We start from the raw sequence: 1,017,516 nt of genomic DNA, 5'->3' as shown, positions 1-1,017,516 counted from the left end.
AAAAAAAAAACTCTACTACCAAAAAAAAAAAGTGTATAATTCAATAGTTTTTTAGTATATTCACAGAGTTGTGCAATCATCACTCTAGAACAATAATACTGGAACATTTTCATCTGAAAAAAGAAACCACCTACTCATTAGCAATCACACCCCATTACTCTCCTGGCAAGTACTAAACTACTTTCTACCTCTATAGATTTGCCTATTCTGTGTATTTCATATAAATGAAATTATGCAGTCTTTAGTGATTTTTACTTAGTATAATATTTTAAAGTTTCATCCAATTCTAGCATATATCAGTACTTCATCTCTTTCTATTACTGAACAATATTCCATTGTATGGCTATACACAATTGTTTATCCACTCATGCAAGTTGATGGACATTTGGGTATTTCCATTTGGGGGTTATTATGAACAATGAATGATGCTATGAATATTTGTATACAAGTTTTTGTATGGACATGCTTTCACCTCTCTTTGGCATATAATTGTTGGGTCATTATATTTAATTTTTGAGGAACTACCAAACTGTTTTTCTAAGTGGATGCATCGTTTAACAATCCTACCAGCAATGTATGAGAGTTCCATTTCTCCACAGCCTTTCTAAACTTGTTTTTTGTCTTTCCTTCTGATTATAGTCATCCTAGGGATTGTGAAGTAGTGTCTTGAAGTGTAGTTTTGAGTTTCATTTTCCTAATGACTAATGATGTTCAGCATATTTTCATGTGCTTATTTGCCATCTGTATATCTCTCTTGGGAGAAATTATTTGCCTATTTTATATTTGGGTTATTTATTGATTATTGAGTTGCAAGAATTCTCTACGTGTTTTAGTCTCTTACGATTTGCAAATACCTTGTACTCTGTGTGTTGTCTTTTCACTTTTGCAGGCTCTTTTGACTATAAGATCAACTTGTGCCATTTTGAAAAAGTTGTTAACAAAAATGAACATAACATTAGTCTTTTAATAAAAGTATAGATTCAAATTGAAATAAATCTATTCTCTGCTAGCCTGACCATTCTAGGATTGCTAAAATCAGTTTAGAGCACCACAGTATAGAAGGCACACACAAAAATTAGATAAAATAGACCTGGAGGGAGGAATGGTCTGAAAACCATTCCATATTTCATATGAAGAACAGAGTAGGGAACAGAGTATATTTATCTGAGGATGGAGATTATGCAGTTATTGAAGGACACCTATGTAATTGAAAGCAAAAGTAGAATAGATGAATGCCAATGAAAGAGATGACTTTTGGGTCTATATAATGAAGAAATTACAACAGTTATAATGTCAAGTACCTGTTAGGTATTTAATAAATATTAGTTTACTTAAGCAATGAAGAAATGAATTATACCTATCTAAAATTAGAACAGGCTGCTTTAACACAGAATAGTTTCCTAGTAATAAAATGTTCAAGAAAAGGGCGGGCCGCGGTGGCTCAGCGGGCAAAGTGCTTGCCTGCTATGCCGGAGGACCTCGGTTCGATTCCCGGCCCCAGCCCATGTAACAAAAACGGAGAAACAGAATACAATAAAAACAAGAAAATGTTTAAAAATGTTTCCCTTTCTTCCTTCCTTCCTTCCTTCTATCCTTCCTTCCTTCTCTCTGTCTTTCCTTTAAAAAAAAAAAAAAAAAAATGTTCAAGAAAGACCATCTGCTGCTCTTGGGGTAGGAGGACTTCCTGAATTGGTAAAAAGACTGGATGAGATAATCGCCAAAGTACTTTCCAAATCTGAGATTCTATCATTCATAAAACTCAGATCAGGCAGGAATCAATGGAAATTACAATCAATGGAAATTTAAAAGCTGATTTTTAAATTAATTTTGAATTATAAACATATCCACAGGGAAAGATTCAAGGGTACAAAGGGAATATAGTGAAACCTAAGTCATTTTTTCACTCTTGTATCCTAGCCACCGGGTGTGCCACCCAGAGACCCAGTGTCTCTTTCCACAGGCCATCCTGCTGGTGTTCATATCCAGAAATTTCTATGTATATGAAAGTATATAAATATTTGTATACAAATGGTAGTTTGATGTACACAGCATTTTTCATGTTGCATTTTCACTTTAAAATACACTTTATAGATTACAGATTATATCAGTACATACAGACTAATTTTATTCTTTAAAAGCTGTGCAGTATTTCATAGCATGGAACTACTGTAATTTATTTAAGCCAACATCATACTGAGGGATACTTATACTGCTGTTTATTTTTTGCTGTTACAGTGCTGCAGTGAACATATCTATGCATTCTTCACGTTGCATGTGTGAAAATATTTCTGTAGGGTAAAATACCTAATAGAATTGCCTTGAATCTGAAGGGTTTGCATTTTTATTTTTGATAAATATTGACAAATTGCTTTCCTTAGGGATAGTATCAATATACCCTTTTACCAACAATGTTTGAAAATATCTATTTCCCCTTATCCTCAACCCCAATCTAAGACAGTATTATCATTTTTTATCTTTACAACATAATAGGTGAAAAATGATATTCACTGTCACTTAATTTGCATTTCTCTTATTATGAATAAGGTTGAGCATATTTTCATGCTAAAGAGCTATTTGTATGTGTGTGTGTGTGTGTGTGTGTGTGTATATACACATAAGAATATATATAACTGTCCTTAGCTAGTTTGCTACTGGGTTATTGGTCTTTTTCTTAGTGATTAATCTGGACCCTTTATTTTAAGTAAATTAACCATTTGTCTATCATGTGAGCTGCAAATTACTCCCCAGATTGTAATTATAGTTTGACTTTATGTTTTCCCTCATGGAGATTTTTTTTTTGTAGTTTAATCATAATGCCTTATTTTATGGTTTCTGAGATTTATTTCCACTTCTGAAGGCCTTTCCTATTTTAGAAATATATTGAAAATTGTCTCATATATCTTCTAATGCTTTAATGATTTCATTTTTCACATTCAAAAATCTTTGTTTCATCTGGAAATTATTTTAAGTGGAGACAGATTCCATTTTTTTTTCTGGTTGACTACTGAATACAATTTATTGAATGCAGACAGATGAATTCCAAAATCCTAAATATAATGCTTACATGCTATCATAGTACCTACAAAATTAGCAAATATATGGTGGCATAATAATAACAATATCAATAGTAAAAACAATACCCAAAACAATAACAATAGCTATAAATGCATGGTACTTATTATGTGCAAGGCACAGTTCTACGCATCTTACAAAAATACTATTGGGTAATTATCTCTAATCCCAAGAATTAGCCTAGTTCATTAAAATGATTGATGTAAAAAGATCCTCTCCACACTCCAGGATGACTTGGTTAGAATATGAAAAGCAAAGGGGATAAAATTCCTCATCTTTAAAGTACAGTTCGAAGAGTTCTAGGAATTACAGATGAGATAAAAACTGGATCTAATCAGGCAATGCACCACAATCATGGTTTGCATAAGCAAGGTGGCATGGATATTCAGCCAGTACACACTAGAACAACAGCCCCAGCTGGCCCCATTCTGGTGGAGCCAGAATATATATTTTTAAAAGTTTTTTATTGTCATAATATATATACAACATAAAGTTTCCCATTGTCATCACTTTTAATTCAGTGGTGCCTATAACATTCACAGTGTTGAGCTACCATCACCACCATCCATTGCCAACACTTTTCTGTCACCCCAAACAGAATCACTGTTAGTAATTAACTCCCGGTTGAGCATACAATTTGATTGGCTTGTGCCCAAACTATCCTGGTTACTAAATATTTTGAGTATCACCACATGGCCAAGTATTATGCCAATTCTTTCCATGTATTAAAGATACTCTAATATTGTCCTGTATTTTTTCTTCATAGCATTTACTAGTATTACATATTTTTATAATTGTATTTGCTTTTTTGTCACATTAGACTGTAAGCTCCATGAAAGCTGGAATCCATCTGTTTTTCTCAAGATTGTACCCCCAGTATTATGCACATAGTAGATGCTCAATAAATATCTATCAAATGAATAGCTGCATAAATAGTTCTAGAATCAAGTATTTCTGGTTTCTAACTCTTTCTTCCCCTCTTCCTAGCTGTATAACCTTGAGTATGTCTCTTAGCTTCTCTAAACTTTAGTTAATTGCAAATGGACATAATAATAAGTATTAACTATTAGAGTTGCTATGAGAATTAAGTGAGAAAGTAAATCATCATCATTATCACCATCATATTGAGCTTTTATTATATATCCATGTCCTCCAAACCCTAGAATATCTTGTGGAATGTGGTCCACCTGTGCACTCATACTTGAAAAGCCAGTCCTGAGATACCATATTTTACTGTTCAGGCTTTCCCCTAATCTTGTGACTCAAACTCTGTTTCACCCAAAATACACCAAGCAGGGACAGAGGAGAGAGAGAGACCAATTATTTATTTTCATATATAATCTGATTTTGCCTAAAGTGTCTGTCTGAGTCCTTCAAAACGATGGTGACAGACACTCATATATAATAAACAAATAAGGTAGCAGAGTGTTCAAACAAGTATGAACAATTTTAATGGCAACATCATTATATGTTCTTCCCTTAGGATTTGTCATTCAATACTCTGTAACACTAGATGAGCAATTCATAGGATATAATGTTGCATCTGAACTTTAAATGGTGTAAGATTTAACATGCTCATTTGGTAGCCAGTTTACCTCTTCCTTTATGAGTTTGATATTGGCCAAAAGTGATTTTAAAATCTTCACAGAAGGTATCCCATGATAATTTAACAATAGCCTTTAAAATGTCTTTGGGCATCTCTTTCTCTTCATCCACCATCATTGGGTGTGCATTTGACTGTCCACTTAACCATGTCTTCTCATGAGACTTTCAGAATGAAGTGATTACTGGCCAAGAAACAAAAACAGAATCATCCCATTCTTCAATGGAGTTGAATGAAAACTGGCAATAAAATCAGGTACAACTCCAAGAAGAGACATTGGAGAAGAATTAAGCTGGGTCTGTAAGGAATCGTATGTGGTGGCACACATGTTTTTACTGTACCAAGTTCACTCGCACCTTAAAACTGAAAAAGTCACATTTTCTGAGCAGTTGGACTTAATTTAATTGGGGGAAAACCTGCTTTTTCTTTACTTTTATGCCACTGCATAAATAAGTTGTTCAGTAATAAATATGTGAGACCTTTTGTTTGAAAAAAAAAAAGTCTTTGGGCAAGCCTATAAAGTACATTTTGGGGATAAAATATTCAAGAGAGTTCATTAAACAATTTAATTTCTGATATTGTCTCTACCTTGTCATCACTAACTAGACCACTGTCTCCCAGAGCAGTGAAAGTTAAATGTGTTTGTCAAGTTCTCCCCAAATGCAGTTTGAAAGGTAATCAGGAAAGTCTTCAAAAAACTGGTTATCGCACCTCACTTCAGTGCCTTGGTAGCTACCTCTATTCTGTTTGGTCACTTATTCAAAAATATTTATTAAATGATTATTCTATATTAAGAAATAATCTAGTAATGGCAATTTTTTTACTAAGACCTGATCCTTGTCCCTTAAATGTTTTAGAGTCTAAGGAAGAAGATAGAAAAGAAAAATAAGTAACTATAATAGAATCTTTATTTGGAAGGTTTTTTCATCTGCTTCATTCAAATTTTAAGTAATCATATAAGAGCTACTCTTAAATTTTTAGTTTGACCCATTTATCACTTAAATATTTATTGAACATCTACTATATACACACAGTACTAAAAGGATGTGCAATGGATCTACTAGGAGAAAGAGATCTTGACTTCAAGGAGCATCTTCCCTTGTGTGCTGGTTTGAAAGGATGCATGTACCCTAGAAAGCCATTTTAAACCAAAACCCCATTTCATAAAGGTAGAATAATCCCTATTCAATACTGTATGTTTGAAACTGTAATCAGATCATCTCCCCAGAGATGTGATTTAATCTAGAGTAGTTGTTAAGCTGGATTAGGTGATGACATGTCTCCACCCATTTGAGTGGGTCTTGAGAAATTTCTGGAGTCCTATAAAAAAAGAAACATTTTGGAGAATGAGAGATTCAGAGAGAGAAGAGCAGAATGACATAGCCACAAGAAGCAGAGTCCACCAGCCAGCAACCTTTGAAAATGAAAAAGGAAAACACCTCCTGGGGAGCTTCATGAAGGGAAGTCAAGAGAGAAAGCTAGCATATGATGCTGTGTTCACCACATGCCTTTCCAGATGAGAGAGAAACCCTGACCCTGTTTGTCATGTGCCTTCTCACTTGAGAGAGAACCCCTGAACTTCATTGGCCTTCTTGAACCAAGGTATCTTTCCCTGGATGCCTTTGATTGGACATTTCTATAGACTTGTTTTAATTGGGACATTTTCTCAGCCTTAAAACTATAAACTAGCAACTTATTAAATTCCCCTTTTTAAAAGTCATTCTGTTTCTGGTATATTGCATTCCAGCAGCTAGCAAACTAGAACACCTTGTTATCTATATCTTGATAACTTTCAAATTATGTGTATGTGTGTGTGTGTGTGTGTGTGTGTGTGTGTGTCCAGTCCAGGTCTTCCTCTTAAGCTCTACTCTGTCTTATTCAGCTAGCTACTGGACATTTCCATGTAGAGTTCCAGAGGCTCATTAACCTTACAGGTCTCTAATGAAATCCATTATCATCTCTCATAAGTATGTTCTGTAAATGGATCCATCACCTGTCCGGTTACCCAAGCCAGAAATTTGGAAGAGGTTTTAGATTTCTCCTTCTCCTTAATCCCCCACATGCAGTCACTCAACACCTGTCAACTTTAGTACCTAAATATTTCCTTATTTTATTCTTTCATCACCCTCTCCACTTCTACTGCCTTAATTCCCATCCTCATCATCTATGACCTAAACTATCATAGAGTCTACAGAGAGATGGCTTCAAATGCAAATGTTATCATAACCCCTCCTGGCCCAAACCCTTTAATGACTCCCCAACCCCATTGGATAAAGTCAAATGAGGCTGTGGAGGTTGAACCACGTCCCTCCTAAAAGTCACACTCAGGTCTCAATCCCTGGTTCTGTGAGTATGAACCCATTTATAAAAAGGACTTTTGATTGTTCATCAACAGAAAAGTGGTTAAACAAGCTGTGGTATATACATATGATGGAATATTATGTAGATGTATGACAGAATAAAGTTATGAAGAATGTAACAACATGGTTGGACCTTGAGGACATTATGCTGAGTGGGATTAGCCAGAAATGAAAGGACAAATATTGTATAGTCTCACTTATATGAGCTAACATTAATGAAGGAACTTGGAAAATTGCACTTGAGAACAGAGACCATCAAGAGATAGAAAGAGGGTAGATACTGGGAGTTGGAGCTGAAGAGATACAGATTGTGCAACAGGACTGATTGTGAAAATTTACAAATGGATAGCACAATACGACCTAACTGTAATACAATGATGTTAGCACACTGAATGAAGCTGAATGTGAGAATGATAGAGGGAGGAGGCCTGGGGGCACAAATGAAATCAGAAGGAAAGATAGATGATAAAGACTGAGATAGTATAATATAGGAATGCCTAGAGTATACAATGATAGTGACTAAATGCACAAATTAAAAATATTTTTGCATGAGAAAGAACAAAAAATAAGAACCTTGGAAGATATCACTAGTTAAGGTGTGCCCAAACTGAATGATGATGGTCTTCAATCCAATATGACTGTAGTCCTTATAAGAAAAGGAAATTGGACACAGAAGGAGAAGCCATGGGGAGAAGCTAGAAGCTGGAAGTCAATAGAACCCAGAAGAGAAAGGAAAAAAACCCTGCCATGTGCATTGCCATGTGACAGAGAAATAAAAGAATCCCCAAAATTACTGGCCATCCAAAAGATACAGACCCTGGAAGGAAGCAAGCCTTCTAGCCTCTGGGACCATGAAGCAATAAATTCCTTTGGTTGAGCCAATAGATTGTATTTGTTTTAGTAACTAGGAATCTAAACAAAAGGTCCTTTATGATATGCACACTGTTATGGTTAACCTCATATGTCCACCTGGATAAGTTATAGTACCCAAGCAAGTACTGACTTGATTATTATTGTAAGGGTATTTCATGACTATAAATCATTAGTTGGTTGATCATCTCTATGATTTATTAAATATACAATCTACAAGGACGTTGCCATCAGCAAGGAGAGAAATCTCATCCAATCAGCTGAAGGCCCTATGGGGAGAACTGATGACTTTGACAGAATTTTTTTTCCTACTTCAGCTAGCCATCTTCTCTTGGGAAATTCATCAAAACCTTCACTGGAGTTCCCAACTTGTGACTTGCCCTACAGAATTTGACCTTGCCAATCTCCACAGTTGTGTGAGCCTGTTCCATAATAAATCTCATAACATTTGCGTACATATACATCCTACCAGTTTTGTTTCTCTGGTGAACCTTAATATAGATTTTGGTACCAGAAGTGGGTCTTTAGAAACAAAATTTTAAGGATGAGATTTCTAAATTTGTTCTAGGATTTTGGGAATTGGTCGCCCAATCTGTGACCTGCTTTTTTTTAAAAATTTTTTTCTTAATTTTTAAATTTTTTTTAAAATACCAAAAAACACCAAATATATTCAAACATTCTAACTTTTGATCATTCTGTTCTACATATATAATCAGTAATTCAGTATATCATCACACAGTTGCATATTCATCATCATGATCATTTCTTAGAACATTTGCATCTCTTCAGAAAAAAAAATTAAAAAAAAAACAGAAAAAAATTCATACATACCATACCCCCCACTGCTCCCCCCCACTGATCACCAGCATTTCGATCTAAATTTATTTTAACATTTGTTCCCCTTATTATTTATTTTTATTCCATATGTTCTACTCGTCTGTTGACAAGGTAGACAAAAGGAGCATCAGATACAAGGTTTTCACAATCACACAGTCACATTGTGAAAGCTGTATCATTATACAATCATCTTCAAGAAACATGGCTACTGGAACACAGCTCCACATTTTCAGGCAGTTCCCTCCAACCTCTCCACTACATCTTGACTAACAAGGTGATATTTACTTAATGCATAAGAATAACTTCCAGGATAACCGCTCAACTCTGTTTGGAATCTCTCAGCCATTGACACTTTATTTTGTCTCATTTCACTCTTCCCCTTTTTTGTCATGCAGATTTTCTCGATCCCCTGATGCTGAATCTCAGCTCATTCTAGGAGTTTTCTCAATCCCTTGATATTGAGTCTCAGCTCATTCCAGGATTTCTGTCACACGTTGCCAAGAAGGTCCACACCCCTAGGAGTCATGTCCCACGTAGACAGGGGGAGGGTGGTGAGTTTGCTTGTTGTGTTGGCTGGAGAGAGAATCTGAGCAACAAAAGAGGTTCTCTTGGGGGTGACTCTTAGGCCTAAATTTAAGTAGGCTTGACCTATCCTTGTTTCATATGAACAAACCCCAAGATTGGGGCTCAGCCTATAACTTTGGTTGTCCGCACTGCTTGTTAGAATATCAAAAATTCAACTTGGGGAAGCTGAATTTTCCTCTTTTCTGTGACCTGCTTTTAAATTCTGAGCAATTTATTGGATGGTGAACCAGCAGCAAGTGTCCTGTGCAGTCCTTTAGGCTGCCAACATACAGACTGGTACAGCCATACCTGTACCCTAGTATGTGCATAAGGGTTATTCTGCTCCTTTCAGGACTGGAACTGAGGACCTACACTGGGAGTGTGGGCCAGCTCTGCACTAAGCCAGGAGGGAAAGGACCAGAAATAGTACCATGAAGTTTTCCCACCATTTAAAAGGTTTTCTTACCAATTTGGTGCATGCTTGGTTACTGCAACCCTCTAATGGTTTTCTGAGAAAGATGGTTCTCCTTGGTTTTAGTTACTGTTTAAAATTTATATGAGGGGATGGAATTCTACTATCTTGTTGATGTCACACCTCCCCTACAATCCATTCTTTATTCTGCAATTGGAGTGATTTTTTAAACTGCAAACTGCTCATGTCACATATATATACTCTTCACTTCTTAGTAAACATTTTTCTTCAGAGAAAATAAAAATCTTAATCAGGAGTGTCATGGCACTTAGGACCATGAGTACCTTCCCTGCTGCATCTTTTGTAGGTGCTCCCTACCTGTTCTTAATCTTGCTAAACCAGACTACTTTCAGTTCCTGTCACTAACCATTAGCCCCACAGAGTTCAGTTTTTTTTTCATTGAAGGAAATAAAGTCAATAAACATATTTGATCAGGTGGATACCAAGATGCAAATATACCACAAAGGAAAAGGAGGACTGATATATTGATTGATCACATGAGACCTACATGACCAGCCAGACAGTAGATCATACTTATCAAATGCATATTTTATTTTAAGAAAAAATCTCCACAACAAAACTCCTAGAACTAGTAAATGAATTCAGGAGAGGCAGGATACAAGATCAATACCCAAAGATCAGTAGTGTTTCTATACACAAGCAATGAACAAGTGGAAAAAAAAATCAAGAAAAAAATATTACTATATCACCTAAAAGACAAAAATATCTATGAATAAATCTTTTTTCATTTTTAATTTTTATTGCTAAAACCAATCAACATGCAGTATGAACATTCTTTTTTTACATCACATAGTTGTTTATTATGAATAAATCTTAAGCGTTCCCACTTGAAATGATGAGTATGAAAGACTTTAAGGACATTTTTAAAGCATTATACTGTTGCTTGTCCTCCTGTGAAAGCCTACCCTAATTCTTAAACCAGAAGTAATTTGTCTCATTTATGATCTCCTACAGTCCTTTGCCTATACTTTTTTTCAGCATTTTTTACCTTACTTTAATATGTGAATATCTTATCTCACTTATTGTAAGTTGCTTGAAGGCACTGCTAAAATGTCTTTTCTGTTATTTATTCTGTTTAGTCACCATATAGCTATTGATTGTCTATTGTATGCTATGCTCTGTGCCAGCTGCTGGAAACAGAATGGTGAATAAAATTTTAACCTTGCTCTTAAATACTTTACCTTCTTTGAAGAAACTGAAAAATAAATAGGTAATTACCTTGTAAAAAAAATCTATGAATAAATCTAACCAAGGATGTAATGTACACAGAATACTGCAAAACACTGCTAAAAGAAATCAAAGGAGACCTAAATAAATGGGAGGACATTCGTGTTTATGTATTGGAAGACTAAATATTATCAATATGTCAATTCTACCCAAAGCAGTTTACAGATTCAATACAATCCCAATCAAAATTTCGACAGTCTTCTTTGCAGAAATGGAAAATTCAATCATCAAACTTATATGAAAGGATAAGGGGCCTCAAACAGCCAAAGCCATCTTGAAGCAGAATAAAAGTGAAGCACTCACATTTCCTAATCTTAAAACTTATTACAAAGCCACGGTAATCAAAGTAGCATGGTAATGGTACAAGCACATACATATAGCCCAACAGAATTGAATTGAGAGCTAGAAATTAACCTTCACATTTGTGGCCAACTGATTTTTTGACAAGGGGGCAAGACAAAGGCCACTCAATTGGGAAAGAACAGTCTCTTCAACAAATGGTGATGGGATCTGCATTTGCAAGAATAAAAGAAGGGCTCCCACCTCTTACCATATACAAAAATTAATTCAGCTGTACCAAAGACCTAAATATAAGAGCTAGAACTATCAACCTCCTACAAGACAATGTAGAGAAGCATCTTCAGGACCTCGTGTGAAGCAATGGTTTCTTAGACTTTACACACAAAGCAGAAGCAACAAAAGAAAAAAAAATAGATAAATGGACCTCATCAAAAAGTTCAAAACTTTTGTGCTGAAAAAAGTTTTTGTGGTAATGGTTACATAACTCTTTGAATATACTAACAACCATTGAATTATACATTTTAAATGGGTGAATTGTATAGTATGTGAACTATACCTCAATAAAGTTAAAAAAATAAAAAATAAAATTACTAGGGAAAAAAAGAGAAAACTAATAAGTGGGAATTTGAAAAATTAAGACATGGTCCCTGCTATGAAGAATCAAGAAAGCAGACAACTGTTCACTTACCAGACATCCTGAAACACCTCTTTGTGTTCAATAGGCTACCATATTTTGTAAGCAGAGACCAAAGACCACATAAAACATTTCTCTTAAAAATCCCCAACTTTGGGAAAGCTGTGAAAAATCCCAGTGAGAAATGTTTTCAGAAGCTTTCTCCAACTTCCATTCTTGCTTATTCAGAAGAATATTTACAGCTAGTTGGTTTTCTAAATGATGTCTGCATTTTATCATTGCAACATGCAAAAAGGCAGCTGGCTATTTTCTTCCTGTTTGGGTTTTGCTCTTAAGTAACTCAGACCTGAAATAGCTCAACTCTCCAGTTATGTCTTCATATATTCTTGTGTGGTTTAAGAAAAAAAAAAAACTAAACTCTAATCCATTCATCCTAAGCCTCCATATAAATTAGTAATTGCTCAGTAATAATCATCTCCTAGGCCTCTTCCAAGAAAATAGATATACCTAAAATCCTTCAAATTTATTCATCTTTTCATTCACATTTAGTGAGTTCTATATGTGCCAAACACTATGTTTTTCTTCTAAAAATATGAATACTTCCCTAGTCTCAAAAAGTTCACACTTGAGTTAAGGACCACATGAACTCCTTTTACCGCATGAGAAAAGGAGCAGATAGAAAGATGTATTCCTGCACAACTGCAGGAAAGAGAGTGAGGGGGACTCACTTCTTCTAAACCAGAAGGGAAGCACTGCTGAGCATTTTTCTAACTGGGACAGTTTTTTTAAAAAACATAACAACGTACAAACATAAGCATTCTTTTTTATTTATTTTTTTTAAACATAACATACGAACACAAACATTCTTACTATATGGTCATTCTATTCTTGGTATATAATTAATAACTCACAATATTTTAAATAGTTGTATATTCATCACCATGATCATTTCTTAGAACATTTGCTTCACTCCAGAAAAAGAAATAAAAAGAAAAGAGAAAAAACACATACATAGCATACCCTTTACCCCTCCCTCTCATTGATCACTAGTATTTCCATCTACCCAATATATTTTAACCTTTGTTTCTCCTATTTTTTTATTAATTAAAAAAAATTAACTAACACAACATTTAGAAATCATTCCATTCTACATATGCAATCAGTAATTCTTAATATCATCACATAGATGTGTGATCATCATTTCTTAGTACATTTGCATCGATTTAGGAAAAGAACTAGCAAAACAACAGAAAAAGATATAGAATGATAATATAGAGAAAAAAATAAAAATAATAATAATAAAAAATATAAAATATAAAAAAAGGAAAAAAACAAAAAACACAAACAAACAAACAAAAAAAACTATAGCTCAGATGCAGCTTCATTCAGTGTTTTAACATAATTACATTACAATTAGATAGTATTGTGCTGTCCATTTTTGAGTTTTTGTATCTAGGTCTGTTGCACAGTCTGTAACCCTTCAGCTCCAATTACCCATTGTAGCCTGTTTCTAACTCCTGATGGTCTCTGTTACCAATGACATATTCCAAGTTTATTCTCTAATGTCGGTTCACATCAGTGGGACCATACAGTATTTGTCCTTTAGTTTTTGGCTAGACTCACTCAGCATAATGTTCTCTAGGTCCATCCATGTTATTACATGCTTCATAAGTTTATTCTGTCTTAAAGCTGCATAATATTCCATCGTATGTATATACCACAGTTTGTTTAGCCACTCGTCTGTTGATGGACATTTTGGCTGTTTCCATCTCTTTGCAATTGTAAATAATGCTGCTATAAACATTGGTGTGCAAATGTCCGTTTGTGTCTCTGCCCTTAAGTCCTTTGAGTAGATACCTAGCAATGGTATTGCTGGGTCGTATGGCAATTCTATATTCAGTTTTTTGAGGAACCGCCAAACTGCCTTCCACAGTGGTTGCACCATTTGACATTCCCACCAACAGTGGATAAGTGTGCCTCTTTCTCTGCATCCTCTCCAGCACTTGTTTTCTGTTTTGTTGATAATGGCCATTCTGGTGGGTGTGAGATGATATCTCATTGTGGTTTTGATTTGCATTTCTCTAATGGCCAGGGACATTGAGCATCTCTTCATGTGTCTTTTGGCCATTTGTATTTCCTCTTCTGTTTTTTTCTATATCCCTTACCACTCCCTTCCATTGATCACCAGTATTTCAATCTACTTAATTTATTTTAATATTTGTTCCCCCATTATTCATTTTTAAATCCTATGTTTTACTCATCTGTTCATACCATAGATAAAAGGAGCATCAGACACAAGTTTCTCACAATCACACAGTTACACTGTGAAAGCCACATCATTTTTCAAGCATCTTCAAGAAACATAGCCACCAGAACACAGTTCCACAGTTTCAGGCAGTTCCCTCCAGTCTCTCAAATACACCTTAAACTAAAAAGGGGATACCTATACGATGTGTAAGAATAACCTCCAGGAAAACCCCTTGACTCTGTTTGAAATCTCTCAGCCATTGACACTTTATTTTTTCTCATTTCTCTCTTCCCCTCTTTGGCCAAGAAGGCCTTCTCAATCCCTTGATGCTGAGTCCCAGCTCATTCTAGGGTTTCTGTCCCATGTTGCCAGGCAGGTTTACACCCCTGGGAGTCATGTCCCACATTGAGAGGGGGAGGGCAGTGATTCCACTTGTTGTGCTGGCTGAGAGAGGGAAAGGCCACACTCGAGCAACAAAAGGGGTTCTCTGGGGGTGACTCCTAGGCCTAATTCCAAATAGGCTTAGCCTATCCCTTGCAGGGACAAATTTCATAGGAACAAACTCCAAAATTGAGGCCTCTGCCTATTGATTTGGTTGTTCCCACTGCTTGCAAGAATATCAGAAATTCTCCAAATGGGGAAGTGGAATTTTCCCCCTTTCTCCCTATTCCCTGAAGGGGAATTTGCAAATATTCCTTTATTCTCTGTTCAAACCACTCTGGGATTTATAGAGTTATCACACTGGACAAACCTACAAAATCTCATGCCCTATTCAAGGTTCTATGTACTTATGATGTTCAATTAACCTACCTATATAAGCTATATTAGGAAATGTACTAGTCAAAATATAAATTTTTTACCAAATAAACATTTTTTGCTTTAGTCTCTCACAGAAGTTGGAATTTTAAAATACGAATGACGATCTAATTTCAACTCTCTGCAACATTGATATTCCTTTGTTCTTCCTCATGCAAAAACATTTTTAAATTTGTACATTTAGTCATTATCATTGTACACTCTAGACATCCTAGATTATACCATCTCAGGCTTTATCATCTATATTTCCTTCTGGTTTCATATGTGCCCCCAGCCCTCCTCCCTCTATCATTCTCACATTCAGCTTCAATCAGTGTTCTTACATTATTGTGCTACCATCAGGTAGTATTGTGTTATTCACTTCTGAACTTTTACAATCAGTCCTGTTGCACAATCTGTATCCCTTCAGCTCCATTTACCCAATATTTATCCTATTTCTATGTCCTGATGACCTCTGTCCTTAACTGAAATTCTCCAAGTTCATTCACTAATGTTAGCTCATATTAGTGAGACCATACAGTATTTGCTCTTCTGTTTCTGGCTAACTTCACTCAGTATAATGTCCTCAAGGACCATCCATGTTGTTACATGCTTCATGATTTTATTCTTACAGCTGTGCAATATTCATCATTTGTTTATACTATAGCTTGTTTAGCCACTACTCTATTGATGGACATTTGGGTTGTTTCCAATTCTTGGCAATTGTAAATAATGCTCCTATAAACATTGGTCGGCAAATGTCCATTTGTGTTCTTGCCCTCATGTTCTCTGAATAGATACCTAGTGATGGCATTGCCAGGTCAAATGGCAATTCAGTACTTAGCTTCCTGAGGAACTACCAAACTGCCTTTCACAGTGTCTATACCATTTTACATTCCAACCAACAGTGGATAAATGTGACTTATTTCTCCACATCCTCTCCAGAACTTGTCGTTTCCTGTTTTATTGATAATGGCCATTCTGGTAGGTGTGAGAAGATATCTTATTGTGGTTTTCATTTGCATTTCCCTAATAGCCAGGAAAGTTGAGCATCTTTTCATGTGCCTTTTAGCCATTTGTATTTCCTCTTTTGAGAAGTGTCTGTTGCCTATTTTTGTAATTGGGTTGTTTGTCTTTTTGCTGTTGAGCTTTATATATTCTGTATACTAAATCTGATGTGTCATTTCCAAATATTGTCTCCATTGTGTAGGCTGTCTTTTTACTTTCTTTTTCTTTTCTTTCCTTTTTTTTTTTTTTTTGCATGGGCAGGCACCAGGAATCAAACTCAGGTCTCCAGCATGGCATGTGAAAACTGTCATTGTGCCACCATTGCCTGCCCTGTCTTTTTATTTTCTTGACAAAGTTCTTTGATGCACAAAAATGTTTAATTTTTGAGGAGTTCCCATTTTTCTATTTCTTTCTTCAGTGCTTGTGCTTTGGGTGTAAGATCTAGGAAACTAGCTTCCTATTACAATATTAGAAGAAATTTCCCCACATTTTCTTCTAAAAGTTTTATGGTATTGGATCTAATGTCTAGATCTTTGTTCCATTGTGAGTAAATTTCTGTCTGGTGTGATTTTTGGTCTCAGGGTTGGGCTGGACTTGAAAAGGCAGGAAAGGCATCTTAAAGGAAACACACGAGGCTGCACCTTGTGCTTGACACTAACTCATGAAGTGAGGTGAGGGATGCAATTATGATTGGTGGTGTGGTGATAACCCAGACTCTCAAAGCAGGAACTGAAAATAGCAAGAATTGCAATGCATGGGGTTAGTTTTTTGCAGAAATATTTCCAGAAGATACTCACCATCAAAGATGATTTGTAAATCTATTGCCAATATGATTAAGGTACAAAATCTCATTAGGAAACTATAAATTCAAAATAGTGATAGACCATAAGGAATGATTTGGGAGATTAGAGAATAATGATAGACCATTCTGATGACTGATGAGGACGCTACAGAATAAAAATCTATCCACTTTATTGGTGTTTCTCCAACATTGCTTTGACAACAGATAGAAATTTTCTAGACCAGAAAGCACAACAAATCATGTTATCATCCCTTGACAGCAATAACATCCCCCATAAAACATACATACACAATACAGATCTCCAGCTATCTTTTCCTAATTTTAAATTTACCAAGTACACCCAGTTCAAAGGTTGCTTTTCCTCTAAAGCATTGCCTGACTGCCCAAGGCAGTTAAGTACTCAGTTTTTTATGCTTTCCCATAGTTTTGGCATATCTATTTGACCACAGTGTACATTTCATCCACCCTTACTATGAGTTAGAGTCAATTGGCTTTTAAAATTAGTGAATGAAAGTCCCATCCCAGACCAATTAAAGCACAATCTCCAAAGGTGGTTTGCCTGGTCATTGGTTGTTTTTAAAAATTTTTTAATAAGGTGAAATCTATCTAGCATAAAATTAATCATTTTATAGTGAACAATTCATTGATATTTAGTATTTTCACACTATTGCGCAACAACACCTCTATCTAGTTCTGAAAACTTTCTATCACCCCCCCAAAAAACCCCAATCCATAAACATGGGATGTCTTTCAATTAATTTAATTTCTTTCAGCCATGTTTTATGATTCTCAGTGTACATGTTTTTTACCTCCTTGGATAGATTTATTCTTAGGTATTTTATTCTTTCAGATGCTAATGTAAATGGAATTGCTTCCTACTAAGGAATTTATTGCTTCCTATTAAGGAATTTCCTGAAAGGAAATTATTCCTTTTCAGATTGTTCATTGCTGGCGTTTAGAAACATACTGATTTCTGTGTACTGATCTTTTATCCTGCAACTTGACTATTGATTAGCTGTAGTCATTGTGTGTATGTTTGTGTGTATTCTTTGGGATTTTCTGTATATAAGATCATGTCAATCTACAAATAAGGATAGTACAACTTCTTCCTTTCTAATTTGTATAACTTTTATTTCTTTTTCTTGCCTAATTGCTCAGGCTAGTACAATGTTCAATAGCAGTGAAGAAGCCAGGCATCCTTGTCTTATTGCTAGGGAAAATACAAGGGAAAGCGTTTAGTCTTTTACTATTGAATATGAAGTTGGCTGTGGGATTTTCATAAATGCCCTTTATCAGGACAATTAATTATCCTTAATTATCAGGAAATTAAGGAAGGCCCCATCTATTTCTAGTTTTCCGAGTGTTTTTACCATGAAAGGTGGTCACTGTTATTTTACTAAAAGCAGACTAAGTCAAAATCCAGATTCAGAATAGTGAAATTCAAAGCCCCCTCCCTCCACCTCTACTCCCCCCACTTTACGCTCAGCAATTAGGACACTGGCAACTGGACTATATGCCCTTCTTCCCACCCCCCAAGGCAGCCTAAGAGAAAAACCCTATATATTGATATATGAAGGGGGGATGGGGCACAGGTTAAAAAACAAAAAGCCTTTGCCCAACCTGTGCTTTGTTGGCATGAAGCACATCAGTCAAGCATTGTCACAGACATGGAGCTTGCAATCAGCTTTTAGTGCCACACTCGTAAAAATGAACCAAGAGCCAAGAAGTATCCCAAATTAAGGAAAGGGTCTAATGTGAAAGATAGAGATACAAGCTTATAAACAAGAGAAAATTTTGAGGAAATAGAAGCATTGCAGAAGAAAACTTGCAAAAAGTTATAATTAAAAATATTTAAATCCTCAGAAACATCAGATGGGGTGAGTGCCTCATTTCTCTCCCCCAGTCCCAGCCCAGGTAGGAAACACAGGATGATATCTAAAATTGAAAAATTAGGGAATTGTAGAATAAATATATTACTTATAAATAAGTATGGAACTACCAGTATAAATTGTTAAAAGAATTAAAAGCTATTACCCCTTGGAAGTAGGGGAGAGATAAAGGGGATGACTTCTGCTTTTTGTTATAAGACTTGATGTACTCTGTGACTTTTGAAACCAAATATAAACATTACTTTGATAAAAATGAAAAAAAATATAAAGACATTGCATCATCCAAGTATTTCTGTGGGTCATATCAAAGCTGTTTTAGAACAAATGCACTTTTTAAAAAACTTGTTTTTTGTAGAATATATATACAAAACAAAGAAAGGAAAAAGCAATCATTTTCAAAGCACTCTTCAACAAGTAGTTACAGAAAGGACCCTGAGTTTGTCATGGGCTACCATAACATCATCTCAGGTTTTTCCTTCTCGCTGCTCCAGAATATTGGAGGCTAGAAGGAATATATGTATTTTTTATCATCACAATCAACATTTTTTCTTTTTTGTGAAAAATAACGTATATACAAAAAAGCAATAAATTTCAAAGCACAGCACAACAATTAGTTGTAGGACAGATTTTAGAGTTTGGTATGGGTTACAGTTCCACAATTTTAGATTTTTACTTCTAGCTGCTCTAAGATACTGGAGACTAAAAAAGATATCAATTTAATGATTCAGCAATCATACTCGTTTGTTAAACCCTACCTTCTCTGTATAACTCCATCATCATTAGGGGTATTTGGGCTATGCTCATTCTGACTTTTTCATGTTGGAAGGAGCTGTCAGTAATATGGGGTAGGTGGAATTAGTTGATGTTCTGGAGAGGCTGGCTCCTCTAGGTTTCAGGACTTATCTGGTCCAGGGACCCATCTGAAGGCTGTAGGTTTCTGGAAAGTTACCCTAGTGCATGGAACCTTCGTGGAATCTTGTATATTCCCTGAGGTGTTCTTTAGGATTGGCAGGAATGGTCCTGGTTGGGGGTTGACAAGCTATGATAGGTAGTAATGTCTAACTGAAGCTTGCATAACAGCAACCTCCAGAGTAGCCACTCAACTCTAGTTGAACTTTCTCAGCTACTGATATCTTATTTGTTATACTTCTTTCCCCCTTTTGGTCAGGATGGTATTTTGATCCCATGGTACCGGGGCCAGGCTCATCCCTGGGAGTCATCTCCCACATGACCAGGGCCAAAAGCACATCTAACAGAGGAGGAAACTGAGGGACGGAGAAATGAGGTGGTTTTCCCAAGATCATGCTGCTGGCTAGTGGCAGAACCAAGACTGGAGCAGAGATGAGTTCCTGGCTTGGTTTTCTCTCTTCCTGAACAAATTTTCTTCTTCTACTAGTAATACCACCTCAAAAAACCTCTTCATCCTCCCACACTGCAAATTGTATCTCCTAAATATGTCTCCTTAATTTATATTTTACTAGCTCTTCTGCTAGAGGTCAGGGCAATTCTAAGACCTTGGAAATCTTGGGCATCTAACTTTGAGGGGCCCCACTCATACCATATGAAAACTCAAAATGCAACCACAATGCCATAAACTGCTTTTTTTTCTTTTGCTGGGCAGAGGGTTTTCTATCATTTTCTTTTCAGATTATTTGGCTAGGAGTAACAATTTTTGGTTGCCTATGATTACTCAGCAATACTTTTTTAATTGTTTGGAATTTTTGCAAAGTGAGAAAACCCAACAATTAATTGTTTTCAAAAGCAATTAAATTTTTGTCACTATTAAATTAAATAAATAATTTAATTTAGATAGACCCAATGTGAAGTTTACAGAGATTTAAATGGGCAGATTAATTTTTATTTTTTCAGTTTTTATATTTTTGAGACAATAAGTTTTATTTGAGGTCTCAAACATTTTCAAGGGTTTTAGAGAAGACCATAGACCCTAAGCAATGTTATCATAGTGTCATCTCATGGATGACTGCAATAACCTTCTCCTGGTCTCTTCCACTAGGCTTACAGGACTTTCCATCTCCCAACCTGGTTGGAGTAACTTTGTTCCTTTTTCATTTTGAATCCTTCTATGATATCTCACTGTAGTAACTTACTTAAGTGCCTAACACCTGCTACCTCTTCTTTTAAAAAATATGTTTATTGACAAATCTTCACACACATACATTCCATACATGATATACAGTCAATGGCTCACAGTATCATCACAGAGTTGTGTGTTCATCACCATGATCACTTTCTATAACATTTGCATCATTTCAGAAAAAGAAATAAAAAGGAAAAATAAAAAACTAATACATACCATACCCCTTACCCCTCCCTCTCATTGACCACTAGTATTGCCATTTACCCAATTTTTACACTTTCTCTCCATTATTTATTTATCTCTATTATTTATTTATTTTTATTCATCTGTCCATACCCTGGCTGAAAGAGCACCAGACACAAAGTTTTCACAATCCCATGGTCACATTGTAACAGTTATACCTTAATACAATCGTCTTCAAGAATCAAGGCTCTGGAACACAGCACAACAATTTCAGGTACTTCCCTCCAACCACTTCAATATACCATAAACTAAAAAGAGATATTTATATAATGCATAAGAATAACTTCCAGAAAAACCTCTCACCTCTGTTTGAAATCTCTTGCCACTGAAACTTTTATTTTGTCTCATTTCTCTCTTTCCCCTTTTGGTGAAGAAGGCTTTCTCAATCCCTTGGTGCCAAGTCCCAGCTCATCTCAGGAGTTCTGGGCCACATTGCCAGGGAAATTTACACCCCTGGGTGTCCTGTCCCATGTAGAGGGGAGGACAGTAAGTTCATCTACAGAATTGGTTTAGAGAGAGAGGACACCGCTGAGTAACAAAAGAAGTGTTTGGGGGGGCGACTGTTAGGCCTAATTTTCAGTAGGCTTACCCTATCCTTTGCAGGAATAAGTTTCATAGGGGTGAACCCCAAAATTGAGGGCGTAGACTATTGATTTAGTTGTCTCCACTGCTTGTGAGACTACTAGAAATTCTCCAAATGGGGAAGTTTAATCTTTCCTTCTTTCTTCCCAGTCCTCCAATGGGACTTTGCAAATATTTCTTTATTCACTGCCCGAATTACTCTGGGATATATCAGGGCATCAGACTAATCTGTATGAACCAACAAGATCTCATGCCCTATTCAACATTCCATGTGTCTATGGCATTCAATTAAACTGACCATACAAGTTAAATCAGGTAATGCACTTGCCAAAATATAAATTTTGCACCAAATAGACATCTCTTCCTTTGGTCTCATACAGAAATTGAAGTTTTAAAATATGGACAATATCATCCTTTATGCTGTATTCTGATTTACCTTAGTCCTATCCAGATCAGCTTCTTTCATATCTCTACTTGAAGTTGGATTCCTTTTTCAACTTTTTAAACAGTTCCTGTATGGGGTACTGCTGACTTTCCTAGCTTCAGAGATCTAATTCTGAATCTCAGGTGTCACATAAATATCCAAAGTTTCTGGGAATGGCCAGATTAAATACAAACAGCTCAATATCTCAGAATTTAGAAATAATAGTTACAACTCCTGAATATATGTGACTGCTATAAGAGCTTACAATCTAGGACCCTTTACAATAGGTCCCAACCTGATGATTTCAGTTCACCAAGTTGTTATATTAAAATTAGTTCATATGATTGAGGCATGATAATATGTGTTTTTTTGATCCTGACATTTCATTCAACACACAGTCCTTAAAGTTCATTAAGTGTACACCTAGTTGCAGGCCTCACAACTTCTTTCCTTCTTATGTCACTCAGTAGTCCACTGTATGTATACATCATAGTTCCCCCTTCCAGTCCTCAGTCACTTTAGCCTTAGGCCACCTCCATACATTGTGAAGGGATAAACAACTGTATGCAAATTTCCCCATACTCAGTTCCTCCAGATATATCCTGAGCAACAAGGTTTCAGAATCACATGGCAACCCCACCCCTAGCCTCCTGTGGAACCACCACACTGCCCTCCAAAGGGCTACACCTCTCAGCTTCTCTACTAACAGTGAACAGGTACATCTCTTTCTCCATATTTTCTCTAGCACATGTTTCTCTCTGCTCATTTTTAAACCGTTTAATTCATAACGGTTTAAATAATACATATCCAACCTAAGTATATAGACATGCCTTCACCACTATAATCTATATGAAGACATTTCCTTTTTTTCCACAAAGAATCCATACTCCTTCCCCATGCCCTGCCAACTATCGACATTTAATTTTGGCATAATGCCTTTGTTACATTCAGTGGAAGCATATTACAATGTTACTGTTGACTATAGATCCTATATTGCATTGATTGTACTTTTTCCCATACACTGTTCATTTTCAACACCTTGCAATGTTGACATTCATTTGTTCTCCCTCATGCAAAAACTTTTTTTTATTTGTACATTTAATCACCATAATTGTCCACACTAGGCATTCCCAAATTATACCATCTCAGTCTTTATCCTCTATCTTTCCTTCTGATTTCATACATGCTCTCAGTCCTTTTCCCTCAATCATACTCAAATTCAGCTTCATTCAGTGTACTTATATTATTGTGCTACACTCAGGCAGTACTGTACTATCTATTTCTGAATTTTTACAATCGGTTCTGTTGAACAATCTATATTCCTTCAGCACCAAATGCCCAATCTCTATCCCATTTCTATCTCCTGATAGAAAGGGAATGAAAAACATGGGTTTAGTCTGTGCCTTGCTATTTCACTAGGAAATGTACATAGCACTTTAAACCTAAGTTTTCTCACCATTTTTATAAAATTAAGATAATATTATTTCCCCTGCCTTTTCCACAGAGCTGCCAAGGATACAAAATAATTCTCTGGGTGAATGCACCTGGCAAATTCTCCAGTGTTCCACCCTCCTGAGAGAGGGCCTTGGGGCCATTATATGGGTCTGCAGCTCAGGGCACAGGAAACTCAAAAACCCTTAAAGCATGTCATTCATTCATTCCAGGCTAATTAAGACCTGATCATAGTAGTAATATCTCTGTTAATTAAAACCTGCTTTCCTGGATGCAAATGTATAATCTGCAATAGGATATTAAAAATTAAGTTTAAGTTTAAAAAGAGAGCATCCTTACATAAGAAGAAAAAAAGAACCATAATGGTGGCCATTGGCAGGATGCTTAACTAGTGAAAACAGTATTGCCCATAAAGTGAAACCTGTGTGATCTCAGTGAAGTCCCCCCTTCCAGCTTCAAGAACCTCAGCTATGAAAAGAGGTTGGCTTGGATGATCTCAGTATTTCCTTCTAGTTTGACTGTTCTATGACCCCAAATGACCCAGCATCTAATGGCTGTTCCTGGCATTGCCTAAACATTCTTAGTAATTAGCAGAGCATGCAGTGGTTTCATGCTCAGTTGAAAAATATAAAGACAGGTCAGTTAATTGTGGTCAGAAAAACATATCAGAGATGACACAGAAAGAAGACAGAGTGAAGATTCAAGCCAGAACAGTGAGTCTTTACTGCCAAACCAAAATGATTTTCCTCTTCTAAGTTAGGAGCCAAGCAGCTTGAGAAAGAGTTACACATAATGGCTTGTCCCTCTTTCACTCTCTGGCTCTTGCTCTAATTGCTATAATGATTGCCTCTTTAGACCAACTAGAAAATGGAATGTAAGAGCCCTGACTTGTAATTCAGACTCTGTCACTATATCTGCAGGCAGCCTTAAATAAATCCTATAACCTCTCTGGGCTTCAATTCTTCAACTGCAAAATGAGGGACCTGAACAATGAATAAATGTGTTAATTATAATGTAGGTGAAAAGCAGGAGACCGAAATTATCATTAACACTTTAACAGCAGCAGGAATATATTTTATGGATCATGGCATAAGGATGTAGTTTGTTCATTCATCGAATACTTATTTATTGTGCCAGGTGCTATTCTAGGTGTTGAAGACACAGAAGTGGGGGGGAAAAAAAAGGCAGGTATCCCTGCCTTCTTGTAGCTTAAATTCCTGTCAGGAGGGCAGAAAAATAGACAAAAAGTTATTTACAGTTTGTCAGATGATGATGAATGCCACAGAGAAAAAGGTCAGGGCAGGGACATAGAAAGTCCAGGATGGGGGGAGGTAGAGTATTGGTGCTGCAAACACCTGAGAGAGGAGAGGGAGTGATTAGGGGGCTCTTAAAGGGGAGAAACTTCCCTCAGAGTGGGAAGCACTCATAGGACCAGGAACCATATGGCTGCCAGAGTTGTAGGCACAGGAAATAGCAGTAGGAAATGAGGTCAGAGATTTAACAGAGAACAGGTTATATAGAGCTTTATAGGACTTCGGGGTGTGTGTGTGTGTGTGTGTGTGTGTGTGTGTTAGATAATTTGTGGGTTTACAGAAAAATCATCCACAAAATACAGAATTTCCATATACCACCCTATTATTAACACTTTCATTGGTGTGTGACATTTGTTACCAAGGACTTAGGTTTTACCCTGGTTGAGATAGAGGGGTATTAGAAATATTGATCAGAGAAATAACATGAACCAAGTTAGGTTTCCAAAAGAACACTTTGGTCCTGTGTTGAGAACAGTCTATATGGAAACAAAGATACAAGTAGGGAGACCAGTTAAGAGGCTATTACAAGAGTCAAGGGAAGATGGTGGCAGCTTGGGTCACGATGATAGCAGAGCAGTTTGGGATAATGGTCAAACTCCTATATTTTAAAGAGCCAACAGAGTTTGTTAATGGATTCGATGTAGAATCTGAAAGAAAGAGAGGAATCAAGAACAACTCTAAGGGTGTTGGCCTGAATATTTGGAAGGATGAGGCTGGCATTTACTGAAATGCGGAAGATAACAAGAAGAGAAGGTTTGGGGAGGAAGATTAGTGGTTTATTAAGTTTGAAATGTCTATTACAATACAAATAGAGATGTTGGAAAAGCAGTTGGGTATACATACAATCCTTGTGGTCAGAAAAAAAAAATCTCAGAACTGGAAATACACATTTGGGAGTCTTCAGTGTATAGATTATGTTTAAAGCCAAGTGAATGGATGAGCTCACTAAGGGAGGAAAAAGGAGTGGAGAGAAGTTCTAAAGACTGAGTTAATGGTTACCCAGATGTTCAGTGGTTAGCAAGAGAAGAGGAACTAGCAAAGAAACCTGAGAAGGAAGGATAAATGAGTTGGAAAAAAAGCAGAAGAGTTAATATACTGGAAGTCAAGTGAAAAAAAAGCATTTTAAGAAAAAGAGATTAATCAATTGAGTCAGATGCTGTTGATGACACCCAGGTAAGATGATAACAGAACAGTAATTATTGGATTTAGCAAGGTGGCAGTCATTAGTAACCTTGAAGAGTGGTGTTTCAGTAGTAGCCTGATTGAAATAGCTTTAAGAGAGAATTGAAAGAGAGGAATTGGACAGCTAGTATGGATGACTTTTTCAAGGAATTTTGCTTCATAGTAGAGCAGAATTTGGGGGCCGTAGCTGGAGGGGAAATGTGAGACAGTTTTATTTTTAAGGTGGAAGACTGTAGAGAATGTTTATCTTCTGGAGGGAATAATTTTTAAGAAGGAGCGGGAGAGAGAAAGGAAGGAGAAGAGATCAGAGAGAGAGAGAAGGTTTTATTTTTAAGGTGGGAGACAATGCAACATGTTAATCTTGTGATGGGAATAATCAAAGGAGGAGGAGGGAAAGAGAATGAGAAGAGGAAAATGGAGGGAGAGGAAGAAGAGTAGGAGAGAGAAGGAGCAAAAATTAATGATGCAGAAGAGAGAGGGAAGAATTGCTAGAGTCCTAAAGATGAGATCTACAACACACATGAAGAGATTAGCCTTAGGAATGTGGATAATTTATCCATAGTAACAAGGATGGAAGGCAAAGGATATGGACACAAATGTGAGAAGTAGGTTGGGAGGGGGTCAGGCTTTTATATTTTGGCTGCCTATAAGATATTGTCAAGTTATACTTTTCTTGAAGTGTTTATTGCTTTCTCCCTAATGGATGGTTAGTTGTTCTTTCCCTCCCCCATTATCACTCAATTACAAGTTTCTTAAAGGTAATTGAAGATCCCACAGCATAGAAGAAACCGGAAGGCATCAAAGTTGGCAAACACAATCTGGAATTCCCTGTGTCTGAAGGTGGGGGGTAAAGATATCCATCACTTTTGGGCCCAGACAAGCTTCAAGGGGTTGCTTGCAAAATCAGAGGAATACAGGCCCTCAAGCCTAGGATGGAAGGTAGGGAGAGGGTGGATTGCCATTTCCCTTCATGCTATCCTCAGGTTTATGTAAAATCGCTTTCCCAATCTCTCTCTTTGCTTACGTCCTCACTCTCCCAACAATACACAGAACCATTTCTTCCCCCCAGGCCTCCTATATACCTGGGAAAAGAATCAGGTCAGAAATGCCTTTTTAGGTTATACAACTTCTCATAAATCTTACCATCTTCTCTCTGGATAAATCTGGTATTTTAAAAAGTCTACACACTGTACTCTTTAAAGCAAAAGGACCAAATATTTATGTGAATTGGGAAAAGACTTTGCTCAAGAGAAAAATTATTAGCAAAAAGAGTTTATCCATGGGTCTATCCTTTTGCCAACACCATGCTGTGTTAATTACTCTTAATACATGTCTTGAAGTCCAGTACTGGGACTCCTTCAAACTTGTTCTTCATTTTCAAATTTTTTGGCTATTTTGGTATATTTGCTTTTCTATATAAATTTTTATGAACTAAAATCATTCTTCAATTATTAAAAGATCAATGCTGGGCTTTAAAGTCCATAAATCTTCAATATAATTTTGAACTGGAGAAAGTTATAGCAGCCTCACATAAATTATCTGAATGAATAAATATAATCACAGTAGTTAGAAGGCAAGGTAAACAAATAGCTTAAGTATTTTATTTGTTTGCAACTAAACTTGTTAACGCTATATAATGAAAATGTACAAAGAATAATGCTGCACTTTTGGTTAGATTTAAGTTAAAGACATTCATTAATAAGGAACTTTGAATGTGAATATTTCAGAAATTTCTCTAAGCAATCTGTTCTAGTTTGCTAGCTGCTAGAATGTGATACACTAGAAATGGAATGGCTTTTAAAAGGGGGAATTTATTAAATTACAAGTTTACAGTTCTAAGGCCAAGAAAGGTCTCAACTAAAGCAAGTCTATAAAAATGTCCAAATTAAGGCATCAATAAGAGGTTACCTTCACACAAGAAAGGCCAATGAAGTTCAGGTTTTCTCTCTTAACTGGAAAGGCACATGGTGAACATGAAGACATCTTTTAGCTTTCTCTCTAGGCTTGTTGTTTCATGAAGTTCCCCTGGGGGCATATTCCTTCTTCATCTCCAAAGGTCTCTGGCTGCGTGGGCTCTCTCGGCTCTTGTGGTTCTCATGGCTCTCTCCAAAATGTTTTCCTATTTTTAAGGATTTCAGTAAGTTAATCAAGATCTATCTGGAATGGTGGAGTCACATCGCCCTCTAATCAAAGATTAATACCTACAACTGGGTGTGTCACAATTCTATGGAGATAACCTAATCAAGTTTCCAACCTATAGTACTGAATAGGGATTAAAAGATCCACAAGATGAATCAGGATTATAATATGGCTTTTCTAGGGTACATAATTCTTTCAAACCAGCACACCATCTGATCAGAACAACTGTCTATGAATATTACCTTACTTTGGAAGGTATTGGCATACATTTCAATTAAACTCAGAATTTTTCAAAACAAGCCCTAATTTAAAAAACCTATTCTATATTGAACTAAAACAATTTTAATAGAACTTTCCTTCCCAGAAACAATAATAAACTAAACAAGGCATTTTGTAAAATGTAGTCCTGCATAAGTCACAGTAAAAAAATAAAATGAATATTCAACTTCCACCTCCTCCAAACAGCCTTGGAAACAGGGTAAGAACAGCCCATAAGCATCCTCAGACAGAGGGTTACCAAAACAAACCTCAAGCAGTTGAACATGGATATCTCTTAAAAGAATTTAGGAAAACCTGTCTAAAGGATCCAAATTCTGCCCAAGTAGCAGTGCCACTAAGGCCTGACCCAGTGCCTTGCTCACCTATGCTATGCTATGGAACAAACCTGGATGTCCCTGCTCTAGGGGAGACATTTTCCCGGTAGAGGTTTAGGGTTCAGGGAGCTCCTTGATTATATGAGGTGAGCGCAAACTCCAAATGGGTATTTTAAGGCTTAGAGTCAAAGTATTTTTCTAACATGGCTAGGCAGAGTCCATCTGTTAAATGTCCTATCCCACAGTTTGTTCTAATTCTTCACCATGCATTTGTAGACCTAGATCACAGACCTTTGCTATGTCATCATAATCACATCTAATGTCCATCCTAACTTATGAATCATATTCAGTGTCTGGAAACAGTCCCTGTATTTAATATTAATACCTATACATAAACAATCCACTGTTACAACTGATATGGTCACAAAACATTAATGATCTTCTATAGACCAAGCAAACGTTTTAACCATAATTGTCATGCATCAAATTTGAACAACACAAATAATAACTTAAAATATACATACACAGATATACACACACTCTCACATACACACTTCTTACAGAACTGTGTTTGGGGAAACTCCATTTGTTGAGTGCCCTGAAGGCATATTTTGCTAAATTGCTCCTCCGGAATTTTTGTTTGGAAAATCTATCACAGTAGGGCACAGCTGTTTATTGGATGAGCAGGAAAGAAATATATGTTGTGGCAACCAGAAAGTTTCAAGGTCTTTCAAGCTGTATAAAATGGACCTGCAGAAATCATTAAGTGGTCTTAGGATGCAAAGTTGGAGCTGAAATGTGATAGTAAACCAAGTTGCAAAAAAGTGTACAGCAGCCATCTCTTGAGGCTCCTACTCAGATATGTAAGAAACCTTCAGGATACATAGCTTGTTGGCCTTGTCTCATAATATAATCATGTGTAAATTTCACAAAAGATCCCTATTGTTCTGCTAGTTTGGTATTAGAATTTGCTCATACTTCTCCCAAATTTTATCTTCATAGTCTTTTAAGAGAAGCTCACATATTATGCCAACTTGACAGAAGGTAAATGTGGGCTGGTCTTTCTTCATCCAGGAGGAACCTGGAGAACTAGGTGCTGTGAGTGCTGAGGCATGAGGGTGAATTTCCAAAGTGCAAGATTCATTCTGATTAAGAACAACTTCTAAATGTCTCCACCTCTGGTAATGACTATATGCTTGTCTTATGTTCTGAAAAATTTGCTCCAGAGTTGGAAGGCATTGCTCGCTACTGGGCAGGATGTTCTGCTGCAGAGTCAGCAGTGGGATCTTTGTCTAAAGCAGCAGCGGCGGCTCAGCATCTGGGGGCCTAAGACCTGAAGTGGAGTCAGGCAGAGGGGTGCAGTGCTGCTTCTTTGGGGAGCTGGGGCTCAGCAGTTGCCTCCTTGAGTTCTATGGGCCACTTCAACATCGTCCCCCATGCCATGCTGCTGAGGAGCCAGGGACCAGGCACAGAAGTAGCAGTAACTGTGGCCAGACCTCTGGCTCCTCAATGGAGCTTGCAAGCCAGTTCATATAAATTTTTGAATCAATTTATAGATTTCAAAGTTTATAGGAAACAAAAATAGCCTGCTGAGGCTTTATTTGGAATTGAATTGATTAATAACTTAATCTGGCGGGAAAATCCATTTCATAAAATTAAGTCTTCCAAATCCTTGAACATGGTATATCTCTCTCTTGATTTTCATCTCTCTTTCTTTTTATTTCTCTCTTCAATGTTTTGTAGTTTTCAGCATAAAAATCTTGCACATATTTTGTTAGACATATATACTCAGGGATATTGTTTGTTGGTGCTATTGTAAATGATACTTTAAAATTTTTCTGTATTTATGATATCTTTGCATTTATATAGTAGTATTTTATATAACATATAACCCTTTGTGCTACATATTAGCATTATTTTGCATAGTTTTCTTTTGTTTCTTAATTCTATTTTTAGTCAAATATTTAGGTCTTTCTATTTATGGTTCCTCCTTTTTTGTGAACTCTTTGTATTTCATATTACTTTGATTACTTTAATCTATATGTCATTTTATCTTTATGACAGCTACAATAACTACAAAGGGGCAGTTTTGCCTCTCTTATGAATTATTACAGTAATATCAAAAGGTTAATTTTTTTTAAGGTTACACAGTTTGTTAGAAGCATTATTGAGACCAGTCTCTGAGTTACTCTGATTCTCTTATAAATACTTTTCTCAGACTCTGCACTGAAAAAGCACACAGTATAATAGGAAAATACAAATGAAATTAATAAAATTTCAGAAGTAGCCTAGAGAAAGTACAGTGCTTAACATTTGGGGAGTGGTCAGTTCAGTATTAGTTGAGCACCAAAGTGTGCCTAGTAGTAGATGCAGTTTCTACATCACATATTAATTTACTTGCTGATTTCAGGAGCACTTACAGGACTGCATTACTTTCTGGACAGATGATTAATGAATATTTTCTATTAATTGGTGAATGATATTACAGCATGTCATATACATCTACCTGACAGGGATCAAGTGTGGCTCAAAATGCAATATATTAAAAACCTATTAACAGACGAGGGAGAAACAATTATCCCTATTTACAGATGACATGATATTATAGAAAGAAAATCTCAAAGAATCTACAGGAAACTATTAGAGGTAAAAAATGATTTCAACAAAGTGGCAAGTAACCAGATCAATATACAAAAATCAGTGGTGTTTCTATAAGATAGTAATGAAATATCTGAAAAGGAAATTAATGCTTTGTTGTGGAATTTTCAGGATTTTCTATTCATAGGATTATGCCATATGCAAATAGGAAAGTTTTATTTCTTCCTTTACAATTTGGATGCCTTTTATTTCTTTTTCTTGCCAAATTGCTTGGGCAAGAACACCCATGACACTGTTGAGCAACAGTGGTGACAGAGGTCATACTTGTCTTGTTCCTGATCTTAGAGTGAAACTTTTCTTTACTTGTGATATCTATATCAGGCATTGTTATTAGTGTGATGTTGGCCTCATAGAATGAGTTACAGAGTATTCCCTCCTCTTCAATTTTTTGGAACAGTTTTAGCAGGATTTGTTTTAACTCTTTGCATGCATGGTAAAATTCACGAGTGAAACCATCTGGCCCTGGAATTTTCTTATTTTGGGAGTTTTTTGATTACTGATTCAATCTCTTTTCTTGTTACTGGTCTGCTGAGATCTTCTATTTCTTCTTGATTCAGTGTAAGTAGTTTGTGTGTTTCTAGGAATTTGTCCATTTCACCTAGGTTATCTAATTTGTTGGCATACAGTTAAATATCCTCTTATAATCCTTTTTATTTCTGTGGGATCAGTAGGGAACCATTTTGGAAAAAACTCCATAGCCAACACAAGACCTAGACCTTTGGAGATGCAGGAAGAAAATGCCCCTGGGGAAGCTGTTGGAAATGAAAAGCCAAAGGACCAGCAGAAGCCAGCTATGTACAGTCCTGGATAGGATTTTCTAGAGTCAGGGTATCTTTCTCTGGATGTTTTAGTTTGGACATTTTTATGGCCTTAGAACTGTAAACTTGCAACTTAATAAATCCCCTTTTTAAAAGCCATTCCACCCCTGGTATATTGCATTCTAGAAGCTTTAGCAAACCAAAACACTCAGTTATCATATATGTTCCTTGTTGAGTCTAAATTTTCCAGTGTATCAAATGAAGAATATAAAATCCACCTCAAGAATTGTAAGAAGCAGATAAAGCAGGACTGAGAAGATCGCAGAGTGAGAAGTCTAGGGCTCTGTTCCCCTAGAGAAGCTTTGAACAATAAACAAAAGAGCAGAAACATAATTTTCAAAGCTTTAGAAAACAATTAAAAGATTGTTTAAAAACAGTTCAACAATAACAGGGTGAGTGCCAAACCAAGTAAAAGGCAACATAAAAACAATGGGGTCTCAACTTCGAGTTAATCAAGATGGTGGTGTAAGATGCTTCAGGGTACCACTCCTCCAAAGAATCTTTGAACAACTAGAAAAAACTGGCAGACAATTTTCCCCAAACCCCAGGTAACAGTTTAAGGGTTGCAGTAACTGGGATAGTGCTGAATCAAGAACATGTGACTTTAAAACATCCTACCATGCTGGCTTCTCATCCACCCTCTACCTGGTGTGGTGTGGATCCAGGCTGGACTCCCATTATGAGTCCCTGGCCCTATTAACAGAGGGAACAGAAAACCTTATGTGCACACTGCAGTGCCTGTATGTTGGTGCCAATCTATTGGGTGGTGGCCTGAAAGACTGCATGAGAACCATGTCTCTGGCTCAGTAACCCAGAACTTGTCCTGCAGGTAGAAGCAGCTTGCAGATAGTTCATGTAGTATAAGAAACAATTAAATTGAAGTGGGCTGGGGCAAAGGATCTTTGACTCATTAGTTGATTAAAAGTATGTTGTTTAATCTCCACATATTTGTGTATTTTCCATTTCATCCTCTGTTATTGATTTCTAGTTTCATTCTGTTATGGTTGGAGAAAATACATTGTATGACTTTAATATTTTTTTAATTTCTTGAGACTTGTTTTGTGACTTAATGTATGTGCATTTGAGAAGAATATACATTCTGCTACTTTTGGGTGAAATGTTCTTTCGGTCTGACTGGTTTAGTGTACCATTCAAGTCCCATACTTCCCTATTGAGCTTCTAACTAAATGTCTTATCCATTATTGAGAGTGGTATATGAAAGTTTCCCAGTATTAATGTAGAACCATCAATTTCTCTCTACAAATCTGTTAGTATTTGCTGCATGTATTTTGGGGTTCTGTTGCTAGGGCATATATACTTATAGTTATTATATCTTCTTGTTGAATTATTCTCTTTATCAGTATATAAAGCCCATCTTTGTCCCTTGAAACTGTCTTTGGTTTGCAGCTATTTTATTTGATATTAATATAGGACCTTAGCTCTCTTTTTTAATCCATTTACAATTAAAGTCATGACTGATAATGCAGGACTTTCTTCTGTCATTTTGCTATTTAGTTTTTATATGTGTTGTGCCTTTTTTGTCCCTTACTTCTGCTAAAGCCCAATATATTTATATTTATTTATAAATATAACATAAAACATAATTATTTTATTATATAATTAAATAAATATTTTATATTTATAAATATAATATAAAATATAAAATATTTTATTATATAATAAATATTTTATATTTACTTAATTTCCTGTGTGTACCATATTGAGTGCCTTATCTATCTAGATATATTGTCCATCTGTTTTTCTTGTGGTTACCATGGGGTTAAAATTTAACATTCCAAATATATAACAATCATATTTGGTTTGATACCAACTTCAATAGCCTGCACATAAACTCTTCCTATGCCCCTCTGTCCCTCACATTTTTTGTTATACTTTGTTACAACATTCATCTTCATGCATTGTACACCCAAAATGTAGATTAATCTTTACTTTTTATGCATTTGCATTTCACACCTGTAGGAAGTAAGAAGAAGGTACTTCCTTACCTATAGAAAATTAGAAGAAAGACTAATTTATAATCACCCAAAATCTTTACTACAGGTCTTTATTTCTTTATGCTACTTTGAACTACTGTTTAGTGTCCCTTCTTTTCAGTCTGAAGAATTCCCTTTAACCTTTCAGAGCAGGTCTAGTGGTGATGAACTCCCTCAGCTTTTGTTGAACTGAGAATGTTTTAATCTCTCCCTCATTTTTGAAAGAGTCTTCCTGGACCTAAAATTCTTGGCTGGCAGTTGTTTTATTTCAGCACTTTTAGTATTTCAACCCATGCCTTCTTGCCTTCATGGCTTCTGATGAGAAACTGGCGCTCAATCTAATTGGGATACCCCTCTATGTAACACATTGCTTTTCTCTTGCAGTTTTCAGAACTTTCTCCTTGTCATTTGCATTTGATAGTGTAATCAATGGCAGAGTGTACTTTTCTTCATGTTTACCCTGTACAGTGTTCTCTGGGGTTCCTGAATGTGCATATGCCTGTGTTTTGTTAAGTTTGGGAAGTTGCCTGTCATTATTTCTTTGAATATTCCTTCTGCCCCTTTCTCTCTTTCTTCTTATGGGATGCCCACAGTATGTATATTGATATGTGATGTACCAGAGTTGTCTTAGGCCATTTTTGTTTTTAATAATTCTTTTGTTCTTTCTGTTCCTTAGCCTGGCTCATTTAAAGTGTCTTGTCTTCACATTCACTGTTTCTTTCTTCTGCCAGCTCCAATTTGCTCATGAAGCTCTCCTGAGCATTTTTCATTTCATTTATTGTGGCCTTCAACTTCAGTCATTCTGTTAGGTTCCTTTTTAAAATTTCTAACTCTTTACAAACACTCCAATATTGCTCATTCATTCTTTTCCTGATATCCTCTAGTTATTTCTCTGATTTTCCTTCATCTCCTTGAGCATTTTAAAGATAAAATTTTTTTAAGGCTTTGTTCAGTATGTCCACATTCTTATCTTCACTAATATTTTCTGGATTCTTATCCTCCTCCTTTGGATGGGCCAGCGTCTCCTGTTTCCTGTGTTTTTGTACTCTCCTGTGGTACAGTTTAAATTTTAATATTTTAAAATGTTAACTGTAGGATTTATTCCCTGAGATGTCTGTTTCTTGATTTTTTTTAACTAGCTGCCGCTAAGACACAGATTTTCTTGAGCTCCATCCTTCCTGTCAGAAAGGTCTGCCCAAAGTCGATGAACTGTGCAGGGTTATTCCTGTCTTTCTAGTATCTGTCTTGTCCTGGGCTTAGGAAACAGACCTCCCTTTCCTGGGTGTTTGATGTCAGCAAGACTTTGACCCAGAATGTCCACCTCTATAGTTTATTATACTACTTTCAATTCTCAAGATGCTTTTGCTTAGAAGGCAAATTGTGCAATGAGAGGCATGATGGAGAGGATTTTCTCAAGTGAGTCTTTCCCAGCCAAAAGAGGGTGAGGGACTCATGAAGGGGGTACAGACTGGCTCCAAAGTGTCCCAGGGAAGGGATCAGGAAGGGTGTCAAGAGCTTCTCTGATGGCTCCCCAAGCTGAGCTTTCCTTGCTTGCCCAGCAGATGCAGCCTTTCACCTAACTGTTCCCCACAGTCCCAAGGAAGTGCAGCATTTCAAATCTCCAGTGCTGTTGCCTCTGTTTGGGGTGGGGGGGTCGAAACAATGGCTACCCTCAGAGCAGGGTCCACAGTGATCTGAATTTGCTAATCAAAGTCTTGATCATTGATCAGCCATGACCCCCACATTCCCACTGTCTTGAGGAACAGGATTTTTTCTGTTACCAGCAAGCTAAGCAGGGTTTGGACCCCATGGTGGCCTGCTGTACGAGTGAGAGGTGGGTGCTGGTGGACACTGGACAGAGAGGACAAATTACTGTTTTTTTTTTACCATAATTTATCAGCCTCATCTTCCAGCTCTTTCCTGGATGCTATACAATGTTCTTCCGGCCTCCAGAATTTCAAAATAGTTGTTTCAGCCATTCCTTCCTGTTTAATATTTGTTTTGGTGGAAGGACTGAGTCCTGGAGCTCCCTACTCAACTATCTTCCTACAGTCTTCTCCACTAACTGATTTTTGACAAGGGTGACAAGTCCACTCAATAGGGAAAGAATAGTGTCTTCAAAAAATGGTGCCAGGTAAACTTTATATCCATATGCAAAAGAATAATGTGGACCTTACCTTACATGATACATAAAAATCAACTCAAATGGATCAAAGATCTAAATATGAGAACCAAAACTAAAAAACTCCTATAAGAAACACAGGGAAGTATCTTCAGGACCTTGTGGTAAGTAATGATTCCCAGACTTTAATAAAAAGCACAAGTCACAAAGAAATAGTTAAATGGAACTTCATTAAAATTAAAAATGTTGTACATTAAGAAATTCATCAGAAGGCAACTTACAGAATGGGAAAACATATTTGGAAGCCACATATCCAGTAAGGGTTCAATATCTAGAATATATAAAGAAATCCACAACTCAACAGTAAAAAGAGAAACAACCCAATTAAAAAATGGGCAAAAGACTTGAATAGACATATCTCCACAGAATATATTCAAATGGCCAAAAAGCATATGAAAAGATGCTCAACATCATTAGCCATTAGGGTAAGGCAAATCAAAATCTCAATGAGATACCATTCACATCCACTAGAATGGCTACTATTCAAAGATGGAAAATGAGTATTAGAGAGGATGTGGAGAAATAGGAATGCATGTACATTGTTGCTGAGAATATAAAATGGTGCAAGTGCTTTAAAAAACAGTTTGGTGGTTCCTCAGAAAGTTAAGTATAGAATTACCATATGACCTAGTCCCATTCTATGCATATATTCATATAATTGAAAGCAGGGACTCAAATAGATATTTGCACACCAATGGTCTTAGAATAATTATTTACAATTGCTAAGAGATGGAAGCAACCCAAGTGTCCATCAATAGATAAATGAAGAAACAAAATGTGGTATATACATACAATGGAGTGCTATTCAGCCATAAACAGGAATGATATTCTAACACATGTGACAACATGATGAGCCTTGAAGACACCATATTTAATGAAATAAGCCAGACATAAGAGTGTAAATATTGTATGATCTCATTGATATGAAATAATTAGAATAAGTAAAATCCATAGAGTCAGAAACTAGTTTACCAGGAATTGGGGTGGTTATCAGGGGCTGGTGTTGAAGTTAATGTTTAATAGGTACAGTGGTGATGGTAGCCCAACATTGTGAATGTATTTAACACCACTGAATATATGTTTGAATGTGTTCAAAAAAGGGGGAAATTTTAGGTTGTGTATATGTTACCAGTACAAAAATTTAAGAAAATAACATAGGATTATACAACACACTGAACTCTAATGAAAATGATGAGCTATAGTTCATATATAATAACAACAATAATATTATTATTATTTCATCAACTTAAAGGTTCCACACTAATGCAAAATGTTAATAATAGGGAAAGCTGTTTGTGTATGTGTGTGGTGGGAAAGTTAATAGGAACTCTATCTTCTGTATTATTTTTCTGTAAACTTACAGATTTTCTAATAAAAAATAAAATGCAAGGTCCTGTGGCACCCTTGCTGGCCTCTTCCCAACCCTTAACTGGCTCAGCACTGAACTGGCCTGTACTTCCAGTGTAGTGCCCCTGGTCCTAGTTTTGGAGAATACAGAGTAATCTTTGTGGACATACCATGGTGCAGATATGTCTGTGCCAATCTGTCTGGGGCAACCTAGAAGACTGAAGAAAGTGGCTTACAGAGCTCTCCTATTGAATATTGTGGAACATTCCAATTACAGCTGCCTGGTGCAAAGGACTGTTGGCAGTGTAGCATCTGGGACCATGAGGAAATATTGTTTCCTAAGAGAATGAAGACCTGCATCTGTTTAAATGGGGGAGTTCTTAGGGCCTGTACAAGTTGCAGGGGCAGAAAAAAGCAGGGAGTACCCAAACATTTGCCTCAGGCTGTTCTCAAATCTCATTATACGGCTAAGCTCTGAAGGACAGTACTTGCACAGGTCAATCTGAAAAGACTGGGAAAGGTACTTTCTTGTTTTTCCTCCTTTTTGTTTGTTAGCTCCTAACATTTAAAGAAATCTTTGTCATAAAACTAGCTTGATACAAGCCTCAGATTCTAGATTCCAGTGATTCTACATTAAATATCAAAATGCCTAGATTCCAACAAAAAGATTGCAAAACATACAAAGAAACAAGAAGCCTGTGCAAAGGAAATGATTAAAGCCTTAGACATCCTCAACAAGGAGGACCAGGTCTGGGGCATACTAGACAAAACTTTTAAAAAATGGTCCTAGATATGCTAAGAGACCTGAAGGAAAACATGGACAAAGAACTAAAGGACATTGGCAAAAACATAGCTTAACACAAAGAGAAAATCAATAATTGGGTGAGATAGTTTTAAAGAACTAAGCACATAATAGGATCTTTATAAATATTCAATTCCCTTTTCCCCTTTAAAAATGAGAGGTGCTCATGCATCTATGTGATGATGTTAAGAATTACTGATTGCATATGTAGAATGGAATGATTTCTAAATGTTGTGTTAATTTCTTTTTTTTCTTTAATTAATAAAAAAAAAAGAAAAAAAAATGAGAGGTGCCTTGAAGTTCCTAGGAGATAGTAATATGAATTGAATATGACAATGAGACATGAACTGGATATAGAGAAAGTGGAAGTATAAATAGACCATCTCAGTGTTCACATCTTTCAGTCGGTCAGAGTGTAACTACCCAGGTTTAACTTAAGAATAGGCTGAAGTGTTAAAACTTGTGTTCAAAACCTAGTATTCAAAACTTCATTTGAGCTTGAATTCGAAATTTAAGATTTGCTCCTTTTTATTGATTTTTGTGTACTGGTGAGCAAATTGAATTAGCTTCTTTCAGCACTAGAGAAAAGAAAATATATGTCTGCTGGATGCTCTTATAGATGAAAAGGCCACAGAACCCTCATTTTATAGTAATTTTTATATAAAAGGAATATCCATCTGTGCCGGTTTGAATCTGTATGGTACCCCAGAAAAGCCATGTTCGTTAATCCTCATTTGATATTGCTGGGTAGGAGCTTTTTGATTATCCATGGAGATGTGACCCATCCAGTTGTGGGTGGTAAATTTTGATTAAGTGGTTTCCATGGAGATGCATCCCTACCATTCAAGATGGGGTTGCTTATTGGAGCCCTTTGAGAGAGAACCATTTTGGAAAAAGCTTAGGAACCATACAGCCCCTGCAGCTAGAGTCCTTGGAGATGAAGAAGGAAAACACCCCTAGGGGAGCTTCATGAAATAAAAAGCCTGGAGAGGAAGGTAGCAGATGTTGCAATGTTTACCACATGCCTTTCCAGTTGAGAGAGAAACCCTGAATGTCATTGGCCTTCTTGAACCAAGGTATCTTTTCCTGGATGCCTTAGATTGGACATTTCTATATCCTTGCTTTAATTTACATTTTCATGGCCTTAGAACATGTAAACTTGCAACCTAATAAATTCCCATTTTTAAAAACCATTCCATTTCTGGTATATCATATTCCAGCACCTTGTAAACTAGAACATCATCTAAACGTGTTTTTCATCAGAAAAAACACACTCATTTGCCTAAAAACAAGAAAATTTTCCACCTAATATGTTTACCAGTTACACATTTCTGTATGGGAAATTGACCTTTCTGGCTATATCTAGATTGGTTTTGGATACAATGTTTTGGATAATTTTGCAATCTTATGTTCTGGCGGGAAATAAGTAAGCATCAGGAGATAATGGCTCAGCTGGTTATGAAAGATTGCAGGTTGGAATGTTAACTGACTCAGCTACTGATGCTGGATTTGTAATCAAAACCTCACCCAGCTTTGCTGAGCCATTCTTCAAAAATAAGCTATGTGCAGGTTTGTTTTCTTTCTTTCCCCCCCGCCTGCTTTGCTTTCATATATAAACTAAATATTTGTTCAGCTGTCACCTTTAATCACAAAAATGGTAAATTCTTGCCAGATGCAGAACTGGTTAATTCATGTTCATCTCTTGCTATGTACTGAAGGATAAATAATGCCAAAGAAATGTAGTTTGTCTATTCTTAGTTTTTTTCCCCTGTTGAGAATATACATGTAATAAGAAATAGTTCAATAACGATATAAAATTTGCTCAGTTTATCACCACAATCAATTTGAGAACATTCTTATTGATCTGAAAACTATAAATAAATGATAAATAAATAAACAAACAAATAAATAAGGTTTTAAAAATGTACTCAATGTTACTACAAACTTAATCTATTATGTGCCATGAACGCCCAGACTTGAGAAGCGTGCATTCCGATGGAGTTGGAAGGCGTTAGATATAGCCAAATTGTAATAACAGTATTATATAAGATGCACATCACTAGAACTTAGGAACACAGAAGTATTAAGAGGAACACAGAAGTATTAATTTTTTAAAGTATTAAAAAAATTTTTTTTTCTCTTTTAAAATATAGCACTTTATTTTGGTTATTGAAGTTTTCATAAGCACTTGGTTCACAGAAAAGTTGTCTTACAGAATAATAAAGGCAGCATTTTTTACAGCGACTCACAATGGGGCCACCAAAAAGAAGTGCGAAGGACAGTGCTGGGGCTGGGAGGGGGCAGTGTTGTTGCGCCCAAGGATAGTGTGTGCGTGTGTGTGTGTACAGAAAGAGAGAAAAAGGGAGAGACAGAGATGTTTCCAGCTCTCAAAAAAACTGTCTTATTGAAACAAGCTCTGTCTTATCTAACACTTGAAAATTACATTATGTAAAATTTAACGAGGTATGATAAACCAGAGTTTTCTTTATAGCACATTAAAAACAAAAACAGTGATTCTCAACTCCCAAATATATAAGAATTACCTGGGAGCATACTAAAACGCGTATTCCCACCATCACACGCAGACATTCTGATTCAGTAGGTCTGGGAATGGATATGATACAGTTCAAACAAACACCCCAGGTGATTCTGATGCTGATGTAAAGCAGACCCTGTTTTGAATAATACTACCAAGAGAATAAAAATTAGGCTGAATGGGATACAGCTCTTTCAACCATAGACTCCCAAGACTAAAAACTTCTTGAACAAAAAAAATATATATATAAATTAATTAAAAATAAACTCTATGAAAGAGAAAAGTTTTAAAAGTCAAAGCAATTAACCATGGGCATTATTATGTTTCCTCTTTTCATTTCATCCGGATGGTAACAAAAACCCCAGAAGGAGTGATTTAGGATGAACTCTAGGAAGAACTTTCTGACAAAAAAAAGAGTAAAGTTTGGGTGGTAGAACGAATTATCAGAGAAGACTAGAGACAGTGTTTTTCCCTGTTATAATTAGGTTATAGCTCCATGACATCAACATAGCCATTTGAATGAAGTAGCATAATTCAACTCATCAGGTCTGTCCTAAGGAAGTCCATTGTGTGTGCAACCTTATGGTGGACACTTGACATCAGGGAGAAGAGGGAAAGGGTTTGTAGCCTTAGGGAAATCTAAGTCCTTCAGGAACTGAACACGTGACTTAGGAGAAAATACAAAACATGTGAAACACATACAACAAATTATAAACAGAAAACAAATACATGCGATTATCAGTGAGTATTGGATGAGTTCACCAAATTTTTTTAATGTACTCTGGACTGACCCAAGAAAAGAGCAAGGATTGAGCTAGGTCTTAAACGATAGATAGAATTAGGATAATTAGAGAGAAGAGTAAAACACCACTACGCTGTTCTGTCTCCCAGACTGCTACAAAGTGGTTGGTTGAATTGAGCAGTTGTTTGGGCATCTCTGAACCACAGACTCAGTTTCGGCTTTTTTTTTTTTTTTTTAAGTCTGTACACAAATGCTCCTAACAGTTCTATTCCTAATAGTTAGAGACTGTGCACAATACAGATGTCCTTCAATAAGTGAATGGTTAAACTAACTGTGGTACACTTACACAATGGAGTACTACTTAGCAATACAAAACCACAAACTATTGACACACACAACTTGGATGAATCTCCAGAGAATCATGCTGAATGAAGAAAGCCAATCCCAAAGGGTTACATGCTGTCTGATACCATTTATATAATATTCCTGAAATGATAAAATGATAGAAAAGGAGAACAGATTACTGATTACCAGAGGTTAAAGAAGGGATGAGGGGGTAGAAGGAAGTGTTCTAAGAAAGGGCCACTTGTGTTGATGGAACTGTTCTGTGTCATGACTGTAACAGTGTCAATATTCTGGCTAGTTTGCAAGATGTTACTTCTAAGGATATCTGGGTAAAAGGTACACAGGACCTATCTGTATATTTCTTACAACTGCATGTGAATCTAGGGTTATCTCACAATAAAACATTTACTTAAAAAAAATCCTTTTCTAAACTTTGTCCTCATCTCTTTTCTCTTTACCCAAGTCTTTCCTAATCACTGGCACAGCCTTAGCTATTCAATATTAAAATCAGTAAAGAAGGGTGGGGAGTACAAGGAGAAGAAATAGAGAACAATAAAGTAGAAAAGAAATCCCAATGAAGAAAGAAAAATATCTATTATGAGGTAGGCAACACTTTTCCTCACAGACCACCCCGAGTTTATTTAAAGCAATAATAACAAGAAAATAGCAAACATTTCTGAGCACTTATCATGCGTCAGACACTATTCCAAGGACATTACATGTATCAATTCCTTTAATCCTCTGATGCCATAAGACAGCAACACCTTTGGCTATATCATAAGAGTTTCTAACAGCCTGGGTCCTCTAAAACAAAGGCGCTTTAAGGCAATTTGGTCATTTTCTTTCTTTCTTTCTTTTTTGACTTTTTTACCACATTCTTTATCATTAAAAGAAAATTCATATTTTTCATTGCTCTGTCAAAAGAAGTCGATTCATCCTAAATAAATATATGTTAGTTGGTTTCAGTGGGAGAAATTATGACAGGTTTGCATTTTGTAAAACTCTGTGTTGTCTTTTTTAAAAAATATTTTTATTGAGAAATCTTCATATGCATATAGTCCACCCACAGTATACATTTAACGGCTGACAGTATCATCACACAGGTGTGTGTTCATCACCATGATAATATTTAGAACATTTGCATCACTCCAGAAAAGGAAATAAAAAGGAAAAGAAAAAACTCATACATCCACCACCCCTTACCTCTCCCTCTCGTTGACCACTAGTATTTCCATCTACCCAAGGTTTTACCTTTTTTCACCCCTCTATTATTTATTTATTTTTTTAGCCTTATTTTTTTACTCATCTGTCCACACTCTGAATAAAAGGCATATCAGACACAAGGTTTTCACAATCACATGGTCACATTGTAAAAGCTATACAGTTATACAATTGTCTTCTAGAATCAAGGCAAAAAAAACAACAAAAAATAAAAACAAAACAAAACAAAACAAAAAGAATCAAGGTACTGGAACACAGTTCAACAGTTTCAGGTACTTCCCTCTAGCCACTCCAATACACATAAACTAAAAAGGGATATCTATATAATGTATAAAAAAAACCTCCAGAATGATCTCTCAACACTGCTTGAAATCTCTCAGCCACTGAAACTTTATTTTGTCTCATCTCTCTCTTCCCCCTTTTGGTCAAGAGGACTTTTTCAATGCCATGATGCCAGGTCCTGGCTCATCCTGGGAGTCCTGTCCCATGTTGCCAGAGAGATTTTTACTTGTGGGAGTCATGTCCCCATAGTGGGGGAAGGCAATGAGTTTACTTGCTGTATTGGCTTAGAGAGAGAAGCCAGTATCTGAGCGAAAAAGAGGTTCTCTGGGGGTGACTCTTAGGCATAATTATAAGTAGCTTAGCTTCTTTGCAGGAATAAGTTTCATAGGGTTGAGCCCTAAGATTGAGGGCTCAGCCTTTTGAATTGGTTGTCCCTGCTACTTGCGAGAATATCAGGAATTTCCAAGATGGGGAAATCGACTTTCTCCCCAGTCCCCCAGGGAACTTTGCAATACTTTTTTATTCTCTGCCCATAATTTGCTCATTTTCAATGCTTCATGTACTTATACATCAAAGATGTTTACTTTTGGAAAATATCCTTTATTTTCCATGGACAATATATTCAGTTCATTTAGATGTGAATTTAAGGAGTTATAGTCAGTACATTTCTACTGAATATTCAATATATACTTTATATATATATATTTGCCTTATGTATGCATTTTTAAATTATTAGTACAGATGAGAAACAAAATATATCTGGACGCCTCATCTAAAAGAATGAGGAATCAATTAATGTGTAACAAAGGAAACATGCAAGATAATATTTGAAGAAAGCTTAGTAAGAATTTAATTAGCAATTCCAAACAGTAAACTAGTGATCTAATGGAAAAATGAATCTACTGTAAACTTGCATATGTGGTAATGGTCAGTTCTATTAGCCACGAGTCAAATGAGTTTAAGAAAAACAGTTTCTATTACCTAAACTTCCCAGAAGTTAAAAAAAAAGCAAGTTCTTTTTTGCAACAGAGTTTTAGAAAACTTTTACAATTTCCAAAATTTGTGACCTTCTCTCAGTCTTAATGAGGAGAAATTAATGGCCTAAATGCAAATTACAAATTCCTATTAAATAATTACAAATTTTTCTCTAAAATAAGCAACAATGACTTTCTGGAAAATTGTTTCTCCCATATATACAGAGGTAAATTGTCTTTATACTGGTTAAATAGATATCAGACCATCAAGTGGCTTTAAATATTAGTTAAGTAGTTAGTAACATATTAATCATAGTTGTAGAAAACCTTAAGGTAACACATTCAACCTTGGACTAGTTTCCAATCATATCTAATAATCAATAATTTTATAAATCTGTAATCCATAATTAATTACATGCATTTAACACAATTAATCATTGCAATGTTGGTATTGCTAAAACCATTTAAAATTACTGAATAATATTTTAGATTCTATAAAGTGCCTTGCCATGTCTTACCTTATTAGAACCTTATGAAAACCCAAGAAACTATATGGGCGAATCATCTAGCTTCTAATCTGGCTTTCTACTGCTAATAAATGAGGATTATGAGAAAGTAAACAGTATAGAAGACTCTTTTTTTATTGGGCAATTTTCCTAATTTATAGTGAACTAAGGCTTGGGCTTCTTCACTCAATTTTTGGAAGATCAGACCAACCTCAGAAAGTGGATGCACAAATTTCCCTGACATATTTATCTAATCCACTATAAAACATGGAACAGACCATTCTCTCAAAAGTTTGCAGAGTTTTATATTTAAAAGAAGTAGTCACTGATTAAAATACTGATTTCTGCTGAACCCTTATTTACTTTCAAATAATTTTTCTTGACTATTTCTATTTTTTAAGGCAGTAGAGTAATTTTCTAAATTCATGATGAAGGCTGTGCCATAGATAGAATCTGGTTCACGATGGTTTCCTCTTACTGACTGTTTCTTTCCACTTAGTTATGCTCTGAAAATTGGCTTGTGGAGAATACACAATTTCCCAATAGAGTAACATCATAAGTATTTGCTTACATTTCAGAACTTCCTGTTTTGTCTTATTCCATTCTGTCTTTATGCACAAATAAGAAATCCGAAAACCGTGCTTGGTTCTCCTTAACCCGATGGTCTCTTTTTACACCTTTTCCACATCAAAGAAACAGAGCGGGCAATTTGTGGCATTTATAGCAATAAATGACGTCATTTCCCTTTGCTTTTCTCCATCAGTCCTGCACACAAACCCATGCTCCATATTTCAGTCTCACTTGTCTCAATTCTTATGGACATTTATAGGCATCTGCTGAAAGATTAGAAGGATGTTGTAATGACTGGAAGAAAATAACAGAATTCTAAGAAGTGCTTGATTTATAATCTATGCAATTGCACATAAATCTATACTAGGAACTACACTAAACCAAAGATTTTATTTTTAAAGAAGAGATCACACTTTCTGATTTCAAAACTTGTTATATAGACCAATGGAATACAATTGAGAGTTCAGAAATAAACAAACCCTCAAGTCTATGGGCAACTGATCATTTTTTTTTAATGTTTTCTTTTAAATAGTGAAACTTAACATATATACAAAAAAGCAATAAATCTCCAAGCACATTTTAACAAGTAGTTATAGAACAGATTTTAAAGTTTGGTATGGGTTAGAGTTCCACAATTTTTCATTTTTTCTTGCAGCTGCTCCAAGACACTGGAGACCATAAGAAATATCAATATGATTTAGCAGTTATATTCATTTGTTAAATCCTATCTTTTCTGTTATACTCCTCCTTCTCTTTTTTTTGAAAAACAGCATGTATACAAAAAAAGCAGTAAATTTCAAAGTACATCACAAGAATCAGTTGTAGAGCAGATTTCAGAGTTTGGTATGGGTTACGATTCCATACCAAATATAATGATAATATAATATATCATTATAATGATTCAGCAATTCTACTTATTTGTTAAATCCTACTTTCTCTGTATAATTCCACTATCACCTCTGATCTTCCATTCTTCAGGGGTATTTGGGCTATGCTCATTCTAAATTTTTTATATTGGAAGGGATAGGGGTATGGAATTAGTAGATATTCTGGAGAGGCTGACCCCTCTGCATTTCAGGACTTATCTGGTCTAGGGACCCATCTTGAGGTTGTAGATTTCTGGAAAGTTACACTACTGTATGGAACCTCTGTAGAATCTTATATAATGCCCTAGATATTCTTTAGGATTTGCAGGAATGGTTTTGGTTGGGGTTTGGCGAGTTATGATAGGTAGCAATATCTAACTGAAGCTTGCATGAGTGACCTCCAGAGTAGCCTCTTGACTCTACTTTAACTCTCTCAGCCACTGATACCTTGTTTGTTATACTTCTTTTCCCCCTATTGTTTCGGATGGAATTGTTGATCCCATGGTGCCAGGGCCAGGCTCATCCCTGGGGGTCATTTCCCATACCGCAGGGAAACTTTCACTCCAGGATGTTATGTCCCATTTAGTGGGGAGAGCAATGGTTTCACTGGCCAAGTTGGGCTGATATATAGAGCGAGAGGCCACATCTGAGCAACAAAAGAGGTCCTCCAGAGGTGACTCTTAGGCATACCTATACTAGGCTTAGCTTCTCTGCTACATACATAAGTTCATAAGAGCAACTCTCAAGATCAAGAGCTGTGGCTAACTGACTTTTGACAAGGGTGCCAAATACATTAATAAGGAAGGAACACTTTCTTCAATAAATGATGTTTGGGAAAATTGGATATCCACTTGCAAAAGAATGAAGTTGGACCCCTACCTCACATCATATGCAAAAATTAACTCTAAATGGATCAATGACCTAAATATAAGAACTAATACCATAAAACTCCTAATATAAACTCCTTTATAACCTTGGACGTGGTGGTGATTTCTTATACATGACTCCAAAAGCATGAACAGCAAACTAAAAATAGATAACATGTACTTCATAAAAATTAAAAACATGCATATCAAAGGACATTGTCAAAAACTGAAAAGACAACCTACATAATGGGAGAAAATAATTGTTGACCATGTTTTTGGTAAGGATTTAATATCCAGAACATATAAAGAACCATTACAACTCAACAACAAAAAGATAATCCAATTTAAAAATGAGCAGAGGGCTTGAATAAACATTTTTCCAAAGAAGAGATACAAATGACCAAAAAGCACACGAAATGATGCTCAACATCACTGGTCATCAGAGAAATGCATATTAAAACCACAATGAGAGAGCATGTCACACCCACTAGGATGGCTATTATTAAAAACAAACAAACAAACAGAAAATAACAAGTGTTGACAAAAATGCAGAGAAATAGGGACCCTTACACCTTGCTGTTAACATTGTAAAAATGGTGCAATCACTGTGGAAATCAGTTTGACAGTTCTTCAGATGGTTGAAAACAGAATTACCACATGACCCAGCAATCCCAGTTCTTGGAGTACAAAAAGAGAGAAGCATGTTTTACATAAACAAGCATAAAAGACAGGAGGAGGCACAAAATAAAAAGACAAAGGTAAGAATGTCCCAGAAGGCAAAGAGTGGTGCCAGAAGGTTAAAGATCAGAAGAATCTGAAGAATGTAGAAAATTCTGAGGACTTCTTTCATAGTAGGAAAAAGGAGAAAGGTATAGTTCCACTTCTGGGGAGTGTCATGGTAAGGACAGAGAGAAAACAGAATTATTCAGGCCCTAGTTTATGCCTATCCTCTTTGATAATGTGACCGTGAATCTAAAGTTAAGGAAGATAATTTCAAGAATGAGGTAACAGACTTTATTTACATCCTGTACAGGCTTTACTCATCTGGTGTGCTGTTTTCATTTCAATATTTTAAGAGGAATCCAAAGATCATAAAGGTTCTGGAAACAATACTGCATTCATTTGTTTATCCATGCATCTGTTTATTCCTCAGTAAACACTTCTTGATCACCTTCTATATGCCAGGTGTCTTTGTTTCCTATCTGCTATAACAAATACTATATGGTACATTGGGTTAAATGATAGGAATTTTTTGTCTCATGGTTTGGAGGCTCTGGGAAGTCCGAAACTGAGGCATTAGCAAGGTGATGTTTTCTCTCCTACAGAATGACTGCAGCATTCTGGAACTGGTTACCACCCATCCTTGGATCTTTGACTTTTCTGCCATATGGCAATGTACCTGGCAATGTCTTCTCCCTCATCTCCCAGGTTTCATTGACTTCCAGCTTCCCCTGTGGCCTTCTATCTGTATGTCTGAATTTCATTTGGTTTTTAAAGAATTCCTATAATATGGATCAAAACTCAGCCTGATTCAGCTAGTCACATTTAACTAAAACTAATATCATCAAACGTCCTATTTTCAATGTTTCACACCCGCAGGAATGGATTAATATTGGGAACATGTTTTTTGTGGAGTACATAATTCAACCTACCATATCAGGCCTATATCACATCTAGAAAATAGATTCATTCTATCATTTACTCATGTGTCCCTGTCATATTCCAGGCAGTGTGAAAAAGTCAGTAAAGGTTCCTGTTACCACAGAGCACACAGATATGTAAAAAAAACTTAAAAATACAGTGTAAATTTTGCTATAGTAAAGGTATGCAAAGCATCTGTGAAGCACACAGATCAGATTAACCCATTTTGTTGGAAGAAGAAGGAAAGTTTGAGTTGTGCCTTGAAGAATGGGTAATTAAGTTAATGAAAAGGATAAAGGGAATTGCAGGCAGAGGAATGGCATGTGCAAAGGTACTGAGGTACAAAAATACACACAGGCTGTTTCTGGGATAAAGAATAACTTGAACACAAATAACCATTGAAGAAAATAGAATTTTTAAACCAAAGAATAGGAGACTTATGGCTGGGATGCTATTATCTTCAAATATCTGGAAGTCTGTCATGTGGAGAGGAGGAATTCCACTCTACAGGGCAAACCAGAATCAATCCATTGAAGTTACTGAGAAATGTAAGTTATTCTAGTAGAGTACATTAGAATTTGAGAGAATCCTAGAGAAGAACAGGAGCTTCTAACTCAATACTTTTAAAAATATATATTTTTATTGACAAAACAGCAAACACAAACATTTAAAAAATATTTTATTGATAAAACAACATACAAACATACGAACATTCTTAACATACAAACATTCCATACATGGTGTACAAACAATGGCTCACAATATCATCACATAGTTGTGCTTCATCATCAAGATCATTTTTTAGAACATCTGCATCACTCCAGAAAAAGAAATAAAAAGAAAAAAGAGGCAACTCATACATACCATGTCCCTTACCCCTCCCTCTCATTGACCACTAGTATTTCCATCTACCCAATATATTTTAACCTTTGTACCCCTTATTATTTGTTTATTTTTTATCCCCAAATTTTTTTTACTCATCTGTCCATATCTTAGATAAAGGGAACATCACACACAAGGTTTTCAGAATCACACAGTCACATTGTAAATATGATATCTTCATACAATCATCTTCAAGAAACAAGGCTACTGGAGCACAGCTCTACAGTTTCAGGCACTTCCCTTTAGCAACTCCAATACACCATAAACTGAAAAGGGATATCTGTATAATGCATAAGAATAACCTCCAAGATAACCTCTTGACTCTGTTTGAAATCTCTTAGTCACTGACACTTTATTTTGTCTCATTTCTCTCTTCCCCCTTTTGGTCAAGAGGGCTTTCTCAATCCCTTGATGCCATGTCCCAGCTCATCCTGGGATTTGTCCCATGTTGCCAGGGAGATTCACACCCCCTGGGAGTCATGTCCCACGTAGGAGAATGGGAGGACAGTGGGTTCCCTTGCCATATTGGCTTAGAGAGAGAGAGAGAGGCCACATCTGAGCAACAAATGAGGTTCTCTGTGGGTAACTCTTAGACCTAATTTTAAGTAGGCTCAGCCTATTTTTTGTGGGAATAAGTTTCATAGGGGCAAACCCCAAGAATCTATTGATTTGGTTGTCCCCACTGCTTGCATGAATATCAGAAATTCTCCAAATGGGGTAGCTGAATCTTTCCCCTTTTCTCCCAGTTCCCCTAAGGGGGACCCTGCAAATACTTCTTTATTCATTGTCCAAATCACTCTGGGATTTATCAGGGCATCACACTAACCTGGAAAACCCTAACCAAATGTTTTTACTTTACAGATGAAAAACTGAAGCTCTGGAGAAATAAATGGTTAGTTTAGGACATCCTGAAATCAGAGGCACCATCTGGACTCGGACCACCTCTATAATTCCCTGAGATGATCATTCTACCATATCACAATGATGTTCTGAAATGAATCCAAATATCTATACACAATTCTTAATGAATTCTTAGTGAATAGATGTAGTAACCAGAGCACAATCTGTAATATTAAAGGAAAAAGTGGGGATCAAGATGCTCAGCCGCTAAACAATTGGAGATTTTTTCAAAAATAAAGAAGGTGGTGCCTCCAAACTAGTCACTTTTATCTCAATCTAGGACAAATAAAGATCAGATGAATGAATCAGACATGATCACAAGGAACCGGCATGGATTCACTGAGAACAATTCATTCCAGCTAATCTTTCATTATTTTCTTTTGTTAACTAGATGGTGAGGAAATTTATGTACTCATTTATTCATACTATCAACAAAGAGATATTTATTTGAGTGACTGCTATGGGTTTAATGCTGTGTTAAACACATAGGGAAGATAAAAGACCAATCTCTGGCTTCAAGGAACTCAGATGTGACATAGCCAATATAAAGAAGTTAAGGGTGGATGTGGGGAGGGGATGTGGATGAGGAAGGCCTTCTCAGACGAGACAATATCTACAGTGGGATTAGAAGTTTTGAAGAATTAGAGAAGGGTTATCCAGGTGAAGAATTTCAAGTTTGAGGCAGTAATCTGTAAATACACATTTGGTAAATTGGGGTAGTGAAGGACTGTGCTTTAATCATATTGTACCTGTATTTCACCAGTTGACAAAGTCCATGTAACAAATAACTTTTTGTGGTAGATAGTTATTTGTCTATCAGATTCCTGACTGGTTGAATGGCTCCTCTCGATTAGTAAAAAGCAATGGATGGATATAAATTAGGGTGTAAGTTTTAAGTGGTTTTTCTCAATTTTATTTTTGATGTTAAAAATAAGATCAGAATTACAGAATGAGGGAGAAGTAGCTAACAATGACTAATATAGAAAACTCATAGATATGAAGCTTTAGTTAATCCCAAGAGCTATGAGACAAAGTGAAGCAAATAAGGGCTACTAATTAATGTTGTAGAAGAGATACAGAGATAAATTCAAGCTATTTCCTAAGTTTGAGAATCTGTAGTTTCAAGAAATGAGAGTGGCCCAAGTGACTAGATAAGAGCACTAGACTAGAATGTAAATTTCCGAAATTGAGTCTAGGATATATCACTTACTATCTATTCAATCTTGGGCAAATCTCTTTGGGATCTGTTCTTCCCATCTCCAAAGAGTGAGCACTGGACGAAATAACTCTTTATAACATTTTAGCTTTAAAATAAATTTCAATATAAATTTAGACTTCAATATTTTGGCACTTATCTTTGTATTCTAAGTTTCTGGACCATAGCAGGCCCTCAAACAAGTATCTTCTAAATGAATTAATCACTGTTACTGCTATATAGGTCTCCAATATAGCTTGTAACTATCAAGTGCAACATGCAGACAGGTAGGGAAAATGGTCTGACAGACTGAGTGCAGGTAAAATTCATATTTTAAGGTTGGTTCTTTTTTCTTTACTGAAGGAGACATGTAAAATCAGCAGTGGAGAAAGTACATATTCTTTATATAATCTCTACTTTGACTTTTTTGTGCCCTCTATTGACTTTTTAAAATTACAAAAGTAATAGATATTGATTTTATTGCAGAAAATACAGGGAATGAGATAAAAATAAAAACTTGCAATTCTATCATCAAGAAGCTTTTTTCATATTTTGATGCATAGCCTGTCAATATTTTCCCTATATACTTACATACACATTTCTGAAACAATATTATATTGAACCTACTTATTTAAAACCTGCTTTTTACTTTCCTATAATATAGATTTTTAAATGTTCCATTACTCCATTGTGTAAATATACTGTAGTTATTTAATTTCCTATGGTTAAACAACTAAGTTTTTTTTCCTATCTACAAACTATCTTATAATAAAAATCTTTTGAAAATTAAAAATATTGCTTTAGGATAAATTCCTAGGCATGGAATTGTTGAGTGGGAGGAAATGAACATTATTAAGGCTTTTGAATATATCTTTCTTGACGTCTTCCAGAAAAGACCATGTGTGCCATTTATACTCACTCCAGCAAAGTATAAAAATTCTTATTTCTGTACTTTCATCAAAACTGGGTATTATCAATTTATAAAATTTGTGTCAAATGAGAGGCAAAAGTGGCAGAATTGTTATAATATGCACTTCTCATTTTAATTTAATTCCTTTAATAGTAAGTCAGAGTTAAAAGTAGGGCTCTGTGGTAACATCTGCCATCCAGTAAACAAAAAGAAAATACACAAAAGATTAGAATTCTTACAAAAGCCATCATTATTTATTTGTTCATTCTCATTTATTCATTTGTTCCATTTATTGAGTGCTTTCCTTATATTGTGGACAGTTCTGAGCACTGGACAAACAAAAGAGAGGCAAAAAACACACAATCCCTCCTCTAAAGTAGCTCACAATTCAGTTAAGACAAGAGATATGTAAGTGAACTATTCTCTTACAGTATTTCCAACACTCTAATGAAAGCATACATTACAAGGTTGGTAGTGGTTTGGAGATAGGCAGGGAGGAAAGAATATTTCTTTAGTAATAATGAGACCCAGAATAAGAGAGGAAAATCCTTCAATGACTACTCGAGGTGGCAGAGGTACGGAGTATTCCAGAGACAAAGAAAGGTGCTGTGGCTTTGGAAAGCGAGTTCTCATTAATCCAGTTTTCCATTATAAAGTTAAAAACTGAATTTACTATTACAGATTGACACATTAAAAGAATCAGTTCTATTCAGCCTATTCAGCTGTGGCCTGTCAACTCTTTTTCAGTTATTTTGTAACACTGGAAAAGTCAAGGTAACTACCTCATGACCAAAATTTAAAACAATTTACCAGCTAAGAAAAAAAAATTCATTAGTAAATAAAGCAAACATTTAATGCTAATGAAGCACCCATGCATAGGAAGTGGTTCTTTTTTTCTTAATTAAGCTTTTCTGCATTGTTTATCTTGTGGTTTGGCTCCTTTAAAAGGCAGCAACAGTAGAAATAACATTAACATGAAAAGCTCAAGTCTTATTCATCTCTGACATAATTTTAGAGCCTCATAGGGATTTCTAACTAATCCAAAAAGTCATTCTTTGGATCATGAGATTCAGTGGCTTCACAAATTTACTTTTCTTCCCATAAGAGTTAATAGGTTTACTGGCAAATGCAGAAGTTGACATTCCAGTGGCTCCTATTAGTCAATACCATTTATTCACTGTCATTCAACAAATATTTGGAACCTACTACAAAGCATAGCATTAGTCTTAGCACACTTTTAAGTACATTATCAATATGCACATCACTCTTACCCTACTTCACAGAGAGGAAGAGGGAGCTAAATTAACCCGTACAAGGTCAGAGAGACAATAAATAGCAGAGCAAGGAACCTAACAGATCTTTCAACTCCAAGCCCAGGGCTCTTCCTACAGCACCAGCGTTATTATGTCTTCCTTATTTTTCTCCCTGTTCCCTCTCTTTCCTCTCCAGCTGTCTAAATAATGTCCTTAAAACCCACTTTCAAGTCTTTAGTGCCTACCTACTACTTACTGCATTAAGTCCAAACTTCTCAGATGGGCTTTCAAAGACCACTACCCAATACAAGGTCTAAAATTGTATTGTCCTACTCACGTTTCCCAAGATGCGCCACCTGTGTTTGCTCAAAGAACCCCCCACCATCATCAAAACCAACCTGTTCTGATAAGCCATCATGACATTTTCAGTCCAAAGAACTCTCCCTCTTCTGAACTCCCATTGTTTCTTATTTGTATTACTCAATTGATACTTAGAAAATGCCTATTGGAATCTCTGTTATCTTTAATCATGAAATAATTGTATTGCCTACATAGAAAATACTGTGCCAGGTTATGTGAGACTACTCTGGCACTACTTACACCTAAGTTCTTTTCACTTCTGCAAACATGTTTGACAAGCTATTATATGTCAAGCACTATAGTAAGTGCCGAGGACATGGTTTCAGCCCTCAAGAACCTTAGTTTAACTTTTTATACATATATGTGTACATTCGTCCACTCATTCATTAATTCAATAAGCAAACTCTTAATTTGCTGGCTATGTGCTGGCACTAGGGATACAAAGATAAATAAAACATGATCCCTGTCTTTCAAGTAATTTGCAGTTTAGGAGGAAGATAAACATCTACTAAGCCCTTGTCATGTGGATACTATGAATGACATAGTCTCTGCTCTCAGAGTTCTTTCCCCTTTGAGAATCATAACCCTTAAAGGTGAGACTGGGAATTACACTGTCTTTAACCTATGTAACATGGGGCCATAGTGAAGCTTCAGCCTATAGGCATTCATTTCTTCCTTCCAAATCTCTCCTGGTACTCTTTACATAACACCATATAAACATTACCAAGGATACCTGACATTTCTCATCTTTTTCTAGACTAAAAAAAGCCAGCCACACCTTTTGCTTTTTATATAGACAATTAAATAGAAAATTCTAAGTAGAGATCTGGAGTTTCCTCCACTACTTTGTTTCGGTATTTGACGAGTCAAGGTGCAAAGATGGAAGCAATAATTTTCAAAACATGCCTAGTCAGATAGCTAGGGTTTCCTCTGAGGTTTCTCAGAGGTGATAGTGGGGGTGGGTAGGGAAGATTTCCCACTTCAACTAGTGTATGTCAGTTAGCTTTCTCTTTGAAATATTGTGCTTCTAGTTTTAAACAGCTTTTGGAAAGAATTTCTGCTAGTTTTTTTTTTTTTTTTACAAAGAACTGGTTGCAACAGAATCAGATAATGTGATAAGAAATGTTCTCCTTAAGACATTGTAATATTTTGGCATTAAAATTAGTATTTATTGTTTAAAAATTTTTTTATTATGAACTCTTCCTCTGAGGTAAAATTAAGCCTTTTTTTTTATTTTTTAAAGACAGCTATAGCAGCTAAGGTTTACTAAGCACTAGTGACTTGGTGCTAGATGAGGCACTAAGCTCTCCACATTGATCATCACATTTAGTCTTTTTTCTTTTTTGTATGGGCAGGAACCAGGAATCAAACCCGGGTCTCCTGCATGGCAGGCAAGAATTCTGCCTGCTGAGGCACCATTGCACACCTATGTTCAGTCATTTTTAACATTCCTTTGAGCTAACCATTTCTTTATACTGCCCAAATTGAGCAAATAATATAATTTAGTTTATATCATTGATACAAATTAATCTCCTAAAATAACTGTATTTCTAAATATTTTTGTGAATCAACTTAATTTTTCCCATTTATTTTAATTCTACTATGTAACTAATATTTATTGAACACAAAACCGTCTTACAAACTTCAATGGATCTGTTTTTGCAGGTAGCAGAGTAGCTAGTATTTTCTGCATGCATTATTTCATTTCATCCTCAAAAAAATCTTATGAGGTAAAATAATAATAACTACTATTATTTTCATGTTGCAGATAAGGAAACTAAGGAATCAGTATGTAGAAGTAGGAACCCTAAAACAACACAGAGAGCAAGAGGACCATGTATACACAAACTTTCAGGGTGAAAAGTGAGAAAAAGACAAGGGACCATTTCAAGTCTCAATTTTAGCATCTGAAACTTTTCAACTATACCAGCCAGAAAGAGCTATCCATCTTCACATCTCTTTCCTCTCCATTCCAGAGACTCCCACTTTCTATGGCTGCCAATCAATCATTTCTACTGATTGCTCTTGATCATGGAGACTATTAGAAAGAGTGGTAGGAACAAAGACGTAGAGCTGGAATCATCTCTATAACCATTTATAAACACGGTAATAACTATAAGGAAGAATGGGTAAAAAGAAAATAGGGTTTTGCAAAGGTCCCAATTCTAACTCTGTTCTTATTTATTTCGTGTCTCTTCATTCAGTTTTTTCATAAACAAAAACTAACCTAAGTACTATGTACTGTGATAGACACCTAGAGGTACCAAAGATAAATGAATCAGGATTTCTATTTAGAGGGAAAAGAGAGATACAACACAACATATTAAGTCCTATAATATGCTAGACCAAAGCATATTTAAGGCATCAACTATATTTTAATCATCTTTGTAGCCCCAACTCTTATCACCGTGCCCAGAACATAGTAACAGTTCAATACATTTCCTGCATAAATGTTTTTTATGTCAGAGCTTTTTACTAATTGGCTTCAAATTTTCTTATATCCGCATGTGTGGTGGGTTCTCTATATCAGGTCTGAACACAATGTAGCAAGCTACACTTGAATTCCCTTGAACTTAATATGGAAACATATATTGTGAACTCCCAATTCCAGATATAAACCACTACCTTTATATTTTCCCAGCAAAAGAAAAAACAGATTATAAACTTACTTGAGAATCAAATACATTCATTAACTGGAACTGAATGCAGGTACTGTGTTTGGCTAAATTAATCCATTTATAGCTCTTCACAATCTAGAAGCAAGCTTGCCCTCTAGTGCTAAAATTGTCAAACTGAACCAGCTTTTTTCTTCTACCAGAAAAAGGAACTAGCACTCCAGAGACATTCTGAAAACATAAAACTGTATATAACTGCAAATCGAAACACTTCTTTACAAAAATTAATAAAATAGCATTCCCCTTTAACTTAATTTGCCATTTGTTTATGTATTTGGTAACATCAGTCTTGCCTTTCAGACTTCAGTGCTTTTGTAAAATTATGTATGTAAATGCTTGGCTTTTTACACTTGAAAATGCACAAAAGCCAGCCCTAATTTCACTAATCATGTCTTTAATTCTCTAGTTACCCTTATTTCATAGGTGATTTCTTCCATGTTCTGGCTTAAAATAGGGTTATATACTAATGGCTTCCAAATATGTATTTTCAGCCCAGAACTCCAGTCTTACATATCCAATGCACTCTACATTTCCCTTTATATATCTAACAGAGTGGTTTGTCTACCATTACACACCGTAAACTCTCAATTCTTCCTCCTGAAACCTGATTCTCTTAGTCTTCCTCATCTTGGTAAATGGCCACTTTATTCTTGGAGCTCTTCACACCAAAAACCTTGGAGTCATTGTTGATTTTTCTTTCTCTTACATCCATACCTTTGAAATAAAATTCAGAATTTGACCACTCCTTATTACATGTTCATTGCCCTTGGCCTCATTTAAGCCACCATCATTTCTCATCTGTACTATTACATAATGCTCTTGTATAGTATCTCCATTTCCATCCTTATTCTAATTGCTTCCCACCTCACTCAGTAAAAATCTAAGTCTTTAAAATGGCCTAAAATGCCTCACATGATAGGATGCTATGATTACTCCCAATCTCTCTAACATCACTTTCTAATACTCTCCTCTTGCCCACTCCAGCCATCCCAGTCACACTGATCTCCTTTGTGTTCTTTGAAAATACCAAGCACACAACTAGCTCAAGGCAAAAGCATGTAATTTTCCTTTCTTCAGGAATGTTCTTCCCCCAAATATCCTTATGGCTCAATCTTTCAACTGCCTTAGGCCTCTGCCTCACACCACCTTATCAGTGACTTTGCTTTATATAGCAACCCTATAACATATTCCCACTGGAGGTATCTTGCTTGACTTATTATCCCTCAATAACCTTGTCACCATACAATAAAACTATTTTACTTATCAGTTAAAATGAAAAACCTAAAAGGCGAGACTGTCTATTCTATTCTCTGCTATATACTCAGTCATAAAACAATGCCTGGCTTACAGAATTACTAAATGATTTAGTATGAATATTTTTGATTATAACAATAAAAAAGGCAAATTAAAACAGGAAAGCCCAGCTACTTCTGTAACAAGTTGTAAAATTCCTCGGGAAAGAAAAGGACTATTTTAACTAATTGTTTTTTGTTCAAATAGCAAGTTGCATTCACTAACACTAATAACACTGGTACAATATCCTTTCTTATTTCACAAAAGAGGAAACTGATGTTAGAGGTCAAATGATTTGTCAAAAAGTGAACCAACTGGGATATGGCAAAGAGGAAACTGAACTACTGTTTCTCCGATATTACTTCTATAAACTCTCTTAATATGCAAAATAACTTCAGTGAATGATATAAAGTCTTAAACCGATGAGATTTCTACATTTGCAGATAAGAAACTTTGTATGAACTAGCTATAAGCCATTTCATATGTATGACAGAATACTACAGATGTTCTTTGAGTCAAAACTCTTTCTGATTAATTATGCTAAATTTGATAAGGTAAAAAAACAATCTCAAATGACAAGCTGTCAAATAAAATATTTAAGTCTTTCATCTTTCACAGTTCAAGTTCAATTGGTAGCAAGCAAATGACAGCAAATTTTCTTTCAACTTCAAATATATGAAGGCTTTTATTTTCCACATAGAAAAGTTATGGGTAATACCCAATTCTACTTGTACACTTTAGAGGTTTTGTTTTGAGGGGAGGGATGGACGGATTGGTTTAATATATATCCATTTTCCTTTTATTAGCTTTTAAAAATTATTAGTATATTTGAATATTCCAGAATATCTACAAATTTAACTTACTACTTAAAGCCAATCCATGAACTATGTATAAAAATTTTCATTAATATGGTAAAGCTGAGAAAGCTAAACAGCAGAAAAATAAAACTTGTTCAAAATGATACAATTTGGTGGGAAGCTAAAAATTTTTTTAAACTTTTGCTCGAACTTTTCCATTTATAGATCACAAAGCCATAAAATATACAATAAAACTACAATAAAATTGGCACTTTAAAACAAGATTTAATACTCATGTTAATATCTAACCTTTTAGAGTGTCACTGGCTTTTATGTTTTAAAGTATATTTAACTGGGCGGGCCGCGGTGGCTCAGCGGGCAAAGTGCTTGCCTGCTATGCCGGAGGACCTCGGTTCGATTCCCGGCCCCAGCCCATGTAACAAATACGGAGAAACAGAATACAATAAAAACAAGAAAATGTTTAAAGATGTTTCCCTTTCTTCCTTCCTTCCTTCCTTCTATCCTTCCTTCCTTCTCTCTGTCTTTCCTTTAAAAAAAAAAAAAAAAAAAAAAAAAAAAAAAAAAGTATATTTAACAAATGGTAAATCAAAACCCAGGCAAAAATGAGAGATATTGTAAAAGGTTCTAATATATTACAATGTACAAAATGTCTCATCCATCAGAAAAAGAAACTGGTCTAGGAAAGGAGCAAAAGATATTACTATAGTTACAGGCTACAAAAGATTTTAAGCTGGGCATAGCAAATTTATGATCAGTTTTACTAAGACTGGTATTTGGGAAAAAGTAAATAGTGCTCTAAAAAAAATCAAAAGATTGCTCTAGTGGAGTTCATTAATATAATCTCAAAAATTAAATAACAGTGATAATTCATTGATGAATGCACAGTTTTATGATGACACTGTGAACCACTGGTTGTATGCTTAAGATGATTATATCTCAATTGAAAAAATCATTGAAGAAAAAAATATTAGAGATAATTCACCCAAGTGTTGAGGCAGAAATTCACCTTTCCACTATCTGCAGTTTATCATCGAAATTAGATTGCTTTTTGAGTTTCCACAATACTACTCACAGGTAATTAGGTCTATTAATGAAAAAGGAGTCTTACGACATTTGTTAAAGCAATCTGTTAATTTGGTTGTTATCAAATAATCATGAAATGAATACAAATACATTCATTAAAAAATTTTATGATCTGGGATATTTAATAATTCAAACTAGCCTTTTCTGTTGAGGAAATATTGAAATTTTACTGCTATTTCTTTTTCCTAGACAGGAAACGACCTCTTCTTTGAAATGTTTATCTGTGATGATTTTGAGATTCAAATCTGATTTCCTCAAGATGACTTTTATAAGAGTTAAAGATAATTTTCTCTTTTCTTTGAATGCAACAAAGAAGTAATTTAAATTTTGTATTAGAAATTCTTCCAATTTATTTAATGCTTTAGATATTTGGGAAGCATATGAGAAATCTGCTACAAAGCTTTAGGCTAGAACTAAGCCAAATTATTGATTATTATCAAAACTATTTTAAATGCACTTCAAGAAGGAAATAAAACAAATTAGGTAAGCATTCTTACTATCTGCTCTTTTAACTGAGCATGTATTTCAATAAATCCTTTCAGAATTTCACATTAGCAATTAGGTAAAAAGCACGTTTTGTTGAAGAAATACTTAATTCAAAGTGAAATCAAATGTAGCAATATGCTTCACGTATTCTGAACATGACTTACTCCATCTATTTTGCACTTCTTAAAAACACTGGTTATTTTTAAATTCCACCCCCACCCCTACCCCAAGAGATGGCATTCAATATTGTTAAGATAATTTTTTGGTTTCCTAGATGAAAAGGCATTTGTATTTAAGAAAAATACTACTGAAGGTCAATCAAATTATTCTTAAAGATGGTCCTCAAATTCCAGTTTAACAAATACTATCTAGAATATTTCAAACAGAGTAGAACCCAAATCAACAAAACCTATATATTATGCATAAAAATACTATTACTGTCAAAATGCATCATGTCAAGAATTTTATCAGTAATATTTAAAAAGCAAATCATTAAACAATAAAAAGGCAAATGTGGTAACAGATTCAGATTAGCATGCAACAATACATCACTTTTTTAGCACAGTATGTTAACTGAATCACTGGCAATTTCCTAAAGATACATTTATTAAAAATTATTGGGCCCAAAGCATTGGGAGTAGAGGATGGGTAGGCTGTGGGGTGGAAGGGAATGGGGCAACCTCCCCATCTTATCACAGTTGAGAATCAATACCTGGCTCTACTTTCTTCCAGTTGTATTTCATTTGTATGCTAGTCTGTAAGAAACAAGTTTTCTCTATGTCACAAAGCACCATGCAGTATTTCATCCTATACAAAGGAAATAATTCTGAAAATTACAGTAGGATTCCCGGAAGGCACTTGAAGCTAGCTATTCAAAAGAGGAGCCACAACAGTTAGGAGACTTCTTGTTTATACAGCAGGCTCCTTAATACTGTCCTCTTTGTTAATACTACCTAACTGTAATAGTTTGTAATAGTTTAATATTATTATTAAATAGTAATATTTAATAAATTAAATATTGTTCAAATATAAATTAAGAAAAGAAGGACAATAAGAGACACAGCCCACATTCTGCTTAATGAATGAGGCAGAGTAAACTTGCCTAAAAGTAGGTGACTCTAAGGACCTAAGAGAAATAGATGAAGCAAGAACAGATCAAGCATGGCCTGGATTGGATTGGATTGCTGACTTTAAGGAAAGAAAGACGGCAAATTTCCATTTTATTGTCAAACTCAAAAAGTCTTAAAGATTCCTTTGGATAAGGAGATAAGCATTTTCATACACTTTATTTTTTAAGGTCATTTATAAGATTTTAGTGTTCCTTATTTTAAGCAAATAAAGAAGACAAAGACATTACCATTATTTCAGACAATAAATTGATGCCTTTTAAGTCTTCACTTAAATTATGCTTTAGATTTAAATAATATAGACTATATTCTTCAAGTTCAGCAGTTTTGCCTTGGGCAAGAGAGTCAATTAAGTTTAAATGATTCAAAGGTCTAAAAATGTAAATATTTCCTTATACTGTATCTGATATTAAAATATCAATCATGGTGTTAATCCTAACACTATTGGTATGCTCAGTTCTAATAAATTAGTGGTTCTACTACTTAAGAGAAGCATTCAAGGAAAATTTTCCTTGTCTATAAGACATTAGGAAAAATGTTTAAATGTTTTCCACCATTAAATCAGTCTTTACAAAGTTGTACAAAATAATTTCATTAAGAAAATCATTAAAACACTGGCAATCATCTTGTCCCAGCTCATTAACCAAAAAACAAACAAAAAATTTTACAGTGCTATTCTCCCTTATGTCAACAATACCAAAAATCATTCACTAAGCAAAGTCACCATCAAATATTACCTTCATCTTTGTCCTAATTCCCAATAGAAATGTCCTTATTATGGAAAAATAAAAAACTATTTACTTCTCTCACTCATACAATGAAACTAGGAATGTTATTGAAGTTGTGACTACAGTGTGAATGTGAACAAAGTTTTCATATAACTGGGATAATGAATGGCTTGAAACAGAATGTACAATCAGCCCTGCTGCTAGTCCAAAAGATGTCTTTCATATAAAAATTAGAAAAAGCTGCCCTTTCCTCAAAATTCTTTATTGCTATCAGTCACAAAACTGTGGAAATCAGTAACATTGCGATTACTACCAATGTAAACGGTACCCCTTGAGCTGTGCAGTTATGCAGTCCTTTCATAATTCCTTTTTCTATTATCTTCTTTTCCTATAAATTTTCACTAGATCCCTAGAAGAGCTAAGTTTGTCTTAAGATGGGAAAAAAAAGGGCTCAACAGAACTTCCTATATCACAAAATGACAACTGAACAATCATTAATATGACACTAAAACAGTATTAATGATAATATGATGCAAGTACAATATTGGTCCTAGTTCTCTCATAAGGCTAGCTCATTTTAAGACCATTAATGTAGACATCTTGCTCTTTCAAATAAAAACCAGACTTTTTAATTGACAGAAATAAAGAAACTTAAGATTCATGTTAAGATTATACATTTGCAATGCTGATTTATGCTTAGTAACAATACTTTTTAATGGTTAGAAATAAAATAACTGGAAATAATCTTTCCAATTTTAAACTCTTCAGATAAGAAAACTATAGGTGCGTAAGAACTGCAGTTTTACAAAAACCTAGAGCTGAAAGTTGGAGCACTTCCAACATTCAGAAATGTTTTTGATTAGCTGCATCAGAAAATCATTATCCCAGGACTCAAGGCCAATAATTATTCTTCCTAATGGTGCAGAGATGAATAATCATACCACCAATGAATGAATCATTGCCAATTGTTAAGACTGCTTAAAATCTTAAAATTCCACAAATTCATGGTGAGTCAGAACTCAAAAATTCAGGAATTCAAATTTACAAAAATAAATACCACTCTGACACTCAAGGGACATCTTCACTTTAAGGCCTTTGTCACAAATCTGAATCTTTATTGTTCTGAAATAAATGTTATTAAACATAACTCAAAACAAAAACTTCAATATTCAGTCTCAGAAGAGGTGTGGCTCAATGCCCATCACATGTAACAAGAAAACTTCCTTTAAAAAAAAAAGGAAAAAAAGTACTATGAGCAGTCTTTGATATGAATGAAAATGCACCCTTTGGTTTTTTTTTTTTTCCTCATCTCATTAGTTTGTATATATGTGGGAATCAAAAGGTTTGCATTTTCTTCACAATAGTTCTTGCTATGATGCTTGACGGACTTTTTGCCACTCAACAAATTCATCAAGAAGAACAGGCCCTAGAAATAAAGAAATAATTTTTTGTTAGAATTCAGTGAACTCACCTCTCCAATTACAAAACAAACTCCCCATGAACTCTGTAATGACAGAGACCTGAACGTGCCCATCTTCAGGTGTTTTGCTTTCAGATCCCCTCTTCTACTTAAGAATGTTGTCTTAGTTTTTTCTTTACTGCCCATGATGCGAAAGGGACTTTTCATAATGGATATTTGTAGGAACATCCTTCTCAAGATGTTAAGTGTTCCATGAATCCTCCTCCAATAACTAAGCCAATCCCTATCTTTCCTTTTAACTAAGTCCCCATGGCATTTTTCCATTTAAGTATTAAACAATCTGAAATGGTTAAGATAATATTTTTATGTTATCTTCCCAGTAGGTATATGCTTGCTGAGGGGTACTGTCATATTACAGACTTACTTCATTCTAGTTCAGGATCTAGTATAAGGTTGAACACAAAGCAAGTACTCAATGAATATCTGACTAATAAACTAAGGCCTATTTTTATAATGCAGGGGTCCAAACTCATATACCTACAGAAGACAAGGAGATAATTTAAATAAGCCCGGTTTATTTTTAATGTAGGAAAGCTCACTGCAACAAAAAAGTATGTTTGCCCTATTTTTCTTGAAACATACAACTCTGGTGGTCCCTTCTTTTTTTCTCGCTTTCAATAGACATATTTCTCTACTTAAAGAAAAACAGCAGAGCAAGCACAATAATAAATGGCAACTGACAAACAGACTAGGATGCTGGTATTCTGGAAACTGACCAACTGGAAAGCACACAAAATAATGTGGCAGCCACTATTTGGTTCCAGCCTTGGATTCCTATGTAAGAATCTTAATGCAGTTTTCTTCGAATTTCTGATTTTTCAAACAAAAATGGAGGTGTAGTTTTATACAAAATATCCTTGTTTTAATGTTGGCTCAAAATATACATAAAACACACATCTGCAGGCCATATATGGTCCCTTTGCTACCAGTTTACTGGAACAAGGCATTATTTCTTTAAAATGTGACATTTTATAAGAAGAGGACATAATGCATACATGAAGAAATAAAGTTAGGCCTTATTCAATATTTTATTTCTACACTTTCACAGAAATAAGTCCATAATTTCAGTTTATAAGCATGCAACTAAAGTGTTGGTAGGAGCTGAAAACTTAATTATAGTTCTAGAAAATTAGCTTAGCTTATCCAATAAATTTATCATTGCTTCAGAGATCCAATTTATGGCATTCGAGTTTCTCCACTAAAGAGCATAGACAGATATTTTAATTTGAAGGACTGGAAAACAGTAAATATTTCACTGAACCAATTTATAATTTTTAGAGAGAAGTAATTTTGACATTATTTGCTATACTGTGAATGAATGACATTAACATTCAAGCTCTTTCTATTATAACTGATGCTTTGCTTTCACATTTCTAAAACCATGATTATGATTTTCTTCCATAGGAAAATGCCAGGAAAGACAGAAGGCTAAGCACAGTTTTAGCTTTTAAATGCAGAAATTACAACTTAAATTTAGCTGCAATGCTTGTTTACTGAGGATCTGGAAACATTTCATTTACCATCAAAGATTTTTTTTTTTTGTATGCTACATGGCGGGGATCACATTTCATTCTTTTTCCATGAGAGTATTCTGTTATGGTAGCATCATTTGTTGAATTTTTGTTTGCTTGTTTGTTCTGTTTTGGGGAAGTGTATGGGCCAGGAATCGAACCTGGGTCTCCTGAATGGCAGGCAAAAATTCTACCACTGAACTACCCTTGCATCCCTACCAGCATATACTTTAAAATATTGCTGAATCTAAATTCTTTCTCTATCCCTCTCCCTGTTGCCCCTCCACCCCCAACCAAATACACAGAATATTATATAATAAAAGTTATCGTTAGGAAGTTGAAAGTCTTTATGCTAATGATACACACACATATTCTCTCATTTAACATTTTTAGGAATTTTATTTTCGTAGGAAAACAATATACTATACTTACAAGCACCATCTTCATCATAGTTACTAAGATCGGCATGGACTGTCCTGCTGAATTCTAATACATTGTACCATTGATCTTTGTTCATTACACGATACTTTGATTGCTATGGGAAATGAGATAAATATTTGTATTACAGAATAAACATTATTTATTAGGCTTGATTTAGTATATCTAGCTACACAGTTTTTTGGTTGTGATTCAGTCTTTCCTAAAATATTTAATCCTTTTTTGTTAAATTATTAGTTTACTTTTCTTTCATTTTTGAGAAATAAAAAGTGCATTATTAAGGGTAATAATCTTAAGGGTAAAACTCAGTAAATTCTTTTACGTATATACTTGCATCACCACCACTAGGATCAATATATATATAGCATTTCCTTCACCCAGAAAGTTCCCTTGTGCTACTTTTGAGTAAAAAACTTTTTACATGAAATATACTGTTTAACCACATTTTGAAGTTAGCATCTTTGAAGGCAGAGGAAAAAGTATGGACTCGGGTTCAAATTTGAGCTCTGTCCCTTAATGATCTTGGGAAAGTTATTTAATTAAGAGAAATATTTTTCTCATTTGCTAAATGCAAATGAAACAACTCAAAATGGTGTTAAAAGATTTAAAAAAGATAATGTTTATAAAGTACCCTGCACATAACAAGATTTGAAAAGTATTTAGTTTGCTTCCCTCAGCCACTTTTAGAGGTAAATATTTTACATTCTATGAAATTCATTTTTGCCCAAAACTAATAGGAGGTATAACCATCAAAGACATCTACTTTACTGGGCTTAAGATTTAAATATGCACAAAATCCATTCATACAACACATTTCCATACCACTGTTTCTTATCACAGCTTTAAACAAAACTCCTCTGGAGAACATACTATTATGAACAATTAACTTTATGAGAAATTATTTTCAAAGCAAAAAGCATCTGTATTCAAGAAATGGTGAGAACTATACAAAATAAATAAAATTAAAAGGGCACAAAAACACATAGAAAAGCAGACAGTAAAACAACGGGGAAAAAGACAGCATCTTCTTAGAATTGCTGCCCAGTAGATACTGTCATAAGACTTCTTAAAGATAGCTTCTTTATTAATTCAGCATACTTTTATTTTTTAATTAATTAGTCCTTTTAAGAATATTATTTAGCCAGTTCTTACATTTGAGGGCATAAAATATTAAAACTTCATTCTATTTCTTTAGATTAGCCTAAAGTAGAAAAGTAAAATAACCAATTATTACTACAACTGGTTATCTTCTATGGATTTCAGCGCCAAGACCCTAAGTAACAGAAAGAAACCAGATTAAAAATCACAATACTTGTGCACTAGTGTCAATTCTCTCTTTTGCCAAATTCTGAGAAACTAACTTCCCATGAAGAATGTCTGTGTTAAAATATATAATTTCTTATGTATTTTAATAAATACATAAAGGGGTAGAGCAAAATTATCTTGTGCACGGAATTTATCAATGACACATGAATTGATATTTAAAAATAACAGCAGATATGCATACAGTATGAAAATATCTAGAACGCACACAACATTAACAGACTTTCTCCACTACTTATTTTTCCTCTACTGAAGGTATATTTTTAATTAGATTAAGTGTTAAAAATATTTTCAAAGCAAAAAAAGCATACCTCCAAGTACTGGTAAAATACTGAAAACAGTGGCCATGTCCTCCCAAGAAGAAGAGCTAACATAGATTTAGCAGTATCAATATCAAGGCTTCTCTGATCTTTATCCTAAAATATAAGTCAGAAAATTTTCCTAAGTGTAGTCTCAAAATGAAAATACATTAAAATTATTAAATATGGAAATGACACCTACCCTTGCAAAATCAAAGGCATATCTGTAGATATTCTTAAATGATGAAATATCATTCAGCTGTGAGCGCAAAAAGTCAAATTTGTTCTGTAACTTTTCTGTGCAGTCACACCTTAAATCAAAATCAAACAAATTACATAATCAAGAAAATTAATAAAAGCATCTTTAGGGGTTTAGAGGAATGCACTGAGAAAAGTAAGTGTACTTATGAAATTCACATAGGATTAAAGCTGACTGTTTTAAAATTCACAATAACAACACTGTCACCTTGTCTCTACTAATATAATTTAACAAAAAAAACCATAAGGCAGTCAGGAAGCCTGGCAATCAAAGTTCACTCCCATTTCTTTAAAACAAAATAAACAAAACAAAACAACACAAGTAAATCAAAAGACTACAATAAAATCACACAAATTTTTTAAAAGAGATATATTCAAACATGCCCTTACCACATATAAAACAAGTCAGATGGGAGAGCAAATGAAATTAACTGGGCCTCTGTCACATATTCCTTTGGAATGTTCTTTAGGCAAAAGTTTGGTGAAAGAGATTAGCTATGAGTGGTTTAAAGTTTAGGATTTAACACAGAGGAATTAAATATACCATATTAGCAACACAGTTTTAAATTCAGTCTCACATTTTTAGTTAACAAAATCAAGGTAAATTAGTGGAAACATCTAACTTCAAATTACGCACATATGAAAAAGCATGCAAACAATAATAAGTTATACACATTATTTCTAAAGACAACACACAAAGTATAAACAGCTAAATAGATGGAATGCTCAAAAATCTTTACTGTAAAGATTTATCAGTGAGTTGATAAATTCTATTCAGTAAGAAACAAGGCAGACTAGGGATGAGGCCAGGCCAGTAAACACAGAGATGGGAGCTGAAACTACCAGCTTTCAACAAAATATAACAAGACAGCTGGGCGTCATTACTGACTTTACATTATTGACTTCCTCTGGTGGCAGAGGAAACCCAGTAGTGATTAAGGACTTTCACCACTGCTGGCAATAATGAGGCCATCACCCCTTTCAAATACATCAATTGAAAGAGAATGAAAAGTGGATTAAAAAACATGACCCAACTATATGCTATATAGAAGATTCTCACTTCAAATGAGTTAAACAATTGAAAATGATACATCATGTAACATCAAAACAGCAGGAGTAGCTACATTAACGCCAGCTAATGTCAGCTTCAAAGAAAAAATTATCAAAGAGAAACATCACATAATGGTAACAGGGTCAAACCACCAAGAAGGAACAGCAGTCTTTAATGTGTATGCACCAAACAATAGCACTGCAAAATGTGTAAAGCAAAAACTGATAGAACTGAAAGAAGAAATAAGTAAATCTATAATTATAGTTGAAGATTTCAACATATTCCTCTCAACAACTGAGAAAAATACTACACAGAACATAAGCAGGTATGTAGAACTCAACAATACCATCAACCAGCAGCATCTAATTAACCTTAATAGAGTAATCCACTTTTTTGATGGCAGAATATATATTCTTTTCAAGTATGTGGGGAACATAAACAAATATTAACCTTATCCTAAGTCACAGAACAAACTCAACAAATTTAAAAGAACTGAAACTAGACAGTGTCTTTTCCAAGCACAATATAATCTACTAGAAATTAATAAAGATAAAATCTCCCAAACTTGGAAAAGAAAAGCAAATTCCTGAATAATCCATAAATCAGAAGGTGATAGATGGAAACCAAAAAGTACACTGAACTGAGTAAAAGTGGAAATACAACATATCAAAATTTGTGGACACAAATACAGCAGTGCTGAAAGGGAAATTTATAGCACTAAATGCAAATATAAATGCAAAAAAGAAAAAAAGTCTCAAATTGTTAATTTAAAATCTCCCAACTTTAGAATTTGGAAAAAGAAGAGTAACATAGAGTTAAAGCAAGCAGAATAAAATTGAACCCAAGAGAGAAAAACAAATATACAGCTGGTTCTTGAAAAGGTGAGTAAAACTGACAGGCCTCTGACAAGACTGACAAAGAAAAAAAGGGAGAAGACAAAAGTCACCAACATCAGGAGTAAAACAGGGAATAACACTACAAATGTAAAGATATTCAAAAAAGTTAACATGGGATAATATACTCTGATACTATAACATGTGAATACTTAAGGTGAACTGGACCAACCCCTTAAAAAACACTATCACGATTCACCCAAATTGAAACAGATAATTTGAACAGCCACATAACTTCAAAGGAAATTGAATTTGTATTTTAAAAAGTCCTAAAAAAGAAGTTTTCAGGCTCAGATGGCTTCACTGGAGAATCTATCAAACATTTAAAGCCTAAATTGGTCTTCCAAAAATAAAAGAATAAAATATAAGCTAGCATTACTCTGATACCAAAATTAGACGATTACAGTTAAAAAAAAAAAAAAGATAACTACATCTAATATCCCTCACAAATTCTTACAAAATATCAGCAGACAGAATTCAGCAACATACAAAAAGAATTATACACTATAACCAAATAGGATTTATTCAGGATCTTTTAAGGCTGAATCAACATTTGCAAATCAATGTAGTTACCAATAGTAATGGCTATAAAAGAAAAAACACATGATGATATCACTTAACGTAGAAAAAAACACTTGACAAGATTCAACACACATTCATGATAAAAATTCTCAGAAAAACTGAAATGGGGGACTCCTTCAACTTGATAAATAATATCTACAAACAACCTACAGCTAGGATTATAATTAATGGTAAAAAACTGAATGTTTTCTACCTATGCTCGGGAGGAACTTATTCAACAATGCTGAAGTTCTAGCCAGTGCAATCAGGCAAAAAAAAGGCAAACGGAACAGAAAGATAGAAATAAAACTGCTTCTACGTGCAGATGACATGACTGTCTGTAGAAAATCCCCCAAGTAATAAACAACAACTTAGAACTAATAAATGAATACTAAATGAGTTCAGCAAGGCCACAGGAGTCAAGCAAACATACAAAAATCAACTGTGTTTCTATATGGTAGTGATGAACAGTACATGCTGAAACTAAAATTAAATACCACTTGCAATGGTTCAAAATAAAAATGAAGTATGTGTAATTGCAACAAAATATGTACAGTACTTGCATGTTGAAAACTACACAAGACTGATAAAAGTAATTAAAGATCTTAATAGAGAAAGACTATACATGGATTTAAGAACTCAAAATAGCAAACGTCAATTATCCTCAACTTCATATGGAGTTTAGCCGAAATTTCACCAAGACATTTTGTTGATACAGACAAAATTATTCTAAAATTTAGATGGAAAAGCAAAGGAACCAGAACAGCTAAAACAATTTTCGAAAACAGTGCAACTGATTTAAAAAACGTGTGGTCTTGACAGAGCATTAAAGCACGTAGATCAATAGAACAAAACAAAAAGTTCAGAAATGTGCCCACACAAATATTCCCAACTTATTTCTGACAAAGGTGTAAAAGTAATACATCGGAGAAAAAAAAACAGCTTTTTCAACAAATGGCACTAGAGCCAGGCAAACACTCATAAACAAAGAAATGGACTTTGACCTAAGTTTCAAACAGAAATTAACTCAAGATGGACTTATACATAAAACACGAAAATATAAAACTTCTAGAAAAAGATGCAAGAGAAAATCTTTGGGATCTCAAAGTAGGCAGAGAATTCTTACACTTGATACCAAAAGCATAAGATGTTAAAGGAAAGACTGACAAACTGGACTTTATTAAAATAAAAGCTGTTTGCTCTGCAAAACATCTCGTCAAAAGGATGAAAAGATAAGCTACAGAGTGGGAGAACACATTCACAAATCAAGAACATATAATTGAAAAAGTACTCTTACCTAGAACATTAAAAGAACTCTCAAAACTCAACATTAGAAAAAAAAAGCAATTCAATTAGAAAACTGGGCAATTTCTAATTTCACTGAAGAGGAAATATAGATGGCAAATAAGAACATGAAAAGATGTTCAGCACCATTAGCCATTAGGTAAATGCAAATTAAAACCACAGTGATCTACAACTAGGTATCTACCAGAATGGCCAAAAATAAAAATAGTGACAACACCAAATGGAGGCAAGGCTGCAGATGAATTTGGTTGCTCACACATTGCTGGTGGGAATGTTAAATGGTATAGTTAGTATAGAAAACAGTTCAGCAGTTTCTTAAAAAAGCTTATCATGCAATTACCATATGACTCTGCAACTGCACTCCTCAGCATTTATCCCAGAGAAAGATACATATATCACGCAAAAATGTGTACAAATGCTTATAGCAACTTCATTCATAATAGCCCAAACTGGAAACAACCCAAATATCCTTCAAAGGTAAACGGTTAAGCAAACTGTGGCATATCCATACATGGAATAGTACACAGCAATAAAAAGGAACCAATTTTTTATAAAGCTAACAACCTTGATGAGTCTCCAGAGAATTTTGTAGTGACAATATTCTTGAAATGACAAAATTATGGAAATGAAGAACAGGTTAGTGGTTGTCAAGAACTGAGGGGACGGGTGTAGAAGAAAAGTGGAAGTATCTATAAAACAATATGAGGGTTGTGGAAATGGAACTGTTCTGTATCCTGAAGGCATCAATATTTATTTATTATTATAATTATTATTTTTTGCATGGGCAGGCATTGGGAAGCGAACCCGGGTCTCTGGCATGCCAGGCGAGAACTCTGCCTGCTGAGCCACCGTGGCCCGGTATCAGTTTTTATATCCTGGTTGTGATGCTTTACTAGTTTTGACAGATGTTACCATTGGGCCAAACTGTGTAAAGGGTACATGGGATCACTATTGTTTGTAATAAATATATGTGATCCTATAATGTTCTCAAAATTAAAAAGCTTAATTAAGAAAAAAAAAGAATACCACATTTGAAGTCTAATGAACATGATCCAGTAAACACTATAATGTAGGAAATAAAGGAGACTATTACTGAAGCAACATCTTTGAGTAGGTGAGAAGGGACAGGATCTTCTGTCAGAGGAGTTAGCCTTAGAAATAAACACATCTATTTAGTTAACGTGTAGAAAGGAAAAGAAGATGGGTATAATCTAAGTAGTTTGGTACATCTGATGATGGTAATGTGGAAATTCTCTTCTGATTGCTTCCATTTTCTCATTAACTAAGAATATGTGGAAGGCTGAAGTTGAAGGCGTACGGAATAACTGTGAAATAGGTCTCTAGTAGGTCTCTAGGAAGAGTGAGCAGACTAAAATCTATTTTTTTTAATTGAAAAGATCAGTCCTCTTACACTGATTTTATTACAGATACTATGAGATTATTTTTTCTATTTTATTTTCTGCTTTCTATTCATTTCATACTGTTTACTGCCTCCTTTTTGCTTTCTAGCTTTTTTCCAACTGCAGGGTTTTTTTTCCCCCTGTAAAATCAAATATAGACCCTAGATTTTATTTTTATCCTTTCATTGATTCCCTAAAAATTTTAATAAGCATATTTATGTTGAAGTCTAAGGTTAGTATCTTTACCCTCTACCCCAACTACACTTTTTAAAAAATGCCTTAACTATTCTCTTCCCAACTTATGTTACTGATGATCAGGATTTTAGTTTTTTTCTAATTCTTCAAACTACCCATTACTGTCCTTTCTTCCTAATGGACATCCTTTAAATATTTCCTTTAGTGAGATGACAGTAAACTTCGGTTTTCTTTTCGCCTCAAAATATCTTTAATTCTCTCCTCATTCTTGATAGATCTACTACATATACAATTATAAATTAAGAATTGTTTTCTCTCAGCACTTGGAAGATATTATTCTATCATTTTTTGGCTTTCAGGGTTTGTGTGGGAGAAGTCAGGTACCAACCTAACCAGTAGTTCCTTGCATTATTTCTTTATCCTCTAGTTACAGTTAGGGCTTTTTTTTAAACTTGTGTTCTATTGTCTCACTCTATCTAGGTTGTAAAGTTCTTTTTATTTATCATGCTTGCGATTTGCTGAACTTCCTGAAACTGGGAATTAATAAATCTCAAGCACTCTGGGAATTTCTCAGGTATTCTCTTCTTCTCAAAGTCCCCTTAAGATGCTTACTGAACTTTTATCAACAATGTCTCTTAGCCTCTGTTTCCTATTTTCTTTTCGTTTCTCTATCCTATCTTTCACAGATATTATAGGTCAGTGATTTCTAGTTCAACTACCTGTTTTCTTTCTAAATTATCTGAGTTTTTAATCATTATTTTTTACTTTTAGAAATTTAATTATTTTTAAATCTGATTATCTGAGACCACCGAATGTTTTCTACTTAATTGAAGCTTCTGTTTAACATGTTTTCTTTTACAGAGGAAATGCTTCCAATACACACATGGGGGTCTTGTTTATCTAGAATGATTCTAAAGTGCCATGTTAGGCTTGGGCCATACAATAGTGAATTCCTACCCCAAATGCACAGGGTGAAGAGTTTACGATTAGGAATTTTCTGGGGTAGAAGAGCGTATGCAGAGTCAAATCCAGGCAATTAAATCTCCATCTATGGGACAGGTTAGGCATCAATTATTTACATGGGACTTTCTGACCTCACTCCACCTTCCTCAGGCCTCATAAATTATCTTCCGTTCCAAAAAAAACCAGGAAGGATAAAAGTCAAATCCCAGGTGACAAGAGATAGATAGGTGATTTCACAGGTAAATGTCAGCTCCATAGATTACAACAGAATAGCTTAGGAATGCTTTTTAAAAAGTTATTTCTTAGCTCATCGTTAAGTGTTTTATATGACTAGTGTTTTCTTTGCACTTTTAATATGCCACATTGCCAGAAATGGAGATCAAAAAAACTTAAGTAAATCAATACAGCAGCAGGGCTTCTCAGGCTGCAACTGCCCTAGGCATAGGCAGGAACAAGTTTGTGTGGGGGCTTGTCTGGAGCCTGTGCCTTCCCCAGGGGAGGGGTGAGGCCCAACTCAGGTGGACTCCCTTTCTTTAGGAATTCAGACCCCAGGGCTTGGTAATTTGAAGCCATTAAAACCAGCCTACAAACTCTCCTCTGTCTCCACCACACCCTCAGTAGGGAGAGTCTGCCAAAGTTAAAGGTACCTCATCATCTTATGCTGGTGAGACCTGCAGGCAGACAAGTGTCACATACTGGGCAGGATAAGAAAAACAGAGTACAGAGACTTCACAGGAAAGTGACTCTTTCCTCCTGACAGGAGGCCAGTTTGGTCTGGGAAAATCCGGCTGGGGTCTATAATACCTAAGCAGACCCTCCTAAGGGTGGGGGGAAAAAGGCACCATACAGGTGAGGCAAGAAACAAGAAACAAGAACTGAAAAATTCTCCTCTGTTAAAGAAAACCTAAGCTAGAGGTCCAGATAAAGCTGATCTGAATGTCAAAGAACAGAGACAACAAATTCATCCAGCATGAAAATCCTACTAGGTAAAAGAAGTGAAAATAATCTCCAGAAAAAAATAATTAAGGTAATTAAATGCCTAGACGCCAGCAAAAAAATAACAAATCACACTAGGAAAATTGAAGATATGGCCCAGTCAAAAGAACAAACCAACAATTCAAATGAGATACAGGAGCTGAAAAAATTAATTCAGAATATACAAACAGACATGGAAAACCTCATCAAAAATCAAATCAATGAATTGAGGGAGGATATAAAGAAGGCAAGGGAGCGAACAAAAAGAAGAAATTAAAAGTCTGAAAAAACAAATCACAGAACTTATGGGAATGAAAGGCACAGTAGAAGAGATGAAATAAACAATGGAAACCTACAAAGGTAAATTTCGTAAGGCAGAAGACAGGGTTAGTGAACTGGAGGATGGGATATCGGAAATTCGACAACAAAAGAAAACACAGGGGAAAAAATGGAAAAATATGACCAGGGACTCAGGGAATTGAATAACAAAATGAAGCGCACGAATATATGTGTTGTGGGTGTCCCAGAAGAAAAAGAGAAGGGAAAAGGAGGAGAAAAACTAATGGGGGAAATTATCACTGAAAATTTCTCAACTCTTATAAAAGATTTAAAATTACAGATCCAAGAAGTGCAGTGTACCCCAAAGAAAACAGATCCAAATAGACATACTCCAAGACACTTACCAATCAGAATGTCAGAGGTCAAAGAGAAAGAGAGAATCCTGAAAGCAGCAAAAGAAAAGCAATTCATCGCATATAAGGGAAGCCCAATCTACTATGTATAGATTTCTCAACAGAAACAATGGCTGTGAGAAGACAGTGGGATGATATATTTAAATTACTAAAAGAGAAAAACTGCCAACCAGGAATTCTATATCCAGCAAAATTGCCCTTCAAAAATGAGGGACAAATTAAAACACTTTCTGGCAAAAAATCACTTACAGAATTTGTGATCAAGAGACCAGCACTGGACTTCAAGAAATACTGCAATTTCTGCAAGAAATACTAAAGGGAGCACTGGAGACAGATATGAAAAGATAGGAGAGAGAGGTGTGGAGAAGAGTGTAGAAATGAACACTATGAGTAAAGGTAAAAAGAAGGAAAATTAGGTATGACAAAAAGTCCGTAAGGCAAAATGGTAGAAGAAAGTGCTACCTGAACAGTAATAACACTTAATGTTAATGGATAACACTCCCCAATCAAAAGACATAGACTGACAGAAAGGATTAAAAAATAGGACCCATCTATATGCTGTCTACAGGAAACACATCGCAGACCCAAGGATAAACATAGGTTGAAAGTGAAAGGTTGGGAAAAGATATTTCATGCAAACAACAATCAGAAAATAGCAGGATACATCTAGACAGAGGATCAATAAAGAAACAGAGAATTTGAATAATACAATAAATGGCTAGACTTAACAGACATGTATAGAACATTACACCCCACAACAGCAGGATACACCTTTTTCTCAAGTGCTCATGGTTCATTCTCAAGGATAGACCATATGCTGGGTCACAGAGCAAGTTTCAAAAAATTGAAAAAGATTGAAATCATACAAAACACTTTCTCAGATCATAAAGGAATGAAGTTGGAAATCAATAACAGGGAGAGTGCCAGAAAATTCACAAATATGTGGAGGCTCAACAAAACACTCTTTAAACAACAAGGGGTCAAGGAAAAAACTACAAGAGAAATCAGTAAATATCTCAAGGCAAACGAAAATGAAAACATGACATATCAAAATTTATGGAATGCACAAAGGCAGTGCTAAGAGGAAAATTTATTGCCCTAAAAGCCTATATAAAAAATGAAGAGCAAAAATTGAGGAATTAACTGTCCACTTAGAAGAACTAGAGAGAGAACAGCAAACTAACCCCAAAGCAAGTAAAAGGAAAGAAAAAATGAAGATCAGAGCAGAAATAAATGAAACTGAGAACATGAAAACAATTGAGAAAATCAACAAAACCAGAAGCTGGTTCTATGAGAAAATCAGTAAGATTGATTAGACCCTTAGAAAGATTGACAAAAAGAAGAGAGAGGATGTAAATAAATAAGATCAGAAATGGAAGAGGAGACATAACTACTGACCCCATAGAAATAAAGGAAGTAATGACCTGATACTATGAACAACTTTATGCTAATAAACACAACAATGTAGATGAAATGACAACTTCCTAGAAAGGGATGAACAACTTTGCGTGAGAAGAAATGCACAACCCCAACACACCAATCACAAGTAAAGAAATTGAATCAGTCATTAAGAAGCTCCCCAAAAAGAAAAGTCCAGGACCAGATGGCTTCACATGTGAATTCCACCAAACATTCCAGAAAGCATGAGTACCAATCCTGCTCAAACGATTCAAAAAAATTCAAAAGGGAAAGCAACCTAATTCATTCTATGAAGCAACATCACCCTCATACCAAAGCCAGACAAAGACATTACCAAAAAAGAAAACTACAGACCAATCTCTCTAATGAGTACAGATGCAAAATCCTCAGCAAATTCTAGCAAATCGAATCCAGCAACACATTAAAAGAATTATACATCATGACCAAGTAGGATTCATTTCAGGTGTGCAAGGATGGTTCAACATGAGAAAATCAATTAACGTAATATACCCTTATCAACAAATCAAAGCAGAAAAACCACATGATCATCTCAATTGATGCAGAAAAGGCATCTGACAAAATTCAACATCCTTTCCTGTTGAAAACACTTCAAAGGATAGGAATAGAAGGGAACTTCCTCAACATGATAACGGGAATATATGAAAAACCCACAGCTAACATCATCCTCAATGGGGAAAAACTGAAAACTTTTCCCCTAAGATCAGGAAGAAGACAAGGATGTCCACTATCACCACTGTTATTCAACATTGTGTTGGAAGTTCTAGCCAGAGCAATTAGACAAGAAAAAGAAATACAGGGTATCAAAACTGGAAAGGAAGAAGTAAAACTTGCACTGTTTGCAGATGATATGATACTCTATGTTGAAAACTCCAAAAAATTCACAGTAAAACTACTAGAGCTAGTAAATGAGTACAGCAAAGTGGCAGGTTACAAGATCAACACTCAAAAATCTGTAGTGTTTCTATACACTAGTAATGAACAATCAAAGGGGGAAATCAAGAAAAGAATTCCATTTACAATTGCAACCAAAAAAATAAAATATTTAGGAATAAACTTAACTAAAGAGACAAAAGACCTATACAAAGAAAACTACAAGAAATTGTTAAAAGAAAGCACAGAAGACCTAAACAGAAGGAAGGGCATACCATGTTCATGGATTGGAAGATTAACAGATATACTGACAACTGGAATCGAATAGAGTGTTCAGATATAGACCCTCTCATCTAAGAAGAATTGATCTTTGATAAGACAGTCAAGCCAACTCACCTGGGACAGAGCAGTCTCTTCAATAAATGGTGCCTAGAGAACTGGGTAGCCATGTGCAAAAGAATGAAAGAGGACCTATACCTTACACCCTATACAAAAGTTAACTCAAAATGGATCAAAGACCTAAACATTAGATCTAAGAAACTAATAAAACTGTTAGAAGAAAATGCAGGGAAATATCTTATAAATCTTATATTAGGAGGCAGTTTTTCTAGCCCTTACACCCAAAGCAAGAGCCTGAAATAAATAAATAAATAAATAAATAAGTAAATAAATAAATAAATAAATGGGAACTTCTCAAAATTAAACACTTTGTGCATCAAAGAACTTTGTGAATAAATTTGGAGAACTTCATTGGTAACAGAGACCATCAGGAGATAGAAACAGGGTAAGATATTGGGTAGCTGGAGTTGAAGGGATACAGATTGTGCAACAGGACTGAATGTAAAAACTCAGAAATGGACAGCACAATACTACTGAACTGTAATACAGTTATGTTAGAACACTAAATGAAGCTGAATGTGAGAATGATAGAGGGAGGAGGGCTGGGGGCACAAATGAAATCAGAAAGAAAGACAATAAAGACGGAGATGGTATAATCTAGGAATGCCTAGAGTGTATAATGATAGTGACTAAATGTACAAATTAAAAAAATATTTTTGCATGAGGAAGAGCTAAGGAATGTCATTACTGCAGGGTGCTGAAAAGAGATGGTAATTAATATTTTAAAATTTCAACTTACGTGTGAGACTAAAGCAAAAAATATTTATTTGGTACAAAATTTATATTTATATTTTCACTAGTGCATTTCCTAATATAACTTACGTAGACAACTTAAATGAACACTATACGTACAGGGAACCTTGAGCAGGACATGAGATTTTGTTGGTTTGTCCAGAGTGATGCCCCGATAAAACCCAGAGTGATTTGAACAGTGAATAAAAAAGTATTTGCAAAGTCCCCTTCGGGGAATGGTGAGAAACAGGGAAAATTCAACTTCCCCAAGTTGAATTCTTGATATGCTCGCAAGCAGTGTGGACAACTAAAGCTATAGGCTGAGCCCCCAGTTTTGGGGTTTGTTCATATGAAGCTTAACCCCACAAAGAATAGGTGAAGCCTACTTAAAATTACGCCTAAGAGTCACCCCCGAGAGAACCTCTTTGGTTGCTCAGATGTGGCCTCTCTCTCCAGCCAACAGAACAAGCTAACTCACCACTCTCCCCTGTCTACGTGGGACATGACTCCCAGGGGTGTGGACCTTTCTGGGAATGTGGGTCAGAAATCCTAGAATGAGCTGAGACTCAGTATCAAGGGATTGAGAAAACCTTCTCGATCAAAAGGGGGAAGAGTGAAATGAGACAAGGTAGAATGTCAATGGCTGGGAGATTCCAAACAGAGTCGAGAGGTTGTCTTGGAGGTTATTCTTACACACTGAGTAGATATCACCTTGTTAGTCAAGATGTAATGAAGAGGCTGGAGGGAACTGCCTAAATGTGTGGAGCTGTGTTCCAGTAGCCATGTTTCTTGAAGATGATTGTATAATGATTTGGCTTTTAAAATGTTACTGTGTGATTGTGAAAACCCTGTGTCTGATGCTCCTTTTGTCTACCTTGTCAATAGACAAGTAGAACATACGGAATAAAAATAAGTAATAGGAGGAACAAATGTTAAAATAAATTTAGTTTGAAATGCTACTGATCAATGAAGGGGAGGGGTAATTGGTATGGTATGTATAAATTTTTTTTCTGTTTTCTTTTTATTTCTTTTTCTGAATAGATGCAAATATTCCAAGAAATAATCATGATGATGAATATGCAACTATGTGATGATATTGTGAATTACTGATTATATACGTAGAATGGAATGATCAAAAGTTAGAATGTTTGTGTTTGTTTGGTGTTGTTTTGTACTTAAAAAAAAATTAAAAAATTAGAAAAAACTTAAGTAAACCATCTAATTTGGCAGCGGCCCAGTTTCTTAAATATTAAGTAGTAATTTATTAATTACTATTTCTGTAAGTGGCTTCTATTAGTGCAAAAACTATTAAGTGAAAAATAAAGCTTTAATGAATGTTGAAAAAGCATTTAAGTTCTACGAAGAAAACAGGAAAAAAACAAACTTTAAATTTCCATGTTACTCTAATGCTGCTTGAAACTTTGAAGATGAAGTCTTCAAGATCTCCAGACTTATCACTTGATACTGTTCTCATGGTTCGACATTTTTAAGCATCTAGTTACATGCATTTTTTACCCCCACCATGAGCTACCTTAAGTAGGAACCACATGTTCTATATCTTTGTAGCTTCTTAAAGCTACATATTTTCAAAGTTTCTGTTAGTAACATTACTCACATTTTCATACAAAATTTATGGAGAATCCTAATAGATTCAGGTTCAGGAGGGCAGCCACACATTCTTCCTCTTTGTACCATTACTGAAAACCGTTGCCATAGCATAACACAGGGCCTGGCTTACATTCCAGATACATTTGTAACTTAAAGTGTGAATACCCCCAATAAATCTCAAAAATGAAACAATGGATTTATTTAATTATGAAAAGTTTCAAAACTCCTACCTGGGCAAAGGTTCAAGTGGAAAATGTGTTTCAAACAAAATCCTAAATCATATAAAAGTGACTGATAGGTCACTGAGGTTAGAATCCAAGAAATTACAATCTTTTCCATCTTTTTTTATGCTCCATAACTATACACAACAACATACTGAGGATGTACTCTGAATAAGCTTAAGACAGAAGACAGAATAAAGGAAAGAACGAAGGTTCAAGTCAAATAGACATCGATTAAAATTTCAACTTCTTCATTTCCCTTGATGTGGCTCTAGGTAGGCTAATTAATCTCGTTCAATCTCAGTTTCCTCATTTTAAAAATAATGCCACAGGGCAAACAAAAAAATTAAATGAGGATATGTGTTAAATACTTAATAAAATGCTTAGCTTGAGATGCTCCTTTTCAGGCAAATTGCTTAAAAATCACCTCTGCATTGCTGGCTCTGTCCATACAATTCCATACTATTCCTAATGGTCTATCAAAAATTTTGAGAAGAGAAAGAAACTTACTTACTGCCAACCTTGTAAGTTGTGACCAGAACTAGCAAAACCAGTGAGCATACCAAAGCAGTCATTAGCATCAATACAATTCTTATATTTAATATAGCCCCAAAATGCATTCACAAGTTAATAATTTCAATACCTCAAAACCTGGGAAATTTAGAAAGAATATTTTCCCTGAACTAAAAAGATATGCATATTTAACTAACATACCATGGAAAGCAAGGAAATGTTTTTTCAGTAACAATCAAAGCCATGAAGATTTTAGGGAGCTTAGGCAAAAGGTCTTGGACCATTGTGTGAGAATGTGAGGAAACAGGTTTATAATGGCAATACTGACGACTTTGAAAGTAATTTGTCAAGTACTACTAAACATCTATTTATAAAGGGAGGCTTTTTACTTCATTAAAGACCTTTAAAACAAGAATTTCTCATTTATGTATCAGATGTAAGTGAGATACTTCCTTATCATAAGTCCCTAATAATTGTTCTGTGACATGATTTGGAACAGGAAGAATTTTATTCACATAGTTCTGGATTTATGAATTTCTTTAAATCAGGTTTATCAACCACGGCAGTCCATATACCATATAGGGGTATATGGACATGTAAAGAGGGGGCTTTTTGGACTTGTCATGATTACTCTGAGGGGATGGAAGGGAGGAATGTTAAAGGCAATTAATAGTTGGGTCCAAAATGCTGTATAAATGATAGTCACCTACCACACACACCGCAGCATCGTATATACCCCATTATTCCATCCCCACCAAAAATCATATAAATGCTCCCAATTCCTCTCTCTACTACAGAAAATCAAACTAGGCCACTCACTCTACTCTTAACAGGATCAAAGTCCAGAACTGAAAACACAGACCCAGAAAGTATACGAGTGGTAATCCATTGGCAGGCAGTTTAGTTGCCAACATTCTTGTAAGATGCTATCCTTTTGCTCTTTTTTCCATCATTATAATCAAGTACATTCCTTTTTAAGGCCCATATTCACAGTTCCCTCTACTAGCATGGCATTTCACCCTTGCTCCTGCACCAAACTTTCAGCTAGCAGATATGATAAAAGTCCTCTGACACGGAAAGACAGGCCTGAACAAAAACTTTTAAGTATCCTTGTAACCTTGTAACCACAGATGAAGAGGAAGATCCATAAACTTCCTGATAGCATAAGAAAAAAATTTTGTGTTTAGTAGTATACTGTACATCTTCTTAGGGACAAGTTCATAGTTTTCAAGAGATTCTCAAGAGTCTATGACCTTAAAATATTAAGAGTGACTGCAATCCTGAAAACCATCCCCAAAACTCTGATGATTTCTATGCTCAAAAATCTCTGATGGCTTCTCAAGAACTGCAAAATATGGTTTAAGCTCTTAACATGTTAACCAAGGCTCTCCACAAGGTAGCCATTAATCCACCTCTTTCTAAATATATCCCGGTAATTTTACGCACTTTATGATTCCACCAAATCAGGATGTGCTCACAATCTCTCTCTTCTGAAATATTTTACCATATCTTCAACCATTAAAGTTCTAAACATTCCTCAAAGGTCCTACAAATGCCATATTCATGAAGACTTTCCTATCTCACTAAACTGAAATGAACCTTATTAGCATCTATGCTTCCACAGTATTTTGTATTTGCACTCTATCACACTCTACATGTATTTATAGTTAGTTATAATTCTTTCCTACTCTACTAGAATGTAACTAAAAGACAAGTTGTGTCTTGTGCCTCATTGTGATCACCATTAAATATCACATCACCTTACAAAATAAAGTGTGTAATAAACATCTACTAGATTAAATCTGATTCGAAGGAACTATTATTAAAAATGATGAAAACTACAAAGAGCAAAATATCTGGAAAGGATAAGGCAATTTCATCCTCTGGAACTGACAAAATGGCTAATCTAGTTCAATTATACAGAAATTTATACCCATAATCCTTTTATACACACTAAAAAGCACTACGTAATTACAGAATATACTTAATCAGGATTAATATAGTCCACTATCTTTGACCACAGTATACACAGTAACTACCAGACTACTACTATCCTTTACAAAGCTGTACTAAAGTTTTCTAAGGGTTAAATAAATTTGAAACTGATAATTATTCTAAGATGACCATCAGATAATTATGCCCATGTTAAACTGAAACTCTAAAAATATAAATTACGAAAAATCTACAAAGGGAATTTGAGTAATTAAGGACAAGGTGAGACTGAAGCTTTATATTTTATATCTAGCATATATACCCAAATATACTAAACAATTACAGATCAAAAAAAATTAAGATACCAATAGATTCGTCTGTCTCTCTTGACTTAAATTTCAAACTATCTTATTCCTAGCAAGTTTTCACAAGAAGATTTAGGGAGTAAAGTAATAAAACCTGTCCAATTTAAGGAAGATACTTTGGTATTTCACATATAATTCTAGATCATGGGGATAAAACCTCTGATTCAGTCAGAAATGTTTTATTAATTTGAGTAGTTTCAAGGCTCTACAACGTAGAGTTCTAGGCAACTATGCAAGGAATAATAAATAAGTGAAACACAAAATTCCAGGGCAATTTTAAAGACGGAATAATTGCTTTTGTTTTATGGTTTGCAAACTGCCTATAGGAAAGGTGTACTAATAAAAACCACGTTCATGGGCAAGTCAACTTTCCTCCTTGCACCGAAAGCTATAGGTTGCTATTTACTCAAGTGTAAACAGTAAGAATGCTTTCTGTTTACTCATTTGTATATACAAAGACTCTATAGATATCTAGTTATGCAAAAAAAAACCCCATAATTAGGATTTTTGGTTTAAAAATATACAAATATTTGTTAGTTGGAATACCAGAAGTACAAAAAGTAGTTTTAATACCAAATAAGCAGACTTACAATTAATAAACCATGACATTAAACTGGTATTAATTGTAATAAAAGACAAACCTGTATAAAAACAGGTTTCGTTTCTTTGCAGAACTTTTTTCGTGTATATTTTATTTAATCTTTCTCTAAAAAGCAAATTAAATGATGGGAAATAGCCCAAAGAATTTCAGGAACAATAAACTTTAATTGGCCATAGTATAACACACAGATGAATTGATAGAATTCAGTCTTGACTACAAATACCATGATTTAAAAAGATAATACTGACTCTCTATTTTGCAAAGAATGCCGATTTACATGTAAAAGAATGGTATGACAGGAAGTACAGCATGCTAGAGCGGTCCTTAGGAAACTCAGACTCTAGGTCCTAGCTCTGCTACTAAGGAACCGAAAACTTTGGCTATTTTCTTCACCTCTCTGTGTGTCAGGCTCCTCATCTATAAATAACGGACACGAGAAGTCTGATTTTATGTTCTAGTCTAGAAACTACCATTTAGTTCATATGAGCTAGGGCTTTTACCCAAGAAAAATATATGTGAAATATCTGTTATGTTAGTGTCGGTTAAAAAATAATTATAAAGTATTAGACATTAAAAATTAAGTGTCAATTGAACAAATATACTTAAAAAAAAATCCAGGTATTTTCAAATTTCAGGGCAGGCAAATAAGATGGAAAGAAAAATAATTAAGTGTGTTAACAAAAGCATGATCACAGCAGGAAACTACATGGCTAATTAATCTCCAGTTTTTCCTCAAAAATATTACATTTTGTGCTTCAAATATTTTAGAATGTTGATAACTAATATTCTACATGAACACTGGGAACATGACACAGTATAAAACTAATACATAGTTGCTAACTGCTTCTGGAACTAAAAACACTTTACTCTGGAAAGCCAAAATGAAATTATTTTTCAATGAAGCAATTCTATAATTTATAAAAGTATTTAAAGGCAGCATCCTAAACTGAAGGTATAAGTTGTAAAATGGGTAAAGACTGCATAGGAACAGTAAAACAGTTCTACTTTTGTCCATTATGAGTTTCATGTGGCAAATATAAAACATAAAAGTGCCATGTAACTCTATCTTCATGCTTCTTTTTTTAGTTAGGCATGAAACTGAACAAGGGAGAGAGGAGGCCCTAGAGTTTAGGCCCTAGAGCTACCCAAAGAACAAATTCCTTAAATAGTAGAATTCTATATTCAAAGAAGGCAAGCCCTTATTGCTCAAACAACCTGTGAATAAATGACCTTTTGCTTCAAAGACCTCTAATTCACCCATCCAGAGTCAGTAAATTTTAGTAGGACTGTACAGAGGTTAAGACCACAACATAATTTTGTTCACCTTCCAAACCAAATGTTATACATCAAACTGGATTTGATTATTTTAAGGTGAAACCTTACTCCTGAAAATTATGAATGAAGCACAATAAATCAATTAAGATCTTCAAACAGGCCATCAAATTTGGTTTTTAAAAAAATTTCTTACTGTAATGAAGTCATTCCCTTTAACCATTCTTCCTTGGTAAAAAATCCCATGCTTTCAGCCTCCAATTTCCACGCTAAAACTAACATAATAATCTGGAAAGAACAGAACATAAAGGATAGGAGAAAAGTCAGCAAGAGGTAATCATGTCTATATTTATCATGGAGAGCATTTTCATACAACTATTTCCATCCTCCAAGTATTAAAGAGTACAACCCTGAGAATAATTAACTATAAAGAAACTGAGATAGGCCAATTTCTTAAAAAATACAAAGTTCTAATAGTTCAGGAAGGCAGAATCCCACTCTCTATTACAAATGATTTTTCTTTCAAAACAGAGACGACTTACCCAACTTAAACTGATTAAAAATACCCTAATTGTAAATCTCCAATATTAAACATGAAGAAAAAATTCCTCATAAAAGACTAAGGTGTCTCAATTTCTAGAAATTTACAAATAGCCCATACCCCACTTGTATTCCATTCTACTTTGAAATAAAACATACATTTTCAGGTTCAACACCAATGTCTTCACAAAACTTTTCCATTCCTTCTGGCCCTACAACTTCGTCAGGACCTTCAAAAACAAAAATAATTTATGTTTTATCGTTATAAAGAATTTAATATCAAAATAAAACATAAGCTATTATGCTAAAGGCATCTATGAATACATCATAATATTTTGCAAATAATTGAATTTAAATTTGACATAGCTTTGATAAAGTATAAATATTTGTTACAGAATGTAAAAATGAAACTTTTTAAAGTATGCTTTGAATAGACCTCACAATACAACATGAAATTTAAGAAATTTAAAAATTAAAAAAATACTCCATTAATATCACAGTAACTTCAACATATCCATTAAAAAAAAAAACATTTATTGAGAGCATACAATAAGTAAATGTCTAGCAATACAGGAATATAAAGAGGCATAAGAAGGTGACAGTTTTTTATTCTACCAGAGTGTTCCAGTACCAACCCACAGTTCAAGATAGTAAACAGAATTAGAATATTTATTTACTTTATAAATCAGGTCATTTATTATCTGTTTGAAATATTTTCTTCAAATATAATTTAATTCTTGTAAAAGACACACATATTGTAGAATCAATAACTTAAGAAAGTTACTACATTTCATTTCTAGAAAGAGATATTTTTCTTATCTTGGTCTAAAAACAGACAGCAAGGCACTTGTTATGCCACCTTAATGTAGAAACAAAAATGTAACCCCTCAACTGGCTTATGTCTACCATCTGTCCAAAAAGTAATGAAACTGTACTTAATCTGTTTAAAATTTTTTTATTAGATAAGTTTTGAGTTTACAAAACAATCATACATAAAAAAAACAGGATCCCCATACACCACCACACCACCAACACATGTGTTACTGTAGAACATCTGTTACTATTGATAGTGCTAATAATTTTCTAATAATTCTATTTTTTTAACAGTAGTTACTTTTGTTACAACTGATGAAAGGCTATTATACTAGTTCTATCGTCAATTATTTACATTAGGTGTGCTTTTATCCCATATACTGTTCTATTATTACCACCTTGTCATACATTTGTTATAACTCATGAAAGAACATTCTTATATTAACTATAATCCGTTGTCTACAATAAGGGTCATTGTGTTGTAGTCGTATGCTTTATCTTTTAATTTTTATTCTAGTAATATATACATCCTAAAGTTTCCTCTTTTAATCACATTCACTTATATATTCAGTGTTGATTACACTCAAAAAATGTGCTACCATCCCCATTATCCATTATCCTTTACCCATCAGCCTAAATTGAAATTTTGTTTACAATTTAAACATCAAGTCCCCATTCTCTAATCCCAATTTATCCCTGATAACCTATATTCTAGATTCTAATTCTATGAGCTTGCTTACTATAATGAGTTCATAACAGTGAGATCACACATTATTTGGTCATGTTTGGCTTTTTTCATTCAACATATCTTCAGCTTCATTCATGTTGTCATATACATCAGAATTTTATTCGTTTTTAGGGCTGACTCATATTTCATTCTATGTACACACCATATTTTGTTTATTATTAATCAGTTGATGGACACTTGGGCAGCTTCCATCTTTTGGAAATTGTGAATAATGCCTATAAACATTGGTATGCAAATGTCCATTTGAGTTCCAGTTATCTATTCTGGGAATATAACCTAGTAGTAGGATTGCCTTAATCTGTTTTTTTATCTTACTATTTCAGCAATGCTAAATTTAAGTCAATCCTCCAACTGTCATATTTTGTATGCTATCAGATTCTCAAATTATAATAATTACAGCATCCTTAGGTCTCTTTTGAAACTGGGTAAGACCAAAACAAATTTTACAATAATTAGAAATATGTTTACCATTCTGGCTTTCTGAAAACCACAGTCTTGTAATGTTATTATTAAAACACCAGGAGAAGCCTGTTTCCATTTTTTGCATGGGCAGGCACCAGGAATCGAACCTGGGTCTCCAGAATGGCAGGTGAGAACTTTGCCTGCTGAGCCACTGTGCCCCATCCTATTTCCTTTTTTAAGGACTAAAAAATGCTCCAGTTTTATAAATCATAGACTGGACTATGCCTGCTCAGGTGACATTTTACAACATCACCATTATAAGTCACAAGCACAACATGAAGTTATCGTCCTGCAGTTTTTCTGAAAAGATGAAGGCCTTTTAGTATGTTGCCACTGTATTTCTGATGCCTGAGAAGACATTTGGTAAGCAAGATGAATTCACACAGTCTGAAACCAAAACCCTGATTTTATCTTTTGTGTAATATGGCAAATGTCAGTAAGTTTAACAGGTACAAAAAAAATTCTGAAGTATTAAAAGGTGAAAGGGGTGGGAATTAAAGACTTCCATTTTCTAATATAAACTTTGTAGAAAAAAATATTTTTATAAAATTAATTTTAAATAACTAAAAAAACACTACAAAACTGATAACAAAGCTGCTAAAAAAACATAACTGAGTATGTATCCTTTTATTACCTACCATTACTATTTTGGAATACATGCTTGTATGAAAATAAAAATCAAGCAAAAACTTTAATGTTAGGGAAAGTTTTTTTAAAAGCACAATAGGAATATATTCTAAATTTTTCTCTCATGCAACAAGAAAGCAAACTTGTCCTCAAAGCTGCCAATGGTATCAAAAGAGAAAGCTTAAGTTATGTCAAGAAATACCAGTTAATGTCATAAAATATAGTTCACTTCCCTGGAAATTGGAGGAAATAAATTTTAATTAGTGATTAAAATTTGATTAGAATCAAGTTAAATTGGATTTCATACATACACACAAACATATACAAAAGACCTTACACAAATATAAGGTCTGAGCAGGTTGACTTTCTCAAAGTGACGCAAATAGTACCAGATCTAAGTCTAGAACAAGGTCTATACCAACGTTCAATAGTCTTTTCCTTAACTGCATAATGTTAATTGTACTTTCTGAACCATACCCTTCCAATAAAACTACTCCCTAGGTAAAAATTATGGCAACTAAGTTTCCACTCACTAAATATATTCATGTACTCAAAAGTTTTCTTAGTATGTGTACTGGTTTGAAACTGTTATGTACCCATGAAAAACTAAATTCTTCTAATCCAATCTTGTGGGGGCAGACCTGTTGTTGGGTGGGAACTTTTGTGTCCATGGAGATATGTCCCACCCAGTTCAAGGTGGGTCTTAATCCTTTTATTGAAGTCCTCTATAAAGAGAATAAAAGACAGAGAGTTGAGAGCTGATACAGAGAGCAGAGAGATGAAATCAAGATACAGACATTTGTACATGCAAAGCTATGAAACCTAGAGTTTGTCTGTCCCAGAAGACAAGTGAGGATCCAAAGATGCTTAGAGAAAAAGCTACTGGAATCAGAAGCTGAAGGCAATGGAACGTGGAACAAGGACAAGCAGATGCCAGTCATATACCTTCCCAGTTGAAAGAGGCATCCAAAATGCCGGCAGCCTTTCTTCACAGGCAAGGTATTTGACTCTGGATGCCTTAGTCTAGACAGTTCTATAGTCTTAGAATTGTAAACTTTTAACTTAATAAACACCCCTTGTAAAAGACAATCCATTTCTGGTATACTACATTCTGGCAGTTTTAGCAAACCAAATCGAAACTACAATGTAAAAAGGATGTGAAAGGTTAATATAACTTTCTAAGTCTTAAAATTAAAAGCCATGGAGGGTAGGCCACAGTAGCTAAGTAGACAGAGTTCTCGCCTGCCACACTGGAGACCCAGGTTCAATCCCTGGTGCGTGCCCATGTAAAAAAAAATTAGAAGTCATGCAAATGATTTAGTTTATGCCATTTTACTAGCTGGGTACTCTATCAGAAATGTGCAATTCTAACATTTTTGATTGTTTATCTTAAAAATGCCCTTTTATTTTTTATGCTCTTGTTTACTCGTAAGCCCGGTATATTACTAGATTCTTATTAATCTAAATATCACTCAGGGATGATACAAGTCTTATGAAGACCAATTATCATCACTCCTATCACACATGTCCTATAACATTATAGTAACAAGTTTAGTGGCACATTAAAAAAAGTATCGATTTCCTGATTTTTTTAATAACCATAAATATATTTTCCTGAATATATCTTCAGGGTCTAATAAAACCATGCCAGTAATGGCAGATGCGGGGGGGGGGGGGGAAGATGTGCTAATTAATGACACAACATTTTCAACACAAGCTATGTAAAACTACCAGTCCAATCTGATACTATAATGCTATTATTCTTTCAATAACTTTTATTAAGTTCTGACTGTATGCTAGGTACTATACCAAGTGCTTTTCATGTATTATTTCAGCAGGCACAATTGTTGATTCCACTTTAATAATGGACATCCTCATTTTAAGATGGAAAAGTTGCTGCTTATTTGGCAAACTGGTTCCTATTTGTCCATCGGGATCATATCCAACATCACCTCTAGAGAGGCCTTCCTAATAACTTTATTTGAAAGTCCATTGCTCCCCAACTTTTCATTACTCTCTAGACATGCAGTTTACCACATTTAATACCTTTAAAGTCCCCTTCAACCTGTAATTATCTAGCCTACTTACCTGTTTGTTTACTGTCTTTCTCGGTAGAAGGCAAGTCCCCCAGGGCTGGGATCTTGTTTGACTTGTTTGCTACTATGTCCCAGTATGATATAGGTACTATATACTAAGTGCTCAATAAATATTTACTGTACAAATCACTGAATGAATGGCAGAAGTTAACTTTAAGTGCGCTTACTAATATTTTGTTTTTAAAAATGAAAATTAGTTGTCATATACAAAGCCTTAAATAAAAAAATAAACATTACAGGAGAGTAGTAGTTAAAAACATGGGCTTTATGATCAGAAAGGCCTGGCTTTGAATCCTGGCTTTTGTCACTGTATAACCTTGGACAAATTATTTAATCAAGGGCTCAAGTTTCCTCACCTATTAAACAGGGCTAATGTCACCTATCTAACAGAATGGTCATAAAGAAAAATGATACAATTAGTACAATCTCTAGAATAATGAAAGCAATTATTATGTTAGCTATTACAAAAATGCTAATATAGGAAATAAATGTTTAGCCAATTATAATTTTATGCTACTCAAGAAAGTCCCTAGGAGAAATAAAATAAGAGAGAAAAAAATTATTTTTATGACATTTAACTAGGATGAGTTAAATGCAACCTTGCAAATGAGTACAACTGGCACTTTGAATAATGGGTCAACATTTTAAATGGAGGTCAGTAAGAAGTAAATTCCTTTCATTTAAACTGGGTTAATGGTTGCCTTGGGATACCAATAATAATATTTTTTTTTGGTCTAGAAAGGATCTCTGTTCTGTCACTAAACAGTTTTTAAATTACACTTTGGCGATCACTCAGCTGATCCCAAAAATGATGTTATTGCCCCCAAACAGTCTCACTTTCCATTAAAATCCAGTTAGCCTAAACTTATCTCAAGTTCAGAGTATACTTCAAAATTTAAATGGATTAGTACTAAATATAAAGCAACAATTATATACACACTATTTTATTTCAAACAAAAACTCAGAAATGGTAGTGGAAAAAGAAAGAAAAAAGACAGTTATGAGAAAGCAAAAAAACAGGGAAAAAAGAAAGCTTTAAAATCAGTAACTCCGAAACACCAAAACCATTCTAAGTGGAAAAATATTCACTTTGCTTATGAAAAAGTTAGCAACAAACTAGAAACAAGTCCTCTTTTTCTCATATTTGCTTAACTCTTCAGCCTTTTGACTTTGTCAAAACTGCAGCACCACTGTAGGGATAGAGGTTTACTTCCACTACTTACAGGAATTAGCTTCGCTTAAACTTAGTTCCTTCAGGAAGTGTTCACTGCCTGCTACTTCCAAAGTTGGGTGCTACAGACCTTCTATGAACTCTCACAGTGTAACTTCCTACTAATATGGTTTTTATCAGTATTAATATTAGTTTCTAATATTAATATTAAAGACACACAAGTTGTGATGGTTTATGCTGTATGGACCTCAGAAATTCTTGGTCTTAAAGGTAAACCATTCCTGTGGATGTAAACCTATTGTAAGTAGGACCTTTTCATTAGGTAACTTGAGTTAAGGTGTGGCCCAGGGTTGGTCTTAATTCTTTACTGATGTCCTTTATAAACAGGGAGAGGAGGAGAGAAAACCAAGGAAGCAAGATGTTGAAAGCAATAAAATCCAGAAGAGAAGGGAGAGACAAGCAGATACGGCCATGTGCACTGCCATGTGAAAGAGGAGCCCAAGATTGCTGGAAGCCGGTATTTTGATTTACATATTTTTCTGGCCTCAAAATGGTAAGCCAGTAAGTTAATACACTGCCATTGTTAAAAGTCAACCTAAATCACGATACATACATTTTGAAGGCCTAAAAGACCTTCAATAAATATTCACTGAACAAGTCACTGAATGAATGACAGAAGTTAACCTTGAGTGCAGATAGTATTTTTTAAAAGTGAAAATTAGTTACCATTAATATTTATTTATTTATTATTGCATTTCATGTACCAGTCATGAAAGGGTAAATTCACTGTGCACTGATTTATCCAAGTTTTAAATCTATACTGTGTCTCCCAAAAGGTTTCAAATATGTTAGTTTCTGGTTCAGAAAAATTTCAAAAGAATATTGAATGGAGAAAATAACAAGTATGTAAAGTAGAAAATGCTTTACTATCTATTTTATGTTTCCCAGAATACCAGTTTAGCCAATGAATGTAAAGTAATAAATGACTATTTCTCTGTTTACAAAATAAAGGAGCTATTCCTCTCCCACTAAATATATACAGACTATATAAAGAAATGTCAGCTTAAAAAGGCACCAAATTCTTAGTATACCCACAATTCTCAGTCTTGACCCTGATTCCAGCACACAGCACTAACACACAGCAGGCCTGCAATAAATAATTTATTAAATGAAAGAGCCAAAAACTTTTTAAAAGCACATGATTGACATCTTCTTACATTAATTTCATTACCTGCATACTCATAAAACCAAGCCAGGCACTTCTTGCTTGAAAAATGTTCCTCTCCACCTATTAGTCTAGCAGGGGGTTGGGATCTGCAATAGCTTAAAAACACACAAATGCCCAAGATTTTTATCAAATCTCAACTCTTCATGCAAAGCTAAGTTCAACTACTTCAATTCAAACTAAACAAAGTTTGTTTTTTTACAGTTGGCATTATAGGAAAAAAACTGGAATTCTTAAGTATTTGCAATTTCAAACAGTAGTCTATAAATAAGAATTTCTGGCTTTACAAAACCCAAATGCTACTTTGCTCATTATCACATTCCAAAAATATCAACTAAAATTATTTCCCCAGATTTCAAAGGACTACAGAGAAGCTCAACCTAATGGTCCCAATGCAAAAAGTGGTAGGTGAGAAAGTACAAATCTTTATCCAGATTCTGCCACTGATTTGCACAAATATTACTTTTCTATATAACAGACATACTCCAAGCATTTTGAAAACAAAATCTTACAAAGCATATTTTGATACTTTAACTCAATACTGCAAAATAAAATTATACATTAAGAGTTGTTTAATGTCTACCGAACTTATAAATTTTTAAAATAAAAGATGATTTAGGATATATGGGTATAATCAGGTTCCACAGATTAAAACAAAAACAACAAAAATCTCTAAAAGATAGCAGTAGTCCAAATAATTGGGCCAAAACTATTAAATCCCTGTGTCTATTTTTAAGCCATATTTTGATCATTACAAGTTGGGAAGTTCATAAATGACCTCTAGGATGTAAACGACTTCAGAAAATATTTTCTCAAGGAATTCCAATAATTAAACTGCCCAAATGACAGAATGCTAAAACTTGTGCAATAGAGTAATGCAAAATAAAGGAACCATATTTAAATATTTAATTGATAGAGCAAAGTATCACCTGAGCTCTAATAATATCGACTGCTCAGCTATTTTAATGTACTTAATTAAAATTTTAAAAATGTGTTCATTTTTTCAAATCAGTGATTCCCAGCTAACTTAAAGAATTATTGATTTACTATGTTACCATTGGTTGCATCTTGTTACTGCGCAAAATCACAGCATTTTTGAACATTTGAAAATGCAATTACCTAATTAACTTTTATACTTTATATATTTAACATGGCCACATGTTAAGGTAATAAAAAACTAATTTGCATATGTTTTATAAACATGAGCTAGTAAAGTAACCATATGAGATTTCAGTGTGAGGTACCAAATGATGTAAGAAGAAAAACATCATCTTACAGACTAACAGCGAAGGAATAATCATATTTAAGCAACAGATCCCTCTTTATGGAGAGCTCTATTATTTCCACTTTCCAATACTGACTACTGTCTTTCTCTTAATGGTAGCATCTGACATTGTTACACTGAATGCCAACCATTCGTATAGTAAAAAACACTCAATAAGGGGATTAAAAAGAGCGTTTCTCACACCTAAATTCCAAGTTTTTTGCAGCATACATACTGCTGTGATGCCTCAATGATAAGCTACAATAGGATAAAAAAGCTGTAACTACGGTTCTGATTGGTCTTTTCCTCCAACAGGACACAGAGTACAATAAGTTCCCAGATAATTATTAATATTTATATTGAGAGCTGGCAGCGTCCTGAATGCTAGACAACAAAGACCATGCAGGGCTTTCTAAACTCTGCAGATAGGAACTTGGCACAGGTGCAAGCCGCCTGCTACGACCGGGTTAGGCCACTCTAAATATTAAATGTGAAGGCCAATTATAGCATAGAGTTTTCTTTTCTACCATTCCCAAGGCAGTTGTCAAGATCCTCACGCTCCGGTCCTTTCTTCAAACACTGTACAGACATTCTAGATATGATCCTTCTGGGAATCTGTACCCACTTCTAAAGCTGGAAAAAGGTGAGGGAAGGGTTAAAGAGTAGGGGACAGGATGAAAAAGGGCAATTTACAGAAATACGCGACCCTGTTTTCCACCCTCCAGGGCCCTTAGACTCTAATGCGGGGTGATTCTTCTAGTCCTTCTACGAGCGCCAGAGCGCAACACTAGCGAACACGAGGTTGGGAACGGAGACTCGCGGCGTTCTGAAGCCACTACCTAGGTGAATCAGAGGGGACTCACTTCACCCGCGCCGCAGCCCCGGAAACCGGGCCCGCCTCCTTCCCCTCCTGCTCTCCAGCAAAGGAGGAAGGAGGAAAGCTTCAGCCGTGGGGGGAGGTGGTACCTGGAGATTTTACACTTCTTGAGGCCTCCGTCTTCCGCTACTGCCGCTGCCACCCCGGGGGATTTTCTCTTCTTCTTCACCGGCATCTTCCGCCCTCCCCGGTAGGGCGGCCAGGGGAGCCGGGGAAGCGGGTCGTTGTAAACCGGAGACCCCTCAGCGCTGGCACCGGGTTCCCAAAGACAGCAGCAGGCGGAGGAGCAGAGTCGCCAACCCGCGCCGGCACGACCCAGCCCGGCCGCCGCTCGCTCCCAGGTCTCTTCCTCGTCCTTCCCTGCCCGGGACAGTGGTCGCTCTTAGCCGATAAACTCTGCGGTTCGGTTTCACCGGGAGGAGATACGGGGACAGCACAACACCTCAACCAGTCACGGATTCCGAGAGCAAGCAGCTCAACATGACCCGGATACGAATCTCTGGGGGCCGGAAGTGACGTTACCACAAAGCCGGTCGCGGAGCGGGGCGTGGCTCTGGAGGCCGGAACTTTGGGCAGTAGAGGAAGATCAACGCGGTCAGATTGCAGCTAGCGGAGGAGTCGGGTTGTGTTGGCCAAGTGAGTGCATGTTTCCTAGGGTATTCTGACCTTTATCGTGAAGTTACCAAACCGTTCTAATGGTAGGAGTCATCATCCTACCAGGAGATGTTTTATGAAACGGTTAATACTCTGCGGTTGGCGTTAAAAGTAATGTGGTAAAATAGACCAAGTTTCCCTTTAGAGATATTTCATATGGTAACCTCACGTTAACTGTTAATGTCCCGGACCTCCACTTACCACTTTCTCCTGGAATAAAACGTGACTCTACAATTTCTCTTTTCACGGACCTCCACCCACAGTTTAAAGACAGTAGGTGCTAAAACGTAGCAAACTTGGTAGAGAGGATTCGGGGGAAAATTCTATGGGGCTTCCCCCAACGCCTCGCTGTCCAAAACGCACTAATTTCGCCACCTCCTTTTTCGTGGAAATCCTGTTCATTAATAGGATTTATTGTCTATAAAGATTGTATAGTAGAAGCTTTTCAGTCAATATATGTGTAAAATAAATTCACCTCTGTATGCTATCTGTGATGATGGCAGAGGACTAAAAGATCTTTAAATTCAGCAACAGTTAATGTGGTTGTTCTGGTGAGACTGCCTCAACCTTAGCACCCTAATCTGTCAGTCAAAATGTCATATTATCTTAATGCCAGTAATTGGTTCAGAATGGGTACGTGACCAAAGCAAAGCCATTTAGTACTAACTGACACTAATTGACATCAGGAAGCATATTATGGCGTTAGAGCTGAGAGTTTGTAGGGAAAGAACAAAAACTTTTAGAAAAGCTCAACGTCCAGCAGAAAGACAAAAAGCCATAACATGGTTTTATGATATGAGCTGTAAATCCATGATATGCCATAGAATTTGTAGTTTATGAATGAATAAATTTACTATTTTGTTTGTATTGGTTATTTAACAACTGAGAATGTTAACCCACTTAAGAATACACTAAACAGAATCAGATCAAATGTCTAAATATAGCTACACCTACAGAAAGTAGAAGAAAAAGAAACATATTAAATAACATCACTAGATGCAATTAACAAAATCTAGATTGTCCAAAAAGTCTACAGGATAAATTACTAAGATTCTTTAACAGATTATTAGAGGCGGGGGTAGGTGAAGGAAATTAAAAGAATTAAACGTCAGTCATTTTCAATGTGTGATTCTTATTTGAATATTTTTTTCAAATAAGCAATATAAACAAAATTATGCCATTTATCTGACAATTTGAAATTTCAATACTGGCTGGATATTTGATGAAATTCCAAACTTGGAAAACCTGTCTGTAGTGACAGAAAGGATATTAGTGCTGTGTGGGACATGGAATGGAGTAGAGGTGGGGGACAAAATTGATTGCAAAGAGGCACAGAAAAACTTTTTGGACAGTGGACATAGTCTCTCTCTTGATTGACCTGGTGGTATGTACAATTGTCAAAACATTGAATTATATACTTAAAAATGTTTGTCCTTTATTGTATAAATATTATTCCTGAATAAAGTTAATATAGAAAGTACAAACCAGGTCAAACAAAGCAAAACAAGTGAAGCAACAAATCAATAGTAGATAAACCAAGCTTATTTCTTCAAGAAGTGAGCTGCAAAAGCTAAATGGACCCCTTTTTCTAAGGAGGAGAAAAGAAAAGGAAAAAAATGCAAAAGTTTGGAGACAAGGACCTCAGAGGACAACAGACAAGGATTATCCTTCTGGAAAGCAGAATCAGTATATAATTAGGGACTTTCCTAATGCCTGCTGGGCTGCATACCAACATTGTAATGGACCCATGACTATTGTACATCTTCTGTTTTATTTTCTAAATGGAAACATTTATTGTGATTATTATACCCCTTCTCCACCATTGAACATTGGGTGGGAATGGGAAGCAGATAATTGTCTCTTAAATCATAGGCCACAAGGTGTGCTGGTTTGAAAGGATTATGTACCCTAGAAAAGCCATATTTTAACCCTGATCCATCTTGTGGAGGCAGCCTTTCTTTTACTCCCTTTTAAAAGATTAAAAGGTTGTAGGTTGGAAACTTGAGTAGATTATCTCTTCAGAGATGTGACACACCCAATGGGGGGTACTTAACCTTTGATTAGAGGGAGATGTGACTACCCCCATTCCAGATGGGTCTTGATTAGTTATTGGAATCCTTTAAAAGAGGTAACATTTTGGAAAAAGCTTCAGAGCCATGACAGCTGCAAGAGCCCACACAGCCAGAGACCTATGAAGGTGAAGAAGAACACTCCCTGGGGATCTTCATGAAACAAGAAACCTGGAGAAAAAGCTAGCAAATGTCGCCATGTTGCTTTCCAGTTGAGAAACCCTGAATGTCATTGGCCTTTTTGAACAAAGTTTTCTTTCCCTGGATGCCTTAGATTGGACATTTCTGTAGCCTTGCTTTAATTTGAACGTTTTCACGGGCTTAGAACTATAAACTTAAAATTTAATAAATCCCCCTTTAAAAAAGCTGTTCTGTTTCTCATATATCATATTTTGGCAGCTTGCAAACTAGAACACTGGGTTATAAGGAATCACTTTTAGGCCTAAAGAAGAAGACCCCACCCTCCTGGAGATTCTGGATATTGAGCTGAAAGCAGTGACTAGATAAGAGCCTACTTGCTTCTACAGAATTAAAGAAAAAAAAAATAAAAGACAAAGTGTTGAATCTATGTATGGTTTCATTCACTCAATCTGTTATTTAAACACTATGTAATGACCACTTTAAACAGGAACTGTGCTAGGTTTAGGTGATGTGACTCTTGCCTTCATGGAGCTTACAGGTTGGAGGAGGGAATATATGTAAACTATCTGTGTTTAAGAGAATTTTATGAATGAAAAATAGTGCTCAATATTCTATGCTTGTCATTGTATCTAAGGGATGACAATCTCAAGCATCATAACTAACATGCCCACCATCTCTTCATTACCTTCCATGGTGAGTACTACTGTCACCATCATAACTCCATTCTCAAAAAGTAGCATTCCATCATCCCAATTACTCTCACAAAAGGGGCATTTTGACATTATAACCACATGTGAGTAGAACAGAAATGTTTAGTTAGGGTGTTTCAATCTTTTTTTACTGTTTGCCAACTTATGGATAGTACATTATTTTCCATGAAAAAAACTGCCTATAGTAGAGAAACAAACTATGACAGGGTATTGTGGTTCTTTGTTGTGTAGTAGAATTTTTTTAATGAAAATAAGAGGAAGAAAAGGGAGAAATGAAACATTTACCATAAGCAGAGACAAATGTGTTCTAGTTTCAGATCCAGAAACATTCAGTGACTTTAAGGAAGGCATGCAACTTCCTTTATCTTTGTCTTTCATCTTAACCTGCTATTACATAGAAAGATGTGGAAAAAGAAACAACTAAGAAATAACCATCTATCACAAATGGACATTTGCACGCCAGTGTTTATAGCAGCATTATTTGCAATTGTGAAGAGATAGAAACAGCCAAAATGTCCATCAACAGACAAGTGGCTAAACAAGCTGTGGTATATACATATGATGGAATAGTATGCAGCTGTAAGACAGAATAAAGTTATGAAGTATGTAGCAACATGGATGGACCTTAAGGACATTATGCTGAGTGAGATTAGCCAGAAACAAAAAGGACAAATACTGTACGGTCTCACTGATATGAACTAACATTAATGAATGAACTTGGAGAATTTCAATTAAGAACAGAGATCATCAGGAGATGAGATAGGGTAGATATTGGGTTATGGAACTGAAGGGGTACAGATTGTGCAACAGGGCTGATTGTAAAAATTCAGAAGCCGATAACACAATACTACCTAACTGTAATACAATAATGTTAGAACACTGAATGAAGTTGAATGTGAGAATGGTAGAGGGAGGAGGCCTGGGGGCACAAATGAAATCAGTAGGAAAGATAGACAATAAAGACTGGGATGGTATAATCTAGGAATGCCTAGAGTGTATAATGATAGTGACTAAATGTACACATTTAAAAATGTTTTTGCATGAGGAAAAGGAGTGTCAATATTGCAGGGTGTTGAAAATAGATGATAATATTTTAAAACTTTAACTTATGTGTGATACTGAAGTAAAAAATGTTTATTTGGTACAAAATTTATATTTTGATTAATGCATTTCCTAATATAAATTATGTGGACAGCTTAATTGAACACCATTAAGTACATGGAACCTTGAGTACAGCATGAGACTTTGTAGGTTTGTCCAGAGTGATGCCCCGATAAATCCCAGAGTGATTTGAACAGTGAATAAAAAAGTATTTGCAAAGTCCCCTTCGGGGAATTGTGAGAAAGGGGGAAAATTCAACTTCCCCAAGTGGAGAATTCTTGATATTTTCATAAGCAGTGGGGACAACCAAAGCAATAGGCTGAGCCCCCAATTTTGGGTTTTGTTCATAAGAAACTTAACCCTGCAAAGGATAGGCTAAGCCTGCTTAAAATTAGGCCTAAGAGTCACCCCCAAGAGAACCCTTTTGTTGCTCAGATGTGGCCTCTCTCAGTCAACACTACAAGCAAACTCACCGCCCTCCGTCTCTCTACATGGGACATAACTCCCAGAGGTGTGGGATTTCCTGGAAACATGGGACAGAAATCCTAGAATGAGCTGGGACTCAGCACCAAGGGATTGAGAAAACCTTCTCGACCTAAAGGGGGAAGAGTGAAATGAGAGAAAATAAAGTGTCAGTGGTTGAGAGATTCCAAACAGAGTTGAGAGGTTATCCTGGAGGTTATGCTTACGCATTAAATAGATATCACCTTTTTAGTTAAGATGTAACAGAGAGACTGGAGGGGACTGCCTGAAAATGTAGAGCTGTGTTCCAGTAGCCATATTTCTTGAAGATGATTGTATAATGATATAGTTTTCGCAGTGTGACTGTGTGATTGTGAAAAACTGGTGTCTGATGCTTCTTTTATCGATCTTATGGACAGATGAGTAAAACATATGGATTAAAAATAAATAAATAATAGGGGGAACAAATATTAAAATAAATTTAGTAGATTGAAATGCTAGTGATCAATGAAAGGGAGGGGTAAGGGGTATGGTATGTATGATTTTTTTTGTTGTTTTCTTTTATTTCTTTTTATGAATTGATGCAAATTTTGCTGGTTTGAAATGTTGTGTGTACCCTAGAAAAGCCATATTTTAATCCTAATCCTATTTTGTAAAGGCAGCTGTTTCTTGTAGTTCCTATTCAGTATTATATGTTTGAAACTGTACATAGATCATCTCCCTGGAGATGTGATTTTATTAAGAGTGGTTGTTAAGCTGTATTAGGTTGGGGCGTGTCTCACCCATTTGGGTGGATCTTGATTAGTTTTTGGAGTCCTATAAAACAGGAAACATTTGGAGAATGAGGAAGATTCAGAGAGAGATTCAGAAAGAGCAGAGAAGAATGACATAGTCATGAGAAGCAGAGAGAACCAGCCAGCAACCTTTGAGATGAAGAAGGAAAATGCCTCCCGGGGAGCTTCATGAAACAGGAAGCCAGGAGAGAAAGTTAGCAGATAATGCCGTGTTCACCATGTGCCCTTCCAGCCAAGAGAGAAACCCTGACCATGTTCACCATGTTCCTTCTCACTTGAAAAAGAAACCCTGAACATCATTGGCCTTCTTGAACCAAGGTATCTTTCCCTGGATACCTTTGATTGGACATTTCTATAGACTTGTTTTAATTGGACATTTTCTCAGCCTATGATAATAGAATTCTCTCCTGAGTTATTTTAATTTGGCTGATCAACAGAGAATTAGGGACGTCTTATGCAGATTTTAATGGTAATTCCTGGTTGTAAGAAAGGATAGGAAAATGAAATCTTGCTGTGTGCCCAGGAATAAGAATGACTTTTAGTGGATATATGTCACTCTCTGACACAGTGTGTTTCACAAGCCTGAGGCTCCAGTGAACAAACTTGGGCTTTGACTTGCTTTGGGTATAGGCAGGGCCAGCTTTGTGCGCATGTTACAAATTTGTAATATTTAATGAAGATTAAAGGACATGGCTTTTCTGAGGTCCATAATAGCTTCAAACCAACACAGTGACTTATCACTTTTACAAAGATTTCAAAGATCAAAGCAAGCCATATGGCCATGCCTATCTTTAAAAAGAGCAGGGAAGTACAATACTACTTTGTGCCAGGGAGGAGAGCTAAAAGTATCTGGTATACAATAATGACTACCACATGAAAACAGATGTTGCTGCTTGGAAGGAGGGTGTTTCCATACAGAAACTTAAAATATGTAATGTAGAGGTAGTGGCCAAGCAGCAGGCAGTAAGAACAAATACGTAGGCTAGATAGCCAGAGAACCCATGTACCTTGGTGAAATATTTGGTAAAACTGTCTCTAGTGGGAACTTTGAAAGTAGACCATAAGCCTGGTAGGCATTCATTCTATGAGAAGTAGTTGGAAGCAGAGTGACTGTGTTTGTTGACTACTGTTGGCTGCCTTTATCAAAATATTACAAGAAATAAATGAACTCAGATGAGAATTGTTTTTCTAGCAGAGATAGATGAGTACTAAGGAATTATAGAGATCAAGGGTCCTAAGTAATGAGACAAGACTGAAAAAGTTTTGAGTGACAGAGGCACTAAAAGACCTCCCAGTTAAAAAAAAAGGTGACACAATTTCATGGCAAAGATCAGATTGAGGGTTTTGACCTTGCCATTCAAACCTATTGGTTCAGATAGCGCGAAAGTTAGCCATCATTAAGAGAGAGGAGCAAAGAAATAAATAATTTTTGAGAATTATATCTAGAAATGGAATTCAGAATATGGAACTCAAAGCAAATATGCCAAAAGAACTTACAAGTTTTTGAGGGAATCATGAACCTGGACTAAAAGGGTTTTGTTTGAGCTTTAAAACAACTTTCAAGTTCCCAGAATTCTCCCAGCAGGAAGCTCAGATACCTTATCTTTTTTGTTTATAGGTTGCTGGATTAAGAGGAGCCACATTTGAACCTGATGAATAGAGCTGTGCATCACATGGAGATTTTAGATCCCTTTCCTTTCTTTAAGGAACATGCTTCCATTGACTTCATAGCCCTATTCCTCATGAGAACACTAGACAAATGATAGATGTAACATTCTTTAATTTCAGTGAATATGTTAATGGTGTAAAATTGCAGACATCATATTTGATTACCTATCTTTGGGAATTAAAGGTGCCAAGCCCCCCACCCCCAAAAAAGTAATGCATGGAAATTGTGACTTGGCCACTGTATTAGTTAGGGTTCTCTAGAGAAACAGAATCAACAGGGAACACTTGCAAATATAAAATTTATGAAAGTGTCTCACGTGACTGTAGAAACGCAGAGTCCAAAATCCACAGGGCAGGCTCCAAAGCCAATGACTCCAATGGATGGCCTGGATGAACTCCACAGGAGAGGCTCACCAGCCAAAGCAGGAATGCAACCTGTCTCCTCTGAGTCCTCCTTAAAAGGCTTCCCATGATTGCATTTAGCATCACTAATTGCAGAAGACACTCCCCTTTGGCTGATTACAAATAGAATCAGCTGTGGATGTAGCTAATGTGATCATGACCTAATCCTATGAAATGTCCTCATTGCAACAGACAGGCCAGCGCTTGCCCAATCAGATGAACAGGTACCACAACTTGGCCAAGTTGACACCTGTCCCTAACCATGACAGTCCACCCCTTGTCAACTTGGCACCTATATATATATATCACCTTAGACCATACTTAATTTCCAAATGAAAACAAATAGGCACACATTTTTTCTTTTACCTGACAATACTCAACTGTCCTGCATATAACTGGAAACACATTAAATCTCTCCAGAATAGGGTGCAAATCCTTGGGCAACATTCATTCTTAAACTTGATATCTTACAACTTAAATAGTATAACACAAACAAAACAGCATTACAGTCCTCATTTCTGTAACTGATCACGTGGTCGAAGTTCATATTTGTCACTACCTTCTTCCACTACCCATTCCATGTTCCCTTTCCCCTCAGCAAGCACTTCAGCTGGCCGTGGTTCTTTGCCTAGTGGGGTGACCCAAACCTTCATTCCTGAAGTCTCAGAGCCATTAGTGGTCCTTCCTGGATTGTGTTGTTGCAGTTTTCCATTGATTTTGATCACAGGGCATGGTAGTACTAATAGATGCCCCAGGGGATCTCCTATATTCCAAGAAAACTCTTCTTTACCTGCATTATGTAGTTGCAGTCCTACTTCCTTCTGATAGTCAGGGTCAATTACCCCAGACAATAATGTAATCCCCTTCTTGGTGTGTTGATCCAGAGGCATAAGTAGCCCAAAGTGGCCAGGTGGCAATCTTAACTTCCAGTTCAGTGGTATCACTGTTGTTTCTCCTGGAGAAAGCACACCCCGTTTTGGAACTAAAACCTGTCGACCAGCAGAACTCAGGGTAGCAGGGACAGGAAGCAAAAATTTTCCTAGTGGATCACTAGGAGTAATAGTGAGTGGCACCACACCCATTTCCACCCCTTGGTTCCTGGACCCATGGATCCTGGCTATGGGAGAAACAGCACCATACAGCGGACGCTGATTCAGAGCATACACAGCTTCCTGGAGAACATTACCCCAGCCTTTCAAGTTTTTGCCACCTAGTTGGCACCGTAATTGAGTTTTCAAAAGGCCATTCCACCGTTCTATCAATCCAGCAGCTTCTGGATGATGGGGAACATGGTAAGACCAGAGAATTCCATGAGCATGTGCCCATTCCCGCACTTCATTTGCTGTGAAGTGTGTTCCTTGATCCGAAGCAATGCTATGTGGAATACCATGACGATGGATAAGGCATTCTGTAAGCCCACGGATAGTAGTTTTGGCAGAAGCATTGCGTGCAGGGAAAGCAAACCCATATCCAGAGTATGTGTCTATTCCAGTTAGAACAAATCGCTGCCCCTTCCATGAAGGGAGTGGTCCAATGTAATCAACCTGCCACCATGTAGCTGGCTGGTCACCTCGGGGAATGGTGCCATATCGGGGGCTGAGTGTGGGTCTCTGCTGCTGGCAGATTGGGCACTCAGCAGTGGCTGTAGCCAGGTCAGCCTTGGTGAGTGGAAGTCCATGTTGCTGAGCCCATGCATAACCTCCATCCCTACCACCATGACCACTTTGTTCATGAGCCCATTGGGCAATAACAGGAGTTGCTGGGGAAAGAGGCTGACTGGTATCCACAGAACGGGTCATCTTATCCACTTGATTATTAAAATCTTCCTCTGCTGAAGTCACCCTCTGGTGTGCATTCACATGGGACACAAATATCTTCATGTTTTTAGCCCACTCAGAAAGGTCTATCCACATACTTCTTCCCCAGACCTCTTTGTCACCAATTTTCCAATTATGGTCTTTCCAAGTCCCTGACCATCCAGCCAAACCATTAGCAACAGCCCATGAGTCAGTATACAAACGCACCTCTGGCCAGTTTTCCTTCCAAGTAAAATGAACAACCAGGTGCACTGCTCAAAGTTCTGCCCACTGGGAGGATTTCCCCTCACCACTGTCCTTCAAGGACACCCCAGAAAGGGGTTGTAATGCTGCAGCTGTCCACTTTGGGGTGGTACCTGCATATCGTGCTGAACCATCTGTAAACCAGGCCCGAGTTTTCTCTTCCTCAGTCAATTCACTGTAAGGAACTCCCCAAGAGGCCATAGCTCTGGTCTGGGAAAGAGAAGGTAATGTGGCAGCAGGAGTGGAAACCATGGGCATCTGTGCCACTTCTTCATGTAACTTACTTGTGCCTTCAGGACCTGCTCTGGCTCTATCTCGTATATACCATTTCCACTTTACAATAGAGTGCTGCTGTGCACGCCCAACTTTATGGCTTGGTGGGTCAGACAACACCCAACTCATGATAGGCAACTCAGGTCTCATGGTAACTTGGTGGCCCATGGTTAAGCGTTCAGTCTCTACTAAGGCCCAGTAGCAGGCCAAAAGCTGTTTCTCAAAAGGAGAGTAGTTATCTGCAGCAGATGGTAAGGCTTTGCTCCAAAATCCTAAGGGTCTGCGTTGTGATTCTCCTATTGGGGCCTGCCAAAGGCTCCAGACAGCATCTCTATTTGCCACTGACACTTCCAGCACCATTGGATCTGCTGGATCATATGGCCCAAGTGGCAGAGCAGCTTGCACAGCAGCCTGGACCTGTCGCAGAGCATCCTCTTGTTCAGGTACCCACTCAAAATTAGCAGCTTTTCTGGTCACTCGATAAATGGGCCGGAGTAGCACACCCAAATGAGGAATATGTTGTCGCCAAAATCCAAAAAGACCAACTAGGCGTTGTGCCTCTTTTTTGGTTGTGGGAGGGGCCAGATGCAGCAATTTATCCTTCACCTTAGAAGGGATATCTGGACATGCCCCACACCACTGGACACCTAGAAATTTTACTGAGGTGGAAGGCCCCTGTATTTTTGTTGGATTTATCTCCCATCCTCTGACATGCAAATGCCTTACCAGTAAATCTAGAGTAGTTGCTACTTCTTGCTCACTAGGTCCAATCAACATGATATCATCAATATAATGGACCAGTGTGATGTCTTGTGGGAGGCAGAAACGATCAAGGTCTCTGCGAACAAGATTATGACATAGGGCTGGAGAGTTGATATACCCCTGAGGTAGGACAGGGGTATATTGCTGACCTTGCCAGCTGAAAGCAAACTGTTTCTGGTGGTCCTTACTAATAGCTATTGAGAAAAAAGCATTTGCCAGATCAATAGCTGCATACCAGGTACCAGGGGATGTATTGATTTGCTCAAGCAATGATACTACATCTGGAACAGCAGCTGCAATTGGAGTTACCACCTGGTTGAGTTTACGATAATCCACTGTCATTCTCCAAGACCCATCTGTTTTCTGCACAGGCCAAATAGGAGAGTTGAATGGGGATGTGGTGGGAATCACCACCCCTGCATCTTTCAAGTCCTTAAGAGTGGCAGTAATCCCTGCAATCCCTCCAGGAATACGGTATTGCTTTTGATTTACTATTTTGCTTGGTAGGTGCAGTTCTAGTGGCTTCCACTTGGCCTTTCCCACCATAATAGCCCTCACTGCACGAGTTAGAGAACCAACGTGGGGATTCTGCCAGTTGCTCAGTATGTCTATGCCAATTATACATTCCGGAACTGGGGAAATAACTACAGGATGGGTCCAGGGGCCCACTGGACCCACTGTGAGACGGACCTGAGCTAAAACTCCATTGATCACCTGGCCTCCATAAGCCCCCACTCTGACTGGTGGTCCAGAGTGACGTTTTGGGTCCCCTGGAATTAATGTCACTTCTGAACCAGTGTCTAATAATCCCCGAAATATCTGATCATTTCCTTTCCCCCAATGCACAGTTACCCTGGTAAAAGGCCGTCGGTCTCCTTGGGGAAGACTTAGAGGAAGGTCAACAGTATAAATTTGTGGCAGTGTAACAGGTTTCTTCCCCATAGGGACCTGGCCTCCCCTTCATTCAAGGGGCTCAGGGTCTGTAAACTGTTTCAAGTCTGGAAATTGGTTAAGGGGCCGTGACTGTGTTTTTGTAATTCAGGTTAGACTTCTGTTCCCTTGACCTAGAACTCTTTTGTTTATACAGCTCCAACAAGAATTTAGTAGACTGCCCTTCTATTGTATTTCTAGGCACCCCATGATTTACTAGCCAATGCCACAAATCTCTGCGTGTCATATAATTTTGATGCCTCCTTTGAGTTTGTTGTCTATTATAATACCAGCGTCTACCCTGTCTTTGGTGATTAAGTGCTGCCACCTGGCTTCTGCCAACTCGGGATCCTGTCATCCCCATTGTGTTTAAGGATTCCAGCTCAGTGACAGCAGTTCCTACAGTAATATCTGACCTACAGAGAAGTGCAACCACAGAGCTCTTGAGGAATGATGGTGCTAGTCTCACAAACTTATTTCTCACTGTTCTGGTAAAAGGTGCATCCTCTGGACATTCCTGGGGTGTAAGAGCAGGCTTTGCATGATAAATCCACTCTAACATCCCAATCTCTCTAAGCCTCTGGATCCCCTCATCTACATTATACCAGGGCAGTTCTGGCATTTCAACCTCAGGTAATGTTGGCCACCTTTTGATCCATGTTTCAACCAACCACCCAAACAAGCTGTTAACACCTTTTCTAACTGCTCTAGCTATAACATTGAATGTAGAATCTCTGCTTAGTGGGCCCATATCAATAAATTCAGCCTGATCCAGCCTTATATTCCTCCCACCATTATCCCACACTCTTAAAATCCATTGCCACACATATTCCCCTGATTTCTGTCTATATAAATTGGAAAACTCACACAGTTCTTTTGGAGTATAACGTACCTCCTCATGTGTGATACTTTGTACCTCACCTTTAGGGGCCTGTTGGGACTTTAGTCTAGTTATAGGTCTAGAAGAAATGAGGGGTGGTGGGGGTGGGTCATGAAAAGAATTAGAAATATCTTCCAAGCCATTTGCTTCAGGGCTTTCATTTGCAGTTTCATCTGGTGAAACAGGATTAATAACTCTAGGGCTAATCCCTTCAGGAGGAGGTTGGGTGGCCAATTCCTCAAGGCAGGCTGGAGGTGAGGCGGCTATGTCCTCAGGGCAGACTATTACAGGGTTATCTAAAGAAGGCTCAGCATGGTCTAGGGTTTCAACCTCACCCCCAACATCATTATCAATCCATATGTCACCATCCCATTTTTCAGGGTCCCACTCCTTTCCAATCAATGCCCTCACTTTAACGGCAGACACCATGCAAGACTGAGATTTCAGTTTACGTTGTAAAGTTGCTACTCTAACAATAAGATTCTGAGTCTGATTTTCAGAGATCTCAAGTCTATGGCTACAGGAAATAAAATTTTCCTTCAGGATACTCATAGAAACCTCTACATCTTTCAGACGGCACTTAAGCTTCTTGTTTGAAGCCTTAAGCCCATCCCTTTCACCCTTTAATGTAGACAGTGTATGTAACAACAACCAACCAACATCTCTATAACTCTTATTTCTACAAAACTCTGTAAAGGTGTCAAAAACATTATCCCCCAGAGTCTGGCTTCGTACAAGCGAAGCATTAGGAGAATCGAATGATGATCTTTTGACTATCTCCTTTGCCAACTCAGTCCATGGATTGGGAGTGTCATTCTGATTACGGGAATCAGAGTCCTTAGTGTCTCTGAGCCCAGTCAGAGTAGAAAACCATTCATAAAAACCCATTTTTAAGATTCTGTTCCTTAAGAACCACTCCTGGTACCAAGATGTATTAGTTAGGGTTCTCTAGAGAAACAGAATCAACAGGGAACACTTGCAAATATAAAATTTATGAAAGTGTCTCACGTGACCGTAGAAACACAGAGTCCAAAATCCACAGGGCAGGCTCCGAAGCCAATGACTCCAATGGATGGCCTGGATGAACTCCACAGGAGAGGCTCACCAGCCAAAGCAGGAATGCAACCTGTTTCCTGAGTCCTCCTTAAAAGGCTTCCCATGATTGCATTTAGCATCACTAATTGCAGAAGACACTCCCCTTTGGCTGATTACAAATGGAATCAGCTGTGGATGTAGCTAATGTGATCATGACCTAATCCTATGAAATGTCCTCATTGCAACAGACAGGCCAGCGCTTGCCCAATCAGATGAACAGGTACCACAACTTGGCCAAGTTGACACCTGTCCCTAACCATGACAGCCACTTTTCTTTTAAATTCATCCTGCTGATTAAGTAGAAGCTTTTATATTCTCTGTGTTCTGTTAATTCTCATAAACAAGCTGTGATGTCTGAGGGTTACAATTTTATCACAAAATCTATCCAAAAAAAAGGCGGGTGGCTCAGTGGTAGAGCTCTTGCCTGCCATGCTGGAGACCCACGTCCATTTCCCGGTGCCTGCCCAGGCAAAAAGAAAAAAAAAAATCTATCCAAAAAAGATGCTATGCTGTGAAGCTGAAAGCTCTGATTTAATTGCATATTATTCAACATTTAAGTAAATAAAACTAGATAGGACAAAAAAGACTCAAACGTTTATGTGAACATTTTTATTAATCGTCATCAAGACATAAAGAGCTTTCCATTCAGCACTTCACATGAATTGAGGTGTATTTTTAATGCAGTTAAATGGCATTCAATCATAACTCTATACAAGACCGTTTCCTGCAAATAAAAGTTAAAATAGATCATGCACACAATCAAGAGAACAGCATCACATCAAATCATCTGAAAGAATAATCAGCATCATCATAGAGGAAAATATTATGTTTTGAAATATTTAAAATAAGCTTTAAACATTAGTTTTGCTAGCATGGTTTGTTATACAATAAAGCAAAAATTAAAAGCATATGACAAGTGATTATAATTTGGAGAAGATGAAACATGTCATTAAGACAGCATTATGTAAGGCAGCTTTGCAAATTCACATGTCTACACGGCCTGGTGGGTCAGACAAATTAGTTAAGTGGCCTAAGTATATGACAATGGGGTAAGTCGGCACCGTAACTGATCTGTGAGTGCATGTCCTACTTGCTCATGCTACCTTTGCATCAGGGTCAACTAGGGGCTTTGCTCTTTTTCATTAGAAAACTCACTCTCTAGAACATTATTGATTACTGTTGTAGAAGAAAGAGTGTGGCTTCTTTTGCTTAGTCCAAGCATTTTTTCCCTAATTTTTTTAGATGTTAGGAAGTGTGTTTGGTAGTTTGAAGCTGTATAATCCCAGAAAAACATATTCTCAAATTAATCCATTGCTGTAGATGTGAAGCCATATAAGTAGGACATTTTGGTGACATTATCTCAGTTAAGGTGTGTGTGGCCCAACTCAATCAGGATGGATCTTAATTCTATTACTAGAATCCTTTAAAATGGAATGAATTCAGACATGAGGAGGAGAAAGCTGTGGAGGCCAGAAGCTGCACCTGGAAGAGAACAGTTGCCTTGCTTTGTGACAGAGGAACCAAGGATTTCCAGCAGCCAGCCCCAGAACACCACAATCTTTGGGGAGAAAGCATTGCTTTGATGATGTCTTGATTTGGACATTTTCTCAGAACCATGGCCTCAAAACCATGAGTGAATAAATTCCCACTGTTTAACCACGTCTATTTTATGGCATTTGCTTAAGCAGCCTAGGAAAGAAACTAAAACAGTGTAGTTAGTCATTAAGAGTGTTCACAAATATTCTAGCTTTCCTTTTGTACACAAGATAAGATTGCTCTAACCTACCACATGTGGTTAGATGTGACCATATGATTTTCTGGGCTAATAAATATGAATAGGAGTATTGTGCAGAAACTTGAAGATACAGTGTGTGCCTAGCCACATAGTCTCTTTTCCCTCAATACTAATAAGATGTCTTGTCAGTTTAAAAATGTGACTCTTCGGGTAGAACTCATATAATTATAAACCTAAGCTCAGGAATTAGAAAGTTTTTTACTGGAAAGTATAAACATCACAAAGCTGTACTTTTTTGGTATTATTTTCTTTTTAAAACAGAGATTATTTGAAACACATCTATACCTCCTGTAATCTTGCCATTAATATTAGAATGCATTAAAAATCAACTTTGATCTTGAATTTTTAAAATATAGTGAAGCACCACACTCAAATAAATAGTATTTAATATCGTATAGAAGATCCAGGATATTTAAATTTTTTAGTTATTCAATGGAATCCTCCAGGAGAAGCTGGCTTGCTGAAGTGGAGAGTAAGATTCTCTCTTTTGACTTCTACTTTAAAGCTTTCAACTGATAAGATTAAATGCCATTAATTGCGGTAGACACTCCCCTTGGCCGACTACAGATGTAAGCAGCCATGGACGCAATCAATGTGCTGATGATTTAACAAACCAGCATGAAATGTCCTTGCAGTAATAGTTAGGCCAGTGCTTCCTTGACCATACAACTGGGCACCATCACCTGGCCAAGTTGATATATGAATCTAACCATAATAGACCCCAAGCTCCAGATGAGAATACAGCCTTACCAACATCTTGATTTAACTATTGTGAGATCTGAACAGAAAACCCAGCTACACAGTGCTTGGACTTCTGAAATAAAGGACTGTGTGCTAATAGGTGTTGTTTTAAACCACTACATTTGTGGTAATTTGTTAGGCAGCAGTAGAAAACTAATACAGTAGTTAACATTGTTGGCATCTTGGAACAAAACACCAAAGTGTTCCAGTATTCATTATATTCTTCACCTCCATGGACTCACAGAAAAAAAAAACAGTTTCACATAAGAATGTCCTTGATGAAGCAGTGAAAAATATAATTTTATTAAATCTCAAACCTAGAGTAATGACATTTCAACATTCTGTATGAAGAAATGGGAAGTATGCATACAACACTAGCGCTGCATAGTGAAGTGCAATGCATGCCTCAAAGAAAAGAACTTGTGTGATTGTTTCAGTTGTGATCTGAAATAGTCACTTTCTTTATGGAATATTGTTTTACTTAAAAGAATTACAAAAGCATTTTTTTCTCTGAACCTTATTGATGACCCCCTAAAACTGATGTTTTCATCCTCACTTCATTTGTTGAGAACAACTGTTCATGTGTCAGAAAATAGAAAATTAGGAGGGGGTGCAGAAAGAGGGGAAAACATCTTACAATATTGATACATTAAAAAAAAAAGGAATCTACTCCCTCAGTAACTGTCCAAAATTCTGTGCATGGTTAAGTGTCTAAGTGACAAATTTGACAATTAAATTGTAGTGAACACTTTTCAGAAAACAAACCCTTTCCACATGTGAGGTGTACAACACCTTATTAGAAGCATGTTTATGAAGGTTTGTAAGAAGTGAAACCACTTCCTGATTATTTTCATGCTTAAAATTTGCATAGGAAAGTTTCTCTGGATAGATACAATTATATTCTTTCAATAGAGCTCTTATTATTAATATCACTGCATAACTCCCAAATCTCTAATATTAGCTTATTTCATGTTTCCATTTCTGTATTTCTTCAGTATTTGTTAATACGTATAAAACAAGCAAGTATGGTTGGTAAATATTCGTTATTTTACAAATATGGCTGTGTTCGGATAATGACTGTGATTAAAAGTTGGTGATTAAACTTTTCTGAAATTAGTAATAGGATGAAAAAAAATCAAAGTAATATTGGGATATTAACCAATACAGAAACGCACTGAGGAAGATCGAGGAAGTAAGTTAACATTGTATTGGTTTCTATTCTTTATCAGCCTCTCTTAAAGCGATTTGTAAGTAGCAATATCTTTAAATTCTTATTAACAGTTTGAGTGTGGAACCCGACGCTGATAGAATGGCTTGCTAACTGGAGTAGATAGCTGAGGGAGCTCAGGAATCCAGCTATCCTTAGTCTAGGTCACGCAGCTGTACTGGAAGGTTAGAAGAATCTCTTCTAACAGTACATGATTAAAATTTCGCGGCAGATTTCGCGAGCTAACACCAATTGACCGGAACTCTTCACAATCGATGAGCGCAAGAAGCAGCTAAGGAGTTCCGAGGTGGTCGATCGCTTCCGATAGCTTTGCGTGCGCGTGCCCGAGACAGCAACGGCTACTGCGGCGCCGCTGTAGTGCTTCGTCGCCATAGCGACTGCTCCTGGCAACCGTGAAGCTCCGCGGTCTCACGGGATAGCCCCTGCTTTGAGCAGGGATCCGCTCTTCCTTTCATTTCCCGTTCGACTGGCTTCTTCTTCCTTCCCCTTTTCCTGCCCTCCCTCTGTACACCCCGCTCCACTCTCCCAAAATCATGGCGGGCGGGACTGGGGACGTTCGGAAGCTTTTCATCTTCACCACTACCCAGAACTACTTTGGACTGATGTCGGAACCCTGGGAGCCTGTGCAGTATAACTGCCCTGAAATCAACAACTTCTTGGATGACGGGAATCAGATGCTCCTCAAGGTGCAGAAATCTGATGTTGAGATCTCCTTTTCCAATAAGGTACGGTCCCCGGCATCTCTGTCCTGGCCTTTCTCTTCACACCACTCTACCATATTAGGGATGCCCGCCCGGTCTTCACCCTTACCAGAGGGATCACGGCCAGCGGCCCCGGGCTGTCTCCGCCTTAGCTGTGCGTGAGAGTGCGTTGGCCTTGGCTTTAGCGTGTAGTTTCCAGGCTTTGGTCTGGTCCTAACCTGGCCGCACTTGGTTCGCTGCCCAAAGGTCTGAACAAGGAACAGTAACACTTTTTCTATTTTTTTTTTTCTAAGAGACCGCTGATGGGTTGTAATTAAAAAGAAAAGAAGAATTTAGTACTTTTATTTCCTCCCTCCCTTTTGATGTTCTTTGTGGCAAATTCTAGTATGTCTTTTTTTGGCTTGCACACTGATTTTAATTTTGCTCGAGGGTAAGATTAGTTAGGTCTTCAACTCTTTTGTGAAGTGATCCTATGCATTCCAAAATAAAATTTAAATGATTTCTTGAAGTACAGTATGGGCTCTCTTGGTTTATTTATTGCATTGCTCCCTCCACTAGCAGGATTGCTTAAGAAATGGTTGCATTTGCAATCAGGATTCATATGTGTACACTTTGAATAATACATAGAAGAAAATTGTCTCACACATTAAAAGGGCTCTGTAAATGGATGAACGTTAACAAATCAGATATATTTTAACTTCGTCCTTACTTGTGTTCACACAATCCCCAAGCCTAGCAGAGTGTATAGCACACAGCAGGCCTTCAGTGCATTTTTGTAGGATGATTGAATCCCTCACCTCATTCACTGTGTATCTTTATTCTTAGGTTAAATTCAGTTCTATTCAACAAACGTTTATTTTCAACTCAATGTATACAAGTCATGTTGCTAGGTTTGGTGGCTTTACAAAGATATAAAAAGGATGGATAATCAATGCTAACATTTATTTTCTTTTTACACTCTGCCAGATACTGTTCTAAAGACTATATATGTACTAACTAATGTAATATTCTTGACCTTATAAGATAGGAACTATTTTTCATCCTTTTTTATGGCTGAGGAGAGAAAGGCACACATGCTACAGCCTAAGTGTTAACTATTCTGCTTCTCTAATGGACCGTATAACTCAGAATAAAGTCCTCCCTCTGCCTTCCAGAGCCATATTCCAGTGGCCTAGAATGGCACATATACTCAAGTAATTATAAAATCAGGGCACACTGTTGTAAATGATAGAAAGTATAAGTAGAATGCAGTGGAAAGACAAGATGGGGAGGAATTGGGATTTGGGAAAATGTAGCTTTAATGGGTTACTGAAAATTGGAGGGATACCTTTTTTTTTTTTTAAGTTAAAGTGATAGCTAGTAGAGCCCAACAATGTATGCTCTTTTCCAGCATGCATCACACTACAGGGTCTAGCCATTTTTTAAAACTTTTTTTTTAACTCCTAACTGCTTCAGATGTCTGAGAGGCTTATTATTTAATAAGTTAATAAGTCAACAAGTATTTGAGTGCCTGGCAGTGTTCTAGGTGCAGGGGATAAAGCTGTGAAAAGGTCAATGTCGGTGCCCACAATGTGTTACATTTGAGTAAAGAAAGAGACTAAAATAACACAAACAAATATACTATGTAATATAGTTTTGGATGCTCATATTTTCTGTTGAGATAAAAGTAAAGTAATGTTGTAATAGTGAGGTAGGGGGTAGGAATGGGAAACTTCACTAAACTAGGTAGGTTGGAAGGGAAAATCTCTTTGGTTTAGTGACCTTTGAAGTGAAATCTGAGTGATGAGTAGTAAACAGACATAAGATCTGGAGAAAGCAAAATAAATGGTAAGTACTGAGGCCCTGAACTGGGTCTCACTTGGTTTCAAGAGCCTGGGAAAAAAAATCGAGGGTGATAGTTGAAATGTAATGAATGAAGGGAAAATGGGGAAGATTAGGTAAGAGGCTAAGGAAGAGGCTGATCATAGAAGACTTTACACACCATTTAGTTTGAAAAAGGAATTTATTGGTAATTTTAAGCAAGAGAGATGTGCTCTGGTTTATGCTTTAGAACAGTGGTTGGAAAACATTTTCTGTAATGGCGTAGATAATTAATATTTTAGGTTTTGCGGGCCACACCATCTCTGTAGCAACACAACTCTGCTATTGTGGTGTGAAAGCTGCCATAGAAAATGTGTAGATGAATGAGCATTGTGCTGGAATAAAACTTTAAGGACACTGAAATTTGGATTTCATATATTTTTCATGTATCACAAAATATTCTTTTGAATTTCAGTAAAATGTAAATATCATATTTAGCTTGAGGGCCATACAAAAACAGGCAGCAGGCTGTAGTTTGCCAACCCTTGAACTAGCCCAGCGGAGGATGGAGGTATATTACAACCTCAAACGAATAACTTTACACCTTGAATTAATAGTTACCAAATTTTAGTGTCAGTCAAAAGGAAATAGTAATGGTAGGGAAACTTGGAGATGAGACAGGAGTGCTGATTCTTGGTTTTCTTAGAAAATGAAAAACTGTAGCCAGCTGATGCTTTACTTTAACTCTTTGGTTAGCTAGTGTTAAGCTCATTATCCGCACTGATGCTCCAGGGGAGCCTTGCCGAGTGACTAAAGTTGCAGTTTTCAAAGCATGATAATACAGTTGTATTCTCCAGATTTTCTTTCTTTAGATAGGTGGAAGGAGGAAGTGCAAGAGCATGTACTATTTAATTAATAAAGAGTGAAATTTAAAAATCTGCATATCTGCAGCTTGTTATACTCACTCGTTTGTAATAGGAATGAAGTGATCGTAGCAACAATTCTGGCGTGTGAAATTGAGAGTTTGGGAAATGCAGTAACCTAGAATAAGAATTAACTACTTCCCAGTGGCTAAAGACATAATAATTAGGGGCGGGTGTAACAGTGGCTCGCTGGCAGAATTCTCACCTGCCATGCTGGAGACCTGTGTTCGATTCCAGGTGCCTGCCCATGCAAAAAAACCAAAAAACAACATAATGATTAGGATTAAAGAAAAGTAGCATGAAAGGTGAGTAGTATTCACCTACAAGATGTTCTTTATACACAGCAGTGGCCTTGTTGAAAAGCTTTTTAGTGCAAAGGCTTTGCTTCCTGGAAAAAAATTGAGAGTAATTGTGAAAATGTGTATATATAATGCAAAAACTTCCTTTGAGCGGTATACTTTTCAGCTTGTGAGCTGATTACTATGCATGTACCTATTTTAAACAGATTTGTGTTAGTGGACCCCAATTCTAATGTTCAAATAGTTTGGCTTTATTACACCTTACTAAAGTAAAAAAGTTTGATGCCCAAGATGATTTTAGGGAAGTTAGGTTTAATTTAAGTTAGGTTTGATTTTCTATACAATTTAAAAAGCACCCTTTAAGGCTGGTTCTAGGTGAGATGATAATTAATATATAACAATTTTTTTATTATATATTTTTTGTTTTTCTTTTTATCATTATTTTTATTCATTTCAGTCATATAGCACAGTCATGCAGTTATACAGCACAAACTGTGGCATACACCTTTTAAAAATTGTTAATAAAAAACAATTATAAACTAATCATTAATTTATTAAAAACCAAGTGAACCATTTTTTCCCCTAAACATTTCTTGAAAGAAGGCAATGAACTTCGGACTGAGGAAACCTCAGGGTGGTTTCCTGTTGCTTCTCATATGGACTAGTAGAGAAGGGCCATACATGCTCCAGAACAGGCTGGCACGTGGACATTTGTAATTACAAAGTTAACTAGATAATATTGAAGAAACCCATGGTAACTCACTTTTGTCATAGACTTTTTGGGGTACAGTAGAAAAGTATGCTACTCATTAATGCATGCACAGGAAATACAGGTTTGAACTATATAGCATTACCAAATCTGGCTTGAATGCAGTAATTAGCAGTGTATGCCAACAATGTTTATATAGTGTTTTATGTTTAAAAATCACTTATCACTGTAGCTTAATGATGCAGTCACATAGTGGAGATATATTTCTATAGCCCAAATATTCTTTAGGAGCAGAGATAGATTGGTTTTCTTTATTTTTGAAGTAATCATTTTTCCTAAGGGATTTAATTACTGTGATGCAACATTTTAGGGGAATACTTGTTTCAAATGTTAAATTTTATGAGGATAACATTAAAAATCCTTTTTTTATTACTTTAGATTGATGTTGGTGACACTAAAGATAAAGTGTTGGTGTTTTTCAAGCTGCGACCTGAAGTAATTACTGATGAGAATCTACATAATAATATTCTGGTTTCGTCTATGTTAGAGTCACCTATTAATTCCCTTTACCAAGCAGTACGGCAAGTATTTGCACCAATGTTGTTAAAGGTGAGTTAATTAAAGTAGCTGTATGGTTAGGTTCTTTTACATATGCATTTGGACAAGTGTTTCCATAAACACAAAAACATTTAATATTTTACTTTCTGCTTATGTCTTTAGTATTTTTATTTTTTTAATTAAAATATTTTTATTCTTAGCTTTTAATTTTGAAGTAACCTTTGTGACAAATAAGGATATTGGAGAAAGGTCCAAACTGCAATCCACATTGGCTATACAAAATGATCTTCATAATGCTTTACCTGCTGAGAAGACGTTTATTCCCACTATGAATTGAAGTAGTGACAGGCTTTGAATGAGGACAACAGTATTTGGAGTTACTTTTTTTTTTTTAATTTTTAAAAAAAATTACAAGAAAAACACAAACATTCTTAACATAAGCTGATTCTGTTCTACATACATAATCAGTAATTCACAATATCATCACATAGGTTCATATTCATCATCATGATAATTTCTTAGAACATTTGCATCAATTCAGAAAAAGAAATAAAAAGACAACAGAAAACTAAAACGAAAACAGAAAAAAAAATTATACATACCATACCCCTTAACCCTCCCTTTCATTGATCACTAACATTCAAACTAAATTTATTTTAACATTTGTTCCTCTATTATTTATTTTTATTCCATATGTTCTACTCATCTGTTGACAAGGTAGATAAAAGGAGTATCAGACACAAGGTTTTCACAATCACACAGTCACATTGTGACAGCTATATCATTATTCAATCATCATCAAGAAACATGGCTACTGGAACACAGCTCTACATTTTCAGGCAGTTCCCTCCAGCCTCTCCCTTACATTTTGGATAACAAGGTGATATCTACTTATGCATAAGAATAACCTCCAGGATAACTTCTTGACTCTGTTTGGAATCTCTCAGCCATTGACACTTTGTCTTCTTTTACTCTTCCCCCTTTTGGTCAAGAAGGTTTTCTCAATCCCTTGATGCTGGGTCTCAGCTCATTCTAGAGTTTTTCTCAATCCCTTGATGCTGAGTCTCAGCTCATTCTAGGATTTCTGTCCCACATTGCCAGGAAGGTCCACACCCCTGGGAATCATGTCCCACGTAGACAGGGGAAGGGTGGTGAGTTTGCTTGTTGTGTTGGCTGGAGAGAGAGGCCACATCTGACCAACAAAAGAGGTTCTCTTGGGGGTGAATCTTAGGCCTAATTTTAAGTAGGCTTGACTTATCCTTTGTGAGGTTAAGTTTCATATGAGCAACCCCCAAGACTGGGGGATCAGCCTATAGCTTTGGTTGTCCACACTGCTTGTGAGAATATCAATAATTCAACTTGGGGAGGTTGAATTTTCCCCTGTTCTCACCATTCCCCGAAGGGGGCTTTGCAAATACTTTTCCACTCACTGATCAAATCACTCTGGGATTTATCGGGGCATCACTCTGGACAAACCAACAAAATCTCGTGTCCTACCCAAGATTCTATGTACTTGTGTTGTTCAACCAACTATCTACATAGGTTATATTAGGAGATGCACTAGTCAAAGTATAAATTTGTACCAAATAAACATTTTTTGCTTTAGTCTCACACATAAGTTGAAATTTTGAAATATTAATTACCATCTGTTTTCAGCACCGTGCAGTAATGACATTCCTTTGCTCTTCATGCAAAAACATTTTTTTAATTTGTACATTTAGTCACTATCATTATACACTCTAGGCATTCCTAGATTATACCATCTCAATCTTTATCATCTATCTTTCTTTGTGATTTCATTTATGCCCCCAGCCTTCCTCTCTCTGTCATTCTCACATTCAGCTTCATTCAGTGTTTTAACATAATTGTATTACAGTTCGGTAGTATTGTGCTGTCCATTTCTGAGTTTTTATATTCAGTCCTGTTGCACAATCTGTATCCCTTCAGCTCCATTTACCCAATATCTTACCCTGTTTCTATCTCCTGATGGTCTCTGTTACCAACGAAGTATTCCAAGTTTATTCACTAATGTCAGTTCATATCAGTGAGACCATACAGTATTTGTCCTTTTGTTTTTGGCTAACCTCACTCTGCATAATGTTCTTAAGGTCCATCCATGTTGTTACATACTTCATAACTTTTTTCTGTCTTACAGCTGCATAATATTCCATCCTATGTAAATGCCACAGTTTGTTTAGCCACCCATCTGTTGATGGACATTTTGGCTGTTTCCATCTCTTGGTAATTGTAAATAATGCTGCTATAAACATTGGTGTGTAAACATCCATTTGTGTCCTTGCCCTCATGTCCTTTGAGTAGAGACAGCATATAGATGGGTCTTGTTTTTTAATCCATTCTGCCAGGCTATGTCTTTTGATTGGAGAGTTTAATCCATTAACATTCAGTGTTATTACTGCATGGGTAGTTCTTTCTTCTATTATTTTGCCTTTTGGATTTTATATGTCATATCTAATTTTCCTTCTTTTTACCTTTACTCATAGTCTTCCTTTCTACATTCTTCTCCACACCTCTCTCTTCTGTCTTTTCGTATCTGTCTCTTGTACTCCTTTTAGTATTTCTTGCAGAGCTGGTCTCTTGGCCACAAATTCTCTCAGTGATTTTTTGTCTGAAAATTTTTTGATTTTACTCTCATTTTTTTTTTTTTATTTTTTAGATTGTTTTAATTGTGAAATGTATCATATATACAAAGAAAAGAAAGAAACAGCAATAATTTTCAAAGTACACTTCAACAAGTAATTACAATACAGATTTCAGAGTGTGTTATGCGTTACCATTCCACTATTTCAGAATTTTTCTTCTAGCTGCTCCAAAACACTGGAGGCTAGAAAAAATATCAGTATAGTGATTCAAGAGTCATACTCGTTTGTTAAAGCTTATTTTCTCTGTTATAATTCCTCCTTTTCCTTTGATCCTTCTCCCAAACTATTGGGATCTTTAGGCAATGTCCGTTCTGACTTTTCATGTTAAGAAGGGGTGTTGACACTAAAGGATGGGGGACGTAATTATTTAATAATCTTAGAGAGGCTGATCCTTCTGGGTTTCAGGATTTATTTGAACTGGATGCGCTCTGGAAATGATAGGTTCCAGAGTCTCAGTTTGAGCCCTATGTGTTCTTTTTTTTTCAATTTATTTATTAATTAAAAAATAAACAAAATAAAACAACATACATAATCAGTAATTCACAATATCATCACTTAGTTGCATATTCATCATTTCTTAGAACATTTGCATTAATTCAGAAAAAGAAATAAAAAGACAGTAGAAAAAGAAATAAAACGAACACAGGAAAGAGAAAAAAAAGGATTATACCTACTGTACCCCTTAGCCCTTGCTTTCATTGATCACTAGCATTTAAACTAGATTTATTTTAGCATTTGTTCCCCCTATTATTTATTTTTATTCCATATGTTCTACTCCTTTGTTGAAAGGTAGATAAAAGGAGCATCAGACACAAGGTTTTCACAATCACACAGTCACATTGTGACAGCTGTATCATTATTCAATCCTCCTCAAGAAACATGGCTACTGGAACACAGCTCTACATCTTCAGGCAGTTCCCTCCAGCCTCTCCATTGCATCTTGAATAACAAGATGATATCTACTTGATGCATAAGAATAACCTCCAGGATAACCTCTCGACTCTGTTTAGAATCTCTCAGCCATTGACACTTATTTTGTCTCATTTCCCTCTTCCCCCTTTTGGTTTAGAAGGTTTTCTCAATCCCTTGATGCTAAGTCTCAGCTCATTCTAGGGTTTTTCTCAATCCCTTGATGCTGAGACTCCGTTCATTCCAAGATCTCTGTCCCACATTGCCAGGAAAGTCCACACCCCTGGGAGTCATGTCCCACGTAGAGAGGGGTAGGGTGGTGAGACTGCTCGTTGTGTTGGCTGTAGGGAGGTGCCACATCTGAGCAACAAAAAAGGTCTCTTGGGGGTGACTCTTAGGCCTAAATTTTAAGACTCTCATTTTTGAAGGTTAATTCTTCCATTGGCAGTTTTTCTCTTTTAGTAATTTAAATATATCATCCCACTATCTTCTCGCCTCCATATTTTCTGCTGAGAAATCTACACATAGTCTTACTGGGCTTCCCTTATATCCTTGTAGTGATGGATTGCTTTTCTCTTGCTGCTTTTAAGATTCTCTCTTTCTCTTTTTCCTCCGACATTCTGATTAGTAAATGTCTTGGAGTACGTCTATTTGGATCTATTCTCTTTGGGGTATGCTGCACTTCTTGCATCTGTAATTTTAAGTCTTTCACAAGAGTTGGGAAATTTTCAGTGATAATTTCCTCCATTAGTTTTTCTCCTCCTTTTCCCTTCTCTTCTCCTTCTGGGACACCCATAACATGTATATTCGTGTGCTCCATATTGTCTTTCAATTCCCTGAGTCCGTGATCATTTTTTTCCATTTTTTTCTCTAAATTTTCTTTTTGTTGCCAAATTTCAGGTGTTCTGACCTCCAGTTCACTAATCCTATGTTCTGTCTCTCGAAATCTACCATTGTAGGTTTCCATTGTTTTTTTCATCTCTTCGACCGTGCCTTTGATTCCCATAAGTTCTGTGATTTGTTTTTTCAGACTTTCAGTTTCTTCTTTTTATTCATTCCTTGCCTTCTTTATATCCTCCTTCAATTCATTGATTTGGTTTTTGATGAGGTTTTCCATGTCTGTTTGTATATTCTGAATTAATTGTTTCAGCTCCTGTATGTCATTTGAATTGTTGGTTTGTTCCTTTGACTGGGCCATATCTTCAATTTTCCTAGTGTGATTTGTTATTTTTTGCTGGTGTCTAGGCATTTAATTGCCTTAATTAGTTTATTCTGGAGATTGCTTTCACTTCCTTTACCTAGGGTTTTCTTGGTGGATGAATTTGTTGTCTGTCTGTTCTTTGACATTCAGTTCAGCTTAATCTGGACTTCTAGCTTAGGTTTTGTTTAACAGAGGAGAACTTTTCAGTTCTTGTTTTCTTGTTTCTTGTCCTGCTTGCATGGTGTTTCCCACCCACCTTTAGGAGGGTCTACTTAGGTATTATAGACTCCAGCCAGATTTTCCGAGATCACACTGGCCTCCTATCAGGAGGAAAGGGTCACCTGCATTGGTTTCCCCTGAGGGTGAGACCCAGCAGGTTGACAGACTTTCCTGTGAAGTCTCTGGGCTCTGTTTTTCTTATCCTGCCCAGTATGTGGTGCTTGTATCCCTGCAGGTCCCATCAGCATAAGATGATGCGGTACCTTTAACTTAGGTGGACTCTCCCTGCTGGGGGCGTGGTGGAAACAGAGGAGAGGTTGTAGGCTGGTTGTTTTTTTTTTTTCATGGGCAGGCACCCGGAAACGAACCCGGGTCCTTGGGCTTGGCAGGCAAGCATTCTTACCTGCTGAGCCACCGTGGCCCACCCTGTAGGCTGGTTTTAATGGCTTCAAATTACCAAGCCCTGATGTCTGAATTCTTTGAGAGAGGGATTCCACCTGAGTTGGGCTTCACCCCTCCCCTGGGGAAGGCACAGGCTCCAGACAGGCCCACAAAGGAGCTTGTTTCTGCCTATGCCTGAGGCAGTTGCAGCCTGAGAAGCCCTGCCACTGTATTCAAAGTCAGTCAAGCCTTTGTAGAAACACAGCCACAAAAACCTCTGTTTTTTTGTTTTTTTTTTTCTTTTTCTGTCAGTTCTGCCCCCTTGGTGCTGGGGCAAAAATGAGTGACCTCCACTCTGACCAGGTTCACCTGAGTTGGGGGCTTATTTTTAGTAGTCAGAATTTGTTGATTAATTCCACCATTGGTGTTTGGTTGGGCTCAGCCCCTACTGCTGGTAAAGTCTCTTTCCTTCCTCCTCTGGGAAGCAGTCTGTGGGTGAGGGGCGCCAGCTGCTGCGACTTGGGGAACTCACGGTTCTGGGGGTGCTGGCAGCCTGTCCACCTAGTCCAGACTGGCGTATGCTGTGTGTCCAGTCACTGATGTGGCCCCAGGAACAGTTCTGTACTGTTTCTGGTTATTTAGTAGTTGTTCTGGAGGACAAACTAAAATGTGCACATTGTTAAGCTGCCATTTTGGCCCGGAAGTCTGGAGTTAACTTTTTTAAACAGTGTTTTAGAAAGTCAGTTTGATTGGCAAGATTTTAATGAATCGGCATTCCTATCTGCTTGTATTTAGGATCAGGAATGGAGCAGAAACTTTGATCCCAAACTTCAGAATCTTTTGAGTGAACTAGAAGCTGGATTGGGTATTGTTCTACGAAGATCACACACTAACTTATCAAAAGTGAAATTTAAAGAAGATGACACATGTGGTATGTAATCATAGCTTAATCAAATCAAATAAAAATGATTGTTTCATTGTTTGTAAATTAACATATTTCTTCTCAGATTTCTTTTTACACTTTTGAAGCTTCTCTGAACTTGATGAGCTGCTTTTAAGTGAAAAGATTTATATGAATTTGTAGTAGAGGAAAACGACTTCTGTAACAATGAACAATTCATGGAAAATGTAACCTATCACCATGTGCAATTCATGGAAATAGAAAGCAATTGAGTATCTTGCAAAGATTGGCAACTTTGATTTTAAAATGTGTTTTATTTGATGATGTTTAATAATATTCTTACAGTTATAGATGTATTACTATTCATATGAATAATTACTATAAAAGGAATGACACACAAATCATTATTTTAAAATATTGAATAGTTTTATAATTTGCTCGATTAGTGAAATAGAGACATCCTGAAGCTCATAGATCTGGAAAGAATAGTGTACTTATTTCTAGCATATGATTATACTGGAGATTGTCCAGTTCATTGGGAAATTTAAAAGCAAATTTAAAATTAAACACTAATGTGTAGTGTTAATAACAGGGAAAACTATGTATGTGTAACGAGTATATGAGAACTCTTTTCTGCATGATTTTTCTGTAAACCTACAACTTCTCTAGTAAAAAAACTTTAATTTGTTTATATTTTGAAATGAAATTTAAAACATTTAGGAATTAAATTATAATTATTTCCAATTTGGATTTCATTGGAATTAAATTTAGGAAAACTTCATGGTAGAGAATCAAACTACATATATACAAGGTGCAGAATATGCATATAATGAATGGTTTTCAAAAGTATGTAAGAATTATACTGAACAAAAAACTTTATGTGAAGTATGAATTTGGTACTGTTAGTGTTTTCAGTTGGCTTAAGTAAGAATTTCCTGTTCATAGCAGTTTTAAAATTAATTTTCTGTATATCTTCAAGAGTATAGGAAATATGCATGGATACGGATATAACCAAAATCAGTAAATGAATCAGATAACTTTCTGGCTTTTCATTTTTAATTAATTTTTTTTTCTTCACTGTTTTCAGGTATTCTTACACCAAATGATGAGTTCCAGTTTTGGATAGAACAAGCTCATCGTGGAAATAAACAGATTAGTAAAGAACGAGCCAGTTATTTTAAAGAATTATTTGAAACAATTGCAAGAGTATGTGACTACCTAGTTTTTTCTCAGACTAAAAATACCTTAGGATTCAATTTTTACTAGATGTACCTTTTACAAATCTTGATTTTAAACAAAGTATATCCTTTACATATGGTGGGGTGTGCTTAAGATATGCATTTAAAATGAGTAAAAGTTAGAAATCCAAGCTTACAAAAAAGTTAAATTCTAATCTCAAATGTTGTTCTCAAAAGCATAATCATTTTTCTGAAGATAGATAGGGGAAAAACAAAAGCCTACTATATTAGTAGAAGTTTGCCCACGTAGAGCTAATATATTCTTTTGAAAGATTGGTCTTTACTGAAATTAACATTTTGAAGTAATCTGAAATATGAAAACTCTTCAGTTTTCATACTTAATTTGATTATTCCTTGTTATATCTACATAATACTTAAACCAGTGGCCATTTTAATTTTGGTTGAAGAAAAATAGTCTTTTCAAAACTTAAATATAGAATTTTCTACTTGTTCTCAGTAATATTTCAATAATATTTTACTGGATATTTGAGAGGGTTTTAAAGTTTTTTTAACAATGATGAAAATATAGGATACTATATCTTGTATTATGGTTGTATTATTGTTAATAATACGCAGCACAGTAAATGAATGAATAAAGAAGTGAACTACAATAAGTAGTGTATATAGGGTTTTAAGTCACCTCTGACTAGGTGAATAAAAATAATTCAAAATTATTCAAAAAATAATTCAAAATTAGGCCAAGAATATATGAAATGACTAGACTTTTTGTAATTTTTTTTTTTTTTTACTTCTGGCTTTCATAACATTTATGTTTGTGAAGAAACTTGTGGCAGTATTTGCATAAAGAAATAATATATCATCTGATAGAAAGAAGAGAAAATAATATGGCAGGTATCAAAATTGAGAGCAGTTGAGAACATCTGAGGACACTTTGACTGTATTATTCAGCATACAAATATGATTGTGTTTAAAAATAAATGCATTTTGGTCTTAGGAGTTTTATAACTTGGACAGTCTGTCCTTACTGGAAGTGGTTGACCTGGTGGAGACTACCCGGGATGTTGTTGATGATGTGTGGAGACAAACAGAGCATGACCATTATCCTGAGTCACGAATGTTACATCTCTTAGACATCATAGGTACTAGTAAAGACATGAACTTGGGGAATGCTGGGAAGCCTGTTTTATTTTATTTTATTATTTTTTCTTTCAACCCTTACTTAAAATGTGTCTTAATGTAATCAGTACTTAAAGTAACTCTTAAAACAAATCCGGTAGAATTATTAAATTATTTAAGTAGATATTTGTATACAGTTGGTAAATTTAAATCAAATATGACAAATTTTTTGACCATTAGTAGAACTAAATTTACAAAGATTTTTATTACTATGCATATATTAATTTAGGCTTTCTTTTGAAATGAAATGAAAAATTCTTTAAAATATATTGGCTTATCTGTCAATATTAAAAATGCAAATACCTTTGACCCAGAAAATATGCTTCTCAATGTTATTGTAAGGAAATATCAGACAAGTACATTTGAATATATATACAAAGATTTTTATTACAACATTTTAATATAAGTAGAAGCAAATATCAATTGAGAATTGGTTACATAATGCGAGGGCCATATAGTAGGCTATGCAGCCTTTAAAAAATTTCTATTACATTGAAAGATATACATGAAATATTGAAAGATGCAAAAGTACAAACTAATGTGTTTGTTTAAAAAATATTTGTTTATTGTTAATGCTAGTGCTGTCCTGAGGCTATATGCCTATGGTATTCCACAGACCCTTAGTTTGCTAATTTGGGTATTATTTTAGTTTTGCCACAAGCGTGTATTGCTTCTATATAATTATTCTGTAAAATGATATTCATTTCCATTAAAATGTTTGCTTTGTATTATTTTAGGTGGCTCATTTGGAAGATTTGTTCAGAAAAAATTGGGAACTTTGAACCTGTGGGGAGATCCTTATTACCTTGTGAAAGAAAATCTGAAAGCTGGTATTTCAATTTGTGAGCAGTGGGTGATAGCTTGTAATCATCTAACAGGCCAGATGTGGCAGCGCTATGTTCCTCATCTATGGAAAAATGAAAAATATTTCCCTGAAACACTTGACAAACTTGGCAAACGCCTTGAAGAGGTATCAGTTTGATTATCTGTATCTTTCTTTTAAAGTGTGAAGTGATTATTCACTTGCTTGTGTAAGTGTTTTATAATTAATGAGCACTGTAAGTCTGATAGAAGTTATTTATAGTTTTGAGGAAACACAACTTAAAGTTTGTTTGAGATAATTTAAGGCAGTCACCTGGCACAGTTCTAGGTACTCACTGAACCATAAGTGCTAGTTTCTGCCTCTTTTCTTTTTCTTTGATGCATGACTTTTGTCAACTTTTAAGTGGTAAATGTCTATTTTGTTCTTTGCTATAAAGATAATCAAGCTATTTGTCCTCATGGAAGACTTCAGGCATTCTCTTGGTTGTTAGTATTGTTTTTAAACAGGGATAGCTTTTTAGGGAATATTTGTAGAAATACTTAAAACAACTGTTTAAGTAAGTAATGAATTTCAGTGTAGAACTACTATAGAGACAAAATGAGTATATGGTAAGATTGCAAAGGTGAATCTCACTTATTGCTATATATTCAGGGATTTTTTAATCCTTTTACATTATGGAAGATGTCAGACATACATAAAACTAAAATAGTATATTGAATTCCCATGTGTCCTTTACTCAGTTTCAATAATCACTGACATTTTTAAACATTTTTTTTTCTCTTTGCCTCCCTTGCCCTGCCCTTCTGTTTTTTTTTTGCAGAAGTATTTTTTTTAAATATTTAAAAACTTTTTAAATGATGTAACATATATACAGAGCAAAGAAAGAAAAAGTAACAATTTTCAAAGCACACTTTAGCAAGTAGTTACAGAGCAAATCCCAGAGTTTGTCATGGGCTACCTTTCCATCATCTCAAATTTTTTCTTCTAGCTGCTCCGAAACACTGGAGGCTAGAAGGAATATTAATATAGTGATTCAGCAGCCATACTCATTTGTATGGTCCCTCTGGGTTTCAGGATTTATCTGACCTAGGAACCCTTGTTGTGGGTAGTCTTTCCTTCTCCCTTGCAGAAATAAGTGTCATAAGAGCAGGCCTCAAAATCCAGGGCTTGGCCTATTTTTCTTGGGACTCCCCAAATGATTGGGAGGGTACCTGCGGTTTCCCAAATGGAGGAGTAATAGTTCCATATTTAACAAATGATACATATATATGCATATGTATCATTTGTTAAACCCTACCTTCTCTGTAGAACTTCATCATCTTCTTTGCTCTTTCTCCCACTCTTAAGGGGTTTTGAACAGAGCCCATTCTAACATTTTCATATTGAAAGGGGCTGTCGATAATATGAGACAAGGGGATGGAAGTAACTGATTTTCTAGAGAGGCTGACCACTCTGCATTTCAGGACACTTGGTTTTGGAACTTAACTGGAAGTTGTAGGTTTCTGGAAAGTAATCCTAGGGTATGGAACCTTTGTAGAATCTCAGATAAAGCCCTAGGTGTTCTTTAGGGTTGGCAGGAATGGTTTTGGTTGGGATTTGGCAAACTATGATAGATAGCAGTGTCTAGCTGAAGCTTGTCTAAGAGTAGCCTCCAGAGTAGCTTCTCAACTCTTTCAGCCATTGATACCTTATTTGTTATACTTCTTTTCCCCCTTTTGGTCAGTATGGCATTGTTGATCCCACAGTGCCAGACCAGGCTCATCCCTGAGATTCATATCTTGTGTTGCCAGGGAGACTTTCACCCCTGGATGTCATGTCCCATGTAGGGAGTAGGGCAGTGATTTCACTTGCAGACTTGGGCTTAGAGAGAGAGAGAGGCCACATCTGAGCCACAAAAGAGGTTTTCTGGAAGTAACTCTTAGGCATACCTGTAGGTAGGCTAAGCTTCTCTGCTACATAAATAAGCTTCATAAGTGAAAGCATCAAGATCAAGGGCTTGGCCCTTAACTTGGGTGTCCCTAATGATCAGTACATTCAGATATGATCAGTCTGATCCCAGTCTGATCCATCTATTATAACTCTTGTCACCAGCTTTTGTGCGTGTGCATGTGTGTGTGTGTGTGTGTGTGTGTGTGTATGATCTGATAATATATAGTCTTCTTTATTGACACTTTAAATTACATGATATGCTGTCAGCTCTCATAATCACAGTAATTTCAAAGTAGTGGTGAGAATAAAGAATATTTTTAAAAATCTACAATTGAGGCAGTAGGTTATGAAATTATCTGTGATTTCTGTTGGTGACAGTCACAAGTATATATACCTAATGCCCCTGTGCTTCGCTTCCTACATTTGTCATTGCAGAGAATGCTAAATTTCAGTTAGAGATTTATGAAAATAAAGAGAAAATAAAGTGAGCCAAAAAATTGCTTTTTAATTGACGTTCCCAGACACCAGATTAGGAACTCTGAACTATGAAGCATCTTGGCTGTTAGCTTCTTGGGAAGATTTGTAACATGGCGGCCATCATAGTACCACCTTGTAAAATTATTGTGGGAACATCTCCATCAAGTAATTAATTAATTAATTCCATCAACTTTTTACTTATTGATAGTAGCAGCCATGGGTGATCATGAGGGGTTACAAAGTGGTGGTTTTCCAATTCTGTTGTTCTTTCTGCATTTATTAGTAATGGTTTTCTCTGTAGAAGAACTTTTCCTCATCAGTATAGTCTGGGTATGGAGGTAAGCACCAGCAGCCTTTATCCGCTGGCAACTGCCTGCAATGGGCAGGAACTGGGAGGTAGAGCTCGGGAGGGGTATAGCATGACTGCGCTTGTGCAGGAGAGGTGGATTGGGCTGGGGCAGGTGTTCTTGTGCTTAGGTGGGGTTGTGGGGCATGCTTGGATCTGGAGAATGGGAGTGGGTGGCAGGGTTCAGGTGCCCATGGGGTGGGGAGTGAGGGTAGTGCGTTCAGGAATTGGGCTTGGCTTACTTCCCAGTCTCCATCTCCCTATCTCCCCATCTGCACTCCTGAGGGCTCTGTGTTCCCGTGTTAGGCTGTTTCCACCACCTGAACGGTCTCCAGTTCTCTGCTTCTCAGTTCCTCCACTTTTGCAACCAAGACCACCCTTTTGGTGCAGAAGACCCTCCCAGGTTGCTTACACCTAGGATTGCAGTCTCAGTCACCCTCTGGTCCCTTCCCTAGCTGTTCCTTGGAGCAGGGTTGAACTCGATCTATCCTATTCTACCATCTTCTCGGAACTCCTAGAAATGCAATTTAGTGTGAAGTAATGAGAGACAGATATTTTTACTATATTAAAGACAGGCTCATTTTCCAAAATAAGCTTTAAACCTAGTATAAAATATTTAAGTCTTATATGTTTTCAGGACATTTGAGCATACTGATTAATGTTAGTGTGATGACACGTTTTAAAAGTTTTTGAGTGTCATTTTGATTACTGATGAAAGTACTAATGCTCAGGATTATAGATTCTTCTTTTTTTTTTGGTTATAAAGCTAATATTTATTGAGTTCTTTTTATGGGCCCAACTCTTAGCAATCCCTTCACCTTCAATATTTCTAAAGACAGAAATTATTTTTATACTCATTTTCAGATAAGGAACCTAAGGTTTAGAGAGTTTAAATAACTTTACAATGAATACACAGCTAAGTGAGGACATATAATCAGTCTGCATGCCTCACTTCAAAGTATGCTATCTTTTTTTTTAAGCATTTTTTATTGTGAAATATAGCATATATAAAGAAAAGTGATAAATTTTAAAGTACAGTTAAACAAGTAGTTTTAGAGCAAATTTCAAGTATAGTATGGGTTACAGTTCCACAATTTCAGGTATTTCCTTCTGGCTGTTCTAATACACTAGAAACTAAAAAGAAATATCTATATAATGATTCAGTAGTCATAATCATTTTTAAAACCTACCTTTTCTGTTACAACTCCTTCCTTTCATTTGATCATTCTATCAATCTTCAAGGGTATTTTGACAATGACCATTCTAACTTCTTCATGTTTAAAAGGGGTATTTGACATTATTGGGTAGGGGAATGCAACTGGTTGATGTTGTAGATTCATTTTTTTTCTCTAACTTTTTTTATTGTATAATATAACATATTTACAAAGCAAAGAAAGAAAAAAGCAATACTTTTAAAAGCACTCTTCAGCAAGAGGTTATAGGACAGATCCCAGAGTTTGTCATGGGCTACCATACCATCCTCTCAGATGTTTCCTTCTAGCTGTTCTAGAATATTGAATGCTAGAAGGAGTATATGTATTTTTTATCATCATGATCTACTTTTTTGTGAAAAAAAGAAATTTATTTATACAAAACAATAAATTTCAAACACAGCACAACAATTTAGTTGTAGAACAGATTTCAGAGTTTGATATGGATTACAATCCCACGATTTTAGGTTTTTACTTCTAGCTGCTCTAAGATACTGGAGCCTAAAAGAAGTATCAGTATAATGATTCAGCAATCATACTCTTTTGCTAAACCGTACCTTCTCTGTATAACTCCCTCATCACTTTTGATCTTTCTCCCACTCTTTAGGGTTACTTGGGCTATTCTTGTTCTAACTTTTTCATGTCAATAACGTGGTGTAGGGAGATGGAACTAGCTGATGTTCTGGAGACACTGGGCCCTCTAGGTTTCCAGTCTTGTTTTGTCCAGGGACCCATCTGGAGGTTGTAGGATTTTGGAAAGTTACCCTTGTGCGTGGAACCTTTGTGGAATCTTATCTAGTGCCTAAGGTGTTCTTTATGATTGGCTGGAATGGTTTTGGTCAGGGTTTGGCAAGTTATGATAGGTAGCAATGTCTAACAGAAGCTTGCTTAAGAGTGACCTCCAGAGTAGCATCTGAACTCTATTTGAATTCTCTCTGTCACTGATACCTTATTTCTTACACTTCTTTTCCCTCTTTTGGTCAGAATGGCATTGTTGGTCCCATGGTGCCATTGCCAGACTCATCTACCACTCTGCCAGGGAGACTTTCACTCCTAGAAGTCATGTCCCACATAGCGGGGAGGGCAGTGTTTTCACTTACAGAGTTGGGCTTAGAGAGTGAGAGAGAGAGAGAGAGACCACATCTGAGCCACAAAAGAGGTCCTCCAAAAGTAACTCCTAGGCATATGTATAGGTAGGCTAAGCTTCTCTGCTACATATATAAGCATCACAAGATGAAGCTTTCAAGATCAAAGGCTTGACCTATTGATTTGGTTTTCCCCAATATTTGATACAGTATTTGGGGTTTCCCAGGTGGTAAAGTTTAATAGTTCCATATTTTTTCTCCCATCTGTCAAGGGACTTTGCCAGTACTTTTTGATTATCTGCTTAATATATTCTAGGATGTATTGAGGCATTACATTAAACTATACAGAATTAAAGGTTCTCACTCTTATTCTGGGCTCCCTGTGTTTCAGTTGTTTAAATGAGCTGTCCAGACAGGTTGAATTAGATTATGTGCTATAAAAAATATAGATGCCAGACAAAATAAAGCTTTCTTCCCTTGGTCTCAAAGAGTAGGTGAGGTTCTAAAATATAGTAATGTTTTCTTTACCCTTCTGTTCTGAATTACTTCAATCCTGACCTGATCGGCTTTGTTCTCATCTTTAAATACCAGGCTATGCATATATAAAAGGACCTCTCAAAATCCAGAAATAACAATTACCACTCTGGATTAAATGTGACTGCTATAAGAGCTTATAATCTAGGCCCCTATTTTCTTATATACATTTTATAGATTCATTTTTATTCTTCATTTCACAGAACTTAAAGAAATTCTTACCCAGTATTTTTAAATTTTAGATATATTTTGTGCATTTTTTGATTTTAAGTAAATTTTGTTTTTTAAAATTTTATGTTTTAGGTTTTGGCTGTTAGAACAATTCATGAGAAGCTTCTCTATTTTTTACCTCCCAGTGAAGAACAAATCATATGCCTGGCTCGAGTATTTGAACCTTTTACTGGTCTGAATCCTGTGCAGTATAATCCATATACTGAGGTGGAATATGCATATATGTTTATATAATTTCTCTTTGTGTTGTTCTTTTTAAAGATTGATTTTGTAAATATTAAAATCTAACAGTATTGTTAATTGGTTTTAGCCTTTGTGGAAAGCTGCAGTTTCGCAGTATGAAAAAATTATTTTACCTGCAGAACAAAAAATAGCAGGAAAATTGAAAAATTATATTTCAGAAATTCAAGACAGTCCACAGCAGGTAAACTATTTAAAAATTTCACTTTTGACATTTCCCTTTATTTTAGAAGACATATATATTTACTAAGGTGATCCAATTGTGATGAACATATGTCTATTTTATTTTACATTAGCTTCTTCAAGCATTTTTGAAATATAAAGAGTTGGTGAAGCGTCCAACTATAAGGAAAGAATTGATGTTAGAAAGAGAAACTTTACTGGCAAAACTTGTGGACTCAGTTAAAGGTAAACTTTTATCAGAGTTTATAGTGTTTGCTTTAGAAAATATTTTTGTAGGTTACTTTTTTTTGTTACAGATCATTTGGGATTTAGAGGCATGTTCTACATCTATATGCTGAAGATTAACTTACTGTTTCGCTTATAAATGACAGATATTTTGGGTTAAATTATTTTCCTCCTGTGTCTCACTTGTTACATGGTGAAGTACTTAAGGCTAAAGACCAACTCATTTTTCTATCAACAACATTTGACATAGAGCTTGGTCATGATAGGAGCTTAGTATATATGTTGAACATGTGTAACCATTTGATTTGATTTAATTTTATAGATTTTCGATTAGATTTTGAGAATCGATGCCGAGGAATTCCTGGTGATGCATCTGGACCACTCTCTGGGAAAAATCTTTCAGAAGTTGTCAATAATATAGTTTGGGTCCGCCAGTTGGAACTGAAGGTATTAGCATTGATAAAAGTTGAAGAATACTAATTTTTAAATGTGCTTATTAAATCAGGTAGAAGGCATTCTAGAACTATAGTGAAAGCATTAAAGAACACTTTGTTTTCCTTGACATGTCCATCTAATTTTGTTATCAAATATAAGTAACTGAAAAAGTTTGCTGAGAAGGTTCTAATCATTTTCCTCATTCCTCATATAGTGATCTTTGTCAAGCTATTTAACACTCTTGTTGCAGTTATTCCAGATTCATGTCTTTTTCTTTTCCTTTTTTTTTTTTTTAGCCTTATTCAAGAGGAAAGCATCCTTTATACTGCATTAAAAAATCCTTTGAAAATATAGTATTTAAAAATCTTAGTATTACAGGGCTGTGTGATGGTGGCTCAGTGGTAGAATTCTCACCTGCCATGATGGAGACCCTGGTTTGGTTCCTGGTACCTGCCCATATAAAACAAAACAAAAAAATCTTAGTATTACGAAGTATTTCTGTATGCATGTTTATGTAGCTGGAATTGCTTTAAACTGAAAAGAAGTTAAAGAAAGGGTGAAAGATAATTATGACATCATTGTCTAAAGCAGTTACAGGAATTTTTTTTTTATTTTTAAACTTTTTTTTATTGTATAACATAACATATATACAAAGCAAAGAAGTGAAAAAGCAACTTTGAAAAAAAAGTTTTCAAAGCACTCTTCAACAGGTAGTTATGGGACAGATCCCAGAGTTTGTCATGGCCTACTATATGATCCTCTCATATTTTTCATTCTAGCTGTTCCAGAATATAGGAGGCTAGAGGGCTTAAATATTTTTTTATCATCACAATCAACTTTTTTTCCTTTTTTTTTTGTGAAAGATATCATATATAGAAAAAAGCAATACATTTCAAAGCACAGCACCACAATTAGTTGTAGTACATATTTCAGAGTTTGACAAAGTTTACAATTCCACAATTTTAGGTTTTTACTTCTACCTGCTCTAAAATACTGGAGACTAAAAGATTTACCAATTTAATGATTCAGTATTCATATTCATTTGTTAAATCCTATCTTCTCTGTATAACTCCACCACCACCTTTGATCATTCCATCCCTCTCTTTAGGGGTGATTAGGCTATGGTGAGTCTAAATTTTTCATATTGAAAGGGTCTGTCACTAATATGGAACAGGGAGATGGAACTATCATGTTCTGGAGAGGCTGGGTTAGGTTTAAGGACTTATCTGGACCAGGGATCCACCTGGAGGTTGGAGGTTTCTGGAAAGTTACTCTAGTGCCTGGAACCCTTGTGGAATCTTATATATTGTCCTAGGTGTTCTTTAGAATTGACTGGAATGGTCTTAGTTGGGGGTTGGCAGGTTATGATAGGCAGCAAGATCTAACTGAAATTTGTAAAAGAGCATCCTCCAAAGTAGCCTCTCGACTTTATCTGAATTCTTTCTGCCTCTGATACTTTATTAATTGCACTTCTTTTCCACCTGTTGGTCAGAATGGAATTGTTGATCCCATGGTGTTAGGTCTGGATTCATCCCTGGGAGAGTGACAGGAATTTATAGATGCACAAGACTATATGATTACTTTAAAAGTGATCTAAGAATCTTGTGGACTTACTAATTAGTATGTCATACAGTGTACTGATTATGGCTCTTATTTAATAAATACTGATTGATAATGGTCTGTAATTAAGAACAAGAAGGCAGAGTATTATAAAGGCTAGTATATTTGAAAGTTCTGATTTGTATTTTTGGTGCTTTATTTTCTGAAATATTCTGTTTGGATTGTGAGTTAGCTTTCCTAAGTGCTGTTTGTACAATTGTGGAGGAAAAGGCCTTCTGTCCTTTAATTGCCATTCAAATTGGCTTAACTGTTGTTTGAGCCATCAGCCAAAATTTGGCATTTGTAGCTGAGGGCCAAAATTATTACTGAACATGTTTAAGACTATTGCTGAAGGTATTGATTGGGGTTTCTTTTGATAATTTATGGGACACACATATTTTGGAACCTGACTTTCCCTTGTCCTACAATTCAAATTATGCCTTGAGTTGGTTTTACTCTTGTATTTGGTTTTCTGAATTCATATAATTCATGCAAAGTATGGGTTAATATTCTTATATTCCCTGTTAAATTTTAGAATTCTATTCCTTATAATTTCTGATTCATAGATCAGTGAAGGAGGCTCATTATTTTATGCTAATTTTGTTTGAATTTAAATAATTCATGTTCTTTTAATTTGACTTTTTAAGGTAGATGATGCTATCAAGATTGCAGAGGCTCTTTTATCTGATTTGCCAGGATTTCGATCATTCCATCGTACTGCTGAAGATCTCTTGGATCAGTTTAAACTCTATGAACAAGAACAGTTTGATGATTGGTCCCGGGATATTCAGTCAGGTTTATCTGATTCCAGATCTGGTTTGTGGTAAGTATAAATATATGAAACAGTGAAATCTATACAAGAAACTTTTATTTCACATTGTTAATCCAAACAGCAAAATGGGATTAATCATCTCTGTTTGCTATTAGCTTTAGGCTGACTCCAGGCTTCCTTTAATTTTTTAATTTTTAAATTTATTTATTAATTTAAAAAATTAAGAACAAACAAAAACATTAACATATCATTCTGTTCTACATATATAATCAATATTTTCAATATCATCACATAGTTGCATATTCATCATTTCTTAGAACATTTGCATCAGTTCAGAAAAAGAAATAAAAAGACAACAGAAAAAGAAATAAAACGATAACAGAGAAAAAAAAAATTATACATACCATACCCCTTATCCCTCGCTTTCATTGATCACTAGCATTTCAAACTAAATTTATTTTAACATTTGTTACCCCTATTATTTATTTTTATTCCATATGTTCTACTCATCTGTTGACAAGGTAGATAAAAGAAGCATCAGACAATGTTTTCACAATCACACAGTCACATTGTGAAAGCTATATCATTATTCAATCATCATCAAGAAACATGGCTACTGGAACACAGCTCTACATTTTCAGGCAGTTCCCTCCAGCCTCTCCCTTACATCTTGGTTAATAAGGTGATATCTACTTATGCATAAGAATAACCTCCAGGAAAATCTCTCGGCTCTGTTTGGAATCTCTCAGCCATTGACACTTTTTCTCATTTCACTCTTCCCCCTTTTGGTCGAGAAGGTTTTCTCGATCCCTTGATGCTGGGTCTCAGCTCATTCTAGAGTTTTTCTCAATCCCTTAATGCTGAATCTCAGCTCATTCTGGGATTTCTGTCCCACATTGCCAGGAAGATCCACACCCCTGGGAGTCATGTCCCACGTAGACAGGGGAAGGGTGGTGAGTTTGCTTGTTGTGTTGGCTGGAGAGAGAGGCCACATTTGAGCAACAAAAGAGGTTCTCCTGGGGGTGACTCTTAGGCCTACTTTTATAGGCTTGACCTATCCCCTGTGGGGTTAAGTTTCATATGAACAAACCCCAAGACTGGGGGCTCAGCCTATAGCTCTGGTTGCCCACACTGCTTGTGAGAATATTAGGAATTCAACTTGGAGAAGTTGAGTTTTCCCCTGTTCTCACCATTCCCCGAAGGGGGCTTTGCAAATACTTTTCCACTCACTGATCAAATCACTCTGGGATTCATCAGGGCATCACCTGGACAAACCAACAAAATCTCATGTCTTATACAAAGTTCCATGTACTTAAGGTGTTCAACCAACTATCTACATAAGTTATATTAGGAGATACACTAGTCAAAATATAGATTTGTACCAATAAACATTTTTTGCTTTAGTCTCACACGTAAGTTGAAATTTTGAAATATTAATTACCATCTATTTTCAGTACCCTGCAGTAATGACATTCCTTTGCTCTTCATGCAAAAACATTTTTTTAATTTGTACATTTAGTCACTATCATTATACACTCTAGGCATTCCTAGATTACACCATCTCAATCTTCACCATCTATCTTTCTTTGTGATTTCATTTATGCCCCCAGCCCTCCTCCCTCTATCATTCTCACATGCAGCTTCATTCAGTGTTTTAACATAATTGTATTACAGTTTGGTAGTATTGTGCTGTCCATTTCTGAGTTTTTATATTCAGTCCTGTTGCACAATCTGTATCCCTTCAGCTCCATTTACCCAATATCTTACCCTATTTCTATCTCCTGATGGTCTCTGTTACCAATGAAATATTCCAAGTTTATTCACTAATGTCAGTTCATATCAGTGAGACCATACAGTATTTGTCCTTTTGTTTTTGGCTAACCTCACTCTCCATAATGTTCTTAAGGTCCATCCATGTTGTTACATACTTCATAACTTTTTTCTGTCTTATAGCTGCATAATATTCCATCTTATGTAAATGCCACAATTTGTTTAGCCAACCATCTGTTGATGGGCATTTTGGCTGCTTCTATCTCTTGGTAATTGTAAATAATGCTGCTATAAACATTGGTGTATAAATGTCCATTTGTGTCCTTGCCCTCATGTCCTTTGAGTAGAGACAGCATATAGATGGGTCTTGTTTTTTAACCATTCTGCCAGGCTATGTCTTTTGATTGGAGAGTTTAATCCATTAACATTCAGTGTTATTACTGCATGGGTAGTTCTTTCTTCTACTATTTTGCCTTTTGGATTTTATATGTCATATCTAATTTTCCTTCTTTTTACCTTTACTCATAGTCTTCCTTTCTACACTCTTCTCCACACCTCTCTCTTCTGTCTTCGTATCTGTCTCTAGTGCTCCCTTTAGTATTTCTTGCAGAGCTGGTCTCTTGGTCACAAATTCTCTCAGTGATTTTTTGTCTGAAAATGTTTTAATTTCTCTCTCAGTTTTGAAGGACAGTTTTGCTGGATATAGAATTCTTCCTTTGGCAGTTTTTCTCTTTTAATAGTTTAAATATATTATCCCACTGTCTTCTTGCCTCCATGGTTTCTGCTGAGAGATCTGCACATAGTAATATGGGGCTTCCCTTGTATGTGATGGATTACCTTTCTCTTGCTACTTTCAAGATTCTCTCTTTCTCTTTGACCTCTGACATTCTGATTAGTAAATGTCTTGGAGTACGTCTATTTGGATCTATTCTCTTTGGGGTACGTGCACTTCTTGGATGTGTAATTTTAAGTCATAAGAGTTGGGAAATTTTCAGTTTTAATTTTCTCCATTAGTTTTTCTCCTCCTTTTCCCTTCTCTTTTCCTTCTGGGACACCCACAACACGTGTATTCGTGTGCTTCATATTGTCTTTCAATTCCCTGAGTCCCTGCTCATATTTTTCCATTTTTTCCCCTATATTTTCTTTTTCTTGCTGGATTTCAGATGTTCTGTCCTCCAGTTCACTAATCCTATGTTCTGTCTCTCAAAATCTACCATTGTAGGTTTCCGTTGTTTTTTCCATCTCTACTACCTTGCCTTTCATTCTCATAAGTTCTGTGATTTGTTTTTTCAGACTTTCAGTTTCTTCTTTTTGTTCATTCCTTGCGTTCTTTATATCCTCCCTCAATTCATTGATTTGGTTTTTGATGAGGTTTTCCATGTCTGTTTGTGAATTAATTGTTTCAGCTCCTGTATGTCATTTGAATTGTTGGTTTGTTCCTTTGACTGAGCCATATCTTCAATTTTCCTATCTGATTTGTTAATTTTTGCTGGTGTCTAGGCATTTAATTACCTTAATTAGTTTATTCTGGAGATTGCTTTCACTTCATTTACCTAGGGTTTTCTTGGTGGATGAATTTGTTTTCTATCTGTTCTTCGACATTCAGTTCAGCTTTATCTGGACCTCTAACTTAAGTTTTGTTTAACAGAGGAGAATTTTTCAGTTCTTGTTTTCTTGTTTCTTGCCCTGTTTGTATGGTGCCTTTCCCCCCACAACCCTTAGAAGGGTCTGCTTAGATTTAATAGACCCAAGCCGGATTTTCCCAGACCAAAATGGCCTCCTAACAGGAGAAAAGAGTCACCTGCATCAGTTTTCCCTGAGGGTGAGACCCAGCAGGTTGAAAGACTTTCCTGTGAAGTCTTTGGGCTCTGTTTTTCTTATCCTGCCCAGTGTGTGGTGCTTGTCTGCGTGAAGGTCCCAGCAGTGTAAGATGATGTGGTACCTTTAACTTAGGTGGACTCTCCTTTCTGGGGGCGTGGTGGAGACAGAGGAGAAGTTGTAGGCTGGTTTTAATGGCTTCCAATTACCAAGCCCTAGTGTCTTAATTCCTTGAGAGAGGGATTCCACCTGAGTTGGGCTTCACCTCTCCCCTGGGGAAGGCACAGACTCCAGACAAGCCCCCAAAATAGCTCACTTCTGCCTATGCCTGGGGCAGTTGCAGCCCGAGAAGTCCTGCTGCTATTTCCAAAGTCAATCAAGCCTTTGTAGAAACACAGCCACAAAACCTCTGTTTCCTTCTTTTTTTTTTTGCCTTTTTCTGTCAGTCCTGCCCACTTGGTGCTGGGGCAAAAGTGAGCGACCTCCACTTTGACCAGGTTCACCTAAGCTGGGGGCCTATTTTTAGTAGTCAGAATTTGTTAATTAATTCCGCAATTGGTGATAAACGTGCTCAGTCACTGCTGCTGGTAAATTTCCTTTCTCCTCTGGGAAGCAGCCTGTGGGAGAGGGGTGCCGGCCACTGCAGCTTTGGGAACTCACGGTTCTGTGGGCGTTCACAGCAGGTCCAGCTGGTCCAGACTGGGGTATACTGTGTTTCCGGTCACTGACGTGGCTCCAGGAGATATTCTGTACTGTTTCTGGTTATTTAGTAGTTGTTCTGGAGGACGAACTAAAATGCGCACATTGTTAAGTGCCATCTTGACCCGGAAGTCTCCTTTAATTTTTTGTGGTTGTTTTTGTCAGTGTTAGATTATCCACTTTTAAGAAATTAAGGTTCGAAAAATTTTATGATATAATTGACTGTCTCCCATTTCTTTTCATATCTGTTCCTCAGAACTGCAGATTTAGATTTTAGAAGTAGATTTTCCCTCTCCCTATATTTTTTTGCTATTGATATTCATATCTATTTTCTCCTATATTATGTTAATATATAAAATGTACTATAATATAAAAGTGTATTGTGAACTGTAAAATTTTATTCATTTTAACTCCTTATGACAGGAAGTATTTCTTCTTCATGGTGCCCAGCATATTAAAGCTTTGGTGAGTGTATATTGAGTGGTACTGAACTTAATTCATTGATTAACCTAATTATTCTAAAAGGTGTTTAATTTAAAATGGATGGTCCAGAAAAAAGCTTTGTGTCTTTATACCTCAGTGTACTTTTCTCAGCATCTTATTATTTGTATTTTTAAATGTTTGTCATTTCTTTCTTTAAGTCCTGTGTCCATAATATGAAGTTCTGTTTATTTCCCCTCTACTGCTGTAAAAGATAATTAGTAAAAAAGTAGTACTTCTTAAACTGAATGAATAATTTTGTTTTTTTTTCCCTATATTTAGAATTCTTGATCGAGGTGAAAAATAGAGGAACCAAAGGGTGCTAGGGTATAGTAATTATAACACACTATCACTTTATCTTCGCAGGCCCACTCTGTTTGGTAGCATACCAAAGGTCTCAGACCTGCTCTGAAGAAGAATGTTTTAATTCTGCTCAACCCAGCATTTCCCATTTGGCGATTAAGTCCCCTCATCCCCCTCTATTTTGGTTTAAAACTTATTACTGTTCATAGATCAGTGTACTGTGGAATATGTTTTGGGAAATGCTCATATGTAGAAACTAATTTTGTCTTTTTCAGGGGAAGGTGGTTAGTCCCAAATAAAGGCAAAATGTGCCACTATTGTAGTTTGCTGACAGTCTTTATTTTCATATAGAAAAGTGTAGACTAAATAATCATTCTAAGCGATTTTAAAGATCTACTCTTATGCTTTGTTTTATGTGCTATTAAGTAGCTGGATAGATTTGTTCTTTGCTTTTTAGTATCTTATTTCTAAGAACTGTAAATTCTCTTACTTGTGAAAGTGATTTGAAAGAATGATCGTTATATAAACCTAACCCTGAAAGAATGTGATGAAGACACAATACCTTATACATAATTTAGCTTAATATTTTCACAACCAAGCAGATTTGTGTACCCCAGAGTCAAATTTGCTATTATAACTTTACATGAAACACAGAGAAAGACAGTCCTTAGGTAGTGAAGCAAAAGGTAGAAGAATGAGACATTTGAATATCTGTATTCTTAACCATTTTGATGTGCATTATCATTGTTCCTTTAGTAAAAACTAGCAGACTGATTAAAAATGTCTAAAATATCTTCTAGGAAATGAATCAAAATTATGTTAATGATTGAATCAAGAACTTTGTGATATCAGTTTTGAGTCCTAGGTAAAGGTTAGGGATTGATTTTTCTGATTTTACAACTGCTGGTTGAAGTAATGATTTATTTTGGGTATTGAAGCTTGTTACCAAGTAAAGAACTGTGAGATAATATGTGAAGACAATCACAACTTAAAACTATAATTTTTAAGCATTTCTTATTGTAAAATATAACATATATATACAAAGCAGAGAAAGAAAAAGCACACTTCAACAATTAGTTTATAGAACAAATCCCAGAGTTTGTCTTGTACTACCATTCCATCATCTCAGATTTTTCCTTCTAGATACTCCAAAACACTGGAGGCTAGAAGGAATATTAATAGAGTGATTTAGCAGCCATATTTGTTTGTTAAATCTCATTTTCTCTATTATACTTCCTCTTTCTCCTCTTATCTCTCTCCCAATCATAGGGATCTTTAGGTAATGCCCATTCTGACTTTTTCACGTTGAGAAAGGGTGTTGACATTGAAGGATGGGGTTATGTAATTAGTCGATAATCTTGGAGAGGCTGGTCTTTCGGGTTTCAGGATTTATATAATTTAGAAGCCCTCCAGGAAGTATAGATTCTAGGAAAGCAAACTTAGTGCATGAAGCCTTTATACAGTCTCAGTTCGAGCCCTTGGTGTTCCTAAGAGTCAACAGGAGTGTAAAACTATAATTTTAAAGATTTATTTTTTATTTTTTGTTAACTTACACTTAAAGAAAAGTTATAAAAAGTACAGTGTTATTGTTCAATCAAAAAAGTAAGAGCATGAAAATTTAAAAAAATATTCATTTTGTCATGATGATGAATATGCAACTATGTGATGATATGTGAATTGCTGAGTGTATGTGTTAGGAATGTTTGTGTTTCTTTCTTGTAATTTTTTTAATTAATAAAAATTAAAAAAATATTCATTTTGTTTTTCAGTATTGAGGCAAATAGTCGAATTATGGAGTTGGATCCTAATGATGGGTCATTAAAAGTACATTATTCAGATCGTTTGGTGATTCTTCTCAGAGAAGTTCGTCAGCTCTCTGCACTTGGCTTTGTTATTCCTGCCAAAATACAGCAAGTTGCAAACATTGCACAGAAATTCTGCAAACAAGCAATTATTCTTAAACAAGTATGAAATTATATTTTTGAAAACATGTCTCTTTTGAGTTCATTACATTCACCTAGACTATTTTAAGGACTTTCTTTTCTGCTCTTGAGTTTTTTTTTAATTGTTAAACTGTTTTATTAGTCCTACAAACACAGGGCTAACAAAAGTTTCAGACAAACTTTGTTTCACTATATAGCATATAGATGTAAATATACCATATACTCTTGATTTTTCTTGTGAAATTGTGATTTTCTAAATGACTGCACTACAAAATTTGCTTTATAACCTATGGATAAATTTATTAATTTTGAAATGTTACTGTTTTTTCTTTTCATTCAAAAGTGTTTGGAAAATATAATATTTTTCTTTTTGTGTTTCTTTCTGCTTGCTTCTTTCTTTCTCTCTTCTTTCTTCTTTCCTTTTTGCCTGTCTGCCTTCTTTCTTTTCATCTTACTTGTATGAATCTTAAAATAACCTTCTAATTAAAGGGTTCTCTGTCTGTCTGCTGGGTTTAGATTCTTAGAGAATTACCAGGCTGGTGGACTGTTCTCTGTTTCTAGTCATTTCCTTAATCTTTCTATTCTGCACATTGCCATCATGCCATTTCTCTGTTTAAAACCAGCTGTTATTACCTCATTATGTATCTTCTTAGCATGGCAGGTACTCTTTTAGGTTCCTCACATGTAATTGCAGCTGTTGAAATATCTAACTTTGACTTTCAGACTGGTAGTAAGTACCAGAATGATGAACATATAATAGATATGTCTGAAAGAAAACCTCAGGAACCCTCATAATTATTTGGAAAAGATGAACATAGATTCTGGAAATAACTGTGTCCTTTCTGATAGTGATTAATTGTTGTAGCCCAGTGGTGTCAGTTGGTAAACCATTGAAAGATTTTGGGTTAAGAATTTTGGCATTTGGGATTTTTTTTCCTCAAGTGTGTTGAAAAGCCATCGGAAGATTTTAAGTAAGGAAAAGGTGTGGCATGATTTATTGTTGAAAGAGACCAGTCTGGCTGCTTTGAATAGACTGTAGGCTGCTTTGAATAGACTGTAGGAGGTCATGATTAGAAGCAGGGAGATCAGTTAGGAGATCATTACAGGAGTCTCTACAAGAAATGAGGGCGTTTGGATTGGTATGGTATTGGTGGAGGTAGTATGAAGTAGTTCGGTTCAAGATACATTTTGAAAGTATAGCCCATTGACTTTGCTGATATGAAATGTAAGAAAAAATTGAAGATGACCCTTAAGATATTTTGGCCTGAGAAATAGGTGAATGATTTTGTTTTATACTGAAAAAGGAAGGAACAGGTTTGGAGGAATGTAGTAATTAACAGTTCAGTATTTTGCTCCTAGTGTGCTTTATTGGGCTCCTCTCTTCTCTATGAGATTGTGAACTTTTTAATTTTATTTTTATTAATAAAACCAATCAACATACAATATGAACACTTTTTTCATCACATAGTTGTGTATTCATCATCATGATCATTTCTTAGAACATTTGCAATTCAGAAAAAGAAATAAAAAGAAAACAAAAAAAATTCATACATACCATACCCTTACCTCTCCCTTTCATTGATCACTAGCATTTCAATCTACTAAATTTATTTTAACATGTGTTCCCCCTATTATATATTTATTTTAATCCATATGTTTTACTCATCTGTTCTTAAGGTAGATAAAAAAAGCATCAGACACAAGGTTTTCACAATCACATAGTCACATTGTGAAAGCTATATCATTATACAATCATCTTCAAGAAACATGGTTACTGGAGCACAGCTCTTCATTTTCGGGCAGTTCCCTCCAGCCTTAACTAAAAATGTGTTATTATTTAATGCATAAAAATAACCTCCAAGATAACCTCTTGACTCTGTTTGGAATGTCTCAGCCATTGGCACTTTATTTTGTGCCATTTCTCTCTTGCCCCTTTCGGTTGAGAAGGTTGTCTCAATTCCTTGGTGCTGAGTCTCAGCTCATTCTAGGATTTTTGACCCATGTTGCCAGGAATGTCTACACGCTGGGAGTCTTGAGACTGAACTTCTTGACTCCAGGAATCAGGTTTTATAATCTTTATTAACTAGTTCCTTAGACATGACTTGGAAAATTAGAGAAACTCAGCACTTGTTTGTTGATTGTGTACATTAGTATGTAAATAAATGCTATATTGACATTGAAAACTGTTAAAGTTTAGGACTGAGAAAAATTAAAATTTTCATTCAAATCATTAAAAATGAAAACAATAAGAAAAATGAAATAATATTATTGTTGATTATTGCTAATTGGATTTTTTATTGTAGGTGGCACATTTTTACAATTCTATTGATCAACAAATGATTCAAAGCCAGAGACCGATGATGTTACAATCTGCTTTAGCATTTGAACAGATAATTAAGGTAAATGACTTATGTTATCATAGATTTTACATGCAAAGTATCTTTTATTTCTTAGATTTTTGGTGTATGTTAAGTTTAACATAGCCATTAATCTAGGCTTTATTTTGTTTCTCAGTGTCTTCCTTCATTCTTTATGCTGGTTTGAAAATGTGATGTATCCCAGAAAAGTCATGTTCTTTCGATCCTGATCCAATCTTGTGGGGCCAGATCTGTTGTCTAGGGTGGAACCTCTTGATTAAGTTGTTTCCATGGAGATGTGATACACCCAATTGTGGGTTTGACCTTTTGATTGGCTCATTTCTATGGAGATGTGACATACCCAATTACAGGTGTGGCCTTTTGATTAGATGGGGATTTGATCTCGCCCATTCAAGGTGGATCTTGATTAGTTTACTGGACTCCTTTAAGAGGGAAACATTTTGGTGAAAGCTCATAGCTGACACAGACAGAGACATTTGGAGATGCACAAAGAAAACACCTTTGGGGAAGCTGTTTGAAACCAAAAGCCAGAGGACCAGCAGATGCTAACCACCTGCCTTCCCAGCTGATAGAGGCGTTCCAGATGCCATTGACCTTTCTTAATTCAAGGTATCCTTACCTGGATGCCTTAGACATTTTTATGGCCTTAGAACTGTAAACTTGTAACTTAATAAATTCCCTTTATAAAAGCCAACCAGGGAGGGCCTGAGGCAGCAGAACTTGCATGACTGGAGCAGCCTGAGTGGCCTGAGGTAGGCTGGGGGCTATCCCATGAGCTTTCCTGGTGGGTCCCAGCCTCATGGTACATGCGCTGCCTGCTTACACTCCCAGCCCTGGATACTGCCGTAGTAATGCTCTCAGTATGTCTGCACATCCCATGATTTGTAAACAAATAGCTATAGCCAAGGAACTGATCAAGATTGCAGAACCCCTTTCCAGATCAAGAAAAGGTGGCATAGGAAGTGGTGCGAAACTGTACAGCAAATTGAAGGCAGAATTAAAATTCTTACAAAATGTAGAAGCTGTGGAAGTAGCCATTAAGGAGTCCCATTTACAGAGCACTAATCTAACACACCTAAAAGTCATTGTGGAATCAGCAGAAAACCTGGAAGAAGTCATTAGTGTTCTTCATGTCTTTGGTTACAAGGATACCTTGGGAGAAAAGCAGATCCTTGTGGTGGATGTAGTAGCAAATGATGGTCATACTGGGTGAAAGCCATTGGCCAAAAGGCTGAAGCTTGGCATAACATTTGGCTGGGTGGGGCAGTATGGTGGCAAAAGCATCATTGAGTAGGCAGACAACTTCTCCAGGCCAGTCACCAGCAGCAAGTACAGTATAGCGATCCTCACATCATCTTTGCATTTTACAGTGATGTCTCTAGTCCCATGGCAAAGAAGCTTAAAGAAATGGGCATATCTGTGAGAGGAGATATAGTAGCAGTTAATCCACTGTTAGGTCACCCTGAAGAACTCCCACTGAATGACAGTGAATCAGATAAGGAGGGCCCTAAACTTTTTTTTCATATTATTTAGTTTTTTTTTTTTTTTTTGTATTATCAAACCAAAACAACACAAAAACATGAACATTCTTAACATATTAACATTCCGTGTGTGGTGTACAATCAGTGGGCCCTGAACTTTTTCCAGGTGAACAGAGTAGACTGAAAAAACATATTAGCAAGTATAGCCTTTCCAACAGAGATTAAGGTTGATGTGTGCAAAGGGTAAATCTGGACATGACTATTTTAATCACATATATCTCTGCCCTCAGCTGTGGAGGCTGCCACTCTTCAAAGAAAAAGTACTCATAAAACAAGCAGAACAAGAGAGCAAAGAGCAGATTCTACCTAACCTGGAGGCATTTATTAAAGACAGGAGTAGTTTGCTTGTGGATCTGCAGTCAGTGATATTCAGTCTATTCTAGATACCTTAGGAGGACCTGGGAAGAGAGAGAGAGCCACTGCACTAATTAAACGAATTAACATGGTGCCAGACCAGCCTTCAGAGCATGCCTTGAGACTAATGGCCAGTTGAAAAATCAATAGCTGCTCATTAACCATTTTTGGAACTGGAGACACCCTAAAAACCATCACAATGACTGCTAATAGTGGTTTTATCAGAGCTTCAAACAACCAGGGTGTTAAATTTAGTATGTTTTCCATTAGCTTGGAGCACTTACTGAGAGCAAAGAGGCTCTGGCCACTCCTTACCAAAAGACTACACAACTGGCAAGGAACACTAATGATAGCCTGTAAATATTGTCATGGAAATAAGTTATTTACACCAAAGGTTGGCTCTTCCCATCTGAATAGGAAACAATTAAAATAAAATCTGTAGTAAAAATAATTACTTAGAACTCTAAAACCAGTAGGGGTTTTGTTTATCTCATTTATATTTAAAAGTATATAACCTCCTAAAGTAGAACAAGCACATGAGATAACCTTAATTTATCAAATTGTTATAGCAGTTAAGAACAAGAATATACCTATATAAGACTTATACCTGTATTACAGTTTTTTTGATTTTCTGTAGGTCTACAACTCCTCCAATAGAGTATTCAGACTTCAGGGAGTATAGCTACACTACATCTTGCATTAAATATCTGGAGAAATCTGATACTTGTTATTCATTGTATTGGCTTATCAGTTGATGTGGGTTGAGGCTGAGAGATAATAGTTTATAATTAATTGTAGGTTCTGAAGTTAATGCTGTTATACTGAAACATTATTTAGCTTGATCATTAGATTCAGTCTGGTTGGTATATTTACAAAGAGTATATCATATGGAAGAGTAAAGTGAATCTGTTGATATACTTTTGTGAAAAGAAAGAAAGCTAACAACCTTAACTACTATAAAATAAGCCTAGAACACCTATGGTAAAATACAAAATTGGATAAATTGATAAAGTGAATTATCTAAAACATTTTTTTAATTTAGATTTTACTTGTAAGTAAAACCAGTTCTCATATTGCAAGTATTTAAATTATAAATGTTCCTTTTTTTATTATTATTTTTTTTTTACTTGGGCAGGCACTGGGAATCGAATGCAGGCAAGCACTCTGCTGAATGTTCCTTTTTTAAAAAAAAAATTATTGTTAAAACAAACATACAAACATTTTTAACATTCAAACATTCCATACATAGTATATAATCAGTGACTCACAATATCATCACATAGTTGTGCATTCATCACCATGATTGTTTTTTGAACATTTGCATCACTCCAGAAAAACAAATAAAAAAGAAAAAAAGAAAAAACTCATACATACCATATTCCTCACCCCTTCCTCTCATTGACCACTATTATTTCCATCTGCCCAATATGCTTTAACCTTTGTTCCTCCTATTATCTGTTTATTTTTATCTGTGTTTTTACTCATCTGACCATATCCTGGCTAAAAGGAGCATCAGACACAAGGTTTTCACAGTCACACAGTCACATTGTAAAAGCTATATCATTATGCAATCATCTTCAAGAACAAGTCTGCTGGAGCATAGCTCTACAGTTTCAGGTACTTCCCTCCAGTCACTCCAATACACCATAAACTGAAAAGGAGTATCTATATAACACATAAGAATAACCTCCAGGATAGCGTCTCAATTCTGTTTGAAATCTCTCAGCCATTATACTTTTTGTCTCGTTTCTCTCTTTCCCCTTTTGGTCAAGAAGGTTTTCTCAATCCCTTAGTGCTGGGTCCCATCTCATTCTAGGATTTCTGTCCCATGTTACCAGGGAGGTTTAAACCCCTGGGAGTCATGTCCCACGTAGAGAGGGAGGCTAGTGAGTTCGCTTGCCTTGCCAACTTAGAGAGACCACATCTGAGCAATGAAAGACGTTCTCTGGGGGTGACTCTTAGGCCTGATTTTAAGTAGGCTTAGCCTGTCCTTTGCAGGAATAAATTTCATAGGGGCAACCCCCAGCATCAAGAGCTCAGCCTATTGATTTGCTTGTCTCTACTACTTGTGAGAATATCAGATATTCGCTAGATGGGAAAGTTGAATGTTGCCCCCTTTCTCCCCATTCCTCCAAGGGACTTTGCAATTACTTCTTTATTCACTGTCCAAATCACTCTGGGATTTATTGAGGCGTCACATTAACCTGTATAAGCCAACAAAATCTCACACCCTATTCAAGATTCCATGTACTTATGGTGTTAACTAAACTGACCATACAAGTTAAATTGGAAATTGTACTACCCAAAATATAAATTTTGTACTAAATAAGCATCTCTCCCTTTAATCTCACACAGAAGTTAAAGTTTTAAAACTTGGGTGATATCATCCTTTACCCAGTCTTCTGATATATCTTAGTCCTATCCAGAGTAGTTTCATTCATGTCTCTACTTGATGTCTGATCACTTTTTCAACTTTTTAAATAGTTCCTGTATGGGGTACTGCTAACTTTCATAGCTTCAGAGCTCCAACTCTGGGTCTCAGGTGTCACATAAATACTCGAAGTTTCTGGGAAAGACCATGTTATATACAAACAGCTCAATATCTCAGAATTTAGAATTAACAGTTACACCTTGTGTTAGATTCAGTTGTCAACTTGGCCAGGTGAGCATACCTAGTTCTGTTGGTGCGGACACAAGCCAATGGTACGTGAACCTCATCTGTTGCTAATTACATCTGCAGTCAGCTAGGAGGAGTGTCTGCTGCAATGAGTGACATTTGACTTAATTGGCTGGTGCTTAAATGAGAGATCGCAACGTAGCACAGCTAAGCAGCTCGGCATTCCTCATCTCAGCACTAGCAGCTCAGCCCAGGCCTTTGGAGATGCAGAAAGAAGTCACTCCGGGGAAAGTTGTTGGAACCCGGGGGCCTGGAGAGAAGACCAGCAGAGACCATCTTGTGCCTTCCACGTAAGAAAGAACCTCAGTGGAAAGTTAGCTGCCTTTCCTCTGAAGAACCAACATCCCCTTTTATTAAAAGCCAATCCGTCTCTGATGTGTTGCATTCTGGCAGCTAGCAAACTAGAACAGAGTTGGTACCGGAGAGTGGGGTGCTGCTGCAGTTTTCAAATACCAGATACGTTGGAACAGTTTTTGGATGGCTAAAGGAAAGATTTTGGAGGAACCGTGAAGAGAATGATGGAGAAGTCCTGGAGGGTTTGAAGAGACTGTTGGTATAAATGGAACTACTACCAATCTTGACAGAGGAGGACACAAAAGGGAGAAAATTGGAGTTTGCAGAGTGAGAACCATGGAAGCTCGGGTGTGAAGCCAAGAAACCTCGGCCAGGAGAGTGGACCCACCCATATACAGGGAGAGGGTGAGTTTACCCTGAAGGGGGAGGATGAGTCTCCCCTCTCATTGTAGTGGAATAGTTGTGCAGCCTCAGGCCTTGGAAAAGGCGTAGCACGCTCCTTGGGGGACAGGGAGAGCCTGGCTGCCACCATGTGGAGGGGTTGAGCGTGTGCCCCAGAAATGGCAGAGAGCCCAGGGGTGGCCCTGATGCCTGGAGAGAGTGGAGGCCAGAGGTGGTCTCCTTGATGTTCCCCGAGGTTGATTTGGAAAGAGGCGGGCCACTGCATACGCCCTTGGAAGGGGTGGGACTGCCACTTTCTAAAGCTGAAGGATAAATGACTTTCAGACTGAGATCCCACGGCACTTGCCCTGCAGGTTTTACATCTGTGTTTCTTCCAATTTCTCCCTATGGAAATGACAATCTGTATTCTGTGAATATCCTCCTTTGCATCTTGGCACCAGGCAACTTGTTTTGAGATTCACAGGTCCACAGCAAGAACAGAATTTTTTGCATCTGTTTAAGGTGATGCTTGAAATTGCCAAGTTGACCTGGGGTGGACATGTGTTAGTTCGATTCAGTTGTCAACTTGGCCAGGTGAGCATACCTAGTTCTGTTGCTGTGAACACAAGCCAATGGTACGTGAACCTCATTTGTTGCTAATTACATCTGTAGTCGGCTAGGAGGCGTATCTGCTGCAGTGAGTGACGTTTGACTTAATTGGCTGGTGCTTAAATGAGAGATAGCAACATAGCACAGCTAAGCAGCTTGGCATTCCTCATCTCAGCACTAGCAGCTCAGCCCAGGCCTTTGGAGATGCAGAAAGAAGTGACCCCGGGGAAAGTTGTTGGAACCCAGGGTCCTGGAGAGAAGACCAGAAGAGACCATCTTGTGCCTTCCACGTAAGAAAGAACCTCAGTGGAAAGTTAGCTGCCTTTCCTCTGAAGAACCAACAAAATAAATCCCCTTTTATTAAAAGCCAATCCGTCTCTGGTGTGTTGCATTCTAGCAGCTAGCAAACTAGAACACACCTCCTGAATATATGTGACTGGTGTAAGAATTTATAATCTAGGACCGTTTATAATAAGTCCCAACTTGATAACCCGTGCTCTTGACTTTAGTCACCCCTTTCTAAAAAAGCCAGGATTAGAGATGAAGTTAGCCAGAAAGAATTTTTAGAAAGTCCTGTTGTCTGGTGGCTATTATACTGCATGGAAAACCAGTAATTTTTTATGAGATCTGTATGAATGGAACCACTTTCAATCTGGATTAAAAGGAACAGACTGAAGTATAAATGACTTCACAGGCTGAACCGTGGAAGCTGAGGTTTGAAGACAGTAAATCTTGGGCTGGGAGAGTGGACCCATCCATTCACATAGAAAGATGAGTTTTCTCTGGAGGCAGAGGGCAGGCAGAAGAGTGTTGCCATCTTGGGCCTTGGAGAGGGTAGAGCAAATTCCCCAGGGATTGGGAGGATCCTGGCAATTGCCCCGTTTTCTGGAGAGGTTGAGTGTGTGCTGCAGAGATGGGAGTGAGTCCAGGTGCTGCCCTGATGTTTAGAGTGGGTGGAGCTAAAGAAAAGGAGATTTCCCCAAAGTTCCCAATATTGCAACCCTCATCCCTTGTGTTTGGGGGAAACAGACTGCTGCATAAGCCTTTAGAGAGGGTGGGATTGCTACTATCTTGAGCCCCAAGGATAAGTGACTCTCAGATTTGGCAATCTAATGGAGTATGCCCTGCAGGTTTTGGAACTGTTTGGATCTCCTGACTCGTTTTCCTTTCTCTTTCCTGTGGCAATGGGAACATTTATCCTATAGCTGTCTCTCCTTTGTATATTGGATGGAGATAATTTCTTCTGAGTTTCACAAGTGAAAACTAGAGGAAAATTTTTTGCCTTAGGACAGACCATACCTGTAACTGACTTTAATGAAATTTTATAATGTTTTTGACTTGGTATGATATTTGTATTATTGCTAAAATGGCTTAAGGTTTTTTGTGCTATTGTGAAGAAAAAATATATTTTGTAAATGAAAAGAACATGTCTTTTTGGGGTCCAGCATGTGGAATGTGCTGGTTTAAAATTGTTATGTACCCCAGAAAAACCTATGTTCTTTCAATCCTGATCTAGTCTTGTGGGACCAGACCCCAAGGCCTAGGTGGAACCTCTTGATCAGGTTGTTTCCATGGAGATATGACACATTTAATTGTGAGTGTGACTTTTTCATTAGATGGAGATTTGATTCTATCCATTCAAGGTGGGTCTTGATTAGTTTACTGGAGTCCTTTAAGAGGGGATCATTTTCGAAAAAGCTCAGAGCCAACACAGACAGATATTTGGAGATTCACAAAGAAAATGCCTCTGGGGAAGCTATTTGAAACCAGAAGCCAAAGGACTAGCAAACGTCAACCACATGCCTTTCCAGTTGATGAGGTTTTCTAGATGCTGTCAGCCTTTCTTAAGTCAAGGTGTCTTTTCTCTAGATGGCTTAGTTTGTACATTTTTATGTCTTAAAACTGTAAACTTGTAACTTAATAAATCCCCTTTATATTGTATTCCGGCAATATTAGCGAACTAAAACACTTAAAATGTAAAATTTCCTCCAGTTGTACCTTTCAACTATCATAATATTTCACATTTTTTGGTATTCATTTTGATGAATTGCATTAATATACAAGATATATATTTTGTATAACACTGTATTTACTTATCCACTGAAGTTTGTGTTCATTATTTACAAGACTTTTTAGTGCCTATGCTGGTTTGAATATATCATATATCACAGAAAAGCTGTTTTAATACTCATTCAATCTTGTAGAGGCAGCCATTTCTTTTAATCCTAATTCAATACTGTAGGGTAAAAACTATTGATTAGATTATCTTCATGGAGAGGTGGCATGCCCAGTTATGGGAGTGACCTTTTGATTAGGTAGATGTGACTCTGCCCATTCCTGGTGGGTCTTTGTTCTAGTTTGCTAGCTGCTGGAATGCAATATACCAGAAACGGAATGATTTTTAAAAAGGGGGATTTAATAAGTTGCTAGTTTGTAGTTCTAAGGCCGAGATGATTTTTAAAAAGGGGGATTTAATAAGTTGCTAGTTTGTAGTTCTAAGGCCGAGAAGATGTCCCAATTAAAACAAGTCTGTAGAAATGTCCAATCAAAGACATTCATCCAGGGAAAGATACCTTGGTTCAAGAATGATGAAGTTCAGGGTTTCTCTCTCAAGTGAGAGGCGCACCGGTGAACACAGTGTCATCTGCTAGCTTTCTCTCTTGGCTTCTGGTTTCATGAAGCTCCCCAGGAGGTATTTTCCTTCATCTCCAAAGGTTGCTGGCTCATGGACTTGCTGCTTCATGGTGGTGCAGCATTCTCTATTCTCTCCAAATCTCCTTTCTCCAAAATGTTTCTGCTTTTATAGGACTCCAGACACTTATCAAGACCCACCCAAATGGGTGGAGACATGTCATCACCTAATCCAGTTTAACACCCACTCTTGATTGGGTTATATCTCCAGGGAGATGATCAAATTACAGATTCAAACATACAGTATTTAATAGGGATTATTCTGCCTTTACGAAATGGGATTTTGATCAAAACATGGCTTTTCAAGGGTATATAAATCCTCTCAAACCAGCACAGTCTTGATTAGTTTACCTGACTCCTTTAAAAGAAGCATTTTGTAGAGAGCAGAGCTGACAGAGCAGAGCCAACAGAAAGAGCTGACACAGATGCTGACACTTGGAGAACAGAGACAGAGCTGTTTGGAGATACTTGGAGCCCAACAAATATCACCATGAGATGTTAAGCAAGGCAGAACCTGGAGAGAGCCAAGGGAAGCCAAGAAGAGGTGAAGGCCAGCCCTGGAGAAGCCAAGTGAGGAACTTCCACAGGAACAGAGGCTAAAAGCAACAGAGCTCAACAGCAGGGGACCAGCAGATGCCAGCCACATGGCTACCCAGCTGACAGAGGTGTTCCTGACCTATTGACCTTCCTTGAATTAAGGAATGTATCTCTGGATTCCTTAGTTTGGACATTTTTATAGACCTAGAACTGTAAACTTGCAACTTATTAAATTCCCTTTTTTAAAAGCTGTTCTAGTTCTGGTATAGTACATTCTGGCAGCTTGCAAACTAAAACAGTACCTTTTCCATTATTTCTCAGTTTTAGATTTTAAGACTTATTTACTCTTTATGTGTCTACTTTATGTCCATACATAGGAAATTAGGATAATCCACAATATTATGAAGAGTATATACTGCTGTATAGCTACTAACATTTTGAGATCTGTATTTCTAGTTTTTATAGACATGAAATATTTGAAAAAGTAAGTAGAAGAGGAATACTGTCTTTTATTCTTTTTGAATTTGAAAGTGTATTTCTAGTTGTTTCAGGTTCCTCCCAACCATTACCACATTTAATGATAGGCAGGAAGGTCTCATAGGACTCAGCATATGATAATAGTCACTGATGGCTTATTGCCATGAAGGATACAAAGTAAAATCAGGGAGAGTTGAAAGGCATGCAGGTGAAGTCTTGAATGCAGGTCTGAGATCCTAGGTTTCTTCTCTCAGTGTGATCACAGGGCACACTTCATTTCCCCAGTAACAAATTGTAACAACATGGGTAAAATGGTGTCTAATTAGGGAAACTCATTAGACTCTCAGTGCCCAGGGTTTTTACTGGGAGCTGATCTGGTAAATACCCTCTACCTAGCAAGTACAGAAGTTCCAGATTTCCAGAAGGAAAGCAGGTGTTCGTTATCAACCACATTGTTTGTAGAAACAATTAAGGTAAATTGAGCCACTTTTTAGAAGTTAGGTTCGAGGAACCCTACTTCAATTCAGCTTCCCAGATGCCAGCCAAGAGCAAGCCTTGTAAGCAGGCCTTTCAAAGAATAGCAGTCAGGACTGGAAGTTAATTCTTTTCTGAAAACTAGTTCTTGGGCTTAAAATTCATTAGGTGTTTATTTATATTATAGATATTGCTAAAAACATTTCTTTCTTAGCATGAAGGTTAAATACAAGTTTAATACATGCTTCAAAATTTATAGGTAAACAAAAAGTAAAAATATGATATAATCATATCACCAAGAGATGGCTATTCTTACCAGTCTGGTGTATATTCTTTTGATCAGTTTTTCTCCGGATATTTATAAGCATACTTTTAAAAAATATATGCAGTATAGTGGGAACCATATTTCATTCTTTTTCCATGTGACTTATCCTGTTATTGAAGCACTATTTGTTGGATTTTTTTGGTGGGGGAACGTGAGTGCATGGGTTGGGAATCGAACCTGGGTCTTCCACACGGCAGGTGAGAATTCTATCCCTGAACTACCCTTGCACCCCCATTTTTTTTTAATGTGAGCAAGAAAGATTAATTTTGGAAATTTAGCAAACTTATGACCATTTTTGTTTTGTTTGTTTGAGGTTGAAAAACTCTACCAAGTTGATTCAGATTTCCCCAGGTTTATATGAACTTATTTGTTGGTATGTGTTATTACATTCGACACAATTTTATCATCTGTGTAGGTTCATATATCCATCACCATGGTCAAGGAACTGAATAGTTCTCACACCATTGGAATTACCCTGTGTGTTGCCAATTTCTTCCAGGCATGTCTTTATTACTCATCTAAACATACACTGGATAAAGGGGGTATCAGACACATGGCTTTTACAATCACATGGCCCAAGATAAAAGCTATGTAGTTATATAGTCACTATCAAAGATCAGGGCTATTGGGTTACAGTTCAACAATTTCAAGAATTTCCTTCTAATATACCAAAAACTAAAAAGAAATATATATATATATATATGTATATATATATATCTCATGGTTCAGTAGTCATAATAATTTGTTAAATCTTAACTTTTCAGTTACACCTTGTTCTAGTTTGCTAAAGCTGCTGGAATGTGTTATAACAGAAATGGAATGGCTTTTAAAAAGGGGAATTTATTAAGTTGCAAGTTTACAGTTCTTAGGCCATGAAAATGTTCCAATTAAGGCAAGTATATAAAAATGTCCAAATGAAGGCATCCAAGGAGAGATACCTTGGTTCTCTAAGGCCAGTGATATTTGGGATTTCTCTCAGCTTGAAAGGCACATGGTGATGCCTGTTAGCTTTCTGTCCAGGATTCTTCAATGGCTTCGCCAGGGCTCTGTCTGGTTAGTTGACTCTATTGGTTCTGGTGGCTCTAAAGCTCTTTCCAAAATGGTTCCCTTTTAAAGGGCTCTGGAAAGCAACCCCACTTTGTATGGGTGGAGACACATCTCCATGGAAACCATCTAATCAAAAGTTATACCCACAACTGGGTAGGTCATATCTCCATGGAAACAATAAAAATGGTCTCACCCAGCAACACTGAATGAGGATTAAAGAGCATGGCTTCTCTGGGGTATGTAATAGCTTCAAACCAGCACACACAAATAGAGTTGAGAGGCTATTCTGGAGGTTACTCTTACATAAGCATCAACTAGATATTGCTAATTACCATGGTTTGCCAACCCCCAACCAAAACCATTCCTGCTAACCCTGAAGAACCCTAGGGCTGTCTGAGTCTCATGCACTAAGATTACTTTCCAGAAACTTATAACCTTCAGCTTGTTCCTAGGTCAGATAAGTCCTGGAACCCAGAGGGGCCAGCCTCTCCAAGGACATCAACTAGTTCCATCCACCTCTCCCATATTTTCAATACCCCTTTCCAACATGAAAATGGTCAAAGTCCAAATACCCCTAAGGATTGGAAGAAGGCTCAAAGAAGAAGAAGTTATAACAAAGAAGACAGGATTTAACAAATGAGTATGACTGCTGAATCCTTATATTGATATTTCTTTAGTCTCCAGTTTCTTGGAGCAGCTAGAAGGAAAAACTTGAAATTGTGGAACTGTAACCCATACTGTCCGAAATCTGTTCTATAACTACTTGTTACAGTGTAATTTGAAATATACTGCTTTATTGTACATATGGTATATTTCACAATAACAAATGTTTACCCCTCCCCCCCAAAAAAAACCCAGCACACACCTCCTCTTCCTCATTTGATCATTCTCTCAATCTTCAGGGATATCTGGGCAATGATCAAATAGCTTTTTCATGCTGAAAAAGGGTGTCAAATAAAACTGGTCTTTGAGAGACTTCTGGATTTCAGGGCTTATTTGTCATAGGAAAAATCTTGAGGTTTTAAGTTTCTGAAAACACAAACTTAATAAGTAAAACTTTTATAGTCTTAGATAGACCCCAGGGTATTTTTTAAGGTTTTCAGGATATTGTTGGTCGAGGCTTGATATACTGAGGCTATTTTCAATATCTGGCTGAAGCATGTGTAAGAGTAACCTCCAGAATGACCTCTCAGCTCTATTTGACATCTCTTAGCCACTGAAACCTTATTTCATTTCTTTTCTCCCTTTTGGTCAAGAAGACATTGTCAACCCCTGATGCTAGGGCCAAGCTCATCCCTGGGAGTATAAGCATACTGTTTGAAAATGGGATCATATTGTAGTCTAACTTTTTTTCTTTTAAATTTAAAATATAGATTATTTTAATTTTAAGTCTGTAGAACTTTTTTCTTCTGTAATAGATATATTCAAAATAATGTTTGATTTTTCTAAAGAGGAAATATTTCAAGAAATTAAGTAGAAGTAAATAATTATATTTACTATATGTTTTAAGAGATATAGTATTGGATAATGGACTGAAATAGGAGGAGAGACCATGAAAGTTCTGTGTAATTCTCTGCTCATTCACTATGTTGTAGGATATCTGAGGGCAGGGACTCTAATTTATCCATCTTCATACTTCCTGCACCAAGCACAATAGCTAGTATATGATAATTACTCAGTAATGCTTTTTGAACTGGTTTACCAAGTACTGTGTTTCATTTATTATAATTGTTTAGTTTCATTATTCATTAGCTATTTGTTGAGAGTTTACTATATGCCAGAGACATTCTGTGTCTTAACATTTACCACTTGAAACCTTACTTCAGTTTTGGTCCTTTTACTAGTTCCAAGCCTTCTTCTGTTGTAATTTCCCACCTCCCTTGGCACTTTTGTTTGCTGTGCTTTAGGGGAAAGTATGTTTGCTAGTGACAAATTCTGTTCATTTTCTTCTGTATGAGAATATCTTTCCTTTACTTTCACTCCTGAAGGATATTTTTGCCGGATATAAATTTAAGCTTAGCAATTCTTTTCTTTCAGCACTTAAAAAATGTTCTACTTCCTTTTGGCCTTCATTTCAACCGAGAAATCGGCTATCATTTGAATGGATGTTCTCTTAGAAGTGATGATGCGTCGTTTCCCTATGGCTGTTTTTAAGTTTTTCTTTGTCTTTAGTTTTCAAAAGTTTAAATATGATGTGTCTTGTCATAGAATTCTTTAGGTTTATCTTATTTGGGGTTCACTTTGCTTCTTGAATATGTGGATTTACGTATTTTGCCAAATTGGGGAAGTTTTTTGTCATTTTTTCAAACGCATTTCAGTCTCTTCTCTTTTTCTCTTCTCCTTTGGGATACCAGTGATATGAATATTAGCACTTTCCTTATTCTTCAGTTGGTCCCAGAGACTCTTCTTTTTTTTTTTTTTTCAGTCTATTTTCTCTACTTTTCAGACTGGGTAAATTGATTTTATCTTTCCTCAAGTTCTTTCATTCTGTCTTCTGAATCTCCACTCTGCTATTGAACTCATCCAGTGAATTTTAACATTTTAGATATTATGTCTCTCATTTCTGTATTTTGCACTTTTTTTCTAGTTCTATTTCTTTATTGAGGTTTTCTGTTTTTTTTCATGAAATTTTATAATTGCTTGTTGAAGAATTTTTTGATGGCTGCTATAAAATGCTTGCCAGATAATTTCAACATCAAATTAATTTAGGTGTTGGAGTCTGTTGATTGTCTTTTCTAATTCATGTGATTTTTGTGGTTGTTGGTATGACAGATGAGTTTTTTATTGTATTCTGAACGTTTTGAATATTATATTATGAGACTTGTTTTTATTTAATCTCATTTTAGCAGACAGTCCCTTTGTTGAAGTATAGCTTGAGGGCTGGGTAAATGTGTATGTTTAGTTTCCTCTTGTGCCTTGATGATACCATTCAAAAGGAATGGAGCACTGATTCCCCCACTTCATTCAGGTGTGTAGGGTAGAAGTTCAGCTCTCTTTTATTCTCTACTGACATTTCTCTGTGAAAGTGGAGCACTGATTTATACTGCCTCATTGTCTCCAAGTGGGTTTGTAAGCTCAGCTCCCTGCTCAACCCCATCGATGCTGGGGAAAGTGGAAGTGAAGGGCTGATTCTTACAACTGTATTGCTGTTGGGTGGGGTCAGAAACTCATATTCCCATTCAGACCCATTGACACTACCTCTGGAGGGGAATTGGATTGCAGCTACCTGCTTCTGTCAGGTGGAAAATAGAAGATCACTTCCATGGGTGAGGGACTGAAACTAGGAGAGGGTGTGGTTTTTTCACTGGTGTTTGGCTAAAGTAAGATGGGTGTTGTTGTAACACTTTTTTGTTGTTATACTACTCTTTCCCTAGTACTTTGGCTAGAGGGAACAGGCTTCTGGAAATTTTTGTTTGTGATAGTAGGCAGTTCTGCTTTAGAGACCCCATCACCCTATCATCAATGTAAGGGAAGACATAAGGAAAACCAGGGAACTTCTTGCTTATTATTTCTCAATCCCTGGTTTTTTAGACTGTCTGTCTTTTTCCTTCTACCTTTCAGTATCTTTGTATACCTGCTTGTTTTGTTATGCCCAGGGCTTTTAAATTATAAGAGGGAGGACTGGAGGTAATGGGACTATTCTATCTTTGCCAGACTTCCTTATCATTTATAAAATGGAAAAATCATTATATGCCTTCTTTATTATAGATCAGAGTTAGGAATAACATGATCTAGAATATGCAGCTTTTGGAAAAAATACTAAATGGTATTTGTTGTACCTTAGAATTCAAAAGCAGGAAGTGGGGGAAAGTCACAGATTACTTGGGATAATCCTAAAGAATTAGAAGTTTACATCCAGAAACTCCAAAATGCTGCTGAACGACTTGCAACTGAAAATCGAAAACTGAGAAAATGGCATACTACATTTTGTGAAAAGGTAATATTTTATTTATAAAATCAAATAATCTATGAATAGTTTTATTCAAAAGTAATTATGGTACAGTTTTTACAAACTTTTTATTTTGAAATAATTTTAGAAAACTTTTCTTTAGGAAAGTTGCAACGCTTGCCTTTACCCAGCCTCCCCTAATATTAACATTACATACCCATAATACAGTGATCAAAACCAGGAAATAGACTGTTTAGAATTTATGACTTTTTTCACTATCCTTTTTCTTTTTTTAAGGTCTGATCCAAGATTCTGCTTTGCATTTAGTTGTTGGGTCTCCATAGTCTCTTCTTCCTTAGTCTTTCCTTGTCTTTCATGACTGTGATAACTTTTGATGAATACTGTTCAGTTATTTTTGTACATCATCTCAGTTTAAATTTATATGATGTTTTCTCATGATTAGATTGGGGTTGTGCAATTTTGGCAGGAAAATTACAGAAGTGATGTTTTGCCTTTCTCAATGCATCATATCAGGAGTGTTACGTTTTATTATAGGCTAAACTAACTTGATCACTTTAAGATAGTTCTTCCAGCTTTCTCCCTGCAAAGTTACTATTTTTGGGGTGGTGCTTTGAGACTTATGCTTTTATTTTATTTTTTGCAGTAGGAGTAAGAGTAAAGTTTATTAAAAAGGAAAGAGAATGTACCTTAAAGAGGTTAATGCAGAGGTGCCCAAGGGAGGGACACACACCAAGTGGGTTGGGTTTAGCTCGCTTTGTAGGAAACCTTGTAGGTAGCCTTGTAGATAGCAGGTTTCCATAGTAATCTTTGAACAGCAGGTGTCTTCTTTCTGCAGATTCTCACAATGGCCTTTGGGCACCAGGAGTCTTCTTTGTTCTAGGAGGAGATAGCTAGTGGAATTCTTGATTTATTGTCACATATCTAAAATTTGTTTTTGAGTAGATGGTTAACAATGTTTATGCCTCTATGCTTCCTATCATTAACTAAGAATTTATGTTGGTCCCAGAATTTTACAAGCTTTTATGGTTTGGGGAGGTTTCAGTGTTTTGGAAATTTGGGGGGGGGTTAAGGGGAAATTTCTGTCCCAGGAAGTTTGCAGATCTGTATTAACTCTTTCAAGCTGAATAGAAGACCAGGAACCATGGCCTTTACCCCTTATTCTATCTTGCCTCAATTTCCCCCTGAAAGAGAAGAACACCCTCATTCTTAAGGGGTATTGAGGGGCGAAGATCTGTCTTCTGAAATTTCTTCTTGCTGTTTTAAGGGTTGTAGACACCACCTGCAAAGGTGTAAAACTCTTCCTCTGTGCTAGCGAGGTGGGAATGGGTTGGTCCTGGTCTGGAATGACTTTATATTCACGGGGTATGGAATGCTTATAGTCTATAGGAAACAAATTTGACAAGTATGATAAATATACATGGGCCAGAAACATAAGAATGAGAAGAAAAGGAATTAAAGGACCCAGAAAAGAGAGGATCCAAGAAATTAGATTAGATAAATATGGAAAAAGATTCCAGTTACTTCCAGCATTGCTTTTAATTCATTTTGATTGTTCCCAAAGATCCTGTATGTTTTCTTGAATTTTACCTGAGTGGTTGACATAAAAGCAGCACTCTTGTAAGAAGATGCAAGTTCCCCCATGTACTTCAGTGAGTGTATCCAAGCCTCGTTTGTTTTGGAGCACCACTGCTGCTAGGGATTCTGTTTGGGTCCCGAGAAGGCCTAGAGTTCATGCAGTGGATTCTACACTATGTGTGAGCTCTAAGGAGAGGTTGTCGTGGACTTGGTGGCTGGTAACAACTCCTCCTACACTGAGTCTGATGGCTGCAAGTGTGGTACCTAGTAAAAGAGGAATTAGGAGAGGAAATACACGTTTTGGTCAGAAGAACGCTGTAAAGGAGGAGAAAGGAACTGGGTTAGCATCTGGTAAATAGGATAGTTCTGAGCTAGCATAGGCTAAAGAACAAAAGCCAGTCCAATTGCTGGGTAAAGTTAGGTAGGTATTATTTCCACAGAGAAAGAATATGCTCTCATTTTTAACAGGTGGTAGTTCTTATGAATATTGATCTGCTTCGGCAGCAGCAGCGTTGGAAGGATGGACTACAAGAATTGAGAACTGGTTTAGCAAGTGTAGAGGCACAGGTAGAGTATGTTCTACTTTGTGTCTATGCTTTGAAATATGATCTCATCAGAATGTGAATGTATGAATTTGAGATGTTCATGAATGTTATCTTTGTAGATTTACTAGTAAATTCATAACTTTAGAATTCTTCAACTAAATTACATGTTAAGACCATAAATTAACAACACATTTACATTTAAAACAATGAAAATAAGTTTTTATTTCTCTTATGTAATGTCAGATCCCTCAATTCAGAATTTGTAGGTTTCCTGACCTGACACTTAAATACCTCTTTTTTTGTTTTTTTGTTCTCTTTTATGTGATTGTGACATCTCTAGAGACAAAGTAAAATTTAAGCAGAAGTCTAATGATTGAATTAATTCTAGATCAGTTTTTTCTTTCTTTTTTGTAAAATTTCAGTTCTCTGCACATTTTGATATAAGACATGATATATGTAAAAGTGACTAGCACAGTGCCTGCCTCATAGTAGGTGGTAATGGGATCTTAGTTGAATATGAGTTAGGTATCTTGCACATTTACATATATTTTTCAGTTCCTAGAACTTTAAGATAAAGGCAAAAGCTAAATATTAGAATCGATGTATTTATGGTTGTATGAAGGCAAAAGTGGGTAAACAATTCTGAGCATTCTAACCTTTCACATTTCTCTGGTTTAAAATAAGCAGTGGAATATATAGGAAGTAGGAAGGAAAGAGAAGAATTATACTTAGTAGGAAAAATAAACATTGTTCTTATTACTTTTTTCCCCAGCATCGTGAAGTATAAGTGTAAACTCCAATTATAAATTAACTTGATTTTAAATTTTTACTGATCTTTAGGTGTAAGAAAGATAAATACATAAGCATACATTTATGTTAGAAAGTTCTGGACCTTAAGATTAGAGGTCCAGAGGTCCTTTTCATATTTGATTAAATAAAAACTCTCAAACTGGAAGTGGCAGTTAAGAAGATGCATGTTTTAAGAGGCTTATTTAAAATAAGGTTTTTGCTTACACTTGTGCTTTATGTAATGTGAAAGTATAAATGAAAACTCTATTCTACCCCTAATTTTTAAATGATTTAAAATTTGAATGTAACATATTAGGGATTTCAAGCAAGTGACATGCATGCATGGAAGCAGCACTGGAATCATCAACTATACAAAGCTTTGGAACATCAGTATCAGATTGGATTGGAAGCACTTAATGAGAATCTGCCAGAAATAAATATAGACTTAACTTACAAGTAAGACTTTTTAACCTCTAATTTAATTTTTAATTTATAATTTTCAAATAATTTGTACTTTAAAGTTATTTATTTAATTTTAGACAAGGAAGATTGCAATTCAGGCCTCCCTTTGAAGAAATCCGGGCTAAATATTATAGAGAAATGAAAAGATTCATCAGCATTCCAAATCAGTTTAAGGGAGTTGGCGAGGCAGGAGATGAATCTATTTTTTCTATTATGATTGATAGAAATGCGAGTGGATTTCTAACTATTTTCAGCAAAGCAGAAGATCTGTTTAGAAGGTTGTCAGCTGTTTTACACCAACATAAGGTATAGAACGTAATTTTCCATCCTTTTGTCATATTTCATCTAGTTGGCTATATTAACATTAAATATACAAATTTATAGTTTATTTTGTATGGCATAAAATAAAAAATATGGTTAAATGGGAGAGCCAGAGTTGAGGATTCCACAACCTAGATTTATCCTCAGAAGGAAAAAAAGACAGATTTTTCTTTTTTTTTGTCTTTGAGTACTCTATAAGATTGAGAAACTAGTTTTTTTAAACTTTATTTTTTGGGTACACGATCCAGGCATTGAACCTAGGTCTCCCTCATGGCAGACAAGCATTCTACTGCTGAACCACTGGTGTACCCTTTTTTTAAGCTTTTAATTGTATCAATCTGAAATGTGATAAGATTCTGTCGTGCCGATTTTAATTAATTCCCCTCAAGAAAATATTTCCTTCTTTTAATTCTTCGGCTCAAGAGCGATCCATGGAAGGAAGCCTTCAGTTGTTAAAGAAATTGGGATATATATATATATATATTTGAGACATATCACTGAAGTGGCCATTCCTTAACAATACTGCATTGCTTTTTGCAGTATGGATTTTTAGAATTAGTTGAGTGAATCTGGATACTTTTGGATTTGTATCCTGCAAATCTAAATCACTTTATAGAAGTGATTCTGCCTTTGTAGGTTGTATACATCCAATTTGAGAGGAGAATCTAAAGAAGGGTTTTTACTGTCTCTTAAAACATTTTTTATGATCACTGCATTTTCCGTATTAGTTTATTTATGTTATGTTTTATCAATAATCCATGTTACTTTATGCTATTCATTCTTAGAATATTATGCAGTAATTATTATATCCCATTATTAAATAGAAATTTACTTGAATATCCCTTTTTTGCTCTCTTTTGTTGATCTTAATAGTTGGGTCCTGATCTTTTAAATATTAGCTTAAGTTATTTTTCTTTAATAATATGTTTTCATTATTTAAATAGGAATGGATTGTGATTGGACAAGTTGATATGGAAGTTCTTGTGGAAAAACATCTCTTTACTGTACACGATTGGGAGAAAAATTTTAAAGCACTGAAAATAAAAGGGAAAGAAGTAGAACGACTTCCAAGGTATTGGAGGTTAATGTAATACTTATGTACAATGACAGTTTTTGCCATGAGGTAGTAAGGATACTTCTTGGTGTTGAAGTTAAGCCAGTTTCCAACTTCTTCTAGATCTCAACTATCATTTTTGAGTACTGTCTGAGCAGAGCATTGCAGAGAATAAAATAAATTTCTCTTCTAGAGGATCTGCTAGCTGAGACTCATTTTGGTAGAATAGATTAGAGTAAAAGACTCCTGTCCAGATCTGGTGTGAGGGTCTGATTTTTGATATGTATAGCTACAGTATAAGTATGATCAGAAGCTGTGCTAAAGGCATCCTAAAGAATATAATGATAATGATATTCGACTCTGCTTCTGTACTGTTCTGCTTCTTTTTATTCCCTGGGAAAAACACAACATAGTGTTTTATTTAGGTATTGTCCTAAATGTGAATGAAATCTTCTGGGGGATATATCATAGCCCAGCTACTTGAGAATAGATCTTGTTACTATCTGAAATTCCCATCACTGGAAATATTTGATGTGATAAGTTATATAAAGGGCCTTGTTTAAATGTGCGTATATTTCTTACAAATGATAACATCACTTGTATTAATTCATTTGTTCATTTCTTTAACAAATATTTGGTGAGCATTCATAACTTGCAAAGCCTTCTGCTGGAGGGTCATAAAAAGATGATGACATTGTACCTGAGGTCGAGTTGCTTAGTCTCTGGTAGTACAATAAATCAAATAGATTGGATGATTAAGTCAAGCACAACCGGAGTTAAGTGTGGGCTCTGGAATTAAATGACTCTTACCAGCTGTGACATGGACAACCATTTAGACTCTGTGATCCTCAGTTTATCAACTTTGAAATAGTTATAACAAATAGTATTTATCTCATATAATTTTAGTGATTAAATGAGTAATTTTATGTAGAATACTGCTACAGTTCCCAATAAATGTTAATTCTTAATTATTTCTATTAATACCAGATAGAATAGTCTATATTCCATACTGAAGATTGAACTAGAGTACAAGGATTCAGAAGATGAACACATCCTATCCATTTAGGGCAAAATCAGGAAAGGTTTCATTAAGATAGTAACTCTTGAACTAGGAATTTGACAGGTAAAAATGAGAATGGAGGTTAGAACAGAGCCTCTCACAAGAGGGAATTGTATGACAAAAATATAGAGTTGATTATTTGAGAATCTGATCAGAATTAATGTTTTATTAGGGACTATAGGAAGATGATCCTGGAGAGGGAAAGATAAAGTATAAATTTGGAAGAGCTTTGTGCTGGTTTGTAAATTTATGTACCCTAGAAAAGCCGTGTTTTAATTCTGATCCAGTTTTTAGGGAGTAGCTCTTTGTTTTAACCTGATTTAGTACTGTAGGTTAGAAACTTTTGATTTGTTGATCTCCATGGAGGTGTGGAGATTATCTAATCAAACTGTGAGTATGACCTAGATGGAGATATGATTCCTCCCATTCAAGGTGGGTCTTGATCAGTTTACTGGAATCCTTTAAAAGAGAAACATTTTAGAGAGAGCCAGAAATGACAGAAGCCTCAGAAACAAAAGAGCCAACAGAAACTTCAGAGGAGATCTGACACAGATGTTGACATGTGGAAAACAGAGACATGGATATTTGGAGATGCTTGGAGCCCAGAAGCTTAACATCATGAGATGTTAAGCAAACCAGAATCTGGAGAGAGCCAAGGGAAGCCAAAAGATGAAAGGCAGCCCCGGAGAACCAAACTGAGGATCCTCCACAGGAACAGAGGCTGAAAGCAATGGACCCAAGGAGCAAGGGATCAGTAGATGCCAGCCACTTGACTACCCAGCTGACAGAAGTGTTCCTGACCTATTGGCCTTCCTTGATTTAAGATATCTTTCCCTGGATGCCTTAGTTTGAACATTTTCATGGCCTTAAAACTGTAAACGTGCAACTTATTAAACTCCCCTGCTTAAAAGCTGTTCCAGTTCTGGTATATTGCAATCCAGCAGCTTGCAAACTAACACAAACCTTAAATTCCAAAATAGAGAACTTGAATTTTATTTATTTAGAATGGTTAGCTATTTCAGGTTTCTGAATAGGTGTGTGCCAATATCAAAGCTGTACATTAGAGAAGTTAATTGGAAATAACATGTTGTAAGTGTAGAATAAAGAGATCCTGGAGGCAGAGATGCTTTTCTGAAGTGGTCCAAAAGTAATAATTAATTGAGTTAAGTGTTTGGTACTCAAAATGGAAAGGAGGAAATATTTTGAGAATTGAGAGATTTTATTTATTGGAGGGACATGAGAAGTGAGGGACAGAGAAGAGGCAAATCACTGGAGGGTTTGAGCTTGGATGATTGTGATAATGGTAGTACCATTAACACAAATTTGAAGTCGAAAAAAAAGGGTGCTTTTATAGAATGTGTGTGGGGAGATTCCCTTCTTTGTTGGGCCCTGCCATTGATCTCTTGTCAATTATTCTTTGACTTTATTCTGCCACCTCACTGCTCAAGGGTGTATACTGCTACCACTACTACTTTTGTCTTTTATGGGCAACAGCTTTCCTATTTATCCTTTTGTGCTGGTTTGAAAATATTATGTACCCCAGAAAAGCCACATTTTAATCCTGCTTTGATCTTGTGGGAGCAGCTGTTTCTTTTAATCCTGATTCAATAACTTAGACTGGAATCTTTTGATTAGATTATCCCCACAGAGAAGTGATACATCCAGTTGTGGGTGTGACCGTTGATTAGATGGAGATGTGACTCCCACCCATTCCAGGTGGGTCTTGATAAGTTTACTTAAATCCTTTAAAAGAGGAAGCATTTTAGAGAGGGCCAGAAATGACAGAAGCTTAAGAGCTGACAGAGAAAGTAGATCTAGATGCTTGGAGAACGGAAACTTCAGAGAACAAAGACACGGATGTTTGGAAATGCTTAGAGCCCAGCATACATCATCATGAGATGTTAAGCAAGTCAGAACCTGGACAGAGCCAAAGGAAGCCAAGATATGAAAGCCAGCCGCAGAGAAGTGAAGTGAGGAACCCCTGTAGAAACAGAGGCTGAAAGCAGTGGAGCCAAGGACCAGCAGATGACAGCCACCCAGCTGACAGAGGTGTTCCTGACCCATTGGCCTTCCTTGTATTAGGGTATCCTTCCATGGATGCTTTAGTTTGGACATTTTTATAGGCTTAGAACTGTAAACTTACAGCTTATTAAATTTCCCTTTTAAAAAGCCACTCCATTTCTGATATATTGCATTCCGACAGCATATAAACTAGAACACCTTCCCTGTCAAGACTAAACAAAACAAAAACAGTATTCCTGTCCTGTATTCCGTTTTTCATATCCTTGCTTCTTGCTGATAAATTAACCTTTATCCATGTAAGTTAATGCACAGGGACACACACACATTTATTTTAAGGGTTCCTTTTAGAAGATATGTTAAGAAGAGTCATATTGGTGTATTTCAGATTCTGTAGTGAGGAAATGATTTTTGGGTAGGCATCTTTGATATTCTACTGGGACATCTTCCCATTCTATCTGTGGTTAATGGAAATTCAGTTGGATATCAGTATTTCAATTGAAAGATGAATGCAGTTTTGCCCACAGTCAGTGAGTACAACTTCTTTGGTTTAGTTGTTTATGTTAATTCATCAGCAAAATACGGTATAATTATTTTTTTATGTTTTCAAAATCATCTGCCTTCATATATCAAGTATCAGAAGTCATGACTCCTTATGTATCAGGATTTCAGAAATCATGTAACTTAATATATCAGGCTCTTACCTTTTGGTGGTTATGAACTGGAATTTAAACTTATATAACTACTAGTGGGTGATTCAAAATAAACAAATAAAGCTTTAAAAGAAAATTTAATTTTTTAGCATGGAACTGTAACCATTTGACATAAACATTGCTTCCTGAGAATATCACCTGGCTGTATTCTTTAAAAAGGGCAAGTAGCTTTCTCAATAATCTTTCAGACCAAAATTTCCAGATTTTTTTTCTTGAACTTTGTATACTTTAAAATCAGTATGAGATTTTCCACAGATGAGTGAGGCTGGTTGAACTTCTCTTTGCTTGGAAATTACAATTTTAAGTGGACCATGCCAAGAATTAATTTTCTTAAAAATAGATGCATGTTCATTTTATAAATTTTATAACTTTTTTAAAATATAGAAAAGTACAAAGACAATCACTGTTAATATTTGATGGTTTTGAACATGTTTATACATATATTACAAAGTTTGGATCATATTGATCCTGCTGTTTTTTCAAACACAATTTTGTTAGTATCTTGCCATGTTATTACCTACTCCTCAATAATAGAATTAATTTTTAATGTGTCTACAATATCCCACTGAATGGATTAATAATAATTTATTTAGCCATTTTTATATTTAGTTTGTTTCTAGCTTTTTGCTGTTATATTTAATGTTTTGATAAAGATACTTGTATATAAATCTTGAAAACTCCTTTAGGATAATTTCTAAAGATGTAATTATTAAGACAAATAATATATATATTTTAAAATTATTTGATACCTATTTCTAAATTGCAATTCACAAAGGTTACATTATTTTATAGTCCCACCAACACTTCTAAGAATATTCCTTTTGCCTATACAATTGAAGATAAGAATTAGTGATTCATTAAAGTTCTGTCAATTTGATCAGTATAAATTGGTAAATACCAACTGTTTTATTTTCATGCTTTAATAACCTATATTCACTTTCTGTTTTTATTTTCTTTCTCTTATTCATATTCATATGCGGGATAATGAATTTATTTTATATACAGTGAAGTAAACAAATTTTATGCTATGGTAACTAGAGTGTTTATTTTAAAATATTCATATTGATACCTTAGTAATTCAAAATGTCCTATTTTTTAACCACACTTTTGTGATTAAAAATAATAGGACATTTTGAAATAAATGAAATGGAAACATTTAAAAGATCACAATATTTTAACTCAGGATGTGAAATATATTATTCAAAATCATTGTAATTTTATAATGAGACTCTTTTACTCTAATCTTTTCATCTTAAAATATGTCTATTGACATTTTTCAGTGCTGTCAAGGTGGATTGTTTAAATGTTAATTGCAACCCTGTGAAGACTGTGATTGATGATCTCATCCAGAAGCTGTTTGATTTACTTGTTCTTTCTTTGAGGAAGTCCATCCAGGGTAAATGTTTTTTTTTTTAACTTTAATTTTAATTTTGAAATTTTATTTTAGAGAAGTTGTGGGTTTACTGACCAATTATGAATAAAATACAGGATTCCCATACACCACCCCACCACCATCATTGCATTTGTGAGGAACATTTGTTACAATTGATAGCACTTTTTGTAAGTGAACTTATTGTTTCTTAACATTAGTTACCTTTGTTACAATTAGTGAAAAATTATAAAAATAGTGCTATTTATTATTGTCCCCCCAAAATTACATGTATTTTCTCCATATACCAGCCTATTATTAACACTTAGCAAGTGTTGTACATTTGCTATAATTCATGTAAAAACATTCTTATATTTGTACTGTAAATTATAGTCCATCTACAGTTAAGGTTCACTGTTATACAGTTCTGTGCTTTCTTTTAATTTTTATTTTAGTAACATCTAAGACCTAAAGTTTCCCCCTTTAACCACATTCACCTGTATAATTCAGTGCTGTTGATTATATTCACAGTAATGGAATATAGTGGATACCATCACTATCTTCCATTTCCAAATCTTTACAGCCAACCTAAATAGAAATTCTGGACAAATTAAGCATTAACTCTAACCCCAAACTATCCTCTGGTAATCTATATCCTAACTCCAAGAGTTTACTTACAATTTCTTCAGATCAGTGAGATCATACAATATTTATTTGTATCTGGCTTATTTTACTCAGCATAATATCCTCAAGGTTCATCCATGTTGTCGCATGAATCATGACTTCATTCCTTTTTTTTTTTTTTAAAGCAATATTCATGCACCATGGAATCCATCCAAAGTGTACAATCTGTGGCTTGCCTGAAATACAGAATTATATATTCATCACCATAGTCAATTTTAGAACTAGTTCATTACTCTAAAAAATAAAAAATCCAAAACCCCTTAGTCCCTTATGCTCTCTTACTGTTGACACTGAGGATTGGATTTATATCTTTTCTGTGTGTGTGAAAAATAACATATACAAAACAATAAATTTCAGAGCACACCTCAATAATTATAGAACAGATTTCAAAATTTGGTATGGGTTACAGTTCCACAATTTTAGGTTTTTCTTTCTAGTTTCTCCAAGACACTGGAGACTCAAAGAAATTTCAATATAATAATTCAGCAGTCATATTCCTTGGGTAGGATGAGTCTCTTGTAAGCAGCGTATAGATGGATCATATTTCTTAATCCATTCTGCCAATCGATATCTTTTGATTAGTGAATTTAGTCTGTTAACTTGCATTTCTTAAATCTTACCATCTTATTTTGGATTTTATTTGTCAGATTTGTATATTCTTTTCCCTCTTTCCCTTTTTATCCTTTAAGTTACCCTTGCTGGTAGTCGTCAATTCTGTGTCCTCCTCTAGCTCTCCCTCTTCTGTCTTTTGTTTTTTTGCAGCAGCCAGAACTCCCTTTAGTATTTCTTGTAGGGTGGTCTCTTGTTGACAAGTTCTCTCAGCCTTTGTCAGTCTGTGAAAATTTTAACATCTCTCTCACTTTTCAAGGACAGCTTGGCTGGAGAGTGATTCTTGGCTAAAGTCCTTCTCTTTTAAGATCTTAAATGTATCATACCACTGCCTTCTTGCCTCTGTAGTGCCTTTTGAATAGTCTGAACTCAATTTTATGTGATTTCCTTTGTATGTGGTGAGTCATTTTTCTCTTGCTGCGTTCAGGATTTTCTGCTTTTCTTTAACATTTGAGAGACTGATTAGTATGTGTCTTGGAATAGGCTTATTTGAATTTATTTTATTTGGTGTTCATGAGTTTCTTTAATTTGCATATTTGTGGCTTTTATAAGACTTGGGAAGTTTTCCCCTATTATCTCCTCAACTGGCATTCCTAGCCTTTTTCTCTTCTCCTTGTTGAACATTGATGTTTCTTATATTTGTGCGCTTCATGTTGCCCATCATTTCTGTGAAATGCAATTCAGTTTTGTCCATTATTCTTTCGTGCATTCAAATTCAATTGTCCTAACCTCTGGTTCTCTTATTCTTTCTTTTGTCTCTTCAAATTTGCTGTTGTGTGTCTGTAGTATATATTTTATTTGGTCTACAGTATCTTTCATTTCTGTGATATGTGCTGTTTTTCTGTCTTTTCTCTCAGATTCTTCTTTATGCTTTTCTAGTGTCTTCTTGATCTTCATTATGTCATTAGGCATCCAATGAATTTTTTTATTAATTAAAAAAATTAACTAACACAACATTTAGAAATCATTCCATTCTACATATGCAATCAGTAATTCTTAATATCATCACATAGATGTATGATCATCATTACTTAGTACATTTGCATCGATTTAGGAAAAGAACTAGCAAAACAACAGAAAAAGATATAGAATGATAATATAGAGAAAAAAATAAAAATAATAATAAAAATAAAAAATAAAAAATATAAAAAAGAAAAAAGGAAAAAAAACAAACACAGACAAACAAACAAACACAAAAAAACTATAGCTCAGATGCAGCTTCATTCAGTGTTTTAACATAATTACAATTAGGTAGTATTGTGCTGTCGATTTTTGAGTTTTTGTATCTAGTCCTGTTGCACAGTCTGTATCCCTTCAGCTCCAATTACCCATTATCTTACCCTGTTTCTAACTCCTGCTGGTCTCTGTTACCAATGACATATTCCAAGTTTATTCTCTAATGTTGGCTCACATCAGTGGGACCATACAGTATTTATCCTTTAGTTTTTGGCTAGACTCACTCAGCATAATGTTCTCTAGGTCCATCCATGTTATTACATGCTTCATAAGTTTATCCTGTCTTAAAGTTGCATAATATTCCATCGTATGTATATACCAGTTTGTTTAGCCACTCGTCTGTTGATGGACATTTTGGCTGTTTCCATCTCTTTGCAATTGTAAATAATGCTGCTATAAACATTAGTGTGCAAATGTCCGTTTGTGTCTTTACCCTTAAGTCCTTTGAGTAGATACCTAGCAATGGTATTGCTGGGTCGTATGGCAATTCTGTATTCAGTTTTTTGAGGAACCGCCAAACTGCCTTCCACATTGGTTGCACCATTTGACATTCCCACCAACAGTGGATAAGTGTGCCTCTTTCTTCACATCCTCTCCAGCACTTGTCATTTTCTGTTTTGTTGATAGTGGCCATTCTGGTGGGTGTGAGATGATATCTCATTGTGGTTTTGATTTGCATTTCTCTAATGGCCAGGGACATTGAGCATCTCTTCATGTGCCTCTTGGCCATCCGTATTTCCTCTTCTGGTAGGTGTCTGTTCAAGTCTTTTTCCCATTTTGTAATTGGGTTGGCTGTCTTTTTGTTGTTTAGTTGAACAATCTCTTTATAAATTCTGGATACTAGACCTTTATCTGATATGTCGTTTCCAAATATTGTCTCCCATTGTGTAGGCTGTCTTTCTACTTTCTTGATGAAGTTCTTTGATGCACAAAAGTGTTTAATTTTGAGGAGCTCCCATTTCTTTCTTTCTTTCTTCAGTGCTCTTGCTTTAGGTTTAAGGTCCATAAAACCGCCTCCAGTTGTAAGATTCATAAGATATCTCCCTACATTTTCCTCTAACTGTTTTATGGTCTTAGACCTAATGTTTAGATCTTTGATCCATTTTGAGTTAACTTTTGTATAGGGTGTGAGATACGGGTCCTCTTTCTTTCTTTTGCACATGGATATCCAGTTCTCTAGGCACCATTTATTGAAGAGACAGTTCTGTCCCAGGTGAGTTGGCTTGACTGCCTTATCAAAGATCAAATGTCCATAGATGAGAGGGTCTATATCTGAGCACTCTATTCGATTCCATTGGTTGATATATCTATTTTTATGCCAGTACCATGCTGTTTTGACCACTGTGGCTTCATAATATGCCTTGAAGTCCGGCAGCTTGAGACCTCCAGCTTCGTTTTTTTTCCTCAAGATACTTTTAGCAATTCGGGGCACCCTGCCCTTCCAGATAAATTTGCTTATTGGTTTTTCTATTTCTGAAAAATAAGTTTTTGGGATTTTGATTGGTATTGCATTGAATCTGTAAATCAATTTAGGTAGGATTGACATCTTAACTATATTTAGTCTTCCAATCGATGAACACGGTATGCCTTTCCATCTATTTAGGTCTTCTGTGATTTCTTTTAACAGTTTTTTGTAGTTTTCTTTGTATAGGTCTTTTGTCTATTTAGTTAAATTTATTCCGAAGTATTTTATGGTTTTAGTTGCAATTGTAAATGGAATTCATTTCTTGATTTCCCCCTCAGCTTGTTTATTGCTAGTGTATAGAAACACTACAGATTTTTGAATGTTGATCTTGTACCTGCTACTTTGCTGTACTCATTTATTAGCTCTAGGAGTTTCGTTGTGGATTTTTCCGGGTTTTCGACATATAGTATCATATCGTCTGCAAACAGTGATAGTTTTACTTCTTCCTTTCCAATTTTGATGCCTTGTATTTTTTTTTCTTGTCTAATTGCTCTGGCTAGAACCTCCAACACGATGTTGAATAATAGTGGTGATAATGGACATCATTGTCTTGTTTCTGATCTTAGGGGGAAAGTTTTCAATTTTTCCCCATTGAAGATGATATTAGCTGTGGGTTTTTCATATATTCCCTCTATCATTTTAAGGAAGTTTCCTTGTATTCCTGTCCTTTGAAGTGTTTTCAACAGGAAAGGATGTTGAATCTTGTCAAATGCCTTCTCTGCATCAATTGAGATGATCATGTGATTTTTCTGCTTTGATTTGTTGATATGGTGTATTACATTAATTGATTTTCTTATGTTGAACCATCCTTGCATACCTGGGATGAATCCTACTTGGTCCTGATGTATAATTCTTTTAATGTGTTGCTGGATTCGATTTGCTAGAATTTTGTTGAGGATTTTTGCATCTATATTCATTAGAGAGATTGGTCTGTAGTTTTCTTTTTTTGTAATATCTTTGCCTGGTTTTGGAATGAGGGTGATGTTGGCTTCATAGAATGAATTAGGTAGGTTTCCCTCCACTTTGATTTTTTTGAAGAGTTTGAACAGAGTTGGTACTAATTCTTTCTGGAATGTTTGATAGAATTCACATGTGAAGCCGTCTGGTCCTGGACTTTTCTTTTGGGAAGCTTTTGAATGACTGATTCAATTTCTTTACTTGTGATTGGTTTGTTGAGGTCGTCTTTTTCTTCTTGAGTCAAAGTTGGTTGTTCATGCCTTTCTAGGAACTTGTCCATTTCATCTACATTGCTGTATTTATTAGCGTAAAGTTGTTCATAGTATCCTGTTATTTCTGTGAGGTCAGTGGTTATTTCTCCTCTTCCATTTCTGATCTTATTTATTTGCGTCCTCTCTCTTCTTCTTTTAGTCATTCTTGCTAAGGGCCCATCAATCTTGTTGATTTTCTCATAGAACCAACTTCTGGTCTTATTGATTTTCTCTATTGTTTTCATGTTTTCAATTTCATTTATTTCTGCTCTAATCTTTGTTATTTCTTTCCTTTGCTTGCTTTGAGGTTAGTTTGCTGTTCTTTCTCCAGTTCTTCCAAGTGGACAGTTAATTCCCGAATTTTTGCCCTTTCTTCTTTTCTGATAAAGGCATTTAGGGCAATAAATTTCCCTCTTAGCACTGCCTTTGCTGCGTCCCATAGGTTTTGATATGTTGTGTTCTCATTTTCATTCACCTCGAGATATTTACTAATTTCTCTTGTAATTTCTTCCTTGACCCACTGGTTGTTTAAGAATGTGTTGTTGAGCCTCCATGTATTTGTGAATTTTCTGGCACTGTGCCTATTATTGATTTTCAACTTCATTTCTTTATGATCCGAGAAAGTGTTGTGTATGATTTCAATCTTTTTAAATTTGTTGAGACTTGCTTTGTGACCCAGCATATGGTCTATCTTTGAGAATGATCCATGAGCACTTGAGAAAAAGATGTATCCTGCTGTTGTGGGGTGTAATGTCCTATAAATGTCTGTTAAGTCTAGCTCATTTATTGTAATATTCAAATTCTCAGTTTCTTTATTGATCCTCTGTCTAGATGTTCTATCCATTGATGAGAGTGGCGAATTGAAGTCTCCAACTATTATGGTAGATGTGTCTATTTCCCTTAGTAATTGCAGTGTATTCCTCACGTATTTTGGGGCATTCTGATTCGGTGCGTAAATATTTATGTTTGTTATGTCTTCTTGTTTAATTGTTCCTTTTATTAGTAGATAGTATCCTTCTTTGTCTCTTTTCACTGTTTTACATTTGAAGTCTAATTTGTTGGATATTAGTATAGCTACTCCTGCTCTTTTCTGGTTGTTATTTGCATGAAATATCTTTTCCCAACCTTTCACTTTCAGCCTATGTTTATCTTTGGGTCTAAGATGTGTTTCCTGTAGACAGCATATAGAAGGATCCTGTTTTTTAATCCATTCTGCCAGTCTATGTCTTTTGATTGGGGAATTCAGTCCATTAATATTTAGTGTTATTACTGTTTGGGTAATATTTCCTCTATTATTTTGCCTTTTATATTATATATATCATATCTGATTTTCCTTCTTTCTGCACTCTTCTCCATACCTCTCTCTTCTGTCTTTTCGTATCTGACTTTAGTGCTCCCTTTAGTATTTCTTGCAGAGCTGGTCTCTTGGTCACAAATTCTCTCAGTGACTTTTTGTGTGAGAATGTTTTAATTTCTCCCTCATTTTTGAAGGACAGTTTTGCTGGATATAGAAGTCTTGGTTGGCAGTTTTTCTCTTTTAGTAATTTAAATATATCATCCCACTGTCTTCTTGCTTCCATGGTTTCTGCTGAAAAATCAACACATAGTCTTATTGGGTTTCCCTTGTATGTGATGGATTGTTTTTCTCTTGCTGCTTTCAAGATCCTCTCTTTTTCTTTGACCTCTGACATTCTAAAAAGTATGTGTCTTGGAGAATGCCTATTTGGATCTATTCTCTTTGGGGTGCGCTGCACTTCTTGGATCTGTAATTTTAGGTCTTTCCTAAGAGTTGGGAAATTTTCAGTGATAATTTCTTCCATTAGTTTTTCTCCTCCTTTTCCCTTCTCTTCTCCTTCTGGGACACCCACAACACGTATATTTGTGCACTTCATGTTATCATTCAATCCCCTGAGCTCCTCAATTTTTTCCATTCTTTTCCCTATAATTTCTGTTTCTTTTTGGATATCAGATGTTCCATCCTCCAGATCACTAATTCTAGCCTCTGTCTCTTTAAATCTACCATTGTAGGTTTCCATTGTTTTTTTTCATCTTTTCTACTGTATCTTTCATTCCCATAAGTTCTGTGATTTGTTTTTTCAGACTTTCCATTTCTTCTTTTTGTTCATCCCATGCCTTCTTCATGTCCTCCCTCAATTTATTGATTTGGTTTTTGGAGAGGTTTTCCATTTGTGTTCGTATATTCTGCATTAGTTGTCTCAGCTCCTGTATCTCATTTGAGCTATTGGTTTGTTCCTTTGACTGGGCCATATCTTCAGTATTCCTGGTGTGATTTGTTATTTTTTGCTGGCGTCTGGGCATTTAATCAGATTTCCCTGAGTGTGGGACCCAGCAGGTTGAAAGACTTTCCTGTGAAGTCTCTGGACTCTGTTTTTCTTATCCTGCCCAGTATATGGTTCTTGACTGTCTGTGGGTCCCACCAGCAAAAGATGTTGTGGCTCCTTTAACTTTGGAAGACTCTCGCTGATGAGTGTGTGGTGGAGACAGAGAAAAGATTGTAGGTTGGTTTTAATGGCTTCAAATTGTCAAGTCCTGGGATCTGAATTCCTTGAGAGAGGGATTCCACCTGTGTTGCGTTTCATCCCTCCTGCGGGGAAGGTTCAGGTGGTAGAGAGCCCTGAAAGCAACCTGTTTCTGTGTTCGGGGCAGTTGCAACCTGTGTAATCCCAGCGCTGAGCCCAGAGGCAACCAAGCCTCCATAGAAACAGCTGCAGAGGCTCTGTTTCGCCCCCTTTCCTCTTTTTCAGTTAGCCCAATAGGAGACTTCTGCCTTGATCAGTGTCACCTGAACTGAGGGCCTATTTTTAGTAGTTAGAAGTTGTTCATTAATTCCACTATTGGTGGTAGCTTGGGATCAGTCTCTACTACTGTTGGAGACTCTTTCCTTTCCCTCCGGGAAGTCGCCTGTGGGGGAGGGGCACCGGCTGCCGTGGCTTGGGGAACTGCTGATCCGAGGCTCCCAGCCGGCCCGGGAAGCCGCGTGTGTGGGAGGGGCTCCAGTTGCCGGCCGCCGCGGCTTGAGGAACCGCTGATCCGAGGCTCTCAGCCGGCCTGGAAAGCCGTGTGTGTGGGAAGGGTGCCGCGGCTTGGGGAACCGCTGATCCGAGCCTCCCAGCCAGCCCGGGAAGCCGCATGTGTGGGAGGGGCTCCAGTTGCCATGGCCCAGGGAACCGCTGATCCAAGGCTCCCAGCCGACCCGGGAAGCTGCGTGTGTGGGAGGGACTCCGGTTGCCGGCTGCCGCGGCTTGGGGAACCACCAATCCGAGACTCCCAGCCAGCCCGGGAAGCCGCGTGTGTGGGAGGGGCGCTGCGGCCCGGGAAACCGCTGATGCGAGGCTCCTAGCCGGCCCGGGAAGCCACGCGTGTGGGAGGGGCTCCGGCCGCCACGGCCCGTGAAACCGCCGATCCAAGGCTCCCAGCCGGCCCGGGAAGGAGGGAGGGAGGGAGGGGCTCCGGCCCCCAGCCGCCGTGGCCCGGGAAAGCGTGTGTCACTTGGCAACCTCACTGCAGTGGAGTCTCCCAGCTGGTCCAGTCATCCCAGATTGGGGTACACTGTGTGTCTGGTCTGTGTCGCGGCTCCGGGAGCTGTTCTGTACTGATTCTAGTTATCTAGTAGTTGTTCTGGAGGAGGAAGTAAGATGCGTGCACCCTACAAAGCCGCCATCTTCTCCGGAAGTCTCCGTTTAATATCTTGATAGGGTTACTTTGGAAGTTGATTTCCCCCTGCGTTCGGGGCAGTTGCAACCTGTGGTTTTCTATTTGTGGGATGGGCATGGAGTGGGACATGAGGCAGGGTGCACCAGGTGGGGGCGAGACATGGCACAGGGCTAGGCACAAGGCGGTGATGCTATACTGGTATTGGGTTGTGGTTGTGGGTGGACAGTGAGGAACCATGGGATCAGGGTACAGCTCGGGCAGTTCTTGCAGTGCGTGGGCAGGGTACAGTGTGAGGGACACTGAGGTAGGATGCCATGGGAGGCAGATTGTGGGGTTTGTGGGCTGCGTGGAGCACCTGGGGTGAGTGGGGGGGTCATGGCATGGGGAACAGGAGGGTGGGATGAGGGGGTTGGAGGGTATGGGCACGTGGGTATGGCATGTTCAAGGAGCATGGCTTAACTTCCTTCATTGTACCTGCCTCCCTGTCTGTGAACTTCTGAGGGCTCCCGGAATAAGAATAAGAACAAAAATAAAAATAAAAGGATACCCAAAACATCCCATACCCCTGACCCCCCTATTATTTGTTTAATTTTTGTCCTTATTTTTTTACTCATCTTTTCATACACAGAATAAAAGATATGTCAGCTACAAGGTTTTACAATCTCATGGTCACACTGTAAAAGTTAAGTAGTTATGTATCATCTTCAGTACACAAGGCTACTGGATTACAGTTCAGCAGTTTCAGGTATTTCTTTCTAGCTATTCTAAACCACTAAAGATTTATCTATATAATGCATAAGAATGAACTCCAGAATGACCTCTTGACTCTATTTGAAATTTCTCATTCCCTGAAACTTTGCTTCATTTTTCTTCCTCATTTTGCTTAAGAAGGCTTTCTTAAGCCCATGATGCTAGGTTCAGGCTCATCCTCAGCAATCATGTCCTATGTTACCAGGGAGATTTATCTCCCTGTGAGTCATGTCTCACGTAGAAGGAGAGCAGTGAGTTTACCTGCCAAAATGGCTTAGAGATACCATAGTTGAGCAACAAGAGAGGTTCTCAGTTTGATTCTTAGGCATAGTTATAAGTTGGTGTGGTAGTTAGGTTCAGATGTCAACTTGACTAGGTGATGGTGACTAGTTCTGTTGGGCTGAATTTGAATCAGCCTGTGAAACTCATCTATGACTAGTTATATCTTCATTCTCTATGGGGAGTGCCTTCCACAATGAGGGATGTTTAATTTAATTCATGGAAAGCTTAAAAAGAGAGAGCTCTATGCAGCACAACTCAAGCAGCTTAGCATACCTCATCTCAGCACTCGCAGCTCAGCCCAGACCTATGGAGATGCACAAAGGAATCACCCCAGGGAAAGCTGTTGGAACTCAGAAGCCTGGAGAGAAGGCCAGCAGAAATACTCCTGTGCCTTCCCATGTAAGAGAGAACCTTAGATGAAAGTTAGCTGCCTTTCCTCTGAAGAACTATACATCTTTAACTAAATAAATCCCCTTTTATTAAAAGCCAATCCATCTCTGGTGTGTTGCATTCTGGCAGCTTTGGCAGACTAGAACGGTAGGCTTAGCTTCTGTATTGTAGGAGTTTTGTAGTAGTGAGCATCAAGATTGAGGGCTCAACCTATTAAATTGGCTTTCCCCACTGCTTGCAAGAATATCAGAAATTTCCCAGTTGGAGGAGTTTAATATTTTCTCCTTTATCCCCTGAAGGGACTTTGCAAATACTTGTTTTATTCCCTGCCCAAATTACTCTGCAATGTACAGAGGCTTCACACTAACCTGTACAAACCAACAGTATCTCTCTCCCTATTCAAGATACCATGCAATCATGGTACTCGAATAAACTGACCATATGAGCCAAACCAGATAGTGTGCTACCTAAAACACAAATTTCGCACCAAGTAAACATCTCTTCCTTTAGTCTCATGCAGAAATTGAAGTTTTAAAAATATGGACGATATCATCCTTTGTCCGATATTCTGATTTATCTTAGTCTTATCCAGATCACCTTCATTCATATCTCTAGTTGAAGTCTGATCAACTTTTTTTAATAGTTGCTGTATGGGGTAAAGCTGACTTTCATATCTGCAGAGCTCTAACTCTGAGTCTCACATTTCACACAAATACTGGATGTTCCAGGAAACCATAAGGTTATACACAAATAGCTCAGCATCTCAGGATTTAGAAATAACATTTACAACTTGGTAATAGATATGACTGCTATAAGAGCTTACAATCTAGAAATCTTTACTATGGACCCCTACCTGATAACCCTTGCTTTCAACTTTAATTCTCTGAGTTTGTATATTATAGTTAGTCCATATGAGTGGGGTATCATAATATTTATCTTTTTGTTTCTGACATTTCATTGAACTTACTGCCCTCAATCTTCATTCATCTAGTTTCATACCTCACAACTTCATTCCTTCTTGCAGTCTCTCAGTCGTCCATTATATGTATATAACAACGATCCCCCTTGCATTCCTCAGTCGATGTACCCTTAGGCCACCTCCATCCATTTCGAGTCGTGAATACAGCCATCATAAACACCAGTGTGCAACTGTCCATTCCTGTCCCTGCTTTCAGTTCTTCCAAGTATATACCTAATAAAGGGTTGCTGCATCATATGACAAACCTATACTTAGCCCTGTGGAACCACAACACTGCCCTCCAGATGGGCTGCACCACTGTACTTCCTTCCAATAGTGAATAGATACATGCCTCTCTCTGCATTTTCTTGAGCACTTGTATCTTTCTTCTTTTTATTTTTTATTTTATTTTATTTTAGATTATACCATCTCAATCTTTATTGTCTATCTTTCTTTGTGATTTCATTTATGCCCCCAGCCCTCCTCCCTCTATCATTCTCACATTCAGCTTCATTCAGTGTTTTAACATAATTGTATTACAGTTAGGTAGTGTTGTGCTGTCCATTTCTGAGTTTTTATATTCAGTCGTGTTGCACAATCTGAATCCTTTCAGCTCCAGTTACCCAGTATCTTACCCTATTTCTATGTCCTGATGATCTCTGTTACCAACGAAATATTCCAAGTTTATTCACTAATGTCAGTTCATATCAGTGAGACCATACAGTGTTTGTCCTTTTGTTTTTGGCTAATCACACTCAGCATAATGTCCTTAAGGTCCATCCTTGTTGTTAAATACTTCGTAATTTTATTCTGTCTTACAGCTGCATAATATTCCATCTTATGTATATGCCATAGTTTGTTTAGCCACCCATCCGTTGATGGACATTTTGGCTGTTTCCATCTCTTGGTAATTGTAAATAATGGTGCTGTAAACATTGGTGTGCAAATGTCTGTTTGTGTCCTTGCTCTCATGTCCTTTGAGTAGAGACAGCATATAGATGGGTCTTGTTTTTTAATCCATTCTGCCAGACTATGTCTTTTGATTGGAGAGTTTAATCCATTAACATTCAGTGTTATTACTGCATGGGTAGTTCTTTCTTCTACTATTTTGCCTTTTGGATTTTATATGTCATATCTAATTTTCCTTCTTTTTACCTTTACTCATAGTCTTCCTTTCTATACTCTTCTCCACACCTCTCTCTTCTGTCTTCATATCTGTCTCTAGTGCTCCCTTTAGTATTTCTTGCAGAGCTGGTCTCTTGGTCACAAATTCTCTCAGTGATTTTTTGTCTGAAAATGTTTTAATTTCTCTCTCATTTTTGAAGGACAGTTTTGCTGGATATAGAATTCTTCCTTTGGCAGTTTTTCTCTTTTAGTAGTTTGAATATATTATCCCACTGTCTTCTTGCCTCCATGGTTTCTGCTGAGAGATCTGCACATAGTAATATGGGGCTTCCCTTGTATGTGATGTATTACTTTTCTCTTGCTACTTTCAAGATTCTCTCTTTCTCTTTGACCTCTGACATTCTGATTAGTAAATGTCTTGGAGTACGTCTATTTGGATCTATTCTCTTTGGGGTATGCTGCACTTCTTGGATGTGTAATTTTAAGTCATAAGAGTTGGGAAATTTTCAGTGATAATTTCCTCCATTAGTTTTTCTCCTCCTTTTCCCTTCTCTTCTCCTTCTGGGACACCCACAACACGTATATTCGTGCGCTTCATATTGTCTTTCAATTCCCTGAGTCCCTGCTCATATGTTTCCATTTTTCCCTATATTTTCTTTTTCTTGCCAGATTTCAGATGTTCTGTCCTCCAGTTCACTAATCCTATGTTCTATCTCTTGAAATCTGCCATTGTATGTTTCCATTGTTTTTTTCATCTCTTCTGCTGTGCGTTTCATTCCCATAAGTTCTGTGATTTGTTTTTTCAGACTTTCAGTTTCTTCTTTTTGTTCATTCCTTGCCTTCTTTATATCTTCCCTCAATTCATTGATTTGGTTTTTGATGAGGTTTTCCATGTCTGTTTGTATATTCTGAATTAATTGTTTCAGCTCCTGTATGTCATTTGAGTTGTTGGATTGTTCCTCTGACTGGGCCATATCTTCAGTTTTCCTTGTGTGATTTGTTATTTTTTGCTGGCATCTAGGCATTTAATTACCTTAATTAGTTTATTCTGGAGATTACTTTCACTTCTTTTACCTAGGGTTTTCTTTATGGATGAATTTGTTGTCTATCTGTTCTTTGACATTCAATTCAACTTAATCTGGACCTCTAGCTTAGGTTTTGTTTAACAGAGGAGAACTTTTCAGTTCTTGTTTTCTTGTTTCTTGCCCTGCTTGTGTGGTGCCTTCCCCCCCACCCCACACTTAGGAGGGTCTACTTAGGTATTATAGACCGCAGCCGGATTTTCCCAGACCAAAGTGGCCTCCTATCAGGAGGAAAGTTATCTGCATCGGTTTTCCCTGAGAGTGAGACCCAGTAGGTTGAAAGACTTTCCTGTGAAGTCTCTGAACTTTGTTTTTCTTATCCTGTCCAGTATGTGGTGCTTGTATCCCTGCAGGTCCCATCAGCATAAGATGATGGGGTACCTTTAACTTTGGCTGGGGGTGTGGTGGAGACAGAGAAGAGGTTGTAGGCTGGTTTTAATGGCTTCAAATTACCAAGCCCTGGTGTCTGAATTCCTTGAGAGGGGATTCCACCTGAGTTGGGCTTCACCCCTCCTCTGGGGAAGACACAGGCTCCAGACAAGCCCTCGAATAAGTTTGTTTCTGTCTATGCCTGGGGCAGTTGCAGCCTGAGGAGCCCTGCCTCTGTATCCAAAGGCCATCAAGCCTTTGTAGAAACACAGCCACAGAAACCTCTGTTTCTTTCTCTTTTTTTTAACCTTTTTCCGTCAACCCTGCCCCCTTGGTGCCTGGGCAAAACCAAGCGACCTCTGCTTTGACCAGGTTCACCTGAGCTGGGGGCCTATTTTTAGTAGTCAGAATTTGTTAATTAATTCTGCAGTTGGTGTTTGTTTGGGCTCAGCCTCTCATGCTGGTAAAGTCTCTTTCCTTCCCCCTCTGGGAAGAAGTCTGTGGGAGAGGGGCACTGGCTTCCATGGCTTGGGGAACTCACCATTCTGGGGGTGCTCGCAGCCAGTCCAGCTTGTCCAGATTGGGGTATGCTGTGTGTCCAGTCACTGATATGGCCCCAGGAGCTGTTCTGTATTGTGTGTGGTTATTTAGTACTTGTTTTGGAGGACGAACTAAAATGCACAGATTGTTAAGCCACCGTTTTGGCCCGGAAGTCTCTGCTTACTTTTTAAACAGTTTTATACAAACATCATACAATCCATCCTAAGTAAATGATCAGTGCTTCCCAGTATAATCACATTTACCCCAAAGTCCATATGAGGACTTTCCCATTTCCTCTGCAAAGAAAAACAAAGAGAAAAAAATTCAAGAATAAGAAATAAGACAATAAAAAATAGAAATAAAAAATAAAATAAAAGATAAACAACAGTAATAACACCAAGAATCCCATACCTCTCACTTATCTCCCATTCTTAACTACATTTAGTTTCATAAGGGCAAGCCCCAAAATTGAGGGCTCGGCCTATTAAATTGACAGTACCCAATGCCTGAGAGAATATCAGGAATTCCCCAGGTGGGGGAAGTTCAGTATTTCCACATTTTCCCTTAGTTCCTCAAGGTGTCTTTTTTCTTCCCAAATTTCTCTGAGACGTATTGGGGTATCATATTAACTTGTACAAACTAACAAGATCTCACTCCCTATTCAAGGTTCCATGTAATTATGGTGTTTGAATAAAGTGATCATACAAATTAAATTGGATAGTGTGCTACAGAAAATATGAATTTTGCACCAAAGAAACATCTCTTCCTTTGGTCTCAAACAGAAGTTGAAGTTTTAAAACACAGTAAATATTCTACCCTATATTCTGATTTCCTTTAGTTCATATCTCTTATTGAAGAGTTTGATTCATATCTCTTATTGAAATCTTATCTCTTTTTCTGTTTAATAGTTGCTGTGTGGGGTGCTGCTGACTTTCCTAGCTGCCGAACTCTGGCTCTTAGTCTCAGACTAACAAAGTCTTTTAGTGCACTGAAGTTTTAATTCTGAGGAGGTCCCATTTATCAGTTTTTTTCTTTTGATGTTCGTGTTTTGAGTATCAAGTCTAAGAAATGATTGCCTCTCACAGAATCCTGAAAATGCTTCCTTACAAAATCTTCTAGGGGTTTTATAGAACTGGGTCTTATATTTAGGTATTTGATCCATTCTGAGTTATTTTTTGTGTAAGATATGTGATATGGGTTGTCTTCCATTCTTTTGCATATATATATATATCCAATTCTCCCAGCAACATTTGTTGATGAGACTATTCTTTCCCAATTGAGTGGACTTTGCAATTTGTCAAAAATCACTTGGCTTTGATTCTTGAAGATGATTATATAAAGATATAACATTTGCAATGTGACTGTGATTGTGAAAACCTTGTCTGATGCTCCTTTTATCCAGGGTATGGACAGATGATTTAAAAAAATGGATTAAAAAAAATAATTAGGGGGGGCACAAATTTTTTCTATTTATTTCTTTTTCTGGAGTGATGCAAATGTTCTAAAAAATAATCATGGTGATGAATAAGCAATTATGTGATGATATTGTGAGCCACTGATTGTACACCATATATAGAATGTATGTGTTTGGAGATTTCTCAATAAATGTTTTTTTTAATCCCTTGGCCATAAATGTGAGAGTCTATTTCTGAACTCTCAAGTCGATTCTGTTGATCAATATATATGCTTTATGCCAGTATCATGCTGTTTTGACCATTTTAATGTCCTTTAAAGTCTGGAAGTATAACTTTTTCTACTTCATTCTTCAAGATGTTTTTCATTATTTGGTTTCCTTTACCCTTCCAAATAAATTTGATAGTTGGCTTTTCCATTTCTGCCAAGAAAGCTGTTGGAATTTCAATTGCAGTTGCAATGAACCTGTAAGTACTTTTGGGTAGATTTAACTAAAGAAATTTGATAATTGGCTTTTCCATTTCTGTCAAGAAGGCTGTTGGAATTTTGATTGTGATTGCATTGAACCTGTAAGTCCTTTTGGGTAGAATTGACTTCTTAATGATAATAAGTCTTTTAAAGATGAGCCTGGAATGTCTTTCCATTTATTTAGTACTTTTTCAATTTGTTTTAGCAACGTTTTGTAGTTTTCTGGGAGGAAGTCCTTTACATCCTTGATTAAATTTATTCCTAAATATCTGATTCTTTTGCTGCTATTATAAGTGAAAATTTTTTTACCTGATTTCCTCATTTCAGCATGCTCATTACCAGTGTATAGATACATCTGGGTTTCTTCCCAGATAAGGTATCCTTCTCCAAGGTGCTAAATGGGGTAAATCCAGAAAGGTGGGTCACTCCAGAAAAGTCCATTTTACATTTAGGAGGGTCACTCAACAAAAACTGGATTGAATGAGTGAAAGAATTCCCAGCTTCAGTTTTACCATGTGTCTCCTTATCTTTTTTTTTTTTTTTTTCACCTATTGGAGGCCCTTCTATATGCAGCGTTCCTGTAGTACATGTGTTCCACCCTGGGTCTCTGGGGACTTGGGTCCCAGTGCCTGGATTTTCATGGGGTTCTATCACTGATGTCTCTGTTGGGAGGTGGGAGGGATTTGTGCTGCTGACTCTGAGCAACCCCCCAAGCTTTGTGGACTGAATGAGGGAGAGGAAGTGGACTGGCAGGTCTGGAATTGAAGTTTCCTACCTGATATTTTTCTCTTTCTTTGATTGAGCATTTGCAAAGTCTTTCTCCAGTGTCTGCCATCCTCCAGAGTTCTAAACAAGTGGCATTTGTTCTTTTATTTGCTGAATCTCTGGGGAGATTTTTTTCAGGGGATATCTTATATTGCCATGTTGATGATGTCAAGATGTTTTTAATTATCATTTTTACTGATTTAAATATAGAGATGCATGTACTTTTATGGTTATGAAATATGAATCTCAATGTTGATTAAAAATCAAAATTGAAATAGAAAGTATTATAAAATAAAATTTACTTAAATCGTAATTCTAATAAAGTAATTAAATCCATGGTCAACTCTAAGAGGTCTAAAAATTGAAGTTTTTTTATTGTTTGCAATATGAACTGTTATCAGTGTACTGCATCTGTTATTAAGAAAGGCAGGGCAGGTAATTTTGGTATAACATATCTCTGTTTGAATGATGTCATTTTCCCAAATCCCATGCTTTTCTTTTTTGTTCCTTAAAAAAAGATGTTTTAGCATATTACTTAAAAGACTAAAAATGTTTCTAATTTTTATAGAATTTACTAAAAACAATGAAATTTTCATTTTTGGTTCTCTTAAAATTGTTTAAGTACAATGATAAACAACTGAACTTTTTGATTGGAAGAAATTTCTTTGCTTATTACACATTTTGAAATGATGTTTTAAGGAAGACCACTGATAATTTAGGATTGAATTTATTTCATGTGGTGATTACTTCTAACATGCCTTGATGTAGAAACGAAGTAATTGAACATTTTTGGAGGTAATAATGATATTCTTATATTCGAATGTTTCCTATTTCAGCTCATTTACACGAGATTGATACATTTGTTACTGAAGCTATGGAAGTTTTAACAATTATGCCTCAGTCTGTGGAAGAAATAGGTGATGCAAATTTACAATATAGTAAGTTACAAGAACGGAAGCCTGAGGTGAGAATCATCAAAATAAAATAGATTTTTTAAATTGTTATTGAGATTATTTACAAATATCATAATCTGAACCTTACACTGGCACTTTATGATATAGTCCAACTGACCTAGTCATGATTGGACTTGTGTGCCACTTTGGTGTAATGAGACAGTAACAATAATGGTCACTGTTTTTTTCAGAATTATTTGTTTTCTATTTGGTGATAAGATTTATTAGAATAAAACTAAACTGAAATAATTCATTCTGCTTCCTCTAGGGTTATAATTTTAGGATGCTAAAGCATGAAGTTAGAGCTGAATTAAGAATGAATGTGTGTAGTAAATGGAAAAATACCTAATTAAAGACGAAGATAAAAGAGTAGTAAAGATTTTTAAAAGCAGTAGCCAGAGAATTACAGCCCAGAGTTTAAAAAATATATATTATGGATGGTTTTAGTTATGTTTACAGTAAGAGGAAGAATGGTTCAGATCAGTGCAATAGACCTATATGTGCTTACTATGAAATAGACTTGCTGTAAAGAGATTAATAGTTCAATGAAAATAATGTATCTTCCTGGTAGAAGAGATTAAATAATTAATGGATTAATAGATATCTCTATGTCTGTGTTAATTAGAAGCAGGGATAGATATTAAACAATAGATAGGTCTAGAAGCAGAGTCTTGAGAATTCCAGAATTTAGAGTTCAGTTATACAAGGAGGAAGGAAAGGAAATCAAGAATGATCAGTTAGTGAAGTGTGAGGAAAGCCATGAAAGAGTAGATCACAAAAGCCGGGTGAAGAGAAATAGATGTTGAATGTGGGGCACGAGTATAATATAGTAGGATGTGAGGGGAGAAATTGTATGATAGGTATAGAGACTACGCAGAACCTAGATCAAGTGAGCTATGCTAAGGATCTTGGGCTTGATTTGAAGCTGTGAAGTATCATAGATTTGTGTTTTGTGGTGTCTCTCTATTGGTATGTGAATTTGATGGAAAAGGACTGGAGAAGTAGGTTGGCTAGGAAACTGTTGTACTGTCTTTACTGGCTAGCCTAAGTTCTGTTCACTTGTAGAATATTAGAATTCTACTCTGTTTTTTTATCTTTTCTTATTGATTTTACTACAACATGGCTTCTTGGTCCATTGACTTACCTGTTTATTAGATGAATTGATCCTAACTAGGGATACTAGTCGTTGAGATGCATTTGATTTCTATTGTTGTCTGTGTTATGAATGCACAGTGATTTTTAAAAATCTTTCAGTAGATTTTATTGCTTTGTTGAATAGTAAAAATGCAGGTATTAATTATAGAACTCTGTTGTTTTATAGTACTTTGAAAGACTTAGAATCAAATAGCACCTTTTGACTTATACCCAAACTGGTTTTAACAGACTGCTAACTATACACTACTCAGGGTGTTTGAGTAGAAGTTTTAAATGCAGGCTCTTGATTCACTTCTTCAGGACAATTTAGTTAATCATGTCTTAGTTTCCTAGGGCTTCAGTAACAAAGTACTACAAATTGGATGGCTGAAAACAGCAGAAGTTTATTTCCTCACAGTTCTGGAAGCTAGAAGTCTGAAATCAAGGTGTTGGCAGAGCTGTGATCCCTCTAAAGGCTATAGGGAAGAATCTTTTTCAGACCTCTTTCCTGGCTTCTTACCGTGGCTGACAATCCTTGGAACTCCTTGAGTTGTGGCAGTGAACTCCAGTCTCTGCCTCAGTCTTCACCTGGCCATTATCCCTCTACATCTATCTGTGTTTATTTTCTATTTCTTATAAGGACACTGGTCATATTGTATTAAGGCTCCTCCCCCACTCCAGTATGACCTCATTTAAATTTAATTCCATTTTCTAACCATTTTTTCCAAATAATGTCACAATATCATATACAAGGGGTTAGGACTTCAACATGTATTTTTAGGAGATATAATTCAACCCATAACATACTGTTAGATTATCATGAGTCTTAGCTCTTTTAAAAGCCTCTTTAGTATTTTCTTATGAATGGAACATTCAAAAAGAGAACTTATTTTGAACAGCTATGGTATGGTTTTCATGGATTCATAATTTCACTCATAATCTCATGTTTCCACTTTAAAAAAAAATCCATTTAGAGTGTTTTAGTTGAGCTTGTATATAAGTAAACATTAAAAACTATTTATCTAGGAATTTAACAAATTATTTAAAAACTGAAACCTTGATTTTAATAAAGCAAATCATGAAATAAAAATTAAAATGAAATTTTAAGAGATATGATAAAAGAAGTTCTTTTTCACATTTTTCTTTAACCTTTAGATTTTGCCTTTATTTCAAGAAGCTGAAGATAAAAACAGACTTTTACGAACTGTGGCAGGTGGAGGTTTAGAAGCAATTAGTAATCTAAAAGCTAAGTGGGATAAATTTGAGTTGATGATGGAAAGTCATCAACTTATGATTAAAGATCAGGTAAGAATGTTTTTGTAATTTTGTTAAAATGGAAACTTACTTTTTCCTAACCTAACATTTTTTATTATCTTTATTTCATTCTAGCTCCGATTCATAAGAATTTTATATACATTTATGAAGTTCATCTACTTCAGTTCATTTGTAGTAAACCACTTTATATAGCTGATAATTGTTTCACATGGTTTTTCTTCACTTCCTACTACCAAAAAGAAAATAATCCCTTTGAACTGTAAACATTATTTTTAGTCCTTCTTTTTAATGAATTTATTATTTACCTATTGAGTACAGATTAAGTTAATTTCTGAAACTGATGCTCTTTCTTTAATTACTACATTAATTAAGATACTGGTTTGACTATTTTAATGGAGCTCCAAAATGATAGTAGCTTAAACAAGTTTCTCTTTTAAGTTAGACTCTAAACTGATATAGTGCCTCTGTCTGCAGCTTTGTCAAGAACCCATGCTCCTTCAACCTTGTTTCTTCACCATCCCTAGGGTATTGATCAAGATGAATCACTACAATGTTCACTTGCCATCTATAGGGAAGGGGAAGGAGGAACAGAAGGGCTCCACACTGCTTTTTACGGCACAGACTGGAAGTTACATGCATTTATTATACTCATGCCCCATTGGCCAGAACTTAATCGTATGGTCCTTCAGCTGCATGGAGGCAGGGAAATGTTAGGCTGTTGTGTACTTGGCTAAGCAGTTACATACTCAACTGGAACAACTAGAACTCACTGAACAAACTTTTTTTTTTTTTATTAATTAACAGAAAAAAAGAAATTAACCCAACATTTAGAAATCATACCATTCTACATATGCAATCAATAATTCTTAACATCATCATATAGATGCATGATCATCGTTTCTTAGTACATTTGCATCGGTTTAGAAGAACTAGCAACACAACCGAAAAAGATACAGAATGTTAATATAGAGAAAAAAATAAAAGTAATAATAGTAAAAACAAAACAAAACAAAACAAAACAAAAGCCTATAGCTCGGATGCAGCTTCATTCAGTGTTTTAACATGATTACATTACAATTAGGTATTATTGTGCTGTCCATTTTTGAGTTTTTGTATCTAGTCCTGTTGCACAGTCTGTATCCCTTCAGCTCCAGTAACCCCTTATCTTACCCTGTTTCTAATTCCTGCTGGACTCTGTTATCAGTGACATATTCCAAGTTTATTCTCGAATGTCGATTCACATCATTGGGACCATACAGTATTTGTCTTTTAGTTTTTGGCTAGACTCAGCATAATGTTCTCTAGGTCCATCCATGTTATTACATGCTTCATAAGTTTATCTTGTCTTAAAGCTGCGTAATATTCCATTGTATGTATATACCACAGTTTGTTTAGCCACTTGTCAAACTTTTTTTTTAAACACACTACCTTTGTGGTGGGTGGTGTTAATCAAACGAATGATTTTTTAATGCTGGTGTTTAAGGTTATCTGTTGTTATTGTAAATTATGGTCTAATTTTATGTCTGGATTATTTTGTTGCACTTGAAGTCTAAAATAAAAATAATCCTTTGAAAAGTTGGTATTGATTTTTTTTACCGAAGGCAGAAAATCTTGGAAATAAAATGTGAAAATAAATGGATTTAGTCTACATTGAATTATTTAAACTCTTTTGGATTATAGATTGAAGTGATGAAAGGAAATGTGAAATCACGTCTTCAGATCTACTATCAAGAAGTGGAAAAATTTAAAGCTCGTTGGGATCAACTAAAACCTGGCGATGACGTTATTGAAACTGGCCAGCAGAATACTCTTGATAAAAGTGCAAAGTTAATAAAAGAGAAAAAAATTGAATTTGATGAGCTTGAAGTCATTAGAAAAAAGCTGGTGTATGTTTTTTCTTTAAAATTGATGTTTATTTTGAAAAAAAATTTTATGTATCAAACTAGTAATTTTTTTATATTTGTTATCTTAATGCTATTCCTGATAAACCTCAGCTGTTTTTAAAATACAAGTAATTAGTCATTGATTACCCTACTGCTTTCTTGGGAGTTATAGTGGGGTTATGTAGAATATTAAGAGAAAAATTACCTGTCAGGCCTAGAAATAGAGTAAAAATTACATTTTCTTAAAACTTAAATTCAGGAACTGGAATACGTGCTTTCTGTGATCTTGTCCTACTTAATAATGGAATGTATAAAATTTGTGGAAAAATTACTTACAGAGCATATGAGATAAAAATGAATCTAACAAAATAAATAATAAAAAGAGAAAAATAAGTTGTCAGTTCATCTTATAGTAATACAAGGTATCAAATTTGAGTACTACAAACATTTTAACTATTTAGGCAAATGTGTCCCCAAAATAATTATTTTCTTAGGTGAGTGGAGGTTTTAGTACCATACTTATTAAATATGCCTGTTAGATAAAGGATGTCTTATATTCTAGATGCTAGCCCTTTCAACTGAGAAGACTTTAAATTAATATATAATTTATATAATCCTGAATATTTATGTATTATAATATGTATAATATATACATATATACACATATATTAAAAACTATAATATATTTCATTTTGATTCTTTTTGAAAAAATGCATATTAATGAATTTAGTAGAGTGCATCCATAAATAGTTAAAATTCTCATGGAAAGTAGCCATAGTCCCTCACTATCTAACTGCATTATCAAATATGCACATAAACAGGGAATACAGTTAAATAATTTATTGATATTTAACACAAAATTATTTTTTAATTTAGTTATGTTTTAATATTTGTTTTATAGTGATGATTGTCATCATTTTGGACTAGAAGAGCCTAACTTCTCTCTGGCATATAGCATTTCTAAAGACATCGAGAGCTGTGCACAAATTTGGGCCCTTTATGAAGAATTTCAGCAAGGATTTCAGGAAATGGCCAATGAAGACTGGATTACTTTTCGGTTTGATTTAAAAACAACATTTAGAATCTTATAGTTTGGCAGTGAATTTTGGAAAATGAATTTTAAAATAGGTTTCTGGTATTTTACAGGACTAAGACATATCTATTTGAGGAATTTTTGATGAATTGGCATGGCAGATTAAGGAAGATTGAAGAACACTCAGTAATGACAGTGAAGTTACAATCAGAAGTTGATAAATATAAAGTAAGATTTTTTTCCTGATAATTAAAAATGTTTGGAGTGTTTATATATCTTTTTATAATGAAGTGACTGAGCTCTAATTTTAGTTTATGTATTTTTAAATTACATTTTTCTATTACATGAATAAACATAGGACGTACAGAGTAAACCATATAAACTTGTTTTCTGCTACCGATTTGAAAAAGTTACAACTAAGAAATTTATGACTAAAGATATGTCAGAGTGCCTGTACATCCTAGTACAACATGAATCCTAGAATATCTTAGAGCAATAAAAACAAATACTTTACATTATGTTTTAACATACATTGAACCTTCGAAGGGAAATTTGCATGTATTCATAGCATTGTTTAATAAAAAGGTTTTCTGCAATTCTGTTTAAGAATGTGATTTCAAGGCTTTTAAGTAAAATAATGAAGTAATTAAAATTTTCCTAGCTAATAACCATAGAGGAAGCAATAACTTACATTTTACAAATGTATGTGTATGTATGTGCTTATGCCTTTTTTCTTCTTTTTTAACAGATTGCAGTTCCTATCTTGAAATATGTCAGAGGGGAGCATCTTTCTCCAGATCACTGGCTTGACCTTTTTCGCCTACTTGGCCTTCCTAGAGGGACTAGTCTAGAGAAATTACTGTTTGGAGATCTGCTCAGAGTAGCTGATACAATTGTATCCAAAGCTTCAGACCTTAAAGTGAGAATCACCTTTGTAAATGCCTCGTAAATATTGCCTATGTTAATGTACAACTTGGCTTCATATTTTGTTATTAAATAAAATAACAATCTAGATTTTTTCCTTTCTTTAAAATACTGGCCATGTTCCGTTATTCTATTATTCTTTCATTAGGAATACATCAGAATCTGTCTAGTACTGTTTATGGAGATATAGAAACAATAATATAAACCATTTCTTTGAGAGGGAAAAATATGAAATTAAAAAAAAATGTCTACTTTTAGAGGGGAATCAGCTTAATCAAAAAGCAAACAAATATAGCATTTTACAGAAAATGTTTTCAAAATCAAGTGGTATGTTATAAATCAAAGCTGAGGGATACCACAATTCGGAGAGCTAAACCAAGAACCAATTGGCTAAGCAGATTGAGAATAGGCCTCAGGTAAAAGTAAAACTTGTCGCAGTTCTGTCATAAATTGAAGACTTGCTAAGTTGTATATTTGGTCAATCAGTGCAAACACATAAGGCTTTGATGTCAAATTGTTTTATTTCATATCTAAAATATTAAACTTTATGTTTCTCAAAATGATCTTGGAAAATGTTTAGGTAATCATGAGAAGTTATAAAACATGACTGCTGTAGGAGATAATTCTAGCTGATTGTTAATCACTTTAGATATATCAGGACTTACAATAAAATACCTAAGTTTTCCCCCTTCAAAGAAGTCTCCAACACTTTAAATAAGCCAGGCTACTTTTGTGTTTTGCATTAGATACTTTAATTTTCTGTTTTCCTTTTATGGAAGTGTGAACCTGATACTTATAATCTGATATCCCATGAAACGTTAGCTATTCTCTTGGAGTGTCTGTAAAATATCCACTTAATTGTTATCTTTTGCTTTATGATGAAAAGCCAGAAAAATGTATTTTCTTACAAAATATATTTCTTATAATTTATTTATATGATAATTAATGTTTAAGTAATAAATATGTACATTTTGTCTTGAATAGGATTTAAATAGTCGCGCACAAGGTGAAGTTACAATCAGAGAAGCTTTACGTGAACTTGATCTTTGGGGAGTTGGAGCAGTTTTTACATTGACTGATTATGGAGATAGCCAAAGTCGCACTATCAAATTGATTAAAGACTGGAAAGATATAGTAAATCAGGTTGGAGATAATAGATGCCTTCTTCAATCCTTAAAAGATTCTCCATATTATAAAGGATTTGAAGATAAAGTGTCAATTTGGGAAAGAAAACTTGCAGAGTTAGATGAATACTTGCAGAATTTAAACCATATTCAAAGAAAGTGGGTGTATTTGGAACCCATTTTTGGCCGCGGAGCTTTGCCAAAAGAACAGACACGCTTCAACAAAGTTGATGAAGATTTTAGGTCAGTACAATATTACATAAGACATAGGTACTATGTAGCAATTTTTTATTTATATTGTGATGTACTTAATGTAGCTAAATATTTTCTACATTTTTGGTATCCTCTTTGTATTAACCCTTATTCTTTTTTTTTAATGCCTTTTTTTTTTGATGGTTGCTATATATATATATATATATATATATATATTTTTTTTTTTTTAATTGATAAATAAAAAAACAACATACACAGGCAGTGGTGGCTCAGTGGCAGAGTTCTCACCTGCCGTGCCAGTCTTGGGTTCAATTCCCGGTGCTTGCCTATGTTAAAAAAACAAAAACAAAAACAAACCAAAAAACCATACAAACATGAGCATTCTTAACATGCAAACATTCTGTACATGGTGTACTATCAGTGGCTCACAATATCATCACATAATAGTATATTCATCATCATGATAATTTTTTAGAACATTTGCATCACTCCAGAAAAAGAAATAAAAAGAAAAAACTTGTACATACCATACCCCTTACCCCTCTTTCTCATTGGCCATTAGTTTTTCCATCTTCCCAATATATTTTAACCTTTGTTCCCCCTACTTTTTTTCTATACCCCTTACTGCTCCCTTTCATTGATCACTAGTATTTCAATCTGCTCAATTTGTTTTAACATTTATTATTCTTCTTATTTATTTATTTTTAATCCTTATTTTTTACTCATCTGTCCATACCTTAGATAAAAGGAGCATCAGACACAAGTTTTCACAATCACATAGTCACATTGTGAAAGCTATATTATTGTACACTCATTGTCAAGAAACATGACTGTTGGAACACAGCTCTATAGTTTCAGGTGCTTCCCTCTAGCTTCTCTAATACACCTTAAACTAAAAAGGAGATATCTATATATTATACCTCCAGTGTAATCTCTTGACTCTGAAATCTCTCAACCACTGACACTTGTCTCTCTCCTCCCTTTCAGTCAAGAAGGTTTTCTCGATCCCTTGATGCTGAGTCCCAGCTCATTCTAGGATTTCTGTCCCACGTTGCCAGGGAGGTTTACACCCCTGGGGGTCATGGCCCTCTTAGAGACGGGGAGTGCAGTGAGTTTGCTTGCCATGTTGGCTGAGACAGAGATAGGCCACATCTGAGCAACAAAAGAGATTCCCTGGGGATGACTCTTAGGCCTAATTCTGAGTAGGCTTAGCCTATCCTTTGCAGGGATAAGTTTCATATGAACAAACCCCGAGATTGAAGGCTCGGCCTATTGATTTGATTGTCCCCACTGCTTGCAGAAATATCAGGAATTCTCCAAATGGGAAAGTTGAATCTTTCTCTTTTCTAACCATTCCCTGAAGGGGACTTTGCAAATACTTCTTTATTCACTGTTCAAATCACTGGCATTTGTCGGGGCATCACTCTAGACAAACCTACAAAATCTAATGTCCTATTCAAGGTTCCATGTACTTATGTCCACCTTTATTCTTTACTGGATCCTTTTGAGAAGCTGTTTTTCTCTCATTCAATCATTTTTCAAACCATCTTGATGTGGGTTCTCCTTTTACTGGTCTACCTCATATTTATACTTCTTAAAGTTACTAATTCTTTCCTGTTGTAAACTTGATGGTAATTTTTTCTTCCCTTTTACTCTTTTGGTTTTCTGCCTATTGGTCTAGTACCTACTCCTTCCTAGTCCTCAGCCCTCTTCAGACTTTTAAGTGTAGACATTCTTCAGCCTTAGCCTCGTTTTTTGCACTGTGTTTTCTCCCCAGATGGTTTTAACCACTTACAACATTGATTCTTTTCTATTTATTGAGGTCTTCTAACTCTGTATATCTGGCACTTATTTCTCTTCTGAGTTCCAAATCTACTTAACACCCCCAGTCAACCTGTAAAAACTGAATTCATGAGCTTACTCCCCAGTCCTTTTCCTATACTTCTTTTCTTGTTACTGATTCCTATCTCGAAAAATGATACCAATAATTGCTGAAAGCAGAAACATAATGAATGTCTTTGCAACTCCTTCTCCCTTCATTTCCAAATTAAGTTTTTTAATTCTAACTTACTTAATATCTTGAACCAAACACTTTTTACATCTCTTTTTCTCCTGTTCTATTCTGTGAAATTTGTGTTGTGTGAAATTTTTCACACAACAGCTAGAGTAATCTTTGAGAAAAGTGTGAATTCTATTACTTCTCTCCTGTATTTCTATAAGTAAAATTTTAATATGGTTTCCCATTGCTCGAAGGATAAAGATGAAACTACTTATCGTAGAGCTCTGCATTATCTGTTACTTGCCTATCTCTATTCTTTTCTTGTGTTGCTCTCCTTTTTTTGCTTTAGTGACTCTACCCTTTGGTTTCTCCAACATACCACGCTCTTTCCAGGAGCTTTGCAAGGAATTCTTTCCATCCTATTCATTGACTTTTTATTTTTTCTTTTATTTCATATCCCACCTTAAATTACTTTCTCAAAGGAGTCCTAAGCTAGAGATTGCCTTATTAACCAGTTAACAATACCTTGCATTTTTCCTTTTTAATATTTATAGTAATTTTATATAACCATTTTATTGAGAAACTATTTATTATATGACTTTCTTTGTCTCTGGCCTTTTAGCTCCATGAGGTAAGTCTTAATAAATATTTGTTTAGTGAATGAATGGAATAAGAAAATGTGTAATATGGGTAATAAGTTAAAATGGTGATATAATATTAATTTTTAGCATTGTTTGTTAGAACTACAATGATGCATTGCCATTAAAATAGTATTTTCTCAAGTAATTTGTTTATTTTTTTTATAGTATTTTCTCAAGTAGTTTGTTTATTTTTATTATTATTATTATTATTTTGCATGGGCAAGCACCAGGAATTGAATCCGGGTCTCCAACATGGCAGGCAAGAACTCTTAACTTAAAACAAGTAGTTTGTTTTAAGCAGGCCAAAAAAAGATGTCTCAATCTCACTCAGCCAAAAAATTGTTGCAGTAGATGTGAAAATAATTTTTTTTTCTTCCATAGATCAATAATGACTGACATCAAGAAAGATAATAGAGTAACAACATTAACTACTCATGCAGGAATCAGGAATTCTCTACTAACTATACTTGATCAGCTTCAGAGATGTCAGAAATCACTAAATGAATTTTTGGAGGCATGTTTTAAAAATATCTTTATATAAGAAATTGTAAAATATTTAATGTCTTAATTATTTGAAAAAAGAATACAATTCTTTTTTTTTTTTATAAGGAAAAACGCTCAGCATTCCCAAGATTTTATTTTATTGGTGATGATGACTTGTTAGAAATACTGGGCCAGTCTACTAACCCATCAGTGATTCAGTCTCACCTTAAGAAGCTATTTGCTGGTAGGATTCAATATTTAATCAATAGTTATTTATCGAATACAGCTTTGTCATGCATAATGTTCAGCTCTGATGCACGCTACTGAATAAAACGCACTTCCTATCCTCAAGGAATTTACAGGTTATTGGAAGCATGTTGACAAGTTATGTGACTATTTCTATGGTAAACATAAATATGTGGTACTATAGCTGCATGTGGTGGGGTATTTAACTCCAGTTTTTTTTTTTTATTATTAATTAAAGAAAAAAAAGAAATTAACACAACATTTAGAAATCATTCCATTCTACATATGTGTTCTAGTTTGCAAGCTGCTGGAATGCAACACACCAGAGATGGATTGGCTTTTAATAAAAGGGGATTTATTTTGTTGGTTCTTCAGAGGAAAGGCAGCTAACTTTCCACTGAGGTTCTTTCTTACGTGGAAGGCACAGGATGGTCTCTGCTGGTCTTCTCTCCAGGCCCCTGGGTTTCAACAACCTTCCCTGGGGTGACTTCTTTCTGTATCTCCAAAGGCCTGGGCTGAGCTGCTAGTGCTGAGATGAGGAATGCTAAGCTGCTTAGCTGTGCTGCATTGTGATCTCTCATTTAAGCATCAGCCAATTAAGTCAAACGTCACTCATTGCAGCAGACACGCCTCCTAGCCGACTGCAGATGTAATTAGCAACAGATGAGGTTCACGTACCATTGGCGTATGTCCGCAGCACAAGACTAGGTATGCTCACCTGGCCAAGTTGACAACTGAATCTAACTAACACAATATGCAATCAGTAATTCTTAACATCATCACATAGATGCATGATCATCATTTCTTAGTACATTTGCATCGATTTAGGAAAAGAACTAGCAAAACAACAGAAAAATATATAGAATGATTATATATAGAGAAAAAAATAAAAATAATAATAATAGTAAAAAAAAAAGACACAAACAAACGGACAAAAAAAAAACCTATACCTCAGATGCAGCTTCATTCAGTGTTTTAACATGATTACTTTACAATTAGGTATTATTGTGCTGTCCATTTTTGAGTTTTTGTATCTAGTCCTGTTGCACAGTCTGTATCCCTTCAGCTCCAATTACCCATTATCTTACCCTGTTTCTAACTCCTGCTGGTCTCTGTTACCAATGACATATTCCAAGTTTATTCTCGAATGTCGGTTCACATCAGTGGGACCATACAGTATTTATCCTTTAGTTTTTGGCTAGACTAACTCAGCATAATGTTCTCTAGGTCCATCCATGTTATTACATGCTTCATAAGTTTATCCTGTCTAAAAGCTGCATAATATTCCATCGTATGTGTATACCACAGTTTGTTTAGCCACTCGTCTGTTGATGGACATTTTGGCTGTTTCCATCTCTTTGCAATTGTTAAATAATGCTGCTATAAACATTGGTGTGCAAATGTCTGTTTGTGTCTTTGCCCTTAAGTCCTTTGAGTAGATACCTAGCAATGGTATTGCTGGGTCGTATGGCAATTCTATATTCAGCTTTTTGAGGAACCGCCAAACTGCCTTCCACATTGGTTGCACCATTTGACATTCCCACCAACAGTGGATAAGTGTGCCTCTTTCTTCACATCCTCTCCAGCACTTGTCATTTTCTGTTTTGTTGATAGTGGCCATTCTGGTGGGTGTGAGATGATATCTCATTGTGGTTTTGATTTGCATTTCTCTAATGGCCAGGGACATTGAGCATCTCTTCATGTGCCTCTTGGCCATCCGTATTTCCTCTTCTGGTAGGTGTCTGTTCAAGTCTTTTTCCCATTTTGTAATTGGGTTCGCCGTCTTTTTGTTGTTTAGTTGAACAATCTCTTTATAAATTCTGGATACTAGACCTTTATCTGATATGTCGTTTCCAAATATTGTCTCCCATTGTGTAGGCTGTCTTTCTACTTTCTTGATGAAGTTCTTTGATGCACAAAAGTGTTTAATTTTGAGGAGCTCCCATTTCTTTCTTTCTTTCTTCAGTGCTCTTGCTTTAGGTTTAAGGTCCATAAAACCGCCTCCAGTTGTAAGATTCATAAGATATCTCCCTACATTTTCCTCTAACTGTTTTATGGTCTTAGACCTAATGTTTAGATCTTTGATCCATTTTGAGTTAACTTTTGTATAGGATGTGAGATACGGGTCTTCTTTCATTCTTTTACATGTGGATATCCAGTCTCTAGGCACCATTTATTGAAGAGACTGTTCTGTCCCAGGTGAGTTGGCTTGACTGCCTTATCAAAGATCAAATGTCCATAGATGAGAGGGTCTATATCTGAGCACTCTATTCGATTCCATTGGTCGATATATCTATCTTTATGCCAATACCATGCTGTTTTGACCACTGTGGCTTCAAAATATGCCTTAAAGTCTGGCATCATGAGACCTCCAGCTTCATTTTTTTTCCTCAAGATGTTTTTAGCAATTCGGGGCACCCTGCCCTTCCAGATAAATTGGCTAAATGATTTTTCTAATTCTGAAAAATAAGTTGTTGGGATTTTGATTGGTATTGCATTGAATCTGTACATCAGTTTAGGTATGATTGACATTTTAATTATATTTAGTCTTCCAATCCATGAACACGGTATGCCCTTCCATCTATTTAGGTCTTCTGTGATTTCTTTTAGCAGTTTTTTGTAGTTTTCTTTATATAGATTTTTTGTCTCTTTGGTTAAATTTATTCCTAGGTATTTTATTCTTTTAGTTGCGATTGTAAATGGGATTCGTTTCTTGATTTCCCCCTCAGCTTGTTTATTGCTAGTGTATAGAAACACTACAGATTTTTGAATGTTGATCTTGTACCTGCTACTTTGCTGTACTCATTTATTAGCTCTAGTAATTTTGTTGTGGATTCTTCTAGGTTTTCTACGTATATTATCATATCGTCTGCAAACAGTGATAGTTTTACTTCTTCCTTTCCAATTTTGATGCGTTGTATTTCATTTTCTTGTCTAATTGCTTTGGCTAGAACTTCCAACACAATGTTGAATAATAGTGGTGATAGTGGACATCCTTGTCTTGTTCCTGATCTTAGGGGGAAAGTTTTCAATTTTTCCCCATTGAGGATGATATTAGCTGTGGGTTTTTCATATATTCCTTCTATCATTTTAAGGAAGTTCCCTTGTATTCCTATCTTTTGAAGTGTTTTCAGCAGGAAAGGATGTTGAATCTTGTCAAATGCCTTCTCTGCATCAATTGAGATGATCATGTGATTTTTCTGCTTTGATTTGTTGATGTGGTGTATTACATTAATTGATTTTCTTATGTTGAACCATCCTTGCATACCTGGGATGAATCCTACTTGGTTATGATGTATAATTCTTTTAATGTGTTGTTGGATACGATTTGCTAGAATTTTGTTGAGGATTTTTGCATCTATATTCATTAGAGAGATTGGTCTGTAGTTTTCTTTTTTTGTAATATCTTTGCCTGGTTTTGGTATGAGGGTGATGTTAGCTTCATAGAATGAATTAGGTAGTTTTCCCTCCACTTCGATTATTTTGAAGAGTTTGAGGAGAGTTGGTACTAATTCTTTCTGGAACGTTTGATAGAATTCACATGTGAAGCCATTTGGTCCTGGACTTTTCTTTTTAGGGAGCTTTTGAATGACTAATTCAATATCTTTACTTGTGATTGGTTTGTTGAGGTCATCTATTTCTTCTTGAGTCAAAGTTGGTTGTTCATGTCTTTCCAGGAACCTGTTCATTTCGTCTAAATTGTTGTATTTATTAGCGTAAAGTTGTTCATAGTCTCCTGTTATTACCTCCTTTATTTCTGTGAGGTCAGTAGTTATGTCTCCTCTTCCATTTCTGATCTTATTTATTTGCATCCTCTCTCTTCTTCTTTTTGTCAGTCTTGCTAAGGGCCCATCAATCTTATTGATTTTCTCATAGAACCAACTTCTGGTCTTATTGATTTTCTCTATTGTTTTCATGTTTTCAATTTCATTTATTTCTGCTCTAATCTTTGTTATTTCTTTCCTTTTGCTTGCTTTGGGATTAGTTTGCTGTTCTTTCTCCAGTTCTTCCAAGTGGACAGTTAATTCCTGCATTTTTGCCTTTTCTTCTTTTCTGATAAAGGCATTTAGGGCAATAAATTTCCCTCTTAGCACTGCCTTTGCTGCGTCCCATAGTTTTGATCTGTTGTGTTTTCATTTTCATTCGCCTCTAGGTATGTACTAATTTCTGTTGGAATTTCTTCTTTGACCCACTTGTTGTTTAAGAGTGTGTCGTTGAGCGTCCATGTATTTGTGAATTTTCTGGCACTCCACCTATTATTGATTTCCAAGTTCATTCCTTTATGATCCAAGAAAGTGTTGTGTATGATTTCAATCTTTTTAAATTTGTTAAGACTTGCTTTGTGACCCAGCATATGGTCTATCTTTGAGAATGATCCATGAGCACTTGAAAAAAAGGTGGATCCTGCTGTGGTGGATTGTAATGTCCTATAAATGTCTGTTAAGTCTAGCTCATTTATTGTAATATTCAGATTCTCTATTTCTTTATTGATCCTCTGTGTAGATGTTCTGTCCATTGATGAGAGTGGTGAATTGAAGTCTCCAACTCTTATGGTATATGTGACTATTTCCCTTTTCAGTGTTTGCAGTGTATTCCTCACGTATTTTGGGGCATTCTGGTTCGGTGCGTAAATATGATTGTTATGTCTTCTTGTTTAATTGTTCCTTTTATTAGTATATAGTGTCCTTCTTTGTCTCTTTTAACTGTTTTATATTTGAAGTGTAATTTGTTGGATATTAGTATAGTCACTCCTGCTCTTTTTTGGTTGTTATTTGCATGAAATATCTTTTCCCAACCTTTCACTTTCAACCTGTTTATCTTTGGGTCTAAGATGTGTTTCCTGTAGACAGCATATAGAAGGATCCTGTTTTTTAATCCATTCTGCCAGTCTATGTCTTTTGATTGGGGAATTCAGTCCATTAACATTTAGATTTATTACTGTTTGGATAATATTTTCCTCTACCATTTTGCCTCTTGTTTTATATATATCATATCTGACTTTCCTTCTTTCTACACTCTTCTCCATGCCTCTTTCTTCTGTCTTTTTTTTATCTGACTCTCGTGCTCCCTTTAGTATTTCTTGCAGAGCTGGTCTCTTGGTCACAAATTCTCTCAGTGACTTTTTGTCTGAGAATGTTTTAATTTCTCCCTCATTTTTGAAGGACAATTTTGCTGGATATAGGAGTCTTGGTTGGCAGTTTTTCTCTTTTAGTAACTTAAATATATCATCCCGCTGTCTTCTAGCTTCCATGGTTTCTGCTGAGAAATCTACACATAGTCTTATTGGGTTTCCCTTGTATGTGATGGATTGCTTCTCTCTCGCTGCTTTCAAGATCCTCTCTTTCTCTTTGACCTCTGACATTCTAACTAGTAAGTGTCTAACTAGTAAGTGCCTCCATGGTTTCTGCTGAGAAATCTACACATAGTCTTATTGGGTTTCCCTTGTATGTGATGGATTGTTTTTCTCTTGCTGCTTTCAAGATCCTCTCCTTCTCTTTGACCTCTGACATTCTAACTAGTAAGTGTCTTGGAGAACGCCTATTTGGGTCTAATTTCTTTGGGGTGCGCTGCACTTCTTGGATCTGTAATTTTAGGTCTTTCATAAGTGTTGAGAAATTTTCAGTGATAATTTCTTCCATTTGTTTTTCTCCTCCTTTTCCCTTCTCTTCTCCTTCTGGGACACCCACAACACGTATATTTGTGCGGTTCACATTGTCCTTGAGTTCCCTGATACCCTGTTCAAATTTTTCCATTCTTTTCCCTATAGTTTCTGTTTCTTTTTGGAAATCAAATGTTCCATCCTCCAAATCACTAATTCTATATTCTGTCTCTTTAAATTTATCATTGTAGGTATCCATTGTTTTTTACATCTTTTCTACTTTATCCTTCACTTCCATAAGTTCTGTGATTTGTTTTTTCAGTTTTTCTATTTCTTCTTTTTGTTCAGCCCATGTCTTCTTCATGTCCTCCCTCAATTTATCGATTCATTTTTGAAGAGGTTTTCCATTTCTGTTCGTATATTCAGCATTAGTTGTCTCAGCTCCTGTATCTCATTTGAACTATTGGTTTGTTCCTTTGACTGGGCCATATTTTCAATTTTCTGAGCGTGATCTTTTATATTCTGCTGGCGTCTGGGCATTTAGTCAGATTTCCCTCGGTGTTGGACCCCACAGGTTTAAAGATTTTTCTGTGAAATCTCTGGGTTCTGTTTTTCTTATCCTGCCCAGTAGGTGGCGCTCGTGGCACACGTTTGTCTACGGGTTCCACCAGTGAAAGTTGCTGTGGGTCCTTAAACTCTGGAAAACTCTCGCCGTAGGGGAGGTTCGGCAGCCGAAGCGTCTTGGAAGAGTGCCAACCGGCCCGTGGTTCCGAACGCGGGGAGGGTCGCCGGCCGCCGCAGCACGGGAGAGCTCCCGACCGAATTTCCTACTCGTCCCTGGGCGCCAAGCGTGGCGGGAGGGCACCAGCTGTCACAGCCTGGGAGAGTGCACTGTTCCCAGCCGGACTGGGGAGTCACGTGTTTGGAAGGCACCCCCCGGTCACCGTTCTCCGCAGTCTGAGGAGTTTCGACCCAACTCTCTCAGTTGGTCCGGGGTGCCTCGTGTGGTGGGGGCGCCAGCCGCCGCGGCCCAAGGGGACCGCCTACCCAATTCTCCCAGCTGGCCTGGGAAGGAGGAAGGGAGGTACTTCGCCCGCTTGCCATCCCGCCCGGGAAAGCCCGTGCCTCTCGGTGATCTCACCGGAGCTGGTTCTCCCAGACAGTCAGCCGTTCCAGGATGGGGTACGCCGTCCCTTTGATCTCCGTCGTGGCTCTGGGAGCTGCTCTGTATTGTCTCCACTCCCCCAGTAGCTGTTTTGGAGGAGGAAAGGTGAGGGTGCCAAGGCTGGCGAGACCGGTGGCGGAGGAGCCGGTGAAGGTGGAAGAGGGCACAGTGGTGGTTGAAGAGCCGCGGGAGCAGGCAGACAAAGAGGAGAGAGGAGGGCGGGTGGACCGGCTGTTGCGGGGCATGGGCACCGCACGCTGGGCCGGCGGACAAAGAGGCGAGAGGAGGGCGGGCGGCCCGGTTGCTGCGGGGCGTGGGCGCTGCGCGCCGGGCCGGTGGACAAAGAGGGGAGAGGAGGGCGTGCGGGCCGGCTGCTGCGGGGCGTGGGTGCCACGCGCATGCTGGCGAACAAAGAGGGGAGAGGAGGGTGGGCAGGCCGGCTGCTGCGGGGCATGGGCGTCGTGCGCTAGGCCGGCGGACAAAGAGTTGTATTTCTTTTTCTTGTCTAATTGCTCTGGCTAGAACCTCCAACACGATGTTGAATAATAGTGGTGATAATGGACATCCTTGTCTTGTTCCTGATCTTAGGGGGAAAGTTTTCAATTTTTCCCCATTGAGGATGATATTAGCTGTGGGTTATTCATATATTCCCTCTATCATTTTAAGGAAGTTCCCTTGTATTCCTATCTTTTGAAATGTTTTCAACAGGAAAGGATGTTGAATCTTGTCAAATGCCTTCTCTGCATCAATTGAGATGATCATGTGATTTTTCTGCTTTGATTTGTTGATATGGTGTATTACATGAATTGATTTTCTTTTGTTGAACCATCCTTGCATAGCTGGGATGAATCCTACTTGGTCCTGATGTATAATTCTTTTAATGTGTTGCTGAATTCAATTTGCTAGAATTTTGTTGAGGATTTTTGCATCTATATTCATTAGAGAGATTGGTCTGTAGTTTTCTTTTTTTTTGTAATATCTTTGCCTGGTTTTGGAATGAGGGTGATGTTGGCTTCATAGAATGAATTAGGTAGCTTTCCCTCCACTTCGATTTTTTTGAAGCGTTTGAACAGAGTTGGTACTAATTCTTTCTGGAATGTTTGATAGAATTCACATGTGAAGCCGTCTGGTCCTGGACTTTTCTTTTTAGGAAGCTTCTGAATGACTGATTCAATTTCTTTACTTGTGATTGGTTTGTTGAGGTCATCTGTTTCTTCTTGAGTCAAAGTTGGTTGTTCATGTCTTTCCAGGAACCCGTCCATTTCATCTAAATTGTTGTATTCATTAGCGTAAAGTTGTTCATAGTATCCTGTTATTACTTCCTTTATTTCTGTGAGGTCAATGGTTATGTCTCCTCTTCCTTTTCTGATCTTATTTATTTGCATCCTCTCTCTTCTTCTTTTTGTCAGTCTTGCTAAGGGCCCATCAATCTTTTGGATTTTCTCATAGAACCAACTTCTTGTCTTATTGATTTTCTCTATTGTTTTCATGTTCTCAATTTCATTTATTTCTGCTCTAATCTTTGTTATTTCTTTCCTTTTGCTTGCTTTGGGGTTAGTTTGCTGTTTTTCTCCAGTTCTCCCAAGTGGACAGTTAATTCTTGAATTTTTGCCTTTTCTTCTTTTCTGATATAGGCATTTAGGGCAATAAATTTCCCTCTTAGCACTACCTTTGCTGCGTCCCATAGGTTTTGATATGTTGTGTTTTCATTTTCATTCGCCTCGAGGTATTTACTAATTTCTCTTGCAAATCTTCTTTGACCCACTCGTTGTTTAAGAGTGTGTTGTTCAGCCTCCACGTATTTGTGAATTTTCTGACACTCTGCCTATTATTGATTTCCAACTTCATTCCTTTATGATCCAAGAAAGTGTTGTGTATGATTTCAATCTTTTTAAATTTGTTAAGACTTGCTTTGTGACCCAGCATATGGTCTATCTTTGAGAATGATCCATGAGCACTTCAGAAAAAGGTGTATCCTGCTGTTGTGGGATGTAATGTCCTATAAATGTCTGTTAAGTCTAGCTCATTTATAGTAATATTCAGATTCTCTATTTCTTTATTGATCCTCTGTCTAGATGTTCTGTCCATTGATGAGAGTGGCGAATTGAAGTCTCCAACTATTATGGTAGATGTGTCTATTTCCCTTTTCAGTGTTTGCAGTGTATTCCTCACGTATTTTGGGGCATTCTGGTTCGGTGCATAAATATTTATGATTGTTATGTCTTCTTGTTTAATTGTTCCTTTTATTAGTATATAGTGTCCTACTTTGTCTCTTTTAACTGTTTTATATTTGAAGTGTAATTTGTTGGATATGAGTATAGCTACTCCTGCTCTTTTCTGGTTGTTATTTGCATGAAATATCTTTTCCCAACCTTTCACTTTCAACCTGTTTATCTTTGGGTCTAAGATGTGTTTCCTGTAGACAGCATATAGAAGGATCCTGTTTTTTAATCCATTCTGCCAATCTATGTCTTTTGATTGGGGAATTCAGTCCATTAATATTTAGTGTCATTACTGTTTGGATAATATTTTCCTGTACCATTTTGCGTTTTCTATTATATATATCATATCTGACTTTCCTTCTTTCTACACTCTTCTCCATACCTCTCTCTTCTGTCTTTTCGTATCTGACTCTCGTGCTCCCTTTAGTATTTCTTGCAGAGCTGGTCTCTTGGTCACAAATTCTCTCAGTGACTTTTTGTGTGAGAATGTTTTAATTTCTCCCTCATTTTTGAAGGAAAATTTTGCTGGATATAGAGATCCTGGTTGGCAGTTTTTCTCTTTTAGTAATTTAAATGTATCATCCCACTGTCTTCTAGCTTCCATGGTTTCTGCTGAGAAATCTACATATAGTCTTATTGGGTTTCCCTTGTATGTGATGGATTGTTTTTCTCCTGCTGCTTTCAAGATCCTCTCTTTCTCTTTGACCTGTGACATTCTAACTAGTAAGTGTCTTGGAAAGCACGTATTTGGGTCTATTTTCTTTGTGGTGCGCCACACTTCTTGGATCTGTAATTTTAGGCCTTTCATAAGCGTTGGAAAATTTTCAGTGATAATTTCTTCCATTAGTTTTTCTCCTCCTTTTCCCTTCTCTTCTCCTTCTGGGACACCCACAACACGTATATTTGTGCGCTTCATATTGTCATTCAGTTCCCTGATCCCCTGTTCAAATTTTTCCATTCTTTTCCCTATAGTTTCTGTTTCTTTTTGGAATTCAGATGTTCCATCCTCCAATTCACTAATTCCAGCTTCTGTCTCTTTAAATCTACCATTGTAGGTATCCATTGTTTTTTCCAGCTTTTCTACTTTGTCCTTCACTCCCATAAGTTCTGTGATTTGTTTTTTCAGTTTTTCTATTTCTTCTTTTTGTTCAGCCCATGTCTTCTTCATGTCCTTCCTCAATTTATCGATTTGGTTTTTGAAGAGGTTTTCCATTTCTGTTTGTATATTCAGCATTAATTGTTTCAGCTCCTGTATCTCATTTGAACTATTGGTTTGTTCCTTTGACTGGGCCATGGCTTCAATTTTCTTAGCGTGATCTGTTATCTTCTGCTGGCGTCTGGGCATTTAATCAGATTTCCCTGGGTGTGAGACCCAGCAGGTTGAAAGATTTTCTGTGAGATTTCTGGGCTCTGTTTTTCTTATCCTGCCCAATAGGTGGTGCTCGTGGCGCTCGTCTTTCTGCGGGTCCCACCAGTTAAAGATACTGTGGCTCCTTTAACTTTGGAAAACTCTCGCTGTAGGGGGGGGTCGCCAGCCGAAGCGACTTGGGGGAGTGACAATCCGAATCTCCTAGCTGGCCCAGGGATCTGCACACGGGAAGGGTCGCCGGCCTCCGCGGCTTGGGGGAACGCCTGTCCAAATTTCCCAGCCGGCCCGGGGCGCCAAGCGTGTTTTGGGGGGCGCTGGCCTCCGCCGCTTGGGCGAGTGCCTGTCCAAATTTCCCAGCCGGCCCGGGGCGCCAAGCGTTTTGGGGGGCGCCAGACGCCGCGGCTTGGGGGAGCTCCTATCCACGGTTCCCAGCCAGACTGGGAAGCCACGTGTTTGGAAGGGACCCCGGTCGTCGTTCTCCATGGCTTGGGGATCTCCGATCCAATTCTCCCAGCTGGTCCGGGGGGCCGCGCTTTGTGGTGGGAGCGCCAGCCGCTGCAGCTTGAGGGGAGCGCCTATCCAATTCTTCCAGCCGGCCCGGGGAGGAGGGAGGGAGGGACTCCGGCCGCCTGCCGTCCCGTCCCGGGGAAGCCCGCGCCCCTCGGCGATCTCACCGGTGCGGGTTCTCCTAGCCAGTCAGCCATTCCAGAATGGGGTACGCTGTCCTCTTCGTCTTTGTTGTGGCTCTGGGAGCTGCCCTGTATCGCCTCTACCTCCCTAGTAGCTGTTCTGGAGGAGGAACTAAGACCCACGCATCTTACTAAGCCGCCATCTTCTCCGTCAGTCTTATCTCTAGTTTTGGGGCAAAGGCCTGGGGTGAAGGAGAACAAGGCCCCTTTACTTTTGGACGTATTTAATTTAAGGTCTCCTGAAAGTTATCCAAATGGAGATACTCAATAGGCAGTTATTGTCAGCAGAGAATAACTAGGAACATAGAATTGGGAGTCATTTGTATATAGATAATAATGAAGCTATGGGAATAGGTGCCTAAGGAAATGTATACAGTAATTAGCATTGTATGCCTCAACGATGCTATTGATTTACTTTAGTTAAGTGTTCGTTTATGGCAAATGGTATAGATTTGTTACAGAAATAATCATGATTATTATTTTTTAATCTTTTGTTTAGAGAAGAGGATATTTTTTATATTAACTTTAAGAAGTAAAAATTTTTATCATCCTTACTTATAATCAGGGGTCAGCAAATTATAGCCCATGGGTCAAATCCTGCTCAATGCCTGTTTTTTTCAATAAACATTTATGGGAATACAGCCATGTTCATTCTATTTACATCTTTTCCATAGCTGCTTCCTTCCTACAAGCACAGAGTTGAGTAATTGCCATCAAAACCGTATGAAAGGTAAAGCCTAATATTTATTCTTTGGTCCCTTACAGAAAAATTTGCCAACCCCTGAATATTTGAAACTTTAGGATGCTTATATATGTAATGGTGATTTGGGTTATGGGATGTAGTAGAAGAGACTTTTGGAATCAGAACGCTTTCATTCAAACCCTATATCTGTTATTTATTAGTTGATTATTAATTTACCTTTCTAAAACTTAAAGTTTGTTTCTTTAAATTGGGAATAATAACTTAAAGAGTTTTTCTGAAGATCAAAATTAGATAATGTGTTCAGAGTTTTATATGCTATTAAGTTATTTGTAAATTTTTTCTTATTTGCATACCCTATTTTCCTTTTATCTTTTTGTCACATATGTAAATATTATCTCTAATGTTCAGTCTTGTAATTACCTCATCTAGGACAGTTCTTTCTATTTTAAAAATAAATTTATATTTAAAATGTAGTTTGATGACTTTTGATAAATGTATACAAGTGTGTAACCACCACTCCAGTCAAAACTTAAAACATATCCATCATCTCAGAAAGTTCTTCATGCCATTTAAGAAAATTTTTTATTTTCTTTATTGTGAAATATATATACAAAAAAGCAGTAAATTTCAAAGTGCATTTTTACAGGTTATAGAACAGATTTTCGAGTTTGGTATGGGTTACAATTCCACAATTTTAGGTTTTTCCTTTTAGCTGCTCTAAGACACTGGAGACTAAAAGAAATATCAATCTAATGACTCTTCAGTCATGCTCATTTGTTAAATCCTATCTTTTCTGTTATAACTCCTCCTTCTCCTTTGATCCTTTTCCTAATCTTTAGGGGTACTTGGGCTATTCCCATTCTGACTTTTTCATGGTAAAAAGGAGTGTGGACAGATGGGGAATGGAACTAGTTGATGTTCTTAGAGAGGCTGGCCACTCTGGGTTTCAGGATTTACCTGGCTTATGAACCAATCTGGAAGTTGTAGGTTTCTAGAAAGTAATTTTAGTATGTGAAACTTTTGTACAATCTTTTGTAACATGTCTAGGTTTTCTTTAGGGTTAACAGGAATGGTTTTGGTTGGAGCTTGATAAACCATGGAAATTAGCAATGTCTACTGAAGCTTGCAAAAGAATAGCCTCCAGAATAGCCTCTCATACCTATTTGAAATCTCTCAGCCACTGTTACCTTATTTTGTTACATTTCTTTTCCCTGTTTTGGTCAGGAAGGCATTGTTGATCTCAAGGTGCCAGAACTAGGCCTGGAAGTCATATCGTATGTTGCCAGGGAAACTTTCACCCCTGGATGTCACCTCCCACATCCAGGGGGAGTGTAATGGTTTTCCTTGAAGAATTGGGCTTAGAGAGAGAGCGGCCACATCTGAGCAACAAGAGGTCCTCTGGAAGTAATTTCTAGGCATTATAATAGGTAGGCTTAGCTTCTCTGCTACATACATAATCTTCACAAGAGCAAGCCTCAAGATCAAGGGCTTGGCCTATTAATTTAAAAGTCCCTAATGTTTGAGACATTATCAAGGGTTTCCTTGGTGGTAAAGCTTAATAGTCCCATATTTTTTCTCCCATCTCTCAAAATACTTTGCCAATACTTTTTTTTTTAATTGTGAAATATAATATATATACAAAACAGCAATAACTTTCCAAGTACATTTTAACAAGTAGTTGTAGAGCAAATTTAAAGTTTTGTATAGGTTACGGTTCCACAATTTTTTGATTTTTCTTCTAGCTGCTCCAAAACATTGGAGACCAACAGAAATATCAATACAGTAATACAGCAGTCATACTAATGTGTTAAATCCTGTCTTCTGTTATCCTCCTCCTTTTCTTTAAATAACATATATACATAAAAGAAGTACATTTCAAAGTGTATCACAACAATTAGTTGTAGAACAGATTTCATACTTTGGTATGAGTTACAGTTCCACAGTTTTAGGGTTTTATTTCTAGGTGCTTTTAGATACTGGAGGCTAAAAGAAATATCAGAATAATGATTCAGCACTCATACTCATTTGTTAAACCCGACCTCTGTATAACTCCACCATCGCCTTTGATCTTTCTCCCACTGTTTAGGGGTATTTGGGCTATATCCATTCTAGCTTTTTTATGTTGGAAGGGGCTATTGATAATATGGGATAGGGGGATGGAACTAGCTGATATTCTGGAAATGCTGGCCCCTCTGCATTTCACGATGTATCTGGTCCAGGGACTCATCTGGAGGTTGTAGGTTTTGGGAAGTTACCCTAGTGTATGGAACCTTTGTAGAATCTTATGTAATGACCTAGGTGTTCTTTAGGATTGGCAAGAATGATTTTGATTGGGGTTTGGCAGGCTATGATAGGTAGCAATGTCTAACTGAAGCTTGTGTTTAACAGTGGCCTCCAGAATAGCCTCTTGACTCTATTTATACTCTCTCAGCTACTAATACCTTATATGTTACACTTTTCCCCCTTTTTGTCAGGATGGCATTGTTGATTCCATAGTGCCAGGGTGCCAATACTTTTAAATTACCTGTCCAACATACTCTGGGATGTATCCGGGTATTACATTAAACTATACAGTATTACAAGCCCAGATTCCATTCTAGGCTCCATATGTTTGGGTTGTTTAAATGAGCCATCCAGACTGGTTGAGTTAGATTGTATGCTACAGAAAATTTAGGTTTTGAACAAACTAAACCTTTCTTCCTTTGGTCTCATAAAGTATTTTTTTTTTTTAAAGATTTTAAATTATTTATTCTTTAATGTAGTACATGATTACATTATTTTTTCATCATATAGCTGTGCATTTATCATCGAATTGACTTTTTTTCTTTTTTGTGAAAAATAACAAATACAAAACAATAAATTTCAAAGCATAGCACAACAATTAGTCGTAGAATAGATTTCAGAGTTTGGTATCGTTTACAATTCCACAGCTTTAGGCTTTTACTTCTAGCTAGCTGTTCTAAGATACTTGAGACTAAAAGAAATATCTGTATTCAACAATCATACTCATTTGTGAAATTCTACCTTCTCTGTATATAACTCCACCATCACCTTTGATCTTTCTTCACTCTTTATGGGTATTCTAACTAGTCCCATTCTAACTTTTTTGATAGGGGCTACAAAGGGGCTGTCGATAATATGGGATAGGGGATGGAAGTAGCTGATGTTCTGGAAAGAACTCTGCCTTTCAGAACTTATCTGGTCTAGCAACCCATATGGAGGTTGTGGATTTCTGGAAAGTTAAAAGTATTTTTAAAAGAGACTGTACAATATTTTGTTCTTTTGTTTCTGTCTTATTTTGCACAACGTAATATCCCCAAGGTTTCTTCACCTCATTGTATGCCTCACGACTTCGTTCCTTTCTGTAGCTACACAGTATTCCATCATATATATATATGATGTATATATATATACATCACAGTTTGCTGTTCTGCTTCTCACTCAATGTATCCTTCAGCCACCTCCATCCATTGGGAATCATGGATAATGTCCAAAGTCAGCAATCCATGTCTCACATTATCCTCACTTAGGTTGTACAATCATCAACAATCTCAATTTTAGACAATTTTCATTGCTCCCAAGAGAAAAATAACCAATAAACACTCACCAAATAAAAATCTAAACCTCCCCTTAACTCTTGTCTTTCTCCCACAATTATTTACCCCTGGTATTGCTGTGGTACAATTAGTGTTAAATATAGACCACAGCATGCAATTGTAGTTTTCCCCTTATACCCCTTTATTACTGACTCTTTATATAAGATTCATACCTTTGAAGTAGGTTGTGCAAAAGCTCATTTATATTTGTAGTGGTAATTGGTGGGATACATGGTGCTCTGCAACCACTTTCAGTCATGTTCATCTTCAATATGGCACTATTATTTATAGATCCACTAATGAACTGCCTTCACTTCTATCTGTTCCCTTACATTTAAGTTCAACCTCATTAGTTAACCATTCACCCATCTCTACCTTCTGTGTATCTCTAGGTCTGCTATATTCATATAAGCCTGTGATTTACCTTTACCAAGGTCATAATAACGAAATCATATAGTATGTATCATTTTGTGTCTGGCTTATTTCACTCACCATTATGTCCTCAAGGTTCAGCCATGTGTTTTTCATGTGCTTCAGGACATCATTTTGTCTTACTGCTGCATAATATTCCACTGTATGTATATAACACAATTTGTTTATCCACCCGTCTGTCGATGGGCACTGGGATGTTTCCATCTTTTGGCAATTGTGAATAATGTTGCAATGAACTTTGGTGCGCAAATATCTGTGTCACTGCTTTCAGCTTTTCTGGGGATATACCCAGTAGTGGTATTACTGGGTCATAGGGCAACTCGATATTTAGTTTTCTAAGGAACTGCCAAACTGTCTTCCATAGTGACTGGACCATTGTACTTTCCCACCAGTAGTACATAAGTATCCCAATTTCTCCATATCCTCTCCAACATTTGTAGTTTCCTGTTTAAGAGCAGCCATTCTTCTCAACGAGCTTTGTCATAGATTTCTGAAGATTTTCCAAATATCAGATCATGTCATAGATTTCTGAAGATTTTCCAAATATCAGATCATGTCATCAGCAAATAATGAGAGTTTTGCTTCTTCTTTTCCAATTGGATCCTTTTATTTCTTTTTCCTGCCTGATTGCCCTAGCTAGAACTTCTAGTACAATGTTGAATAATAGTCATGGCAGAGGGCATTGTTGTCTCATTCCCAATCTTAGGGGAAGGCTTTCAGTCTCTCACCATTGAGTATGATGCTGACTATGTGGTTTTCTTATATGGCCTTTAGCATACTGAAGAAATTTCCTTTGGATTCTTACTGTTTGATGAAGTGTTTTCATCAGAAAAGAACACTAAATTTTGTCGAATGCTTTTTCAGCTTCAATCAAGATGATCATTTTATTTTTCCTTTTCAATTTACTGTGCTGTATTAACATTGATTGATTTTCTTGTGTTTAGCCACGCTTGTTTTCCTGGTGTAAACCCTCTTGGTCACAGTGTATAATTCTTTTAATGTTTTGTTGGATTTGATTTGCTAGTTTTTTGTTGAGAATTTTTGAATCTTTGTTCATTAGAGAGATTGTAGTTTCCTTTCTTGTAGCATTTTTATACAGTTTTGGTATTAGAATGATGTTAGTGTCATACAGTGAGTTAGGTAGTATTCCTTTTTCCTTAGTTTTTTTGAAGAGGTTGAGCAGGGTTGGTGTTAGTTCACTGTGAAGCCATCTGGCCCTGGGATTTTCTTGTGGGAAGATTTTTGATGACTGATTGAATCTCTTTACCTGTGACTGGTTTGATCAGATCTTCCATTTCTTTTCAAATCAGTGTAGATTGTTCACCTGTTTCTAGGATTTGTCCAATTCAGCTAAGTTGTCTAGTGTATTGGTATATAGTTGTTCATAGTATCCTCATATGATTTTTTTTTAACTTTTTTTATTAATTAAAAAAAATTAACAAAACATTAAGATATCATTCCATTCTACATATACAATCAGTAATTCTTAATATCATCACATAGTTGCACATTCATCACTTCTTAGAACATTTGCATCAATTTAGAAAAAGAAATAAAAAGACAACAGAAAAAGAAATAAAATGATAACAGAGAAAAAAAAGATTATACATACCAAACCCCTTACCTTGCTTGTGAGAATATCAAGAATTCAACTTGGGGAAGTTGAATTTCTCCCCACTCTCACCATTCCCTGAAGGGGGCTTGCAAATACTTTTCCAGTCACTGATCAAATCACTCTGGGATTCATCGGGGTATCACTCTGGACAAACCAACAAAATCTCATGTCCTACCTGAGATTCCAAGTACTTATGACATTCAATCAAACTATCTACATGAGTTATATTAGGAAATGCTCTCGTCAAAATATAAATTTTGTAACAAACATTTTTTGCTGTAGTCTCACACATAAAGTGACATTTTAAAGTATTAGTTATCATCTATTTTCAGCAATCTGCAATAATGACATTCCTTTGTTCTTCCTCATGCAAAAACATTTTTAAAATTTATACATTGTACATTTCACTATTATTATACACTCTAGGCATTGCTAGATTATACCATCTCGATCTTTACCATCTATCTTTCTTTCTGATTTCATTTATGTCCCCAGCCCTCCTCCTTCTATCATTCTCACATGCAGCTTCATTCAGTGTTTTAATATAATTACATTACAGTTAGGTAGTATTGTGCTGTCCATTTCTGAGTTTTTATATTCAGTCCTGTTGCACAATCTGTATCCCTTCAGCTTCAATTATACAATATCTCACCCTATTTCTATCTCCTGATGGTCTCTGTTACCAAGGAAATATTCCAAGTTTATTCACTAATGTCAGTTCATATCAGTGAGACCATATAGTATTTGTCCTTTTGTTTCTAGCTAATCACACTCAGCATAATGTCCTTAAGGTCCATGCATGTTGTTACATACTTCAAAACTTTATTGTGTCTTACAGCTGCATAATATTCCATCTTATGTGAATGTCATGGTTTGTTTAGTCAACTGTCTGTTGATGGACATTTTGGCTGTTTCCATCTCTTGGTAATTGCTAATAATGCTGCAGTAAACATTGGTGTGTAAATGTCCATTTGTGTCCTTGGCCTCGTGTCCTTTGAGTAGAGACAGCATATAGATGGGTCCTGTTTTTTAATCCATTCTGCCAGACTATGTCTTTTGATTGGAGAGTTTAATCCATTAAAATTCAGTGTTCTTACAGCATGGGTAGTACTTTCTTCTGCTATTTTGCCTTCTGGATTTTATATGTCATATCTAATTTTCCTTCTTTTTACTTTTACTCATAGTCTTCCTTTCTGCACTCTTCTCCACACCTCTCTCTTCTGTCTTCGTATCTGTCTCTAGTGTTCCCTTTGGTATTACTTGCAGAGCTGGTCTCTTGGTCACAAATTCTCTCAGTGATTTTTTGTCTGAAAATGTTTTAATTTCTCCCTCATTTTTGAAGGACAGTTTTGCTGGATATAGAATTCTTGGTTGGCAGTTTTTCTCTTTTAATAATTTAAATATATTATCCCACTGTCTTTTCGCCTCCATGGTTTCTGCTGAAAGAGCTGTGCAGTCTTATCGGGCTTCCCTTGTATGTTTTGGATTACTTTTCTCTTGCTGCTTTCAAGATCCTCTCTTTCTCTTTGAGCTCTGACATTCTGATTAGTAAATGTCTTGGAGTATGTCTATTTGGATCTATTCTCTTTGGGGTACGCTGCACTTCTTGGATCTGTAATTTTAAGTCTTTCATAAGAGTTGGGAAATTTTCAGTGATAATTTCCTCCATTAGTTTTTCTCCTCCTTTTCCCTTCTCTTCTTCTGGGACACCCACAACACGTATATTCATGTGCTTCATATTCTCTTTCAATTCCCTGAGTCCCTGCTCATATTTTTCCGTTTTTTTTCCCTATAGTTTCTGTTTCTTGTTGGATTTCAGATGTTCCATCCTCCAGTTTTGAAATCCTATGTTCTGTCTCTTGAAATCTACCATTGTAGGTTTCCATTGTTTTTTTCATCTTTTCTACTGTATCTTTCATTCCCGTAAGTTCTGTGATTTGTTTTTCAGACTTTCAGTTTCTTCTTTTTGTTCTTTCCTTGCCTTCTTTATATCCTCCCTCGATTCATTGACTTGGTTTTTGATGAGGTTTTCCATGTCTGTTTGTACATTCTGAATTAATTGTTTCTGCTCCTGTATGTCATTTCAATTGTTGGTTTTTTCCTTTGACTGGGCCACATCTTCAATTTTCCTAGTGTGATTTGTTGTTTTATGCTGGCATCTAGGCATTTAATTACCTTAATTAGTTTATTCTGGAGATTGCTTTCACTTCTTTTATCTGGGGTTTTCTTGCTGGATGAATTTTTTGTCTATCTGTTCTTTGACATTCTGTTCAGCTTTATCTGGACCTTTAGCTTAAGTTTTGTTTAACAGAGGAGAATTTTTCAGTTCTTGTTTTCTTGTTTCTTGCCCTGCTTGTGTGGTGCCTTCCCCCCACACACACACACTTAGGAGGGTCTACTTAGATATTATAGACCCCAGCCAGATTTTCCCAGACCAAACTGGCCTCCTACCAGGAGGAAAGAGTCACCTGCGTCGGTTTTCCCTGAGGGTGAGACCCAGCAGGTTGAAAGACTTTCCTGTGAAGTCTCTGGACTCTGTTTTTCTTATCCTGCCCTGTGTGTGTTGCTTGTCTGACTGCAGGTCCCACCAGCATAAGATGATGCGGTGCCTTTAACTTTGGCAGACTCTCCCTGCTGGGGGCGTGTTAGAGACAGGAGAGTTTGTAGGCTGGTTTTAATGGCTTCAAATTACCAAGCCCTGGTGTCTGAATTCCTTAATGGAGGGATTCCACCTGAGTTGGGCTTCACCCTCCCCTGGGGAAGGCACAGGCTCCAGACAAGCCCCCAAAAGAGCTCACTTCTGCCTATGCCTGGGGCAGTTGCAGCCTGAAAAGTCCTGCCTCTGTATCCAGAGGCAGTCCAGCCTTTGTAGATACACAGCCACAAATCCTCTGTTTCCATCTTTTTATTTTTTCCCCCTTTTTCTGTCAGTCCTGCCCCCTTGGTGCCGGGGCAAAAATGAGCAACCTCCACTTTGATCAGGTTCACCTAAGCTGGGGGCCTATTTTTAGTAGTCAGAATTTGTTAAGTAGTTGCACAATTGGCGTTTGATTGTGCCCGTCCATGCTGCTGGTAAAGTCCTTTCCTTTCCCCTCTGGGAAGCAGCCTGTGGGGGAGGGGCGCTGACTGCTGCAGCTTTGGGATCTCACGGTTTGGGGGGGTGCTCGCAGCCGGTCCAGCTGGTTCAGACTGGGGTACGCTGTGTGTCTGGTCACTGACGTGGCCCCAGGAACTGTTCTGTACTGTTTCTGGTTATTTAGTAGTTGTTCTGGAGGACGAACTAAAATTAGCACGTTGTTAAGCCGCCATCTTGACCCGGAAGTCCTCATATGGTTTAAAAAATTTCTTCATGGTCTGTGATAATGACTCCCCTCATTTCTGATTTATTTGCATCCTCCCCCTTTTTTTTTTCTTTCTCATCCTAGCTAATGGTCCATAGATTTTATTTTTTCAAAGAACTTACTTTTGGTTATATTGATTCTTTCTATTGCATTTTTTTCTCCAGTTCATTTTTCTGCTTTAATTTATTTCTCTTCTTCTATTTGCTTTGGGATTAGTTTGTTGATCTTTCTCTAATTTCTCCAGGTGAGCAATTAAGTCTTTGATTTTTGCTCTTTCTTCTATTTTATTACAGGCATTTAGGGCAATAAATTTCCCTTCAGCACTGCTTTTTGCTACAACCATAAGTTCTGATATTGTGTTTTCATTTTCATTTGTCTCCAGATATTTACCAATTTCTCTAGCAATTTCTTCTTCGACCCAGTGATGTTTAAGGGTACGTTATTTAATCTCAATATGTTTGTGAACCTTCTGGTTCTTTGGTGGTTATTCATTTCCAGCTTCATTCCATTGTGATACAAGAATTTTCTTTGAATAATTTCAATGTTTTTGAATTTATAAAGACCTGTTTTGTGCCCCAACGTGTATCTATCCTAGAGAATGTTTTATGAGCCCTAGAGAGGAATGTATATCCTAATGTTTAAGGTATAACAATCAATATATGTCTTTTAGGTCTAATTCATTTGTCAAATTGTTTAAGTTCTCTGTTTCCTTGTTGATCCTCTGCCTGGTTGTTCTGTCTGTAGAGGAGAGTGGTATAATGAAGCCTTCCACTATTATTGTAGGAATGTCTATTTATTAGTTGAGCTCAGTCATGTGGTTCTCCTAGTATGTGGTATGTCACTTTTCTCTTTCCACATTCACAACTTTGTTTTTCATCAACATTTGACAGACTGATTAGTATTTGTCTTGGAGTAGGCTTTTTTGGATTTATTCTATTTGGGGTTCTTTGATTTGCATATTTATGTCTATTGTGAGGCTTGGGATATTTTACTCCATTATCTCCTTAACTAATCTTCCTAGCCCTTTACGCTTCTCTTTTCCTTCTGAGTACTCCAGTTATTCTTTATATTTGTGCCCTTTGTGTGGTCCTTCATCCCTGAGTTCCAATTCCAATGTTTGAATTTTTTTTGCCATTTCTTCTTTTGTGGGTTCAAATTGAATTGTCCTGTCATCTAGTTATTCTTTCTTCTGCCTCTTCAGGTTTGCTGTTGTGTGTCTGATATATTTTTAATTTGGTCTCCAGTATCTTTCATTTCTGTAAGATCTGCTATTTTTCTGTTTATTGTTTCAAATTCATTTTTATGCTCTTCTAGTGTCTTATTGATATCCTTTATGTCATTAGGCAACCCACTGAATTTATTTAGGAAATTTGTATGAATGTCTTTGATTAGTTATTCCAACATCTGTGTCTCCTCCAGTGTTTTTATTTGGTTATTTGGCTGGACCATATCTGTCTGCATTTTCATAACGCTTTGTGTTTTCTGTTGGTTTTGAGATGTTTAATTTTCTTGATAGGATTATTGTGAGAGCTGACTTACCTCAGTCATCTGAGGTTTTGTATTTGTTTGTGTTTGCTTTGAATGTCTCCTTTAGTGCTTGGTTCATCAGTTATTCCCCACCAAACCAAGGCCTGGACCTCATGCATGGGTTGCAGCTCTACTTGAGGACTTTTTTGAAGCTAGATAGGCCATTTGCCAGACTGTACTTTCCTTTCCTTCCAGCAGATAGCACTTCGTGGGCCTCCTTTTCCCCTCAGGTCTGCCTCTCCCCAACTTTAGCATCCAGGGGAGCTCCAATGAGAGCAGTGCAATTCCAGTGAAGTCCATTGGTCTTGGGAGCACTGAAAGCCACCAACCCCACCTGTGGGGGTTGTGCAGTGTGCACCTCAGTGGTGATTCCGCTTGTAGACCTGATGTGTCTGGTGGCCCCCAGTCTCCTGTTTGTAATGACCTTGGGCTGTGGGACTTGGTATGTCAGCTGCTCCTGTCCACAGTGAATGTTGGAAATGCCTGCCAGCTTGGCGTGGTGCAGGGTTTGGAGGTGCAATATGTTGGATGTGGTTTGGGGGCCTGTGCCCATGTTATGGCGTGTGGACGTGGGTGTTGGGCATGGGCCATGGCATGAAGGCGTGGTGTGTGGTGCAATTTGCATGGGTTTTAGGGCATGGCATGGAACATGGGGCATGACATGGTCTGGGGCGGAGCACGGGGAAGGAGGCATGGTGGTGCTGCATTGCGCAGTGATGGGGGTTATGGTGTGGGGTGCAGGGTCATGGGCCACAGCTTTGCTTGCTTCCTGGTCTACACCTCCCTGTTTGTGCACTCTTCCAGGCCTCCATATGGAAAGTGGCTCTGTGCACTAGCTGGATGGTCTCTATGGGCAGGGAAACCAAGTTTACTGGCTTCTGGGTCCCCATTTGAGCACAGGTTGTGGAGATGAGGAGACTAATATCCCAAGCTAGCTTCAGGGGCAGGCACCTTCCTGGGCGTAGTGTCTTGTCCCAGGTGAAGTCCTAACTGAGCTGGCTCATCCTTGTTCTCCGTGTCCCATTTTCTCAGCTTTTTCATCAAGTACCTCCCTATATAGCATAGAAGACCCTCTCATGTCATTTGTACCCTGAAACTGCTGTCCTGGTCATTTTTCTTTCATTTCTCTAGTTCTTCCTTGGAGAAGGGTTGAACTCAACCTGTCCTATTCTTCCATGTTCCCTTCCAATCCCTTCATGCCTTTTTGTAGTGATTCCCTGCCAATCTCTATCTGCTCTACTCTGTCTTAAGCTACCACAATCTGATTTCTGTCACTGTAGATTAGTTTTTACCTTTTCCAGAATTTCATATGAATGAAATTGTGGTATAGTATTCTTCTGCACTCATTCATGTCTGGCTTTTTTCAGTCAGTGTACTATTTTTGAGATACTTGCGATGCATTTCAGTCCTTTTTATTGCTGAATAAATATTCTATTGTTTGAAATACCACAGTTTGTTTATTCATTCATCTGTTGATGGACATTTGGGTTGTTTCCAGTTTTGGGTTCTTATGAACAAAGCTTTTAAGAACATTCATTCAAATCTTTTGTGGACATAGGTTTTTATTTCTCTGGGGTAAATACCAAGTTGTGCAACTTCTGGTTCATACAGCAAGTGTAAATTTAACTTACAAGAAACTGCTGAGTCTCTTTCCAAAGAAGTTGAAACATTTTACACTGCGACTAAAAATATGAAAGTTAGGGCAGTTCTTATTGATTGGTATTCATTTACTGGCTAAGTTGCCTGAAATTCTTTCTGGAAAATGGTAGGAATGAGTAAATAAATAAAATAACATACAAATATGTACATAAACAGTATAAATATCAGTGAGTTATGTCACGTATAGATAGTTGTAAGAAATAGTTTGTGTTTGTAATAAGAATATTCATGATTTTTTCTCAATTGGACATTTAAATGCTAGGAATACATTCCTTCTGTGTATATATTGTGTGGAATACATAATAATCTCATTAAATTATAAAATATACTTTGTGGTATACATTATATATTATGTGGTATACATATATTATGTCTAATAATTGTCTTAATCCTTTTACATTTAAAACTGTTACTTTTATATTACAGGTATTAATAGTGTCTGCTTTGATGAGGAATCAAAGTATATAATTGCAATGAAATCTTTAGAGGGAGAAGTTGTACCTTTTAAAAATAAAGTTCTTCTATCAAACAATGTGGAGGTAAGCTTAAGTATAAGCAAATTAACTATATAAACTTTGCATCAAAAATACTTTAGTTAATTTGTAGCCAAAGATGGTTAATTCTGGTCTTTTAAGAAACTCATCTCATATCTTAAAAAATGATTTGTGTTGCTATATTAAGAGTTTTTTGATATAATAGATTTTATTCTTAGGAAGACAGCATGTAATAATGAATAGAGCCTTGCTTTGGAGTCAAAAAGACTTGAAGCACCATAATTTAGTAACTAATTAGGGTCTCAGTTTTCTCATCTGTAAAATGGAATCTTAATGTCTGTTGCAAAGAATTTCTTTTGAAATTTAAATGAGATAACTAGCTTTAAGTACATTACCTTGTGCTTGGAACATAAGTATTCAATCAGTCTTAGTTCTCTGTAAAATGTATATTGTATAAGATAAGGTTTAAGTGAACAAATAAGCTTCCAACTAGTGCATTTATTGGACAACTGTTGATTAATTGGTCCTACAGGACTGGAAATTTACTGATTAAAGGCCTATTACAAATATACAACTAAAACCGGTGAACAATAGATTGCACCATATTGTTTTATAATTTTCACTTTTCAAAATTATCTTTCTATTAAGTCAGGGACTATACCTCAATCATGTATCAATAAGGTCAAGCAAAATGCCCAGTCCTGGTTAGGGCTTAACTTTTTATTGGATGTCAAATATGTAAATCAGGTGATTGGAAGCTTAGAAGGTTTACTATTTAGCTCCTATATTTGATGAAGAGTTTTTTGGTGAAGATGGTTGTTTTCCTTTTCATTTTGTTGGGATCAAATGAACAGAGGAAGAAAGAGCTTAACTAGTAACAGCTAGGCGAGAGTTTTACCAGCAAAGGAAAAGCTTTAACTCTGGAAGTTCTTCAGATGATTAGCAGAGTAGGTGTCTCTGTTGCATCCCTCTGAGAGACAGATTCTCACTCTTTAACTTCGGTTGGTTTTGAACTGATCACTGATCCTGTGATTTTTTAGCATTAGAAATGATGAACAAAAAAATAAGAACTTAAACTTAATTTAAAATAAGTAACAATGAAAACAGTATTTAAGATTGTCAGTTTTGCCTTTATTGTTTTTTATTGCAAACAATAAATTCTTTTAATGTTGTGAAAACTGATTCATAAATATTCATCGTTATTTTTATCAAGTCATATTTTAACTCTAACTTTTAAAATTTTAATTATAATCAAGTGAGTGGGTCAATGTATTGTTTTGAATTTGAAACGAAATTAGTTTTGTTTGAAGAGGCAGCCTATTCTGCCAAAGTTCAACCTGATGAAGCAATCCCTTCTTGTGGTTTCAGTTTTCTGAATATGTTGTTAACTGGGATAGCATGAACCAGGATACTTAGCCAGCCACTTTAACTCTAATTTATTGACCCAACTATCCAGTTTGTTATTGACCTAAAGTAAAAATGAATGGGATACTTTTTAAATGTTCTTATTTGGTTTGTACAGATACGGTGATGAAAGTGATAGTCATACATGTATGAGTATTTACACTTAACCATTATTCTAGGAGATGAAAAAAATTGTTCCCTTCAAGTTATGTAAATCATTTAATAATAAAATAATTATGTACTGTATAACACATTTTGGGATTGTGGGAGTCAATAAAAATAACACCCCTTCCTGAAAGAGAAGAATAAGGTAAATACAGACTGTGTATATTGTTTCCTAATTTTATTTTCAGACTTGGTTAAATGATTTGGCCTTGGAAATGAAGGAAACTTTGAGACATTTGTTGAAGGAATGTGTTACTACTGGACGAAGTTCTCAAGGTACAATTGACCCATCTCTGTTCCCTTCACAGGTAAGGGGCTTATATATGTAATGTAGTTACGTGTGGTGTCATGAAAAGATCCTTGACCTAAAGAGCAGGCGGCTCAGTCAACTGACATGTTTATCTAACAGTTAACATGGGCAAACTGCTTAACTTCTGATCTCAGTTCCCTCAGCTATAAAATGTAAGGTTTGGGGGTGTGTGAGGGTAGTTCAGTGGTAGAATTCTCACCTGCCATGCAGGAGACTCGGATTTGATTCCTGGCCTGTGCACTTCCCAAACAAATAAGCAAAAAAAACAATTGAAAAACCAAACCAAACCAAAAAAAAAACTTCAACAAATGGTGCTTCAATAAGGGGATACTCTCATGGAAAAAATGAAATGTGACCCCCATCACATAGCAAAGAAAAAAAAAGTGAGGGTTGGATAGCACAATGGTAAAGTTCTCTTCAAGCTCCATTCGTTTGGTATACCTTACATGTTTTCAAGCAGAAGACATCCTGATATCTAGGCAATCTAAGATGATAGTGAATGTGATGAGGAGGGGGAAATTAAGATGTAATAATTTACTGGTTTCAGATAGTTAACCTGTCATCAATTGAGAGACACAGGACCTGTACCACTGCCTCTCCCTTAGAAACATTTAAGAGTTTGGAGTTGGCAGGATCTTTACAGGGTGTTAGCCTAGGTCTGAAATATAGTCACAGCACTGAATTGGAATATTGCCAGGGAGGATGAGAACTAGGCACATGGTCACTTACAGAGATTGCTACAGATCAGTGTTAATAGGAGCTCATCCTTAGGCCACTGGATACTAGATTTGTGGCTTACAAAACTTATTCCAACTTTTATCAAAGTGTAGCACTAAGACTTGTATTAAATATCTGGTCTTGTTCAGGATTTGTTTTATTGCTGGTGGGATTAACCTTACAAGATAGGCCATTAGCAACTTTAGTTTTAGGAACTAGGAATTGAGATGTTCTGTGATTTCTCACAAGAAATTCTACCCAATAGCTTTCAAAGTTATGCATTTGCTTTTCAAATAGAAAAATTTGTAGCTATTCAAACAGGTTTTTAATGTTGGTTCTCCTAAAGTGTGAGAACTTAAATAGAAAGCTTGGAACTTTTCAGATGCTTAATATTTTATCATTCATGTATTTACATCTTTTAGGATTTTGAAAATGCATTTAAAAAATCTTAAGTTCTTAGAGAAAAAGAAAAGCTACTATCACTGAATAATCAATATCACTGTAAAGTTAGAGTTAAGCTACTTTATTGCCTCTGAAAATGTTTACTAATACTCTGGAAACTGCTAGATAGGATTTAAGTTGACTTAGATTAAAAGACAGTTTAAAATCTTAAAAGCAAGGATTTGACAATTGACAGTTGTGTCAAGAAATATTCCTGCAGATATAGGCTAAAGGAAGCTGCTAGGTTTGAGTCTAAAATTTACCTCTGAGCTCTTAAACTGTCATGTAGAAATGTAAAAACTATTAAAATGTGAATAGATAATTATCTAGAAAAACAAATGCTAGTATTATTAACATTTAATGTTAAGGAGAATTTATTTCAAGTGCAATTATGTAAGGGGATTGAGTAGTGTAACTGATTACATTATGTTTGGTTAAGTTATTATGCACTGTTGATTCAGGTTTCTAAAGACGTTTTTGTAAGTACCTGGAATAATAGAGAGAAGGCATTTCCTGATGGGGGAAGGAGGCAGCCATGGTAAAGTGGAAAGAATCTGACAGACCTTGATTTAAGTCCTACCTTTGCCTTTGATACTTATTTAGGAAAGTATAATAATAACCTATGTTACCACCTTCACTTCATTGAAGGTGGAGTTGTATAATATATGCAAAGCAACCTTAATGACTATTGCATTTTGGGTAATCAGTAATGTTAGTTCCCTTCCAGATATCTTAATGGTAATGTGACTTGGGAATTAGCCAAGATTGTACTTGATTATCTTTTCTGTTAGCTTCTCCTAGAAATTGTATAGCAGACTGTTAAAATTGAGATTCTTGATGTGCATTTGCAGTATGAAATTTCAGTATTTTTGACTGAAAAGAAATCCATATACCTGAGTATTAGGTTTGAAGGTGGCAAGTGAGCATTTTCATATGAACATTAAAGAGATTGACTTTTGTTCCTTTCCAGGTAGGAGCCGCTCTACCTGTTTGATGGTAACCTATAAGAGTTGGTATATAGAACAGAGTTTTCTCAGAAGCAGATTTAGATTTGCTAAAATATTTCATCATATATCTGATCAGAGAAGCTGGAGTTTTGTACCAGAAAGTATGGAAGAGATAACTGCTCTGAAAAGAGTTACTAGTTGCCTTACTTTTCCATAAAAAATTTAATATGACTTTTATAGAGTGTTTAATGCTAGAGCAAGACAGTAGAACATAGCAGCTTATCCTGCTCTATTGTCATAAAATGCAGATATAGATAACTGAATGAGTTAATCTGATGATCTGATGAATAGAGACATTTAATGTTTTTCATCTGGATGCTGAAGGGTGTATATCAGAAACGTCCATTCAATAATAATTGGTTTAGTGTTTTCATGTGATGATGGATCATGTTAGTTTAAAGGAGATTATTGGCTTTCCTGGTTCATCTAAGAACCATATTAAATTATTTTGATATAAATTTTCAAAGCAGCCATTTGCATTTGTAATTTACTTTATTAGTAACCCAGCTATATTGGTGCTATTACAGAAAGCCTCTAAAATTGTTCTAACATTTCATGCTTTATATAAAGTCATCAGTCTTGATCTGTAACTAATTTCAGTGTTTAGATATTACATTGAAAGATTAAGACACATCTTAATTTAAGAGAAACCTGGAATTTCGGAATTGTAGACTTCACTGGTAAACTGAGAGATTATTTTGGAATATTAGGAGATTGCCATTTTATTAACAGAATGTATCATACTTTCATTTCTTTTCATCCTAATGGTTGAAAAGAAGCCACCTATGAGAAGAGTCAGGGGAAGAAAGTACAAAGGCCTTGAGGTCACAACAAGTTTGGTTGGTTCTATGACCAGAAAAATAAGCCTGTAAAAGAGTAGTGTGACTGTGAAAGGTAGGCTTGGACTGTAACCCCCAATGTTTTTTCTACTGCTGTATTACTCTATTAATGTTTGAATTGCCTACTAGTAAAACATGAAGGTTTAGAGATCCAATATACAATGGAAAATTTGGGAAAAGGTATGTGTATTTCCTTAAATTTATAAAATGTTTGTAAGTAAATCCCCCTTTTTATAACATTTTTTAAATTTAATAGATATTATGCTTGGCAGAACAAATTAAATTCACTGAAGATGTAGAAAATGCTATTAAAGATCATAGTCTTCATCAGATCGAAACACAGTTGGTTGTTAAGTTAGAGCACTATACCAACATTGACACAAGTCCTGAGGATCCAGGGAATACTGGTATGGAAAAGATACTCTTTTTTCTGTCTGCCTTTGAGTTATTTGAACATTTTTTGGTATTCTATTTTAATTAATCTTTTGGGTTTTTTGACAGTTATCTTTATATATATATTTTGGTGGTTACTATAGGAATTATAATGTATGTACTTAACTTTTTATATCCTACTTAGAATCAATCTTTTTTTTTTTACCACTCTGGGGGGAATGTGGAAATCTTACTACCATATAGGTTTCTTTATCCTCCCTTTTTTATGTTGTACTGTGTTATTTATTTTATCTAAATATATTAAAAATCCCATGTGATCTTGGTATAATTTTACTTTTAACCATCAAACCATCTTTATTTTAAAGAACTCAAGAGGAGAAGAATGGTCTATTATGTTTATTTGCCCACATGTTTACCTTTTCTGTTGCCCTTCTGTCATTCTTGATGATCCAGATTTCTTCCTCATATCATTTCCCTTCTGTCTGAAGAACTTTAGTGTTTCTTTTAGAGTGGGTTTGCTGGCTATGAATTCTCTTAGATATCCCTCATCTGAGGAAAGTATTTTTGCTGACTCTTAGAATTCTGTCTTGACAGTTCTTTTCTCTCAGCACTTAAAAATGTTGTTCCAGTTGTTTCTGTTCTCCATGCTTTCTGATGTGAAATTCAAGATCATTTAAGTCATTGTTCTATAAACAATGTGTTGTCTCTGGCTCCTTTCAAGACTGTCTTCTTATTTAGTTTTCAATAGTTTGGTTATAATGTGTCCAGGCATGTTTTCTTTGCATCTATCCTATTTGGGGTTCTTTGAATTTCTTGAATCTGAAGGTTTATGTTCATTTATTTATTTTCTTTACCAAATTTGGAAAGTTTCAGCTCTTATTTCTTCAGTTGTTTTTTCTGCATCATACTCTTTCTTCTCTCCTTTTTTTTTTTGAGACATTTTGTCTTTTCATTTGATTAAATACTGTTCACTTTTACTTGTTTGTGCTATTATAAAAAGTGCTTTAAAGTATTGCACAGATAACTCCCACATCTGGGTCATCTTGGTACTGACATCTATTGATTGTCCTTTCTTATATTAGTTGAATTGTGGGTGGGCCACGGTGGCGCAGCAGGCAGAGTTCTTGCCTGCCACCCTGGAGACCCAGGTTCGATTCCCAGTGCCTGCCCAAGAGAAAAAACAATAGCTTCTTATATGAGTTGAGTTTTTCCATTCTTTATATTTTGGATTGTATCCTATATATTTTAAATATTGGTCTGGTTTAAATACTCTGGAGAATGCTTATTAATATTATTTTTTTAGCAGACTGTTGATCTAGTTAGGTTCAGGCCACAAGGTCAATCTCCTGTTGGTTGTGGTTCTAGTGTCCATGTTGCTTTCACATTCTTTGAAATGCTATTTGAATCTATCTGTCCCATGTATATGCCTCCTAGCTGCCAATTTTCAAACTCTTTGGTTTGTTGTTTATGATGAGATCTCATGTGCAGCTTAGGGGCAAGTCCAAGAGTTCATAAACAATGGAATTGTTTATGGAATTATTTTTCCATTGTCCCTTCTCTCTGTGATCCCCCTAGTATTTCTCCATTCCCTTGGACTTCTCTTTTGGTCATCTGACCACTAAGTTGGAGTTTCGTATACTCTGCTCTCCAGCACACTCTGTGACTGTGTAAGTGGGAGGACAGAGATGAAAAATGGGAACTGGAATTTGCCCTACACTCTTGGGAGAATAGCTCCTATAATTTCCAAGAAGTACTCTCTTCCCTCAGAGTTGTAGGCACCCCCATGACCCAGTTGTCAGTGCCATCACTACCAGGAGTACTCTTTCTTGTTTCTTAAGCCTGAATTAGATGGTTTCTCCTGAAGTTCATGCTGCATAAATCTGGAACCAGTTACATTGGTTCCAGGCCTGGGGATACCAGAGGGAAAACAAAGGTAAATTCACTGCCAATTTGGTGGCACTTCTAATTCTGATATTTTGTCCCAGTTTTCCTTCTCCTCTTTACCTTTCAGAATCCTTAATTCATAGCTCAACCATGCTGTCCAGATTTTATATCTGCATTCAGTGGGATAGTATGGTGGAGTGTGATTACTCTATCTTGTTCAGACCTGGAAACCCTCTCTTATTGAATTTGGAGTCCTCAGTTTTCATATGCAGTATTCTCCTTTCTTAATTACTAGTGAATTTGACTTTTTTGGCTTGCATTATTTGTATTGCTATATCATTCAAATGTATCAAGAAATTGCCATTTAAATTTACTAAATGTAAAATATGAAAAATAGGAACCGGAAATTACCTGTATATGCATAACATGCAGCAAATAAATAACAGTCTATTTTTATCCAATTATTTTAATTTGTGTACAGAATCTGGCATTTTGGAACTTAAACTTAAAGCTCTAATTCTTGACATTATTCATAATATTGATGTGGTGAAGCAGTTAAACCAAGTTCAAGTTCACACACCTGAAGACTGGGCTTGGAAAAAGCAAGTTAGATTCTATATGAAAAGTGATCACACTTGTTATGTTCAAATGGTGGATTCTGAACTTCATTATACTTATGAGTATCAGGTATGATTATTGGCAGAAATATTTTATTTTTCCAATTAGAAATGATTTGCTTCAAAGGAAATTTGCTATTGGAAAAAGTTATTATTTTTATTTCAGTAGTAACTTTTCAAGAAGTTTTACTTTGTTATTGTCTTCTTTCTGCTTCATCAGAATAAAAGATATGTAAGAAAATATAGAAAATCATTTTATTTTCAAAAAAGTTAAAATATTGCCAGTTATGTATGAATTCTCTAATATGTACTTTTTCTTAGAGTGTCATTTGTATAGAATCTTTAATCCAGGGGAAATTAGATAAAGGCAGCCTCAACAGTAGCTTGTCCTCCTTATACAAGGCCAAAATGAGAACAATTGTAAATATGCTTAAATATTTTTGCTGAATGATTTCTGTTTTTAAAATAAAATAATTTTAAAATAAATAATTTAGTACATGTAGCTTGTTCTCAGAAAATCTAACTGCATCCTTTCTATTTTTTTCTTCATAATGAATCAATCATCAGGATATTTTTGACAATTTTGCTAATAAGCACACATCAGGAGAGCCATTATTTGGCTATTTTACAAAGAAATTAGATTTTTAGACCCTAATCTGTCTGTTCTATAAATTGCTGGTTTGGCCTAGCCTTGTGGAATGGGGGCCTTCTTTTCCCTATCTCAGCCCTCTCTCCAGCTCTATCCCAACCTTCTCCCAACTTCTTTCAGTTATAAAACTAGGTGCTGCAGCCCCTGGATCAGGCATCTCCAGAATGGTCCTGGTTCACATTAGAGGGATGGGAAAATAGCTCACAAGAGGGGGTACAAGGCAGACTCATATCCTGAATCATTGCGTCAGAAATTGTGGGGAAGGACTTAAAAATTTTTTTTTTTTCCTTTTTAAGTTTTTCAAAGAAGGGGAGGGAAGGGGGATATTGAGTCTTTTTTGCTGTCAAACCAAGAACTAATTTTGAACCTTTTTTTTTTCAATAAAACTTTCCAATGGGAAAAAGAAGTGTAACTGGAATTTGAACTCTATTTTCCAAATGATTTAGTATAAATTTTGAGAATCATTTGAAAAGTTAAAATTATTAATTTCATACAGATTTTTTCCAAATTAATTATACTGTTAGGTCTATATGTAATTCTGCTTTGTGGAGATCATAACATTTAAGGAAATTAAGTTTATGAATTTTAAAATATGAAATGGAATGATTATTCTCTGGTATATTTTTGGAGTTGATTGCTTTATACATATGTCTTTTTTCCATGCTCAAGACCTTGAGGGAATTATTTGGAAAATCTAACAGTGAATTGAGGACAGAATAAAATATACACCTGAGAAATAACTGAGTTTAATTTCAATTTTTGCTCTAGGAAGTTTCAGTCAAACATATTCAGGCTATTTTTATATAGCAAAAGCTTTAACTACTGTATTAGCCAGGGTTTGTTAGGGAAATAGAACCAACAGGAGATATGTGTAGATTTTAGAAATGTGTCTCATGTAACTATGGGTATGCATGAGTCCAAATTCTATAGGGCAGGCCGCATGCTGGCAACATCCATGAAGCTATTTGAAATTCTCACTTCTCCCTTAAGTCTTCAACTGATTGTATTAAATCCAACAGATTGGATTTTCTCATTGGAGAATGAGAAACTGCAGAATTTCTCTCCCCTTAGTTGATCATAGATTTAGTCAGGCATAGATACAGTCAACTGACTAATGATTTAATAAACAGCCACAGTCCTTGCTGTAACAAGCCAGTGCTTGCTTGACCAGACAACTGGTCTGCATCAGGTGGCCAAGTTGACACATGAACCTAACCATCACAGAAATGTATTGCATTTTATTTTTTGGCTAGAATCTCACACCATACAGTACAGTAATTGTAAATATTAACTAGAACATGAACACTCTGACTTTTTGTTTCCCTTGAAAAGGGTAATGCTCCCAAACTGGTTTATACTCCGCTGACAGATAAGTGTTACTTAACTCTCACTCAAGCCATGAAGATGGGACTTGGAGGAAACCCTTATGGACCAGCTGGAACTGGAAAAACTGAATCAGTAAAGGCTTTAGGTGGACTTCTTGGAAGACAAGTTTTGGTTTTTAATTGTGATGAGGTAGGTCTATAAATTTTTTTTTTAACTTTTTTTACTAATTAAAAGAAAAACAAACAAAACATTAAGATATCATTCCATTCTACATATATAATCAGTAATTCTTAATATCATCACATAGTTGCACATTCATCACTTCTTAGAATATTTGCATCGATTTAGAAAAACAAATAAAAAGACAACAGAAAATAAATAAAACGATTAACAGAGAAAAAAAAAGATTATACATACCATACCCCTTACCCCTCTCTTTCATTTACCACTAGCATTTCAAACTAAATTTATTTTAACATTTGTTCCCCCTATTATTTATTTTTATTCCATATGTTCTACTCTTCTGTTGATATAGTAGCTTTTAAAAGGAGCATCATACACAAGGTTTTCACATTCACAGAGTCTCATTGTGAAAGCTATATCATTGTTCAATCATCATCAAGAAACATGGCTACTGGAACACAGCTCCACATTTTCAGGCAGTTCCCTCCAGCCTCTCTGCTACATCTTGAACGACAAGGTGATATCTACTCAATGCATAAGAATAACCTCCAGGATAACCTCTCGACTCTGTTTGGAATCTCTCAGCCATTGACACTTAGTCTCATTTCACTTTTTCCCCTTTGGTCGAGAAGGTTCTCTCAATCCCTTCATGTTAATTCTCAGCTCATTCTAGGGTTTTTCTCAGTCCCTTGATGCTGAATCTCAGCTCATTCCAGGAAGGTCCACACCCCTGGGAGTCATGTCCCACGCAGAGAGGGGGAGGATGGTGAGACTGCTCGTCATGTTGGCTGGAGAGAGAGGCCACATCTGAGCAACAAAAGAGGCTCTCTTGGGGGTGACTCTTAGGCCTAAATTTTAAGTAGACTTGACCTATCCTTTGTGGGGTTAAGTTTCATATGAACAAACCCCAAGACTGGGGGCTCAGCCTATAGCTTTAGTTGTCCATACTGCTTGTGAAAATATCAGGAATTCAACTTGGGGAAGTTGAATTTCTCCCCACTCTCACCATTCCCCGAAGGGGGCTTGCAAATACTTTTCCAGTCACTGATCAAATCACTCTGGGATTCATCGGGGCATCACTCTGGACAAACCAACAAAATCTCATGTCCTACCTGAGATTCCAAGTACTTATGACATTCAATCAAACTATCTACATAAATTATATTAGGAAATGCTCTCATCAAAATATAAATTTTGTAACAAATAAACATTTTTTGCTTTAGTCTCACACATAAGGTGGCATTTTAAAGTATTAGTTATCATCTATTTTCAGCAATCTGCAATAATGACATTCCTTTGTTCTTCCTCATGCAAAAACATTTTTAAAATTTATACATTGTACATTTCACTATTATTATACACTCTAGGCATTGCTAGATTATACCATCTCGATCTTTACCATCTATCTTTCTTTCTGATTTCATTTATGTCCCCAGCCCTCCTCCTTCTATCATTCTCACATGCAGCTTCATTCAGTGTTTTAATATAATTACATTACAGTTAGGTAGTATTGTGCTGTCCATTTCTGAGTTTTTATATTCAGTCCTGTTGCATAATCTGTATCCCTTCAGCTTCAATTACACAATATCTTACCCTATTTCTATCTCCTGATGGTCTCTGTTACCAAGGAAATATTCCAAGTTTATTCACTAATGTCTGTTCATGTCAGTTAGACCATACAGTATTTGTCCTTTTGTTTCTGGCTAATCACACTCAGCACATTGTCCTTAAGGTCCATTCATGCTGTTACATACTTCATAACTTTATACTGTCTTACAGCTGCATAATATTCCATCTTATGTAAATGTCACAGTTTGTTTAGTCAACTGTCTGTTGATGGACATTTTGGCTGTTTCCATCTCTTGGTAATTGCTAATAATACTGCAGTAAACATTGGTGTGTAAATGTCCATTTGTGTCCTTGGCCTCGTGTCCTTTGAGTAGAGACAGCATATAGATGGGTCCTGTTTTTTAATCCATTCTGCCAGACTAATCTTTTGATTGGAGAGTTTAATGCATTAACATTCAGTGTTATTACTGCATGGGTAGTACTTTCTTCTGCTATTTTGCCTTCTGGATTTTATATGTCATATCTAATTTGCCTTCTTTTTACCTTTACTCATAGTCTTCCTTTCTGCACTCTTCTCCACACCTCTCTCTTCTGTCTTCGTGTCTGTCTCCAGTGTTCCCTTTAGTATTACTTGCAGAGCTAGTCTCTTGGTCACAAATTCTCTCAGTGATTTTTTGTCTGAAAATGTTTTAATTTCTCCCTCATTTTTGAAGGACATTTTTGCTGGATATAGAATTCTTAGTTGGCAGTTTTTCTCTTTTAATAATTTAAATATATTATCCCACTGTCTTCTCGCCTCCATGGTTTCTGCTGAGAGATCTGCGCATAGTCTTATTGGGCTTCCCTTGTATGTTTTGAATTGCTTTTCTCTTGCTGCTTTCAAGATCCTCTCTTTCTCTTTGAGCTCTGACATTCTGATTAGTAAATGTCTTGGAGTATGTCTATTTGGATCTATTCTCTTTGGGGTACGCTGCACTTCTTGGATCTGTAATTTTAAGTCTTTCATAAGAGTTGGGAAATTTTCAGTGATAATTTCCTCCATTAGTTTTTCTCCTCCTTTTCCCTTCTCTTCTCCTTCTGGGACACCCATAACACATATATTCATGCGCTTCATGTTGTCTTTCAATTCCCTGAGTCCCTGCTCATATTTTTCCATTTTTTCCCCTATAGTTTCTGTTTCTTGTTGGATTTCAGATGTTCCGTCCTCCAGTTTTGAAATCCTATGTTCTGTCTCTCGAAATCTACCATTGGAGGTTTCCATTGCTTTTTTCATCTCTTCTACTGTGTCTTTCATTCGCGTAAGCTCTGTGATTTGTTTTTCAGACTTTCAGTTTCTTCTTTTTGTTCTTTCCTTGCCTTCTTTATATCCTCCCTTGATTCATTGATTTGGTTTTGGTGAGGTTTTCCATGTCTGTTTGTACATTCTGAATTAATTGTTTCAGCTCCTGTATGTCATTTCAATTGTTGGTTTTTTCCTTTGACTGGGCCACATCTTCAATTTTCCTAGTGTGATTTGTTGTTTTATGCTGGCATCTAGGCATTTAATTACCTTAATTAGTTTATTCTGGAGATTGCTTTCACTTCTTTTATCTGGGGTTTTCTTGCTGGATGAATTTTTTGTCTATCTGTTCTTTGACATTCTGTTCAGCTTTATCTGGACCTTTAGCTTAAGTTTTGTTTAACAGAGGAGAATTTTTCAGTTCTTGTTTTCTTGTTTCTTGCCCTGCTTGTGTGGTGCCTTCCCCCCCACACACACACTTAGGAGGGTCTACTTAGATATTATAGACCCCAGCCAGATTTTCCCAGACCAAACTGGCCTCCTACCAGGAGGAAAGAGTCACCTGCGTCGGTTTTCCCTGAGGGTGAGACTCAGCAGGTTGAAAGACTTTCCTGTGAAGTCTCTGGACTCTGTTTTTCTTATCCTGCCCTGTGTGTGTTGCTTGTCTGACTGCAGGTCCCACCAGCATAAGATGATGCAGTACCTTTAACTTTGGCAGACTCTCCCTGCTGGGGGCGTGTTAGAGACAGGAGAGTTTGTAGGCTGGTTTTAATGGCTTCAAATTACCAAGCCCTGGTGTCTGAATTCCTTAATGGAGGGATTCCACCTGAGTTGGGCTTCACCCTCCCCTGGGGAAGGCACAGGCTCCAGACAAGCCCCCAAAAGAGCTCACTTCTGCCTATGCCTGGGGCAGTTGCAGCCTAAAAAGTCCTGCCTCTGTTTCCAGAGGCAGTCCAGCCTTTGTAGATACACAGCCACAAATCCTGTGTTTCCATCTTTTTATTTTTTCCCCCTTTTTCTGTCAGTCCTGCCCCCTTGGTGCCGGGGCAAAAATGAGCAACCTCCACTTTGATCAGGTTCACCTAAGCTGGGGGCCTATTTTTAGTAGTCAGAATTTGTTAAGTAGTTGCACAATTGGCGTTTGATTGTGCCCAGTCCCTGCTGCTGGTAAAGTCCTTTCCTTTCCCCTCTGGGAAGCAGCCTGTAGGGGCGGGGCGCTGGCTGCTGCAGCTTTGGGAACTCATGGTTTGGGGGGATGCTCGCAGCTGGTCCAGCTGGTTCAGACTGGGGTATGCTGTGTGTCTGGTCACTTGGCCCCAGGAGCTCTTCTGTACTGTTTCTGGTTATTTGGTAGTTGTTCTGGAGGATGAAGTAAAATACACATGTTGTTAAGTTGCCATCTTGACCCAGAAGTCTCCTATAAATATTTATCAAACTCTATCACAGTGTGTTAATCCTACGTGTAGACTAGTTTTATGTACCTATATATGAAATATTCTTTTTTAAAATCACGCTACTTTTTAAATCACTTGAAGACATAATTTGCTTTATTTGAAAAGTGAAATGGAGAGAGGTTACACATTCTCAGGAGGACTGTTATAAAGATATAATTTTTTTTTATTAATAAAAAAATTAACTAACACAACATTTAGAAATCATTCCATTCTGCATATATAATCAGTAATTCTTAATATCATCACATAGGTGCATATTCATCATTTCTTAGTACATTTGCATCGATTTAGAAAAAAAATAGCAGAAAAAGAAATAAAATGATTATAAAGAAATTTTAAATACATTGTAAGAAGAATGATTTTATTAAAGAAAATAGTAAATAGAAATGAATAAAACTTAAATACATTTTTTCATTGGAATTTTGGAAACATTTTGTATAGATTTATATTTTGATTTTAAAAATAACTAAAACATAATCTTGTATTTGGTTAGTGCTGTGAACTTTACAGAATTTTTTTATGTGGATTTATTTTGTTTATTTCTTAAAATCTCCCTGATTTGGGCAATGGTGGTTCAGTGGCAGAGTTTTCGCCTTACCATGCCAGGACCCGGGGGGTCGGTTCCCAGTGCCTGCCCATGTAATAAAAAAAAAAAAAAAAAAAGAAAAAAAATCACAACTGCATCTTTGTTAAAAAAAAAATAATAATCTCCCTGATTTTTGAAGGAGTAATTATTTAAATTCCTACTCAGAAAGAGAAAAAGAGGTATAGGTGGCTGAAATGATTTGCCTATGACCTTATGAGTGAATGGCATAAAACATTAAATTATTATTAGAGATTTTAAATTATTTTTAATGATATCTTTTTATTGTTGTTTTTAAGGGCATCGATGTGAAGTCAATGGGAAGAATATTTGTTGGTTTGGTGAAGTGTGGAGCCTGGGGTTGTTTTGATGAATTTAATAGACTGGAAGAATCTGTACTGTCTGCAGTATCTATGCAAATCCAGACAATTCAAGATGCTTTGAAGAATCACAGAGCTGTATGTGAATTACTTGGCAAGGAGGTATAGAATCCTGCTTTTAAATATGTTGGGAATTTAAAGAATTAAAGTATTTTAAAAGAGTTGGCATTACTTACAGTCAGGCAATATTTTGTCTTTCTGCTAGCATTCCTTTTCTTATCTGTGACCTGTGTTAAACCTTTTTACCTGTGAAATGATTCTGTGATATCTTATTCTTTTTTTTGGTCTTACTGTCACCATTCATCTTCAAACTTTCAATATTATGTAATTCAGTTATAGTATTTGCTGATATTTACTGAGCACTTAGTCTGTGCTGTAACTGTGCTAAGTACTTTAATGCATCATCTCCTTTAATACTTCAGTTCTTGAGGTAGGTTCTTTTTATTTTTTTTTCTACTTTATGTACGAGGAAACCAAGGCTCGATAGGTGGAAAGTGGTAGAGTTGAGAAATGAACCCAATCTGTGTAATTTCTTATGCTCATCTTTTAAATTGCTATTTTATTTAAGTGTTAAAACAACAACCACTTAGCATTTTCTTGCTCCTCTCATCCCCAGTAGGAGATATATGTTCATAACATTAGAATGTGAATGTCTTTGAACAGAAAATGTAAACTTTTATATATAATGTGTAGTGCTGCTTTTAGAACTGTGAAAGTATCCTGTTATGTATCATAACATTTTCACAATATACAAATTTTTCTGGGTAGGCAAAGAAAGTAAGACCACTTCTAAATTACAAACATGTTATTTATATGACATTTAAACTCTTCACAAAGAAAAGACATGCTAATTGAATGAGAATTATATCTCTTCCATCAAATTTACCTGCTTTCACACCCATTTTTTTCCTTCTACCTTTCAGAAAGAGTTTTTCTTTCTCTTAACCAATGCTAATCCTTTCACCAAGGCCCTGACTTGCTTCCCAGAGACCTTCTCTTACTTATCACCTCTCCTATGTCTTTAGCCTTCCCTTCTGTTTGCTAGGATTTAAGATTTATCTGTAGAAATATGTCACAATAAAGTATTTTATTCCAATATATTTTATATTTATAATTTCAATTTTTTGATGCCTGTATTTTAAATTAATATTTCAGGTAGAAATAAATTCTAATTCTGGAATTTTTATCACCATGAATCCTGCTGGAAAAGGTTATGGAGGAAGACAAAAACTGCCCGATAATCTTAAGCAGCTTTTCAGGCCGGTAGCTATGTCTTGTCCAGACAATGAGCTTATTGCAGAAGTTATTCTCTACTCAGAAGGCTTTAAAGATGCTAAAGTACTGGGCAGAAAATTGGTAGCTATTTTCAATCTATCAAGGTGAGTTTTCCTGTTTTAAATATTTTATAATTTTGGATTCTACTGATTGATAATGGTTATTTGTTACCATTTTTCATAGTTTTCTAATTTACCTACTGAGTGATTTTCATACTGGTAATTATATTTGCTTAAGGTGTTGATATGAAGTATTTTAGTTTGAAAAATAAAAACATAACTTTGTCACAATTACTCCTTTTTCTTAAATACTACTCACTAGACCTCACTTTACTCCTCAAAATATTTATAATGGAGTGCTCAGTAAAATACTTCTCATTGAATTAATTTACCAGCTAACCACTCAAAAGCTACTGCTCTTTGAACAGTATCTCCCACAATCTGTTTTTATATCTTATTTCTAGTAATAGAGGTTGATTTTTAGTTTCTTGGGACAAAATAGAATTCTGGTCCATATCCCTTAAGAGATGGTAGGAACTAGACAATATTGAATATTGGGAACAAGATGAATTGATAGGCACTTTAGGAATAAAGGTAACAGTTAATGGTCATTTAATATCTTCATTGAGATAGTTAATCGATTCGCATAAGGTTTATTTTATTCCTTGAGAACGACCATCTTCAGCAGTTCACTTGGGTGATCATTTTGGGTGATCTGTTACTGTATATAAATTAATGGAATATTTCTCATTTCTATGGAATTATATTCTGTATTTCTTTGGATGTCATGACAAAAAAAATTCCTATAATTACTTGATGATTTTAAGATTTGCATCTGTTATCTTCAGGCAACTTTTGACACCTCAGCAACACTATGATTGGGGTTTAAGAGCTTTGAAGACAGTTCTGAGAGGAAGTGGAAATCTTCTTAGACAACTAAAGAAAAATGGCACTAAAGACGATGGTATGGATGACAATTACAAGTAAAATAGCTTATTTTTTAAAAACGTGTTTATTGTGTAGTAGTCCATATATACAAAGCAAAAAAATAAAAAAGCAATAGTTCTTTTATTTTTTTTTTTTACATGGGCAGGCACTGGGAATCAAATCCAGGTCTCCAGCATGGCAGGTGAGAATTCTGTCTGCTGAGCTACATGGCCCACCCAAAAAGCAATAGTTTTTAAAGCACTCTTCAACAAATAGTTACAGGACAGATCCCAGAGTTTGTCATGGGCTACCATAAGATCCTCTCAGATTTTTCCTTCTAACTGCTTCAGAGTGTAAGAGGCTAGAATAATTTAAATATAAAATAACTTATTTTAATAAGCTTTTAATTTTATGATAGTTTCAGATTTACAGAAAAGCTGTAAGAACTGTACAGAGGGTTTCCATAGTACCTTTCCTCTAGGGTTCCCTATCATGATCAGTTTACATTAGTAGGTATGTTTGTTGCAACTAACAAATTAATATTGATACATTAATTTTTTGATACTTTTTTTTTAACAAAATCCATACTTTATTTGGATTTCCTTAGTTTTTGCCTAATGTTCTGTAATACAGTTTTTTTATTGTGACTTATAGCATATATACAAAAAAGCAATAACTTTCCAAGTATATTTTAACAAGTAGTTATAGAACAAATTTTAAAGTTTAATATGGTTCCACAGTTTTTTAGTTTTTCTTCTAGCTGCTCCAAGACCCTGGAGACCAACAGAAACATCACTGTAATGATTTAGCAGTCATACTCTTTGTGAAATCCTATCTTCTCTGTTATACTCCTCCTTGTCTTTAAAATATACATAAAATCAATAAATTTTAAAGTACATCACAACAATTGTAAAACAGATTTCAAGTGGTATGGGTTACAATTCTACAATTTTAGGTTTTTTATTTTTAGCTGCTCTAAGGTACTGGAGGCTAAAAGAAATAATCAGTATAATGATTCAGTACTCATACTCATTTGTTAAGCCCAGCCTTCTCTGTATAACCCCACCATCCCGTTGATTTTTCTCCCACTTCTTAGGGCTATTTGGGCTATGCCCATTCTAAATTTTCATCTTGGAAGGGGCTGTGACAATATGGGATGGGCAATGGAGCTAGTTGATGTTTTGGCCCCTCTAAATGTAATACAGTTTTTGCTTTTTTTTCACATGGGTAGGCCCTGGGAATTGAACCCAGGTCTCTGGCATGGCAGGCGAGAACTCTACCTGCTGAGCCACTGCATGTAATACAGTTTTAATGAGCATTAAATATTAAATAGTTGTGCTCTGTAGAGAAATAGTTTAGTCCAGCCATTCTCAAATTTTAATGTGCATCAGAATCACATAGAAGCTTGTTACGACACAGATAGTTGGACTTCATCCCAAAAGTTCTTAGTTCAATAGGCATGGAGTAGAGCCTAAGAATTTATTTTTCTAGCCTTAAAACAAGGACAGAAACCTTGGAAACATGAGATTTTTACCAGGATCTTGTCTTTCAAAGAGATAGTATGCCAAACAAAATTACTTTTCTTTTTCACATATTAAGATTAAAAAAAAAACCTTTTGAATTTTGAAATAGTTTTAGATTTACAGTAAGAATGCAAAGATAGTGTGGAGCATACCCATATGTCCTTCACCCAGTCTCTCCCATTATTTCGTCTTACTTACTTACCAGGGTACATTTGTTAAACTAAGAAACTGACATTGGTATATTGCCATTATCTAAACTCCAGTCTTCATCTGGATTTCACCTGTTTTTCCATTAGTTCTTTCTGTTCCGAGATTGAATCTAGAGTACCACACTGCATTTAGTTGTCATTTCTCCTTAATTTTCTCTTGTTTGTGACAGTTTCTTAGCCTTTACTTGTTTTTCATGATCTTGAAGAGTACGGACCCAAATACCATATAGACTGTTACATGCCCCTCCCATCCACTCTGATTCTCTGATTTTTTTTTCTCATTGTTAGAATAGGTTATCACATGTGAAGTGTCCTTCTCCTCACATCATACTGGCTGGCATATCATAGTCACATGATATCATTGATGATGTTAACCTTTATCACTTGGTTATGGCAGTTTGCACTAGATTTCTCTACTGTAAAGTTATTATATTCCCCTTTCCCTACTATTTTCTTTGGAAGCAAGTTTTTACATCTAGCTCACCCTCAAAAGGGGAATGGTAGGATTATGTTCCATTGCCTACAGGGAGGAGTATCTGTGTGTTAATTTGGAATTCTTCTGTCTTCTTCCATTTATTTATTAAATCATTTGTTCATAGCAATATGAACTATTGTATATTTATTTTGTTTTGTGGTCTGTTTTTTTCCCCTACTCATAAGATGGATGCTCTTCCAACTCACATGTATGACTTCTTCCTTTATTTTTTTTAATGTATCCCTGTTAAACAGAACTCATAGCAGATTAACAGAAGTTTGTCCACTATATCCTGATATTATATTCTCTTTGTACAAGATTTATAACTTTGAAATAGGTCGTGAACTATTTATATTTGTAGTGTTAATCAGTGGGATACATGGCTCTGTATAACCTCTTTCAATCATGTTTATCTTTAATGTGGCAATATTACTTATAGACCCTTTAATGCACTCCCTTTGTTTCTGTCAATTCCCCTACATTTAAGTTCAAACTCATTAGCTAACTGTTCACCCTTCTCTGCCTGTTCTGTGTCTCTAGGTCCCCTATATTCTGCATTATAAGCCTCTGAGTTTACTTTTACCAAGGTCATAATAGTGAAATCATACAGTATCTATCTTTTTGTGTCTGGCTTATTTCACTCACCATTATGTCCTCAAAGTTCATCCATATTTTCATATGCTTCGGGATGTCATTTTGTCTTACTGCTGCATAATATTCCATTGTATGTATATAGCCCCTATTTATTTATCCACTCCTCTGTTGATGGGCACTTGTATTGTTTCTATCTTTTGACAATTGTGAATAATGCTGCTGGGAACATCGGTGTATAATTGTCTGCTTGTGTCACTGTTTTCAGCTCTTCTGGGTATATACCGAGTGGTGGTATTGCTGGGTTTTAGGGCAACTTAGTCTTTAGTTTCCTAAGGAACTGCTAAACCATCTTCCGTAGTGGCTGTACCATTATACATTCCCACCAGTAGTGCATGTGTACCGATTTTTCCACATCCTCTCCAACATTTGTAGTTTCCTGTTTAATTAGCAGCCATTCTTACAGGTGTGAGATGATACCTCCTTGTAGACTTGATCTGCATTTCCCTTATACCTAATGAAAATGAGCATCTTTTCATGTGCTTTTTAACCATTTGTATTTGCTCTTCATTAAAAATGCCTATTCATATCTTTTTAGCCCATTCTGTAATTAGGTTATTCATTCTTTTCTTGTTGAGTTGTATGATTTCTTTATGTATACAGGATATCAAAACTTTGATATGTGATTTCCAAATATTTTCTACCATTGTGTTGGCTGCCTTTTCAGCTTTTTTGATGAAATCTTTTGAGGCACAGAAGCTTTTGATTTTGAGGAGTTCTCTTTTATCTATTTTTCCTTTGCTTGTGCTTTGCATATGAAGTTTAGGAAGCCAGCTCATATTCTTCTAGGAGTTTTATAATACTCGTTCTTTTATTTAGGTCTTTGATCCACTTTGAGTTAATTTTTGTATAGGGTCGTAAGGTAGGGGGTCCTCTTTCATTCTTTTGGCTGTTGATATCCAGTTCTTCCATGCCTATTTATTGAAAAGACTGTTTTGTCCCAGTTCAGTGGACTTGGAGGCCTTGTCAAAGACCAGTTGAGCATAGATTTGGTGTTGTATTTTTGCACTCTTAATTTGGTTCCATTGATCAATACTTCTGTCTTTGTGCCAGTACCATGCTGTTTTGTCCACTGTGGATTTGTAATAAGCTTTAAAATTGGGAAATGTTATTCTTCCCACTTTGTTCATCTTTTAAATATTTTTAGGTGTTCGAGGTTTCTTTCCCTTCCAAATGAATTTTATAATTAGCTTTTCCAAGTTTTCAAAATAGGTTACTGAAATTTTGATTGATACTGTTTTTGAATCTGTAGATTAATTTGGGTAGAATTGACATCTTAACTATGTTTAACCTTCCTATCCTCGAGCAGGGAATGTCTTTCCACCTGTTTAGATCTTCTGTGATTTATTTTAGCAATGTTATGTAGTTTTTTGTGTACAGGTCCTCTACATCCCTAGTTAATTTTATTCCTAGATACTTGATACTTTTAGTTGCTAATTTGAATAAATTTTTTTTCCTTATTTGTCTCTTCAGGTTGTTACTTGTGTGTAGAAACATTATTGAATTTTTTTTTTTTCCTTGGCATAGGTAGGCTTCAGGAATCAAACCTGGGTCTCCAGCATGGCAGACGAGAATTCTGCTACTGAGCCACCATTGCCCGCCCAACATTACTGATTTTTTTTTTTTTTGGATTCAATTGAGAGGCTATTAATAAATTTAGAATTGAAGAGCTCCATATTCAGGACTTATTTATCACTAACATATCAACATTCAGAAAGCCTGACTAAAAGAAGCCAAACCAAAACCAACCCACTCAGCATTAATGCACACCTCTTTTCTTCTAGTAGAATTTTACTTTAAATATTGAAAAGAGAAAAAAAACCCTAATAGATTGAAACAAGTCAAACACCCACTCTACACAGATAAAACCTTTACAAAGGTCAACTGAAGTGATCCAAAGCTAAAACTGAATTGTGCAGGGTGGGCCATGGTGGCTCAGCAGGCAAGAATGCTTGCCTGCCATGCCTGAGGACCTGGGTTCGATTCCTGGTGCCTGCCCATGTAAAAAAAAAAAAAAAGCTGAATTGTGCAGATTTTCAATGTAGTCACCAGTCATATAACAAACGAAAGTCAATTATATACCCACTAGGCAAGCCCTCTAAGAAACGTGCCCCAAGAAGCATTAACCTAAGTTTTGTGCCATCCTGAAGACTTGCACACTTTATTTTTCAGACATTTTTAATAGTGTGTGTTCTCTACCACATGGTAATGCTTTCGTACTATTCATATAGGATCACTTATCCTGAAGCCTTGCCATTTCCCCAAGAGGAGCTTTGATTCTGCTTTAGAAGTCTCATATAAATTATAGTCTTTATCAAATATTAATATGGAAGTGACACAGAATGCAACATATACAGTCAAGTTACCTCTCTGTATATTTAATAATTACTTCTTCTTTTAAGGTATTTGCACCGGAAAACTTAGTCTGACCTGCTTAATATTCAGTAGTACAGGTTTGAATAATCAGAACCTTAGCAAAACCTTAATATTTCAAAATTATTAACAAATACCTCTAGGGGCAAGTCCATATTATTGAATTATGACAAATGTACTATCATGAGGGAAAACAAGTGTAGCCAGCCATCTTAAAAAAATACCCCAACCACTGCTTCTCAATATAGAAGACTAAAACTACATATGGTTTATCATATAGCAAATCCCATCTCTGTCTCCTTAAATTCCCCTAGTTTCATTCTTGAGAAGGGGATTTAAAAAAAGACTTAGAGAGCACTTAACAGCAGCATTCAGCTTCCCTTTGAAATACTGAGCATCTTAAGTGTTATATGCAACTTCTCTTTTTCTTTTAGTAAGCTAGACACTGGCTTCAGAATTTATGAAACTGGGGGGAAAATAACCCATTCAAAACCATTCTATAGATACTGTCTTTTGGCAGAATAGCAAGTATCCAAGTCAAAAATAGAAGGGTCACTTTGTTGCTTTGTTGTCTTTCTAAGAAAAAAATTTTTTGTTGTTGTTCCCATTCTACCTATAAACCTCAGTCACCACTTCCAAGTGGAGATGGATAGAAGCTCTGGCCCCTGCTCCTTTGGCTTCTCAGCAGCTGTTTTCTTATTGCTGCGGCAAGGCTTGAATAGGTATGTGTCAATGAGGACTTCCCCAAAACGACCTTTATAGATAATCCCACAACATATTTTCTGTCTTTTCCAGTATGTGGAATCTAAAAAGGAAAAGACTGGTGTTCTGTTAGAGCCAGAAGCCATCTCAGTATCTGAGCCATCATCTGACTGGTTACTGTAACAAGGAGATTGGGCTGTGGAGGCACTTGAGGTGGTACTGTGAGCATCAGAATTGTGACGTTTAAATTCTTTCTGCAGTTTATTAATCTGGTTGCTTTTTATCCTGCTTCCAGACAGAGTTTTCACTTTCTTTGATTTCAATGTACTCTTTAGACTGGATCCTGCCCTTGCATCTACCACAAGATTCCAGTTTTTTTTTTTTTTTTTGATCCTGCTGGCAGCTTCTTCCATCTTTTCACAAGCAAGACACAGGCATTGCAGATATCACCTGAACGAGTCTCATACAACCCGAAACAGCTCTAGAAGTCCTTTTCATAGTGTTTACTGTCAGTGAATCGAGAACTGGAGGACGTAGCCCTGCAAATATAGCAGCCCTCTATACTTTGGTACATCTTTGGCTTGTGAAAACCAAACATCTTTTCTTCTGGGCAGTAGTCTTCCGAAAGCAGCCATTCCACGCGCAATAACGTTCCTGAGTTGTGGAGTGCACACCAGGCCTCCACAGTCCCTATCAGTCCCTCCTCCTCAACTGCCTTGTCTAGAAAGATTGTCTCCTGTCAACAACATTGATTTTTGCACATTAATCTTATATCACACTACTTTGCTGAATTTGTTTTTTAGCTCAAGAAGCTTGTCATAGATTTCTCAGGATTTTCCAAATGTCGTATCCTGTCATCTGCAAATAATGACAGTTTTACTTCTTCCTTTCCACCTTGTATGACCTTTATTTCATCTTCCTGTTTAATAGCTAGAGCTTCTAGTGCAATGCTGAGTTATAGTGGTGACAGAGGGCTTTCTTGTCTTTTTCCCTATCTTACGGGGAAAGCTTTCAATCTCTCACCATTGTGTATGATGTTGGTTATGGATATTTCCTACATGTCCTTTATCATATTGAAGAAGTTTCCTTTGATTCTTGTCTTTTGAAGTGTTTTTATCAGAAAAAGATGTTGAATTTTGTAGAATGTGTTTTCAGCATTGTTCTAGTTTGCTAGCTGCTGGAATGCAAAATACCAGAAATGGAATGGCTTTTAAAAGGGGAATTTAATAAGTTGCTACTTTACAGTTCTGAGGCCGAGAAAATGTCCCAATTAAAACAAGTCATAGAAATGTCCAAACTAAGCCATCCAGGGAAAGATACCTTTGTTCAAGAAGGCTGATGAAGTTCAGGGTGTGTCTTTCAAGTGGAAGGGCGCATGGCGAACACAAAGTTTCTCTCTCATCTGGAAAGGCACATGGTGAACACGGTCAGTGTTCCTTTCTCATCAGGAGGAGCACATGGCGAACACAGCATCATCTGCTAGCTTCTTCACCTGGCTTCGTGTTTCATGGAGCTCCCCAGGAGGCATTTTCCTTCTTCATCTCCAAAAGTCACTGGCTGGTGGACTCTGCTTCTCGTGGTTATGTCATTTTGCTCTGTTCTCTCTGAATCTCTCTCCAAAATGTTTCCTGTTTTATAGGATTCCAGTAAATTAATCAATACCCACCCAAATGGGTGGAGACATGCCTCCACTTAATCCAGCTTAACAACCACTCTTTTTTTTAATAATTTTTTTAAAATACAAAAAGCACCAAATAAACATATACATTCCTATTTTGATCATTCCGTTCTACATATATAATCAGTAATTCAGAATATCATCACGTAGTTGCATATTCATCATCATGATCATTTCTTAGAACATTTGTATCAATTCAGAAAAAGAGATAAAAAGACAACAGAAAACAAAATAAAACAAAAACAGAAAAAAAAATTATACATACCATACCCCTTACCCCTCCCTTTCATTAATCACTAACATTTCAAACTAAATTTATTTTAACATTTGTTCCCCCTATTATTTATTTTATTCCGTATGTTCTACTCATCTGTGGAAAGGTAGATAAAAAGAGCATCAGACACAAGGTTTTCACAATCACACAGTCACATTGTGAAAGCTATATCATTATACAATCATCTTCAAGAAACATGGCTACTGGAACACAGCTCTATATTTTCAGGCAGCTCCCTCCAGCCTCTCCATTACATCTTGACTAACAAGGTGATATCTACTTAATGCGTAAGAATAACCTCCAGGATAATCTCTCGACTCTATTTGGAATCTCTCAGCCATTGACACTTTGTCTCATTTCACTCTTCCCACTTTTAGTTGAGAAGGTTTTCTCAATCCCTTGATGCTGAGTCCCAGCTCATTCTAGGATTTCTGTCCCACGTTGCCAGGGAGGTTTACACCCCTGGGGGTCATGGCCCTCTTAGAGAGGGGGAGGGCAGTGAGTTTGCTTGCCATGTTGGCTGAGAGAGAGATAGGTCACATCTGAGCAACAAAAGAGGCTCTCTTAGGGGTGACTCTTAGGCTTAATTTTAGGTAGGCTTGACCTATCCTTTATGGGGTTAAGTTTCATATGAACAAACCCCAAGATTGGGGGCTCAGCCTCTAACTTTGGTTGTCCACGCTGCTTGTGAGAATATCAAGAATTCAACTTGGGGAGGTTGAATTTTCCCCTGTTCTCACCATTCCCTGAAGGGGACTTTGCAAATACTTTTCCACTCCCTGATCAAATCACTCTGGGATTCATCAGGGTATCACTCTGGACAAACCAACAAAATCTCATGTCCTACCCAAAGTTCCATGTACTTAGGTTGCTCAACCAAGCTATCTACATAAGTTGTATTAGGAAATGCACTAGTCAAAATATAAATTTTGTACCAAATAGACATTTTTTGCTTTAGTCTCACACATAAGTTGAAATTTTAAACTATTAATTACCATCTATTTCAGCACCCTGCAGTAAAGACATTCCTTTGTTCTTCCTCATTCAAAAACATTTTTAAAATGTGTACATTTAGTCACTATCATTGTACACTCTATACATTCCTAGATTATACCATCTCAGTCCTTATCATCTATCTTTCTTTCTTATTTCTGAGCAGGATTGGTGTTGGTTCCTTCTGGAATGTTTGAAAAAATTCACTTGGAAACCACCTGGCCTTGGGCCTTTCTTTGTAGGAAGATTTTGATGACTGGTTGAAGCTCTTTACTTGTGGTCTTCTATTTCTTCTTGAACCAGGGTATGTTGTTCATCCTTTTCTAGTTTGTCCATTTCATTTAAGTTGTCTAGTTTGTTGGTGTATAGTTGTTCCTACTATCCTCTTATGGATTTTAAAAATTTCTTCATCATCCTTGGTAATGACTCCTCTCTCATTTCTGATTTAGTTTATTTACATCCTCTCTCTTTTTTCCTTTGTCAGTGTAGCAATGGGTCCATGAATTTTGTTACTTTTCTCACAAGAACCAACTTTTGGTTTTATTGATTCTTTCTATTGTATTTTTGTTCTCCAATTCATTTCTTTCTGCTTTAATCTTTGTTATTTCTCTTATTCTGTTTGCTTTGAGGTTAGTTTGCTGTTCTTTCTCTAGTTCCTCCAGGTGAGCAGTTAAATCCCAGATTTTTGCTCTTTCTTCTTTTTTAATATAGACATTTACTGCAAAAAGTTTCCCTCTCAGCACTGACTTGGCCACATCCCATAAGTTCTTTTTTTCTTTCTTTTTTTTTCACATGGGCAGGCACTGGGAATTGAACCCAGGTCCTCTGGCATGGCAGGCAAGCATTCTTGCCTGCTGAGCCACCGTGGCCCGCCCGCCCCATAAGTTCTTATATGTTGTATTTTCATTTTCATTTATTTCCAGATATTTACTGAGTTCTCTAGCAATTTCTTCCTTGACCCACTGATTGTTTAAGAGTATGTTATTTAATCTCAATATATTTGTGAATGTTCTGGTTCTTTGATGGTTATTCATTTCCAGCTTCCTTCTATTGTGATCAGAAAAAGTGCTTTGTTTAATTTCAACCTTCATAAATTAATAAAGGCCTGTTTTGTGCCCCAGCATATGATCTGTCTTGGAGAATGTTCCATGAACACTGGAGAAAAATGCATATCCTGGGGCTTTCAGGTGTAGTTATCTATATATGTGTGTTAGGTCTAATTCATTTATCAAATTGTTTAAGTTCTCTATTTTCTCGTTGATTCTTTGTCCGGTTATTCTGTCTATAGAGGAGAGTGGTGTATTGAAGTCTCCTGCTATTATTGCTCCCTTCAGTTTTGCCAGTGTTTACCTCGTACTTTGGTGCTCCTTAGTTGGGAGCATATTTGTGATCGTTGTTTCTTTTTCATAAATTGTACCTTTTATAAATATGTAGCGTCCTTCTTTGTCTCTTATGACTTGCTTACATTTAAAGTTTATTTTGTCTGATATTAGTATAGTTACTCCTACTTTCTTTTGGTTAAAGCTTGTGTGGACCATCTTTTTCCATCCTTTCACTTTCAATCTCTTTGTATCCTTGGGTTTAAGATGAGTCCCTTGTAGCAGCATATAGATGCATCATATTTCTTAATCTGTTTTGCCAATCTGTGTCTTTTAATTGGTGATTTTATTCCATTAACATTCAAAGTTATTACTCTGAAGAAATTCACAGTAATCCTTTAAATTACCCTTACAGGTACTCTTCAATACTGTACCCTCCTCCAGACTCCCTCTCCTGTCCTTTTATTTCAGCTAAGAGAACTTCCTTTAGTATTTCTTGGATGGCCAATCTGTTGTTGATAAATTATTTCAGGCTTTGTCTTTCTGTAATAATTTTAATATATTCCTCACTTTTCGAGGACAACTAGGCGGGATAAAGGATTCTTGGTTGGACATCTTTCTCTTTCAGGATCTTGAATTTATGACTGTTGCCGTGTCAGCTTCATGGTACATTTTGAGTAGTCCGAATTCAGTCTTAGGTAGTTTCCCTTGTATGTGGTGAGTCACTAGGTAGTTTCGCTTGTATGTGGTGAGTCACTTTTCTCTTGCTGCAGCATTTTCTGCTTCTCTCCAACATCTGACAAACTAATGAGTCTTAGAGTAGTCCTATTTGAATTTATTCTATTTGGGGTTTGTTGGGCTTCTTTCATTTGCATATTCATGTCTTTTATACAAATTGGGAAGTTTTTCCCTATTATTTCCTCTACTAATTTTCCTACCCCTTTACTCTTCTCATCTCCTTCTAAGACACCAGTGAGTCTTATATTTGTGTGTTTTATGTTGTCCATCATTTCCCTGAGCTCCAATTCAAAATTTTCCATCGTTTTTGCCATTTGTTCTTTTGTGTGTTCAAAATCAGTTGTCCTGTCCTCTGATCACTTGTTCTTTCTTCTGCCTCTTCATATCTACTCTTGTATGTCTCCAATTTATTTTTGATTTGGTTTACAGTAGCTTTCATCTCTGTGATATGTACTATTTTTCTATTTATTCTTTCAAATTCTTTGTGCTCTTCAAGTGTCTTCTTGATCTCCTTTATGGCATTAGCTGCCAACTTTTTGATTTTATTTAGTAGGGATGTATGAACATCTTTCATTAGCTGTTCAAAAGTCTGTGTCTTCTCTGGTGTTTTTATTTGGTCGTTTGCCTGGGCCATGCCTGCCTGCATCTTCATATGCTTTCTGCTTTTTTGTTGCCATTGAGGCATTTAATTGTCTTGATACTGTTACTTTGGAAGTTGATTTACTTCAGTAGTGTAAAGTTTTGTATTTGCAGGTCAGGCGTGGGGCAGGGAGTAGGACCCTGGATGAGATGCAGTTCAGGATTAGGCTCAGGGAGTGAGGTGTGGGATGCATGGTTGTTAGGTTTCTGTACAGGGGCTGTGAGGATAGTGTGTGGCTTGGGCTGGTCTTGAAGCACAGGGACAGGGTGCAGCATAGTGGCCACAGAGGCAGGGTATGGAAGGCCACAGATGGAGGACTGTGCAGGTGCACGAGGCATGGGGGTACAGTATGCAGAGGAGCAGGGTGTGGGGAGCAGGAGGGCATGGTGTGGGTGCTGAGGGCTGGTGCTTGAGCAGGGTGCAGTTGCATGTGTGTTGGGGATTGTGGGAATTAGGGTGTAGGGTACGAATGTCAGGGCACTGGGGGGCAGGTTGCAGGTGTCTGTCTGTATGGAGCACAGAGGTGTCCAAGGTGGGGGCAAGTATATGTGCAGCTCTGGGAAAGCAAGGTGCATGTGTGTGGGGGGCAGGAGGGAATGTGGTGCACATTTATGCCTATGTGTTGGGTGCAGGGTGGGGACCATGGTGGGTTTTGTGGGCTGGGTGTTTGAGGAATTGAGAGGGCATGACACCAGTTATGTGGTTTCAGGAGTGTGCAGGACTCATATGTGCACATGCACTTGGCATGTGTTGGCTGGGCAAGGATGTGTGGGTCCTGGGGTGGGCAGCATGCAGGTGATTAAGGTGCTAGGGGTGGGCCTTGGTGTATGGGGTTCAGGGGGTGCTGGTCATGGGAGTTGGGGCTTGGGTACTTTGGGCAAGGGTCTTGGGGTTAGGCAGTGGCAGTCGTGAGTGTGGCACGATCAAGAATTTCCACTTGTTTTACTTTTCAGTCCCCACTTCCATGTTCATGCACTCTTAAGGGCTCCCGGCCTCAGTTTGGAAAGGGGTGCATTAGTCTTGTTACACTAGTATATGGTCTGTGGTTCTCTGCATCTCAATTCCCCAGCTTTTTTCATCCAGGGCCTCCCTATGTAGTGTACCCTGAAATCTCTGTCCTTGTCGTTTCCTGTCACTTCTCTATGTATACCTTGGAGCAGGGGTAAACTAGGCCTATTCTATTCCCTTAGATCTTTTATTAAGTTGGCATATGCTAGCATTAATTTAGTTATTTTGTGGCATACTTAAATTACTAGTTTTCTGTTTTTTTATCTTCGGTGATTTTTAAGAAATATTTAAACCATACTTGCAGTAAATAAGAGTGACTTAATAGTTCAGCTCTTGACATAAACTATAGTGTGGTCAAGCCCCTTTATGTACATTTAAGCATAGAAATATTAAGCAATTATAGAAGAAACTAAAAATCATTTCTTTGCCTTTATATATGCTACCAATCGACAGTATGTTTGATAATAAGTAAGTCTGACAATGGTATCAGTTTTTATATTCAGTTTACGAATGGGTTTGTGTACTATCTTCATAGAGGCTCATCACAGATTGTTGATCAGTTTGCTAGTTTTTAATCTTAGGATATAAAATCTGTGGGAGACTATATCCATGTATTTCAAAAGATGCCTGAATCTGGAATTAGTTTATATGGGTTTATATCCCAACTCTAATACTGCTATGCTCTCTCCTCAAGTCATTTAACTCCTTAGCTCCTCAGTTTTCTCATATGTCAAACCTACTTCCCCTACCTACTTCATAGTGTTGGCATTATATCACATAATATAATACAAATGGTAAAGTATTATGCAAATATAAATGAGAATGATTTTTATTATTAATTAAAGTCTGGGTACCCTGGAATTCAAATTCTACTGAAAGAAGTTCATAACCTTTAGATACTAATTTTTTAGCAGTCAAGAGTAGTAAGGTAAGTTTGCTAATTACTATGGTGTAATATGTCTTTAACTGTTACTAACTTTCAGAGGTCATTTAGTGACCTATAATGCATATCAAGGCAGTAGAGCTCTTTAAAACAGTTTTGTCATCCTTAAATTGATAATAGTTTTAAAATGAAACTTTTTCTTTAGTTAATGAAAGTCATATTGTGGTACAAGCATTGAGGCTTAATACGATGTCGAAGTTTACATTTGTTGATTGCACCCGGTTTGATGCACTGATTAAAGATGTCTTTCCTGGAATTGACTTTAAAGAAGTAGAATATGACGAACTAACTGCTGCGTTAAAGCAAGTCTTTGAGGAGGCCAATTATGAAATCATACCCAATCAGGTAACCGTCAAGAATATTTTATGAAATGTTGACATCCTCTCCTCGTCGATTTTTGTGCAGTCAACTTATCCTTCATCAAGGAGGTGGACTTAAACCTCACCTCCTCAGGGCAGTCTTGCCGGATCTTCAGGTCCAGCTTGGATCCTTTTGCTGTGTGCTTTCATTACTCTTATCATATATGCTTGTTTAATGTTTATGTATTTGATTAATATTGACTTTCCTCACCAGAAAGCAATCTCCATAAAAGGCAGGATCCATTTCTGTTTTTGCTTACCATTTTATGTCTAATGCCTGTCATAGTAACCTAGCACATAATAGGTCAATATACATATCTATATCCATATAGATATATAGATATAGATATATATATTTTTTGCATGGACAGGCACTGGGAATTGAACCCAGGTCTCCGGCATGGCAGGTGAGAACTTGCCACTGTGCCACCATTGCCTGCCTTGTACATATTTTTGATAATTGATTTATATGTAATTTAGTTTCCTTTTGATAATTTCTTAGGAGATATTCCTTTTCAACGGTCTTCACATGTTTATGATAAACAGTTTTCAGTCATTTTTTTGTTTGGAAAGAGGCTATAAATGAATGGATGAATGAGTAAAATAGTGAACATATTGTATTTGAATGAATGAGTGAATAAAATAATGAAAATATTGTATTATCAAATGCTTGGAAAGCATCCTTTTTAAAAAAAAAGAAATACTGAGTTTGAAGATCACATTGTAAATGTTTACATTTGTTTATCTGTTCTTCTATTTAAGGCTGTGTTTCAGTGAAGTGAATTAAAGGCTTAATTTACATGTTTTAGAATAGAGCAACCATCATAGAATGAGCAGAATTACATATTATTGAATACTATAACTCACATATAAACATATTTCTTTTCAATTAGATCAAGAAAGCTTTGGAGTTGTATGAACAATTATGCCAAAGGATGGGAGTCGTTATTGTTGGGCCAAGTGGTGCTGGCAAATCAACCCTTTGGAGAATGTTAAGGGCTGCGCTTTGTAAAACTGGGAAAGTGGTAAAGCAATACACTATGAATCCCAAAGCTATGCCTAGACATCAGTTGTTAGGCCATATTGACATGGATACAAGGGAATGGTCTGATGGTGTTTTGACAAATAGTGCTCGCCAAGTTGTTCGAGAACCTCAAGGTTGGTTACTGTTGTGTGAATTATTGCTCTACTTAATAATTTTTACAATACCTATCTATAATGATTTCTTTATCAAGATTTATACATGGCTATAAACTGTATAATATTTGATATCTTAGCAACTATTTTACTTAGGAGGGACCCAAGACATTCCATCCTTTTAATGACTTTTATCAAATCTAGCGACTTTTATTATAGTAGAAGCTCAGAATAATTTGGCTGAATTGTAATTCACAACTAAGTTAACTTAATGAATGAATATAAAGCCTTTGTTGAATTGCTGAGTTGATGTTCCACTACTACTTCTTGTCTAAACAAGATGATAAAATTTTATCTGATATTAAAATTGCTGTGTGTAAACACATTAACTCATCAGTTTTAAAAGAATGTTTTGAAAAGCTTTGAAAATTTGAGTAGTAAAACATTTGGCTACTTGGTGGACATTTTTTGACTTCTTAAAGGGAATTTTCGGCCAGAATCAGAAGGACTCCATACTTTTTACCATAGTTTGAGAATTCGTATTTGTTTTTCTAAGGCAGTAAGTGACAAGTTCATAAATCTGAGACATTGGAAAGGATTTTAAGTGTAATTCTTTATTTTTCCAAATAATTTCACATTAAATAACACCCAGATATTTCCTGCACTGACTTCCAACATTTTTATTGGTGACATATTCCTCTCGGAATTGTTTCAAAGGTCCAAAAACAACTTGTGATCACTTGCATTATAGGAAAGATGGATAAAACTTTATCCTTGGAAAGACTTCTGTGCACAGCCTAGTCTCTGCTTCTTCCATTTGAAGTCACCTGATTTCTTTTCACATGCCAAAGAAATGTGACAGTAGTGAACTTTTTCTCATTTAGGGCACAGAAAACTGGCTTTTCTCTATTTTTTAAAAGAGATATTCTATAAAGAGCATGTATACGTTCTTTTGTCATGGTCACAGGCAAAGGTCTGAAAAATATCTTGCAGATATCTCATGAGAATGGAAATACCAAAATTTTGCTCACTATGTTTTCTTTTAGTTAGTTACCAAATCTGTCTGCTCATAGATAGAGAAAAGATTGTATGACATGATGTATAAATGAATTTTTGGCCAGGTAAGCCAGGATTATCCATGGATTCTGCAGCACGTTTTCTCCGAATTAACACAAAAATTTTCAGTTGTTTGACTTTTTGTTGTCTATATTTGGCTTCTGTAATACTAAATAATACTTATGGAAATTTCTTCTAAAGAATAAGATAATCATTTTATTCCTTATCTTTTATACACTATTAATGAATATTTAAAATTTTGTTTTATTTTCACTATTTTGGTTTGAAAATAGATGTCACCTCATGGATAATCTGTGATGGTGACATTGATCCTGAATGGATAGAATCTCTGAATTCTGTTCTGGATGATAATCGACTACTCACTATGCCCAGTGGAGAAAGGATTCAGTTTGGCCCAAATGTTAACTTTGTATTTGAAACCCATGATTTAAGTTGTGCCTCACCAGCCACAATATCTAGAATGGGAATGATCTTTCTTAGGTAAGCTATGAGAGCATTTGAGTACAATATATAGGAGCATTTTTCAATTATTATTTTGGTTTCATGGATAAGTAAAGTAAATGTTGTATGAATAATGTATTATTTATTTTCTCATTCGTGACTAAGTTTTTCTGTTGTATGTTTTTAGTTCATTCTGAGAAATTACTGTTTTTTTATAATTGATTTATTTCAGTAATTTAGTCAGTATCACTGACTAAATGTTACTAAGTATCATTTTGTCTGCCTAAGTGAATGAGCAAATATTTAACTTGATTTCTTCTTTTTATCTATTACTTTTATTTAAATACAACTATTGATTTCAGAGATATGAACATACAAATTATGAGCTAGAGGCTAAAAATTTAAAGCTAAATAGTGATATTTTAATCATGGAAACTACAATTCATGGAATCTTTTTCATTTTTATTTTCCTGTTTTACTTACTTAAAGCGTTAAAAAAATGCTTAAAGTGGGAAAATGAGTAATAATTTATTTTAGATATCATGTAATCACTGATTATGGACATTTGAACCAATTTAATTTCTCCAAATGAATAATATTTTGAAATAACTTAGAAATTTTAATTTTACTTTTTGATTTTATGTTTTATAATTAGTTATTTATCAGTCTATATGAAGTACTAAATTCTTTTGGGGCCATTTAAAGCCCTTTTAGGTGTTGTATGAACCATGAACGCATAATCAACTTTGTTCCAGTTTCTGTAATTATTTAATTGTTTACTTCTTAGACAGTGTTGTAGGAAACCAGATTAAGTCATTCATGAACTCTAACTGATATTCGGAGATATTCATTCTTAGAATATTTTGCTTTTGTTTCATCTTTCATAGCAACGCCCACAATTTAATTTATTTAATGTAGTCTCATAATCAGAAAAATTGGATAAAAGGTAAATTTATAGCTACGTTCTTTAATGTGTATTGATTATTATATAGATAGGCATTAAGCTAGTTGCTTTAGGAGAAACAGCAAAAGAGTAGTAAAACTAACGTTTACGGAGGAGCTTGTCTTAATATTGTTTTCCTACAAGTAGAGGAGATAAAATACATACAACTATAATTATAATACAAGATAGAGTATAAATGAAATAAGTGGTCAATACAGGGTCATGCAGATTAAATAGAATATAAGACTACATTTGGTTACGGAGGCTTTGAAAATTGTTGCTGAAACAAATATTCTTTGTGATGGACATAATGTATATATATGATTTCCTGTAAAATTAATTCCATATTAACTTTTTTGATAGCTATATGTTTAGCTTGCATCATAGTTTTGGGTTTCATTCATTCCTTCAGAAGATATTTTTGAGCATTTGTAACCTTTTAATTGTTAAAGAGAATGTTAGTAATAATTTTGGTGGTAAATATTTGCTTGGGCAAACTAAAGTATATATTGACCATAGACAGCAAAGGATACCATTGACAAGAAAGTCTTTATTCTAAAGAGCTTAGAGTCTTTGTTTTGGCTATTTGACCTGTTCTTCATGAGTAAATATAACTTTGAATATTTACGTATATATTTTTTAATTTTTCTTTTCCATATTAGATTAAGTAGCAAATGTGAGAATAATAATTTAAGGGCTCAGTTTTTTCTAATGTTGCCATGAAACAGTGGTAGGAGACAGGAAAAATGATAAGATCATGAGCCCTTATCAATTTCAAAATTATTAATCTGTAGTTGTTTTTTACTATAATTTTTGTTTTTTATTTTTTACATGGGCAGGCTCCAGTAATCGAACCCGGGTCTCCATCATGGCAGGCAAGGATTCTGCCACTGAGCCACTGTTACACTGCCCTATCATTTTTCATAATTATGTTAGATGTAATTTTGAGTAAGATGCAAATATTATGTTTCATTTCAGTCATTGGATGATAGTCATATAAATAAGTGCTTTGCTAAAATAATTTTACTTTAGGCAGATTTGGAATTGATAGTTGGCTTTTTGTGGAGCAGAGAAAAATAAATAATTTCAAAGATCGCATTATAGTTTATCCCAGTGCATTTGAATTAAATATTAATGTGCATTTGAATCACCTGGAGAACTTGCTAAAATGTAGATTTTGACTCATTAGATCTGGAGTGGGACTTTCTAACAAGTAGGAATAGTAAGGGTTTAGACCAGTTTTGGCCAATCATTTAATTTTTGTTTACTTTATATTTATTATAATATAAATGGAATTTGTTTCACAGAAACTGGCATAATATGTGTATGTATGTTATATCTATCTATATATATGTGTGTGTGTGTGCATACATATATATAATATGTATGCACACATACATATAGAAGCAACTTATACACGTATGGAAATAACTAAAACCGACTCTTGTACATTAACAGGTAATATAGATGTGTAGAATAATGTTTATTGGAGCAGAACCTTATTTTGAAAGTAGATTATAATTTCTTGTTAGATAATTTTTTATGTCTTTTTGTTAATCTGTGTTAGTGATGAAGAGACAGATCTTAATTCTCTGATAAAATCTTGGTTGAGAAATCAGCCTGCTAAGTATAGGAATAATCTTGAAAACTGGATTGGAGATTATTTTGAAAAGGCTTTACAGTGGGTTCTAAAGCAGGTAAGTTAGCTATAATATTTCATAATTATTCATTTAGGAAAAAAGTACACTGATTAAGAGTGATGCTTGCATATAATTGCCTCATGGCAGAGCACTGCCTGAATATGAGGGAGGGGTGAAAGACATGATTGTTATTTTCCCTCTATGTTTCTTGGCACAATTTTTTGTGTTAGTTTAATATACTTTATTCTCCTATCCTCAATACCTTGTACTGCTTACTGAAAAGTCTTGAACTGAATATTGGAATGTCTTTTTAAGTTTTTACTAGCAAATCCATCTTTGCCTTCACATTTGACTTATATGTAAAAAACTTACTATATATCATAGCTAGAAACAAGATGAAGCTAATACTAAAGTAGAAAAAGGATAGTGAGCTATTTGCATTTATGTTGAAAACATTTGTTTATTCAACAACTTTTGTTGAATATCTAATATGTGTCAAGTATATTACTAGTCTTGAGATTTTGAGAGGTAAATATTAACAAGATCATACTTTTCTTTGAAAAAGAATTGTCTAATGAAGGAAAACTGCATGAAAACAGTTGTAATAAATAGGTGAAGAGAGTATTGATGTCTTTAGGGAGTTTTTAAAAGGAGATCATACTTGATTTTGATTTAAGCAAGAGTAAGAAGCAGAAAAGAGTGTGGAAGGATTTTGCAAATGCCTTGAGGTCATTTGTTTGTATGCTCTGAGTAACTGTGTGAATCAGAGAATGAAGAATATAACACTAGGTGGAATATATGTATTTTGATTGTAGAAACAATTACAGAAAAGTGTATTAAACCTTAGAATAGAAACCAGAGATTCAGTTAGAAAAAATCTGTTTTGAAGACAGAATCCTATTTATTTATTTATTTTTTTGGAACTCTTTCATGTTTTGAGGGTTCTTTCCTTCTTATCTTACCCTTTTGTTCATTGTGCCCAGATCTGAGAGAGATATCATCATAGATGTTCCAGTCAAGTGTTCATGTATTTATAAATAAAACTTTTCTTTCTTGTATTAATTTGATAAATTATACAACCTAGAAGAAAATATGTAGGTTTCCTTTATTTCTCCTTTAAAGCCCAGAATGCTTATCATGACTTAAGCGGTTGGATTTCTACCTGTCTCTTCCCTTCTTCCTTCTCTTCTTCACATTTGTACTTCCAAAAATATTTATAATTCAGGCAGAGTGAACTTTTGAAAGTGTAAATTGGATAGTTTCACCCCCCTGATTTAAAATGCTTTTAAGGAAGTAAAACTAAAATTCACAGTCTTTAACATGGCCTATATAATTCTGCAGAATCTGGCTCTGCCTACTTGCTTGACTTAATCTTAAACTCCTCTTCTTTTAATTCTGTTACTGTACCAGTGGTTTTCCTATGCATGTGCTGTATTTTCTCCATGACTAGGTAGTTTGCATCCTTCAGGTATTAGCTTAAATTTTACCTTTTTCAAAGAGATCTTGAATACTCAATCTGACTTACCCTTTCTCGCAACACCTTATTCTACTGCTTTATATTTTACCACAAATTGTTAACCATCTCCTCACTAGATTTAAGTTCCATGAACACAGAGATAAATCACTAATTTTTAGTATCTTGCAGAACATGCAGATCCTAATGCATAATTGGCTCTCGGTAGGTATTTATGGAAAGAATGAGAACCTTTTTCCCTCCTAACTCTCCAGAATCCATAGCGGCCCCACAGGCAAAAAGAACTAAAAATTGACTATACATTTCAGTCCTGAAATTTCATTTAAAAATTCTGCTTACAGAGCAAACCCCAAATGATTTTTTATTTAAGCCTAGCCTTTCTTTCTAGGGCCATCAATCTAACTCTTACTTCTAGCTTCCTGTTTATCAGCAGAAGTAAATGAAGAATTATTTTTTTTCAGACTTGTTCTTTGGGGCTAAAAGTTAACGAAACATGAATCTGTTTGAGAATTCTTGGCACTTACAGCTAGAGATATACATTTGTGTTTATATGATTATATTTTGAAAGTATATTTTTAAATTGAGTAAAATAAGAACTTTTATACAACTTGAATAGAGGGATAAATTTTTTTTTCAACTATAAAGTCTTAAAGATTATTCGAAAGATATGTAAATATCAATATGTATGTTTCTATGTTTACTACTTAATATTTGTCTTTTTTCTGGACCATGTATTTTAATCAACAGAATGACTATGTTGTAGAAACAAGTTTGGTTGGGACTGTGATGAATGGTTTGTCACATCTACATGGATGTAAAGATTATGAACAATTTATTATTAATCTCATAAGGGGACTTAGTGGAAATCTGAACATGAAATCACGTCTGGAATTTACCAAGCAGGTAATGCAGATTTAAAGTTCTTTTTTGTTGACATTTAACTGCCGAAATACAGTGATTTGTAACTAAAACGTTTGAAACGTTTTAATTTGAAACGTTAAAATTTCGGAGTTGTGTGTTCAATACAGTAGTAATATATTTCATTTATATATATATATACACACACACACACACACACACACACTTATTTTTTTCCTTTGAGCTACTTAATAATATTTTATGATATTGTTAAAATTTTATAAGATGATGTTTTTTTTTTTTTTTTTTTTTTTTTTTAAAGAGAGAGGGAGGAAGGGAAGGAAAGACAGAGAAGGAAGGAAGGATAGAAGGAAGGAAGGGAGGAAGAAAGGGAAACATCTTTAAACATTTTCTTGTTTTATTATATTTTGTTTGTTTGTTTGTTTTTTACATGGGCTAGGGCCGGGAATCGAACCGGGGTCCTCCGGCATGGCAGGCAAGCACTCTTGCCCGCTGAGCCACCGCGGCCCGCCCAGATGATGTTTTAATAGGCTGAAATTTGGGCCATATCTTTTTTAAGTTAGATATTTTCAAACCTCCTTAGCCATATAAATATTATTTTATTCATTTTTACCTAAGAATAAAATAGTCCTTTCCGTTATTTTAGCCACAATAGTTTTAGCAATTAGGGCTATGAGAGTGGATTGATAATTGTTAAATCTTTTCTTTCATATATGTGGAGGTTCTTTTTCAGCCAAGTTGTTTATAAAGCTGAATTCTCCCTAATAAGAGATTTTTTTCCCTATTGGTTTCTGATAGAATAATTGAACATACATTCCTTTGAGTTAATTCCAATATTATATTCCTGCTGGGTTGTTTTTTTTAATTTTGTTTTTTCTTTTATTGCTCTCTCTATTCTGTTTCCCTTCCATGGCTATGCTGTTTCCTTTGTTGTCAGATGCTTCTCATTGTTATCCCACAATACCGTATTATATGTTGCTTTTAATGGATACTCTCTTGCCAAAGTCCTGAACAAAGGTGTGAAGTGTAGCATCAGAGTCTGTCTCTCTATTCTGCATCTTCATAGATAATGGTGTTCTGTATTAAAAGGAAAAATAACAGGTTGAAGGCTATGATAGCAATATTGGAATGGGGAGTGCCAGATAATAGTAGAAATGAAGGGCTTTTGGCTTACTATTTCTTTATTTCGTAATTTAGTGTTCATAAGAACTTTATTAAGAGTTAAATGTATTTATTCCATGGCATATGCATAAACCAGATGACATTTATTTTCTTAATAAATTAGAAAATTAAATATTTCAAGCAGAATTATTATTTATAACGTGTGTTAGTATATTTAGTGTATGCAAGCTTTTTTTGAACTAAGATGATTCACTTTTGGTACATTTAAGAATTAAAATTTTACCTATTCTGTTTTGAGTATGTGAAAATTTTTCTCAACTTTTTCCTCTTAAGGTTTTTAATTGGACGCGAGAATGTCCTCCAGACTCTCACAAACCGATGGACACATATTATGATTCAAGTAGAAGACAGCTGGCCTCTTATGTGCTGAAGAAGCCAGAAAATTTGACTGCTGATGACTTCAGTAATAGCCAAACTCTTCCAGTCATTCAGACTCCTGACATGCAACGAGGTCTAGATTATTTCAAGCCTTGGTTGAGTTCTAATACTAAACAGCCGTTTATTCTCATAGGTCCAGAAGGATGTGGCAAAGGGTAAGAGGTGGGAACAGGTCCACTGAGGTGCATCCTTTTTAAAAATGATTTAATAGCTTTTGTTATATTTTCTTTGATAGCAGTAACATTACATTTTCATGGAGGACTCCTTTCATTGTTACTTCTTATAAAAATGTAATAACTGTGAAGAATGTGTTCTTTTTTTTTTTCTGCCAGGTTGTGCATATTGTTATGGCAAGAAAGCAGTCTGAGAAGAAATTGTTAAAAAATATTTGTCCATATAATCGTAACAAAAACTTTTATGATTTATGTATTCTATATATATTCTTTTATCAAAAGTAAATTATTTCTGTAGACTTATTTTGATGAAAAGAGTCACAAAATGCCTTAAAATATGAATATTTTTCCCAGTCTGAAATTCAGAAAATAGCCTTGGTAGTTATGAAAAGTATATCCATGTTTGTTTACCATTTTCCCCTTAACCATTATTCTACATAATTAAAAAATTGAAATATTTCCAAGACAGAAATTTTGTATTGAATTTATAAAGCATTTTATTGTATTTTCAAAGACAAATGTCATACATCTTTCACAGGATGCTGCTCAAATATGCCTTTTCTCAGCTCCGGTCTACTCATATTGCTACAGTTCACTGTAGTGCTCAAACTACCTCTCGACATCTCCTGCAGAAATTGAGCCAGACTTGCATAGTAATCAGTACTAATACTGGTCGAGTATATAGACCAAAAGACTGTGAACGACTTGTTTTGTACTTAAAAGATATCAACCTACCCAAACTTGATAAGTGGGGGACTAGTACTTTGGTAGCTTTCTTACAACAGGTGAGTCTGAAAATTTGAAATGTTTGATACAATTGGGAATAGTTTAATTTCATTAACTTTTCTTATAGATGGAAAAATCTGCTTTTTTTCCATGGAGGCAGTTTTATCTAGCGTGTGTCATAGTAATTAACCTCTTGAAAACACTCCAGTGCTACTTTTTTGGATCTTTACTACCTTTAGTATTACATCGAGATGATATATCACAGGGAGAGTAAAAACAACCTTTAACTGACATCAGTTACTGTCCTTTATTCTTGAAGCAAGCAGACGCTGGGGATGCTGTTGGATTTGGGGAAATTTCTACGTTATTTTCTTTAGATATGCATTCTTCTGACAGTATTGTACTTATTTAGCCATGCCCCTTTCTGGCTGTCTTAGCCCATCAGTTCTCTCTCTTTGCCCAAGTAAGGATTTGAGATCACACATTCTCTCACTCCATGTGAAAGATTTTCTTCCTTTACATGATTTACATCACATTAGAGAACCTTAAATTCTTAGAGCTTATTATATTTATATAGGTCTAAATTTACTATGAAACAACAGAATATAATAAAGTATTTGTAGAAAATAAAGACTTTTTTCCCTGTATTTTCCTCTTGACTCCTTTCAATTTTTAAAAAATAATTGCTGGTAGATTTATAATAAGATCTGGATTTTAATGTTTATTGGAGAGAAAAGCGTTTTGAAATGATATTTCAGCTGACATTAATTGAATATAGAGACTTGGCCAGTATTATTTTTAAGTGATATAAGAATATATTTTAGTTGTAAATTCTTTAGTTAGAGAATGATGGTTGAATTTGGAAACAATTGAATTTCGGCAAAAACTTTTTCTATCATGGTTAGAAAAACTACTGGTGTCTATGCACATGTATAAATGAAAACTGTATCTTAGGAAATCACTCAGTGTGATTGGTGCTATCATGTAAGGCACTACTGAAAATAATGTGATAGACTGTCCCCATGGGCTTGTATCCACTAGCATGAGTAAAATACATTTGTTTTCAAATAGGTTTTGACATATCAAGGATTTTATGATGAAAATTTGGAATGGGTTGGTTTAGAAAATATTCAAATTGTGGCTTCTATGTCAGCTGGAGGAAGACTGGGAAGACATAAACTTACAACCAGATTTACTTCTATTGTTCGTCTTTGTGCTATAGAGTATGTATCTTAATGTTTTTCAATATTTTTTAATTTGGTGGAGACATATAATTGTATTTTCTAGAGTAATATAAAAATGGGTCAAACTTAAGCTCTGATATTATTTTTTTCTGTCTTTCCCAAACTGTATGCCATAATTTCTAATATTGGACAATTAGAATAGATAAAAGCTTTAATGAAACATTTCATAATACTAGAAATTTTTGAAGAAATAAACAAAAGTGATTTGCATTATCTGTGTCCAAATAGCAATATCAGAAATCTGAATAGTGGATTATAGATTGTAAATGTTTTATAGATTTTATAGATCAAAATGCTATCAACTTAGATAAAGAAAACTAAAAAGAAAATTTGAATCTGAACAAAGGAGAGTTAGGTCATTAAAGTGGCTGATGATATCAGTCAAAGCCATTCATCTCCATGGTCCATAATTGTTACAGGAACTCCTGAATCTTCTGGTTATGGCTCTGTCTCCTCTGGTTAAAGACTGTTAAATTTTTACTTAACCATTGCTTTTATGATTTCGTGCTGATTGGACCTCATCTATTAGCATTCTTCTTTCAGAAATGTTACTACCATCAATTAAGCCATAGTGACATAGATTTTATAATTTTGGTTTGGGAACAATGACTTGATTTTATTTGCTTTAGTCTATTTTTTAATTCTGAGGTGGATTACTACCCTTTGTATAGGCAGTACTTAACTCAAAATGTATTTTGTTAAGCAAAATTTTCATTTGGTCCTTTCTAAAATGAGTGATTTTTCACATAATTATGTTTTTAAATAATTTTGTGAAATCATGAAATTTGACAGTATTCAACAATAGATAATTGGAGATCTAATTTGATTGGCATGAGAGTTGGTACCTTGAACCTGGCCTCCCCTTTAGCCCCTGTGTAAACCTAAGAGACGTTTATTCTTAGAGCAGCACAGTTTGAAACCATTAAAATAAAATTTAATATTAACATTTAAATAATGGTTTAGGATGTTGATCTAGTTCAGCTTTTTTTCTTTCTTATATGTTTGGTTTTTTTTAGCTACCCAGAAAGAGAACAATTACAAACAATTTATGGAGCTTATTTGGAACCAGTTCTGCACAAAAATTTGAAGAATCATTCCATTTGGGGATCTTCCTCAAAAATTTACCTCTTAGCAGGATCTATGGTACAAGTATATGAGCAGGTATATGTACCTCTTTCATATTGTAGTTTTCACATCTATTTGCATCATTCGCAAAGACTATCTTAATTCTGACTTCTATGTTGATCCCCAGGCTTTACTTTCCTGCAGTTTATTATACATTTCTACTAGAGAGTGAGCTCCATGAAGCCATGTACTATGTGTCCCTTATTCTCTATTGTATTTCCCAGCTAGCCCACCATAATGTCTAATAAAGGTATTCAATAAATATTAGTTAAATTAATGAATCAATGGATGGATAGATAATTTGCTATCACTTTCTGTCATCTAGGCTTCAAACCTGAGAATAGTCTTTGATACTTATTCATTTCCTGCTACCTATGAGGAAATGTCTAAAGTATCCTTCCTTGGTAAAATGGAAAGATACTTGAAAATAAGCATCAAGTACATAGAAGACAATTATTTAGTGCCTTCCCTTGCCATTGCTAGTCCTATGGATGTAAGGATGAGTGAGTCACCATTCACTGTAAGTTTATAGTCAAATGATGGACATGTCATTTAAACAAATTAATACAATATGATAACTATAATAACAACATGTGTACAGGTTACAGAGATAGCACAGAGGAGGGGATAAATAACTTTGTGTGATAATGGTATAAGAGGAGGTGAAATTTGATCTGAGTTTTGAAAAATAAATAGAAAGTAAAAAGAAAATAAATAGAAGTTCACAAAGTGGCTAGAGATGAAAGAAGAAGGTCTTCCTACTTAAGGGGCAGTGTCTACTGTACCTACTTAAGTGCAGTTATGGAAGTGTTTATGGATCATACTTTTTTTTTTGACCATGCTTTTTATAGGATTAGCGTAGAAATGAGGAAAGATAAGTTAAAAACTAAGATTTTTTTTTGTTTATTTATTTTTCCTAAATTAATCCAGATGATAAATGATCAAGGCATGAATAAGGATAATGGCTCTGTCTGCAGAGAGGAAAGGACACGCTCTCTACTTGTTTTGTGTTGAGGAGAGACACTTAGATTTGTCAAAAGTTCAGTGACTTCAGTACTTGAAGATAGTGCCATGTTTTCCACCATTAGAAAGTGGGTCTTACTAGTCCTGTAAATGCCTTGGAATTGCAAAACACTGTTTTATAAAGCATAGGTTAACTTTCCTTGAATCCCTTTCTCTAGCAGGGCTTTTTTAAAAAACAAACATTTTTCTATTGTGAAATATATATATATACAAAAGAACATTAAATTTCAAAGTATATTGTAACAAGTGGTTATGACAGAGTTCAGAGTTTGGTATGGGTTACAGTTTCTCAATTCCAGGCTTTTCCTTCTAGCTACTCCAAGATAATGGAGACTAAAAGAAATATCAGTATATTGAGTCAGCAGTCATACTCATTTGTTAAATCCTATCTCTTCTGTTATAGCTCCTTCTCCTTTGTACCTTCTCCAACTCTTTAGGGGTATTTGGGCTATGCCCATTCTAATTTTTTCATGTTGAAAAGGGGTGTCAGTAATATGGGGTGGGAGATGGAACTAGTTGATGTTTTTGGAGAGGCTGGCCCCTAGTGATTTTAGGACTTATCTGACTTAGGAACCATTTGAAGGTTGTAGGTTTCTGGAAAGTAATCTTAGTGTGTGAAACTTTTGTAGAATCTCAACAGAGCCCTAGGTGTTCTTTAGTTTTAATAGGAATGGTTTTGGTTGGAGTTTAGCAAACCATGGTAATTGGGAATAATTAGCTGAAACTTGCATAAGAGTAGCCTGCAGAATAGCCTCTCTAAGCTCTATATGAACTCTCTTAGCCACTGATACTTTATTTTGTTATAATTCTTTTCCGCCTTTTGAGCAGGAAGGTGTTGTTGATCCCACACTGCCAGGGAGATTTTCACCCCTGGACGTCATGTCCCATGTAGGGGGAAGACTAATGATTTTCCTTGAAGAATTGAGCTTAGAGAGAGGGAGGCCACATCTGAGCAACAAAAGAGGTTCTCTGGAAGTAACTCTTAGGCATAACTATAGGTAGGCTTAGCTTCTGTGTTATAGAACTAAGCTTCTTAAGAGCAAGCCTCAAGATCCAGGCCTTGACCTATTGAATTGGGAGTTCCTAATGTTTGAGACAGTATTAGGGGTTTCTTTGGGAGTAAGGTTTAATAATTCCATATTTTTTCTTCTGTTCCTCGAGCGATTTTGCCAATACTTTTTAATTATCTGCCCCCATACTCTGGGATATATCCAGTATTATGTTAAGCTATACAGAATAACAAGCCCTCATTCCCATTCTGGGCTCCATGTGCTTCACTTGTTTAAATGATCTCTCCAGACAGGTTGAGTTAGAGTATGTGCCCCTGTATCCTGATTTATCTTAATCTTTAATCAGCTTCATTCTTATTTCTTTTTTTTTCCCAGCACTTCTCTAGTTTTACTTTTTTTAATATTTTTATTGTATACAACAAACAAACATACAAATATTCTTGACATGCAAGCATTTCATACATGGTGGACAATCAGTGTACATATCATCACATAGTTATGGATTCATCACTATGATCATTTTTTTGAACATTTGCATCTCTCCAGCAAAAGAAAGAAAAAAGAAAAAACTCATGCATGCCATACTCCTTACTCCTCCCTCTCACTGAACACTAGTATTTCAAGCTACTAAATTTATTTTAACCTTTGTTCCCCCTATTGTTTATTTTTTAATTTTTTAATTTTTTATTAATTAAAATTATATAAGAAATTATATATTTTGTTAAAAAATATGTAACAAACACAAACATTCTTAACATATGATCATTCCGTTATACATATATAATCAGTAATTCACAATATCATCACTTAATTGCATATTCATAAACATGATCATTTCTTAGAACATTTGCATCAATTCAGAAAAAAAAATAAAAAGACAACAAATAAAAATTCATACATACCATACCCCTTACCTCTCCATTCATTGATCACTAACATTTCAATCTAAATTTACTTTAACATTTGTTCCCCCTATTATTTTTATTCCATATGTTTTACTCATCTGTTGATAAGGTAGATAAAAGGAGCATCAGACACAAGGTTTTCACAATCACACAGTCACACTGTAAAAGCTATATCATTATACAGTCATCTTTAAGAAATATGGCTATGGGAACATAGCTCTGCAATTTCAGGCAGTTCCTTCTGGTCTCTCCATTACATCTTGACTAACAAGGTGATATCTATTTAGTGCATAAGAATAACCTCCAAGATAATCTCTCGACTCTGGAGTCTGTCAGCCATTGACATATTTTGTCTCATTTCACTCTTCCCCCTTTTGGCTGAGAAGGTTTTCTCAGTCCCTTGATGCTGAGTCCCAGCTCATTCTAAGATTCCTGTCCCACGTTACCAGGAAGGTCCGCACCCCTGGGAGTCATGTCCCATGTAGACAGGGGGAGGGCGGTGAGTTTGCCTGTTGTGTTGGCTGGAGAGAGAGGCCACATCGGGACAACAAAAGAGGTTCTCTTGGGGGTGACTCTTAGGCCTAATTTTAAGTAGGCTTGACATATCCTTTGTGGGGTTAAGTTTCATATGAACAAACCCCAAGATTGGGGGCTCAGCCTATTGCTTTGGTTGTCCACACTACTTATGAGAATATCAAGAATTCTCCACTTGGGGAAGTTGAATTTTCCCCTTTCTCACCATTCCCCAAAGGGGACTTTGCAAATACTTTTACTCACTGTTCAAATCACTCTGGGATTTATTGGGGCATCACTGTGGGCAAACCTACAAAACCTCATGCCCTACTGAAGGTTCCATGTACTTACAGTGTTCAATTAAGCTGTCTACATAAGTTATATTAGGAAATGCACTAGTCAAATAAAAATTTTGTACCAAAGAAACATTTTTTTGCTTTAGTCTCACACATCATTCTTATTTGTAATTGAAGCCTAATCTTTTTCAGTTTCTTGAACAGTTGTTGTATGTAGCAATGCTGACATTCAGAGCTGCAGAGCTCCAACTCTGAGACTTAGGTGTTACATGGAAAGCCAAAGTTCAGGAAAGTACCAGGTTATGCATGTATAGCACAACATCTCAAAATTTAGAAATAACATTCCAGAGCTTCTGTTCTGGACTAAATATGATTGCTATAAGAACTTACAATCTAGGTCCCGATTTTCTTATAAGTATTTTAAATTGATATCATATGATATTTGTTCTTTTGTTTGTGGCTTATTATGCATCACATAATGTCCAAAAGATTCATTTACAACATTGTATGCCTCACGACTTTATTCCTTTTGGTAGCCACACAATATTCGATCATATATATACACCACAGTTTGCCATTCTACTTTTCCGTCAATGTATCCTTCAGCCACCTCTATCCATTGCTAATCATGGATAGTGTCCAAATTCAGATAAACCTCCGAGTTTATCTTTACCACGTTCATAATAGCAAAATCATTCTGTGTCTGTCCTTTTATGTCTGGCTTATTTTACTCAGCCTATGTCAAGGATCATCCATGTAGTCATATGTTTCAGGATTATTCTAAATGAGGATGATCCGTGTCTCACATTATCCTCACTTAGTTGTTCAATTATCAACACTCTCAATTTTAGACAATTTTCATTGCTCCCAATAGAAAAATAAGTGATAGACATACCCTTGCCAAATAGAAAATCCAAACTTCCCTTTAACTTGTATCTTATCCCCCCTGTTATTTACCTCTCCACTGCTTTGCTGTGGTACTGTGGATATCTTCCTGTTAAATATAGACCATAGCATGTAATAATAGTTTTCCCCCATACCCTTGGATTATTGACTCTTTCTACAAGATTTATACCTTTGAAGTAGGTCATGAAAACTTATTTATATTTGTAGGTTTAATCTGTGGGATACATGGCTCTCTACAACCCATTTCCATCATGTTCACCTTCAGTATAACAATATTACTTATAAACCCACTAATGAACTGCTTTCATACTTATCCCTTCCCTTACATTTAAGTTCAACTTCATTAGCTAACCATTCACCTATCTCTAGCTTCTGTGTATTTCCAGGTCCCTATATTCTATGTTGTAAACCTCTGAGTTTATGTTTACCAGTGTCCTAATAGCAAAAACATACTGTATCTGTCCTTTTATGTTTGATTTATTTCACTCAGCCTATGTCAAGGTTCATCCATGTTATCATATGCTTCAGGAGCTCACTTCTTACAGCTACCTAATCCATTGTACGTATATACCACATTTTGTTTATCCACTCATCTGTTGATGGCACATGGATTGTTTCCATCTTTTGACAACTGTGAATAATGCTGCTATGAACATCGATGTGGAAATGTCTGTTTATGTCACTGCTTTCGCTTTTCTGGGTATATACCTAGTAGTGGTATTGCTGAGTGATAGGGCAACTTGATTTTTAGTTTCTAAGGAACCACCAAACTACTTCCATAGCAGCTGTACCATTATACATTCCCACCAGCAGTGCATAAGTGTCCTAATTTCTCCACATTCTTTCCAACATTTGTGGTTCCCTGTTTGTTTGATAGCAGCCATTCTTATAGGTGTGAGGTGATATCTCATTGTGGTCTTGATCTGCATTTCTCTTTTAGGTAATGAAATGAACACCTCTTAATGTGCAGTTCAGTTGTCTATATTTGCTCTGTATTTTTTGTAGGGTTGGTCTCTTGTTGACAAATTCTGTCAGCCTTTGTCTTTCTGTGAAAATTTTAATCTCTTCCTCACTTTTGAAGGGCAACTTGGCTGGATAAGGATTCTTGGCTGGAAGTCTTTCTCTTTAAGGATCTTAAATATATCATACCACTGCCTTCTTGCCTCCATGGTGCCTGTTGATTAGTCCAAACTCAGTCTGATATGGTTTCCCTTGTATATGGTGAGTCGCTTTTCTCTTGCCACTTTCAGGACTTTCTGCTTCTCCTTAACATTTGACAGAGTGTTGACTAATAGTCTTGGAGTAGGCCTATTTGGATTTATTCTATTTGAGGTTTGTTGGTATTCTTTGATTTGCACATTTAGGGTCTTTTATGAAAGTTAGGGAATTTTTCCCCTTTTATTTTCTCAATTAGTTTTCCTAGGCTCTTCTCTTTTCCTTCTGGGACACTGATGATTCTTGTATTTGTATGTTTTGTGATCTCCATCATTTCCCTGAGAGCCAATTCAAATTTTTTCATCTTTTTTGCCATTTGTTTTTTTGTGTATATGAATTCAATTGTCCTGTCCTCTAGTTTGCTTATTCTTTCTTATGCCTCTTCAAATCTGCTGCTGTATGTCTCTCATATATTTTAATTTGGTCTACAGTATCTTTCATCTCTGATATCTGCTATTTTTCCATTTGTTCTTTCAAATTCTTCCTTATGGTCTTCTAGTGTCATCTTGATCTCGTTTATGTCATTAGGCAACCCATTGAATTCATTTAGGAGATTTGTATGAACTTCTTTGATTGGTTGTTCCATGTCTCTCCCCTGGTGGTATAATTTGGTCATTTGTCTGGGCCATATGTGCCTGCCTCTTCACATGCTTTGTGATTTTCTGTTGGCTCGAGGCATTTGATTATCTTGATATAAGGGTACTTTGAAGTTGATTTTCCTCAAACATAAGTTTTGTATTTGTTTGTGTGTGCATTGGAAGCTCTCCTTTGGCACTTGGTTTGTGAGTAATTACCCACAAACCAAGGCCCGACCTCATTCAGGGTATGCATCTGTACTTGAGGGTCAGTTTGAAGCTAGACAAATAGTAAATTTGCCAGACTGCACTTTCTGTTTCTTCCCAGAAGATGGCACTCTTGGGCCTCATCTTTTCCTCAGGCCTGCCATTCCCTGTCTGTGGCAGCTGTAGAGCCAGTGGAATTACAGCCAGGTGCCAGGTTTGCCTGTTCCAGTGCACGCTGAAATCTGCCAACCCTGGGGCTGAGGGGTGTGCAGTGTGCACCTCTGTGAAGATTCCACTTGTGAGCACAATGGGTTTTGTGGCCCCCAGGCTTCCTCTTAGAATGACCTTGAGCTGTGGGACTGGGTTTGTTCGTTGCCCCTATGCACAGCCAACCTGGAATTGCCTGCTGGGTAGCCATGGCATGATGTGTAGGGGCGCAGGGCATGGCATGGTGGTGTGGGGCATGGCATGGGGTTGTGGGGCTTGGAGGGGCGCAGGGCATGGCATGGTGGTGTGGGGTATGGCATGGGGTTGTGGGGCTTGGAGGGGCGCAGGGGCACATGGGCATGGCATGGTTTCCTTCCTTGTCTCTGACTCCCCATCCGAGCACTCCTGAGGGCTCCAGGCTGCGGTATGGAAAGGGGTATGGTAGGTTCTATGCACTAGCTGTATGGTATCTATGAGCAGGGAAAGCAATTTGCCGGTTTCTGGGTTCTCCATGAGAGGTCTGGGCTGCAGAGCTGAGGCAGCTGATCTCCCAAGCTAGCTAGAGGTATAGGTACTTACCTTGGTGCACAGCCTTTTGTCCCCGGTGCAGTCATGATAGAGCCTAATCACCCCATTCTCTGAATCCCAATATATCAACTTTTTTATCCAGGACTTCGCTATATAGTGTAGATGACCCTGAAGGTCACTTGCACCCTGTTATTGCTGTCCCGGTCATTTTTCTGTCACTTCTCTAGGAGTTCTTTGGAGTCGGGGTGAACTCAGCTTATCCCATTCTTCCATCTTCCTGGAAGTCCCCTTAGCAGTGCTTTTCAATTTTTTCGTTTTTTATTTTTTGCCATGGACCACCTTTGACAGTGTGTTGAAGCCTGAAAAATATCTTCTTAAAATAAAATTTTTAAGTGTATCAAATAGCAAAATAACTATGCAAGATAACAAAGGAAATTAATTATATTGAAATATATTTCCATCCATAGATTGAACTTAGCATTTCCTTGAAAAATTTATAGCATGATGATATATCTAATAAAGTAAACCATTTACGATATTTTCTCTTCAGGTACGGGCCAAATTTACTGTTGATGATTATAGTCACTATTTCTTTACTCCCTGCATTCTCACCCAGTGGGTTCTTGGCTTATTCAGATATGATTTAGAAGGAGGTAAGTCTTCTTTCATGATTTCAAATCACTTATTTTTCTTTAGAATGCCAAATTATGTGTTGGCGTTTATACTGTATATGGTATTTGTATAAGGTAGGCTAAATGAGAATTGTAACAATAATTGTATATTTTATTATATTTCTTCTTCCAACTGTTTATTATTATAACTGTTTAAACCTGATTTTTGGAAAAAATGAAGTTATTCTTAGTAGCCAATTCATGTTATTAATAGATAACTATTTTATTGGACAATTAAAGATAATATAGTATGTATTATGGCCTTCTAATAAACACACAAACTTACCAACTTATTAACAAAATGAATTTTAACTTTTTTTCCTTTTCTCCTATTTATCTGATGCCAAAATTATGGTATGTAAATTCTTGTTCTTTATTTCTAGTATTTTGTTGAAATATAGACCATTTCAAATCATTTTTTCTTACAATGTGATTAAAAATATTTTGCTTTGTTTAGGATCATCACACCATCCACTAGATTATGTATTAGAAATAGTAGCATATGAAGCACACCGCTTATTTCGTGACAAAATTGTTGGCGGAAAGGAACTTCATTTGTTTGACAGCATTTTAACATCAGTGTTTCAAGGAGATTGGGGCACAGATATATTAGATAATATGGCAGGTAATAATAATTACCGAGTTTATGTAAATATATAATTGTTATGAGATATTTACAATGATTTTTCTCACAAGTAGAATGATTTCTTCTATCTATTTTCTAAGTAAATTAAAGCTTTGAACAATTTTAGTGTTATCTTTTCCATAAGAACTCCTCAGTTTTTGTTATGTTTTTCTAGAATTCAGTAATTATGTTCCACACTGGTCTATATGGTGATGATAGTTGTTTCCTTGGAAAAAGGGAATTTAGGCCATTAGAGTTTTACATTTGCAATGCAAAGTTATTTTTCCTGAAGGATTTTCACTACTTTTTATTTTTTTAACAGCAATAAATGTATGAAATTCATATTAGATTAGAGTGAACTTTTGCCTAAGAGCAATGGCTTTTCTTTTTCCTATCATTACCCATAATGTTATAGTGCAGAGCTTCTTACATATTCTTAATACCACCTTCTTCCATTGTTATGATAAACAAAACACATGCCATTCAGCCAAAACAGCTGTGTTACATTTGCAACAGTTACTGCTTAAAAACTAATTTAGGTTTGGAAAACTATTGTGGAAGTAATGCGGATAAGATGGAAATCACCACGGTGAGAGGGACTTTGTTAAGAGAAGAGCACAATATGGAAATATTCACTAATAAAACTGCTTTCCATCTACAAAATGAGGTTCTTTTCTTCAGAATGGGAAACTAGGACTCAAAAACTTTATACATTACATTCTATAACTTCTACATTTCTAGATTTGATATTGGTCTTGGAGCCATAATTACATAAACTAAAGGGAATCTTGAAGGTGGGAAGGATGAAGGGATTGATTGAAGAAATTTTCTTGTTACCACCTAAGTTTGGGAATCAGGAAATGATTTCAAGAGAACCTAGGGTAGGATGAAATGCTGAGAAAAACCTGGTAGTACTTCAAAATGGGCTTGATCTGACTAAGGGTTTATGTCATTGTGGCCTGAGCTTTGATGGCTTTGTATGGAGAGGCTTTTGGTTCCTAAATACTCCATCTTTTAGTCAGAAAATCTAATGGTGTTTCTTCTTGCAAAGAAAGTGGCATAACCTGAATTAGACAATGCTGGCATCTTATTGGGTATCTAATTTAAAGGAAGGAAGGTTGGGGGATTTTTGTCTCAAATTTGTTTATTCTTTTGTTTTAGGAGTCAGGATCTTGTTAGCATCAATAACTCTTTCTTAGAGTTTTGGGATTGTTTTGTCAATTTTATGTAAATTCTTTAATGTAAATTATTTTTAATTCATGGATTTAGTGTGGAGATTCTGGAGAAGGGGAAGGAAAATGGTACAAATTGGGGGTGGAAAGTAGGAGTAGTAGTAGTAGAAATTTAGAAGGAAGCCAGTTCATTTGGGGAGAAAAAGCGGAAAGGTGAAGATAAATAGGGATAATGTCAGTTTTCAGGTAGATCTTGAAATCACAGTTTAAGGTCTTTATATCTTTACTGATCTTATTGATCTTCCAAGGCACACTTTGAAAATCAAAAATTTATATTTGCCTTTCTGAAAATTATCTTATTTGAACTGACTAATTTAAAACTAATTTAGTGAGCAGCATATTTACCGATGTTCCCATTACAATAATTCATATAAAACAAAAATGCTTTTATTTCTCCAGATAGCTTCTATGTTACATGGGGTGCCCTACATAATTCAGGAGCAAGGGCAACCCCAGGACAACCATTGCCTCCTCATGGAAAACCGCTTGGAAAACTAAACTCTGCAGATCTCAAGGATGTTATTAGAAAGGTATAATATGAATCATGAATTTAAATTTGGATTTGGTTATGATATTTTTAAATATGTATTGCAATTGTTTTGAAAGTGTAGAGATGAAAGATCATAGAATAGATAGATCTTGTCTCTTGGAATTTAGTCCAATGAGGCAAATCTAACTGGATGCACATCTACTTACACAGATAAGTATGAAACATTGCCAGTATACATGTAGGGAGGAGGTATCTGATATTGGAAATATGAATGAGACTTAATTTAATTTGGAAATCATCCTAGAGCAGTGGTTGTCAAACTTTCCTAAGTATCAGAATCAGTTGAAGAACCAGAACATATGCAGAATGTTCTCTCCTTTGAGAATCTATTTCAGTAGATCAGGCCCAAAGAATTTGAATTTCTAGTAGGCTTCCAGGTGATATAGATACTTTTGATTCACTGAAACTTTAGTAGCACTGTCTTAGATTTGTGTGTGTGTGTTTGTTTTAATAAAGAAGAAATAGTATTATGTATGATTGCTTTACAATTAACATTTGTATTGAAAACTAGTGTGGATTTTATATTAGGAAGTTTTTCGTGGACTTGTAAACTAATTGATCTGTTTAGAACAGATATTGCAGTATGGAAATTCTAATGGTCCTTTCTCTCTTCCTGCACTCTAGCTATCAGATAGCCCAGGGAAGGTCGAGCTACCTATGTGGGCTTTTTTGAGGGGAGGGAGTGAGGGGGATGCATGGGCCAGAAATCAAACCTCCCACATGGCAGGCAAGCTCTCTACCACTGAAACACCTGTCTACCTATGTGTGTGGGCTTTTAATTCATTTCCAAGCAGTGTGTAAGAGTAAGAGTTTGTAAAATATTTTTTAGACACGAGCTTTCCAGGGTCCTAGGATTGTTTCGTAATAAAGGCGCATTAACTTGATTGTAACAACTTATAAAATTTGAGAGTTTTTGGAGTTTTTGTATTTAACTTGCTACCTCACATTTGAGTTGTAGTAATACTTCCCCCCAAATAATTCTTTTTTTGTAGACTCTTAAACTTGTTTCACACCGTATATATTTTTCTTTAGAGAGCTCCTCTAAATCTGGATTTATGCATAGAATATTGGGTGGAAGATGACCTATACTCACTTCACTCCTCTCTATAGCATATAGAAATGTAATATTTTAATCTAGATAATTGATATTTTTATGTAATTAAGGCTTATATTAATTATAAAATATTCATTGTAATTTTTTAAAAGGGTCTTATTCATTATGGACGAGATAACCAGAATTTAGATATTTTACTTTTCCAAGAAGTTCTGGAGTACATGTCTAGGATAGACAGAGTGCTGAGTTTCCCTGGAGGTTCACTTCTACTAGCAGGACGCAGTGGTGTAGGTCGTCGGACCATCACTTCTTTAGTCAGTCATATGCATGGAGCAGTTCTGTTTACTCCAAAGATTTCCAGAGGATATGAACTGAAGCAGTTCAAAAATGATCTCAAACATGTGAGTTGCTCACAGTCTTTTGCTTTATTTCATTTTAAGCCACATTCACTAATCTTCTAAAAATATTTTAAAACCTTTTAAGTCTCTGATATACTCCATAGTCTGTTTTAATTTTTATTATTAATTTTCAGTGATTATTAGAAAATTATATTGCTATTTCCAGGTAGTAAAAAGATTCCTATTCTGTTATGATTTCTAGTTCCCAGGTACCCCAGGTAGAAATTGTAAGGTGTTTATAAGTGCATGGGAAATAAGCAAAAGAGTAGAGTTTTTACATGAAAAATATATGGGTGTATATTAAAATGATCTGCTAGTTTTTGTTCTTATATCCTAGCTATAAAATACTTATAAATTTAAAGTATTTAAAAAAATTTTTTGTATTTATCCTTGGACTGGATTAACTTTTCATACTTTATGGCTGATTTTGATTTTAGTTTTGGTTACCCAAATATAAATAAATAAACAAGCATACAAATAAATCATGATAATATGACATTGTTTACATGCATCATGATAATTTTTGATTATAGCAAAAATTCTTAAAGGCATTAAAAAGTATTTTCTCATCGAGCAGGTGCTGCATCTTGCAGGTATTGAAGCACAACAGGTTGTTTTACTTCTTGAGGATTACCAGTTTATACATCCAACATTTTTGGAGATGATCAATAGCCTTTTGTCTTCAGGTGAGTTAATAGCTTATATGTAAAGAAAATAAAAGTAATAATGTAAAAATTACTCCAGTAAAATAATCTTGTGTAAAATTTACTTGTGTTTTGGAGCTCTTTTGGCATAGTGATGAGGGGCTAAACATGGTCAGGGCAGGAGAATTGAGAACCTCCGTTTTATAAAATCATGAAATTGAGACATTATATAGAAAGGATTATTAACATCCACCATTCATTGGTGAATGTACAGAAAAATTGGCCCTTTCATACTCTTTTGATGGGATTATTATTTGCTATAACCTTTTGGGAATGTTATCAACTAATACTTAATAAAATGTGTGTGATATCTTTGGACTTAGCAAATCTCGTATCTGTAGGAATTTAACCTACGGAAATAAAAGAACCAATACATTAGGAAATATGTAGCATAATTTATAATAGCAAAAAAATTGATAGATCCTCTCTCTATCAGTAGTTGAATGATTAAATAGATTGTAGAATAGCCTTAGTATGAATATGTGAATACAGATACATTACAGATATATAGAATTTCACATTTTATGTATTTGGAACATATTTGTGTTCTTTAACCTAGAAAAATACCCATGCTTCTCCTTTACTTGGATAAAACAAATTTCAATTAGTATGTAATCTCATTTTTTATAGCGAAGAAATTGATTTTTGAGAAGAAAAGGAACTTGTATATACTTTAAGTATGCGTATATAAGATTGAAAAAGATCATTTGAAAGAGGAATATATTAGAAATTTTTGACCATTAAGTAGCTTTCAATATTTGTAGAATTTTATTGGTTGTAGAAAGGTTTATACTTTTACTTTTCAAGATTTTTATTATTTGGAAATCTTTACTTCCATTTTGCCTCTCTGAGTTGAGTCTGTTTTTCTGAGATATATCATCATAACCAGATCCATTTCTATTCCCCAGTGTTTCTCAACACTGATTGCTCATTGGAATCACTTGGAGAATTAAAAATAAAAACCTAATTCTTTGCTACTACCCTAAACCGATTAAATCAGAATCTCTGGGGTGGAGGTGGCAGTAGCACCTGGTTATTAATATGGAGGTTTTTTAGTTGATTTAGTACAATTTGAGTTAAGAAACACTGCTTTTTTTTAATTTTTAAATTTTTCTTAAAATACCAAAAACACCAAACAAACGCAAACATTCTTAACTTTTGATCTTTCCGTTCTACATATATAATCAGTAATTCACAGTATCATCATATAGTTGCATATTCATCATCATGATCATTTCTTGGAACATGTGTATCTATTCAGAAAAAGAAATAAAAAGAAAACAGAAAAAAATTCATACATACCATACCCCTTACCCTTCCCTTTCATGGATCACTAGCATTTCAAACTAAATTTATTTTAACATTTGTTCCTCCTGTTATTTATTTTTATTCCATATGTTTTATTCATCTGTTGATAAGATAGATAAAAGGAGCATCAGACACAAGGTTTTCACAATCACGTAGTCACATTGTAAAAGCTATATCATTATACAGTCATCTTCAAGAAATGTGGCTACTAGAATACAGCTCCACATTTTCAGGCAGTACCCTCCAGCCTCTCCATTACATCTTGACTAACAAGGTGATATCTATTTAATGTGTAAGAATAACCTCCAGGATAACCTCTCGACTTGGTTTGGAATCTCTCAGCCATTGATACTTTATTTTGTCTCATTTCACTCTTCCTCCTTTTGGTCGAGAAGGTTTTCTCAATCCCTAGATGCTGAGTCTCAGCTCATTCTAGGATTTCTGTCCCACATTGCCAGGAAGGTCCACACCGCTAGGAGTTATATCCCACTTAGATGGCGGAGGGTGGTGAGTTTGCTTGTTGTGTTGGCTGGAGAGAGAGGCTACATCTGAGCAACAAAAGAGGTTCTTTTGGGGGTGACTTTTAGGCCTAATTTTAGGTAGACTTGACTTATCCTTTGTGGGGATAAGTTTCATATGAACAAACCCCAAGACTGGGGGTTCAGCCTATAGCTTTGGTTGTCCACACTGCTTGTGAGAATATCAAGAATTCTTGCTATTGATCCATGGGGAAGTTGAATTTTCCCCCTTTCTCACCATTCCCCAAAGGGGACTTTGCAAATACTTTTTATTCACTGTTCAAATCACTCTGGAATTTATCAGGGCATCACTTTGGACAAACGAACAAAATCGCATGTCCTACTCAAGATTGCATGTACTTACAGTGTGTAAGTTATATTAGGAAATGCACTAGTCAAAATATAAATTTTGTACCAAATAAAAATTTTTTACTTTAGTCTCACACATGAATTAAAATTTTAAAATATTCATTACCATCTATTTTCAGCCCCCTACAGTAATGACATTCCTTAGTTCTTCCTCATGCAAAAACATTTTTTAAATTTGTGCATTTAATCACTGTCATTATACACTGTAGGCATTCCTAGATTATGCCATCTCAGTCTTTATGGTCTATCTTTCTTTATGATTTCATTTGTTCCCCCAGCCCTCCTCCCTCTATCATTCTCACATTCAGCTTCATCCAGTGTTTTAACATAATTGTATTACAATTAGGTAGTATTGTACTGTCCATTTCTAAGTTTTTACATTCAGTCCTGTTGCACAGTCTATATCCCTTCACCTCCAACTACCCAATATCTTACCCTATTTCCATCTCCTGATGGTTTCTGTTACCAATGAAATTATCCAAGTTTATTTACTAATGTTGGTTCATATCAGTGAGACCATACAGTATCTGTCCTTTTGTTTCTGGCTAATCTCACTCAGCATAATGTTCTTAAGGTCCATCCATGTTGTTACATACTTCATAACTTTATTCTGTCTTACAGCTGCATAATATTCCATCGTATGTATATACCTCAGTATGTTTAGCCACTCATCTGTTGATGGACATTTTGACTATTCCCATCTCTTTGCAATTGTAAATAATGCTGCTATAAACATTGGTGTGCCTATGGCTGTTTGTGTCTTTGCCCTTATGTCCTCTCAGTAGATACCTAGCAATTGTATTTCTGGGTCATATGGCAATTCTATATTTAGATTTTTGAGAAACCGCCAAACTGTCTTCCACAGCGATAGTACCATTTGACATTCCCACCAACAGTGGATAAATGTGCCTCTTTCTCCACATCCTCTCCAGCACTTGTCATTTTCTGCTTTATTGATAATGGCCATTGTGGGTGTGAGATGATATCCCAATGTGGTTTTGATTTGCATTTCTCTAATAGCCAAGAGAGTTGAGCATCTCTTCATGCGCCTTTTGGCCATTTGTATTTCCTTTTCTGAGAAGTGTCTGTTCAAGTCTTTTGCCCATTTTGTAATTGGGTTGGCTGTCTTTTTGTTGTTGAGTTGAACAGTCTCTTTATAAATTCTGGATACTAGGCCTTTATCTGATATATCCAACTATTGTCTCCCATTGTGTAGGCTGTCTTTTTAGTTTCTTGACGAAGTTCTTTGATGCACAAAAGTGTTTAATTTTCAGGAGTTCCCATTTCTTTCTTTCCTTCTTCAGTGCTCGTGCTTTGGGTGTAAGTTCTAGGAAACCGCCTCCTGTTATAAGATTATAAGATATTTTCTCCTAACAGTTTTATGGCCTTTGATCTAATGTTTAGGGATTTGATCCATTTTGAGTTAATTTTTGTATAGGGTGTGAGATATGGGTTCTCTTTCATTCTTTTGCATATGAATATCCAGTTCTCTTGATACCATTTATTGAAGAGACTGTTCTGTCCCAGGTGATTTGGCCTGACTGCCTTATCAAAGATCAATTGTCCATAGATGAGAGGGTCCATATCTGAACACTCTATTCTATTCCATTGGTCAGTAGATCTATCTTTATGCCAGTACCATGCTGTTTTGGCCACTTGTAGCTTCATAATACGCCTTAAAGTAAGATAGTGTGAGACCTCTGACTTAATTTTTTTTCCTCATGATAATTTTAGCTATTCGGGACACCCTGCCCTTCCAGATAAATTTTGGTTATTGATTTTTCTGTTTCTGAAAAGTAAGTTTTTGGGATTTTAATTGGTATTGCATTGAATCTGTAAATCAATTTACGTAGAATTGACATCATAACTATATTTATTCTTCCAATCCATGAACACGGTAGGCCCTTCCATTTATTTAGGTCTTCTGTGATTTAACAATTTCTTGTAGTTTTCTTTGTATAGATCTTTTGTTTCTTTAGTTAAATTTATTCCTAAATATTTTATTCTTTTGGTTGCAATTGCAAATGGAATTCATTTCTTGATTTCCCCCTCAGATTGTTCATTACTAGTGTATAGAAACACTACAGATTTTTGAGTGTTGATCTTATAACCTGCCACTTTGCTGTACTCATTTACTAGCTCTAGTAGTTTTGCTGTGGATTTTTGGGGGTTTTCGATGTATAGTATCATATCATCTGCAAACAGTGAGAGTTTTACTTCTTCATTTCCAATTTTGATGCCTTGTATTTCTTTTTCTTGTCTAAATGCTCTGGCTAGAACTTCCAACACAGTGTTAAATAACAGTGGTAATAGTGGACATCCTTGTCTTGTTCCTGATCTTAGGGGTAAAGTTTTCAGTTTTTCCCCATTGAGGATGATGTTAGCTGTGGATTTTTCATATATTCCCATTATCATGTTGAGGAAGTTCCCTTCTATTCCTATCCTTTGAAGTGTTTTCAACAGGAAAGGATGTTGAATTTCGTCAAATGCCTTTTCTGCATCAGTTGAGATGATCCTGTGGTTCTTGTGCTTTGATGTGTTGATATGGTGTATTACATTAATTGAATTTCTTATGTTGAGCCATCCTTGCATACCTGGGATGAATCCTACTTGATCATGATGTATAATTCTTTTAATGTGCTGCTGGATTCGATTTGCCTGAATTTTGTTGAGGATTTTTGCATCTATATTCATTAGAGAGATTGGTCTGCAGTTTTCTTTTTTTGTAATATCTTTGTCTGGCTGTGGTATGAGGGTGATGTTGGCTTCGTAGAATGAGTTAGGTAGCTTTCCCTCCTCTTCGATTTTTTGAATCATTTGAGCAGAATTGGTCCTTATTCTTTCTGGAATGTTTGGTAGAATTCAGATGTGAAGCCATGTGGTTCTGGACTTTTCTCTTGGGGAGCTTCTTAATGACTGATTCAATTTCTTTTCTTGTGATTGGTCTGTTGAGGTCATCTATTTCATCTTGAATCAATGTTGGGTGTTCATGCCTATCTAGAAAGTTGTCCATTTAATCTACATTGTCATGTTTATTAGCTTAAAGTTGTTCATAGTATCCTGTCATTACTTCCTTTATTTCTGTGGAATCAGTAGTTATGTCTCCTCTTCCATTTCTGATCTTATTTATTTTCATCCTCTCTCTTCTTCTTTTTGTCAGTCTTGCTAAGGGTCCATCAATCTGAATCGTATTCTCATAGAACCAACTTCTCATTTTGTTGATTTTCTTGATTGTTTTTATGTTTTCAATTTCATTTATTTCTGCTCTAATCTTCATTATTTCTTTCCTTTTGCTTGCTTTGGGGTTAGTTTTCTGTTCTTTCTCTATTTCTTCCAAGTAGACAGTTAATTCCTCGATTTTTGCCCTTTCTTCTTTTTTGATATAGTCATTACGGCAATAAATTTCCCTCTTAGCACTGCCTTTGCTGCATCCCATAAGTTTTGATATGTTATGCTTTCATTTTCATTTGCCTCGAGATATTTACTGATTTCTCTTGTAATTTCTTCCTTGACCCACTGGTTGTTTAAGAGTGTGTTGTTGAGCCTCCATGTATTTGTGAATTTTCTGGCACTCTGCCTATTATTGATTTCCAACTTCATTCCTTTATGATCTGAGAAAGTGTTTTGTGTGATTTCAGTCTTTTTAAATGTATTGAGACTAGCTTTGTGACCCAGCATATGTTCTATCCTTGAGAATGATCCATGAGCACTTGAGAAAAAGCTGTATCCTGCTGTTGTGGGGTGTAATGTTCTACAAATGTCTGTTAAGTCTAGCTCATTTATTGTATTATTCAAATTCTCTGTTTCTTTATTGATCCTCTGTCTAGATGTTTTGTCTGTTGATGAGAGTGTTCCTTTGAAGCTCCAACTATTATGGTAGATGTGTCTTTATTTCTATTCAGTGTTTTCAGTGTTTACCTCATGTATTTTGGAGCATTCTGGCTCAGTGCATAAATATTTATGATTGTTATGTCTTCGTGTTGAATTGTTCCTTTTATTAATACATAGTGTCCTTCTTTGTCTTTTTTAACTGTTTTACATTTGAAGTCTGATTTGTTGGATATTAGTATGCCTACCCATGCTCTTTTCTGATTGTTATTTTCATGAAATATCTTTTCCCTACCTTTTACTTTCAACCTGTGTTTATTGTTGGGTCTAAGATGCGTTTCCTGTAGACAGCATATAGATGGGTCCTGTTTTTTAATCCATTCTGCCAGTCTTTGTCTTTTGATTGGGGAGTTTAATCCATTAACATTTAGTGTCATTACTGTATGAGTAGTACTTTCTTCTACCATTTTGCCTTTTGGATTTTATATGTCATATCTGATTTTTCTTCTTTTTACCTTTACTGCTTCTTGAACAGTTCTTGGACTTTAGCAATTCTTCTACCATGGCTCTCACCCGTGAAAGTTTGGTACTCCCCTTAGTCTCTGGAGCCACCTGACTTCTTTCTGCCTTCCTAAGGAGGATACCTGAAAATTCCTATATTTCTTCCTTTTCTGAAGAATTTATAAAGTTTACTAGAATCTGTTCATAATGAATGAACACTGTTAGTGAGATCGGTACAAGGTAATTTAGTTTTAAACTTAGGCCAACAGTACTTTATTTATAATTTATTTTCTTTTTTGACATGGGCAAACACCAGGAGTTGAACCTGGGTCTTTCGTGTGCCACTGAGCCACAAATCCCTGCCTTAACCTTACTTTGTTTTCTAAGTATGAAAGAAACCTGGTTAAAAGCCTGGTTTCAATTTCTGGGTGGTTTCATTGCAGGGCATCTGAGGACACAGTTATATGAAGCACATACTCAACTCAGTACTTATTAAATAATTATATTGTTATCATGCTAGGCCTTGAGGGGAATAGTCTTTTCTTCAGAATTTAATAGCTTTGGCTAATGAAAACATTTGATTTATAATATATGGCACTTTAATGCCCAAATGAGATGTGTAGACCAGAACTTTGGTTAGATATGTGGTAGACGTAAGGGATAACAGCTTGGTGAAAATAGTGGTACTTAAGCAGGCTTGAATGTTTGTGACTATTTTATGGAATAACATCTTTGAGTTTTTAAGTAGTGCATTCCTGTAGCTTACTTCTGTTATCTCGTAGATAGAGACTTGGTTCATTATGGTTGAGATGTACCTGGCAGACCAGATGTGCAGTTGTGTGTGAAAGCAACATCAGATAAACATTAATGCAATAATTATAGTAATAAGGTAAAATGGTCTTTACTATCAAAATAGCATTTCAAATAGCACAACTAAAGTTAAATTTTGGTAACTTTGTGGAAAACTTATTCAATAGGTCTTTGTTTCTTTTTTCCTATTTCAAATTCATATTCTTTAAAGATTATGGTAAGTAGAACGGGCATTCTTTCCTCAGTTTAGTTCAAGGAATCAAAAGCATCTTATTTTAGCTAAAATTTAGAGAAATGCTTAAAAAGCAGATTTATATGTGCAACTGTTTCAGTATTTGCAAGCTTGGAAATGCAGGGGCATGGTCTGGTATCTAAGTTGTGCCTAAGAAATAGAGGTCAGATTGATGAGTTCTACATGAATTTAGTTCTTTGGATGTATAGCAAAAGGAATTTTCACTTAAACTTATAGTTTCCATGGAGAGGTGATACAGTTTGTATATTTTTGGAGAGAGAAATTGATTAAATTCATATTAATATAAAACTTGAAAAAAGCATCATGCATGTAAAATGTGTTTTTAATTAGTGTAATTAGCCAAAATTTGAAAGAAATGTAATATTCTTCTACAGGTGAAGTTCCCGGACTCTATACTCTTGAAGAATTAGAGCCCTTATTGTTACCTCTTAAAGATCAAGCTTCACAGGATGGCTTTTTTGGACCAGTCTTCAATTATTTCACCTACAGTAAGTGAAACAGAGTTCATTATTCATTATTCATTTCAAATTCTGATTCATGTGAAACTCAATATAATTTGCTTTTTATGCTCATTAAATTCAAAGGTGTCTTATGTCTTTGGTCCATTTAATAATTTATATCTTTTTCTTTGTTCTGAAACTTCTGGAAAATAACACATAGTTCGCCTGTAGGCTAGGCTGTAATGAAAACATCATAGCAAGAATTAGAAGAAAGGGGAAGGAAGGAAGGGTGGTAATGGTCTTCTGATTGTTTACCAAGTTCCTTTCTTTTCATGTGGTAAAATTACTACCTTCTTTCTTAGAGAATTATTGAATTATTTATATTGTTTTAAAAATTATATAACTTTTTATTTTTGCAAAAGCAATGTTATGTGCACTGTGTGGAAATCTAAAATTGAGATAAATAAAAATATAAGGCATTAATCACATCTTATCTTCTTCATGAATATCCTTCTGAATCTTTTTATATAACTTATGCACATACAGACACCCCCTATCAAAATAAAAATCATATTGATAATACTGGGTCACAGCTTGTTTTTTTAAATTAATAGCTTCTTTCCTTCTATTCTGCAAAATTTTAGTATCATAAACCAAATTTATATATAGATTTCCCCTACCTGAATCTTTTGTTAATGTTATAATTTTCCATGACTAATTTTCTTATTTATTTTAGGAATTCAACAAAACTTGCATATTGTGTTGATAATGGATTCTGCAAATTTAAATTTCATAATAAACTGTGAGAGTAATCCAGCTTTGCATAAGAAATGCCAGGTGTTGTGGATGGAGGGTTGGTCTGATAGCAGTATGAAGAAAGTAAGTTCAACATTATTTAAGTACAAAAGTGAAAAAATAAGCATATTTTCTTTTCGAAGTTACTGAATTTTTACAATTTCCCCTTGATGTTATTATACCAGTAGCTTAACTATGGCACTGATTATCTCTAATATGTTTGAAAATATCTTTATTTTCTTTGACTCATATTATAGTTCATTTGGGTATAGAATTTCAGTTTACCAATTATAGTTTTAATTAAGGATCACAGATATTTATTATACTTTAAAATTTTATGCCTTTGATTAACTAGTGTATTGTCTAGCCAGCATATAATAAAAGAAATCATACCAAGAATTTTAGAAATTCTTCAAATTTTTAGAGTTTTAAAATCCTCTTTTTTTTTTTTTCTTTTCTTTTAAAATCCAGTGCCGCAGTGTTACATGTTTGGAAGGAGGATAAGGGTTAATTACGTGTGAACTCAGCACCGTCTTAACTAGAATCCTCTCATGTGTCTTCATTTGAATATAATAATATTCAAAATTGTCTCTTTGAATGATATACTCAGAGATTTATTTTTTTTTGTAGTAAAAGTATGGAAAAATGCCAGGATTCAGAGGAAGGAGTATAATTTGGGATAATGGAGAAGGCTTTACAGATGAGATAATATTTTAGTTAGATTTCAGGAAGTAGATAGTATAAGAGGAATGGTATTCTAGTATGAGAAGGCCAAATGAAGAAGAGGTGTTCATTAAAGAATAGGTCATTATTGAGTATTTAATATATGCCACTGTTCTGTATGCTGGGGATATAGCAGAGAACAGACAAAACTCCCTGCCATCATAGAGTTTATATTCTTGTGGGGCATATCTATGAGGAAAAGGTATCTGGGCAAAGATCCTTAGAGAAGAGCATGTCTGGTGACTTTAAAGATCAGTAAGAGGCCCGTTTACCTAGAGCAGAGTGATTGAGGAGGAGTGTAGTTGGGATTGAGATTAGAGAAGTAAAAGGAGACCATTTAGGGTGGGGCTTTGTAGATCATTTGAAGGGTTTTAGATTTTGCTGACAATAATAAGGGGCAATTTGGAGGATTTTGAACAAAAATGTTCTCATGTTTTAATACTATTACTCTGACTTCTAAGTTAAAAATAGACAATAAAGGGCAAGGGTATAAGCAGTAACATGGCTATTATAATCCAAGTGAGAGAAAAGATGGCTTGTATTAGATATGTAGTGGAGGAGGTTATAGAAAGTGGTTGGATTCTGGGTATGTTTTACAATAGAAACAGTAGGATTTGCTGGAACTGTGATACGATGTAAGAGAGAGTGAGGAATGAAAAATAATTCCTAGTATTTTGGCTTGGGCAAATATAGGGATGGGATGACCATCAACTGAAAAGGGGAAGTCTGTGAGAAGTACATATTTAGGGGAGAATATGGGGCTTTTAATTTCATTGTTAAATATGAGATACAGACCTTCAAGTTGAGAGGTTGAGAAGGCATTTGGATATATGAGTCTGAAGTTCAGGGGAAAGGTCAGATATCTAGATAAAAGCCTGTGAATTATCACAATATAGGTGGTATTTAAAGCCATGAGAATGAATGAGATCATAAAAGGAGTATGGGTAGACAAAAAAAAAAAAAAAGAAAGAAAGAAAGGATCTTTCAGATCCTTTGTTCAGAGGACAAAGTCTGGGACATTTCACCATTAAGAAGTTGGGGAGATGAAGAGGAGGAACCAGCAAAGGAGATTGAGAAGTAGCTGGTAACAAGATAGGAAGAAAACCAGAAAAGTGTGATACCCTAAAGAAGCCAAGCAAAGAAAGCATTTCAAAGAAGTATAACAAATGAAAGTTGATGAGGACTGTGAATTAACTATAAAATTTAGCAATATGAAGGTCATTGGTGGCTTTGATAAAGCAGTTTCCATTGGTAGTGGAAAAAGCCTTATTGGTGTACATTTCAGAAAGAATGTGAAGAGAGGATTGGAAAGAGTGAACGTGGACAACTCTTTTGGGGTATTTTGTTATAAAGGGGAAGAGAGATGTGTCAGTAGTTGGAAGAAGAGATATTAAAAGGAGAGTTTTATTATTTTAATTAATTTATGAAGGGACAAACTATAGCATGTTCATATGCTATGGGGAAAAATTTAGGTGTGAAATATACACATATATATAAAATACAGAAAAGACAGGTAAAAATTGCAAGAGCCGTGTTGTTAAGAATTGAATAGCGAATGGGTCTAGTGCACAAATGGAAGGATTCATTATTGGCTTTTACATTGGAGTCATCATATTAAAAAGAAAGAAAGCACAGATCCTGATTGGTGGGCAAGTGCAGTGTTGGAAAGCTCTCCTACAAATTTTTCTGTTTTTCTCAGTGAAATAGGAAATAAGGTTGTCAGTTGAGAGAAAGGATGAGGATGAGGGAGGTTTTGGAGGTTTGAAGAGATATAAGAAGGCATGTAAAATATTAAGAATAAAGAGTGAAATGTTAGGAGAATGGAATATGATAGCCAGTTATCATTAATGATTCCCTTGAGGTTAGTGATCATGAATTCCATTTGAGGCCAGTTGCTTGTGTATTCCTCCAGCCACATGTGGTCTCACAGGTACAGATCTGGAGTAGGTGAAGACTTAGATTTAACAGCAATTGTGGTTTTGCCACATGAATATGACAAAGCAAGTGAAGGTCAGCGAGTTGAGTATATTTATAAGAATGTAATTATTGTGGTATACCGGGGGAATTAAGATGATAAGAAAGTAAATTAGAATAGAAAGATGGTTAATGACAGTGAAAAGGTGGTAGAATTAGTAGATTATGGATGTAAATCTTAGTCTGAGGATCACTGACATTAGCTCAAGAGCTATACACTTTTCAAACTCTTTATTAGTTTAAGAATCTTTTGACTTATTTCATTTAGTCTAAGAAATTCAGAAAATGACTTTTTTTCCAGATTATCTGGATTTCTTGTGTTTCCTCTTGCTAGTAATGTCAGCCCTGTCAGATGAAAGAACTTGAAGTTATTTGGCTTAATTTAAAATTTCAAAGTTCTACTACTTTAATTTTTTTCCGGAAGCTAATGATAATATTTGTTTATGAAACTTATTTGCTATTTGCAATAGTGGTGAAAACCCAGCTATGTCTAGATTATAAATTTTAGAGTTATCAATTATGAAATCTGATAGTTTTCGTTTTTACTTATTTCTTATTCAAGAATGTTAAGAGTCTTTGCTGTGCCTCTGCTGTTATTAGCTTGATGCCATGTAAGACATTTTTTTGTTATATGATCTTCAGTGCATTTGTGATTATTTTGTAATTAAATCCAAATTGTGATTTCCTTCATTTGTACATAGTTTAACTATTTTCCAAGTGAGCTATTGGGCTTTTTCATATGTACTATTAATTTGCAATCAGTTTATGGTTCATGTGTCAAAATTCTGCCTGGAAAATAATATTGTCTAAAGATTGACAGTACTAATTTCTTTCTGCTAGTCTAGGAAGAATGCTAGAAGAAAAGTACAATGTATAATATTTTTTCATGTTAAAGTTTTATTTGTAACCATAGATACTGAAATTACTTAAGCTTTTTCTTCTTGATTTGAGGTTTAAAACAGTCCTCTTAATATTTTAGATACCTGAAATGTTATTCAGTGAAATAGGAGGTGAAGAAAAATATAGTGAAAAAAAAAGAAAAGAAGAGAAGAAAAAAAATTCAGGTAGTATTTTAATGAAATTGCTTTTATTTGATTTTTATTGGTGAAACAATGCCATTTTTATAAAGTTATAGATTCGGTAAAGGTTCATGATGATTACAAATTTGAACAATGCTAAATGTTACAGATTTCTTCTCATGCAAACTAAATTTTAAACCTCCCCCCCCTTTTTTTTTGCTTTTGATCGTATCTTTTATTACAGTGTATTTGGTCCTTTCATATCTTTCTTTTAAGCTTTTTAACAATGCTGGGATGTTACAATTGTTTTAATAGCTAACATATATTTAAAACACTTACTATGTGCCAGGCACAATTCTAATCATTTTATTAACTCATTTATTTCATATGACACCCCTATGAGATAACTGTTCTTTTTTTTGTTGTTGTTAAAAAATAAATTTAATGTACTATTGAATAAAATTTAACATGTAAGAGTCCTGAATTTATAGAGAACTCTTTTAGACCACAAATTGGGGACAATAAATGGCAAGAACTACTAGTAGCATTGAACAGAGGTAAATGAACCCCGAATTCTGTTAGGTATCCTTAGCTACAGGTGTGTGGCTTACTCAAAATAAATTCTAGAGTTTCTTGAGAGTGGAATCAGTGTTACATTGTGTTTTGAGCTTTCATTCTCAAAGGTCAAAATCATGGTTTGCCTTATGAAATTTGGGCTGTTCTTGGATGGAGTAAGTGAAAAACAGTTAACGTTCCAAATCAACCCAGAAATAATTTCCTTTTTTTAATCCACTTTTTTAACTTAAAAAACAAACAATACACTTAGAACCATCAAAAATGGATATCCGGATTAGCTTAACCATGGGCATATTTAAATAAAGTATCCATATAATCATTATAAAGCCTGTGTTTGCACAGTAAGTTTCATAAACCAATTTAAAATTAAGGCAACAAGGAAAAAATCTATAAATTCAGATAGTAAAGTTCTTAAATTCTAAGTATTAAATACTAACTTAGTTACCATTTGATCAGCTCTCAAAACTGTGAATGTTCTCAAAATATCGAATAGAAAGTTCTTACAAATATCTGCATTGCTATTGTAATGACCTATGTTACTAAATATTTTCCTGATTTCAGGAAAATATGAAGATACAAATATTTTTACAATTAGCATATGGAAAACTTAACCGCCTAAAACAAATATCTTAGTTAGCTTATCCTAGACGTATTACAAAAAAAAAATCTAAGTGTGCTGGTTTGAAAGGATGTATGGACCCCTGGAAAAGCCATGTTTTAATCAAAATCCCATTTTGTAAAGGCAGCGTAATCTCTATTCAATACTGTATGTTTGAAACTATAATCAGATCACCTCCCTGGAGATGTGATTTAATCAAGAGTGGTTGTTCAGCTGAATTAGGTGACGACATGTCTCCCCTCATTTGGGTGGGTCTTGATAAGTTTCTGAAGTTCATTAAAGGGGAAACATTTTGGAGAGAGTGAGAGATTCAAAGAGAGCAGAGAATGCTGCAGCACCACGAAGCAGAGAGTACACAAGCCAGTGACCTTAGGAAATGAAGAAAGAAAACACCTCCGGGGGAGCTTCATGAAACGGAAGCCAGGAGAGAAAGCTAGCAGATGACGCCGTGTTTGCCATGTGCTCTTCCAGCTGAGAGAGAAGGCCTGGCTGTGTTCGCCATGTGCCTTCTCGCTAGAGAGAAACCCTGAACTTCATCAGCCTTTTTGAACCAAGGTATCTTTCCCTGGATGCCTGTGATTGGACATTTCTACAGACTTGCTTTAATTGGGACATTTTCTTGGCCTTAGAACTATAAACTAGCAACTTATTAAATTACCCTTATTAAAAGCCATTCCATTTCTGATATGTTGCATTCCAGCAGCTAGCAAACGAGAACAGATTTTGGTATTGGAGAGTGGGGTGCTGCTGCAGTTTGCAAATACCAAACATGTTGAAACAGCTTTTTAAATGGATAAGGGGAAGGTTTTGGAGGAGTTGTGAGGAACTTGATAGAGAAAGCGTAGAATGCTTTGAAGAGACTGTTGGTAAAAATGTGGACTCTAAAGATACCTCTGACGAGGCTTTAGACAGAGATGAGGCACGTGTTATTGCAGACTGGAAGGAAAGCGAGCCTTGTTTTAAAATTGCAGATAATGTGGCAAAATTGACTAGTGGCTTTGGCTGGAAGGCAGATTTTAAAAGCCATGAGCTTGGATATTTAGCAGAAGAGAGCTCCAAATTAAATTTCAAAAGTGCAGCCTGGTTTCTCCTCACAGTTTATAGTGAAATGTGACAGGAAAGAGATAAGCTGAGAACTGAACTCTTGGGTACGAAGAAACCAGAAGTTGATGTTCTAGAGAATTCTGGGCTTCCTGGAAGGGAGACCCCAGAGAACAGTGCCCCACATGAGGACTTGACTAAATGTGGAACCAGTCAGCCATTTCAGAGAAAGCTAGTATTGGACACAGAGTTATCCAAGAATTTGTGGAAACTCCTTATGTCTGATGGGCATGATCCAGGGATACTGCATAGAAAGTCGAGAGTGTTGCAGGGCCTGTATAAAGAGAACCACTGCCAGTCAAGCCTGAGAGGAACAGAGAAGGGTCACATTGGAGGAAAAATAACTTCAGAGGCAAAGCCATGGAGGCTGAGGTCTGAAGTCAAGAAGCCTCGGGCCAGGAGAGTGGACCCACCCAAGTCCATGGAGAGGGTGTGTTTGCCCCAGAGGCAGAGGATGGGCCTTCCACCTCGTTGTAATGGAAGAGTCATGCTGCTTCAGGCCTTGGAGAGGGTGAAGCACATTCCTTGGGGTTTGGGGAGAGCCTGGTTGCCACCACATGTAGGAGTTGAGCATGTGCTCCGGAGATGGTGGAGAGTCTGAGTGCGGCCCCAATGCTTGGAGAGGATGGAGCCAAGAAAAAGATGGTCTTCCCAGTATCCCCCAAGGTTGCGTTCAGAGAGAGGCAGGCCTTTGCATAGGCCCTTGGAAAGGGTGGGACTGCTGCTTTCAGAAGCCCCAGGGATAAATGACTCTCAGACTTTGAAATCTAATGGACTTTGCCCTGGGGGGTTTCAAAACGGTATGGGTCCAGTGATCCCTATGTTCCTTCCTCCCTATGGAAACATGTATATGTATCCTATGACTGTTCCTCCTTTGTATGTTGGCAGCAAATAACTTGTTATGAGTTTTCAAAGGTCCAAAGCCAGAGGATAACTTTGCCTTAGAACAGACCATGCCTGTAACTAACTTTGATAGGAGTTTGTACTGTTTCTAACCTTGTATTGTATTTGTAATGTTATTAAAATTGTTTAAGGTTCTCTGATATTGTTATGGAATGAATGTGGGGAAAATATGTCTTTTTTAGGATCCAGAGGGTGGAATGTGCTGGTGTGAAAGGATGTATGGACCCTGGAAAAGCCATGTTTTAATCAAAAATCCCATTTCTTAGAGGCAGAATAATCCCATTCAATACTGTATGTTTGAAACTGTAATCAGATCATCTCCCTGGAGATGTGATTTAGTCAAGAGTGGTTGTTCAGCTGAATTAGGTGACGACATGTCTCCCCTCATTTGGTGGGTTTTGATAAGTTTCTGAAGTCCTGTGAAAGAGGAAACATTTTGGAGAATGAAGAGATTCAGAGAGAGCAGATAATGCTGCAGCACCACGAAGCAGAGAGTCCCTAAGCCAGTGACCTTTGAAGATGAAGAAGGAAAACGCCTCCCGGAGAGCTTCATGAAACTGGAAGCCAGGAGAGAAGGCTAGCAGATGACACCGTGCTCACCATGTGCCCTTCTAGCTGAGAGAGAAGCCTTGACTGTGTTCACCATGTGCCTTTTCACTTGAGAGAGAAACCCTGAACTTCATCAGCCTTCTTGAACCAAGGTATCTTTCCCTGGATGCCTTTAGATTGGACATTTCTACAGACTTGTTTTAATTGGGACATTTTCTTGGCCTTAGAACTGTAAATTAGCAACTCATTAAATTTCCCCTTTTAAAAGCCATTCCGTTTCTGGTATATTGCATTCCAGCAGCTACAAACTAGAACACTAAGTAATCATCATAAAGCCTGTTTGTGCAATATGTTTCATAGACCAATATAAAATTGAAATAGTTCTTCTTAATATCATCATCATCATCCCCTTTTACAGGTGAGAAAACTCAGGTGTGGAGTTGAATAGCTTGTCTAAAATCACACGGCCAGTAAGTGGTAGTAGTGCTTGGATTCAGACCCAGGTAGTCTCACTCCGGAGTCCATGTACCTAACCATTATATACCCTGCTAAAACCATCACTTTATTGTTTATTTTTATTTATTTATTTATCTTTTATTGGTGTATATTATATATTCACGTACCATGTAATCATTCAAAGTATACAATAAATGGTTCAGAATATCATCATATAGCTGTGCATTTATCATCATAATTGACTTTTCTTTTTTGTGAAAAATGGCATATATACAAAAAACAATACATTTCAAAGCATGTCACAGCAATTGCAGAACATATTTCAAAATTTGTTACTGGTTACAAGTCCATAATTTTGGGTTTTTACTTCTAGCTGGTCTAAGGTACTGGAGACTAAAAGAAATACCAATATAATGATTCCACAATCATACTGATTTGTTAAACCGTACCTTCTCTGCATAACTCCACCATCATCTTTGATATTTCTCCCACTCTTTAGGGGTATTTGGGCTATGCCTATTCTAACTTTTTCATTTTGGAAGGTGCTGTCAATAATATGGGGAGGTGGATAGAACTAGTTGATGTTCTGGAGAGGCTGGCCCCTCTGCATTTCAGGACTTAACTGGTCTAGGGACCCATCCATCTGGAGGTTGTAGGTTTCTGGAAAGTTACCCTAGTGCATGGAACCTATGTAGAATCTTATATATTGCCCTTGGTGTTCTTTAGGATTGGCAGAAATGGTTTCATTTGGGGTTTGGCAAGCTGTGATAGGTAGCAATGTCTAACTGAACTTGCATTTAACAATGACCTCCAAAGTAGCCTTTCAACTCTATTTGAACTCTTTTAGCTAGTGATTCCTAATTTGTTACACTTCTTTTCCCCCTTTTGGCCAGGATGGCATTGTTGATTCCATGGTGCCAGGGCCAGGCTCATCCCTGGGAGTCATACCACACGTTACCAGGGAGATTTTCACCCCTGATGTCATGTCCCACGTAGGGGGGAAGCCAGTGATTTCATTTGCAGAGTGACTTAGAGAGAGAGAGAGACACCACATCTGAGCAAACAGAGAAGTTCTCCAGAAGTAACTCTTAGGCATACGTATAGGTAGGCTAAGCTTCTCCACTACATACATAAGTTTCACCAGAGCAAACCTCAAGATCAAGAACTTGGCTTATTGATTTGGGTGTCCCTAATGTTTGATACAGTATCAGGGGTTTCCCTGGTGGTAAAGTTTAATAGTTCCATATTTTTCCTCCCAATCCTCAAGGGATTTTGTCAATACTTTTTGATTATCTGTTTAATATACTCTGAAATTAATCCAGGCATTACATTAAGCTATACAAGATTACAGGCCCTCATTCTTATTCAGGGCTCCCAGTGTTTGGATTATTGAAATGACCTCCCTTTATTTTTTTTTCCCCTTATTTTTGAACTAATGTTTATGCTAGTGCATATAGAGCTCTGCAGAAAATCTATTGTTTGAATTAAAGAAATTAAAAAAGATTTTCCGAATGGCATGAAGGATTTGCTTCTATTATTTTGAGCCCCTAAAACTAGTAGCCTAAAGCTTTTCATATTAGATTATCACTTAGATATGTTATAGAACCCAATTGTTGCAAGAAGAAAATCATTTGATATTCTTTGAGTATGGACATAATTTTTTCTTAACTATAATGTTTCTATTATTTTCTCCAACTCCAAATTAATTTGGAAATGGCCTTTGTTTTTGTTTTTATGCCATAGCTTATTCATTCACTCCTCTAAACATATATAATCAAATATTTATTGAACTCATTTTATGTTAAGTACTGGATTAAATACTGAAGATAACAAAATAGCTTATAGTCTAGTGATAGAACAAATTATGTTGTATATAAACATACAATTGTGATATAGCAAGATAGGTGATGATAAAGGTTTAGATGAAGTACATTGGGTGTGAAGCCTCTAAGTGGCAGATCTTATAGGAAATGGACACTACCCAGATAATGTTCATCTGGGGAAGGACATTCTGAACAGAGGGAGCAATATGGAGGAGCCTTAGGGAAAGAAGTAAAACATTTTCATGAAAGTATAGATAGCCTAAGGCTGAAACATAGGATATATAAATAATAGAATATGAGATAAAAGGGAAAAGGTATGCAGAGTTAGGTAATGAAGAGCGTTCTGTGTCATACTAAGGAATTTGAATCCTAGCTTACAGGTGATCTGGAGTTTTTAAGAAATTTTAAAGAGGTGTATAATCAGAGTTTTGTTTTAGAAACAGAAATTTTTTGATCTATCCTTTCTTTAACTTAATATAAGGAGAAACTTCAGGCAGTTGGCCACTTTACAAATCTATTTCTGTAATTTAAGAGAGGCAGGATGAAGGCCTGAACCAAGGAAGAAGTAATAACATAATGACTTGGGGATATTAGGAGATGATCTAATGGGGGCTCGAATATGTAATGGCTGTGGTATATGAGGAAAAAGTAGTCAGGAATGTTTCTCTGGGTCCTAGCTTGGGAGATTCCTTAAAGGTTGATTCCATTTACTGGTAGAGAATACAGATGGAGAAAGATTGAGGGGATGGAAGGAAGATAATGTGTTTGGCCATGAATATATTGAATCTAATGTAAATTTATTCTTAATTTCTTTGGCTTGAAGTCCTGTTTCTCCTTCTACCAATTGGGTGTGGATATTGGTTTGATATCTCCTTTCCATTCAATCAGATTTTATTCAACTCACTTTTGGATTATGTGTGCTATGTAGTTCCAATTAATTTATATGTTATGACAATCTGTAGATTTTATCTGTTTTGCTAATAGCAATAAAAATGTTCGGGAGCAGTTTTTAACAGTGGAAATTTAGAGACCACTGAAACTAAATAATTCATATTTCATAAGGAAAATGGAGCTGTGAATAGATGTCTAGAAATGTGTGTGTTTATTTAAGCAAAACTATATCATATTTATGCTTATATAGAGTGGAAATTTCTGGTATGACATAAATATAGTTAAGATTATGATGTCTAATTCTTAATGGGTTATACATACATTATTATTTTTATTTTGTATTTCTTTCTAGTTGATCCTGATTTTCTAAAATTATTTTTATTAATCCATGAGTCTTGTAAAGCATATGGTGCTACACCAAGCCGATATATGACTTTTTTACATGTGTATTCTGCCATTAGTAGCAGCAAGAAAAAGGAGTTATTAAAACGACAAAGTCATTTGCAGGTACAATACTGATAATCTTGAATTATTTTATCTATGTATAGGAAAGAAGGATTATGTAAATCACAATGCCATGTTGCCTGTGACATATATTTAATATAAGCAAATATTGTACTGTATTTAGTACCTTGGTAAACACCTTATTTTGCCTATCTATATTGACCAGTAGATTATAGTAATGATTTTTTTTTTTTTTTGGAGTGCAATGATATTTATTCATTTTCGATACTAGGTGGTATTTATATGCTTTTGATACCTGTGCTGCCTTTTAGAGTCTCTTTCATATGAAAGCATTTTTAGAAATTCAGAAATAACTATTATTCTTAATTAAAAGATAATAGCTAAGATTATGCTTTATAATAACCTCTAAAATTAAATCATATTTTACAAAGTAATGTTCTTACTCATGTAATGCCACTCTAGTACATTCTGAACTTTTTTTTCTTTATTTCTCTAATTATTGAGCTTAAACATAAATGTGGCATTAGAATGTCAGCCTTGGAAGTTCTCAGCATTTCTGCTCCAAAGTTCTAGCTTCTTTTTGTTAGGGGAATAAACTAGGATGCCTTTTACTGACATAATTATGTGTATTCTTCTTTCTAATAGTCAACTTTTGTTTATAATAAGCCAGTATACCTGCTATTGAGTGGGTTAATTTCCTGACTTAGTTTTTTGCGGTGCTTTGGATAAATTTTTTGAATCCTCTGAGTTGCAGCTTTATTGAGTCAAGGGTAGTTGTGTGGGAGAATATTAGATAAAATACTTCTGTAGGGAACCTAGTATCATACTTGTTCTCTATGTGGCTGATTTGTTCAGTGACAAAAACCCGAGTCATAGAAGAAAGGAAATACTTTTCACGTTCACTCCTTGGACTATTGATGGAGGCAGTGGGATGAGGTACCATAATGGCCTGGCCAGGATCAAATGCCTGCTCAAAGAGCAGGTAGGACATTTTGAGTAACAGCCTAATGGAAGCAGTGTCTTATAAGAAAGGTGGATGTTGAACAGTCAAATCAAGTCATATCCATTATAAAAAGAGTGGCCCTTGAGTTCTTTGTCCCTAATCAATGAGACTGAGTAATCAAAAAGATTTATTGAGTTTTCCTTTGCTGTCTGTTTTCTCTGTCATCTAAGACAATGAGTAAAGACCCCACTATTTTGGCTGTGAAATAGATGTTGATTTGTTCAGCTTTGCTGAAGGCGTTAAAATCTTTTTTTCCTTTAAAAACTCTGTGGAGCCTTTTACTGTATCTTACTGTGTATATAGTTGAATAAATCATTGTAATTAGCAACAGGAAACCAACCAAAGTCCACTTGATAATATTTTATATACTCACAGGTAAATTTGTTTGATTCATTCTTGAGGGTTTTATTCTTTGTATGAATTCCTTTTTTAATTTTGCCAATCAATATTTTGTTGATGTAGGCTGGTGTATCTAAACTAAATGAAGCTAAAGCTCTTGTGGATGAACTAAACAGAAAAGCTGGAGAACAAAGTATATTACTTAAAACTAAGCAAGATGAAGCAGATGCTGCCCTTCAAGAGATCACAGTATCAATGCAGGTAACGCTTAGACTGAGCACAAAAACATGAACATTAGGGAGACCATTTGTACCTGATTGTCAATCAGTGTGAAAAATAATATTTTTGCTTTTGTGGATTTAAAAAATATTGCTTGTCTATATAAGGTCACCCTGAAAGTATTGTGTACTTGAGATTTTTTGGAAGAACGTGGTATTTTCTCACATTATTTAGAATCATAGCTGTATTTCCCTCAATTAACTAATTAATCAAAATCCTTTCTATATTTCAAATTTGTCTGGATCTCTGTGTAACTGATTTTATTTTTTTATTCTCTGCCAAATCAATTTGATATTTCCTTTTATTTTTGTTAAAATTGTCTCCTTAAGATTTCAAGTATTTTCCCTGTTTTTTATGTTCTCAAGATTTACAAAGTAAGTTTTTATTCACCTGTGTCGGTTTGAAGCTATTATGTACCCCAGAAAAGCCATGTTTTAATCCTGATTCAGTCTTGTGGGAGCAGCCATTTCTCTCAATCCTGATTGAATATTGTACGTCAGAGTTTTGATTAGATTATCTGTATGAAGATGTGAGGTGCCCAGTTGTGGGTGTGACCTTTTGATTAGATAGAGATGTGATTCCACCCAGTCCGGGTTAGTCTTGAGTAGTTTACTGGAATCCTTTAAAGAGGAAGCATTTTGAAGAGAGTCAGAAATGACAAAAGCCTCAGAACCAACAGAACAGATGCAGACACTTGGAGAACAGTTGCTTCAGAGAATAGAGACACAGATGTTTGGAGATGCTTGGAGCCCAGCAGACGTCACCATGAGATGGTAAGCAAGCCAGAACCTGGAGAGAGCTCAGGGGAAGCGAAGAGATGACAGCCAGCCCCAGGGAAACAAAGTGAGGAACCCCCACAGGAACGATGCTGAAAGCAAGGGACCAGCAAATGAAAGCCGTGTGACTTCCCAGCTGACCTAGATATTCAGACCTGTCAGCCTTTCTTGAGTGAAGTCACCCTCTTGTTGGTGCCTTAATTTGGACACTTTCATGTCCATAGATCTATAAACTTGTAACTTACTTAATTCCCTTTTTAAAAGCCATTTCCATTTCTTGTCTATCACATTCCAGTAGCTTACAAACTAAAACATCACCTATTTATATTTGCACAATTTATGATATTTTGACTACATCCCTTTTTGGCTGCTGCCTTTCTTTTCTTGAACCCATTGTAGGAGATTGCCCAGGTTTTTCTCTCTTTTTTTTTTTCTTTCTGCAAACTTTCAGGATATTCTGGTTTATTATCTTGATTTTTACTACCAACTACATACTGACTACATTTTTCATCCTTCAACCCTAACCCCTCCTCTGAGCTTCAGATTCAAATATCCAGTTATCTTTTAGCATGTTCTTAGAAGTCCCATGGCCATTGCAAATTGAAATAGGTTCAAAACTGAACGCGTATTTTATCTTTCCTCTATTCCTTTCCTTGGGTTGTAGCACTACAATATAAAAATTATTCAAGACAGAACTTATAAATTATATTATATTTCTGTTCCCTTATTTCTTACAACTAATGACTCATTAAATTCTGTCAGTTTTAACTCCCCCATTTCCATGTTGGTGACTGCTCTAGTCCTCTTTTATTTAAATTAATATATTTATCAGAATAATGCATATAGTGTATCATTGAAAAAGTAAATAGCACAAAAAAAAGGCTTCAAAAAAGAACAAAATTGGATGATTTAAACTATATGATTTCAAGACTTAAGTATAATGTAACAGTGATAAAAGCTGTATTGTGTTGGTATAACAATAGATATTTAGCTGTTTTGGAACACTGTGAGGCCCAGAAATTACTTACACATTTCTGTAAGTAATGTGTAAGGACTTACACATGGGTGTTTAAATGGCCTTGTAAAAATATGACAAATAAATGGAGAAAGGGTAATCTTTTTAAAAAAAGTTTAGGAATACTTTGAATATCCATGTAGAAAGAGATAAACCTGGACCTTAACCTTACAACTTAGATGAAAATTAATTGTTTAAATTATAGATCTAAATATACAGCATCTAAACCATGAAACTTTTAGGAGAAAATATAGGAGAAAACCTTTGTGATCTTGGGTGAGACAAATATTTAAAAGATTTCTATACCAAGATAGAAAAAGAAAAAAATTGATAAATGGGAGTTTATCAAAATTAAAAACTTCTGCCATTTGAGATAAATTGTCAAGGAAATGAAAAACCAAGCCACAGACTAGGAGAAAATATTTGCAGAACATATATCTGATAAAGGGCTTGAATCCAAAATATATAAAAACTCTTACATAAATGTTGGGTTAATTTCTTTTTTTCTGTTAATTAATTAAAAAAAAACTCTTACAAATCAATAATAAACAATAAAATTAAAAAATGGACAAAAAAAATTGGACAGATTCTTCATCCAAGATGACATATGAAGGGCCAGTAAACACTAGAAAACCAATTTCTATCTTGGTATAGAAATCTTTTAAATATTTGTCTCACCCAAGATCACAAAGGTTTTCTCCTATATTTTCTCCTAAAAGTTTCATGGTTTAGATGCTGTATATTTAGATCTATAATTTAAACAATTAATTTTCATCTAAGTTGTAAGGTTAAGGTCCAGGTTTATTTCTTTCTACATGGATATTCAAAGTATTCCTAAACTTTTTTTAAAAAGATTACCCTTTCTCCATTTATTTGTCATATTTTTACAAGGCCATTTAAACACCCATGTGTAAGACCTTACACATTACTTACAGAAATGTGTAAGTAATTTCTGGGCCTCACAGTGTTCCAAAACAGAAATTAACCCAACATTTATGTAAGAGTTTTTATATATTTTGGATTCAAGCCCTTTATCAGATATATGTTCTGCAAATATTTTCTCCTAGTCTGTGGCTTGGTTTTTCATTTCCTTGACAATTTATCTCAAATGGCAGAAGTTTTTAATTTTGAATTACTTACACATTTCTGTAAGTAATGTGTAAGGACTTACACATGGGTGACAACAGCATTAGTCAGTGAGGAAATGTAAAATAAAGCCCCAGTAAGATAATACTACACTTGTAGCATTAGAATGGGTAAAATTAAAATACTGAGACTACCAGGTGGTAGCAAGAATGTTCGTCAAAAAGAGAACTGTCCTGCAAGAAATATTAAAGGGAGTTCTGTAGGCTGAAGGGAAAAGATACGAGTGAGAGGCTTGGAAAAGAGTTCAGAAATGAAAATTATCAGTGAGGGTAACTAAAAGGGTAAAAAGAAAGACAAAATAAGAAATGACATATAAAAACCAAAGCATAAAATGGTTGAAGTAAGTACTGCCTTTACAGTGATAACACTGATTGTTAATGAATTAAACTCCCAACGAAAAGACAAAGATTTGCAGATTGGATGCAAAAATATGACCCATTTATATGCTGTATACAAGAGACTCACCCTGGGCCTAAGAAGACAAATGGTTGAAAGTGAAAGGTTAGAAAAAGATATTCTCTGCAAACAATAATCAAAAAAGAGCTGGGGTGAGGCTAGGGGGTGGTGCACAGGTGGTTCAGTGGTAGAATGCTCACCTTCGATGTGGGAGACCAGGGTTCAATTCCCGGACCATGCATCCAAAAAAAAGAACTGAAGTAGCCATACTAATTTTGGAAAAAATAGACTTTAAATGCAAAACTGTTATAAGAGACAGAGAAAGACACTATATATTAATAAAAGGGGCGGTCCAGCTAGATGAAATAATGATTGTAAATATTTATACACCTACCCATGAAACCCCAAAATGCATTAGACAAACACTGGCAAAACTGAAGGGAGAAATGGATGTCTCTACAGTAATAGAGAATTCAGTACACCACTTTCATCGTTAGGTAGACTATCTAGACTGAGAATCAGTAAGGTAATAGAGAACTTGAAAAATATGATAAATGAACTAGACCTCACAAACACACAGAACATTGCACCCCGAACAGTAATATATACATTCTTTTCAAGTGCTCATGGATCATTCTTCAGGTTAGATCACATGTTGGGTCATAGAACAGTAATAGAAACAATAATTTTAAAAAGATTGAAATTATACAAGCACATTCTCTGACCATAATGGAATGAAGCTGGAAATCAGCAATAGGTGGAGTACAGAAAAGTCACAAATATATGGAAGTTAAACAAAACAGTCTTAAATAATCAGTGGGTCAAAGAAAAAATTGCAAGAGAAATCAGTAAATATCTTGAGATGAATGAAAATGAGAGCAAACAAATAAAAATTTATGGATGAAGTGAAGGCAGTCTTGAGAGGGAAATTTATAGCCCTAAATGCCTGCATTAAAAAAATAAGAAAGAGCTAAAATAAAGGACATAACTGTACACCTGGAGGAACTCAAAAAAGAACAGCAAACTAGTCCCAAAGCAAGCAGAAGAAGAAATAACAAAGATTAGAGCAGAAATAAGAGAGATTGAGATGATAAAAAAAAAATAGAATCAACCAAGCCAAAAGGGTGGTTCTTTGAGATCAATAGAATTTTCAAACCCTTAGCTAGACTGACAAAGGAACGAAAGAGAGAAGATGCAAATAAATAAAATCAGAAATGCAAGAGAGCCATACATAAATAAAAAGTATCTTAAGAGGATACTTTGCACACCTGTATGCCAAGAAATAAGACAACTTAGATGAAATGATCAAATTCCTGGAAGCACAGGAAAAACCTACACTGACTCTAGAAGAAATAAATACCTCAACAGACCAATTATAAATAAAGAGATTGAATCAGTCATTAAAAATCTCCCAAAAAAGAAATGTTCCATACCAGATGGTGTCACAGGGAATTCTAACAGTTATTCCAAGAAGAATTAATATCAATTCTACTCAGACTCTTCCAAAAAATTGAAGAGGAACACTATGAAGCCAATATTACCTTACTACCAAAGCCAGATAAAGATACTACGGGTAAAAATACTACATTTATAAAATGAGCATAGTAATAATACTGCCTTCCTGGGTTGTTGCAAGTAATAAATGTGTATTACTATGATCATTTTCTAATTATGAATTTATAACTTTTGAATTTTATAGAAGAAGCATTTATTGTTTTGTTAATCAGAAAATTAAAACAAATGAAATATAGAAATCTTTTTGATAGTAAATAGAGTAAAATATATCATCAGAAAATCTCAGGGTATAGATTCAAAATTAATACTAGAACAACATTAATGGAAAATGTTCTTTTAAAATGAGTTATGTTTTAATATCATGCTTTTAAATATTGAGCACATTAAAATTGGTAAAATACAAGTGTTAGAAAGAATCTAGACAAATAGGGACACTCAAATGCATTGCTTGTGGGAATGTAAAATGGTACAGCCACTGTGGAAGACAGTTTGGCAGTTCCTTAGGAAACTAAGTATATAGAATTGCCCATATGATTGGGTAATCCTGCCATAAGGTATATACCCAGTAGAACTGAAAGCAGGGACTTGAACAGACATTTGTATACTGACGTTCATAATGACATTATCCACAGTAGCCGAAAGATGAAAGAAATCTTGGTGTTTATCAGCTGATGAAAGGATAAGGTTACAGTGGAATATTATTAGCAGTAACTAGGAATGAAGTCTTGATGCATGTGAGAATATGATGTCCTTGAGGCCTTTATGTTGAGTGGAATAAGCCAGACAAAAAAGAACAAATATTGTATGATCTCACTAGTATGAATTTAGTATAATAAGCAAGCTCATAAAGTTAGAATCTAGAATATGGGTCACCAGGAGATAGAATGGGAGTAGAAAGTGGGGATCTGATGCTTAATTTGCAAAGAATTTCTATTTAGATTGATTTAAATGTTTAGAAATGGATGGTGGTGATGTTAACACATTATTGTGAGTGTAATTAACAGAGTTGATTTATGTATGTGAATGTGATTGAAAGGGGAAAGTTTTGTATATTTTACTAGAATGGAAGTCAGAAGATAAAATATGGGACCATATAACACAGCGAACCCTGTTGTGGATGATGGACTGAGGTTAATAGTGCAAGTATAAGACTGTCCTTTCATGAGTTATAACAAATATATGACACTAATACAGGGTGTTAATATTAGGGTGTCATATGGAAAAATATACCTAATGTAAACTATGGACAGTAGTTTATAGCACTATTTTAATATTCTGTCATCAGTTGTAACAAAGGAGGGCAGGCCACAGTGGCTCAGCAGGCAGTGTTCTTCTCTGCCATGCCAGAGACCCAGGTTCGATTCCCAATTCCTGCCCATGCAAAAAAAAAAAAAAAAAAGTTGTAACAAAGGTGCCACACTAATACAAAGTGTCAGCAATTGAGGGGTATATTGTACTTTTTACATAAATTTTTGGTAAGTCTACAACTTCTATAATAAAAATTTTTTTTTAATATTATGCTAAGTGAAAGAAACCAGATACAAAGTACTACATAAATATAAATTAATGTATGGAGACAGAAATAGATTAGTAGTTAGGTAGATAACTGCTAAGGAGTATGGGGTTTTTCTTTTTGGAGTAGTGAAAATGATCTAAAATTGATTGTGATGGTGAATAAACAGCTCTATGAATATACAAAAAGCCATTGATTTTATACTTTGGATGGATTGTATGGTATGTGAGTATATCTCAATAAAACTGCTTTAGTAAGTTGATTGCCAGTGTTATTTATTTAGTGTTATCCTATCCTATAGGATGCTAGTGAACAAAAGACAGAACTTGAAAGACTAAAGCATAAAATAGCAGAAGAAGTTGTTAAAATTGAAGAAAGAAAAAATAAAATTGATGATGAATTAAAAGAAGTACAAGTAAGTTAAAAAGAAACATTTTAAGAACTTTTACATTTTGATTACCAGTTGCATCTAGTAGTTTAAATATTATTTGTAGACGAAGGTGTTTTCTGATAGTATTATCAAATGATATTATGTTCAACCAGAATAATTTATGAAAGAGGAACAGGAAGGAAAGCCTGCCAGGGAAAGTAAGTGAATTAATTGATTATTATTATTTAAAAATAATCATTGTTTTTCCTGAACCATATTGTTTTGATTGTAGATGAAAAAACATGTGGTAGCTAAATTAAACTTTTAAGCTCTTTTTCTCTAGTCCTGACTAAATTTGCCAACTAGTCCTAGAATACAAAGAGCCTCTTAAAGATGGCGAATTATACCCCCAAAAATTAGATTTTCCTGATTTCAGCAGTTACAGTGACAATAACTCTTGCTTTTACAGTGACCATAACTCTTACTTTCTCAACTTAAACATTTTGTACTTCGTGTGTTCTAAAACATTTTTATATTTGAAGAGAGAGGATATTAGTAAATAAGTCATTTTGAATAAAATGAAAATAAACATTTGTAGAGCATCAAAGATTTTTTTACAATTTGAGAGTTAAGATGTCGTTTTTCTGTTTTAGCCTCTAGTCAATGAAGCTAAACTAGCAGTTGGAAACATTAAGCCAGAATCTCTTTCAGAAATTCGTTCACTACGCATGCCACCTGATGTCATCAGAGACATTCTTGAAGGAGTCTTAAGGTTAATGGGTATCTTCGACACGTCTTGGGTGAGCATGAAAAGGTAAATTTTAAATTTTTGAAAAAAGTTATTTCAGCTATGAAATACACATTCTCTCATGTTTTTTTAAAAATATTTCTTATATTGTTTCTCAAGCTTAAGTTCATCTGAAAACTTGCTTATACATTTTGCCCTGAAATTTCAAGATGTTTGATGTAATCTTATGTCAAGATCTATATATTCCTTTCTCTGTAAGTGATTGTTGAAAGTGTTAAAAGAGGAGAAAAGGAATATCTTAAAATTTTTAAGGATGTCTCTCTATATATCTAATTATTTATTTGGTCCTTACACAGAGCAAAGCACTGTGATTTACTGAGGAAGAAAATAGTTATTTTAGAAAATTCTTATGTTCTTGTTAGAGGGAGGGAGAAGTTGACCTAGAGAGAGAGAGAAATCCATAAGGAATATAAGAAAGATATAAATTGTAGGAGGAAAGAGTATTAATTATAGGATTATGTTTCACATTTAAATAGTGGCATTATGTTTGTGCTGACATTAAATTCCATTTTAGGGTTTAAGTTGACAGTAAAGGTATCTTTTCAAATCTGGAGATTGGAGAGGAGATTTAAGTGAGGGAGTACTTTAAAATGCCTTTATATTAACAGTTATAGGAGTCATAAATTTTTTTCACCAAATTCAGGTCTGAAAGTTTTATAAGGATTGGTATATCTTTGTGTGTATGAGGATCCAGTAGTTTATAAAAGGAATGTGGGTAGGGGTATGGCACTCTACAGAAGCTTTGGATAACTAGCAGAAATTGGCAGAGTCGTCTTCTTGAAAACTCCAGAAAACAGTTAAAGGGTTGCAGTAACTGGGTGAGCGCCTAATCTAGAAAACAGCTTTAAAATCCATAAGAGAAGCTCTTGGTGCCCTTGCTGGACCTTCCCCAGCACAATATGCAACCAACCTGCATTCCCATTGTGGGTCCCTGGTCCTATTCCAGAGGGAGCAGAGTAACCCTTATGCACATACTCAACCATGTTGGTGCCAATCTATCAGATGCTACACGAAAGACTGAACCATTATGCTCCTCTCTGGCTCACTTTCCTAGAATTTGCCGTGCAGGCAAAAGCAGCTTGCAGTCAGCTTAAGGCTTTTGAGAAAATTCATCACCCCTTCTTGAGTAACACATTCATATAAATACGAATAGAAAGATACTTCCTCAACATGATGAAGGCATATATGAAACACTCACAGCTAGCCTCTTACTCAGTGGTAAAAGACTGAAAGCTTTCCCTCTAAGGTCAAGTACGAGGCAAGGATGCCCAGTGTCACCACTGCTCTTCAATATTGTACTGGAAGTTCTAGCCAGAACCATTAGGCAAGAAAAATAAATAAAAGACATTCAAATTAGAAAGGAAGAAGTAAAACTTCTATATTAAAATATTAAAAATCCATGAAATATCCTTAACTAAGAGATTAGAGCTAATAAATTCAGCAAAGTAGTAGGGTACACAGATCAGCATTTGAAAACCAGTAGTGTTTCTATACACTAGTAATGAGCAAGCTGAAGAGGAAATCAAGAAAAAAATTCCATTTACAATAGCAACAAAAAGTGTAAATTATCTAGGAATAAATTGAACCAAGATTTAAAAGGTTTACATGCAGAAAACTGAAACATTGCAAAAAACATTGTGATTTGAATAATTTGAAGGACATTCTGTATTCATGGATTGGAAGATTAAATATTTGTAAGATTTTAATTCTATCCACAGTTAGTTACAGATTCAATGCAATCCTATAAAAATTCCAACACACTTTTTACCAAATGCAAAAGCCAATTCTGAAATTTGTATCGACGCATAAGGGATGCTGAGTAGCCAAAACCATCTTCAAAAACAATGAATTTGGAGAGCTGACACTTGCTGATTTTAAAACTTATTACAAAACTACAGTAATGAAAGCAGCAATGTTGTCACAAGGACAGATATATAAGATCAAGAAAGTTAAATTGAGAGTTCAGAAATAAACCCTCACAGCTATGGCCAATAGATTTTTGATAAGAGTGCCAAATCCACTCAGTGGGGAAAGAGAGTAGTCTCTTCAACAAACGGTGCTAGGAAAACTGGATATCCATCTGCAGAAAAATGAAGGTAGATCCCTTCCTCACACAATGAAAATTTAATTCAAAATGGATCAAAGACCTAAATTGAATAAAAATATCAGGAAACTCAGACGAAAAGATGACATTTTCAGGACCTTCTGTAAGGCGATGGTTTCTTAGATTTTACACCAAAAGCACAAGCAATGAAAGAAAAAATAGATAAATGGAATTTCATCAAAATTAAGCTTTTATGCATACGAGGATTTTTGTCTTGAAAGTAAAAAGACAACCTATAGGAAAAAATATTTGGAACCCACATATCTGATAAATGTTTAAAATCCAGAATAAATAAAGAAATCCTATAATTCAACACAAATAAAAAATGAGCATAAGGCTTGACTAGATATTTCTTAAAAGGCAATATACAAATCGCCAAAAAACACATGAAAAGATGCTAAACATCATTAACCCATTTGGTAAGTGCTAATCAAAACTACAATGAGATACCATTTCACTACCACTGAAATGAGATAAACCAGTTATAAAAAGACAAATATTGAATGATTTCACTGATACAAAATAATTAGAAAAGATGTGTTCATAGTGTCAGAAACTAGAATGTAGGTTGTGAGAGCATGGGGTGGGGGAAGAGAATGGGGAATTAATGCATAATCGGTATCAGCTTTCTATTTGAGTCAATGGAAAAACTGGTAATGGATGATGGTGATGTTAGTACAACATTGTGAATGTAATTGACTACTGAATGTTATATTTGAATATGATATAAAGGGGAATTTTAGTTTGTATATGTTACCAGAATTTAAAAAAAAAAACAAAACTTTAAGACTGTACTACAAAAACAGAAACCCTAATATAAACTGTAGGCTGCACTTAATAGTATTACAGTAAGGCCCCCATATCCTCAGGGCATATATTCCAAGACCTAGCCTGGAATATGAGGCTAGAAATCCTGAATGTGAGGGAACACCAACACCCAGTTACACACTGTAAAGGTTTGCAGTTTGAGGTGCAAAGAAAAATTAGCATGAATTTTGTCTTTATGCTTCATTACTTCGCAAAGTGAAGATTTGTATTTGCCATACAACCTGGCAATCTCTGTATATGATTTTCTTTCTTTTTCAATCATATCAAGAATTTTTACTTTTTCACTAATGACAGGCACTTTATTGCTTCTCTTAGGCTTAGAAGCACTACCAGAACCACTACACTTCTGCTTTGGGGCCATTAATATAGTAAATAAGTACTTTCTTAAACAAAAGCGCTGTAATAAGGCCTCAAGTAGTATAGACAAGGAGGAAGCAGGGAGCATGGCCATGGGGTCAAAGGAAAATGAGTCCTTGTACTGGACTGGAGGACTTCACTGTTTTACAGCCTTTGCTTGCTTGGCCGGTGGTTTGAAACTTATAAACCATTTATTTTCCTATTTTCGGGAATTTTCCTGTTTTTATAGTTTTTTTCATTATTTTTTCCCGGTTAAACATGAGTAACTCAATCAACGGATACCCAGTCAGTGGTTATGAGGCACAACTATATTATAATAATATTGTTTCATCGATTGTAACAAAAGTACTACACTAATTCAAAGTGTTGATAATAGAGAAAACTATATGTGAGGTGGGTGTATATGGGAACTCTATTTTCTGCATGAGTTTTCTGTAAGTGTACAGTTTCTCTGATAAAAAATGTATTGTATACACTATTTTGTAACATTGATATTTTCATCAGAGATAGCAAATTTTTGTTTATCCCCACTTGAAGCAAAATGCTTTCATTTTAGTTTCCTTGCCAAAAGAGGTGTGAGAGAAGACATTGCAACCTTTGATGCAAGAAATATTCCAAGGGAAATAAGAGAAAGTGTTGAAGAACTTCTTTTTAAAAATAAAGGATCTTTTGATCCAAAGGTAATTTTTAAGTTATGCCATGAATTAAATTTTCTGTATTGTATAATATTCTGCTTGTTAAAATGTCATTATTGTTTAGATTGCTCCAAATTATATATATGTGTTTAAAGCACAAAGTAGCTGAGGAGCATTTACCAACAGAATGATAAATTAGAATCCAGGTAACAGTGAGGGAGACATAACTGTTTTTTCAATCTTATTAACTGCTCTCAGTTAGTTTTCAGCCTATCATTTCTTTATTCCCAACTTCTTGGTTCACTTCTACTTCTTCCTGTGTATATAAGAACAGATACCTCCACTTGGATAATTAATATCTGTAATTTCAGTGATCAAATTACATCCCAAAATACTGATAGTTTTTAGATCTGTTATTTAAAATCTTAAGTACGTCTTCTTTTACAGTAACTACTGGTTTCAAAATTGCTTCATCTAATGAATTATATGTGAAATATCACATCTATAGAGGAGAAAAAAATTTATGTTTGAATGTTGTGGGTGGTACATGTACTCAATATAAATGTGACTATTTGAGCAATTAATATCAACATATTATTATTTTTTGTGATTAAAAAGGATTCATTTTTAAACAAATAGTAGATTTCATGTACATTTCTCTTAATCAAAGTATCAGTTTGACCCTAGTTTTTATTTTTTGTTATAAACCTAAAATTTTATTATTTGGGGTACAGTATTAAAGAAATGCTTAATTATAATGTATTTGAATTAATTTGCTTTTATTTGAAGTGAAGTTATGCTCTTTGATAACTTGTAATGGATTTTTCAGAATGCGAAGCGTGCCAGCACTGCAGCTGCACCTTTGGCTGCCTGGGTTAAAGCCAATGTCCAGTATTCCCACGTCTTGGAACGAATTCAGCCTTTGGAAACTGAACAGGCAGGATTAGAATCGTAAGTGAAATATGAAATAAACATAATCCTTTATTGTGACTCATTTGATGAGTTAGCTGTATTATTAATACTTAGTTAGTATTATGTCCTATTTCTAAAAAGGCAGCTGACAATATTAAAATACATGGTGAGTAAAAAGAGAGAAAACGATTAAAAGAAGATGGAGATCAGAATCAACTTTTTTCCTCTTTCTCTTTTTTTCTATTATGTTATTGGAAGGATAAAATGATAGAAGTTCCTTTAGAAACTTTTGTAAATGAGAAATAAGGAAATATGAAAAGGGGATTTTGGAAATTTGGTGCTTTTATATTTGTTTTTTCATTCTAACTTCTAAGAAAGGTTTAGGATTCTTTTTCCAAAACATTGTCTGGGAAGGTGGTGAGGGCAAATTTTTTTTTCTTTTTTTAGGTACATGGTCCAGGAAATCAACCCGAGGACAAGTTTTAACCATTTGAATTTTGAGGCTTAAAATTCCAACCTCTGTAGTTACCAATATACAGTTACCATTTTATATGTGTATATATATATATATAAATTATTTATATATTTTAACATGCTTTTATTGTGAAATATATTTAAAAAACAATCAAAGTACATTGTAACAAGCAGTTATAGAACAGATTTCAGAGTTTGGTATTGATTACAGTTCCATAATTTTAGGTTTTTCCTTCTAGCTGTTTTAAGACACTGGAGACTAAAAGAAGTATCAATGTAATGATTCAGCAGTCATGCTCATTTGTTAAATCCTATCTTCTCTGTTATAACTTCTCCTTCTCCTTTGATCTTTCTTCTCATCTTTAGGGATATTTGGGCTTTGCCCATTCTAACTTTTTTTCATGTTGAAAGCATCAGTCAATAATCCCATAGAGGGATGGAACTAGTTGACATTCTGGAGAGGCTGGCTCTTCTGGGTATCAGGACTTATCTGGCCTAGGAACCCATTTGGAGGTTGTAGGTTTCTAGAAAGTTACCCTAGTGCATGGAACTTTTGTAGAATCTCACATAAAGCCCTAGGTGTTCTTTAGGATTGGCAGGAATGGTTTTGGTTGGGGTTTGACAAACCATGATAAATAGCAATATCTAGCTGAAGCTTGTGTAAGAGTAGACTCCAGAATAGCCTTTCAACTCTATTTGAACTCTCTCAGCCACTGATAAGCTTATTTTGTTAACAATTCTTTTCCTCCTTTTTTAGTCAGGAAGGCAGTTGTCGATCCCATGGTAACAGGGCCATGTTATAACTTCTCATTCCTGGAAGTTATATCCCACGTTGCCAGGGAGACTTTCATCCCTGGATGTCATGTCTCACGTAGAGGGGAGGGTAATGATTTCACTTGCAGAGTTGGACTTCAGGAGAGAGAGACCACATCTGAGCAACAAAAGAAGTCCTCTGGAAGTAACCCTTAGACATAAACTATAGGTAGGTTTAGCTTCTCGACTACATAAATAAGCTTCAGAAGAGCAAGCTCATAGATCAAGGGCTTGACCTATTGACTGGGAGTCTTTAATGTTTGTGACAGGTTCAGGGGTTTCCCCAGTGGTAGAGCAGAAAAGTTTCATATTTTTCTCCTGGCCTTCAAGACACTTTGACAATACTTTTTAATTATCTGCTCAACTTATTCTGACATGTTATATGGGCATTAATAATGTGATGCTGTATAGAATTACAAGCCCTCATTCCCATTCTGGGATCCATGTGTTTGGATTGTTTAAATGATCTATCTGGACAGATTGAGTTAGATTATGTACTACAGAAATTTAAGCTTTGGACAAAATAACCTCATTTCCTTTGGTCTCATACAGTAGGTGAAGTTCTAAAATACAGCCAGTGTCTCCTTACCCCTATATTCTGATTCACCTTAGTCCTGACCAGATTACCTTCATTCTTACTTATCTCTAATTGAAGACTGAATTCTTTTTCATTTTCTTTAACAGTTGTTGTATATGACAATGCTGACTTTCAGAGTTGCAGAACTCCAATTCTGAGTCTTAGGTGTCACATAGGTACCCAGAGTTCCAGGGAAATACTGGATTATACATATATAGCACAGCACTCAAAATCTAGAAATAACAATTACAGCTCTGGACTAAATGTGACTGCTATAAGAGCTTTTAGTCTTGGCCCCAATTTTTTTTATAAATATTTTCTAAAAGAGATCATCAATATTTGCTCTTTTGTATCTGGCTTATTTTGCATCACATAATGTCCCCCAGGATCATTCACAATGTTGCATGCCTCATAACTTTGTTCTTTTTTTGTAGCTGCATGATATTCAATCACATGTCTATATCACAAATCTCCATCCTTCTTCTCAGTCAATGTATCCTTCAGCTACCTCTATCCATTGGGCATCATGTATAATGACCAAAGTCAACAGTCTATTTCTTTCATTATCCTCGCTTGGTTGTGTAATCAACACTCTCAAATTTAGACAATTTTCATTGTTCCCAAGAGAAAAATAACTGATAAACATATCCTCACCAAATAGAAACTCTAAATTTCCCCTTAAATCTTGTCCTTCCCCACCCCCCTCTCCTGGCCCCAGTTATTTACCCCTGGTATTTCTGTGGTACTACTGATGTCATCCTTATTAAACACAGACCAATGCAATTGTAGTTTTCCCCCTATACCCCAATATTATTTACTCTTTGTACAAAATTCATACCTTTGAAATAGTTATGCAAGAACTAATTTATATTCGTAGTGTTAGTTGATGGAATACATGGCTCTATTCAACCCCTTTCAATCACATTCACTTTCAACATGGCAATATTTCTTATAGACCCACTAATGAACTGCCTTCACTTTTATCCATTCCTTTACATTTAAGTTTAATCTCAGTAGCTAACCAATCACCCATCTCTGGCTTCTGTCAGCACTATATTTTCTCATTTTGTTTTAAACGCAGAGTAAGATTTGTTATGTTCTCAATTGCTCAATTTTTGCCTTTATATGTTGACTTCCTATTCTGGAAAAGGAGATTTTTGAGGCCTTTTGCATTAATTGCCTCAATATAATTAGATCAAATTCTATGTTAAATCATATTAATTGCTTTTATTATCTTGACTATATAAATTTTTTCACTGAGCAAGACCATGTTTTACGAGTGTATTTTCTTCCTTGTACACCTTTATGTTGTTTTTAACCTTAATAATGGCCTCATTTTTTTCAGTTGATTTATTCTTTTCTGTTTACATATCACAAATTTATTTGCAGACTTTCTGACAGAACTCTAAAACATATTGGTGATCTGTGCACCCCATTTAATTTTTCCTAGCATTATACTTTCTAGAGACTTTTGTCCTGTTGTTCTTGTCTAGATGAGCTCTTCCCAGGCCTTGTGCTTCCAGCTAATATCTCGGGCCTTCTCTTTACTATTATTCTGAGAATCACCTTTGTCTCTTTTCTTTATTGTATCTCTTTATTATGAACTCCTGTCTTTTTCTTTCTTAAGTTTAAAGTTTAGTCCCTCATTTTGCTAGAATACTTCCTCCATAGTAGTTTCCTCAGAAACAGTATAATGAGATGGAACGTTTTTTAAGATCTTGTGTATCTAAAAATGTTATACCATTGTGTTTGAGGAATAGTTGAGCTGAATATAGAATACTAGATTAGAAGTAGTTTTATCTCACAATGTTGAAGGCCTTATTCTGTTGAAGTAGTTCCTAAAGTGTGGTCCCAGATCAACAGTGTCAGCATTACTTGTGAACTTGTTAAAAGTGAAGATTCTTGAGCTCCATCCAAGACTTACTGAATCATCTAATTTAGGGAGTAAGGCAATGCAAGCTGTTTTATGACAAGCCTTTCAGGTTATTCTTATGAATACTAACACAAAAATTTGAGTACCCCTACTCTGCTATCTTCCAGTATCCAGTTCAAAACCTAATATACCACTTGATTTCCAGTGTTTTGTATGTTACTTAATATTTTTTGTCTTTGGAAGTTTTTAGGATTTTTTAATGTCTGGCATTGTGAAACTGTATAGCTGTTTGTGGGGCATACTTACTGGCCAGTTAATTTGAAAAATTAATGTCTGTCAGTTCTGGGACAATTTATTCTATTATTTCTTTGATAATCTCCTCCTGTACCTCCTTTATCATTTGGAATTCTTTTGACTGTATGTCAAAATGGCTTTAAATATAAATCTTTGCATTGCATTATTTCACAGCAAGTTTGAAAGTAGGTTGTTTCCAGGTTTAAATATCTCCATGGAGTCATCAAGAGCATAGTTAGTTCTTTCCTCATTTTGTGACAATCTCAATATATTTCTAGGTTAATTTTTCCTTTGGATACAAAATGTTTGCTGAAATTCTATTCATACAAAATAAGATTTAGTTAAAAAAAAAAAAAAGAAATTAGTTCTTCCCTGTGCACCTTTTTTTAAGGATGTACTCCTTTTTAAGAACATTCAAATCTTTCTGTGAAGATCCCAGCAGATCTTCTTAGAGAGCAGTCCCTAACTCTCATTAAGCAGGGGTCGGTTATGCTTTCTCCTAATCTAATTATTGGTAAGAGGACATAGATAACCATGGCCAGTCTGTATTCACCCAAGTTATGTGAGGGAGGAGTGCACACCATAAAAAATATGGGGCTCTGTCCTTATCATAGAAAAGGAAAATGGCTATGGGTAGGCAGGTAGATGTTTTGCTTTCACTTTTTAGATTTGAAACTCTTTTTAATCTTTGCCTAGGACACTTGGATTAATCTTCTAATGTTCTTATATGTTCTGCCTAGCATATGGATAAAGATGAATGGGAATGGGTGAGGGATATCTGCTTAGCTCTCCATGTTCTGGGTTGTGATAAGAGGATAGGCCACTTACCTCGGAAAAGGGAATTTGAGGTCAAGTTTTTAAAGATATCTACTATTTAAAAATCCTCTGTATTTAGCTCTATTATTGCTTCCAGAGGTAATGGTTATCTGCATTTCCTGAGCATTTTTGGGTTCTGCTTCTTTTGATTTCTCTTCGTGTAGGCATGTAGCTTTTTCTTTCTTTCTCTCTCTCTCTTTTTTTTTTTTTTTGGTGCTCTGATATGTCAATTATTATCTTTCAAATTTTTATTGAAATTTAATTTCTCTTTTGAAATTCTTTTCTCTTTCATTATCTTTAAACTTGTTTAAATAAAACTTTTTTATTCCCTCTGTTTCACCTTAGTATGATTTTAGAAATGATAGAAGATAAATGAATATGTTTAATCTACTGTTTATACCCAGAAATCTACATGCACAAGTGTGTTTTTAATCTACACTTTTTGAGATGATATGGCTGGGTCAATTTAGCATTGCTTTTCAAATCAAATTGTAAGCAAAAATATTCTAAGTTGAATTACTGACTGCTTTAATTGTGATTTCTTTACTGCAGTGTTATAATTTGAGCTGCTATTGCTGCTTTATTGTTGATATCTAAGTAGTGACTTATAAAATTGAGTTATATTGTAGAAATTTGAAGAAAACTGAAGACAGAAAAAGAAAACTAGAGGAGCTTCTTAATTCTGTTGGTCAAAAAGTATCAGAACTCAAAGAGAAGTAAGTTAATTTTTTTTTCTATTCCTTTTTTAAAAAACTATTTTTATTGCAGAATTTTCACACACATAACAGTCTCCACATGGTATGTAATCAGTGGCTTATACTATCATCACATAGCTGTGTATTTGTCACCATTATTATTTTTAGAACATTTGCTTCACTCCAGAAAAAGAAATAAAAATAAAAGGGAAAAAAACATGCATCCCATACCCCTTATGCCTCCCTCATATTGACCACTAGTATTTCAATGTAAGTTAAGTTTTAAATTATATTTTGTATATTTGAAAACATAAACCTCAGCTGAGTTTTTAAATTTTGAAAATATTAGATGTAATCACTACTTTTACTCCTTTTTTGTGTTCTATTACTTTAAAATGGGCAGGGGGTAGAGAATATTATAAAACCTACTCTTTTAAAAAACATTTTTTTGTAAGAAGAAAGTCTTTTAGGTCTCCATTTGTATAGTGATCACTATATATATTCCAAATTAAGAGTAACTGAATATAATGAGTTTAGGATGAGAATTTTGCATTTAGCATTTCCATTTCTTTCTTAATTTCAGCTTTAGTCTTTTAGGTGACTTTTCTCAAATGATGCTATAATCTTCCCTAGGGTATATTTTCACATTAAACAAAAATCTATCATTTAACTTATTTTATGTCTTGGTAAGCAAAAAAAATCCTTCATGCAAATATTCAAGTTTATGATTCATAATTTTATGGGCCTTTATGGATTATTTCTGAATATGATTAATATTAAAGCCCTTCCTGTACTTCGAATTCCTGTGATTACTATTTATTACAATGTAGAAAATATTGGTATGGGAATTATTATAGATGTGGAAACTTTTTCCTTTAAAAATGATGACATTTGGAAAGCTGGAGAATATGTGATTAAATTTAATGTATGTTATGGTTTGCTTTCAGTTGTATGGGACTGATACTTTTTTACAACTGAGAAAAGTAGCTCTCCAGGTTTCCTTTTTCTTTTGAAGAAAGAAAAAGTATTTTTCATGTAAAAATTTTGCCTCTACATTCAAGAAATACTTATTTGATTTTTCTACATATTTATAAAGAACAAAGTAAACCAAAAAAGAAAAAAAAACCTAAACTCATAAACTCAGTATTTTTTATGTCCCTAAACAGTACTTATGTTAGAAATATAGGTAAGAATTCACATCATTTTATTCCAGGCATAATTAAGAAATATAAGGAAAGTAAATGAAATGCATTCTATCTATCATATTACATAAGGTCTCAAGCAGTACTTAATATTCAGTTAATTCTCAAATATTTGTTAAGTAATTAATAACCAATATTAGATCCTAGATTTGTCTAATTCCATAAAGTTCTTGTTCTTAACTACCAGATTCTACTACCAATATTTTGGAAGGATTATTAGAAAACCTTTGTAATTAACTTTCAATTTTAAGTAAAATAGAATCAGATTTTCTCTTGTAGAGCAATTGTTAAGAGTGAACTAAGGCTGGTCAACATTTTCTTTCTTATCTTGATCCTTAATTAAGATTTAAGTTGAAATGAATTGATTCCAGATTATGAATGACAATTTCATTTTCTTGTTTATCAAAGAATAAGGAAAAATTAGTATGATTTATACATTTTTAAACTTTAATTTGACATAATTAAGAAGTTGGTTGCCATTTTTAATATAATTTGTATAGAATATGCAAGATTCAATTTAATTTGTCACATACTTAATGCAAAACGAAAGAAGGTGAAGTAGAAGTTGTTAGGGTGGATAATGGTATAGTTTGTGTTCTAAATCCTAGAAGTATACTGTCCAATAAAATTTCATGCAGTAATAGAAGTGTTTTATAATCCACACTGCCTATTATGGTAGTCCCAAGACATGTGGCTAATGGGCATTTGAAATGAGGATAACGTGCTTGAGAAATTAAAATTTTAATTTATATTTAATTGTAATTAATTTAATTTTAAATAGGCACATGTGGCTAGGGACTACTATATTGTGCAGTATAGTTCTAGAGTCTTATGTCTGGGAGAGGATGAAAGAGGCTACTTATAGAGACAATGAAATATACTGTAAAGTTCATGGAATATAATGGCAGATATCTGTATGTGAAAATCAGATTCTCTCCTGATAATTGGTGAGACCTTGTACCCTAAATTTCCATGTCTATGTAATAAGGATTATAATACTTATTTTGAATTCTTGTTCTGAGGTTTAAATGACATGCCACTCTGCCCTTTTTTTTGCATGCATCCTTGGCACAATCCTGGACATGTTGTAGGCACTTAGTACATATTAATTGAAGGAATTAATAATTATATAGAATAATGCTATTATATTTAGTAAAATAAATTATGCAAGTATTTTTCAGGAAAAATAATTTTAAAGAATTGTAAACAAACTGGTGAATGGGCATACAGAGATATTTTGTGTATATATAATGGACTGGAGATTTGAAATGGGTTTTAAATTTTATTTATATTTTTAGTATGTAGGTGTTTGAGGGAGTTAGAGTGAGAGCTAAGGTAGTGATAAGGGAGGCAATGGAAAATATTCTAGGCAAAGGGAACATCCAGAAGAAGGGCACATTAAATAAGGGATAGGGAATTCTCTATGACTGTAAAAGTCTGTAAGTGTTGACATAGTTTTACAGAATTGGAATAGAATGAAATAGAATTAGAAAGGTAGATTGGGTCAGTCTTATGACAAGAACTTGAATCACATATTGAGAAATTTGTTCATGGAGGCCCTGTCAAATTTTTTGAGGTAGAGAATGCTTCACTAAATATATGCCCTTGGTATATGTTTCTGCACTTTTAAGAATATTTTATTCACAAATACAGTATTATCATTAATTAATTAAATTCACACATGAAAATTCTCTTTACTACCTATGGATAATTTCATTAAATCCTTCTTAACTCCTTTTTGCTTTTATTCAAATTTTAATATTTTCATAGATTTCAGAGCAGAACTTCAGAAGCTGCCAAACTTGAAGCTGAATTAAGCAAAGCACAAGAAACAATAAAAGCTGCAGAAATCTTAATTAATCAACTTGATAGAGAACACAAGAGATGGAATGCACAGGTTGGTTTGTTTGAGAGATTAATCATAAGCATCTTCTTTTGAAATACATGAAATCTATAATGTAATATACTTCTTAAAAATGAAAGAAGAGAAGATATCCTTCAACTTTCAGCTGGCTCAGGATAAGGATCTAGATATAAATGGCCATTATGTGAATTCATCTTTAGACAAAGTATAAGAAAGAGTTTTAGGCAAATCAACCTATTATCATTATTTTTAGTTATCTATGTTATTGAGGGGACAGATGGAACAAAAATGAGTTGATGGAAAATTCATTATTCCCTAGAAATTTTTTGAGTTTGCCTTCACCAGGACAGTAATCTTAGGATTTGACCCTATTGACTTTCTTATTGATCTGTTACCAGGACTTTGTGAAAGTATATTTTCTTTTTTGTGTAAACCAGTTATATCCTTCCGTCACTGGATCTTCCTCATCAACTCAGCCAATAAATATTAACAGTCCTTAGTATTCTCATCCTTAGCCCTTTTTTTTGCAACTATTCCAGTGTTATCTCATCCATTCCTTTGAATATCACCTATACCATGATGATATTTTTAGACTGCTTAGTTTTAAATTCATATTTCCAACTACACTTTAGATATTTATATTTAGCTGTCCTTTAGGAACTCAAAACCAACGTGTCTAAATTAACTTATTTTCATCCCAAATCTCCTTTATTTCCTATCGCACTTAAGGCGATAGGGGGTTGTCTTATAGTCTTCCTTATTTACTTCTCATATCCATTTGCAAATATCCCTCATATCTGTCTTCTGTCCTTAATGACAGTCTTTTTCCTTTTCTCATTTGGATTTTCCTAACTTGTCTCTTTCCTCTCTCCCTTTACTTAGTCCATCTTTCATTTGTTAGCTGAATTATCTTTCTAAAACCTGATCTCATTATATCACCTACTGTCCTACTTAAATAGTTCAGTGTCTGATTACTGCCACAGACAGAATAAAAGCTCCTGTTCATGGCATGTCAAACCTTCAAACCTTTCTTTGTCTTCAGTCGACTCTACCTATCTCTTTTCAATCCTTCTCTATATCTTTAAACTTTCTGTTCAATCTTATGCAGTGGTCACACTAAACTTTTCACAAGTGTGTACCCATGCTTTTTTTTTTTGAGTTGTGATGCTGATGCTTTGCTGATGCTTTCTGTGAATTCTTAATTGTATCTTATAAAGTGATGCAAATTCACCACATTTAATTATGATTGGGATACAACAAGTTCTGCTTTCTTTAGAATCATTAGCAATTCTTAATGACCGAAAATAGGTTATGTTTCCACAAAATATCTTGATTTCATACATTTTGTTTGTCACAGTAGGGTCTGAAGTTCAGTAAGTCCCCCTCCCCAGTAAAAATTCTTATTTTTGAAGTTGTCTATTTTCTTCTGTTAGAATATATTCATGCATGCCTTTTTCTTTCTTAGGTTGCAGAGATTACAGAGGAATTAGCTACTCTTCCTAAAAGAGCTCAACTAGCTGCTGCATTTATTACATATCTTTCTTCTGCTCCTGAGGGTTTGAGAAAAACCTGTTTGGAAGAATGGACCAAATCAGCTGGCCTTGAAAGTGTGTATTTACTTATAAATGAATATGAAGTTTCAGTATACTAAAATGTGCACTTTCTGATCTCTTATTTTAATTTTTTTAAATGAGGAAAGTTTTCTATAAATTAAACTACTTCATGTTTGTCCAATTCTATAAATGTTCTAGGAATTGTTTTGCTCTTATTCCTTTATTCCTAAAATCACTGCGTGACACTGAGACTATTGTATTATGTTTGCTATTGCATGAATGCAGTTAAACTTTTTATTTTTACAGTCATTTCATGCATTCATCAAATTCTAAAATTCCTTAGGAGATTAATAATTGTGAAACATTCACTCAGCAGAAGAAATATGATGTTATTGGGTTTCATTCTTCTGAACTTCTTTTTTTTTTAACATGAGCAGGCACCAGGAATCAAACCCGGGTCTCCAGCATGGCAAGTGAGAACTCTTCTACTGAGTCACTGTCAAGCCGCCCTCTTGAACTTTTTTTAAATACCTTTTTTTTCCTTTGGCTTCTGGTGCTAAATGTGTAAGAATGGACTTTATATCAGGCGTGGTCATAGGACTTCTGTTTCAGAATATTTCAAATAGTTTAATTCCACTCAGTTCGTCAAGTACAAGAATATTGTATTATTAATGTCTTTGTCTTTTCAGAATTTGATCTGAGGAGATTTCTTTGTACCGAAAGTGAGCAGTTAATTTGGAAAAGTGAAGGCCTACCGTCAGATGATCTTTCCATAGAAAATGCTCTTGTTATCTTACAGGTAATTAATCAATTTTAATTTCTCATTAGAAATACTTTCTTACAAAGGTGCTGCAGGAAGTGTTTTCTTCAAATTCCTTGACTTTCAGTTACTCTTTTCTTAGTTACATAAAACTAAAAATAATTTTCAAATGAATATTTCAGATAAGAAATCTATAACTTTTAGTATAATTTATTTTTTTACCTTAATTTTACCTTTAAGGTGTGAATTAATTGCAATATTTTCATGATGGTAAAAAAATTCTAAATTGGACTTCCTGATAGTAATAGAAATATTTTAGAGGTAGCCAATTCATTTGGTAGCCTAATCCTTCATCTGGAGTATATTATGCCAGAGTTGATAGATCTTGTTTTAGATGTTTATAATAAAACTTTATACATTTTAAGTTTGGTAAAAAAATAAAAAAACAATACAAAGTGAAGATGAGAAAAGTTTAATAGCTGACTGTACTTCGGATCATTACACTGGTGTCTTACCAGTCAAGAAGTTGTTGAATACAGATTAAATAGTTTTGCCTTCCTCAATTTCTGTTTGCCCTGTTCTTTAGTTGATGCTTTCAAGCACTCATCATCCTTTTCATACTGTAACACAAATCTAGAACCCTGACTATATGCTTTTATCATATCTGTTTCTTTCCCTAAGTTTGTAATCATCTCTCTTCCTGTTTCAGTAATTCAATGAAACTATCATTTGCAGATTTTAAAAATGTCACTTAGTAGAAATTCTTTTTTCATTCCAAAAGAAATCAGGGCAACAAGACTGCAGGAAAAAAATATTAGAATAATTTTTATTTTTATCAATGATATTAATTGAAAATATCTACTTTTATATTCTGAATAGTCTTTGATTATAAATATGGGTAAGTTGACTATCAAATGGATTTTAATAATAAGTATTTTTTGCATTTAGCATTGTCAAATTCCTTATAGAAAACTAGGTTCCTATATATATATGACAAAACAAAAGCCATTTGGAAAAATTTATCAGGATAATTACCTATTTTGCTAAAATGAATTTGCCATTATGGTCAAGACTATCTCAGTTCCAAAGTAGACTATATTTAGAATAGGTTGAAGTAATTAAAGGTGTGATCAGATAGCACCTGTCAATAGCATAATTATGAATCTAGTCATTAATACCACCATATGATGTGTATGAAATTAAATCTCTAAGGGGACTGTAAAGCAATCTTTAGTCTGGGCTTCTGGCAAGTCTTTTTTCAGGAAAGATGGTTAAATATGGTGAATAGGATGTATTTTTGTTTCAGAGATTTAATATGTCACCTCATTAACTATACAAAGGTTTATCTGAGATCCTGCCTTTCAGTGGATGCTTTCCCAGATTCAGTGTCTATAGTTATTCAATAATTTATTGGTGCTAAGAAAAAACTTTCATGTCCAAAATCATTCCTTTGTTGATCTTACAAAGATGCTTGAAATTCTCATATTTGGATTATATTAACTATTGAAATGCATATATTGTCTGGGAGAAGATATAATTAAATCATTATCTATCATTGACTTTGTAACAAGAATTTGTTTTAATACTTTAATAGAGCTCATTTTTTGTTCTGAGGAACAGAGGAAAAAGTTGACCAGAGGAGGTATATGTTGTAGAGTGCCTGTGCTATGGTTTATACCTGTTGTCCCTTGTAATTATTAATAGTTCCCCTTTCTCTCTCAGAAGTGTGTTGGGTTGAACCATAAATTATATGATCTTTCTAATATTAAAGGACTCAGAAGAAATAGATAGTATAAAGCAGTTTGAAACTATGGAGAAGGTATGAATGAAAAGATCTACATCAGACATGGAAAAGATGATTAATTCAAATTTCACAGACTTTATACATTTTTCTTGTGGAAATATATTAGATATTTTTTAAATTGTTTATGAATGGTCCAGTGACAGATTGGTTCTTTCATTCAGAATTTCTGAGTTTTTTTTTTCTTTCTTGCTATTTGATGTATAAAGGTAAATCATGTAGGGAAAATTCTTTAAATAACCCCCAAATTAATAATGATAATCATAAACACTCATGTCATGCTTACTAGGTACACATATACTATTTAAGTTAATATATATAAAGCACCTAAAAACTTAACTCATTGAATTCTCAAATCAACCCTTTCTGGTCAATACGTATATTATCCCTTTTATGGATAAGGAAATTGAGCCACAGAAGGGTTAATTACTTGTCTGAGGGCACATAGTTGTCGAATTTTAGAGCCAGAATTCAAACCCTGGCCATCTAGTTTCAGTCTGTGCTCTAAAACTACTTCATATAGATGTGTGTGTGTGTCTATGTCTGTGTATGTATGTGCTTATCCTCATATATTTTGTACTGTTAGTATAACTCTCTGTAGCTAATCAAGAGATAGGCTTATTTATAAAATAAGTAAAACACACATAAAATGTGTTTTTGCTTTTACTCTACTAAGATGCATAGAAATTAAATTACAGTGTGCTACATGTTTTAAAAATCATCTCTTTCAAAACTATCCCCTTCCCAATCTTTTTTTTTTCTTCCAAGGTAAGAAAATTAAAATAGATATTGTGTATCTCTAGCATTTGATCTCTGTCATGTACTCCTGACCTATAGTTCCACCTACTTGTAAGATATTTTTATCTGGAGCTCTGGTGGCAGTTCCTGCTCAATCTGCCTTTACATGAATTCATCATTGTTTATATTTTTTTGTCATGAATTATGGAGTGGCAAATGACAGAACACCTAAGCAAAAAAAGTAATATATTGGTTTAAGTAACTGGGATGCACGTAAATGATTACCAGGATGTCTCTCTCCATCTGAAGAGATGGCTACATTCTCAGCCAAGTTCTCCCCAGCGATGTTAACCATTGGTGGCTTCTGGCTTCCCATTATTGAAGTTTATGTTCCCAGACAACAGATGTGTTTTTCTCTCTCTCACCATTTTTGTAAATCCTACAGAAGGATTATGATTATTTAGCTGGGGTCACTTACTCACTCACCCCTTTGGTACGGTGGTAGGTTGATTAATAGTGTTAGGTGAACCCCATCAGAAATCCAATAAGGCGTGGGTTCAGGGCAGGCAAAAGTAGCTATCTGTTATAATGATCATCTCTTGTTTCCCCCACTCTCTATAATTTTCTTTTCTTTTCTTCTGTGACTGGAGATACCACAGGAAATATGGCTCAGTAATGCAAACTGCAAGTTGAGTCATTTTCACTTTGTCTCTTTTCATACATAGTTATTCATCAAATCTTGTCAAATCTATTTCTCAAATGACTCATGAATTTATCTTGTCTAACCATTTCTACTACCATTAACCTCATTTACACCTTCACTAGTGTGTACCAGACAAATACCTAATTACAGTGGCTGGTCCCTTGCCCTCAATATCATTTCCTCTACTGCTGGTGGAGCAGTCTTTCTAAAATGCCAATTCAATCATCATATTCCCTTAACTTATGTATTTCCAAGGCTTCTCATTTGCCTGTAATATGAAGATTACATTATCCTTACACGTAGCATAAGAAGCTCTTTTTGATCAGACTGCTGCTTACGCGTGCTGTTTTATATGCATCATCTTTATTCACGCTTTCCACTCCAACTATGCTAGGCTATTGGTAAAGTTTTCCAAATACTTCAAGCTGATTCATTCCTCTTTATGTCATACTGTTAACCTGAAATACTTTTTCTACTTCATTGCATGGCTAAGTCCAACTTGTTTATCGTGAGTTAGTTTGACTGAAATTGGTTCTTAGAACCTTCTCTCAGCTCCACCTGTGATCCTCTTATAGCACCTTGTGTATTCCTTAATTATGGAGTTCTTATTTTTGCTACTTTATTAGACATAGAGTCATTGATGATAAAGAACTATACCTTAGTAATTTCTGTATCTCTTGGGCTATGTTCTACCCTAGTAGTTATAAAACATACGGTAGATGAATGAATGAATGAAAGATCAGCATTTTTGGGTCCATTAAAATTAGTTAAATGAAGAATTTAGTTACATATAATCATGGATTGCAGGGCTACAAAGTACAGAGATCTACTTATCCAAATCTCTTTGGAGAAGTATGAATTAAATGAAGAAACTTGTAAGTACTCTTTGAAATTCTTAAACATATTTTCTATGCAAAAAACATAATGTTTTGAAACATTTCTTCTTTTTTCTTTTCTTTTTAATGGCCTCAGATCATTGGTTTGAAATCATGGGTAAGAACTTTTTAAAATAAATTTAAATAGTTATTTTTATGGTTAGTGGATACCTAGTAGACTTGCAAAATGTTTTCTGTTGAATTCTAGCATAAACTCAGATCTGATGATGCACAGTGAGTGAAGTCTCCAGGAATAGAAGCTGAGTGAAGATCATAGATTGATGTAACCTGGGGGTAGAAGTGATGGGGTAGTCTAGGCTGGGTGCAAGCAGAAATGGAGTGCATTATCAGTGGAGAATTTCAAAACTATAATAAAGATGATTTCAAGTCAGTCAGCATTTTATTATCACCATATGCTGGCAATTCTAAACAATGTCAGTAATAAAAATCTATTTGTTTATGGGGCAGATGGTCCCTATTGTTGTTCTCCCCTTTGGTGTGCCACTGAGGTAGCATATATGTTCTTATTAGCTATAACCCAGCTCTCTGTCTTCATTCTGATTTTCATGTGTCGTATTATCCTTCTAGCACACAATTGCATTATATTTTTCAATCAGTGCTGGAAAACTAAGGAAAGTTAGGTCAGTCGTTGTTACTTAATTCTGATTTACTGGACAGCAGTGATTATTAGATGACTTTTAAATTCATCATATATATGTACAGAATTCATTTCCTTTCATCTGCTAAGTGGCATTAGGTATTTATAGGTCATTCTCTTTGGTCACTAACTTTCTTTCTATCTTAGAATTTAATTAATTCAGGATATTATGTGATAAATTTTGTTCCTATCTCATTAGCTCTTAACCTACAACCTTTGTAATTTTTCTTCTAGGAAAAATTCTTTCTATAATATTAGTTACATATTTTTTTAGAAGAACTAATCTGTCTTAAAATCTAAACAGCCATGTTGCTAATTATTTCAGCAATATATTTTATGATTACCTCATACTTTTCTTGTAAGGTATCTATGATTTATCAACCAAAGAATTTATAAAGTTAGGAAATAACTTCATTGTAAAGGCCAAAAAGAGAGAGTAAAATCGCATCAACATGGAGCTAGAACTCTTGCTTAGTATTTTAGGTATATAGGACTGACTATACTTACTTTAATGTGGTTGCATTTTATTACCTACTGTTGTCAATCACTATAAAATTTATTGATTTATTTCTTCTTTATGATTGAATATTTGTGTTCTTCAAAGCATGAGAGAAAAATTCATTCAGTAATTGATTCACAATTTTTTTAGGAAATTATTTTTATTTTAATGAAAGCTTTAAATCTTTTTAAAAACATTGCTTTCCTGTTTCTTTGTGTGTTTACCTAGAGTCGGGTATGCCCATTTCTTATAGACCCTTCTTCACAAGCTACAGAATGGTTAAAGACACATTTGAAGGACTCACACTTGGAAGTTATTAACCAGCAGGTATGTATTATATCAACTAGGAATAGTGTCTTACATTTGAAAAAACTCTGGGTCTGTAATCAGAAAACAGATTCAAGATTGAACTGTATAACTTACTTGGTATGGGACCTGGAGAAAGAAATGTTAACTTTCTTAACTTCAGTTTTCTAATTTGTTGAAAAGGAGTAAAAATATTTATTTGGTTTCTTTCATGTGCTAGGAATTGATCTAAGTACTGGGAATTTAATAGCGATAGAGTCATCACAGTTTTTATCTTCATGGAGATGATAGTTTAGTAGGTTAGAGAGACAATTTAATACACAAGACTATGATTAATGACTCAAATGTAGGATGCTGTAGAAGTAAGTAATAATCCTCCTGGTCTTTTAGCCTACTTTTAGTTTCTTTCAGTGCCTCTTCTAATTCCTGTTCCTATAACTAACAAACATCTTTGATGTGTCCCAAGAACTGATGTGTTTGGTCAGTGAAATGTAGTCATAGTGTCTTTATCTTGGTAAAGGTGTTATTTTTGGTTAGGTGTTTTTTTTTGTTTGTTTTTTTAAGGTGTGTCTAGTGTATGATTAATTTTCATAGATATTCTTCAGGAGATAAAAAAAATTAGCTCTTTAAAACCTTTAAAACTTTTCTCACTTGTAAAATGGGGATATTATTATCTGCCTCATTTGTTTGTGGAAAGAGTAATTGCAAATTAGATGAAGTGTAAAATGCTTTAATATCATATATGACTATTATTTAATATTTAATTCCTGGAGAAATTTGTAAAACTACTTTTCCCCAGATAGGAAATCTCAAAATCCTTGCATATTTATAGATTGCCTCTAAAGGTTTTTTTTCACACTTATTGGACATATCACACCTAGAAAAGTTTACTATACTTCATCATCTTGTTTTTTTTTCTCCATTCAATGTTTGATTTTTTTTTTTTTTTTTTTAACATGGGCAGGCACCGGGAATTGAACCCAGGTCGTTTGGCATCGCAGGCAAGTGGTCCTGCCTGCTGAGCCACCGTGGCCCACCCCAATGTTTGATTTTGAATATAACCAGATAGTTATTAGTGAGTGGCTTATTACATATAGAATTTGAAATTTTATCTCTGCATTAATTTGAAATTATAAGATTGAAAAAAGGATTTTTGTATTTTTAATGTAAAAATCCTTATTTTTTGTTATGTCTGTTTATGAAGTTTTCTGCTAATTTATTCAACTAAATAATTTAAAAAATGATTCATTCCCATGTAAATAGTAAGTAGAAAAGCAGTCGTGAATAATTTAAATTACTAACATGAACTTTAAAATTCTTAATATTTTATGTTATGCATATCAATATCTTTATCCTTTATCTGTAAGGACCTTCGTAAATATTGAGATAATGAGGAATTAACATGCATTCTCTTTTATTCTCTTAGGATAGTAACTTTATCACAGCTCTTGAGTTGGCAGTACGTTTTGGGAAAACCCTTGTTATACAAGAAATGGATGGTGTAGAACCTGTTCTTTACCCATTATTGAGAAGAGATCTTGTTGCTCAAGGTATATCTCTGATGGTTTCCAGAGAGTAACTATTTAAATAATTTCAAAAGCAATTAACTTCTTTATTAACTTTCACTTTTTTTTTTTGGTCTGGTCATTGAATCTAAAGAAATAGAAACTTTTTTGAGGATATGATGATAATATCATAAGAGTCTTAATAGTAATAGTAAGCAAGCAGTCACTTATAACCCCATGATTGATGTTTAACTAGCAGAACTCAGCATATAGTCATACTTCTATCTCAGACTTAAATGATACACAGGAAAATCAGTCAAGGGACAGGTGCATGAGGTAAAATAATGAGGAAACTAGGCACAAGCTTCCAAGAGTTCTCTTCCAGTGGAGTAACATAGGAAATGTTTAATTCCATCACCAATGGGTTGTACAACACTTGTAAAATGTTGTTTACCAGTGAAACTTGTTAGAGAGCAAGTGCCCAGGAATTTTACTGGATGATGGCTATGTAGGTACCTTCTCTTAACGTGTATCAAAATCCTAGTTTCCCAAGAGGAAAGGAGGTGTTCAGCATAAACCAGATTGTACAAATAGTTTAGACACAGTGAGCCATTCTTAGTAGTTTTGGGAATGGTGGCAATCCTCCCCAAATCCATGTTCCCAGATGCCAGCCAAGGTGCAACCTCACAAGTAGGCCTCTCCAGGATAGCAATCTCAGACCTGCGGTGTTAATTCTTTTCTGCAAGCACCTAACCCAGACTTTGAAGATTAGTAAGTGATGCCCAGAAACTTAAAGAGTATGTCATGGAAAGTGTATACACATACATACATATATACTCATACATATACATACATATATATATATATATATATATATATATATATATATATATATATATATATATATAAAACATATCTATGCAACACATATTTCTAGCACTACAAGGTTTAAATAGAAAATTTGGATCATTGGTCAAGTCAGAGAAATAGCAAGGCATGCAGTATTCCCTGATTTCCTATTATCCTACAAATAGTTATGCTTGGCCTGGCAGTGATGTATATATTGTGAAAAGACCTCTAGTAGGAGGAGCTTTGTTTCTGTTACTTATACATATTTATGGGAATCAATGTTAGGGAATATTTAGGCTGCTATGTAACAACAGAAGCTTCTAATTAAGAAAGTGGCTTTGGTACAAAGAGGTTGCGTCCTGGGGCTCAGTCTCTGGTCTCAGACTAGTCTTTTGGAGCTAACTCAGATCTGCTGAGCTAGCTTCTTGCTATGCTGTCAGAAAGGGAAAAGAAATGAACCTTAGAGCCATTTGAATTTGACTGTCTTCAGCCTGTATTTTGGCCCTTAAGGACTCGTTAAATATAATCTCCATGAACTTTCAATGTCAGATTTTAGCAGTGTCTGAGAATGGGACTTTGAAAAGTTCCCCTGATGTTGAATCTGGTAAAAAGTGATATTACACATCATGATGTGTGGGTTCACATTATGGACTACCATTTCAGGTGGTTGTGCAAGGCTTTTTGGGTCAATTTGTTCATTTCAGAATTAAGAGAGTTAATCACTGCCCTACCTTACTTTCCCCATTTACTTCCCAGGTTTAGAAGTATTCAGGCCACAAAAACTGAAATGTTATTCCCTGTGAATATAATCAAGATCCCCTTTTCTGGAATGAGTTCCTCATGAATTGCCTTTTAATCACTATATGTCCTCTCGGAACAGAGGAGGGAGGTTCTAGGATATCATAAAACAAAGTTTGTATCCTAGATCATTTATATCTCAGTGTCTTCAAGGTTAACAGTATGAACTGCCGTTCTGTTTACTGAGGTCAAAGCAGATAAACTTAGGCTATTCAAACTTAAGCTATATAAAAATCTCCTCCTCAAATGTATATTGATCAAAAAAGAAGAGCAAGGTACAGTTCCTCCTGAAATTCTTTTGTTATTTGCTTCTGATACCTGTGTGCCTAGTTGCTCAACCATGGCAGAAGGTAGGTATGGCAACTGGAAGTTAGTAAATAGTTGAAAACAGCTGTACCAATTAGCTGTGTAGACATTTTTGAGGTAGAGGCTGCTGTAGTTAGCAGACAGTTGAAATTTTGCTAATAGTAGTTGTCAGAAGAATGTCACATCGATCATTCTAGTCCTTTATGATTATTCACTTTCCATGTTGTTTGAATATGGATCTAGGGGTTATGCTAGAGATGTGATTGCTGAATATTCTTGGTTGACTGTTTTAGTCCACATGTGTCCTTTTAGGCATGGTTGCTTCATATGACATGTATATGTTTGTAACATAAAGATTAAGTTTGTGATTCATTTTATCTTTCCAGAGTGTGTGGTTCTCCATATAGGTATGTCTTTGGTAGCCCAGTTGTGTCTGGATGGCCCAATGGCCTGAATGCAGAAATAGACCAGTGGTTCTCAACTGGGGCAGTTTTGTCCCCAGAGTGCATATGGCAATGACTGGAAACATTTTTGGTTGTCGCAGCTGGGGGTGGGGGTGTTATACCAGTTATATCTTAAAATGCACAGAATAAAAAATTTTCTAGTCTAAATTGTCAATAATTCCAAGATTGAGAAACCTTGAGCTAGATAGCTAGTTCTACCTGATGAGTCTGGGTACAGGTTTATTTCAGGCTCAGGGTAGCATGCTTTATATTTGTGTCCATTATTTGAAGTCAACCTGCTGTACAGAATATTCAGTGCCATAGACTGTCAAAAATTCTACTGATGGATAATGTATGGTTGTAGCATTCCGTTGAATTTGTTCATCTGTGAGGTTATTTGTAGACATCTGCTATTCTTTGCAATGGGAACATAGAGACCTAAAGGCTTGAGTTACAACTGCTTGGATTGCTTCTAAAACTGTTCCTTGCAGGAGCTGCTGTTTAAACTTAGCCACATATTTAGTGACCTGATAATGATGCTTTAGTAAAATTTCCCCGTCTGGAATATGCTGCTTCTAATAGGCCAGGAGGGTAACCAAATATTGCTTACTTTTTTTGTATTTGGTGGTTGGCAGTTTTTCCTTAATTGGATGTAGATATCTCTCTGGGCCATGTCAAATTTGGTCATTTGTGTGGCAGTGTCTTAGATTTTGTCTTCGTTTAAGGCCCTTTCATTGTTAGTCAGCTGTGCTGCAATAGTATGCAATGCAGTGTGAGCTGTTTTCTCAGTGAGGCTGTTACCAAAATGTTATCAATATAATGGAATGTGTGGACTTAACAGAGTTCTCATTGTACCTAGGTTTATTCAACTCAGATGATAGCATTTTTCTGAGGAGTTTGAAATTGTTATGATATACTGAGTATGAATGATGAACTGATTTTGATCTTCCTCGAGGAATGTAAAAAAGAAATCATTTATAAATGTTAGCAATCTCCAAGTCTGCATACTAAGTGTCAGTTATGGCAGCAATTTTTTTTTTCTACAATTGTTACAATGCCAGACACTGTGTAAACAGTGGTGGCCACTTCCTGGCCTAAGTTTCCATGGTTAAAGTAAATCTTCAAGCAACACTGGCTTCCAAAATGTACACAGTTATAATTGTATAGCACCCTCCCTGGTATAGAAAGACTAAGTTTATTCTGCACTTCCTGACATGATATAGTTCTTTTAATTATAAATACTGGCAAGATTTTGGTGCACATTATAGAATGATCTTGCCTGTGTTTTCAGCTGTTTATTATAGAAGTAAACAAAGGCATTACAATGAATGTATCCAACTGATAAATCCATACCTCCAAGCACCCCAAATGTTTGTATTTATTATATATGTTGACTAAACAAAACAAAATAAAACAAAACAAAGTTTCTAAGCTTGATCTAGGTTCAAACCAAGAGATTCAAATCTTGTTCTTGACCCTGCTCATTCTGTCCCAATAGTTCTTTAAAGTATAGTATAGATTTAGTATTTAGAAGGGAAAAGTAGTAAAAATTGTCTCCATTGCAGATTGATTACAGTGTAAACTAAAATTTTATACAGTTAAAATGCATTAGTTTTTATAGTTTGATATTTGATTCTAACTAAGATATAGGCTAATAGCTTTCTTTTTTAAAAAGAAAACATTTGTTTTAAAGTATTTTTAAAGATGTTATGTTAAAATAATGCATGCATAGATCACAAAATTAAATCGTATAGAATGGCAAAAGTGTTCTGTCTTACCTTTTCATGGCTATTCCTATTCACCAAAGAAAATCTTTGTTTTTCAATTTTAACTTTGTCTTGAAAATAATATATATACACACACACACATTCAGTTAAGTACACAGTTCTTAAGTGTACAGCTAATAAATTTTCACAAACTGAATACACTTTTATAAGCACCCAGATTGAGATATAGAACAGAATTGCCACTCCAGAAACCTTTATTTATGTCTCCCCAAACAAGGATAACCACATTTTGAATAACCACATTAAAAAAAAAGATATGTTTTGCTTGTTTTTGAACTTTACATAAATGAGAAAGAAAAAAGAAGCATATGACTACTGTTACTGGGAACTGGCTTGGCTCTAACAACTTGGCTATAGTGTTCTCCTCTGAACATAAATAATTTCTCAGAACACTAATATCAGACATCAGACAGGTCACTCTAACCATAATCCTGTCTGAACACAAAAACAAGAACACTGTCCAAACCACAAAAATAACCATTCAGCTTCCTCTCCAGCTTTTATCAGTGACTGCTACTTCTTTACTAATAATAGCTGTAGTCTCACTCCATTCACCTCTAGATAAAAATTAAAATACGAGTTAGAGAATTTTCCTCTCTTTCTGATAGCATGCCAGCCCCAACAAAATCACATTTCTTTAAACCATTTTCAAATCACCTAAAAGTTGCCCAGATTCTGTAAATATCTCTCATAACAACTTAAGCCAGTGAACATTTCCCCAGATGTGCTATCTCACATTGCAGAGACCCACTAATTCTGAGCAAGTCCCTTTAAACATTGGGTTTATTTTGTCTTGTTCATATTTTATATTTTTTGTAAGTATCAGCTTTGGTTAAGTTGTATCTTTTTTTCTTATATAGTCCCATGATTTATCTTCTTTCATTATAGTAACATAAATGGCCCCAAATTCCTCTTTTAACCACATTCACATACATAATTCAGTGCTATTAATTACACTCAAAACAATGTGCTACTGTCACCAACATCCATTTCCAAACATTTACAATCAACCTAAATAGAAACTTTTTATAAATTAAGTATCAGCTCCCCATTCTCTACCATTATTTTATCTCTTGGTAACCTGTATTCTTGATTCTAACTTTATGAGTTTGCTTAATGTATTTAGTTCATAGTGAGATCATACAATACTTGCCCTTTTGTGTCTGGCTTATTTCATTCAACATAATGTCCTCCAGGTTCATCCATGTTGCACACATCAGGACTTCTTTCCTTTTTACAGCCGAATAATATTTCATTGGATGTGTACACTATATTTTGTTTAGCTATTCATAGGCTGATGGACATTAGATTGCTTCCATTTTTTTGGCAGTTGTGAATAATGCTGCTATGAACATTGGCATACAAGTATCTGGTTAAGTTCCTCTTTTCCATTCTTTTGGATGTATATCAAGGAGTAGATTTGTGGGTCATATGATAACTCTGTACTTAACATTTTGAGCAGCCATCAAATTGTTTTCCAAAGTTGCTGCACTATTTTACATTTCTACGGGCAGTGCACAAAGTTGTAGTTTTTACATATCTTGATAACACTTGTTATTTCAGTTTTTTTAAATAGCAGCCAACCTAGTGCGTGTGAAGTGATTTATCTTAAGGGTTTGATTGACATCTCCCTGATGGCTGATGTTGAACATATTTTTCATGTGCTTAATGGCCATTTCTGTATCTTTGGATAAATGTTTATTCAAGTCCTTTGCCCATTTTTAAGTTGGGTTGATTTGTCTTTTTATTGTTGAATTGTAGGAGTTTTTATCTTTATACTTTTTTTTTTTGATGGTGGTGGTGGGAGGTGGGGCTGTGATTTTAAAATTAATGCAGGGGGCGGTACAATGGTAACTCAGTGGCAGAATTTTGCCTTCCATACCAGAGGCTTTGGTTTGATTCCCAGAGCCTGCCCATGCCAAAAAAAAAAAAAAAAAAAAAAAAAAAAATCAATGTAGGGGGCCACCAAAAATTAGAAAACATTGTCCTTTTATTGTTGAGTTGTAGGATTTCTTTATATATTCAGGATATGAAACCCTTATCAGGTGTGTTTTCCAGATATTTTCTCTTATTGAATGAAGTAGGCAGCCTTTTCACTTTCTTTACTAAAATCCTTTGAAACACAGAAGTATTTGCTTTTGAGGAGGTCCCATTTATCTATTTTTCTTATGTTGCTTGTAAAGTCTGAGAAATCATTTCCTACCACAAGGTCTTAAAGATGCTTACCTACATTTTCTTCTAGGAGTTTTATAGACCTGAGTCTTATATTTAGGTCTTTTATCCATTTTGAGTTAAGTTTTGTATATGGCATAAGATAGGGGGCATCTTTCAATTTTTGCATATGAATATCCAGTTCTCCCAGCAGTTTTTGTTAAAAGACTGTTCTTTCCCAATGAAGCAGACTTGGCAGCCTTATGAAAATATCAATTGACCGTAGGCGGGAGGGTCTATTTCTGAACACTCAATTCAATTCCATTGATCAGTATATCTATCCTTGTGCCAGTAACCATGCTATTTTGACCACTGAAGCTTTGAAGTTTGCTTTAAAGTCTGAAAGTGTGAGTCCTGCAACCTCATTCTTCTTTTTCAGGATGTTTTTGGCTATTCGGGACCCCTTACCCTTCCAAATAAATTTGGTAATTGTCTTTACTAATTCTGCAAAGTAGGCTGTTGGAATTTTGATTGGGATTGTGTTGAATCTATAAATCATTTGAGTGGAGTTGACATCTTTAATGATATTTAGTCTTCTAATCCATGGATATGGAATGTCCTTTCATTTATTTTGGTCTTCTTTTGCTTATTTTAGCAATATTTTATAGTTTTCTGTGTATAAGTCCTTCAACATCCTTGATTAAATTTATTCCTAGATGTTGTAAGTGGAATTTTTTTCTTAATTTCCTCCTCAGCTTGCTCTTCATTTCCTCTCTAGTTTATTGAAACACTACTCATTTTTTGTGTTGATCTTGTACCCCATCACTTTGCTGAATTTGTTTATTCGCTCTAGTAGCTTTGTTGTAGGTTTTTCAGGACTTTTAATATAATGGATCATGTCTTCTGAAAATGAAAGTACTCCTTTTTCCTTTTCAACTTGGATTCTTTTATTTCTTTTTCTTGCCTAACTGCTCTAGGTAGAACTTGAAGTACAATATTGAATAACAATGGTGACAGGAGATATCCTTGCTTTGTTCCAGTTCTTGGAGGGAAAGCTTTCGGTCTTTCACCACTGAATAGGATGTTAGAGGTTGGTTTTTCAGATGCCATTTATCATATTGAAGAAATTTCCTTCTATTCCTAGTGTTTTTATAAAGAAAGGATGCTGATTTTGTCGTATGCCTTTCCTTCATCAATTGCGATGATCATGTGATGTTTCCCCATTGTTTTGTTGATGTGATATATTACATTAATTGATCTTACTATGTTGAACCATGCTATTGGGAGTGGCTGGTTGAGTATGGGGAACAGGAGCATAGTGTCTGGCGAGGAGAGTTTGTTGTAAAAGGCTTCTCATCTTGAAGAAACTAAGTGGATGAGAAATTATATACATTCAGTGAACAGAAGCAGGAGCAAGACGAAGCTTTAGTTGTTCTTTAGTATTTTTAGGAACACTATTGGTTGGGGCTTGGTGCACTGTGACAGTTTGTAATATATGGCTGAAATTTGCATAAAAATAGCTATTAGAATGACTTCTCAACTCTGTTTGAAATTTCTTAACCTCTAAAATTTTATTTCCCTTTTCTGGTTAATTAATTTTATGATGCAAGGGTAGGGCTTATCTTTGGGAGAAATGTCTCACATTGCTAGAGAGACTTACATCCCTAGAAGTCATGTGCCATGTAAGAGGAAGATAGTGAGTTTATTTGTAGATTTTGGTTTAGAGAGAGAATGAGACTACATTTGAGCAACAAGAGGCTCTTTGGGGGTGACTCTAGGCATTAATTATACGTGGGTTTAGCTTTTCCATTACAGAAATAAGTTTCTTAAGGACAAGCCTCAAGATCATAGGGCTTGTCTAATTAAATTGGGAGCTACTGTTGCTTTACAGAATAGCAAGAATTCCCCCGGTGGATAAATTTAATAGTTTTATATTTTTCTCTAGTTTCTTAAGGGACTTTTCAAATATTTTTATTTTCTGGTTAAAAATTTTTTTTTCTAGGTTCCATGACAAATAAAGGTGAATTAGGTTATTCTCATGATCTGTAACTAAAACTATGACTGGCAACATTATACTATTATTTAATATCATACAAATCAGTATCATGATATAACATGGACTATGAGAACATTGTCAAGTTTTTAGGAATTTTAAACAATCTCTAAATATATGAATAGTATTTCACCCATGCAAATTTAGCTAACAAATAGAAAATTTTTAAAATAATTGTAATAATACTTAAACACTTCCAATGTAAAATGTTAAATTATTTTAGTACTTCACTTTTACAAGGTAAAACAACAAATCCTTTTTAATAGTTTTCCTTTAGGAGTGACAAGACTTGTTTCTTGAAATAGAGGATGAGAACATTGACATAAACATCAACAAGGATGTTATTAACAATCTTTGTTTCTAGACAGAGTACTTAGATGGTTAAGAACTTTTCATTTAGTACATCAGCAATCTACATTATTTTAACAAAGTTCATTTTCTCAATCCTTCCACAATTTTCTGTATCCATCTAGAGCTTGTAGTCAGCAATGACTACAAGCAAAATTCACTTTCTGAAACCCTCCACAACTTTCCTTGTCCATCTAGGGCTTGGAGTCAGCAAAATTCACTTTCTCAAACCTTCTGCAATTTTCCATATCCATTCAGGCTCATAGTCAGCAATGACTATAACAGACAAAATTTGCTGGCATAATTGGAATGACAAAACTGTGCTCTGAAGGAGGTCAGTAAGTTCTGCTGCTAAGACATTCATAAAGATAGTATTATTTTGAACCCCTTGGGGCTCATTTAGCACTGTCTAAATGAGCAGGGCGGGAATCCTTTTGTTCAGTCCGCACCATTGAAAAGCAAATAGATATTGAGAGTCAGGGTGAAGAGGGAATACAAAAGTACATTTTTAAGATTCAGAACTGAGAACCAGAATGCAGACAGGGTCTACTGGGTAGGCTCGCATTGGGATTCATCCCATACAGATGGGTTTATTTCCTCAAGGATCTCCCTTGGGATGCTGAAAGGCCTCAATCTAGTAGGGGCCTCAGGGCAAATAAGGGTAATCACAGCCAGTTTTACAAGTCTTAAGGTGGCCCCAGGGAGTGAAGAATATCTTTCTCTAGAAGGGGGGTGAGACATTCAGGGGCAATGAGAAATTGATGGGATACCAGAATGTCTACAAGCCTACAAAAGTGAAGGGTAAGGAAGGCCCTGCCTTCAACTCCCATAACTAGGCAAGTCTGAGTGGACTGGGAAGACCTCAAGGAGACAAGGTGCTTTTAACAGGGGCTGCAGTAAGCTAAGGCTCTCCTCTGGTCTTTCACTTACCTCTCATTGCCTTGTCCTCCTCCCCTTCCCCCTCCCAGTCCCCTCCCGCCCCCCTCTCCCTTCCCCTCCCCCTCCCCTTCTTCCTCTCCTCCCCAAAGACAAGTTTCAACAGACATGTCTTTATTGTTAAAGACAGAAAAAGCACTTTTAATAGGGTCATTAGTGCAAACCTGCAGGCCCATGGAGAGCTTATACAGCTTTCCCCGAATGTCATGGGCAAACTAGATGATGAAATTGGTGCCCAGCAAAATCTGACCTTCTCAGGAATGCAGACTTACATTAATATACTTTTTAAGAGCTTCTGCTAACCTCCCCTGGAATATGGTTGGGTTTTCCTCTTTTTCCTGGGTGACCTCCCTTAGCTTATTACAGTTAACTGGCTTGGTGATACATTTTCTCATGATTTTAGCAAACAAGTTTTAAAAAGGGATCATTAAGAAGATCTATTAATGTAAATAGGGACATGGGCATAACAAAACTGAAAAGTCCCTCTTAGGTCCTTGTCTTGATAGAAGGCTATAAATATTTGGGCATAGGGAATTTCTGATTACTTTCTCTGTCTTTTACAGACTGGAGGATGATATTGAGGTTGAGAGTCCCATTGGAGGACTATGCTTCTCCATCTTTAAGCTGATATTGATTGTTGGTATTTTCCATTTTCTCTGGAAAGGGAAATAAATGAGCCTCAGTAGCTCCACAGTGACCGTGTCACATCTCAACACTCATGAAAGCTGGGCATTTCCCTCTCTTCTAACCCAATCTCTTGGAAACATGGGATGTATAGTCTCTGGGTATCCCCAGGACACCTTTCTTGAGAGATGTCTGGACCTACACTTCTGGGGGTTTCCAAAGTTGGGACTTGCCTGGAAGAATTCCAGGGCAATGCTCTCAAGGAGTAGGTGACTCAAACCCTATACTGCCTTTCTGCAGCCCAATCTCTTGGGGATGGGAAGTAAAATCATTGGGTATCCCTGGGACATCCCTTCTGGGATATGTTTAGACCTACACTCCCAAGGTTGGGGTACTTGATGCACCTGAGAGAAGTCTAGAACAATGCTCCTAGAAATACTTTTGTCCTCCTAAGTTTCCTGTTTCCTGAGGTCTAAAAAGCAAGCATGCTCTAGAAGGGAAACTTTATATTTGGCCACAATGGGTCTCAATATAAGTGATCAAGGCCTAGAGGGGAAATATTCCCGTTAGAAAGTACCGAGTTCCCATGGGCATAAACCTTAGATGACTCCATAGAATGATAAAGAGAACACTTTGTTTGGTACAAGAATCCTTAGTCCAGAATCCTGTGTTACAAAAGATGGAATGTCTCAGAAGGCATTGAGAGCCAGACAGAAGAGAAAAGGAAACTTATAGAGGAAGGGTAGAAGACCTCTGTTGAAGACATGAAAAGAGGAACAGATCTAGCAGGAGGAAGGGTCTTAGGGGCAAGGATATCTTCTTATGCAGGTAAGGATCAAGAGGTAGTCCCCAGAGGGGAGGAAAGGAGAAAGTGGGGGAAGTTTCAGAAAACTGAGGCGAGAGTGAGAGACAAACAGGGGGACTTGATTTGGCTTCCAGTTGACTCCTGCTGGACGTGGGAAGAAGGCTTCAATCGGGTCTCAAGGGTGGTATCAACTGCTGCTCTGAGTCTCCTTGTATTTGCATGGCATAGATATGGGCTTCTGCCACCTCTGAGAAGGTAGCCAGAGACTCTGAGTTGACTGAGTTTATGTCCTGGTGAGGCCAGATCAGAGCCCCTAGATTCCTAGAGACACACAAGTTGCGTGAAGATATAGGAGAGTTTATCAGTGAGCCAAGTGAGAAGAAAAAGTGAAAACACATGGCTAGGCCTCCTGGTTAATAACCATAACTTACCAGTTCAAACCGCTAGAGAGAAGTGTCTCCTAGCTGGCTTGCCAAAATATGTTTCCAGATTTGGCTTAATACGTTCTTGGCCATGCTGCAAGAAAGAATTCAGGGGCACAGCGCAGTCTAAGTAGATAGAAAGTTTATTGAGAATGCATGTGAGATGTGCATGTGGGCACTCTCACAAGAAAAGTGAGGTGAGCAGTGAGAGGCCTATGGTACAGTTTTTAAGATGTACTATTTGTGCAATTGTTTCACCCCCAGGAGAAAACTTCTTTTCCTTTGTCCCTTCTCTGGGAAGCTTGATCTGTTCTCTTTGTTTTTGTTTTCCCACTATTGTTGTTTTTACTCTTCTTTAGTTGCCTCTAGTTGCTTTTGCCTGGAGGTCAAATTTGGGAGATGGGTTACCCTGAGAGGACTTTCACAAATAAGTATTTCGCAGCCAAATTAGGGCCATGGACCCACAAAGGGGGCACAGATAAGTTTCAGAGAACCCTGGGGAAAGGGTCAGGGAAAATGCCAGTAAGACTATTTGATGGCTCCCTGAAGGTGCACTTTCCAGGCTTGCCCAGCAGCTTGTGCTCTTCAACAATTTTAACCTGCAGCCTTAAGGCAGCCCTGTGCCTTTGAGTTTCCTCTGTTATTGCCCCTATCAGGGGAATGGAAATGATTGCCTAGGTGATCCCTCTCTGGGTCAGGCTAAAACCTCAGCTCAAAGCTGAGACCCAGAAATCATGATTTTCCTATCAAAATCCATGATCAGTACTTGGTCGTGCCCTCACCATCTCCAACCCCTTATTCTTGGGGAAAAGGGCTTCTACATCTCTCTCTATCCGCAGCCACCAGACAGGAACTGGACCTGACTTGTCTAGCCTCAAGAGTGGAAGTTGCTGGCAACGTGGGACAGAAATCCTAGAATGAGCTGGGACTCAGCACCAAGGGATTGAGAAAAGCTTCTCGACTGAAAGTGGAAGAGAGAAATGAGACAAAATAAAGTGTCAATGGCTGAGAGATTCCAAACAGAGTCGAGAGGTTATCCTGGAGGTTATTCTTATGCATTAAATAGATATCACCTTTTTAGTTAAGGCGTAACAGAGAGGCTGAAGGGAACTGCCTGAATATGTACAGCTGTGTTCCAGTAGCCATGTTTCTTGAAGATGATTGTATAATGATATAGCTTTTGCAATGTGACTGTGTGATTGTGAAAATCTTGTGTCTGATGCTTCTTTTATCTACCTTATGGACAGATGAGTAAAACATGGATTAAAAATAAATAAATAATAGGGAGGTAAAAAAAAGCAATCTAGGTTTTCTGAAAGTTAGCTTCAGTGGGGGAAAGATTATTCCATTATTTAAATACAAGTTAGCAGACATTTATTGTATGCCATACACAAGAGGAATTAAGACATGATCCCTTTCCTTCTCTCAGCGAGCTTATTATAACCTAATTAGAAGCAGGAAGGAAAGAATGAGACAAATAAAATAGTAACTATAAAAATGTTTCATCGGGAAGATGGCGGCTTAGTAAGACGCGCGGATCTTAGTTTCTTCTCCAGGACACCTACTAGGGGAGTAGAAATGATACAGAAAGCGCCCAAAGCCACAACAGAGATAAAAAAGACAGCGTACCCCATCCTGGAACAGCTGGCTGGCTGAGAGAAGCAGCTCGGGTGAGATCGCCGAGGCGCGCGGGCCTTACCGGGCGGGGTGGCAAGCGGCCGGAGTTACTCCCTTCCCCCTTCCCGGGCCGGCTGGGAGAATTGGAGAGGTGGTCCCCTGAAACCAAGGCGGCTGGCGCCCACACCACGCGCAGCCCCCGGACCAACTGAGAGAATTGGATCGGAAACCCCCAGGCTGCGGAGAACGGTGACCCCGTGACTCCCGGGGAACGTGCACTCTCTCGGGCGGGCCGCTGCCGCTGGCGCCCTCCCGCCACGCTTGTTGCCCAGGGCCGACTAGGAAATTCGGACGGGCTCTTTCCCTGGCTGCGGCGACCAGCAACCCTCCCTGCGTTCGGACCCCGGGCCGGCTCAAGCCGCTTCGGCTAGCGAACCCCCAGGACGGCGAGAGTTTTCCAAAGTTTAAGGTCCCACAGCACCTTTTACTGGTGGGACCCGCAGACAAACGTGTGCCACGAGCGCCACCTACTGGGCAGGATAAGAAAAACAGAACCCAGAGATTTCACAGAAAAATATTACAGCCTTGCTGGGTCCAACACCAAGAGAAATCTGAATAAATGCCCAGACGCCAGCAGCAGAAGATAACTGTCCACGCTCAAAAGATTGAGAATATGGCTCAGTCAAAGGAACAAACCAATAGCTCAAATGAGACACAAGAGCTGAGACAACTAATGCTGAATATATGAACAGAAATGGAAAACCTCTTCAAAAATGAAATCGATAAATTGAGGGAGGACATGAAGAGGACATGGGCTGAACATAAAGAAGAAATAGAAAAACTGAAAAAACAAATCGCAGACCTTATGGAAGTGAAGGATAAAGTAGCAAACATAGAAAAAATAATGGATAGCTACAATGATAGATTTAGAGACAGAAGATAGAATTAGTGATTTGGAGGATGGAACATCTGAATTCCAAAAAGAAACAGAAACTATAGGGAAAAGAATGGAAAAATTTGAACAGGGTATCAGGGAACTCAAGGACAATATGAACCGCACAAATATACGTGTTGTGGGTGTCCCAGAAGGAGAAGAGAAGGGAAAAGGAGGAGAAAAACTAATGGAAGAAATTATCACTGAAAATTTCCCAACTCTTATGAAAGACCTAAAATTACAGATCCAAGAAGTGCAGCGCACCCCAAAGAGATTAGACCCAAATAGGCATTCTCCAAGACACTTACTAGTTAGAATGTCAGAGGTCAAAGAGAAAGAGAAGATCATGAAAGCAGCAAGAGAAAAACAATCCATTACATACAAGGGAAACCCAATAAGACTTTGTGTAGATTTCTCAGCAGAAACCATGGAAGCTAGAAGACAGTGGGATGATATATTTAAAATACTAAAAGAGAAAAACTGCCAACCAAGACTCCTATATCCAGCAAAATTATCCTTCAAAAATGAGGGAGAAATTAAAACATTCTCAGACAAAAAGTCACTGAAAGAATTTGTGACCAAGAGACCAGCTCTGCAAGAAATACTAAAGGGAGCACTAGAGTCAGATACAAAAAGACAGAAGAGAGAGATATGGAAAAGAGTGTAGAAAGAAGGAAAATCAGATATGATATATATAATACAAAAGGCAAAATGGTAGAGGAAAATATTATCCAAACAGTAATAACACTAAATGTCAATGGACTGAATTCCCCAATCAAAAGACATAGATTGGCAGAATGGATTAAAAAACAGGATCCTTCTATATGCTGTCTACAGGAAACACATCTTAGACCCAAAGATAAACATAAGTTGAAAGTGAAAGGTTGGGAAAAGATATTTCATGCAAATAACAACCAGAAAAGAGCAGGAGTGGCTATACTAATATCCAACAAATTAGACTTCAAATGTAAAACAGTTAAAAGAGACAAAGAAGGACACTATATACTAATAAAAGGAACAATTAAACAAGAAGACATAGCAATCATAAATATTTACGCACCGAATCAGAATGCCCCAAAATACGTGAGGAATATACTGCAAACACTGAAAAGGGAAATAGACTCATATACCATAATAGTTGGAGACTTCAACTCACCACTCTCATCAATGGACAGAACATCTAGACAGAGGATCAACAAAGAAATAGAGAATCTGAATATTACTATAAATGAACTAGACTTAACAGATATTTATAGGACATTACATCCCACAACAGCAGGATACACCTTTTTCTCAAGTGCTCATGGATCATTCTCAAAGATAGACCATATGCTGGGTCACAAAGCAAGTCTTAACAAATTTAAAAAGATTGAAATCTTACACAACACTTTCTCGGACCATAAAGGAATGATGTTGGAAATCAATAATAGGCAGAGTGCCAGAAAATTCACAAATACGTGGAGGCTCAACAACACACTCCTAAACAACGACTGGGTCAAAGAAGAAATTGCAAGAGAAATTAGCAAATACCTCGAGGTGAATGAAAATGAAAACACAACATATCAAAACTTATGGGACGCAGCAAAGGCAGTGCTAAGAGGGAAATTTATTGCTCTAAATGCCTATATCAGAAAAGAAGAAAAGGCAAAAATTCAGGAATTAACTATCCATTTGGAAGAACTGGAGAAAGAACAGCAAGCTAACCCCAAAGCAAGCAAAAGGAAAGAAATAACAAAGATTAGAGCAGAAATAAATGAAATTGAAAACATGAAAACAATAGAGAAAATCAATAAGGCCAGAAGTTGGTTCTATGAGAAAATCAATAAGATTGATGGGCCCTTAGCAAGATTGACAAAAAGAAGAAGAGAGAGGATGCAAATAAATAAGATCAGAAATGGAAGAGGAGACATAACTACTGACCTCACAGAAATAAAGGAGGTAATAACAGGATACTATGAACAACTTTACGCTAATAAATACAACAATTTAGAGGAAATGGACGGGTTCCTGGAAAGACATGAACAACCAACTTTGACTCAAGAAGACATAGATGACCTCAACAAACCAATCACAAGTAAAGAAATTGAATTAGTCATTCAAAAGCTTCCTAAAAAGAAAAGTCCAGGACCAGATGGCTTCACATGTGAATTCTACCAAACGTTCCAGAAAGAATTAGTACCAATTCTCTTCAAACTCTTCAAAAAAATCGAAGTGGAGGGAAAACTACCTAATTCATTCTATGAAGCCAACATCACCCTCATACCAAAACCAGGCAAAGATATTACAAAAAAAGAAAACTACAGACCAATCTCTCTAATGAATACAGATGCAAAAATCCTCAATAAAATTCTAGCAAATCGTATCCAACAGCACATTAAAAGAATTATACATCATGACCAAGTAGGATTCATCCCAGGTATGCAAGGATGGTTCAACATAAGAAAATCAATTAATGTAATACACCATATCAACAAATCAAAGCAGAAAAATCACATGATCATCTCAATTGATGCAGAGAAGACATTCGACAAGATTCAACATCCTTTCCTGTTGAAAACACTTCAAAAGATAGGAATACAAGGGAACTTCCTTAAAATGATAGAGGGAATATATGAAAAACCCACAGCTAATATCATCCTCAATGGGGAAAAATGGAAAACTTTCCCCCTAAGATCAGGAACAAGACAAGGATGTCCACTATCACCACTATTATTCAACATTGTGTTGGAGGTTCTAGCCAGAGCAATTAGACAAGAAAAAGAAATACAAGGCATCAAAATTGGAAAGGAAGAAGTAAAACTATCACTGTTTGCAGACGATATGATACTATACGTCGAAAACCCGGAAAAATCCACAACAAAAGTACTAGTGCTAATAAATGAGTACAGCAAAGTAGCAGGTTACAAGATCAACATTCAAAAATCTGTAGCATTTCTATACACTAGTAATGAACAAGCTGAGGGGGAAATCAAGAAACGAATCCCATTTACAATTGCAACTAAAAGAATAAAATACCTAGGAATAAATTTAACTAAAGAGACAAAAAACCTATATAAAGAAAACTACAAAAAACTGCTAAAAGAAATCACAGAAGACCTAAATAGATGGAAGGGCATACCGTGTTCATGGATTGGAAGACTAAATATAGTTAAGATGTCAATCCTACCTAAATTGATTTACAGATTCAATGCAATACCAATCAAAATCCCAACAACTTATTTTTCAGAAATAGAAAAACCAATAAGCAAATTTATCTGGAAGGGCAGGGTGCCCCGAATTGCTAAAAACATCTTGAGGAAAAAAAACGAAGCTGGAGGTCTCGCGCTGCCTGACTTTAAGGCATATTATGAAGCCACAGTGGTCAAAACAGCATGGTATTGGCATAAAGATAGATATATCGACCAATGGAATCGAATAGAGTGCTCAGATATAGACCCTCTCATCTATGGACATTTGATCTTTGATAAGGCAGTCAAGCCAACTCACCTGGGACAGAGCAGTCTCTTCAATAAATGGTGCCTAGAGAACTGGATATCCATATGCAAAAGAATGAAAGAAGACCCATCTCTCACACCCTATACAAAAGTTAACTCAAAATGGATCAAAGATCTAAACATTAGGTCTAAGACCATAAAACAGTTAGAGGAAAATGTAGGGAGATATCTTATGGATCTTACAACTGGAGGTGGTTTTATGGACCTTAAACCTAAAGCAAGAGCACTGAAGAAGGAAATAAATAAATGGGAACTCCTCAAAATTAAACACTTTTGTGCATCAAAGAACTTCATCAAGAAAGTAGAAAGACAGCCTTCACAATGGGAGACAATATTTGGAAATGATATATCAGATAAAGGTCTAGTATCCAGAATTTATAAAGAGATTGTTCATCTCAACAACAAAAAGACAGCCAACCCAATTACAAAATGGGAAAAAGACTTGAACAGACACCTCTCAGAAGAGGAAATACGGATGGCCAAGAGGCACATGAAGAGATGCTCAATGTCCCTGGCCATTAGAGAAATGCAAATCAAAACCACAATGAGATATCATCTCACACCCACCAGAATGGCCATTATCAACAAAACAGAAAATGACAAGTGGTGGAGAGGATGCGGAGAAAGAGGCACACTTATCCACTGTTGGTGGGAATGTCAAAGGGTGCAACCACTGTGGAAGGCAGTTTGGCGGTTCCTCAAAAAGCTGAATATAGAATTGCCATACGACCCAGCAATACCATTGCTAGGTATCTACTCAAAGGACTTAAGGGCAAAGACACAAACGGACATTTGCACACCAATGTTTATAGCAGCATTATTTACAATTGCAAAGAGATGGAAACAGCCAAAATCTCCATCAACAGAAGAGTGGCTAAACAAACTGTGGTATATACATACGATGGAATATTATGCAGCTTTAAGACAAGATAAACTTATGAACCATGTAATAACATGGATGGACCTAGAGAATATTATGCTGAGTGAATCCAGCCAAAAACTAAAGGACAAATACTGTATGGTCCCACTGATGTGAACGGGCATTCGAGAATAAACTTGAAATATGTCATTGGTAACAGAGTTCAGCAGGAGTTAGAAACAGAGTAAGACAATGGGTAATTGAAGCTGAAGGGATACAGACTGTGCAACAGGACTAGATACAAAAACTCAAAAATGGACAGCACAATAATACCTAATTGTAAAGTAATCATGTTAAAACACTGAATGAAGCTGCATCTGAGCTATAGGTTTTTTGTTTTGTTTTGTTTTGTTTTGTTTTGATTTTACTATTATTACTTTTATTTTTTTCTCTATATTAACATTCTATATCTTTTTCGGTTATGTTGCTAGTTCTTCTAAACCAATGCAAATGTACTAAGAAATGATGATCATGCATCTCTGTGATGATGTTAAGAATTAATGATTGCATGTGTAGAATGGTATGATCTCTAAATGTTGGGTTAATTTCTTTTTTTCCGTTAATTAAAAAAAAAAAAAAAAGAGAAGGGATAATTGGAGATGAAGGGATACAGACTGTACAACGGGACTGGATATAAAAACTCAGAAATGGACAGCACAATACTACCCAATTGTAATGCAATTATGTTAAAACACTGAATGAAGCTGCATGTGAGGTATAGGTTTTTTGTTTTTGTTTTTTTTTGTTTTTTTTCTTTCTATTATTGTTTTAATTCTTATTCTGTTGTCTTTTTATTTCTTTTTCTAAATCGATGCAAATGTACTAAGAAATGATGAATATGCAACTATGTGATGTTATTAAGAATTACTGATTGTACATGTAGATTGGAATGATTTCTAATTGTTTTGTTAATTCTTTTTTTAATAAAAAAAAAAAAAAGAAAAACAGTAAAAAAAAAAAATGTTTCATCGTATTTAAGAATATATTTACAAATAGGCATCAACCTGAGGTGGACATTCCAACTTTTTCAACATTATGATATACTAATCTAAAGGTAAAAATTAAAGTCTAGGTTTATAGATGACTTTTTCAAAACAACTGGTAAATGACATCTACTCTACTGTGTAAGTGGTACACACTAAAAAATAAACTTATTAATGTCTTATACATAAAAAAATAAAAGAGTGGAGGTTGGCCACTGGCAGCTGCTACTGAGCGCTTTACTCACGGTTTATTGACACAGCATCTCAGCCTCTTTGCCTCATTCTTCCTTGGATGCTATATATTGCTCCCCTGGCAACAGAACCCCAGAACAGTTGTTTCAGATAGTTTCTGCCTGTCCCTAGCTGTTTTGGGGGAGGGATTAAGTACTGCAGATTCCTAATCTACATCTTCTTTGGAAGTCTTCCTCTAGTGTACATTTAAGCTCTACAGTGGTACCTTTTATCTCATAATTTATGTTTCTTTTTTATCTTTCAAATTCTTCTTTATGATCACACATTGTCTTCTTAATATCTTTTTATCTCTGTATACATATTTTCCTTCATCTCCTTGAATTGATTTAAGAAGTTTGTTTGAGCGTCTTTGATCAGTTGTTCCAACTTCTGAATCTCCTCTGAAGTTTTAATTTGTTCCCTTGACTGAGTCATATCTTCCTGTTTCTTGTATGGCTTGTGACTTTTTGCTGATGTTTAGGCATCTGATTATCTTGATGAATTAATTGAAATTCTGTTTCTCCCTTTTGTCTGGGGTTTTATTTTGATTGGCTTTGTGTCAAGGCTCTTTGATGGCTGGTATAAATTATTGTAGACCTTATTGTAGAAGATCTACAATAAACCTGTGTTTAACTGCAGTTTTTCTTAGCTTTTCTTCATGTGGTTCTTGCCCTGAATATGTGGTGCAGTTTTTAAGAATGGGCTTCTTTTTTTTTTTTTTCCAATTCTTCCACCTCAAGGAGAGAACCTCCTTTTCTCTGTTCCTTCTCTGCGAATCCTGCTATGTTTTGTTTGCTTTGTGCAGACTTTTCTCCCTATTTCCTACAATTTGTTTAAATTCTCTGTCTTACTCATTGTCCCCTTGTCCTTATAATTTTCACTTCTGGGATCTATTCTGTATCACAGCAGTTCAGTTTAACTCAACGCCCCCCGTTTTTTTTCCTGTGAGACTTCTGTTTTCAATTTCTTCCGTTATTGTATCCCATCCTGAGAAACAAGACAGGGTCAATTCAGAAAGGTGGACAACCTCAAAAATCTGTTTTACCTTTAGGTGTCCAAGGGGCACTGGATTGAGTGAGGGCATAACAGTTTTTCTGAAAGTTAACTTCTTATATTTCTATGGCAGTCTCTCTTTCTATGGCAGTCTCTCTCTTTCTCTGTGTTTTGTTTTGTTTTATTTTTGCCCTGGGGATCCTTTTGTATGCAGAAATCTTTAGCAGCTTGGGTCTCATGGGTCTTAGTTCCCTGTGCCTGAATATGTGTGGAGTTGTAACTCCCTGTTCTGAGATGCTCTACAGTCTCAGTCCATGGTGGGATGGAGCAAGGCCATGCTGCCTCTGTGTGACTCCCAAGCTGTAAGAACCAAGTAAAAATTGGGGGATAGGGGGCTGGTAATGGGAACCAACTGGCATATGGAAAGGAATTCTCCTACCTGAGATTTTTCTGTTTCTTCAGTTCAGCATTGGTGGAGTCTTTCTTCTGCCTCTACCATCCTCTGGAGTTCTAAACAAGTGGAATTTGTTTTTTATTCTCTAAATCTCTGTGGAGGATTATTCAGCAGTGTCTTACATCACCGTGTCAATGATGTCACTCTGTCAAATGTATCTTTTAATCATATTTTATTATCTTTTTCATGTTTGTTGGGTTTGTAATGATATTCCCTTTTTCCTGAATTTATATTTTTTCTTTTTGGTTCCTTCAGCAATCTTGCTAGGTATGTCTCAGTTTTACTCATCTTTTCAAAATACCAATTGTTAGCTTCATTGATTTTCTCTACTGTATTTTTAATTGGTTTTATTGCTCTTATTTCCTTTAGGTTTATTTGGCCTTTTATTTTCTAGATTCTTGAACTGAAAATTTAAAATATTAATATTCATTCTTTCTTTTTTCCTAATATACATCTGTGCATTTCCCTTTACACCATTCTTCAGTTTCATGTCACAAATTTTGATTTATTCTTTGAGTTATGAATTACTTAGCATTGTATTGTTTAATTTTAAGGAGGTGGAGATTTTTTTTTTGTCTCTTGTTATTTGTAGCTAGTCTACCTCAATTATTGGCAGGGAATTTATTCTGAATTTTAATTTTTAAAATTCTGATGAAGCTGTCTTTATGATCTAACGTTTGGTTGATTTTCAGAAATGATCCATGTACACTTGAAAATTGTATGAATTTTGCTGTTGTTTGGTTCAGTTTTCCCTACAGGTCAATGAATTCAAGTTTGTTAACTGTGATGTTCAGATCCATATATTTTGTTTTTGTTTCTGTTTGTTCTATTATATACTGAGAGAAATATCTTAAAGATTTTCATTATGATTTTCAGTTTGTTTTTCTTTTAGTTCTGAAGTTTTTTGCTTTATATATTTTGATATTACGATATATTTGAAATTGTGTTGTTATTCTGTTGTTACTTCTATTGGGTTATTCTGTTTATAATTATGAAATACCCTTCTTTATCTCTAGTAATACTTTAAGCCTTAGTAGAATAGTAGAATAGTTACACTCATTTTTTTTGGTTAATGTTAGCATGGTATACTTCTCTATTCTTTTACTTTGAATCTTTCTGTTTTTCTTATTTTTAAAGTGAATCTCATAAGCAGTATAAAGTTATTTATTTATTTATTTATTTATTTATTTATTTATTTATCTGAGGGGATTATTTATTTATTTATCTGAGGGGGTTATTTATTTATTTGAGGGGGGTGGTGCCTAGTCTGGGAATGGAACCCGGGTCTCCCACATGAAAGGTGAGCATTCTAACACTGAACTACTCGTGCACCCTATTTTTGTTTTTTGAGTGTGGAGATAACTCATTTGGTTACTTTTGTAAAATGCATTATTATTGAGATATATTCGTATACCATATAATCCTTCCAAGGTATACAATCAATGCTTCAAAGTATCACTATATAATTGTCAATTCATTATCACAATCAATTTTAGATCTTTTTGACTACTCCAAAAATAAAATAAAATAAAAAAGAATACCCAGAACATTCCATACTCCCTATCTTCCCTCTACCATTATTTATTTATTTTTTGTCTTCTTCTTTTTTTTTTTTTTGTAACTCATCTGCTATACATTGGGTAAAGGGAGTGAGGTCATTCACAAGGTTTTCACAATCACCTGGTCACATGATAAAAGCTGTACATATAGTCAGCTTTTAAGAATGTTAAAATGTTAAAATGATGTTATAAAGTCATCATTAAGAATCAGGTCTGCTGCTTTGCATTTCTGTAGTCTCATTTATTTCCTTCTAGCTGTTCTAATACACTAGAGACAAAAACAGGAATATATATATAATACACAAAAATAACCTCCAGAATAGCTTTGCAACTCTATTTGAAATCTCTTAACCACTGAAACTTTATTTTGTTTCATTTCTTTTCCCCTTTTTGGTCAAGAAAGCATTCTGAATCCCATCATGCCAGGGCCCTGTAAGTCTCCCTGGTCATTTCCTACATTGTCAGGGAGACTTACACCCTTTATCCCATGTAGGGGAGAGGGTAGTGGTTTTATTTGCAGAGTCGGCTTAGAAAGAGAGGCCCCACCTAAGTAACAAAGAAGGTTCTCTTGGGGTGAATCTTAGGCATAATTTTAAGTAGGGTTAGCTTATCCTTTGTTTCATAAGTTTCATAAGGGCAAGCTGCAAGATGGAGAGCTTGACTTATTAAATTGGAAGTTCTTAACTCTTATGTGAATATCAGGAATTCATGTGCTGAGGAAGTTTAATATTTCTGTATTTTTCCCCAGTCCCTCAAGGGGACTTTGTAATATATGTTTTTTCTTTTCTGCTGTTATAATTATTGTTTTTAAATTCAACGTTTATATACAAGATACTCTGGGATGTATTGGGGTATTATATTAACCTGTACAGAATAACAAGATCTCATTCCCTATTCTAGGTGCCGTATAAGTATGTTGTTAAATCAACTGACCATACAGATTAAATTAGATTGTGTGCTACAGAAAATATAAATTTTGTACCAAATAACATCTTTCTTTGGTCTCACACAGAAATTGAAGTTTTAAAATACTGTCTATTTTAAAATGCAATTTTCAAATAGTCTAATTTGTCTGATATTAATTTAGTTACCCATACTCTTTTCTGGTTGTTCTTTGCATGAAATATCTTTTTCAACCTTTTACTTTCAACCTATTTTTGTCCTTGTCTCTAAAGTGAGTCTCTTATAGACAGCATATAAATGAGTCCTGTTTTTTAAATCCATTTTGCCTGTCTATGTGTTTTGATTGGGGAGTTTAATCCATTGACATTTAATGTTATTACTGTGAAGGCAGTACCATTTTGTCTTTTAGATTTTATGTTGTATCTTTTTTTCTTTTAACTCTTCCTAATAATCCTCATTTCTGTGCTCTTCTCCAAACCTCTCTCTTCTGTCTTTTCCTAACTGCATATAGTGCTCACTTTAGTATTTCTTGTAGAGCAGCTCTCTTGTTCACAAACTTTCTCAGTGTCTATTTGTCTGAAAATATTTTAAACTCTCCCTCATGTTTGAAGGATAGTTTTGCTGAATGTAGAATTTTCTCTTTCAGTATCTTATGATTTGTCGTATCACTACCTTCTTGCCTCCAAGTTTTCTGCTGAGAAATCCTCACATAGTCTTAGCAAGCTTCCCTTGTATAGGATAGATAATTTTTCTCTTGCTGCTTTCAGAATTCTCTCTTTATCTTTGACCTTTAACAATCTGATTAGTAACTGTCTTGGAGTCATTCTGTGTGGATCTATTCTGTTTTGGGTATGTGTTCAGAGCTTGTTTTCAGCTGTCCAAATTTGTTAATAAATCTACAAATTGAAGCTTGGTTCAGCTGCCTTCCATTGCTCCTAGTAGAGACTGCTTCCTTTTCCCATAGGGAAGTGATTCCAAAACAGCCTGCTGTGCCAATGGGGGGCAGGTGCCAGCCTCCACAGTTTTAGAGACCCTATTCTGCGCTATGATCTTGGCTCTTGTACCCATTCCATACTGGCCTGCAATTTGTGTCTGGTCACAGAAGTCTCCCTAACAATTGTTCCAGACAATTCCTGGCTATTTATAAGCTGCCTTAGAGGATGACCTAAATTCCACACCTTCCTATTCCACCATTTTGCCACACCCTTTTTCTATAGTTTGGTTTTGCATTTTTATTCACTATGAAAATGTTAGTATTTTAATGCAAATTAATACAATTCACCTTATATAGTAAACGATGCAGTTTATTAACTGACCTGTTTGTATTTTGTCTCTTTTGGATCAGTTATTTTTTATTATTCTTTTAATGGTTTTTGTAGAGAAAACAATATGCATTGTTGTCTTACTAACAATAATACAAATAAATATTTTGCTACTTCCCCAGTTCTGTACTTTAACTCCACATAAACCCTCTTGCCTTTACATTATTGTTGTAATGCATTGTCATGCTGTATATGTTTTTATAATTGTTGTTTTTGATTCGACATTTATATACATTTCCCCTTTCTGCTGTTATTAGATTCTCCCACCATTTTCATTATCTTCTCATTCCATCTGTATTATCTTTCTTCTGCCTAGAGTATTTATTTTAGTATTCATTTATTGAAGTCTTTCTGGAAAAATTCCCAGTTTTTGTCTGAAAGCATCTTTTTTTCCTCTTATTTTTAAAAGATTTTTTTTGGCTTAGTCTAGATCTCTGGGTTGGCAGTTTTGTTCCATTGTCTTCTGGCTTACAGCATTTCTGCTGAGAAATTATCTGTTGGTTTTATTGTTACTCCTTTATAAATGATGTGTCATTTTCTCTGGATGCTTTAAAAATTTTCCGTTATCGTTGGTTTTCAGCTGCTTAACTATGATGTCTGTAGGATTGGTTTTCGTTGCATATATCCTGCTTAGGCTTAATCAAGTCATTCTGCTTAGTGCAGAGTATTACACTGTGATTTTAAATTTGTACTTTCCTGATACTGAATAAAGGTCAACTTTTTTTTATATTGTTTTTTTTTTATTTGTATATCCTCTGTCATCAAGTGTTCAGTTTTTACTTGAACTTATTTTTTTTATTAAATTAAAAAATTAAAACTATGCTGGGATTCTCAAAAATTCTTATGATGTTTTTCTCAACTTTTGAAAAATACCCTTGAACAATATATGTTTATACCTAAAAAATCAATTCTTATTTATCAGTTTAAAATCTTATGAGTATAATTGTTGATACATTTCTCTGTATTCCTGTATTTTTTTGTTATTCATATCGCCTTTTAAAAATTTTAGAATATACTTCTTAATAAATCAGAACTTTATTTTTTTCTTAATTTCTTTTATGAATCACCCTGTGTGTACAGTCCCAGTAACTATTTTTTTGATGTTAATATCTTTGTAATTACTCTTATATTGATAATTCTAGGTTTATACCAGTTCTTTTGTCTTCGGTATTACATCTTAAATAGTAGTGCAATAATAAACTCTTTTTAACTGATGTATTCAGAGATAAAAAGTAATGTCTATTTGAGAGTTTTTATTGTTGTGATCCATAATCAACCATTTATTTCAGAAAGATCTAGAATATGAAACATTTACCATATTGAATATAAGTATATACTTTTGACGATTCAATACTCCAGGATCATCTTAATGAATATTGCTTGCATAAATGACAATTAATTAAGCATTCTGATTAATAGTATATTGGTTAGTTTAGTTTTTCTGTCCTATGTACTCTATTGGAAAATCTATAATGCAAACTATTTTGGAAAATGATATTTTTAAATATAATGTAGTAAAATTGAGAATAGTCAAAGCAGCTAATTGTGCCATTTTTTTTTAATTAGGACCACGTTATGTGGTACAAATAGGTGACAAAATTATTGACTACAATGAAGAGTTTCGCCTTTTTTTGTCAACAAGAAACCCAAATCCTTTTATTCCACCGGATGCGGCATCTATTGTTACTGAGGTTAACTTTACAACAACAAGAAGTGGATTACGAGGACAGGTATAAATGGACAATTCTAATTTACCTTAGAAATTTTAGCTTTGGGTACTTATTAGATATTTTGATTAAAAAACAATCTTGTTAAATTAATTAATATTCAAACTGATGATTTTGAAAGATTCTTATAAGTTAAAATGAAGCATTTGACCTTATTTCATTTATCATTAGACTTGTACATTTGTTGATTAATTTGTCAAATTGCTACTGCTTTTAATATAACTCAAATTTTCAAGTTGATTTCTATCATTGATGGTAGAATTTGAGAAATGGCAGGAGCATAGAGATTAAGATCAGCTGCATTATTTTTTAGTTGTGAAAATTTAAGCTTAATTGTGAAAATTGCATCAATTTACCTATTCAGCCAGTTGAGGGTTTTTGACTCTCAGTCCAGTTTTTTTCTTATTATAACATATGCATCTCACCATTCAGTTTATCTGTGTATAGTCATCACAGTTAAGAATTATTGCATGGATTTCAAACTTATTTTTCATGCTTAGACTTTTTTCTTATATACATCCCCACTCAGTTTTTTCTTCTTTAAAGATATGATGACTGTTAACTCTTTGAATACCACTTTTTTTACTCATCTAGCAATAGATTATTCTTCTTTTGACTTACATGATTTTGTTACCCTATGACTCAGAGTATGGATTTCTATAAACAATGTTATTTGATTGAACTGATACTTCTTATAATTGAAATGATGTATCAATTACTTAAAATTTATCAGAATTAATTTACAATGTTGCTCTCTCTAAAAGATATCCATGGTAATCACTGAAATGGGCTATTTAGGTGTTACTTTAGCAAGAACGAGTGAAGATCCTTAAACAGCAGGGTTTTGAATTAAATTTTGACATTTTATGTCAATGCCGTTCCCTATTTTAAAGTGTAAATATAAAAATGTGTTGTAGTATTTTTAAATAGCTTTGTAATTCATATACATGCAATTTACCCACATAAAGTATACAATTCACTTTTTTTTAGTGGATTTAGTGGGTCATATGCTTTGTTTAAACAAAGTTAAACAAAATTTTGAAGGAACTGACAAACTGTTTTCCAATAGTCTGCACTATTTTCCACTTCTGCAAACGGTATATGAAGATTCCAATTTCTCTATTTCCCCACCACCACTTACTTGTCTTCTAATTTTCACCATCTAATGTGTGGGAAGTGATTTCTCAGTCGTTTTTATGATATAGTACTTTATGATATCTTTTCATTTCTTAACATCATTTATCATTTAAGTAAAATTCTGCTTTCCCTAATTTTGATATGTTTAATCTAGGTTTTGCACTAAATACTATATATTGACATTTTAGTGCAATTTCTTAAAGCTCTTCTAATATTTAAAATTTTAATGATCAATTTAATTGTTCCTTTATCTCCTTTTAGGCAGAAATAATTGAGAAAGTATCTCATATGTTTTACTTAAAAGAATCAAATGAGGTACATACTGTAGTAATACTGTGTAATATTTGGTAAGAATACATGGCCTGTTGGAGATTTTTTTTCCTTTTTTTACCCTTATCTCTAGAATATTGTCTTTTTTATTTTAAGCTGTTGGCTTTAACCATTCAGCATGAGAAACCTGACTTAGAGGAACAGAAAACAAAATTATTACAACATGAAGAAGATAAGAAAATACAGCTATCCAAACTTGAAGAATCTCTTTTAGAGGTAAAATATAATCATTCTGGATTCTTTTTTATATTACTTTTTTCTTTTATGAGCAAAAATAAATCTCAAAGTCAAATTCAAACAGAAAAAAGGTAAATATCTTTTGGAATATAGAATCTTAGGGAACAATGTTTGAGACAAACAAGTTTTAGCTAAATTTTAGCTAATAATGTCTAATATTTAATTATCTTTTATATGCTCAGAATTTTAAGAAGCATTAAAAGATAGGCAGAATACATGAAATTCAGTCACTCTATGCTACCAGGTATTGCTTAGTTTTATGAGATTAATAAAATTAATGCATATATAATGCTTAGTAATGATACAATACCATATGATTTACCAAATTGTTTGATATAAGAAGACTATAAATGTTGAAATTCTTTTAAAATGAGGTAAATTCCTATTAACATGACTAAATGATAGTTATTATGGACTTTTTTATTGATTATTTTTATAGGCATAATAATGTTCATATTATTTTATTTTCTTTTCCTACAGACCCTTGCTACATCTCAAGGCAATATTTTAGAAAATAAGGATTTGATTGAGTCTTTGAATCAGACAAAAGCAAGCAGTGCACTTATTCAAGAGTCACTTAAAGAATCTTACAAACTCCAAATTTCCCTTGATCAAGTAATTACTTCCTCATTTGTGATTTTATATCATGTTTCCTTAAACATTTACATTATATCATAGAATTAGCATTATTAAATTATCCTCAGACCATCAGGGGAAAGATGATATCCAAAAAAAAGCTGTTTAGAAATATGAGGGCTTTGGGCCTAATTCTTATTATAGAGAGAGAGTTAAAATTTGGGGCATCAGGGATATGGTTTGCTGGTCAGTGTATACTGCTGGGTACTACTGTTTTCTGGCATAATGTTTATCTAAGGTAGAGGTATAATTTTGTACTGCTGCATATTGAAAATGAACATTAGAGAACGTCTATACCATATTTGGAACTTTCTTATGTTAAGACAAGTTTAATATATTAATGACAAAGGTTGAAAATTATTCTTCTATTAAACACATTTTCTTCTGGACTTATTCTGGACCCAAAAAAGTGTGATGATCTGAACTATTTTCTTACAAATGCATTCAACCTTTTTATTTTATTCTTTTGATACTTCTTCCTTCAGCAAAATTCCAACCCTATAGATCTGAACATCTTTTCCTTGCCTGCATTCTAGTGACTGAGTGCTGCTGGAGAAAATTGTACAACCAGGCAGGTTAATACCACTGTGAATTCCTAGGTTCCAATCTGACCAATACCCTCACTGATACTCTTTAAATCTTTCTCATGCACCTCAGTCACTTTCTAAATTTTCTTTCCTATTCTTTAGTCGTTGCTCAACTTCTAAGCTTATTTATTATTACTTTCTTCACTTAGGAAGAGCTCTTCTAGAATCCTTTTGTACAGAATGATAGTTACATAACATCTGCAAAGTTTAATCTTGGCTGAGAAGGTAAAATAATTGGACTGAATTGGAAACACCCCACGTTCTCTACCAGCGTTAGACTTTTCAGGTGTTGTGGAGACTGCCATTCTCTACGAAAAGGTTTTGAACTTTCTGTGCCTTCTTTTTCTTAGCAGACATTAAGTCACACACATAATTTTACAAATATTTATAACCCTGGTGTTTGGATCAGACAGGAAACTTCTCAAGAGTTCCATTCAGAACCTTGAGGCCATTTATTCCTACGATCCTCTCATTCCTGCTGTCCTTTACCTTCAGCCTCAATACAAGCCTCTGTGGTTAATGGCTTTTCCTGTGTATACATTTCAACCATACTAGGTGCTTCAGTATTCCTATGTGGACGTCTGTTACAGTCGTCTTCTCCACTTCTACTTCAATGGTGTTCTTGTTGGTACCAATCCTATATCCTAGTTTCATAGTTGAGACTTTTTTGCTACTGCTAGTATATCCTGGTTGTGCCATGCCCTCTTTTATTACCTTAACTGGTCATCTTCTGAAATGTGAATTGCAACATCTATTTTCTGATCACAATCGTGTGTCAGTCCACTTAACTTTCTTATTCCTAGTACAAGTGCTCTTTAAACCCAATCCATAAACTATTCCTAGATCTGTCATCTGAAAGTATTTAGGGTATAATATAAGATCTTCAGTTTCATAAAAATAAGGAAGAAAAACTAGATTATACTATTCCTTTTAGTTATGAGATTCTGTGATTCTTCATCTTTAGTTGTTGAATGTGTATAGTTACACAGTAAGAGTGTTCCTAGATATGTGCATAGTGGCCTGTAGATGGCAGTAAAGCTGTTCCAATTCTAAGGCATTTTCTCCTTCAATAATTCACAGGAGCGGGATGCCTATCTCCCTCTGGCTGAGAGTGCCAGCAAGATGTACTTCATTATTTCTGACTTATCCAAAATTAATAACATGTACCGTTTTAGTTTGGCTGCATTTCTCCGACTTTTCCAACGAGCTCTGCAAAACAAACAGGTATGTTGTTGATTACCCTGCAGTTGGGAATGAATGAGTGGGCACTTTATTTTGGTGCTTAAAAACAGTAATTTCCTGAGAAAATTTGCATAGAATTATATTTTCAGAAGACTACATATAACACTTTTAAACTATATTTAAAAGAAATCAGTTTGTTAATCACATGTTAATGAAGAGTTTTAAGCTGACATCTTTTAAGAGGAAATGATTTCTTTTCTGAGTATATTAATAAGTAAAAGGTGATCATTAAAACAGATAATTCATGAAGGTATAGAGATAAGAAATTATCCACATAATCCTGCCACCCAGGGAAAACAACATTTAACATTTCACTGTATATTCTTGTTGTTCATGCTGTAATATATGCCAAGTATTGTTCTAGATAATGGGGCTACAACTTTGTAGAAAACAGACAAAAATCTCTGCTTTATCAAGTTTATATTCTAGTGGAGAAGAGGATATATTTAAAGGATAACACTTTGTTTTAAACAAAAAGTTATTATACTATTCTTTTAAAAACTGGTTAATATATTGTAGACAACTTTCATTTCAATAAACGTAGGCTTACACAATAGTTTTAGGTTGCGAGGCTATATCATACTTTATTTAACCAGCTCCTATACTGATGACCAGAACTGTTTACTAGAGTGCTTACTTTTATATGGACTCTTCTTGAGGCTTGGCTTCCTCACAGCATAGCATCCTTGGGTTAATTGTAAGATATATAGTCTCTATATACTACCTGAAGTGAGATGTACAACTCATATCACTATTAGGGAAAAGGCCCATAATTAAAGCTTTCCCATCCCACATTCCTATCCCAAGCCATTTTTCATTAATCAAAGGAAAAAGCCATTAATGATACTCTATCAAATCATGACTTTAACTCCACCTTCTGTTTTACAATGGAAGTGCAAAAGGAGATCCAAACTAAAAGTGGATGTGAGTGTTACCGCATATATTTCAAAGTTATTGTCCATCCTTACTCAACATGGAAGGCATGATTTAAGATTGTTCAGCTTCTCATACTGAGGATGAGAAATATTTCCAGAGTGCTTTGATAATATTATTTTGGGGCTGGATTGGTAATTACAATACGTGTAATTTAAATGGCTTTATTAACACATGTTGATGCAGATTGTATATTTTCATGTCTGTTCGTATATTCTGAATTAATTGTTTCAGCTCCTGTATGTCATTTGAATTGTTGGTTTGTTCCTTTGACTGGGCCATATCTTCAATTTTCCTAGTGTGATTTGCTATTTTTTGCTGGCGTCTAGGCATTTCAGATCGTATTTTTAATGCCAGTATTAGTGAAATTGATATAGTCAAATTCAATTCATATTGTTTTATTGGAAATTGTTGATAATTTTTAATTATTGAAATCTTTAATTCCATACATTAAACAGAATACATCTTTTATTGTATTACTGTTCAAGTTTAAGGTACTTAAATCAGAGTGAGTTTGCTGGACAAAGATCCTTGTTCCAGAATCAGCTTTGAGTCTGGGGAAACAGTATATAAGAATGAATAAACTATGGGATATCTTTTGACTGTTTTATCAATTTCCTAATTGTCTTCAATTTTCAAATTGTAATCTATAGGATTCTGAAAATATGGAACAGAGAATCCAGTCTCTTATCAGCTCATTAAAACATATGGTATATGAATATATATGCCGTTGTCTATTTAAGGTAGGGTATATTATGTTTTTCAAGTATAAAGTACTACTTGATTCTTGATTTAATATAATGTTTATAGTAAAGTCATATAATTCTTCACCTACTGAAAATGTACTGAAGTTGGTATTTCTGATATTTTCCCAGAAAATATTAATTACTAACTAGAATGTCTTCCAACATTTGGGGATATAATAGAGAGAAAAGTGAGGAAGGGAGAGCAAATAGTGTGTTCTGAGCAGAGTTAGCTCTGAACATTCCAGTCAGTACTCCCTGAAAGAAGGAACTGCAATGGTTTATGTAGTACGTTATCTTGCCAGGGTTTCTCTGCCTTGATGCTATTTGCACTTTGGGCTGTACTTCTTTGTTGTGGGGGGCTCTCTGTGGTTTGTAGGCTGTTTAGCAGTATCCTTGGCCTTTACCAACTGATACCAGTAGCAAATTCCCACCCACCCACCCAAATCTTCCTCCGGACATTGCCATGTGTCTCTGAGTCGGCACGGAGAGAAAAATTGTTCCCCATTCTTAGCATTAGGAAGCAAACTAATATTTGATCTTGAATTATGACAGAAATTTATCATGCAAGTCATCATAAGGTCTCCAGAAAAATACAATGAAAAATATTTTAAAAGTTTTTGAACATTATGGGAAACACAGAGGCTTTTTACTTAGGATTTATTTTTTCTTTAATATCAGTCTTTGGGTATAGTGTATGACACACAGTACTGCTAAAAAGGAGCTTTGTATAAAGGCAATTAACTGAGAGAAATAGTTATATGACCCAATTATACAGGCATCTTAGAAATTTTTAAAAATATAGGTTAATTATTCTTTAGAATGGGATAGTTATTTTTATTACTAGAGTAATGTTGTCAAGATCATTGACTTGAGACTGAAATAAATCCTTCAAAATACCTTTCAGCACTTTAATAAGTAATCTTATAGGTAATTCAAAGAAGTATAGTAGAGAACTTCTGCAGAATTCCTTTGTTAATGAGAATTGTGGACTTATATTTTTCTTTTAAAGGTCTTGTTGTTAACTATGATTCTAGAAATCACCTGTTTGGGCTTCAGTTTTAACTTGTATAAAATGAGGGGTTGTAAACAAAGGACCATTCTGTCACTAAAATGTTATAATCCTAGAATATGAGGATGACCATGGTGGGAGAGTTTTATGAGTTATAGATTTCATGATATCACTAGAAATTTGTTTAATGCATTATTTCATGCATAATACATTGAAATTCTTTATTACATAAACAAAAATTAAAATATTCTCAGAAAGAGTTTAAAATTCTATGGAAAAAAACTTTAGAAAAATCTTAGATCCATTTTACCCTCTCCTCCCACTTTTCCTCCTTCATTAGAATAAACCAGTTTACAGTTTGATTTGTTCCTTATTGTCCTTTTCCTCTGTCTTTATGTTCATATAAACAAATCTATAGATATAGTTTTTTATTTTCCTTACTATATATAATGTTCTGTAGCTTTCCTTTTCTTGTAATAAGTCTTAGAGATCTTTCCATGAGCGTAAATTGATGTTAACCGCATTGTTATTGGTGATTGCGTGGTATCCCATAATATGATCATCTAATACTTAATTCAAAATGCTTAACTTAGCTGCTGTACTACTGTTGGATATTAGATTATCTATTTTTTCATTATAAAAGTATTCAGTTTCAGATGGTGAACTGTAGTAAAGTCACTTTACTTTTTAAAAATATGTTGTACTAGGAGAGAGGTTGAAAGGCTTTATCATCCTTAACATTTTAGTACCCAAATGGAATTTTCCACAATCTTGAGTAACATTTTTCTGTTGCGAGCAGTTGGAAATCTTAAGAAAATTGCTTGGGTTTACAATTCTTAAGACATGGTTTTAATTGATGATAAAATATCCATTTTGTAAAATTCGTATTTCTGTATAATTAAACATATACATCATGAATTCAGTATCCTATAGGGTTTCGCTGATGAATAAAAATTCAAAAGGCCTCTTAATCACAGCATAATGAGGTGCATCTCTCAAGATTTAGCACTACAACTTTACTTACTATGGAACCAATTTCATGTTAGTAAAAGCTTAACATTAAACTACTTGCCACAGTTTCTCTCATGTTGATTTTGCTGCTGTGTTGGTGACAACTGTATAACAACATTGGACTCTTGAAATGGAGAGAGACTAAGTTTTGGTAGTATCCATATCATATTGAACTGAATGTAAATTGACTTGGAACATGAAAATGATTTGTTTTGTAGCAGAAAATTTAGACTTTTAACAAATTAAACCAGAGAAAGCTGTCTGGTAATTTCAGCTTAGATTATTAGCTTATGTCATTCTTTTTTTTTCCTTCAAAAAAAATTTGTTTTCAATAACCTAAGTATTTTAGACAGCTGTATAAGTAGCATATTGAGTTCCCCAAACTTTATGATCATTAAAAAACTACATATAAGTTGCATACCATTTCTTCATCCCAGTTTATCATTTGAAGGAGAAAGTAATAGAAGAAAAGTATGGAAGTTGTTGGAGTGTTAACTAGTTTCCAACTATTTTGGGTGAATGTACAGAAAAAGTTTAGAGAGAGGAGTAGGAGGGCATATTCCTAGTTTCTCTTTCCCCAAGACTTACTTTCAGAAAGGATCTGAAATGGTATAAAAGAATAGTAAGGTATGAAAAGAAGTTTTTTTCATGCAAATTCCTGGTATGTTTATGCCTTTGACTCCCTCATCAGCTGAATTGCTGGTTGATTGAGTAAAATTCAGATGGGATATTATGTTTTAAAATAAAATAGTAATGACATGATTGTATTTATCTTATAAATTATTTAGATTCTGATTTTTTCCTACCAAATACATATTTTTCATATTAAAAAAATAGAAGTTCTGTGATTGAGTGTGTCAAAATTTTGCAACTTATGACTCATAAAGTAAATCTTGATAATTAGGATGATTTTCTTCTGCTTAGATAGCTTTGAAACTTTTATTATTATTTACTAAAAAAAAAAAAACCCTATCAGTTTCATGGAAGTACAATTGAACTTGCATAAAATTGTTCATTAAAATGTATGATTTAACTTTAAACATATATTCAAGTTCTATGCCATATCACCTCCATTGAGATTAAAGCAGGATTTTTCTTCATAAAATATCATCTATTTTATACTTTTCATTGAACATTTTTGAAAGTTTGAATATTGTAGAGTAGGAAGAAAAGGAATGAATTATATTTTCTCTTGCTTCATAGATTTTGTAAAAGTCATTGGGTTTAGGAATGTTTTTGAAGTAAATATCTTTTCTAATAATATGTAGTATACCAGTATACTGATGACATGATAATAACAGTTATCACCTTTTAAAATTTACAGTGTACCAGACTCTGGGTTAAGTGCCTTACCTACACTGTTACTTATTATACAAAGGAGAAAATGAAATTTTAGAGGTAATAATAATCCTTCTCCATGTTACTCAGCTTTAGAGGGTGTTGAAACTGGAATTCAAACCCAAAAGAGCTTTCTTTTGCCAGTTCCAGCTTGGAAAATCATAGAAGAAGATCCCAGTTGGCCTGGCCAAGTGGTACCCCTTATAATGATGTCTGTGGGGTGCTATTATTTGGTATTATCTGATCATGTAATTATACCTAGTATCAGAAGTATGTTCTGAAACCAGAAAAAGGGGCAAAGAGTAAACACTATTACCCATTTATTGGCCACATGTTGTGTGACAGTTTTACCATCATTCTGGAATTTGACCTCAGTAATAAATAGCAGTTAGCTTACTAAATCCAGTGGGTAATTGGAAGATCATAATGTGACAGGGACTTTCCTTCTCTCCATTAACATTAGGGACTACATTATTTTCCCAAATTTAAAGGCAGAAGTGGTCAAATAAATACACTGATACCATGTGTGAAGTTATGTGTAAATGTATCTAAAGTAAAGAATTTTCTGTATCTTTAAACAATAAAGGCTTTGAAGTAATGCATATATTGTGTTATTTATCTTAATCATTTATTTCTTTACTTTAGATGATGATAGCTATTATACATATATTCAAGTTCTATGCCATATCACCTCCATTGAGATAAAAGCAGGATTTTTCTTCATAAAATATCATCTATTTTATACTTTTCATTGAACATTTTTGGAAGTTTGAATATTGTAGAGTAGGAAGAAAAGGAATGAATTTTAAATATCCATTGATATATAAAATAAACATCTTAGTGGATTATCTAGATAGTAATTGTGAAATTCTAAAGCTGAATTCTGATCTAATACTTAAGAACACTACACATCTTCTCACTTAACAATTATTGATAAATACCCTTTATACACTTAACAGGGTTTTACTGAACACTTGCTTATGTGTATACCTATATACCATATAAATTATTCTTTTGTACTTTATTATTTGAAACACTGCATCTGCCTAACAGAGGGTGATTTTCTTACAGACCAGAGATTGCTTGCTGATAGTATTTACAGGAGAGTCATTTTTTTTTCCTGGTATGCTTCTTTCACGTATGTTGTATCCTAATATGCTTATGTTCATATCTATCTGTAGACTTATAATCACACAAATATAATATTAGATAGAAAGTAGTATTTACAATATGGGAAAAACTAAATAAAATGTGTAAGTTAGAACTTGGTAGGTAGGACTGCTTCAGTGGATTTTTGTTGTTAATAAACATTTACTTGTTTGTTCATAAATGAGCTTATTTTAGAAAATTTGCTTCTTTTTCCTTTAGCTCAGGAGGGTCTTCTTTCCCCATTGATTCTCCAATTTCATTTTTCTCTTCCAATGCCTTTTACCCTTCCATATAAATTTGATTATTTACCTTTCCATTTCTGCAAAAAAGATTGTTGGAATTTTGATTGAGATAGCATTGAATCTTTAAATCACTTTGAGTAGAATTGACATCTTTAAAAAAAATTTTTTTTTAAAAATGACAACAAAGAAACCCAAGCATTCTTAACATATGATCATTCTGTTCTATATACGTAATCAGTAATTCACATCATCACATACTTACATATTTCTGATCATGATCATTTCTTAGAACATTTGCATCAATTCAGAAAAAGAAATAAGACAACAGAAAAAATGAATTGACATCTTAACAGTATTTAGTCTACCATGAACATAGACCGTCCTTCCATTTATTTAGGTCTTCTTTGATTTCTTTTAGTAATGTTTTGTAGTTCTCTTTTTATACCATTTTTATATCTTTGGTTAGATTTATTCCTAGAAATTTCGTTCTTTTAGTTGCATTATGAATGGAATTTTTTCTTCTCACTGTTCATTGTGGGTATATAGAAACACTTCTGATTTTTGCATGTTGATCTTGTACCCTGCTACTTTGCTAAATTCATTTATTAGCTCTACAGGCTTTGTTATGGAATTTTTTCAGGATTTCTGTATATGGGATCATGTCATTACCAATATGGAAATTGTACTTTTTCCTTTCTAATTCGAATGACTTTTATTTCTTGTTTTCCTGTTTTCTCTCAACACTTCTAAGTAATTAAACCCAATACCTTCTTGCCTCCATGGTTTCTGATGAGAAATTGGTACTTGATCTTATTGGGAACCCCATGTACATGACACATTGCTTTTCTCATGCAGCTTTCCGAACTCAGTGCTTATCCTTTGCTTTAGACACTTTGATCAGTATGTGACAGGTCATACTTTTCTTCAAGTTTATCCTGATTGGTTTTTCTGGACTTCTTGGTGTTTATAATCACATCTTTTGCCAAGTTTTCAAACTTTTCTGTCATTATTTCTTTAAATATTCCTTCTGTTCTTTTCTCTTTTCCTTCTGGGACCCTTGTAATGCATACACTTGTATGCTTGATGGTATCGCAGAAGTCCCTCAATCTATTTTTGCTTTTTATAATTCTTTATTCCTTTCAGTGCTTCAGCCTGACCCATTTCAGTTGTCTTTGAGTTCACTGATTCTTTCTTCTGCTAGCTGCAATCTACCCCTGAAACCCTTCTGGGAATGTTTCATTTCATTTATTCTGGACTTCAATGCCAGTAGTTGGTGTTTTGTTGCTTTTTAAAATTTCTGTGTCTTTATTGAGATTCTCATATTATTCATTAATTGTTTTCCCAATATCCTTTAGTTCTTCCATAATCCCTTCATCTTCTAGAGCATACTTAAGATCCTTTTTTATCTATGTCCATAGTCTGGTCTTCTTCATTGATGTTTTCTGGATTTCATCGTTTTCCTTTGGAAGGACCATCATCTGTTTCTTTCTCATGTATTCTACTTGTACACTGTATTTTTTAAATATTTTAAAATGTTAACTTGGGACATATTCCCTGAGATGCCTGTTTCTTGACTTTGTATCCAGCTAGTGATATGACATTTTCTTGAGTGTAGGAGCTAACACAACCAAGCAAACCTATACAGTAACACCTTTCACTCTTTTTGCAAATTGACCCTGCATTGGCTGATCTTCTCCATTAGAGTTCAGCCCTTCTTTCAGGAAGTTCAGCCCAAGGTGAATGCATAGTACAGTCTTTTTTGGGTTTGTGTCATGTCCTGGTTTTATGATTGCTAGTGGCATTAGGAGTTGCCCTGTTTACCGGACTTTGTATGCCCCTGTACTCCCCAGGGTACTGACCTCCTCCCTCTTCCAAGTGTTCCCCTACAGGACTTAAATCTGGTAAGCTTTTACCCTAGGCTACCCCCTTCAATTGTTTTTTTGTATTGCTTTCATTGTCCCAAGGTTCTTTTGCCTGGAGGGCAAATTTTGGGAGGTCGGGTCTTCCTAGAGAGGAGTTTCCCAAGTCGGTTTTTCCCAGCTGGAACAAGGTGAAGAACCCAAAATGGGAGTGCTGGCTGTCTCCATACTTCGCTGGGGAAATTATAAGGGAGGTGCCAGGAAGGGCACCAGGAGCTTCTTCCAGGGTTGCACAAAGCTGCGCTTTTTAAACTCAGCACCTGCCCAGCAAATGCAGCCCTTCAGCTCTCTTTAAGTCTCCTTCACTGCCTTTGTCTAAGACTGATTAGAACAGTGGCTGCCCTCAGAGCTAGAACCTCTGTGATCTAAGTAGCTTATCAAAAGGAGTGATTCAGCAATTGGGCGTACCCCCTCCACACACGTGCACACGCTACTGCTAGATATTGGGGAACTGGATTTTTAGTCCCTCCCCTGGAACTAGCAAGTTTCCAGGAACTAGAAGGAACTGAACTCCACTGCTGCCTGGCACAAAAGTGGGGGATGGACAAAAGTAACCACTGCGTTATAGAACAGTTTATTCGTATTTAAAATAATGCACCAGCCTCTTCCTCCCAGTCTTCCCTGGGTACTGTACACTGTTCTCTTGGACTCCAGAGTTCCAAAATAGTTGATTCAGATAGTTTTTGCCTGTTTAATAGTTCTGTTGAATAAACTTTTGAACATTTAGGTTGTTTAATTTTTTCCCTTATCATTAGACAGTGTTGCAAAAAAGATTCTTATCTCTAGTTGTACTTACATGATCCTTTTGCATAAATTTCCAGAACTGAAATTCCTCATTTTAGGGGCATATAAAATGTAAAAGGGGAATATAAAATTTCTCTCCAGAAAAGGTTGCATCAATTTCATTCTTACCAGCAATATATGAGAGTTTTATAATTTATTGACCCCTCATCATCAGCAGCTTTATTTTAGAAAGCACTTAGTTTTAAGACTTTTTTTAATTATTCAATTTAATTTTTTTAAATATAAAAGTTACTCTGCTCTTTGTAATAGTCATGAACATATATGTATAGGCATGTACATATGTCTTTGTATGTGTATGTATGTATGTGCATATATTGTCAAGAAAGAGTTCATTGCGTGGTACACACAGGAGTCAATTCTTTGACACCAGGGTTTTGAGAAAAGAAAGAGCTTTATTGTGAGGGTGACCAGCAAGGAAACAGGAGGCAAGGCTCAAATATGTCTCCCTGATTTGAGGGCTGAAATGAAGTATTGAAAACTCCAGTTCCCCAAGAAAACACCTGAGCCTCTGAGAAGTGGCCAAAACTTTATTGCTGGCAGACCCAGATGACTTTTTGTCCAAACTCTGAGCCCCCAAATATTCTTAGTTTCCAGATTATATAGGCTAGTAAGCAAGGCGGGAGTCACTATGGGGATGGACAGTAAACACTGGAAAAGTATGGAATTTCTTTTGTCTGAGATGGGACATGCGCAGAGGACCCCTGTTTTGTGGATGTAACCTGAGGCAGGGTCTGTAGGCATGACCTGAGCAGGGTCTGCAGACGTGACCCAAGGCAGGGTCTGCAGACATGATCAGAGGCAAGGTCTGAGGATATGACTAAGGGCAGACAGACGCCGCAGACATTTTGTTCTACTCCCTGCTTTCTGCATACTTTAGGAGTACGTAATTTCATATATAAATTCATAAATTGATAAACACTATTGCACATAAATTCATAAAGTTATGCAACAGTAATACTGAGGTGATACACATGAATTCATAAAGTTGCACATAAATACTGAAGTTAAACTTGTAAACTGCCTCAAAGGGAAATTTTATTGAGCTAGGAAGTACGTATTCCCTATTGGAAAGTTAAGTTTGGTGTATGTTCTAGTTTACTAGATGTGGTATACCAAAAACAGAATGGCTTTTAAAAAGGGGGAATTTATTTAGTTGTAAGTTTACAATTCTAAGGTCATGAAAATGTCACAATTAAAGCAAGTCTATAGAAATGTCCAATCTAAGGCACCCACAAGTGGTTACCTTCACTCAAGAAAGGCTGATGAAGTTCAGGGTTTCTCTCTCAACTGGAAAGGCACATGGCGAACATGGTGGCATCTGCTAGCTTTCCCTCCAGGCTTCTTGTTTCATGAAGCTCCCCCAGGGACATTTTCCAAAGGTCTCTGGCTGCGTGGTTCTAAAAGGCACTCTCCCCCAAAAGCTTCCTTTTTTAAGGGATTCCAGTAAGCACATCAAGACCCACCTGGAATGGGTGGAGTCACAACTCCATAAAAGCCATCTAATCAGAAGTTACCACTCACAATTGGGTAGGTCATATCTCCATGGGAACAATCAAAAAGCTCCCAGCCAGTGATATTGAATGATGATTAAAGGACATGGCTTTTCTGGGTTCTACCACAGGTTCAAACTGGCACACTATAGTTTGATTAATGATTTAGCACAGATTTGTCCATATATGGTAAGGCAGGCTCCAGACTGGATGTCTCTTGTTGAAGGACATCTTGCATTGGATTTGCTCTACATACCTCCCCATTCATGCAAGCTTGCTTCTGGGAGAGATATTTTTTTTTCCTGGTGTCTTGGAGGTTGTCTAAGGATGCGGGACCATATTTCTGTGCTTGCTCAAGTTATGTAACTGTTGGGTGACTGCCTATAAAACAAGCTCAAAAAGAAAAATTACATATAAGAAAAGTTTTAAAAGTTACAGAGAAGCAAAGTTGCTACAACTGGTTGGTTCTGGGTGGTTTCAATATGTATGTGTGTATGTATGTATATATATATAGACATATATATATATGTCTTGCTGGAATTGAGAGGCCAGTTGCTATTTTTCTACATAAATTCCCTACAAATTGATACATGTGTTCTACTAAAGGAAACATTAAAACATGTTGAATGAAATGTAAAGTTCTTCTTATTTATTATTACTAGTACTAGTAAAACAGATCATAACTAACATTTATTATTACAGAGCTTTTACAGTGTCCTAGGCATTTTGCTAAGTGCCTTATATAATGCCATTTGGTAGGTACTATTATTATCGTCCCCTCCCCCTTTTTTTCACAGATTAGGGAACTAAAGAAAACTGAGGAAGCTTGCTCAATATCACTGCTATTCCAGATGGAATTTGTGTAAAATTCTCTCTGTCTGGATCTGGGCTCTTAATGTCCATATATGAGAACATTCATTTAATAAACATTTGCTTTGTTGACTATTAAAATAGGCAGTAGAGGAGGACTTCCAGGTCAAGATGGTGGCTTAACAACGTGCGCATTTTAGTTCGTCCTCCAGAACAACTACTAAATAACCAGAAACAGTACAGAACAGCTCCTGGCCACACACAGCATACCCCAGTCTGGACCAGCTAGACCGGCTGCAAACACCCCCCCAAACCGTGAGTTTCCAAAGCTGTGGCGGCCAGTGCCCCTCCCCAATAGGCCACTTCCCAGAGGGGAAAGGAAAGGACTTTACCAGCAGCAGGGACTGGGTACAATCAAACGCCAATTGTGGAACTAATTAACAAATTCTGACTACTAAAAGTAGGCCCCCAACTTAGGTGAACCTGATCAAAGTGGAGGTTGCTCGTTTTTGCCCCAGCGCCAAGGGGGCAGGACTGACAGAAAAAGGGGGAAAAAAAAAGGAAACAGGTTTTTGTGGCTGTGTATCTACAAAGGCTTGACTACCTCTGGATACAGCGGCAGGACTTTTCAGGCTGCAACTGCCCCAGGTATAGGCAGAAGTGAGCTCTTTTGGGGGCTTATCTGGAGCCTGTGCCTTCCCCAGGGGAGAGGTGAAGCCCCATCCAGGTGGAATCCCTCTGTCAAGAAATTCAGACACCAGGGCTTGGTAATTTGAAGCCATTAAAACCAGCCTACAACCTCTCCTCTGTCTCTACCATGCCACGAGCAAGGAGATTCTACCAAAGTTAAAGGTACCGCATCATCTTATGCTGGTGGGACCTGCAGTCAGACAAGTGCCACATACTGGGCAGGATAAGAAAAACAGAGTCCAGAGACGTCACAGGAAAGTCTTTCAACCTGCTTGGTCTCACCCTAAGGGAAAACCAATGCAAGTGACTCTCTCCTCCTGGTAGGAGGCCAGTTTGGTCTGGGAAAATCTGGCTGGGGTCTATAATATCTAAGTAGACCCTCCTAAATGTGGCGGGGGGAAAGACACCACACAAGCAGGGCAAGAAACAAGAAAACAAGAACTGAAAAATTCTCCTCTGTTAAACTAAACTTAAGCTAAAGGTCCAGATAAAGCTGAACTGAATGTGAAAGAACAGATAGACAACAAATTCATCCAGCAAGAAAACCCTAGATAAAAGAAGTGAAAGTAATCTCCAGAATAAACTGATTAAGGTAATTAAATCCCTAGACGCAGCAAAAAATAAAAAATCACACTAGGAAAATTGAAGATATGGCCCAGTCAAAGGAACAAACCAACAATTCAAATGACATACAGGAGCTGAAACAATTAATTCAGAATGTACAAACAGACATGGAAAACCTCATCAAAAACCAAATCAATGAATTGAGGGAGGATATAAAGAAGGCAAGGAAAGAACAAAAAGAAGAAACTGAAAGTCTGAAAAAACAAATCACAGAACTTGTGGGAATGAAAGATACAGTAGAAGAGATGAAAAAAACAATGGAAACCTACAATGGTAGATTTCGAGAGACAGAACATAGGATTTCTGAACTGGAGGACGGAACATCTGAAATACAACAAGAAACAGAAACTATAGGGAAAAAAATGGAAAAATATGGGCAGGGACTCAGGGAATTGAAAGACAATATGAAGTGCACGAATATATGTGTTGTGGGTGTCCCAGAAGGAGAAGAGAAGGGAAAAGGAGGAGAAAAACTAATGGAGGAAATTATCACTGAAAATTTCCCAACTCTTATGAAAGACTTAAAATTACAGATCCAAGAAGTGCAGCGTACCCCAAAGAGAATAGATCCAAATAGACATACTCCAAGACATTTACTAATCAGAATGTCAGAGGTCAAAGAGAAAGAGAGGATCTTGAAAGTAGCAAGAGAAAAGCAATCCATCACATACAAGGGAAGCCCGATAAGACTGCACAGCTCTTTCAGCAGAAACCATGGAGGCGAGAAGACAGTGGGATAATATATTTAAATTATTAAAAGAGAAAAACTGCCAACCAAGAATTCTATATCCAGCAAAATTGTCCTTCAAAAATGAGAGAGAAATTAAAACATTTTCAGACAAAAAATCACTGAGAGAATTTGTGACCAAGAGACCAGCTCTGCAAGAAATACTAAAGGAAACACTAGAGACAGATACAAAGACAGAAGAGAGAGGTGTGGAGAAGAGTGTAGAAAAGAAGACTATGAGTAAAGGTAAAAAGAAGGAAAATTAGATATGACATATAAAATCCAGAAGACAAAATAGTAAAAGAAAGTACTACCCATGCAGTAATAACACTGAATGTTAATGGATTAAACTCTCCAATCAAAAGACATAGTCTGGCAGAATGGATTAAAAAACAGGACCCATCTATATGCTGTCTCTACTCAAAGGACACGAGGCCAAGGACACAAATGCACATTTACACACCAATGTTTATAATAGCATTATTAACAATTATCAAGAGATGGAAACAGCCAATATGTCCATCAACAGACAGTTGCCAAATCAAACTGTGACATTTGCATAAGATGGAATATTATGCAGCTATAAGACAGAATAAAGTTATGAAGTATGTAACAACATGAATGGACCTTAAGGACATTATGCTGAGTGTGATTAGCCAGAAACAAAAGAACAAATACTGTATGGTCTCACTGATATGAACTGACATTAGTAAATAAACTTGGATTATTTCATTGATAACAGAGACCATCAGGAAATAGAAATAGGGTGAGATATTGTATAATTGAAGCTGAAAGGATACAGATTGTGCAACAGGACTGAATATAAAAACTCAGAAATGGACAGCACAATACTACCGAACTGTAATACAATTATGTTAAAACACTGAATGAAGCTGAATGTGAGAATGATAGAGGGAGGAAGGCTGGGGGCATAAATGAAATCAGAAAGAAAGATAGATGATGAAGATTGAGATGGTGTAATCTAGGAATGCCTAGAGTGTATAATGATAGTGACTAAATATGCAAATTAAAAAAATGTTTTTGCATTCGGAAAAACAAAAGAATGTCATTACTGCAGTGTGCTGAAAATAGATGGTACTTAATATTTTAAAATTTCAACTAATGTGTGAGACTAAAGCAAAAAATGTTTATTTGGTACAAATCTATACTTTCATTTAGTGCATCTCCTAATGTAACTTATGTAGATAGTTAGTTCATTGAACATATTAAGTTCATGGAACTTTGTATAGGACATGAGATTTTGTTGGTTTGTCCAGGTGATGCCCTGATGAAACCCAGAGTGATTTGATCAGTGAGTAGAAAAGTATTTGCCAAGTTCCCTTCGGGGAATGGTGAGAATGGGGAAAAACTCAACTTCCCCAAGTTAAATTCTTGATATTCTCACAAGCCGTGTGGACAACCAAAGCTATAGGCCAAGCCCCCAGTCTTGGGGTTTGTTCATATGAAACTTAACCCCACAGGGGATAGGTCAAGCCTTCTTAAAATTAAGCCTAAGAGTCACCCCTGAGAGAACCTCTTTTGTTGCTCAGATGTGGCCTCTCTCTCCGGCCAACACAGCAAGCAGACTCACCAACCTCCCCCTGCCTACGTGGGATATGACTCCCAGGGGTGTAGACCTTCCTGGCAACGTGGAACAGAAATCTTAGAATGAGCTGAGACTTAGCATCAAGGGATTGAGAAAACCTTCTCAACCTAAAGGGGGAAGAGTGAAATGGGACAAAGTGTCAATGGCTGAGAGATTCCAAACAGTGTCGAGAGGTTATCCTGGAGGTTATTCTTATGCATTAAGTAGATATCACCTTGTTATCCAAGATGTAATGGAGAGGCTGGAGGGAACTGCCTGAAAATGTGGTGCTGTGTTCCAGTAGCCATGTTTCTTGAAGATGATTGTATAATGATATAGCTTTCACAATGTGACTGTGTGATTGTGAAAACCTTGTGTCTGATGCCCCTTTTTATCTACCTTGTCAACAGATGAGAGGAATATATGGAATAAAAATAAATAATAGGAGGAACAATGTTAAATAAATTTATTTATTTATTATTTTATTATTTTATTTATTTATTAAATAAATAATAGTGGGAACAAATGTTAAAACAGATTTAGTTTGAAATGCTAGTGATCAATGAAAGGGATCAGTAAGGGGTATGGCCTGTAAAATCCTTTTTTTTTTTCTGTTTGTTGTATTTTCCTGTTGCCTTTTTATTTCTTTCTCTGAATTGATGCTAATGTTCTGGGAAATGATCATGATGATGAATATGCAACTATGTGATGATGTTGTGAATTATCGAGTGTATGTGTTGGGAATGTTTGTATTTCTTGTAATTTTTTTCAATTAATAAAAAAAAAAATAGGCAGTAGAGATGCAGTGTTAAACGAGACCCACTCTATCTCAGAGAATAGTAAGTACACCTTGTGGATAAAAATGTTCTTCTCATAAATGTAAGTAAAAAAAAAAAAAAACTAGTACATTTAAGTTTTAAAACACCGAAACTGATTTTTCAAAGGTACCATGTATCTAAGAGATGCATTTTTGGCACATCATCTCATAGTTGTGCTAATCCTTTGTCATACTTCATGTCTGACATAGTTTTGCTTTTTTGGAAGAATATATACTATGTTTTAATACAAAAATGATTTAATTAACTCAAATTTTGTTTATCCCATATACATTTGTGGTTCTTACTTAATTTAAAATGTCCTTAGAAATGCAGCCAATTTTTATTTACAGTGTTATAGTTGTAAGTAAATGTTATAGTTGCTTTCAAACTCTTGATAAATATGTTATTTAATTTTAGGCAGGTAGATTCAGGGTATTATCCTTCTAAGACTATTGACAGCCCCTAACAATCTGTATCAAATTATTAAATTCTCGTGTATAATTCCTATATTCTTATACTTTTTTTCCTTCTTCCCTTCTAACTTGTCTTCTCAGATTGTCCCTCAGAGTCTGAGTTTTAATTTCCTCCTTGCTTTTCTATCCTCCCTTCTTCCTTTCCTCAGAAATTTTTTGAGAATAGTCTATATTTCTAGTTCTCTGATAAGTTAAACATGATCTGTTTTTAGGTAGTCTCATTCAGTATGATTTGGTGTATGTGTGTGTGTTTGTTTATTTTGATATATCTATTTTGTGACATAGCCTTTTCTTGTTCAGATTTTGTTTTACTGGTAGCATATTGATCATCTCATGGGTTCTTCTTTGGTATCTAGTCATAGTCAGTTACTTATGTTTTCGTTTTGTTTCTTTTCTGTAAGTAATAGCACATTGAAGGAATTATTTGTTGTTTTGACTTAATTGGCATTACCTCTCTTCTTTATTAAGTAAGTGGAAAATTTAGAGTTCACACTACAATTTCCTGTTTAATTTTGAAAGTTAATATCTACTTAGGAGCACAAAGTTGTAGTAATTGCCTGTAATGATGTTTAAGCCTACACAATGCCAAATCGAAGATTGTAATACAAAAGTTGATCTGGTTGTTAATAACTAATCCAAACCTCCCAGTTGGATTTCATATGGCTGAATAAGTTATTTTTTAAAAATCGTTAGTACTTTCTCTAAAAATTTTTAACCCTTCTCTATCCTCCAACCCCACCCCTCACCCCTGCCTAGAATTAAAATTAGATGATTTGAAGGCAGAATACTGATTTTCTGAGCTGAAATTTAGGGACTATGCTCTTCCAAAAGCATGAATTATAAAAAACAAGATGACATCTCTCATTCTTTTCAGGCTGATCAGTTGATGTTCGCTTTGCATTTTGTTCGAGGCATGCATCCTGAACTTTTCCAAGAAAATGTAAGTGGAATCAAAGGAGAAGGATATTAAATTGACATAGAAATTTAGTAATGGGTAGATTTATAATTAGATGAGAAAATACTTTAGGTTAGAAATTATATATCAATCTATCAATCTTTTACTAAGTTAGAAATTTAGAGTAAGATGCTGATTTCCAGTTCTTTACTCCCTTCTGGATGAGTCTAGTGTTCTGGAGTGATGGTAAGCAGAGAAATCAAACTAAGTTACTTACCTAGCTGCATAGATTCTTCTCAACCCAGGTTCACTTATGCAGAACACCAGGATTCAATGTTCTTCTTTCCCTGCCTAAGCAGTAGAAATGATAAGTAGGAAAAGTGAAATAGTATCGGTGTAAAAATATATTATTTATTACCTCCACTGACTGGTTCAGAGTCAGCAGGTGAAGCAAAGGTTGGGCAGTTCTCAGAAACTTCCTTGGACCTGCAAGTTTATGTTAATCTTTTTATGAATAATTTTTCTTCGTTCTTTGTGACCTCATTTCTGATCTGCCTGTAACTCTTTCTCAAACTTAAAAAGAACCTCCCTCAAGGTACAGCTACTAATCCATCCCTGGTCTGCTTCTAATTCTTAAAAAGTAATTTGTAAATGATTTTCCTCATTATTATGCTATTATCATAAAGTCAGAGTCTCATAGCCAGTGTACCAGGGAATGGTATGTGGACAATGCAACTTTGACCTAATACTCTTTAAGTCTGGTTGGTCAGATATTTACTATGTTCTGCCTCCCCCTCAGACTTGAGATTAAAAGAATATGAATGATTCCACTGTTCTGCCTGTATTCTATGCACATATTGTGACTGACTTATATAGTTTCTTCTGAATTTAACTTGACTCCCCTTGTTTCTGTTATTTGACATCTTTCCCTCCTCCTCTGCAAAGTTTTTCATGATGATCAGTATGTTCCAAGCAATATAAAACTATATTCCCTATTTTTTTCTCCTGGAGTATAAATAAATTATAATTGGAAAAGGGGAACATTCTTCTCTAACTCACATGTAGCAGTATAGTAATCACTCCTATGTTACTTATTTGTGCCTACGTAATTCCAATTTAAAGAGTAGGTGGCCAGAGTAAGTGGACTCAGAAAGTTTGTTGCTTTGATAATTGGTCCGTATTGCTCTCAAATTGTAATGTATTTTGCTTTGTTTGCTGGCTAATGTGTAACAAATAGTATTGTAGTGCATCATGTGATTGGGGGAACTCAGGGTAAAGGAGGTACAGGATTTTTCTTTGAGTACTAGATTCCACAACATTTGATAAATCTTGATTATATGCCTAAAAATAAAAAAGAAGAAATACTGGTAGTCTTCTCCAAATCTCTAGGGAAAAATAAGTTAATATAAGTACTTTTCTCAGTGTTTTTGCTAACATATTATTCTTAAACTTTTGGTACTCCTTATTGCTTAACTGTTTAGGAGGATTAGTGTTATGACAGAACGAACTGACAGGTAATGAATAAATATTAATTGTATATGACATTAAATTTTCAGATGTTGAGAATCACATAGTTATAATGTTGAGTTTTTTTGTTTTAATAAAATTATTCTTGGAAGATTTCATATTAATATTTTATGTTGATACATGAACTAGTTCTTTGTATGTTAATGTTTTATTAGAAGAAGTGGGAAGGTTTGCGAGTTCTGCTTTTTTCATATCCTTAGAAAGCTACATTGTAAGCCACTTGCAGGGACATTAAGATCATGTTATTAACTGGTTAATAGTTAGTAACTGGTAACTTAGTAGTTAACTGGTTAGTAATTTTATATTTTTTATGTTCCTCATATTTTTATTCACTAGGAATGGGATACATTTACAGGTGTGATTGTTGGAGACATGCTGCGGAAAGCTGTAAGTTAAAATAACAATCTTAGTATTTCACTCTTGGAACATAGTTCTGACTTTGGCTTCATGAAATATAATTTTCTTCAGGAGGCAATAATTTTCTATTATTGCTTTCAATAATAGTTTAATTTTCTTTAAAGAAATTATACTTTGATTAAAGGAATATGCCTCTGCCTCTATTGCCCTAAATCTCCTTCAAGAATAATCTTAATTAAATACTAAGAAATTAATACCACTTGTTTTTCTGTTATATGTACTTTATTTCAAGAACACATGTGTAATCTTTAAGAAAATCAAATATTGTATCATAACTAAGAATGTTTTCTTATATAACTGAAATTTAAAAGTTAGTTTTAAAAACTTTTGATAACTTTATTCATATTTAGCTTTTTCACTGGTAATTTTCTATTTGAACATACAATGGATAATATTAGTCCTCAAAGCAGTGCACCCAAAGCTGAAACAGAGAATCTAGATAATGTCTGAAATTCAAGACATAATTAATATAATTTTTATAGTTGTTTCTTATGACCTTTGAATTTTTCTGAATATTCATAAATGATTAAACACAATGCAAGGAGTATAATATTTGTCTAAACAGTTATCTAACCTTTGTTTTATGTAGAATTTTACTAAATTGGAAAATACACACAGAATAAAGAAATAATACATAGAATGAGCATTTTCAAAATACTATTCATAAAAATAATTAGTCAATTGTTACTCTTTTTTAAAGTCTGAATTTTACCAAGTGTATCAATGAAAATTATATTTTTTTAAAGGATTCTCAACAAAGAATACGTGATCAACTTCCCTCTTGGATAGATCAGGAAAGAAGCTGGGCAGTGGCAACTTTAAAGGTAATCTTTTTCTTCTAGAGGCAATATTTTAATGTTTTCTATATCAGAGTTATTTCTGTTGACTTTTTATGTACTACTTAATTTTACTCAACTTGATATTTTTTTGAATATCACATAAAACCTCTGGGTTAAAGGCCATCAAAGAACAATTGTGATTGTCTTTTAATCAATAATTATACATGTTGAGTCTACATTGTACATGGTTCTGTGCTTTATACCCATAAAAATATACAGATAAGTAAATAAAAGGCTCTCTAGTATGATATGTGGAGAACTTGCTTATAGAATAAAGCAGGATAGTCAATGATCCATATGTTAAAGGAAAATTTCAAATTCATTCTCTTTTTTCTCACTTTTGTTAAATATCTCTTCATCTACACAATCACTATATTAGTTGCATGAGACTCTCAGCAACACTCAACTGGATTTTCCTGTGGAGCCCATGCTTCTAATCTTACATCTCATCAGTTTATCATATCCTTTATGTTTTAAAAATTTATTTTTGATATAGTTAGTACCCTGTGTAAAACTGTGGTTGCTTACTCAACACATAAAGTCAAGAACTTTGCCATAGTATAGTATGTGGTCTATGGTATGCTGTTTGCCTGTCTTTCCACTTTTACCTCTAGTCCATCCCTCCAGTGTTTCTTATACTTACTGGTTCAATTATTCCATCTACCTGGAATGCTTTTTGTCTGTTTTCACCTGTGAAACTTTTGTTTGTCTTTTTTAACTTGCCAAAATCATCACCTCAAGTGACTTCCTCCTTAATTTTCCTATTATTTCTTTTCTGTCATTACTACACCTTGAACATTGCTCTATCATGCTACCTGTCACACTGAGTCAAAATGACTTGTTATTCTTCCTCTTCTCAAATTGCTATCTTTTCACTGAGGTTAGAGTTCTTGCTTTATTAAACTTTATTTTCCTAACAGTGCAAAACCTAATACATCCGATCCTTCATTTATTTAGGAAGCATCTGCTGTCTGCCAGATGCATAGTTGTTCATCAAATTGCTTTTTGGTCAAACAAATGAGCCTATGTGTAGACAAACTTGTGATATACTAATTAGATAAACTTTGCGTTGTTCATATTTTCCTTAAGGTTGAAAATATTTATTAAATATTTATGATATGCTGGTTGAGAGCAGAGATATATAAAAGTCTTGGTCCTTCCTTTCTAGGAGTTTATCATCTACAGTAGGAAACATGTTTTCAAAATTATAATACAATGCAAAAAATGTAACTATGAAAAATAAAGGGGATTTGAAGGGATTTCTGGATTATTGGATAGGACATCTGAACTAACTCATGAACTCTTTTTTTATTAATTTTTTATTGTATAGTATAACATATGTACAAAGCAAAGAAATAAAAAAACAATAGTTTCAAAGCACTCTTCAACAAGTAGTTACAGGACAGATCCCATGGGCTGCCATACGATCCTCTCGGATTTTTTTCCTTCCAGCTGCTCCAGACTACAGGGGGCTAGAAGGCTTAAATATTTTTTTATCATCACAATCAACTTTTTTTCCTTCTCTTTTTTGTGAAAAATAGCATATATACAAAAATGCAATAAATTTCAAAGCACAGCACCACAATTAGTTGTAGACATGTTTCAGATTTTGACATGGATTATAATTCCACAGTTTTAGGTTTTTACTTCTAACTTCTCTAAGAAGCGAGAGACTAATAGAGATATCAATTTAATGATTCAGCATTCATATTCATTTGTTAAATCCTGTCTTCACTGTGTAACTCCATCATCACATTTGATCTTTCTCTCTGTCTCTTTAGGGTGTTTGAGCTGTGGCCATTCTAAATTTTTCATAATATCAGGTAGGGAGATGATCTGATGTTCTAGAGAGGTTGAGCCAAGCTTCAGGACTTATCTGGACCAGAGACCCATCTGGAAGTTGTAGGTTTCTGGAAAGTTACTCTAGTGCCTGAAACCCTTGTGGAATCATATATTGCCCTAAGTGTTCTTTGGGATTGGCTGGAGTGGCCCTAGTTGGGGTTTGGCAGGTTATGATCGTAGAAATGTCTAAATGAATCTTGCATAAGAGCAATCTCCAGAGTAGCCTCTCGACTCTATTTGAACTCTCTCTGCCACTGATACTTTATCAGTTACACTTCTTTTCCCCCTTTTGGTCAGAATGGAATTGTTGATCCCACGGTGCCAGAGCTGGATTCATCCCTGGGAGTCATCTCCCACGTCACTAGGGAGACTTTCACCCCTGGATGTCATGTCCATGTAGGGGGGAGGGCAATGATTTCACTTGTAGAGTTGGGCTTAGAGAAAGTGAGGTTCTCCAGAAGTAACTCTTAGGCATGCCTATAGGTAGTCTAAGCTTCTCTGCTACCCATATAAGCTTCACAAGAGTAAGCCTCAGGTTCAAGGCCATGGCCTATTGATTTGGGTGTCCCTAAAGTTTGACGTAGTATCGGGGGATTCCCTGATGGTAAGGTTTAATAGTTCCATATTCTTTCTACCATCCTTCAGGGGACTTTGCCAATACTTTTTTATTATCTGCTTCATATACTGTAGGATGTATCCAGACATTACAATAATATATACAGGATTAAAGGCCCTCTTTCTTATTCTGGGCTCCCTGTGTTTCAGTTGTTCAAATGAGTTATATAGATAGGTTGAGTTAGATTATGTGCTACGGAAAATTTCAGTTCCAAACCAAATAAACCTTTCTACCATTGTTCTCAAAGAGTATGTGTGGTTCTAAAATATATATATTGTCTTCCTTACCTGTTCTGAATTACTTTAACCCCATCCTGATCAGCTTTGTTCTTATCTCTAAATAATTGGTTACATATATATATGTGTGTATATATATATATATATATATATATATATATATATATATATAACAGCCTTTCAAAATCTGGAAATAATAATCAACACTCCAGATTTAATGTGTCTGCTCTAAGAGCTTACAATCTAGGCCCCTGTTTTCCTTTGTTTCCTTTTGTATGGCAGGCACCTGGAACCAAACTCGGGTTTCCAGCATGGCAGGCAAGAACTCTGCCACTACCATATCATTGTTCTTCTCTTGTTACTGGCTTATTTTGCCTCACTAAATGTCCCACAGGTTCATTTACATTGCTGCATGCCTCACGATTTTGTTCCTCTTTGTAGCAGCACAACCTTTTTTTATGAGTGTGTACCATCAATCTCCAATCTATTTCTCATTCAGTACATCCTTCAGCCACCTGCTTTCATCAGACATCATGTATAGTGACCAAAGTCTACAGTCCATCATAATTCTCAATTTTAAATAATTTCATTGTTCTCAACAGAAAAGTAAACACACCCTCGCCAAATAGGAAATCTAAACCTCCTCTTCACTCTTAAGGCCAAAGTTAATTATTAGAGTAGTACTGATAATTATTATTGTATCAGTTTATCTGCTGTGGTTATACTTGGGGAAAATCTTAGTTTTTTACTTTAAAAATGATCATATGCTTTTTTCTCATACATTGCAGCAAGGAAATGTAAAACATTTAGGAAAAACCGCTTTCCTCTTTAGAGAAGGTTTATAATATGCGCTTTTTTTTTATCATTTTACTTTATAAAACATTTTCAAATGAGTTCTCTCATTTAATTCTCACAAAACCCCTGGGAGAAAGGTATCTTTACTCTCTTTTTATAGATGAGAAATGAGGATCAGAGTACTAATTGAGTTCTTGAAGTAAGTGACTAAATCTAGGGTTTCTTTTTAATTTTACACATATTTTGGAAGACCTATTATGTTACAACCATCATATTATTACTTTAGAGGCATTACACTTATTTAATCATTCCAACATCCTAATGAGGAGAAATATGATTATGCTTGCCTTAGAGGAGAGAAAACTAAGGTGTAGAGAGGCCAAATAATTTATCCAATATCAAATGATTGGGAAGTTTTAGAGCTGTGATGGCAATTTAGGCAGTCTAACTCCACAGTCTATGCCTTTAATTTCTAGGTCTTCCTAAAATTATTTTCTTTCTCATTGTCTCTGTGTGTCTTCCTTCTTTTTTCTTTCCCTTCCCTTTCCCCTTCCCTTCCCTTTCCCTTTTCCTTTCCTTTTTCTCTTCCTCTTTTCTTTCCTAGGATATGGTGAGGAAGGGGGGTGGGGTGGGGAGAACAAAGTATTTCAGAAGCCTAACTCTCCCACAAAGCAACAATTCTGTTTGTGTTGTTTAATTACCCAAGCCGTGTTATTATATGAGGAATGCAAGACAAATTTACTTCTCTCCAAATCTATACGTGCGTTACTATTCTTCCCTTCCTTCCTTCCTTCCTTCCCTGCCTTTTTTTTTTAACTACTTTTATAACATTATGGTAGCACATAGTAGAAACAGCAATAATAAGAATAGCTAACATTTATTGATCACTTTCTATGTGCCAGGCATTATGCAGAGTTCTAAAATGGATTGTATCCTTAAAAAATTTTCAATACTGTTATGAGATAGCTACTGTTAATTTTCTCATTTAACAGATGAGAAAACTGAGGCACTGTTACTGTTCTAATTTAACAGATGAGATAAGTAAACTAGGGCATGTAGAGATATAATCACTTGCTCATGGGAGAAAACAGAGCCAGCATTCAGAGGCAGGCTCTGTAGAGCCTGGGCTGTACTCACTACCCTTTACTGCCTTTATTTTATAAATATTTGTTGAATGAAATAAATGGATTATACTTTATATTATTCTTTGCTTTCTACATTAATCTTTTACTTGGTACCTACTTCCAGTTGGCATAGTACCAGTGGGAAGACAAGTATATTTTATAATACAAAAAACTATACCCTGTATGAAATTATACTACATATGATATGTTAAGTAACTACCTTGAAATATGATTGGTTCTATAGTAGAGCTATACCCTACTTTGGCATAGTGCTTACCATGTAACCAGGAAGCTTCTTACTGTCCAGGATAGTTTATCTCAGACTTCTAGCCAAACACATGAAAATTATATAATGTGCCACACACATAATTAGGAGTCTTAGACTTTATTCTTATAGTAAAGTTGACAGACTACTATCAGATATTTTTCTCATAGGCTTAGGTCATTTATTTCAAGAATACATTTTCTGCTATTTAAGTTTAATTTTAATTAAGCTACACAATGAAGTTTGGATAATGGGTTATTAGAAATGAATAGGTGTTTGGATTAAGCCACCTTATGTGTTTAAGTTTATGTTACATAAAGTTCTAATACTGCAGATATAGCCCTTCTAAACTCACCATTATTTTCAGTAAAAATTCTCTGTGTAGATTTGTGTTTCTAATCTTACAAAATATTCATGAAAAGATTTGACTGTTACTTTTCTATGGAAACTCTGAAGAGAGAATACTATTTGTTTGAAGTGAAGGGAATGAGTATGTTGAGAAAACCTTTAAGAGATGATATTGTTTAAGGTGAATATTGAGTGACAAGTTGAAATGAATCAGATAGCAAGGAGAGTTAGAACATTCAGAGGCAGCAGAAGCAACATGTTCACATATAAGGAATACATGGATATGGCTTAGAAAAGCATACATTGTTATTGATTTGAATCTTGACATATTTTTAATAACTCACATTTGCTGTAATGCTTAAAAGTTGCACTGTTTTTTTACCTTGATAATTTTTTATTTTAATTAAACCTTTTATTTTGAGATAATTATAGATTCATAGAAATAATAGAGGTAGATCCCACTTACCCCTTACTCAGTTTCATTCAGTGTTAACACCTTACAAAACTAGAGTACAACATCACAACCAGGATATTGCCATCGATACATTCAAGACACAGAACAATTCCTACAGCGTATCGATCCTTCCTGTTTCTCTCTTATAGTCACATGCACTTCCCTCCTACCCTGCATTCCTTGCACTAACCCCTGGCAAACACAAATCTCTATTCTCTATTTCTTCAATTCTGTCATTTCAAAAATATTATTTATATAAATGGAATCATGTTGCCTTTTGGGTTTAATCTTAGTTGTTACATGTATCAATAGTTCATGCCTGTATCAATGTACCAAAGTATGTTTAACTATTTACCTGTTACAGGACATGTGGGGTTTAAAAATTGAAATGACAACCAACACCCAAAACATCTCAAGTCCCTTGTTCCCCTTTATTATTTATTTATTTATTGTCCTTATTTTTTTACTCATCTGTCCATATACTGGATTAAGGTAATGTCAGCCACAGGGTTTTCATGATCACATGGTCACACTTTAAAAGCTATATAGTTATGCAAACATCTTTAGGAATCAAGGCTACTGAAACACAGCTCAACAATTTCAGATACTTCCCTCCAACCACTCCAATACACCATAAACTAAAGAGGGATATCTATATAATGCATAAGAATAACCTCCAGAATAACCTCTCAATTTTATTGGATATCTCTCTGCCAATGAGGCTTTATTTTGTTTCATTTCTCTTTTGGTCAAGAAGGTTTTCTTAATTCCACGATGCCAGATCCAGGCTCATCCCTGAGTGTCATGTACCACATTCCATGGAGATTTAAACCCTTGGAAGTCATGTCCCACGTTTTGGTGAGGGCAGTGAGTTTACCTCCCAAGTTGGCTTCGAGGGAGAGGCCACATTGAGCAACAGAAGAGGTTCTGCAGGGGTGACTCCTAGGCATAATTATAAATAGACTTAGCTCCATCTTTGCAGGAATAAGTTCCATAAGGGGGATTCCCAAAACTGAGGGCTTGGCCCATTAAATTGGTACTCCCAAATGCTTCCAAGAATATCAGAAATTCCCTGGGTGGTGGGAGAAAGGTAATATTTTCATGTTTTCCCCCAGCCCTCAAAGGGACTTTGCATATACATTTTTTTCTCTACCCATATTACTCTGAGATGTATTGGGGTATCACAACAACCTGTAGAAACCACCAAGATCTCATTCCTTATTCAAGGTTACTGTTCCGTATAATTATGGTGCTGGAGTAAACTGACCATAGGTTAAATGAGATAGTGTGCTACCGAAAATATAAATTTCGCACCAAATAACATCTCTTTCTTTGATCTCATACAGAAGTTGAAGTTTTAAAATACAGTCAGTATCATCCTTTACCTTTTAGTCTGATTTACCTTAGTCCTTACCAGATCAACTTCATTTTTATCTCTAATTGAAGTTTGATCTCTTTTTCTGCTTTTTAAATGGTTGTTTTATGGGCTAATGCTGACTTTCATAGCTGCAGAACTCTAGCACTGAGTTTCAGTTGTCACACAGATACCCAAAGTTCCAGGAAATGATCAGGTTATACACTCAAAACCTCAACATCTCAGAATTTAGAAATAACGGTTACACCTCAGGAATAGATGCGACTGCTGCTCAGGAATAGATGCGACTGCTGCAAGAGCTTACAATCCAGGAACTTTTACAATAAGCCTTCCCCTCATAACCTATGCTTTCAAATTCAATTTGAAAATTGTAGTTAGTCCCTATTAGTGAAGAATTATCACATCTATCTTTTCATTTCTGTCTTATTTTACTCAACATACTGTCTTCAAGGTCCATTCATCTAACTCCATGTCCCACAACTTCATTCCTTCTTGTAGTTGATCAATATTCCATTGTATGTATATAGCACATTTAATCAGTTTATCTGTAGTTGTCTGCTTAGACTACCTCCATTCACTGCAAATCATGAATACTGCCACATAAATAACTGTGTGCAAATGTCCATTCATGTCCCTGCTTTCAGTTCTTCCAAGTATATACCTAATAATGGAGTTGCAGGATCATATGACAATCCTATACTTAGCTTTCTGTGAAACTGCAACACTGCCCTCCAGAGGGGTTGCAGCATTCTACTTTCCTACCCACAGTGAATAAGTACATCTCTCCACGTTTTTTCCAGCCCTTGTATCTTTTTATTTATTTTTGAACAGTTTCATTCACATACCGTACAATCCATCCTAAGTAAATAATGAATGGGTTCCTGGTATAATCACATAGTTATGTATTTACCACCACAATCTATATTACACTTGGTTTTAATAAAAAGCATTTCTTTTCTCCACAAGGTGGAGATAACTAAGTACAGAAATTTTTATGTAGAGAAAAGATTTGTTAACTTATGAGTACTGATTTAGTGTTTTTTGGGTATATATATTTTTTAATTTAATTCTGGCTTTAATAGTGAATAAGTCTATCATACTATTTCTGACCTAGAAATAATTAAACAAGTCAACACAAAGTAGTAAACAATAAGCAATATCAATAATTGGTTATTTGCTGTTTTTAGCTTTGTTAAAATACATGTGTGTTTTTATTTGTTTATCACTCACTATACATGGTTATTTTTTTCCTTAGATTGCTCTCCCTAGTCTTTATCAAATCCTCTGCTTTGAAGATGTAGCTCTGTGGCGTGCTTATTATCACAATTCAGTGTGTGAGCAAGAGTTTCCATCAATACTTGCAAAGAAAGTTTCCTTATTTCAGCAGGTAAAATTTAGTGTTGTCTAAAGGCAAAAAAAAAAAAGTATTTAATATTTATCTTGCCATTCAAACACTTTGCCTTTTGGGAGTTAAATGACCTCCAATATGGTATATATGGGGAAAGGCTTTCTGCTTTTGCCATCATAGCAAGATGGTAAAATCACTGACGGAGTTCCTGGTTAAGGTTCTTCCACTGTAGCTTTTCTTGATCCCTTTGCCCCTGACCCATGGGGAATCAAGAATACACAGTAGGAAAAATGTCTTCCTCCCCCCCAAATTAAGGTAAAACTATACAGGTTCTTCATCCATTTTTCAGAGTTCTATCTAAAGAAAAGACCAAATGGTGAGGTACAGGGCATAAATCTCCCATTTTATTTATCTAGGATGATGAAACCTGCTGGTGATTTCCACTTCATTGTCTGATTGGTTGGGCAAAAGGCTTAGGGTAGGAGAACTGACCGGGAGTTGACCCTTCAGGAAATGACTCTACCATTAACATCTCTTCTTTAGGCTGTTGGCTGTGTTTTTTGTCCTTTTTGTGTCTCCGTATGCAGTGAATTCTGTTTCACGAAAAATAAAAAACTAAGAAAAACTTCATTTCAAAATATAAGCATCTGGGAATATCATAGACATACATAATTTAATATAAATATAATGATTGAAAATTTTCAGCAAGATTTCTGGATCTCTTTTCTGCTATCACCAGAAATGCCTTACTGCATGCCTCTAATCTGAGCTGCCATTTGGGCCTTCTTAGAACCAAAAGATAAGCTGACCCCATAATCGTTAAATGCTGTTTATTTTTGTTAAGTTTGAGGAAGTAAATGGCTTTCAGTAACTTTTTGGATATGAGAGGTATCTTGGTACATATATTCCTATTGTGACAGTTTTCAAGGTATAGTAAATACTATGGAAAAATGGTTATGTTTTCACATATTTTAGTAAATATTTGGTTTCGTGAATTAGTGAAATAGAAAGTAGAATGGTTCACTAATTTACAAAACCAAATATTTACTAAAATATGTAAATAAGGTTGTTATGGAAACTCTATTTAAAAATATTTTGTATTTTATTTTAAGATTCTTGTGGTACAGGCCCTCAGACCAGACAGACTGCAAAGTGCCATGGCTTTGTTTGCATGTAAAACTCTGGGTAAGTGTAAATCTTTTCTAGAACTAGACCACTGACCTGCATCTTTTATTTTCTTTTCCTTAATCAGCTTTTTGAGATATAATTGTTTGATGACTTTTGACTAATGTATTCAGGCATATAACCACCACCATAATAAAATATAGGATATTTCCATCACTCGCAAAAGTTCCTTGATTCCTTTTGCATGTAACCACTCACTCTATCTCAACCCATGACATGATTTTGATAGTCATTCATGTTGCTGTTTATATCACTAGTCTAATCTTCTTTGTTAATTATCAGTCACCAGATATGTGAGGAAATTATTCTAGCCCCCAGTGGTCAAGTTACCACACCCTACTAGTCTTACTAAATAAGGCCTCAGATATTCTAGAGCAGAGACAAGGACTTCTTGAATCCATGAAGAAAGTAAAATGATGGCTGTTCTATTATGCCCCTAAGTTTGGGTGATTTGTTATGGACAATAGAAGCAAGAATAGATTTCTTGTAAAATTTCAATAATTATTTCACATGGGTTTTGAGTACACCTGTAATTAATTTTTGTGAATGGGTGAGGTAAGTAATTAATTTTACTGATTTCTTTAAAAATGAAGATTTGGCCATAACGCCATTTATTTAATAGTCCATTCTTTCTTCAGAACTTCGTAACACTCCACTTGTGGAATATAAAGTTCCTTGTATAGTTTGGTATGTTTATGGATCTATCCATCATATTACATAAATCTATTTGTTCTTCTGCACCAACTCTATATTGTAATAATTGTCACAGGTTTATAATAAGATTTGACCTCTGATAGAGTGAGTACTCCCAACATTCTCTTCTTTTTAAAAAGTCTGGACACAGTTGAATCTTTTATCTTTAAGTAATTTTTGAACTGCTTTTCAGACTCCACAAAAACTCTGTTTGGATCATCTTGAAATTGAATTTATACTCTATTTTTTTATAAACTTGACCTTTCCATGATATTCTGCCTTATTAAGAATGAACATAGACATAGTATTTCTTTGCACATATTATTGTAAATTACTTTTCAATAACATTTATAGTGTTCTTCTTAATATTATTGCACATTTTCATTATATTTATACCTGCTTACCTGTAATTTAAATGTTTAAACTATTAATAAATTCATAATTTATATAATATTTATATTAATAAATTGTTCATTTATACTGCTAATAGTTTATTTTCAAATTCCATCTCTTATATTTCATTGTGTTAATGGGAAAACACTAATTATGATGATTACATATCCAGCAAGCATTTTGAATTCCTTTGTTAAAAATTTTTAAAAATAAAAATTGTCCGTGTATTCTCTTGAATTTTCTATGTTGATTTATGTCATCGCTGAAGAATGATAATTTGTTTCTTCCTTTCCAATTATTATTTCTTTATAAAATCTCACTGCATTACTTAGGAATCCTAGTACAATATTGTAAAACGGTATAATAGACATCTTTGCCTTGGCCCTGATTTCAAAGCTGTGCTTCTAACACCTCACCATTAAGTATGATGTCTGTTAAAGGTTTTTATCAGTATTTGAGAGAAAGTCCCTTCTTTGTTTCCCAGTGGTTTTATATTCTTATCATGAAGAGGCTTTAAATTCTTTGCAAGTGTTTATGTAACAATTTTTGAGATAATATAGTTTAAACAACTCTGGATTAGTGTTGTGAAATATATTAATGGATATTAAATATTAAGCTATCTGACATTTTTATGACATACCTGACTTGAAGTTTATTTAAAGGTTGCTGGATTGCTTATTTGACACCGTTAAATATTTTTCCTTTTCCCATGATGGAGATTGAGTTATCATTTTCCTTTCTGGTCCTATATTTGGCTATTCAAGTTACAGATGTTATTAACCAATATTTCAAAAATGGGAAATGTCCCCACTTTATTCTAAGCAAGATTTTTATGTGTGCTGCTTTTTTCTTTCTTAAATGTGTAATAGGACTTGTCATACAACTTGCCATACCACTGAAGGTGCCCCCATAAGCATCTCTGTTAGCTGTGCGAAATAGCAGCACACCTGAACCAAAAAAGAGAAGCCCCTTCCTTCTGCAGTGTCCCTCCAGTGCCCTCTGTTGACAAAGCTTAGCATAGTACACACTATAGAGAAAAGATGCTTAAAGTTTCCATGTGCATTACCGCAGAGTAGGTTATGAAGGGTAGATTTGGAGCTGAAGTAATAAATTAGTAAATGGTAGACAGGTTCAACCCCCAGACTGTTTCTTATTAGAGTAATTGTTATTTCTTGTTGATCAAGTCTCATACAACTGTTTTTTGGATTATATTTTAAAATTTATTTCTTAAAGTACATAATCAATTTTTTTAATCGACATAGATGTCAATTTGGATGTTTTATTTCTTGAATTTTCAGGTTTTATTTTTATAAAATTTTATTTCATGTCAGGTTCAGATGATTGAGTTAATCATTCTGTTCCCATGACATATTATTATGAGTAGATTTTGTTTTGTTTTTTTAATTAGAGAAGTTGCAGGTTTATAGAAATATCATGCAGAAAGTACAGAGTTACCTTTGTCCCTTTCACACACAGTTTTTCTGTTATTAAATTAATTCTGTTATGACTATTTTGTATTGGTGTGGAGCTATTGTTACAATTGATGAAACTATTATTTTATTATAATTATACTATTAACTATAGTCCACAGTTTACATTAGGATTCACTGTTGCACAGTTCTGTGGTTCTTAAAAATTTTTATTCTAGCAATATATATACCACCTAAAATTGCCCCCTTTAACCACACTCAAATATACAATTCAATGTTGTGTTACCACCACTGCCATCTATTACCAAAACTTTTCCATCATTCCAAACAGAAACTTGGTACCAATTGATCATTCTCCATTCCCTATCCCCTCTACCCTCCAGTCCCTGGTGACCTATATTCTAATTTCTGACTCAATGAATTTTCATACTCTAGTTATTTGATAATAGTGACTTCACAGACTATTGGTCTTTTTGTGCCTGGCTTATTTCACTCAACATGATATCTTCATGGTTCAGTCATGTTGTCACATGTATCAGAATTTTATTTCTTTTATGGATTAATAATATCATTGTATGGATATACTGCAATTTGTTTATCTATTTATCAGTTGACTGAGACACTGTCCAGTTTCTCAGTTTGTCTCTCTCAATTTCTTTCCTCACCTATTTCTTCCTAACTTTGTCTCTCTATTTGTTTCTTCTCATGTCTCCTATCTTTATCTCTCTCAGTTTGCTTTTATACTTTCATGTTAATTTATGTCTTTGTGTTGCTTTTGATCTCAGAGGTTCTTATGTACATTGGGGATAAGGCTGCTGACCTCCTGGGTCATTATTTTTTAACCTTTTTTATTGTATAATATAACATATATACAAAGCAAAGCAAGAAAAAAGCAATAATTTTCAAAGCACTCTTCAACAAGAAGATATAGGACAGATCCCAGAGTTTTCTATGGGCTACCATACCATCATCTCAGATTTTTCCTACTAGCTGCTCCAGAACATTGTAGGCTAGAAGGAGTAAATATTTTTTTATTATCACAATCAACTTTTTTTTTCTTCTCTGTGAAAAATAACATACATACAAAAAAAACCCAATAAATTTAAAGCACAGCACAGCAATTAGTTATAGAACAGATTTCAGAGTTTGGTATGGGTTAAAATTCCACAATGTTAGGTTTTTACTTCTAGCTGATCTAAGATACTGGAGACAAAAAGAAATCAATTTAATGATTCAACAATCATATTCGTTTGTTAAACCCTACCTTCTCTGTATAACTCCACCATCACCTTTTATCTTTCTCCCACTCTTTAGAGGTATTTGGGCTATGCCCATTCTAACTTTTTCATGTTGAAAGGGGCTATCAACAATATGGGGTAGGGAGATGGAACTAGTTGATGTTCTGGAGAGACTTACCCCTCTAGGTTTCAGGACTTATCTGGTCCAGGGACCCATATAGAGGTTGTAGGATTCTGAAAAGTTACCCTAGTACATGGAACCTTTGTAGAATCTTATATATTGCCCTAGGTGTTCTTTAGGATTGGCTGAAATGATTTTGGTTGGGGTTTGGCAAGTTATGATAGGTAGCAATGTCTGACGCTTGCATAAGAGTGACCTCCAGAGTAGCCTCTCAACTCTATTTGAACTTTCTCAGCCATTGATACCTTATTTGTTACACTTCTTTTCCCCATTTTGGTCAGGATGGCATTGTTGATCCCACAGTGCCAGGGCCAGACTGTCCCTGGGAGTCATATCCCATGGCGCCAGGGAGACTTTCACCCCTGGTTGTCATGTCCCATGTAGGGGGGCGGGCAATGATTTCATTTGCAGAGTTGGGCTTAGCGAGAGTTAGGCCACATTTGAGAAACAAAAGAGGTACTCCAGAAATAACTCTTAGACATACCTATAGATAGGCTAAGCTTCTCTGCTACATAAGCTTCACAAGAGCAAGCCTCAAGATCAGGGGCTTGGCCTATTGATTTGTGTGTCCCTAATGTCTGCATAGTATCAGGAGTCTCCGCTGTGGTAAAGTTTACTAGTTTTGTATTTTTTCTCCCATCCCTCAAGGGACTTTGCCAATACTTTTTGATTATTTGCTTAATATATTCTAGGATGTATCTAGGCATTACATTAAGCCAAGCAGAATTAAAGGCCCTGTATCTTATTCTGGGCTCCCTGTGTTTGCATTGTTTAAATGATCTATCTAGACAGGCTGAAGTAGATTATGTGCTACAGAAAATTTAGGTTCAGGACGAAATAAATCTTTCTTCCTTTGGTCTCAAGGAGTAGGTGAAGTTCTAAAATACAGACAATGTCTTCCTTACCCCTGTGTTCTGAATTACCTTAATCCTCCTGGGTTATATTTTAAAACTTATGATGAAAGTGGAAAGAGAACTTTTCCCTTCCAGGTACTCATGAAAATCCTTAGGGAAGAAATATGATTTACTTAGCTTGGATAACATGTCCATTTCTGCACCTAATCCCAGCAGAAATAAATGAAAGGGCAGTTTCCCCAAAAGAAGTCACAGATCCTGGAGATGTTGTTACTGGATGGGGGGAGGGCTCCTTGTGACAAAAAAACAAAAGCTATACATTATAATTAGCTTACATATAACCTACTCTAACCCATTTTTACATTTAGTGAGTTTGACAATTGAATCATTAATTTGTAAAGTACATTTTGAGAGCCTAATTGTTTTAAAAGTTAAGTATCTAACTTTTGATACTGCAGAATGAAATAGTTGAGAAAAGATGCTACTGTCCATGTTAAGAAATGCTTATGAGCTTACTTTATCTTGTAACTGAAACTTTTTTAGCATGTTGTCAAATTTGAACATATATGGTGAGAAATAATTGTATACTTAGACATATAATACATAAAAAAGCAACTATTCCTGTATTTACCACTTAAATTAGTTGATTTAAGTGGTCTTTTAGTAGCATTTTTAAGAAAACAGATGCAATAAGAAAGCAATTCTTCATTTTCCACCAACACATCTACCAACTGCCTGCATTGGTACTCATGCTCATTCTGCCTTCCCTCCTGCTAATATGAATGAATGTCCCTGCCAATCAAAAGCCAGTCCATTTGTTCTTTTTGCTTCATTCAAGTCATTATCCTATCCTCCTGCATCATGTTTTATCCTTTTTTTACTGACTTATTTCTGTCAATATGCAAGCATATTTTAGTAGCACTTATCTTAAGAAAGTTTCCTATGACTCCACACCCTTTCTAGCTACCGTTCCATTTCTTTGATTCTTTATACATCAGAATATCTTGAAAATGTGTCCATAGTCAGAGAGTGTATTAATCCATTTCCCCAACTGTTCAGTTCTCAGTTCCCTCCATTGGGGCTTCATTCCTGGTGTTCCACAATGACCTCTTTATTGCCATATCCAGTGACATCTACTGTGCCTTTGTCTTACTTGACCTCTCAAAAAGTCTTACTTCACCAAAGAACACTCAAGAAAGTTGTCCTTTCCTTTATCCTATAAACACTTTCTTCGATTGATTACTAAGTTTTTACTTACAGTTCTTAACCCTTTTAGACTGTCCATTTTTACTTTCCTTTACTAGCTTGTTCTCTGTAGGACTTCTAAATGTTGTACTCTTCCTTCCACTGAAGTCTTCCCTGGTTTCCCTTTATTCATTGCATTCATTCTTACTAGGTGATTTCACTCTGTCCATGACGCTAAATAGCACCTCTGTATTAACTCTTTTTTTTTTTATTAGAGAAGTTATAGATTTTCAGAAACATCATGCATGAAACGAGTTCTCTTATGCCACCCTATTATTAACACCTTGCATTAGTGTGGTGCATTTGTTACAATTCATGAAAGAACATTTTTTATAAGTTCTATAAATATAGTCCATCATTTACAGTAGGCGGCACTGTTTGTGTTGTCTAGTCATTTTTTTTTCAATTTTTATTTTAGTAGCATGTATGTAACCTAAAATTTTCCCTTCTAATTCACAAATATAATTCAGTGTTATTAATTGCATTGATTATGTTGTGTTATCATTACTCCCATTCATTAGCAAAACTTTATGATCAAACCAAATAGAAACTCTGTAAAATTTAAGTATGAATTCTGAATTCTCTACCCTTCTCCATTCCCTGGTAACCTATCTACTAGATTCGGACTCTATGAGATTATTTATTTGAATTATTTCATATCCATGAGATCATATAATATTTGTTCTTTTGTTTTTGGTGTATTTCACTCAACATAATGTCTTGAAGGTACATTTATGTTGTTGCATGTATCAGAACTTCATTTCTTTGTTACAGTTGCGTAGTATTTCATATATATATATGCAATAATTTATTTATCCATTCATTGGTTGCTTCCATCTTTTGGCAATTGTGTATAATGCCACTATGAATATTGATGTGCAGATATCTGTTTGAGTCCCTTTCAGTTCTTTTGCATATATACCTAGTAGTGGGATTGCCTGTTCATATGGTAATTTTATACTTAACTTTCTGAAGAACCACCAAATAATTTTCCATATTGCCTGCACCATTTTACATTCCCACCAGCAATGAAGAGAAGTGTTCTTATTTCTCTGCATCATCTCCAGCACCTGTTATTTTTTGCTTGCTTCTTTTTAAATAGTAGACATTTAAGCGGATGTGATTTTTATTTTATTTTTTTTTTTGCTATTTATATATCTTCTTTGGAAACATTTATATTCAGAGCTTTTGCCCATTTTAAAGTGGTTTACTTGTCTTTTTTATTGTTGAAGTATAGGGTTTCTTTATATATTATTCTGGATAGTAAACCCTTACTGGATATGTGATTCCCAAATATTTTATCCCATTGAATATGTTGTCTTTTTACTTTCATGATAAAAGCCTTTGATGCACAAAGCTTTCTTATTTTGATGAGATACCATCTTTTTTATGTTTCATTTTACTTGTGCTTTAGGTATAAAGTCTAAGAAACCACTGCCTAACACAAGAAACTTTGCTATGTTTTCTTCTAGGAATTTTATAGTTCTGGTTCTTATATTTTGGTCTATGATCTGTTTATTTTGAGTTAAGATCAGGGTCTACCTTAATTATTTTATACATGGATATCCAGTTTTCCCAGCACCATTTGTTGAAGAGTCTATCCTTCTACCCTTGTTAAAAATCAGTTGGCCGAGGGGCCAAGATGGCAGCTTAGCAAGGTGCGCGTTTTAGTTCGTCCTCCAGAACAACTACTAAATAACCAGAAACAGTACAGAACAGTTCTCGGAGCGACGGGGACACACAGCGTACCCCAGTCTGGACCAGCTGCAAGTCTCCCCAGAACTGTGACTTCCCCAAACCGTGGTGGCCAGCACCCTTCCCCCACAGGCAGCTTCCCAAAGGGAAAGGAAAGACACTGTAACAGTAGCAGGGACTGAGTCCAACCAAACACCAATTATGGCATTAATTAACAAATTGTGACTACTAAAAATAGGCTTCCAATCAGGCGAACCTGGTCAAGGCAGAGGTTGCTTATCAGGCTAACCGAAAAAGAGGAAAAGGGACAAAATGGAGATTTTTGTGGCTGTCTCTATGGAGGCTTGGCTGGCTCTGGATTCAGCAGCAGGACTACTCGGGCTGCAGCTGCCCCAGGCATAGGCAGAATCGGACTGCTTTCAGGGCTGTCTCCTGCCTGTGCCTTCTCCAGGGGAGGGGTGAAGCCCAGCTCAGATGGAATCCCTCTCAAGGAATTCAGAACCCAGGGCTCGGCAATTTGAAGCCATTAAAACCAGCCTACAACCTCTCCTCTGTCTCCACCACGCCCCCAGCAGGGAGGGCCTTCCAAACTTAAAGGTGCCACAACATCTTTTGCTGGTGGGACCCACTGGCAAACGAGCACCACATAGTGGGCAGGATAAGAAAAACAGAGCCCAGAGACTTCACAGGAAAGTCTTTTAACCTGCTGGGTCTCACCCTCAGGGCAAACTGACACAGGTGACTCCTTCCCCCTGATAGAAGTCCAGTTTAATCCGGGAAAACCGGGCTGGAGTCTTTATTACCTATGTAGACCCTCCTGAGGGTGGGAAGGGAAAAGGCACCTTACAAGCAGGGCAAGAAACAAGAAAACAAGAACTGAAAAATTACCCTCTGTTAAACAAAACCTAAGCTAGAGATCCAGAAAAAGCTGAACTGAAGGTCAAAGAACAGATAGACAACAAACTCATCTAGCAGGAAAACCCTAGGTAAGATAAGTGAAAGCAATCTCCAGAATAACTAATTAAGGTAGTAAATGTCTAGATGCCAGCAAAAAATAACAAATCACACTAGGAAAATTGAAGATATGGCCCAGTCAAAGGAACAAACCAATAGTTCAAATGAGATACAGGAGCTGAAACAGTTAGTTGAGAATACGAACAGACATGGAAAACCTCATCAAAAACCAAATCAATGAATTGAGGAAGGATATGAAAAAGGCAAGGAATGAACAAAAAGAAGAAATGGAAAGTCTGAAAAACAAATCACAGAACTTATGGGAATGAAAGCTACAGTAAAAGAGATGAAAAAAACAATGGAAACCTACAATGGTAGATTTCAAGAGAAAGAGGTTAGGATTAGTGACATAGAGGATGGAACATCTAAAATCCAAAAAGAAACAGAAACTATAGGGAAAAGAATAGAAAAATATGAGCAGGGACTCAGGGAATTGAATGATAATATGAAGCGCACAAAAATACGTGTTGTGGGTGTCCTGGAAGGAGAAGAGAAGGGAAAAGGAGGAGATAAACTAATGGAAGAAATTGTCACTGAAAATTTCCCAACTCTTATGAAAGACCTAAAACTACAGATCCAAGAAGTGCAGCTCACCCCAAAGAGAATAGATCCAAATAGACGTTCTCCAAGACACTTACTAGTCAGAATGTCAGAGGTCAAAGAGAAAGAGAGGTTCTTGAAAGCAGCAAGAGAAAAACAATCATTCACATACAAGGGAAACCTAATAAGACTATGTGTAGATTTCTCAGCAGAAACCATGGAGGTGAGAAGACAATGGGATGATATATTTAAATTGCCAACCAAGAATTCTATACCCAGCAAAATTGTCCTTCAAAAATGAGGGAGAAATTAAAACATTTTCAGACAAAAAATCACTGAGAGAATTTGTGACCAGGAGACCAGCTCTGCAAGAAATACTAAAGGGAGCACTAGAGACAGATACAAAAAGACAGAAGAGAGAAGTGTGGAGAAGAGTGTAGAAAGAAGGAAAAATAGATATGACATATAAAATACAAAAGACAAAATAGTAGAAGAAAGTACTACCCATACAGTAATAACACTAAATGTTAATAGATTGAACTCCCCAATCAAAAGACATAGACTGACAGAATGGATTAAAAAACAGGATCCTGACTTCCGGAGAAGATGGCGGCTTAGTAAGACGCGTGGATCTTAGTTTCTTCTCCAGGACAGCTACTAGGGGAGTAGAAACGATACAGAACAGTGCCCAAAGCCACAACAGAGATAAAAAAGACAGCGTACCCCATCCTGGAACAGCTGGCTGGCTGAGAGAAGCCACTTGGGTGAGATCGCCGAGGCGCGCTGGCTTCACCGGGCGGGGCGGCAAGCGGCCGGAGTAACTCCCTTCCCCCTTCCCGGGCCGGCTGGGAGAATTGGAGAGGCGGTCCCCTGAAACCGCGGCGGCTGGCGCCCACACGACGCACGGCCCCCCGGACCAACTGAGAGAATTGGATCGTAAATCCCCAGGCCGCAGAGAATGGTGACAGGCGGGGGGGGCCCTTCCAAACCTGTGACTCCCCAGGAACGTGCACTCTCCCGGGCGGGCCGCTGCCGCTGGCGCCCTCCCGCCACGCTTGTCGCCCGGGCCGACTAGGAAATTCGGACGGGCGCTTTCCCGGGCTGCGGCGGCCAGCAACCCTCCCTGCGTTCAGACCCCGGCCGGCTAGAACTCTTCCAAGTCACTTCAGCTAGCGAACCCCCCGGACGGCGAGAGTTTTCCAAAGTTAAAGGTCCCACAGCACCTTTTACTGGTGGGACCCACAGACAAACGTGTGCCACGAGCCCCACCTACTGGGCAGGATAAGAAAAACAGAACCCAGAGATTTCACAGAAAAATCTTCCTAACTTTTAGATCCAATACCCAGGGAAATCTGTCTAAATGCGCAGACGCCAACAGAAGATAACGGATCACGCTCAAATAATTGAAAATATGGCCCAACAAAGGAACAAACCAATAGTTCAAATGAAATACAGGAGCTGAGACAACTAATGCTGAATATACGAACAGAAATGGAAAACCTCTTCAAAAACGAAATCGACAAATTGAGGGAGGACATGAAGAAGACATGGGCTGAACATAAAGAAGAAATAGAAAAACTGAAAAAACAAATCACAGAACTTATGGAAGTGAAGGACAAAGTAGAAAAGATAGAAAAAACAATGGATACCTACAATGATAGATTCAAAGAGACAGAAGATAGAATTAGTGATTTGGAGGATGGAACATCTGAATTACAGAAACAAACAGAAACTATCGGGAAAAGAATGGAAAAATTTGAACAGGGTATCAGGGAACTCAAGGACAATATGAGCCGCACAAATATACGTGTTGTGGGTGTCCCAGAAGGAGAAGAGAAGGGAAAAGGAGGAGAAAAACTAATGGAAGAAATTTTCACTGAAAATTTCCCAACTCTTATGAAAGACCTAAAATTACAGATCCAAGAAGTGCAGCGCACCCCAAAGAGATTAGACCCAAATAGGCGTTCTCCAAGACACTTACTAGTTAGAATGTCAGAGGTCAAAGAGAAAGAGAGGATCTTGAAAGCAGCAAGAGAAAAACAATCCATCACATACAAGGGAAACCCAATAAGACTATGTGTAGATTTCTCAGCAGAAACCATGGAGGCTAGAAGACAGTGGGATGATATATTTAAATTACTAAAAGAGAAAAACTGCCAACCAAGACTCCTATATCCAGCAAAACTGTCCTTCAAAAATGAGGGAGAAATTAAAACATTCTCAGACAAAAAGTCACTGAGAGAATTTGTGACCAAGAGACCAGCTCTGCAAGAAATACTAAAGGGAGCACTAGAGTCAGAACCGAAAAGACAGAAGAGAGAGGTATGGAGAAGAGTGTAGAAAGAAGGAAAGTCAGATATGATATATATAATACAAAAGGCAAAATGGTAGAGGAAAATATTATCCAAACAGTAATAACACTAAATGTTAATGAACTGAATTCCCCAATCAAAAGACATAGACTGGCAGAATGGATTAAAAAACAGGATCCTTCTATATGCTGTCTACAGGAAACACATCTTAGACCCAAAGATAAACATAGGTTGAAAGTGAAAGGTTGGGAAAAGATATTTCATGCAAATAACAACCAGAAAATAGCAGGAGTGGCTATACTAATATCCAACAAGTTAGACTTCAAATGTAAAACAGTTAAAAGAGAAAAAGAAGGACACTATATACTAATAAAAGGAACAATTAAACAAGAAGACATAACAATCATAAATATTTACGCTCCTAACCAGAATGCCCCAAAATATGTGAGGAATACACTGCAAACACTGAAAAAGGAAATAGACACAAATACCATAATAGTTGGAGACTTCAATTCCCCACTCTCATCAATGGACAGAACATCTAGACAGAGGATCAATAAAGAAATAGAGAATCTGAATATTACTATAAAGGAGCTAGACTTAACAGACATTTATAGGACATTAAATCCCACAACAGTAGGATACACCTTTTTCTCAAGTGCTCATGGATCATTCTCAAAGATAGACCATATGCTGGGTCACAAAGCAAGTCTTAACAAATTTAAAAAGATTGAAATCATACACAACACTTTCTCGGATCATAAAGGAATGAAGTTGGAAATTAATAATAGGCGGAATGCCAGAAAATTCACAAATATGTGGAGGCTCAACAACACACTCTTAAACAACGAGTGAGTCAAAGAAGAAATTGCAAGAGAAATTAGTAAATACCTCGAGGCAAATGAAAATGAAAACACAACATATCAAAACTTATGGGATGCAGCAAAGGCAGTGCTAAGAGGGAAATTTATTGCCCTAAATGCCTATATCAGAAAAGAAGAAAAGGCAAAAATGCAGGAATTAACTGTTCACTTGGAAGAACTGGAGAAAGAACAGCAAACTAATCCCAAAGCAAGCAAAAGGAAAGAGATAACAAAGATCAGAGCAGAAATAAATGAAATTGAAAACATGAAAACAATAGAGAAAATCAATAAGACCAGAAGTTGGTTCTGTGAGAAAATCAATAAGATTGATGGGCCTTTATCAAGATTGACAAAAAGAAGAAGAGAGAGGATGCAAATAAATAAGATCAGAAATGGAAGAGGACACATAACTACTGACCTCACAGAAATAAAGGAGGTAATAACAGGATACTATGAACAACTTTACGCTAATAAATACAACAATTTAGAGGAAATGGACGGGTTCCTGGAAAGACATGAACAACCAACTTTGATTCAAGAAGACATAGATGACCTCAACAAACCAATCACAAGTAAAGAAATTGAATTAGTCATTCAAAAGCTTCCTAAAAAGAAAAGTCCAGGACCAGATGGCTTCACATGTGAATTCTACCAAACGTTCCAGAAAGAATTAGTACCAATTCTCCTCAAACTCTTCAAAAAAATCGAAGCGGAGGGAAAACTACCTAATTCATTCTATGAAGCCAACATCACCCTCATACCAAAACCAGGCAAAGATATTACAAAAAAAGAAAACTACAGACCAATCTCTCTAATGAATATAGATGCAAAAATCCTCAATAAAATTCTAGCAAATCGTATCCAACAACACATTAAAAGAATTATACATCATGACCAAGTAGGATTCATCCCAGGTATGCAAGGATGGTTCAACATAAGGAAATCAATTAATGTAATACACCATATCAACAAATCAAAGCAGAAAAATCACATGGTCATCTCAATTGATGCAGAGAAGGCATTTGACAAGATTCAACATCCTTTCCTGATGAAAACACTTCAAAAGATAGGAATACAAGGGAACTTCCTTAAAATGATAGAGGGAATATATGAAAAACCCACAGCTAATATCATCCTCAATGGGGAAAAATTGAAAACTTTCCCCCTAAGATCAGGAACAAGACAAGGATGTCCACTATCACCACTATTATTCAACATTGTGTTGGAGGTTCTAGCCAGAGCAATTAGACAAGAAAAAGAAATACAAGGCATCAAAATTGGAAAGGAAGAAGTAAAACTATCACTGTTTACAGACGATATGATACTATACGTCGAAAACCCGGAAAAATCCACAACGAAGCTACTAGAGCTAATAAATGAGTACAGCAAAGTAGCAGGTTACAAGATCAACATTCAAAAATCTGTAGCATTTCTATACACTAGTAATGAAAAAGCTGAGGGGGAAATCAAGAAATGAATCCCATTTACAATTGCAACTAAAAGAATAAAATACCTAGGAATAAATTTAACTAAAGAGACAAAAAACCTATACAAAGAAAACTACAAAAAACTGTTAAAAAAAATCACAGAAGACCTAAATAGATGGAAGGGCATACTGTGTTCATGGATTGAAAGACTAAATATAGTTAAGATGTCAATCCTACCTAAATTGATTTACAGATTCAATGCAATACCAGTCAAAATCCCAACAATTTATTTTTCAGAAATAGAAAAACCAATAAGCAAATTTATCTGGAAGGGCAGGGTGCCACGAATTGCTAAAAACAGCTTGAGGAAAAAAAACGAAGCTGGAGGTCTAGCGATGCCGGACTTTAAGGCATATTATGAAGCCACAGTGGTCAAAACAGCATGGTATTGGCATAAAGATAGATATATCGACCAATGGAATCAAATAGAGTGCTCAGATATAGACCCTCTCATCTATGGACATTTGATCTTTGATAAGGCAGTCAAGCCAACTCACCTGGGACAGAACAGTCTCTTCAATAAATGGTGCCTAGAGAACTGGATATCCATATGCAAAAGAATGAAAGAAGACCCATCTCTCACACCCTATACAAAAGTTAACTCAAAATGGATCAAAGATCTAAACATTAGGTCTAAGACCATAAAACAGTTAGAGGAAAATGTAGGGAGATATCTTATGGATCTTACAACTGGAGGCGGTTTTATGGACCTTAAACCTAAAGCAAGAGCACTGAAGAAGGAAATAAATAAATGGGAGCTCCTCAAAATTAAACACTTTTGTGCATCAAAGAACTTCATCACGAAAGTAGGAAGACAGCCTACACAATGGGAGACAATATTTGGAAATGATATATCAGATAAAGGTCTAGTATCCAGAATTTATAAAGAGATTGTTCATCTCAACAACAAAAAGACAGCCAACCCAATTACAAAATGGGAAAAAGACTTGAACAGACACCTATCAGAAGAGGAAATACAAATGGCCAAAAGGCACATGAAGAGATGCTCAATGTCCCTGGCCATTAGAGAAATGCAAATCAAAACCACAATGAGATATCATCTCACACCCACCAGAATGGCCATTATCAACAAAACAGAAAATGACAAGTGCTGGAGAGGATGCGGAGAAAGAGGCACACTTATCCACTGTTGGTGGAAATGTCAAAAGGTACAACCACTGTGGAAGGCAGTTTGGCGGTTCCTCAAAAAGCTGAATATAGAATTGCCATACGACCCAGCAATACTATTGCTGGGAATCTACTCAAAGGACTTAAGGGCAAAGACACAAACGGACATTTGCACACCAATGTTTATAGCAGCGTTATTTACAATTGCAAAGAGATGGAAACAGCCGAAATCTCCATCAACAGAAGAGTGGCTAAACAAACTGTGGTATATACATACGATGGAATACTATGCAGCTTTAAGACAGGATAAACTTATGAAGCATGTAATAACATGGATGGACCTAGAGAACATTATGCTGAGTGAGTCTAGCCAAAAACTAAAGGACAAATACTGTATGGTCCCACTGATGTGAACGAACATTCGAGAATAAATTTGGAATATGTCATTGGTAACAGAGTCCAGCAGGAGGTAAAAACAGGGTAAGATAATGGGCAATTGGAGTCGAAGGGATACAGACTGTGCAACAGGACTAGATACAAAAACTCAAAAATGGACAGCACAATAATACCTAATTGTAAAGTAATCTTGTTAAAACACTGAATGAAGCTGCATCTGAGCTATTGGTTTTTGTTTTGTTTTGTTTTGTTTTGTTTTGACTTTACTATTATTACTTTTATTTTTGTCTCTATATTAACATTCTATATCTTTTACGGTTATGTTGCTAGTTCTTCTAAACCAATGCAAATGTACTAAGAATTGATGATCATGCATCTATGTGATGATGTTAAGAATTACTGATTGCATATGTAGGATGGTATGATTTCTAAATGTTGGGTTAATTTCTTTTTTTCCGTTAATTAAAAAAAAAAACAAACAAAAAAACAGGATCCTTCTATATGCTGTCTACAGGAAACACATCTTAGACCCAAAGATAAACATAGGTTGAAAGTGAAAGGTTGGGAAAAGATATTTCATGCAAATAACAACCAGAAAAGAGCAGGAGTAATTATACTAATATCCAACAAATTAAACTTCAAATGTAAAACAGTTAAAAGAGACAAAGAAGGATACTATCTACTAATAAAAGGAACAATTCAACATGAAGACATAACAGTCATAAATATTTATGCACTGAACCAGAATGCCCCAAAATACATGAGGCAAACACTGAAAAGAGAAATAGACACATCTACCATAATAGTTGGAGAATTCAATTCCCCACTCTCGTCAATGGACAGAACATCTAGACAGAGAATCAATAAAGAAACAGAATTTGAATATTATAGTAAATGAGCTAGACTTAACAGACATTTATAGGACATTACACCCCACAACAGCAGGATACACCTTTTTCTCAAGTGCTCATGAATCATTCTGAAAGATAGATCATATACTGGGTCACAAAGCAAGTCTCAACAAACTTAAAAAGATTAAAATCATACACAACACTTTCTCAGATCATAAAGGAATGAAGTTGGAAATCAATAATAGGCAGAGCACCAGAAAATTCACAAATATGTGGAGTCTCAACAACACACTCTTAAAACAACCAGTGGGTCAAGAAAGAAATTACAAGAGAAATCAGTAAATATCTTGAGGCGAATGAAAATGAAAACACAGCATATCAAAACTTATGGGACGCAGCAAAGGCAGTGCTAAGAGGGAAATTTATTGCCCTAAATGCCTATATCAAAAAAGAAGAAAGGGCAAAAATTCAAGAATTAACTGTCCATTTGGAAGAACTGGAGAAAGAACAGCAAACTAACCCCAAAGCAAGCAAAAGGAAAGAAATAACAAAGATTAGAGCAGAAATAAATGAAATTGAGAACATGAAAACAATTGAGAAAATCCATAAAACCAGAAGTTGGTTCTATGAGAAAATCAATAAGATTGGTCGGCCCTTAGCAAGATTGACAAAAAGAAGAGAGAGGACACAAATAAATAAGATCAGAAATGGAAGAGGAGACATAACCACTGACCCCACAGAAATAAAGGAGGTAATAACAGGATACTATGAACAACTTTATGCTAATACGTACAACAATGTAGATTAAATGGACAACTTCGTAGAAAGGCATGAACAACCAACTTTGACTCAAGAAGAAATAGATGACCTCAGCAAACCAATCACAAGCAAAGAAATTGAATCAGTCATTAAAAAGCTTCACAAAAAGAAAAGTCCAGGACCAGACGGCTTCACATGTGAATTCTACCAAACATTCCAGAAAGAATTAGTACCAATTCTCTTCAAACTCTTCAAAAAAATTGAAGTGGAGGGAAAGCTACCTAATTCATTCTATGAAGCCAACATCACCCTCATACCAAAACCAGGCAAAGATATTATAAAAAAAGAAAACTACAGACCAATCTCTCTAATGAATATAGATGCAAAAGTCCTCAACAAAATTCTAGCAAATCGAATCCAGCAACACATTAAAAGAAATATACATCATGACCAAGTAGGATTCATCCCAGCTATGCAAGGATGGTTCAACATAAGAAAATCAATTAATGTAATACACCATATCAACAAATCAAAGCAGAAAAATCACATGATCATCTCAATTGATGCAGAGAAGGCATTTGAAAAAATGCAACATCCTTTCCTGTTGAAAACATTTCAAAGGATAGGAATACAAGGGAACTTCCTTAAAATGATAGAGGGAACATATGAAAAACCCACAGCTAATATCATCCTCAATGGGGAAAAACTGAAAACTTTCCCCGTAAGATCAGGAACAAGGCAAGGATGTCCACTATCACCACTGTTATTCAACATCGTGTTGGAGGTTCTAGCCAGAGCAATTAGACAAGAAAAAGAAATACAAGGCATCAAAATTGGAATGGAAGAAGTAAAACTATCACTGTTTGCAGATGATATGATACTATATGTCAAAAACCCTGAAAAATCCACAGCAAAACTACTAGAGCTAATAAACGAATACAGCAGTGACAGGTTACAAGATCAACACTAAAAAATCTGTAGTGTTTCTATACTCTAGTAATGAACAATCTGGGGGGAAATCAAGAAATGAATTCCATTTACAATTGCAACTAAAAGAATAAAATACTTAGGAATAAATTTAACTAAAGAGACAAAAGACCTATACAGAGAAAACTACAAGAAACTGTTAAAAGAAATCACAGAAGAGCTAAATAGATGGAAGGGCATACCATGTTCATGGATTGGAAGACTAAATATAGTTAAGATGTCAGTTCTACCTCAATTTATTTACAGATTCAACGTAATACCAATCAAAATCCCAACAACTTACTTTTCAGAAATAGAATACCAATAAGCAAATTTATCTGGAAAGGCAGGGTGCCCCAATTGCTAAAAGTATCTTGAGGGAAAAAAACGAAGCTGGAGGTCTCACGTTGCCTGACTTTAAGGCATATTATGAAGCCACAGTGGCCAAAACAGCATGGTACTGGCATAAAGATAGATATATTGACCAATGGAATCGAATAGAGTGCTCATATATGGACCCCTCTCATCTATGAACATTTAATCTTTGATAAGGCAGTCAAGCCAATTCAGCTGGGACAGAACAGTCTCTTCAATATATGGTGCCTGGAGAACTGGATATCCATATGCAAAAGAATTAAAGAGGACCCGTATCCCACACCCTATACAAAAGTTAACTCAAAATGGATCAAAGATCTAAACATTAGGTCTAAGACCATAAAATAGTTAGAGGAAAATGTAGGAAGATATATTATAAATCTTATAATTGGAGGCGGTTTTATATATCTTACACCTAAAGCAAAAACACTGAAGAAAGAAAGAAAGAAATGGGACCCCCTCAACATTAAACACTTTTGTGCATCAAAGAACTTCATCAAGAAAGTAAAAAGACAGCCTACACAATGGGAGACATTATTTGGAAACGACATAACAGATAAATGTCTAGTATCCAGAGTTTATAAAGAGATTGTTCAACTCAACAACAAAAAGACAGCCAACCCAATTACAAAATGGGCAAAAGACTTGAACAGACACTTCTCAGAAGAGGAAATACAAATGTCCTAAAGGCACATGAAGAGATGCTCAACGTCCCTGGCCATTTGAGACATGCAAATCAAAACCACAATTAGGTATCATCTCACACCCACCAGAATGGCCATTATCAACAGAACAGAAAATGACAAGTGCTGGAAAGGATGTGGAGAAAGAGGCACACTTATTCACTGTTGATAGGAATGTCAAATGGTGCAACCGCTGTGGAAGGCAGTTTGGCGGTTCCTCAAAAAGCTGAATATAGAATTGCCAAATGACCCAGCAATACCACTGCTAGATATCTACTCAGAGAACTTAAGGGCAAAAACACAAACGGACACTTGCACACCAATATTTATAGCAGTATTATTTACAGTTGCAAAGAGATGGAAACAGCCAAAATGTCCATCAACAGACGAGTGGCTAAACAAACTGAGGTGTATATACATACGATGGAATATTATGCAGCTTTAAGACAGAATAAGCTTTTCAAGTATGTAACAACATGGATGGACCGTGAGAACATTATGCTAAGTGAGACTAGCCAAAAACCAAAGGACAAATACTGTATACTCTCATTGATATGAGCCGACATTAGTGAATAAACTTGGAATATGTCATTGGTAACAGAGACCATCAGGGAATAGAAATAGGGTAAGATATTGGGTAATTGGAGCTGAAGGGATACAGACTGTGCAACAGGACTGGATACAAAAACTCAGAAATGGACAGCACAATACTACCTAACTGTAATGTAATTTTGTTAAAACACTGAATGAAGCTGCATGTGAGAATGATAGAGGGAGGAGGGCTGGGGACATAAATGAAATCAGAAAGAAAGATAGATGTTAAAGATTGAGATGGTAGAATCTAGGAATGCCTAGAGTGTATAACAATAGTGAAATGTACAGTGTACAAATTTTAAAAATGTTTTTGCATGAGGAAGAATAAAGGAATGTCATTATTGCAGGGTGCTGAAAAAAAAAATCAGTTGGCCATTAATGTGAGGAGTGATTTCTGAACTCTCGACTTTATTTCATTGGTCTCATGTCTGTCCATGTGCTACTACCATACTTTTTTTTTTAGTATCTCAAAGTTTTTCAATTTATCCATAATGAAAAAGGTTTACAAATCCTTCACTGTAAAATATTACTTGATAATACATATTTAATACAAAATTTGAATTCATGTTTGATAATTATAGCTTTGTAATAAGTTGTAAGATCAGGAAGTGTGAGTCCTCCACCTTTTGTTCTTTTTCAAGATGATTTTGGCTATTCAGGGTCTCTTACTCTTCCATATATATTTGATGATTAGCTTTTCCATTTCTGTAAATAAAGTTTTGGGATTTTGTTTGGGTTTGTGTTATATTTGTTAATAGCTTTCAGTAGAATTGACATGTTAACGATATTTACTCTTCCAGTCCATGAATATGCAATTTCTTTCCATTTATTTAGGTCTTTGATTTCTTTTAGCAATATCTTGCAGTTTTCTATGTACAAATCCTTTTATATCCTTGGTTAGATTTGCTCCTAAATATTTCATTCTTTTAGTTGCTATTATAAATGGAATTTGTTTCTTAATTTCTTCTTCAGATTGCTCATTACTAGTATATAGAGACATTACTATTTTTGTGCGTTCTTGTACACTGTCATTTTGTATGTTATTTGTTTTTTTATTGCCTGTCCCCCCATATAAAATATAGGCCATATGAGGGCCCAAACTTTGTTTAATTCATGGTTATACCTTAAATATCTCCTGAAACATATAGGCACTATAAACTGTTGTTTAGTCAGTGATTATTTTCTAAATTTTTCTCTCTACTTCCATTTTTCCTTCCTCTCCTACCCATTCTTCATTCAGAAGACTGTTTGATCATTTTACAACCTAAATCAAATTGTTTCACTTTCTTGCATAAAATCTCCAATATCTTCTCAAAATACGTACAATAAAATCCAGTTTCTTTGTCTAGGCCTTCAAAGCTCCAGGTGATTTGGCCCCTGCCTACATCATATATCCATTTTGCTTACCCGCGTGCCTTACTGAGAAAAACTACCTTAGGACCTTTGCACTATCTGTTTCCTCTATATTTTTACTTCTTTTTATGGATGACTCCTCTGTGTCATCCAGATCTCAGCATAAATTTTGCATCCTTACAGAGGTCTTTCTGGGTCATTTTATCCATGCCAACACATGTCTATTTTAATTCTCAACATAATACTTCTCAATATTTGATATATGTCTGGTTCACTTGTATATTTATTGCGATCTCATGTAAGCATATTTACATATTTATTGTGTGTTTCTTAACTAGAATACCAGTTTAAATACAATCAGGTCATATTTTAGAGAGAATCATAGGAACCTATCATTTTTCTACTCATTTAGTCTTTAAAGACCTGCTTTTTGTGATACATTGCAAATAACCTTTCTTATTGACTTGTAGATTGACCCTCTACCAAAAACTCTTTAGTATACTTCTGTTACTGTATTATTTAATTTCCATGTTAAATGACATTTAAAGTTTAATGGTGCTTACTGAAAACCTCTTGAAATTCACATATTCAAATGGTTTGAAAGTTTAATATACTTCTAAAACCATCCTACTTCTAAACCAAAGTTATATAAACTGCTGTATGGCTGGATGACTTGTGTTTAGTCAAGTAGTTTTATTAATTCAGTTTTTATATGAAATTAGAGATTTATTGTATGAATAAGTTTAAAAAATTCAGGCTACTAGAGAATGAAAAGCACTTATCTCTTTCTATCAAATTTTGGAAGTTTGATAGCAACTATAATTTTTCTTACATCATTCATATGGAAAGATTTTAATTAAATTTTAGCAAACCTTTTTATAATCTATAAACTTCAAAATAGTGTTATAAAGATGTATTCATAAAAATAGTTTCAATTTGAAGCTATGTTAATAGAGTAATCAAAACTTTTAGATTTATCAGTTTAATATAAATCTACAAAGCAAGCCTTACGTTTAAGTAAAGTCTACTGCATTATTTATTTCATTTTTGGGTATATGGGCAGGGAATTAAACCTAGGTCTCCTGAATGATAGGCAAGCATTCTACCATTGAACCAGTTGTGTACCCCTACTGTTTTACTTTTTGTTTGTTTGTTATATATATATGCATTTTTGTATTACTTTTTATTAATACTAACAATCAGATGCACATATTCTGAGTTCCGTAAGTCTGATTTAAGTTTGACTTCTTTTTTTTTAAAAAACTTATATAAGTAGGATATTATTCTAGGTGCATTGAGGTATCTGAAATTTCAAGAAATGAAGTCCCACAGGGTCCTAGAATAGCTACAGAAACCAGAAACTTCTCAAATGTTCTCCATCAAAAAGTTCAATTTTTCTAATTTCGAAATCCTTTACCTTTTTTCACCATCCTATCACCCCATTTACTCCTATCCCATGTACCCTGTTTCCATAGATCAATCTTTCTTTTGAAGTCTGCATCTAAGAGGAAAGAAGGACATGAGAAAATGTGTATTCGCTGTAACAAATTACCACAAATTCAGCAGTTTGAACCAATATCTGTTTATTATCTCACAGTTCTATAAGTCAGAAATGTGGTGGGCTCACATGGTTTATAGCTCTGCATTTCTTAAGGCCAAAATGAAGATGTAACCATTTGAATTCTTATTGGGAGGTTCTGTCTGGGAAAAATCCAAACACATTCAAGTCGTTAGCAGAGTTCAGTTCCATGCTGCTGTAGGATGGAGACCCCTGTTTGCTTTCTCTCATTTAGTGCCATTCTCAGCTTTTAGAGGCCCCTCTCATTCTTTTGTTTGTGGTGCCCTCCTCCTGTCTTCAGAACCAACAATTGCAGGTTGATTACTTCTTATACTTCAGATCTCTCTGATCACCCCCTTTGCCTCATCTCTCCAGCCTCCCTTCTATGCTTCTGTCTGACAGTAACAGGAGAAATTTCTCTGCTTTTAAGGGCTCAAGTCATTAGATTGGACCTACTTCAATAATCCAGGATAGTCTCTTCATTTTAAGGTCTATAATCTTAGTTAAATCTTCAAAGTCTCTGACAGCAATACCAAGATTTGTGTTTAAATAACCAGGGCATAGGAATCTTAGGAAAACATCTCTAGAATTCCACCTACCAGAAAATGTTTGATTTTGTTTGTTTCTAGGGTTGGCTATTTTAACATTTCTAAGCAGTATTTTCCCATTTGATTGATTGGTCTCTATTAGGTTCAATAGTGGTTGTTGGTTTTCTTTTGGTTTTTACTGCTGTTGTAGTTTTTTTTTTCTTTTACAGTTTCTTCTCTCTATAGTAAAGGAGATGTCATAGTGTTCCCTTGATCCTTACCAGTCTTTTTTAGAGAAGATATGATAATAATATGATGATGACTCTTATTATACTTACCATCTACAATAGTTTGATATCCAATTGCTACTTTCTTCATTTGCCTAGGGGGTGAAATGTATCAAGGCTATTTTTTTCTCTGTAAACTGCAGGTTATTTCTTTTTTATAGTCTCAGTATTTTATTGAAGTAGAATAAAATAAAAATACAACAAAGTAAAGGTTTAAATTAACCCTTTGACTTATTTATTTATTTATTTTTTTATTTATGGTCCAGAAATTGAACCTGGTCTCCTGCATGGAAGGCGAGCATTCTACCAGTGAACTACCCATACACCCTTGACTTATTTTTAGTTCTTTTCTTCTTTTGTAAAAAATACTATATTTATTTTAAAGGACCACCATTAAAATATAAGATTCCAGTGATTTAAAATTAGTTTTACCCTATGATAATGTCACAATGCAATTAACTTTTTTGACTCTCTAACTTTATTGAATAGTACTGATTCACATCGATAATTGTAATGATATGAGTCAAAGTTATTTGCCTTAATAAATCCAATGATTGTATATGCTCAGATCTCTTAAAATTCAGTAGGATGTATATTGGGTAGATGGAAATACTAGTGGTCAATGAGAGAGAGGGGTGAATGGTATGGTATGTGTGAGTTTTTTCTTTTTTCTTTTAATTTCTTTTTCTGGAGTGATGCAAATATTCTAAAGAATGATCATGGTGATGACATTGTGAGCCATATGAACTAACTATAATACACAAACTCAGAAAATTAAAATCGAGAGCATGGGTTATCACGTTGGGACCTATTGTAAAGGGTTCTAGATTGTAAGCTCTTACATCAGTCACATATATTCTGGAGTTGTAACTGTTATTTCTAAATTCCATGATGCAGAGCAATTTGTGCATAACTTGGTCGTTCCCTGGAATTTTGTGTATTTGTGTGACACCTGAGACTCAGAGTTAGTGCTCTGAAGCTATGAAAGTCAGCATTACCCCATACAGCAATTGTTTAAAAAGTTGAAAAAGTGATAAGACTCTGACTAGAGATGTTAATGAAGTTGATAGGAATAGAACTGAGGTAAATCAGAATAAAGGGTAAAGGGTGATAGGGTTGATATTTTTAAATGTCAACTTCTGTGTGAGACCAAAGGAAGGTATGTTATTTGGTTCAAAATTTGTACTCTTCTTAGTCCATTATCTAATTTAACTTGTACGGTCAGTTTCTTTGAATACCATAATTACATGGAATCTTCGATAGGAAGTGAAATCTTGTTTCGTACAAATCAGTGTGATGCCCCGATAGATCCCAGAATAATTTGGGCAGAGAATAAAAAAATATTTGCAAATTTCCCTTGGGAGACTGAGGAAAAAGGGGGAAATATTAAACTTCCCCATCTGGGGAATTCCTGATATTTTCACAAACAGTGGGAAAAACCAATTTAATAGGCTGAGCCCTCAATCTTGGGCTTGCCCATTGTTCTAGTTTGCTAGCTGCCAGAATGCAATATACCAGAAATGGAATGACTTTTAAAAGGGGAAATTTAGTAAGTTGCTAGTTTATAGTTCTAAGGCTGAGAAAATGTCCCAGTTAAAGCAAGTCTATAGAAATGTCCAATCTAAGGTCTCCAGGGAAAGATAACCTTGGTTCAAGAAGCCCGATGAAGTTACAGTTTCTTTCGCAAGTGAAAGGGCATATGGCGAACACAGAGTTTCTCTCTCATCTGGAAAGGCACATGGTGAACACGGTCAGGGTCCTCTTTCATCTGGATGGGCACATGGCAAACATGGTATCATCTGCTAGCTTCTTCTCCTGGCTTCCTGTTTCATGAAACTCCCTGGGAGGCAAAATTTTCCTTCTTCATCTCCAAAGGTCACTGGCTGGTAAACCTCTGCTTCTCGTGGCTATGTTGTTCTCTGCTCTCTCAGAAATCTCCTTCATTCTCCAAAATGTTTCCTTTCTTATAGGATTCCAGAAACTTATCAAGACCCACCCAAATGGGTGGGGACATGTCATCATCTAATCCAGTTTAACAACCACTCTTGATTGGGTTACATCTCCAGGGAGATGATCTAATTACAGATTCAAACATACAGTATTGAATAGGGATTATTCTACCTTTATAAAATGGGATTTTTTAAAACGTGGCTTTTCAAGGGTACATACATCCTTTCAAACCAGCACACCCATGTAAAACTTATTTCTGCAAAGGAAAAGTTAAACCTACTTATAATTATGCCTCAGTCACCCCCAGAGAACCTCTTTTGTTGCTCAGATGTGGACTCTCTTTCTCTCTAAGCCAACTCAGCAGGTGAACTTGCTGCCCTACCACCTATGTGGTACGTGAATTCTTGAATCGTAAATCTCACTGGCAACATGGGTCATGACTTCTGGGGATGAGCCAAGAAGCATCATGGGATTGGGAAGGACTTCTTGATCAAAAGGGGAAAGAGAGAAATGAGGCAAAATAAAATTTAGTAGCTGAAAGATTTCAAGCAGCATTGAGAGGTTGTCCTGGAGGTTGTCTTATGCATTATATGGATATCCCTTTTTAGTTTATGGTGTATTGGAGTGGCTAGTGGGAAGTACCTGAAACTGTTGAACTGTTTCCAGTAGACTTGATTCTTGAAGATGATTGTATAACTATATCACTTTTACAGTGTAATCGTGTGATTGTAAAATCCTTGTATCTGATGCTCCCTTTAACCAGGGTATAGACAGATGAGTAAAAATAGAAGGACAAGAAATAATAGGAAGGGATATGGGGTAAAAAAATTTGATAGATTATAATATTAGTGGACAATGAGAGGGAGGGGTAAGGGGTATGGGCTGTATGGATCTTTTCTTTTTTCTTTTTATTTCTCTTTGTGAAGTAATGCAGGTGTCCTAAAATTGATCATGGTGTTGAATACACAATTGTATGATGATATTGTGAGCTATTGATCTTTGAATAGACTGTATGGTGCTTGAAAAAATCTTAATAGAAAATATTTTTTTAAAACAGAAAAGAAACATGGTAGCCATTTTACTAGAGTTTTGTAGACTAGCGTAATTCTAGGTAACATGAATGTCACTGTGTTATCTTAAGTGAAACAATATTAATATATCTTGCTTTGAAATATTATATAAAATTAGTTAATGAACATGTGTTTATTTTCTGTGGAATATTAAAATTTGGCTTATCATTGAATTTACACTAAGCTTTGAATATAAAATGGTGAGCCAAACAGATGATTCTTGTGCTCATGGAATTTATAGTATATATTCAGTTACATTATATGGCTACCAGAAGATACTCATTCAAACTTGTATTTATAAAAGCTTAACTCTTTACTCTGTTTTTAGTTATTATCAGTTGCTCCAATGAAAGTCCCTGTACATGTGTCTATGCTCATATCCTGAATTATTTCTTAGGTTAATTCTTATAATTTAAATTGTAGAGTCAAAGCCTAGGCACATTTTGAAGACTTTTGATAATTTGAACAAATCAGCACTTTAATTGACTTAGCATATTTAATGAATTTATAGATAAATAAATGGATGATTATTGGAATATGTAAAAATGTTTCTTTTTGCATCACCGCATGTAAAAAGTGTTCTTTTAGATCTCATAATAGGGCGATTATTAACGATTTAAATTTAGATTAAAATAAAATACATGAAACATGCCTCTGGAAGCAATTCATCAGTTTTGAGTTCCTGTCCGAGTAAATTTCATTTGGTATTAGGTATATCTTTGCTTTTGAAAAATTACAGTTATGGATGGTGGTTGTAAAGAGTAGACAGGAGTGTTACAAGTGTGAAATGTGTCCTTTTAGGATGGTTACCTAGAAATATATTTTGGCCTATATTGATGGCATTGAATTCAAAGCTTAAATTGTTGGAAAAGTCTCTTAGAATCTGTTTTTCTTGCTATTTAGAATGTCTGAGATGCAATTTTTCTGTTCATTTCCACTTTTGAGTATATAGGGAAGCCTTTCTTACCTTTGTAGGGTGTTATATTCGCTTAGTGTTCTGTTTATTTTTAAAACCCTGTGTCGAATTAGTAGCTCACAATATCTTCACATAGTTGTATGTTCATCACCATGATCATTTTTAGAGCATTTGGATCACTCCAGAAAAAAAAAAAAAAGATAAAGAACACTCATACATACCATGCCCCTTACCCCTCCCTCTCATTGACCACTAGTATTTTAATCTACCCAATTTTTTTCTCTTATCCCTGCCATTATTATTTTTTGTATTTATTTTTTTACTCAGATGTCTATACACTGAATAAAAGGAACATCAGACACAAGGTTTTCACAATCACATGGTTAAATTGTAAAAGCTACATAGTTGTATAGTTGTCTTGAAGAACCAGGCTACTGGAACACAGATCAAAAGTTTCAGATGCTTCCCTCTAGCCACTCCATAAACTAAAAAGGGATATGAATATAATGCATAAAAGTTACCTCCAGGATAACCTCTCAACTCTGAAATCTCTCAGCCACTGAAATTTTATTTTGTCTCATTTCTCACTTCCCTCTTTTATTCGAGAGGGCTTTCTCAATCATTCAATTCCTGGTCCTGGCTCATCCTAGGAGTACTGTTCCACATTCCAAAGGAAATTTACACCCCTGGGAGTAATGTCCCACATAGAAGAGAGGGCAGTGGTTTCAACCTGTCAAGTTGGCTTAGAGAGAACGACCACATCTGAGCAACAAAAGAGGTTTTCTGGGGGTGACTCTTAGGCATAATTATGAGTAAGCTTAGCTTCTCTTTGTAGAGATAAGCTTCATGGGGGTAAGCTGCAGAATGAGGTATCAGCCTATTGAATTGATTGCTCCCACTGCTTGTGAGAATAGCAAGAGTTCCCCAGATGGGGAAGATTAATATTTCCTGTTTTCTCCCCAGTCCCCCAAAGGAACTTTGCAAATACTTTTTATTCTCTGCCTAAATTACTCTAGGATATATTGAGGCATAACACTACCCTGTACAAACCAACAATATCTCAAGCCCTATTCAAGATTCCATGTAATTGTGGTGTACAAATAAACTAACTATGCATGTTAAATTAAATAATGAGCTATCCAAAATATAAATTTTGCACCAAATACACATCCCTCTCTCTGATCTCACATGAAAGTTGAAATTTTAAAATATGAACCATATTATTCTTTATCCTGTATTCTGATTTACCCTAGTTTTATCCAGATCAGCTTCATTCATATCTCTAGTAGAAGTCTGATCACTTTTTCAACTTTTTAAAGAATTGCTGACCTTTATAGCTTCTGTGCTCTGTATTTTTTAAATTTTTCTTTATTAATTTTAAATTTAAAAAAATGACAACAAAGAAACACAAACATTCTTAATATATAATCATTCCATTCTACATATATAATCAGTAATCACAATGTCATCACATAGTTGCATATTCATCATCATAATCATTTCTTAGAACATTTGCATCAATTCAGAAAAAGAAATAAAAGACAAGAGAAAAAGAAATAAAACGAAAACAAAAAAAATTTATACATACCATACCCCTTACCTCTCCCTTTCATTGATCACTAGCATTTCAAACTAAATTTATTTTAACATTTGTTCCCCTTATTATTTAATTTTATTCCATATGTCTATCATCTGTTGACAAGGTAGATAAAAGGAGCATCAGACACAAGGTTTTCACAATCACACAGTCACATTGTGAAAGCTATATCATTATAAAATCATCATCAAGAAACATGGCTACTGGAACACAGCTCCACATTTTCAGGCAGTTCCCTCCAGCCTCTCCATTACATCTTGAATAACAAGGTGATATCTATTTAATGCGTAAGAATAACCTCCAGGATAGCCTCTGACTCTGGAATCTCTCAGACACTGACACTTTGTCTCATTTCACTCTTCCCCCTTTTGATCGAGAGGTTTTCTCAATCCCTTGATGCTGAGTCTCAGCTCATTCTAGGTTTTTTCATAATCCCTTGATGCTGAGTCTCCGCTCATTCTAGGATTTCTGTTCCATGTTGCCAGGACGGTCCACACTTCTGGGAGTCATGTCCCACGTAGACAGGGGGAGGGTGGTAAGTTTGCTTGTTGTGTTGGCTGGAGAGAGAGGCCACATGTGAGCAACAAAAGAGGTTCTCTTGGGGGTGACACTTAGGCCTAATTTTAAGTAGGCTTCACCTATCCTTTGTGGGCATAAGTTTCATATGAACAAACCCCCTGGGGGCTCAGCCTATGGCTTTGGTTGTCCACACTGCTTGTGTGAATATCAATAATTTGACGTGGGGAGGTTGAATTTTCCCCTGTTTTCACCATTTCCCAAAGGGGACTTTGCAAATACTTTTCCACTCACTGATCAAATCACTCTGGGATTCATTGGGGCATCACTCTGGACAAACCAACAAAATCTCATGTCCTACCCAAGGTTCCATGTACTTATGTTGTTCAACCAACTATCTACATAAATTATATTAGGAGATGCACTAGTCAAAATATAAATTTTGTACCAAATAAACATTTTTTGCTTTAGTCTCACACATAAGTTGAAATTTTAAAATACTAATTACCATCTATTTTCAGCACCCTGTAGTAATGACATTCCTTTGTTCTTCCTCATGCAAAAACATTTTTAAATTTGTACATTTAGTCACTATCATTATATACTCTAGCCATTCTTAGATTATACCATCTCAGTCTTTATCGTCTGTCTTTCATTCTGATTTCATTTGTGCCCCCCCCAGGCCTCCTCCCTGTATCATTCTCACATTCATCTTTTTTCAGTGTTCTGACATCATTGTATTACAGTTAGGTAGTATTGTGTTATCCATTTCTGAAGTTTTGCAATCAGTCCTGTTGCACAATCTGTATCCCTTCAGCTTCAATTACCCAATATTTATCTTATTTCTATCTCTTGATGGTCTCTGTTACCATCTGAAGGCTTCCAAGTTCATTCACTAATGTCAGTTCATAGCAGTGAGACCATACAGTATTTGTCTTTTTGTTTCTGGCTAATCTCTCTCAGTATGATGTCCTTAAGGTCCATCCATGTTGTTATATGCTTCATAACTTTATTCTGTGTTACAGCTGCATAATATTCCATCATATGCATATACCACAGCTTGTTTAGCCACTCATCTGTTGGTAGACAATTAGGCTGGTTCCATCTCTTGGTAATTGTAAATAATGCTGTATTGACATTGGTGTGCAAATGTCCTTTTGTCCTTCCCCTTTATTCTGTTTTATAGCAGCATAATATTCCATCATATATGGAATGTCCTCTGAGTAGATACCTAGCAATGGTATTATTGCTGGGTCATATGGCAATTCTATACTTAGCTTCCTGAGGAACTGGCAAATCGATTTGCCTTCCACAGCAGTTGAACCATTTGATATTCCCACCAACACTGGATAAATGTGCCTCTTTTTTCCATATCTTCTCCAGCACTTGTCATTTTCTATTTTATTGATAATGGCCACTCTGATGATATCTTATTCTGGTTTTGATTTGCATTTCCCTAATAACCAAGGAAGTTGAGCATCTTTTCATATGCCTTTTGGCCATTTGTATTTCCTCTTCTGAGAAATGTCTGTTGTCCATTTTGTAATTGGGTTGTCTGTCTTTTTGTTGTTGAGTTGAACAATCTCTGATATTCTGGATACTAGGCCCTTATCTGATATATTGTTTCCAAATATTGTCTCCCATTGTGTAGGCTGTCTTTTTACTTTCTTGATGAAGTTCTTTGATGCACAAAAGTGTTCAATTTTGAGAAGTTCCCATTTATCTATTTCTTTCTTCAATGCTTGCGCTTTGGGTGTAAGATCTAGGAAACTACCTCCTATTATTAGATTTATAAGCTATTTCTCCATATTTTCTTCTAAAAGTTGTATGGCCTTAGATCTAATGTTTAGGTCTTTGATCCATTTTAAATTAAGTTTTGCATAGGTTGTGAGATATGGATATTCTTTCATTCTTTTACATGTGGCTATCCAGTGTCCAGGCACCATTAATTGAAGAGACTGTTCTGTCCAGGTGAGTTGGCTTTACTGCCTGATCAAAGATCAATTGTCCATAGATGAGAGGGTCTATATCTAAACACTGTATTCTATTCCATTGGTCAGTATATCTATCTTTATGCTAGTACCATGTAATTTTGACCACTTAAAGTCAGGTAGTATGAGACCTCCAACTTCATTTTTCTTTCTCAGGATATTTTTAGCTGTTAGGGACACCCTGCCCTTCCAGATAAATTTGGTTATTGGTTTTCCTGTTTCTAAAATGTAAATTTTGGGGATTTTAATTGGTATTGCATTGACTCTACAAATCAATTTAGGTAGAATACACATTTTAACTATATTTAGTCTTCTAATCCATGAACACAGTATGCCCTTCCTTTTATTTTGGTCTTTTCTAATTTCCTTTAGCAATTTCTTGTAGTTTTCTTTGTATAGGTCTTTTGTATTCTTAGTTGAATTTACTCCTAAATATTTTATTCTTCTGGTTGCAATTGTAAATGGAGTTTTTTTCTTGATTTCCCCCTCAGATTGCTTATTACTAGTCCATAGAAACACTACAGATTTTTGAGTGTAGACCTTGTAACCTGCTACTTTGCTGTTCTCTTTTATTAGTTCTACTAGTTTTGCTATGGATTTATTGGGGTTTTTGACATATAGTATCATATCATCTGCAAACAGTGAGAGTTTTACTTCTTCCTTTCCAATTTTGACACCTTGCATTTCTTTTTCTTGTCTATTTGCTCTGGCTAGAATTTCCAACACAATGTTGAATAACAGTGATGACTGTGGACATACTTGTTTTTTTCCTGATCTTAGGGGGGATGTTTTCAGTCTTTCCTTATTGAGGATGATGTTAGCTGTGGGTTTTTCATATATTTCCTTTATCATGTGTAAGAAGTTCCCTTCTATTCCTATCTTTTGAGGTATTTTCAACAAGAAAAGATGTTGAATTTTGTCAAATGCCTTTTCTGCATCAATCAAGATGATCATGTGGTTTTTATGCTTTGATTTGTTGATATGGTGTATTACATTAATTCACTTTCTCATGTTGAACCATCCTTACATACCTGGGATGAATCCTACTTTGTTATGGTGTATAATTCTTTTAATGTGCTGCTGGATTCAATTTACAAGAATTTTGTGAAGATTTTTGCATCTATGTTCATTAGAGAGATTGATCTATAATTTTCTTCTCTTGTAGTATCTTTGTCTGGCTTTGGTATGAGGGTATTGTTGACTTCAGAGAATGAGTTAGGTAGCCTTCCCTCCTCTTCAATTTTTTTGAAGAGTTTGAGCAGGATTGGTACTAATTCTATCTGGAATGTTTGGTAGAATTCACATGTGAAGCCATCTGGCCCTGGACCTTTCTTTTTTGGGAGCTTAATGACTAATGCAGTTTCTTTACTTGTGATTGGTTTGTTGAGGTCATGTATTTCTTCTCGAGTCAATGTTGGTTGTTCTAGTCTTTCTAGGAAGTTGTCCATTTCATTTACATTGTTTAGTTTATTAACGTAAAATTGTTCATAGTATCCTCTCATTACTTGTATTATTTCTGTGGGGTCAGTGATTATGTCTCTTCTTCCATTTCTGTTTTTATTTATTTGCATCCTCTCTCTTCTTTTTTTTTGTCAGCGTTGTTAAGGGCCCATCAATCTTATTGATTTTCTCAAAGAGCCAACTTCTCATTTTGTTGATTTTCTTGATTGTTTTCATGTTGTCAATTTCATTTATTTCTGCTCTAATCTTCATTATTTCTTTCCTTTTACTTGCTTTGGGGTTAGTTTGCTGTTCTTTCTCTATTTCTTCCAAATGGACAATTCATTCCTCGATTTTTGCTTTTTCTTCTTTTTTGATATAGGCATTTATGCAATAAATTTCCCTCTTAGCACTTGCCTTTGCTGCATCCCATAAATTTTGATAAGTTGTGTTTTCATTTTCATTTGCCTCAAAATATTTACTGATTTCTCTTGTATTTTCTTCCTTGACCCACTGGTTTTTTAAGAGTATGTTGTTGAGCCTCCACATATTTGTGAATTTTCTGGCACTCTGCCTATTATTGATTTCCAATTTCATTCCTTTATGATCCAAAAAAGTGTTTTGTATGATTTCAATCTTTTTAAATTTATTGAGACTTGCTTTGTGACCCAAATATGGTCTGTCTTTGAGAATGATCCATGAACACTTGAGAAAAAGTCATATCCTGCTGTTGTGGGTTGTAATGTTCTATAAATATCTGTTAAATCTAGTTCGTTTACTGTATTATCCAAATTCTCTGTTTCTTCATTGACCGTCTGTCTAGATGTTCTTTCTATTGGTGAGAGCAGGGAATTGAAGTCTCCAGAAATTATGGTAGATGTGTCTATTTCTCTTTGCAGTGTTTTTCTCATGTATTTTGGAGCACTGTGGCTCGGTGCATAAATATTTATGATTGTATGTCTTTTTGTTGAGTTGTTCCTTTTATTAATCCATAGTGTCTTTCTTTGCCTCTTTTAATAATTTTACGTTTGAAGTCTAATTTGTTGGTTATTAGCATATCTACTCCTACTGTTTTCTGATTGTTGTTTGCATGAAATATCTTTTCCCAACCTTTCACTTTCAGCCTATGTTTATCCTTGAGTGTAAAATACATCTCCTGTAGACAGCATATAGATGGGTCCTGTTTTTTAATCCATTTTGCCAGTCTGTGTCTTTTGATTGGGGAGTTTAATCCATTAACATTTAGTGTTATTACTGTAAGGGCAGTACTGTCTTCTACCATTTTGCCTTTTGGATTTTATATTTCATATCTAATTTTTCTTCTTTTTACCTTTACTGTTAGTCTTCATCTCTACACTCTTCTCTACACCTCTCGTTGCTGTCTTTCTTATCTGTCTCTAGTGCTCCCTTTAGTATTTCTTGCAGAACTGATCTCTTGGTCACAAATTCTCTCAGTGATTTTTTGCCTGAAAATGTTTTTATATCCCCTTCATTTTTGAAGGACGGTTTTGCTGGATATAGAATTCTTGGTTTGCAGTTTTTCTCTTTTAGCATCTTAAATATATCATACCAGTGTCTTCTTACCTTCATGGTTTCTGCTGAGAAATCTATGCATAGTCTTTTGGGCTTCCATTGCATGTGATGGATTGCTTTTTTCTTGCTGCTTTCAAAATTCTCTCTTTCTCTTTGGCATCTGACTTTCTGATTAGTAAGTATCTTGGAGTACATCTATTTGAATCTGTTCTCTTTCTGGTATGCTACGCTTCTTAGATCTGTAATTTTAAATCTTTCATAAGAGTTGGGAAATTTTCTGTGATAATTACCTCCATTAATTTTTCTCCTCTTTTTCCCTTCTCTTCTCCTCCTGGGACACCCACAACACGTATTTTCATGTGCTGCATGTTGTCATCCAGTTCTCTGAGTCCCTGCTCATATTTTTCCATTCTTTTCCCTATATTTTCTTTCACTTGTCAGATTTCATATGACACGTCATCCAGTTCTAATCCTATCTTCTGCCTCTTGAAATCTACCATTGTAGGTTTCCCACTGTTTTTTTTATCTCTTCTACTGTACCTTTAATTCCCATAAGTTCTGTGATTTGTTTTTTCAGACTTTTGATTTCTTTTTGTTCATCCCTTGCCTTCTTTATATCCTCCCTCAATTCATTGATTTGATTTTTGAAGAGATTTTCCATGTGTATTCAAACAACTTGAATTAATTGTTTCAACTCCTGTATCTCATTTGAATTGTTGGCTTTTTCCTTTGACTGGGCCATATCTTCAATTTTCCTAGTATGATTCGTTATTTTTTTGCCAGCGTCTAGACATTTAATTTCCTTAATTAGGTTATTCTGGAGATTGTTTTCACTTTTTTTTACCTAGGATATTCTTGCTGGATGACTTTGTTGTCTGTCTGTTCTTTGACATTCAGTTCAACTTATTCTAGATTTCTTGCTTAGGTTTTAACATATCAGAATTTTTTGGTTCTTGTTTTCTTCTTTCTTGCCCTGCCTGTATGGTGCCTTTTTTTTTTTTTAATCTCAGGAAGGTCTGCTTAGTTATTATCGACCCCAGTCAGATATTCCTAGACCAGACTGGCCTCCTGTCAGGAGAAAAGAGTCACCTGCATCAGTTTTTCCTGAGGAAAAGACCCAGCAGGTTGAAAGACTTTCCAATGAAGCCTCTAGACTCTGTGTTTTTCCTATCCTACCCGGTATATGGTGCTTTTCTGCCTGCAGGTCCCACCAGCATAAAGTGATGTGGTACCTTTACCTTCAGCAGACTCTCCCTGCTGAGGGCATGGTAGAGACAGAGGAAAGGTTGTAGTCTGGCTTTAATAACTTCAGTTTTCCAGACTCCGGGGTCTAAATTCCTTGAGGGAGGAATTCCACCTGAGCTGGGCCACACCCCTCTCCTGGGGAAGGTACTACCTCCAGGGAATTACTCCCTTTCACTTGACCAGCCTCTTTACCTCTCAGACAAGCTTAATTCTGCCCTTGCCTGGGGCAGTTGGAGCCTGAGAAGCCTTGCAGTTGTATCCAAAGAACAGTCAAGCTTTTAGAAACATAGCCTCAAAAAAGAAAGGAAAAAAAATCCTTTTTAGAGCAGGATCCCCATTCCTTGGGTTTGCCAATTAAGACCTTAAGATGGTACATTGCTCTTTGTATCTCCAGGTCCCATGTGTCCTCTCCTTTCCTTCAGTGCCTAGACCTTTTCAAGTATTTTGTGCTCTCCAATTTGAAAAAATCTGTTTTTTTTCCCATTAGCCCAGCCCTCTCTGTGCCAGGCCAAAAACCAGCAACCTCAGCTTTTACTTGAGATTCAGCTGAGCTGAGGATTTTTTCTTAGTACTCAAAATTTCTTAATTAATTCCACAACTGGAGCTTGGTTGAGCTCAGCCCCCTGCTGTTAGTAAAGTTTCTTTCCTGGCATCGCTTCCCCACAGGTTGCTTCCCAGAGGGAAGTCATTTATTCCACCTGTTCTAGATTGATCCTAGAATATATGTCTGGTCACTTAGGTCCCCTCAGCTAATACAGTATAGTACCAGGCTACTTACTAGCTGCTCTGGATTACAAACGAAGTTCCACTCCTCACCATGCCACCATCTTGCCCTGCTTCCAAAACATTCATATTTTAGCAGAATATTTAAATGGAATAGCAAAAGTATTATTTCTTATCTGTATATGATTTTATAGTTGTGACAAACAGAGTATAAAAACCACAGATGAATTGTGTTTTATTATTAGCAGTTAGCAGTTGGGTGGTCTTTAACAAGGTGTTCGGTTTCTTTGAGTCTTAATTTCCTTATCTATAAAATGAATATGTTATTTGTTTCTCAGTTTCATTATATTGTTTAGACAGCAGGTACATAGCCATCTAATAACATGAAATAGGTGATGACTAACTGGAATCTATTAATATAATTGTTATATCATATTTTGCCTCCAATCTGTGGATTAAGTTTTATCCATGATTCATTGTTGAGGAAATTAAAGCAATGCATTTTTGTGATTTGCATATGTTCACGCAGCTAACAAATGTATATTGACAGCTATGAATTTCTGTTCCCAAATAAAACATTCTTTTCAGTCTTTATACCACTTTCTCCCACCCCCCCTTAATGCATTGGCGTAAGAAATAACTCTTTATCCTATATCATGAAAGACATGTTTATCCAGATCATATAGAAATATATCTCTGCATATGCATGGCATAGAGTACACACTCAACCTATTGTATAAATTAATGACTGAGAAGCTGTATAGGTGGCTGCATACATGTAAAGCATTTAGGAAAATGCCTGGCACTCTAGATATTCAATCAGTTTTATCTATTACTACTATGTGAATGACTCTAGATTGAAAAACTTTAATATGTATAGGATTATATATATCATATCTTACAATTATTTAATTTTTTGTGTTTATATTTTATAATTAGTTTCAGTAGACTTTTGATGCATATTGCTTTTTATTTTAAATTTTTTTTAATGTATTCTTAGGACTGAAAGAGTTGTCCCCACTTCCTTTAAATCTTAAACGTTTGTACAAAGAGACACTAGAAATCGAACCCATCTTGATAATTATTTCCCCGGGTGCTGATCCTTCTCAAGAACTTCAAGAACTTGCTAATGCTGAACTAAGCGGAGTGTCTTATCACCAGGTCAGTACACAGTGCCTGGCTACTTTTGCCACTGTTATTGCTACTTGCTGTTTTCTGCCACTGTTATTGCTACTCTTATATTATTTGATCCTATTAGTGAAATGGGCATATTTGCTGTGGTAACCTGAATAATGGCACCCCAAACATGTCCGTGTCTGAATATCTAGACCTGTGAGTATGTTTCCTTATATGACGGAAGGGATTTTGCAGATGTATTTGAATTAAGGATTTTAAGATAAAGAGATTATCCTGAATTATTTGATGGGCCCTATATAATCACAAGGGTTCTTAATAAAAAGGAGGCAGGAGGGTGAGAGAGAAGGAAAGAGATGTGATGATAGACACAGAAGTCAAAGAGTAACAGATGCTATGCTGCTAGCTTTGAAGATGGTGGAATGTGAAATGAGCAAAGGACACAGGCAACTTCTAGAAGTTGAGAAAGGTAAAGAATGGCTTCATCCTAGAGTCTCTGGAAGAAATGCAGCTTTATGATAAACCTTTATTTTTAAATGCCAACACCTTGATTTTAGATGAGTGATACCATGATCTCCAGAAGTCTGATATGATAATATTTATGTTGTTTTAAGTCATGAAGTCTGTGACAATTTGTTATAGGAACAGTAGGAAACAAATACATTTGTTTACATTTTGAGAATAGCCTTTTAATTTTTTCTTGGATGGTTTAACAATAAATTACAATAATGTTTTCCTGCAAAAATTAATGTGAAAGAAGTACATATTTGTGAGTAAAAAATTATGTATTAAAATATACTTCTTTTCCAAAGGTAAGTCTAAGTGATTTTTTTGTTCAAATTGTCTCCTTTTTTCAAATTAGATGCACACAAATTTGAAATTTTAATTTATTAATTTACCCTCAATTTTTAACAAGTAAACACATAAACACTTTTCATTTGGAAAATAATTAATAATAATTTAAAAATAAATATTTAATAGCATCCAGAAATTGAAGACTAAAAATTTCATGAGGAGCAGTATAAATACAAGATAGCAGAAAAGCAAGTAGGAAAAGTCATGTGGCTCTTACACTGTAACTCCAGGGCTTGCCTGCTTAGATCATAATTATAGTAAATTAGTCTATTGATTATAACAATATTCAGTTGTCATTGAGGTGTTTTTAAGAAGGGAAGCCTTTTACTACAGGTTATATTGTTCTATAGTGTTTTGACAGAAGGACAAAACTATTCATCTGAACTTTCATGACTTAATGTTTATAGAAATGATTAATACCTGATATTAGTTTGGCTTTTCTTCAAAGCAATATTAAGGCCACTTAGGCAGGTTTAGATATTACTTTTTAGGTTTACCTAATTATAAATAAAATAGAACTTATTTTTTACTCCTAAAGCCTTTTGCTTTCAATGTACACAGCTATGTGAGATATTCCTGAAAGATCCTAGAGCCTGTAAATTCCTTTCTTTTCTCTTCCCAAGTGGAAATGATAAATTGTTTTTCATTTCAGCCTCTAATATTAATTTAATAGGAATTTACTGTCATATTCTCAACTTTTAGAAAAGTAGGCTCTTCCATTTTGTCTATTCACAATAGGCTTTACTAAGTTGTGTGTACAATAATTGCAAAATTGTTTAATGCAATAAATTTAAATTTGGACGATGTTCTAGTTTGCAAACTGCCGGAATGCAATATGCCGGAAACAGAATGGCCTTTAAAATCGGGAATTTAATGAGTTGCTAGTTTACAGTTCTAAGGCCAAGATAATGTCCCAGTTAAAGCAAGTCTATAGGAATGTCCAATCTAAGGCATCCAGGGAAAGATACCTTGGTTCAAGAAGGCCAATGAAGTTCAGGGTCTCTCTCTCATCTGAGAAGGCACATGGTGAACACAGTCATGGCTTCTCTCTCAGCTGGAAGGGCACATGGCGAGCAAGGCATCATCTGCTAGCTTCTTCTCCTGGCTTCCTGTTTCATGAAGCTCCCCGGGAGACGTTTTCCTTCTTCATCCCCCAAGGTTGCTGGCTGGTGAACTCTTTGCTTCTTGTGGCTTCTTGTTCTGCTCTGCTCTCTCTGAATCTCTCATTCTCCAAAGTATTTCCTCTTTTATAGGACTCCAATAAACCAGTCAAGACCCACCCAAATTGGTGGGGACATGTCGTCCCTTAATCCAGTTTAACAACCACTCTTGACTAAATCACATCTTCCAGGGAGATGCTCTGATTACAATTTCAAACATACTGTATTAAATAGAGATTATTCTACCTTTACAAAATGATATTTTGATTAAAACATGGCTTTTCTAAGGGGCGTACTTTCTTTCAAACCAGCACAGATGGTTTTATTGACAATTATCCCATTGATTTAATTTTAGGTCCTGTACTGAATATGTCTGCTAAGGATAATAATGCACATTTTAATGCAATAAAATTAATTTTGAATGTAAGAAAATGTTTATTTAACTAATAATCTTCTTGATATTTTCCTGTTTTGCTTTTTAAAAAGAATTTTTCTTTTCCTATAGTAAATGTTTTCTGCTAAGGTTTCATGGACTTTCAGGGTAATCTTCATACAATTTATGCATTTTGAAAACATTTTGAGTTGCATGTTGTTTAGCTGTGATTTCAGTACAGAAAAATACTTATCCTTTCTTTTCCTCTGATATATGTATATACATATATATCTGCATTTTAATAGTGGAAAACTAATATAATTGAAATAATTCAACTAGTATTTGCTTTGTTCCAGGTAAGATTTGAAAATTAAATAAAAATCAATATTTAATTTGTACTAGCATTTAATACCTGTTCCTTTACATACCATAGTATGTAAAGTTTCCTTATCTCATTAATTTGATAGTTTAATTTTAAAACCAAAATCAATACTTATAAAAATATAAAATAGTGTCTGCCCATGCAAAAATAAATAAATAAATAAAATATAAAATAATGAATGCCATATTGTACTCATGATGCTCTGTGTTTTAAATGTTCTTCAAATTGTTTTGGTCATGTATCCAGTAAAAAAAAATTAAGTCAGGACCCCCAGTGTATGTTTATTTGTAAATTCTAATGCATACACAAATACAACTATACTAATATATAAATCTTATATAAATTATCCTTCAAAAAACATATGGAGAGGGTGGGCAGTGGTGGCTCAGCAGACAAGAATGATTGCCTGCCATGCCAGAGGAACCAGGTTCAATTCCCAGTGCCTGCCCTTATAAAAAAAAAAAAAACATATGGAGAACTTAAGACTTGATATGGTAAGTAGTCACCTAGTCCAAGCATCCAATTAATACGGAAATCTCATGTATTAAATCTGTTCTCTATGCTCATTCAACTTCTCCTTGAGTATTTTCAGTAACTGAAAGGGCCTATTTCATTACTTAAGGGTTCTAAGCACAGATGGACTATAGTGGTTGGAAAAATTGGAGAGGAATTCCAATGAGAAATCAGGGTTCTCTTTCTTTCCTTCCTTCTTACCTTATTTCGTTCCTTTTCTTCCTTCTGTTTTTTTGTTTGTTTGTTTGTTTGTTTTTGCATAGGCAGACATCAGGAATCGAACCGGGTCTCCAACATGGCATGCGAGAACTCTGCCTGCTGAACCACTGTAGCCCACCCTCTGTCTTCCTTTCTTCCTTCCTTCCCTTTGCCCTTGTCCTTGCCCCTGTCCTATCACCTCTTTCTTCCCGCCTCCTCTTTTCAAGAAGCCGAAGACTAAGGATAGAGTGTTGAGGATCACCAACATTGAGGATTTGCTTCACAAAGAGAAGCCAAGAAATTATAAAGAGAAATGGTTAGACCAGTAGCTTCAGAGCCAACTGTTTGCAATGTTGGAGTTACCAAAAGAGAAGTAAATTTCAAGGAGGTGGTGATATTGATGTTAAATCTTGCAAAGAAGTGAACAAGGCTATAGTGATAATAAACATCAGCTTTCTATAAAGGATCAACGTTGATGTTTGAGAGAGTAGGAATTATGGGAAATAATGGGATGAGAAATAAAAGACTATTTAATAATTCTTTATATTTTTCTATAATTTGAGAACATAAAATGATATATATATATATATTTACTTTTTTATTGTATAGTATAACATATATATATATATATACCAAGCAAAGAACTAAAAAGCAGTAGTTTTCAAAGCACTCTTCAACAGGTGGTTACAGGACACATCCTAGAGTTTGTCATGGGCTGCCATAAGATCCTCTCAGATTTGCCCTTCTAGCTGCTCCAGAATATAGGAGGCTAGAGGGCTTAAATACTTTTTTATCATCACTGTCAACTTTTTTCTTCTTTTTTAGTGAACATAGAATATATATACAAAAAAGCTATAAATTTCAAAGCACAGCACCACAATTAGTGTAGAACATATTTCAGACTTGACATGGGATACAATTTCACAATTTTAGGTTTTTATTTCTAGCTCCTCTAAAATACTGAAGACTAAAAGAGATATCAGTGTAATGATTCAGCATTCATATTCATTTGTTAAGTCCTATCTTCTATGTATAATTCCACCATCACCTTTGATCTTTCCACACCTCTTTTTAGGGGTGTTTGGGCTATGGCAATTCTAAATTTTTGATATTGGAAGGGTCTGTCACTAATATGGGGTAAGGAGATGGAACTATCTGATGTTCTAGAGAGGCTGGGTTAAGTTTAAGGACTTATCTGGACCAGGGACCCATCTGGAGGTTGTAGGTTTCTGGAAAATTACTCTAGTGCCTGGAGCCCTTGTGGAATCTTATATATTGCCCTAGGTATTCTTTAGGATGGGCTGGAATGGTCCTGGTTGGGGGTTGGCACGTTATGGCAGGTAGTCTACCTGAAGCTTATGTAAGAACCACCTCCAGAGTAGCCTCTCCACTCTATTTGAACTCTCTCTGCCACTGATACTTTATTAATTACACTTCTTTTCCCCTTTTTGGTCAGGATGTAATTGTTGATCCCATGGTGCCAGGTCTGGATTCATCCCTGGGAGTCATCTCCCATGTTGCCAGGGAGACTTTCACCCATGGATGTCATGTCCCACGTAGGGGGGAAGGCAATGATTTCACTTGCAGAGTTGGGCTTAGAGAGACTGAGGCCACATCTAAGCAACAACAGAGGTCCTCCAGAAGTAACTCTTAGGCATGCCTATAGGTAGTCTAAACTTCTCCACTACCTACATAAGTTTCACAAGAGTAAGCGTCATGATCGAGACATGGCTTACTGATTTGGATTTCCCTAAAGTTTGACACAGTATCAGGGGACTCCCTGATGGCAAGGTTTAATAGTTCCATATTCTTTCTCCCCTCCCTCAGGGGACTTTGCCGATACTTTTTGATTATCTACTTAATATGCTCTAGGATGTTTCCAGGCATTACAATAACCTATCCAGGATTAAAAGCCTTCTTTCTTATTCTGTGCTTCCTGTGTTTCAGTTGTTCAAATGAGCTGTACAGACAGGTTGAATTAGATTATGCACTACAGAAAATTTCAGTTCCAGATCAAGCAAACCTTTCTTCATTGGTCTCAAAGAGTATGTGTGATTCTGAAATATAGACACTGTCTTCCTTACCCCTATGTTCTGAATTACTTTAACTCCAACCTATTCAGCTTCATTCTTAACTCTAAATATCTGGTTATATATATATATATAAAACAGCCTCTCAAAATCAAAAAATAATAATCACCATTCCAGACTTAATGTATCTGCTCTAAAAGCTTACAGTCTAGACCCCCGTTTTCTTATAAGCATTTTCTAAAGGTGACCATACCATTGTTATTTTTTTTGTTTGTTTCTGGTTTATTTTGTCTCACCAAATGTTCCACATGTTCATTCACATCTTTGCATGCCTCACGACATTGTTCCTTTTTGTAGCAGCACAACCTTCTTTCATAAGTATACACCATCATTAACCTATCTACTTCTCTGTCACTGCATCCTCCAGCTACCTGCATTCATTGGACATTATGTAGAAGGCCCAAAGTCCACAGTCCATCAACATTCTCAATTTTAGATATTTCATTGTTCCCAAGAGACAAGAAAACCAAAAAGCACACCCTCGCCAAATAGGAAATCTAAACCTCCTCTGAATTCTTGTCCCTCACCCCATTATTTACCTCTGCTATTGCTGTGGTAGTGCTGATGGTTTCCTTTTGAACATGGCTCATAGCATACAATATTAGTTTTCCCCCTGACCCTGGACTTAAACAGGGTCATATCTTCTAAGATATGATTTATACAAGAATCATATCTTCTAAGAAATTCTTGCAAGAACTCATTCATATTTCTAGTGTGACTCCATGGGACACATAGGTCTATACAACCCCTTTCAATCTAGTTCATCTTCATTATGGTAATATTACTTCTAGACCCACTAGAGAATCACCTTCGCTCCTGTCTATTCCCTTACATTGGAATTCAACCTCATTAGCTAACAGTTCACCCATCTCTAGCTTCTGTGTAACTCTTAAGTCCCCTAAATTCTGTATTATTAGCCTCTGATTATACCTTTATGCTGGCCATAAAAGTGGAATCATACAGCATCTATCCTATTGTGTCTGACTGATTTCACTCAGCATTGTGTCCTCAAGGCTCATCCATCTTGTCGTGTGCTTCAGGACATCATTTTGTCTTACTGCTATATAATGCTCCATCGTATGCATATACCATATTTTGTTGATTCACTCATCTGTTGATGGGCATTTGGTTTGTTTCCATCTTTTGGCAATTGTGAATAATGCTGCTATGAACATCAGTCAGCGTGCAAATGTCTGTTTGTGTTGTTGCTTTCAGCTCTTCTGGGTATATACCAAGTAGTGCTATTGCTGGGTCATAGGGCTTGGTGAATTGACCCTTTTATTAGTATATAGTGTCTTTCTTTGTCTTTTATGATGTCTTTACATTTAAAGTCTATTTTGTCTGATATTAGAATTGTTACTCCTGCTTTCTTTTGGTTACAACTTGCGTGGGAAATCTTTTTCCATCCTTTCACTTTCAATCTATTTGTATTGTTGTGTCTAAGATGAGTCTCTTGTATGCAGCATATAGCTGGATTATGTTCCTTTTTTTTTTTTTTATATGGGCAGGCACTGGGAATCGAACCCGGGTCCTCTGGCATGGCAGGCAAGCATCCTTGCCTGCTGAGCCACTGTGGCCTGCCCTGGATTATGTTTCTTAATCCAGTCTGCCAATCTGTATTTTTTAATTGGTAAGTTTAATCCATTAATATTCAAAATTATTACTTAAAAGGCGTTTCTTGATTCTTATCTTTTTAATTTTATTTGTCAGATCTATATATTCTTTTCTCTCTTACTCTTTATATTCTTTTAATTACCTTTAGTGGTACTCTTCAATTCTGTGCCCTCCTCCAGACCGCCCTCTCCTGTCTTTTGTTTTCAGCCAACAGAATTCCTTTTAGTGTTTCTTGTAGGGCCAGTCTCTTGTTGACAAATTCTTTTAGGACTTTGTCTGTGAACACTTTAATCTCTCCCTCAATTTTGAGGGACTATTTGGCTGGGTACAGAATTCTTGGCTGGAAGACTTGCTCTTTCAGGATCTTGAATATATTATACCACTTCCTCCTCCCTCCAGGGTGCTAGTTAAGTAGTCTGAACTCAGTCTTATTTGGTTTTCCTTGTATGTAGTAGATAGTTTTTCTTTTGACGCTTTCAGGATTTTCTTCTCTGCAACATTTGACAGACTGTTTAGTATGTGCCTTGGGGAAGGCCTATTTGGATTTATTTGTTTGGAGTTCTTTGGGCTTCTTTGACTTCTATATTTATGTCCTTTATGAGGGTTGGGAAGTTTTCCCTCATTATATCCTCAACTACCCTTCCTAGCCCTTTACTCCTCTCTTCTCCTTCTGGGACATCAGTGATTCTTATATTTGCATGCTTTGTTTTGTCTATCATTTCTCTGAGTTTCTATTGAATTTTTTCCATCCTTTTTGCCATTTGCTGTTTTGAGTCTTCGAAGTCAATTATCCTGACCTCTATATCACTTATTCTTTCTTCTGTCTCTTCAAATCTGGTGTTGTGTGCCTCTAGTATGTTTTTTATTTGGTCAACAGAGTCTTTTCTCTCTGATTTCACTATTTTTCTATTTATTCTTTCAAATTCCTGTTTGTGCTCTTCTACTGTCTTCTTGATCCACCTTGTGTCATTTGCTATCCCACTTATTTTATTAAGTAGAGTTGTATGAAAATCTTTGATTAGTTATTCTAATGTCTTTGTCTCCTCTGGTGTTTTAATTTGGTCGTTAGGCAGGGCTATATTTGTCTACATTGTGATATGCTTAATGATCTTCTGCTGTCTTCATGGCATGTACGTATCTTCATTGATTTACTTTGGGAGTTGATTTCTTTCAGTAGTCTAAGGCCTTGTGTTTGCAGGATGGTTGTACAGCAGGGAGCAGTGTACGGGGTGGAGCACTCAGTACTGTGATTTGTTTCAGAGCAGGTGTGGGTGCAGATTGGGGATATCATGCTGATGCTTGTGAACATGGGTGCCTAGTGGCCAGGGAGAATGTAGCTGTGCAGATGCCCCAGTCTGGGGGGGTCTTAACCCTGGTATGCGCAGGTTTAAGGCACAGGGCCCTTTGTGCACATGCATTGAGCTATGGCAGCAGGTCAGCATTATGTATTGGTAGATTGGCAGCTACTGTGACCCAGCTGCAAAGGTCAGCACTTTCTCAGAGCTGGAAAGTGAGGCTGCAGGCTGTGTGCATACACAGTTCCAGGGCTGCTGTAATGTGTGGTTCCCAGAGCTGAATGATGTAATTGGGGCCCTGCACACATGCATGGTCCTGGGAGTACTGTAAATGGATGTGCTGAGCTTAGGGGTGGGGGTGAGGCTGTGTGACACTATGGGCAGGGGTGGGGGTGGGGGTGGGGAGGGGTTGAGGGGCAGGGGTAGCCTAGGTGTGGATGTTAGTGCATGCAACTTGTATGCGCTGGCAGTAGCCTGCAGTGAACAGAGGAGAGTTAGTGCTCGTGAGGGGTGCAGGAGAAGTGAGTTGGGCTGCACTTAGGGTCGGGTACTTGCACTGGGGGCTCTTGGGGTGGGGGCACCTGGAGTGTGGGGAATGGGAGAGTGTAATGGGGTTCAGGGGTGTGGGGTGAGTCACCGGTCATGGGGCTGCGCTAGTGAGGGTAGTGCAAGGAATGTGGCCTGGCTTGCTTCCTAGTCCCTGGTTCCGGTCCATGCACTCCCGCGGGCTCTGTGGTGCCGCGCCTCTGTGCCAGGCTCCAACTTTCTGCCTCTCAGTTCCTCTGCCTCTGCAACCAGTGCTGCCACATGTGGTGCAGAAGGCTCTCCCAGGTCGGCTGCACTCCGGAATTGCCAGCTCAGTCACCCTCCTGTCCTTTCTAACTTTTCCATGGAGCAGGCCTAATCTCGAGCTACTCTAGTTAGCCATCTTCCTGGAAGGTCTGGACAAGCTTTTAAATGAGATAATGTATTTTTAATAAATAGAAAACATAATTTTAAAATCTGCCATTATTTAAAACAAATGGCAAGATAATCTTGGAAATGACAGCAGAATCTGATGTCTCATTAAATTTTACAATAGTTGATTACAGTAATTGAGTTAGTCTATTACGAATGGCAGGATAATTTTGAATCTTTTATATTATGTGATATGTTCAGAAACCCTCGATTTTGTTTTGCTTTTGGTTTTTTTCAGGTTGCCATGGGTCAAGGTCAAGCTGATATAGCAATTCAAATGCTAAAAGAATGTGCCCGCAATGGAGAATGGCTTTGTTTGAAGAATTTACATCTTGTGGTATCCTGGCTGCCAGTTCTAGAAAAGGTTAAGTTCAGATAAATGTAGTAGAAATAATACATAGTACATTCAGTTCACTGATCTCCAAGGTGCATCAGTTTTTTATCATGGATTCTTTTTTTAAATTGATGAGCATACTTTTTAAATCTGTTAAGTATTTTCTTTTTAAATATGTACACTTGTGCAAAACAAGAGAGATATTTTAATAGAAGTCTATAAAATCAATTTTTAATTTAATTTTATTTTCAGGCATTTAAGGGAAACCAGTAAATTATTTATCAGAATTGATAGGGAAGCTTAGAGTATTTTTTTTTCAGATGAAAAATGGAGAGATCCTTTTAGAAATTGCAGAAAAACTATCCATACCATTACTTACTCTTTATGCTCTTCTTGTACTTGTATCTGTATGCGAAGAAATTTGTAGAGGAGTTAGAGGAAACTATAGAACTTCCTACATGCTAAGCAAGGAAGTTAAAATATAAACTGAGATAGTCATTTCATTTAACTCAGATTGTCCCAGGAAGAAAATAACGTTTAGCATAGAACAAATTGCTGGGTAGGTTGTCCATGCAAACCTGGATTTAAATCTGATACTCATTTAAAGATGAAATATGTTCTAGGACAATTAGAGATAACTCCATGGAGAAATAAATCTTCTTTGACGGCTGGATGGGATTTAGCTTAGTGTAGGCCAAGAAAAGATTTTATGTTTAGTCCCAGCAGCACAAATAGAGACATACTGGTTGGGATATGCATACCTAGTACAAGGAACCAGAGATGTCCTTGACTTTACTGGAAGGACCATGAAGGGCAGTGTGGGAAAATAGATTAGCTAGGAAGGGGCTAACTTAGGATGGAATATTCTCAGAACTGTGCAGAAGCATTTGGAGTTTTTGTCTGGAACTTAGAGAGCCAAAGGAGGTCCTTAGCAAGAGAGTTAGTAATTAATTAATTAATTTAATTAATCTAGCAGGTTAATTAAAAATTAAGAATTATTTAATTCTGGACAGAATAGAGTAGATTCGCGGAGACCTGAGCTTAGTTGTGAGATGTTGAAACTTTCTGCAGACCCAATAAACTGGCAATGGTATAATACCTTGTGCAAAATAGGTAATCAGTAAATCTAATGAATATGTTAATGGTGACTGAATGAATTGATGGACCATGATGATTCATTAATTTTATTCAAAAGAAGATATAGATTTTGCAGCTGAGGTACATTTGAATATTAATGTAACCTATTAATACATAAATATTCATGTATTTCCATTAATACAGATTTCTGTAAAAATCTCTAATGTGAAAAAATATGAATTGCATGACTGATGAATCATAAATATTTTCTAACATATAAAAATGATCTGTAGCTACCTGAAGTCTGCTTTCTGTTCCAAATAGTTGATTGTTATCGATCTTTAGAAAATATAATTACAGTTATTAATTTGAAGTATGGAGGAATGCTTTTTGAAGCATGGAGGGTAGATTTTTTAATTATATTTTTGCTTTTATTTTGGAGAGCTTAGCTGAATTGTTTGGATATAGAGACAAATTTATTCTAAATCCAGCTATAGCACATATGTATTTTTTCTTTTGTTTTACTTTAATAGAAGTGTCACTCAAAGCAGAACAATATATAAACATTACATGTGTATATATGTGTACCTTTGTGTGTGTATTTCCAGACTATTGTTTTGTTATAGAGTCCAAAAAGTCTCATTTGAAATGAAATCCTTTTTTTAATCATCACAGTAAACTTTTTTTCTTTTTTTGTGAAAAATAAAATATATACCAAAAAAACCCAATAAATTTCAAAGCACATCACGACCATTAGTTGTAGAACAGATCTCAGAGTTTGGTATCCATTACATTTCCACAATTTTAGGTTTTTACTTTTAGCTGCTCCAATGTACTGGAGACTAAAAGAAATATCAATATAATGATTCAGCACTAATAGTTATTTGCTAAGCATGCCTTCTCTGTATAACTCCACCATCATATTTGATCTTTTTCCCATTCTTTAGGGATTTGGGGGCTATGTCCATTCTAACTTTTTGTTTGAAGGGGCTGTCAATAATATGCGATAGGCAAATGGAACTAGTTGATGTTCTGGAGAGGCTGGCCCCTCTGCATTTCAGGGCTTATCTGATCCAGGGACCCATCTAGAGATTGTAGATTTCTGGAAACTCTAGTGCATGGAACCTTTGCAGAATCTTATATAATGCCCTAGGTGTTCTTTAGGATTGGCAGGAATGGTTTTAGTTGGGGTTTGGCAATCTATAATTAGGTAGCAATGTCTAGCTGAAGCTTGTGTAAGGGTGACCTCCAGAGTAGCCTCTTGACTCTATTTGAACTCTCAGCCACTGATACCTTATTTGTCACACTTCTTTTCCTCCTTTTGGTCAGGATGACATTGTTGATCCTACAGTGCCACGGCCAGGCTTATACCTATGAGTCATCTCACGCACTGCCAGCGAGACTTTCACCCCTGATGTCATGTCCCACGTAGGGGGGAGGGTAATGATTTTATTGCAGAGTTAGGCTTAGAGACAGTGATGCCATATCTGAGCAACAAAAGAGGTCTTCCAAAAGTAACACTTACGCATATCAATAGGTAAGCTAAGCTTCTTCGCTACATACATAAGCCTCACAAGAGCAAGCCTCACGATCAAGGGCTTGGCCTGTTGATTTGGGTGTCCCTAATATCTGACATGGTATCCAGGGTTTCCCCAGTGGAAAAGTTGAATAGTTCTGTGTTGTTTCTCCCCTCCTTCAGGGAACTTCGCCAATATTTTTTTATTATCTGCTTAATATACTCAGGTATGTATCCAGACATTACATTAAGCTAAGCAGGATTAAAGGCCCTCGTTCTTATTCTGGGCTCCCTGTGTTTGGATTGTTTAAATGATCTATCCAGACAGGTTGAGTTAGGTTATGTGCTATAGAAAATTTAGGTTCAGGACAAAATAAAATTTTCTTCCTTTGGTCTCAAAGAGTAGGTGAGGTTCTAAAATACAGACAATGTCTTCCTTCCCTTGTATTCTGAGTTACCTTAATCCTGACCTGATTGGCTTCAATCTTATCTCTAAATACCCAGTTATACATATATAAAACAGCCTCTCAGAATACAGATATAACAATTGCCACTCTGAACTAAATGTGACTGCTGTAAGAGCTTGCAATCTAGGCCCCTCTTTTCTTAGTAGTATTTTCTGAATGAGACCATACGATATTTGCTCATCTGTTTCTGGCTTATTTCATCTTACCAAATGTCTCACAGGTTTATTTATAATGTTGCATGCCTCACAACTTTCCTCCTTTTTGTAGCAGGACAATATTTGATCATTTGTATACACTCGTTTGCCAATCTACTTCTCAGTCATTGTATTCTTCAGCCACCTCTGTTCATTGGGCGTCATGTATAATGTCCAAAGTCAGCAGTCTATCAACAATCTCAATTTTATATAATTTCATTGTTCCCAAGAGGTACATAACCAATAAACACATCCTTACCAAATAGAAAATCTAAACCTCTGCTTAACTCTTGTCCCTGCCCCCATTATTTACCCCTGGTATTGCTGTGGTACTGTCGATGTCTTCCTGTTATACATAGCCCATAGCCTGCAAGAGCAATTTTTCCCCTATACCTCAAACTTATACACTGTTTGTACAAAATTCATACCTTTGCAGTAGCTTAGGCAAGAGCTATTTGTAGTGTTAATTGATGGGACACATGGGTTTATACAACCCTTTTCGATGATTTTCATCTTAAATATGGTAATATTACTTCTAGACCCACTAGTGAACTGCCTTCACTTCTATCTGTTCTCTCACACGTAAGTTCAACCTCATTAGCTAACCCTTTACCCATTTCTAAGTTCCATGTATCTCTAGGTTCCCTTGTCAGGTTGAAAGTAGAATTATAGGCAGAAGAAACATGATGAGTAAAGACACAGAGGCCTAAAATAAATGAGTGTACAGTATGTCTTGCATGAATGGATGAATTTGTATGGTGAAGTTTTAAACTTATAGGCAATGGAATACTACTAAAAATTGTCAATAAGGGAATTTATATGACTATATAACTCTTGTGGAAGCATGAATTGAAGTTATAAGAATAGAATGTCTGCGGATGGCTAGTATTTTAGGCACACAATAATCACTGATACTTATTTCATGCTTTCTATGTATCAGGCACTGTTCCAAGTCCTTTAAGCAATCCTGTGCGACAAGTATTAATATTATCTTTGCTTAGAGAGGGTATAAGTGATACAGCTCCAGGCCACATTAAAAATAATGGCAGAATTTGGATTTCAATTCAGCTGGCCTGGCCCTAGATCCACAGTCTTTATCCATTATACTAAGCTAGTGGTTATTTTTGCATAATAAAGAAATTGAAAATTAGGAGGAAATATAATCAGAACATCAAGAAGTACCTTAGAATGTCATGAAAAGGTTTTAAAAAGAAAAATTAGTATATTAATAATAGATTGATAAAATTAAAATTGTGTGGTTGTGTGTGTGTGTATATTTAAGCAGATTTTTTGTTGTTTTTGTAAACAAGGAATTGAATACTCTTCATCCTAAAGATACCTTTCGTCTTTGGCTCACTGCAGAAGTTCATCCCAATTTTACTCCTATTTTACTGCAGTCAAGTTTGAAGATAACCTATGAGGTGAGAAGATTTAAATCTTATATCACTAGTTATACGAGTGCAGTAATCTATACATGCCTTATAGAGCTCTATGAATAACCATCTAGTATACTAAATAGACAAAAGCTTCTTCAGGTATAATATGCATAAATAATAGCATAAGATATTTATAAAAATATATCTAAATGTTCCTTTTAAATTTTATTTCATGTCATTTGCTTTTTACAAAGTTTAGATTTTCAGTCCTTCCTTCCTTCTTTCCTTCCTTCCTTCCTTTCATCGTTTCTTCTATCCACCCCTCCAGCCATCCATCCTTTTGTCCTTCTAACATATATGCAAAGCATTTCCTCTTCACACCAGCTATATTCAGAACTGTATGTATTTGTGACAATATTAGATGACTTGTCAAAGTCATAAATAAAATAATAGCAAACTGAAGTCACACTTTTAAAACTGATAAAAGAGATTAGCTTGCATTTTCTCTCAATTTGCAGAAACTTCCTTGATTTGTATAATTTTTTTCTCTGAAGAAAAGTCTTATTATCCTAGTAATCATAACTACCTGTTATTTTAGATGGGTGGTTCCACCTTTTTTTTTCACCTGAACATTGTAATCTCATTTAAGAAAGAAGAAATAAGATAAGGTTTAATCCAGGAATGCAAAGATGATTTAATATTTGAGAATAGGTTAATTAAATGAATGCTAATGCAAGGTCTAGTAAGAAAAACTTTGCAGAATTTTCTGAAGCCACTCTCCCAATATACCCTTCTAGACTGTATTCTAGCATTGGATTTGTTTGAGCCATGAGGGTAATGGCTATTTTTTCTCTTGCCTTTTTTGTACCTAACATATAATTCCTGTCATGTAGGAAAAAGTCAGTAAACATTTGAATAAATGAATAGTTAATTTACCAGGTGTTCTAGTTTGCTAGCTGCCTGAATGCAATATACCAGAAATGGAATGGCTTTTAAAAAGGGAAATTTAATAAGTTGCTAGTTTACTGTTCTAAGGCCAAGATAATTTCCCATTTAAACCAAGTCTATTGAAATGTCCACTCTAAGGCATCCAGGGAAAGATACCTTGGTTCAAGAAGGCCAATGAAGTTCTGGGTCTCTCTCTCATCTGAAAAGGCACATAGTGAACACAGTCATGGTTTCTCCCTCAGCTGGAAGGGCACATGGCGAGCACACCATCATCTGCTATCTTTCTCTCCTGGCTTCCTGTTTGATGAAGCTCTCCAGGAGGCATCTTCCTTCTTCATCTCCAAGGATGGATTCTCTGCTTCATGGTGCTGCAGCATTCTCTGCTCTCTCTGAATCTCCTTCATTCTCCAAAATGTTTCCTCTTTTATAGGACTCCAGAAATTTATCAAGACCCATCCAAATGGGTGGAGACATGTTGTCACCTAATCCAGTTTAGCAACCGCTCTTGATTAAATCACATCTCCAGGGAGATGATCTGATTACAGTTTCAAACATACAGTTTTGAATAGGGATTATTCTGCCTTTATGAAATGGGATTTAGATTAAAACATGGCTTTTCTAGGAGACATACATCCTTTCAAACCAGCACACCAGGGGAACTGTTCCTTGAATGTTTTAAAGAACTTAATGTGCAGCTTATCCAGGAGCCTCATTTAGGAAGTAATTTGATTAGGTTTATATGGAAGTTTTCAGTTTGTTTTTAGTTATTGGTAAATTTATGCTTTCTATTTCTTTAATCAATGTAGATAATTTTGCCAATCCTAGGAAATAGTACAGGTCATTGAGAGAATGCCTTTTTTTCTTCTTCTTTTTTTGCATGGGCAGGCCCTGGGAATTAAACCCAGGTCTCCAGCATGCCTGCTGAGCCACCATGGCCTGCTCAGTACTGGTTATTGAGATGTTAAAATTATAATGGCTAGCTAGCTATATACACAGACAAACATGCATATATATAATCTTTAAAAAAATCTTGATTCCATTTCATTGGTATTTGTTCCTTCTTTTTTTTTTTTTGACTAACAGCAAGAGTTTTAAAATTTTCATTCCTAATAACAGATGCCATAGTTAACTACCTTTAAAATTTAAATCTCTATTCATTATATTTCCTGGGGTTTTTTTTTTTTTTTTTTTGGTGTCTTTTTCTTCCTCATGGTTTACTTACGTTTGTATTTGTTTTTATTTCTACTCTTCTTAAGTTGAATGTTTGACAGTTTTATGCTTGCATTAATATCGAAATTATTTTGTCTGTTAATTTGCAGTTGTACATATATCTGACCACATCTCATAATTTTGGCATGTTAATGTTTTGTTATTTTCCAAATAGTGTATAATTTCTCTGTAATCATATATGATTTATTCATTTGCATATTGTTGAGCATAATGCTTTTTAAAAATTCTCAGTGGTTGTTTAGTTTGCTATTAATGTCAGGTTTTAACGAACAGTTATCAGAATATTTGGCCTAGTCTATGACAAATTTTTGGTAGATGTTTCATAAACTTTAATAATAAGTTTTCACTTTAAAAATATAAATTTGAATTCATACCTTAATACTTTATTGATGTTTTTCTGTTTATTTTGAATGAAAAAAGGCTTTTTATTTAAAAAAAGGATCTTTGCAAAAGGAAATAAAGCAGACATTTTTAAGTGTTGATTTGAATTATATTCATTCTTTTTATATTAAAGATCATTTTAGAAAAAAACTTACTTTTAGTACTAGATAATTAGAGTACGATTAGACAAACCACATTAATTTCTTTTTTCTTTTATATTAGAAGAATTGTATTTTTTTTTAATGGGCTGATTTTGTTCTTTTTCCAAGAATTTGAAAATTTTCTTTCTTGTTTTTTTTTTTTAAATTTTGTAACAGGTAAACATTTTTTGCTTTAGTCTCACACATAAGGTGACATTTTTAAGTATCAATTATCATCTATTTTCAACACCCTGCAAATAATGACATTCCTTTGTTCTTCCTCATGCAAAAACATTTTTAAAACTTGTACATTGTACATTTCACTATTATTATACACTCTAGGCATTCCTAGATTGTACCATCTCTATCTTTACCATCTATCTTTCTTTCTGATTTCATTTATGCCCCCAGCCCTCCTCCCTCTATCATTCTCACATGCAGCTTCATTCAGTGTTTTAACATAATTACATTACAGTTAGGTAGTATTGTGCTGTCCATTTCTGAGTTTTTATATTCAGTCCTGTTGTACAAGCTGTATCCCTTCAGCTCCAATTACCCAATATCTCACCCTATTTCTATCTCCTGTTGGTCTCTGGTACCAAGGAAATATTCCAGGTTTATTCACTAATGTCAGTTCATATCAGTGAGACCATACAGTATTTGTCCTTTTGTTTCTGGCTAATCACACTCAGCATAATGTCCTTAAGGTCCATTCATGTTGTTACATACTTCATAACTTTATTCTGTCTTACCGCTGTATAATATTCCATCATATGTAAATGTCACAGTTTGTTTAGTCAATTGTCTGTTGATGGACATTTTGGCTGCTTCCATCTCTTGGTAATTGTAAATAATGCTGCTATAAACATTGGTGTGTAAATGTCCATTTGTGTCCTTGGCCTTGTGTCCTTTGAGTAGAGACAGCATATAGATGGGTCCTGTTTTTTAATCCATTCTGCCAGACTATGTCTTTTGATTGGAGAGTTTAATCCAAATAGATCCAAATAGACATACTCCAAGATGTTATTACTACATGGGTAGTACTTTCTTCTACTATTTTGCCTTCTGGATTTTGTATGCCGTATCTAATTTTCCTTCTTTTTACCTTTACTCATAGTCTTCCTTTCTACACTCTTCTCCACACCTCTCTCTTCTGTCTTCATATCTGTCTCTAGTGTTCCCTTTAGTATTTCTTGCACAGCTGGTCTCTTGGTCACAAATTCTCTCAGTGATTTTTTTGTCTGAAAATATTTTAATTTTTCCCTCATTTTTGAAGGACAGTTTTGCTGGGTATAGAATTCTTGGTTGGCAGTTTTTCTCTTTTAATAATTTGAATATATTATCCCACTGTCTTCTCACCTCCATGGTTTCTGCTGAGAGATGTGTGCATAGTCTTATTGGGCTTCCCTTGTATGTGATGGATTGCTTTTCTATTGCTGCTTTCAAGATCCTCTCTTTCTCTTTGACCTCTGACATTCTGATTAGTAAATGTCTTGGAGTATGTCTATTTGGATCTATTCTCTTTGGGGTACGCTGCACTTCTTGGATCTGTAATTTTAAGTCTTTCAAAAGAGTTGGGAAATTTTCAGTGATAATTTCCTCCATTAGTTTTTCTCCTCCTTTTGCCTTCTCTTCTCCTTCTGGGACACCCACAACACATATATTCATGTGCTTCATGTTGTCATTCAATTCCCTGAGTCCCTGCTCATATTTTTCCATTTTTTCCCCTATAGTTTCTGTTTCTTGTTGGATTTCAGATGTTCCGTCCTCCAGTTTTGAAATCCTATATTCTGTCTCTCGAAATCTACCATTGTAGGTTTCCATTGTTTTTTTTATCTCTTCTACTGTGTCTTTCATTCCCATAAGTTCTGTGATTTGTTTTTTCAGACTTTCAGTTTCTTCTTTTTGTTCTTTCCTTGCCTTCTTTATATCCTCCCTCAATTCATTGATTTGGTTTTTGATGAGGTTTTCCATGTCTGTTCGTATATTCTGAATTAGTTGTTTCAGCTCCTGTATGTCATTTGAATTGTTGGTTTGTTCCTTTGACTGGGCCATATCTTCAATTTTCCTAGTGTGATTTGTTATTTTTTGCTGGCATCTAGACATTTAATTACCTTAATTAGTTATTCTGGAGATTACTTTCACTTCTTTTATCTAGGGTTTTCTTGCTGGATGAATTTGTTGTCTATCTGTTCTTTCACATTCCGTTCAGCTTTATCTGGACCTTTAGCTTAAGTTTTGTTTAACAGAGGAGAATTTTTCAGTTCTTGTTTTCTTGTTTCTTGCCCTGCTTGTGTGGTGCCTTCCCCCCACACACACACTTAGGAGGGTCTACTTAGATATTATATACCCCAGCCAGGTTTTCCCAGGCCAAACTGGCCTCCTATCAGGAGGAAAGAGTCACCTGCGTCAGTTTTCCCTGAGGGTGAGACCCAGCAGGTTAGACTTTCCTGTGAAGTTTCTGGATTCTGTTTTTCTTATCCTGCCCTGTGTTTGGTGCTTGTCTGACTGCAGGTCCCACCAGCATAAGATGATGCTGTACCTTTAACTTTGGCAGACTCTCCCTGCTGGGGACATGGTGGAGACAGAGGAGAAGTTGTAGGCTGGTTTTAATGGCTTCAAATTACCAAGCCCTGGTGTCTGAATTCCTTGATGGAGGGATTCCACCTGAGTTGGGCTTCACCCCTCCCCTGGGCAAGGCACAGGCCCCAGACAAGCCCCCAAAAGAGCTCACTTCTGCCTATGCCTGGGGCAGTTGCAGCCTGAAAAGTCCTGCCGCTGTATCCAGAGGCAGTCAAGCCTTTGTAGATACACAGCCACAAAAACCTCTGTTTCCTTCTTTTTTTTTCTTTCAGTCCCGCCCCCTTGGTGCCAGGGCAAAAATGAGCAACTTCTGCTTTGATCAGGTTCACCTAAGCTGGGGGCCTATTTTTAGTAGTCAGAATTTGTTAATTAGTTCCACAATTGGTGTTTGATTGTGCCCAGTCCCTGCTGCTGGTAAAATCCTTTCCTTTCCCCTCTGGGAAGCGGCCTGTGGGGGAGGGGTGCTGGCCGCCGCAGCTTTGGGAACTCACGGTTGTGGGGGTGCTCACAGCTGGTCCAGCTGGTCCATACTGGGGTACGCTGTGTGTCTGGTCACTGACATGGCCCCAGGAGCTGTTCTGTACTGTTTCTGGTTATTTAGTAGTTGTTCTGGAGGACGAACTAAAACGCGCACGTTGTTAAGCCACCATCTTGATCCGGAAGAGGCTCTTTCTTGTTTTGATGATAATTTAAAAATATAAACATTGTGTGATGTGAGTGACAAAGAATATACAGGGACATTTTTCGACTGAGTACTAGTCCATTATATAATTTCCATTCCTGGCTCTGTATTTGTGATTAATGTCCCTAGTAGGGTCAGATAATACCCACTGCAACTTTGTGTTTAAGGAAGATTCATTGACGTTATATATAAATGATATGTTGAAGTCTTCATAGAAATTCACATAGTAACTGGTGAGAGAAAGCTGACACACTAAACTCAAAAGCACCTGCCTTTAATAATCAGTATCATGTTTGTGTTCTAACTAGTGTTGTGTTTTCAGTAAAATAACCTTCATGATTATATAAAGTTTATTTGACTATTTTGAATATTATTGATTGTCTAGATTTTTTTCAATTTTAAATTTTATTTTGGAGCTGTAATTGGGGTAAACTATTATGTATATGGGGTTTTAAACTAGTTTTATATTTGTACATTTTGAAGTGACATAAAATAATTTGTCACATTGGTAAGTAGTGAAAAATTTTCTTCATTAAAGTATACTCTCAAATGTGTTAAACACTGATTTATTTTATTTGTAATATTTTAAACAATTTTTTTTCTCAAGTCACCTCCAGGTTTGAAGAAGAATTTAATGCGCACTTATGAATCTTGGACTCCTGAGCAAATTAGCAAAAAAGATAATATATATCGAGCTCATGCCCTCTTCAGCTTTGCATGGTTTCATGCTGCATGTCAAGAAAGAAGAAATTATATTCCACAGGTAACTAAGAAAATGTGTTGTATATATTTTAAATTCTATATATTTTATATTAGAATAATTTTACAAATTGATATAAATAGCCAAGATTACTTTATAATTTTCTTCACCACTCTTACATTTATATCTCCTATCTAGTATTTTGTGCTAAATTTCCAAACTATATATAGTTATCTATTTGACATCTCCTTGAATTAAAGTATTCAGAACAATATGTGAGCCATAATAAGACTTCAATAAGTAAAAATGTTAGCTCTCATTTTTATGGTTTATGTCTCAAAGGTATCTCAAACTTCAAAAACTGAATTCCCCATACTTGCTTTTCTGTTAGTGAATGCATTCTTGGGAAAAGGCATCAACAACCATCAGCTCCTTAGGCTAGAAACCCAGGAATCATTCTTGATAATGTTCTTATTTCTTTGTCTCCCTACCCAATCTACTACTACATCCTGTCTATTCTATTTCCAAAATATTGTTTGAATATATGCACTTCTCTTCATTTCTTCTAAACCCCATCACCTTACTATTTGCTAAGATAGTATTCTTACTAGTCTTCTTGCTTTCTTCATGTATCAGCCCTAATTATCTTTCTAATATGTAATTTTGGTAATTTCACTAAACTGATTAAAGCCCATCAAATGGCATGCTATTGTTTTTGGGAAAACTGCAAAAATTCCTTACCATTGTCCAGAAAGAAAGATCTGCTTATCTTAAGCGTCTTCTCAGACCTTTCTCATTTGTGCTCTACTTACTCCTAGTCACAGTAGACTATTTTGAGGTCTTTAATCCATCAAGATCTTTCCCATCAAATACCTCACCTGTTATTGTTATCACCACCAATAAATTGCATTTTCCATTTCCAGAACAGTTCTAGCTGGTACCGGTACACCTTTTTTCTTGCCAAATACCAATCTCAGCTGTAAATTGCACCACTCTCCCATCCTTAATTTTTTTCCATCCTCTTTTTTTCTGAACTGGATGCATGTCTTTTGGAAAAATCTCTTTTCAGAATGGCACCTTTACCCTTAGCCTCTCTTTCCATTTCCCTTACATATCAAAATAGAAGCAAGGGCTTTGAAGTTACACCTGAGTTTGAATCCTGACTCTAGAATTTTCTAGTTGTATGACTTGGATTACTTCAACTCCATTAAACTCTTGTTTCCTCAACTGTGGAGTGGGAATAATGTTCATGTTAATGTTTGTTTTAAGGATTAAATGAAATAGTATATGTTTAGAAGTAACATAGTGTCAGGCACATAGGCCTTAAATATTTGTCGAAGGATGAGGAAGTAAATAATAGCAATATGTTGTTTCATTTAATTTGCATACTACACTTAAAGGGAAAATACACTTATTTTCATTTTATGAAGGAGGAAAATGAATCTCAATGATAGTAATTTGCTCAAGGAATCATACCTTAAAGCTATTGAGCAGAGTCGAGAGATTATCCTGGAGATTATTCTTATACATTATATAGGTATCCGTTTTTAGTTTATCGTGCATTGGAGTGGCTGGAGGGAAGTACCTGAAACTGTTGAGCTGTGTTCCAATAGCCTTGATTCTTGAAGATGATTGTATAACACTATAACTTTTACAGCATGACCGTGTAATGGTGAAAACCTTGTGTCTGATGCTCCTTTTATCCATCAAATGGAGAGATGAGTAAAAAAATATGGATAAAAATAAATAAATAATAGGGGTAATAAAGGATAAAATAAATTGCATAGATTAAAATACTAGTGGTCAATAAGAGGGGGGTAAAGGGTGTGGGATATATGAATTTTTTCTTCTTTTTATTTCTTTTTTTGGTGTGATATACATGTTCTAAAAATGATCATGGTGATAAATGCACAACTATGTGATGATATTGTGAGCCATTGTTTGCACACCATGTATGGACTGTATATATATGAAGATTTGTCAATAAAAATATTTTTTAAAAAGCTGTTAACGCCTAGAAATGCACAGGTCTACCTTATTCTAAAGCCTTTGCCCCTGACTACTCTGACGTCCATCCTTAGCCTGATGTTTCAGTTAATCCTCACTGATACATGAAGACTAGTGGTAATGTTAAATATCTTCATTGAAAAAAGGAAAGGTACCTATTTTTAAAGAAATTGGTTTTTATATTTTATTGGGTGATACATGCGCAATCTTTTAATGTAAAATTAAAAGTTATAAGAATGTTTGCAGTGAAAAGTTAATCTCATTCCCTACTTATCTTCCTGACACCAGTATCTATTGTGAGGGCTTCCACTTTTAACCATTTCTTGAGTGTCCTTCAGAAATATTGTATAAATATACAAACACATTTTATATATTCATATGTACACATATTCTTTGAACTCAAATGGTAGCACAAAGTTCTGCACCTTACTTCTTAAGTAATACATTTTGGAGATTTAATAATTTCTATTATTAATTTTTAAATGTTATTGAATTTATATGTATTTAATGCTTAATTAAAATTATTTATTTTCTATTATTTCTGTGTACATAATTTTTATCAGTTTTGTGTTGTTGGATGGACATATATATTCTTTCAACCTGTTGCTATTACAAACGATGTTGCAATAAATATCTCTATAGTGCCCTCATTTTACCCTTATTCATGGTGGTAAATTCCTAAATGTGGAGTGTTTGGGCCAAAGGATATGTTTATTTTTTAAGCTTCATAAACATTACTAAATTTCTCTCCATAGAGGATACAGAAATTCACTTTCCCACAAAATATGTTTGAGAATGTCACTTTTTTTCACACTCTGCTTACAAGAAAATCATTAAAATTGAAAGTAAAAGTAGACAAAATATAGAATGTCATTAATTGTTAGAGACCATTTATTAGTAACATTCTATGCCCTCCACAAACTCTATTTTATCTATTTTCCTTATTTGATTTTCATTAGTCCCATCTTTTAGAGATAATGAACCCCTGCTAATTCAACTCAGTTTTCATTCCCTGTGTTAGTAAAAGATTATTTTCTGCTATATTTCATTGCAGTGCTATAATACTTAATTGCAGGATTAACTTCTCTATTTTAACATAAATGTTGTACCTACTTCTAAAATTGTACTTATCTTCTAATACCAGTTTTGTTTGTTTTATATTTGTTATTCTTACAAGATTGTGAGCACCTTGACAACAACAGGCTTCGTCTCATTCATCCTTGTAACATAGTGCCTTGATTTCCAGGTGGGCTAAATAGGATTTGGCTATCTAGGCAATCCCTCTACAAAATACAACATTGTTTCTGTCAGAAACTAGGAACCAAATAACAAAGTCACCTTTCAAATTTTATTCAGTAATTATGATACATAGAGACAGTTCTTATTTTAGAAATCATATCTAGTGTTGTGAATTTTAAGATAATTAGATGACAATCAGTTGTAAATGGAATCATATCTACTGTTGTTAATTTTTAGATAATTAGATGACAATCAATTGTAAATGGCTAGTATTACATAATATTGATAGCAAGTTTTCTGATTTGCGGCTTTTATAAATACTGGCTAACTTTAAGGTCTTTTTTAAAAAAACCTGTTTAAAATTAAACATATTCACAAATGAGGTCTAATAGAATAATATGATACATTATTAATAAGATCTTGTTTTGAATTGGTAGAACATTTGGTTAAAATATTATAGGGATTTTGTTAACAGTTGTTCAGTGAATTCCTTACAGGTCTTTAATTCTTAGGGATAATGTAATTTAGTAAGTGAAGGTAAAATCTCTGGTTTTCATAATATCCTTTATTTTAACCACTACTCAAATGTTAGTGACCCTAATTTTATACATCTACTTCAGTTTTGGATTTATATACCCAATTGCTTATTTGAGCTTTCCAATTGGATGTCTCAAAAGTGCCAGAAAATCCATATATCTTGGATCAGTAACACAGATTTTGTCCCTTTTGTTCATTGCTACGTTCTTATAAACCAAACAGTGCCTTGTATACAGTAGGTCCTCAATTAGTTTTTGTTGAATGCTTTTGTTTAATGATCTTATGATAATCCTTTGCAAACTTCACATTCTTTCTCACACTCATCAGTGGATAACACTACCATTCATTTGAATAAGCCATAAACCTAGAAATCATTCCTAGTGTTCTCTTTTTGATATCTTCATTCTTCATTATGATCCAATGCAAAAACTCTGTCAATTTTATTCTCCTAACTAGCTCTCAAACCCATCTACTTTTGTCATTGTATCTATTCTACCCCTCTCCCAATCAGGGCAACCTTCTCCTACCCTATCATATTAGGTCAGTTCTTTTTCTTATCTATACAAAGTATGTTTCTTCCCATCAAACACATTATGGGTATAGTGTGTAACATTTGAGTGATTGATTATCTCCACCCCTCTTACTCCTCCCCCATTCCAACATCACCACCTTAGACAGAAAGTTACATGAAGGTAGAATATTACCCTTTTTATTCATTATTATATCCCTAGAGCCTTACCTATTATATACATTTAATAAGTATTTTTGAATGGTGAATGAATTAGTGAATTAATTTCATTGTATCAGTGCTCTTAAATACTATTCAAGTCTAATTATATTTCGCTTTTAAACATATTTTATTTGTGTAGAAATAATTAGTTTTGGTTAATAGAAGTCCCGTAGAAATTATTTTCAATTATGCTTCATATTGTTCTCTATACATTATAGAGCTTTAAGGATGTTCTTTTTACATAGGTACTGTAGGTATTAACTACAAGTTTGCAGTTTCTTTTAGTGCCAACATGAATGCTTTCTGGGTCAAATGTACAGAAAATAATACTATCTAAAAATTAGGCCTTTTTTTTTTTTCCACGTGGGCAGGCTCCAGGAATCAAACCTGGGTCTCTGGCATGGCAGGCAAAAATTCTGCCACTGAGCCACCATTGCATCACTAGGCCTTTTTTTGTAATATTTGTTTTCATGTTTATAGGGAAAATCTATAGTTCTAAAGGACAAAATTATGGGAAAATATCTCAGTGCATACATGTATGTAGTATAAAAATGTATAATTGTAATGTCTTCTCCATATATGTGGCTATGGTACCACATACTTAAATAATAAAAACTAATTTGATGTTACAGAGTACTTGGCATGCTGTAGGAGGTCAGCAAATTTCTTTCTTAATTTAATATTACTTTCGATTTATTGTTTATTATCTTTATTTTAGAATTCTTTGAGTTGTATTTATTTAGCAAATTTTGAACACTCCATTTTAAGATTTTGAGGACACTGATTCATACATATATATCTTTGAATACTGCTCAGTTCTTTAATATTTTTAAAATTTGTTTTGACAGGGTTGGACCAAGTTTTATGAGTTTTCTTTATCAGATCTTCGTGCTGGGTACAACATTATTGACAGACTTTTTGATGGTAAGTTCTAATGATAAAAACTTATACTCTAGTGTTAATGAAAAATTTCATTTGAGGCTTTATTAACAACATGATTTCCCCATGAGTGGTTTATCTTTCTGTCATAAAATTTGCTTTTTACTCTTATTCCTTCTTATGTCCTAACTACCATGCTTGTGTTAACTGAGGGTTCTTATATTATCTATTGTGGTCATTCATTCATATTGCTGTAACTCATGAGATAACATCTGTATCTGTCAGGAATCAGAAAGCTTGAAAGACATTGCCTTTACTCTGTGGCCTTGAGAAGTTTCAGGCTTCAAATGAATTTTTCAGATGTCTTTCAGGGAACTGTCAAAATTGAGGAATATAATAGATTAAAGTCAGTGCCAAGAATCTTTAGAATCATGGTTGAATTATTAATTAGTAATCAGGAATCAAGGTACAAATGTGATTTTAAAAGAGAGGTAAAAAAGGCTATGTAATCTGATCCCCTTAAGCCCTTTAGCTCTCTGCCTCTTGAAGATGGGAAATCCAATTCCCTGCATTGTATTATGTGGGGCCAACACAGATTATACTTGAGTTTAAATCAGTGCTGAATTAGAGAAGAGACCATGTTGACAGGAATCTCAAAACTAAGTTCTACACACAGAACTCTTGATTTCCCCCTTTCTCCCCCAACCTTACCAAAGCCACTATCCTTGAATGTGCCCCATTTCAGTAGATAACAGCACCATTCATGAAGTTGTTCAAGCTCAAAACCTTTGAATCTTCTTGCTTTTCTTTTTCTTATCCCCAACGTTCAGTGTTTTGGCAATTTCTGTCCCTTGCATCACTAAATCACATCATGATTCTGTCCACTTCCTTTCAACTCACAGATGCCTTGGTGGTCCAAGCCAGAGCTTCTTATCTGATATTCTTACTTCCACGTTAGCATTCTTTCAAAACATTTTCTACAGTAGACAAATTTACAAAAATAAATAAATAAATAAAAACATTTATAGTTAGCCTATCTAAAACTTGCTGTCACACTTGTCTTTTTCTCTTTCTCGATAACCAGGCTTATTCCCATTTGAATGTTTTTGTAGGTGCCCTTCTTCCTGTCTGAAATGCTTTCCTCCTAGAACTTTATATGGCTTTCCTCTCATTCGTATCTGCGCTTAGAGGTATTCTTTTCAAAAAGACTTTTTCCTTGCTACCAAATCTAAAGTAATCTTCCAGTCATTCTCTACCCACTTGTTCTGTGTTATTGTTTTAATATATTTAGTACTACCTGATAGTAACTTGTTTATTCCTGTTTCTTGTTTCTTCCTACTAGAACGTAATCATCATTAAAACAAGGTTGTTGCCTGTCATATTTACTATTTATAGACTCAATTAACGTTTGTTGAGTCAATGACACATCAGAAATTATGTGTTTTGCAAAAGGATAAGGATAGACATCCAGATGTGCCAGTATTCATTTTATTTTATGTATTTAAAAGATTAAAAAAACTTCCTAATAAATATAATATAGGTATAAAAACTACTTAGATCATAGGATTACAGCTTGAAGAGTTTCCACAAACTGAGCACATTTCATGTAGCCAGCACCTCAATCAAGAAACCGAACGAACCTTACCAATATCACAGAAACCACCCTACCTCATGCGGCATGCCTTCCGGTCACTGTCACCCTGTTTCTGGGATAAACACCAGGCACCTAACAGTATAGATTACTTTTTCTAAAGCTGGAATCAAATGGCATATACTCTCTGGTGTGTAGGTTCTTTCAATCAATATTATATTTGTGAGATTAATTCATATAGTTGTATGTATTTGTAATCTACTTATTCTTAATAGCTATATATATGCTATTGCATCATTATATATACTTCAATCTTGATGGACACGTGGGCAGTTTTCCATTTGGGATAATTATGAATAATGTGACTATGTCTTTCAGTGAATGTATGGATGTTTTTCTATTGTGTGTATTTTGGGAATGAAATTGTTGGGCCATAAGGTATGCATTTGTTCATTGTTAGTAGCTAATGCCAAAAGGTATTCTAAGTGAATGTTTTTGTTTATTTATTGAAAAAAATTTTTGACTATACATCCGAAAAGGGTACATAAATGTACTGTTCAACAAATTTTCACAAAATACACACAATAGAAAAACATCCATACATTCACTGAAAGACATAGTCGCATTATTCATAATTATCCCAAATGGAAAATTGCCCACGTGTCCATCAAGATTAAAGTATATATAATGATGCAATAGCATATATATAGCTATTAAGAATAAGTAGATTACAAATACATACAACTATATGAATTAATCTCACAAACTAGCCTTTGTAACTAGCCTGAAATCCATAAAGAGAATATTACCAGAATTCCAGAAGCATCCTCCACCCCACTCCATACAGCTTTCTGTATGCCACCTAATATTCCCCGCTCCATGCTGAAGGTAACCACTTTCCTGACTTCCATGAGCTGTTGTGTTTATTGTTTATTTTGTTGCAGGATTTTTTTGAGGATATGCACCAAGACTTAACTTACATAGAAGGAAATGCTTTCAAACATTTGTTTGATTCTCAAATACCACTGTGAATACTGGGGATGAAGGTATTATTAGTGCCCTTTTACAGCTAAGAAACACAGAGAGTTTGAATTATTTGTGTATCATTGTGTTTCAAGCTTGTGATAGAATTAAAGGTCTAAATTAATAGCATAGTATAATTATATGTCACACGTTGAATTGTGGTGAACAAGGAATAAATGCTTTAAAATGATACTGAATCTTATTGTAAAAATCTAACTGTATAATCTTATGATTATAAAATGCCATGATATTAAGGGACTTTCACAAATGTAGAATTAAACCAGAAAAAGAGAGAAAAGTTCTATTTATAGGAGACAATATAGTATAGAGATTAAATAGCTGTATGACCTGGAGCAAGTTTCTTAAACTTTAAGCCGGAGTTTCCCGATCTATAGAATGAGAGTAATGCTAGGTACTACCTCAACTGGCTAGGTTCTTGAGAGATTTAAATGCAAGGGTCACATGAAGCATTTAATACCTAGTAAATTTAATATATTGAGTAAGCTATCAATAACTGTTGGCTAGTATTAATATTGCTACTATAATGTTTGTCTCTGTCAATTTTCTTTTTTCCTTAATCAAGTAAAATTTATCTTGAAAACAATGAGTATAAGAAGAAAAATAACATTATTTCGTTTTTCAGGGTAAAATTCTTTAAAATATTTCACAGAATAGCCTTTTCTGTAATGGAAGGTACATTAATGTTTTTATGCGTCCTAATGGTCTTCTTATCAATAACTAATGTATCGATTACTAATGTATTTTAGCGAGCATCAAGGTAGAAAGAGAAAATGAGTATGAGTCCTGTTGAATACCCGTGTTATAGCTATTTAGCCACTATTGATAGTAAAATATAGACAGAAAACAACTTTAATTAGTCTTCTACCTTATAGATATTTTTGCCCTGCATGAAGCAGCCTAAATCCCTTTGATCAAAGGCATATGGTAATACTGCCACCAATTTTAGTGATTATCTCTGAATTTTCAAATAGTAAGATAGAACTAGACTAGTAATGCTAGCAGTAAAGTTAACTGGCTGGTTTAAATGTAGTTATATGCTTCCTACATTTTCACATTTTCAGTTGTCCTTAGTTTTTATTCATAAATTTTAACTTTACACTGGACTGTGATTATGAGGATGTCTCTGTTGCAAAATGAGATAATATATTGTAGAAAAAAATTCCATGATTATATGTCTGCATTTCTCTTCTATTGGAATAGAAAATGGACAGTTGACAGTATAAAATCATGTCATTTACAAGAATATAATGTATGAATGTTGTAGAATTTCCCTATTAATCAGATTATTTTATAAACTGAATTTTTCATCAAACATTGTATAATAATAGTTTTAGATGGGTTGTTCTAAGGAATTTCCAATTTAAGGAGACATTATTGATAAGGGTTAGGAGTAAGGCTTTATTTTCAGAGTGCTTCATTTCCAATTCCATATATGTGGGATTGTATAACTTTAGGATATTGGTATCTCAAGATCTCTATGCCTCAGTTTCTCTATCTGTATAATGGGATAATATAATACCCCTATTTTTGTTATGATGTTTAAATGTATGTATAAAATATGTGATACATTTTTTTATTTATCTCAATAAATATTAGCTGTTATTACTAATATTAATGAGCATTTTTAAGGACTGTTTTAGTTGTATTAAATTTATATTGTTCTATCCTATCAGTATAACTGGAGCCCAGAAAGTTAGTTAATATTTTAGAAATGAAATTAATAACAGCATTTTTTTTTAATTATAGGTACCAAAGATGTACAATGGGAATTTGTTCATGGTTTACTTGAAAATGCTATTTATGGAGGACGAATAGATAACTACTTTGATCTTAGAGTTCTCCAATCATATCTGAAACAGTTTTTTAATTCTTCAGTCATTGATGGATTTAACCAAAAGAACAAGAAAAACGTTTTTCCATATTCCCTATCGCTACCAAAATCCTGCAGCATTTTGGTAGGTAAAAAGAAATCATTTTTAATCTATTACCAAATATATATTTGAGTAATTTTTTACATTGCTAAATATATGTTGTTTCCTTTTAAATGCACAATTAATTTTCATTCACAGTGTGAATTGTTATTTGTCATTCCGATATGTGGCCTGATTCTCTAAATTCAAATAAAGGGTCCTATTAACTTTCAGGTACTTATTGAAAATTGGCTGGTAATTATAATGATATGAGGCCACAGTGTAGCCAAATCTACAGTGTAGCCAAAGAAAATTCAAAGAATGTAGGATTGCTGTGAAGAGCTGGAATGGGAGAATCTGCTACTTCATAGCAGGCATGAGTGTACTGTGTTCTGTTCTATTGAAAAATATAGATGTCAAATATTAATTAAAATATCTATATTCACTTTTTACTTGTACACTTAAAGCATATCTAAATACCAGAAGGATTTACTTTATCTGTCTTTCACAGGAAACATTTTTGTTTACATGTATTTATTTTAGCAAGCTCTAGCTTTTTGCCTTAAGGCAGCATATAAAAACTTCCTAGAATACAACCTTATTTTCCAGAAAATAGTATTATATATAGACCAAAGATTTTGATTCTAGTTTATTTTGCTACAAACCTGTATTTGTACAAATGCCCAAATAATATATTTATTACATGCAATATTATAATTATACATTTTTAATGAATTTTAAAGGTATATATTCAATTATGTAGTTCTCTCAATACTGTGTCATTTGCCATCATCTAAATACTTTTAAAGAAAATTTCTTCATTTCAGCCATATAATTGTAAAAAACAAAAGCTTAAATACTAATATAAAATATATTTCTCTTAGAATATCTTATCAATTGTGTTATTAAGCATTCCATCTGTTTTTGTTTTTCAGTATCCTTTATTCATGCATTTATTCATTCATTAATATAAGTGAACACCTTCTCAGGGATGCACCCTGTTCTAGGCATTTTGGATCAAGTGGTGCATTTCTGGAGCTTACCTTCTAATGGGTGAAACAGAGCAAATAGATTTTATTACATATCAAGTGGTGCATCTCTAGAGCTTACCTTCTACTGGGTGAAACTAAGCAAATCGATTTTACTACATATCTATTATATACTTAATTCAGATAGTGTACCTCAACAAATCTTGTATCTCTATTGTCTGAAGTTTAAATTGAAAAAAAAGTACATGCAAAAAAGTACACATCATAAATGTACAGTGCAGTGAATTTTTATATACTGAGCACATCAGTGTAACCAGCATCAGGATCAAAACACAGAACATTATCAGCTCCCCAGAATCCCACCTTCTGTCCCATTCCAATTACTACTTCCCCAACAAAGGGTAAAGATTATCCTGCTTTCTCATAGCATGTAGCTTGTTCTTTTTTTACTGTATATAAATGGCCATCTTGCTATATATATATTCTTTTGTGTACAAATGAGGCCAAATCAGTCAGAATATGTAGCTGCCATTATTTAAGGAAACATGCCAGTGTAAAGTCCTAGGTAAACAGAAGATTCTAAACAATCTAGATTAGAAAATTTCACAGCTATGCTGAAATGAACAAGTATACAACTCTGCAAAGAAAGTAATAGTTTTAAATTAGAGAACGATTTATAAGAACCAATGTTTTAGCATTCTAGCTAACTGAGTTAGATTGAAGGAGGGAGCCAAAAATCTCCAGGGAGGATGAGACTATACACACACATGCACAACACATACATAAATACATACGTACGCATGAACACTAACATACACACACATGCACATGCATACTATGTATTTATGTATATATTGTGATTGAACACCTTGAAGAAATTTAGAAATGTTGAGCTGTAGGAAAGGAAAAATTTAAGGGGACAGCATGTCTTTGCAAAATTTAACACCTTTTTAGTCTGATTTTCAAACTGGACTTCCTGAAGTCCAACTGTTTCTTTGAAAATATTTCAGGAGTAGCTGCCAAGAAAGCAGTGAGATGACAGAAGATAAGATTTTTCATCCTTATTTCAGCAAAGACAATTCAGCTTTTTTTTTTAGTTTTTAACTTCTGCATGGGATTTCATTTACATTTGAAAATCACTGCTGTAGACAAATCTATTGATATAAATGATCTTTTGCATGAGAGTATATCAGAATTTTTAGAGGAAGTTGCTTGGTATTATTATAAACTGATAAATTTTATTTTAAATATTGTCTCAGTTGGGTGAGAATTTTTTTTACATTATTTAAAAGAATCTATGCTTAATTAAATACATAGAATTTTGTTAATTTTTTCACGTAGTATTTTATGGTTATCTTATCTTTTCCTTACCTACTTTTGTAAGAATGCTATGGCCATGAGATGCGTATGTAATACCTGCCTTAAAAGAACTTGTCTTTTCATAAAAACAAAAACCTGTATTCCCATATTTAGGCTAAACTGAATAAATCATCTTGCTCTGTACTTAGTATCTAACCTAGAGTTGTGAATGAATAAGTGTTCAGACGAATAAAAGACAAGCTTATGCAATGCCTAGAATAATTCTTCAGTTGGGTTGGTAGAATTGTCAACACTTATCATCATACCTCACCAGCAAACCAAAGATTGACTATGGAATTGCTCCATAATAAAGCGATTTACCAAGCAGTGTTTAATAACATATAAGATGCCAAAAGTTTAGAGCCTTCTATAACTTAAAAACTGCTGAAATATTTGTTATTTTAATTTAACGTAGGCAGAACAGCATTCTATACATTGGTCTTTAGTAGGCTAGAGGAAAAAGAAGTATAGGGCTTTCCTGAAAAATCTAATATAATATTTCACACATAGCCATAGTAGGCATAGCCACTGAGATACATGTAAGTTTTAATCAGTACAGTGTCCCTTTGACTAGGAGATGAGAAAATATAGTATCAAATAAATTAAGAAGTAATAATATTAAGAAAAAGCAGTATTTCCCATAGATAACTTAGTTAATAGCATACAGACAAAAATTAAGATTTATTTACAAAATATAAAATATGAACTGTGAATAATTTACTGCTTCACAGTATATATTCTTTCTGATTTCAATAGTTGTAAGTTTAATCTATAGTAAAAACATTTGCTTTACTTCTTTATATTTAGGACTATCGGGCTATAATTGAAAAACTTCCAGAGGATGACAAACCTAGTTTCTTTGGTCTGCCTGCCAATATCGCTCGCTCATCTCAGCGGATGATCAGTTCTCAGGTAACCTATGTGAAGATGTACCATTTAGAAAATATTTTGCTGCTGAGCCTAAAAGAAACATTAAATTTTATGTGCTGCTATAGACCTCACAGACATTTATTTAACTTTTTTGTTTCCTTTAACAAAATAGATTCTGTAGTTTTACCTTAAATTTTAGATGAGCCAAGTAGTTCTATTTTAATGTATTTTCTGAAATTAGTAAACTAATATTGAGCACCGTCAATTTAATTAAAAATATATTTGTGTTATTCTTATAATTTATTTTATTAAGGCTACTTAGAATGTAATTTATAAAATTGAGTATATTTCACTAAATTTAATATTTTCATAACAGGACCAGATATAAACCTGTATTTTATATATTTGTATATTTATTTATAAAAAAAATATTTAATTTTTATATTAGTTTACTCATGATTGAATAGACATTATAAAAATTGGCATTTCCAACTTATAGAAATATAGAAAAATGTTAGGCATGAAAGATGTATATTTTAGGTTCTATTTTATTGATACATAATAATTTAGAAGAGGTGACATTTATTGACCACTTACCATGTGCCTGAAACTATTCTATGTGTTTTAAATTCAGGAATTTATTTAATCCTCATAGACTTTATGACATAAAAACTATATTTTCCTCATCTTAAAGATGAAGAAACTGGCATAGAGAGAGTTAAGTAATTTGTCCAAGAGCATAGAGCCAGTAAGAAACAGACCTAGAATTCAAGTTGTCTGGGTAAAGAGATGGTCTTTTCACCACTATAGTTGCCCTCAGGCATGAATGTACTGCTAAACAATGTACGCTATTCCAGGAGACTGAATTATGAAATTGCTTCAGTTTTATTATGAGGCTATATATGGAAAATTTTTACTGCTCTTAACAACTTACTTTTGTTTATAGGCATTGCAATTAATTATATTTCTATTAAATTCTACAGTTTTATATTTTAATACTGTTTTAACCAACAGTTATTAAATTGATACTGTTTCATTTCATTATTGTTTATGATGTTCATTATGCAGTTTGAATGTTTGTTCTCAAATCTTTTGAAAATTAGAAATTTTGAGCATATATATATATATATATACATATATTTTATATATATATATATATTTTTAATATAGATATTCCCTGGAGCAAATAAGATCCTAACACTAGGTCTTTATCTATGCCAGCTGAAGGCATTATCTTGTTCTTTTTTCTTTCTTATTCAAAGGTTCAATCAGAAAGTATATGAAAGAATATAAAGTTCTACATTAGCTTCATAACATGTGATTGTACTCTGGTTATTTCTCTCCTTGCTTTTAGTTGACCTGAAATAATTATTTTCAATATCCCCACAAATAACATAAGAATTATATATATGTATGTGCCTTTGAAAAACATCCTCCTGAAAAAATTATATATATGTATGTGCCCTTCAAAAACAACCTCCTGCTATCTAGGGTAAACTTATCAGTATTTTATAAAAATGCATTGCTGATTTAGGCATACTTTTCTCTCTAATAGAGAAAAAACTGATTTATTTTAAATGTTTAAACAAGTTATTTATGTATTTACAGCACAAGTTGTAACTTGTGTTACACAAATATATACAACTGTACATAATTTTACAGTTATTTCTAAGTAAAACATGGAATTCATTTAAAAATCAATAAAAAATAACTGATAACCTCTACCTTTTCAGTAGAGGTTGAAGAGCCTTCTCTTTGAAGCCCTGTTATTGACATGACATTACTCTCACTAACTGTAGTCTCAAGATCAGTTTCTGAGAGAATCTGATTCAACACTGCTTGGTTCAAATGTCAAATGAAGGGAACAGGGCAGCATAAAATAGATAAAACCTTAGAGACCCACCTCTTTGTTTTAAGGTTAGGTTCCTAGAGAAGGGGTTGTTGTTGTGAGCTGAATCAGAGGTGCATCCCCAGAACACATTTTCACCAAACCCTAGATAACTAAGTGTTAAAGTAAATATTCGGTCAAAGCCTAATATCAATATCCTAGAAAAAATCTGATGTAAAAATAAATCTAATTTTTATCAAAAAATTAACAGTATTATTATACATTTTATTAGAATTCTAACACTCAAATTTCAATTAGTTTTATAGTAAAATACACGAGCAGTAATTTCTCAACATTTTCAGTTGCTGTATTTCTTCTCTGGTCACAGCATACCACATTTTTTATACCAAATGACACTTTCAACTGAGTTAGTGAAGAAGTTAAATATCTGGAGATACCTTAGTTTTCTGTAAGATTTTCTTTTCTTTTTAATTTTTCTTATATGCCTTTTTGGAGGCAAGAATTGAAGATTTGTCATGGAATTTTTCTTTTTCATAAAATTTTGAGGTAGTAGAATTGATATTCTATACTTTATTCATCTTCACAAGATAGGAAAAATTTCCAAATAGAATTAATTAAAAGTTTTAAATATGGCTCTTAAAGGCTGTTTTGTTTAATGGTACTAATTTTGGTTGTACTAGCACAGTGGTGGTCACAGGTTTGAATTGGCAGTCAAACTCATTAGATAAAATAGCTTTAATTTAATGCTATGTTTATTTAGCTTTAGAAAAGTATTCAGTATAAGAAATATAGAAAGTACAGCATCTTTATCTTATAGATGACCCAAAAGATACCTAACTACACAGCTTCTTTTGTCTTGGGTCATGTACAGTTGCCACTGACAAGAGCCAAGAGTAAATACTTAGGTCATCTTTGCACTGAGAAGCCACAGACTTTGTTTCCCACCAATTTTCTATTCCATTTTTTTTTCCACTTAAGTATTGGCCTTGTATGCCAAAATGCAGCTCCCTATTCTCAGTGTAGTTCCAGAGATCAGGGGTTTCGTAGCAAAGCAGTTAAACAAAACATTCCACATTTATCTAATTCTGTAGTTTCTAGGAAAATAGTACTATGAGAAGACAGCCTTCAATGTTATATTCCTGAGACAATCTAGGATTCATACATTATCTTTACTCTCTCGTACAACAAACAATTCTCCATAGTTTATTTTTTGATGTTTTTATTGTGCATATAGCATAGAAAAGTGATCAATTTCAAAGTACAGCTTACTAAATAATTATACAGCAAATTTCAAAATTTAGTGTGGCTTACAAGTCTAAATTTTCACATATTTCATTCTAACTTTTCTAATATACTAGAGACTAAAAAGAAATATCAAAATAGTGATTCAATAGTCACAATCTTCTGTTAAATCCTATCTTCTCTGTTATGACTCTTCTCACTTGATCCTCCTCCCAGTCTTCAGAGATGTTTGGACTGTGATCATTCTAACTTCTTCATGTTGAAAAGAGGTGTTGACATTGTAGGGTAGGGGGATACAACAGGTTGATGTTCTTAGAAGACCAGTACCTCTGGATTTTAGGGCTGATCTGGCATAGGAACAATCTGGAAGTTTTAAGTTTCTGAAAAATAAACTTCATGAATGAAACCATTATAGAGCCTCAGGTAGAGCCCTGGGCTTTCTTTAGGATTTTCAGGAATATTATTGTTTGGGGCTTGGCATACCATAGCAATTTGCAATATCTAGCTGAAGCACCTATAAGAATACCTACAGAATAGCCTCTTTACTCTGTTTGAAATCTCCTATCCAGTGATATCTTATTTTGTTATATTTCTTTCCCCCCTTTTGGTAAGGAAAGCATTGTCAATCCCATGATGCCAGGGACAGGTTTATCCCTGAGAGTCCTGTCCCATGTTGACAGGGGGACTTTTACCCCAGGAAGTCATATCCCATGTTGCAGGGAGGGTAATGAGTTTACTTGCAGAGTTGTGCTTAGAGAGAGAGAGAGGCCAGATCTGAGCAACAGTAAAAGTTCTCTAGAAGTGACTCTTAGAAATAATTGTAGGTAGGCTTAGCATCAGTGTTACAGAAATAAGTTTCATAAGAGCAAGCCTCAAGATTGAGGACTTGGCCAATTAACTTGGGAGTATGTAATGCTTGAGAGAGTATCAGGAATTTTCCAGGTGAGAAAGTTTAATAGTTCCATATGTATTTTCCAGTCTCTCAAAGGACTTTGCCAACACTTTTTAATTATCTGCCCAACATACTCTGGATGTATCAGAGTATTACATTAAACTGTACAGAATTACAAGATCTCATTACCAATTCTGCGCTACATGTGTTTAGGTTGTTTAAATGAACTGGCCAGACAGGTTAAATTAGATTATGTGCTATAAAAATTTAAGTTTTAGACAACATAAGCATCTCTTCCTTTGGTCTCACACAGAAGGTCTGTTTCTGAACTGTCAGTTTGATTTCATTGATCAATATGTTTGTCTTTGTGCCAATGCCATGCTGTTTTGACCACTGTAGCTTTATAGTAAGTTTTAAAATCAGAAAGTGTAAGCCCTTCCACTTTCTTCTTCTTTTTTTAAGATGTTTCAGCAATTCAAGGCCTCTTTCCCTTCCAAATAAATTTGGTAACTAGGTTTACAAGTCTTCAAAATAGGTTGTTGGAATGTTGATTGGTATTGCACTAAGTCTGTTGATCCATTTCAGTAGAATTGACATCTTTACTAGATTTAGCACTCCTATCCATGAGCATGGAATATCTTTTGACCTATTTAGGTCTTTGATTTCTTTTACCAAAGTTTGGTAGTTTTTTGTGTAGAGGTCCTTTATATTCTCGGTTCACTTCATTCCTTGATACTTGATTCTTTTTGTTGCTATTGTGAATGGAATTTTTTTCTTAATTGCCTCCTCAGTTAAGTCATTACTTGTATATAGAAATATTACTGATTTTTATGAATTAATCTTATATCCCACCATTTTGTTGAATTTGTTAGCTTAAGTAGCTTTGTCATGAATTTTCCTGGATTTTCCGAATATAAGATCATGTCATCCTCAAATAATGAAGCTTTTACTACTTCCTTTCCAATTCCATAATGACTTATGGAACTAGAACTACAATTAAAGAAATATTAGATGATCGTTAGTTTCCTGAGATATCAATTTTTTGTTATTAATACTTTTACTTTTCATAAAATGTTTTATCTGTGATTTATTTAGCTTTGTCAACATTTTCTTGGGTAAAACTTGTTTTTGCAACTAATTTTCATGAATGAACTGGATTCTCTTGCAACGTTAACATTGAGTTTTTCCCTCGTACTCATATAATATGTTTTTAATGTTTCCTTAATGTTCTAAAGTTTTGAATTGATTTGAATTAAAAAATTGCTTTGAAGTTGGATTCATATTTTTCTTTTAATGTAGCTATTAAAATGTGCTATATTGGACCCTTCCTGTTCCTCCACCTACTCCCCAAAATTCTTCTAGTTGACAAAGTATGGGAATCATAGAGCATTATGGAAGAATATTAAAACCATATCAGATAATCAGAAGTCTCATTGCCTACTATGCTGGTTTGAAATGATGTATGTACCCTAGAAAAGCCATGTTTTAATCCTTATCCCATTTTGTAAAGGCAGGTGTTTCTTCTGATCCCTATTCAGTATTGTATGTTTGAAACTGTAATTAGATCATCTCCCTGGAGATGTAACCCAATCAAGAGTGGTTGTTAAACTGGATTAGATGATGACATGTCTCCACCCATTTGGGTGGGTCTTGATTAGTTTCTGAAGTCCTGTCAAAGAGGAAACATTTTGGAGAAAGAGAGATTCAGAAGGAGCAGAGCAGAACAACATAGCCACGAGAACCAGAGTCCACCAGCCAGTGCCTTTGCAGATGAAGAAGGGAAATGTCTCTCAGGGAGCTTCATGAAACAGGAAGTCAGGAGAAGAATGCTAGCAGATGATGCCTTGTTTGCCGTGTGCCCTTTCAGATGAGAGAGGAACCCTGAACGTGTTCACCATGTGCCTTTCCAGATGAGAGAGAAACTGTGACTGTGTTCACCATGTCTCAAGTGCCCTTCCACTTGAGAAAGAAACCCTGAACTTCATCAGCCTTCTTGAACCAAGGTATCTTTCCCTGGATGCCTTAGATAGGACATTTCTATGGACTTGCTTTAATTGGGACATTTTCTCGGCCTTAGGACTGTGAATTAGCAATTTATTAAATTCCCCCTTTTAAAAGCCATTCCGTTTCTGGCATATTGCATTCCGGCAGCTAACAAACTAGAACACCTACCATATATACTTGCCATTAAAATTTTGTTTGTTTCTTTTTAATTTAGCTAAGTCTCAAGTAATTTGGGATCACTGTTAATCATGCTCTCTCTTTGCATCAGCACTCAGGTAATGGTGGGGGATGGTGGTGGAGTTCTTGCCAGTATTTTTCAGTTATTTTGAAATGCAGAGTGTTCATTGCACAGTACTGCCATGTAATATTTTTATATTTTGAGTTGCCCTGAGCAGAAAATGATTCCAGTTACACAGCTTTAAAGGGCAATATTTTCATCCAGATGAAACAGTTCTTCCTTCTTTATTGGTCATTTTTCCTGCCTCTGTCCCCATTTAAACTAAAAAATAAACATCTTAGGTAAAAGCTAATGGCTTTGTCATTCAAACATATGTGTGCCCATTCGTTTCTCTATTTGCTTTTCAAGATCAGAACTGAGATATTACCAAGAAAAATATATGCCATAATTATCATGGTGTCCTGGTATTTTGACTTAAAGGAGAAAAGATACTGAATTTTGGTGGAATGTTGATTGTACCTTGTTAGGAAGCCTCCTCTTTCATCTTCTGATGTTTTCACCTAATAAGATGGAATATGGAGAATACTTTAATAAGTGCTCACTATAAACCATTTGGATTAAGAACTATTACAGAGTTGTAAACCTGCTATCAAATTAATGCAAGACATTTAAACTACTTTTTTGCAAAACTAGTTTTAAACTATTTAAAATATATTTGGGGTGAGTTAAAAGCCCCTGTGCATCTATAGTAGATGCAGGTACTGTCAGAGAGTCACTGTGCATTAATAATAAATGTTGAGATGGCTCCTGACATTTTCGTTTATGTGAACATAGTTCATGTGAACATAGCCTCCTCCCCACCCCCAACCCTGTTTTTCTCATGACACCATGTGTTTAAAATCTAGCCAGTTTGTGTCAAGAGAAGATTATTCTGATTTTCATCTAAATGTATTTAAATTTGTCCTTTGTGTTTTTATGCTGGGCAGGATTTGATATGTTTCTAATCAGAAAGACAATTTTTGTTGTGCTTTTGTATATCCATAATATAAAATACTCTAAAATAGTATGCCGTGCTACCATCTGGTTTGGAATCACTAGGTTCTGATAATGTGTTGCTGAAATTCAAAGTATCTGCCAAGAAATTAAGTTTATAAAAAGAAAAGAAAGGGGTATTGCAATATTTTCTATTTTTATATATAAAGATACCCATTTGGCTTAGGTAGCATGACATAATATGAAAGTTTGGTTTTATACAATAGTAAAACAATCTGGTTAAAAATGGAAGGGGGCAGGCCATGGTGGCTCACTGGCAGAGTTCTCACCTGCCATGCCAGAGACCCAGGTTCTATTCCCAGTGCCTGCCCATGTACAAAAAAAAAAGGAAGGAAAAACTATTCATCCTATAATTCGGCCTTGATATAATTTCATTACCTTTTTGGATATTAATGAAAGGGTGGCTTAGATGACATATGTGGACAAGACCGTTAAGTGACTTTTCAATATGAGCTTCTAAAAATCTGTGCTTAAAGCAAGAAAAAATAGAAAACAGGGAAGCTGTACCCATTTGCTATAATACATGAATCAGAGTTTTTAGTGTTTTTTTTTTAAATCAAAGCTTCATCACAAACATCTTGGAAACTAGAATCTATTTTCAGACTTGCAAACATATTAATAAGAAAGTGATAGAAGGTACTTGAAAAATCGCTCTTTCTCTTTCTAAGGAAAATTATTCTTTCTCTACTTGGGATAGTAATTGAATCAACTTGGCCAGGTGAGCATACCTAGTCTTGTTGCTGCGGACATAAGCCAATTGTGCATGAACCTCATCTGTTGCCAATTACATCTGCAGTCAGCTAGGAGGCGTGTCTGCTGCAATGAGTGACGTTTGACTTAATTGGCTGGTGCTTAAATGGGAAATAGCAATATAGCACTGCTAGCAGCTCAGCATTCCTCATCTCAGCACTAGCAGCTCAGCCCAGGCCTTTGGAGATGCAGAAAGAAGTCACCCCGGGGAAAGTTGTTGGAACCCAGGGGCCTAGAGAGAAGACCAGCAGAGACCATCTTGTGCCTTCCACGTAAGAAAGAACCTCAGTGGAAAGTTAGCTGCCTTTTCTCTGAAGAACCAACAAAATAAATCCCCTTTTGTTAAAAGCCAATCCATCTCTGGTGTGTTGCATTCCAGCAGCTAGCAAACTAGAACAGTATAGTAATTGAAAAGTTAGATTTAGAGTATCAAAAATACTTATCACAAGAAATGATCATAGAACTAAAATAGTTTTTAAGGAAACCACCTACACAGGGCAGCCACCTTGCTCTTGAAGAAATTCAGTGCTGAAGGCTAAACCATTGGCATATAGGAAATAACATATAAAATATACATTATAATTTCTGAGTCAGTATTATTGAAACAGGATAAAAGTTATTAAAAATCTTAAATAGGTATATGCAATGTCTCTGCTAGTGCAACAAGTCTAAATATGTTTCTTAAAACTTTCAGAAATGCCAATTTTAATTATACAAACCACACCATAGATGATGAGAGGTGTTGTTTTATGAATGCCTCAAAATCCTATATTTTCAGTGAAATCTTAATTTGCATTTAATCAAATGTGAATTCTTAATTTGAAAGTGAAATCACACTACCAGCAATAGACAGTTTGGTTAAATACTTTACAAAGCAGCAATCACCAGTTCCATAAATAACTTTAAAATTCTAAAATAAAGTATTGGTACTCTGCTAGTCACAAATTTGATTTCTTTTAATACTTTTTTAATCCTGTAAGGAAGGTTTTTTGATAAGCATTCTTTTTATTAACCAATCATAACACAAAAAATGTGTAGTTGCTGTTTCTGAAAAGTGCTCCAAACTCTACATCCAGAGATACAAAAAGTTTTTACAGAATTTTTTAATAAGTATACATGTTGGGTTAAAGAAACCTTATAGTCATGTTGGAGTACCATGAAATTAATACTTGCAATCCAGATTGCTGTAGTTTACCCTTTTTCTCTAATTCAGGCATATATCATTTGTATGAGGACACCACAGAATAAATTATCCAAAATCCACTGATTTTAATATGTTTTTTGGTTTGTAAACAAATTATGGTAATTCCTTGCACATTTTTTGGAAATTAATTGTATAAGAATTTATGTATCTGCTTCTAGATGCAATGTGTAAATAAAAATTTCATTCACACATGCAAAAATATCATCACATAGTTGTGTATTCATCACCATGACCATTTTTTAGAACACTTGCATCACTCCAGAAAAAGAAATAAAAAGAAAAAACTCATACCCCTTACCCTTTCCTCTCGTTGAACACTAGTATTTCCATCTACCCAATTTATTTTACCCCTTATCCCCCCTACTATTTATTTATTTTTTTTATCCATATTTTTTTTACTCGTCTGTCCATACCCTGGATAAAAGGAGAATCAGACACAAGGCTGCTGGAACACAACTCAACAGTTTCAGGTACTTCCCTCCATCCACTCCAATACATCATAAGCTAAAAAGGGTTATCTATATAATGCCTAAGAATCACCTCCAGGATAACCTCTTGACTCTGTTTGAAATCTCTCAGCTACTGAGATTTTATTTTGTCTCATTTTGATCTTCCCTTTTTTGATCAAGAAGATGTTCTAATTCTGATGATGCTGGGTCCCAGCTCTTCCCTAGAATTCAGGTTCCACATTCCCAAGGAGGTTTATACCCCTCGGAGTTATGACCCCACATAGTGGAGAGGGCAGGGAGGTCACCTGCCAAGTTGGCTGGAGAGAATGGCCATATCTGAGCAACAAAAGAGGCTCTTCTGGGGTGACTCTTAGCCATAATTATCAATAGGCTTATCCTCTCCTTTGCATTAATAAAGTTCATAGGGTTGAGCCCCAAGATCGAGGGCTTAGCCTGTTAAATTGGTTTTCCCCACTGCTTTTGAGAATATCAGGAATTCCCTAGATGGGAAATTTCCTCAGTTCTCCCCAGTCCTCTAAGAGGACTTTGCAAATACTTTTTTAGTCTCTGCCCAAATTAATCTGGGATATATTGGGGCATCACATTAACCTGTACAAACCAGTAAGATCTCATGTCCTATTCAAGATTCCATGTAATTATGGTGTTCAAGTAAACTGACCATACAAGTTAAATTAGATAATTTGCTATCAAAAATATAAATTTTGCACCAAATAAACTTCTCTCCCTTTGATTTTTTTTTTTTTTTTTTCCCGTGGGCAGGCATGGGGAATCGAATCCAGGTCTCAGGCATGGCAGGCGAGAACTGTGCCTACTGAGCCACTGTGGCCCGCCCTTTCCCTTTGATCTTGCACAGAGATTGAAGTTTGAAAATGTGGACCATATCATTCTTTACCCAGTATTCTGTTTTACCTTTGTTCTGGTTTACTAGCTGCTGGAATGCAATATACCAGAAACAGAATGGCTTTTAAAAAGGGAAATTTAATAAGTTGCTAGTTTACAGTTCTAAGGCCAAGAAAATGTCCCAATTGAAACAAGTCTATAGAAATGTCTAATCTAAGGTATCCAGGGAAAGATACCTTGGTTCAAGAAGGCTGATGAAGTTCAGCATTTCTGTCAAGTGAGAAGGCACGTGGCGAACACGGCATCATCTGCTAGCTTTCTCTTCTGGCTTCCGGTTTCATGAAGCTCCCTGGGAGGCATTTTCCTTCTTCATCTCCAAAGGTTGCTGGCTCATGGACTCTGCTTTGTGGTGCTGCAGCATTCTCTGCTCTCTCCGAATCTCCTTCATTCTCCAAAATGTTTCCTCTTTTATAGGACTCCAGAAACTTCTCAAGACCTACCCAAATGGGTGGAGACATGTCGTCATCTAATCCAGTTTAACAACAACTCTTGATTAAATCACATCTCCACGGAGATGATCTGATTACAGTTTCAAACATACAGTATTGAATAGGGATTATTCTACCTTTATGAAATGGGATTTTGATTAAAACACTTTTCTCGGGTACATACATCCTTTCAAACCAGCACAACCTTATTCCTTAGTCCTATCCAAATCAGTTTCATTCATATCTCTAGATGAAATGTGATCACTTTTTCAGCTTTTTAAACAATTGCTGAATGGGGTAATGCTGACTTTCATAGCTTCTAAGTCGGAACCTCAGGTGTCATATAAATACCTGAAGTTTCTGGGAACAACCAGGTTACATACAAACAGCTCAGTATCTCAGAATTTAGAAATAACAGTTACAACTCCAGAATAGATGTGACTGCTATAAAAGATTACAATCTAGGAACAATAAGCCCTAACCCGATAAACCATGCTCTCAATTTATAGGTAAATCCATATGAGTGAGGCATGATAATGTTTGTCTTTGGCATTTTATTCAACATACTGTCCTTAAGGTTCCTCTACCTAGTTGCACAATTTCATTCCTTCTTGCAGCTGCTCAGTAGTCCTTGTATGTAAACACCACAGTTCCCCCTTCCATTCCTCAGTCTTTGTACTCTTAGGCTACCTCCATCCATTGCCAATTGTGAACACTGCCACCATAAACACCAGTGTACAAATGTCCATCCATGTCCCCACTCTCAGTTCTGCCAGTCATATACCTAGCCATGGGGTTATAAAATCATATGCAACTCCATCCTTAGCCTCCTGTGGAACCACCTCTGGAGGGGCTGTGCTTAATATCATCCTACTGCTTACTGAGATTCTCTATTTTTTTTCATGTTTTTTTTTCTATCCATTAAGAATAGTTTATTTTGCTATTGGCAGAGGAGATCAAAATTTTGGCCTACCTCAAAATGTTAATTTAAATATTTTTAAAATGTTCAGGTAAGCAAATTTCCTAGATAATCAAAGTACAGGGAATTTTTGATGGATGATAGAATTGTTTACAGAACAAAGACCACGATAAACTACTACAGCATAACCATTTTGCAGAATATAAAGATGTGCTGCAGAACTGTGCAGTGTGCTGCAGAGATAGGGATAGTTTCTAGTAATACACCAGGATACTTATAGAAAAGCCAAAATTCCTAATTTTTTTTCATCTTGAAGAATTTGTAATAATTTCTGCAGTTTGATTTAGCAAAATATACTGGCTGTACATACTTTGTGCATTAGCATTTTAAAAGATTGGAATATCTTTAGAAACTTAATACATGACATTTTTCAATGTCACCTTTTTGCCATGGTATTTCTTTGATTTAGCATCCGTTAGTACATTATTAAAGCATCTTTTAGCATTTTATGAATTATTTCTTTAGGCCAGTGTTGACATTTCCATCTTAAGAAAGAAGAAATGAGGGAATAGAAGGGATAAGCAACTTACAAGTTGGTAGATTTATAAAATATATTCCTGACCTCCTAAATGACTGTACGATTCTTGATCCTTTCTGCTTTTGTATCAGAAATCTACCTACCATGATTTATATGGAAAGTTTCAATCAGAAGCCTTCTACTGGATTACAAAATAAAAGGATAAAAAAGCTAGGAATTCTAGAAGTATTATATAGGAATGATGGAGAAAAACAATGTTTTGAGGGGAGAAAACATATCTCTTGTCATAAGGCATTAGCTAAGAGGAGAAAATATGTAATTGAAAACTGATTTTCAAATCTGTAACCATAAAACTATTTTTTAAACTTTTTTTAATTGTATGATATATATGTATATATATACAAAGCAAAGAAAGAAAAAAGCAATGGTTTTCAAAGCACTCTTCAACAAGTAGGTACATAACATATCCCTGAGTTTGTCATGGGCTACCGTACCATTATCTCAGATTCTTCCTTTTAGCTGCTCCAGAACATTGGATGCTAGAAGGAATAAATATTTTCTGTCATCGCAATCTTTCTCTTCTTTTTTGTGAAAAATATATACAAAAAAAGCAGTAAATTTCAGAGCACATCATAACAATTAGTTGTGGAACAGAATTTCAGAGTTTGGTATGGGTTATAATTCCACAATTTTGGGGTTTCACTTCTGGCTGGTCTAAGATACTGGAGACTAAAAGAAATATCAACATAATGATTCAGCAGTCATATTCATTTGTTAAACCCTGCCTTCTCTGTATAACTCCACCATCACCTTTGGTCTTTCTATCCCACTCTTTAGGGGTATTTGAGCTATGGCCATTCTAACTTTTTCATGTTGGAAGGGGCTGTCAGTATATGGGGTAGAGAGATGGAACTAGCTGATGTTCTGGAGAGGCTGGGCCCTCTAGGTTTCAAGATTTATTTGGTCCAGGGTCCCATGTGGAGGTTGTAGGTTTCTGGAAAATTACCCTAGTGCATGGAACCTTTGTAGAATCTTATATATTGTCCTAGGTGTTCTTTAAGATTGGCTGGAATGGTTCATAAAAGTATTTGTTTTATCTCCAAACCAGAGATAATTGAGCAGAGTTAAGTACACTCACAATATTGTTTCACTATTACCACCATCCATTCCCAAAACTGTTTTGGAATATGATTCTGCCATAAAAAGGAATGAATTCTGATATACGAAACAAAATGTAGATGAATCTTGAAGACGTCATGTTAATTGACATAAGCCAGACACAAAAGGACAATATTGTAGGATTTGATTGATATGAAGTAGTTAGAATAAACAAATCCAGAGTCAAAAACTAGAATACAGGTTACCAGAAACTGAGGTGGGGATAGGGAATAGGGAATAATGCCATTCCTGCTTTTGATTGGTGTGACTGCAATGAGGCAGACAAGGGTGTAGCATAGCAAGAAAAGTGAGGGTGGTGGGATTTGTGAGGCAGGAGCAGAAGAGGGGGGAAATTAATGTTGAGCCTTGTGAGCCATGGTAATAACAGGATCACTTTGGTGGCTTGTGGCTTGAAAATAAATGACAGCAGGGAAGTGAGACTTAAAGCAGAGGGAAAGCAGATGCAGCAGGCTAATGCTGTTGCTCAAAAATGGAAGCAGGTTTTGGAAGTCAATTGATATTGATCAAATTACTTATTAGCTTTAGTTCTTCTATAAAAGCTCCTTTTTTTTTCCTATAAGAACCACGTATTGCTTTTTTAAGTATGAGCCACATATTTACTTGTTTCCTAAGCATTCTTCAAAGTTCAGAATTTTATTAATTTTTCATAGATTCAACAGCAATTTGATAACATTATTAAAATATATTTATTCTTAAAATATAATTTTTTATTGTGAAATATTTGAAGTTAATTGCTAGTGTAATAATTTTAGCAACATTGTATCGAATGACTTTTATGAACCCAGCAGCTGTGATTACTCATACTCAACAGCTACAGTTGTCTTGACCCAAATGTTTTTTCATCAGTTATTTCAGAAGTCGTAAGTTCCTGCTAAATTAATTTTTTGAAATCAGGAAGCTTAAATTGCCCCTTTTCTTTCAGACATCCTATTTTTATATGTTAGCTCTTATTCCAGGAACCTGTTCATTAGCAACGACTTTGTCAATAGCACCATGAGCAAAAAGGAAATATTATAAATATATTTTCATACACAATTTCTAATTTCTAACTGTAAGTAAATGTAAATTTTATACTTCTTACATTTTGAGTTCTAAGACTATTGAATACAAAAGTAAGTAGATTGGAGCATTTGTCAGCCTATGTAATTTTGTAATATGCACAATGATTTCATATTTATTCGTTTAGGCTGTTTATGTGAAGATACTAAGATCAATGCATTTTAAGCTTGGGCTTTTGCTGTTATAGACTGCCATTTAATAAGAAAAGAAAACACAGGGGTAAAAAACAAATTATATGACAACAGTGGATCCAGAATGTAGGATCTTCTGCAAGATAACTGACTCAGTTTTATTAACATCAATGATTTGCAAAAAAGAGAGATGGAGTGAATACTCTACTTTAAATAGACCTAGAACATGTAACAACAATATGACCTTTTTATGGATTTGATTAAAAGAGACTAAAGAAATTTTTGAAATCATCTGGAAAATCTAAATATGGGACTGGGTATTAAATGATTCCAATGAACTTTTTATTCATTTTATTTAGTGAAGTAATGGCATAGTGGTTATGTCCATATGTTTTAAGAAATAAATACTAAGTATGTGTATCTTAAATAACATGCAATTTGAGATTTGTTTAAATCACTTAAAGAACAATAACAACAAAATTCAAAGAAAATAAACTAGGAATAAATGAAGCAAGTGTCAGAAAATCTTGACAATTGTTGAATCTGAATGATGGATATCTGTATATCTTTGAAAATGTTCATGATAAAATTAATTTTAAAAAACTTTAAAAAATGATGAGTATTAATTATGTGTCTTATGATCTTGTCACCCAGTTAAATGTAGAAAGCTTTTATTGCCTTCCTCCCAAAAAGTCTTGGTGGAAGGGAGCATGCACCTACCCTTACAATTTTGAGAACAATAAATATTAATTTTCTGAGCCCTTTTCACAGAGCATGGGCATGACAGGCACCAGTCCCAGCCTGTCAATGAGGAACTAGTGATTCAAAAAGTAGTTTCCATGCCTCCCTTGGGAGGTAGTGCTTGTTAGAGATGTTGCAGTTCCTGAGTGGCAAGAGCCAAGGCCAGCGTTATCAGTGATAAAAGTCACAGCTTCTATGTTCATAGCAACATCAGCCTTTCCTCACTTTTTTTTTGCCAGAACATTATTTTATTGATCCGTCTTCCAGATTTTTCATCTCTATGAATTACCTAGAATCACTTTAATAATTATCTTTTTCATTTTTTACAGCTTTATGGAAATATAGCTGACATTCAGTAAACTGTGCATATTTAGACTGCATAATTTGATAAATTTTTACATCTGTATACACCTGTGAGACTACCACCATGTCAAGACAGTGAACATTTCCATTGACCTCAAAGATTTTCTCTTAGCCCTTGGTCATCCCTCTTTCCCATCCTCCTTTCCTAATTCCCAGACAACCACTGATGTCTTCTTTGTCAATATAGATTAGTTTGCATTTTATAGAGTTTTATAGAAATAGAATCATACATTGAGTTCTCTTTTCTATCTGCCTTCGTTCAATTAGCATATTTATTTTAAGATTATCTATGTTGTAGATGTAAGGAATTTGTTCCTTTTGACTGCTTACAATATTCCATTGTATTAATATAACAAAATTTGTTTATTATTCAGTCATTGAAGTACGTTTAGGATGTTTCCAGCTTGGGTCTTCTAAAATTAATCACCTATGAACATTCCTATAAAAGTCTTTATATCAACATATGCTTTTATTTCCTTGAGATAAATACCTGACTGGATCATGTGGTAGGGGTATGTGTAATTTTTTAAATTAACTGCCAAATTGTTTTCAAATAACGGTATATTATACATTTAAAAAAATATTTTGAGAAATGTTCACACACATACAGTCCAGTCAGCGGCTCACGATGTCATCACGTGCTTGCATTTTCATCACTGTGATCCTTTTTAGAACATTTGCATCACTCATAAAAAAGAAATAAAAAGGAAAATACTCATACGTACATACCTCTTGCCCCTCCCTATCATTGACCACTAGTATTTCAATCTACCCAATTTTTTTAACCTTTATCCCCCCATTATTTATTTATTTATTATTCTTTTCTTTTTAAACTCATCTATCCATACCCAATATAAAAGGAGCATCAGACACAAGGTTTTCACAATCATATAGCAACATTGTAAAAGCTATATAGTTATAGTCATCTTTAAGAATCAAGGCTACTAGAACGCAGCTCAGCAGTTTCAGGTATTTCCCTCCAGCCACTCCAATGCACCATAATTTTAAAAGGGATCTCTATATAATGCATAAGAATAGCCTCCAGGATAACCTTTCAACTCTGAAATCTCTCAGCCACTGAAACTTTATTTTGTCTCATTTCTTTTTTCCTCATTTTGGTCAAGAAGGCTTTCTCACTTCCATGATGCAGGGTCTTGGCTTATCCTGGGAGTCCTGTCTCAAGTTGCCAAGGAGATTTACACCCCTGGGAGTCACATCCCACATGGGGTGTGGGTTTTGCGTTCTCTGCATCCTCTCTAGCACGTGTAATTTCTCGATAATGGCCATTCTAGTGGATGTGAGATATCTCGTTGTGGTTTTGATTTGCATTTCCCTATTAATTAGCCAGCAAAATTGAGCATCTTTTCATGTGCCTTTTAGCCAATTGTATTTCCTCTTCTGAAAAGTGTTCATGTCTTTTGCCCATTTTTAAATTGGGTTCATTGTCTTTTTGTTGTTGAGATAAAGAATTTCTTTATATATTCTAGATACTAAACCCTTATCTCATGTGTGGTTTCCTAATATTGTCTCTCATTGCATAGGCTGCCTTTTACTTTCCTGAGAAAGTTCTTTGTTGCACAAGTGTTTAATTTTGAGGAGATCCCATTTATCTATTTCTTTCTTCATTGTTTCTGCTTTGGGTGTAAAGTCTAGGAAACCGTCTCATATTAGAAGATTTATGAGATATTTCCATACATTTTCTTCTATGTTTTATAGAAGTTTTATGGTCTTAACTTTAATGTTTAGGCCTTCGATCCATTTTGAGTTAATTTTTCTTGTAGTTTTCTGTGTATAGGTCTTTTGTTGCCTTTGTTAAATTATTCTTAAATATTGGATTATTCTAGTTGATATTGTAAATGAAATTTTTTTCTTGATTTCCTCCTCAAATTGCTCATCACTACCATATAGAAACAGTACTGATTTGGGGGCATTTATCTCTACCCTGCCACTTTGCTATGCTCATTTAATAGCTCTAGTAGCTTTGCATAGATTTTTTGGGATTTTTGACATCCGGTGTCATGTCATCTGCAGATAGTAAGAGTTTTACTTCTTCTTTCCAATTTGGATGCTTTTTATTTCTTTTTATTGTCTAATTGCTCTTGCTAGACCTTCCAGCTCAATGTTGAATAACAGTGGTGACAGTGGGCATCCTTGTCTTCTTCCTGATCTTAGAGGGAAAGTGTTTAGTCTTTCCCCATTAGGGTGATGTTACCTGGGGGGGTTTCATATATTTCCTTTATCATGTTGAGGAAGTTCCCTTCTATTCCTATACTTTCAAGTGTTTTTATCAAAGAAAGATGTTGGATTTTGTCAAATGCCCTTCCTGCATCAATCAAGATGATCATGTGGTTTTTCCACTTCACTTATTGATATGTGTATTACATTAATTGATTTTCTTGTATTGAACAAGACTTGCATAACTGGAATAAATCCCACTTGGTCATGGTGTATAATTCTTTTAATGTGTTGCTGGATTCGATTTTCAAGTATTTTGTTGAGGATTTTTGCATATATATTCATTGAAGAGATTGGTCTATAATTTTCTTTTCTTGTAATATCTTTGTCTGGCTTTGGTATTGGGGTGATGTTGGCTTCACAGAATGAGTTAGGTAGTTTTCTCTCCTCTTCAGTTTTCTTGAAAACTTTGAGCAGGATTGGTACTAATTCTTTCTTGAATGCTTGTTGGAATTCACATGTGAAGCCATCTGGTTGAGGTCTTTTCTTTTGGAGGAGCTTCTAAATGACTGATTCAATCTCTTTACTTGTGATTGATTTGTTGAGATCATCTATTTTTTCTAAAGTTAGTGTTGGTTGTTCATGCATTTCTAGGAAATTGTCCATTTCATCTATGTTTTTTAGTGTATTAACATAGAGTTGCTCATTAGTGTATTAAGATATAATTGCTCATCCTCTCATCATTACCTCCTTTATTTCTGTGGGGTCAGTGGTTATATCTCTCTTCCATTTCTGATTTTATTTATTTGTAGCCTCTTTCTCTCTCTTTTTTTCTTTCTTTCTTTTTTTTGTCAACCTAACCTAAGGTCCATCAGTTTTATTGATTTTCTCAAAGAACCAACTGGTTTTTACAACATCTGCCTGAGTTTCTGGGTTGTTTTCGTATACTTGATTTCATTTATTTCTTCTCTACTCTTTGTTATTTCTTTCCTTTTGTTTGCTTTGGAATTACTTTGCTGTTCTTTCTCTAGTTCTTCCAGGTGAACAGTTAATTCCTCAATTTTTGCTCTTCTTTTCTACTATAGACATTTAAGGCAATTAATTTCTCTTGCAGCACTGTGCTTTATCCCGTAGATTTTGATATGTCCTATTTTCATTTTCCTTGAGATATTTACTGATTTCTCTTGTAATATCTCCCTTGATCCACTGGTTATTTAAGAGTGTGTTGTTTAGCCTCCATATATTTGTGAATTTTCTGGTCCTGTTATTGATTTCTAACTTCATTCCATTATGATCCAAGAAATATGATCTATATTTTCAATCTTTTTAAATTTATTGAGACTTGCTTTGTTACCATGCATATGGTCTATCCTTGAGAATGATCCATGAGCACTTGGGAAAGACATGTATCCTGTGTTGTGGGGTGTAATGTTCTGTCAATGTCTGTTAAGCCTAGTTCATTTATCATATTATTCAATATCTCTGTTTCCTTACTGATCCTCTGTCTAGATGTTCTATCCATTGACAAGAGCAAGGAACTGAAGTCTCCATCTATTATGATAGAGGTATCTACTTTTCCCTTCAATGTTGTTAGTGTTTGCGTCATGTATTTTGGAGTATTCTGGCTCACTGCATAAAAATTTATGATTGTTTTGTCTTCTTGTTGAATGGTTCCTCTTATTAACATATAGTGTCCTTCTTTGTCTCTTTTAGTTGTTTTACATTTGAAGTATAAATTGTTAGATATTAGTATAGCTACTGCTCTTCTCTGCCTCATGAAATCTATTGTGTGTCTCTAGTATATTTTCAATTTTGTCTGCACATCTTTAATCTCTGTGATATCTGCTATTTTTCTATTCATTCTTTCACATTCCTCTTTATGCACTTCTAGTGTCTTCTTGATCTCCTTTATGTCATTAGCCACCCCACTGATTTTATTTAGTAGAGTTATATGAACATCTTTCATTAGTTATTCCAAAGTCTGTGTCTCCTCTGGTGTTTTAATTTGGTCTTTAGGCTGGGCTATATCTGTCTGCATCATGATATGCTTAGTGATCTTCTCTTGTCTTCTTCCATGTAAATATTTTGATTGGTTTACTTTGGAAGTTGATTTCCTTCCATAGTCTAAAGCTTTGTATTTGCAGGATGGATGTGGTGCAGGATGCAGGGCGTAGGGCAGGGCACAACAGTGGTGATGCGTTGAGGTCAAGAAGTCAGTGCACTAATGTGTGGGTACCTGGCAGTGGGGAGCATGTGGCTGTGCATGTGTGCGAGTCTGGGGGGGCCAGGCCCTGGTGTGCACTGGTCCAGAGGGCAGGGCCCTGGTGTGCATGTGCGCATAACTTGGGCAGTGGGCTAGGGTTGCATGTGAATAGGCTGAAGGAGGGTGTGGCTTGGCTGCACAGGTCAGCACTTGCCCAGAGCTGGGGGGTGTTACTGGGAGCTGTGCATGAGCACGGATCTGGGAAGGCCATAAGCTGATGTACATGTACACAGAGCTCAGGGGGCCCGGGGTGTGGCTGCATTACTATATGGGCTGGAGATGGGTGTAGACTGAGTGTGAAAGTAATTGCCTACCGCTTTATATGTTGGTGACTGCCTTCAGGCGGTAGGGTGGGGAGGTGGGTCTCGGGAGGGTTGGGGCAAGACCTTGCTTGTGCAAGAGAGGTGAGTTGGGCTGGGGCAGGCATGCCTGCACTTGGGCTGGGGATGCAGAGCGGGTATGCATGGGGTGGGAGTGGTAGGGCAGGGGCGTTTGGGGTGCAGGGGTTGGGGGGTGGGTGATGGTGTTCAAATGCATGGGGTGTTGGTTATGGGGCTTTGTGAGGGTAGCACATTCAAGAAACACAGCTTGGCTTCATTTCTAATCCCTGTCTCCCTATCCTTGCACTCCTGAGGGCTCCTAGCTTCTGTTTGGAAAGGAGTGGTATGCACCAGCTGGACAGTCTCTGGTTCTCTGTGTCTCCATTCTTCAACTTTTGCAACTAGGGCTTCCCTATGTGTTGTAGAAGACCCACCCAGGTCACTTACACCCTGCAATCACTGTCTTAGTCATCTTCCCGTCCCTGCTCTAGCTGTTCCTTGGAGCAGGGGTGAACTCGACCTATCCTATTCCGCCATCTTCTTGGAACTCCCATTTCAAATTATTTAATGATTGATATCAGGACTGAGTTATTCAGTATTAACCAGAGTTAAATATAAAATATGAATATATAAGATTCCTAATGAAGTATTTCGCTTATTCCCCTAAATAATATATGCATCAGTATTTGAAACTAGTATATTCACTAGTTTTAGCATGAATTTAAGTAACTTTCAAGAGGGTCATTCCTAGTTTGTTTCTGTTAAAACTCCTAGCAGGTCTCTTGAAATTAGTTTTCAGGCTTATAATATCATATTGCCTTGAAGAAGTAATGATGTGATTTCTTAATATTGTACAGCGCTTGTATATTTTGCTTTTGATCTTGAGTGAAATTTCATCTCACAGATAACCAACAGAAATTATAGTTTGGTCTTGCATGTGACTGGGCAAAAATATTTTCATTAAGACACATAAGAAAGAAAAAAAAATTTTTCTCATTTCCCTTTGTAATGCATATATTAGCATTAGAAAGGTATATCTTCTGGATATTCCACTATGCCTCACTTTAACCTCTTATTGTTTTGTTTTATTTTTGCAGTGTGATGGGATTTAAACTATATTCGTATATAAATACTTATATAGACATGCTTTTTTCGATTGTTTTAAAGTAGAGTGTTTATTCCACCCACAGTACAGTTATTGACTTACATGGATTCATTTATACCATTTTATTTTGTTTCTTCTTATTGACTCACTTTTTTTGTAAATGAGGTCCTTCTTTCCCATATTCTTCTACATCCATTTTTGTTCTATTTTTGTTTTATTTTTTTTTCTATTTGAAAAGTATACACTCTACTGCTTCTTTTGTTTTTCTTATAGTTATCCTAAATTTCAACATAACTTCCTTCCAAAGAATATGAACAATATGATGATTTAGAACGCTCTAATTCTGGTCATGCCATCCAAACTTATTTGTAATTACTTCACCCCATTTTATTTCTTTTGTATTTTGTAATCAAACTTTGTTTAAATTTGTAACTTCTTGGCCCTTTCCTCTGTTTAGCATTCTTTTTTTATCCATTAGACCAACCTATTCCTTTTTTCTCCTTAAAGAACATGCTTTAAATATTGAAGGTCTGTTAATAGTAAGCTCTCAATTTTTTTCTCAGAATACCTTTATTTTGTTTTTTCATCAAGAAAAATCATTTTGCTGGCCCACTGCCATAAAGATGGTGGAATAAGACACTTCAGTGCTCCGTCCCCCCATAGAAACTTTAAACATCCATCAATACCTGACAAAAACGTCTTTCTCAAAGCTCCAGAAAATAGTTAAAAGACTGCAGTGAAAAGGCAAGTGCTGAATCAATGAAAAGATTTCATAAAAAGAGTAAGACCTTGTGGTACCCTGTTTGGCCCTTCCCTCACCCATCACTAGCTCAGTGTGGAGCCAAGCCAAGGTCCCAGTGCAGATCCCTAGTCCCAATTTGGTTTTGGGGGTATCAAAGTAACCCTGTGTATATAACTGGGAGCGTGCATGTCTCACCCAATCTGTCTGGTGGAGGCCTAAGGGACTTGTTATCCCAGAACTTGTCCTGAGTGTAGAAGGTGACTCACTGATCTCTTACAGAACTCTTTCAAACTGCTGTCAAGTCCGGTTGGCTGGGCAACAAATTACTCTCTCTGGTATATACAGTACAGTGCCTAGGACCATGAGGAAACTGTTTCCTAGGGAAGATAGGACATGTGGAACCTTGTAAAGAGGAGAATTCCTAGGGCCATACACACATTCTCAGAACCAGATATATATGCATCAGGATCAGGGAAGCCAGAGATCAGGGAGACCCTTTCTCTTTCACTTGGAGCTGTTCTTTAAACTCATTGTATAGAAAAGCCCTGAGGAGAGTTCTTGCACTGATCAGTCTGCAAAACTGGTTAAGGTGTTTCCTTTACTTTTTTGTTAGCTCCTGTATTAAGGAAAGGGATGTCATAACATTAGCTGCCTACAAGCTTAAGGAACAGATGCCTCAGTGTCCAAATTCTAGTGGTAAATATATTACTTTACATTAAAACAGTAAAAAATAGTAAAATGTCCAGATTTCAACAAAAAGTTACAGAACGTACAAAGAAACAGAAAGCAGTGGCCAAGGCAAAGGAGAAGAGTAAAATACGAAGTCATTAGAAAGTATCAATAAGAAGAACCAGACCTGGGACATACCAGCTAAAGACTTTTAAAATGTACCTAAATTTTCTCAACAACCTAAAGGAAAACATGGACAGAGAACTGAAGTGTGTCAGGAAAACTATAAATGAACATAATCAGAATATCGATAGAGAGATGGAAATTTTTCAATGAAAAGAAATCAAACAAAGCTGAAGACCACAATAACAAATTAAAAATCCCCTAGAGGGATTCAACAGAAGATTAGTGCTGGCAGAAGAAAAAATCAGAGAACTTGAAGATAAAACAATTGAAATCATTTAGTCTGAAAAGCAGGAAACAGAAACAAAAGTGAACAGAGCCTTAGGTTCCTGTGGGACACCATCAAGTATACCAATATATTCATTGAGGGAGTCCTGGAAGAAGAAAGAGAAAAAAGGACAAGAGAATATTCAAGTATTCAAAATGGCTGAAAATTCCCAGATTTAACAAATGACATGAATATACACATCCAGAATGCTCAACAAATTCCAAACAGAATATAGACCTATGCTACAGCATTTTGTAATCAAACTTGCAAATTCCAAACATAAATGAGAGTTCGGGAAGCTGCAGGAAAGAAGCAACATGCCACATACAGGGGAACCTCAATATGATTGTGCTAATTTTGTTTTGTAAACCATAGAGGCAAGAATGCAGGAGGATGACATGTTTAAAGTGCTGAAAGTATAAAAGTGTCAACCGAAAATTCTATACACGGCAAAACTGTATTTGAAAATAAAGATGAGATTAAGACTGTCTCAGATAAACAAGAACTGAGAACTTCATCATCACTAAGTCAGCCCTACAAGAGATATTAAAAAGTTCTGCAGGTTGAAAGGAAAGAACAATAGATAATAGATCGAAGCCGCAGGAAGAAATAAAGACCTCCAGTGAGGATATTAGCATGGGTAAATATAAATGCCAGTACTATTGTATTTTTGGTTTGTAATTCCACTTTTTTATTTTTTTGTGGGGGGAGGGTGCATGGTCCAGGATCAAAACCAAGTCTCCTGCGTGTAAGGCAAGCATTCTACCACTGAACCACCCGTGCACCCTATAACTCCACTTTTTATTACCTATAGGGTCTAATTTATTATTTTGTATCTTTGTCTTTTTCTGCTGTATTTTGAGTAGCCTCCTTAAATGTCTTCTGTTTACTAATTCTCATTTAGTAAATCTGCAATTTTCTTAACCTGTCTATTGCATTTCTAAGTAAAATTATGGTTTTCATTTGCAGAAGTTATGATTGGTTCCATTTCAAATCTGCTTGGTCATCTTTTATAATGTTTTCTACCTTTGACCTCTTTTATGTTTTTTTTTTTTTTATTAATTAAAAAAAGAATTAACAAAACAATTAGAAATCATTCCAATCTACATGTACAATCAGTAATTCTTAATAACATCACATAGTTGCATATTCATCATTTCTTAGTACATTTGCATCGATTTAGAAAAAGAAATAAAGACAACAGAATAAGAATTAAAACAATAATAGAAAGAAAAAAAAACAAAAAAAACAAAAACAAAAAACCTATACCTCACATGCAGCTTCATTCAGTGTTTTAACATAATTGCATTACAATTGGGTAGTATTGTGCTGTCCATTTCTGAGTTTTTATATCCAGTCCCATTGTACAGTCTGTATCCCTTCATCTCCAATTATCCCTTCTCTTTTTTTTTTTTTTTTTTAATTAACGGAAAAAAAGAAATTAACCCAACATTTAGAGATCATACCATTCTACACATGCAATCATTAATTCTTAACATCATCACATAGATGCATGATCATCATTTCTTAGTACATTTGCATTGGTTTAGAAGAACTAGCAACATAACCGAAAAAGATATAGAATGTTAATATAGAGAAAAAAATAAAAGTAATAATAGTAAAATCAAAACAAAACAACACAAAACAAAACAAAAACCTATACCTCAGATGCAGCTTCATTCAGTGTTTTAACATGATTACTTTACAATTAGGTATTATTGTGCTGTCCATTTTTGAGTTTTTGTATCTAGTCCTGTTGCATAGTCTGTATCCCTTCAGCTTCAATTACCCATTGTCTTACCCTGTTTCTAACTCCTGCTGAACTCTGTTACCAATGACATATTTCAAGTTTATTCTCGAATGCCCGTTCACATCAGTGGGACCATACAGTATTTGTCCTTTAGTTTTTGGCTGGATTCACTCAGCATAATATTCTCTAGGTCCATCCATGTTATTACATGGTTCATAAGTTTATCTTGTCTTAAAGCTGCATAATATTCCATCGTATGTATATACCACAGTTTGTTTAGCCACTCTTCTGTTGATGGAGATTTTGGCTGTTTCCATCTCTTTGCAATTGTAAATAATGCTGCTATAAACATTGGTGTGCAAATGTCCGTTTGTGTCTTTGCCCTTAAGTCCTTTGAGTAGATACCTAGCAATGGTATTGCTGGGTCGTATGGCAATTCTATATTCAGCTTTTTGAGGAACCGCCAAACTGCCTTCCACAGTGGTTGCACCCTTTGACATTCCCACCAACAGTGGATAAGTGTGCCTCTTTCTCCGCATCCTCTCCAGCACTTGTCATTTTCTGTTTTGTTGATAATGGCCATTCTGGTGGGTGTGAGATGATATCTCATTGTGGTTTTGATTTGCATTTCTCTAATGGCCAGGGACATTGAGCATCTCTTCATGTGCCTCTTGGCCATCCGTATTTCCTCTTCTGAGAGGTGTCTGTTCAAGTCTTTTTCCCATTTTGTAATTGGGTTGGCTGTCTTTTTGTTGTTGAGATGAACAATCTCTTTATAAATTCTGGATACTAGACCTTTATCTGATATATCATTTCCAAATATTGTCTCCCATTGTGAAGGCTGTCTTTCTACTTTCTTGATGAAGTTCTTTGATGCACAAAAGTGTTTAATTTTGAGGAGTTCCCATTTATTTATTTCCTTCTTCAGTGCTCTTGCTTTAGGTTTAAGGTCCATAAAACCGCCTCCAGTTGTAAGATCCATAAGATATCTCCCTACATTTTCCTCTAACTGTTTTATGGTCTTAGACCTAATGTTTAGATCTTTGATCCATTTTGAGTTAACTTTTGTATAGGGTGTGAGAGATGGGTCTTCTTTCATTCTTTTGCATATGGATATCCAGTTCTCTAGGCACCATTTATTGAAGAGACTGCTCTGTCCCAGGTGAGTTGGCTTGACTGCCTTATCAAAGATCAAATGTCCATAGATGAGAGGGTCTATATCTGAGCACTCTATTCGATTCCATTGGTCGATATATCTATCTTTATGCCAATACCATGCTGTTTTGACCACTGTGGCTTCATAATATGCCTTAAAGTCAGGCAGCGCGAGACCTCCAGCTTCGTTTTTTTTTCCTCAAGATGTTTTTAGCAATTCGGGGCACCCTGCCCTTCCAGATAAATTTGCTTATTGGTTTTTCTATTTCTGAAAAATAAGTTGTTGGGATTTTGATTGGTATTGCATTGAATCTGTAAATCAATTTAGGTAGGATTGACATCTTAACTATATTTAGTCTTCCAATCCATGAACACGGTATGCCCTTCCATCTATTTAGGTCTTCTGTGATTTCTTTTAGCAGTTTTTTGTAGTTTTCTTTATATAGGTTTTTTGTCTCTTTAGTTAAATTTATTCCTAGGTATTTTATTCTTTTAGTTGCAATTGTGAATGGGATTCGTTTCTTGATTTCCCCCTCAGCTTGTTCATTACTAGTGTATAGAAATGCTACAGATTTTTGAATGTTGATCTTGTAACCTGCTACTTTGCTGTACTCATTTATTAGCTCTAGTAGTTTTGTTGTGGATTTTTCTGGGTTTTCGACGTATAGTATCATATCGTCTGCAAACAGTGATAGTTTTACTTCTTCCTTTCCAATTTTGATGCCTTGTATTTCTTTTTCTTGTCTAATTGCTCTGGCTAGAACCTCCAACACAATGTTGAATAATAGTGGTGATAGTGGACATCCTTGTCTTGTTCCTGATCTTAGGGGGAAAGTTTTCAATTTTTCCCCATTGAGGATGATATTAGCTGTGGGTTTTTCATATATTCCCTCTATCATTTAAGGAAGTTCCCTTGTATTCCTATCTTTTGAAGTGTTTTCAGCAGGAAAGGATGTTGAATCTTGTCGAATGCCTTCTCTGCATCAATTGAGATGATCATGTGATTTTTCTGCTTTGATTTGTTGATATGGTGTATTACATTAATTGATTTTCTTATGTTGAACCATCCTTGCATACCTGAGATGAATCCTACTTGGTCATGATGTATAATTCTTTTAATGTGTTGTTGGATACGATTTGCTAGAATTTTATTGAGGTTTTTTGCATCTGTATTCATTAGAGAGATTGGTCTGTAGTTTTCTTTTTTTGTAATATCTTTGCCTGGTTTTGGTATGAGGGTGATGTTGGCTTCATAGAATGAATTAGGTAGTTTTCCCTCCACTTCGATTTTTTTGAAGAGTTTGAAGAGAATTGGTACTAATTCTTTCTGGAACGTTTGGTAGAATTCACATGTGAAGCCATCTGGTCCTGGACTTTTCTTTTTAGGAAGCTTTTGAATGACTAATTCAATTTCTTTACTTGTGATTGGTTTGTTGAGGTCATCTATGTCTTCTTGAGTCAAAGTTGGTTGTTCATGTCTTTCCAGGAACCCGTCCATTTCCTCTAAATTGTTGTATTTATTAGCGTAAAGTTGTTCATGGTATCCTGTTATTACCTCCTTTATTTCTGTGAGGTCAGTAGTTATGTCTCCTCTTCCATTTCTGATCTTATTTATTTGCATCCTCTCTCTTCTTCTTTTTGTCAATCTTGCTAAGGGCCCATCAATCTTATTGATTTTCTCATAGAACCAACTTCTGGCCTTATTGATTTTCTCTATTGTTTTCATGTTTTCAATTTCATTTATTTGTGCTCTAATCTTTGTTATTTCTTTCCTTTTGCTTGCTTTGGGGTTAGCTTGCTGTTCTTTCTCCAGTTCTTCCAAATGGATAGTTAATTCCTGAATTTTTGCCTTTTCTTCTTTTCTGATATAGGCATTTAGGGCAATAAATTTCCCTCTTAGCACTGCCTTTGCTGCGTCCCATAAGTTTTGATATGTTGTGTTTTCATTTTCATTCGCCTCGAGGTATTTGCTAATTTCTCTTGCAATTTCTTCTTTGACCCAGTCGTTGTTTAGGAGTGTGTTGTTGAGCCTCCACGTATTTGTGAATTTTCTGGCACTCTGCCTATTATTGATTTCCAACATCATTCCTTTATGGTCCGAGAAAGTGTTGTGTAAGATTTCAATCTTTTTAAATTTGTTAAGACTTGCTTTGTGACCCAGCATATGGTCTATCTTTGAGAATGATCCATGAGCACTTGAGAAAAAGGTGTATCCTGCTGTTGTGGGATGTAATGTCCTATAAATGTCTATTAAGTCTAGTTCATTTATAGTAATATTCAGATTCTCTATTTCTTTGTTGGTCCTCTGTCTAGATGTTCTGTCCCTTGATGAGAGTGGTGAGTTGAAGTCTCCAACTATTATGGTATATAAGTCTATTTCCCTTTTCAGTGTTTGCAGTATATTCCTCACGTATTTTGGGGCATTCTGATTCGGTGCGTAAATATTTATGATTGTTATTTCTTCTTGTTTAATTGTTCCTTTTATTAGTATATAGTGTCCTTCTTTGTCTCTTTTAACTGTTTTACATTTGAAGTCTAATTTGTTGGATATTAGTATAGCCACTCCTGCTCTTTTCTGGTTGTTATTTGCATGAAATATCTTTTCCCAACCTTTCACTTTCAACCTATGTTTATCTTTGGGTCTAAGATGTGTTTCCTGTAGACAGCATATAGAAGGATCCTGTTTTTTAATCCATTCTGCCAATCTATGTCTTTTGATTGGGGAATTCAGTCCATTGACATTTAGTGTTATTACTGTTTGGATAATATTTTCCTCTAACATTTTGCCTTTTGTATTATATATATCATATCTGATTTTCCTTCTTTCTACACTCTTTTCCATATCTCTCTCTTCTGTCTTTTTGTATCTGACTCTAGTGCTCCCTTTAGTATTTCTTGCAGAGCTGGTCTCTTGGTCACAAATTCTTTCAGTGACTTTTTGTCTGAGAATGTTTTAATTTCTCCCTCATTTTTGAAGGATAATTTTGCTGGATATAGGAGTCTTGGTTGGCAGTTTTTCTCTTTTAGTATTTTAAATATATCATCCCACTGTCTTCTAGCTTCCATGGTTTCTGCTGAGAAATCTACACAAAGTCTTATTGGGTTTCCCTTGTATGTAATGGATTGTTTTTCTCTTGCTGCTTTCATGATCCTCTCTTTCTCTTTGACCTCTGACATTCTAACTAGTAAGTGTCTTGGAGAATGCCTATTTGGGTCTAATCTCTTTGGGGTGCGCTGCACTTCTTGGATCTGTAATTTTAGGTCTTTCATAAGAGTTGGGAAATTTTCAGTGATAATTTCTTCCATTAGTTTTTCTCCTCCTTTTCCCTTCTCTTCTCCTTCTGGGACACCCACAACACGTATATTTGTGCGGTTCATATTGTCCTTGAGTTCCCTGATACCCTGTTCAAATTTTTCCATTCTTTTCCCGATAGTTTCTGTTTCCTTTTTGGAATTCAGATGTTCCATCCTCAAAATCACTAATTCTATCTTCTGTCTCTTTAAATCTATCATTGTAGCTATCCATTATTTTTTCTATGTTTGCTACTTTATCCTTCACTTCCATAAGTTCTGCGATTTGTTTTTTCAGTTTTTCTATTTCTTCTTTATGTTCAGCCCATGTCCTCTTCATGTCCTCCCTCAATTTATCGATTTCATTTTTGAAGAGGTTTTCCATTTCTGTTCGTATATTCAGGATTAGTTGTCTCAGCTCTTGTGTCTCATTTGAGCTATTGGTTTGTTCCTTTGACTGGGCCATATTCTCAATCTTTTGAGCGTGGACAGTTATCTTCTGCTGCTGGCGTCTGGGCATTTATTCAGATTTCTCTTGGTGTTGGACCCAGCAAGGTTGTAATATTTTTCTGTGAAATCTCTGGGTTCTGTTTTTCTTTTCCTGCCCAGTAGGTGGCGCTCCTGGCACACGTTTGTCTGCGGGTCCCACCAGTAAAAGGTGCTGTGGGACCTTAAACTTTGGAAAACTCTCGCCGTCCTGGGGGTTCGCTAGCCGAAGCGGCTTGAGCCGGCCCTCGGTCCGAACGCAGGGAGGGTTGCTGGTCGCCGCAGCCAGGGAAAGAGCCCGTCCGAATTTCCTAGTCGGCCCTGGGCAACAAGCGTGGCGGGAGGGCGCCAGCGGCAGCGGCCCGCCCGAGAGAGTGCACGTTCCCCGGGAGTCACGGGTTTGGAAGGGGCCTCCCCCACCCGTCACCGTTCTCCGCGGGCTGGGGATTTCCGATCCAATTCTCTCAGTTGGTCCGGGGGCTGCGCGTGGTGTGGGCGCCAGTCGCCTTGGTTTCAGGGGACCGCCTCTCCAATTCTCCCAGCCGGCCCGGGAAGGGGGAAGGGAGTAACTCCGGCCGCTTGCCACCCCGCCCGGTAAGGCCCGCGCGCCTCGGCGATCTCACCCGAGCTGCCTCTCTCAGCCAGCCAGCCGTTCCAGGATGGGGTACGCTGTCCCCTCCATCTCTGTTGTGGCTTTGGGCGCCCTCTGCATCGCCTCTACTCCCCCAGTAGGTGTCCTGGAGAAGAAACCAAGATCCGCGCGTCCTACCAAGCCGCCATCTTCCAGGAAGTCCCTCTTTTATGTTTTTAAAACACATAAAACATTTATTTTATATCTGTATGTGATAATTCTTGTAGCTATAGTATTTTCTGCTTTCTCTTAATCATGTTATTTATTTCTTCTTGTGTTACTTCTTTTTTTTGTTTGTGGGGGTTCATATTCCTGAAAGTTTATCTGGGGAACTTCACTCAGGCTCAGGATTAAAGTGTACATTTTCCTCTAGTGGCATTTGCTTTATCCAGTCTGGGGTGGTACTGAGAGAATTTTTTTCTTTCTTCCCTCCTCTATCCCAAGACAAGGAAAGACAGGTAAATGTCCCTAATGTTTCCCTCTATAGGTTAATTTGTAATAAACCCATTGGGTGCTGCCTTTTGAACATTCTGCATTTTTTTCCTGTAAGTGAACCTTAGAACCCAAATGAGGAACATTTTACAAAGTTCCTGACCAGTATTCTGCAAAAGTGTCAAGGTTAGAAAGAGAAGGTAAAACTGTCACAGTTTTGTAGGAGAGTAAGGAGAAATAATAACTAAATCCAATGTGGTATTCTCTTGGAACAGAAAGAGAACGTTTGAGGGAAAATCAGTGAAATTTGAATAACATCTATAGTTTAGTTATTAGTATTATATCAATATTAGTTTCCTGTGCTGTGCACAACTAGATAGTTGTCCTGTGGTTATATAAGATGTTAACATTAGGGGAAACTGGGTGAAAGGTATATAGGATTCTGTATAATATTTTTGCAACTTTTCTGTAATTCTTAAAATAGTTCAAAATAAGCTTTAGGTCCCTTGGGATAGGCAGATGATCCAATGTAAATGCTGGTTTCAAAACTTACTGACTTGTCTGCATTGCATCTCCTCTTTGACTCTAGCTTTAACCTTTTTCCATAATTTCCCAGACGTCTCTCTCATAAATTTTAAGTTTTTGTGGATAATGTTGTTGCCTATTCATAATATTTTAGTGATCTGTTACAGACTTTTCTTAAGACTCCTAGTCTGCCATATTTCCAGTGACAAAAATTCAAATTACTTAATTTCTTTCACAATCAAATTCCCATCTATAAAATGGCAGTAAGCGTGTTTTGTTTTTTGTCTTTAATTTACACTCCTTCTCATTCCAAAAAGGATTTACTGAAGGTGACATCCAAAAATATAAATTATCCGTTACAGTAAATCAAGTTGATTTACTGACTGATAAATTCAATCAAAGAGGAAATTAGGATAGGAAAAGAAAATAAAACTAAAAACAGTTTGTGCCAAAAACAGATATAACAAACCAACAAAAGGCTTGTGCTCTAAGAACCAATAAAGCTGGTTATTTTTAGAACAAAAATTAGTCTGTGTGCTTGATAATTTCCGAAGGAAAAAAAAAAGCAAATTGAATAATGGGTATAATTTTGTTTTTAGACATAAGTAGTAGATTTTATTAAAAGAGAAGTTTATTAAAAGGAGAGAGTATACATTAGAGAGGTTAACGTGGGCATGCCCAAGGGAGGGACACACCACAAATTGGTATAGATTTTAATGTCTAAAATTAAAACAAACTGATTGTTGAGAAGTGTTGAATTCCTAAATTGTCTCTGATCCTTGGAATGACTACAAGTGAAATAGAAATGATAGCATCTCAGTTGCTTCCCTATAATTCTTGTAGATCCCCCAAAGCAATCCAGGGGTATAATGCAAGTTGTTCAGTGTGGATAGTGCATGGAAGAATTTTTGTTGATGAGATAACATATCCCTTTGACACCATTATATACCAATGTTGTTAAAATATATTTTTAATTGGTTTAAAACATGGATATTGGGAAATCGTTTTATCATTTGTACTTTTTAAAAGATAAATATGGTATATGTATTTGATTTTGTAAAATAAAATGATTCATTGCTATGCTATAGCCCTATGCTCTTTAATAAGTGTTTTATTATATATTTGAGTCCCTTTATTACTCTTTGTTCATTAAAATTGTATTATGATAGTGTTAATAAGAAAAGCAAGTCTCACATGTTAATTTTTAAGGCTAGAAAACATGAACTTTTATGGCTAGTAAATATTTTATTGTAGAATTCAGTTTTTAATGTCATGTATTAAAAATTTTGGATCCTTTTTCCTATAGATATCTCTTTGCATTCTTACTTGTTTTCTGCCATGTTTGACAAATTTAAAACACAAATAAGTGATAGCAAATGATACCAAAGTTAAAATAGTACTTCTTCTGACTATGAAGTAGTGATGTTTTGTGGTCTAGCAAAGCTGACAAATTAGATGCTGTTGTAGAGTTCAGCTAGAGCAAATGAAAATAATTTATCAGAAAAACAAAGAAAATGAAGCACTGCATCATCACAGTTTTCTCAAGATTAGAGCATCAATCAAAAGCTACAAGTAACACATTTAACAGCATGATTGTAGATGTTTAATAATTAAGTAGTGCATTCATTCTGAATGATTTATTGCCCTTATTTTATTACACAGTTTACAAGAACCAAAAAAAATATGAAATATAGCCTAATGTGTTAAAAAGAAAAACAACTTACATCTCTCAAAAAGTAAAAACATACAATAGTCAACATATTACAAATAAATACTAGCCTAGGAAAATATATACCTGGTTTTGTTTTGATTTTTTAAAATTTATTTTGTTTATATTAGATAAGCAATGAAACAGTGCTTTTTTAATATTTAGCTAAATATTGAATTGATATTTAGTTAAATCACTTGAAAAACAATGGATTCCTCACTGATTGCATACATGAGTGCATACACACAAACATTCAATATCTGTTACCTAAGTTTTAGCATAGTAAGTATTATTCTGGGTCAATTTTAGGAAATTATTAAGGTTAATAAATGCTCTTGAAACACTATTTTAGAAAGCAAAATGTGTGAATTGATGAGAATGATAAACATGAAGATAATAACGGAGTTACAGTAATGAAAGTCCTAAATAGGGGATAACTGAGTTCCTTGCCTCTGGTCATAAAAATATATTTTGGCCCTAAGAGAGGAGTTTTAACTGATTGTCCTATAATTTTTTCATTTGAGCCATGACTGCAGCAGAAACATTGAAATATACCTTAAAATTAATACAGAGCATTAAAACATAGATTTACAAATATTTTTAGTTTGCTAAAGCTACCGGAATATAACACATCAAGAGATGGATCGGCTTTTAATAAGGGGGTTTGTTTAGTTACAAATTTAGAGCTCCTCAGAGGAAAGGCAGCTAGCTTTCATCTGAGTTTCTCCATCATATGGGAAGGCACTGACAACATCTGCTGGCCTTTCTCTTCTGGGTTCAGGGTTCCAGTGACATTCCCTAGAGTAGTTCCTTTCTGCATCTCCAAATTTCTGGGTCCAATCTGCTCTAAGCACCGAGCTCTGTTGGACTGTATTGAGCCGTTTCTCTTTCTTCTGACCTCTCCTTTGAAACCTCACTCATTATGGAAGGTACTCCACTTAGCTAATCACAGTTGTAATCAGCCATATATGAATTTCACATGCTGATGATTTAAGTCCAAAGCAACAGAACAACTGGGCACCTGGCCAAGTTGACACCTGACCCTAACTACTACATCAACTAACAGTTAAAATTGGTTTACTATTTTATACAGTTTGCTATACTATTTAAAAGCATTTCTGTCACTTCTTCTTTTTATAGTAACTATCTTTAATTTGTCAGCATTTTGAAATTAGGAAATTTAAATCAGTTGGTCTGAAAAATATTCTGAATTTAGAAATGAGCAAACAGAAGCACCAAAAGGTTACTAATAATTCGTAATAATGTCTCAGTACGGAAGCAACTTTTCAAATAAGAACCATTACAATACAATATTTTTATAATGTTTTCCCTTGATTTTAAATTCTTTTTTATCTGTGTATGTAAATCAGTAAAATGTGAGGCCATTTAACAAAGGTAATATGATTAAAACCTTTTTACAATATATTTGATTAATATTTTTGGTACATGAAACATGGCTGTTTTTGTGCATACCTTATTTCTCCCTGCTTGACTGATATTATTTTCATTTATTGTTTTTATTATTTGCTTCATTCAGGTTATTTCACAATTGAGGATCTTGGGCAGATCAGTGACAGCTGGCTGCAAATTTGATAGAGAAATCTGGTCTAATGAACTTTCACCGGTTCTCAATCTCTGGAAGAAACTAAATCAGGTTAGTAGTGGAATATTCTTCTATATTTTACTTTATCTTCCCAATTTTCTTCCAGTTTTATTCCCAGATTTCTCATGTTGGTAAAAATTTGCATTGACCTACCCTTAATACATATAATATCCTTGAAAGAAATTTAGGCATCAGTATTTATAGGTGAATCTCAGCACAAAAAGCAGTGTCATCAGTATAATTTGCCTTCTCCTGGTAGTCTGCGATGTCATCTTCTATATCTGCCATATATTTTGCTCATTCTCTACTTTCTCTATACTTTTGCTGTAATATCAACAAATGGCTATTTAAGGGGTGTATTCATTTGTTAAATGCTGCCAGAATTCAATATACCAGAATTTATCAAATTATAAGTTTACAGTTCTAAGGCCATGAAAATGTCCAAACTAACGCATCCAGAGAAAGATACCTTGACTCAGGAAAGTCTGATGGTTCTGGAATACCTCTGTCAGCCAGGAATGCATGTGGCTGATGTCTCCTGGGGTCTTTGGCTTCTGGTTTCAAACAGCTTCCCCAGAGACGTTTTCTTTCTGCATCTCCAAATGTCTGGGTCTCATGTGCATCTGCTCTCTCTGTCAGCACTCCAGGCATCTAAGCTTCCTCCAAAATGTCTCCCCTTTAAAAAGACTCCAGTAAACTAATTGAAACACACCTTGAATGGGGCCAACTCTATCTAATCAAAAGGTCACACCCACAATTGTATGTGTTACATCTCCATGGAAACAATCCAAAAAAGGTCACACCCACAACTGGGTGTGTCACATCTTCATGGAAACAATCCGGTCTGAGGTTTTCCACCCTAAAGTATTGAAACAGGATTAAAAGAACCATGGCTGGCCCCACAAGACTGGATCAAAAGAAAGGCATGGTTTTTCTGGGGTACATAACACCTTCAAAGCAGCAGAATCAGAAAGTCTTAGAAGAATCAGTGTGCTAAGGAAAAACTATTTATCACCTGGAATCAACTTGTTTTTATGATTGTAGAATAGCTGCTTGTTCACTAGCAAAGCCATTAGGGTATTATGATTCCTGTGCTTATTGAATAGGGATTTGTTCCCTAGAATTAAAAAGATTTTACTTTATGATTTGTATTTCACTAATGCTGTAAAAATACCTCTATATCAGATCTAGCCTTCTTCAGTAAGGGGAGTGAAATTAGGTTTGTTTTAGAACTTATTAAGATTTTTTGAAACCTCTAAATTCTCAAACCAAACAGTATTTATTGTAATTTTTATTCACGTTATTATGATTTAGTCTCAACAATTGATTATCATCTAAGATTCTCAATAAGCAATGTACCCACCTGATTGGAGTCTTCTACTTTTATTTAGATCGCCATATTGATAAAGTTTCATGCTGCTGGCTTAAGGAAAAATAAAGAGATGAAAAAGAAATATCATGTTCTTAGGCATCTTAAACCCATCCTCCCCACTGCTGCTAGAGTCTTGTGGGTAATTACATTGCACATGTTCCTGTTTGTGAAGTCATAGTTCTTGGTCTCCTTTTTTCATACCAACTCATAAGGAAGTTACTATACTATATCCCTCCTTCTAACCAACCTTAGATTATCTTTACATGGCCTACTAAAATTTTATCACAAAATTTCAGTTTTCTCCTTTAGCAATTTACTATTTCTATCGTTTAGAATATTCCTCTTCTCAAGGTTCAGCTTGGGTGAGATTAAAGCTACGCCCTGTTTTGGAATCTGAGTCCAGATTCCAGTTGATATATATATTTTTTATGACATTGGTTCTTTTGAATTTGCTGATGATTTTTCATGTCTGTGTTTCTTAAAATGTATACACATCGAAAACCTTTTATGTTTGCATATGTAGCATAACTCTTCTGGCAATAGTAATGTAAAGTTATTTTCAAAGTCTAGACTTAAAGAATAAGATAGAAAATCAGACGATTTGAATAATTGACTAAATTTACTCTTTATTAAACTCAGACCCTTTGGCACATGTAGCCTAATTACTACAAAAGGCTCATCTTCTGTTTTAGAGATGCAGTCGAAGTATTGTCGGAGACCTTCCTTCCCATTGAAATACATAGGAAAACTTGTTTGACCCAATTCTCAAAGTTTGGGTGAGATTAAAGCTACGCCCTGTTTTTGTTACTTTACTTTCTTGTAATTTTCTTTGTCTCTACTTCTTAATTTACACTGGCCATCTTGTGTTTATCCCACATTAGATCTGGACTTTAAGTTCAACGTCAACCATCTTTAAGATATCCAGTCATGTGATTTTGTAGTTTTGATGAAGGTTTGAGAAGTTGCAAGAGATAGCTCACTTTGCTGAGTAGGACATTGTCAGATTCTAGCTTAATGTTTGGTGGCTCTGGTCTGGTAACAAATTGAAAGAAAGCATGAGGAGTGGCTGATAGAGTGGTTATCTTTAATCATTCCCCTCTGCTCCGCTCTGATACTTACAGAGCTGTAGTCCCTTATATGGTAAATTACACAGAAGTGGCACTTTACCAAAAGGTGACATCATCCATGGGATGTATGATTGGATACAGGTATGTTACATCATGGTTACATAAGTTGTGCTGTATCGTGCTTCCCCAAACTTCAGACCCAGATGCACTTATGGCAGCCATCTTAGCAGACTGTTTTAATAAGCAATTTCTTGGGCCCACAATAACTTCTACTAACTCAATTTCCTTTGGACCATATTCTTTTAATGTTTTCCCTTTCCTAAGGTCCCCACAGTTGACTTTGACCACCATGTGAAGTTTCCTAAACATGTATTTAAGTCTTTCCTTGTACTGCCTGCTTCCCTCCATCAGGCCCTTCTATTTTATTGTTCCCTCATTCTCATCTATTTTGTATTTCTGGAGAATTTTTTCTTTTTGTTACTTAAAGAGGACTATAGAGGGAGGGGTACAAGATGGCAGCTTAGTAAGGTACGTGCGTCTTAGTTCCTCCTCCAGAGCAACTACTAGGTGAACAGAAACAGTGCAGAACAGCTCCCGGGGCCACGGCAGGGAGTGGACACACAGCGTACCCCAGTCTGGACTGGCTAGTCTGACTGCGAGACTCTGCTGCGGTGAGATCCCCGAGCGGCACGCGATTCCCCGAGCAGCAGGAGCTGGCAGCCGGAGCACCTCCCTCCCTCCTTCCCGGGCCGGCTGAGAGTCTCGGAGAGGCAAGTTTCGCAAGCTGCGGCAGCCGGCGCCTCTCTTTTGCGGGCGGCTTCCTGGACCGGCTACGAGTCTCGGATCAGAGGGCTACCCAAGCCGCGGTGGCCCTCCCCCGCGGGCGGCTTCCTGGTCCGGTGGCGAATTCCCCAGGCCACGGCGGCCGGCGACCGACGCCCCTCCCCCGCGGGCGGCTTCCTGGTCCGGTGGCAAATTCCCCGGGCCGCTGCGGCCGGTGACCGACGCCCCTCCCCCGTGGGCGGCTTCCTGGTCTGGTGGCGAATTCCCTGGACCGCTGTGGCCAGCGACCGACACCCCTCCAGGGAGAGGAGGGAATTTCCGACAGTGGCAGGGACTGGGTCCAACCAAACACCAGTAGGGGAATTAATAAAGGAGCCACAGGGTCCCCGCAAGCCAAGGCGGCTGACGCCCCCACCACGCGCAGCCCCCCGGACGAACTGAGAGAATTGGATCGGAAATCCCAAGGCCGCGGAGAACGGTGACTGGGGGGATCCCTTCCAAACACGTGAGACAAACGTGTGCCACGAGCGCCACCTACTGGGCAGGATAAGAAAAACAGAACCCAGAGATTTCACAGAAAAATCTTACAACCTTGTTGGGTCCGACACCCAGGGAAATCTGACTAAATGCCCAGATGCCAGCAGAAGATAACGGTCCACACTCAGAAGATTGAGAATATGGCCCAGTCAAAGGAACAAACCAATAGTACAAATGAGATGCAGGAGCTGAGACAACTAATGCTGAATATACGAACAGAAATGGAAAACCTCTTCAAAAATGAAATCGATAAATTGAGGGAGGACATGAAGAAGACATGGGCTGAACAAAAAGAAGAAATAGAAAAACTGAAAAAACAAATCACAGAACTTATGGAAGTGAAGGATAAAGTAGAAAAGATGGAAAAAACAATGGATACCTACAATGATAGATTTAAAGAGACAGAAGATACAATTAGTGATTTGGAGGATGGAACATCTGAATTCCAAAAAGGAAACAGAAACTATCGGGAAAAGAATGGAAAAATTTGAACCGGGTATCAGGGAACTCAAGGACAATATGAACCACACAAATATATGTGTTGTGGGTGTCCCAGAAGGAGAAGAGAAGGGAAAAGGAGGAGAAAAACTAATGGAAGAAATTATCACTGAAAACTTCCCAACTCTTATGAAAGACCTAAAATTACAGATCCAAGAAGTGCAGCGCACCCCAAAGAGATTAGACCCAAATAGGCGTTCTCCAAGACACTTACTAGTTAGAATGTCAGAGGTCAAAGAGAAAGAGGATCTTGAAAGCAGCAAGAGAAAAACCATCCATCACATACAAGGGAAACCCAATAAGACTATGTGTAGATTTCTCAGCAGAAACCATGGAGGCTAGAAGACAGTGGGATGATATATTTAAATTACTAAAAGAGAAAAACTGCCAACCAAGACTCCTATATCCAGCAAAATTGTCCTTCAAAAATGAGGGAGAAATTAAAACATTCTCAGACAAAAAGTCACTGAGAGAATTTGTGACCAAGAGACCAGCTCTGCAAGAAATACTAAAGGGAGCACTAGAGTCAGATACAAAAAGACAGAAGAGAGAGGTATGGAGAAGAGTGTAGAAAGAAGGAAAATCAGATATGATATATATAATACAAAAGGCAAAATGTTAGAGGAAAATATTATCCAAACAGTAATAACACTAAATGTTAATGGACTGAATTCCCCAATCAAAAGACATAGATTGGCAGAATGGATTAAAAAACAGGATCCTTCTATATGCTGTCTACAGGAAACACATCTTAGACCCAAAGATAAACATAGGTTGAAAGTGAAAGGTTGGGAAAAGATATTTCATGCAAATAACAACCAGAAAAGAGTAGGAGTGGCTATACTAATATCCAACAAATTAGACTTCAAATGTAAAACAGTTAAAAGAGACAAAGAAGGACACTATATACTAATATAAGGAACAATTAAACAAGAAGACATAACAATCATAAATATTTACGCACCGAACCAGAATGCCCCAAAATACGTGAGGAATACACTGCAAACACTGAAAAGGGAAATAGACTTATATACCATAATAGTTGGAGACTTCAATTCACCACTCTCATCAATAGACAGGACATCTAGACAGAGGATCAATAAAGAAATAGAGAATCTGAATATTACTATAAAGGAGCTAGACTTAACAGACATTTATAGGACATTACATCCCACAACAGCAGGATACACCTTTTTCTCAAGTGCTCATGGATCATTCTCAAAGATAGACCATATGCTGGGTCACAAAGCAAGTCTTAACAAATTTAAAAAGATTGAAATCTTACACAACACTTTCTCGGATCATAAAGGAATGAAGTTGGAAATCAATAATAGGCGGAGTGCCAGAAAATTCACAAATACCTGGAAGCGCAACAACACACTCTTAAACAACGAGTGGGTCAAAGAAGAAATTGCAAGAGAAATTAGCAAATACCTCGAGGTGAATGAAAATGAAAACACAACATATCAAAACTTATGGGATGCAGCAAAGGCAGTGCTAAGAGGGAAATTTATTGCCCTAAATGCCTATATCAGAAAAGAAGAAAAGGCAAAAATGCAGGAATTAACTGTCCACTTGGAAGAAGTGGAGAAAGAACAGCAAACTAATCCCAAAGCAAGCAAAAGGAAAGAGATAACAAAGATTAGAGCAGAAATAAATAAAATTGAAAACATGAAAACAATAGAGAAAATCAATAAGACCAGAAGTTGGTTCTGTGAGAAAACCAATAAGATTGATGGTCCCTTATCAAGATTGACAAAAAGAAGAAGAGAGAGGATGCAAATAAGTAAGATCAGAAATGGAAGAGGAGACATAACTACTGACCTCACAGAAATAAAGGAGGTAATAACAGGATACTATGAACAACTTTACGCTAATAAATACAACAATTTAGAGGAAATGGACGGGTTCCTGGAAAGACATGAACAACCAACTTTGACTCAAGAAGACATAGATGACCTCAACAAACCAATCACAAGTAAAGAAATTGAATTAGTCATTCAAAAGCTTCCTAAAAAGAAAAGTCCATGACCAGACAGCTGCACATGTGAATTCTATCAAACGTTCCAGAAAGAATTAGTACCAGCTCTCCTCAAACTCTTCAAAAAAATCGAAGCAGAGGGAAAACTACCCTATTCATTCTATGAAGCCAACATCACCCTCATACCAAAACCAGGCAAAGATATTACAAAAAAAGAAAACTACAGGCCAATCTCTCTAATGAATATAGATGCAAAAATCCTCAATAAAATTCTAGCAAATCGTATCCAACAACACATTAAAAGAATTATACATCATGATCAAGTAGGATTCATCCCAGGTATGCAAGGATGGTTCAACATAAGAAAATCAATTAATGTAATACACCATATCAACAAATCAAAGCAGAAAAATCACATGATCATCTCAATTGATGCAGAGAAGGCATTTGACAAGATTCAACATCCTTTCCTGATGAAAACACTTCAAAAGATAGGAATACAAGGGAACTTCCTTAAAATGATAGAGGGAATATATGAAAAACCCACAGCTAATATCATCCTCAATGGGGAAAATTTGAAAACTTTCCCCCTAAGATCAGGAACAAGACAAGGATGTCCACTATCACCACTATTATTCAACATTGTGTTGGAGGTTCTAGCCAGAGCAATTAGATAAGAAAAAGAAATACAAGGCATCAAAATTGGAAAGGAAGATGTAAAACTATCACTGTTTGCAGACAATATGATACTATACGTCAAAAACCTGGAAAAATCCACAACAAAACTACTAGAGTTAATAAATGAGTACAGCAAAGTAGCAGGTTACAAGATCAACATTCAAAAATCTGTAGCATTTCTATACACTAGTAATGAACAAGCTGAGGGGGAAATCAAGAAACGAATCCCATTTACAATTGCAACTAAAAGAATGAAATACCTAGGAATAAATTTAACTAAAGAGACAAAAAAACATATATAAAGAAAACTACAAAAAACTGTTAAAAGAAATCACAGAAGACCTAAATAGATGGAAGGGCATACCGTGTTCATGGATTGGAAGACTAAATACAGTTAAGATGTCAATCCTACCTAAATTGATTTACAGATTCAATGCAATACCAATCAAAATCCCAACAACTTATTTTTCAGAAATAGAAAAACCAATAAGCAAATTTATCTGGAAGGGCAGGGTGCCCTGAATTGCTAAAAACATCTTGAGGGAAAAAAACGAAGCTGAAGGTCCTGCACTGCCTGACTTTAAGGCATATTATGAAGCCACAGTGGTCAAAACAGCATGGTATTGGCATAAAGATAGATATATCGACCAATGGAATCGAATAGAGTGCTCAGATATAGACCCTCTCATCTATGGACATTTGATCTTTGATAAGGCAGTCAAGCCAACTCACCTGGGACAGAGCAGTCTCTTCAATAAATGGTGCCTAGAGAACTGGATATCCATATGCAAAAGAATGAAAGAAGACCCATCTCTCATACCCTATACAAAAGTTAACTCAAAATGGATCAAAGATCTAAACATTAGGTCTAAGACCATAAAACAGTTAGAGGAAAATGTAGGGAGATATCTTATGGATCTTACAACTGGAGGCGGTTTTATGGACCTTAAACCTAAAGCAAGAGCACTGAAGAAGGAAATAAATAAATGAGAGCTCCTCAAAATTAAACACTTTTGTGCATCAAAGAACTTCATCAAGAAAGTAGAAAGACAGCCTACACAATGGGAGACAATATTTGGAAATGACATATCAGATAAAGGTCTAGTATCCAGAATTTATAAAGAAATTGTTCAACTCAACAACAAAAAGACAGCCAACCCAATTACAAAGTGGGAAAAAGACTTGAACAGACACCTCTCAGAAGAGGAAATACAAATGGCCAAAAGGCACATGAAGAGATGCTCAATGTCCCTGGCCATTAGAGAAATGCAAATCAAAACCACAATGAGATATCATCTCACACCCACCAGAATGGCCATTATCAACAAAACAGAAAATGACAAGTGCTGGAGAGAATGCGGTGAAAGAGGCACCCTTATCCACTGTTGGTGGGAATGTCAAATGGTGCAACCACTGTGGAAGGCAGTTTGGCGGTTCCTCAAAAAGCTGAATATAGAATTGCCATACGACCCAGCAATACCTTTATTCAAAGGAATTAAGGGCAAAAATTCAAACAGACATTTGCACACCAATGTTTATAGCAGCGTTATTTACAATTGCAAAGAGATGGAAACAGCCAAAATGTCCATCAACAGAAGAGTGGCTAAACAAACTGTGGTATATACATGCGATGGAATATTATGCAGCTTTAAGACAGGATAAACTTATGAAGCATGTAATAACGTGGATGGACCTAGAGAACATTATGCTGAGTGAGTCTAGCCAAAAACTAAAAGACAAATACTGTATGGTCCCAATGATGTGAATCGACATTCGAGAATAAACTTGGAATATGTCATCAGTAACAGAGTCCAGCAGGAGTTAGAAACAGGGTAAGATAATGGGTAATTGGAGCTGAAGGGATACAGACTGTGCAACAGGACTAGATACAAAAACTCAAAAATGGACAGCACAATAATACCTAATTGTAAAGTAATCATGTTAAAACACTGAATGAAGCTGCATCCGAGCTATAGGTTTTTGTTTTGTTTTGTTTTGTTTTGTTTTTACTATTATTACTTTAATTTTTTTCTCTATATTAACCTTCTATATCTTTTTTGGTTGTGTTGCTAGTTCTTCTAAACCGATGCAAATGTACTAAGAAACGATGATCATGCATCTATGTGATGATGTTAAGAATTACTGATTGCATATGAAGAATGGTATGATTTCTAAATGTTGGGTTATTTTCTTTTTTTCCGTTAATTAATAAAAAAAAAAAGAGGACTATAGAGGGACTTAAAGGCTTGTATATGAATTATTTGCCTCCTAAGACCCAACCCAATATTAGAAGCTCAAATTAACTCTCTGCCTTTGCCCAAAACCCCATATTTCTCATTTGGAATGTAGATATAGCCTAATACTAGTTCTTTGATGCTGGATTTATGCCACAACTCACTTCCCAGGGTGGAGCCTGGGTAGAGTACAATGTCATGGGATGATTGAAATAACTGTGTGTGAGGGCACCAATTATTGTATACGTTGTGGGAAGATTTTATCTTAGGGGAAGCATCTTAGGGAGAAGTGCTATTGATAATTTCAATAGACTCTACAAGTGAATTATTATTCTGCAGGGACTAGGTAGAGAAGAAGGAAACAGGGGGTCCCAAGCTAAAGCAAAGAATCAAAAGAAAGCCTAAAGATAGACTCTAAAATAATTTTCTGAATTCTTAGGCATGTGACTGCTTTGGCTATTATTGTTCCTACTGGAGATAGCTAAGTATCCTCATGATAAAACTAGGATTCATTCCTTTTCAGTCCATCTTGCATACTTTTTTAAGTTCTCCTTGAAAAATTCATTAAATTATTTAGGAATACAATAAAATGTCAATTCCTTTGCATATACACTTATGGTCTCTTCTAAGGCTGACTTTCTATGTTGGTTCTGACTGTTTTGTACCACATGTACCATTCATCCTACATCAGACTATTGCTTTTTTTTTTAACGTGCCATGCATTTTTAAACAGTTTGGGTCTCTTCTGGTTCTAGATTTACCTTCCTCTCTGTTCATCAGATAACCCTATAATCCTTAATAGTCTACACAAATGCCATTTTATCTCTGTAGCTTTCCAGATATTTGCACATTGCAATTACTGAGGCAAGAAAAGATGGGTATACAAGTGCCCTGCCCTTAAGAAGCTCACAAAATAAGGTTTATATAAAAATGATCACTTTAACTCTATATGTATCTTTTGGCTTATTATATGATACCTCTTTTTAATTGTCTCTTTAAAAGTCATCTTTCCGTAATTTCCAACTTCATTATTTTTTTTTCCCACATGGGCAGACTCCAGGAAACAAACCTGGGTCTCCAGCATGGCAGGCACAAATTCTGCCATTGAGCCACTGTTGCCCTCCCCAACTTAATAATTTGTTTATTTGTTTTTTACATAAAGTAACATAGGAGTTAAAGAATTGCTAATTGAAAAAGACTAGTTTGCTTTCCCTTTACATTTTTTAGCTAAGAGGTGTTGTCTTTTCAAAATAGAAACACGTTTTTATGGAGCGTGAAATTAATTATTTGCTATGGTATATAATGTCATTATTAAGAAATACTTTTTCTTTTCTTCTTATGCAAGGATCATGTAACTGCAGTTTGTGAAAGTTCCCACTACATGAACTATGTATATCCTTTTGGAGCTGGCATTTCTCTTCTGGTGAACAGTGCCACGATCATTTGTTGATTAGTGTAGACAAGGTTTATATGACCTGGTTTTCACCCTTACACCCATCCTACTTAGTTACAGCCGAACTCTGTTTTGAAAAGATGGATCATATGCCTCTTCCCAGGAAGCTGGCAGTTAGAAATATTTCAAATGCTTCTTACTGATGTAATTCAGTGGTGAAAACCTGGTTTCCACAACCAGACTGCTGGGGTTCAAATCTCAGCACTAGCACTTACTAGTGCATAACATAGGAAAATTACTTAACTCCTATGTCTCAGTTTTCTTGTCTTTAAAATAGGAATTAATGATAGTATTTAGCTTATAGGAATGTCATAAAGCTTTTCTAATAGTGGGCTGGTATATGTAAGTGCTCTCTGTTATTAATTTTACTGTTATTGAAGGTATAAAGGTTTATAATATATGATTTAATTTACCTTTTTCCTAAGCAAGTTATTTTTATTTACATAATTCTATTATTATTTGGTCATTCATTCAAATATTATAATTGAGTACTTGGTTTGCTTTAGTTGTTTTTTGCTAGGGACTGTATATAGATAGCCATGAACAAAACAGTCATGGCATCAACCCCATGGAGTTTACGGTTAGTTTGTAAGAAAAACAGTTTTAAAAGTTAAAGAAAAAAGCAAGCAAATAATTTATTGTAAATTATTGTAAATGCTCTGGAAGGAATAGACAGATGCTATTAGAAATAAGAGAAGACCTAGTTTAGATTGCATAGTTTGGACATCAAATTGGTAGTTGATTATACAAATGTGGACCTCAATAAAGCTTTTTGGGCTATAATATAAATGTGGGACTTGCCACTATGTAGGGGGCATTTAAGTCATTGTAAAGTATATCATCTAAGGAAAATATAGTGAGAGAGAGCGAGAAGAAAGAGGGCGTACTATTGAGCCTTGAGGAATGCCAACATTAGAAAATGTTGTATTAGGAAAGCAGAGGCCAGAGTATAAGTGAGGGGAAACAGAAACAAGAAGTTAAACCAAAGTCAGTACACAAAAGCCTGTGATATCATAGAAACCTTGAGAAAAGAGTGTTTCATTAGGAACAAAATTGCTTCTGAGTGGCTGAACAAAATGAGGACAGAATGAATCACTGTTTTCAGAATAAAAGTCAGAGGTGGCTTTGACAAGAACAGTTTAGGTGTAATGAAGGAACTGGAAGTTATATTTTAAAGACTTGAAATTTGAAATAGAATGAATATGAGATAAGGAGATTGAAACAGGGTGTATGTATAGACTGCTCTTTCTTTAAATGTGCTATAAAAGAGAGCAGAGAAATTAGTTGATCAAGACTGGGACCCCAGTAAGCTTTTTCTTAAATACTAGAAGGGATGTAGAATAATTGGAATGATCCAGTAGAAGAAGTAGTTGAAGGGTTAAAGATGCTGAAGAATTAAGCTAATTTCTTAAAACAACCCAAAAACTGAAACATTGATATTTTTTGCTAAAAAGGGGATCATTGATAAATGTCAGCTTTCTGTCTTTTAAATATGTATATTTAAATATATTTTCTTTCAGAGATTGAAGATAACTTGTAATAACTACTACAGTTAATGCAAAATATTCTGAAGGTTGTCTTGCCTTACTTTTCTATCCTTGTTTCTGCCTACATAGAATCCTGCCAATATTAACAATTAGGTAGTTTGTTTATTTGTTTATTTATTTTGCATGGGCAGGCATCAGGAATCGAACCCAGGTCTCCAGCATGGCAGGAGAGAACTCTGCCTGCTGAGCTACCGTGGCCCACCCTATATATATATCATTTATATATATATATATATAAATATATATATATTTTTTTACATGGGCAGGCACCGGGAATCGAACCTGGGTCCTTGGGCATGGCAGGCAAGCACTCTTGCCTGCTGAGCCACTGTGGCCCGCCCCTATATATTTTTAATTATTAGTTCAACAGCAATATGTGAAGTGTTCTTCCTACACTTTACAACTATTGATATAGCCCCAGCTATTCCATTTTGCTCTTCTCAACATCGTATTTCAATCCAATTTATACAGTTAAGTTTCAGCTTTCTTGTCCTTTCATTTTTTAACTTTTTATTTCAACCAGATGGGGTGCTACATAGTAGCTAAGTATCTGTGTCCCTAATTTAATCTTTGTGTGTCCACTTTTTAGCTGATATAATAGACATTTGATTTAAATATACTGACAGCTGGTTCAGTTTTATGGGTAGGATCCAAAAATACATTTGTCAATCAAATTTAAACTGAGAAAAATTGTCAGTGAATTTAATTTATTAATTAAATATGGGTTGTTGGCTTTCAGCTTTCAACCATGTTCATATATCCAAAAGAGGGGAAGTGAGATGTCCAAGCTAAATAACTCTAGCACCACAATCCTTTATTTAAAAACCTGTGTTTGGTTTTATGTACTTAATCTATTTTCAGGTTGCTTGAAACTAAAGAAAGAAGTGGAGCTCGTATATATTTTTTTATATTAATTAAAAAAAAATTAACAACAAACAAATAAAACATTAAGATATCATTCCATTCTACGTATATAATCAGTAATTCTTAATATCATCACATAGTTGCATATTCATCATTTCTTAGAACATTTGCATCGATTTAGAAAAAGAAATAAAAAGACGACAGAAAAAGAAATAAAATGATAACAGAGAAAAAAAAGATTATACATACCATACCCCTTACCCCTCACTTTCATTTATCACTAGCATTTCAAACTAAATTTATTTTAACATTTGTTCCCCCTATTTTTATTTTTATTCCATATGTTCTACTCTTCTGTTGATATGGTAGATAAAGGGAGCATCAGACACAAGGTTTTCACAATCACAGAGTCATGTTGTGGAGCTCGTATATTTTTGTGTTAATATGCAACTTTTATGAATCATACAGAAGCAACCAGGAACAAATTGCCACAACTTTCAGGAAGTAGCTTGAAGAAAGGACAGTTGAACTGAGAATAGTAGATCAAACTTGTGTCTTAGAGGAGGGGAAATATTTTGTAGGCATTGAACATCTTTGAACTTCTCTTTCTGTAAAATGTAGTCATGAAACTGAGGGCAGCTGTCTCTGTCTTCTCAAGTGGTGTCACAAAATAGACATTTGAATGAAATGATCCAACTCAGATTTTCATCTTTAGTTTGAGACATTTCCTCAGTAATGTTTTGGACTTTGAAATTGCTCTAGAAATTGCACTAGAATCTCTACCTACAAATTTGATATCCCTTTGATAACCTAGAAGAATAACATAATTTTTCTAGTATTTATCTTAAAAGATGTTATTAATAAAGAAACTTACCTTAATTAGGTAAAGGAACATAGGTCTATGGAAAAATCTTGCCTAGTTTAATATAATGGGACTCTTTAGAAAATTAATTAAATTGCATATAAGTATTCAATGGAATACTAAAAAAATTGTTTTAAATGGAATACTCCTTGAGCCAGAAAGATGATCATTATTTTTAATGAATGATTAATATGTGAGGTCTGGACAAATGTTAACTACTTTAAGTATTGTTCTATTGTGTTTCAAATGTAAAATACTTCATTTTAGGCAGTTGTTATGTGTGTGAGTGCATGTGTATATTCTGTTTTATCAAATGTATGAGTTCTTTTGAAATGTGTTTCATGATTCCAGCAAATATTATTGTTAAAATATTTTAGTCTCATTTTTTGTCACTAATTAGTAAATTCGGAAATGAAATCTTAAACAATTTTTTTACTGCATCATTATGAGAAGTTATAGATCAGCTTTCTAAGTCAGAAATGTAGGAGATCCAGTTACATTCTTAGCAGATCACTTAATGTCTTCTAAAATGGAAACCCCTTTCTTTCTTTGGTTTAGCTTTTTTTTTTTTTTGCCTTCATCAAATTAAAAAAAGATGCATATAAAAACTGTCATTTTATTATTGGATTAATTATGGTTGTAACTATAAATGCTATTTCTGCCAATATTTTGGCAAAAAACATTACTATCAATAATTTGTTCTATTTTCCTATTCTTAAAATAGTAAAAGCTATAAAAGGTAGTATTGCAATTTGTGGTGTAGGAATACAATTACTTGATAACAGTATCATGAATATTAAATAAATAAATTGGTTATAATGCCTGGCACATAATAGGAATATGATAAATATTAGCTTTATTGTTGTTATACTGTTTTAGTTATTATTAGTAAATAAAGTATGAATAATTTACTTTTGCATAGGTAGCAAATTCAAAATATAAAGATCTCTTTCTGTGTCTAGCATTTTTAAATCCAGAGATTTGCTATGCTACTATCATTAAAATGACATTATTTAACAGATTAAACAAACATACAGTAGTAACTAAAATGTAAGTAATATTCTTATAGAATAAATTCATTTTTTATTCTTTGATTATATTTATAGGTATTAAGGGGAAACCAGTTATTTGATTATATAACTCCAGTTAACAAATATAAAAATAAAAATAATTTCTTACGTTCTTGTACATAACAGTTTTCCCTAGGATGAATATATGAAATGTAACTAATGAACTTTTCCTCCTCCATAACTTGGGGGAGCAGTTGCTTTAATAGTATGAGATTGCTTTTTACATTTTTATAGATTGGGGTAATTATTCTCCCTTTTTTCCTGCAAAGATGGGCACATGCTATTCAGAAAACTCTTCTAACTTCATTAAAACTAACAAAAACTTTTTTGTGTTTTAATTTTTATAGTACAAATATTTATATTGGTTAACGTCAGTAATACTAAACATTTTTGTACAACTCCATTCCCACCCCACCCTACTCCTGTTTATCTTGCCCCCCCACTCCTTAATCGCTTCACTTCATGCAAGCAATAGAGTATAATGAATAAATTTATGAATATTGTTCTTAGTGAGATATTTCCGAGTTCACTTTGCTTATTTTGTTTTCCTTGTAAAAATGAGTAATATGTGTTAAGATTCCTGCTTTAAGTTCTTTCATTGTAAGATTGGCTCCGTTACTTCTCTAATTAAGCTAAGGGTTTTCCCATTCATTTAAAGAGAAATCGGTTCACTTAAAATGGGCTAATTGGGTTAACCCCTTGGCAACTCTAAGTAGAGAGTAAATTGCTAGGCCATTGTGATACTAGGACTGCTTAAGAAATTCAGGTTTTTACTTTCAAGCAGAGGGTTAAAACCAAATAAATATAGTTTGGGCATTGCTTTTAATGGAGAATTAAATAGCATGTGAGTCCATTAACTGTTTTTTTAGTGTTCTGAAATTTGCATCTCACTGAAATGAAAAGAATTAATGGTGTCTGGCTCAGAGGGAATAAATTTTAATTTTAATCTGATTCCAATACATTATTTTAAAATGCTGTGCAGTAACATTTTTGAGGATTTTTACATCTGAGAATATCTTTATTTGGTCTTTACATGTAACAAGTAGTGTAGCTGCAGACCCACTTTTACTTTCCCAGTTATTTTCTTGGAAGGTATTACTCATTTGAGTTTCATATGTGTGTATATTTACATATTTTTTCCTGTATTCTGCCCACCCCCCAAAAAAGGAGCTAACATGATATTCCACATTCATTTCTATTTCCTGTGTAGAATGATCATAAAATGTCTTTTAAAAATTTTTACAAAAATATTAGAAAGCCTCATTCAACTCCCTAAGGACTTCTCTCCCCTTTGATACTCCTATCAAACACCTATCCCCAAATTTTTCTTATCTGTTACTTCTCTGATTCAAGTCTCTACCAACTCGTATAGTTTTGCTGAAGAGTTTAATGGTGATAAGACACTTATTTCTTTACATGTAATCTGCTTTTTCCCTCTAGAATATTCTTTCATCCCCTTAAGTTTCACCGTAATATGCATAGGTGTGGGTTTTTAAAATATATTTCTGTTCTGTTTGATACTTCTGAGAGCCTTCAATCCCAGTAACCAGTTTTTTTTGCCAGTATCTATTTCAGTCTGTTCCCCCATGCCATTTAGAGCCCATGAGAACCTGATTGTGTTCATATTCACAGTATAATGAATAAAGATGAAGATTAAAAATCCAACACTTGGTTTTGGATATAATTATTCCTTTCTTTCTTCTCAGCTCATGGTTATATTTGGGTACATTTAAGAGGATGTTTTAATATTTAACATTTTATGTTGTTACTCAACATTTAGAGTTTTCAATAGGAATGTAGATTTGGGTTTCTAGCCCTCTTAGAAACAGAAGCTGAAATTATCTCTATTTCTTATTTCAGGCAACTTTAAAATCAGATGTATATGACTGATAGGTGATTATACTTTGCTTGTAGACATTTTCTTTTTTTGTTCAGTAAAATGATATTACGCAGCATTGGAATTATTTTTCATTTTCTTGTTCAGTTGGTACACTGGCTTTTGAAATGCTAACTGCTCCTTTTAGCCATGAAGTTATAATGTGCTCACCATTTGAGGATATTATGAACCAGAGTGCCCCCTATTTCAGAACAGTTGGGCTTTTCTCAAACTTTTTCAAAAAAATAATGCTGTTTTATGCTATTTAATTTCCTTTCTAAGGAGTTAAAATCATGTACGTAAAGGATACCAAGAAGCATTATAATGTCATGAAAAAATATACATCATTTAATTATTAGGAGGGCATTGGAAAAAAAAGGAAAACTATTCAGTGTAGGTCAGTTTTAAACAGTGTCCTCCTATTGTTTCTCTAAACAGGTACAGAATCTCAAACTGTATGATAGTCATAATATCATATAATAGTTCATAACCCATCCTCCTCACTTTTTTATATTGCTGATGCTGTTAAAATGTAGCAAAATAACTTAATATGGAAATGGATGTTGTGCCTTGTACATAGTCAATACTCCATGAGCCCTTCCCCTTAAATACCATGGTCTGTATTGGGCCTCTTAATGTGAGATTGAATTATTGCTCATATGCTACTAGATTGACTCTTTTCTTGATAGCCTCACTGAGCGAAGTCATTCTTCTGGCTAAGTTTTGAAGCAGGTAGTCTATTAAATACAGTTTCATATAAATAAAATAGCTTTAGTAACATACCATCTTATCTCTTTATACCCTAGTTTTCAAATGTTTTGCCATTTTGTTCCATATATCCAAGTTATATATGAACAGTGTGCATCAGTTTAAGTGCATCAAAATACTGGAGTATTTTTCCTCTATTGTTCAGGTTTGGCTTTTTTTGCTCTACTTGTCCCAAGCAATTTTGCCTTCTATCTCAGCTCTTTAACACTTCTGATTAAGTCTATTTATTGGGTAATTATTGCACAATTGAACTGGTTGACCTCTGCCTGTTCAGTTAAGTAATATACCTTTAATTGCAAATGAACTGAACTGAATAAATATTAAAACAGCTGCTTTCCTGTGATCCACCTGATAATTTGGTATGAAAAGGAATAGTTGTTACCTGGCTTAGATATACCTTTTTTTCTCCAGCAGCTCCATAATCGAATAATGATTTTTCTCTGAATACACTTAGCTTTTTAATGACAAAATCTTTAAAATGTCAAGGCCATCCTTCAAAGTACACATGATTCAGTCAATTGTATTTATTCATGAAAATACTTCTCTTTTAATAAGCAATGGATTAAAGATATGGCTGACACCCCTTGATAGTTTCACTACAAAAAAATCATACTGTATGTTTTATAATTTGCTCATGTGGTGATTATAGCTATGCTTTAATATAAATTATTATTTTGAGTATTTTCTTTAGACTTAGTATTATGTAAAACAATTTAACATGTTGCTACCATGGTAAAAATTCTCTATTATTAATCCTTTTAGGATGTCTAAAATATCTATTTTTATTTTTAGAATTAGTTCATGTTTTTAGTGAAATTTTATTGAGATATATTTACATACCATAAAATCATCTAAAGTGTACAATCAGTGGTTCGCAGTACCACCATATTTGTGCATTCATTACCACAGTCAATTTTTGAACATTTTCATTACTGCAAAAAAAGTATACATCAGAATAAAAATGAAAGAAAAAACACCCATAATAGCCCATACTCCTTATCTCCCCTATTATTTATTTATGTTTTGTCCTTCCTTCTGTCCATACACTGGATAAAGGAGTGTCAGCCACAAGGTTTTCACAATCACACAGTCATACTGTAAAAGCTATATGGTTATACAATCGTTTTCAGGAATCAAGGCTACTGGAATACAGCTCAATGATTTCAGGTATTTCCTTCTAACTAATATAATACACTAAAAAAAGGAATATCCATGTGTAATGCATAAGAATATTCTCCAGAATGCTCTTTTGACTCTATTTAAAATCTTTCAGCCAATGAAACTTTATTTTGTTTCATTTCTCTTCCCCCTTTTGGTCAAGAAGTCTTTCTCAGTCCCATAATGCTGGGTCCAGGATCATCCCCAGAAGTCATGTCCTGTATTGCCAGGAGATTTACACCCCTGAGAGTTATGTTCCACTTATTGAGGAGGACAATGTGTTTACCTGCAGAGTTGGCTTAGAGAAAGAGGCCATATCTGAGCAACAGAAAAGGTTCTTTGAGAGTGACTCATAGGTATAATTATAAGTAGGCTTAGCTTTACCTCTACAGAATAAGTTTCACAAGGGCAAGCCCCAAGATTTAGGGCTTGCCTATTAAATTGGAAATACCCAATCCTTGAGAGAATATCAGGAATTCCCCAGGTGGGGAAGTGTAATATTTCTACATTTTTCCTTAATCCCACAAGGGGGCTATTCTCTGCCCAGATTACTCCGGAATGTATTTGGGCACACTAACCTGTACAAACCAACAGGATCTCACTCCCTAGTCAAAGTTCCTTTTAATTATGGTCTTGGAATAAACTGACCATACAAATTTAAAAAAGATAGTGTGAGACAGAAAATATAATTTTTCATCAAATAAACATCTCTGCCTTTGGTTGCATGCAGAAGTTTTATTTTGTTTTTTATAATCAGATATTTTACTATATCTCATTAATTGATAGAATAAGTAGACAGACAAGAAATAAGAATATAAAATATTTTAACAACACTATCAACCAAATTTAAGTTACTGACTTTTTAAAATGCAATTTTATTGAGATATATTCATATACCATATAATCATCCAAAGTGTTCAATCCATGGTTCATAGTATCATCATATAGCTGTACATTCATCATCACAATCAATTTTTAAACATTTTCATTACTCCCAAAAAAATACCAATAAAAATAAAAGTAAAAACTAACACCCAAAACTTCCCATACCCCCTGTATTAGTTTGTAAGCTGCCAGAATGTATTATACCAGAAATGGAATGACTTTTAAAAAGAAAATTTAGTAAGTTGTGAGTTTATAGTTCTAAGGCTATAAAAATGTCCAGATAAGGCACCCAGGGAAAAATATCTTAATTCAAGGAAGGCTGATGGGTCTGTATCACCTCCATCAGTTAGGAAGTCACATGGCTGGCATTTGCTGGTCCCTTGTTCCTGGGCTCCATTGCTTTCAACCTCTGTTTCTGTGGGGGTTCCTCAGTTTTCTTCTCTGGGCCTGGCTCTCAACTCCTGGCTTCCCTTGGCTCTCTTCAGGTTCCGGCTTGCTTAACATCTTATCACAACATCTGCTGGGCTCCAAACATCTCCAAATATCTGTCTCTGTTCTCCAAGTGTTGGCGTCTGTTTCAGCTCTGAGCTCTGAAGTTTCTGTCAGCTCTGTCGTTTCTGAGATTTCTCCAAAATATTTCCCCTTTTAAAGACTAGTAAACTAATCAAGACCCACCTGGAATGGGTAGAGTCACATCTCCACCTAATCAAAAGTTCACATCCACAATTGGGCGCATCACATGTCTGTGGATATAATCTAATCAGCATTTCCAAACTACAGTATTGAATCAGGATTAAAAGAAACAGCTGCTCTGACAATATTGGATCAGGATTAAAACATGGTTTTTCTGGGGTACATAATAGATTCAAGCCGGTAGAACCCCTCTACCCTCTTATTATTTATTTTTTTTTTGTCTTTATTCTTTTTTTACCTATCTGTCCCTCTACTGGATAAAGGGAGTGTCAGTCACAAGTTTTTCACAATCACATGGTCAGTCCATAAAAGCTATATAGCTATACAATCATCCTCAAGAATCAAGGCTACTGAATTACAGTTCAGTGGTTTCAGGAATTTCCCTCAAGCTACTCTAATACACCAAAAACTTAAAACAAATATCTAATGCATAACGATAGGCTCCAGAATGATCACTTGACTCTTTTGGAAATTTCTCAGCCACTGAAACTTTATCTTGTTTTCATCTCTCTTCCTCATTTTGGTCAAGATGTCTTTCTCAATCCCACAATGCCAGGGCTATGCTCATCCCCAGGAGTCAGTTCCCACATTTCCAGGGAGATTTATACCTCTAGGAGTCATGTCTTATGTAGGGGAAAGGGCAGTGAGTTAACCTGCGGAGGCGGCTTAGAGAGGGTAGCCACATTAAGCAAAAAAAGTTCTCTTAGGGTGACTTTTAGGCATAATTATAAGTTGTCTCAACTTCTCCTTTGCAAGAATAAGTTTCATTAGTGCAAGCTCCAAAATTGAGAGCTTGCACTTATGAAATGCCTGTCAAATTTGTAGTCCTCAAAGCTTGCAAGAATATCAGGTCTTTGGGGGGCCCTTTGCAAATACTTTTTCATCCTCCACCCAAATTACTTTGGGATGTATCAAAGCATGACATTAAGCTGTACAAACCAACATAATCTCACTCCATATTCAAGGTTCCCTATAGTTATGGTGTTCAAATAAGCTAGCCATACAAGTTAAATGAGATACTGTGCTACAGAAAATATAAACTTTGTACCGTATAAACATCTCTTTTGATTTCACACAAAAGTTGAAGTTCTAAAATACAGTCAATATCATGCTTTATGTTTTAGTCTGATTTACCTTAGTCCTAACCAGATCAGCTTCATTCATTTCTCTAACTGAAGTCTTGCTACTGGAAAAGGGCATGGGTTCTTTTGCTTGACATGCTCAATAACTAATTCTTGGGACACTGGGATTTCAAAGAGAGAAAGAACTTATTACTGTGTACATAGTAGGAAAGCAGATGGCCTGGCAGCCTAAAATCTGTCTCCCTAAACTGCAGTAATTCTCATTGTTTTATTAAATAAAAAGATGGGCAGAGTTTAGGATAATGGCACAGTTGCCCCAGTTGAGGAAATTAGAGGTGACCTAATTATTGAGCATGCACAGATTAATTGCATGCCTAGTCACAGAAATGTCATGTATATAAGAAAATGGCAGAATGAGGCATAGGTGACTTGTAGGTTAAAATCTAGGCTGCTGCACATGTCAGGCAGACCCGCTTTGGTTAGAACCAGTCTCAGTTATCAAGGTAACTTTGGACTTGGAAGTGGTTTAGTTCTGGGCTGACCCAAGGCCCTTCATTAATAAACATCAGGGGCAGTCTTTAGTGATTACAAGACTCTAAAGTTGAAAAACTGGTAATGGTACAAATGAACGTTAGTCACAAGGTTTTTACAATTATAAGGGCAGAAGATAAAGGCTAAACTTAATAAAAAAGATCCCACCTAACAATACTGAATCAGGATTAAAGGACATGTCTTTTCCAGGTGCACAAAAGTTTCAAATGAGCACACCTGTCTATTTACTCTGTCTCTCAGATATGCCTTAACTCCACCCTTGCCTGAGGCAGTGCTGAAGCCTGAGAATGTGGGAAACTTTATCTAATGGGCTGTTATGAAGTTTTTGTGTTTTTTTTTTAAATATCCTTTCCAGAGCTGGATCCCAGCCTTCCCTGGATTTGCCAGAATTGGTACCCAGCTCTATGTACCCCTTTTCTTGGGTATTTTGAGCTTGTCCAACTCCAAAACCATTTTTTTCCCCATCAGCCCCACCTCCCCTCTGCTGTGGCAAAATCTCATGATTCCTTTCTTGCTTACACCAGGTTTATCTGTGCTTGGAGCTTGTATTCAGCAGTCCAAATATGTTAATTAATTCTGCAGTTGGAGTTTGGTTGAACTACCTTCCTTGCTCCTAGTAGAGAGGGCTTCCTTTCCCCATGGACAACCAACTACAAGACAGCCTGCCCTGCCAGTGGGAGAGGTGCATCAGCCTCCATGGCTTGGAAGATCTACAGTTTTCCATAGAATCTTGGCCATTCCACCCATTCCCAAATGGTGTACACTGTGTATCTAGTCCTAGTATTCCCCCAAATAGTTGTTCCAGACATTTCCTGGTTATATACTAGCTACCCTAGAGAACTTACTAAACTCCATACCTCACTATACAACCATCTTGCCGTGCCCTTCTAGAGATAATTTTAATTAATATTTTGTGAAAACCTGTGAGAGATAAATTACATCATAGCATACATATTAGTATATTTTGCTATTTTCTGCTCATGTTTATTTTTCCCCTTCATTAATTTAATCAGAGCTTTTGTAGTGCAGTTTGCCTTATTATTCTCCTTCATTCTTTTCTCCATGTTATTTTCATCTGTTAATCAAATCCTTGTCAAGACTCTGCTGTAGGCCAATTTTTCCTTTTGTTCTTATGGCTAAATTTAACAGTGTTTTGTATAGCTTTTTAAATGAGCATTGTCAAATAAAAATATTTGAGGAATAAATGAGAACCACATATGCAATTTAAAATTTTCTAGAAACCACATTTAAATAAGTACAAAGAAACAGGTAAAATTAGTTTTAATAATAAGTTACTTGGGGGTGCAAGGGTAGTTCAATGGTAGAATTCTCGCCTGCCATGCAAAAGACCCAGATTCAATTCCTGGTCCATGCACTTCCCCTTCAAAAAAAACGAACAAGCAAAACTAACAAAGAACAAGCAAACAAAAATTAAACAAATGTGCTGCAATGACAGGATACTCACATGGAAGAATAATGAAATGTGACCCTATACCATTCAGCATACAAAAATATAATAATAATAAATTACTTAGTCTATCCAAAATATTAGCATATCACTATGTAAGCAATATAAAACTATTATGATATTTTCATGCTTTTCATATTGTCTTCAAAATCCAGTGTGTATATTACAGTTACTGCACATCTGTAGACCACAGTGCTTGCTTGAACTCCTTTTGAATTGTAGATGTTCTTGATAGTTACTTTCCTTATCTAAATCAGTCTTTTAAAAGTACAGTGCATTAATAAGCTTTCTATTTGTTTGGATGTAGATAAATGAAAGCTTGCTTGAATGATGTATATTTGGGTGTCCTTGTTATAAAAAAATTACAGTGCAGATTTGTCACATCAAGTAATAGGCTGGATTAAAATCTGCAAAATCCACTTTTAAATTTAAAATATTGTTTGCTAATCTCACTTAGTGTAAGATTGATTCATGTTTAATACCACAGATTATTTACTTACAGGAACGCTGTTTCAATATAACCAAAATTTTATTTCAAGATTTTATTACTTATTCAATTCAGGTTAGAGATGTGTTGTGTTATTTATTGCATACTGTTGTTTAAATTTTAATTCTTTTTTGATTTAGACTTTAATAGTTCTAATTAATTTTTGTTAATAGACTTTTTTCTCCTTTAGATCCAGTTTTGAATTTATCATTAACTATTTAAGCGTATATATTTATGTGTGTGCCTCAAATTAATTGTGACACATTTATTATTTTAAATATAGCAGTGATAGAAATAAAAATACCTAAATTTGAGCTCATAGCTTAAACCTATCTTCAGGAATACAGAAATTTTATGCCAATAAAATTTATTTAATGGTGATTTTTCTGAGATAAGTAAATATATTTTCTCCAATGGCAATAGCCATGCTATATCATCATATTATTACATTCTGTATTATGCTAAATAACTGGAAAAAAAAAACAGAGCTCTGGTAGACTTTATGAATGTGACAACTAGTTAAACAAAGAAAAAGGATCCTTAACTGGAATCATTAAGCAGAATACATACAATGGGAAAATTAAGATAGTAGGTAAGAAAAGAAGCCTTCCCAAATTTGTCTTTTAACATTTTTTGACACATTTAGAGTATTATTGAAGGTGAAATTTTTTCCCTTAAACTTATAATCTGTTTAAAAGCAAATAAGATTCCTTGATTTTTTCTTAATAATTTGAGAAACCCCAGAAATTCGGTATATCACAGTCTCTGTTAAGGTATACATGTAGAAATAAATACTAAGATGTATTATTCATTGGTTTTGAGCACAGAGCCTTTAGTGTGGTTTTCTACACTATGACTAAACAGCGTTTTATTTGATAGCCTTTTAAACCAGCTTGTCAAATAGAAATATGTGGTGAACAAATGAGAACCACATATGCAATTTAAATTTTCTAAAAGCCACATTTAAATAAGTACAAAGAAACAGGTAAAATTAGTTTTAATAATAAGTTACTTTGGGGTGCAAGGGTAGTTCAGTGGTAGAATTGTCGCCTGCCATGTGAGAGACCCAGATTCAATTCCCAGTCCATGCACTTCCCCCCCAAAAACAAACAAGCAAAACTAACAAACAAAGAACAAACAAAAATTCAACAAATGCTTCAATCATGGGATGTTCACATGAAAGAATAATTAAATGTACCACTTTACGTAGTGTTAATTTTCAAATTGAACTGTGTGTGCATTTACATTTTAAAGCAGTGATTTATTCCACTTTGTTTGTAATAATCAAGAGGTAGTACCTCTTTTCTAATCTTTGTATTTGGCTTAGTACTGCAATTCTTTCCACCTTCTTTTCTTTTTTTCTTCCTCCCTTCTTTTATTCTTTTCTTTTCTGACTACAGCTTCTCAATATGAGTTCCCTTTTTACCACTCTTAATTCCCACACCCACACCATTTTAAATATTGGGGAACACCAGAATTCCCTTTCTATGTGTTTGCAGACTTATTAAATTTGGCCATTATAAAGCAAGCTTATTTCAAAACATGGTAGAGCAACAAAAGAATTGAATAATATATGAAATATTTTAATATAGCAATGTTTTGTATTACTTGTAAGTAAGTATAACGTGATGTGTTACTCTTTTAGAATTCAAACCTGATTCATCAGAAAGTGTCTCCTCCTAATGATCGACAAGGATCACCCATATTATCATTCATCATTCTTGAACAATTCAATGCCATTCGCTTAGTACAAAGTGTTCATCAGTCACTTGCTGCTCTTAGCAAAGTCATCAGAGGAACTACGTTACTGAGTTTAGAAGTACAAAAATTGGCAAGTGCTTTATTAAACCAAAAGGTAAGCCAATTGTAATTATATGTTTATATTTCATTTTTATGAGTGTCTCTTCCTTATGTAAATATTTTTCAGAAATCTTATAGTTAACAATGTCAGAAAACCCAAGTGAAGCTGACTTAAGGCACATAGAATTTATTGACTGATATAACTGAAGAGTCTAGAGGTAGCTGATACTAAATCCGTTTGATGCAAGAATTTAAAATTGTTGTTAAAACCTGAACTCTGAGTTTATGTTATCTTAATTCATATGAATTAAGAATTAAGAGTGTCTATCTATCTATCTTTCTATCTATCTATCATCTATCTAATCAATATATATGACTTATTGCTTCCTTTATGTTGCTTCCCTCTGTGTTGGCTTTACTTTTGCACAGGTCCTCTATATACAGTGGTACCATAGTAGCCCAAGGCTTATATCCACTAAGCTTCAAGTCTAACAAAAAGGAGAATTCCTGCTTCCTGGTAGTTCAAGAAAATATCTTGGTATTAACTTTGACCTAAACCTATTAGTTTGGGTCTTTTGTCTATTTCTGTGTTACTTCTGTGAGCAGGGTATGCAGAGCTCTGATTGGAGAGGGCATTAGCCAAGTGCTAGTCCCAGGAGCAGGGATGGATTTAGCTCCATCTGAAACACTCATACTGAGAATAAAGGAAGGATGGTTACCCAGTGGAAAATCAGAGTTCTTTTATAGAAGACCAAGAAATCAAGACTACTCCTGCTGAATAATTGAACCATTTTATATGACAGTGAAGCCACAATTTTTTTGATAGAAACTAAAATATGAAGTATGTTGCTGAAACTTAGGTATTTGGACATATAAACCTTACAGAACTTGATTTCTAGAAAGGATTTCACTAAAGCTCTGAGGGAATTAAGAGTTTTCTTTTTTTCCTGTTGTTTATCCTCAATATAGGGAAACTAGCAAGTCAACCTAAGAGTTCTGTTTGAAAAAGTTGATAGCATTCATAGAACGCCCTACATCTAACTAGTGAAAAGATTTCAATTCTTTTCCAAATATAGAAAAATACCTTCTTTTGCATCCTAATCTTCCTTTTCCCTTTATTTTGAAAGAGCTTGGTTTTTATATTGTTTACTGAATGTAAATAATTCTTTCTTTGTATATAGTGTACTATCTCTGTTAATCAATTGTGACTATCAAAATACTCTAGTATCATATAATACTACAAATTGTTTTTTATTTAAGGTAGGAATATTGTCAGGCATGAAAGATCCTTGGCATATTAAAGAAACCAATGGAAAAAGATTCTAAGAACTTTACATTGATTAACTCATTTAATCATCACAATAACACTATGAAGTGATAGTTACTATCTCCATTTTCACTGTGAGAAACCTGAGGCAGAGGAGTGTTAACCAGAGTCATAGCAAATAATTGCACAATTAATATTTATACCTGGGCAGATCTAGTTTCTATAATAAATGTAAATCTTTTAACTTTATTTATCAAAAGGTAAATACTCTTGAGATTGCATGTGCTTAAAAATCCAACTATGTTCTGTGTGAGGGCAAAATATATGATATAGAGTCAATACAGTTAAGACAAGGACATTGTTAAAAAAGAATAGTAAGTCCAATTGAATGAAGGATAATAAAATTAAGGGTTGGATCAGATTCTGAAGTCTTTAAAGGCAAGCAAAGGAATTTGAATTAAATACTATAGGCAATGAAAACATTATGTCTATTAAACTTTACCATCAGGGAATCCACTGATACTGTGTCAAACATTAGAGACATTCAAATCAATAGGCCAAGCCCCTGTTCTTGAGGTTTACTCTTCTGAAATTTATGTAGGTAGTGGAGAAGCTTAGACTACCTATGGTATGCCTAAGAGTTACTTCTGGAGCACCTCTTTTTGTTGCTCAGATGTGGCCTCACTCTCTCTAAGCCCAACTCTGTAAGTGAAATCATTGCCCTCCCCCTATGTGGGACATGACTTTCACGGGTGAAAGTCTCCCTGGTGCCTTGGGAGATGACTCCCAGGGATGAGTCTGGCCCTGGCACCATGGAATCAACAATTCCATCCTGACCAAAAGGGGAAAAGAAGTGTGACTAATTTAAGTATCAGTGGCTGAGAGAGTTCAAATAGAGTTGCAAGACTACTCTGGAGGTCACTTGTATGCAAACTTCAGTTAGACATTGCTACCTATCGTACTTAGCAAACCCCAACCAAAACCATTCCAGCCAATCCTAAAGAACACCTAGGGCAATGTATAGATTCTACAAAGGTTCCATGCACTAGGGTAACTTTTCAGAAACCTGAAATCTCCAGATGAGTCCCTGGACCAGATAAATCCTGAAACCTAGAGGGCCTAGCCTCTCCAGAACATCAACTAGTTCCATCTCCCTACCCCATATTATTAACAGCCTTTCCAACATGAAAAAGTTAGAATGGACATAGCCCAAATTCCCCCGAAGAGTGGGATAGAAAGATCAAAGATGATTGTGGACTTATACAGAAAAGGTAGGGTTTAGCAAACTAATATGATTGCTGAGTCATTAAATTGATATTTATTTATTTTATTATTATTATTTTTGCATGGGCAGGTACTGGGAATAAATTGATATTTATTTTAGTCTCCAGTATCTTAGAATAGCTAGAAGCAAAAACCTAAAATTGTAGAATTGTAACACACCAAACTCTGACATCTGTTCTACAACTAATTCTTGTGATGTGCTTTGAAATTTATTGCTTTTTTGTATACATATTCACAAAAAAAGGAAAAAAAGTAGATTGTGATGATAAAAAATTATTTAGTCCTTCTAGCCTCCTATATTCTGGAGCAGCTAGAAGAAAAAATCTGAGATGATAGTATGGTAGCCCATGACAAACTCTGAAATCTGTCCTATAACTATGTGTTGAAGAGTGCTCTGAAAATTATTGCTTTTTTCTTTCTTTGCTTTGTATATTTGTTATATTATACAATTTAAAAAGTTTTTTAAAAACATTATGTAGAATTAATGTAGCAAACTGGCTAAGAATGTGGCTTCTGGGATCCATCTTTCTCTCTGTGAATTCTAATTCTACTACTTAGTGCTGTGTGACCTTGAGTGGCATTTAAATGTTTCTAAATTCTGATTTTCTCATTTATAAAATGAGGGTAATGGTACCTACCTCATGGGATTGTTGTGAGAAATAAATCAGATAAATACAACGGTTGGTACATAGCAAGCACTTTATAAATGTTAGTTGTGTTTGTACTTGTTGCTACAAGAGAATTTCATTGTGAAAAACAATAGCTTTTGGAGCATTAGTCTAGTGAAACTGTATGAAGTGAGTTTATAGAAGTAGGGGTATCATGTAGGTTACTATTGCTTCACCAAGGTAAGATGTGATTAGGACTAGACTAGGATAGTTCAAGAAGATTCGAAGTGTTATTAATGAAAAATATAAAAGGCAATTGACAAACCTGGTTTCTTGTTTTAGTTCTGCTGTTAACCACCTCAGTGACCTTGGTCATAAACACTTGGGAAAAGTTAATAATTTAACTTTAAATCATATTCTATGTTTATAATATAATGTAACTTACATGAGATTATACTGAAAGATAAAGAGTTAAAGAGACTTTATTATCTGAAGCAATTTCCTCTTTCAAGACCAGAGGATGATATTTTAGAAAGTATCATAGTTTTTAATTTTTCATAACATTTTCTCTCTTTCCTTGCCCCATTATTTACTATTACATTATTGTCATAGCAATAGAACCTGATGAGTTATTTTTTAATTAAAATGTGTTCATCTAAGATGTACACAATCTCAATACATAAATTAAGTATTCTCTGTTATGCTTTGAATTAAGAAATACACCTCTGAAAATATTTTTACCTTTGAAATATTATTAAATGTTCATGAAAATAAATTTGTGTTTCTGTTAAAATTCTCTCAAAGGATGAAACATATATTGCAAAGCATGTTTAAATTATATACAGGAAGTGTCTCTGGATATAGTTTAGGGTACTTGGTGAATCTCAAACGAGACTAGGCAGCCTTTCACTAAGACGAGATCAGTAAAATAGTTTCTGACATTTACTTTCTAAAGAATTTTAACAAAAATTGAGAATTCAATACTACCCCATTTATTTCAGAATAAAAATTTAATTTTTATTACATTTGAATGTGGCAAGTTCTGTATTGTGTGATATGATTTAATGTAATTTAGGGAATAATTTTAGTACTGGCATTTTCTTTACTATGTCTGGCATGATTAGAGTAGGCATTTTCCTTATGAAATAAATCACTCTTACTTCCTTGACAGTTCCTAGTGATCTGCTGAGACTTCTTTTTTGTAAAAAAACACAATAGTTTTAATTTGTTTGTTAAAGAAAACGATTTTATAAAATGTGGTTTTAGTTTTCTTTTAAAAGTTAGGACATAAGCTTTAAATCATAACATAGAAAGATTTGATGCCAAATTGCTACATATTTTTGGTCAGATGACAAGGAAATTTGCCATTTTGGTACAAATTAATAGGTTGTATTGCTTTATTAAAAACTATTTTAAGGTTGTCCTTTGTAAAGTGAACATATGTATTGATATACATTTCAACTTATCCTAATGTACTGGGTGGTGACACTAAATAGTTTATTTTTTATTTTATTTTTTAAATCAGGGAAACCTCAACAGTATAGCCAGATTGCTAGTGGATCTTATGTCCTTTTAAAATACATGTCCACACAACTGGGTCTTAACCTTTTTTGGATCCCTAACACCATTGGATCCCTAGCACCATTGGAAATTGAAGAAAATTGGTGTGCTCTCAAAACGTGTACACACAGAATTTAATTGTATACTTTCAAGATGTCTAAGAGTTAAGATCTCTGCTAGACTTGTTTTTCCTTTCACTCCATTCTCTTTTCAGGACCTGTCATTTATAGCAGTGGTTCTTAAAATGTGGTCTCCAGACTAGTAATGTCAGCAACACCTGAGAAATTGGTAGATGTACAAATTCTTGGATCCATCACTAGATCTTTTAAATTAGAAACTCTAGGTATGTTATCAGCTGTCTATGTTTTATTAGTCAGAATTCTCAACAAAAAAAGGTAGTACCATCTGACACATCACCTTTCTGCTCCACTTTGTCAACATCTACAGCCAAATATACCATTGATCTTCAAAGACTTGTATTGGGGAAGATGCTCTTATAAAATAGTTAGGGACCCCATCTTTCTATAAAAGCCCCTTTATATTATTTACTGCTGCATGTAAATGAGGACTTAGAAAATATATCATGAAATGATCATTATTAATGTTGTATAATTTGCATTTTCATTAGAATAAAGTAATAGCTTGTTATATATTACACTGAATAATAGAGTGTGTTTGTTGATCTTAACCAATTTGCTGTTCTCATATCTATACCTTTTTTTAGGGTGAAAGGAGTTACTTCCTTACTTCCCACATAAAGGGCTAAAGCCCATACTGCCATCCTGATGTTGTGATTCCTAGGTCATATTATCACTTCATTTCTCATTGAATATTTTCTTAATGTAATCAAGCAATTAAGTGGTAGTCTTTGTTACAAAAACAGTTACCAACTTTGTATGAACTGAATTACACATACTTATCTCCAAAGGCCTTTCAAATACTGGGATGAAATTTCCCTCTCTCATCTCTTACTTAACAACTAATCAAAATTTGATTATGTACACTTATAAATCTAAGTCAGTTCTTTTTGATTTGTGTAAGAGCAAAGGGGTCTACATATTCCCAGAAACTCTAGTCTCCTGGAATTCTTTTTCAGTATTGCTAACATAATAATATCATCATGCCAAGGCAATATTTTCTTTTCAGAGGTTTTCACTCCAGAGCTTCTTCATCTATTGTCTTTTTTCATTCATTTCACAAATGGCAATAGGAAGTTTTTTGTACCATAGGAAATGGTATTAATATTTCTTGAAGGTAGAGTATGGTAAGTTAAAGATGTATACTATAAAACCCTAAAGCAACCAATAAAACTCAAATAAAAATGCAAATAGGTATTCTTAATGAGCCATTATAAGACATAAGATGGAAACATAAACTTTACTGAATAATCCAAAAGAGAAAGGAGAAAATAAAGAAGTCAAAAATTACTAGTATCAGAAATAAGAGAGGGAGCATCACTCGAGCTCCTACAGACATTTAAAGAATAAGGGAGTATCATTAACAACTTTAGGCCCATAAATTCAGCAACTTATATGAAATGTATAAATTCCTTGAAAGATTTAGACTACCATCACTTATCAAGCAGAAACAGATAACCTAAGCAGCCTTTATCTGTTAATGTAATTGAATTTGATGATATAACTGTCCCACAAAGAGAGCTCCTAGAATTCACTGGTGAATTCTAACAAACACTTAAGGAAAAGGTAATATCAACTCCATGCAAACTTTTCTGGAGTTGTAATAAAAGAAGCCTACAGACTAGTTTCCCTCAAGAACATAGACACTAAACTTCTTAAGATATTTGCAAATTGAAAACAACAGCTATAAAATGGATAATGCATTATGGCCAAGTTGAGTTTATCCCAAGAATATGAGTTTGGGTTAATATTTAATTAAATATTAAATTAGTTATTTAGTTAAATATCTCAGGCTATTTACCCTTTTAATAGACTAAGAAAAATCATGTGATCATTTAAGTAGACACAGAAAAAGCATTAGATGAAAGTAAACATCTAGTCATGATAAAAAAGGTGAGCAAACCAGGGATTAGAAATGAACACTCTCAAACAGAAAAAGAGTATCTATGAAAAGGTAAAACTAACACACTTAATAATAAAGTATAGAATGCTTCCCTTTAAGATTAAAAATAAAGCATTGATGTCTAATCTCACCACTTCTATTCGGCATTGAAGTTATTAAAGGTCTTAGAGAGTGGAATATCTCAAGAAAAAGGGAAAAGCATGCAGATTGGAACAGAAGAAGAAACCTATTTTTACTTATAGAAATCTGATCATCTATGTATAGAATATTAAACATACAAACACCTAGAAGATTAATAAGATAGTTTGAGCTAAGCAAGATTTCAGGATACAAAGTAAATACATTTAAAAATCAGTTGTATTTTTAACCCTGGAAATAAACTATTGATATTGTAATTTAAAGATACCATTTGCAAAACCATCAGAAAGATGAAATATTGAGGAATCAATTTGATGAAAGATGTGTAGAATTTTTGTATGTTGAACTGCAATATTGGTATGAGTAAAAGAAAACCTAAGTATATGGAAAGATGCACTGTAAGATGTACTGTGCTCATGGATCAGAAGAACTCAATGTTGTTAAGATGTCAGTTCTTTCCAAATTTATATACATATTCAGCACAATCCTTATCAAACCCCAGCAGGAAGTTTTGTAGTGATTGACAATTTGATTCTAATGTTTTTATAAAAATACAAAGGACCTAATATATCCTAATCAATTTTGAAAAAGAAGAATAAAGTGGAAGGTCTTATTCTTAATGATTTCAAAATTGATTATAAAGATATTGTGATCAGAGCAATTTGGCATTAACATAAAAATAGATATATATATCAGAGGAACTTAATAAAGAGTTCAGAAATGTTCCCACACATATATGAGCAATTGATTTTCACTAAAAAGATGCCAAAAGCAGTTAAATGGAGAAATGAAAATCTCTATCAAATGATATTGAAACAATTGAGTAGCTAAAAGTAATAAAGATATGAGAAAATAAATAAATAGAACAGCCTATACTTTTATCTCCAAACATATACAATAATAATCCCAAAATTGATTCAGGGCATAAATAAAACTTCCCCCCAAAAATAATTGAGAATATATTAGTGACTTTGGGTTTGGCAATGTAGGAGAAAAGATTTGCTAGGCACATCTACAATACAGGAACTTGTATCTAAAATATACGAAAAAAATCTCTTATAACTCAATAATGAGAAGATAAATATCCCAATTTAAAGCATGAGAAAAGTTTTAAGTAGATATATTTTCAAGAAAATATGTGGATGGCACATGGAAAAAAAATCTATCGTTAGTCACTAGAGAAGCTACAATTTAAAACAAAATAAGACTACCAATATTTAAAAAGAGGTGGTATTTTTCCACATTAGCAATGACTCCTAGTGTATAGCTTTCATAATATCCAGAAATTAAACCAAACGTGTACACTAAAAGCTACAAAATATCATTGAAAGCACTTAAAAAAAAAAGAAGACCTAAACAAATGGAAAGGTCATGTTTTCATGTGGTAATAAAGAAAAGTTCTAATGAGTTCAAGGATTTTTGGGGAGATAGTGAAAATATTCTGGAATCAGATAGTGGTTATGGCTGTGCAACTTTGTGAATAGTATGAAAAAACACTGAATTTTACACCTTAAAAGCGTGAGTTATTGGTATATGTGAATAATATACCTCATTTGAAAATTACATTTAAAAAAGTCAGGGGTAGGACAACACACCATCTCAAAAACTTAAATTAAAAAGGCTAATCATACTAAGTATTAGTCTGATAGAGGACCAGCTGAAACTCATATATACTACTTGTGGGAATGTAAAGGGTACAACCACTTTGAGGAATAACTTGGCCTTTTCTTAAAATGTTAAACGTTGACTTGTCAAAGACCCCATTATATCATTTCATAAGTAAAATGAAATGAATAAGTGAATGAGTGAATAGAAAGAAATGAAAGCATGTGCTAATTCAAATTCTTGTTTATGAATGTTCAGAGCAGCTTTATTTTTAAAAGTCAAAACCTGGAAACAAAGTATTCAGCAGGTAAAATAATAGAACAAATTGTATATTCATAAAATGGAAAGGTACTCAGCCATAAAAGAATGACTTTTGATTTATGCAACAACATGAATGAATCCAATATTGAGCTGGCAAATGTTTAACAACTGACTATCCAGAAAAGAAACCATTATCTGTAGCATTTGCTAAATACCATGACTGATTTTGATTTACCAATGCAAAGACACTGAATCTGGAGATGGAAAGAAATGTCTGGTAGCACACCATTATATACTAGTCCCACTATGTGGATACAGTAGACATAAATGATCTCAAACACATAGATAATAAAGGCCACAAGTAATTAAAAGCTATAAGTTTTTAATGTTTATTAACTTTGCCTTAAATTTTATTCAATTGCAAGTTTATGTCTTATTTTAAATAATGACTTGTGCTTAACAACTGGCTTGCCTAATTCATACAATTAAGAACTAATTTATGCTTTTATGAGATATTTCCATCACTGGATGATTCTCAGAATAGTTAGGCATAGTGGAAAAAGGCAAATAAAAAGAGTAATATATGATTTGACTGACATGAAAATGTAGAAAATTCAAACTATGTCATGATAACAGATGAGCATTCACCCAGAAATTAGGCTATGGGGGTAGGCCAGATGGATTCTAAAGGGAAATAAGGAAACTTTTGAGGGAGAAAATATTGTTGATAAATTTTAATTTCACCCCATATCATTTTAAATGCTATTTGGAGCCTAAGTGGTGTATTATATTTAATTTGGGAATTATTTACCAAACTTTTAGTAGAGTTTGGAATACTATATACAAGCTTTTTAAAACACACATGCATATAAACACAGGCTTTGATCAAGCTGATGATTGCTATCTAATTTGTATTAAAAGCATAACAAAATAATGGACTGAGCCCATCTTGTTCTATCTGAAGCAATTGATTGGTTAGTTGCATCAATGCCCAGAAATTACTCTTGAGACTGGCTCAGTAATTGTTCCATGATGTTCTAATTTATATTAATGAATCACTTATATCATGATGAAATGAACAATTACTACTGCAACATTAGCATGCTGTTTTCCATTAATAGTCATTTCTTGTTTAAATAAAAAATTCTATACAAAAGTCATAAATGTGTTAATTTTGTCTTATTCTTATGGCTCATTAAACATAATTAGTACAGTAAATTAAGGAAATCAAAATTCAATATTATTTTTAATAATGTTTATAGATCAAATTTTAATGCAAACCCTCAGTATCCATTTAACTCAGTTTTTGATGTGAGCTCAGTTAAAATATATGACAAAATACTGATATACAACTTATTTTAACTTGGCATACCTCCACATGTATATACATACACAACATACATACAAGTGTGCCAATATGATATTGCCTTAAATATAATGTATCACAGAAACAATGTAGAAATAATCCACAAACTCTTAAAATTTCAAGGAATATAAAGTATTAAAAGTCTTTGACCGTTATCTTGAAATAAATCTCACCGAAGTAAATATATATTCATAATATCTTTATTAGACTACATTAGATGAAAAATTTATAGGTTATCTTTTTACTTTAGGAACATACTTGATGATGAACTTGACTTCATCTTCCCTAAAGCTAAAGTTCATTTAAGTATTTTTAATATGTCTGGGTGTAGATATATACTATCTTGGGAAGGTACAAATCTGCACATGTCTTAAAAGACAAATAATAAATGCCTGTTTTTAAAACTGTACACATTTTGAATAGAATTTATCCTTGTCCACCACTAGCCATTCTCAGTCAGAAGATCCTTTTCTCAAAGTACCTTTATTATTTCAATGCGTAATGCTATTCATTAAACAACTCATAGCTATTATCATTAGATCATTTCCTTACTTGATTTTAGTTTTTTGTTAATTCAGGATTACTTTACCTAAACTTGGTGCTAATGAAGCCAATATTGAATCCCTAAATTGACCACTTAGCTTCAAATTGTTCTATAATGCAGACTTTAAAAAATATATAACTAACATGGTTATCTAATTTATCATCTGGTCCAGGATAGTTTTGTGCTTGAAACAGTCTGCTACAGGGACAGAACTCTGGGACAAAAAGCACCAGTAGATAAATTGGAATGTATGGTCACCCTATTTATAACTCTAGCCATTTTTTCAGAATGAATAAAAAAAGATTGCAATTCGATGACATTACAATAACATTCATCAAACATTTATTGACCATCTACCATGTGCTGTCTACACCATACCAGACCCTGGCAATAGGAGAAATGAATGGAACATGTTCTATATATTCAGTGAGCTCACTATGGACAACAAAAAAATTAACTAGCACATAGTACTGGCCTAGCACAGAAACTCGCATGGGAAACTAGTTTCCTTTTTTTCCTCTTCACCTTTTTATAACCTAGTGTTACCTCTTAAGCTAGAAAATAAACTTACATGAGGAAGCAAGATAATATAAGATCCTCTTTGAGAAGGGAAAATATGAAATAAAAAGATTCATAAAATGAGATTCATATCTAAGAAGAGAATCATTCAATTAAATAAATCTCTCTGTTCTGAAAGTTTCTTCAGATGCCATTTTATAAATCCTTTATCTAAACTGATAAGAAATCTGAAAGATGCAGGATATTTATTACCCATTCATGAAGCTCACCAAAGATCTTAGTAAGATTAAATTGGAATCTGTTCTAACTTTTACCACAAATTACTGATATTCTATGTTGTGCTTCCTCTCAAGTATAGGTGAAAGGACTCTGTAATTGCTAAAGTATTTTACTATGACATCTGTTTCATCCATCTGAAATATAATTCATTATGTATATGTTTGTGAAATGGGAGTTGTAAATTATGCCTACTGTAAGAGTTAGTAATAATTTTTGAATTGTACCTAACACTTCCTGTGGAACTGAAATCACAGTGAATTCTTGGGTTTTATGTTTTCCTTTTCTTTTCATTATTCCTTTTTTAAAAAAATTGGAAACTGAATCCTTTTATTCACATATTATAAAGCTCCAGTGCAACTTCAAATGTTTAAATAGCAGTTACAATGCTGTCACCCTATTTAAGGCACTAAAATAAGCTTGAACCAAATGAAAGTTATTCTGAATATTTCAAAACCTGTAATCCAGTGTAGAGCTTGGTTTAACTTTAACAGCTCTACAATTAATGAATTACTGGTATCACATGCGTACTTGAGGAGTATGTTAGTGACATAGTGGTTATTTGTCAATAGTATAGGTGATTGCATAATTAAATGGAAAAGGGAAGATAATTCCTAAAAGTGGCCATCTTTTGATAGTTCATATAAAAAACATATTAAGAAAAAAATTAGTTTGCTGAGCGAAAATAAAAATATCCAAGATTATACTATAGTGTTTTCTTGCATAAGTCACTTAACTTTTCTTTATTTTAGTTTCTAAATGTTTAAAGTGAGAATAATAATTGTACCTACCTCAGAGGGTTGTTGTGAAATGTAAAAACGTTATTGTAAGTGAAATGTTTAGAGCATGCCTGCACATGTAAGTGCTATAGGAGAATTTGTTACTGTTGGACTTCTTATTCTCATTGTTGTGAAGGTCTCCGTAATTCATGTCTAGAGTACTATGGCAGCTTCCTAACTCACCTCCTTGACTGTAGTCTCATCTCCCTAACAGTTGTTTCTCCCATTTCTACTAGGGTGATTGTCTCAAATCTAAATCTGATTGTGTCATTTCACTGCTTAAGTTTTATTTGGATTTATCCTTGCTTTCTATATAAAAATTTAAAATTCCTTAGTTTAACTACCCCAAAGCTTCATGGTCTGGTCCGTATTTAATTTTTTAGCCTAATTCTCTCATGCCTCCCTTGTTAATACTCCTTCCTTTTCTTGAGGTCTTTCTTTACCTAACTATAGTGTGTTTATCTTTTGAGACTCACCTCAAGTATTATCTACACCAGAAAGCCTTTTGTGACCCTTGCCCTTTTATCTCATTTGGATGTGATTGACTCTACCTTTGTAGGGATCAATGTTTGTCACTATCAAGGAGCTTACTGCATTGTCTCTTATCTATTTACTCCTCCAGCACAAGCTTTGATATACAAAGATTATGTTATACCTTTGTATCCTCAGCATCTGACAGATGATTGACAGATAGCAGCTACTCAGCAGATGCTTGCTGAATAGTCAATTAAATTATTGATGCTTGAGGGAGAGTGAATGAAAAAATAAACAATCTGCTTGTCTCTTGCACTGCGTATATCACATGAGATAGTGAAAAGACGTTAAATTTAGAATTAGGTCTGGGTTCATGTTCTGTAACATTTATTAAAAATACTCTAATTTTAGTTAAACTTACTCTAAGCCTTAGTTTCCCCATCATTGTAATTTCATTTCCAATACATAGTTATCTTATGTTGAGACTCAAATGGTATAACATATATCAAGTGCTATAGATATATGAAGTATGTTGAAAACAATCTTGATGGTGACAAATAGACTTTAGAGCCAGGATACCTGGGTTCACTTTCCATATCTGCTGTTAACCTTTTTTTGTGATTTTGGGCAGATTGCTTTTTTGTCTTAATTTATTCCTCTATAAAATGGAAATAATAGTATTTACTTCTTAGGCTTATTGTGAGGAATATATGAAATGGTGCATCCCAAGCACTCAGCACAGATTCTGACATATAGTAAGTACCCAATAAATATTAACTTAAAATTTCCCTTCAATTCATTTTACCTTTATCCAAATCCAGCACAACTTTTTTTTAAGATATTCAAGATATAGCTTAATAGCTACCTCCTTTATTGATTTCCTTTGTTAAATAATTTTTTCTCTAAACTCCAGTAACATGATATATACCTATTCTTTTTTTAAACATCTTTTTGTTTGTAAAATATTGCATGTATACAAAATGAAAAAAGAAAAAAGCAATAATTTTCAAAGCACACTTCAACAAGTAGTTACAGAACTGATCCCAGAGTATGTTATAGGCTACCATTCCATCATCTCAGATTTTTCCTTCTAGCTGCTCCAAAATACTCGTGGCTAGAAGAAATGTTAATCTAGTGATTCAGCAGCCGTACTTGTTTGTTAAATCCCATTTTCTCTGTTATACCTCCTCCTTCTCCTTTAACCACCCCCACCCCCACTGATACTCAAGGGGTTCTACTAATACTTTTTAATTATTAGCCCACCATAGTCTGTGAAGCATCCTGGTATTTATTAAGCTATAGAAATTACAAGGCCTCGTTCCTGTTCTGGTCTCTAGGAGTTTGGGTTGTTTAAATGAGCTCCCCAGAAAGACTGATTTGGATTATGTAGTTACAGAAAATTTGGGTTCTAGACATAACAAATCTCTCGCTTCTGATATCATATAGTAACTGAAGAGTACCTACACTCTCATCTTTTACCCTGCATTCTAATTTACCTTAGACCCAGCCAGATTGGCTTTGTTTTGGTCCTGATCCCTTTTTGGTTACTTTATTATTGTATGTAGCTATGCTAACTTTCAGGACTGTAGCACTCCATTTCTAGGTCCTAGATGTCACAGAGCTACTCAAAGTTCCAGGGAAATACCAGCTGATACACATATAGCTCAGTGTCTCAGAATCCAGAAATACGCTTACAACTTCAGACTAAGTGTGGCTATTATAAGGGCTCACAGTCTAGGCTCCCATTTTCTTGTAGGTATTTTCTGAGAGAGACCTTAGTATATTTCTTCTTTCGTTTCTGGCTTATTTTGCATAACACATTGTCCCCGAGGTTTATTCAGTTCATTGTGTGCCCCTCAAAGTCCCTCCTTTTTTGTAGCTGTACCAAATTCCATCATATAAATGTATCACTGTTCTGATTGTACTTCTCAGTCATTGTATCCTTTGGCTCCCCCATCTATTGGACATCATGGATAATGTGTGAAATAAACCATGTCTTAACAGTATCTTTGTTTAGTTGTGCAATCAGCGGCACTTTCAGTTTTAGACAATTTTCAATGGTCCATAATGACAAAGAACTGGCAAACACAAGGTCGCCAACTATCAAATCAAAACTACCCCTTATCATTTGTCCCTTCCCTCACCTCACTCCCAATTAGTGGTCCCAGTGCTGTGGTACTGTTGATGTCTTTCTGTTAACTATTACCCATAGCATGCATTTTTTAGTTTCCCCCTATATCTCTCTACTATTGACTTTTTTCACTATCAGACTATTGAAATATTTCATGTGAAAACTTATTTGTAATTGTAAGTTTAAAATTATTTAGAATTGTAAATTTAATTATATTGCCCTATAATCCCCTTTCAATCATATTCACCTTCAATATGGCAGGGTTATTTATAAACCTGCTAATTAGTTGCCATCACCTATTCATTCCTTTGCATTTAGATTCAACCTCTTTGGTTAGCCTTTCCTCTATCTCAGCTTTTGTGTACCTCTAGGTTTGCTATATGCTATAGTGTAACCTCTGAGATTACTTTTACCAGAGTCATAATAGCAAAATTACACTGTCTGTCCTTTTGAGTCTGATTTATTTCACTCAGCATTATGTCCTTAAGGTTCATCATAGTGTCATATGTTTTGAGACCTTATTTTGTCTTACTACTGCATAATATTCCATTGTATGCATATACCACTGTTTGTTTAGCCTCTTGTCTGTTGATGGGCACTTGGATTGTTTCCGACTCTTGGCAGTTGTGAATGGTATTTATATGGCTCTTGTTGTTTATCTTTCCCTAAGATCCAGTTGCATTTTTTCCTTTTTTTTTATTTTTTACATGGGCAGGCACCGGGAATTGAACCCGGGTCCTCTGGCATGGCAAGTAAGCATTCTTGCCTGCTGAGCCACTGTGGCCCGCCCAAGTTTTTCTATCTTTCTTGCCATTTGTTCTCTTGTGCACTCTAGCTCAATTGTTCTATCTTCTAGCTCATTTATTCTTCCTTCTGCTTCTTCAAATCTGCTGTCGTGTGTCTCTAGTATATTTCTAATTTGGTATACTGTATCTTTAATTTCTTTGAGATCTGTCATTTTTCTATTTAATCTTCAAATTCTTTTTTATGCTATTCTAGTGTCTTTCTAATATCCTTTATTTCTTTATAAATATCCTTGAGGATACATATTCTGTATTGCCTCTGGAGTTTTGCTTGGTCATTTGGCTTGAACCATCTCTGCTTTGACTATATGTGCTTTGTGATTTTCTGTTGTGTTCAGCCATTTGGTTATCTTAATATGGTTATTTTGCAAGTTGGTTTCCTTCACCCATCCAAAGTTTTGTATTTACTTGGTTTTATGTTGAAGGTTTCCTTTTGCATTTGGTTTGTCAGTTATTCCCCGCCAAACCAAGGTCCAGATCTCATGTAGGGGATGCAGTTCAACTTGAGAGTCTATTAACAGTTAGGCTGGGGCCCATGGGTATTTCAGTGGTAGAACACCTGCTCACCTCATGGGATACCCAGGGCCAATTCCTGACCCATGACTCAAAAAAAAGATAATAATAATAATAATAACGATAATAAAATAAAAATATAATAAAACTATGAAAAAGCAACAATGAGAACAACAACAAAACACACCTCAACAAGTAGTAGGCTCCAGAGTCAGAAGAAGACACCCCAAGATATATTGGGAATGAACTCAGACTGGTGCCCACCAATGGGAGAGAAAATTTAAGAAAAAAAATAATAAATGAAATAAAGTAGAATAATAAAAGATATAGAAAATAATAAATAAAAAATAAAGAATAAAAATACAAAATATATAAATTAAAAATTATAGAAAACAATTATACTACTAATAAAAAGGTATATAGAAAAAATGTATGTTTTAAAAAAAGAAGGGAAGAAGAAAAAACATTATTAGGGAAAAAATAAAAACCTAGACAGATAGGGTGTTAGCCAGCCTGCCATTGCCCCTTCTAACCAGTAGGTGGTGATCCCAAGGCACCTTCTCACTTTGGGCTCCCTTCTCTCCTGCACTTACCACTTCCCACCAGCAAGTGGCATTCCTGAGACATTGCCTCCCTCAGGCCTGCCCTCCCTTGCTGCAGTGGCTGCAAGATGGTATGCATGCTGAAGAGCTGCTCCTGGCCCGCGGCAACCGGTTGGCCAGTCCCAGCTCTCAGGACTGTGGAGCTGATCAGTGCCCAGGGGATCAGCCGATCCACAGCACCTGTGCCTGATGGATCAGCCAGCACCACGCCTGCAGGGCCAGTCATTCATTCCTGGCACCCACCAAGGTGACCCCTCCCAGTACCCGGAGGCCCGGCCCCCTGCAGTGGAAGATTGGGTCTGCCTACTAGCCCCTTGCAGGCGCTGTTGACTACAGAGCCACATGGGGAGGTTTCCCAGCCAATAGCTGGGACAGCCTGGAGCAGAGGGACTGTCTGTGCCCTCTAATCGCACCTACCCTCATGCTGCAACCTGCCTGTGATTAGGATCATGGTCATTGACCCACTCTGTTCTCCCCATCCTAATCATCCCACCTCTCCCCTCCCCAAAATACTGAAGAGACCCTGTTTGTTTATTCACACCCCAGGACCACAGTTCTGGTCATTTTCTCCCGACTGCTATTTTGGTCCATGGAGCAGGAGTGAACTCAATCCTCCCTGCTCTGCAGTCTTCCTGTTATGTTATAACCCATTCTTAAAGCGTCGCAAGGGACTTCAGCTGTGTTATCTCCCTCTTTGTTTCTAATTGTCTTCAGAGTAGAGACTGTATTTTATTCGTCTTTTGTTCCCCATAGACTTTTTTTTTCCAACACCCTCCAATATTGACATTCCTTTGTTCTTCCTCACGCAAAAAATATTTTTTAATTTGGGTACATTTACTCACTATCACTGTACACTCTAGGCTTTCCTAGATTATACCATCTCAGTCTTTATTGTCTCTTTTTCCTTCTGATTTCATTTGTGCCCTCAGCCCTCCTCCCTCTATCATTCTCACATTCAGCGTCATTCTATAATAATACTAACATTATTGTATTATAGTTAGGTAGCATTTGCTATCCATTTCTGAATTTTTACAATCAGTCCTGTTGCACAATCTGTATCCCTTCAGCTCCAATTACCCAATTGGAGCCCCAAATAGCTAAAAATATCCTGAGAAAGAAAAATGAAGTCGGAGTTCTCACATTACTTGACTTTAAGGCGTATTACAAAGCTACAGTGGTCAAAACAGCATGGTACTGGCATAAAGATAGATATACTGACCAATGGAATCAAATAGAGTGTTTAGATATAGACCCTCTCATCTGTGGACAACTGATCTTTGATAAGACAGTCAAGCCAACTCACCCGAGACAGAACAGTCTCTTCAATAAATGGTACCTAAAGAACTGGATATCCACATGTGAAAGAATGAGAGAGGATCCATATCTCACACCCTATACAAAAATTAACTCAAAATGGATCAAAGACCTAAACATTAGATCTAAGACTGTAAAACTTTTAGAAAAAAATGTAGGGAAATATATTATAAATCTTATAATAGGAGGCAGTTTCTTAGATCTTACACCCAAAGCACAAGCATTGAAGAAAGAAATAAATGGGAACTCCTCAAACTGAAACACTTTTGTGTATCCAAGAACTTTGTCAAGAAAGTAAAAAGACAGCCTACACAATGGGAGACAATATTTGGAAATAATATATCAGGTTAAGATATATGAATATCGAAGAATATATGAAGCGATTATTCAACTCAACTACAAAAAGACAAACGACCCAATTACAAAATGGGCAAAAGATATGAACAGATACTTCTCAGAAGAGGAAATACAAATGGCCAAAAGGCACATGAAAAGGTGCTCAACTTCCCTGGCTATAATGGAGAAATGCAAATCAAAACCACAATGAGATATCATCTCACACCCACCAGAATGGCCATTATCAATAAAACAGAAAACAACAAGTGCTGGAGAGGATGTGGAGAAAGGGGCACACTTATCCACTGTTGGTGGGAATGTCAAATGGTACAACTGCTGTGGAAGGCAGTTTGGCGGTTCCTCAGGAAGCTAAGTATAAAATTGCCATATGATCTGGCAATACCATTGCTAGGTATCTCAGAGAACATGAGTGCAAGGACACAAATGGACATTTGCCCATCAATGTTTATAGCAGCATTATTTACAATTGCCAAGAGATGGAAACAGCCCAAATGTCCATCAATAGAAAAGTGGCTAAATAAGCTGTGGTATATACATATGATGGAATATTATACAACTGTAAGACAGAATAAAGTCATGAAGCATATAACAACATGGATGGACATTGAGGACATTATGCTGAGTGAGATTAGCCAGAAACAAAGGGTGAATTCTGTATGGCCTCACTGATATGAACTAACATTAGGAATGAACTTGGAGAATTTCAGTTAAGAACAGAGACCTCATAGATTTCTATCATAGCACCATCTTAATTCTCTACATATATGTATTTAATATATATTTCTTTAACACTGCAACATTTAACACTGTAACATTTTTTCTTATAATAGATAATATATTATTGCCTTTATTCCCCAGTAAAAATATAAGCTCCATCAGAGCAAGGACCTTATAGTGCCTGTACATAATAAGCACTCAGTAAATTATTGCTGATTGGATGACTAAAAATAACTCGGACACTTATTGAGTGAATTCTTATGCTTGGTACTGATATTGGTAACTCTCTTAGTTATCTATTGCTATACAATGAAGTGCCTTAATCCTTAGTGGCATGAAACAAGAAACATTTATTTTGTCATAGTTTCTGTGGGGCAGGAATCTGGGTGTGGATTAGCTGGTGTTCTGGCTCTGGGCCTGTCACAACACTACAGTGAAGGTGTTGCTTCACTGAAGTCAGAGCTGCTGCTCGAATATTAGAAGATCTGCTTCTCAGATCACTCATGTGATCACTGACTATTCGCTGAACACATTGATTCCTTGACATATGGGTCTCTCCATAAAGGCAGCTCACAGCATGGCAGCTTTTTCACTTAGAGTGAATGAAGGAAAAAGTAGGGAAATGAGTGAGAAAAGTCACAGTGTTTTTATAACTTACTCAGAATTGACTTTCCATCATTTTTGTCATAGTCTATTCATCAGAAGCAAATCGTTAGGACCAGTCCATTCTTAAGGCATGGAGTTTCACAAAGACATTTATATCAAGGGGCAGGGATCGTTGGGGAGCCATCTTAAAGGTTGTCTACCACAGTAACTTGTCATAACTGATAAATTTTACATAGGATGTGTTATGAAAAGAAGCGATCTTTGTACTACAGGAAAAGCATGAGGCCAAGAGTGTGAAAACCTGGTACTAAGTTATTTGCTTGTGGTGCTAAACAAAGATCTTAGTAAGATTGAGTTAGAATCTGTTCTTATTTTCCTAAATCATCCTGAATTTAGTAGCTTAAAACCAGAGCAGTAATTTACTTAAGAATATGTAATTTGTTAGGGTCTGGTGGGAAGCTTGTCTCAGCTTCATGTAACTTTAGGTCCTTATAGTACTTTTGTCTGTCTAAGATTTTTCTTCACTTTAAGTCCTCATTCCCTTTAGGTTTCCACTAATATGCTCTCTAAGAAGCCCTTTAAATTTTCACTTGCACTTTCCTGAAGGTCCTTCCAGCTTCAGCCCACCACCCAGTTTCAAATCCAGTGCTACACGTTTTAGGTTTTTTTGTTGGAGCAGCTCTCAATTTCTAAATACCGATATCTGGAAACTCGTTAAGTCTTGCTGTGTAACAAATCTCATCAAACCTTGCTGGCTTAAAATATCATTTCTTTTAGTTTACAGATTTGAAATGTCGGTAGGACTTGCTAGAGAAGGCTTGTCTCTTCCATACAGCGTAGTCATAAGACTAGCAAATCAGTGCTGGTTGTTGAGTGGGAGGTCAGCCTGGGCTGAGAGCTCGAGAGCCTTAGTTCATCTTCTCCGGAGCCTCTCCAAGGCCAGCAGGCATGTCTGGGTTCCAAGAACAAGGTTCTCAAGAGGCAGAAGATATAAATAACCAGTTTCTTAAGGCCTAGACTTGAAAACTGGCACAGTATCTTTTCTTCTGTATTCTATTAGCCAAGTAATCATGGAGCGCGCATATTCAAGGAGAAGGGTACAGACCTCAAGTCTCAAGGGGGGAAGTGTCAAAGGATTTGGAGTTAGGCTTTAAAATCACCATACATACCTATTTTACTTCAAAGCACAGTTTAGGCACTTATCTGTCAATTTCCTAAGAAAGCTTACTTTACTCCTCTAAAGTTATTGGAATAGATAAACTCTAAGCTCTTTTTTCACTCTTAACTTCATGTATCTTGTAATTCTTGTTTTCCATACATTGTTGATATATTCGAACCCAGAGTAGTTTCTCAGTTATATAATCAGACAATGTTTTAGGGTATGAATTTGATGCCCTCTCCTTGTTACCACACTTATGAAAAATAAGATACTAAGAAATTACAATGATGTTTACATAATATTTGGAAAATCCAGGAAACTCTCACAGGAAAGGGTTCATTATTGTAATGATAAGAATTTACAGAATACTGATGAAGTAAAGCAGTATACGTTAATGGAGAATACCAGTTAACAGAAGGTAAGATAGTAGAGAGAGAACTTTTGTAATGTAACTATTCTTAGAGGGTTTTATGTATTGATTTTTAAAAACTGAGGACATTTATTCTTTTTTTATTTTTTCTCTTTGTACCATGTATCTCAATATAGGTTTGGGGATAAAATTTCCATTGACCTAGTCTATTTATATTGTAAAGAAATTATATAAGGACAAAAAAAAGTTGTTTTTATTTTTACTACTTATAATAATGAATTTGTCAACTTAGTTTAATTTTATTATGTACTAAATAGTGTTACAAGAAAAACAGTTGACTACTTTTTATATCAGTTTATATCCATTGTTTTATTCTTCCAATAATTTTTACTTTAAAAAAATCTCCTTTTAGAGAAAATATTAATTCATTCTGTAATGAATTACCATTCAATTTGAATGAGGTAAAATCAATAAAAAAGACTTAATGAAATGAATTCATGATATATGTAATGAGAATTACACCAGTATGTTTTGCATATCACACTAGCATTAAAAGATCATGTATGTAAACTTAATTTTGACTCTTTAAATTGCAGTGTCCTCTTGCATGGCAGAGCAAGTGGGAAGGCCCAGAAGATCCCTTGCAATACCTTAGAGGTCTTGTAGCTCGTACCCTTGCAATACAGGTAAAACTGAATTATTTAGCAATTGAATAAATTCTCTCTGCTTACTGTGGCTTTTCATTGTTTTTAAAAATTGAGAGAAAAAGTTGCACTTAGAATAGACAGACATGTAGTTGGTAAGGGAAAGTAATTCATAACTGTGATTGTGTTGTTTTTTTTTTTAATTTTTAAAACATTTTTTGAGGTATCTACAGACACCGTAAAGTCCATCCAAAGTATACAATCAGTGGCTTACTATATCATCACATAATTGTGTATTCGTCACCATGATCAATGTGTTTTAGAGACAAGTAGGTCCCTCCTATGGGGACCTCCTTTTTTCAGTTTGCTTTTGTTTTTCCTAAAATTGATCCTTTTCAAAGTGACCCAATCAGGTAACTGCAGGAAAATTGAAGAAAATAAGGAGTGACATAGAGGTAGAAATTCAGAGTACATTTTTTTAAGGAACAGAAAATGGTACAGGTTAGTTGGTGCATGCAATGTAACCTCTTTCCTGTGTGTGGTTTTTGCACTTACTACCTTCTTCCTCTGCTGTTGCATTTAACTGATGCACAGGCTTCTTCACCATACCATCTTCTACTATCATATGAATAACTTGATCTGTGTCCTTCTCAATGTAGGCAATCTTCATCCATTTTTTTTAATAGTACATACAACTGTCCACATCCTTTACCTTGTCAACACTCATAAGTTCCCCGTCTTTGAACCACATTTCACTCTCAGTTTCTCATTGTCTCAGGCTTCTAGTTTCTTCCTGCTCAGTGTTCTTCCCATCTGTCATTTTCTTTCCTGATCCTGCCCAATTCAGCCTGAAATCTGAAATATATCACTTTAACCATTCTTTTCCCAGCATCTTCAGTATTCAAACTCACTTTCCTTATGCTTCTTCCTTCCTGAAAGCAAATGAATTTGGAACAGTTTCCCTCTATACACAGACTACTGAACTCTGTCAGTGACACTTCAGATAATAAGGTATTTGGTATTGGATGTGCCTTGAGCATTGCTCCTATATTTCACAAAGACTGTTTCGAACCTGCACTACTTTCCTAAAGATTGCATTTTACCACCACCTCCACTTTCCCTTAGCAGAATATCTTTTTATTTTACAGAGAAAATTTCAAGCTGTGAGATACAACCCCCTGAAAATTCTTACCCTTCTCTTCTACCTACAGACATATCTGTTAGAACCAACCCTTTTTTTAAAAGCAGTTTCATTAAGATATATCACACACCATACAATCCATCCAAAGTGTACAATCAATTACTTTTATTATCACAGAGTTGTGCGTTCATCACCGCAATCCATTTTAGAACATTTTCGTTACTTCAAAAAGAAAAACCTCAGACCCCTTAGCAGTCACCTCTCAATCCCTCTGTCCTCCCTAGCTTAAAGAACCACTAATCTACTTCTGTCTCTATAAATTTATTTATATTTACATTGTATTTATATGGAATCATACAATATGTAGTACTTTGTGCCTGGTTTGTTTTTATTTAGCATAATGTTTTTTTAAATTATTGATTTTTTTTTAATTAGAGAAGTTTTAGATTTACAGAAAAGTCATATAAAAACTACAATGTTCCCACATACCCTCCTATTATTATACTGTATTATGTTACAATTTTACCTATATTACAATTGATGAAAGAATATTAAAATATTACTGTTAACTATAGTCCATAGTTTATATTAGCTGTATTTTTCCCATATATTACTCTGTTATTGACACTTAAGTAATAGTGCCATACACTTGTTATAATTCACAGAAGAACATTCTTCTATTTGTGCTATTAAATACAATCCATTGTCCACAACAGGGTTCACTGTGCTATACAATCCATGTTTTATCTCCTAACTTTTCTTCTAGTAACATACATAACCCAAACCTCCCTTTTCAACCACATTTACAAATGTTATTCAACACTATTAATTACACTTACAAAAATGTTCTACCATCACCACTATCCATTAACAAACATTTACGATTGCCTTGAATAGATATTCTGCACAAATTAAGCATCAGTTCCCCATTCTCTACCCACATTCTGTCCCCTGGGAACCTATATACTAGATTCTAACTCTGCGGGTTTGCTTGTTATAATTAGTTCATATCAGTGATATCATAGAGTATTTGTCCCTTCATGCCTGGCTTATTTCAAAAACTCAAATAATGTCCTCAAGGTTCAACCATGTTGTTTCATGCATCAGGACTTCGTTCCTTCTTCCAGTTGAATAATATTCCATCATATGTATATACCACAGTTTGTTTATCCATGTATCAGTTGATGGACATTTGGGTGGCTTCCATCTTTTATCAGCTTTGAATGATGCCATAAGAACATTGCTGTGCAAATGTCTGTTGGACATTTTAATTCTTCTTTAAATTCTTCTCGTTATTTACGTACTACCAGGATTGTCTGATCATATGGCAATTCTATACCTAGCTTGGCTGGATCATATGGCAATTCTATATCTAGTTTTCTGAGGAACTGCTAAACTGTCTTCCACAACGTTTTATATTCCTATCAGCTACAAATGAGTGTTCGTATTTCTCTATGCCTGCTCCAACACTTGTACTTTTGTTTTTTTTAATTGTGGTCATTCTAGTAGATGTGAAATGATATTTCATTGTGGTTTTGATTTGCATTTCCGTAACAACTAGTGGTATTAAGCATCTTTTCAGGTGCTTTTTTGCCACTTGTATTTCCTCTTAGGAAAACTATCTATTCAAGTATTTTACCCATTTTCAATTAGGTCCTTTGTCTTTATATTGTTGAGTTGTAGGATTTCTTTATGTATTCTGGCTATTAAACCCTTATCAGATATATGATTTCCAAATATCTTCTCTCATTGAGTAGATTGCCTTTTCATTTTCTTGACAGAGTTCATTGAAGCACAAGCATTTTTAATTTTGAAGAGGTCCTATTTATCTATTTTTTCTTTCATTACTTGTGCTTTGGGTGTAAAGTCTAAGACACCATTTTCTATGACAAGATCTTGAAAATGCATCCCTACATTTTCTTCTAGGAGTTTTATGGTCCCAGTTCCTATATGTAGGTTGTTGATGCATTTTGAGTCAATTTTTATATAAGGTGTGAAATAGGTGTAGTCCTGTTTTTGGTTATGGATATCCAGTTCTCCGAGCACCATTTGTTGGAGAGGTTATTCTGTACCAACTGAGTGGACTTGGCAGCCTTGTCAAATAGCAGTTGGGCATAGATGTGTACTTTCAAACTCTCAATTCAATTCCATTTGTCAATATATCAATGTTTATACCAGTACCATGCTCTTTTGACAATTACAGCTTTTTAATATGCTTTAAAGTCAGTAAGTCCTTGAACTTTGTTCCTTTTGAAGATATTTTTGGCTATTTGGGGCCCCTTAACCTTCTAAATAAATTTGAGAATTGGCTTTACCATTTCTGCAAAGTAGGCTGTTGGAATTTTGGTTAGGATTGCCTTGAATGTGTAAATCATTTTGAGCAGCATTGATATCTTAATGATATTTAGTCTTCCAATCCATGAACACAGAATGTTCTTCTATTTATTTGATTTTTTTAGCAATGTTTTGTAGTTTTCTGTGTACATGCCTTTTATATCTTTGGTTAAATTTATTCCTAGATATTTGATTATTTTAGTTGCTCTTATAAATAGAATTTTTTTCTGATTTCCTCCTCAGCTTGTTCTTTACTAGTGTATAGAAATACTATTGATTTTTTTGTTTTTTTTTGGGGGGGGGACAGTGCATGGTCTGGGAATCAAACCTGGGTCTCCCACATGGAAGGTGGGCATTCTAACCATCAAACTACCCATGCACCCCTCACTACTGATTTTTGCATGTTGATCTCTTCCAACATTTTGCTGAACTTGTTTATTCTAGTGGCTTTGTTGTAGATTTTTTTGGACTTAATTCTATATAACATAGCATCTGCAAATAGTGAAAGTTTTATTTCTTTCTTTCTAAATTTGGATGCCATTTATTTCTTTTTCTTGCCTAACTGCTCTAGCTAGAACTTCTAGAACAATGTTGAAAAACACTGACAGTGTAGTTTCCCCCCTTCTATTTGTTCATGTGGTGTGTTGTATTAATTGATTTTCTTAGTTTGAACAACCCTTGGATACCTGAGATAAAACTGTTGATCACAGTGTATAATTCTTTTAATGTGCTGTTGGATTCTGTTTACAAGTATTTTTGTTGAGGATTTTTGCATCTATACTTGTTAGAAAAATTGGTCTGTACTATTCTTTTTTGTAGAATGATGTTGGTTCATAGAATGAGTTAGAGTTCCCTCTGTTCAATTTTTGGGAAGAGTTTGAGCAGTATTGGTATTAATTCTTGTTAAAATGATTGGTGAAGTTCACCTGTGAAGGCATCTGGTCCTGGACTTGTCTTTGTTGGGAGTTTTTGGTGACTGATTCAATCTCTTGTAATTGGTCTATTGAAATCTTCTGTTTCTTTTAGAGTCAGTGTAGGTTGTTTGTATGTTCCTAGGAATTTATCCATCTCGTCTAAGTTGTTTGATTTGTTGGCATAAAGTTGTTCGTAGTATCCTCTTATGAACCTTTTTGTTTCTGAGGAGTCATTTCTGATTTTATTTATTTGCATCTTCTCTCTCTTTTTCTTTGTCAGTCTAGCTAAGGGAGTGTCCACTTTATTGGTCTTCTCAAAGAACAAATTTTTGGTTTTATTTTCTTTATTGTTTTTTTTTTCATTCTCAATTTCATTTATTTCTGTTCTAATCGTCGTTATTTATTTCCTTCTGATTGCCTTGATATTAATTTGCTGTTCTTTTTCTAGTTCTTCCAAATGTGCAGTTAGGTATTTGATTTTAAGTCTTTCTTATTTTTTGATATAAGCATATAAGGGCTTAAATTTCCTTCTTGCTACTGCCTTTGCTGCATCCCATAAGTTTTGATATGTCGTGGTCTTGCTTTCATTCATCTTGAGATATTTACTGATTTGTCTTGCTATTTCTTCTTTGACTTACTGATTGTTTAAGAGTTTGCTGTTTAACATCCAAATATGTATGAATTTTCTAGTTCTCTGCTGTTATTGATTTTCATCTTCATTCTATTATGGTCAGAGAAATACTTTCAATAATTTCAATCTTCTAAAATTTCTTAAGGCTGTTTAGTGCTACAGCATATGATCTATCTATCCTGAAGAACATTCCATGAACTTGAGAAGAATGTATATCCTGCCATTTTGGGGTGCACTGGTCTATATGTGTCTGTAAGGTCTAGTTCATTTATCATATTATTCAAATTCTGTTTCCTTACTGATCCTCTGCCTAAATGGTCTATTTATCGATGGGAGTAGTATATTGAAGTCTCCAACTATTATTATTTTGATGTCTTTTGCTCCTTTCAGTTTTGCCGGTGTTGCCTCATGTATTTTGTGGCACCATGGTTAGATACATAAATATTGATGATTGTTATTTCTTCTTGGTAGATTACCCCTTTTATTAATATATAGTGCCCTTCTTTGTCTCGTATAACATTTGTCTGATGTTAATATAGCTATCTCAGCTCTTTTTGGTTACTGTTTATAAGGAATACCTTTTTCCAACCTTTCATATTCAACCTGTATGTTTTTAGGGTCTGAGATGAAGCTCTTGTATACAGCATATAGTTTGGTCATACTTTTTTATTGATTCCACTAATCTGCATCTTTTGATTGGGGCATTTAATTTGTTAACATTCAATGTTATTACTGTAAAGGCAGTATTTAGTTAAACTATTTTAGCCTTTGGATTTTATATGTCATATCTTATTGTCTCTCTCTTTACCCTTTAGTTAACCTTACTGATGATCTTCATTTCTATACTCTCCTCCATCTCTCTCTCTCTCTCTCTCTCTCTCTCTCTCTCTCTCTCTCTCTCTCTCTCTCCCTCCCTCCCTCCCTCCCTCCCTCTCTCTCTCTCTCTCTCTCTCTCTCTCTCTCTCTCTCTCCTGTCTTTTCCTTTTAGCCTGTAGAACCCCTTTTAGTATTTCTTGTAGGGCAAGTCTCTTTTTGACATATTCTTTCAGTTTCTATTTATCTGTGAATATTTTAAACTCTCCCTCATTTTTAATGGGCAGTTTTGCCAGATAAAAAATTCTTGGCTGGCAGTTTTTCCCTTTTAGTACCTTGAATGTATCATAGCACTTCCTTCTCACCTCCAAAGTTTCTGATGAAAAGTTAGAATTTAGTTTTATTGTGGTTCTTTTATATCTGATGAACCATTTTTCTCTTACTACTTCCAGGATTATTTATTTCTCTTTTGCATTTTTCATTGTGATTATGTTGTGTCTTGGAGTAGGTCTGTTCCAATTTATTCTGTTTGGAATATGTTGCACTTTTTGGTCATGTATATTATATCTTTCGTAAGAACTGGGAAATTTGGGGCCATTGTTTCCTCAAATATTCTTTCTGCCCCTTTTTCCTTATCTTCTCCTTCTGGGACATCCGTGCCACATATGTTTACATGTTCCATGCTGTTATTCAAAACCCCCTGAGTCCCTGCTCAATTTTTTCCATTCTTATCTTTCTGTATGATTTTTATCTTCTATTTTGCTGACTCTTTCTTCTGCCTGTTCAAATCTGCTGTTTTATGCCTGTAGTATATTTTAATCTTTTCTATTGTGTCTTTCATTCCTATAATTTGTTTTTTATGCTTTCATATTTTTCTTTATGCTCACCCACTGTCTACTTAATATCCTTTATCTCTTTAGTCATATTTTCCTTCATATTCTTGAATTGATTTAGATTTGTTTGAAGATCTTTGATTAGTTGTTCCAAATTCTGCATCTCCACCAAAGTTTTAATTTGCTCCTTTGAATGATCCATATCTTCCTGTTTCTTAGTATTGTAATTTTTTGCTGAAGTATAGGCATCTGATTATCTTGATGAGTTTACCCTAAAGGTTAGTTTCTCTTGCCTAGGGTTTTATTGTTGATTGGCTTTGTATTAAGGTTCTTCTTTCATACCTGGTTCAACTTATTCTACACCTACAGAATTGTTTGTGTTTAATGTGTTTAACTGATCAGTGTTTTTCATCCCTTCATCTGATTCTTGCCCTGGACACATGGTACAATTTTTAACATTGCATTATTTGTGTGATTGTTTTACCCTGAGGAGTTAACGTCCTTTCTTAACTTCCTTCCCTGGGAATCTTGGTCCATTCTGTTTGTTTTTGTTTTGCCTTTATATTTCATTTTATGCTTCTTTTGTTGCTTCTCACTCCTTTTGCCTGGATGGCAAATTCTGGGAGGAGGTTCACCACAGAGAGGACCTTCCCAAAAGTATTTTCTACCTAACTCAGGGCAAGGAACCCACAAAGGGGGCACAGACCAGCCCCAAAGAACCTTGGGCAGAGGGTGAAGAAAGATACCAAAAGCCTTTTTGATGAGTCCCTGAAACTGCACTTACCCAGCCTGTGCAACAGATAGCGTCCTTCAGCAAATTATTCCCTATGGCCCTACAGAGGCACTATGTCTTTAAACTTCCACCATCTATGTCCCTGTCAAGGGCAGGGTTGAAACAATGGCCGTGGTCTTCCCTGCCCAGGGCAGTCTGAAACAGCAACTTGGATTGGCAATCCAAATTCACCAAAATCAAAAGTTATGACCAGTGTCCTGTTCTTGGGAAAGAGGAGTTTCACATCCCTTCTATCCACAGCAACCAGGCAGGGTCCAAACCCTAGAGCAATCTGCCTCGAGACTGGGGAATGGGCTCCAGCAGTTGCTTGGAGCGAGCTACTCACATTCTTTATGGCAGTTTCTCAGCCTCTTCTTCCCCCTCTTCCCTGGATGCTGTACAGTGTTCCCCTGGCCTTCAAAGCCTCAGAACAGTTTTTGCAGACCATTCCTGCATGTCCATTAGCTGTTTTGTAGGAGGAGTGAGTGTTGGAGCTCACTACTCTGCCATCTTCCCTGAAAGTTCTACCCTCATCATCTTTGTTCTATTTTAAAAGGAGTTGTTCTTCAGCATTTGAAGGTTCCTCCCTTGACCTGTATACCTATTCCATCTGCTGTCAATACTTTAGAGACTTCCTACAGAGGTTCTTCCTTCATTCTCCTGTCTTCATCTTTTCTCTTCTTACTTGATTTTGTCAGCCTACTCATGGGACTCCTTTGAAGAGGACAGGGTCATCAGAATGTTTTTATGGCTTCTATTGTAACCAGTCTCTGGGTGTAGGGTTACTGGAGAAAAAGAGTGGGTCTGAAAATGGGATTAAAATAGGAAATAGAGAAGAGCCAGGCAGAGATGTTGATTTATTTGTCTGTAGATCTTCTGTATATATGCCTGCCACATAAACTATCAATAAATGGTGAAAGAAAGGAAAGAAAGTGGGAGGGAAGGATGAAAAAAGCATAAAGGGAGGACAAATAATCAGTGACCTTATAAAAATAGCAGACTGCTCAGAAACTCTTTTAGTGTGTTATATTTGCGTGTTTGTGATAATTTGTTACTTTATATACTTATCAGTATTATTTGCTTTAGATTATTTTTTATAAAGGGCAGGGACTTTTTTTATTCATTTGGTGCAAATGTTAGCTTATATTACATTAAATGTGTCACTACCCTAAGTGATTATACCATATGCCTGCAATGTTAATATATTATTCATACTAAAATTAATGTACTTTAAAACAGTTTTATATAAATTATTGTGAAGTTTTTCCTGACATGTTTATTCATGCTTAGAATATTGAATTCTAGTTATCAAAACTGAGCACTTATTCCACTGTATGATTTTCTTAAAAGCTTTATAGGTATTTAACCTTAATGTTAATCATAAATACCCTCCTAACCCTTAGAATAACTTTCAGGTTTGACAATAATTTATCTTCTCTCCTTCCAACCAAGGACTATGCAGAATTCCTCATTTCCACCACCACTTGGGTTTTTGTCATTTTGTGTTGTTTTATTTTCCTACCCTGGTTGCTTTAATATATTTTCTTCAATTATGAAATGTGCAAAAATGTCCACCTCCCTACCATAACCTCTAATGTCTGGGAACTGCTTTCAATCTATTTTTTTTTTTTAAGTATCTGCTAGGTCCTTTGTTTTCATCTGTACTTTCTTTATTTCAGAGATACATGCCCAGAGCAGCTTATAAAGGTTGGGGAACAATGTAGCTCCCTAACTGGGAAAGAAAGGAATGGGAATCTGGGTGGGCAAGACAAGCCAATATACTATTTGCAAGAAACTGTAGAAATAACAGCTTTTAGTCTCTTTTGAAAGAGTAATAATTAGACTGAGCCCTTAGAGGTACACAGCAGCTTGAGCTCAGTTCCAACCAGAGTTTAAGATCTCAGGGCCTTTCACTTTTGGTTATAATGTTTGGGGAAACAGAAAAGCTACTGAGAGTATCAGATATCATGCCAGTTCATTACAGGGGTTTTGTGAAAATAAGGTAAGACTAATTATAGTCAGGGATGGCATTCATTTATTTATTCTTTCAGTCAAAAATAAAAAAAACAGCCTAGTTTATGTTGTGCCCTGAGTGAAGCATTGGGATATAATGATTAGTAAATAGATATAGTTCTTGCCTTCAGAGTTTACATTTCGTCATAAATTTATTCATTTACATTTATTCATTCATTCATCAATTAAAAATTCTATAAATGTGATGAATGCTTTCCTGATACCAAGCACTATGTCAAGGTTGCTGAATATAGAATGGTAAACAAAATAGGCATACATCCTGTCCCCTAGGAACTATCCTTACGTTTATAAGGAATGATAGACAACTAAATAACCAACAACAAAAGGCTGACAAAGGAAGTATAGTACTAGGGGAGCAAATAGCAGAAGTACAATAAACTGGAATCCCCTAGTACAGTCCTCTGTTTCCTTACCCCTAAATTGTTCTTCCTGCAATATCCTGAATTAGTTCTGAATTAAGCTTAACTTGGCATGAATTAGAGTGCCCTAACTACCCCTTCTACCATCAGGTGCTAATGTCAGGTTGACTTTCTTCCAGACTCTCTTGTGTTGCAATTCTGGGAAGCAGACTTTTCCCTAGTATAAATTTCAGCCTTTTACCTTCCTCACTCTTATGTTTTGCTGAAGTTTTTGTTCTTAAATGCTGCTTCCTGACTTTTGTTTTGAATTAATATTTAGATGCATATTTCCTAGCATGATTGCCAAGGTCCTTGCTGTCACCTTAGCCACACATACTACTTCTTTCGATTTTTGCATAACATTTTATGTCTATTGTCCATTTCAAGAAGATTGATTTTCATTAAATATCTGTGAGCCCCTAATTTTTACTTTTTCCTCTTAACTAACCATGGACTTTTTCACAGGAGTCAAATTGGAATTTCTAGATCTGGGGGTGTCTCATTTCTCCCTCTCTGGGTCTATCTAAATAGCTCCTCTTACCCCCCTTAGTTGTAAAATGAACTTATTACCTAAAAGCTTTTATGTGAAGCTTCAGATCACTTTCTTTTCTTTTAATGCACCACTTTAAACATATATTGAAACTTTTCAGTGATCCAGTCAAGGATAGAAAAAGAAAATGAAATTCCTAAGTATTGAACATATACTGGCTTCAGATATGTATGTGCTTTACATGCAATCTAATAATATTTATAATTTGTGAGGCATGTATTATTTCCATTTTGAAAGTGCTTGAGATACAGAAGTGAGGAAAATATCTAAATCTTGCCATCAGGAATCTCTCCACATTTTAATGGAGGAGATAAATAATAAACAAATCTATATATTAACATTACAGTTGCAACAAGGGTACATTTTGGCCAAAATCTTGAAATTTAAGATTAATATACAGCCAAAGCTGAAAATGGATTATCACCATTACAGAACAAATTTAGGTTATATACCTGAAATTTTACCCAGTAAAATATAGCTATTACTATAGTGGTAGTATTACAAAATTTAGTAGTAAAATGTTGTTAGAAGAGCAGTTATTTCTCACCACTGTCAGTTGGTATATTCTGCCTATGGTCAACTGTCTTGCACAGTTGTAATACTAAACTTTAATCCTTGGTCTATGATGATCTGCATTTTTATAGAGGCAATACCCCAAACTATGCTTTCGTAATGCTTGAAGAAGATAAATCTCAGTTCTAGAAATGTGACAATATAGCAACATAATTGACTTTGAAGATAAAATATTCTCTGAATATCTGTCTGCAACTCAGCTTTCATCACTTGCATACCAAGTGCAGTAGCTTCCTGGAGTAGCATAATAAGAGGGTTTTTACAGCAGAAATCATGCAGAGAATATTCTAATGGCAAGTTTGGTTTCTCAAAGAATCAGCAAACTCTAGCAAGCAAACTACTTTTCCTGCAAGTAACCAGTGATTGTTACTAATACCTGCTATGTTGATATCCTTATCTACAAAATAGTCTATCAAGGCTTTCTTTAGTTCAAACAGCCATTTTTACCCTTCAGAGACTTTGATTTGTAAGTATATGTAACAGGACAGTTACAAAATGTTTTATATTTTATGTAGTTTTATCTTTGGCTAAAGAAAAATAATAAAAGTGATTGACAATTTTTCATGCTATGGTCAATAAGTCCATCCCTTTATTTGCTGTGTTATTATTTTTGAACACACAATGAAAGGTTGCAAACAAAATCGTATTTTTGTGATTACTAAATCAATCATAACCTTCACAGTATTTGTTCTATTATCAGTAGTAATTGCATGACTCTTTACTTACTGATTTCCCATTCTATAATATCTTCAGTCAAATTCACTTTGTTGTTAGCTATTTGTAACAGGAAATCTCTTAGCAAGTGAAGAAAGCAGTGATGGATTTCCTTATTAATTTGCCAAGTTGTCACACTTTAAAAGGACTTTTGGCTGCATATGCATGTCAAATTGATGTACATGATATTGAAGTAGACTATTCAGAAGATTATGTAATACTACTACTACTAATACTAACTTTTTGCACAATTAGTAAATTTTTGCAATTTAGGAATATGTTTTTCAGTATATTTTTCTAAAAAGAAGCTTGAACATAAGGTTCATATCTTAGGCAAATCTCAATTCTCCTTTTACTTCATCTCCTGAAAATAATTAATAATTCATGTCAATCATTTTGTCAAGTTTTCTTTAGATTCAAAACCTCAATAAGAAGTAGTTCTTAAGTATTCATTTTAATGTCTACTGTTTTTCTGTTTAAATAGTGAGAAAATATATATTTGGAGTACCTAGTTTTTATTGATTAATTTTTTTGTTTTTTTCATCTTCTTTCTATATTTATGTTTGTATTGAAAATGTTTATATTTTATAAGTTTGTAAATGATATTAAAGTTTCTTTCTACCTTGAAACATGTTGAGATGGCAAAGTCGATATTCCAATGTTAGTTATTTCATCCTCATAAGATGGGAAGTATTCCCAAATAGGACATCTCCATGAAGGGCTCATGTTAAGAATTAAATAGCCAAAAATTAAATTTTGTTCTTAAATATTATTTTATTTAATGTTGTAAATGCTCATATGCCAAACAATTCTTTATAATCTAATATCTAATATTATACTTTATATTTGAATTTTTATAAGTATTTCTTGTCTCAGAATGCTTCCAATATTAGTCTTTAAACTTATTTAGCTATTGCCATTTCTCTTAATATTTAATTATCAATATTTTCCCTATTTATTGAATCATGAAGAGTTAATTTTTTACATAAAATTAACAATTTTCACTATCATTTTTACATTTATCTTGCAATAATACATACATGTTTATAGTTCAGACTGAAAAATTCAACTTATAGATCTAGCACATGAGGCGTGATTTTCACTTTAAGTGGTATATAAAATGTCTGTCTATATATGATAATTAGTAGTCTAGTATCTAGATATATCCCAATGTCGTGTCTTGTTAGTACTGTATTACTAACATTGCTATACCTACTAGGTAGGTTCATAGCATTTGTGCTTACACAATTATTGACATTATTACTTTCAGGGAGGTAAGAACAGTGTTAAAGTTGGCATCTGTTTATTGGGCATAGAGAAGTTTAAACGAAATAGCAGCTTTTGGCCAAATATTGAAGCTAAACTGAACTTCTCATTAATATTCACCAAATGCTTTAAAGAAAAATGATATAGATTAAGGGGCTAGAGAGTCACCAGATAAGGGAGGCTGACACTTTAGTTTGAGTGGCCCGGAAAAAACTCTCTTAGAAGGTGACATTTAAACAGAGACCTGAATGAAGTAAGAAAGTAAACCATGAACACATGTGAGAGATAAATAAATGTAGGCTGAGATACCAGCAAGCGAGAAATCCTTGAAACAGGAATGTGTTTTGCTTGTTTGAGGAGCATAAAGGAAGCAAGGGTGGCTGGAGCATATGTGAGAGGAACAGTGCTACTCAAAATGATGTTGGGTGGGTTACCAGGGACCAGGATATGTGGGTCCATATAGGCTTTGGTAAGGACTTCAGATTTAGGCTGAGTAAGAAGTCAGTGGATCAGGAGAAGGGGAGATTACATTTTTAGATGATTTTTCTGTTGCCACGAAAGGAAAAGACCATAAGAGGGAAGAATGGAAGCAGGGAGACCAGTTAAGAAGTCATTACAGTATTCCAAGTGTTGAAGTTATAATGATATTTTGAAATTATGAAGTTAGGATGGCAGTGGAAGTGCAGCAGTGGTTGGTTTTTTTTTTTTTTTTTTTTTTTTTTAAAGGAAAGACAGAGAGAAGGAAGGAAGGAAGGAAGAAAGGGAAACATTTTTAAACATTTTCTTGTTTTATTGTATTTTGTTTTTCCGTTTTTTGTTACATGGGCTGGGGCCGGGAATCGAACCGAGGTCCTCCGGCATAGCAGGCAAGCACTTTGCCCGCTGAGCCACCGCGGCCCGCCCAGCAGTGGTTGGTTTTGATATTGGACCTGTGGATTTGACTGTGAGGTTTGAGAAAAAAGTGTAAACAATAACTTCAAGGGTTAGACCTTAGCAATTGGTTGAATGGTTTGAGTTGAAAGATACTAATGATGAAGGAATATTTTAGCAAGGGGATGGTGGTCTTGCAAATCAAAAGTTCTGTTTAAACAACTAAAGTTTAAATGCTTTTTGGACCTCCCAGTGGCAATGCCAAGGAAGTTATTGCCTAGGAGAGGTTGGAAGGAGACACAAAATTGCCAGTCATCAACATGTAAAGATGTTGTTTAAAACCATGGGATTAGCCAAGGACTGAGCCTTGGTGCATTCCAATACTGAGAAGTTCAGAAAAGGAGGAGGGTCCAATAGCCAACACCAGAAAGGAGTAGTCAGAAAGGTGGGAGGAATATTGGGAGACTGGTGATCCAGACCCAAGAGAATCAAGTGTCTTAAGAAGGTCAGTCATGTTGATTGCTGTTGAAAAGTCAAATAGATGAGATTTTGTATCTTTTAATAATTTCTCATTTTTTTAGTAGAGTTTACATTAATTATAGGTAGCAGTGAGTTTGAAATTTTATTACCTAAAAGGGGTTTAGTTATTTTGTTTCTCAGATTAAATATAAATCTATATGCCTTTATAGATAATCATGCCATGACACGTGAATAGAAGACCTCCTGCCTCCTTTCACTTGAAGGCAAAAGAAAGGCATGGCTAACACTCTTCTTATAAAAGCATTTGAAATATACTCTTATCTAGGACACAGATAAATGGGGGATTAAGATCCCTGAAAAGCTTTATTCACTGTAACATGGCCACACACACACACACACACACACACACACGCACACACCCTTGTACCACTAAAGTTTGGAGACCTTTACTATTTTTGTTAATATTAATTCTAGTAGCATTAATCTTTAGTACTTTTTCTGAGACAGAATCAGTTGTGGGTTTTTTTTGTCGATATTGAACTATGTCATTTTTGCATTAAAAACTTGCTTATTTTTTTATACTTGGTCCCAAACCTCTATCTAAATAAAAAATCGTATCTGATCATTAAGAAAATACCTGTATTAGGATAGGCAGAATAAATCCCTGATTTTCTCTTTGTGGAAAATTAAGTACTATGCCAAAAGACCATTTCTACTAATCCTGTTTCTCAGGTGGTTCAGGTTCTGCCTGAACTCTGCAACCTCAGTCTGGGTTTAGCCCACACAATTTAATTCATTCCCATCTTTGGAAAAGTCAGGAGAATGATCAATAAAAACAATCAAGTTTTATTGCTAAAAATTTGCTGTACTAGGTGGCAAAATAAAAACGGCACACAACTCTATTGTATAATATTACTTCTTTGTATCAAACATCAAGCCTAGAAACCCAGATGTATAGTTTATGTTTTTAATTAAAAAATACTACACATTTGGGTGGACTCTCCAGTATTCTAATAGGTGACTAAATTAAGGATAAGGGAAGAGTTAAGATTCCCTTTTTAAAGATAACATGAGATATATTCTGTTTCCAATCAGACAAGACCATAACTGTAAGTTAACAAAGTTAAGCTAACAAAAATTGTTAGCTCTGGATGCTGTAATTTCCCCACAGGTCCTTCATATATCTTGATTTAATTTTATTTATTTTTTTTAGTCAGCTAGACAATGTGGGGAGAAAGTGGTTAATATCTATAAAATTAGAGCAATCGGCTTAAATTGGAGAGATTAGAGGTCATTCAGCCAGGCAGGTCACTTCAGGTAATCTGTTTTTGTGTTTCAACTCTCAGTGCTAGTAATTGTATTCATATTTTAACTGTAAACCTGATCTCCTTTTATTATCAATAATGGAAATTGGAGACATTTGCTTATCATCACCTTTGAAATATAACTTTGCATGCTTAAGAGCTTTTATTTAAAATTGCCGTTCTTCTTTGCAATATTTAGACTTAATAGCTATAGCCTTTTTCCAATCTTTCAGATTTCTCTTCTATTCTATCTATTCTAAGTTCCAGCTATCTTTCTTAAGTTGCAGGATCCAAACCAGAAATAGAGGCTTCCAAAATAAGTTAAAATAGAACGTAAAATAATTTTTTAAATAATTTAAAAAGTTTTAAAAGTTATATGCCTCATTAAATACAGCCTATGTAGTTAAAAGGGACTAAGAGTCTTTAATTACATAAATTATAGCAGTAAACTGTTAACTTCTTGTCTGTTCATTGCTTAAATAATGCTAAAACCCACTTTAAGAACCTTACACCCACATAAATAATCCTGTCAATGGGCTAAAATTTTATATTTGTGGTTGGTTGTCTTTGGAACTTCAAAATATTTTCTTCATATCTCATTATTTTAGTGCATGTATCAAGTATATTTGATTTAATGATTTTACTATTCCTGAAGGCTCAACAATGCTACCTAGTCATCAAAAGAATACTGTTTTGCCTAGTTTTTTCCCCTAAGTTGATCCATTGTATAAAGAATAAGGAAAAGAATCACCTGCATTCAATCACATAATCAGTGACCTAGAAGCTTGATTCATAAATCAAGCCACACACTTGATTTTATGTTTATCAAATGTTCCCTACCTATTTGGTAATTAATATAGTAAGAAAATATTCATGGTCATTGCTATTATGTATAACTCCAGTCTTGTTTAATTAAAAATAATAATCCTATTAGGAATTGTAAACAAAGCATTACTGAGGTAGGAAATCAATTTTTGGTTTTTCTTTGTTCTTTCCCTTAAAAAAAATTTACTGTTAAATTCATCTAAAAAGAAATCGAAGCCATAATTTTACTCATTGAATTCTTTTTTGCTCGGCCTGAAACTATGAAATTTTTCCCAACAAAATATGGCAATTTAGAAGCTCATTTGTTTTCTTAAGTAATATTAAAATAAATCATTAGATAACATTTTTACAATTTGAAATATATTTTCAGGGTCGCCAGTTTAAAAGAAAATATTGTCAGATTGGATTGAAAAACAGGATCCAAATACAATGGTTATAAGACATATACTTTAAATGTAAAGACACAAATAATTAAAAGTAAAAGGGCAGAAAAAAATACACCATGCTAATACTAGTCAAAAGAAAGCTTTTATAGTTATATTAATATTAGATAAAATAGGTGTCAGAACAAAGAATATAACCAGGGATAAAGAAAGTTATTTTATAATAATAATCAAGTCATAAAAAGGATATAATGAGCCCAAAACTAGTCTCAGTAAATTAAAAAATATTCAAATCAAAGTATGTTCTCTGACCACAATAGTATTAAGTCAGAAATCAATAAGAAAAATTATGGAAAACATCCAAATATCCAGAAATTAAATACATACTTCTAAATTACTCATAGTCAGATCTTCTTTTGAAGATATAAAAAAAAACATTGGAAATTAACTGAATGAAATCAAATGCAAAATTTGGAAGACACTGTGAAGAATTAAAACCTATACAATTGTATAGCAGAACATTAGTGGATAGAATCCAAACTAAATAAATTCAGCACTCACATTTTTGAGACAGTTCTCTAAAGTTGATAGGCAAAAATAACCTTATTGATAGGAGTACATATGGCAAGAAATTATTTCTTTTAAGGATCACATAGTCTAAAAATTATTAGAGCTCCAGGAAGCTGTTCCAATTCAATCTTGCTCTCTTGAACTATGAATTTTATATATCAGAATTTTATATTTTAGAATTTTATATCTCAGAATCCCCTGGCTAAACTTATGGAAAAGAACATTTAATTTCTTTTGTTTTCCCCATGATTAATAATGTAATAGGTAAACCTAATTTATAATATTTGAATAATGATGATATAAACCCGGGTTTTGGTTCCAGAAAATTTGGATTCAAGGAATGGCAAATATCTTGTAGTACATTCACTATTAAAGTCAGTGCAACATACTGTGGGAGTAAATACTTTCTTTAATCTTCTGAGGTTGTAATTATAATTCAATTCTTGTTAATCCACTTTGTTCATGAGCTGCAGTTTGTTACCTTTTATTCTCCCAAGGAACTGAAAAACTCGTTATACATAGGACTATTAACCTGCTAATAACCTTTAATGTTTTGTTTACTCCAGTCAAAACAATGACGTATTTTTATTCTGGATAAATTAGATTTTAGTTCTGGATAAAAATTTATTCCCAGATCATAAACCCCTAAATTTATATTAAGTAATTTTGAAAACAAGATGGAGTATAAAAGGTGGCATGTCATGAAGAATGCCTAAATTGCTTGTTAATTGCTTTAAACACTTTTTCCATGGAATTCAGTGCATTAAAATAAAATGGTATAAGTTCGTTAATCCATTGCATTTTTGTTTATACAGCATGCTATTATTGTGAATGAAGATAGTCATTAATGGGTTGTAGGCCAGACCCAGCTTAAATATATATGTTGATGTATTTTCTTCCATTATGTTTCAATGTGTTTAAATAATGTTTTATGTAAGCAGGTTCATACTATGTTTATATTTTTGCATTCTGATCAATTGGCATTAGATCATGAACATTTCCATGAGCATTAGGTCATGAACACTACCATTAAATAGTCCTCAAATACCTTTTTAATTTTTTAATTGAGTATATAATTTTTTACTGCATTGATGAAAATGCATACATGTAAAATTTAGCTAATTTCAAGTATATGTTTATTATGTTTTTAATTTCTTAATATTCTAAATAATTTTAAATGAACAAGCTACATATGGTAGTATTTGTCTGAATTCTTGATTATTTCCTCAGATTAGGAATCTCTTGATTATTTCCACAATTTAGATTCTGAGAAAAGGATAACTGAGTAAAAAAGTTGGAAGATTTTTTAAGTGTCGGCATATTTTATCAAGTTACTCGCAAGTAATATTATATAATATGCACTCTTACCAAGATTTTTTTCCATTTCCTTGATCCCTTACCAACATTTGAGTATCATTGTTTCTCAATCTGCTATTTTGATGGGCAACAAGCATATCGCAGTTTTTAAATTTACCTTCTTAAGAACTTTTGGGGATGATCATACTTTCTTATTTCAATAAACATGTAAACAATTTGCCATAGTGTTAAAATTTATTAATCCATTTTCATTTTTGTGAAAAATATTTTCTTGGTTTGGTTTTATTGCCTTTTGTTTACATTATTTTTGTATATATATTTTTATGTAATTAACATGTATTTCTTTTCTTTCTGTTTTCAAAGGAAGCCCACAATTCCGTGATCACATACTTTCCTTCTTTTTCCCTACTCTTAAAATGATTTCCTTTCGTTTTTTTTTTTTTTTTTTTTTTTTTTAGCTGTATTAAACGATATTATTCTATTCTGAATGCTGAGTAACATAGTTAGCTTGGGTTAGAATATGAAGACAACTTCCCCGATCCCCCAACAGTTAACTGTTTTTCCTTGGAAGGAAATTTTATTCTCTGTGGGGTATAACTGATAACATTTATTTGGATTTACTCCTGTCATGTGCTTTACTGGTTTCTGCATTATGCCTTTTAGCTCTTTGAGTTTTTTAAAAAAGTACATTTGATTTTGTTAAAATATTAGGTTTAATTCTGTTTAACTGATTTCATTGTTATAGCCTATAGCTTTAACCTCTGACTTCTGCATTCTTAAAATATTAGTCTTGATTAATCTGTAAAAGAGTTAGAGAACATTTCTGGGTAATGTTTTCAAAAATAGGTACAGAAGTGGCATATTTATTTTCTTCTAGTTTATATAAAAATGTTTTCTGTTATATCCACAAATGAATAGTAACTTAACTAGATGTAAAATTCTCAAGGAAACAGCTTTTTTTCCTTCAAAATTCTGTACATATTGGTCTATCATATTGTAGCATTTACTTTACAGTAAAGTATGAGGTTAGATCCATTGTGAATAGCCTGATTTTGCTGTCCTGATAATAATAGGATGCTTACCTCTTTTATTTGTAATTTGAAAATATGATTAAAAAGGGAGTAGAAATATAGTTAGAAAAAAAGCACAGGATTGATTTTATCAGAAAGATGATTAGCTGTTTTACGTATTCATAGATACAGGGATACCTCCCCATCCCTCCCCACCCTGTTAAAGAAAGAATTATTTGACTCTGTCTCAAATTATGTCTTGTATTCCAGTTGTTCTGATCTCTTTCTTATATTCTTGAGAGCATTCTGTTCACCATATCTGCCATCTTTATCATCAGTTTCATTTTCCTTTTTTCTTCTATATTTGGGGAGTTTCTGTTTGGACTTTATTACACTGATTTAAGTTTTCACAGTGCCAATTGTTCTCTTTACTATTTCCAGTGTGAATTTTCATTCTTATATTGCTATTTTAATTTCATTGCCATTTCTTCTTTACTAATTCATCATAAGTTTTGGTTTTTTTTTCAACTCATCAAATTATCCGTTCACTTACTTAGTCTTTTCTTTCCTCAGATGCTTGTTTCTATCCTTAGAGGTTATTATATCTTATACTTTCCCATCATGAATGCCAAAAGTTTTAACTTTTCTAAATTTTAGTTTCTTTGGAAAATCACTTTCAATATTATGTTCTTTTGTGGATGAGTTCACATTTAAGAAATCTTTTTTTTACTCTAAAGTCAACATATTCTCATATCTTCATTTTAAAATTTTAATGATTTACTTTTATCTTTTGATCTTTCATCCTATTGGAATTTTTTTGCCTATGTTCTAAATTGGTAATTTAAATTTAATATTTTATCCATTTGAGATAAGCAATTATTCAATATCATATAGCAGATAGTCTGTCCTATCACCATGGGTTTTTAGTTACACTTACGCCATTTATCAAATATAAGTTTCATTTTGTATGATGAAATGACTGCGGCCCCCTGCCGTTTTAGGTTTACAACTTCCTAAGTCATTGCACAGGAAGAAATAAATAGGGAGGATGTTTTTTCAGGTATGTTTCATAAATCAGGATAACCTTACCCCAGTACCTACTGCCAGGCAGCCTCCTGGAGAGTCCTCCTAGTTCCAGTGCCTAACAGGAGAAGAATTCTAACGAAGTATTTTAGTTTCCTTGCTGCTAAAGCAAATACCATGCAATGGTTTGGCCTAAACAATGGAAATTTATTGGCTCATGATTTTGAGGCTAGGAGAAATCCAAAGTCAAGGCATCACCAAGGCAATTCTTTCCCCCTTAAGATTGGTATTCTGAGCCTGGCTTCTGGCAAGCCTCGGTCCTTGGCTTCTCCATCACATGTTTGTGCACATGGCAGTACCTCCTATTTCTCTTCCTGTCTTGTTGACTTCCAGCTTCTGGCTGTACCCTGTGTCTTTCTCCTCTGATGCCTTCCCTATAAGACCTCTAGTAATAGGATTAAGACCCATCCTGATTCATTTGGGCCACATTTATCAAAGTAAATTCATCAAAAGGTCTTAATTACAAGGGTTCATACCCACAAGAATGGATTAACTTTAAGAATGTATTTTTCTAGGGTGCATACCTCCAGTTACTACAAGATGCTCTCAATTTCTTATGTAGTTTTCCTCTCACTACTTTTTGTCACATTAATTTAAGCATGTCTTATTTCCCCTAACTAGATGATATGCTCTACATTTAGTAAATGCTTCTGAGTAAATATCATTTGTATTCATTGATTCTCCATCATCACCAGCATTTTTTTTAAAAGATTAAATATTACTATTTTTTAACTGTGACATGTAACTTGGGAAAAAATAATTTTATGTATGTCATAATGGGATTATTCTAGATGATTTCTAATGTTCATTCCAGGTTAGAAGTTTTACTCCCTATAGTGCTAAGTGTATATTTATATATACATTGAGGGTATTCAAAAAATCACCCAACCCATTAAGTTGTTCAATTCTACTAGCTGTTTATTTGCTTCTATCCATTTATCATGTGAAGAATTATAGGTAGAGGGTCCATAATCAAAGGTGAGACTAAAGATCAATGTTTAGTCTTAAACCTGATCCTTTAAAAGGAAGTAGTATGGCCCATGACCAGGAGTGGAGTAAGGAAGAAACATTTACTGAAAAATATTTTCCAACTAATATGCCTGCAACTTTATTGGAAGCCCATTCATTTTTGTATATTTCTGCTTATTAAAGATTATACTATTGAAGACTTTATTTTCATGCAATTTTTAAAAAGTGCAGTTTTTAAAATAAGAAAATGTGCTTGTTGGTTCTTCCCTGTGAAATTTGCTGCTAAAAGACGTTATACACATTAAAATAATTTATTTACTCTTTATCTTAACTAATATCTTTGTGTTAGTCTACCTTTAAACTTAACAGACAAGTCATATTTTCTTATGAACTAATAAAAATATTTTGACTAAAAAAGCTTTTCTTCCTTGATTAACTATATTAATTCAAACTTTAATGAAGTAAAAATCTGACTATCAGCCAGACGCTAATTTTTAATTAATTTGAATAAATCTGCATCCATTCCTGGCAACACTTTTTCTGGAATTATTTGAATTCAAAATTAATTTTTAAGGCATTAATAAAGTAACTGTATAATTTGAAATATTTCTGTTTAATTGATTATTTAAAAATAGCTGGTGCAAAATTACAGAAATAAATATTATGTACAATCGAAAGGGTTATGCAAACACAATTTGCTGACTGCATTTAGCTACTGAAAATAAAAGACAGATAATTTAATGAAATCATTTGATTAGGGAATAAACAAAAGGTCCTTAGCTTAATTTAGAATTATTTAGTAAAAATAGATAGTTTTTGAAGTGTTATTATTGTAAAGGATACTCTCTAGGAAGAAATAATTATACTTTGTTAAGGAGATCTCTTTTAGAAATTTTTTCTGTTTATGAAATCAGCATTTTATCCACTGGAGAAAGGAAATAGGTGCATTTTTGCTATAGGATATGAGTCATAGCCAAATGCATTAAGATATGAAAGTAAATATAATAGCTTTGGAGATTTTAATTTCTCCTATTCTAGACTTAGCTAACAGATATAAATGCTTAGATAGATAATAGGGTGTTACAGTACATGAAATACATCCTTTCTACACAGTAATAAACACCTTTTTTTCTAGACTATTTATAAATCATGCAAAATGAATTACTGGGTAAGTGATAATTCTGTAAGTTTTTTAGCCACTTTACTGTGGTACCATCTTGCTGTGCCTCCATTTTCTCATTTGTAAAATGGTGATACTAATGCTAACTCTCAAAGTTGTGTTAAGCATAAAATTAGTTAGTAGATGTAAAGTACAGGAAAGTCAATGCCTGTTATATAGTTAGTATTGCACTAGACTTTATGTTGCTTTAGTTATTTGCTCTAAATAGCAATTTTCTTTTATTATACTCACCACACACACTTCAGTAGGTTTATATTTCTCCATAAGGATTATAGGTTGATCTACAAAATGATACGTAAGAAGAAAAGACTTTTATAAACAACCTTAAACAAAGAATTATTATTTCTTCTTGGGCATTATCCTCTCTCATAATACTTAATTCAATAATGTGGCAAATTGCCTCCTGAATTTGGATCTGGAACCATATTTTAGTTAGCACTGTCAAGACTTGGGGGCCCTGAGGATCCTTAAGTTAGACCTGAATGCTTAATATGTCCTGAGCAAACTTTGAGAAGGTGGGTCATCACTGGGAGCAGTGCCAGCCAAGACTAAAAAGTTATACATTACATTAATTCTCATATTTTAGACTTTATATTTTGAGATTTTTACCAACAAAAGATTGTGCAAAGTAGCAGATTTGTGATGAATTGATATTATGCCAAATAACTGTCAGACATCACAATATAAAGTGGAAATTTTCTTTTTCCTAGACATAATTTCAAAGCATTTGAAAACCACATAACTTTCTAATTGAAAAACGACTTATGTGTAATGTCTCTGCTTTCTTAATCTTTCACATTTACAAAGTTTTCAAAGTATGTATGTGTGTGTGTGTGTGTGTGTGTGTATGTTTTCTTTCTCTAGAACTGGGTAGATAAAGCTGAGAAACAGGCTCTTCTTGCTGAAACGCTTGACCTGTCAGAACTCTTCCATCCAGACACATTTCTCAATGCTCTTCGTCAGGAAACTGCAAGGTAATGAAAATTATTTATTTGTCTATGATTGTAATTGTTTTGCTTTATTCACTTCTGATCACATTCCTTGGATTGTCAAGAAATGAATTTATTGTTGAAATTCAGATATATTATTTCCTAATATTGTATAATTAATTACACAGTTAACTTTTTTTTTTTTTTTGACATGGGCAGGCTGCGGGAATCAAACCCAGGACTCTGACACAGCAGGCGAGAATTTTGCCACTGAGCCACCATTGACCGCCCTACACAGTTAATTTTTAGTTTTAAAAAAAGCTCCACATTTATTATATTATAGAATTAAAGAAAAGTGAAATAATTTTTATAATTTTAGTCATTTATTTATATAGACCTGAGCTGTCCTATATGGTAGCACTAGTCACATAGTAGATTTAAATTAATTAAAATTAAATAAAATTGAAAATTCAGTTCTCATTTACATGAGCCACATTTAAAGTGCTCAGTAGCAACATATGGCTAGTGGCTACTATTTTAGCCACATGGACAGCATTTTTATTTTCCCAGAAAGTTTGGCTGAACAGTGCCAACTGGACTTCTTGATTGGAATAGGGCTTGATGGTTAAGATGAAGCTCCTTTTCACAGCACTTGTGTTGTTATAGACAATATTTTTTAACAAAATAGGGTGTAATAAAAGAGACATAACCACAAATATTCTGCACAGAATTTAGTTGTTCTTTAATGACTCAGGGGGCTTTCAATTTGTACTTCTTAGGATCACACTATAAATATCAATTAATATTTCATTTCAGCTAATAATCATTTATTGACCATCTGTCATGTGCCTGCATTTGAGGGTGGTGGTCAAAATGGAGAATGTAAAAATGAGAAAGGCCCTACCCTTATAAGGAGCTTATAACCTTGAAAAGGAAACTGACAGATAAACAGCTAACTTTAAAAACTTAAGGTGAAATCTAAGATATTTTGTATAGTTTAATAGAGCTGATTATTTGCACATTCCAAATAGTTCAATTTTAAATAAATAAGAATATATACATATATATATCTTCACTTACTATCATAATTTAATTCCTGAAATTTTATTTATTTCTGACATTTGATGTCTTATAGGGCCATGGGTCATTCTGTGGATAGCTTTAAATTTGTAGCATCGTGGAAAGGTCGATTGCAAGAAGCAAAGCTGCAAGCTAAGGTACTTGACCAATTCTAGTATTTGTCTGAGTCTAAAAATTACATTGTCAATAACTGTGATAACATTCTACAACTTTGTTCATAGAGTCACTTATTTTATAGTGTAGGATCAGTATAGATAGATTCTGTCACAGGTGAAAAAATCAAAATAAAATAAGATCTAGCATGAAATAACTTGTAATACAAAATAGGAAATATATAAATATAATGAAAAATTTAGAATTTTAGGGATGCTAAAATTTGAAAATTTTAACTTTTTAAAAAATATTCCAAATCAAAGTTACTTTAAGGTGCCTGTTTGAAAATTCAATTTAATAAACATTTACTGTACAATAAACTACATATAAAATGTTGATATATAAAAAATTAGATTAAATCTTGTCCTCAGGGAGTTTATACTTTGTATATAAATTAAGTTCCTATTAAAAAACAATGTATGATTATCCATTTCTTTTGTGGTCTAAATTTTCCTAGCCAGCGTTCCTGTTAAAATCCATTACTTTTACAATACTAGATAATCATTCAAATGTTTATAACAAAAGTAATTAAAAGGCTGTCATGGAAATCCTTCTCCCAGCAACTCCTACCATCTTCCACATAATTAGTGACTCTTCCCTACCATTCCTCTTTCCCGTCCTCACACACAGAATTGCTTCTTTGACATTTTTTTCCACTAATAACGTGACACTTTGCCTAGTATATTATGATTATTTCTGTCCATGTGGTCTGCCTTATGAGACTGTAATGTCTTTGGGGACAAAGACTTTGTCTTTATACATCTTTAGATTCCCAGCATGTAGTCCAGTGTGTCACATATAATTCAGTTTTTTTAAATGAATTAAATACAGATTATATTTCTTTAACTTAGTTAACCCTGGACAGCCAGCTTTTCAGACGTTTCATTTTTATAATTCTGGTTCCCAGTTCAACAATCGTTTTTTTTCCATATCATTTACTACTTTCTAACACTATATCATTTATGCATCATATTTATTTTTGTCTGTCTTCTTACACCACTAGAATGTAAGTCCCATGAAAGAAGTAATTTTTTTCCTGCTGTTTTGTTGTATCTTAAATGCCTCCAACAGCAGCTGGTACATAATAAGAACTCAGTAAACCCTTGTGGAATGTTAAATTGAGGGCCTGCAATAGGAGAGACACTATAGTAGGTGTTCTTAGCATCAGCTATAATGGTGCAGTATGACAGAAATTTGGTTGTTAACAGTAAATTAGATTTCTCTCTTTTCGCTCTTATTTGAGCCAATTCCCTCTTGAAGGTGAAGGAAATAGAAAGGTTTTCTTTGATCCCTTTGTATTTTATTCTAACCTTACCCTCAAGCCAATGTAGAGAAATACTTTACCTATACTAAAGGTTAGGAAAGGAATGGAGGATATGACATGTACAATCCATGTAAAATACCATGTGCTTGATTTGTTGTGTGATTTCTGACAGCTGCAAGCCATACACAGTGTGTATCATCATTATTCAAAAATAGGGGTATAAAAAACAAGGGAAGTGAATTTTATTGTGTCGAGGTGTGTTCTTGTTTGCTAGCTGCTGGAATGCAATATACCAGACATGGAATGGCTCTTAAAAAGGGGAATTTAATGAGTTGCTAGTTTACAATTCTAAGGCCAAAAAAATGTCCCAATTAACATGTCTATAGAAATGTCCAATCACAGGCATCCAGGGAAAGATACCTTAATTCAAGAAGGCTGATGAAGTTCAGGGTTTCTCAAGTGAGAAGGCACATGGCGAACACAGAGTTTCTCTTTCATCTGGAAAGGCACATGGTGAACATGGTCAGGGTTCCTCTCTCATCTGGAAGGGCCATGGCAAACATGGCATCATCTGCCAGCTTCTTCTCCTGGCTTCCTGTTTCATGAAGCTCCTCGGAGGCATTTTCTTCTTCATCTCCAAAGGTCGCTGACTCATGGACTCTCTGCCTTGTGGTGCTGCGGCATTCTCTGCTCTCTCCAAATCTCTCATTCTCCAAAATGTTTCCTCTTTTATAGGATTTCAGTAAACCAATCAAGACCCACCCACGTGGGTAGAGACATGTCATCACCTAATCCAGTCTAACAACCACTCTTGACTAAATCATATCATCCAGGGAAATGATCTGATTACAGTTTCAAACATATAGTATTGAATAGGGATTATTCTACCTTTATAAAGGTAGATTTTTTTTTCTACCTTTATAAATGGGATTTTGATTAAAACATGACTTTTCTAGGGGACATACATCTTTCAAACCAGCACAAGGTCTTCATATTCTCAGAACTATGTACTTAAAAAATAGGAATTAAGTCATCCCACAAAATCACAAGCTTCTATAGTTGCTTTTATTGATGGATAAAAAGGCTGACAGAGAAAAAATTTCTTATTTAAGTTCTTTAAAAAAAAGAGCCAATTCCTACGTACCGGGCCGTGCTGCTTATGGCGGTGCTGGAGAGGGGGCGCTGAGCTGTTGGGTATGAAGTGTAACAGAACAGACTTTACCACCTGAAACTGCTGCTTCAAGTTCAGATCAGGCAAGGAACAAACGTCGTAACAACTAACAAGACCAAAGAAGAGTACACTTAAGTTGAAGACACAACACTTGATCTGAAACAAGAAGTTTGTGCCTATTCAACAGCTTTGAAAGAGCACTTCCCAACGCTGCTAGTAGTCTTTGTTTTCTTCAGTGCTGTACTGTGAGATTGCCCGGTGCAGCAGCAGTTGTATTCTTTATTAGCTTGATAGATCATTTTCTCTCGCTCTTTTTTTTTTTTTTTTTTAATATTAGCAACTTTCATCCTTTCAAACGTGTGCTGAAAAAGAAGAATCAGCAAATACTACTGAAAGTGCAATAATATTTGATTATCACTGCAAGATGAGCTTTGATCCAAACCTTCTCCACAACAATGGACACAATGGGTACCCCAATGGTACTTCAGCAGCACTGCGTGAAACTGGGGTTATCGAAAAACTGCTAACCTCTTACGGATTTATTCAGTGTTCAGAACGTCAAGCTAGACTTTTCTTCCACTGTTCACAATATAATGGCAACCTGTAGGACTTAAAAGTAGGAGATGATGTTGAATTTGAAGTATCATCTGACCGGCGGACTGGGAAACCCATTGCTGTTAAACTGGTGAAGATAAAACCAGAAATCCTCCCTGAAGAACGAATTAATGGACAAGAAGTGTTTTATCTGACTTACACCCCTGAAGATGTCGAAGGGAACGTTCAGCTGGAAACTGGAGATAAAATAAACTTTGTAATTGATAACAATAAACATACTGGTGCTGTAAGTGCTCGTAACATTATGCTGTTGAAAAAGAAACAAGCCCGCTGTCAGGGAGTAGTTTGTGCCATGAAGGAGGCATTTGGCTTTATTGAAAGAGGTGATGTAGTAAAAGAGATATTCTTTCACTATAGTGAATTTAAGGGTGACCTAGAAACCTTACAGCCTGGAGATGATGTGGAGTTCACAATCAAGGACAGAAATGGTAAAGAAGTTGCAACAGATGTCAGACTGTTGCCTCAAGGAACAGTCATTTTTGAAGATATCAGCATTGAACATTTTGAAGGAACTGTAACCAAAGTGATCCCAAAAGTACCCAGTAAAAATCAGAATGACCCATTGCCAGGACGCATCAAAGTTGACTTTGTGATTCCTAAAGAACTTCCCTTTGGAGACAAAGATACAAAATCCAAAGTGACCTTGCTGGAAGGTGACCATGTTAGGTTTAATATTTCAACAGACAGACGTGACAAACTAGAACGAGCAACCAACATAGAAGTTCTGTCAAATACATTTCAGTTCACAAATGAAGCTAGAGAAATGGGTGTGATTGCTGCCATGAGAGATGGTTTTGGTTTCATCAAATGTGTGGATCGTGATGCTCGCATGTTCTTCCACTTCAGTGAAATTCTTGATGGAAACCAGCTCCATATTGCTGATGAAGTAGAGTTTACTGTAGTTCCTGATATGCTCTCTGCCCAAAGAAATCATGCTATTAGGATTAAAAAACTTCCGAAGGGCACGGTTTCATTCTATTCCCATTCAGATCATCGTTTCTTGGGCACTGTAGAAAAAGAAGCCACTTTTTCCAATCCCAAAACCAGTAGCCCAAATAAAGGCAAAGAGAAGGAGGCTGAGGATGGCATAATTGCTTATGATGATTGTGGGGTAAAACTGACTATTGCTTTTCAAGCCAAGGATGTGGAAGGATCTACTTCTCCTCAAATAGGAGATAAGGTTGAATTTAGTATTAATGACAAACAGAGGCCTGGGCAGCAGATTGCAACTTGTGTGCGACTTTTAGGTCGTAATTCCAATTCCAAGAGGCTCTTGGGTTATGTGGCAACTCTGAAGGATAATTTTGGATTTATTGAAACAGCCAATCATGATAAGGAAATCTTTTTCCATTACACTGAGTTCTCAGGTGATGTTGATAGCCTGGAACTGGGGGATATGGTGGAGTACAGCTTGTCCAAAGGCAAAGGCAACAAAGTCAGTGCAGAAAAGGTGAACAAAACACACTCAGTGAATGGCATTACTGAGGAAGCTGATCCCACCATCTACTCTGGTAAAGTCATTCGCCCCCTGAGGAGTGTTGATCCAACACAAACTGAATACCAAGGAATGATTGAGATTGTGGAGAAGGGGGATATGAAAGGTGAGGTCTATCCATTTGGCATAGTTGGGATGGCCAACAAAGGGGATTGCCTACAGAAAGGGGAGAGTGTCAAGTTCCAGTTGTGTGTCCTGGGCCAAAATGCACAGACTATGGCCTATAACATCACACCCCTGCGTAGGGCCACAGTGGAGTGTGTGAAAGATCAGTTTGGCTTCATTAACTATGAAGTAGGAGATAGCAAGAAGCTCTTTTTCCATGTGAAAGAAGTTCAGGATGGCATTGAGCTACAGGCAGGAGATGAGGTGGAGTTCTCAGTGATTCTTAATCAGCGCACTGGCAAGTGCAGCGCCTGTAATGTTTGGCGAGTCTGCGAAGGCCCGAAGGCTGTTGCAGCTCCAAGACCTGATCGGTTGGTCAATCGCTTGAAGAGCATCACCCTGGATGATGCCAGTGCTCCACGCCTAATGGTTCTTCGTCAGCCTAGGGGACCAGATAACTCAATGGGATTTGGTGCAGAAAGAAAGATCCGTCAAGCTGGTGTCATTGACTAACCACATCCACAAAGCACATCATTAATCCACTATGATCAAGTTGGGGGGGATTCTGGTGAAGGGTTCTGAATATCTCCATCTTCATCCCTCCCAAAATCTGGAATACTTATTCTATTGAGCTATTACACCAGTTTTAACACCTTCCTCGTGTTATGTTTAAAGAAATAAATAAATTTAAGAAAACCATTTTAAAATTATGCACAGTTGCAGCCTGGAAAACTTAAGGTGGCGCCTTATAGTATCAATTTTAGGAGCTTTATTTGGTGCATTAACGCAACTGGTAATTGCAAAATCCACTTCGCCTGTGTAAGTGAAAAATAGACTGTTATCTTATTGGCCCTATGAAATTCTGCACTGGGTATTTAGTATATACTCTACCCTCATTACTTCAGGCAAGATGTTTTGCCTTAGCACTCAGTTGCATTCTTTTCTTTTTCATTATGCTTTACTTCTGAAGACGGTATGAGGGTAGAATACATTACCTATTAAAATTACAAAAATTAAACAATGTATAGGCAAACCATTTCCTTAAGTTAATGGCCAAATGTTAAAATGTTATTTTTCATATCATTTATAATCTTGTCACAGTCCACTTAACGAAGTTTGGTTAGATTTCAGTGAAAATTCTCTTACAGAGTAGGTTTTTTTTCCTTCGTGGGATGGGGGATAACTTTACTACAATTAGTATGTTTGGTGCAGAATTTCATGCAAATGAGGTGTGCCGGCAGTGTGATAATTTAAACGTATTTAAACAAACAAAAAAGGACGAATGCACAAACTTGCTGCTTAGATCACTGCAGCTTCTAGGACCCAGTTTCTTTTACTGATTTAAAAAAAAAATAAAAAAAAAAGTTGTGCCTGAAAAAAAAAAAACAAAAAAAACAACAAAAAAAAAAGAGCCAAGACACCTTTTAAAGCAATTAATGGAGCAATGTGAACCTTTCGTGTCTAATTTATAAAATGGATTTAAATAATATCCTTCCTTGACACTTATTATAAACATCTCCAAAAAGCATATATATGTAAACACACACACATATAAATACACATACATACACACATATTTTTTATTTAGCATGTAATTTGGGTCAGGTTTTATTTAGACAATATTTATTTCTTATTAATGAAAATATATTTTCATTTTTATAAATAAAGTTCTTTATTTGTATCCAGTAAAGCAGAATTTTTTCTTTTTTTTCTATCAAGGTTCATAAAAAAGATATCGTGAAAAGTAGAATATTCACTTGTAAATTTATTTAGGAACATAAATTAACTTGGTACAATGGCCAGAAAACAATTATCCCATTTTTGTTAGTAATGTAATATTGCCTCATATTCTTACAATTTTAACTAAAATGGTCATCCCTACACATGAGATTTAAAGTAGTTAAACAAAATTTTTCCCTTTTTTGGTCCACTGACGCATATTATAAAGGCCATTCCTAACTTTTGTTACCTGCATCATCTCCAGAAATAATTATTAGCTGTTTGTAAGCTTCTCATTAGTAGCACATGGCAAAATCAGTAAATTAAATGATCCATTTAGGTTTTTTAAATCATATTTTTCTACCAAAGGGATTGTTTCATTAGAAGAGTTTTGAATTTAAATTTAAATTATTCATGAATTTTATTGTCACTCTAGATTTTAATTGGTTGTAATATTGTTTTCAATCTTTATCAACCTAGACCGAACTAAACCAGTGAAATATTCAAGAAAGGCTGCAGTTCCCCAAACCAGTCAATATCTTAAGTCTTCTAGGCTTACTTAAGAGAACAAGTATGTATATTGATTTTCAGATCCTGAACCTGGCCCTCTAAAATGTCCTTACTACCATTATTGATTTATTATCTTTTAAAAAACAGTTGTGAAATTTGGTGCTAGAAAATGCATGTTCTAGTTTGCTAGCTGCCGGAATGCAACACACCAGAGATGGATTGGCTTTTAATAAAAGGGGATTTATTTTGTTGGTTCTTCAGAGGAAAGGCAGCTAACTTTCCACTGAGGCGCTTTTCTTACGTGGAAGGCACAGGATGGTCTCTGCTGGTCTTCTCTCCAGGCCCCTGGGTTCCAACAACTTTCCCCGGGGTGATTTCTTTCTCCATCTCCAAGGGCCCGGGCTGAGCTGCAAGTGCTGAGATGAGGAATGTCAAGCTGCTAGACTGTGCTACATTGCGTTCTCTCATTTAAGCACAAGCCAATTAAGTTAAACGTCACTCATTGCAGCAGACACGCCTCCTAGCCGACTGCGGATGTAATTAGCAACAGATGAGATTCACCTATCATTGGCTCATGTCCACAGCAACAGAACTAGGTGCTTTCACCTGGCCAAGTTGACAACTGAATCTAACTACCACATGTCCACCCCTTGTCAACTTGGCAGCTACTCACATCACCTTAAACAGGTGCAAAATATTCAAATCTGTTCTAGTTTGCTAGCTGCTGGAATGCAATATACCAGAAACGGAATGGCTTTTAAAAGGGGAAATTTAATGAGTTGCTAGTTTACAGATCTAAGGCCGAGAAAATGTCCCAATTAAAACAAGTCTATAGAAATGTCCAATCACAGGCATCTGGGGAAAGATACCTTGGTTCAAGAAGGCCGATGAAGTTCAGGGTTTCTCTCTCATCTGGAAAGGCACATGGTGAACACGGTCAGGGCTCCTCTCTCAGCTGGAAGGGCACATGGCAAATACAGCATCATCTGCTAGCTTTCTCTCCTGGCTTCCTATTTCGTGAAGCTCCCCGGGAGGTGTTTTCCTTCTTCATCTCCAATGGACTCTCCACTTCGTGGTGCTGCAGCATTCTCTGCTCTCTCTAGGTCTCTCTCTCCAAAATGTTTCCTCTTTTATAGGACTCCAATAAACCAATCAAGACCCACTCAAATGGGTGGAGACATGTCATCCCCTAATCCAGTTAAACAACCATTCTTGACTAAATCACATCAACCAGGGAGATGATCTCATTACAGTTTCAAACATACAGTATTGAATAGGGATTATTCTACCTTTATGAAATGGAATTTATATTAAAACATGGCTTTTCTTAGGGGGCATACTTCCCTTCAAACCAGCACAATGCATAAATTAAGTTCCTGTTCAGCTTGCATGTTAGACTTTCCCCATGGCTGTGAGAAGATTGCCTTGGCATTTCTGAGGAACACCCAACCCTACCACCTGCCTTTAATGCTGATGCCACCACATATCAAAAGCAAAACAAAAAACCTAACTGGGAAAATCAGTCTTATTAGATACATTAAAGGACATGTTAATAATGTGATTATTATTATCACATTATTAGTAGAAAGCTACTGCTCCTTTGGATCGGGTTTAGATAGCTATTTATGTTGCCAGTTGACCTCTGCTACCCCATGCCAGTCAGGAAGTCTGCCCATATGCCAGATGGTTATCATAATATGCGTATTCCTTTTCCCTTCCTCATAGATCTCATTAGGACATAGACAGAAATAAAAAGAGTAAATAAATGAAATATTAGGCATTTGAGATTTCATGAAGAAGATGGGCACATGAGAATTGGGAGTTATCAACTTTATACACATCCTCACCAGAATAAGTGTGAGCTATCAATTGAAGCTTTCCAACCCACAATGGAAAATCTACCAAAAAAAAAAAATAGCAATAGCAAAAAACATATACTATTCAGATTAACATATGTTTCTGATGACAGTTTTCATTTTTAAAACTGAGTATTAAATGAGAAATGCTCTATGGTCTTATTATCAAGTAGAGATTATTTTTATAAGCATGGCATTTTACTAGTAATTTAATGTTCTTTAAATGTAGATCTCTAAAATAATCTGGTATGCAAACTAATGTGATATAAATCAGTTTAACAAAAATGATTTTTCTTAAGAATTTAAGTGACTGCAGCCAGAGGCTTTAAATCGGTTTAATATCCTCGTAGTATTAACAGCTTTGAGTGTTTTGGTATATTTCCACCAGCTTAAAGGATTTTTAATTCTTAGTTGACTGTCAGGCTTTACCAATTTAAAGCTATGCTCCCCAAATATAAAAAAAAAGGCTTGAAACTGGTTCAAAATTTCCTGTTTTGAAAGTTTGTCTTCTATCAAACTTTCTTACTTTAATTGATCCTCTTTTGAAAATCATCAATGCACTAGCATTACATATTCAATTTCATTAACTCTTCTAGACCTTTCCCAGCTCCCCAAAACTCTTAGAAACCAGCTCACATTTTGGTCTAGAATATAGTTTTCCCTAACCTGTCTTCCTTTCCTTAACCTATAACATCAAGCCACATGTGTAACTTTATATTTTCTAGAAGCCACATTTTAAAAAATAAAATAAATTAATATTCATTTTAATAGTATTTTAAAATTGAGATGTATAAAACACTTGTTTCAACTTGTAGTCAACTTTTTAAGTTATTGAGATATTTTAATTTCCTTTTCCTTGTACAGAGTTTTTGAAATCTAGCATCTTCAAAATTTTTTCAAGAATTTGTAATATTTTTATTAAGCATTTCAAACAAATATAGGACAGAGAATAATAAAATGAACATGCATATTCAAGAGTTTTAAACTCCTGTTTCCTCTTTTTTAGTTGTCTTTTAGTTAAAGCAGATTCCAGACATTGTTTTATTTTACCTCATCATGGTTCTGAATGCATTTCTCAAAAAAATTGATGTTTTCTTGGATAAATAAATAAATACAATAAATTTCACATATAACAAAATTACTTATAATTCCTTGTTATCACTTAATCTTCAGTCCATAACAGTATTTACCTGTTTATCTTAACCATAACTCTTCCTAACAGTTTATTAAATTCATGAACAAAACAAGTTCCACACATAGAGTTGGTTGTTATGTTCATTTCTGAGTTTGATTGTTACGTGCCTTTGTTTTTTTTTTTTTTGTTTTTTTTTTGGTGCACGGTTCAGGAATTGTACCTGGCTCTCCCACATGGAAGGCGGGCATTCTAACCACTAAACTACCCTTGCACCCCCTTTTTTTTTTATTAAATTTTTTGTTACATGCCTTTTTATATATATATGAAATGTCTCTTTTTATTTCATACTGCTGTTTGCTAAAGAAACCAAGGTACTTGTCCCATAGAATAATCTACATTCTGTATTCATCTGTTTCCTTATAGCATTATTTAACTTTTGCTACTCTGTCCTTCCAGTTCTTATAAAGAGACATTAGTTCCAGAGGACTGATTATATTCACTTTTTTTTTGATGAAAATATCTCAGATGGCACTTCGTACTTTATTTTGCATTTTGTAATGAGGCACACAAAGTGTAGTTCTCCAATTTTTAGTGATGCTAATATTAATCAATGTGTACAGGTGGTGACAGCCTGATTCCTTCATTATAAAGTTTCCCATCACCCTTTCATCTAAGTATTTTAACCATTAATGGTCATTGCCTGAATAATTAGGAATGCAAAATTGTGATTTCCTAATTCTGTTCATCCTTCTGCATTTATTAGCTGGAATTCTTCTGTAAATAAACCTCATTGACTAGGTCTATGTGGTTACCAGGATACCATGAAGTACATTTTGTATAGAAAATAAAGGATAAATTCTTGTTTCTTTCAAATTCTTAATATTCAAAATATGGTGTGTTACACTATTTCCAGTAGTGTCCAATGACATTACTCTTTGTTTTTAGGTATCAATGTCAGCTTCTGGGTTCTTACATATTCAATGTGTTTCAGTAAACTGTATTTATAAATCTTTTTAATATGCAATCATCCGTGGTCTTTGGCCTATATATGGAACCTCTTAATATTGACCTCTGTATCTTCTTTTTTTGGTAAACATTTATATTGAAGTTTAATACTTTAAATGCACAAATCTTAAGAATAGAGATTTATGAAATAAGAATACAGACCAGTACACCATCATGCAGATCAAGTGGACAATTTTTTCTCAAAGTAAATTTCTCAAATTAAAAGAACCTGACATTCAGTAGAAACTTTATCTTTCCTTCAGCTATTAGAGATATACTTAAGATATCCTGTTAGATATTTGCCTATCATGTTCCTTTCCTCAGTATATTTTGTTAGATTGTATAATGTACTTTGATTATAAAAAATTGAAAACTTCTGGTCATGATATCTCGGAGAGACCATAATGTATTCCCTCTGTTATAAATGCATAGTAATTATAGATAAAATTTTAAAAGAACAAACCAAAAACATAGCCTAGCTTCATAAATATTTCATTTATTAGAAACTTAATAGAAAATAAAATTGTGAGTAGAGCTGAAGACACGGGCCTGTTGAGCACCAAGTCCAGAAATAGAAAATTGATGCGTAGAAGCATAGCTCCTATAAAGTAAAAGGAATTAAAAATGCTTTATTTGATTTGGGGGGCTGAAACCAGGCTCATTGCTTGAAGCCACTAGGCCCTCCATCTCCTCCAAAAAAAGGAGGCTCTATAAAGCCCATAATCACAGAGCTATGGCATTTTAGAAAGCTGTAATCCTAAGGAACTTGGAAGACAAAGGCATAACACGATTAGATATTGTGTGACACTATCCATCTGATCAACAGACAGAACCATAGTATACCCAACATCACCAGAACAGAAGCTCACAATCTACATTATAAATCATTCAAAGTCTGAAATATGTTCTACAACTAATTGTGGTGCTGTGTTTTGAGCTTTTTTGTATATATGTTATTGTTCACAAAAGAAGAAGGAAAAAAAGTCGATTGTGATGATAAAAAAGTATTTAAGCCCTCTAGCCTCCTATATTCTGGAGGAGCTAGAAGGAAAAATATGAGAGGATCATATGGTAGCCCATGAAAAACTCTAGGATCTATCCTGTAACCACTTTTTGAAGAGTGCTTTGAAAACTACTCCTTTTTATTTCTTTGCTTTTTATATATGTTATACTAGACAATAAAAAAAGTTTAAAAAAAATCTTGTACATGTGTAGATATGGAGGGTATTTATGGTAATTACAGAAGTAGTTTGAAGAGAAATAAAATACCCCTCAAAATGAATCCAAAGTAAATGAGGGAAAGAAATCTAATTCTAGGAAAGAAAACTAGCAAAGTCATCAAATGAAACATCTAGGTCATTTTGCTTGTTATTAATTTATGGAACAACTGGACAAAAACTTAAAATATGTATTCTAGTTTCTTTAGATGGATAAAGAATGGAATAACTTTCACTAAAAATAACAAGAATTTATGGAAGAGAAACAGGCAAATATGATACAGTTGTAGTTGGATATGAAAACTAATCAGAAATCCTAGAAATGAAAAATATAGTCTTTAAATGAAAAATTTGATAGACAAAATCTACTCTATACTAGATACAGTTGAAGAAGGCATACTAAATTGGGAATAGTACTAAGGAATTAATCCAGTTGCATCGCAAAAACAGATTATTTGTGAAAGATATTATGGCATATGGAGGATAGTTCAAGACTCTCTTGAATTACAAAAGTATAGAATGGACACAATGGCATGGAAGCAAAACTTGAAAACCTAATGGCAAGAATTTTTCAGAATTGGACAATGATAAGAGTTTTCAGATGAAAAGAACATAAGAATACCAAGAAGAATAAATGAAAATGAAGTTCAAGTTCACACTTAGTCTCACTATAGTGAAACTGTACAATATCAATGTTAAAGAGAAAAATCTTAAAATCTATGAGATAGAAAAGTCAGATTTCCTCCATAAAAACAGCTGTCATATTGACAGCAGACTTCTCATTACCAACACTAGGTGCTAGAGGACAACATATTCAAATTGTGAAAGAGAATAATTGTTATTCTCAAAATTTATTCCCATCTAAAATATTCAGTAGTGAAATCAATAGAAAGACATTTTCAGAAATCCTAAACCACAAATGTTTACTACTATAAAATTTCAGTAAAAGAAGTATTAAAATGTGTACTTCTAAAAATAAAAAGTGTACTTCTGCAAAAAAAAAAAAAAAAACAGAGAGAGAGGATTGAATCCCAAAAACAACAATGAATCCCAAAATTAACAATTGTAATTTAAATTAAGCAATGGTTGTAAAGTATAATTTTATATTATGCTTAAAGTTCCAAACAGCAATTAGATTAGATTAGAAATAGTGTGCTTTCATGTTCAGAAGGAGAGAAGTACTGAATAAGTTATGAATGTATTAGAATTCATTAGAAAATGACATAGTTATACTTTTAAAATTCAAGGTTAAGCACTTAAAAATTTATATACAATCCATAGCAGAAAAGCAGAAATATTCAGCAAAAAATAAACTTTGTGGTAAAGAAAAAATATAAAATTGTACAATTAACTCTAACTCTATGCCTAGTAACAACAAATGTAAAATATTAAACTCACCACTTAAAAGATGAGATAATCAGATTGGATAAAATTGAAATGCAGTTATATGCTACTTCATGAGATAAATCATTGCTACTCAGATAATTTAGGAATAAACAAATAGAAAAAACTATGGAAGAAGAACGGAATAATGAAAAGATTAAATTTGTTCATATACTGGAAGAGTCAATACTTTAAAGATGTCAGATTTCTTAAATCAATTTTTAAAATTTAATGCAATTTCAACCAGCATTGTAAAGCTTGATTTTTAAATTCATGGTTCAAGTCAAGCTGATTCTAAAACTTATGAATCTCAGAGAGCATTTGCTCACATTACCCCAAAACTTGGTAGCTTAAAATAATAGCAATTTCTTATTTACTCAAAATTCTGTTGTTTGGCTGGGCAGTTCCTCTACTAATTTTACCTGGACCACTTGATACTGGCATTCAGCTAGGTCACCTATATTGGACTTTACAAGCTGGCTTCACTCAGATATCTATCAACTGGTATTAGCAATGAACTGGGGTGCCTCATCTCAATAAGGCTTCTCATCCTCCAGCAGACTAGCCAAGCTCTCATGCATGGCTGTCTCAGGACAGCATCTCAAGTGAGCAGTCTCTTAAGACCTAGCTTCAGAGACTGATTAAAGTCATCGAACTACATCCTATTGGTTATAGCAGATTACAAGGCCAGCCCAAATTCAAGAGGTAAGAATGAAAACTCCACGTCCTGATGGAAGAAAGAAAGTACATTGCAAAGGGGTGTGCATACCAGAATGACAGGAATTTTTAGCCTTATTTTGCAATCTGCCACAATATGGCAGCATTTTTGGGACATGAAGTAAATTTAAAAATAAAGAGTACACTCTCAAGATTTGCTTCATCAGATACTAAGATTTATTATTAAGCTTTGCTAATTGAGATAGTATGGTATTGTTATAGTGAATGAGAAAGTTATGAAATATAGTAGACAGTCCAGAAGCAGACTCATACCTTTAAGACAACTTGACACATGACAGAGTGGCATTACAAATTGGTGGTAGTAGGTGGAAAAACTATTTGATAAATGATTCTGAGGCAGTCACCTAATGGTGAGTTAGTCACCATATAGAAAATTATGGAATTTGATCCATACCTTCTATCATAAGCACAAATTAATTCTGAATGGTTTAAAAAGCTAAATGACAGAAATAAAACTTATTTTGGAAAAAAGCACTTTTAGAAATAAAAATACAGAGAAATATCTCATTTGGGATTTCTTAAAATACAAAAAACAAAAGCCTTAAAGGAAAAAGCTGATAAATTTGCTACCCTAAAATTAAAAAGATACCATTATTAAACTGAAAACCCAGATTACAGGATGGGAGGAGATATTTGCATCTTAGATAACCAACAAAGGATTAGCGCACAAAATATATAAAGGACTTTTGCAAATCAATTTCAAGAAAACAAAAAGCAATTCCATAGTGGGGAATGGAAGGAGATAGCAAAGGATTTTAATAGGCAACCTGAAGGAAGAGGAATGTGAATAGTTAATAAATATAAGGAAAAATACTTGGTTTTACTAGTTATCAGGGAGAGGAAATTAATACCAACATTTAATACCATCACACAGTTAGAATGGCAAAATTTTTAAGTCTCAACAGGCTAAGTATTATGCAAGATTGTAGCATAATGTAATTTCTTATACATGACAAGTAGAAGTATAAATTGGTAGAATCACTTTGGGTAATAGTTCGAGAATATTAAGTAAAGTTGAGAATGAACATACTCTTCAACCTAGCAGTGTCATCTCTGTACCTGCCCTAGAAAAATTCATGCATATATGTACATATGATATATATATGTACAATGATATTGATTTCAATTTGTATTATAGGAGTAAACAATTGGAGATGACTTAAATGATCTTCAGAAGAATGGATACACAGTTTATTGTATATTCATACACTGAAATATTGTGCAGCTGTTAAAATGAACAAAATGGATTCACTTTAAAAATGATGAGGGAAAAGAATGGGTTGCAATATGGTATATAAAGTATGATACCCTTTAGATACAGTTTGAAACCATAAGAACCATATTTGTTCTTTATGGGTACATGCATACTTAACAATCATATGAAACTATCAAAATTCAGGATAATGAATTTATCTAGTGAGCAAGGAACAGAAATAGGAAAGGCAAGGCAACTATGGAGGCTTCAGCAATATGTGATACAGTTTATTTGTTTAGAAATAAATAATGAACATGGCTGTAAAAGTTTTTTTAAAAAGCTGAGTGGTAGTAGTATGTGGGTTTAAAAACTATTATAATTTTTTGTGTTTGAAATAGATTATAATTTTTAAAAGGAAGGTTCAGGTAACGAAAGCCATATACTAAATTATCAAAATAAAACTCAAAATTTAGTCTGAAACTCACTAGTACATCCAAGTTTAATGCAAGTTAAAATCAGAAGTGTTCAAGAAATTCAACAGCACATATAAAATAAATAAATGGCTTCAATTTAGTTTTTAATCAATAAGTCACTAGTGTTAATGTTGCTAAACCATTTTGAGGTGAGAAAAATTGAATAAGCTCTTATACCTATGAATAATAGCCTTTTCAGAATAGACTGAGGTCATGGTAGTTAGTCATTGGGACTATATACACATATAGTTGTAGTTACCCTGATCTCCACTGTCCCTCACTAACTGGCCTTGAGCTGTAAATAAAATCAAATGTGTTTTTCTTTTTAAAAGATTTCTCATACTTCTACATTTGTCCCTCTGCTTTCAGATATTTTGATCAGTTTCAAGTGAGAATGACATTAACTGAGTACAGATATATTTTTTGGTTTAATAATTTTATGCTGTTTCTGTGCTATCAAATTGAAAGCTTTGCATTCACAAGAAAAACAAGATTAGAGGAAATTCCATTCTTGCAAGAAATGCACATTTAGGTGTCTTTCACTTAATAATTATTTACATTCAGTTCAAATAGGGCATTTGCACAGAAATACAAAAACACCCTAAACAATGAGCTCTAGTCCCATAATTATTTCTTTACATTTAATGGATATATGTTACGCATAATAAGACACTTATGGCTAAAATAGACGTCTACTAAACTTTTAGTTGAAACCATAAAGTATGCCCCATAAGAATATACTTAAGTATAGAAAAAGCATTTTAAAATTATTTCTCATTTAATGGCGGTGAAAAATTCAAAAGTACAGTATTGATAAAATTTAGAAAGCATTCTCTACCACATCTTCTAACACTTTATTGTATAAATGAAATGATAGCATGGACTCATTTATCTGGAATAAGTGGGGAAAATATTTTGCAAAATTGAATATTATGAAAAAAAGTATTTTGACTGGAATTTTCCTAATGTCCACTCAATCATTCATTTTGCTTCACTTAAATGGATATAATTTATATAAAATAATTCTAACTTTGTGGAAATTAGAAGGTAGATTAGGTTAAATAAATAATAATAGCTAATACTTACTGAGCACTTTCTATGTACCGGACCATATTTCAAGTATTTTAAATACATTGTTAGAGGGGATTTCTTATTTCTCACTCCTGATATTTTCTCTGTGGAGGGATCTTCACTAATACTGATGCTTCTAGACTCTGCCTCCTCACTCATTCCTCCTTTCCCAGGGAAGAACTCATTTTATCAGCCTAATTCTACCCCATCCTTATACCTTTCTGTTGGATGTACACATCCTACTCTGCTCCTTCAGGGCGGTCTCTAACCCTGAGGCGGCTTGCTCCTGGCTCAGTTCCATTGTAACTAGGATTTAAGTCAGCCTAATTATTGTGTTTAATATTAGGAAGCCCACTTGCCTGAAGAACTATTGCATCTTCCATATTTTCTGCTTCAGTAACAAAGGTAATATTTTAGACCTATCTGTTTTTACCCCTTCCCCCATTGTAGTACTCCATTTGAAAAAAGGGTACCATTTATTAATTCCATTCCAATATCCACAACAACCATTTGTGATAGATAATATTATTTTCCCCATTTTATAGATGAGGAAATTTAAGCAAAATAGGATATGTAATTTCCCTAAAGTTACACACCTATGATATGGCTGAGCCATATCGTTCACAATCTAGGAAGTCTGATTCCAGAGCCTGTTCTTTTAACAGTGGGGTCACACTTGGAATTCTCTGGAGTCAGACACAAATAAAAATATTTGTAATTAGAAATAATAACTGGATGATATAAAATGCCACCCTGCCAAGTTTGGACTTGCACTACAGCATTTGGGGATAAAATAAATAAACAAGCTTATCTTCTTTCTGTACTTGACACTCAAGTGATAGATTTGATCAACACTGGTACTGAGACAGATGAGGAGTTGAAAAAGAATGTCAAGAGTTGTATTAGATATCAGGCAGAAGAAAGATTGTATACTTCTTGCCCAAATGACCCCATATCTTCTTTTTTCCCTCAATTTAAGTACTGTTACTGCACATGTTTCTTTGTCTGTGCAGAGGAATGTCTACTGCTATATATGAGAGGATAAACCATATGGAATTCAGGAATGTTTTAACCTTTTCTCATATCACGGTACCTTATGTCTGATTCTGTTAGCTTGGTCTCTGTATGTCAGAAAAGCACACACATGCCAAGGCCAAGAAACACAATACTGCCTTATATGCACACAAGGGGAGATATACTTTACCAAAAGAAAATGTATACTGGAAGTATTAATCTTTCTTTTTACAGGTATTAGGAATAAAGTCTGAATATGAGATGTGAATTTTTGCTGGGAGTAGGTGCAAACATGCTCACTTGTTATATTAGGGGATGGCCCACATACCCAAGCACTAAAAAAGTTCCAGCATGAAGTTGATGTAATATCAGTCTTTTCAAGTCTTATCTAAATGTATGATTCAATCATCCCCTCATCCATACCTGTACAATACCTGTTAAACACTTATGTTCTGAGCCCTGTGTGAAGCACATTGTGTGTGCACATGTATGCAAGTCCTGTGGGCATGTGCATTATGACCCTTCCCTGTTCTAAACTTGAGATCTTCCTTGCTTTCTTCATACTGGTTCTTGATTTCTGCCCACAGAAGTTTCAGTTCACTTTTGCTCTCCATTATTAGTTCTCAGATCTAATTCCTAACAGCATGTGACATTTCTGATTTCCTCAACAGAAAGGATAGGTGATAATAGTCTTAGAAACCTTGTGATTAACAGACTTAGAAACTCTGTATCAATTAGGACTATTGGGTCACAGTTAAGGGAAATTGACTATATTATATAGGCAAAAAAAGAATTTATTATATTGAAAAGATAAGGGGTTACCCAAAACTCAAAGGAAAAGCTGAAGAAGCAAGCTTCAAAATGGATAAGCATCTGGGAATCTAGTTTCCTTCTACTGGCAAGAACTAAAAGTAGTCTCTTCAGAGTAACCATCGAAAGGAGTCAATTCTGTTCCATCTGTAAGATTCACATTCCCAGAAATGTTATGATTGGCCTACCATTGATTAGATCCCCACCTCTCTTCGCTAAAGACCGAGCACTTTGACAGTCCCATCAATACTGTACCAGTGGAAGAGAAGTAAATCCCCAAAGAGAATCAGGAATCTACCATAAGGAAGCATGGTTTCTAGGCAAAAAAAAAAAAAATAGCAATTTCTGCTTTAATATGATTCTTCAGAAATTTTCCCCATCATGCCTATTTAATAAAGGGGCAAGGTATGTGTGGTAGTGTGGAGCTATGTTCCACAGAAACACATGTTCTTAAACTTAATCCATTGCTGTGGATGTGTACCTTTAATAAATAGGACCTTTTCAATGAAGTTATGTTACTGGACAAAGGCTGTGGATTATTTTGCCTGACATACTCAGTAACCAATTCCTCAGTCACCAGGCTTTCAAAGGGAGAAAGAGTTTATTACTATGTGTGTTTTAAGAGAGCAGATGGCCTGGTGGCCCAAAACCTGTCTCCCTGAATTGCAGTAATTCTGATAGATATATTAGAGAAAAACTTGGGCAGGGTTTGGGATAATGAGCACAGTGGGCCCAAATGATGTAATTAGAGGTGATCTTATTATTGAGCATGCAGATTGATTACATGCTTAGTCACAGAGCATGTGTAAGAAAATGGAATGAGATTTAGGTGACTTGCCTAAGATACTGCTTATGTCAGGCTAGCCCGCTTTGGTTAATTCTAGTCGGTTATCAAGATAACTTTGGACTTGGGGTGGGTTAGTTCTGGGCTGACCCAAGACCCTTCCATTAATAAACATTATGGGCTGTCTTTAGTTATTATAGACTCTGAAGTTGAAAAACTGGAAAACCGGGTACTACTGAAGGTTAGTCGTAAGAATTTTACAGAGAGGCAGAAGATAAAGGCTATACAATCATTATCAGAGATCAAGACAGCTAGATTACAATTTAGATATTTCAGGTTATTTCCCTCTGCCTACACCAATATAACGAAGCAAAAATAAATCTCCATATAGTGATTCAAAATCATCTCTTAAATTCTAATTTCTCAATTACAGTTACTTTGGTTAAGGTATGGCCCAGTTGAATCAGGCTAGGCCTTAATCCTATTATTGAAGGTGTTACAGGGAAAGTCATAGAGAGAAAGAAAGCCAGAGTAAACAGCCAGGAGCTGAATGTCAGTGGAACCAAGAATAGAATGGAGAAGCAGTAGAGGCTGCCATGTACATTTCCATGTGACAGAAAAGGCAAGAACCAGAGATCAATTGCAGTCAGCTCCAGAATGCCACAGTCTTCTGGGAGAAAGCAGCACCTTGAAAACCCCTTGACTTTGGACTTCTCCTAGTCTCAAAACTGTGAGCCAACCCATTGCATGGCTTTTGCTTTAGTAATGAGGAAACTAAAACAGCATATGAATAGACATTTTTTCAAAGATCTAAAGTGGTTAATAAGCACATGAAAAGATGGTCAACATCAGTAAGTCATCAGGGAAATGACAAGACCACAGTGAGATACCATTTCACAGCTACAGGATAGCTGCAATAAAAACGATAACAAGTGTTGATAAGAATTTGAAGAAATTAGAACCCTCATGTACTGTTAGTGGAATTTTAAAATGATTTCCCTACTTTAGAAAATAGTCTTGCAGTTCTTCAAAAAGTTAAATGTAATTACTATTTGGCCCAGCAATTCTAATCCTAGGTAGACCCAGTAGAAATGAAAACATACACCCAAGCAAAAACTTGTACATGAATTGTTCATAACAGCATCATTCTTAATGGCCAAAAACTGGAAACAACCCATATGTCCAGCAAATGATGAGTAGATACACAAAATGTGGTATATACATACAATGGAATATTATTTGACCATAAAAAGTAATGCATGCCGCAACATTGATGAACCTTAAAAACACTATGCTAAGTGAAAGAAGCCAGGCATGAAAGACCACAAGTTATATGATTCTATTTATATAAAATAGCCAGGAGGAAGCAAATCTACAATTAAAGATGAGTGGTTGCCTAGGGAAGGGGCTATTGGGAAGTTGGGGAAGTGATAACTATAGGAAACAGGGTTTCTTCTGGGGGTGATGAAAATGTTCAAAAATTGATTCTGGTGATGGCTGATGGTTGTATAACTCATGTGACTGTACTAGAAATCATGGAATTGTACAATTTGTACAATGATTGGATTTTGTTGTATATGAATTACATCTCAATAAAACTGTGCATAAAAGTAATATATTTTTAGAAAATTGTTAACAGCTCCTTCTTGACTCAAAGCAAACAGCTTCACTTGTCTTGAGGAAAACTAGGCTGGTAGTTAAAAATAAGTGGTAAATTCCTTTATTAATTTGGCATCTTTTAATATTAACTAACCAATTACCTTATTGCTATTTTCATCTCCCCTGAATATATGATATTAGAGGTTACATCACATTTTCCTCATTTCAAAATCATATGACCTTTTCCTATATTTTATATTTTAATAAGTGGTTTTAAATCATCAGACATTAATGAAATTATATATGCTTATTTATACCATTCACTAGAGCATCAATAATATAATCTCTGATGTTAGCTAGCATTTAAACTTTGCTTAGGTTTTTTTATCATTTAATAATTTATGCTTAATCCTTGATAATCATTATGAATGTATACGTTTAACCCAGTGAAGAGAGATAGAACATAGATAATATACTCTCACATAGAAAAAAAACTTTCATAACTCTGAGAATAACCTGCTATTTTGAAATTTTATTTTACTGTAACAAATTTCTTTTCTCTAATAAATAGTTATACTTACTGCCACCTTTTCTGAAGTTATATGAATCATAAGGCCTTACTTTTGGATATTCTTATGTTTTCTTTTCATTTTCAGAATAAGAATGTCTTTAAATTCTACAAATGCCTAAGGTCATATATATAGACTTTAACAAGATTTATGATTCCTTTTCAAGTAAAAATGAAGCTCAGATTTCAGGTTCATTCTTTTAGAAATGTGTAAAGTTGAATATTGAAAATGCAGAAGTATTGAGTTGTTAAGAATGGAGCAAATGTTTATACTTTATTGAACAGTCATTTATTGAGATCTAGTATGTTCAAAACTTATTTATCTTTAAAACATAATTTAAGATATTAAAAGTGGTCAGTCTGTCTAAAGATAGAATAATAGACCATTTTATTATGAAAAGTATAATATTCTTTGTGACATTCATTTCTTCATTATTCAACTAATATATATTTTTAAATATACTATGTTCTATGCACCAATGATACTAACATATTCCTTTAGCTTACTACCTATTGGGGAAGAGCTATAGAAAAGACAGTCATTAAATATTATTATATTAAATAGTTCATTTCAATTAGCTAAATAAGTATAATAATGGAAGAAGTAACGAAAATATGAGAACATGGTTTATAGGAGTCAAGACGATAATCTCCAAGGAAATAAAATTTAAAGTAAGATTTACAGAGTAAAAGCCAGAAAATAATGGTAAGAAAGGAGTGTTTGAAGCAGAAGGAATATGTGCAGAGGTCCAGAAGTGAAAGATCATGTGCATTCAAGGCCCCAAATGAAATTCAGTAAGGTTAGGTTACACTATAGCATATAAGAAAAGTAATACTAAAGTGGTGGGCAGTGGACAGATCACAAAAGATCCTTTTCAGTAATGCTTGAAAATTATCCTAAGAGTAGTGGAAAGCTTTGAAAGATTTTTAAACAAGAGAATGACATGATGAGATTTGTATTTTTGAAAGATTGATTTCGCCACAGGGTAAAGAGTGGGTAGAAGATGCCCAAGACTCAATAGTCAAGGAAATCAGGAAGCTATTTCATAGTGAGGATCAAAACTGATAGTGTCCAGACTAAGGGTGGCAATGGAGGGTGTGGAGAGAAAAGGAGAGAAGTGAGAAGATGTAATTGATGGCATGTGGGACCTTAGGAAGAAGGAGCCAAGGATGTCTCCCAGGTTTCTGATTAGGCCACTACAAGGTCAGTAGTAACAATTATTGAAATGAGGCCCCAGAGAATAGTCTCATCCCAGCCCTGGATAAGAAGAAAATGTGGTAAGTTTTTATTTTAGAAAGAAATATAAATTTAATATTACCCAAAGAACTCTCTTTTCACTTTCAGAATATCTTAAATTTGCACAGAGATTAATTTAGAGAAGATGATTCTATTTTTCCTTTTTTATTCTTCCAGCTCTGCATGACAGGTCAACAGGTTTTTGCATTAAACTTCTGAACTTTGTTCTGTTCTTTAAAAAAAATCACAATTCCAAGCAGGAAAAACATGCCAGTTCTCTAATTATCCTTTTCTTTCCCTCTCCTGGAGAAAAGAAAAGAATAACTTTTGGGCTCCTGCTATTATATTTCTATTAATCTAATGCCAAAGCACTTGCAGTTATGTAACTGATGGCATTTGTAAGTATTTTTTTCTGAAACATTTGCTAAAAGTGAGAATTCAATCTAAAAGAAATTCACAGTAACATTGGTTCAGGTCTCATCTCCTTATTCTCAGATAAAATACCATAATTATTTTCATATTTTTGAATACATAGTCACAATGGAAACTGTTGCCTTTGTTCTTAAAATATAGTAACTCCTGACTTTTCAGATTTTCATACTTATTTTAATGATTTCTGTGTTTCCATGGTAGATCAGTGGCTTATTATTGGAAGGATGCAGTTTTGATGGGAATCGACTTTCTGAAAATCAGCATGATTCTCCTAGTGTATCTTCAGTTCTTCCTTGTTTTATGGGCTGGATTCCACAGGTAATACATTTTTAACAGGCACAAGTTTTAATTTCATCAATTCACTTTCCTATTTTATCTTTTCAATAGAATTTTTTGGCCCATTTATTTTTGTTTCCTTTCTAATCTTACCTGCATTTGAATACCTTTTACAGCCAAATATTTTATTGTATTTATTTATTAGAATTCTTAAGATGTATAGGATATTTTAAAATCTTCATCTTATTATGTAAAGAATAACAGTACAGTTTTTAAGTTCAATAGAATTTATAGACTTCTAAGAAAAAGACCTTTAATGATAATAATAAGAGCTACCATATATTGAATTCCTATTATTTCAGCAATATTCTAGATGCTTTATATACTCAACCGTATGTTCTCCTTAGAGCAGCCCTGCAAGGTAAGCTTTATTCTTCCTGCTTTCAAATGATGAAATATATGCTCACACATATTAGATGACTTCCCCTCAGTTATACACAGAAAGGTACAGGATCAAGATGTTAATGCAGATCTGGCTTTATATTACATCTCACCACTTTGCTGGTGATATACAGCCAGATGAAGAAAACAGTTTTGATAAAGATGTATTTGATTAACTTTTCCCCTTTTAAAACCTTCAGTAATTGAAAGAACTTTCAATAAGTAAGGTACCGCATAATTGTAGATGAAACAATTTTTCTTAACAGTGAATTCAATTATGAATATATGTGAACAAATTTTAAAGTTTTGAACCTTTATCTAAAGACCAACAAAGCTATTTCATGTATTTTATGTATTGCTTATTTTAAGAAAAATGAATTTTCTCATTAAAAAAGAACAATGCAGTGAATTTTTCAGTCACCATAAAAAAAGCACATAGAGCATTTATAAAAACAAACTAATAAAGCCATAGCAATCATTAGTAGTTGTTGCTCAGAAAGCCAAAAATGCATCCTTCATACCTAAAAGAGCATATATTTCTGTGAAATACCTGTATGTCTTTCCTCCTTATCAACTTCATTTTCTTCAACATTAGATGATGTGTCAGAGAAGGGGGGAAGAAGTTAAAGAATCTTCGTTTTATTTCAATCTGATGAAGAGGTTAAAAGAATCTTTGTTTTATTTCAATCTGGCTATTAACTTCTGTAAGAAATTTCTATTAAAAAGTTGGTAAATTATGACATACACAAATTATGCTCTTAGGTATGAGAGCCAAACTGAAAGTTATACACAAAAGTTAAGGTTGAAATTTATCAAGGGTTATAAAAATAACATATATTGTGTATGATGACAGAGATGAATTCAAATGAATCCACATTATGTAAAGTGCTAATTCTTGGGTAAATAAAATTAAAATCTGTTAAAATACCTTGAGCAGATGGGGCAGGGAAAGCAGGACAGCACTAGCGTAGTTCACATAAAGAGAAACCCATCAATAAAAATAGAGCATGGAAATAACTGAATATGTATAAATATAGAAGAAAATGACCTGGCATCATACCTGCATAACTGACCACAAACTGAACGCAAATAAAGAATGTTCTACTGTTGTGGACAAAGCCAGTCTGTAACTGGTCTGTATGAAATTCGATGTGACATTCCAATACTAGGAATTGGTCCTTTCATGATATTTCACTTCACTTATTATCATTTCTATCCAATTTTTTCACCATACTTTAAAAAAAATCAGGATCTGATAGAAAGAAAAAATAATGTAGTTGAAAAATAGCTGAGGTAAGGATAATAAAAAGAATTCGGGTATTTAGTTTATAAAAGAGATGGCTAAGGGCAGCCCATGCAAAAAATAAAAGAAAAAAAGATGGCTAAAAGTAATATGAGTTTTTAGTATTTTTACCTAAGGGATTTTTCCCACGGCTTCTGTACTTTTTCATGACATGTAATTGAAGGATTTTGGGTGGCTTCCCCACTTCCTTCTTCCTTTCCTTCCTTTTTCAATGACTTTCCTCTTTCTATATAATCCTGCTGCTGTAGACTATCTGTCTTGTCACCCAAAAGGGAAGAGTATGAGGCATATGGCTAAGTGGTTTGAAACATAAAATTTTGGTGTCCTACAAATCTAAATTCTAGTCCCATCTCCCAAACTTATGACCTGTGTGATTTGGGGCAAACTACCTAACCTCACTGAGCCAGATTTCTCATCTGAAAATGTAGGTAATGTTTTTTTATAGGACCATGTTAAGGATTAAATAAGTACCTAGTGCTGCACCTAACACATGATAAGTCTATTATATCCTGTTACCAATGCTTTAAAATGTTTTTGTCTTTTTTTTAAAAGAACAGTTTTATTGAGACATATTCACCTACCATACAGTCCACCTAGTGTTCATATTTTTAATTGTTTTTCCAATAGTATAGTGATTGTCTTATTTTATATAGTGCTTTATAGCTTATTAAGTGTTTTTAAACATTATCAAATACTACTGAGTTCCTATTCACCAGATATTTTGCAGAGCACTGGGGTTACAAATAGAAACTGGTTTCTCCTATTAGAGTCTACTGTTCATTGGAAGTCGAAATAAGTAAATAAAACATTGTAGTTCAGAGTTACAAGTGCAACATAATCTCTTTATGTTAATAGAGATTAACATAAAGTGCTTTGGCAGAGGAAAGAGACCTTAGCTCTATCATGTGTGGGCAGATAAGGAAAAGTCGACAGACCTCAGAGGAGAGAGCGACTTTTGAATTATGAATAATAAGAGTTCAAGGGAAAATTAGAAAAAAGGAAGGAGGGAGGGCATTCCAAATAGAAGCTGTAGCATATGTAAATGCATGGAGGTATGAAAGGGCCTACACTACTCTGAAAGCTAGAAATGTAATACATCTGGAGTATATAATTCATATGAAAGAGTGGCAAGGGATGTGGTCGGAAGGAAAGGCCAAGACCGACTATAACAAGCAATGTGGCCATGCATTAGGAGTGTAGACTGTCTTATGAATAGTAGGAAGCAATTAGGAATTTAGAACAGGAGAAATTTGTAATTTGGAAAATCAGTTTAGCAGTGGGAAGATAGATGATAAATTGGCACAGGGCAAAATACTATTACACTAACCTATCTTTGCAACCCTATGAGTTTGGTAGACATAGGTTTTCTCTGTTTTGCTGATGAAGAAACTGAGACTCAAGTAAGAGTTAAGAAACTTGTTTCAGGTCCTACAATGATAGCACTAATGTTTGAACAATAGTAATCTGCATTTATCTGTACTGATTATGTGCCAAGCACTGTGTAAGGTGTTTAAAATACAAAACTGAAACCCTGCAACAATTTTTGAAATAGGAATTATCATCTTTATTATTTATTTATTTATTTTTTTACATGGGCAGGCACCGGGAAACGAACCCGGGTCCTCTGGCATGGCAGGCAAGCATTCTTGCCTGCTGAGCCACCATGGCCCATCATCTTTATTTTAAGCTAAATAAACTGAGGCTTAAAATATTGCTTAACTGGCCCAATATCACACGGTTAAAAGTGAAGAAACTAAGATTCAAACCCAGGTATCTCCCTTAAACCTTAGGCCTAATACTGAGCCACCCTCACAGTATTAACCAGGGGTTGATAAACTATGGTCTAAGGGCCAAATCCAATATGCTACCTGTTTTTGTACAGCCCATGAACCGGGAATGACTTTTACAGTTTTGAAGGGTTGAAAAAAATCAGAAGAATAATTATTTTTTAATTTTTTATTGCTATATATTATATATTCACATACCATGTAATCATCCAAAGTATACAATCAGTGGTTAACCATATCATCATATAGTTGTACATTTATCATCACAATTGACTTTTTTTTTATTTTTTGTGAAAAATGACATATATACAAAACAGCAATACATTTCAAAGCACATCACGACAATTAGTTGTAGAGCAGATTTCAGAGTTTAGTATGGGTTATAATTCCACAATTTTAGGTTTTTACTTCTAGCTCCTCTGAGATATTGGAGGCTAAAAGAAATATCAACATGATTCAGCAATCATACTCATTTGTTAAACCCTACCTTCTCTATACAACGCTACCATCACCTTTGATCTTTCTCCCACTCTTTAGAGGTATTTGGGCTATGCCCATTCTAACTTTTTCATGTTGGAAGGGGTTGTCAACAATATGGTATAGGGGAGTGGAATAAGATGATGTTCTGGAGAGGCTGGCCCCTTTGTATTTCAGGACTTATTTGGTCTAGGGATCCATCTGGAGATTGTAGGTTTCTGGGAAGTTACCCTAGTGCATGGAACCTTTGTAGAATCTTATAATGCCCTAGGTGTTCTTTAGGATTGGCAAGAATGGTTTTGGTTGGGGGTTGGCAAGCTATGGTCAGTAGCAATGATCTAACTGAAGCTTGCATACAAGTGACCACCAGGGTAGCCTCTCGACTCTATTTGAACTCTCTAAGCCACTGATAGCTTATTTGTTACACTTTTTCCCCCCTTTGGTCAGGATAGCATTGTTGATCCTTTGGTTCCGGGGCCAGGCCCATCCCTAGGGGTTGTCTTCCATGCTGCCAGGGAGTTCGTTCATGTCCCATGTAGTGGGGAGGGCAATGATTTCACTTGCAGAGTTGGGCTTAAAGAGAGAGAGGCCACATCTGAACAACAAAAGAGATCCTCCAGAAGTAACTCTTAGGCATACCTATAGGTAGTCTAAGCTTCTCCACTATATACATAAGCTTCACAAGAGCAAGCCTCAAGATCAAGGGCTTGGCCTATTGATTTGGATGTCCGCTAATGTTTGGCACAGTATCAGAGGTTTCCCCGGTGGTAAAGTTTAAAAGTTCCATATTTTTTCTTCCATCCCTCAAGGGACATTGCCAATACTTTTTGATTATCTGCTTAATATACTCTGGGATGTATCCAGGCATCATATTAAGCTATACAGGATAAAAGGCCCTCATTCTTCTGTGTTTGGATTCTTTAAATGATCTATCCAGACAGGTTGAGTTAGATTATGTGCTACAGAGAATTAAGTTATGGACAAAATAAACCTTTCTTCCTTTGGTCTCAAAGAGTAGGTGAAGTTCTAAAATACAATGTCTTCCTTACCCTGTATTCTGAATTGCCTTAATCCCGACCTTATCGGCTTCATTCTTATCTCTAAAAACCAGGTTATACATATATAAAACAGCCTCTCAAAATCCAGAAATGACAATTACCACTCTGGACTAAATGTGACTGCTGTAAGAACTTACAATCTAGGCCCCAGTTTTCTTATAAGTATTTTCTGAATGAGACTATATGATATTTGCTCTTTTGTTTCTGGCTTATTTTGCTTCATCAAATGTCCTACAGGTTCTTTCACAAAGTTGCATGCCTCACGACTTCGTTCCTTTTTGTCACAGCACAATATTCGATCATATGTACACATATCATTTGCCAATCTACTTCTTAGTCATTGGGCATCATATATAATGTCCAAAGTCAACAATCCGTCAACACTCTCAATTTTAGATAATTTCATTGTTCCCAATACAAAGATAAACCTCACCAAATAGAAAATCCAAACTTCCCCTTAACTCTTGTCCCTCCCCCCATTATTTACCCCTGGTATTGCTGTGGTACTGTTGATGTTTTCCTGTTAAACATAGCCCATAGCATGCAATAGCAGTTTTCCCCCATACCCTCAAATTATACACTCTTTGTACAAGATTCATACCTTTGTAGTAGTTTATGCAAGAACTTATTTTATTTGTAGTGTTAATCGGTAGGACACATGGGTCTATACAACCCTTCTCAATGATTTTCACCTTCAATATGGTAATATTCCTTATAGACCCACTAGTGAACCGCCTTCACTTCTATTCATTCCCTTATATTTAAATTCAACCTCATCAGCTAAACTGTTCACCTATCTCTAGCTTCCATGTGTCTCTAGGTCCCCTATATTCTGTCATTAAAGCCTCTGATTTTACCTTTACCATGGTCATAAAAGTGGAATCATACAGTATCTATCCTTTTGTGTCTGGCTTAGTTCATTCAGCATTATGTCCTCAAGGCTCATCCATCTTGTCTTGTGTTTCAGGATGTCATTTTGTCTTATTGCTGCATAATATTTCATCATATATATATAAACACACACGCACACATTTGGTTATTTCACTCATCTGTTGATGTGCACTTGGATTGTTTCCATCCTGAAGAATAATATTTTATGATATGAGAATTATTTGAATTCAAATTTTAGTGTCCATAAATACAGTTTCTTTGGAAAACAGTCAGCCATTTGTGTACATATTGTCCGCTTTCTAGTCTATAATGGCAGAGTAGAGTAATTGCAACAGAGACCATATGGCCCACAAATGCTAAAATACTTATTAGTTGGCCCTTTATAGAGTTTGCTGAGCCTGGATCAACTACTAAGCTCTACAATATCTGATTGGATTTAGCATTATTTTGTTCAAGAGGGCATTTTTTAGGGCAGCTTTAGTGTATATTTTTACTGTTTATAGGATTTTGGGGAAAAAATAAACATCAACATTTTAATGCCGTTTTACTATGGGGGAAGGAATCAGCAGAAAATTGAGGGAAACGTCAGCATGAATTTATATAAGCCAATAAAAAGAATTACTTTCACATATTTATTCTTATAGCTGCTTTATTGCAGAAAATTCAAAATCCTTTAGTAAGCTTAGATGTAAATATAACTATAAATAGCAAAATTCAGAACTTTGGTCACTAAACTCTTAAATTGGGAGATTTTTTTCAAAAATTTTATCAACGATATTAAATGATACCTTACAACAACAAGTAGATTCATTCAGCAGGAACATGCTGACCAACCCAGTCATTTGCACAACAGTGCTGTGAAGTAAATGTTACCTCCATTTTACATAAAATATTTTAAGTTGCATAAGGTTGAAGAACTTCTTTGACATTGTTTTAATATATGGTTATATTTATACAAAGTATATGGCAACAAATTCTAAGATTTTTATTAGCTGGGCCCGAAGAAGTGCTTCTCATTGCTTCTATTTTAAATGCAATGCACTTTGTCAGTTAATTAAATTGGAATTAGGAATGCTTAATTCCTAATTAAATTAAAAATAAACTAAAATGCTGGTGAAAGTAGTTCCTAGTATTCCTGTTTACCATACCTACCTATGTGCACTAAGGTAATAATATAACATACACTCACGCTATTCATTTATTCATTCAATCTTTTTTTTTTATTAATTAAAAAAAGAATTAACAAAACAATTAGAAATCATTCCAATCTACATGTACAATCAGTAATTCTTAATAACATCACATAGTTGCATATTCATCATTTCTTAGTACATTTGCATCGATTTAGAAAAAGAAATAAAAAGACAACAGAATAAGAATTAAAACAATAATAGAAAGAAAAAAAAAAAACAAAAACAAAAACAAAAAACCTATACCTCACATGCAGCTTCATTCAGTGTTTTAACATAATTGCATTACAATTGGGTAGTATTGTGCTGTCCATTTCTGAGTTTTTATATCCAGTCCCGTTGTACAGTCTGTATCCCTTCAGCTCCAATTATCCCTTCTCTTTTTTTTTTTTTAATTAACGGAAAAAAGAAATTAACCCAACATTTAGAGAGCATACCATTCTACATATGCAATCATTAATTCTTAACATCATCACATAGATGCATGATCATCATTTCTTAGTACATATGCATTGGTTTAGAAGAACTAGCAACATAACCGAAAAAGATATAGAATGTTAATATAGAGAAAAAAATAAAAGTAATAATAGTAAAATCAAAACAAAACAAAACAAAACAAAAACCTATAGCTCAGATGCAGCTTCATTCGGTGTTTTAACATGATTACTTTACAATTAGGTAATATTGTGCTGTCCATTTTTGAGTTTTTGTATCTAGTCCTGTTACACCGTCTGTATCCCTTCAACTCCAATTGGCCATTATCTTACCCTGTTTCTACCTCCTGCTGGACTCTGTTATCAAGGACATATTCCAAATTTATTCTCGAATGTCTGTTCACATCAGTGGGACCATACAGTATTTGTCCTTTAGTTTTTGGCTAGACTCACTCAGCATACTGTTCTCTAGGTCCATCCATGTTAATACATGCTTCATAAGTTTATCCTGTCTTAAAGCTGCATAGTATTCCATCGTATGTATATACCACAGTTTGTTTAGCCACTCTTCTGTTGATGGAGATTTCGGCTGTTTCCATCTCTTTGCAATTGTAAATAACGCTGCTATAAACATTGGTGTGCAAATGTCCGTTTGTGTCTTTGCCCTTAAGTCCTTTGAGTATATTCCCAGCAATGGTATTGCTGGGTCGTATGGCAATTCTATATTCAACTTTTTGAGGAACCGCCAAACTGCCTTCCACAGTGGTTGCACCATTTGACATTCCCACCAACAGTGGATAAGTGTGCCTCTTTCTCCGCATCCTCTCCAGCACTTGTCATTTTCTGTTTTGTTGATAATGGCCATTCTGGTGGGTGTGAGATGATATCTCATTGTGGTTTTGATTTGCATTTCTCTAATGGCCAGGGACATTGAGCATCTCTTCATGTGCCTTTTGGCCATTTGTATTTCCTCTTCTGATAGGTGTCTGTTCAAGTCTTTTTCCCATTTTGTAATTGGGTTGGCTGTCTTTTTGTTGTTGAGATGAACAATCTCTTTATAAATTCTGGATACTAGACCTTTATCTGATATATCATTTCCAAATATTGTCTCCCATTGTGAAGGCTGTCTTTCTACTTTCTTGATGAAGTTCTTTGATGCACAAAAGTGTTTAATTTTGAGGAGTTCCCATTTATTTATTTCCTTCTTCAGTGCTCTTGCTTTAGGTTTAAGGTCCATAAAACCGCCTCCAGTTGTATGATCCATAAGATATCTCCCAACATTTTCCTCTAACTGTTTTATGGTCTTAGACCTAATGTTTAGATCTTTGATCCATTTTGAGTTAACTTTTGTATAGGGTGTGAGAGATGGGTCTTCTTTCATTCTTTTGCATATGGATATCCAGTTCTCTAGGCACCATTTATTGAAGAGACTGCTCTGTCCCAGGTGAGTTGGCTTGACTGCCTTATCAAAGATCAAATGTCCATAGATGAGAAGGTCTATATCTGAGTACTCTATTCGATTCCATTGGTCGATATATCAATCTTTATGCCAATACCATGCTGTTTTGACCACTGTGGCTTCATAATATGCCTTAAAGTCAGGCAGCGCGAGACCTCCAGCTTCGTTTTTTTCCCCTCAAGATGTTTTTAGCAATTCGGGGCACCCTGCCCTTCCAGATAAATTTGCTTATTGGTTTTTCTATTTCTGAAAAATAAGTTGTTGGGATTTTGATTGGTATTGCATTGAATCTGTAAATCAATTTAGGTAGGATTGACATCTTAACTATATTTAGTCTTCCAATCCATGAACACGGTATGCCCTTCCATCTATTTAGGTCTTCTGTGATTTCTTTTAGCAGTTTTTTGTAGTTTTCTTTATATAGGTTTTTTGTCTCTTTAGTTAAATTTATTCCTAGGTATTTTATTCTTTTAGTTGCAATTGTGAATGGGATTCGTTTCTTGATTTCCCCCTCAGCTTGTTCATTACTAGTGTATAGAAATGCTACAGATTTTTGAATGTTGATCTTGTAACCTGCTACTTTGCTGTACTCATTTATTAGCTCTAGTAGTTTTGTTGTGGATTTTTCCGGGTTTTCGACGTATAGTATCATATCGTCTGCAAACAGTGATAGTTTTACTTCTTCCTTTCCAATTTTGATGCCTTGTATTTCTTTTTCTTGTCTAATTGCTCTGGCTAGAACCTCCAACACAATGTTGAATAATAGTGGTGATAGTGGACATCCTTGTCTTGTTCCTGATCTTAGGGGGAAAGTTTTCAATTTTTCCCCATTGAGGATGATATTAGCTGTGGGTTTTTCATATATTCCCTCTATCATTTTAAGGAAGTTCCCTTGTATTCCTATCTTTTGAAGTGTTTTCAACAGGAAAGGATGTTGAATCTTGTCGAATGCCTTCTCTGCATCAATTGAGATGATCATGTGATTTTTCTGCTTTGATTTGTTGATATGGTGTATTACATTAATTGATTTTCTTATGTTGAACCATCCTTGCATACCTGGGATGAATCCTACTTGATCATGATGTATAATTCTTTTAATGTGTTGTTGGATACGATTTGCTAGAATTTTATTGAGGATTTTTGCATCTGTATTCATTAGAGAGATTGGTCTGTAGTTTTCTTTTTTTGTAATATCTTTGCCTGGTTTTGGTATGAGGGTGATGTTGGCTTCATAGAATGAATTAGGCAGTTTTCCCTCCACTTCGATTTTTTTGAAGAGTTTGAGGAGAATTGGTACTAATTCTTTCTGGAACGTTTGGTAGAATTCACATGTGAAGCCATCTGGTCCTGGACTTTTCTTTTTAGGAAGCTTTTGAATGACTAATTCAATTTCTTTACTTGTGATTGGTTTGTTGAGGTCATCTATGTCTTCTTGAGTCAAAGTTGGTTGTTCATGTCTTTCCAGGAACCCGTCCATTTCCTCTAAATTGTTGTATTTATTAGCGTAAAGTTGTTCATAGTATCCTGTTATTACCTCCTTTATTTCTGTGAGGTCAGTAGTTATGTCTCCTCTTCCATTTCTGATCTTATTTATTTGCATCCTCTCTCTTCTTCTTTTTGTCAATCTTGCTAAGGGCCCATCAATCTTATTGATTTTCTCATAGAACCAACTTCTGGCCTTATTGATTTTCTCTATTGTTTTCATGTTTTCAATTTCATTTATTTGTGCTCTAATCTTTGTTATTTCTTTCCTTTTGCTTGCTTTGGGGTTAGCTTGCTGTTCTTTCTCCAGTTCTTCCAAATGGATAGTTAATTCCTGAATTTTTGCCTTTTCTTCTTTTCTGATATAGGCATGTAGAGCAATAAATTTCCCTCTTAGCACTGCCTTTGCTGCGTCCCATAAGTTTTGATATGTTGTGTTTTCATTTTCATTTGCCTCGAGGTATTTACTAATTTCTCTTGCAATTTCTTCTTTGACCCACTCGTTGTTTAAGAGTGTGTTGTTGAGCCTCCTGGTATTTGTGAATTTTCTGGCATTCCGCCTATTATTGATTTCCAACTTCATTCCTTTATGATCCGAGAAAGTGTTGTGTATGATTTCAATCTTTTTAAATTTGTTAAGACTTGCTTTGTGACCCAGCATATGGTCTATCTTTGAGAATGATCCATGAGCACTTAAGAAAAAGGTGTATCCTGCTGTTGTGGGATGTAATGTCCTATAAATGTCTGTTAAGTCTAGCTCCTTTATAGTAATATTCAGATTCTCTATTTCTTTATTGATCCTCTGTCTAGATGTTCTGTCCATTGATGAGAGTGGGGAATTGAGGTCTCCAACTATTATGGTATTTGTGTCTATTTCCCTTTTCAGTGTTTGCAGTGTATTCCTCACGTATTTTGGGGCATTCTGGTTCGGTGCATAAATATTTATGATTGTTATGTCTTCTTGTTTAATTGTTCCTTTTATTAGTATATAGTGCCCTTCTTTATCTCTTTTAACTGTTTTACATTTGAAGTCTAACTTGTTGGGTATTAGTATAGCCACTCCTGCTATTTTCTGGTTGTTATTTGCATGAAATATCTTTTCCCAACCTTTCACTTTCAACCTATGTTTATCTTTGGGTCTAAGATGTGTTTCCTGTAGACAGCATATAGAAGGATCCTGTTTTTTAATCCATTCTGCCAATCTATGTCTTTTGATTGGGGAATTCAGTCCATTAACATTTAGTGTTATTACTGTTTGGATAATATTTTCCTCTGCCATTTTGCCTTTTGTATTATATATATCATATCTGACTTTCCTTCTTTCTACACTCTTCTCCATACCTCTCTCTTCTGTCTTCTTGGTTCTGACTCTAGTGCTCCCTTTAGTATTTCTTGCAGAGCTGGTCTCTTGGTCACAAATTCTCTCAGTGACTTTTTGTCTGAGAATGTTTTAATTTCTCCCTCATTTTTGAAGGACAATTTTGCTGGATATAGGAGTCTTGGTTGGCAGTTTTTCTCTTTTAGTAATTTAAATATATCATCCCACTGTCTTCTAGCCTCCATGGTTTCTGCTGAGAAATCTACACATAGTCTTATTGGGTTTCCCTTGTATGTGATGGATTGTTTTTCTCTTGCTGCTTTCAAGATCCTCTCTTTCTCTTTGACCTCTGACATTCTAACTAGTAAGTGTCTTGGAGAACGCCTATTTGGGTCTAATCTCTTTGGGGTACGCTGCACTTCTTGGATCTGTAATTTTAGGTCTTTCATAAGAGTTGGGAAATTTTCAGTGAAAATTTCTTCCATTAGTTTTTCTCCTCCTTTTCCCTTCTCTTCTCCTTCTGGGACACCCACATCACGTATATTTGTGCGCTTCATATTGTCCTTGAGTTCCCTGATACCCTGTTCAAATTTTTCCATTCTTTTCCCGATAGTTTCTGTTTGTTTTTGGAATTCAGGTGTTCCATCCTCCAAATCACTAATTCTATCTTCTGTCTCTTTGAATCTATCATTGTAGGTATCCATTGTTTTTTCTATCTTTTCTACTTTGTCCTTCACTTCCATAAGTTCTGTGATTTGTTTTTTCAGTTTTTCTATTTCTTCTTTATGTTCAGCCCATGTCTTCTTCATGTCCTCCCTCAATTTATCGATTTCGTTTTTGAAGAGGTTTTCCATTTCTGTTCGTATATTTAGCATTAGTTGTCTCAGCTCCTGTATCTCATTTGAACTATTGGTTTGTTCCTTTGACTGGGCCATATTTTCAATTATTTGAGCGTGATCCGTTATCTTCTGTTGGCGTCTGCGCATTTAGACAGATTTCCCTGGGTATTGGATCCAAAAGTTTGGAAGATTTTCCTGTGAAATCTCTGGGTTCTGTTTTTCTTATCCTGCCCAGTAGGTGGCGCTCGTGGCACACGTTTGTCTGCGGGTCCCACCAGTAAAAGGTGCTGTGGGACCTTAAACTTTGGAAAACTCTCACCGTCCGGGGGGGTTCGCTAGCCGAAGCGGCTTGAGCCGGCCCGGGGTCCGAACGCAGGGAGGGTTGCTGGTCACTGCAGCCCGGGAAAGAGCCCGTCCGAATTTCCTAGTCAGCCCTGGGCGACAAGCGTGGCGGGAGGGCGCCAGCGGCAGCAGCCCGCCTGAGAGAGTGCATGTTCCCCGGGAGTCACGGGTTTGGAAGGGGCCTCCCCCACCCGTCACCGTTCTCCGCGGCCTGGGGGTTTCCGATCCAAATCTCTCAGTTGGTCCGGGGGGCCACGCGTGGTGTGGGCGCCAGCCGCCTTGGTTTCAGGGGACCGCCTCTCCAATTCTCCCAGCCGGCCCGGGAAGGGGGAAGGGAGTAACTCCGGCCGCTTGCCGCCCCGCCTGGTGAAGCCCGCACGCCTCGGCGATCTCACCCGAGCTGCTTCTCTCGGCCAGCCAGCTGTTCCAGGATGGGGTACGCTGTCTTTTTTATCTCTGTTGTGGCTTTGGGCGCTTTCTGTATCGTTTCTACTCCCCTAGTAGCTGTCCTGGAGAAGAAACTAAGATCCGCGCGTCTTACTAAGCCGCCATCTTCCAAGCAGAGCATTCATTCAATCTTGATGCAAATTCTTAATGTTTTTCTAGTTCTAGCTGAGTAGCCAGTTAAATTAATATAGGTCCAAATTAGGATTTCTCCAGGGAATTTTACCCTAAAAAGCACTAGCTTTCTCCAAAGAATTTCCCAAAATGTATTCTATACATTATTCCATTGTTCTTCTCTGTGAAAATTGTTCAGTAAATAAATTAATTAAATAAACGCAGTATTCCCTTCCATCAAAAATCCATGGTACAAAAAAAAATTCATGATAAATTTGGTAAAATGAAAGGCACTGAGAGGTCATATTGCCTGATACACAACCTTTTCAATCACCTATACTCCACCCTCCTTTAGGATCTGGTGTTCCATGTAATATGGTTTGAGAAACACATTTATGATCTAGGCCAGTCTAGAACACAGGAAATGAGTTTGCCTTTTTCCATCTTTCCAGCGAGGAAAGCTAGTTAGTGTTTATCAGCCACACAGTAACATAGGAGTCCTGAAATCACTTAAATCAACCATGTACCACAATTGACAAGTCCGCTTCAGAAACAGTTTCTTTCCCTGGGGAAAATATAACTAAATGATACCACACGCCACACACAAAAACAGCCATTATTTTATACTCACACCTTCAAAATATTGTTACTATGTATATAAGAAGAGATCTGCTGAAAGCGCTGCCTTGTATGAATTCTGGTTTAAAAATAACAAATATTAACTAGTATCTTTTCAGTGTGACCATATTTTTTATAAAGGACTTATAAAAGCAGCGCTGTTAGAATAGTATCATGGAAAAATATGAGAGGGAATATTTCTCTACCAAAATACATTTTAAAGAGTAGCTAAACATTCTTAGCAGAACAAAAGGTTTCAAAATATTCATTGTTAGCAAGTTGTTTTGTTTCCTGTTTTGATATATTTATTTCCAGAATTGTATTATTACATTATACCACTTAGATGTACATTAAAACTGTGATTTCCCTAGATCTCCTTTTATAAAAAGAACCATTCTTTGACTTGATTCATAAACATTCAAAAAATGTGTGTTAGAATAAGCTAATTACTATATTCATAAATGGATGAGAAACGTATTTTGGTTTACTTTCTTAAATGTTTTTTAATGAAGAAATTAAGTTGAAACTGACCAAATAGTTAATATAATCAACCTCTAAGTAATTTTTTCTTTGTTTTTGTTTTTGTTTTGTTCTGTTGCTTCCTTTGGTTTGTTTACTGAGAGATACCTGTTGTCTAGGGAATTTCACCATTAGTAAAATACATTAATTACTTTCAGAGATCAGCACATTGCTTGTTATTTCTAGAATATGTATACTTTTAATTCACCTCCCTTGGGACATGGAGATGGGTCATAGTCAGGTATTTTTGTTATTAAGCATCTAGACTTTCCTTGGATATTTCAGGCAAGCAGTACAATTATGCAGGATCCTAGGCCACCTAAAATAGTTTTTAATCTATGAAAAACTAATTGGCCAAAATAAGTATAAAATTTTAAATTTTAGACTCATCATTAAATTAACTGGACTAGTTTCTACTGTAATTAAGGTGTGGTATATGAATACATTAATTAGTTTAGATTGATCACAATATATATTTGTATTAGGGTTCTCTAGAGAAACAGAATCAACAGGGAACGCTCACAAATATAAAATTTATAAAAGTGTCTCACATGACTGCGGGAACACAGAGTCCAAAATCCGCAGAGCAGGCTGTGAAGCTGATGATTCCAATGGAGTCTGAATGAACTCTACAGGAAAGGCTCACCAGCCGAGACAGGAAGTGCCTGTCTCTTCTGAATCCTCCTTAAAAGGCTTCCAGTGGTCAGATTAAGCATTACTCATTGCAGAAGACACTCCCCTCTGGCTGACTACAAATGTAATCAGCTGTGGATGTAGTTCACATGATCATGATTTAATTCTATGAAATGTCCTCATCACAACAGACAGGCCAGCACTTGCCCAGCCAGACAAACAGGTACCACCACTTGGCCAAGTTGACACATGAACCTAACCATGACAATATTTTTTTGATTTTTAAATTTTTTTACACATTTATTATAGAGTGAATTATTTGAAGTCTCTCTAAAATATCCCTTTTTGCTTTAATTGAGTACTCATTTTTTTTAATAGTCAATAATAAAATTTTAGTTGCATCCAAATATTTCAACCTAGCAGAGCTTTGCCTATTAAGATAAGCATGTTGGAGAGGGAATTGTGTCATAAGAACTCAATTCAGTTAAACAGTATTCTTGAAACTTCTATATACATAATGCATTGTGCTAATAATGAGAATGTCACAATGTGAAAGTGCTTAGCCTTGCTACTACTTTTGTCATTTATTTGTTGGGGACCAAAAAGCAAGTTCATTTAACTTTTTACTGAAGGTAATCAACTTTACTACTTAAGAAATTGTGAGAAATGACAAAGTATCAAGAAGCAACTGTGGTGCTTTGCTTTAAGCAATATTAAGTTTTAGGAGAAAGATTGTACCTTGCATTATAACAGACAAAAGACCTACAACTAGAAGTAGGTTTGAAAGCAGTTAGAAATATATGCAAAACTAGCAAATTGATATCAAATATTCAAAGAATCATCTCTACATTATTAAGTTCCTAATTTAAAGAAAAAATTGCTTGGCACTAAAATGAAGAGACATAGAGAAAATCTTCTGACTAGAAAGGAATAGCACCATAAAACATTTCAATATGATATTTCTGTTTCATTTTTATCCCTAGAAGGTATGCAAAGCAAAGAAAATATCAGGTGACAGAGAAAGATAATTTAAGACCTTTCCTGAGATTAAATATAGGCATTCAGATTCAAATCCCTTCAGCCCAACAAATATGTTTGTCTGCTTTTTGCTGAAGAGTTTAGAGGCAACACCAGAAGAAAGCCTGTACTGGTTAGGAATGGCGGAGGAGTTATGAAAATTACAAGGATTTCTAAATCCTAAAGCTTTGCCATTTAAGCAGAATTGGGGGCAGAAAAAGAGAGTGGAAGAGATTAGGCAGTGACTGATAGTGGTTGAGAATTCTCTTTACTGCAAATCCTGCATTTTATCTGAGGTCCAACTTGATTCATTCTCTCCATGAACCTGTGTTAGTTTAACATATTCCAGAGTAGTGTTTTTCTTATTTTTGATATCCTAAAGGATGCATTTTTCCAAAAGTTTTTTTCTGAATGTTTGATGTGTACATATTTTGCTTCCTAAACTAAATTTTGATTTTCAGAGAAGATTATTGTTTTCTCTAAGTGATAAAATGCTTAGCCTTTAGAATTCTAGGTACAGCATTAGCCCATAAAATGCTATTAAATGAACGAATGAATAAATGACGGAATCATCAATGCAGACTTAGAGATAATTAGAAAGAGTCTGGGCTGATGCTGTTTTTATATATTTGGCGAATGATTCTACATGAAGAATTGATTATGTTATATTTAAATCAAGTTACTATTTCTGGTTAGAAATGAGTGAGTTTTCAAAAGACACTCAAGCTGACTTATATCTAGGTCCAGAATGGTCAGAAGAGCATGTTCTTGTATGTGTATGTGTGTGAGAGAGAGAGAAAGGGAGGGAGGGGAAGAGGGAGAGAATGAGGATTAAAAAATAGAAATCTTGGGCCGCGGTGGCTCAGCGGGCAAAGTGCTTGCCTGCTATGCCGGAGGACCTCGGTTCGATTCCCGGCCCCAGCCCATGTAACAAATACGGAGAAACAGAATACAATAAAACAAGAAAATGTTTCCCTTTCTTCCTTCCTTCCTTCCTTCTATCCTTCCTTCCTTCTCTCTGTCTTTCCTTTAAAAAAAAAAAAAAAAAAAAAAAAAAAAAAATAGAAATCTCATGTAATGCCCAACCAGACTTAAAAAGAGAATGTTTTGTTTTAAATTCATACCATGAAGAAAAATATTTTTTTCATCTTTAGTCCTTGCACTGTCCAAGATAACAGCAGGTGCTAAAAATCTTGGCAAGGGAGGGTATCCAGTTGATCTGAAAAACAGCAGGGCATAGAAGATAGGTAGAGGCAATACAAAGAATTAAAGATACATGGATAAATAATATTTATATTTTAGCTTTTTATTTACATCATCTGATTCTTCAGCATCTTGTGAGGTAAACAAGTATTATTTATTTGCCTTTTATAATAGAAAATCCTAATAGAAGTCAAGAAATTCTGAAACCAGTGTTCAGAAGGTAACCTACTTAGTGTACATAAGTGCTCCGGAGTCTGAAAATGATTTATTTCCATATTGTCTTCTACTTTGAAAAATAAAAGAATAACAGTCTTTAAATGTTAATATTCATATAATTTCTTCCTTTTTTTTAAATGAGATTTTAACATCTCACAGTTTTTTTTTTTGTTGTTGTTGTTGTTTTTTGTTTTTTTTTTTTTTGCATGGGCAGGCATCGGGAATCGAACCCAGGTCCTCAGGTATGGCAGGCAAGCATTCTTACCTGCTGAGCCACCATGGCCTGCCCTAATTTCTTCCTTTTTAACAAGATAAATTTCCAAAACGTTTTTTACCTCTGCTATCTGTGATATGTCTGCTACTTCCTAACTAGATCACCATGTATAAATTGTCTCTGGGCTCTTGAATCATCATTTGTAAAATTCTAGGATGGGTCAGGTTATCTTTTAAGTTCTACTCCACCTCTGAAAAACAAGTAACAATAATTCATTAGTTGAATAAAATAAAATAAATTCAGTAAAAACACTGTAATTCTAAATTTGAATTGAAAATGTCATTATAACTCATGATTTTTTTTCTTTAAAAAAATATATATTCCCAAGCTCTGGTCACTGAAAACCCCTTGAAGCAATGATTAGCAATGGAGAGTCATTATTTCTAGCAACAGATTATGGTCTTTAATACCATTTCTCATTAAAGGAATCAGGGATCTGCAGAGGAATAACCGATTTGATTTGGGGGGCAAGATGAGTCTGTAACATCTTGATATACTAGAAAGTAAGGAAGCTACTGAAGATGACTGAGGACACACCAGAAAAACTCAGGAGCCAACATAAAGAATTTCTATGTGCCAAAGATTGACAATTTGAACTTCAATAAGAATAATAACTACAGTGGATTGAAGTGCATAAAATATGTTTAAATCTATGTTGTTAAAGATACTTATAAAAAACATAGGCTCATTGGTTATCTTTAGAGTATCCTAGGGAACTAATTCATTATTTTGAAAACAGGTAAATTAAGGGAAAGTAGATAGCATTAATCCAGCCTTTCTATAAGAACTATTCTTGTACTTCATGGTAATCAATAAATTAATAAGTGAAGTATCTCTTTATAGATATATTCCTGCTTAGAAATGAAAAAGGAATAATATAACTAGAATATTACAATTTTATAAACTTTGATGAAATAATGATCATCAGTGGCTCCAAACATCCCAAACAAGAGACAGCTAGACATTATTTGCCTCTTGATAGAAGTATACAGCACCACTATTCTAGTTTGCTAGCTGCTGGAATGCAATATACCAGAAACAGAATGACTTTTTAAAGGGGAATTTAATAAGTTGCTAGTTTATAGTTCTAAGGCCAAGAAAATGTCCCAGTTAAAACAAGTCTATAGAAATTGCCAATCTAAGGCATCCAGGGGAAGATACCTTGATTCAAGAAGGCCTGTGAAGGGTTTCTCTCTCAAGTGGAAAGGCACATGGCAAACACAGTCAGGGTTTGTCTCTCATCTGGAAAGGCATGTGGCAAACACAGCATCATCTCCTAACTTTCTCTCCTGGCTTCCTGTTTCATGAAGCTCCCCAGGAGGCATTTTCCTTCTTCATTTCCAAAGATCACTGGCAGGTGGACTCTCTGCTTCATGGTGCTACAGCATTCTCTGCTCTCTCTGAAGCTCTCCAAAATGTTTCCTCTTTGATAGGATTCCAGTAAACTAATCAAGGCCCACCCGAATGGGTGGAGACATGTCTCCACCTAATCCAGTCTAACAACCACTCTTGATTAAATCATATCTCCAGGGGGGATGATCTAATTACAGATTCAAACATATAGTACTGAATGGTGATTAGAAGAAATGGCTGGATTTATAAAATGGGATTAGAGTTAAAACATGGCTTTTCTAGGGTACGTACATCCTTTCAAACCAGCACAACCTTCACCAAACATTGAATCGGAGTTTGACCTCACCTCTAGATCCAATTTTTGAGAAATATAGAGAACAGAGGAAAATGATATTTACCAATGCAAATGTAATCGACGAAATTTAAAATATGGGAAATTCTGACATAGTTTCTTCAAAAAAAAAATTGCAAGAAGAAAGGAGGAAAGCCCAAAGACTTTGGAGACTTAAGAGACTTATCAATAAACTACAAAATGTTGGCTTTATTTTGAATTATGATTCAACAAACAAATTTTTTAAATTGTGGGATAATTGAAAAATAGAAATGTGAAGATAGTAAAGAAGTATTGTTAATTTTTTCATGTGTGATAGTAGTATTGTGGTTATAGTTATTTAGTTACTTAGGTTTATATTTAAATATTTATAATTGAAATTGTATTCCATATAGGATTTGCTTCAAAATAATCCAATATTGGAGGTTATTGGGAGGTTATAGAAGAAACAAAATTAACAGTTGTTGATGAACATAAATTGGTCATTTTTTGCAGCTGGAAGATGGGGCTTTTTATATGTACGTATGTATATATCTAAAACATTTCATGATAAATGTTAAATATAAACTATTATTTAGAGATTTTTGCATTTGTTTCTTTGGTTATTTAATTATCTGCCTCAAAATAGTATATTATTGAACTTTAAAACAAAGTTGATTTTTTTTTTACAGGGTGCATATGGTCCATATTCCCCTGATGAGTGCATATCTTTGCCTGTCTACACCAGTGCCGAGAGGGATCGTGTGGTAACCAACATTGATGTTCCATGTGGGGGCAACCAAGACCAGTGGATTCAGTGTGGAGCAGCTCTGTTTCTAAAAAATCAATAGAATCTAATGACAACAAAGACTGTCTCTACAAAATGAAGCATTTATTGTTTAAGCTTTAAATAAAATAAATGTTCAGAATATCAGCACATATTAGTTATTCTATTTTGCTCTCATTGTTTTTTTTATTATGATGACTAATGACAGCAAATGCACCTTTTAAAGTAGTAGTTTAATGGAGTTAATGTTAAAATGGAGGTTCCTTTGATAACATTAAATATTTCTGAGAAGCAATTTACTTTCCATTGGTTCTAGAGTTTAATGTTTTAAGTAAGAGGTTTAAAAAAGTATATTGAAGGAAGCAATATGGATATTTTGGCTATCATTTTTGTATAATAATTATTTAATAAAATGTCAGATCATCAATAATTTTTTCAGTTCCATTGTTTTAATTCAATACATATACTTTCTCCTTTTAAACATTGAAGAATGTATTATATTTTAGCTAAAATTATAATTAATATATAATTATATATTGCATTATACAATTATTTTTTATATTATACAATGTATAATTAATTAACATTTTAATGTAACAAATAAATAAGAAGAATTCAGATGAGACAATAATGGAAACATAAATTCTGGTTATTTTCTTAAATATTCAACTTTTCTATATGTCTATATTCTTTAAGAAGCTACTGTCTGAGTTCTATAAAATTTCTTAAAATCAAAAGAATCAAAAATACCATTCAGTTAAATGATAGACCTTTCAGTATCCTGCAAAGTTTTTGCCAGCTGTACTCTGACAACAAACTGATACTAAGAGCTCCAACATGCATATTTTGATAGGTGTTCATGATAAATAATCATATTATAGAAAAGAAGCCAAACACTCAGAGGAAAAACATAAAAGATTAAATGAAAGGAAAATATATTTCTTTTAAATTTAAACTCAGTGGGGTATCTTAAAGTATTGTAAAAGAAATGGGGCTAAAAGCACAGAAACCAGGATAAGAATTTGTTTAAAGAACAATCAAAAGATAAAAAGTTAAAATTTCCTATGTAAATGACTTTTTACCATCTGTTTGTATGTGACAGTAAAAATTCTGTAATATCTGGAAGCTTAAGTGATATATTTTATATTCTAATTTTAAAGTTTCTGAGCAATTTGCATTGGATTCATAAACCAAGAAACAACTTTTCTATTGGATTACCATTTATATCCTCAGTCAGGAGACGAAAAAGCACACTAGATTTAAAGAGGGGAAGTTTAATATCAAGACTCATCAAATGATGATTAAAAGAAAAGTAACTTTAAGAGATAAGAAAAATTATTTGATACTCTAGGGCTAAGAAAGTGTACCCAAAGAAGAACAAATTTAAAGGGAGGCCTCTCCCAAATCTGGGGTTCAGGCCTCACTGCAGAGGTATAGTTGCAGCCCACTGAACAGCAGAGAAGTTCACGGTTTGCCTGGGCCTGAGTTGCTCTACAGTTGCTGGGCAAACAGGAAGCAACCTTCTGGGATGCAGGTAAGCTGGGATGCAGTTGAGTCACTAGTGGGTGGGTGTGAGCACGCAAAGGGAGTGGAAGCTACAGGCCAACCAGGAAGGTTGGATTATGCAGTTCCTGTGTTTGAGAGGACTGCATGAAGATGATTACTAGCCCATGCTGGGGCTACAACATAAAAGGGCCCACGTTCAGGATTAATGGCTGGGGCAGGAGATATTGGATGTCCTCCCACCTACACCACTGTCTAATGCTGCAGCCACAGAAACCAGCAAGAGAAGCCCCTTCCTTGTACAGTCCTCTGCTGAGAAAGCTTAATATCATGCTCATGATTGTAAAGGATAATGCTTAAAAGAAATTCAGTATACTATCAAAGAGCAGATATCAAAGAGTGAATTTTGAGCTGAGAGGCAATGCAATGATAATGCCTACTTTTGTGTTCAAGGAATATTTAGTTTCATTCAGTCAATAAATATTTATTCAGTATTATATTTGAGATGCTGCTATGCAGTGAAAATAAAAGCACTCATGAAATATATCTTTATCTTTAAGGCCATGTTCACTACCTAAGGCCTTTTATAGTACATAACACATAGTAGATGTCTCACAAATATTTGTCCAATGAATGAATGGCCTGACTAGGGAGATAGATATAAAAATAGCTGTACTACCATATGCTAACTAATAAAAGTAATAAATGCGATAACAAAATCCTCCGGGAACACAGAAGTAGAAACTGTTCATTTTTTTCCAGGGCAAAGGAAAAAACAGGAGAAATGATATTTGACCTGAGCCTTGAAGAATGAATAAAATTTCATCAAACAAAGGAAGAAAAGGGCATGTCCAGCAATTGGAGCAGCCTGAGCAGATACAAAGGAGTGAAAATGTATCATACCTTGGGAATTGTAAAATGTCTGGTGAAGAGGAAGAGCAGAGAGGGTGAAAATGGCAAAAGAAGAAAATGAGCCTTAAAAGGTAAATTGAATTGTTTATCAGGGTTTTGAATACCACACTGGTATTAGACATTTTTGCAAGCAATTGAAAACATCCAAAAACATCTTTGTAACAGAGTGACATAATCCTAAAAGGGCAATTTTTAACTTATTTTAAATATATTATATGGATTTAAGGGCTTATTTATTTCAGTACTTTCCTTTTTAATTATTATGACTATACCCTAGAGTTATATCCTAGAGCTTATAAAATACATTCATATAGCTTAACTATTGATTTTCTAAACTCTAAGTAGATTTTATTCTCACTTCATAGATGAGGAGTTAGAAGCCTAATAGATCCATGACTTGGCCATCATCTGAACATATTTATACATTTTATATTACTTTATTGGTCAGGATAAATAGCAAATCAAATGGACCCCAGATTTTCAGTATCTTAACACAGAGAAAGTTATTTCTTGCTCATTTAACAGTCCAGAATAGCTGTGCAGTTTTGTTTTTTGTTTTTGTTTTTTTTTTTACACGTGGGCAGGCACCGGGAATCGAAGCTGGGTCCTCTGGCATGGCAGGCGAGCATTCTTGCCTGCTGAGCCACCCAGCTGTTCAGTTTTGCAGGACATCTCTCCTCCATATATGCCATCATTCTGGGACCAAGACAGATGATAGTTCTACCATTTTACCAGGCTTTCAAGGCCTGGTATTACACCCTAGTCCTTATGCCCATCTAATAATGAATGAGCCCATTACAGAAATGCACTCAATACAATGGCATCAAAGTACTTAAAAATAGTAAATAAAGTCTGTAAGATCTTAAGTGGTCTTCTGATTCCAAACCTTATGCTTGTAAATCTACATAACTAATTCAGCAATATAGTGCATGAGCCAGACACTGGCCATATCTCAGGATACCAAGATGACTGTAAAAATACAGTCTTTTCACTTTAAATTTTTATCTGATATAAATACTGCAATACTCGTTTTCTTTTCTTTTATTTATTCATTTTTTTTTACATGGGCAGGCACCAGGAAATCCACCCAGGTCTCCAGTGTGGCAGGCAAGAACTCTGCCACTGAGCCCCCATTGCCCACCCGCTAGTTTTCTCTTCTATTCCTCTACTTTTCTTTGGGAAACTACAGAAAAAAATATATACATATAGATAAAAATTATAGTACAATGAAATGAGTATGTGGCACAGTAGCAAAGGACTCTTGAGATTCCAGGGGTGGAATGACTAATTATAATTATTATATGTATAAATCTAAGATTATCAGCAGTAGGCTAATTTTTCTTTCTTTTTGGGGGGAGGGGTTGTGGACTTAAACTTTGAAAATGTAAGTTACAAAATATAACAAATACATTTATTGGCCTCCCGCAATGAACAAATATTAGTGTGCTACAGTGTTTTTTTGGATTTTTTAAGCAAATTTTAAACATTTAAAATAATTCAAAACCTCTCCCTACCAAGAAGCACTCAATAATACTTTTTGTTGCTTACCCAGCCTATATTTTTAATATTATGACAAAATATATGACCAAAAAATATATAGGGGAGTTTCTGGAATTTATATGGATAGAAGCTCCAAGGAACCCCCCTAAAACTTCGAAAGGATACACTATTTGAAATTCTCAGTCAGTAGAAGCAACAAACAGCAGTTTTAGATACCCAGGTTCCACAGATACTGGAATGACCCAAACAAAATATAACACAGCTATGTACTTGGTAAATCCTACACTATGATTTTCAAAATAAAAGTCTTAACAAATCTAATAAAACAGAGCTTCTTTCCATGAATAACAGGTATCTATGAAGAACCTACAATAAAGATCATTCTTAATGGGGAAACAGCATGTCCTTTAAGATGAGAAATAAAACAAGGATCATCACTTCTAGTCAACATTGTTTAGAGATCATAGCTAACACGGAATGACAATAAAAATAATAATAATAATAAAGGTATTAAAAGTAAAAGAGAAAATGGGGAGAAAGACCAATTCGAGGAGAAGAAGACATTGGCCTTCACATACTTCCTCCCATCAGCTGAGTTCAGGTCTCCTTTTGCTAGTTATATTATTTCTATATTATCCATATTAATAAGTTCACAATCTGTTTCTTATTAATTGATTGTTAGAAGCAAGTGGCTTAATATGTGTATTATTAAAATTTTAATAAAACAGCCTAACAGTCTTCAATGCCTAACAGTATTAGCATAAAAGAGACAACCAAAAAGCAAAAAATAAAAACAGCACAAAAAAAAAATTCATCAACAGCAAACCAACAAGGAGTAAATGCCAACAACTGGCCAGACAAGGAACTAAAACAGAAAACTTGGAAATAAGCAGAAAGAACTGACTCTGAAATGACAATAAAGAAGGTTGAGTGGCAAGAAGTCACCTACTCCCAACACAGAGAAAACAGAATGTCTGAAAAAGTCTTCCAAACAAGAGCAAGATGAAAAACCATGTCATGATGACTATACAAGTTCAATAAAAGAGAAAGTTATAAGTGTGCAAGAGACAAAGAGCCAACCTAAGGGAAATTTAACTCAGGAACAAAGGAACAGAAGGAAATTTCTCATAATCCTATCATTCTATTACAGGACTTTGAAACATTTAAATATTCAAATATAAGTTGTAAAGCAATCATCGCAATTAGCAATCATGCCTGGTTTTAGATCAGGAATTCTGCCTTACCGTAAGAATACAGTGGTAAAAATGCTACTGATCTTGCCCTCAAAGTACAAGGTACAGAAGGCATGCAGGAAAATAGGGCATAGTGAGTGTGTTATAGAAGTTATGATGTCCAGAGAAGTAGAAGATTAACTCCTAGGCTGATCAGAGAACACTACCCAGAGGAAGCAAAGCTTGAGCTGGGTTTGATGATATTTAATAATTGGTATAGGGCAGTAGGCAAGAGGAAGATTCAAGCAATAAGGAAAGCTCACGTAAGATGAAATGATTTTCAAGTTACTTTCATACGCATTGTTTCATATGTTCTCCAAACCCCATGAACTAGATTGAATATGGATTTCTCATTTTTCATGTCAAAAAAAGAGATTAAATAACTTTGGTACTAAATATGGCACTAAATATGCTAAATATGGTACTAAATATGCTACTATAGTTTCCAGGGACACAATGTGCACCTTTGGGACTGCACATCTTATGTGGAATCCAGGCATTAACTAGCTGTGCTGATTTGAAAGTATTCTGTATCCCAGAAAAGCCTTATTCTTTGACCTGATTCAGTATTGCTGGGTAGGACCTTTTGATTAGGTTATTTCCATGGATATATATCTCCACCTATACAAGGAAGGTGGGGTTGCTTACTGGAGTCCTTTAAGAGGGAACCATTTTGGAAAAAGCTTTAGAGCCCACACAGCCAGAGATCTTTGGAAAAGAAAGAAAATGCCCCCAGGGAAGCCATGTAAAGAAGCTGTGAGAGAAAGCTAGCAGACACAGCCCTGTCCCTTCCCAGCTGAGAGAGGTGTTCAGAAACCAAAGACCCCAGCAGACACCAGCCACTTGCCTTCCCAGCTGACAGAGGTGTTCTAGATGACATCAGCCTCTCTTGAATAAAGGCAACCTCCTGTTGGTGCCTTAATTTGGACATTTTCAAGGCCTTAAACCATAAATTTACAACTTAGTAAAGTCCCTTTTTAAAAGTCATTCCATTTCTGTATATTGCATTCTGGCAGCTTGAACAAACTAAAACAATAACACCTCAAATTAGAAGAAGATAATTTAAAATATTGAATGATTATTTCTGGGTGGTAAGATGATAGGTAATTTCTGTCTTACTTTGGGTACGTTTCTACATTTCAAATGTTCTTCAATGAGAATGTATTACTTTCATAATCCAAACAAATACTAGTTTTTAAAAATTAAAGAAAATCAGTGAGATATGAAAATGTATACTTAAAAAACAGGTCATGTAAAAGTTATCTCTTCAAATTCTAAAGTAGTTCCCTGCAAGGTTTCTTTATTTGCAACTTTTCTAATGCATTTTAATATGTTATTATAGAAAAAGTTAATTTATACTCAACTTTTTATAACCTCAAGTAAATGTCCTCTGGGATTTATACATAACAGGTACTTGATAAAATTATTTTAGAGTTAAAGCAAAAATGACATTTCTGCATTGACATATAAATCCAATCAGAATTTTAAAGTTCATTATCTGTGACAATGATAATAAGTAGTTAGTCAATGGAAAGCCTAACTAAAGTCAATTTAGAGGCATACATTTAATTGCACGGTGGCTATAGCCCTGGGCTCGGAGTTAGGACACCTTACTGAATGTCTTAGATTGGCCTCATCACTTTTGACAAGATATCTGATCCCTCTGAGCTTCATTTCCTTCATCTTAAAAATGGGGATCATAATTCCCACTTCAAAGTGTGATTTTTTTTTTTCCTATTACATGGCTAGGCACCAGGAAATGAACCTGGGCCTCCGGCATGCAGGTGAGAACGCTGCCACTGAGCCACCACTGCCCGCCCCAAAGTGTGATTTTAAGGTCAAAGAAATGTCATATGATGACATTGTATGAAACAGGGTAATTTAAATGTAAGGTATTGTTAAATCATTTTTGTGGGATAGTATGTGAGTTTAAATCCTGATTTAAGTTCAGAAATTAAAGTTTTCTATAAAACATTAATTCACTATTTAGAAACAGAAATTTAAATGAGAATTGAATGATTATAATATTCTCAAGTTTTACCTTATTTGGCTTCTTTGTGACTGTCTTCCTAATGTTAAAGATTCATTTTGTTTCCACAAGATGAACTATAATGAAATAGCAGCCATTTGCAGAATTTGTTCAAAACATAGTGGGTTATATATGACCAATAAATAATAATAATAGTAGCTAAAATTCATATAGCCCTTACTATGTGCTAGTCACTGCTCCAAGTGATAAATATATATAGTTATAGATATATTTATAGATATATAGATTTAGATGTAGATATAGGTACACATATGCGTATGTGTATACATTTATCTTATACGTCATCTTACTGATGAGAAAACAGACAGGTTAAGTAGCTGGCTCAGCTTATAAATTGGTTAAGTGTCAAAGGAGGAAATTCTCATCGTTACACACATCCCCTACCCCTCCTCTCCACTCCCAGAAAAAAACAAAGTCAGTAAAGCTGAATTCTCTAGCATGTATTATTTTGGAAATAAATATGTTAAAGGGAGTGAGCAGGAAGATTTAAACACCAATGCTGATCAGTTCATCTTGACTTGACAAATACCTGCTATAGTAGAGTTCCTGACAAAAAGATAAAATGAATTGAAAGTGCAGGTAAAATATTTGTTAGATTACATGCTTTCACTGAAAAGTCAACTCTAAAAACTAAAGAAGAGATTATGAGAGAATAATAACTATGTTTTAGAATGTGAACTTAGTTCTCAGAACTGTCAACAAAAGCTTCTTGGAAGTTTTTCAGACCCTGTCTGGTTCTTTGCTATATAAAGGAAATAGTGAAATCAAGTTGTTTTTTTTTTTTTAACTTTTTCTATAAAGAATACAGTGAAATATTTCAAACATACCAATATATGCAGTGTGTATATACAATATAAAGAAAAATAAAATGAACACCTGTTCCTAGCATACAGTTTAAGAAAAAGAACATTGCCAGCACAACTTAAGCCCCTTGATACATTTTCGGTATATCATTCCCCACCCTAAACTAGAGGAAATGGTTATCCTGATTTGGTATTTTTATTTCTCTTAGATTTTCTTCATATTTTTTCTGAATTTGAATGAATACTTCAACCTTATTTCTTCTACTTGACCTGCCACATGTTTGCTCCCAATTTTGGAAGTGATAGATGGCCCCATCACTTTTGCAATTTTTATTTTTAATGAATGGTATCCTACTATAAATATTTTGTGATCTTGTTTTTTTTTTTCAGTCAATAATTGTGCGCTTGGAAGGTTCATTTTGATATGTTTAAGTCAGTTCAATAATTTCTAGTACTAGTCATTATTCTGCTGAGCAAATCGTCCACAATTTATTTATCCAGTCTCCTCTTCATGGACATTTGAAGTGTTCCCATTTCTTACAACAAACTGCACTGCTATGAGCATTCTTACATGAATCTCTTGACACACATTTACAAGACTTCCTCCAGGGTATATATCTAGTGGGGGAATTGCTGGGTCTCTGGAAGGAAAATAATCAACTTAATTAGATAACACCAAATTATTTTCCAAGTGATTAAATGAATTGACATATATAAAGCACTTGAAAGACTGCCTAGCACTAAGTGCTTACTATTTGTAATCATAATGATTAACATGGTTGAAGTAATTTTCCAGTCACACCAGTAGTATATTTGAGTTCTTGTCATTCTGCATCCTCACAGATAGTTAGCATTTCTGCAAATGTGGTAAACATAAAATGGTATAACTTGGTTTTAATTTGCCCTTATCTAATTACTATAAAGTTTAACATATTTTCTTATGTTTAGTGTCCATTTGTGATTTCCGTGAAATGACTGTTTTTGTCTTTCACCAAATGTTCCTATTGAATTGTCTTTTTTTGATTTGTAGGAATTAAAATTTATATGTCCATATATATCTATGAATAGTAATCCATTGTCAATTATTTTCATTTGTAAATATATACTCCCAGTTTTTGCCTTGACGTTTCCATTTTTTATGTTAGCTTTTGATGAATAAAAGTTCTTATTTCAAAAGTAGAATTTTTAGCCTTGCCTTTATGGTATGTGTTTTCCCAGCACGCAGTCATTAAAATATGCAACATTTCTTCCTAAAATATTTAAAGTGTTGCTTTTTATTGTTGAATGACCTCAAAAAGACTGACTTCAAATGCGTAAAAGTCATATGAGAATCCAAAATTCATTGGATGTCATTTTTGATATGATTGGTCTTTTCTTAGGACCAATCATTGTATGGTCCTAAGAAAATGAAAGAATGTGTGTCCATTAATTTCTGTTAAAGAAGAAATAAAAACTTAGAAACAAAGTGAGCTCTAAAAGAAGAATTTGAGCTGTCAGGCAAAGAAACTTGAGGCAAACACAGGGGGAAGGGTCTCTATGTGAATAGACTTGGGGTAAAATTGCTGATCCAGGGTTTTTTGTTTGTTTGTTTGCATGGGCTGGCACCAGGAATCAAACCTGGGTCTCTGGCATGGCAGGCAAGAAGTTTGCCATTGAGCCACTGATACAGTGCTCCGCCCTGATACAGGGTTTTTAAAGCTAAAACCCACAAACGTTCATACTCAAATTAGGTTTAGTATAAGAGTTTAGGTCTAGAAGGTCCAGTGGTATGGTAGGTTGAATTATGTATCCCAGAAAAAAAAAGTTATTGACCTCATTTCCGTGGGTGTGAACACATTGCAAAAAGGACTTCTGAAGATGTTATTTTTAGTTAAGGTGTGGCCAATTTAATCAGGTTGGGTCTTAACCCTATTACTGGAAGCCTCAGAAAACCACAAGGAGGAGCTTGAAGCCAGAAGTCAACAGAACCTGGAAGAGAAAGGAAAGGACATTGTCATGTGACACAAGCAGGAATGCAAGCCAAGGAACCCCAAGGATAGCAGGCAGCCAACACAAGAAGGTCACAGACTTTGGGAAGAAAGCATCACCTTGCTGTCTCCTCAATTTTGGTCTTCTCCTAGTCTCGGAACCATGAGCCAATAATTTCCCATTATTTAAGCCAACTCATTGTGTGGTATTTGTCAGAGCAGCCTGGAGTGGAGTCACAGGCTTTGCATAATCCTTAATTCACCAACGTCTGTTTTGCTGCTAATTCTAGTCACTCTTCTGAGAAATAATTGCTTGATTTCAGTACCTCTCATTAACTTGCCAAATCTCATATATGCTCCAGGCCATGGTGTCTTAGATCCTTTTTAGTTATGTTAAGCCCAGGAGTTGTCAGTTCAAAGGTCTTTGTTGAATAGGTAGAAGATAAATTTATATATTTTAGGAGTTCACCTATTTCAACTGGTCTTTATCATTAGATAAAAAATTTATGTATCTTAAGATATCAAGTTGAAATGTCTTTAAACAGAAAGTACATGTAACTATGTACAAGCCAAAGAAATAAAATAGTACTGCTATCACCCCTTTCCCTCACTCTTTAAAAGGCTCATGACCAACTCCAATCCAGATCCTGCCCCATTTTACTCTTCCCAGGGCAATCCTCCGTCTTTACTCTCTGGAGTGAACTTCAACTCTTTTTCCTCTCTTCCAAGTGCTCAGTCAGCAGATTGCATGTAAGTTCTGTGTTTCTCATTAAAGCTTTTTCTTTATTATGATAAACCTGTCTCCGGGTTTGCTATAATATAAGCTTTTGGTGTTATTGATTCTTATTTCCAACCTTGAAAATCAAGTCAATAGTTGTCATTCTCTATAGAGAAAAATTTTGTTGTCAGCCTTCTTTGTCAGCCTTCTTTGGAGTGGTAACAAACAAGCATACATCTACTACTCTGTGCTTAGCACGTCATGTTAAACATATGGAAAAGGTCTATGGTTCTTCAGAATTCAGATCACTCAGCATTTGAGTTTTATTCAGCCTTCATAACTTGCCAGCAATATGTCTGAGGGTCATCTGCACTGGACTCGTAATGGAGGCAACGAAATTCTCAAGACAGTGAAACACAAGAGTCTATCATATAACCCAATGCTAAATCTTAATGACTTAAATGGTAAAGGAAATAGTAAAAAAGTTTAGATACTTCATATACCTAGTTGTAATTATATACCAAAAAATAGAAGTTTTAGAGAAGTTTTTTATAACACAAATATTTGGTCTCAAATCCCATTTGTTTCCCAAATGATGGTCTTAAAAAATAATATGCAGACATAGAATTTTGGAGCTTGATGTTACAAAATCAGTTGTGAATGAAGAAAATATTTTCCAATAAAAGATAACTGAAAAAAATGATAATCAATATGTTAACTCTGTTTCCCTTTCCAAAACGAGAACAAATATTCTTTATAGGGGATCAGATAAGAGATTTCAAGAAGAGAATTATAAAAATAAGGAATGTTAGATCAGCTAATCACTGGATGACAGCTAACTACACTATCTGCAGCTTTTCCATGACAGTACCCGTGCTTTCCTTTAAGTTCAAATATACTTTTTTGGGGGTAGGGAGTGGGGGTGGAATGCATGATCCAGGAATCCAACCCAGGTCTCCCTCATGGAGTGTGAGAATTCTACCACTGAACCACCTATGCACCTTCAAATATACCTTTGAGTGTTTCTGAAATGCTATAGACTCTGTGTAGTATCTTTAGAAACCAGTTTTTTAAAAATCCACGAAGGCAGAGAGAACAAGAATATATCCAAAAGATGGGATGGGCATCATTAACTGAGGACAAATATAAATGATACAGACTTATGAGAATTGCATCATGATGGCAAAAGCTAGAGGCTTGTGGAAAATACTAACAAAAAGTGCTTTTAATATTCTGTATAGTGCAGGAAGGACACAAAGCTACTTAGAATTTATAAAGTCATGTAATAGGTGACTGATTGTGAATTGTTTACTTTTGCTTTGATCATTTCTTTGTTACCAAAGAGGATGACCAAAATATTTTACAAGAGTAAAATTAACATTGGCAAGAAGCAACCGAAGCACAGAATTCTCCCCAAAAATGCTATGTAATGACTCATCTGTTACAAATAAATCCTGTCCTCTGGAACCAGGTTATGAGCAATGTCCATATAAATTTACCAAAGTGACAACTGGAGTGTTTAAGGAGTAATTGAAAAGGTAAGAGATGCTGGAGAATGATAGAAAAAGGTATCATCACAATGTTTTTCAGAAAAGAGAGAAAATGAATTCAAAATTGCCGTCAAATAGAAATATAATGTAAGCCACATTTGTAATTTTAAATTTTTCTAATAGCCATATTAAAACATTTAAATTTAAATATATAAAATTAATTTTAATATCTTATTTGACCTGCTATGATAAAAGTTTATGATTTCAGAAGATAATATAAAATATTATTGAGATATTTTCGTTCTTTTTTCATACTAAATTATCAAAATCCAGGGCGGGCCATGGAGGCTCAGTAGGCAAGAATGCTTGCCTCCCATGCCCAAGGACCCGGGTTCGATTCCCGGTGCCTGCCCATGTAAAAAAAAAAAAAAAGATCCAGTGCCTAGAAAACTTTTCATTTCACCTTCAGTTTTGAAAAAGAGTTCCACTGGGTACAGAATTCTAAATTGATAGTTTTTTTCTTTCAATACAATAGAGATGTGTTCCACCATTTTCTTGCTTGCATTGTTTTCTTTAAGAAATTTATTGTTATCTTCTCTATGGAATGTGTCTTTTTTTTCTCTAGCTTCTCTTTTCAACTGGTTTTGAGCAATTGGATTGTGCAGTGCCTCAGTATCATTTTTTTTTTTTATGTTTCTTTGTGATTTGCTAGGGAGGAACAGAATACTTCTCAGTATAAGATTAATGATACCCCACCACTAAAACCATTCTTTCTGTGCACTCTACCAAATACCACACTGCATCTTCAGGTTTTCCAGTTTTGTTGGTGGGATCAGGCACTAGTTCTAGTCCTGTCTGAGTGTGAGGCACTGTTACCGCTAATTTTGGGGGGTGGTTCTTTCCTTGACTTCAGGTTGTTTCCTTACATGCATGAACAGATCAGTACTTATCTGAATGCTCAACACTCTGCAGATCTCTGGGAGTTCTTTTTTTGTGCAACAATCTTCACTCCAGGATTCTGTTCTGATAACTCTGAGCAGCCTTGGTTTTCTGGAATGCTCAGCAACATTTTTGCGATTCATAGAGTCTGCCAAACTCTACCTGGGTGTCTTTCTTTGTATACTGAGACCTGGAGTATCTTTCAGGGCTGTAAACTATGGCAATCATAGGGTTTAGCTAATTTATTTCCTTTCTCTCAGGGTTTATTATCTTCTGTTGCCTGAGGTTCAGTTCTTTGCAGGATCATATAATTTGTCCATTTCTTTGGTTGTCTTTGGTGGGAGGGTAAATAGATTGTTACTCCATGTTGATTGGAAGCAAAAATCTTGTTACAATTTAATAAATTTAATAAATCTGGTGACAATTTGATACATTTAATATAGTAACTTCATTCAAGGAATGTTCACCAATTTGGTTGAATGTTCAACCAAAGTAGATGGATGCGCTTAAGGGCTGAATGTGTCTGGAGCTATGTCCTGATGGAAGTTGTTGGTGAAAGAGGAAAGAGTATAATCATGCTGAGAAGTATGGATTAGTTACAACTTCAAAGAAGTAGCTGCAGAGAAGCCATGAGATGAAATGTAAAGATTTCTGAAGACAATTTCTGAGTGAAAGGATGAGTTACAAAACTAAGCCCAAACAGTGGAAATAGTACATATGTGCCCAGGACTCATGAAGATAACTCTGATATAGGTATTTGTGATTTTATATTCCACACGTGTCCCTTTTTGGAGGCAGGAGCCACTAGCTCTTTTTTGTCTTGGTTTTCCCACATCCTACTGGAAGAGGAGAGAAATTGAGGAGTGAGTTTATAGGGCAGAAGATAGAGAGGCATCCCTCCTGATTCTGGGTGACCAGAGTGTGTTGAATCTCCCCCACTACTCCATGTTCCCTCCAACCTTCCATATGACCCTCTACTCTTCAAATTATACATGTCCTTCCCTCCCACCTATGAACAATATCATTGTTTAGACAAATCCACTTTACGTGCACAAGTAATAACAGCTGTGTGACCCGTATTAGACTTTGCCTAATGCCCATTTTATTAGTTTTGCTACTCATGGTGATAATATATATTTTTTTTTACATGGGCAGGCACTGGGAATTGAACCCAGGTCTCCAGCATGGCAGGCAAGAACTTTGCCTGCTGAGACACCATGGCCCTATTTTTGTTAATATGTAATGCCAAGTGCTTTTTGAAGTGCCATGCACTCCATGGGCAGTTAATACCCATAGTTGACAAACACTAAGACCTAGAAACAGGAATTTATTATTAATTAAGAGTTCAGAAGGAATATTAATGGTGGGTCTCAGTTCTGATTACACATTAGAATCACCTGTAGAGTTTAGTACAAATGATTGTGCCCCATTCCCATCTCAGACCAGTGAAGATGCTGCCCAAGTATTGGTGTGTTTTTAATAAACTCTGGAAGTTTCTCTGGGATTGAGAATTACTGAAGTATTAGATAGGTAGGGATTACAAATTAGTTGGTTTAAAAATGATAGAAAAAAAAAGAGTAAGGGATGGGAAATTTATGGTAGGAACCCTAAGTAGAAAAGAGTTAGGAAACATACCCCCGAGTAAAAGATTTCTGAAAAACTTTTAGGAAGGGAGATGTGTAAGATTCTTTCTTTCCCCCATGTTGCGGTATTATTTAATTCCCCTTCATTGACCAAAATTTGTAACATAGTTTGTCAACATCCTTGAGTATATATACCTCTTAAGGATGAGAGGATCAAAGCCTTGTCCAGTAGGGTGACAAGAGGTAGAGAGGAGACACAAAGCTTAGCAGTAGGACTGTATAACTGGAAAAGCAGAATTTTGGAACAGAGAAGACTTAGAAAATCTAAGCACTCTCCACATCCCTTCTCCTACCCCTCTACCCCCAAGAATATCCAGAAATATTGATTAGACAGCACACTTTATTTGAATATCAATGACCAGTAAAACATCAAATGACTTCTCAGTTATCAATACATAATTTGGAAATATCACACAATTGCAACTGAAAAATGAATACTTCAAAATATTTTAATTTTTTCTTTCCAAAAGAAAGAAAGAAAGCCACAATATAAGTAAAGCATTTATTTCAGTGCTGGCAGTAATGAAAAATCAGTCGAGGTCACATTAAAATCAATGTTACCTTAATATCTAATATAATTTTCACTAGAATGTCAGCTTTCCTGGATTCAACTTTAGGAACAAACCCTGGTGAGATCTGAAGCAAAATAAGGAATGTTTGAATATTTTTATTACTAATGTGAGATTAGATTGACCCTGCTTGTGTCTGTTAACGACATTCAAATTAGCACTTTGGTCTATTTTTTACAAGTGACTTTCTCTAAATTTAAGAGAAATTTTAATTTTTTATGCTACTTTCCTTTTTGTTGTTGTTATTTACCATTTCATGTGCCAGAATAGCAAATAGCAAAGTTTAAATCTTTTTAAATGGAAAACAGTGAGCATTAATGAGAATGGAAGGGATACTAAGTGAGAAAGAGGAATAACAGTGGAAATCAAAACAAATGTTTATAGATCCAGACAAATTTGAAATAAAATCATTTTAAGATTTACACAGATATGAAAGTTAACAATCTGCCATGGAGAATAAGAAAGAAGAGGCCAAAACATGCAGAGTGACAAGCATTCCATGGGAGAAAGGACGAAAAACATCACTGAGGAGATGCCATTTGAATTTGGCGTGGAAGAATCAGTAAAAGTTTGCCATGTGGATGGCATGAGGTGAGTATAGGGGAAAGACAGGTGGAGGGTAATAGAGGGAGTGGGGACAGGCATGTGGCATTCTAGCAGCTGCAAAATGAAAGACATGAAAGTCACATTCAGTGTCCCTTTGTGAAGTTATTTCTGATAACTGCTCAGTCTTAAATCCTTTGCATTATATACTCTCCCACTTCCATACTTCATTGCTATTTGTTTATAATGTGTTTTTCTGCTAGACCTGAAACTCCGTGGGAACAGGAGCATGCTGTCTTATTTACTGTTCTGTCCCTACTGTCCAGCATGTATGGGACATGGTAGCGCATAATAAATATTTGTTGAATGACTCAATGCATGCATATCAGCAAGCATAAATGAATGAATGAAGGAAGAAAGGAATGTTGTATTCCAAGACAGGAGATTCTGTGTAATTGGGTACTTGGTGGTGGGGTAGGAGGTATAGTTCAAGAGAAGACAAAGGCCTGAAGTGTGGCAGCAGTTTTAATGATGGTGTGGTGGTTTGACAGGTGGCTCCCCAAGAGATGGGTCTATCCAGAACCTGTGAGTATGAACTTATTTGGAAAAGGGTCTTTGTGGATATTACATTAAGGATCTTGAGATGAGATCATTTTGGATGAGGATGGACCCTAAATTCACTGACAGTGGTCCTTAGAAGAAAATGGGAGAAAAACACAGAAGGCCATGTGAAAATGGAGGCAGAGACTGGAGCTATGCAGCCCCAAGTTAAGTAACACTAAATGCTGGAAGAAGCAATGGAAGATTCTCCTCAGAGCCCCATTAAATAAAAATTTAAATGAAGAATAAACAGATTCTGGAGATAGTTATAAGGATTAACAAAAACTGATGACACTTTGGTTGCTGAGGAGGGCGGTGAGATTTCTAGCACGGCTGTCATTTCTGACTAACATGGTAGAGGAGAAGCAGGCCCAAGGCTGTAGGATTAATGAATCTGGCTTTGGACAGATTGATTTTGAGGTGACAGTGAAACATTTATGTAAAGGTGCCCAAAAGACCAAAGGAAATATGGGTTTGGGGCTCAGGAAAGAGTATGGACATCATTAACAAATCAGGAAGGGTTAAAATCATGGGTGTGGGTGAAATACCCACAGGAAATGAAGAGCCTCATCAGGATTAAGCACGGAATCCTAGCAGAGACGTATTCTCAGGAGGTGGTGTAAGAGGAGCCATAAAAATAGGCAGAATAGGTGGGCTATGGTGGCTCAGCAGGCAGGGTTCTCGCTTGCCATGCTGGAGACCTGGGTTCGATTCCTGGTGCCTGCCCATGCAAAAAAAAAAAAAAATAAATAAAAACCAATAAAAATATATATGTAGAATAAAAAGCTACAGCACAGTAGGAAGAGAACCCATAGAACATGTTTCTCCAAGTGTGGTCTACTGACTCTTACATGCACTCTTACATGTGCATGTAAAAGAGCCTGTTCTTTGGTCCTAGCCCAGTCCTTCAGAATCAGAATCAAGGTAGCAACTGGGATTCTTAATTTTCAACGAACCTCCCAGGTTATTCTTATGACAATCATTATAATAGAAGAGTTACAGAATCAAAGGCAGAATGTGTTTTCAAAGAAGAAGTTGACAATATATTTAATTCTATAGAAAAGTAAAATTCCATAGATAAGGCAAATAAAATCTGGAGTAAAAATTCACCACTGGCCTTTGCAATTAAGAAATTATCGGAGCCCTTAGTGAGAACTAATTTTGTAAAGCAGTAGAGATAAACTTCTGATTGCCTTCTAGATTACAAACCCCTCTATTTTTTTCTGGAGAAAAAAATGCATTGGTCAAAATTTTGAGATTTTACAAGTGTGTAAAGTCACCTTCACATACAATTTATAATTTTTATTTCTATAGCACTGTCACACTGTCCTCTAAGAAATCTGTAATTTCAAATGCGTTTCTTCTAGCCATTTGAAATATCCTGTTTTTTCAAAACATCACTTTTGCAATTTTTTAAAAATTTTCTTTTCTTCTTTTTAGTTCAAATATACGAAAGCTTTTTTTCTTAAAGATTAAGAAATACTACTAGAATGTTGGTCTTTGGGGCACCTTTACATAAATGTTTCACTGATTATTTTTCTTCTGGAACCTAAAGATCAATTTTAAGTTTTTAGACTTTTTTTTCTTTTTTTACCTCTGGTAAGTTTTATTCAGTTTCACTCAATAAACTTCTCCCATTTGTTCTGTTTTCTCCTTTAGGAAATCCAGTTAATCTTGGGTTGCTTCTTCATATACTGTCTTCTGTAACTTTGTTATCCTCTCTTGAATTGTCATTTTATAATTTTCTTTTGCAGTTTGTGTATGTTTACATAGTCTTTTTTCTGTCTCATTCATCTGTTTTTGTTTTTTGTTTTGGCATGAGAAGGCTCTGCGAACATTTATCTGTTTTTGAAACATTAATTCTACTACTCATGATTCCACTGATTGTTTTACCATGGAATTTGTCCTGATCCCTTCTTGTCTCATAACTTCACTGTCATTGTCTAGTTCCCTAAAACTAGATTACAGATATTTTCATTCGATGTTTCATTTCTTCTGTTTCACGAGTAAAAGCTACATGATGGATTTGAACTGGTTGAAATACGGATTTGTTTCTGCCATCTTTATTTCTTTAGCATTGCCATTTCATCAGAGGAGTCAGATTGCTTTTCCGTCTGTGCTTACAATTTCTCTACTTTACTTTGATAATCCTTGGTCACCAGGCCAGGGCCAGGGCATCTCTGCTGTGTTGGCTGAGGAGGGAATAGCATCTAGAATCCAACTTGTTCTTTGCTTACCCATCTGAGCATCAAGATCTACAGCCCTTGGAGAAAGGGACGCATCTTTCTAATTCTCACAAATACCCTAATCTGCACAGTGCCAAGAATGGCTCTGATCGGCCACATGGAAAATTGCTTCAAAACATCATTCCTGTGATTTTCTTTGGACAGATGAGTTTACACAATGGAGGTGGTTCTTCCCTGGAAGCATTATTGTAGGTCAATAACCAAAAATAGTGGCAGAGAGCCTTGTTCACTTCTAACCATTTCATCTACTCAACTCTAAACTATGTACTTTGGGGCGGATAATTTTAAATTATAAGCCACCTGCAGGCACCCTGTTTTTCTCCATGATTACCTATTTTGAGAAATTGAGGAGCATTTTTAAAATATCATCAGCTGCCTTGTTAAATCTACATGAAGTCAGCCTCGAAGATGGACAGGAATCATGCAGCTGAGAGTTATGTTTGTGAAAGCTCCAGTCCCATCTGTTGCCAGGGCTGATTTGATAGATCAGGTCATTATGTGCAAGTGACCCTTCCTCTTATCTTGCTTCAGGTTCGCATGTGGGGCAATTTACCCCCCAAAAGAGAAATTATTGAGGAGAATATATTAAAAGACTGATATTATGCAAAGGGATTTGTTTTAGGCTATTGCAATAATTTCCCGTAATGAATCACACTTCTCTGGGCCCATGCCCTCTTTGCAATGTGAGTTTGCTGCTCCTCCCATGAAGAGGTAGAGCATATTTCTTCACCTCCTGAAACTATCCTGGCCTGTGACTTGTTTTGACCAATAGAAAGCAGCAGAAGTAATGTCATGCATATCCAAAGGCTTAGCCTTAAGGAAATTTGAAGCTTCTGATGCCACTCATTATGTCACTGCTACCTTGTGAACAAATGTGGTTAACTGCCTAGAGGAAAAGCAGGCACAGGGAGAAAGACCCAGTGGAGAAAGTCTGCTGTTTCATTGCAATGTGTTGAATCCAGCCCCTAGCTAAGATGCCAGTTGAGTATAGCTTTGTGGGTTAGCTCAGGCAAAACCTCTAGAAGAGCTGCCCAGCCAATCCATAGAATCTTGAGACATCATAAGCATTGTTGAATGAGACACTAACTTTTGGTGTGGTTCTCATGCAGTCATAGAAAACTAATAAAGGATTGAGCCTGAGTTTCCCAGAAAGCAGAGCCCAAGGCAAAAGCCTATTTGATGGAAGTGGGTTCTAGGGCACAGGGTGTGAGGCAGAAAGCGTGCGTTACTGAGGAGTTCATTACTTGATATTAATCATAACTGATTGCTTTATCTTTTGGGACCATCTTCTAAGAGGCCATTTGAATTGCTGAGTCTCAGGACAGTTTTTCCCTAGAAGGAGTAAAGGAGAAGGATTTAAAAATAAGTTGTAAATCAATTTATACCCTACAGAATGTAAACTGCTCCATGCTTCTGGTTTCACATTTGTGAGCACTGAGCAAGTCCTGGGGAGTTTCACCCTAGGGTCCAATAGAGATATCCTTGATGGGAGGCAAGAGGCACACTGCAAGGTACCATCATGCTATGTCATTTCAGAGTTGGTCCCTGTAGCAGGATCTGGCATAGGTGGGACAAGAGACCAAGGGGCCCAGGGTCAAGCAGGCTGAATGGATCTGAGGTGGTACAAGATGTGTAACACATAGGACTCAGTAGGTGTTTGGTACATTAATACCTGTAATCAATATACTTCCTACCTAATGTAAGTCCATAATGAGACTACACACACACACATACACCCTACACACCAAATCTTAGGTGATTAAAATGATAAGACTTTTGTGCATCTGTATTCAAGTAATTAAAAATTTTTTTCCTAAGAATATTTTATGGGATTTCTATTTCTTTGAAAAACTAACATATTCTCATTGTAACACTGCAAACCACTAGATGATATACTTCTTTCCTGATGTAATTTATGTTAACAGTATAGCAGAATTTCCTATGCTTCCCCAAGCATTATATGAATATGTGCATGTGTAGCAGGATAGATACATAAACTCGCACACGTATTACTATATAGGGTTTTAAATTTTTTTAAAGAAAATAGAATTTGACTCATTAACACCCTACAACTTGATAATTTTCATTTTTAAAAAATATATCATGATACAGCCACTTTGAGAAACAGTTTGGCAAACATCAAAACGTTAAAGTTAAGATATAATCCAACAGTTTCACTCCGTGGGATATACTCAAGGGAGATGAAAACAAATGTCTCACAAAAACTTGTACATGAATGCTCAAAGCAGCACTATTCATAATAGCCAAAAAACAGAAACAATCTAATTGCCCATCAACTGATGAATGGATAAACAAAATGTAGTATAGCAATATAATGGAATATTCTTTGGCAATAAAAAAGAATGAAGTACTAATACACGCTGCAACATAGACAAACCTTGAAAACATTACACTAAGTGAAAGAAGCCAGCCACAAAAGAAAAAGCAAATCTATAGAGACAGAAAGTAAACTAGTGGCTGTCTGGGCTTGGTGGTGGTGGGAAGGTTAGGGAATGGGGAGTGTCCATTAATGGCTGTGGGGCTTCTTTTGGGGGTGGTGAAAATGTTCTGGAATTAGAAATAGTGTTGGTGGTTGCACAATTCTGTGAATGAACTAAAATCCACTGAACAAAAAATTATATGCTTTAAATGGGTGAATTTTGTGGTTTTTGGATTATATATCAACAAAACTATTAAAATGTATCATGGGCATTTCAGAGGTCAGAAAGTCAATGCGTTCCTTTATGCAAATGCAAAATAACATTCCATAGTCTGCATCTAGGGTCATTTATTTTATCATTCTTATGTTAATGGCATTCAGGTTGTTTACAGGTTTTTTCTTTTTTGCTACTAACAGCAATTCTACAATATATTCTGCAAAATTCTGTGATAAATTTTACAAGGTAAATGTTTTTACATCTTTAAACTAGATAGCAAAGACTAAAATGTTGGGTCAAATTATATGTACATTTTTTTTTGTCATGGCCAGACTCCAGGAATCGAACCCAGGTCTCCAGCATGGCAGGCAAGAATTCTGCCCCTGAGGCACCGTTGCACCTTCCTATATGTACATTTTTCATTTTAATAGATGATGCCAGGTTAATTTGCAAAAAAGAAGAGGAGCAATTCACCAGAAAACCAATAGTAAATGACACAGTCCAATAGTAAATGACATGGTCCATTTTCTTATATAGCTGCTGGATGTAATCAGCAGCATGTAATGTAGTCTTTAACTGTTGCAAATCTACTGATAACAATGAGATGTTGTTTTAATTTGTATTAAAATTCTGTCTAACTAAACATTTTCATTTGTGTAATTGATATTTGCATTTTCTCTTTTGTAAATTTCCTTTTCTATTGTTTTGCCAAGTTTAATTTTTTTTTTTTTTTATCTTTTCTAATAGAGAGGCCTTCCTGGCATAGTAGGAATGACTATTAACCCATTGTCTGCCAGGTGTTCTCCAACATTTAAAATTTTCCCTGTCTGTATTTTTTTTTTTTTGCCTTACTCGGTGTCTTTTGCCATATGGAAGTTTTCAGTTTTTATGAAGTAAAATCTATCAATATTTCCTTTTATAGCTTTGTGGATCCCTCAATGCCCAGGGTTATATTAATAGAAAAATTATACTATATTTCAGTTTCATTTTTCACAATTAGACTTTTAGTCCAAATTTTTTGTATATGGTATGGAGTAAGAGTCTAATTTTTTGTTTTTCCAGATGAATAGCCAATTGTGCAAAGAAAATATATTGTCCATCAATTACCAGACCTTAAGTGTGTATGTACTGGATCCCATACCTTGCCTACTCAAGAAATTTGTTTAAGTAGGAATTTTTTTTCTAGGAATAAGTAGTAAAGTTTATTAAAGAAAAAGAGAGAGAGTACACATTAAAGAGGTTAATACGGATGTGCCCAAGGGAGGGACACACACTGAATGGGAGTAGGTTAGCTTGCTTTATAAGAAAATTTTATCTTTATCTTTTCTCTTTTCCCTCAACATCAACTTTTCCTTCTGTAATGGATTATTCCCACCAGTAAATGAACATGCTATTTTATCTCTCATCTTAAAAAAGCAAACCAAAACAATAAACTCTCTGGACCACAAATCCCCATTAACTGCCATTTCTTTTCAGCAAAACTAGAAAGTACTTTATCTCAAAGTCACCATTTCCCTCTTCCCATTCTCTCTTTAACTCAGTCCAATCAGCTTTTGTGCCCATCACTCCATTGCACCTGCTCTCATCAAAGTTATCAGTTACCTTCATATGCTGAGAACTTAAAACATCTTCATGTGCACAGTTTGATCACCAAAGATGAAAACTATCTATGCCTACACAGCTTATTGTACACATTAGCATGGCTTTACTCATCCATTATCTTCATTTGCATGCCTAGGATAACTAGTAGGCTCTTGGAAGGCAAATAACTTGATTGTTAATTACAGGTTCATCTTCAAAGCCCCATTAGCTGTTCAATAGGAAGCATTAATCTAAAACTCATCTAACCCTATGCTTCAAAATCCTTACCTTGCTGTTTCTAATAATCTTAAGCTGTTACATCATGTATTAGTTAGGGTTCTCTAGAGAGACAGAATCAATAGGAAACACTCATAAATATAAAATTTATAAATGTGTCTCACGTGACTGCAGGAACGCAGAGTTCAAACTCCACATAGCAGGCTGTGAAGTCGATGATTCCAATGGAGGGTCTGGACGAACTCCACAGGAGAGGCTTGCCAGATGAAGCAGGAAGAGAACCTGTCTCTTCTGAATCCTCCTTAAAAGGCTTCCAGTGATTAGATTGAGCATTACTCATTGCAGAAGACACTCCCCTTGGCTGATTACAAATGGAATCAGCTGCGAATGCAGCTGACGTGATCATGATCTAATTCTATGAAATGTCCTCATCACAAGAGACACGCCAGCACTTGCCTAACCGAACAAACAGGCACCTCCACTTGGCCAAGTTGACACATGAAGCTGACCATGACAGTCCACCCCTTTCAACTTGGCAGCTATATATATCATCTTAAACCATACCTAATTTCTAAATAAAAAACATTAAAACACACATGTTTTTCTTTCACCTAACAATACTCAACTGTCCTGCATTTAACTGGAAACACTGTAACTCTCTCCAGAATATGGTGCAAGTTCTTGGGTAATATTCATTCTCAAACTTGATATCTTACAACTCAAATAGTATAACAGAAACAAAACAGGATTACAGTCCTCATTTCTGTAACTGATCACATGGTCATAGTTCATATTTATCGCTACCTTCTTCCACTACCCATTCCATGTCCCCTTTGCCCTCAGCAAGCACTTCAGCTGGTATGGTTCTTTGCCTGGTGGGGTGACCCAAACCTTCATTCCTGAAGTTTCAGACTCATTGGTAGTCCTGCTGGGATTGGGTTGTTGCAGATTTGCATTGATTTTAATCATAGGGCATGGTAGTAATAAAAGACGTCCTAGGGGATCTCCTATATTCCAAGAAAACTCTTCTTTACCTCCATTGTATAGTTGCAGTCCTATTTCCCCCTGATAGTCAGGGTCAATCACCCCAGACAATAATACAATCCCCTTCCTGGCTTGTTGATCCAGGGGCATGAGTAGCCCAAAGAGACCAGGTGGCAGTCTTAGATTCCAGTTCAATGGAATCATTGTTGTTTCTCCTTGTGGAAGCACTCCCCCTTTTGGAATTAAAACCTGTAGACGAACAGAACTCAGGGTAGCAAGGACAGGAAGCAGAAATTTTCCTAGTGGATCACTGGGGGTAACAGTGAGTGGTGCCACTCCCTTAGTTCCTGGATCCATGGATCCTGGCTATGGGAGAAACAGCACCATACAGCGGGTGCTGATTCAGAGCATATACAACTTCCTGGAGAACATTACCCCAGCCTTTCAAGGTATTACCACCTAGTTGGCACCATAATTGAGTTTTCAAAAGGCCATTCCACTGTTCTATCAATCCAGCTGCTTCTGAATGATGGGGAACATGGTAAGACCAGAGAATTCTATGAGCATGTGCCTATTCCTGCACTTCATTTGCTGTGAAGTGTGTTCCTTGATCAGAAACAATGCTATGTGGAATACTATGATGATGGATAAGGCATTCTGTAAGCACATGGATGGTAGTTTTGGCAGAAGCATTGCATGCAGGGAAAGCAAACCCATATCCAGAGTATGTGTCTATTCCAGTTAGAACAAATCGCTGTCCCTTCCATGAAGGGAGTGACCCAATGTAATCAACCTGCCACCATGTAGTGGGCTGGTCACCTTGGGGAATGGTGCCATTTCGGGGGCTGAGTGTGGGTCTCTGCTGCTGGCAGATTGGGCACTCAGCAGTGGCTGTAGCCAAGTCAGCCTTGGTGAGTGGAAGTCCATGTTGCTGAGCCCATGCATAACCACCATGACCACTTTGTTCATGAGCCCATTGGGCAATGACAGGAATTTCTGGGGAAAGAGGCTGACTTGTATTCACAGAATGGGTCATCTTATCCACTTGATTATTAAAACCTTCCTCTGCTGAAGTCACCCTCTGGTGTGCATTCACATGGGACACAAATATCTTCATATTTTTAGCCCACTCAGAAAGGTCTATCCACATACTTCTTCCCCAGTTCTCTTTGTCACCAATTTTCCAATTATGGTCTTTCCAAGTCCCTGACCATCCGGTGAAACCATTAGCAATAGCCCATGAATCAGTACACAAACACACCTCTGGCCAGTCTTCCTTCCAAGCAAAATAAACAACCAGGACACTGCTTGAAGTTCTGCTGATTGGGAGGATTTCCCCTCACCACTGTCCTTCAAGGACACCCCAGAAAGGGGTTGTAGTGCTGCAGCTGTCCACTTTTGGGTGGTACCTGCATATCGTGCTGAACCATCTGTAAACCAGGCCCAAGCTTTCTCTTCCTCAGTTAATTCACTGTAAGGAACTCCCCAAGAGGTCATAGCTCTGGTCTGGGAAAGAGAAGGTAATGTGGCAGGAGTGGAGACCATGGGCATTTGGGCCACTTCTTCATGTAACTTACTTGTGCCTTCAGGACCTGCTCTGGCCCTATCTTGTATATACCACTTCCATTTTACAATAGAGTGCTGCTGCACATACCCAACTTAATAGCTTTGTGGGTCAGACAACACCCAGCTCATGATAGGCAACTCGGGTCTCATTGTAACTTGGTGGCCCATGGTTAAGCATTCAGTCTCTATTAAGGCCCAGGAGCAGGCCAAAAGCTGTTTCTCAAAAAAGAGAGTAGTTATCTGCAGCAGATGGTAAGGCTTTGCTCCAAAATCCTAAAGGTCTGTGCTGTGATTCTCCTATAGGGCCCAAACAGCATCTTTATTTGCCACTGACACTTCCAGCACCATTGGATCTGTTGGATCATATGGCCCAAGTGGCAGAGCAGCTTGTACAGCAGCCTGGACCTGTTGCCGAGCCTCCTCTTGTTAAGGTCCCCACTCAAAATTAGCAGCTTTCTAGTCACTTGATAACTGGGCCAGAGTAGCACACCCAAATGAGGAATATGTTGTCGCCAGAATCCAAAGAGACCAACTAGGCATTGTGCCTCTTTTTTGGTTGTAGGAGGGGCCAGAGGCAGCAACTTCTCCTTCATCTTAGAAGGGATATCTTGATGTGCCCCACACCACTGGACACCTAGAAATTTCACTGAGGTGGAAGGCCCCTGTATTTTTGTTGGATTTATCTCCTATTCTCTGACATACAAATGCCTTACCAGTAAGCCTAGAGTAGTTGCTACTTCTTGCTCACTAGGTCCAATTAACATGATATCATCAATATAATGGACCAATGTAATGTCTTGTGGGAGGGAGAAACAATCAAGGTCCCTGTAGACAAGATTATGACATAGGGCTGGAGAGTTCATATACTCCTGAGGTAGGACAGTGAAAGTATATTGCTGACCTTGCCAGCTGAAAGCAAACTGTTTCTGGTGGTCCTTACTAATAGCTATTGAGAAAAAAAGCATTTGCCAGATCAATAGTTGCATACCAGGTACCAGGGGATGTATTGATTTGCTCAAGCAATGATACCACATCTGTAACAGCAGCTGCAATTGGAGTTACCACCTGGTTGAGCTTATGATAATCCACTGTCATCCTCTAAGACCCATCTGTTTTCTGCACAGGCCAAATAGAGTTGAATGGGGATGTGGTGGGAATCACCACACTTGCATCCTTCAAGTCCTTAAGAGTGGCAGTAATCTCTGCAATCCCTCCAGGAATCCAGTATTGCTTCTGATTTACTATTTTGCTAGGTAGGGGCAGTATTAGTGACTTCCACTTGGCCTTTCCCATCATACTAGCCCTCACTGCACAAGTTAGAAAGCCAATGTGGGGATTCTGCCATTTGCTCAATATGTCTATTCCAATTATACATTCTAGAACTGGGGAATAACTACAGAATGGGTCCAGGGGCCCACTAGACCCACTGTGAGACGGACCTGAGCTAAAACTCCATTGATCACCTGGCCTCCATAAGCCCCCACTCTGACTGGTGGACCAGAGTGACGTTTTGGGTCCCCTGGATTAATGTCACTTCCGAACCAGTGTCTAATAATCCCTGAAATATCTGATCATTTCCTTTTCCCCAAAGCACAGTTACCCAGGAAAAAGGCTGTCAGTCTCCTTGGGGAAGGCTTGGAGAAAGATTAACAGTATAAATTTGTAGCAGTGTAACAGGTTTCTCCCCCAAAGGGACCTGGCTTCCCCTTCATTTAAGGGCCTCTGGGTTTGTAAACTACCTCAAGTCTGGAAATTGATTAAGGGGCCATGACTCTGCATTTTTGTAATTCAGGTTAGACTTCTGTTCATGTGACCTAGAACTCTTGTTTATACAGCTCGAAAAAGAATTTAGTAGACTGCCCATCTATTGTATTTCTAGGTACCCCATGATTTACTAGCCAATGCCAAAAATCACTGCAAGTCATATAATTTTGACCTCTGCTTTGAGTTTGCTTGCTATTATAATAGCCACATCTACCTTGTCTTTAGCGATTAAGTGCTGCCACCTGGCTTCTGCCAACTCAGGATCCCGTCATCCCCATTGTGTTTAAGGATTCCAGCTCAGTGACAGCAGTCCCTACAGTAATACCTACAGACAAATGCAACTACAGCATTCTTCAGGGATGATGGTGCTCGTCTCACAAATTTATTTCTCACTGTTCTGGTAAAAGGTGCATCCTTCGAACATTCCTGGGGTGTAAGAGCAGGCTTTTCATGATAAATCCACTCTAACATTTCAATCTTCTAAGCCTCTGGATTCCCTCATCTATATTATCCCAGGGCAGTTCTGGCATTTCAACCTCAGGTAATGTTGGCCACCTTTTGATCCATGTTTCAACCAACCATCCAAACAAACTGTTAATACCTTTTCTAACCCCTCAAGCTATATCATTGAATGTAGAATCTCTGCTTAGTGGGCCCATATCAATAAATTCAGCCTGATCCAGCCTTATATTCCTCCCACCATTATCCTATACCCTTAAAATCCATTGCCACACATAGTCCCCTGACTTCTGTCTATATAAATTGGAAAACTCACATAGTTCTTTTAGAGTATAACATACCTCCTCATGTGTGATACTTTGTACCTCACCTTTAGGGGCCTGTTGAGACTTTAGTTATAGGTCTGGAAAAAATGAGGGGTGGTGGGGGTGGGTCATGAAAAGAATTAGAAATATCTCCCAAGCCATTTGCTTCAGGGCCTTCATTTGCAGTTTCATCTGGGATTAGTCACTCTAGGGCTAATCCCTTCAGGAAGAGGTTGGGTGGCCAACTCTTCAAGGCAGGCTGGAGGTGGGGTGGCTAAGTCCTCAGGGAAAATTATTACAGAGTTATCTAGAGAAGACTCAGCATGACCTAGGGTTTCAACCTCACCCCTGACATCATTATGAATCCATATGTCACCATCCCATTTTTCAGGGTCCCACTCCTTTCTAATCAATACCCTCACTTTAACAACAGACACGATGCAACATTGAGATTTCAGTTTATGTTGTAAAGTTGCTACTCTAACCAAGATTCGGAGTCTGATTTTCAGAGATCTCAAGTCTATGGATACAGAAAATAAGATTTTCCTTCAGGATACTCATAGAAACGTCCACGTCTGTCAGACAGTGCTTAAGCTTCTCGTTTGAAGCCTTAAGCCCATCCCTTTCACTCCTTAATGTATCCAGTTTATCTAACAACAACCAGCCAACATCTCTGTACCTCTTATTTCCACAAAACTCTGTAAAGGTGTCAAAAACGTTATCCCCCAGAGCCTGGCTTTGTACAAACAAAACATTAGGAGAATCGAATGGTGATATTTTGACTATCTCTTTTGCCAACTCACTCCATGGACTGGGAGTATCATTCTGATTATGGTAATCAGAGTCCTTAGTACCTTTGAGTCCAGTCAGAGTAGAAAACCATTTATAAAAACCTGTTTTTAAGATTCTGTTTCTTAAGAACCACTCCTGGTACCAAGATGTATTATTTAGAGTTCTCTAGAGAAACAGAATCAACAGGGAACACTCATAAATATAAAATTTATTGAAGTGTCTCACATGACCATGGGAATGCAGAGTCCAAAATCTGCAGGGCAGGCTGTGAAGTCGATTATTCTGATGGAGGGTCTGGACAAACTCCACAGGAGAGGTTTGCCAGATGAAGCAGGAAGAGAGCCTATCTTCTGAATCCTCCTTGAAAGGCTTCCAGTGATTAGACTGAGCATCACTCATTGCAGAAGACACTCTTGGCTGATTACAAATGGAATCAGTTGTGGGTGCAGCTGACTTGATCATGATCTAATTCTATGAAATGTCCTCATTGCAACAGACAGGCCAGCACTTGCCTAACTAGACAAACAGGTACCACCACTTGGCCAAGTTGACACATGAAGCTGACAATGACACATCATAAATCTTACCAAATCCTAATCAAGTCGCTGCATTGAAAGAGTGGCCTTAAAAACAAAACATTTTGAATTCTCAGTAAAATTCAACCAGAAACACACCGAAGCTCTGTTGAGGTTGTGTTCCCTTTTATTCAGGTAGGGGATAAACTCAGCTTTGTCTTATCAGTCCATTGTGTTGGTGATAGTTGAAAAATCAGCATTGCTAAATCCAAGGATCCAGCACCAGGTTCCATCTTAGTTGATCTTTAGGCTGCATTTAACATATTGATCATTCCTGCCTTCTTTTATTCACTTGTCCCTGGTGATATCAGAGCCTTCTGACTTTCCTCCCACCTCTCTGGCCCCTTTTTTCTAGACTCTGTTGCTAGATCTCAACCTTTAAATGTAGAAGTGTCCAGTCTTATTCTGGTTTCCTCTGCTGATGTCTCCCAAATTTCCACCTCTACCCATGACTTTTCTTCTGAATTCCAGATTTATATTTAATGTTTACTCAATACCTATCTTGAATACTTAAGTCATCTCAAATTTAAATTGAACTCTTGATTCCAAATGCACCCACCAACCCTTCTCCCCAAATTAAAAAACAAAATAAAAACCTGTTCCTTTCTCATGCCCTCAGTCTCAGAAAAAGACCTCACCATTCACCCAATGCTCAGGCAAAAATCCTTGAAACCAAGCCTGATTTCTTCCTTTCCCTGAAATTCCACATCCAATCTATAATACACTGAGAGTCCAACTTTTCACTATCTCCATCCCTACAATTAGTCCAAGACATCATCATCTCTTTTTCTCCTGGAGTATTACAAGAAATTCCCAACTGGTCTCTCCCACTCGAGACTTCCACTCAAGACTTCCTATGGCCTAGTCACCACAGAGTGTCCATAGTGATTCCTTTAGAAGATAAATCAAATTCCCTGTGTTCAGAACTTTCAGGAACTTCCCATCCCACACAAAGTAAAAGCCAGCAAAGCACAACATAATCTGACTCTGAGCAACTTCATCAACCTCTTCTCCTTTGGCTCTTGTATATACTTCTTTCTGTTCCTGGAGCATGACAGGCATCACCCACTAGGGCTTTGGTACCTGTTTTATTCCATTTTAAAAATGCCCTTCACTCAAATATATGTAAGAGTTAACTTTTCCCCTCATTCAGATCTCCTTTATTTGTCATGTCCTCAAAGAGGGCATCCTAACCTCCTGTTATTCTCAAACTTTTTAGCTCTGTTTTAATTCATAGCATTACCTGGTAACAACCTTTATATCTACTTATATATTTGTTTATTGTTTTTCTCCCCTATTAGAATGAGCACTTTCTAATGACAAATACTTTGCCTGCCACATTCTCTATTTGTATATCCTAGTACCTGGCACTTAGTAGACAACAAAAAATATTTGTTAAATTCGTTCATTGTTAGATAATTATTGGATTGAATAATTATTTAGTTAATTAATTAGATACTTAACTGAAATGTAATATTTTTCATCCATTAATTTACCTAAATCTGTTTCTGGACATTCTGACCTGCTCTACTGTTCTGGATACCTATTTGTAGTCATATTCTTTAGATTACTTAAAGTTTTAATAAGCTTTAATATCAAGCAAGATCAGTCCCCTTTAAGTATTTCTGATTTTCAAAAATTCCCTGTCAATTCTTCCTTATCATTTGGAACAGTTATGAAAAATATTTTGGAATTATTATTGGAATTAAACATATAATACTTGGAGAAGGCTTAATACTTATTAATATTGAGTCTTTCCATTCAAGAAATGCTAAAACACTCCATTATTGTTACTATAATTAATAATTATTATTAAATATAGAATATAGTAATTTAATAATTACTTTGTAGCTTATACTATATTATGTGAATTTGATTTCCATTTATTTGGTTTCCATTTTTAAAAGTATTAATATTAATAAAAGCTCTTGATTTTTTTATACTAACCTTGTATCTATCTACCTTAGCAGACTCTTTTCTTAGTTCTAACAGGTTTGTTTTTAAATTACGTTTTAATTTTGGAATAATTTTTTCTTTGCAGAAAAGCACACCCAATATCCAGCTTCCCCTAACGGGAACATTTATATTACAGAACATTTATGTTAAGTTTCTCACATCTAAGAAACTGGCACATTACTATCAATCAAAATACAGGCTTTATTTGACTTTCACTAGTTTTTCCACTAATATTATTTTCCATTCCAGGATCCAAACCAAGATACTACATTACAGTTAGTCTTCATATCTTCACCGCTTCTGGTCTGTGACAGTCTCTCAGTCTTTTTAAATTAAACTCTACCTCTTGGAATAGGAGTATCTGCATAAATTATTTGGAATTGTTCAGTAAGCAAGATTTTTCTCTTCTCCCCCATTTTATTTAGTTATTCATTCATCCATCCATCCACCCATCCAATTATTTATTCATCTAAGTATGGACTCATGGATATTTATTTCAGACTTTGGGTTATAATCCAATGCTACATTGTTTTGCTGCTCAAATCGTTTTAGCTTTGGGTACTGGGAGCTGTTTCAGGTTGGCTCCTGTGTCCTTTCATATGCCCCTATGATAGCCTTTTAGAACTGTTTGGATTTTAGTACATATACAATCATATAAGCTTCGAAGAAGTAAGACTTGCTCTTCTGTTCCTGATTTTAATTCCGTCTCTTTCCTTAATTGTCAAAAGTCTATAAATGTTCAATGTGTCCTAGTTTCCTGGGTTGCAGATGAGAAATTTGATCCTATTTTTGTTTTTGTTTTTGTTTTTTAACCTTTGTAGGTCATCTGTTCTCTTATTGGAAACTTGTAAAAGTTTTCCTCTATCTTTTGAGTTCAGGAATTTCACCAGGGTATCGAGGTATGTGTCTTCTTTCATCAATTCTGCGTATGACTCAGTGAAACTGAAATATCACATATTTTTCAGCTCCAGAAAATTGTCTTCTATATATTCTTTGACTATCATTCATATGCTGTGTGGTTTTTTTTTTCTTCTTTGTACCTCTGAAGCTTTTATTTTCCATACACTAGATTTTCTGAATCTATCTATCATGGCCCTTATTTTTTTACATGTTTTCTATGACTTTTTGTTTATGTTCCCAATTATGTTATATTTTCTTCTGTCTAATCTTCTAGAAAATTAGAGCAGTTTTCAGCAGTGACCATTTTCTTTTTCAATCTCTCTACTGATTTTTTTAATTTAAAACTTTTTTTAGCTTCCCAGAAACTCGTGTATGCTTTCTAAGGATTCATTTTACTTTTTTGTTTGTTTGTTTTATCTTTTTCTGTTTTACTCTTAATTCTTAGAGAGTCCTTTAAGCTTTCTTCCATATGGTCAATATTACACTACTGTCCCTCTTCTCCAAGCCCACCCTCTAGTCTCTCTTTTGTGAAGTTGGGCCTGGGTCTCTCTGCAAACCATGTCGCTCTCCTTTGCCAAGTGTCTCTCTGATCAGTTTTGCCAATAGAAGGGCACAGGCGAATACTGTACAACCAGAGTAGAGGGAGGGACAGACTCATTCCTCTTTGCTGTCTGTTCCTGTGAGTGTCACCCCAGCAATGCTTCTTTACCCTGGCAGGGACACTTGGTTTCAGTTCTCAATTTTATTAGCACCCCTAGAGTCTGTCTCATAGACCTCCAAGAGATTCTAGCACTAGTTGAGTAGAGCCTTTCCTCTGTGTATAGGGTCCCATTTAGTCCCCTTCACAAGTTGTTATGATGTTCATTTGAACCACATGAAATTGCTGTTTGACCATTTTGACCTACAAAGAGGGCAATTTCACATGATTAAGCCAGGACCAGCTACATAGTTTGTGGGGCTCAGTGCAAAATAAAGATGTCATGCCCCTTGTTGAAAAATTACGTGTTTTAAGATGACAACAGCAGAACAATAAACCAAGTATGGGCACTTCTGAGCACAGAGCACTGAATGACTGCACAGGTTGCACACCCAGAAGTTGGCCTTCCTTTAAACTAATAAATTCTAATAAATTCAATTTCTTTTCTTAATTCCTCTGACCCTATTGAGTGGTATCTGCCTTCTACAGTTACTGTCTCGGTATTATCTCAGTCTTCCTTTTTTTTTTTTTTTTTAACCATTTTGGTTCTCTTTGTTTAATCAATTCCTGCTATAAAATTATTTTTATTACAATATCTGATATGCTTTCTGTTTTCTGACTGATTCCTTTTGAATTGCTTGGGATTATTTGACCGCCCCCTCCCCCCCCCAGATCAGCAGAGCAGGGACCTCTCTGTTAAGGTAGGGGTGATGTGGGATCTTAGGGGATATCAGGAAAGTCTAAGTGGACAAGCGGAGGTCTGAACATCAATGGCAATAACATATATTGAAACATGTCCAAAATAGTTTCTAAAAAGAGGATACATATATATCTGTGCTCTTAACTCTAACAGATTTTACTATTCTGTTAGCATGTCTTTCCTCCAGAAATTAATTGTTCTACCAAGATGTAGATTTTAGGCTCTTAGTGGTATCGACATTAAATTCCAGTGCATATATTAAAAAAGCCATACAGCAAGCTTTGGAAAGAATTTGCTAGAATTCCACACATCCAATCAAAAATCTTTGTATATAGAAGCAGTACATTCATTCTACAGGAAACGAGAAGGACCTGTGGGCTGTTAGATGCATGTGGTCTGTACGGCCAGAATGCAATATTTGATTTACCTCTTAATGAGAATGTTAAATTCCAAATCATTAGATGGGATCTGTGTTTGTTGTTAAACAGTTAGACACATGTTGGCTTGCATTTCCATGGGAGCCCTGCATTAATCACGTCCCATTGCAATCTAGTTGCTGATTGTTTTGAAGGATAGGAAGAGTGCATCAGTGTTTTAACAAATCCTATGTATTCAAATTGCCCTTAAAACAATGCAAGTTAAGTCCTGGCAGCTAAAAGGAAGCAGCTCCATCCCTGGGAACACTAATATGCATAGGCATTACCCTGTATGGATGTGCTTGGTGCAAAAATGTTTGTATCTTGTTAGCGAGCACACATTAATGTAAATATTAAAAGAGAAGTTGTAATCATTAAAGGTAATTCCATTCCTGAGCTACTTACAGAGACAGAAGATATTCCCTAGCCTTTGTAAGACTGTAAATTATATCTGATTTGAACCTCATTTGAGACTCTAGAGTGTGAGAGAACTCTGAATTTCTCATTAAATACAAAAGCTTAATTGAGAATTCAGCACACAGGAGACAGCTGACTGACAATACACAATCTCACTGAAGCTTGAGTGGAAACACACCAGCACAGTTAATCAAAACTGCTCAGCTGCTAACTCCTTATGCATTCATCAGAGCCCAGCAGAGAACATTCAAGACGGAAGATTCATACATCAAGACTTCAGCCCTGCCTTCCTTGACACTCCGAGCAGATTGGCCGATGACAGATTTCTGCAGTGCCCTAACCGGGCTCGCGTGAATCGACGGTGGAGATGACAAGCAATCTAGTGGCATCAAGTGTCACGGCCTCTTGTTCCATCAGAACTGGCAAGGCTGCCACTGAAGTTATTGGAGTCATATGGTTTGGGGAGAAATAGTTTGTTTCAAACGATGTGACAGGCAAGGAGACTACGTGTACTCCTCCCTATCTGTGAAGACTTTAACACCAAACAACAGCCACCACTTTCCTGATGCTTGTATTTATAGTAAGGGTGTGTGCATGTGCACATGTGTGTGTTTAGCCCAAGAAAATAACAGAAATGTTCCCTTTCCTGGTCTGATTGACTCTAGTCTACCCCAAATAAAACTTTACCTATAAAAGATGCTACACTTAAATATTCCTAATAATATTGCCCCAGGCCTGAAAATAAATAATCTTCCTATTTTGTAAGCCTACAGAAGCTATAAATCCTAACAAATGATTTTTCATTTGTTTAAGCCTGATTCATTCAAAATTTAAAGTTTTAGTTAAATATAGAATGAATCAGATGAGGCATGTGTGGATTCAATGGTGCAGTTTTACTCAGAATCTTTTGTTTGTCTTGCTTTGTAACCCGCTCACAAACAAGTCTCGTGTGCCTTGACTGACAATAAACTTGCCGAGACTTATTTCAGATTATGTATCCTGTTAATGCCTTTCTGGACTTTAAAGAACTGCCTTCTTCTCAGCCTCCAAATTGATCTTCCAAGCACCTATTGTGGACAAGGAGCTTGCAAACTACTGAAGAACACATAAATGAAAGTGCTCTGCTCTTTTCTACTTGGATAATGGATATTAAATCACAGCTTTAAAGCACTGTTTCCATGGCAGGAAAACTATTTGAGAAAAGCGCCATTGTGGCAAATATTAAGGTACCTGAAATTGTTCTGCCAAGGATAGCTTATAAAGGCAAGTGCTTTTGAAAATTCTCTGCTTCTTTTATCTAAGAGGAAATGCCGCAAGATAGAAACCCTTACAAAAATGTTCCCAGCATCTTCCTAATATGTGAGCCCTCCTTTGTACGTCCATGTGAATTTGTGCTAGTTCATTCATGTTCAGTTCTTTAATGCCCATTCACTCTCTGCATCCCAATTTGCAGAAACAATGATGCCTTATTTGAAATAGCATTTTATGGCTTTCAAGTGCTTTCCTTTACAGGGTTGGTTCACTCTTGAAACAGACAGCCTGGATTCAAATCCCAATTCTGCCCCTTCTCAGTTGTGTTGCTTTGCACAAATTACTTAACCTCACTGTGTCTCAGTTTTCTTCATCTATAAAATGGGGCTAATAACACCTATATGGTACGGTTATTGTAAAGATTAAATAGGTTAAAAGTAAAACGCTTAAAACAGTGCCTGGTACAGAATAAGTGTTACTCAGGTTAGCTCTCAGTATTCTTTGATCTGCTTAATAAGTCCACGAGATAAATTTGAATAATTATCCCCATATTTCAGATGAGAAAACTGAGATATTGACTAAAAGCATCAAGATCAGGATCAGAATTTCAGTCTTCTGACTCCTAGTTAAGTGCTCTTCCCAGTAGCACTGGGTGATTATGAACTGCTAAAGGGTAGGGCTATTGCAGTCTCCTAATTTTGCCTCAATGCTAAGATTCCATTCTCAGTGGATGGGAGCTAGCCTCAAGGTCCAGGAGTGACACGATGACAGGAATGGAAGAGCTGGTTGTCAGAACTCAGAAGGAAGCAGAAAAGAGAACGTGGGTGAGAAGCTGAGCTGGCAAGGACAGATGTGTGCATGCAGGTGATTACTGACACCTTTTCAGCATATCAATCTATACCCCTTTCTCCCCTGCTCTGCCCATAACCTTTTTTTTTGTATGCTGTATGGAGGGAGTCATATTTCATTCTTTTTCCAGGTGACTATCCCATTATTGCAGCACCATTTGTTGAATGTTTTTTTTTGGGGGGGGGGGGGAGTGCATGGATCAGGAATCCAACCCGGATCTTCCACATGGCAGGTGAGAATTCTACCACTGCACGCCCCTTGCACCCCTTGTCCATAGCCTTTTGGTCAAACATGACTTGATTCAAAAGGCTGAGGTCACATTTATGTCCTGAACTGGACACAAACCCAGGATATTCGGGAGAGGCTTAAATATCATGCGCGGGTGGTATACGATCCACAATAACGTCATTTCCAGATCACTCATAGTCCCTACAGAGCGGGCCGAGATTTTTTCTGTTCCTGGGCTCAGGAACTCCCTGGCCTGCTGCCCTGCTGTGTGCCAGGCCTGCATGTCTCCCGGCTTGACCCTGTCTTCTCTTGTTACGCCAAGCTGTCTGGGAACATAGCCTTTGTCTTTCCGAGGAAGGATCTGCGCAGGTTTGCCAGGCTGGCTGCCAGCGCCCCTTCTGGCTCTCTCGCTCTGTTATAGCTGCGCCCACCTGGATCTACCCCTTGCAAAGCCCATGCTGCTCCCACTGGGAAAGAACACTGGGAAAGAACACTCTAATTTCTCTGTTCCCGCTGCTTCCCTCAGATAACCTGTTTTCCCCAGGCTCTACAAGTCTGGTGAATAAAGTATTCTTAATTGTATTATACAGAAACACAAACCCTCTGCAAATCACTCAGGGCCTCACAGCCTCTGCTTCAAGGAGATTAGAGTCAGGTTGATGGATTCTCTAGTGACCATTGAAGGAAGAGAAACGGGGCACACTTTGGGTTTTTAGTTTTTATTTTCAGGTTTTGTTTTTTCTCAGTTTATGTAGTTTTTAAGGGCCTGTAGTAAAGCAGTCTTGAAATGCATTCTCTGCATCTCTACATTGGGAGGGGTGGCAGACAGTGGTCACATGACAAATAGGAGCAAGACTAGAAAGCTACTCCCCACCCCACCCCCGGAGGACAGAAGTCATGAGGAAAAATAACAGTAGAAGCCATTTATGGAGCATTTATTACCTGCAGAGTGAGAAAATCACAGCACCTACCTTAGGATCACATGGAAAGCAGGTACATTGTCTGGGGCATCCAAAGTGAAGTTGCAAGTATTGGTCCTCATCACTCATTCCACTTACAGTGTCACCTTAATTCATTCTCTCAGCAACATTGCAAGGCAGGGATTGGTATCTCCATTTCATAGAGGAAGAAAATCAGTGACTCGTGCTTGCACAAACTGCCAGAGCTGAGGGCCTACATCTTTCTGACTCTGAGGCCTGAGATCTTATCTGTAGGTCATATGGCAATCTGAGGGATGCTGATAAGGAACCCCAAAGGAAGGGACATTCTTTCTTCTCTATGGCTTTGTACTTGGTGGAATTGAGAGGGGAGGTAAAGTAGTGGATGTACTTTCACCAAAGTTATTAGTAGAAAGGGTGAGGGGTGGCAGGTGGTTCTGATAGTGTCTTTGAAAAATGCAATAGAGGTAAATGTAGTTTATAGGGTTCCTTTTTAAATCACCATTTATAAGACTTCTTTCTCTGATTATCATAAATCATTCTCTCTCACATTTAGCACCTGCACCTACATTTGAAGCCCTAACTAAGGCAGGGAATATAAATGAAGAAATATTTTGACCTTACTGTTGTAGAAAAACATCCACCCTGGTTTTGAATTAGCCCATGCTATGTTTCACCATGCATCTTAGTGCTTCTAGATAGTCATTTACTTTTCTTTTATTATCTACTTCCTTCTTTCCTTCCTTCAATAAACATTTGTTAACTGCCTACCATTTGCCCATCATTGACAAATTCAGTTCAACAAGGCAGGTGCCTTGCCCCTAGCAGCCCCCAATTCCACTCACCCCACCAGACCTTTCTCACCTTCTCTCTCACCTCACCAGATTCCTATAGTGACCTTCTGACTGGTTGCCTGCCTCAGCTTCCTAAGTATGGACCTGGTCACGTTCTTTTCCCACTTAACCTCTGATAGCTTCCCATGGCCAAATGGCCTCGGAACATCCACCTGTTGTAGCATACAAGTTCCCTCTCAGTCTGGCTTCTCAATGCTCCTCTTGCATCAACTTGTACAACTGCCCTCTCCTTCATGACCTTTACTGGCTTCCAAAAGAAATGCTGCCCCAAAGGGCTCTAGGGGAGCTTGTGCCTTGTAGACTCACTCATCTCATCCTAAGATAGAGAGAAGGGTGGAGTGCAGGACACACTACCTATAGCGCCAAATATTTACTGGATATGTGTTTGGGCACATCCTGTAAGCCCTCTGAGACTCAATTTCCTCAACTGAAAAATGGGGATAAAAATATCTCTTTATGTCTGAATCTAAGACTTCTTCGTTATCAGAAACTAAAGATTGTTCTGAGTCACTTATAGCCACTGGCTATGATAATATACTTCTTGTCACAGTCTAGCACAGGAGCTTGATCTATTTAGCACCTATAGAAATAACAATACAGTTTCACGACATAGGAGAAGATACCAGAGTTTTTCTATTTGATAAACTCATGGTTTCTTTTTAAATTTTTCCTCAATTGATTTATTGCGGGATGTTAAATATCAGTTTCTGCCTCTATTAGAACATTGTGATGTTCTGTGTTATAATTTCTATAGTAATCGCTGCGCTATAAATGCTTCAAGGCAGAGACCCTTGCCTATTCATCCTGGTATTCCCACAGCACCTAAATGGGCCCCAAAACTGTTGGGGGACTGGTAATCATCACGGAAACTGAATCTCAAACTAGTCAGCTAGAGCATGGATTTCTGGGAACCCCAGTTGCCCAGGACAGAGTCGTTTTTCTGGAATAGAGATTGACTGAATTTACAACTACAAGAATTAAAATCAAGGTTTTTGCCAACTGCAAATCAAAGAGCCCAGTTGACCACACACAGATCTTTCTAGCCCTGCCCATGCAGAACCCGAGGCAGAAATCCACAGGCAGAACCTTGAATGTGATGAAAGGAGACAGATTCTGAATACTCTCAGCTCCCACACATTCACTGCGGCTCTACCAGGGAGGAGTCAGGGTGTTGGAAGGGCTGCCGCCCCCGAGGGAGAAAGCCTTACAGCTCCAAGACAGAGCTACCTGGTCACGGGGCTTGTCAGACCTGGTATGTTCACCTTTTACCTGTGGCTGAGGATGAGCCTGGGAAAAACTGTTTGAGCTTCAGGATCCAGCCTTCAAGGACCTTTCTTTTTCCTCACTCTTAGATTACTTCCTTAGAAGGTTTTAGAAGTACTGGGCCCCTGCACAGAACATTCCTTCCTCCTTGGTGCCTCTTCATAGACATGGGTGAAGGGTAATGTCTCTGTCAGTTGTGGTTGTGGTTTGGTGTGTACAGCACGGACACACTCATAAAACAAGCCCCCAGGGCTCTGGACCTGCAGCCCAAGCACAATTTGTATTAATTTGTGTTATTGTAGCAAAACTAAGAAGATCTCTGGCAGAACCAAGCAACTGCTAAGATTATGAGGCTGTGGATCTCTGCAGCTCACATTAGAAAGTCGTGCGAGGGCCTTTTCCTTCCTTCCTCTGCGATCTGTCTTTCCTGAGGCCGGAAAACTGGCAGAGTGACCTTGAGAAAGCTGAGAACATCGAGAAAAAGAGGTTATTGTGCTTCCTTGTAAAATAGCTAAAACAAGAATTTGCCTTAACAGAAGCAATGCACGAAACTTTATCAGCTTGTCAGGAATGAATGCGTTGCCTCCTATTTCATAAGAAATATTCAAGATAAAGAACTTAAATAACATAAAAGTGACAAAATAAAAATGGTTCAGAATAGAAAAACATGATTTGAGTTGTTCCTTTGAAATGTGCCTAAAAACCATTGTTATACTCGACCCTGGGGAGTCCGCAGAGGAGAAAAAATTTATATCAGAGGAAAGAATAGAATGTGCCTTTTTCATGGAATGATATCAAGAGCATTAAACAGTTTATTCTGACTGAGCCCTATTTTACTATAGCAGATGGTATGTAATTTATCTAAGTTATGGGCATATTGTTAGAAATTCATCACGCAAAATGAACTATAGATCTTCTTTTAACCTTTTCATGTTTAAAGAATGGAGATATTCCATTCTAATCCCTTAAAGAAGGTCCTGCAAGGTGTCGAATATGTTAGCATTTCCATTTGGGAAGAATTATTTTGAAATAAAGAGTCATTGTTTAAAGGACCACAGACTTTGCAATATAAATAACTGCAACACGGAGTGTGAAGGAGGGGGAGAGGAATGGAAAATGAATGATGGTGGAGGTCTGGAGTCAGAGGATGGAGAAGCCAATACAAAATCATCTTAGCTTATACTAGAAGTATTTTTAGGTGAATGCCTGAACTGAAACCATTAACAAGCAAACAAACAAGCCCTATAAGCACGCTATGAGGTTTGAGTAACACTGTTTTAGATTGGGAAACAGTATAAGATAGCGGTTAAGAGGACAGGTTTGGAATCAGACTTACTGAATTGCACTTTGGTTAAAGAATCCTTTTTTAAAAAAAAATGATAATCAATCTTTCAGGTTACTTTTCTCCATGGCATGAAGGCCACTAGTTCTTTACCTGTTTGACAGATGGTGCTGGTGGTGGGTTACTATGCATTTACAATAAGCTTTGCATGTCTACTTTTACTTAATCCTTGACCTTACAGGATATGGACTTTTATGATTTCCATTTAGCAGTTTAGGTATTTAAAAATGTACAAGACAACTTCACTGGATGGTGTAAAATATTCTTGAGAGTAATTGGAAAAGACCCAAATAAATGGTGCAGTATACTAGGCTATGGATTGAAATAGTATTGTTAAGATGTTGAGATGGTTAGTCTCATGGGTTAACTTGGCTAGGCTATAGTACCGGGTTATTTACTCAATCACTAATCTAGGTGCTGCTGTGAAGGTATTTTATAGAGGTGGTTATCCAAGAGAAATGAAAGTATATGCCCGCACAAAGATGAGTACACAAATATTCGTGGTAGTTGTAGTGGTTAGGTTCAGGTGTCAACTTGGCCAGGTGATGGTGCCCAGTTGTTCTGTCCTGTGAACTTAAACCATCAGCATGTGAAATTCATGTATGGCTGATTATATCTGTAGTTGGCCAAGGGGAATGCCTTCTGCAGTGAGTGAAGTTTTAATGTGATTTGCTGGGGGCTTCAAAGGAGGTCAGAAGAGAGATAAGCAGCCCATCGCTGCTCAGCAGCCTAGCAGAGCTCAGCAACGTAAACCCAGATGTTTGGAGATGCAGAAAGAAATCGCCATGGGGAAAGCTGAACCCAGAAACCCGGAGGGAAGGCCAACAGACATGTCTGTGTGCCTTCCCATGCGATAAGGCAATTTCAGTTAAGGTGTGACCCATATTAATCCTATTATTGGAGTCCTTTATAAGAGAATGAAATTCAGACAGAGGGAGAAAGCCATAGACAGAGCAGCCAGGGAAGCTGAAGTCAATGAAATATGGAACAGAAGGAAGAGAAGAGCAGATGCTGCCATGTGCCTTGTCATGTGGAAGAGGAATCAAGGACCACTGGCTCTGGTCTTCTGAAAGAAAGCATTGCCTTAACAAGGCCTTGATTTGGACATTTTCTTGGCCTCAAACTATAGGCTAATAAATTCCCGTTGTTTAAGCCAACCCATTTCATAGCATTTGCTTTTAGCAGCCTAAGAAACTAAAATAGGTAGCATGAGCAAGAAGTAGAGCTTTGTTCTTATAAGCTATTGAGATTTTAATTTTAACCACAGGCTAACCACTATGGTCCAGTTGTTTGGTCAAGCAAGCACTGTCCTGACTGTCGCTGTGAGGATATTTCATGACTTTAAACTCTCTGTAAGTTGATTACTTCCATGACTGATTATAACTAAAATTAGCTGAGGAGATTGCCTTCAACAATGAGAGAAGTATCATCCAATCATTTGAAGGACTTAAAAGGAGAACTGATGATTTCAGCACTTAGGAGAAAGAATTTCCATATTGCTTCAGCCAGCTTCTCCTGGAGAATTCACTAGAAACCTTTGGAGTTCCCAGCTTATGGCCTACCCTGCAGAATTTGGGCTTGCCCATTCCCACAGTCATGTAAGCTAATTCCTATAATAAATTTCATAATATTACAGATTAATTAATTATGTAATTAATATTACATAATATTACAGATTGTTTCCCTGGAGAACCCTGGCTACCCAGAAGTACAATTATTGGTCAAATACTGTGACTTTTGATGCATATTGTCAGTTTTTTTTAAAAATGTGCCCATTTATAGTCTCTCTCCCTTTCTTTCTGTTTCTTCCCTTTTCCTTTCTCCCTTTCTTTCTCCCTTTCTTCCTTCCTTTCTTTCAAACAATATTTATTGCATACCTATTATGAGCCAGATACTGTACTAGGTGTAGGCATATGGTGGAAAATATATGATCCTATGGCACTTACAATCTACTGAAGGAAACAAGTATACCATTTAATAAATATTACAAATTTTGATAAGGCTATGAGGAAAACAAATAAGGTAAAAAGACAATGTGTAATATGTGGGTTGTCAGGGTGGACAGGAAAGGATATTCTGAGAAGTTAATTTTTTACCTTTTTTTTTCATGGAACTGAATGAGATTCTTTTAACAATTTGTAAGTATCACCCATCTTTCTGTTTTCCCTCTAAGGTAAAATTTACATACATTAAAATGCACAAGTCTTAAGTGTACAATGTGATGAATTGTGACAATTGCATATATCCTTATAACCACAAGCCAATCAGATAACATTCCATCACCCCAGAAATTTCCTCACGTTCCCTTCCACACTCATTGCACCTAAGCAACAACTGTTCTAGTTTATATCGTTATATATATTTTTACCTTACCTTTACCTTTTCTCATATGAATGAGGCCATGTCATATGTACTCTTTCTGTTTGGCTTCTTCTGTTAATTATAAAATTCTTGAAATTTATCCATGTTCTTGTGTGTATAGTTAGGTCATTCTTTTTATTTGCTAAGTTGTGTGCCATTGTGTCTTAGTCTGCCAGGGCTGCTATGACAAATACTACACACTGGTTGGCTTAAACAACAGGAACTTACTGTGTCTCAGTTTTGGAAGCAAGAAGTCCAAAATCAAGGTATTGGCAGGGTTTACTTTCTTCCAGAATCTGAAGCATTCTGGCAATCCTCCATCGCGTGGCAATCTCTCTCCTTGTGTCTGCTCCTCTGGTTTCCACTGATTCTATTCTCTACTCCTGTGTTCTATTTCCTTTGCTTATAAGAACTTCAGCCAACTAAGGCCCACCCTGATTCAATTAGGACTTATCTAGAATAGGATCTTCAAAGGTCATATTCCTAAATGAGTCCACACCTTAATTAATAACATCAAAGTTCCGATTTACAAATTGATTTAGACCCATGGAATTGGGGGTTAAGACTGAACATGTCTTTCTTGGGGGCAGGATTCAATCCCCAAGACATCATATAAATAAACCACAATTTGTTTATCCATTCACAGTTTGGGCTGTAAGATAAAAGCTGCTAGAAACATTCATGTACAAATCTTTTAAGGACATATGTTTTTATTTCTTATGGGCAAATACTTAGGAGTGGAATTGCTGAAATCATGTGGTAAGTATATTTAATTTAAAAGAAACTGACAAACAGTTTTCCAAAGTAGTTGTACAATTTTATGCCGCCATTGGTAATATAGAAGTGTTCCAGTTGCTCTACAGTCTCCTCTAGGTATTGTCAGTCTTTTTAACTTTTTCCATTCTATTGGATATGAAATCTATGTCACTGGCATTTTAATATGCATTTCTCTGATAACCAATAACTTTAGCATATTTTCATGATTTTATTGGCCATTTGTGTATCTTTGGTGACATATCTATTGAAGTCTTTGCCCATTAAAAAAAGTAGTCATTGGTCTCTTTATTGAGTTACATGTTTTTAAATATGTCCTAGATATGTCTTTTGTCTGATATATGGATTGCTAACATTTTCATTTCCATTATGTAACTTGCCTTTTTATTTTCTTAAGAGTGTTTTTGAAGGGGAAAAGATTTCCATCTTTGTAAAGGCCAATTAATTTTTGTTGTTGTTGTTCTTTTGTGGTTAGTGTTTTTGGGGTTCTTGTTAAGGGATCATTGTCTGCTTTGAGGTTATAAAGATATTGTCATATGTTTTCATCTAGTAGCTTTGTTGTTACATTTCTAATCTATGACTCATCTTGAAATGATTTTCGTGCATAGTGTGATGTTAGGTTCAAGGTTTATTTCCACTATAGCCATAGTCTGTTGTTCCAAAACCATTTGTCGAAAAGACTTTCCTTTCTCCATTGAACTGCTTTGGTGCCTAAAGAAGTACTTTAGAACTGCAGCAGGAAGAAGAGAAAAGTATCATGAGGATTACTTCCTTACCCCTTCTTACTTGCACTTTCCTTCCTTTTTGTTTCTTCCTTCCTTCCTTTTAGGATCTATTTAACTACTACTTTACTTACCAAACCCTAAATTGAGAGGATATAAAGAGGTCGTTGCCCTGGAAGATCTCAGAGTTGAAGCAGCTACAGAAGCAGAACACTGAGTTGTGGTGAGGTTAGAAGGCAATAATAGGACGTGAGGTGGGGGCCAAGAATGAGGATTCAGAGTGTGGGTCTGGGCTGGGCAGCGTAAAGCAGTGCTTGCTTCAGACACAAGGAACTACGCCTCTTCAGTGCCACTGATCCTGAACTTCCTTGCCTTTATTTCCATGGGAGACATAGGATAATGAAATTGATTTTTAATTAGGGCATCAGTTGAGCAATAAGTTAAAGACATGAACGTCCTCTTCTAATCTAGTGGCATTGTATCCTTTCTCTGAAGCTGGTGGGCCAGCCTCTTACCACACCAGAGGGAGCAAGCCCTGTCAATGCCCCTTTTTGTTTCACTCTATCTCCTTCCAAACTCCAGCTCCGCACACAGAAAGAGAGTATATATACCCTTAACAAGACTCTAGGCTAGAGCCCTGCTGCTTGCCTTTCTGTATTAGTCTGGGTGAGCTAGCCGATCTTAGACTGGAAACTGTTCTGGGAGCATGTCATTAGATCCCAAGTGCAATAGAAAATATATGGAAGGTTTGGAATCATTACTGTACCTACAGGGAGAGAGGAGCAGATGCCATTTGAAAGGGGCCTGATTAGAGAACATGTTTGCCGACAGTGTACCTGATTGGCATCTGTGGCTTTGCTGCCAGACCATCTGTTTTCGCTAATGCAGACTCAAGTGTGCTGCATAATGAGGTTAGGGTCAGGACTGTTTCGTTCAAGTCTGTGGCTTATGTGTGCTACCTCCAACTAGGGGAACAGATGGGGGGCACTGCCAGAACCATACAGGCAAGGAATACTTCTCTGCTGAACTGTGTCAATAGAAAAGGGAAAAGAGGCTCCATTTGTGCCTGTCTTGGAGGATCTTTGATCTAGAGGGGTGCAGAGCTAAAGTGGTATATGCACCGAGAGAGAGAGGGCAAGGGAGGTAAGATTTAGTAGATAAACATGGATGGTGTCCCAAGTGGGAATAAGGAGTTGTATAAGTGAAAGAAATGTCAAGAGGAAATGGCAGGAAAAGAGAAAGAGCTGTAAATATTTACATCTCTGGGGTGATGTCAGCATTTATATAATGGATACTCCCCCCTCCCAGCTCATATCGCCTAAATGCAACCAAATCACCTCTGAATTTTGTGATGATTCTCCCCGAAATTCAGTACTCATGTCAAAGCCCAGGCAAGATCCCTGGTACATTTAACAAATCCCTCTTGGGATGCTTGGGGACAGAACCAACCTTAAAGTAGAAGACTCTCTGAAAAATTACATAATAATCTTGATTTGTACAACATATTGCATAAACTTTGCCTATGCCAAATTTTATGCAACTTAAAAGCACCCAGAAAGGATTAGAAATTTATTTAGGAGTAATGCAGTATTTTTCAACAGTTCTTAATGTATATTCTCTTTTGACAAACAGAAAATATTCATGCCTTCCATAATGTTATTTAAAGTTCTTAAGTCCATGAGATATTGTGACTAAAAACAAATCAAAGCAAAGATGATTTTAGAGTATGCATTCTCAAACCGTGTCCCCATGTTTTGGGTATGTTGCCCTAGCTGGGTGCCTACCCCCCCCAACCCCCCACCAGCTAGCCCAGCAATTCCTGACCTGGGAGTCACTGAATTAACATGTAAGGCCTTCAATGACAGATGGGTATGTTGTTCAAAATTTCTTTTTTAGCATTACTTACTATGTTAAACCTTAATGTTCCACCATTTAAATAAATATATATTTATTGGACGACTGTATTTGGAATATATACAGTTTTGATTTTTTTTTTTTGTATGCTGTATGGTGGGGCCACATTTCATTCTTTTTCCATGTGAGCCACATTTCATTCTTTTTCCCATTATTGCAGCACCATTTGTTGCATTTTTTGTTTGTTTTTGTTGGTTTCTTTTGTTTGTTTTAGGAATTGCATGCATGGGCCAGAAATATAACCTGGGTCTCCTACATGTGAGAATTCTACCACTGAACTACGCTTGCACCCCCAGTTTTGATCTTATTCTTAAAATATGTGTTTGTCATTCAGAATAGTCATGGTTGGAGGAGGTTTACCCTATTGAAATCAAAACACCTTGCCTATATTATCATTTTATTTCTTTTTCTGTTGTCTTGCTATTTCTTTTTCTAAATCAATGCAAATGTACTAAGAAATGATGATCATACATCTATGTGATGATATTAAGAACTACTGATTGCATATGTAGAATGGAATGATTTCTAAATGTTGTGTTAGTTAATTTTTTTTAATTAATAAAAAAAAATACCTTGAATGCTCCCCCTCCCCATCAACAGAGATAGAAACGCCTATGGGTTGATCTGCTAAATTTATGAATTTTCCCAGATTCTCCCTTTTAAAGGCATTTGAACATTCTTTCACATATTACACGTTGGTATTCCAACTGCCTTTCGTCACAATTCAGATTTGGTCCTCAGTGAATAAATGGTTTGAGCTCTCACGTGGCTGGTCACCTTTGTTTAGCCGTGTTTGTGTAGTTATGTGGATAGTCCATGGTCTTTTGTCCTTATTATTTTATAAAAGTAAGTGTACAATGGGACGAATGAAAGTGCTGAAGCCAGCATTAAACTGCACACTTCTCATAAACTCAACCTAATTGAGATCATCATTAGATGAGCTGAAGCAGTGACTTTTTTGCCTCAATTAGATGCTTAATGAATTAAGCTGGCTGACTTTATTATTAATTGAGAAGAAAAAGATTAAAATTTAAAAATAAATGAAATATTAGAAATACATCATTGAAGACTGTTTCTAAAAGTCTTTTATGATTTAGTTCTATGAGAACAACCTCCCCATACACATACACATGAAGTTCTTCTACTTGAATTTAAAACAAACTAATTTTGTGTATGTTTTCAAGACACATTTTGTAAGAAAGAGGGGAATTGCTTGCATATTTTCCTCTTTGAAGGAAGTCTAAGAAGTCACAAACTGATTTGTGTGTGGTATGGTATAGGGCATCATTTTCCTGCTACATTACAAAAAAGAATATGGATGTCACCACAAATTTTTGTTTGCGTGCTGAGTGATATTCAATATATTTAACAACTGATCTAGACATACCAATGCTATGAGTCCTATTGACTTTGAGAAACTTCTTGAGAGATGAAACTATGTCATAGTGACATCTTAAAGATCTCTTTAAGCCACAATATAATGGTTGCCTTCATAAATGCTCTATGAAGACTGTAAAATAACGCTAGGAGTCTTATGTTTGGATATTCTCCACATGACAATATTTCAAGTCAATTCTATACTACAGGAGTTTGAATCACTTTATCAAGTGTCTGTAAAGGCAATGTGGCTATAAGACTTGAAAAGGTTCTCTTCCCTTTGCAGCATTTGGGTTTTTATAGGGGTTGCTGAGTCTAATATGATTTCCTCTTTTTCTGAGACCCTGGACTCTGCCTCTCCTGCTGCTCTCTTCATTGCCATAGATCCTGTAATTTCTCTGAGTGTTGAGTTCTTAGTTCTTCCTAATTACTATATTGATGCTTATGGTTGACTTCACCAACTCTAATCATGGAATCAGATTTCCAGGCAGCATTACAATGGAAAGACAGTGGCCATGACATTCACTAGATAGGAGAATTGGGTTACTCAAAGTAATGTATCATGTGGGAATATTAAAATTGACAAGTGGAAACATTTTGTTGTTGTTGCTCAGGATTTGTCCACAAATCCAGAAGCCAGACAACTTGAAATGACGACAATGATTTTATTTATATTATTTGTCCTTCCTAATAGATTTGACCAATTTGCTACTGCAGCCACTACTGGGGGCTTGACCATACTCCCCATTGTTTTCTGCCACAAAAAATAACCAGGAGTCTACATGTAGGGAAATTCCATGCTTGTGCTATGATGTCGCAGAGGACAGTGCAGTGAGCAAACCACAGAAGCACAGCTGAATTCAGTTCCTCTCTCTAATTCGTGAGCAACAGACTGTATCCTGAGGAGCAGGCCTCCTGAGCTCTAGGGTGGAGCTATCCCGGGACTGGTATGAAATCCATTTTCTACTGATTTCTTTCCATACACTTGGTAACCATTGAGTGACTGTCATGAAGTTAGTCCATTATCAATAAAGAAAGATGGAAATAGGTGGGAGAAAGACACATGTAGATAACAGGTACTTACAAGGATAAGGCTGAACACATCAAATTTTAAAGTTCTGATGATTAAGTTCACCTTCTTCAAATGTACTGACCTTCACATCTAATCTTTATAAGACTCACAATTTATACGATTTGCGCAATTGTCGTGAGAGAATCTATGTTAGAGATTCAAATACAGATGTGAAACTGTATCCTCACCAGATCTTCATATGTCAAAATCATAAATCCGTCTCACACTAAATGTTTGTTAAACTCAGTTTTGAAACTTTAGCTTCACTTTTGATTCATCCCTTTTCTTCATCCCTCAGGTTATCAGTTCTGGGTTTTTAACTTCTAAATGACTCATACATTTGATTCCCTGATAAATAATGAGCTTACGGGTTTAAAAATTTATCTGTACAGGGGTTGCAAGGGTAGTTCAATGGTAGAATTCTCACCTGCCATGCAGGAGACCCGGTTTTGATTCCCGGCCCATACACTTCCCAAAAACAAATAAACAAGAAAAGGAAACAAACAAACAACAAAAATTGCAGCAAAAAATGCTGCAATAATGGCTACTCACATTGAAAAATAATGAAATGTGACCCCTGCCATACAGCATACACACACACACACATGCACACACAAATTATCTGTACACATAGTTCCTAAGGAAAGAATGGTGAGGACCAAAACTACAATCTTTGTCTGTGTGTGTGTGTGTGTGTGTATGTTTGTTATCTCCTAGACTGCTTTGATAGATGTGCAATAATTGCATCAATACTTTTTAAAAAATGATTTTAGGGATTCGTCTAAAATCTCCTAGACTCATTGTTCTCTTAATATTTTATGTGATACAAGCATTAAGCCAAGATCTAATGACTGAGGTGAGAGGCCTGCCTGATCCAAGGGAAGTGGCCTGAAACCTCACTGAGAAACATCTATGTATAGCCTCTAAACTGTACTTATTAGGCCCAATTGAGCTAAATAGTTTTCATCTATAAGATAAGAATGATAAGCAATGGTTACTTTAAATCACCATGTACCTCTTAAATCATTAACAATAGATATCAGTAGATTTTTTGGTTTGATTTATTTTTTATAAATGATATTTTTAATTAGGAAGTTATAGTTAACTTTTGTGGAATCTCTAAAAAGGGAATGTTCCTGAGTGTCTGATTCTCAAAACTGTCTGAGCAAAATGGAGGTTACTGTAATTGATAAGTGTCCCTACTACTCTAAATCCTGTAAATCTTATATTTATAGTTAAATGAACACATAGCTTAGAAATGGCAGGTTGTCTCCTGACTATACCATTAGGAGCAGGTGTTGTAGCTCAGGATTTGGTGGTTCACAGCTGGTTCGGAGAGGTGAGGTGGTAAGAGAGTGATCAGGCCAAGATCTGCCAGTAGAGGTGGCAGGTGACATATAGAATTCACATCAGGCAAATAACATAGGAAGAGTATCCATGGAGAGAGACCACTAAGGATAAAGGTGAGGCTCTAGAGGCCTGATGGTGGAGTTGGAGCCTCAAGCATGCCCTGGATGAGGACACAGCTATTGGAATGGAATCAAAACCCAATTACAAAAATGAGACACAATGGTTGGGGCCAGGAGCAGGCATTGAAGTTCAAGTATGATTAAAGAGCCTAGCCTATTAATAACCATTACCATTTGTTGTGAATTTATCATGTGCTAGGCATAGTGCTAAGAATTTTACATACATTAATCTCTTTAATCTTGCAAAAGCCCAAACAGAGTAGAAAACCCTTTATACAGATGAGCAAGCCGAACTTCTGACAGCTTAGATCACCTTCCCAGCTGAGGTGACACTATTTGGGCATCTTGAATTTCAGTTAAAACTCACTGCGGGGAGGATGTGATATGAGCATGTGTGTGTTTGAGGGTACCTGTTAGGGCTTGTGTGTGAACCAAGTTGAGCGTGTGTGTGTGAGCGTGTATATGTGTGGAAGGGTGTGTGTGAACGCGTGTGGGACTGAAGCTCAGGTACAGAGGGAGCACCCATGGAACCTTTAGATGTCAGGCCATAGTAATGGCAGGAGTGACCCAGAGCCCGGTGGGCTAGGGGTGATGAGGCCAGAGGACTACTGCCCGTTATTTCTTGTCTCAAATCAAGATGGGTTAGGGAGCTGGGAGGTGAAGAATAGTGTTCTCAGCTGAGAAGTAGCAATAACCTGTCTCTTAGACAGTTCTTCATTCTAGAATAATTTAAATAAGACTAACAGCTTCAGATTATAGCTTCTAGAATAATAATCAACATTGACTCTGTGATTTCCCAAGTTATATCTATTTCAGTGAGTTTTTTGAAATCCCATAAAAGGAAATATAAAAGCAAAATGAAATTTAAACAGAAAAATGAGGAAATGCCATAATTTTATTTGAATACAAATGTTCCTGATAGATAGAAATCTCTTTTTGCATCTAATACAGCTTCTAGCAAAGAGTTATACACTTTATGCCTCATTTTAAACTCTTTTTGAGTATGCAGTTTTGTATACATGCCATCTTCATTTCAGAATGACATAAGCCTATGATTTTGTGGCCATAATTTTACATAAGCCATTTCTAAGATTGAGGTTTCTTTTATTGAACGAAACTAGAAATCTGACTATTCAACTGCTACAGAAAATTGAAACTGCTCATAAACAGCTCTTTGGTGTAAATTAAAAAGTTATTCCTAAATCATAAAAATGTCACTTGAGCTTTATGCAATTGTAATGAAGCCCAAAGCTCTATCAAGCACCCAAATTTATTAGTATATGAAATTGACAGTGTGCCAAGAATGCTGATTAATTAACCTGATTTTGCAAGCCAAGCATGGACTATGAATGATTCTCTTTGACAATTTCCATAAAGATTGCAAAAAGAAACTTAGCTCTATGGTCTGCCCAATGTTAGAAGCAACCAAAATGGAACCAGCTTTAATTATGTTGGTGTGTAGTGTTCTTTCAGCCCTTCCCCATTTCATTCCTTAAATTCACTGTCATAAATTTATAAACATTCAGGATCTAAACTTCTTTATTCTTATACTTTCTCCTATTATTTGTATGTCAGATAATTCAAAATCTAAATTTATTTCAAAGTTTGACACAGTTTTGGAAATAAACAATTCAAATATCAATCATATGGAAATGGAATCCTCTCAGTTGAATAAATAAAGTCAATATTAAAGAATTTGATGACCTTGCAAATTCTAAGACTTGGATTTTACAATGACTCATTCTCAAGTGGTAAAATTCATTATCTTCATTTAAATACTAAGCTGATGCATATTAAACCATGCAGAAGAGCTAGAGATTGGTGATGAAAGAATTTATTTTGTCATCTAAATACTTTCAGAGAATTATCAAATGCATTGCTGATGAATTTTTCTCTAATTCTGTATGCATAAAGTTAAGTATAACAAGTTATTGATTGGAAATCATGGTCTGAACCATGATTACCAAATGAGGTTTAAATAGCATATGTAATGTGAAATGGAACTACTACATCTTGTCCCTATATCATGGATTATAGTGTCAAGCAATTTAGAGTTCCATTTTTTGTTCAGTATTTAATGACAATTCATTTTCCTTCTCAATTCCAACCCATCACCAAATCTCACTATAATTAACCAAAGGACTGTAACTCAGAAATTTGATCCAAATAAGTCCAAGGCAGAGGGTACAGGGTGTTTTCTGGTTAAACAGCCTTCCCAGAAAAACAAACAGGATTCCAGAACCATAGGTTGTGTCAATAATCCCGATAGTGGTGTGTGTGTGTGTGTGTGTGTGTGTGTGTGTATGTGTATGTAATGAATTCAACATGATTTTACTGGGAACATGCAGTGTGACAGGCAGAAGAGATGCATGATGAGCTGCACAGCCTCTGTCCTCAAAGAATTCAGTGCTCAGCAGAAGAGACAGATGATCTCACTGATCTAGAACCCAGGTCCCCATTGCCTTTTCTATAATTCTTAAATCCAAACAGTTCTGAAAACTGATGGGGTTTTTTTATTATAATCACTTGGCAATAAAAACTGGCCTGATTTAACATGAGGTTATTTATAGCTGATATTTATTTTTCGCTTAATGTGAATATTTATTTCACTGCTGATATATCACTATATTTGATTAGAAGATGCTTCTACAAAACCCACTGCAAAGTTTATATAATACCTAATATCATGTACCACGCTGCCTTTCTGCAATATAAAATGGTGTGAACTAAAAAACACATTTGACCCCAAAGATTTCAGATAAGGGCCATGGATCTGAACAACATGGTAAGTGATTCATGCAGTATTATGGATCAGAGAAGAGAGATACTTAACCCAGAGGGGTGGCAGAAGGGCTGAGGAGAAGGAAGTGACATTTCAGATGTCTCACTAAGATCAGTGTGAATTAGACCAGAATAATGAGGGAGAAAAGGTTCATTCTAGATGGATTCCACTGAATGGGCTAATTTTGGTGGGGTGGTAATGGCGAGAGAGAGCGAAGAGTCCATGTTCTGATTACCCGTTACTACATACATACCACATATTCATTGAGTGGCTTAAAAAAACAATCATTCATTTTGCTCAGATATCTACAAATTGGGCTAGCTCTATTAGAGATCGTCCATCTCTGCTTCATGTGGCAGCAGCTATGGCAGTTCAACTATGGCTGGAGCATTTGCTTTCAAGAGGTCTCATGTGACTGGTAAGTAGGTGCTGGCTATTGAATGGGAGCTCGGTTAAGAGAGGCTGTTCAGCTGGGTAATGACCCTAGTTCCTTTCACGTGAACCTGTCCCATGGGGCTACTTGGGTTTCCTCACACTTTGGTAGATGGGTTCACAATGTGAGTATTTCTGAGAGCTAGGAAATGGAAGTTGCTGTTCTCTAAACTGTTGGGCTCGGAAACTGGCACAGCATCGCTTCTGCCATATTCTATGGTTAAGCAGTTAAAGAAAGAAAGGGACATAGATCCCATCTCTCGGGGGAGGAGGCTCAAAGAGTTCATGACTATCTTTAATCTCTATAGTCTGCTTGAGTACAGCTTAAAATGGGAGACAAATAGAATTAGTGGGTGTGAGTCAGGGAAGGATACCCCATCACTCTAAAAGTTTAAGCAAGTTAGTAAAACACCTAGAATTTGATTACCTTAGATTTCTATAATAGAATACTTTAAATCTCAGAAGGACATTGTAAGTTTGGCATCCATGAGACTTGTTCTCCACCTAGCTTTTACAGACTGCACATCTGTTCCCAATTCTGCAAATTACATTTGTAGGTTATATCTTGACTATGGTGAGAGTGTTACTACAAACATCAGGAGACACTACAAATCCTGTTTTTTTTTTCCCCAATTAATGAGTTTGCCAGCATACCATTGCATCTATATATCTGCCCCACCCAGGCCAAGAGCTGCAGAAAGCAAAACTAAACAGAGCCCTGCCTTGGAGGACATTATGGTCCAGCTCTCTGAATGATTATGCTTAATGAAACAAAAATTGATTGCAAGAATGAATAAAATAATTCCACTGCAAAATGGGTTACACTGATATAGATAAATAAGGTAAAATAGAAAACGTGGAGAGGCAATGGCATAATCTCAACAGAGGCTAAAAATAAAACCCATCTGGGTTGCAGGGGAGTTTGATGGCGGAGAAAGGGAGAGGGATGCTGGGGTGAGAATCTGCAGGAGGAAGTGAATGAGCTCATTGAGAGGTAGTGGGACACCTGCTCGCTGCCAGCTCCTGGTGCACAGCTTGGAGCTAGAGGGTGTTTTTAGGAAGAGAGCCTCATGGGCTATTTTCCTGTTTCTGAATTTCCTTGAGGCATGCTACCTCTCAGTTGAATCTTTCCCGCAGGATTCCTCAGGCTATAGGAGATTCTTGTCTCCTTTCTCAGGAGGCCTGAGTAGCTGTGCCATAGCTTCTGCAAAAAGAACAAGATTGCATTTGGAACGTTATTCACTTCCAGCTGAAAAGAACAGCTTGTAAACTGTAAACCAGGAACTACAATGTCAAAACAGATTTCTGGGAGCTGGAAGCTGAAGCAGCCAGAATGCTCTCTGAGCTATTTGGGAAGAAATTGCATAGTTTGCATCTCAGTATAGAATCTGGCTATATTCTTGGGGTCTGGAGGCAGATGCATTACTGTAAATAAAGATATGGGTCTTCACTTAAGTGGTAGTGTTCCAAAATGTAATAATATCAGCATTTCTTACCTCTGCTCTCAACGGGACTGCACTCTGTTCATCACCGATTACACCAGCATTTTCAATTGGGCCGCAATTTCTGGTGATTATATTGAGTCTCTCTCTGAAAAGCTATGTTAAACATGATTTGTTTCTCCAAACAAGTCTCTCCTACAAATACGGCCATACTGGGGAACATCAAGCCTCCTGTTCTTCAGTATCCCACTGATGTCAATCTCGCATTCTGCAGCTTTACTTGAATTAAAAATCGCAGACCCTTCAAGTTATCCATGAAATGTGCACAAACCATTCCCTCCTCCTGTTTGTCTCCTTTACTTCTCAAACATAAGAGGAGGGCTCAGATCACAAAATCCAAGGCAATGCATATTAGTCAAGGCAATTGATATTTCAGTTTTGAGGCAGAAGAAACTAGGAGGAAGGTGTCGGGAGAAGCAGAGAACAGAATTGCAGAGAGGAGATTGTGAGGATGGCTGAGAGGCATTGGGGTTGTTAGAAAGCAGGCCCTCCTTAGAGATGTAGAATCAGCCTCCAGGGGTAATAGGGCATCTGTTGCCACCTTTCTATGTTATCAGGGATGACTGACTTGTCTTCTTTCTCTGAGTCCCTGGTGGCAAATCTGAGCTTTCTCCATACCAGGGGATTTGAGATCTGACGCTGAAGAGAGGTGAACGCTCTCTACTGATGGTAACGTTTGACAGCAGGTCCATCCTTCCTCCTGTGTGATCTGGGAGGAACATGTTGGCTCCTTGGAAAGGAGGTGATTCTTGTGATTTTTTTCCCCTAACAGAGGGTTATGGGGTAGAAAGGAATCGAGTAAAATAGCTATTGAGGACTAAACTGCCCATCTGATTCATGATAACTTGAATTACCATCTTTTAAGGTTAGATGGAAAAGGGCTCTTTCCCTCTATGAGAACCACTTGGCCCTGGAGCATGTTTCTGCCCTGGAAAAGCCATCACCAGCTATTATGGATCCTTGCTCAGCTGCCATGCCCCATCTGGTGACAGAGGCAATGGGGTTCACCAGATTCTGTTCATTACTAAGGTTTGTTTTATAGTTGTCTATGGGAGGACATAAAAGTCACTTCCCAAATCAGATTCATAAAAGAGAAATTGATTAAATTGCTCTCCTCTCTGTATTCCAGGCATTCATAGAATCAGGGATAAGAGGAGGCAGTGCTATGGCTAAGGATAATGAATTACATCAGAAAAATCTGTATTAAATACAATGACTAAGGAACAACTTACAAAACAGAAATAAAGCAGTGGGGTGATCAGGGATTTGTTTTCTGTGCAGTGTTCTCTGGAAATATATGGAAGTTCAAAAATGATAATAAGTGTTTTACCTAGGCTAGCGATTTTAAGTAAGAACTTAGGAAATGGAAAGAAGGAAAGAAGAAAAAAAGAAAGCCCAGCTTTTGTTTGTTTCCAACTTTTGGATGGCAAATATTTTAGTCTCCACCTAACATCTAGGAATCAGAAGCGAGGACTCATAGCAATTCTGATTATAATGACTTCTCCATCTAAAAAAGAGCAGTATTTCTCTACTTCCTACCACACTCAACACATTGTATTGCTTTAGCTCCGAGGCTTCCCCACAACCTCCCCAGGGCCACAGAGTGGAACCCACAGTCTTGATGAGCAAGATCAGCCCCAGGGAAGACTTTTCATAGGAGATCTTTTATATCCAGAAAATCTTTCATACCATGGGCAGAGGGCTTTGAGGGCAGGCAGCTATTTCCTTAGTAATCTAAATTCAACCAACATTTGTTTTGTGTCAGCATGACTAATTTAGGGGAACGCAGCAATTTTGCACAGTTGACCCTTACAGAGGAAGAAGATGAGATTGGCAAGAGAAATGAAGCAGAATCTGTAAGCCATACTAAGAAATTTGGACACAGTGTTCTAATAGCTGCCTTCCTGTCCAATCCTTCTTTCACACTTTCTGATATACTATTGTTGTGCTGCTAATATGGCTCATAGGAGGGGCCACGGAAGGATTAAACCATAGGACTGACATGATCCTATCTTGATTTTGAAAATATTGTTCTGGGAGCAGTGTGATGGATGAATTAGAGGAGACAAGATTAGAGGCCACAAAACTAAATAGTCAACTATGGAAATGGTCAAATGAGAATGAAGGGCCTGCAGTAAGGCAGTTGATAGAACTAAAAAAGTATATATTGGTAAAGGGTGAGGCACTTGGATTGAAGGAAAGGAAGAAGTAAACAACTATTCTGAAGTTTCTAACCTAAGAGACTGAGTTTCCTTTGTTTAGCAGCCAAACGTCCTTCTCACTATTACACCCCACTGCAAATAGAAGCAAATCCAAGCCCCATTTGAGGCAAACACTTTGGACTCTCCCACTTTTACACAACCTTCTCTGGAACTAACCCCTCTCTTTCTGAGCAGTGGATCCTCTTGAATTTGTTTCTTCATTTGGATGTTCCCTCTGCCTGTTTGAGCGAAACTTTGGGACCTGGCTGATCTGTCGCTATCAGTTCTCTCTAGAGAGCTGTGACTTGGATGTACCTCTGTGTATCTCCCCTTTCCATTCAGTTCCAGCTTGAACTCCTTGCAACCCAATGCCTGCACCTAAAGAGAGGCTGGCAACCTTCTTCAGAAAGAGGATTCACATAGAGAAAGGGGAATGCAGTACACTTGAAAGAAAGGCAACTGTAAGTTCATTTTAGGTATGTTGAGTTTGATATGCCTGTGGGGCAGGCACACAAGAGGAAGAGCTGGACTGGTGACACCAGTTCAGGAGCAGCTGACACCATGGGAGCTCATGAGGTTGGCCTGGGAGAATGTGTGAGCAAGAGAGGAGCAGGTCAAGGAAGGAAGCCAGGCATATTGAAGGAAGAGGAGATAAAAGGAAAAAGAGAAGTAGCCATTGGGAGATGAAGCCGAGGGAGAAGAAAGTTTCAAGGAGAGAGAGAGTGATCCTTTTAGGTAAATGTCAAAGAGAAATTCAGTGGGAAAAGGACAAAATAGAGTATTGCACTGGGTGCTGGATTCTAAAGTAGATAAATTCTTGTTCCTAGAGGATATTTTAGTATTTATTCTTCTAAATCCAACACTGAATTGCCTCACCCTCTCTCAGAAAGCTCTGAGCCAAAAAGCATATAGATTGAGGGCGGGCCGCGGTGGCTCAGCGGGCAAAGTGCTTGCCTGCTATGCCGGAGGACCTCGGTTCGATTCCCGACCCCAGCCCATGTAACGAAAAACGGAGAAACAAAATACAATAAAACAAGAAAATGTTTAAAAGATGTTTCCCTTTCTTCCTCTCTTCCTTCCTTCTATCCTTCCTTCCTTCTCTCTGTCTTTCCTTTAAAAAAAAAAAAAAAAAAAAAAGCATATAGATTGAGATGGAGGGATAGGAACAGTGGGCATGGCTGAGACGAAGCCAAGGATGGCTTCTGTAAGGCCCCATGTCCTGCCACCTTCAGCAGGTACCAAGAGTCACACAGTGAGGCAGCAGGATGACTGCAGTCAGCTCAAGATCCAGCTACTGATGAGTGCATCCACATAAAGTTTTGGTTCTTTATTCTTTTAAATTCCTCAGATATCAGAAAGAACTTGCTATAGTACTAAAGCCTCAGCTACAAGGAAGAATTTTTGTATAATCTGTTGGTTTATATTATTTTCACTAGCTAAGAAAATCAGGAACTCAATGTTTATCTTCTCTAGTAGCATTTATTAATTTGACATTGGGTGTTTACTGTTTCACTACCAGATATCCATGTGTGGATTTGTGTTTTATTTTGTTTTTTTCAGCTCAGGTCTTAGTGTGCTCCTTCAATCTAAGGATTCATGTTTTCTTTTCTTGGCGATTATCTCTTTGACTATCTCTTCTCCTTTCTTAAATCTATTTTTTCCTTAAGGAACTCATATATATATATATGCCTTTCCATTACATATACTCAATCTTCTAACTTATCTTTTATATTTTCCATCTTTATCTCATATTTTTGTTTCATTTATTAATTCTCTCTTAAATTGTATCTAGTGAAATCAACATTTAAGGATTTTTTTAATCACAATGACTATTTTTCATTTATAAAATTTGTATTTTATTATTTTTCAATATGCCTGTTCCCTTTTTCATATTGGCTTTTCTTTTTTATTTCTTTTTTTGTCTCTTTGAATGTTTTCAACACACTTATTTTAGAGTCTAATTTATATGGTTTTATTATTTCCATGTCTTTGGATACCAATTCTCTTATCAGATAGTTTGTTTATTTTTGTGCTTTATAACTTTCTGTTTTTATTCTATAATTGTCCTTTTCAGGCTGATTTTCTTCTCCCAAGTAGTGGAGTTGTGGAAGATTGTTCCCAGAATGTTTTGAATTTGCCTCTGCCAGGGCCCATATGCTTCCCTCAGCTTGGACTAAACTTCAGTTGTGCACTATCAGAGGAAAGTAAATTCAGACCTCTTTTCTATGCGTATCAATGCTGCAAAAGTCAGGCCCTAGCATAATTGCTAAATCTGCAAACTAACTTTTCAAGAGGGCTATTATGTCATTTCTCAGAGGTAATTATTTCTTCTCTCAGGGCCATAATTGATATCAGGGTCCTTGTACCTTTCCTGGGTGGCAAACAAAGTTCTTCTAGAATCCATTTCACACATAGACCATCCCTACATTACTGCTGAATTTTCAGATAGTTCAGTTCCATGGTTCTACAAGCAGGGGAAACATTCCTTGGGTAGGCATTCAAGCTGTTTAGACCTAAGTTTAGTTTGGGCCTCAATTTTGATGCCGTTCAGTGCTCTGACTTTATATTTCTTCTTCATTTCTGGTGCCAGAACTTCTCCTTTCTTGATTTTGAGCTCAGTGCTATGTATTCAGTTAAGCAGGGGGTTACATTTCATCTAGAATTCTTGTATATATTTTTTATATTAGTTAAGTATCCAAATTGGCTGGAGCATCCTCTGACAATGTAATCCTTAGATACGAAAGCATTCAAAATAAAATAAAATAAAAAAGACTGCTTTTATTCACCACACACTGTTATCAAAATAACAGCCTCAAATCAACGGACCAGTTTAGCCTCCCTATCTCAGGGGACACCCTTCTCAAAATGCGCTTCTGCTTGTCATCAGGCAAAAAGTCACATGAAGAACCAGCATATAAAAGAATGTATGCTTCTTGCATGATATTCTCTAAAGTACTTTACTTAATTTGAAGCACTTTCAAAGTCATTGTCCCTTTAATTCTCAGAACAATCTGATGAGATTTGGTGGGTATTTTTATTCCTATCTGGATGGAAATGAAAAGGGGAAGATCCTACAGGCAAAAAAATGTGGACAGTGGAAGCCAACATTTACAGGATGAGAAGAGGAGGAGGGGTTTATGTGAACAGCTGAGGTAGAAATTTCAGAGCAATCAGAGAATGGCTGTTCTGAACATGAGGGAGAACAGGGGACACAGGGAGAGTGGTCAGTGAGCCCAAGTGCTGACAGGGTCAGAAAGATTATTCTTTGTTTTTGGTGAGGGGGGAGACAACTTGAAAGCCATTGGTGTCTCTGAAAGAGCAATGTTGGCAGAGTCCTTGGGTCTTTTGGGATGAAATAGGTGAAAGAATGAATGGAAACCAAAAGCATGTATCTAGTAATCATAGGCAACTCTGAAAATAAGCCTGACTTTAAAGAAAATGTGAACGATTATTAGCTATAGTGTACTATGGAATCAAATTATGATTTTTGGAGGGGAGGCATGGTGTTGTTAGAAAAGAAAATTTTAAAGCTTGAAAGTGAGGAAAAAATTGATAGGGAAAGGTTAAAGATATAGGAGAAAGCGGGGATTAATAATAAAACAATATCCCATGGGAGGAATAATTCCTGAAACAGAATATGCTTGATAAATATTTGAATGAATGGAAAAAGAAGAAGGGGTGAAATTCTGCAGTGGGTATTTTAACACCTGTGAAGTAAGAAGGAGATAGTTAGGGTGGAGAAAAATGCCTTGTTTGTCACCTGACTTGCTTTGGACTTCAGGTGCTTAAGCAATGCAGAATCTACTGTTCTTACCTTACAAGTGATCCAGAAATAGGGTAGATCCAGGATTGATTAATTCAGTAGTTCAATGACATCATCAAGACCTTGGGGTTAGGATTTGTGGAGAAGACAAAAATGTTACCCTTTACCCCTTATTCAAGTTTTTAATCAGTTGAGATGTACATGGGAATTGGGCAAATGGAGATCAAATTGTAGCTTTTGTGTTGATAGTGCGATTGTTGAAAGAGCCTTAGAAGAGGGACATTCATGGGTTCCTGGACAGCCTTACAGTCATTCACTGGGGAAGCCCAGGCCAGGCCCTCAGTGGCACTCAGCTACCAAATTTACCAAATAGAGGAAGTAGAACAGACTGTCCCATTGTTTTGTAATTTAAAAAGTCAGTTTCGTTAGAGAAAATAATTAGTCCTTTCTCAAAGCATATACGACATCTTATGCTTTAAAATATAGATGAAATATTTAGTTACTATGCACTTAAAAGCACGTCTTTCTGCATATCCTTAGCTTGAGTTCTGGAAGCAAATAGATAAATTTAGAGAGTTTATCTGTTTTCATTTTAATTGAGTTTTTCCTGTTCACATAATTTAAAATTATTTGAATCATGTCTTCTGATTAAGGCTCATGTGCCCTAACCTTTGGAAAGTTTGTGTCTCAGTAAATTAAGACCTTAATGAAGTGAAAATAAATGAAAAGCATTTTAGGACGTGAAAACAGAAAAATTTTGCTTGGTGAAATCTAGGACAGCACATCCCTCATCAAAGAGACAACTTCCAAATGTTTGATTTACAAACTTTCATGCAAGGAGTTTTAAATGTTTCCTTGTGGTACATAAAGAATGTTAAGAAATCATAGCTCTTTCTGGATACACCCAGAGAATATGAAGCACGGAAAACTTTCTGACAAATGCTGTCATGAATGCACTTTGAAACCATACACATCTCTTCTGCAGGCTTTCCCCTTTGACATTATAGCTTGTGGCTTGAAAGTAAACAGATCAATTTTCCCTGGTTATAAAGTTTTCAGCTTCATATATGTGCACAGTGAGTGACTGCACTAGAATAGCAGTTGAACAGAGATTACTGCACATATGGCACCAGATAGATGGAATCAGGTCTCTTTATGGAGGGCAAGGTTCAGATCCCACTTCTGACACCTTGTCAGACAAAACCAGCTTTGATCAGGCCAAGCTCCAAACTCTTATACCCTGCCTGAGTTAACAATTTAATATACAGGTAATACTTTGTGGTTAAAGAGAATAATGTTACTAACAAACATCTATTGAGTGCCAATTATATGTAAACCATTGTTCTATGTATTTCCCATTTATTAATTCAATTAATCCTTGTAATGATCAAAGCCATGCTTTGAATAATTATACAACCACCAGGAAGGCTATAAAATCATAATAGTTACAATGAATCAACCATCTGCCAACTTCTTTATAGATTATGTCATATCCATTATAAACATTAGCTCATTTAATCCTCACTGTATCAGTCAGCTGATAGTTGCAAACAACAGATGCTGATTTTGATGCACTTAGCAGAAAAGGAGATTATTAGAAGAGGTTTACCCCAATGGGATATATCACAAAGATGTTTGGAGGGCTGGGGAAACAGTCTCAAGAATAAGCTGCCTAAACGTGGGACAGAGATCTTGGAATGAACGGAGACTCAGCATCAAGGGATTGAGAAAAACCCTAGAATGAGCTGAGACTTAGCATCAAGGGATTGAGAAAACCTTCTTGACCAAAAGGGGGAAGAGGGAAATGAGACAAAAGTGTCAATGGCTGAGAGATTCCAAACAGAGTTGAGAGGTTATCCTGGAGGTTATTCTTATGCATCAAGTAGATATCATCTTGTTATTCAAGATGTAATGGAGAGGCTGGAGGGAACTGCCTGAAAATGTAGAGTTGTGTTCCAGTAGCCATGTTTCTTGAGGATGATTGAATAATGATACAGCTGTCACAATGTGACTGTGTGATTGTGAAAACTTTGTGTCTGATGTTCCTTTTATCTACCTTGTCAACAAAGGAGTAGAACAATGGAATAAAAATAAAAGGGGGAACAAATGCTAAAATAAATATAGTTTAAATGCTAGTGATCAATGAAAGCAAGGGGTAAGAGGTATGGTAAGTATAATCTTTTTTTTTCTTTCGTGTGTTCATTTTATTTCTTTTTCTATTGTCTTTTTATTTCTTTTTCTGAATTAATGCAAATGTTCTAAGAAATGATGAATATGCAACTAAGTGATGATATTGTGAATTACTGGTTATATATGCTGTTTTATTTTGTTTCTTTATTTTTTTAATTAATAAATAAATTAAGAAAATAAATAAATAAATAAAAAAGAATAAGCTGCCTAGAAAAATATCCACACTACAGAAACTGATCTGGATGAGAAAAATTATTGCTGCTGTCACCAAAACTAGATGCTTCATTTGCACCACTATTAAATTCTATGCCAGAAATTGAACTTGAGGGCTGCTGCTTGTGCCATTAATGATATTGCCATTTCTGCTTCAAGAACTCACCCTTGTGGCCTTTGTTACTATTGCTGCATCATCAGTTCCTGAGAAAATATATGAGATGGGGGCAACTTATGGGACAGTCAATGTCATTTGGCTCCCTGAAATGAAGTCTGCAAAAACAACTGTCTAGCATTTTCAGCTTCTATCTGGGGGAGGGGGGAGTGTCAATTTTTATTCTTTACCAATTTCTTAAATGTTGAGAGGAGTTTGGAGGAATGAAAAATGTCCACTCAGTAATTTTTCAAGGTAGTTCATATTATTGCCATTTAATGGATTATGGAACTGAGATCCAGATAGGCTAGATATCTTCAATTGGGTTCTTGCAAAGAATTTCTAAAATGGAAAGTTCTGTGCCAAATAATTATTTGAGAGTGCTCTCAGGAGATATAGCTGTAAAGAATGAGAAAAGGATTAGGTAGAGGGAGAAGCTAATTTCAATACAACTGCAATTGAGGTCTTAGCCTATCCTGCAGAAAGCAATGTTGCTGGGTTAAAACCTAACTGTCCCAAATTAAGGCAAAGAGGCAACCCTTATATCTTTGCATTAGCCAGTCATTGGCCACAGGATGGCCCTTGGATGGAGCAAAACCTTTGCTAAGGCAGAGATGCTGTCCCGGAAGTGCAGAATGATAAAAATATTGAATAGGAATGACAATAATGTAGAAAGTGGACTGGGGAGAAGGATTTTGGCAGGAGGGGCAGATATCTTCATTTTATAATTGTTTATTGAGACAAAATGCCTGTAGAACCAGGAGAATACAGCTTAAGTTGTAGCTGTTTTGCCTGGCACATAGTAGGCAATAAAAAATATTAGTTTCTTTCTCTTTTTCAAGATAAATTACCTTTTCGTTGACAATGATAGATAAGTTGTGAACCATGAATAAAACACAGAGTTAATATTGCTCTTGTTGTTGTGTATGTGTTTTCTTTTTTATTTGTTTTCTTCCACTACAATCCAGAAAGCTCACTGCAGAATAAAGCAGAGAGGATTTGGAATGCAGCAGCCAGGACAACTCTCAGAGAACTTCTATTCCTCTGTTAGTTAAAAAAAAAAGCTTATAGAAACATAAGTAGCTGTGGTAGTTAGGTTCAAGTGTCAACTTGGCCAGGTGAAGGTGCCTCGTTCTATTGCTGTGGACATGAGCCAATGACATGTGAACCTCATCTGTCGCTGATTACATCTGCAGTCGGCTAGGAGGCAATGAATGATGTTTGATTTAATTGGCTGGATGCTTAAATGGCAGAACTCAACATAGCACAGCCCAAGCAGCTCAGCATACCTCATCTCAGCACTCACAGTTCAGCCCAGGCCTTTGGAGATACAGAAGGGAATCACCCCAGGAAAAGATGTTGGAACCCAGAGGCCTGGAAAGAAGGCCATCAGAGATCGCCCTGTGCCTTCCCACATAAGAAAGAACCTCAGTTGAAAGTTATCTGCCTTTTTTTTTTTAACTAAATAAATCCTCCTTTATTAAAAGCCAATCCATCTCTGGTGTGTTGCATTCTGGCAGTTAGCAAACTAGAACAGTAGCTAAAAATCATAATAATAGGAATGGTCTAGTATCTTTAAATAATATTTTAAAAATTATTTAAATAATAATCTTAAATAATACTTCTTCTCCTTTTGCAAACTTTTAACTGAAGTCTTGTTTTGAAACTCCCACAGAAGCCAGATCTAGTCTACAAGACACAAATAAAATTGCCCCAGACTATGGGATGCCAAGAGAAAGAAGATCTCCATGGCTGATTACTTAACATCATGGAATTCTACATATAAGAAGTAAACCTGAGCTCAACAATCCATGAATATATCTTAGTTTAATTTTAACCATAGAACCTTTTCTCTACCTATAAAAACCCTAACCCACATCTCACTTAGAATTATTTTGGGGAAGATTCCTCCAATTTCTTGACAGTGCACTCACAATAAAATCACTTTCACACTGGGAAACAAGTTTCTCCTTTGTAGCACCAGAACAGTAGGATCCTTCTATTGGAAAGAGCCATGTTTGCGGCATCGAATTGGTGATTCCATTGGGAACCCCCTGCTGTCCTGAGATGCAGCCCTGATCCATGTCCCGTCTGCCACAGGGTGTTTCTGGACCCCTTACCTCCATGTCTAGCAGCTGCCCAGTGATTTCCCTAGGGGACTGAAGTTGGAAATTCTGGGTGAGGCTTCTGCTGTGGGCAGACACTAGGTGTGTTTGTGTGAGGGTGATTTTAAGGTTAGGGCTTTCCCTGTGCTAGATAAGTGTATGATAGTTTCTCTTCTGATCTGCGTTTGCTTTCACTTTATCAGAGTGTTCATGCCGAGAAGATTGTTGAATTGGTCTGGGGTCATAAATGTGGACTTAGAGGGTTTGAATCCCACCATCTGTGACCCCAGATTTGTAGTTTCCTGTTTGTTTTGTATTTTGTTTCTTTGAATTGAGGAAGCAATTTGTTATCAAGGAGTTCATTGTTTGCATGTCTTGTCTTCATGGTTTTTCTTTGCTTTGAAGTTAGAGAACCTATTGACTTTGAAAAGGTCCTACCTTGATGTTCTGTCTTCATGATTTTTGTTAGTATTGCCCAGCCATGGGAAACTCAGGATGTGCCAGCTATGTCTCTTTTAGGTTGTATTTTGAATAACTGGATTAAATTTAGAAGGCACCTCCTTAAAGAAAAAAAATAATTTTCTGTTGTGATGCTGCCTGGCCACAGTATAAATTGGACAATGGCAAAACGTAGTCTAAGAATAGGAATTTATATTTTAATAATATCTTGTAATTAGATTTGTTTTGTAAAAGAAATCACAAATGAGATTAGGTGCCTTATGTTCAAACTTTTTTAGAATGCCATAAATTCTTGTTATATTACTGCTTCAACAGTGCATTGACTGGGCTTCCAGGAAGATGGTGGAATAGGATAGGCTGAGTTCACTCCTGCTCCATGAACAACTAGAAAAGTGATGGAAAAATTCCCAAGACAGTGTTTCCTGGATATAAGCATCTAGAGAGGGACTTGAACTTGGATGAAAAAATGGAGAAATTATGACTGAGAGAATGAGGTGTCTTTGCTTAGTCATGACAACACCTGGGCTGGGCTGCAACATGCAGGCAGGAGCAGATACCAAAGAAGCAGCATGCCCCTACATTCCATCCTACCTCTGCAGCCAACTAGGGAGATCTTCCCTCTCAGGTCCTCAGCTGAGAGCTCCTACATGGAGCCAGCAGACTTGGTTTACCCACACATAGAGACCTTGCTCTGGTGCACAGTGGCTACTCACCACCCCTGAGGCAGGCTGCTGTGGGTATCTGGTTTTAGAAGAGACTTGGGGGCCCTCCCCATGGAAGGAGGATGGGAACAAAAAGCAGAGCTGATCTGACAATTCCCAATGAAGGAGACCCCCTGGGTCCCACTACCTCTATCCTTTCTCCACAGGGGTCTTCTCCACTAAAGAATAAAATATCTAGGAATAAACTTAACCGGGGATGTAAAGGACCTGTACCCACAGTGTGCAAGGGTGGAGAGGTGGGGATGAGAGAGTGAGCTACACCGCATTGCCAGGCACTGCCAGGCTGGCTGTAGGCAAGTGTAGTTGAAATACTCAGTCCCATAGCCTGAGGTCATTCCAAGCAGGAGCCTGGGAACCACCAAACCCATCTTGCCCAGAAACGGATTCTCTGCCGAGGTGCATATCACCAATTTTCCTGGTGAATATAGATGCAAAAATTCTCAACAAATACTTGCAAATTGAATCCAACAGCATATTAAAAAAATTATATATTCATGACCAAGTGGAGCTTATTCCAGGCATGCAAAGGTGTTCAACACAAGAAAATCAATCAGTGTAATATAGCACATTAACAAGTTGAAAAGGAAAAATCGCATGATCATTTTGATTTATGCTGAAAAAGCATTAGACAAAATTCCACATCTTTTTCTGATAAAAACACTTACAAACATAGGAAATGAAGGAAACTTCTTCGATATAATAAAGGGCATATGTGAAAAACCCACAGCCAGCATTATACTCAATGATGAGAGACTGAAAGCCTTTCCTCTAAACATCTGAACAAGACAAGGATACCCAATGTCTCCATTATTATTCAACATTATGCTAGATTTTCTAGCTAGAGTAATCAGGCAAGAAAAAGAAATAAAAGACATCCAAATTGAGAAGGAAGTAGTAAAACTTTCACTATTTGCACATGATATAATCCTACACTAGGAAAATCCTGAAAAGTCTACAACAAAGCTACTTGAGCTAACAAACAAATTCAGCAAAATGATAGGATACTAGATTAATGCACAAAAATCAGTTATGTTTCTATGCACAAGTAATGCCCTAACTGAGGAGACAATTAAGAAAAAATTCACAATGGCAGCTAGAAGAATCAAGATCTAGGAATAAACTTAACCAGGGATGTAAAGGGCCTGTACACAGAGTACTACAAAACATTGCTAAAATGTTTTTCCACCTAAATTGGTGGAAAGGCATTCTGTGTTCAAAAATAGGAAGGTTAAATGTCAATAAATTCCCAAATTGATTTACATATTCAATGCAATACCGATTGAAATTCCAACAACCTAATTTGAAGACTTGGACAAGCTAGCTATCAAATTTATTTGGAAGGGAAAGGGGGCTCAAATAGCCAAAAACATCCTAAAAAAGAAGAATGAAGTGGAAGGACTTATACTTTCTGATCTTAAAGCTTGCTATAAATCCACAGTGGTCAAAACAGCATGGTCTTGGCATAAAGACAGATATATTTACCAATGGAATCAAATTGAGAGTTCACAAATAGACCACTGGATCTTTGGTCAATTGATTTTTGAGAAGGCTCTCAAATCCATTGACCTGAGACAGAATAGTCTTTTCAATAACTGGGCCTGGGAAAACTGGATATCCATATCCAAAGGAATGAAAGAGGACCCCTACCTCACACCTTATACAAAAATTAACTCAAAATAAATCAAAGACCTAAATTTAAGAGCCAGTACCATAAAACTCCTAGAAGAAAATATAGGGGAACATCTTCAAGACCTAGTAATAGGAGGTAGCTTCTTAGGCCTTACCCCAAAGCACAAGCAAAGAAAGAAAACACAGAGAAATGGGAACTCCTCAAAATCAAAAGCTTCTGTGCCTCAAAGGACTTTGTCAAAAAATGTGAACAGGCAGCTAACTCAATGGGAAAAATATTTGGAAACGATGTATCTGATAAGGGGCTGATATTCAGTACATATAAAGAAATCCTACAACTAACAATAAAAAGACAAGGAATTCAATTTTAAATGGGCAAAAGAATATGAATACACATTTTTCTGAAGAGGAAATAAAAATGGCTAAAAAGCACTTGAAAATATGCTCATCTTCATTAGCTATTTAGGAAATGTAATCAAAACCACAATGAGATTTCTCACACCTTAAGAATGGCTGCCATTAAACAAACAGGAAACTACAAATGTTGGAGAGGATGTGAAGAAATAGGAACACTTATTCACTGCTGGTGGGAATGTATAATGGTACAGCCGCTGTTGAAGATAAATTGGCAGTTCCTCAAAAAACTAAATATCAAGTTGCACTACAACTTGTCCTTGGAAAGTGATGGAGAGTACAATTTTCACAGATAAACAAATGCTGAGAGAATTTTTAATGAGACCTGCCCTGGAAGAAATGCTAAAGGGAATTTGTCAGCTGAAAAAAAAAAAAAGACAAGAGAGAGAGAGTTGGAGGAGAGTATAGAAATGATGATTATCAGTACGGGTTACTAAAAGGATAAAAAGATAAAAATACTAGATTGGACAAATAAAAGCCAAGGGATAAAATGGATGAAGCAAAGACAGCTTTTATAGTAATAAAATTGAATGGTAATGGATTCAACTCCCTGTTTTAGTTTGCTAAGGCTACTGGAATGCAATACACCTGAGATGGATTGGCTTTTATAAAGGGGATTTATTTAGTTACAAATTTACAATTATTCAGAGGAAAGGCAGCTGACTTATCTCTGGGTTTCTTGGTTTCCTGGGAAGACACACAGTGATGGCTATTGACATTTTCTCCCAGCTTCTGGGTGCAAACTGCTTCCCTTGGTGCATTTCCTTTCTGCATCTCCAAATGTCTGGGTCTGTGTCAACTCTGAGTTCTGAGATGGGTTATCCTGGACTGTGCTGAGCTCTAATGGGCTGCTTCTCTCTCTTCTGACTCTATTTTTTAAGCCCCCAGCTGATCAAATTAAATGTCACTCATTGTGGAGGCCACTCCCCTTAGCTGACTGAAGATGTAATCAGCCATAGGTGAATTTCACATGCTGATGATTTAAATCCACAGCAATAGAACACCTACGCACCACCACCTGGCCAGGTTGACATCTTGACCCTAACTACTACAATCCCCAATAAAAAGATACAGTTTGACAAAAAGGATTAAAAAATATGATCCATCTATATGCTGTTTACAAGAGACTTACTTTAGACCTGAGGATACAAATAGGTTGAAAGTGAATGGATGGAAAAAGATATTCCTTACTAGTGATAACCAAAAACAAAGCACGTGTAGCTATACTAATATCTGATAAAATAGATTTTAAATACAAAGATGTTATAAGAGACTAGTAAGGACACTGTCATGGTTGGGTTCATGAGTCAACTTGGCCAAGTAATGGTACCTGTTTGTCTGGTTGGGCAAGTACTGGCCTGTCTGTTGCAATGAGGACATTTCATAGAATTAAATCATGATCATGTCAGCTGCATCCATACCTGATTCCATTTGTAATCAGCCAAGGGGAGTGTTCTAGTTTGCTAGCTGCGGGAATGCAACACACCAGAGATGGATTGGCTTTTAATAAAAGGGGATTTATTTTGTTGGTTCTTCAGAGGAAATACAGCTAACTTTCCACTGAGGTTCTTTCTTACATGGAAGGCACAAGATGGTCTCTGCTGGTCTTCTCTCCAGGCCCCTGGGTTCCAACAACTTTCCCGGGGTGACTACTTTCTGCATCTCCAAAGGCCTGGGCTGAGCTGCAAGTGCTGAGATAAGGAATGCCGAGCTGCTAGGCTGTGCTACATTGCGTTCTCTCATTTAAGCACCAGCCAATTAAGTACAACGTCACTCATTGCAGCAGACACGCCTCCTAGCGACTGCAGATGTAATTGGCAACAGATGAGGTTCACGTACCATTGGCTTATGTCCGCAGCAACAAGATTAGGTATGCTCACCTGGCCAAGTTGACAACTGAATCTAACTAACACAGGGAGTGTCTTCTGCAATGAGTGATGCTGAATCTAATCACTGGGAGCCTTTTAAGGAGGATTCAGAAGAGACAGGCTCTCTTCCTACTTCAGCTGGTGAGCCTCTCCTGTGGAGTTCATCCAGACCCTCCATTGGAATCGTCAGCTTCACAGCCTGCCTTGTGGATTTTGGGCTCTGCGTTCCCATGGTCACATGAGGCATTTTTATAAATTTTATATTTTAGAGTGTTCCCTGTTGATTCTGTTTCTCAAGAGGACCCTAACTAATACAGACACTATATATTAATAAAATGAATCATCCACCAAGAACAAATAACAATCATAAATGTCTATGTACCCAATCAAGGTGCTCTAAAGCACATGAGGCAAGCACTGGCAATACTGAAGGGAGCAATGGACATTTCTATATTAGTAGTGGGACATTTCAACATGCCACTCTCTTCGATAGATAGACCCCTTCAGGTTCCTCTTAGGAACGAATACTTAGAGACGAGTGTAGACATCATTAAAACAAAGACTGACCTTCCTTAAAAAGAAACTACAGAGCCATGGAAGGCATTGGTATGTATTGAAATTTTCCAGGCATTTTGCATAGATCATCTCATGGGGATAGAAGCAAAATCATCAAGCTTCTTGAGGCCCTCTAAGGAAACATCAGTTTATCATCAGGCTTCAACTATACTATCCTGGGTAGAAGAAAGGATGAAGTGGCAGATCATGTATGCACCTGGAATTCATGTAAGTATGATGTCTCGGCATCCTTCTTGCCCCAATAATATCAGCATGTGAGGTATCTGGCTCAGTTAAGAGCACAGTTTATAAATTGGATAAGTCTAATACAAAGTAATGATTTAGGTATTCTGTGCTGAGCATTGCATAAGATACATTCATATAAATTAAGCCTCATAATTATTTCCTTTTACTGGTTTAAATACAATTTTATAAAACACCATCTGATCCAACCACTATTATAATTATTATTGTTTCATGGGCAGGCACTAGGAATCCAATCTGGGTCTCTAGCATGGCAGGTGAGAACTCTGCCAGTGAGCCACCGTGGCCCCCCCAACCTCTATTCTAATATTCTTTAAATAGCCTCACTTTCCTTCTTAGTCCTGGATAGAGGAAAACAGTCAGTTTTCTGCCTAGGTTAGAGTTATTTAAGATTATAAGTGTTCTGCTAAGTATAATGAGGCTGTAAGTTGTGATTAAGCTCTACTGTTCCTAAAATACAAGATATGACTAATTGAGAAAGGGTGGGAGTGATGTGTGTTTGTGTGGGGGGGGGTGAGGGTATGGAAGGGATAAGTTGGGGAAGACCAGTAGAGTGAAATGCTGGAATGAGGGCTTGTTGGGGAATATACAGGCCACCATTGTCCAGGAGAAAGCCCTGAAGTGAGAAAGGTAGTCATAATTTTTTTTTTTGGTAATGGCAATAAAGTCATTGATTTAACACTGAATAAAAAATCTACCCCCCCAAAAAAATATTAATAGAGTAACAGTGGTATTGATCTTTCTACCCATGCTGGAATATACATGAATCATATGTAAATATTCTAAAAACATAAAGCTGAAACTCAAGTTAGACAATAACAAGTGCTGACAAAGACATAGAAAATTTGGAACCCTCCTACATTGCTGATAAGAAGGTAAAATTGTGTAGCCACTTTGGAAAACAGTTCATCAAATGATTAAGCATAGATTTACCATATGACCCAGCATTTCCATTTTGGGGTATATCCCTAAGAGAAATGAAAACAGACATCGATGCAAAAACTTTTACACAAGTGTTCATGGCAACATGATTCATAATAGCCAAAAAGTGTCAACAGTGCAAATGTCCATCAACTGCTGAATGGATAAAGAAAATATGGTATATTTATACCGTGGAATATTATTCAGCAATAGAAAGGAATGAAATACTGATACATGGTACAATATAGATGAATCTTGAAAACATTAGGCTGATGTTTTCAAACAAAAGGTGACATGTTGCTTGATTCTGTTTATATGAAATGTCAAGAATAGGCAAATCTATAGAGACAGAAAACAGACTTCAGTGGTTGGCTAGGACAAAGAGAAGGTGTTGGGAATAAGCAGCAACTTGCTAATGGGTAAAGAATTTTTTTGGGGGGGTAACAAAAATGTTCTAAAATTAGATAGTAGTGATAGTTGCACAGTCCTGTGAATATACTGGAAAACATTGAACTGTGATTTTCAGATGGATAAATTGTATGGTACATGAATTAATTCTGATAAAGTTGCTAAAAGTAAAAAAAAAGAAAGAAAGAAAGAAAGAATTTTCAGCCATATTAAGAAGGATCCTGCATTAACTCATAATGAGTCCAGACAAAAAATTAACCCTCAGACTGTGGGCCAGCTGGGTCTAATTTTAAAAGTATTCTTCTTTTGGGGCCTAAACTATAGAGCAGTCAAATTTGGGGGAAGATTATATCTAATATCTATAATGGTTTCACCCACATGGTCTACTATCAGTTTGGTTTGTGGTTATTAAAATAACAGGCACTATTCAGCACCAAAACTTGATTTTAAAAGAACTGAAGGTTTTTTCTGCATTCCTCAGATATCATGAAAGGAAAACAACAATATTTAGAAAAGTCTCACTTTTCTCTCTCGTCTCCTTTCCTTCTCTTTAATACATCTCTCCAAAAATGAAAGAGAGAAAATCTCTGCTTCCCATTCAGTCAGTCTTTTCTCCTTTAGAGGCTGTAGAATGTGAAGGGAGCTGGGCAGGGCCCCAACTCATACTGCCTTGATGCAAATCTCTAACAATTACTAACTGTACGACCTTGGGAAAATTCACCTTTTGGTGTCCCAATTTCCTCATCTACAAAAATGGGTATAACAGTATGCCTAATGTATAAGGTTGTTGAGAGTATTAAATGGGTTAATATAAGTAAAGCAATAAATCATAATCAGTGTATATTTCCTGCTAACAATGTCACAGAGCAGGTGTCTTTATTTAGAATGGATAGGAAAGATGCAAATGCTTTCCTATCACAATTTCATTGGCCGTATCCTTTTTTGTGGTTTGGATACTTTAAGTAATTTGTTCAAGTTCACATTGATAGTAAGTGGCAGAGCTGAGACTCAAACCCAGAGTCATGATTTGACTTCATGTCTGTCTATAAGTTGTCCAGCTCAGTTCCTAACATATAGTAGTTCCTTTTCCCTTTTCTTTCCATCCTGAATGACCTTTCCATCCCACATAAATCCTCCTAAATGTTTTCCATATTTCATTACTAACAGTATGCTAGAGTAGTTTTCTGAAACTCAGCTTCCACTCTAACACCCTTCTATGCTCTCTACTGTACTGCTGGGGCTAACAGAAACATCAAAAAATATAATCTTTTATCCTTGCTACTGAGATTGGATTGGGGATGCATTTTCAATTCTATCAATGAGATACAGTAGTGTGTGAGATTTGGAGGCTGGAAGATAGATGGAGACCATTCTTTATTCTGTGCCTGATGAGCAGGGAGGCTCCAGCATATGAGTCTTTTCAGTTTCCAGATTCCTCATGCCATTGCTTGTGGATTGGAGCAGTTGTGACACCAAAAGAGATTTCCTCATTTCTGGATTGTAGCTGTGGGCGCCTGATCTTGATCTTTTTAAAAGATGACGCAATCTTTAAAAAATTTTTTTTATCATAATAACATATGTAATTCAGTGGTTCTTAATTACATTCACGATGTTGTACCATCATCATCACCATCCATTAGTAAAGCCTTGTCATCACTCCAAACAGAAACTCTTCTCTTACTGAGTGTACACACCCATTCCTACTCACGCTGGGCCACCCACCACCCAGGCCCTTGATAAACTGTAATCGACTTCCTGTTTCCATGATTGGCATATCCTAAATATTTCACAGAAGTGAAATCAAACACTATTTGTCATTTCGTGACTGGTTTATTTCACTCAGTGTGATGTCTTCAAGGTTCATTCATGTTATACCATGCATCAGTACTTCATTCCTTCTTATGCCTAAAGAACATAAAATAAGTATGCCACATTTTGCAGATCCATTCATAAGTTAATAGGCATTTGGGCTGTTTCCACATTTTAGGTATTGTGAATAATTCTGTTTTGAAGGTGCTATGATTTTTAAAAAAATATTTTCAAGCATTTTATTTCAAGGAAATATAAAGACCCAGATGTTTTTGCAAATAACATGAAAATCTTATCTCTTATGCTATCATGACATTCAAAATCTTATCTGATATTACTATATCTACTTGTGCTTTCTTTTGGTTACAACTTACATAGAACATCTATTTCCATCTTTTCACTTTCAATCTGTTTGTATCATTGGCACTAATATAAATCTCTTGTGAACAGTATATAGTTAGATTATTTTATTTAATTCATTTTGTCAATCTGTATCTTTTAATAAGTGAGGTTAGTCCTTTAAGATTCAAAATTCTTACTGTAAAAGTAATTCTTGGGTCCAGCATCTTATCCTATATCTATAAATACTGATATCAAAGTTTCTGAAATTCTAAACATTAAATGTTAACAAATACCATTTGATTAGCTTTCAAAACTGTGAAGGTTCTCAAAATATCAAGTAGAAAACTATTACAAATATCAAACTTGCTATAGTAATGACCTATGTTACTGAATAGCTTCAAGTTTTGGATTTCAGGAAAATATAAAGATACAAATGTTTTTGCAATTAATGTATGAAAATCTTAACCACCCAAAATGGATATCTTGGTTAGCTTTTCCATAGGCATAATAGATAAAATATAATCATTATAAAGCCTGTGTTTGTACAGTAAGTTTCATAAACCAATTTAAACCTTTAGGCAAACCAGGAAAAAAAATCTAGAAATGCAGATACAAGAATTTCTTGAATTCTAAATATTAAACCCTAACTTAAATACCATTTGATTGACTATCAAAACTATATATGTTCTCAAAAAATCAGGGAGAAAGTTATTAGAAACATCAACTTTGCTACAATAATAACCTATGTTACTGGACGTTTTCAAGTTTTTTATTCCAGGAAAATATAAAGATACAACTGTTTTTTACAATTAACATATGAAAATCATATCTCTTATGATGTCAGAACATTTAAATCTGTTTTATCTGATATTACTATAGCTACTTGTGCTTTCTTATGGTTACAACTTCTATAGAGCATCTACTTCCATCCTTACACTTTCAATCTGTTTGTGTCCTTGGGTCTAAGATAAATCTCTTATGAGCAGCATGGAGATAGATCACATTATTTAATCCATTCTGTCAATCTGTGTCTTTTAATTAGTGAGTTTAGTCCATTAACATTCAAATTCGCTATTGTAAGAGCAATTCTTGGGTCTAGCATTTTATCATCTAGTTTTTATTTATCAAATCTATATATTCTGAATGCAACATGATTTTGAAGCCCAGAGGGAGCATCCTGTCTCCCTCTCCTCCCCTTTAATGACTTTATATTATGTGAATCCCTTTCTACCTAAAACACCTAAGACGATTTCAGTTTCCTGCATGGGTGTCTGACTGATACGACCTGTGTTCTCCAGAACAAGTGAGGTAATATTCCTTATATACTCAGCTCACTTGATTTAGTTGTAGGTATCCTGCACTGAGGAAACCAGATCACTGAATCTACAACAGTAACCAAAGTGGTGAGAAATGTAAAACCAGTTCAGCACAAGTGGAAGGCACCAAACAGTTTATGAGGAACATATTGGCTGTTTTCAATTACTTTAAGCACCATATGAAGAAGAACTCTGTAGTACATAGAAAGAAGTAGGACCATTCTGGGGACAAATATAAAGAAGAAAGTTCTAGTAGTCAACTTGCCTTATTGGGCATGGAGATGACCATCACCAAAGGACAGAAGAGGGTGGATGACCACCTGATGGAAAAACCACAGGGGAAATCCATGGTTTTTCCATCAAGGGGGGAAGGGAGTGAGTGTTGAACTAGATGATCTTAAAGTAGAGGTCACAAAGTAGGCCAAATTTACCCCACATGATGCTTAAAACATGAATTTATTTGCCAATATTTATGAATCAGTACATTTCAAATCCAGCTCTGAAATTTCAGTTTTACTTAGGAAAAGATTTCAGAAAATCTGGTAACACTGGGCCTGTGTTCCCATTTAGCAATCATGTCAGAGCTGAGAAATATCTGCTTCCTGCAGTTACCATGACGACCCTTTAGTTCACCACAGTCTCCCACTATTTCTAACTTACATCTTTTATGTATATGGTATCTGACTTATATCTGATATATATGCTATCTGCATGGAACCTGAGTTTGCCACCTCTGGATGCTGGTTTGAAAGGATGTATGTGCCCTAGAAAAGCCATGTTTTAATCTTAATCCCATTTTGTAAAGGCAGCCATTCCTTCTAATCCCTATTCAGTACTGTATGTTTGAAACTATAATTAGGTCATCTCCCTGGAGATGTAATTCAATCAAGAGTGGTTGTTAAACTGGATTAGGTGGAGATGTGTCTCCACCCATTCAGATGGATCTTGATTAGTTTACTGGAATCCTATAAAAAAGGAAACATTTTGGAGAATGAGGAGATTTCAGAGAGAGCAGCACAGAGTGACACAGCCACGAGAAGCAGAGAGTCCACCAGCCAGTGACCTTTGGAGATGAAGAAGGAAAACACCTCCCAGGGAGATTCGTGAAACAGGAAGCCAGGAGAGGAAGCTAGCAGACGGTGCTATGTTTGCCACATGCATTTCCACTTGAAAGACAAACCCTGAACTTCATCGGCCTTCTTGAGCCAAGGTATTTTTCCCTGGATGCCTTAGATTGGACATTTCTGTAGACTTGCTTTAATTGGGACATGTTCTTGATGTTAGAACTATAAACTAGCAACTTATTAAATTCCCCTTTTTAAAAGCCATTCATTTCTGGTATATTGCATTTAGGCAGAGCAAACTAGAACACCCTAGATCTCCAAACATAAAATTCTCTGGTTCTTTGATGCCATAATTCAAAGTCCAACTCAAATATTATCGCTACTAGGAAGCTTTTCTATTCATCCCAGTTAAATGTGCCTTCTCTTTCCCCTGAGCTCCTTTAGCTCATAAGGCATTTACTACAGCTTGCTTGAGTTTATTCTTGAAGCTTTCCAATAAAAATGGTTAGATGCTTGAGGTTAGAGGTTTCACATAGAAGAAGCATCCACAGATATTTGTTGAATAAATATCCTTCACTGCCTGTTAATGCTGTCCTTTGAAAAGCTGGTTAATTTCATAGCAGGTTAGAAATAAGCCCTTTCCACACACGGGAAAACTTGCCTGCCTTCATTTTAAACTGCAAGGTTTATTTTTGAAATTGAGTTTTATTTCCCCTTGGAATCTTGAAACAAGTATGAAGGAACAATTTAAATTTTAGAATATAGAATTTCACTGTTGTTAGTCATTTTTCTAGGCACCAGTTCAAATGCACCCTTGTCATGCAGATTTCTAAGCCACCTACTATCTTTCATTGAGCTATTAGGACTGCTTCGTTTTATAATGCAAAAAGTTTGCATTTGCATTTGTAGTTGCAAAACAGTTTCAATGTTATTTTTCTCGACTTTTTTTTCAAATCACAATAATTTGAGGGAGTGGGGCACATTTGGACTATTTTTTACCTTTGACCTTATCTAATTGTTGAAAATTGTAATCATTTATAGCATAAGCATAGCATCTCTCTATATAATATCTATATATGTAATAGATATAATTACATATATAGAGATATAGATAGATAGGTAGATATTACATATGTCAGTGTTTCCCAAAATAGGTTTCGCAGAATACTAATATCTTGAATATCCCCAAAAATACCCCAATAGAAAAATGGGTCACAAACATGATCTTGTGCCCCATATAGACTGAACCATAATATTTTTTGAAGAAAGAAAAACTTTTTTTGATACAAGAATTTCTGTTTCCAAGGATGGACAATCCTATCAGTCTGGTAGAAGAGACAGTTTTGCTCAGGATGGAAAAAAGTGGCAGCAAACAGACCAAGTGAAAGACAAAAATCCAAAGAAAACAAACTGCAAGAAACTGAAGGGAAGTTAGAAACCTACAGGGTTTCAAGAGAATAGTTTATCATAAAATTAGAATGGGGCTTCATAGAAAGGAACACACTAGAGAATGCTTGGAAATGTAGTATACCACACACACACACACACACACACACACGCAGACCACACACTAATTAGTAATTTAATTGCAAAGAAAAGGTCAGACCCACGTGGTTTCACTGGTGACCTAGATCAAACTCTTAGAGAATAAGTAATACTGATGCTTCACAACTGTTCCAGAAAATAAAGAGGAGGGAAAACTTCTCAATTCCTTCTCTGAGGACAGCATTACCCAGTTAACAAAACTAAAGAAGACATCACAAGAAAACCACAGACCCTATCTCATGAACACACACACACATACACACACACACATACACAGAGTCCTCTGCCTAAGATCTCCTAAGGCTGCAGTTAAGGTGTTAATCAGAGCTGCAGTTTCATTTGAGGCTTGATGAGGGACAGATCTGCCAGCACACTCAAGGTGTTGGCAGAATTCAGTTCCTTGTGGTTTAGGGAAGAGGGATGCAGTGACTTGCTGGCTGTTGAATGTAGGCCCCCCTCAGTCATTAGAAGCTGCACACAGACCCTTGCCACATGGGATTCCCCAACATGCATGTTTGCTTCTTCAAAGCCAGCAAGGGAGAGAGAGACTCCAGCTACGCAGGCATTACAAATTGATACCATATGATCATGCAGTATTATACTTCAAGTAATATCTGCTATAGTCTATTTATTAGAAGCAAGCCACAGGTTTTGCCCATATTCAAGGAGAGGGAATCATTTAAGGATGTTCATCAGGAGGCAAGGATAAACATCTTAATGTTGGTTTACTCATTGGTTTAACATCTGAAAATCGAAGAATGTAATGTCCCAAATTAATAGAACAGGATGCCTAAATTATTTGTATTTTTATATCTTAGTGATGAGCAATTAAAAATTGAAATTAAGAAAACAATTCCATTCATTATGGCATCAAAAATAATAAAATACTTTGAAATGAATTTAGCCCATATAAATGCAATGCATGTAGAAAATATTGCTAATATAAATTAAAGACCTAAATAAATGGAGAGACATTCTATGTTCTAGATTTTAAGACTCAGTGTTAAGCTGGAATTCTGCCCAAATTGATCTTAAGATTCTGAGAAACATACACCTGATAAACAGTAGCTACGAAGAACTAGTTATTTTGTATATCCCATATAATGAGAACTACAGAAGTTAGCAGCCCAGCTTTGTTATGACAGTTTAGTGGGGTCATCAGGGACCAGCTTCTTTCTTTCTTTCCTTTGAGCCACGTTAGTAGCTGATATAATCTCATGGACCTGATCTAGTTGGTCTAGAACCATTATCAGTTCTGTAACCCCGGAAGAAAGAAATGCAAGGCAAGAACAAATGTGTGAGCCAGCTAAATCAGCCTAACCTTTAAGGAGCTTTCCCAGAAACCCTGTGTGGCGGCTGCCACTTATTTCCCATTGGCCAAAACTTGGTTATGTGACTATCCCAGCAGCAAAGGAGGCTGGGAAATATATTTCCTAGCTGGGCATATTCCAACCCAGAGTATAATTAGACTCTGTTAGTAAGAAAGGGGAGAATAGCTATCAGGTGAGGAAACAGCAGTGTCTGATACAACATGCATTCAATTCAAGCTGAGCCATGTCACTGAGCCAGGAACATAAGCTAAACTGACTCATACCATAAAGACTGAAAACAAGAAAGGGTTCTTTTTAGGACAAAATTAATCCATTGGCATTTCACTAATGGAACGCAGAAATTATTGTTCTCTTTTTTCTGTTTGCTTAAAGGAAATACTTGGCTAAATTCCACTTTTAGAAGGTGGGAATGCTTCAAATTGGCCAATTTTAAATTAATTCTGCTTTAGTAGCTGTTCATAAAAAATGAATATAGATCAGTACAAAAAAACCTGTAGGGTACAGCAGTTTTCACAATTTCTTTACAAAAACAGCAATGCAGTAGCAACCACAGAGCAATAAAGAAAAATTAGAGAGGTATATCACAAGGGAAGAAATAATGGAAACCATTAGAGACTCAAAGAGTGGGAAGGCACCAGGAGAAGATGGATGACTCCACAAATTTTATCACAGTTTTCAAAAAAAAAAATAAAATAATTCCCTAGGTAATGAAACCATTTTGTGAAATTATTAATATAGACCAATTATATCGCATAAGAAATAAGATGCTCATTTCCTTTTTGCTAAATCCAAACAAAGCAATAGGCACATAGACACAGCCTGCCAAAGAAAACTTAGAATGGTGATAGTAAAATATTCCCAAGAATCAAGTAATGATTCTAATTAAAATTATACACAATGAAGAAAATCTTTACTAACATCCCAGCTTTAGGAAACCAAAGCATTTGACAGAGTGATGAATTGCTTCTTTCAGATTCTCTCAGATAGTGTTAGGGAGAGAAAATGACCAGGGGGGCCAGGTGACCACAAATGAGAATGAGGGTGCCAATCTCTCCAGCTTCCCAATGGAGAATCCCCTTCTAGCTCTCCATCAAACCAAGCTATTCTCTTAGTCTTATCCCCAGTGTCTGAAGCATGGTCCTCTCAACATGTGGCCAGGTAACTTGAAATGGGAGCAGAAGTGACATGTGTCAATGTATTGCTTCTGGGTGGAAGAATTTAATTATGAGTGTGAAACTGACAGCACTCTTGGTGAGGTCATTGAGGTTGGGGACGGTGTCTTTCTCAGACTGTCCCTAAGTGATCACAGTGATCAGAATTCCTCTGTTAACTACAATGTACAAGTAACATGAGTAGGAAATGAATGGCTTTTGGGGGAAGGGAGTTGGGGTGTTTGTTATGGAAGCATAACCTCCTAGCATGACCTGGCTGATACACTTTATACCAAAACATCTTAATTACTTATTTTACGGCACAGTTCATGACCTATAATCTGTTTATCCACTCTATGTGTCCCCTTAACTCTTTTGCTCACTGATATATTCCCCTGAACCTAGCATATTTTCTGGAAAATAGCAAATGTTCAGTAAATATATAAAAATACAGCCTTCAAATAAGAAGTAAAAATCCATTTCATCAAGCAAATAACAAACGTTTCTTAGATTTATGATTTCCTAGGTACATGCCTAGGTCTGAATTTCTAACAGTTACCAGCTGCGTGATCCTGGGCAAATGACTTTACCTTTTTTTGTGCCTAATGCCTACATTTCCTCATCTGTAAAAATGGGAATAGTTATATCCCTATCTAATAAGGTTGTTGGTGAACACTAAATGGCTTTTTTTTTTAAATAAGTTTTTATTTTTTGCACGGGCAGGCTCCAGGAATCAAACCCAGGTCTCCGGCATGACAGGCGAGAATTCTGCTACTGAGCCATGGTTGCACCACCCAAGATGTGTTAAATGACTTAATAAAAGTAAAACAAGGAAATATTATCACCATATATTTCCCACTAAAGTTGATAAAAAGCAGATGTCCAGAGTAATGTGCCTGAATGACAAACTATTTTCCATCTTATGCTGTGGCTAAATATGGTTTTGCTATTATATTCTAGATAATGCAGTATAAGTGGAAATATTGAGTGGGACATTTGGGAAGATACCTTCAAAAGAAGGAGACAGGGCGGGCCGCGGTGGCTCAGCGGGCAAAGTGCTTGCCTGCCATGCCGGAGGACCTCGGTTCGATTCCCGGCCCCAGCCCATGTAAAAAACAAACAAACAAACAAAATACAATAAAACAAGAAAATGTTTAAAGATGTTTCCCTTTCTTCCTCCCTTCCTTCCTTCTCTCTGTCTTTCCTTCCCTTCCTCCCTCTCTCTTTAAAAAAAAAAAAAAAAAAAAAAAAAAAGAAGGAGACAGGTTCTCTTCTCTTCTTCCTGCTGCTTAGAATGTGGATGTAACAGATGATGCTCTAGCTGCCGTCTCAGTCCATGAGATGAACCAGAGGCTAGAAGACATGCATGGTGGAGTAAAAAAATAGGAAAAGCTTAGATCCCTAATGACCTCGTGGGGCTGCCATATTAGACCTGGACTATTAACACTGGATTGTGTGCCTTCAAATTTTGTTTCTTTAAGAGAATAAACTCTAATTTATGCCATTGTAATGCATGTAACTAGTAGACAAATTGAGTTTATTACTGATATGCTCCTGCTACCTGTTAATAGTTTACTTATTTTTCCCAGATGAGAGTCTATTTGTATGGGTGTGTGCATGTGTTTGCCTGCAAGGATGCAAGTATGTGCACCTTTGTCATGAAGATTTTTATAGCAAAACATTTTTTCACTATTGTGCCAAATTCTCTGCTTACTGATGAATGAAATGGCAATATATCAGCTGGCCAATGGGTAATGCAAAACCAGACTTCTCCTTACGGTTTTCTTGTTGCATTAACTTATTCATCTACTGAGAAAGTTTGAATTATTGAGCTCCTTTCTGCATACTGAAGATCAAATACAAAAATTTTGTTATGTCCTTAAGGTTGTCAAAGTTCAAAGACAGTAGTACAACTCACTAATCCTGTATCATTAATATGTGACTGAAGGACTATACCAGGATGTTTGGCAATTCAAAGGAGGAAAGTACTTGTCCTGACAGGGGATAGATAAGTGTCTTTTATAGAGTGGGTAGCACTTAAACTGGGTTTTCAGGGAATCAACAAAGAGAGAACATCTCAAGCAGAGGTTGAGGAGTGGCAAGGGCAAAGAGTGAAGAGAATAGCACATTCAGAGAACTAGAACACATGTTCTAGTGTGGCTAGAACATGAGAGTGAACCTTTTAATAGGTAACACTAAACAGATGACTAAGTATTAGATAAGGAAAAGTAAGGACAAGGATTGTGGATTTTATTCTGGTCAATGTGAAGCCACTAAGTATTGTATGGAAGGGGAGGGGAGAGAAGTGATTAGATCAAATTGATCAAATTTTAGGAATATCATTTTAATGGCAGTGTAGAAGGTAGATTAAACTATAGGCAGTATGATCAGTTAGGAAATAACTGCAAGAGACTGAGAGATAGAGGAAGAGGGTGGGCCTGAAGGAAGGAAATAGAAGTGGTAGTTAAGAGGGGGGAAAAGATGAAGAGATCTGTAGGATGTGACATATACAAGACTTGGTGGAAGTTTTGATGTGTAGGAGATGGCCAGACTAATTGCTCTATCTCTGGCTTCAGATCAATGATGTAAGATGGAGGAGGCAAGACAAGTTCAAATGCATGGAGTCAGTGGGGGATGGAATTCAGTCTTCTTGTCTCAAAACTGAAAATTCAACAAAAATAATCTATTACCATTTCTCCCTCACCTCTCTCCCTATTTACTTATCATTCTCTATTGTTTTTTTTTTTTTTAGTGGTCTAAATCGGGAAACTCACGGCAAAGTCCAAGGACAGGTTAATATCCATCACAGAGAACAGTAATGAGTGCACTCATGAGTTAAATGTTGTTTATAATTTAAACAAATAAGGTAATTGTTTGTCAGCGGAACAGATTATGAATTTATTTTAGGTCATTAGTGTCCATTACTCAGTTAAATTGTGTTTGTATTCTGTAGATCTTTAATTTCTCACTAAAGGAAAAAGTTCAGTTGACATTTTTTAATGGAAACACCCCGAAGAAGATTGTAAAGCATGACTTAAACAAATTAAAAATTAATATTACACATAAGCAGTGGATTAATTACTGAATTTATTATTTGACATTCACAGCACTGAATATTAGCCAGAATTCAGTACTCAGTAATGCAACGGGCAGCTTGGTTTAGAAAAATTTTCAATTATTTTTAAGTAAAGAGATTCCCATTCAAAAGTTTCCAGCTACCTCACTTTCTGGATGCTATTACTAGAATCATGGATATGACCTGTTAGTTATGCAATTGTAGATAAGTAGGCTCTTTTCTTCCCAAAACTCTTTCTAGATTCTTGGGTAGGGAATAGGAAAAACTTATTTGGCATCCTTGGAGCTTCCAGGGAGAAATGAATTTTAAGATTCCCAAATCCTTTACTTTGGAAATGTTTAAAATTTAATGTTATAAGAAACTCTCAGTTTAGAAGCTCCCAATGAGGTTCAAAGGCAAAAAAGGAGCCCTAAAAGGAAACTCTCCATGATGGGTGGGGCGTTCTTGAGCTTAATGTCTTGGCTGAGATTGGGACAAGAGGAAGTTTAGTTTTGGGAATCAATAACTACTCCTAGAAGCCCTTCTAGCCCCAGCTAGCACAGATGCTTCCATTGGGAAATAGGTCTGAATACCTAAGTGTAGAATGAAATCTAGAGTTTGGAGAACCCACACTTTAAGGCTTCAATCCTAGCAATGGACAAGTTGGATTTACTTAAAGTTCATGATCAGGTTTTAGCAGAGATGACACGTGAAAGAATAAACAGAAGTAGAAGCAGCTACAAATAGTAAACTGCTCAGATTTATCATTTCTATCTCTCTGAGGCATTTGGAGGTTAAACAGTCTCATAATTAAGACAAAATAAAGATCAAGAGACCACAGACTAAGTAGAAATGGAAAAGCTTATATTGCAAAAGAGGGAGCTATATTTAGCATAGAACCTAAGCAATGGGGGCAAGGTGAGAGAGAGAGGAAAAATTGGATATAGCTTTTAAAGTCAAATGATCACCAACCCCCTGTCATTGTTGGATCCCCCAAAAGCAAACTTTGAGATGGAGATTCATGTTCAGATGTATTAAAGGATCAAGGAAAACAGTCTTAGGCAGGAGGAGAAGAAATGTATCATGGGATGCTCCCTTAGAGTTGTCCTGAATTTAATTGGAGGGGGGGGTTTCCCTCATATGTAGAAATTCATACACCTAGAAGAGGCAGAGTCTTCCTGGAGAAAATCTGAGCTCTGATGCATCAGCAGGCAATGCTCTTGGCAACTGAAGAATGAGGGCCCTGGTTGAAAAGGGGGTGTGAGCTGTACAGTATGACAACCAGGACACCATATCAGTCTTGTTTTAGCAAAGGAAAGGCTCTGAGTGTTCTTGATTGTGTGCTGATATTTGGACTTGAAAATTAAGTGCTAGACTAGCTGAAGGGGTATTTTGCCACATATGTGGCATGTTTACCTTAAGCTCAACCAGCTGCCTCTGCCATGAGGTGCCTGATTAGGTATGACATCTAGGTCTTCAGGTCTGCATAGCTGTCAATATCTTAGGTTCCAGGTCAAGGCCAAGGTTAGTTATTCCTCTGGACTGAGTAAACCCCAATGGTTCTTTGATAATACCCAAGGAGAATAGAGAGTAGGAATTTTCTCCTAATATGGTCTTTGAGGATCTGACTAATTTGGATTTAAAAAACATTAGGAAAAGTCAAAGGCTACCCAAGACATGTGATTCTGTGTGACTTGTAAAATGCTCATAACGCTGGCAGAAATATGCAAGTTGGGAAAACAAGCAAGGTTTTAATGGGAAGAAATAGGTGATGGATGGAAACACTTAGAATTTGGGAGTGTTTAGAAGAATGTGGACAGGCTGAAAGGTAAAATAAACTTATCACATTGAGCCTTGACCTCTCAGTAAGGCAGAACATGAGGCAAATAAAAGAACTGTTCTTTCCTTTGTGTCCTCATTACATTTGGATGTGTTGTATTTAGCTGTTGATGTTTCTGACTCCTCTTACTGAATGATGTACCGTTTATGGTAAGATTCTATTCACCTGTTTATTCTCAGAAGCTGACATCACGGTGGATGTGTGGGAATGAATAGGTGCTCAGTATTTGTTTGCTGAAAGAGACTGGAAATGAATGAATGAAAAAAAAGTGAGATGGGGGAGTCGTATATGTAAGCACTTGTGTGTTTGTGTGTTGTGGGTGAGACTGAGTCAAAGCCTCAGAGGCATGTGACATATTTATCCTTAAAAGGATTAGAAGAAATGCTAAGCAGCAGTGCAAACCCCAGTAGAGTTGGAAAGTCTCTAAGACCAGACAGTCCTATCAGCACATTTCTGTTCATTTTCCCAGCACAGGGCAGCATCTGAGCAGGCAAGTAAAAGAGAAACAAACACCATAACTTTACTACCTTTTGACCCATGGCTGCAGTACTAAGTCAGGAAGAGCCCCACAGACCTGGCACATCCCTGCTTTCCTAACAGGTGGGAATGCCAAGAGACTTGCTGCACTGATCCAGAAAGACTTATTGAGTTGAGGAGGTGCCTGTAAATTAGGCTTCATTTTTAAAGATTAACCCTAAGTAAATCAAATACCTATAAGATTTCAGGTAATTCTGTTAATTCTTTGAGATATTTACTATTTCCACTTAACTGCAGTGCCTTTTCTCATACTGTTCTCTTTCTGTAAATGCCTTTCCCTTGACCCCATTCCTTGTTGGAACTACTTAACCTACTTACCTTTCAGATCTTGGTTTCTTTTCTATACAGAATTTTTGAAGACCCCACACAACTCTGGATAACACTGACCAATCTCTCATTGTATCCTCATGCTCTCTATATAGATTTCTGTCATAGCATAAAATACTGCATTCTACTTACTTGTATATTCATATACCTCTTCTACAGTCTATCAATTCTCTAAGGCAGGGACCAAGACTGACTCAACTTTGAAATCCTAAGCCTAGCACAATGTCTGATGTGCACTATATAACATTTGTTGAATAAATGAATAAATGAAATTGAGAGATAACTAGAGACCTTTTCTAAGACAGTCTATTCTAAATATCGTTTTTCAACAATGTGAATGAAGACAGCAAAAGGCACGTGTTCTAGTTTGCTAGCTGCTGGAATGCAATATGCCAGAAATGGAACAGCTTTTAAAAGGGGGAATTTATTAAGTTGCAAGTTTACAGTTCTAAGGCTGTGAAAATGTCCCAATTAAAGCAAGTCTATAAAAATCTCCAAATTAAGGCACCAACAAGAGGTTACCTTCACTCAAGTAAGGCTGTGGAAGTTCAGGGCTTCTTTCTCAGCTGGAAAGGCACATGGCAAACATGGTGACATCTGCTAGCTTTCTCTCTAGGCTCCTTGATTCATAAATATGAATCAAGGGCATATATTCCTTCTTCAAATCTGTTTTAGCTTGCTAGCTGCTGGAATGAGGTATACCAGAAATGGAATGTCTTTTTAAAAGGGGAATTTAATAAATTGAAAGTTTACAGTTCCAAGGCTGTGAAATTGTCCAAATTAAAGCAAGTCTATAGAAATGCCCTATCTAAGGCATCCAGGGAAAGATACCTTGGTTCAAGAAGGCCGAGGAAGTTCAGGGTTTCTCCCTCAACTGGAAAGGCACATGGCAAGCATGGTGACATCTGCTGGCTTTCTCTCCAGCCTTCTTGTTAGCTCCCCCAGGGCATATTCCTTCTTCACCACCAAAGTTCTCTGGCTACATGGGCTCTCATAGTTCTCATATCTCTGTCCAAAATGCTTCTTCTTTTAAAGGATCCCAGTAAACTAATCAAGACCCATCTGGAATGGGTGGAGTCACATCTTCCTCTAATCAAAGGTTAATACCCACAATTGGGTATGTCACATCTTGGTGGAGATCATCTAACCAAGTTTCCAACCTACAGTACTGAATAGGGATTAAAAGAAACGGCTGCCCCCACAAGATGGATTAGGATTAAAACATGGCTTTTCTAGGATACATAATCCTTTCAAACTGGCACAGCATGCTTATTCTATCTGTAAGCCTAATAAAAATAATCCACATATATGTAGCACTTCACAGTAGACAGAATACTTTTCTATATTTCTCAGATTGTAAATTTACATTCCACGCCCAAATATGCAAGGAAAGTACAGCTTCGGTATTTTTCAATGATTCATTTAATTATCTTTAGAGCTCCTGCATTATTGGGTAGCAAGAGGGAAAGGGATGCTAAATTAATCCAGTACAGTAAATGCAATTCAATCCTGTAATTTAAATAGCATGTGATATATAATTCAGACTTTTTAAAAATAAAAAATGCCACTTTTCCTCTGGTCAGTGGGTATCCTGCTGGCATCTTACAACCTTGTCTATAGTTCATGAACACAAGAGATTTTATTTCCTGGTTCAGTCAGATCCTGGTGGAAGTGGAGCCTAAGGATTCAGTCCCCCACCTTGGTCTTTTCTTGGATTATCTCCCAGGCATCTGCTGTAGCTCTTTCCTGAGGGCCACTTTGCTCCTAGTGCAGCTGGCTTCTTTCACAGGATCTCCAGTCATCACTGTCAACTACCCTCCAATCGCACAGAGCATGCAAAAGTCTGGAACCTGTCCACCCCAGGTAGGGTTTAGGGAGGTTGTAACTACATCCTGCTTCTCTTTAGTTCTGCTTTGACTGCTCACTAAATTTTGAGTCTCAAATTTATTCTCTCATTGCTTATTCATACCCTAGCTGCTCATTCAGTACTGGTGGCTCTAAATATATTTTCTACATGGATTACTCCCAAAGCTGCATCGATATCCCAGACTCTAAACTGACTCTAAACTTGAATATCCAATTCTCTTCTCCATAAACCCACATCAATGCGTAACAGGCCTCTCAAACTTCTATGTTCAAAGCAGAACTCTCTATTTTCACTCAAAACCTACTCCTTCCCCAAATCAGGAAATGGGATCTGCACCCTTTCAAATATTTAGACCAAATGTTTTAGTGCCATCCATAACTGTTCACATCCAATGTCCAGTCCATTAGGAAATGCTTTTTGCCCTCTCTCCAAAATACATCCACACTGCGTGTTTCCTACCACCTTCAATACTCCACCTGGGACCTGACACCATCTCAATTATTTCAGTAACTTCCTGACTGGCTTCCTTATTTCTGACCTTGATATAAAACCCCCATAGCATCCAGAGGGATTTTTAAGAATGCATATCATAGCTTATTATTTTTCCATTCAAAATTTCCCAAAGGCATTTCTACTTTCCTCTGTCTGGCACTCTCTTTTCCCAGCTATCCACATGGCTTGATCTTTTACTGCCATTGGGTCTCTAGCCAAATACCATATTTTAGTGAGGCTTCCCTTGCTATCTCAATGCTCATCTTAAAATGACAACACATCCCCAACTACTGAGACTACCTGCCCTGTTTTACTATTCTACTTCTCTCTGGAGTACTTACCTTCAAATATTTATTCATTTATTGGTTATCAGTCTCTCTCTCCAAACTAGAAGCTGAGATCCATCATGGCAGGAACTGGATTCTGTTAATTACTTAATTTATAATGCCTTGAACAATACCAGGCATGTATTGCGTTTTCAACAAATTTTTGGTGATATAATGTCTCTGATATTGTTTACATCATGATACAAGAAAGGTCCAAGAATTTCTCCAAACAGAGCTTTGGTTTCAACTTCCTAGACCTCTTCTCTGTTTGATGCCACTAATAGAACAAATCCTCTTGATGTCTTCTAGTGATCTATGGAGTAAACTGTCTTCCTTCTCTCTATATTTTGGTTTATGGGTTTATTTTTTTATTATCTAATTTGTGAAGAAAGTGGGATGGTACCTTAAGATTACAAATTCTAAAGTATATGAAATTTGAAACTAATGACTAAGTTTAGTAAAATTTTCAGAACTGCCTCCACAAAAACACACACAGCTGTAACTTTCAGGTGTACAAGGACATGGTTCATTAGATATAGGTATAAATTTGGTCAAAAGGCGCGAGATGGTCATGCTATTCGTTCTATGGAGATCTACTATTTGTTGTGTGCTGACTTTGTGCCAGAAAACTTAGGTTTCATGATAGTCCTAGAAAGCAGATAGTAACACCTTTGTCTTTCAGACAAGGAAGCCAGGGCCTTTGTCATTAATAACTCAATTGAGGTCACAGTTTAATAAGGGGCTGAGCTAGGAACGTGTTGATTTAAATTCTTTCCACTATACCATCATGCATCTATAGTTGTATCCAAAAGGATATTGGCAGCCTACTTGTTTTTGAAAATTATTTGCAATGTTGGTTTGAAATTATCTTAAAATCCTTTCAAAGGAACATAGCAGGATAGCTTCTTCTATCGTGGACTAAAAGAGCCCACAATTTTTGTGATTATGCGTGCCATCAAGCTCATTTGTCTAAGACTATGTGCTGGCTAATGATCACATTGCTTTGCCAATCACCATGATTATGGAGAGACCATTCATCTGGAATAGTAAGGGTAGCTTTTTGCGCAGCTCAAAATGACGAGAGTAGACAACACAGTGCTTCACAATAGAAGGCATGTGGCTTCCTCCACCTTGAGCTTCCACAAAAGCAGCATGTCACTGAAGGGATAAGAAAGGTAATTACCTAGGTATGAATGATGACTGCTAAAAACCATCCTCCCCAAGTGGTTAGAGCCTGGCATTAGTACAGCAGGACCCAATGCTGACAGGCTGAGAAGGAAAGTTATATCTTTCACTTTGGTGCTTAAGCACTGAGTGTTCCCCACAGCCCTTCTGTGGTTCTTAAAGGTCTCACAGGGCATTTGTCCATCAGTGTGGTGTGGATCATGCTCACTCATAACTTAAGCCTGTTATCTCAAGTCACTCTTCAGTGCTTCTCTGAAGGTACATAAAACCTTTATCCCTTTTTGTAAGTTGCTATTCACTTACTTACATGATTCCACACGTAGCAACATTGGTAAACTTAACCTGTTCTTTCCTAAAGCTATAGATTTATGCCTGCCAAATCATAGACTAAAAAATAGGTCCACATACCAGTCTGTGCAGTGATTTGAAAATAACATAAAATTGTAACTAATTAGTATTCACAGGAAGAAAATGATACCGCTATTTATGTTCAGTTATCAAAACAGTAGAGTGAGGTCTTCCTATAAAATAGGTGGAAGTGGCCTCCAAAATCATTGTCAGCTATAAAATCCCTGCATACTACATCCTTCCCTAATTTGTATCAATTGTACATTCTGTAGTAAACTCCCCCCAGCACTCCGGGCTGGAGAATGTATTTATTACCATCTCATTTGAGAAGGACGGCAGTGATTGACAACAATTCTCTTTACAAGTCCCAAGTGTTGTACAATTTGGGTTTCTAATTGTGCACATTTGCACAATCTGTTTTCTACTCCTGCTAGATTTCCATGAGTTGAAAGGCTTGTCAGTATAGAATTATGTTTTCTTAATAAGATCTTGGGTCTGCTGTGTGCCTCTGGTGATGAAAAATTTGAGCATTCGCAGTGTGATGGGGTTCTCACACATGTATCAACAGACAATTATAATGCACTGTCACAAATGCTACAGCAGAAGGTGGCAGAACTACATATGAATCCAACAGCCCTTCACAGAGAAAGGTAGCACTTGAGTGGGGTCCTCAAGGACGGGTAGGAGCTTGTCAAGCAAAAAGGGGGTGAAGAGAAAGACATTTTAGAAAGAATGAACAGCATGTGGAAAATCTTGAAGCAGCAGATCAGTTTGGAAAATGGTCATAAGTTTGCTGTGATACAGCAATTAAGTTACCTTTATCATATTATTCTTTTTCTAGTTGGAGCCTTTGGTTTCTTGAATTATGTGGAACTTCATGTGTCTACATAAATACTAAGGACAGTTGCGTTGCACTTATGGAAGGTTGAATAGTAGGACAGAGGGAGCCCTAAGACTTAGGAAGAACAAGGATAAGATTTGAATATTTGGGGAAGGCTTTTCTCCTTGTTCTGGGACTTGGTTTCCCCATTTATGAAGCAAAGGATCAACTTCCCCTTGGGTAAAGGTAATCCATGAATGAAATATGAAAGGATCCCAGTTAGTAGTTTAATTCTTCTCCCTAGGAGCAGTCCTCTTTGGGGGAAGGAGAGACAGAGGAGACTGGGATTTATCATTAAGTCCCCATCAGATGGCCCAACTCCATCTAGGTGCACTTTGGGATGTTTATTCACACAGATACTTTAAGGCTTTGGGAAAATTTAACGTACCTTTCACAAAAAATGTTGGGAACCCGAATAAATGGTAAGTGTTCAGACCTCCTTGGAAGTCTGAGGTGTACATATTATCCCTTTACATGTACCCTTGGAGGATGCGGGGTGACTAATTTTAGAATATACTTACAGGTATTCACAGCATCTTTTAAACTGATAATCCACAAACCTGGGTGAGGAAATTTTATGTGCAAGGGTAAGGCCAGTTCTCTATAAGGAATGGGTACTTTGTTGCTGTGGTGGGAGAAAAGGAAGCTGGGTAGAGAGAGTGAAACTGTGAAATGTTCCTTCTTAGAGTCCAGCTGTTGGTTTAGCTTTCTGAGATACTGCTGTAGATGATGATATGCTTCACCATGTTTTCCTTGCCATAAGTAATTTAAGCTTCTCGAAGCTCTAACAAGATAACTCATCGGGATCCAAGAGTCCTCATCATCAATGCTCAGGGACACAGGCTATAAGAAAGCAGAGTCTGAGGTCCCATCAGTAAACCTGAGAGCAAAGAGCCCTTCCTCCTCACATCCTTTTTATGCATCCCAAAGTGCTGTGCTTTGCACTTCCCACTAGAAGACAACCTTAGATCCAACCCTTGGAGAGAAGGCTCAATGCCCCCATTAGCTTTCATTGTATGGTGTCCAGTTTTTCACTGGGACAAGGGAAGCCTGGAGGCTTAGGAAGGACAGAAGTGGCTGCTGGGTGAGGTGAGCCCCTGACTTGGTTTCCATTAGCCTTTTCTGTACACCTAGATGGCAGGGCCTCTACTTTTTCCTTTGGATGATAGCAACACAATTTGATCATAAAATCATTCAAGAAGAAAAATGGTAAAAAAATAAAATAAAATAACTAATTTACCTGATTTATGAAGGTCATTAACAACCTACTAGGATGTTCTGATTCAGTTGAGACAGTAAATTTTATGTGACAAAGATGACAATTGAGAAAAAAGCAAGAGAGAGAAGGCAAGAAAACAAACATTTTGTTTTCTTCTTGCCCTCACATTACATCTTCCTCACTTCTTACTGTGGAAATTCCTATCCTTTTTGATCATGTAGACCAGATTTAATTTGAGTCATGCTATCTTGTCTTCATTTGGATTGATATGGGCGTGGTGACTCAATTCTCCAGCAGGCTTGCAGTCTGGTTTTCAATTTTCAAGCTGAATCTAATGCTGGTTAAAGCATTAATTTTGAGATTAGATGGAATCTTCCATATTGGGAGATAACAATTTGTTTGGTTCTGGCTCCTCTAACTGAAAATGAAAAAAATGCAGACACTGCAAACTGAGGATTGTTAATCGCCACACCATGCTTTCTGTCTTCTTTTCTTTCCTTTTTTCCTCTTCTTTATTTTTTTCAAATAAAGTATGACTAAGTCTGTGAATTATAAGGGACTTTGGTGATCATCTTGGTTAATGTACTCAAAGTTCATAGAATGTCATTCTAGATTGTACAGGGAGAAATTATTTTTTAACAAATAAATATTTTAATGTACATTATAAAAATGGAAGTAGTATAAGGAAACTATTATTTCTAGGATTTTATTGTACAGGATCAGTATGTACACAGATATGGCAACAATCATAAGGTTTTTAAGGAATCTTTCTACAGTTGGGGAACCTGAGACCCAGGAGGAAAATCACTAGCCCAAGGTAACTATGACTAATTCCCAGGATATTGGACTCCTTGTCCTTTCATCATATTCTCCCTTTTTATAAATATGTGACATTGTTCTTCACTGTTATTCACACATCAATAATTTTTTATATTGTCATAATAGATATATAATATGTTAAAATATATATGTATATATTAAATATAAAATATGTCTCTTTTTTGTCATGGGCAAGCGCCAGGAATTGAACCCGGGTCTCCGGCACGGCAGACGAGAATTCTGCCTGCTGAGCCACTGGTACACCGCCCAAATATGTCTTTTTATGTATCAGATACAAAATAAAATTGGGGGAAAGTTTAAGATGATATTTAATGAGTACTGGAGGGTCATTTTAAAGGCAGTCCCCATTGAACTTGACTGTGAAGTCTGGGGGCCCTCACTCAGCTGGGAAGGCTGCATGTCAGCCATGCCTATCGCATTCTTTGGTTTGTAGTCTACGGTATTCACAGGGCAGGGAACTTTAATGAGCCATTTTAGGTACTGCAGTGAAACCTATTTTCTGTGAAATCATAGCTGTCTATTCCATCTTTTTCTTTCCTAATTCTGAACCCCATTTGCCCTCTGTCTCTGCTGCAATGGACTATTAACAACTGTAATCAACCCACTTATTTGGTGCTCACTCTATGCCAAGCACTATTCCAAAAGCTTTTTACTCAAGCCTAAGATGTTTTTAATTATCCAATTTTCACCTACCCAATCAGCTACATCCTATTATCATCCCCAACTTTAAGATCAGGAACCTGAGGCCCACAAAGGTTAAGCAATTTGCCCAATGTAGAAAGCTGGGTAGAGAGAGAGTTGGGGGTTGCTCTTGGGCTTGCATTCACGCCAACCCAGCCACCTTGCCCTAAATCATTGTTTCAATTTCCCTATAAAATTGTATTAGCTTCCATGCTGTGATAACACTGAAAAACTCAATGTAGTCTATGTATAATTGGATGGCAAAACTCATTTTAAAAACAACTTCATTTTTTTAGGCTTCCTGTTGTATATGAACATATTGTCAGACAATTTGACTAAATTCCCTTAAAAGGATTATAGGGGGCTGGAAATCGGTAGGGTAATTTAAGTGTATTTTATGCAAACTAATTTTTAAATTAGTCAAAGTACAACAGATGAGGTGAGGCAGTCCCATGAGATGGGTGATTCTGAATGAAAGCAGCAATAACATTGTTAGCGGTAACAATAAAAATAATTGCAGCTATAGACTGCTAAGAGCTTAAAATGTGCCTAATACTATGCTAGATACTGATATATTATCCAAATTCTCACAGCCACCATTTTAAGATGAGAAAACAGAGACTGAGTTTCCTTTTGTGGCCCAGTGAACTTGCTGGCATAGCAATTGGAACCTAGGACCTGCATTTCATCCTCTCCTGTTCCTGGGAGCTCATAGAGCATGCCTGGCTTTTGACACCATGTTCTTTTGTTCTACTTTTGCCTTGAGTCATGAGAGAAGGGTACGCCATGTCTTCCTGTTTCTTTGGATGAAGAAGAGCTGATCTCAGACTTAAGGAGGCATTGGAGCGAGAGGGCTTGCAAGAATCGCCTTTAGAAACCTCCTGAGAGCCTCCATCTCAAACATTATAGTACCATCTTCATTTTGATTTTTTTTTCACATGGGCAGGCACTGGGAATCGGACCTGGGTCTCCAGCATGGCAGGCGAGAACTCTGCCTGCTGAGCCCCTGTGGCCCACCCTCATTTTGATTTTTGACCTTCTGATCCCTCAAGGGTTTATTAATCACATTATTTATGAGATATGTGTCTGAATACCTTTTGATCAGTTCAGGGAGCAAATATTGAGAATTTGCCATTACAGAGGACTCTAGGAGAAAATGGGCCATTGGATGTAACAAAGGCTTCTCTCAACATGGTATTCTAAAACTCTCCTGGGTAAGTGATGTCTCTCTGGAGTACGTTTATAACCTTTCAAGATGTCAACTTTTTAAAGCATCTTTTATTGTGAAATATAACAGATATACCAAAAAAAAAAAAGATAAATTTCAAAGTACATTTTTAACAAGTAGTTTTAGAACTACTTGTTACAGTATAGTAACAAGTATAGTATGGGTTGCAAAGTATAGTATGGGTTACAGTTCCATAATTTCAGGTATTTCCTTCTAGCTACTCTAAGATACTAGGGACTAAAAAGAAATATCAAAATAATGATTCAGTAGTCATACTCATTTGTTAAATCCTAACTTCTCTCATACAATTCCTCTTTCTCCTTGGACCCTTCCCCCAGTCTTTAGGTTTATTTGGGCAATGATCATTCTAAGTTCCTCATATTGAAAAGGGGTGTCAATATTATGGGGTAGGGGGATGAAAAGAGTTGATGCCTTCGGAGAGACTGGTACCTCTGGCTTTCAGGGCTTATCTGGTCTGGGAACCACCAAGATGTTAATTTTGAAAGCAATGTGCTCCATTGTACATGTCAGTTTCATTTGTCAAAAATCCACTGATTTAATGTAAATAAACCCATAGACACAAACAGTAAGGAAAGTCCATTTATCCAAGAATGACCCTCTTGAATTTTTAAAAAAAATCCACCTTAGGTTGGGTTGAGTGCTGTCCCTTTCTACTTCTGACCCATGCATCCCAATATGCCTTTCAGAAAAATAGACATCAAGTTTGTTCCCTCTTCTGCATGACAGCCCTTCACATACTGGAAGACAGCTCTCTTGTTTCCTCTGAATTGTTTCTTCTTAAGGTTAATCAAAGACACCTTAAAACTTCCTTCCTCCATGAAAGACTAATAAGAGAAACCTTGCTCTGGAGAGTTCTAGTGTCCGAGATAAGCACAGCTTTGTTCATTTCTGGTTTAAAAAACAGAGAATGTGCAATGATAGAATGCCACTTGGCCTGTTTTCTCTCTGCAAGGCAGGCTCTAGGACGATGATAAATATTTGTCTAAACTGTGCAGCTGAGCCATATGCAAATTTGCATAATGGCACTCCAGGTGATGTGCTGCATGGTAATTACTTGTTACTTGTAACTAGATAAAGCTGAATTTTAGCACAGGCTCATGACTGAATGCACTGTCAGCAAACCAGGAGCCCTCAGCGTGTCTCTCTGTCACCTTAAATGGCATTAAGGAAGAGCCACGGTGTGGCAAGAAACAGTGAGAAGCTGGTTTATAAGACTTCTCCAAGGTCACAAATACGTGTGATTTCAAAGAATTTCTAAGAGCGGTACGAAATATTTGTCAACAGAACAATTGTTTTGATTTGATCAGTTCAAAAGCTCAGGTTCTCTGCTAAGACTGACTAAGCCAGGTGGAGTGAATTAGAGGAAGAAGTGCATGCCACACCCTACAGTGGCTGCACAAAAAAGAAATCCAGCCTGTGGTAATCGTACTTCCTGCTCTTCTAAGGAGCATTTGTCTCCCTGGAAAAACACTTCCTCTAGGGCAAAGATTTCACAACTTTCCTACAGATATCTAAGGAAGTTGAGCAAATCAGATCATCAGGTAAAGGAGCATTGTGTTAGGTGCTGGAAGAAGGAAATGACTCAGACATTGTTTACTGCTGTATTTTATAATAAACTTTTTTAGAACCATTTGGATCATAAAATGGTGTGCATTGCTATGATGTAAATAAAAATGACTTAAAAACTGGGCATTAGGGTAAAAGCTGATGATACAATGTCAAGTGTAAAAACAGCAGATTCCAGATTCATGAGGGGCTGTGTAGAGTAGTGAGTAAGAGAGCACAGCTTTGGAGCTCAGCAGACCTGAGTTTTAGTTTTTTCTCTATCACCCCCCTTAGCACAACACATTACCTACCTGAGGTCCGGTTGTCTCACCTTTGACATGAGGGAAATGATGCCTACCTCTTAAAATGGCTGTAAGAATTCAGCGAGGTAATGGATATCAGGGGCTTCAAAGGATGCCAGGCCCAGAGTTAAAGCTCCATAAATATTCACCATTAATGTGGTGTCTGTGCTGTGTCAGATGTAAAAGTATGTGAACATTTTTGGAGTGAACTTAGAAAAGCCAATTTAAAATATAGCATTCATTTATCAGTATAAGGGGGCGGGGGGGGACTGTTTTTCAATTGATTTTGAAATGTTTGTGTGACAAATATCGATTATAAAGTAAAAACTAAAATTAGTGACTAATCAAAATTTTAAGCAAAAAAAAGAAAGATACAGTTCCTGCCCTCAGGGACCTCGTGGTCTGGTAGGGGAGATGTAATTATAACAGCAATTAATAAACGCTGGCACAAAGAAGGCAATGGTGAACCTGGTGAGGCTGGGAAGGAGAAGTTCAGGAATATTCCTGGAATCAGTTATGTCTGCTCTCAAAAGGAGCAATAAAGGTGGCAGGGATTGTTGGCACAGGGGAGGAGGGCGTTCCAGGTAGAAGGAAGGCAAGTGACTGTACGTACAAACCCTCCAGACTCCCAGGGTTAGAACTGGGCTGTGGAGATGATTAAATATCAGGTCAATAAGTTAGGGCTTTGCTATTTACTCTATAAGTTCATTCATCGAAACACTTGTCTTGGGAAAGTTAGATGCAGTGAGCACTGAGACATACTGATATTCTTCTCCAAAGCTTAGCTTCTCAGTAATACTGAGGATGAGAATGCTTTAACCAAGATGACTTGGGGCTAAAATCAGGAGTGGTGGTGTCTGAGCCACCAAAGCCATGCCATTTTACCCATTTTGCACAGATCTGGGAGGGAAGACAAGGGGCTGTGACCTCCTCAGCACCTACTACAGCATCTTCACATGGGAATTCACACAAGCAAAGGTGGAATTCAAGATTCTGGATAAAGTTGAAAGATGCAGAACGTTTGAAAATGGAGTCAAGTTTATCCCCCAAAACAAAGCAATTCACCTTGAACTACTGATAAAAAAATGGGCAGGAGAGTCAAATAGCTTGATATATTCTGACTCTGAAGTTTACAAGTGAGCTAGAATTTCAGTTATACAAAATGCATGGACTATGACTTTAAATGCAACCATTCGCTTTATAATATATACCCAGGCAGTGGTTGGACTTGAGATTGTGAGGCTTGGTGGAGGGAATCTGGTTTCTGGAGGCTTGGCTACAGGTTTGTGTTAACCTAGGTGGGGTGAGAGGGTCTCTGAGCCTGGGGCCCCACCGATTTAAAACAGGATGGAACTAATGCTGCTGTGACAGCACTGGGAAACTGGTGAGATTTTCCCCTGCCCCCCTGCTTTTAAAAATGAGGCTGGATCCCACAAATCTGGGGTTGTGACCCCTGACATGAAGTCAGCACCCACTATGGGTGTAGAACTTGTGTTAACTCTGGTTTGCAAGTGGGGCAGGAAATAAGTTAGCCTTCTTTGAAGAGGAATGTACTATGCAACCATCAAATGACTAACATGAAAAAGTGATCAATGTCGGGTGGACAATGGTGGCTCAGTGGTAGAATTCTCACCTGCCGTGCTGGAGATCCAGGTTTGATTCCTGGAGCCTTGCCTATGCCAAAAAAAAAAAAAAAAAATCAATGTCATGATGTTATTGCCTCCATTTCCCTACTAATCTAGATTCGACCTCAACTTTCAAGGAAAGGCCAGAGAAAAATTATTTCCTCATAAAATGAAAACTGATTTCTTACTTCTATTTCTCTTTCTAGTTTCCATCATATTCCCTCTCACTCCTTTTCTGGGAACAAAATTAGTAGCAAAAGGAATAATACACAATCCTTTAAAATAGCATTTATTGGACTCCCACAGTGCAGAGAGAAGTGCTTAATTCTCAATGTAATAAAGGAATTAGATGACCTTTGGAGAAAAGAAAATTAAAAACTAAAGTAAAAAAGTTAAAGTTTTCATCGATTTCTGACTATGACAAAAATTAAGCAATCCCGCCGAGCATACAGGATTATAGATTAGATAGCATAAGGCCATGATTTTGAGTTGGATGACCTGCAATAGCCCTCAGTCTTTCTTTTTTTTTTTTTTTACATGGGCAGGCACCAGAAATTGAACCCAGGTCCTCTGGTATGGCAGGCAAGCATTCTTGCCTGCTGAGCCACCGTGGCCTGCCCAGCCCTCAGTCTTAACATGCTTGAGAATCATGTGGGGAGCTTGTTAAAATGCAAGTCCCTGAATTTACCCTGGGAGTATGTTACTTTAGCTCTTAGTGGGGCCCAGCTATACTTTTATATTCATCAGAACACAAGATCCGTGGACTATGCTTTGAGAAACAGTGCTCAAAAATAAGAGCTTAGAGTCTTAGAAACTGTGACTTCCTGCTCAACAGCTTTCTCCATCCCCTTTAATTTAACTAAAAGAAGCTTGAGCATTATGGCCTTTCCCCAGTCGGAGGGATGAATACTGATTTGATGGAAACAATAACTGTAATTCCATTCCCCTTGACAGACCTGGAAATGAGATGGATATGAGATGTCACCTGGCCAGCTATACAAAATAGTAAAGTCTTTTGGGGGAAGGTTTTTTTTCACTCTGATGAGAGAAATGCATCAATTCTCTGACTTTTTGTTTTGCTTTGTTTTCGTCTTTGGATGAAGCTGGGTGGGAGGATAATGCCTGGAGCTACTGAAGGTCTATTCTGGCATTAGCAGAGTAGCCAAAACACAGAAGATTATGGAGAAGAAAAATGGAAGGATTATGGGTTCGTAATCATTGTGCTGATGATCAAAATAGATTTTGAAATATCTTGATACTCAGCTTCTTATTAAGGCCCATATACTTTTAAATACTTTTAATCAAATATCCTGTTATTCTTAAAGAATCTTTATCACACAAATTTCCTACCAGAATGCTGAAGGAACAGACGATAAGATACAGAATTTGCCGAAAGAAGTAGATAGAGGAAGACAGTGAGGAGTGCACCACTGGATGGAAAATTGGAAATGCCTGTTACATGGTAACCAAATATTGGGTCCAATAGTCACTTGTTTCTTTGTATGTAGATTGCTTTCTGATTTGCCTCTAGTTTAGAGGCTATAGAAGGAAAACTTCAGTATGTAGCGATTTGTTGGGCCTTTATGAAATCCTTCAAAAAGATTCTATGAGAAAGAGATAAATAGTCTGAATGTGGCCCATACAAGAACAAAGAGAAATAAAACAGACTTTACTAAGAGAGATAGCTCATATCCACAGGCTAAAAACTGAGTTGACTGTGAGTCTTTTAATTTGAATTCTTGCAATGTTGGAAAAGTCAGTTTCTACACCCTAAGCTAAAGGTAGTCTATAAAACAGCAGGGAAATAGGAGACTTATCAGGAGATAAATTAATAAGTTTGGAGCCTCAGGCCTCCTGTAAACATCTCCCATTGTTAATTATTTGTAAGTGAGAGTGAGACAAGCCTGTCTGCAAAGATTGAACAAGAGAGAGTGCTTCTCCAACCAACGCCCCTCTTTCCAAAGGCCTTAAGGCAAAGGCCATTAGAGTCAAGTAAAGAGGGAAAAGGTTGGGACACAGAGGTCAAAGGACAGTGGGTGGGAAACAAGAATGTCAGAATTAATGACCATGTCAAATAAAAAATTTTAGCTGTGGTTACTAACCCATGAAATTGACTGCAAGTAAATAGACTGGCTGTCTACCAAGTTTTTGTAATTACTGTGTTGCTAAAGAAACCCTGATCCTGGCCAAGAACAGCTTAAGAATGATCAAACCATAAGGCAAATTGCATGCCTGAAACTTGGAACCGATATGGGTGGCTCAATCTGTACATCCTTCAGATAAGTAGTTCCAGATTGCTCATCTCAGATGTGGTTCAGGAAGAGAAGCCTCTCAGAAAGAAGAACCAGGTCTTTGGAGAACAAGGCACTTCCTCTCAAAGGTCAGAAACAGGCCCATGGAGCACAATGGACAAAGGTCTCCTCCCAGAGGGCAAAGCCAGTTTCCAGACTGGGACCTGAGAATTGACTGCACTACCTGGGCACAGAGTCCTCACTATTTCTGTCCATCTGGTAGGGTACCACTGAGCAAACGCGTCTTTGCGTTGTTTCTCTTTGTATCCTTTTCCAAATGTAAGTTTTTATGTAGTTACTTTCTTCCATCTCCACTAGTGTATAGTTGTGAGTTATGGGTAGATAACATGTCTTTTAGCAGCAGTGTGCTGCACATGTGGAACCACTGAAGAAAGTGCTGCATCACCCAGATGTCCAGGACCTGGAGCCAGATGCAGAAACTCATTGAGACTTGAGGTCTTCTCTCTTTAGGAAAAGGAAAAATGAGGCTTTCATTTTTAACATATATACAGTAAATGGTATGTATGGATATTGGACGGCCATAGGAGTGGAAGGTGGTAGTTTCAGTTTCCTGAAGTTGCCAAAATATAATATACCAAAAATGGACTGGCTTTTAGCAACAGGGGTTTATTACCTTAAAAGTTAACAGTGCTGAGGCCATGAAAATGTCCAAACTAAGACATCAATTGGATGATATCTTCTTCCTGAAGAAAGGCTGCTAGCAATCTAGAACTCCTCTATCCCATGTCAAGGCACCTGGTGGTGTCTGCTGGGCCTTCACTCCTGGCTTTCATTGCTTTCAGCTTCTGGCTGTTGCATCTGTGGCTCTCTTTCTGTGCTCCTCTGTGTTTCTACCTTTTAGGTTCTGGCTGCTTCTCTCGCAGCATCCCCTGTGTGCTTCTCTGAATGTCATATCTTCTAAAGGACTTGAGTAAGAGGATTAAGACCCATCAACTGAAATAACCGAATCAATAGGGCCCATCCACAGTACGTGCAAGCCCACAGGAATGGATGAGTTTTAAGAACATGATCTTTTCTGGGGCCCATAAAACAACCAAACCATCACAGTGGTAAATTGTTCAATACTCAACAGCTATCCACCTCCTGGTACCACTGACAGCTATGCTATTAGGAATTCATGTGTGTTCATGAAGCCTCTCCCCAGCACTGGGGCAGAGAGGGATAAATTTTGATAAGACTAAGTCAATAAATGCAAAGTCATTCTCGGTGACAGTCTTAGTTTAAATATAAACTTATGATTATGCTCTAGCCACTTAGAAAGAGAACTCTCCCAAGAGACTTCTGGGAGAGAATTTCTTTACTGTAAAAAAAAAAAAAAGAAAGGCGTGTGGAAAAACCTTCCTCCCACCCTGTTTAGTATCTGGAAGATGCTGTGGGAAAGGAGTAAGGACTCAACACCTGCAGTCATCTGGGAACTATATTGAAACTACTGATCCATAATGAGATGGCAGAAACAGGGATGGAAACTGGGTCCTGGATGACAGTAATGAGTCACTGAATGAGCCCTGGATATACCTTGCACTTGACTTCTTGAGAAGTAAGATAATGAATGAATAGTCCTTAAGCTGCTAACTGGGTTTTCTATCACTTGCCTCATAGAGCATCCTAAGTGAGTGAGAAAGAAAAAGTTTTTCTTAGATACCTCCTTAGGGTCTGCATAGCATATCTTTTAGCCCACTGGATCTGGAGTTAAACACCTGAAGTTGAAGCCAGATTGCCACTTAGTAACTTAAAGAAGTTACTTAACCTTTTAAAATCTGTTTTCTGGTCTGTAAATATGGAGATAACCTACTTTATAGATTAGGTTGAGGCGTGAGATAATGTAAGCATTCAACAAATGTTAACTGCTTTTCACTATTGCGTCATTGGTAAAGATAATTCTAGTTCTACCCTAAAGTGAAAGAAGTGATATTGTCACAAACCAGCACTCTGATTTGGAGAGTGTTCTCCCCCATTTTAAGTGAAACAAATGCCACTTATTTCTGGCTTCACTGCATAAACATTTGGCTGCTAAAAACAAAAACAAAAACAAAAACAGAAGCAGGTTTGTTTTGCAGTGGTGGAACTGTTCAGCCCTGTCTTTCTTCTCAGTATTGCTGGGTTAAAAAAGCATAGATGCCATCTAAAATTATACAGGTAGCTCAGTTGGAATGTGTGATTTCTTGCTGATCTAGTAATTGATGGAGAGCAGGAGATGTCTGAACAGGGATGCTACATTACTTTCACCATGGGAATAGATTGCATTGGTATCACTGTTGCTATATTTATTTATAATCACATAATCATTGTTGCCATTCTCTCTGCCCCTGGGAATTAGATGTGTCTGCATTTTTGCAGCATGGCATCCTGTGAATTCATGGCCCACACTGCAGATTCAAGTCTAATCAAGGGCCTGTGATGAGATGGATGTAAGGGACAGCACAAGTTGAGATACAAGGGAAGGGGTGATGTTCTCACATATTATACTGTTTAAAATAAATTAGATTATGAAATCATAGGGCACATTTTTTATCAGGAAGGCTAACATGAATTCAAATAGAAGTTGAGAATTTGTTCAACGCAGTTCTTTGAGCTATCTTATAACTGATGATGGTGACATTTTATTTCAACCAGAACTTTCAGACATGTTGCAACAGTCAATCTCCAGCTAGTGGAGAATTATTAGCCCTTATCATAGCCCTGTATCTAATTCTAGAAACTACAAACCTGATTTCTGCCTCAATTGCCAATTCAAGGGCAACCCTAAGCAGAAGGGATCTCTTTGGAGGATTTTGAAGGGGGTAGATGGCTGAATTCATTCACAAAAATCTCAGGGAATAATTTTGGACAAGCTCTTTAATCTTTCTGAATTTTTGTTCTTCCATCTGTAAAATGGGAATTTCAATGCCACTATCATTGGGTTATTGTTAGAACTAAAACGGCTAATTCTAAATATTGTCAGAGAAAATTAAGCTTGTGTTGGTTGGTTTGTTACCATATCATATGTAACTGGCTGGGTAGATTATCATCAAAAGTCAAGAGCATGTTCAGGAAGGGAGGATTCAAAATATAAACTGCATGGGATGTGCAAAATTTACTTTGAGGGTCCCCAGGCCATCACATCACAGATGCTCAGTTATCATTCAGAGTAGCTAAAACAGAGATTACGTTTGTAGACATGCTGAATATATATTAAAGCAGAGAAGACAAAAGGCTCAGGTACTTTCAAATATGAGGTCACACTGGAATACTCCAGATTATAGGAGTTCATTTACACATGAACAACTTGTATCATCATGTAACAGGACACATCCTTTTTAGTGGAACGTGGCCTTGGTGACAAAAGACTTGGAGTATGACCTTGTTTCTGTTTCAGATAACTTGAATTCAATTTCTTCATCTACAGAGGCCAAACATAGCCTGTAATGATGTAGCATCTACTTGTCATCCCATCTGACTTCTACTGACCCTTCAGGTGAAATGAGCTGAGAAGGCTATCCCGACCCTACCACCCCCACCTCAGTTCTGGGCACGTGCTCCTCCTATGTTCTCCCAAAGCATCTGGTACATCCCCACCGCGGTATTCTTTATACTTGACTGTCATTTCCTCCACTCACCTTCTCTCCTCATCACACCGTAAGGTTGTGAGGTTGCAGCCCTTTGGTCAGCCTTGTTGACCACTTTTCTAAGCACAAAACCTGGCTGATATGATGAACGAGTGACTGCAGCAAGAATGTATGCAGAAATGAGTGTGTAGTCTACCCAATGCTATGCAGTTGTATTTCTGGGAAGTGCATTTACTTTAAAAATGTACCATGAAAGTTTTCAAACATACACAAAATAATAATTTAATGAAACCCTGTACACCCATAATCTAGATTCAACAGTTATCAAGATCAAGTTTTGCAAAATTTGCTTCATCTTTCCCCTTTTGTCATTTTATTGCAAATCTCAGATCTCATGTTATTTTACTCTAAATACTTAAGGATGCATCTCTAAAATATGATCATTTTCTAACTTGACCAGAATACCCTTTCTCCCCTACCTTTTTCATTTCATACCATTGTCTTATTGAAGATGTGAATGTATTATCCTGGTTAAGGACCCTTGCAGTGTCATTTAATTTGTTTCTCTAGTCTCATATTTCCTATAAACTGGAAGTTAGTTCTAAGGACTCAGTGGGATTCAACTATTTTTTTAAAGAATAATTCATAAGTGATGTATGCGTCATATGGCAATGTATCAGGAAACACAAAATGTCTGAATGTCCAAGATAAGTATTTTTTTATAGGTACCATGAATTATTAAACTCATCCTTCATTTATGGATATTTGTGTTTTTTCCAATTGTTTTCTATACAAATAAAACCACAATGAATAATCTTGTGTGTAAAGATAATGTATCACTCTAACAGTGTATCTTTAATATAATTTTCTTGGAATGGGATTGTTGTTTCTTTGATGCTAATTTATATTTTTCCCATGGCTGCTTTAAACATTTTCTTTCTGTTTTTGGATTTTAGCAGTTTACCACAATATGCATAGATGTATTTATCCTGTTTGGGTTTATCCTCCTTGGGGTAAATGCTTCTTGAATGTGTGATTTGATGACTTTTGTCAGTTTGGAAAATTTTCAACATCATCCCTCAATTATTGCTATCTTACTGCCTCCCTCTTCTCCATTTGGAAGTCCATTTATGTTTATGTCAGACCTCACTGTATTGCTGTATCTTTTATGTTCTTGTCTGCATTTTCATTCATTTATCTCTCTGTACTTCATTCTGGATATTTATGTTTCATCCATCTTCCAGTTCATTAATTTTCTAATATCATTTGAAACCTACCCATTATGTTCTTAATTTCAGTTGTTGCATTTTTAGTTCAAGAAGTTCTATTTTGTTATTGTTTATAGTCCATGATTTGTTGCCCCAATTCCAAATCTTTTTTCATTTTTTGAATATATTAGCATAATTGTTTTAAAAACCTGTGTCCAATAACGCCAATATTTGGAGCCTCTGATGTGTTTCTGCTGTTTATCATTTCTCTTTCTTTTTGTTTATGTTTTATTTTATCCCTTTATGAGCCTTGTCATATTTTATGAAATACCATTCATAATGCACAAAAATTTGAAGAAATAATTTGACATTCTGGATGATATTATCTTCCTCTATGTAGGATTTATATTTGTTTTGGTAAGGTAACGGGGTGGATATGAACTTGGGTTACTTTAATACAATTGCAGGGACTGAGATGTTTCATAACTGGGTGACTTAGTTTGCTAGAGCTGTTATAACAAATACCACAGACTAATTGGCTGAAACAACAGAAGTTTATTTTCCCACTGTTTCGGATGCTCGAAGTCCAAAACCAGGGTAACTGCAAGCCATGCTTTTTCTAAAGTCTATAGCATTCTGGTGGCAGCTTGTTGGCAATCCATTACTCAGCCTTTGCCTCCATCGTGTGGCCATCTCTCTCCTTCTGTCTCCTCCTCGCTCATTACCATGGCCAGATTTTATTTGTCTATAAAGACTCCAGTCATATTGGATTATGGCCATCCTGATTCAGTATGGCCTCATCTTAACAGGATCTTTGAAGGTCCCATCTGCAGATGAGTTCATACCCACAGGATGGGGGTTTAAGACTGGAGCCCGTCTTTGTGGGGACATGATTCAATCCACAACCTTGGGCTTCAGTCTTAACAGGGATTGATGGTTTCCTTGGGACCCTAGGCTATGGATCCCAACCTGAAGTAAGCAGGCTTTACCCAGGTCCCCCTCCCTGTGGACTTGCCCTCCCATTTTACTCCAAGCCCTGTTTCTCACAAGCACTGCTGAGTTTCTCAGTCTCTCAAACCACTTCTTCCAGGATTGAAAGCAGCCCCGATTGAAGAGATTCCTTCACTGTATTTCTTTCTTTTTTCTCATCTTGTCACCATCATTTTTGCCTGCTTTATTGTTCACAATATGTCAAGAATTTCAAGATATTCTCTCCAGCTTTTCCAGGTTTTTGCTGTTGTTAGGAGGTCTCATCTGCATAATCAAGACTTCCACTACTGGAAACCAAAGTGCCCTCACTAATTGCTTAAAAGGGAAATTCTTCTAATTTGTGAGATACTACCTAGGGTTTTGATATTGATTTCTTGAATTTAAAATTTTGATCATCTTTATCTGTGCCAGCCTATAGTCAATTTGCCCCACTTCCATAGATTATCATATCTTCTAGGTGATTACACGAGTTAAAAGCATAGCTATTTAGTTGTTTCCCTGAGGAGACACTAGTTGGAAGTTCTTCTCAGGTCCATATACTAGGACATTTTTTAGAATCTAGTGCCAAACTGCATGGGGAAAATATTCCTACCAGTATAAATGAAGTTTATCATAATTAAGTTATCAAAATTTTCTTCCACTTAAAAAAATTCAGGTTAATCTGTCATTGTGACATTATACTTGATTAATAGCTTTGAAGCTTTAAAAATTATCATACATATTAAAGTTCCCCTGAAGGACATACCCATTATACTACCTGTACTTCTGAGAAGGGAATTATGTTCTTAATCAAGTATTCTATAATTGTTTAAGCAGCCAATTTTTATTTCTACTTTTATGTTATACCTAAATTAATTATTTTTCTATGTTCGAGAAATATTTCTTTGGGCCATGTTTTTATTCAACACAGGAGGATGGAATTGCTGAAGTAAAAGGTAGAGAAACATTTGTCCCTCCAGTTGTGGGACAAATGGCAAAGCTGCATCTGGAACTGGCTTCAAGGTGAGATTGCTTACCTAACCATTCCTACCTTCTCATTTCTGTCTGTAGTTCTTATATTTCTTTATTATCTCCATTAATTTCCAATGAAAAAATCTTGGGCTTTGAAGTCAGATTGGCATGAACTCCCCTAGTCCAAATCGTGGTAAAGATTGGGTAAGCCTCAAAATCTCAGTATGGTATCTCACCATTGTTTCATCTGATTATACAAGCACTATACTGATATACCCCCAGTTCTCATTTAAGCAGAAGAAAAAGAGATTTGGTTAAAGTTGGCAGAGCAGGAAGAGAGCAGTTGGTGAGCAGGCAACTCACCAACTCACACTTTTGTCTGTGCACAGGAGATGAGTTCCTTATAATTCAAATAGACACTACGGAATGCAGCCAGAATGGAGCCATCATGTCACTAACCCATCCAACAGAGCTGACCTGGCATTAGGAGACCAGAACAGCAAGAGGCTGTTAATTCCACTCCCGCTGCAGAGGAGGCAGAAGAGAGAATTAAGGAAGAAATTTGGAAGAGGTCAAGCTGGAGCCATATCCTCTGCTTCTTGCTATGTAATGGGGAAGTTGGTCAAAAGCCCTGTGCTGGTTTGAAAGGATTTATGTACCCTAGAAAAGCCATGTTTTAATCCTAATCAATCTTGTGAGAGCAATGGTTTGTTTTAATCCCTATCCAATACTAAACTTGGAAATATGATTAGGTTATCTCCACAGAGATGTGACTCAATCAATTGTGGGTATTAAACTTGATTAGATGGAGGCATGTCTCTACCCATTTTATGTGAATCTTGATTAGTTTATTGGAATCCTATAAAAGACGAGATATTTTGAAGAGCATCCCTTTTTTTGAGAATGAGGAGAGAGCTGCAGAACCATGACAAAATGACAAGAGAACCACAGAGTCCACCAGCCTTTGGAGATGAAGAAGGAAAATACCTCCAGGGGAGCTTCACGAAACAAGAAGCCCAAAGAGAAAGCTAGCAGATGTTCCATGTGTCCTTCCAGCTGAGAGAGAAACCCTGAACATCATCAGCCTTCTTGAACCAAGATATCTTTCCCTGGATGCCTTAGATTAGACATTTCTATAGACTTTCTTTAATTGGCCTTAGAACTGTAAACTAGCAACTTATTAAATTCCCCTTTTAAAAGCCATTCTGTTTCCGGTATATTGCATTCCAGGCAGCTAGCAAACTAGAACAGGCCCCAAAATACACAGAATCTCCAGCTTTTTGCTGAGAGTGACAGCATTTAGGTGCCTGCCTCACAGAAGACATCCATGGCCAGTCAATGCTACCATGACAAGTAGTTAAAACTGGCAGAAAAGATGACACCAGTAGCTTATTAAATAATGGACACTGACCCTGTTTTCTCAAATCTTTCAAGTTTCATATGACACTAGGAGGAGCCCTGGAATGAACACTTTTTAAAATGACCTGTCAAAGAACAATTGCATCAGATAATATTAATTAGGCAAAGATTATTCTGTTCAGGAGCTTCTATAGTAGGGGAAGAGAGAACAGAAACCAAATCTGAACTCAGCACTATCAAAATAAGAGACAGCAAACTACTTAAGGGCTGGAGCAGGCAAGTGAAAAGCACTGGAGGGCTGTGAAAACCCCTGGGTTGTGTGAGTCACTTACTGAGGTTGCCAATTGAACAACTTGATTTGGAATGCTTACCTTTGCAGTAATTAGGCCACCTGGAGACTATAAGGGCCAGGATAGAGGAGGAGGAAGATAAGGAGCTCTTTTATCTACATAAGGTACTCTCTAATCTCTAGTTAGATGCCTTTCAGGTGCCTTGATAGCATTAAAGACCAGTGTGAGAGGCAGGTCAGGGGTTTGGTCAAACAAAGGGAATGTTCATGTGATTTTGCTTGGGCTCCAGGGATGCTAATGGGTTGAGAACTTCCAAAATCATATAGAAGGTGGGTGTGGTAGTTAGAGTCAATTGTCAACTTGGCCAGGTGAAGACGCCTAGATATATTGCTGTGGCCACGAGCCAATGGCATATGAACCTCATCTGTTCCTGATTACATCTGCAGTCTGCTAGGCACATGCCTGCTGCAATGAATGATGTTTGAGTTAATTGGCTGGTGCTTAAATGAGAGAGTTCAATGTAGTACAGCCCAGGCAGCTCAGTATACCTCATCTCAGCACTCACAGCTCAGCCCAGGTCTTTGGAGATGCAGAAAGAATCACCCCGGGGAAAGTTGTTGGAACCCAGAGGCCTGGAGAGAAGACCAGCAGAGACCATCCTGTATCTATCCACATAAGAAAGAACCTCAGTTGAAAGTTAGCTGCCTTTCCTCTGAAGAACTGATGAAATAAATCCCCTTTTATTAAAAGCTAATCCGTCTCTGGTGTGCTGCATTCTGGCAGCTAGCAAACTAGAGCAGTGGGGAAAGGGGGCCGGTAGTGAAAGAGATGTTCAAGGAGCAGACCGCCTTCCACTTCAAGGTGAGGAAGAGAAAGAAGCAATCAAAAAGCAGACCATACCCCTCACATTTTCAGGTCCTGCAAGCCACAAGCCTGGTCAGGTGGAGGAAGGTTTGCATCAGTGGAGGGTTTTGGGGTTTTTTTTTTTTATCTTTTTTATTGTATATACTTTTTAATGTATATAACTTATATACAAAGCAAAGAAATAAAAAAGCAATAGTTTTTCAAAGCATTTTAGTTATAGGACAGATCCCAGAGTTTGTCTTGGGCTACCACACCACCCTCTCGGATTTCTTCTTTCAGCTGCTCCAGAATATAGGAGGCTAGAAGGCTTAAATATTTTTTTATCATCACAATTGACTTTTTTTCCTTCTTTTTTTTTTTTGTGGAAAATAACATGTAATAAGAAAAAGCAATAAATTTCAAAGCACATCACTGCAATTAGTTGTAGAATATATTTCAGAGTTTGACATGGGTTACAATTCCACAATTTTAGGTTTTTACTTCTAGCTGCTATAAAATACCAGAGGCTAAAAGAGATCAATTTAATGATTCAGCATTCATGTTCTTTGTTAAACCCTACCTTCTCTGTATAACTCCACCATCACGTTTGATCTTTCCATCCCTCTCTTTAGGGGTATTTGAGCAATGGCCATTCTAACTTTTTCATATTGGACGGGTATCAGTGGAGTTTTCAATTGAAAAAAAAATGTCTTGGAGGTCAGTGTTTTCTGCCTAAATTTACATGTGGAGATCTACCGCTGTAGGGTGTTGAATTTTGTCCCCCTAGAATTTCAGAATCCCACTTTATTTGGAAGTTAGGTCTTTGCAGATGTAATTAAGGTAAGAATCAAAATGAGAATCATGCTGGATTAGGGTGGATCCTAAATCCAATAGTGATATTATCATAAAAGCACACAGAGCTGCAGATAAAAGGGCGATGGCAAGATGGAGGCAGGGACGTGTACAAACCAAGGAATATCAAAAATTGCTAGCAACCACCAGAAGTGAGGAGAAAGGCATGGGACAGCTTCTTCTTCAGAAGCTCCAGAAAGAACCAACAATGCTGACACCTTAATTTCAGATTTATGGTCCCCAAACTGTTGGAGAATAAATTCTATTCTATTCAGTTTGTGGTAGTCTTTTTACAGTAGCCTTAGAAAACTCATATAACCACCAAATCAGGAAGGGAGATTCAACACAGCAGCAGTGGGCACAGCAATTAGAGAAAAATAAAAAAAAAAAAACTACCACGTGTTTGTACACTATTGATTATAAACCAGATACAATAACAATAACTTCTAGCAGAGAATAAAATTCCATAATGGAATTCTGACAAATTGTAATAATATATCTTGGAAGACTTCATACGCTGTTTATTCTGGTTCCTTTCTTAATTTTTAACCAATGAGAAACAAAAAAAAAATCAGATTATATTCCATTTATTTGGGATATAACCTGTATTAATGGCATTTAATAAGATCTGTTCATGTCAGCTCCTAAATATAGGATTGCTGCAATCCTGCCTTCACCTCACAATGCCTTGTTTAATAGTTTGTAAAATATTTTGTTCATCATCTCCCTTTCCGGTTTCATCCCCGTTTTCCTTCACTTTTTGCATTTCAAGTGAAGTAGTCATAATTCACAATTTTCTTTCTTGTGTTAAGATAAGAACAAAGTGTTACCACCCCCACCCCCGCCCCTCCCGCATGAGGCTCTTTTACCAACAGAAAACTTGCCAAGCTATGTCTAAAAGAAGCTTGTCTTCTGATGAGGAATATTTAATTATCTTCGTTCTAAATCCTTTACTCTTCTCAGATTACTTCTCAAACTTCAACTGTCTCGGCATGGCTAGTCATATTCACAATGGGCCCTATAACCTCTTGGGAATTTAAATTTCCTTCCGTGAACCTCAGTTTTTGTAAGTAGATCCTCAGCTTTTACATCCTTGCCAGGTTCTTCCTCAGGGTAATGCTTCATTTTAATAAACTTTAATTGCTACATTAATCCAGTTCATTATCCATGTGGATTGCCATTTACTGCTCTTTTTAAATCTTTCCATCTGACTCGGTGCACATAGCCTGTAAACAAAGGCAGCTGCTGAATTTGTTCAGACTATTACCAGTTGAGATGCGCCATCTACCTTTTGTTCCCAAATTAATTAGGGTAGATGAAACTGATTGCTTCTGCAATCGACAGAGCTCGTGTTTAGGCAGGCGGTGTCTCACAGAAAGTCTGTCACTTTACTCTCAAAATGGCCCTTCTAACTCAACGTTATAAATGCATTATCTAGGTCTGCCAGTGATCCATTTTTCAGAGCCCATTGTTTCTAGGAAATGATAAAGCAACTCCTGATGATATTGCTCACATTATAAATTCTCTTTCTCCTCCAGGGAGAACCTTTCATCAGACACTGGAGATAGGGAATGCCAGGCAATTCTACATGTTTCGAAACATCCAAACTGAAAGGAGCTATACACATCCCTACTGGAGGGGATTGCAATTTGTCCAGTGAAGGTCACTAAGGACAACAAGTTTTTAAAAGAGATTATAAAATACATTTTGGACAGCTATCCTTATGAGAATATCCTGTTTTAAGAAATCTACTAAAAATAAAGATATATAGATGTAAAATCATGCAGCATGATTAAAAACTCCATAGCAACAAGTTTTCCTTTGGGCATGTTTAAGTGATGACCTTAATCAGAAGCAATCAGAATTAGGATTAAGAGCATTTTTTCCCTTACTGACCAACAGACCCCTTCAACATCAGTGTACACATTATCACCCAGGGTTTTAATAAGATGTTAGAGGTTTCTAACCATGATTGCTTAAGTTACTACAGCTAGCACTTAAAGTGTGTATGAAGATATTATTTTACTGGATCATAGCTTAATGATGAGAACTAACCATATTATTTTATTGGATCATAACTTAGTCATAGAACTGACCTAGAGATTAAACACTGATTTTATTTTCTCTTTCCCTCAGTCCCTGTTCTGGCTTACTAACTGCCAGAATACGATATACCAGAAGCAGAACGGCTTTTAAAAGGGGGAATTTATTGAGTTGCAAGCTTATAGTTCTAAGGCCGTGAAAATGTCCAAAATGTACCTTCACTCAAGAAAGGCCGATGAAGTTCAGGGTTTCTCTCTCAACTGGAAAGGCATATGGTGAACATGTGATGTCTGCTGGCTTTCTCTCCAGGCTTCTTGTTTCATGAAGCATCCCTGGGTGTGTTTTTCTTCTTCCTCTCCAAAGGTCTCTGGCTGCCTGGGCACTCATGGTTCTCATGGCTCTAAAGCTTTTTCCAAAATAGTTCCTTCTTTTAAAGGATTGCAGGAAAGGATTCCAGTAAAGTAATCAAGACCCACCTGGAATGGGTGGAGTCACAGCTCCCTCTAATCAAAGGTTAATATCCACAATTGGGTGTGTCACATCTCCATGGAGATAATCTAATCAGGTTTCCAACCTACAGTACTGAACAGGGATTAAAAGAAACCGCTGCCTCCACAAAATGGATCAGGATTAAAACATCACTTTCCTAGGGTGCATACTCCTTTCAAACCCGTATTTCCTTGCTGGGCCCCCGCCTCAGGGGCTTAGCGGTTGGTAATAGTAAGAGGATTCGGTGTACATGGGAGACATGACACTATGAAAAAAGTAGGATAAAGTGATTGGAAAGAAACTCCAACTATTTAACTCTTTTTCTTAGAGTTACTGATGTCATTCTGAAATTGAAACTTTTTTTTTTAGAGGCCAAGTCATGGGTTTAAAGAACAATCATGCATAAAATACAGGATTTCCACATGCATCCTACTATTATCACCTTCCACTGATGTGAAACATTTGCTAGAATTGATGGAAGCACATTTTAATAATTGCACTATTAACTATGGTCCCTGGTTTAATGTAGGGATCACTATATGTGTCGTGCAGTTCCACGGATTTTTAAAACTTTTTATTCTAGTACCATATAGATAAGTGCTGAATTATGTATTTGAATGTGGTTGAAAGGGGAAATTGCTCTTGATGGATAAGTGAATGATTCTAAAACTCTTTCAATCAACCTCTGAGGAGACTTCTAATGTTCATACTATTGGTAATGGGTATGTTTTGTTTTGTTTTGTCTTTTCATATCACAATTGACTGTATGCCTTTCTTCCTCTTTCTGGTTGCAGTATAGATGCTATTATCATTATAAAAGTCTACTTAGCACAGAGAACATCAAAGAAAGTCTGTGTTATGTGACTATCTCCTTTGTCAAGCCCAGTTGTTTGTTATATATAGCTGAAGTTACACATATTTAATTTGCAAAATATCTAAAAGAGTAACCCTCACTTGTAAATGACTTCTGGGAATCTTGGGAAGCCCATTACCACTTAAAAACTGGGTAACAGCAAGGGAAGAACTTGTACCAAGAAAGCAAAACTTCTTAGTAGTCTTGCCCCAGAAGAAAGGACTGAATGACTTATTAGTTACGATATATTCGGGATAGCAAATAGGTTTCTCCCTCTCTTCTTTTTCCAAGCAGTTGGAAATGGATACCTGAGTGCTGTCTTAAGAAGGTTGTTTAGGGAAGGTCAGAGCTGAGCAGGAAATTATATTATAATTGGTTAGCTATGTACCTGATCAGGGGCAGAGGGAAGTGTAGGATGTGTGTCAAGTAATTGCTAGACACCCTTTTCTTTGCTTTCTTTTATCATTTACCCTTTAATGAACTAACCACATGTTCACATTTCCAGCCCCTCCTCAGTGCAAAATTAATCCCTTACAGGTCTTAAGTCTCTTTACAAAGCACAGACATTCCAGAGACAGCAAAGAGAACATTCTAGAACATTGACAGACATATATGGAGATCCAGTTTAAACGTTCTGGACAGGGGCAATCAGTCCAGGGAAACAGAACACTGCAGGACTTGGGAGATGCACTGAAAGGTGAAGGAAGACACAAGAGGGACGGAGTGTTCCAAAATGAAGCATGGGAGTTGAAGAGAGGTGAATTTTGCCTAAGTTTGAGCCTGATAGAAATTGTAAAAAGGAGGGAAAAAATCAGGGAAAATCTCTATGCTAAAGCTGTTCTTACTCTAAGAAGAGGAATAACAAAAAGTGTAAATATCTGAAAGAGGGATGGTTTGTTGACAATGCACAGTGCAGCACTGGAAAAGGAGGTTAGAAGCACAGCACATTTCTCACGGGACTCCATTCACATCAAGAATCATGTAAATCTTGTGGGTCATTTGTTAAATTCCTGATGGCTCACATGTATCACACTGTTCTATCCTTTCTTTGGAAGATAATAAAATGCCAGCAGTCTCTAATATTTAAAAAAATTCCAATTCCTGAAGTTTTTAATTTAAAAGCAATCTCAGCATTTATTTTCCACTCTCATAGTATTAGTTTTTACCTTTTATATCCCTATCTACGTGGATAACTATATCAAGAGTGAGACCACCATAGAATGAAGGAATGTATTCAACCAGAGTCATCATTTGTCTAAGGATTACTAAATGAACTTGCATGAAAAATAAGCTCTAATGCCTATAAGCATCCATCATATGTAATACAAGTCTTCTTGAGTGATACTTGTTCTGGTTATCATTGCCACATAAAAAGCTACTCAGAAACTTAGTGGGTTAAAATAAAGGCAACAGAGTCAGAAAATCTAGGTGCAAGCCCTACCTCTGCCTCTTGCTAGCTGAGCCCAGGCAAAGTAACCAAGATCTCTTGACCTGTTTCTTTGTCTCTCAAGCCATGGCTAATGACACCTATCTCACAATAAGAATGGGAAAATGATTTGTAAAGTGAAACATGGTGAACAAAATTAGCGGTTATTGTTCTTCCTTCAGATCTTCCTTCCCCCAACAAGAAACAAGGACAATATGTACTACGCTCATGAATCTGCATTTGGGCAGTGCTTGGGGGGGAAAGCTTATCCTTGCTCTACTTAGAGTCAGCTGAGGTACATCAAAGGCTGGAGGCTGAAATCATCTTATAGCCTCACATGTTTGGAGTTCATGACAGAATTTTGCTGGGATCTCTGTTAGGTGTGTGGCCAGCAAACCTCCATATGATTTTTGCATGTGACCACTTGGCTTCCATGCAACATGGTGGTTGAGTTCCAGCGGCAAGCTGCTATGAGACCAGGGAGTAAGTTGGAGAGAGGGGAGTAATTTTTCTGATTTAACCTCGGAAGTAACATAGTATCACTTCTGCTGTTATCAAAGACGTACTCAAATTCAAGAAGAGAAATGTCAATCCGTATCTCAATGGAAGAATGCCTATGTCACATTGTAAGAAAAGCATGGGAGATAAGATAGCATCTATATATGCCTCCATCTTTGGGAAATACAATCTGCTGTAGTTCTACTTATGTACCACCTTTGATAAGATTGCAAAAACAACAATTCCAATGATTTTCTGTATTTTGTGGTTCAGATACGGAATACCAAATGAGAAAAGCTAAGCCAAGTGACTTGGACATTGGTTAAAACTGATAACACAATGCCTAACTCTCAGCAGACACTCAATAGACTCCTACCCTTCCAATTGATTAAGTTCTGTAGTTTTTACAGTGCTACTAAGACCATGATTCTATAGTTCTATTTTTAGATTTAGATTGATTTAGCCAAAAGTTCCTTTTAAAGTATTAACCTTATTATATCTGAGAAATATTTTAGCAATTGTAGAATCTGACCCAATGGGATATGAATTAGTATGGGGAGACTAGCCTGGCTCTTACAACTAACAATAAATCTACTACCTTGAAATGTATTAAGGCATAGGTATTACATTTGTTTTAAATTAGGGAAAAGAGATGCATGATTCTAAAAATTTACCCAACTTCCATAATTTATGAAGATGGTATAATGGAATCTACATGGGGTATATAAACACAATGACCTAGGTTCATAACTTGACTCAGGTATTTTGTAGCTATGACATTAAAAACAAACACAATGATAGTGATAATAGTTAACATTTATAGAATGTTTACTCTGAGCCCGATATTTTGCCAAGAACTTTGCATGCATGATGTCATTTAATTTTTTAGTGATCCTGAAGTAGAAACTATGATTATCCCCATTCTCACAGTAAGTGATGGAGCTGGTATCTGAATATATTTAGTTTGACTCACATCTTACTTGCTATGAAAGTTTATTAGATTCCCTGAGTGTCCTCATCTATACAATAGGGAGATTATTCCTGCTTGAAGGAGTGAAATAGGATAATATATATGAAAAATTGTAACACATAATAGGTACTTGATAAATGCTAATTTCTCTTTCAGAGCAAGGATTCATTTCATAACCTGGGTGGCATAGGTATTAACTATTATTGCTTAGTTTAAGTAATATTTGTTTCATATAGCTATTGATGATCAGGACTAGTAGGAGGCATAGGTATCTAGTTGTAAACCTCTTCCCCTCATCTTGCAGGTGAAGAAAACAGAGGTTTAGAAAGGTTAAACACTTGCCCATAGTCACAGAACTAGCAAATGTCAGAGTGGAAGCCAACTCCAAAACCATCACTCTTGCTATTTCATCATGCTGCTCTCTAATCCCTTTGACAAGTGATTGTGCTTTAAGAATATTAAGAAAAAAGAAGCCAAAGATTAGATGCATAAAACATGCCGACACTTCAGGTTTTGTATTGATAGTTGTAGAATTAAATTTAGAATTGCATTTAATAATTATTAGTAATGGATATTTATATGTGTTTCCATATGCCTAAAACTGTCGATATGTCATTCCAGCCTCAATGATCGTTAAGTTGCTAGTCAGTTAAGTCACCCCTCTAGGGTTAATTATTACACCTAACACTCATGTTAGAAACTCATGCTTGGACTAATTGTTCTCATAAATCTCTTTAAAGAAGTGTAAAATTCTCATTACTTAAATGATAAAACAATTAATCTTTGTTCTTTGTCCCTTCTTGATAATAAGATCACAAAGACTGCTGATATTTTAAAGTGATAGTACTACAAGAGCCAAGGCCCTAAAGAGCTCACAATCATGCCTGAAAACTCAGGCAGAGCAGAGACATTTCGGAAACAACACAAGGGAATATGGAGGGTTGTTAAAGATGGAATTGTTTCTCCCAAAAGGACATGCTCAAGTCCTAACTTTTGGACCTGCGAGTGTGAGCTTATTTGTAAAATGGAATCCTGGAAGATGTTATTAGTTAAGATGACGCCAAACCGGATGAGTGTGGATTCTAATCTAATATGACTTGTGTCCTTATAGGAAAAGGAAATTTGGACACAGTTAGAGATGCAGAGACAGACAGATAGCCGTGTGATGGAGGGAGACAGTGAGTTATGCTATAATCTAAGGAATACCAAGGATTGCTGGCCACCTACCAGAAGTGAGAGGAAAGGTAGGGAATGGACTTTCTCCTTTAAGAGGCCTTGTCAACACCTTGATTTCAGACTTCTATCTCCAGACTTCTAGCCTCCAGAACAGTGAAATAATAACTTTCTGTTCTGTGCTAGAGTACTTTGTTAGAGCAGCCCTGGCAAACTAAGACATGGAACAACCTTAAAATTTTAATAAGATTTTGTTTTTCCATTCTAACCTTATCTCCCAAGTTTCACTGCAAAGGGAGATCCTTGAATAAATGTGCTACCACCTAAGACTGTAGTAAGTGCTTAATTTTTCATTCATTTGTTTATTCCACAAATGTGCATTAGTAATGGGGACACAATTATAAATGGGACAGATAGACATCACTCCTCTTCTAGAACTTGCAATCTAGAAGACACACAAGTGAACAGGCAGTGCAAATATTGTATGAGTTGGGAGGCTTTCCCAAAGTGACGTGACTGCTTTCCACAGTTGCCTTCTTTAGCCTCTGCCACTGCTGATGGCTCTCACAGCCCCATGTAGCTCAGCAGAATCACCCAGCTCACAGTTCCAAGAAAAGAGTCACTAACTTTTCATATATCCCATGTCTCTATGTGTTCATTGAAATGTCTATTTCAGAGGTATATCTGTCAAAAGAAAGAAACCAAGAGAATTTAATATAAAGAAGCATTGATGAAGTTTAGATTTGTCATGGGTAGCTAAAAGGGTAAAAAGATAATTCAAGTATCAAGGAGATGATAACAGCAGGAAGCAGCTACCACCCCTAGAGGTGAAGAAACAAAGGTAAGAGGTTGGAATTATTAAAACCTAGAAACTCAGAGGAGGGGCTCTGTGGGCTTGAAAGCCAGATATCTTAAAGAGAAGGGATAGCTCTGCGGATGCTAGTGTCTCTAGGAAGGGGGAAGGCACTGATGCCTTCTGATGAAGTTGGTTCTGCCAGTGTTGGAAAAATGAAAAATTGATTCAGCTACTACTAGAAACTGCTGTTGGTATAAAAAAAACATTTCTGAGGTGACACTAACAGTGACAGGAAGGCCAGGGAAAACCCTAGAGAGCAAAGAGAAAGGAGCATATTCTCTTCTCTCCTCCTCCAGTGCCACTTGACACCAGCTGGAAAGTGGAAATTTGGTTTTCTGGGTCCCAGCTCTAGCATCACAAAGCAAAGTAGCCAAAGGTAGATTTGGAATCAAGAGACAACCATTTAATAATACCTGGGATAAATGGGAAGCCAACAGAGTGACCCCTGAACTCTGCTGTCCTCAAAACCCCAATCCAATGCCTGAGAAGCACTCCTGGACTCCTGCTGTATTAGTTCTGTGGGGCCAGGTTCTCCTCCTATGTGGGAAGAAGGCCACTGGGAGGGAGTCTGCCTGGACATGGTTACCCTGTAGCCTTTGTTGCTTCCTCTTCTTATAACAGAATAAACCGCACCGCCATCTTGATATCCACAGAGATATTTATGATGTCCTCCCTTTGTGGCTTCTTTGCCCCTCTCTTCATGGGGAAATGGTATATATATTCAAACATACTTTCAGTCCCACTGACTCATTTTGTCTTGCCAACACTTTGGTAAGAGTTGTGATGTGGGAGGGAAAGTTCAGAGTTCCTTTGCTTTCTATGATGGTGAGCCTTCAATATGCTTTTTATTTTTCTTTGCCAAGGACTGACTCAGAAATTAGCCACTGCCTTGTCTGGGGGAGAAATGAAAGGCGTCCTTCTGGAAGTGAACTGGGATAGTTGGGGGTCTGTCTTTTAAAAGAAACAATGAAAAGAACAGATTGGGCTCAGAGAATAAAAGAGATTGGCTGTTTGGAAAGGATCCAGACATTTTTGAGCAGTAGTTTGCATATCTTTTCCTACACACATTTTCAAGTACAAGAACTTTGATGGGTGTGCTGAAGGAATCAAAATATTTTTAGTATTCCAATAACACAATAATCCATCAACAATCACAACTCTATCAAAGTATAGCAGTGTTCAAATTGTCTACAAAAGTATTTATAGTAAACTTGCTAGTCACCAGTTGGCCCTTCAACACTATGTAACTGTTTAAGTAAAGTTTATTTACCCTCTGAGAATGCTCTACTAAACTCTCTTGAAGCGAAATTTTTATACACTTCAGATAACCCGCCATCTTTTCTCTACGCCAGCTTGATGTAGAGCCATTCTTATATCCTATTCATGGCAAGGTGTACCACATGAGACAGTCCAATGCTTGGCTCATAGGTATCGCCATGATGGCCAGTTTCCTACAGTGTAGAATGAAAAAAAAAAAAAAAGCGCAGCCCAATAAAAATTTCAGTGCATTCTGTGTTCTGCTTTACAATGTGAAGATGAGTAGAGAAGGCATTTGTCCTATAATATCCAGCTGATATATTATTCTTATTAGTGAACACACTCATGTGGAAGTGACCATAATGGAACTTAATTTTTATGTTTGATTTTGAAATATTGATGGCAAATATCACAAAAATGGCACAATGATGTGATCCCATTATGGAGTATCATTGCTTGGAAATCTGCTAATTGCACTGAATAAATAACCACATTTTGTATCTAAAAGCTTGAAGTCCAGACCAATTTAATAGATAAAAATAGAAGCAATAGATAGATTCCCTCCCAATATCAATAGGCCTTTTTGACTTTACATTTTCAATCATCATGGCAAATCTAGTCTAGAGCCTAAATTCACACTGTTCAATGCAGTGGACCCTAGCTATGTGTAGCTGTTTAAATCTAAACTTAAATACAAATGAAATTAAAAATCCAGTTCCTCAGTTGTGCTTGTCACATTTCAAGTATTTAATGGTACATGTGGTCAGTGGATACTACATTGGATAGCACAGATATAGAACAGTCCATCATTGCAGAAAGGCACATTGGATGGTGCTAGCAGTCAGGACCACCATTCATTAGAGGTTGGTGAATGGTCTGATTAGTTCTAAAATTCTTCTAATAGAGGCGTGTCAACATTAAACCAAAGCAGACTAGGAAGGAGAGGCAGAAAATATTTTATTTCCTTTCCCTATTGCCACATTTCAAGAAGATGAATTCTGCAACAGTGTACTTCTTCAGTTTCATTAATTATAATTTGGGAGAGTGGAATGGAAATGGTCACCTCTTAAGTAACCTGTAGAGTGCTTGGTACCAAAAGCTGGCAGTTCTCAAGAATGAAAGGATCCTTATCTGAAGATTTTGTCATTTCAAAAAGGAGTATGAGGGTAAGTTACAAAGATTTCCTAGGATTCATAACACATTTGTACATAACACCTATTTGGGTATATCCTCATCTAAAATGATTTAAGCATTCATCACGGGTATACTTATTAGGGACAACAACAACTTTCCTATCTCTGAGCAACATGGAAAACAGCTAACTTGTCCTGCCATGGAAGCAGTTGGTAATTAGAACAGTCATTAACCTCCTATTTTCCCAAATACACCACAGTGGGTTCCCAGGAGCTGATTATTTGTTACTGAGGGATGCTTAGTATGAGCGAAGGATGACAATTAAATAATTGGCACCTACCAAATGTCACAACAATCTGAAAAGATAAGTGTCTTAATTTGCCCAGCTGTTATGACAAATACCACACAATGTGTTGGCTTAAACAACAAGCATTTATTGTTTCATGATTTCAGAGGTTAGAAGTCCAAAGTCAAGATGCCATCAAGACGATGCTTTCTCATCAACGTCTGTAGCATTCTGATGCTGGCTTATTGCAATCCATTGGGTGCCCTGGCTTCCCTCTCTGTCTCCCATCACATGTGATCTCTCTCTCCTTGTATTAGCTCTTCTTGTTTCTGCTGACTTCCAGCTCCCCCCATTGCCTTTTCTGACTCCTGGCTTCTAGTTTTCTTCTGCTTTTAAAGAACCCCAATGTTACGATTAAGGCCCACCCTAATGCAGTTGGGCCACACTGTCACTAAATAACATCTTCAGAAAGTCCTATTTATCAATGGTTTTCCACCATTGGAATACAGATTAACATTAAAAGCATGTCCTTAGGGGGTACATAAATCAATCTACCATGGTAAATGTGTCAGTTTGAAAGTTTTGGGTACCCTAGAAAAGCATGCTCTTTAATCCTCATTCAATATTTCTGGGTGTGATCTTTTTATTGTTTCCATGGAGATGTGACCCATACAATTGTGGATTGTTTCCAATAAAGATGTTCCTCCACCCATTCAAGGTGAGGTTGCTTACTGGAGCCCTTTAAAAAGGAACTGTTTTGAAAAGAGACAACAGAGCCCACATAGCCAGAGGAGTTTGGAGATGCAAATGGAAAATGCCCCTGTGAAAGCTTTATGAAATAAGAAGAGAGAGCTAGCAGAAGTTGCCATGTGCCCTCCAAGCTGAAAGAGAAACCCTGAATGTCATCAGCTTTCTTGAGCCAGGGTATCTTTCCCTGGATGCCTTAGTTTAGACATTTTCATGGCCTTAGAACTGTAAACTTGCAATTTAATAAATTACCCTTTTTAAAAGCCATCTCGGGGCGGGCTGCGGTGGCTCAGCGGGCAAAGTGCTTGCCTGCTATGCCGGAGGACCTCGGTTCGATTCCCGGCCCCAGCCCATGTAACAAAAACGGAGAAACACAATACAATAAAACAAGAAAATGTTTAAAAGATGTTTCCCTTTCTTCCTCCTTTCCTTCCTTCTATCCTTCCTTCCTTCTCTCTGTCTTTCCTTTAAAAAAAAAAAAAAAAAAAAAAAAAAAAAGCCATCTCGTTTCTAGTATATTGCATTCTGGCAGTTTACAAACTAAAACAGTAAGTAAACTTATTCTCATTTTACAGCTGGGAAACCTGATATTCATAATGTTTAAGTAACTTGTCTAAGATCTCATAGTTAGGAAATGAATTCATGACTTGGGGGAAAAAGAAGAGGGGCATTTCTCCCATCATAACACATTGCTTTCTGTATAAGAGTATGAAGAGGTTCTTGTGCAATTTTTCCTTATGGGTTCAGTACTCCTTGTTCTGCTTCCCGTGATGTTACTTGAGTCATCATGTGTCAATAGCTTGAAACTAAGCACCTTTCAAAAGCTAAAGAGATCATACACACAAAAAATGTTTTCCCATACCATTCTATCCCTATCAACACTTACCTCTAAGCAATAGGGAGTGTCAACAGAAGCAGCTGTGCCACTGTTGTTTGGCATGTTAACAGACACCTTTGTGAGAAAAGAACTTGGGAAAACATTGTTACCTGTCACTCCATCTGCCTTTCCTAATCCACCTCTTCTTTTCTAGATTATAAATGAGTCCTGAAAGACAGACCAGTGCTCAGAAGCCATTCTGCCCTTCCCTGGAGGCCACAGATCACATCCAAGGCAGAATATAGAGTAATGGGTAAATTGGGCTGCATAAAATTGTGGAGATATAACAAACCAAGTTCAACACACTGACCTCATTTACCAGGCTCCACGTTCTACAAATGCTCACATCGAGCAAAATCACTATAGACATCATGGGAACAGAGGCTGCCTCCTCTTTGAAGCTTATTTTTTGGATCTGCTTGTGGTGAGGAAAACCTACCAGGCCTAAAAGCAAGCACTAGCTCCTTTGTGTACGGTAGCCTGCCTTTGTAGCTCACATTCTAGTTTCAGATACAAAAAAAATAAAACTTTTCATTTGAACCAGAATAAGATACAAAACAGCTTTCTCTTAGGCATGAGGCTGTCATAAATGTCAAAATGAGTTAAAGATCCTTGGAAAATGTTCCTACAAACCTAAGACTTTTTTTTTTCTCCTAGACTTTGAGCCCAGATCCTTACATGTATATTTCATAAAACATGATTTTCCTTTCCGACTCTCTTTTGAAAGTTTGCTTTTAATGAACTCCTGTAAAATTGGACATTTCACTATTACCCATGTGGCATGTATCTGAAAAATTTCTACTGAGCTGTAGCATGAAAAGATGTTGCATTATTCAAAAGCCTCTTTTTATAATTCAGAAAGCTTTGTATAGTGAAAGAAAAAAGAAAGAGAAAGGTAATGAAATGCATAAGTAAAACAATAAATTATAAATGTGCAAAAGCTAATTTGCTAATTTGATATACAGTTAATGTAATATGTTTTGATTCTAGTGAAGCATATTATGCAATGCCTTGTGAAATCTTATTTGCGAAATTATTTTAAATTGTCTTGGAAGAGAGCTGACTGAAGAACCATAAACAAAGCAAAGCTGTAAGGAGCAGCCTACAGTCAGCCCAGAGTGAAGGCCTTTGACCCTGGCAGGCTAGAGAAGGCAGTGGGTGTAAGAAAGAGGAGAGAAGGGAGGGTTTTGAATTAACTAAAAGTTGTAAGGAAGCTACCAGTAAAGAGGATTCTCTGCATTTTCAACTTCACCTAAACACAACCACCAACCCCATCATTTTTTCATCTGTTTTTTAGAACAGGGAGAATGGGATCCCTTTCTCTCTGCCTTTCTCAAAGCCTCAGTATTCCCTTCCACTGGTAAACATACAGCTTTGCCAATATCTCCTCCCTTGATTAAAGATTAGTTTTCTTAGAATTAGAGTTAGTGTTAACTGGGATACTCATTTTACTCTTTCATTTGACGGGTATTTATGAGTTCCTTCTATGTACTAAGCACTGTTCTAAGACCTAGGTTTACAGCTGTGAACACCACACTGTCCCTCACCCCCAGAGTAGAAGAGATAAAGGTATTTATAACACATTATAGATACTATGTGCCTTAGTTTGCTAATGCTGCTGGAATGCAATACACCAGAGATGGATTGGCTTTTATAAAAACAAATTTATAAATTAGTTACAAATTTACTAATTTGGAAAAGCATACATGATGTCTGCTGGCCCTCTCTCCTGTCTTCTGGGTTCAAACGGCTTCCCTGGGGCTGTTTCCTTTCTACGTCTACAAATGTCTGAGTCTGAGCCAGCTTTAAGCACTGAGCTGAGGTGTGCTGGGCTGCTGAGCTGCACTGGATTCATTTCTGACCTCTCTCTTTTAAGCCTCCAGCTAATTAAATTAAACATCACTCATTACAGAAAGCATTCCCCTTAGCATACCACAGATATAATCAGTCATAGATGAAATTCATGTGCTGATGATTTAAGGTCATAGCAACAGAACAACTGGGCACCATCACCTGCCCTAGTTGACACCTGAACCTAACTACTACACTATGATAGCAGACAGCCTGTTTAGTTTCAATCCCCAGCCAAATACAGCCACTCTCACTCTAGTCAGCCATTTTGCAATTTCACAGTCTCAGAATCAAACAGGAAAATTGAAGAATTGAGGGCCTCTTCTGTGACTGTGCTTCTGCAGCAAACAGGGAGCCCGAAAGTGTTACTCCAGGGCACTACCACTTCCAGAGTCAGGTAATGCCAACCCCGGTACCATAGCGGTCCATATCTTAGAAACTCTCTACTTGGTAAATGGAGATTTCAAAAATGCAGACATCTTCAGGGACATGAAAAATAAGAATATCCATTTTCTATTCCAAGAGGTCAGTGCCCAAAATCTCTTCTCCCTGTCCTGGACATAGTGGTCACATATATGACCAACCATCATTACTTGATCTTTAAAAAGATGGCAAAGGTGCGTGCTGGAACTCCAGGCAGAGAGAAGAACCAGAAATTCCAGACACCTGAAAAGCATGTAAATTGAGAACATATTTTGATTAGCCATTATTTAGTCTCCTTGGAGAATGTGCATTTTAAGCCAACTATACTCCAGTCAGGACTTTTGTGGCCAGGATAGGGCCTTGTGCATGGTAAAAACAAGCCAGAGAGACATGTCCCACCTCAGACAATATTTCAAATGAAAATGCTAGAGGTCACACAGCTCTGATTCACCATAAACTATATATGATCTATATTCAGAAATTTAACATTTTAATAATTTATGTCTACTATTTACAAAGATGGTTTATGGAATTTTACCCAATTGACATATTTAAGCTCAGCTGTGCTACAAGCTACATTTTTAAGTCTTTATGATCAAAGCTAGTAAATAGCTCAATGAGCCAAAGTTGGTTTATGAGCAGTTGTTCAATAAATTACTAAATCCATCCCTATTTCAAGAAGTGTTTAATGAATAATGAGCCAGTGGTGCACATAGAGTCTAAGGTATCAGCTAGAGCCCCCTTCAAGGATCTTTCCAAGTAGCTGGGCCCAATTTTCTTCTTTTGTTTCTCACAGGTATCTTGGAAGATAGAAGGCTATAATTAAGTGTTTGTGTGATAAATATTCCCTAGTTTTGGTGGCTTGGAGTTAGAAAAACATGTTCTTAAACTTCATCCATTCCTGTGGGTGTGAACCCATTGTAATTAGGACCTTTTGACGAGATTATTTCAGTTAAGGTGTGACCCAATTCAATCAATCATATTCCTGGAGTCCTTTATAAGCAGAATGAAATTCACACAAGTGGAGCGAAGGCCACTAGAAACGAGAAGCTGGGAGTCAATAGAATCGAGGAGCCAAGAGAGGCTGCTACATGTACTGCCAAGTGACAGAAGAGCCAGGACAGAAGATCACCAGCAGCCAGCCCCAGTGTGCAACACTCTTCTGGGAGAAAGAATCACCTTCATGACACATTGATTTTATACTTCTCTGACCCTCCAAAACATGAGTCAATAAATACCCATTGCTTAAGCCAATCCATTGCATGGTCTTTGCTTTAGCAGCCGAGAAACTAAAACACTAGTCTGACCCAGAGAATTCCTTATCTGCTACTAAAACTTCATGCCCTGAGAGATAACCCTTAAGATATGCTCTCCTGAAGGGAGCAGATTGAGGAGTATTACCATCAACGCCTTCCTCACTCTGACATCACCACTCCCAAATAATTCTTCAGTGACTCAGGCCCAGAGAAGCCTGACAACCTGGAGAACAGGTAACAGGATAGGTGAGTGTGGAAATGTAAAGCTTTTGCACTAGAAAGAGAGACAAGGAGGTGAGGTTGGAATCATCCATCCCTCCCATCTATCTAAGCAATGAGAGGATGCTTCAGATAGATTTATAAGAATTTTCAAAAGGTCCTAATTATAATGGATTCACATTCACAGGAATGAATTACAATTAAGAATATGGTTTTTTCCCAGGGTACAAAACTTAATCCACAACAGTGAGCCCTCCCCCAAAAGACATGTTCTTCCTCTATGCAAATTATACTCATTCCAAAACAACATTCACGATATCCCAAAAGCCTTAAGTTATATCAGTAACAACTTTAAATATAAAATCTCAGAATCAGTTAATGGGTGTGGCCCATGCTGGGGCAAAATTCCTCTCTCTGTGGACCTGTGAAACCTGGAAATCAAGTTATCTGAATCCAAAATACAATGGTAGGACAAGCATAATATAGACATTCCCATTCGAGAAGAGAGAAATCGGAAGGAAAACAGAGCATGTCTGAAACACGTCTGAAACCCAGCAGGGCAAACTCCATTAGATGTCAAAGTCTGCGAATTATCTCTGATGGACGCTTTGTCCTCCTGGCCTGCTGGAGTGACAGACCCACCCTTTCCAAGCACTTCTACAGTGGCCAGGCTCTTCCCAAATGTTGGGATCTAGGCCCCTCCCTCTCACTCTGTCGCCTTGTCAACTATAGGGGCAGCAGCTGAACTCTCCCCAAGCCGCTGGGCATAGACCCCACACTCTCTGGGACGGCAGCTTCTCTCTTCCCAAACATCAGTCATCGCCCTGCCCCATTCAAGCTCCTAGGCAGAAAGCTTCCCCGCACCAGCCCCTTCCCACATGTGTGGTGGGCCCTCTCTCTTGGCCCGAGGAGATCTTTTCAGTCAGACCTCTGCTTCCATGGATCTGCCCATGGCATCATTCTTCCTTCATTTCCTTCCTTTGAACTCAAGATGGTATCACTCTAACCACAATTTCCAGCCCACTGATCTGTCCTATGAATCTTGAATTTGCCAACCCCAACAACTGCGTAAGCCAATTCCTTAAAATAAATCTCTTAACATATATATCCTGTTGGTTCTGTTTCTTTGAAGAAGGCTGATTAATACAATGAGCATGTGACTTCTGATAAGTTATCAAAAATCTAAGATCAGGCTTCACATCTTTAAAATAAGAATAGTAACAACAAATTCATCATAGGGTTTGTTGACTGCTAACTTCCTGGAAATGCCACCAAAATAATGCAGTGATAAAGCAGAGCCGAGTGTTTAACCCAGTACATGAAGAGAGGTTCTGAGTTTGTTTAGGCAGCCTCTCAATACAAGGATCTAACTTGGGAAAAGCTCACAATTTAATAGCTTTAGGTTGAGCAATATAGGGAGAGGAAGATTTTGAAGTGTGTCATGATGAGTAAGCAGTCATTTGACAAGTGATTAGTTTGCCCAGTTGAGTGGTCTCTTGTCCTGAGAAGAGGGCTATAAATCCTGATGAGCCATCTATCATCCGGAGAAGGGCTAGCTGAGCAGTCCGTTGTTCAGATAAATGGGTTTTCAGGAAATGTCTGAAACAAATAATTATAATACCTGCACTTTATATTCCTGGGTGAGAATTTCTCAGATAAGTAATAATATAGGTGCCTCAATTCTTGATCTAAACTATAGGACCATGGTTCTGTAAACTTGTAATACTGGTTCATGTAAACAGGTTTGTTTCTTCAGGTTTTATTGGATTTAAATAAGAAAATACATATGAAATGTTTAGCAAAAGTAAATATTCAGAAGTTAGCAATGTGAATCTATATAAGATAAAAATGGAGAAAGGTACGACAATTATGAGACAGTTATTACTGTCCAAGAGAACAACCCTGAACAAAGTGCTTGACAATGGGAAAGGTCAGGAGAGATGTATCCTGGAGATGTTCAGGATATAGAATTTAGAGGACCTTATGTCAGATAGAATGTGGAGGATGAGGAGATGGAGAGCACGATGACCTTGGTTAACTGAGAGGATGATGAAGCTACACACCAAGAGAGCGAATAAAGGAGATAGAGCAGATTTGGGGGGATGAATTTAATTTTGGATATGTTTCTCTTGTCTGAATGAGAAGGCAGTCCCTACTTTTATATGAATAAATAATTGGCTGTGGTCCCTGCCAGGAGCCATGCAACTCAGGAGGCGGTTTGGAGTACATGTTTGAAGCTTGGGGTTGTGGTCAAGACTGGAAGTCAAGGCAGAATAAAGATGGAGCTATGGGTCCAGCAGATTGTAGCATCTATTCTTGCCCTGATTCTTCAGGACTCTAGTGATGTCTGAGCATTCAAGCAGCTAGAGCAGAGTGACTTGATTATTTTATTAATTCAGTGAAATTAGTCAGGTACCACCACAGTAAATAACCCTCCTTGTAAACACTAGTATAGAATTTCCTGATCCCAGGTACAACATACTGGTCATAAATTTTCACCATGAATTATAGAAGGATGGAGAGATGGTAAACCAGCCCCTCCCTGAACAACCAACAGAAGGTGTAATCATCTATTGGCTTCCTTTTTCCTCATGCTTGGGGTCTGGAAGCTAATGTCAATTGCTGATTAAAGTAGTCATTTCCTCCCCTGTGAGTGGGTGCTAATAACAACAATGTCAGAATTCCACAAGTTCCATGGAGTTGCATAATCAGGAAAGTCTTCCACCCAGTACTGAAGGGCACAGAGCTAATAAGGGTAAGAAAGGATGAAGGGAGTGCTCTAAAACATTAGACTCTGGTCTGGCTGGGTCATGTTCACCACGATGCATTAACCAGCACTCTAGTCCAAGGAGAAAGTTTTGACCTTTTTTTTCCACATTTGCTTTAAGATAAAAGTCAGAAAGCTTCAAACACTTTTAGGAGCCTTTGGAATACAATTAAAAGAATGCCTCAAATATTGTAAAAGAGTTCTGAGAACCTGAGGTTAAGACAGATGACTTACCCAATTCAGAGACTTAAATTAAGTTAGTGGAAACCTCCAAAGTTCAGTCTCTTTCTGAGTACTTGCTCAGATCCAAGGTCAAAGCAGTTTAAAGACTTTAGTCTGGGTTTTCATTTCTTTCTCTCTAAAGATCTGGATTTGTCACCTATGATTGAAGTTAGAGGGATCTCACACTCAAAGGCCTAGATCCCTTCTAGAAACATGGTCTGAAAATTGTCATTTAACTTCTATAATCATTAAAAAATAGTGGAAAGAATACTGGTTTCATAGGTAGAAAACTTGCATTCTAATTTTGGCATTTTTAAAATTTATTCATTCATCCAACCAACATGTTTTGTAAATAGCAATCTGTGTGACACAGGGTAAGTGACTTAATGTCTCTGCACCTCAATTCTTCCTGCATGAAATGAGTGATTAGACTAGATGATGTCCAAGTTCATTCTAGCTCTAATTTTTTTTTAATAAAAGTAGAGATGGGTTCTAACAGAAACAAAAATTAGAACTGCATTGACCTTTAAAAAATTAAATGTCACATGCACAAAGAAAAATGATACAATAATAGATTAAGAATACCAAGGTGGAAAGATCAGGGTTATGTTAGTAGAAGCTAAAAGGTGACAAATGCAAGATGGTGCCTTAAGAACACCAATCCCTTCAGAATGAAGGATGTTCTTCTATCTTAAATGGTAGCTACATGTTATAATCACATATCAGAGCAGAAGTGCTGGGAAACATCCTATCCCCAGACAACCTTCAACCAGTGACTGATGGGTGCCTGTGTATAGATACTCCAGCTCCCTTACCCTCTGGGTGGGATAACTCGGAGGTGTGTTCTACACTGGTGTTTATAGTTCCAGAGCAAGTTAAGTTCCAGTGGATAACGTGGTTGGTTGGTCCTTTCTTCTTCTCAACCCACTCTCCACCCCACTGTTGATGCACTCACCTCCCAGATAAGCCACTTGCTCTCAACTCTTTATTTCAGGGTTTGCTTCTGGCAGAATTCACAATAACACACCCCTACTCAAAAGGTGTATAAGTTATTTTCCCATAGTTTTCTCCCTGAAAGGAATTCTGATACAGGTTTTTAAAATAATATATTTATTATTATTTTCCCCCTACTATAAGTATGCTTGCAAGAAATGTTTCCAAAAAGAATTGGCTAGTTATTTGGGGGAATGGAAGTAAAAGAACTATGACTCTGAAAGTGCTAGGTGTCCAAGGTTTATTAGCATATATATATATACATACATTATATATATACACACACATTTTTCAGATGGGCAGGCACCAGGAATCAAACCTGAGTCTTCGGCATGACAGGCAAAAACTCTGCCACTGTGCCACCACTGCCTGCCCTTATTGGTATATCTTGATCGTCCCACAAAGATGGGCATTTTGCTTAAGACATCATTCGCTTCTGCTGGGGAAACAGGTTTGACAAAAGAGATCAAGGCTTACGTTGAATGGTAATAAGAATAAACCTAGGTCTGTGATTCCCAAGGAATTCCATTTTAATTCCAAGGTGAAGTTTGAAAGACTTACCTCTTCTCTCCTCAAATTTATGATAGCTAGAAAACATTATCTAGCACCTGCTATGTATTCAAACATTATGAGAGGCCCAGGGCATGCGGAGATAGGAGAAGCACACAAGGTGCCCTGCAAGCATTCACGTTCAGACAGACTGTAGTCAGATGTTTGGATACAGCTCACGAAGGGTTCTAAGAAGGATGCATAAGCACCGCGGGAACAGGGTGCTTGATCTTTGCAGGAGCTGAATTCTTAACAATGACTTCCAGGATAAATGGAAGAACAAAAGAAGACCTTTTAGGGAAGGGATGACATTTCTGGATTCTCTTAAGCACTCTGAAATTGTTCCAGAAAACTTGTCAGTTCTCTTAGTGGACACAAGTCAGAATACAGATCTTAACTTTTTAATCAAGGATGTTTTAGAATGTCAGAGCTAGGAGAGAATTAGAGACCATCATCTAATTCACTTAGCGAGGAACAGAAAGGTTGATGGAATATCCCAAGGTTGTGTAGCAAAGTCACCCAGATCCATCTTGTTACCTATGATACAAAGGACCTCCTCATATGACACCCCCCCACATGCACTTGCGCGCGCGCGCACACACACACACACACACACACACACAGCCATAATCCTATACTCAATGAAATAAGTAGAAAATGTGGATTAGATAAAACGAAGCACCACCTTTAGCTGAAGTTTCCTTCAATTCTCTTGAGGGAAAGGGGAAACTATTACAAAGAAACCATTTAAAATATTATGAGACTAGTGTATGATGCAATGGAATTGAATTTAGAATAGTAGCTTAGATTGTTCACAGAAGTCCACAGATTACTCTTTTAAGAGGACAACTGCAAAATTACCTCTATGTTGAACAAGACACTGATATATAACTCCAATTCTTCAGGGAATTTATTATTTAACTCTGCATCTTACAGGCAATTTCTCATCAAAGGATCTACAAAAGAGAAGAAAAGCTATTCTAGAGTTTCTTACATAATTTAAAATAAGGCAGTGCAACAGTGGCACAGTGGCAGAATTCTTGCCTGCCATGCTGGAGATGCAGGTTCGATTCCTGAAGCCTGTCCATGCCGAAAAAAAAAAAAAAGAGAGAGAGAGAGAGAGTGAGACAGCAGTAAAAGTTGTAATTAAAACTGTAACATTTGGAGTGCAGGGGTGGAGGTAGCTCTGCATTTGGAGAAGGATCTTAATCCAATTCCAGCTTTGGGAAAGGAGGGATCATTGCCCTGCCAGGTCCTTGTGAGATGTGTACAGTGACTCATACGAGATGCCCTTGGTACAGTTTCTCCTCTACTTAAAGAACTGACATTTTGCTTAAAAATGTGATGGTGCAGGCAGAGATGTGAGAGCCAGAAGAATTGTCCAAATAGGCTTTCACTAAGTGGGGGAGGACAGCCTTTTTTTCTTCATTTATGAAGCAAGAAGACAAGAGTTAGGGCTTCTTAGGGTGCTTCAAACATTTCTCTAATAAATCACTTGAATAGCAATCTTGCATCTAGAAAAGAATGCTCTTTTCAGAAAGTTTACAGTATGAAATCCAAATGGAGTGGAAGTGGCTGACCTGAAGAGCACGAAATAAAAGGTGAATTTGTGAATATGGTAGTAAAGAAGTCAGGGGTTAATAAAGTAATGAAATAACTGATTTTAGCAGAGAAGAGAGAGAATTTTTTTTTGTCCAGAAGTACTTATGGATGATGGCTTAAAAGGATTTTCTTGCAAGTTTGAAGCGATAGTAGTTTAATAAATCACATCCCCCCAAAATAAGAATTGCTTTGAGAAGCAATTGGCAAAGCCAAGTCTTGAGTTTGTAATTTCATGATGGAGGAATTGAATAAATAGAGACAATGCAGATAGCTAGAAAGTCAGAATCAGACCTTATTTGTCCTTTTATTCCCACTGAATTTTGTTGGGCACCTAATAAATAAGAAATGGCATTTCGTTAAATCTATTCACTAGTTAATGTGCTCTGACCATGTGCCAGGTTCAGTGTTGGGAACACAAAACTGTTTACATTCTGGTAAAGGGAGACATTTAAGATAAACTAATATATTAGAGGCAGTGAGAGAGAAAAAAAACAGTATCAGAGTGCAGGGAACTGGTATGGTTAGAGAGGGTATCGGGTATCAGATTGACCTGAAAGAGTGGCTCTGTGAAGCCTTCATGGAAGGGAAAATTACTGATCAGATCTGCAAAGGAGCAATAAGAATTCACCAAGTGGATAAGAGGAGTCAGGGCATGCCAGGCAGAAGGAATGGTTTATGTGAAGGAACAGGGGCATGATATCGTGTTCTGCACAGGGAGAACCAGAAGAATTCTCTATTTCGAGAGAAGGATGGACGGGCAGGTAAAGGGCTAGGGGAGGAATGTAGGCGAGAGCTGTGGCTGGGGTTAGGTTGGAGTCAGATCCTGAAATTTCCTTGGTCGTTGACATTTGCTGCTGAAGCATAACTGACCAGCTGGCTTTGCTGCAATATCGTGAAATTCCTAACAATTTTCATGGCTTGCTGTCCCTGGATAGGTTAGTTTAAGAATTTGGAGCTATGAGGACACTTAGGAAGTTGAATTCAGATGGTGGGAAGAAAGAAATGATGGGCTCTGGGCTACAGCACCCTAGAAGGAGAACTAAGAGCTAAGCAAACTCATCTTAGGTCAAAAAGATGAAGTGAACCATGTCTGGCTCTCTGCAAGACAGAGGGAAGCGATGTTAGTGTTGTATATTGAAATTATATGAAAAATCCTGAATCTCAAACAGTGTAAACAGGTTGACCACCATTAGAATGCAAATTGAGAAAAACACGTTTGTAACCAGTGAGACATTTGTGCGAGGACATCATATGGATTGGCGTGATGCCAGTCAGAGGGCCACTTTCTATAACAACCCAGCGCAGATGCCACTTTGGCAAGCATCAGACAGAGGCTGACTGACACTAGGTCCCTCTGACCACCGCGCCAATGCCCAGCGCCTCTGGCAGCTGGCTGTGAAAACTCCACTGATACGTGTTGGATCTGGCTCCCGCGCCCTTTCATTCAAGGTACCCGCCTGCAGCCCATTGGCTCTCGGGCTCAGGGACTTTTGAGACTCCGCTATCTTCCACCTCCAATTGTACTGTGTGCCCCTAACCTGGTTCTTGGGCACTGGTTATATTGGCAGTTTGCGATTAAGCAAGCGAATAAATTGCGCTGAGCATTGGAACCATCTTCATGAGGAATCTGCTTTCTAGTGCTGAGTTTACTTTCATTTTCGATTTGCTTTCACTTTATGACAATTACATTTACATGACAGCCGGTAAGGGTATTCTTGCATGATTAAAAATAAATTTGTTTCGGGCGGGCAACAGTGGCTCAGTGGCGGAGTTCTTGCCTGCTCTGCCGGAGACCCGGGTTCGGTTTCTGGTGCCTGCCCATGTTTAAAAACAGAATATAATAATAATAATAATAATAATAATAATAATAATGATGATGATGATGATGATGATGATGATGATGATGATGATGATGAATGAGTAAATTTTAATGAATGAGTAAATCTGTTTCCCTAAGTTACACAGGAGCTTTATCTCTAGGAGAAAGATCAAAATGATTGTGCCAGTTTGAATCTGTTGTGTACCCCAGGAAAGCTATGTCTTTTAATCCTCATTTGATATAGCTGGGTGGGACATTTTTGAAAGTCTGCAAGGAGATGTGACCCACCCAGTTGTGGGTGGTAACTTTTGATTAGATGGTTTCCATGGAGGTGTGTCTCTACCCATTGAAGGTGGGGGTGCTTACTGGAGCCTTTTAAGAGGGAACCATTTTGGAAAAAGCTGTAGAGCCCACACAACCAGAGACCTTTGCAGATAAAGAAGGAAAACACCCCCAGGGGAGCTTCAAGAAACAAGCAGCTGGGAGAGAAAGCTAGCGGACATGGCATGTGCCCTCCCAGCTGAGAGAGAAACCCGAGTTTCACTGGCCTTTCTTGAGTGATAATAACCTCTTATTGGTGCCTTAATTTGACCGTTTTCATGGCCTTAGAACTGCAGACTTACAAGTTAATACACTCCCCTTTTAAAAAGCCATTCTGTTTCTGGTATATCGCATTCTGGCAGCTTACAAACTAAAACAGTGATATAATATTCTAATAAGGTGAGAAGCTTCATAGTTAGCCATCAGGTAGTTTAGCAGATTTGTCATTTCAGCATTTCTGGGTAAAATCTCAACATAAACTCTAAACTATAATTCAACTTCCAGACTCTGGTTTGGGAGGTGGAGAGACTTGGAAACACGCTTATAGCTTTAACGTGTGATGACTTTAGGTTTTCTTGAGGTCTGTTTGCATCATTTACTGTCTGACATTTTAACTTCTGACAATAGCTAGAAATAGACTACATATTTTAAATATGCATCGATGAGCCAGCAAGGTGGTTATCCATTCTGCAAGTAAGGAATCCTAAGATCCCAGTGAAGTGAGAGTGGAACTTCAGGAAGGTAAGGTAGTTCTGAAGTCAGCTTTTGCCCTTGTGACATCTGTCTTGGTAACTGGGACTTTTTGGTTTGGTGACTATGCAGGACACAGGGGCAGGAGACAAAATACAGAGACCCCACAATAAGACCCCACGTATAATTGGGACTCCAAAGGACTACAGCTACACAGTAAGGATAAAAAAATATACTATTTCACCAAAACTTGTCTGTTGCCATCTTCGTTCTGAGTAGAGTTAAAAAAAAAAACAAACAAAAAAACTCCTTAGAAGTTTCTTTGCTACAGGTGTGTTTTTTTCATACCCAGTTTGTTGCATAAATTCACATTAACAGAGATGTTTGAAAAAACTTTAAGCCAAGGTTAAAGTGATTCCAAATTGAGGTAAAGGTAATTCTTTTTTGGATAAATGTATCTTCAACCAGGCCTTCAAGAATTTGCAGTGTGTAGTTATATTACCTTACAACAAAACAATAACACATAAGACTAGTTAGTAGAACAGATCTGAAATTACTTCAGATATTGGAATTACCAAACAGGGAACATAATATTAGTATGCTTAATTAGTTTTGAGAAATAAGAGATAGGATTGACATGAGTAAAGTTTAGGAGATCATAAAATGTGACAAAAATGTCTGACAAAGACTCGAACAGGACTTTAGTAATGAGAAAATATGTATAAAAATTGAAATTTCAGGGCGGGCCGCGGTGGCTCAGCGGGCAAAGTGCTTGCCTGCTATGCCGGAGGACCTCGGTTCGATTCCCGGCCCCAGCCCATGTAACGAAAAACGGAGAAACAAAATACAATAAAAACAAGAAAATGTTTAAAAAGATGTTTCCCTTTCTTCCTCTCTTCCTTCCTTCTATCCTTCCTTCCTTCTCTCTGTCTTTCCTTTAAAAAAAAAAAAAAAAAAAAAAAATTGAAATTTCAAAACTTAAAGAATGCTTAAAGAATAAATGGCATTCAGTTAAAAAGAAAAAAAGAATTAACAAACAAAGAAATTATCCAAAGTTTGTACAAAGAGAGAAAGTCAGAAATACAAAAGAGTGAAAAGATGGGGAGGATAAAGTGAGAAGTTCTAATGTACATCTACCTGAAATTCCTAAAGAAAATGACAGAATGTGTGAGAAGCAGAAATGGCTGAGAATTTCAAATACTTTCAATAATTTTAAAAATATTAAGAAATTTAAAGACATGAATTCTTAGATTCAGGAACCTTAACAAATTCCAAACAGATTAGATAAAAGAATCCACCTCTGACCTCTGACCATTTGATAGTGTAACTGCAGAACATTAAAAAAAAAAAAAGATGATCTTTCAGAAAAAACAGATTTTCCAGAAAAGAACAAGAATTAGAGTAACAGCAAACTCTAATGGTTTGCAAATGAAGGGAAACACAAATGAAAAAATTTCTTAAAAGAACTGAGAGAAAGTAGCTGCCAATCCAGACTTTTTTTTTTTTTTTTAACATGGGCTGGCACCAGGAATCGAACCGGGTCTCTGGCATGGCAGATAAGAACTCTGCATTGAGCCACCGTGGCCCACCCACCAATCCAGAATTTTATACCCAATAATTTCAAAGACAAATGTGAAATAAAGCCATTTTTTAAAACAAAAACTGAGGCATTTTGCCAGCAGCTGACCATTACCAAAAGGTCCATTTCAGCTAAAAGGAAAATGAACCCCAGATGGAGGATCTTAAATAAAAGAAGAAATAATATGTAAAAAAAAAGAGTTAAATATATAACTGCATCTAAATAAACACTGTGTAAAAAGCAGTCGCAGTGTCTTATAAGTTTAAAAAGGTTAGAATTTTTAACATCTGTTAACTTTAGGCTTTACTGATGATGCCAAATAAAATGTTTGGGGTAACCTCTAAAGACTAGAAAATCACTCGGACGAATTCCATACTAGTTGAAGAGGAAAGAAGATGATTGAATTTTTACTTTAATTAAATTATTACAAAAGAACTCAAGGAAAGGGAAAATTGTAGAAGGGCAAATCAGTAGTGGAATTTTTTTTTTTAATATTGCATATCACAATAAATTAGTAGGGCTAAATTTTTAAATTAAAAGATAAAGATAACAAAAGCAATATTGTCCCCTGGACAGGCCCCTGGAACAGAAAAAAGACATCAGTGGAAAATGGGTGAAATTCAAATGGAGGCTGGAGTTTAGTTGATATTACTCTCCTGGTGTTGTTGTACCAATGTACAATATGTCAACATTTGGAGAAGCTGGGAAAGGGTATTCAGGAACTCTACCGTATTTGCGACATTTCTGTAAATCTAAAATTATTTTCTTACGTTTTTTTTTTTAAGGCAAAGATAGTCCTAATGGATTTTTGAAATTCTAGCTGTATCTGTTTATTAAAGAAAGAACTGAAATTAAAGCATTCAGAATAGTTGAAAGTAACAGCATGGAAGTTGGTATGCCAAGAAAACAGGAATAAAAATAAATCTGGTGTTGCTTTTATAAAATCAGACAAAATAGACGTTAACTGCAAAAGCATTACTAGAAATAAAAATCACTTTGTGTTGATAAAATAATAAAATCCCAAGGTTGATAGAACAAAATTTAAAATTGTGGGTGGTTTATAAAACAGCCTCAAAATAGACGAAAATGACAAACCCACCATCGTAGTGGGAACGTTTACTATTTCCCTCTTATTAATTGATGAATCAAGCAGATAACAATTACCACAAATATGAATGATTTGGCCAATTCAATATCAAGCTTGATCTAATGATACACTCTGTGTAGGGCATTGAGCACAGCAGTTGGGCTCTCAAGGGTGAGCAGGGTTTTTCCAGGGAAAGAGAAACCCTGACTAAACAAGTTTGAAGAGACAGTCCCTAGCTGCAAGGTTCGTTTCTCTTTTCCTGGCTCTGGTAACATTGGAAGCAGAGCTCAGAATGAGCCCTGCCTGTAAGGGGCCTGGGAGAGCTGCCCAGCTCCTTCCTCAGAAACAAGGCAATTTCTGCTTTTCACTGCTGTGGATTCATGAATCAAAACTGTTTGTCTCATTAATCCTATGTTTGGGAGAAGAGGATGAAAATGAGTTGATCAATCAGGACTTTGTTTTCTAGCAAGCAGCTAATTATAATCATTCAGATACATATGCCTGATTGAAATTGTTCATGATTGAAGACTGGATAGCTGAAGCCTGCTGGTCCCATGGAAATTTAATCAAATGTTCAACGCAGTGAAAAAAGTGCTGGACTGGGAGGCAGGGAACGCTGGTTCTTGTCTCCAGTTTATTCCACAACTAGCTATGCAAGTAGGGGCAATTCTTATTAACTCTTTGCCTGAATTTACTCATCTGAAAATGAAGGGATGAGGTTATATGACCCTTATAGTTTCCCACAGCTGCTGTACAAGTACCATGGAGTTGGTGGCTTTAAGCAACAGAGATTTATTTTCTCACAGCTTTGGAGGTCAAAAGCCTGAAATAAAGGTATCAGTGAGGCCACACTCTCTCCAATGGTTCTAGAGAAGAATCCTTCTTTGCCTCTTCCAGATTGGAGCTACGCAGCCACCAGCCAAGGAATGCCAAGGACTGCTGGCAAGCTCCAGAGCTAGAAGAGGCAAGGAAGGCTTCTCTCCTTCAGGTTTCAGAGGGAGCATGGACCTGCTGGCACCTTGATTCCAACTGCCAGCAGCCAAAACTGTGAGGCAATAACATTTTGTTGTCTTAAGCCAGCAAGTTTGTGGCAATTTGATACGGCAGCCCTAGGAAATGAACACAACCCCTTTGAGCCAATTAACCTCTCCATTTCTCTTCACTAGAGCAAGATCCCCACGTGTTGTGGGTATTTGGTAGTTGGGCAAACAGACAGCAGCTGCAGTAATGATAATTGCCATGCAAACAGCTCCAGATTCTTAGGACCAGGCAAGGGGCTAAACACATCACATGCCTTACCTTGTTTAGTCCTCACAACAGCTGTACCAGTAGATACTATTCATGTCCTCATTTAAAGGTTCAGAAAATAAAGCTTAAAGGGTTTAAGGCCACACAGCTCAGAAGGTGTGGAGCCAGGGGTGGATCGCCCACTCAAGTTGACTACATCTGCAGACCACACATCAACAGCTTCATCTTCTGTCCAGGTGCCTGTGCAGAGTGGCGGGGCGGGAAGTGAGAGAGGCAGAGATCCTTGCCAAGGGAAAGAGGGGAACAGCGTAAGAGGTAGGAAGGGCTTATGGCAAATTCCACCTGTTTCAAAAGTTGGTCTAGGACAGGCTGTGTGTGGCAGGGCAGCCACACTGCACCCCCCCCACAGGCGCCATCCACACAGCGTGCAATGTGAATGGTACACTCTGGAGTTGTCCAATATGGCAGCCCTGGCCATGCCAAAGTAAGAGGGACAAAATCACATCACCCTCTCAGCATCCATGTTATCCTTTCCTCTCCCTACTGGCTTGAGATCAACCTACTCTAATTTTAATGGAGGTGGAGGCAGGAGGCTGGAGGTTGAAATCAGCATTCACAAAGAGAATTTTTAGTATGCTTAATAGAAGAGAAAGTATTCTAAATTTAAAATTCATTTACTCAAGAAAGAATTTTCATATTCTCGCAAAAATACAAATAGGATCTCTGTCAGAAAGAAATCCTGACCCTTCCCTGTGACACAAAATATCTGAAAGATGTGTTCAAGCTCGGCTCTGTTTGGCTATTTTCTCCAAGAAAATGCTGCCCTTGCTTGCTAGGGTGGATTCTTAGAAGACCATAGTAGGCACAGATAATAGAAAATAGCACAAAAGTCCTCAATTAGCATACAAAGGACGTTTGAGTTCAAGGAATGGTGATTGATAACAGGATGCCCGGAGTACTGAGAAGATTTATACTCTTGTCAAGAGGAGTATTTGTGACTTGGTTCTGCACAAAAATTGGAAAGGCCCATTACCTAGACTCTTAGAGGCACTTGGGAAAATAGTGGTCTTTGATGTCCAGTTGTTTGGTCAAGCAAGCACTGGACTGATTGTTACTGTGAGGCTATTTAGTGGATTTAAATACTCAAGTTGATTGCATCTATGGCTGATTAAATGTACAACCAACTGAGGAGACTGCCTTCGACAATAAGAGAAGTCTCATACAATCAGTTGAAGGCCTTGAAGGGAGAACTGATCATTTCAGCAGCCAGAAAGCAGAATTTCTATCTTTACTTCAGCCATCCATTTTCACCTGGGGAATTCATCAGAATCTTCATCAGAATTTCCAGCTTGCAGCCTGCCCTGCAGAATTCAGACTTGCCCATCCCCACAATTCCATGAGCTAATTTCTATAATAAATCTCATAATATTTAAATAATATGTATATCTGTTCTAGTTTGCTAGCTGCCAGAGTGTGATATACCAGAAACTGAATGGCTTTTAAAAAGAAGAATTTATTAAGCTGCTAGTGTACAGTTCTAAGGCTGCGAAAAACCTATAAAAGTGTCTAATCTAAGATACCTTGGTTCAAGAAGGAAATTATGTTCTGGGTTTCTCTCTCCACTGGAAAGCACATGGCAAACATGGTGAAGTCTGCTAGCTTTCTCTCCAGGCTTCTTGTTTCATGAAGTTCCCCCAGAGGTGTTTTCCTTCTTCAACTCCAAAGGTCTCTGGCTGTGTGGGCTCTGAAGCTTTTTCCAAAATGGTTCCCTCTTAAAGGGCTCCAGTAAGCACCCCACCTTGAATGGGTATAGACACATCTCCATGGAAACTATCTAATCAAAAGTTACTACCCACAATTGAGTGGGTCACATCTCCATGGGAACAATAAAAAAGCTCTTACCCAGCAATATTGAATGAGAATGAAAGGACATAGCTTTTCTGGGGTCCACAACAGATTCAAACCAGCACAATGTGGATATCTATTTCTTGTAGATTCTGTTTCCCTGGATAACTGTGACTAATACAGGGTACCAGAATCTTTGGGTAGTTAGAAGACCTGCTGCATTAGGTTTTGAGTGGCTTTGTGGTATAAGAGAAAGAAAACATGATTGGAAAGAATTTGTAATCCTAATTCAGTTCTATCACTAGAACCAGATTTGTAACCTTGAACTAATCATTTAACTTCTTTGAACTTTATAAAATGGGCATAGTAATGGTAGCCATATATACATATATATACATATATTTAGAAAGCAGTTGTGATTTTTCAAGTGAGACAAAATTTTAATTGTTTGTTAAAATTAAAAAAAACACTTTAAAAAGCTATTCCCTTTTAGCTTGACTATTATTTTTAGATTTTGATTTAGGAGGAATAAATCAGAATTTTAAAGTAGACATTAGCCCTAAATGAACAAAAGAACAAACGGAGGACTTTACATATCTCCTCCCTACCTGTTTGGTTTTTCCTAATTATAAATTATTTCACAATGCCTATGTATAGTGCTCTGTGCACTCCTGTTTTAAGTCTAGCAGCTGGTATTCCTCCATCACTTTTGTGTGTAGGTCATTTCTTTCACTCCTCAGGGAGGAAAGCCCCTTGTATTCATGTTTTTATTTTTGTTAATCTATCCAGTAAGTTGACAAAATCCTTCCTTTTCCTTTTACATCTTTGTGAAGAAGCGTACTATAGGAGAGCAGACAGTTTTGGAGCCAGAGTTAGGCTCTGAAATGAATCATTGCCTCTTGGCCCCCTGAGCAGACTTCTGAGTCAGGGGCCAATGTGAGAAGCTACACCTGAGTAACCATTGTCTTTTTCCTGCCATATAGCACTACTAATGACTAAGACGACATCCATTTCTTGTTTGTCTATCAAAGCATTCTTTTTGCAAGATTTCCCAAAGAGAATGAAAGGGAAAATCATGAGTTAAGATTCTCAAATGACACTGACAAGAATTTTTATAATGTTTTCATATTTCAAATCATAAGGGATTATTGTTGAAGGAATAAAACATGCTATCATTTATGTGAAAGTACCATCTGCATCATTCACCTAAGATGGCCACAGCCATTAAGCCTGAGATGTTCATTGAATGAGCTCTCAAAGGGTAGTAAAGGCCACTGTAAAATGACCTGTGGTTGAAATTTGCAGATCTTTGGAGAAGTCGGCCAATATTCTTTGCTTGACTGTCACTATATACATAGCAATAATGCTTTACATGCAATTTAAAAATATGTTTTGAATTTTTGACTTTATAGTTTTTGATATGAGTGAGTTTGCCTCCAAAGTTCTCTGGTTTTCAAAGAGAACTTGCAGTGCTGCCATGCACACATCTAAAGCCACACCCACACTTTGTATAAGAGAAAACAACAAACTGTTTATAGCACAGAATGGATGAGTACAAAAAAAAAGATATATAAGTATGGCTGCACACAACCTCCTTTTCCTGGGAAACTGCAGTGGTTCTCTCACATTTATAAATCACCTCTTAGGAAAAGATATACAGAATGAAATAGATATCAATTCTACAGTCTAACAAAGGGAGGGGAAAAATCTCATAGGGCTTGAAAGAAAAATCCCAGCAACTTACTGCAGAATTGAATTTGAGATAAGGTGGCTTGGTTTAGATCCCATGCACAAGTATTTTTATTCTGCTGAACTACCAAAATAATCTTTTTATAAGGTGGTCTTGAAGCATAGGATCCAAAGAGAGCATTAGACTTACACTTCCATATACAAAGAAGGGGCTTTGGAAAAGATACTGTGATGGCTTTAAAGAAAAAGGCCAAAACATATTATTTTATCTTCTTTGTCTTTTGCCAAACAAGGTTATATTTCTCAATTTTGTCTGCCCACATCCAACTAAACTACTTACATGAAGTACTAATGAGATCCTGAAAGAATAAATAGTGCAGTTCCATATTCAGTGCTGAAAATCGGTGAATTTTAATTCTCTCTTTAGCATATTGAACAATGATCTTGAGTAAATTGCTCACTCCATCTTGTGTGTCATTTTTGAAACACAATAAAACATGGAGCCAAAATGCCAAGTGTACATGCCTTGTCCTGCTCCCATGGCAAGGCTCTCTTCTCTGCTGCACTCATGTGCAACCTCTCCTCTCAGCAGAATTGATTGGGTTAGGCACAAGAGTCAGTGCCTATTTGATATCCCTGACTTAGAAGGGGAAAAAAATGTGCTTTGATGACAATCTTGGAGTTCAAATTTCTAATGTTTGCCAATTGCATATGACCTGTAGATAAGACAGGTTGTCTAAGTTCTTTGAATTTCAGTTTCTGATCTATAAAATAATAATTTCTTCTTTTGGGCTTTGTGAGAACCTGAAAAATTGTATATAAAATGTCATTGATAGGAATCATTAAATAAATGGCAGCCATTGTTATTCTTATCTATGAAAGTGTGCCAGTCTGAATCTGTTCTGTACCCCAGAAAAGCCAAGTTCCTTAATCCTCACTCAGTAATGCTGGGTGGGAGCTTTTTGATTGTGTCCAAGGTGAAGTGACCCACCCAATTGTGGGTGGTACTTTTGATTAGATAGTTTCCATGGAGATGCATCTCTGTATTCAAGGTGGGCTGCTTACTGGAGCCCTTTAAGAGTGAACCATTTTGGAAAAAGCTACAGAGGCCAGGCAGCCAGGGACCCGAGAAGGAAAATGCCCCTGGGGGAACTTCATGAAACAAGAAGCCAGGAGAGAAAGCCAGAAGACTTTGCCATGTGCCCTTTCAGCTGAGAGATAAACCCTGAACTGCACTGACCTTTCTTGAGTGAAGGTAACCTCTTGTTGGTGCCTTAATTTGAATATTTTCATGGCATTAGAACTGTAAACTTGCAACTTAATAAATTCCCCCTTTTAAAAGCCATTCTGTTTCTGGTATGTCACATTTCAGCAACTAGCAAACTAGCACAAGCAGTAATTTAGTTTAACAAATATTCACTGACTATCTGGTCTGTACAAGGCACTGGGCTAAGCAGTGAAGATACTAAGGTTAAGATAAAACATAATCCTTACCCACAGACTAGTGTAGCAGGCAGGCCCCTGGCAGAAAGCAGACCCTCCTGTTTACCCAAGAACTTCCCCTTTGGAAAGTCTCACAGGCCCCAAAGATGGTTGAAAGCACATGTAGGAAAGGTAAGAGGCCTCTGTAGGAGCTCCCTCCTCCATGAATGCCATCTGCTTCTGTAAACTCAGCTTTGCAATCCTTCCAGGTCTGATTGCCAGCATGCATCCAGTCTTCCTCGAACATAGCTAGTTACCATCTTAGGAAAACCCTGTCCCAAATGAGCCATTCTGCCTATAAAATCCTGTGTCAGCCCCTGTTTGGGGCTCAGACTTCCAGAGGCTACTCAAAGGAGTCCTATGGCTATAGACTAATAAAATCTACTTCCTAAAACTTTGGAGCCTTGATCCCAGGTTGTTCTGTTTTCACGTAATGTTCCCAGAGACTCTTGCAGAGCCTTGTTCCCAGTTTTATGCCACATTTCTGGGGCTTGTCAAGGATCAAGAGGCTGGTGATATTCTTACCTCCCTCACCCACAGCAGTGACATTGCCCAGACCAGAGAACTGATGGAATCCAATGCTGGCAATAGGGCTTTTCCCCATCTTTTGGACTCCTGACCTCCCTTCTGGGGCACTCATCACCACTGGAGTGGTGATGGATCTGGGACAGTTTCTGGAACAAGGTACCTGGGAACATTGCCTGTGTCACTGGTAAGTACCTGGGTGTGTTAGGTATCAGCCCACTAGTAAAAGACTAGGAAAGCCTGAGTGGAAGGGGAGCCTGATCACCTCCCAAGACTACGTGAGTACCCTTGATCTCTGCTCAGACGACCAAGCAAAATGGTAGTCTTCAGGTTCGGTTCTGGGAAGGGCGTGTCCGTTGAGTGTGTGTGACTGTGTGGTTGAAAGGAAATCCTAGAGCCATAGGAGTGTGTTCCAGGCCATGACTGAGTTCAGACTCAGTGGTTCCTGCAACCCTGCTGAGGGTCAGGCCAGACCGAATGAAGTGACAGTTTGTCCAAACCCCTTTGTTGTCTATCTGTAAGCATGCTCCCTAATCATTGGCGCTGCCCATACGGGAGGGGAAGCCAGTAAGACACCGTTATGGTGCATGATGTCCAATTGTAAGAAGGTTTTTACTGATGACTGGGGAGTCAAACTGACCCTTGGGCAACTTAGGAAGCTGTGTGAGCTAGAGTGGACCACCTTTGGGGTGGACTGGCCATTTGGAGGAACTTTTGAGTTAGAAAAGGTGAAGGCAGTTTATAGTGTAGTGACAGGGACACCTGGACACCCAGATCAGTTTCCGTACATTGTCACCTGGCTGGAAGTTGCAGAAAAGAAGCCAGGGTGGATAAAGACTTGCTTCAGTTGGCAGTGCCAGGTGTTTCTCACGCAAGTGGTGGAAAAGTCCCTCAAGGAACCGATCGGCAATCCTAAAGTCCCTGTTCTATCTAGTACCCCAGAAGAAGAAGAAGGGAACCCCCCGCCTTATTTAGTGTCACCTCCACTTGCAGCTCTGCCAAGTTCCTCCAAGGCAACCCCAGACTCCTCCCGCAGCCCTGACACATTGCCTAAGGCCCCGCCCAGTCTGGCCGTTCCTGAATTTCCTAAGCCGAGGCAATAGCAGCCCCAGCTGGGTGTGGCCGCTCCATCTGCAGCCACATCCATAATGCCTTTGAGAGAAGCCCAGGGATCTTCCTATATGGATGCCCAGGAGGAGTAAACACTAGGGAAGGACCAGCCAAAGATTACAACTGCACTGTCCTACAATATGTAGATGACCCTCTGTCTGCGGCTGAATCCCTTAGTGCCCATGAGCGAGGGATGGAGCGCCTTCTGTCACCTGGACCCCAGGCAGGGTACTACACGTCCCAGAAAAAGGCCCAAATTCGCCAGCAGCAGTCAAATATCTGGGTTTTTACCTACAGCAAGGGACCCGAAGCCTAGGGCCAGAGCTTAAGTGGGTAGTCTGTGCCATCCCCACACCAACTTCCAGGAAACAAGTCAGAGAGTTTTTAGGGGCAACCGGGTTCTGCAGAGTCTGGATCCCAAACCATGTGCTCTTAGCAAGACCCTCTATGAAGTCACAAAGGGGGGCGACCAGGACCCATTCCAGTGGGGGACTGAAGAAAAGCATGTTTTCCAGTGTCTAAAGGCAGCACTCACACAGGCCCCAAGTCTAGGGAAGTTTCTCCAAGTTTCTCCCAGACTTGGAGAAACCCTTTACCCTGTTCATCCATGAGCGGGAAGGGACAGGCTTCGGGGTCTTAAACCTGATCCTTGGATCGTGGAAAAGGCCTGTAGCCTACCTCTCCAGGCAATTGACAATGTAGCACTAAGATGGTCTTCCTGCCAAAGAACTGTTGCCGCCACTGCCCTCCTAGTCCATGAGGCTGGAAAGCCCACATATGGGCAGGAACTGACTGTGCTGGATCCCCCTTCAGTCACCAGTCTTATGGAGCAAAAGGGGCACCTCTGGTTGTCAAATGCAAGACTCATCAAGTACCAGGCCACCTTGTGTGAAACCCTAATCTTGCATCTCAGCATCAGCCAAATCCCAAACCCTGCCACCCTGCTGCCTTTTGGATTGGGGGCCTCCAAAACATGACTGCATAGAGACTGTGAACGAAGTCTACGCCAGTTGCCCATACCTGAAAGACCAACCATTAAAATGTCCTGGCATTGAACAGTTCACCGATGGAAGCAGTATGGTAAAAGATGGGATACATTATGCTGGGTATGCAGTTGTCACCTTAGTAGACATACTAGAGGCAGAGGTCCTACCCTCAGGAACATCTGCCCAAAAGGCCAAGCTCATAGCACTCACCCGGGGTCTACAGTTGGCAGCAGGACAAAAAGCCAATATCTACACCGACTCAAAGTATATGTTCACAACCCTACGTGTGCATGGGGCATTGGACAAAGAGCAAGGGCTGATAACCGCAGGGGGAGAGCATATTAAGCATCGGCCAGAAGTTCTGGTCTTTCTGGAGGCCATCTGGGCCCCTCCGCCTGGGCTGTCACCCATTGCTGCAGCCACCAGAAGGGAAACTCCTTAACTGTAAAAGGCAACTGCAAGGCAGACTCGGCTGCCAAACAAGCGGCACTGGGGCAGCTGGTGTTCCCTCCAGAGCCCAAACTGCTCTTTGCTCCCCTCATCCCCCACCCATTACAGCAGTGGAGAGAAAAGTCAAACTATTCCAAGTCAGAGGAAGACTGGCTAGAGAGGGAGGGAAAGAAATGCCATGATGGATGGTGGGTCCTATACTACGGATGCATCATTGTCCCTGAGAAACTGGCTTGACCTCTAGTGAAAAGTGCCCACAACCAAACTCACTTTGGAAAGAAAGCCCTCATCGCCAGTCTAAACACTCACCTCCACATACTCAGGCTCCCTTCCTGGGTAAAGCTGGCATGTAAAAGATGTGTTACCTGCCAAAGAATCAATGCCAAACAACCCAGTGCCAGGATGGGAGGACTAAATAACCAGTTAGTAGGTCTAAGTCTGTTCGAAGACCTGCAGGTAGATTTCACAGAGCTGCTGCAGGCCTAGGGCTATCGCTAACTCCTGGTATTCATTGGCACCTTCTCAGGTTGGGTAGAAGCATACCCCACCCACTCGGAAACTACCCAGGAGGTGGCCTGACCCTTCTAAAAAACATCATTGCTTGGTATGAACTGCCGCTTAACATCAGCTCTGACAACAGCCCTGCTTTTGTAGCCGAAACCCTCCAAAAGCTAACAAAAGCTTTGCAGATAATTTGGAAGCTCCACACTGACTATCGGCCTCAAAGCATTGGAAAGGTTGAACAGATGAATCAACCTTTAAAGGGACAATTGAAGAAGATCTGCCAGGAAACAAAACCGACCTGGGTACAAGTGCTCCTATAGCTCTGTTTAGAATAAGATCTGCCCCGACAAAGAAAATGGGTTTCTCCCCCTTTGAACTGGTGTATGGAAGGCCACCACCCCTTACCAGTCTTGCAGGGAAACCTCAGAGAAATTGGGGATCTAAGCCTAACCCAATACCTGGTTCAGCTGGGACAGGTTCTAAGTGAGTTGAAGGGGAAAGTGTTAGAAGCAGGACCAGAGCCCTTCAGCATCTACCCCCTTATACATGAATTTAAACCAGGGGACTTGGTATGGGTTGAGGACTGGGAAAAGTTTCCCTCCAGCCTCAATGGAGAGGCCCTGATTGTGTTGTTTTAGCAACCCCAAAAGCTGTCAGAGTTATGGAAATCATCCCATGGATTCACCACCAAGATTCACCAAGAGGGCCACCGCAGATGACCCCTGGGACTGCACCCCTGATCCTGGATACCCAACACGCATCATTCTCCAGAGGCCACTACACCCTTCCCCACTGCAGCCAAGGTCAGCTGACCAGCCCATGGCTGAGGCCTGAATGATCTGCTTGGCCCTGCTCCAGCTTGCCAGAAGCTGCTAGTCATTGTATGGCCGAAGCCTGAGGAGACCTCTGAGCCCTGCTTCAGTCACCCTGGAAGCTCACTGATCTACGCACGGCCGAAGATTGAGGAATCAGTGCATGGACAACCTGCCCTGGTCTGTGGACTTACTCTATTTTGCTGTTTGCATTTGTTTTTCATTTAGCAGTCTTGGTCCTCCTAAAAGCAGGACGCTTGGAGTTCTTTCCCGAAACCAATTTCACTCTAATGGGTGGGATCTTTTTTACCCAGGCACTCTGTAACTGTCATCATGTTCCTCACCCTCATGAGCTTGCTTATTGTCCCCATGATCCCTTTGAAGGGGGTTGATGCATGCCAGGCATGTCTGTAAACTGTTTGTTCTGGGGAGGAGGTAATAACCACTGTGGTATACTACTGCCACGCTTCCTGCCCAGGTCAGACTTCAACATGCATGTTTAACATCACAAGATACACTCTCTGCTCAGATACCTCAAAGGACCTCGACCCCCCATTGCCTAGCACAGAAGTAGAGTATTCCCTACATCGGCTGGGAATGTTTGTATCATCTAGCACTTCACCCAATGCAAGGGTCACCCTAAGCTTTAACACATGCTTGTCTGGGGGTACTATCGGGTCTTCGGGATCAGTGGCCTTGGATAGCCCAAGAGTGGGGAACCCTACCGTCTGAACTTTACTCCTCTAGATCTTCCCGAGCCTCAGGGCGGCTGGTGGAGCCCGGCAGCAGCACTAATAGGGAAACTCTGTGTGGAGCAGCGGGGCCAACCATTCCCCATCCCTGTCAGAGAACGCGTGTGCTTAGGAAGGCGAGTGCTTCATGAGGGTGCCAACCAGGCGGTCTGGGCGGGAGATAAAAATGCCAGCCAGGCCACCCCTTATGAAACACTTAATCTTATCAGGTATGGGAACAATGTAAGTACCCCCGGCCCTTGGCAAGCCCCGGCCGGGTTTTACTGGGTATGCGGGAAACAGCCTATAAGCGGCTGCCTGCCAGGTGGACAGGCTCCTGCCCCATAGGAACCATTCTCCTGGCCTTTTTCTTAGCCCCCCTGTCCTGGGGTAACCAGCCTGGGTATCCCCTGCAGGCTCCCATTAGAGAAAAATGGGAAGTAGCAGACAACATCCAAATAGGAAGCTGGGAAGGTAATGAGTGGCCTCCAGAGCAAACAATTTAATATTATGGACCTGCCACCAGGCTCAGGATGGATCCTGGGGCTACTGAACCCCCCTCTACATGCTCAACCATACCACCCGCCTCCAGGCAGTTCTGCAGCTAAGAACTAAGAGGACTTCATGGGCACTGGAAGCCCTAGCCGGTAACCAGGATAAAATCTGAGCAGCCATTTACCAAAACCGCTGGCCCTAGACTATCTCCTGGCAGACAAGGGGGGAGTCTGTGGGAAATTCAGCTGGACTGACTGCTGCCTCCAAATAGATGAACAAGGAAAAGCTATTAGAGAAATAACTACTGAGATGAGAAAACTAGACAGGCATTCCCATACAAATATGGAAAGGGTGGAAGCCAAGTGATCTGTTTGGAGGATGGTTCTCTATGTTCGGGGGATTCAGTACCTAATTGCTAGTGTCCTGGGTCTGCTGGGTGTATGCCTCCTTGTCCCATGTCTCCTGCCACTCCTGATAGGCAAGTTATGACACTCCGTCAAGGCCCTAGTGGAAAAGCAAACCACAACAGAGGTCCTGGTTGTATGGAAATACCAGTAGCAACACCTCCAACGATGAGGTATAAGTGATGCAGATGCCCACTGGCGTGAGCAAGCATCCAAGGCAGAAATGTAGCAGACAGGTCCCTGGCAGCAAGCAGACCCCCTGTTTACCCAAGGAACTTCTTCTTTGTAAAAGTCTCCCAGGCCCCAAGGACAGTTGAAAGTGCAAGTAGGCAAGGTAAGAGGCCTCTGTAGGAGCCCCTTCCCCCGAATGCTTATCCCGTTCTGTAAACTCAGCTTTGCAATCCTTTCAGGTCTAATTCCTGGCACACAGCCAATTGTCTCCCTCAAGCACTGCCAGTTACCATATTAGGAAAACCCTGTCCCAAATGAGCCATTCTGCCTATAAAATCCTGTGCCAGCCCCTGTTTGGGGCTCAGACTTTCAGAGGTGACTTGGCTGAGGCCTGTGCACACAGACTAATAAAGCTTGCTTCCTGAAACTTTGGAGCCTCTATTCTGGTTTGTTCTGTTTCCATGTGACGTTCCTGGAGGCTCTTACAGAGCCTTGTTCCTGGTTTCACGCCACAGTAGAAGTTTCATGAAAAACACTTCATCCTACCACATGATATACACTTTGGTATGTCTTATTCTAATCTCTATTAAATTAAAAAAAGTACTGGTTTAGACTTATGAAATTGGTGTCACAACCCAGGTAGCTTGAAAATCATTTGAAAAAATGATGTCTTTCTATTTTACTATTATTGAGTCCATCCTTTTTCTCCCCCCAAATTTGGTCACATTCTGTCCTTAGTGCTATAAAATACAGTTTTGATCCACTATCTTTAGGTAAAATCATTCCAACAAATCTTTTATATGGCAATATGCAATCTATCCTCAAAAGTTTTTACTATTCCTTTTGTCTATTTGCATAATTATAACAGATAAAATATTCAAGGGTTCATTTGTCCCTTTTAATAAACTATGAATACACAAGATGGAGGAGAAAAATCACAATTTTATCCATTTGTCACACTGATTCTGTAAAGTTGCATTTGCACTAAAATGGAACATTTTCATTTTATTTCTAAAAAAAAATGAAACATTGTAACTTCTCCAGCCTTTGAAAGCATTTATGCACAAAAATACACATTTTCTAAAATAAAATAAGTATTCCCAATGGCCAAAGCTGGAACAATTTTAACAACAAAATAAATAATGTATATTGGACTAAAAAGGTATAAATTAAATACCCATAAGTCTAAAGGTTAGAAATAAATGATTGGCTTGAGAAATGGGAGAGAAGCAACACAAATCTTCCTAATGAAAGATTTCAAAATAATTTTTGTGATTGTATTCCCCTCCAGGAGATGGGGCTTAGCTCCATTCCCCTCCCTACCTGTTGAGTATAGATTATAGTGACTTGCTTCCAAAGAAGAGAGTATGGAAAGGGGGGCCGTGTAGAGACGACTTTACAGTAGAGAAACCTGGCAAGGCACTACCTCATCCACATGGCCAAGGTTAACATCATGAGCCTAAGTCATGCTGAGAGTATGTACCTTTGACATGACGTGAGGAGAGAGGCACTTCTCAGATACTCTTGACCCCAGTCTAACCATGAGAAACACATTGAACAAAGTAAAATTGTGTTGCAACCAAGAAAAATGCGCCTCAAAGTTGCTAGGCCATCAAAACAAGGAAAGTCTGAGAAATAGCCACAGAACAGAGGAGGCTAGAGAGACATTACTATTAATGTGATGTACCATGTGGCACCCTACATGAGGTCCCACCACAGTAACAAGACAATAGGGTGACACTGGTGAAATATGAATAAAATGTCAAGTTCAGGCCATGGTTATGGAACAATGTTGGTTTCTTAGATGTGTCAAATGTACTTGGTGTTGTAGGATAATTATGATAGAGAAAACTGGGTAAAGGTCTATAGGTGTTCTCTGTGCTAATTTAGCAGCTCTTCTGTAAATCTAAAACTATTTTAAAATAAAAGCTCATTAGAAATAAAATAAAGAAATACAGTTACATGAGCACAAAGAAATATACTAAATGCAAATGAAAGGATGTCATTTAAAAACTTGAGAATGTAACAGCTGAATATATTCAAATTGCTCTTGTCCCTGTGTTTTGAGGTCTAGGGGAATGATACTTTGAGGTATAATTACTCCTAAATACTTATGGATTATGAGTGGGCCACAGTGGCTCAGCAGGCAGAGTTCTCACCTGCCATGCTGGAGACCCAGGTTCAATTCCTGGTGCCTGCCCATGCAAAAAAAAAAAGTACTTATGGATTATGTTTTAAAGACTATTACACATGTGTTTGAAAGACTACTGCACAACAGGCTTTATACATCAAAAACATTTTCTTGAGCAAAGTTGCTTATTCTGTTAATCATGTCAATATCTATTCTGTTAATGACATGGGTATTTTGATTGAACGGATCAAACTCAAATCACTCTGTTGATACTATTTCTCAGGGTCTTCTTTGAGAGAAAAGAACAATTCAAACAATGCTAACATGTTATTCCTAAATGTACCTCTGATCTTTGACTCTAAATTACTGGTGCTAATTTTCATCCTATTTGGCATTTCATTTGAATATTACTCATTGTAAATCTGTGCTGAATTCCTGTTTCACTTTTTTAGGAAGGGGAAAGGATAGAGTTAGTGGTGGAATAATGTCTTCACATACCTAGAAATGCTATTTAATGACATCCTATGAGTCATTCAGATGGCTTGATAGAGATTACCAAACTTTATATCTTGGATTTAGCCACACTCTCTATCAGATGCTCTTTTCCTTCTGAGGCACTGAGTTTAGACACTTCTTATAATTGAAAAATCTTGTATACTCATGACAGACATAAATTTATTGAGACAGTATTTTTCCAAAGTTATTTTCAAATGTTGCTTTAACTGACTGCATCAGTCAAAGTTGGCTAATTGCTGAAATGAGCTATCTTTGAGTTTTCGTCGCTAAATGCAACAGTGTTTTATATCTCAATCAGGCTATAGCCAATGCAGGTCATGGTGAGGGGTGGAGGGATGGCAGGGATGTCAGCTCCACGCATATTCTGCTCCAAGCTGTCATCAAGGACTGAGGCTCTGCCTACCTTTCACCAGGTAGCGGTGAGTCACATGTCTTCACCTAATGCAATGCAAGATGGCTGAGTGACCTGGAGACAAAAGGACTGGTTTGGTGAACACACTGACTCAGGGGAGACAAATAGGATTGTCCAGTGGATCACCCAGAGACCCTTCCCAGTTTTCCAGACAACTTTCTTGCTGAGACTGATTGCTCCCCTCCCTCCACCCCCCAGAATGCACAGGGACATCAGGTGCTGGTATCCTCCAGCAGCAAAATGTTTGTTTCTACTAGCAAGACCATTCTCGCAGGTGCAAAGCCTTCCATGCTAAGCATGTTCCTCTCTGCTTCACTGCAGTAAAGGATGGGGACCCTCTCCTGGAGTACAATCCAAGATTCTCTAGCCATGCCCAGTGCAGGCTCATCTAGGGAGAATCTGAGGGACTGGGTACCTCTTGCTGCTGGCCCTCTCTGCCTGTGAACAGTCTGCACCAAAGTGTTTGCAGAGGCCCTTTACTCATTTAGTGCTTACCTGAACCCTTTACTCAACACTGCTCCAAAGCCCAATTTATTTGTCAAATAATTTTCAGTTCTTTCTTGAGTAGGATATGAGATTTTGTTGGTTTGTCCAGAGTGATGCCCCAATAAATCCCAGAGTGATTTTAACAGTGGATAAAAAAAAAAAAAAGTATTTGCAAAGTACCCTTTGGGGGATGGTGAGAAAGGGGGAAAATTCAACTTCCCCAAGTGTAATTCTTGATATTCTCACAAGCAGTGTGGACAACCAAAGCTATAGGCTGAACCCCCAATCTTGGGGTTTGTTCATATGAAACTTAACCCCACAAAGGATAGGTCAAGCCTACTTAAAATTAGGCCTAAGAGTCACCCCCAAGAGAGCCTCTTTTGTTGCTCATATGTGGCCTCTCTCTCCAGCCAAAACAACAAGCAAACTCACCATCCTCCCCCTGTCTACATGGGACATGACTCCCAGGGGTGTGGACCTTCCTGGCAACGTGGGACAGAAATCCTGGAATGAACTGAGACTCAGCATCAAGGGATTGAGAAAAACCCTAGAATGAGCTGAGATTCAGCATCAGGGGATTGAGAAAAACTTCTCTACCAAAAGGGGGAAGAGAGAAATGAAGCAAAATAAAGTGTCAATGGTTGAGAGATTCCAAACAGAGTTGAGAAGTTATCCTGGAGGTTATTCGTATGCATTAAATAGATATTACCTTGTTAGTCAAGATGCAGTGTAGAGGCTGGAGGGAACTGCCTGAAAATGTAGAGCTGTTTTCCAGTAGCCATGTTTCTTGAAGATGTTTGTATAATGATATAGCATTCACAATGCGACTGTGTGATTGTGAAAACCTTGTGTCTGATGCTCCTTTTATCTACTTTATCAACAGATAAATAAAACATATGGAATAAAGATGAATAATGGGGGGAACAAATATTAAAATAAATTTAGATTGAAATGCTGGTGATTGATGAGGGGGAGGGGTGGGGGGTATCATATGTATGAATTTTTTTCTGTTTTCTTTTTATTTCTTTTTCTGAATAGATGCAAATGTTCCAAGAAATGATCATGATGATGAATATGCAATTATGTGATGATATTGTGAATTACTGATTATACATGTAGAATGGAATGATCAAAAATTATGAATGTTTGCGTTTGATATTTTTTGGTATTTTAAAAAAAATAAAAAATATAATTTTCAGTTCTTTTAGCAAACATTTGTAAGGCTCCAACTATTAGAGGTGGGAAGGGTTTCTGTCTTCTTACCTGCAACTTTACTTCCGGGTGACATATTACAATGGAAACAAAATTCAGCCTGAATTACAAATTACAAATACAAACATTTATTAATAAGCAGATACTAGAATAGTCTTCCAACATTTTCCTATAAGTTTGGCTAACTTTCTGCTATTTGTCTTTTTAGACACTGATGAGCATGAAAAATTGAATTGAATGTTGACTGAATATTCTTCAGCTCTGCTAGTCTTGTATTTGGATTAGGAGATGTTCTAATTTGCTAGCTGCTGAAATGCAATATACCAAAAACAGAATGGCTTTTTAAAAGGGGAATTTAATAAGTTGCTAGTTTACAGTTCTAAGGTCGAGAAAATGTCCCAATTAAAACAAATCTATAGAAATGTCCAATCAAAGGCTTCCATCCAGGGAAAGATACCTTGGGTCAAGAAGGCCAATGAAGATCAGGGTTTCTCTCTCAAGTGAGAAGGCACGTGGCGAACACAGTCAGGGCTTCTCTCTTAGCTGGAAGGGCACATGGCAAACATGGCATCATTTGCTAGCTTTCTCTCCTGGCTTCCTGTTTCGTGACGCTCTCCTGGAGGCGTTTTCCTTCTTCATCTCCAAAGGTCACTGGCTCAGGGACTCTCTGTTTCGTGGTGCTGCAACGTTCTCTACTCTCTCTGAATTTCTTCATTCTCCAAAATATTTCCTCTTTTATAGGACTCCAGAAACTCATCAAGACCTACCCAAATGGGTGAGACATGTCATCACCTAATCCAGTTAAATCGCATCTCCAGGGAGATGATCTGATTATGGCTTGAAACATACAGTATTGAATAGGGATTATTCTGCCTTTATGAAATGGGATTTAGATTGAAACATGGCTTTTATATACATCCTTTCAAACCAGCACAGGAGACAACTCCTCTCACTGAGCAAGGGGGATACCAGACCACACAGAATTGTACACTTATGGCACTAATAGGAAAGTGTTGGGTTGTGTTAGGTTTGCTGTAGTCTTTGACTTTTTTCATACAAGCTAAAGGAGCCTATGTAATTTTTGTAACCAATCACATATCTTGAACACCACTCACTTCTCCGGTAAAAAATGATTTTAACAGTACTTATGTTAAATAACATAACCACTCTGGTGTTTAGAAGATATTTGATGTGCTTACAATAGCTTATTCTACAGTATGGATTGGGGTTTTTCCAATGCTAATTAACCACTCCTTGAGTGTGAACTTCTGATTAGGTTACTTCAGATGTTAACTAACCATCCCTAGGTGAAGATTAAAGTTACTCTAAACACAAAAATCATATATATCACATAATTTATATTGAAACATCTTAAAGTAAACTACAGGCAATGTAATCAGTGTTCTCTCGACTATTTTTCTTATTTTTTGAAGAAAGTTTCTTTTTTGACACTTTGTAACTTTTGAGACTTTCTGCTTTTACCTGATAGCTATTCTCTTTCAACTTTCGTGACACAGAGCACCTCTGACCATTAGTAACCTATGAAATTGGAGAGCACACTGGGGTGTGACACTGTGAAACAGAGGATATTTAAAGCCCATGTGGATTTTTAGGGTACAAATTAAAAATCAAACTTCATTGATGGAGTGCACACACAATACCACAGCATTTTTAGTTAAATGAGTAAGGTGCATCTATGACAGGGACTGAGAGGAACTTGCCCTCCGAGGTTGTCAGACACCTTCCTCATGAAGGCTTCTGAATGTTTCAGTGTTTTCCCTTTTCTTATTGACTCCTTGGGTAGTTATGTGATTCTCCCACATATTGTTTCTTGGTAAGTCAGTCTGTTAGGATTGATGACTAGAAATAGCATTCAAATTCTACCTTTCCAGGTGAAAGGTGTGAATCATATTTTTCTGCTGAAATTTCCTGGCTCAACCCAGAATGCCTGCTTGTCCCTGCTTCAGTTGTGTACCAGCAAGTGGTGTGCTGGTAGATGTTTAACAACCAGCTCTCCTGGAAAAAAATTTCAAAGCCTTAATTTGTAACGTTTGCACATTTTCATGATATAAATGCTTCCTTCATGATCTATTTCAAGCTACCAACATAATGTCATGGGATGTAGAGTTAGGGAAAAAAGCTCACATAGGTGTCTAATGAAATAGTTTGAGCTGGCTCCTGCAAATGGGCACTCTCTATGAAGAAGGTTGCTATATTCAGTTATTATAGCTCAAGATGAGGGTGTCATTTATATTAACATTACATAAATTATATAAAGTAATATGTGGTATTATATGTCATGGTCAGGTTCGTGTGTCACCTTGGCCAAGTGACTCCCTGTTTGTCTGGTTGGGCAATTGCTGGCCTGCCTGTTGCGATGAGTACGTTTCATGGAATTAAATCATGATCATGTCAGCTATATCCATAGCTGATTCCATTTGTAATCAGCCAAAGGGGAGTGTCTTCTGCAATGAGTAATGCTTAATCTGATCACTGGAAGCTTTTTAAGGAGGATTCAGAAGAGACAGGCTCTTTCTGTCTCAGCTGGTGAACCTCTCCTGTGGCGCTCATTCAGACCCTCCATCGGAATCATCGGCTTCACAGCCTGCCCTGCAGATTTTGGACTCCCGCAGTCACAGGAGACACTTCTATAAATTTTACATTTGCGAGTGTTCCCTGTTGATTCTGTTTCTTCAGAGAACCCTAATTAATACATTATACAAAGTAAAAATTATATCTATTTGATTTTGCTCCCATTTGCAAGCTTCCTATGGCAGTCCTATGTGTTTGCTATTTGACCTCTCTGTATAATAACTATATGATGATGTGTTATATTATTCTGTATAATAGCTGTGTGATTGCTCTTTGATCATATACCAAAAAAGAAAAAAAGAAGAGAAAAATTGTTCTTTCCTCATGAAGCAACTGCATCTAAAGTGAGGAGAAATGTTACTCAAATTTAGGTGCCATTGTTGCAAATCATAATGGCAGTTAAATCGATATGGCTATTAAAATGCCCGTTAAAGCACATTGCAAATTAAATCACTGTATATACATGCTCAATAAAAAAATAAATTTCTGTGGCTCACGTCCAAAATCCCAGTCATTTGCTTACAAAACTGGTCACCCCATTTGAGACACCATATAAATTATGTCCTAGCATTAACAGCAAGAAATCACAGGAAGCTTGTCTTTCAGCATGTCCACAAGTCTCTGACTCAGTTTGCCTGCTGGGAAACACCTTGTTTATAGATTAGCTTTCTGGCAAGATTTTGTAGACTTTCAGATGACTTTAACTTTACATACCAATTAGGGAGTCATTACACACCATATGTTGCAGAGAACATGAGAATAAAACCAAAACTCACGGTTGTTCCTTAGGCTGGGACAAGATTTAGAAACATTCAGTATCATCCTTTTTTTTTTTTTTCCACATAAATTTTGATAAGGAGTTGATTGTTCACCTTAACAGCAAGAATGACTCTTTTGATACCTCAATAAACATCTCCTTTCTAATCCAATAACTCAGAATAACAGGAATCTGAGTTTGGAATTGGATAGCACATGGTTGATAGAACTAGTTGAAGGAATATTTCCTATAAAAGAAACGTAATCCTTTGTTTTCCAGAATTTATCAACTTAAAAAATTGAAGATATCGATAAAGCAAATGAAAAGGTATAAACTATTGCTCTAGTTCAATATTTATGTAACTACTTCTTTTAATATTATTCCTTACAGGCTGTTGCATTTATCCATAAACTTAAAAGACCTGCCCCATGCCAAAAAAAAAAGAGAGAGTAATATTCATCTGTATTAATTATTTTGTGCTTTAGTTTCTTTTATATTTTCAAATCTTTAATTAACTTGAAATCTAACTATATTCCCTTCCCCATGATTTAGACAATTATGTTGACATCATAAAATTTCTCTATTAATATAAACTAAACACTCACATGTTTTGACATGATTTACAGCCTCATATTCTATGCCGTTAATCTGTATCTATCTATATCTACATCAGTGATGCATTATCTTAATTATGGTAATTTTGATAATATGTTTAATATCTGGCAGTGCTTTTCTCAGTTTGAAAATCTTGATAATGTACAACAATATAAAGAAGGAGGCTGGAGTAGGGTGTGACGAATAATATGATTTTCCACCTGAAAGAGGCAAAGGTAAAGGTAAAAACATGTCTTTACAATCATTTCTTTCCTTCCTGCCTACCTGCCTGCCTGCTTTGAAGCTGTTTCTTCAAATGAAATATTCTACAGAACTCAAACACAGAATGCAGACATTTCAAGGGTAGCTGTTCTGTCTAGGCTGGGGGTTGGCCAACAACTCCCCTTCCCCATCATCACCCTGCCTGCTCTCCCCCAACCAACCCTTGAGATGTCTCCTTGTGCCCCAGGAAGCTCTGCGGGAAAAACTCCTCTTTTAGACTAGTATAGGCAGTATCAAGTATGGTTTTATTTTTCATATTTTCCCAAATCTTGGCAGCAATTTAAATGGCATTTTTAATATCACAATTTACCTAACGCATTTTCAGTTCCTCTTTAATTCTTCCGAACTAGTGGAAAGGCGAGATGAAAAGAGATTTATAAAATTGCCGTGTATTACGTTACCTCCTAACTGAGCGGTTTATTTTCTTACTAAATGTTCCTACACGTATATGCGATTGTCATCAACAGATAGCACATCAAAAGTAAACTTCAATTTCACATTGCAGAGGAGGTGATTTCGATTTGAATGTTGTTTATCATAGAGAATGTGTTACTACATCCAGTTTATGGAAAGATTATGCCGTTTAATTTACTTTTAGAGAGAGGAATATGCTTTCATGAGAAACTGCATTAGCTATTAGAAAAGTAATGTAACTGCTGGTCTGTGTAGCTTCCAGGAAGCCTGGGCATGGTAAATTGACAAAAAATAATTGACAATAAATAAACCTGGTTTCCCAACCCTTCCCCCATAGGATATGATGGAAAGAGTGCTGGATTGATGGGCCTGGGTTCAGGCTGGGTTCCAACACTAACTAGGTGTGACCGTAAGGGCACTTATCCTTTCAGATGTTTTGTCTATAGCATGAGACATCCGGATAAAATCTGGGAGCCACAACCTTACGATACCTTATGACCAAGAGGAGCTGCTTTCATTGTCCCAGATGCCCTGTAATCACAAGGGCAGGTTAAAATGGCTACAGTGAAATGATTGTATAGAGTGGGAGAGAAAATTCAGCTTCTTCCCGGGCCAACTTCAGAGGAAGGGGGTGGGGGAAAGACAGAGAGAGAGCAGGGGTGATGGTGCCAGTTTGAAGATTCACTAGGTGAGCCCTGATGCCCTTTAGAATGGGTGATAACAGGGGTTGGAGCTAACTTCAGTTTATGGAAACGTTACACTACTCTGTTTGCTTTTAGAATGGAAACTGTAATTCCAGAACTGTAAACTCCTTGAGGGCAGAACCTGTGTTTCTTTCCATCATTCTTGTGTAGTGACTGTGCATGGTGGTATTTATGAATCTTGACTGAGCATGGAGTTTAGATGATCCCCTAGTCCCCATTTTAACTATTTCATTTTATTAAAACTTGAGCGAAACTGTATGGGATGTGCATAGCAGTGGTGTGAAGAGAGGCTTTCGCTCCTAATTTTGAACCATTTGTTCTGTTTGAATTTTCTCAACTTGACTATGAAAGTCTTTCTTTAATGTCTGCAGAGTGAGATTATTTATGTCTGGGTGGTGGGATTATGAGTCAGTTAAGCTCTCCTCTTATTATTTCTTTATATTGAAAACAATAACTATTAATATACTATCATAAAATTTCTGCCAAACCATGGTCCAAGACTAAGTCTCAAATTTTTAGTTCTGAAAACTTGATTGCCATCACAGGTCTGTCTGAAATATAAAGTTCTGTACACTGAACCCAAGGATACCAGTGAAAGCCTCAATCAATGTTAGGCTGCTAGGCTGTTAAAATGCACTAGATCGGTTCTTGGGCATTCTAAGAGAGGGAATGACAATTACAAATGTTTAATTTTGGCCCAGAGGTAAGTTTACATTTTCACCCTAAAATCATTCAATCACATGTCAAGCATTTTATCATTCGATAAGGATACAGAAAATAAAATAAATGCAGCCAAGAACTTCATTCTTGGAAATTTCTGGCTCCATCCTTTATTCTTTCTCTAAATTGTGGAAAGGCAAAATTTTTGCACCAACCCATCCACTGAACATTTTTAAATGCAATTTTATTGAGATCTATTCATACAGCATGGAAGCCATCTGAAGTATACAATCACTGGTTTACAGTATTATCACAAAGTTGTCCATACAGCCCCATGATCAGATTTAGAACATTTTAATTACTCCAGAAAATAAAAAGAAAAAAGAAAACCTAATCTTCTCATATACCTTATCCCCTTATATTATTGACCCATAGTTTTGGTATGCTATATTTGGTACTACTGATGACAGAGTGTTAAAATATTACTGATAAATATAGTCTATTGTTTGCAATAGATACATTTTCCCCTATATACATCTCTATCATTAACTCCTTATAATAATGCTGTAAATCTGGTCTAGTTCATGAAAGAACTGCTTTTTTATTTGTACAGTTATTCATAGACATTGTCCACCACAAGAGTCATTGCGTTATACATTCCCATGTTTTAACCTCCAACTTTCTTTCTGTTGACATTCATGGCTCTAGTCCCCTTTCAACCACACTCACATAGCATTCAGCACTGATAATTATTTTCACAATAATGTGTTGCCATCATCTCGGTCCATTTCCAAATGTTTAATTTCACCCTAGTTAAACATTCTGCACATATTAAGCAAACCCTCCCCATATTTAGCCTCATTCTATATCCTATATTTTATGTCTATGAGTTTGCATTTACAATTAGTTCATATCAGTGAGATCATAAAATTTTTGTCCTTTTGTTTCCTGACTTATTTCACTTAACATAATGTCCTCAAGTTTCACCCATGTTGCCACATGCTTCAGGATTTCACTCCTTCTTACTGAATAATATTCCATCATATGTTTATACTGCACTTTGTTTATCCACTCACCTGTTGATAGACACTTGGGTTGTTTCTGTCTTTGGCCAATCGTGAATAATGTGCTATGAATATTAGTGTATAAATATCTGTTCGTGTCCTGTTTTCAGATCTTCTAGGTATATCCCGACTAGTGGGATTGCCAGGTTGTAAAACAATTCTGTGCTTAGCTTCCTGAGGAATTGCCATGTCCTCCTCAGTGGTTGTATCATTTCACATTCCCACCAGCAGTAGATAAATGTTCCAATTTCTCCACATCCTCTCCAACACTTGTAGCAGCCTGTTTGTTTAATAGCGGTTTTCTAATAGGTGTGAGATGACAACTCATTGTTGTTTTGATTTGCATTTCCTTAATACCTAGTGAAGCGGAGCATCTTTTCAAATGCCTCTCAGTCATCTGTATTTCCTCTTTGGGGAAATGTCTATTCATGTCCTTGGCTCATTTTAAAATTGGATTGTTTGTCTTTTTATTGTTGAGTTGTAGGATTTCTTTAAGTATGCTGGATATCAAACCCTTTACAAATTCGTGGTTTCCAAATATTTTCTCCCACTCAGTTGGTTGCCTTTTCACCCTTTGACAAAGTTCTTTGAAGCATTGAGGTATTCAATTTTGAGGAGTTCCCATTTATCTGTTTTTTCTTTTGTTGCTTGTGCTTTGGGTGTAAAAATTAAGAAACTACTGCCAATCACTAAACCTTGATGTTTCCCCACATTTTCTTCTAGGAGTTTTATGGTACTCATTTTTATATTTAGGTTTTCTATCCATTTTGAGTTAATTTTTTAATAGGTGTCATATAGGGGTCCTCTTTCATTCCTTTAGTTCTGGATATCCACTTTGCCCAATACTAGTTATTGAAGAGACTGTTCTGTTCCAGTTGAAGGCTTGGAACCCCTATCAAATATCAATTGACCATAAATCTGTGGGTCTATTTCTGAGCTCTAAATTCAATTCCATTGATCAATATGTCTATTTTTATGCCAGTACCATGCTGTTTTGACCACTGTTGCTTTATAATATGCTTCAAAGTCAGGAAGCAAGGTGTCTCCCACTTCATTCTTCTTTTTCAAGATGTTTTTGGCTATTTGAGGACCCTCACTCTTCCAAATAAAATCGATAACTAGGTTCTCCATTTCTGCAAAGTTGAAAATATGGACCACTTCACAAATTTGCATGCCATCTTGTGCAGGGGCTGTGCTAATTTTCTCTGTATTTTTCCAATTTTAGTATATGTGCTGCTGAAGTGAGCACCCACCTGACATCTTGAGCCCCATCTATCTTTGAGAATGGGCTTCTAGAGTTCTATCAGACCCTTGTGATTCCTTTTCTGCAGATGCAGGGGTCCCCATTCAGCTCTACCACCTGAGAAAAGCTCTATCTCTGAAGATCTTTTTATTACTCTAATATCATTGAATAATGGAGATTGTCATTCGCAGGAATACATGGTGGGTGTGAGATTTGGGGACAAAAACTTTCCAGATATCCCCCAGAGCACCATGTAAGCAACTATGTACTCTGGCAATGCACAGACACTTCTGGTTGTAGGTATTGCTCTGCAGTTTGTTTCAAATCAATTCGGGAGGGAAGATCAGACAAGCGATTTGGTTGTGTCATGTAGAGCTTATAGAAAGCTGATTGAATTTTTTTGCTTTTCTCGTTGTTTAGGCACCACAAGCATGGGACAGTAACCATCACTTCTTGGCATAACAATAACAATGCAGATTCTTTCTTTCTCTCAAGTGTCCTAAACTTGGGGACTGGAAGGTGAAGGAGCCCTACATTTTGTTAATTGGTTAGGACTTCAAGTAAAAAAGGAGAACTGGTGATCAGGGTCTGTGGCAGATCTGAACCCCCTTGAAAGATTCCTGGAACGTCCAAAGCCTGAAGATCATCTGGTTACACTTTTCCTTTTGTAGGTTTTGAATGTGAGTCTCAGAACAATGAACTGATTGTCAAGAGCCTACTTCCACCTGGAGTTCCTCCGCTCCCACTAACTCACCCGTGGGTTCTGCCTCTGTACCCCTACAGTACCTTGCACACATGCTACTAAAACATGTATTCCGCTATGGCTTAACTGTGTGCTTTGTATTAAGGTAATGATAATGTGAATATTATCTTGTAGTTGAATAGACATTTTCATAAAGAAATGAAAACAGTACTATAATGCTTATTAACATTGTATGAAACAAGCCATCTTACCACATATACTGCTTTACAATTTTGATAGCTCAGACTAAGTAAAGTCTTCTGTTGTAATATAATAAAAATCACTAACAAGCAGCAGCACAGGAGTTCCTATATTGTCAGGGGGACATAGGCTCTGCCAGAAAGAAAAAACTCAGAGTCCCTGCAGGCCATTAATCTAAATGATAACCACAATTTCCTTTGAAAATCTTTACTAAAAAAACCCTAAGTATGGCACAAAAACCCTAAGTACTCAAATATGAGTACACATATTTATATATACTCAGAACCTGTAGGCCTGTTCTCAATGGAAATGTCATTGAAATGATAATATTAGCATTAAAAATAATAGTAGCAATAAAGTTAACACTTATTAAGAACATACCATATGCCAGGTACTCTTTAAACATTTATGTGCTAATTCATTTAATCCTTGTAACAACCACTATATGTTGTGCTAGTTTGAAACTATTACCTACTCCAGAAAAGCCATGGTATTTTTTTCCCCTATGGGCAGGCACCGGGAATTGAACCTGAGTCTCCAGCGTGGCAGGCAAGAACTCTGCCACTGAACCACCATTGCCCACCCAACCACAGTTTCTTAATCCAATCTTGTGGGTGAAGATCTGTTTGGCATGCTCTTGTATCCTTCATGAACATTTGGCAGCATTTTAGTATACTGGCCTTAAAACATACAAAAGGATGGTATGGGTAAGCCCAGGCCATTTTCCGGGCCTCTGCAGTAACTAGATGGGGGCGAGGGTACACAAACTGGTTTTTGTGTTCACTCATTCTATTTAGTGCCAATGTGGTGTGTCTCCATTCCCCTAAATTCCAACAACTCAAGGCCGTGCCAGTAGCAAGATCAAGCGAAGGTTTGGATCTTGAGGCTGAGTTTGTGTGCAGAGAGAGAGATGAGAAAAGGGTATTGGAGCTCAGCAAAAACTTAAATGAATATTAGGCACACCTGTCCTTAAAAGTGTTTTGGCCATTCCTGACCTAGTGGTCTGTCCACAGAGCCCAGCAATACTCCATGGCTGTCTTTCACTCCTGTACCTATCCAGTAAATATTGTCCCACGTGGAGACACCAGATAGAAATTCAAAATTTGTCTCACTTTATCAGGCAAAACAATGGGGTTCTTGTGTCTAATTCCTGACCTTTGGTTTGGGAGCTGGGAACACTGCAGACACAGAAATGAGCAGGTAAGGCATAAAACATTCACCCTATCTGCTTATGACATGCTGGGGATAGGGTAGGGCAAGGAGGTTGCAGAAAACTCAAACGATGTGTGACAGATGAGCATCCCTTACATGGGTTTGATAGGTAAGGGAGAGCTAGCTGAGATGAGGCAGGAAAGCATCATTTCTCACTTGCTCACTCTTTCCTATCAGCTGTGACTGAGAGCTGACCACATGGGGTACTAGTTTCGCTGAATGGGCTTTCTGTTTAAATGGTACTTCACTGAAAGAGTAAAGGATTTGGTCAAACAGCCTTTAGATTTGATGTTAGAGTGATTCTCAAATTTTAGTGTGTGTGCAAAAATATCCCCTGGATTCAGAGAGATTCCCAGGCCACATTCCAGAAATGTGGACTTAGAGGGCCCCAGAATCTGCATTTTTATCAAGACCCTATGTACTCAAGGGAATTGCAAGTGTGTTTGGAGGGAACTCTCAGTTTGAAGAACAATGGTGCAGTGCCTTTAAGGCTAGAATGACTTCCCTTTATTTGATCAGGTGGAAAAATCCAGAGATCTTACCTGATTTCATATAGAAGGCCAATAGAGAATTTAGGATTTTGTTAAAAATCAGTCAGTTCATTTGTTTTTTCAACAGATATTTGTTGAACATCTATGATGTGCTAAGTACTATTTGTAATTTTCTGGGGGCTGGGATCAAATGATGCATAAGAGAAGGTCTGCACTCAAGGAACTCTCAGCACACTTGCAAAGCATGATGTGTACAAAAGTAACTAAATGACCAAGTAGAAAGTGGCATATGTTAAGAGAGGGAATAATTCATTCATTCATTGCAACCAACATTTATTACATGGATACAATGTGACAGGAACTTTTTACCAAGGACACAGTGATCCATAAAAACCAGTCATTTCCTTAAGTAGCTCACAGTTTTGTGGGGAAATTTAACAGGTTATAGAAGGGAACATGTTTAATATAGGCGTGAACAAAGTGCCATAGAGTATCAGAGTAGGGAGCTGTGCGTTCTTCCTAAAGAAGTCAGAATGAATGGAAGAGAGAGAACTTTATCTGGGTTTTGAAAGATGCATAGAATTTGGACATAGGAAGATGCTGAAAAACATTCTATGTGGGAGATTCTGAAACAAACTCAGTTTAAATGTTATTTTTTCCATGATGTGTTCCTTAAGCTCAACAAAGTGTGACATTTTCTCCTCCACTCCTCCTCCTCTAAGCCCATGGGACTTTGCACATACATTTTAGATAGCATGTATTGCTATCATAATCCATTATGATTATTTCTTTACAATTCTCTTTCCCTTGCAGATTTTTCCTTGAAAAGACTCAGAACCAGGAGCTACCTGGTGAGTGAACTAGGTGGGGTCAATAATTGAACACTTGGTTTAAGGTATATTGAAGGAGTAGTGTCCCAGATCCTTACCCTCATCACCAAAGCAGTCTAGTGGTAACTATCCCCATGTGTTGAATCAGAAAGACTCAGCTTGGGAACATCAGATACTGCTGAGGGCAGAAGTGAACAACTTAGCGAGAACACTGAGATTAAAGGGCATTCTGTATATTGACCGCTGAGATTCCAGCTTTACTCTCCACCTCAGCTTCTAGAACAGGGGTGAACAGGCTGCCACCACCACAGGCTTCTACACCAACCAGTCTGCAAGCATCTATGCACACAGAATGTCCAAATTCTTTTCTAACTACCACACTCTCGTATGTGAATACACTACCAAGGGTCTCTCTAAAGACAAAGAACAAAAATTAAAGAGTGACAAGAAAAAAAGAAGAAAATGAAATCAAAGGAGACAGAGTCAATGACCTGCATGGAGTACGTGAAAAAGTCTTTAAGCAAAAATAATATAATTAAGATAGTCTCTATAAAATAAGAACAGGATGCTATAAAATAGTATTAAACATACATGCTCTTGCATTTATCCACTCTCTTTTGCATTAATTTGTATTGTGATCACCACACTGCTAATCCAATGCCAATTATGTCTTATTCTCCCAGCAGCATTTGGGCAGTTTATCACTCCTTCCTTTTTGAAATGCTTTTTAAACTTAGCTTCTAGGTCACAATAATCTATCACTCTACTTTCCACCTCACTGGTCACTCCTCCTCAATTGAGATAGACTCAGCCTCTTCCCACCAGGTCCATTGGGCATGATCATATCAGTGAACTCTCCAAGGTTCTTGAAAATTGAAAAAAAAAGAGAGAGAATTTAAAGAACGACTTTTCTTATATGGTCTATTTGCTTATTTCCCAAATTCAATGTAAGTTCCAGGTAGGCAGGGACCGCCAGCCCCAGCACACCATAGTTGTCTGAGAAATCCTGTAGATTGAGTACATGTCTAGCCTTCTCAAGTAATTCTATTCCTTCCTTGAATCAAAAGATCAGAAGAGTTTTTCTACCAGAAATTCCCTTGGAATCTTTTGCTACTCTGCCTTCGTCTGGTTTATTCACTGGCTGATCTGGAGATGACAATCTGGAATGCCTCTTACCTTTTCACTGCTACTCTTGGGGCCCAATTTAAAGTTTTGGGCCAGATGCTCCTTTTAAGCAACTCCAGTGATATATATTTGATGTTAGATTAACTTGTTCTGACTGGTAGTTTTAGTAGCCGAGTATCTCTGTCGCAGCCTGTCTTTTGAATATGAATAAGGTGTCTGCACTTTTATGAACTTATGGTAGGGTTATACTTAACCACAAGAATAAAGAAACACACCAATTATTCTCTTGTGTAATTTTAAATAAGTATGAATAGAAAACAGTTTTGTGGCATGAGTGACTTGAATCCCTGAATTGGTCTCTGCACACAGTGTTTGAAAGAAAGCCATAACTATGTATTCATTAGAGGTACTATAAAATAGCAGGGTGTTAAATTTACAACCAACAGACTCTGTTATCAGCAATGCAGGGTTTATTATCTGCTAGTTCATAGCTGGTCTTATTAATTTGGAAGCTTTTTGCAGAAAAAGAGCTGGATTCTATTTCCAAAACTTGCAATTATGAATTCTGTCAATGCTTTTAGCCGTTCAGATATTTATACATATCACTCAATGGGGCAATTTGCAATTCTGGATGGATTGCATGGTTGAAAGTAAGAGTGATTGTTCCTCACTGTCCAATCTTTCTCCAGTTCTCGAAATGGGACAGCTACTGCCTTATCCCTGATCTATGTTAAGCAAGTCCCAGATGAGGAGACAAGAGAAATTTTTGGCAAGACAGACATGATTCAGTTAAAAAATTGAAGCCCATTTTGGGTTGAAGAATGTGGAATAGAGCTGTTGGGGGTGAAGGAGAGGGATAAGTAAGACAATTCTTGCTATCAATTAGTTTAAAATGACCTCAATGAACAAAGCAGCAGATTCACTGGGGAGTTCTATGACTGACTTTCAAGAATGGACATTTGTGAACTGATGACATCCGTCTGGGGGTGGATTCCAACAGCTCCACTTCCATACCACTCTCTCTGGGTCTAGTTTTATAGCTGACCAGGTAACTGTGCACTCCTGGGTCTCTTGTAGCAGTTCCGATGCCACCTAAGACAACCCAAGGACAGAGATTGTGTCTTCAGCCCTTTGGTTCTACTGATCAACCCTGAGCATATTGCAGGCATTCTGACAAAAATTGCTTTCAGTGACACGTGGTTAGGTTCTAAATTTCTTTACTAGAGCATTTTAAACTCTGTTGAATAGCCACAGGCAGAGTCTCACACTGCATACTTTTGTTTCATTTTTTCTTTTCTTTTCCTGAAAAGGAACTGAACGTTGGCATTTACTTAGGACTGAGCATTGTGCCTGCAGGGTACAGGCTCTATCAAATGGCTCTCTGATCTTACCCTCTTGCTTTTGGACTTGTCTGAAATGACAAACTCTCCAAATTATTTGAAAACAGCCACAATGTCTTTTGCCAGCATTTATTGGCAATTGTGCTCTCTCTATGAAAAGCAAATATTTAGAAATGAGCTTTGATATTGGTTTTATTATAGACTTCAAGGTAAATAGCTCAGTTTGGAAAGTATAGTGGTTCAAATATAGTGTAGTTAAATGATGGATCCTTCTCTGACCAGGTTTATGTAGACCAGAAATTATGCTGTTAAGAGCATTATTATTGGAAAGAAAGAAGAAGTCGCATAGAAGCTTGCTTTTTTTTATAACGGAGAGAACATTGGATTTGGAGTCTGATGATGTAGAATCTGGTTCATTCAGGACTTTGAGTAGGTGACTTATTCTTTCTGAGTTTCAGTTTCCAAGGTATAGGATTGCAATGAGAATTAAATGAAAAAAGTATGTGAATAACCTCTGTGAACTGGAAAGTTCTATGCTGGTATAGAATAATATCTAGATTATTTTAATTGATGTAAATATATCTATTTAATACTTGGCCTCAGAAACTTCATCCAAATAGAAATGACTTAATATGATTCTTTATGATTTTTTTTAAATGTATTTATTTTTCAATATGATTCTTTTCAATATCTATTTTTTATTGAGGTAGAATTGACATGCAGTAAACTATGTATATTTGAACTATATGATTTGCTGACTTTGACATGTATACACACCCATTAAACTATCACTACAGATACATTATCCTGGAAAGTTTCCTGCATGCTTCTATAATACCTCCTTCATACCCTTGTGTTGGAAAGAGTGCATATGCTAGTCTATATGTCTTCATTTTCTAAAGTATGTTACTTTATTTAAAATAAAATAAAATAATTTACCACAAAACATATTATAATGCAGTGTCATAACAATTTATCTCTCTTTGCCATAAGAGTTCCAGACAATGAATCTTATTTTTCTTTTTAGGGTTAAGAGGGGACCTGATGGTGATTATGTGGGTGACTTCTCTCAAAATAAATTTAATAAAAAATGAGGTGATGCTGAGAATGCCAAGTTATAACTGTAGAGACCTTAGCATCATCTCATATGCCATACTATCAAGATACAAAAATGCTAACCCTAAGGTTTATGTAAGACACAAACAATGATCTATTTATCTATCTATCTGTATCTATCTATCTATATTTTTTGTATGCTGTATGGTAGGATCACATTTCATTCTTTTTCCATGTGAGTGTTCTTTTATTGCAGCATCATTTGCTGAATTTTTGTTTGTTTGTGTGGTTTTGTTGGTTTATTTTATTTCTTTGTTTTTTGGCAAGTGCATGAGCTGGAAATTGAACCCGGGTCTCCCACATGGCAGGTGAGAATTCTATTACTGAACTACCCTTGCACTCCCCAAACAATGATATTTTGACTATAGTTATTAAAAATGCCCTACTGGGTTTAAGGGAAAATGTTAAGTATTGACCAAAAAAGCCTTAATTCTTTTTTTTTTTTTTGGCCCTGTTAGCTGTTACAAAAGCAATGAAAAACTCTGTGGTAAGATCACTTTCTATTAAGTGACAGTAAATGTAATAAAAAACCTCCAGTTTCCACAATGGCTTCTGACACCAACTGCAAATAATGGTGTGACTCAGTCAATTCAATCCTGACCTTCTCTACCTGGAGTTAGGCCAGACCCAGAGGTCAAGGGCATCCACTACATGAGTGCTCATCAGGCACCAGGCACAAATTCAGTGGTCAAAGCCACCTGTACTTCAGACTAACTGGCTATAAATTTGGGGGTCCCTATCACCCCCTTTGGTTCAATAATTAACTATAACCCACAGAAAGTGCTATACTTATTATTGTAAGCTTATTATAGTAAAAGATAGAAATAAGAAGTAGCCAAGAGAAGTGAAGCATAGGGAGAGGTCAGGGGGTGAGAGGGGATTTCAAAAGCAAGCTTCCCTGCTTGGAGTGAGATTGTGTTACCCTCCAGACACAGAGCTATGCTTTCTTAATCTTGGAAACTCATTATAGTTTCAAATGTTCTCAGTATATATGAGGTCTTGTTACGTATGCATGATTCATAGAATCAATGCCCATGTGGTCAAGCTCAATCTGCAGTCCTTCTACCTTCCCAGAGGTTGGGGATGTGGGCTGATTGGACTTTGGCTGATCACCTGGCTGGCCTTTTTGGTGTGGCCAGCCCCTACCCTAAGGCTGCCTCATTAGCATATGGACTATAAGGTGTGGCCTCCTGGGGGTGGGGTAGGGCCTACCATGAATAACAAAAGACACTCCTAGCACAGGAAATTCCAAAGATTCAGAAGGATCCCTCCCCAGGCATTGGGGACAAAGACCAACCAAGGTTTTCATTATATCACTGTGATTAACCCCAAAGTGCTGGTGGTAGTTTCCTGAATACACAGGCTACTAATAGCAGAGAAGTTAAGAGTATGGGCTTGGAAGTCACACAGATCTGGATAAGCCTCAGTCTACTCTTCTGAAATATGGGAATACTAATAGCATCAAATGAAACTTACATTAGATAATTCCTGTGCAGCAATAATTTTCATACATGCCACTATAGCAATGAGGAGGATTATCTCGAACATGAGCTGAGCACTTAACCTTACTTTGGGAGAGAAGATAATCATCGCTCATGATTAAAAGAGATGATTTGCTATGACTACGAAAAGGAACCCCAAAGTCAAGTCCACGTCTTCAAGGCCAGGCTTCCCCCAAATACATATTGTCAGAGGCATTTTTTAACTCCAGTACCAAGCCTCAAACAAACAGCTAAGTCCTCAGAGCTCCAGAGTAAGATGCTTTTAACCATTTTATCATAAGGCAAGTACATGTAAGTTCCTAGTCTAAAGGACTATCATTAATTCATCAAATACTTTGGCACCTATGAGGTCCTTGGCCCTTTCATAATTATGGACTAACATGAGTTTGAGCAAGACAAAAGAATGTCCTGCCCTCAAAGTTTACATTCCAGTGTTATACTCAGGTACCTCCAAGCCCTCAGCATTAACCCCTGCTCCTTATAAGACCAGGATGGAGTCCCTGTAGATGTTCAGGGCAGTGGGCAGCCAACCCAAAGGAAATTGGTAGTCTTCATGTTTAGGCCTGAATTTACTGTCCCCATCATCTCTTTCCCTTTGTAGCCTATACGTTGTTTATTCCCAACAGGAGTTTTGTCAGCACCAACCATACTCTTGAGGCCAGTTTTCATACCCAATCTGGAACAATCTGCATCAATAATAAGATTAAAATCCCAAAGTCAAAACCCACCTAGAATTGCTATTGAACTAGTCTTAAGTGTTGTGACTCTTTCAAGTGCCTGCTCCTGAATGGTTTGGGGGATACAGCGAGGCCTTACCAGTTAAACACGTGATCTTACTTTAGGAGAGAAGATAATCATTGCTTAGGAGAGAGACAATATTGTGATAACTATGAAAAGGAACCCCAAAGCCAAATCCACATCTTCAATGCCAGGCTTCCCCAGAACCCATGTTGTCAGAAGTATTTTTTAACTCGAGTACTGAGCCTCAAACAAACAGCAAAGTCCTCAGAGCTCCAAAGTAAGATGCTTTTAGTTCCAAGATGGCAGCTCTTGAGCCAGTTACTGCAGATTTGGAGACCAGAAGTAACTGGAGAGTCTTTGAATCTAGGCTATGCTCTCTTTTCACCTCTAGCCACAAAGGAGTCTTACCCTCCCCTATTCACTACCAAGCAAAAAGCATTCAAAGGGATTCATTCAGCTCAAATAGAGAGACAAGCATTCACTGGAGAGAGTGACAAGAAAAGATTGGCATGGCCCCTGCTCTCAGAAAACATATTTGGAAGTGAGGAGACATATATGAAACAAAGAATCTAACTTTCAGATTATGTTAATGCTTTAAAAGAAAGGCAGAAGTCTTCTGAAAACATATAATCAAGGAATCTAACCTCAAAAGGAAGCAACTCATGAGCTGATATTTAATGAATGGATAATAATAATAATAGCTGACATTTATTCAGCCTTACTACGAGTCAGATATCATTCTAAGGGATTTAAGTGTCTTGCCATGTAATTCCCACAACAACTCCTGAGATAATAATATAAGTAACATTTATAGATAAGGAAACAGGTCCAGCAAACTTAAGTAAATTGCCCAAGGTACATAGCTAATAACTGGGGGAGCAGGACTAAAACAGTTTGATTTCAGAATCTATTATTTTAGCCACTGAGAATCAAGTATGTGTGTATGCGGGTATTTGGGGCAAAAAAAGACATTCCAGACACAAAACCAGCATGTCAAAGGCCCTGTGGTTGGGAGGAAGCTCGGCATCTTAAGGAACAGAAAGAGGCTGGTGTGGCTGATGGTATGGAGAAGTGTAGTAAGATGAAGGTTGGGGGATAGAGCTGGCTTCAGACTTTCCAGGCCCAATGAGGTAGTTCCACGTTTTGTACCTCATTTGTATCAAGCGTCTTTCTGCAATTGGAATTAGAAACAGAAACAGCAATAACAATGGTAAATGGAAATCATCTTGTTAGCTATGTTTAGTTAAGACTGAAACCAGCTGCATCCTCTTTGCACTTAGTATTTGAATAATACCAGAAAACATGCATATTATTATAAGAAATAAACAGGGAAACAAATCAAGACGTAGAACTAGTCACATAACAACCAGCGTTTATAAGCACGTGGAGAAACTGGAACCCACATATGCTGCTTGTGGGAATGGAGAACGACGCAGCCACTTTGGAGAATAGTCTGACAGTGCCTCAAAATGATTAAACATGGAATTACCATGTGATCCAACAATTCTAATTCTAGGTATATACCCAAGAGAAATGAAAACAAACACCCACACAAAAATTTGTACACAAATGTTTATAGCACATTATTCATAACAGCCAAAAGATGGAACCAACCCAATGCCTACCAATGGATAAACAGATAGACACAATGGAATATTGTTCAGTCATAAAAAGGAGTGAAGTACTGATATACTCTGCAACATGGATGAAGGTGTAAAACATTACGTTGAGTGAAAGAAGCCAGTTTCAAAAGACACATACAATACGATTCTATTCTATGAAAGTCCAGAAAAGGGGACTCCAGAGAGGCAGAAAGTAGCCTAGTGGTTGCTTAGGAGCATGGGGGACAGCGTGATGGGTAGGATGGTAGCTTAAGGGTACAGCTTTTCGAGGTGATGAAAATGTTCTAAATTTGATTATGGTGATGGTTTCACATACCTGCGAATATACTAAAAACCACTGAATTGTACACTGTAAATAAGTGAAGTGTATGATAGGTGATTTCTCAGTAAAACTCTGAAAGAGAAAACATGAAACCAGGATGGCAAGGACCTCCTGGAATGATAGATACAAAGATAGAGATGTCACTAGGCCTTTCCTGACTAAGATGGTCCCCCGTACAGACGTTAGGGGGGAATTAGTGGCTCTGGCATAATTGTCTACACAACAACACTTTTCATATAGATATGTGACCTTGTGATTTTATTAAACTGCCTATAGTTTATATTTTATATAAGCAGGATTCATTCCTCCCCTTGCAACCAGTCTGCTCCCAAATCCAGAGGGAAGGCAGTCCTTTCCGCAGCGTAAAGCCAGAAGCAGGCAACCCCCTCACCTTCACTGCCTCCAGCCCCTGCTTTCTCTGGGGGGATCCTGGCAGTCACCACCCCCCACACCCGGAAATGTGTCCTGTTCAGGACCAGTACCTCCTACTCGAGAGCTGAGGACTTTAGAGGATTTCCTCTTCAGATGGTCAAATCACAGGAAATGACGGTAGAGCATTCCTATAAAACAGACCAAGAATTTCTCTCTCTCTTCCTCCATTGCTCACTGACTATTAATGGGGTGATGTAACAGTTTTGGATTTCATATGCACAGCAGTCCACGGTGGGCAATCCTGCTTTAGCTTTAGCTGATTTAAGTGACTCCAAGGTCAGACGACATTGTTATTCCGCAGACACAACACCAGGGGGTGATGAAAGCACATAGCACTTCTTCCAACTGCTGCAGAAAGCTGAGCCCCACCTCCGGCAGTGCACCCAGACAGTAGCACGGAGAAGCTGGGCTCACGGAAACGTACCGTCAGGAGAACCCACCCCAGGCTAAGGGCCTTTGTAACGGCACCACACTGTGCAAGAGTTCCTTGCATTTATTATAACATCAGCAGAGATGCTGTTTAATGCCAAAAGTGAGAAAAAATGGCATCTTCTAACTGTAGCCCCTTGCATGGGAAATTGAATGCAAAAAGAACCATCCCGCCTTATGCTGCCCAGTGCTGGGTAATTTACAGGAGACTCAAGGCCTGATGTAACCTTTTTGGGAGCATGCAGCCTCATGCACGGACTCGGGTGGTCTTCAAATGTACTGAATTTGAGGAACCTTCAGTTCCTCAAGTGCCAAGGATTCTTCAGGCCAATGGTATCTGCTGCTATTGTGATTATCTGAATCCTGGAAATGCTCTGATGGCAAAGCAGCTCTTGAAAGAAATGTGAGCAGAGGAAATTCAGTTTAATTCTCCAGAAACTGTGGTGACTGTGCAAAGCAGTTTGTGATCGGCTTTTAATGTTGGAGATGCATGTGGCTCCTCCTTTGGGACTGTGTTTTTCCATTAACAAATGCCGATCTCACTCCTTCTATTCCTCTAAGATTGTGAAATAAATGCTTTTTAGTTAATTTAGACCCCCTAATAAAGCATTCATGTATCCCCAGTAGGCCTTAAGTAAAGAGCTTGGATGGACATAAGTGCACTATTCTTATTTTTCCTTTTTTTAAAAGTAAATGTTTCATTAAAAAATGACTATACTGACATGTGCAGAAATTATAAGCATCCATGTGAGTGAAATTTCAAAGAATAATATAACCATCTAGCTGTCATCCACATCTAGAAACAGGCCTATACCCTAGCAGTCACCTCATGCTTCAGGATGAGTTTTCCAATAAATATAAATATTCACTTATTTATGTCCAAACTACATTCTACAGTTTTTCTTATATGGTGATTGGAATACATTTCCTTAATAATGTGTTCTTTCTAGAGTAGTGATACCTAAGTGTGTCCTGGGTATGATAGCATCATCATCATCATTGGAAACCTGACACAGATGTACGTTCTCAGGCCTCACTCCAGACCTGCTGAATCAGAAACTCTGGGGGTGGAGCTCAGAATCCTGTGTTTTCACAAGCCTGCTATGTGATTCTGATGCACGCAAAACTTTAGAAACTTTTTTCTAGAGCAGTGAACCTCTTTGGAATAAGGTTTGGCCCCATCATTGCATTGTTAACATTGTTAAATGTGGACTGGGGTGTAAAGTGTTATTTCAGAAGATCAGTGACAAGGATTAATTGTTCATCTAGTTTTCAAAGTTATCCTAACATTTATTTATTTTTGTAAGCTTTGTTGCGGTATAATTTTCATACAGGAAGACTCACACATTCTAAATGTGTATTTAAATAGGCTTTTACAAACATTTACAGTAGATTCCCTTTCTGCCCACATCCATTGCACAAGGTCTCCCCACACTTTACTGCAATTGCCGGTCTACTTGTGTCTCCCCTGCTAACTTGTGAGCACACTTCTTGAGGACAAAACTGTGATCTGTCCCTCAATGTGTTACCATCCCTTGACCTGACACTTAAATAAGAGAGTTCACAAATATTTGCTGAATAAATGAGTGATTCAACGTGGGTAAGTAAAATAAAAACAACTAAGAAGACTGAGTTTTAGGATGTGGGGAATAGGTGGGTCCAAGAATTTGGTATGAATTTGAGGCCAGATGTGGAGATAATTAGCTAGTGGTATAATAAAACCTTAACCCGACCTCATGTGGGTGGCTTTGGGGGTAGCTCTCCAAGAGACCAGCACATTGCAGCAGACACCCTCACCGCCATGTCCATAAAGTGGGCACCTCTGCTCAGTTCCCTTTCAGGTTGAAAGGCTTCCAATGCCTCTCTCTGAGTGTCTATGTGAGTGTCTCAGCCCACTGTTGGGCAGGTCACAAGCCCAGGGAAGTTAAAACTCCAGAAGCAATCCTAATCAATGAGGGACATTGTTAGTAGTTAAACGCCCCAGCTTCCTCATTCCTCAGTGAGACCATTATAAATTGTGCTTTACACAGCTCCTCAGTGGTTCCCCATGAGACTGAGCCCCAGTTTCCCACAGAAGTGACCACTCATTCATGTACACTTTATTGGCTTTCCTTCCTTCACAGCATCTCCTTATTCCCCCTCACGTTGCTTTGCGGGATAACCTTCCCTCCCCCCCAATTACTTTCACCCAAATCTGTGACTCAGGGTCTCCCTTTAAGGGAACCTAAGCTAAGATGATGAGATTTATAAATTAGCCTCTTTCTTGTTCTGGGACTTTGAGAACTTTACTTCAATCTCAGACAGTATCTATTTCCCCATTTATAAAATAGAGATACAAATACTTCTTAAGTTTGTTGTATGAAAACCTTATTTGATATCTGTCATATTATAAGAGTTCAGTAAATTATAGCTCTTTCCAGATATTATGCCACATCTGGCAGACTTTGCTTTCCTACTATAATTTTCAAAGTGAGATAACCCCACAAAAATAATGCTACTTCATTTCAATCTTTCAAGTATTAAAAAACTGGCTGGATGAAACAGTGTCTAGGAATCAGCTCCCTCCTTTGTCTGATGGTACACTGGGCCCTGAGTGTTCTGCAAACCCTATTTCCTTTATAAGAAGATCTAGGACCCCCACAGAGAGATAGAAAGGAGGTTTCATGGTCTCAAGTCTGCTCATCAGGATACATTAATTCAACAAATATTTACTGAATGGCCACTATAGGGGGTCACCCTCCTAGGCTCTGGAGAAACAACAGTGGATAAATAATTTACATTTTAGGGTGAAGATTTAAATTATGATAGAGAAAAAAAAACACGGTTAAAAAAGGAAAAGCAGGATAAGGAAGGTAGAGGGTATGGGGGGGTCGGGTGAGGAGTGTGATCGATCATGTACCCCAGCAAAAAACGTGTTTTTAATCTTAATCCCATTCCTTTGGGTGTGAACCCATTGAAAATAAGGACCTTGTGACGATGTTATTTTTAGTTAAGGTGTGGCCAACTGAATCAAAGGGGTCTTAATCTATCACTGGAGGCCATTTAGAAACAAAGCTAGGAGGGATGAGCCGGAAGCCGGAAGTCAGCGGGAACCCGGAAGCGGAAGGAGAGCATTTCACGTGAGGAGAAAGTCAAAGAACGAGAGGATTGCCGGCCAGCCAGAAAGCTAGCAACCCTAGGAGGACGCCAGCCTTCTAGACTTTAAAACTGTAAGCCAATTAATTCCTGTTGTTTAAGCCAACCCATTTTGCGATAATTAGCATAGCAGCCTGGCAGGTTAAGATGGGGGTGTTAATTTGTATAGGATATCAGGAAGTCTTCTCCGTTAAAAGTAGTTTTGAGTGAACAATTAAAGGAGCCAGGCGTAGGATATCCTCAGGAATGGCCTGTCAGACAAGAGAGAAAAAGGGGGAGGATGCTTCATGTGCTCCAGGAATAGAAAGGAGGCCAGTGACGCGGGAGTGGAGTAAACAAGGGGGTGGGAGCAGGAATGAGAAAGCACACTTTTATCATCTTTAAGGCAGCAGGGCCTTGGGTTATAAGTTATAGCCTGGGTTTTGGATTTTACTTAGAGATGGAGGGTTTTAAGCAGAGGAGTAACATGATATGAATTATATTTTAAAAGATTTGTTCTAGGTGCTAGTTGGAGAACAGGCTGAAGTGTTTAGAGTGGAAGCCAGGAGGCTGGCTAGGAAACCAGAGAAGTGACTGTTACTTAGACTGGAATGGTAGCAGTTGCGAGTTGGTGAGAAAGGGTTGATTCATCTGGAAGGATTCGCTGATGGAATGGGCTGTGGAAAGAAAAGACTCAAAGATTGTCTTGGGTATTTCACCAGAGTGTGGCAAGTCTGGCCATCTCATTTACTGATTAAGGGAAGTTTGGGGGAGGAGCAGGATTTTAAGGATAAAGTAAATCTTGAGCTTTTAATATATTAAGTTTGTGATACTCTATTCTTCATCTCAGCAGAGAGCAGCATACTGTGTAAGTTAAAAAAGTGGATTCTAGAGCCCAACAGCCTGAGCTCACATCTTAGTTTTGCCACTTGTTGTATGATCTCAGGCAACCTACTTTAACTTTCCAGCTACAGTTTCCTTATTTGCAAAGTGAGGGAATAAATTGTTAGGAGGATCAAATCAGTAAATAGATGCCAAGTACCTGGGAAAGAGCATGGTGCAAAGTAAACACCATGTAACAATATGCCAAAATGATGCTTTGAATAGGCAGTTGGATATAGGAGTTTGAAAGTCAGAATAGAGGTCGAACTTTGGAGTTATCAGAGCATAGATGTTATTGCAAGTCATGGGTCTGGATGAGAGTGCAGATATAAAGTGTAGATCACTGGAGACTTAGTCTTGGGCTGCTGCATGGTTTAGAGGTAAAGAAAAGGTGAAGGTATCCAGATTTACAAGTTGTTGATTCATTTTTAGGATTTTTACATTCCTAGTGAGCATTCATATTACTACTTGGAAATGCAGCCTGATGCACAAAGAGCAGCATTTGTTTGAAAATATGTCTGCAGTGGGGCCTGCAGCGGATCCTATCTTGAAATAACACTTGTCATTCTAGGAAGGCGGCCTGAGTGTCAGAAACTGCCAGCCATGCATTACGCATTTCATTCCCATGAATAAGCAGGGAAAGCAGGAGGACGTGATTTTATTCTCAAGAAGACCAGGTTGGCTAGAAGTGTTGGTCTTTAAAGAATTCCCTTTGGAAGGCGGCATACTTACTTACACACTTAGCACTTATTTCACCGTGTTGCTTTTTTATACACTATTTTGGGAATGGTTTTCAGAATAACTAAGAATTATATGAGAATGTCAGTTTCTGTCCTTTATTGGTTACACCCAGGATTGATGCAAAGCATGAACTAAATAAGGGAACATGACAAACTGTTTAAGAATTATAAATACTGTTTAACCAAAATACTGAGAGGCCATAGAACATAAAGGCTAGAAGTGTGAGCTCTGAAACCAGTCTGCCTGGATTCAGATCTCGAATTCAACACTTACTTGCTGCATGATCTTAGAAAAGTTACTTAAACTCTCTGTGCTTCAGTTTTCTCATCCTTAAAATGGACATATCAATGGTAATACCTGCCTCAAGGGATTGTTGTGAGGATTAAATAAATTAATCATGTAAACTTGTTTAAATTTTATGTGACTATGAATCATGTAAATGATTAAACAATGATGCATATCATAGGTGCTAATTAAATATTATCATTATTTTTAAATGGGTGATGTAAGAATAATAATAAATCTCTACTAGATATGGCTTCAAATTACTTATGGCCATTTCTGAAAATAAAATCTATTGTTTGACATAATTGAGGATTTTCACAATAATATAATTACAGCTCTTCAGGCAGAAAAGTAGTGTCAAAACTGTTTTGATTAATTGTGAGCTTTGGGGGAAATTTGTGAGCTTTTAGTAGTTGCCTACTAAAACAACTGCTTTGGGGGGCAAATTTTTCTTGAGTTTGGGCATGGTCGTTTAAAAATTTTTGTGATGGTTTAAGCTGTATCTACCCCAGAAAAGTACATTTTTAAAGTTAATCCGTTCCTATGGGTTGGATGCATTGTAAGTAAGATCTTTTGGTGAGTGTACTCTTAAGAGTCATTCGGGGTGGGTTTCAATCCTCTTACTGGAATCTCTTATGAGAGAATGAAATTCAGACCAAGGAAAGAAAGCCACAGAAGCAAGAAGTTGAAAGCAACGAAAAGAGAAAGAAGAGACCAATAGACACTGCCATGTGCCTTGCCATGTGGCAGAAGTGTCCTGGATCACTGGCAGCCAGTCTTCAAGAAGAAAGCATTGTCTTGATAATGCCTTGATTTGGACATTTTCATAGCTTCAAAACTATAAGCTTATAAACTAATAAATTCCCACTGTTAAAAGCCAACCCATTTTATGGTAACTGCTTTTGACAGTGTAACAAACTAGAACATCTGTCACGTGACTTTGGAGTTACAGCCTGCGCAAGTGGGATACTCTGGGACAATCTCATTGCCTTTGCCATCTTTAAAAGCCTCAGAAATGGACTTTCTGAAAGTCATGATTGGTGTAAATGAATTAGTGAGTGCAAAAAAAAAAGAAAGAGGAAAATACACCACAATTGTCTCAAATAAAAGTTCTTGTTTTAGCTTTACGGTAATGACAAAACCTCTTTTACCTTTAAGCAAAAGTAGTTTATGAGCATTCCCTTTGTTGGCTTAAGACCCAGGGACTTCAGCACTATAGCTTACTACCACCTAACTCATGGGAGAAAAAGGTGGGAGTGAAAACGTAATTTTCACCACTGCAATTCAGTAGCATCCTGCTCTGTAATCTTCAAATGGCCTATTTTTTAAAAGAAGAAAGAATGAAAAGAAATGAACATATATGGAGTTCTTAGTACACTTTGTGGTATACCCTTTCATTTTCTCATTCTGATGGAGACTTACATTCAGCAAGTAACATGTATTAACTACCTGTCTTAAAGGCCCTAATACCTTATATTTTCCAGTGAAGTCTTCACCCATCCATCTTCATTTACGTTTATAGTCATTGAGCTTTTAGATGGTCAAGGAGTCTTCTGCATTCCCAAACATACTTTATCCGTCTCCAAAGACGTTTTTTCTTAAATCCCTCTGCATTTCTTGAGCATAAGACAGAAAAGTCTCTCTTTAAACCCTCCCAGAATAAGAAAGAGCCGTCCTACAACCTTTTATTCACATATAATTTTTATTAATAATCAAGTAGTTTATTTATTTATTAACAAATAAATAAACATATGAAACTGAAAACCCTTTTTGGTGACAGACATGAAACCAGCCAGGAGAAGAGGAGTGCGATGTTAGTTTCTGCATTACAAGGGTGGTTTCTAAACTTTTCTTTAAAAAAAAGCAATAACAGAGTGGACCATGGAGGCTCAGCAGGCAGAGTTCTCACCTGCCATGCCACAGACCCGTGTTTGAGTCCCAGTGCCTGCCCATGCAAAAAAAAGCAATGACCTCCCCCCTCCCCACCCCAAAGTTGTAAGTATACATCAAGGTGTAAAACAGAGAGGCAGAACTGCTCAGCTTGAAGTTATCATGAAGGGGAGGGAATTGGGTCCTGGAGCGGCACCCTTGCCCCTTTGCCTTGTTTCCATAATTCTACCTACCTTAGACCTTACCTTAGTTCTACACCTTGTCTGTACATTAGAATCACTAAGAGATTTAAAAATACTAATACCCAGGCTTCTCCCCACACCACTTAACTTAAAAATACTGGGAATGAGATAGGATGCATCAATATGTTTTAAAATTCTCCAGGTGATTCCAAAGTGTAGCCAGTGTTGGAAGCAGTGCAAGGAAGAGAGGTAAAGCCACAGAAATACAGTCTGTTTTTTTATCCGACTGCAGTGATTGGCCTTTTTTTTCCCCCTCACCATGTAGTGTAGCTAGGGGACTTGGAGAAGCTGGATTAATATAATTCCCTTTGCTTTCCTGTCATTTTATAGACAGTAGGGTTAGAACAGAAAGTGAGCTTTTTAAGGCCAAGAAAGTTCTAGCAGAGCTTTCTTTTATAAAACAGTCCACGTGTTTGGAACCAAGCAGCTCACTCCAGAAGAGAATAATTTTCAGAGGGAATTATGCCGGAGGTCAAAAGAAAGAGAAAAAAATAAAATCATCCCCTTTTCCCTACTTTGAAAAGTTAGATGATGAGAGAAAAATCCGTGGGGAGTATCTCATTCCTCTCATAATGTCTACCCTCTATTCTATCAGGAGAGAACAAAGGGAATTAATTAAGAGCTCTCTATAACATTATTAACAGAGAACTCCTCTTTGTCTGATTATGATCCAAGGAGATCAAAATGTTGCTACCTCTGAAAATCAGAATTGTAAAGCACTCCGCTCCCCACACTTCATTTAAGGGAGCTCTCATTGTCTTTATTGGGAGTATTTGAGCTGAAATAATTTAACAGATTTAGATATTAAGAAATCAGATGAAGAATCAAAACACTACAGAAACTGTCAAGGTATAAGCTACTAATGAACATATTTTGGAAAGGAAAGTTTGAAGTTGGTGCAATAAAGGTTATGATGAGGTCAGATAGTGAAAGAATTGAACAGAAATAAAGATAATGAGTTCTGAAAGAGAGACTTAGGTGGCCATGCTAATTTTAAGATCTCTTACATTTTGCTTCAAATTAATTCCTGCATGGCAGTCCTTGTGAGGAGATTTCCCATTTCCTTTTGTGCATGTTGAGAACAAGTAAGAGAATAGAATCCTGGTGGGGGCGATGGTGGTGGTGGTGGTGGGGTGGATTTTGTTTCTACCCACTAAAATCAAGTGGCCAATGAATATTTATTCCCTGGCTCCATCTTATACCGGAAGGAGATCCAGGGATGATCATATGGCAGAGCAGATTTTGAACTGAGGTGCCAGTGAAGGGTGAAGCAGTGACTGGTACTTCTGTGTAGAGATTGCCTATGGAGGTTACTGCATTTTCCCTGTGTCCTCTCATTTCTACCTTTTAGATGTCAGTAAATACTGAATTAGAATTGACATTCTTTTTAGTGCCTTGTGGATTTCCTGTTACTCAAGCTCTTTGCATGATAACCATTGAAACCCATCAGACATTTACAACAACTAATTTGGGAAAATATCCTTTTATCTATAGACATGGCCTAGATTTGGGTGTAAAGAAACAAGGACATCTATAACCCAAGTCACAATAGCAAATTATAGCATAAGGAAAGGAAAGGGGAAATTAAGAGGAAAGGGTGGGGCAAGAGGCAAGGGAAGAGAACTAACAATTGAGCAATTTCTATATGTGAGTAGGACACAAGTGTGTTACAAACATATATCCTCTAACTCTGTACTCAACACGATGAAAAAGGGTTTGTCATCAAATATAGACATAGAGGCTAAAATGGAATAAGTGACTTAACCAAGTCTGCTCTGCTAAAAAGTCGGGGTAGGGGGAGGGCACAATTAAGTGGTGCTCTCTCAGGCTCCAGATCCCTGCTTTTTGCCTGCTGCCCCACTCAGCCATGCCACAGAAAAACAGGCAAGAATAATGAAACAAATAAAGTAAAAGAGGACACTATCAATCCCTATTTACTCTAACCCTTCTTTGTAGCCCTTCTCACTGTCCTGATGGGTACAGTTTAAGGACAGTCACTCAAAAGACAGATGTGTCCATCCATCCCTCCTGGATCATAGGCTTCCCCTCTGTGCTCGTTTGAAAGGATGTATGTACCTGTTCTAGTTTGCTAGCTGCTGGAATGCAACACACCAGAGATGGATTGGCTTTTAATAAAAGGGGATTTATTTTGTTGGTTCTTCAGAGGAAAGGCAGCTAACTTTCCACTGAGGTTCTTTCTTACGTGGAAGGCACAAGATGGTCTCTGCTGGTCTTCTCTCCAGGCCCCTGGGTTCCAACAACTTTCCCTGGGGTGACTTCTTTCTGCATCTCCAAAGGCCTGGGCTGAGCTGCAAGTGCCGAGATGAGGAATGCCAAGCTGCTTAGCTCTGCTACATTGCGTTCTCTCATTTAAGCACCAGCCAATTAAGTCAAACGTCACTCATTGCAGTAGACACGCCTCCTAGCTGACTGCAGATGTAATTAGCAACAGATGAGGTTCACGTACCATTGGCTTATGTCCACAGCAATAAGACTAGGTATGCTCACCTGGCCAAGTTGACAACTGAATCTAACTAACACAGTACCCTAGAAAAGCCACGTTTTAATCTAAATCCAATTTCATAAAGGCAGAATAATCCCTGTTCAATACTGTATGTTTGAAACTGTAATCAGATCATCTCCCTGAAGATGTGATTTAATCAAGAGTGGTTGTTAAACTGGATTAGGTGACGATATGTCTCTACCCATTGGGTGGGTCTTGATAGGTTTCTGGAGTCCTCTAAAAGAGGAAACATTTTGGAGAATGAAGGAGATTCAGAGAGATCCAGAGAAGAACGACATAGCGACGAGAAGCAGAGAGCCCACTAGCCAGTGACCTTTGGAGATGAAGAAGGAAAATGCCTCCCAGGGAGCTTCATGAGACAGGAAGCCAGGAGAGAAAACTAGCAGGTGGTGACTTGCTCGCCATGTGCCGTTCCAGCCAAGAGAGAAACTGTGACTGTGTTCACCATGTGCCTTCTCACTTGAGAGAGAAACCAGAACACCCTCTGCAAACAGAGCTTTCTGCTGCTTCCAGTGCCCCTTGATGCCTCATCTTTCTGAGGCTGGAATCCCTCCCTCCAGTGTTGTAGGACTTCCCTGGCCCTTGCTGACCTGCCCAATCTCCTTGACCCTCAAGGCTTAGAGCTCAAAATTTGGAAAGCTCAGCACTCAGATGGATCCACACTTTTATGGGTCTTGGGACTGAGAATTCAGAAAAGTGAGGCATTCCAGGGGGCTGTTGACTTGGTCTGCTCAGTTTCTGAGCAGACATCAGACATCTCTGATCCATTGATTGAATCAGAAAAATTGAAAATTTTAGAGAAGTCTCCTAATTTTGGGTTGCTATGAAAACTATTTTACTTGCATTAAAGTAATGATATGCATGATCATTTACTGAAGATTTCTAAAACTTTTTTATGTGCATAGCTCATTTTTTCATCATAATGACTTTATGGTGAAATTTTAGCCCCATTTTAGATGAAGAAATGAATGTTCAGAGAGGTTAGGCAACATGACCAGATCCATACAGCTTTATGAGCCATAGAATGGAAATTCTTTACCCAAGATTGTGCAACTGCACTTTAATTATAGGTAGGCTCGATGCAAGCTGATAACCTAATAACCACTTAATATTATATATTTTTTCTATTTATCTTTTCATTTACAAAAATGAAATCAGGGTGCACGGGTGGTTCAGTGGTAGAATGCTCACCTTTCATACGGGAGACCTGGGTTCGATCCTGGACCATGCACCCGCCCCACCCCCCCAACAAAAAAGAAAAAAAAAGAGATCTTATTGATGTATGTTCTTTTTTTTTCCCCCCAACACATCTTGAAGATCTTTCCACATCAGCACATACAATTCTATCTCATGTCTTGGTGATTGCATAGTTTTCCATTATATAGATTTATCTAACATCCTGTGCTGAAGCATGTCTGTATGGTTTCCAGTTTTGTTTTGTTTTTTAATTACAAAAAATACCACAGTGAACCTTCCTGCGTGTGATTTTTGCATAATTTGCTAGTATATATCTCAAGGGTAAATTACTATCATTGAAAATGTTGACAGACATTGCTAATGTCCTTCAAGAGTTGAATCTGTTCATATTCCCAGCTGTAGTGCACGAAGATGCCTATTTCCCCTCAACTTTGTGAACACTGAGCATTATCAAACTTCTTTTTTTTTTTGCCAATCAGGAAAAGGAATCTCATTTTTAAAATTGAGATATAATTTGCATACTGTAAAATTCACCCTTTTAAGGTGTACAATTTAGTGTTTTTTCATGCATCATATTGTATGATTGTCACCACTGCTTCCAGAACATTTTTGCCACTCAGGAAGAAACCATGTACCCATGAGCAATCACTTCCATTCCTCTCATCCCCCATTCTCTGGCAACCAAAACTCTACTTTCTGTCTCTAGGGAAACTCTACTTTCTGTCTCTAGGGATTTGAGTACTCTGGATATTTTTTATAAATGGAATCATACAATATGTGGTCTTTTGTTTCTGATTTCTTTCTCCTAGCATAATTTTTTCAAGGTTTACCCATGTTGTAAGTTTGTAGCAGTACTTCCTTCTTTTTTTTATGGCTGAATAACACACCCTTATATGGCTGTATCATAATTTGTTTATCCATTCTTCAGTTGTTGTACATTTGGGTTGTTTCTACTTTTTGGCTATTTTGAATACTACTGTTAGGAATACCCATGTACAAGTTTTTGTGTGAGTATGTTGTATTAGTTTCTTATCTGCTAAAACAAATGCCGTACAGTGGGATAGTTGAACAAGAATTTATTGTCTCACAGTTTCAGAGTTAGTTTTTAGTGTACTACTACTGCTTTTCTTTCGTTATCTTTATTCCCAAATATTTTTTTCTTTTAGGTGCTATTGTAAATGCAATTATTTTCTTAATTTCATTTTCAGATTGTTCATTGTTGGTGTATGGAAATACAACTGATTTTTTGAAACGTTCAGCTTTGCTGAGTTAGTTTATTAGATCTGACAATTTTTTGTGAACTCCTTAGGATTTTCTGTAATAAAAGATCATGTCATTTGTGAAGAGATATAATGATTTACTTCTTCCTTTCTAATCCAGATGCCTTTTATCTCTTTTTCTTGCCTAATTGTCCTGGCTAGAATCTCCAGTACAGTGTTCAATAGAAATTGTGAGAGGGAGAATGTATTTTTTTTTTCCCTAAACTTAGGGGAAGGCTTTCAGTCTTTTACCGTTAAGTATGATGTTAGTTGGTTTTCCATAGATACCCTTTATCAGGTTGTAAAACTTCCCTTTCCCTTCTCTTCCTAGTTTGTTGAGGTTTTTTTTTTTTAAAATCATGCAAGTATTGGATTTTGTCAAATGCATTTTGTATGTATATTGATATGATTATCTGTTTTTTGTCCTTTATTATTTTAGTATAGTGGATTATAGTGATTGATTTTCATGTTGAAAAAACCTTGTATTCCTGAAATCAACTGAGTCTGAGTAATGGTACATAACCATTTTAAATGTTGCTGGATTTAGTTTTCTAGTATTGTGTTGAGGATTTTTTTGTCTTTATTTATAATGGATATTGTTCTGTAGATTTCTTTTCTTGTATGTCTTTGTCTGGTTTTGATATCAGGTTAAAACTCGTCTCATAGAATAAGTAGAAAATTTCCACTTTGATTTTTTTTAAAGATTTTTGAAGAAATGGCATTAATTATTCTTTAAATGTTTGGTAGCATTCACCAGTGAAGCTACTCAGGTCTTTCAGGGTATTTTTTAAAATTACAATTTCAGTTTATTTTCTTGTTATCAGTCAATCCAGGTTTTCTGTCTTTTTTTAAGTTCGTTTTTGTAGTTTGTGCCATAGGAATTTATCCATTTCACCAGGGTTATATAATTTTTTGACGCACAGTTGTTCATAGTATTGCCTTATCCTTTTTATTCCTTTAATGTCAATAGTAAGGTCCCCTTTTTCAGTCCTGATTTTAGTGCAATGAGTCTGCTATTTTTCTTTCTTGATCAATCTAGCTAAAAGTTTATGAGGCTTTAAAAAAAATGTTTCAAAGAACCAGATTTTGATTTCATTGATTTTCTTTATTTTCTAAGCTACATGTCATTTTTCAGCTCTAATCTTTATTATTTCCTTCCTTCTGCTTGTTTTGAGTTTAATTTACTCTTCCAGTTTATTATGGTGGAAGATTAGGTTATTGATTTGAAATTTTCTTTCAATATAGACGTTTACAGCTGTACATTTCTGTCTAACCACTGTTTTAGATGACATGCTTCCTGTTAGCTTTGGTATTTGTGTTTTCATTTTCACTCACCTCAGTGTTTTGTTTTGTTTTGTTTTGTTTTTTACCTAAATTTCCTTGTGAATTCTTCTTTGATCTATTGGTTAGGAGTGTGATTTTTAATTTCCACATATTTGTGAATTTACCAAATTTCCTTCTGTTACTGATTTTTTAAAAAAGTTTCCTAAATTGCTTTAATGAGGTAAATCTTTAGGTTGATTTTATGAGGCTTTCTGACATTAAGTTTGAGAAAGTTACTGGGTTATCAGGATTTGCATGCATGATCACAATCAAAAAAGTAAAATAAACCAAAGAACACAACATTTTAACACCCACCAAAATGTAATTGCAATTTCTAATCAAACATTTACTCCTATTCACTGAACCCTTAGTTTATCTTCCATTTTATACTCTTTCACATTTTTTCTGACTGTAGGTTACAAGTAATAATCTTTTGTGTTATCTCCCCAGACTCAATACCACAAAGTCACGTGTTCCATCTTGGCTATATTTTTATCTTTTAGAGTAGTATATACTTATTAAGCCAGCTATACTCCAGTAACCTTGTCAATGTAAAAACATAAAAGAATTGAAAACAAATAATGGAGTCATTATTTCACTGATCCTAATCAATACCGGTTCTACCTGATAAAGTCTTTCCATCTCTAAACAGCACCTGAAAGAAAAGTGAAATTAGGGGAAATCTATGATAGTTTATCAGACATCATGTGCTTTTAATAGTTCAACAGTGGTAAAACTTGATAAGAGTAAATTAATAGGTTAACATTTAAAAATATATACTTTAATAATTATAAGGCTTATAAATACTTAGGTAAGCTTGTGGAGAAATTGACCAAGATACATAAATTAGGAAGTACAAGTGCCCATCTTTTTTACAAGATATTTTATTAAAGTTGTTGAATGTACAATTACCCATTTGTCATTTGGGATTCCCTTTATTTTAAAGATAATTCATTTGTCTAATGATAAACAGCAGCCTTGTCAGTGATTATTCTGGACTTCCATGTTGGATAAATTTGATTTCTTCTTGAGACATAGGTTTCCGTCTGTATTTCTGAGGTAATGATTTTATTATTTGTGCAGTATCTGGTGGACCTTGATGCATCAGCGTATTTCATTATTTACTTCCCATAGAATGCTGTGAAATTGCAGAAGAGTGAAATGGTTTTCCTGCTATCTTGAAACTTCTGGTACACTGAGTTTAGGCTTGTTTCTTCTGTCAGGGAACCTTATTAATGAATTATGTGGTTTGACTACCTGAGTGACCCTTCTGGCAGATGCCATCTTGCTGCCCTTTCTGTGTTACTGATTTTTAATTTTACTCCATTGAGGTCAGAGACCATACTTTGTATGATTTCTGTATTTATCAATTATTGAGGTTTGTTTTGTGGTCTAGCATATGATCTGTCCTGGATAATGTTCTGTGTATATTTGAGAACAATTATTTTGTGCTGTTGTTGAGTAGAGTGTTTTATTTTATAGATGTTGTTTAGATATAGGTTTAAACCACAAAGATGTGTTTTTCACATCTGTTTTCTTTTGTTTAGTCTATCAGTTATAGAAATTGGGTGTTGAAGTCTCCCATTATAAATATTGGATTATTTTCTCTCCCTTCAATTTTGTCAGTTTTTGCAAACTGTATTTTGGAGTTCTGTTGTTAGCCAAATATAAATTATAATTTTTATATCTTCTTGTTGGAGTGACACTTTTATCCTGAAAAAAAATCCTTTTTTGCTTCTAACTAGCAATATTTGTCTTAAAGTCTCTTTTATCTTACATTAGTTTAGGTACCCCAGTTCCATTTGGTTTGTATCTGCATAGTATATATTTATCATTTTTCTTTCAACTCACTGAAGTAGTTGTCTGCAGTGTACCTTTTGTCGAATAAAGTGGAATAAAGTTTTTCTTTAATTCCTTTTGCCAGTCTCTGCCTTTAAATTGGAGGGTTTGATCCATTTATATTAGTGTAATTACTACTAAGGTAGGATTTATATCTGCCATCTTATTATTTGTCTTCTACATACCATGTACTTCTTGAGCCTCTATTTCTCTATTACTGCCTTTTCTGTGAGATAGATATTTTTAGTGTACCATTTTAATTATTTTGTCATTTCCTGTGCTATATATTTTTAATTATTTTCTTAATGGTGCCTGAGGATTACCATTAACATGTTAATTTATGACAACTTAGTTTAGATTAATACTAACTTAGTTTCAATAGAATATAAAACTATTTTTTTCCTGATGGTTTCTTAGTCTTAACACCCAAAGCACAAACAATAAGAGAAAAAAATAGATAGATGAGACCTCATACAAATAAAAAATAATTTGTGTGCCAAGGGATTTTATCCTGAGAGTAAAAAGACAACTTGCAAATGGGAGAAAATATTTGGAAACCACATATCCAATAAAGCTTTAACGTCCAGAATACATAGTTATCCTACAACTCAATGACAAAAAGACAGACAACCTAGTTACACAACGGGTGGAATACTTACATAGATCTTTCTCCAAAGAAGATACACAAATGGCCAAAAAAGCAAGAGAAACAATGCTCAACATCGTTAGCCTTCAAGAAAATGCACATCAAAACCACAATGAGATGCCATTTCACAATCACCGGAATGGCCACTGATAAAAAACAAACAAACAAACAGAAAATTACAAGTGTGGGAGAAGGTGTGGAGAAATAGGAACACTCATTCATTTCTGGAGGGAATGTAAAGTGGTGCATATACTGTGGAAAACAGCTTAGCATGTCCTCAGAAAGCTAAATACAGAATATATGGCAGTTTCTCTCTAGGTATATACCCAAAAAGAGACAGATATTTTACACTGATGTTAATAGCAGCTTTATTCATAATTGCTAAAAGATGGGAGAAACCATAATGATGAGTGGATAAACAAAAGTGGTGTGTTTATACACACATACACACACACACAATGGAATATTCAGCCATAAAAAGGAATGAAGTACTGATACATGTGACAACATGGATAAACCTTGGATATATCATGTATATCACGATTTTTACATCTTGAATAAGCCAGATATAAAAGGACAAATATTACATGAGCTCCCTAATATGAAAAAATTAGAATAAGCATATTTACAAAGTCAGAAACTAGAATATGGGTTACCATTAACCAGGGTGGGGAGTAATCAATGGGGAACTAAAGCTTAAATTGCACAGTTTCTATTTAGGTTGAAAGAAAAGTTTGGTAATGGGTGGTGGTGACAATTTCATGTAAATAAGAGCATTGAATTATATATTTGAATGTGGTTAAAAGGGAAAGTTTATATATTACCAGGATAAAATTTTTTCTGTAAATTTAAAGCATCTCTAATTTTCCAAAATGCTAACAAAACCCACAACTTTGCTCCTATATAATTCTGTTTCATCCTCCCCCCTCCTTTGTGCTCTTATTGCTATACAGGTTACATCTTTATACATAATGTGTCTATCAACACAGATTTATAATTTTTGCTTTATGCAGTTGTCATTTAAATCAGATAGGCAAGAAAAGAATTACAAACGTAATAAAAATAATTATATTATTTTTATATTTTCCTATGTAGTTATCTTTATTGTGCTTTTAATTTCTTCATGTGTATTCTAATTACTATCTAATATCCTTTCATTTCAGTTGTAGGATAAGTCACCTAGCAATGAGTTTTCTCAATTTTTTTTTAATCTGGCTTTGAAAGATAGAATTTTTTTCTTTTTGAAAAATAGATTTTTTTAATCTGGCTGTGAAAGGTTTTTTTTTCTTTTTAAAAGATAGAATTCCCTTTTGAAAGATATACTTTTTCAGTGACAGGTTTTTTCTTTCAGCACTTTGAATACATTATCCCATTGCCTTCTGGCCTCCATGGTTTCTGATAAGAAATAAGGTATTGATTATTAATACCCCTGGTATGTAATGAATTGCTTCTCTCGTGATACTTTCAAGATTCTCTTTGTCTTTCTACAGTTTGATTATTATCTGTCTAGGTGTGGTTCTCTTTGGGCTTTTATACATAGAATATTTGAGCTTCTTGGCTATGTAGATTAATGTTCTTCATCAAATTTGGGGAGTTTGTGGACATTATTTCTTTAAATATTCTTTCTGCCCCTTATTTTCCCTCTTCTCCTTCTGGGACTCCCTCATGGATTTGTGGTATGTGTGGTGGTGTCACATACACTCCGTCCACTATTGTTCATTCTTTTTGCTTTCTGTTCCTCAGACTGGATAATCTCAACTGACATTGTGCCAGTTTGAAAAGATGCATGTATGATAGAAAAGCCATGTTTTAATCCTAATCCCATTTTGGAAAGGCAGCTGTTTCTTCTAATCCCTATTCAAAACTCTATGTTTGGAACTTTAATTAGATTATCTCCCCGGAGCTGTGACTCAATCAAGAGTGGTTGTTAAACTGGATTAGATGGAGACATGTCTCCACCCATTTTAGATGGGTCTTGATTACTTTACTGGAATCCTATAAAAGAGAACAACAGGAGAGAAAGCCATGAGAATCTGAGAGAGCAGAGAATGCCACAGCACCATGAAGCAGAGAGTCCACAGCCAGCGACCTTTGGAGATGAAGAAGGGAAATGCCTCCCAGGGTGCATCATGAAACAGGAAACCAGGAGAGAAATCTAACAGATGATGCCATGTTTGCCACATGTCTTTCCAGATGAGAGAGAAATCCTGACCATGTTAGCCATGTACCTTCTCACTTGAAAGAGAAATCCTGAACTTCATCAGCCTTCTTGAACCAAGGTATCTTTCCCTGGATGCCTAGATTGGACATTTCTATAGACTTGTTTTAATTGGAACATTTTTTCAGCCTTAGAACTGTAAACTAGAAACTTATTAAATTCCTCTTTTTAAAAAGCCTATCTGTTTCTGGTATATTGCATTCCAGCAGCTAGCAAACTAGGACAGACATCTTCAAATTTGCTGATTCTTTCTTCCACCTGCTCAAACTGTTGTTGAACCCCTAGTGATTTTTTTCTTTTCAGTTAATATACTTTTCAACTCCAGAATTTCATCTTTTATTTATTTATTTATTTATTTATTTATTTTTTTATTGTGGGCAGAGACTGGGAAATGAACCTGGGTCTCCAGCGTGGCAGGTGAGATTTCTGCCTGCTGAGCCATCGTGGCCTGCCCCATTTTTTATTCTTTTTTAAAAAACTAATTTCTCTCTCTTTATGGGTATCCTTTATTTGGCAATGCATCAGATCTTCATTTCTTTACTTCCCTTTGTTCTTTGCACATGATTTCCTTTGGCTCTTTGAACATATTTCCAAGAGCTGACCCATTAAGACCTATGTCTGGGATTTCAGGGACAGTTTCTATTGATTGCTTTATTTCCTGAGTATGGAACATAATTTCTTATTTTTTCCCATATTGTATTGTGTAAAGTTTGTTAATAACTGGACATTTAAAATAATATAATGTGGCAAATCTGGGAATCAGAGTTTTATCCCTCCCCTGGATTTTTATTATTGATGCTTATTGTAGTTGTTTATTTTAGTGATTTTTCTGAACTATTTTTGAAAAGTCTGTATTATTTGTTGTGCATGGCTACTGAAGACTCTATTTGGTAAGCGTAGTGGTCAGTTAGTGATTGTGCAAAGATTCTCTTCAGTGCCTGAAGCAAAAAAATCTATTAGTCTTTGCCAAGAGGACTTGTATGCATGTTGGGTCACACATTTACACATTTAACACTCAACCAGGCATTTGACAACTCTGCCTTAGCCTTCACCTCTTGCTTGCACAGAACCTCTTCATTAGCCTGAGATGTGTTCTTAGGTTCTTTCCTGGCCTTTCCTGAGCACAATCCTGAACATGTGTGTGGCTTTTTAGATTCCCAGGAATATGTCAGGGCTTTCCAAAACCTCCAAGGATATCTCATTCCCAAGTTTTTCTTTTTAAGTGTTTTCAGTTGGCTATTGTTTTTCCAACTGCTATCCAATGCTTCAGGCAACTGTGAAGTTAATCAACTGTCTCTAACTGTTTTAGCTAAGTGCCCCCAGGGAACAGACTGCATGCACTTTGGTGAGTTCCAAGTCAGCTTAAATAAAAAGACCCTTTCAATGGGGCCTTCCAGGGTCCCTCAGACAGGTCACATAACAGTTTTCAGGAATGAGGCTTTACAAGAACTCCAACCCCATTCTTTCTCCTCTGATGGTTGCCAAGCTGCTGTTTTTCACCAGGATCATTTTCAAGGCTACCACAGAGCTGGAAAGGAAAAGGGCAATAGGGTAAGTTAAAAGCCATAAAGTTTGTTATTCTTACCAAGATCCCACTGATTTTATTGAATAAATTCTCTCTGGATTGCTGTCAGCCTTTAGTAAAATATCCTGTCCTCATAATGTTTATTCTGATAATTTTTGCCAGTTTTTCATTGCTTTTATGTAGGACAAAAAGTTTCAGAGGTCCTTATTCTGCCATTTTCACTGATGTCACTCCTACTACATTTTTTAACTTCTCTGAAAATATGTATTCAGATATCTGACCAACATTTTACACATGTACTTTCAGATACTTAATTTTGTCTATTGGGTGGGCCTGAAATAATTCCTTTCTCACTTGCTCCCAATAGTACAGGGTTGGGAAAGTTATACTCACAATCACAGAAATGACCCAAATACCATTAACAAATATGTCACCTTCAAACTCCTCTCTCACTATCTTACCCCCACTGAATCTCTCACTGTTTGCATGGTTAGTAGATAAGGGCACAAAGACCTGGCCACCATCTGTAGAAAGTGCAAGTTAAAAATTCAATGTCACTGAGCATTTGTAAAAGCACTCGTACCCTATGATACTAACCACTTAACTGACACCTTGGTCCCTGAGATAATCAGATATCAAACAAATATCAAGATGTTAGAGAAAGTAACATATAATGTTAAATAGCTAAGCTGTGGGTACCTTCAGTGGTAGAGAGAGAAAATAAAGAGGTAATGGGATGAGAAAGTGGAATAGTAGGTAAATCTTATAGTTAAGAAAAAAAATAATTTCAAATCCACCCTACCTGGCTTTTCAGTTTTAATTAATTAAATGGTTTTTTTTTTTTTTAGCCCCACAGTTCTTATTGGTAAAATGCATAAAGCAGTTCTTGCCCTGCAGATTGTTGTGAGGATGAAATGCATATAGAGTTGCCTGATTCTGTACCTGGTATTGAGGAATGCACAGTTAATGTTGGTTGAATCTGGAGATCCAAATCTGATGGAAGAATAAGGCCACAGTGGGTAAACCGAGGACAGGAAAGTCCCTGGGGTTGAGGAAAGACTGTGTAAACACTTCTATTGTAATATAAACTCTGGTTTGGTTAGAATCTCACCTGTCTTTTTCACTGTTGACTTCTAGTGCAAAATGCAGAAGCTGACACATAGTAGAAAGTCCTATAAAATATTTGACTTTTTCTTTCTTAAATTTCCAGAAAACAAGATTCCACAATCTCAGTGTCTAATAATTTAGACATCTAATAACTCTGTTAGGACTGCTTCCCAGCAGCATTTCAAACTCCCTGTTGTTGCAGCTAGAAACCATTTCACCTTATTCAATTCTTGGTGGGTATTCTAGCTTCTGTTATACTTGAAAGGTGTGCTTCTCCTGGCTTAGTTGTTAATTTCAAGTGCATTTAATAATTAATATCAGATCTCACACCAACCAAGCTGACAGACAGGCTCCTCTGCCTCTCCTCTTGCTTTTTAATTGGCAACGTGTGAGCTGCAAACTGCGCAGTGCAAATGAGCTAAATACCAGTCTCTGGCTGACATTTCCTTGTTGACAAAATTCGGCAAGCCCAGCTTCAGAAACGTCCCAGGAAGAATTGCAGAACATATTGAAGTGACAAAAATGCTCCTGTGATTTTTCCCCTTATGTCTTTACAAGTGCATAATTACAGGGCTAAAGAGTAAGTTGGGGTAGAAGATTGTGATTCCCAAGTGAAAAGATAGAGATTTGTTTGATATTGTAAATAGTCAAGATTGTGCATTTACAGGTCTCTAGCATAACCCCCTAGGAGCTACAGCAAACAATGCTTAAAAATCAAGTCTACAAGGATCTGCAAATGTTTATTTAATATAAATCTGAATAACTGAGCTAACGATGCCACCTTCTAAAAACAAAGAGTCTGATGAAGATCAAATACGTTTTGGGAAATTGTGACAATTATGTCAACAGTAAAAGGGCATTGATAGAACCAAAAAGAATGTAGAGAATTAGGAGTAGAGCAAAAAGGTCCAGAAGGGGGAAAAGTTCTCATAGGCATATTTGTGTGTATATAGTTGATGCCCATTATTTATTCACTGTTTCTGTATTTGCAAATTCATCTGCTTAGTAAAATTTACTTGTAACTCAAACATCAATACTGGCAACACTTTCCTGTCCATCAGAGCTATGTGAAAATGAGTCTCCCCATACATGGTGATGCTCTACCTTTTTGTTTCAGCTCTCAGGATGGAAACAAGTTTCTTTTTTGCAGCATGTTTATTGCCACATTCTTCTCATTTTTGTGCTTTTTGTTGGTGATTTTGCTGTTTAAAATGGACTCCAAGCCCAATGCTGAAATGCTGTCTAGTGTTCCTCAGCTCAAGCAGGCTGTGATGTACCTTATGGAGAAAATGCATGTATTAAATAAGCTTTGTTCAGGCATGAATTATAGTGCTGTTGGCCTGAGTTCAATGCTAATAAATCAGCAATGTATGTTAAAGAGTCTTTAAACAGAAGCATCCATACAACGAGATTATGTATTGAACAGTTGATGAAAATGTTGTAACCAGAAGCTCATGGATGCCTAATCCTGTGTTCTCCTAGAGGCAATGGTTCAGTATTCAGAAATTCTTGGTTTTTGATGAATTTATAGAACATTACCACCTCAAATAATGAGACTTAGCTGTATTTCTCTTACACCCCAAATTCATCAGCTGTATGCTGAGAGAGCTAGGTAGCTGCTGAGAAGATGTTTAAAGTACAAAATTGAGTGCATACTTAAAAGCATTTTTTAAAAAATAAATAAATATAAACTCACCTTCAGTTTTTTAAAATGGCATTTTAGCTGACTGTCCTGGTAAACTAGGTTTTTCAAAATGGAAGGATGTAGATTTTCATGTGATCTGAGTTAAAGTAAATACCAATCAGACACTTAGGCTAATAATTCATGTTTAAAATTGGGCTTGTTGTGTAGAAAGTATTCTACTGAGTAAATATTTTTTGGTGAATTAAATGGTATATTGCACAATATACCAATTATTTCTATGATAATTGCCTATGTAAATGTTGAAAGGAATATGCTCCAAAAAATAAGGGGGGAAGGTGGGGTCAACTCTCTTTGCCCTGTTCTCCATTACTGGGTCTAGGGTCAAGACTAGCTCTTCTGTGTCTGAAGTTCCCCAAAACCTTTCATGAGAAATTATTTGCCAGCTTCTGATGCTCACCTTCTAACTGCAATGGCTCAAACTCAGTCCCAGGGGTTTTGAGCTTAAGCTTCTCAAGTGGCATAGCCCCCTAGGAGCTACAGCAAACGATGTTGGGAATGAGAGCCAACTGGACGTTTTTGTATGGACTTTGTCCCTGCACGTTGTGCTGTTCTTGCTCAGCCTTTCTTCTGTCCTCAGATGATAACGTTACCCATTGTCTATTCTTTATACACATTTTGCCTGTGTTTGTCTTTCCCAGGCTCTCCTTTACCTCCAGGAGTTCCAAGATATTGATTTTTCTTTCTGGAATGTTCTGTTCTACCCCATCTTGCAGTGGACTTTGTGTGTTCAATTCCACAATATCGCTTCTATTTTTATCTCGATGAGGAGCAATAAGGTGGTGGGGGAAAGTGACCTAAGGGTGATCCAATCTGTATTACCTGTGATTGGTTCATGCGACCCAATTCTAGGCAATGAGATGCAGGAGGATTTTGTTAGAAGTTGCTGTGAAGGACTTTCTCAAAGTTATCATTTTTTTCCCTTCTTCAGTTCATACAAGGGAGCACATAGCAGCAAATGCTATAACCACATCCTCCGGTCATAGGGGAACTAGAGGTGAGATGAAGGCAGTATTATGAATAGTGGAACAGAGAGAGGGCAAAATCCTGTGGCCTCAATGGCAATGCTTAACATGTGGCTCAGGCTACTCTGAGGCCCACACTACTTCCAGATTTCCTCTTTTTCCAGATTTCCTCATTGTAGACTGACATATATAGTGATTGTTCAAACCAATCTAAGTTTTCTACTTCTTATGGCTGACACTCTGACTGATACACACCCTGCCGTTCTCTTTGCCTGACTGCTCCACAGCTGGGGTGGTATCATTTTCTTGCTATTGCTTAGTCTGGGTTAGGTAACCTGTACCTCTGCTCTCATAGCCCTTTAGACACTTGGTCGTTGCTTGTGTAATAAACTGCTTCGATTCTTAGAACATCGTTCTAAAAGGTCAGGAATTATATCTGTCTTGTTTACTAATATATTTCTTTTGCAATGCCAGCCATGAACTAGGTATTTATTAAAAGTTTGCTGAAAGAAGGGGCTCCAGGCCTTGTGCTTTGATGTGTCAGTAGTGTCACATTTATCCCCTGAGTCTCAGATAACCTCCACTCTCAGATTCCTGTCTCCAGTTGGTTATGATGATTTTGCTTGTTTTCTTTATTAAGACCATTTTGATTTCTGGCTCCTGTTCCAAGGCTTAACCCTCAGTCCACACTCTATCTGCCTAGCTAGTAATTCTTGGTTCCCTGCTTATTGGCTTCTTACATTCTAATTGTCCCTTTAACATTTGGTCAGCCTAGCACCCTGTCTTATTTGTAGTTCCCATCTCCCTTGCCCTGCTTCCGTCTTCACCTGTCTCCTTATCCCAGCCTTCATGAAAGGGCCAAGGGTCAATTTGTTAGCTTCTGAAGTAATTGCAAAATATGAAAGAAACATCAAATTTTGTTTGTATATTATATCTCCCTGGAACCCTAATGGGTGGGCAGTAAACTAAGGTGGTCGACAAAGATCAGCTTCCAGGGCTTGGGAAGTTATTTGAACATATTATCAGCAACAGTGATGTTTTTTTCATGTAGCCCAGGTGGCAAAGTTGAAGATATATTTACTGAAACAAAACAGAAGTTATCTGGGATCTTTCTCTTACACATGGAAATTAAAAGATGGCTACACTGTGACAGACTGTCAGACACTCTTTGGTGACACAAATAGTGTGAAGAATTGCTTTCTGTTTTTCATGAGCTTGCTCTGTGATGGTTGTAATAGAATTATTAGAATGGTATTGTGAGAACAAATATCCCCTGCATTGCACTTTTGTATTTCCCTTAGAAGAAGGTCATATGTGAAAATATTTGTAATTCCTGTAAACACTGAGACTTAAGCAATAATCAGAGCTTTGCATTCAAGAGGAAAACCAAAGTTGTATTTGTTATGCATACATTTAGGTCAATGATAATTCTTACCTTGTATCGAATGCCTTCTGTATATCAGAGATTGACTTTAAGTATCATTTACAAGTTTTCTAAGTTTAACTTTTTATTAGGTGATTCCAAACATACACAGAAGCAGAGAGAATCTTACTTGAATTCCATGTATCCAATGCTTTGCTTCCCCAGTTAGCAGTATATGGTCTCTTATTTCATCCGTATTCTCTCATTTAATTCTCATTCTGAGAGAGATAGTATTACTAGCACCATTAAGAATGGAAAATGAGGCTCTGAGAAGTTGAATGATTGCCCCAGGTTAATATATAGCAAAGCCATTATTTGAACAAAGGTCTGAATTACACCAGAATCACAGTCTGCAGTCCTTCTCAGCAAAGGTACCAGATTGCATGTCAATCATCTACAGACTCACCAGTGTCTTGAATGAATCAATAAATTAGTCAAGTATTTACTGAGCCCTTATTTTATGCTCAAATTGTACTAGCTGTATCAAAGCAATTTAAAGTAGGCTCACTAGAAAGTGGGCTGTATCAAGGAAATAATTTTTAAATTCACTCATTTTAAGTGCATGATTCAATGAATTTTAGTATAGTAACAGAGTTGTAAACCATTGACAGCTGTAACTTTTGACTGTTTAAATCTCCTTTATCCTCAGTATCTGGAAGAGTGCCTGGAATATTATGTGTTCAGTAAATATTTGTTGAATAAATGAATGAAAATGAGATTTATGTCCTTAAGGAGCTTACTGTGTAGATGGATAAATTATATATAAATTATGTATGTGTGTATATATATATATATATATATATATATATATATATATATATAGACACATAAACAGTTAGAAAATAAGATAGTTTAGAATAACGTACCAAAGTTATTCGTTTATTTATCCATTCAGAAGATACTTATTGAATGCTTACCCTGTGCCAGATGGAATTGCTATTGAAAGCTTTATTCTTATCTTGGAAATCCCCTCTTCCCTCCCCTCCCAACCCCCAACCCCAAATTTGGCAACGATGACATGTGCTTTGTAATTGTTGAATACACTTGGTCTTTTAATATTTTGGAGAGAATGTCAGTACTGTTTGACTTTACAAAAATTTCCTGCTTTTGGCAAGAACCAAAGAATACAGGGTGTATATTTATAGCACATAGTTTTGAGGTCTTATTTTAAAAGAGGAGACATTACAGAGATACTATCTGCATCAAGAAAATTTTCCTAGATTTGGGTCAGTGTGGGACAATACTTCTAAGAACAGGAGCTATAACTTGAAATTTAGAGGCATGAGATACGAATTCTTAGATGCAGAAAAATGTTTTAAAATATAACCTCGGCTTTTGAAAGAAATAAAATATGAATAAAATAAAATCTGCAAGCATTTACTGAACTGCAGAGTGAAGAGAAAGTACTTTTCTAACTGTATGATAATATTTTAAGGAATTTAAGCTTATATTAAAGTTGATTTTTTCCAAAAAGTATGAATTAGTGATTGAGGTCAGAATATAGCTTAAGCTTTAGTTATCTTTGGCAACTGAAAAAATCTGATGGCTAACAAACCAGAGGTGTCATGGTTTAACTTTGTACTAAATACCTTAGTTATGGAGTGAATTGTGATACAAAACAGCTTCAACCAAAAGAAGCAGGTAGAGCAAAAATGTAAAAGAAAGCCAACTTTCCTGATATTATAAAATTCAAAGTTCATTAGATTAGACTTTAAGAGATGGTTTGGCTCTTTGTCTATTACTTCCTAGAGCTAGGGTAGGTTGGCATTGTTTGTGTACATACAGCCTAGATCTTCCAGAACAACCTCTTAATGGTTATTTATTACACCTTTCTGAGGCCTAATACATGGATTATTTACTGCAGAAACCATTATGAAAAACATTTTTAGAATCTCCTTTCTATTTCCAAAGAAATATCAAATGTCTCTGTTCATTGTCTGTTTCTATTTGATTCCATTAATTTTAAATTTCCCAGGACCTTATCCAAACCATATTTCACTCTCAGCAGTAAATGAATCCCTGTCTTTGGCAGAGAGCATAGAAATAATCTTTCACTCATTTGAAGCACTGTCACTCCATTTGTGTGATTAAGAATGGCAGCAGATGCTCTGAAGAGCTACGGCCCAGGGAACTCAAGGAAACCGTGTTTTGAGTGATTGGTCATCTGAGTTCTGGGATGGCTGGGCATGGGGCAAGGCTTTCAGCCAGGAGAGGTCAGGCTGCAAAGAAAGTTTTAGATGGCATATTTTGAAATTGCTGGACTGTAAACACCCACTTTCCCCAATTAATACCCTAGTAATCATGTTCACTCATTGAATTGGTGTAACTTTGGGGACTAGACATTCTTACATTCCCAGCTTTTAAAGTCTTGCGATCCAATCATGGGAGACTATAGAACATAATGGGAGAGACCACAGACTTGGAGTCAGTCAGACCCGAATTTGAAATCAAATTCTACAACTTACCAGCTTGGGCTCTTTGCGAAGCTCCTCAACTTGAGTTACATAGGGTTGATAGCAGTTATCTATCACCCAGAGTTGTTGAAAGCCAGAAATGAGATAATATAATGATGGTGCTAAGTGTAGGGCCTGGCATATAGTAAACAAATAATATATTAAGACAGTCATCATATGATTATTGCATTAGTGTCTTTCTCATACAGATGATTGAATGGGATCCTTAATGTCCAGGAAGCTTCCTGAGTGATGCCAGTCATTTCAATTCAATCCATTTTTTTAAAATGTAGGCTAAAGGGCTTGAAAAGTGCATAAGATGTAATTTCTGACTTGAAGAATACACAATTTTATGCAGGAGATCAACATGCCTGTATTTAACTGTAATACTAATCAGAACACCGAAGTCTTGTGAGTCAAAGTATGGTCATTGCATCAGCATCATTTTCATCACTTGGGAGCTTGTGATAAATGAAGAATCTCAGTTCCCTCTGAAAGCCTAATGAAGGAGAATGTGCATTTTAACAAGATCTCACTTGATTCATAGGCACATGGAAGTTTGAGAAGCACTGGTCTAAAGTTGTTCTAAGTTCTGTGGTGGTAATTAATACTAAAGGGGGAATTGGAGAATGCCTCACTAATGAGGGGTAGTTTATATTGGATCTTGAATGGGTGATAAAGAAGGACAAAAAATGCATTCTAGCCAAAGGAAATGGTTAGAACAACTGTGTGGAGGTATGAAATTTTGCTTCTTCCTAAATATTGTGTGGTGCTTAGAGAGAAACCATGAGTAGTCTGTAAACTAGAATTCAGCAGATGTGGAATGAAGTGGTAAAAAATTAAGCTAAAAGTGTGTTTGGCAACAAATGGTGACAGGTCTTCAATGCCAAGCTATAAATGGATAGCCTACACATGAAGAGAACTCAAATGTTTTGGGGCAGAGGGAGGCCATGATTATTTAGATAATTTCTGAGAAGATTTCTGGGAGACTGATTGAAGACTGAAAGAAAGGCAGCAGAGAGAAAGAGCTCAGTGAGTGAAGGGAACCCATAACATAGGTCCTAAAAAGAATGAAAAAGCAGAATCAAGAGATATTTCTCAAGTAGAATTTCTGGAAGTGTGAGAATGATACTACAATTGGGTCAAGGATGACTTATGATTATAATTGAGCTGATAGGTTAGATGATCAAAAGATCAAATGAGACTAGGTCACAAGAGAAGGGGCAGGATTAGAAGGAAGATAACTTGTTCAGGTTTGCATATATTTGGTTTGAAGTGTGTGAGGGACATCTATGTGGAGATGCACAAAAAGGCAGCTTGGGTTGAGAGGGAAAGGTCAACCCAGAGATTTGGATTTTGAAGATATCTCATTATAGTTCTGAGTTGAAATCATGTATAAAATCAACCAAATAGAAAGAAAAGAAAGCCATTTATAAAGGCTTCAAAAGATCTATGATGATGAAAATGAGAAAGCCTGTATTTACTAACCATAGAGCATTCTTTATCATCAACTCTCCCACTCTGCAATACTCCTTTTTCTGCAGTTTTCCTTTTTCAAGATTCCTTTTCCTCTTTAAAATCACCCTTGATATTAATGATAAAATCAATACTTCAGAACTTTCCAAGGGGTTGAACCATGCTAGAAATGGCCCTCATCTCTGCCCAATTCTTCCAAGTCAGGTAGGTGGGTATATCACAAGTCAACATGGCTGCAGTACCTATCCACAACTTTCCAGTAACTGGAAACCACTTTTTGCAACAGTAATAAACAAGCTAGAACCTCAGTACTTAATAATAATTTTTATTCTTGTCTTTTATTTTTTGTGTGCAGATCCTCATACCTCATAAATATTTCCTGCAAGCTCAAGCATGTAGATAACTTGTCTATGTTATACATGCTTTTCTTTTCACATCATACTTTCCCATCAGTTACACCTTATTTCTCAAAAATAGTGGAAGCATTGTTTTTACCCCCATTTTTCAGATAAGGAAACTGGGATACAAAGTGTTTTTACAAGTTGTCACACTATGAACTTGGTCCAACCAGTTTTTAATTCTAAATCCCATGCTGCTTTCTCCACTCTGTGCTCTTGTCCTTAAACCGTTAAGAGATCATTCATATAAGCAAGCTTAGTGAGTTTATTTCTTTCAGTTAAAATATAATGGTCCAGCCATTTCATTTCCTAGAACCTAAAAAATATGGTAATTTTCCTCCTGGTTAGGGAGGGGTTCTGTATGTCTTCATCTTCATTTAAATGCAGCTACTGCTTAGCTGTAGACTTTCTCTTTGAGGCTGCTTCCAAGGCAGTCTCAATTGATTAGCGTATGGCAAGCACATAAGGTAAATTAATAATTGGAAGCAGCAGTGTGTATGAAGGTATTTTAATCCCCCAAACTATATCATAGTAAAAAAAGAAATTAAAACTTTGCTTAGGATGTCAGGGCATGGCTTTCCTCTCATTAGAAGTTGTGCAATTGTTGACCATAGAAATATTCTGCAGTCTCAGAGTTTCTTTGAAAAAGAGCTGGTGTTGTCCAGACACCTTTAATGATAGTGAGAATGTTCACAACAATGGTGGACTTGCCAAAATATGTGTTAGATTAAGAAAAACTTGTAGTATCTTAAGAGAGTATTATTTTTAATTTTTGAGCACTTTCATTACTCAAAAAAACCACAAAAGAATAACAATAAAAATGAAAAAGAGCACCCGAAGCATCCCATATTTATTTGTTTTGTCATTTTTTTTTGTCCAATCACAATATAACCGAGAAATCAGGATTTAAGGGATGCTTTTGAAATTTGGAGTCATTATACAGATATTCCTTTGCTTTATGGTATATTGGAGTAGACAGAAGGAAATTGCTGAAATCTCTAAATTGTAATCCAGCTGCCTTGATTTCTGATAATGATTCTATAGCCCTTATCTTCTGAATCTGTGATTGTAAAAACCTTGTGACAAATCTTCATTTGTACCCAGTTATCCAGTTTTTCAACTTTAGAGTCTTGTAATCATTAAAGACAGCCCCTAATGTTTATTAGTGAAGGGTCCTGGGTCAGCCCCAAACCACCCACCCCAAGTCCAAAGCTATCTTGATAACCAAGACTGGAACTAACCAAAGTCGGCCTGCCTAACATGTACGGTAGCTGAGACTTCCAAGTCACCTATACCTCATTCTGCCATTTGCTTAAATAAGTTCTATGTTTATGTAAATTGTAATCAATATGCATGCTCAATAATTAGATCACCTCTAATTACATCATTTGGGGTCACTGCGCTCATTTTACTAAACCATGCCTGTCTTCTTCTCTAATAAAACTATTCAGAATTACTGCAGTTCAAGGAGGTAGATTTTGGGTTGCTGGGCATCTACTCTCCTGCATGCCTAGTGATGGACTCTCTCTCTCAATTTGGAACCCTGGTGTCTCGGGAATTGGTTATTGAACTTCTTGGGCAGAAGAATCCACGGCCTTTGTCTAGTAACAACATGATCGCACTTTAAAAGCTATATATATATAGTTATACAGGCACCTTCAAGAATCAAGGCTACTGGAATACAGTTCAACAGTTTCAGGTATTTCCTTCTAGCTACTCTAATATACTAAAAACTAAAGAGGGATATCTGCATAATGCATAAGAATAACCTCCTGAATGACTTCTCTACTCTGTTTGAAATCTCTCAACCACTGAAACTTTATTTTACTCCATTTCTTTTCCTCCTTTTTGGTCAAGAAGGCTTTCTCTACACCATGATGCCAGCTCCAGGCTCATCCCAAGGAGATTTACACCCCTGGCCGTCATGTCCCATGTAGTGCGGAGGGCAGTGAATTTACTGGCTGAGTTGGTTTCAAGAGGAAGGCCATATCTGAGCATTATAAGAGGTTCTCTGGGGGTGACTGAGGCCTAATTATAAGTAGGGTTAGCTTTTCCTTTGCAGAAATAAGTTTCATAAGGGAGAGCCCCAAGATTGAGGGCTTGGCCTATTAAATTTGTAGTTCCCAATGCTTGTGAGACTATCAGGAATTCCCCAGGTGGAGAAGCTTAAAATTTCCATATTTTTCCAGTCCCTCATGGGTTCTTTGCAAACACTTTTTTTTTTCTTTTTTGCATTGGCAGGCACCGGGAATCGAACTCGGGTCTCTGGCTTGGCAGGCGAGAATTCTGCCATTGAGCCACCATCACACTGCCTTGCAAATACTTTCATATTCTCTGCCCATGTTACTCTGGGATATTTTGGGGCATCACACTAATCTGTACAAACCAGTAAGATCTCACTGCCTATTCAAGTTTCCATGTAATTACGGTGTTCGAATAAACTGACCATATAAGATAAATTAGATATTGTGTTACAGAAAATATAAATTTTGCACCAAATAAACATCTCTTCCTTTGGTCTGACAGAGAAATTGAAGTTTTGAAACACAGTCGGTATCATCTTTTACCCTTTAGTCTGATTTACCTTAGTCCTAACCAGATCTGCTTCATTCATATCTCTTAATTGAAGTCTGATCTCTTTTTCAGCTTTTTTTAACAGTTGCTATATGAGGTAAGGCTGTCTTTCATAGCTGCAGAACTCTAGCTCTGAATCTCAATTGTCACACAAATTGAGTGCCAACTTGTTCCAAGTGGTCATTGAAAGATATTAGCTGGAAAGTTGCTTCCAGTTTTCATCACTGTGCATAACTCAGGTTCCCTTTGGGGAGCTGACTGTGCCCTTCACTAGAAACCCTGTGTTAGCATGGCAACTACTGGATTATTTTATTATGTGTACAGATGGCATGATGTTTTAGAAAAAAAAATACAGCAGTTCTGTAATCTCAGTGAAAGTGTTCCCAGTGTTAAGCCCTAGTAGGAATATAAACATGTCTTGGTTATGTTAGTTATGATGTCTCAAGGTAGTCTGTCCAACTATTAAGCACTTTATTTGAGAACACTGCAGTGACAAATTAGTATGTTCAGCCCATGTGAGAAACAAGTATTTTCTTCTATTAACTTTTTTTGTCCTAAAAAAAAAAAAAAAAAAAAAAAAAAACCTGGTCAGTTCCAGGGGCTGACCAGGTTACACACAGAGAGCTCAGCATCTCAGAATTTAGAAATAACTTTCACAACTCAGAAATAGATGTGCATGCTGTAAGAGCTTACAGTCTAGGAACCTTTACAACAAGCCTTAACCTGATCACCTGTGCTCTTGGATTCAATTCTCAGTTTGCACATTATAGTCAGTCTATATTAGTGAGGCCTTATAATGTTTTTCTTTTTATTTCTGGCTTATTTCACTCAACATACTGTCCTTAAGTCCATTCACCTAGTTGCATGCCTCACAACTTCATTCCTTCTTGAAGTTGCTCAATATTCCATTGAATGTATATACCACAGTTCACCTTTTCATTCATCAGTCCATTATTCTTAGGCCACCTTCATCTGGTGCAAATTGTAAATAATGCTGCAATAAACACCAGTGTGCAAATAAACATTCATGTCCCTGCTTTCAGTTCTTACAAGTATATACCTGATAACAGGGTTCCTGGATCACATGGCAACCCTATTCTTAGCCTCCTGTGAAACCACCACACTGCCGTTCAGGTGGACAGCACCATTCTACTTCCCTACCAGCAGTGAAAAGGTATGTCTCTCTCTCCACATCTTATCCAGCACTTGTATCTTTGTGTTTATTTTTTAAGCAGTTTTATTCACACACCATATCCTCCATCCTATGTAGACAACCAGTAGTTCCTGGTATAATCAAATAGTTATGCATTCATCACCACAGTCGATATGAGGACATTTCCATTTCTTCCACAGAGAAAAAGAAAGGAAGAAAAACAAATAAAGAACAAAAAATTAAAAAATAAAGTAAAATAAAATAAAAGAAAGAAAAAAACAACACCAAGAATTCCATACCCCCTCTTTTATCTCTCTCTTTTATTGACATTTAACTTCGCTATATTGTCTTTGTTACATTTACTTGAAATATATTGCAATGTTACTGCTAACTATAGACCCTAGTTTGCATTGATTATATTTTTTCCACATATCATCCCATTTTAACACCTTGCAGTGTTGACATTCATTTGTTCTCTCTCATGTGAAAGCATTCTTATATTTCAACATTTAATCACCATCTTTGACCACTCCAAGTTGCACTAAGTTATACAGTCCCAGCTTTTATCTTCTATCTTTCCTTCTGGTGTCTTACATGCCCCTAGTCTTCCTCTTCCAACTGTACTCACTCTCAGCTTTGTTCAGTGTACTTACAATATTGTACTACTGTTGGGTAGAATTGTGCTATCCACTTTTGGATCTTTAGTCAATCCTATTGAACATTCTATACTCCTTCAGTATCAAATGCCCAGTCTCTATCCTTTAGGAGATTTTTTTGAAGTACAATATATGAAATGTGACATAAACTTTATATGTCATTATTGTTTTAACTTCCCAGCTGCTAAAACAAACACCTTAATAACAGTTTCTGAGGCTGGAAGGCTTGCTCACTCCTAGGATTGGTATGTTCTGGCTGGCCAGCAGGCTTTGGGGTTCTTTGACTTACCTAGCAAAGTCTCCTTTCTTTTCTGGGTTCTGTTGAATTCTAGCTTCTGGCTGCTCCCTGTGGCTTCTTCTGGGTTTCATAACCTTTGCTTATAAAGAGTTTAGCCATATTTGGATTAAGCCCCTCCCTTACTCAATTTGGGTACATCTAAACTATTGATGCTTTCAGAGTTCCTATTCACCAATGGTTTCACACCCACAGGACAAGGAATTAGAACCTGAACATGCCTTTTGTGGGGAACATGATTCAATCCCTAACAGTTATCTTTTAAAATTTTATTTTTACCTAAGTCTTTTTTTTCACATTTTACTTTTTGATAATTGTACCCGAAGAAATTACTGCGTACAAAATGTATCTTTCCATACATTTTTAAATATTACAGATACAGACATATACATGCATATATACATATGTGGGTATTTTATAGGAAGGTATATAGCTTTATGTAAAATCACAATGCATTTTTTATACAAAGTCCTTCATAAGAAGTAAAAAAGTGTAGACTGTGACATCAGAGTGAATGGGAGCTAATCCAGGCTTTGGGTTATATAGTTGTGTGGCCTTGGGCAGATTTCTTAACTTTTTTCATCTATGATGTAGGGCTTGGTAACTAACAACTCTTACTGTTATAAGAAATAAAACAGGTAGCCATCATTTACCGAGTGAGAGCCTCCGCTGTGTCAATTACTATTATATGTAAATGTATGAGCTCACTTAACCCGAACCTCATCATTATCCCCATGTTTCAGATGCAGAACTCAAGGACATAGAGCTGAAAATTGTTGAGCCATCATTTGTAACCTGAATCAGACTCAGATGTCTATACTCTCTCCTCTAAGAGCCATGGCTTCATGATGAGATTTCTAGAGTAGAAATTACCATGTTAGGTCTGAAATAGATGCTCAAGAAACTACATAAAATCCCAAGTAAGAAGGTAGAGAATAAAATAATACATGATGATCACTATTAAAAACACAGACAAAATTATGAGATGCACACTGATTATTTGTGCAGATCCCTGGCAGTGGTTTAAAAGAATTGTAGTTAACTGGAATAAGCTCACCATTTTTAAAGAACCATTTATTCATATTTTTATGGTACCTCCAAAAATAGTTCAGTTATGTAGATTACCAAATACAGCAATTGTATTAAAAGTGGTTTTGCTGTGACAGGTGGCACAGTGATAAGGCATTTATTCAGTACCAGCTGTATGAGAGTGCCCATGCTGGGTGTAGGGGGAACGGGGTGGAGCTGCACAAGATACAGTTCATCTTTAAAGCCTTTAGAGCCTTAGGGAGCTAGAATCTAGAGGTGAGGCAAGATAGAACTGAGCAAATACATTTTAAATATTCATTATGGTTCAAGGGTTAGTTTTAATATTTTATGAGACAATGATATTCTCTTTTCATCTAAGAGTTCATGATATCATCAACATAACAGTATCTTAATACATCCCTGTCATATGTTATTAAATATAATTGTCACAGTTACCCTGCAAGTTAGGTGTTATTATCTCCTCTCTGAAGGTAGGTTCAGAGAGATTTAGTGACTCACCCAAGGTTGTACAGCTGGAAAGTGAGTGATAGGATCAGAATACAAACCAGTCTGTCAGCTCCTAAGTTCTCCCTCATACACATTATTTCTGCTGCTTTGCTCAAGATTATGTTACACCAGCTAGAACCAGAATTGGCACTCAGGCCCACTCACAACCTACCTAGGACTCTCATTTTTCTGATGCCATTTTCATATAAATAAACTGATACTTGAGGTTAGTGTGAGCTGATTCCAGACACCTGAGTAAATATATTTAAAATGTCAAAGCCACAGCCTTGGCCTCCTAAAAATGTCCTCAGTATGACCCTTGGCAGCAGAGACTGCTTCTCTTCCCAGAAGTCCAAAAAGCAATTTTGACAAGGTCAAGCTCAGGTGACCCCAATGAGAGCCGTGACAAAGCTGCTAGTGGGCAACTGGGCATAGTTCAGTGAGTGAAGGCAAGTTGGGAAACCAGGATTAGAAGCAAAACAGAAACCCTTGTGAGTGAATACCTGGAAAGAGGACTAGTGAAGCCAGTTAATTCCTCTTAATATGCTTGCATTGTTAAGGTTGCAACAGCTGAGCAAAGTTAGGGGGAAAACACATGCTTCGATGGCCAACACTGAAAACCTTTCTCACCCCATGTGTGGGCTAGACTCAGTTTGGGCAGCCCATGGTCACCAGAACTAATGAAGGAATGTGGCTGGAGAACCACAGGAAGTGGCCTTCTGGCCTAGATACCAGCTGTGGTTAGGGCCTTAGTGTGGCCACATAGTTAAAACCTATTTTTGTGTGGGTATTTTAAGTATACATCACATATATATTTGTTGTTTCTTTTATGTATATATGTATATATATATTGTATTATACGAATTTGCATGATATTAATACAACTATATATATATATATTGTGTTAGGTTGGTAACTCCTGGAATATGATAAACCAGAAATAGAATGGCCTTTAATAAAGGAAATTTAGTACATTGCAAGTTTATAGTTCCAAGCCTATGAAAATGTCCAAAGTAAGGCATCCAGGGAGAGATACCTTAATTCAAGAAAGGCTGATGGGTCTGGAACCCTTCTGTCAGCTGGTAAGTTACATGACTGGTGTCTGCTCGTCCCTTGCTCCTGGGCTTCATTGCATATAGCCTCTGTTCTTCTGGGGGTTTCTCACTTTGCTTCTCTGGGGCTGGCTTTCATCTCTTGGCTTCCCTTGGCTCTCTCCAGGTTCTGGCTTGCTTAACATCTCATGGCAACATCTGCTGGGCTCCCAAGTATCTCCAAACATCCATGCCTCTGTTCTCTGAAGTAACTATCTCCAAGTGTCTCTGTTGGCTCTGTTTCTGAGGTTTCTCCAAAATGTTTCCTCTTTTGAAGACTCTAGTCAGGGCCCACCTGGAATGGGTGGAGTTAAATATGCTCATAAAATTTATTTTTGTTAGTGATATTCATGTCATTTTTCTGTTTTATACTTTCTTCATTTATGTAGAAATTCAGATTGCAATTACATATAAAGGTGCACACATACACTCCACATACACTCATGGTATGGAAAGAATCTCAGAAATTGGCCTGTTTTTCTCATAAACATACTAGATCCCAGAAAGGATAATTAATTCACCAAGGTCACACAGCTAGATGTGGATACTGCTAGCATTATATGGAGTGCTTTATGTATTCCTAAAATAGGTCTCTGTTTGTATGTTTCTAGGCCATGGAGTCAGGTAAAACCTAGGAGAGAATGTCACTTCCTTCATTTATCACCCATGTAACTTTGGGCCAAAAATTTCTCATCTGTAAGATGAAGACATTAATTGCCACTTTAAATGGAATGGCCTGAAGGTTAAATAAGGTCATGCATGTCAACCAACTGTCGTTAAATCTTGTACATAGAGGCTGCTTGATAAAACTAGTCCTCTTTCCCCACCTTTAGTTGTCCACAGCAATACAGTATGCATTTTGCTCTAAATTAATAGGAGTTCATTTATTTGATTTAATATTTATGGCTATTTTATTTTTAAAAATGATTTCTGACAACTGTATAGCTGGATAGAGAGACATGGATTTATAGTAATGGAGATAACAGTTGTAACCTAGAATGGTCCATGATTTGGGGTGGGGGGTTATATCACTTTTAGTCTTACACAATCCCATTGCATGGCTGTATTCTGTGAAAGTGTCTTTATGTTATCTACAAATAAGCACTGTTTCCCCTGATTCAATCACATAAATATCAACACTGTAATGTGAAAAAAAAAGACAAAATTAATGCAATTCTCATTTATTTCTTTGAAACCCTGTTTTCAGAACTTTATTCTGCTTAATTCAGACCTCTCAGTTTACCCTGATAATTCATTTTCACATTTCAAAGATTATGAATTATAAATAAATATTTCCATCTATTATACAATATCACAAAATTGCTTAAGGTTGGTGGAATGGACCCTTAAACTTAATTTTCCCATTACTCATCCAATGTATTTCAAACCAGAATTTCTTGAAGATGAGTGTATATCATTTCTTATGACTTATATCCGTTTGAATTCCTGAAAGAAACAGTGGCAAATATGTCCACATTGACTGAAGTCAGGGTGAAATTTAATTAAAAAAAAGCGTGGTTGATAGAAAAAAAATTAGCAGATGGGATTCTAGATGATCTTTGGTTAGAATTACTTTTTGTCTTCTACTTTTGATTAGTTGAAAACTGTTTTGCCTCCTACCCTTGGAATTTCTGAGAAGGAGCCGAGTTTTCTTTATTCTTTCAATGCTTCCTCTCTTCCTTCCTTGGATCTTTCTTTAGACCTTTAAAATTTTTATTTCTCCTTTCTGCCTTTAGGCAACCATTTTTTATGTTTGTTTTCATTTTAGCCCTGACTATCTATATGTCAGGCACTATGCTAGTGGTTGCAGATATAGAGATAGATGTCCCAGCTTTCAAAGTATCTATAGCCCAAGAGGAAAGAGAAGCACATAACCATAAACCAAAGTATTGAATCTACACAAAGTAAACTGCTGATATAAATTCAATCTCAGATAGACTTTCTGGTGGGAAGAGTCTATAGTGACTAGTTGACAAAAATGCTGGGGTTTTTTTTTTCTGGTAATTGTATTTCTCATGCAAATTAATAAATTGACATATTCGTTTTTGAAATTGACGTACTGACCCTTGGACTTTGGCAAGTCGTTTCCCAGGGTCCGTTGCCACAGAGTAATATGACAGAGCTGCAGGCCTGACTCTGCTCTCCTGAGAAATTTGATTCCAGGAGCCCTGAATGCCTGGTGATTCCAGTAGGACATAGGCACCTGCTGTGAGACTCAGGCTGACAGGTCCACCTCTAAAATCACAACAGCAAGTAAGGAATTGGTGTGGTTGGGGGACTGTCAAGAATCTGTTTATGTCAGTTTCTAGTTGGAATAATATTTGGGCAGAAAGGTAGTATTTGTGGAGTCCTATCTACATGCTAAGCGTTGGACTCATTGCTTTTTGTGCTCAGTTTAGAGCAGCTGTTCATTGCCTCAAATCAACATTCAATAAGTAGCAAGTCTGGGATTTGAATCCAGATGCATATTCTGCCTGTTTTGTTGTTTTCAAGAGTGATATTACGATATATCAAGACACAAAATGCTTGATGCTTTTTGTCATAGAATTTCCATTTCTAAGTATTTCTAGGAAATAATCAGAGATGCCCATCAACGATATCAGGAATGTTCATTGCCATGTTATTTGTACTAAAAAAATGTTGGAAACAACCAAAAAAGGGGGGGGGGAATTAGTTAAATTATAATGCAGTTATATGACAGAATATTATACAAAAATTAAAACACCACTTGACAGGGAACATTTCATAGTGTAGTACTAATTGGCAAAAGCAGAATACAAAACTGTATAGTGTGTGATTCCACTATTATTTAAAAAGTGCATGGAAAAGTGCTAGAAATGAATGCTTATCTCTGGATGGTGAATATTCAAGTTAATTTAATTCTCTCTTTTTTTTTTTGCTTTTCAGTAAGTTTCAAATTTTCTAATATTGTACAAATTTGAAGGTGATAAAATATTTTCAAAATAATTATATTAATTGAAGGTCTTCATGGAGTGATTCTGAGATTTCAGAGGGCTTTCATTTATGTTATCATGTTTAATCTCAAAGTAGTCCAGGGAGTTTGCATCGTTCCCTTTACAGATGAGGAGACTGAGGCTTAAAGAGGGAAAGTCCTGACTGAGCTCATACGCAGAGTGAGATTTGGGACTTGAACCTCAATCTTTTATTGGTGGTCCTTCCTGCCCATCATGCCATCTTCCTTTTAAGGCCCTGTATAATTGGATGATCAATTCAGAGTCACCTTCCCTAACTAGCTTCTCCTCTGCCTGCCCTCTCCTTTTAGCTCCTAAAGAAATGTTCAAAGAATGAGAATTGGCTGTCTGTACCTACATGTGCCCATTTTGTTTTCTTTATCAAAATGTTGATTTCAATATCTACATTTATGGACAAATAGTACACAGCACCCTCTGATGACCAAACTGTAGTATGTTTTTGTGAGTCTCAGTCATGTCTTTGAGACCAGGAGGTAAGTTCTTTAGCCTTGAGGCCTCACAGTGTAGAATGCACCTTTTTCTAATTTGAAAAATCCAGAGCTCAACTGATAATTTTGGTTGCTTTTACTTTTTAATGCTTACCTTATTTTATTATTTTAATATTAATGTATTTTAAAAGAAATATTTAATGTGATCTAAGAGCCAGGGCTTAATGACACTGAGTATCTTTCAACAACTAATTGAATAAAGTCTAGCCACTGTTCAGTTGTTCCAAGGACCCATGTGATTAATGCCCTGCATGAAGACCAGTACTTACTAGGACTGATAGCTAGACCAACAGAGAAGGGAGAATTAGCTTAGATTTTCTCCATATAGTTGAAAATTATGCTAGCCTACCTGATTAATGTCAGTGTTAGTAAAAATTTGGACTTGTTATCATAGCACAGTAGCTAAATTGACCTAGCAAAGGATTAATTAAGCAATTGCATTCTTCCAACTCCAAACTTTGCACTAAAAGTAGAAAGGAAAACCCAACAAGAAGAGGAGTTTTGGGGAAAATACTGTGCAGTGTCTTCAAATTTTTCCTTCCCAATTTCTTCTGGGGATCACTATATACGTGTGAAAATGGATTATTGTAAATGGAGTTGGTATGCTCAGCCATGTTGCTCTTTTGGAAAGGATGATAAAAATGTGCAATACGAACTATCCAACGTGTACCTGACAATATGGGACCTCTAGGCTAAAGAATTTGAATTTTCAAATGGACTTGCATGGATTTTGAAGAACTAACCAGATTTTCAAGAGTTGGTATATCCCAGGAAAAAAACAAGAGCAAGAAAGAATGTTTCTCTCACTTGAATGGAGATGAGGGCAGCATCTGCTCTTGATCTCTTGCTGGCTGGAAGGAAATAGATTGTGCTCATTCTGCAAAGAAAGAGTTATGCTTGCTGCACCTCCGCTTTTCCAGCTCAGAGATTTTCTTCCTGGAGCCAGCTGAGCCCTGTGGCCTTTAGCACCTGTCAAAAGATGGTATGTAGATCCTAACAAAAAGGGCAGGAACGTAAGGGAAATAAGGACAACTACAAAGTGAATTGTCAAGAATGTATTAAGATCTGTTGCCAGTCTTAGAACTAATATCTAGGAATAATTTTTCCTTGAATAAACCGTAAATGATATTCACTTGCGTTCTATTCTGTGTAGCATTAGTCATAGTTCTGTGATCCTCAGAACATGGAACAGTTTCTTGAAGTTCATTACTTTAGCTTTTTAAACATTTTAATATTTTCTTTTTCTGAAAGCAGCTTCATAAAATTGTAGTTAGTTAAAACAGTTTGCACATTCCTCTACATGAAAAAAGCAAATGATCGCATTTTCGCTAGAAAAAGACATTGGAGCTATTTTGTTAGCACAATCTTATTTATGAAGAAAAATAGAGAATAACACCTCTAATTTAGATGCTTTGATCAGACTAAGTTTGTTCAAGGATATTACACCTCCTGGCAAATGAATCTGACTTCCTTCTTTTCTCTCTAAAGGAACTGAGGAATCATGAATGCGTTCCTCAGATTTTCACCACTAATTGGAAAGGGCAAGATAGTAAGTATTAGTCTTCATACTCTCAGCACATGTTAGTAGATAACCTACGTGTGATTTATAAGTTAAAGCCATGATCTATTTCAAATTAAGAGAATATATGGTATATAAAATATTTGCAGGGTGGAGATACTCAATTGTTGGGGACCAGATAAGGATCAGATGTTAGAAAGCAAATTACATACTTTATGAAAGAAGATGCCTCGTGTACAATCAGTCCCCAAATTTACTATGTATGCGGGTGACCTGGGATGCTTGTTAAAATGTGCCTCTGGATTCTACAGAAAGTTTTGGGAACAGAAGATTTGGAGAAGGCATTTTAACAAGCAACCCAGGTTCTGATGTAGGTGATTGCATTTATCACTTTAAGGAATACGGGTCTAGCACATCTGTCTGTTTCACTGACTTACAAGGAACCCCATGGGATGGCAGAGGGATTGTTCAGGGCTTATCTAACAGTATACTCAGGTAGAACAATTTAATCTTGAAAGGATAAGACTTGCCCATTACAGGTAAATGGCAGCTGCCAAGACTAACTTCTTTGCTTTTAGAACAGAAAATATAGCTTCTATGAATGAGAAGTCTCAGGAGAAGGTTTGGCTTACTCCAGATTGGTTTATATTTATCTTAAGGTAAGGCATTTGATTTACCTGGGTCACCTCAAATTGGCATTTTTGAGTGCAAAAAAAAATGGCCAATAAATTATAAAATGTGATAGGAATTTTATATCTAGTTCCAGAGTACACACTGAAAAAGGGTAGTGGTATGGGAGTCAAGAGCTGAGGCCAGACTTAAAACGCTGCTACAATTTTAATGAGTCTTTCGTTGGTTCACGTAATCTCATGAGGTGTCTCTAAATAAAAGTTTCATGAAATGATTTCTTAGTTTCATAACTAGGAACGACCTGAGAAGGGTCAACCCAAATCTGTAGACCATGTCTAGCTAACAATAAAAAAATGTATGGTTTTACTTAGTAAAAAGACTACTAATTCCCAGTGTGATATTAGATGCTTGCATGTTTATCAGTCTGAGTTCCACATCCATATGTTTGGCAGTAGAAGGAAGCATAAAATGGTTACAGACTTTGCCTAAGCACTTTATTGTCAGTAATCAGTAGAACTTGTAATATTAATCACTTAGTCAATTGAAATATCCATGCATTATCAGGATGACCAACTGTTGAGGTTTGCCTGATACAGAGGGGTTTCCCAGAACTTGGGGCTTTCAGTGCTAAAACAGGGAAGTCTTAGTCACACACTTTAGCCCATTATTCATCAGAAATTTATGGGATATTTGTTCTGTGGGTTTGTAATCTAGTTTTGAAGACAAAAGAAGCACGCACAAAGAATAAGTGAGAATTGTGTGCTAAATTGGGTGACTGTCTCCAAGTACAACAGGAATTCTGAGAAAGAAGAAGATCAGTATGGAATGTAATTACTGCAGAGAGTTTTATAAATTAATTGGGACTGGGTCCAAGTTTTGGAATTTGCAATCCTGTGATAGAAGCATTCACAGAGGGTTACAGGTACCCAAAAGAGAGTAATGTGTGAGCAAAAGAAATTGGGATACAGTAAATAACCCTATTTTTTCTATTTTTAGTATCAGAGTTTCCTGTTGAACATCCTTTGTTGTAAGGCAGTCGATTAAAATAGCTTGATACTTTGTAGTAAAATAGTCATTTAATGAGAGAGAAGAAATAACACTGCATATTTTAAGTTCTAATCATTTGGTTTGCAGTTTATCATATGCACACACTGTGCTTACCTTGGGGCACATGTTAACAAAGGCAGGCAGACCTATCGAAGGTCAGTGCAGAGAGTGGCTGTTCATAGAGTGTGAGCAAATACACAGGATGTGCACTGGACTGATTCAGGGCTGCCCCAGGAATCGGAGCTTTGGAATTTCCTGATTTTATGGAGCTTGAGGAATGTAGGTGGAAGTTAGGTAGTGAGCTTGCTTTTACAGTCCCTTAGAATGCTTAGGTTAAAGCATGATGATGAATAAGATCTGGTTGGGTTCAACAAAGGAATTCATGGCTTAGTGCAGTTGCCAAATACACACAATAAATACTGTTACTTTTGGGTAAAAAGGGAGATAGGGAGGTAAATAAAAGAAGAATAAGGATAAAATAAACATTAAGTATAGACTCAAATAGCCTAATTAGTCAAAATGTCATTGGATGGGGAATTGAGTTTGGGGACCTGAGAGTATGGTGGATAGAAAGGCCATGATAATTCAATTCTATCTCATTGATGTGGACAGTATTGTTGATAAGAAATTGTTGTCACAGAGACCTTATCTCCAGGTAGATATCTCTCTACCCCAAAAAATCATGTACAAATACCCCCCCCCCCAAAAAGCTCAGAAAACACAAATGTATCATCTTAGCAGCCCATAGCCAATATAGAATTGGACACTGTGAAGGAGGAAAGGAGGTACCATCTCATCTTAGAAAGAGGTCCATTTCCAAAGTTCCCCAAGGGATTCAGGATCGTGCCCTGATTCAGTATAGAGTATAGATTGCCCACTTGATGTTTATGTGTTTGTGTTCCTATCTGTGAGAGGGCCAGGACCTTAAGAGCAAGAGAAAAGGAAGCAGTGATCACCTTCCCCAGTTGCTCCAACACCTGTGAGAATCTATATATATCTCTTGAAGAAACTTGGGGACACTTCTTCCTTGTGTAGGTTGGGGACTATCCACCCACTAGCCAACATACATCCCACGGACTGGCTTTGAAACATCCAGTCACACCCATTTCTGTGCACTCGGTCTCTTAAGCCTGGTCTGAAAATCACAAAGCAGGACATTGGCTGTTCATTTGGGTTTAATTTTTTATATATATCCTCTATGGAGACCTTAAAAACATTTTTTATTTGGTTGTCTTGGGTTTGTGTTTTCAGTAGCCAACACTGAAAACTAACCTGATAAAAGGCAAGATGCTGTTGCACCAAGCATTTAAATTACATTTCTTGGAAACTGGCTCTGCGATCCATCCCTTGAGTCTAGCCATGTGTGCATCATGCTCTTTGGCCTCTGAGATAAGTCATCCTCATCTCACTGAAGGCTGTTTAGCCTCTGTCTACCTGGATGCACATAACTTGAAAGTGGCATCCCAGGCTCTGAACTCTGGAGGTTCAGGGGCCTGACAGTTCAAGGTCAGATCCTGCACCTGCCACTTATCAGCAGTGTCACATTGAACAATTTTTTAAACCTTTCTAGTTTTCTCTTGGGGATGTTAAGGTGAATACATTTCACAGTGGGTTGAAGCAAACAATAGAAGAAGATTATGTATGTGAAGCAGTTAGCACAGTGCCTGCCTGACCTATTGCTAGCCTCAATGAATGCTATTTTCACATGCCCCCAGCACAAGAAGCTCTGACTTAAAAATATCTGATTTATTGTGTCTCCCACATGTGAAGAGGATGGAGCCATTATGAAGGCACTCCCAGAGTCTACTGCCAAGGCCAGAAATCCCGCTGTCCAAGGTTTACCCTCAACAACTTCTGTAGCATTTGCTCGACAGACACACAATTCACAGTTACACAGTAGATATACCGTTCACTAGTCTCTGTCTGCCTGCCTTAGTTTCATACAATTAGAGAACTAGAAAATTATAATTTAGGACTTCTAGAATCTATTTTTGGGGGAAGTTCTTAGAATAGGGTGCTTGCTATAGATCCCAGGAGCCAAATATGCACCTCAGGTATGGTGGTCATGGACCAGCTTGCAGTGTAACGGGCCAGTACACTGCATGTGTATGGTCCCAGCCTGTTACAAGTAACAATTCAATTAAGTCCCTGTAAGTATTTCCCAAACCTAAAGAATGCTGTATCAGACATCGTGTCTTGCCTTTAAATTTGGAGCCAAGCTAGTAGGGTGTTGTTTTGTCAGCACTTCCTCTGTCTTTTTATATTTATTTGGGAAAAAACTGAAACTGTAAAATCTCTTCATTGGTTAGTTTCCCTGACTTCCTGTGTTTGCATAAACATATCAATCAATTCAGAATCCTCTGCTTATACCTTTCATTTGGTTGGAAAGATAAAGCATATAAAGAAAGCTTCCCTCCTCTCTCTTCCAAGCATCTGCCTGTTCCTGAGTTCTAAACCACAACGTCTGACAGTGGGAAATCTTACCCGTTCCAGCAGGCTGCTCTTTGTGGATCTAAAATGGTTTAAGTTATAAGGGCATTCCCTAGGCCTCTTGCACAAACAGTTCACATTTGCAACCAAACCCACATACACCACAGTGCAGTACCATAAAGACTTCAATTCTGCAAGAGGCATTAAATTTAATACCAGCCCTTCAGGAGCCAAAAGCCATTGTTCAGTTCTTTGCAGAGAGACTGATTTAATTAAGATGTTTTACACCCACTTTTATATTTTTAAATGTAAGAATTTAAGCATTTATATTATAGTTCTGTCTTTAGAAGCATATTTTTCCCCGAAAAACAGGCTGGCAGGTTTTCATTTACGCGAAATATTCCAGCATCATTAGCTGCCAGACTTCACTTTGTCTCAGTAAATTAGCAGAATGTAAATGAGTCAAGGTCCATGAAATACCTCTTCATTGATTGCTTTTTCTGGTTTTGCTTCCAACCCTTCAAGGCTCAGATATTTCAGCACTATACTTTCACTTTCAACTTATGCATTATTTGCATGAAAATGACAGTGCTTTTTTCCCTTTTAGTCAAAATCCTTAGAATTGCTCACAGGGCATTTTACCAAGTCATGGGCCAATCTTTTTCAGGGACATTTGCTTTGAAATGGTGAAAAATAATCAGACAGGAATGTGCTATCTTAGGTTGGCAACTTAAATCTTGGGAGCTATTAGTAGGTACTAGCAGTAATTGTTGGTGCTGACAGAGTGGTCAACAAAAATAGGTAGACTCATCCTGGCCTAATTTGGCCCTTGTCCCACCCTTAATATCAGATTTCTGGGCTGTGTTCTAGGAAAGCACAGTCAAGGTAGGAAAGGGTGGCAGGAAATCATGAAACAAAAATAGTACCAGGCGCAGAGTTAGGTTGACCTGGGTTTTAGTCCTGGTTCTGACATTGTGACCTTGGCCAGGCCACTTCCCCTGGGCTGTGGCACAGAGAGGTTTCATGTGAGAAGCCACTGCTAGAACCTACAGTTGTAGTACTACTGTTCTTTACATATCCACTCAAGAAAGTACGTAGAAATACAAATAAGAGCTGTACTCTTACAAGGGTAACTTAGAACCTATTCAAATTTGTTTTTGTTTTTTAACTACTTGTGAACTTTGGTACTTTATTATTAGCGTCAAATTACTTACAACTTGTCACCATTGATGGTAGTAAACCAGTGAGCCATAACCCTCTGGTCGAGACCCACTGGGATGGACCCTCCCTGAGGCTGGGCTGCCCTGCCTTGAGTTGGGTGCCTGCCTTGGAAGGAGACTCTTCTGAGAGACACTTTAATGGAAAAATTTGACTAAAAAAGTAAAATTGAGCCCTCTTGCTTGTAAAGGGGGATCAATAGTAATTATTTCTCCATCATTAAGGGAAGGGGGTGGTTGTGAGGAGCAGTGGAAATGCTACTGAATTTAAAATGCTTTGTGTAAACTGAAAAGATTGTGCCAAATATAAATAATTTGATGCAATTAATTAAAAAAATAACATAAAGAGACCTGTTCTCATATAAATGCCAGGAATGGTCTGTGGAGGGCTGAAGACTCCACAGAGAGCATGAAGATATAGGTATGACACATAGACTCATGTGGAGAGGCCCAGAACCCACCATTGCTGACAGCTCCCAGCAGGATGCTTGGCATGCAGTAAATGATCCATAAGTATTTCCTCAGTGAGGGAATGACTGAAAAAATAAATGAATGAATGGTGTAACAGTGATATGTGATAGTTTTCTGGACTGTGAGATCCAAAGTAATAGGCTGCATTGAAAGACCTATTCCTGCCCAGAGCTCTGGTGCATGTATTAGGGCTGAGAGAGGACAGTTCCAGTAAGTGGGATCCTGATGACATTACTAGTAATAGGAAGCAAAGAATAGAAATTAGTAGCAGGGGCCCTTATGTCAGATTGGCTGGAACCAAATCTCAGATCTGCTGTGGGTTGTCTATGACATCTTTAACAATTTCTCTAACATTCTGTGCCTTAGTTTTCTCATCTGTAACATGAGGATGAAGATGATGGTGGTGGTAGCATTGGTGGGTGACAGTGAAGATGATGGTGATGTTGTTGGTGATAATCACTTCTAAGGATTCTTATGAGGATGAAATGAGTCAGTGCACAAAAAGCTCCTGGACAAGCTTAGATCATGGTACATTCTCAGTACATATTACATTTGGACAAGGAGGGATCACTGGGACCTAAGTGTTTGCAGAAATAGTTTTCTTATATCTTGAGTTGGGAGGTCAAAGCTTCAGAAAGAAAATGCTTAGTATTTGAAGTCACAAAAACCAGTCTAGAAAACTTGCTTTACAGCTTTATGAGTAAACTTAAACAACTTATTTTTCCTTTTTGAGGCCTGTGGTAGGTTGTACCCCAGAAAAGCATGTTCTTTATTTTAATCCTATTTCTGTAGATGTGAATCTGTTGTAAATGGCACCTTTTAAAGGTGTAATCTTAATTAAAGCATGGCAAACTGAAACAAGGTGGGTCTTACTCTGAATTACTGGAATCATTTATAGGCAGAAGAAATTCACGAACAGGAAGAGAAAGCCATGAGGAGGAGCAAGAGCTGGAAATCGAACAGAACCCAGGAGAGAAAGGAGAGGACATCACCATGTGACAGAAAAGCCAAGAAACCCAAGGATCACCAGCCAACCAGAAGATGCCAATCCTGTGAGGAAACAAGGCCTCTAGTCCTGGAAACCATGAGCCAATAAAATCCTGTTGTTAAGCTAACTCATGGGTATGGTTTTGTTTTAGCAGCTGAGAAATTATAGGACCCAGTTCCTAATATTTAAAATGGGGATAATAATGATACCTCACACACTTTTAATGGGGGTTAAATTAAATAGTATTTAAGAAAGGAATTTATAGACCTTAAAGATTATGTAATAATTATTGTAGTTTTAAAATATTGCTTAATATTTGTATAATGTTGAATAATTTTAAACTGTTTTCTCATATACTGTTTTAGATAAGTAACTTGTGTCTTTCATACCATGTGTCACTGTAGCATTGTTCTAATTGTCTATTATTATGTAATAAATTATTCTAACATTGTATTATTCTGTTGGTGAACTGGGCTTAGCTGATTTGTTCTCTCTTAGGGTTGTTCAAATGGGTGCACTTAAATCTTGATTGATCTTGGAATTATTTGAATATCTCACTGGATGATGAAGATGACTTTGTAACCACAAGTTTGGCATCTGAACTAGGAATGGCTGGAGGAGCGGGAGGCTTGCCAGGTCTCTTTCTCCATGCCATCTCTCCATATGGCAACCTTGGATTTCTTATGTCTCAAGCTAGTCAGGTGTCTTAGGTGGCTGGTTTCTCCCAGAGGAAGTTTTCCAAGAGACCAGGGCAGAAATTGCAGGACTTCTTTTAACCTTGCCTCACTATCACTTTCCTCTCATTCTGTTGGTTACAAGTGAATCATAGTGCCAGCCCAGAATTACAGAAATGAGGGCCACACAAAAGCTTGAAAATCAGGACACATGGTTCATTGAGAATCCAGCTTTGGAGACTAGCTATTACAGGTATACAAATAACAGTCATTTGGCATGTGACTTTCCCAAATTCAGTAGCTCATTTTATGCAAAGAACACCTTTCTCTTTGATTTTAATTTGTTGGTGAAACTGGAGAGGCAGATCAGACCCAGAAATCTTCAAAATAAAAACAAAATAGAGAGATGCTAATAGTGTCTTTGAATTCCTGATATCAACTCAACTTCAAGAGTTGTGATATTTCACAAGTATATATGGAATACACAATGTGTACAAAATATAAAAGAAAAACAACCACTTAAACATAATTTCTCCTCAAGAAAGATAAATTTGAATAGGTTTGAGACTCCATGTTTCAAGTGCCCACCAGGAGCTGCAGACTCTGGAATTATCCTTCTTCAGACCAATCTTGTACTCCAAAGCTCTGGAATGGAGGAGCTGTTTAATTAAGTTCATTATACATAATTCTACAGGGAAACCTGTTCTAGTTATCGCCACTGAATTGCCCTGAATTATAAACATCATTCAGTCCTTCATTTACCCATTCCTTCTTTGATTCTGATAAGTTTCTTTCATATATTAGCCATTGGTTTGTCATCATGTAGTAGTAACCTGTGTTGTGTGCATGTATGTGTGTGTGCACACATATATGTTAAAGTAACTCTCTTAAGGGTGGTTTCTAGAAAGATAAACTGATGAGAATGATTTATATTTTATCTTCCTAATATTTGCATATTTTACTATTTCCTGTCCACATAATACTCACTGCTCTCCAGTCTCTAAATCATTGTGGGGTACCTTCTTTAAAAGTATGTTTAAGACCTACTTGTCCCATGGAGTCTTTCCTTGAAATTGCAACCTGCTGTGACGTTGCCATCCTCTCTTTCCATAGAATTGTTTGACTGTTCCACTTCCTTACACTTTTATATTGCCTCATGCCACCCCTGGTTTTCGCACAATTTAGTTATGTATTAATACTGCAAAACGTCTTTCATCACTTTTTAATTCTTTCTCATGCTTTGAGTTCATTGGATTTATTGCTACCTAACACTGTATGTTTATTATTTGCATTTTATCTCTTTTACCCAATGGCATGTAAGTACTGTAAAGGGAGGCATTTTGTCTGTTTTATTCACTGCTGTAACTTCAGCATAAAGAAAAGTATCTCCTACACTGATGTGCTGGTTTGAAACTGTTGTGTACCCCAGAAAAGCCATGCTCTTTAATCCTGATTCAATATTCTAGGGTAGGATCTTTTTAATGAAGTTGTTTCCATGGAGGTGTGACCCATCCATTTGTGGGTGGGACATTTTGATTAGGTGGTTTCCATGAAGTTGTATCTTCTCCTATTCAAGGTGGGTCTTAATTCACCTACTGGAGTCCTTTAAGAGGGAGCCATTTTGAAAAAAGTTTCAGAGCTGACACGGACAGAGATGTTAGGAGTTGCAGAAAGAAAACACCCCCAGGGAAGCCATTTGAACTGAGAAGCTAGGAGAGAAAACCAGAAGACCTCACCATGTGCCTTCCCATGCAACAGAAATCCTGAACATCATCTGCTTTTTTTTTTTTTTTTAATATTTGTATTCACAAACCTTTACACACATACATTTTATATGTGGTACACAACCAGTGGCTCACAGTATCATCACATAGTTGTGTTTTCATCACCGTGATAATTTTTTAGAACATTTGCATCACTCCAGAAAAAGAAATAAAAAGAAAAAAACTCATACATACCATACACCTATCCCTTCCTCTCATTGGCTACCAGTATTTCCATCTACTCTATTTATTTTACCCTTTGTTCCCCTATTATCTATTTTTTTAATCCATATTTTTTTACTCATCTGTCCATACCCTGATAAAAGGCACATCAGACCCAACTATTTTCACAATCACGCAGTCATATCGTAAACATTGTATTTTTATACAGTTTGGCCTCAAGAATCAAGGCTTCTGGAACACAGCTCAGCAGTTTCTGGTACTTCCCTCCACCTGCTCCAATATACTCTAAACAAAAAAGGGATATCTTAATAATACATAAGAATAACCTCCAGGATAACCTCTCGACTCTGATTGAAATCTCTCAACCAGTGAAACTTTGTCTCATTTCTCTCATCTCTCTTTTAATCAGGAAGGCTTTCTCAATCCCTTGAAATGAGGTCTGGACTCATCCCAAGAGTTCTGTCCCATGTTGCCAAGGAGATTTACACCCCTGGTAGTCGTGTCCCACGTAGTGGGGAAGGCAGTGAGTTCACCTGTGGAGTTTAGCTTAAAGAGAGAGGCTACATCTGAGCAACAAAAGAGGATCTCTGGGGGTGACTCTTAGACCTAATTTTAAGTAGGCTTACCCTATCCTTTGCAGGAATAAGTTTCATAAAAGTGAACCCCAAGATTGAGGACTCGGTCTGTTGATTTGGTTGTCTCCACTACTTGCAAGAATGTCAAAAATTCTCCAAATGCTTCTATCTTTATCTGGATGCCTTGGTTTGGATATTTTTATGGTCTTAGAAGAGTAAACTTGTAACTTAATAAATTCCCTTTATAAAAGCCAACCCATTTCTGGTATATTGCATATCCGGCAGCATTAACAAACTGAAGCAACAGTAGACATTCATTAGATCCTTGTTTAGTGAATGGTTGTGTGGTTGTGTGGTGACTGAGTTTTCTAGGTCTGTGCATGCCCTCAGCACTCCTGTGCTCAAGATTTTGCCGGTGGATAAAATAGCACACACCTCATCTCTCAATTTTCCCTTGATCTGAATGGACAGTATGTCTGTTCCCTTCCTACCTTGCAGAGATGCTGTAAGGATGACTGAACGGTGCCTCCTAATTTGCTGATTAATAGTTCAAGCATTCCCAGAGCGCAGTCACAGTTTCAGTTTGTAAATTTTTCTGTGGTTACTTGGATTAAAAAGAAAAGGCGTATAATCAGAAGCCACTTCATTCAAAAGTAACAGTGTGAAATGTGTCAGCTAATTATCCCCTGCAACAGTCAGAATAAATTAACCTTCACTATTATCATCTCTTAGTGGTTCTGTTCCTTCTCTTTGTGTTGTGTTTCTTCATCTAATTTTTTAAAAAACTATGAGCCTGGAGAACATAGGATGCCCCCTATTCAATCAGGGCCACAAATGTTGACTTCCTGTCCCTCCGTCCCTGCCGTATGGCATTATCTCTCATCAGCTGTGGACCTCAAGCAGGGCAACAATGATGTGACTCGGGCAGGGATTGTTGCATGGGCCAGAAGCACCATTTGCAGCATCTGTGGGATCCTGAACCCTCTAGGTCATGGTTTTCTGCAGACACAGCAGGCTGACTGCATTGAAATAATTCCATTCAGGTATTTTATGTAAACTCTAACCAGCAGGGCTCACTTTCTTAGCTGGAACATTGGCCTTTTTCCCATTAGCTCTGTGGTGAGCAGGGAAGGACATAGGAAAAAGTGGGAGGCAGAGGAAGTTATTTTTGGAGTATCTTCCTCTTTCCTTTGTAGCACCAACTTGCTTTAGCTCTTCTGGTACTTCTGCACCTCTGTTTTCCACATTCACCTATTCGTCTTTCACTCATTCATTCATTCACTTAGCACACATTGACAGAATTCCCACCATGTGCCACACAACAGGATAGATTAATAGCATACAAGGATGGATAAATTAGATACAGACTCTGCCCTTAATTGTGAAAGATATAAAAAAAGGGGCTCTCAAGGGTCTTATTTTCAGCCAGTACTAAGTAATTCAGTTCACATCACATTAACACACTTTAAGCACCAACACTGCACAAAGTGGGGCAGAGGTGGTGGTTCGGGTTGGGGGAGAAATGAATTTAAAATATGTCCTGTTTCTCAAGAAGTTTGCAATTTAGAGTAAATAAAAGGGCTAAGAAAAAAAAGCTAATATAATGGAAGGTAGAGCAAAGTTAAGTTCTGCAGAAGACATTTTAACAAAATGCTAGTTACTCAGGGGAAAGATGGTTTATATGTAGGGCTTAGGAGTAGCCAGGGAAGCTCAAGTGAATGTTTCTTGAAAGGGGCTCATTGTGTGGAGGTTGAAGGATGGTTGAGATTTCTTCAGGCTGATGAGAAAGGTGTTCCATGAGAAAGTACAGGATCTATGAGGCAGTGAGAAAGAAACGTGTCTGCTTAGCAAAGATGGCTTTCAATGCCCAAAAGTGAGTGAGAGGTGAGTATTTTATTGACTCAGAGAGAGGAGTCCCTGGAGGCCTTTGAACAGGGGAGTGATTGCTCAGAGATGTTCCTAAAGAAGAGGTGTTTGCAGTCATGTGTAGGACCGGCTGGGACCAGCTAAGTCTGAAGACTAGTGAATACATTATATGGATCATAGTAGTCCAGGATATTGAAGTGGTGATGGAGGAGGCATGGGTGCAGGTTTGAAGAGAGTGTACACAAGTTATGTTTATGGAATTAGCATTGTTTTATGAACGAATGGGGGTATAGAGGATGTGGGGAGTCAAAGACTGAGTTTCAGAAAGGTTTTCTGGTAACAACTCAAGGGCTTGCATTCAGTACATCTCGGGTGACATTTACATCTGAAGAGGGTCCTCCTTTCATCAAAATGAAGCTGTTAATCATGGTCAAGACTGCTATCTGACTTTGGGCCATGTTTTTTAAACCAGTTCTTATATAAAAACATTTAAAAACATATTCAATGGCTTAGTTTTATTCACTACTTGAACTTTGCCAAAGCTTCCTCTTGTTATATGTTTTGTTTTAGACCTTTCACTCTACATTTTGCGCATTTGCAATTATCTTGTTTGCCTGCAGCTGTGCAACCTAATTGTGTGGCCCGGTCACAGGCTGACCCAGCTTCATTTCCCTGCAGCAAAGAATTTTCACAATCACTTGTATTCATGCCATTCTTCTGGATCCTACATCAGGGTAATGCATGTCAAATGTTTTTTCCTGTGGCAATTGGATAAATTGACATTGGTCCCTTGCACCTTCTCATATAGTGATCACAACAGCGTATCTTAAGCCTGGCCAGATAGGATCCAGTGACCCCAGACATCCATACAGTGTAAATATCCCACTAAGTAGACCTCCACGGGATTTACAGTGAAGTAGTCAGTCCCTCTTGGCACTTAGAGACGATCACAGGTCTCTATATCCCACAATATGTCCTCCAACAACCTGTTTACATGGGAACACCTCCATCATTTATGTATCCGGTCATCCATTCAAGGGATACGCATTTCCTTGCAGGCTAGTACTAATCCCGTAACCCCACTTGTTAAACCATACCTGTACTTCCTTACTAATTTGTAAGCCTTTTAGAATTACTGGTTTGTTAATTTCCCTTATCCCTGTGAGTGACTACCCCCTTCTCCACACAGTCCCAGTTGCTCAGCCTCTCCCTGGGAGACCCACCCCTAACACAAATACTTCCCTTAATCCAACTGCTGAAATCTTAACATCTGGTACAGCTAGCATCTGTTATGATTGGTTGGTGCCCAAGCAGTACCTGTTGTTAAATATTTTAAACCGTTCACCCCCACCCCTAGTTTCACCCCCTACCAGGTGCAAAGTGGAAAGCTAGAATTCTGGAAGACCTAGGTTAAGATCTTGTCTTCAAGTAGCTTTCAGTCCCTGTGGAGGATTTGAAGAAGTGTCTGAATGACTGAGTTATGCCTAGGGAAGGGTAGGTGCCCTTAGACAGAAACAGAAGTTCTATTGATGGTTAGAGTAGGGAGAGTTTATTTTCCTGGAAGCAGGGAGAGTTTAGTTTTCCTGGAAGGGTCAGAGAGAAAGTGGCAATTGAGCTGGGCCTTGGAGAATGCGCAGGGTTTGGGCACATAGAGTTGTGAGACAGAAGGAAAATTATGAGGGAAAAAGAAATCCTTCCATTTGCCTGAAGAGCGGTTTTCAGGGATGACAAAAAAAAGCAGGATGGTGGAAGACAATAGGTGATGGTGGGAGCTGTATTAAAAAGAGAGGTATATGTCCAAAATACAAAGATACAGGTGTGCTATCTGCAGAAGTCACTTTAAAAGTGAGCATACTGTCTGGAAAGGTGGTATGGGGGAATTTCAGAAGAGAAAGATTTTCATATTAGCGCATATTCATTTATTGATTGTAGAATAATCACCTTAAAATACCCAGAGTCTAGGCCTAAGAGGTGAAGACAGTTGACAGGTACTGATGTGGGAGAGGCAGGCATAGCAGTTTCACAGCTCTGTGCAACAGGGCCATATGAGCACCCAGGTTGGAAGTGTGACAGAAAAAGTCGTCTGTGTTAGACTTTATGAATAACAGCTATTGCGGGGTGGGGAGTGGGGGGAAACCTGCATACAACCCAGACCCATGACTGTGACCTCAAAAGCTCCTTATTATACCCACCTGAACTAAGATCTAGTGACTCAATTCTTGGAATCAACCCCACATCTGTTAAGGTCAGAACTTTATCTCAGTCAATTAGAAAATTGGGTGATGCCTTTATTTATCCAAGATAGTGAGAGGGGAAGTGGGGCTGACACCATAAATCTAGGTCTTTTTCTATTGATGTAACAGTCTTATCTTCAAAATTGCATCTCACCCAAACAGTTGAAATTAGCAGATAGGCTTATTATGCCTTCTGATATCTCAAATCTCTTCAGATTGCTTTTATTATTATTGTTAGTTGGATTTGGATGCACTTAAAACTCACAATTGCCTTTTAATTAAGTGCCAAGCTGTTTCCTACTGTCACACACCCTAAGGATTTCTGCACCACTTCTAATTTACTTGAGATGCCTTCCCAGCACATGCAGTGATGCAGAAATGTACTTGGCTATAGAGCTGTAAGGGAGTGGGGTGGGGGTGTGGAGGGATTACGATATGCATTTGATGAAGTTGTTAAAGAAAGCCAAAGAATTGCTAAGATATGTATAAGCCTGAAGTGAATCTTGTTCACAACTACCCAGTAATATGTTCATTATGTTCACAGCTACCCAGTAATTTCATTGGAGAAATAACTAGAGGTTTGGTTCAAAAGTCAGCTCTTAAAGCAAAAATCATGTATAGACAAAATTACCCTTTAAATTCCTTGAAATTTTCATGTGAATGTTTAATACATATTTAGTTATACAATATATATTCAAGTGTACATGCGGAAAATATAATTCTGCAGTATTTTTATATTGTAAAAGAAGAAAAATTCACAACTAGGTGAACCAGAGACCCATGCCATGAAATGCATGTGAGAACTAAAGCAACTGAGAGCGCACAGATTAACATTTACTTTTCTTCAGACACTAAGTACACTCCCTGCCCCAGGGCCACTGTGCTAGAATGCACTTCCCTCATCTGTGGCGCTCTCTTGTTTGATATTTCGTATTTCTGATCAAATGTCATCTTATTAGACCATCTCTGGCAGCCCTATACAGAATTAGTCACTTCGTTTTCCTTCATAGCACTTTTCACCACCTGACATTATTTTACAGATTTGTTGATAATCTGACAACCACTATCAAAAAGGGAGCTCCATGAGAACAAACACTTAATTTTGTTTTACTCCTGTATCCCAGGAGCCTAAAAACAGCAGCATTCAATAAATAAATGCTGAATTAATGAAAACAATCAGAAGGGCTTGAGAGAGCATCTAATCTAACATAGCAATAGCGTTATATTGAGATGATTAATAACTAGAGAAAGAATGTTTGTAGAAATAATAAACAATCTTTCCTAAGGGCATAATTCAAATTAGCATGTAGCAGAAGGACTAACATTTAGTTCCAAGTCTCTTGAGTCCAAATTTAGTATACTTTTGATTCATTCATTCATTTCTCCATTTATTCAACAAATATTTATTGAATACAAAATCTGTCCCTACTCCAGGCCTAGGGGATTCAATGAAAACAAGCCAACACAACAAACAAAACACACACAAACAAACAGGGTCCCAGCTCACAAACAGACAAGTAAATTATATAATGCCAAGAAGTGGTGTTATTGAGAAAAATAAAGCAGAATAAGGAGATGGAGATGGAATAACTTGTCTGTTGGGTATACCAAATTTTGTGTGGGGTATAGTCATCATTGGTCGGTCTGTCTGTTTGTGGTATATTGGAGCAGAGATCTGAATTAAGTAGAAGATCCAGTACTTTACCTTCCTGAGGAACAGCCAGACACTCTTTCACAGTGACTGCACCATTTCACATTCCTATGGTGTATGTGTTCCTATTTTTCCACATTCTCTTTTTTTGCTTTTTTTTTTTTTTTAATAGTGCCCATTCTAGTAGGTGTGAAATAATATCTCATGATTTGGACTTGCATTTCCCTAATAGTTGGTGATGTTTAGCAATCTTTTCATGTGCTCTTTAGCCAATTGTAGTTCCTTTTTGGAGAAGTGTCTATTCAAGTCTTTTGCTCATTTTCAAATTTACATTTTTAAAGGATCAGTCAGGCTCAGTTTGGGGCGTAAACTCTTAGAAGAGAAGCAGGGGTACCAGTTAGGAGGTTACTGTGGCAGTTCACAGGAGAGATGATCATGGCTTGGGCTAGGGTTGCAGGGATGGAGATAGTGAAAATGATTGGATTGGGAGTATTTATTGAAGGTAAATGTTCAGTATATGTCTATTGGGCCCTATACATATCCCATGTTATACATATCCCATGTTATAAAGTAAAAATTTTCCCCATACTTTTTAGATTTTTTGAGGGAGTTAGTCCTTTTCAGATTGGACTCTTCTTTCAAAATGTGCATTTTCTGAATAAGGGGCCAAGATGGCGGCTTATAAGGTACGCGTGTCTTAGTTCCTTCTCCAGAGCAACTACTAGGTGACGAGAAACAGTGCAGAACAGCTCCCGGGGCCACGGCAGGGAACGGACACACAGTGTACCCCAGTCTGGACTGGCTAGACTGTCTGCGAGACTCCGCTGCGGTGAGCTCCACGAGCAGCGCGCGCTTCCCCAGGCCACGGTGGCTGGCGGCCGGCACCCCTCCCATCCTCTTTCCCAAACCGGCTGAGAGTCTTGGAAAGGCAAGTTTCCCAAGCCGCGGCGGTTGGTGCCCCCCTTTCGCGGGCGGCTTCCCGGACCGGCTACGAGCCTCGGATCAGCGGGCTCCCCAAGCCGCAGCGGCTGGCGACTGGTGCCCCTCCTCCACAGGCGGCTGCCCAGAGGGAGAGGAAGGAGTTTCTGACAGTGGCAGGGACTGGGCCCAACAAAACACCAATAGTGGCATTAATAAAGGAGCCACAACATCATTTGCTGGTGGGACCCGCAGACAGACAAGCGCCACCTACTGGGCAGGATAAAAAAAACAGAGTCCAGAGACTTCACAGGAAAATCTTTCAACCTGCTGGGTCTCACACTCAGGGAAATCTGATTAAGTGTCCAGATGCCAGCAAAAAATAACAAATCACACCAGGAAAATTGAAGATATGGTCCAGTCAAAGGAGCAAACCAATAGTTCAAATGAGATACAGGAGCTGAGACAACTAATTCTGAATATATGTACAGAAATGGAAAACCTCTTCAAAAACCAAATCAATAAATTGAGGGAGGACATGAAGAAGGCAAGGGATGAACAAAAAGAAGAAATGGAAAGTCTGAAAAAACAAATCACAGAACTTATGGGAATTAAAGATACAGTAGAAGAGATGAAAAAAACAGTGGAAACCTACAATGGTACATTTCAAGAGACAGAGGTTAGAATTAGTGAACTGGAGGATGGAACATCTGAAATCCAAAAAGAAAGAGAAACTATAGGGAAAAGAATGGAAAAATTTGAACAGGGGATCAGGAAACTGAATGATAATATGAAGCGCACAAATATACGTGTCGTGGGTGTCCCAGAAGGAGAAGAGAAGGGAAAAGGAGGAGAAAAACTAATGGAAGAAATTATCACTGAAAATTTCCCAACTCTTATGAAAGACCTAAAATTACAGATCCAAGAAGTGCAGCGCACCCCAAAGAGAATAGACCCAAATAGGCATTCTCCAAGACACTTACTAGTTAGAATGTCAGAGTTCAAAGAGAAAGAGAGGATCTTGAAAGCAGCAAGAGAAAAACAATCTGTCACATACAAGGGAAACCCAATAAGACTATGTGTAGATTTCTCAGCAGAAACCATGGAAGCTAGAAGACAGTGGGATGATATATTTAAATTACTAAAAGAAAAAACTGCCAACCAAGACTTCTATATCCAGCAAAATTGTCCTTCAAAAATGAGGGAGAAATCAAAACATTTTCAGACAAAAAGTCACTGAAAGAATTTGTGACCAAGAGACCAGCTCTGCAAGAAATACTAAAGGAAGCACTAGAATCAGATATGAAAAGACAGAAGAGAGAGGTGTGGAGAAGAGTGTAGAAAGAAGGAAAACTAGATATGGTATATATAATACAAAAGGCAAAATGGTAGAGGAAAGTATTACACAAACAGTAATAACACTAAATGTTAATGGACTGAATTCCCCAATCAAAAGACATAGACTGGCAGAATGGATTAAAAAACAGGATCCTTCTATATGCTGTCTACAGGAAACACATTTTAGACCCAAAGATAAACATAGGTTGAAAGTGAAAGGTTGGGAAAAGATATTTCATGCAAATAACAACCAGAAAAGAGCAGGAGCAGCTATACTAATATCCAACAAATTAGACTTCAAATGTAAAACAGTTAAAAGAGACAAAGAAGGATACTATCTACTAATAAAAGGAACACTCCAACAAGAAGAGATAACAATCATAAATATTTACGCACCAAATCGGAATGCCCCAAAATACGTGAGGAATATGCTACAAATACTGAAAAGGAAAATAGACACATCTACCATAATAGTTGGAAACTTCAATTCCCCACTCTCATCAATGGACAGAACATCTAGACAGAGGATCAATAAAGAAACAGAGAATTTGAATATTACAATAAATGAGCTAGACTTAACAGACATTTATAGGACATTACACCCCACAACAGCAGGATACACCTTTTTTTCAAGTGCTCATGGATCATTCTCAAAGATAGACCATATGCTGGGTCACAAAGCAAGTCTCAACAAATTTAAAAAGATTGAAATCATGCACAACACTTTCTCAGATCATAAAGGAATGAAGTTGGAAATCAATAATAGGCAGAGCGCCAGAAAATTCACAAATATGTGGAGGCTCAACAACACACTCTTAAACAACCAGTGGGTCAAGGAAGAAATCACAAGAGAAATTAGTAAATATCTCGAGGTGAATGAAAATGAAAACACAACATATCAAAACCTATGGGACGCAGCAAAGGCAGTGGTAAGAGGGAAATTTATTGCCCTAAATGCCTATATCAAAAAAGAAGAAAGGGCAAAAATTCGGAAATTAACTGTCCACTTGGAAGAACTGGAGAAAGAACAGCAAACTAATCCCAAAGCAAGCAAAAGGAAAGAAATAACAAAGATTAGAGCAGAAATAAATGAAATAGAGAACATGAAAACAATAAAGAAAATCAATAAGACCAGAAGTTGGTTCTATGAGAAAATCAACAAGATTGATGGGTCCTTAGCAAGATTGACAAAAAGAAGAAGAGAGAGGATGCAAATAAATAAGATCAGAAATGGAAGAGGAGACATAACCACTGAACTCACAGAAATAAAGGAGGTAATAACAGGATACTATGAACAACTTTACGTTAATAAATACAACAATTTAGATGAAATGGACAAGTTCCTAGAAAGGCATGAACAACCAACTTTGACTCAAGAAGAAATAGACGACCTCAACAAACCAAACACAAGTAAAGAAATTGAAGCAGTCATTCAAAAGCTTCCCAAAAAGAAAAGTCCAGGACCAGACAGCTTCACATGTGATTTCTACGAAACATTCCAGAAAGAATTAGTACCAACCCTACTGAAACTCTTCAAAAAAATTGAAGTGGAGGGAAAGCTACCTAATTCATTCTATGAAGCCAACATTACCCTCATACCAAAACCAGGCAAAGATATTACAAAAAAAGAAAACTACAGACCAATCTCTCTAATGAATATAGATGCAAAAATCCTCAACAAAATTCTAGCAAATCAAATCCAGCAACACATTAAAAGAATTATACATCATGACCAAGTAGGATTCATCCCGGGTATGCAAGAATGGTTCAACATAAGAAAATCAATTAATGTAATACACCATATCAACAAATCAAAGCAGAAAAATCACATGATCATCTCAATTGATGCAGAGAAGGCATTTGACAAGATTCAACATCCTTTCCTGCTGAAAACACTTCAAAGGATAGGAATACAAGGGAACTTTCTTAAAATGATAGAGGGAATATATGAAAAACCCACAGCTAATATCATCCTCAATGGGGAAAAATTGAAAACTTTCCCCCTAAGATCAGGAACAAGACAAGGATGTCCATTATCACCACTGTTATGCAAGATCGTGTTGGAGGTTCTATCCAGAGCAATTAGACAAGAAAATGAAATACAAGGCATCAAAATTGGAAAGGAAGAAGTAAAACCATCATTCTTTGCAGATGATATGATACTATACGTCAAAAACCCGGAAAACTCCACAACAAAACTACTAGAGCTAATAAATGAGTACAGCAAAGTAGCAGGTTACAAGATCAACATTCAAAAATCTGTAGTGTTTCTATACACTAGCAATGAACAAGCTGAGGGGGAAATCAAGAAAAGAATTCCATTTACAATTGCAACTAAAAGAATAAAATACTTAGGAATAAATTTAACTAAAGAGACAAAAGACCTATACAAAGAAAACTACAAAAAACTGTTAAAAGAAATCACAGAAGACCTAAATAGATGGAAGGGCATACTGTGTTCATGGATTGGAAGACTAAATATAGTTAAGATGTCAATTCTACCTAAACTGATTTACAGATTCAACGCAATACCAATCAAAATCCCAACAACTTATTTTTCGGAAATAGAAAAACCAATAAGCAAATTTATCTGGAAGGGCAGGGTGTCCCGAATTGCTAAAAGTATCTTGAGGAAAAAAACCGAAGCTGGAGGTCTCACGCTGCCTGACTTTAAGGCATGTTATGAAGCCACAGTGGTCAAAACAGCATGGTACTGGCATAAAGATAGATATATCGACCAATGGAATCAAACAGAATCCTCAGATATAGACCCTCTCATCTATGGACATTTGATCTTTGATAAGGCAGTCAAGCCAACTCACCTGGGACAGAACAGTCTCCTCAATAAATGGTGCCTAGAGAACTGGATATCCATATGCAAAAGAATGAAAGAGGACCCGTATCTCATACCCTATACAAAAATTAACTCAGAATGGGTGTAAGATCTAAACATTAGGTCTAAGACCATAAAACAGTTAGAGGAAAATGTAGGGAGATATCTTATGAATCTTACAATTGGAGGCGGTTTTATGGACCTTAAACCTAAAGCAAGAGCACTGAAGAAAGAAATAAATAAATGGGAGCTCCTCAAAATTAAACACTTTTGTGCATCAAAGAACTTCATCAAGAAAGTAGAAAGACAGCCTACACAATGGGAGACAATATTTGGAAACGACATATCAGGTAAAGGTCTAGTATCCAGAATTTATAAAGAGATTGTCCAACTCAACAACAAAAAGACAGCCAACCCAATTACAAAATGGGAAAAAGACTTGAACAGACACCTCTCAGAAGAGGAAATACAAATGGCCAAAAGGCACATGAAGAGATGCTCACTGTCCCTGGCCATTAGAGAAATGTAAATCAAAACCACAATGAGATATCATCTCACACCCACCAGAATGGCCATTATCAACAAAACAGAAAATGACAAGTGCTGGATATGATGTGGAGAAAGAGACACACTTATCCACTGTTGGTGGGAATGTCAAATGTTGCAAGCACTGTAGAAGGCAGTTTGGCGGTTCCTCATAAAGCTGAATATAGAATTGCCATATGACCCAGCAATACCATTGCTAGGTATCTACTCAGAGGACTTAAGGGCAAAGACACAAACGGACATTTGCACACCAATGTTTATAGCAGCATTATTTATAATTGCAAAGAGATGGAAACAGGCAAAATGTCCATCAACAGACGAGTGACTAAACAAACTGTGGTATATACATACGATGGAATATTATGCAGCTTTAAGACAGAATAAACTTATGAAGCATGTAATAACATGGATGGACCTAGAGAACATTATGCTGAGTGAGACTAGCCAAAAACTTAAGGACAAATACTGTATGGTCCCACTGATGTGAACCGACATTAGAGAAGAAACTTGGAATATGTCATTGGTAACAGAGACCATCAGGAGGTAGAAATAGGGTAAGATAATGGGTAATTGGAGCTGAAGGGATACAGACTGTGCAACAAGACTGGATACAAAAACTCAGAAATGGACAGCACAATACTACCTAATTGTAATGTAATTGTGTTAAAACAGTGAATGAAGCTGCATCTGAGGTATAGTTTTTTTTTCTTCTTTTTTTCTTTTTTTTAAATTTTTTCTCTCTATTATCATTTTATTTCTTTTTCTGTTGTCTTTCTATTTCTTCTTCTAAATCGATGCAAATGTACTAAGAAAAGATGAATATGCATCTATGTGATGATATTAAGAATTACTGACTGTATATGTAGAATGGAATGATTTCTAAATGTGTTAATTTTTTTAATTAATAAAAAAATGTGCATTTTCTGATTATCTCAACTGTCTCTGACCTCTCATTATTTTAATTCTGAGTGGACATTGCTTTTACTTGTTCAGTGGAGATTTCCTACACCTGGATTTTCATTATAGTTATTTGTTTTAAATTTTACCTCTCCTATCAAATGCTTCACCTTTGCAACCCCAACAAACAGCCCCATTCCCAGCCTTGCCTGCCACCACCTCCTATCTCGTATAGTTCTTTTATTTAAAAAAAAGTGTTTAATTGTTCAGATATAGAATATTAACTTGTTACAGACTCCATTCTTCAAGCCAATTTGAAACCTTTAATACGGCTATCCCAATAGACTTTAATCAGTCCTTAAACAGCTTCCATTTGTGGGTTGTTTACAGTTCACTAGACACCATGTAAACCACTTACTTATATCATCTCATCTAAACCTCATGATTTTACACAACAAGTATATTTGCATGTCATGAAGAATAATTCCATAATAAAAGTGCCTTATTGACATAACAAAATTAAATTCTGTCTTCCAGAATGACCCTATGAGCAAATGAATCATCTGGAGGTTGCCAAATGGCAACAGTTTCCAAATTAAATTCTAGAAAGGTTAACCTGTTAGATGTGTTATTTGTAGATGCTGAAGTTATTAGGAAAGAAGAAAGAAGAAACTATCAGATGTATCAAATTTTAATAAACTCTCAGTAATATCTGGCACCTTTGGTTCAGAAAGCACAATGGGTTTGACTGTAGCACTCAAGCTCTTGGCAGCAAGCAGGGCCCTCCCGCCATAACCACTCATCCACTCCTGTCAGCTCAGCTTTGGCAACCCTTCCTGGTTCTAGCCACCAGTGAGCAGCCAATCACCTCCCTCAAGTGTAGCCAGTTACCATATTAGGAAAACACTACCAGCAGCCAATTGCCTCCCACGAGTGTAGCCAGTTATGATATTAGGAAAATGCTAACAGCCATTCTGTCTATGCATATCTTGTATCAGCCCCTGATTGGGGCTCAGACTTTCAGAGGCTACTTGGCTGAACCCTATGGCCATAGACTAATGAAACCTACTTCCTGAAACTTCGGAGCCTCGATCCTAGTTTGTTCTGTTTCCATGTAACGTTCCTGGAGGCTTGCAGCTGCGTTCCTGGTTACGCGCTCCAGACCTATTACATGCCACATTCCTGGACGCTCTTGCAGAGCCTCATTCCTGGTTTTGTGCTACATGACAATATTTGCAGAGTTTTAGTTTACAGCAATTTTAAAATTAAGAGGGTTTGTGTTTTCTGAAATTTTCTGCAATTAACCTACTCTAGGGAAAACAACAACAGTTTGGTCAGATGAATGCTAAAATGTTTGTTTTTACTTCACACTATACATTTAATCTTTTAACTGTGCTTATATCTTTCAGGTACTGTAAAAATTACCAAGTCCTTTAAGTTATCATTAATTAGTAATGCCATTCAATTTGCCCTAAGACTTTTAATTTTTTGGTTTTCCATATGAAGAAACTGAGTGTCGCGGAGATAAAATTTAATCAGCAAGGCCCTATAACAAATACGTCAGGATGGAGATAAATGTTTCCTAATTCCAAGCCCAGTACTGTTTCTACTGCACCATAGGTGTCAGTGTAGCTTTCAAATGGATGAGAACTTATGTATTTATCCAGGATTTATTTTCTGTTTAATTTTCCTTACGTTTAAATTTTTAATGTATTTTTCAAAAGATAATTCATGAACCTGGTTAAAAAAAGTCAAACTTTACAAAACTCATAAACATTGATATTCCTCTCCTTGGAGGAAGCTATTTTGTTTCTAGTTTTTATGGGTTTTTTTTTTCCCAGAAAATTCTATGTGTTCACAAATGCATGAAAATATATTTCCTTATTTTTATATCAGGGTTATTTTTCATGCAAATATGGATAGCTTGAAATATTGTATAATGTTTTTTGGTGCCACTAGAAGTCCCTGATGAACTTAAGTAGCCCTTGTTGCACTGGCAGAGCCTTGACTTGCCCGATAGAATAGAACTTGTGGAGACTCTGTGAGTGGGGTGTTGTGGCTATCCCTACAGCTTTCCTTGTCCATTCTGGGAAGGTGCTTCATACTCGAATATATGTAGTAAATTTAGTTTAATTTTATTTTTTATTTTTATTTGTTTACATGCACATAAAGTTTCAACTGGCTCTATGAGTTTCATTTTAAAAAGAAAACAGCAGGATGAGCCTGGCCCTGGCATGCCTTCCTGACCAAACGGGAGAAAAGAAATGTAACAATATAAGGTGTATTAGTTAGGGTTCTCTAGAGAAACAGAATCAACAGGGAACACTTGCAAATATAAAATTTATACAAGTGTCTCACGTAACCGCAGGAATGCAGAGTCCAAAATCCATAGGGCAGGCTGTGAAGCCGACGACTCCGATGGATGGCCTGGATGAACTCCGCAGGAGAGGCTCACCAGCCAAAGCAGGAATGGAACCTGTCTCCTCTGAGTCCTCCTTAAAAGGCTTTCCATGATTAGATTTAGCATCACTAATTGCAGAAGACACTCCCCTTTGGCTGATTACAAATGGAATCAGCTGTGGATGCAGCTTACGTGATCATGACCTAATCCTATGAAATGTCCTCATTACAACAGACAGGCCAGCGCTTGCCCAATCAGATAAACAGGTACCACAACTTGGCCAAGTTGACATGTGTCCCTAACCATGACAGTCCACCCCTTGTCAACTTGGCACTTATATATATATCACCTTAAACCATACTTAATTTCCAAATGAAAACAAATAAGCACACATTTTTTCTTTTACCTGACAATACTCAACTGTCCTGCATATAACTGGAAACACATTAAATCTCTCCAGAATAGCGTGCAAATCCTTGGGCAACATTCATTCTTAAACTTCATATCTTACAACTTAAATAGTATAACACAAACAAAACAGCATTACAGTCCTCATTTCTGTAACTGATCACATGGTCGAAGTTCATATTTATCACTTCCTTCTTCCACTACCCATTCCATGTTCCCTTTACCCTCAGCAAGCACTTCAGCTGGCCGTGGTTCTATGCCTGGTGGGGTGAACCAAACCTTCATTCCTAAAGTTTCAGAGCCATTAGTAGTCCTGCTTGGATTGTGTTGTTGCAGTTTTCCATTGATTTTAATCACAGGGCATGGTAGTACTAATAGACGCCCTAGGGGATCTCCTATATTCCAAAAAAACTCTTCTTTACCTCCATTATGTAGTTGCAGTCCTACTTACTTCTGATAGTCAGGGTCAGTTACCCCAGACAATAATGTAATCCCCTTCTTGGCTTGTTGATCCAGAGGCATAAGTAGCCCAAAGTGACCAGGTGGCAATCTTAACTTCCAGTTCAGTGGTATCACTGTTGTTTCTCCTGGAGGAAGCACACCCTGTTTTGGAACTAAAACCTGTAGACCAGCAGAATTCAGGGTAGCAGGGACAGGAAGCAAAAATTTTCCTAGTGGATCACTAGGGGTAATAGTGAGTGGTACTATGCCCATTTCCACCCCTTGGTTCCTGGACCCATGGATCTTGGCTATGGGAGAAACAGCACCATACAGCGGACGCTGATTCAGAGCATACACAGCTTCCTGGAGAACATTACCCCAGCCTTTCAAGTTTTTGCCACCTAGTTGGCACCGTAATTGAGTTTTCAAAAGGCCATTCCACCGTTCTATCAATCCAGCTGCTTCTGTATGATGGGGAACATGGTAAGACCAGAGAATTCCGTGAGCATGCGCCCATTCCCACACTTCATTTGCTGTGAAGTGTGCTCCTTGATCCAAAGAAATGCTATGCGGAATACCATGACGATGGATAAGGCATTCTGTAAGCCCACGGATGGTAGTTTTGACAGAAGCATTGCGTGCAGGGAAAGCAAACCCATATCCAGAGTATGTGTCTATTCCAGTTAGAACAAATTGCTGCCTGTCCCGACCCGCAGGACAGTCAACGGGGTCCACCACCTGCTGAGGGAAGAATGGCTATGGGACAGAGAGATGCAAGAAGGACAGCAAGACAGGATTCTGATCAAGCTGCAAATTTTATTAAGCAAGCCGGGTGTATATATACCGACCTGGGGAGGGAGGTAGGGTATGTGGAGCATTATGATAGGAGGGAGTTCGCGCTGGCGGGAAGGGCTGGTTAGATGATTGGTGGGGAGTTCACGCCGGCGGGAAGGTCCCGGCGGGAACCTATTTCCGTGAAGAACCTTGTTGTACTATGTAGATGCCATTGCATTAGCCGGGGTGGCCATGTTGGCTCAATTGCCATCTTAGGTTAGCCTCTGGTCCCCAACAGCTGCCCCTTCCATGAAGGGAGTGGTCCAATGTAATCAACCTGCCACCATGTAGCTGGCTGATCACCTCGGGGAATGGTGCCATATTGGAGGCTGAGTGTGGGTCTTTGCTGCTGGCAGATTGGGCACTCAGCAGTGGCTGTAGCCAGGTCAGCCTTGGTGAGTGGAAGTCCATGTTGCTGAGCCCATGCATAACCTCCATCCCTACTATCGTGACCACTTTGTTCATGAGCCCATTGGGCAATAACAGGAATTTCTGGGGAAAGAGGCTGACTGGTATCCACAGAACGGGTCATCTTATCCACTTGATTATTAAAATCTTCCTCTGCTGAAGTCACCCTCTGGTGTGCATTCACATGGGACACAAATATCTTCATGTTTTTAGCCCACTCAGAAAGGTCTATCCACATACTTCTTCCCCGACTTCTTTGTCACCAATTTTCCAATTATGGTCTTTCCAAGTCCCTGACCATCCAGCCAAACCATTAGCAACAGCCCATGAGTCAGTATACAGACGCACCTCTGGCCAGTTTTCCTTCCAAGCAAAATGAGCAACCAGGTGCACTGCTCGAAGTTCTGCCCACTGGGAGGATTTCCCCTCACCACTGTCCTTCAAGGACACCCCAGAAAGGGGTTGTACTGCTGCAGCTGTCCACTTTCAGGTGGTACCTGCATATCATGCTGAACCATCTGTAAACCAGGCCCAAGTTTTCTCTTCCTCAGTCAATTCACTGTAAGGAACTCCCCAAGAGCATCATAGCTCTGGTCTGGGAAGGAGAAGGTAATGTGGCAGCAGGAGTGGAAACCATGGGCATTTGTGCCACTTCTTCATGTAACTTACTTGTGCCTTCAGGACCTGCTCTGGCTCTATCTCGTATATACCATTTCCATTTTACAATAGAGTGCTGCTGTGCATGCCCAGCTTTATGGCTTGGTGAGTCAGACAATACCCAACTCATGATAGGCAACTCAGGTCTCATGGTAACTTGGTGGCCCATGGTTAAGCGTTCAGTCTCTACTAAGGCCCAGTAGCAGGCCAAAAGCTGTTTCTCAAAAGGAGAGTAGTTATCTGCAGCAGATGGTAAGGCTTTGCTCCAAAATCCTAAGGGTCTGCGTTGTGATTCTCCTATAGGGGCCTGTAAAAGGCTCCAGACAGCATCTCTATTTGCCACTGACACTTCCAGCACCATTGGATCTGCTGGATCATATGGCCCAAGTGGCAGAGCAGCTTGTACAGCAGCCTGGACCTGTCGCAGAGCCTCCTCTTGTTCAGGTCCCCACTCAAAATTAGCAGCTTTTCTGGTTACTCAATAAATGGGCCAGAGTAGCACACCCAAATGAGGAATATGTTGTCGCCAAAATCCAAAAAGATCAACTAGGCATTGTGCCTCTTTTTTGGTTGTGGGAGGGTCAGATGCAGCAACTTATCTTTCACCTTAGAAGAGATATCTCGACATGCCCCACACTACTGGACACCTAGAAATTTTACTGAGGTGGAAGGCCCCTGTATTTTTGTTGGATTTATTTCCCATCCTCTGACATGCAAATGCCTTACCAGTAAATCTAGAATAGTTGCTACTTCTTGCTCACTAGGTCCAATCAACATGATATCATCAATATAATGGACCAGTGTGATGTCTTGTGGGAGGCAGAAATGATCAAGGTCTCTGCAAACAAGATTATGACATAGGGCTGAAGAGTTGATATATCCCTGAGGTAGGACAGTGAAAGTATATTGCTGGCCTTGCCAGCTGAAAGCAAACTGTTTCTGGTGGTCCTTACTAATAGCTATTGAGAAAAAAGCATTTGCCAGATAATAGCTGCATACCAGGTACCAGGGGATGTATTGATTTGCTCAAGCAATGATACTACATCTGGAACAGCAGCTGCAATTGGAGTTACCACCTGGTTGAGTTTACGATAATCCACTGTCATTCTCCAAGACCCATCTGTTTTCTGCATTGGCCAAATAGGAGAGTTGAATGGGGATGTGGTGGGAATCACCACCCCTGCATCTTTCAAGTCCTTAAGAGTGGCAGTAATCTCTGCAATCCCTCCAGGAAAACAGTATTGCTTCTGATTTACTATTTTGCTTGGTAGGGGCAGTTCTAATGGCTTCCACTTGGCCTTTCCCACCATAATAGCCCTTACTGCACGAGTTAGAGAGCGAATATGGGGATTCTGCCAGTTGCTCAGTATGTCTATGCCAATTATACATTCCGGAACTGGGGAAATAACTACAGGATGGGTCCGGGGCCCCACTGGACCCACTGTGAGATGGACCTGAGCTAAAACTCCATTGATCACCTGGCCTCCATAAGCCCCCACTCTGACTGGTGGTCCAGAGTGACGTTTTGGGTCCCCTGGAATTAATGTCACTTCTGAACCAGTGTCTAATAATCCCCCAAATATCTGATCATTTCCTTTTCCCCATTTCACAATTACCCTGGTTAAAGGCCGTCGTCTCCTTGGGGAAGACTTAGAGGAAGATTAACAGTATAAATTTGTGGCACTGTAACAGGTTTCTCCCCCATAGGGACCTGGCCTCCCCTTCATTCAAGGGGCTCTGGGTCTGTAAACTGTTTCAAGTCTGGAAATTGATTAAGGGGCCGTGACTTTGTGTTTTTGTAATTCAGATTAGACTTCTGTTCTCTTGACCTAGAACTCTTTTGTTTATACAGCTCCAACAAGAATTTAGTAGACTGCCCTTCTATTGTATTTCTAGGTACCCCATGATTTACTAGCCAATGCCACAAATCTCTGCATGTCATATAATTCTGATGCCTCCTTTGAGTTTGTTGTCTATTATAATAGCCACGTCTACCCTGTCTTTGGTGATTAAGTGCTGCCACCTGGCTTCTGTCAACTCGGGATCCTGTCATCCCCATTGTGTTTAAGGATTCCAGCTCAGTGACAGCAGTTCCTACAGTAATATTTGACCTTCAGAGAAGTGCAACCACAGAGCTCTTTAGGGATGATGGTGCTCGTCTCACAAACTTATTTCTCACTGTTCTGGTAAAAGGTGCATCTTCCGGACATTCCTGGGGTGTAAGAGCAGGCTTTGCATGATAAATCCACTCTAACATTCCAATCTCTCTAAGCCTCTGGATCCCCTCATCTACATTATACCAGGGAAGTTCTGGCATTTCAACCTCAGGTAATGTTGGCCACCTTTTGATCCATGTTTCAACCAACAACCCAAACAAGTTGTTAACACCTTTTCTAACCACTCGAGCTATAACATTGAATGCAGAATCTCTGCTTAGTGGGCCCATATCAATAACTTCAGCCTGATCCAGCCTTATATTCCTCCCACCATTATCCCACACTCTTAAAATCCATTGCCACACATATTCCCCTGATTTCTGTCTATATAAATTGGAAAACTCACACAGTTCTTTTGGAGTATAACGTACCTCCTCATGTGTGATACTTTGTACCTCACCTTTAGGGGCCTGTTGGGACTTTAGTCTAGTTATAGGTCTAGAAGAAATGAGGGGTGGTGGGGGTGGGTCATGAAAAGAATTAGAAATATCTCCCAAGCCATTTGCTTCAGGGCCTTCATTTGCAGTTTCATCTGGTCAAACAGGAATAATCGCTCTAGGGCTAATCCCTTCAGGAGGAGGCTGGGTGACCAATTCCTCAAGGCAGGCTAGAGGTGGGGCGGCTATGTCCTCAGGGCAGACTATTACAGGGTTATCTACAGAAGACTCAGCATGGCCTAGGGTTTCAACCTCACCCCCAGCATCATTATGAATCCATATGTCACCATCCCATTTTTCAGGGTCCCACTCCTTTCCAATCAATGCCCTCACTTTAACGGCAGACACCATGCAAGACTGAGATTTCAGTTTACGTTGTAAAGTTGCTACTCTAACAATAAGATTCTGAGTCTGATTTTCAGAGATCTCAAGTCTACGGCTACAGGAAATAAGATTTTCCTTCAGGATACTCATAGAAACGTCTACATCTTTCAGACGGTGCTTAAGCTTCTCATTTGAAGCCTTAAGCCCATCCCTTTCACCCCTTAATGTAGACAGTGTATCTAACAACAACCAACCAACATTTCTATAACTCTTATTTCTACAAAACTCTGTAAAGGTGTCAAAAACATTATCCCCCAGAGTCTGGCTTCGTACAAGTGAAGCATTAGGGGAATTGAATGATATTTTTTCTGTCTCCTTTGCCATCTCACTCCATGGATTGGGAGTGTCATTCTGATTACGGGAATCAGAGTCCTTAGTGTCTCTGAGCCCAGTCAGAGTAGAAAACCATTCATAAAAACCCATTTTTAAGATTCTGTTTCTTAAGAACCACTCCTGGTACCAAGATGTATTAGTTAGGGTTCTCTAGAGAAACAGAATCAACAGGGAACACTTGCAAATATAAAATTTATAAAAGTGTCTCACATAACCACAGGAATGCAGAGTCCAAAATCCAAAGGGCAGGCTGCTAAGCCGACGACTCCAATGGATGGCCTGGATGAACTCCGCAGGAGAGGCTCACCAGCCAAAGCAGGAATGGAACCTGTCTCCTCTGAGTCCTCCTTAAAAGGCTTCCCATGATTAGATTTAGCATCACTAATTGCAGAAGACACTCCCCTTTGGCTGATTACAAATGGAATCAGCTGTGGATGCAGCTGACGTGATCATGACCTAATCCTATGTAATGTCCTCATTGCAACAGACAGGCCAGCGCTTGCCCAATCAGATAAACAGGTACCACAACTTGGCCAAGTTGACATGTGTCTCTAACCATGACATAAGGTATCAGTGCCTAAGAGAGTTCAGATGGAATTGAGACCCTATTCTGGAGGCCACTCTTATGTAAGTTTCAGCTAGTATATTGCCAGTTATCATGGTTTGCCAACACACAATGAACTTTATTCCTGTTAGCCCCAAAGAAAACCCAGAACTTTAACTGTGATCCTACAAAATGCACTACACTACATTAACTTTTCAGAAAACTAAAACCTTCAAATAGTTCCTAGGCCAGATAAGTCCTGCAACACAGAGGTGCCAGTCTCTCCAGGAACATCAACCAGTTCCATCCCTCTATCCCATATTGTCGACACCCTTTTCAACAAGAAAAAAGTTAGAATGGGCACAGCCCAAATATCCCTAAAGATTGGGAGAAAGATCAAAGGAGAAGGTGGAGTCATAACAGAGAAGTTAGGATTTAACAAATGAGTATGACTGCTGAATCATTAAATTGATATTTCTTTTTAGTCCCTAGTGTTTTAGAGCAGCTAGAAGGGAAAACCTGAAATTGTGAAACTGTAACCCATACCAAACTCTAAAATCTCTTCTACAACTAATTGTGATGTGCTTTGAAATTTATTGCTTTCTTGTATATATGTTATTTTTCACAAAAAGAAAAAAGTTGATTGTGATGATTATAAAACCTATGTAGGGCATGCAATGGTGGCTCAGTGGCAGAATTCTAGCCTGCCATGCCAGAGACCTGGGTTCGATTTCCAGAGCTTGCCCATGCCAAAAATAAAAAATAAAAATAAAAAGTATATTCCTTTTAGCCTCCAGTGTTCTGGAGCAGCTAGAAAGAAAAATCTGAGATGATGGAATGATAGGCTATGACAGACTCTGAATTCTGTCCTGTAACTACTTGTTGAAGAGTACTTTGAAAATTACTGCTTTTTTCTTTCTTTGCTTTGTATATATGTTATATTATTTAAAAAGTTTAAAAATATATATTTTGAAATTTATTGCTTTTTTGTACATATATTTCACAATAAAAGATGTTGAAAAAAAATCCATGGAGCTCCAGTGCACATTCTGTAAGCCCTAAGTTAAATTGTGGGGTTTAATTAATAGTGCAGTTGTAAAAACTGTGCTATCATCAATTGTAACAAATGATCGACACCAGTGCAGGGTATTGGTGGTGGTGTGGTGTGGGGGAATCCTGTATTTTATGCACAATTGTTCTGTAAGCCCGCAATTTATCTAATTAAAAAAAATGCTTAAAAAAAAATAAAACAGTACAACCCTCCTCCCTCTCCACGTTACCATTTTCAGGGGCAGCTATCTTCTTTCCTTTTATCTGATTATGTCTCTTAAAAGCAAATTTGTAAGGCTCCTTCTTGATCATTTTTTTTGTCATTATGTTTTGACTTCCTACAACAGATGTGAATTTATCTTTCCTTCCATACTCTTTCTTCTCTGCACATACTCCCTTCTCCCATCCCCATTTTTCTAATATGGATATTATTTAGATTAATGTAATTTTGTAAATAATAATCCCAGCTGGACTATGTGGTATATTAGGATTACACAGCCTTTCTGCATACCTCTTTTTTTCCTTTGAATTAATTATTCCTTTTGCCTTTTTTTGGTTTAGTTTGCACTTTTTTGTACATATTAATCACTCATTTAACTCCAAAGTCTTTGCCAAGTGTCTAAACCTCATCTCATGATGTTCAGGAATAGCAGGTTCTCTATTAAATTCACTGTCCTGAAAGAGTCTCTAAGAGAAATGACCTGTTCCAACCTGGCCTGGTCATCCTTTTGGCGTGGGGCTCAGCAATCATTCTGGGGTTTCTCTTTATAATAATTCTGAGGAATCTCTGCCCTCTCACCTACTTTGTATTTCCTCTTCCCTATATCCTATGCCTCTCTCTTTTTTTTCCCTCCTTTTTTGGAGGGGATGGAGTGCATTCTCTATCAATTTTTTGAGAAAGGATGCAGGAAGGGCAATTAGTTTTCAGATTCTGCCCTCCTTAAAATGTCTTTATTCTATTCTCCAACTTGATTGAACATTTGGCTGGGTATGCAGTTCTGGGTTGAAAATTATTTTTCTTCAGAATTATGTCTTCTGGTATCTAAGTGTTATGAATTGAATCAAGTCCACCACAAAGACATGTTCAAGCCCTAACCCCCAAGTCCCATGGGTATGAACTCATTTAAACAGGATCTTTGAAAATGTTCTTAGTGAAGATACTGCCACACTGAACCAGTGAGGGCCTTATAACAACAGGGCTGGGACCCTTATAAGCAAAGGAAATGTGGACCCAGGAACAGGATGCAGAAAGGGGCATGGAAGTGACAGAAGTGGAGACTGAGTATGGGTTGTCTGGAAGCCCCCCCCCCCCCCCCCCCAGAATGCTACAGGCTTCTGGGGAAGTATGATCCTGCCGACATCTCGACTTTGGATTTCTAGGTTCCAAAACCGTGAGACAATACATTTCCATTGTTTAAGCCAATCAGTCTTTGGTATTTATTATAGCAGCCCTGGAAAACCAAGACACTGGGTTTGCTGTTGACAAGTTGGAAGTCATTCTGACTGCCAATCTTTTGCATGAGACCTACTCTTTTTTCTTATCAAAAGCTTGAGAATCTTCTTTTCCCTGATCCTTGGGAATTTCGTGATGGTATGACTTCGTGTGGATTTATGTTCATCCATTGAGCTGGGCAAACAATGGGGTCCTTCAATCTTGAAATTCTTGCCCTTCAGTTTGCAGATATTTTCCCTTTAAATTTTTATTTTATGTAGAACAAAACATATTTTATGATCACTTTCCCTCTAATCTCAATCATCCTTCATGGTCATTTTAGTGAGGCTTTAGGCGAAAAGTAGAATATGGGTGTATTCAGTCTGTCTTCTTTATCCAGAAGTTGCAATTCTAGTTTATGTAATTATTTTTTCCTTAATGATACATTGTTTTTTGCTGGAATAAATACTTTGAATTTAATTTGGCAAATGACACATCTACCTGAATTTTTGCTTTATGTTAGAGTTTTTTGTAAAGGATAAAATATTAGGTGAAATTGTAAAGTTGATATTAAAATATGGTATTTTGTAGTGGTTTGATACTTGGAGAAAAGTATGAATAATGCTCAAACCTCACTTTGCTTTAATGGTCCTACTGAGGTTCCTGAAGGAGTTAGGTGTACAGGGGTGGAAAAGAAAGTAAAGGTAATGTTTTACTACACATTCAGGTTTTCATCCCAGATCTTGAAGTAGAACTTTGATTAGAGAAGCTGCAGTACAGGAGAGACTCAGTTTTCCTTGATCCATCTAGGCTGAAATGCCTACGATGAAAGCAGGCCATGTTTTGCTTCTTTGTTACTTCTCCCTAAGGTCACACCAAATCTGAGATTTCATCATCCACTAATGGAAAGGCAAATCTAGAACATACCCACAGCAGCAGAGGAAAGGGAACAAATAGATATACCTTGAGAGGGAAAGTTTTCCCAGGATCTAAAGTGTAGCTAGCTTAGGAGAGTAGTCCTAGGAGAGGGGTGTTATGGAAGGACAGAGAAATCACAAAGAGCAGTGACAATGTGCTTATGGTGTCCCTGGTCAACACATACCACTTTGGCTGAATCTGGAAGGAAGAGTGAGTTGAAAGAGAGAGAAATTTTAATACCATGTGTGCTCCAAGTACGAGTGAATTCCCCAGAGAAAGACAGTTGCCATCCCTAGCACTGACCTAATTACTGCCCTGTAATTCACCAAATACGTATTCTGATCTTGACCTTTGCTTACTGAAGGAGTTAGAAAAGGACAGGCCTTTTTTTTTAGTCTCTGAATATCAGTACTCTAAGCAAAATTGTGGTGTAGTAATTACATACTGAGCCTTTTGGTCCCTCCTTGCAACCAAGCTCTGTCCCTTCCTCCAAATCTAATGTTGCCTCACCTCTCTTTGGTCAGGGGCAAATAACATTAGCTGTGAATGAGTTTAGTGTTAATAGTTATCATGATAATATTTGTATTTAAAAAAGTTAACTTCAAGGGATGTGGGGAAGGAAAGAAAGGAAAAGAAAGAAAGCAAGGAAGGCAAGCCCACAAGCATTTATTGAGTACCTACTGTATTCCAGATACTGTGCATCTTGGTTTCACAAATTTCTCAGTGAATCCTGATAAGATTAGTACAAAATACTTGCCATTTTTATGAGTGAGTCATCTTACCACATGAAAAGGATCAATAAACTTGCCCAAGGTCCCATGGTGAGCACATAGTGGGGATGGAAGATGAGCAAGCAGACCTGTCTGGCCTATTTAATTTGTGAGGTGGTAGTATCAAATCCTGCCAGAAATTGCCTCCTATTTGGGGAGTCTAACTGTACTCTTTCTAAATGGACTGAAAAACTGAGAGGATCTCATTAGGCCAATAGCAAAGAAAACCCAACACTTTGCAGAATAACAAAAGTAATTACATGAATTAAAAAAAAAAAAGAGCTTTTCAATTATGTGTGTGTATTTTTCAGTACCTACATTTAATTAGCCTTGATTTTAAACCTAAATATATTTTTATTATTTGTTGTAGCCACTGAGTAAAATGTTTTGCTTCCTTTTGCTAATTAATTTTCTCCCTTAAAAGATACTAAAATTTATCTTGACATTTAAATTGTTAAGCTAGCAAGGAAATATTAATGCCTAGAACTGAGTATTTTCTCCCCCTAAAAAAATCAAAACAAAAACAAAATCCCACTAAAACAAAAAACAAAACAAAACAAAAATGGTGACTAAATTTATAAACAAGGGAACTTGACAATATTACTTGAATGAACATGAACCAAACCAGACTTTCATTCAGTTTGAGATCCTGGGTTGAGGTCCTTTTGGGAATGTGAGAGAGTTGCACTGAGCTGTTCCTGATTTTTTACAGCTCCATTGATTTGCCTTCAGGCAGCAATTAGCCTCCAATCTCCAGACTTCATCATTTTTAAAAGGATCCAATCACCTCTCTTTAGAAAAGCCTACCGAATTCACCTTGCAAACAAAATAGACTGGATTCACAAGGATTTAGGAATCCTGGAAAGACCAACATACACTTTATTTTTTCCATCTGGGTTCAGTGGCTGCACTCAGCAGAGAGCCTTGCACACAGTAGACCCTCAATGCATGCTACTTGTCATTATTCTTTTCCTTTACAAATTCACTGGAGGGGCAGTGCAACTGTGCCACATCATCTGTCACTGCTCCAAAACTGGGTTTGAAATATCCACCGTTATTTCTGTAATTGTTAGAGTGAAGCCTTCTATTTTAGAGAGATCCAAAAATACTATGGCTTTAATTTTGTAGAAGTGCATTTCTCTCTGCTGTACCACTTCTGAAATGATTAGTCCAAGTTAATGAGGAGGTTTTCTTCCTTGGAGTCATCCTGGGACCCAGGTTCCTCCCAACATATTGCTCAGCCAAACCCCAGGACGTTTTTGTTCTGCTCTGTCAATCCCTAAGGCATGGTTGAAGATGGATGGAGTTGCAAGGTAGGTGAGAGAGCAAGTGGAGGAGGCACACCCAATGTCCTACATCCTTTGGTTCACAACCCTTTGGTGAGAATTTAGTCGAAGTTGTCATCCAACCGCAAGTGAGGGTAGGAGATGTCAGCTAGCAGAGCAGCCATGTGCCTGACCTCCATGGAAGAAGCATAAAATATATTTTTGTAGACAGCAAGAAATCTCAGTTTCATACTTTTTATAACACAGTTCCATTTCTACCAAACAACTCATTCTTAGGTACTAGGGAACATGTGTTAGGCACTATGATAGGGAATGATTTTACCTTATCATAGGCTAGACTCCTGCTTAGTGAAGTGATCTTTTCTACAAACATCTGCTTTTTACATTAAAGAGAGGTGTCCTGAAATCCTGGGATGTACTAGGACCCAGCATCAAGGGATTGAGAAAACCTTCTTGACCAAAAGAGGGAAGAGAGAAATGAGGACCCGTAAAGTATCAGTGGCTGAGAAATTTCAGAGTCAAGAGGTTTGGAAGTATGCATTATATAGATACCCCTTTTTAGTTTATGGTGTAAAGGAGTGGCTAAAGGGAAGTACCTGAAACTAGAGTGTGTTCCAGTAGCCTTGTTTCTTAAAGATGATTGTATGATGATACAGCTTTTACAGTATGACTGTATGATTGTTAAAACCTTGTGTCTGATGCTCCCTTTTATCTAGGGTATGGACAGATGAGTCAAAAATATGGATTAAAAACTTAAATAATAGGGGGGACAAAGGTTAAAGTAAATTGGGTAGATGGAAATACTAGTGGTCAATGAGAGGGAGTGTAAGGGATATTGTATGTATAAATCTTTTTCTTTTTCTGGAGTAATGCAAATGTTCTAAAAATGATCATGGTGATGAATACACAACTATGTGATGATATAGTGAGTCGTTTATTGTACACCATGTATGAAATGTTTGTATGTTAAGAATGTCTGTGTTTGTATGTTGTTTTATCAATAAAAATATTTAAAAAAAGAGAGGTGTACCACTAACTTTGTTATATGGCTAAATATAATTTCAAACACAGGTTTTAGTTTCTATAAGTGCACAGATGACCATAAAAGAGCCTCTGGGGCAACCACTTAGGTGTAAAGAGGGGGCCTTTCTAGAATTCCTAATTCCAAAACAGGAACTGAGAGGCTTGGAGGGGATTAGGGGAAGGGATCATAAAAGCCAGGGCTACATCCTGCAATGGGAAGGGCAGACTCAACACTGGGAGCCTGAATCCATGGCAGGAGGGACCTGTGGGGACCAAGAGCAGCCCAGAGCAGCAGTGCATGGCTCAGTAAGCACACCATTCTGGGCAACTGGAGGCACCGGCCATGCTCGGTGTACATGGCTCCTCTTCTTCTGATTTAGGACTCCATTACTACCGGAGAGGCAGGTCCAGGTTGGAAGCAGGGGGTGGTCATTCAGGATTCTGCCAAGTAGGTCTGCTGCTACCTTCCAGCAGTGCTGGATCCAGGGGTGGCATTTGTGCTCAGCCTCATCAGTTAAGACTCCAGCAGCTGCTGTTCATCCCCTGGAAATTGGTGGAAATCTCTTGTTGGGATCACACCAATCTCATTCCTTTAGAAAATTGTATGATGCACAGTTGGAGTGGAAGCCCCCAATGACAGGTCAGGTTAGATCAGGAATGGATGGGCCAGCAATAGTTTAAGGGCCTCGAAGTGAACAGTTGAGCAAAGGTAGGGAGACAACTGTAATAAGTAGCATTTTGTAACTGAAAAATGTAAAGATGGAGTAGTTTCAAGAGATGAAAAGATATAGGATATGGTCACACAATTTCCAAGACACAGTGGATATGAAAATTGAAGCCAAGAAGACAGCAAGGAAAGCAGTATCATCAGGGGAAGCCAGGTTCCTGGTGAGGTAAGAGAATGGGGAGACTGTTCTCTGAGAATATTAGCAGTGTGGGGGAGTTTCTTTGAAAAAGGAAGATAGAGAAGGTACCAAGAGGAATGGCAATTAGCTAGCACAAGGAAAGTCAGAGAAAGTGATAGCCTTATTGGACAGAGTAAATTTAGGAGAGAATATGTCTGCATTTTTGGTCATCACTGTGACTCACCAAGCTAAGGCGGGGGGTAGTATTGATTGTTATATAGAATAGGATTTTTCTGTACTAGGTATACTGCTCCCCTTCTTCATTAAGTACATAATTCACAGTCCACCTTTTTTTTTTTTCAATGAATCCTCAGGAAGTGAAATGTGTTCCCAAGAAAATGTCCTACCCTTTGATTTCTAAGGGATTTGATGCATTTACATTGAGAGGACTAATTAAGCTCCATAATTTCATTGTATACTGTGCTTTACTTGGTAAAAATTAAAGCAAGCGAGGTAAAAACCCTGCTTTTCATTAAAAGCAGACAAGCTTTGTTTGGAGTTATTTGGGGACCACAACTTCAGGCTTTCTAAGAAAAGGACACACCATCTACACACTCATGGTCAATTCTTTATCATCAGTTCTTAGGCAGCCTTCAAGCAACCTGATCTTGACAGATTCTAGAAAGGACTGAGCACAGGAGAAACTGCAACAGCAAATTAGGAGTTAATTGGATGTCCTTCGTTTCCTCTTTCTTAGCTGTTACAGATCTATTTATGCAGACTTTTCTTGGGAGAGTCTACCTTTATACTCTCTAACAGCATTAATGACACCTTTCTGCAAGCAGAAAGTAGTTTGATTGTTCAGTCCCTGCCTCATTATTCTTTCCATGGGATGTTAGTGGATAAATAAGAGTTTCTGCCCCCTCCCAGCAGCAGTAATAAGATCTACCCAATATAAATACCATGATTTATAGTTGACCTTCATATCATGGCATATTAAGATGGTTAAAGATACAGGTTTGGGACCAGAGACACATGTTTTCATTTGGGGTCTACTACTACTAGATAGATCTCCTAAGTTAAGTTACGTTACTTCTCTAAGCCTCGTTTTTCTCAATTGTAATATGGATGTATCATTGGGCCTACTCTTTGATTATTGTAAGGATTAAGTGATAAGAGGCATGCAAAATACATTAGTGTCCTAAAATGGTAGTGTACTTTGGAGTGACTGTTAATATTTTACATATCTATCAATTCAGTGTTATCTATATAAGCCTCACAATAACCACATAAAGTAGGCATGATTGGCTCTAGTTACTGGATCAATTATGACAAGCTGAAATTTATGTAAGAAAGAAAGCACATGAGTAGATACATGTATTTTTGCACATCTTATTTCTTACTTTTTTGGTTTGGGGAGTGTTCTAGTTTGCTAGCTGCCAGAATGCAACACACCAGAGACAGATTAGCTTTTAATAAAAGGGGGTTTATTTCATTAGTTCTTCAGAGGAAGGGCAGCTAACTTTCAACTGAGGTTCTTTCTTATGCAGGAAGGCACAGAGTGATCTCTGCTGGTCTTCTCTCCAGGCCTCTGGGTTCCAACAACTTTCCCCTGTGTGATTTCTTTCTGCATTTCCACAGGCCTGGGCTGAGCGGCGAGTGCTGAAATGAGGTATGCTGAGCTGCTTGGGCTGTGCTATGTTGAGCTCTCTCAATTAAGCACCAGCCAATTAAATCAAGCATCATTCATTGCAGCAGGCACATCTTCTAGCCAACTACAGGCGTAATCAGTGACAAATGAGGTTCACATTGGCTCATGTCCACAGCAGTAGACCTAGGCACCTTCACCTGGCCAAGTTGACAACTGAATCTAACTACAACATGTCCACCCCTTGTCAACTTGGCAACTACACGCATTACCTTAAACAATATTAAGGTGCAAAAATTCTTTTTGCTGTGGACCTCTGAATCTCAAAACAAGATATCTGGTGCCAATATGCAAAGGAGGGTATTCACAGGATACAGGTTTTCATTTCCATACGGAGAAATTGGAAGAAACACAGATGTTAAACCTGCAGGTCAAACACCATTAGATTTCAAAGTTTGAAAGTCATTTATACTTTGGCTTTAGAAAGTGGCAGTCCCACCTTTCCAAGGGCTTATGCAGTGGCCCGCCTCTTTCCAAATCAACCTCAGGGGACACTGAGGAGATCAACATTTTCATCTCCACTCTCTCCAGGCATCGGAGCCACACCTGGGCTCTCTGTCTCCGGGGCACATGCTCAACCCCTCCTTGTGGTGGCAGCCAGGCTCTCCCCAGTCCCCCAAGGAGTGTCCTATACCTCCTCCAAGGCCTGAGGCTGCATGCCTCTTCCGCTGCAATGAGGTGGGAGACTCATCCTCACCATTCAGGGTAAACTCACCCTCTCCATGTATATGGGTGGGTCCATTCTCCTGGCCAAGGTTTCTTGGCTTCAGACCCGAGCTTCCATGGTTCTCACTCTGCAAACTCCAATTTTTCACTTTTGTGTGCCCCTTTGTCCAGATTAGCAGTGGGTCTGTTTACACCAATAGTCTCTTCAAGCACTCCAGGACTTCTCCATCATTCTCTTCACAGTTCCTCCAAAATCTTCCCCTTATCCATTTAAAAAGCTGTTCCAACATGCTTGGTATTTTCAAAAAGCAGCAGCACCCCACTCTCCAGTACCAAAATATGTTCTAGTTTGCTAGCTGCCAGAATGCAACACGCCAGAGACAGGTTGGCTTTTAATAAAAGCCAATTTGCAGCAGGCACGCCTCCTAGCTGACTGCAGATGTAATCAGGGACAGATGAGGTTCACACGCCATTGGCTCATGTCCACAGCAATAGATCTAGGCACCTTCACCTGGCCAAGTTGACAACTGAATCTAACTACCACAGGGAGGTATAGAATTGTTAGGAACTCGGATAGGTCTCCAAATCCTTGTTTGCCTAAGTCCTGGCATACTTTCTCCATCCCCTAAGCCAGTACTCATCTATACCCTCCAGCATTTGCTTAGAAATGGAATCTCTGGTCTAATTCTTGCTAAGGTCATTTGTTTTGGAAATGGATTCCACACTTTACCTGCACAAAAGGGTTCCGAGTCTAGCTTTTGTCAGGGTAGGCTGTTAGTGTTGTTCCTCTTGTTCTGACTAGCACACGTTTAGACAGGACAAGCAGAAAACAAAAATACAGGGCTTCTTGTTAAAAGAATTTCAAATTAGTGAAAGCAGAGCACACAGAGGTTTGATGTGGTGTAAAATGGTTCTTTCAACTTGAAACAGCTCACTTCATTCATTAATCTATTCATTCTTTCAATAAATGTTTTCTGAGCACCTTTTATGTACCAGCTGCTGTTCCAGTTCTACAGACACAGCAGCATAGACAGCCACACGGTCCCTCCCTTCCGGGTACTTGGCATTGTAGATCAGAGGTAGACAAACTATGGCTCACAGGCAGAGATCTGGCTGACCATCCGTTTGCATAGTCTACAAACTTGTAATGCTTTTACATTTTTAAGGATTTGGAAAATATAAAAGGAGGGAACTATTTCATGATGTGATATTATATTAAACTCGAATTTCAGTGTCCACAAAAAATTGGAACAGTCACACCCACATGTTTACATTTTGCCTGTGGTAGCTGTTTTAGTTTGCTAAAGCTACTGGAATACAACATACCAGAAATGGAACAACTTTTAAAAAGGGAATGTTCTTTAATCCTCACTCAGTATTGCTGTGTGAGATCTTTTTGGTCATTTTCATGGAGATGTGACTCACCTAATAGTGGTAACTTTTTTTTATTATTTTTTTTATTTTATTTTATTTTTATTTTTTTATTAACGGAAAGAAAAAAAAAGAAATTAACACAACATTTAGAAATCATACCATTCTACATATGCACTCAGTAATTCTTAACATCATCACATAGATGCATGATCATTGTTTCTTAGTACATTTGCATCGGTTTAGAGGAACTAGCAACACAACAGAAAAAGATATAAAATGTTAATATAAAGAAAAGAAATAAAAGTAGTAATAATAGTAAAAAACAACAACAACAAACAAACCAACAAGCAAACAAAAACAAAAAAAACCCTATAGCTCAGATGCAGCTTCATTCAGTATTTTAACATGATTACTTTACAATTAGGTATTATTGTGCTGTCCATTTTTGAGTTTTTGTATCTAGTCCTGTTGCACAGTCTGTATCCCTTCAGCTTCAATTACCCATTGTCTTACCCTGTTTCTAACTCCTGCTGAACTCTGTTACCAATGACATATTTCAAGTTTATTCTCGAATGTCCGTTCACATCAGTGGGACCATACAGTATTTGTCCTTTAGTTTTTGGCTGGATTCACTCAGCATAATATTCTCTAGGTCCATCCATGTTATTACATGGTTCATAAGTTTATCTTGTCTTAAAGCTGCATAATATTCCATCGTATGTATATACCACAGTTTGTTTAGCCACTCTTCTGTTGATGGAGATTTTGGCTGTTTCCATCTCTTTGCAATTGTAAATAACGCTGCTATAAACATTGGTGTGCAAATGTCCGTTTGTGTCTTTGCCCTTAAGTCCTTTGAGTAGATACCTAGCAATGGTATTGCTGGGTCGTATGGCAATTCTATATTCAGCTTTTTGAGGAACCGCCAAACTGCCTTCCACAGTGGTTGCACCCTTTGACATTCCCACCAACAGTGGATAAGTGTGCCTCTTTCTCCGCATCCTCTCCAGCACTTGTCATTTTCTGTTTTGTTGATAATGGCCATTCTGGTGGGTGTGAGATGATATCTCATTGTGGTTTTGATTTGCATTTCTCTAATGGCCAGGGACATTGAGCATCTCTTCATGTGCCTCTTGGCCATCCGTATTTCTTCTTCTGGTAGGTGTCTGTTTAAGTCTTTTTCCCATTTTGTAATTGGGTTGGCTGTCTTTTTGTTGTTGAGTTGAACAATCTCTTTATAAATTCTGGATACTATACCTTTATCTGATATGTCGTTTCCAAATATTGTCTCCCATTGTGTAGGCTGTCTTTCTACTTTCTTGATGAAGTTCTTTGATGCACAAAAGTGTTTAATTTTGAGGTGCTCCCATTTATTTATTTCCTTCTTCAGTGTTCTTGCTTTAGGTTTAAGGTCCATAAAACCACCTCCAGTTGTAAGATCCATAAGATATCTCCCAACATTTTCCTCTAACTGTTTTATGGTCTTAGACCTAATGTTTAGATCTTTGATCCATTTTGAGTTAACTTTTGTATAGGGTGTGAGAGATGGGTCTTCTTTCATTCTTTTGCATATGGATATGCAGTTCTCTAGGCACCATTTATTGAAGAGACTGTTCTGTCCCAGGTGAGTTGGCTTGACTGCCTTATCAAAGATCAAATGTCCATAGATGAGAGGGTCTATATCTGAGCACTCTATTCGATTCCATTGGTCGATATATCTATCTTTATGCCAATACCATGCTGTTTTGACCACTGTGGCTTCATAATATGCCTTAAAGTCAGGCAGCGCGAGACCTCCAGCTTCGTTTTTTTTCCTCGAGATGTTTTTAGCAATTCGGGGCACCCTGCCCTTCCAGATAAATTTGCTTATTGGTTTTTCTATTTCTGAAAAATAAGTTGTTGGGATTTTGATTGGTATTGCATTGAATCTGTAAATCAATTTAGGTAGGATTGACATCTTGACTATATTTAGTCTTCCAATCCATGAACACGGTATGCCCTTCCATCTATTTAGGTCTTCTGTGATTTCTTTTAGCAGTTTTTTGTAGTTTTCTTTATATAGGTTTTTTGTCTCTTTGGTTAAATTTATTCCTAGGTATTTTATTCTTTTAGTTGCGATTGTAAATGGGATTCGTTTCTTGATTTCCGCCTCAGCTTGTTCATTATTAGTGTATAGAAAAGCTACAGATTTTTGAATGTTGATCTTGTAGCCTGCTACTTTGCTGTACTCATTTATTAGCTCTAGTAATTTTGTTGTGGATTTTTCTGGGTTTTCTACATATAGTATATATCGTCTGCAAACAATGATAGTTTTACTTCTTCCTTTCCTATTTTGATGCCTTGTATTTCTTTTTCTTGCCTAATTGCTCTGGCTAGAACTTCCAACACAATGTTGAATAATAGTGGTGATAGTGGACATCCTTGTCTTGTTCCTGATCTTAGGGGGAAAGTTTTCAATTTTTCCCCATTGAGGATGATATTAGCTGTGGGTTTTTCATATATTCCCTCTATCATTTTAAGGAAGTTCCCTTGTATTCCAATCTTTTGGAGTGTTTTCAACAGGAAAGGATGTTGAATCTTGTCAAATGCCTTCTCTGCATCAATTGAGATGATCATGTGATTTTTCTGCTTTGATTTGTTGATATGGTGTATTACATTAATTGATTTTCTTATGTTGAACCATCCTTGCATACCTGGGATGAATCCTACTTGGTCATGATGTATAATTCTTTTAATGTGTTGTTGGATACGATTTGCTAGAATTTTATTGAGAATTTTTGCATCTGTATTCATTAGAGAGATTGGTCTGTAGTTTTCTTTTTTTGTAATATCTTTGCCTGGTTTTGGTATGAGGGTGATGTTGGCTTCATAGAATGAATTAGGTAGTTTTTCCTCCACTTCGATTATGTTGAACAGTTTGAGGAGAGTAGGTACTAATTCTTTCTGGAATGTTTGATAGAATTCACATGTGAAGCCGTCTGGTCCTGGACTTTTCTTTTTAGGGAGCTTTTGAATAACTAATTCAATCTCTTTACTTGTGATTGGTTTGTTGAGGTCGTCTATTTCTTCTTGAGTCAAAGTTGGTTGTTCATGTCTTTCCAGGAACCTGTCCATTTCATCTAAATTGTTGTATTTATTAGCGTAAAGTTGTTCATAGTATCCTGTTATTACCTCCTTTATTTCTGTGAGGTCAGTAGTTATGTCTCCTCTTCCATTTCTGATCTTATTTATTTGCATCCTCTCTCTTCTTCTTTTTGTCAATCTTGCTAAGGGCCCATCAATCTTGTTGATTTTCTCATAGAACCAACTTCTGGTCTTATTGATTTTCTCTATTGTTTTCATGTTTCCATTTCATTTATTTCTGCTCTAATCTTTGTTATTTCTTTCCTTTTGCTTGCTTTGGGATTAGTTTGCTGTTCTTTCTCCAGTTCTTCCAAGTGGACAGTTAATTCCTGCATTTTTGCCTTTTCTTCTTTTCTGATAAAGGCATTTAGGGCAATAAATTTCCCTCTTAGCACTGCCTTTGCTGCGTCCCATAAGTTTTGATATGTTGTGTCTTCATTTTCATTTGCCTCTAGGTATTTACTAATTTCTCTTGCAATTTCTTCTTTGACCCGCTTGTTGTTTAAGAGTGTGTTGTTGAGCCTCCATGTATTTATGAATTTTCTGGCACTCCGCCTATTATTGATTTCCAACTTCATTCCTTTATGATCCGAGAAAGTGTTGTGTATGATTTCAATATTTTTAAATTTGTTCAGACTTGTTTTGTGACCCAGCATATGGTCTATCTTTGAGAATGATCCATGAGCACTTGAAAAAAAGGTGTATCCTGCTGTTGTGGGATGTAATGTCCTATAAATGTCTGTTAAGTCAAGCTCATTTATAGTAATATTCAGGTTCTCTATTTCTTTATTGATCCTCTGTGTAGATGTTCTGTCCATTGATGAGAGTGGTGAATTGAAGTCTCCAACTATTATGGTATGTGTGTCTATTTCCTTTTTCAGTGTTTGCAGTGTATTCCTCACGTATTTTGGGGCATTCTGGTTCGGTGCGTAAATATTTATGATTGTTATGTCTTCTTGCTTAATTGTTCCTTTTATTAGTAGATAGTGTCCTTCTTTGTCTCTTTTAACTGTTTTACATTTGAAGTCTAACTTGTTGGATATTAGTATAGCCACTCCTGCTCTTTTCTGGTTGTTATTTGCATGAAATATCTTTTCCCAACCTTTCACTTTCAACCTATATTTATCTTTGGGTCTAAGATGTGTTTCCTGTAGACAGCATATAGAAGGATCCTGTTTTTTAATCCATTCTGCCAGTCTATGTCTTTTAATTGGGGAATTCAGTCCATTGACATTTAGAGTTATTACTGTTTGGATAATATTTTCCTCTACCATTTTGCCTTTTGTATTATATATATCATATCTGACTTTCCTTCTTTCTACACTTTTCTCCATGTCTCTCTCTTCTGTCTTTTCAGTTCTGACTCTAGTGCTTCCTTTAGTATTTCTTGCAGAGCTGGTCTCTTGGTCACAAATTCTCTTAGTGACTTTTTGTCTGAGAATGTTTTAATTTCTCCCTCATTTTTGAAGGACAATTTTGCTGGAGATAGGAGTCTTGGCTGGCAGTTTTTCTCTTTTAGTAATTTAAATATATCATCCCACTGTCTTCTAGTTTCCATGGTTTCTGCTGAGAAATCTACACATAGTCTTATTGGGTTTCCCTTGTATGTGACGGATTGTTTTTCTCTCGCTGCCTTCAAGATCCTCTCTTTCTCTTTGACCTCTGACATTCTAACTAGTAAGTGTCTTGGGGAACGCCTATTTGTGTCTAATCTCTTTGGGGTGTGCTGCACTTCTTGGATCTGTAATTTTAGGTCTTTCATAAGAGTTGGGAAATTTTCAGTGATAATTTCTTCCATTAGTTTTTCTCCTCCTTTTCCCTTCTCTTCTCCTTCTGGGATACCCACTAATAGTGGTAACTTTTGATTAGTTGATTTCCATGGAGATGGGTCTCTACCTATTGAAGGTGGGGTTGCTTACTGGAGCCCTTTAAGAGGGAACCATTTTGGAAAAAGCTTTAGTGCTGATAGAGTCCACACAGCCAGAATTCTTTGGCGATGCAGAAAAAAAATGCTCCCAAGGAAGCCTTATGAAATGAGGAGAGGAAGCTAGCAGACATAGTCATTTGCTTTCCCAGCTGAGAGAGAAACCCTGAACTTCATCAGCCCTTCCTTTTGGAGTTAAGGTATCTTTCTCTGGATGTCTTAGTTTGGACATTTCTGTGGCCTTAGAACTGTAAATGTGCAACTTACATTCTCTTTTTAAAAGCTGTTCCATTTCCATAAAAAAAAAAGGCTCTAGTGATAGGACTGAAGCAGATCTAATCTGTTATGCTATTCTTGAATATAGATTGGGCCATCAGCAAGGAATAATCCGAGCTTTTCAAAATTCCAGTTGTCACTGGGCTTTCAGTGAAGATCTATACAAAATAGTGACAATTGCTTTGAACCAGATGTCAAAAGACATGAGCTATAATCCTAGATCTGCCATTTACTAGTTCTGTGACTCTGGGCAAGTTCTCAGCCTCTATGAGACACAGTTTCCTCCTCTGTGAGATGGGGAAAGAGATAATGCCTGCTATGTCCCAGATTTGGAAGAGCCCTCATTTCTCCTTTTCAGGTGCTGTTTCCTAGCTGACTCTGAGAGCAGCTCTGGGGAATGGGCTGGAGTTCCCCACTGCTGCCCCCTCACATCACCCTTGTTTTCCAGCAGGCTATCCTCTGCTTCATCGGCAGTTTGTATTTTACTATGTTGGCATATATGTGTACAGTTTTCTCCATGAATATGTCCAGAGATCTTAGCAGACAGAGGTGGCTTCTTCATTTTCTTTTCTTAGAAGATCAAAATGCAGAGAGAAAGGTGACGGCTGGGATGGGGGTGGGGTGGGGATGCTAGGAAAAGAATTTAAAAATACTCTTGCAAACTTAAAAAGGTACAAGGAAGATGACATATATTTCCTTTAAGTAGTTTTTCAATTTTTGCCTCCAAACACAGTTGTGAATGCTACCTTTTTTTAACTGAACAATTTCAAAGATATTATTTTAATGACTGCATGGGTTTCTTATTTTATAATTCTCTTAATATTCAATATCAATCAATTCCATTTTTGTGCTCTGGCATCTAATTGGGACAGCAAAGCTGTGAGTGGCAACCATGTTTTTACTTCCCAGAGTGGCTGTGAGAATTAAAGGTAGTATATGTAAAGTGCCTTCATGGTACCTGGCCCATACTTGATATTCCATAAATGGTAGCTAGGATTGTAGGAGCTAATGTGGCAGAGGGAAAGAGAATGACCCTTGGGGGATCAGCCAGACCTTGGTTCAAATCCCAACTTAGTTGTTGCCTGCCACATGACCTTGAACAATTTAGTTACATCTCCTCTTTTTGTGAAAATTACAGAGCATAGACATAGGGTAGTCACTTAAGAAATAGTAGCTTTTATTATTATTATCCTAGAAAATGATGACTACCCTGATAATTAGTTTAAAATGAAAACATCAAACATGGTTTCTGTCCATAGGTGGCTTGGTGGGGGTTGGCAAAAAAACTTCAAATGTCTAGTTGTACTCTGTAAGGAAATAGGTAACAGAGGGAGATGAGAAACAACTGTTTCTATTTCGCCATTTTTATCAGAGGGAAGATTTCAGTCATTCTTCATAGAATATAATAACTGGTGGAATTTGATTTGGGGAATAGGCCACAGTAGAGGAATGGGATGGACCAGGAAACAAGGGTAGCAGGTCTAAAGGGCAGAAGACAGCACACAGAAGTATACCTATTTTCCCCTCTGTTCACACTGACATTTCCGGTCTACTTCTTAATGGATCATTTGCCTTATTAATTCCCAGGTTCCATTTGGTGGAGGTAGCGGTGAGCAATATTGGTTCATTTTATATTTTCAGATATCATCAGTCCTCTTATTTCTTTAATCTTTGAAAGCAACTTCTGCTGCTACTTCTCATGGAAGGCTGAAAAAACAAACAAATTATGCCAACATCTGGGTAGGAAAGGAGATGTTTTATAAGTGACAATCATTTTACCACATTACTATTAGGTAAAAGTCCTTTTTGTAGAAGCAGATATTTTTATTTGCTAACCAGAGAGATCATATGACACTCCACTGATGAATTAAAATTCCCTATAACCTCTACCTTTTCCACATAGGAACCCGGGTTCTGGATCAAGCCAAATTCAACAGTAATCTTGCCAGATGAGTTATGCTTTGCAATGAGCAAAAAGAAACACAGAAACAAATGTAAAGAAAAGGCTTTAGCACTAGAAATGCCTGTCTCCCATTCTGCTTATATCATTTTCTAGCTTTGTTGTCTAGGGCTATCTGATACTCAGTTTGTCATCTCTAAAATGGATTAATATTTATACTACCTAGAGGGTTATAGTGAAGTTGAAATGAGACCATTGAATGCAAAGCATGGAGCACAGAACAATTGTTCAATAAATGTTAGCTTTCTTCTTCCCTCCCCCTTCTCTTCCTTCCTTGCAATAATTCTGCCCAAGACCATTCAGCTATCAGATGAAACTGAGTAGCAGTAACCCCGATGTCAGCAGACTCTGCTTTACCACATATTGTCAGAGTAGGCTTGGGTCATTTAGTCATCACTCTCAGTTTTCCTGCCAGCAACCAATGGGTATGATACCCATAATGTCCAGCAGTCTAATTGCTGAGGTATCTGTGCTGTGAGGACAAAAGAAGGGCTTAACCGTTTAAAAGAACCATTTAAATGGTTAAGTCCTGATTCCTGTGACTTTTTGAGTTAGCATCCAGACACTGGGAAAATGGCTGATCTTTACTCTCATCCCCTTTTAAATTGCCAGCGATTCTCAATGGAAATCCTTTTGAGAGAAGCATCCAGTGGTCCAAAATGTCTAGTGGTTATCAACCTTGGCTACACATTGGAATGGCTGAGGTGCTTTTTAAAAATACAACTGTCACAGAATAAATAATAGCTTTGAGAAAAAAAAAATACAACTGTCTGGGTTCCACTCCCAGTAATTCTGATTTAGCTGGCCTGGGGTGTATCCTGGACATAGAGTGGTTTGAGAGACCCCCAGATGATTCTAACATATACCAAGGATGAGGACCACTGTCCTAAGACAATCTACACTGCTGCTTATACCAGTGTGTCTCAAACTTTAAGGTGCACAAGAATCACCTGGGAATTCTGTTAACATTCAGATTCTGATATAGAAGGGCTGGATCAGAGCCTGAGATTCCAGACTTCGCATGCACTCCCAGGTGATGCCAATCTGTTGGCTTGTGGCAAACTAAGACCCACAGACCAAATCTACCATCTATTTTAGTATGATCCATGAGCCACAGTGAGTTTTAAAATGAAGAAAAGAATATTTCTGACACATCAAAATTAAATGAAATTCAAATTTCAGTGTCCATAAATAAAGTTTTTTTTTTCCCTTTTTCTCACACAGGTGCACCAGGAATCAAACCCAGGTCTCTGGCATGGCAGGCGAGAACTCTGCCTGCTGAGCTACCATGGCCCACTCCATAGATGAAATTTTACTGGAACGTCACTGCTCTCACATGTTATCTGTGACTGATCTGTGTTACAAGGACAAAGTTGAGTAGTTGCAAAAGACTATATGATCTACGAAGTCTAAAATATTTACTATTTGGACCTTAGAAAAGATGCCAAGCCCTGGCATAGAGGGTAACTTGGACCCTCAAGGGAGTAAATATTATTCTCCCAATTTATCTTTCACTGTCCTCATGTCTGCACAGCACCAGACTTCCACCTGCTGGCACTTGTTAGCAGACTCAAAGATTTAGACTTTCTTGTTCTTTTTTGAGGCACTAGTCAGGTACATCTGTGTCCCTCCAATTTATTGCAAGAACCTCTCTTAGGGGAGTGGTTGATCAGACTGAGTCATTCCCTCTTGCTCTTGTTCGGCCTCACGCTATCATACCACAAAGGGTTTCTCATACACATGCGCATGTCTAACGTGCAAAGGAAATCTTGATTGAAAGCTTTGAAAACAAAAACAAACATCTGTTTAGTAGTCAGCAAACCTCTAAAAATGGACATTAAAATTTATGTCTTTCTACGTAAAAGCAGTTGAACATAACCTGCTTTAAAATTAAATGATAAAATGCATATGGAAACATTTTATCTAGGGTGGGAACTTGCGAGCCTCAGAGGTGATCCTTAAATCCAATTGTTTCTTCATCATGAAGTTATTTTTGCTCTTGGTCTCAGTTTTAGCCCTTCAGAGAGAAAATGATTTTCTAAGATTTCTATCCATCTCTCTCACCAGTATCTTAAGATCTAGTAGGTCTAGAGTTTTGCAAGTTGAAATGCTAAAGGAAAGTATACTGAAGTAAATAAATAAATAAATAAATAAAAACATCCATGAAATGAAAGTGAGAAAAATGGTTGCAAACCAAGCTCCGTAAGTCAGTGGTGCCCATAAGGTTACACAGAGCTGGCTGTAGGTCTCCCAACAGTTTGTCTCTTCCATATTCAAGGGGAAACAAAAGCTGCTTCTTTCAGAGTGGTCATCTTAAAAAAATTCAATGTATGAAAAGCCCTGAATCACACCCAAGTAATAAACCTGTTTCAGGTATTCTTCTTTATGGCTCCAGCTCAAGATGGTCAACATATTTGTCTCTGGTTTGGGAGACAGTCAGGAAACCATGACTGTCAGCTTAAATGGTGAGTTCTATATTATTTTTGGCTCTCAGTAGCCATAACGGACCAAGACATGTTGACCTAAGCTAGCCGTAATAAGGCAGCTTCCTACCAGCTCAGCCACTATAGAAATTAACGTGTCTAGAAAGATTTAATAATGCAGTTTTCACAGGCACATGCTGCTCCTTGTTTCAGTCAATAAAAATAATAACCATCATTTCTTAGCTATTTCAGGCACTCATTTTATAATAGCCCTATGAAATAAGTGTGATTATTCCCAGTTTATTGATCAGGAGAAAGACTTCAGATGGTTCAGTGATTTGCCCCAAGTAAAGCAGTTATTTCGCAGAAGATGAAAAATTCAAAACCCCGGCTCAGTAACTCCAGAGCTGAAACCTTCCATTTGAATCTGTGGTTAATTCTTTTCACAGAGTAAACCTCACATCCCACTGCAGGATTGTGTTCTTGAAAAAAGAACCTTGGGAAATTCTACAGGCTGCATCCCCTTCTTGAAGACTCGCAATGTACAGTAGCCTACTGATGGCTTCAGTCCTGTTAATGTCTTCTCTCCATAAATTTATTTACATTTGCTTAGCCCTATATTTCTCAAGTTTATTTGCCTATGGACACTCTCCTATTCTTTGTTGTTGTTGTTGTTCACAGAACAACTATTAACAACCTGCAACACATACTTTGGGAAGTGTTGCATTAAATCATTTGGATTCTGGTATTGATGCTAGAAGCACTTGAAATCAATTGAAAGAATATGTCAGGGAAAGAAAGGAGAAAGAAATGGTTATCCACAATGAATTGACACATAGGAAGTAGGATGGAGGACATCTTATAGCCAAAACCAATCTTCTAACAAATCATTCACAGATTTGAAAGCAGCCTAAGATAAAATGAGTCTTTAATATGCCAATATTTTGAAGCAATTAAAAAAAGGTTTGGACAAGCAGTCAAAACATCTTACAGCATGTTTTGAGTTCTTGAAGAGGGACACCAAGGTTCAGAAGGCACCATCTCTCTCCTGCAAGGAAACATAATATATTAGATCATAAAAGACAAAACCACAATTAGTAGCAATAACACAGAGTACATGACAAGTGTCTCCAGAAATGTACAATGTACAATGAGTGGGCAAGAGTAGTCCAGAGAATTCTTTGGACATGTGAGATGAAAGCCCAAGATCAAGATTCTGGCACTTAGAAACTGCTGCCTAGAGCTAGAACACCAGTGTTCAAACCTGGGCTTCATTACTTTTTTTTATTTTTTATTTTTTATTTTTTATTAATTAAAGAAAAAAAGAAATTAACACAACATTTAGAAATCATTCCATTCTACATATACAATCAGTAATTCTTAACATCATCACATAGATGCATGATCATCATTTCTTAGTACATTCGCATCGATTTAGGAAAAGAACTAGCAAAACAACAGAAACAGATATAGAATGTTAATATAGAGAAAAAAATAAAAATAATAATAATAGTAAAAAAAAGAAAAGGAAAAAAAAAGACACAGACAAACAAACAAACAGACAAACAAAAAGAAAACCTATAGCTCAGATGCAGCTTCATTCAATGTTTTAACATGATTACTTTACAATTAGGTATTATTGTGCTGTCCATTTTTGAGTTTTTTTTATCTAGTTCTGTTGTACAGTCTGTATCCCTTCAGCTCCAATTACCCATTATCTTACCCTGTTTCTAACTCCTGCTGGTCTCTGTTACCAATGACATATTCCAAGTTTCTTCTCGAATGTCGGTTCACATCAGTGGGACCATACAGTATTTGTCCTTTAGTTTTTGGCTAGACTCACTCAGCATAATGTTCTCTAGGTCCATCCATGTTATTACATGCTTCATAAGTTTATTCTGTCTTAAAGCTGCGTAATATTCCATCATATGTATATACCACAGTTTGTTTAGTCACTCGTCTGTTGATGGACATTTTGCCTGTTTCCATCTCTTTGCAATTGTAAATAACGCTGCTATAAACATTGGTGTGCAAATGTCCATTTGTGTCTTTGCCCTTAAGTCCTTTGAGTAGATACCTAGCAATGGTATTGCTGGGTCGTATGGCAATTCTATATTCAGTTTTTTGAGGAACCACCAAACTGCCTTCCACAGTGCTTGCACCATTTGACATTCCCACCAAGAGTGGATAAGTGTGCCTCTTTCTCCGCATCCTCTCCAGCACTTGTCATTTTCTGTTTTGTTGATAATGGCCATTCTGGTGGGTGTGAGATGATATCTCATTGTGGTTTTGATTTGCATTTCTCTAATGACCAGGGACATTGAGCATCTCTTCATGTGCCTTTTGGCCATTTGTATTTCCTCTTCTGAGAGGTGTCTGTTCAAGTCTTTTTCCCATTTTGTAATTGGGTTGGCTGCTTTTTGTTGTTGAGTTGGACAATCTCTTTATAAATTCTGGATACTAGACCTTTATCTGATATGTCATTTCCAAATATTGTCTCCCATTGTGTAGGCTGTCTTTCTACTTTCTTGATGAAGTTCTTTGATGCACAAAAGTGTTTAATTTTGAGGAGCTCCCATTTATTTCTTTCTTTCTTCAGTGCTCTTGCTTTAGGTTTAAGGTCCATAAAACCACCTCCAATTATAAGATTCATAAGATATCTCCCTACCTTTTCCTCTAACTGTTTTATGGTCTTAGACCTAATGTTTAGATCTTTGATCCATTTTGAGTTCACTTTTGTATAGGGTGTGAGATACGGGTCTTCTTTCATTCTTTTGCATATGGATATGCAGTTCTCTAGGCACCATTTATTGAAGAGACTGTTCTGTCCCAGGTGAGTTGGCTTGACTGCCTTATCAAAGATCAAATGTCCATAGATGAGAGGGTCTATATCTGAGCACTCTATTCAATTCCATTGGTCGATATATCTATCTTTATGCCAATACCATGCTGTTTTGACCACTGTGGCTTCATAATATGCCTTAAAGTCCAGCAGCGTGAGACCTCCAGCTTCGTTTTTTTTCCTCAAGATACTTTTAGCAATTCGGGGCACCCTGCCCTTCCAGATAAATTTGCTTATTGGTTTTTCTATTTCTGAAAAATAAGTTGTTGGGATTTTGATTGGTATTGCATTGAATCTGTAAATCGATTTAGGTAGGATTGACATCTTAACTATATTTAGTCTTCCAATCCATGAACACGGTATGCCCTTCCATCTATTTAGGTCCTCTGTGATTTCTTTTAGCAGTTTTTTGTAGTTTTCTTTATATAGGTTTTTTGTCTCTTTAGTTAAATTTATTCCTAGGTATTTTATTCTTTTAGTTGCAATTGTAAATGGGATTCGTTTCTTGATTTCCCCCTCAGCTTGTTCTTTACTAGTGTATAGAAATGCTACAGATTTTTGAATGTTGATCTTGTAACCTGCTACTTTGCTGTACTCATTTATTAGCTCTAGTAGTTTTGTTGTGGATTTTTCCGTGTTTTTGATGTATAGTATCATATCGTCTACAAACAGTGATAGTTTTACTTCTTCCTTTCCAATTTTGATGCCTTGTATTTCTTTTTCTTGTCTAATTGCTCTGGCTAGAACCTCCAACATGATGTTGAATAATAGTGGTGAAAATGGACATCCTTGTCTTCTTCCTGATCTTAGGGGGAAAGTTTTCAATTTTTCCCCATTGAGGATGATATTAGCTGTGGGTTTTTCATATATTCCCTCTATCATTTTAAGGAAGTTCCCTTGTATTCCAATCTTTTGGAGTGTTTTCAGCAGGGAAGGATGTTAAATCTTGTCAAATGCCTTCTCTGCATCAATTGAGATGATCATGTGATTTTTCTGCTTTGATTTGTTGATATGGTGTATTACATTAATTGATTTTCTTATGTTGAACCATCCTTGCATACCTGGGATGAATCCTACTTGGTCATGATGTATAATTCTTTTAATGTGTTGTTGGATTCGATTTGCTAGAATTTTGTTGAGGATTTTTGCATCTATATTCATTAGAGAGATTGGTCTTTAGTTTTCTTTTTTTGTAATATCTTTGCCTGGTTTTGGTATGAGGGTGATGTTGGCTTCATAGAATGAATTAGGTAGCTTTCCCTCCACTTCGATTTTTTTGAAGAGTTTGAAGAGAGTTGAGAATGTTTGATAGAATTCACATGTGAAGCTGTCTGATCCTGGACTTTTCTTTTTAGGAAGCTTTTGAATGACTGATTCAGTTTCTTTCCTTGTGATTGGTTTGTTGAGGTCATCTATTTCTTCTTGAGTCAAAGTTGGTTGTTCATGTCTTTCCAGGAACCTGTCCATTTCATCTACATTGTTGTATTTATTAGCGTAAAGTTGTTCATAGTATCCTGTTATTACCTCCTTTATTTCTGTGAGGTCAGTAGTTATGTCTCCTCTTCCATTTCTGATCTTATTTATTTGCATCCTCTCTCTTCTTCTTTTTGTCAATCTTGCTAAGGGCCCATCAATCTTATTGATTTTCTCATAGAACCAACTTCTGGTCTTATTGATTTTCTCTATTGTTTTCATGTTTTCAATTTCATTTATTTCTGCTGTAATCTTTGTTATTTCTTTCCTTTTGCTTGCTTTGGGGTTAGTTTGCTGTGCTTTCTCTAGTTCTTCCAAGTGGACAGTTAATTCCTTGATTTTTGCCCTTTCTTCTTTTTTGATATTTTTTGGTATTTAGGGGAATAAATTTCCCTCTTAGCACTGCCTTTGCTGCGTCCCATAGGTTTTGATATGTTGTGTTTTAGTTTTCATTCACCTCGAGGTATTTTCTAATTTCTCTTGCAATTTCTTCTTTGACCCACTGGTTGTTTAAGAGTGTGTGTTATTGAGCCTCCATGTATTTGTGAATTTTCTGGCACTCCGCCTATTATTGATTTCCAACTTCATTCCTTTATGATCCGAAAAAGTGTTGTGTATGATTTCAATCTTTTTAAATTTGTTCAGACTTACTTTGTGACCCAGCATGTGGTCTATCTTTGAGAATGACCCATGAGCACTTGAGAAAAAGGTGTATCCTGCTGTTGTGGGATGTAATGTCCTATAAATGTCTCTTAAGTCTAGCTCATTTATAGTAATATTCAGATTCTCTATTTTTTTATTGATCCTCTGTCTAGATGTTCTGTCCATTGATGAGAGTGGTGAATTGAAGTCTCCAACTATTATGGGATATGTGTCTATTTCCTTTTTCAGTGTTTGCAGTGTATTCCTCACGTATTTTGGGGCATTCTGGTTCGGTGCGTAAATATTTATGATTGTTATGTCTTCTTGCTTAATTGTTCCTTTTATTAGTAGATAGTGTCCTTCTTTGTCTCTTTTAACTGTTTTACATTTGAAGTCTAATTTGTTGGATATTAGTATAGCCACTCCTGCTCTTTTCTGGTTGTTATTTGCATGAAATATCTTTTCCCAACCTTTCACTTTCAACCTATGTTTATCTTTGGGTCTAAGATGTGTTTCCTGTAGACAGCATATAGAAGGATCCTGTTTTTTTAATCCATGCTGCCAGTCTATGTCTTTTAATTGGGGAATTCAGTCCATTAACATTTAGTGTTATTATTGTTTGGATAATATTTTCCTCTACCATTTTGCCTTTTGTATTATAGATATCATATCTGACTTTCCTTCTTTCTACACTCTTCTCCATACCTCTCTCTTCTGTCTTTTCATATCTGACTCTAGTGCTCCCTTTAGTATTTCTTGCAGAGCTGGTCTCTTGGTTGCAAATTCTCTCAGTGACTTTTTGTCTGAGAATGTTTTAATTTCTCCCTCATTTTTGAAGGACAATTTTGCTGGATATAGAAGTCTTGGTTGGCAGTTTTTCTTTTAGTAATTTAAATATATCATCCCACTCTCTTCTAGCTTTCATGGTTTCTGCTGAGAAATCTACACATAGTCTTATTGGGTTTCCCTTGTATGTGATGGATTGTTTTTCTCTTGCTGCTTTCAAGATCCTCTCTTTCTCTTTTACCTCTGTTATTCTAACTAGGAAGTGTCTTGGAGAACGCCTATTTGGGTCTTTTCTCTTTGGGATGCGCTGCACTTCTTGGATCTGTAATTTTAGGTCTTTCATAAGAGTTGGGAAATTTTCAGTGATAATTTCTTCCATTAGTTTTTCTCCTCCTTTTCCCTTCTCTTCTCCTTCTGGGACACCCACAACACGTATATTTGTGTGCTTCATATTGTCATTCAGTTCCCTGATCCCCTGTTCAAATTTTTCCATTCTTTTCCCCATAGTTTCTGTTTCTTTTTGGAATTCAGATGTTCCATCTTCCAGTTCACTAATTCTAGCTTCTGTCTCTTTAAATCTACGATTGTAGGTATCCATTGTTTTTTCCAGCTTTTCTACTTTGTCCTTCACTCCTATAAGTTCTGTGATTTGTTTTTTACAGTTTTTCTATTTCTTCTTTTTGTTCAGCCCGTGTCTTCTTCATGTCCTCCCTCAATTTCTCGGTTTGGTTTTTGAAGAGGTTTTCCATTTCTGTTCGTATATTCAGCATTAGTTGTCTCAGCTCCTGTATCTCATTTGAACTATTGGTTTGTTCCTTTGACTGGGCCATATCTTCAATTTTCTGAGCGTGATACGTTATTTTCTGCTGGCGTCTGGGCATTTAATCAGATTTCCCTGGGTGTGAGACCCAGCAGGTTGAAGGATTTTTCTGTGAAATCTCTGGGCTCTGTTTTTCTTATCCTGCCCAGTAGGTGGCGCTCGTGGCGCTCTTCTGTCTGCGGATCCCACCAGTAAAAGATGCTGTGGCTCCTTTAACTTTGGAAAACTCTCGCTGTGGGGGGGGGGGTCACCTGCCGAAGCGGCTTGGGGGAGTGCCAATCCAAATCTCCCAGCCAGCCCAGGGATCCTCGCGGGGGGAGGGTTGCCGGCCTCTGCGACTTGGGGACGCCTGTCCAAATTTCCCAGCCGACCCGGGGCGCCAAGCGTGGTGGGGGGTCCCTGGCCTCTGCGGCTTGGGGGAGCACCTGTCCAAATTTCCCAGCCGGCCCGTGGCGCCAAGCGTGGTGGGGGGGCGCCAGCCGCCGCGGCTTGGGGGAGTGCCTATCCACCATTCCCAGCCAGACTGGGAAGCCACGTGTTTGGAAGGGACCCCGGTCGCCATTCTCCGCGGCTTGGGGATCTCCGATCCATTTCTCCCAGCTGGTCCGGGGGGCCGCGCGTGGGGGGGCGCCAGCCGCCGCGGCTTGAGGGGACCGCCTGTCCAATTCTCCCAGCCGGCCCGGGAAGGAGGAAGGGAGGGACTCCGGCCGCCTGCCTCCCCGGCCCGGGGAAGCCCACGCCCCTTGGTGATCTCACCGGAGCGGGTTCTCCCAGCCAGTCAGCCGTTCCAGAATGGGTTACGCTGTCTTCTTGGTCTCTGTCGTGGCTCCGGGAGCTGTTCTGTATCGTTTCTACTTCCCTAGTAGCTGTTCTGGAGGAGGAACTAAGACCCGCGCGTCTTACTAAGCTGCCATCTTCTCCGGAAGTCTACTACTTATTCACTTTTAATATGAACCTGCGTAGAGGCGAACTCAGGGCGGGGGCTGCGTTGGGGTCGCAGGGCGGGCACGTGGCTCCTTCATTACTTCTTAACCATGTGTACTTATGCAACTGAACCCGACTGTGCCTCAGTTTCTTTCTCTGTAAAATGGTGATACTAAGAGAACTTACTTCATAGAGTTTTTGTGAAGATTAAAGTGCTTTGAATAATCCTGACACATAGTATGCTTTATAATTGTCTGTTTGAAATAATTTATTTATAATTTATGTTTTAAATGACTATTTGGAAGGGATTGGTTAAAAATAAAATAGAGATCTGATAAACAGAGAAAGCCCTAGGGATGCCACGAAAAGACTAAGATGCACAAAGCTAAGAGTGTCTCAGTTCTGAGGAACTGGTCTCACATTTATCCTGAGCTGTGTGCAGAGAGAGAAGTGAGGCTGGGAGGAATTAAGGATTTGAATGTTTGGAAAGAGTCATGTCATTCTAGAACAGGGATTTGGCAAAGCATAGAGGATACCATGGGTAATTTTGCTTGTCGACTTCACTAAGTGATAGTGTCCAGTTGTTTGGTTAAACATTGGCCTAGATTTCACTGTGGAGGTATTGTATAGATGTGAGGAGCATCAGCAGTTAGTTGCTTAACCTCCTTTAAGTAAAGGAGGTTGCCCTTGATGATGTGGGTGGACCTTTTCCAATCAATTGGAAGCCTTAACAGCAAAGAACTAAGGGTTCCAAAAAGGAGAAGAAATTCTGCCTCAAGACTATACCACTTACTTCTCTCTGCATTTCCAGCTTGCTGGCCTCTCCTATGGATTTCAGACTCAAAATGACAGCATCACTCTTTCTGAAATTTCCAGCCTGCCCTACAAATTTGGACTTGCCAGCTCCCATGATCTCATGAGCCAAACCTTAAAATAAATCTCAATATATATATGAGATTTACACACACACACACATGCACCCACATGCATCTCCTGTTGTTTCTGTTTGCCTGGAGAACCTTACAACACAAGGTAATCAGGAAGACCAAGTATTCTAAGGATTGTGACTGGAGAAGTGAGAAGGCTGATCAGGAAGTGAAATGGAAGGCAATAAACCTTATGAAGCATCAGTCTTAGAAGAGCTCAAGCTCGACTTGGAATCACCCCTCCTGAGCTCTCAGTCTAGTAATTTGCTCTGACCCTGGATAACTGCCCATATCTAAGTGAAGGAGAAACTTAGAGGAAGTAGGCCATTGACAGTGGAGCTAACCTTAGAAGACAATCTGCCCTGTAAGGATTCAAGGATTGACCTGGATTTCATCTCAAAAATGAGAATATGTGCAGCCAAATTGAAATTCTGTTTTTATCTCTTCTTGGCAGGGGGTGGATTATCATTGTTTGTCCCACAGACGTGTTTGGAAATTGCCAACCAATTAAAATGCACAAAGCTAGCAGAATTGGTTAGTCGTTTTCCCAAAAATGTCTACTGAATGTGCTGTAAATGAGTTTGCTTTAAAAAGTTCAGTGAACTATATAGATTCCAGTTTCTGGTAATGACTTAAAATAAGGCAATAAACATGCCACAGCTGAGCGTGGTTTTTACCCTTTACTTTTAGTTCTTGATGTGGCTCACTGAAAACTATAATTGAAATGACTGGTTGAGTTATGACTGCCAAAATCTGCCTTTAAGTCGGAGAAGAGAAAGTGTGGAGGTAGGGATTAGGGGAAGGAAGAGGTTTGGGGAGCAGGGGTAGGTAGGAGAGGCTGCTGTGGTTGAGGGAGAGAGTCACTTGTTTCTGGATTCCTTATCATAATTAGCGAAGGGTGAATCCCTGGGGTTTCTTGACAATCTGTCTGTTTCATACAGACCGAGATTAGAGTTTCTCTAATATCAGCTAGTTCAAACTGTAATTGCATTCCATTTAAAAATATCTCCACTTGAGCAATGTTACCAAACCTTGCAACATAAAATTTACAATAATTGCAAGAGAAATTTGACTGCTCTTCTCTCCACTTGCATCTATATAAAAGAACAAATTAAAGAGAAATTCATCCCTGGAGATTTTAAAATAAATTACCAGAGAAAACGGAAACAGAATACTGAAAGTAAGGCAATAGAAAACTCTAAACTATGATATTTAAAGAAGGCTACTTGAAAAACTTTGTAACCAGAGCACAAAAAGCAGTGTCTCCCATGTTAATTCCTTTAAATCGGTGGTTCTTGACTGGTTGTCACAGCTGGGGAGGGGATGCTAGTGGCATCTGGTTGGTGGAGGCAGGGGTGTTGCTAAGCCTCCTACAATGCGCAGGGCAGCCCCAAACAGCAAAGAACCCCCCCACCCAAAATGTCAGTTGTGCCAACGTTGAAAGTCCTGGCTTTAAATTAAGCGTTTCTCAAAAAAGGTTTCTCTAGCTGGAGAAAATGATTGCTGGTATATTATCCAGGTCCTTCACAGATTTTTTTTCCTGTTAACAGTATTGTGTATAGTATTTAACATAACACTGTACAGAGAATGCATAAGGAATAAAGGTGCAGACTAATGAATTATCTATTGTGGACACCTTTGTAACCAGCAGTAAAGAAATGGAATAGTGCCAGCACCAGGAGGCCCACTTTCCACCCACAGGCTCCTTGCCCGTCACAGCCTCTTCTTTCCCCGTCACTCCCTTGACTTGGTTCCCAGGGTTTCTTTATAAATTACCACCCAGGTGCTCAGTTTTGAACATTGTATTAGTCAGGGTACTCTAGGGAAACAGAACTGACAAGATTTATATATATATATGTATACTCTTATGTATTTTTTGTATTTTTATATATATAGTGTTAATATTATGAGATTTTTAGTAGAAATTTGCTCACACAACTGTGGGGGTGGGCAGATCCAAATACTATGGGGCAGACTGCAAGCTGGGAACTCCAGTGAAGTTTTGAATGAGCTCCCCAGAAGGAACAGGCTGGCTGAAGTAGAGATGGAGATTTTCCCTTCTGACTGCTGAAATCATCACTTCTCCTTTTAAGGCCTTCACCTGATTGGGTGAGTCTTCTCTCCTCGATGGCCTTCAATAAGCCATGGTTTGGAGGTTGCAGCCTGGGGGCACAGATTGATGTTTGTTTTGTTCAGGTTGCTGATATAAAAAAAAAATAGCCATCAGGAATGGATTTTGCCCTGTAACTAACGTACATAGGGAAAAATAACTGAGACAGAAAATAGCCTATTTAACACTACAATTATTTGCTGATTATTTCTCTCTTTCTCTGAAGAGTAATAATCAGTAAGAATATTAATTGCTTTCTTCCTGAAGAAAGGTTTCCTTTAAACCTTCCTTTCCATGGTGCTCCTGTCCAACCTTTCTATACTGTCCTTAATAGTATTCATACTATTGAGATACTTTTTATGCTACTGAAACTGCTTCTACCAACTGGCAAGTAAATGACGCATTTGACTAGAACACAAATATTTGACTCAGCCCAGTAGTCTTTCCAACAGATTTCTACATCATCACAGACACTCTCAGCATTGTATGTTTGGGGGCCATTTACTTGGCCAGAGAAGGAGCTGGATTGAGGAAAGAAGAATGCTTGAGTGTACAGACAGATTGTGTTTTATACTTTCTATGGTATAAAGAGTGAATCTGAAAGTAAAGAGAGTTTTCTTTTTCAAACTGAGGAATGCATTTTCCCACTTCCCTAGGGAGGAAAAGGGCTCAAATTATAGGACTCAAAGCCAATCACTTCACAGAACCGAAGATAATCCTCTTCATTTTAATAAATACCTAGTCTTTGTTGCAAAATTCTCTCCTTTACCTTCCTGTTAAACAATTTAAAAAAGTAAAATCACAGACAGTACTTTGATATCTGGGATTGTGTTAACTGCTTATGTTAAGCTTGGTTCTGTAGCTTTTCGTTTTCACAATCCTGTCAGTGATTGGAAAAGGAAGTAGGATACAGTGGCAGTTCATAAGTGTGCCAATTCACCCCTCAGAAATAGTGGAATAATCAAGATTTGATCATAAAACACCCACAATGAGTGTTTTAAAGAGCCTATTCATGAATTTGAATCTTTCTTCACCAGACTCTTTTACCAAATGCTGCAGGAGGCACTAAGGAGACTATATTTATGGCTCATTAATAAAGATTGCTTTATAAAAAGCATGTCTTTTACATAATCATGAAGAGAAGAGGGAATTTTTACAGGAACCCTATCATTGAAAAAGTGACTGATGTGTCTGATCAGCAATGATTCCATTCTTAACTCAACTGAAATTTTATATTTGAATAATACCTGCAAATACATTTTCTGTGCAAATACGTTTTTGATTGGTAATAAATGTTACTAGTTATTTAGCTCCCACCCTACAGACCGATCTGATCTTCTGTCTTTTACACATGACCTTGATTGGCATTCTGAGAATGTATATTAGGAGACTGCAGAAGAAACCGCCTGACACGCCACCTGAGGGATGTTGTGAAGAAGCTGCAGAGAGTGGATGAAACAATCACTCCGGCAATTATGGGATGTGAGAGAAAGATGCTTCATCCCTGTGTTTGAGAGCAGTGAGAGAAATTTCTCTTCTATTTTCTACATCCTTTATAAAAAACAGATCCAAGAATCTCTCAAAAATCCCTGTTTACCAGTTTTTAAAATGGCACCATTAAAAAAATCTTTACAGATGTTTCCAAAGCGGTGTGAGTTTCTGAAGAAAACTATTCCCAAGCTCAAACTCCGTACAGATATGATCATTGATCGTGACTTTGGACTGCCAAACTGTCAGGCTTTACCTGCTTTCACCTCAACCTGTTGCTACCACCACCCTGAGTGATACCAAGGGGGCTCACCCATGTGCTTTACCTGCATTATCTCATTTGGTCTTCATAATGCACAGGATAGGTCTTCTATGGCCCTTTTACATGTGAGAAAATAGATTTTCTTTTTTTTTTTTGACATGTGCAGGCTCCAGGAATCAAACCTGGGTCTCCTGCATCACAGGCGAGAATTCTAACCCTGAGCTACCCTTGCACCACCCAGGAAACAGAGATTTTAGATAAGTTACCTGAGTAAGTTGACCCAGCTGAAGAGGAGTAGTGCCAGGGTTTGGACCAACACATTCGGATTTTACAACCCTAGGTTGCTGCTGTAGTTGTTTTACCACTTAAATATTCTGCTTCTAATCTGTCATGGGGTTGAAAACCAGGTGGGCAAACTTATTAGAATTGTGTCTAAGTGTGAAGTATATTAACTCTTCATTAAGTTTAATAATTTCTCCTGAAGCTCGGCAACGTTATCAAACTTTTGAGCAGAGGCTTCCAAACAATCTCAGGAAAGGCAGAATTATTAGGTCTATGAAACCATATGCAAAGGAGCTTAAACTATACACCCTACCATTTTTCAGAGAAATGTATTGGAAAATACCAGCTGTTTTAAATGTGCTACGAATTCGGTGTCTGTTTTATTTGCTAATAGAAGGAGAGGCCATATAGCAATGTGGTTGAGAGCACAGACTCTGGAGCCAGATTGTTTGGGTTCAAATCTCAGCTCTGTTATTTGCTAACTAAGCGGACTTGCTTACATTATCTAATCTCCCCATGTCTCAGATTCCTCCTGTGCAAAATGAATTTCACCACGTACCTACCCAGGGAAACTTTGTGAGGATACAATGAATTAATTTGTCTAACACTTGGAATACTTGCCAGTTTCCTTGGTAAGCATTAGGTGTTTTCTTGGGTGTCAAATGCTAAATATGTAACTAACTACCCTTTGGAAGCCTGCAGATATCTATAAGATTTACCTAAAAATGTTGAGAACCAGAGCTCTAGAACAGCTACACTGTGACATCTTATTTGCTGGTTTCAGAGATTTTTTTCACATCCTTCCATTATTACCTGCATTCTGTTAGTTCAGAATGCTGTGTAAATGCACTAAGGACAAGTGAGATGCTACTCTGCAGTGTGTTAGTAATTCATGTGCACGTGACTTGCACTTATGTGCTGAGTCAGTTAAAAAACTGACAGCAACTCTGGAGATTAAAATTTAACGTAAAGGCAATGCAACAGACACAATCTAAATACTGGACAAATAAAATTTTGAGAAAATACATCTTTTTCTTATTTTATTATGTCATTTTGTGTTGGAGAAGTAGACCATTATTCACATTTTTTGTTGTTCATTAAGCAAGTTTATATAATGTTCTTTTCCCTCTGCTTGTGCACCCATCTAAGTAGATGATTCTCTCATAAAATGAGTTTTGAACTCAGACTTAATATTAATTGTTATTTTATTTTTCAAATGAGAACTGGTATATGCTTTAAATACTATTTGATAAGCCTATGCATTTGTATTTAGTGATTCTGCTGCAGTCTACTAAATGCCATTTCTTGGCAGCATATGTAATTGCAGATGAAAAGGCTGAGTGTAATTTTTCCCCTACAGGAAAGTGAGGGAGGTTATGCTGATGCTGGATAGAAGGATTCCAACCCAGGCAAATAAGGAAATAATTAAAGACAGGAAAACCAATTTGGCTATATCAAATCTCATGCAAATTAGAGGGCACTAGGATTTTCTAAGAAAAACTTCACTCTCCACAGGCACATACATGCGCACATACACACACACACACACACACACACACACGCACACACACATGCACACCAGCCAGAATACACAGCAGAAAAATCAAGGCAGCAGATTGCTGAGACATCAACATCCAAAAGCCTGAGAAAGAAGGCACCTTTATTGTACAAGTTGTGCTTAGGTGAACTGACTGTCCTACAGGTTGGGTACTCTGTGAGGTGATGCAAAGAAAATGCAAAAAATTTCCTACTTACATTTACTCTCACGTGGACAGCAAATACACTTATCTTTGATGCAGAAATGGAAAACAAAAAATGTGTGTATCATATGCATCCTAAAAGAATGTCCCACCTGTGTGGATGTGGTATGACAGAATATTGCATCAATTCCACCTCTGTTCCTGTTGCTGCTCTTGATAAAATGATTCATGGTTACATGGATGCCATGCTCAGTGCCCAAAGGATATTTATTTTTCCACATTCCATATACTACAGTGCCCAAAAAAAGGGTGGGCTGCTTCCAAACCATTTCTTTAATACATCACCAAAAAGCCCTCTTTTTTGTTGTTGTTAGCACAGTGAGTCTTGAAATCAAGTGTGTATTAATTACCTGGGCGTTTGCTAAAATACAGCTAACTGGTGGGGCTCATCCCCAGAGTTTCTGATTCAGTAGGTCAGGGCTGAGGTCTGAGAATTTGAATCTCTAGCAAGTTCTCCAGTGGAGCTGCTGCTGCTGACTGACTGATGGACCACACTTTGAGAACCACCAGTGTAAAGCGTCATGCTAAGGGACCAGTGGCTTCTGAATTTTTTGCACTTTGGAATCACCTGGGGTCTTTAAAACTACTAGTTCCTGACTCCGCCCCCACATGTCCTGATTTAATTGATATGGGTGTGACCTGAGCATCCAGAAATTACAAAGCTCCCCACATAATTCTTGATTCTAATGTTCAGCAAAGTTTGGGGGTCAGTATATTAGCCTATACCTCTCTTCTACCTCTCCTTGTAGCTAACATCTAGCGAATTCCTGGTTAAACACTTTAATGCCCTTGTTCTCTCATCCTTTTGTTTCATGTAGCTGGCAAAAATTCCATGCTTGGATCAGTCCAATTTCTGCATTCTCCAACTAAATATCCACATTGCTGTGCACTTCTTGAGAAAATAATGTAATCACGTATATTGTACTGGTGCCACTACAATTGACTGCCATAGATCAGCTGAGCCTTCAGATGTTTCTAGTTATCATTACTCAAGTCCTGAATCAGTTCATTTATTGTCATGCTTGGTTTCTCTCTCAAACCCAGGCTTTTTCTTGTTCTCTCATACATTACAATATTTTTTCAAGCCCTCTCAGCATTTAAAAATCTATCTTGTTTATTCTCTGTGTGGAACAGATTTTTCCCCTCAGCGCTCATTTGGCAATATCTGGAGACACTTTTGATAGTCACATCTGGAATGGGGGTGCTAATGTTACCTAGTGGGCAGAGGCCGAGGATGTGGCTGAATTTCCTAGAATGCACAGGGTAGCCCCCACAGCAAAGAATTATCCAGCCCCAAATGTCAGTAGTGCCAAGGTTGAGAAACCCTGGTACTTCTACCCCATCTTCCCCCAACTCTCAGCAGGTGATAGCTTCTCGAGTTCTACAAAGAAAATGGAGCCCATTACCCCCTTCATTTTTGCACTCACATATACAAACAGGTTTTTAACTCTTTGGCCTAGTTTCTTTGGAAAATTTAGTCCTCCAGAGCCAAACTTGGCACAGAAACTTCCCTTCCAGTTCTTCACTTCTATTATTTCTGAAATCTAAATATTTTAAAAGTGAGTGCTCATTCATGCATTGATTCATTATTTAATTCACTTGGCAAAGCTGTATTATTTGCAGTCTATCAGTTATTTTGCAAAGGAAAAACTAGAACTGTCCCTATGAGCAGATGACATCATTATATGTGTAGAAGATCCCAAGAAATCTACAAATATTCTCCAAGAACCAATAAGTGTGTTGAACAAGTTTACAGGATAGAAAATCCACACACAAAAATCAATTGTGTTTCTACATACTAGCAATAAACATGCGGACGAAAAAAATTGAAAACATAATACCATTTATAATTGCTCAGTCTGACAAAACATAAGCAAGGTTTGTATGCTGAAAATTGCAGAATACTGATGAAAGAAAGTGAAGATTTAGATAAATGGAGAGACATTCAGTGTTCATGAATTGGAAGATTCAATGTAGTAAAGATATCAATTATCACCAAATTAATATATAGATTTAACAAAATTCCTATGAAAATCCCAGCAAAATTTTTCTGTAGATATAGGTGAGATTATTTTAAAATTTATATGGGAAGACAAAGGAACTAGAACAGTTTAGACTATTTCGGACTATCTTATTTAAAGACCTATTATGTGGCTGCAATAATCAAGACTGTGTGATATACTGGCAGAAGGATAGACATAAAGACCAGTGGAACATAACAAGCAACCCAGAAATAGAACCACTTGAATATCTCAAACTGACTTTGACAAAGATGCAAAAACAATTCACTGGAGGCAAGACAGCCTTTTCAACAAATTATGCTGGAGCAATTGGCCTTCCACAGACAAACAAAAAATGAACTTCAACCTAAGTGTATATGCAAATTAAATCAAAGTGGAGCATGAATTTAAATGTAAAACTATAAAACTTTTAGAAGAAAACTTAGGAAAAGCTTGTTGAAACCTTAGGCTAGGCAAAGAATTCTTATACTTGACACCGAAGCGTTATGAACCATAAAAGAAAATATTGATAAATTGGATTTCATTGAAATTTAAAGACCCTATTAAAAGGATGAAAATACAAGCTACAGAATGGAGGAAATATTTGCATACCACATGTCTGACACAGGACTGATATTTAGAATATATAAAGAACACTTGAAGCTCAATGGCAAATGAGCAAATAATCCAATTAGAAAATGGACAAAAGTAATAAAGAGACATTTCATCAGAGAGAATATATGGATGGCAAATAAGCACATGAAAAGATAGTCAACATCACCAACCATTAGGGAAATGCAAGTTAAAACCACATGATAGGGCAGGCTGTGGTGGCTCAGCAGGTAGAGTTCTTGCCTGCCATGCCAGAGACCTGGGTTTGATTCCCAGTGGCTTCCCGTGCAAAAAACAAAACAAAACGAAACAAAACCCCATGATACATCTTTACACAACTATCAGAGGGACTACAATAAAAAATAACGTCAACACTAAATGCTGGCAAAGATGTGAAGATGCTGGATAACTCATATGTAGCTGGTGAGAATGTAAAATGGTGCAACCACTGTGAAAAACAAAATGGCAGTTTCTTAAAATAATAAACATGCAACTACCATATGACTCAGCAATTTCACTCCTGGACATTTATCCCAGAGAAATGAAGACTTATGTTCATGCAGAAACCTGAAGATAAATGCTTATAGCAGCTTGATTCCTAATAGCCCCAAACTGGAACAACCAAGAGATCTTTAAACAGGTGAACACTTACAATGTGGTATTTTCACACCATGGAACTCTCCTCTGCAATGAAGAGAATGAACTACTAATACATTCAACAACCTTGATGAACCTCCAGAGAATTAAGCTGAACAGAAAGGCCAATCCCAAAGTCTACAGGTTGTAGAATTCATATCTCTCTATATATAATATTTGTGTAATGACAAAATTATAGACTGGAGAACAGATTACTGATGGTCAGGCATTAAAGAGAGGGTGGAGTTGGGAAGAGAGTAAGTGTGGCTATGATGGGACTAGACAAGGGGTCCTTAGGGTAATGGAAATATTCTGTGTCTTGATGGCAACAATGTCAGCATCCTGGTTGTGATATTGTGCCACAATTTTGCAAGATGTTATTACTAGGGAAAAAAGTACATGGGAACTCTGTATAGTTTTTATAACTACGTGTCAGTCTTTAATGATTACAAACTAAAAAAATAATAAAAAATATGATTTACTCTCATATTAGTATGTGGATATGTTGAGATATGCTCTGTATGGCTCGATGACTGGGTGGTAAGTGCTGTGCTCTCCCACTTCTGCCCTCCTCCTTCCCATATCATCACCCCAGCAAAAATGGAGGTTGGGAAATTCAAGTTAGTTCCAGATGTTACTTCTTCATTGTATTTCCTCCGCATTTCCTTAACCTCAAAGGGCCATGCCAACTATTATAAGGTGAAATTTCCTAGTGCTTTACTATGATTAGAGTCATCCTTGACTTCACTGAAAAATGAAAAAAATTAAAGCAACTACTCATTATATTTAGAAATCTTTACCTCATGTTTCTTGGCTTTTGATATCATTATCACAGCACAGGAAAATTGTCAGATATTCTGAAAGAATCATAACTAATGATAATATGGTATTTGAACTTTTAAAGAAATTACTCTTTGGCCCAGAGTATAGGCTGTTTTAAAGGAAAAGAATACAGTGGGTGTTTTGGTAGTAGCTGGGTTTCTGGAAAGATTGTGTGCCGTCCAGATGATGGTGCTACAACAGTGTTCTTAAGTCAAGTGCAAGAACCGGAAGCTCATTCTAGGTCATACAAAGCCATAGGTAAGATCCCTACTAAAGACGTTTTAAGATACTTTTTCCAGGCCAGTCATCATTTTCATAATGTTCATCATCAAATACTTATAGAAAAGTTTGCGGTTTTCACATAATACAAGAAATCTTAAGAAGGCCAAGCAAACTTATTCACACAGAATTGTTACATGAGCTTCATTTTTTCATGGACTACCTGTTCAATCTATTTTAAAGGACATAATCAGAAATATAAATCATGCTAAAAGTGCCAGCTAGGCACTGTTGATGCCGTGTAAGTATTTTTTAAAGACGTTATCAGAAATGTTCATATATAGTTAGGAGATTTTTCATATGTTGCATATAGAAAAGAAATATTTTTAAGTATAATAATTAACTTGGTAATGAAATTAAAATGAATTAAAAGTAAATTAGGTTCTAGGGGTGATAAAAGCAGTATCTTACTAGTAGTAAAAGGAACTATATGATGCGCATATATTTTATATAGCCACATGAAAAACAATGTGGTCAGTGCTCCAAATAGCACTGGGTGTTGCCATAATTCTCCTCTGCTTTATGAAAGTTGACCTGCACACTTTAAGAATTGGAAAGAATTAAAAACACCATAAAGAGCAGAGAACAAGTAATAGGGATAAAAGACTTCCTTCAGTTTCTTTGCTTTGTAAAATGTACTTTATCATTTCTCACCTGGGTATTATGTCTTATGTCAAGCCAAATAGCTATTGTAAAGAAGAAAGCAAAGAAAAAGCTTCTCAAAAAGAGCAAGTATCTTGTGTATATCTGAACATAATCTTGTAGGTGCCAAATTACAACCACGACTACAGCTTATAAAAGTAACCCTTCATAAAGCATGAACTTTTCCCAACCTTAAGAACTGAGAGAAAATAACTGTGTTTTCACACTAGGAACACTGTAAGAGTATGAAAACAAAAATATTTTAAATATAAATATAGAAAAACACTGAAAGAATATAATTCACACTCTCACCATTGTGAATAATTCATTTTCTCTTGTTACCTTTATATCCTATAGGCTACTCTTTTCTACTTGTTCATGATCCAGGATAGGGCTAGAGTTATCATTTTACATGTTACAGCTACAGAGCATTTAATATTTTTAAAGCCTTCACAAATGCATTTTACTTATTGCTTATAACAAATATCTTATATAGGGATGAAAATGCTGGTCTAGTTCACAGACATCAACAAAAACGAAGTGAAGTAAATTGTCCCACTCACTAAATGTCAGGTCTTCTGTAAGATCACAATAAATGGATGCAAGAACCATCATTCTGAGTATCATCTTTATGGAGGTTTCATTGGAACTTGGCACATGCAGCAAAACCTCAATTATTATTTCTCCCGTCTAGTTTCCATATTGTGTTAGTTTGTGGCATCTCTCTCCCTAAAACCCGATGGGTATCTCAGATGCCCATCTTTTACAGACTCTTGCTCTTAGTTCTTTTTCACCTTTTATCCAGGCAGTTGCCTAATACTGTGGCTTGGATTCTTTCTCTACAAAATATCCTGACTTGTGTTCCTCATTGGCATTCCCACTACTTCCTCCAATCATCCAAGCCTTTGCTGCTTCTCACGGAGATTGCTGCAATCAGTTTCCTCTGCTCAGGACACTCACTTGCTGTTGATCACTCTCCTGATCAATAAACTACAGCATCTCTCCATCACCCATCAGTTACCGAGTTAAAGCACAAACTCCTCAGCCTCATGTTTGTTTTATCATGGTTTTTTGTTTGTTTCTTTCTGTTTTTGGACTGGACTACATACAACTTAGCCTTCTGCCAGTCTGTATTATTGACTTCTGAAAATGACACCAAGTGTGTTGTTTGAATCTCTTTGTTCCTGCTATGTTTGTAGCAGGAACAAACCCCACTTCCCAACTCCTATGGAAAGCCTTTCCAGCCTTGGAGATGAGTTTCAGGTGCCCCTTCCTCCATGAAACATCAACTGACCTTCCTTTGGACCCTTGAGGTGTTCTGCTCGTTCCTTACTTATCCACTCTCCCTCGATTATAGTCATTTGTGTAGGTTGTCTTTCCTTCCTTCTAGATTGTAAGCTTCTTGAGAACAAGAGCTTTGTCATTGTATTTTCTCAAAGCTTTAGCACTGATAATTCAATGTAGTGGGAAGCTTATATTTATTTAATTGAAGTAAATTGAATCAAAACAGAGGGAGATTTGAAGATTTTGATTTGAAGATTTGATTTGGTTTTATCTAATGGAGTCACTTTTTCTTTCAATCAACTTTCTTCAAAAAGTACTAACATCTTTTAGTGCCTACAGAAGATTACTACATGTAAGTGTATGTATGTAAAGTTGTTTAAAGCAGGTTATTAATAATGTCAGCAAAGGGCAGGAAAACATTACAGATGCACATGCTAGTTTTTATCATCATTTGTTAAGAGCATTAATTCAAATAGACCCTGCACTGTAAGCCAGGAAGTAAAAGTATGGCAATAACGATGTGTACCCCTGATGCTAGAGAACAGTTTCATAACTGTCTTCATAACATTCACTTATTCATTCTTCCTCTTATTTAACAAATATTTATTGGACATTGGGTATAGGGGATAGAAACTTTTCTCCATTTTTTTGCTTGCAAGTCTACCATGGTTTGGGGAAAAGCCTTGAAGACCATCATGAATACATGTTACATTCTCTGAGGATGCATAGACACTTGGGGTAGACTGAAACTTATGCCCCAACAAAGGCATGTTCTTAATCCCAGCTTGTGTTCCTAAGGATGTGAATCCATTTGTAAATGGGACCTTCGAAGATATCACTATTTGCTAAGGTGTGGACTCACTTGTGAACAGTATCTTCAAAGATCTTATTTAGGTGTAGCCAGATGAGTCAGAGTGGGTCTTAAGCCATGTGACTGGAGGCTTTATAAAGAAAAGACCACTGGAACAAGCAGGAAGTCCGCAGAAAACAGAAAAGAAGACAAAGGAGAGAGAGATCACTATGTAATGAGAGGCAGAGATGCAAATCAAGAAAACCTAAGGACTGAACAAGCCAATGCTAGAATGCTTACAGACTTTGGGAAGAAAGCATGGCCTTGCTGAGGACTTGTTTTGAGAACTTCTATGATCTGAAACCAAGAGACATCAAATCCCGTTGTTTAAGCAACCAGTGCTTGGTATTTATTGCAGCAGCCCTGGCAGATTAAGACAGTGTTCAAGGGATGTAGTTTATAGAGGAAGGGGAAAGTTGGATTCCCTAGGCAAGACAAGATCTTTGAGAAATGCTGAAACATTTGAAAGGAGAATTGAACAATTTCTAGCTTTCTATATAGGTGAGGGAGGTAACAGTGTTTTAGGGAGATGAAGACACATGTGAAAAAGCGTGGCAGTGAGGCACCATGTCATACTTAGAGCTGTAAGAGGCTCTGCATAGCTGGGACTCAAGGCTCACCTGAAAGAGGGGCAGGAGATCAGTGTTGGCAAGCAGACTGGACCAGTTTATGGAAAGCCTTGAACTCTTGCTGAGACCTTTGAATACTACCCTGTAGGCCCCAAGATTATGGGATGATCTCAAAGCAGTGGGCTGCTATGGTCTGATTTCCTTATAGAAAACCTACTCTATGATATTTGGGTAACAGGAAAAAAGGGTGTAAATGATGACCCACATCTTAGTGGTGAATCAATTAAAAGTTTACGTGTCATTCATTTATTCTTCCTCTTATTTAACAAATATTTATTGGACAACTAAGCACAGGGGATCAAAAATTATCTCCACTAATGATAGACTGGTGGCATCAAATGATGATCCTTTATTCATAATACAGGAAGGACTTCCAGATAGTCCCAAGCTTTAAAGCAGATGAGAGTAAGTAACATCAAAGTGACATTATATCGTTTTTTAAACTCTGAAAAGATTCAAGGACTTATCCCAGTTGGACTGGGTAGAATTCATTCCATATAGGTAATGCCTGTCTGTGTCCCAGACGAGGTCAGAGGAGGAAATCCTGGGGTTTGCAAGGTAATAAAGTCCTCAGTCTGGAAGTCTCTTTGGTCTAACCTACGTTTATTTTCCTGTCGTTTATGCTCATTTCCTCTTTTCCAACCTTAGGGAAGATAAAGAACAGATGGTCCTAAAACACCAGATAATGACCCTTTATAGGCTAGAGACATAGTAAATCATCTCTCAGCCATCACTTTCCTGGAATGAACAATAGCAACTCCCTATCAGTTTTATTCTTAGATTTGTTGTTCTAAATCTGTATCTTTGTTTTCTTATAGTGACTGACCAGCTCTGTTTCATCTTGCTTAGATGTCCATCCACAAACAGGACAGGAGACTTCAAAAATATCTATAATTATTTTGAAGTACATTCGGAAGCATTTCTTCTGGGATCTTGATTCTATAAAGAGAATTGAGTGTCATTTTACATTTTAAAAACTTTTACTGACTGGCACCTAGAAACACTAGGATTTCCATATAAGTTTAGTAGAATTTGTATTGAGCCAACCTTTCATTCTATGTTTGTAAACTCAAAAGTGTTCTTCTGGGCGGGCCGCGGTGGCTCAGCGGGCAAAGTGCTTGCCTGCTATGCCGGAGGACCTCGGTTCGATTCCCGGCCCCAGCCCATGTAACGAAAACGGAGAAACAAAATACAATAAAACAAGAAAATGTTTAAAAGATGTTTCCCTTTCTTCCTCTCTTCCTTCCTTCTATCCTTCCTTCCTTCTCTAAAAAAAAAAAAAAAAAAAAAAAAAAAAAAAAGTGTTCTTCTTTTTATTTTTTAAGGGCAGTAGATTGTTTCAGTTCTTCAGTCCCTCCCACCCCTTGCCATTGAACTTTACTTTTTTCATTTCTGGCCATTTGTGTTCTGCTTTGGCATAGCTTGACAGTTATTGCTTACTTTACTTGGATTTATACTATGAAATGGTTCAGATTTTCTGCATCTCTGAATTTCTAAAGTACTTACAACTCCTTGCCCTTTTAAAAGTTTCATTGACTTCTTTTTGCATTAGGCTTCGCTTGGGCTGGCTGAAGCATTTGTGAGTGCTACTCCCCCGCCCTGGCCCCTACACTCACTGTCAAGCTCCCTAAAAGAAACAAGGAGGGCAATAATGAAAAGCATTTGCTTGCCACTCCCTTTTGTTCAGACACTGGGATGGGCAGAGGAGTGACTGTGAAGGGTCACATCTCTGCTCTGCTGGGGTGTCCAGGTCCTCATCTAGCCTGTTCTTCACAGGCACTGTAGACAGTAGGCTATCTTGTTAGTTTAGATGATTATCTAAGATATGTGATTATCCAAAAAGCTAACTGGGGAACAAGAAGAAGTTAGATATCCACTTACAGTATCCCACCCCCCCGCAGGTTCAAGTGTGGTCGGGGGGATCTGTTAACAACCATTCCATAAAAGTAAGTTAGAATTTCTAAGTATTCTTCTCCCATAAAATCAGTGTTTAGTAACTGTCTGAATGGGAGGTCCGGGGGAATATTTGAAACATGCTAAGAAGAAATCTTTGGGTTCCTACTTGACTATTAGCCAGGTATTTAAAACATAACACAACTGAACACCCACTTCCTTCTGTATTCTCAGTCCTCACAATCTCTCCAGATCTTGTAGGCTAAGACATCTGTTTGAAGAGTGCATTTCCCTGGGTTTTCATTCCTATCACCGTTACTTCCAACGGACAAAGAAATTCACAGCTTCTTCCTGAGCGTTTACCCTGAAATAAGCAGGCACTTAGGTGCTTCAGACTTTGCGTCTATAGCTGACATTCATGCTCAACAGAAGTCCCTCCTCAACAGACGACCCTTTTAGGGAGGAACTTACCCTAAGTGAAGGTGAAGTGAGGCATCTGAGTTTGATCTGGTAACCAAGTCTCAAGTTTGGAGGGAAGCAATGATTTGAAATACTGAGACGTTAAAAAACAGGACGTTGTCTTTCATCTGGGGCTGTTCTAATTTTATCCAATGGAGCCATGTTTGGATTCTAAGAAAAGAGAGAAATTAAGAATTACTGATTGTATATGTAGAATGGAATGGTTTCTAAATGTTGTGTTAGTTAATTTTTTAATTAATAAAAAAAAAGAGAACAGCAAATAAAATAAAACCCTAGGGGTTTAACCATTAGAAAATACCTAAGAATTTTTTTTTTTTTTTAACATGGGCAGGCACCGGGAATAGAACCCAGGTCCTCTGGCATGGCAGGCAAGCATTCTTGCCTGCTGAGTCACCGTGGCCCGCCCAATATGTAAGAATTTAAGTGTAAATAGCCCTGTGTGAGTAAACCCTTTACAACTATAACATGAAAGTGGGGGAGAATAATTCTTTCCCAGTTGGCTGTAGACCACCACACAGCTTTATCCCCTTGAGATTTCTAGTGTCTCAGGGATGGTGGCCTGGAGGAGCTTATGACATTCAGGAAGTTAGATTTGTGCAAAATTGTCTCAACATTATGTGATGTGTGGAAAGAGTCTAGCAGAGACTACTGTAATTGACAAGGGATGGCAGTGAAGCTACTGCCTATGGCAGGGGCACCCATGCTGTGAAAAGGCAGCAGAATCTGGTAGCTATGGTTTCCTTGGCAAAGCTGGCAGCAACGTCTGGTAGAGACATGATAGCTAACTTCATTTTTTCATGGATGCAGGTGTAAGAGAGATTTCCTGAGAGTTCTCAAAAGCACTCGAAATGGGAAAGGAACTTTTCAAGGGACTGGAATCCTATGTTTATTGGTGGGAAAAGAGATAACCAAACTGTTACTATAATCCCATCTGGACTAGAATTTAGTGAGCCCCAGAAAAATTGGGTAATACATACATCGTGTAATTGATCTGTACCCCAGAATCTGAAGTAGGGATGATCATCACGTTTTACAGATGAGCGATTGCTAGCACTCTGGAGGACACCTTTATTGTAATCTATGAGAACGGCGCCCCCTAGAGCACAACTTGGAACTCTAGACTTGAATCTCGGTGTCTGACTCCACGTTGATAGTGTTCATCAGTCCAGACCTGTCTGGGTCTAACCCACCCCGTTCTTCTGGAGCTAACTGGCACACAGAACTCATCAGGACTTCGCTGGCAATGGGTCTATGGGCTATTTGTGAAGTGAATTTTACTAAGGAAGCTTCCTGTTTCCTCTGGTCTCGGTGAGGAGATTTTTCTCCTTCCCTGGAGACGATTTCGGTGCTGGGCTTTTGTTTGGGGAAGTCTCGGCCTTGAGCTTTGTTTGCTTATTTACTTCCTCTCCTGTATCCTTGTGTAGGTTCCCAGCCAGGTTTTCCCCTAGGCTTGTTTGTCCGAGAGCAATGCATGTGTCATTTCCTCTGTCTCTGGCATAGCCCTGCGTTCTTTCATGGCCTGAGACACTGTCAACAGCCCGTGGTCCTGTGCAGGTCTGAGGTCCGAGGACCGGGGCCGCGGGGGCGCAGCGGCGGCTGACAAGCGGGGGGCGCCAGACCGGGAAGGCGGCGGGCGCTCCAATTCTGAGCAAAAATAGGCGCGAGCGTCGGCGCCGGCTTCCGCCCATCTCAGTGGAAGGAAACAGACCTTCACACGTGCCCACGTGCTTTGTTTGTGTATTTGGGACCCTCACTAATTTGAGTGCATGTTTCCACCCAGTCAAGGTCACTTCTCGTCCACACTGTTGCTGAGATTTTTGTTTTTTGCTTTTGTTTTTCTTTCTCTTTTTAATAACGGTCAAAATGTATTGATACAAGAATAGCTTCAGGTTTTTGAAACTCTTACATTCAGCTTAATATCTTCTAAATTTTATGTTTTACAAAATTTACATTCTCACTAATAAAATATTTCATGTTCTTTATAGATATTTTTTGTTTTTTTATTTTTTAAGCAGGCAGAAAATTTATTAGCTACGTGTGAGAGTGTGTGGGCACTTGCAAAGCGTGAGGAAGGTGAGAAGCAATGGCAATCTGGGGCCATTTGCTTTTATAGATTAATTTTACTTACTCCCCCTCCCCTTTCCTTATTTGGGGCTTTCTCTAGGGTGGTGCCTGGTGGTAGAAAGTGCCTTTGGGTAGGCAGGTTGGTTCTGCCTTTTTCCATAGACCACTCACTCAGGTGGGGAGTCAGTTGGCCCCAGGTGTGTCCATTGCTGCCAGGTGTTTCCTGAAAGTGGGTAGCCCCTGGGCAGGGTGTCTGTGGGGATACCTGGCCTGGATTAACCATCCTTGCTCAAGGGCTTCTCTCCCCTCTCATGTCCCTGTTCCACCTCGCCTCAACTTCCCCCTCAGAGAGTTTTCACCCCTTAATCGTAAAGGTTGCTGGGGAATGAGGGTCTGTCTTCTGCAACTGTTTCCTGCTTGAATTATAGACATTGTGAAAAGGCAGAAAAGTGTAAAGAAAACGAGGAATCGCTGTCTCCTCACCCAGATACAATGACCACCGTTTACATTTAGATAGATTTACGTACTTCCTTCTTTTTTTCTTTTTTTGAAGCACAGGACATATATTTGTTAAATGGAATTATATTCCCATGGTCTTATTTCAATAGTTCATTTTTTTCAATGGGTAACTTTAGGTATTTAAAAAATCATTTTGTAGATATTCATATATGTAGCTGAAATAATATATTTTTAATTGAAGTATACTTTACATGAAACACAGTGCACCCATTTTAAGTGTAAACTTTATATACCTGTGTAACCACCACTATAAACAAGATAAAGAATATTTCCGTCACTTGAAAAGTTCCCTCATGTCCCTTCTCAGATAACCCCAGCTCCATGACCTGATTCAGGCTAAGACTCATGTGCTTTCTGCCTCTCTAGATGAAACCACTCATTTCTAGAGTTTTATATAAAAGAAATCTTCCAGTGTGTACTCTTTTGTGTCTAGTTCTGTCACTCGACCTAATTCTCACACATATTATATTCACATATGATCATACTTGTAACTATTTTAAAATCTGCTTTTTTCATTTTTACCAATATATCATGAATATTTTCTGTGCCACTAATCATTCTCTTAGAATTTAATTTTCAGTATTACATAGAGACCTGCTTAATGATACCTTATAATTTATCACATAAATAAGATCTTATTATTACTATTTATGCTATTTAAACTGTTTACTTTTCTGATGAATAATGACTAGTCTTGAATACATGTTTGTGCGTATGACTAATTTCTCTAGGAAAAATTTCTGTGAAAGGAATTACTAAATTAAACGGTAGGTACATTTTAAGGTTTTTTAATATATATTATGTCAGTTTATCTCCTGCCAGCAATATATAAATATACTGAGGAGTAAAAGAGTATTTTGAAACTAGAAGGGAAAAAAATCTGGGTCAGTGGTTTTTAACAATTGGGGTGGACAGACCTTTGGAGCTTTATTTGGAGGCACGGCCTGAGCCACCCCACCGAATATTCTCATTGGGTGTTTATGTGGCTCACGTAGCTGTGTATGTTTTAAGGTCTTAAAGACAAGGAAACTGAAGCCCATAGAGGTTAATAAAAGCCTCTTAACTCCTTATGTCCTTTTCACTTTGATTGCATGGCTTTTTTTCTAAGTGAATTATCCATTATTTGGAAAACAACAATAACAACCACCACCACAATTTTTCATCCCCTCAGAAAGGACATCTAACTGTCTAGGCTTCTCCTTTGGAACCTATAAGTTAGAAGAGCACATTAAGGTGAGGAAGTTGATAAAAGTGCCAGGAGACCCTCAGAGAATTCTGCAAGTGAAAGAGAACTCCAAAGATTAAAAAAAAAAAATTAAAATTTTATTTAGAAGCTATTGCCAAAATCTGAAGCAAATCCTTGCTTTTTCGGCTCTATCAGTGTGGGAGTAAAAATAGATGTACAGTAACAGTACACACATACACACATACACACACACACACGCAAACAGTACTTGATTTTTGTCCCCACTTGCTTTGCAGGAACTCCAGTCCTTCCCTTATCCCCCAGCTCCATCTCTTCACATTCTTCTTAGGAGAGACAGAGAAGCAAGGATTGTCTCGTGTGGGCTCAGAAATAATCCATTTACTTACTACATTGGGTCTGCTGTTTTCCTCTCTGTGGTCCAGCTCCCATGGGTATTATGCTAAGCTCTGCCCTTTTACCACAGTCATAGAGAAGCTGCTGAAGCAAGATGTCTTCGACTCCTTCTTCCCTCCAGAGATAGAATGGCCCAGCTGGCTACCCACGCTATCATGTCCATTTCTTATTTCTCCAAAAGTCACACTGGAGTGGGGCAAATACTGTTCACCCAATTACCACTACAGTTGCTGCAAAGCATTTTGTGTTGGATTCTCACTACCAGATAGGGATTTTTTGGGTGAGTCAGTTCTTTGAGATTTCATCCACTCTTTTTTTCAAATGTAATTTTATTGAGATATATTTATACACCATATAATTCATCTGAAGTGTACAGTCAGTGGTTCACAGTATCATCACATGATTTTGCATTCATCATCATGATCAATCTTAGAACATTTTCATTACTCCAGAAAAAGAAATAAAAAGAAAAAAGAAAACCCCAAATATATAACTTATCCTCCACTTACTGCCTCCAAGTATTGCATTCTACCCAATGTCTTTAAGACATAAAATAAACAATAAAGGTAGGTTAACTAAGACAGTGCAGTAGAGTCAGAGATAGATACATAGATCAGTAAAGCAGAATAAACTAACCAGAAGCAGATCCACACGAACATGGACAACTGAATTTTTTTCGCTATATAGCTATACAAACATTATGAAAGATCAGGGCTACTGGATTACAGCCCAACAGTTTCTGATATTTCCTCCTAGCTATTCTAATTTAACAGAAACTAAAAAGAAATATCTATATGATGAGTCAGTAGTCATAATTATTTGTGAAATCCAAATTTCTCCATTATGCATCCTCCCTCTCATTTCTCTCAATCTTCAAGGATATCTGGGAAATGACAATTTTAACTTCTTTATGCTGGAAAGAGGTGTTGACATTATGAGGTAGAGGTATGAAACTGTCTGATGTTCCTGGAGAGACTGGTAACTCTGGGTTTCAGGGCTTATCTGGCATGGGAACAATTTGGAGCCCTTAAGTCTGAAAAAATAAACTTTCTAGGTAAAAAAAAAATTATAGAGTCTTAGAGCCCAGGATATTCTTTAGGGTTTTCAGGAGTACTGTTGGTTGGGGCTTGGCATACTGTGGCAACTTTCAATATCTGGCCGAAGCTTGCATAAGAATAACTTCCAGAATGACCTCTTGATTCTATTTGAAATCTCTTAGCCACTAAAACTTTATTTTATTCCATTTCTTTTCTCCCTTATGGACAAGAAAACATTTTCAATCTTAAAATGCCAAGACCAAGCTCATCCCTGGAAGTCATCTCCCACATTGCTGGGGAGATTCACACCCCTGGGAGTCATATCTTACGTAGGGTATAAGGTAGTGAGTTTATTTGAAAGCTTGGCTTAGAGAGAGAGGCCACATCTGAGCAACAAAAGAGATTCTCTGGGAGTGATTCTTAAGCATAGTTATAAGTAGGCATAGCTTTGCCTTTGCAGAGATAAGCTTTATAAGGGCAAGCCTCGGGATCAAGAGCTTGGCTTATTAAATTGGGAGTCCTTGATGCTTGAGAGAATATCAGGAATTTCTCAGGTGGAGAAGATTAATAGCTCCACATTTTACCCCAGTCCCTTAGTGGGACTTTGCAAATATTCTGGAATGTATTGGGTTATTACCTTTACCTCTACAAAATAACAAATCTCACTCCCTATTCTAGGTTCCATGTAATTAGGTTGTTTAAATAAACTGGCCAGAGAGGTTAAATTATATAGTATGCTACACAGAATTTAAGTTTTAGACAAAATAAACATCTCTTCCTTTGATCTCACACAAGAGTTGAAGTTTGAAAATATGGACAATGTCTTCCTTTACCCTGTATTCTGATTTACCCTAGTCTCATTTCATCATTTCATTCATATCTCTAATTAAAGTCTTTTCTCTTTTTTAGCTTCTTTAACAATTGTTGTAGCCAGCTTCCCGGCCCGCACGGGGCATGAGCCGCTCCGCCCGCCAAAGCTGTTCTCGCACCCACCGCCATGTCCATCACGGTCGAGCTGGAGTTCGAGGAACTGGACGCCCAGAGTCGCTGGCAGCAGCTGTACTTGAATATCTGAAGGAACTTCCAGAGAAGATGGCAGCTTAGTAAGACACGTGGGTCTTAGTTCCTCCTCCAGAAAAGCAACTAAAGAAACAGAAACAATATGAAACAGCTCCCGGAGCCACGACAGAGACCAAAAAGACAGTGTACCCATTCTGGAACGGCTGAACGGGCAGGGAGAATCCGCTGCGGTGAGATACTCGAGGGGCACGCATTTTCCCGGCCGGGGCGGCTGGCGACTGGGGTCCCCTCCACGCACGTGGCTCCCCAGTCTGACTGGGAACGTTGGATAGCAGGGCCCTCCCACCAAGCTTGGCGTCTCGGGCCAGCTGGGCAATTTGGACCGGCACTCCCCCAAGCCGCGGCGGCCGGCAACCCCCCACCCACACGCGGTTTCCCAGGCCGACTGCGAGATTCGGATTGGAAAATTAAAGGAGACACAGCATCTTTTACTGGTGGGACCCGCAGACAGACGAGCGCCACCTACTGGGCAGGAAAAGAAAAACAGAGCCCAGAGATTTCACAGAAAAAGCTTTCAACCAGCTGGGTCCCACACCCAGGGAAATCTGATCAAATGCCCAGACACCAGCAGAAAATAATGGATGACGCTCGGAAAATTGAAGATATGGCCCAGTCAAAGGAACAAACCAATAGTTCAAATTACTAGATACAGGAGCTGAAACAACTAATGCTGAATATACAAACAGAAATGGAAAAACTCTTCAAAAACCAAATCAATAAATTGAGGGAGGACATGAAGAAGACATGGGCTGAACAAAAAGAAGAAATAGAAAATCTGAAAAAACAAATCACAGAACTTATGGAAGTGAAGGACAAAGAAGAAAAAATGGAAAAAACAATGGATACCTACAATGGTAGATCTAAAGAGACAGAAGCTACAATTAGTGAACTGAAGGATGGAACACCTGAATTCCAAAAAGAAACAGAAACTATAGGGAAAAGAATGGAAAAACTTGAGCAGGGGATCAGGGAACTGAATGACAATATGAAGCGCACAAATATACATGTTGTGGGTGTCCCAGAAGGAGAAGAGAAAGGAAAAGGAGGAGAAAAACTAATGGAAGAAATTATCACTGAAAATTTCCCAACTCTTATGAAAGACCTAAATTTGCAGATCCAAGAAGTGCAGCGCACCCCAAAGAGACTAGACCCAAATAGGCATTCTCCAAGACACTTACTAGTTAGAATGTCAGAGGTCAAAGAGAAAGAGAGGATCTTGAAAGCAGCAAGAGAAAAACAATCTGTCACATACAAGGGGAACCCAATAAGACTATGTGTAGATTTCTCAGCAGAAACCATGGAAGCTAGAAGACAGTGGGATGATATATTTAAATCACTAAAAGAGAAAAACTGCCAACCAAGACTCCTATATGCAGCAAAATTGTCCTTCAAAAATGAAGGAGAAATTAAAACATTTATAGACAAAAAGTCACTGAGAGAATTTGTGACCAAGAGACCAGCTCTGCAAGAAATACTAAAGGGAGCACTAGAGTCAGATACGAAAAGACATAAGAGAGAGGTATGGAGTAAAGTGTAGAAAGAAGGAAAATCAGATATGATATATATAATACAAAAGCCAAAATGGTAGAGGAAAATATTATCCAAACAGTAATAACACTAAAAGTTAATGGACTGAATTTCCCAATCAAAAGACATAGAATGGCAGAATGGATTACAACCCAGCAATACCACTGCTAGGTATCTACTCAAAGGACTTAAGGGCAAAGACACAGACGGACATTTGCACACCAGTGTTTACAGCAGCATTATCTACAATTGCAAAGAGATGGAAACAGCCAAAATGTCCATCAACAGACGAGTGGCTAAACAAACTGTGGCGTATACCTACGATGGAATATTATGCAGCTTTAAGACAGACTAAACTTATGAAGCATGTAATAACATGGATGGACCTAGAGAACATTATGCTGAGTGAGTCTAGCCAAAAACTAAAGGACAAATACTGTATGGTCCCACTGATGTGAACCGACATTCGAGAATCAGCTTGGAATATATCATTGGTAACAGAGACCAGCAGGAGTTAGAAACAGGGTAAGATAATGGGTAATTGGAGCTGAAGGAATACAGACTGTGCAACAGGACTAGATACAAAAACTCAAAAATGGACAGCACAATAATACCTAAGTGTAATGTAACTATGTTGGAACACTGAATGAAGCTGCACCTGAAATATAGTTTTTTGTTTGTTAGTTTGTTTGTTTGTATCTTTTGTTTTTGTTTTTTTCTTTTTCCTTTTTTTATATATATATATTTTATTAGTATTATTATCTTAATTCTCTTCTCTATATTAACATTCTATATCTTTTTCTGCTGTTTTGCTAGTTCTTTTCCTAAATCGATGCAAATGTACAAAGAAATGATGATCATACATCTATGTGATGATACTAAGAATTACTGAGTGCATGTGTAGAATGGAATGATTTCTAAATGTTGTATTAATTTCTTTTCTTTTTTTGATTAATAAAAAAATTAAAAAAAAAAGAATATCTGATGAGGCTAGGTGAATAAAGTCTTATTTCATTAGGGTTAACAAGATTGTAGAGGAAATTTTCAATCACTGAAGAGACAGATTTTTATAGGTATATCCTTTTAAAAATGAAGATTTAATTTTTAAAATAGATAATTTAAGCCATTCATGAAGATATTTAGCAGAAAATATTTGCTTATGGTCAGTTCTAATAATTTCATGCACTTATTTTAATTTTCAAACAGTTTGTAGTTTAGACTGGACTTCACTTAGTTCTAATTAATGAGGTTAATTATAAGAGCTGTTACCAGAAGAAATAAACACATTAAATACTGAAAAAAAAAAAATTGCTCTATGGAGTGATGTTGACCTTCAGAGCTGTAGAACTGTAAATCTAAGCCTCAGGTGTCACATAGGTATCCAAAGTTGCAGGTGACTTCCAGGTTAAATACAAAGAGCACAGCATCTCAGAATTTAGAAATAACAGTTAAAACTCAAGAATAGATGTGACCATTGTAAGGGCTAACAATCGAGGAACCTTTGCAATGAGCCTTATTGAGTATTCTATACTCCATAATCATTGATTTTCCAATCTTTGCCCACTTTCTATCCCCTGATATCCTATGCTCTCAAATTCAATTCTCCAAGTTTTCTCAGTGTAGTTAGTTTATATGAGTGAGAATGTACAATGTTTATCCTTTTGTTTCACTCAACCTAATGTCCTCAAAGATCATTCACCTTGTCACATGCTACACAACTTCATTCCCACTTACAACCACTCCATATTCTGCTGAATATTTACACAGTTTGCCCTTCCTTTTATCAGTCTATATAAACTTAGGTCACCTCTATCCTTCACATATCACAAATTATGCTGCTGTAAATACCATTGTAAAAATGTCTATTGGCGTTCCTGCTTTCAGTTTTTCCAGGTATATCCCTAATAACGGGGTTGTAAAATCATATGGCAACCCTATAATTAGCCTCCAGTTGAACCACCAGACTGCCCTCCAGGGGGGCTGCACCATTCTACTTCCCTACCAACAGTGAATACATGTATTATCTCTCTTGACATCTTCTCCAACATTTGTATATTTCTGTTTGTTTTTAAAACAGTTTTATTCACACACCATACAATTCATCCTAAGTATATAATCATTTGCTCCTTGCATAATTACATAATTATGCATTCACCACTAAATCTATATGAGAACATTTCCGTTTCTTCTGCAAAGAAGTGTAAAAAGAAAAAAAAAAAGGAAACAAAAAGAATCCCATACCCCTCCCTCATAATCCTGTTAGCTAGCTGCCAGAATACAATATGCCAGTACTGAAACGGCTTTTAAAAAGGGGAATTTAATAAGTTACATGTTTACAGTTATAAGGCCAAAATAATGTTCCAATTAAAACAAGTCTATAGAAATGTCCAATCTAAGGCATCCAGGGAAAGACACCTCGATTCAGAAGGCCAATGACGTTCAGGGTTTCTCTCTCAAGTAGAAAGGCACATGGCGAACATGGCATCGTCTGCTAGCTTCCTCTCCAGGCCTCTTGCTTCATGAAGCTCCCCCAGGGGCATTCGCCTTCATCTACAAAGGTTGCTGACTGGTGGACTCTGCTTCATGGCTCTCGTCATTCTGTATCCTTTTCTGCTCTCTCAGAATCTCCAAATGTCGCTGGCCAGTGAACTCTGTGGTTCTCTTGGCTTCATGGCTCTGCTCAGCTCTGCTGTGGTTTTCGCATCATTCTCAAAGGGTATTCTCTCCAAATAAGTCTCCTCTTTTATAGAATCCTAGTAAACTAATCAAGACTCATGGTGAATGGGTGGAGACATATCTCCATCTAATCAAGTATAATACCCACAATTGATTGATTCGTATCTCTGTGCAGATAACCTAATCAAGTTTCCAACCTATAGTACTGAATAGGAATTAGAAGAAATGGTTCCTCCCACAGGATTGATTAGGATTAAAACATGGCTCTTCTAGGAAACATAAATCCTTTCAAACTGGCACAATCCCCCTCTTCTTAATATTTAGCGCATATATATTGCCTTTGATACAATTAAAGAAAGAACACTAGAATGTTAACATGAACCAGAGACCTTCGTTTGTATCATTGTATTTTTTCCATCCCATCTTTAACACCTTGCAATGGTGATATTCATTTGTTCTCCCTCACGTAAAATCTCTTTTATATTTGTACATTTAATCACAATAATTGTCCACACTAGATTTTGCTAAGTTATACACTCTCAGTTTTTATGTCCTATCTTTCCTCCTGGTGTCTTACGTGCCTCTAGCCTTCTTCTTTCAACCATGCTCTCACTCAACTTTGTTCATTATGCTTTCAATATTGTGCTATCATCTCACAATATCATGCTATCTATTTTTGAATCTTTACAACTGTTGAATTTTCTGTACTCCTTCAGCATCAATTGCTCCATCACTATCCTCTTTCTATCTCCTGATAACATGTTTTCAACTTTAACTCTCTTAATTGCATATTATACTTCATATCAGTGAGACATTACAGCATTTGTCCTGTTATTTGTGGCTTTTTCCACTCAACATAATGTCCTGAAGTTTCATCCATGTTATGCCATGCATCATGACTGTTCATCTTACAGTTACATAATATTCCATTTTATGTATATACCACAGTTTATTTATCCACTTGTCAGTTGATAAACATTTGGGCTGTTTCCATTTCTTGACAATCATGGCTAATACCACTATAAACATCAGTGTACCAATGTCCATTCATGTCTGTGCTTTCAGTTCTTCCAAATATATACCTAGTAATGGAATTGCTGGATCATAGCACAGTTTTTTGGGGGTGGTGGGGTGGTGGTGCATGGTCCGGGAATCAAACCCAGGTTTCCCTCATGAAAGGCGAGCATTCTACCACTGAGCCACCCATGGACCCAGGGCAGTTGTATACTTAGCTTCCTACAGAACTGCCAACCTGGCTTTTAGAGTGGCTGCAGCATTCTCCATTCCCACCGATAGTGAGTAAGTGTATCTATTTCTCCACATCCTCTCCAACAGAAAAACAGTTTTCTGTTTTTTTTGATAATGGCTATTGTAGTAGGTGTGAGATGATATCGCATTGTGATTTTGATTTGCATTTCCCCAATAGCTAGTGAAATTTCAGCATCTTTTCATAAGCTTTTGACCTATTTGTATTTCCTCTTTGGAAAAGTGACCATCTATGTCTTTTGCCCACTTTTTAATTGGGTTGTTTGTCTTTTTTTTTTTTAGAGTTGTAGGATCTCTTTATATATCCTGGATATTGAACCCTTACCTGGTATATGGTTTCCAAATATTGTCTCTCATTGTATAAGCTGCCTTTTTACTTTCTTGACGTAGTCCTTTGATGTGCAAAAGTATTCAGTTTTGAGAAGGTCCCATTTATCTATTTCTTCTTTCATTGTTTGTGCTTTGGGTATATGGTCTAGGCAGCCACCTCCTACCACAGGATCTTTAAAATATTTGCGTACATTTTCTTCTAAATGTTTTATGTTATTTGATCATTTTGAGTTAATTTTTATATAAGGTGTGTGGTGGGTCTTCTTTCATTCTTTTAAATATCCATATGGATTAGATATCCATATCCAGTTCTCCAAGCACCATTTGTTGAAGAAGCTGCTCTGTCCCAATTGAGTCGACTTGACTGCCTTATCAAAAAATCAATTGTCTGTACATGAATGGGTCTATTTATGGACATTCAACCCAATTCCATTGGTCAGTATATCTGTCTTTATGCCAGTACCATACTGTTTTGGTCACTGTAGCTTTGTAGTATGCCTTAAAGTCAGGTAGTGTGAGACCCCCCCACTTAATTTTTCTTTCTCAAGATATTTTTAGTTATTTGGGGTACCCTACCCTTCCAAATAAATTTGATTATTGTTTTTTTCTATCTCTGTAAAGTAAATTGTTGAGAATTTAATTGGTAGTGCATTGAATTTGTAAATCAGTTTTGGTAGAATTGATATCTTAACAACATTTAGTCTTCCAATCCATGAACCGGGCATGTCCTTCCACTTATTTTTGGTCTTCCTTGATTTCTTTCTTTCTTTTTTTTTTGGTGGTGGTGGGATACATGGTCTGGGAATTGAACCCGGCATCTCTCATGGAAGGTGAGCATTCTACCATTGAACTACCTGAGTATCCCCCTTCCTTGATTTATTTTAGCAATGTTTTGTAGTTTTCTGTGTATAGGTCTTTTATGGCCTTGGTTAAATTTATTTGTAAATATTTGATATTTTGGTTGCTTTTGTAAATGGAATTTTTTTCTTGATTTCCTCCTCAAATCACTCATTATTAGTGTATAAACAGTACTTATTTTTGGGTTTTGATCTTGTACTCTGTCACTTTGCTGTACTCATTCACTAGCTCTAATAACTATGCTGTAGATCTCTTGGGATTTCCTATACATAAGATCACATCCTCTGCAAACGGTGAGAGTTTTACTTATCCCTTTCCAGTTTGGATGTCTATTATTTCTTTTTCTTGGCTAATTGCTCTAGCTAGAACTTCCAGCACAATGCTAAATAACAGTGGTGACAGTGGGCATCCTTATCTTGTTCCTGATCTTGGAGGGAAAGCTTTCAGTCTTTCCCCATTGAGTATGATGTTAGCTCTGGGTTTTTCATATATTCCCTTCATAATGTTGAGGGAGTTTCCTTCTATTCCTATACTTTGAAGTGTTTTCATCAAGAAGGGATGTTGAATTTTGCCAATGCCCTTTCTGCATCAATTGAGATGATCGTGTGGTGTTTCTCCTTTGATTTATTGATGTGGTTTATTACATTAATTGATTTTCTTGTGTTGAACAAGCCTTGAATACCTGGAATAAAACCCACTTGATCACATGGTGTATAATTCTTTAATGTGCTGTTGGATTCAATTTGTAGATCGAAATTTTTTTTGCATCTATATTCCTTAAACAGATTGGTCTGTAATTTTCTTTTCTTGTAGTATTTTTTTTGGCTTTGGTATTAGGGTAATATTGGCTTCACAGATGAGTTAGGTGACCTTTCCCTCCTCTTCAATTTTTTAAAGAGTTTGAGTTGGATTGGTACTAATTCTTTCTTGAACACTTGATAGAATTCACATGTGAAGCCATCTGGTCCTGGACTTTTATTTTGGGGGAGCTTCTTGATGACTGATTCAATCTCTTTACTTGTGACTGGTTTGTTAAGGTCCTCTGTTTCTTCTCAAGTCAGTGTTGGCAGTTCATGCTTTTCCAGAGAGTTGTCCAATTTTGTCTAAAAGTTTTGCCTAAAAAACAACTAGAAAGCTGTCTACTTTGTTAGCACATAGTTGCTCATAGTATCTTTTTATTATCTCCTTTATTTCCATGTGATCAGTAGTTATGTTCCCACTTCCATTTCTGATTATATTCATTTCATCCTGTACATATTTTTTTTCTTTTTTGCCTAGCTCAAGGTCCATCAATTTTGTTGATTTTCTGAAAGAACCAACTTCTGGTTTTGTTGATTTTCTCTATTGTTTTCATGTTCTCAATCTCATTTATTTCTGCTGTAATATTTATTTCTTTCCTTCTGTGTTCTTTGGGGTTAATTTGCTGTTTTTTCTCTAGCTCCTCCAGGTGAGCCATTAATTCCTCAATTTTTGCTCACTTTTCTTTTTTTAAATATAGGCATATAAGGCAGTCAGTTTCCCTTTGAGCACCATATTTACTGCATCCCATAAGTTTTGATATGTTGTGTTCTCATTTTCATTTGCCTCAAGATATTTACACATTTCACTTGTAATTCTACCTTCAGCCATTGGCTGTTAAAGAGTTAAATATATAAGAACCATATATTTGTGAATTTTCCTACCTTCTGCCTGTGATTGATTTCCAACTCCATTCCATTATGATCCGAGAAAGTGTTTTGTATAATTTCAATCTTTTAAAATTTATTGATATCTCTTTGTGACCTAAAATGTAGTCTATCCTGGAGAATGATCTATGAGCATTTGAGTAAAATGCATATCCTGCTATTATGGGTGCAACGTCCTGTGAATGTCTGTTAAATCTGGTTCATTTATTATATTGTTCAAGTTCTCTGTTTCCTTATTGATCCTCTGTTGAGATGTTCTATCCATTGATGAATGTGGTGGTGTTTTGAAGCCTCCAACTATTATTGTAGAGGTGTCTACTTTTTCTTTCAGTGTTATCACTGTTTGCCTCATGTATTTTGGGGCACTCTGTCTTGATGCATAAAAATTTATGATTATTTCTTCCTGATGAATTATCCTTTTTATTAATACAGAGTGTCCTTCTTTGCCTCTTTTAATTGTTTTACATTTGAAGTCTGATTTGTCTGATATTAGTATAGCTACCCCTGCTTTTTTTCTGTATGTTGTTGTGTGCAACATTTTTTCCCTGTCTTTCACTTTCAACCTATTTTTGTCCTTGAATCTAAAGTGAATTTCTTGTAGACAGCACGTAGAGGGATCCTGTTTTTTTTTCATCCATTCTGCCAGTATATATCTTTTGATTGGGGAGTTTAATCCCTTTAATGTTATTTCTGTAAAGGCAGTACTTCAACCATTTTGTCTTTTGGATTTTATATGACATACCTGATTTTTCTTTCTTTTTACCCTTTTTGTTCCCCTTACTGATAATCTTCATTTCTACACTATATTCCATACTTCTGTCTCCTGTCTTTTTCTGTCTACCTGTTAGTGCCTCCTTTAGCAATTCTTGTAGAGCAGGTTTCTTGTTCATGAACTCTCTCAGTGTCTGTTTATCTGTAAATATTTTAAGCTTTTCCTCATTTTTGAAGGACAGATTTTCTGGATATGGAATTCTTGGTTGGCAGTTTTTCTCTTTTAGTATCTTGTATCATATCACTACTTTCTTACCTCCATAGTTTCTGCTGAGAAATTCACATGTAGTCTTATCTAGCTTCCTTTGCACATGATAGATCACTTTTCTCTTGCTACTTTCAGAATTCTCCCTTTGGCTTTAACATTTGACAATCTGATTGGTAAATGTTTTGACATATGTCTATTTTGATCTATTCTGTTTGGGGCACGCTGTGCTTCTTGGACTTGTAATTTTATGTCTTCCATAAGAGTTGAGAAATTTTCAATTACTATTTCCTCCATTATTCTTTCTGCCCCTTATCCCTTCTCTTTTCCTTCTGGGACATCCATAACAGATATATTCATTTGCTTCATATATGTCGTTCAGTTCCCTGAGACCCTGCCCATATTTTCCCAATCTGTTGTTTTACGTGACGGATTTCAGATGTCCTGTCCTTAGTTCACTAGCTGAACTAGAAACTCCTGCTGATATCTCAGCCCCTGGGGTCTTATTTCTCTGAACGAGAGCCACCACTTATGTTCAGTCTTGCCACTCTCCCCCCTTTTTTGGGAGATACACCTTTTAGGGAATTCTCTCCTTCACCGGACTAGTTCCTTTGTCTCTCTGGCTTTCCTTGAGCAAGGGCTGAAAACTATGAAAGCCTGCTGCCTTCTGGAATGGGTTGAGTATTTTTGCTGTGATCGTGGCCTTTCCACCCATTTCAGCTGCTGATCACAGAAGTCCCCAAGCCATTGTTCAGGACAGTTCCTGGCAGTTTACCAGCTTACCTAGAGAATGAACTAAATCCCACACCTGCCTACACCACCGTTTTGCCCTACCTCCCGCATCCGCTCTTGTTAAGAAGTCCCTCACTCTGTGACTCAGGTGTGATTCTGGAGGACAGCCTCAGGGAAGGATGCCTTGTGAATCTGGGCTCTCTTTTCCTTTAGGGGAAAATCTTTCTCAGGAGCCCCTGATGAAGATAATCCCTTATGTAAATAGACAGTGTTCTACCCGCCCTAAGAATAAGCCTCCTGGAGAGAACCCACAATGACTGTCAGGTTGAGATTCTGATTTAAACCTACCTGGGTATTCTAAATATATTATTCAGCATACCATCACTTCTCATAATCACAACATTTCATTCACAAGGAATCAAGACTTTCAAAGCAAATTATCATAGATCCAAAGAAAAATACTCCTGGAGAAGGACGTTAAGCTCAAGCAAACAAGAACTTACAAAAATGAAAAATAAAATCAAATTCTGTAGGGCTCCTAAAGCACTTTCCAGCACCTTCTACTGCAGATAGAGTGGTTTTTCCAAACATTAATCCCAGGAAATCACTTTGTTCAAAGGAAACATCTTAATAGATCCTGGAATGAAGAATTTCTTCCACCACCAACAATCCAGAGAACAACTCCCCTAGGAAAGATGCATGCAAATTTACCCTTTGTCATCTGCCTCTTCTTCCTGAGGCTCTTTCATCTCTGATGCTCCCTAGTCCCCAAACATTGATATCTTCATCTTCCTTTGCAAATTATTGATTGGTGGCCAAATTAATTATATTTTAGCTGAAACTCTTATTGTCCAGTTAATTCAAGATCATGTTTGTAGAATGAAACACATTTTACTAGTTTAGAAGGCACTGGGGGGGGGGGCGTCAGCAAATATATGGGGAAAATTTTTGGCTGTGGATGTCTATGAACTCATACATGACCCCCAGTTGACCTTTGAAAATAGGTTTGGTTGATGCAAGTTTCTCAAGTCACAAATCTAATCTGTAAAATTTTTGCTTTCTCTGTTATCCTAAAATTGATCTCAATTTCTACCTTGAGCCCTATTTCTGTAAGCTTCTCTAGGGTGACTCAGGTCACTAGGAAATTAAATGATTTCTTAGTCACTTAAGATTTAAACTCAGCCAATTCAGGAACTCCACCCTAGCAGCAGACCCAAACTAGAATATTGGAGTTATTGGTGGGAAGGAGAAATAACCCAGTTTATCAGATGTTTGATTCTAAAATCTTTTTATTTCTCACTTAGATCAAAGTTTTTTAACTTTAAATCAAGAATATGAATTTCTGTTTCTTCACCACCATTTAAAAATGTCAACTTCCTTGTATCTCTAGCTAAATACAGGTACTGTTGAAAGTTGATGAAAATGTAAGGTAAATTCCGCATTGTTTTCTGGTGTTTATGTCATGTATCACCCCACCATATAAGCCTGATTAAGGCTTATGAAGGCGATACGATGATGAGTAAGCAATGCTCTAAAAAATGGCTCTGGCCTTTCCCCAGATCCCCACTCCTCCTCCAGTCTCTTGCTGGGGAGACTACTGGCTCTCCTAGAGGCTCTTAAGGATGGGAGAATCTGTGTTCCATTATTTCTGGCTTCTTCCAGAACCTGAAGTCTGCTTTGTCTAGGCTAGAAGACACGTTCTTTCTCAGGCTTTGTCTTCCACAAGTCATGCCAAGCCATACACATGTTGGCTAGGCTCCATTCCCCCATTGTCTCCAAACTCAGTCTAATTCTCTACTTCTTTAATATCAAGGTTCCCTGTATATGTTTTGCACTTTCTAAAGGCTATTATTATTGTTTAGTATATCTTCATTATATAACCCTCTTTATCTGACTTTTTGGTATGTATTGACATTTTTTCCACATTATTTCTTCTGGTTATGACACTTTTGACATAGATTATGACATTGGGATGCACAATGCAATTGGTTGTTGATCCATCTCTCTCTTCCACTTGATGGTGAGTTGAGAATGTTAGACAACCTTTAAAAAAACTTATCTGCTCATAGTGCATTTACTCAAAGTGAAAGCCAAAGGCAATCTGCAATCATTTAAATAATTTACCACTAAGTACTGATTGCTATAAATGAAGATATAGTTTCATCTTCTTCCATGCTATGATTCAAAGCCTGCAGACCAGGAGAATTTAGACTCCTAGAGTAACATAACAGTCCACTTCCTGCTTGAGTCTGTCAAAAGCTACTGATATATTAATATCACAAAAGAGCCACAAGAGCAATACTGTTTCCTAAGCCATACTCTGTTTTTTTTCCTTTCCACATTATCTGGGATTGAGCTATGTATCAGGTAACATGCACTGAATTAACTCTTGTTTTGCTGACTATTACTATTCTGCACAGATATCGAAATGGAGAAAGTAGCAGCATGTCACAATCTTCCCATCCTATACCCGATATCTGCATTATGACTCTCTTGAAGAAATTCCAAGCACTTTGTAGGTTTATATGCCCTTTAAAATTGTTTGTTGAGGTATGTATCAGCCTTGATTGAAAGTGAATAAACCAACCCTGGTTTTATGAGGGATTTGTCCAACTTTACATATGGTAGGTAGTAGAGAAAAGAACAGCATTCAAACCTTTAATTTGCAATCTAGAATCTCTGTCCTGATTATATTTATTGTTGAACGATACTTTCACTGAGGTTGAAGTCTTCGGCTATACTTACCAGAATGAATTAAAATATAAGACAGAAGAAAAACTAGACTCTCATCAGCTTTAAAATTATAAAAACTGTGAGAGTTATTGTAAATACTTTCAAGTCATGCTTTTCATTGTGTTTTTATTTTCACATTTAAACATTCACTAAACACTACTGATTCACCCATTCTGACTCCCTGAAATAACAAAAAACTGTGAGTCAGTGCCAAACCAAAGCTGATGTTAACATTAGCAGATGAATTCTTGTTAAATAAGTCTAGCAAACTATTATCCATATGCAAAATGTTAATAAATACCAGCTGGCCTTTTACTGGGGTGGAACTAGAGATAATAATGTTACAAATTAATGATTTTCTTCCATGAATAGAAGCCAGTTCTAATGAACTAAGTTAAATTACCCAGACTTGGAACTTCAGTTGTGATGTTTAATAATTTCTGAGACTATGTCAACAGAACAAACCAGAAACAATTGATATTTGTATGGCTATCAGTGATTTTTAAAGTTTTTCTGATAATCAACCTCCAAAAATGCCACCCCATTATTCACTAATCTGACTTGACTGTTAGGACTTGCCTAATTTGACCATGCCAGCTGGCAAGGATATTCAGCTTCCTCTTCCAGACATCACAAAACTACAGGAATGCTCTAGAACTTAACGGTTTAGAGCCAGAACTTTAATCCCAGCTCATCACTTTATTAGTTTGTGGTCCTGTGCAAGCTGCTTAATCTTTCTAAGACTTACTTTCTTGACCTTTAAAATGGAGTTTAGAATCTTTGTTCTGTTGTAAGTATTAAAAAAACAAGACAAGTTAAGTGCTTAGCATGGGAAAAGTAATGCTCAGTCAAAGGTATTCAGTAAGCAGTTTTTATCGCGGGTAGTTTCTCAGGCTATAACTCTCATTCTGCACAACGTAGAGCCAAACGTGGCAGTGCACTGCATCAACATGGGAAACCAGGCTTAAGTTAATGATTCAATTAATGATTTGCAAATAGTCTTGGTTGGGCAGAAGCAGGAGATGGGTGACAGACATGGAAAAGTATGAGGGAAAGGAGTCTTCTAAATATTCAAGGAGACTTTAATCTAAAAATCTTCATGAGGGGGTCATCCTCATTGCATCTGATGAACAAATATGTACAAGGCCAGACACTGGAAAAGACACACAGATAGTCATTCAGCATGACTATTTATTTTGTGTCTACTGTGCCCCAGGCACTGTTCTTCATGCTGGAGTAAGGACGGTGATGAAGAGAGTTAAATTCTCCGTCCTCATGGAGCTTATATTTTGGTGTGAAAGATAGAAAGATACTGCTCCTTGCTTAATATCCATTTAAGGAGACATGAACTCTATGTTGAAATAAAAAAAATCAAAAGTATAATGTAGCAAAAATTATAACAGTTGCAACAAAAGATACAAGAAATGTCCCTTGTATTTTTGGATGCAATGTAGAGAAGTGGAAAGAATGTATGGGTATCCAATAGATCTGAATTTAAGTCCAGGTTCAGACACCACCTTTAGATTTTGGGACAATAAGGTATTTTATTAGAGTCTCACATTATCATCCGTCAAATGAGGATACAAATTTATGACAAGATTGTTCTGATGGCTAAATGAGATTATGCATGTTGAATGTTTTGGAGAATAACATGGCTACAAGAATGCTTTCAGTGAAGAGGAAGCCTTGATCTGTGCCTTGAGGGACAAGTAGGGTTTGGCAAAAGAAGAGAAAGTGCATTCTAGGACAAGTAAAGGACTTACTGAAAGATATGAATTTGGAAAAGTACAGGAGTATTTGGGGGAAAGTGAGTTGACCAGTTTGGCAACAGCAGAGAGTTCATGCAGATAAGCAAATAAGAGAAATAACTCAAAGAAATAGGTGGGCCTTGGATGATTCATAAAGGAATTTCTGATTTAGAATGGCTCTCATATATCTGTAGACATTGAAATGCACAATAATTGTTACCCAAGGTTATATCACTGCAGTGAAAGTAACATCCCAATAACCATCTGGCATTCTGCTTCCTTGATGACATGGCCAGTGGTTAAAATGCTATCTTATCATCTTTCCTGTCAATTCATATATGAGCACTCACAGTCTGTTAGGCAGTTTTGATAATATACAGTAGCTATCTTACCTAACTCTCTAGTGTAAGTGTTGCATTTATGGCAAGGAAAAGCAATACTAAAATGACCAAAGGGAATGAAAAACAAGGGGCTATTTCTCAAAGATGAGATGGTGCTTTGCAAAAATGAACTGACTTCATGATACCATCTGGAAAATGCTTTTGTATTCCCGTTACAGTGCGCTAAGCCTAACTTAAAGTTGACTAACCAGCTCTGAAATGCTCTCTTCTGCTTCTTCACATATGGATATAGCCTAGAGGAATAAATGTTATTAGTCCTTGGACAGGACATCTGGTGTGACTCCTCAGCAATAAGCTATATGATTTTTGGGTCGATTTCAGCAGAGCACGTCAGCCAAACTTTAGAAACTTTTCAGAGTTGAGCCAACCCTGGTGATCTTTCTGATAGTTCAGAAAGAAACTCTTGCTTTCAAATCAAATTTTAATCAGGCAAATTCTTTTTTCCTTCCCTCCCTTACTCCTTCCCTTTCTCCCTCTGCAACATCCCCTCTTTAAAAAATAATGTCTTTTATGTGTGACCTACTATGATATACTCAAAACGAATTAAGAATTTTGAAAGGATTTGAACTCCAAGGAATTATTATATAATAGTCAGACCCCCTCCCCCCACCTCTTGATTTTGGCAGATGTTCCTCAAAATTTCTTCCAAGTAACAATAGCCCTTTCAAAGAATTTATTGTAATTTAATATTGAAATTATGAACAGAGAAATGATTGTCCATTCTCAAGTTTAGTAATGGAAACTAATTTTGCCACCAGTAGAAAAGATTTAGAATGTATAAATGAAAGAAACTTTCATTAATTTGGATAGGAATTAAGTTGAAGTTAACATTGCTTTATAAAAAAGTTGCCAATAAAAGAGTCTAACACTTGCATAAAGGAACATTTAATTTGCTGAAGAGAACAAATTGTGTTCAAGCAATTAAAAACACCAATTTATGGATAAACAACTGTTATGTTAAATATAAATCATTCTTTATTTGTTGAAGTACCTTCCCAACTCCTTTGCCTGACAACATTTAATTAGCATAACTTGACTTTCTTTATTTAATTTAAATTAATAGAACTGTATTTCTCTTTGACATGATTATTTTATTGTAATTGATTCCATTTGACCTAAATTAATGATAATTAATAAAACCTGCTTTTAAAAACTATTGTTTTCATTAAAATTTATGGTGATGGTCAAATATTAAATATTTATAGAACTGATTATTCAGTTATTGAGCATTTTTGCCTCAGTCTAATTCTGGCCACCTTTTGGGAGGATAAAGCATCCTTAGCCACTCCACAGACAAGACAGAAAGTAAATCTATTGAGTCTTCCTTTAGTAACAGTTATCATCTCTTAAAAAAAGATTGGTTGGGGGAATGAAGTTTGAAATGCATATTCAAATATGCATATGAAATAAAAATATTTCAGTTTTTAAAAATGATGACTAAGTCATAGTCAGTTAATTATTATTTTAAAGGGCCCAAATAAAGGAAAAGTAGAAAAACTATAATCTTTAGAATCAAATAGTTATTTAAATCCCAGCTTCACTATGCACTAGCTCTATGGTCCTCAAGTATACAAACTTCTCTGAGACTCATACACTTGAATATAAAATGCTGATAACAATAGCTATTTAGCAATTACTAGAGTGCATTTATTGGATGCTTAAAATGTGCCAGGCACTTGTTCCACTGGCTTTATACATATGATTAATTTAACCCAACCATCAGACCTATGAGGTAGATATTTTCATATCTCCATTTTACAGATGAAGAAACTGAGTCACATAGAAGTTGATTGACTTGTCCAGGGTCACACAGCTAGCAAATGGTAGGGTTTTGATTCTAATAAAGGCATCCTAACTAGCTCTGGAAGTTGAGATAAAAATTAGAATGGTTAATATAGGTACAAGGCTAGTATGTGAACTCACATATGGTAAAGGCTTACTAGATGAATTTCTTCTGAATTTCTGAGCACTTCTCAGGTTTCTTTCCTGGTTCCTTTTCCTCTCCTGGGTTTCAAGATATTGGAGGGCCTCAAGGGCCTCTCCTGGTCACTTCTCTTCTCTAACTGTTCTCTCCCTAAATGTGACCTCTTCCATTCCTCAGACTGAAAATACCTTCCCAATACTGATGGCTCCCAGTTCTCTAACCTCAACTTTGACATTTCCTGACACTTCAGAGTCATATATTCTACTGCTTACTTATCATTTTACATCATATCTAACAGGCAAGTCAAACTTACACAAGCCAAAACAGCACACTTGAATTTTCTCCTTCAAACATTCTTTTCCCTTCAGTCTCCCCCATCCTCAGAAAATGGTACCACCATTGGCCCTTTTACTCAAGATCCAATTCTAGCGTTCACCCTGCCACATTAATTTCTTCTGTAAGTCTTGAGCTTACTTTTCTCTGTTTGCACTAACATACCCTAGTGCAAACCACTATCATCAGTGTTAAACTACTCTAATAGTCTACCTGCTTTCACTCTGAGCTTCCATACAAATCCACTGCCCCACCTCCCAGAATCCATGTGTTCATTGAAAAATATAACTCATTTCAGGTTGTTCCCCACATTAAAACCTTCAAATATCTTCCCATTGCATTTACATTAAACTCAACCTCTTTGCCATGGTTACTGATGTCACACATGATCCTCTGCCAATGCTGCCAACCTCATTCATGCTGCTTTTCCCACATCTACCTCCAGTTACTCTGGGCATCTGCTTGTCTCAGATCCTCAGGTTCATTCCTGATTTTGGACCTTTGCCCTTCTGTATTAGTTTGCAAGCTGCCAGAATGCGATATACCAGAACTGGAATGGCTTTTAAAAAGAAATATTTAATAAGTTGCAAGTTTATAGTTCTAAGCCTATAAAAATGTCCAAACTATGGCATCCATGGAAAGATACCTTAATTCTAAAAGGTCATGGGTCAGGAACAGCTCTATTAGTTGGGTTGTCACATGGCTGGCCTCTGTTGGTCCCTTGCTCCTGGGTTCCATTGCTTTCAGCCTCTGTTTTTGTGGGGGTTCCTCAATTTGCTTCTCTGGGGCAGGCCTTCATCTCTTGGCTTCCCTTGGCTCTCTCTAGGTTCTGGCTTGCTTAACATTTCATGATGATGTCTGCTGGACTCCAAGCATCTTCAAACATCCATGTCCCTGTTCTCTAAGTGTTGGTTGGCATTGTGTCAGCTCTGCTCTGAAGTTCCTGTCAGCTCTCTCTGTCAGCTCTACGCTTTCTCCAAAATATTTCCTCTTTTAAAGGATTCCAGTAAACTAATCAAGATCCACTTGGAAGGGGTGGATTCACATCTCCATCCAATCAAAAAGTCACAATCACAATTGAACATATTGTATCTCCATGGGATAATCCAATCAAATGTTTCTACCTACAATGTTGAATTAGGATTAAAAGAAATGGCTGCCCCACAAGATTGAATCAGGATTAAAACGTGATTTTTCTAGGGTTATATAATAGCTTCAAACCAGCACACCATTTTGTCCCCTTGCCTTGGGAGGTGCCCTTTCTAATTTTCCAGTGGCTGGCTCCTGTATGTCATTCATTAGTTTTCACTTCAAATCTCACTGCCACAAAGAGGTTTCTCACTCTCTGTAAAGTAGCTCTGTCACTTCACCCCTTTCAAATTCTCTATATTGACCATTTGTAATGATACTTTTTATTGTCTGCTCCTTCCTTCCCACAATAACAACATCAAAAAACACGCACCTGAAAACGTAAGCTTGATGAACTAAAAAAATCTTGTCTTTTTTTATTGCTCTGATTCCAAAACCTAGTGTACAGTGGTCAGAAAAATATATGTATTGATTTAATGAAGGTGTTAAATGGTAGTCACTGTTATAATGGTCCTACCTAGGTCAAGGGCTAACTTGCATCTTCTATGCTCATTTCCACATTGCAACAGCACTGGGTTTGCCCTACTTAACTACACCAGTTCTGAGCAGATTGAAAGGTGTAAAAGGGGAAAACAATCTGTTTAGAAGCTGAAGAGCCATCCAGATCACTATACAGAATTCAGCATCTGGTGGGAGCAGCTCTAATCTGCAAGGGATACCAGGTAAACAATTAGCATTGACATTCCAATTTGAAGTAATGATAGTCTGCAAACAGGTGGAAAGAACTTGGTGATGGAGAATTACCATCTGGTGACATCGAGAAGTGCCTTGCAGGCAGGTGTGCCTAAAAGTCTTTGAGCAGGGGTCCCAGTATTGCCCAGGAAGGAAATATGAAACATAGACACCCAGGTTAGAGGCTTTGTTTCTAGAGGGACTGGATATTAGATTTGCTGACAAGAAGAAAACTACGCTCAAAGTACAAAGCAGAGTTTTACATATTAGCATCCAGCATGAGGTGGGGTTGTGGCTTCAGGAGTCAAGCAGAAGCCCCCCCTCAAAGCTGGGGCACAGGGTCAAGCTTGGACAGGCTGCAGGGGACTTGATGCTGAGTCCCAGGCTAAATGTGTCCTCGAGAGTGAAAGAGGTCATAGCATGAGGCTCTGTTCCAGAGAGTGGGCAGTCCAGTCAGATGGGAGGGCCCAATCGATTGTCTTTCCACACATCATAACACTGTCAGGCATGAGACCTGAAAGCCCATCGTTCTGCCTGCCTCTCGATCAATATGATAGATCTCTCCCTCAGAGGCCTGTCTGAATCCTATTATTCTGCTTGCACGCATATGGAGCTAAATTAATGATGATGACTCATAGACTTCAGAGCATCTGTAAACTGCTATCATCACTATCCATACCAGCACTTTATTGATCCCCTCTGTTAATACTAAATCAGTCTGTACCATCCTTTATCTAGAAAACCAATAAGGTTAAACTCCTCTTTCCTCTGTACCAGTCATTAGGGTAAATGCAGACCCAAATAGGGTTGGTCTTGTCCCTGCCTCAGCATTAGACTAGACAGTGATTATTAGAGTCATGTGATTTAGGTATATCTAGAAAAAACAACTCCCTTTGTATCTTGTCCCTGCCACTCAGGACAAAAAAGTAGTCTGGGAACAACTTCTTCACACTGGTTTCAGAATTGGATTTATCAAACGAGTTAAATACAGCATCATGACTCGACACCAATATAAGAGAAAAATGTAGGTTTGACCACCAATCTCTCTTCGTGCACAGATTGCTTAATGTTTTCTAGTCAAGGATGATTAGGAAAATATTTCAGGCCTGCTATTTTGATCTGCTGTAATATTTAGTTTCACATGTAATACTCTCGTGAAAGCAAAATAATTTTAAGTTTGCTATTCTTTTCACCCATCCCTCACATCACATTTTCACTTCTTCAAATATCAGTACTCTGGTCTGTTCTCAAACACACAACACTTGTGCAAACTCTTCTGGAACAGAGCCAACTAGAAGGACCAAAGTGTATATGGATGTGAGAAACAAAAAATCTCAAGTAGCCCCCAACTGGTCAACAGAAGGATTTAAAATGGATGAGAAACATTTTGGGAGGGATTGCAGATTGGGGTGAATAATACGCCATCAGAAAGTATAGGGAATCACATAGGAAAAGATTTTAAAGTGCCTTTCAATGCAGACTTGATGTATTAGTTGATGTCCTACTTCATTATAACATAACTTCTTTATATAACAGGTCATTTAAATATTTTTCACTATTTCAGAGCACTCCAATTTATATGACAGACAAGGATTATAGCATTCAAAAAGAGCTGCTTTACTCTATATACTTCTTTTATGTTGTTAAATATGAGTTGTAAATGATACATCCTGTGGAATGATAAGCAGGGAACTTCAGATGCTACATTCCTTTTAAGCATCTGCTCAGCCAATATGTGGTTACACATTATAATATGCTTCATCCACATTTCGTTCATTGGTTATCAAAACCCAAAAATTCTGCCTTGCACAGTAGCTTTTTCAGTGTTGTTTCCATAGTTTGAATCTAAGAACATCATATTGAAATGATTATCAGATGATAACTCTTATGAAAGTTTCTGCTTTGGAATGTTCATATTATGAATTTTTTTTGTATGCTCTATGATGGGGATCACACTTCATTCTTTTTCCATGGAATATCCCATTATTGCAGCACATTTGTTGAATTTTTGTTTGTTTGTTTTTTCTTTCTTTGCTTGTTTGTTTGTTTTTCAGGAATTGTATAGGCAGGGAATTGAACCCAGGTCTCCTGCATGGCAGGAGAGAATTCTGCCACTGAACTACCCATGCATCCCCCATATTATGGATTTTTATGATTCAAAGGTGTTAATCATTACAAAGTAATTCAGAAAACTAGGGAAACTAATAGTAAACTATATGATCATTCTTTCCCTCTTACTTGTTCAGTGTATTAAAAATGAAAATCTATGTTATGAGATAGGATTATTGGATAAAAATAAACAGAAGGCATTAAGTCTTTCCTCTCTTTTCTTCCTGTTTTTTTAATAACCAGATTGAATGTATTTTCCTTAAATCTATGCATTTTAAAAGTTTAGTTTCTGTTCTGTTTTGTTTTGAAGAAAGAAAATCAGCAGCATCTTTTTTTTTTTAGACCTTTGTTTCCTCTATTTTTTTTCTATACCCCTTACCACTTTGTTTCATTGATCACTACTAGCATATCAATCTACTAAATTTATTTTAACATTTGTTCCCCCTATTATTTATTTTTAATCCATATGTTTTACTCATCTGTCCTTACAGATGAAGCTCCCTCCTTCAGCATCCTCTTCTCCTCTCTCAGCCAAGTCTAGGTGAGCCTTCTTTCAGACTTTTCTGAGCATGAGCTCCAAATCCTTCAAGGCCTAAATTCCAGGGAACATGTGAGCTTTAACTGATTCTCTGAAGTCCTACTTTCTTGACTTTTGGGGAAAGGAAACCACTCTCTCCTGAAGGAAAGGAGGGGAAATATCACCATGCGCCAGTGCCCTCTCTCTAAAGAAGACTTGTGACCGGTCTTCTACTGCAACCATGTTAATGCTTAACTTTCTGTTCTTTATCGAGAAGATGAGTGATGGATCTGTCATTCACCACCTCACTTGGAGGTTCTGTATGTGGTAGAAAGATGGTAAAGGAACAGATCTCCAATTCATTCTCTCTCTTTATGGTGTGAGGGAAGGATACCTCTGGGAAAGAAAGGTTATTCATTTGACAAACTTCAGGGAAAACAATGATATTTGCTTGCAAGAGAGTCTTTATCTATAGAAGACTTTGGGAGGATATATCTGGTCTCTCTAGAATTATTTATGGAAAAAACCCCTGGAATCCATGGGTTTTTAGGGGGAACAGTTCCCTGGAAAATGTAATGCAAGCTAAATAACTACCTGTGTGTAAAAATGGAGATGTTTCATGACAGAGACAACAGCTTTCTATGTAAGTTATATGTCTGTGTGTGCACTTGGAGACTTTATAAATTAATCTCAGTCAGTATACATCTTCACTGAAGAAGAAAGGACCTGGGGACTATGTGGGCAATCCTCGAGCTCTCTGTTTTGGCTCTGCCTTGTGATTACTTGCAGTTATTGTCTGCTTAAGATCTCTTATTCATGAGAGTCTGAACTGACGATCTAATCTTCTGTGTTATCTTAGATGGTTGAACCTCCGCTTCATATCTATATTTCTCAACTTTGGGAGCTAAAATTAATTCTTCTTGACTGGGGATACTTACTTGGCCAAGTTGACACATGAACTTGACCATACAGGTTTTAAAAGGGTAAAGAAACTCTTAATTTTCTTTAGATTTTTTTGTGAGTTCACATCTGATAGACACTTCTTGGACTTTAAGTTTCTCCTGATTCTCATGTATAATGTGGCACAAATTGAAGGTGGTCTCTGTAATGTATCTCCGCTAGATGATGAAGACTTTAAGGACTATGTGTCATTCACCTTAGGATCTTCCATGCCTACCACAAAGTAAGAGCTCGATAAATGAGTAGTGATGATTTATTTTGGAGTTTAGGGTTTGTTCTTTGCTGGAGCTTATGGATGAGGGGTGGGCCTAAGATAATATTGAATTTTGCCTTACAAGATCTATTTTTGGCTTCAAAAGAAGGTTGTGGCACAAGTGTGGGGGTCAAGAAGACAGAGCATGAGAATGTAGTTGCTATATATATTCCCTCACCAACCTCTATTAGTAATGTTAGACTTATAAGGAAAAGAGTAGCAGAAAGAAGAAGCTGTTTTCTCCAGGGTTTTGGTGAGACATAAGGTGTGCTGGTTTGAAAGGATGTATGTACCCTAGAAAAGCCATGTTTTAATCCTAATCCCATTTGTAAAGGCCGTTTCTTCTAATTCCTATTCAATACTGTGTGTTTGAAATTTTAGTCAGATCATCTCCCTAGAGATGTGACTCAATCAAGTGTGGTTGTTAAACTGGATTAGGTGGATCTTGATTACTTTCAGGTGGGTCTTGGTTACTTTACTGGAATCCTATAAAAGAGGAAACATTTTGGAGAAAGGAGGAGATTCTGAGAGAGCAGAATGACATAGCCATGAGAAGCCGAGAGTCCACCAGCCAGCAACCTTGGAGATGAAGAAAGAAAATGCCTCCTGGGGAGCTTCATGAAACAGGAAACCAGGAAAGGAAGCTAGCAGATGATGCTGTGTTCACCACGCGCCTTTCCAGATGACAGAGAAATCCTGACCATGTTTGCCATGTGCCTTTCTACTTGAGAGAGAAATCCTGAACGTCATTGGCTCCCTTGAATCAAGGTATCTTTCCCTGGATGCCTTAGATTGGACACTTCTGTAGACTTGTTTTAACTGGGACATTTTCTTGGCCTTAGAACTGTAAACTAGCAACTTACTAAATTCCCGTTTTTAAAAGCCATTCTGTTTCTGGTATATTGCATTCCAGAAGCTAGCAAGCTAGAACATAAGGCATAAGTCACTTTGTTTTGGTTACAGATTAATGGAGAAGGATAATCTCTCATCTATTCTTGCAGCATGGTGCACTGACAGTGTGAGTAGTAAAGGGAACACACAGCACTGTATAGTCATCTTGAAGGTTTGGCTTCTTAGCCAAAGGATTGCCAGCCTTTGCAGGAATCTCAGTTCTCATACATATAGCAATAGTTTACAGGGAAGGTGCTGTCTTAAAATGGCATCAGAGACATAGGATGTCAAAAAAGAGCCTGTTGGAAGGATACAAGAGAATTGTTTATGGCCAGGTGGAAGAAATGCCTGAAGATTAAAAAACCAACCAATCCAAGAAATTAGGGGAAGTTTTGATTGACGTGTATATATGTGCATGACATCCTGCATTAGAGCAATGAAATAAGGAAACATACACAGATACATATACAGGTGTCCTTAGTTGTACCCACAAGCTATTGGGCTCTGGGGAAGTACTGATTACAAATATTGGCTGAATGAATGAATGAACGAATATAAAAATCCATTTTTAATTGTTTCTAAGCCCAATACAATAAAAATCTTTCAGAATAGCCATCAAAGATGGTATTAAAAGAAAAAAAATAAAAAATGGAGGGGGTAGTGAAAGGAGATGAAAGAGGTCTTAAACTTCATTGGGAATGGAGGCCAAATCAGGGTTTAGAAAACCCATTTTACCCCCTACCATACATTGTCTATTTATTCATACAATAATTACTTATTGAATGCCTACCTTATTCCAGAAATGATTACTTGGTTTTAGGATGGTATGGCAATAAAGAAGATAGAGAGGCAGAGAAAAAACTTGGGTTCTTTCTCTCTTTTAATCTGTCCCCTCTGGAATTAGGATTTGGGTTGCTGATATTGAAACTGGGTGTTCCTTCCGTAAAAGGTGCTTTAGTCTCTGGAGAAGGAGGACAGGCCAGGGGATGGCCCAGGGGAACAGGAGGTGGGGGCAGGGGTGTCTCTGCTTAGGGTTGGTTTTTTCTTAGCTTTAGTAGAAGAAGATGACAGGGATCATGAGGCTCCTGCATTTTCCAGCTCTCTGTATGAATGTAAAGAGTAGAAAGGGATTTGGACATAAATCCTGCTAAGATAGAATTTATTTGGTTATGATCTCCCTTTCATTTTATCTTAGAAATGAAGTCTGACTATAGCAATGAATGGAAATCAATGGGGACACTCAATTGAGAAGAAATGCAAAAGCAAAACCTTATACCCCTTAGACCGCAGGGTGCATACCTGCCGCAAATAGGCAGCAGTGCACCAAGAAGCATCCTCTCCACGCTGTGTAATTTAGAATGGCTGTGAGGGGCAGTGAGGGAAAGGCACGGGGCAGAGGTATTTTGCAGATGCATCCATGTTGCTGACTTGACTATAAATCAGTAAATACGTAATTACATATATGTCACTTTGGGCACTCCCATGTCAGCAACTGTATCTTGTTTTCTTCTCTCCTTGGAGCTTCTTCTCTTTGCAAGTTCTTTCTGCTGTTTCTCTCAGTCATAAAGTCACTGTAAGGCAGTTTCCTGCCTTAAAAAATATAGTGAAGCACTAGGATGGTGGATGTGTTTTCTCTAAACTGTCCTATTGCAAACAAATGTTTGTACGCTATCTTTATGCATATAGCCTCTGTTCACCAAGAGTTAGGCATGGGACACTGTTCTAGTTTGCTAGCTGCCAGAATGCAATATACCAGAAATAGAACAGCTTTTAAAAAGGGGAATTTAATAAGTTGCAAGTTAACAGTTTTTAGGCCTTTGGGAAATGTCCCAATTAAAACAACTCTATATAAATGTCCGATTTAAGGCATCCAAGGAAATATATGTTGATTCAAGAAGGCTGATAAAGTTCAGGGTTTCTCTCTCAAATAGAAAGGCACATGGAAAACATAGTCAGGTTTTCTCGCTCAGCTGGAAGGGCACATGGTGAACACAGCGTCATCTGCTAGCTTCCTCTCCAGCTCCCCAGAGAGGAATTTTCCTTCTTCATCTCCAAAAGTTATTGGCTAGTGGACTCTGCTTCATGCTTCTGCAGTGTTCTCTGTTGTGGCTTTCTCGTGGCTCTGTCATTCTTTTCTGCTCTCTCTAAATCTCTCTCTTTCTCCAAAATGTTTCCTGTTTTATAAGATTCCAGTAAACTAATCAAGGCCCACCTCAAATGGGTGGAGACATGCCTCCACCTAACCCAGTTTAACCACCACTCTTGATTGAGTCACATCTCCAGGGAGATGATCTAATTAAAATTTTCAACATGCAGTTCTGGATAGGGATTGGAAGAAACAGCTGCTTTCACAAAATGGGATTAGGATTAAAACATGGCTTTTCGAGGGTACGTACATCCTTTCAAACCAGCACAGACATGAGCACTAACAGTCTAGAGAAGGGCCTAACAAAAACGACATTCTGCTTATCGCTAGGGACTACCTCCCTAGTCCTGCAAGCCTGAAGCCACAAGTCCATGTTTAAAGTGAGCAGCTGGAGCTCGGAGTTCCTTACTTTCGTCCCACACTGGATTCAAGTGCTGAATGGCCAAGGGCAGAATGGGAAGGAGTAGCTCTTGGGAGAGCAGAGAATCGAGTGTCAGGGCCCGGTGTTCTCCTTTTGTAGACCTTCCTGCGTAGATATTCTCCTGTACTTAACTTCTTCTTTTGAAGGACTAGTGCTGTGGGAGCAAAAACCTATTACATCCACTCGATTTTTCATTAGCAATCTCTGCAAGTGACAGTTTTGTATGTAAGACACCAGAAAGTGTGCTAAAGCAGATAGTTTTAGTTTAGGTTAGGAGTTCTTAACCTGGGGTCCATATATAGACTTTCAAAGGCTCATGATCCCCTGGAATTGAAAGAAAATAGGGTATTTTTGTGGTTCTTCACTTTTGATAAGTGAAGAATGAGATCCATAAAGAAGGTCTAAGGTAGAAGAAGAAATGGAGACCTTAAACATTACTAGCGTGTGGTAGATCTAAACTAACATAGACTATCTGAAACTATGATAATCATGTTTGCTTAGCAGAGGAAAAAACAAAACATAACTAAAATGTTGGATAACAATAACCTCCAAGTTGGGAGGGGCTGATAGTGGTTAAAACAACCTAAAATCCTTTTAAGGTTCAGAAGGAGGACAAAAAATACTGATAAGCTTTAGGTCTTGTAATGATAAATGGACAACTAAATATTTTAGGATAAACATTAAAATAAGAGAAACAGAGTATTCAATTGTTCAAATTTTATGGAATTGAAGGAGAAAAAAACAATCAATCTAAAAGAAGCAAGAAGTCAGAAAATAAAACTAAAAAAGAAAAAAAGGTTAATAAGCAGAAGTTCGATGACTTCTGTGAATTCAAACAAGTCAGTAGTCACAATACATAAAAATGGAATAAACTCCCCAGGTTGAAGCCAGAATTTATCAAGCTGGAGAAAAGACACAAAGTCCAACTATGTGCTCCTTACAAAAGTCACATCTAGTCAGACAGGTACTAAATCTACAAAGCTAGTGTGGTTATATTAACATTAGATAACATGAATTTTAAGGCAAAATCGTTACTAGATAAAAAGTATCATTTGCCAGGAAGATATAGTAATTCTAACGTTTAAGCCAGTGGGCATCTCATAGCATTTCTTCCAATGAAAATTTGACAAATCCTCCATCATAAAAGAAATTGCAGCATATCTATCTTAGTTATTGATACATGAAGCAGGACAAAAATCAGCAATGATATATAAAGTGTAAACAACACATTTAACATAAGTGGTCTCATGGACATGCAAAGAACATTTCATCCACTTATTGGATAATTCTTTCGTGCATGCATGGAACATTTATACAAATTTATCACACAGTCAGCCAAAAAAGTCTTTGAAATTGCAGTCAGTATCAAAGACTACAGTTTATGACCACAAGAAAATTAATTTTGCTGTCAATAACTAAAGGGTAACTATGAAAATACCATACAATTGAAAGTTTAAAAGCAAACTTCTAAATATCTCCTAGGTCAAAGAATGAATTATAATAGAAAATAGTTAGAATTAAATGAGAATGAGAATAAAACATAAGATGTGTAGGCTATAGTTAGAGTAATAGAAAGCTTCAGTGGCCTTACAACTAGAAAATAAATTGAGCCAATGGTCAAAATGTTTCCTTTAATGAAAACATCAGGTACAGATGGCTGTACAGAAACATCGGTCAAATGTTTACCAAACAGCTTATTCCAATTATAAGCAAACTTTTCCAGTGAATAGAAAGAGAAGGAACTCTCCCCAGCTCTTTTATAAATCTTGATAGCTAATGCAGATAAGTGTACAAAAAGAGGAAACGTTTCAGATCAATCCGATTTCTAAATATAGATGCAAAAGTCTTAATCAAAATATTTAGAGCTGATTACAGTCTTGCATAAAAAAGAAACTACACTGTGATCAACGTGCATAAATTCTAGGAATGTGATGCACACTTTAACTGCTATTTTGAGAATAATGTCTGTTTTCCTCTGGCTGTGTGTAAAATTTTGTCCTTGTTTTTGGTTTTCAGCAGTTTTACTAGGCAAGAAAAAGCGAGGTCTCCTTTGTTTCTGTCTCAACTGGGGTGTGCAGAGCTTCGTGAATTGGTGGATTATTTTCATTAGTTTTAAAAAATGTTTGATCATTATCTCTTCAAATTTTGTTTCTTTCCCATTTTCTCTCTCCGTTCCTTATCAGACTCCACTTACATTTCTGTTATACCTTTTCACCATGTCTCACACGTTCGTTATGCTCTTCTGTATGTTCCTTTTTCTTTCTTTGTACTTTGGATATTTTCTGTTCAGGTGTCACAAAGTTCACTAATCCTCTGACTCTCAAATTTTGTCAAACCAACCAATAAATAAAATGAATCAATTTTAGAATTTCCAGTTGTTTCATTTTTATAGATTAATAATTCTTCAACATTTCATCTATTACATTTTCCCTCTATTTTACCAAATATATTAAGCATAACAATTTTAGATTTGTCCTTGCTAAATTCACTGTCTGGATGATTTCTGAGGTTGTTTCAGTTACCTGCTTTTACTCTTGGTTTTGGTTATATGGCCCTCTCTCTTAGCATGCTTTCTTAATTTTTTAAATTATACAAAAGAAACTGGTTTATAAAAAATTAAGAGGATTGAGATGATGTTATCTTTCTCTTCCTCTACTGTGTTTAGAGAATAGATGCTAATTGCCTTAGTCCGGTAAGGATTGAACTGAGGTGAGGCTGGGTTTTAGTTTTGATCAAAGTTCTGTCTCCCTCTGATTCACCCTTACTTCTGAGGAGTATCTTCCTCGAGTTTCTAAATGAGGTTCTAGAGTGTATGCTAGAGCTCCTCTTCCAGGCAATCCTGAACGCTGTTCTTTGTGTCCTCAGCACTGCAAGATTTGTAAAGTTTTTGCTCAGGCTTTCAGAGTTGATACTTAGTATCTGGCCTCCTACCTCATGCAACTTCAGAATTTGGCAATAGCTATACATTCCTTTCTTGTTGAGATCTTGATACCTTAAACTTTGTCCCTCAAACCACATTAGACTCCTAAAATTCTGCTGATTTATTTAACTCTTATCAGCATCCATCTCTCCAGGCAAGTCTCTTTCCCCTAAATAGGTAAATTCCCCAAGGAGAAAGCAGTCACAGCATGTTCTCACCTCACCATAAGGCCACCCTTTCTGGAATCTTAAATCTCCAGCCCTGGTTGCTTTAGCCACCTTATGGTGCCTTTAGACAGATTTTTAAAAATTATATGGGCTTTTCTCATGTCGCTGTTGGTGGAAACATTTATTTTCTAAGCTAATCTATTATATAGAAATGAGATATAACTTTTTAAAAATTAAAATAGAATGGAATGGGCCAATAGAATAGAAACTATAAGAGAGCAGAGCAATTACTATCATTGAATAGTTTTTTCTTCTGAAATTTCTGTTTCAGTTATTTGAGTCTCTGTGTGTGTATGTGTGTGGACTGAATTGTGGTGTAAAGTGTATTTCTTGTTAACTGTAGTAAATTTCTTTGAAAGCTAATTCCCTAGTTAACTGTTATCCATGAGCACCAGGGGTAGCATTAAAGATAATATTGATAGATGCAGTATTTGTGACAACAATAAACTGGAAACAACTCAAGTGAACATCAATAGTAAGACATATAAATAAAGTGTGATATATAGTCGTACGATAGAATCCTATACACCACTGAAAAACTACACCAAATGGATGAATGTAAAAAATAATGTTGAATTAGAAGAAAAAACAAACAGGGTACCAAAAAAAATCAGTACAACAGAATGGAGGGCTGTGAGATCAACATACAAAAACATTTTGCATTTTGATAATCTTGAATCAAATAGGAAATTTTTTTAATGGACAGCATTTACAATAGCAACAAAATAATAAAATACTGGGGATAAATCTGAGAAAAGATGTGAAATGCCTTAGCATAAAATCAGAAAAATTTAAATGAAAACATTAAAAAATATATAATAAATTTAAAGATAGTACACATTAATGGGTAACAAGATCCAGTATCTTGAAGATATCAAATTTTGAAAAATTATGGTGGAATTCTGCTCAAAATCACAATAAAGTTTTAAAGGAACTTGACAATTCAGAATTTTATATGAAGAACAAAATATAAAAAGAGATGAATAAGTTAAGAGAAATTTGAACATCAAATGTTAAGAGTTATTTTAGAGCTATAATAACTAGGACAGGGAAGCACTGGTGCAAAGATGAACAAATTGATCAATGGAGCAGGAATAGAAAACTCAGACCTTATGGAAGTTGCTAATTTTCATTTGATTAATGATTTAATTGGAAAAGCCAAAATTTGAAAATTTTTAGAGTGAAATATTGGAGAATATTTTTCTGTGTTTGAGAGAAAATAATTTCAAAATAAGAGTCAAAAGCATGAATCATAAAGGAAAGGATTGATAGCTGTACTTCTTAAAAAAACAGAACTTGGGTTCATCAAAAGATAGTACCGAAGAGTGAAAATGTGAGCCCTATTGCCACTCATATAATCAATAAAGAAATACTATCTAAAACAAACAACTATTAGAACTATTAGAAATCAATAAGAAAATGGGCAATACATCCCAATTAGAAGAAATGGACAATAATGAGCAAATATTTCACAATTAACATTGTGACATATGATCAATGTCATTATTAACCAGAGAAATGCAAGATAAGACTATGAGATATCATTTCATGCCAACAAGATTAGCAGAAGTTAACTTGTCTAAAATATTAAGTTTTGGATCAATGGGAACACATTTCTAGCGAAGGGGTAAATTGGTACAGCCACTTTGAAGAATTTGACAATAACATGAAAAGTTGAACATGTGCATACTCTGTGGCTCAATAATTTCACTATTAGGACTAGAACCTAGAGAAATTCTTGTAAATGTACACCAACAGTCATATGCAAGACTCTTCATTGCTATACTATTCATAAAAGCAAAAACTAGAATCAACAAATGTCCACTGATAAGAAAATGAACATGTAAATTGATTTATAACTTGTAGGTCAAACAATGGAAGTATCAAACAATGGAATAATATTTAGCTATACACACTAACATGGATGATTTTTAGAAATCTAATTTTCAGTGAAAAATATCAAGTCCCTGAAGATTACAAACACTCTGATATACTTTTTTAAAGATAAAAACAAGCAGCATTTAACCATCTATTATTTAGGCATAAATACCTATATGATTCCACATATTTTATTTTAAAGGAAGGGACTGATACACACAAAATTTAGGATGAGGGTTACCTCTGGGGAGGGAACAGAATACACATAGATTCAAGAGGCTCCTTTCTTTCTGGAATACACACATACACATACACACTCTTTGGTAAGTATGGTATATCTCAAAATAAGTGGAAAAAAGTATTCTCATCACAACTAAAAAGAGTAAATGTGGTTAATTTTCAAAATAATGAACAAAATCCAGAACAATGAACTATATCGCTAATTAGGGAAGTTTCTCTGTGTCTGTCATCTCCTTTATTTTGCACCACTAAAATATCCTGACTTTTGCTTAAGCATTTTGTTATTCTCTTGTTTCAAATTCACTAGCCCCTCCATGTTCTGACACTTAAAATTATGACCTAAGATATACCTAGCTAACAAATTACTATTCTTAGAAAATTCCTACACATAGAAATATGTGTACAGATTGTCTTCCAAATTATTGGTAGGACATTTTCCATACTATCTTCACTAATTCTGAAGGTAGAATTATTTAAGTGGTTAAGCCAAATGCATTTATGAGGTGAAGTCCTCCATACAAGAGATAGCTCCATCAACAAGATTACTCACAAGATTTGAAGGCTCACAGACATAACCCCATAAATCTATGTGATGTCATTGTCTGACCTCCCAAGTTACAGCATGCTCCACATTTCCAGATGCCTCCTACATGACAGGAGTTACTCCCTTGGCAAGGAAAATATATGGAAAAATGCTGAAGACAAATGGATGCATATTTTTTCTGTTTTAAGATATTTGACTAGAACACATACACAGATCTAGCTGACTCAGCAACTTCCCCCAGTGCTGCATAAGGCAGGACATTTTTTTAGAAAAGTGATATCACAAGACCTCATTCTGGTGTTTCTCAAAGGATTAGGGAAAAGAGCTATTCTAAAAGCTTTTGTCTGAAGAGTGGTCACTGGGAGGCTCAGCAGCTCAACAAGATCACCTTTTGGAGACACGACTTTAACTCACTGGCTAGCTCTCTAATTGGAAACAGATGCTAAGATTACAAGAGCCAAGCAACAGATACATTCTCTACTACATTTAGGTTTTCTGAAAGGGTTTAGATAGTTGACCTTCTTTGAATGATGGTCCTGTTCTCCACATTCTCCGTAATAGTTATTTAGCAAAATCATCAAGGAACAGTGATATCCTAATGCTCAGCTGTTCTGGGGAACACATGGCAGTGTGCCAGGGAGACTGAAAGCCACAGAATAAACTTAAACATCATGCACCATCCGAGAGTTTTAACTTCACCCAAAAACAATTGGAGGTGCTTATTTTGGCAAATTTAATCTGTTAAGAAAATTAAATAATTTTTACATTAAAATAAATACAGACATATTATGGAAGGTATTTGCAATTTGCATGCTTTTTCAGAGATAAAACTAGTCTTAAAATAAATTTCATATTTTTACCCATCACTATCCTTCCCTGGTGCTTGGCTCCCATATCCCTTAAGCTACCCATAGCTGTGGTTATGAATGTATTCTCTTCTTTGATGAAATAAGTTTGAGGCATAGGGCCTAAATTATTCCAGGATCAGAAGAACTTAGATCTTCATCAAGGATAAAATTGTGTTAATGTGTAAAAGAACAAGCTAAGGCACTCCAAAGGGTTGATCTTGATTAGGTATTGGTTTGCTTTTGTGAAATTATTTCTTAATTTTGACATTAGGAGTCATGTCCCTTATATGTTCATAATTCCATACACCTGAGCTGATGAATCATTACCAGAGGATAGAAGAAGCTTTTTGCTTGAACTGTGGGCAGGATGAGAAGGACGCATTTTTTATTCATTGAGGTCAGGACATAATAGGTCTCCTTAGCAAATGAGTGGCTTCCCAGAGAGGAAGTAGACCTTTGAGGGCAGGGCAAGGCAACCATTGTGTCCTCTGTGGAAAGAAAGGTGGTTTGCCTTGCTAGGGTAGAGACAAGAAAAGTGGAAGAATCAGAGGGACTCATACATCAGGTATTTGCAAGATACAGTCATTCTGGGGAAAACGACGGCAAAGACGAACTGAGAAGGGGGAGGAGGAGCAACATGAGAGGGAGGTGGGGCAAGATGACGGCAAAGGGAGGCAGGGGATTTATTTCTCCTCTAGAGCAGCTAATAAATAGCCAGGAAGTATCTGAAACACCTGTTTGGGGAACATCCGTGACTGGAGGCTCATCATACCCCAGTTTGGAATTGCTGCGAAGGTCAAGGTCATACCACAGAAGTGTGAGTAAAGCCCCCCAAAGCCAGGGGCTGGCCTTTCCCCCAGTGGCATGGCAGTATAAGTCAAAAACACTTCCCTATGGGAAAAGAGAAGTGGTCTCTTCTGGGAACAAGGGAGGGTAGCCCAGTCAAGCGCCATTTGTGGTTTTAATGAACAAATTTGGTCTGCTGAATACAAGCTCCAAGCATAGAGTAATTGAAAACAAGCAGGGAGGAGTTCTTAGGTTTCTTCCAGCAGATACGAGATGGGGCTGATAGGGAAAAAAATAAAAATAAAACAAAAACAAAAAACTGAGACTTCTTGACTCAGCCCAGCCCAGAATACTGGAAAAGGGCTGTACCCCAAGGCACACGGAGCCAGGTACCAACTCTGGCTCTTGACAGGCAAACCTTGTGGGATGGAGACCTGCTCTGAGAAGGGATTTTTTTTTTAAGCTATTCTAAGTAGCTCATTAGAGAAGGCCTCAGACATCTTTTCACTCGTCAGCCTGGATCCAGGTGGGGGTGGAGTTAAGATAGGTCTGAGAGTCAAAGTAGCAAGTCAGGTGAAGGAGTTGATTCTCTAAAGAACTTATCTTTCACAGCTAATCTGTGTGGGACTAAGGTAAATCAGGCTAAAAGGTAAAGGATGATATTGACTCTATTTTAAAACTTTAACATCTGTGTGTGAATATCCAAGAATTGTGGGACAATTACAAAAGATGTAACATACACATAATGGGAATACCAGAAAGAGAAAAAAAGAGATAAAGGAACAGAAGAAGCAGTTGAAATAATAGTGGCTGAGGATGCTCCAAAATTTTTGACAGACACCAAACCACAGATCCAGGAAGCTCAGAGAACACCAACTAGATAAAGACCCAAACCAAATGAACAAAAAACTGTATGTAGGCAGATAGTTGATGGTAAAAGGAAAATCTTGAAAGAAGACAAAGGAAAAACACCCTTACCTATAGGGGAACAAGACAAAGAATTACATGCGACTTTTCTTCAGAAATCATGCAAGCAAGAAGACAGTGGAGTGAAATATTTAAAGTGTTGAAGTTAAAAAAAAACAAAACACCAATCCAGACTTTGGTATCCCATAAAATTATCCTTCAAAAGTGAACGAAATGTAAAGACTTTCTCAGACAAGCAAGAAAGTAGCTTCATAAATTTTTGAAGTCCTTCCTTCCTCTTTCTCATGTAAAGGCATAGCATTTGCATCAAGAACAGGCCATTCATTATCTCTGTGTCATTCTTCCCTCTTTTTTTTTTTTCAGTAACATCTGCCTTCCCCATTTCCTCCTCTAGTTTAAGAACAGAACACAGACACCAGCTGATGGCTCTGGAATTTCCCCAGGAATTGCCCTCCACTAATGAGGAGCAGCTTCACCCAAAGTCAGACCCTTGTTGAGGATACGCTCATAACCACAGAGGGTAGCCTAAGGGGCCTGGGAGTCCAGCCCCAGGGAGGGGTGGTGTGGTAAACATGTGAAATTTATTTGAAAACTGTAGTTGTATCTCTAAAAAAGCATACAAATTGTGAATACCTTCCATAATATGTCTGTGTTTGTTTTATTGTAAAAATTACTTAATTTTCTTACCAGATTAAATTTACCAAACTCTTCACCTCCAGTTTTTTTGGGTGAAGTTAAAACTCCTGGATGATTTTATGTTTATTCTGTGGCTTTCAGTATCCCTGCCACACTGCCATGTATCCCTGTTTTTTGGTTTTTTTTTTTCAATAAAAAATAATGTTTAATTTTAAACATTAAATTACATCTTTAGGTTATTTTTTCTATTTCTATTGAGAAATATCCACACACGTACAGTCCAATCATATTATACAATCAATGGATCACAATATCATCACATAGTTGTGTATTCTTCACCATGATCATTTTTAGAACATTTGCATCATTCCAGAAGAAGAAATAAAAATAAAAAATAAAAAAGGGGGAGGGTGCAAGGGTAGTTCAGTGGTAGAATTCTCACCTGCCATGCAGGAGACCTGGATTTGATTCTTGGCCTACGCACTTCCCAAAAACAAGCAAACAAACAAACAAACAAAAATTCAACAAATGGTGCTGCAATAATGGGATACTCACTTGGAAAAAGAATGAAAGGTGACCCTACCATACAGCATACAAAAAAGAAACAACTCATATGTCCCATACCCTTTACCCCCCTTCTCATTGACCCACAGTATTACAATCTACCCAATATCTCCTCTTATTATTTATTTATTATCCTTTTTTTTTTTTTTTTACTCATCTGTCCATACCCTGGACAAAAGAAACATCAGAAACAAAGTTTTCACAATAACACAGTCACATTGTAAAAGCTACAATACAGTCATCTTCAAGAATCAAGGTTACTGGAACACAGTTCAATAGTTTCAGGTCTTTCCCTCTAGCCACTCCAGTATACCATAACTAAAGATATATCTGTATAATGTGTAAGAATAACCTCCAGGGTAACCTTTAGTTTTAGTTTGCAAGCTGCTAGAATGTGATTTACCAGAAATGGAATAGCTTTTTAAAAGGGGAATTTATTAAGGTGCAAGTTCACAGGTCTAAGGCCACGAAAATGTCCAAATTAAGGCACCAACAAGAGGTTACCTTCACTCAAAGGCCGATGAAGTTCTGGGTTTCTCTCCAAACTGGGAGGGCATATGGTGATGTCTGCTAGCTTTCTCTACTGGCTTTTTGTTTCATGAAGCTCCCCCAAGGGCATTTTTCTTCTTCATCTCCAAAGGTTTCTGGCTGTGTGGGCTCTGTTGGTTCTAGTGCTCTAAAGCTTTTTCCAAAACGGTTCTCTCTTAAAGGGCTCCAGGAAGCAACCCCATCTTGAATGGGTGGAGACACATCTCCATGGAAACCATCTCATCAACAGTTACCACCCACAATTAGGTGGGTCACATCTCCATGGAAACACTCCAAAAGATACCACTCAGCAACATTGAATGAAGATTAAAGGACATGGCATTTCTGGAGTACTCAATGGATTCAAACTGGCATATCTCTCGACTGTTTGAAATCTCTTAGCCACTGAGATTTTATTTTGTCTCATTTCTCTCTTCCCCCTTTTGGTCAAGAAGACTTTCTCATTCCAATGATGCTGGGTTCTGGCTCATCCCTGGGAGACAGGTCCCATGTTGCCAGGGAGATTTATACCCCTGGGAATCATGTCCCACATAGTGGAGTAGGGCAGTGAGTTGTCTTGCCTAGTTGGCTTAGAGAGGGAAGCCACATCTAAGCAGCAAAAGAGGCTCTCTGGGATTGACTCTTAGGCATAGTTATCAGTAGGCTTAGCCTCTTCTTTGCAGGAATGAGTTTCACAGGGGCGAGCCCCAAGATCAAGGGCTCAGCCTATTGAATTGGTTGTCCCCACTGCTTGCAAGAATATCAGGAATTCCCCAGATATGGAAGTTGAATATTTCCTCCTTTCTCCCTAGTCCCCCTAGGGGACTTTGTAAATACTTTTTTATTCTTTGCCCAAATTACTCTGGGATGTATCAGGGCATCACACTAACTTGTATAAACCAACAGGAGCTCACACCCCACTCAAGATTCCATGTAATTATGGTGTTCAACTTAACTGGCCGTACAAGTTAAATGAGATAATGTGCTACCAAAAATATAAATTTTGCACCAAATAAACCTCTCTCCCTTTGACCTCACAGAGAGGTTGAAGTTTGAAAATATGGGCCATATCATACTTTATCCAGTATCCTGATTTACCTTAGTCCTATCCAGATCAGATTAATTCATATCTCTGGACAAAGTCTGATCACTTTTTCAGCTTTTTTTTTTAACAGGTGCTGAATGGGATAATGCTGACTTTCATGGCTTCAGTGCGCTAACTCCGAGTCTCAGGTGCTACATAAATACCTGGAGTTAAAGGGAACTACCAGGTTATATACAAATAGCTCAGTATCTCAGAATTTAGAAACAAAAGTTACAACTCCTAAATATATGCGATTGCTGTAAGAGTTTACAATCAGGAACTTTTACAATAGACACCCCCATTCTCCAACTTCAACTCTTTGAGTTTGTGTGTTCTAGTTAATATAGTTAACTATATTATGTTATTATTAGTAATAATATTATTATTAGTAAGGAATCATTAGTAAGGAATAATAATATTTGTCTTTTTGCTTATGACATTTTATTCAGAATGAACAAGGTTCATTCACTAGTTGTATGCCTCACAACTTCATTCCTTCTTGCAGCCACTCAGCAGTACACTGTATGTAAACACCACAGTTTCCCCTTCCACTCCTTGATTGTTGCACCTTTAAGCCACCTCCATTCATTGCTAGACGCAAACACTGCCACAGTAAACACCAGAGTGCAAATGTCCATTCAAGTCCTCACTTTCAGGTCCTCCAGGTATATATCTAGCAATGGGGTTTCGAGATCATATGGCATCCTCACCCCTTGCCTCCTGTGGAAACACCACAGTGCGCTCCAGAAGGGCTGCACCTCTCAGTTTCCCTACCAACAGTGAATAGCACATTTTCTCTAGCACTTGTTTCTCTCTGTTCATTTTTAACCAATTTTATTCACACATCATACAATCCAGCCTAAGTAAAGAGGCATGACTTTGTCACCATAATCCATATGAAGACATTTCCTTTCTTTTCACATAGAATCCATATCGCTCCCCCATGCCTCCTGCATGTTGATATTTAGTTTTTGCATAATGCCTTTGTACATTCAGTGAAAGCACATTACAGTGTTACTGTTGACTATAGACCTTAACTCGCATTGATTGCACCTTTTCCTGTCTACCATCCATTTTCAGCTCCTTGCAATGTTGATGTTCATTTGTTCTCCTTCATGCAAAAGCATTTTTGTATTTGTACATTTAAACACCATCGTTGTCTACTCTAAGCATTCCTAAGTTATACCATCTCAGTCTTTATCTTCTATATTTCCTTCTCATTTTCTATGTGACCCCAGCCCTTCTCTTTCAACTATACTCACATTCAGCTTCAGTGTACTTGTATTATTGTGCTACAATCAGGTCGTATTGTGCTATCCATTTCTGAATTTTTACAATCAGTTCTATTATACAATCTGTATTCCTTCAGCATCAAATGCCCAATCTCGAGCCTTTTTGTACCTCCTGATTACCTGTGTTCTTAACTTTAACCTTCGAAGTTCACTCATTAATGTTAGTTCATATTAGTGAGACCATACTGTATTTGTCCTTTTGTTTCTGGCTAATTACACTCAGTATAATGTCCTCAAGTTTCATCCACATTGTTACATGCTTCATGACTTTATTCTATCTTACAGCTGCACAGTATTCCATCATATATATATGATGTGAATATATATATATCACAGCTTGTTTAGCCATTTGGCTGTTGATGGACATTTGGGCTGTTTCCATGTCTTGACAATTGTAAATAATGCTGCTATAAACATCAGAGTGCAAGTGTCTGTTTGTGACCTTTCCTTCAGTTCCTCTGAATATATATACCTGGGCTGTTTCCATTTCTTGGCAATTGTAAATAATGTTGCTATAAACATCAGTCTGCAAATGTCTGTGTCCTTGCCTTCAGTTCCTCTGAATATATACCTAGTAATGGGATTGCTGGATCATATAGCAAGTCTATACTTAGCTTCCTGAGGAACCGCCAAACTGCCTTCCACAGTGGTTGTATCATTTTACATTCCCACCAACAGTGGATAAGTGTGCCTCTTTCTCCACATCCTCTCCAGCACTGGTCATTTTCTGTTTTGTGTTTTTGTTTTGTTTTGTTGTTGTTTTTTGATAATGATCATTCTAGTGGGTGTAAGATGTTATCTCATTGTGGTTTTGATTTTCATTTCCCTAGTAGCCAGTGAAGTTGAGTATCTTTTCATGTGCCTTTTAGCCATTTGTATTTCCTCTTCTGAGAAATGTCTGTTCATGTTTTGCCCATTTTTAAAATTGGGTTGTTTGTCTTTTGGTTGTTGAGTTGAAGAACCTCTTTATATATTCTGGATGCTAAACCCTTATCTGTTATGTGGTTTCCATATATTGTCTCCCATTGTGTAGGCTGCCTTTTTACTTTTCTGACAAAGTTCTTTGAGGCAAAAAGAGTGTAATTTTGAAGAGTTATTTATTTTTTCAGTGCCCATGCTCTGGGTGTAAGATTTAGGAAACAACCTCCTATTACAAGATTTACAAGACATTTCCCTACATTTTCTTTTAACAGTTTTTGGTCTTATCTCTAATATTTAGATCTTTGATGCATTTTGAGTTAATTTTTGTATAGGGTGTGAGATACAGATCCTCTTTCATTCTTTTGCATATGGATATCCAGTTCTCCAAACATCATTTATTGAAGAGGCTGCTCTGTCCCAGGTGGGTTAGCTTGAATGCCTTATCAAAGATCAACTGTCCATAGATGAGAGGGTATATTTCTGAACACTCAAGTCAATTCCATTGTTTGGTGTATCTATCTTTATGCTAGTACCATGCTGTTTTGACCACTGTAGCTTCATAATATGCTTTAAAGTGAGGTATTGTGAGACCTCCCACTTCAGTTTTCTTTCTCAAGATATTTTTAACTATTCAGGGCACACTGTTCTTCCAAATACATTTGGTTATTGGCTTTTCTATTTCTGCAAAGTAAATTGTTGGGATTTTATTTTATTGCATTGAATCTATAAATCAATTTGGGTAGAATTGGCATCTTAACTATAGTTAGTCTTCCAATCCATGAACACAGTATGCCCTTATATTTATTTAGGTCTTCCATGATTTCTCTTAGCCATTTCTTGTAGTTTTCTGTGTGTAGGCTTTTTGTGACCTTGGTTATATTTATCCCTAAATATTTGATTCTTTTGCTTGCTATTTTTTTTTTTTTTTTTTTTTTTACATGGGCAGGCACCAGGAATCGAATCTGGGTCCTCTGGCATGGCAGGCAAGCATTCTTGCCTGCTGAGCCAACGTGGCCCACCCTGGTTGCTATTTTAAATGGAATTTTCTTCCTCAGATTGCTCATCACTAGTGTATAGAAACACAACATCTTTTGGTGTTGATCTTGTACCCTGCCACTTTGCTGTACTCAAAATTGGCTCTAGTAGTTTTGTGTAGATTTTTCGGGATTTTCAACATATACTGTCATGTCATCTGCAAACAGTGAGAGCTTTATTTCTTCCTTTCCAATTTGGATGCCTTTTATTTATTTTTCTTATCTAATTGCTCAGTGTAAAATTTCCAGCACAAATTGAGTAATGTGACAGTGTATCTCCCTGGTTTTAAAAGGCCCAGTCTTCCTTCCTCAACTTGGGCCTCTCTATGTGGGCTGTCTCAGTTTTAGAGCTCTTTATGGGATGGGCTGAGACCTCTGTTGCAAATGCATCAGAGTTCAACTTCTCCTTCTGTCTAATCCTGCTTATCTCCCTCCCTCCCCGTGACGATCCTTAAGGCACTTTTCTTTGAACTACCTGCAGGTAAATCTCTCTGAGTCTGTTTCTTGAGGAACTCAACTTAATACAATGATGACATCAATGTAAAGAAAAAAACACGAAGAATTAGGTTTTAATACTATGTGGAGATATATATTAAATTCTGGCTCTACTGCATCCCCTCCTCATATTCCTTTACCATTCCTGGATTTGGCACAATAATTGATTGCTGATTTTCTCTCCATCTACATTTTAGTTCTTTCTTATTCATTTCTCTCAGCCTCTATATGGTATGGCCTCAGTCTTTGGTGTTTTCTTCTTGTCCAGTTCAAATTTTAGACTGTATAGCCTTGCTCTACCATTGGCTACTTTTTCAGGTAACTGTTTCTTAGTTCCACATACTAGCAGTCACTGCAAGAGGTACCCTGAACTCTGCTCTGTCCATTTTTCTTTAGGGAGACCACTTCAGCTACCCTTGAGGATTCCTTGCCTTCTGGTGTTCAGTGGAGGGGCTGAGTACCAAGTGTGAGAGTGTGTCCAGTGAAATGCATGTGAGGCACCGTGGGGAATGCTGGAAATAAAACCAATTCCTTGCCTTCCAGGAACATTCTCTACTGGTAAACTTTTGCATTTTGGTATGATGCAGAATTGAGCTTGAATTCCACCCATGTAAGCTTGAATAAATTACTGAAACTTCCTATGTCTCTGTTTTCTTATTTGTAAAATAGGATAGCATCTCCCTTATGGGACCATGTGTCTTTAAAGAGCTAATATAAGTCATCTGGGCAGTGTCTGGTATGTAGAAGACACTCCGTAAATGGCAGCAACTCTTATAATCATTGTTATTTGCTATCTAGAACCTACATAAAGTTATTTGTGACAAAATAAACCCAAGAATTTATTGAACCATGCAGAAAATCATCAACATCCAATAAGGTACTGGCAATGATCCACAAGGAGGACTCCATAATATCCACTGCAATAGAGACCAGTTAGTTAAACAAATCTTGCATGGCTCAGGCTGTACCACCTATCAGCCAGATGTTTTCTTCTCATTTCTTCTTACCTGCTCAATCCTTTGTGGCTTCCAGCAATCACCTCCACTGAACCTCAGTGACAAAGATGTTCTTATTAAGAATTCCCAGAAATCTAAGAATGGTTTTATCTATAACAGGGTCTCCTTTTTACCTAAGGATGCACACTCATCAGCTTCAGAACCCTTGTAAACTTGCTGAGCAGAAGAGCTTTGGAATTTTAATGGATCACGCCTGCTTTGCGTTTTCTTTCAGTTGCAGGTCACTGTGCCACACTTGTCATTTCCACCCAGTTCCAAGGATGATTTTGAAGGTCAGGCTTGTGTACAAAACATTCCTTAGTTCAGTATTCCTCAAACTTTAGTGTGCATAAGAATTATGTAAGGATAAATTAAAAATGTAGATTCTGACTCAATAGGTCTGAGATAGAGCCTAAGAGCCTGCAGTTCTAACCAGCTCTCACATGATATTACTTCTGCTGGAATGCAAAGCATACACAGAAGAACTAGGTTCTAAACTACAACAAAGCAGGATGAACTGTATTTCAGGCTTATCAACTGCTTACTCACTTGCATTTTATGTCCTCATTGAGTATCTCAGCAAAGTTCCTAAATTGACCCGCAAGAGATACCTACCTAATGAATAATGTTTAATGAGTATTTAAAGACCAAAGAGGTCCAACTAACTCATGCCACCATGATTTCCAGATGTACACTGGGTCAGTTAAATGAGGATATACGAGGATTTTGCCAGTTAGTGAAGTCTGCTTTTGTTTCTGTGCACACTGAATTATGTATCTGTGATTATCCAAAGATTAAAGAGAAAGTCAGCTCCAAAGAAAATACTGTTTGTTAGCCACTAAGAATTTAGCTGACGCACTGCTTCATTCTTAATGTCTTTTATCTGCCTGAAAAACTTGCCGTGCCAACCACAAAATGGTCCTGGAAGACTTGGCTTCCTGCAGGGTGGAGAGACAAGCCTTCCCTTCTTTACAAAAATGCCCTTTCTTTCAAAGGCATTTATTTGAAATCTCTCTTTGCTATTTTCACATCAACCCTGAAGTTATCTTCCAGCAGAGTGCATATACATTTTAATCAGCATTATCTCAGGAGGAAATGCTAGCCCCTAATTAATGGCATATAAAATTGCGCTAAGTGTAACACTTGCCTGACAGTCATAGCTTTTTGTTAACTGTACAATTGCTGCTTGTGCTTTGTTTATTGGAAAATCAAGTTATTACCATCTCCAGATAATCAGCTTTTACTTTCAGGGTTCAGAGCCTAAGTGAGGCGATACCATATATGCCAGTGATTTTGTTAAACGAGCTGCATTGCAGCACCTCAGTCCCCAGTGCAGGGAGGTCTCAGCCGCACCTACCCAGTATTACTCTGTATGATGGAGATTAAGATGATGACAAGTTACATTTTGTGATGCCTTAGGGAATTGTAACAAATTAAAGGAAAATCATGGTGTGCCCAGTATATTCTACAAAATACGATCCTTGCCCTGCCTCTGTTCTTTTTCTTCCTATATTTCAGCCTCCCATGAGAGAAACCACTCCAGCTTAAACTGAATACTACATGCAGTAAAGAATATTAAGGCATAAAACATCAGACGGTGATAGCATTGACCAGAGCTGTGCCGAGCCAACTGGAGCCGAGGCAAAAAGAAGGCAGAAATACTGATCCTGTCTTTATTAACAATTTTCATATTTTGTTCACCATGAATATTTTTGGTATTATTTTTTATTTTAAAAATATCATTTAAAAATGTTATTCATCTTGATTATCTTGATTCCTTTTTTGGCACCCCCTTGAATTTCACACCCAAGGTGAGTGCCTCACTCTATTCTCAGCTCTGTCATTTACTTTGTAGGGGGTAGAAAGGAAATCGTCTGTATAATAGCCAAGTAAAAAAGAAAACTTATGAAGAAAGGACTGAGTTCATGTCACTATATATTGAGAGGGAAAAAAGAAGACGTTTAGTTTTCAAGAATTGGAAATCAAAGCTTGTAGGATGTGGATGTTTTCGCTGATTCTCGAAGCAGCAGCAGTGAGCAGAGGAAGTGCTTTGAGCACTTTTTCAAAAGTCTCTTGAGGGTTTTAACTTAAAATCATCGTATAAAAAAAGACTTTGTTGCCTTCTGACTCCATAAGGTTAGTTAATTTGGGTATCCATGTGAGGAGCCATTCACAACTTTTATCAAAATTGAACTTTTAATGCACATGATATAAATGCTAAGAACCACTCTGGTAATTACAGAAGGGAGGTATTTCTCCCAACTGCCTGGCAATAGGATTGCTTAATGCTTACTTTTAAACCAGTCTTTATCCTGGCAGCTATTGCCTCCTTTTTCTTTTTGGCATTAAGAGGTTCCTTGGCACAAGCTTAATTAGATAGTTGTCATGGTCTTCTGACTCACCATTAGTGTGATACTGTCAATAGAGATGTAGGTTGGCCTAATCAGCTACAGACAATCCATACCAAGGCATCAGCTGAGTGACCAAGCCACCCACTCTGTGCCTGGATTATTTCAATAGCCTCCTGCCCCGCTTTCCAGGTTCCACCCCTGACATGCACACACCCATGGCTGTACCTCACCATTATCCATTTCTTCTGAATCTAGCAGCCGAAAGAATTATTTTTAAATATATGTCAAATTTGATCTTTTTTTTTTTTTTTTTGCTCAAAACCCTCCAATTATTTACCATCTCACTTAACATAAAAAGCAAATTTCTTACAATGGTTCTGAAAACCCCCAGAATCTTTTCTCTTACTCATATGGTCAGGTCACACTGGCTTCCTTCCTGTTTCTTGTCTATGTCGTCTCCTCGGACAGTGTACAAGCTGGGTTCAGGTGTCAACTTGGCCAGTTGATGGAGCCCAGTTATTCTGTGGCTGTGTGTACTTAAATCATCAGCATGTGAAGGAGTGCCTTCTGCAATGAGTGATGTTTAATTTAATTAGCTGGAGGCTTAAAAGGAGGAGTTGGAAGACAGAATCTCTCTTTCTGCTTGGCAGGTCAGCTTCTCCTAGGGAACTCATTGGAGACCTTCATTGGAGTTTGGACTCGTGCATCTCCATGGTTGTGTGAAACACTTCTATAGAGACTCGTATTTACAGGTAGCTCCTGTTGGTTCTGTTTCTCTAGAGAACCCTGATTACTACAGACAAGTTATTTAAATTCTCAGTGCTGCAGTGTCCTCTCTGTAAAATGGACATGTTAGTAGTAGGTGCATCAGAGAATTTCTGTCAGGATTTAATTAGATAAAACTTTAGGACAATGTTTACACATAATATCAAAATGTTTGCTTTTATGTTGTTATTACCATAATCATGATGACCTTCATCTAACTTTTCCACAGTCTATAATGATTTAACTTTTGAACTGACTATAATCTTTGAGAGGTTCACTTTCCTTATCTTATCCATATGTCTCATCTTCAAGACCCTACTGCAGAGAAATAAAATCCAGAGTCTCCAACTACGACAGGCTTTCCCGGTTGTTGCTGCTATGTCTTATGTGCTTAGTCCTTGCATTTTCATTTCTTTATATTTTGTTTGGGGAAAATTGTTTCACGTTTTCCCTTTCTCTTCTGTGTTTATTTGCTCCAATTTAGTGGGGTTTTTTTGGTGGGGGCGAGGGTGTATTGTCTAGGACTTGAACCCAGGTCTTGAAAGAAAAGCATTCCCCCACTGCACCATTCCCATTCAGTTTAACATCAGTTTCTATTTTGCCCTCACATTTATGATTCAATTGCACCTCACTCTTCTTTCCACAATTTTCACTCTTCTTTCTTTGCTCTGCCACATGGGGGAAGGGACATTTATTTAACCCATCTGGAGACCCTATGTTTTGGTGGGGGAAAAAAAAAAACTGAGTTTCTGGCTGTGCTAAAGATGAGTAATTCTTTGAAGGAAGAAATGATGGAGTTAGATAGAAAACAGATAAATGGAATTTGGATACACGACAGACTTGTGGTCTTAAGGAAAACATAAAGACCTTATATACCTGGTCCAGGATATTGGATCAGAATTAGTCCAGCAGCACAGCTGACTTGATTAATGAGTTTCACATGGCAGATCCAGTGGTATTTATATTTTTCTCAGCTTGTGAGGGAGACTAGAGATTAGGTAGGAACTAAACCTATAGTTGGTAATAAAATATCACCAAGAGTAGGATGGGCAGGGCTGGGGCAGGTTGGGGGGCTGGTAGGGACAAGGTGAGAGCAGGGAGCCAGTACATTGAGTCATACACTTTTAGATTTTACATAGAAAGAGCAGTGCTATCTATTTTATTTTGCATTTTGTGACACCATTTAAGCTTAAAGATTTTAATACTCCAGTCTACATTTGTTTTTGTTTTTGTCTTTTTTAAGGCACAATTAAATGGAAAATTGCCCTCTCAGGCCTCCTACCTATCAGAAGCTTGATAGGTCATCCAAATGGTTTGGGTCAAAAGACTATTATCAAGGTTCCATCATCGCCCTGTACCAATAAAGTAATGAAGACAGGTAGGAAATTCAGAGGACAGAACATTGGAATGAAGTCTCATAAATTCAAATAAAGTAAGAGTGAATTTTGCAGTATTTAAGGCAAAGGCCTTAATCTTCTTCTGGAGGCAGGAAAAGCGAAAGCACACAGCAATGAGAGTTTCTGGAGGGAAGGATGAAGTTAGGTATAAAGACGTTAAAACCAGAATTAGTTGCCCAGGAGGCTGTTGAGTCTCTGTGCTATACGTCTTTCAGTCAAGAATAAACTGTCCTATATTTGAGGTAGTCTGAGTATGGTCTTGCATGAAGCCAAGGGAAGACTAATTGGTTTATTCATTTCTTCCAGCCTTGAGATTCTGTGTCTAAGTAGCAGTGCACCTATTGAATTAGTGCTTTCTACAGGGTCTGTTGCACCATTAAACTGTCTGTGAAAAAGAATAAAGCTAAATCAGGAGTTCTTGATTAAGACCAGTTAATGTAACACAGAAATGCCTGTGTGCTGCCAGCATAGTATTTGGCAGCAATAACAGAAAGAAGGAAGAGCTGTAACAAAATAACAACAAAATAACTTCTAGCCCTAACCCACCCCAACTCCCCAGATCCCATTTGGTGATGGAGGGAGGGTCTGAGTTGCACAGTACTTGGATGTTTGACTCTCTCATGACATTGTTGTGTTGAATTTTTCTAGGCATGTATAGAGCTTAGTGCTCAGGAGATTAACTTCCCAAAGCCAAAATGTTCAACCAACTTGAAATCCATTTATGGAATTTATTGCTATTTTCATAATTGATCTGTGAAAAATAAATTGAACAAGTAGAGTCCTAATACTCCCATGCCTCATGGAATAGATTTAACTTCCTAAAGTGTCCCACAGTTGGAAAGAACTGGGAGGTATATCATTAACTTTGTCTGTTCACATATATTCCTTTTCTTTTTAAAATATATAATGTAGTTATTGAATATATTTTTTTGTCTGTTGAGAAAGATGAGTTGTTCTGATTTCTGTTGGTTTCGCTTGTCACTAATGTTTTCTTTCCAGAAGTCTTGGGCACTTTCCTCTTTAACTTGACAGTAAACAGAAATCATGATAGCTTCCCTTGACATCATCTACACAAAACAACTCCATAAACTAATAGAATGAGAAGATACTCATGTAAGGAACATAACTGTGTTCTTGATTCTGATGAGTACTTGTTTTCTCCTGTCTTTGAAAATTCCAATATTTTGTCTTGAAATTCAACAGCATTTATGAGTCGTTTTTTCTCCTTATGGGGCTAAAAGAATTTCTTCAAGTATTGCCCATGCTTTTAAGTAATTCATATGAAAGCAAATGGAGAATTAATGTTAATATGACGTTCACTAAGAACTTGTGGACATGTGGACACTGAGGAAAAAGCTCTGCAGAAGTGATCCAACAACAAAAGAAAGGATATGAGTATTTCTTAAACTAATGATTAATCGGGCACTCTGGGAAAACAGTTTTTGGATAGTGGGACCAAAAGAAAAATAACTAATATTAATAAAAAATCTTACATTCCATAAAATATCTTTTAATTAGATTAACTTACTTCATGGGAGAGAGTTTAAGAGAAGGAGTATTTATTGGGAGTTGCTGATGTCCATGCATATCAAAAGGCACTTTTCGGAGACCATTTCATTAATTTCTCAATAACTATCTTGGGAGGGGGGCGTTACCTCAATTTTATGAATACTCTCTTAGAGCTTCAAAGACTTTAAATAACTTTGTCTGGTTACTAGTACTGAATGGTATATTTCTCCAAATTTAGGCACTTACAACACTTTCTCTCTGCTCATGATTTTGTAGGTCAGGAACTTGGAAAGGGCCTGTCTGGACAGTTCTCACATGGAGCCTTTCATGAGGTAGCAGATGTCAACTGGAGCTGCAGTCCTTTGAAGGCTACTTGGACTGGGCTGGACTTCCAAGATGGGTCATTCTCATGGCTGGTAGGTGTTACTGGCTGTCAGCTGGAAATTCAGGGAAGACTTGACCAGAGCACCTACTTATGCCCTCTTTGGAATCATGGTCTCAAGCAAGTCAGGCTTCTCATTTATCAACTGCCTTTCCCCGAAGTGAGCGTTCCCACACGACCGGATAGAAATGGCATCACCTCTTCTAACCTACTACAGGAACCACACAGCATTACTTCTGCCATACTCGATTGGTTGAAGCAATCAGGGATCCACCAAGAATAAAAGGGAGGGAATATAAACTTCACCTCTCAATGAGAGAAATGTCTAAATATTTGGAGGCTATGTTTTAAAATTACTACACTTGCTCAAAACAATACAGCCAGTGTGAGTCAAGTAAAACTTACTGTAAACAACAAAAACCTCCAGTTTGAACTCAAGGTTTATATTGAAGGATTTTTTTTTGTCTGTAAGTCACAGAACTTAACTCTGATGAGGTTAAGAATAAAAGAATTTTACATTTATGACAGTTGAGCCAGGGGAACGATGAGAGCCCAGGCAGCCAGAGACCACTGGAGATGAAGAAAGAAGACACCTCCCAGGGAGCTTCATGAAACAAAAAGCCTGGAGAGGAAGCTAGCAGACATCGCCATGTTCGCCATGTACCTTTCCAGTTGAGAGAGAAACCCCGAACATCATTAGCCTTCTTGAACAAAGGTATCTTTCCCTGGATGGCTTAGATTGGACATTTCCATAGCCTTGCCTCAATATGGACATTTTTGGCCTGAGAACTGTAAACTGACACTTAGTATAATTCCCCTTTGTAAAAGCCCTTCCATTTCTGGTATATTGCATTCTGGTAGCTAACAAACTAGAACACCTTGGATTAGGAATGGTTTCTTAGATATGATACCAAAAGTGCAAACTACCAAAGGAAAAATATATAAATTGGACTTCACAAAATTTAAAAACTTGGGCGGGCCGCGGTGGCTCAGCGGGCAAAGTGCTTGCCTGCTATGCCGGAGGACCTCGGTTCGATTCCCGGCCCCAGCCCATGTAACAAAAACAAAGAAACAAAATACAATAAAACAAGAAAATGTTTAAAAATGTTTCCCTTTCTTCCTTCCTTCCTTCCTTCTCTCTGTCTTTCCTTTAAAAAAAAAAAAAAAAAAAAAAAAAAAAAAAAAAAAAAAAATTTAAAAACTTTTGTGAATCAAAAGATACTATCAATAAAGTGAAAAGTCAGACCACACAAATGGGAGAAAATATGTAATAATTATTTATCTGATAAGGGTCTAGTATCTGAACTATATGAAGGACTCTTACAACTCAAAAAAAAAAAAAAAGATGCATAACCCAATTAAAAATGGGCCAAGGATTTAAGTAGACATTTCTATAAGGAAAATATACAAATGGCCAATAAGGAAATCAAAAGATACTCATCATCATCAGTCATTAGGGAAGTGGAAATCAAAACATAATGTGATACCATTTCAAACCCATTAGGATGGCTATAATAAAACAAGATAACAAGTATGGGTGAGGATGTGAGAAACTGAAATCCTCTCGTACATTACTGGTGGAGATGTAAAATGATGCGGCCACTGTGGAAAAGTTTGGCAGTTCTTAAAAAGTTAAACATAGGGTTACCATATGACCCAGCAATTCTGCTCCCAGGTATTTATCCATGAGAACTAAAAACATACGTTCATGAAAAAACTTGTGACAAATGTTCATTGCAGTTTTATTTATAATATCTAAGAAGTGGAAAAACCCAAATGTCCATCAACTGATGAATGGATAAACAAATGGTGGTATGTGCATACAATAGAGTACTAGCCATAAAAAGGAATGAAATACTGATATATTATAAAACATGCATGAACCTTGAAAACTTATACTGTGGGAAATGTAACAGACACAAGATGCTACATATTGTTTGTATTCATTTATATGAAATGTCCAAAATAGGAAAAGCCATAGAAACAGAAAGTATATTGATAGTTATTAGGGGAAAGGGGTTGGCGGTTGGAACAGAATGCTAATAGATATGGGGTTTCTTTGGGGGTGATGAAAATGTTCTGAAATTAGATAGTGATGATGGTTGTACAATATGGTGAATATAGTAAAAAACCCTAAATTGTACACTTTAAAATGGTGAATTTCATGTTATGTGAATTTTATCATGATAGAAAAAGAAAATAGGAATTTATTGGTTCTTGAATCAAATCAGGAAAGACATGATGAGTCTGACTTTAGTCCAGGGTGGTATCAGGGACTGCTGTGGGGGCTTTCTCCTTACCTCATGCCTCCTTTTTCTGCATGTTGGCTGTGTTTTCATGCATTGTAGACCACTATCTTCACAATAACCCCATCTTCAGCCAGTGTCGTGCAAAAGGAAGAGTCCTGCCCCTTAGTTCAAATATGGAATATTAGAAGGAAGTGTTCTGAATCACCCAGGTTTTTGTTACATGCACACACCTTTTCTATCCCTGTGGCTGCTGGGGTAGAATCTACGAGAAGATGGCAGAGTCTATTTGAGCCTCGTGGTTAGAATAATCATCACTAGAAGAATGAGAGGTGAGAGAAATGGGGGAGAAAAATAGTGAAAAAGTGCTCACTCTATAGGTGTGCTAGTTAAGTTCATGTGTCAACTTGGTTAGTTTTTGGTGTCCAGTTGTCTGGTCAAGCAAGCCCTGGCCTGATTGTTACTAGGAGGATAGCTTGGATTTAAATCATTAGTAAGCTGATTGCATCTATGGCTGATAACTTCTAGGATCAACTGAGGAGACTGCCGTCAAGAATGAGAGAAATCTTATCCAATCAATTGAAGACCTCAAAAGGAGTGATGATTTCAGCAGTCAGAAGAGAGAAGGTCCATCTTTACTTTAGCCAGCCAGCTTCTCCCAGGGAGTTCATCGAAAACTGTCATCGAAGTTTCCACCTTGCAGCCTGCTTTATAGAATTTGGACTAGCCCATCCCCATAGTCATGTGAGACAATTCCTATACAAATCTCATAATCTTGATATATATATAATCTTTCAGTTCTGTTTTATATATATGAAAATCTTTCAGTTCTGTTTCCCAAAATCACCCTAATACAATAGGAATCAAAAGAATTAACAGTAAATAATGAGAACTGCTTTGGGGGATATTTGTCAAGCTTGGGCGGGAAGGAATCAGTCTTCAGTTCTCAGCAAACCTTTTGTTATCCAGAAAATCCATGGAAAATTGAGTGAGAGACCACTTGACTTTGCTGATAGAGTGTTGAGCTAGAAGTCAGAGCACACACACCATTCATCTACATATCACTTATAAAGTATTTTCATGTGATTATCTAATTTATCCACACAACAGCTAAGTGTGATAGGCATGTTTTATTATCTTTATTTTTGCAGATAAGAAACCTGGGATCCAGAAAGTGTAAATCTAGGACTAGGCAGAACTAGGACTTAAACTCAGATCCCCCTTCTGGTCTACTACATTTCCACTAAGCCACAGATACTCCTGATATAAAACTTCAGTTTGTTTTTTAATGACATGATAGATGGGAAAGGCCTCCTCTACTGAGGTCCCAAACACTCAACTATTTAATCTTGGAGTAGCTGCCAACTGGAGTATTTGGGCTTCTATAGGTTAAATTAAACCTATAAATGAAATCTGTAAAAGTAAAATTCTGTGGCTGATGGCTTCCCATAGGATGCAGGAAAAAGTTCAATCTCTTTACAAGATTCATCATCTCATTAAAACCCATTATCACGCTTGATCTCTTTTCCTTACCTGCAGGTTCTTCAATAAGCCAACCACAAGGTATGACATCTCAAGCAAAGCTCAAGGTTTTCTTTGCACACCCTGCCCACTCTACTACCTAGCAAAAAAAAAGACTTCTAGATGAGCCAAGAATCCAATGAACTTCCAAGAAAAAACACTGGACATCATGCTTTAGGAGAGATCTTCTAGTAGAAAGGATAAGGATTTTATTATTACTGCTCAGAGAAATGCTTTCTTGACCCTCTTGTGGATTGCTTTACCTACTTTTTGTTCACATTTGCCTAAGGTGAAAGATATGCTGAGGATGCCTTCTGTATAGAGTGGATACCTCGGGCATCTAATAGGACCAGAGTAGGATCTAGGAGAAAAAGGCATGGAGAAGACAGCTTAGGCCATCATTTCTTTAGGTCTCAAAAAAAAAGTAAGAAGAAAGCGTGCCTGTTCCTTTTTATTTCTTTCACATTTTCTTTTCTCCACTGAAAGAGTGGTAAGGTCCAGAGGACCAAGATAAGGTTTTAGGCCTGAAAGAAGGAGCCAAAATTTAGGTCACTCAATCTTTCTCTAGTCATAGTCTGTGCTTGAGGGTAGAAGGAATCCTTGTGGACCATTTGAAAGCAGAAGAACTCATGAGATTTGGGAACCACAGACTGTTTCTAGAGTGAATATAGGGTTAGAAATAAAACACGTTCCTTTATTTTGGAATGCCGTATTTGCATGTATGTTTCTCAGAAAACTGAGGAAGAATTGCAGCAAAGAGGGATGCAGCATTGTTGATTTGTGGACCATTTCTGATTCCAGGCATACAAATCCTAAAGTGGAGAGCCGAGAATATTCCCCAAAAGTCATTTTAGGTACCTTAATGTGTGCGTGGCTCATAAGAGTTTGTTGGGTCAATGAGTGAACCCACATTAAATAAATAAAATCCATTAGTTTCAACTTCTCTTTGCCTGGTTCTCAAGTGTACCAGATATGGTCATTGAGTTCCATGGAAAGCTGAGGACCTAGCCTGGACACACGTCAGGAGATACCTGCAGCTCCTGAAATCAGGCCTCTTCTGCTTAGAAACATTTAGTGGTTCTCTGGTCCTTGGCTAAAATTGAAACCAAGAGGTCCTCATAGCCTTCTAAACCCTAACTTGGAAACAGACTTTATTTGCTTGTAAATACACAATGAAAGGAACATATAACCACCTTTTTTCTCACACATTGTATAAAAACAGAGGCTATGTTATCTTGCTTTTTAAAAATTTATTTAAAATCAAGTGTTTGAGATGTCTTTGGTTGCAGTTTTCATTTAAACATTTTTTATCGATGGTTTCTTGGACTCAAGTAAGTTTAAATTTTAATCCACAGACACTTATAAGAGTTTTGGCTTAGTAAACATAAGCCAGACTGATCATCTGTCCATTTATGAAATGAAGATTTTAAACACCAAAGAAAACTTTTTCATACTTCATAAATGGACAGATGATCAGTCTGGCTTTTGCTTACTAAGCCAAAACTCTTATAAATTCTGTGGATTAAAATTTTAAAAATCTTCATTTTCTGCGTCCATTTCCTTTTTATTTCCTTCTCCTAATATGGCATGCCCATATCTCATCTGTGAAAGAACTGTTATAATAATACTCATGCACAGAAATAATGATGATGATAATGGCGACAATGAAGATGATTATATTAATAATAAAATCTAGTATTTATTCAGTGCTTACTCTGGCATGTTATTTATTTGGTGCCTAAATGGGTCAGATTGGGCTTTACATGCATTGTTTTATTTAATCCTAAATGCCTTATGAAATAAGTAATGCTGTTTTCCCCATTTTATAGATGATGAAACTGATACTCACAGATGGAAATAACCTTCAGAGCTGATGAATGGAAGAGCTGAGATTCAGTCTTGTACTTATGACTTTTAAATCTATTTACTTTATTATTCCAATATGCCATAATAATGTTCTGTTAATCTGCTAGGGCCCTTGCAATACTTTACTTTTAAAAGAGGACCAGCAGTATGAAGCGATGCTTAACAGAAAGGTAAGTACTAGAATCGGTGTGGTTTCTGGCACCAGTAATAAGTTTGTGTGTAAATATTTTCAAGTTACTGAGAAAGCGCTTCCCAGAACTTCCCAAATCACAATCACACTATGGAGAGAAATGTTCTGCACTTTTTGTGAGTTAAATAGGAATTAGGAGACCCAGATAATAGCACCAGTTATGCCTTCACCAACCTCTGGGCTTCAAATCTCTCATCTATAAAATGAGGAAGAGGGATTAGACTATCCAGAGAGATTTTTTTCCAACCCTAAGACCCATTTTTGGAAGAGTGATTACATGTCGAATGGGTATGTGTGAACTAATTTTAAGATTATTTAATAATCTTAAAATCTGAGTTTTCTCTCCTTTCAGAACTCCAGTTTCTTGGGCCTTATATAAGTCTTCTCTGAGGTGAGTGATAGCCTGTAAAACACAGTGAAAGCAGTTCCTCATTGAATGTGATTACAACATTACAGCTATGAAACTAATTCGTCTTCCAACCTACTTTCCCAGGAATTGGTAGTAAAGACTTAATGCTGTTTCCAGCCCCTTTCATCTGCAAAGCTCTTACTAAAACATCTAATCAATCTTCAAAATGCCACTAAGGTAGGCACAATCCAAGTGCTGTCCCTCCTTTTGCTTTCCCTTCATTTTTGCTTGCGTATTACACTCTTAGAATGAAGGCATAAGAAACCTTAAATGTCATTTAGTTGAAATATCTCATGTGATGCTTGATTCACAAAAACATTCTTACCAAGTGCTCATCCTTATGGGGGGAATTTGGGGGTATCTTCCCAGACCAAGGGCCAAGAATTGCCCTCTTTGTCTGAAAATTGTTCTCCCAGCAAGTAGGACCCCAAGCAGCTAGGTGAGTACAAGGTGGCTCCCCACCCATCTGCTGCTAATTGGATATTGGTTGAAAACTTGATGCAAGGTTTTGCCAATTAGAATGTCCGCCTCCTTAAGAAAGAATCGGAATGAAGCTACTACAGTTTCAGTCTGGACTGTTTTCTTGAATGGAGTTGACAATCTTGAAAGCTGCATTCCTCGGTTTGAGACAATCAGCAAAAAACAGAAATAGGAAGCAGATGTGTAACAAGGAGCAGAAATGTGATATAAGGGAAAAGTATTCCCTGGATTTACAGTTACTTAATATTTGCTGGTTCCAGTCCTTGGCTGAATTTCTGCATTTTGTCTACTGTCTTTCTACTCCCTAATTTTTCCTTTCCCATTGAGACTTTTCAGATCCAGAGAAAAACTGAGGATTCAGAGATGTCCCTTCCTTCAGTTGGTGCAGGGTAGAACAAAAGATAAGAAGGATAGGAATTGAATATTCTTCTCTATTAGTGCTGCTTCTTTTGAATCCGTTTATTGCTGATAACACGCTGTTTCTTTCCAGGATGACTGTTACAGAATTAAATCCATTATTTGAAGTATTGTAATAGCAAAGGTACTATAGAAACCCACAGCCTAATTGATTTGCAGGTAGTCATGTAAGTAGAAAGAATGAAAAATTTAAAGTAGCAATGAATGTTAATATTTTCTCACATTTCCAAATTTATGCTTTGACCTTTCTGCTTAATTGAATAAGTGTTTAAGTTTTTTTTGATTTGCCATACCATATCTTAAAATAATGGACTGTCAGGCTAAATCAAAAGAAGAACATCATTTAAAGTGTACACCATTCTAAATAATCCATTCCAAGTCCCCCACCAGAAGTAATTTGGAAATGGCTTTCGATAAAGCCTGAGGAATGGATTTTCAAGTGGTGATAGCAATGACACCTTAATGGAGTCTGGAAATATAGTACTTAACCCATGGTTATGTGTTTTTTTTTTTACATGGGCAGTCACCATGAATTGAACCCGGTCTCCAGCATGGCAGGCAAGAATTCTGCCACCAAGCCACCGTCGCACTGCACCCCTGGTTATGTTTTCAAATGTCCGTTGCCTGACTGGAAGTGTATTGTCTCCACCATATCTGCTCCCCCTATTCCTCCCCAGCCATGCTTGAATGCGCACTAGGAGAGCAGGTCTGGATGGTACCACAGTAGGAAGGGACTAGGTTGCATGTGGGTAAGTGCCACTATGAAAGGTAGAGGATGGGTAGAGGCATACTCTGAACATGGAAACCTCTGGAGCCAAACCTCCATCATAGTTGTGCCCTGCTCTGGAGTGTGGGAATGGGCATCAGACCCCACACCCTCAACCCTAATTCTACCTGAAACATGTCTTCTCTTACTGGGCAATAAATCACTGAACCCACCTGATGTGAGTAATGAAATTTTCCTTAAAAAGACAAAGGATAAGAAGTTCACCATCAATGTCCTTGTCAGAATACACTTGCTAGTTAATCTTGGCATTATGACATTTTATTCATTCATTCAGCTATTCAATAAAAGTAGTTTTTATTGAGGACAGTTTGCTAGGCATTGTTGGCTTATTGCTTATATAGCTGTGTCTGTAGTGGTTCCCAAGGTGTGGTCCCTGCCCTAATCCAGTTTGGCTAACTCAGAAATTCTGGGTTTGGAACTCAGTAATCTGTATTTTAAGATGCCTTCTGGGTTCTGATGCACATGAAAATCCAAGAATCACTGCTCTAGAGACCATAACTTCAGGGAAGAAAACTACTTACCTAATCCTGTGAGGTTAGATTGTTCCATTTAGCAGTGTCATGCTAAGCCATAGTGAAGTTTGAGTTAAAAGTTAAAATCAACAATCATTCTGTCTTTAAAAATTTTTTATATTTTTGTTCCTTGTAGACTTTTTGGCGTTAGTTTTAATTTAAAACCAATTATTTGCATCGATTACTCTGTTTTTTGGTAATCCCCTAAATTTTGGCCCTGAGGTGAGAGCCTCACTCGCTTCACCCTAGTCTGGGCCCTGCCCTGTAGGGGGCCTTTCACATCAGGGAGAGGGCCAAGACTTTCAGAGTGGCCAGTTTCATGCCACCCTGGAGAATGAAGGACAGCAGTACAGTCATTCCTGAATAGGCCAGGAGGACTCATATGGCCGCTGCCCTGCATAGCCGCTTGCTCCTCAGACAGCCCTCAGCTCTGGGTGATCAGGATGGAACGTTTGTGGAATTGCAAGGTCAGGGAATATTTTTTCAAGTTTTGGGACTTAATAGTTTCCAAAGTGGACAACAACATCCCTATTTTAGTTTTCTAAGCTGCTTAAAGTAGATACCATGAAATGGTTTTGGCTTAAGTCACAGGAACTTATTAGCTTACAAACATCATCAAGGCAATGCTTTCTTCTCGAAAATGGCCACCCATGATCCTTGGCTCCTCTGTTGCATGGTAAGGGCACATGGCGATGTCTTCTGGTCTCTCCTTTCTCTTCTGTGTTCTCTTGATTTCCGCTTGTTGCTCTGGTAGCTTTGTCTCTCTTTTTGTATTCATTTCATTTATAAAGGACTCCAGTGAGTGGATTAAGTCCCATCCTGAATGAGGTGGTTCATACCTTAATTGAAGTAGCCTCATTAGAAGGACTTACTTACTATGGGTTTACAGCCACAGGAATGAATTAGATTTAAGAACAGCTTTTCTGTTCTGAGCACAGTTTCAGCCAGAGATGATTATTATTTTACTCGTTTCTGAGTGATGGCTTGTTACTCAGGAAGAACTAACTTGATTTGATGTGAGTGTCATGTGTGCCTGTAGTTATTTCCCATTTTCTTCTGTGGTCACAGCTGATTTATCACTGAACTGTGACAGGGAGGAAGTGATTCAAACCACAAGCTTGAAACTCATCTCTACCTTTAGTTTTACCTTCAGTAGGGCAGAGTTGTCAAGGATTAGGCTTGATATCAAGTGCTCAATAAACCAACCACCTTCTTTCCCACTTTCTTTCTTCTTGTTCCTCTTTCCTTTTTAACTGCAGGACCATGATAGACAAATACAAACTCCATGTAAATGAAAATTATGATTTAATTACATGGACTTCAAAGATTCTTTCTCAGTAAGTTTTTGTATTGGAATAGATGGAAGCTGTCAGTCTCTCCTTTGCCCAGCTAAACTCATCTGCAGGTGATGAGGACGTTGAACTAGCTTGTTCTGGAATGAATCCTGAGCCAGGTCTGCAGCATGTGAGTAGGATTTGGCTCACCAGCAATTGGAGTAGAAAACACTGTGGTGCTCCTCCTGGGTCCCCTCTTTAGATTTGATTTATTCAATCCCTGATTTCAAAGATTATCAGTTATTGATGGCTCACTGCCTCAGTCTTCATTGAGAATTATTCCCAGTCACAGGGATCGACCTGGACCAAAGTTACATAAGCCCCCAGAAGGCAGCCCACAGCCAACCACATGCAGAAGTAGAGACAGTGACCCAGCCCGTTTGCCTGGTTTGCTAATGCTGCCAGAACGCAACATGCCAGAAATGGAATGGCTTTTATAAAGGGGACTCAATTTATTTTTTTAATTGTGAAAAGTAATATATATACAAAAAAGCAATACATTTCAAAGCACATTGCAACAATTAATTGTTGAAAAGATTTCAGAGTTTAGTATGGTTTACAATTCTACAATTTTAGGTTTTTCCTTCTAGCTGCTCCAAGACACTGGAGATGAAAAGAAATATCAATCTAATGATTCAGCAGTCATACTCATTTGTTAAATCCTATCTTCTCTTTTATAACTCCACCTTCTCCTTGACTCTTTCTCCCAACCTTTGCAGTTATTTGGGCTATGCCCATCCTAACGTTTTCATGTAGTAAAGGACTGTCGATAATATGAGACAGGGGAATGGAACTAGTTGATGTTCTGGAAAGGCAGGCCCCTCTAGGTTTCAGGACTTATCTGGCCTAGGAACCCATCTGGAGATTATAGGTTTCTGGATAGTAATCATAGTGCATGGAACCTTTGTAGAATCTCAAATGAAGTCCTAAGTGTTCGTTAGGGTTGGCAGAAATGGTTTTGGTTGGAGTTTGGCAAACCATGACAAGCAGCAGTATCTAGCTGACGCTTGCATAAGAGTAGCCTCCAGAATAGACTCTCAACTCTATTTGAACTCTCACAGCCACTGATACCTGATTTCTTCCTGACCTTTTTGGTCAGGAAGGTATTGCTGATCCATGGTCCCAGGGCCAGGCTTATCCCTGGGAGTCATATCCCATGTTTCCAGGGAGACTTTTACCCCTGGATATCATGTCCCACACAGTGTGTGTGGGGGGGCAATGATTTCACTTGCAGAGTTGGGCTTAGAGAGAGAGAGGCCACATCTGAGCAACACATGAGGTCCTCTGGAAGTAATTTTTAGGCATAGCTATAGGTAGATTAAGTTTCTCCACTACATAAATAAGCTTCACAAGTGCAAACCTCAAGATCAAGGGATTAGACTTGGGAGTCCCTAATGTTTGAGACAGTATCAGGGGGTTTCCTGGTGGTAAAGCATAATAGTTCCATATTTTTCCTCCCATCCCTCAAGGGACTTTGCCAGTACTTTTTAATTATCTGCTCAGCATACTCTGGGATGTATTGGGCATTACATTAAGCTATACAGGATTAAAGGATCTCTTACTTATTCTGTGCTCCCTGTGTTTCAGTTGTTCAAATGAGCCATACAGATAGGTTAAGTTAGATTATGTGCTACAGAAAATTTAGGTTCTGAACAAAACAAACTTCTCTTCCTTTGGTCTCACAGAGTAGGTGAAGTTCTAAAATAAGACAATGTCCTCCTTATGCATATATTCTGATTTATCTTAGTCCCAACCTGATCCGCTTTGTTTCTATCTCTAATTGAAGTCTGATACATGAAAATTCAGTTTCTTTACCAGTTGTTGTACATGGCAATGGCAACCTTCAGAACTATGGAACTCCTACTCTGAGTCTTAGGTGTCATACAGGTACCCAAATTGTACATATATAGTGCAGCTTCTCAAAATCTAGAAATAACTAATGCCACTCTGGACTAAATGCGACTGCTGTAAGAGCTTACAATCTAGGCCCCAATTTTGTTATAAGTATTTTCTAAATGAGACCATACAATATTTGCTCTTTTGTTTCTGGCTTATTTTGCACCACATCATGCCCTGCAGGTTCATTCACAGCAGTGCATGCCTCAAGACTTTGTTCCTTTCTGTAGCAGCACAACACCATAGTTTGCCATTCTACTTCAGCCACCTCCATCCATTGTGCATCATGTATAATGTCCAAAGTCAACAGTCCATGTCTCCCATTATCCTCACTTAGTGGTATAATTATTGACACTTTTAATTTTAGATAATTTTCATTGTTCCCAAGAGAAAAATAACCAAAAAGCACACCCTCAACAAATAGCAAATCCAAACTTCCCATAAAGAAGATTTATTAAGTTATAAGTTTACAGTTCTAAGGCCTTAAAAATGTCCAAACTAAGCCATCCAAAGAAAAGTACCTTGACTCTGAAGAAAGGCCTAGTGGCATCTGGGATTTCTCTGTCATCTGGGAAGGCATGTGATTGGCATCTGATGTGCTTGTGGCTGATTTGTTGCTTTGTGCTTCTGATGCCAGTGACTTCCTCTCTAAGACTCTACGGACCCTCACTTAGCTCCTCTGGGACAAAACTCTGGGTTTTGGCTTGCTTAGCATCTCATGGGAAGGCGCATGGCAATGTCTGCTGAGATTCCTCTCCCAGCTTCTGGTTTCAAATGGCTCTTGTAGATCCTGTGGACCCTTCTGGCATTTTCCTCTGTATCTGCAAATGTCTGTGCCTAAGCTTTCTCCAAAATGCTTCCCCTTTTAAAGGATTCCAGTAAACTAAGGTAACCTAATCAAGACCACCCTGAATGGGCAGGATCACGCCTCCATGGAAATAATCTAATCAACAGACCATGCCCACATTTAGTGTGTTACGTCTCCATGGAGACAACCTAATCAAAAATTCCACCCAAAACAATAGGTCTGCCCCCACAAGATTGAATTAAGATTAAGAGAACATGGTTGTTCTGGGGTAGATAACAATTTCAAACCAGCATACCATCCCAGCTCCAAAATTCCCCATAAGATCAGCTGATGCCTTAAGTAAAAATCAGCTGCTCCTTCTGCCCAATCCTTACTTCTTAAAGTTCACCATCTTCAGGATATTACTACACATACCTTTCTGTGAACCAAGCCAATGACTAGGATCAGACCCAAACTGGGGATGTGCTGGACCTGCTAAGGAAGGACACATGCTGAAGGAGATGCAGAATTTGATACAATTTCAGGGAAATTGGGAGAAAATGTGTGGAACTGGTTTTTGAAGGTACTAGGTCAAGAAGGAATGAAATATAAGGTTGGATAAGGGTAAGTTTATTAATATGGGTGCATTTTTTCAAAATATAGGACTTAACACCCTAACAAGGACCCTAGGAGATGGTGCTAACATGCTGCTAGACTAGCTCTTGAAAGCTTGAAAAAAGTAATGGCACATACTAAGTGAACTAGAAATGCCAAAACCGATAGGGCTGACTATAGAAGAACTAGTCAAAAGACTTTCAAAAAAGTGAACATGTTAGAGTGGCTCTATGATATAAAGCTGGAAAATCCATCAGTCAGATAAATTCTTCAGAACAGCCTACAGGATACTTCATTTATCTAAGCAATAAGCAATTCACTGGATCAGGACATTGGGAGCCTGCTTGCCTGTAGGATGGTGTGAGGATTTGTGTGTGTGGTGGCTATGGAGGGCCATGGTGAAGTGGCCACTAGGCTAGGGCAAGGGATGTGAATTTGCAAAGAACTGCATGCTCTGGACAGCAGCTGTAATAGAGCACAACTTGATTTTCCCCACATGCTACTGGCAGCCGTGTGGTAGGTAGAAAAAAAATACAACCCAACAGCACCCAGAACCAAGAAGAGAAGTTCCTTCCTCCTGCAATATCCCTCCAGAGCCCTCTACTGACAAAGCTTGACACTATGCTTATTGCAAAAGAGAAATGCTTAAAGGGCCCTCCTCCATTATCACAGAGCAGGTAAAGAATGGTAAATTTGGACCTGAGAAACAATATGCATATAACTGTCAGAGTCCACATTGATTTGTCTCAGTAAATATAATACATTTGAAATAGCGTTAATCAGAATCACTATAATCCCCAGTCATCTTTCTAGATCCATCTGACTTCATCACATGCTTAATTAGTAGGTTAATGGTGAGGTATCTCCTCCTCTACTTCTTTCACTTCTTGGATAGTGCTATTAATCTCTGCAATTTCCCTAGGGATGAGGTATTCGTTCTAGTTTATTATTATCTTGATAAAGAAGGGATGCTCTAGGAGCTTTCATTTAGTCCTTCCTGCAATAATGACCCTCACCCCATGGTCAGAAAGCCAAGGTGGGGATGAATGTATCTCACTGTGAGTCATACTTGAACTAAGGTTCCATCAATTACTTGATTATTGCAAGTCCCAACTTTGACTTTGAACCACAATGGCATTTGGGTTCTCTAGGATTTAGCACCAATTCTGTACTATTGTCTGATAATACCCCCCAAATTTGGGTATTTCCTTTTTTCCATTTTAACAAATGGTCATGGTTCTCTATTTATAGTGTGTACTTGTAAAAATAGCACAGGTTTCTTTCTCAAGGTTACTTGTCCTCTCCTTCAATGAAGGGCATCTGGGTCTATAAAATTATTTACTAGGTGAGAGGCCTTGACTCTTCACTGTAGTGACTCATATTAGGTTTTTGGTTCCCAGATCTGTTTTTTTTTTTTTTTTTCCTATTATATCACTTAAAAACTCTAGTAGCTTACTATCTATTTAATACCTAGGGACACCATAATCACTTAGCACATTGCCAAATATCCTTGTAGGTCAAAGCATTCTGATTACTGGTACACCTCTGCTTTCCTTTATGGTAAACATTACCACCTTGTCTTAGTGGATAAGTCCTCCCACTTGGTCTAGTACCCTTAGAATCCACTCCCACACATGTTCCCAAGGTTTTTGCACATATACGTTAGTAAATCCTTTCAATTCTTATGGTATGTAAGCTCTTTTCCCCTGGGTTGTGGTGTGTCTAGGACCCTTGGAACATGCTGAGATTTGATCCTTGTTATAGATCTAGTGACCACAGTGTGTGGTTGTGAGGAGAATGAGCATTACTTTCAAGAATTTGCACCAGGTGAGGTTATCACAGGGTTTTCAAGCAAAGGCAGGGTATTCTTTTCTGAGACCAGAGAGAAATCTAATTCTGTTGCTAAGCAGAGTTCAGAATGACATGAGGTTCTATATTATTCAGCTTCTTATTTGAGTCCAACCAGATGTCTCCATTCCAAGTTTCAGGATTTTGTTTTTTGATAATCAGTATCCTAAATTTCATATGAGAAACTTGACAAGAGTGATTTTAACTGCTATTCTAATTCATTCACCTGCACAATGAAATATTTTGTTTAATTTTCAGCAGTATTATCTCTGTGGTTACAAGAAAAAAAAAGATACTCTTTTGAGACTGTCTTGAAAGTCCTTTCGTTCTCGCCCAATGACTTAAGCTATGAGTTAAAGGGCCTGAGCTTATCATTTTCCTTCTGCAAGCACTAAAGTGCATTGGAAAGAATCCACCCCACATCATAGTCCTTGTAGACATCATTACTGCCATAAAAGTCAAGTGAAACAGCCAGTTGAGTTCCCAAGGCACTTGTTTAAGTTGGCACTTCATCCCAATTAAGCACAGGTTACAGCTTGATTAATTATAATGCCACTATATGCCATGGCTTGCTAATATTCTACTTCTCATTGGCAAGTAGCTCAGCACTGCACTTCAGCTCAAGGACATGACTCAATGAATCCCTAAATCCCATCTTTGTGGGACTATTCCCACTACCAACTTTTTTCATTACTCACATTCCAATTAGGAGACAGAAACCACAGAGGGAAAGTTTAATATTTACTATGTTCTAGTTTGCTACTTGCCAGAATGCAATATACCAGAAATGGAATGCCTTTTAAAAAGAGAAATTTAATAAGTTGCTACTTTACAGTTCTAAGGCCGAGAAAATGTCCCAGTTAAATCAAGTCTATAGAATTGTCCAATCTAAGGCATCCAAGGAAAGATACCTTGGTTCAAGAAGGCTGATGATGTTCAACATTTCTCTCTCAGCTGGAAGGGCACATGGTGAACATGGTGGTAGCTGCTGGCTTTTTAATGACTCTACAATAAAAGGACTCTCTCCAAAATGTTTCCTCTTTTAAAGGATTAATGAGCAGAGTCATAACTCCTTGGAAGCTATCTGATCAAAAGTTACCACCCACAATTGGATGGGTCAAATCTTCACGGGAACAATCAAAATGCTCTCAGCCAGTAATATTGAATGAGAATTAAAGGACATGGCTTTTCTGGAGTCCACCACAGATTTAAACCAGCACAAACTACAATAGGAAAGTAGCTAGAAAGATGAAAACAATTCCTTTGAAGTAAAGGAGAGTGCCCAAGGAAGGAACAGACTTGGAAATGAGACCCTCTCCTGCAGGTTGGGATTTAGATTCATTGGAGAGGGTATAGATTCAGCCCACTGGATGGAGAAGAAATCCCCTGGGTTGCTCTAGTACTATGCAAATTGAAGGCAACTGTTTTCACTTTCTACAGCTGCCAGAAAGCAATATACCAAAAGTGGGTTGGCTTTTACAATGGGGATTTATTATTTTACAAATTTATGGTTGTAAGATTATGAAAAGGTCTCAGTTAAAACATCAACAGGACGATACCTTCTTTGAAGAAAGGCCAATGGCATCTGAGGTTCCTCTGTCACATGGAAGCTACATGACTGGAGTTTGCTGATCCTTCTCTCCTGGGTTTCATTCCTTTGAAGTTCAGGCTCTTTCAATTTCTGTGTCTTTGCTTGCTTCTCTAGGCACCTCCTGGGCCTTTCTTTCAAAGCGCTCTTTCTGTCTTTTATCTTCATAAAGGATTCCTGTAAAAGATTAAGACCCACCTTGAATTGGATGGGACGCATTTTAGTTAAAACAACCCAACCAAAAGGTCCCACCCACAGTAGGACTGTACCCATAACATTAATATGGATTAAAAGAACTTGGCCTTTTGGGGGGGGTACATAACAACTCCAGTCTACAACAGCAACCCTTGGGGTGTGGTTGGTGCGCTGGAGCACAAAAGGGATTAAGGGAGCCCTTTGGAGCCCACTCACTAGTAGCGCAGGATGAGTCTTGGATGCATGGTGTCCACCTGAAATGGGAGGTTGGAGAGGTACAGTACGTTAGCTCCATCTTTTTTCTATTAATTTCATTAAGTAATAGTGAGACTATATCTGCTGGTAAAGAGTAGGTTGCGATCTTAATTATCTATTTCCCCTACACTTGCACTGTACAATTCTAAAAAAACTGAAGATGTCATTCTCCTTCCTTCTGATTTGCAGCATCAATGACTGGAGTTTAGCCCAGGAATATTGTTGCAATTACCTGGTTCCCTGAAGGCCTGTGAAAGTGTTATCAATTTAACAAGGGAAGGATTCTCTTAATATTGGTGGTCTGTTTGTGTAGGTCCCAGAGGACCTGGTGGGATCGTTTGCAAATGCAAAATCTGCACTTGAGCTCACCCTGTCTTAAATAACTCATTAAACCTTACAGAAATTGTCTGTGGGAGAAATTCATGGGGGAGAGCTTTCATAAGATTTCAGTGACAAGTCTTTTCTGTTAAGTTGGGTTCTAATTTCAACTGCAAATAAACATTTTCCAATTTCTGAGACAATAAGCAATCCAGTTTTCTGGAATAGAAGTCTTGCTCTTGGAGTCCCAAGCTGAAACTCTGCTGCTTGTATGTGAATGAATAGTATAGCGATTTCAGTGCTGTGCCTGTTTCAGCAGATGTTTTCTGGCAGAACTGCTGTAATCGATTAAAAAAAAAAGATCCTATTGGACGCTGAGTTCTTTGTTGTGGCTTTTATGGCTTTGGTACCAGTGAGGGTTAAATATATAGCCATTATTTTTTTACTGCCTATCCATTTCTAGTGACTTGCTCAACTTGTATCAGTCAGGATTCTTGGACTGCAATTCAGAAAATGATTGGCAATCCTAAGCCAAAAAGGAATATATTGGAAGGGTAACCAGGACTCACAGAGCTAAAAGGAGACTGGAAGACCAGAAAGAGAAAATGGGTAGAAACCAAGGGTGCTCTAGAGCTGGGCAGTGGACACTATGACAAAGTTCATATAGCAGGAATCAAGTTGGTCTGTTGCTGAGAAGATGACCTCTACCCACATTCAAGACCCCATGCTGCTCACTTCAGAATCACAGCCACAGAAGAGTGAGTCTGATTGGCTGATTTAAGACACACGCCTGCTGCTCATCCAGGGGAGGTAGAGGCACCAAATGAACACTCTGGCTTCTTTTGGAGAGAAGACTCTGGCTTCTTTTGTTTACATCGAAACTGTACATAATGTGCGATTACTGCGGAAACTGAGGATTGAATGCTGGACAGTCAAGGAATAACAAAGTTCTTCCTTATGGTTCTTGTTCATTATATTCCCTTTCAGGGGACTGGGAGACGTGTGTTCCAGGAACTGTTCAAGATGTACTTCATGTATGCAAAAGGTCTGCTGAGGTAAAATAATTTCTAACTCTTCATTCAGCCACTCATTCCATCAACAAACACGCATTAAATGCATATAAAGTGTCAAATTGGTATGGAAATGAACCCTGCCCACACATCTTCCCACACACACCAACCCCCTTCTCCCTTCATTCTTCTCATTCGTCGTCTTAGAATTTTGTTTTTAATTATGTAATGAAATCAACAAATTCTCAGTTATTCAGGCTGCTGTGACTGTCATTAAAGTTTGTTTCTCCCCTAACACCTTCCCCTCAGCTTCTCTTCCGTGGTGCAGCCTTGATCATTTGAGAGTTGGTTTGAACTACTCTTCTAGAAAAAACAGAGAAAGGAAATGAAGTAGATGCCTTAGCAGGAGGTTTTACACAGGACATTACAAATGGTTTAGGGATTATTTTTGGATTTCAGTGACCCTTATTCTCCCTGGCCCCACTCCTCAGAGCTAACTCAAAACTGGTTTTAATGCAGATAGCCTATTGGTTAAAGTGGCAACCAGAGGCACCCAGAAAAGCAGCCTTGGGCATATGAAGTACGGGACCTTGATTCAACCTCTGGCTGTGCCTTTTATTAGTTGTCTGAGCTATTTTATTGCTTTATGAAACATGGAGAAGTCTAATGGGCACATACAAACATTTGCATGCATGTACACATATATATGTATGTAGATACGATAGCAGTAGGGTGTAACAGCTAGGCATGTGAGCTTGAATTCAGACCCAGGGTTGAAACCTGACTGCACCACTTACTAGCTGTGCAATTTTGGGCAAGTTCCCCCTTTTAGGTGTGAATTTCTGCACATGTAAAATGTGAATAATTACAGTACCTATTTCACAGAGTTGTTGCAAGAGTTAAAAGACATAATGCATGCAAAGCTCTTATTAAGTGCTTGGCACATAATAAGCACTCAGTGATAAACAGTAGCAATTATTATATACATATATCTATGCACACAAATATGAATCCTCCAATTTTCTAGCTTTGTGACCTAGAAAAATCCCCCTAACCTCAATGTGCTGCTTTTGCAATTTGACATTAATAACCATTTCCCAGGTTTGTTATCAGTATTTACAAAAAAAAAGAGTAGCTAACATTTATTGAGCGCTTATTATTGTATCATAAAGAGCTTCATACAATATAAAAGATATTGTGCACCACAATTGGTTAGAGTCTTCTCAATGAAAGAATGAAATTCACATTCATTTCACAATCACCTCTGATTAAAATGCCACTTAGGATGTACAGATCTTTCATTCTGAAATGACTCACATTCCAAACAAAAGGTTAAATAGCGAGTCACCACTCTACTTTGCAATCACAAGTAAGCTCAATCTGTCAGCCTTTATTTATGAGAAAGAGAGCGCGCCAGTGAGAGCAATGACAATATTCTGAAATGAAATGTCAAGGGACACTTTTCCGTACAACACTGAAAAACTTCTGGCACAACTGGACACTCCCTCTAAGTGTGTCAGAGCCACAGTTCACAGAACCATGACAAAAAAGTGCACTTGGAGAGCAGAGCAGGAAATTTCAGTGTGGCTGGGCACTGTGGCCCACAAGGTAGGGAAAATGGTGGCTCTAAATGCTGCTTGCTGCAACTGATTGCAGGGTTCTGCAAGGACATTTTAATCAGAATTCATTGTACAGACAACTGGAAGCCATTTAAAGTCATTCAGCTTGAGCATGATATAGTAGAGTCTAAGTTCAAAAACACTTGTTCTCAAATTTGAATGTGCACAAGAATCACTTACATAGTTGACTCAAATCGACAATTCCCAGGACCTGCTCCTACATCTCACTTTTCAGTAGGGCCTGTTTGGGGCCCAGCATTTGAATGGTTTTAAGAAGCACCTAAATTGTTCCTCTGCAGGTGTTTTGGGGACCCAGCTTAGAGAAGCAGTCTTCTAGAAAACTTTGGCAGCAGAGTGTTATATGAGTGGGAGGGAAAGAAAGGCAGGCTGTGCTCTCAGTCAAGGGCTTCACCACTGGACAAGACCATAGCTCATATGCCAGGGTCCTCGGGGGCCAGGCCAGTAGTCACGTTCTCTGAAGACAGAAGACATTTCAGGCTCACAGACCATCTCACTTTCTCTCCACCTGGATGTTAATTATGATAGTGGTACAAAGTGATGTTTCATTTCCTTCAGGGTCTTACAGAATGCTCACTAAAACATATCTTGGACTCTTTACCCAGAACTGACCCCCTCCTCCTTCAAAGGACTCAGGCCTAAGTCCCCAGAAGGACAAGGCTGGAGGAGGGGGCAATTTTGAGTGACAGAAATCATGTTAACAGCAGTTTCACTGCCCCTCACCCAACTCTCCCTGGGGCTTTGTTTAGCAGCAGAACTGCATGATAAAAATAAATTCCTGTTGGACTTGATTCACCATGTCATCAAAAACACACAGACAATTCTGAATCCCTAGGGTGGAGGACAAAGCTCATGGTCTGGTGGAAATCCCCAGCACGCCCAACAGTATTCCTGTGCAGAAGGTGAGGGATAGATCTGGCCCCTTTCTTCAGCCTGCAGTCTTGACCCACACAGTTTCATGGCCAATCTGGCCAAAGTACAGGGTTGAATGAAGCCTCAGAGCTGCCATGTTTCTAGGCTGGGCCCTCAGGGTAGGCCTCCCAACCAAGTTTCAGCCTTCATCCTAATCTCTATCACCCTTGGGTGATCTCTATCACCCTCAGCCAATTTTCCCTTAGGCCTAGGTTTGCTGATGGGCTCTCCAATTTCTTCCTTGAGAGTAAAGGTCTGCCTTGAACTGCATCCACTTTCTTAGGGCCCTTACTCAGAGCCTAGCTCATTCCAGCTCCCTTCTGTTGCCCAGGCTCAACTCTGCATCAAGCCAACGGCATCATCAGAGTCTCCATGCTACAATCTGTCTAATCATGTGCATGTACTTGCCTGGAAATGTACTGAATTAGAACTTCTGGATGGTGATGTTGGCCTAAACTAAGCCATTTGGACATCATAATTGTTTGGACATTATAATTTGCATTTTTGGTCACCACACTCCCTTGTCATAATAGGTCCCCACCACAAGCTTTGCCATTTCCAAGCTCTGTTTCTTACAGGGTGTAGAAAATAGCTAACGGATCTTATTACTAAGCCCAAATAGAATGTAACCATTACATGAATGACCAAAATGTTCTGGTAGTTCAAAGAGATTAAAGTTTAAGATTATATTGCAAGTAAACACCTTGATTACTAGTCATTATTCAAATGCACAAAAAATTTAAATATCTTAAAGAAAATCTAAGCTCATATATATATAGTTTTTCTAGGAAAACCCAGCCAGGGGTTTCTTTATTCCTCTTCCCTCTGAAACCAGGAAGGTACTTCAGAAAAGAGTCTGCTCTGCGAATTTGATCATCTTAAACAGAGAGGGAAGAGTAGGAAGCCCTACTCAGAATCTGAGGTCAAGATTATGTGCTCCAGCAAAGATGGTATTGTTTTCCATTTAGCTGTTTTTCCTTGTGTAGCCTGCTCCTTGGGTTAGGATCACAGGGAGGGAGGGGTCAGTGGCAGGATTTGGGTACCAAAACCTCACTCTGAATTCCAAAATTATATATGTGAAAGTAATTTGTGAACCCCAAAGCACTCTTCAAATTTCAATGCCATCATCTTTTCAGACTCGGCATAAATACACCAAGAATGATCAATCTTTCCTTGATAATACAGCATACTCACTGTCTCTTTAGGGGGATTGTGGACATGCCCTTAATTCCACTCTCAGAGAAGAGAGAATATTATCACTTCCTCTGGAGTCCTAGAGAGGATTTGGAGCAAGGGGACTTTGTTAATAAATGCTGTGAACTCTTTGGCAGAGAGCTACCACATGAATACTGAGTTTCATTGTCACTCTATGATGTGCACAAGGCAAATACCATTGCAGTGTCACCTGAGGGGCAAGGAATCAGCAACCATTTTATCAGCACCTGTGATGCTCTGCCACAAACTCTGTCTCCAGAAAAGCTGCTGTACTTTGATAGACTATCAATCTCAGTTCTTGGGCAATTGGCTTCCGCCTATGCTGATGTGGATAATCAATCTTGATTCCCAGAAGGCAGAGCAACTGTTAGCAAAGGTCACAAAAGAATTGCAGTTGCTTTTCTTAGTAGTGAGTGTGAAAGGACTTCCTCCAGCCTTGGATAAAATTATTTCTGTGTTCTGTCTTAAGCTCCTATAGCAGCTAATATTGGAAAAGGAATGATGGAGTCCCAATAATTGATGGTGGGAAAGTCAAACGACAGTGCTGTCATTTAAAAGAAAAAAACTAAAATAAAGGTTAATCTTAACTTTAGAAATATGGAAAAATATGCTATTTCGAGTTTCTCATATATCTGCTGTGGATTCAACATAAAGCCAAATTCAGTACAATTTAGCTCTTTTGTACGCCTTGATTTCCAAGAGCAGATAGCATCATTCCAGCAGGCTGCTTATAATCAACTGGGGTTTCATCTCCATACTCTTTTTTCCCCTCAAGTTCAATCAATAGCAAATTTCTGTCATTTTTCTCCTTCAGAATATCTCCTCAATATATTGCTTTTCCCCCCTTTATCCTTGGTAAGAAAATAATCCAAATTTACAAAACAGATTATTGAAATAACTTGCTTAAAGAATTCCTACTTCAGGACGTCCCCCCACTAGTCCTTTCATTCAACTCACTATTTTAGGCTTTATTTGTACAAATGTTTCTTTTTACAACCCTGAGATGTGCATATTATATTCCATTTAGAAAAGTCACATACCTAATACATGGAAGGCCAGAATTTGAACCTAGGTCTGCTGATCCCAAATTCAGTTATATTCCACTCCACCATCCAACCATGACTTCCACATTGACCTTATTCAATAAATCATTCAATATTTTCTGCACTCTCAAAAATCCCCAATGACTCATTCATTGCCAGATTCTTGTGCCTTTTGTTAATATAATCTGGTGCCCAAACATCTTTGCAGTCTTGCATTTTTCTACTCCTCCTTAGAAGCTTTTCACCAGATAATATGGTCTACAAGTTGCCACCCTGGAAATCTTATGTTTTTGCCATTTTTGGATGTGATGGTTAGGTTCTGGTGTCAACTTGGCCAGCTGATGGTGCCCAGTTGTCTGGTCAGGAAAGCACTGGCCTAACAGTTACTTCAAGGATATTTCATGGCTAGTTGATAAACCAAAAGGCTGGTTTATTAAATCATCAATCAGTTGAATACAGCTATAGCAGATTACATCAATGATCAACCAAGGGTGTGTCTCCCGCAAACAAAATAGTCCAATCAATTGGATTTAATCCAAGCAGTTGAAGACTTTTAAGGGAGAAGAGAGAATTTTCACTGCTTCTTCAGCCAGCCTATCCTGTGGAGTTTGTCGAGATTCTTCCTTGGAGCTGCCAGCTTCACAGTCTGCCCTACAGATTTTGGACTTTTCCATTCCCACGGGTGCGTGAGACACCTTTATAAATCTCACATTTACAGATATCTCTTGTTGGTTCTGTTTCTCTAGAGGACCCTAACTAATACACTGGACCATCAAAATAAATTTTGCTTGATTTGGAGTGTTTTTCTAACTCCTTTCTATCTATTCAAATCATACTGGTCCTTTAAGGCCCTACTTAACCAGACATCTTCCAAAAGAATTTTTATAATTTTCCTGATCCCTAATGACTTTTCCTTACTCTGAAATCCAAAAACACCTACTATCTGTACAGATTGCCAAATATGGATCAAATAAACTCAGCCTTTGTGTAGAGTGCTGCAGAGGAGGGAGAGGAAGTATCCTGCCAACAAATCCTCACTGCCACAGGGCATCTCTGTCTGGATAGCTTGATGTTACTTGAGATAACATGGATGATGTTTTCCCAAATGCTACTTGTTGCATTTCCACAACTTGCTTTCTTCACATGGCATATTTCTCACCAATTTTCATGACACTTACCCTTTCTCTGATAACCCTCCTCCTGTATTCTCACTTCCCCTTCATCCTTTGCTCTAGTTTGCAAGCTGCTGGAATGCAATATGCCAGAACTGGAATGGCTTTTAAAATGGGGAATTAAATAAGTTACAAGTTTACAGTTCTAAGCCTATGAAAATGTCCAAACTAAGGCATCCATAGAAAGATACCTTATTTCAAGAAGGGCTGATGGGTCAGGAACACCTCTCTCAGCTGGGAAGTCATGTGGCTGGTGTCTGCTGGTCCTTTGCTCTTGGGTTCCATTGCTTTCAGCATCTGATCCTGTGGGACTTTCTTACTTTGCTTCTCTGGAGCTGGATTTCATCTCTTGGCATCCCTTGGCTCTCTTCAGGTTCTGGCTTGCTTAATATCTCATGGGAAGGCACACAGCAATGTCTGCTGGGCTTCAAGCATCTCCAAACATCCATGTTGCTGCTCTTTTTGCCAGCTCTGAAGTTTCCGTTGGCTCTCTCTCTCTGTCGGCTCTGTCATTTCTGATATTTCTAACTCTCTCCAAAATGTTTCCTCTTTTGAAAGGCCAGTAAACTAATCAAGACTCACCTGGAAAGGGTAGAGTCATATCTCCATGTAATCAAAAGGACACACCCACAATTGGGCATGTCACATCTCCATAGGGATAACTTAATCAAAATTACTGCCCTACAGTATCGAATTAGGATTAAAAGAAATAGCTGCCTCCACAAAATTGAGTCAGGATTAAACATGACTTTTCTGGGGTTCATAACATTTTCAAACCAGCACATCCTTAAGTCACAGTCTTAATTTAAGTCCTTATTATCTCACCTGGATACAGTATCTGGGATCCAATCTCTCTCTGTTTTAATTTATTCTACAGATACCAGTTGGACAAATATTCTTTTCAGGATGCCTTGTTCTGTTACAATTCTTAATGCATGATTTAGATTTTTATGTAATATTGTCTAGCTCAGGAGTTTGGACATGTGTGGAATTCTTATTTTATAACACTGGATTATAAATTCCTTATGAACGTTTGTTGCTTTGTTATTACATGGTTCAAGCTACATAAAAACTTGCTGTTTTGTTGAATGGTTGGAGAACATTCTTTTGATTTCACTCTTCACCTCAAAGTCCTACAGTATACCCATTGTCCATTTTAGTGTGACATTCTTACCTGCTCAGGTTCATTGTTAAATCAAAACTCAGTTCTCTGTATTGATCTCTCCCAGTCATGCCAAACTTCTTTCCCATTTTATTTCTACCATAGACTCACTGCTTCAAACAAGTGAGCCTGCATACTCTTACTTCCCTTTCCTCTTTTCCTTCTGTAAGGGACACACACACTGGCCTCTCATCTGACTGCTTGAATTATTAGTGTGCCAGGCTGTATTGTTGATACTATCATGTGTCTGTTGTGTGCAGTGCAAAGAAAACAAATAAAAATGTTTGCAAAGCATAATGAAACATGACAATGTAACATAAACATACAAGAGCACACAGTGGCAGGATAATTTGTTTTATGTGTATTCCCTGGTAACTGAGTTGGGAAATCTCTGAATTGAGGTCTGGCTCACAAATCCAAATGTCAAACTAGGTAGAGTGGAATCACATTTTACTCAGAGGTTAGGTTTTAAAAGCAGTGTATAACATGACAAGTATTCAGAAAATTCCTTAGAAAATACTGGACTAACACACACAATCCTTCAATAAGTCTGGCATGGCTCTTTTCCTGTATTTTTTTTTAGTTTTTAAATTTGGAAACCAGATGAAGCAGCTGGTTTGAGTTGAATGTTATATTAAAAATGTATAACTTTAAATAACAAGTGTTATTTATCTTAGCTAGATGCTCACACTATAAGGGGCACGTAAGAAATGATATCAGGTTTGGGAACAAGTTTACATTAATTTATATGTAAATTCCTTGTTAGGAATAGTGAGCTATTTCCACCGACATATTGCCCAGAGACTTATTTCCTCCTTTTAAAGCACAATACTCAATAAATGTTTGTGATTAAATTTATTATGTCTCTCTTGAGGTTGTGAAATCAGACCCCTTTCTGGTCTCACCCTCTTCTCCCCTTTCCCCTACCTTTGTACTACAGGATGGCTGCCTTTTCAGTGGAGACCCCATACTAGCATCTCTTGCTTATTACTGGAGATATTTGGGGTGAGGTCAGGCAGAAGTATTTCTGGTGTGTCTGAGCTGATAAAGATATATGCATTTACTTCCTTTAACCAAAACCAGGGAAAAGAACAAATGGCTCACCTAATTACACTCCATAGGAAATTCTTTGCTTGCTAAGTAGAGAGTAGTTTTTGGAATCATAGCATGTGATAAAGCTCTTCAATAATATCACCATTTTATACATCTTAGAAAAAGTGCATTACCGTCATGTTGCATGATAAAAGCCCATGGAATTTTTAAATTTCCAAACTCTGAGCAATATTCATGCAGTGATCATGCCTTTACATTTGCACTAAGGTAGAAAGAAATGTAAACTATTGTCATATCGATAAAGGCTGTCCCAAATTTATGAGTGGTGGAGTCCTAAAAATGTATCTGTAAGTCACTTATTTGGAATTTGGAATTACTTTCCTATAAAAACAATGTAACCCATAGTAGTTTAGGTCCCAGGCCAGCCCACAATGTTCTTTTTTTTTTTTTTTTTAATTCTAAAATGTTTATATTGGAAGGATCTGTCAATAATATGGGGTAGGGAGATGGAACTATCTAATATTCTGGAGAGGCTAGGCTAGGTTTCAGGATTTATCTGGACCAAGGACCCATCTGGAGGTTGTAGGTTTCTGGCAAGTTACTTTAGTGCCTGGAACCCTTGTGGAATCTTATGCATTGCCCTAGGTGTTCTTTAGGATTGGCTGGAGTGGTCCTGGTTGGGGGTTGGCAGGTTATGATAGGTAGCAAGGTCTACCTGAAGCTTGTATAAGAGCAACCTCCAGAGTAGCCTCTCGACTCTATTTGAACTCTCTCTGCCACTGATACTTTATTAATTACACTTCTTTTCCTCCTTTTGGTCAGGATGGAATTGTTGATCCCATGGTGTCAGGTCTGGATTCATCCCTGGGAGTCATCTCCCATGTCACCAGGGGGACTTTCACCCCTGGATGTCTGGTCCCATGTAGGTGGGAGGGCACTGATTTCACTTGGAGAGTTGGGCTTAGAGAGACTGAGCAACAAAAGAGGTTCTCCAGAAGTAACTCTTCAGCATGCCTATAGCTAGTCTAAGCTTCTCTGTTACCTACATAAGCTTCACAAGAGTAAGCCTCATGATCAAGGGCATGGCCTATTAATTTGGGTGTCCCTTAAGTTTGACACAGTATCAGGGGATTCCCTGATAGTAAGGTTAAATAGTTCCATAGTCTTTCTTGCATCCCTCAGGGGGCTTTGCCAATACTTTTTAATTATCTGATTAATATACTCTAGGATGCATCCAGGCATTAAAATAATCTATACAAGATTAAAGGACCTCTTTCTTATTCTGGGTTCCCTGTGTTTCAATTGTTCAAATGAGCTATACAGATAGGTGGACTTATATTATGCACTACAGAAAATTTCAGCTCCAGACCAAAATAAATCTTTCTTCCATTGAACTCAAAGAGTATGTGTGGTACTAAAATACAGACACTGTCTTCCTTAACCCTATGTTCTGAATTACTTTAACCTCAACCTGTTTGGCTGTGTTCTTGTCTCTAAATATCAGATTATAGATATAAAACACCCTTTCAAAACCCTGAAATAATAATCACCACTCCGGACTTAATGTGTCTGCTCTAAAGGCTTACAACCCCTGTAAGTAAGTCCCTGTTTTCTGATAACCATTTTCTAAAGGTGACCATACTATTCTTGTTCTTTGGTTTCTGGCTTACTTTGTCTCACCAAATGTCCCACATGTTCATACACATCATTGCATACCTCACGACATTGTTCCTTTTTGTAGCAGCACAACCTTTGTTCATAAGTATACACCACCGTTTGCCAATCTGCTTCTCCGTCAGTACGTCCTTCAGCTACCTGCATTCATCAGGCATCATATAGAGGGCCCAAAGTCCATAGTCCATCAGCATTCTCAATTTTAAATAATTTCAATGTTCCCAGGAGAAGGAAAACAAATAAACACACCCTCACCAAATAGGAAATCCAAGCCTCCTCTTAATTCTTGTCCCACCCCCAATATTTATCTCTGCTGTTGCTATGGTAGTGCTGATGGTTTCCTTTTGAACATAGCTCATAGCACGTAATAGCAGTTTTCCCCTGTACCCTGGATTTAAACACTTTTTGTACAAAAATCATATCTTTGAAGTAATTCTTGTGAGAACTAATTCATATTTCTAGTGTTAATCAGTGGGACACATAGGTCTATACAACCCCTTTTAATCTTGTTCATCCCCAATATGTAATATTATAGACCCCCTAGAGAACCACCTTTACTCCTATCCATTCCCTTACACTGGAGTTCAACCTCATTAGCTAACGGTTCACCCATCTCTAGCTTCTATGTATCTCTAGGTCCCCCACATACTATATTATAAACCTCTGATTATACCTTTATGCTGGTCATAAAACTGGAATCATACAGTATCTATCCTTCTAGGTCTGGCTAATTTCACTCAGCATTATGTTCTCAAGGTTCATCCATCTTGTCATGTGCTTCAGGACATCATTTTGTCTTACTGCTGCATAATATTCCATCATATGTATATACCACATTTTGTTGATCCACTTGTCTGTTGATCGGTGTTTGGTCTGTTTCCATTTTTTGGTGATTGTGAATAATGTTGCTATGAACATCGGTGTGAAAATGTCTGTTTGTGCCGTTGCTTTCAGCTCTTCTGGGTATATACCAAGTAGTGCTATTGCTGGGTCATAGGGCAACTCAAGATTTAGTTTCATAAAGAACTGTCAAATAGTCTTCCATAGTGGCTGCACCATTATACATTCCCACCAGCAGTGCATAAGTGTCCCAGTTTCTCCACATTCTCTCCAACATTTACAGTTTCCTGTTTGTTCAATAGCAGCCATTCTTATAAGTGTGAGGTAATACCTGATTGTAGTCTTGATTTGCATTTCCCTTATAGCCAGTGAAGATGAGCACCTCTTCATGTGCTTTTGAGCCATCTGTATTTGCTCTTCAGAAAAATGCCTATTCATATCTTTAGCCCATTTTATAATTGGATTGTTTGTTCTTTTGTTGTTGAGTTGTAGATTTCTTTGCATATACAGGAAATCAAACCTTTGTCCAATATGTGATTTCCAAATATTTTCTCCCATTGAGTTGGCTGCCTCTTCACCTTTTTGACAGTCTTTTGAAGCGCAGAAGCATTTGATTTTGAAGAGCTTCCATTTATCTACTTTTTTCTTTTGTTGCTTGTGCTTTGGGTATAAAGTTTAGGAAGCTACCTGCTATTACTAGGTCTTGAAGATGTTTCCCTACATTTTCTTCTAGAAGCTTTATGGTGCTAGTTCTTATATTTAGCTGTTTGAGCTACTTTGAGTTAATTTTTGTGTAGGGTGTAAGATAGAGGTCCTCTTTCATTCTTTTGGCTATTGATATACAGTTCTTCCATACCCAATTATTGAAAAGACTATTTTGTCCCAGGTCAGAGGATTTGGGGGCCTTGTCAAAAATCAGTTGACCATAGATTTGGTGGTCAAATTCTTCAGTCTCAATTAGATTCCATGCTTCTATTTTTGTGCCAGTACCATGCTGTTTTGACCACTGTGACTTTATAATAGGTTTTGGTATTAAAATGATGTTAGCTTCATAAAATGAGTTAGGTAGAGTTACTTCTTCCTCAATTTTTTGGAAAAATGTGAGCAGGATTGGTGTTAGTTCTTTTTGGAATGTTTGGTAAAATTCCCCTGTGAAGCCATCTGACCCTGGGCTTTTCTTTGTAGGAAGATTTTTGAAGACTGTTTGTATCTTTTTATTTGTGACTGGTTTGTTGAGATCTTCCACTTCTTAATGAGTGAGTGTTGCTTGTTTGTGTGTCTCCAGGAATTTGTCCATTTCATCTAAGTTGTCTAGTTTGTTGGCCTATAGTAGTTCATAGTATACTCTTATGAGTTCTTTTATTTCTTCAGGGTCTGTGGTAATGCACCCCTTCTCATTTCTGATTTTGTTTATTTGCATCCTCTCTTTTTTTTTCTTTGTCAGTCTTGCTAGTAGCCCATCAAAAAATTTTTATTGCTTTTCACAAAGAACCAACTTTCAGTTTTACTTATTCTTTCTGTTGTTCATTTGTTCTCTGATTCACTTATCTCTGCTTTAATCTTTGTTGTTTCTCATCTTCTATTTCATTTGGGATTAGCTTACTTTTCTTTCTCAAGTTTCTCCAGGTGTGCTGTTAAGTCCTCAATTTTTTGCTCTTTCTTGTTTTTTTTTAAGCAATACTTCTCAAAGCACTCTTCAAAAAGTGGTTACAGGATAGATTCCAGAGTTTGTCATGGGCTACCATATGATCCGTATGAACAATGTTCTTTTTTAACCCAAGATATAGATAAAATTGACAGATTAAAAACCCTCACCCCAGCGTACCGCTAGACCCAGCCTCAGCTCTCAGAGCCAAATATTTGGCACCCTGGCCCCAAATCCCTATTTTTAAGCTTTGACTACTGAGGGGGTAAAATTCAAGAGACTGGCATGTTAGGAGAGTTCATTGGTTAAATCTCAAGGCAACAGAAGAAAAAGTTTTAAAAAAAGTGGAAGGGTTGAAGGAACAGCTGGTGAGAACCTGGTGCCAGTGAATTTTCTTGCATGTAGCAGGTGCACAATGGGTTTTCTCAGCACCATTTGTTGAATAAACTATTCTTCCTTAATTGAGTGAACTTGGGACCCTTGGAACGTTGGCCATGGATGTGAAGGTTGATTTCTGAACTCTCAATTTAATTCCATTGGTCTATATGTCTGTCCTTGTGCCAGTACCACTCTGTTGTGATTACTGTGGCTTTGTAGTAAGCTTCAAGATTGGAAAGTGTGAGTCCTTCAACTTAGTTTTTCTTTTGCAAGTTGATTTTGGCTAGTTGAGGGCCCTTTATCCCTCCATATAAACTTGATAATTGGCTTTTCTTTTTCTACAAAGAAGGTTGTTGGAATTTTTATTGGGATTGTGTTGAATCCAAATTGCTTTGAGTAGAATTGACATCTTAACAATGTTTAGTCTTCCAATCAATGAATATGGAATGTCTTTCCGTTTATTTCGTTCTCTGATTTCTTTTAGTAATGTATTTTAGCATTCTGCATACAAGTCCTTTGCATCCTTGATTAGACTTATCCTTAAATATTTCATTGTTTGTGCTATTGTAATGGAATTTTTTCTTGATTTCTTTTTTGGATTGCTCATTACTAGTGTATAGAAACACCACTGCTTTTTTTTTAGGGTGTTGATATTGTACCTTGTCACTTTGCTGAATTTATTAGCTCTAGTAGCTTTGTTGTGGATTTTTTTTCAGGGTTTTCTGTATATAGGATCATGTCATTGGCAAATAGGGAAAGTTTCACTTCCCCCTTTCCAGTTGGGATGCATTTTTTTTTCTTTCTCTTGCCAAATAGCTCTGGCTGAGGACTTCCATGGTGATGTTGAATAACAGTGATGACAGTGGGCACACTTGTCTTGTTTCTGATCTTAGAGGAAAAAATTTCAACCTTTGACACTGAGTATGATGTTAGCTGTGTGTTTTTTCATATATTCTGTTTATCATGTTGAGGAAGTTTCCTTCTTGTCCTAGTTTTCTTGAGTATTTACTGAGAATTGGTGTTGGATTTTGTCAAATGCCTTTTCTGCATCAATTGAGTTGATCAGGTGATTTTCCCCTTCATTCCATTAATGTGATGTATTACATTAATTTATTTTTTCACATTGAACAACCCTTGTACACCTGGAATAAATTCCACTTGATCATGGTGTGTACTTCTTTTAATGTGCTATTGAGTTTGGTTGCTAGAATTTTGTTGAGGATATTTGCATCTACACTCATGAAGTATATTGGTCTATAGCTTACTTTACTTATGGGATGTTTATGCAGCTTTGCTATGAGGATGATGGTGGCCTCATATAATGAGTTAGGGGCTGTTCTCTCCTTTTCACTTATTTGGAATAGTTTGAACAGGATTGGTATTAATTCTTCCTGGAATCTTTGGTAAAATTCACCAATGAAGTCATCTGGTACTAGGCTTTTCTTTGTTCAGAGGTTTTAATTACTGATTCAATCTCTTTGTTAGTTATTGGCCTGTTGAGATCTCTCTTTCTTATTTAGTTAGTTAAATAGTTTGTATATTTCTAGTAATTTGTCCATCTCATCTAATCATCTAATTTGTTGGTGTACAGTTGTTCATAATATCCTCTTATAACCCTTTTTTTATTTCCAAGGGGTTGGTAATAATGCCCATTTTTTATATTTCTGATATTAGTTATTTGCATCCTCTCTCTTTTTTTCTGTGTCAGTTTACCTATTGATCTTTTCAAGGAACCGACTCTTGGTTTTGTTGATTCTCCATATCTTTTTTAATTCTCTGTTTCATTTATCTTCATTCTAACCTTTGATATTTTCTTCCGTCTGCTCACTTTGGGGTTCGTGTGCTTTTCTTTTTTTCTAGATCCTCGAGTTGTGAAGCTAAGTCTCTGATTTGAGATCTTTCTATTTTTGAGATCATTCTTTTGTTTTAATGTAAGCATTTAGAACTATATATTTCCCTCTCAGCACTGCCTTTGCTTCACCCCATAAGATTTGGTTTGTTGCGTTTTTATGTTTACTCACCTCAAGATATTTCCTAACATCCCTTATGATTTCTTCCTTGATCCATTGATTGTTTAAGAGTATGTTGTTTAATTTCCACCTACTTGTTAATTTTCCATTTCACCATCTGTTATTGAGTTTTAGCTTCATTCTATTGTGGTCAGAGATGGTACATTATATGATTTCAATATTTTTAATTTTCTGAGGCTTGTTTTGGGACCTAACATATGGTCTATTCCTTGTGCACTAGAAAAGAATGTGCACACTGCCACTGATGGGTAAAGTAGTCTATATATGTCTGTTAGATCTAGTTCATTTAGAATATCATTCAAGTATTCTTTGTCCTTATTGATCTTCTGACTATATGTTCTATTCATTACTGAAAGTGGTATATTAAAGTCTCCTGCTATTAATGTAGAACCATCTGTTTCTCCTTTCAAATCTGCCAATATTTTGCTTCATATATTTTGGGGCTTTGCCATTAGGTGCATATCTATTTATAAATTTTATGTTTCTATAGTTGAATCGATCCTTTATCAATATATAATGACTTTTTTGTCCTTCATAATACGTTTTGAGTTAAAGTCCATTTTACCTGATGTTATTATAGCTACCCCAGCTGTCTTTTTGTTACTATTTGCATGGTATACTTTTTTTCATTTTCTACCTACTTACGTCTGAGTTTAAGGGGAATCTCTTTTACAAAGGATATAGTTGGATCATGCTTCTTCCATTCTTCCAATTTTTGCCTTTTGACAGAGCGGTGTAATCCATTTACATTTAAAGTAACTACTATAATGCAGGATTTTTCCTGACATTTTGTTATTTTATCTTTGTAAAACTTACGCCTTTTTTTACTCTCAAGCCTTTTATTGATGCCTACTCTCATATTTATTTGATTTCTCGTATTGTGCCATTTTGAGCCCATTTTCATTTCTTTCTTCATATATTTTTCATGTATTCTCTCTGTGGGCTAAAGTATAACATCCTAATGACATAACAATCATATTGATTTGATATCTACTAAACTTTAATAACGTATTCACTCACTGTGTCTATAACCCTCAACCACCCACTTTTTGTACTTACAAAAATTATATCTTTGCATATTGTATGCCTTCAAACCATAGATTAATTTCTGACCTTTTACACCTGTAAAAGGTGTTTTACACCTTTTTAAAAGGTGTTTTAGCACCTTTAAAAAGTATGAGCTAGATTTACATAACAAAAAATATAATACAATAGTACTGACATTAATAATCATCCATCTATTTACCTTTATGGGAGGTTCTTATCCCTTTATGCCACTTTGAAACAGTTTAGTGTCCTTTCCTTTCAGTCTGAAAAACTCCTTTTAGCATTGTTTGTAGGGCAAGTCTAGTGGTGATGAATTCCCTCTGCTTTTGCTTATCCGTGAACGTCATTTTTTTTTTGCTTAAACAAGAATTTATTTGCCCATGGTTTTGAGGCAAGAAAAAATTCCAAGCCAAGGCATCATCAAGATATGTCTTAATCTCTCCCTCATTTTTGAGAAAATCTTGCTGGATATAAAATTCTTGGTTGGCAGGTTTTTTCAGCATATTAAATGTTTTTTTACCACTGTCTTCTTGCATCCTTAGTTTCTGATGAGAAATTGTTACTTAATCTTATTTGGAAGATTCCTTTTAAATAACTTGTTGGTTTTCTAGTGCAGATCTCAGAACTCTACCCTTGTATTTCTTATTGGACAGTTTGATTAATATGTGTTTAGTTATAGTTCTCTTTGAGTTATCTTGTTTGGTGTTTCTTGGGCTTCTTGAATGTGCTTATTCATGGCTTTCATTAAATTTGTGCTTATTCATGTCTTTCATTAAATTTGGGGAATTTTCTACTATTATTTCTTTGGATATTTATTTCTTCTGTCTCTTTGTCTCTTTCTTCTCCTTCTGGAAATCCACATAATATTTGTAGTAATATGCTTGATGGGGTCCCACGGGGTTTGCCGAAATATTCTAAGGAATCTTTCATTTCAGTTAAAATTGAATGTCCGTATGTAAAATAATGAAAATGGACCATTAACTCATATCCAATACAAAAATCAATGCAAGATGAGTTAAAAACCCAAATATAACAACTGGAACCATAAAATTCCTAGAAGAAAACTTATGGAAGCATCTTTAGGATCTTGTGTTAGGCAATGGTTTCTTAGACTTTACATGCAAAGCAGGAGGAAAGAAAGAAAAAAATAGATAAATGGAACCTCATCAAAATTAAAGTCTTTTGTACATCAAAAGACTCTATCATGAAAATAAAAAGACATCCTACAGAATGGGAGAAAGTATTTGGAAAACTTAGAAGTGATAAGTGTTTAATATCCATAATAAAGGAAATCCTGCAACAGAACAACAAAAAGACAAGCAATCTATTTTTAAAATGGGGGAAAGACTTGAGTAGACATTTCTCCAAAAAAATATATAAAAATGCTCAAAAATTTCATGAAGCAGCATTCAATATCATTAGCCATTAGAGAAATGCAAATCAAAACAATGAGATACCATTTTACACCCACAAGAATGACTACTATTAAAAGTGGAAAATCACAAGTGTTCGAGACGTTGTAGAGATATAGGGACAGTCATTCATTATTGGTATGAGTGTAAAATGGTGCAACCGCTGTGAAAGACAGTTTGGTTATTCCTTAGAAAGTTAAGTATAGGATTACCATGTGAGCTGGCAGTCTCATTTCTAGGTATATACCCAGAAGAATTGCTAGCGGGGACACAAACAACTATGTACACACCAATGATCATAGTGGCAATATTCACTATTACCAAGAGATGGAAATATCCCACATGTTTATCAACTGATAAATGGATAAACAAAATGTGGTATTTATAAACAATGGAATATTATTCAACCATAAAAAGGAATTAATTTCTGACATGGATAAACCTTAAAGACACCATGTCGACTGAAATAAGCAAAGACACCACGCTGACTGAAACCATAATCAGTATGGTTTCACTGATATGAGAGAATTAAAACAAACAAATGCATAGAATTCAAAACTAGAATATAGATTACTAGGTTCTGGGATGAGGGTAGGGAACGGAGAATGGATGTTTAAATTTTACAGTACTTCTATTTGGGATATTGGAAATGTTTTGGTAATGGGTGGGGGAGATAGTAGCACACATTGTGAATTTATTTAACCACACTCAATCATATATTGGAATGTGGTTAAAAGGGGAAATTTAAGGTTGCAGATATGTACTAGAATAATTTTTTTTAATTAAATCTTTTGCAACACCAACAGTGAATCCTAAGTTAAACCATGGACTATGACTAATAATACAATTTTAATAGTAATGCATTGTGTCAATAATGAGGGGATGATATATGGGAACTCTGTATTTTTTGCCTGTTATTTCAGTAAACTTACACTTGCTAAAATAAAAAAAAGAAGCACATTGGAACTGCATTCTCCATTCTTTCTCTCATCTTCTCTTTCTATGCTTTCTTCATTTTCTCAAAATAACAGGGACTTTAAAATCATCCCTTCTGGCAGGGTGACCTGGTAATTTTTGGTGCTAAATTTCCTAATCTGTCAACTGCTAATAATATCTAACTTGCAGTTGGTAATGAATATAATTTAGCTGGCCCATGGTAGTCTTTTAATACATCATTGCTAATATTATTGCCACAATATGCCTTACCTACTAAACCGTATAAATATTTGAAGGCCTAGACTGGCTGTTTTTGCAAGCAGGCAGTTTCACTACTGCAGTGTTTCTTTAAGTTTAATATATTAGGTAATATACCAAATGCACAGGCAACCCTGGAGAGGAAAGAACTGGAAGAATCACTTGGAATGCAAAATACATATATTGCATCATTCTCACTGAGAGCAATTTTGCTGACCTTGCTAACAATGAGTAGCCCTTTCCAATGAAAGAGATTTCCCTGGTCAGACACAAGCTCTCACTTGCTCCTCCATTAAGGGCCTGGGTTTGACTAGAACCCTTCACCCTCACAAGATGCTCTCTCACTCAGATCATTTGTGAAATGAAGACACTGAACCCAGGACCTTCATCCCACTCACCCTCACCATGATCTCATTTCTTCTCTGGATCTGCTGGAGATGCTGCCCAGACAGCTTCCACATGTGAAACCCAGCCTCATGGAATTTTCAGCTTCGTCTCTTTGTCTTACTGGCTTCCCAGAACTCTTGTATAAATACAATCGTCTGTTTCTTATTGTCCTGTGCCAAGGGTCTTGGAAGCCACAGCTCTTTTCTGACTCACATTGTCTGCTGTTTAGTCTTCTTTATTCAGTCTGGATCTTCAGCTCTCTATCAAGCTGGCCATTTCCATTAGCCTCAGAGATGGGGCCTTTGTAAGAACTGAGAAAGCTTGTGAAACTGGCTTGTCAGTGGAACTGGGGTAAATGCTGGTGAATGAAGTTCTAGCCTTTACTGTTGACAACTTTGAATCTCAAACAGCACATGGATGGCAGAGAAATGACAGGTTCAAGTGGTGAGATGGTGCATAATAACTGACAGCCTACGTCTCTAGGGAAAGGGCATTAGGTTCCTAATTAGGAAAACTGGGCTCTAATTCTGTCATTATTTAAAAAGTGACGTTGAGCCAGTACTTAATCTCACTGGACCTCAATTTCATTTCCTGGAAAACAGAAATAATAATTCCTCTTCCAATCATTTCAGGATTGTTCCATGAACAAATTTAATAATGGGTAAAAATCTGTTTTGGAAAAGATGTAACATAACTAAGCAAACACAAGGAATTATGGATGTTGATTTTCATCATCGTTTCAAACCTATTTCACAGCCTTTTAGCTTTCTCTGAAGGCAAATGCCATGCTGACCTCCACAGTATGTCAGCTTCTTTCCCAAAGGATACACTGACCTTTTTTACACAGTTTTCTATTTCTTGGTCTACTGCATTCTTTGTTTATTGACCTGCATCCTGCCTTGTCAGCAGTCATCAGCTTTCTGCTTTATTTCTACACTTCTAATCATGCCTATTTTCTGAATCACTCATATTACTATATATTAAGGTTAATCTTAAAATTTTCATTGAGCATCTACTACATGGAGGGAAAATGATACTAGTTCTTGGGAATGCAAAGATGACTAAGGCACAGCCCTTGGATGTAAGGAAATTATAGTGAATCTCAGGTTACCACTGTAAGGGAAGAAAGAATAGGAGGGTCACAAGAAATATTCTCAAGGGCCATGTTTGGGAGTGGCTTACATCACTTCTATTTATACTTTATTGGCTAGAAGCCAGCATACAACCCTGATGCAGCAGTAAATCAGGCCGGGGCATATGCTCTTCTAATGTGCCTGGGAGAAGAAAAATGAAACAGGATGTGCTGACTACTCATCATTGCCTCTCCTGTATGATACCTGGGTATAATAAGATATCGGCTATGGTGTGAACATGGCTCTCAGGGAGCAGACAGGAGGCTGTCATTAATTTTGCTGAAGGGCTGGGCAAATTGATGTTAAAGTGGAGCCTTGAAAGATGAGTACGTTTTGCTAGATGAATGAAGTGGAGGAAGGACATTTTTCACAGAAAAATAGTATGGGACAACTGTTGACACGTATTTGTTTTTGGTTTTGATTTTGTTTTGAGAATAGCAGATTTATTAGTGGAGTTGAATTCCATAGCTTTGCGTAATGTGGCAAGATATAAGACTAGAAATATAGGCCAGGGACTTAGTTCTAAGTGTTTTAAATGCTGGGTTCGAATTTTAATTCATTCTACCGGGCAATGGGAAGCCATGAAAGTTTTCAGTGAAAAACTCTGACATGATTTGAAGAAAAAAATCCCTGGATGGTAGAGTTCTGGGAAAATTTTAGAGAGGGAGACCAATTAATAGATGAACTATACTGGTGGTTTTCAAACCTAACTGAATGTTAGAATCAGGAGTTCTTAAAAATATGGAATCACTAGCCCTGCACTAGACCAAATAAATCAGACTTTCTGGAGGTGAACACTGTATTTTTCAAAGCTGCTTAGGTGATTCTCACATAGAACCAGGAGTGAGAGTCACTGATCTATTCAACTGAATTACAAATGCTTCAAGAGCAGCACAACTGATTAGACATGTTTGAATTTGCAATTTGGCAAATAATAAGAGACCAGGATACATTAATTGGCTGACTGATGCATATTTCTAGTCAGGAGAAGGGTTTCTGTAATGCAGGCTGGGACAGAACTTTGCTTTGGACCCTATTTATAGAAATAAGTGATTCTGGATAACTGCTTATACTGGGAGGAAGTGCACCTATTCTGTCGGGACATTGCACTAGGCATTTTTCACATTCCATACGTGCCATTCTCAGATGTTCTTCGTGTATGCGTTTTTAGATGCTATTAGGTATAGGATTCATCAGTATTATTCAAACACCTGAAGTCTCACTTGTTCTGTGATATCTACTTCAATAACATAAAAAGAGACATATCGGCATATTTCCAAATCATTCTGAGATTCTGCTGACTTCTTCACAAGCCCCCCTCAGGAATATCGCATGGCTGCTACGTGCTCACAACTCTGCAGCTACAATGCTGCTGATCTTATTAACAATGAGTAGTCTCCTGATGAGAGAGACCTCCCTGGTCAGGACACACGCTCTCATTTGCTCCTCCATCTGGAGCCTGGGTTTGACCAGAACCCTCCGCCCTCACGAGGTGCTCTATCAGATCATTTGTGAAATGAAGACACTGAACCCAGGACCTTCATCCTACTCACCCTCATCCCACTCTCCCTCATCCCATCTCACCTCTTCTATGGACCTGCTGGAGATGCTGCTCAGATAACGTCCACATGCTAAACCCAACCTTGTGGAATTTTCAGCTTAGTCTCTTTGTCTTACTGGTTTCTCATGACTCTTATGTAAATACAATCCTCTTTCTGATTGTCCTATGTCAGGGGGTCCTGGAAACCATAATTCTTTTCTGATTCAGTTGTCAGCTGCTTAGTGTTCTTCACTAAGCTTGGATTCTTGCTTCTGTAACCACCTGACCATTTTCATTAACCTCAGAGATGGGTCCTTTGCAGGAATAACCGATAGAGCCTGTGGAACTGACTTATCAGTATAACTGAAGTAAATGCTGGTGATCTGATCTTTTCCTAAGCCTTTACAGTTGATGACTGAGAATCCTACATGGCACATGGATGACAGAGACATGACAGGTCCAGGTTGTGAGATGGTGCATAGAAAGACACAGAAATAACATATGGTCACTTGATTTCTAACCTAAATTTCTGTCAATGATTCCCGGGGCACTGTATTTGCTTTATAAAAACAACCTCCTCCTTATGAAAACGGGTGCCAGGAAAGGTCACCAGGTTCTTATTTAGGAAAACTGCGTTCTAATTCTGCCACTCCTTAAGGTGGGACGGTCAGCAACCACCCTTATTGCCATGGCAGCGCAACTGCTGCCCTCCCCCAGAGTGTTCACAGTCGAGAAGCGCCGACATGTATTTTCCCCTTCAGAAGGGGGACCTGTAAGCCTGAGGCTCTCCCTGGAACCTGCCTAGGTGGATGGGGTCAGGATTTTCTTCTAAGTCTGCCTTTTCTCCTTGGGTTCCTCCTAATGCCTTGAACTTGTCTCTTTGGATAATTCCTGCTACCTTGTTGTACTGGCTGCTCCCTTACAGCCCCCAAGCTCACTTACAGTTCTAAATAGTTCTCAGTATCCATGTTTACCATCTGGTCCTAGAAGGTCTCACCTCAGCAACTAAAACCCATTTACGATTAGACTGCAGTCTTACTCTCTCAACAGTGGTATTACTAAGGAGTTCTCTGGGGAGAGTTGCAGCACTGAACAGATTTAAAATAATGCATTTCCTCTCAGCCTGTACCATCTCAGTAGCAAATCCAGTCTACATAGTGCCACATGGTCTCACACGCTGGGGTGCCATGATGTGTAAGAGAGAATCCTTTACCTCTTCAGTGCCTGCAGTCAAATATAGCCGAGCACCACACTCTTTTTCATCTCCTCCCCACAGGTCACAAATAACATGTACATATTGGCTGTCTGGAACAAGAGGCATCTCGAGGTCCCCCACAGTAAACAGACAAATTAAAAGTCAATAACACCCTTTAGTTACAGCTATATTTTTCTATTAACATGCCAGCTCCTTTGCAAGACTGTTGTGTATTTTCGGTCTTGTGCTCTATTTACAAAGTGGAGGGACTTAATGAACATGCTTTAAATAACACATGGTCACTGAATTTCTAACCTAAATTTCTGTCAATGATTCCCAGGGCACTGTATTTATTTTATAAAAACAACTGCTTCCTTATGAAGGATGGTGCCAGATGCTGCTTAGGCTGCAGAATTTGCAGCTGTGTTTTAGTGTTCAATAGCTTGTGACTGGTTTGTCACTTCTTTTTAGCTTTTTCCCCTCCTGGGAGAGTGAGATGTGGGATAGAATTGCAGCTGTTAGATCCCCCCAGCTCTGCGGAGGGAACGGAATGGCTGCCGCTGTATCCAGAGGTTGTGCATCAGCTGCAGGGCTGAGCAGCTGGAAATGAAGCTGCTAAAAATTTTAACTGTGGTTATTCAACCTACTTTTGATCTTCATTCAAGTAGTAAGTTTTTAAAGAACACATGCATGGAATACAAATAATTGATAACACACTTACATCGAATGCAATTTTTCAACTACTTTCAGAGCAAAAATTTCCACTTCACAGGTATATGAAGCTGCCAAGTTTGAAGTCAGTGCTCTCATTTGCATATCCAGACCATCTGCAGCTCTTCTGGGCTTGCTGCTTTAGGCAGAATAAAAAAAAGTTTGAGGTGTCCCTGTGACTATCTAGTTTCATGTAAATTGGACTTATGATATGCAGATAAGAGAAGTAGGAAGCTTTGCCCTAAGCTCTTGTGACTTCAAATGAAAAAGTGAGAGTTTGGAATAAGCAGAAATGAAATTGTGTCCACTCATCACCTCTTGAAGTAACATTTGAGTACTTTGAATCTGGATAGTTCCCATCTGATTTACTCTCTCATTTTAGTTTAGGAGAGCTGCGCACATCATTGATTGAGAGATGCTGAGACCTGGAAAGGTCGTTATAGATCTTCTATTCAAAGGCATCCCCAGCCAATGGGTGACTTCATCTGTGTGCTCTCTAAGCCAGTGACTGCTGCCAGCTCTGTCTCCATTAAGTCCCCTTGTCATCATTTGCCTCCAATGACAGCTGCAGTGAGCATGCAGTCAGCAGGGGCCAAATCTCAATGCCATTCAGTGACCAGTAAGAACTTCTGACCATTCGCCCACCACCACCTGTTCTATGAACGTACAGCTTTATAGACATAAAAGGTGTTCATTTTCAACAAAAGTAATATGTCCAGTTTTCTTGGACTTGATTGTTATTTTAAATCATGGAAATAAGCTGACTTATTTTGGATCTCTGACTTCCAAGTAGAAAAGTTGGGAAAGAGAAAATTCCCCTGTATTAATTATTCTCATGGCATTTGGAGAAGGTGAATATAATCCTAATAATTCAGGTAACTAAAACAAATATTTCCAGGACATTTAATTGACTGTTTAATCAATTCAGTCTATTGGATACCATTTATTCATCATACACTATATCACTGTATCTTAGTGAGAAAGTTCCAGGAATGAGTGGATATTTAGGCTGGAACGTTATAAATGCTATAGGATGTAAAAATTTGTAGAAAATGCCTTGACTGCAAAAATGAAAGATCAGTTCAAGAGGCAGGGAGTAAAAGGAGGGCAAAAACGGCTTTGTAAGTTAGTGTCATTCAGGTGGGCCTTGGAAGATGTGAAATAGTTCCCCAGCTAGAAGGGATAGTTGAGAAGGACTTTGAACTGGAAAAAATGGCATGAGTAAATTCTAGGTGAGTAAGGTTTGTTCAATTTTGGCCTGCCATAATAAATCCAGCTTTAGTATTCCTGTGTAAGGAACAGAGACTAGAGGAACGGCCTTGTCTCACATCTGCACTGCTGAAGGGCTATGTGACAGTATAGCATGGTGGTAAAACAGGCCCCAAAGCCACATGTCCTGGGTTTAAAGTTCTAAAGGAGTTGGTTGTAAGAAGCTAAAAGACAGACAGAAGACAGAGAAAAAAGCTCCAAAGAAGCTAAGAGGCACAGAGAAGCTGAGAGAAAAGGACATGAACAGAAGCTCAGAAAGAAAGTCACAGATGGAGAAGCCAGAAGCTGTAAACGACAAAACCCAAGAGAGAAGGGAGAGGCAAGACGTGCATGTGGGAACGGAGCCGAGGAACCCCAGCAGCCTGTCTTCAGAGTTAGGTATCATCTCGATGATGCCTTGATTTGGACATTTTCATGGCCTCAGAACTGTAAAGGCCAATCCATTTCTGGTATATTACATTTCAGCAGTTTTAGCAAACTAAACCACCGTAATTTATCTGCCTCTTCCTCCTACTCTTCCCTGGAACTTTATGGTGTTCTTCCGGCTTCTAGAGTTTCAAAATAGTTGTTTCAAACAGTTCCTGCCTAGTTAGTAACTGTTGTGGTTGCAGGTTGGAGTACTGGAGCTCTCCGCTCTGTCATCTTCCCCAGAAGTCTCGGCGTGATGCTTATGCACTGAGGACAAACCTTCCCAGAGGACCCAGAAGTTACTTTCTGAAAACAATTTTTAATAACCTATCAACCACAGAATATAGGATTTAGTAAAAGACTGAATGATTTAAGAAAATGATTCTTCCAAACCTCCGCCTATCTGTGTTTCTTTCATTGACGTAAAATACTCCATTCTTCACCCAATAGTCAGTTCTAGATACTTGGAGACATTCTTGACCCCTTTCTTTCCCTTACAGTCTACATTTATGTATATCCTTTAACTGACTGTTTCTCACTTCCTCCATGTGGCCTCCTTAGATGAAGCCCCTCACCTCCCACCTGAGTCAACTAGATTGGTTCTATTACAGCTTATATTCTTGTACCCCTACAGTCAATCCTCTATACAGAGAGATCTTTTAGCAACTTAAATCATATTATTTTATATCCCTCCTCAAAGCTCTTTAAGGACTCCCCAACATACTCAAAATTCAAACTTTTTACCATGACCTAAAAGACCCCATAGAGCTGGCCCTGTCTTTCTCTTCCACTTCCTATCTTACTTTTCGGCCCTTGCCCACTGCACCCTGGCTTTTTTTCACCCCATCCCTTGTTTATTTCTCCTGCAGAGACTTGGAATTTGCTGTCCTCTTTACCTGGAATGCTATTTCCTAGGACATTTCCACTCATTCTTTCTCATTTCCTTTAGGTCTCCTCAGAGAGCTCATTTCTGACCTCTCCTTTTTCCTTTATTTTTCTTATAGCACTTCTATACATAAAATTATGCATCCATTCTGTTCTTCCCTTGAATGCAAATTCCATGAAGGTAAGGACACTGTCTTGTACAACACCATACTCAGAATCATGCCTACCACTTAGCAGATACTCAGTTTCTATTTATTAAATTAATGACGCTTGACCATTATGTGCAATGATGATCTCATCATCCATGCTTGGGATTGTCCTATAGTGAAAAAACTTTTAGAAAATAATTCATTTCTGCCTCCTGTTTAGTGACTCGGACAGGCGATATTACAATGTGATTAAGGGTGTGGGTTGCAGAGGCACTGCCTGGAGTTTACTACTTGGTGATCCTGGTTAAGTTACTTGAATTCTCATACATATATATATTTACATATGTGGTTTATTTAATCTTTATAAAATCCATTTGTCATTGGATTATCATGAAAATTCGATAAATGCATAGAGAGACTCAGACAAATTCCTGGCACATTGTCTGCAACAAATAAATGGGCACTGTTATCTCTCTCATTCCATTCACTACTCAAGTTTTCCAGGAAGTGGTTTACACTCACAGCCTTCATCTCATCAGAACTTCTTCCTTACATTATATTTTATCATCTGACTCACATCCTCACCATTCTATATTATTCCAGAATCGAAGAAAAGAATTTGGCCAGACATAAGGGCCAACGGAAATGAGGAATCCTCCAGGATTCTCAGCTACTTTCATGTCTCTCACTTAGAAGACTGACTTTCTTTAGACTTTTTGGCCTATGTGTCAGGACATGATTTCTTCTGTGAAAACTGGCTTCTCCTTCCTGCCTCCCTCATTTACCCTGAAGAATAGTTTTGAAATTCCAACTCACATGACTCCTTCCTCCAGCTCCTCCGTTCCCTTGGCCTACATTCCCCTCTCAATCCAGTCCTCAAGGCCTTTGCATTTTCTTGTTATCCTTTCCCACATCCTTAGTCCATGTGAATGGCATGCCTAGAGTTTTGCAGTGCACAGGCTGCACGATCACAGAGGGTATACACTCCTTCCTCTCTCTGAAATCTCACTTCTCTCTTTACTTGCTCACCCCTAGAACTTGAGGAGCCTCAAAACTAAACTCATATTCCTACCATCATCCATCCTGCAGACTGCTGTTTTCCAAAATGCAGAACTGGAGAATGAAGAGACTTAAAATAGAACATCTTACCAATTCCACTTATCAATGAAAAAACATACATCCAGAGTGGCAGGCGTCTTACTTTACCCAAGGTCTTCTGACGTCTGGATCTATGACATTTTGCAGTGCCCACTCGGCTCAGAAGCCACCCATGATTTCTTCCCTTATATGTAAAAAAATAAACTCAGCTCAGCTAACCATCCATGCCAGATTTTGTATACTCAGGCCTTAATCTAGTCTTTTTTTTTTTCTTTACATTTTTTTTTCTATTGTGAAAAATAACATACATGCAAAACAGCAATACATTTCCAAGTACATTTTAACAAGTACCTATACAGTAAATTTTAAAGGTTGGTATGGGTCACAGTTTCATGAGTTTTCATTTTTTCTTCTACCTGCTCCAAGACACTGGAGACCAAAAGGAATATCAATATATTGATTCAGCAGTCATATTCATTTGTTAAATCCTATCTTCTCTATTATACTCTTTTCTCTTTTTGTTTTGAAAAATAACATACACAATAAAACAATAAATTTCAAAGTATGTTGGAACAATTAGTTGTAGAAGGGATTTCAGAGTTTGGTATGGGATACAATTCCACAATTTCAGGTTTTTATTTCTAGCTGCTCTAAGGTCCTGGAGACTAAAAGAAGTATCAGTATGCTGATTCAACATTCATACTCATTTGTTAAACCTGATCTTCTCTGTATGACTCCACCATCACCTTTGATCTTTCTCCCACTCTTTAGTGGTATTTGGGCTATGGTCATTTGAACTTTTTCATGTTGGAAGGAGCTGTTGATAATATAGGATAGGGGTTGGAGCTGGTTGATGTTCTGGAGAGGTTGGCTCCTCTGCATTTCAGGACTTATCTGGTCCAGGGACCCATCTGGAGGTTGTAGGTTTCTGGAAAGTTACCTAGTACATGGAACCTTTGTAGAATCTTATATAATGCCCTAGACATTTTTTAGGATTGGCAAGAATTAACCTAACATCCTACTGATTGTTCCTTTATGGATTCATTTCCTTTCACCCCACATTCACCCTATACATTTTTTTGTTTTGTTTTTGCATGGGCAGGCACCAGGAACTGAACCCAGGTCTCCAGCATGGCAAGTGAGAATTCTGCCACTCAGCCACCATCACATTGCCCCACCCTATACATTTTTGCTAGGAGATCTTTGTTCTTTCCATTTACCTACCCATCCTCTTTCTTCAGTTTTATTACCTACTGAGATTCTTTCTTGTATTTTAAACCCCAATGTATGCCCATACATAGTGAGCTTTAATAAATTCATGAAGGAATGAAACACTATCAGTTTTCCCTATGTTGACTGTGGCTAAATTCCCCTTGATAGAAGTCAATAAATACCCACCAGCACATTCTGAACGTTGCACCAAAATGAACAGTATTGGGGAACATTTACTTGATGTCTTTGATTCCCAAGATTCCATGATTTCTTAAAACAGTTGGCAATGTTACTCTATTAAATGCTCACTTGGAAAACTAAGCATTTCAAATGACCCTTTCTTATGTCTCCCCAAAGCAGACACTGGTCCTGACTCCCTCAGACTTGAAGATTTGGCAGGTAGTGAGTGATCAGAAAGGGTAGGCGTATGGGGGGTCATGGAAAAAGGAAGGCTCATCAAGCCTGGGAGAGAATGAATTTGCAATATGGCCTTAAATGAGGTAGGCCAGAGAACATATGCATAGGCTTTAGTTAATAAACTGTCAGTAAACAGCATTGTATTTCCCAGGGTTTCAAGCATGATGACTAATCTATGAATTTTAATTGCATGCTCTATCAGAGGACTTTAGGAGAACAAGGCCAATTTGTGTATCTGATGAGTTATTTGAGGAAAACTGGACACATGCACATTTGAGGAAATGAAAAAAAAATAATGTACCTGCATCAAAATACTGTTCATATGTATGGCTATCATGATTTTCTATAACAAAGCCCAAGTTCTTGGAATTAACTGCCATGCACATAATTATTTGATTTTGACTCACACATTAGCTGGTATTTATGATGTTAACATTAGTTCTTGCCACAGTATACATAGGTCTAAACTCCCATTCCGTAGACAACCTAAAACCACTAAACCACACGAGACGGCACAGTTTCACACAGCACTGCAGCTGCCGCCCTGTCTCTGGCAGGAGGATAAAAAAGGCTAAGCTGCAAGAAATAACAAAAACTCTTGCCACTACAAGACCTCCCTTTATGCTCTGTTCCCCCCTCACAAATCTTGAACCAAATGCTGCAGGGGGTTAGAAAACGGTCTCTCTAGGCTGAAACAGGAACCACTAGTGGTGGTGTCTGTCTAGATGGGACAAGGTGCTCAGACGGGGCAAAAGGGAAGTCAGTCTGAGATGCTAATTTCAGGTCCTCAAGGTAAAGAGAGGATGGGAACCCTCGCAGTCAGAGTAGAATGTACTTCATTCAGAGGTCCCTGGAGAAACAACCAAACAGAAAAGCAAGAGGAGCATCAACAAGACCCCA

The 1,017,516-nt window shown here is 36.6% G+C and overlaps 2 protein-coding genes, 1 long non-coding RNA gene, 1 other non-coding gene and 6 pseudogenes across 10 annotated transcripts; 5 read left to right on the top strand and 5 right to left on the bottom strand.

Moving 5' to 3' along the window:
- Nucleotides 1-4,823: 4,823 nt before the first annotated feature.
- LOC143643344 (large ribosomal subunit protein eL39-like) lies at nt 4,824-4,979 on the top strand (annotated as a pseudogene).
- Nucleotides 4,980-29,602: 24,623 nt separating this feature from the next.
- LOC143643343 (akirin-1 pseudogene) lies at nt 29,603-30,171 on the bottom strand (annotated as a pseudogene).
- Nucleotides 30,172-64,044: 33,873 nt separating this feature from the next.
- On the bottom strand, nt 64,045-96,425 carry DCUN1D5 (defective in cullin neddylation 1 domain containing 5). Of its 6 annotated transcripts, none has more exons than XM_077113113.1 (8): nt 95,998-96,425; nt 93,774-93,865; nt 86,785-86,855; nt 86,282-86,373; nt 68,042-68,150; nt 67,852-67,956; nt 66,212-66,314; nt 64,045-64,214 (listed from the first exon to the last, which is right to left on the bottom strand). In XM_077113113.1, the coding sequence occupies exons 1-8, from the start codon at nt 96,081-96,083 to the stop codon at nt 64,159-64,161; spliced, it is 714 nt and encodes a 237-aa protein (XP_076969228.1). In that variant the 5' UTR covers nt 96,084-96,425; the 3' UTR covers nt 64,045-64,158. The 6 variants fall into 6 exon arrangements, with proteins under 6 accessions (XP_076969228.1, XP_076969229.1, XP_076969230.1 ...); XM_077113114.1 differs by lacking the exon at nt 95,998-96,425 and adding an exon at nt 95,559-95,970; XM_077113115.1 differs by lacking the exon at nt 95,998-96,425 and adding an exon at nt 95,725-95,970.
- Nucleotides 95,873-618,136, top strand: DYNC2H1 (dynein cytoplasmic 2 heavy chain 1). Of its 2 annotated transcripts, none has more exons than XM_077113112.1 (89): nt 95,873-96,544; nt 118,544-118,714; nt 124,829-124,964; nt 126,022-126,140; nt 127,128-127,272; nt 128,047-128,279; nt 134,018-134,152; nt 134,256-134,369; nt 134,482-134,593; nt 134,916-135,040; nt 137,275-137,450; nt 144,239-144,434; nt 146,716-146,811; nt 161,982-162,134; nt 164,151-164,249; nt 165,333-165,472; nt 165,556-165,784; nt 166,744-166,871; nt 171,926-172,041; nt 189,870-189,997; nt 192,276-192,425; nt 194,076-194,281; nt 195,180-195,335; nt 195,425-195,539; nt 196,060-196,230; nt 197,220-197,602; nt 200,594-200,726; nt 200,822-200,939; nt 225,285-225,397; nt 227,110-227,229; nt 230,492-230,642; nt 232,994-233,199; nt 235,111-235,293; nt 240,472-240,654; nt 241,708-241,931; nt 242,675-242,790; nt 256,425-256,624; nt 257,532-257,796; nt 259,125-259,332; nt 261,804-261,933; nt 264,098-264,253; nt 265,685-265,944; nt 266,501-266,747; nt 267,760-267,911; nt 268,949-269,093; nt 276,993-277,095; nt 277,571-277,738; nt 279,370-279,500; nt 280,727-280,975; nt 281,550-281,658; nt 289,638-289,751; nt 290,440-290,582; nt 294,175-294,259; nt 301,485-301,639; nt 303,063-303,200; nt 309,881-309,994; nt 310,603-310,763; nt 314,603-314,726; nt 315,511-315,632; nt 321,070-321,156; nt 324,108-324,234; nt 325,667-325,808; nt 326,444-326,553; nt 332,017-332,115; nt 333,521-333,644; nt 360,097-360,260; nt 361,821-361,940; nt 362,442-362,576; nt 364,265-364,408; nt 366,013-366,102; nt 381,669-381,734; nt 383,553-383,603; nt 384,380-384,457; nt 392,783-392,914; nt 393,988-394,060; nt 431,464-431,624; nt 441,273-441,398; nt 445,933-446,043; nt 452,570-452,725; nt 458,024-458,099; nt 462,436-462,644; nt 465,755-465,859; nt 500,958-501,074; nt 526,584-526,793; nt 548,628-548,717; nt 572,504-572,613; nt 573,704-573,785; nt 597,399-597,515; nt 617,888-618,136. In XM_077113112.1, the coding sequence occupies exons 2-89, from the start codon at nt 118,646-118,648 to the stop codon at nt 618,044-618,046; spliced, it is 12,627 nt and encodes a 4,208-aa protein (XP_076969227.1). In that variant the 5' UTR covers nt 95,873-96,544; nt 118,544-118,645; the 3' UTR covers nt 618,047-618,136. The 2 variants fall into 2 exon arrangements, with proteins under 2 accessions (XP_076969227.1, XP_076969226.1); XM_077113111.1 differs by lacking the exon at nt 95,873-96,544 and adding an exon at nt 113,982-114,398.
- LOC143644304 (UPF0415 protein C7orf25-like) lies at nt 146,832-149,675 on the top strand (annotated as a pseudogene).
- LOC143643342 (SIN3-HDAC complex-associated factor pseudogene) lies at nt 248,611-249,284 on the bottom strand (annotated as a pseudogene).
- Nucleotides 576,211-579,150, top strand: LOC143644301 (cold shock domain-containing protein E1 pseudogene; annotated as a pseudogene).
- Nucleotides 618,137-784,331: 166,195 nt separating the features above from the next.
- On the bottom strand, nt 784,332-784,437 carry LOC143645348 (U6 spliceosomal RNA). The gene has a single exon (XR_013157070.1). It is a non-coding gene; the product is annotated as a U6 spliceosomal RNA (small nuclear RNA).
- A 15,221-nt stretch (nt 784,438-799,658) lies between these two features.
- LOC143643341 (uncharacterized) lies at nt 799,659-838,940 on the top strand. Its single transcript, XR_013156233.1, has 3 exons — nt 799,659-799,745; nt 838,020-838,080; nt 838,629-838,940. It is a non-coding gene; the product is annotated as an uncharacterized LOC143643341 (long non-coding RNA).
- LOC143643854 (alpha-ketoglutarate dehydrogenase component 4-like) lies at nt 810,982-817,382 on the bottom strand (annotated as a pseudogene).
- Nucleotides 838,941-1,017,516: the final 178,576 nt, after the last annotated feature.

Source organism: Tamandua tetradactyla, chromosome 8 (assembly GCF_023851605.1).
Source record: "Tamandua tetradactyla isolate mTamTet1 chromosome 8, mTamTet1.pri, whole genome shotgun sequence".
Classification (NCBI taxonomy): domain Eukaryota; kingdom Metazoa; phylum Chordata; class Mammalia; order Pilosa; family Myrmecophagidae; genus Tamandua; species Tamandua tetradactyla.
This window is presented reverse-complemented; position numbering and strand designations above follow the sequence as displayed.

Excerpts from the sequence above, each read along its gene's own strand:
- DCUN1D5 (XM_077113113.1), bottom strand. The coding sequence starts at position 96,083 with ATGCCGGTGAAGAAGAAGAGAAAATCCCCCGGGGTGGCAGCGGCAGTA. Across the intron at positions 93,866-95,997 it reads AAGAAGTGTAAAATCTCCAG|CTATTGCAGATCCCAACCCC; the intron begins GTACCACCTCCC and ends TGTGTTTTTAAG. Across the intron at positions 86,856-93,773 it reads TTGGTTTTATGAGTATGCAG|GTCCTGACGAAGTTGTAGGG; the intron begins GTAATGAAATTA and ends TTGTTTTTGAAG.
- DYNC2H1 (XM_077113111.1), top strand. The coding sequence starts at position 114,207 with ATGGCGGGCGGGACTGGGGACGTTCGGAAGCTTTTCATCTTCACCACT. Across the intron at positions 137,451-144,238 it reads GATTCCAGATCTGGTTTGTG|TATTGAGGCAAATAGTCGAA; the intron begins GTAAGTATAAAT and ends TTTGTTTTTCAG. Across the intron at positions 165,473-165,555 it reads AATATAGACTTAACTTACAA|ACAAGGAAGATTGCAATTCA; the intron begins GTAAGACTTTTT and ends ATTTAATTTTAG.